The sequence below is a fragment of the Lissotriton vulgaris genome, chromosome 2_2 (genome assembly GCF_964263255.1).
Source record: "Lissotriton vulgaris chromosome 2_2, aLisVul1.2, whole genome shotgun sequence".
Lineage (NCBI taxonomy): Eukaryota > Metazoa > Chordata > Amphibia > Caudata > Salamandridae > Lissotriton > Lissotriton vulgaris.
In genome coordinates, this window is record NC_141688.1 from 1,364,491 (window position 1) to 2,517,923 (window position 1,153,433).

Sequence of the window (1,153,433 nt, forward strand, 5' to 3'; positions counted from 1 at the left end):
CAGTGCGTTGGACATGGTAAACCACGTTAAACTCTAGGAAACACTTATTGAATTAGGTGCACTCATTGACATAGTAACCTACCTCTCACAGATATATACTTTTTTAACATCAAGAGTTTGGTTCGGTATAAAGGGTGAATGTACCCGAGATTTTAGAGTAACAAGAGGTATATGTCAAGGATGTGTTTTAGCCCCCCTTTTATTTATATTGTACATAAATAAAGTCGACCTCTAGTTACAAAATCTAGAGATAGATGTCCCAAGAGTAGGCAACCGCCCAACCCCAGTGCTTTTTTATTTTTTATATTTCTTTTTATAGAACAGTTTCAGCATAACTGCCCCATTACAACATAATTGCTTGCGATCTCATTGATACATAGTTCCAGACATCAACGTCCTATCAGGTCACATTTACAATTTTTAGCAAAATCAAGAGGATTCCAGAGTTTCAGTCTCTGTGATGAGGAGCCAGAGGAGTGCAAATATCCCCTCTATAATGATTCCATGCCCCAGATATCTTCCCCCACTTTCTGGAACATCCTCTTGCAACATAGACCGATTTCTCCCTGAACATGCACCAGTCCAGGTCCTCCATCCACTTACTCAGTTTGGGTGGTCGACTCACCCCCCATTGCTGTGCGATATTTCTTTTTGCTATTATGTACGTCAGGGTTGCCCATTGTGTGGCGTATGTATTTAAATCTGTCGGCTCCCACACATTAAGGAGACATTTCCCAGCTTCAGGTTGTATGGCCAAATGTAGGACCTCCCTTAGTGTTTTATGTATGGCTCCCCAGTATAATTGGAAGCGTTGGCAAGTCCACAAGATATGTATAAATGTTCCCCCTTCACCGCACCCCCTTCTGCATCCGTTGTTTTCATCCCTACCCATGCGCACCAAGCCAGGTCCTGTAATATAAATTCTATGCAACCCCAGTGCTTTTATACGTGGAGGACGCTGTCCTAATTTCAAGGACTGCAAATGGATTGCAATGTCTCTTAGAAAAATGAACCCAATTCATGACAAGAAAAGATTTACAGCTGAATCTCACAAAAACATTTGTCATGAATTGTGGGAAAAACAGAGCTAGGATTAAACAGCACTATGTGGGAGGCGTTAAAATTGACAGAGTCTCAAGCTTTACCTACTTGGGCCTAACATTCAACAAGAATGGTACTTGGGGAGGACACATTGAAGCCACCAATTTAAGATTCCTACATTCAATGGAGGGCATTTTTAGATTTGCTACCAAGATAGGTAACAAACCTGTAAGGGAAATTCTTACTCTATACAGGAGCAAAATGATTACCACTGCATGTTATGGGGCAGCTATATGGGAAAGATCCAACATAGCTTCCTTACAAATTCAGGAGAACAAGTTTCTAAACAGAATGTTGGCAGTCCCTAGTTCAACATCCAAATATATTGTGCACAGCAAATTAAATGTTCCATATATAAGTGACCTTCTAGACTTGTCAGGAATCGCCCTATGGCATGGGATATGGTCTAAGGAAGAGATGATGTTTACTAAAAATATAATTATGGACTGCCTGGCCCTAGAAAATTGTAGGAAAATCCCTTGGCTAGAGTATATTCACTCACTCCTAAATGGCTGTAAGACACGCTTAGACAGAAAAGATCCTTTGCTTATACAGGAGTATAGCAAAAATTAGTTAAAGTCAAGGTATATCACCTTGACTTTTACTCATTCAGACATGGAGAGAGAGGTGGCAATTGGCCCAATGCAAAGTGTGATTACTTATTGTGGGTATCCATTGTTCATGGGTACTCAAACATATACCATAGAGTGGTCTCCTAAACTCCCGAGTTGCCCTTGCGATGGGAAGTCTCCATAGTCGTCATTGTACTTTGTATTTTTTTGTAATTTTTATAGAGATCGAGGAAAATCGTACTGAAACCACTCTTTTTAGAAAACACTTTTTATCATTATAGAAAAGCTTTTAACTTTATCTGTACTTTGGAGAATGTTGAAACTATGAATGATGTTATTAGTTTCATTCAGATGTCTATTAGGGGACGCAAGGATCTCTCCTTTTTAGAGGGTTTAGTCTATGAGTGATCATATGATTATTGTGACGCAAAAGATATATGTACTAAATGAACCTCAAATTTGATTTTTATGACCTTGATGTATTTAAATTGTACTGTATGCACTTTAGGAGCTTATTTCATATATAACATGATTAGGCTAAGGAGTATTTTCTGCACTTTATTTCACAGATTTTTCACCCTGGAGCAATACAACTGAAATATGTCATTTCGTATGGTTTTTAGAAGATATTTATTAAATCCAAATCTTGACAGACTTAACATTTCGAACTACTAACTGAAATTGAGCTGTACACATGTATATAAATCACTCTGTTTGGAATGTACTGTTTTATTACGTCTTTTTAATTACGTAAACTGTATATTATGATTAGAATGCTTTTATGGTCGATTTTAACGTACCGAATAAAGCTGATTTGATGATGATGATGATGTATATAAAATATATGCATTGATTCATAAAAGCACCCTACTAGTCTGAAAGAAGAGGTCAAAGCACATATGTTACACTTAATATATCACAGTAAATTAGCACAATATACGTTAGGCCCTAGGGGCAAACCAAACCATATATAAAGAAAGTGGTATAAGAACTACGACTTGACGAGACACAAGGCCTTTAGCCGGTAAAATCGCTGGGACCACAAGGAACCACACAAGTTAATGACACAGGGGACCCACGGGGATGTGTGCAGTGTGAGAACATAGCCGCGAATCACCGTTAGCTTCTATGGGGAAAGTCGCAGTTGGAAATTTAATGATTAAGGACACTTAGGAGAGTACTGTGATCAAACCCCTTCAGACGTAAGGAATTCTAGGGCCAACACCCACGGGAGCACCAGAGTACTTGAGTTACCTCACCCAGGGAAGCCAGGTGCAGGATGATTTAGTCCTGGCAAAAGGGTTTTTTTGCTAGATCAAAATGGCAGTTTAAAACTGCATTACAGAATGCTGTGACATGTTTTAAAAGGCTACTTTAGTGGACAGACCACTGTTAGCATTTAATGTACAGGCCCTGGGTACAGGTAGTAGCATTTACAATGGACTCACAAGTAAATTAAAGGTGCCAATTAGGTGTAGTCCGATTTCATCATAAGAACAAGCACTATAGCATTGGTTAGCAGCCATAAAGCCAACAATAATAAATTGTCCTGCCAGGCCACTCAATGACAACGGAGTGGTCAGTAGACAGAACCCCACAACCCTGTAACAATGAAGAGAATGGGGAAAGGAACATAATAAGAAAAAGGCCAACCACTGTCCACGTATCATTGACACCTGGACCTCTCTTGATTCTTTTCGCTTCAGAAGAGATCATATGTCGTACTACCACATCTCTGTGGGAGGTTATGCAGACTAATTTAGTTGCAAACTACTTGAACATATTCCTCAACATTATTGCCTCTAGTAAACATACATTTCTACTATTTTTTCCACAAATCGTTGAATTAGTACCTGGCAGCTCTGGCCAGGACTCCTCACAATGGATACAATTTAATAAATTGTGGTTGGCATTCAATACACAATTCAGCGGTATCTCAGTTTTATGTAGATTGCTGTCCTTAGTTTTCAGAGTTGGTCTCAAACATAAGAGTCTCTCACTAACTGAAGTCTCTATTAAGTTTTTTACTTTCACCAGTCAATTGCGCTCATGGTAGTCGTTCCTTGGAGTACTGAAGGCTATGTTGAGACCAAGTCCCTGCAATTGAGCTTGCGCTTATGCAACTAAACACAGATGTGAGTAGATTTTTTCCTTTTCTTGTTTTCTCCTAGATTTTCACATGAATACTGCTGACTAGACCAGGCGATGCTCTGAAGAATTTGCTGCAGAGCTCAGGAATATCCGCTGTGGTGGTCAGCAGGACCATAGGCTTACAGGAATTCTGTCTGGTAGCACACTGATTGCCTAGCAAGGGTATGGTGCACAGGAAGTGGTGTTTATACCCTCCTGATTTCAAAATGGCTACTGAGATTTCAAAGCCTCACAAAACTGTTGCTGGAAGTTTTTGTCTTCTAATGTTCAGTTCAAACCAGCAAGTCGGAGCATGTGCACTTGTGAACATCAATCGTTTTAATGATGGCGACTGGTTTCTGGAAATGGTTGATCACTGCCAAAGCAAACAATAACTGTATGGTACTTCTTTTTTTTGCACTCCTTTGAGCGACGAGTGAGGGTTCTAGAACTCGGTGGGGAAAAAGGATTTGACAGTTGGTGGAAGCGGTTGCGGCTAATAGAGCAGCAGAGTGAATCCCCTGTTTTGTTTTCGTAAATATTTCAATAAACATCATCTACATGTTTTACCGTCATGTGCCTGGTTATTCATCTTCATTTGCAACACTGGACTTTGAGATTACAGAATTCAAGGAGATGACTCTGCGGGTGCATGGTGAAGCGTTGCTATTTCTAGGTGGAGCAAGATAGTTTACTCTACAGCAATGGTTAGTCCTTCAATGTGGTAAGAGTTATTTTTATTTATTTATTTGTCCATGGGTAGTACATTTGATTTAACTACACTTGAGTATAATTGTGCATATCTTGACTATTTGTTAGCTATCTCATGTGCTGCGCTTGGTTTGGCTGTGTGCCAGTTGCCTGAGCTGCCATTGGCTCTTTATTGGTTCCTCCAACCACATCATTCTTGGCAGTCATTTTGAAATGGGTGTACTTGACCCATGTGGCTAGTTTAGATTTCGTTGACTGTGTCATTGTTGGCAGCCATATTTTAGCGGACTCAGTGGAGTTTCACTGTTTTGTTAATTTTACTACAGCTTCAAGTACATTTCCATAGAGGTTTTGCTGGGTATTTTAGGCAACGAATATGAACTAACTGCTTTCTATGGATGACTGCTTCACACTGGGTTATACTGGAATACTTCACATCTTCTATTTAAGCATCTATAGGAAATTGCTGCAGGTTTCGGGTGACAATGGTGACTACTTTATTTATTATGTGATTTGACATCAGCAACTACATAATTTATTTTAGTTTATTTTCTTTACAATGTAACGCATAGTCCCTCCTGCAAAATTCCTGCCATCTGGTGGAGATCCACCAATGGATTGGGAAACATAGGTGGGCACTTTGTTACATTTGTGGAGGTGTTGCAAGGTGATTCTTGTGAACCTGAAAGGACACATTCCTTAATAAAATATTGTTTGAGTAGATTTGATTGAAAGAATTTAAAATATTGTCTGTTTTAGGAAGACCACACATCATTGATTTAAATCAGTATGCTCCTAAAGAAATTAATATTCATTATGGGGAACAAACCAATATATTCATGGGAAGATACAATTGTTATTCTAGGAAATAAGAAGAAAATGAATCTATTGAGGAATATGCTTCTGTATTAAGGGCGTAGCATCTACATGTGCGTTTTAACATATAAACTACTAACACGTTTTTATTTTATTTTTTTATTTTGTCCTCATTTGTCAAAACAGTTAATGTTTGGGGATAAAATGGAATTCCGGCTTTCTTTGGGCATGCAATATGTGGGGTGTCCGATCACTCCTTTATGGAGAAGATGTGTTACATCTCGGGTCCCCACTTGGCCTAGCCGCCTTTCCTTTTACTCCAAATCTACAGGTACTTACAGATTTACCTTTCCAGAACTGCCAATCAATCTTGGCCATTCCTGGGCAATCCCACACAACCTGTATTACTGATTCTTAATCATAGGACAAGTTATACACCTAAATAATATGCCTTTAAGGAAATAGTAAACGAAAAGAAAGAAAAAGACACAAAAGACAAGAATGAAAACTAAAATAGGATGCTAAAAAAGTTTCCTATTAAGGAGGTGTAGTCTTACACCAATTATCACACAAACTCCAAAATGTTTTTCTTTTCATGTTATAGGTTGCCCTATCCATTTTTGCTGTTTTATGTATTGAATTCAGCCACTCGCATTCAAGAGGAGAAACAGCTGAAATCCATTTAATGCACAACTTTCTACCCGCCAAGAGAATTAACATAAAAATAAGGGTTTTATATTGTTTAGATAAAATATTTGTGGGGTCTTCATCCGGAATTACCCAAGAAATGACCAGTTCAAAACTCACCTTAATTTCATGCCCCACAATACCTGACAATGTTGTGCCCAAATTCTACAAGAAGGACACCGCGAGAACATGTTCGCTTTGTCTGCATTTTATTTATCCATACTTTAAGCACTTCTTCAGAGCTTGTAAACCCATTTTTAAGAGCCTTTGGGGGTCCAGTAGGCCTTATGGATGGTAAATAAGTGTTTTTTTCTTAGAGGTGCAGACGTTACACTATACCATAAGAAAGATAAAGATACTTGCCAAAATGTCTCAAGATCATATTCCAGCAGCTCCTTCCTCCAAGTCGCTTTAAACCAGGCTTGAGGGTGTATTCACATCCAGTACCATACTGAAACTTCCTTTTGACCGAGTGGGCACGAGACAATTTTTGATTCGTAAAACTTATTTCCCCTTCCACTTTTTCTTAAAGTTTTGACCCAACTTAGCAGTTCATAGTACTTAAATTTTGAGACGGATTCTTCTGAGATCTCCTTCATTTTCTGCCAAGAAATTAGGTCCGCACCCTCTAACAATTGGCCCCATCTATGAATTCCTTTTTCGTTTATTGGAACAACAAGAGAGTCTTGTTGGCAGGCTGGTGTTCCAGGTGATCTCCAGATTGGGGCGTACTAGCTGTAATACGGGATTTGTAGTATCACCCTGATTTGTTACCATACTTTGCATGCCACTTGAAGAATTTTTAATCTCACCTTTTAAAAAAATTTCGGGTCTCCGATTTTCAAAAGAAAAAAGCTGGATTGGTCCAGAGGGCCAAAAGTGAGTGCTTGGAAAAGTGTTGCCTGAAGATTTTTAGATGAAAGGCTCTCTGATATTGGAGAAGGTCTGGGCTTGCTATGCCCCAATTTTTATTTTGTTCCCTGAACTTCTGCCAGGCTATTGTAGGTCTTTTTTCCCCCAAATAAAACTGGAAAAGAGTCCTCGCACTTTCTTTATCCACTCCTTCTTAAACTCTTGGGGAATTGAGTTAAATAGGAAGGTATACTTAGGTAGAATTGCAAATTCTTTGAAGATTAGACTTGCCTAGGAAAGCTAGAGGTAAAGATTCCCAGTGTTGCAACTGTTTCTTAACTTTAGAGGTGACCTTGTCAAAATTTGCTTTTGCTAATGACTCCAGTTTCTGGACCACTTCAATCCCTAGGTACCTGATATTTTGTCTAACTAATTCGCTCCTATAGTTTGTATTCCATTGCATAATCTCTGTCTTTACTGGATTAACAGCATAATCCGATAGTTTGCCAAAGCTCCCTAGTATTTCCCATATGGCTGCAATTGACAAATGTAGATGGCCGGTAAAAATCATCAGGTCATCTGCGTAAAGCCTGATTTCTTTTCCCACCCATTGCAGGAGAATGGTATAATATTCCTACATGCCCTTAATTTAATGGCAAGTGGCTCAATATACAAGTTAAATAATAGGGGGGAGAGGGGACAACCTTGTCTGGTGCCCCTACCTATTTTAACTTGATTAGATAAGTTGCCCTTCACTTAGACTTGAGGGGATGTGTTTTTATAGAGAGCCTTGATTGCAGAAACAAAAGTATGGCCCAAATTAAAATTCGGAATCACCTCTTGGAGGAAGGGCCAGCTGACCCTATCAAACGTTTTAGCAGCATCACATGTCATCACAGTTAGGGGGGGCTGGTGCTTTCCATTGCTAGGTCAATTGTGCCGATTAGTTTGTGGGTATAATCATGTAGGTACCTCTCCTTCATACAGCCTTTCTGGTCACTGTGAATCAAAAGGCCGACCATCCGATTTATCTTTTTAGTAATTATCTGTGTATACAATTTGTATTCACTGTTAAGAAGGAAGATCGGCCTATACGATTCACATTTCCTTGGATTTTTATTAAGTTTAAGCAGGATCATTTTTGTAGCTAGGTCCCAGGATGGAGCAAGGTCTTGTTTGGATATATATGCCGAGTTAAAAAGATTAAGCAAGGAAAGAGCCAGCTCTTCTTTCAAATGGGAATACATTTTATTTGGAAGGGCATCAGGCCCTGCAGCCTTGCCTTTTTAGAGATTTTTATTGCACTATAGACTTCGTCTATTGTGAAAGGGGCAGATAATTCATCTCTAACTTCATCACTGAGGAGTGGGAAATCCAAAGCCTGAAGAAAAATGCTGTTATATGATCCTTATCCCGGTCTATATCTTCTGTATATAATTCTTGAAAGAATTGGAAAAATGCATGTTGAATCGCCCCATCGTCAGTGATGATATTGCAGGTAGATTGACATTTTAATTCTTTAATAGCATTTCTGGCCTGGTTAGCTTTAACCTTCCAGGCCAAAAGTTTGCCACATCCATCCCGTATTCGTAATTAGCAAGCTTACTTGCTTCCCATTTTTGTTTTACCTTAATTTCCAAATAATCTGCTAAATTAGCTTTTGCTTTGCTAACTCTGTTTCTAGACCTAAATTGTTAGATGGGTTTAAGGTGCGCCCTATATTTCCTTGTATTGTTTTATTTGAATCTTCTAAAGATGTAATCTCATTCTTGACCATTTAATTATGTGATGCATTAATACTAACTAATAAGCCTCTAAGACGGGCTTTGTATGTGTCCCATACCTTCTTTAAGGGGCTGAGTCAAGATTAAAAAGAAAAAACGTGTTAGTTGAGTCCATTTATCAATTATTGAAGCATCTAGAGGTAAAGATCGATTCAAAGTACAGTACCATACAGCTGCCTTATCTTTAACCAGAAATTGGAGTGAAACTGCTGAATGGTCAGAGAGATGCTCTGGAATATGAGAGACACTCTTGATATGAATACTGATGGCAGCTGCTACTAAAAAAAAGTCTATCCTCGATCGGTGACCATGTTTTTGATTGTACAAGGTGTATTTACCCGATTCTGCCCCCATCTTTACGCCCTTAAGGGTCCAAATATCAACAAGGCCCAAGTCCTGGATTATATGACTTAGGGCCGCTCTTATTTTAGGGACAGTAACAGCCGCCCTCTTAGAAGTTGTGTCTTGAGCTAGATCGAGGGCTACATTAAAATCCCCCCCCATGACGATAGGTTCATTTAACTCAATTAAATGTAATAATAATGCATTTAGGGGAGTGGAATCATCCAGGTTTGGAACATAATATTCAACGAATGCAAGCCAAATTCCCTGGATCTTTGCCTTTGCAATTACCCATCTACCTGATGAATCTACCAACGTTTTGCCTGAAATGAATGGGAAAGATTTTTTAAACAAGATTGTCACCTTTTAGTGTGACTGCTTGAGTGCTGCATATACAATGCACTTTCCATGGCTGCCTTTTTAGAATTTTCAACCATTCTTCTTTTAAAAGATTGGATTCTTGAATAAAAATAATATCTGAATCACACAGCTTCAGATACTCCAGTATCCTTCTACTTCTTAGTATCACCCACAGCCCGTTAACATTCCATGTTAATATTTTCAGACATCTAGGATTATCTGGACCGACCATTGAATGAGATTACTTTCCTACCACATTCTAGGTAACTCAGCCATTCATAAGGCAAAGGCAGCCATAACACAAAAAAGAACTGCTTAATTAAAAAAATGACATTAGAGGACCTTTTTTTAAAATGTCTCCCACATGCTCCCCTACCCTTTCTGAATCTTTTTATTTTATTTTCCTAAGCCTGCATTTTGCGCCCATGACCCTCCCCACCCTGGGGAACCCTCTCTAGCAACTAGAGGTATACTAGTAGGCACCTCATTATGAACTCTCTTACGTCCTGATGGTCGAGTAAATATAACTGTTTAAACCGTTTGTGCTTTAATCTGCTCTATAAAAATGTTCACTTCATTTGGATCCCGGAAATTATGCGTCCTATTATTCCTCATGACCCTTAGGGATGCCAGGAACCGGATATTTGCAGTGGCACCGAGATCTCTTAATTCCTGAATGTATTTACCAAGCTCCCACTGCCTATCGAGAGTTGTGCAGGAAATATCAGACCTAATACAAAAAGACCACTCATTTTTCTTGTATGATCCAGCTATTAATGCCCCAGTGAGGATGCTTTCTTTTAATGAGCAAGTTTTGAAATGTTCCCACCTGCACCTACACAGAGCACAAAAGGGTCTTGATGAACTCTTTGTATGTCCTCTTCTAGCGTGGTTTGATCAAGATCCATATTATGCTCCTTTAGAAGAGAAATTACAAAGGCCTTGATATCACCACCTTTCAGACTCTCGGGAACATTTAAAATTCAAATGTTAATCCTCCTTGAGTTATTTTCTAGGTCTTCTAACTTGTATCTTAACTCTTGTTCTCTTTTCTTTAACTTCAAAATCTCTTCCTGGTTAACAGCCACCTTCACGGAAACCTCTTTATAGGCAGTTTCAATAACTCCAACTCTATCAACCAAATTATTGATTTTTCTTCCATAGTTCACAGTGCCCTTGTATTTTTTGTTGGTTGGTTTCAGAAGCAGTGAATCTCTCCCTTATTTCAAGTAGCAATGCCGACATTGTAGTTTCTAAACTGGGGCTACTAGGTTGGGCCATCGCCCTCCTGGATTGCCCAGGATGGCCTGCGTTTGATGCTCCGGAGAAGACATTATGGCTGTAACACTCTGTTTAGCAGTGGGGCCTATATTACCTGAGGTTGAGGCTAAACAGTCTTCCATGCCTGCTAAGGGGTCAAATCTATTTTTTGTTAAGATCTAGTTTACCGCTGATTCCTTGGTGCCAGTAGCCATTCTTTCTTCCCCTTGCCTAAGTGGTATAATCTTGAGGGGTTGATATGAGCTGGGATGGTCTTCTGCTATGATAGGGGGCGCTTGCTCCTGTACCTTGAAATAAGAGCGAAGAGAGGGGGTAATTTTAATTTTCCTGGGCTTTCTCTTCTTCGTTTGCTTATTTTGATTATGTCCTGATTATCCTGAAAGCCCTCTGCTCAGGTTTGATGCCGGTGATTAATCAGCAAGAATTTCAGATTGCGTGCGTCGAGAACCCACCTGAATTCTAGGTATAGTATTCTCGGTGCCTAAGCATGGGCGAATTTTGCGGATCTCGCGTTCGCGAATTTTGCGGATTTGTGGATTCGCAATCCGCAAAATCCGCGAATTCCCGCGAATTTGCGGATTTTTTCTTTTTTGTGTTCGCCCGTGTTTCTGCCAGTTCGCGAGGGTTTTTACAATTTCGCAATTTGCGAACTTACCTGTCGGGTCGCAAGTTTCGCGAACTTGTTGTTTCTACGTGTCCAGCCTGTTTGGGACACTCTTCTTCATCACTGCCACTCTCTGTCACCACTGCCACTCTCTGACTACTCATGCCACCCTCTGGCCCACCCATGCCACCCTCTGTTTCATCACCACACCCTCTGGTTGTCCAGTGTACATTATTTTCGGCAAAGCAAAGCACACCTTCCCTGCCTCAAGTGACCTGAATTAATTTGGGGCTGATTAATGTGTCACAGAATATTTTTTTAGCTGGCACCTGTTTCCTTAGTGCGCCCTGATTAGTGATCTTTTGCACTTGCTAAGTGCTTTCATTGTTGCAAAATTAGTTACAACACCTGCCCTGCCCCAACTGACAATAATGAATTAGGGGATGATTAATGGATTTTAACTTCCAGCCTGGCTCCTGCTTGTCTCCCTTAGCTGTAATTCAGGACCTTTGTGGCATATGTGTAACTATTCTGAGGTTCAGAGCAGGGTCACATAATAGTTTCAACTGGCAACTGACCTCTGGAGGGGCCCCTCAGGAAGCACTACAGGAAATGGCTACTAATGATGAGCCTGAACTTTTGAACCTGGTAAGTAGTTACTTTCAGTTTTGCTAAAATCGTATTTCTGCAATTTTGCACTTATTCGCGGGGCGCGAACTCACGCGAACAGTGCGAGCAGTGCGAGCAAAATCCGCTGCTCGCGGATTTGCGGATTTTGCGGGAGATTCGCAAATCTCGCGGATTGCGAATTTCCCGAAAATCCGCAAAATCCGCGAGCGGAACGGATTTTCCGCCCACACCTACCGGTGCCTAGGGTAACTAGATCCTCTTTCCCCAAACCCCTTTGCTCCTTAACGTTACCTATTTACTGTATTGCTGTTACTGACTGTGGCGTTTGCCCTCCCTCTTTTATCTTTTCTTTTCCTTATTTGGAGTAGTGGTTGTATTATATCTAGAGTTCTCAGCCCCCTTTCCTGCCCCCTTTCCAGAAACACCGTCTTCCGGTGAGTCCCGCTCCCGCCTTCTTACCGGGGTCATCTGAGTTGTTCTGGCAGCATGTCCCTGCTCCTGCTCCCTCTGAATTGAGAAGGCAGCCTCCAGGATACACTTCCCGCTGCTCCTTTCTTTTGAATTATCTGGAACGGTACTATGTTCCCGAGTCCTGTCAGTGCCTCTGTGTGGAAAACCAGTATTCGCAGCAGTGCGCAGCTTCGGCTGAGCCGTACTGCTGCCTCTGCTCACACTCCTCCCAGCATCTCACCGGCAATTCCTCCTCTCCACGCTACTGAGGCGCTGAGGAATTGCAGCAGGAAAACCAAATGCAGAAAACGTAAAAACCCTAAAGAAAAGAAATCAGCACCACAACCCTCGCTCTACATTCGCGCTGCAGGATCTAAGTGGTAAGGACACACTACTGCTCCTGAAGTATCATTCGCACTACCGGCGTCGGAGAGCTCGCAACGGTTACGGACTAGCGGCTGCCATGTCCCCACTATTACTAACACGTTTTATGTGATTGCATTTTTATCGAAAATCTAGAAAATAGGTAAGAAAATACAGGAGAGGATGTGGGTCAGTGTAGATATGTCATTAAATGCAGCTATTGAAATAGCAAAAGGAGCAAAACATTCTGAATGTTTTGTTCAAGAAATAAGGGGTGAGTTAAAACCTCAGGCATATAATGTTTCAAAGAAATATTCTGATGACAAGTTTAATATAAATACTAATGCATTTGAAAGAAGAAAGAAAAATATCAGTCTAGCATGTTACAGGCTTGGGAATCAGTCACATTTAGGGCATTTCAGGTGTTGTCTTGCTCTAGATAAATGCTAAGCTAAATGTAGGGCAAAGGGACCTTTCAGTAAAGTGTATAAGAGTGCTGACCAAAAGAAAGTTAATGTTGTGACTAATAAAGACAACGATGAGGCGGTAGAATCTGGATTTGGGCATGATCCCAATGTCATTTTGTGTGTGGATGATAACCAAGTCAACCATAAAAGTAATACTTTTCCATCTTGCACAGTCAAGGTGAATGGGAATCTGGTGATCATTTTTGTTGATTTTTGTGCATGGTAATCTACTTTGAGTAAAGATGTTTGTTGTAAAGAAAAATTCGAGACATGTGATACTGCAATTACTTCATGTGTCACCTGGTGGTTACGTTGGACATAAGAAAACTGGCAAGATACTTTTGTGTGAATTTTAAGTTTTCTGGCATGTGTACTCGTGGGAAAATGTATTTAGCAGTACGTGGTCAGTCAGTGTTGGGGTGGCTGCATTAACAAGAGATGGGTATTACGATTGGTACTAGAGCTGATCCTCCAGTTTATGCGATCAGTTCCATGAACTGTAAGTAATTTTCCAACAGTAACACATCATTTTCAGAAGAATCAAAAGCTAGTTTTGGTTCAAGGAGAGGGCTGCAGGGAGCAAGGAGAGTGTTACTGGCGATGGCCGGTGTGACTCAAAGAGCAATCTATCAATCAATCAATCAATCAATCATTTGTAAAGCGCACTACATACCCGCGAGGGTCTAAAGGTGCTGGGGAGGGGGGGCGCTACTAATCGAACAGCTAAGTCTTGTGTATCCTCCTGAAGGCCAGCAGGTCCTGGGTCTGTCGTAAGCTCAGTGGGAGGGTGTTTCATGTCTTGGCAGCGAGGTGGGAGAAAGATCTCCCGCCTGTGGTCGTTCTTCGGATGCGCAGGACGGTGGTCAGTGAGAGGTCGGCGGAGCATAGCTGGTGGTTGAGGATGTAGGAGATGGGCTGTTGGTGGCCCGTGCTGATGTTCAGTGCCAGCAGAGCAGCTCCAGTGTGAACAGGTCTGATTGCAGGCACAAACAGCCCAAACGCTTAATTTAAAGAGCCCGGGAGGCACACAATGGGTTTAGGGCCTCAATGGGACCACTTGGGGTTCAAGAACTCACTGCAACTGGATCCAAGAGCTCTTTGGAGAGCCTTCTATATCCCTGAGGCTCAGATCAGGAGGTCAGCAGAGTAGCCCTTTGTGTCAATCTGGGGTCATGGGTTCAGGATGAAATTACTGGTCCAGTTCTTCTTCTCTAAGCAAGAGGGCAGCAGGTAGTAGGTCAACAGTTCCTTTCGAGCAGCGGTCCAGCAGACTGGCAGCCCTTGTAGCATTACAGCAGTCCTTCTTCCTGGCAGAGTACCCACAGACCCAGAAGTACACTGAAGAGCTAGTGCCTGAGGATGTTATTTTATACCCTGGTGCCCTGGTTCTGGAAGGTGGGAGAAGCGTTTAACAATGGCTATGGAATTCTCCGTCTTCCCTTCCCTGTCTCCAAGCTTGTTGATGTGGCAATGAAGGGTCATTAGGCCCTTTATGTGAAGGCAGAGCTGAGGTTATTCAGTTGTAAGTGGAGCTGTGGTCCGCTTCGCCCCTCATCCTGTCAGCAGATGGCCCATCCAGGCACAACTGTATTGTGTAACTGTCTGGAAGGAATTCACAAAGTCTGTCAGTTACACCCAGTCTTGTGACCCAAGACAGGCTACAGGCACAAAAGAGCTAAGGGCAGAGAAATGCCGACTTTCTAAAAGTAAATAATTAAAAGAAGGCAACCCAGCATTCCCATGTGGGGTTGTGTATCTATACTAGGGTAAGTAAAGGTGCCAACAAGGGAGTTGTTTACCAAAACAAGTTGGCTACTCAGATTATTTGGTACTGTCCAAAAGTAACATCTAAAGTACATTTATAATAGTCAATTTGGAAAAACCAATAAAGTCTAGAATAAATCACAGAAACAGGTATATATGCTGCAGCATATTGTATTGAAAATAACCATACAGAGAAATATAGGGAAATGGGGGATTCCAGATATAGAATCTTGCGTAATACATAGACAATGTGTTGTGTACAACTGGTAAATTCTAAACATTTGCAAAAGTACTAATTACCCACTCTCTTCTTTCAACATAAGAATGTACATCACTATTTTAAGACAAATAATGAAATAGGCAGTCCAAGAGAGAGATAGGTTGTGCTTTGACGTTTCGATCTCAAAAGGTGGCCATCCATGAGACCATCTTCAGGACTCTGTTTTTTCGATCAAAGATATATAAAGGGCCCAGCTCTGGGTCATTGAAAATGTTCCTCTGGAAAAGGAGCCATCTAGAACCATCTATCTGTTTTGTGAGTTTAAAAGCCATGGCTCGTCATTGTAGCCATGTGGATTATGCCGAGGATGTGCAACGCTGCTCTCGATCGTAACCAGTTGATCTGGTCCATGGAAAGAATTTTCGATGCACAATGTGATAATGCTTGCAGAAGGTAGTTAAGGAGTAGGGAAGCAACACTTTTCCTCTGATACCGACATAGCAGATATGCAGCTGCTGTACATAGACCCCGGCCCAGCTTTATATGTGACGTTTGGATATCGCCAAACTAGCTGAGTAGTCAACTTGTTTTGTTAACACCTTGGCTGCTTTGAGTTTTCCCCATCTATGCTGAGCTTTGAGTTTCCCCATTGTTCATGACGAGCTCAGCTCGTCATAAGCACAGTTCAACCGTGCCTCATGACGAGCTGAGCTCGTCATGAGCAGCGAAAGGGTTAAAGAACTACCTTGTTGGTATATTTACTTACTCAACTTTATAAATATTGAATGCTTAAAATTGTAATTTAAAATCCCTTTTCACCATAAGTTAGGATTTTAAATTCCAATTCTAGAGATAACAAACAATAACCGGTTAATTCTTTCCATTTGGAAATTGCACTTGTAGAGGGTAATACGACAACTCCAAAGTTATCCTAAGGGAGAGATAGACTTCACTACTAAGACATGTAAAACTTAAAAGTACATGTCCAACAGGTTGATTACACAGCACCCTGCCCTATGGGCTACCTAGGGCCTACCTTAGTGATGACTCATATGTTGTAAAAGGGGAGTTTAAGGCTTGGCAAGTCGGTTTGAATGCCAGGTTGACATGGAAGTGTAAAACAGATTTCAAGCTGCAATGGCAGGCCTGGGACATGTTTTACAGGGTGGCAAAATAGGTGTTTCAAGCCCACTGTTAGCATTTAATTTACGGGCTAGGAGCATATGGTATACCATGCTACAAAGGACCTATAAGGAAATAAAATATGTTAATTATGTATGAGCCAGTTTAACCCTGTTTTAAGGAAGTGAGCTCAAGCATTTTAGCACTCATTAGCAGTGGTAAATTATGCACAGTCCTAAGGCCCACACGAATAAGGTCAGCAAAAATCAAGGAGGTGAGGCATAATGTTTGGGGGAAGACCACACTAAGGCTGACAGGTCTAACATGCAGTTAATATTATCGGAAATGGAACAGACAGGGTTTGCTCAAAATTTACTTTGTATCATTTTACAGAAAGCTTTGAACTAAGTACATTGATGTAACAAACGGATGTTACTCTATTTCCTTTGGGTTTACATAAGAGGGAATAAAGCAAGCACATTTGAATCTTCTTTTCCCATGTTAAACAGGTATATTCACAAACTGCATTTTGTATTTCATTACGTCAATCAATCAATCCATCAATCAGGATTTGTAAAGCGCAACTGCTTCACCTGTGAGTGTCTCGAGGCGCAGTGGGATCATGCTTCTGGATCATGCCGCCTGCACCTAGTGGTTGAACATCCAGGTCTTGAGGTCCTTCCCGAACTGTTGGAGCGATGGTGAGGCTCTGAGATGCAAGGGGGGGGGTGTCTTAGCGACCAGATGGGAGATGGAGCAGCCTCGACGGTTTGCTTGGTAGATTGTTTATACTACAATAGTCCTAATAAAGTACTACAAAATGCTATTCACAAACTGACGAGTGTAAATCTCCAATGCTACTTCTCCTATCTTTTCCAAAGTGAGATCCTTACACATGTAAGTTTACTACTTAGTATAAAATATAACGTTAGTTGGCTCAATAATATTCATGCTATCTATCTTGGAAGACTGAAAAGTGGAGAATGCCTAATTCATTTTTATACTTATAACTTACAGCAACATGTGTAACCCACTACACTATCTTTTTGAGATTTGGTCTGTCGTCTGCAGATAACATAGCATTTTCTGCAGTATGCAAACTGACCCACTATTGTAGTTTATTGGTACAAGTAAGACAATTAACTTTGTGTATGGCACATCAATCTGCCGAGTTATTTCATTTGGCTTCAAATCAGCTACCTGTAGATTGCATACATATCCCTGCTGAAGTTACATTAGAGTTACATTAGCTACCTCAATGTACATAGTTGAACAGGAGAAAGTTTTCTAATGAATTGGCATTACTACAAAACTGTTAAGTCAAGTTTCATTTTTCTGAAGTTGATAACAGGGTGCTGTTGTTACAGAAAGTCGGCCTGGGCACCAAAATAAAAGTGTCTCCCAATAGTGAATTTGGTAGCTAAAAAAAATGGCCCATGTTGGCAAATTGAACCAGTTTTTAACTTCAGAAGACTTGCTACATAGAAGTTTTGCAGTGAATGGAAGAGTGCATGGCTCAGAACTTTCTGAAAGCAATGTTTGTTTTAATGTTAGGGAAAATAACAGTAAAAATCGGCCCTGCAGACCATAAAACAGACCTATAAATTTTGCAAAAAATGGCCCATACTCTGACCTACCAGGCCAACACATTGGGCACTGCCTGTTTAAACTATAGCCCATTCCGAACCTGGGGGCAGATTTACAAAGCTCTTGCGCCAATTTTGCGTCACTTTTCCCATGTTAAAAGTGACGCAAAAGTGGCGCAAGGGGCTTGTAAATCTGCCCCCTGGTTTATAAATGTACCATGGAGTTGGGGCAATGTCGTAGTACTGGAGCAGTCATTCACATTGCAGATGTATCTATAGTAACATTTCGTTCTCCATGGGCAGATAAAATGTGCATTTGTAGATGAGTTAATATCTATTAAATATTCAGTGGACCAGATCCAAGCCAGGAACATCACAGCTGTGCCTGTCTCTGTCTCTCAATGGAATGCCATGAATTTGGTTAAAACCTAAATAGTTTTCAAAAATACAAAAAAATGACTCTGATACACCAGCCTATGTTCTAAGGTCTACAGCCCTGAAAAGGGTCTGCTTTGGAGCTGTATTAGGAGTTTGAGAAGTTTTGATTATTGTCGTACACTGTTTTGTTCCACCGAAAATTAAAATAGACACTTTGTATAACTATAGCATTACATTTGTTAGGACTTGGTCCTCATTATGAGTCAGGTGGAGTGGAATTACCACATGGAAATCCGATCGGAATGATTATGAATGTGTAGGTTTTTCTGGGTTTGTGAATCCAAGACCTGATTGTAACATTCATTAATTCCAATGGGAAAAAATGCATAAGACATTGGCTGCAGGAGCAGCCATGCCTCATTCTATGCTCCCACTGCCAGAATGTACCTTTCTCTTCCCTCCTCTAATCTGGCACCCCACTTCCTCACTCCAGCGACACCCCAGGATCCCTACATCCATTCATCACCTGCTAAAAGCAGGCGGTAAATGTATGCATTAAGCCACATGGAACTGTGAATTTTGTGTGGTTTTATGACTGAAAAAATTGGTCCCTATTCCAGGTTTAACTTGTAAATGCACAGTACGGGGGCCGAATTACCCCACAGTAACAGCACATTTGCTTGCAAACTTACAATGCCCCAGAACCGTGCACTTCAGAATGAGGGCCTTACCAGTGAAAATTGTAATTAATTGATGGATTAAACACGCTACTCTTTCCATTCTAGTGGAAGCGCTTTAACGGCCACCAGGGAGTAATCCTGCTATCATCCCCCCACATCCCCCCCCACCAGTTTAAGGATTTAATGTTGCCTCAACTCTTAATAAAATAATTTTACATTTACGATGAGGTTTAATTCAATTTATTTCACAAACACGCTTTCTCTACAGATGTCATCTTTGTAAACATTATTTTGCCTTATATTGCAGAAGACATAGTGGATGCGGTCTGCTGGACTTAGGAACCTAGTACAGTCAATTACACATAGTGACAGCATAGCTTGTGGAGAGCTGGATTGGGATGAGACTTGCATCTGGTGCGGTTGCAAGCAAAAGTGTAGGGCAATGTGGGAGGCATGGATGATGCAATTGTTGCACACCTGTGAAAGAATGGCTGACTGTTCTTTTGAAGGTTGGTTTTTCTAAGTTTGATACTGCTTTGCTGTCAATTTTGTTGATTGCTTCAAGTATAAACTGGACAGCCTATGCGGATGACTTTTTAAGGTCAGTATGACACTTCTTGCAGATATGCCTTTAAAGTGACCAGTGTAGCAGTCGATTGGTTCTCGCTCTAGGAGTCAACTCTCAGGTTGACGGTAATGTGAAGTACTGTATTGAAGGGATGAACGTGGATGATGTTGGTAGCCTTGCCATTAATATGTCCCTGTAGTCTACCTTGGATTGACTCAAATGGTAAAGATGGGATGGAAGTGTGCGGCAGGGGTACATTTTTACATCTTACATAGCTGTTGTAGTCTGAGCTAAAGTGGCAGTGTGATTATTGAGAACATGAGGAAATCTTGCAATCTATTTTGTGAGTCCCAATTGGGGATGGCTGCATTGACTCTCAGAGCCACACTGGGAGCAGCAGACCAGGAGTGGTAGATAGGGGTAAATTACTGCTTTTCCAATGGTGACATTTTAAATGTTATGTCAAGGTTGTTGAATGTAGTGAGTAGGTGTAGGTAGGGCCTGGTTTCTTTTTGCGTTCAAATTAGGTTGGGTCCAATTAAAAACATCATGTCATAGAATTTGTGAGATCATGTTACATCATTTTTCTATCGCAAACATGATATGTGTTTCAGTTCTAGGATGCTGTGGTCAACCTCAGTTGGATGGTTGCTGGTTGCGTATTCTCGGGAGGTAACATGTGAAGTTTATTTTATAGTAATCAGGCTTCTTTTTCATGCAAGACTTGGCAGGTTTTCATTTTCTATGACAGATGTGTTGTTTTATGAGGGATCACTTAGAAGCATTCATTTGATATGAGCTTAAATGAAGGCGAAGGGGGTCATTAGGATGGCGTGCAGGCTTTGTCCGCCGGCCATCCTGTCGGGAAATGGGACTGCCCGCCATAATGGCGGGTTGTCCCGTGGGGGACATTAGGATGCGCCTGCCACAGTGGCGGGCGGATCCTGCATTCCTGTCATTATGGCGGGCGGTGCACTCAGCACCGCCCGCCACAATGACAGGAAGGCATGTTGTGCACTTCCATGCACAACATGGCAGGCACTGTGTGGTGCCTGCCATGTGTGCATGGAAGTGGAGTGGGGTACCCTAGGTACCCCCCATGTGCATCCCCAACCCACCAGAGTACCTGGGGGCCCGCAACGAGCCCTGAGAGCATTTACCGCATGCCTTTCCGTGGCAGCAAGGCATGTTTCTGCCCCCAGGATAATATGGCTGGTGGTGTCTGACAGACACGCCACCATATTAAACTCTATTCCGCCCGGTCAACTTGTTGACCAGGTGGAAAAGCGGCGGACAGTCTTTCCGTCGGCCGTGGTCCCCCCGCCATAGTAATATGGCAGGGGGGATATGGGTGACGGGCGGGAACAGATCTCGCGCGGATCGCAACCGCCATGCGGGCGGTGCTGAGCCACCCAAGATTATAATGAGCCCCTAAGTGTGGAGTAACACTAGTGAAGAGGTGGGGGTTGAAGTTGTGACCTTTGACTCACTGTTGTATGGAAACGATGAGAGAAAGTATTGCATTACACTCTTACCAGTGCATAGTGTTGCTATGAGTTGCGGTACAGGACTACTTTAAAGGCTGTAGCACAGGGGCTTTGCTGAATGAATTTGTGAAAAAATACACTTTTCACTTTGTTGATTTGCTTTGCTAACAGGACAAATACATACACCATTAATGCAATATGCTGATGATCTTATTGAATTGCATTGCAACCTGTTACACAAAGTGTTGATGGAATTTACTGGATGAATTTTAAAAGAAAAGGGGAGTTCTCATTTGACTCAGGATCTGCTCACTGATTTGTAACATACGTCATTCATTCTGATTTGTCACGACTTTGGTCACAGAATAGTAATTTAAAACAATTGTTTCAGAGGCAGTGTAAACAAGCTAACTTCATTTAGAATGTTGATGCCTATGTCCAACAAGTCTTCAAATCCAACATCTTAACAATAGTGATTGGTTTTGCTCACTTCATTCGCAAGTGAATTATTAATTTGATGTGAGTGCGTTTTGTTTACTGAGTTAATAAACTGTATTTTACTGGCAGTGATCAGTTAAGCACTGCTTTATAACAGGACTGTGCTGTCTAAATTATTCAACAACAAACTGTCATCGGGGTGTTGATCAATGAAGTGAAAATTTAATCAATTAAAAAGTGTTGGTACACGCTGACAATATGCAGACAACAACCACGGGGAATACAGCAGACCCTTAAGGGTCATATCTATGTACAAGCATATAAGCAAGGAGTGTGCATACATGTGGCAAACATAGCCTAAGAATTGGAAAACAATAGAGAGAGCAAGGGATAATGTCACTTGGGAAGTGACAAGAGATATCTCCTATTCCCCTGGTAGGAATATTTATGCAAACAAAAAGAAGGAGTATCCCCAGCGTCAGGTTTTTTTAAGGAAAAAACTTTCGGAGGGTGAGTTGTTTGGCACAAGAAAAGGAAAAAGTCAACCTTTTTGATAGGAAACCCCTCACTCACCACCTAGTGGTGACTTGCTTCATCATCGGGGTCCACCCTGGTGACCTAGCGTCACCAGGATGTGCTACGACACCTGGATTTACAGTGGAGCAGGTGTGACTGTTTGTGCAAAAAGAGGTGTTAAAAATTGTCCTGGTAATCTTAAAAACAATCTTTATTACAAAGTAATCAGAACAATGTTTAAAAATTATTGGCGAGATGTACCTTGGTGAGTTACGGCCAAGGTATCTCTATATGTGTGTGGATGGCTTGGTCAACATGTTTCTACCTTTAGGGCAGTAGCCCGGTATTCTTCAGGACCAAAACCAGGTGGATGGGGGGTGTGTGCCCCCTAAAAGGCATACCCTCACCTATCCCCTGTGTACCTACTGGAAAAATTACCAGCGGTTGAGGAGCTCTTTAGAATTAAGAGCAATATCTGGTTACAAAAAAGACCTGTGGAGGGAAGTAAAAGAGTACCGGGTTCAGTAGAAATTCTATACTTTCCTGTTACGTCGTGCAGTGTCTCTTGTGTAAAGGATAATCATGCCATGGGACGTGCCCTCCGAGTGATCAAGTATAGTGTTCAATACGGGTGGTTGGCAGGGAAGTATTATCCGAGTGTGCACTCTTATCATAAGGTGCCTAGGTTTGTCATGCAGTACGTAGTTAATGCCTTCATGGAAGTATATACACCCACGCATTTCATTTCAAATGCATACATACTTAGTTTAACATTCGTCTCATTCAACCGTCTATCGTGCCCAGTGAATTCCTATGGGCGTCTATAGGTGGGCGTGGCAGGTAGTGGCATGTCCTGGTGTATCCAATGATGCTAGGTAGTGCCCAGAATTATATTAGATTGTGCCACGATTGATATATTTATATACAGACAAGACACACAAACAAAAAACATGTAGGAGTGCTCATAGGTTTCATGGTTAGAACATGGGGCTTACTTGTTTTAAGTCCTTTGCTTACTTCAACGGGCAGGGGGTAGGGTTTTATAACCACCGCACCTAGTTCTGAAAAGGCGCGAAAGGAATGAGTAACAAGAGCGCAGAGTCCGTAAGGGATCGCACTCTTTGTCGGTTTTGGGTTCCAACTTACTAACGAGCTACGCGGTGTATTTTACTTACAGTTGGCGGGAAATAAAGCGGCCATTCACCTACTCCTCTCCTCCTCTGCTCGGCTAGTAATGCCGTGTGGAGGTCCTTCCGTTAAATGTGAATGTCTCTTCCTGGAAGGGCGTGGTGTCGTGCGCCGGAGGGGGAGGGGTTACAGGGCGTTGCCTGATGACGCGGCGAACGCGTGTGTTTGTAAACAAAGCGCCTCCCGAGTAATACAAAGGGTGGTGCGCGGATATTAGAAATTTACAGATAGCGGATGTTATTATATTTAATTAGATTTACAGAATCTGGCAATGCGGAAACACGCCGATGTTAGTAAACATAAGGCGTGTTCCGCAGTGAAAAGATAAAATTAAGCGCATGCAGAGATCGCCCACAGTAGCAGGTGCAGCTAGAAGATGCTCATTTACTATGAGTGTCAATACCTAAGTTGAGTATCAGGATCTGATAATATTAGAGCTCGTGGATGTTGGTAGACATGATGCGTGTATCAGAGTAGGGAGTTTTGAGAAATATTACGCGCATGAAAAAGGGGGACATTAGCAGTTGGTGCAGCTAGATAAGGAAGGTAGCAGTGCAGCTTCCCATCGTGGGATATATGAGCTCATTTGAGCACACTGGCCCATGGGATATTGTCATTAAGTCCAACTTTGTGCGTGGAAAGTCTATAAATCCACCTCTGCTCTTTTTCATATAGGCGTGACTGTATGTTGGGACCCTGCTGTATTTGCTCAATGATAGTCCACCACATGTCGTTTGGGGTATGACCCATTGTTAAGAAGTGGTCCGTGAGTCTTGTGTTGTTTTTCTTGCACCTGATGGTGCTACGGTGTTCGGATATCCGTTGTTTTGCTTTCCGAGTGGTCATTCCAATGTATGGTATATCACAGGAGCATTTGATCAGGTATACAACATTTTGGCTATTGCAATTTGTGTGTGCCCTCTGTTCCCAAGTTTTGCCTTCCTCAAGGTTCAGTGTTTTTGTGTTAGTGGTCAAATGGCAAACACTGCAATCCCCACATCTTGAATGTCCTGTGACACGTGGGAGCCCCCATATTTCTGTGATTGTTGGATTGGTAATGGCCAAGGTGGGTTTGGGTCTGGTGTTCACCAAAGTATCTTTTAGACTGCGTGCTTTTTTGTAAGAAAATAGTGGTTTTTCCCATTTGTAGTTTCCTGTATGGAGTATGGACCAATGTTTCTTTATGCTTTTGCTCACCTGATTGGATACAGCATTGTATGTCGTTACGCAGGCTAGTGGGACCTCTTCCTCGTTTTTAGTTGTGTCTTCCAATAGAGCTTGACGTGGCTGGTTACGAGCTCTTTTCTGACATTTGCTGGTAATGTTCTTGGGATAGCCACGTGAGTGAAGTTTTTTTGTTAGATCCTCTGCCTGGCTCTTGTAATCCGTCAATTTGCTGCAATTCCTTCTGAGGCGAAGATACTGCCCATAGGGAAGGTTTTCCCGAAGGGGACGAGGATGGAAACTCTCGTATCTAAGCAGGTTGTTCTTCGCCGTCGGTTTGAAATGAGTTTTGGTTATTAGATTCTCATTTTCTCTTTGTATCTCAATGTCCAGAAAGACCATCTTGTTCCTGTCTATGCAGTGGGTGAATCGTAGATTCCTGTCACGGGTGTTCAGCCACGTTATGAATTCCATAAGGGTTTCTTCTGAGCCTTGCCATATGGAGAAGACGTCATCTATGTATCGTCGCCAAAATTTTATATGGCGACCAAATGGGTTGTCCTCTGTCAGGATGTATTTCTGTTCGAAGTCATAAACGTAGAGCCCCGCCACACTAGGGGCAAAAACACTGCCCATAGATGTACCCCCTACTTGTAGGTACAGGGTACCCTCATACTCAAAGTAGTTCCTTTTTAAGGCCAGGGTGGCACATTGTATGACGAACTGTTTTGGTGTGTGGTAGTTCCAGGTGGTGTTTTCCAGGGTTCTTTCCAACACATTGATGGTAGCGTCTTGTGGGATGTTCGTGTAAAGGCTTTCGATGTCAAAGCTGAGGAGAATGAAGTCTTGTTCCATTTTGATGTCTTCCAACATTTTCAATAAGCTTTTGGTGTCACGTAAGTACGTGGATGTTCCCTGTACAATCGGTTTTAGAAAGAAGTCACTGAATCTTGATAATGGTTCAAGTAGTGAGCCGATCCCTGAGACAATGGGTCTGCCTGGTGGTGGCATCTTGCCCTTGTGCATTTTAGGCACTACATAGAAGTAGGGGATCTTATTGTCGGTTTTGCACAGATAGTCTGCTTCTTGTTTTGAGATGTTGCCACGGGCTTCTGCTGTTTCCACCAAATTGGTGATCTCAATTCTCAGGTCTTCAGTTGGGTCTCTGGGTAGTATTTTATAGTTTTTTGTGTCGCCTAGTAGGCGTCTGCATTCTGTATCGTAGTCGTCCTTATTCATCACAACCAATCCTCCGCCTTTATCCGCTGGTTTTATGATTATGGTTTCATCATTTCTCAGGTCGGATATGGCCTTGTTTTCAGCTCTGGTGTTGTTTTGAAACTGGCCTTTTGCTTCCAATTTTTCCACATCATTGAATACTGCCTGTTCAAAAGTGTTGATCTCGACAGGAACCGAGTGTGGTGGAGGTATGAAGGTTGATCGTAATCTCAGGCCTGTTTCATTGGGGGAGTCTGTCAGGCCATTGTTGGCGTTATCAATGGTAGGGTTCTTTTCGAAGAAGGCTTTCAATTTGAGTTTACGAAAAAAGGAAGCTAACTCACAATGTAACTTGAATTTATCTAGGGATGCAGTTGGTACGAACCCTAGTCCCTTATTAAGCACGTTTGTTTCCGTGGTAGTTAGTGTACGTGTTGATAAGTTCGTGACTAACTCCTCGCATTGCTGGGGCCGGCCTTGTTCGCTCCTGATTTGCTCCTGGTGATGCTGCCTGTATTGTCCTCTTCCTCCCAGTGGACGTTGTTGCCTCTTCTGTTGCGTCCCCTTCCGCGCCTGCCTCTGTTGTGAAAAGGAGGACGGAATTGGTCTTGTTGGAAAGGGAATTGCTGGAAGGGTGGTTGCCATCCGTACATTTGGAAATGTGGAGGTATTTGGTATGGGTTTGGTGGAGGTTGTTGGTAGGGGTTCTGGGGGGGATAATTGTATTGGGGCCACTTGTTGTTCCCTCTAAATCCACCTCTTTGTCCCCTTCTCGGGGTCCCGTTACTGGATCCAGTGCTGCTGTTTGAACTGGAGGAATTACTTGCAGCGTCAGAGTCTTGATCTTGTGGGCCCGACATTTTATAGTCCGGGTCTGAATAAGGATAGACTTTCACAAAAGAGAATTTTTTCAGATCTTTTTGAAATTTCAGTGTTTTTTGTTGTAATAGGTTGTCTTTGTATTCATTTACTTCTCTGTTTAGGTCGTCCAATTTTTGTTTGTAGCCTTTAATGCTAGCTTTTATTTGGGTTTCTGTTACTTGAATTTCTATCTGGATTTTCTCAGACAGACGTATGGCAGTTTTTAGGATCAATATAATCCAGTCATGCGTGCAGTGCCACGCAATTAGGGCCCAATCTTTTCTAAATTCTGGATCATCCAAAAAGATGCGTGGTGCGTTGGTGACCAACAGGCCTTTTGGAGCTATTTTGTTGTTGACATACTCCTTCATGATGGTACCATGTAGTATGGTTCTGATTCGGTTCCGCTTCATTTCTGTAAGTTTTTCCCACTCAGATGTTTGAGAGATGGTGCTACTGATGTTCGCATCCGCAAAAACATTCAAGTCACTCATGATTGAGTCTATTTCTTCCGTAGAGTAAGTTAAGCCTGTGTTCTCTGCCATGTTGCCTATGTATGTACTCCGTTATGCCAAAAGTCAGTGTGATTTACTCTCACAGCTGTGCGCTGCCAAGAATTGGAAAACAATAGAGAGAGCAAGGGATAATGTCACTTGGGAAGTGACAAGAGATATCTCCTATTCCCCTGGTAGGAATATTTATGCAAACAAAAAGAAGGAGTATCCCCAGCGTCAGGTTTTTTTAAGGAAAAAACTTTCGGAGGGTGAGTTGTTTGGCACAAGAAAAGGAAAAAGTCAACCTTTTTGATAGGAAACCCCTCACTCACCACCTAGTGGTGACTTGCTTCATCATCGGGGTCCACCCTGGTGACCTAGCGTCACCAGGATGTGCTACGACACCTGGATTTACAGTGGAGCAGGTGTGACTGTTTGTGCAAAAAGAGGTGTTAAAAATTGTCCTGGTAATCTTAAAAACAATCTTTATTACAAAGTAATCAGAACAATGTTTAAAAATTATTGGCGAGATGTACCTTGGTGAGTTACGGCCAAGGTATCTCTATATGTGTGTGGATGGCTTGGTCAACATGTTTCTACCTTTAGGGCAGTAGCCCGGTATTCTTCAGGACCAAAACCAGGTGGATGGGGGGTGTGTGCCCCCTAAAAGGCATACCCTCACCTATCCCCTGTGTACCTACTGGAAAAATTACCAGCGGTTGAGGAGCTCTTTAGAATTAAGAGCAATATCTGGTTACAAAAAAGACCTGTGGAGGGAAGTAAAAGAGTACCGGGTTCAGTAGAAATTCTATACTTTCCTGTTACGTCGTGCAGTGTCTCTTGTGTAAAGGATAATCATGCCATGGGACGTGCCCTCCGAGTGATCAAGTATAGTGTTCAATACGGGTGGTTGGCAGGGAAGTATTATCCGAGTGTGCACTCTTATCATAAGGTGCCTAGGTTTGTCATGCAGTACGTAGTTAATGCCTTCATGGAAGTATATACACCCACGCATTTCATTTCAAATGCATACATACTTAGTTTAACATTCGTCTCATTCAACCGTCTATCGTGCCCAGTGAATTCCTATGGGCGTCTATAGGTGGGCGTGGCAGGTAGTGGCATGTCCTGGTGTATCCAATGATGCTAGGTAGTGCCCAGAATTATATTAGATTGTGCCACGATTGATATATTTATATACAGACAAGACACACAAACAAAAAACATGTAGGAGTGCTCATAGGTTTCATGGTTAGAACATGGGGCTTACTTGTTTTAAGTCCTTTGCTTACTTCAACGGGCAGGGGGTAGGGTTTTATAACCACCGCACCTAGTTCTGAAAAGGCGCGAAAGGAATGAGTAACAAGAGCGCAGAGTCCGTAAGGGATCGCACTCTTTGTCGGTTTTGGGTTCCAACTTACTAACGAGCTACGCGGTGTATTTTACTTACAGTTGGCGGGAAATAAAGCGGCCATTCACCTACTCCTCTCCTCCTCTGCTCGGCTAGTAATGCCGTGTGGAGGTCCTTCCGTTAAATGTGAATGTCTCTTCCTGGAAGGGCGTGGTGTCGTGCGCCGGAGGGGGAGGGGTTACAGGGCGTTGCCTGATGACGCGGCGAACGCGTGTGTTTGTAAACAAAGCGCCTCCCGAGTAATACAAAGGGTGGTGCGCGGATATTAGAAATTTACAGATAGCGGATGTTATTATATTTAATTAGATTTACAGAATCTGGCAATGCGGAAACACGCCGATGTTAGTAAACATAAGGCGTGTTCCGCAGTGAAAAGATAAAATTAAGCGCATGCAGAGATCGCCCACAGTAGCAGGTGCAGCTAGAAGATGCTCATTTACTATGAGTGTCAATACCTAAGTTGAGTATCAGGATCTGATAATATTAGAGCTCGTGGATGTTGGTAGACATGATGCGTGTATCAGAGTAGGGAGTTTTGAGAAATATTACGCGCATGAAAAAGGGGGACATTAGCAGTTGGTGCAGCTAGATAAGGAAGGTAGCAGTGCAGCTTCCCATCGTGGGATATATGAGCTCATTTGAGCACACTGGCCCATGGGATATTGTCATTAAGTCCAACTTTGTGCGTGGAAAGTCTATAAATCCACCTCTGCTCTTTTTCATATAGGCGTGACTGTATGTTGGGACCCTGCTGTATTTGCTCAATGATAGTCCACCACATGTCGTTTGGGGTATGACCCATTGTTAAGAAGTGGTCCGTGAGTCTTGTGTTGTTTTTCTTGCACCTGATGGTGCTACGGTGTTCGGATATCCGTTGTTTTGCTTTCCGAGTGGTCATTCCAATGTATGGTATATCACAGGAGCATTTGATCAGGTATACAACATTTTGGCTATTGCAATTTGTGTGTGCCCTCTGTTCCCAAGTTTTGCCTTCCTCAAGGTTCAGTGTTTTTGTGTTAGTGGTCAAATGGCAAACACTGCAATCCCCACATCTTGAATGTCCTGTGACACGTGGGAGCCCCCATATTTCTGTGATTGTTGGATTGGTAATGGCCAAGGTGGGTTTGGGTCTGGTGTTCACCAAAGTATCTTTTAGACTGCGTGCTTTTTTGTAAGAAAATAGTGGTTTTTCCCATTTGTAGTTTCCTGTATGGAGTATGGACCAATGTTTCTTTATGCTTTTGCTCACCTGATTGGATACAGCATTGTATGTCGTTACGCAGGCTAGTGGGACCTCTTCCTCGTTTTTAGTTGTGTCTTCCAATAGAGCTTGACGTGGCTGGTTACGAGCTCTTTTCTGACATTTGCTGGTAATGTTCTTGGGATAGCCACGTGAGTGAAGTTTTTTTGTTAGATCCTCTGCCTGGCTCTTGTAATCCGTCAATTTGCTGCAATTCCTTCTGAGGCGAAGATACTGCCCATAGGGAAGGTTTTCCCGAAGGGGACGAGGATGGAAACTCTCGTATCTAAGCAGGTTGTTCTTCGCCGTCGGTTTGAAATGAGTTTTGGTTATTAGATTCTCATTTTCTCTTTGTATCTCAATGTCCAGAAAGACCATCTTGTTCCTGTCTATGCAGTGGGTGAATCGTAGATTCCTGTCACGGGTGTTCAGCCACGTTATGAATTCCATAAGGGTTTCTTCTGAGCCTTGCCATATGGAGAAGACGTCATCTATTGTTCTGATTACTTTGTAATAAAGATTGTTTTTAAGATTACCAGGACAATTTTTAACACCTCTTTTTGCACAAACAGTCACACCTGCTCCACTGTAAATCCAGGTGTCGTAGCACATCCTGGTGACGCTAGGTCACCAGGGTGGACCCCGATGATGAAGCAAGTCACCACTAGGTGGTGAGTGAGGGGTTTCCTATCAAAAAGGTTGACTTTTTCCTTTTCTTGTGCCAAACAACTCACCCTCCGAAAGTTTTTTCCTTAAAAAAACCTGACGCTGGGGATACTCCTTCTTTTTGTTTGCATAAACATAGCCTAAGACCCAACACACTGTCAAACAACCCACCACATTGTGTGTTAAACCGAACATACATGATATTTTGTATTTATTGCTTGATGCAAGTGTTGACTTCTGGTGTTCTCGTTTTCGATTATAGTTATCATCCCTTTCAAACTATTTATTTACTATTTATCCACTTGCTGGCCGATTACCTGGTACCTCATACGTGCTCTTTTTCTTTGACGTATGATTGCTGCTGAGAAACTAGTGGTGGTGATGATCTGAGCCAGTGGTCTTCAGCAGGAGATGAATAACCTTTTACAAGGTAATCAGTAGTCGGCTCTATGAATCCGTCATCCACGGATGCAGTCTTTTCTCCAGTGAAGAGGTCCATTGGTGTCATTTCTGCTCAGAATGTGTGGGAGGCCCCAGCTGACATACTGGGTAGAAGGCATCATTTTCAAATGGAATTTTATTTAAATCCCTACTTATCCCTGGAAACAGATGGGATGCTGGAAGGGGTATTCCATTTCATACTGTGTCAGTTCAGGTACTTCCATTAGCCTCAGTGTGTCATTCCATCAGCATCTTTTCTGACTGCACACATTAGCATACGGAAACAATCTCTTGTTCATCTGAAGTGTAAACGTTTAATAGGTAATATCTTCTTAGTTTGGTTTACTTGTAGGTGGGGAGATTTGAGTCCATCACATAGCCCTAGAGCCTATGGAAAACAGACTGTGTTGTTGTAGAGTTGACAGCAGCCTGTAAGTGACAACCAAGCGTTGGTTCCCGCCCAGTCTCCTGTAAATGATGGCGTCCCATTGATGGACCACTTAGTGCTGGAAAAAACACAAAAAGTATTAAATTAGTCACTGAAGTTCAAACCCAACCTCAGCTAGTGAAGCCTTTACAGTCACCTCTGAAAAGCAATGGCGGCTGCTGAACTTTGAAAGTGGATGTAGGAATACTGGATTCTACCCCTATCCAAACGTTTGAAACATTGTCCATTGTGCACTTTACAGTACAAAATTCACAGTACCTGCCAAGCAATTCAGAATTGTTAAATGAAACGGTATAATACTTTTGTAGTGTGTCAGGCAAACCTTAACCTTTTCTGGAGTGTTGGGGTTCACCATCCCCCAAAAACCTTGTAAAATGGGACAAAACGGTGGTTTTTACTGCACCATTGCCCTCGAAATTGAATTAAGATTTGAAGGTGTTACACATTGTTTAAAAAACATCTAATTATTATTATGTCACGCAAGCATCACTTTTTTTTAAATCTACAAAACATCTTGTCGACTTAATTTTTTTTATGTAACCCCATCCATATATCTTGTCAGTAATATGCTATGAATACGTTTCTACTTGGAATCACAAATAATATAAATCTTGCAATAATAAGTCAAATAGACGATAGAAACATGTGTCCTACAGTCTTAAATAGAAATGCTACTGTTCAATTATATACAGCCTGTAGAATCTCTGAGCATCATGAGAGACCAGCACTATGTCTGACGTAAAGTTGCACAAAATAGAAAACAAAAAATCTGGGCACATACTGAATCTGCTCTTTGCTCTGGGAAACATCCATTACAACGCAGTCATTACAATGCACTGCTTTTAAAACGCAACTGTTACAACGCAAATGCCTTCACATCTCATGCCAGTACAACACATGTCACTACAAAGCCTGCCATTACAACACATACCATTACAACACATGCAATTACAACGCATTAAAGGGTAAGTAATGGAGATTTTTATAGTTCATTGTTGGGTATGGGTTTTGGGGTAGATGCGAATAGTACATTTTACCCCTACACCATCCAATACTTTCCCTACTGTTTCACTCACTGGAGTGTGAATGGTAATTTTTACCCCTACACTATCCAACACTTACCCTACTGTTGCACTCAGTGGAGTGGGAATAGTAATGTTTACCCCCTACACTATCCAACTCTTACCATACTGTTGCCCTAAAGGTATTATGAGTTGTAATGGTATTCGTTGTAATGGTATGCGGTGTAATGGATTGTGTTGTAATGGTAGTTTTAAAAAATGCGTTGTAGTGGCATGTGTTGTAAAGTCATGCGATTTAATGGTAGTTGAGATGTAAAAACCACGTTGTAAAAGCATGCATTTTAATTATTTGCGTTGGCACATCATATAATATTTGCTCACCATCCACTCTCGTTAGTTGGCCAGACAGAGATATCAGTAGTTTAAAATGGCCACAACAATAATGACAGCCCGTAATGCAATCCAGTATGCTACTCTGACACTTATCAAACATACAAACGCCAAGAACACCATGTGCCATATTATGTATACGGTGCACTTTCCCTGTTTGTGCCATAGTGCTCCTTCCAAAAGGTCCACCATGTGGAAACAGTGACAGTGTGTCATATCAGAAAGAATGTGCTGCTCGCAGTACAGCCACAAACTTGTGCTGTCCCCAGTACAGCGCCGTCAGTGAAAAATGGAGTGGCTGCTTTGAAACCACTGCTCCATGTCTCACAGTGCAGGCAGCATGCCACCTGCACTTTGAAGAGGGGAGAGAGGTCCCCTTGTATGTGGGTGCAGTCAGGGACTGGATGTGCCTGCAGGAGACTGTCTGGGGGGGTCAATAGGGCCATACTTTCTGCCCTCAAGATAGCTGCCTTTCGGAGGCACGCTGAAAGTGTGCTACCTGTTTCTGCAGCACTTTCAATCTGCCTCCTAAGGTCATGTATGCCTCTGCGCCCATGTCCATAGTACAAAGCATTACAGCAAACAAATGATGGACGGAATGCAGACAATGCAAACATTCTCCCTCATTCAAAAGATCTGGGTTAAATCCATCGTTCTTTTGCCCACTACGCCACCCCAGTTTGGACCCAGCCATATGCAAATCAGTCTTGGGAACAGTCCAGACCGAGCTGCCAGGCCAGGTCTTGTCTGGTCCGGAAACAAGCATCCTGGGACCGGTTTCAGGGTATGTCACCCTTCTTCAGCCAGGCTAGCTTGGATCCAGTGGCACAGTGAGCAAGGGACCCACGTCTGGTCATACCCATCCCACTTAGGGCGAAAAGTGTTACAGCAAACAAATGATGGATGGAATGCTGACAATGCAAACCTTCTTCCTCATTCAAAAGATCTGAGTTAAATCCATTGTGGTTTTGACCACTACACCACCTCAGTTTGCTGTAAAACATAGTACAAAGCAGGCACAGAGGCATTTCATTCATTTCATAAAGCTTTATTCGGAACATTTGAAACATGTCCATAAAAGCACAAATAATACAGACAATTCATACATTTCATAGAGGCAAGCATAAATATACATATACATCAAAACAAAATACACATGTTACAAAAATATCCAGAGGGGGGTGGAATAAATATTTAAAAGATGTACAGAAATTTTAGTTTTAAAAGCACATACTTTTCCTGGCGCTAATTGCTTTATATAAAAAGGATGCAGTGAAAAAACAAATGTCCGCATGATTCAGATTAAAAATCAATTTCATAGCCTCTGTTAAGTCTCTTGCTCCAAATCTAATGAATAATGGCTTCAGGTAGAATTTCCTTAACTCAGTGTACAAATCACAAGTTAACAAAAAGTGCTTAGTGCATTGTTCTGACTTATTGTCACATTTACAGGGACCAACAGGGCGCGATTTGATGTTAGGCCACGCGACCAGATGATGTACTATGCCCATCCTCATTCTGGTCAAAACAAACTGGTGTGAGGATCTTGTCACCTGTGATAAATATGGTCTGAAACCTGTAAATTCATTCAGATTATTGTATAGTACACAAGTTGTTAATTTAGAGTCCTCTAAATGATGCCTTTCATTACAGTTATTTAAAAATACAGTTTTTACATCGGATTTGGAGATTTCCGAAAGCCTGTAGGGGTCCATTAGAACATTGATACCAAATAAGTTTTGAACACGGTCAATAATATAACCGATCCAGGGGATCTTCAAATGCTGGTCCAATAGAAGGCAGTCCTTGATAATTGCTCTGTTCAAAGTGGTACCTTCGCTGAGCCAGATCGAGCGCCACAATAAAATAGGCCTTAACATGATCAAATCATTTAAGGCTTGGGTTCCTGTTTCATTATAAACCAGGGAATTGGAGGTAGACCTGGGTAAGCACAGGAGCTTCTTCAGGAAGAGGTTCTCCTCTACCTGAAGGCTCTTAGCTGTTATCACGCCCCAGACCCCTGCCCCGTACAGGGCAGCCGAACGGCATTTAGATTTATAGATGTTTAACATATCATTAATCCGTCTATTCCCCAGTTTCTTGGCAAACAGAAAGACCCCATTGGCGCTTCTGGTCATCTTAGTTCTGACCACCTTATGTTCAGTGGCCCAGCTCCCGTTATTAGAGAAGGTAATTCCTAGATAGCAAAAATTTTCCACTTTTTTCACTGGTTCCCCATCAATAACATAATGGGTTTTCCCATTTCTTTTAACTTTTCTGGAACTGCATTCCATAACATATGTCTTAGCCTTGTTAATCACCAGTTTCCTATTCTTAATAAAGGATACAAAGCAATCCATTAGGCGTTGGAGACCCAAAGGTGTCCTTGACAGTAACACTGCGTCGTCCGCATAGAGTAATACTGGTATGTTAAAATTATTGACTCTAGGGGCATCTGCAGCGACTGTCAGCAGGGCAGATTCGACTTCATTAATAAAAAGGGTAAAAAGCAGGGGCGCAAGAACGCACCCCTGTCTGATGCCCCTTCCTATCCCAAACTTAGTGGTACACTCTCCATTGGGTCCATAGCGAACACTGGCGCAAAGCTTTTCATACAAACGGGCTAAGAAATAAATAATCCCCTGCGGAGCACCCATCTCCAGTAATTTGGCCCACAATATTGCATGATCTACCAGATCAAAGGCACTACTAAGGTCGGCGAAACAAAGATAGAGCGACCCATTTTTTGCCTTGGTATATTTACCCACCAAAAGCTCCAGATTCAAACATTGCTCTATAGTGCCACGTCCTTTTCTAAAACCAAACTGACAATTACTTAAAATCTCATTAGATTCAGCCCACTCTTCTAGTCTTACAAGGAGGACCCTACTCATGATTTTGACAGATGAATCCAACAGGGATATAGGTCTATAGTTTTTTGCATCCCCACGATCTCCTTTTTTAAAAATAGGGATGATTATTGACTCTTCCCATGTAGACGGTATATTACCGCTAACAGCTGTGTTAAAGATTTTGGTGAGCAAAGGCCCCCATACTTCTGGGGCGGTCTTGTACACGTCTATGGGAACGCCATCTGGCCCATGGGCCTTGCCTCCTTTGCTAGCTCTGATACTAGCCATGGTTTCACTAATGGTTATATCTAAGGCAATGATGGGCCACCTATCCCCATTATTATCTTTTAAATTACAAGAATCAAAGATTTTTGAGAAATGTTGGATCCATGAGTCCATACTCACGTTAGAGGTGAGTTCAGGAACCCTATCATCTTTTAAAAATGGGCTGTTTACCGTGGACCAAAACAGAGTACAGTTGTTCGTATCTGCCGCTATGGTGAGGTTATCCCAAGCCTCTTGCTGTAATTCAGCTTTCCTACGTCTCAGGGTTAAATTAAATCCCTGTCTAAATTGGGCCACCAAAGCTTTGTCCCTCGGTTTGGCTGCAAGGGCCTCTTTGAGGTCCTTGCGGGCATTGGTACAGGCATGGTCAAACCAGCCTCTTGGACACCTTGCTTTGGTCCCCGCCTTTTTAGTAAATTTTTTATTAATAGTGGAATTAATATTGTTGAAGTGGTCAATACTGTCGGACGAGGTGTCTACACATTCTAGGATTGCCGCTATATCTATCACACAGCTTGATATGATTAAATCTGAAGTTATGGCAGCTTTATCTCCTTTCCACCTCAATCTATAACCATTCTGTCTATGGGGTTCAATGTTGTTAATAATACCATTTTCACAGACATCATTTTTTACCCAAAAGGTTAGTTCAGTGGTCAAACAGTTATGGTCACTCAGCATATTATCAATCACATTAGGCATTGGACATAACCGGGCAATGGTTGCTGACATACATATGAAATCAATAACGGTGTTAGCGCCCCTTCCTATAAAAGTTGGGATATTACCACCAGAGTCATTCTTAGCATTATCCAAAATTTCCATATCGTGACGGATCATAAAGTTATTCAAAGTTTCCCCATAAGTGTGGTGCGGGAAATGGGCTTCAGCTTCCCCCTCTCGATTATACACACCACAAACTTTCTGGGTGGATAATGGGCATACAGATACATTAAAATCCCCCACAAAAATAAATTCAAATACATTGTTAAAATTCCTCACGAAGTTATTCACCGCCGTATCTAATTCATTAATCACCAAATGTCTAGTGTTGTCAAAGACATTATTGTAAAAATTTATCAGTAGGATATTTCTGCCTGGATCTTGTGTAAGCCATAGGATTTGTGAATGTGCACCCACATTGACGAATCTTTTAACATGAATAGGTAGTTTGACAGAAATTAACACCAACAAACCCCCTTTAGCTCTGCCATGGGGAGAGGGTTGTGCTGGAAGCTCGTAAGACACATACCCATCAATGCCATTGAATTTTTTACTCCATGTTTCCTGGAAACATAGGATGTCAAATAGATGCACAAAATCTATCCAGCCTAAGGCATCCTCCTTTGCCACAATTCCCGCAATATTCCAACTAGCAATATGACAGGTGGTATTCTCTCTTTCATTCCTAGCGTTTGGCAATTCAGCACTAGGGATGGACATGTTATGTTCAATATTAAAAAGCTCTATGCTAGGTATAGAGTTTGAGGTGTCTCCCCCATTCAACGTACAGTTCAAACTTACATTACTTATTTCATTACTTAACAATATGGCCGCTTCATTAGAATTCCTAGGCACTAAATCTCCGCGGGGTTCAATCTCATGTCAATCATTCTGATCTAAGTGACTCAAAGACTGAAACCTATTTTGTGTAGGTACCTGGTACACCATTCCATTGTCAAACGAAGGGGGGTTACAAAATGGAACAAAAGAGTTAGGGGTATGCATAAAAGGGACATTCCCAAACATAGGGTTCCCCAAGTGTGGCGACGGAATGAATGGACCATTTTGTGGACCAAAGAAGAAGTTAGGCAGCGAGGGCCTGTTTACCAGATGAGGGTAGGTGGGATTGCTCTGGGCCTTTTCCTTACAAATAGATGGCGGTTGCCTGCCGAGATGGTTATAAAAATACCCCAACGGCCTAGCAATTACTTCAGTCTCGGACTGTGTAATTGAAGCTGCTCTAAGCAGGACCGTAGCCACGTGTTGGGGGTGCTTGAAGTTTATAATCACGCAGTCCCCTCCACCTGTTTTTTTGGTGTTACCTATCCAGTTTACTCTCCTAATGGAGATTATTTGGTCAGCGTAGCCGACTGGATAGCCACAATGACGGTTTAGCCAGGAGATGGTTTTGTTTTTCAAAGAATCTGGTGTCTCATATTCGCTTGGGGACTGAGTGGGAATAGGGACATTAGTTAAAACCACCACGTAAGGTACACAGTCGGGTGGTAGATCAACGGGGCGTCTACAGATCCTAGTAGGCTCCCCGTTTAATCCTCCCAACGTAGAAGTTGGAATTGGCACCATAGGTGATGGTGTTTGTGTAGGGACTTGCATGGGAGTAGATGGTTTAACACCCAATTGATTGCCTATAACCCCATGAGTGGTTTGATTTGAGCAACTCCCTTCCTCCTGTGACAAAGTAGGTGGTGGTCTCTGTGATTTCGTCGATTCTTTATTAGAGTGTTTCCTGGCCGAAATGGAACTGACACTGGTAGAGGCTTGTGCCTGCTCCTTATCCCTAGTTGGAGCTGTAACAGGACCAATTGACTGTTTGATGTCAGCTAAGGATTTTTCCAAATTATCAGCGCGGTTACCCACCATACCCCTTAGCCTGGTTACTTCCTCCTGTAGATCTCCTATCTTAGTTATCAGTGGCTCTATAACCATACTAAGTTTACTAAGAATTATACTTGTTAGTGAGTCAATTTGATCAGGCTTCAGAGAAACATAATTATCAAGATTCGTAGATACTAAATCATTAGTATATTCCACTTGGGTCATGTCCTTTTTTCTTCTGGAGATATGACTACTTCTCTTAGCGACTGGCTTTCTGCAGGCACGCATAAATTTAGATGCCCTCCCAACTTGCTGAGGTGTCCCCTCGGGGTTGTTACCTTGGTCTTCCTCCCCCATTATAGACTGATCTAATACATTAATTGTTTCAGCATTAACACTAGAGGAACTATTGTTAGGATCCACCGGTGCGACCATCTCGTGAGCAGTGTTGTTAAGTTTGACAGGGTTTACATGATTGTTTGCATCAGCGGTAAGAGGATCAACAATAATACTCTTTCCCAATGACTTCCTTCTGTCACTGTTAATTTTGGATACCACTTTAAGTAGGTAGTTATCCGGTAATGTACTTTGAACTGACATTGCAGGGGTTTCAGTGACAGTAATCCGTAGAACTCAATAAAAAATACGTGGGGTAACAAAGGCTTGTACAGGGTTAGTCCTCCAATAGTACTCACAGTTTGTGCCGAGGGGGGTGGCCCGGCCCGGCCTCTTCTGGCCCCTGACGGCCACAGACGGCCCCGCCCTTGTCCCGGGCTTCTCCCGCGCGCGACTCGCGGGGCGAGAGGGGGTGTCAGCCTTTTCACTGGCGCCTCCGGGCGCTGAATCCGCGTCACGGGCGCGCCTCCGCCCCAGGGGCTGCTGGGTAGTGTGGTCCTTCTCGACCGTGCTGCCTCCCGGCGTTTTCCTGCTTTCCTGCCGTTCCCCTCACGGCTCTCGCCCGTTGGCGTACTGCGGTAAGCCTCTGGTGTTCCCCCCTGAGCTCCCGGGGGGTCAGCCTTTTCACTGGCGCCTCCGGGCGCTGAATCCGCGTCACGGGCGCGCCTCCGCCCCAGGGGCTGCTGGGTAGTGTGGTCCTTCTCGACCGTGCTGCCTCCCGGCGTTTTCCTGCTTTCCTGCCGTTCCCCTCACGGCTCTCGCCCGTTGGCGTACTGCGGTAAGCCTCTGGTGTTCCCCCCTGAGCTCCCGGGGGGTCAGCCTTTTCACTGGCGCCTCCGGGCGCTGAATCCGCGTCACGGGCGCGCCTCCGCCCCAGGGGCTGCTGGGTAGTGTGGTCCTTCTCGACCGTGCTGCCTCCCGGCGTTTTCCTGCTTTCCTGCCGTTCCCCTCACGGCTCTCGCCCGTTGGCGTACTGCGGTAAGCCTCTGGTGTTCCCCCCTGAGCTCCCGGGGGGTCAGCCTTTTCACTGGCGCCTCCGGGCGCTGAATCCGCGTCACGGGCGCGCCTCCGCCCCAGGGGCTGCTGGGTAGTGTGGTCCTTCTCGACCGTGCTGCCTCCCGGCGTTTTCCTGCTTTCCTGCCGTTCCCCTCACGGCTCTCGCCCGTTGGCGTACTGCGGTAAGCCTCTGGTGTTCCCCCCTGAGCTCCCGGGGGGTCAGCCTTTTCACTGGCGCCTCCGGGCGCTGAATCCGCGTCACGGGCGCGCCTCCGCCCCAGGGGCTGCTGGGTAGTGTGGTCCTTCTCGACCGTGCTGCCTCCCGGCGTTTTCCTGCTTTCCTGCCGTTCCCCTCACGGCTCTCGCCCGTTGGCGTACTGCGGTAAGCCTCTGGTGTTCCCCCCTGAGCTCCCGGGGGGTCAGCCTTTTCACTGGCGCCTCCGGGCGCTGAATCCGCGTCACGGGCGCGCCTCCGCCCCAGGGGCTGCTGGGTAGTGTGGTCCTTCTCGACCGTGCTGCCTCCCGGCGTTTTCCTGCTTTCCTGCCGTTCCCCTCACGGCTCTCGCCCGTTGGCGTACTGCGGTAAGCCTCTGGTGTTCCCCCCTGAGCTCCCGGGGGGTCAGCCTTTTCACTGGCGCCTCCGGGCGCTGAATCCGCGTCACGGGCGCGCCTCCGCCCCAGGGGCTGCTGGGTAGTGTGGTCCTTCTCGACCGTGCTGCCTCCCGGCGTTTTCCTGCTTTCCTGCCGTTCCCCTCACGGCTCTCGCCCGTTGGCGTACTGCGGTAAGCCTCTGGTGTTCCCCCAGAGGCAAAGTGCCACACTCCCATGCAAATGAAGGAAGATCTTCTTATAAAAGCACTGCGATATATGTGTGAGAGTGCTATTAGTAGGGGACAGACAAGTGTCTGCAGTCCCTTCTGTAATACTATTGTGCCTTGGGAGTGCCCAAAGTGGGCGCACATAACCGTTGCCCCCTAGGGCACAATATATAATATGGCCCCTAATCGCATGTTTCAAATTCAGTAGATTACCAACTATTGGCATTGGAAATCTATTGGATGCATGGGTTTGCACTCGGTGTAGTCTTAAAATACTCCAGGTCCTCTATATTAGTTGATTAAGATGAACAAGCTTCGGCTGCCATAGGGCCTGGTGGCTAGCCCATGTCTTGTAAACCAGCATTGGTAAAGCCAATATGTCTTGCTTTGGGTTTTAGCCATGCTGAACAGCATCCTTGATGCTGTGGAGCATGTTAAAAGAATTACAAATACAAAAAAAAAACTTTTGACACAGATGGACTTGTCAATTTGCAGGCATATGCAGCATGCATGCTCACGCCTGCAAATTGATGGGGGTGCAGAAGCAAAACAGGGGACCTGGTTGGCGGGGAAGCAAAAGGGGGACACGGGTGGCAGGTAAACGACACTGGGGACTGAAAAAACCTGGGAGTAGCAGAGAACAACACTGCGAGACTATAAACACAAAAATAAGGGAGCACAGAGGCACGAGGGTGAGTAACACGGCAGTGGGGGTAGCAACACTGGGGACAAAGCAACACGGAGCTGGAGGTGGAGGCTGAGCACAGAAGCACTTGGAGAAACAGAGGAACACGGACACTGGGGCAGAGAAGCACATGATTAAGACAGCACTAACTCTCAAAGAGTGCTTCCCTAAACAGGAAAAAGTTGCACCAAACCAAAAAAGCAGTGTTAGTGCACAGTAATATATCCATGCTCCTAGGAGGGGGGTGGGGGGCAAATGCCCTCACAAGCCATCAAATAACAGGAAAGCAATTAGAATGATAGTGAGGCAAACCAGTGGTAAACAATGGGCAGGCTCTAAACCCACTGTCAGCTAAGTAAATGTCTAGCAACAAACACACAGTGCAAGTTCTGTCTTAGGCGAAATCTAAAGCATGCATTAACAGGACAACTCCTTTATTATTGACCAGGTTGAATGTCATTCTACCAACAGACAGAATTTCTTCAGTATGTTCAGTGGTAATTATTGTTCCTATACTAGAAAAAGCACCCCAGGAATTATCAGCCCCTTTCAGTGTTTAGCACAACTGCCAAGTTATTTGCAAAAATACTTCTGATCAACTTTATTTTGTAGGCTCACATCAGTAATATTTTCTCTAGGAACGCACCTGGTCTTTGGACAGGGTGCTTAACAGAATACAAGTCTCAGACACTAGCACTGAAGGCTAATTGAGTACTACAGATGTGCTCTAACCTTCATCACTTGCCCTTTTTTAGATTTTAGTGAAACATCCCCTTGCATCAATAGACCTCCACTGTGGATCAAGTCATTACAACTTTGTGCGTCACAATCTTGCAATAAATTGGGGTTGCTAGTTGAGGGAGGTAACACCCTACTCAAGCACAAAAAAACACTCTCCTTGTCAGGTTGAAGTCACAAGTAAATGCTGAATTATCCTGTGCATAACCCTCAGGCAGGCTTTTGATAAGAGGTTTGCATCATTGTTGAAGCTGCTGTTGAAGAGATTCTTGTGATGTAAGGCCCTGTGTTGGAAATGCGTCGCACAGAAGCGGTTCCAATGAGGCTGGGGCCGTGAGGTTGATGCCGAGTCCTTGCACCTGAGGATTCCTAGGAGCGGAGGTGATGCATCAGCTTTGCTTGGGGTTGCGTTGCGTAGCAGAGAATATGAGTCAGTTCCACTGGACCTACAGATGGGATGGCACAGCACCTCCAGGCTCACTTCCAAGGGTCCAGGATTGGGTTGGCACAGCTTGGCAGGGTAGAACTTGAAGTTTCAGAGTCCAGGTGCTGGTTACAAGAGATTAACCCTTGGAGTCACTTTATTTATTATTTCGGTGTCCTTTCCCATTGAAGCTTCACTACCGTACGTGATAGTAGGTAGGAGTCTTGCCCCTATAATGTTCAGAAGTGGACCATATGTAAGGTTACTTAGTGACTTCTGTACAATTCTAAATGCTGCAGTCAGTGCGTTAGCCTTCCGTTGTATATCCTTTTTTTGTAACTGGTAATTACCCTTGTCATCGAAAAGCACTCCCAAGTATTTATATACATCTACTTGTTCCAGTTGGGTTTTGTTCAAGTACCATTTGCTTTTATATCTTATTTTGTTATTCTTGGTGACTACCATAATCTTGGTTTTTGTTTCATTGATCACCATCCCATTTTCCTTGGCGTACATTTGTGTCCGACTGATTAGACGTTGTAATCCAACTTTAGTGTGACTCAGAAGGATGACATCGTCTGCGTACAGCAGATTGGTGATGTGCTTTCCACCTAATTTCGGTGGGTGAGCGTTCAATTCATCCAATATCCCAGTTACATCAGACAGGAACAGATTAAAGAGTAGAGGAGCTAAAACACATCCTTGTTTTAGTCCTTCAGTTGCGGGGATGTCCTTTGATAAGGTCTGTCCATCCCCCATCCTCACCCTAACTCACGAATTACTATATAGGAGACGAATCAGCCTAAGATGAACCGCTGGTATTTTCTGTTCCTGGAGTTTTTTCCATAATAGGTTTCTTTGAACACAGTCAAATGCAGATTTGAAATCTACAAAACATAGATAGAGTGGTTGTTTAGCTTTGATTGACTTATCCATAAGCAGAGACAAAACCAATATATTTGTTATTGTCCCCAAACCTTGTACGAAGCCCGTTTGGTTCAAGGGCAGTATCTTATTTTCGAGTACCCATTCACTAAGATTCGCTAGCAAAATCCTGGCAAACAACTTGGCGTCTGTGCCCTGTAATGTAATCAGCCTGTAATTTTCTGCGAGTGCCCAATTTCCTTTTTTGAAAATTGGCGTGATTAAAGATCCTCGCCATGACTCAGATATAACTTGAATGACTTCTCCATATAGTTTTTCTAAGTACATCGCCCAAAGTTCTTCATTGGTTGGGTTTTTGAGGGATCCGATTGGTTTCTGGGTCTGTGATTTAATCGATGTAGGGTTAGAACTAGGGCTAGGGTTAGGATTTCTATTTGAAGTAGGGACTAGGGTTTTCTATGTTATTGGTTGTTGGAAGTAGGGTGGGACTAGGGCTAGGGTTAGACCTTTAATTGAAAGTAGCGATTAGGGCTTCTGGTGTGATTGGTTGCTGGACTAGGTGTTGGACTGAGAGTAGGGTTAGGCTTTCTATTGGAAGTAGGGACGAGGGCTTCCTGTGCCATTGGTTACTTGGACTTGAGTTGGGACTACTCTATTGGACGTAGAGATCATTGTTTTTGAACTGATTGGGTGCTTGGACTAGGGTTAAGATTGGCTGTAAGGTCCTGGTCTTCTATTGGTTCTAGATTTTAGGTGTAGTGTTGTGATTGGGTAGTGTTAGGGCTAGGGTTACCATTGGGTGAAGGGGTCACCTGATTACTAGGGCTATAAAAGGCCAGGGTTAGGGCATCTCAGCCCGGGCGTGGAGGCTAAGGGTAGAAAGGACAAGGGCAATTGCCTGTTTGAGCCTGTTCGAGACTGACCAGGGCCAGAAATGCTGCCCAGTATACTTACCTCCTTTATGTATCTATATACTTTCAATGTACTTCAGGATCTATATATTTATCACTTTCTTCTAATTTAGCATTTCCAATGCACTACCCTATTTCTCAGCCTATACTTTGCTCAATATATCTTCTAGCCCAACCTTCTGACTCAGTCAGTCAGTCAGTCAATTTCACTTTATTCTGTTTAAGTACAAACCATAAAAGCATACTATAAAACAATTTTACACAGTGAATAAAAGAGCATGATTAAAAACTATTAATACAATAACATATGCATGTTTACAAATAAAACCATTCGTGCTTATTTCATCTTAGAACTACGTTGCTAAAACATACATAATTTCATAGTATTAGTTCAATCTCTTTAGGGTTCTAATAGCAGCAGCAAGGAAGTTGGCAATATTAAACATGTCCCACACATTTGTCAGCATTTGGAGGTTAGGTAAGGCTGGCCTAGCTTGCATGAAACCCTTATTAGCTAGGATTGGGATGATAAAACGCTTCCTAATATCGGTAAGGTGGTCACAGAAGAACATAAGGTGCAAGGTATCCTGCTCGGAAAATTGTCACAGGAGCAGACCCCAAGGTCTTCAACCCTCTTCCAGCCTGGCTTATCACCAATCAAACAATGAAGTTGGTTCAATCTAAATCTTGTCAATAGGAATCAGTGATTAGAATTTGTGACGATACCCAAATATGGTTCCATATGCGGTGCAGTTATCCGCAACTGGTGAGCCCTTACGGTTGTCTTTCCCAGCTCTCTATCTTCTCTATCTGTAGTAGCAATACAGTGGTATGCATCCTTAGCCCATTTTATGTCTGCCTTGGATAATTTATCTGGGTGATTATGAAGTTCTGGTCTACCCAGCTTGTGCGTGAGCTTTTGGACATAATTGAGCCAGGGAATACAATGCCCATAATCGAGTGCCATGCAATCTTTCAGGATTTCATGATTCAATGTTAGGTCTGGGTTTCGCCAGGTCGTTATCCATTTCAGGAGCGGGGCTACTGCAATTTCGTCTTCCACAAAACCGATTCCGCATTCCTGGTGGGCGATGTAGTTGAATGTTGATTGCAGGACAGATAAGAAATTTTTTAGGAACCTGTCCTCAACTGTCTGGATCGCCTTGGGATTTTTGATGCCCCACAAATCTGCCCCATACATTGCAAGTGAAAGGCACTTTGCTCTATATATTTGAAAGAGTGCCTTCATTGGTCTTGCTCCCAATTTCCTGGCAAATCCTCGAACGGCCGACGTGGCCCTGATCATGACATTTTTTTAGGCTAGAATTTGGGTTCCCCAGGTGCCCCGGTCGTCAAATAAGACTCCTAGATATGGGAAGGTGGAGACCTTAGTTAATATGTTCCCTTCACAGTACATAGTTCTCACCTTTACATTTCTCTGCCCAATAGCCATTACATGGGATTTGGCGAAATTCACACCCGGGTCTAGTGAGCTCATGAAGGCTGCAAAGGAATTTAAAAGTAACTGAAGTCCCACCACCGTTCTAGCTAAAAGCGCGACATCATCCGCATATAGCAATGCGAGAATCATGCGTTTCCCTGCACAGGGAATGTCCTTGCTGGAGGCAGTAAAAATGCGATCTAGACTATTAATGTATAATGTGAAAAACAATGGTGCCAGAATGCAGCCCTGTCTGACACCCAAAGCAATCGGTATCCCTTCAGTGCAGTTACCCTGTTGGTCATATCTCACGGTGGCAAATAGGTCCCTGTGCAAATCAGCTAAGAAGTGGACGATGTTTCTATCGATTCCCAAAGTTAGGAGAATAGGCCAGAACTTTGACCTGTTCACTCGGTCAAAGGCCGAGGACAGGTCCATTAAGCCCAGGAAGAGTGTTCCCTTCTTTGCCACTGTGTATTTTCCTATTAATAACTGCAGGTTTAGTTATTGGTCTGTAGTGCCCATCCTTTTTCTGAAGCCATACTGCGCTACAGATAATGAGCCCGTCTCCTCCAGCCAACCAGTTAGTTGGCTGAGCACAACCCTTCCCAGTACCTTTACAGAGGAGTCTATAAGTGATATCGGACGATAACAACTTGGGTCCCCTCTATTGCTTTTCTTGAAAATTGGTACTATTACTGATTTTGCCCATGTATTTGGCAAACCCAATTGACAAGCATTTACAATCACGTTGTACAAAATTTTTGACCATGTCTTGATGTCTGATTTATAGAGGTCTACCGGAACCCCATCTGGTCCCGGTGCCTTGTTGCTCGTCATTTGAGTTATCGCTATTAATACATCTGACTCTGTGAAGGACAAAGTATATTTTTAAATTTTAAAAACAGGGTCTGCAGGATTTCATTCCCCCTCATATACCTGCTTAAAGTGTCTATGCCAGCCTTCCTCCTGTATCCCACAATCAAGCTCACTGTTTTTAGTATCTTGAAAGAAGGGCTTCTTTACCACCGCCAAAAGTTTGGCACTATTTTTCCCCACGTCAACAGACAGGAGCTCATTCCAGGCATCCTCCCTGATTTCTTTTTACCTCTTCCCTAATCTCTCTTTGTATATTTTCCTAAGAGTTGCGATCTTTGTTTTGTCTGGGGTACGGATTTCAATGCTACCAGCAACTTACCATGGGCTGCTGAGCAGTTGTGGTCAAACCACTTCTCCCCTGTCCTTTCCCGGCCCCTGCCTAAGATTTTTAGGTCGCAACTAATCTGATTACAGATAGTAGTGTAGACCTTCAGGACCTCGTTATCTAGTTTGCCGTCTGTAAGGCAAAGGGAGATTTCGTGCCCAACCTTTGCCCGTAGATTTTCGTGGAACTCCTTGGGCACCACCCGGCACCATTTTAGTCGTCGGGCCTGGTCAGTGGGTCTTATGTCTAACTTAGCAGCTGTTGTATAGATTTTGCCCTCTTTCTTTAAGTCATCTTCCAATGTCAGCGTTACCGGGTTGTGGTCACTATAGGTTGACCAGGAAACACTGTATTGGGTTACCCTGCTTGCCACAGCGGTACTTACAAAAATATAATCGATGGTTGAACCCTGACCATTTCCTCTGAAGGTTGAAATTGCCCCCCTTGATTGTCTTGGGGAAGTCAGATCATTGCCCACCAACAATTCCTCCAAATAAGACCCCGCTGGGGTATGCTCAAAGTGTGTGTTCTCTTGTTCCGCTGGTCCCAAATAGTCCTAAACATAACAGTTTTTTATACAGGAATGAACATTAAAATCACCCATTACTATAACCGAATAACAGCTTACAATATTTTTACTATATGAATCTAAAAAATCATGAAGACTGACTAAGTGCTCGTTAAAATAGGCCTTATCAAAGGAATTATAAAAATTGACTAGTAGCCAAATACCAGCGGCTTTACTTGAGAGTTGAACAGCCAGACAGTAGGGTGTTCCAGTTTCTACCAAGGTATAGATTCCCTGAATTTTCAGGGAGATTAGAGTTAAGAGCCCTCCCTTCGCCCTTCCCATGGGGGATGCTACTGCCGGTGAGCAAAACGCAGCATATCTATCCAGGAGAAAGGTGTTTTTGGTGTCCCAGGTTTCCTGAATCCCAATAATGTTGCACTCTATAAGGCAGGAACTCCATTTTGGGTCATTTAATTTGGAATTTAATCCCGCAATGTTCCAACTAAGACACCTGGTCCCTGCCTGGGTAACGCTAACTGGCATACACGATGAAGCGGCCCCCTCAGTGGCTGCTGTCCCACTAGACGGCGTGAGCTCATCTGCTGCTGGATGGTCCAGTCAGTCATTTTTAGACTCATATCTATTTTGTGTGGGAATATAGAAGTCATTTATGACCTGTCCTTTAAACTTGCTTCTGGCCAGCCCTTTATGTTAGAGTGGTTAAGTCATTTGTGGCCTGCAAGCTAGGCTCTCTTCTGGTCAGCCTTTGGGCTAGGGTAGGGGGATAAAAATAACCCAATGGAAGGATGTTAATGGAATCATTGTGTATCCTACATGAGCCTGCCTGTCTCAATATGTGGTCCACCAGTTGGGGAGAGGAGAAATTTACCATGACACAGTCCCCCGGCAAATTTTTCTTGGTTTTCCCCACCCAGGCCACCCTTCTTGCCATCTTAAAGTTCCTTGAAAGGTGTTATCCTAGAACTGTTTTTGTATTCAAATGATGGAGTGCTTTGTTTTTTAGTGACGTCCAATGTTCTACCCCATCATTAGATATTTTGGGAACGTTAACCAATATAATGGTTAGGGGCAGGCCTCAGGGGGAAGTAAGAGTGGTCGCTCGTGCGATGGGCCACTATTTGTAGGGTCAGATCTCCCCTGTGGACCCATAGGTCTAGGGATTGCTCCTGAATGGTTGTTTAAAGGCGGGACACTATTATTGATAGTTAAGGCAGGCTGGCCCACGGGGGGTTTACTAGGACCTGGCCGTGTTGGAATTGTATCATGACTATGACCAACATTACTTTTCCCTCTAACAGATGGAGCAGGTTGATCTTTGAGAAGCCGCTCCTCGAGGACCTCAAGTCTATGGTCTATCAAAACCAATTTATCCACAACAGGGGTGATTAACGCTCGCAACCTGTCCTCCAGTAGATTCAATAGCTCTAGTTTGAGACCCCCCCGTGGTATCATGTGTAACATGGGTGGTGGAATTAAACCCCCCTGAATAACAGGCATGGTCACTTGACTAACTACTATGTCCTGTTGGGACCCCGACCCAGATGCAGAGTTCCCTATCCTTGCCTGTTTGCACCAAGTCTGCTGCCTTTGGGGGCACTATTAGCCTTTCTTTTCCCTGATGGGTCCCGGTTGGTGGGGCAAGTAGTGGCCCTTAACTGCCTGATGCGGGTTTTATGGGGAGAAGGTAAGGTGCACGCTATGGGTGTGCTCAAGCTAGTGACCAGTGCTGTGGCCCTTTGGGGGGTGACCGTGTGTGCTTGTGGGGCACCCTGCAGTTTGTTTCCACCACTCATAGCGGGGGTGTCAGCCAGGTTCGGGAGTGAGGACAAAGGGTCGATTGAGAGTCTCCTTTCTACAAACTCAATCTCCTTTCCCACTTCAATAACGGCCTGTTTCAGATAGGCATCCAGTGTCCCAATAGTCCCTACCCCCCCTTTACGAATCACTTTACTCATGTCACTGAGATCGATGATTATACTAATAGTGCTTGGAATTCCCTCCAACGCTGGGATCTATAAAAGTGTACACCTTAATAAAAATCAGTTAGAGCAACAGATCACTTAGCTTGCAAAATGTCCCCAGTCCGTAATCGCAGGTTACAGGAGGGTGGCCCAGCCCGGCCTTGTCTGGCCCCGGATGGCCACAGATGGCCCCGCCCTTGTCCCGGGCTTTTCCCGCACGCTCCCTGGCCCAAAGGTCAAACTTAAGGCGTCATTGGGGGGGCGGTGCCTGAGCCCTGCTGCAGGTGTGGGCTCAGGGTGACTCCTGGGAGATGTAGTCCATGGGGCATTAAGTGCGCGTGGACCTTGCGCAGCGTCCCAAGCCCCTCAGGGAAGGAGAACACATGATCCGTGCAAGATGACAGAGAGGAGGGAGAGAAGGGAAAAGTGCTCCCTCCCGCAGCAAACAACCAACTTGCTATCCTCGGCGCTGCGGCACCCCAACCTTCTGACTCATCTCAAACTTCTTTCTACTACTCTTTCCAATCCACTACTCTATCTCTCATCCTATACATCTATCAATATATCCTCTACATACACTCTCTCATTTATCCCAAACCCTATACCACTGCTATGATCCCCAAAATAACCCTTTCTAGACTCTCTCCGACTTACCCGTTCTTGCATCATCTGACACCTCTTTTACTATGCCGATCCCCTAAAAAAACCTTTCTAAACTCTTCCCTCTTTTCTACCCCTCCCCAACCCTTCTCAATCCAAATAACTGACTAACATATCCACCACTAAAATTACTTTTCATGTTTCACCATACTAATTCAACACTAATCCTGATGGGTTCCAGAGTAGCGTGCTACTGGCGCTTCAAAACCCATCAGGGGTAGCAAGCGCTATATAAATACAAATCTCTTTCCCTCTTCTATCCCACCACCTACCCTTCTCTACCCAACTAACTGAATAACATATCCACTACTAAAATTACTTCATATTTTGCTAGACAAATTTTCCACACTAATCCTTTATGGGTTCCGGAGTGGCGTGCTACTCACCAGAAAAGCGCTTCAATACTCATCAGGGGTAATAAGTGCTATATAAATGCAAACCTTTTTCCTCGTCTATCCTTCTGCTATCATTCCAAATCCAAATAATTGACTAATCTATCCACCACTTAAAATGTACTTGCATATTTCACAATGCTAATTTAAACACTAATCCTCTATGGGTCCCGGAGTAGCGTGCTACTCGCCGAAAAAGCACTTCGACGCCTCGTCAGGGGTAGTAAGCGTTGTTTAAATGTAATTACAATACAATACAATAGCTCTAACTCTAAAAAATGTGAGTTCTACTGCATTGCAAATGCTTTGGATTGTTTGGGGTATGAAGCTTGGATGTATCACAGTCCCTAAGACTTCAGTGATATAACATCAACGGCAGCAACTCCACTCTGAAAAGTGTTCCAGCACCAGTGGGTGAACCTGCCCGAAAACAGTTCCAATATGGCTGTGCCTTTAGTTAGCATTAACAGAACATGCACATCAGTACAGACTTGACCCTGTGAATTTAAAAAAAACATGGCATGCCGCAACGGTAATACCAGCAATGCGTTCAAGATTACAGCTGCCAGACATACTTGGGCAACATATGGAATTGACACGATTGGAGCATTGTTTCTGAACTAGCACCTTCTGGAACTTGAGACACTAGTACAAGATTCGAATGTTCTAGGCAGACAATTCCTCACTGAGCAGAAAATCAAAAGCTCACTGCATGGTTAATGGTATGTTCCATCAACTGGACCACCTACACATGCAGTTCTTCAAACATTGCATATTATGAGCAGTAGTAGGCGTCTAATTAAGTGCCTTTAGAGCGCTTTCATGCAGCACACAGATGTATACAGTAAACTGCACACACAATGGGAAGCAGATTCATCTAGGCTGTTAAATGACTAGGGGCCATATTATCAAGAACAGTGATAACAATATCGCCGCTTTAGCGGCAGGAAACTGCTGCTAAAGGAGCGATAAGGGGCTTGATAATTCCTACAGAAGCCCTGCTCCTGGTGTGAGCCTGGGCTTCTATGGGAATTCACATGGGCATATTATCAAGCCCCTTAATGCCCCTTTAGCAGCAGTTTCCTGCAGCTAAAGCGGCAATAATGTTATCGCCATTCTTGATAGTATGGCCCTTAGAAAGGAAAAACATTCTTATTTACCTGCAAAAGCTATTGCATATGTAAACATATTCATTTTAATTTCTTAAAGAGAGCATATTTTATGCCAGAGAGAATTAGCAGGATTTACCCCGGAGCCTTCCCTCATTGCTCACGAAGTAGTTCAATTGAACCTGAGCTCCCTCATTTACTGTGGTCCTATGCTTCTCTGTTGCTATACTGTGACTGGAACAAAACTGCATTCCCAGGCATAACTGGTTATGAAGTTCTTAAACATTGAAGGAGCACCACTGACAGGACAAATCTTCTAAGAAAGTAATTATAATGGCAACATTACTGGTAAGTAGAAATATAACTTTGAACCGGAAAACTGCCAATCCTCCTTTCACCACAAGATGGCAGGCAGTAGCTGTGCAATGGCTAGAAGTCGAAAGCAGACATTTACACAGGGAAGAACGTGCGGAAGTATGAAAAACCTTTGTAGCCCAAAGGGGAAAGGATGCAATGTTGGACGTAGTGATAACCCATTACAACAAGCACAGCGCAAACGCTGTGCATGCAAAACCTTGAAAAATGCTTCCCAAAAATCTGATGGAAACAGTACTTGGTTGCCGGAAAACTGATAGGAGAAGAACACAAGGAAAACACGAGGAACAGGAAACAGAATGCTACGGCCAATGGAACCATAGGAAAAATAATCGGCAAACACAGGAACCAATGAAATGCAAGGAAAGCAAGGGGTGGGATGTAACCCCTTTTTAAGATTTATATTAAATACAATAGATTTCACAAGCACAGTGCTGTGCAGGCCACACTTAAAAAAAGCTTCCTCATGAAAGAGAGAAAAACCTTAACATTTGCACAAAATAATCTCTGCAAAAGTAGTTTTATTAACTAAGTCAGAAATCATTGACAGAAAAAGGAACCAAGGTGTGCCGCCTCCAAAAAGTGTTGAGTTAATTGGTTTGGTTTCTGGGGCTGTGTGGGGCATGAAGGATGCTGTACATAGGAATTCACAATGAGAATAGAGAGGGTGGGCAGTATGAGGCGGTTTGGTAGACAACTTAACAGTCAATTTCCCTGCCTTTGGATTTGTCTCCTGACTTACCTTGAATATAAGTTGTGACAGCACACATTGATGTCGTAAGTACGGTTTGCAAAACTTGTTTCGTTCAAGAAAGACTGGCACATCACATCGTCTCTGGGAACAAACAAAATTCCTACAAAAGTAAAAAAAATATTATTTAAAAAAATCTCAGTCATAATCTTAAACACTGGTATGGTCAAAAGTAACAAACTATGATACAACAGTAGCATTTCTCAATAGCACTAAAAACTATTGACTGGCCTCAGACTACGGCATCAGGACCCGCTCTGGCAGGCCATTATTTCTTTTGGGAACTCATATTAAGGAACTACTTTTCCATTCATCTGGGAGCAATATATTTCCATTAACTTTAATATTTAAATGCTGTATTTGATTTTATATTCAAGGAGATGGAGGTGACCAATTTTGTTTGGCACTTTGCCAGTTTGCCAGAAGCTGCAAATTCAAGGTTCCAGTCCACGCTACAACATTGGGCCAGATTTCGAGTTAGTGGAGGGGTACTCTATCATAAATGTGACAGATATCCTGCTTGCCATACCACAGCTGCACATATTTTAATACACTGGTAACAGGACGGATGAGATATCCATGTCCTCTGCGATGGGGTATCTGCCCACAAAACGCTAAATCATTCCTATTGAAAGAAGTACAGTGAAGAAATGACAGCAGAAAGAAATAGTCAAATTCAAATTCAAATTCAAAGATGCTTTATTCGGTTTGTAAGGAAAATACAACCATATAGCAACAGACATAAACATTTACACAATACTAAAGCAGGCTACCATAAAAACAATGTAACAAGATAGCGCTCAAAATGAAAACATTTAGCAGCATTAATAGTACATAATCATTAGGCCATTCGAAAAATGCATTTAACTGTAATATTGACAATTATACGACCTTTAATTGTGTGCAAATATGCAGTTAAAGTGCTAAGTATCGTCTCTATATTAGTATATGTGCAAATTGGCAATTCAAGAGAAAAATTCGGCAGCATCCTTCCTAAAGTGCAATATGCAGTTAGCAGCACCTAGCCTGGCTATTCACAGGGAATGATGATAAGTGGAACAAAGTGCAAGTGCTAGGCCATTCCAACGGTGAATGTTATACAATAGCAGCAATTAATCCAACAAACATATGTGTGCAAATTAGCATAAGAATACATGATGTCAACAGCATTTTGTTTTAAAGTGCATAGTACATTTAGCAGCTGGGAAAATTTATGTAATAATTGATTTTCTTACAAAAATACATTTTAAAATATAAGTGGCCACATAAAAGCATACATCTGGGGACTCTAGATTAAACACTAGTTTCATTGCTGTTTGTAAATGATGCGTATTATATTTTAAAAAGATGGGTTTCAAATAATATTTCCTAAAAGAGGTATAAAATGTACAAGATAACATAAAGTGACACGTGCTCTGTTTTGATTTGCCATCACATGGGCATAAACAAGTTCCAGGTTTTTTAGGCACAGGGAAGGCCACAAGGTGATGCACAATTCCTAGGCGGAGACAGGTTAACACAAATCGATGGGAGGGAATACTAACTGTTACAAGGTAAAATTGGAAACCTGCGTTGATGTTATATTGTTGATAGAGATTGAATGTGCTCTGTTTATTATATTTTTCCATCCTAGTCTCTGCTGTATATTTCAAAAACGAGACCTTCAACTCCCGCTTTGATAATATAGGATCCATTATTAAATCATTAAAAATATCCAGACCATACAATGTTTTATACCAATGATGTATATGGTTCAGCCAAGGGATATTCGATCGGTGATCAAGTTTAATACAATCAGTTATTACGTCCTGCGTAAACTTTGTCTCCTCCTTTACCCATATTGAACACCATAAGGACAAGGGGCGGAGAGCAATTAGATCATTACCATAATACAAATCTAGTTCCTTGTGTATTAACTCCGTTGAAGCCGTAGCTGGGGCGCTGATTAATCTTTTTAAAAACACATTCTCCTTCCCCTGGACGGATTTGGCACTCTGTGCATCGTACCCCCATACTCCGGCCCCATATATAGCTGAAGAAATACATCTGGCGTTAAAAAAGGGTTAGCATTTCATGAATTCTGCGATCCCCTAATTTAGCAGCAAATCTAAAAATACAATTTGTATTCCTGGCCATTTTAAAAAGAACACTTTTTTGTTCATTTATCCATTTCCCGTCTCCTGAAAAGGTGATGCCTAAATAACAGAAACTGTTAACAGATTCTAATCTCCCCCCTTCTAAAAAAAAGGGCTTGTGTTTTCTTGGTTTCTTACCACACACCATGGTAACCGTCTTCCCTTTATTAATTTTCAATTTCCTGTTTTCAATAAATACGTGGAATTGATTAATTAATTGTTGCAGTCCATTGTGGGTCCTAGAGAGGAGGACCGCGTCGTCCGCGTATAAAAGGACTGGGATAGGGTTACCATTTATAGTTGGTGCATCTGCATTAATCATTCTGAAAGTTGTATCAACATGATTAATGAAAAGAGAGAATAGTAGGGGGGCGAGTACGCATCCTTGACGGATGCCTCTCTTAACTTCAAAGAAAGGGGTGCACTCACCATCAGTTCCAAACCTTACTTTGCTTGATAGATTATTATACAAACGGGCAAGCTGATGGATAATTTCAGTGGGGGCGCCCATTGCCAGTAATGTGGGCCAGAGCAGTGCGTGTTCCACCAGATCGAACGCGGAACTCAAGTCGGCAAAGCATAGGTAAAGATTACCAGGTTTAGCTTTAGTGTACTTGCCAACTATGAGTTCCAGGTTCACGCACCGCTCCATTGTACGTATTCCCCTACGGAACCCATACTGCACTGGGGACAGGATGTTTTTCTCCTCGGCCCAGGCTTCCAGTCTCACTAATAGGGCTCGACTAAGGATTTTAACTGTCGAGTCCAAAAGTGAGATTGGACGATAATTCCGTGCCTCTGACCTGGATCCTTTTTTGTAGAGGGGTATAATGATTGGCCCCATGTCAGTGGCAAATTATCCTCCACCGCTGCATCAAAATAACGGGTTAAGATTGGGGCCCATAATAATATTTCATGTTTATAAAAGTCCATGGGTACCCCATCGGGCCCAGGTGCTTTACACCCCTTACTGTTTTTAATTGCCTCTGTCACTTCATTTAAAGTTAAAAACAACTGCATTTTCTTCCATTTAAAACATAAGGTAGACCCATCTGGATTAAATCAGAATTAAAAATCTCAGAGAAATGTGCAATCCATGCAAGACAGCTGACGTGGGAACTGACCTCAGGAATATTATCATTCTTTCAGAATGGGCCATTTATAGTTTCCCAAAAGAGTTTATGGTTTTTAGTTGCAACGGCCATATCAAGTTTATTCCAGGCATCGTTCTGTAACTCCCTTTTCCTAGTGGACAAGGCCAATTTATAATTAATACGTTCTTCTCTAACTCTTTCTTTATCTCTGGGTTTAACATCAAGTACACTTTTTAACCTTTTCAGAGTCTTGGCACAATGTTTGTCAAACCACACAGTTTTATTTCTTTTAATCCGTCTGTTTCTTTATAACAAGGAATTTTCAACTGTGCATGTAATTTTCATAAAATTAAAGAGGACGGCAGACGCTATCACATTAGGTGCAAGGCAGTATTCAACCTCTCTGGTACATTTACAAATAATATCCTTCGTTAATTTGTTAGGGTCAATTTTAGTCCATTTAATTCTCGTACCATTTGGTCTCACAGCAGAAATCCCGTGGACAGATCTACCGTGCACAACGGTTTTTGGGCCCCAGCTCATTAACTCCACTGAAATGCTGTTGTGATCACTCACAGGCTGCTCTATTACCCAAACATTGGAGAAAACCGAACCATTAGACACCAAAATATGGTCAATATTAGAATGGGCATCTCTCCCCCTAAATTATATTTCAGTATTTTTGTTTTTTTGGAAAGAAATAGTCATGATAGGAGATATGTGCAAACCAACAACCTCCTGATGTTACAAACCAACAACCTGCTGACTCGGTGATGTACATAATTGTGCAATCTACTCAGCAGTGCAGCCAGAATGACAGCACTGGAGAGTACATGTAAAACTGTATATAAACACACGGGGCTGTACTATAGAAGGTGACCCATGGTCACAACAGTCAAGTACGCCTATCCGTGGTGCGCCTGGGGCACTTCAGTATTACAAAGGTGTTGCAGATGTTTGCTAAGCTCCTTCTATATTATAGATTAAGTCAGTGCTAAATGTGTGATCACAAAGGGGATTGCCCTCATTTGCATTGGGGCACCATTCTGTCTGTTGCTTTGCACCTGCTTCATATTACAGAAGCAAGGCGACTCTCAGGAGGTGCATTGACTGTGTGCCACAAAGACGTGCCGGACAGTTAGAGAGTACCCCGCGAGTGCCTCCTTAACTGCCAGTCAGAAAACCAAAGCAGACCTGAGAAAATGTTCAAACCTACCCCTGGTCCGTCCATCCACCCACCCGTTCATCCACCCACCGACTCATCCGTCGATCCATGCATCCCCTCTCTTTTCTTCTCGCTCTCTCTGATCTCTTCCATCCCCTCTCTCTTTTTCCTTATGCTCTCTTTCCCTCCTCTCTGTCTCTTTGCTTATGACCTCACTGTCCCGGCTGCAATAAACTCCTACGAGCCCCTAGTTGCCTTCAAAAATCGGCCTGCACTGGCTCTGGTCCGAACCAGCACTTTTGAAAGTGACCAATGAGATAGACTGTCAGTCTGGCCTAGACTTCTCAGGTATCCCTCAGCAGGCAGATGCAGTCGCTCACTGCACCTGCCTGCACGGGGATTTCCACCCCCCTTTGAATCTCAGCCAAGTGGATGCCTGTACAGTGAAAAGCAGAGTGGCAACTACAAAGAGACAGTCTGTCTTTCACCAATGAGCTGTTTCAGTACAGGCGCAAGTTCACTCCTGCTGCATCGGGAACGGTGCATTCACTCGAGGTCACTCCCAAGAGCATCTAGTTAGCGGTGTGCTGAGGCAGTGCACCCTACATCTAATACAGGGCCTGGTATAATTCATTGGGCTGAACAAATCCTTAAACAAAATTATCGACTGAGTTCACATGAGATCATTACTGGCCAGTGAGTCCAAGATGCTGCAAATTTAATCAATTAAGCACTATTTATAACATCGATTGGAGGTTTTCTAGTGAATTGCATCGTTCTTAAACAGTTAGGGTCAAAATGCCAATAACTTTGTGGAGAATTCCTGGTCTGAACCTTTATGAAATGTACCTAGGAAGGAATAACAGCACTGTGATATATTTTAAATACTTGTTTTTTAGAAATATGTTGAAAGGCAGGTAGTAAGGGAGGAACCATGCATTTCAACATGAAGGGGTAGGTGTAAGTATATTTTTAAAGAATAACGACGTATGGAAGGGTCTTTGGGGAATTGTTTAATGACTGAAGACACCTCCACTCCCCAATCACAGTATAAACAACTAATTGGAGATGTTCAGTCAATTGTGAGGGAACAAGAAATGCTAAATGCTGCTGCGGAGTAGGGACCCACTAAAGGAAAGGAAGTTTGCCCATCACCTGGCTAGAGGAAAGAGTCCATCGGCCCACCCTTACTGGCGGAGAATCGTCATATGGAGCTCATTAGGACATTAGCTTTAGCCAGGAGATAGTCAGTATAGTTTTTGTACTATCAGGCTATTTTAATTATGACACTTGGACAATCTTGAATAAACATATTTTTTGCCAAGTAGCCATTTTTAATTTCTCTCACACACTTTAGCACTGCACTTCACTTGAGTCCACTTGGTTTGAACATCCACCTTGGTGAGATGGCACAGGAGCATGGGGACAGGTACCCAGCAGGGCCTAGTAGCTCAGGGCTGTGGGCCTAGACCTAGTTCTCCTTGAGCTCCATATGACGATTCTCCGCCAGTAAGGGTGGGCCGATGGACTCTTTCCTCTAGCCAGGTGATGGGCAAACTTCCTTTCCTTTAGTGGGTCCCTACTCCGCAGCAGCATTTAGCATTTCTTGTTCCCTCACAATTGACTGAACATCTCCAATTAGTTGTTTGTAAGTATATTTTTAGGCAGTTTGAGAGTGGTTTACATGAGCACCAGATTATATAGCATCGGTAACGAGTAAGCAATGTATTTGAAATTGATGCCACATGTGAGAGGCAGCTCGGGGGCTAGTAGTGTTGAATGAAGCACGGCGGGCTGCCTTCTCAGCGCTCCTCCCAACAAGGTTTGGACCGAGTCCGGCCAGCTGGTGATGGCTGGGAAGTGTTATCCCAGTCCTGGAGGGGAACATGGAATGCAGGAGATTACTGTACCGCGCCCACTGTGGAAAGAAGGTAGGCTTTTTGTGGGACTTTAAACTTTTCTGACGGATTGGAGATTAGTGCATGCATTGTATGCCCTACTTCTGCACTGCTACTTGGTAAGCCTAGGTCTTCTTCATTTTATATTTGAGGGGTTGATCTCTCTCTCAGGCAGTAGACTTCATCATGTCTGAGAGCGTTTATTGCAAGAGACAAGTTATTTCTTCTTCTTCCTCTGCGCATGAGGGGCAAATTCCTGTTAAGGTCGTTAACTCTCCGGGATTGCCTCAAGCTCCACCTGATACTTCTGTACTGCTTACTGAAGAAGAATTACAATTTATGATACAGGATGCAGTAGCTAAAGTTCTCCGGGATCGAGACAAAAAGAGGGGTTCTAAACCTCAAGATATTTCCTCATCACATCAGGATGCACCTTCTACTTCGTCTGGGAAGTTTACAAAAAGAGAAGAGGTGCCAGAGACTTTAGGACATATCAGCCATAACCAAGGTAACGAAGATGTGCTGTCTTCTCAATATGTCAAGCCGCCAGATATGTCCATGCCTTTTCACTCTAACTAACGTAAAAGATCTGGAGAATGGAAGGAGCCTGATCGTACGTCTGTGCTTAGATTTCTGCAAAAACTCTACTCTCTGGAAGATGCAATTAACTCTTTACCAGACTCTCTCAAAACTTACTTAATTCTGGCAACTCTTATTAGGTGTACACCTTGAATCCTGAAGATTATTCTCCTTTTCACCACATTGACAAGAAAGTGAACAGTGCTTTGAAAAGAGCTTTTTCGGCACAAAATCTATCCTCGAGATCCACCACTTATGCTGCATTTAGTGCACAGCCTTTGGTAACTGACTTTGAGGGATTGGCCACAACTATTCAGGCTGACATCGACTGTTCTGCTCTCTTGCTGGCGACGGAGCAACAGGCCAAGTACATAGAGCAGATATCTTTTGAGCAACCTCAGTTGCAGTGGGTTCCTTGGTGGCGGTGAGGCTGTAGGAAGTATAATCCAATGTTGTCTTCAAAGTAACAATCCAAGAACAGTAATAGTTGTAAATTGGATTTATTCCGTAAGTAGGACCACTACATGACACATCAAGCGTAGGGCAGTAACTGAACAGTAAAGTCACTAGACTGAAAGATGCACCATAACAATTCCAGAATATAGAATTTTACAAATACAAACCTTCCATAAAGAAGTGCTCTCTCTACACACCCCTCTCCTTATAATAAAAAAAAAAACAAACAAAAAATAAATAAATAAATAAATAAAATACATTCAATATTAAACAAAATCATCAGAACGAAAAGGATTTTTGACACAAGAACTGCATCTACTTGGTGCATGATCCCCAGAATTCCCAACCAAATTTTCTACATTTTTAACATTTTGACGAATGACAGCATTAGAATCACCACCACCAACATTCAATGAAGCATGAGAAGAAGTAGAATGCACAATATCATTTTTCTGAGCCAGATTTTCAAAATCCAGCCAACTAGAATCAGTTTGTTTAACAGATCTGTCACAAATGATTTTCGCCTTAACTTTCGTAATCTTGACCACAGCATTTGTGTTCCACCAACCACGACCCTGCAGCATCAGAGCCATCTTAGAAACTTTTAAAACTGTGGCAGGCGCTGAAAACTTCGATTCACCTTTCGTAACTCTTATAGGTTTTTTAATGATCATCCAATGCCCAGGAGACAACGAAGTAATTTTAACATGTTTTCTTAAATCAAAATTTTTCTTATATGTTGCTTGTTTAAGTTCAACCTGTTTTCTAACTTTGTGAATATCCAAACCAGGACTTTTCTCTCCAACTTTCCCTTTCAACCAACCAGGGTTAAGAGAAGAAACCGGTTTTCTTCCCCTGAGCAAAAAATAAGGAGAGACATCCGTGGTAGAATGCGGAGTAGTGTTGTAACTCCAAACTTTTTCACAAAGATACTTGCAAAAATCCAAATTATTAGTAACAGCTGTTTGAACACCTTCCTTCAACAGACGGTTAGCCCTTTCAACCAGACCATCGGACGAAAGACTATATAAAGGTACTAACACATGTTTAACCGAAGCACCATCTAAGAAATTCTCCAATTCACTGGAAATAATATGAGAACCATTGTCTGTTACAATTTCAATAGGCAAACCTTCCACCATGAATAAACGTTGCAGAAAAGAAATTACAGAAGAAGAATAAGGCCTCTTAACAAAAGAAAAATAAAGCCACTTTGAAAAGTAATCAATGATTATAACCAAATATTTATTCTCAGAACTAAGCAAATTAAAAGGACCTGAAACATCCAAGCCTAATTTTTGCCAAGGACCAGCCGGCCAATCAACAGGGCACAAAGGTGAAGTAGATAAACGCCAATGCTTATCAGAACATAAACATTCTGGACACTTGTTAACAAAGTCCTTCACCTGTCCATCAATTCCAGGCCACCAGTACAAATCCTTAATTTACCTGACAGTGCTTGAAGTCCCTAAATGCCCCTCATGAGCAACTGAAATGATTTTAGAACGAATACCTTCAGGAGGAACCACTTTGTCTTCACTCACTAAAACATTGTCTACTATAGACAAATCCACAGCCACCTGAGCAAAACACCTATCTTGCATTGACAAACTTCTATCACAGGGCCAACCGTGCACCAAGAATTTTTTAACCCTGCTGAGACAAGGGTCATTGTCATCTGCAGCTAACCAGTCAACCTCAGAAAGCTTACCACCTTCAGCCAAATCAGATATGGTAAAAACAACATCAAACTCATTACTTTTCACCTCAGATACAGCATCCGTGACTTCTAAAGGGATACGAGACAAACACTCCGCCCTGACAGTTTTTCCACCTGGAATGTATTTTATGTCAAAATTATACTCTTGTAATCTAACCAACAATCGGACCAGCCTAGAAGAAGCTCTACTAGAAAAGCTATCCCCTAACATATAAATCAAAGGCTTATGATCAGTGAAAAGCTGAAAACGAGAGCCCCAAAGGTACATGCGGAATTTCTCAACAGCCCAGCAGCATCCTAAAGTCTCACATTCTATTGTGCTATAGTTAGAGTCAGCACCATTTAAAACTCTAGAAGCAAAGTCTATAGTGTATTCTTGACCTCCAATCATTTGGCTCAACACGGCTCCCAAGCCTTTTGAACTAGCATCTACTGTGACAATAGTCATCTCTCCATGAGAAAAAGCTCTAATAGCAGGTGCATCCAATATCAATTTTTTAACATTAACAAAAGCTTCTTGCGTACTAGTTGACCAAATGTATTTAGCATGTTTTTTCAGCAAATCACGGAGGGGTTGTACAATTAAGGCATATCCCTGCACAAAACAAGCATAATACTCGCTGAGTCCCAAGAATGCACCCAAAGCATCCTTATCCTGAGGCCTTGGTGCATCCTTGATAGCATTAATTTAAGATATCTTAGGTTATATACCCTCAGCCAAAATATTGTGACCCAAATAATCAACACAATGAGTAACACATTTACATTTCTTCTTGTTAATAGTCATGCCAACACTCTCAAGCTTTTGTAAAACACATTCAAGAATTCTATAATGAGATTCAAGAGAGGCAGAATGAACTAAAATGTCATCCTGAAATGCCTGTATGCCATTAATATCAGAAAACAATTTATCCATAAGACAATGGAACACGCTGGCCGCGGAAGCCAGTCCAAACGGCAAGCGTTTGTACATAAAAACTCCGAACGGACTAACAAACGTAGTTAGGTGTTGAGAGTCCTTTGCAAGGGGAATCTGGTGGTAAGCAGATTTTAGGTCAATAGTAGTAAAATATCTGCTACCACCCAAATTCGCCAGCAATTCCTGAATTCTTGGCAATGGGTGGCAATCTACCAGAATATTACGGTTTAGTGCCCTCAGATCAGCACAGAGACGAATCTCGCCAGAACTCTTCCGTGCCACGACACTAGCCAAGACCCACTCAGATGATTCCACAGGAGTTATGATGCCTTGAGAACATAATTCTGAAAGCATTTTTTTAAAATCACCACGAGCAGACAACGGGATAGGTCTACACTTCTGAATACCTGGAATGGCATTATCCTTAAGAATAATTTTGTGCTGAAAACAATTAACTAAACCAACTTTGGCAGAGAAAACTGAAGAATATTTAACCAGTAACTGCGACAAAATAGGGTCATCAGGTGTTAATGGAACCTCATCCGAAATGGAGAGAAAAGGAAATTCTCCCAACACAACAGGATCTGCATGCCCAGGTTTAAGGATAATTCCCAATTTGGCTTGATCCTGCCAACCTAAGATATTGCGGCCATTAACCGCCACATATACCTTGGTGTAAATCTGTCTTCCCCTGAAATTGGCAGAGTCTGAAAAATAACCACACATGGTGATATTGAATTCACCAAACGCTTTTGGATTAACGCCTGCAGGCTTGAGTAACACATTGCACCAAAATTTCTCAAAAGTTCTAAGATCCAAGATGGTGATCAGAGAACCAGAATCAGCCATGACATTAATATTGACTACTCCGATCATCATATTGCATAAAGGACCCTTACACTTTGTTGTATCATTATTCAGAGTGTTAATCTCTATTGTGGATAGGGTGTTACTCATAGCTTGGCACAATTCATCCTCATCAATTTCAAGAGCATTCACTTTTTTCTTAAACTTAGAAGCTCTACACACTGTATTAAAATGTCCAATTTTCTTGCACGTGATGCATCTTTTGCGCAAAGCTGGACAAGTTGGATTGTTGCAATAGTGGTACTTTGAGTGGTACTTTGAACCACACCTATAACAAACTCCTTTACGATCAGATTGTGTTGTTATACCATCAGAATATACACTTGAAGACCTAGATTTAGCAGAAATAACATTTACAGGAGGATCGTTACCCTTAACAAAATCTGAAGAATCCCCAGACGTAAGTTTGGTAGAAACTTCTTGTGTTAAAATCTTCGAAGAGACTACGGACCACTCAATACTGCGAGCGATGTCCATTACCTCATCCAAAGGCAGATTCTTGCAGGTCAATATTCGCTCTTGGATTTTTTTATTAAAACAATTGAATACCAACTGATCCCTAAGCGCTGTGTCTAAATAATCTCCAAACTGACATTTAGCAGCTAAAACTCTTAACACAAGATAGTCTTCTATGGACTCATCCTGCATTTGTTTTCTTTTGAAGAAAACATGCCTCTCCACCATAACAGAAGGCTTATCGACATAATTCCTTCCTAGTCTGGCTAAAGCCTCTTTGTAAACGTTCCATGTTTCGTCACCAGATGGCGCTGTTACGACAGGCAAATTATCAAAAACATCCTGACCAGCACTACCTAGATGATTAAATAATAAAGCTCTTTTTCTAGATGCAGGATACTTAGTAGCATCAATGGCTTCTAGATAATTATCAAATACTCTGAACCATTTATGCCAAGGTACTGTAGGTTTACCCGGAACCTGCAAAAAAGGAGGGGGCTGCATAACGTTATTAGAAGAGGCAGACAACATATTAAAATAATATGCAAACTAGAAAATACAATATACGGATCAAGTCACCCCAAAAGGAGTGTAGTTGATGACGTGTGCTTATCACGAAAGAATAAGCAGTGAAGAATTAAAATAATGAAGTTTCCAAGAATTGTGTCAATTTCCCATCCGATTGCAGTTGAGTGCCAGATTTCGTGTCAATTTCCCATCGGATTTCAGTTGAGTGCTGAATTTCTCCTCACAATAGATTCAAAATGGCGGAAAAACGTGACCTTGACGTCTGTGCATAGCGTAGCGTGTTAACGAGGAAGATTGACCTTTTGGAACGATTAAACATAAACGTTATAGGCAGGAAGCACAGAAGCTGAACGCACGCAAGAACACTGAAGAGCGGCTCGTGGAGCTCAGTTAATGCACGAGTTAGAATTTCAGTAGAGTTTCAAAAGACGCATTGAGTCAATGGCACTGTAACATCAAAATGAGTTTTGAAATCGAAATGGAAAGCGCTGTAAAATTTTAGAATTCCAGAGTAAATAAATAACAGGATGCCAAGTTGCGCTACGCTTCACTCTGCACGATACAAATTTAAGTTGGTGCACAAAAGGCAGACAAGTTCTAGTTAGCGAGAAATAAATCAAACACTAACATTAGCTTGATGAATATTTACTCTCCCACACAGGTTTAGTAGTACAGTACCTTATTGGTGTGGAGAAAAAATTGTCAGAAAAGATTTCTTGATGTAATCGAGAAAATTCCGAAATATTTCTTTCTCAAAGTCGGTGGGTCTTAAAAGTGTCGCCAATAAATGTAGGAAGTATAATCCAATGTTGTCTTCAAAGTAACAATCCAAGAACAGTAGTAGTTGTAAATTGGATTTATTCCAAAAGTAGGACCCACGACATGACACATCAAGAGTAGGGCAGTAACTGAACAGTAAAGTCAGTAGACTGAAAGATGCACCATAACAATTCCAGAATATAGAATTTTACAAATACAAACCTTCCATAAAGAAGTACACTCTCTACAGATTCTTAGGATGCAGAATTGGAAGATGAAACCAGTAGATAAAGCTTCTTTGTTGAAGATTCAATTTGATGGCAAAAAGATGTTTGGAGAGAAGATTGTAGAAAGTATTACAAAAGCTTTTAAAGATAGAAATCACACTCTTCCTTATAAAGGAAGGCCTTCCTTGCCCTCATTTAATCAAAAGCCTTGCGTTCGATCTTTCTGGTCTTCTACTTACAAGCGGGACTTGAAATCTTTTTCCCACAACAAAAGATTTCACTTCTGGAAGCAGATAAGGAATGATAATTTTCCTAATCAGCCTATGTTAGAAATGGGGGTCTCCAGTTGGCACCTTGTCCAAGAAGGGACCTGTCCTTCTAGTCAGGTACACACCTAAGTTTGCCTGTGCTCACCCTCTGGTAGCTTGGCACAGAGCAGTCAGGCTACACTAGAGAGGCAATTTGTAAAGCATTTTATATGACCCACAGTAACGCAGTGAAGACACCACACCAGTTTAGAAAAATAAAGAATCTTTATCAAAACCAAACAAGACCAAAATGACAAAATTCCAACATCCGAATATCAAACTATGACTTTTAAAAAGTGAAAACAGTCCCGTCCATAAGAAACTATGGATGTGTCACTTTCAGCACAAAGTACTTGGGGTGCGTCAAAATTACAAGCAAGGGAAGCTGATGGGTCGGATCTTTATTCGCAGGGAAGGTAATGCATCTTTTCCTTGCTCCAGGGGAGGTGATACGTCGGTTCCTTACTGGAGAGGAGGTGATGCATTTGTTTCTTACTGTGCGGGTTGGTGATGTGTTGGTTTCTTACTGCAGCCCCAGAGTTGTTGTAGATTCGGTGCACAGCTGTAATATGTGGAAAATCCGGACATGCTGGAGGCAAAGGCGAACCAGCTGCTGCATCGATTTCTCCAGCCGCCGACCGGTGATGCGTCGATTCTTCTTTATGGCCAGCAGGGCCTGCGCCGGAGTCGGTGCGGTGATCTTCGGTGTTGGAGATCAGTGCACAAGACTCAGTGTGTGGCAGTTTCTCGGGCCACTGGCAGGTGCTGCGTTGATTTTTATTGACTGCACGGGCTGTGCATTGGGAATTTCACCCGCAAGGTGGTGCTACATTAGAAAATTCAGCCGCAAGAATGGGGACGTGTTGATTTCCTTCAGAACATTAGTTCTTGACAGCTTCCTATAGCAGGAACAACCTCCAGAGGCCCAGCACTGGAATAGGCACCTCCTGGCAGGTCAGAACTCCCAGCAGTGGAGACCCAGGAAGCTGTGGGTGAAGTCTTTGTGGTCCCGAGACTTGAGAACAGGAGGCAGTACTCCTCCTCACAGCTCTTCAGCTCTTCTTCCATGGCAGAAGTTCCTCTTGATTCCAGAAGTAATCTAAAGTTCTGGGGTTTAAGGTGTAATATTTATACACCATTTTCTATTTGTAGTCTATGTTGCAAGAGTCTCTGAGCTCAGTAAATACCTGTTCTATTGTCCCTGGTCCAGCTTCACTACAGGAGGTGGTGCAGCATTGTACAGAGCAGACACAGCCTATCCCGGTGCTAGTGAAAATTCCTCCCACCACTCTAAATGCAGAAAGATATTTTCAGCTTGGCCATGAGTCATCCAGGACAGGCATGGCACATCTCAACCCCTGTGTGCCTGTCTAGAGTGAATGAACATCCCCAGCTCCTGTTACTCCAAAATCAGACAGTGAATACACAAACCAGTAGAGGCACACAGGATGGTTAAACAAGAAAATGCCCACTTTCTATAAGTAGCATTTTCAAACACACAATTTAAAATCCACCTTTAGTTCAGAGAGCCTCAACTCCAAAACTCTATCTTGTCCCAATGGAAAGTTACACTTGTAAGATGTTACACGGCAGCTCCCATGTTAACCTATGGGGCCCACAGCCATTCAATAGGGAAAAACGAAATGCACAGTATTTCATTATCATGACATGTAACACACACCAGTACATGTCCTACCTTTTACATACACTGCACCCTGCCCCCAGGGTTACCATGGACCTACCTTAGGGATGTTTTACATGTCAAAAAAGGGAATGTTAGGGCTTGGCAAGTGGGTGCACTTACCAGGTTGACATGGCATGCGCAGACACATTTACAGGGCAACTCAAGTGGGTGGCACAACCAGTGCTGCAAGCCTACTAGTAGCATTTGATTTACAGGCCATTGGCACGCTCAGTGCACTTTACTAGGGACTTACCAGTAAATCAAATATGAATGAATGAATGAATGAATGATTACACATTTCTATAGCGCATGGTTACCCTAAGGCATCCCAGCGCTTATGTGGTCAGGTCATCTCCCTTAACTTTAGCAGAATAGGAAGGTTTTCAGCATTTTTCTAAATCTGAGATGGTTCTCCTCCAAGCGGATAGCATCTGGGAGATTGTTCCAGAGTTTTGCAACCTGTAGAGCGAAACGTCTGCCCCCGGTGCGCGATCTCCTGATCCTGGGGATTGCCAGTAGATTCTTATTACTGGATCTCAGGGTTCTGCATGTTTGATAAGGCATAAACAGGGGTGCAAGAATGTCTGGTCCCGAGTTATGCAGGGCTTTGTGAGCAATAGTCATTGCTTTAAATTGAATTCGTTGTTGAACAGGCAGCCAATGCAATTGCCTCAATGCTGATTTGACAGAGGTTCTGCGTGGGATGTTTAGTAGCAGTCGGGCAGCACAGTTTTGGATGGTCTGAAGGATCTTGATTGTCCCTTTGGGAGCCCCTAGATAGACTGCGTTGGCGTAGTCTAATCGTGATAGTATAAGGGATTGGACTAGGATCCTTCTAGCCTCAAAGGGAAGTAGTCCTAAAATTTTTCTGAGTGCTCTCATGAGGGCGTAACCAGTCCCCGCTACCTTCCGGGCTTGGACCTGAAAATTAAGGGCTGGGTCGAGCCACACTCCCAAGCTCTTAATTTGTTCCTTAGGGGTTGGAGGCTGCCCCAAAGAGTCCGGCCACCACATATCCACAGAGGTAGGTGGTTTATGTCCTAACATCATGACCTCTGTTTTAGCTCCATTAAGCTTCAAAAACGAATCATTCATCCAATCCTGAAATATGCCATCATAATCACAATTTACACAGGGAGCACTTGCACTTTGGCACTGATCAGCAGTGGCAAAGTGCCAACTGTACTTCAACTAGCAAAAACTAAGTCCAGCACCCAACAAAAAAATAAAGGAGATAGAGGCAAAAAGTCTGGGGAAACCACGCCAAGGATGCCAAGTCTAACAGCCTAGTTTGATGTGCAATATCTTCAGATTTAGTGGCAGGGCGAGTTCATCACTTTGCTGATCCTTAGGATAAGGATATCAAAAATAAGTGGGTCTTAGGAAGTTGTTTGAAATGGCTACCACATAAATTACATCGACATGCCGCTTCAGGCATGTTTTCATCCTACACTTATTACCACCTGTTAAACTTGGCACCATTGGCGTGAGTCTCCCTTACATTTTTTTGCTGCTACCTCATCTGTTTTTTGCTAGTCTAGATGCTTTGGGCACTTTACCACTGCTGATCAGTGCCAAGGTGCAAGTGCTCCCTTTTGTAAATTGTTGTATGGATTATTGATTCCATGACTGGTTATTTGATTTACTTGTCAGACCCTAGTACAGTGCACCATGTGTGCCCAGGGCCTATAAATCAAATGCTGCTCGTGGGTTTGCAGCACTGATTGTGCCACCCACAGTAGCAGCTTGTAAAATGTGGCTCAGGCCTGCCATTGCAGAGCCTGCGTGCAGTCTGGGACTGCCATGTCGACTTGGCATGTGTACATACTAGCTAGGCCCCAAACCTTCTCTTTTATGCATGTTAGTCCCCCCTAAGGTAGGCCCAAGGTACCCCTGTGGGCAGGGGACATGCAACACACATAAGGGTACATGTCTTGATTTGTGTTGCATGTCCTGATAATGAAATACTGCCAATTTCGTTTTTCACTATTGCAAGTCTATCTGTTCCCATAGGCCAGAAAGGGCAGTTTGCTTATAATATCTTATAACCATAACTGACCCAGGGAACAAGAAATAAAGTTTAGTATGCGTGAACTCAGAATGTGAAAGTGCATCTTTTAGTATGGGTGGTTTCAACATTCTGTGTTTGAAAATACCACTTTTAGAAAGTAGGAATTTTCTTGCATAACCATCCAGTGTGCCTCTGCTAGGTTTGTGTATTGCATGTCTGGCTAGTGAGTGACAGGGGCTGGTAGAAGGCAGCGGCTCCGGCAGTCTGATAACTCAAGGCTGGGCTGAAAGGACCTGGGTTTAATTTAGAGTAGGGGTGGAGATTTCCTTTCATCTGCCTTGGCCAGGTCTGCTTTCAACAATGCCTGCCAGGTAGCTGCACCCGAGAGGACAGAACTGGTTTTGGCTGGGTACAGACACTCTCTGCTTTCAGAGAACAAAGAATTTGTGTGTATAAAAAGGGAGACCCGACCCCAGAACTTTAGATCACTTCTGGGAAATCAAGTGGAACCTTTGCCAAGGAGAAGAACCGGAGATTACTGCCTCTGTGCTGTTTGTTGTTTGAGGTTGGCCTGCAGTGGTTACTTACCAAGGAAAGGAGAAAAAGGACTCTCGGAGGCATAGACTTCACCACCAGCTCCCCTCAATTTCCTTGATGGGAATTCCAACCTGCAAAGAGGTGCCTGCTGCTGTTTAGGACTTCTAAAGACTGTTTGTTGTTGGGCACTGGAAGATCGACGCAACGAAGAAGAAGCGTGTCGCATCCGTACTGATTCCCGACCCATCACCGAGTCACGGAGAAGACGAGTACTGCATCTGCACCTGGTCCCGACGCATTCAGAGCCACGGTGAAGAAGCGGGCCGCATTCACACCGGGTTCCGATGCATCAGTGAGAAAAATGTCGCAGCACCTGCTGTGTGGCTCCAAACGTTCACGCATCGTCCGGATCGTCGCATTGCATCGAACCTCCATTTTGTCGCATCGCACTGGATCGTTGCCACGCCTTGATTTGCCATCTTGTCGCATCGTAACCGGAACACTGTAAGGAACCGACCCATTGCCTCCTCTCCGGTAAGTAACAGACGCATCACCTCCCGTGCGCTGCAGTAAGGAACAGGAGCAACGCCTCCCCCGAAGCAAGGAACTGACACATCACCTTCCCTTTGACCCTTTTGTTTGGTTTGTGTGACGCATCTAAGGTACTTTGTGGGAAAAAGTTTGCTTTTACAACTTGAATTGAACTGAAATATTTCTACCATTTGAGAGCCTTATTTTTTATACAGTATTGTGGATTTTTGATGTTTGGTCTTGTTTAGATAAAGATTACTTATTTTTCTAAACTGGTGTAGTGGCCATTTGTAGTGTTTTCATTATATTACTGTATGTCTTCACTAATGCTTTACACACTGCCTCTGAAATAAGCCTGCCTGCTCGTGCCACGCTACCAAGGGGGTAAGCAGAGGTTATTTTAGGAGTGTATCCCCCTTATCTTGACTAGAAGCAAGGGTCCCTATTTGGACAAAGCAACCTACCTCTGCCAACTAGAGACCCCATTTCTAACACCACCCATGTAGTTAAACGGAACGCTCAATTCTCTTGCATTCATGAGCTCTTCCAGAACAAGTCAATAGTCAGAGTGCCTCCAGCAGGGCCCAGGATGGGAATATATTCCATGTTGACCCAAAATCATACTCTAGCAGCCATCCAGTTGTTGCAATGTCATGGATTTCTCATAAACTGGGAAGAAATCAGACACTCTCTCATCTCAGCATCAGCGTTTTATAGGAGTGCAGTTTTGCATGGATCTGGGGTTTATGACTCTTCCTCACTTACGGCTGTAGAAGGTTCAGCCATGTCTAAGAAACCTGTTGGCACCGACTCTCCTACTGTATTCTCCTGACTACAGGTACAGGGGGTTTAGCAGCTACCGTCTCTCTGGTCCTGTGGGCAAGATTCCATCTACAGGAGTTTGTCAGGTTTCTTCTTGCCCTGTGGGATACCCTCTCCAAGGACCTGTCTCTCAGAATTCATTTATTCTACATGAACCCCCATCTGTTGCAGTGGTGGGTGGAATCTGCAAACCTCTTGTAGGTAATTCCTCTTTCCCCTTCCCTCCCATCATCATCATCACAATGGATGCTAGTCTCCTCGGTTGGAGGTTGGAGGTAATGACTCGGTCCCCACCTAGTGCAGGGAATTTGGATAGTGGAACAGAGCCAGAAGTCCTTGGAGAGAGTTGGAGGCAGTTTTTAACTCTGAAGGTTTTCTCCTCAAGGATATCATATCAGGTGGTGCTAATCCATCCAGACTACAAAATGAACAAAGCCTACCTGAACAAGCAGGTATAGGGACAAGATCTCCCTTTTTGGTAAAGATTTTGGAGAGGTTGTTCTAGTGGGCAGGGAAGATGCTCGCCTCAATCTTCACATTTCACTTAGAAGGGGGCTTTGAATGTTGTGGCAGACTCCCTGAGCAGAACTCTTCCTTCTTCAATGGATTTCTACCTCATCCACACATCTTCTCTTGGATTGTCCAGAGAGGGGAGATTTCACTAATCCTCCTTTTTGCCACACGGGCAAATGCTCTAGTGGACAGGTACAGCGCCAGACTGAAAGAAGACCAGGCTTGGGTGGAGGATGTTCTGACTTGCAGGTGGCTGCCAGGTCTTCTACTTGCTTTGACCCCTTTTCCTTTGCTTCATAAATTTCTGAGGAGAGAGAAAGAGACAGTACTTCTGGTTGCTCCAGCATGGGCTCGCACATGTTGTATCCTCTCCTGACATTGAAGGATTGGAGACTCCTGACCCGGCCACCTCCAGTTGCTTTTCCTGTTCTTCAGTCATGTTCAGGCTAGAGGTTTGGAAACTGAGAGGCTGAGGTGGTATTGGGGGAGTTCTGTATTCTTTACTGGGCACCCTGCAGGCTTCTACGTGTTCTTTCACTCTCATTGTACACTGCAGGCACTGGAGTACTTTCAGGCTGATCTATTTCAGATGATGACCTTTTTGCAAGCTCGGGTGGCATTAGGTCTCCACATTTCCACTCTTACGCTGCAATGAGCTGTGATAAAGGCTTTTAGGACATCCTGGGATAATCTTCTAGACCCTTCCAGTACGGTTCCTAGTTTTTTTTAAGGCCCTGCACAATCTCCATCCGACCATCCTGACCCTCCACATCAGGTTCCTGCATGGGATTTTCTTTTGTATGAGAGGCTCTGAAGGTTCCACCTTTCTAACCATTAACGGAGGTGGCTTTGAAGCTTCTGGAGCTGAAAACTTGTTTTTATTGGCAATTACCTCGGCTAGGTGACTGGGTGAACTAGTTGCTCTTTCCTACAAACACCCTTTTTGCAAGTTCTTTGAAGACAGAGTGATTTTGAAACCATTGCCTTCCTTCTATCCAAAGGTGAATTCTACTTTTCACTGCGCAGGAGGTAGTGGTGGTTCTTGCTCAATTATTTCATAATCCAGCTGCTGAGGAGGAGGAACACCTACACATGTTGGATATGAGAAGGACTCTCTTGATTTATCTGGATAGGGTGACTACCTTTAGGGTCTCGGGATTATTGTTTGTTACATTTAAGCCTATCTGTAAGAGTTGTAAACCTGTGGTGGCTTCTTTGAGTCGTTGGGTCAGGATCTGATCTTTATGGCTTATGATTTAGATTTAGAAAGTCCTCCTCTATGGGGTGCTATACAGGGTAGATCTACCTATGCAAAGTCCACTGCTGTAGCAGAAATTTAGGGGGTTCCATTTATGAAATTTGGAGGGTGGCAATCTGGAGTCCCCCCATCTACTTTAATTAAGCATTATTGCTTTGTGCAAGAACTGCATTTAGATAATGCATCTATTACTTTGCATTACTCTAAGTACTTCCTCGCTTTCCTTACTTACATTTCTGACTCCCCGGTTGCCAGGACAACTGCTTACAGAGGAAGGCTGGTGCATGCTACAAACAGGAGGATTGAGGGTGGAAGGGTGCTTTAATTTCTTTAGGATTGGTGTTAATTGGCTGTCTCAGGAGGCAGGACTTCCTCAGTAAGTAACTAAGGCAAACATGAAAGGCCTTAGAGTAATGCAATAACCAGTAAATAATAGATGCATTACATAAGGTCAAATTTCTTTCCATTTATAATTTTTAGGCACCGGAAGATTAAGTGATTTGCCTAGAATCAGAGGATGTTGAGCCGACGTTAGGAATCGAACCTGGTTCCCCATTTCCAATGTCGGTCGCTCAGAACCCTAGGCCAGATGGTATGTCAAGCATTAGTAGAATATATATATAGTATAAGACAATTAGCTGTTCTCTCAAATAACGTATCCCTGTTGCCTCTGAGATTCGGTTGTACAATGACTGTGGTTAAACAGATCGACTATATCATCCATCAATTGAGGAGCTGAAGCAAAGGTGTGATCAATATTGATAAACAATAAACATACCTGCAACACAAGCATTGACGAACGAGACGCACGCCCCAGTCATGAGTGCGCGGAGCACAATTCTCGCAAAATCTCCTTTTCGTTTTGGAGCCATGCATGCTGAAAAAGATGGAAAAGATGAAACATTAAACAGCTGTCAGCAACAGAAAACCAAACCCTGCGCTTTACTGTGTGCAGAACAACCTTCTACTAAGGGACTCTTCCCGCTGTCTACACAATCTAGGTCTCTGTATTATGTAGAGAGAGTATTCTGTGAATCACTCCGCCTTTTACCATTGTTAAATGTGTTCATCTGTAGTGTGCGTTGTAGGGACTCTACTCTGTTACTAAATGCTCTACACCGCATACAGGCAAATATTCTGCAAGCAGAAATGATGAGATATGAGAGGGAGACCTCGATGTGGCCTTTGGGAGAAGGATGCTTTACTCTGACTTCACCGAGGTACCCCCAGCGGCCACCTAACCAGCATTACAGGACAGTCCTCAATGGTCTTCATTGACTTACAGAAAACAGGCAGACCCCTCGGTGCTACGGGGAATGTTCCTGCCACTCCCCCTAACTGCTCAACAGTTGCTTGGGCACTAGTGTCAAGTATCACCAAAATAACACTCTCGCCTTCTGACAGCTCTCCGTAGTAGATCATCCCAAACCATGACTGCCAAAGATTAAGGAGTTCAAAGTTCATGAGTTCCCCTGTGCTTAATTTGAGCAGGAGCTTTCAGGTGCTCAGCACCTGCACTCTTTCACAGGGCCGGGGCTACAATTTCTGACCTTGCAGGTGATGGTCTCATTATTAATTGTTCAAATTCAAAATAAAAAGAATCACATACATTGCATGGTTTCTGGCTGGTAAATGTTCATAGACAGGCCAGCATAAGCCTGTCCAGGCTGGCATGATTTTGTATCACCAAGTTAGTGATGATGTCATCTCGCCGATCACAAATCCAAGAAGTCATCGACAAACTATGTCTTGCATTCTATTCCTAGAGTCTGCTGCACCATGTCACAGCCTGAGCCTAAGCCACTAATTGGATAATTGTAGCTGGGGGCTGGCTCACGACGGAGTTGACGCAAGGAAGCTGTGAGAACAACAGTAAGTGTGGACTTTCCCCTTGCTGTGTAACCAGAGGAGCATATCATGCAGCCCTGCATTGCTGCTATCCTCACTGTGCTCGATGCGGCTGTGGCCCAACACAACATTTGTGCGCTATGGCGTCACCTGTAGAATCGGTGCGCTGGACCCCAGCATGGTAATTGCTGAGCGTGCGTTAGTCCAGTAGGCACCATAGCAATACTTAAAGGCATTGGCAGCATTATGGCTGGGGACAATGCCTGTGCTGTAGCAGGCAGGGTCACGGCAAGCTGAGCAGTGGATGCCAATGCCGTCGCCTTCCCTGGACCTACTAATTACAAGCAGCACTAGTAGTGACATCACCTGCTGTGCTCGAGCAGCTACCTGTTCTGCAAATAACCCAGTTATACTGCACTGATTAATATATGCAAAAAAAGAATTTTTATTTGGTGTACATTTTGTTTTTGCACTCGGTTTAGGTAAGAAAGGAAAACACATGTCATCTTCCTCTTCTTTAGGAAAAACAACAGGAAAATGCAGAGTTCAAAATAGCAGAGACATGTACAGGCTGACGACAGGGGTCACAGGCAGCAGCAGTGTTATAGATGAGAGAGAGAGCAGGAGTAAAAGGGAGAAAGAAACAACAAGAGAGGAGAGAGATAAGATGGATCTAAGTAGAAGAAAAGGAGAGCAAATCAGATACAAAGAGAAAGCAGCCATGATGTGAAGAAGAGAGCATTAAGAAGAGAGAAGGTAGAATGAAAAGATGTAGAGGACAGGACAGAGGAAAAAAGCAGACAAATGATAAAACGGAGACACAGCTAATCACGGCTAGAAGAGTGATCGTAAAGAGCCAAGATAGAGGGGAGAGAAAGTAGAGCATGGATAAAAGTGAAGAGGAAAAAGGGCAGGGGTAGAATAAATAGAGGGCAAATCAGTAATACAGGGAATAAGGTAACACACCAGGTGTGACAAAGATGATAGCAAACAATTAGAGATGTTAGAAGATCGACTCTTAGAGCAAAGATGTAGGGGAAAGACAACAGATCAAGGTTAGAAGATAGAAACTGAGGCAGTGAGAGTGTTGAAAGTGGGGCTCACGAGAGGAAAAAGTGGGACTTACCGGAGGAAGAAGTGAGCTGTGGCCTCCTTGGCAACATTTTCAGCACCTGCACTTATTTTTTTACAAATTAACTGTCCCCTGGACATACTGTGACACTCTTTTTAGATCTTAGCCACAACTTTGTTTAGCTTTTTATGTATTGTCTGGAATTGGCAGACTTGCATTATTATTATTGTACGTAATTTTTAAAGCACATGTGTACCTAAAAAATATTACCCATTGGCCATTAACTGCTGGGCAAATGGGGTTATATCAGAGTTCTTTTCATCAGTGTGGTTATTTCTGCTTGTTTTAGATCTGTAAGCAAAGCTCTACAGGTTCCACATTTCATGCATGAGAAGCTCATCCAGTCCAGTTTTTTTCATTGCATTCTGGCTCTCGTTGCCTTATTTACCATTATAAATTTAGGAGTACCAGAATGCAAAAAAATGCAACAAAAAACTGGCCTGGCTGAGCAACTCATGCATGCAATCGGGAAGCATCATAGCTAATGGAAGTGGATCTATTATGGTGGTGTAGTATTCTGCAAACGGAAGCAGGAGGTGGGAGCATTCTTGGTGCTGCCAGTTCTGTGTACAGAAAACTTCTGTAAGTGCTCTGCCTGTTTCTTTCCATGTTCCACATATATCAGATCAACAATTTCACTTCACTATAAGACTGAGTCTCTCCTGTGCATCCAGACATGGACCTTTATTCAAGTCGAGGCATCTTCTTACACGAATGAATGAGTTCTGTTCTTTACAATTAGAGGTCTTTTATTACTTAAGAGTCAGACGTATATCAAATTCCGTTGTTAATGCTAGTGGGAAGAGTAGATTTCTAAAAGGCGTCTGATTTTGATAGTCGGAGAGCGCGACAGACGATGTGAGCATATTTGAGAGTATTTGCTGTCATGAGCAAATACAATTCAAGATGCAGAATGAAATGAAAATTATGTTTATAAAGAGCATGAATGCCGTGGCGTCTTGGCGCTGAAACAATGAGACAGTGGTGCACTGTGAGTTGCTGTAGCTGATTTAAGAGGGAAACAGCCAGGATTTAAGTGATTTCCTAAAAAGCTGCAGGTTTGGTTGCAGCCTCATGGCGGTTGGTATCTTATTCCATAACGTGGAAGCACTGTAAGAAAAGCTCCTGCGCCCCATCTAGCTCTGAGAATTTGGGAGTATGAACAAGACCCCATTCGTTGATCTTAGTTTCCTCGTGGGCACATATCTTGGGAACAATTTCTGGATGTCAGCGGCTCGGCTGCCATAAAGTGCCTTATGGACCTGGCAGAGAGCCTTAAACTCCACTTGTTGCTGGATGGGAAGCCAGTGTAATGCTCTAATTCCAGCTGAAGTAGAATGAACTTTAGAAATATTTAAAAGCAGATGGGCAGCTGCGTTTTGTAGAGACTGTAATTTGGCCAGATGGGTTTTATCAATGCCCAAGAACAATACAGTAGTCAATTCTAGAAGAAGAGCTGCCACCACCGTTTACCTGCGTTCTTGAGATGTAAAAAGGAAAATCTTTCGTAGGATCTTTAATAGGAAAAAGCAGAAAGATGCAAGCGATTAATCTAGCCTGCAAATTTGAATTCATTTTCCAAGATGATTCCTAAATTCCGAATCTTTGCTATAGGACAGGGACACTCACCCGCCTCTATTGGCCACCAGGTTTGATTCCACACGGAGGGGCCCATACCAAATTCCATCACCTCAGTTTTCTCTGTATTGATCTTCAGGAAGATTTGACACATCCCACTTATAATATCGGTCAGACAGGAATGGAATCTGACAGCTGTGACTTCTGGATATTTTGATAGGGATATAATAAGTAGGGAATCATCCGAATAAGAGACCAGGGTGAAACCATGCTCTCTAACGATTCTGGCTAGTGGGGAGACATATTTGATAAAAAGGGTGGGCAATAGGGCCGAGCCCTGCGGCACCCCACACAGAAGATTGAAAGTGTCAGATTGCAGATGATCCCAGATTATACTCTGCTCTCTGGATGGTAGGAAGGAGGTGAAGAAGGCCAAAGCCATACCCCCAATCCACAAAGTCTTCAGCCGCTGTACTAACACCATGTGATTCACAGTGTCAAATGCTGCTGATAGGTCTAAGAGGATGAGGATGGCCCGGCCCCCCCTATCAACCTGACCACAAATCACTTCCGTAGCCATTATCAGTTCCGACTCAGCAGAGTGGCAGGATCGAATGCCATGCTGTCTAGGATCTAACAGATTGTTAGGTTCAAGGAATTGAGTCAGTTCCATGTTCATTGATTTTTCCAGAACTTTGGCTGCTAATGGTAAACAAGAGATTGGACGGTAGTTCTTAACCTCAGTTGGGTCCAGGCTCTGTTTTTTTTAGGATCGGCCTGATACAAGCTTTTTTTCACGCACATGGAAAGCTCCATGAGTCAACTACTTTATTAAGGGAGGGGTTAGGTAGGTACTATTTGTGTACCTACTTAACCCCCTAAAAGATGCTGTAAAACTTGAACAAATCACACACTCACCATCCATTTAGGACACAAGGGACCTTCTCGCTTAAAAGAATAAAGAGACCCAAATGGTAGGGTAGGCGCAAGGCTAGGCTTGAGACCCAAAAGCCACATGGCCTCTTTGCAGATTCTCCTCCAAATGCAAATCCCTGGCAACCAGCAGTTCAGACCTTGTGTGCCACAGATGCCATGCAGCCCAGGCACCTATGGCTCTCCTTACAGGAAGTCTGCCTCAGAATGATGATGCTTGCAGGGTTGCATGGCCACAGATACTGACATTGGCTGTACTCGCCACTGGGCCTCATAGAGCCAGTAATGGCTACAGCAAAGAATGACACATGCTTCAATCGAAATTATCCCTAATTCGATAACTTCTCTGTCTTTCTTGAAACAGACAATGGCACAGACTTGTGAATGGATTCCATAGCAGTGGCGGCTTGCAAAGGACGGGACGAGGGAGGGGCAGGGTGGCGGCAGTAAACTCGGACATACGACAGAAAGGAGGAAAGTAATTATTACGTTCCTTGGTTCCGTCGTGTGTCCGAGTTTGCTACCCTCCCACCCTGCCTCTCCCCTGCCTCATTCCACGCTCTTCAGCACGCCCTATGCGAGCCGCCACTGTTCCATAGGTAAGATTTCCAAGACCAGACATGTTAATATCCATTCATTTGTGAACGGCAGGATCTAGCCAATCATTTCCTAATTCTTTGGGCCAGTCAGGTCAATAAAGTGTTTGGGCTTGGCCCAAATACAGCCTGGGCGGGCAGTGGCGTAGCAAGGTCAGGTGGTACCCGGTGCGGAAAAGTTCTTGTCTCCCCCGGCTTAAAAAAAGGGCAAAATATGTGTTTAAAGCACACATTTTTGCTATTTTGTCACCCTCTTCAGTGATGACACCCGGGGAGGCCCGCACCCACTGCATCCCCCTTCCTACGCTCCTGTGAGTGGGTTCAGAGACAGAGCCTTGCGTGATTCCATGTGCAGAACAAAAATATGCTTATGCATGTGTTTTGGAATGTTTACAAATGTGTTTCTTTTTGCACAACTGTGCTTTTCTCTACACCTTGGTCCATGGAATGACACTTTGTGCATCACTAGTTTGCACTGAGTACACGGAGGTAATGAGGGCAAATGTAGATATAAATTCGACAGTAACAATAAGGGAGCAGACTTCAGGGGGTAATAAATCCCAGGAACTGACCAGACTCAAAGACTCTTTCGTTCAGTTCTGCTATGGGATTAGTATATTAGTATAGTTAAAAAAATAAATATATATATATATATATATATATATATATATTTAAATATATATATATATATATATATGTAAATATATATGCCGTATTCCTGATTCGCCTCACAACATCCAGCTGCGTTCACCATGCAAGACCAGTGCAGGCCAACGGGGTGCAGAGTCCCCGTAAACAATGAACAGCTAAGTAATGCTCGCACTCCGGACAGTTTTTCCAAGGTGAAATTCATTCAGCTAATGCGTTTCGAATTGGTCGGTCTTCCTCGTGCTCTATATGTGTATATATATATATATATATATATATATATATATATATATATATATATATATATATATATATATGTGTGTGTGTGTGTATATATATATATATATATATATATATATATATATATATATATATATATATTCACTGAAAAAACCATAGGTTTCACACCAGTTATAGTTAGCTGGAAATTTTACTGACATAAAACCATTGAAATTCCCAAGTTATAGTTAGTTGGACTCACTATAACTTGCGCGCCTGCAATGCACTGCTGATGACGTCACATATTACATCACTCATGACATGGTCAGTGGCATCACTCATGACATCACTCATGACACCATCCAGTTAATGTGTGTCTTTCTGAAAAACATATATGTTTTATATATGTATTTGTAAAGGACGATGGAAGAATACATGGTTAAATAAGTGTGTAAATGGATGTTTGTTAATATAAGAATTGATTGGTTAACTGCCTTGTTAAGTGTATCTTAGTGAATACATATATTAGCAAGTAAATTTTAAATATTGAAATGTATGTATCAGTGTTTCACTTTGTGTATAAGTGGCTGTATGGGTTGGTGACTGACTCACTGTTTGTATGTGTTTTGAAGACAGCATATGTACAAAACTGTATGGATGGATGAGTGTGTATATGTGTATGTTAGTGAGTAAACGACTGTCTTACTATTGTCTTTTTCAGTGACAACATATGTTTTAATCTAGTATATGTGAGTATTGATTTATATAAGTGAGTATATGTGAGAGTGAGAGAATGTAAGAGCTACTGTTTAAATAAGTATGTGTTTCTATAAGTGAATGTTTAAGAGAGTAAGTATGTCTAAGTTTTCTTAGAAGTAAAGTGGTAGTGTGTGTATTGCTGTATATGCAAATAAATGGATGTTCAATAGTTTTTTTGCATGTATGAATATGTGTGTGAGTAACTTTTGGATGACTGCACCCCCAGAATTTTGCCCGGGAAAGTGTCAGGGCTCTGGCACAAGAGGTTCCCAGTGATGGGGCCTCTACATCCACCGGAGGAGCAACTACTTCTGGGAGGGGGCAATCGCAGGAGCTTGTGCCAAATATTCAACCTGCTTTTAACCATGGTGTCCTGAGATGCAGATACTGCAATCAACTCCTTACCTATGGGGAGCAAAGTGTCCAGCTCATGGTTCGAGCATTGGAGAACCATCACTGCCCTTCCCACCCCTAATTCTTTTTGTTTTTTTGCTCCTGTTGAAATTAATATGACGCATGAGTAGAAGACTGAAGGACTCATTTATGAGGCCATGCGTCACTTTAACACCACCAGAGCGTCACTTTTTGTGACGCACCAGTGCTGTAAAAAATGCACCTTATTCAGTCATATTTACAAAGTGACGCATCTAGGTAGTTGCGTCACTTTGTAAGCCCCTGCGCCACATTATTCCTACGTCAGGTGTAATGTATGCAAAAGGGACATATTGACGCAAGAAAGGGTCGTAGACAACATTTTCAATCAATCAATACAGCACTGTGTTGTCCCCAATCACTGGAAGGAAGCAATAATCAGGCCCATTTTGAAAAAACCTACGGCTGACACGGATCAATTTGTAAATTATAGGCCCATCTCGCTTTTACCACTCTTTGGGAAAGTCATGGAGACCCTAATTAACAAACAGCTTATCGCCCACCTGGAGTCTAACAAACTCCTTGATCCATCTCAATCCGGTTTCAGGGCGTTCCACAGCACTGAAATGGCCCTGTTGGAGATCGTGGACAACATAAGACTGTCCTTGGACTCAAAAAAGTCAGCCATCCTGGTTCTATTGGACCTATCTGCGGCCTTCGACACCATCTCGCATCGCGTTCTGCTAGAGCGTCTTGCCGAGATTGGTGTCGAGGGCAACGCTCTTCAATGGATATCAAGCTACCTTGGAAACAGACGATCAACGGTCCAACTAGGCCCCCACACCTCTATCTCCTACAAAAATGATAAAGGCGTCCCGCAGGGATCCATTTTGAGCCCGACCCTTTTCAACGTTTATGTTTCCCCCTTGGCTAAGATCATCAGAGAAAATGGTTTTGGGACCATATCCTATGCTGACGATACTCAAATTCTTGTCACCATTAACCAAAACCCTGATGACATAAAAAATAGGTTCAAAAGCTGTATGACTAGTATACAAGAATGGATGACCAGAAACTATCTTATGATGAACGCAGGAAAGACCGAAGTCATGCTTTTTGGAAAAGCTGACCAAATCTGGTCATCGGACTGGTGGCCAGACTCCCTTGGTCCCTGCCCCGCCCCTAAGCCATACGTCAGGAACCTGGGAGTAATTCTAGACAACAAGCTTACCATGTCTGAACACATAAATAAAACAGTGGGAAGCAGTTATGGCCAGATGCGTAGCCTGAGGAAGATCTTTAAATGGATCCCACTCTCAGCACGCATGCCCCTAGTCCAGGGACTCATTGTTAACAGGATGGACTATGGGAATGCCCTGTTCTCGGCCATCAACCTAACACCACTGAACCGATTGCAGGTCCTCCAAAACACAGCTGCTAGGCTGGTACTAGATCTACCTCCTCGCACCCCCTCAGCAGCCTGCCTTAGATCACTACACTGGCTCCCCGTACAAAAGCGTATAAAGTTCAAGCTCTGCTGCCTAGTCCATAAGGCAGTAAATGGACATGGACCTGCTTATCTTGAACAGAAACTCAAAACTCACGTCCCAAGCAGGACGCTACGCTCCTCCAGTAAAGCCTTTCTCTCCGTTCCCAGAGTCCGAACAGTAATAAACGGAGATAGAGCTTTCAGCAAAACCGCCCCAGAAGCATGGAACTCCCTCCCCATCCCACTGAGAGCAGAGCCAGATCATATGAAATTCCGAAAACAACTAAAAACCTGGCTCTTTTAATTTTTTGCTTACTGAGCCCCCCGACCTCCTGAATCTGTTGGTTTTAAGGATCCTTGTCAACTGCCAGCGCTCTGAGACCTTCGGGTGATTTACGCGCTATACAAGTGAAATAAAATGGAAAATGGAAATGGAAGTGACGCAGTGAAATCTATGACATATCATCGCGTCACTTTTATGACGCTGTTGCTTCCAAATATTACGCCTGTTTCACAGCAGGCGTGCAGGCCCTTTCACATGGAGCTTGGCCCCATGTGAAAGGATGCATTGCTGAAATAGCTTCATTTTTGTGACACACTCCAGCAATGCTTCACTTTTGCGCTTACAGATACGTCTGAAATACTAACGTATCTAAAAGAACTTCCAACATAATACGTCATAAATTTAATATGACGCATGAGTAGAAGACTGAAGAACTCATTTATGAGGCCATGCGTCACTTTAACACCACCGGAGCGTCTCTTTTTGTGACGCAGCAGTGCTGTAAAAAATGCACCTTATTCAGTCATATTTACAAAGTGACGCATCTAGGTAGTTACGTCACTTTGTAAGCCCCTGCGCCACATTATTCCTACGTCAGGTGTAATGTATACAAAAGGGACGTATTGACGCAAGAAAGGGTCGTAGAGGTGACACAGTGAATAAACTGGGGGCCTCATTTCTGAAAAGTGACGCATCGCTGCGTGAAAACAGCGATGCGTCACTTTTCTGTGCGCACTCCTTACGACATTCCTGATGTGTCATATTTAATGTATGACGAATCATGTCGCAAGGAGTTACAGATACGTCAGTATTTCTGACCTAACTGTAAGCGCAAAAGTGATGCATTGCTGGAGTGTGTCACAAAAGTGACGCAACTCCAGTAATGCGTCCTTTCACATGGGGAAAGCCCCATGTGAAAGGTCTTGCATCAGTCTTACGCCTGCTGTGAGGCAGGCGAAAGATTTTGACGCAACAGCGTCCTAAAAGTGACGCAGTGAAATCTCATAGATTTCACTGCGTCACTATTACGGGGCTTATTGCGGGGGAACGCCCCCTCTGCATACATTATACCTGACGCAGGTATAATGTGGCGCAGGGCTTTAAAAAGTGACCCATCTACCTAGATGCGTCACTTTTTAAATATAGTGCAACGAGGCGCATTTTTTACACCGCTGGTGTGTCACAAAAAGTGACGCAGAGGCGGCGCAAAACTATCGGAAGGCCTTCATAAAGAAGACCCTGGATTTTCCCCACGCTTCGCTCCCCGGTGCTCGTACCGGGCGCTTCCCCCGCGCAAATCGATTTCTTTTTTTTAAATGCCCCGCGGGACCCTATTTTAGCCCCCACATCAAACCTAGGGGGTCAGGGGGGGTCTGCCCTGCCCCCTTATAGTCATTCCTCCCTTATTTTTATGTCACCTCTTGTGTCTCGATCCTACTGAGACACAAGATGGCGGCCGTTCCGGACTGTTTCGAATGTTTACAGACACCCGTGAGCCAATCAGCTCTCCGTGCGCAAGTCGCGTAGCACGCCCGGTGCGCTCCTATAGATATATATATTTTTTTGAACATAAATTACTCAAAATCCACTGGAGCACATATCTTGAGACATAGCAAAGGCACATCGGGCTACCAGTCCCTACAATTTTGCCAAGTTTGGTGTAAGTCCATTCAGCCATTCGGGCTAAAAGTGAGGTCGACAGCCCTATGGAAATTAACATGGGGAAAACGCGTTTTAGGACCCCCCTTTTATCTCGGCCCCCGCTTGACGCATCCCCCCCAAACTTTAAGGGAAGGACCGGAGCTCGACGAGGCCATTTTGAAGAAATTTTCAGGCAGATTCCTCAACAGGTGCAAAAGTTATTCCAAATAGAATTTTGAGATTTAATATTGAAAAAAATCCTAACTATAACTACCCACTGGCGACTGCCAGTAGGTAATATGTGTATATATATATATATATATATATATATATAGCTTTGTGTTATGTAATTCTGGTGCTCATGTAAAATGCTCTTAGGCCAAGTTTGCACTGTTTAAAAAAAACTGCCAAAAAATGCTCCATCCACACAGTTTTTAAAAGTTGAGTTGCACAATGTAGACTACATTGTCTAGCGACTAAGGCCCTCATTAAATGTTTTTCACACTATGTAACTACACGAATATAAGATGTGATAAAAGTCAAATCTCCTAGATAAATGTCAACTCTTCGAGATACCCTTCATCAGCCAGAATTGCTGAAATCTATTGGGGGAAAAAATACTGGCACATGTCTTTTTCGTGCTGCAAGCGGCAAAATCTGAAGGTTATTCCTCATTTTAGGAAGGAAACTAATAAGTGCTGGTTATCCACATCGAATAAACAATAAACCCAACTTCATTGTTATTTGTGAGTTGCGTTAAATGTGGTATTAAACGCTAAGCCACTCAGAATGATGTAAGGTGTGTCTTGAAGGATTGAGGCTTCAGACCTGTGTTCCTACGAGAGCTGTGTTATAATACTTGCTATAGAGTCAATCTGGACAATCTCAAATTGCAACTAATTGTAATGTCAAAACAAGGACCAAAAGTATTAAGAAGAGATTCGGAAAAAGTAGTTACAAATTGTGCACCAACAATTTCTGACTACATTCTGATTTTTCAGACTGACCTATGTACTAATAGGTCAGGTTAAACAAAACAAAATGATAGCGACTTGCACGCAATTCGACCTAACTCCTGAATGTTAACTAGGTAGGTTGCAAATTGCAACCCACTTCGATTTGCTGTTAGCACAGGGATTGTGATCCACTGCGATCAGCAGACCACCATGTCTGTGATTGCTTTTTAATAAAGCAAACCATTTTTTAGCACAGCTCATTTTCCTTAAAGAAAAAAATTTTGAATTAAAAAAATAATGAGAAGTTTAAAAAATGTTTTTTAAGACTAGGCAGTGGTCCATTGGACCACTTTCCATTTGCAAATGCCTTACCACTAATTTTCAGTAGTCAGTTTAACATAAATTTTTTCAAACCAGATTTCTGTTCCAATACATGAATACATCCCGCTGCAAATCAGTATTTGGAAGAGACGCTCGTAACGCACCCCTTCCAAATACCGATTTGGTATGTAGTAACAAATCCAAGTTGTAACTCGCTAACGTAATTTGGGTTTCTTACATACCAAAAGGCCTTTTTGTGGTTGAAAATGGCGTGTTTCTGTGAATCAGACCTTTTGCAATCACAAAAAGGCTATGTAATCTGGAACAAGCTTGCCATGTAGCGCTGTCCAAATGACATACTTTTACTGCACATCTCTGTGAATGATCCGATGTTTGCTATATGACCCTAAACAGACCTGTCATAGAATACAATTCTCTAGACAGGACCTCTTGATTGAGAAGTTCATGGTACAATACAAATATTCTCTTTAAGGCGCTTTTTTGCACTCTGAGTTAGGTCTTTGACAAAGAATGTAGACATGTGTGTGTCTAATGTTAGTATCTCAGCTTCATGGTAGGAATGCCGCCAGCTGTGACTATTCAGCCCTGAGAGCAGTCTAGAGGTAGATGGCAGCATTGACCACAAATTACAATAACAGTATAGAGGCCTAGATGATCTTTAATGGTCACTACACATATAAGTGTACCATAACTCATGATTTACTGATAGTACAAGATAGAGATTAAAGAGTTGCATATTCTACCTATACACATGCATACCCATTGGAGTCTAGGTCATGTCACTGTCTCACTGATTACAGATGTCCACTTCATCTACTTAGGAACGATGATCTCTACTTAGCTCTGGGAGTTTCTGGAGCTTGGGAGTCTGGAAAAAGAACAGGTATTGGCCTGGACATTAACACTGCCAATTTAGGTAATAATCATGACTCTTTACGAGAAACCTCACATTTTTCTGTGCTTTTTCTCATAGTGATACTTACATAAGCCTCCAAGCATGATCCCTATCGAGCTGACATTAGCAAAGCCACAGAGAGCAAACGTGGTGATGGTTTCTGCTCTGATCTGGAATAAAAACAAGCATGGGCATAGTCAATGTTTTTTCATTCTGTATTTATTTTGTTTTTTTTTTATAGCTAGCTGTTTGCCACCTATTGAAAGCCTAGAGCTCATATCACGAAAAGGTGGTAAAGCCTTGAATAAGCCTTTAGTAACTTAGGAGTGGGGGAGGGGAGGTGGTCTTTGGCATCTGACTATTGGAATCTAAAGATGTTCATGCATATGGCCTCTGGATGATGGCATTATCCAAATGCATGGAGAAGAAGAGGATTTCCTGAATTTGAAGTGATATTTTTCCAACTTGAGGTGAATAGGTAAGTAGTTGCTTTTGTACTGCCACACATCTTCTCAAACTTGACCTCTAGACACTCAAAGTTGCATCATGGACACCAGCAGTGCAAGCTTTCTTCAACCACACAGAACAGCGACAGAATGGAGACTGGGAGGAAACTTTCCCTCATAAAAAAGCATAGCTTCCAACACAGGCCAAAACAAGCTGTATAGGTGCACACACAGGCATACATATGCACACACACACACATGTGCACACCCCACTGGAACTGACTATGCTGCCCTTGAATATGCTGCAGTCCCCCTACTTCATACTTCGACCTGGAGCAGTTGTGTCAACACTGGTGTAGTAACTCCAAAGAAGATACATTCCCAGTACCTAAGTTAAGACTCCCTGATGTGCTTCACATGGTCTGAAACAAAGGAGAGAAGAGAGGAATATGCTGACAGACCAGTCAGGCAGGCAGCTGAGATACAATTTGGATAGTGCTACCGTGGCTCTACCCTCCTTCATTGAGTTGATTAGCCATCTCTCACCAGCTTAACAGGATGAGGAGAATAAACAGAATGGGATGCAATTTTACGGCAGGGGTCCTATTATCATCCTTCTCTCAATGACGCCCTAATCGTGAGAATTAAATGCAGCTCACTTAGGATTGCTGACATGTTTGATATTTAAACTCTATGTGACCGGTCTTCAAAGTCTCCAGAGCCCTTTTACAACTCAACTTGACATATGCCACAGCCATGTTGACCTGTCTGACATCGTTGGCCAGGCAGGAAATCGGCTGATTTGCACATAAATCAAGCTCAATCTGCTGAAGATCCTATAAGGTTAGTTTCCTCTCTTGTTGAACCCTTGGGGTACTCACAGAAATCCACTGTTTGTTGCCATCTATCCATTCTTCCATTCCGGAGAGTCTGTTGTTCTTGTATTCAGACAGCATCTGGTAGGCAACAAACTCATTGAGGATGATTTTGGTCCCCAGCATTTCGCCAACCATCATGGCCTCATCCCACTGCACCCCCATCATAAAGGCTACTGGCATGAAAATATAGGACAGGATGAGCTGGAAACAATACAAACAAAATGTCAGTTAACTCACATATATCAAAGGTGAAACATGCATCCTTTTCTAAAAACCTAAATTCATCTTCTCTTTCCATACTTTTGAAACATCTATTTTCATCATAAAAATTAAAGAAATATTTTCTACCACAATATGAAAATATGATCCCTCAAGCAAGAACTTGCTAATTCTCTATAATTATTTTAGATGTGGTGGAAATGGACTTTCTAGGGTGCTTTCCCTCGACTTTTTGCTTTTCTTCTTCCCAGTTTTCCGCTGCTCTGGATGCTATCCATAGTACTTTGAGTGCATTTGACACTGCTGTGTAGTGCTAAAGTGCTGTGCTTGTCATTCAGTCAGGGGTTTTAGAGCACCCTACTCACCCGGTAGGGTCTCAAGGCGCTGGGGGCCTTGAGACCCTACCGGCCCCCGTTGGTCATTCAAAGAGCCAGGTCTTGAGGTCCTACTGAACTGGTACAGTGTCGGGCTCCGTCGGATGCAAAGGGGGAGTTTGTTCCATGTCTTGGCTGCGAGGTAGGAGAAGGATCTTCTGCCTGCTCTGGCTTCGTGGATGCTAGGGGCCGTGGCTAGGGCGAGGTCTGCATAGTGGAGGTTTCTCTTGGGGGTGTTGAAGGAGATTCGTTTGTTGAGGTACTGGGGTCCAGTGTTATGGAGGGTTTTGTAGGCATGTGTGAGCAGTTTGAAGGTTATTTTTTATACAGGGAGCCATTGGAGGTCGCAAAGGTGTTGGGTGTTGGGTGATGTGGTCATGTCGTGGGATGTTTTGGATGGTTTGGTTAAGGAGGAGTTTTTTGTTGATTCTGGCATTTCCGTAGTCGGCTGGTGATGAGTTTGTGAGTAACGGTCTTCCTGGAGTTGGGGGGAATCCATTTGAAGGGCTTGCGCAGTATCCGTAGGGTGTTCAAGCATGTGGAGGACACGGCGTTGATCTGGCGGTTCATGGGGAGTGAGGAGTTGAATATGATGCTGGGTTTGCGTGCGTGTTCTGTTGGAGCTTCAGGCAGCTGTTGCTTATCCAGGTTGCGACCTCTTTCATCCCTTCTTGGAAATTGAGCCTGGTGATGTCGGGTTCCCTGGTGAGGGAGAGGATGAGCTGGGTGTCATTGGCATATGAGACTATGTTGAGTCTGTGGATTTTGACAACGGTTGCGAGGGGTGCCATATAGACGTTAACGAGTGTGGGGCTGAGGGAAAATCCTTGGGGTACTCTGCATCTGATCTCTGTTGGTTCGGAGAGGAAGGGCGGGAGTCTTATTCTTTGTGTTCTTCCTGAGAGCAAAGATTGAAGCTTTGTTATGAGGTCATAAGGTATCTTATAGAGTAAACTTCTCTTTTGAAGAGTGACAATGTTTTCCTTGTACCAGCTCAAACAAGCCCAGAAGAAGCTAGAGTAGATTGTAACCCCTGCATGCATTAATCATGCAGTGGCTATGCTTTTTGGGGATTGGTGGAACTCCCCCAAAATTGAGGTCCCCTTCAAAGATTGCAGGGGACATGATCGGAAAAAATTGGGCGGATTGAGATTTGCCTCCCAAGCTCCCCTCTATTGGAACTCTCTGCCCCCAGGTCTCCGTCTTATCCCTTCCTACTTCAGCTTTGGAAAGGCGTTGAAAACCTGGCTATTTTCTCAAGCCTTTGATTAGTCATCTTCCTGTTCAGGTTGTCAACTAGCAGTTCCCCTTCCGTTGTACAAAGCGCCAAGAAGCCGTTGGTGAACGTGCGCTCAACAAATTCCTTTTTTTCATTTCATTTCATTGGTGAGAACTGATCATAAGTACTGGCTTCCCTGGCCGTAAGAATGATCCATGATCTTTCAACCCTCACAAGGGGAGCTTACGAGAAGCAAAGTGATCAAGGGACAGAACTGATTCAAGATTTGAAATTAGTTTTGGTCCAAACTCTGAAAGAATTTATGCTATGATTGGCCTGTGAGGAAGGAGACCTGCGTGCCTGAGGAGAAGAGGCCGGACTGTATCTTTCATGAAAATTGCTCATCTGCCAGTGAACTACAGAGCCCAGATAACTAAAGGGACCTGTGGGAGAAGTTATGGGTACAACATGCACATAGCTTGGCCAGTCTGGCTAGAACAGGGCAGGATCACATTTGTTATTCATATGGTTTATCCATTCTGGAAAAACAGAGGTAAAATACAAATGATGGAGTTAGTGGGGCCAGAGCAGATTAAAACCATTGGTATGTACCCACAGGAATTAGCAGGTGCTCAGACTAATTTAATAATATACATGCCTCACATTTTTTCATCTTCTTCTGTCCAGAGGTGGTTCCTGGCTCATTGGAGCCCAGACTGTAGATGCATATCGCTGAACAGGCCGGCCGACTCCGATAGATATTTGGTGCTGCTTGAGTTGCCATTAATATGGACGTGGCATAGTAGTTTTGGCCAGACTGATCTTTCCGAGGGACGGCTAAGACTGATTTATAAATGACTGCTGCATAAAATAATATTTGTTTTTGTAATAGTGCTTCGTAAGACACTTGTGCTGTTTTCTGTGCTAAAAATACCATGTACAGTAAATGGCCTAATGGCTATATTTATATAAGAACAACTCATGTATATTTCCAGGAAGAAGGTTCTAGGTAACTAGACAAGATTCTCTCTTATTAATATATTTTGTTATGACATTCATCTTTCATAGGACAGCAGAGGGAATACATAGGAGAACATTTGTTATGAGGAATATTCATCTCAGTCATAGATATGAGGGGTCCCCGCCAGTTGTGCATGCATTGTTTTGCTTAGTTTGTCTTACCTGTAGTGTGAGTTCCGGATAATTCACCATCCCCCCTAACCAGGAGAAAGCAGAGTTCACAAACTGCAGCAGGGCCATGAAAGCAATCAGGTTAGCAGCAATGTTGGCCACGAGTCCCACAGAGGCAGACGCGCCGTTGCTCGCAGCTTCCAGTAAATTTCTCTCCTCTCTGTAAAATAAAGGAGCCAACATATGACAAGCTAAACATGGGAGGCAGTGCTATCGCGACTCATTAGACTAATGTGAAAGGGAGCAATAGTGTATTTTCGCTTACAGATGGTAGGTAGGGTTTATAAAAGTATACTTTAGTGTACCACCAAATGGCTCCAAAGTCTGGTGGATGATTTTGGCATAAGGTTCATTGACAGACAATTCCATTTCTTGTTAAAACATTGAAGGGTGATGCTAGGGATAGGGAAATGCAATGTATGATCAGTGAGTCAGAGCATAAGCATGTGTGCCTGAAAGTGTGCCTGGTGTATTTCTTTCTTCTCTTGTGTTCTTCATTGAGTGGGACAATGCAGAAAGTGGTGGCATAAAAAAGGATAGAAAAAACAACCACCAAAACAAAGCAAGCCCTTGTGTTGCATCAAAGAGATCATCTGTAAAGATGAAAGTATGACATCCCTTGATCTGTTGAACATACCCTTTTTCTATCTTAACCCCTTCTTCATCCTTGAATTTAGATTCTTCGACTTCAGGGTAGACCAACTTGGACAGAGCGAGAGCACATGGAGCCGCCATGACCGAGGCTGCGATCAATGAGGAGGCGTCAATCTGAAATAGTAAAATACAGCGAACTGGAATTAGTATGACATGGTATGTACCGTGTTTGCCTGCACATACCGTTCCCAATGCTCCGCAATCTGGAGTCCTCTTGTATGGTTATTTGGAATGCCATCTAGCTATCTTAAGGCCTATATTGCCTTATTTGTCAATGCATTTTCCTGGGACTTTTAACATAAAGGACTATGACCTTTAACAAAATCATAAACCTGAGCCCTTTTAGCACCTTCAGATGCTGACTTATGAGTCCAAAAATACAGTAGCCCCTAAAAGAATAACTGTTAAGTTGTATGTTTTTTGGGCTAAAAATAAACTCCATATCAGTCAGTTGAAGCTTTTTGACTCAACTGTGTGATCTGAAAGATAAGCTATTTTTTATAGGTTTGTTTTGCTTTTGGGTCCCACGCTCGAGACAATGAGTGGTACAACTGAAAATCACCCGATAGGTACATGAAATTGCACTAATGACAATGGTAGAACAGTGGCTGCTGTCTTATTGGTCTGGGTATCCAGTGAAGATTTGTTTGGGGGTCTTTAAAGAGCGCTGGTGCATATGGGAGACGTTACAGTGGATAATCCATATCAGACATGGTTTGTTTAACCAGTGGGTAACCACATTATTATGCCATAGGGTGCATGACATGGCATAGTACCTTGGGACTGACACCTAAGTCTATCAGAGGTCAGAATCTCGGTGTATTCTAGTATTCAATTTGTTTTGAGTGCTGGGAGGCACCCACAAATACAGGAGCACAGGCTGGCAAATAGTTCGCCTCATGGGAATGTCGTGGACCCTACTCTGGACTTAGAGTGACACCAAATCATTAACCAATAATAACTCAAGAGCCATTCAATGTAGAGAAACGGTTCAAATGCCTTGGAGTATATAAGGTTCTTCCGCTACCTTTCGCTTTTAGTTCATGCTGCAACATCAGCATCTGCAAAGCATATCCATCACCTGGCACTTTGCTTCTGCCTTACTAATACTCCATGTAGTAATCTTCTGAAACTTGGAAGTAGGCATCTCATATTTCAGCATCTAAATCCCTTGTTGTGGTGCAATATCAAGCGCTTAACAATTTTATCAGTTCATAGCCAACGGAGTATATGCTCCTTGTCTGCCATTTGACATTATAACAATTTGGAAGATTGAAATGTAATTGCCTATTTTAATTCCAGGCATTGCAGATTATTGCTGGTTGTAAAACTAAAAAAAACTTTACTTATATTCAAAGAACCAAATAAGCTGACCCTTTAATTGATAATTCCATTATCACGTTCAGGGCTAACAGAACAGAAGTGTTACATTCCCAATTCTCACCACTTGGTCCACTGCCCATAAATTCTTTAAAAAGTTACTTTCCATGCAATCCAAATTGTGTCAGTGCTTGATGCTGGCATGAGACAAAATGATTGGGCCCCCTTGCAGAATGTGACAAGTGGGCCCAATTAGCCCCTAGTTTACAGATATTCCTCATTTTTGTTGTTGAATGTGGCCACCTTGAAGGGTTGGGGACAACTGGAGGGTCGTGCCCCGCCTGCGCCGCATGGGCCTGTGTTATGCTTCTAAGTGTAAGATTAACAGTACAACCAACCCAAGTTCCAACGAAATCACTATGTTTCTGTGGGAAACTGGGTTGCTGGTTCACTGGGGTATTAGCCCTTGTCAGATAACAGCCACAATACTTGTCAGGTGAACCACAAAAGTCCCCAAATTAACCAGTGCTTAACCCGGGGTAGTTTGGCACACAAAACAGTCATACACATAAAGCTCTATTCAATTAGTGATGTTATTTATTCACATCCTCAGTCATAAACGTATTATGCATACTCTTTAAGAATATGTAGTTGCCCATTAGGCAGGCGTGAGTGAACAGGAAAAGGGGGGGGACAGAGATAGGGTATGAAGTGATTGTGAGGATTAGGGTGATCTGGGGAAAGTTTTCAGTAGTCACATGTGGTCACATAAGCACATTTATAAGATGGCAACACATGGGCATATTATTATTACCATCAATTACTTCAAAACATGTTACATATTCCTATCCCAGATTTTTAACACAGACAAAAATGTTCTGTTGCAAAATGGTAGGACACAACAAAAAGAGAAGTCGACGTTTCGACCCCCGTTGGTGTAGGATCTCTTGCACCTTACTGCGGGGTCTTCATCAGGACTGGTGGGAGGAGGATGGGTGGGGGTGTGGAAGGGCATCTATAATTAAAAACAATGGAGTAAGTGAAAGATTTGCGCCTATTTTGATTCATAGGAGACAACAAATAGTCAAATAATTACCAGGGTGGCCACTATGAGTTGCGTGGCAAGGTACTAGAAATGGGGGAAGGATGGCCCTGGGGCTCCGAACATCAAGAGAACTATCCCCTAAAAAGGAATAGGGTAAATTTAGAGAAATGGGCTTGCATCATTAGTCCCACCTACGTCACTGTATTAATACAATATACTGTGCTTGTTCAAAAGGCATCAAAAATACCCAGCTGGGTTCAAAAATTGAGTTAAAAAACACATATAGCAGAGGATATCACAACACTCACATCATATATAAATTCATGCTCATGGTTATTGCAAAAGGTCATAGGGCATGAGCAGATAAGGCCCAAAAGTTGTACATACTGTAATCAGCCAAAAAACAGACTTAGCATCAATGCGCCAGAATGAAGGGCATGACTGCTATGACCCAAAGGTTAATTGATAAATGTAATTAGCCCCAAACACAAACATGAAAATAAGCATGAATGCACCAAATCATAATGAAGCCTTTAAAACGGGAGTGGCAAAATGCACGCTTAGAGAATGACACATTGCACCAAGGCAAACAGGCAGGATTCACAATCTTGTCAAAAGGAATACTGCCTCCCGATATGAAATGACACATTAGACTAAAGCAAAACGGCAGGATTAACAATCTTTACAAAGCGAAACTCCCTACCGATTTGAAAGGGAATATTTACCAGATGATAAAACGTAAGCACTGTACTCGTTGTGCCTCAGATCATTGAAGAATACCTAAAATGCCCGACTTCGTTCTCAATATAAATCAGGGAGAGGGAGGGGGGAGGTGGTCAATATATACAGTACTGGGACAAACTTGACCATGGAAACACCTATACAATGATGCAATCACTGCGAATGTAGCGCCAGAGTGAATTGCACTTTCAATTAAGATCCTGGACGGCTCCAAGCTTACATCTAAATAAACAAAAGGGGCCTTGAGTATTGTAATGTTATCCCAATTATCAACTAAGTCGTATTTGAATCTGTCACCGAAACGGAAAACTCACCGTCAGCCTGGCGGCCGGCCGTGTCAAACAGAAATGAATCATGTAGGTAATGAGCGGTGCATTCCGAGACCTTTAAATAGGGGCAACACTCGTCAGCCAAGCGTTCGCGCAGCAGCTACATGCGAACCGGTGACGTCCCGGTACCGGCTTAGGGACGTCAACCACCATAGAAAAAAGACTAAAGTATTTGGCCCAATTTAACTAAATAACCAAACTGTTACCGAAATAAAAATTAGGGAGGATTTTTTTCGGGAGCTCGAATCATGGACATTAGGGTTATGTTAAAGAATGGCAGAGTAACTGTGCAGTGGGGACATTAGTAAAAATAAAGGGGGGCTTGGGGGGGATTTCTTACATTCGTGGCTTACATTGAATTACAGTATTTGCAGGACATATCCCAACAATTGCAAAAAAGATGTACAGCATCATAATACGCATCATTGATTCAGAAAAGCAGAAGGGGACATAGTCGTAGTTTGCAATTCATAGTTGGCAACAAATGAGTACAAGTTCTTAGGAGATGGCATCTTTTGTCAGTATGTTATGTTATGTTAACAAATTTCTAAAGCGCACAGCTGCCCCAGCAAAGAGGTGTCTCGGCGCTACCAGATGTACAAGATACAGGATCAACTGAGAGCTAACCATCCATAGTCGACGTCACTAAGTCAAAGGAAAGAGGAAGGTCTTAATGGCTTTCCTAAAAGCCAGCATATCCTCCAATCCGCGAATATGACCCGGTAAGGAGTTCCACAGCTTGGCTGCCAAAAACCGAAAGGACCACCCACCAATTCAGCAAAGTTTAGTCCGAGGTACCGTCACCAAGTGTTGTCCCAGCGAACGTAGATTTCGTTGAGGGACATGCGGAATCAGAAGGGAGCACAAAAGCTCCGGGCTCCCAGATTTTAAGATCTTAAACGCCAGGCACAGAGCTTTGAACTGGATCTGGGCATTAATCGGAAGCCAGTGCAGCCTTCTGATCGTAGTTCTAGCTGAGCACCGGCGGGGAAGTCCCACCAGAATTCTAGCTGCCGAATTTTGGACTCGTTGGAGTCGCTGTATCTCGGCTTTTTTGGCCCCTAGGAGCAGCACACTTGCATAGTCCAATCACAATAGTGTAGTGGATTGGACAATGAGCTGTCGGATTGCTGGTTCAAAGAACTTCAGGATAGGGTTAAGACCCCATAGCAAACCCACACATGTGGCTGCCACTCTCTTAGAATGGATCTGAAGACTAAGCGAGGAATCCATCCAAACTCCTAAGTTCTTGACCAGTGTCTTTGGCGTTGGCATGGTCCCCAAAGATACCGGCCACCAGTGCTCATTCCAAAGGGCAGTGTTCTTCCCCACCAAGAGGGCCTCAGTTTTGCTCACATTAAGCTGAAGCCAGTTGCCTGCCATCCCTTGGGCTACTGCTGTTATCCTGTTTCTAAACCTAGTGGCCGATGTAGATGGCCCTTCAGCTAAGGTGATCACAAGCTGAGTATCATCGGCATATGATATCATCGTTAGGTCCCACTCCTTAGCTACAGCCACAAGTGGCTGGACATATAGATTGAACAGAGACGGGCTTAATGCAGAGCCCTGAGGAACCCCCTGACCGATGGAATGGGGTTGGGAGAGAAACTGTTTATGGGTCCTTCTGTCAAATTTGAATTATACTAAAAATAGTGTTCATTGAACAGGATTAATATCCCTGAAAGTGTACTCATCACATTAATTATCATTTTTAGGATGTGAAATTGCATATATGTATATAGAATTTATATTTTTTGACATTAGGACCTAAGTATTTTTGCTTTGTGGTATGATCGTTGATGGATGAAAGGTTTTGGCCAGAGTGAAAGTGTGGATGTGTTGTAAATTCTGTAAATTTCTCTGTACATTTTTGATCTAGTTGTAATGTTATATTGTATATTTGTGGGTAGTGGGATTCGGCATAACAGGTTCGGTTGCTAAGAATGAGAAAATAGTGTGTCAGAAAGCCGACAAAGGAGGGGCGATGGTGATTTTGAACAAGTCATATTACGAAGCTGAGATTAAGACACACATAGAAGACCAACTATTGTATATGGAAATAGAAGCGAACCCTACTGAAGAAATTCGCAAAATACTAAACATTATTCTAAAAAAGGCAGAAGACAAAGGAATAATCACGTAAAAAACTAGAAAATATCTGACCCAAGACAGTCCTAAGAGTCCCACAATATATATGGTACCGAAAGTTCATAAGGACCTGCATAAACCACCTTGTCGTCCAATCGTATCTACTAAAGGCAGTCTCCACGAGCCAGTGGGGAAGTTCATTGACCGGTATCTACAGCCCTTGGTATTGAAATCAAAGTCATATATCAGAGATACCACTGATTTTCTGTTGAAATTGAGGGATTTGAACACACAGGAAAACATCATCATGGCTACTGTTGACGTCAAGTCATTATATACATCCATTCCCTACAAGGAAGGTCTTGAAGCCATTGAACTGGCCTTGTTAAACAGCACGTATGAACAAGAGTTAAAAATGTTCTTAATGGAGCTGATGGAATTTACTTTATTGAACAGCTATTTTGAACACGAAAAACGCTGGTTTATGCAACAAAATGGTACGTCTATGGGCAATTGCGCCGCGCCGGCGTATGCAAATTTATTCATGGCATCATTTGAACACCAATATATCTATGAGCGACATGAATGGGCAACACAACTTTTGATGTACGTACGGTTCATCGATGACATTTTTCTAGTGTGGAAAAATTATACACAATCATTGATCAATGAGTTGGAACTACTGAATACAAGGAATGAACGAATAAGCGTCACCTGGCAAATTAGTATGGACAAGATTCAATTTCTAGACGTTGAAGTCAATCGAATCAACAATCAATTCAGTACGAACCTATACCGTAAGCCCACGGATAGGAACAATCTTCTGAAATATGACAGCTACCACCCCCAATCATTGAAAACACACCTGCCTTATACCCAATTCTTAAGGGTAAAGAGAGTGGTCTCTGATTCTCAAAAGTGCCAAGAACAGCTAAAGAATATGGTTCAAAGGTTTCGTGATAGAGGATACCCTAAAAACACAATTGATACAGCATTAAAAAGAACACAAAATCAAGCACGAGAAGATCTACTGACTAGCAAAGACAAAAAGACTACTGAAAGGATTACATGCGTTAGCAAGTTTTCAAATGTGAGTTGCCAATTTAAAGCAATAATAAGACGACACTGGCAGATGCTCAAATCAGAAGTGGATTTCAAAGGAATTTTCGCACAAGAACCGTTATTCGCCTTCCCCAGAGGGAAAAAATTGGGAGAAATGCTGACACACCCCACTGAAAGTAAGCCAATGATAAAATATCGAGGAACAGTTCCATGCATGAATTGCAGTAGTTGTCATAGCATAATGAAGGGGAATTCAATAACCCATCCTAAGAAAGGTCATACGATCCCATTAAAAGTCAATGGAACATGTGATACAATGAACGTGGTATATCTGTTAAAATGCCCGTGTGGGTCAGTGTATGTTGGCCACACTGAGAGAAAATTGAAAACCCGATTAACAGAACATAAAAGTAATATTAGGATGGAATCCGTGAAATCTACTGTAGCGACTCACTTTAAAGAGAAGCATCATCATATAAGTCAGTTGCGAGCATGCATACTTGAAACAGTGACTCATAAAGAAGGTCCCATCAACAAAAAGAACTTGCTCAAGCGTGAGAATTATTGGATTTACCATTTAAACAGTTTGAAACCGCATGGGTTAAATGATCGGACTGAATTTCTTTGCTACCTTTGAACTTGAGAACTGTCTATGACTGAACTTTGTATCCAGAATTTAATGAACTTGGTTTTGAGAATTAATTATGTATTTGATCATTCACATGAGAATCCGTGTTTGTATCAACTTAGGTTGAAGCTAATATAGTGCCTTCCGTGACGCTGGCGAGTTATTATGCACTGTGTTGTTTTGTATACGTTGCTTTGTAACATTGTGTACGTTTTGTATCCATAAAGTTACACCGCACTCGATAAAAAATGCACAATCGACATGAGAGGTAGCGCGCATGCGCAGATAATGGCATTACATAAAAACATGGCCAGTTCAGGCTTCCGTATCTGAAATTCCTGCGAAAAATGCGTAGGCGAAAGACATCCGAACAGAAGGTAAGGACCGGCAGGTCCAGGAAACGCTTGTAGCTTTATGCGCTTATGACCGCATTTAAACACCGTATTTAAACCACGATGGGAGCCGAATGTATTGAAACTCGGTAGCAAGCCGAACAGCGGCATTGATTAATTACATCATTACAAGCATAAACAGAGCTCGTGAAAAGCTGCACTGTGATTTTAAGCGCGTAACAACCCTCATTCTATAGTCCGCTTGAAACCACCTTTAAATGTTCGATTGCAGCAATTTTAAATCACGAGCAGACATTGTGTGAAATAGGTGAAACTTAACCCACATGATAAGGTTGTGCTACATATCATGTCGTGTAAGATACTAACTCACACATTTTAGATATGCAGCAACAGTTATTATGAATCGAACAGTATGAAAGATGCTTTATTTGTATGGTTTCAGGTTTCCCTGATGAAGGTGCATGGGGCACCGACATGCATTGGAAAGTTTTAAGTTTGGTGAAAATGTTCGCACATAAACATGTGAAAAAAACATGAGAAATTTATTTGGAAAAGCGCAATAAAACCAAATTTGGAACCAAAGCTGAAATCATTTAAACAGAAATTTATGTACTACAATATATGTTTGAACATTGTTTGCTGAAGGTTCAGCGCCCACTTGTGCCCGGGGTGAGAGGATTATGGATTAATAGTCCTGCTACACTTGATATTGTATATTTGTACATGCACATAAAAATTGTGGTGTTTACTTATGGAAATAACCCTTTGTTCCACTAGTGTTATAAATAAATAAATGAAACTAGTGACGTAATTCAAAAAATGGACCGTTATGTTTAATTCATATAGGTCAGTATAAAATGACTGGCATTTTGTGTTGTTCTTTGCATAATTTTGGCTCAGCCTTACTGGTTTAGAGTCACAACCCTGTGTCGTTTTTCTTAGTTGGGAGAGGAACGGCGGTGCCGATACCCAAAAAGATCTATACCTCAGAAATTATCTAAGGCATTCCAAGGCGGTTCCGGTGATCCCTACGGCCTCCAGACGATCAAAAAGAATATCATGAGCTACCGTATCAAAGGCAGCGCTGAGATCCAACAGGATCAGCACTTCACTTTAGTATCATCCGCAGATGTTCAGTCGTGGCTAGTAGGGCGGACTCGGTACTGTGGCCTGGCCTGAAGCCATTTTGAGACGGATCCAGAATGTTATGAAGGCTCATGTATTGAGAAAGAACGTTATTAACATGGGCCTCAGCAATCTTAGCCACCCACGGGAGAAGAGAGATTGGTCTGAAATTCTCCGGTTTTAAAGGATCTAACGTGGGTTTCTTGATGATAGGGGACACCCAAGCCTGCTTCCAGGCCACCGGGACACTGGCCATTGAAAAGGACTGGTTAAGTATATGTCTTAGTGGCAGCTGGAAGAGCCTCAGTGACTCAATAAATTTTGATGGCCTCATAGGGTCCGAGGGAGACCCAGATTTAATTCTACCACATAGCCTAATAAGCTCATCGCTGGAAATCTCCGGAATAGCACCCAAGATGGCGCCATCAGCTTTTTCCCCCACGCGGGCGAATGAGCCAGGGGGCTGCTTTGGAAATGATTGATAGATTTTTTCCACTTTTTCCACAAAAAAGATTGCGAGTTCCTCGCACTGCTGTGCAGAAGTTATACTAGATGCAACAGCTCTATTGCTCTTAAGTTCATTAACAATTTTAAAAATACATTTTGTGGGGTTAGAGCTAGATTTAATTTCTTCAGCGTAGAACGCAGCACGTGCAGTACAGATAGCTTTATTATAGAGCTTTACTTTAGCCATGTAAGTTTTTTTATCCGCACCACTATAATCCCTTCTTTATACCCGTGCTGCCTTCTTACATTCCTTCCTCAGGGCTCTCAGAGATTCGCTATACCATGGGCTTGAATTAGCCATTCGCACCTTTGTCCATTTCTCAGGAATGAGAGTATCCAGACCCCCTAAAATCCAGTCGCAAAAGGCCGAATAGGCCGCCTCAGGATTTACCAAGTCTACTGAGGGAAAGGCCCCCAGGAAAGCATACAAATCTTCTAGTTTTAGTTTATGCCAAGGTCTCTTAAGGACCAAGTTCTCCCTGTAAGGCCTGAATGGCTCAGTTACATCCAACCTTGCTTCAATCAGGTAGTGGTCTGTCCATCCCATAGGCTATGGGATGGGATGGATAAAGGCTATTGAATGGGATGGACAGTATAAAGCTGATTTGAGAAAGAAAAAACGGAACAACATACATGTATTACATTTAATGAATTGGTCATTGTCTGTCCATTTGTGAGAGACCTTCAAAGTTAGAAGAAAGAAATATCCCCATTTTATTAGCAAAACATGAAACTTTAAAAAATACTTCAGTGAAGACATGCTAGTTGGGCATAACTTATATCTTGTGCATTCAGTCCATTCTGAATGGTATCCAATCAGGTCATCCATTTACTTTCTCGTAGGTTTAGGATGGCAGCTATATTACCACCTCTGGGGCCTAGAGATACTTTTTCCAGCACCACCCAGCTGAGTTCTTCAATTGCATGGCCAGCAATCTTGCAGTGCTCAACTAAAGGTGCCCCTTGGACCTCACACCTAATTCTGCTATGGTGCTGTAGGATACAGGTTTTAATCTTTTGTTGTGTTTGACCTCTATATGCCAAGCTGCAGGCGCAGGTGACACAGTAGATTACACAATTGGTGTTGCAGTTGTGAAGTAGTGTGGCTCACTGGTTAGAGGCGGCAGACCCAAGAGCAGAGGACGGCCCGGGACCAGGGTTCGATTCCCGGCGCGGCAGGTTTCTGGACCAGGGTCAGCGGACTCGATAATTCTCTCGCCTCGGTGCCCACTCTGATCAGCGATCACACTCGGCAACTCTGGGCATTAGCTTGCCGCACCTTACCAGGCAGACGCTGTAAACGCCGATACCGCCACACAGGGAGCAAGCCGCCACCGCCAGGAGTCATCTGGGCACAGCACTCCGCGCCGCCGCTCCGGGAACTACAACACCCGGCAGGCCTCGCGGCGGCGCGTAGAGAGACGCGCACGGAGAGCGCGAGCACTGTCAAAAGGCGGGCAGTCACCGGCAAGCGGGGGAGACCGCACCTTACCAGGCAGACGCTGTAAACGCCGATACCGCCACACAGGGAGCAAGCCGCCACCGCCAGGAGTCATCTGGGCACAGCACTCCGCGCCGCCGCTCCGGGAACTACAACACCCGGCAGGCCTCGCGGCGGCGCGTAGAGAGACGCGCACGGAGAGCGCGAGCACTGTCAAAAGGCGGGCAGTCACCGGCAAGCGGGGGAGACCGCACCTTACCAGGCAGACGCTGTAAACGCCGATACCGCCACACAGGGAGCAAGCCGCCACCGCCAGGAGTCATCTGGGCACAGCACTCCGCGCCGCCGCTCCGGGAACTACAACACCCGGCAGGCCTCGCGGCGGCGCGTAGAGAGACGCGCACGGAGAGCGCGAGCACTGTCAAAAGGCGGGCAGTCACCGGCAAGCGGGGGAGACCGCACCTTACCAGGCAGACGCTGTAAACGCCGATACCGCCACACAGGGAGCAAGCCGCCACCGCCAGGAGTCATCTGGGCACAGCACTCCGCGCCGCCGCTCCGGGAACTACAACACCCGGCAGGCCTCGCGGCGGCGCGTAGAGAGACGCGCACGGAGAGCGCGAGCACTGTCAAAAGGCGGGCAGACACCCGCGTCGCGGGACGCGAGCGGGACGCCCGGGGCTAAGCCCGGGCAAAGGGCGGGCCCTCTGTGGCCCTCAGAGGCACGAAAAGGCCAGGCGAGGCCACCCCCCTGAAGACGACCACGCGGAATCGAGGTACGCCTGCCTGGTTTCTTCACCTGGGAGAGAAAACGGACACTAACGCAGGGGTAAGTCAGCTTCCCCCAGTTGTTCATCCTCTTCATCATTGTTTCTCAAGACCAGCAAGCTCCTAGCCCATAGTTTTACTACTACAAATATAATTTAAAACATGGTCAAAAGACTGGTTCCACAATCGGGAGAGGCCGTGAATACCCTTGACTCATATTTAGTCCAAGTGGTAACCAGCATAAACAGCAAGAGAAGACAATCTTTGGGCCTAAGTCAATCACCAGTGTTGCCTGCAGATAGCCCGTCCACCAGTACAAACATGTCCGACTCCTTGATAGGTAACAACCAATCAATTGCTGCAGTCTCTGGATCTAACTTTATGATAAATCAAATCGAAGCCATCGAGAATTTGACTCCTGCCAAGGTTGGCGCTGACTTGATAGACCTAGCTGACGATGCCTCCACCGAGACAAGCATTCATACAGACGTCATAGATGAGGCCCCTCAGCCTCAGTCCCCCCCCAATCGTGCCGTCAGAGCATGCAGGAAAACAGCAGCTAAGAGAGGGGGGAAACATCAGGGGAGGAATAAGCCAGCCACCCCACCTCCTAGAAGGAGGGGTAACCCCACAGACTATGAGGCAGACCTCGAGCCCAGGCGCACATCTGATGATGATCTCTTTAATAGGATCGAGGAAATGATAGATATCAAGATCAAAACTATCATAAAGCCCTTGATCGGGAAGGTGGACAAACTAACTGCCGAAGTTAAGAAATTGGGAGGGGTCCACGGTATTTTGGCTAAGGAACTAGAGAATCTTTCAACCCTCGTCGCAGATCTAATATCAACGGATGAGGATGTTCCCGCCATGGATAGAAGTACGCAGCCTACTCAACCAGACCTGCCACACCCACCTCCATCCTTAACATCAATAGCTCCGAACCAGAGCGCGGCAACCGGGGGTCCTCATGCCACCATCCCTGACGCAACGGCGGTACTTAACCAAGAGGCCAGACCGGTCCAGTTTTTAGCGGAAGCATTACCGCTAGTCCTAGTACTGGCCAATGTCCCAGCTTTGTCACAAGACAAAACAGAGTCCGACCAGGATCTCAAGGACAAAGCCCTACATTGGCTTTCAAACAACATCTACATGGCGCAGGAAGGGTTGGACAAACTGGCAGGTGTTATAGTTTCGACCAGGAGGGTACCTTGGATTGGCAATAAGCCAAAAAAGTTTCAGGGAGACTGCGTTATCATAAATTTTTCTAACGCAGATGTTCTTCCTGAAATCCTGATTAATCTTTTCCCGCCTCAACGGCGTAATGGATCCATAGTCCCGTTAACACTCAGATTTTTCAACAACGAGACCCAATCCTCTACCTTAGCCAATGTTAACAGGCCAGCTAAGCACAGGAGCAATAGTAGCTGGGGAGGGGCAAAGGGCCCTGGATTCACTAACGATCGGTTTCCTCCTGTACCGCAGCAAATATCAGGAAGAATTATCTATCCTTATGAGAGGTTTATCCCCCCGGCTTACCCACACGGGTTTGGACCTAATGGGTGGCTGAACGGCGAACCAGGTTATGAATTTAGTGCTCGAGGCATTAGGTCATCACGATGGCAGAGAATGGAGCCGGCCATGGGCCACCCATTCACCCCACACCATCAGTGGAATCAAGCTCACGCCGCTCAGATTCACCCAGCCACCCCTTCTGCTTGGGGCTTTACCACAGGAAATAGGTTTGGCCCTTTATCTGACCTTAACACCTGTGATTGACTTAAATCAAGATTCAATCCACTCAATCTTGGACCACCCAATTTAAACTCACATAAAGAGGGTCAAAACATCAATGTTCTACAAAGCCCTTACAGGTCTAATGCAGTCATAGATTCATATATACCTACTACCCGTGGTCAGCAAATACTCGCCCTTGGGTCAGACGCTGCTCCTGACACGGGCACTATCAGCAGGACAAGACAGGCTCTTCGCCACGTGAACTCTAATGGTGCCACTTTAGTGCAAGTTTTTGAGGAAGGCAACTCTGAGAGTGACAGCGAACCTACGACTACCAGGGAGTCATGTAGGATTGTAAGTTGGAACGTAGCGGGCCTGAGTACCAAACGCAAGGACCCAGTATGGCGCAGCTTCATCTCTAAGCACCACATCGTTGCGCTGCAAGAAACATGGGATACTGCCAGCAATTTCTGGTGGGATGGATACACTAGTTTTGCAATTCCAGCAGTGCCTAGTAACATGGGTAGAGCCAAAGGCGGCCTGGTGCTTTTATTCTCCGTGGATCTAAAAGGAAGTTATAGACAGATCAGGTCCGAATCTGACAACATACTGATTGTTGAAAGGTATATCAATAAAACTAGTAGGACCTTATACGTCAACTTCTATAATTCAAGTAACAGTGCCTATAATGGCCGAAACATTGCTAATTTAGATAGCATTTTAAATTCAGTCTCACAGAATATCTCCTTTGTATTTGAGTTAGTTTTACTAGGTGATTTTAACATTCATTTATGTAATTTAATTTGTAAGGGTAGAGCAATATGCGATGATGAGGATGCTGCCTTGGATGCCCCCCACTTCGAACATACCATAGAGGGACAGGAGCTTGAAGACCTACTGGCTAATTATAATCTTTACGAGCCTAATTTCGGTGCCAGAACGCCAACTTTCAACGGCAGTCAGAATGGTTCTGTTATAGATTACATTTTTGTTTCCCTTGGTATTTTACCCCTCATCACAGCATATAGGACGGTGGAAACCCATTTCAGCGACCACAACCCAGTGCTCCTCGAAGTGGCGTGGGGCAGTAAAATGGGCACAGCACCATCTTCCGTAAACCAAGCCTCCTCTTTGAGGCCTACAGACCAAGACAGAAGAATAAAATGGGCAAAGGTAATCCCGGAAGACTTCTACAAAAAATGTTTCCCCAAAATCAAAATGCAGACCGAGCTATGTCAGAACTCTGAGACACAAGGGAACTTACTGGTCTCTGCTTTTGAGGAAATTTGTGCACAGGTCTCGAGAGATCTTAAAGCTAAACCTCTTCCAGGAACCCAAGTTCATAAGCGTTGGTTCGACGCTGCTTGTTCGAAGGCACATAGAGACCTGCTGGCGGCTCTTAAAATTGTTCCAAGACCAAAAGAGGAGATTGTGAGGCTGAGAAAAATCTACAAGTCAGCAGTAAAGAGCCGTAAAGACGCTATTAAGCGCGAAACATGGGAGGAACTCCTCTCAGCCTCGGTGCTTAAGGACAGCAGAAGATTCTGGGCAATCATCAAGCACCCTTTCTTTATGGAAGATGATAACTTACCGATGGACTGTGTGATCACTGAAGAAAAATGGCTATCCTTCTTTAAAAACGTGTATGGGGACAATGCAGACGTTGAGGACAATAATAGACATTTACCTTCTTATGGGATGGTTAACCCTATTGTTTTTAATCCCCAAGAAGTAGAAAATGCACTTATGGATACAACCAAACATAAGGCCCCGGGCCCGGACGGAGTCCCGGCTGACTTCTTTATGTTCTCTCCCAAAATGTGGTCAAGAGTGTTATCTAATGTGTTTAATGCAGTTAACTCCAGCACAGCACCCGCCTCATGGGCCAGTTCTATTATTGTCCCCATTTATAAAAACAAAGGCCAGAGGGACGATCCAGCTTTTTATAGGCCCATATCTTTGTTGGACTCTACTGTAAAGATTCTGGGGAAAGTTCTACTAGTGAGATTGAGGGAGAACGTTGAGGGTTGTGGCGGGCTGTGTGACTTACAATATGGCTTTAGAGAGAGCAAAGGCACGATCGAGCAATGCATTAATTTGTATTTGCTCATCTCTAAGTATACAATGGCTAAGGAGGGCTCAGTTTTTCTGGCCTTTATGGATCTTTCGTCGGCCTTCGACCTCGTCAACAGGTCCAAACTATGGCCAATCCTGTTAGATATGGGAATTGACGAAGCCCTAGTCATGTACATGGCCTCGCTACACCAGGAGCTGTTCGCCGCTGTTAGAGTGTCCAACAATGGTAGGTGTACTTCCTCATTTAAATCCCTCAAAGGAGTACGCCAAGGCTGCATTCTGGCCCCAACCCTTTTCACCATTTATATTAATGGCCTTGGGGCACATTTGAGGGGTAGGGGCACAGATGTTCCACGTGCAGAAGACACCCATATCCCGGCACTCTTGTACGCGGACGATGCCGTGTTGATAGCCCGCACGGGTGTTGGCCTGCAGATTCTCCTTGACGCCTTCGGCTCCTTTATGGAAAATCTGGACCTAAAGGTTAACGCATCTAAATCCCATACCATGGTTATGGGGATAGAGGGCGCAAAGAGAAGACACAAATCATTTTTTTTGCAGGGGGACCGCCGTGTCCGAGGTAACCACATTTCCATATCTGGGAGTGCTGTTCGATCAAAAATGCACTTGGGGACCACAGATTAAAGCAAAGAGGTTGGCAGTAATTAGATCTTCCTCCGCTATAGTGGGTTTTGCCGGGAAATTGGGCGCCAGACCTATGGAAGCGTTGTTGAAGTTATATAAAAGTAAGCCTGTCGCCATCGCATCTTATGGATCCCCTCTGTGGGGTTATGTAAATCTTGACCCCATTCAGAGAGCAGAAAACAGATTCATAAGATCACTTCTTTCTGTCCCCCAATCAACCCCTACTTATTCTATCCATAAGGAGGTTGGTTTGCCATATGTATCGGACCTATTGAGCGCTGCACCCCTAATTTTGTGGCTGAAAATATGGTTAAACGCCGATTTACCTCTGAACCACAAAATTTTGAGGGATGTCCTATCCTTGGACAATCAGAGTAAAATTCCCTGGCTGGCCTATCTATGTAAATCTTTTTCAGATCTGGGTCGCCCAGAACTTTTTCGTTCTCCTGAGAAAATCACGACCAGCGACATAGCTCAAACTAAAAAAGCCTTTTTAGAAATGAAGGAAGCAAGCCGTGAGGCAGTCGAGCTTCAGAAGCCTACAGTTAGGGCTCACTACCTATTGCTGAGCGATTTTCAACTGGCCCCATACCTACGTTTTGTAACTATTCCCTATCACAGGTTTTTATTAACCAAGCTAAGGTTTAATCTTATTCATTTTCACCTAGGTTCCTTTAAGGGATGGCAGAAGCCAGAACTAGCCGCTCCTTGCAGCTGCGACAACTTTTCTGTGCAGGACACCATGCACTTCATTATGTTCTGTAGTTTATATCACGAGCAGAGAAAGAAGCACTTATTCCCATTGCTAAAAAACGCTGGGTTCACACAGGTGAGACCCGCGTTGCTCTATCTACAGCTAATGGCTAATCCATGTATTGCATTTGGTCTTGCAAATTTTTTGGTCGCGGCAGCTAGGGCGAAAGTTGCTGGTCAATCTTCGCCCTAAAAGTTTATTAAATGTATGAAATCACAGTATAGGCATGGTTTTTACATATACATACTTTTTTATCTAAGTGTAAATAGTATTTTAAACGTGTATTTGATATAATGTATACTTTTTAACGTGTTGTTCTAATGTTTTTTCTCTTTGTATGACTTTAATAAGTCGAATAAAGATATTCTGACTGACTGGCTTGCCTCATCTTCACTAACGGCCCCACCAGACCGCCGGGGATGCCTAGTCTCACCCTGGAGATACCCATTAAGGGACCATCTCTCAGGGAAGCCAGGAAGGGTTTCGCAGCGGTCGAAGCGCCTTGGGACCCTCCGGGTAAGTAGTGCGCTATATAAATGCCTATACATACATACATAAATGTTTTCAGATCTATAGTGTAATGTTTGTAACTGAGTTGTTTGGTTTGTATACACGTAAGGCAGGCCTTACAATTCCCACATTTAAAATGTCCAATCGTCATAGGTAGGTTCCACATAGTATGCAAATTGGTGGTTCCGGTGTTTCCAGAAAAGAACATACCACATGGTCTTATATACTCTTTGATTTTTTGAATGAATGCATCGGTAGATCAAATTGTCCAATGTCGTCTGCAATCAATGGCCAGTGTTTGTTTATGATTTTTCAGATGGCATTACTTTGTGTGCAGTATGCAGTTACACAAATCATCCTTTCTATCATCTCATCTTCCCTAGCATGTGTTGTCAGGAGTTCTTCACGTGAGCTGCACCACGCCCGTTTTTTGCGCTCTCTTTACTAGTCATCGTGGGTATCCTCTGTCAAGTAATCTAGCAGTCAGGTCTTCCGATTCCCTGAAATAGTCATCTCTTTTGGTACAGTTGCGTCGTACTAGTAAAAATTCACCCACCAGTAAGTTGTCCCTCAGGCCTCGTGGGTGATGACTATTGTATAGCAACAATAGTAGTACCAGTACCGTTGGGTCAACCCTTATCACGCAATATTATCTGAGCAGGTGCATGTCTGCGAGGTTGTTTTTTACTTAAGGTTTTTACTTAAGATTTTTTGCACTATGAATACTTTCCACTTTTCACACACAATGGTAAAGAGCGAGACACTTTCATATACAGAGGACTATATCAACCAGCTCTAATCAATTCTTGTCATCAGACACACCCAATATTGACTATACACTGAACGACAAAGTAGCTCGTATAGAGAGACTAGAAAAGAAGTTGATCAGGAGAAGTTGATCAGGACCCGGTTACACCGTCATTTGCTAACTAAATATCTTTCATCCAATATTATTCAAATTGGTCTTCATGTAAAGAACGGACCGGCCATCTTTATTGATGTGCCCACATTTAAGGAGGGCTTCAGGTTTGTATCCAACAACTGCTCCCGGCACTGGATGGTGCTGGGAGTGGAAACGGCGGCAGAGCAATTCCAGTCCCTGCAACATGAAATCGCTGCTTTAAAATCTGAGATCGCTGGAGATACAGCTCTAACCAATGGCAAAGAAGCCTTAGATCATCTTGCTAAAACTCTCAAAGATTTTGAAACTAATACACAAGAAAGGAAACTAGAGAAACTTGCAAAGGATATTAGATACTACGAAAAGAAGAACACGTATCCTTACCGCAACAAGGATTATTACCGTCAAGACACTCAGGGCTGTTTTACAGCTAGAGGGAGAGGTGGTTATCGCGGATGCAGGAACTACACAACCTTTTCGGACTCCTCTTACAGCACCGATAGTGACACCAATCAAGGTGGACCAAGCACAAGCTATAGATACCAAGGCGACTGGAACCAACCACAAGGTCCGTCTTACCCGCAACCTCTTTTTTTAGAAGAAGGATAATGGCGCCCACCACGAGGCAGGGGCAATTGGCAGAGAGGAACACCGAGAGGCCAAAACCCACCCAACCCCAACTGGGAGAGAGGAAGTGGGAAGACCCAGAAGCAAGTGCACTTCCCCCAGGAGAGCCACGGGGAAATATCGACACGCCGCAAAGTCTACAGGTGGTAAACAGGAGATCAAGCCATCTTGTAAATCTATCCTTATACACCCTAAAAGATAATGACATTAATATCCTCACCAAAGGGCTATCCTTTGAACCCACATCCTATCCTAACCGCTTTGCCATCAAGATTGAACTCATTAAGTTTTTTCAGAAGATTAGACTTCGGTATTTCTTTAGGAACAGCCCCCATCTACTACTACATCTAATACAGGACTCCGAGTACCCTCTACTTTTGTACCTCCAGGAAATGCCATGACCAACCAAATTTTGGTATATGAACACATGGTACTTAATGAAGTGGACAAGGCTCTGTCTACCTATAAAAATACCAAGCTGAATGTTAACTCAGAAGAAAGGAAAGCTTTCACAACCCTAAGGGAAAACAGAGATATTGTAATAAAGCCGGCAAATAAAGGGGGTGCAATTGTGGTGCAGGATGTTGATGAAATACAAGGATAAGATCATAAGACAACTTGACGATGGAGTGAGTTACAAGAAACTACGAGGTGATCCTACCAAAGATCTGGCGCAAGAGATCCTGAACCTGACCCAGGTAGGGAAGGACCAAGGTTTTGTGAGTGAACTGGAGTTCAAATACCTCTCTGGCTCGATCCTTGAGCCACTCTGCAGGAATATCGACGTGCTCCTTAAACCCATCGCTGAAGGCACCGCAACATATCTACGTGATACGGTACAGACCATCAATCTTGTGGACGGCATGGTTTTTGATACCACAAAGCGACTACTAGTAGCATGTGATATAGTCTCGTTATATACGGGTATCCCACAGAAGGAAGCCCTAAACGTCATCAAGAGAGCATTGGAAGGATGCCCAGTGCCCTGGCGGTACCGACGGACTTCATCGTCGAACTCCTGACCATAGCGATGACAAAAAACATCTTTATATTCCAAGGAAAATTCTACCTTCAGACCAAGGGCGTCGCGATGGGGGCAGCCTTCGCGCCTGACTTGGCTATTATTTACATGGATGATTTTGAACAAAAACATGTGCTGAGCCTTAATAACCCCAAACAAGATCATGTTACATTGTGGCGACGTTACATCAACGATGTTCTCATGTTATGGAGTGGTACTAAGGAAGACCTTGACTCATTCCACCTCTGGTTAAACTAGCAAAACCAGGACATCCAATTTACCATTCAATCTGCTGACAATAAAGTAGACTTCCTTGACATCACTATCTTCCATGATGATAATAAGCTTTCCCACACACTTTATCGGAAACCAGCGGAAACGGAACTCCTTGTTGCTATACAATAGTCATCACCCACGAGGCGTGAGGGACAACTTACCGGTGGGTAAATTTTTACGAGTACGACGCAACTGTACCAAAAGAGATGACTATTTCAGGGAATGGAAAGACCTGACTGCTAGATTACTTGACAGAGGATAACCACGACGACTAGTAAAGAGAGCGCAAAAATGGGCGTGGTACAGCCCACGTGAAGAACTCCTGACAACACATGCTAGGGCAGATGAGATGATGGAAAGGATGATTTGTGTAACTACATACTGCACACAAAGTAACGCCATCCGAAAAATCATAAAAAAACACTGGCCATTGATTGCAGACCACATTGGACAACGTGATCTACCAATGCATTCATTCAAAAAATCAAAGAGTATAAAAGGCCATGTGGTATGTCCTTTTCTGGAAACACCGCAACTGCCCACTTTGCAAACTATGTGGAACCTACCTACGACGATTGGACATTTTAGATGTGGGAATTGTAAGGCCTGCCTTACGTGTATACAAACCAAACAATTCAGTTACAAACATCACACTATAGATCTGAAAACATTTACCAACTGCAACAACAAAAGGTTAAAACCCGTATCCTACAACACCATAGCAGAATTAGGTGAGAGGTCCAAGGGGCACCTTTAGTTGAGCACTGCAAGATTGCTGGCCATGAAATTGAGGAACTCAGCTGGGTGGTGCTGGAAAAATTATCTCTAGACCCCAGGGGTGGTAATATAGCTGTCATCCTAAACCTACGAGAAAGTAAATGGATGACCCGTTTGGATACCATTCAGAATGGACTGAATGAACAAGATACAAGTTATTCCCAACTAGCATGTCTTCACTGAAGTATTTTTTACACTTTCATGTTTTGCTATTAAAATAGGGATATGTCTTTCTCCTAACTTTGCAGGTCTATCACAGATGAACAGACAATGACTAATTCATAAAATGTAATACATGTATGTTGTTCCTTTTTTTCTTTCTCAAATCAGCTTTATACTGTCAAAAGATGCCATCTCCTAAGAACTTGCACTCATTTGTTTTACCAACTATGAATTTCACACTACGACTATGTCCCCTTCTGCTTTTCTGAATCAATGATGGGTATTATGATGCTGTACATCTTTTTTACAATTATTGGTATATGTCCTACAAATACTGTAATTCGATGTAAGCCACGAACATAAGAATTCCCCCCCCAAAACCCCACCCTTTTTGTACTAATGTCCCCACTGCACAGTTACTCCTCCATTCTTTAACATAACCCTAATGTCCATGATTCGAGCTCCCGAAAAAAATCCTCCCTTATTTTTATTTCGGTAACAGTTTGGGTATTTAGTTAAATTGGGCCCAATGCTTTAGTCTTTTTTCTATGGTGGTTGACGTCCCTGAGCCGGTACAGGGACGTCACCGGTTGGCATGTAGCTGCTGCGCGAACGCATGGCTGACGAGTGTTGCCTCTATTTTAAAGTCTCGGAATGCACCGCTCATTACCTACATGATTCATTTATGTTTGACACGGCCGGCTGCCATGCTGACGGTGAGTTTTCCGTTTTGGTGACAGATTCAATTACGACTTAGTTGGTAATTGGGATAACATTACAATACTCAAGGCCCCTTTTGTTTATTAAGATGTAAGCTCGGAGCCGTCCAGGATCTTAATTCAAAGCGCGATTCACTCTGGCGCTACTTTCGCGGTGAGTGCATCATTGTGTTAAAACGAAGAATGATGCACAGTCATGTCTTGTAGTTACAAGTAGTAGATTTATTCTTGTGGTAATCTATAGGTTCTCAGTTACAGGAAGATGTTCAGATCCATGGTAATGCCCCACCGGGAGCAGGCTCCTCTCTGCTCAGCCCTTCATACCAACTGATTCTCTCCTACATGCAAACCAACCCAACATTCCATGTGACCTCTGAAGGACTGGGTTCTTTTGGACCCAGCGGTGCCAGGGCACAACACCTGAAACCTTCGTGGGTAACCTGTTCCGGCGTACAAGTCACAGAGACACGGGACACTTCCTTCGGCGTCAAAGAGTCAAGGTTTATTTACTGCAGGGAACACAGAAATCACGGCAAGTACAACGCGTGCTACTTGTGGAGACTGCTTCAAATTGGTTATGTGGATCGCTCCTTTTATACAGTTCTTACCCATAGGCTAACATTGAACACAAAGGTTTACAACTCAGTTCCCACATCTAGCTCCCAGAGGGGTCGCTTTGGTCGCTTTGAAACACATAAGGTCCGGAACATAAGTGCGGAAACATTTGGCGGTTCCCAACTGTAAAAACCCATCTTCCCACCATTAGCAAATTCCAATCAGCAATCAAGTAGATCGAAACAGGAACGAAGACAGGTGCAGAGGAAGACGGAGACAGTGGGGAGATCGGAAAGGGTGTAAAAGGGGAGGTGTCGGGAAACACGAGATACAGGCATCAAAGGGACGTGCCTAATGAGATGCACGGCTGAGACAATAAGTCCGTGCGGCAAGATGAGCCTCGAGCGGCACCACCTGCTTTAGAGTAGCAACCCCCTCGTCATAAAGACACTTTCAAAGGACATGTGTCTTCCGCAAATATCTTGGGAGTCCCAGGGTCGCGAAGCGGACAGCGTCCGTTCGCTGACTACTTGAGGGCAAGAGACAAAATGGATGCCGTATCTAAGATGGAACCCGTGGGTACAGATGAAAAGCCCACATAACAAACGAACGGTTTAAGTTAGCACAGCGAAACTGCGCACACTTACCAAACTCGTCATTTGCGGTTCATAGATACCAGACTCGACCATATTCGTACGAGTCGAAAACACCACTTACAATTGTCACGGAACCTCAGACGCTCCTTTTGCCCTCATGTAGGCAAGCACTAGTCGGAATCATAATCGATATTCATCAGACCATCAAGATGTCGTTGTAGCATAGCCTTGTCCAACCGAGTCCCCTTGGTAACAGGTGGTTGTCTCATACACGTTGTAGCACAGAGGCCACATAAGGCAGGACCACACTGCACACAAAGGCAACACGTGAACAGGAACACTACCACAACTCCGATGATCATCAGAATCTTCCAACCCCAAGTCGACATCAGGCCCCAAAACCAACCGAGTAGCGTCCAATCCCCTACATCCACGTGTATGGATTCGGAGATCTTATGCAACTTCGAGATGGCTTGATAGACAGTAGGAGCATTATCAGGTATGAAAATGCAACAGCTCGAATGGATCACTTTACATACCCCACCGCGATCTGCCAAGACGACATCTAAAACCATACGGTTTTGTAACGTCATAAGCCTCTCCGCCTGAAGTTCTGTGGTGATATTACCAAGGGCACTGGCAGTAACATTAGCTGTCGATTCTACCACTCGAGTCAAATGTCTCAGGTTCCTACTATTAACCATAGGTCCCCAAAACGGGAGGAAACCCTTGAAAAAGTCTCCTGCCTCTTGACCGGCAGTATCCTCTTCGCTAATTACGCCTCGTACAACTCTAGTCTTATGGTAATCGGCATCTACAGTAAACGTCGGAGGCAACAGATTTGCAACAAAACATGAGCCCATGAAGTCCGAGGGCAACCATGTGTATGCACGATCATGACAGATGAAGTACGTACCCTTGGCAGCCAGAAACACAGGGATCGGGGACATTGACAGAACGTAACTTTCAATGCAAGCACTTACTCCAAGTGAGGCTTGCGAACCACGACCCACAAGACAAAGATTACCAGTGTGGGGTACGACCCATATTGGAGGCGAGCTTTTAAGCTGCTTTTCATTAATGAACGTACTATATTCCCCTCTATCCGGTGCCCTATAGGCTTGTACCTCTGCCTTAGGGATGAGAAAAGCATCATAGATCTCATCTTCCAAATCCTGTATTATCATCGATACCACCCACTGCCACGAGGTAGGACCCGGTTTGGGGGAACGTTCTGGAGTGGGGTGGAAACCTAGTGCGCTTCGAAGCATTGTTTGGAACGCTCGAGCTGACCCTTGGGAACTATACGGTAACACCAGATATGGAATTCCCTTACCCGTAGTATGTGGCATCAACCCACACACCCAACAATTAGTAGTGTTAACCACTAACTGATGCTGATGGAGGAGCTGGATAAAGGAATTGTTGCGGAATTCTACACGTCTAGCCTGTTCGTGTTCCGGTAAAATGTGAAAGGAATGGGGAGAAGCAGTAGTAGCAGTAAGAGTAACGTTAGGATAAGGAGTAGGAGTAGGGGTAGGAAGTAAAAAGTAAGACATAGCATAATACACCCCACCCGCCAAGAATGCAGAAGCAGTTAAGAACAATATAAACAATTGGAATATAAAACATTTAGTACGACTGAGTTTCTGCAGTTTGACTCTATACGCCTGAGCTCCTTCCAAATCGTTCAGCTTCGAAAATGCCATTTCCCTACGACCGTCCGCAACGTTTCTTGACGCACTTCGTTCTGTGCAGCAATAGTCAATCCCCAGGAGTTCCTAGGAACCGACGGCCTTAACCTAGCGTCAAGACCTACTGTCCAGAAGGAAGTACGCGCGCGGCCCTACGGCCCTCAATACACAATATGTATTTATTTAGCACAATAATTCAGCTGTGGAAGGAAAAAGATACAAGGAAGAAGCTTAATATCTATACAAAACAAGTTTCAACGATACGAATGTTCAAAGTTGATCAGGGGAAACGAGGATATTGCAGTTATCAATTTCAGCAAAGCAAGAAATTTTATTAGTCCTTAATGCGAGAACGCAAAGAATATCGATGTTTCCCGGGACGTGTCTGCTCGTCGAACAAAGGATCCGTTGAAGAGGCAGCGTCCTGCTGATCAGTTTGTTGATTTGGTCTTGAGTCTTTTGCTGACAATGTTCCAACAGTGGCTTTCTGCTGCGCTGAGTGTTCACCAACAAGCTGTGCGTCGCTAAAAGGTACAAACGCCGGCAACGTCTCTGCTTCTGTTGACGCAATGCCTTTCCTCACCCACGGGTCTGCCGGTAAAGGAATAGGGACTCGTTTACAATGGGTAGCATGTACCCAATTCTTCCGCCCCTCAAGACGAACGTCAGTCCTCGTAGCCAGAAGCACCTGGTGAGGTCCAACAAAACGGGGGTCCAGATTCTTCTTGCGTGAGAAATTACGGGTGACAACCCAATCACCGGGTTGGAGCTGGTGGCCTGGACCCTCCGTCTGCGTCGGCAAGGCGTCGTAAACCTGTTGATGAATTAACCTCAGTTTAGCAGTCAAGTCATGTAAGTAGTCAATCAACATCGGATACTCAAGATCAACGAATATACCTGGCCTAGGAACCCCCCACACATTTGCAGGACGGCCGAACACTATTTCATAGGGACTAAGCCCTATTCGGGAGTGTACAGTCGCCCTAGTTGACAGTAATGCTAGAGGCAAAGCGTCAGGCCACGAAAGTCCAGTCGTAGCCTGAATCTTCGCTAGCTTTAGTTTAAGGGTACCATTGTACCCTTCAACCAATCCAGCTGACTGGGGATGATTGGCGCTATGGAATTTCTGATTAATTCCAAGGCCCTTACACACATTCTTCATCACACTTCCAACAAACTCACTTCCGTTATCTGACCACACGACTCTAGGCATTCCATACCGAGGAAAGTATTCCTTCAGTAGGATTTTCGCAGTAGACAAAGCAGTATTGTCTTTGAGGGGATAGGCCTCGATCCATCGGGAGAATGCGCAAACCACAACCAAAACATATTTCAAGTTATTGCATCGCTCCATATGGATGAAGTCCAATTGAATCACCTCAAAGGGATACGAAGGAGGAGCAAAACTGCCAGGGGGAGTTGGGGTTCCTTTGCCAGGATTGTACATTATACACACCATACAATTCCTCACCAGACGTTCAGCACACTTTGTAATGCCATCATTCTTCCATACAGGCGACAACAACTTGCAAATGCCTTTCGCGCTGATATGTGCTAACCCATGTGCCATTGTCACAACGGCCAGCACATACGCATCAGGCAACATCCATCTTTTCTGATCCGACAAATCAATCCAACAACCATTCACATCCAACTTTCCCGTACTTTCTTTCCACTTCATCTTTTCCGTATCGGTGGCCTCATTCTGAATCGTTTTCACGCTCTCTATAGTATTCTCACACATACTCGATTCTGTAGGCCACCTAACCGAACTCGTCACATACATTCGAGTGCTAAGGTTCCGGGCAGTCTCCTTAGCAATCTCATCTGCAAACGCGTTACCACGACCAACATCATCCGTTACTTTACGATGCGCACTACACTTAACAATCGCAACTTGAGCAGGCAAAGTCAATGCATCCAAAAGATCATTCACAAGCTGGCCATGCTGTATTTTCGTGCCGTGTGACGTCAAGAAACCACGCTCTCGCCACAATCGTCCAAAGCTATGCGCTACACCGAAAGCGTACTGGCTATCGGTGTACACATTCACACGTTTCCCTTTCGCTAACACGCATGCTCTAGTAAGAGCAATCAGCTCTGCAGCTTGGGCAGAATTCTGATTCAATCTCGCAGTCTCAACAACAGTGTTCAACGTCACAACAGCATAAGCAGTAGTCACATCACCATTCGGCAATTTAAAACATGACCCATCCACATACAAAGTGCCGTCAGGGTCTTCCAATGGGGTGTTTTTAAGGTCCACTCGACCTTTTGTTTCCTCTTCTGTACGCAAGTAGCAGTCATGTTCTGTTACTGCATCTGACTCTGCACTAATCGGTAACAAAGTTGCCGGGTTCAGGACATTACAACGTTTTATTTGAATGTGGCTTGCCAAGAGCGTCAATTCGTACCCAGACAACCTCGCACTCGTCAAGTGCTGAGTTTTCGTTCGATTCAAAAGAGTATCGACTGCATGCGGAACCATCACCGTAAGCATATTATCCATGACCAATCCTGCTGATTGTCGGATGGAGACCGCAGCTGCCGCAGTTGCTCTCAAACAACTCGGTAATGCTCTAGCTACCGGGTCTAAGGTCGAGGAAAAATATGCACATGGACGTTGCTTACCACCAAAAGGTTGCGTTAAGACACTCAACGCACAACCTTCTCTCTCGTGAACATATAACGTAAACGGTTTACTGTAGTCAGGGGTACCTAACACAGGAGCCGAACACAATGAATCACGTAGTTCAGAAAAACTTTTCTGACATTCTTCCGTCCATGGTAAAGGAGTTGAAACATCCTTGCACGTAAGAGCCACCAATGGTTTCGCTAGCAATGAAAAATTTGGAATCCACTGCCTACAGTACGACGTGATACCTAGAAAGGCACGCACATCTCTTTGGGTTTTTGGCACAGCCATTCGCGCAATCGCTGCAATTCTCTCTGGGGTCAATCTCCTTCCCTCCTTTGACAATAAGTGACCTAGATAGGTTACTTCTTGACAACAATATTGGAGTTTAGAAGGTGACACCTTGTGATTTAACTCACAGAGATGTTGCAGCAACGACACCGTGGCAATTTTGCAAATGTCCTGGGTATCAGCAGCCACCAATAAGTCGTCGACATATTGAATTAAGGCCGCACCAACCGGCAACCGAAACGCATCCAGTTGTCCCTTCAAGGCTTGACTGTAAATCGACGGACTTTCACAGTAGCCTTGAGGAGCGCGTTTGAACCGGAAGCTACGTCCACCAAGAGAGAAACCGAACAGGTCCCTGCTCTCTTCGGCGATCGGGATGCTGAAAAAGGCATTTTTCAAGTCAATCACCGAAAACCATGATGCAGTAGCTGGAATCAGAGTCAGTAGCGCCGTGATGTCAGGCACAACAGGGAATTGAGGAACCACAATTTTATTCACCTCCCGTAAATCGATAACAAAACGATAAACAGGCGGTTTGGTAGGATCAGTACGTTTAAGAATGGGCAGTACAGGGCTATTGCACACGTTTCCCCGAGTCTCCTCAATAACATCTTTCTCGATCAAATCATAGATGATCGCTAACAAAGCTCGTTCACCATCAAGGGAGATACGGTATTGGGGAATACGTGGCAATCGTACATTTGATTTCAACTGAACAACATAAGGGGAGATATCAAGTAGGCCCACATCATTTGGACCCGTCGCCCACAAAGACGCAGGAAGAGAATCCAATTCCGGTGGAAGCTTATCGAGAGACAAATACATAGGAGAGACTACTTTCTCCCCAAACGTAAGCTTTACACCCGCAGGAGAACAATACAAAGTTGCATACAAGCTTTTAAGCAAATCCAGACCCAAAAGATTTTCGCCACAACCAGTGGTCAAAATCAGTGGAGCTTCGAGCTCACGTGGCCCAATTTTAAGGGGCAAAGGGCGTGAAACTGGATTGCTAACGGGGCGCCAGAGAATCCAACGGATACATTTGTTAAGCCAGACAAAGGTGCGCCAGGGAGTTTCGAATGCATAATGGAACTTTTCGCTGCACCAGTGTCCAGCAGAAAAGGCTCAACGACGCCCGATGTAGCAACTGCGACGTAAGGCCCTCTCTGATCAACCGGAACTGATACCACTCCCTCTCCTTGTCTTCGGCTGTCCTAGTAATTACTGTCGTCAGTTCCCTGATCGACGTAATAATCGTCTACATTGTACTGTGCAGATCGTCCTTGCGATGATCCACGTTGGTCGAAACAGTTATTAGAATTTGATGAGTTGTCAGAGCGGTCGTTCTGAGCACCACGACCTCTACCACGTGATGCATTCTGTGAACCACCACGGCCTCCTCTAGACGAATTACCACTATTGCGATCATTTAAAGCAGGACAATCAAATTTAATGTGTCCCTCCTGTCTACAATAAGCACATTGATTGTACCCCAACGAAGATCTGTTGAAAGAGGAATCATTACGCGACTGCAATCGATTCGATTGCGACTGTGATCTAGTCTGCTGAGACGCATTCTGATTAGAACGCGGCGGATATGCTTGTTGTAACAACACTTTAGTTTTCAGTTCTTTTGTCTTTTTATCAGCTCGGTCATTTTCTTCTTTCTCTCTATTTTCATAATATTGCGCCGTAGCCAGAATCTGAGCTGAGGTAGAAACGGCCCACGCACTCTCTGAATTCTTCAATTTATTGCACAAATCGGGCAATAAGTTCGACACGAATTTATCCACAAACAGCCTTTGTCCACCCTCAGTACCCATATCCTGTCCACTATGATCAACAAATGTTTCCTCAAACCTCGTAAAGAAGTCTGAAACACTCTCATCTTTCTTTTGCTTACAGGCTGACAACTTGTCCCAATTTACCCTCATAGCTGGCATAAGCGTTTTCATTAAAGTAATGATTCGCTGGGGAAGAAGTTCGATCAACTGATCGGGTTTGGCAGCAGCCACTTGTCCAGCGTCTGCCGCTGTAATGGCAGCCCAGTCACCACCTAATTCATTTGTGTGATCTTGATGACGAATCTTGGCCCATACCGGTTGCGGTACGACATTGCCAAACAACATGTCAATATCGGCAAGATTCATTACCGTAGCATCCACAAGCTGCGATAATTCTTTGTAATACCCCGCAGGATTTTTACGAGGATCGGGCAAAGTTTGTTTCACCTGAAGCACTTCAGATCGTTTCCATGGGAGATGTATCCATACTCTCTGGAAATGCGCTGCTACTGGAGCGTTAGCATTAGTATTATCAGCGGGTACCCAAACCGGCGGAACTTCACGCATAGGGTATTGGCCAGACTCAGCTTGTTGGCGTTCAAGATCCTCAACAAACAGTGCGCGAGGAATAGGAGCAAGGCGATAAGACAGCAACTGCTCAATAGCTCGTCGGACATTAGTATCGACTATCAGTCCAGTTGCGAACTGAAGCCGAAGATTAGACAGGGCGGTCAGCACCTCGTCAGGCGCAACAGCCGCTATCTGATCATGTAGGAGTTTACACATTTCGTCAAACACATATCTCTGAGTCGGTATGTTGAATTGACTAAATGTATCAAGAACGACTCGGGGTGGATTTCTTTGCGGATTGTCCATCCAGCCCATCGCCATATTGTATAGCGCAGCGCGTTCCCTATTACCGGGAAGCTGACTACGTCTCTGTGGACCATCAGAACCAGCGGACCCAAAAACAGGTCCGAGCGACTGGAAAAAATTTGTCGCAATGGGAGAACTGCGATTACGAGTAGAGGGACAAGAGTAAGACACAGAACTAACAAGAGGAGGAATAGAAGCGTTAGCAACAACAGGAGTTAACAACACAGGAGCAGTAGCGTGAGTTGGAGTATGTGGAAGCGGAGGAGCAGTAGGAATAGAAACAGGCACAGGAGCAGGAACAGTCGGAAGAGCGGGTGCAGGTTGAGGAACGGGTGGAGGAATAACAGGTGGAAGAACAGGTACGGCAGGGACCACAGGAGCTGCGGCACCCTGTACGTACGGAGGTGGCGACTTCATAAGATAGGACATTAAAGGATCCTCAACTGCCTCTTCCTTCTTATCCGACTCCGTAGGCAAAGCAGGGTAACATTTATCTATGGTCATACGTTGCAACCTCTCAAACACTTCCTTATCCTTATCCTCCTTATCACGCTGAAACTGCTCAGCTTTCTTCACAATGGTAGCAACATTATCTCGCTCACTACGTTTATTCTGTCTGATCTCTTTCTGTCGGGCTTCTTTGCGCCACAACCGAAAGGCATCAAACATGGCCGGCCTAGATTTACGTTCGAACAACTTTATTTCCAAATTATCTAAGATCGACGCTTCGAAGCTACCGTGAGGTGGCCAACGAAGATCGCCGTCTTTCTTTGTATATTTTATCCAATAATCGTTAAAAGCAATCGGGCCTAGCCCATGTTTGCTATATAGGTCATAAGTAGGAGTTCCAACCGGAGGTATCGGACACGAGTCCTCCAGCAGGGAATCCGCACCACAAGGTCTACAACAACTGAACAAAGTACTGCGACCAGGCATCTTGCACACTAGCCGAGTTTCACAAACTTCAAGGGTTACGGGATTTACCAAGTCCCAGCAAGAACAAAAACCCTCGGTCTTTGGCGGCTGCAGTCGTCAAACAAATACAACAACAAAGTACGCTAGCAAAGTGTCACCGACAAAAACACTCACACAGCGTGTACAACAAAGCCACTAGTGTTTACAACAAAGACACTCGCTAAAGTGTCTACAACAAAAACACTCGCTAAAGTGTTTACAACCAAGGATTCTGGGAGCGACCCACAAATACTTAACTCAAAGATCAATGGCGTCCTCAGGAAGGCCCGTCAATCGTCTCGCTATACCAAGGTCTACGCCAGGCGCCAAAACAGGTCTACAGTCAGGGCAGCAGTCCGTCGCAGCCGTCAGGAGGCGGGAATCTTCGCGGGAAAAGTCTTCAGGCCACTTATTTCGACAACAGGATCGATGAAGCGGGGTGCACCTTCCCTCGGAGATTTCACACGAAGTTCCTCACGATCGTCGGGCTTGGACCGGTACCACTGATGCAGCCCCACGTTGGGCGCCAACTGAAGGACTGGGTTCTTTTGGACCCAGCGGTGCCAGGGCACAACACCTGAAACCTTCGTGGGTAACCTGTTCCGGCGTACAAGTCACAGAGACACGGGACACTTCCTTCGGCGTCAAAGAGTCAAGGTTTATTTACTGCAGGGAACACAGAAATCACGGCAAGTACAACGCGTGCTACTTGTGGAGACTGCTTCAAATTGGTTATGTGGATCGCTCCTTTTATACAGTTCTTACCCATAGGCTAACATTGAACACAAAGGTTTACAACTCAGTTCCCACATCTAGCTCCCAGAGGGGTCGCTTTGGTCGCTTTGAAACACATAAGGTCCGGAACATAAGTGCGGAAACATTTGGCGGTTCCCAACTGTAAAAACCCATCTTCCCACCATTAGCAAATTCCAATCAGCAATCAAGTAGATCGAAACAGGAACGAAGACAGGTGCAGAGGAAGACGGAGACAGTGGGGAGATCGGAAAGGGTGTAAAAGGGGAGGTGTCGGGAAACACGAGATACAGGCATCAAAGGGACGTGCCTAATGAGATGCACGGCTGAGACAATAAGTCCGTGCGGCAAGATGAGCCTCGAGCGGCACCACCTGCTTTAGAGTAGCAACCCCCTCGTCATAAAGACACTTTCAAAGGACATGTGTCTTCCGCAAATATCTTGGGAGTCCCAGGGTCGCGAAGCGGACAGCGTCCGTTCGCTGACTACTTGAGGGCAAGAGACAAAATGGATGCCGTATCTAAGATGGAACCCGTGGGTACAGATGAAAAGCCCACATAACAAACGAACGGTTTAAGTTAGCACAGCGAAACTGCGCACACTTACCAAACTCGTCATTTGCGGTTCATAGATACCAGACTCGACCATATTCGTACGAGTCGAAAACACCACTTACAATTGTCACGGAACCTCACCTCATCACAGGCTGAACAGAAAGGCAGAAAACCACAGTGGGGAGACCGCATTAGTAATAAGCACATTACAATACATCTCCCCCCCTTAATAATCAAAACATTCAAAAGAATTGCAAGACAATAAAATACTCAAATCAGAAAGGAGAATGCATTAATAAAAATATATACAACACATCCTTCCCCTTCGATCATAAACACAAAAATGCATAGAGATGGTAAACACACTTTTGACAGGGAGAAGAAGAGGACGCACCACCAAAACATTGTAATACATCCTTACATCCTTCCCTTTTGATAACGATCATAAACACAAAATTGCATAGAGATGGAAAAACACACTTTTGACAGAAAAAGAGGATGCACTACCAAAAACATTATAATACACCCTTCTCTCTGATAATGATCATAGACAACAAAGAATGCAAGACAAGAAGATACATTCTTAAACCACACACTGCGGTTTCCAAATACAACTCACCACACGGTGTACAGATTGCGCCACAACAAGGCACAAGACTGCAGCAAAACAGGGATCTACCACCCTGAATTGCTCAAACCAATGGCAGGACAGGTCTTCCTCAAAGAAGAGGAATTAGACTCCACCCATACCAAGACAGAGCACTTAACTCTAAATCTAAAACAATCAGATTATGAGTATTTCTAACTCAAGGCAAACAAATTATGAGTTTCTTTAAACTTAAGGCAAACATATTACAAATTATGAGTTTCTTTAAACTCAAGGCAAACATATTATGGGTATCTCTAAACCCAAGGCAAACATATTATGGGTTTCTTTAGACCCAAGGCAACCATGTTATGGGTATCTCTAAACCCAAGGCAAAACATATGATGGGTTTCTTTAAACCCAAGGCAAACATATTATGGGTTTTAACCCAGGACAATCTAGGGTAACCTTAAACCCCAAAACACTCTCGCACATACTATGGGTATTCTTAAACCGACGACAATCTAGGGTAACCTTAAACCCCAAAACACTCTTGAACATGCTATGGGTATTTTAACCCAAAGTAATACAAGTTATACCTAAACCAAAACGTTCCCACAAGCGTAGGAAAACTCAGAAATACATATGACACAACCTTCTTATGCACCCAAAACTGGAACAACAAACCCCCCCCCCAAAATTTCACATAATTGGGTCAGAGGACCACCTTAATAACAGAACTACATTTCAAGAAACACTGTAAGATGCTAGAATATCACATGTTAAGCATATTAGCCATTACAAAAAACATTATGCAACCCACTGTATAAATTAATTAAAGGATAATATCATATACTTGGTGAGCGATCTCTCACCCGACACTTTGACACGAAGAGAAACCCTTTTCCATGAGCGCCATGTAGCTGTTGGCGGTAGCATGGGAAAATAAACTCTGATTTAGTGTTAGCTTGAAAAGATTGCATTAAAAGGCGAAAAAATACTTGCAATGTCGTGACTGCTGCAAGGAAAAGTCACAGGAATACTTCTAAAAGCGTCACACTCAACTGTTGCAGGAATCCAATGCAGACTAGATAATGAAAGCACGCTGGTTGACGTAGGGCAGAAAGGCTTCCGGCACGCCAAGGCTGGAAAACGTCCTCCGAGCAGCCATCAATTACCAAAAGCACCTGGAGTTGTCAAGGCACGTCTCACTATGACGCACATCAAATTGAAATTTGCAGGGAAACCCATCTCAAACCAGTGCAATGTGAAGTGAGGACCCGCAAATCGTACAGTGGTGGCACGCTGCGCGAAGAAACCTGGAAGGCTCCTCGTACATCTTCACTGCAAAGCGTGACAGATACATCATTGACGTCACAGTCACACATACGATGGTGGATGCTCCAAGGACAGAATGGTGGTCTGCACGCACGCCCAAGCTCGCTCAACAGGTAACTGCACAGGCAATTCAAATAATGCGCAGGGAGCGAAGTTAAAATTAGGACCAAAATGCAAATCCAGATTAAATTAATGGCACATTAATTGCGAAAAAAATAACACAATACTCCGGGGCTCGAGCCCTGCCCCCGATCACCAAATCTGACGGTCCGGTCGCCAAACAGTGGGAAAGTTTAATTAAAGACAACTCGTTAAGACTTGCGGCTTGACATATGCCTCCGACTACAAATGTCTCTAATATAAGCTCAGACGCAGTTAAACAACACTACAGTCAAGATTCCCAATCTTCATGCATGGGTGGATGCACAACACACGCTGTTGATTTATAACTATATTTCAAGCTTTAGCGTAAATCACAGTTCAAGGCAGACCAAAACATCCAGAATTATCCACTATGAAGTACAATCAAAGCCAATGCAGGGACAACATGGCAGAAGCTGGGAATCATATTCCAAAGACAGCAGGCTGGCAAACAGAAACTGGCACAATTTAGTTAAGGGCGACCGTTGACAGGGTCACTGGTGGGGCATAAGGGAGCCAGGTTTCATCTAATCCATGAGTTTCAATTCACTTACTTGAGTCCTTTAAGTCCTATAATTTTCCAATCAGTAGGAAATTCTGTAAATCGTTGCTTCTTCTAAATGGGCTTCTTCTACTTCAGTTTCTTAAGTCAAGTCCATCTAAGGTAGCTCAGGTAGGTTCTTTTTAAATCGTCGCCAGTGTTAAAACGTAGAATGATGCGCAGTCATGTCTTGTAGTTACAAGTAGTAGATTTATTCTTGTGGTAATCTACAGGTTCTCAGTTACAGGTAGATGTTCAGATCCGTTGTAATGCTCCACCAGGAGCATGCTCCTCTCTGCTCAGCCCTTCACACCAACTGATTCTCTCATACATACAAACCAACCCAACATTCAATGTGACCTCACCGCAGGCAGAGCAGAAAGGCAGAGAACCACAGTGGGGAGACCGCATTAGTAATAAGCACATTACAACACATTGTATAGGTGTTTCCATGTTCAAGTTTGTCCCAGTACTGTGTATATTGACCACCTCCCCCCCTCCCTCTCCCTGATTTAGATTAAGAACGAGATCGGGCATTTTACGTATTCAGCACTGATCTGAGGCACAACTAGTACAGTGCTTACGTTTTATCATTTGGTAAATATTCCCTTTCAAATCGGTAGGGAGTTTAGCTTTTGTAAAGATTGTTAATCCTGCCGTTTTGCTTTAGTCTAATGTGTCATTTCAAATCGGGAGGCAGTATTCCTTTTGACAAGATTGTGAATCCTGCCTGTTTGCCTTGGTGCATTGTGTCATTCTCTCAGCATGCATTTTGCCACTCCCGTTTTAAAGGCTTCATCATGATTTGGCGCATTCATGCTTATTTTCGTTTTAGTGTTTGGGGCTAATTACATTTACCAATTAACTTTTGGGTCATAGCAGTCATGCCCTTCATTCTGGCGCATTGATGCCAAGTCTGTTTTTTGGCTGATTACAGTATGTACAACTTTTGGGCCTTATCTGCTCATGCCCTATGACCTTTTGCAATAATCATGAGCATGAATTTATATATGATGTGAGTGTTGTGATATCCTCTGCTATATATGATTTTTAACTCTATTTTTTAACCCGGCTGGGTATTTTTGATGCCTTTTGAACAAGCACAGTATATTGTATTAATACAGTGACGTAGGTGGGACTAATGATGCAAGCCCATTTCTCTGAATTTACCCTATTCCTTTTTAGGGGATAGCTCTCTTGATGTTTGGAGCCCCAGGGCCCTCCTACCCCCATTTCTAGTACCTTGCCACGCAACTCATAGAGGCCACCCTGGTAATTATTTGACTATTTGTTGTCTCCTATGAATCAAAATAGGCGCAAATCTTTAGCTTACTCCATTGTTTTTAATTATAGGTGCCCTTCCACACCCCCACCCCATCCTCCTCTCACCAGTCCTGATGAAGACCCCGCAGGAAGGTGCAAGTGATCCTACACCAACTGGGGTCGAAACATCGACTTCTATTTTTGTTTAGTCCTACCATTTTGCAACAGAATATTTTTGTCTGTGTTAAAAATCTGGGATAGGAATATATAACATGTTTAGAAGTAATTGATGGTAATATTAATATGCCCATGTGTTGGTTGTCATCTTATAAATGTGCTTATGTGCCCACATGTGACTACTGCAAACTTTCCCAAGATCACCCTAATCCTCACAATCACTTCATACCCTATCTCTGCCCCCCCTTTTCCTGTTCACTCACGCCTGCATAATGGGCAACTTCGTATTCCTAAAGAGTATGCATAATACGTTTATGACTGAGGATGTGAATAAATAACATTACTCATTGAATAGAGCTTTATGTGTTTGAATTTAATTCTGATTGTTTTTTCTTGTACTTAAGTTATTCTTCAACTGGGACCCCTTCATATGTATCATTGAACTACCCAGGTCCCAGTACCGTTGCGTCAACCCTTATCTTGCAATGAACACAAAGCAGTCAGGCTTAACTTAGAGGCAATGTGTAAAGTATTTATAACGTACTCAAATAGTAATAAAGTAAAAACCCAACACAAGAAAAATACCACACCAATTTTAAAAAGAGAGAACATTTTAATAAATGATTTGACACCAAAATTACAAATATCCAATCAGTAGAACCAGGGTTATGAATTGTCTGTTTTTAGTAAAAAGCAGTGCCTAATTGATCAAAGCACCAACTGAGGACATCTAGTTGCTCTAGACTGGATCAAACTAAAAAAATATGGCCACCCACGATGCAGCACGGGTCAGATACATGAAGTGTATAGTTCCCTATCGGCGCATACCTCCGGTCTTAAGAAGAATTTTCAATAACATTTTCAGAGAAGGTAAGGTTCAGTGGGGCAAGGATGCAAGGCAGTATTAAAGGAAGGAGCATCATTGTCAGGGAGCTGCTGGACAAGGACATTGTGAACATTTGTACATTCAGCCTTATGGCCTCATTATGATGTCGGTAGGACTGCACACTGATAGGCCGTTAGTGGCGGTCCAACCGCTGACATCCCATCTGTGAAACCTCCGCACAACAGTCCTGGTGGTCGGATCCTATTCGGTCAAACGGAAGAATGCTGCCAGGATCAGGGATCCCGATGGGGCGGCAGTTGGAGTAGTGCCCGACTATGGGGTCAGCCTTTTGATGGAATGAACACCGCCATGTAACAATTGTCAGAAATTGTTATTTGTGGCCCCAAACAGGGCCCCGGTTGGTGTGGGCCACTGTTAAGTTGCCCTGGGGGCACATGTAGTGCCCTCACTCACCTCCGTGCACCTTGTGCCATGTACGGCATGGTGCATGATACACAGTGCACAGTTGTTCAGGATGTGCCCTTACAGCATCAGCATGTGCTGCAGCACTTTCCCATGGTGGCAGCATGCCCTGTTGTGTTGCCAACTGCAACCCGGTGGTCACATCCTAATATGGCGGTCGGACTGCCCGCATGCATGCAGCAAACTAGCCCTTGAAGTCACTCTGATAGGCCTTGGTTCAGGTGAATAAGCAAGACACAAGCAGCCGGGGAGGATCTGAAGGTTCAAGGCAGGCTCCAGGTAGCAAAGTAGTCCTTTCAATTGCAGCAAAGCAGTCTTGTGGAGTACACAGCAGGCCACAGCAGCAGCCAGTCCACTGAGAGTCCTTCCTCAGGTCCAGAAAGGAAACAAAACTAATTCAGAAAAACAATTTGTGGGTAAAGGCAAAAAGTTTGGGGGTGAAAATGCAGAGAGTGCACGGTCTGACAGTGTCTTACTATAAGGTCCTGTGGCCGCTATTATCAAAGAATTGTACCCACCTTTGTTAATAGAGGAAAATACTGGCAAACCTGGTCAAGTGCAAAAAATATACCAACATCTCAAACTTGTCTCCTGGAATGTGGCTGGCTTACAAAAAGCCTTTAAACAAGTGACAGCAAAAAATAAATTGCTAATTGGTGATAACTTATGCCTACAAGAAACTTGAGTAACTGAACCGGTACACTTAAAAGGGTATGCGGGTTTCCATCAACTTGCCAGCAAACATAACCATCATGGAAGACCATCAGGTTGGATCTCGATTTATGTCAAACACGCAAAACAATTAACTGTTAGGAATATAAACACCAATTCAAACATGCTACAAGCACTACTAATGGAGGAAAAAGCAACAAGGAAAACATTGTCTCTTTGCTTGTAATGAATGTATATTTAAACACACCAGCCCAACGGAAACTAAAGGCTACAAAATCCATGATTAAAACAATACAGGAAATTCTATGCACATATCGGTCTCCGGAGAAACTGCTTGTGGGCGACTTCAATTTGCATCACTTAGGAACAAAACAGTGCGAAAGGAATTACCTAACTGGCGCCGAAAGAATTTTCAATAACTTTTTACTAGATTACGAACTTAATTCAGCTGAGTTCTTAAAAAAGGGCCAGATCTAAACATCCAAAGGAGAACTACATTTAAGAACGGCTCCACAATTGATTATATTTCTTTTATGTGACCAGCTAGCCTCTAAAATGGAACATTTTGAAATCAAGACAGATGACACAAGCGATCATGCATTACTCCAGGTAGAACTCAATGTTACTACCAAAGAAAGAGAAAGAATTTGACGGTCTCCCAATCAACAGGCGCCGAAGAACTCGACCTGGTGAGAAGAATAAAATGGAACACTTACCAGGTAACGGCTCGAAAATATTGGAAAGAAAAACAAGAACACACAGGGAACAACCCAGGTGTTGCATTCAATAGGGAAAATTGATCAGAGTGGACAAATGATGTGAAAACATGCCTGAAGACAGCTGAGCACAATCATAAGGAGAAAACCATTAAACAATCCACGGACAATAATAACATTTTTTACTGATATAACTCGCAATTTAAGAAGGGCAAAAAGAGCATATAAAATCGACGGCTCAAAAAATACAGACGGGATAAGTACAACGAACTGCACAAAGAACAGTAACAACTGCTCTGGACAATCAAGCAAAACAGGCTAGAAGAAGAGTGGATCAAAATCCACGAATTAACAAAACCTCACAAAGAGCGTCAACTCTGGCATTATATAGCAGAGCTGGATAATAATAAAGCAGTCCAGAGAAATGCCGTACATGCCGACGCATGGGTGAGACATGTTGACGCAACATACGTGGACAAGGAAGAATTCATTAAACGTGGAGGTTCTATGGTGTACACAGAGACCATAAACAATAATGCGGAACCCACAAACACAGCCATGCTTAAAGACCAGGACGTAAGAGCCATTGAAAATTGATTAAAAAGATAAGGAAAGATGGGGCACCAGGACCTAACGGTCTCCCAGCTGCGATGTTCAGGGAAGATCCAAATTATTGGGGGAGAGTCCTATCCGGCGATTACAGGGCAAGGTGCCAGACTCGTGGCGCAGGTCAATCCTACAACCCATATTCAAGAAGGGTGATAACACAGAACCCAAGAACTACAAATTAATAGCCTGCTGGACATCGAAGGGAAAGTCTGTGCAAATACTCTGCTGACAGAATTAACCAGATGGGTCGAACAAAATTTAAATTCTCCCCTTCTATCAAAGGCTGCTCGACTATCGACAACATTACAGCAATATCATATTTAGGTCAGCAAGCCAGTTGCAGGAAAAAGAAACCAATCTATGCCTGCTTTATAGATTATTCAGCAGCGTTCGACGGAGTGCCACGTGGCAAGCTTTGGTCCAAATTGCACAACTGGCAAATTCCAAGTGGCCTCTTTAATGCCATTACCTCACTATATAGCAATACTTGGATCAGTGTCAAACTGGTAATCAACATCACAACAAAAAAGTTCTTTACAAATCGGGGCTTAAAATAGGGATGCGTACTTGCCACAACACTTTTTAATATATTTACAGCTGACTTGGGCAAGATGATCCAAAGTGCAAACCTAACAGTTCCAAAAATTGGTGTCAGCAAAATTCAAATCTTACAATATGCGGATGACCTTGTGGTGATGGATCACACGAAAACAGGTTTACAAAGGGCCCTCAATGCTCTAAACGCATACAATCAGAATAATGAAATAAAGATAAATCCAGAAAAGACCAAAGTACTGATCTTCGGGAACGGTGAAAAAACAACACTCCTAAAATGGCATGTTTCAAAGGAGACAATAACCGTCTCAAAGTTCTACAATTACCTTTGGTGTTGGTTGAGCGACTCAGGAAAAGCTAATATGCACTTACATAAAATGAAATCTAAGGTGGAATCAACAATATATGCTTTGTGCAAGCTACAAGAGAAAATGCAGAGCCCTACCACTATTCCAAGCAGAAAGGTGTTACAATCAAAAATAAGGGCAGTCGCGGTATACGCCCAGCAGGGTTTCACAGGCAAAATGAGTACAATGATGGATAAAGCACAGTGTCAGGCATATAAACGTATTTTCAAACCACCCAAAAAAAACACACAATAGCGGGATTTACCTGGAATTTGGCCTGGTGCACCAGAGCAAAGAATGCCTAGGTGCGCATGCAAAAAACTACTTTTCTGTACTTAAAGCACTGAACGGTAGCCTGAAGAGCAGGTTAAAACCCATTTATGATGGTTTACCCAACCCTTGGCAGGCTTATCTGCAGGAAGGGGTAAAAGTTTTGGACTTCGCAACACAAAACTGGAGCCAGGAAGGCATAACCTATCTGATTATTAAAAAGGCAATAAACAAACAATGCTATCGATTGTCAAGAGAAATCGATTTAACAAATCTTGAAAAAGGAAGAGATCAATCTGGGGTGATAGCAACCTACAAGGTCCACAAATCCCAGCCTTATCTTGATCAAGCACTTGGGAGAAAGGCCCTAAAAAACATTCAATGAGCTAGACTTGTATCTCTTCTAATAAAAGAGCTAAATCCGGGCTGGAAAACCTTGGAAAATAAAATTTGATGCAGAACATACGATTTCAAACCAGAATCACTGCCACATTTGAGTTGCTGTTGCAGAGGGCTCTTACAATCCCGGCGGAAGCTACTAAAGCCCATATGGCTACGCAAAGCTGTTGGAACGACAAAAGAAGCAATAACAGCCATATTGGCTTGCTCATTAAGAACTGATCTGGCCAGAATTGGGAGATATATGCAGGACGTTCGCTCCAGACTTGACAAAGACAATGAATCACACAATTGCACAAAAATTGTCTCGATCTGCACAAATGAAGTGACACTTCGGTGATGTTGTCTTTTTAAACTTAATACATTTTTTACCTTTTATATTGTTTTATGTTTTGCTATGGAAAGAAAAGAGGTATAACTGTCATTGAATCACTCCCTTGCATTTTATTTAATTGTGATATATTGCAAAGGGTTTTAAGTAACTGTGCAATAAATAAAATTTGAATTTGAATACCCAGCTTTCACAAAGAAAAATGGTTGTTACAGTACAGTGATACACACAATGAATATTAGGCCTGTCATCTTACTACTCCTTATACAGGTCAAATTGCTTGATAGTTAGAGCTATTATAAATACTTACAACAGAGAGAGGATAAACACTCAAAAACAGATCATCTTAAGAACCCTTAAAAGTCCATGTTTCAACCTTATGTCAAGTGCTCTGCTTGCACACGCTTATGTGATCTAGAGATGTCAGGAATAAATGTATGTAACGTTTTAAAGTAGTTGGGGTTAGATGACGATGGTCTTTATACACTTATCCACCATTTGAGACAAATGAGATGTTATCTACCCCGAAGAAAGGTGCCTTAAACACTGATAAAGGACTAAGCTATTTTTTCAAGACTGAAGAACGGGTTACCACCTCCTTTAAAGGCATATTATATTTGAACTTTCTATTTTCCAAGTACTCTCAGGAAATTAAGCTCTTTATTATACTTTTTGTGGATGGTGAGCTGGTTAAGTAGTTAGAAATTGCGGTTCTCTCTATGGTTCCACTCTTATTTGTACAACTGTTTTCCCTTTAATGGTGGGATTGATCATCAGGCTTAAGTGACCATATATCAATATATTTATAAGTATTGTAAGTCGGGTAAGGAGTTATAGTTTTCCCCTTCTCTTATTTTGGAATGTCCACCTAACACAAATGGGAACTTTGAAAAGAAGCTCGGGCCAGGGAAGGCGAAGCCGGGCCCAAGGGAGGCCCACGACAAATTCTGCCCCCCATCAGAGTGAGAGTCTGCGAAAGAGGCGGCGACCAGGATTGGTTGCCCCAAGGCAGTAGACTGCCCCCTCCCCAAATCAGGGGGTGCAATAGGAGCCACGAGGGTTTTTAGATGGGGGCGAAAGGCCACCCTATGCACTTAATCCCACCTCGCTGAAGAAAAGAATCAGAAAACCGTAGATAGCGTGGTGGGGAAAACCTAAGAAATATAGAAAAAAAAGATAAATTGCTAGAGGTAGTTGGAAGGCTCACACAGTGTATTTGGGTTGCCTCATGACAGGGGCACTGAGGGAGCCAGTGGGGTCAATCAGCCATAGACAGAGGAGATGTGAAGCTCCAGTTGGGCCCTTGAGATGCCTCACGACAGGGTTATAAGAAGGAGCGAGATGTCAGAACTCAGCACCAGGCAGAATAGATGAAGTGCTCACACAGGGTCTTTGGGATACCACACAGCGGGGACCCAGAAGAGCAGGGAGGGGCTAAGAAGGCAAGCAGACAGCACTTGCAGCCCGGGCTGGTCCTGATGGACACACACCAAATCGGTAGCCTAACTCCACGGAAACAATGGCCCAGGTGGTTGGGCCCTTCCCCAGAGATTGGCCTGCCTTAACCCCTTCGCTGCTTCTGTTGGGCGTAGTGCTGCGCACGTCCATTGGCCGATGCGGCCATGCCCACTAAATTAAACCGCCGCACCGATGCAGAATTCGCGCCCTCGCTAAGAGGTTATGGCAGACAGTAAACAAGAATGGACTAAAAGGACTATATATGCAAAGACAATATAAGTGTCAACAGAATGTTATGCATGAGCGTGAAATTTGCAATATGTATAAATGTTATGTTATAATAAACTGCAACCTTTTAAGGCACCAAGCACATGGTCACTGGTTTATGTCAGAAGTTAAGAGGGACGCAGTTGGAAAGTTGTAAGGATGGGAGAGGTGACTTGCTACCTTGGTGGGTTTGAAGCATGGGCCAGGGAAGGAAAAGCCGGACCCTAGGGAGGCCGGGGACAAACTCCGTCCAGGGGCGGGAATCTCTCCCCACCCCCAGGGCGAGAGCCCTCAAAAAAGGGGACAACCAGAATTGGTTGCCCCAGGGCAGTAGATGGCCCCTCCAATCTGGGGGCGCTACCCTAAGCACTTAATCCTCCCTCACCGAATAAAAAGAATCGTGCGCCCACCCACTCCAGATGAAAGGCTGGAGTCGCAGGCATAGAGGTGAGGCGGAGAAAATCCTAGAATGATAGAAAAAGGAGATAAATTGCTAGAGGTAGATGGAAGGCTTGTACAGTGTCCTTGGGATGACTCACAACAGGGGCACTGAGGGAGCCAGTGGTGGCGATCAGCAACAGACAGAGTAGATGTGATGCTCCCGCAGGGCCCTTGGGATGCCTCATGGCAGGGGTACCAGAAGGAGCGAGATGTCAGAAATCAGCACCAGGCTGAATAGATGAAGTGCTCACAAGTGTCCTTGGGATGCCTCACGGCAGGGGCACTGCGGGAGCCAGTGGGGTCAATCAGCCACAGACAGAGGAGATGTGAAGCTCCAGTTGGGCCCTTGAGATGCCTCACGACAGGGGTATAAGAAGGAGCAAGATGTCAGAACTCAGCACCAGGCAGAATAGATGAAGTGCTCACACAGGGTCTTTGGGATACCACACAGCAGGGACCCGGAAGAGCAGGGAGGGGCCAAGAAGGCAAGCAGACAGCACTTGCAGCCCGGGCTGGTCTTGATGGACACACACCAAATCGGTAGCAAGTTGAAGCCTAACTCCACGGAAACAATGGCCCAGGTGGTTGGGCCCTTCCCCAGAGATTGGCCTGCCTTTACCCCTTCGCTGCTTCTGTTGGGCGTAGTGCTGCGCACGTCCATTGGCCGATGCGGCCATGCCCACTAAATTAAACCGCCACACCGATGCAGAATTTGCGCCCTCGCTAAGAGGTTACGGCAGACAGTAATCAAGAATGGACTAAAAGGACTATATATACAAACACAATATAAGTGTCAACAGAATGTTATGCATGAGCATGAAATTTGCAATATGTATAAATGTTATGTTATAATAAACTGCAACCTTTTAAGGCACCAAGCACATGGTCACTGGTGTATGTCAGAAGTTAAGAGGGACGCAGTTGGAAAGTTGTAAGGATGGGAGAGGTGACTTGCTACCTGGGTGAGGTTGAAGCATGGGCCAGGGAAGGAAAAGCAGGACCGTAGGGAGGCCCGGGACAAACTGCGCCCAGGGGCGGGAATCTCTCCCCAGCCCCAGGGCGAGAGCCCACAAAAAAGGGGACAACCAGAATTGGTTGCCCCAGGGCAGTAGATGGCCCCTCCAATCAGGGGGCGCTACCCTATGCACTTAATCCTCCCTCACCGAAGAAAAGAATCATGAATCCCACCCACTCCAGATGAAAGGCTGGAGTCGCAGGAATAGAGGTGAGGCGGAGAAAAGAGAAAATCCTAGAATGATAGAAAAAGGAGATACATTGCTAGAGGTAGATGGGAGGCTTGTACAGTGTCCTTGGGATGACTCACAACAGGGGCACTGAGGGAGCCAGTGGTGGCAATCAGCCACAGACAGAGTAGATGTGATGCTCCTGCTGGGCTCTTGGGATGCCTCATGGCAGGGGTACCAGAAGGAGCGAGATGTCAGAAATCAGCACCAGGCTGAATAGATGAAGTGCTCACAAGTGTCCTTGGGATGCCTCATGGCAGGGGCACTGAGGGAGCCAGTGGTGGCAATCAGCCACAGACAGAGTAGACAGAGTAGATGTGATGCTCCCGGTGGGCACTTGGGAAGCCTCACGGCAGGGTTACCAGAAGGAGCAAGATTTCAGAACTCAGCACCTGGGTCAATAGATGAAGTGCTCCCACAGGGTCTTTGGGTAGCCACACGGCAGGGACCCAGAAGAGCAGGGAGGGACCAGAAGGGGGTCAAAGGTGAGCGGGACGATACTTGCAGCCCTGGCTTGTCCTGACAGACACCCACCAAATCGGTAGCAAGTTGAGGCCTACCACAGCGGAAACAAAGCCCAGGTGGTTGGGACCCTCCCCAGAGAATGGCCAGCCTGAAGGGAGAATCTCCCCTTTGGACAGTTTCTTAGGGTGAGGAGGAATTGCTCAGACATGCAAGATTTCCGAGTTCAAGCTAAGGACCTTTCCACCAAATTGAAGATGCGCCGCTACCCTGGCCATCTTATCAAGAAATCATTGAAACGTGCATCAAATAATCATCGTGATGCTCTCTTAGAGGCACCAGTAGAAAAACCAGCATTGAACAAACTGGTGTGTGTCACAACATTCAACACTTCATCGTCTAAACTCCAGAAAATCATTAGACAGAAGTGGAAGATTTTGAATAGTTCTGGTGACAAGATTCCATTACCGCTTTTTTCATTCAAAAGAGGAACGAATTTGAAAGATGAGTTGGTCCACACTAGACCTCGACAGATAACAGAAGGCTCCATATCCACTTTGTGGAATCTGCCGCCTGTACAGGGTCATTACCCTTGCGGGAACTGTTCAGTGTGCCCTCAAACAACAAAGACCTTATCAGTAGATATAGGCACAACTCGACCATGGTTACTCAAACGCCATACAAACTGCAACAGTGACAAAGTCGTATATCAAATCATGTGCCCCTGTGGGCTGAGATATATAGGGATGACAACGAGGAAAATAAAACTGCGTATTCAAGAACATAAGAGTACAATTCGACGCAGCAAGCAAGCAACTCGGCTCACATCCCATTTTCTTGCAGAGAAACACCAGGCAGACGACCTTAAGTGGGTAATTTTAGAACAACCATATATACCCAATCACGTCACGGACATCTCCCAGTTTCTACTGAGGAAGGAACAGAGATGGGTGTTCAAACTGAAGAGTGACACAGAAGGATTAAATGATGATATCCCGTGGTTACAGCTATAACACTTATATTTGTAGACCTCATAGCTAAACATCAGTAACTGTGTACACCGACCACTAGAATGTACGGACAAACATGTAGACCCTAGGAACCAGTGTCCCATCATGGTCTTCGATTCTATTGAGAGAGGTATCCACTCTGGATAGAGGCATGAGGAACCTGAGTACTAATATTCCCTGGTATAAGCACCAAGTGACAATGTGGATTCACACTTAATAACAGGGCACTTATCAGTTAATTCAGGTCCCGCCATAAGCAGCAAGGTGTATTCCGCATCTCTTCAACATTGACTAAATATGCATTTAAGGGAACATCACAGGCGACACATATACAGTGACATTCGACCATTCTCTTATGAATATGACTACATATCGCCTTATGTGCTTTTCAACATTTAGTCATTTTCACTCTCTTCGCTCACAGCTTTTTGAGTAATTTTTCTTAGCAGATATTGCTGGAAAGGATGTATTTACTCATGTGGGTATCTCGCACAATGTATAATATTTTGAGATTTTAAATACTTGATTTACTAGGATGACTTTTTTAACCAACATTAGAACACCACGTGTCCATGTCACGGGTGCTCCTCACCCTTGCCGATATATACATGAGCAAGCTATTCTGTTGCCCTCATTGGGTTATGTAGGGACCAATACAATCCCTTCTATCATCCTTGTGTCCAACCAGGGCTTGGTTTTCTTGCGAGGGAAAAACATCCATATCGTCAGTGTTCGGAAATGGCAATAATTACTGAGTTCCCGTGCATCTCGGGTGATTTTTACTAAGCATGCGAGGCTACTACCATACATGGACACATCGAATGTTTAAACAACATTTGAACACCACGTGTCCATGTTACGGGTGCTCCTCACCCTTGCCGATATATACATAATCAAGCTATTCTGTTGCTCTCATTGGGTTATGTAGGGACCAATACAATCCCTTCATTCATCCTTATGTCCAACCAGGGCTTGGTTTTCTTTAGAGGAAATACATCCATATCGTCAGTGTTCGGAAAATGGCAATAATTACTCAGTTCCCGTTCATCTTGGGTGATTTTTACTAAGCACGATAGGCTACTACCATACATTGGCACATCGAATTTGAAGCCTTTGACTTTGTTTGGAAATCGGGGATGTTACTTCTTGACACGAAGTCGCTCGAGGGGTGCGCTCGGCGAAGCCAACTCACACTAACCAGCAAGTCTGTTATTTGCATTGGGCAAGAACGGACCAATATGATCCCTCCTAACACTCTGTTGCCCTATCAGAGCTCGGCTTACACGAGCAGTAGAATTTTCCACACCAGCATTTTTTCTTGAAATAATAAGAATATCATTGGCTGCAGAGAGCGCACCCGGCATTTACACACCTGATGGGTGTCTCTCTCACGTCCGCAGCAACCGTATATCTGACGGCCACGGACACAGTGTTTTTACCTCCCCCTCGGCTCATTACACAGAGCGAGGCAACGACGGAGAGGTAAGAGCGCCCAGGTGTCCATTCTTACATAGATGAGATTAAGCTATACTGGGCACTAGATCAGAATTCTGCTTTTTGCCAGCTACTTAAGAACACGGCAGTTTCTTTTAAGAGAATGTAGTTTTCTGCATTTTTAATAACAATACATAGATCTCAGAGACTTCCCTTGTGAGGCACTGGTCCTTCACAGTTGGTATGTAGTTGTCTCTAGATGAGGCGCTGGGCACATGGGTTCACTCTGGTTTTCCCTGGGGCAGATTAAATTTCTGACGCTGACCTTGGGATACTAGTCTGGTCCTTAAGACTGGTGCACTTTACTCAGTACAAAATAGTGTCGTTTCAACCTTTTGACCTCCTTGACTGCCTCCTTAGTTGTCGCTGTTGTTGAATAAACTGTGTTTGGACTATTCTTAGTCCAAATGGGGTTTTCTAAATGAAACGTATGTCTTGCTTTTTTGTTTTTTAGTGCGTGGCCTCCTTCACTCTGAGCCAGTGCCAGGTGAGGTGAGGTGATTCCTCCCTACAATTTGGGTGAGTGAATGATCATAGGATTAATTAGTGCACTAGGCACACATGATATCCTTTGAAATAATAATAATGATTGTTATTCATTTCTGCTTAATCTTTACACACAGGAGAAGAAATACCATTTTCTCATTTGAGGAACTGGAGCAGTTCTGTAGTATCTTTCACAGTAAGTAAATGTTGCAGTAGTGCATCATAGGTCCTGAAGAAAGCCTATTCAGGCTGAAACATGTCGACCATTTTACATTCATGGTGAATAGCAATTCCTTGCATGCTATTTTTCACTCTGCTTTTAATCATACCACCTTGATGGTCAGACCCAATAAAGTTATACAAATGACATCAAGTTAGGTATTTTTAGAACACGTGGATTACAACTTTTTTTCCCTTTCCTTTTTCACAATTTTCTGAGCACCGCAACCTAGCACCTTTCAGTCTGCACTTGATCATCTTCAATGGTTGAGGGTCAACTAAGTGGTCCAAGTTCTGCTAGCCCTGGGTTGTTCCTAGGGAAGGGCACTCTGGATACCACAATTTCAACCATGCAACCCAGATGACGATGCTCCGCTATTGAGCGGGCTGATGGGTACTTTTTCAAGCACTCTTGAGGCTGTTTTTCTAGTCATCTCTTCTCCTGCAGTTCTACATCCATATTACTAGGATTGTTATACCTTGTACATTAACCTGTTAGTTTTGTTTTACAGAATGAACACTTTATAGGTTCTCACACTTAGACTTCTGGTACCTCTCGTGTTTTTTGCTGTTTAGTTGGGGGACAAGGTACCAATAGGTCTATAAATACGACTCCCCTTAGGCCCTCTCTCACCCTTCGTTTTTTGACAGCCTGAAGGCAGACAATAAACAAGAATAAACTAAAAAGACTAGAAATGCAAAGACAATATAAGTATCAAAAGAATGTAATACCTTGGCAATATGTATAAATGTTATAATAAACTGCGACCTTTTAAGGCACCAAGCGCATGGTCACTGCTGTATGTCAGAGGATAAGAGGGACACAGTTGGAAAGCTGGAAGGGTGGGGGAGGTGACTTGCAACCTGGGAGGTGTTTGAGTAAAATGTTTCTAGAATATTGCACCAGGTGTGCAAAAGGATTGTACGGATGCAAATCCTGCAAATTCCAAAATCACTGGGTATACAAGAGCAAAATCTCTGTCTTTGATGTACAAAAAATATTTAGAAAGTCAGTAAACTTTTTCTGACTCATATAATGGTTTCGCAACACATAGTGAATCACAATGTGGAAGGGTGAAATGGTTATTCCTCACAATTTGTTATTATGTAATCTATCAATCCTTGGTTTATTACTGCAATTTTGGTCACAAACCTTTGCCAGTTGATGCCTCCTTAATGGAGATGATAAAAGATTCAGAAATAAGGAGTGGCAGCATCAAGGGGAGCAGCACAAGTTCCTTTAAGGAAAATGGCCTGCGTTAAGAAAAAAATATTTTCATTTTGCATTGTAATTCCAGGGATTGTGGTTTCATGTCCCCTGAAGGCCTACATCCATATGGCTGGTCACAAATTGCAATGTGACTAATAAATAATAATTAGGGGGGGACGTCATTATGTGCCTCCCCATTATTAGCTATTTTGTGAATCCACCTAATAAATAGAGGTTCTCTGACACAATATCAAAACCAAAAGTATCATGATACAGAAATATCGTGCCAAAAATATTGATCACAAAAATATTGTTTTTCTATACATATAATGGTAAGTACAAAAAACACTGAAAACAAATATCGTATTACACTAATATTGAAAAAATGAATACAAACATATCGTTTTTTAAAGATATACAGTTCAAAAGAGTAAAAATTAAGGGCCTCATTTATGAGGCTGTGTGTCACTTTTACGCAGCTGGTGCGTCCCTTTTTGTTATGCACCAGCAGTGTACAAAATTTGCCTTGTTGCACCAAATTTACAAAGTGCTGCATCTAGGTAGATGTCTCACTTTGTAAACCCCTGCACTACATTATACCTGCGCCAGGCATAATGCATGCAGGGGGCGTTCTGACGCAAGAAAATGTCATAGAAGTGACGAGGTGAAATCTATAAGATTTCACTGCGCCACTTCTAGGACACAAATGTGTCAATTTCTTATGCCTGCCTCAAAGCCGGCGTAAGACTGACGCAGGCCCTTTCACATGGGGCTTGCCCCATGTGAAAGGACACATTGCTGGAGTTGCGTCACTTTTGTGACACACTCCAGCAATGCGTCACTTTTGCGCCATGCAGATACGTCAGAAATACTGACGTATCTGTATGTCCTTGCGCAATGATGCGTCATACTGTAAATATGATGCATCATTGGTGTCGCAAGGAGGGCGCTATGAAAACACATTGCTGTTTTGACGCAGCGATGCATCACTTTTCATAAATGAGGCCCTAAATATTTTAGCATATAAAATGCCACTGGGGATTGGGACACTGACAGGGGTCCCAATTAGGCCCCAGGATAAACAGAGGCAGAAGAAGACAGGGACAGGGGCCACAGGTCCGCTGGGCGACACCGATACAACAAACAACAATGGACCTGAGGAACAGCAAAAAGATACCACAGGAGAATGCAGGAACAGGCAGCGGAACAAACCAGACAGCCTGGTGATAAATTTAAGCTCCTACTCTTTAACGACAGATTAAACCGAGGGCTGGGTTTCGTAGCCACAAACATTGGAGACCCTTTTATAGCACAAGTAGAACTAGCCAAGTTCTATAGAAAGATCGGGTTGCACTATTTTTTTGCAAAACAAGACAAGACAGAAATTGAACAAGTGAACAAGAACACTGGCCTAAAAAAACCATCTACATTTAATCCCCCAACCACTGGTCTGCCAGCGAGGGTTCAGACCTTCAAAGAGGCAGTTGAGAATGATATCAACAAACTCTTTAAGACCAAATAGACTGTTCCTTATGTGAATTTACCGAAAAGAGAACAACAGGCTTTGCGTTCTCTAACATCTAACAAGGCCATCACAATAAAGCCCGCCGATAAAGGCGGGGCGATCGTCATACTGGACACTGAATCATATCGAACAGAATGTTTAAGACACCTCCATGATCGCAAATCATATCTTCCTGTGAAAGAAGACCCTACAGAGAAATTACAAACCAAGATTGGCCAAATAGTAGAAGAGGCTACCGCTGAAGGGTGGATTACGCCACAGGAAGGCCAATATCTATGCACCTCTCACCCGTAGATTCCATATTTTTACTGTCTCCCTAAGGTCCATAAACAACAGAGACCACCACCTGGGAGACCAATAATCTCTAGAATCGGTTCAGTGCTTGAACCATTATCCACCTTTGTGGATCATTTTCTGAATCCGATGGTAAGGGAAATGCCTACCTATCTTAAAGATACGAAAGATATCTTGCGGATCCTTCCCAACATCGAGTTTGACATTGCAACTGATCTCCTTGTCTCATTCGATGTGGAATCGCTTTATACATCGATTCCCCAGACACTCTTGAAGTCATCAATAATCTCTTACAAGATAGAGACTTGCAGTCTGTAACACCTGTCCCATTCATCATGACTCTGGCTGAATTGGCGATGAAGGAGAATTATTTTAAATTCGAAGACACTACCTACCTTCAAACATCTGGTACCAGTATGGGTAGTGTCTTCGCTCCCAGCCTCGGGAACCTCTACGTTCATGTATTTGAACAGACTGAGGTCCTCATCCACGACAACCCCTACTATGTATCGCTCCGAGTTTGGAAGCGATACATAGATGACATCTTTGTGGTGTGGCGTGGCTCACAATCAGACCTCATGGAGTTTCACCAGTGGTTGAACTCACGTAACATCTATTTGAAGTTCATGGTTGAATCCAGCAAAACACATCTACCCTTCCTAGACCTCACCATCTTGGCTACTGCAGAAGGTCTGGCTTCAGAACTACACAGGAAGCCCATTTCAGGGAATGCACTTTTAAGTTATGAAAGTTGTCATCCCTAGAGCACTTAGAAACAACTTGCCCTTTGGTCAATTTCTGAGGGTCAAAAGGAATTGCTCCACGAAACAGGCATTTGAGGTACATTCGGCTAAATTGACTGAACAACTGAGGGAGAAGAAGTATCCGAATAAGGTTGTACGTCAATCCAAGAAAAGGGCCTTCAACAACAATCGTGAAGCCCTTCTTGATATAGAAGTCCCTAAAGAGAAGACTGACAGGATAACGTTTGTCAACACCTTCCACACTAAGTCAAACAAGGTCCAAAAGATTGTTAAGAAGCATTGGTCCATTCCAAACACCGGTGGTGAGAATCTGCCTTTGCCACTTTTTGCCTTTAAAAGAGGCCAGAATATAAAAGACCAGCTGGTACATACCAGACCAAAAAACAAAATCAGTAGACAAGTGGCTACACTGTGGGATCTCCCCCCTGTAGAAGGACATCATCCCTGTGGTAATTGTTCTGTTTGTCCACAAACAACCAAGTCCACCACGGTCAATATAGGGACAAGCAGACCCTGGCAGCAGCGGAAATTCACGAACTGTAATAGCAAGAACACCATTTATCTCATTATTTGCCCATGCCTGAAAAGGTATGTAGGCATGACGACAAGAAAAGTAAGAACCCGCATCTGTGAACATAAAATTACAGTGCGGTGACGTAAGCAAGCACTTCGCTTAACATCGCACTTTCTAGAGGCAGGCCACGGTCCAAATGATTTCACTTGGACAGTGCTGGAACAACCCACCATTCCAGGGCATTGCCCCGATGTGAGTACATTTTTATTCAAAAAGGAACAAAAGTGGGTTTACAAGGTTAATAGCGACAAAGAGGGTTTGAATGAACCAATACCCTGGATGTCGCTATAGACGAGTTGATGGACCATTGCAGATGGAGCGGCTCAAACTCATTATTAGCCTTGTAAATAAGTGTATACTGGTCTAGAGCGAACACTAGTGTATACACCATGAACCAACACTGCCCTGTAAATATTTACATACAGTTCAGCAGCGAACATCAATGTTCAAAAGGTATTCCTACACACAATGCACCTCCCCTGCTAGTATTCACAAACAGGCCTGCAGCGGACACTAATGTGTAAAAGGAATCATGTAAACACACTTTTGGCCTTGTAATCGGTGTATACACTATGAACCAAAACTGTCCATTAAGAACTCAATAACAGGTATACAACATCATGCCTTAAATTGTCCACCTACAAAATACATGAAGTCTTGTTTTTGCACTTTTTGATTCTCTGACTCTGGATGTACAGACTAAAATTTACCTAAAAATCAAAATATTGTTGTCAGATTAAACATCCTTTTACTCTTAATATTGTTCACTAATTGGGCTTATGGAAACACTATGGAATACTCCCGGTTCTCCGTATCTGGGCGCTAACATATTTTTAGAGCGTTTCTATCTGACATCGTATTGACTGCAACGTCCTGAATCCCAACGCGATCAAGTGGGGAAAAGCGTTTTCGTAATCAAAGAGCCCTCTCATCAGCAGTTCGGTGCCTAATAATGCTCACTAATTGCGCGAATAGAAATCAATATGGAATACTCATGGTTCTCCTTTCCCGGGGTGATAGCACATTTTTAGAGCGCTTCTATTTGATATCGCATTGACTATAACGTCCAGAATCCCATCCGCGATCACGTGTGCGGAAAGGCGTCCCCGCAAACAAATAGTCCTCTTGTTAGCAGTTCGGTGCCTCCCCAGTTAGCGCAGAGAAACGCCAGGATACACCGACGGAGAGGTAAGGAGGGGCGACGGGGTTTCTCTGCTTAGCGGAAACTGGCCAGACATCGAGCAAAGTACAAGAGCTGCTCGTTACAAGGGATTGCCGCGAAATCACAACCGCGACCTTTGCGATCGGATGGGCACATTGTACACTTTTGTCTAAAACGGATAATTTGGCATCTTTCTGCCCAGCCTTAGCCTATGGGTGAGATCTGATAGGCGATACACACAGTGTTCAATCTGTGAATTTGTCCAAATGGTAGCGAGACTAGTCCACAAAGAATAATAGACTATGTTCTTGCTAACAATATAGTTAAGTCGGTTTGATTAATACATAGAATGAAACCCCATGTAAAGCATATCAACCTTTGGGGGTGGCTAACTCAAACTAAAAACTCCTGATTGAGTATTTTTCTGACAGATGGTCTCTAGTTCCACATAGGACAAACAGCGGAATATTTACGGATGCATTTCTTTTTTAAAACAGAGCGGTGCTCCTCATTACCTGAGCTGCAGCCAGGTGAGGTGAGGCGCTATCCCCACACATATTGGGTGAGTGGCAAAGTGTTGATATATACATGTGTTGATATATACATGAATTGATTTAACCAAATCTTTGTAATGAAATACAAACTACTGATGAGTGTATTTTGTTAGTTTCCAATAATTTGTGTCTCCTTTCATTTGTTTCCCATTGACTTGACGATGTCTTAGATTGTTGTGGAGTTCTAAACCTGAAATGCAGGTGATATAATTCCATTTTATATTTATATTCTTCATTGATTTATCAGCAGTAGCAACATCTAGGTCCTGATAAATGCATTAGTACTTTCCATCTATGCAGAAACATGTTGACCACTAATTGCTGAACAGATATTTTGTTAAATCTGTTTATCACAATTGTTTTTACTCTTGGATAGCTGAGAGAAATCATTAAAACTTATATTTGCACTGCTTTTTTCAGTTGTCCCTTCACACTTTCACCGCCGACTGGGTCTAAACAAAAGTTCTTCGGCTCTCACAGTCTGTTCACCTTCTCGTGACTGTGATTGCCTCCTGGGTAAGGAGAACCCACATGATGTAAAAGTGGCGGTACAGATCGACAACTGATGGGAACATTTTCACCTACCCTTGGGTTTGGCTTTCCCAGTGATTGATCACATGCATTTTGTCATATTATATCACGTGGTGTTATTTAAAGATTAAATTCACAATACTTTCTTCTGTCATTTCAAGGGTCTTCGATGAATTGAGCTCCTCTTTCTCTGTCTGACTCCTAGATACTTTGTATGTATTATTGTCCCAATAAAGCCTACCTGCCAGCCTTTTCAGGTTCAAAGAACTGAAGTGAAATGGCTGGCAGAAAGGTGGATCATAAAACCCACAGTAGTGCATGAGAGGGCACAGTCTCCATTGTGGGGAATGAAATTTGCTCGACGGGCTCTAATTGCCCTTCGGAAGCTGTTGGTTGAACCCCAGGGCAATGCAGTCTGACAACTGCATCGTAATGCAGCGATCTGACAGCAGATATAGATGTCGTACTCTGCACCATTTTTTGCCATAATAGTCAAATCAAGAGGGGACTACATCTTTAAGGTATTCTTTTCCAATGTGTCACCAAATAGCTTCTGGAAACACACACCAGCAGAGGTGTTAAAGTACTGATGATTGAGTGTCATCATCGTAGAAGGGTCAGTAACTGAAAATATGATGCAACCATGATGACATAAATGCTCCAGATGAAGATTAAAAGGAATAGGTGAAAAGGAAGAGCCCTAGTGAACTCCAGTTGAGAGCTGATAAGTGGGAGTCGGGTATGATGGAGAAGCCACAGACTAGGTTGGTCCTTCTTGTTAAAGCAAACCATCGCACGACTGCACCTGAAAATCACCAGCACAGTGAGACTGTTAAGCTATTAATCACCGTCGACAGTGCCATTGGTGTCAGGTAGATCCGACAAAAATACTCACACAATTTCCAATAGTTTATTTTCATCACAGTATGGCCAAACCCAAGGTTAGGGAGCCTCTCTTGTTATTACTGTCGTGAAAATCCAGGATCATTCCAGCAGGTCATTGGTTCACAATATATCAGAAACCCTCTAGTTAACACATATCAGTTCTTTTTTATGTTGCAAAAACAGGGTTTCGAGAAATTTGTCAATAATTAACCTGTTTAGAGATGTCAAAATTCATCATTTTACATTGGGTTAATACTGCCAAATTTACTGGATGCTGCAGAGACTGTTCTTTTGTTTTTGGAAGAGCATGTGGACTAAAATAGACCAGATATTTCCCTGAAGCCCAGTTAAAGACAGTGGCCCAGGAGTTAGTAGTCAAATTTACCAATTAAGAAGTTGATTTTGGACCAGCTGTGACATTTTTTTAGGCAGGTAAAATATGCAGATGTAGATTTTCCAGCTATTTAGGCAGAAAATGTATAACATTTTTATTTCACATTGACATGTATATGGGTGAAAGATTTATATATTTTTAGGGCAAATGTACATATTATATACAGTCTGTTTTAAGGGGATTGGATTAGCAGAAATTTAGGTCAGAACTTAATTATTTCAGGGTGAAGATTGCAAGAGTTTTGGAGAAAACTCCCACACCAATTTTGAAAGGAAGAGTAAAATGAAATAAATGATTTGACACCAAAATGACAAAAATCCAATAAAATAAAAACGGAGATATGCAATTTCAAACTTCAAGGTAAAAATAGTGTCTAGAAGCACAAAGCACCTACTATAGTTATCTGGTCGCACCAGGATGGGAAAAAGTTATAAGTGCAGACCGACCGCTATTAAGCGCAAGTAGGATACAGGCACTAAGTTAGGACTGCTAAACGAATTTCCTTAAATCCTGGTTGCAGAGCGATGCAAGATCCCACGTCAAGGATGCATCACATAGTCGTGGTTCCAAGGAAGCTGAGTGCTGCAATGAGGAGTCATGTGTTGTCGAAGATGATGCGGTCGATGAAAGGCTTGCAATGCGAGGTCCTGTGTGGCAGATACGTTGCACCCCGTCTGTTCCGAAGAGGCTGTGTGGCTGTGATATGCAGTGCTGCATCATCCTGAAGGATGGCGTTGACGAGTGGCGAAAGACCTGTGTCAAGGATGCGTACTGCAGCAGCGGCTCTAAGGAGACTATGGGATGCGATGCATGGCCCGGCTTGGGCATGAGCAGCGCTGCGGCTGTTCTGCAGAGGAATTGCGAGGAAATTATTTGTGCTGCATCAGTTCTGCTCACAGGACCACAGCTGGGCTGGCAGAGCACCCTCATGCCCATGTCCTGGGGTACAGAACTGGAGTGGCACCACTTGGGGGGGGGAGGTAAGGACTCACAGCAGACCGAGTCTAGGTCCTGGTGCAAGTAGGTTGGAGCCTTTTCTTTCACAGAGGCTCTGATCAGGTGGCCAGCCAACTACCCCTTGGAGTCACTCTGATGATGGTCCTGATCTCAACATCCCGGTTTAGTCCTTTCACTCAGGCAGCAGGGCAGCAGGGCAGAAGGGCAACAGAGTAGTAGTCCTTCTTGTAGAGTAGCAAAGCAGTCCTTCAGAGTCTTCCATAGCACCAGAGGTGAACTGAAGATTTGGGTTTGAGGGTCCACAATTTTCATACCTAGTGCCCACTTTGAAGTAGGAGAAGGTTCTGGGGGTGTGTGTTATTTCCTGCCACCTGCTACCTGCCCTGGCCCCACTTTGTCTGCAGTTACATAACACTACGGTCGTAACCCTTTGTGAGTGTGCTGGTCAGAGTCTTTGTGATGGATGTATGACGTTACAACGCATGCTATTACAACTCATGCATTTACAACACATTTTTTACAACGCAAGTACCATTACAATGCCTGACTTTACAACGCATACTTTTACAACGTGAAATAGTAAAAGTAATGTAAAAGTACCATTACAACGAAATCACTTACTACACTTACCTTTACTACGCCTAAAAAAAATATATATATTTTTTTAAATTTTGCAAAATAAACTCTGGCACGGGATGCAGGAAAAATAGGGGTTTTGGGTGGGGAAGTGTATTAAAATATGGTGAAAAACTGAACGAAGATGTAACGAAATACAAACCTTTTTATAAAATTAATACTCGAGTTTTAAAATTAATACTCGAGTATTAAAAAAAGTACAAGCTGATTTTCTAAATAGCTACATTTTTAAACAAATTATTAATGTATCGTAAAAAAAACATAAACAATGCTTAAATCAGATTAATAAAATCACAATTGGTAATATCAAACATTTAACATTCTGAAACTCACCATTTTAGAAAGACAACATTATTTTTTTGTCCTACTACTGTTTTCATGAACATAACACCACAACACGAATTTCAAAATGGATGCCAAATGGAACATGAAAGTTAAAACAACACTTTAATAAAACATCATTTTAAATTGTAAGTTTCCACAGACAATTATACGATTTTACAAGCACATGAAAACGCTGTATTTCTCACAATTTATAATGACACTATGAAAAAGTTATAAATACGAGCAAGACACCATTTTGAAACCAGTTGATTATCAACTCCCAGAGTGAGCAGATGCCAAAACCTGACCCTCTGACCTATTCAACAAACTATGACAGGAATTAATTTAAATCAAATTATATTCAAACACTCAAGTAAGTGTAGAAACAAATAACTGCATTTTTTAGTTGTAAAGAATAATAATGAGATTTATTAGTAATATTTTTTTAAAAATAATTTAGAGGATTTTCAAACTATCAAGAATAAACAATCTATTTTATACATGCAAAACAACTAACATAAAATAAATAAGTACATATATATATGTACATAATTATTTACACCTTAAATAAATTTGCGACATAATGCTTGTAGAAAAATAAACGTTACAGTAAGTAAACCTTTTAAAAGCTACAATATATTTTACCCTGCAACTTTTTTATGATATTATAAAATCTAAATTAAAGTAAACCTATAGAAATATATTAATAGACATTTAATAAATGTAAATTATTTTTTTAAACAGCACAACTGATAGAAATATGAAGATTACTAGTCGAAATTGCATTTTCAAAAAAGTACGACACTCCTTTCCAACTAAAATAAAAGGTACTATTTATAAAACAAATTCGAGGCAGTTCACAAATTACCAACACTACGAAAACTACTTCTAATACACACAAATTTATTATCATTGTGACAGGAAGAAATCGAGTACGAAAATAACCAGAATAATTTTTCTGTGGAAGAAAGAAGGCCGACTTCTTAAAGAGGTAAATAAATGCAACAAAAATAAACTGTAAATTTTAAAATAAATAAAAAGATGCTTCAGTAGTGAAAGTGTAGGATAATGTATAGTCAATATTTAATAATCTAACTCCAATAAGGTACATCAGTAGGTAAAATATGGGACAGTAAATGACAAGGATTACCTATTCTAACTCAAATAAGGTGCAGCAGTAGGGAAAGCGATGGATAGTTTTTAGACAAAATGTACTATTCTATCTCCAGGAAGGTGCAGTAGTAGAGAAAGTGTGGGATAGTGTTGGGGCAGGATTTTCTATTCAAAATCCAGGAAGGTGCAGCAGTAGTGATGGATAGTGTGGGGACAATATTTACAATTCTAACTACATGAAGGTGCAGGAGTAGGGAAAGTGTGGGATAGTGTAGGGGCAGGATTTACTATTCTAACTCTAGGAAGGTGCAGCAGTAGGGAAAGTCATGGATAGTGTAGGGGCAATATTTACTATTCTAACTCCAGGAAGGTGCAGGAGTAGGGAAAGTTTGGGATAGTGTAGGGGCAGGATTTACTATTCTAACTCCAGGAAGATGCAGCAGTAGAGAAAGTGATGGATAGTGTGGGGGCAGTATTTACTATTCTAACTCCAAGAAGGAGTAGCAGTAGGTAAAGTGTGAGAAAATGTATGGTTACAGTAAAGCTAAATTAAGTTTTTGCACAGAAATGCAGACATTTTTCTTTGTTTAAAAAACATTAAAACAACAAATCACATTAACATACTTTTATCTACTTTCAGATTGAAATACAACTCTTAGAAAAACCGAAGCAAAGTGAAAATCCAAGACATCAACAAACCGAACAAGGAAAAATGACCAAGTCAACGAAGGTAATTCAAATGAACATTCCTAGCAAAGAAACATTAATAAGTGGCAGTACTTGACTATTAATACTTTTAAAAGATGCTGCAGTATGGAAAATGAAGGATAGTGCCAAAGAAACATATACTAATCTAACTCCAGGAAATTAAAGCAGTAGGTAAAATGTAGGATAGTAAAAGGGTAGGATTAACTATTATAACTCAAATAAGGTGCAGCAGTAGAGAAAATGATGGATAGTGTTTGTGCAAAATGTACTATTCTAACTTCAGGAAGGTGCAGTAGTAGGGAAAGTGTGGGATAGTGTAGGGGCAAGATTTACTATTCTAACTCCTGGAAGGTGCAGTAGTAGGGAAAGTGTAGGATAGTGTAGGGGCAGGATTTACTATTCTAACTCCAGGAAGGTGCAGCAGTAGGGAAAGTGTGGGATAGTGTAAGGGCAGTATTTACTATTCTAACTCTAGGAAGGTGCAGCAGTAGGGAAAGTCATGGATAGTGTAGGGGCAATATTTACTATTCTAACTCCAGGAAGGTGCAGTAGTAGGGAAAGTGTGGGATAGTGTAGATGCAGGATTTACTATTCTAACTCCAAGAAGGTGCAGCAGTAGGAAAAGTGATTGATAGTATAGGAGCAATATTTACTATTGTAACTCCATGAAGGTGCACCAGAATGGGAAAGTGTCGGATAGTATAGGGGCAAGATTTACTATTCTAACTCCAGGAAGGTGCAGCAGTAGGAAAATTGTGGGATAGTTTAGGAACAGAATTTACTATTCTAACTCCGAGAAGGTATAGCAGTAGGTAAAGTGTGAGAAAATATATGGTTACAGTAAAGCAAAATTAATTTTTTGCATACAAATAATGACATTTTTCGTTGTTTAAAAAACATTAAAACAACACATCACATTAACATACTTTTATCTACTTTCAGATTGAGAAACAACTCTAAAAAAACGAAGCAAAGTGAAAACCTAAGACATCACCAAACCAAACAAGGCAAAAAAAACAAGTCAAAGAAGGTAATTCAAATGAACATTCCTAGCAAAGAAACATAAATAAAAGACAGACATTGAATATTTATACTTTTAAAAGATGCTGCAGTATGGAAAATAAAGGATAGTGTAAAAGCAACATATACTAATCTAACTCTAGGAAGTTGTAGCAGTAGGTAAAATGTGGGAAATTAAAGGGACAGGATTACCTATTCTAACTCCAATAAGGTGCAGCAGTCGAGAAAATGATGGATAGTGCTTGAGGAAAATTTACTCCATGAAGGTGTTGTAGTAGGGAAAGTGTGAAATAGTGTAGGTGCAGGATTTACTATTCTAACTCCAGGAAGGTGCAGCACTATGGAAAGTGATAGATAGTGTAAGGGCAATATTTAGTATTCTAACTCCAAGAAGGTGCAACAGAAAGGAAAGTGTGGGATAGTATTGAGGCAGGATTTACTATTCTAACTTCAGAAAGGTAAAACAGTAAATAAAATGATGAATAGTGTAGGGGCAAGATTTACTATTCTAACTCCAGAAAGGTTCAGCAGTAGGGAAAATGTGTGATAGTGTAGGCGCAATATTTTCTATTCTAACTCCAGGAAGGTGCAAGAGTAGGGAAATTTTGGGATAGTGTAGGGACAATATTTACTATTCTAACTCCAGGAAGGTGCAGTAGTAGGGAAAGTGTGGGATAGTGATGGGGCAGTATTTACTATTCTAACTCCAGGAAGGTGCAGTAGTAGTGAAAGTGTGAAGTAGTGTAGGGACAGAATTAACTATTCTAGCTCCAGGAAGGTGCAAAAGAAGGGAAAGTTTGGGATAGTGTAGGGGCAGTATTTACTATTCAAACTCCAGAAAGCAACAGCAGTAGGGAAAGTATAGAATAGTGTACTTACTTATTAAGTGTTTAAAATATACATTCTAAAATATGGCTCTTTTTTCACAGAAAATGACAACTCAGGAAACAGCAACCTACATAAAATCTAGAAAAGGAAACCGTTTATTGAAACATTCTGGATATATATATTGTAAAGAAAGGATAAGTGAACCACGTAGACATTGGATGTGCGTGCAATACTACTCATCCCATTGCAGCGGCAGAGCGGTTACCCTTGCTGTTATCATTATTAAAACAACAGAACATAACCACTCTGCCTCTGCAATGGAGTTTGAAGTAAGGGAAACCTTAAACGAAATGAAAGACATTGCAAGCACCTCCAATGACACTACTGGATCAATATTACGAGAGGTTGCATAGCATGTTCCTACTCATATTGCTAGTAGTATGCCTATTATACCCAATTTGAGAAGAATTATACAAAGACAAAAGCAGGCAAGTATCACTCAAACTTCAATTCCTCATACTTTTTCTGACATTAAAATCCCTAATAATCTCACTATATCTTTTTCTAACGAACCTTTCCTCCTGCACGACAACCAAAACCCTCAGAAACGTATTCTTATCTTTAGTACACCCCGCAACCTTGTTAAGTTAGAAAAAATTGAAATTTGGATGATGGATGGGACGTTTAAAAGTACACCCCATCCTCTCACCCAAATTTACACTATTCACGCAAAAATTAACCATAATGTAATTCCATTAGTATATAGTTTGCTACCAGATAAGCAATCAGCAACCTACACTGAGTTTTTATCAGTGATTAAAAGCAAAACATCCAACAAAAATCCAAGGAAGATAATTATTGATTTTGAATTGGCTCAATGTGATCAATAAAACGTACACAGATACCCAAATTCAAGGATGTTTTTTCCATTTTTCCCAGGCATTCTGGTGTAAATTACAAAAAACATCCCTGGTTGCAGAATACTCATCTGATAGCAAACTACAGTTTCAATTAAAAAAACTTCCTGCTCTTTGTTTTGTCCCTCCTGAAAGTGTAGACGAGTACTACACAGCTATTACAGAATCTGATTATTTTAATGAAAATGAAGACAAATTGGCACCCTTACTAAATTATTTTGAGGACACATGGATTGGACATCTAAGCAGATCGGGTCGCAGGAGGAAGCCACGGTTCCATGTGGAGTGGTGGAACTGCTACACGAGCTGCTTAGAAGGAGAAGGCAAAACAAACAATGCCATAGAGGGATGGCATAACTCCTTCAACCATACAATTGGCAAACCACACCCTAACTTCTACTCATTTTTGGAAACTTTGAAGAAGGAGCAAAGTTTTCAAGAAATGAGAATCTCTTAAACATTAACTGGTAGTCTAAACCCACGCATTTCAAAAAGATCAAAGGAAATGTCTGAAAGACTATTGGCAATATTACTACAGTTTATGGTATGTGTGGCTTTAGACTACCTAGATAATGTTGCTAACATACTAAATTTCTAAGTTTATTCTACACCTTACTTTCCTGCTTCTACCTAAATTAAATAAATATTCAATTCAATTGGCATTTTTTTTTACAAAATTATTTTTACAAATTAAAAGTCGGATCAGCTTACCTTTAGTTGTTTTCTTTTTTTTTATTCCTCTTCTTTCTTCAATAGTAATCCATTAGAAAGAAAGAAACAAATATCCAAAGCAAAGAAAGCAGAAATCCACATAGCAAATAAACCTATTTTTTCAATAATCAAATTTGAGCAATTTCAAAAATACAGATACATTATCTTTTAAATCCAAAGTGCACGGAAAAAAGATAATTAATGACACCATCCAAAGTAATCCAAAATCAAGGAAATCCACGTTTGATGGTAAACAATGTGGTCTGGTCTAAAAAATCTAAATTCATCCTAAAAATCATCCATACTCGCAGAAAATCTTTTTCCCCCTAAATCCATCTAAAAAGGTTTTTAAAGTTCTATTACATTCTATTAGCAATCAAAATGCTTTGACATCCTGGTTGTTTCTAAGTCCATTTAAAAAAAAAATAACAACACGCATGTACATGTTGAATACCATCCAAACTCCATGAAATCCAAACTTTATACAAAACCATCTTTAAATGTTTCAATCATCCATTTCCTTTCGAAAAGAAACCCAAAGTCCTCGAAATCCATTTTTTTACAAATTGAAACATTTACGATTTTATTCGTCCATATTCATCCTGATAGTAATGGAAAATACTCTCAAAACCTTTTCATTCAAACAACATGCAGCATATGTTTATCAAAGTACGTAAACATGCTGAAAGAAATCCAGAGACCAAAAATTCAACATCCTAAAGCAAACAATCTACTCATAAATCCATGACTTTCCCCACTGCATTCTGTAAACAATTCTAATTTCACGTAGCAACAGACCAAAGTAATCAAAAAACAACCAAACCATCAAAAATCAATACGCGATCTTTACGTTTTCACATTATATCAATTTCCGGCACTTTGCGTTTTAATTTTTCAATGCATTTCACATTATTACTTTTTTGAAACAATAAAAATTCCCCCATCAACATGTATCTTATTTTTTTTACAATACCCTATTTTTTAAAGCAAAGACATACTACAATAACATAATCGGCGACATGCCTCTCCTTCTCCTTTCTTTACAAAATATATATCCTAAATTACATTAAATTGAAATATATTAAGAATTAAACGTTTCCTACCTGAACGCAGATCAGCTTCCTCCTGCTTCCAGCTACGACGCTCTTCAAAATAGCCGCTTGAAGACACGTTTACGCATCAACGTCATCACCAGCTACAAAATAAAAGAAAGGACTATTGTTATTTATTTATGTATTAATAATATACATTATTTTTATAATTTTTCTGTACATTTAAAAAATGTATAAAAAATATGATACTTACAAATTAAAATTAATTAATTTTATCATAATGTTTTCAATAATTAATAATAATAATAACGAGTAATTGTTTTCATTAATGTATTTTTTGTAATTTTTTTTATATTAAATGTAATAACATAGAAAATATTTACAAATGTAACTTACCTCTACACTAATGCCCAATCCTGCCCAAACTTGACCCAAGTACCTTTTTTACAGCTTACAAAGTAGTTCCGCGGGACTCAAATCTTCAACTATGGAAATAAATAAAGGACAAAACTCTCCATTGATTACAAAGTAAAAGCGTGGGAAAATTTTTAACATTAATATTTAATCATACAATACTTTCACTTTAAATATATTAAAAATTATTATAAAATTTCAAAACAATAAACATTTCATAAATTTTTAATTTTTCAATTTTATTAATGCAACTTTATTTTAAAATAAATTTTATTAAACATTATTATTATTTTTTTTTTTTAAGAAAAGATACTTTTGACTACATTCAACAAATATTTATAAATATATATTTAATATTTAACAGACCATAAAAATGTATTTATTTAAAAAAAGATTTTTTGAATAATAAATTTAAATATAATAAAAATACGAATATTAAAAACTTCAAATTTATCAATCTCTAAATATAATATAAATTTAAAATTTAATACTTAATAATTAATAAATAATTTCCAAATTACTCTTTTAAAATAAAAAACTTGTGAATAATTTTGTATTATACATTTAAAATCAAAATTAAAAAACACTTTTACATGAGTATTACTTATTTTTAAATATTACAAATTTAATGTAACTTATAAAAGATATTTAAATTTATTGATTTAATACTTGAGTAATTATTTTCTTAAAAAACGACTATTTTAAATATATTTAAATTTACTCATTACTATTTTTCTATGTAATTCTTCATTATAATTTCTTGATATAAAATAATATTTTTTTACATAATAAAACGTAAACAATTACTAGAATATTTTTTTAACAAAAATTACAAATAAAATTAATATAAAAACATATTAAACATTTTATATTTAATACTTTAGTATTAATTTACATAAAATATTACTAATTGCAAATAAATTTAAAATTAATTATTACTATTTTTTATTTGATATTTAATAATCCAATATTAATTTACATTAAATATTACCAATTTAAAATAAATAAAAATGTAATTATTACTATTTTTCAATTTAATACTTGAGTATTAAACTCAATTTAATACTTCAGTATTTCAATTTAATACTTGAGTATTATTTGTCATTTTTTTAAATATATAAATATTAATTTAATACTTAAAAATAATTATCAAATAAATATTTTACATTATTTGATTTTAAAAAATAAACAAATTTACTATAAGCCTACTTACGATGTAATAGCATGCGTTGTAATGACATCTGTATTGTAATAGCATGCGTTGTAAAAGCACTTGCGTTGTAAAAGTTGCTTTGTAATGGTAGTGCGTTGTAAAAGTTGCGTTGTAAAGGATGTCCCCCCTTTGTGATGTGAAGTGTGGGAGGTGACAGCTCCTCCCTCTCATCAAGTCAGAGATGGCCCATCCTGTCAACATCTAGTCCCCATTGTCTCCTGTCAGAGAGCAGTACACAAAGATCAACAGCTAGCTACACCTAGTCATGTGACCCAGAATACAAGCTATTGGTACCAAAAGGGTGATGAAAGAAAGTCCCACCTTTGTAAAAATGGCATTTTCAGACTCAAATTCCAACTTTACCATGAAATAGGGCATTCAATTACAGTTCTTTAGACATCAAACTTGATATTCCTACCTGCTCCTAATTGAAAGTTATCACTTATTAAATGTAATGATGCAACTCAATATTATCTTATGGGAAAGGCAGGCTTTACAGTAATGAAAAATAAACATAAGAGTTTTTCACTACCAGAACATGTGAAAGGGTAAAAGTGCATGTCCAACATTTTGAATACACTGCACCCTGCACTATTGGCTGTTCAGGGCCTACCCTAGGGGTACTTTATATGTATTAAAAATTATGTTTTTGACCGAGAAAAAAGTATATTTTGCCTGGTCGAAATAGCAGTGCAAACTGCACCCACAGGTTGCAATGGCAGACCTGAGACATGTTTATAAAATGTCTTAAGTGGGTAGCACAATGAATGCTGCAAGTCCACTAGAACCATTTCGCTTACAGTCCATGGGTACATGTAGTACAACTTTACTATGGAATTACAAGTAAATTAAATGTGCAAATTCATCATGTTTAAAGTATAAAGCACACACACTTTAGCACTGGTTAGCACAGAGTTTATGTCTATGTGGGGTTATTTATAAAGCACAACTGTTTTTTTGTATGTCCTCATTTGCTAATACCCTAGTGCACCACAGTATGCTTTCGAGTCCCGCCACTAGATTTTTTAACAAGGCACAGACACCGGCGCATAGAAATCTGATTGGCGGAAGAAGGAAACCGATGCACAAGTAAGGGAGACCTGCAACTCTCCATCTAGGCCTTTTACTAGCCTGTTGGACCAAAAGTGTACCTGGAAAAATCCTGTCAAAAGGTCCATGGAGTAGGGGATGGCATAATCATAGGACCCGGGGGAAAAAAAAAACGCGGGTGCTCTAACTCCATTTTACCAAACAGTCCCAAAAAGCAATCCTTTTTTTACTACAGGGTCTGGCCATGTCCAACTTGGAGACTTCATACATTGTCGACATCCACCCAGTACCTGCAAATCTGCCTCCTAGCCAGGAGGATAGCATAGAACAAAAAGGATCTAGCTTGCCCAGTGATACTGTTGTCTATTCCGAAGATAATCAGTGGAAGAGGTATGCACAGTGTGGTCTTAAGCATAGAAGATAGAGCGTCCATCACCTTCTCCCAGAAATGACAAATGGCAGGGCAGTCTTTAAACATATGAATGTCCGAAGCCTCGGGTAAATTGCACTTATTACATTTTTTACCCTGCTGATATTTGGAAAGCCTCTGCGGGGACAGGTATGCTCGATGTAACGTGAACAGGTGGTTTCTTTTAAGACATACTGGTTTCACAAGCTTATATAACATATTAAATGAACTCTGCCAGTTTTGCTCCCCCTAGTCTCCCATCTCCTCTCCCCAAAGCTTCTCAGGGAGTTTAAAGTCGCCATCTATTTCTTCTAGAATCGCCCAATACCAACATGAGACCACCTTGCCCCCCCTGGCCTTGTAACCAGTAGATTTTCCAGGTTACTGTATTTACCCAGGGGGACCCCCTTCCTAAGTAGTGCCTGGGCCCAGCTGATCAGTTGCAAATACTTAAATCTAGAGAGACGTGGCTCAACTCTCCCCAGCAGCTCCTCCCAAGATAGCATTGAGCCGCCTGCAACCAACTCTCCCCATGTCAGCAAACCAGCATCCCTTATAGGACTCGCCAAGCTGTCTTTAAGAAATGGTGGAGTACCAGGCGAGTCCCACAAGGGTGCCACATTAGAGAAATAGCCGAGCCACAGCTTTTTTATAATTATAGACCAGCTTCTAGCCAGTGAATGGAGAATTTGTTGCTTCACTTTTTTAAAAAACCTTTGGTCTGCAAACTTAAAGACAAAGCCTGCAGATGGAAAACCTAAACCCTCCAGCATTGTTCGAAACATCCTACCTCTAGCGTTATCTAGTGGTATCTTTAGCAACATTTTAGAGTAGGATAATTCGAACGCCCAGGCATAGTACTGCAGGTCTGGTAACGTTAACCCTCCTTTTTGTTTCCTCCTCCTCAACTTTTTCCAAGAGAGACATGTGGCTCCCGTACCTCCAAATAAAACAGTTGATATCTTGTTGGCATTTAGCTATTTGTTTGTTGTCGAAGGCCATTGGAATGGAATTAAACAAAAAGGTATATTTTGGCAGGATTTACATTTTAATCAGGTTTGTCCTCCCAAAGATGGTTAAAGGGAGGTGGTTCCATGCCTTAAGCTTTTTACGACACTCGTTATGTACACGCTCTAGATTTTGTGCGGCGATCTTACTGACATCTTGTACAATTCTAATGCATAGATAGCGCATAGATGTCACGATCTCTCCAAGGAAACTAGTGGTATTCCAAGCCATTATTTCCATTTTTTGGAGTTTATCCGATATCCAGAGATCTTTCCAAACTCCTCCGTCCTCTTAATTACAGTGGAGAGGGCCTCGTCTAGCTTAGATGTCATTATGAGGATATCGTCCGCATATAGGGGTACCCGCTTCTCCCAACCTCCAAAGCAAAAAGAGGTTATATTAACCTCCTCTCTGAGAATCTGAGCACAGGGCTCAATGTAGATATTAAATAAAAGGGGGGAAAGCGGGCAGCCCTGCCTAGTACCTCTTGAAATGTTGAAAGGCTCTTTCAGGATATTGTTTACAAGAAGCCTGGCTGTCGAAGCTTTATATATAAGAGATACCATGCGGCAAAAGTTTTCTGGTAAAGTGAATTTCCTCATAACTGCGCCCAGAAAGGCCCAGTTGACCCTATCAAAGGCCTTCGTGGCATCAAGTGTAAAGGCAGCAAGAGGGAGAGAGAAAGTGGTAACGATGTTGATTGCTCCGACTAGATCTTGAGTGAGGTCTGCTAAATGTCTGCCTTTAATAAAACCCCTTTGGTCGTCATGAATATTTGAACTTGCCACCGCTCCTAGCCTATCCGCCATAATAGGAGCAAAGATTTTGTAGTCGCTATTGAGGAGCGATATCGGGCGATATGACCCACATTCTTTCACATCTTTCCCTGGTTTTGGTATTAATACCACTGTGGCAGCATTCCAAGTATTAGGGGGATCCCTGCCTCCCAGAAGAATTCCATTACAGACAGAGCCCAAGACCGGAGCAATCTCACTGCTTAGGGTCCTGTAGAGTTCACCTGGTTGCCCATCTGGGCCTGCTGCCTTGCCCCGCTTCACATGCCCCAAAGCTCTACTAATCTCCTCCACAGAGATCTCTCTTTCCAAAGTCTTGCTTTGGTCCATTGATAGCTGAGGGGTGAAGGCTTGATTCAGCCAGGCTTCCCTCACTGCCGTGTCCTCACAAATATCTTCTCTATGGATAGCCTGAAAAAAATCTTTAAAGGCACCCCCAATTCCTAATTGAGTTATACGAAGGGTCACTTCTCCCTCCACCTTGATCTCCCTGATATAGTTCCAAGATTGATTTGTTTTGGTTTTCCAAGCTAGAATTTTACCCGCCGCCTCTCCAAACTCAAAATGAGAATTCTTGCTTGCCTCCCACCGTTTAGCCACCCTGTTCTGTAATATACATTCCAATTGCGATTTTAATGCACCCAATTTTTCATGATCCGCATCTGTACCCATACTAGCACCAAAGTTGTTTTCAATATCTTTCATCTCCGCTTCCAGACTCTCAATACTTTCCTTATATTTCTTCCTCCTAAACGAGGACCGGCTCGTGATGCACCCCCTCCAGAAGGCTTTCAGTGCATCCCACATAACGTGAAGAGCAACTGTATCTATATTAGTCTCTAAAAAATGCTGAGTTTCTGTCCGGAGAAAAATTACCTCATCCTTCTCTAGTAGGATAGTATGGTCAAATGACCATGAGACCCGAGGTCTTTTGTACCCAACTTTTAATGTAAATTCTATGGCTGAGTGATCGGACAGGTGAGAAGGAAGATAAGAAACATCCATCAAGAAGTCCTTGAGGTCAAAGCTAAAAAGAGCATAGTCTATTCTTGAGAGATGTTTATATTTGAGGTTTCGAAAAGAGACCCCTAGCTTATTTCCTGCTCTTTCCCGCCATATATCCGCCAAACCTAGCTGTGACATAATTGTTAGAAGCTCTTGCCTGGATTTAATAGACCCAATACCAAGACAGGGTTCCTTTTTTAGGAAGAGGCCAACCACAAAATCGAGCACGCCCACGGTACAATCAGCCATGGGAAATGTCGACACGGAGGCACAACTACAAGAACTGGTAGTCTCCCCAATTTTCAATCTGTCCAACAAAGTCCTCACTTCATCAGAAACTAGTATTTTGGAAAAAGGTCTCTCCTTTGTCCCCATGAGACATACTAATTTTGTGAAACTCAAAATGGAGGCACTTGAATTTTGTCGAAAAATAAAATTAAAATCTTTCTTTGCACAAACACCGGTGAATTTACCATTAGAGGTCACAGGACTGAGAAAAAAGTCAACATTTTGCCCACCAGGAAATAAAGTTGCAAAAGAAATAATCACCTTCGAAAAAACCATCTTATCAGCCATAACTAAAATGGAAGAAAGACGGAATTGGACAAAATTCAACATCTCACAAGCTGAAAAATGTGCTTTAGTTAATCTCAAAAAGGACACGTCAGTTATAATAAAACAGGCGGACAAGGGAGGATCGATTGTCGTATGGGACACTGAGAAATACATAGGAGAAGTGATGAGTCAACTCAATAACCCTAGGTGCTACAGGAAAATAGGTAAGAACCCCACTACAGAATTGCAACAACAACTCAACCCAATCTTGGAGAAAGGCTTGGCTGAGGGAATAATTGGGAAGACAGAGTTTGAATATCTCAAATGTAATACTCCACGAATACCCTTATTTTACGTCTTACCAAAAATTCACAAAGACATAAATGCCCCCCCCGGAAGACCAATCGTCTCCGGTTGTGAGTCACTATTTGAACCAGTGTCCAAGTTTGTAGATTTTTTCTTGAAACCTTTTATGTCTGAAGTAAAATCATTCCTCCGAGATACGACTGATTTTATCAATAAACTTCCTACCATTCCGTTTGAACAAAATGAGGATTTCTTAGTAACAATGGATGTTTGTTCACTGTACACCCAGATCCCCCAGAGTGACGGTCTGGATGCAATTCAGTTTTACTTAGACCAACGACCCAGACCTACTAGAGTACCAACAGAGTTCATCATGCAACTAGCAACATTGGCACTGAAGAAAAATTATTTCAACTTCAACTGAGAATTTTTCTATCAGACAAGTGGTGTAGCCATGGGGTGTCCTTTCGCCCCAGAATTAGCTGTACTATTTATGTCATTATACGAAGAGAGATTTGTCTACCAGTCAAATCCATTCGTTGAAAAAATTACTAGTTGGAGTCGATACATTGACGACGTCTTTCTAACTTGGAGAGGGACCGAAGAAGACCTAAAGGAATTTCACGTGTGGCTCAACTCAAGAACAGAGGAAATCAAATTCAGCATGAACTTCTCCAAAGTAAAAATGTCATTCCTCGACGTCGAGGTATACCCAACAGATGAAGGCTTGGTGACGACACTACACAAAAAACTGACAGACAGAAACAAGGCTTTACATTTTAATAGTATTCACCCGCGGAATTTGAAAGAAAACCTCCCATTCGGACAGTATTTGCGGATTAAGAGAAACTGCCATTTCAAAGATGAATATATGTTCCACGCTGCGAACCTGACAGACAATTTAGTGCTAAGAGGCTACCCCATAAAATTACTGAGAAGAACAATGAAGAGAGTATGGTGGATTCCTCGAGATACACTACTAATCAAAAAGGCAAAACCAACTCTCAACAGGATAGTATGCGTCTCCACATTTTGTCCTAACTCCAATCTATATAAAAAAAACATCTTACAAAATTGGCATCTGGTGGAAAATGTTGACGAGACACTGAAAGAGAAGCCATTATTTGCCTTTAAAAAGGATCAAAGCGTTGCCAACCACTTAGTTCGAGCAGCAATAAAGCAGAACACACCAACAATTGGCACCATGCTAGGACTGCCACCAATCCAAGGACATCACAAATGCGGGTCCTGCATTTGTTGTGCAAGTACAGAAGAAGGATGTCTGTTCCAACATAAGCAAATTTTCTGGAAACACGAGAAATTCACGAACTGTAAATCAAGGTACGTCATATACTGCATAAAATGCCCTTGCGACAAGTTGTACATCGGCAAAACAAGTCAGGAGGTGAGATGCCGCATTACCCAACATAAATCATGGATAAAAAAGAATGTGACAACTGCCCCACTTGTTAACCATTGGACGAATCACGAGCACACATTAGATGATCTAAAATGGACAGTGATCGCGAAAATTGAAAAAGACCCCAGAGGTGGTGACATTGAAGAGAAACTATCACGCAATGAAGCCATGCTTATAGTCAAGTTCAATACGGCGACAAATGGTCTTAATGAACTCTCCGAGATTTACCGTTTGTAAACACTACAAGACGTTATACTGTAGATCTAATAATGAACATGAAAACATCCCCATTCGGGTTGCGGTCTCCTGTGCAGACCGTGAGCCCGGTTACACATAGTCCAATTCAACGGAAACGCACATCGTCTCCATGACGACGGACAATCAAACTACAATCCCCACAATTCTCTGAACCAGGAAGTGAGTAAAACTAGGACACACGAGATCAGGAACACCGACTGGATGGTGCCGGCAGCTGCATTCACTGACAGAGACCAAAGAGCGTGGACCCCCCGATATACTCAGCGTACAAGAACCAAACAGGTAAATTAAAACGCCGTGGTAGACTAGAACCACAAGACGAATGATTTTAAAACTGGAGACCTGACATTAGTCTCCCCCTCCTTTCAGGAAACCAAAAAAGAACCGTTTCACCGTGCTATCCGGGAAACAGTACCCGACTTACTCCCACGCTACGACAAAAGTAAGTTGCCCCCTTTTCAACCACAGCGGCTACCGCCACCAGCATACAAACCACCGTACCCTGACAAGTCCTTCCATTTCCTCTAGATCTCCACTTCCATCCGAATTTGTGACAACAAGGATTTTGTTAAATCGCGGCATGCGTAAAACTATGTGAGTATTCACGTATGAATGTGTCAATCAAGAGAGTGCAAGCGCTTTTTTGGAATTAGAGGCTAAAAGAGGCTCTATTTTTGTTACAGTTTCAACCACAAAAGAGAACCCAGCAACTGAGAGGTAGGATTAGTTTTTCCATACCCCACTGTAGCGTTGAGAGGCATGGTCTTGTCCCCATGGTTGACCCAATCTTGTTCTCCATTCACAGGCACATGGTCCTGATGAGATTTCCCCACAACAAGGGGTCATCGAAACGCGTAGACCTTCTCTACCCAGCATTAGGAATTTCCGATTGACTCTCAAGCATATCAAAACTCTTTATTTGCTGATTTCCAATGCTACGTTTTCTAAATTTTGATGTTGTAAATATTTTTGTATAATGGTTATATGTGTGTATATATCAATGTGTTGTTCTGTATGAATGTCGAATGCAAGTTGAGAGTTTGTTGCAAAAAACATTGTCTTTTTGTTTGTTGAATTTATGTTCTTTGACATGTTACGTGGAGCTAAACAAGTGTTGTTTGTATTCAAATGAAAAAATTGCTCATTGATATGATATTTGTGATGCAAAAATAATAAAACTCATTGGATTCATTCCGGATAAAACATTTCCCGAGAGTTACTGTTTGAGTCAGTGATTCGAGTGATCACTCTTGATCCAAGTTTAAGTAGTGTGGCAATATTGGTACTGCTTTTGGTTTATAGTGGATTTAATAGAGGCACTAGCCCTAGAATTTACAGATTTGTAAATTTGGGTCCAGGACAATATTAAAATCTCCTACCCAAATTATCGGGTCATTCAAGTCTGCTAGATGGTTACGTATCTTATTCAGATAGTAAGGGTCATCTGAGTTTGGACCATAATAACCGACCAGGGTATATGGGCAGCCATCCAGCAGAGCCTTTACTATGAGCCATCTGCCGCTTTTGTCCTCCCAATACTCCACAATTTGAGCTTTGGCCTGTCTTTTAAAGATAAAAAGTACACCCCTGATATTTGCTGATTGATCAGTTGACACAAAGATGTCAATCCATTTCTCTTTCTTTAGGAGGTCTACCGTTTCGATTTTGAGGAGATGTGACTCCTGTATGACAATGGCCTGGGAATCTTTTAGGTATTGAACATTTTTTCTTCTCCTTCCCCCAGTGTGCAGGCCATTGACGTTCCAGGATAAAAAATGCATCTTTGTCATAGCATCAAAGTTGTCACTCCCCTCCCCACCTCCACAGAGAGCCATATTTCTCTGTTATTGTGTCTCCCTGAGTCACTTCTGGAGCGGAAAATTAGAAAAATCATTTGGTGATCGGAACTAAGTAGTTTTAGAAAATATTGCGGGCTCAGCCCCATGAGGATTTTTACCATTTTTATCCCTTCCACCCCGTGCAAACCCCACCCCCCTCCCCTGGAAAACCCTTCCCTACCTACACTGGACTGATGCATTTCCAGATTAGCGCCCTCCAGCGCCCTCGCCCTCCTCCCCACCCCCAATTCTGCTACATGTTAAGTAGTGCTTAATTCATTACATATCTCTATTCTAGTCCCTTAAATACCTACTTGCTCACTCAAAAATAAGGACACCACAAAAACCACTACAAATACTCCCTTTTTTAAAAAGGTGTTGTGTTTTGAAAGGAAGAGTAAAATGAAATAAATTATTTGAGACCAAAATGACAAAAATCCAATAAAAAAACCGGAGATATACAATTTCAAACTTCATGGTAAAAATAGTGTCTAGAAGCACAAAGCACCAACTATAGTTATCTGGTCGCACCAGGATGGGTAAAGGTTATAATTGCAGACCGACTGCTATTAAGCGCAATTAGGATACAGGCACTTTGGGCCAGATGTAGGTCCACAATTACCGGTCGGTAACGGCCGATTTCGGTAAATCCCAAATGCAGGTAGCACTGTTTACAGTGCTACAGGCCTTCAGAATTCGGTATTTTACCACCCAATACAATTGGGTGGTAAAATACCGAATGCAGGTGTACATGCACATCTGTGCATGTACACCTGTGCCATGTGACACACAGACATGCCCTTAGGGCATGTATGTGTGCCACATGTCACACAAGCCTGTACTTGGGGTGCTAGAGGGTGTCAAAGTGACACCCCCTACACCCTTGCTGGATTCGGTATTTACCGATTCGGTAAATACTGAATCGGTATTTCCCATTGATTCCTATTGGCTTCAAGGCCCATAGGAATCAATGGGCAATACCGATTCGGTATTTACCGAATCGGTAAATACCGAATCATACCGATTCGGTAATTCTGAAATAAGAATTACCTACATCTGCCCCCTTCCTATTTACCGACTCTTAAATACCGAATCTGTATTATTTGGTATTATTCTGTATTTAAGAGTCGGTAAATAGGAATTACCTACATTTAGCCCTAAGTTAGGACTGCTGAACGAATGTCCTTAAATCCTGGTTGCAGAGCGATGCAAGATCCCACGTCAAGGATGCATCACATAGTGGTGGTTCCAAGGAAACTGAGGGCTGCAATGCGAGGTCCTGCGTGGCAGATACGTTGCACCCCGTCTGTTCCGAGGAAGCTGTGTAGCAGTGATATGCAGTGCTGCATCATCCTGAAGGATAGCGTTGACGAGGGGCGACAGATCTGTATCAAGGATGCGTACTGCAGCAGCAGCTCCAAGGATATTATGGTATGCGATGCAAGGGAAGAAGAATTGCGAGGAAATTATTTGTGCTGCATCGGTTCGGCTCACAGGACCACAGCTGGGCTGGCAGAGCACCTTCATACCATGTCCAAGGGTATAGAACTGGAGTGGCACCACTTGGGGGGGAGGGGTAGGACTCACAGGAGACCGAGTCTAGGTCCGGGTGCAAGTAGGTTGGAGCCTTTGCCTTCACATAGGCTCTGTTCAGGTGGCCAGCCAACTACCTCTTGGAGTCACTCTGATGATGGTCCTGATCTCAACATCCCAGTCTAGTCCTTTCACTCAGGCAGCAGGGCAGAAGAGCAGCAGTGCAGTCCTTCAGAGTCTTCCATAGCACCAGAGGTGAACTGAAGAGTTGGGTTTGAGGGTCCACTATTTATACCTAGTTTCTACACCCAGAAGTGTGTGATTTCCTGCCACCTGTCCTGGCCCTACTTTGTCTGCAGTTACATAACACTACGGTCGTAACCCTTTGGGAGTGTGCTGGTCAGAGTCTTTGTGATGTGAAGTGTGGGAGGTGACAGCTCCTCCCTCTCATCAAGTCAGAGATGGCGCATCCTGTCAACATCTAGTTCCCATTGTCTCCTGTCAGAGAGCAGTACACAAAGATCAACGGCCAGCTACACCTAGTCATGTGACAGAGAATACAGGCTATTGGTATCAAAAGGGTGATGAAAAAAATTCCCACCTTTGTAAAAGTGGCATTTTCAGACTTAAATTCCAACTTTACCATGAAATAGGGCATTCAATTACAGTTCTTTAGACATCAAACTCGAAATTGAGATTCCTACCTGCTCCTAATTGAAAGTTATCACTTATTAAATGTAATAATGTAACTCAATATTATCTTATGGGAAAGGCAGACTTTACAGTAAAGAAAAACAAATATAAGAGTTTTTCACTACCAGGACATGTGAAAGGGTAAAAGTGCATGTCCAACATTTTGAATACACTGCACCCTGCACTATGGGTTGTTCAGGGCCTTCCCTAGGGGTACTTTATATGTATTCAAAATTATGTTTTTGACCTGGCAAAAAGTATATTTTGCCTGGTCGAAATAGCAGTGCAAACTGCACCCACAGATTGCAATGGCAGACCTGAGACATGTTTAAAAATCTTCTTAAGTTGGTAGCACAAAGAATGCTACAAGTCCACTAGAACCATTTCGCTTACAGTCCATGGGTACATGTAGTACAACTTAACTATGGAAATGGAGTGAATATTTCAAAATGGTATGTCAGAATGGGGTCTTGAAGCTAGTGCAGTCGATATTAGGCTTAGAAGGTCAATACCGTGAGGAAATGGTGAGGTGCATCATTTCAGTGTTTTATTCCTTCCTAGTAGGGCTGGAGGAATTTATTGTGCCCAAAAACAAAACAATAAAGAAGAAATTAGTAAAGTGTATATTTTATTTTATATGCAAAACAGATTTCATTGTGCTTAATATTTTTTCATTTATTACAAATATCAGTACATTTCCGATGATCAAATGTGAGTAGTATAGCATGGTACTAACCCTGATGAAATGCTGAAGCTCTTTTGCGACAGGTGACAGTTGCACAATTTCCATTCAGTGCTAATTTCACATGCATGGGTTAAAAGGGTTCTTGTTATGTTTAGTTACAATAAGTATGCACATGGATAACAGAATGTCACAAGTTCAGGCCAATCACAATGGAGCACAGGCTAGACACAGGACTGAGTTTGGCCCATTGAGGATTGTACCTTATATCCTTGTGTTGCTTCGCAAGGCTTTGCGTCGTACAGTATTGGTTTCGATGAAGCTGTACGGCAAGACTTAGGTTCGTTCAGCATTCATTCCGATGAAGCTTTGTGGGACTTTATATTGCTTGCGTTGGATCCGATTAATCTTTCAGGTGTGTAGTGAGTCTTTGCAGGGCTTTGCATCGCTTTATGCTAACTTTGATGGAACATTCAGTAAGGCAGGAGGAGTCCTCTCTGATGCCAGCCTAGGATCCAGGACCAGGGTAGACACATTGAGTATCAGGAACACAATCTAGCAGGGACCAGCAGTTGCAGGTAGGTCTCTCGAGCTTGCTGTGCCTCCATAGCTCAGAAGAGATTAACAGGTGTTTATTGTGTTGAGAAGTTGGGTGGAAAGGAAGAGTGGGTTTTGATTTTGATGGAAGTTTTAAAAGAGGCAAGCGATGTGTAAATGCAGGAGGAGAGTATCATATTGTGTTCTGAATTGAATCTGTGCCTGATTCATGCTTCTTTCTTATTTGCTGGGGCAACAAGCACATCAAGGGTCAGCTGGATGGGAGGTAGCAGGAGGGCAGTGATCAGAGGGAGTAGCGCTACAAGGGTGAATATGGATCAAAGCCATTGCCTTAAATACTGGATTACATTTTGTAATATTCAGTATTGCTGTGAGGTTAAAAAGTACTTTCTCTTCTAAACTGACAAGCACTAGACTGGAAATTGAAATTGTTGTATCTCTTGATTGAGTGTTGAGTTTTAGGCACAAGCCCACCACACTACTTTCTGGAGAAACCTATGACTGCTCTCCATTACTGCTCTGAGAGTCAAGTGCAGAAAGTGTTTCCCTTGCCCGGTTTTCAGTGCCATAGTAGGACAGACTACAGGACACCAGTTTTAAAGTATCTCATCCACCACAGTTGTGGTCAGTAGCCCCTTTTTGCCCTCTGAACCAGTGCTTAATTCGGAAAAAAATAAGCGCTGGGGTCCTCATCAAGAGGCCATTGCAGCTTGTGCTACTCATTGCCCCTATATGTGCCGCCAATGATAGAATCAATACAACACACCGTACAAATATAACATTTCAGACCATTTCAGACTCCAAAGCTACAAAATGGCGTAGGCAACAGATATTAGTTATTTTTAATGTTAATTAGAAATAATATGCAACTGTTGTTTTGTTCATCTGTAATTTAGATAAACAGTATAGACAGTCATAAGTGGCGGTGTTGACAATTAAGTTCCGGTGCCAAGCACTGGAACCCACCTGCTCAAATTAAGCACTGCTCCGAATCCCTTGAGCGGGCTATGATAAATGAGATGCAGTGTGTGATTGAGGAAGGAGGGGTGTGGATCACAGCAACCCTGGCAAAAAATGCTCAAGCCTCCCTGCTACCGTTGTCTCTTCATGCTATTTCTCTTTCTACATCTGTACATTCTGTCCCTCGCCTTCTCTGCTTTCTCTCGTCACTCCCTTTAATAATTTTCTCTCTACCTTCCACCTCCCTTCCTTCCTCCTTTTCATTCTCTGTCTATTGAGAAGCCTCACTGAGTCTGCTGTAGTTAACCCCTGGGAACTGGGGAAAGTGACAGAAGTACCAGAAGCAGCCTTGGGCCAGATGGGGAAATGCCCAGTGGAATAAAAAGCCTGTCTGGCCCCAATGTGGATGCCTATGTGTCGACCACATAGCTGACTTGGGATGCATAGTTGTTCAGTAAATCTGTGAGTCAGTTCTGTGACCGAAAGAACAACTTGCGGTACCAGTTAAATGCCTGGGATTTAGTTGGTCTGTCCAGGAAAATATGGCTACCATGGCTGTAGTAGTTAGGGGAGGCACACTGAAGTAGTGATGGAATTACCTCGGTAATGACAAACTACCACTGTAGTTGTTCTTTTGGCGTATATTCGGGGTTTAATGGTAGCCATGTCCAGATGCCGTGTTGGACAAACTCAGGCAGGTTAGTTATTACCTTAGTAGTCCGTATGGACTATGAATAGAAACAGTAATGGAGCAATTTCCAGCAGGAGTGTATTGTGATGCAGTGTTGGGGAAGGGGCAGAGCAGCTCCAAACAGGATTGTGATAGTCCAGTGGTACATGTATTTAATCAGGGAGTGACACAGGCACTAGCCTTTAGAAGTTGTTAATATAGATATGTTACCTCTTCAGTGACGTCTTCTGCTTTGGACAAGAGTTTCTGGCATTAGGCCTTTCCAGGTCCAAACAGAGGACATGCCCTTAACCTATTGCTCTCTACTTGGACACTCGTTTTGGATGCCCTAGGAGAAGGTGTAGTGTGTGCGATCACATGAATGCCAAACCTCAGCATGTGATAGGATGCCTTTCATCCACTTGGGACTGAGGTGAGAGAAGGAGGGGGAATGGGTGGGATTCAGAGCCCTTCACAGGGGACAAGTCGTAAAAAAATAGTGGGGGGATGCTGTCACTGGAAGTGACATCACAACAGTAAGTGATGTTACGAAAGATGCCGAGCTCCTCGTCCCAGACAGGCCTAAGAGTGAAGTCCAGCTGTTTGGCAGGGGGGACGGTCCCCCTCCCCCCCCGCCCCCCGGAAAAATAAGTGGGGGGACGGCGTCCCCCCGCGTGGTACCCCGACTCGAGCCCTGGCCCTTCATGAAGAGAAGGAAGAAAACATGAGAAGGTAGGCAGAATAAACAATGGATGCAAGGCAAAGTCTTACACTAACGACACAATCTGATATTATAAAAGACAACAAGAACACAAGTGGGCACAATCTGCAATTGTGCTGAGACATTTACACATACAAGAAGTGCTAGTTCTTTAAGTTAATTCGTAACTTTGCTCCTTCTTACATCGGATAGTTTCATTTGATGATCATTGTGGCCTTAAAGAGATTTAGCTCGGATTTTGCATGCTTTTTCAGAACTAATAAAATTTGACACCCTTACTGCTAACTGTTGGCGAAGCCCACAAATACATGTGCAATAAATCAGCCAATAGGAACCAATAGCCATTAAACATTCTTGACTTACCCCAAAGGAGATATAGGCACCAAGCACACTGCCAGCGATGGTTCCAAAGCCCCCGGTCATCACTGCATGGACTTCTGAGTTTGTCATTTCTGCTAAATATGGACGGATCAGTAGAGGTGCCTCTGTCTGAGTAAGCAAAATATGAAAATGGTGAAAGAACTGGTCACAAATAACTGAGATCTTTTGCAAATCCTTTCGTAAATTAACACACCAGATCCATTTGCCCGAACCTGTTACAACTTCCTACATTTGTGTGTCGGTTTGCACCGCATCCCAGCAAAAATAGAAAGACAAAATATAACTTAGAGAGCGCTGTCAGTTTGCGACAGGAGAAAATAATAGCTTTGCATTATCCAATTCACAGAATTAATGACAGATTTAGATTGCCAAAGCTATCTCTATTCATACGACACAACGACACTGAACATATGCCACTAACGTTCCCTACCCAAACCGGTATGATGTATGACTCTTAGAAGTAACAGTCAGTAGAGCATAGCCAAAAAGTAAACCTATGTCTAATTCCCAAACCCTAGGATAAAATATGCATTTTGATTTGAACTTCATGAATAAAATATTTTCGGGGATAGCTTGTTTCTTTTACCAGCATTATGAAAACTGATGTACTTGGTCTCTTTGCCACATTATTTTCTGCACTTACTCATGAACCTTTTCTGTGTACATTATTATACGTTGTTACAAAGTTTATGGTATAAAATTTTCCGACTTCAGCAGAATGGAAGACCAAGGGTCAGATTTGAATGTCAGGCGGAGAGAGTGAACTTTCGCTCTGACCGTCATATTTTGATCACGGCAGTTGAAGGGAAAACCCTAAGGAATTTCAGCTCTTCTTCCGACGGGCTCAATAGGAGCGGAATGGCAATCCTTTCAATGACGGCGGAGCCAGGCTTGGATCTGCTGTTGGGATTACGATGCCTGTTTCTGACAGACTTTCCATGTCCGCCTATCCGACATGAAAAGGTTGTCGGAAAGTGACATTTGGGGCCCCTGGCAGGGTCCTCGTCCCCCCTGGCCCTCTGCTTAGGGGCCTAGGGGGACCTGTAGTGCCCCTGAAAATTCCATTTCTCAATGGGTGCTTGTAATACGGGTGGTTTCCGCCCATTACACAAGCTCCAATACAGAAATGGGACTTTGCGATCACAACCATGTGGGGTCGCATTGTAATCAGGTAAGTGTAACCGCTGACCTATGGTCGAACGGTTTCCTCACTGAAACGGTGTTGGGCAGAGGCAACTCCGTCCAACATGTAGTGTAGTTCCTATATTCCCAATAGGCTTTGCGCATTGGAATAATATATCCTATAGATGTGACGTAGGACTTATGTCTACTAGGTCTCTATCGAATATATTAGACTTAATTGTGAGTGCCAGCTAGCTCAGATGTCACTAGAAACGTTCTCGAATGAACAAGAAGGGATTCGTTTCTGACAACCGCATAAACATGACAACTTTGTTTCCCCAAGATAAAACTGATCTTCAGAGTCGTGGAAACAATAGATAGATATTTTATTCAGTCAATCGTGCATGCTTCGTTTCACCAGAGGTGCAGAGAAATAGAGAGATGGACATTTTTAATAAAAAGTATTTATTGAACAGTCTTCTATCTCATACAGAAGAAATGAATTGCTACAATCCTAAGACTGGCTGTAAAAGAATAATATGTACAGCAAGAATAGTATTATAAAATAATACTATAAAAGCATGGTATGGTTTCTAAGCCATAAAATACATACATAAATAAATAAAGACTAAAAGTACTCAACTGGTGCTTCTAAAATACTCATACCCCTTTGTACCTAACCTAAGTCTAGTACGAGGGAGGAAGTAAGTGTGGTGTAGCATAAGTTTGGTACTCTTTTGCCAAGAATCTATCCAAGATTTCTCTTAGGGTCTAATCAGCTCCGTACCTTGGTTTAGAATGAAGGAGGTCTGGTATCTCTCTGTCTCAGGACTCTATTTCCCAACACCCCCCAAGGGGAGCTTGGAAACACAGTAGCTGGATTTCTCAGCAAGAGAAATGACAGCGTCTCTCTTAGTGCATCTGCTGGAGGGTCGGCTTCCTTCGGCACTTGCTGTAGAGAGATGCTTCGGACAAGTAGATAGTCGAACTGCTCCAAACCACTGTGTGTTTGCTTGGGCAAGTGTGGCATATTTATGCATTGAAGGAGCCGAGTTTGACGTAAAGGTGGACGAATAACGTAATCATAGAGTCTCAGTTCTTTGAAAACTCCATGAGTTCTTGGACAAATCAATATTCAAGCAAGGGGAAGTCCCTAACTGCTGAAGCAGAGTTTTCCAAGATTTCGTTGTGGATTTTCGGAACTAGTGGAAGTAGCCATGCCGTATTTGGACTGCATGGGCTATGTCTAAATATGGTTATGATTTCTATGCCTACATAAGGACAAGGTTCTCTATACCCATATAAGGGCATGAATCGGGAAAATTACACTAGGGTCCTAAAATGCTATACAACACCCACTCCACTTTATTATGTTCGGCATTACTAAAATTAAGCACTAAAACATATGTAAAGCATGTGTTTACAATCCCACCCAAAAATACATACAATTCTTTTGAAAATGGTTGTACACATAAAATGAGGATTTGTACTGTACGCATTCAAAAGTAATTATTTCAATTCAAGCATAAAGTATGATATTGGCAATGCTAACTGAATGAATCATAACATTTACATTTACGAAATGGCTCTAAATAAAGAAAATAAAGGTCGAGACCATCCAATAGCAGAATGTATATACTGTTTTGGTTTGTTGATAAGTTCAATATTGTTTATAGGAAGTATTCAAAGAAGTCTTGTTCTCTAAGAATAGTTCTACTTTAAGCTGATTACCATGTGCCACAGTTCAATTTTGGAAAAAAGTCAAATCAAATCAAAGAAAAATAGAATTTCTAACTTAGAAGTTTTTTGTTTTGAAAAACGAAGGTCGAATTCAAAGTTGATAGAACGCCGTGTGCTAATTTCAAAAGTTATTCTCGATGTCAGGAGAAAACATTAAATCTTCTAAGCTGGCAAAGAAATCTTCTACCACAGTAGGTGAAAGTTGAACCACTTCATTAAGAAGATCAATCATACACAGATTAGAAGCATTGCCGCCAGCGTCAGCCGCATTAGCAGTGTTCGCAGTAGATGGTACCTGTGTGCCTGTTGGTCCGCGTATCTCACCCTCAGCTGGAATTGCCGGTGAGACCTCAATGAATACCGTCACCAGGATTGGTAGCCGTTGGGGACAACACAATGCATGAGCCATTACCGAACCAAGCAAAGCGTCAACATCCGTTGGCAGTGCTGATGGAAGTGTCAGACAAATATCTAGAGCATTCCTCTCCACAAAGCAGGCATCGGAGAACAGGTCAGATGCAATCTTGCGAGATTGGTCTGAAGGACAGGAACCACGTGGTATACAGATCTCTCAAACGAGCCAAGCCAAGAATCTGTGTAATGCGCTCACGATACTGGATTGCCAAAAGAGTGTTCTCCATGGTAATCTGGGTATCGCTGGTGACTGGACTTGCCATATCGGAGCAGAAGGAACAAAAATAGAATCCCTGCTACGAGTCCCAAAATGAGAGGCAGGCCGCCGAACACAGAGTGCACGAAGTTTGGAAAAATGTCTAGGACTGCTTCAAACTGTGCTAACAGTCCTGAAAAATTCATCTTAAATACATGTACAATACCACTGATATCAGACATGTTTAAGATACGACCTAACATTTCCGCGAAATGTATGGGGCAGTTTATTGATAATAAGGCATGTATCTCTGCAAATGATCTTGCAACTTGCAGACCATACGTCTCTCTGGACGAGGTCAGTGGCACAGTTTTTTATAAAAGAATGGATTTCATTCTGCTTAAATTATCAATTTGTATAGAAGAGATGTTCAGTGAAGGCCATAGCGGTGACTCCCTGTCTGTCTTAGTTTTAGGAAACAATACTTGCATACAGTAAGTGACCATGGCTGACACACTAACTAGATAGGCTATTCCTGGCATCATTCCACAACAGCTGTGATCATTCAACATTATGTAGCTCTCATTGGAAAGCTGTCTAAAAATTGGATCTATCACTGCTGTCGGGGAACCCTGCAGGTGTCAGGATAAGTTGGTCGAAGAACCATCGCAGGCTAAATGTAAATTAATACCCTGACATAGAAGTGTACTGCTCAATGTGGTTTTGCAATTTTTACCACTAAGAAATACCTCCTTTTCTCCACTCCAAACTTTGTGTGAGTATGATAAATCCCAGGTCGACTTTATGTATTCCTTACCCAACCTTTCATACAGGCCTGCTGGTATGTGTTTTAAGCAATACTGAAACTTGAAAATCATCACTGGTATTGTGATGGTGCCATGTATTATCTATTCCATGGCTGGTTTCTCAGAAAAGGTTCCTGGTAATCTTTCCAGTTTTTTATGCTCTGCACCGTATAGTCTGCTCCCTTCTGTGCCAAAGGGATTTGTTTAAATCCAGTAAACAATGACGTGGTCTTGATTAGACGCCAAGGCACATAGCCTGAACAAAGGTTTTGTAACTTCCAGCCTAGCAGCATTAAAGAACGTAATTGAGACTGTCCATCTTGTAACATGAGCAAGTCCTGTTCCATTATGTCTATGGCGAGGATACAATGCTGTCCAAAGAATAAATTCTGGATGACAGAGTTGTTAACCCATTGTCAACTACAGAGAGTGCTTTCTCTAAATGAATACAATCAATTTCTCGTACTCATTCTGCAGTTTCCATTTGCGTGACTTTCCATGCTTCATTATAAGCAGCGAACATACTGGCGTATATGAAACGTTTATGACGTTGTTTGCAAGGTCCTAGTAATAATTCTCTCAAATCAATGCCATCTTTAACCACATCAATGCTAAGGTAATTTTCACCCGGTGCTCATATTTTTGAAATCCCATTGTTCATGACGAGCTCTGCTCATCATGAGTACACAACCAGTGTACTGCATGACGAGCTGAGCTCGTCATGAGCAGCGAAGGGGTTAAGTAAAGTTAAGTGTTGTTTTATATCTGGGAGTGCGGATTTTTGTAGCCACTCAAGGCACAGTTTTCCTACACTGTAAGTTTTTATTATCCCTGGATGTTGTCTCTGGACATTTCTTGGGTCAGGCCTAGTTACTGTAAACCCTTGTGTCTTGTTCAGGAATCTATCTTGACAGTTATTCGTGTCTGTGGGCCAGATTAACCATTTATTCCAATCAGGATTAGTTCTGTTTTGTTGTAAAATATACTTTATGTCTACCTCCTCATCTGTAGTTCCATTACTATCACGTGTGGGCTTGGGTATGGATGGTTTGAAGTGTTTTATCTTAGCAAGGTCAAGACAAGATGTCTGTTTAACAGTTTCATTTAAAAACAATATTTTTTCTGGGATGATGCAGGCTCTAAATAAGGCTTCTAAACCTTGCACCTGCCAATATTTTGTGCCCCAGACAGTTTTTGTCTCAATGTTGTCTTTCCCAAAGTCAAAGCCTAATATGGACAATCGAGCATAAAAGGCCACAGAACAAATTTGCTTATTATTAGTCAACATACTTTTCATTCCTGTCTTAACATTTTTTTAGTGAAATGTTTCTGGATTTGTGACATTAAACCTGAGAAGTATGGAAACTTTTCATTTGAGCTACCCTTTGGTGGCGTCGGACAATGTTTCCATTGATTATAAGTGAAAACATTTCTAGGGTTTGCAGATTTGTGCAAATAATGGTGACCATAATGATTAAAACAATACATTTCTTCGTAATCTGATGAACCTTCTAAGCATTCATGCTTTGTAAATTTTGCTGACATTTCTAAGTCTGCCATCATGTTATTAACAGTCTCAAAGTTTGAATCATCAGGAAATGTACTGGGTGAAACAAGCAAACCTTAAATTGGTGTGGAATCTTCAGCAGCTCTACCGGACCATAAATGTCATAATCAGTTCTGTCCCATGCTATACCACCTGGCAGGGGAACGGCTGTGATGTTTACTGACAGCAGGTCTCTTTGCTCACGATGAAATGATTTGTGTGGCTTCAGGAGCAAGTTGATGTTCTTACTTGCTGTGTCCATTTTACTATATTTTCCATCTATCAGCTTTCCCAAACTTAAAACAAGAATGAGCCAAAGTAGGAGAAAAGGTACACCTAACACAATCCAAAATTCACCCCATAGTGAAACCAGATATGTATTTGCAAGGTGGTGAAAAAGTTCTGTTACTTTTTCCTTGAAAGTTTTGTTTGCTGGCGTTGTTTCTGGCTCACTTGGATCCTCAGAAAAAGTATCAAACTTTATGAAATAGCCAGAGTCAATTGTTGGTATTGAATCCGGATTATTCGAAATCGCTGGAGCTGCTTGGTCCCTTGACATATTAGTATAGTCAGATGCTACATCATTGTAGACGGGAGTTTCTTGACGAACTGTTATTTGGGTGTCAAGAGGTACAAGTTCCATGGCTTTATTGCATAGTCCTTCTTTTCTCACTGCAGATTCTTCAAAGGTAATGAGTCTTTCAGTTTGAACCTCTTGGATAGTAGCAAGATTTTGTCTTCTGCTACACCTTGGAGTCCACTGGGCCTACTACTTATGATCGGCCACATGGTGTGGGTTTACCAGGTCAATTGATACGAACTGGTTCTCCTTTCTTCCGGCAAGGGGCGGCAGTAACACTGTTCTTAATCCGTGGATTGCTAAAACAGGTATTGGTTTTCTGTAAGAAGGCCCAAATTCCTTCTTATTCGCTATTTTCTCTCTGACCAGATCGCCAATATTTGGAATCCGGAAAGGTCTTGCTGGGACAGGTGTTTTTTCTTCAGTGGTTGTTGGCTTCTGTATGGTGTTGTTTAGACTTCTTCTTATTTCATTTAAGTCCAGCAAAACAGCCAAACAGTCTTTGACATCAAAGGGATTTTGTTCTACCACTGAAGTATGACGATCCAGGTCTTCGACTATCATTCTGGTACCAAAAGGGATTTCATATGGAGTGATTCCACCCAGAGAATTTATTGGCATATTGTTAAGACTACGTTGGACACTTATTAGATGTTTGACCCACCCATCACCTAAGCCTAATACCCTAGCTGTTATAGATTGCTTTATGTCACAGTTTTTTCGTTCCACAACCAAATTTCCCTCAGGATGGAATGGACTAGACTACTGCAATGCAACGCCCAAGCTGGCCATGGCCTCCTCGTAAGCTCTAGAGCTAAACGCAGGACTCTGGTCAGAATGTAGCATGCTGATTGCGTATGTGCTAATAAAGACTCACAAATCCTTTATAACAGTTCGAGCATGAGCTGAGCGCTGAGGCCACATCCAAATGAATCTTGTCCTAATAGTTGTGGGACCACTTTTGTCCATAGGGACTTCTGAGCGTGGATAGTCTAATGCTATCTAACAATGGTGTCTGTACTGGGCTGGCTACACTGTAGTTAATTCTAAATTCGTAAATGTGGGCATTCATCCCTGGCCACCAGTACATCTCTTTTAACTCTAGGAAAAAGTTCGAGATCCCCTGATGTATCAGACCCTCTCCCATATATGCTTCTTGAATCACTAATAAAGTGTGTTAAAAAGAAAAATGTGCTTCTTGAATCAAAGCACCTCTCCAATTCCTGTTTGGAGTTACCCTATCCCCCACTCCAGGGATTCAAGCAAAGGAAACGGAGTTGGCATCAATTATGTATGAATATTCGAGTGGATGGTTTAGAGGTAACGCTGCACCGCTGCCTTTGCTCGGGGCATTGACAGCTAGCATTGTTTCGCCATCTATTTGTGTTTTTGATTGAGTGATTGCAGCTACGGAAGCCGTTTGCACAGCAGCCTTTGCGGCTTCATCAGCCAATTAATTACCTGCAACGTGAACGCCATCACGCTGATGACGCAGTGTATGGATCACGTGAGTCTTTTGTAGTTCTTTCTGTAACAGAACTACTTGTTACCAAAGCACCTTATGCTTTTATTGTGCCACCTTTTGCATTTTTGAAACCGGTTTGAATGCAATTCTGCAAGTGTTCATTGTAAGATTGGAAGCAGTAATAGGAATCGCACACTATGAGTGTGGGGAATTCGCGATCAGTATTTTCAAGCGCCATCTTGAAAGCCTGTAGTTCAGCTCACTGTACAGTCTCCGAGAGATTGAGTTTCTGTGACCATAGGTCTGAATTTACCATTGCGCCAACGACCTTTAACAATCACGCACGCAGCACTTTAAAGTTGTTTTCCCCCAATTGCGGGCTGTGCTGATCCGTCAGTATAAATTATACATCCGTAATGTTCTAAAGGCAGAATCTCAGTGGGCAGAGTACATTCTTGTTCGTATTGTAGAAATTCTTGAGTTTTCAAGTAGGGGTCAAAAACGTATTCAACGACTGTTGCAGCAGGAGAATTAACCCATTGTATCCATCTTGGATGTAAAGCATTTACATTTAGAATGCTCGCTTTTGTCACTACCTCTAAGGCAGGTACAGAGGTAACGACCTTAATGCATTATCCCTGCGCGAGGGCTCTTTCTTCTGCTACTGCTGTTTGAACCGCTGTCAGAATTTTTTCTGTTGAAGTGAATTTCATTTCAGCTTGTGTGTATAAGTGTGATTTGTAAGCTATTGGTACCTTTTCACCTTCATTAAAAGTTTGGTATGTGAATTTGCATCTCCCTGGGATGATTCGGATGACAACGATGCATTCGTTTACGCTTGTCTGTAAATGTGTTGTTGCTAACATGTCTGGTTGCACTGAACGCAAAATTTCTGTGTGTTTTTCAGTCCAATTAGAAGGTCTGAAATCAGGTTTGATTAATTCGTAGACAGGTTTAACTCTTTCTGCGTAATTTAGAATTTAAGTTCTTCCGAAATTCAGGAAGCCTAGAACTGACTGTAGGTTTTTCAGTGTTTTTGGAGGTTGCAGCAGTGCACATTTTTCTAAAAAGTTTGCTGCTAGGCTTTTTCCTTCACTTGAAAGTTCGTATCTTAGGAATATGACATTGAGGTGGGCAATTCTTGATTTCTTAAAATTTAATTTGTACCCTTCAGAGGCAAAGACAAGTGTTATGGTGTTCACCCTGTTCAAGTGCTTGTCTAAATCATCATCTGTAAGATAGATGTCATCGACATAAGATAATGCCTCATCATCATACGTTTGTAGTAACTCTGTTATTTTGGCTGAAAATAACCCCAGACTATTCTTGAATCCCTGGGGGAGATAACAGAACTGACACTGTGTCTCCATAATTGAGAAAGCGATCAAATACCTGCTTTCAGGTGCGATATTTTGACAGAAGAAACCGTTTGAATTTTTTTTTAAAACAATATTGACAGAATGACAAATAAAAAATACAGACAAATAAATAAAAATGAATAAAGAAAATAAATGTCAGGTGATGCAATACGTTTTCCTTCACATGGGTTCTTATGCAAATACAGAATCACATGTTCAATGTTTCACACTTGGATCATAAGGATTCCTGCGCCTCTTTTTCCGGACATGGCGTCAGTGGTTCGCAAATCTCTCCTCGTGACCATTCCACGCCCCCCAGTTCTCCCCCCATTTCTCGGGCAACCCCTAGCCACATATATTGATTTCTCCCTAAACATATACCAGTCCAGATCTTCGGCCCACTTAGAGACTCGGGGCGGCCGACCTGCACCCCAAAGCTGGGCAAAATTTTGTTTAGCCACCATATACGCCAGTATCACTCATTGCTTCCGATATACATTCTAATCTGTAGGTTCCCATACACTCAACAAACACCTCCGAGCCTCTGCCCGTATCTCCCCACCCAGCACCTCTTTTAGTTCATCATTTATCTTCGCCCAAATTGTCTATCTCACCTCACAGTGCCAGAGAATACGCATAAAGGTGCCAATCTCTCCACAATCTCTTCTACATACTCCACTCCCCCCTTGCCCTATTCGCACCAGCAGAGGTTCGGTTATATATGACCCATGCTGTATCTTCAGTTGCACCAGCCGGAGCCTCATCTGAATCGCCACCACTTTCAGGGAGGAAACTGCCTCCACCCAATCTTCATCATCTAATTCCAGACCACCTGCGCATCACTGTGTTCTAATTCGCCCCAACGGGCTCTTCATATTGTTTATCAGCTTTCTATATATCAGAGAAATAGTTTTCTCTGGATTGTGCCCATCTAGCACACGGTCCTCGAGAGGCGACGCCTCCGGGAGCACCGTGCCTCTAGGTATGTGAGTTGGGAGAGCATATCTCCCCTGCCGATATTGGAAGTGTTCGTTATTATGCAAACTATACTGCTCTTGAAGCGATTCGAATGTGTGCATCGTGTCTCCTCCCCAAACATCCTTTATCTGAGTGATCCCAATGAGATCCCATTTGTCGGACACCTTGGTTTTCTACAGGCTCCCTAGTTTCTCAGAATTAAACAGAGGTGTAGCCAACGTCAATTTGCCTTCCCAACCAAAATATTGATTGGCTATGTGCCACTCCCGTACCGTATGCGTGGTTGTGCCATACAGAGCAAACTTCCCGGTTTGGCATATAGAGATCTATCCAACATTCCACCCGGAGCCTGTCCATGGTCCATGGCATAACCTGGAACCCCCGAGGGCCGTAGACGATATGGTTCACAGCAGTCAGCTGTGAAGCCCAATAGTACTTTCTCAAATCCGGGAGTCCAATACCACCGTCATACCACGGTAAAGTCAATTTAATGAATGATATTTGAGGTCGACCCTCCCAAAGGAGCTGCCTTTGAAGAGTCTCAATCTCTCCAAAATAGGAGGCCGGTACCAGGTCCATCGAATTCTGCAGGGCATATAGGAACCGGGGCAGAGCCATCATCTTAAAGAGAGCGGCCCTTCCAAGCAATGACAGTGGAAGGGTCCTCCAAAGCTCCACGTCCCTCTTACATCTATGTAACGGGGAAGCCAAATTGTTAGCATATCGTAACTGTGAGTCAAGCGTTATATAAATACCTAGATATTTGAAACCGACTGTCTCAATCTGGTTTGGGCACGCCTGCGGGATCCCCGGCGGGTCACCCACTAGGACAAAAAGCACCAACTTAGACCAGTTGATTGCAAATCCTGAGTATCTACCAAAAATGGCAAGCACATCCAAGAAATTCCCCAGGGACTCTCTGGGTTTAGTAAGATAGAGCAAAACATCATCTGCAAAAAGTGAGATCTTATCTTCCCATTCTGGTGTCCACCGCAAGCCATGTATCGATCTATCCCATCTGACCCAGACCGCCAATGGCTCCATTGCAAGGGCAAAGAGCAGCGGGGATAGCGGGCATCGCTGTCTCGTGCGCCTCTCCAACGCGAAGTCAGTCGACCTACAGTTGTTGACAACCACCCTGGCCAGGGGATTTCTCATATAATAGTCGCACCCAACCAATGAACTCACTACCCAGACCCACCTTTGCCAACACTGCAAACAGATAATTCCATTCGACCTTGTCAAATGCCATAGTGGCGTCTATGGACACCAAGACCATTGGCTCATGTATATTCGAGGAGCCCCCAAGGACACCATGCAGCCTCTGCAGATTCAGCGCCGTATTGCAACGCGCCATGAAACCAGATTGATCTGGATGCACCAAGCTTGTGATTACTTTTACCAACTGAGTAGCAAGTAGCTTTTCCAGAATTTTAGGCTCTGCATTAAGGAGCGAGATAGGCCAATATGAGGAACATTGTGTCTTAGGCTTACCCACTTTGTGTATGACCACTATATTTGCCACTCGTTGGTCATAGGAGAGCTGGCCCTTTTCCTTACTCTCCAGAAACATGGCTCGAACATGTGGGACGATCATATTGGCATTTAACTTACACAACTCAATCGGTATCCCATTAGGGCCAGTCTCCTTACTGGACTTCATCTGTCTTATAGCCTGCGCCACCTCATCATCAGAGAACGGAGAGTCCAAATAGCACCTATCTTCCTCCGACTGCCTCGGCATAATTATATCTCGTATCATTTTGCTATTTTCTTCCTCAGTAAATCCACAGTCAGCGGTATAAACCTTCTTATAGTACTCCGAAAAAGGGTCCGCCACAGCTTGTGGTTCTATAACTTTATCTGACTCCGATCTGTCCAACTCCGGTACCAGCCTCGATGCCCACTCCCCATGCTCGAGCCACGTGATCAACTTACCAGCTTTTTCATCATATTCATATATGCAGCTCTGTTCGGCATTATTTTGAGCAATCGCTCTATCTCTTACTAGAGCTTTGTATTCTTCCTGCCGGAGTTTCAAAAGGTGGAGGTCAGCTGTCGTGCATGACCTAGCAACCCTCTCTTCCAAAGCTATGACTTCAGCCTCTTTCTGATTTACCTCCGCCTGCCTTTTCTTCTTTTTCCCCGCTACCAGAGACAGGACCTCACCCCTTGCAACTGTTTTGTAGGCTTCCCAGAGGGACTGTGCTGAATTAACTGTCCCCAGATTTTCCTGGAAATAACGTTCCGACATCCGGAGCACCTGTTTTTTTGATGGCCGGGTCTTTTAACTGCCAAGCACTAATGGGGCTATCCTACCAGCCGCCAGTCGTCCAAGCGTGAGGTGTAACCACAGTGGAGAATGGTCAGAAATACCCCTGCCAAGATATCGCGCTTCTTGAATCATAGCAGCCATTGCTGCCGGCAACATTATATGTAGTCTAGCCTAGACAAACTGTTGTGTGCTGCTGATATGTGAGAGAAATGTGTCTGCATTGGGTTGCGAACTCACCAGCTATCTACTAATCCCAGAATCTCAAGGAAGTCTGGGAGCCATCTCTGCGACTGTCTAAGCACCGGTGGTGGGCGACGGTCAAGCTCTCCATCTAGTACGGCATTAAAGTCGCTCCCCAAGACTAAACTACCAAGAGGTAGTGTAAAAAAGACTGAGCTCAAATCTCGGAAAGTATCAGACTGAAGGCCCGGCGGCACATATATAGATAGGAAGGTGAAGGTCGTACCTCCCACAGCCGACCTCAATACTCCTGCATATCTGCCCCGCTGATCCAGCTAGGTGGCGTGCACTGACAAGGGAAAGGAATTTTTAACCAAAATCTCTACTCCCCTAGAACCAGTGGTGAATACGGCGTGTACCACCAACTTATACTCCCTTTATGTAGGGTCATGCATCTATTACCCAGTAGGTGCGTCTCCTGCAATAGTACTACATCCGGGAAGTGTCTCCTAATAAGTTGACTAACCATCCCTCTCTTGATATTGTCACCCAGACCATTCACATTCCAACTCAGTACTTTCATCCCCAACCTTTGATAATTCTGTGCCATCTAACCCATACACAATCATAGCGTTGTCACCTGATACAAAAAGGAAAATAAAAAGTAAAATTCCTGAACCAAAACTTTAGACTACCCCATTCCCCTCCCATCCGCCCTGCACCCCTGCATATGGCAAAAGCCCATCCCTAACTAGCAGAGTGCCTGTCACCCCAAACAAACAACGTCTATGCTAGTAAATCTAGTAAATGAGGGGGATGGCAGCATCCCGGACCCCCCCTGTGACCCCACATTAAAAAAAAACAAAATTTTCCGCCTAAGCTCCAAAAAGTGAAAGTTCAGTTCCACGCTCGCCAGTAAGTCCTTGTCAGGCCGCCTGCCAAACAATAACCCGGTACCTGAAAATCCATGGAGTGTTCACGTAATGAGGCCTGGACTCATTCTGTTCTGCGTCTGCTGCCTCCTTGTCTCGACCCCGAAACTCCAAGCCACCAGTGGGACGGCTATCAATCCAGTCGGTTATCAAAAAACCATGCCTTTCCCTCTGCCTCCACCCTCAGACATGCCGGGAACATCATGGCATACTTTCACCCCTTATCACGCAACTTTTTCTTGACCGCCAGAAAATTCCGGCGATGCTTCTGGACCAGTTGAGTAAAAACAGGGAAGAATGAGAGCGTAGCATTCTCATACCGGAGGGATTCTTCCTGACGGGCAGCCTGGAGGATAGCGTTGCTATCTCTAAAGTTGAGCACCCTAGCGATCATAGGGCGCGGAGGAGCTCCAGGCCGCTGTCTCCCACCCGGGACCCTGTGAGCACGTTCAATAGTGAAAAAATTTCCGATTCCCTTGGGCTTGAGATGCTTGGGGATTAGCTCTTCCACAAACAAGTTGGGAGCAGACTTTCTGCCTTCTCAAGAACTCCTAAGATTCGGACCCTCCCTTCATATTCCTCAAGCTTGCGCTCCACCTGGTCGTGGGATGATTTAAGGGCGCTCACCTCCTGCTGCAGCTGGGCGACATCGTCCACCAAGCTGGCAGTTTTGATGTCTAAGGACTTGACCTTTTCATTGGCTTTGGTCAAATCTACACAAATAAGGTAAATTTAAATGGAGACAGCATTGAGCTTAGAGTCCAATGCCACCATTTGTTGCCCCAGAGAAGATTTGATACCCTCAATTGCCACCATGACATCTGACAACGATAGCTCTGCCCCGCCAGAGTCTCCACCGCCGGCTGCGCAGTGTCTATTTTCAGATGGGGAGCCCCTTCGCATTGTCTAACGGTCGAGTATATTCGTCTGCACTGGTTTTAGCTCCTTTGACTCCCTGGACGAGTGTCTCTCACCATCTATTTTAGTCGCCATAATTTAAGTTGCACCCGTCTCCTGAGAGCTGCTATCCAGAGGGGGGGGAACCGCCAACCAGATACTTCAGTCCTGCTTGGGGCCCATGCACAGGACTGCTGGGTCCCCAGGAATAGTCCGGCAAGAACCACCAGAAAAAAGCGGGGGGAACCCCCAGGTCAGCACGCAGTCCCTCAGATCACCATGACGCAGTTCACCCCCACGCAATATTGCTCCACTTCTTAACCTCTGTCCAGGCTCCGCTCGAGTCTCACAAGTCGTCCGGTGGTCCCACCCCCAGCCCACTTCACCCCAGCGCTTCCCACTCCTCATGCGCCGGTGGCGGGGAAGGGGGGGGCTCCTGCTCCACTAGCCCACAGACTCTGCAGTGCGTGGTGCCCAGGATTCCACAGTCGCCAGGAGTCTCATGGCGTCACTCTGGGCCTCATCCACACGCTCAGTGTCTCCAGTCAGGAGCCCGATGGGGACCCCTTTTCACAGATCTCCTGTATATATCTCCTGTATAGTGGCAGCAAACATATCCTCAAAGTCCCCCCATGCCACTTCACACATCCATCGTCCCGTGTGGCTCCAACAATGCCTTCCGATGCCGCAAATCAAAAGTGCACGGGAAGGATCAATTCCTACCGTCCCCCACCGCCCCTGGATGGATCGCGTCTGGGCATTCCCAATCTTCCTGCGCCCGTTGGATCTTCTCTTGGGCTCTGATATTCTGCCTAGGTACCAACAGTGTGATGGGGTGGGGGGCCCTCACACCGTCGCCCGCTTCACACACCCCTCCAACGCTCACCTCCCGCGCTTCTCGGGGATGCTGGCCTACCCGGGTGGACCCGACTGGCGAGTTCTGGCTTGGGTCCCCGCTATTGCTAAACTCCGAGGTGGCCTCCAGTCCACTCATGCCCCCGGTTTCAATCACGGAGCAGGCCACGAGTCATCGCGTTCATATCTATGGATCGCGGCGTCTCCGGGAAGTCGGGATTGGCTCCCGGTGTACCGCGATGCTTCCAGAGGGCGATGCTGAGCTTAGGCGGCAGGATATTTATCAGGATAGGGAGACCAGGGGACGGTCACGGAGGAGCCTAGAGCTCACGCAGCCATCTTGCTCGGCGCGTTGCTCCTCCCCTCAACCGTTTGAAATATTTAATGTTGTTTTATATTTTTTGCACACAATGTTATTCATCAGTGCTGCACTGTGTGCATTTTGTACTGCAAAGGTTTTGCAACAAGAATTTAAATGTCTGTAGTCCAAAACTAGACGATATGTATTGTCTGGTTTGGAGACAGCAAACAAAGGATTGTTCATGGACTAGGTGCATGTTTCAATTACCCCTTGGTATTCAAGTTGATCTAAGATCTCCCTGACCTGTTTCTTAGGTTCTTGCTTAACTGGATACTGCCTCTGAGCAGTAGGTTGATTTTTTAACTGTATCTTATGGTGAGGAGAGTCCTCATCCCATCCCACATGATTTTTATATAATGCTGGAGCCTGGGCCGCAGCCCATTTACTGGCATTGGTGTATTTTATATGAATAGGAATATGATTGGAGAAGGCTGGCATAATGATCTCTTCGCCATGTGGGCACTCCCTGACAAATTCAGGTGGCCAGTCTTTTTCAGCCAGAAGGATGTTATAACCCTTAGATAGTTTTTCCCAAAAGAGTGCTTTTATTTTTCTAGTTATGTCCCCCTCTTTCCAGAGTGTTACTTCATATAACTTATGGGGTACACTAACCCTGGTATCAGCAGTTCCAACTTGAATGTACTCATTCAAGTCCACTGTCTCCAGATGATCCTTCAGGATCTTGCGAGCTATGGTAACTTCTGCTGCACTGTCCAGCATTGTCTGGGCCCACTACCCTTTCTTGAGTTGTGTCCTCAAGATCCTCGGCATGTCTGATTTTTAGACTTGCTACCTTCTTCTTGGAGAATTGAGTTTTCTTATTTTTTGGAACGTGTTGATCGGTTTTGGACTTCACGCGTTCTTCCTTTCGTTCTGATCGTCCTCTTCTTTCCTATTTCTTTGAGGAAGTCTGAAAAGTACGAGAGGAACGTGTATCAGTATATTGATATCTATCAGGTTTTCTCAAATTATCCATATTTCTGAGGTTATACCTTCTTTCAGAAGGCTCCTTTTGAGGAGACCTACCTCTTGATTGAGAACGCTTCTCCTTAGGAAGTGTCTGTCTAGTATTTTCCCACTTCTTTTTAGGAGTAGTGAGAATGTTTTTAATAAAAACTTTATCCGGATTTTCTGTTAGTTCGGGTTTTACTGGTTTCCCACCCAAACTATCTTTTCCAAGTTCTTCATAGGATTTTTCTATTATTCTGGCCAGTTCATATTATCTCAGTTACATCAAGTTCTTTTAGTTTTTGGCGGATTGCCACGGATGCTGCTCCATCTTTAATATTAGCTAATATTATAGATGAGACCTGTTTGAAATCTTTCAGTAACTTCATACCGAGATTTAAAGCAGGCTCTGCCCCATATTCATTTTTAATCTGTTCAGGACATCTGGTATTACCGCCATGGATGGAACACCATGTGTTTTTGTGCAGATTGCAGCAAAGACTGTACCCTAAGTGTCACAGTCCTCTAGGTGTGGTGTGATCCCCATTGGTAAACAGATTGTTAGAATCCTGTGTTTCTCATGAGGTGTACTATCAGGAAATACTGCCTAGATTTGAGTAATTTGTGAGCTAATCAGAATGGAATTTGTTCCCTTTTTGTTGGTAATTTACCAATGGCTGATTGTATAGTCTGTGGTGACATTTTGTTTGTGTTCCCTTGATGAAGGGTTTGCTGTGGAATTCTTATAGCAGGTTGGACTGTTAGAGTCCGCATGACATATTGTACCAATTGTCTATGAATTTTAATTAATTGTTTTAGCTGAGCTAACAGTTCTACATCTGTCATTCTTTCAATGTCAGGATGTGGTGTATAGCTGGCGAGTACCGGCCTTGCTGGGGCAGTTGCTCTTGAAGTTTGTATATGCGTCTTTCGTAGGAGGCCAAACAATATAGTTCAATGGCCCATTCCTGGTGAGTAGGTACATTGAAGAGTCGCCAATGCCTCAAAATGCACAACTGTGCTATCATCAATATCCACCAACGCCAATGGGAGGTGGTATCATCTATATCCGTGAAATCGTGTAGTATGTGTATGGCTAATTTTGCAGAGTCTGTGAAGGGGATAAAACTAGTGTTGTGAAACGTTCTCCATACTGAATGCCAGTAAGATGTCAGAGCTGGGCAGGACTACAGTATGTGGAGAAGGTCACAGGCAGCGGTCTGGCAGCACCAGCAGCTCTCTTGAACTTGTACGGGGACTATTACCAGTCATACAAAATGGTGAAGTAAGCTCGATCATTGTATTCCATCATTCCCTACCAGTTCTCTTCTGAGAAGAAGGGTCCCAGTCGTTCATGCCGGTACACTGTAGGGTAGAATTGAAGTACATACTGTTAATAAGGATGTGATAGAGATTCGAAACTGTCCTTCAGGAAAGGCCCCATGTTATAAGATACTTCAAAATGAGTAAGGCCAGGAGTTGTTTCGGTTCCTACCCCAGTCTACCTCATAGACAGTTCCTTAACTGCCATTATCTTCATTGTTGGGACCAAGTTAAGGAGAAGTTCCGTTAGGAGCTGCACAAAAGTTTGGAAAGTGTCTCCACTTAGGAAATCTCCAATCGTCATGAGTTCCTTAGATACTCATGCCAAACAATTGACCGGCTAGAGGCCTATGTGTACGCCCTAATTCAACCAGGGCGGCTGTTACCTGTGGATCAGACTGTTAATCCGCAGTCGTCGGTGGGCTTCCTTAAAGAATTCTCACATCACCCTAGTGTGGGGGGGAAGGGGCAATGGGGAGATCGGGAGAGTTTAGTGTCATAAAGAAGACCCAGGCCTGCTAAGGCTCGAGTCAGTTCGTGCTGGTCTAAAAGCGCCCATTGAAGTTGGGTATCAACAGGCAAACTAACCAATTGGGAAAAGTGATGAGCTAGATAGTACATATGCATGTCAGGATGCCGGACACCCTCTACCCTAGTATCCACATGTAATCATGCAGGCTTCTTGCCCAAATAAACTGCTTAGTGCGTTTATTGATGTCTCGAGGTATGTGTGACGGGATAGGACGGGGCAACATGCTAAAGACATAGTTAAATCGTGGTGCTGAGACCTTTTTAATCATCTGAATTCTTCCCCAAAAGGAAATTTGCAAGGCAGACCAGCATGTAAAGTCCTGGTCTAATTTAGATATCTGACGCTGAAGAATGTCAAGAACCATACCATCGAGGTCCTTAGACGGAATTCTAAATACTTTTGCCTCAAGGGCTTCCATATCAAGCCAATTGAATCGACCGTAGGATCACGATCGTGGTTGGTTAAGGAAGGGAAGGGCCTCACTTTTCGTACAGTTGATTTTGTAGCCAGAGAAAACGTAAAAGGAATCAATCATAGAGATGAGATTGGGGATAGAGGATTTACAGTCACTCAAGGTCAACAAGATATTGTCAGCATGTAAGAGGATTTTATATTCCCCCATCAGGATATCTATGCTTCGAAAAAGGAGGAAGCAAAGAATAGCATCTGCCAGGGGTTCCAGCGTTACCAGAAACAACAAGGGGGACAGGGAGCACTCTTATCTTATACCCCGAAGTATCGGAAACATCTGTGAAACATGTCCTCCACAGCCCATGTACTCCACAGGGTTAGTGTACAGCCATTAGACTTTCTGCAAAAAAGGAAAGACCGATCCCCAACCTGCCCATCATGTGAAATACATTCCCCAATTTCACATAATCAAAGATTTTTTTTGTATTTAATTGGAGTATGAGTTTTTCGTTAGGGTCATTGCAAAATCAGATTGGCCAGGAGGCGCATATGGTTATGTGAGGAACAGCTGGCCACAAACCTTACCTGTGAGACATGCACACTTATGTTTCTCCAGCCTAGCTATTTGCACAGCTGGGTTGCAGAAAAGCCAAAGGCTCCCTGTGCCTGAGTGAGCTTCAAGTCAGCCCTCTCAGGCCAATCACGGTGCTGCTCTCATGCTGGTAAATGGCATTAGCAGCATGAGAGCAGCGCCGTGATTGCCCCATGGTAGCCGGTGCAGTGCGAGACGCTTTGGGAGAGGAGCAGGTTCATGTGCCCCACCATGCGAAAATGATAGCTGTGGCCACTGCATTTTCCACCGGCTCGCATCAATTATTCCTCGTTTTTGCGGGATTTATTTGTAAAAGGAAGATATATGTGCAGAGATAGCAGCTGCACTGGTTTTGTCTGCACGTAGAACACATTGACTTGGAATCAGGGCCATTATGTCATGCAAAAGGCCACCGCAGATCATACACGGGATAACTCTGGGGTCTTGACAACGACATGTTCTGGAAGACCGTAATAATAAATATTCATAAGGATTGCAAGTGGAATATAAAGAACACAGATGCATCTTGTTTATCTTGTTTGTGAAGTGCAATTCTGAGTTGCCTCGCCAGGTGTGATGACAGAGAATCTTCTTTAGAAATCAAATTACCTGTCCCACAAATATGTTCCCTGCAACGCTCAAGGTCTCTGTTGCTGTGGTGCCCATCGTGACCTGCATTAGCCAGGAGATCTGTTTGGAAAAAAGGAGATGCAATCATCAACATGCTTGAGTTTAAGTTAAAGAAAGAAACCCACAAATAAGCCCGGAGTACAAGTCCAATGGAGAGGCATTTCCATGAAAGATAGTGCTCCATGTGATCGTAAAGCACCTGGGGACAGAGAAACCAGGGTCAGTTTTACTGGATGGAAAATCTGACTGGTCTCAGTAAAATTGGCAAGGGCCTGGGGGTACGTGCATGGTCCCCATCCTCATCCCTTTCTGCGGCACAGAGGAGCAAGGACTGCTCTCCACATCTTGCTGCAGCATTGCTCACCTGGACGCCCACCTTTCCCCCTTCGCCCAATGTCCACAATGCACAATGATCCCCCTCTCACATTGATCACCTGCCCAAGGCAGGTGGTAAATGGGAGTGGAATGTAGTTGTATATTCCAGCTGGAAAGAATATCTGCATTCTAGTGTTCATGCTGTAAACTAAATTCTTATGTTACTCCCCAATATGTGCTATTCTTAAATCCACTTATATATGCCTTGATGATAAAAATATCCTAAAGGTACTTAGATGTGGATTTAAGAAAAATAAATTGATACCTGCCTACATGTACTGCCTCCACAATATTTGGGGTCTCCATATTTATGCTCTGATGTTTTGGCCCTTTTGGCCCTTTTATATTTCCCTCCCCCATGTTCTGACATACAGCACTGAGCAGCTGTAGAAGGAAATATGTATAGACTTCGAAGTAAGACATGATTTGTAGGTCTCGGCCTGCATAGGCTGCGCTTGCGCAGTCTCGCTGGCGAGATTTTATGTTTTCTAGAATGGGGCTTAAACAAGCCAGCTCTTCTCCTTTGGCTGGCTTCCTAAACGGCGGCCAGCCATTGGAGAAGAGCGTTGTCTGTCACTTTAAGCCCCGTCCGTTTCGGATTGAGGGGCGTGTTCTTTTAATTTCTTTCTCTCCTCTCCTCCAGCCAATGGAGAGGAGGGGAGAAAGAAAAACACGCCCCCCCAGTCTGAAAAGGACGGGGCTTACAGCGAAAACAGAACGTCATGGCGAGTGCTTGTATGTTTTTCCCGTAAGGCTTCCTCCGTTCCTCCCGCAGCCCCGTCCCTTGTTTGTGTTAAGGTAATACACTTGAAACCAGTGGTCCTGTGGCTGTGCAGGCGTAGATCACACTACACGTGGTGCACTGCTGTGGAAAAATATAAAGTAAATGCGTTATAACATCTCTTTTGTTGTGTTCTCCCTCTTACGAATTTCTGCACAAAACATCATCGACATATAGACATCAAGTTTGACCCGCTCTTAACATTTTTCAAAAGAATTTCTATTACGTATTGACGCCAGGCTGCGTGGCGACTATCTTTCGAACTTAATCAGCCCCTATGAAAATCAAAGAAAGACAAAATGGCAACCTTAAAATGACGCCTAAAAATCTCCTGCAATTGTAGCAGCCATGATACAATAGTGGTTTGGAATAAAGAACTAAAAAGCCTCAAGATAAAAACAATTCTATAACACAAAAGCAATCGCATTAGGTGATCTCGTCTATTTTAATAGAAAATTAAAAAAATCGAAGCACATTTAAATTTTTTATTTTCTTCTAGGGGAAAGTGAACGATTTGTATACATTTCGGTATGTGCATACAAACTAATTGATATTACATTGCTAACATAGGAAATGTTGTTGACACATGTTCTCTTTGAATGGCGAATTAAAAACATACTCCAAGATGGCCGCTGCAGTGACAAAATCTCTCACTGTGGGGTTTGCAGCTTCTTTTCTGTGAGTCTGTTTGCTTCACGCCGCAGTTGAGGGAAGCAGCCTGCACCAGAGTTGCAGACGTTCGACAGGCGTTTGCGGTGGCAGTGATGAGTTGGGAGTCTAGGTGAGCTAGACCCTTCACTGTTTTCAGTGCGGGGAACCTGACAGAGTACACTGGGTCTCAAGACGGCCTGCACCGGAGCAAAGGTTCCACTTCTATGCTATTGACTCTGAGTCTGCTGGCGTAGTGTTTACCGTGCACAAACACATAGCATATATGTGCGGGTATTATTTAACTAATCAATGTTAACTTTTACGGTACACGACGACGAATATAATTTTTGTAAAATTATATTCTTTAAGCTTAGCATACTGCACACGAGGATTGCCACATTGCTCCTTGTCCGGCTGAGCTTCCAATTTGCGGACTTTTGGGGATTGTTGTTCTTTAATTTTCTTTGGTCTGCTGGGCAAACACACGTGATAACGATTTGTTACATCATGGCCCTGCACTAAGCTACATGATCTCCTGACACTGAGCTCTTCATGGTAATGCTAGTACATGCTGCAGAGCACATTAAGACGCGATTTATAATGTACTCCCACTACTGCCAAATAGTATTCTAAGACTACTACTAAGCTATCTCTCTTTACCACCAAACGTCTTATGCGCACGTACAGAGTTGTTGTCTTAGTTGAAACCAGTGTTTCTGGCTGATTTACAGTGGAGAGTTGTCGTATTTTGACGATGGCTGGGTTAGCGCTTAGCTTTGCTACACGATTCCCGCTTAAATTAGCTATACATAGAAACGCCATTTTGTACGTGTTGGCGGCCATCTTAGATCATGAACGGCCTCGTGGCCGGCGTGCCCTTTAGTCTGTTGTCCGTTCCACTGACCACTTCAGTCTGCCCAGCAACAGGCTATTTTTAGTACTGGTCAAGCCACACATGCGCAGTTCACACTGACCAGTCGTTCCTCAGGAATGTGCCGCAAACTGACCAGTGGGTTTGAAACCCTCCAATGAGCTGGCAGTATTCCAAAATATGCCCTTATATGTACATAATGTTCTGTAACTTTGTGCCGCGAGTACGTTTTATTACCTGTAGAATCATATAAAAGAAGGGTCACACCGATGTTCGGTGTGATACCTCTTGCATTGCCGAAGGGTGCTGTATGAGTGTACCACCACCCCATGGGGTCTTAATAAACTTGTTCTTTGACTTTTACAGCTTCCGTGCCAACAGTTCTTGATTGTAAGTGGGTTATCTTCGGAACATGTAGGCCTTGGGAACCCTAATTACTTCAAATTGGCGACCACGAAGGGACTCATCGGCGACTCGGATGCCCGAAGGAGAGGTCGTGACGAAGGCTTGGAAACTCGCCATGGACGCGCGCTGCCACGAGTGACCCGAGTCTTGGCTGCCACGGTGTTTTTTCCTTTCCTTCCGATCTGACCTTCCAGGTGGCGCCGGTCTCCGACTGAGTTTTCGAGTGTCTGCATCGCTGAGAAAGTGCCGTTTGGCTGATTTGGCTTACAAGACCTTGGCAGTTGGAATCTGGACTTTTGAGACTTTGGGTAAGATTTGTGTTCGGTAAGGTAGTCTTCGGACGCTTACTGAAATTCTGTGATTTGTGATCGGTAAGGTAGTCCTCGGACGCTTGCCGAAGTCCTACGTTTTGATCTGAGTTAGCTAACATTGTGAATTTGTGATCTTTGAACTTATATGTGTAGTGCACTTCACATAGGCAGGCATGTAGAGATGTTTCTCTAACTTTGTTTTTTTTCCTTTTGAGCGGCACATTTGTGTGAAGTACTGTAAGTGCCTTTTTATACGGTGTCACGCTTTCGTGATACTTTTTGAACATGCCTGTTTTCAGCACACTTCGAGGGATGTGCTGTCTTGGAGAGGGTACCTCAATTAGGTTAGCGGAAGCACAGCCGGCTCCCCCAGAGGGAACACCAAATCGTGAAATATACATTAAGCATGGCCTTCCCCCTATTATGTACAGCAAATTATGGCATAAGTATACAAAGGCCGATCTTGAATTGCAATGGCCTCTACATGGGTCGTTCGATTTACGTAAAGTACAGTTTGTAGAGCAATGTTTGTTTCAACGCAGGTCTAGACAAAATATGTTTGATTGCGTGCGAATGTGGGAGAAAGCGGTGCGCGAGCGAATGAAGCGTGAGGTTGCCTTGGCGGACAAAGAGCAGCGTAAGGCTGCTCGGGATAAGGCTTTACATCTTGAGGAAAAGGAGGCTCAGGAGAAGAAAGAAAGGGAGGAACGGGAACGTAAATTGCAGACGACTGGTCAATTTCCTATCCGCCGACCACTTTATCCTTTCCTTAATAATGAAATTGATGATTTTTCTTTGTTAGATCGGTCACCACCTCCGTATGTTTCGCCGACGGCTCCAGCTGGGGATTCAGAGGACGATGGACAGGATAAGTCGGATCACAAGGGTATATCTGCTCTCAGGTTTACTGCGGCGAGGGCCGCTCATTTGCGGAGTTGGGCTCATAAAGTAACTAAGAATTGTGTTTCTCAGGAGCAGTTGTTAGAAGAAAAGAAAGCGTGGTCGGATCTTGAATTAATGTATTTTCTGTCTAGTTTGGCGGATGAAGTTGTAGGCGCGTATCGGGAACTTTCAGACACGTTAGAATCTAAATCGTTGTCAGTATATCGTGAGAATTTGGCTAAAGGTGATTTTGATCTTTCAGATGTTGACGACCTATTCAAGCAACTGATCGCGCTACGGGATGAGACAGCCGGATTGCGGGAGGAGAGGAAAAGGAGGCAAAAGGAGTCTGGTTCGGGCAATAATGGGCAGACTAAGGAGTGCTCTCTCCGTGGTTCAGATAAGAGTTCTGCATTGCATGTTATGCCTATGCGTGAAGCCGCGCCTTTGTATGTTCCACCAAAAGGGGAAGGTACGGATGATGATAAATTGTCAAAGGATGCGAAAGGGTATTTTGTGTATAATTGGGTATATACGCCGTGGAATAGAGCAGACGTTATGGCGTTGAAAAATTCGTTACCTGATCTTCGAAAAAATCCGGCGGCATTTTATGAAGGGGTGGAAGGGGCTATTTCGTCTTGTGTGATGACTCTTGTGGACATAGATTTGTTCTTTGGGTTAATTCTGCCACCTGATATGTGGCGGCAAATTCGTAAAAATAATGATGAAACGATATTGGGGGGCACATGGAAAGAAATTAATGCTGCAGATTTAGACAGGGAACCAGCATGTAAGCCTTGTCAGTTAATTCTAGATCTCCCGGCAGCTATTCTGACTAAATTAAAGACGCTTGTTCCCTCTAAAAAGATTGATTGGACTATGTTGACGTCGTGCAAGCAGAAACCCGATGAAACGGTCTCAGATTTCTTTACAGGTTTTGAGGAGGCATTTCATGATTACAGTGGTCAATCTTTGACAGACGATACGGGTCGGCATTTGTTTGTAGATAAGTATGTGGCTAATCTCCTACCGGAGATTGCTAAACGATTGAAGTCGAGTGAAAGTTCCTGGGCCACGGCAACCCCTGCGTCCTTGTTAACTATGGCTCAGTATTATGAGCGGCAGGAATTGGAGGCTAAAGAAAGTGTAGAGAAAAAGGCGAAGGAATTGAAAACGAAGGTGATGTTGGCGCAGGTTCGGGGAACACAGGGTAGAGGGAATGATAGAGGTAGACGGGGTGGAGGAAATACGTCGTATGGTCGTACGGACATAGCGGAGGATCAATGTGCTTATTGTAAGGAGTTTGGGCATTGGGCCGAAGATTGTCCGGTACTTCGTGAGCAGCGTAGTCAGCGTGGTCGAGGAGGCGGAAGGTCAAGAGGAGGTTATACGGGAGCTAGAGGTGGCGGAGGTGATCGTGGAAAGACTGAGGAGAGGGGCCGTGGCCAGGATGAACGAAATACGTTTGATAGGCGGAATCAATATCAGATTTTGGAGGGAGAGAATGTGGAACACCAGGATTATGTGCATGCATAGGACTGCGTAGGATGGGGTAAGGAATCAGTTGAAGTGCCGGTAGATCAGCAGGGTCCATGTGTAACAGCGGGTATTCTGGGTTCTACTGATCAATTTCTAGTTGACACAGGAGCTACACGTAGCGCTTTGTCGAAAAACTTGGTTCCGAGGGCTCCCCTGTCTGGCGAGATGATTACATGTGTAGGGTTTGATGGCACACCCTCCCCCAGCCCATTGTCCAAGCCCCTTGCACTATGTCTTGACAAATACTTTAGTTTCGGTCAATTTTTGTTATCACCCCATACCCCAGACAATATCCTGGGTATTGACTTGCTTAAATATTTTCGAGCGACAATACGTTGCGCTCCGGAGGGAGTATGGGTTATCCTGAATGATAATTATCCTGACCCCGACAGGTTTTACGCAATTTCAGATATTTCAGCTTTGGCCTCTCTCCCGCACACGTTATGGGCGACCTCAGACACGGATGTGGGAGAGATGCGTATTCCACCGATACATATTACTGTTAAGGAGGGGGCCCCTCTACCACGAGTGCCACAGTATAAGATTTCGAGAGAAGGTGAAATTGCATTGACACATATTGTTCAGGATTTGATTTCTGCAGGGGTTGTGGAGGAGGTCCCTTATAATGTTTGTAACAGTCCTATTCTTCCGATCCTTAAGAGAGATACTGATGGCAAAATCTATCGCTTTATTATTGACTTGCGAGAGATCAACAAAATTGTCATTCCTCAATACCCGGTGGTGTCTGATATTACGACCCTGCTTACTTTGGTTCCACCAACGGCCACCACGTTTAGTGTCATTGATTTAAAGAATGCGTTCTTTTCTATCCCTGTTCATCCTGATAGCAGATACCTGTTTGGTTTTACGCTAAATAATAAATCGTATAGATTTTGTCGTGTTCCCCAGGGATATACTGAAAGTCCTAGCATCTATAGTCAGGCTTTGAAAAGGCAGTTGGATTCCTTTAAATTGCAGTCTGGTGTCGCGCTTATCCAGTACGTGGATGACCTTCTGCTGGCTGCTGACTCTTATGTACAATGCGAACAGAGTACACTTGCGTTGCTTTCCTTTTTGGCACAGAATAATCATAAGGTTTCGAAGAAGAAGCTTCAATACTGTAGACCTCAGGTGACCTACCTCGGTCATCTGTTGTCTAAGGAGGGGCGTGCATTAACATCTGATCGAATTCAAGCAATTTTAGACACACCAGTCCCACGCACGCAGAGAGATGTACGTGCCTTCATAGGGTTGACATCCTTCTGTAGACAATGGATCATGGGTTTTTCACATATCATAAAACCTTTGCTAGCATTACTGTCCAAAGCTACACCAATGCCCCTTGAGTGGACAGATGAATGTCAGAAGGCTTTTGAACAGCTGAGGCAGGCCCTTTGTTCCGCACCCGTGTTGGGCACACCAGATTATACGAAACTTTTCACATTGTACGTGCACGAGAATGATGGGTGCGCGTTGTCAGTATTAGTGCAATTACACGGGGATAAGCAGAGACCATGTGCATACTTCTCTGCCGTTCTGGATCCTGTAGCACGAGGGTTGCCTGGGTGTTTTCGAGCGGTAGCAGCAACAGCAGTGGCCATACGACAGAGTGAGGGAATAGTGTTATCACATAAATTGTTGGTGTTAGTTCCTCATGCAGTAGATGCTCTGTTAAACCAAACAAAGACCCAATACCTCACGAGTGCACGGCTAACAGGATATGAGCTGACACTTTTGGCGCCACACATTATGCTGAAAAGATGCGCTACTTTGAACCCTGCCACTTTATTGCCCTATCCGGTTGAGGAGGGTCAGGAAGAAAAACATCATGATTGTGTTTTCCTGACCGAGGAACAGACAAAGGGTCGTGTTGACTTACACGATGTCCCACTTCCAGATGTGGATGGGGAACTGTGGGTCGATGGATCGTGTTTAAGGCTGCCAGATGGCACGACTTCCGCAGCCTATGCGATCACGACACTTAAGACAGTGGTAGAAACAGCTAGGATACCACAAAAGTCGGCTCAGGCAGCAGAGCTGATAGCCTTAACAAGAGCCTGCGAACTGAGTGCTGGTTTATGTGTGAACATATACACGGACAGCCGGTACGCCTTTGGAGTGGCACATGACTTTGGGCTACTTTGGAGAGAACGTGGGTTTTTGACATCTCACGGAGAGCACATTATGCACGGAGAACTAGTGCGTGATCTCCTAAATGCGCTGCTAGGCCCAAAGAAAGTAGCGATAGTAAAATGCAGTGCCCACAAAAAGATTACGGATAAAGTGGGTCAAGGAAATGCCTTTGCAGACAGCATAGCTAGACAAACAGCTATGTCTCGAACTAGCTCCCCCATGTATGCGGTACAATCACAGGCTGAGCGATGGAGTGATGCTAGAGCAGAAATATTAGACATCCAAAAATCAGCTACTGAATCTGAACTTGTGACATGGGCAGCCGATGGGGTACTAGATGACGAGGGTTGTTGGAGAAGCAAAGACATGGAAAAGTGGAAATTGCCTGCAGCTTACTTGCAGGCGATGGTCCAGATGACACATGGACTGGCGCATGTCGGAGCTCTTGCAATCACTCGGCTCTTAACACGAGTTTGGGAACATCCCGAGATTGCTAATACTGCAAAGAGAGCAGTGCAGACCTGCCTGGTATGTTTGCAACACAATCCTGGAAAGGGGACCCAGACTCCGAAAGGAGGGTTTGTTCCACCTTCTGCACCATTTGAGGTACTCCAAATGGATTACATCCAACTTGAGCGCTGCAATAACCTGAAGTACGTCCTAGTGGTGGTATTTGCTTTTAGCAAATGGGTTGAGGCCTACCCCACGAAAGACAACACGGCTTTGACAACAGCTAAGGTGTTGCTTAAGGAATTCTTTCCTCGCTTTGGAGTTTGCAAATTTCTGTGGAGTGATAATGGGCCTCATTTTGTTGGAAAGATTGTGGAATATGTACTGAAGGGGTTGGGGATTCAGCAGAAGTTTCACGCTGTATTCCACCCTCAGTCAGCAGGTCTGGTCGAGCGGTACAATGCAACGTTGAAGCTTAAGCTGGCCAAAATTGTGGCGTCTACATCGTTGAAGTGGCCAGATGCTTTGCCGCTAGCACTTCTCTCTCTTAGATCAGTACCCCACTCACGAACTGGCCTTACACCTTATGAGGTGGTGTTTGGGCGCCCTATGAATATCTGGGGGGTGCCCAAGCCGCGATTAATACATGATGTGCCTTGTGTTATGATGAGTGATTATTTGGCACAATTAACAAATGATTTGCTCTCTATTCACCAACAGGTTCGAGAAGCGCTCCCTGACAACTCTACTGGAGAGGGCCATGATCTCATCATGTGATGATTCGGTCGTTTGAGAGAGCGAGCAGTCTGGAGCCCAGGTGGAAGGGCCCCGAACAGGTCCTCCTGGCAACCCGCACCGCTGTACGAGTGACCAACAGGAAGCGGTGGGTGCATTCGACACATTGTCGCCGTGTCTCTCCGGACCTGGTGACTCCTGCTGTGCTGACCGATTACAAAGAGATCCTGGAGAAAGAAAAGAGCCCAGCTGTGACGTCGGCCGAAGTTGAGGGAGCCTTCCCGGACCACACTGTTACCGGACGAGAACGCTACAACTTGCGTCCTCGATAAGAAGATTTTTTGTATTTTAATGACTGGTTGGTTACCGCTCCAGGTTTGTGAAACGGAAACCGGGAATTCCAAGGGGGGGGGATCAGTTTTGCCAGTGTAGCGACACCCGTCTTGGCCCGGAGAAGAAAACAACGGCTACCTCGGAGTTCAGCACCACATTTTTTTTTTAGGTATACACGTATGTGTATGAGACACTTTGTGACTAAATCGAATTATTGAGACTCAGCAAAGGTTTTCAAAGCTATGGCATTATCAGCAGTACGAGATAAGAGACTCTTGGGTGCCATTCTCTTTGTTCTGACTATCGTAGTGATTGCGGTAATAGCCTGGGTAGTCGAACTTGTGGTACCTGCACGTGAACATTTGCTGCCAACTACCCGGCTTCATCTGAACATTTCCATTTTACCCTGCCCTATCATGAAGAACGGCACCGACAGACTTATCTGAACAATAGTTTTATTCAGATCCTACATCACACACACAATATGACAAACACTTCAAATTGCTGGGTGTGTGGGATGTTGCCTGGGCATCAGAAGAAAGGGGGTACTCCACTCATCCCTCTACCGTTTTCGCATAATGGGTCTTGTAATGCATTTTATACTCTCCTCTTTACTTTGAGATGGCCCACAAAAGGGGGAGTGCTTTTTTGTTTGAATAAATTGTGCCATCATGATCGGGATGGGTACCCACAAGCTGAGGGTACTCGATTTGAATATGAGGAGTACCGCCCTGACAATGAGTCTGCTTCACGAATGTATAGTAACCAGCGAAATGTCAATGTATCAAATGCACATGTTATCAATGTTATCGCTACCAAAGCAGACCTATGTATACGTAATAAAGGTGTAATTTCTGTTGGGAGAAGTGAATGTAACACTACACTTACGTTTGATAGTCCTACTGGTATATCGTTTGTCACTTCCCGGAATACTTACTTTATCTGTGGAACGAAAGGCTATCATCAGCTTCCTTTGGGATGGTCAGGCACTTGTTACGTGTCTTTTGTATTGCCGCCTGTATTCATTGCCCCACCCATGTATCACAACAATTACGTCCTCTATCACGACTTTGTCTTGAATCGTGATAAACGCTCCCTTGTCTTGGACGATGTTGACCAAACGGACACTACCTTGCAACAATATGTGGACTTCAATTTGGGTTTGTTCTCTTTTGTCGGAGCAGCTTTGAACAGTCGAAAGATCCGACGACTAACTCGTGTTGTTGAGGCTGTGGCTAATGATACCGCAATTGCACTTGGAAATATCACTGAAGAAGTATAGATTTCTAGAATTGTTGCGCTTCAGAATCGGATGGTCTTGGATGTAGTGTCAGCTGATCGTGGGGGGGCATGTAGAATCATCGGAAGTAGCTGTTGCGTTTACATACCTGATAATTCACCTTCAGTGTATGATGCCATCACTAAACTACATAAGATAGCGGCTGAAATACATCCAGATAATGGTACTTGGACTCTGTCAGGATGGTTCTGGTCAATACTCACCACCTGGGGATGGAAACTGTTAACGATTCTATGTATTATTGTGGGAATTCTGTTTTCTATTTGTTTATGTATCCAGTGTGGCCCAGTTTTTTGTTCTATGTGCTTGTCAGTTTGTGTACCCTCGAGGCGAGCTCTTGCCCACGATAAAATGATGCTTCATAAAGAAGTAACACAAATAATGCTAATTGACATAGAAGATGAACACCCTGACTATGTCCACTATGAGGTAGCTTCAGCTAAACGCTAAAAGGGTCGTCTGTCGTATTTTGACGATGGCTGGGTTAGCGCTTAGCTTTGCTACACGATTCCCGCTTAAATTAGCTATACATAGAAACGCCATTTTGTACGTGTTGGCGGCCATCTTAGATCATGAACGGCCTCGTGGCCGGCGTGCCCTTTAGTCCGTTGTCCGTTCCACTGACCACTTCAGTCTGCCCAGCAACAGGCTATTTTTAGTACTGGTCAAGCCACACATGCGCAGTTCACACTGACCAGTCGTTCCTCAGGAATGTGCCGCAAACTGACCAGTGGGTTTGAAACCCTCCAATGAGCTGGCAGTATTCCAAAATATGCCCTTATATGTACATAATGTTCTGTAACTTTGTGCCGCGTGTACGTTTTATTACCTGTAGAATCATATAAAAGAAGGGTCACACCGATGTTCGGTGTGATACCTCTTGCATTGCCGAAGGGTGCTGTATGAGTGTACCACCACCCCATGGGGTCTTAATAAACTTGTTCTTTGACTTTTACAGCTTCCGTGCCAACAGTTCTTGATTGTAAGTGGGTTATCTTCGGAACATGTAGGCCTTGGGAACCCTAATTACTTCAGAGTGATGGTTCGTGTTCCTAAGGCCAAGCTGGTAACATATTATCTGACCCTCCAACTCAAACTCCACCCTCCAACTCCACCCTCCAGCTCAAACTCTACCCTCCAGCTAAAACTCTACCCTCCAACTCAAACTCCACCCTCCAACTCAAACTCCACCCTCCAACTCAAACTCCATCCTCCAACTCAAACTCCACCCTCCAACTCAAACTCCACCCTCCAACTCCCCCCTCCAACTCAAACTCCACCCTCCAACTCCACCCTCCAACTGAAACTCCACCCTCCAACTCCTCCATCCACCCTCCAACTCCACCCTCCATCTCCACCCTCCACTCTACTACTCACTATTACTCACTCTACTATTCACACTCTACTACTTACTCTACTACTCACTTTCTACTACTCTCTACTCTACTCACACTCTACTAATCACTCTCTACTCTCTACTACTAAATATCTACACCTCTACTAACTCTATACTACTTGCTCTACTACTCTACTCACCACTACTCTCTACTACTCATTCTCTAGTACTCACTCTCTACTACTCTCTACTCTCAAATCATTATACTACTAGCTCTATCTACTACTAACTCTACTACAACTATTCACTACTCACATTTGCAAGAGATTACGCTATTGTCATTGTAAATGGCAATGCCATTTATTTATCTGTTTACAATGCCAACAGCTCTAACATTTGCAAAGGCGAGACCGTTGCATTGTAAATGCTTGTTAGAATATTTATGAGTTAGACATTACATTTGGTTGTAGGCAGGGGTCATATGGCTTGAGTTTTGTAGTTGAAAGAGGACAATTAAGAGGAGGCAAATATGATTTTGGTAGACCCTCCAGGATGGCCTTACAGGAGCTCATGTGTGGCTTTGATATTTACGTCTAAACTGATGCATTATTGCCTGCTTGTGTCTTGTACGCTGATAAATCAAAATTAAAATTCATACAGGCTGTGATCACGACCACCCCCTATGTAGCGCACCTGAGCCTTAGGGGTATCCTTGGCAATTTGAAATGCAGATTAAAGTCAGACTTAAAAGCAGTCTTTCAGATTCAACCGATCACCTCTGTTAGACTTGGCACCATTGGCATGAGTCTCCCTTCCACTTTTGTTTTGCTTCATCTGTTTTTGTTGGTATAGATGCTTTGGGCACTTTGCCACTGCTGACCAGTGCCAAAGTGCAAGTGCTCCCTATTGTAAAAGTATGTAATAGATTAGTGATTCCATGATTGGTCATTTGTTTTACTTGTCAGACCCTAGTACAGTTCACCATGTGTGCCCAAGGTGTGTAAATCAAATACTGCTGGTGGGCATGCAGCATTGATTATGCCACCCACAGAAGCAGTTTGCAAAATGTGGCTCAGGCCTGCCATTGCAGAGCCTGTGTGCAGTCTGGGACTGTCATGTTGATTTGGCAAGTGAACACTTGCCAGTCCCTAAACCTTCCCTTTCCAACATGGTAGTTACCCCTAAGTTTGGCCCAAGGTACCCTTGTGGGCAGGGTGCATTGTATGTAAAACGTAGGACATGCCCTGATGTGTGTGGCAAGTCCTGATAGTGAATTACAATCAATTTCGTTTTTCACTATTGCAAGGCTACCTGCTTCCATAGGCCAGAATGTGCAGTTTGATTATAACACCTTATAATCCTAACTGACCCAGGGACCAAGGTAGAAATTGGAGTTTAGGACGCCTGAAATCAGAATGTTAAAATACATCTTTGAGTGAGGGTGATTTTTACATTCTGTGTTTGAAAATACCACTTTTAGATAATAGGTATTTTCTTGCATAACCATCCAGTTGTCTCTGGTGGGTTTGTGTATTCCATGTCTGGTTTGTGAGTACCAGGGGAATGCAGAGGAATTTGGCTGCAGCAGTATGATGGATCAGGGCTGGGCTGAATAGGACCTGCATTGAATAGAGAGTAGGGGGAGGAGAATTCCTTTCACTGATCTAAGCCCTCATAGAATAGAGAGTAGGGGGAGGAGATTTTCTTTCAGCTACCTGGGCAAGGTCTGCTCTCAAACAATGATGTCTCCACCTCCTGCCAGGAAGCTGCACCCAGGAGTACAGTACTGGTTTAGACTAGGTACAAACACTCTCTGCCTTCAGAGGCAGAGAGTGTGTATAAAAAGGGGGACCCAGAACCCAGAATTTTAGATCACTTCAGGTAAATCAAGAGGAAACCTGTGCCAAGGAGAAGAGCCGGTTAAGCTGAGGAGGAGTACTGCCCCTGTGCTGTTTGCTGTCTGGGGTTGGCCTGCAGTGGCTGCTTGCTGCCAAGGAAAGGAGAAAAAGGACTTTGCTCTTTTGCTGTGTCACCTGCTTGAAGCAAAGATCTCCAAGGACTTGAAACTGAGCTTTCCTCCTTTTCTGAAGTCTCCGGAACTCAAAGACTTCACCGCTTCTGTCTGCCTGCATCTAGAACTGCTGTTTTAGCTGCTACAGAAGGAAATTGCAACACTGACACCGGCGAGCAACGCCGTAATCTGCAGCTCCGACTTGCGAAGTAGACCCGACGCCGGCCGCCGTGCTACATCGACGCCAGCGAGCGACGCCGTAACCTGCCCATAACCATGAGTGCTGCTCCGACTTGCGCCTGATGCCTGCTACTGTGCCGCATCGACTCTGAAGCCGACTTCATCATCGCAAGGCCGATCATTGACGTGGGTGACTCCCCGAATCCATCGCTATCGCAAGGAACAGTGGTTTTTGCGCCATCGTGACATCATCTCCCCGATGCAGTAAGGAACCGTCATCTCACCTCCCCTGCGCTGCAATAAGGAACTGAGGCTGCACCTCCCTGGGGTTTTAAGGAGTAGAAAGCCAAGCAACGTCAATGAGGCCACACCTCCCCAACGCCGTGAACTATTTTTGTTTTCATCAATTCCATGGTACTGTTCTTTGGGGGTCTGCTTGACCCCGGGCCTGACGCCGCGTACCTCACGGTCGGAGCCGTACTTTGGGATTTCTTCTGTCACGAACCTCGTAATAACTCAGAGTGGAGTTATTTGTTGCCAGAAGCTTGATTTAAGTGAATAACCTATTTTTAAGGATGATTTTAGAACTGTATTGTGGATTTTGTCGTATTGGTCTTGTTTAAGAATAGATAAAGATTATTTATTTTTCTAAACTTGTGTGGTGTCCATTTGTAGTGTTTTCACTGTATTACTGTATGTGTTCACAAATGCTTTACACTGCCTCTGAGATAAGCCTGTCTGCTCGCTCCAAGCTACCAAGGGGGTGAACAGGGGTTATTCAGGAGTGTATCCCCATTCTCTGAATAGAAGCAAGGGTCCCTATTTGGACAAAGGTACATACCACTGCCAACTAGAGACCCCCATTTCTAACAACCTCCAACACAGAAAATGTGATCTGACTGGCAATGAACTGTATGAATCTGAACCTGAATAAGTATGCTTATAGATGCTAGTAGATCATTTAGAAACCTGTAAATATCACAGCAGAGATCTACAATATGTAATTTAGAAATGGAAGTACAAGTCCTCTAATTAACCTTTAGTATGAGATGTTTCACCTTAAGGGAATCAAAGAAATGGCCAAAAAACAGTAATGTCTTTTGGTTTGCATTTAAATGCTCAATTGGAAATTATTGCTGAAGCAAAGTCGTTGTTTAGGTTGGATGATGGCTTTCTATGGTACAGCTGCAAGAGTGAACTTGGGTGTTCCTACTGTCACAGTCTATTTAAGCCAGTCAGGGATCATCTTCTTGAAAAAGTGGTGGCATTAAACAGAGCATCAATGCTTACTGATGATTTAAAATAAAAGTCTACACCTATATTATCATCAGCCATGAGCTGACCTTGAAGATACCAACAGTTTCTAATTTCTACCTGATCCAAGGGGCATGAGCAAGTAAATACTGGTGCTAGTTGACATCATTATGGTAGGTATAATGATGTCAACTAGTACCTTATCCTATCCTATCCTAATAGTCACAATGCCTCTTCAGTGTGATCACTGAACAGATTTGGCCTCTTGCATCCTACTTTTCATTGACTATGTTTTTTCATTAAATATATACACATGAAGACATGCCATGGCATAAACCATAGATACAGATGCGCTTTTTATTGCCATTGATGGGGCGGCGGGGCATATTGACACCTTGTGATTCATGGGCCAAAATAATTATCAGCATATTTTATCCCATCCTCCTGGAAAGTAATTTGTTTTTTTTTTTACCTCTGTTTGTTCTATTTCTTTTATCTAAGTCTCTCTCCCTCTCTGCAAATTTCTATCTCTGCCTCTCTACTCCATGTCATATTACAGATGTTACGGATTCTGAGTAAGACATTTTTCAGGTTTTTGTCTGTCTCTGTTAAAGTAATACAAAATTTAGTAATGTTTGGCATAATGTTGGCTTCAGTTAACCAAATGCAAAACATTTCTGTAAAGGGGGCCTAATTATGCCTTACTCGGGGGTCCCAAAACCATCCATCTATCTATCTATCTATCTATCTATCTATCTATCTATCTATCTATCTATCTATCTATCTATCTATCTATCTATCTATCTATCTATCTATCTATCTATCTATCTATCTATCTATCTATCTATCTATCTATCTATCTATCTATCTATCTATCTATCTATCTATGCTTACTGATGATTTAAAATAAAAGTCTACACCTATATTATCATCAGCCATGAGCTGACCTTGAAGATACCAACAGTTTCTAATTTCTACCTGATCCAAGGGGCATGAGCAAGTAAATACTGGTACTAGTTGACATCATTATGGTAGGTAACCCCAAAACCATGTGTCTATGTCTGGATCTAGGTGAAACGTCCACTTCAACTACAATGACAAACCAGTGCTCCCCAGTCTTTCATAACATAGAGCTCCGGTACCGGCTGTCTTTGAGGCAGATAAAAGGGCCAAACTTGAAACGTTGGCAGCCGGTATGGAAACAATGCTCACTTTTAACGGTGTATTGCCATAAAATTGAATTTCTAATATCAACCTGCAACAGTTTTGACTGCAGAATATGAACTACAACTACACTACCAGGCAAAACTGCACATCAACATACCTTGACAATGATCATGTATGCTATAGTAGTGAATATGAATGTGGGGTGATAACACTTTATTTACAACTAGCAGCCCCACCCAACGTTGTCCGGGAGCGAAAGGCTGCTTCAGGGCCCCCGCCCGCCCCGCAGAAGAGTTGTCTGTGCATGACCTGGTCCTGTTCAACTGATTTGGCCCACTTGTGTTATTTTTTTAATTCGTATGTATTGTTTTCCGTGTTTTATGTTGTCCACAAGATGTGAGGAAAGTGTTGTGTTACCTGTTTAATGTTTTTTTTTCTTTCGAAGGCTCTTTCCCTGTGTTCGTTTTTGTATCCCTTCAAAGAAGTTTCCCTTTCGTTTTGTCAATTGTGTGGTGAAGTCCTGGCAGTGCTCGAGTGATTATGGGCAGTTGTGTTATTTTCGTTATTCGTATGTCTTATTGTAAGCGTTTTATCTTGTCCGCAAGATGTGAGGAAAGTCTCTTGAATGCACAGTCGATTGCGTTTCTCCGTTAAGAAATGTCGGCTTTTTTTGTTCGTGTTTACCCCCCTGTGACGTCGTTGGTCAATGGCCAATGGTTAAAGACTTTTTTTTTGGTAAGCCGAAGTCCTATGTGTGTTTTCTTTAGTGCGTTGTGATTGGTGTAGTATGCGATTAATTCTGCCCCCTGTGTGGCGTCATTTGACACTCCTCGTCGATGGAAGGCCTGCCCGGTTTTTAATGCGAAGGCGTCAATGTTGTCTGGGTAACTGCAACTAATGTGTGTATATTTCTTATAGCGCGCACCTCTGCTGTTTTTGTATGCTGGTGTTACTGCGCTGTATGTGTGAATTTAAATTCATTGAAAGCGCATTTCGGCTGTATGTGTTGGGATTTGCAAATGTTTGTTAGAAATTCATTGAAAGCGCATTTCCGCTCTATGTCTGCATATTGTGCGTTCTAAATTCAGTGAAAGCGCATTTCCCCTCTATGTGTGCATATGTAAGTGTGTTGTGAAGTCGCTTGGCCTATGTTTGTTATTTGCACTTGGCATGGCCCTGTAAACGCCCACATTTGTTGTTTGAGACGCTCACGGCCACGACCACGCCCCTAAGGGACTACTTTACCACTTTTGGCGTTTTTGCTTTTTTAATGTATATGGTGTACATATCTATAGCCTATGTCCTTCTGCCACATCTCCCCTTTCAAATGGTGTATTGGGTGTAGTGATTGGTGCATTACTTTTGTAGTTTACCTGGCTCAAAGGTTTGTGTTCTCTCTTTATAATAGTAGTTAGATAACCGTAATAATAAACGTATAATTAAACATTTGTTACTACAATGCAAAGGTCAAAATCCAGTTTATAACTACTGTGGCACAAACCTGGCATGAGAAAACCACTGTTTACTGTTGCACAGTTTGCATATTGCTACTAATTCACCCATGTAAGAAATTATCCTAATAGTCACAATGCCTCTTCAGTGTGATCACTGAACAGATTTGGCCTCTTGCATCCTACTTTTCATTGACTATGTTTTTTCATTAAATATATACACATGAAGACATGCCATGGCATAAACCATAGATACAGATGCGCTTTTTATTGCCATTGATGGGGCGGCGGGGCATATTGACACCTTGTGATTCATGGGCCAAAATAATTATCAGCATATTTTATCCCATCCTCCTGGAAAGTAATTTGTTTTTTTTTTTACCTCTGTTTGTTCTATTTCTTTTATCTAAGTCTCTCTCCCTCTCTGCAAATTTCTATCTCTGCCTCTCTACTCCATGTCATATTACAGATGTTAGGGATTCTGAGTAAGACATTTTTCAGGTTTTAGTCTGTCTCTGTTAAAGTAATACAAAATTTAGTAATGTTTGGCATAATGTTGGCTTCAGTTAACCAAATGCAAAACATTTCTGTAAAGGGGGCCTAATTATGCCTTACTCGGGGGTCCCAAAACCATCCATCTATCTATCTATCTATCTATCTATCTATCTATCTATCTATCTATCTATCTATCTATCTATCTATCTATCTATCTATCTATCTATCTATCTATCTATCTATCTATCTATCTATCTATCTATCTATCTCTCTATCTATCTATCTATCTATCTATCTATCTATCTATCTATCTATCTATCTATCTATCTATCTATCTATCTATCTATCTGTCTGTCTATCTATCTATCTATCTATCTATCTATCTATCTAAATGTCATGACTTTCGTTGGTGGATATTGTGAATTTGTCCCCCCATGTGGCTGTTTTGTTAACACCCTGGCGACTGGCCCTGCTACCGGGATCCTTTCACTGGTGGCCATATGTGTAGGAATTGTGCACTCCTTTTTTAATTTACTTAGCCTTTGTATCATCTCTATGACACTCTCTAATCTTGCGGGAGCAATCCATTTAATTTGCTCATTGACGTCCCGCTAGGTTACAGATAATAGTAGGAGAACGCACTTCTCTGCACATGCCCCCCACCCCAGGTTTTTCTCTCGCACCGTGGGCTTCTATGTGAACCCAGTGCTGCACGATGCTGTGTTTCTTTGTTGCCTTCTCTTGTCCCCTGTGGTTCTCAGTCCCCTATCACACATGTGCATCCTCTATTGAAGAAGAGAAGAAAAGAGCCTTCAGAAATGCGTAGTGCAGCACGGGTCCATAACTAAATATGCTCCGACATCCTCTTCCATTTAAGTGTGCTATGGTGTAACCATGTGCATACTTGTGATTACATACTTTTTAGGTCAAACCTAGACAGCGCTTGCGCTGTCAGGAAGATCTGCTGTATGTATTTTGTGGGATCTGGAGATCAGCCCTAGGACATGTCTGCTTCTGCCTTTGCTTAGGGACTTTTTTTTCTCTTTCAACTGCCTCTATTTAACTGTCTTGATAGAAAATGACCTGAAGAGGTCAGTAAAATACCATGATTGCTTTCTGCTTGTTCAACTGCCTCTAATTAACAATCTTCATAGAAAACGACCAGTAGAGGTCAGTAAAATACCAGAATCAATTTATCATTCCCTAGATTCCAGGACATAGAAACTTGATTTCAACGAGCACCCATAGAAATTTTTTTTTTACAAATCTTGTATTTACAGTAATATGACCACCGAAGGGGCTGATTTTATATTAAAAACAGAGCTTTGGACAATACAATTTCCAGCTGATAGGCAGTATTTCTCTCCATGTGTTCCCATACCTGGAGTGTTCCGCAGTTTGGTGCTTAGTTTCCCTCCATGTTAAAGAACAGTAGATGTTTCAGCACCCAGGCTAATGTGCTGCATAGCTAAATACATATAAGGTCCCAAAGGCGAGACCGATTGCATTGTAAATGATTGTTTAGAAGGGATTTACTGTTCTGTTGTGTAGGCCTCGACTTCCCCCAGTGTTGATACATTATGGTTTGTGCAACCGTCACTTGTACTCACAGTGAATGATGCAGTTCAGCAGTGAAGCACGCAGCGGATATATCCGAACTCATCATCTCACAAGAATTGGACCTCCTGATTTGTACGGAAATGTGGCTAAATGACTCCTCCTCCCCAATACTCGACATATTAATTCCTCCTGACTTTGACATCATCAGATGCAATAGACCTATTAAATCTGGGGGTAGGGGGTATTGCCTGCATCCATCGTTCTAGCCTCGTACTGAAGCAAAGTCATGATGATCTACTGTCCGCCTGTGAGCACCTAGTCACTGAAATTTGGAACAAGGGCAAGATTGTGTGTTTGCTTCACACAATCTATCATACCCCGGGGGATAACTTGATTTTCCGAGAGCAATTGATGGAAACCATCTCTGCTTGCTCGGCCCTCCACCCTAACCATATCTTCCTTAGTGACTTCAACCTTCACTGGAATAACACTAATGATCCAATAGTTTGCTCCTTTAAGCCTAGCCTCTCCAACCTCAACTTTATTCAGGCTTGCAATGGACCCACCCACTACAAGGGCACTACCCTTGACCTTATCATAGCTAGAGACCACATCATTCATATTGATGATATTGTACCTTGTGATTGGTCGGATCACCACCAAATCTCCTTTCACATTCTGGAAAAGGTATTGCTCAGACAAGGTCAAAGACTCTTAAACAAACAACTGGCACGTAATCGAGAGACATCTACATCTCTAATCTATCCAACTTGAGCAAGAATCCGCCAGAACCTCCCTCTAACATGAACAATTTGGAAGAGTTGACGGGTCACTACATCAACTCTATGTCAAGTATTGTCGACTCTACTGCTCCAAAGCAACAAAAGGATTCAGTGCAAACAATCCAAACCCTGGTTCAATGGCTCACTTAATAATCAATGTCGCGAACTGTGACTCTCTACGAGATGTTGGAGAAATGCTCCCTCCACCGCTAATCTCAAAGAGTTAGGGACAATACGAATCTCGTATAACAAGCACATTCGCATTGCTAAAACAGATCATTTCAGGGCTCAGCTAGATAGTGCTAAAAACCGACCCAAGAAACTGTTTGATATCATCAACCAACAGGCTAACCATTATACCAATCCTATTCTGGAAATCAAGATTCCTGGACCCAGTGAGGACATCTCAGCTCAAATTTCTGAAAAGTCTAGGATTATTGATCGAGAGCTTCAATGTGCCGCTTCGACCCTAATGTCTATGAGTGCCCTGGGTTCTGCATTACCTATGGCAGTGTGGGCTCCTCCATACCCCACAGAGTACTCTCCCAAAAACAATTCCTCTTGGAATTCCTTCCTGCTCCCGGATGGGGAGGAGTAATCACATTCCCTGGCTTCCCTCAAACCAGCCAACCATTTCAGTGATCCACTTCCTGCAAAGTTGCTCAAAGATCGCAACGTGGCCATTCTCCCTCTCTAGACCAGGATCATCCAACAGCCTTAAGATGGGGCAAGTCAGACACATCCCCAAGAAGCCTAATACAGACTTAGCGGATCTCAATAATTTTTGTCCGATCACCAGCATCATGTCTTTATCGAAATTGCTTGAGAAATGCGTTCACACACAGCTTTGCAACCACATCGAGTAATTTCAGCTCCTAGACCGACACCCGTCAGGCTTTAGAACAGGTCACAGTACAGAAACAGCTCAAACTCACATCGTTGTTGATGCTATGAGGGTTCTTGACCAAGATGCTCCATGTTTTCTAATCCTTCTTGACTTGTCCTCTGCTTTTGACACTATCAAACATGATAACTTGATTACTCTTCAACATAGACTGGGGTTATCTGGCCCTGTCCTAAATTGTTTCGCCTCTTTCCTGCATAACCGAACCCAAAGAATTAAAGTCAACCAATCTCCTGCTGCCAGTACCCCGGTCTCTAATGGGTACCTCAAGGTTCTGCACTCTCGTCCACGCTCTTCAATATCTTCATGGAACCTCTAACTGCTATTCTGAACTGTACTAGTCTTCACTACCATATGTACGTGGATGGCACTCAACTGTATTTGAAGATCTCCTCTCCAGATGACATTAAAACTCTTAACGGGGCGCTTCAAAACACTCAACAATGGCTAACGCATAATCATTTGTTACAAAATACCCTCAAAACAGAATTTCTCCTGATTACCCTCGTAACCACACGGCCTGAGGCTAAATTGGATCAAACTATTTTCAGCACTCAATTGCACCCCTCATATGCTGGAATCCGCTTGTTCTTTAGGTGTCACCCTGGAAAAATTCCTAAACATGCAAGGGCACATCAGTGCCACAATTAGGACTGCTAATCATCAGCTCAACACTCTTAGGAAAATGAAGCCTTTTCTACCTCCAGAGGACATCCAGTCAGCAGTCCAATCCCTATTTTTATCTCACAATTGAAATATGGTTTGGTGACCGTAGCTGGGCTTCGGAAAACTTGGTTAGCCCCACTGAGAGCTACACTGAACACCTCTGCCAGACTCATCACAGGTTCCAGAAATCATGATCATATTTCACTTGACTTAATTCAGCTTAACTGGCTTTCTATTGAAGCAAGGATCCGCTTCAAGGTAGCTTGTCTGATGCATAAAACTCTACACATCAATACCCCCATTTACCTGGCAAAAAAACTTGAGCTCTCCGGTCCCAGTCTGAACTTAAGAAGCTTCAATACTCTACTCCTGAAATCTCCTAAATTCAACAAAAAAAGAACTGGAATGCTCTTCCAACGGAGATCAGAGGCAAGCCCTCGGCTGCTTCTTTTTAAAAACAGGTCAAATGGATACTCTTGGATGAACTTCATCAGCAATAGCCTCTATGACGTTTGCTAGTCACTTCATTCTCTTACTTGACAATCGTTGTACATCGTGTTTCAAAATGTATTTTGTTGTCCTTTTAGCTTAATGCTTTGCTAAAACTTCAAGTAGGGCTGTTACCTATTGTTCACTTGCCACTTCGTCTTTCCCCTTGCACCCCCACTTACTTTTTATGTTTCTGGTGTCACTTATGTTTCCTTATTGTATTGTACTCATGCTGTTTCCGCATGTCAACGTTAGTTTGTACAGCGCTCTGATACCCGTCTGGGTCTTGTTTTCACTTTATATAAAACTTTTCAAATAAATGTTACAGATGGCATTTCAGATTGTATAATATTGGCTCTTTAAACTCTGATGTTCCTCTGTTGGCTGGCCCTCTGAGGTAGAGTACATGCAGTGCAACATTAATCTTCAGGTAATCAATTGGGGGGGAGTAAGAGATAGGATCCTTTCAAACTCCTGTTAAATTACATTTCATCAAATGGGGAAAGGATCACTTGTCCTGCGAAAAACTCAGGTCTGCAGGTTGGTAACTGGGTGTCTCCCAATAAAATGACCCTCATACACGTGTGTTTCTTTCTTGCTTGCTTTTGTTAGCGGTATATGAGGGGTCCCCGCTTGTATCACACGTGCGTGCGTAATCACTGGGTCAAGTCATTTGTGTGCACCCTCCACCAGGAGGTTTTACCTTAAGTTTTAAGGCAGTAGTGATCGTGGAAATGGGGTGATCAGGATAGTGATACGTGATTTTAAAAGTATAGTCCAGATATCCAGTACTTGGAAGTTTATTAAATTTGGAATCGGACTATTGTTAAAAAATGGGGAGTTCGTGCTGCTGTGGAATCTGTTATGAATTCTAGCGCACTTAAAGGTCTGCTAAAATGGTCGACATGTTTCAGCTATAGGTGACGATTTGTCAGACAGCTTTCTTCAGGACCAGGGGGTGAAAGTGATGAATAAGTGAAAGAATAGGTAAATTTGTAACCTGATTCTTCAAGTGATGAGAGGTCTCATTGTACCTGTAAATAGAAAACACACACAACAACAAACCAAAAGGGAGATAGGGGGAAGGGGGAGAAAAGAACTTGGTAAAGTACAAATAATTACACGTTCAAAATCACTTGATTTCGAATAAAGAAACTGTAAAATGGCAATACTTAGCGCAGAATCACTCTCATTTCAGGCGTCAACTCATCCATTCTCATGCCTTATCAGCGTGAGGTGATTATGCTATACTGTTCTTTGGTGCTCTTAACTGTAACCGGTAATTGGTGTTATCACATTTCTTTCGTATGGTGAAAATCACATGCTTATTTTAGGCACTCCATGCTCTTAATGTGTTGTAATGGAGGGTTTGCGTGCTAGTTATAGCATTCTCGTTATTCCCACTGTATGTACATGACTCTCATTAGTCACGTATATAGTGGATTATCATTACAAGGGGACTCTCTTTTACTTCCCTCTAAGTTTTTGCGGGGATAGTGGTCTAGAATCCGTGGCTGTTATCGGATTGGCCGTGGATCCCTGTCTAATTCAAGACATTTTGCCTACCTCCTTGTTAGTAGCTAGTTGCTTCATCAGGGGAGGGAGGTTCTATGAGGAAGACGGTAGCGCTAAAGGGAGTAAAACATTCGTTAGTGCGGACAGGTTTTACTTGCGCTTTCTGTCTCTTGGTTGAGCGGAGTCTCCGTCTTCTACCTTTCGCCTTCGCGTCCTCGTCTGCAGCATGTGCTGTCTCTGCCTCCGTCCACCCGGAAATGGTGGTTGTTGGAGAGGCGGATGTTTTTAAGTAGTTTAGTATGGAAATAGAAGAAATCTTTGCAATGTCGTGGGTTACGAGAAATGTTAAAGTTATTTTAAAAAAAATGTGTTTATGGGGCTTGCTGATTTTTAAAACCTCCAGTGTTTGTCTGACATACTCGCTAGACTTTGAGGAGTTAGTTAAATCTTCAATGACCTTTTATAGTATGTTTTATAAAATGATCTATATTACCAAGAAATGGTTATCGAACCGGGAAGTGAGAAAGACGGATGGCCAAGATGAACTTATCATTTGTTGAGGGCAAGCCAGGGGATAGAGTCATTGAGTCCTAGGGTGTCAGTTTTGAGTCTATGTACCCAGCGTTGTTCTTTTTCTAACAGAATTTTTGAGGCATTTCTATCTATAGTATCAAGGGTCTCTAGGATGACCCATTGTAGATCTTTGGCCGTATGTCCCTGGTCTTTGAAATGTGTTGACATTTTTGTTGTTGTTCTTTTACAATTGACATTGCTACGATGTTCATACATCCGTTGTTTTGCCTTGCGACAAGTCATGCCAATGTATTTCATCTGACATGGGCATGTTATCATGTATATGACATGACTAGTGTTGCAATTAGTGTGTTTCTTTAGTTTCCAAGTCAGATCAGGGAGTAGTTGTAGTTCTTTGGTGGGTTTGGTAGTTTCACAAGCTAGACAAGTACCACAGGGAAAATGTCCTGTTATCGGGGTAGAGTTCCATAAGCCTTGTTGTTCTTTTTTCTTTTTTGGGGGAGGTCTGGTATGTACTAATAGATCTTTGAGATTTCTGCTTCTTTTGTTGGCAAAACGGGGTTTTGGCCAGTCAAGGTTGTTGGAAGTAATTATTTTCCAGTTCTTGTTGATTATCTTCTTAACCTTATTTGTGACTGGGCTGTAGGTGGTGACACATGTTGTTCTATCATCCCGTGGCTTGGGGTGTGTTTCTAACAGTACATCTCTTGGCTGGTTTTGTGCACATTTTTTACAAGAGAAAATTATCTCCTTGGGGTATTCTCGTGCTGCAAGTTTATCACAGAGGTCATTCGCTTGGTCCTTGTAATCACTTGTGGTGCTGCAATTTCTCCTAAGATGGAGAAATTGACTATAAGGGAGGTTTTCCCTTAGGGGCCGAGGGTGGAAGCTTTTGAAGGATAGTAAACTATTCTTGGCTGTTGGTTTGAAGAATGTTTTGGTATGTAGGGAGTTGTTCTTCGCAAAGATGGTTATGTCTAGAAAATCTAGTGTACTTTTGTTGGCAGTGTACGTGAAGTTTAGGCAGTCGTCTTGGTCATTTAGCCACCGGTGGAAGTAATTAAGGGTCTGTTCATCTCCTTTCCAAATCAGGATGATATCGTCTATATATCTTTTCCAAAAGACAATCTTGTCAAGGAAAGGGTTAATTTCGTTTTGGATGAACTTCTTCTCAAAATTGCTCACGTACAACCCAGCCACGCTGGGGGCAAATGTACTGCCTATCGAAGTCCCATGGCGTTGGAGAAAGAGGGTGTCTTTGTACATGAAAAAGTTCTCCATCAAGGCCAATCTGCAACATTCTAGCACAAAATGTCTTGGGGTTTTGTGGGGCCAATCAATACTGAAAAGTATGCTCTCTAAAATGTTTAATGTTTTTTGTTGCGGTAGGCTCGTGTAGAGGCTCTCTACATCTAGCCCCACCAGGAGCATAGAGTCTTCAGAGTATTCAAAGGAGTTGAGTAGATTCAGAAGATATCTCGTATCTTTAAGATATGTAGGGGTTTTTTGAACCAGAGGCCTCAAGAACTGGTCAGCAAATTCGGATAGTGGTTCCAGGAGTGAGTTAATTCCTGAGACGATTGGTCGTCCTGGGGGCGGTACTTTCCCTTTATGAGTTTTAGGAAGGGAGTAAAAATAGGGTATTACGGGTGACTTGGTTACCAGGTAATCCGCTTCTTTTTTAGATAGCCAGTTGTTGGCCTCAGCTTCCTTAATCATGAGTGATATTGTTTTTTGTAAACGTGCAGTGGGGTCTGAAGTGAGAATTTCATAGAATTTTGTGTCAGCCAATAAATCAGTACATTGTTTATCATATCAAACTTAGAGGGAAGTAAAAGAGAGTCCCCTTGTAATGATAATCCACTATATACGTGACTAATGAGAGTCTTGTACATACAGTGGGAATAACGAGAATTCTATAACTAGCACGCAAACCCTCCATTACAACACATTAAGAGCACGGAGTGCCTAAAATAAGCATGTGATTTTCACCATACGAAAGAAATGTGATAACACCAATTACCGGTTACAGTTAAGAGCACCAAAGAACAGTATAGCATAATCACCTCACGCTGATAAGGCATGAGAATGGATGAGTTGACGCCTGAAATGAGAGTAATTCTGCGCTAAGTATTGCCATTTTACAGTTTCTTTATTCGAAATCAAGTGATTTTGAACGTGTACATATTTGTACTTTACCAAGTTCTTTTCTCCCCCTTCCCCCTATCTCCCTTTTGGTTTGTTGTTGTGTGTGTTTTCTATTTACAGGTACAATGAGACCTCTCATCACTTGAAGAATCAGGTTACAAATTTACCTATTCTTTCACTTATTCATCACTTTCACCCCCTGGTCCTGAAGAAAGCTGTCTGACAAATCGTCACCTATAGCTGAAACATGTCGACCATTTTAGCAGACCTTTAAGTGCGCTAGAATTCATAACAGATTCCACAGCAGCACGAACTCCCCATTTTTTAACAATAGTCCGATTCCAAATTTAATAAACTTCCAAGTACTGGATATCTGGACTATACTTTTAAAATCACGTATCACTATCCTGATCACCCCATTTCCACGATCACTACTGCCTTAAAACTTAAGGTAAAACCTCCTGGTGGAGGGTGCACACAAATGACTTGACCCAGTGATTACGCACGCACGTGTGATACAAGCGGAGACACCTCATATACCGCTAACGAAAGCAAGCAAGAAAGAAACACACGTGTATGAGGGTCATTTTATTGGGAGACACCCAGTTACCAACCTGCAGACCTGAGTTTTTCGCAGGACAAGTGATCCTTTCCCCATTTGATGAAATACAACATTAATCTTCTACAGTTTTGCATCGGTTTGTGAAAAGACATCTGGCCTCACCAGGAATGCTATTGGTATAATTTAGCTAATGGCACCTTCATGATTCAGTGCTACAAGGTTCAAAGCTAATGGCCACAGTAATTCATATTTCACCCCTTTCTTTTCAGAAAGGGGTGAAAGAGTTGACGTTTTAGTCACTTTTTGACGATTGAAAACTGCAACATTTGGATTCAATTGTGTTTTCTTTTTAATTGTCCATCCGCACTTGTGTAGCGCGTGACTGGCACTAGTGTGGCATCGTAGCATTATATGGACCGATAACAAGCAAACCTGTGTGCTTAGTTAGGCTGATGTTTGATTGTAGTAGGAGTATGACCAATGCGTGAAGAGTTGGTGAAGTGTGTTAGGTCTTAACGTGGGCTGGTTCTGTTATGGTGAACGTGGCACTGCTCATGTGCTTGTCGCTGTGCAGTGGGCATGTGAGAGAGCTCAAGTGTGATTTATGTTCTTTAACTTGGGTATGCTCAGGCTCTCTTGGTGCAGTGCCTTATATGCAACTGAAATATATACGGCAGCCGTTTGTTGCTGGTTTTCCATTGAGACAGGAGCAGGGCTTTAAGTGGGATGATGGGGGGGGGGGGTGGATAGAGTCTCTCATAGGGGCGTGGAGGATGTAATTAAGGGTGTGGCTTAAAGCACTTATGCTAAAAATCTTTACTTAACATAGTGCACTACCCTGGCATTTTGCTTCTTCTGTCCATACATTATACCTACAACAATCCATGTCTATTGGCTTTGTCAATGGTTCTTAGTTGCATAGCAGAAATAAACAACTATGGCTTCATTGTATATAATATTGAACATGCTTTCTTCTTCTGGGCGAAGTTGTGGTGTAAGGCTAAAGCGGGCAACTTTCGAGCTGACAGAGCAGGTTCAGGCCTGACGTCAACTCAACAAGCTGTGATTAAAAAAATGAATATATCATTGAGTACTGTGATTGGAGCTTATGTAAATGAAAGTGATAAAAATGTCTCTTTGAAGTTACAAAAAAGCAGTTGAGTGGTACTACTACAGGTAAGCAGTTGTTTTTTGGGGCCCGAGGGTGAGGGCAAAAATGAAGAGCTCAATAGGGACCAGTCTCAGCACTTACTTTCAAAAACTGCGGGTGCTGAGCACCGCTAAGACCCGGCCTACTTATAGCCCTGGCTGCGAGTGTCAGGAATGCTGTGTTTGATCAATTAAACAGGCATGTTATAAAACTGGTTCTTCCGCTTCCTGTTGGATGAAACTGCGAAGAAGAACAAAATCTTTTATTATTAATTTCAAATAAACACTTTCACTCTATCCTTCGTTGTTTAAGAGAATTTCTCCTGTTTCTTTTCCCTTAAAACTCGCCCTCCTGCAGGTTTTCTGCTGACTCCTATGTGCAGACCTGTTTGGCAGCGCCAGGAAACCTCTCGGTGTCAGTGCGCTATACAAGAATCCCCTAAGATAAGATAAGAGATACGCGATCTCACTAATGAACTGGCTTTTTAGGCCGAGCTAGAGTCAGCCGAGCTCTAACTTAACACTTGTAAGGTCCCATTGGCTATGCCAATGCTTGTTTTTCTATTGATCAGTACATAGTTTGTACTATAGTAAACATAAGCAGAAAATGCTTTAATATATGTTCTATAGCTGACTCAATGATCCCTGGCTGATAATTAAAGAAAGACTTAAAAGTGATGTTAAAACTTATTTCCGATTATTTTATTTTTAAAGTTCTGTTTTGGTACAATGTCTGGACCTTTGCAGAATCTTAAAAACTTGAACAAATAGCGGGGCTCTTTGTACCACAAGCAATACAGAACCAGCATTGCTCACGAGGTTTGCTATCTATTTTGAGGACCAGCACCTATACTTTTCGTTAGGGCGGCATTACAGTATTCATATGTACCCAGTTTATGAACACTATGAGCAAGTCCTTTTTTCACCCTGATGTTGCAGCTAAGTAGTTGCCATTTAACATCTTCATCGTGCCATGCACATTTTTGGTCAGGCAGGGCAGCTAAAAGAGAGGGCTTTGTATGGCGCAGCCCGTAGAGAGAATCCAATTCTGACAGCTGGGGATGGTGCAGGTAATAGCCGTGGGGCATGGCAGGGCGGCAGGGGGGGAAGTCAACAGATGACGAAATAGGGAAAATAAAATAAAAAATAAAAATAAAACCACTAACCTTGCACTCGCTGCATCGCTGACTCTGCGCTTTCATTACTTTTCTCCCTGCACAGGCGCTCAAAGAGCTGTCTTGTGCCAACGCAGGCACTATGGTGCAAGAGTGTCTGTGTTGTAGGGATGATCAAAAACAATCAATGGAGGCAATTTCCTCTTTCTGTGTGTGCTGCTAAATGCAGCACACATAGAAAGAGGCAAAAATAAAGAGAAATATCTTCTTTCTCCTTGGTCCACCTCCCCTCTGGAGGTGTAGGCTTTTGACGCATTCTTAGTGTTACAGAATCTTGTAAATCAGGGGTTGTGTCAAATACAATGGATGTTACATGGGAACACGCCTCCCCATCGTACTGTGAGGCAATGCAGCGGCTTGCTCTGTTTTGTCTCACTTCATATCTTCAAGGCCATGAAAATCCATGCAGAGTGGCTTTATGTGGCCTTGTACATATGGCTATTCCCTGCGCGCCAGCAGAACGGCACAAACAGTGACGCACAGAGCTTGTAAATGAGCATCAAAATGTTTTGTAATCATGCTTACCTTGAGGCTTAAATCTCTTACCTTGAGGATCACCCATTGCATGATGCCCAGGAAATAAAGCACCGACATGACACAGCTGAAGAACACCACAATTGGCAGCGCCTGTACAAGAGAAACACAAATTGTGAACAATCCCTTCTCATTCTATTTTTAATGCTCTTTTGAGGACCATTGTTCCTACGAGCTTCAAAAAGTGCAGAGCTACATTTAACTGAATGCATTGGAATGTATTTTTATTTTCAAACACTAAGAACACAGGCAGTGTTAAAATGCTTTCGTGGACAAATGTACTCGCTCGGCCAATGAGAAATTGAGAATAATATATTTGGGCGTTTTCAGATCCAATAATCTGTAGTATGTGCCCTATATATTTTTTTTTATTCTTTTGAAATATTTTATGAATTCGTTTTAGATGCCTTTGCATTTTTAATGTGTTATTTGTGCTAGATGGGGGCTCATCATGGCCGTTTTTTTCTATGATAGTTCATTATTGGAATGCATTAAGCATTGTAATGTGTTGTTTTTTTTTATGACATATTGTGACTAACCCTAGGCGTAGGGGCCAGAGTGAGCAACGCGGAGTGCCAGAGGAAGAGGGCATCCCCGGGCTGCCCTCTTCCTCTTCTTTGCGTTCTTGGATGCGCATGCACGGACGTTCGCGCATGCGTGCATGCGTGGGCGACCGCGCATGAGCAGTTTTGACCAAGAGCATGATGAAGAGGGCAAACTGTGGATGCCGCAGCTCAGGTAAGACGCTTTTCTTTACTTAAACCGTTTTTTAAAAGTTTTTAGTTAGTGTTAATAGGGTGGGTGGGAGGCGGGTGGTTGCTGCTCCGCTGCGGAGTGTGCAGAGTTTTGCCTACTCTGCGTACTCCACGGAACGCTGAGTAGGCAAAACTCCGCACACTCCGTGGGCAGAGTGGAGCTCTCCGCCCACGGTTAATTTTGACCTGATTCACTGGATGGTCTCTTTAAGGTTTGGTGGAGTGGGTGATCAGTTTACTGTAATTCAGGAGAGCTCCTGCCACACCACACCTGCAGTTCTCTCGCTAAAGTTTGAGGTTACGGAACTGCTGATTATCTGGCGGTGAAAAATCTGCACTCTCTGCCAGTAGACAGTCCTTGGCAGTGGCCCACCTTCCTCAGGACTGCTACCTTGATTTCTTCAGTAGGTGCACTCTATTTAGGGCGGGGCATTCCGACTCAGATTTTTCTGACTGGGTCCTTCCTGGTATCACTTCAGTCAGGTGCCCCGGTACCCTCTCGGGAGATTAATGCGCTATACAAATCAAAATAATATAACATAACAACAGTGACACAGCTCAGCTGTGCCGCCAGTCACTGCCACTACTTCTGATTCCATATTCTGTCAACAGTTGCATGACGGAACCACGCATGACATTACCATGCATTCCTTAACAATGCAGTCATAACAATGCATTAGTGTTTACCACGCATATATTTACCACAAACATTTTTCCACGCATATACCTTTACGACGCATGCTTTCTGTGGTGCCACTTGACGAAACCTATACTTTACTCAGTTCAACTGCTGTGTTGAAAGTTTCGGGGTGATCCATTAAGCAGGGGCAGAAAAAAGAGGAGTCCCAAAAAGCGTTTTCCCCATGCATTTTCCCATAAGGATTTTGAACACGACTACATCCTGAACCGCTTAACGGAATTATACCAAATTTGCTAGAAGATGGTTCAGAAAGCATCCTTTTTGTGATTTGGTGTAAATTTATTCAGTAGCTTTATAGATAATCAAGGTTAAAAAGATATAGATATCTAAGGACGCGGATCCTGGCAGTGGACTCCTGGATATAATTGGCTGCCAACACTTCAACCAGGAAGTGTTTGCAACCATCTTGGGACTTGGCTTGAAGCCGAGCCCCACAAAAAAGTAAACAATACAGAAAAGGGGGCAGGGCACGATTACCCTGTACCCCCAGATGAGTTGGGGGTGTAACACAGCGACCCCACCGGATATTAAAAAGAGATTTTTTGTTTAAATTTTTCAGCAAATTCATGGGTGGATCCCGAAAATGAAGACATCAGTGATGTCATTAGTGATGTCACTGACCATGTCATGAGTGATGTAATTAATACGTGAGGTCATCAGAAGTGCATTGCTGGGGCATGAGTTATAGTTAGCTCAGCTAACTATAACTGTTGAATTTCACTGGTTATGTACGAGTAAAATTTGAGCCTAACTATAAAGTCACTGTGACCTTTGTTTTTTTCAGTGAATTTCTAAGGTTTAAAAAAATTCTATTTCCTAACAATAATCTCCCTGTAACCCATGATTTTTCTGTGAATTTCTTCTTTTTTAAACTTGTTCATAGAAGAATTTTTCAGTCAATATACAGACAAGCATTGGCAAAAACCATAAGGGAGACATAGCATACATAAATTGAATCACATGTCAGGGACATATCTGGACATATACAAGTATTTGGTCACATGGAATATCCTGAATCCGTACACACGACAGATGAGGTAAGAGCAATCACATTTGCCGTCCCCATTTACACTTAGATGAGAACGTTAGGGCTAGAACAAAACAGTAGGAAGCAATTATGGATGGGTAGGAAGAGCTGAGGTAGTATTTAATTTGCATATGGAGGAGTAGGTGTTGACATGTCTTAAGGCGCAATGTCGTCCACAGAAGGGTGTTCTAATAAATATGTCTGCAATGGGCAAATGTCTCGGGGGCGGGAAGAGCGTGGGAGGAGTTCTGCATACGTGTTGAGTTGGTTTTCGCCAAAGTATCAAATCCGATAGCCAGTCCTTTAAATTTGGGTGCCCACCCTCTGCCCCATCGACAGGCTATATGCCGCTTTGCAAGCACCAGGTAGAAGGAAACAAAGCGCTGATGTTTAGCAGGAAGTTGCTCAGTGTATCCTAAGAGAGCTAACAGTGGAGCTCTCGGGAGAGGTATAGAGGCCATGGGGTCAAGGGTCGTGAGGACATCATCCCAGTAAGCGTGTATATCAGGGCAATCCCAGGCAAGGTGCAGGAAGTCAGCATGTTCTACGTTAGATCTATCACATCTGTGTGCGTCTCTTAAGAGGAATCTATGAAGTGTAGCTGGGGTATAGTAGCTGCGATGTAGAAACCTATAGTGTATGATGTGAAGTCTACTATTGGCCGATATCTGCCCAGTCTGTCCACAGCAGTACAGCCACTGCGCATCTGTAATGTCATGGCCCAACTCAGCTGACCACTTGGCGCTCTGGGCATGCGGGATATTCAATGTCACTGTAAAGGCCATGGTAGAGTGTGGACACCAAGTGTGAAGCGGTGGGGGCAGACAGGACATTATGCAGTGCGGCGAATGTAGCGGGTTTGGAAGGGGTATGTGTCAAAGCACGCCTGTATACCGTGGCGGAGCCGAGCATACAGAAATGTCTCCATAGTGGATGGTGGGGGGTCAGGTCACAGCTGCTGGAGAGAACGGAACTTGACGTTACTATAGAGGACTCCCCAACATCGGAGGCTTCCTTTACGTGCTGTGTTTTTGAAGAGCCCCTCTTGTAGGAGTGTTAGCTCAGGGTGGTAGGTAAGCGGAAAGAGAGAGGAGTATAGACTAGGTGCCTGCATGTGTTTCAATATGCGGTACCAGGCCGACATTGTGCAATCCACAGAGAATGGGGCGCTGTTACGGGGTGTCTTGGGGGCCAAGATGACTCCGTCTAGGGGAAGGGGGTCTGCAAGCCAGTGTTTACGCAACACGAGCTGTGTATCGGGGCGGGTGAAAGCAGAATGGGCGTAATGGGCTTGTGCACAAAGGTAATGAAGCTCAAACTTTGGAATGTCAATCCCCCCGAGAGAGTATGGTCGCATCATCACATTTCACTGTATACGTGGTTGCTTTCCACCACATACAGGGCAAATCAATTCCGAACGGAGAGTGGCGAAGAAGTGTCGACCAGCGTCATATGGAATGCTTAAAAAAAGGTATAAACATTTTGGGAGGATTACCATTTTTATAAGGAAGATGCGCCCAGCCATGGTCAAGGGAAGGGCAATCCATCGGGTGATGCAGTCTGTGACATGCTCCATTGCACATCCGTGGTTGATGCGCATCAATTCGTCCCTGTCTGAAGTCACTTGGATCCCTTGATATTTAGCATCATCAGCACACCACTCGAGCGGGTAGTCGGTAGTAAATGAAGCAACTGAGTCGGTCAAGGGGAGTTTATGTGTATCCCGGATAGGCCTCCGAATCTGACAAACTCATGCAGCAGTGTTTTGAGATTATGTTGGGGATCTTTAATATAGAGGGTCACATCATCAGCCTATAGGGAGATGAGTATCGGGCGAAGAAAACAGCGGAGGTCCATGTGGTTGTAATGTTGCCTGACTCTCGCTGCAAGAGGCTCCATAATCAGAGCGAATAGGAGGGGGGAGAGTGGACACCCCTGCCGCGTACCATGGGAGAGGGGGATGGGAGGTGAGGTGTGCCCATTAATCAAAACTCTCGTAGTGGGAGAGGTATACAAAAGTCTTATCCATGTGAGAAATCCAATGGGGAGGCCCATACACTGTGAAACAGTAAAGAGGTAGTCCCACTCCACTGAATCAAAAGCCTTTCGAGGCATCAAGGAACACTGCTACCAATTTTAATTGTGACTCTACAGCTTGCATAATGGAAAAAAAGGTCCTGAGGTATTGGGATGTGGCTCTTCCCGGTATAAACTCGGCCTAGTCCGGGAGGACTTATTTTTCCATAAGAAGACTTAGCCAGTTGGCCAATAATTTAGCCAACATTTTTGCATTGGAGTTCATTAGTGAGAGAGGCCTATAGGACTCGCAGCGATCATCAGGTTTGCCAGGTTTTAATAAAGACATAATGAGTGCCAGGCAGAGTGAGCGTCTTATGAGCCTCAAGAAATACTTCCTTCAGCACTGGGATTAGCTGATCCATGTACATTTTGTAAAAGTCAATAGGTAGCCCATCCAAGTCAGGCGCCTTCCCGGATGTCATTTGCATAATGGCTTCCCGATACTCATAGTCCTCAAACGGGGACACCGGGAACTCGTGTTGAGAATCTCCCAACCAGCCCAGGGTTATGTCACAAAAAAAAGAAGAGAAGTCAGGAGGGGTTGAACGATGCAAGCTGTAAAGTTCCGCATAATATGTAGTGAATATATTGAGGATGTCTAATCTGTCTCTGTAGCGTGTGCCACTATCGTCAACCACGTCCAAGATGTGGTTTGAGAAACGGGGCATTTTTATAGTACTCACAAGTGCCCGACCAGGTCTCTCACCTTCGCCATAGCGACCTCTCGGTTCGCGGTGTCAGTGTACTCCGTTAAAAGTTCACGGAGGGCAGCGCGCTTATCTCCGGAGCTGGTCACCTACATGTCCGCCTCTAGCCGTTTAATTTCAAGTTCAAGGCGTTTCAAATCCATTCTAAGGTCGTGGAACACCCCAAAACTCTTTGACATACAGACGCCTCTAATTGTAACTTTAAAGGCTTCCCAGAGCAACCCAACATTGTCAATAGAGCCTTTGTTTCTGAGAAATAAATCTTCTATCTCTTCCCCCAAATTCAGTTTGGAACACAGTGTCTAGGAGAGTCTCTGGGATGGGCCGCCAGCAACGGGGAACAGCCACTGCACCAGGGGGTAGTAATTCGAGGTGCACTGGAGCGTGGTCAGAATAGGTACGTGCCATATGAGTGGCTAGTTTGATCCATGGGACAACACCCCGGGAGCACATCCAATATTCTAATCTTGACCAGGCAGAGTGCTAAGGCGTATAAAAAGCACCTTCCGTGATGGTGGGGTGTACATGCCACCAAGCATCGACAAGACCGTTCTCCACAAGCAACCCCGAGAGGACCTCACGTGCTTTTGAGCAGTGATGTGGGAGAGGGTTAGAGCAATCCATGGAAGGACAGAGGACCGTGTTGATGTCCCCACCCCATATAACATGTGTGGAACCTATCTTAAGCACATGCCTCCAGAGCTTCGTGAAGTAGTCTGGATCGTCTGTAATATGGCCATAACTACAGACATTTTCTGTTATGTTATGTTATGTTAGTTTTGTCTTTTATAGCGCACAGCTACCCCAGAGAGTGTCCCGGCGCTTTTATTGAAAACCAGTTGCAGAGTAACACAACACAATAAAGCAAAGTGGAACAGCAGAAATCAAAAAGAAAAAAACAAACTACTGGGCGAAAAGCCAAGTTTTGAGGCCCTTCCTAAAAGCCAGCAGATTAGAGGTACTGCGTAGTGCCAAAGGCAACGTGTTCCAAATCTGTGGCGCCAACAGCCTGAAAGAGCGACTCACAATGCGGGCCCTCTTTACTCGAGGTACCACCACAAAGAACAGTGATTCAGATCTCAGAGATCGGGTCGGCTGGTAGAAGGCAATCCTCCTTTGTAGATATTTAGCTCCCGAGGCATGGAGAGCCTTATGGGCCAAGGTCAAGGCCTTAAAAACTATCCGCTTCCGGATAGGCAGCCAATGGAGCGACTGCAAGAGGCCTGAAACTCTGGCACGTCTATAAAGGCCAAAAATGGTTCGCGAGGCCGAGTTCTGGACGACCTGCAGACGTTGCAAAAGATATTCCGGTAGGCCAAGATACAGGGCGTTGGAATAGTCCAATCTTGAGCTGATTAAGGCCTGCACCGTCATCTTCCTATGATCTTCTGAGAGCAGAGGAAGAAACTTACGGAGCATCCTCAGGAGGCCAAAACATGTTCCCGTAAGACCAAGGATCTGAGATCTTAACGTCAGGCCATTGTCCATCTTGATCCCCAGATTCTTAGCTAGCTGGGACGAGTGCGCTGGAGGAAACATGTTAACAGGCCACCATTCCTGCCAGTCTGGGTCGTATGGGCAGCCGAAGAAGAGTACCTCAGACTTGTCTGAGTTGCACTTGAGGCTGTTAAGCTGGAACCATTTAAAAACAGCCCCAAGGCACTCACGGATACTCTCTCCATCAAAATCTTCTCCTTTCCTGCAAGTAAAGAGGAGCTGGGTATCCTCGGCATAAGATACGATCTGGGCCCCATAAGACTCCGCCAATGCCGCCAGAGGGGTCATAAAGATGTTAAAAAGAGTTGGGCTCAACACATATCCCTGCGAAACTCCGACTCCCAAAGGCGGCATCACGGCGGAGCTGGGTGAGACCCAGACCGTTTGTCGACAGCCAGCCAGGATTGATGTAAACCAGCTAAGCACCGTCCCCCACAGACCGATCTCATGAAGTCTGGTGAGGAGACCCTCGTGGGGGACGGTGTCAAAGGCCGCCAACAAGTCCAGCATTACGAGCATAGCTTTGCCGCCCGAATCCAGTGCCTCTTTAATGGCCTCAGATACATCCAAAAGCGCCGTCTCGGTGCTTAAATTGGGGCGGAAGCCAGATTGAGTGGAGTGCAGCAGATTGTGAGATTCCCAAAAATTGGACAGCACAATATGAACATGCTTCTCCAAGATCTTAGCCAGCGCAGGGAGGAGAGAGATTGGCCTGTAGTTGACCAAGGCCTCTGGGTCTAAACCAGGCTTCTTAAGAAGGGGAATGACCATTGCCTGCTTCCAGGCCTGCGGGACCACCCCCCGACTCAAGGAGAGATTCATGAGTGGATTCGCCAACAGGTTTACAACGTCGGCCATTTTCGCCAGGAATTTGGCCGGGCATGGATCAAGAGGCGACCCAGATTTAAGATTGGCCATAAGTGCCAATGACGAAGGAACAGAAATAGGCGGAAAATCTGCCAAGACTGAACCCGAAAGGGCCCATGGACCTGACCCATCCTCAAGGCTCGGAGGTACTTCAACTACCCTCAAGGGAAAAGAATCCTAGATCGATTTGATCTTGGTGGTAAAGAAGTTGGCGAGAGCAGAAACCCACGAGTCAGAGGGAGCGGCCTGGGTCGAATTGGTTCGAGGGGCCGTGAATTCCCTGACGATCGTAAAAATCTCCTTGCAAGATTTAGAGGCAGCCTCTATCCTCCTAGCAAAATATCCTTTTTTTCTCCGAGAGGATGTCCCGATGGTAGGCCTTAACCGCTGTCTTATAGACAAGCCTGGCTGCTGGATCGTACTGAGAGCGCCAAGCCCTTTCAGCCACCTTGCACTGCAAGGTGGCTGTAAATTTCTGTTTAAAAATAATTATATTTCCTAACTATATCATCCCTGTAACCTTTCTTTTGTTAAGTGAATTTTTAAGGTTTTTTAATTCTACTTCCTAACTGAAACCTGTAACCTTTGAGAGTGAATGTATGAGTGAGTTCATGAGTGTCTCAGTAGGTGCGTCAGTGAGTGTGTGAGTTTCTCACTGGGTGTGTGAGTGTCTGAGTGGGCCTGGGAGTGGCTGAATAAGTGTCTTACAGGGTGTATAAGTGGGTATGTGAGTGTCTGAGTGGGTCATGAGTGGGTGTATGAGTCTCTGAGTGGGTGTTTGAGTGGGTGTATGAGTGTCTGAGTGAGAGTTTCAGTGGGTCTGTGAGTAGTTGTGAGAGTTTCTTGGTGGGTTTGAGAGTGTCTCCATGAGTGTGTGTCAGTCTGTGAGTGACTGCATGAGTGTGTGAGTGGGTCTGGGAGTGGGTGTGTGAGTCTCTAAGTGTCTGTTGGAGTGAGTGTGTGAGTGTCTCAGTAGGCGTGTGAGTGTCTGAGTGGGTCTGTCAGTGGGTGTCAGTGTCTGAGTGTGTTTGCAATAGCCTCCATTATTATGTGAGTCAGTCTGTGAGGGAGTGCATGAGTTTCTGAGTGGGCCTGTAAGTGGGTGCATGAGTCTTTAACTGAGAAACTGAGTTTGTTAGCTGGTCTTTGAGTTAGTGCCTGAGTCTCTAAGTGGGTCTGTGAGTGAGTGAATGAGTTTCTCAGTGAGTCTGTGAGTGAGTGCATGAGTCTGAGTGGGTCTGTGAGTGGGTGCGTGATTCTGAGTGGGTCTGTGAGGGGGTGCGTGAGACTTTGAGTGGGTCTATGAGTGGTTTCATGAGTGTCTAAGTGGCTCTATGAGTGGGAATGTCTTAGTGGGTCTGTGAGTGGGTGCATGAGTCTGTGAATGGATGTGTGAGTAGTGCTCTCAGTTTTTCCCTCTTCAGTTCTGTTTTGTCTTTTCAGCTTGATGTTCTACCCTCTGTTATGTCTTTTCTGATTGTTTTCTGAGCTCTGTTTTGCCTTTCCTGCTCGTTTTCTGCCCTTTGTTTTGCCTTTTCTGCTCTTTTTTCTGCCCTCTGTTTTGCCTTGTCTTCCAGTTGTTTTTCTTTTTCTCCATCTAAATGGGGAGTGTGGTCACTGTAATTTCAATGGGATAGGTGGACTGTGCAGCCCCCCTTTTTGGGCTGATTAGGGTACCTGGGATCCCATCCCCCGGGGCCCACCAAAATTTAATGGAGAAGGGGTGCCCTTCCCCAACCTGGTTTTGGCTCTGGAGATTCCATATCCCGGTCTTTATTCAGTGGGGAGGGGGACCACCGCAGCTCCTCTCCTCCCAGGGCCGATTTCAACTCCAGAAACCCCATTCACTGGGGCCCAACTTTAATATATTTATATATTTCATGGGTGAGGGGGCCATGTGGCCTCCCTCCCCAGGCCGATTTTGGTCCTGGGTACACCATCCCCTGGAGCCTGCCTTAATTCAATGGGGGACACCACAAAACCCTTCTCCCCAGGCCAATTTTGGCCAGTGGGATCCCATCTCACGGGGCCCAGCCATGTGTCTCTGGGTGCTCTGCTCCTAGCCATGGCATCCAGTGTGCACAAGGGGAACTGGAGGAATCCTCAAGGCCCCGTGGTCCCAGCCTGCTCCCTGCCTTCTGCGGGAGCCGACATTGCTGCTGCATGGAGGGAGCTGCTAAAAGGCAGCTACCTCCGTGCAGTGTCAATAGTTTCATCTCTTTACCTGCAGCCAGGGAAAGAGGTGAAACCTCTGCTTCCAGCTGGCAGGAGCATTTTGATAGCTCACACCCGCTGCAACTGGAGTGTTTGCTTATGCTTGGCGGGAGCTATGTGTGCGGTCCCCCACATTACTGTTAGATTAGCCCTGGGGGAGGTGGTGCTTCCTGGGGCATGGGGGTGCCTGGGCAGTCCCCCTATATTATTTATTGAGTTTAGCCCCTGGGAGATGGTGGTCCCCGGGGTCCATGTGTCACCCCTGCACCATCATTGTATTAGCCCTGGGGAGGTGGTGGTCCTCGAGCTTGAAAAAGTGTATGTAAAAGAAATTGCATTGCAGCTGTAACTGCTGATTCAGAACCTGGGTGCAAAGTAGTAGCTATAGCCAGAAAATCCCCATGCCTAGCCTAACACATCTGCGGCGGTCTGAAAGTAATGCAAAATGAGTTCTAAAAAGATCCCACTAATGCAGATCTCAAACAATATGTACATACCCATGTTTATGTTTTCTTAAAAAGAACCTTACCTGAGCATAGGTTATGTTTTTTCATGAATGAAACAGGAAAAAATAAATCTTAGAGCTAGGATAGATTAACCATTTCTGTTTACAGAGGTAAAATGTCACACTGTTACAAATGTTACGAGGAAGATGGACGAGGAGGTAATACATAAAGGCAATAATAGAAACTATTTGTGCGGTTACCAGGCAAATTGTTAATCATAGCAGATAGAAAGGCAATTCAATGTCATTAAAACTTATTCTAATTATAATTTGATTTATTAAAATGAAATTGCTGGGTAATTATTGTCTCACCTGAAAAGCAAAGACATCTTTGATCAAAGACTGTCCGAATACAAAACCTGAGCCTGTGGTGGTGTAATTCAAGAAAGTCTGAAAGAGAGAGATTGGAGCTCAGTCAGAAACTACTTATTTTAACTGCTTTAAATTCATGCTACTTGTTTAAGTCTAGCATTAGCCAAGACCTTTTGATTATACAAAAATTATAACAGTGCCTAATTTGTGAAAGAATGAGTGCTGGAATCCAAAGCTCTGCTCTGGTGTGCTATTCAGAATCAGTGCGAGGAATAACACGGCTGCACCGTGTTGAATTTACCTCAGCCCTCTTTAATTACCTGCCAGTCACTTGCGGTCAGTACCTGATGTGGGAAAAAAGGGCCGACCCCCAAAATTGAGTTCCAGTGGGCCCCACCTCTACCATCGGCTCAAATTAAACATTTATTTTATGTATTCTTTACTAAACATATAATATACTCACAAGGGTCTACGGTCATCCCTTTTTATCAATGGTCTGTTACTGTGTCATTCACATCTTTCTTATACCTGCTGTAGCATACATTATGGGACAGTGGGTCAGCCCACTGCAATCCTTGGCTTACACCACTGTGGGTGACAGCATTTTGTTCTTTCACCAGGAGCACATATGCACACAAGGTAGTTCCTTTCAACCATCAACACTGATTGAGACCAACACATATGTTTGTTTTTTTCAATTGTTTTTATACCAGCGGTGGCCCAACAGCTCCCCTGATAAAAATGTTATACAAAAATCATGACAAAACAAGCACTGACAAATTTAAATGGCTTGCAGCCAATGCCAGACATAGTGTCTTTTTCACTGCTTTTTTCTAACAGTTCCAAAACATTGTGGGGCCATAAAAGTAAATATCTGTTTTATGGTTTTTTTACTATGGCATATAACTCTCTTTGAAGCTATTGGTTTCAGTTCATTTTCAGTCTCGTTCATTTTCAGTATATATTAGATAGATAGATAGATAGTTAGATAGATAGATAGATAGATAGATAGATAGATAGATAGATAGATAGATAGATAGATAGATAGATAGATAGATAGATAGATAGATAGATAGATAGAGTTAGAAATGGGGGTCTCTAGTTGGAAATGGTTTGCACCTTTGTCCAAATAGGAACCCTTGCTTCTAGTCAGGGTAAGGGGGATACACTTCTAAAGTAACCCCTGTTCACCCCCTTGGTAGCTTGGCAAGAGCAGATAGGCTTATCTCAGAGGCAGTGTGTAAAGCATTTGTGAACACATACAGTAATACAGTGAAAACACTACAAATGGACACCACACCAGTTTAGAAAAATAAGTAATCTTTTTCTAAACCAAAAAAGACCAAAACAACAAAAATCCACAATACAGTTATCAAGATATCCTTAAAAATAGGTTATGTACTCAAATAAAATTTGTGGCAACAAATAACTAGACCTGGAGTTATTACGACATCGTCACAGATGAAAATCCCAAAGTACTGCACCGTCCGTGAAGTGCACAGAGTCAAGCAGACCCCCAAAGAACAGTACCTTGGAAACGATTAAAGCAAATTCGGTGCACAGCGTCAGGGAGGTGATGATTCGTGGGCACCGGGTGGTGTTGGTTTCTTACAACTCCAGGGGAGGTGAAGCCTCCATTCCTTACTGCGATGTAGGGGAGGTGAGACGTCAGTTCCTTACTGTATTGGGAAGGTGATGTCACAGTGGCGGCAGGCAGCGGTTCCCTATGACGGTGCGGTGTCGATGGATTCGGGAGTCACCCACATCGAGTATCGGCTCTGCTTTGATGAAGCACCCGGCGTCAATGAAGTCGGGGCTGCGGTGTGAGTAGCGATGGTGTGTTGTGGATGTCACAAGCAGTGCCCATGGCTTCAGTGCAGGTTATGGCGTCCCTTGCCAGCGTTGGTGTTGCAATTTCCTACTGTGGCAGCTGAAACAGCAGTAACAGATGCAGAAAGAAAGAAGAAATGAAGTGTTTGTGTCCCTGAGACTTCAGGACAGGAGGCAAGCTCAGTTTCAAGCCCTTGGAGATTTTCCTCAAGAAGGGGACACAGCAAACAGCAAAGTGCTTTCTTATTTCCTTGGCAGCAAGCAGCCACTGCAGGCCAACCCCAGACTGCAAACAGCAAAGGAGCAGTATTCCTCTTCAGCTTCTCCGGCTCTTCTTCTTGGCAAAGGTTCCTATTGAATCCCAGAAGTTCTCTAAAAGTCTGGGGTCTTGGCCCCAATATTTATGCTACAAAATCCTTTGTTCTCTGGTGGCAGAGAAGCCCTGTGATTGGTCATGACCAGCTCTGTCCTCTCTAGTGCAGCTTCCTGGCAGGAGGTGGAGACAGCATTGTGAAAGGCAGACCAGGCCCCTTCAGGTGAAAGGAAGTCTCCTCCCCTTACTCTAAGTGCAGGCAACGTCTATTCAGCCCAGCTCTGACTCACTTGGCTCTCTGGAGCCCCTGCTCCTCCGCAGCCCCTGTCATTCCAAAGCCAAACATGCAATACACAAACCTAGCAGAGGCAAACAGGATGGCTAAGTTAGTACATATCCACTTTCTAAAATTGGTATTTTCAAACACAGAATGTAAAAATCATCCTCACTTAGGGCCAGATGTAGGTAATCCTATTTTACCGATTCTAAAATACCGAATTTTACTGATTCGGTATTTCAGAATCGGTAAATGGGATGTAGCTAATTATTCGGTAAATTCTACCGAATTGGTAGGATTCGGTATTACCGATTCGGTATTTACCGAATCGGTAAATAACGATTCTGTTTTTACCAAATCAGTAATTCCCATTCATTCCTATGGGCCTGGAGGCCCATAGGAATGATTGGGAATTACTGATTCTGTATTTACTGAATCCGTAAAAACTGATTCGGTAAATACTGAATCAGTAATAGGGGAACCATGTTCAAGGGTGGCAGGTTGTCACATTGACACCCTGTTGCACCCCTGAATAGTGCATGGGTGCACATGTGGCAGACATACATGCCCTATGGGCATGTATGTCTACCACATGGCACAGTAATAAAAGCACAAAATTGCTTTTTATTGAGGTTTTCGATATTTACCACCAACCTTTATTTGTTGGTAAATACCGAATCCTTAACTGTTCAATGCACTCATTTGAGTGCTTCCTACATTTCAGATTTGGTAATTTACCGATTCGGTATTTTAAGGAATCTGTAATTTACCGATTCCTTAAATTACCGATTTACCGAATCTGAAATGTAGCCACCTACATCCGAAATGCCCAATACCAGTCAGTAACGGCTGAAATTCGGTAATTTCGGCCGTTACCGACCAGTATTGGGCCACCTACATCTGGCTCCAAAAGATGTGTTTTAACATTCTGAGTTCAGGCATACTAAACTTTATTTTCCTACCTTGTTCCCAGAGGTAGTTATGCTTATAAGATGTTATAAGTAACCTCCTCATTCTATCCTATGGGAACAGGTTGCCATGCAATAGTGAAAAACGATGTTGGCAGTAATTCACTATCAGGACATGCCACACACATCAGGGAATGTCCTACATTTTACATACATTTCAGCCTGCCCAAAGGGGTACCTTGGGCCTACCTTAGGGGTGACTAACATGTAAGAAAATGGAAGGTTAGGGCCTGGCAAATTGGTGCCCTTGCCAGGGTCGACATGGCAGTACCAGACTGCACACAGGCTCTGCAATGGCAGGCCTGAGTTACATTTACAGGTTGCTTAGGTGGGTGGCACAATCATTGCTGCAGCCCACTAGCAGCATTTGATTTACAAGCCCTGGGCACACACAGTGCACTGTACCAGGGGCTGACTAAAAATCAAAAATGGCAATCATGGAAACACCAATCAATAACAATAATTTACAAAGGGAGCACATGCACTTTGGCCCTGAACAGCAGTAGCAAAGTGCCCAAACCATCTAGACCAGCAAAACGGAGTCCAACACACAGCAAAAACACAGGAGGTCAAGGCATAAATACAGGGGAAACCCACATCAATTATGCCAGGTCTAACAGATAGATAGACATACATGTACAGACAGATAGACAGATATAGTTTATGTACCTCAACACTTATCAATAGAACAACTTAAATATATAGCTTCAAAGAAAGTTGTATGCCATAGTAAAAATAAAAAATAAATATTAAAAATACAAAAAGCAGCCATTTGCCTTTATTTTCCCAAATTATTTTGGAACTGCCAGAAAAAGCAGTGGCAAAGACAATATGCGGTGCGTTGGCTGCCAGTCGTTTGACTTCATCAGTGCTTGTTTATCATAGTTTTTGTAAATGATGAAACTATGCTCTCAGAGGAGGGGTAGTGCTAGGTAGGGATATATATATTTATCCCTACCATATAGTATATGAAACAAGAATGCTTCAGAGACCACTACAAGCGGAAATTGACCTTACTGAGATTGGGTTCGTTTTCGAACAAAGATCTCATCCCAAAATGTCTACAGACCTGGCCATCCCTGGACTGCCGCCTCTGTGGCAATGGAGCACTACTACATCTATTATGCATCTGTCCGGCACTACATAACCTAAGGACGTCACTTTTAAGGCCAATCCTACGAGAAACTCCGTCCTTGAAGAGTGGCCGTCATAAAATGCCACAGCGGTTCTTCAGTTCAACTGTCTTGTAACACCGTCAAATTTTTGTCCCTAGCAGCACAAGAACTAGAAAAGAAAGAGTTAGCACAAAACACTGGAAAGAATGGAACACCAAAATAAGAATCTGGCAGTAGGGTATGAAGTAGCCGGCCTAAGTCTTTTTCAGACCTGTTTCTGTACCCCCTTTCTTCCAAAGCCCCTTACTATGACAAGCCCTAGACACAAACATGATCTTATCAGTAAATGTTCCATGATATGAAACTATAGTGTCTTAAGAAACTGAACAGAAAATTATGCATAACAGTTTTGAACTTTGCTCCCTCTCTATTTTCCGTTGGCATTAACACTTTAATTTCAACAGAAAGCATGGACATGTTTACATTGCTGTTATGATAATCTGCTGCTCTTTGGTACCATCCCATACGAAGGTTATAAAAACTAAAAATGTTTTAATGTCATTTTTTTTATTTGTATCTGAATTATGACGTTTTCATCATGGTGGTATGTTCCACTCTTTTTATGATTTTTAACAGATCAAAAAAAGTATTTTAGTACTTGAATCCCTACTCCTACTCTGAGAGCATAGTGGGTGTACTCTCTGCCCTAGCCCCACATCACACAGATAAAGCTATGCCCACTCTTGCATCCTGCAATTAGTTACATGTGTGAAAAAAGGATGGAATTCCCCTCGCTCCACATCCTGTCATCTGCATCATGTGGTGAATATAGGAGCATAGGTCCCTTCCCTCTGAAGGGAGCACTTGTCTCCGATTCCTGTTACACATTGCAGTTTCGAATGAACAGCAGAAATCCCCTTAGTGATTTTTGTTATAACAATAATAACCAGAAGTGATTAGGAAATTCCTTGCCCTTTCATAAATCAGAAGCATACTGGTGTGCAGAAATTTTACACGTATCCTTACATACCCTGCCTGCGTATTAGGGTATGATTTTTTTTATTGCCGCCTTTGTGAAATGCAATGAAAAGGTTATGAGAGCAGGGGCGGCTCTAGGCTCATGGGGGCCCTGGGCAGGGAGCGTAGGTAGGTGGCCCCGGAAGAGGGGGTCAGGGCGGGGCGGAGCACGGAGGCCAGTGAAAAGGGGGGAGGGGGGGGGGGGGTCAGGGTGTTTGGAAGTGGAACAGATCCGGAGGCCGCCAAATCCCTGCCAGGGGCCACCACGCAAATATGTATCCATCCTCAGAGGATTATTATATAAGGATATATATTGACGTGGCAGCCCCTGGGGTTTGGTGGCCATGTGTAGGTGCACAGCTTGCACATGCCTAAGGCCGCCCCTGATGAGAGGTTATGCTTTCTCCACAATGCATGAAAATCATTATGATAAAGCATAGCCTCTCAAGTGCTGAGCTCCCCAATAATCTCAGGATAGAGTCCCTGATTGGTCAGAGCTGACTCTGTCAAGGGACACTGCAGAGACTTCACTGTTCAGACCCAGGATAGGATGACAAAGTGAACATTTAAATGTTCCGAGCCTCAACTTAATTGTTCTTCATGGAGAGACAACCATCCAATGTATTCTTCAACTGCAAGAAAGACCTCACACATTTGCAGGTAGACAAAATAGATTGCTATTCATGCTATAAGTACCAGATCCTCCCTTTGCTTGAGGTATGCTGAGAGCTAATCCCCTTAAACAGCTATGAAAAAACCAAAACTGAAGCAAAACATCAATCATATACACCTCAGAAGGGCTTTGTGGACAAGTATTGGCAGATTTCTATGAGTCTGCCCTCGGGATAGAAAACATCCCAAAGTTACTGCACCTTACCTGAATTTCATTACCAAGAAACTGGAAAGCTTGAAATCCAGGCTCTGTTCTGATGATAAAGAGCCCAAGAGCAAACTGCAGGCCAAGCCCCCAAAGCACTGCTCGCCAGGACACCTATGAAAGAAGGTATTGGCAATCACACAATCTGTTCGAGAGTCAAAGAATAACAGGAGAAGCAATGAATCATATGGGAAACCGGTCACATGGCATTTAATAGTTATAGTATAAAGAGAATAATGGCATCAAACCAACATTACACACCAGGATACGTACAAGAAAAAGGAAACATGATTAAAAAGCGTTATAAAATGAAGAGAGACATTACTTCGTTCTCAAAGATACACTGCCCATGAGTAAACCTTCAGGAATGAGGAGACAAGGCACAGAAGGGGTCCTAGGAAATAATAGAATAATGATATTCATCTGCGACTGACAGGTGGTGCCATGGAGCCCCAAAGGCTGTTATGAGATTTGTGGGCCACCAGAATGCCCTCAGTCTAGGGGACAGGTAGGTCCCACGGTGGGTGGGCCGGGATGGTGATGGCAGTTGGGCTTATCTAACTCCACTCTCCTGTAGAGATGGGTATTGCCCTATTCCATCACTTAGATGGGCGTAGTGTGTGTGCCCAGTCCACGCTGCCCTAGTGGGGAGCAGACTGGGCTCGTACTGGTGAAAGGACCTCTCTGTGAGGGGAGCACGAGGCACATGCTGGAAGAAATATTTAACAATCCCCCTGTCCAAGGCTTACTCCCTCTGGAATGCTCCTTTGCCTTTTATGAACTAAACTGAGCAATCACTGTAAGTTTGTCAGTGTAACCGGTGGTGTGCCATACAACTCAGTACATCATTAGAATTCACAATGCAATATTTCTAGACAGTGGAGTCATTATTACTCCTAATACCAGAGATGTGGGTCTTCTAAATACTGTCTTGCATTTCTGTAAAGCACACGTGTAAATAATTGGGTTATTGATTGAGGGGAGTGAAAATCCTGCTCAAGCAACAACCTCAAACCTTGTCAGGATGAATCACAAAAGTCACTAAATTAACCTGTGCTTAACCGTCTGGTAGCTTGGCGCAAAAACAGTTAGGCTTAACTTAGAGGTATTGAGTAAAGCATTTATTCAGTACAAAAACAGTATTAGAACATTGGAATGTGGAGCACTCCATTTAATACAATTGAGTGCTCCGTGCTTCTACGGACTGGTAAAAGCCAAGAGAGCAACATTCCATGTTGTGTTTGATCCCAGCTGTTGCTGTGAACAAAGGCATCTCAGAGCCTGAGGAGATTTAAGCCCCCTCGAGCTCCGAGAGGCCTCTGTTTTATTTGTTAGAACATTCTGCCCTCTAGTGGGCAACAGTTGCTTAATGCTCGACAAGAAATGCCAGTCCATCTATATATTCTAATTTATACCCCTCAAATCTACAAACGAATGTACCTTTTCATCACCCATCTGTGTTAGTACTATGAGGGTAAGCCATTCTAATTCTTCTGGTAGTTTAATAACGGTTTCTTCACATTGACTATCCAATTTTTTTCTTAGTGGTACCTTCAACACCAAAGGAACATTCTGCACTGCATTTTCCTTCAAAACAATACAATGACTACATTTCTTACAACAGCCTAACTTATTACTAAACAACTTAATTAAATCATGCTTCCATTTGTTCCATTCAACTTGAACTATCACCATTATTTGTTTAGGATGGTTAGAGTCTAATACAATTCATAACACACTTTGCACATTGATCTCTCCAACCCAGCAAGGTTTTTCCTTTCTCAGCTATATCCACCATTGCATCTGCTTTCCTCCCTTTGTAAGACAACGTTAGTAAAATATCCCTCCATGATAATATTCTGGTTCCACATCAGTCTCTTACAATTCCTTTTTCCCTACTGTGTCCCATGTGTCCCTGTCAATAAGTGTGTAAGTTGAACAAGAATCTGCCCACATTGGCACACTTACCTCACACACCTTCAACACTCATTTTGAAAGGGTTGGGGCAATAGGTTTCAGACACTTCATTAACTTAGTCTTCTTTAGTGCATTAACTTAATCATCTATAGTGCCACCCTCACGCAGTGCTAGCACCTCAGCATCTTCTTAGCTGCTGCCGGTATGCCCAGTAATTCATCACTGTCTGTAGTATGCAGACCCTTTCACAGAGTTCTTTCCCCTCTCACTTCACCCTTACGCACCCTAGATCAGCGGTTTCCAAATGTTTTAGAACTAAGAACCACTTTTTTAATACAACAAACTTATGTGACCCATCTAGCTTTAATAGACATGAGGCAGGGGGTTTTCCAAGTCACTAAATTTGCACAGACATACAGTTTTACTGATAAAACTATATTCCACACAAATGATAATGTGTGGAAATCCGGTTACAGTGAATATTTATTATTTGTTCATCCCGAAGGAAAGCGTCTTGATTTGTTCTGATCCTATTAAAATCTTTGTTTCTATCACACTACAGAATTACAAAGAATGTGCTTTATTCGTGCTTTCCTAACTTCTGAATGTGTATAGTTCATTTACAGGTATTTACATTTGGTAGTGTGTCACAAAAAAGACATTCTACAGTCATTCCTTTCGTACTTCATGTATCCCAACAAGCATGTAATTTTTTTTTTTGTAAACATTTTTTTTATTATTGTGCATAGTACAGGTGCATAACACGTCATGACAGTCTACCAAATCCTAACCATTACATCATCAAATACAACTCTTTGCCTATAGCATAGGAGAGAAAGGGTTAGACAGCTGTAGCAGTGCATGGAAGAAGAAAACAAGCTTTGGCATAGCCAAAAGGTCTCGCCTTTGGGATCTTCTGTGTTTAGCCAGAACTTTTGGCTATGTTGTAGAGCATTGTTATTTCTGTGCATTATGTTGAAAAGTAATCATAAAAAGTGTTAAGCTTTTTTGTTACCTTTATACAAATGAAGACAACATTATATACAACTGAAAAACTTGATGAAAAAAAAGATCTTTACATAACAAAATGTCTTTTAGTTTTTATGTACTTGCACTGCTGTTAACTTCTTCCTGCTTCTTATTGCTTGTTTGTTATAAAAATGTTTTGCTATGGGGGAGCGGAACATAAATAACGGAAGAGTGGAGTTTGGAAAACAGTAATTTAATTATAACCCGAGCAGCGGATGGAAACTAGGGGAGAATTAACAGATTCCAAAGGCAGACTGACGTGATGTTTACGTGGTGCGCTGATGCAAAATGGTGGTGGTGAATGATGTTTGGTGCTCAGGTGGTGACACTATATGGTGTGCATTGAAGGTACGTTGTGGATTGTGTAGTTGTGTAGTTGAATTATGTTGTTTGGTGTGTAATTATGCGGTGTGTATTGGAAATGTGTGGATTTGAATTGTGTGGCTTGGAACTGTAGTGTTGAGTGAAATTATGCTTAGGGAAATTGTGTCATGGTGTGGAGTGTATTTCTGTTGATTGGTGGTTTGTGGTTTAGAGTGCATTCATGTGACGTGTATGTATGTTGCATTGAGTACAGTGCAATTATGTTGCATGTAATTATGTGGTATTGAGTGGTATGTGGAGTGTATTTATGCTGCATTGAGTACAGTGTAATTATGTGGTGCGTAATTATGTGGCACTGAGTGGTATTTGGAGTGTATGTTGCATTGAGTGCAGTGTAATTAGGCAGCATATAATTATGTTGCACTGAGTGGTATTCTGTGTAGTGTATGTTGCAGTTAGTAGAGTGTAATTATGTGGTGTGTAATTATGTGGCACTGATTGGTATTTGGAGTGTATGTTGCATTGAGTGCATTGCAATTATGTTGCATATAATTATGTAGCACTGAGTGGTATTGTGTGGAGTATATGTTGCATTTAGTAGAGTTTAATTATGTGGTAACTAGACGAATATTTTCTCGCACTTTAAATTGGAACTGTCACACTCAAAGATTCTTCTGTCAGTCCCACATTATCTCCCCGGCAGAAGGTGTGTAATTATGTGGCACTGATTGGTATGTGGAGTGTATGTTACATAGAGTGCAGTGTAACTATGTAGCATATAATTATGTGGCACTGTGCGGTATTATGTGTAATGTATTTATGTTGCATTGAGTAGAGTGTAAGTATGTGGCATGTAATTATTTGGCACTGAGTGGTATTATGTGGAGTGTATTTATGTTGCATTGTTATGTTGCATTGAGTACAGTGTAATTATGTGGCGTGCAATTATGTGGCGCTAAGTGGTATTATGGGGAGTGCATGTTGTATTTAGTAGAGTGTCATTATGTGGTGTGTAATTATATGGCACTGAGTTGTTTATTTTGAGTGTATGTTGCATTGAGTGGAGTGAAATTATGTAGCATATAATTATGTGGCACTGAGTGTTATTATGTGGAGTGTATGTTGCATTCAGTAGAGTGTCATTATGTGCTGCGCTTTTATAAGCACAATTTACGTTACACAAGGATGCATTTTTTGGGTGAGTAGGCTTAGGCGATTAAGGAATTTATTTGCCAAGAAACACAGGATATTACGGCCACTCATAAACTCAAACCTGGTTGCCAAGTTCCAAAGTTAGCAGCACAAACAATTAAGCCACATACTTTCCAAACTCTTAAAAGCTGTTCTTTTTTTGTAAACTCACTAAAAAACATAAGCATTCCCACATAGCAACATAGTTCCAAAGTTTCATAAAATGGATGTTCTGGTAAATGAATACATTGATAGATTGATAGATGCCTATATAAAAGAGTGTGTCTGGGTTTAAAAGTATGGCTGGATAAATGCATGCTTCCAATAATAGACAGATGGATGGGTGGGAGGATGGATGGATGGGTAGATAAATGGATTGGAGATTGCATGTATATAAATGATGTTCGGGTGAATGCGTACATGGTCGGGTGGGTAGGGAGAATCAATTTAAAAGGAAGGATAGATGCCTGCAGGACCAGACAAATGCCTTGGATGATGGAACAGTTGAATGTTTGGATGTATGGATGATTGATGCATGGGTGGTTAGATAGTAAAGTGAGTGCATATGGTTGGATAGATGCTTCCTGTATTTGCTTATTATGTTTTTAAAAATAGGTTCTAATGCGCAACCTCACAACATCCCTTAATGTCTTTGCATGCAGATTAGTTGGCTAACAGGTGTGGGGCCTTAATGCACAGAATAACACATGCTAGAAGGTCACAGGCCCTTGAAGGCGGCCTCGCGTTCAAGCTGCAGGCTATGAAATGATGTTTTCTAACCATTGTTTTATCATTCTAATGTTGGTAAATAAGCACAATCTACCTATTGCAAAGCACTGCATCTAGTGATTTGTTCACCAGTGTGTATTTTTATGCAGAATAGTTTGGTCCGTGTCAGTTCACCAACCCAGGAGAGCTCTATAACTTTTTTCATCCATTTCCTGGGTTTATGTTTTTACACATTTAGGGGCAGATTTACAATTACTGGCGTATCCCTGCAAATTAGCAGGGATGCGTCAGTAATTGTGCGCCGCAGCTCCGCCACCCATGATGCGCCGCATTTACAATGCGGCGCACCAAGGGGCAAAAACGGCACAGATGCATCACGTATCTGTGCCGTAAAGGCGGCGCATTGCTGGACTTGCGTCGCAAGCGCGAAGCAGCTCCAGCAATGCTCTGGGGGACATATTCTTCCAATGCTGCGTCAAGCCTTACGCCTGCTTCAAGCAGGCACAGGGTTTTGACACAGCATCAGCCTAAAAGTGACTGAGTGAAATCTTGTAGATTTCACTCAGCCACTTTTAGGAGGCGTTCCTGCGCCGGAACGCCCCCTCCAGAGCCAGAACACCTCCTTATTGCGCAGGGCTTTACAACGTGACGCATCTCGGAGATGCATCACGTTGTAAATACCCCGCACCATGGCTCACCTTTTGCGCCGCCGCTGCATCACAAAAGTGACGCAACGTGGCGTAAAAGAGGCGCAAGGGGCTTGTAAATCTGCCCCTTAATATTGTGTATTTAAATAAAGAATTCTGAGTCTCTCTGCTCTTCGTATGCAAGACAACAGTTACCTTTTATGATGACACCATTATCCGCCAGATACAAAACACGGAATGCTGCTGACCCTTATGCACAGAAACAACACGTCTTCTCACATTTAGCTGTAATGGCCGTGCCCGGTCGCCTGCAGCACGTGCATGTGGCCTAAGGGAAAAGTCGCTCTTAATGTCAGGGGCCTGTATATTCAGTACATTGTCAAATCTCATATTTACAGTAACCCCACAATACTGTGGTGCTGCTTGACTTTCCTCTCAGCAGAATATAGCTAGCGATAATATTGATTTTCTTGTTTTTTTAATGATTCAATAGGCTAGTTGTTAATAAATATCATTTTTCCACACTACTCTCAAATACTAGACTTGTTCATACATATGCAATATAAATCATTGCTGACTTATTCTAAGCATGAGCAAAATTTTCGCCTACATGAGAAATTGGCTCTTTTTTAAATGCAAAGCGGATTTTAGCATTTCATCACGCCGAATTACCAAAAAAAAGGGAGGGACCCGGCCCACTTAAACCTTTGAAAAGCAGAACCATAATAAGAATTGGCAAAGCTACCAAGTCTGGTGTTGGCTTCTAGCATTTTTCCTTTGTCAATACTTCATTTGTTTAGACGAGTTTTTTTGTAAAACTTTACTGTTGTGGATCTGCATGGCTACCACCAATAAGCATTGGCAAAGGCAGTAGGCTCGGGCTCGTTAAAGTGAATGTTTTGTGTGATTCGTGTTGATGCAGTGGGGAATATGGAAACAGGAAGCAGCTAGAACTAAGAAATTGAGTGAGAGTGGGAGTGGAGAGGGGAGGGCTAGGGTGGGCGGAGCAAGTGACAGTTTGTTCCTGGTCTGATTGCACATGTGCATTCATTACCCAAGCCCTAACAGAAAGAAATTGATAAGGATAATATTGATAAGGAACAATGTTGAGAGAAAATCTATTCTAACTGTGCTAATTGGTCAAATAATAGATTTTAATATAGCTCACTAGGTAAGGGACCCTACTGCAAGCATCTGTGTGCGTGTCCTGTACGCCTTACTATGTGAGTGAGGCTGGTAAGGATGCTCATGTAAGTAATGCAATGCTGGAGTGATGTGTGTGTAATCCGTGCTCACAGGTCTTGACAGAGTCTTCCCACTCCTTGCTCCAGTGTGGATGTCTCCTACTCCTTGCCCTCCCGCCCACGAACCAAGAGTAGTTTGTGGCACACCTGTGCCCCGCTCGGCTCCTGCTGTTCTCGGGTGTCCCCTGCATCCGCCCCGGGCATTCCAAGCCCCTTTCTCGCCTTACCTCTGGGCGCTGCGCCTTTTACGGCTCCCCTTCCGTCTATAAGTGACAAGAGCAACAGCAGACCAACTTCATGGCTACAGAGGAGCAGCACCTTCTGCCGGGGAGATAATGCGGGACTGACAGAAGAATCTTTGAGCGTGACAGTTCCAATTTAAAGTGCGAGAAAATATTCGTCTAGTTGCCTGATTCAACAAGCATTGGCCGCGCACGAGGTTGGGAGAGGGAGAAGCGGGAGTTGTGTGCGCGCTTGGCCATTGCTTACAAAAACAAGCATTGTGCGGAGACACGCAGGAGTGGGGGGTGCGGCCAAGAGCAGGCAGCGTTTCTCTTGTGAGAGCGTGTGACCAAATGGCGCTGCGCGTTCCCGCAGGGAAATTGCCAAAATGTGCACATATTGCATTGAAAGCAATGCAACACGTGACATTTTTGCCTGGAAAGCTGTAACAATCTCAAGAGGTCTCTTTCCTAAGCAGCGCATGCGCGCTGCATAGGCGAGACCTAAACAATGAAGGAGAGTGGTACACACTCTTAGGCATCTTCAAGTGCTGGATTCCACTTTTAGTATACAATCAAACTACAAATAAAAAAAGTACAGAATCATCAAACTATGTTTTCTTAAATATGGTATGGTGAACTATAGTTTATGAGTATTTTCTCCTACCTCGCGGCATTTCCAGGCGTCATGTTACCTAGAGGGGTGGTGGAGGAGAGAGTGGTTTAGAGCTTGTCTTGAAAGGTGTAAGGACCGTGCTGCGGGAAATTGGGTTGGGTCCTCAGAAGAGACAGGTTGAGTAGGAGAGTAGGAAGGGGTTTTGTGTGGTTTGTGATGGTGTGTTGAACCATTCATGTTCTGAGTTTGTTGAGAGGAACCTGTAACTGTTAATAATTAATTTTGGAGGGACTGCTTATATCCCTTGTCCTGAAAGATGGAGTGAGACGTATAGTTCACTGGTGGTATTGCAGTAATGTAAACTTGTGCACCAGATTTTAATGGTGGAGGGGTGTCTTTTTCCCCAGTGAAGGACAATATCCCACCTGGTGAGTAGGAGGGCCCTTGCCATGTACCAGCGGGTGCTGTCCAAAAGGTATTGACCATAACCCAGCAAGGCCACAAGGAGATCGGGTCTAGGTCTATCTCTACCATTTGGCCTGGCAGGAAAAGATCTACCAAAAGTGTGAAACATGCCAACAAGTCCAAGTCATATACATAACGTTTGCTTCCATGTCATGGCATTTAGGGCACTCAGGGGGATCTGGTGTGATCAAACCTGTGGAAATCTACTTGAGTGATATATGCGTGACGTAGAAACTTGAAATTAATATGTTTATGGCGGTGATTAGGGAGATGGAACATGTCAGTAACCAGCAGACAGTCCACATTTTTTCCATCAAGTGACAGCCTAAATCATGTTCCTAATGACAGCATATTTTTTATTGAGGGTGGGCAATAAAGCCAGGCATGTGTGAAACAGCTCGGGCACCAAACGAGTACCATCTATCAAGAGTGTGAGTGGCATGAACTCTACGGGAGCCAAAGGATAGGATGGGAGCGGCCCGAAGCACGCTGTTAAGGCGTTGCCGCCCAAAGTGGCCCATGTCTGGTGAAGTAGAATGGGAGAGTACATATCCATCGGGGAAAATATTGCCAAAGCTGCGGATGTTATAATGTGCCAGGATGTGTTTAACCAAGGCCTCACAGGTGATATGGAGCCATAGGTTAGCGGCTATCATCAAGGTGGGTGAGTATAATATTGGGGCCTTAAGCTGATGTTGGAGTCTGCACCAGACCCAGCATGTAGGGATTAGGGGTTGTATATGTTGTTGGGTTCCATGGGAAGACCCTTCGGCAGGATGGAGGCTAGTGGTACCGGTGCGGCTTGGTCAATTTCTGGTTTAGTATGTGTGAGCCTAGCTTACCTCTGGAACCAGTGATACGTGTGATGGCACTGTGTGGCTAGATAGCACAGGTGGAGGTGCGGCACCCCATCCCTCCTCTCTCATATTGAAGGCTAGTGCATCCAAGTTAACGTGGGCATGTTTACCGGCCCAAATGAGTTTCAATAAAAACCCTAATAATGTGGAAAAAAAATAATTGGCTACGGGAATCAGGATGTTTTGAAATAAATATAAAATACAGGAAAGGACCACCATTTTAACAATTGCAATATGTCCCATTATGGATAGCGTTAGGCGTATTCAGCGTTCCTTAGTTCAATCAAATGACCTGTTCTTTATCACAATGTAAATCAACGCCCAGATACTTAACAGAGCCGTCACACCAGGTTAGTAGGTAGTAACATTGAAAATGGGCAGTGGTGTTGGTCAGAGGAAAAGATTGTTTTATTAGCCTAGAGTGTCCCTGAAAACACACCACTTCACGAAGGACGGGTGTCAGGTTTTCTTTCGGTGATAGATAAGTAGCAGTATATCAACTGCATAATGGTCCCAGACGGAACTGTAGGTCACAGTGCATGCGGTCCTGTTTCAAGTGTCGGACCAGTGGATCCATTGCTATGATAAAGATATAGAAGAGATAGGCGTTTCCGGCTCAGCCTTGCAGTGGATCAGGTCCTTTTTGGAAGACCGGACACAGTGGGTCTGGCTTCCTCCCTGTTGATCGGAGCCGATGCAGGTAACTACAGGGGTGCTGCAGGGGTCATCTCTTAGCCCCCTACTTGTTAACATCTATGTGACTCCGCTGGTCTATCTGGCGGAAACTCGTGGGGCCAAAGTGATGGCCTACGCGGATGACACCCAGCTCTTGTTCTTATTGGGCAGGGAGGATGACTCGGCAGTGGCGGCCCAGCATTGTTTGTCTTCGGTTTTCCAGTGGTTGGCTATTGCTCAACTGAAATGCAAAGAAGGGAAAGCTGGAGGGCACATGCTTTGGCACCATAAAAATCCTGAGGAAGTTTCTTCTCTTTTTGCCAGAGAGAAAGTGGTCCGGGCTCTTATTCTGTCCCGTTTGGACTATGCCAATGCCCTACTGGTAGGCAACCCGGGCTACCTTATTAAGAAATTGCAGGTTGTTCAAATGTCAGTGGCCAGATTTCTCTTTGGAATGAGGTCTAGGCATAGTGTACGTCTTCATTTGCATTCCTTGCACTGGCTTCCAGTCGACTCGATGGTGAAATTTAAGATGTTGACTATCGCTCATAGGGCTCTTCATGGCCTTGGTCCCATCTATCTGCACAGGAGGTTTGCTTTCTACACACCAGGAAGACAGCTGCGCTCGTCCGCTCAGCGGCTGCTATAGGCCCCCAGGTTCAACCGTCAAAGACTGGGTGGTGTTTAGTTTGTGCGGAAAGCCAGTCTGGCCTGGAAAACATTCCCCTGGGTGCCAGGTGCATCCAGGACCCCCTGCTTTATATGAAAAAATTGAAAACGTTGCTTTTCTAGTGGCTGTTTTGTGCTCTTTCCGGTCCTTTCCTTTTGTAAGCGCTGGGATACTTTCGAGTAGGTGTGCGCTTTATACATTTAATATAACATAACATAAACAATAAGGGGGAAAAGGGAAGCCCTGCTGTGTACCCAAGTAACCGGATTGGTTGAGTTAAAGAGGAGTTAACTCTGAGGCGCGCCATTGATGCTCAGTACAGGAGACCTATCAAGGAGGATAATCTGTGGGGGATACCTTGTTTGTTCAATGTGGCATGTAGGAACAACCATTCTAATGAATTGAAAGCCTTCCCTGCATCAAGAAGGGCTGCTCCAACCGGAAATCATGTTTAGGACTGCTTAGACTGCGTAAATTTAAGGAGGTGGAGCGATGTGTAACAAACCCTGACTGTACAGGAAATATTATTTGATCCATTAGTAGCATGACATGATTAGAAAGCACCTTGGCTGGTATTTTATTACTTACCTTACCCAGTTTCAGGAGCATTCGAGAGCAGAGGACGGCCCGGGACCAGGGTTCGATTCCCGGCGCGGCAGGTTTCTGGACCAGGGTCAGCGGACTCGATAATTCTCTTGCCTCGGTGCCCACTCTGATCAGCGATCACACTCGGCAACTCTGGGCATTAGCTTGCCTCATCTTCACTAACGGCCCCACCAGACCGCCGGGGATGCCTGGTCTCACCCTGGAGATTCCCATTAAGGGACCATCTCTCAGGGAAGCCAGGAAGGGTTTCGCAGCGGTCGAAGCGCCTTGGGACCCTCCGGGTAAGTAGTGCGCTATATAAATGCCTATACATACATACATACATGTTATGACCACTTCCTGAAATGTTGGGGGAAGTTGCCAGTAGCGGCAATGCAAGGGTATGTTTAAAACATTTATAGGATTCTCCGGTGACACCGTCGAGGCCGGGGGCCTTGGATCGATCCATTGAGTCAATAGTCTGAATGATCTCATCATAGATGATGGGCCTGCAGAGGAAATGTTGTTGTACTGTTTTAAGCCACACCATGACCAACACATGGAAGTATGCAGTTTGGGCTGATATGTCACCGGACTGTCTAGTGGTGCAAAGTTACGTATAGAACCGGAGAAGGGTGTTTAGTACTTCTTCAATGGAAGTTACCCATGATCATGAGCCTAATTGCAATTCTGCTATATAGGGAGTTCTCCTTAGGGGCGAAGTAGTCTGTCTAATGTGTGCCCTGGGCATTCCCCTCCCCCTTATTTAGGAGCTCTGGCAAACTTCCTGAGGAACAATACCTCGCTGCCTGCCGGTCACAGTACTCTGAGGAATGCTGTGTGCCGAAGTGAGCTTGCTGTTTCCGGATCTTAAGGGCTATCCGAGTCTAGCTCAGTTAGAGCCTCCTCAATGTGTGCTAGCTCCCTGTGGAGCTCTCCCAGTACTCCATATTGCTCAGAAATGCATATACCTCTAATGTAGGCTTTAAATGCCTCTCACAGTGGTCTGTTTGGCTACGGAGCCCTCGTTGAGACTGAACTAATCTAGCACCGAATCTTACAAGGTGGAGCAGGATAGTGTGTCCGGTAGTGCTATCGTGGGGAACAGCTAAAGTAATTTGCGAATACCCCAGATTGAGAAATGGAAGGTGGTGCGCACCGGGGCCTAGTCAGAGAGGGTGCATGCCAAGTGGTGGACAGATTCCACCCAGGGGCCCAGTAATACAGAAACTAGTCAATAGTCAATGCAGTTCTAGGTATTGTGAGGAGTGGAATAGTAAATGAATGCTAAGGGGGCGGGAAACCCTACAGGCACCAGGCGCCCCACAGTGCAAACCTGTCACAAATATCATGTAGGATGTGGAGTGAACGTGGTTTGCCAGCAGGGGAGATAGCTGTTGTATCATGGGACATGTCCATGAGTAGATTAAGGTCTCACCCTACAATGAGTGGTTAAGGCAAATTGTGTTTGGAGCGTCAGAAAGAATTCAGGGGGGTCTGCATTTGGTGCATAGATATTAGCCAGTAACACTAAGTGGCCTGCAAGCGTACCAGTCACCAAGGAATAACATCCATGTTCGCAGAGGACAGTTGTCACTGGGTGGTATGGTATACTTTTGTGAATCAAAACGCAGACCCCTTTGGACTATGTACTCTAACATGAGAAGAACAATAGGATCTCCAGTGGAAGGCCAAGTTGCGAGGTCTACCGGGTTAGAGGTGGGTCTCCTGTAGAAAATGTGGGTGCCATGCTGTGTAAGATACTGCAAGACTTGCTTATACTTATGGGGGTTTTAAGGCCCCTAATGTTCCACGAAAGCAATGTGCTTGCTATATTTGTGTGCTAAGGTAAAATCAGTTAATGTAGAAATTGCAATAGGACCGTGCATACATAAAACATAGGTGACAATTAGTATGCGTGGGAAAACACAAACATTAAATGTAAATATCATCTGAAATCCCCCAACCACCACCCACACCAGGCAATGTTGAGCCCAGTGTATCCCCAAACAGCCCAAAAAGTACAAGAAAGAAAAACAATGAACATTGCTGTGTGTACCACTGGGGGGGGGGGGGGGGTGGCAATGCCATGGTGGTTGCTTGGGTTTGAGATAAAAAATGTAACAGGTCGCAAAATGGATTCGTTATGGAGATAAGCAATTGAATTGAATTGTAGTGCTGCGCAGGGGGGTCAAGCTTGTCATAGTCAGTTAGAATGTAAAAGCATGTCAATGTAGTTGCAGTAGTGCCCATGTCATCCTGAGGTGAAGAGGTCCACACTGGCATTGGACTGGGTGTCTGGCGGATATGTTTCCGGATTGGAGCATCTCAACTGCGTGCGATCTCTAGAGTACTCTCTGCAAAAGTCTTGTGTAGTCGTCGATGTATCAAAGAATCAGGGCCTCCTATCCACATCCACCCTGAGATGCGCAAGATACAGTGTGCTGTCTCGGAGGCCCAGCTTTCCAAAAGAGTTATTTACATCATTGACTTTGCGACGGGCGTCCTGCACAACTAGGTTGTAGTCAGGAAAAAATGAAATTTCAGCACCTTGCCAGTGTAAAGGGCCGTTTCTGTGTGCCAGCCTGATGGCCACATCACTTTTTCAAAAATTGAGCAGTCTGGCAATTATTCGTCTGAAAGGAGCGCCATGTTTGGGACATTGCCCCAGGGAACGATTGCCTGTTCTATCACAAAAGTAGATGTAAAGTGTTGTCTGCTCATTAGGTTCTTCAGTAGTCTTTTCACAGGGAGATCCATTTGCCCAGTTTCGGTGCTTTCCGCAACACCCAGGATGCATAGGTTACTGCAGCGCCCCCTGGCTTCCAGGTCTTTGTTCTTTATGGCCACAGCTTTTAGCAGCTTCTGTAGTTTCTCTGGGCCTTTAGCAGTTTGAGGTGCCCCGTCCTCAAGGCCAGAAACTCTCTCCTTTGCAGCATCCAACCGATTGGTGGGTCTGTCAAGTAGTTTGCTCCGGTGTCAAGGCGACCAGCAAGGGCAACAAATCGGCCATCATCTCAGCTCCACCATGATGCTGTCTGTTCCGGGCAGATGTTCAGTGTCCAAGCCTCCTGCAAGGCCCTGTTCTGTCATGGGTGTGGGTTCCTAGATATCATATTGCATGGGCTTGTCAAAAGTGAGCTTCTGCTGTTTAGGATCACCTCGAACCATAACTGGTGCAGGATGGTGGGGACTAGTATGGCAGTGTGAGGGGGTTTGAGTGGACACGCCAGCACGTCAAGTCTGAGTTGTGAAACAGTAGTGCAGTCACCCTGGCAGGCATGCAGAGGGAGACTAGTCCACAACTCACCTCGGGACTTAGATGAGTGGGGGAAGCGAGACAAAGAGAGCTGGCCATGCAGTGGTCACACAGCACTGGTGCAACCTCCGAACATCCTACACCAGGGCGAAGGGGGTGACCAAGGAGGAAGCGACTGATCCTCAGCCACCTGGGGCTTGCAGCAATGTTGAGACTGAAGGGGCTCTCCCACAGTACCTCAGGAGGGAGAAGAAGCATCCAGGGTGATGATCATGGGCCTCTATGGGGGGCCGAGCCACCCACTGTGATGATCTGGGGGTGGGAGAAGGCCGCACCACATCGCAGGCAATATGGGGGCAGAATAATTATCAGCAACAGGCCCACATGCAGGTGGCTCCCACGGGGGCGGCGGCAAGATGGTGGCAGGCCTCCAAGGACCCCCCCTCAGCAGTAATGTGAACCAGGGACTGTACTTCAATGGGTGGTCCTCTAGCACCGCGTTCTTCAGTATGGGTGTGGGAATGTGGCCCACTAGACAGCACCAGAGGAAAGCGCATTGATGGTCTATGGCCCCAATTGGTAGCAGCTGAACTCTGTGTGACAATTTTGGGGGTGAGGGTCAGTGCAGCACCCAACACTGCAAGGTCTCAGACGCCAGAGAAATTATGGAGTCCCTGGCAATGGTGGCCTGCCCGCAATCCGGAGAGTCCACCAATTGGGCATGGCGATATTTAGACAAGTAGCAGCACGGCACCCTTGGTGGATTTGGGACATGGAAGTGAGCCACAGGTAGATAGGCAGGTGCACCACACGGATATGGGGGGACAGAGGGAAGAAGCGGCAACCTCGAACTTCAGGATCGCCTGTGGTCCCTGTCACCACAGGGCCTCTGAAGTTAGGCCAGGTAGCCCATCAACTCACCACGTCTGGTTGTCTTGAGCCTTCCTCTCCACTCCACCTGTGACATGCACAGCATAAGAGTGTCACAATGCTCACAGCTAAAGGTGGATCATGCTGGCAACAGGTACAGGCCCATTACTGTGTTTTCCCCCAGTTGAGCCAATGGAGCTTCAGTATCACGTGGCCAACTTGGTAGGTGGTCAGGCCACCCCCCAAAGATGATCATATAATTCACTTTACTTTTTATTTTTCTGACTGCAAAGTCAGAGGAGTTTGTAAACACCAGTCCCCTTGTTAAAAAATTAAGCAGCAGAAGATATAGCCTGACCTCTGTCTTTAAAGCGCAGCAAATGTGACAAGATAAATACAGAATTTAAAGTCATCTTTATTTATTGCTTAGACTTTGAGCAAGCCACCAAAAATCAGATTAGTTCACGATCCACACTTTGAGAAGCACTACCCTAGAGAAATGTCGAATTTAATTGCATTTGTAAAATCTTATTTTAGCAGCAGGACATGCCCGAAGTCACTACCTGTTTGACTCTACCACATCTATGACAAGGTGGAATTCTTCAAACCGGCCACACCTTTACCTTTGTTGCCTTCTTTTGTTTTGCTACTCAATGGCCTATGTACTTCATCAACTTCCCAAACTCTAGGTTTCAGAACAACTTTTCATACTTCTTCTCTGGCTTAATTCTTTAACATAACAGAACGAATTCTCTATTCATTTGGCCATGCTAATAGACTTGTGCAAGGAAGGCTAATTTAGACCTAGCAATTTCTCTTAGATTCTCAGATTAATCAGTAGCGGCTGCTACTAGACTCGGATGGTGAGGCGGGCCAAGGGTAGGGACGTGAACGTGATAACCGCTGCCTCTCCTCCATCCTCTTCTTCCTGACTCCAGTTCTAACAGGATACAGGAACCAGCAGGAAGTATTAGGCTCCTGATAGTCAATCACAATGCTGCAATGCAGCGTTATGATTGATCTGAGCGACGTGAATCAGCGCTCAGCCAGGGAATGGGGACCTGGGCATGTTCTCTATGCAGGCTGTAATACAGCCTGCATGGAGAAGGGGGAAAGTGTGCATGACTGATTTGGGTGGCCCGAGAGGACCGGCCAAACATTTACTGCGCACTTAGGAGTTGGCAAACCACTCATCCGCTGCTCCTCTGTCCTCGAAGCAGCCCCGCCCCACTCAGAAAGCTGCCACAGCAGAAGGAATCTTAAAATGATATAATTTTATGTTTCCTGCTGGAGAGCAGTGGGGAGACGCTACTCTGCCTTAGTGGAGGAGCCGCCACTGAGAATAATATTTTATTAATTAATTTATCCCTTACGATCTGTTCATATGGATCTTTGTACTTACAACTAGCCACTAATATGCGTAACACTGCAACAAACTGGTCGATTGATTCTGCAGGCAATTGTTTTCTGAAAAAAAAGTATGGCGTTCCACCAGAATTATTGTTTTCCTGCCAAATTCTCCTTTGATTCTTTAATGCCCAGTTCGTACTCATTATCCAACCCCTCTTTTATGTCCAAAGCATTATTATGACCTACACGATTTCCATCAGTTATAGGTGATGATTTAAAAAACTTTTTACCTTCTACAGCTAAACAATGCTTCAGCATGGCAAATTTCCTCTTAGCCACAAACACATCACTACCCAGTCCACGAGTCTATTAGAACCTTAGTCCTGTTTCTATTTCCACACTTTAATAACATTCAGGGAAGAGTTTTCCAAGGGGATTTCAGGTTTTGTTTTGCATGTTTGAAATGTAGCAGCACGATTCAAAAGCCAGCATTCACTGCTATTCATGACTTAGGAACCTTCATATTATTATGTGAAGTTGGGAGCCAGCCCACGAAGGTTGATAATTCTTCTGTAGCCACCGGACATGTGCGCTGAGCAGAAAAGAGAAATGCAACTCTGCGTCTGCGTTACTCCTCTGGCATCTTCTACCCTATGTGAAGGTAAGGTAGGCTGGTGATTGCCCTGTAATTCTCCAAGTACAGTGCGTCACACTAGGACTCCTGTCGGTGTGTGTTTGAGGTTGAGATGGTGAGATAATGAGCATGCAACTCTCTACTACCTCCTATGAGAGTGTCTGGCCCAGGGGTGCAAGTCCCCAGTACTGCAAGTAAGTAATTTTTTCATTGTCTGGTTAATTAAAACCTGTACAAATCCATAAAAGAGAATTGTAATAGCATGGTTCTCAATTTAAACAGATTAAAAATAACATTTCATAAACTCCCATTCCTGGTATTAGCTGCGATGAAACATTTATCAAAAAAAGATTATTCAAACCTTTGGTAAAATTCATAAAAACGTACATTATACTGGCTAGTGTTCATGGTTGTCGTATAATGCATTACAGTAGTAAAGAGTTACGACCTTTGATTTTAAAAACGAATTACCAGATGATTCCCTTATGAGGGTCTGCCCTTACAAGAGGACTTTTTGCTGCAGTGATAAAGCGTGCCGGTCAAGGGCGACAGAGTTTCTTCCCTGCCGCTTCCATAAATTGCACAAAACGGCATGCTAACTGAACGTCTCCTCCCCGAGGCATGCCACCACTGCTTGTCTGCAGGTTCCTATTGTCTTACTTAAAAAAGAAGGCTTCAGTGGCTGACGTCTTTAAAATTGTTCTCTGCAAATACACAGAAGATGCAATAGGCTTTCATTGGCTTTGTCACATAAACGACAAGTTGTCTGGCCGGGTAGTCATTTCCAGGGGGAAGATGAGGCAGTACTGGTAGAATGCCCATTCGAAAGTGGAGGTATTTTTCTTTCTTCCTCCTTTTGAAACCAACCCCTATGTAAGGCTGCGGAAAGGGCTTAACCTAACTTTGCACTATAAACCATCCATGAAATCTTGTTGTGAGTGCTGCCTTATTTTCTACTAGGGAAAGGTTTTCACTGTCTTATTTACAACTTTTTTGAAGCAGTGATTAGACCCTGGGCCGCCCAAAGTTCATCCAAGCCTAGACACTCTTTTGATGCTGTCAGATAGCTCTTAGCTGCACAGTCTCTATTTTGTTGTATTTCATTCCATAGGTAGGAGTTCAAAGATCCTTGTTTGGCATTTTTAATCCTGTACCAGCTCTTGGCGTAAGCTCCTTTGCAGGCTATTTCTTGGGGCTGTATGCCGAATTCCGCCAGTACTGGGCTTGATTATCCAGCCTGCCGTGTAGCTAACTGCCTGGGACGGGGCCCAGCAGACTATGGGAGGGCCCCATGTTTTGCCTGAGTATTAAGCTCTAACAAAGTCCTGGGTCAAAACCCCATCTAGCCCACAGGGTGCAAATCAGAAGCTCTAAGCGGGTCCTGGATCAGAGCTCCAGCTGGCCGCGGGGTGCAAGGCCCGAGGCCTGGACTCTATTCAGAAGCCTGCCAAGTCACAAAGTGCCTAGGACTGGGTACCACAGACACTGTATAAGGTTTCCTGCAGTGCTAAAATAAGAAGCTCTGAGCAGGTCCATCTTTCCTAGCTGGGTGAAGGTGGCGCCAGACCAGGAATGAGTCTAGGGCTCCTCTGGGCAGGGCAGTTCCAGTAATCACCGGTGAGAGGTGGTTTAAGCCATGGCTTGTGCCTGGGAGCCCAGTTCCCCATGCAAGGGTTTCAGGTACTGGAGAGAGAGACCTAGACTGCCCAGGCAGGGTTGCACACCAACGGCAAGGATTTACCAAGTTTCAGACATCCACCAGTAAGCTTGCCAGCTTCGAAATCCCAATTGGGCTAAAAGGTCATCTGTGAAACTTCATTTGGAAGGCTGATTCAACCAATGGACTAGTATGTCCAATGGCTAGATTAGCCTTCCAAATGAAATGCAACTCGGGAACATTTTAGCCACAATGTGATTAAGAATAAGCTCATGAACAACGTCACCTTCCTAGCAGGCCTAACTTAAATTTTGCACAGAGCTACTATACATTTGACACTTCTCACTCGCACACAACTCAACTGCCTGATGAAGTTTATAATTAGGTTTTGGTGAAATTCTTGTAAATTCCTTTGCGAAAATTACCCAAAATTTCTGAAAAGTGCGTGTATTTATGTGAAAAGCCAATTCAGCATTTTCCAACATTTTTAGGATGAAATGATTCCTCACATTCATTTTGGGGTTAAAAACGAATTTTGCACAAAACAATATGTGCAAAATCGCACATGGTGTGATCAACAGCTGCTCACGTTTGGGTTGTTCAGGATGTTGAAGTGGTCCTGTTATAGGAATTTTACCTGAGTGATATCTCAGCTGAGCAACCTGGCATACTCTTAGACATTTTCCGTAATAAAGGTCTAAAAATAATGTGAGATTATGACAGTGTAAACAAACGTTAGTTCTCAGGTTGTTTTTGAAATGGTTAAAGTTATCTCAATGCACTCCATTTGTAAACAGTCCCCATTTGAACGAGATTGACAGAAACAAATGTGTACGACGCACTAATATTTATGAGAGTATTACACGCTTTATTTCATACCGCGACACTATTAATGTGCCATGCTAAATAATTCTCACTACTCTGTACCAGAATCACATGCAATGATGACTTGCACACATATGTGTACCCTACTATACCTCTCTTGAGGCTATGTATGTTTGAATGCCAGAAGGAGGTTAGGATAAGGGGAGAGAAGCATATGTGGCATCACCTGCACATGAAATGTAATAATTGGTATAACAAGAAACCCTACAGATTGTAATAAATGTGCATGCATTCAATATGTCTATTGCACTGTGATGTGGTGTAGTTTTAGGTCGTTATATTTGTAAGACTGCTCCCTAAGCAAAGCTCTAATCCCAGTGTGAGTCACCCGAATCCCCAATAATCAAATGACATGCTAGAGGTGACTACTGAACAATGTAGTTGTTGTGTCGAACTTGGAAAGGTAGTATATACGAGTGTAACAGCCAGCCCAGCCCCAGGCAATGCAGACAACTTGCATGTTGATGGAGTGTCACCAGTGTCTATTGTGGATGTGATGTTCTCTGTGGGAGATGGCTGAAGCTCCAGATACAATTTATAGCACATAATATCTGAGGAAAGTTGAATTCCCTTACCACGCATTGCTTTTCTGCCAATGATTGTGTCACGGTGAATGAAACACTGGTGCACTTGGCTAGTGGTGCATCTGAGTACCTGTTGCAAGCAGCATTATTAGTTTGCCTGTGAAATGTCCACTGTGTCCCCACTGAACTTCTTTATTGATCCAGCTGCCGGTACATGGAGCTCTACATGAATTGGAGTATCTGTCTTTTTAACACTCAGCTAGTATTTTGAGATATGCAGGGATGGTCTGTGAATGGGCTGTGGGTGACTTGAGCACCTGCTACCAGTTTGTAACAATGTCAAGTAATCATTCCTCAAAATGAGGGGCAAGGCGATAAGGATTTTAAGTGACATGGAGGAAAAACAATCTGAAGGTCTGTCTCTTGATTCTTCATGTCTAAGTGCAGTATGTGTGTAATTGGTTAATGTTGTAAACACTTTCACCTGTTGATGGGTGTGATGCAGTCCTGACTGTTAACCCCCCCCCCCCCCCACACATTGCAATTTCGTGAATTATGTATGCATTAATGGGGAAGAAGATGCTGTGCTTTTTTATGGTGCAAAGTCTCTAAAAATAGACATAAAAACATTTATAGATTTTCAAACATATCTCAAACTAATGTATTTCTACTTACTGCTCGATGGTGCTTGGAACAAATGAAGAGGAAGACGACGAAGACACAAACGCCTCCAAAAGATATCAGCTGCTCCGGCCTTTTCGATGTGTCCAAAGCCACCCAAGTAATTAGTCCCCCCAGAACCAAAAGACAAAACACCCTATGAAAGAAGACACACCAGGCTCATGGTTATTCATAGCACAGGAGAAAGTAGACACAAATATATCTCTAGGTGTGGTCTCTCAAAACCTCTAGTGACAAAAAACCTGTCCTAGTCCACGTGGAAACACTTCTAAGAATTATCCAAGTAGTGTAGTGTTGCAGTGTCTCAATCAGTCAGAGGGTGCTTTCTTTTATGTTATCTCCCCCCCAGAACGAACCAGAGAGCGAACTGTCTACATTCTAAACCCCTCCGTTTTTAACGGGGACCCTCAGGAAGCATTGTTATTTCTTTAATCACTGCAGCATCCAGGCCAAGAGGTGGTCAGCAATGTGCTTGGTAGAGGGAAGTAGCGAAAGAAGAAAAAGTGTTATAGGATGGCCAGTCAATGTGAAAGCAAAGCCAAAATCCTTGAAGTTGTAGCTAATGCTGAGGCTATGTCAATTAGCAGTAAAACTTTCTCGCATTTCTTTGTGATGTTTCCATCCCTCTGCTTAGCACAGTCTAGACTGAGTACTAATAAAGAGGCTATTTACCAGGCCGCAGTAAAAAATCTCTCCTATTTTCCCAGCAGCCTGTAAAATAGTCCTAATCTCTGCTGTTTAGCCGGCCATTGACTAAATAGTAGAGATGATGTACAATTTGACCAGCAGTCGGATAAATAGTGTGAAGGAGGTCTATACTTAGCCAGCCCATAAAGAAAAAGTACTCCAGACAATGGTAGTGTGGAGCCATTGTGAATGAATGAATGAAGTAGTTTAATAGATGGTGCATGCCCTGTAGGTGTCTTAGTGGTAGGCGGATCAAGAGCAGAGGAGGAAAAGAGAAAACAGCAAGCAGGATTAAGTCTGAGTAACTTCGTTTTTAGCAGTGGGAAATAGCCAGGTATTTAACTGCTTTCTGAATCACTTGCAGGCTGGGTTGTGACCAGAGGGCAAGAGGAGGGGAGTTCCATAGCATTCCCCGCAGTAAAAAAGCAAATGTTCTGCAGCCCCATTTTACTCGTTTGGTTCTGGGGATCAGGACCATGTATGCCGTGCTAGATCTGAGCGTTCGATTGGGCGCATACCAAGTAAAATGTTACTGAAAATAGAATGGACCGGAACAATGAAGAGCCTTATGCATTAGGCACAGAGCCTTAAATGAGATTCTCTTCTCCACTGGTAGCCAGTGAAGGCCATGCAATAGGTGAGATACAGTTTTGAACTTTGGGATTTTCAAAGGGTTCTTGCTACCGCAAGTAGTGTGGCTCACTGGTTAGAGGCGGCAGACCCGAGAGCAGAGGACGGCCCGGGACCAGGGTTCGATTCCCGGCGCGGCAGGTTTCTGGACCAGGGTCAGCGGACTCGATAATTCTCTCGCCTCGGTGCCCACTCTGATCAGCGATCACACTCGGCAACTCTGGGCATTAGCTTGCCTCATCTTCACTAACGGCCCCACCAGACCGCCGGGGATGCCTGGTCTCACCCTGGAGATACCCATTAAGGGACCATCTCTCAGGGAAGCCAGGAAGGGTTTCGCAGCGGTCGAAGCGCCTTGGGACCCTACGGGTAAGTAGTGCGCTATATAAATGCCAATACATTTACAATACACCGCATTCTGTAAGGACTGTAATTTTTTTATCAGGTATTTCAAGGTGCCTAGATAAAGGGCAGTGCAGTAATCGATTTTAGAGTCTATGAGGGCCAACATTACGGTCTTCTGTAAATCCGTCTGAATGAACAGAATTGTTTTGAGAACCCGTAACATAAAATAGCCCCCAGAGGTCACTGCATTGATTTGAGCAGAGAAACACAGTTTGGTGTCGAAGATGACTCCCAAGTTGTTTTGCCTTCTGCACTGGCTTGGGGAGGTTACCCACCTCCTGGGACCACCAGGATGCATTCCAGAAGGAGGTCTCTTTCCCAAAGAGCAACACCTCCATTTTATCTGAATTCAATTTGAGACAGTTATTGTGCATCCAACTTGCAACTGCAGCCATACATCTCCAGAAAATATTTGCATCATTCTCCACTTGAGACAAGACGGATACCACTATCTGTTTATCATGCGTGTAGGATAGTACGGTCATGCTGAAGCTCAGAATAAGCTTCACCAAAGGGGTAACATACATGTGGAAAAGAGTGGGACTAAGCGCAGATCCCTGCGGCACCCCACAGGGGTGGGAGAAAGGGCCGGACTTTGCATCTCCCATCTCAGAACCTGGTTTAGTAGATCTTTGAGTTGCCCAGCCAGCTTGTTGATGATCGCTGGAGGGCAAGGGTCAGAGGGGGCTCCAGACTTGATGGATCTCATGAGACTGAGTGATTTATCCCACGAGAGGGGGGAAACTTCTCAAACGTGGGAAGTGCCTCGTGCCCAGTGGATATACTGGAGTTTGTGGCCTCATCCAGATTGATAACAAGGTAGATACTAGGTGCCTTCTGAGAAAAAACCTGAAAAATTGAGTTGACCTTGAATTGGAAGAAATCTGCCATCATGTAACGGGGATGCAAGGTATGACTCATATACAAGTGTAGAGCAGTTTGTAAAAGTGTAAGTGCATGAATAAAGCTCAGCTGTTTACAGATTAAACAAACAATTTTTATTAAAAAGATATATTATTTTAATATTCAAGTAAGACCTAGAAATCAAATACAAGCTTCTCTATATGGCACAGATATTTTGCGCTTATGGTTTTAAAGCATGTTATATAAATATTTTATTCAAGCATGAGAATACATTTTTTTAATGTTCATGATATGCTTTTTGTGGCGTTTTGAGGGCTGGGCTCTTTTTTTCTTCCTATGGAAGGCCGTGAGCTAGCTTTAGGCTTTGTCTAAGGGGGGTTATGCTTGCTTAGTAATTCAAATCTGGTAACAGAGCAGCAGTCAACAAGCAGCTGCAAACAATGAATCTGGGTCTTAGAAGGAGGAACATGTACAGTAGGTAATTGGTCTTTGGAAACAGTGCTTTGGGGCACTTGCAGGTGGGAAATTGAGTGAGACACAGGGCTTCTGTGGAATCAGGAAGAGAAAGCAGGAGATAGGTAAGTAATGCATCTGGGAAATTCATGAGAGGAGTTCATTCTGCTGCCTGTGAACAAACACAATTTTTCACATTATTTACCTAGCTGATGCTTATTGGTCCCATGTCATGAGTGGTTCCTTCACCTACACTAACATTTTAGTCACAAGCGCAACGCTTCTTGGAAATGTTAGTTTTGCTTTTTAACACATTAAGCAGTGTTTTAAGTGAACCAGGTCCTGTTTCTACATGCTGGCATTTCTGTACTTTACAGTGCTGCCTCAGGAAAACAAATCTTCATGCCAGAGAAAATATATGTTTAATAGATTTGGTGGCTGTACCGACTAGAGGTATTGCGGAGAGGAACTGGTGTAAGAAGCAGCAGGCGGAGGATGAAAAGTTGCAAATAAGGGCAAGAGGTGGACCACTAGGAGGACTAGGACAGTGAGAGCCACTAAGGACCAGGAAAAGTAGAACCAGTCCCAGCGAGATCTAGTCTATGCTGACCAGGATTACCAATGCCGGAGGGGACCAGGAACAATTAGACAGTGAGTAACAAAACAATGAAAAATATCACTAGGGATACTGAGGGCCAGGATGATGTGGAGCAGGGCTATCTGGACCCAGTGGGCAAGGGCCAGAAGGATAGAGGTAGATGGAACAGAAGTCCCTGGACTATAATTACAATTATGAGCACCTGTATGCACCAACCAGGTCCAGAGCCACAAGGACAACCAGGGACAGGAGTAGCAGGCCCAAGTAGAAAGCCCAACGAGTACCTGTATCAGGAGACCAATACAGAGAAGCTTCAGAGACAGGAGGACCAAGACCACAGATCAAGGAGGACCAAGGGGCCAGAAGCAAAAGGTACAACAAGACAGCAATCAAAAAAGGATCAGGTCTAGCAGGAACTTGATACCTTAGATAAGTAGGGAGTTATAAAGGATGAGGAAGTCTAGGTCCAGTGGGACCAGGATCAGAAGGTGTAGAAGTGTCCCATATTCAAAGCCATCTGAAACTAGGGTGACAAGAATTAAGTGAACCAGTGTGACTCGCAACATAGGAACTAGGTGGACCATTGCCAGCGGGATGAGGAAGACCAGATCCATTAGGACCATTAGTAGAAGGGCCATGATAGAGGGGCCCATGCATGGTCTGATGGGGAAGAACAAGGTAAATTATGCAAACCAGGAGGAATATTAGGAGTAGGATGTGGCAGGAGGTTCAGGTACTAGGGGGCTAGGAAACCAAGGACAGTACCACTAGCACTAGAAGAACTGATACCTGAGACCCAGTCAAAGGAGTAACAGAACTAAGACCAGGACTAAATGGACCAAGGAAACCAGAATCATAAGGATAAGGAAAGACAAACAAGGGGACTAGATAAATAAATAAGGGGAGCAGGACCAGGAGGACTGATTGACTAAAAATTAGGGTGAGGATGATGTAAGATCTAGGACTGTAAGTAAGTAAGTAAGTAAGTAAGTAATATATTTATTGTGCAGTTCATTAAAACCATTACAAAGTTGCCATCTCTTATAAACAATAAAACATCAATTTAAAAGGTTAATAGCCACAGTTAAAACCACGCATTAAGATTGCAGAAAAGATCCACTCCCCCGGCCTTAGTGACCCATAGTCCTATTTCTTCCTTTTTGTTGCAGAGATTAGCAGCAGTTCATGAAATAAAATGACCCCCCTTGTCAGAGTCTTGGCTACAAAAAGAGGGCAGCTACATAAGTGCTAGTTTAAAATGCCTAGTGCCACATCAACATCCATTAATTTGTGCAAAAATATCCTATGGTTAGCCTGTTGATGCTTTCCCTTGAGGGTTGCATGTGCAAAAATGCTTAAAATTATGTGCTTAAAACACTGTTGCAGTTGTGGCGCAAAGGGTTAACAGGACGTCTCCAACTCAGATCCAGTGCAACTTCTCTGATGATCCGGCGGTATCTGTTTTAGTCGGAGGTCAGCAGCAGATAAAAATTTTACCAGGCAGTAGCTTAGTTGAATGTCTTCGCCAGAGAAGCTTGCAAACTCCGCTTGTCTGCGCAATCGTATTTTGTTTTTGTTAAAGATGGATCTGAGTAGTAACTGGCACTCCCGCATCAGCTCATGGCAAATGGTTATGATATGGACTATGTTCTCCTCTCCTTCCCCGCAAAGACGGCACATTGCTGGCTTCGGCGGGTGCAACCAAAGGGGGTAGATGGTATGCAGATGATAATAAACCTAACCGAGTTTCAGAAACGTCTCTTTGGTGGTTTTGGAGAAGTTAGAAAGGAGGTAAGCTTGAGGAGTTGCTTTACTGTAAGTTTGTATAGTGAGCCAGCCATGTGGGCGTTCTGTCAAGGCTGCTTTGTCTTGTAAGATAGATTCTTTTTCGACAATGTTGTTTACAATTTTCTTTAAGCTTGCCATGGTCCCTGACGAGATCTAGGACTGGGAAACATGCGACCAAGAATCCAAATTACTGGAAGCAGGGGCCATGGTAACGACAACCAATCAAACAGGACCAGGAAATACAGGGCAAGAACGTTCTTAGACTAGCGTGAACTGAAGGTCCAGGTACATCAGAACTAGGAAAGTCTCTGACAAGTTATTGCAGAGCCATCCTGTCAAGGAACAGAAGAACGAGGGCCAAGAGGATCAGGACCAGATTGAAGAGGACTAGGAAGCTCATGACCAAAAGGGCAACAGCCTGTTGGGTTCTATATTAAGAAGCACCCTGAAAACCAAAACAAAAGGAGTAGGTAACCTTAAAGCATTGTGAGCAGGAAAAGCAGAACCAGGACTAAGAGGGTCATGAAGATCAGGACCTAAGGGATCAGGACTGGGGCACATCAATCATTACAAGTATCAAGACCAGGGACAGAAGGATCTGAGGTAAGAGGACTAACCAACATCTAGCAGATCAAGTGGAATGGGCAGTTGTGGGCAGGAAGACCATAATCACAATGGCCAGGCTCCGTAGGACCCAAACAAGGTGAACCTGGATCAAGAGGACCTGTATCAAGTGCTGCAGTTCCAGTAGGACTAACTGGACAAGGGACGGATCCAAGAGTACAAGGACAACCCAAACCAGGGGAACAAAAACTAAAAGTGCCAGGACACAAGAAGTAAGATGGACCAGGACTTGTGGTACCAGGATTAGGAGGTGAGGATAACCAGGACATGGTGACTAGGACCAAGAGTACCACAAAGAAACAGGTTTAGATGGGCCAGGTGGAACCGGGATGGGACATATTGGCTAAAAGGGAAGGTTTATGATAACAAGCTCAATAAGTCAAAACGGACAAGGGCAACCAGGACCATGGATAGCAAGATAGCAGGTGGGCCAGATTTAGGAGAACTAGGTCCAGGAGAACCCAAACTATTAGGAACAGGACCAAGGAGACCATGGAAAATGGGAACAGAATCTTGGAAAGGTCAGGGAAGACACCACTTGAATATGGTGGACACAGTAGTCCTCATATTACTCGATCTGAGCGCTGCTTTTGACACGGTGTCTCACACCATGTTTATACGATCCCTTCAAGCTCTCGGCATCTCTGATCTAGCACTGAAATGGCTGATATCTTTTTTGAACAATCGCACATTTCAAATTTTTTCTGCTGATGCCACATCGGAACCTTACACGTCTGACTGTGGAGTCCCGCAGGGATCTATTCTTAGCCCTCTACTTATTAATATTTATGTTAAACCATTGGCGACGATTGTTGAAGAGGCTAGGCTATCTTTCTACTCTTACGCAGATTATACCCAGATCATGTTCTCTCTTTCTTCTGAGAGGATGGCCGGTCTGTCAGCTCTTCAAGACGGTTTAAGATAAGTAGCAACATGGATGCAAACTAAGATACTTAAACTTAACGGTGACAAGACTGAGGTCCTTATCTTCGGAAATAATAAAGAACTATGGGGCCCCCCACTGGCCCACTGAATTGGGTACTGTACCTCAGCCCTCTCAACAGTCTGTATCTTGGCCTTTATTGTTGATGATTGGTTGTCCATGAGACAGCAAGCAGCTACTTACTTCACTATATTGAAGTGGCTGAGAAAAGTTGTCTGGATGCTTTCTTGCTGCACCCAGAAAACGGTGGTCCAGACACTTGTGACCTCGAGATTGGACTATGGCAACGTTCTCTATCTAGGGTCCAACAAAGATATAGTTCGGAAGCTACAGGCAGTACAAAACGCAGCACCAAGATTATTATGTTGAATTCCCAAATCCACCCCTACCACCAGCTACTTGCGCGAGCTCCATTGGCTGAAAGTGGAAAATCGTGTAAGTTTAAAACACTGAGGCTTTTATTTAAGATCAAAGACGGCACAGCTCCCTTGTACCTGCAGGCCCTGACCCAACCTTACTATCCTTCATGGCAACTGCGTTCCGCCGCTCAGGGAAAATGTTTGGTTCCCAGTATTAGTCTCTCGCGGATGGGAGGCCGCTCCTTAGCCTTTCTCTGTCCCACCTTGTGGAATACTTTGCCTACATCTCTTTGCTTAGAAGCAAATTTCGTAAGATTTCGCAAGAATTTAAAGATATGGCTATTTAATCAGTGATTCCATACTCTGTCTCATCCTCTGGCTGGCGCTGGGAAACCCTTTTTGGGTAGCTGTGCACCTTATAAAAGCAACTTAACATAACATAACAAGATGAAAAACAAGAATAACATGATCGTGGCCGGGAGTGCCAGGTAGCTACCACCAGAGACATAGACAGCTAGAGTCAGAAGGAAAAGTTAAAAGAGGACCAGGAAATAAAGGAATAAGGGTACCAGGAAGATCAGAATAAAAAGGATCAGGACCTTGAGTACCAGGAGGACCAAGGTGAGAAGGACAAGAAGGATCATGACCAGGGACATCAGGACCAGGATGATCACAACCTGGATGTTCAGGCCACAGGGCTAGAAACAGGATGGCCAGGAAGATGAGCAACTAAAACCAAATAAGGGAGGGCCATGTTGAGTTTGTGTATTAGCACAATGACAAGCAGCAGGTACACTAGGACCAAGAGGATGAGGACCAGATTCAGGAAGACAAGATCAAGGCCAATTGGTCCGAGGGCCAGAATAAGCAAGGAAGGTGAGCACCAAGAATACTTGGAGGACCAATGCCTGGAGGATCAGGACCAGGGCAAGCAGGGTTAGAAGGATCACCACAAATAGGACTCGGAATGGGCCTAGGAGTTCTAAGGGACCCATGACCATAGGACGGCTAGGACACAAGAGGCCAGGTAGACAGACGAGACCAGCAGGACCAGGAACTGGCGTATTCTAAATCATATGAGTAGAGTGAGAAGGGTCAGAAGGACCAGACTAAATGGATGCGGTCTATCGGATCACGAAAGAACAATGACTTAAATTTCCAAGTGGAGCAGGAGGGAAATTGGGGTATTAGGGCCAGGCTGGAAAGGGCCAGGTGAACCAGGACATCCATACCAACAAAGGATCAGACCAAGATCAAAATGACCAGACCCAGCCCATGAGAACCTGGGCAAGGAGAATCAGGATGACCAAAACCAGGAAGACTAGGAGTGCCAGCCCTAGGAGAAACAGGACAACTTGGCTAGATGAATAAGGACCCAGCATGATCAGAAAAGGATCATCAGTACCAAGATCAAGAGGCCCAGAAGGGCTAATACAACGATGAGCCAGGGAAGGGCCAGGAAGACCAAGGTCAGGAATTACTACAACCAGGGCCCATAGATTCAGGAAACCAGTACCAGGGTGACCAGAACTAGTTATACCAGGGCAAGGATGGTATCAAGAGAACTAAAACAACAAAGAAAAGCAGGACTAGGAGTAGGACCAATGCCTGAAGGTACAGAAGGGCCTGGAAGTGTAGGAAGAAGACTAGGAGCAGGAGGATACCTATGTGAGTCTAGGTCATATGTATTAAGATATCCCTTTTGGAAATATTCATCCTTCTTATACCACCAACCCATAGAAACCCCCATCTATTAAGCCTGAGTATATAACTGCTACGTATTTGCTGAAAAGTGAATAAAAAGCTATAACTATTATATACTGACCTCTGAGTGTAGAAAACAAGGTCTGTTGTTTGGCACAGTAGTCTGAGGGTGGATCTGAGTGCACAAGGACTGAAGCTTGGTAAAGATGTTTAAAGGTGAATGGGTGAAAACGAGTGTGGTCTGTGAAGGATGGCATCTGAGAAACTATGATGGTTAAAATCAGGGAAAACAGTTAATAGCTAACAAAGGGGTCAGATGGATATGGCAATCAGGAAAGGGAAGCTCAAGATCACAAGAAGGCTCTGTTAAGTAGAAGAGGGGGTGATGGAGACTCCCTATAGATCGCCTCAGACAACCAAAAGAAGGATTCTGTGTGACCCCAATATGTTTTTGCTGACATTCCATGTGTGTGTATGTGAGATGGGCATGCAGCAAGGCAGCAAAACAACTCACTGTGCGATGTTGCACAACAGTGAGAGTGCCAAAATGTGCCAAATCTACTAAGATATGATGTATTTCTGCACTATTGCTGCACTGTTATCCTGTGTGCTGCCTACCGCCATCACAGACACCGTTTCCCCATGGTTCAAGGCTGCCGCATTACGAGTAGGATTGGTTTTGTGCACATTCCTGCACAAAAAATTATTTAGGGCATTTTCTTCTTTCTATGTTTGCTGCAGAGTGCAGCACACATAGAAAGAGGAAGTAACAAGAAACAATGCAGATATTTATTTTCTTGACGCCACAATTGGGAAGTCATACCATTTTCATGTAATCCCAGGTGTACTCACTTTAATAAATCTGGATTTACGTTAAAATCTTTTGGTGGATGTATGAGAATGTCCATGCTCCACCCATGAAACCTCTCTGAAACACAGGGTAACACAAGGTAGCAATTTGCTCTGCCTTGTGTTACTCTGGATTTACTAAGCCATGCAAGCAGAATAGTAATTTCCATGTGTTTTGCATTGCACTGCTTTGCTTGATGCAAGGGCAGCACAAGCCGTTAGGAGTTGCCCCTAAGTGAGCAGTATTAAGATTCCTTGTATGACCAGTACATGGACCAGTGGGATGGATTTTGCATGTCATTATAAAGAGTACATGCAGCTACCCTATACAGTCAGAGTGTATTAAATGCATTCTTGTGAATAAAGGGTGGAGACCCAGAACTGAAGTGAGGGAAAATGGAGAAAAGGCTACCTCAAAAATTGTGGGAGGTTCCTTCCCAGCAAATGGCTGCTCATTAGTTTTTCCTGAGTGCCAACATAGGGTAGATTGTAGAAGTAGTAGGCCATAGGTTTCTCTTGGTAAAGGTGTCAGAGTTTCTAAGTAGGGTTGCCCTTTTGTCTGTGTCTGATGACTACTCAGAAAGGCTGATGACAGCTAGGTCATGCTTCATTGTGTCCGTGCTTTGGATTCTTCTGCATGAAGCCAGCACTATTGATACTGCTATGAGAGCCATCACATATCACAAAGACTGTGTCTGAGCGACTATCAGAAAATGATATTTGAAAAAGAAACACCCCAAATCAGTTCTGAAACCTCAATATTAGATCCACATCCCCTGTCTGAAAAATTAGCATTACAGTGGAACTGTGAAATGCTCAATCACCAGGTCACAGGAATGGAGGTAACAAAATTTCTATGTTTATTCAGTGTGTTATTTATAATATTTGTGATAAAGTCACTGAATAAATGTCTCTGTGAGTTTCTTTTCTTCTTTGATACCTATATGTCTTTTTCTGATTTAATGGGAAAATGCATTAATGACATTCAGTTTGATTAATTATGGTCCCATTTCCCTACTTGTGGCTTCTTGACAGTATACTTTCTCTGATGGCCCAACAAAGATCGTGCTGTTAAAGGAAGATTTTATACCATCTTCCCTATTTAGCGTAGAGGCTTCCAGTAAGGGGCAGAAAGCTAAGAATGCCACCATTACCCTGGGAGAAAACTCCCAGCATGTGGGACTCTTAATTTGGGAGTTTGTTTTGAAAACTAAATAATTTTTTTAAATGTTTGCTAGCCAGCCATCATGTCTGACTGTACTGCCTTCAAATGTTTTGTGCCTCTGCCATCCCCACAGAGTTAACTCAGTCCTGGAAACTCTAAATCAAGCCCATAGTTATTCTTACTTCTGTCTTGAGATTGGAATGAAGCCTTTGAATTATACCCTGTTGGCCACTTCATATGGGACCCTAAGCAATTGTTTCTTTATTGATAAAATCACCCTAAATATTAGATGGCTACGTGTTACTGGGAAACATTTCCATTTCTGGTTTCTGCTTTTACAAATCATTGTTTTCAAGGGAGTTAATCTGATTTGTTCAGTTGGACTTCACCAGAATTATTAATTCCAGCATGCATTGATTTGCGGCAGAAAACGAGGTGTTCCCATAACATTGAGCCTTTGGTAATCCTATATCAGGCACTAGTACATTCCCATGGCTTTTTGAGTAAGTGCAAGTTTATATTTTTAGAACAGTAAATAGCTTTAACTATTCTTGCAAAGGTTCAAATCATCTTTATCATTAGTACTTCTGCAAGTAAATGTAAAGGAGTAGGAGCATTGTGGAGCACGAGACAGTTCCACAAAGAGCCCCCAAAGTTGGTATGTCTTGGCCCACAGTCTAATGGAGTGGCATTCTGTGCCATGTCTCTCTAACTTGGAAACATTCAAACATTTGGGACCTTTAAACCTAAAAGATAGTGCTTATCTCTAAGCCAGTATTAGCATAAGGGCCCCATGGCACAAAAACAGAAGGTTTGTGACCACAAAAGTAGTAATTATTATATACTAAACTCTTTTAATGAGTTGGAGATTTCTTTATACTAGTAAATGGAATTTTGGTTTTGTTTCTGAGATGCAAAAAGGAGGGTTCAGGAAAAGGGTTCCTCCCTCCCCTTTCAAATTCGGAAAGGAATTTATTGATAGTTTGTAACTGCAATTGCTGTTCCAAACCACTGATGAGCTAATGACCCCTGAGTTGGGGTGGTAACTAATTTGCCAAAGGGAAAGGGTCCCCTTAGGACAGGATGTTGTCAGCCTTGGGGTGGGGGGACTTTTCCAAAACCAACAGGCAAACAGTACATAATCTCTACTATTTAGAGAGCAGCAAGGTAAAGAGTGAAGTTTTTCTGCTAATTACATGGCCGCCTGCCACACAGTGCAGAATCTCTACCAGCCAGCGGATGGGTAAATATTTTTGTTTTCCTGCTATTTGAGTGACGGCCAGTTGGACAGTGCAGAATCTCTACTATTTATTTGCAGGCCACCAAATAAATAATTCAGAATCTTTCTGTTTAGCTAGAGGCTGGGTAAGCAGTGAAGTTTGCACGGGTGCCAACCACACAGTGTGGACTCTACTATTTAGCCAGGAGCTGCATAAATGATGTCGTTTTTATGCTAGTTGCACTGCTGCCAGAAAAGGGAAACATCCTTTATGACGCAACTTTTACCACGCAGTGCCTTTACAACGCAGGTTTTTCAACGCAAGTCATTACAACGAATTGCGCTGGGGGGCGCTCTAGGATAGGTAATAGTTTAATTTACTATCCAACACCTTCCCTACTATCCACGGGGACTGGAGTTGGAATAGTAAATTAAACTATTCACTATCCAGCACCCCCCAACGCAAGTCGTTGTAACGACTTGCGTTGAAAAACCTGCGTTGTAAAAGCATGCGTAGTAAAAGCATGCGTTGTAACAATGTACATCTGCCAGCAAAACAGTTAAGAATCTCTTCATTATATTTAGCCAGTGGCTGGGTAAATACTGACGTTTTTTCTGCGATTTGCATGGCTCCAAGACAATCAGTGTAGAATCTCTACTACTTAACCAACGTCCATGTAAATAGTAAAGTTTTTCTGCTCATAGCACTGCCTGTCGACCAAATGAAGGCGCCAATGACTGTAATGTAAGATTTATAAAGTGCTTTGAACCATTAATGGTAATAGAAAGGAACATCTGTAACAATGTTTCATGTACGAAACTAAGCCACCAGGGCCTGTCTGAATGCAACAGTGGTTTATTTCTCCTATATTCATTAGTTTTATAGGCGTTTTACTTGGTTCTTCTGTAAAGCTGATTTGTCAATACTTCCTAATAATGTTTTGAGTGTGACACCCAGCCTGCTGAGTTTGGGTCCTTCATGTAGACTATGATTTATTTAAATACAGCCATAGCCATGTTCAAGGAATAGGTATGCTTTTGAGGTTTCTTGATAATTGATCAGTAGGCCATATATACACTGCACCCCAAACCACGGATATGTCCCATCTCCAGATTGGGCTTCCAGTACAAGTTTTAGCAATAAAAATAAACTTAAATTCCATCTAATGTTTGTCTTGAAGAGCATTTACCCTTGCCGAAACTAAGGTAGAAAAGAAATATGTTGATGTGTTACTTGAACCCTAAATTGTGTTGCTTCAAGGTTTTAGATGACAAACATCAGTAGAGGTTTCGGGGTATGACGGTTTTCGACACGTACCACTTAATCCATCTCCGGTTCTTCTGAAAACATCTTCCAACAGGACTCAGGAACTTTATTATCTTCTGCCCCAGAAATTTTTTCACCAGATCATAGCAGACAAAGAAGACAACTACACAGGTGATGACAACCAGGGCAAGCGCTCGTTGAAAGCTCAGTACACAGGCAGCGATGAAGTAGGCAATGTAACCTGGAACAGAGGTAAGAAGCAGTAAAAATGTGTGAAGCTGATTTGACCCAGCCCGCTTGACTAGGACTCTGTTACTTACCAAAAGAAGCAGTTTCTTTATCCAAACAATATTTCCCTAAAATCCTTTGTTTGGAAATACCACTTCTACCCACCTCATAGCACCTTCACACTAGCACATACATTTATTTTTTAATACAACTTGTGATTTTATTTATAGCTTGCTCTTGGTGAATGAGTAACACTGCCAACCATATTTGCTGTACACTACGGTAGTGGAAGAAAAACTACGTGGATTTGAGGTTAAGGGGAGATGGAAATGATTTGAGACACATGATATTCCAAGCAAAGAGTGCCATTGACATGATGAGCCTCTATGTTCATACTTACAGGACATATATTTCTAAATATAACCCACGCCATTAATAATTAGTGATTTTTCTATATGCAGGGTCACTGGAATCATGTGATTGAGCAGCTGTGGTGTTTTTGCATAATTAGAGATTGGACACATTTGCCACATAATACATCACTTGCCGTATAATCTGAAGATTAAAAAACAAAAAAATATTTGTAGCTCAAATGGTTCAAGAGTTACTTAAAACGTGCAGCGACATGTGTCGCTGCGCTGTGGAAGGCCCTTTGCGAAGCTTGTCTGGTAACCATTCTGTACTTTTTGCTATATGTGGGTGTTAAACTAATACTATAAAGTGCAACCACTACCCAAACTCTTTTAACAAGTGTAAAAAAGATGACTTGGGCCCAGGTCATGGAATAAAGACTTCAACCTATGACCAGTGATAGACTCTTTGAGTGTAGCTGTAGACAGGGTCAACCTATATCAAAAACAAAACCAAAGGCATTTACTGAAAAAGTTATGTTACCTGCACAAAGTACACCTAGGAAGATATGCTTGAAAACTTTAGAATGTGCTTTATAGTACGCTGAAGCTTTATCGAAGGGTACAGCAGCCTGACTGAAATAAAGAGATAAAAGAAACATAATTGGATTTTATACACATCAGGATTACAATCCTCTGAACAAGAAAGCAGCATCTAGCTAATTTGGGAACTCAGCAAGGATTATCAAGCAGTGAGTCATCCTAAACACATACACACTTAAGCAAATATACATCCACCAAAACACCAGTGATGAAGTTCTTTATATATTAAAAATATTTGCATTAACAAGATATTAATGCATAAACACTCTAATTCTTTTTGTAGAGAGAAATTGTGTTTATTCATGATTAATTGAAAATAACTAAAGTAGACCTGACTTTCAAAGTGTCCAATTTTGTTTGTCATCTTGTATTGTGACACTAGAGCATTTTATTTCTAGGCAATCTGGAGTTCTGATTTTCTATTGTGATGCTCTTGTTCCTCCTTCCCCACGTAAAGAAATGTTTTCTTTCCTTAGTGGTTATCTGGGAATGTTGTTTTAATGTTTAGCCCATTTAAGATTCCCCTGAAGGGTGCAGATTAGTCCAAGTATTTTATTTTATTAGTGTAAGTTTGAAGGACACTGGGAAAAACATATATTGTGAAAAACTTTGAGAATGTAAATATCTAATTTTGCTTTACCCAATTGGACTGTATGATGGACACTGTCAATGTGTGTAAACTGTTAGAATGTATGTGGTTTTGGAAAGCAGATTAGGAGAGAACAGAGCAGTGCGGAATAGGAGATCTTAGAGTGTTCTATCACTTTCCCTTTGAGGTACCTCATGCTATTTCGTCCTTTCGGTTGTAAGACTTGATATAATTGATTGCCTATTAATCGAAGCATATGTATTCTGATTATAATTCACTACCAACCTGATTTTTGCTTTATTTAAACCATTAACTATTAAAATATCTTCATGGTGTGATTCTAAAATATTCTCTGTCCTTTTTGAGGAGCCTAATGTGCTTCATATTTCATTGAATGCATTCATTTTATGACCAGGCTCAGCTCTCAAAAACCAAAATCCTTAGGGGATTAACACTGCTCCTGGTCCATCGAGAGAACCCTGAGACGTTTTCCATTAACCAAACTACCATAGGGAGGGCTAGGCACACACATCTGCTCAGTGCCCGGGTACCGTTGTTGGTGATAGTGCACTTTACAAATGCACATGACATATCACTATTCATGAATATTATGTTTACATCCCAGACATTTCTCAAATCAGGCTGTTTCATAGACGGATTCAGAGTTCAGAAGAAACCCCTAAATATGCTGCATCTCTTTTTAAGTTTGATGTTTTAAATCTGCCTTATAGAGAGATATAATATATACATAATATTCAATACTGCTCTTCATGGATGTTTTCAAATGAGGAAGTAATTCCACAGTTTCTGTAGTGTGAACACAAAGAAAACCTGAAACAATTTTTAAAAGCTAACATCTGTAAGATGACAAAATATGAGGTACACCTTTTATTACAAGTGTATAGCTGCAGATTTTCTTTAATCCGAGTGCAATTCTGTACATGTTTAAAGCAAACAATTTTATTCTCAGAGAAGAAAGCACATTGTTATTACAACTATATTCCTTCGTTTCTAAGCAACGTAAAATCATTATTGATTATACAACATTTTGAATAGGAATCTCTTGGCCACTAAATAAATGCATAAATTGCCTGCAGCTGTGTAACATGCCACATCATTTTTATCATCATTTACTTTTCTTTTTATTATAAATTGTCGAATCATTCAGTATATTGCTTAGGTTAGTGTAGTAAACCTGCAATATATTTTGTTACTCAAGTGCTGCTCAATGTAAGTGGCTCTGAGTATAAACAGTGGCACTCTGGTAACTACACAGGAAACGCTGGTTAGACCATGTCGCAGACCAGCTAATGACATTTGAGCCACTCATCAAATAACCTCGTTCCTTTTTCTTCATTTCTAAAGTAAATCGTCCCATAGTTATTCCCTCCGTGCTATGTTTTTCGGGTGCGTTTGTCGACCCATATGATGCTTGATGAATAAGTACACGGTTGCAGGGTAGTACACAATGTTGTCCCTGTGATTTGTCTTGTTGGAGTGTGATAGGGTTGTCCTTCCTTACACATGCAGCCCCTTGAATCTCGAAAACAAAACAAAAGCACTCAAGTCCATGCACTGAAAATTGTGCATCTTGGCAGGTGGAGCTAAGGTTTGTTCTATGAATGGGCACATATCTGCTAGAGAAGATGTAACCTAGGGTATAGGCAGAGGCATCACAGGTAACTTCCACCAGAAGAAGGTATCAAGTCAAGTCAAGTCAAACATTTACTTTATTTGGTTAATCATAACCATAAAGCATACATATACAAAAAAGACTTCCATAAAAATAATAGCAAGTTAAAAGTTCATTTAAATAAAATGTATCTTATTGTTCGTTAAATTAACCACTTTGTCTCAGGCCTTATCTATGGTCTGTTTCTGCTTTTTGAATCTCAGACTCTGCAAAATTCATAACTTTTACCCCACGGCATGCTAAAATGTTTGAACCTCCTCCCAACCAGCTAATCACAGCTTGCCTGCAAGTGCAAATCTGTAGCATGTTAAAAATTGGTTTCAATAAAATTTTTCTCTTTTCTTTTAAGGGAACACATGTACACAGGAGATGGCACAGTGTCTCACTGTGATAATCACATAGTCTGCATCTTTGTCCCTGATATGCGGCCTTCCAAGATGGGATCAAGTCTTTGGAGGAATGGTCACCCATTATGAGGTCCATGTATTTTCTTTTTAAAGATAGCCTAAAGTGCGCCGTGAGGTACAGTTGTGGTTTTAAACATTTGTACGAATTTAGGATAGTCCATGCGTGTCGTCGTTTGGCCAGGGTCTTTTTATCTTCAACCAAAGAGAGGGCTTTTGTGTTTAGCTTGCAGATCTTTTTAAAGGCGGCTTCTTCTGGTGGGTTCTTCCAGATCTCCGCCATTTTGAGGGTTTCCAATGATGCTCGCAGGTCGTAGCCCCATGAATTAGGTTCCTGTTGGTCGTATTGTTTTTTGATTTCTTGCCAACATAAATTATTTAAGGATCCTGTCTCTGCCATTCTCAGTTTCCAGCACCACTTAACTAGTGCTGCTTTCCTTTGGTATATTTGATTTTGCAAACCAAATTCCAGCCTGATTTGTGCCGGGGCCGTTCCTTTGTGTAGGAGAAACACAGATTTATATATTTTTGTCTGTAGTGTATTTAAAATGTCTGATTCTTTTCTGTGCCATATTTCCAGTCCGTATGAGAGAGTGGGTAGAACTTGAGCTGCCATTACTTTTAGCAGGTGGTCGTATGAAGGGCATTGCAGTTCAGAAGGTATCACTCCCTGCACTCCATGGTCTTGAGCCTTCTGAAGAATTAAATCCTACATCTTTACAGATAATTAAGCATGTCAACAAATCAAGAATCTGAACCCCCTTCTTAAGAAATCCCATTGCTTTTCAATATATATTCCAAGTTAACCACCCCTTTGCAAATATCCCAGAAGTAAAAAGAGCTCTCAAGTTATAAAAGGGAGCATTCACCGTGCAGCCAGTTTAGATCTTTAATTCTGTGGGTAGCAATGATAATATTATTGTGCCCTGTCTTTCTCTACTAGATCTCAGGTTCCATCAAGCAGCCAGCTAAAAACTAATCACTGTTGTGATGTAGGATATTCTAAGGGGACATGTGCTCTTACTCCATCAGAGAACAGACACATTGGAATTGGAATGGAAGACAAAGACTGAACCTGTGCATCAGAGATCACATACAATATTGCCAAACCACATGCATAGTTTTACAGCAACTAGACGACTATGGTATATGGCACCCATAACCTTTTTTGATGTGCGCTCCATGAGTTAGCAAGGTGACGTTTAGTCATGCTGCATGCAATTTCACTGTTTGTTGAGATTTGAACAGCACTACCTGTGGTATCAACATGTACTGAAAATGGTATCCATAATTATACCCTTAATTCAACAGAATATTAGTTTTCATTGGTCAACCTGTATCTCTAGGACAGAGAATGATTGTATTGTGCATGCAACTATTGTAGTTGTGGGTCTCTTTGTTTCCTAATGTCTCTCTTTACCTTTGGCCGTGTTGGGGCTACCTTTCAAGTTTAATTTCCCAACTATTAAACAGTTAGTTTGTCCCTTTGCCTTCACATGTGGATGTTTCTGCTCTACTCCTCCAAGTTCTACAACCCACATTGTTTGTTCCAGCAAAGTTACCCTCAAAACGATTGTATGTAAAAATATCGACTATTGAAAGACCATGGCCAAAATATCGGGGAGGAAAATATCAAGAAGGAAATTGCATGAAGATAAGTAAAGACTAACTACTCTTATCTTCATATCTGCGTAGCTTGAAGTTATATGATTTGCGAAGGTACATATAAATATATACATTACACTACACCTGAAGGACCTCCACTGGGTCCCCATGCGTAAACGTGCACAATGCAAACTCCTCACCCACACTTTTGAGGCACCATATAACAATGGCCCAGAATATCTCAACTATGGCATCTGCTTTCACAAATCTTCCCTTGTCCGGACTCCTACTTGCACGCACCATACACACACAGAAAACCAGATCTGGCGGTCGAGCCTTCGCCCACACACTCAACAACTTGCAGCTACACTTCTTGAACCTGGAAAAGATGTTAAGGTAAACCTATACTCACCAGTTTTTATTCTTCTCGATGTTTTATCCTTAATATTCTGGAAGCACTATTTTTCTGTAGTCAGCATTAAAGTGGAATACTCCTTCATATCAAAGGATCACCCCATTCTCTATCTGTTTCAAAATTCTTGCCACAGATGCCACTCAGAAAAGGCATTTATAGATGTCTTTATGATCACAGAGTCGGCTGCTCCTGTGCATGATTGGTGGGCAAAAATCTGCCATCCAGCATTTCCAAACCTCCACAATGTATTTTTCTATGTAAACAAGCATTGGCAGAGCTTTGTCAATGCTTGTTAATCTTTGGAGCATTCCATTGGGTTAAATGCGAGATCTGATTAAATCATTTGCCAAAGCCTAATGTAATACAGACAAAAAAAATTCCTTCCACAATGCATCAATGCAAACACAAGGAGAGGATGGACAGAGCGCTGGAACTTTTCAGACACTCACCCCAGTCACCATTCTAGGTTGAGAGGGTGTTACCCCGAAACCTGTCCCAGGATGTTTGTTTCCGGGCCTGGGAAGTCCTGGCTTGGTAATTTGGGCTGGACTGTTTCCATGAGGCACATGGTCAAGACTGATTTGCATATGGCTGGATCTGAACTGGGGTGGTGAAGTGAGCTAAATAATGATGATGGATTAGACGCAATCTGTGATTTTATGGTCATGATTTAGGTACTGATCCTGTCCTGCACTGAAGGGGTCGCAGGCTGTAACCGTAATAATATGGTAGTACATAAATAAAGAGCTGGATTTGGAAGTTCAATGTAGTTTAAAATTAATCTAGATACAATCTAGTTACTCCAAGCATCCTTCATATAGATATCAACTCACTAAATAGGACAGCTTTTCTTACATAGTTAAAACAGCAAACAACTGAGTCAGCCAAACAGGAAACACAACACAGGGCACTGATTCTTCATAAATATTTTGATTATTCACAAGACATCATCATGGCTGCTCACTCTGATGCCATAGCACAATGTTTGCATGAGATGGGCAGTTTCCTATGACATCTCACTGCCAGTCCAGCGGGTCCTAAGCCAATCACACCCCTTTAGATTGTTTTGAGAATGCTTAGCCATTCTGCTGTGCTGATGGGTGGCAGCAAGTTGACCCTTTAAACACTGCTGAAAATATTATCATCTGTAGCTCATGGTTTGATGACATCTTTGCTATTCCGTAGGTGGTACAAAAGAAATGCTTTCACAACAGAGCAGCCTTTAGAAGTAGTCTATCCTAAGCCTTATTTCTGTGTATGTATAGAGGCAAGGTGAAATGTTATTAATTGCCTTTCAAACCAGGAGGGCACACCGAGGTTCAGTGTGAGGCGATCCTGGCACCTGTGCACCACTCCACTCTGTGGGGGAATACCATTTGAATTGGGATTTCATGTAGTTAGAAGAGAATGAATTAAGATCCTTATGACCAGCTGCGTCCCGTGCAGGTAAGAGCGGTGGGGCCGGGCGGGGTTATTTCGACAGACGACGACGAGGGACAATTAAATAAATAATGAATGCTCCAGCGTCATCGTCTTTCGAAATCCCCCCTCACCCGGCCCCATTGCCACACCGCTCTTACCTGCATGGGCAGTGGCTGCTTATGACATGGGCATAGGGCTTTGAACACCCAAATATGCATAGGACACCTGTGCAATTACTACTGGTAGAAGGAGATGCAAGAGCATTAGTTTGGAACCAAAATCGGTTGTGTCATGTGGCTAGGGTATCCAGATTTTGAGAAGCAAAAACTGGGACATGTCAGATATAAAAATAGGACTAAAGCATTTTGTGTTACTTTTATTTCTAGCCTGTCTTGTTTATTGCGCAGCTGTGTATATATATATATATATATATATATATTACCTACTGGCGGTCGCCAGTAGGTAGTTATAGTTAGGATTGTTTTCTATAGGAAATCCGCAACATTCTATTGGGAATAAGTTTGGCGCCGGTTGAGGAATCTGCCTGTAATTTTCCTTAAATTGGCCTCGCTGCACTCCGCTCCTTCCCTGAAGGTTTGGGGGGGATTCGTCAAGCGGGGGCCGAGATAAAAGGGGGGGCCCAAAACATGTTTTCCCCTGTTAATTTCCATAGGGCGGTTGGACTCACTTTTAGCCCGAACGGCTGAATGGATTTCCACAAAACTTGGCAAAATTGTAGGGACTGGTAGCCCTATGTGCCTTTGCTATGTCTCAAGATATGTGCTCCAGTGGATTTTGAGTAATTTAGGTTCAAAAAAATATATATATCTGGGCGGAGCCTAACCACACATCTTGGATGAAGTGCTGACAGCCAATCAGATCAGAAGTGTTGGCAGCCATCTTGGGACCAATATACATGATAGCACCTCATTAAATAGCATTGTAGTTAATAGAGGGTTTTAGGACTTTAGTTACATTATAAATCATTTGTTGATGGTACCATACTCATTTTAGGAATTGTGGTGTGTTCTAAGGTGATTTTGCCATGTGAAAAAGCCTTCTGCTGTGATATTATGAATCATGTTTGAAAGAAAACTAATATCTCATGATTTTCCCACAGTGGTTTGGAAGGGGATCTATAAGCTAAACTGAAAGCATATTTTCTGTAAATTCACATTATCTTTCTCAGTCATGTGAGAATGAAGTCTGACATTCTCAGTAAAACATGTACATCCAACAAGGACAGAGACTGTCAGTTGATTCCTTTGTGTTCTACTGCAGCCTCCTAGAGTGTTCTAAAGAACAACTAGAGCGTTAACAGTCCTACTTATTACAAAGGTATAGCACACCTGAAGCCATCGTGATGGGAATAAAGTGGTAACTCTTAAAACATTTAATTTAAAAAGGAACAAAATGAGGGGGTATATTATGCCATAGAAAGTATTATTAGTGCTGCAGAAAGAAAAATTAGGGCACATTTTGAGTGACTTCTCAAATCCTCTTCTATTTCATTAAAAAATTCTGCCATGCAGTCTCCCAAGATGGCCACCAGAGACAAAAGAGCCCAAATGTACCCCAACTATCACCCAGATGTAGCCCAAGTATAGCCCAATGACAGAATGTCCCAGAGTGTTCTAAAGAACAACTAGAGCGCTAACAGTCTTACTTATGACAAAAGTATGGCACACCAGAAGCCATATTGATTGGAATGAAGTGGTAAGTCTGAAAACATTTAATTTAAAAAGGAACAAAATGAGGGGGTTCATTTTGCCATAGAAAGTATGATTAGTGCTTCAGAAAGAAAAATTAGGGATCATTTTGAGTGACTTCTCAAATCCTCTTCTATTTCATTAAAAAAATTCCGACATGCAGACTGAAACATACACTTTGAATACCAGCAGCAGACTTCCCTGGTGAGCAGTAGCTTTACTACAGTGATCTAATGAGCAACTAGAGTGCTAACATTCAGAATTTATGGCAAATGTGTGACACATCTGAATGCCTTCTTGATGGAACCAAAGTAAACAAGCATTGAAAATGCAATAGATCTCACCCTCGTTTAAGTTAAAGCCATTCTGTTTGTAATGAGGTGGCTTTTTAGCTTTGATTTTATTAGTGTTTTTTAAACTTTCACGTAAATAACATGCATCTGTGTGCATATATGTATATGTATGCATGCATTTATATTTTATTTATAAAGATATATAGATTATATATGTTTATATATGTATGTATATATATATACATACACATACATATATATAAATGCATATGCATATATATGCATATATATGTGTGTATGTGTGCGTGTAGAGAGAGGTAGAGGTGTAGAGGTAGAGAGGTAGAGGTAGAGAGGTAGCGGTAGAGAGGTAGAGACTAGTAGAGAGAAAAGTAGCGAGAGGTAGAGAGGTAGAGAGTAGAGAGTGAGTAATAGAGAGTAGAGAGTGAGTAGTAGAGAGTAGTAGAGAGCAGTAGAGAGAGTAGCAGAGAGTGAGTAGTAGAGAGTAGTAGAGTGAATAGTAGAGTGAGTAGTAGAGAGTAGTAGAGAGTGAGTAGTAGAGAGTAGTAGAGAGTAAGTAGTAGAGTGAGTAGTAGAGAGCAGTAGAGAGTGAGTAGTAGAGAGTAGTAAAGAGTGAGTAGTAGAGAGTAGTGGAGAGTGAGTAGTAGAGAGTGAGAAGTAGAGAGTGAGTAGCAGAGAGAGAGAATAGTAGAGAGTAGTAGAGAGTGAGTAGTAGAGACTAGTAGAGAGAGAGTAGTAGAGAGTGAGTAGTAGAGAGTAGTAGAGAGTGAGTAGTAAAGTGAGTAGTAGAGAGTGAGTAGTAGAGAGAGAGTAGTAGAAAGTGAGTAGTAGAGAGTAGTAGAGAGTGAGAAGTAGAGAGTGAGTAGTAGAGAGTAGTAGAGAGTGAGTAGTAAAGAGTGAGTAGTAGAGAGAGAGTAGTAGAGAGTGAGTAGTAGAGTAGTAGAGAATGAGTAGTAGAGAGTGAGTATTTGAGAGTAGTGGAGTAGGAGAGAGTAAGAAGTAGAGAGTAGTGGAGAATATTCCAAAGTTTGGCACAGCACCACTTGCACAATACGTCCAATCAAATCATATCACTTAGAGTCCTTATTGAAGCGCTGAATCTTGGTGTATATTCATAAGCTTTTATTTTCCTTAAGTTTATGTACCACAACCAGCCAAAACGTTTTGTTCTGTACAACAGAACTTCTTCAGGGCGTTCTTATTTCCTTCAAGTTATGTCGGTATCCTGTTGTCATATAACTAGATATTTCTTCCAAATGTTAGACGAGACGTAAGTACATTCTTATTCAAAGTGACTAGGTATCAATTTTACCCACACAATTCGGGCAGACTTTAGTAATTTATAGCATCCTCAAAGTCAGTCTTTCAAAAATTCCAAAGTATAGGACATGATAATCCAAATCCAAATGTTTCTCAAGAAAAGTCATTTTCAATCGTTCGGAATATCAGTGTTTGGGCAGATATGACCCAGGGACCCCCAGTATGCAAGGGGAATTAGTCCCCCCTCTGCAAACGCGCCAGTGGCCTGCGTTGCAGAGAGGTGTAAGAAAGGGCGTGACCTCATTACACCTCTCTGCAATGCAGTCCCCTGGTGCATACTGGAGGCTCCTGGTGGGCTAGTTGGCCCCCAGGGACCCCCAGTATGCAAGGGGAATTAGTTCCCCCTCTGCAAACACGGCCGGGGGCTGCGTTGCAGAGAGGTGTAACAAGGGGCATAGCCTCATTACACCTCTGCAATGCAGCCCCCTGGCGCATACTGGAGGTTCCAGGTGGGCTAGTTGGCCCCCAGGGGCCCCCAGTATGCCAGGGGAATTAGTTCCCCCTCTTCAAACATGCACGGGGCTGCGTTGCAGAGAGGTGTAAAAAGGGGCGTGGCTTCATTACACCTCTCTGCAATGCAGTCCCCTGGCGCATACTGGAGATTCCTGGTGGGCTTTCAGGTCTTAAATGGTTAGGAATTAGCATTAAAAAAACCTTTGAAATTCACTGAAAAAAACATAGGTTTCAGGCCTTATACAGTTAGGAATTAGCATTTAAAAAACCTATGAAATTCACTGAAAAAACTATAGGTTTCACACCAGTTATAGTTAGGAATTAGCATTTAAAAAAACCTATTAACTTCACTGAAAAAACCATAGGTTTGACACCAGTTATAGTTAGCTGGAAATTTTACTGACATAAAACCATTGAAATTCCCACGTTATAGTTAGTTGGACTCACTATAACTTGCGCGCCTGCAATGCACTGCTGATGACGTCACATATTACATCACTCATGACATGGTCAGTGACATCACTCATGACATCACTGATGACACCATCCTTGTGACAGAGTGACAGACCTCCTTTCAGTGTAAGGTAACCCTTGAAACACATATTCAAAAATAGAAACAGAAACAGAAATAGAAAAGTTTTTATTGACAACCAATCGGCATGCCGCTCTTGCTCGTAATTGTACATCTTTCCAAACGCATACGCCTCGATTTTCCTTTAAATTTTTTAAAAAAATAGAGCCTAAACATCCATGTACGACCCCCTGAGCAAGCCTACAGCGTTAGAATGTTTCTAGCCTACCCCCTTCCCTTATTTCTCAACTTTGCTTTACTGTTGTGACTCGGTTCTAGCGAGGCACAAGATGGCCACCAACACTTCCTGGTTTCGAGTGTTGACAGACAGTTCACAGCCAATCAGCATGCAGCTCGCGCTCGTAATTGAACAGATTTCCGTACGCGTGCTGAACTCCGTCTCTTGATATCGCTATGATTTTACTTGCAATTTTCTCAGAAACGACTGAACGGATTTAAAACATTTAACAAAAAACACAATCTGAGAACAGACTTTAACCTCTATGCCAAATTTCGTGTAATTCCAATAAGCTGTTCGGGCTATAGCCCTGACTAAAGGTCCCTATGGAAAATTGCTTAGGGAAAACACGTTTTGGGACCCCCCTTTTTTCTCGGCCCCCGCTTGACAAATCACCCCCAAACTTGCAGGAAAGGAGCAGGACCGAGCAGGCCATTTTCTTTGGGAAATTCACAAAGATTCATCCACCGGCGCCAAAGTTATTCCAATAGAATGTTGTGGATTTCCTATGGAAAGTAGGTCCTAACTATAACTACCTACTGGCGCCAGTAGGTTATATCTATCTATCTATCTATCTATCTATCTATCTATCTATCTATCTATCTATCTATCTATCTATCTATCTATCTATATATATATATATATATATATATATATATATATATATATATATATATATATATATATATATATGAGGTACGTGGCGCTCCCGCAGGTAAACTAACACAGCAGTTCAGCTGATCAGCAAACACAGGAACCAGCAAGACCCATATGTTGGTGCAAATATTTTTATTTTAGTTTTTAGCCCAGCACCAGTCCGCCATGACGCGTTTCGGCTAGCCGGGGGGTCCGTAAACATACCCTTAGACGCCTCCATGCGCCCCCTTAACGTGTGTGCGGACATGGTACTACAATGGGCAGAGTTATTATGCAAGCACACTAAGAAACGTGTCCTACCGGCAATGCTGCAGAAAACGTTTCTGGAACTCCTCACAGGGGATAATGCGGTCCGATGAAGCAGCCGCTCCTGGTGCTCCTGGGGCGTGGCAGCTTCTCCGAACACAGAGCTTTTGAAAGTTTTCCAGCAGGAAAGTTGCTTCTAGCTGCAGCTTTGCCCAAAGCGAGGAGGGGTCTCGCAAAAACCAGGGAAGCTTTCCCAGCTGAGATACGAGGTACGTGGCGCTCCCGCAGGTAAACTAACACAGCAGTTCAGCTGATCAGCAAACACAGGAACCAGCAAGACCCATATGTTGGTGCAAATATTTTTATTTTAGTTTTTAGCCCAGCACCAGTCCGCCATGACGCGTTTCGGCTAGAGATAGCCTTGATCACATGACAACGTCACGAGGGCTGATCACCCATTTAAAGTGCAAAATGCCATCACGTGTGATAGAAACAGAAAAAATACTATCAATGTTTCTAGCCTTGCAAGTATAATATTATTATTATATAGATATATATATTACCTACTGGCGATCGCCAGTAGGTATATATAGTTAGCACCTAGCTGCCATAGGAAATCCACAACATTCTATTGGGAATAACTTTGGCGCCGGATGAGGAATTTGCGTGTAATTTTCCAAAATTTTGGCCAGCTCTGCTGCGCTCCTTCCCTGAAAGTTTTGGGGGGATTTGTGAAGTGGGGGCTGAGAAAAAAGGGGGGTCCCAAAACGTGTTTTCCCCATGTTAATTTCCATAGGAGGTTCTGACAAGGCTACAGCCCGAACCGCTGAACGGAATTACACCAAACTTGGCAAAATTGTAGGGACTGGTACGCAGAAGTGCCTTTGCTATATTTGGTGAAAATTACTCCAGTGGTTTTTATGAAAATTAACTTCAAAAACACATATATATCTATAAGAGCTCACCGTACACTTACCCATAAGCTTACCCGTACGCGTACCGTACGCGTACGTACGCGCACGGTACGCATACGTGCACGAACCTCTATGTGCATGAGCTGCATGCTGATTGGCTATCACTGTCTGTCAACACTCCAAAACAGAAATTGTGGGCAGCCATCTTGTGCCTCGGTAGAGTGAGGTACAGGAAAGCAGAAAAACAAATGTGTAGAACTCAAAAAGGGGGCAGGGTAGAAGCACATTACGCGTACTCCGCGATTTTCAAAAAATATATATATATTTTTTTGGGCCTAGAGGGTCCTTGTGGGACCCCCTGAGCAGGACTAGGGGGTCAGGGTGCTTTTACCCTGGCCACTTTGCGAGTTTCACACCTTTGTTTCACTGCTTTCTTGTGCTTTTGTTCTACCAAGGCACAAGATGGCTGCCAACATTTCCTGGTTTGGAGTGTTGACAGACAGTGGCAGCCAATCAGCATGCCTTCCCGAGAAAGCTGCATGCTCATTGGCTGTCAACACTTCTAACCAGGAAGTGTTGGCATCCATCTTGGGCCTCAGTAGACTGAGGCACAAGAAAGCAGAAAAACAAACGTGTTGAACACAAAAAGGGGCCAGGGTAGACCCCCTAGGGCTGTTCAGGTGGTCCCACTAGGATATTAATATATTTAAACGTTATCCGCTAATAGAATTAGCATTTAAAAAACTTTGCAAATTCACTGAAAAAACTGTAGGCTTAAGGCCTTATACAGTTAGGAATTGGCATTTAAAAAACCTTTGAAATTCACTGAAAAAACCATAGGTTTCAGGCCTTATATAGTTAGGAATTAGCATTAAAAAAACGTTTGAATATATAAACGTTATCCGCTAATAGAATTAGCATTTAAAAAATCTTGTGAATTCAATGAAAAAACCATAGGTTTCAGGCCTTATATAGTTAGGAATTAGCATTTAAAAAACCTTTGAAATTCAATGAAAAAACCATAGGTTTCAGGCCTTATATAGTTAGGAATTAGCATTTAAAAAACCTTTGAAATTCACTCAATAAACTATAAGTTTTAGGGGTGTTATAGTTAGCTAGACATTTCACTCATACAAAACCATTGAAATTGCTCCTATATAGTTAGTTGGACTAACTATATTTCGCGCACTCGCAATCCACTGCTGATGATGTCGCATATTACATCATTCATGACATGGTCAGTGACATCACTGATGACATCTCAAATGACATCACTGATGACATCACTGATGACATCATCCACGTGACAATCACATACACCTTTTTATACACTAGAAAAATCTTTCATCACTCTTTGTAAAATACAAAGTATCATATTTGAATCCATTGACACAGCAATACAAGTATCTAAAAACCCACTCAGTGATTCCTAGATGTATACACACATCTAATCACTTACCTGTAGATTCAATCATACATGCTGTCAATGAAAAATAGAACACTATCAAAAAGACTTATACACCTATATCGTCATTACACACCAGCACACAACCTATTAAAATATGAAGTTATCCTACTCACTTATGCAAATAATGGATCATACTTACATACTTACTTAGCTACACACTTATACAAACACTACTTCATCTATTCATTTACATAGTAAGTCATACTTACTGTATTATAAAATCATTATTACAAGTATACAGTCATCCATATAGTCACTTACAGAATCATTGAGTCTTATGAATACTTATTTATATACAAAAACTGACATATACACTGCCTTTTATTTTTCTACTTTGTTGGACATGCACCAAAGAGAAATATATTTGCTCATCACCACTCCCATAAAGATATTCACTCACCCAAACAACTATTATAACATGTAGTTTTAACTTCATATATCTACTGAATCAACTATTCACACATCTTTGGGCACTCACACACCCCCCACCGAACCAGACACACATTCACTCTCCAATACGGCGGTAGGGAGACGGTGGCAGTGTCTCCCAGACCCGCTGTCCGCCTGGTGTGCAATTGAGACGCTAGACTGTCTGTGTATCCTGATTGCGAGGGCTGCGAGGAGCTAGGAAACATTTGGAAAGGGGCGACCACTCGGTCCCCCCGAACGTATGGTTGGGTGCCCCGATCCCCCCGGGAAACCATTTTGGGCGGGAGGCGTGTCTCGGCTGGTATGCCCGAAGTGGCGTAGCCGGGGCGCGCCTTTTCCCGCCCAAGAGGGGTTGTCCTAGACACCTACACCGTTGGACACGCCCCGTAGGAGGTTGGAGGAGGGTCCACGCCCTCCCGAGGAAGAATAAAAGGAGCAACGTCCAAGGAAGCATCCTCTTGTTCCTGTGCTTGGAAGCTGCACCTCCTCGCTGCACGTGAGCTCGAGACGGAACAAGGAGCCAATTTTGAGAACTTGTAATTTTTGTGTTTCTTCTTTCAGTGATTCCGAAGCTTTGGATCCAGGACCTCGAGTCGAATATCCGTGAACGATGCCTGGCAAGAAGGTCGGAAAGAAGGTTGGGACCGAACAAATGCTTTGCATGCTGGTGAAGGACATGGCGAACATGAAGAAGCAGATGGCGGCAATGAATGGTACGGGTAGACCGAAGAAAGTCATCGGACCAGCATTGCCGGGAGTCGTCCCTGCCGGGAGAGGTAAAAGGGCCAGGAATAGGGCGGCAGGAGGGGAGGCCCCGGTTCCCGAGTCACCTCCGGCGAGCCCGGTCAGTCCGGTCGAGGCCCCAGTTCCGATCCCGAACGCGGGACAGCCGATCCCTGTGGTAGTTACACCTGTTAACGAGGGGGATATGCCTCCCGAGCTGGCCCCCCAGTTGGCGGCGTGGTTAGGCAGGAACAACGAGGGTGCTGTGGCACCGGGAGACACGGCCGAGGAGGCCAGGTTAATAATGAAGCAGTTGCGGCAATCGAGAGATTCTGCGAAGGCACCTTGTCCTCTTGTTTCCCCGCAGGTTCCCTCGGAACAACCGGCGTCGAGCGTCAGAACAGCAACGACAACGGACCCAGCTACTGGTTTGGGTAAGCAGCCGTTGCCAATGGCGGGGGAGGGATCGTTACCCTCAAGGAGGGAAAAGGTGGTCCAACATATCCCGATGGATGTGAAAGAAAGGATTTGGGCGGATAAATATGTGAACATGTTTTCACTGTTGACCGATCACTATGAGATAGAGCACGTTAAAAATCAGAAGGAGTTGTTGCATCCGAGTGTATGGCGTGCCAAAATGGCGGGTTTCAGAGTAGATGAAACGATCGCTAATTGGGCCAGGGCGTTTGGAATGTTCACTGCAATCATGGGGGAACGTAGGCCTGAAGTATTGTCGGAATTAGCTTGTTACCAGACACGTATTATGGAATTTTATGAAACGTATGAAGGCAATCAATGGATGGGTTATGATAACAAATTTCGTAAGGCCAAGGAGCACGACTCATCCCTGACGTGGGATTGTTTCAACTCCATTTCCTGGCAGAAACAGGTTATGCCAAACACAACGAAGTCACCTTCTTTTGGCGGGAATGGGGCGGAGCCTTCCCGCCATTATTTGGCGGCAACCTTTCGGGCGGGCGCCAACAGTGATCAGCACACAAAGAATAATGGGAACTCGGGTAAAAAAGGGGTCTGTTGGAGCTTTAACAGAGGCAAGTGCACTAGGCCACAAGGGACATGCAAGTTCAGGCATGAGTGTCTTCTCACCCCGAGAGTTCGTGCAGAGCCAAGAATGGTGATACAGGAGGTAGAGGAGGGGCCAAACAGGTCTAATATCGACCGGGGGGCACCGTTACCTACTCCCGTTGACATCATGGCAATGATCCCTTGGCTGAACGAAGACCCTGATCATGTCTCCGCCGGGGTGTTGCGAGACGGTTTCTCATATGGTTTCCGCATCCCGGAGGGGGATTTTCGGGGGGATGCACAGTGTAAGAACCAACTATCAGTTCAACAAAATACGGCGGTGGTACAGGCAAAGATTGCAAAGGAGGTGGCCCGAGGTCAGGTTGCGGGACCATATGGGCACCTGCCAGTTGTTAACTTTGTTTGTTCACCGTTGGGAGTAGTCCCCAAGAAGGACCCAGGTGAGTTTAGGTTAATCCATAATTTGTCCGCTCCTAGGGGTCTTTCGGTGAACGATGCGATTGACCCGGGAGTTTGTTCGGTGCGGTATGCATCCTTTGATGAGGCCGTCGCCATTTTGAATCGCCTGGGGCCCGGAGCGCTGATGGCTAAATCAGATATCGAGTCAGCGTTCCGGTTGCTCCCGGTACACCCACAGGATCAGCGTCTCTTAGGTTTTGTGTTTCAAGGACGCTACTACATGGATAAATGTATGCCGATGGGTTGCTCCATCTCTTGTGCGTATTTTGAGAAGTTCAGTACTTTTTTGCAATGGGCTTTCACCAGAACCACGGGTTTTACGCAGGTTATGCATTACCTTGATGATTTTCTGTTTCTGGGGGTGGCCGGGGACACGGAATGTGCACAGGCTTTGAGGGAATTCTGCAATCTCATGAAACGATTTGGTGTGCCACTGGCACCAGGCAAGACAGTGGGGCCATCTACTTCACTCGAGTTTCTGGGAATTGAGCTCGATTCGGTAGAGGGGTGCTTCCGTTTGCCCAAGGAGAAGGTAATGAAATTTGAGGCCGCGCTTGAAATGTGCCTCGGCGAGAGGAAAGTTACTCTCCATCAGTTGCAACAAGTTGTGGGTCAGCTTAACTTTGCCCTTAGAGTGATACTGATGGCTCGCCCCTTTTCCCGCTCTATCGCACAAGCCATGGTTGGCCTCAAGGAAGGGCACCACCGCACACGACTGTCAGCAGAGGTTCGCCAGGATATGCGCATATGGCTGGCATTTCTGGCGGATTTCAACGGCCGCGTCGTGTGGAACAAACCGCCAGCTTCCTCCGAGGAGCTGGGGTTGTGGACCGACTCGGCAGGGAGTGTGGGTTTTGGCGCCATATTTGGTAATCAATGGTCGGCACGAACATGGCCGGCGTGGTGGCACGATGGTGGGCTCACAGGTAACATTGGGTTTCTTGAGCTGTTCCCCATTCTGGTGGCCTTGAAAACATGGCCGGAGGGGTTTCGTGATCGCTCTGTGGTGTTCTGGTCTGATAATATGACCGTTGTTGAATGTATCAATAATCAGGCAGCACGCTGCAAATGGATTTTGAGATTGCTGAAAGAAATTGTCCTGCTATGTATGAGACTAAACGTCCACTTTAGGGCAAGACACGTGCCGGGGGTACTGAACCAGGCAGCTGATGCACTCTCTCGTTCCCATATGCAGGCCTTCCGGGGTTTTCTGCCCTCAGCGGACTTGGTGGCGGCACCATTTCCCAAAGCTCTCTGGTCTCTCGGTGCCCCGGATTACAAAACCTCGTGGGAGAGAGTCTAGCGCCCAGGACAAGGAAGGCATATGAAGGAGCGTTCCGTTCCTATTGGTCATTTTTGGGTTCAGCTAGGGGGGAGCATTGGGGGCAGGAGGAGTATGTCCTGAAATTTCTGGTATCATTACATCAGGCAGGCAGATCAGGGGCTACAGCCAATAGGCACCGGGCCGCCATTTCCTTCATGGCGCGGGCTCATGGCATCCAGGACCCCACATCGTCCTTTCTCGTAAGGAAGGCACTGCGTGGGTGGCAACGCCTTGAGGGACGAAGAGTGGATGAGAGGCACCCGATAGGTCTAGCAAGGTTGTCCCTGTTAATGTCCGTACTCCCTGCGACATGTTCATCTCAATCAGAGACGGTGCTGTTCCGGGCCGCTTTTGCATTAGCATTCCATGGGGCTATGCGGGTAAGCGAACTGGTAGCGAGGAATAAGCAGGATACGGGGGGAGGTCTGTGTCGAGAACACATTCAAATTAAGGGGGAGACGATGGTAGTCTCAATAGCCAGGTCAAAGTCCGATCAGGGAGCAATCGGGGACAGTGTGGTAGTCCAGCGGATTCCGGGGTCTCCCATGTGCCCGGTAAAATGCGTGGAGAAGTATTTAGCGCAGAGGGCGGCATCATGGGAGGGAAGCTTGCTGAGGCACACCGACGCCAGCCCACTGACTAGGTTTCAGTTTCAGCGGGTGTTAACAATGGCAATCGCGGCAGCGGGCTGGAACCCGAGCGATTTTGGGACCCATTCCTTCCGGATAGGGGCTGCTACAGAGGCTACAGCCAGGGGTCTCGGTGTCGAAAAGGTGAAACAGTTGGGGCGTTGGTCCTCGAATTGTTATAAAAGGTATGTGCGGTTGCACATGTTGTGAAGCTAATGTCATGCACTCACGCTTCTTGTTTTCTGTTTGGTTTACAGTTTCGCGAGCAGGCTTTGCGGGGCGGACTGTGCAGTTGACCCAATACCTGGGGACCAGCGGTCAAAGATCACCGGCTGAGGGAAGAGTGGTGTGGGTCGTTGGCCACTCATACGTGAGGCGCGCCGCAGACATATTCAAAGCAGGTGACATGATTCACGTGGCAGGGGAATACGGGTACAGGGTGACCTTCCACGGAAGGGGCGGGCTCTGTATTGACCAGTTTCAAAGTTTTATGGAGGGACTGTTAGGGCGGACGAGGTCACCGCCATCTGTAATCATAGTGCATCTTGGGGGCAATGATTTGGTGACCATTGGTCGACGAGTACTTCTCGAGTTAATTTTATCCGCAGTAAGCTGGTTGGCGAGAAGGGTTCCAGGGTGCACGATTGCATGGTCACACATGATTCCTCGGAAGGTGTGGCGGGGGGCCCTCTCTGTGTCAGCTTTGAATCAGTCGGTAAAGAAGGTCAATAACAAACTGGGTAGGTTGTTTCGTACAGAAAAATTGCATTGTATTCCACATGGATGTATACGGGGGGACCATATGTATCTGGAGGATGGGGTCCATTTGTCCCGGGAGGGGAATGTCTTACTCATAGGAGACTTCATAGCTTGGTTAAAGAGTTTGTGTAGCCATGACCTTTAGTAGGAGTTTTGTGGGGGGTCCGGATAACCGGTCAACTATCCGGCCTGTGGCGGTAAGGTCATGATCGGTGAGCGGTAATTGGAAGATCCCTAGAGGTGGGGCGCCACCCATTATGGATGGGAGCGCCCGGGGGGAGGCGGCCATTGGCCCCTCACACAGGGAGGCGGTACCCTCTAAGGATGGGGCCGCCGAAAGGGAAGGCGGTCATAGGCCCCTCCCTGGGGAGGAGGGGCTACGGGCCCCTCCTGGGAATTTCCCGGGGCCAGGACATCCGCGACGGCGGATGTGGTAAGCAGTGTGGGGTGGGAGGGGGGTCTACGCTACCTTCTAGACACCTCACACGAGTCCTCGGACGACCACCAAGATGGCGTCGAGTAAATATGGGGCCCTCGCTAAGACAAGGGAAATTGGAAGTTGGCACAGAGGTACAGTCCTCTGTGCGCCCGCCCCTCACAAGTAAGGGGGGGAGTTCTGGTATTAGGGATCTGACACCGGTTACGACCTTGCCGTTGGCCCTTAACGTTAGGATGTACAATTTGAATTTTGAGAAATGCATTTACAGGATGTTTTAGAATCGGCTAGGAGAACCTTTGTATTAGAGATATGTTAAGGTTAGCCAATAAACATCGTAATGTGTAAATGAAATTGTACATGATATGAAACTGTTATTTTAATGTTTTAATTTTTGTTTCATATTTTAATAAATACGGCCGGGAGGGTAACTCCCTCCCGCCTTCCAAAAGTTCAAGAACCGTTTCCGTCTTCCCATTCTTGGGGATTGTGTTGGGAGGGGGTGACGGGTATCCCGGCCATATGGAAAGGGGCGACCACTCGGTCCCCCCGAACGTATGGTTGGGTGCCCCGATCCCCCGGGAAACCATTTTGGGCGGGAGGCGTGTCTCGGCTGGTATGCCCGAAGTGGCGTAGCCGGGGCGCGCCTTTTCCCGCCCAAGAGGGGTTGTCCTAGACACCTACACCATTGGACACGCCCCGTAGGCGGTTGGAGGAGGGTCCACGCCCTCCCGAGGAAGAATAAAAGGAGCAACGTCCAAGGAAGCATCCTCTTGTTCCTGTGCTTGGAAGCTGCACCTCCTCGCTGCACGTGAGCTCGAGACGGAACAAGGAGCCAATTTTGACCCACCCACCAACCCCTGATGGCAGCGATTTGTATTGCAATAAAGTCGATTAACGAGGATATTATCTCTTTTTCAGGTTGTTTTTAATAAAGTTGGGATTGTTTGATATGACAATAAAGTGGTTGCTCTCTTAGCATGTACTTAGGCAAAGTATCGCAGCTGAGTTGAAAGAGGTTGTTGCATAGTTAGAAGTTATACTTGAAATGCCCAGTATAACTGTTTATTCCGTCCTCATTAGGTTAAAAAATGTCGTATTTATTTTTTGGTCGGGCGGTAAGGTCATGATCGGTGAGCAGTAATTGGAAGATCCCTAGAGGTGGGGCGCCACCCATTATGGATGGGAGCGCCCGGGGGGAGGCGGCCATTGGCCCCTCACACGGGGAGGCGGTACCCTCTAAGGATGGGGCCGCCTGGGGAGGAGGGGCTACGGGCCCCTCCTGGGAATTTCCCGGGGCCAGAACATCCGTGACGGCGGATGTGGTAAGCAGTGTGGGGTGGGAGGGGGGTCTAAGCTACCTTCTAGACATCTCACACGAGTCCTCGGACGACCACCAAGATGGTGTCGAGTAAATATCGGGCCCCCGCTAAGACAAGGGAAATTGGAAGTTGGCACAGAGGTACAGACCTCTGTGCGCCCGCCCCTCACAAGTAAGGGGGGGAGTTCTGGTATTAGGGATCTGACACCGGTTACGACCTTGCCGTTGGCCCGTAACGTTAGGATGTACAATTTGAATTTTGAGAAATGCATTTACAGGCTGTTTTAGAATCGGCTAGGAGAACCTTTGTATTAGAGATATGTTAAGGTTAGCCAATAAACATCGTAATGTGTAAATGAAATTGTACATGATATGAAACTGTTATTTTAATGTTTTAATTTTTGTTTCATATTTTAATAAATACGGCCGGGAGGGTAACTCCCTCCCGCCTTCCAAAAGTTCAAGAACCGTTTCCGTCTTCCCATTCTTGGGGATTGTGTTGGGAGGGGGTGACGGGTATCCCGGCCATATTCATTTACTTTGGCAATTTTAAAACATTTGTACGATTGATTTTGGAATCGTTTAGATTAGGATTGATTAATAATCCGTATTTTTAACCTGCATCTAATTTGCATATAATATTCCTACCACTCTCCCCCGCATTGCCTAGGCTCGATATTACAGCCTGCCCGCCCCGGTCCGACTCGGCAATTACAGCCGTAGAGCGGAGGGCGGACAGGTAAGAGCCAGGCATACTAAAAGCTACACTTCCGCTAGTGCGGAGGTCAGCGCTCTAGGCGTCACCGTCATCGGGGCTATTTAGCCACGCCCTATTGTCAAGCGCGCAGCGGTTTCGCGCAGAGGGCGCCTTCGTGCACGCCTAAGAAGCGCCGAAGAAAAGCCCGTCCGCGCCTGTCCGCGACAGGACGGGGCATAGGGGCTAGAGCCCAGGCGCTATGGACCCCGGCAATACAGGTACCTGATTATTTACTTATTCCGCTGATTTATTACGGCAGTTACAACCCACGAGGATCTGTGATACTCGTCTGTCTTGCAACCTGCTTGAGGGCTGCTTTTCGTGCTTACAATGTCATTATCAGTCGGATGTGGCTATAAACAGCACTCACGATCATGGTCCTAAATCAGCATCCCCCATGGAACTTAAATGCCTTCTCTTAAATGTACGGTCCCTCCCCAAACACCAACTGCAGATCTGGGATCTGATTTTCAATAAGCAGCCTGATATATGGTTTTTTTCCGAAACATGGATGAAACCCCATACCATGACAGCGATTACATTAGGGGTCCCAGTAGGGTACAGGATCATGCATGTGGACCGGCCAGTTAAAACCGGAGGTGGATTAGCCATTATATTTAAAGATGTTTTTAAGGTTGCAATTCTAGAACAGAAGTTTACTCCTTTATTAGAAATTATGTTTTTCAAAATTAGTTTAGCAAGTAACATCTCATGGAAAGGTGCATTGGTATATCGCCCACCAGGCCCCAATCCAGTTTTTGCTCTGTCTCTTTTGGAATTACTGGCCCCTCATATTAGGGCAAAAGAGGATTTTCTCCTCCTTGGGGGTTTTAATATACATATGGATAATCCAGTACACCCAGAAACAATTCAGTTAATAGCGGACTTGTCCAATCTTGGACTAAAAGCAATGAATAGTGGTGCCACACACATAGGTGGTCATACTTTGGATTCCATATTCTCCAATTGCACTAGAATTAGATGCCTGCCCGCTAAGGAAGTCCATTGGACAGACCATTTTTTGATTGAGTTCTATTTGGTCGGACCAACCAAACGACAGTATAGGATACCATCCCCCGCCAATTTTTCGTCGCCAATGGCACAAAATATCTGAAACAAACTTGCGTGAATATTGGCAACAACCTTTATTCGCAGATGAAGATTCAGCTGATTTAGCACTAGAAAAATTTTATAATTCTCTCAAATCAACCTTTGACACTTTGGCACCCTTAAAACTTCACAAGCAGTATCCTCCTACTAAACAAGAAAAATGGTATACCTTAGATCTTAGGAAAGAAAAACAGAAATGTAGGCGGCTAGAAAAAACATGGAGGAAATCCAAAAATGGAAAGGAAAGGGAAATTTTTCTAGAGGCTCAGTCTATTTATTATAAAAATATAAAGCTGGCAAGGAAAAATAATCTCTCCCTTCAACTTGCTGAGGCAGGTAACAGTCCGAGGGAATTATTTAAAATCTTGCAAAGCTTTATAAAACCCATAGCCAGTTAGAGCCCTGATGATGCCTCACAAACACTCTGTGATGAGATTTCCAGGTTCTTTGAGGACAAAATGAATCTTATCTACAACAACATTGTGGCCTCTCAAAACGTAGGAACTCTGTCTCCTCCTCCACATGACCCATTTATACAGAATAAAAATTATTTCCTTACCATCCCACCAGTTAGCGACTTAGATCTCCCACTCCTCATCAACCACATGAAAACCGGCTCTCCCAATGATCTCCTTCCTGCAAAAATGGTGCCCCCTCTGATTTCCATCCTGGGACCCTCCATTCAGTCAGTAATGAATACTTCACTGGCAAAGGGACAAGTCCCTAGGGAGTGGAAGATTGTGGTTGTAAACCCTATTAGGAAGAAGGCTACCTCCCCCTGGACGGATCTTTCTAACCTCCCGCCCATTTCCCTCCTACCTTACATCGGTAAGATGACAGAGAAGCACGTAAACATCCATTCATCTAACCATATCGAGGCAGCGGAAGGCCTGGACCCTTCACAATCTGGGTTCAGGCCAAATCACAGCACCGAATCGGCCCTACTTGCAGTGTCCAACAACATCAGGATGACACTGGATGGTGGGGGGTCTATGATTCTGGTGTTGTTTGATTTATCCGCTGCCTTCGATACGGTGTCTCATGAAGTGCTTCTCGGCCGTCTGAGGGATGTGGGGCTGGGAGGAGTAGCTCTGTCCTGGATGGAAAGCTTCCTTTCCTGTCGCTCTCAAGAAGTCAGGCTGGGCTCCCATAAATCCATCTCTAGGGAGCTCACCAGGGGTGTGCCACAGGGCTCATGCCTAAGCCCCACATTATTTAATGTGTATGTGGCCCCCCTGGCCGACTTGGTGAGGTCTTTTGGGTTTACCCCGGTGTCTTACGCCGATGACACCCAACTTCTGTTCCCTTTTAAAACCTTCACCCCTGCTCTACAAAAATCTTTTTCAGAAGGAATGAGGGCAGTGTCAAAATGGATGGCGGAGAATTGCTTACAATGCAATGTGGGCAAAACAGAAGTCTTACTGTTTGGGGAGGCGGTGACATTGTGGTCTGATGAGTGGTGGCCCGTAGAACTAGGACCAGTTCCAATTCCAAAGCAGACTGTTAAAAATTTAGGAGTACTGTTCGATCAAGCCCTGACATTCAAACATCATGTCAATCAAGTCGCTGGCACATGTTTCAGGACCATTGGACTACTGAAAAGGGTGTTTCCCTATCTACCTGACAATCACAGGAGGACTCTAGTCCAGGCACTAGTGATCAGTAGATTGGACTACTGCAATGGCCTTCTTTTGTCAACTAATGAAGGCCAAATGAACAAAATGCAAGTAGTCCAAAACACGGCGGCGAGGTTAGTCCTTAATGTTCCATCTAGTACCCCCTCCCAACCTCTACTGGCTAAACTCCACTGGTTGCTTGTGTGGCAACGCACAAAGTTCAAAATTTTGTGTACTATTCATAAATGTTTGATAGGAAAGGGCCCCAAATATCTTACTAAATCCTTTCAACCCTACATCCCAGGCCGTTCCTTACGATTCAGCAACCTCCATCTATTACAGGTCCCTATAATAAGAAAGTCTCGTCAGGGAGGCCGTGCCCCCCAACATTAAAACTCATCACTAATCACCTTCTCTTTCGTAAAACCCTCAAGACCCATGTTTTTATTAGTAGTTAATTTTCTACATGCTCCAGCTACTGAAACGATCTGGCACAGTATAGTCTCCTCCACTGGCTAAAGCGCGGAGATACCCCTTTGGGGGTTTATTCAGGCGCTATACAAGCACATAAAATAAATGAATAAAATAAATACAAATACTCAGTTAACTGATCAATAACTAATATAGTAACCAACTGGAGAACCAGTTTACACAACAACTGACAAAGTGATACAGATATTCACACAGTTTAGTCACTATCCACTATATTTAGTGAGACACGATACATTGTTAAAGTAAACAGTCAATTACATTGCTACTAAATCCTCCATCCAAATATTTATTTTTACATATCCACTCATTCTTCAATGCAAATTGCTATATATATAATGCATATTTAAATAACTAAGCAAACCACATTCACTGGATGATGTCATCAGTGATTTCATTTGAGATGTCATCAGTGATGTCACTGACCATGTCATGAATGATGTAATATGTGACATCATCAGCAGTGGATTGCGAGTGCACGAAATATAGTTAGTCCAACTAACTATATAGGAGCAGTTTCAATGGTTTTGTATGAGTGAAATGTCCAACTAACTATAACACCCCTAAAACTTATGGTTTATTGAGTGAATTATAAAGGTTTTTTAAATGCTAATTTCTAACTATATAAGGCCTGAAACCTATGTTTTTTTCATTGAATTTCAAAGGTTTTTTATATGCTAATTCCTAACTATATAAGGTCTGAAACCTATGGTTTTTTCAGTGAACATGTATATAAATACGCAATAGGCAGGACAGGCCAGAAATAAAAGTAAAACAAAATACTTTCGTCCTACTTTTAAATATTATATATAAATATATATTTATATATATATATATATGTATATATATATATACATATTATTTAAAAGTAGGACGAAAGTATATATATAGACATATAATTTTGTTTTGCTTGCCGCCGTTTGATGAATCGTCACAAAAATTTCAAAACTAGTTTGTCACTCACTTCAGCTGCTGTCTGGAAAGTGTTGGGCTGGTTTGTCAAGCAGGGGCTTAGAAAGAGGGAGGGTCTCAAAACGCGTTTTGCCCATGTAATTTCCCATCTGGATTTTAGACACGACTATAGCCTGATCCACGGAACAGAATTACGCCAAATTTTGCAGAAAGCTAGATCTTGGGCAAGAAGGATTTTTTTTTGTAATTTGATGTAAATCTGTTCAGTAGTTTTTAAGTAATGGAAAAACAAGCTGTGTATATCTAGTGGATGCGGAAGATCCATGGATCCGACAAATCTCATGCTAAGAATGGATTGGCTGCCCCATTTCAACCAGGTGGTGTTAGCAGCCATCTTGGAACATGGGACTCAGTCTGAGTGCCAGGAAAAACATTAAAAAAACACAACAGGCATGATAGGAATATCCTGATCCCCTAGCCCTGGTGGTCGGGTCCCAGAGGGAACCTGCTGGGTGCCGAAAACATTTTTCTTTTAAATTTTGCCATAAATTCAAGGAGGATCTGATGCAGAATTTAAAAAAAACTAGCATGTTTGCTTTCACCTTTGGGTGGGCCGGTGCCCGAGGGGGATTGTCACAAGGCACAAGGCCCCTCTACTCAGGTCGAATTCTGCCCCGGGGAGCCCATCCCCCGGGGTCTTGCCAATCTTAATAGAAGGGGAAGGGGCCACATGGCCCCTATCCCCGGGCCAATTTCGGTCCCAAGGACACCATCACCCGAGGCACAGCCTTATCAAAACTAAAAGGGGAACATTCTCCCCCCACCTGGGCTGATTTTCACCCATCTCCCGGGTCCCAGCTGAACTTAAAAAGGGCAAATGCATGCTACCCGCCTCCCCGGGATGATTTCAGCCCCTGGGGAGGGCTGCAAAAGCAAAGGGGAGGGGGCCACAAGGCCCACCTCCTAGATCCATTATTGGACCTGGGGACCCTATCCTCCAGGGTCTGCTTTAGCTATGTTCCAGGGTGCCCACCCCTAAAATTAGCAGTTTCCCTGTACACACTGGCACAGGCTGGGAAACCTGTGTTTCCTCCCACTTAGCTGAAGCACTTTCAAAGCTCCCGGCAAGTGAGAGCAAACACAACGTCTGTTCCCAAATGCAGGGGCTTTAAAAAAGCTCCCAACAGATGGGAGCGGACTTAAGACCTGCTTCCCTGCCTGTAGTGATGCGGGCAAGGAAACATACCTCAATATTATTCCCACCCACAGGAAGCAATATTTTTAGCTGCTCTCTGCGGTCAGGAGCAGTGCCGGCTCCTGCTCGTTGATCGGAGACAGCTGGGGCCGAACAGGCCATGGGCTTCTACCCGCGCCACCTAGCAAGGATATGGTGGGTTCCCTGGGTGGGCACCAGGGCACCGACCCTTTGTTGGCTGGGACCCTGGGTATGGGGTCCCCGGGTCTGGCATTAGCATGGGGAGGGGCACAACATAGCTCCCCTCCCCCTTTAGTATTTGGCCATGTACTGGGGATGGGCTTCCCAGGGCTGATTTCGACCTGGGGGGAGAAACTGTGTGCACCCCCTCCACCAGAAATATAGTTGTGGGCCCCAGAGATGCAGTCCTTGGGGCCAAATACGGCCCTGGGAGGGCCGTCACCCTAAAATATTGGGCAGTCACCATGGGGTAGTTATAGTTAGGATCATGTTTCCATAAGAAATGCATGTCTTGTATAGCTAATAACATTAGCCTGGTTTGACGAGTCTCCACAAACCATAATGGGAGGGGGAGTCCATTAAAGTTAAGTTTCAGTTGCAACTTAAAGTTTTAAACGTACCAATCTACTGCAAGTCACCGTTTATAGTTATCTCAAGTAACTATAACTTGTGCCTAAAGGTAAGTATAACTTGCGCCCCTGCCATGCCCAGTTTTCTTATCAATAATTTCATTCCAAATGTTGCAGTGATATTATCAGTGATGTAATTTGTGGGGTAATTAATAGTACATGCAGAGGGTGCGAGTTATAGTTACCATAAAGCACGAGGAAATTATAATTTCTTGCCTTCAACCCTCTTTTTTATTGAATTCGGTTTTTGGGGCAATTAGGACTTCTAACCAGTGCTAAGGTGCTTTTGCTCTCTCCCTAAAACATGTTCAAATTGTCCTACACATTATTGCCACATTTAATTTACTTTGAGGTCCCTAGGTAAGTATATGTACCCAAGGCCTGTAATTTACATTTTACTAAAGTAGCACTCGTAAACATGTCCCAGGCCTGCCATTGGGGCCTGCAGTGCAGTTTTAAACTGCCAATTATACTTGACAAAATAAATGTGTTACCAGTCATAAAAGTTCCTTTTTAATCCACGTAGGGGCAGATTGCATTGTATTTACTAAAGCAGGGCATGGTGTCTTAGGTTCTACATGTCCTTATGGTAAAAAAAAATGCTAAATGTGTTCTACCAAAAGGCCCATTTCTTTGCCTGTATTTCCCAGGCAATAAGACAAAAGGGCACTAGATGTTGGCAGGATGGGCCATTTTGCAAGGATGGCTAGGGGCCTGACTTAAGCTCACCCAAAGAAACCTGACACAAAACTTCTGTTACCACATTCTTCTAGGATCCTTGGCCCAGGATGGGAAGAACTTTCTAGAACCAGATGTACGGTTAGTATAAGAAATTCTCCCACTTCAAAGGCTGGCACCAGGTTTAAAAATGTGGACCCTCAGAACGCCTCTTCAGTACACTTCTGGACATGTGGGAGATTTCAGAAGACCTGTCTGGACTGCCATGCTGCTACCAGAGTACTTTCCTGCTACTAGAGACCTGCCTTGCTGTTAGAACTGGACCATATCCTAGGTCCACCAGAAGTGATTCCAAGGGCTGGTCCTTGGGCCTCCTGTGTGAGCTACAGGGACATAGCAAGCTCTGGAGAACTTGAACCCTGCACCAAGCCTCTCCTGGAGTGATTCCTAACCCCACAAATGCCCCCCCCTCAGGTCCTACAGTCTTGGGAGTGGTGTTAGAGGTGCTAGAGGTGCTGCTCCTGCCTAACCCTAAAACCTGAAACTGAGGGAAATTTTAACCAATGAGTGCCAGAAGAACTTACAGAAGACTTATCTGCCAGACGAGCCGCCCAAGGTGTATTACCAGTCGTCCTGATTTTACAGTAGATACTGCTATGTTTTCCTCCTCCTCTGCAAATCTTGTTCAGCGGAACCGGTCAATGACGGCATTCGGCCTCATGGAAGGCTATGGCTTACAGTTTGCAACTTCGTCCTTCTAAAAAGTTGTCTAAGTCCGAAATCTTCACCGGATTTGATGGCAACATCTCCCTATCAATGACCTCCACGGCCTGGAAATACAGCTTTTTCCACTTGGAACTTTTACCCCGCTCTCATCCACAGCTACGTTGAGGCTTTTACCAGCCCATTCCTGATAACAAAAATGTTACCTCGGACACAGCCTGCTGCGTTGACCCGCTGAACTCTACAATTTCCTGGACTTGTCTTTAGAATTCTTTTTTGAAGATTGAAGGTAAAGTAAGACTGGACCAAATCCACCTCGTGAATCGGACCCAAGCTCCGTTGCTCTTGGCCTTTTCTTTTGACTTTGCTCCTGCCTCGTGCGACCACATACCTGAGGTTGGGGCTTTGATCTTTTAGGAGCTAGATTTCACTAAAAACTTTAAAAAGTCATAACTCTGCATCTACTGATTGGATTTAATTCATTTTGGTGTTTTTTCATGTATTAAACTGTATCCTATTTTTCGAAATTTGTTCAGAATTTTTCTTATGTTGTGTTTTCACTTTATTACTGTTTGAGTGCTGCATAAATATTTACACATTGCTTCACATTAGTTTTGTGCCAAGCTACCACGGAGTTAAGCACAGCTAGATGTAGTGATTTTTGTGGTACACTCTTACAAGGACTATAGTTGTTGCTTCCGTAGGGTTTTCTCGCCCCCTCAGTCAATAGCCAAATATATTACACAACCCTTCAACAGATGAATCTGGTGACATAGGCAGTGGTTGTGTTCTCGGATGCAGCATTAACTCTTTTGAATGGCCTTATTTGTTGACTGTCCTCAGTAGGATGGGGTTAGGACAGGTGTTGCTGAACTGGATTGGGCTACTTACACAAAGCCATTAGCAAGCATAAAATCAAATGTCCAGGCATTGTAGCTCCATTCATATTAAGTGTGGAACAAGACAGCCTTTATCCAGTAATATTTTTTGTATTGATACTGGAAGATGGCTGAGGGATACACATGATCCCAGAGGCATCAGTTTGAGGCACATAGAATACTATCCTCCATGTACACCAATTACATCCTGTTTTTAGAGACTGTGATCCTAACCTAGAACCTATATTGAAAGAAACCATCCAATTCAGAAGGTGGTCAAGACTGACTACAAACTGAGCCAAAAATCATGTCACTTACAGATGATACAGCAATGCACGCCTACATAACTCCCCGAAATGGCAGTTTACATTTCTTTGGCATACACATACATTAAGAATTGGACATAATTATGAGCGAAAACTATGGGCAAGCCATAGAAATAATCGAGGCCAATATTGACAGTTGGATTACCCTGCCTATAATGATGATTGGCCGAATTGCACTAATTAAAGTGTTTGCTCTCTCGTCATTACACCACCTATTTCAAAACATTGCTCTTCCATTCACACGAGGATTGTTCGATAGACTTCATTCATCGCTCATTAAATTAACCTTGGCTTGCAAACAGCCACATATTATTACAGAGATAATTTGATCATGGAGGCTTTGAGACATGGTGCTTTTTAGTATATTATCTTACAGCCCAAGCACATTTTGCCGTGCATTGCTTCCATAATAACAGGCAGGTACCCCCATTGAGACTTAGAGCTGGGATTGGTAGCACCTGATAGCCTCACGAATGTAAAGTTGAAACACCCAGGATGACCACAAAACAAACTTCACGTAGTAAAGTGTACGCTTCTTCAGGGGTAGTAAGCACTATGTAAATGCACTTACTAATATGATATGGACCTGTGTTATATTCTCACGTGTTACTCCTTGAAGATCTTTACTTGTTATGTTCTAAGTTCTAATTCTATATGGAATTTTATGGCAGAGCACTGGTAGCTGAAAGGTCAGTTGCACTGGACCTTGATGAGGACAGACTGCTCTATGTTACAGTGCTGCAAAAATAAATAACTCAAAGGAACTGTGGATTCTGTCTACTTTTAATAATTGGCAACGAGCTGAGGAGCACTGCTGTCAACTAGGAGCTGCAGCAAAGGAGCGGCGTGTTCCTGGACACACAAATTTGTGTTGGGTAACTTTTAGTACATCTATTACAAAAGGAGAACAAAAGTAGAAGATGCAGAGAACAACACGATTCTTGTAAAGAATTCCGGTTTCCCGGATCAAATTTGAATGACTTTTGCAAAATGTTGACTTAATTCTACAGTCAAGAGGACTACTCAAGTTAAACGGTAAGCGCAACGTGAGGGCAAGTGTTTTAGAAATAATTAAATATATGCACCCACCGCGAGTGCATGTAAAAAAAAAATACCTGGAGCATGATGCACTTGGGTTCATAGAATCATCAGAGTTCACGGAGAACTTCTGCACCGATAATTCTTTAATGCTGAAACTTTGTGCCAAAAGACTTTGGATGATTCTGGGGACAATGCTTTAATGCATTTAGCAACAATTTGTAAGGTGTGCTCGGGTGTCTTTCTATCAATATGGTATCTGGACTACGTTGGTAAGCCAAGTAAATTGATACCTAAGGGGGATGGGTATCTGACATCGTGGATGCACCCGAACAAATAAGCATTGCTTGTGACATAACGAAATTTGTTACTTTGGGACACAGAGTGAAGTGCAGATTGAAGCAAATTGAAGCAAATCCATCACAGTGTGTTCATAAATAAAGATGCACAGTCGAGCCCAAACATTCCCATCCAAGTGTCGTAACTATGAATGTCATTCAACGGATTTTGTCTTAAGTTTGTTCTAAGACAGACTAAAGACAGACTTAAGACAAAATCCATTTTATCTCGTAAAAAGGGAATCGACACGCTGGACAGCTTGTGACCTTTTAGAAAAAATACGGTGTAACAATAGTAAGCGTATTCGAAATATTGGACATCCTATTTTCAGGTTATCTCTATCTCTGGAAGTGCTCTGGTGCGTGAGGCGCAGCTTCCCGGAAGCGATCCAGGGCGCGGCGCGCAGCGCGTAACGTAAGCATAACAGGTCATGTGACTTGTTAATAAAACTTTTCATTGGTTCATTTTACTTTTGTTTTTCTAATGATGGAAGGCTTGGTCATATGACCTAAAAATAACACTTTTCATTGCTTTCGAACATTTTTTTTTTCCCAAATGATGAAAGCCCCACCTTTTTTTTTCTCACTCTGACTTGTAAAGCAAAGGACCCAGATGCATTTACAGTTTATCACTAACAATGTTCCAGGCTAATGTATTTTCCCGGGAAATTTACAACTGTCCTGTAAGTAAAATATTCCTATTTCGAGAAAAAGGGCGTTTCTTCGTCCCATGAGGGAGCCGTTGAACAAAAGAGGCTCGGCCTGCTGTCTTAGTCACTGATAGGCATGAATATCGGATTCTTATCGATCACTTTATGTTGCAGGAGTGGAAAACACAACAGCCCTTGACCATTTATCTTTGCTGCGTTCCTGCGTATTATACCTTTTAACCGTCATGTAATCGGGCTGCTTTATTTCACTTGCCTTTTACTGATTCGAAAACAGTGGCTATTATTCAAAACTTTACCAATCTAGGTACTACTACCATGTTTTGTTTTAAAAACCTTTATTGTGAAAATGTCAGTATACAAATACAGGCCTATAACCACGTGGGCCGGCCACGGAGCAAACAGGAATCATATATGATGAGGGGACATTTACACTGTAGAAGAACGTAACGGGCGGGCCATTAGGTTGCAAGAACTAAGGTGTCTAACAGTTGCGGAATCGGTGGACGTACATTTTATAATTAAAGTACGACAGGGCCAGTTACAATAAAATTATCTAGATATACATTTGCGGGCAAGTACCATGGTGACGTTAATTCGAACTTTCAATAGTACAGTAATCAATAACACATCAGAACTTAATATCAATAGGGATGTCCAAATGTTCAATCAGTACTCGTCCCCGCCTGCCATGTGCTTCAAAACTGCATACGTATCTCGTGATATCAAGGTTGGGCAACCAGTACACAACAAGGAGTTACGAGTCCCATTTATACCGGCGCCATTTTGGGCGAGGCCGGGCTGGTCCAGGATATAGTCAAAATGTCTCCACCAACCAGCGGTCGGACCAGAACCCCTTTCGGCAGTCCAAAAAGGTTCCGTTAAATGACAACAGAAGAGATAGGCAACAAGAACAATCAGTCAAAAGAGAGACGCTTTCGGGAATGGGGCCCATGCCCTAGCAGGCAAGCCTCCGAGTTCCAAGGGGTCCCAGGGCCATTTTAGTGGACCAGGCCCAAATCCAAAGAGCCGGCCGCCATTTTGAGAGTCCTGTTGCAGCCGCCTATCGCTGCACCGCAAGAGTGGGCGCAATTCAGCTGGATGGTGGGCGAGACGCTGTAGCCGCAAGAGTGGGCGCAACTCAGCTGGATGGCGGGTGAGGCACTGTGCCGCAAGAGCAGGTGGAACTCAGCTGGATGGCGAGTGAAGCGCTAAGGGGCGCCCCACTGCAGATGAGGTGCCTCCACCTGGGGAGGCCAGAGAGGCCCGTTCGCGCCGCCTTCCCCCCCCCGGGCACCCCACGCCGACTTTCGGCGCAGCAATGTAGGATGGCCACACCAGTGCGGCAACTTGCTGGACACCACCTCGGTGCCATCCGGATCTCGGCGCGTTGTGCTGCCTTCGGCCTATTCGCACATCGGTCCGCTACTGACGCCGCCTCACAGGCCAACGGATTTTGTAGGCTTTTTATAGCCCAAAGCCGCATAACAGGTCATGTGACTTGTTTATAAAACTTTTCATTGGTTCATTTTACTTTTGGTTTCCTAATGATGGAAGGCTTGATCATATGACCTAAAAATAACACTTTTCATTGGATTGAAACATTTTTTTTCCCAAATGATGAAAGCCCCACCTTTTTTTTTCTCACTCGGCAATCCAAAAAGGTTCCGTTAGATGACAACAGAGGGGACAGGCAACAAGATCCATCAGTCAAAAGAGGGGAGGGCAAGTTCTTCCCTACCGGGTCACGTTGGGGCTCCACCGGAAGTCATCGAATTGGTAGTCTACAGTGTTTCTGGATGTTTCAGACTGAAGCTGGCGTCAGCATGAGAGCACCACCATCTCGTAGCTCCGTCGTGGCCATTCCGCAAGCAATCATGGCAGCCGCTCCCCACCGGAAGCCTGCGGGAGTCGGGGCCCCGATGACTTTTGTAGAATCTTCAAGGCTGAGGGGACGCTTTCGAGAATGGGGCCCAAGCCCTAGCAGGCAAATGTCCGAGTTCAAATGTGTCCCAGGGCAATTTTAGTGGACCAGGCCCAAATCCGAAGAGTCGGCCGCCATTTTAAGAGTCCTGTGGCAGCCGCCTATCGCTGCACCGCAAGAGTGGGCGCAACTCAGCTGAATGGCGGATGAGGCACCGTGCCGCAAAAGCGGGCGCTAAACAGCTGAATGGTGACTGAAACGCTAAAGGGCGCCCCACTGCAGCAGAGGAGCCTCCACCTGGGGAGGCGGGGGAGGCCCGTTCGCGCCGCCTCCCCCCCCGGGGCGCCCCACGCCGTTTTTCGGCACAGCATTGTAGGATGGCCAGACCAGGGCGGCAACTTACTGGACACCACCTGGGTGCCGTCCAGATCTCGGCACGTTGTGCTGCCTTCGGCCTATTCGCACAACGGACCGCTACTGACGCCAACCTCACAGGCCGACGGATTTTGCCGACTAAAAGACAAACCAAAGCAGCCCATTGTTGCTTTGAGATGGATGTTGCAGCAGGCTGCCATGTAAATAGTTGTTTAAATTTTTTTTTTTTAACGTGTTTACTTTGTTGGAGCGTTGTATATATTTATAAGTTATTAAAGTGTTAAAATCCTACTACTTTGTTGGAGTGCTATATATTTTTAATGTGACACATAATTGTGAAGGCTTTGATGTACAAAAAGGCATCCCTGGAATCTTCCGCTTCAGGCTCGGTCCCACACACCCTTACAGTGAGAATCCCCTCCCCAATCACAATACAGGATCGTTATCAGATAGTAGGAACGCGTGTGGTGTGACGGATCTCTTGGGGTGGGGGCCTTGATCTACTGTAACTCCTTTGAAGAGGGGTGATTCTTTTACAGTTCGGGCCATAAACTACATCCGCAGGGCTAGGTGATAGCCTGGGACCGGCCTGGACAATCAGACACAGAGGAAGAGGAGTGTCAGAGGGTGCGGTAGTGAATAGGGTGAAAGGGAGGTGTCGGGCGGGCACAGGGTGTGATTCTCAGGGAAGAGCAGCGCAGATGGGGGGAGGTTTATGGCCCATGCATGAGAGAGAGAGCGGGGGTGACCAGTGCGTGGGGGAGATGCTTGCGAGGGTGGGGAGCCATGCTGAGGATCGGCGGCATGCAGAGAGTGGGTCTGGTCAAGGCATCTAAAATGGCTGCCGTGCACGACAAAAGTGTGGCATTGGAAAAAAGGCAAGATGGCGCAGACAATGTTTATCAATACGGATTAATTTATAACAATTATTTTTAACAATATATTTATTCGCAGTGACAAAATGGCGGTCAACACTTCCTGATTTCCTTCGAATCGAACGTTAACAGACGTCACGCAGCAAAAAAATAAAACGCTCACGCGCAGCCGCTGGAAGACATGTATCAACATATATGAGCATCCTCAGCCACCCTCAGAAAACATAGGGGGTCAGGATACGTCTCCCGTACCCCCTTATACCCATTTCTCACATTGTTTTTCCTCCATCTTGTAATTTAATTAAAACGAAACACAAAATGGCGAATATCCGTTTCGCGACCCGGTTCGCGAACCGAGAAGCTCTTCTACCGCGAAAAATCAAATTTTTTTTATTTGCCCAACGGGACCCTTTAATAACCCCAACATCATTCCTAGGGGGTCAAGAGGAGTCTACCTTGCCCCCTTTAATTAAATTCCCCCTTCGTTTTTCTCCTCCTCTTGTCTCTCGATCCAACCGAGAGACAAGATGGCGGCCGCACCGGGCTGTTTAGAATGTTGACAGACACCGGAGAGCCAATCAGCTTCGCTTCGCAAAGCTCCGTTACGCAAAAAGTACGCGATCTGGAGCGCTATCCGGGACGCTGTCACAGATATATCTGTTTTTTTAAACGTTAATTTCTCAAAATCCACTGGAGCACATATATTGAGACCCAGCAAAGGCACATCGAGCTAACAGTCCCTACAATTTTGCCAAGTTTCGTGTAAATCCATTCAGCCGTTCGAGCTAAAAATGAGGCCAAACGCCCTATGGAAAAATGAATGGGAAAAATGCGTTTTGGGACCCCCCTTTTTTCTCGGCCCCCCCTTGACGAAACCCCCCCAAATTTTCAGGGGCTGCTCAGAAACAAAATGTGCCATTTTCCTGAAGATTTCAGCCGAATCCGTCCACAAACGCCAAAGTTATTAGACATAGAATTTTCAAAAGTTCCATAGAGAAAAAATCCTAACTATATATACCTACTGGCGACCGCCAGTAGGTAATATATATATATATATATATATATATACACACACATATATATATATATATATATCCAATTACCACTCCGGTACAAAAACACGAACACGAAGATTTCTTTAACCACTGCTGGCCACAGTGACTTTTTATTTTGCCAGGTGTGGGATTTCTTTAGTCAGGATGACGTGTTTCGGCTAACGAGTAGCCTTGCTCACATCATATCTATCATATATATAATTTTGTTTTGCTTGCAGCGGTTTGACGAATCTTCACAAACATTTCATAACTAGATTGACTCAATGTGTACATTCATCAGTTCGTTATCATTGGTTGTTTTTTGAAGTTGCGCCCAAGTAGGTAAACTAAATCAACTTCCAAAAACAACCAATGATAACGAATTGATGAATGTACACATTGAGTACAATTAATTTGAACTTTATTGCACGAACAAATGATGATGTGTAAAATTCCATGCTTGAGTCGGATTGCCCACTTGGGCGTGACGCGAAGTAATTGTCATAGATAACGGACTGTACAATGCGCACAATGAGTACAAATGCTTTGAACTTTATTGCACGAATAAATTGCGATGCTCTATGTATTGAGGTACTATTTATACCAATGTACGCAAGGGATGTTGAAACTTTACTCTGTTTTAACTAACATACGTTCTTTAAATAATGATGACAAAGACTATAGAATCCATACATATATGTTCAAATGAGATATAATGGGTAATATTTTATTGGAATATATTTACTGCTTTATAAACTTATGCGAATAGTCAAATGGGCAAAGAAATGTAGTAATAAGATACTGCCCTAATGTGTAAAAAATCATTACAAAATGGTGGCCAAACTTTCTTCACTGTTATCTCACTTATGTGGTGGTAGTCCTACCTCTATGAGGGATACAAAATGGGTGTACACATCAGTAACGGCTGAAACGTCAACAAGCCGTAAGGTGAAACGCGTTGTTTCCCGCTGAATAAATTTTGCGCACAAGAACAACTCACGGTGTCCGAGTACGTGTGTTCTTATGAACTAAGTCTTTCTTTGAATATATGGGCAACCGGTAGCCCTTCCTCGGACCGCCCGCGAGCTGGCTCAACAAGATTCCATGACCGGAGCTGTGGTTAGATATATATATATATATTACCTACTGGCGGTCGCCAGTAGGTAGTTATAGTTAGGATTTTTTTCAATATTAAATCTCAAAATTCTATTTGGAATAACTTTGGCGCCGGTTGACGGATCTGCCTGAAAATTTCCTCAAAATGGCCGTGCGGCGCCACGGTCCTTCTCTGAAAGTTTGGGGGGGGTTCTCAAGCGGGGGCTGAGATAAAAGGGGGGTCCCAAAACGTGTTTTCCCCATGTTAATTTCCATAGGGCGGTCGACCTCACTTTTAGCCCGAACGGCTGAATGGATTTCCACCAAACTTGGCAAAATTGTAGGGACTGGTAGCCTGATGTGCCTTTGCTATGTCTCAAGATATGTGCTACAGTGGATTTTGAGTAATTTAGGTTAAAAAAAATGTATATATCTATGGCAGCGCCCCGGTACGCGCTCCGGGCGCGCCACGCGACTTGCGCACGGAAAGCTGATTGGCTCTTGGGTGTCTGTAAACATTCGAAACAGTCCGGAGCGGCCGCCATCTTGTGTCTCGGTAAAATCGAGACATTAGAGGTGGAAAAATCAAAGGGGGAACTGACCATAATGGCGCAGGGATAGACCCCCCCTGACCCCCTAGGTTTGATGTGGGGGCCACAAAAGGGCCCAGCGGGGCAAAAAAAAAAAATTTTTTTTATTTGCGCGGGGGAGCGCCCGGTACGTGCACCGGGGAGCGGACCGTGGAGTGTCCCATGGGGAAAAATGAATAATAGAGTTTTTTAAAAATGTAGCCTTTTTTATAAATTGGAGGTAGTTCTAAAAAGAACTGTTTTTTTCTTCTTTTTGTTGTTTTATATTTTTTATATTGTTTTTTTGAACATTTTGTACTTTTTTGGGGTTTTCTGAACAGTTTTATATTTTTTTGGGATTTTTCATGGGGAGAAACGAAAAAACAGGGAATTGAAAATGGCTCAACTGGAGCAAAAAAAAAAAGAAAAGAAATAATTAGGGTTTATTGGGGCATTTATGGTTGTCCCCAGCAAGGACGATGAGCTTTACGCTTTGTTCTCCGTAGGAGATGGTCTTCCCACAATATTTACAGATAATTCGGAAATCTGCAAATCGTGGCTAAATGCACGGCATCGTCTCACTTTCCTCTGGTGCAGACGGAGTGGGTTGCTTCCTTTTTGAGGTGGTGCTTGTGGATTGGGGAGGGTTACTGGCCAGTTCCCTCATCTCTGCAGCAGAATAATTTATTGGATGCTTGCGCTGCATGTGGCGTATCATCGTGTTGTTTCCAAATTAATATTTCTTGTTCGGGTTTCCCCTGGAAAGTTCCACGCCACAGATTTTGCAAGTCACCTTGGCTGCATTTACTTTTTTCTTCCCCTGTGGGATGGAAAAAAACTCCCATATAATGTGTGGTCTTGGCTGGTATGGGGTATTTTGTTCATCAAGCCATCTTCTCCCTTCTTCCTCCTCCTCCTCCTCTTCCTCTTGTAGACCACCAATGATATCTTGTGGTTGTCCTCTTGGTGGTTGTGGTGGTGGTGGTGGTGCAGATGCACCAGCTGCTGCTGCTACTGAAGCCATTAAAAAGATCAAAAAGGTACAGAGAGGTACAAACAGGTCTTCCTAAGTCAAAGGACAAAGTCAGAATAAGGAAAAAAGGTGGGGTCTTTCATCCTTTTGAAAAATAAAATGTATTGAACCAATGAAAAGTGTTATTTTCAGGTCACATGACCAGGGGCTTCATCATTATGAAACCAAAACTGTTATGAACCAATAAAAAGTGTTATTTTCAGGTCACATGACCCGACGCGCTTACGCTACGCGCCCCGGGGCGCGCCCAGAGGCGCGTCGCGTAAGCGCGTCGGACGCCTACGTTGCGCGATCGTATTCACTCGAGTGCTTCCGGGTGCGTTTACGCCATGCGTATCACGCGGTCGCGGCTACGCGATACACCACGATCATGTTTTCGTTCGCGGTATTGGCGCTTACGGGACGCTCCCCGGTGTGCGCCCCGGGGCGCTTCATAAAACTGCGCTTTCCGGGGCGCTCACCGGGGCGCGCACTGGGAGCGCTCCAAGGCAAAAAAAAAAAGTGTATATATATACAAAAAAAATTTGGCAAAATTGTAGGGACTGGTAGCCCTATGTGCCTTTGCTATGTCTCAAGATATATGCTCAAGTGGTTTTTACGAAAATTAACTTTGAAAAAAATATATATTGTGCTACATTGGGCTATATATATGTTTGAGCCCAAATGTAGCCCAATGTAGCCCAATGTAGCCCAAAGATGGCCACCAGAGACAAAAAAAAAAATATATAGCCCAAATATCAGCCAGATGTAGCCCAAATATAGCCCAATGACAGAATGTCACAGAGTGTTCTAAAGAACAACTAGAGCGCTAACAGTCTTACTTATAAACTGAGACTTATAGTTAGGGATTAACACTTAAAAAACCTTTAAAATTCACTGAAAAAACATAGGTTTCACACCAGTTATAGTTAGGAATTAGCATTTAAAAAATCCTATGAAATTCACTGAAAAAACCATAGGTTTCACACCAGTTATAGTTAGGAAATAGCATTTAAAGAACCTATTGAATTCACTGAAAAAACCATAGGTTTCACACCAGTTATAGTTATCTGGAAATTATTTTGACATAAAACCATTGAAATTCCACGTTATAGTTAGTTGGACTCACTATAACTTGCGCGTGTAATGCACTGCTGATGACGTCACTTATTACATCACTCATGACATGGTCAGTGACATCACTGATGACATCACTGATGACACCATCCTTGTGACAGAGTGACAGACCTCCTTTCACTGTAACCCTTGAAACACATTTTCAAAAAAAAGGAGATACCCATACCAGTTACAACAACCAATTCAGTAATTCCACCATTTATATACACATCCACTAATTCACCAACAGTTCTATATAGTCACTCATACATATACTCACTCATCATATGTAGTGATACACCTATACATCCTGTAACACATTGACAGTCTTCCAAAAGTTGCTCACACACATACTCACACATGCAAATAAAATATTGATCATCCATTTATTTGCATAAACGGTGTGGCTCACTGGTTAGAGGAGGCAGACCTGGAAGCAGAGGTCAGCCCGGGACCAGGGTTCAATTCCCGGCTCGGCGGGGTCTTGAGTCCTAAAAAAAATTTCCATGGACTCGACAATTCTCGCTCCGGTGCCTACTCGATTCACGGGTTCACACTCTGCGACTCTGGGTAATAGCTTGCTTAATCTCCACAACGGCCCCTCGCGGCGGGATGCCTGGCTTTCACCTTGCGGATACCTTGCAGGGGTTATCTCACAGGGGAATACCAGGACGGGTTCCCTAAGCAAGCGCTCGGTGATTTGCGCTATATAAATTCCTGTACATTTACATTTACTACCACCTTACTTCTAAGGAAACTTACACATACTTACTCTCTTAAACAATCACTTATAGAAACACATACTTATTTAAACAGGAACTCTTACAATCTCTCACTCTCACATATACTCACTTATATACATCAATACTCACATATACTAGATTAAAACATATGTAGTTACTGATAAAGACACTAGTGAGACAGTCATTCACTCACTAACACACACATATACACACTCATCCATCCATCCAGTCCTGCACATATGCCGTCTTCCAAACACATACAAACAGTGAGTCAGTCATTGATGTTATGTTATGTTATGTTATCCCTTTGTTAAAGCGCAAACAGCTGCCCCAGCAACGGAGCGTCCCGGCGCTAACCTAACCAGAACCTAAGGAGAGGGTGGGATAACCAACAAGACTAGATGACAGAAAAGAGGTGGGTTTTGAGTTCCCTCCGGAAGACGGTCAGATTGGTTAGGGTGCGAATGTGTAGAGGCAGGGAGTTCCTCCTAAGACTTTGAATGAGCGTCCGCCCATTCTAGAGAGCTTGGTTCGGGGGACCGTCACGAGGTGCTGACCTAGTGAGCGCAGGGTGCGCTGGGGGGTGTAGGGTACAAGGAGCGGGCGTAGAAGTTCGGGACAGTCCTCAGAGTTAAGAATTTTGAATGCCATTGTGAGGGTTTTGAAGTGAATACGGGATTCAACAGGTAGCCAGTGAAGGTTACGAATGGTGGCTCTAGCAGAGCACTTGCGTGGGAGACCAACCACGGCTCTGGCAGCCGAGTTTTGAATGCGCTGCAGTCTTGCCAGTTCTGCTTTGTTTGCCCCCAAGAATAGGACATTGGCATAGTCCAGCCGGGCAAGGATCAAGGCTTGGATGATTAGCTGGCGGGTTCTGGAGTCAAAAAAGCCAAGTATCGGGCTAAGGCTCCTCATTAGCCCCACACACGTAGCTGCCACTTTCTTTGTGTGGGACTGAAAGTTGAGTGATGAGTCAAGCCAAACACCTAGGTTTTTGACAACATTTTTTGGGACGGGGGTGGGGCCAAGCAGAGAGGGCCACCAATGATCGCTCCAATGGCTAGGGTTTTTGCCAAGAAGAAGCACCTCCGTTTTCCCGGCGTTTAGCTGCAGGCAGTTGCGCGTCATCCACTGTGCAACTGCTGCTAAGCCATCCCTGAATTTAGTAGCCGAGGGTGATGGACCTTCAGAGAGTGTGATGACTAGCTGTGTGTCGTCGGCGTACGACACCAGCGTAAGGTCATACTCTTTAGCCACTACTGCAAGGGGCTGGACGTACAGATTAAAAAGGGATGGGCTTAACGCCGATCCCTGGGGGACTCCCTGCTCGATGGGATGGGATTGGGAGATGTAGGGTGGGGCTGAAACTCGAAAGGACCTGTCCTTTAGAAAGGACCGGAACCAGTCAAGGGCAAGTCCACTGATCCCAATGGCCTCGAGTCGTTTCAACAGGATATTGTGAGATACCGTGTCGAAGGCCGCGCTGAGATCCAGCAGGATCAGCGCGGCACTTTGACCATCGTCCAGGACGCCTCGAAGGTGTTCGGTGGTGGTTAGAAGGGCTGACTCGGTGCTGTGTCCTGGCCTGAAGCCGTTTTGGGAGGGGTCCAGGACTAGGTTTTGCAGCATGTGATGGGATAGCACTTTGTTTACGTGGGCTTCAGCTAGCTTAGACGTCCAGGGGAGCAGTGAAATGGGCCGGAAATTTTCTGGCTTAGTGGGATCTAGAGTGGGCTTTTTAATAATAGGTGAAACCCATGCAGACTTCCAACAGCTGGGGACCACAGCTGAGGAGAAAGAAAGGTTGAGTAGGCTGGCAAGCGGGGGAAGGAAAAAGTCAAGTGAGTCCAGAAATGTAATAGGTCTCATGGGGTCTGTGGGGGAACCGGACTTAACTTGTCTACACAGTTTAGCAAGGTCGTCGATAGATATGTCGGGTATTCTTGATAGTTCCGACGTTTCTGCCGCTGCGTTGGACATGTTGATGGGTGCAGGGTCATCTTGCGGGAAGGAAGTATATATCTTCCTTACTTTTTCAATGAAGAAGGTGGCAAGTTCTTCACACTGTGTCGAGGAGGAGATGCAGGATCCTGGGTTGGAGACTTTGTGGAGGCTTTGGACTAAATTGAAGATGGTTTTAGTAGGGTTGGAGCTTAGTTCAATTTCCTTTGCGTAAAAGGAGGCACGGGTGGTCCGAATTGCTTTATGATACAAGCGTAGTTTAGATAAGTAGAGAGTTTTGTCACTATCTAAGTAGTTTTTCCTCCAGCCGCGCTCGGCTTTTTTACATTCCTTCCGCAAGGCTCTGAGAGATTCGTTGTACCATGGGTTTGTGGGGGAACTACGGGTTTTGGTCCATTTAGCCGGAATAAGGGCATCAAGCCCTGCAACGATCCAGTCGTGAAAGGCAGCATAGGCTGTATTGATGTCTTTGTTCTCGTCAGGGGGGTGGAATTCTCCTAATTTTTTAATGAGGTCTTCGGAGGAAAGTTTGTGCCATGGTCGTTTGTGACTGGGGTTGGCCGCAGCTACGGTAGGCGGTTTTTTCACCGTAATGCTAAGTTTGACAAGAAAGTGGTCGGTCCAACCCATGGGTTCAGGGGGATCAGCCGTAGCATCCAACATATTGGTAAAGATGGGATCCAATATGTGGCCAGCGGTGTGGGTGGGGGAGTAGACCAAGGAGTTTAACTGCAGGGCCGTGAGGTCGGCCAGCAAGTTTTTAATGATGGGTTCTGTCACAGAGTCAAAGTGGAGATTAAGATCGCCCAGAATGGTGAAGTTGGGGGAGGACACTGCCAAGGTGTGAGATGTTTCAAGTAATTCATCAATGAATCTGGCAGAGGGACCTGGAGGTCGGTAGATATACAGCCCAGAGAGGGCGAATTGAGGGCAAATGGAGATCTTAAATCGAGCACATTCGCAGCCCCAAATATCTTCTTTTGTGAAAGAGCAGTTATATATAGTTCGATATATAACGGCTATTCCCCCGCCCCTGGAGTCTCTGTTAACCAGCTTCATGGAGAAACCGTTAGGCAGCGTAAGGTTCATAATGCTAGTCTGGTCGTCATGGAGCCAGGTTTCGCATATGAACAGAATGTCAGGATTTTCGTCTGTGATAAGAGAATGGACTTCAGCATGGTGTTTCACGAGAGATCTGACATTCAGTTGTAGAACCCGGAGGGGAGAAAGCTTGGGTGTCGTTGCAATACAGCTTGCTAGGCTAGGTTTAGGTGTAGTAAACTTACAGGACTCACAGTGGAGAGGCGTTTGTCCGAAGCAGCCCCTGAGCTGGTTGCATCTGGTGTTGGTATTTAGTGCGCGGAGATATTCTCTGTCATAGGTGACTCTAATCAGGGGGTTTTGAGCAGGGGGACTGGCGAGAGGCGATGTCTTGGTGATGACGGGCGCAGACGGGCTTGCCTTGCATCTATGTGCTAAGTAATACCCCCACCAAACCATACAGACACTCATACTGATACTTAAAAAAACATCTAATAACCCATATACACACACATGTAGCTACTCATTAACCCATGCAGCCACTTATACACAAAGTGAAACACTGATACAAACATTTAAATATTTAAACAATATTCGCTAATATATGTATTCACTAAAATACACTTAATAAGCCAGTTAACCAATCAATTTTTTTTTAAAAAAACATCCATTAAGACACTTATTATAACATTTATTCTTCCATCGACCTTTACATATACATATATAAAACATATTTATTTTTCAGAAAGGCACACATTCACTGGATGGTGTCATCAGTGATGTCATGAGTGATGTCACTGACCATGTCATGAGTGATGTAATATGTGACGTCATCAGCAGTGCATTACACGCGCAAGTTATAGTGAGTCCAACTAACTATAACGTGGAATTTCAATGGTTTTATGTCAGTAAAATTTCCAGCTAACTATAACTGGTGTGAAACCTATGGTTTTTTCAGTGAATATATATATATATATATATATATATATATATACACACACATATAATTTTGTTTTACTTGCCGCCGTTTGATGTATCTTCACAAACATTTCAAAACTAGTTTGTCACTCACTTCAGCTGCTGTCTGGAAAGTGTTGGGGTGATTTGTCAAGCAAGGGCTTAGAAAAAGGCATGGTCTCAAAACGTGTTTTATTTATTTTATTTATTTATTGGTTTGTATAGCGCTGGAATCAACTCTCAGTGGAGTATCTCTGCGCTTTGACACCTGTAGAATACCAAGAAATAAATGTGGGAGGAAGCTAAATTTCATTTTTAAACAGTATTGTTTTCAATTGTTTCCGGAATTTTAGATGATCTGTGCATTGTTTGAGTGATAGAGGAAGTTTGTTCCAGAGAGTAGGTCCTGCTATGGAAAGTGCCTTACTCCCGTGTCTGGCTTTCTTAGCCCGTGGTACCTGCAGAAGAAAATCATTGCTGGACCTAAGAGATCGAGTGGGGGTGTAAGGGACAACTTTATTTTTCAAATAGGCAGGTCCTTGGCCATTTAGGCACTTGTGAATCAAACAACATGTTTTAAATTTCGTTCTCTGCCGGACAGAAAGCCAGTGTAATTGGTCAAGAAGGGGTTTGGAGGCAGTTCTAGGAGGGGCATTAAGAACCAAGCGGGCCGCCGTATTCTGGATGACTTGTAGTCTATCCAATACCCCTTCATTGGCAGCAAGCAGTAGACCATTACAATAGTCAATCCTGCTTAGAACAAGTGCCTGGACTAAAGTTCTCCTCACCGAATCAGGCAGAAGAGGAAAGACCTTGCGCTGTAGGCTGATGGTATGAAAGCATATACCTGAGATATAATTCACATGTTGCTTGAGAGTCAGATCTTGATCCAGACGGACCCCTAGGTTCTTTACAATCGACTTGGGTTCGGGAACAACACCCAAATCGCTGAGCCACCAGTCTGGAGACCAAAGCAGTTTAGCTTCCCCAAACAACATAACCTCAGTTTTACTGACGTTGCACTGAAGGCAGTTGGCCGACATCCATTGTGCCACTGCCTTCATACCAGCTGAAAAAGAGCTCTTCACTTCAGCGGAGATGTTTTTGAACGGGAAGAGGAGCTGCGTGTCATCAGCATATGACACGGGGATGAAACCGTACTTATGCATCACTCTTGCCAGGGGTGCCACATAGATGTTAAAAAGAGTAGGGCTCAAACAAGAGCCCTGTGGCACCCCTTTGGAGTAGGCGTGGGCGGAAAATCCGTTCCGCTCGCGGATTTTGCGGATTTTCGGGAAATCCGCAATCCGCGAGATTTGCGAATTTCCCGCAAAATCCGCAAATCCGCGAGCAGCGGATTTTGCTCGCACTGCTCGCAGTGTTAGCGTGAGTTCGCGCCCCGCGAATAAGTGCAAAATTGCAGAAATACGATCTTGGCAAAACTGAAAGTAACTACTTACCAGGTTCAAAAGTTCAGGCACATCATTAGTAGCCATTTCCTGTAGTGCTTCCTGAGGGGCCCCTCCAGAGTTCAGTTGCCAGTTGAAACTATTATGTGACCCTGCTCTGAACCTCAGAATAGTTACACATATGCCACAAAGGTCCTGAATTACAGCTAAGGGAGACAAGCAGGAGCCAGGCTGGAAGTTAAAATCCATTAATCAGCCCCTAATTCATTATTGTCAGTTGGGGCAGGGCAGGTGTTGTAACTAATTTTGCAACAATGAAAGCACTTAGCAAGTGCAAAAGATCACTAATCAGGGCGCACTAAGGAAGCAGGTGCCAGCTAAAAAAATATTCTTTGACACATTAATCAGCCCCAAATTAATTCTGGTCACTTGAGGCAGGGAAGGTGTGCTTTGCTTTGCCGAAAATAATGTACACTGGACAACCAGAGGGTGTAGTGATGAAACAGAGGGTGGCATGGGTGGGCCAGAGGGTGGCATGAGTAGTCAGAGAGTGGCAGTGGTGACAGAGAGTGGCAGTGATGAAGAAGAGTGTCCCAAACAGGCTGGACACGTAGAAACAACAAGTTCGCAAAACTTGCGACCCGACAGGTAAGTTCGCAAATTGCGAAATTGTAAAAACCCTCGCGAACTGGCAAAAACACGGGCGAACACAAAAAAAAAAAAATCCGCAAATTCGCGGGAATTCGCGGATTTTGCGGATTGCGAATCCGCAAATCCGCAAAATTCGCGGATTGCCAATCCGCAAAATCCGCTCATGCTTACTTTGGAGATCTCTACCTCCACTGACCGATATGCACCCATGGTGACACTCTGGGTGCCGTCGGATAGGAAGCTCTTTAGCCAAGCAAGGGCTTTGTTTTTGATCCCGGCGTTCGACAACCGTTCTGTCAAGATGGAATGTGACACGGTGTCGAACGCCGCTGATAGATCTAACAAAACCAGGATCACTGAAAAGCCCCTGTCTTGGTACATATGCATGTCGTCAGTCACGGATACCAAGGTGGATTTCGTACTATGCCTTGGCCTAAACCCAGACTGGGAATAGTCAAGAACGTCTGCCCATGTAATTTCCCATCTGGATTTTAGACACAACTATAGCCTGATCCATTGAACGGAATTACGACACATTTTGCAGAAAGCTAGATCTTAGGCAAGAAGGATCTTTTTATTTTGTAATTTGGTGTAAATCTGTTCTGTAGTTTTTAAGTAATGGAAAAACAAGCTGTGTATATCTAATGGATGTGGAAGATCCACAGATCCGACAGATCTCATGCTAAGAATGGATTGGCTGCCCCATTTCAACCAGGAGGTGTTAGCAGCCATCTTGGAACATGGGACTCAGCCTGAGTGCCAGGAAAAACATTAAAAAAACACAACAGGCATGATAGGAATATCCTGATCCCCTAGCCCTGGTGGTGGGGTCCCAGAGGGAATCCGCTGAGTCCCAAAAACATTTTTCTTTTACATTTTGAAATAAATTCAAGGAGGATCTGATGCAGAATTTTTTTTAAAAACTAGCATGTTTGTTTTCACCTTTGGGTGGGCCGGTCCCCGTGGGGGGATTATCACAAGGCCCCTCTCCTCAGTTAGAATTCTGCCCCGGGGAGCCCATCTCCCGGGGCCTTGCCAATCTTAACAGAAAGGGAAGGGGCCACATGGCCCCTATCCCCGGGCCAATTTCGATCCCAGGGACCCCATCACCCGGGGTGCAGCCTTATCAAAACAAAAAGGGGAACATTCGCCCTCCCACCTGGGCTGATTTTCCCCCATCTCCTGGGTCCCAGCTGAACTTAAGAAAGAAGGGCAAATGCATGCAACCCGCCTCCCCGGGATGATTTCAGCCCCTGGGGATGGCTGCAAAAGCAAAGGGGAGGGGCCACAGGGCACCCCTCCCAGATCCATTTTTGGACCTGGGGACCCCATCCTCCAGGGTCGGCTTTAGCCATGTCCCAGGGTGCCCACCCCTAGACATAGCAGTTTCCCTGCACACACTGGCACAGGCGAGGAAACCTGTGTTTGCTCTCACTTAGCTGAAGCACTTTCAAAGCTCCCGGCAAGCGATAGCAAACACAACATCTGTTCCCAAATGCAGGGGCTTTAAAAATGCTCCCAACAGCTGGGAGCGGACTTCAGACCTGCTTCCCTGCCTTTAATGATGCGGGCAAGAAAACATATCTCAATAATATTCCCGCCCACAGGAAGCAGTATTTTTAGCTGCTCCCTGTGGTCAGGAGCAGTGCCGGCTCCTGCTTTTTGTGCAGAGCCAGCTGGGGCAGAAGAGGCCATGGGCCTCTATCCGCTCCAACTAGCAAGGATATGGTGGGTGCCCTGGGTGGGCACCAGGGCACCGACCCTTTGTTGGCTGGGACCCTGGGCATGGGGTCCCATGGTCTGGCATCAGCATGGGGAGGGGTACCACATAGCTACCCTCCCCCTGTAGTATTTGGCCATGTCCCGAGGATGGGCTTCCCAGGGCTGATATCGACCTTGGGAGGAGAACTGTGTGCACCTCCTCCCCCAGAAATAGAGTTGTGTCCCCCGGAGATGCAGTCCTTGGGGCCAAATACGGCCTGGGAGGGCGCTACGTACTCCCTCCCTTAAACTATTGGGCAGTCACCAATGGGTAGTTATAGTTAGGATCATTTTTCCATAAGAAATGCATGTCTTGTATAGCTAATAACATTGGCCAGGTGTGATGAATCTCCATAAACCATAATGGGAGGGGGAGTCCATTAAAGTTAAGTTTCAGTTGCAACTTAAAGTTTTAAATGTACCAAACTACTGCAAGCCACCGTTTATAGTTATCTCAAGTACCTATAACTCATGCCTAAAGGTAAGTATAACTTGTGCCCCTGCCATGCCCAGTTTTCTTATCAATAATTTCATTCCAAATGTTTCAGTGATATTATCAGTGATGTAATTTGTTGAGTAATTATTATTACATGCTGAGGGTGCGAGGTATAGTTACCATAAAGCACGAGGAAATTATAATGTTTTGCCTTCAACCCTCCTTTTTATTGAATTCGGTTTTTGGGGCAATTAGGACTTCTAACCAGTGCTAAGGTGCTTTTGCTCTCTCTCCTTAAAACATGTTCAAATTGTCCTACACATAATTGCCACATTTAATTTACTTTTAGGTCCCTAGGTAAGAGGCACTATATGTACCCAAGGCCTGTAATTTACATTTTACTAAAGTAGCACTCGTAAACATATCCCAGGCCTGCCATTGGAACCTACAGTGCAGTTTTAAACTGCCAATTATACTTGTCAAAATAAACTTTTTACCAGTCATAAAAGTTCCTTTTTAATCCACGTAGGGGCAGATTGCATTGTATTTACTAAAGGAGGGCCTGGTGTCTTAGGTTGTACATGTCCTTATGGTAAAAAAAACTGCTAAATGTGTTCTAAGCCTAAGGCCCATTTCTTTGACTGTATCTCCCAGGCAGTGAGACAAAAGGGCACTAGATGTTGGCAGGATGGGCCATTTTGCAAGGATGGCTAGGGGCCTGACTTAAGCTCATCCAAAGAAACCTTACACAAAACGTCTGTGACCACATTCTTCTTGGATCCTTGGCCCAGGATGGGAAGAACTTTCTAGAACCAGATGCGGGGGTAGTATAAGCAATTCTCCCACTTCAAAGGCTGGCACCAGGTTTAAAAATGTGGAGCCTCAAAACACCTCTTCAGTACACTTCTGGACATGTGGGATATTTCAGAAGACCTGTCTGGACTGCCATGCTGCTACCAGAGTACTTTCCTGCTGCTAGAGACCTGCCTTGCTGTAAGAAGGAGAACTGGACCATATCCTAGGTCCACCAGAAGGGATTCAAAGGACTGGTACTTGGGCCTCCTCTGTGAGCTACAGGGACATAGCAAGCTCTGGAGACCTTGAACCCTGCACCAAGCCTCTCCTGGAGTGAGTCCTAACCCCACAAATGCCCCCCCCCCAGGTCCTGGACTCTTGGGAGTGGTGTTAGAGGTGCTGCTCCAGCCTAACTCTAAAACCTGGAACTGAGGAAAATTTTAACCATAGAGTGCCAGAAGAACTGATAGGAGACGGAGACTTATCTGCCAGCTGAGCTGCCCAAGGTGTATTACCAGTCGGCTTGATTTTACAGTAGATACTGCTATGTTTTCCTTCTCCTCTGCAAATCCTGTTCAGTGGAACAGCTCAATGACAGCATTCGGCCTCATGGAAGGCTATGGCTTATAGCTTGCAACTTCCTCCTTCTAAAAAGTTGTCTAAGTCCGAAATCTTGACCGGGTTGGATGTCAACATCTCCCTATCAATGACCTCCCCGGCCTGGAAATCCAGCTTTTTCCACTTGGAACTTTTTCCCCGCCATCATCCAGAGCTTCGTTGAGGCTTTTACCAGCCCATTCCTGATGACAACAATGCTACCTCGGACACAGCCTGCTGCGTTGACCCGCTGAACTCTACAATTTCCTGGACTTTTCTTTAGAATTGTTTTTTGAAGCTTGAAGGTAAAGTAAGAATGGACCAAATCCACCTCTTGAATCGGACCCTATCTCCATTGCTCTTGGCCTTATCTTTTGACTATGCTCCTGCTTCGTGCGACCACATACCTGATTGGATTTAATTCATTTTGGTGTTTTTTCGTGTATTAAACTGTATCCTATTTTTCTAAATTTGTTCAGGATTTTTCTTATGTTGTGTTTTCACTTTATTACTGTTTGAGTGCCGCATAAATATTTACACATTGCTTCACATTACTTTTGTGCCAAGCTACCACTGGGTTAAGCACAGCTATATGTAGTGATTTCTGTGGTACACTCTTACAAGGACTATAGTTGTTGCTTCCGTAGGGTTTTCTCGCCCCCTCAGTCAATAGCCAAATATATTACACAACCCTTCAACAGATGAATCTGGAGACATAGGCAGTGGTTGTGTTCTCGGATGCAGCATTAACTCTTTTGAATGGCCTTATTTGTTGACTGTCCTCAGTAGGATGGGGTTAGGACAGGTGTTGCTGAACTGGATTGGGCTACTTACACAAAGCCATTAGCAAGCATAAAATCAAATGTCCAGGCATTGTAGCTCCATTCATATTAAGTGTGGAACAAGACAGCCTTTATCCAGTAATATTTTTTGTATTGATACTGGAAGATGGCTGAGGGATACACATGATCCCAGAGGCATCAGTTTGAGGCACATAGAATACTATCCTCCATGTACACCAATTACATCCTGTTTTTAGAGACTGTGATCCTAACCTAGAACCTATATTGAAAGAAACCATCCAATTCAGAAGGTGGTCAAGACTGACTACAAACTGAGCCAAAAATCATGTCACTTACAGATGATACAGCAATGCACGCCTACATAACTCCCCGAAATGGCAGTTTACATTTCTTTGGCATACACATACATTAAGAATTGGACATAATTATGCAAAAAATATGGGCAAGCCATAGAAATAATCGAGGCCAATATTGACAGTTGGATTACCCTGCCTATAATGATGATTGGCCGAATTGCACTAGTTAAAGTTGTTGCTCTCTCGTCATTGCACCACCTATTTCAAAACATTGCTGTTCCATTTACACGAGGATTGCTCGATTGACTTCATTCATCGCTAATTAAATTAACCTTGGCTTGCAAACAGCCACATATTATTACAGAGATAATTTGATCATGGAGGCTTTGAGACATGGTGCTTTTTAGTATATTATCTTACAGCCCAAGCACATTTTGCCGTGCATTGCTTCCATAATAACAGGCAGGTACCCCCATTGAGACTTAGAGCTGGTATTGGCATCACCTCACGAATGTAAAGTTGAAACACCCAGGATGACCACAAAACAAAATTTGCATAGTAAAGTGTACGCTTCTTCAGGGGTAATAAGCACTATATAAATGCAATTACTAATATGATTTGGACCTGTGTTATATTCTCACTTGTTACTCCTTGAAGATCTTTACTTATTATGTTCTAAGTTCTAATTCTATATGGAATTTTATGACAGAGCACTGGTAGCTGAAAGGTCAGTTGCACTGGACCTTGATGAGGACGAGACTGCTCTATGTTACTGTGCTGCAAAAATAAATAACTCAAAGGAAAATGTGGATTCTGTCTACTTTTAATAATTGGCAACGAGCAGCTCCTAGTTGACACTGCTGTCAACTAGGAGCTGCAGCAAAGGAGCGGCGTGTTCCTGGACACACAAATGTGTGTTGGGTAGCTTTCAGTACATCTATAACAAAAGAAGAACAAAAGTAGAAGATGCAGAGAACAACACGATTCTTGTAAAGAAATTCCGGTTTCCCGGATCAAATTTGAATGACTTTTGCAAAATGTTGACTTAATTCTACAGTCAAGAGGACTACTCAAGTTAAACGGTAAGCGCAACGTGAGGGCAAGTGTTTTAGAAATAATTAAATATATGCGCCCACCGCGAGCGCATTTAAAAAAAAAATACCTGGAGCATGATGCACCTGGGTTCATAGAATCATCAGAGTTCACGGAGAACTTCTGCATCGATAATTCTTTAATGCTGAAACGTGATATTTGAAACTTTGTACCAAAAGACTTTGGATGATTCTGGGGACAGTGCTTTAATGCATTTAGCAACAATTTGTAAGGTGTGCTCGGGTGTCTTTCTATCAATATGGTATCTGGACTACGTTGGTAAGCCAATTAAATTGATACCTAAGGTGGATGGGTAGTTGACATCGTGGATGCAACCGAAAAAATAAGCATTGCTTGTGACATAACGAAATTTGTTAATTTGGGACACATAGTGAAGTGCAGATAAATTAAAGCAAATCCATCACAGTGTGTTCATAAATAATGATGCACAGTCGAGCCCAAACATTCCCATCCAAGTGTTGTAATGACACTATGAATGTCATTCAACAGATTAAGTATTAGACACGTACATCATTCCTCCTCCGGCTCTTTTTCAGACCGCATAATTTTATGTTCATTAACTTAAACGAGGGAGTGATTCAGACCGCGCGCTTCCTCGCACACATCGGGCCCGATTCACAGAACTAACTTAACACAAAATCCTAAACTTACTACTTTTGGTATTCACAGAAGTTAGGATTTTGTCTTAAGTTTGTTCTAAAACAGACTTAAGACTAAATCCTAACTTAAGTCTGTCTTAAGACAAACTTAAGACAAAATTCTAACTTCTGTGAATACCAAAAGTAGTAAGTTTAGGATTTTGTCTTAAGTTAGTTCCATGAATTTGGCCCTCAGTGTTTTAAGTTCCAGATTTTATCTCGTAAAAAAGGGAATCGGCACGCTGGACAGGTTGTGACCTTTTAGAAAAAATACGGTGTAACAATAGTAAGAGTAATCGAAATATTGGACATCCTATTTTCAAGTTATCTCTATCTCTGGAGTTGTTTTCTGCCCTAGGACTGACATATTTTAATGTGGTAATTGGGAATAAATATTGTTTTCCTGAAGAAGGTGATGGCTGTAGATTAATTGCCCACCGAAATGCGTTGATGCTTCTGAGAGTTGAAACTACGTTAAGTCTGAGGAGACAAATATATTGAATGAAGATTGGAATAATAACCTTTAAAACTATAATTGATCTATGTTTGACCATTGTAGCTTCTCTCTATAAATAGGAATACTTTTTTCCTTATTGTATTCGCAATTGTGTACAGTTTTAATTTTTTTTTTTTTGTGAATGTTATATGTAATGAATTGTTTTGCTTAATTAATATTGTCATTGCTTTTTTAAAATAAGAATTTTGTTAATGTTAGAGAAAGAACACAAGAATCTGATGATTACAATATATATTGTGTTCTTAATGTTTTTAAAGAATTTCCTGAATACATTTGTACTTTTTATTTTTGGTTTTCTTTTGTATTGATTACTTACTCGATCTTAACGGCGATCTTACAGAAGCACACGAAGCACTCCGGGAAAATCTGCTGGCTAATCAAACGAGCGACAAGCGCCAACTACCCGGGTGCACCAAGATTATCACAAGACACGGATCTTCTCTTTAAAACAGAACAAGAGGGAGAAATGAAATTCGTGTAAAGAACACAAGAAACAATCGAGGTCAGACAAGATACCTTGAGGAGTACGATAGGAAAATCGAAAACGGGTGCAAAGAAATTGAAAGACACCGCGTTTGAGGCTTTCCATTGTTTTTTAAAAAGTAGGAGTTTGGGAAATCGAGAAATCCCCATAACGAGCCCAAGAGAAAAATATTTGACACAACTCAATTCACCAAGATGCAGTTGCATAGGTGATACATTGATTGTGGAGAAAATCATAGACATTGTCCTGAAGAAGGAGGCCATAAACATTCAAGGCTTCCGAAACGCGTCGACGCATTTACGAAGGGTTAAATTCTGAGTTGTCAGCAAACAATTTGGGTATAAGGAAGGAAAATCCTTCCCAGTGTTGTCAAACAGAGGGTCCGAATTAACAATACTAAGACAAATACTACTGTCTTTTCCCATTTTTCTCCATTTCCACATTAGGTGGTTTTATTGTATATTGTGTGTATTTTTAACTACAACTGTATATGGATTCATAGGTTTTTTATTGAAATAAAATGTATATTTTTACATAAATATTGTTTTTTTCTTCGGTAAGTGTTCCTCGAGTAACATATGGAAATTTGAGTGAGTGATGCAGACTGAGTGAGATAAGTCTTTGAATTCTTTTGAATCTTGGATAACTTGATCTCCCATTGGGAAAACATTTTGCTTTACTTGACAGTATACTGGTGCTCTATTTCCCTTTGGGTAATACCGAGCCCCTCTCTTTGGATTAAAAATTGATTACATTTCCTCCTTGTTCATCTGATTGGTGTGTGAAGGGTGTTTGTGGCAAATTGATGTTTGGTGTGTAATAATATCCTCGAAGAGGAATTCTTTTTAGACTGGTCTCTCCGGACATACACCTGCCTGATGTGGGCAGCGAATATCTGGGCCACCTACCGGGCCCGAAAATAGCCAGCCCTGCTCCCTCATGCATTACTGGTATAGAAGCAGTATAACAAGTGGCTTGTCATAATCAATGCAGCATCCTACTCAATTTGTCTCCCCATTGATATATGCAGCTCTGGGCTGCCTACCATGCCTGGTTGGCATTCTCCAGCAGTAATTGTTGGTAATGCTGCTGAGCCAGATGCAAATGGCGTCGCGCACCTCTGCCGTCTGCCTGGTGACAGTGCACCTCTAGCATCTGTATCCTGCCTCCAGGGATACAAGGTACTTAGTTCTGTGTCTGCGCTTCCTAGGTCAATAACTAATGTTTATCCCTCGGACCGTCAGCTTAAGAGCCACCCAAAATATTGTCGCGGAAGCCTCAGTGTCTGTATTAAGAGTCAAGTATTCTTCACTTGGGCGAATAAGAATTGTTTTGTATGTAGATTTCCGCAGATGCCACAACGAGAGGCCCCAGCAAATGCCACCAAGGGACGCCTCGTGGTGCTATCCACAGCACGAAAACCTTATGGGTGCAGATTAACGTTGCACGAGTGGCACACCATTGAAGGGTGCCCACTGACATTGGGGTTACTTTACCTGCGTGCACATTGACTAAACGCCCCCACCCCGCTTCCTTGCCCCGTCCTGATGAAGACCCGCCCCTGAGGAATCCAGCTACCCAGTTCTCTTTTTGGGTCGAAACGTCGACAATTCTCCTTGGAGCCTGCACTTACATGTTCCTGCCCCCCTCCTTTCTTCCCCTTGTCGTTTGTACAAATCAAGGAATACGGAGGACTATCCAACCATGTGCCAGCAAGAAAGAGTTACATTTTTTGCGAGCTATTAAGTTAGGGCAGGCTCACTTGTGTTTTTTCATATCAACAATCTTATTTTCTTTCACAGATCTTCTTGATCATTCACATGAGCACTTCCACTATTTTCTGTGCACACCAACTGATAGTGAAACCCCATTTGTAAATATTTGTATTTTATAATTGTGTTTTTCAAAAAATATATTAAATAAGAAAGTCTCTTGGACTTTGGTGAGACAGATTGGTTTTAAGTGTGTTTTCCTGTACCAATATGATAATTTGGGCAAATATATCTATCATGCTCTGTTCTATATTAATTACAGTGGATTGAATCTAATGGTGACTAAAGAAATCAATTTAAGTATATTATTATTTTGTGCATATTGAATGAATGTCTAGGACCAACTGTTGACTATAATACTTGGAAGCAATCCCAGTGGCACCCGACCCGCCAGGCCCCTATAAGAGAATGCCAGGGGCGGCACGAGCAGTCATTGGCAGGTGACCTTGTTGTGCAATCTGCCTCAAAAGGGGAAAGGAAAGAATCTGCAGTGTGGAAGCAGTGTAAGAGGTACACTCCCAGGCCTGAGTCGGCACCCAGCTGCAAACCACATCATGACCTAGCCTGACTTCCTCTGCAACAGAGGCATCCACTCTCAGCAAGGGCTCCTGGTGGAGTCCCATGCTGAGTGTTGCTGAGACTAGGCCTCATGCTAGTGCTGCGGTATGATGAGCTGATAGAATGGGTCTCTCTCAGGGTAGACCACGTTATTTCATCTGGTTATTCAGGTAGTTGGTGTCCCGCTAGGCCCCTCACTATACCACAATTGATGCCCCCCTTCAATTCGGGGAGACACCGCCTGGAAGGCAGATTTTGCCCCTCACAGCTGATGCAGGGAGCTGCGTTAGGCCGCAGCAATGAAATGAAAGGACTGCGGAGTATCACTTCCGCACTCCGAGTTAGGGCCTCAGCATATCCATGCTCAGGCTTGATCCCACTGGCTAGGTCTTTGATCTCGGGGCAGGCTCCCAACATCAACCAGTGCACCACACCCAACAGTCTCTCCTTAACTTTCGGCTACCCACAGATCTGGCACTTATTTGTGTGCAGGCGTTGGGGCAAGCTCCACTGATCCTCATGCAGCCCCCAGAGTGCTGCCCACCCAGAGCACCACACACCGGGTACAGCTCAGGAAGGGTCTAACAATGTCCAGGCCGAGGGAATGCACGGTCCCGCCAGCACCAGACCCCAGGGTTGCTTGCCACTACAGTTCAACACTCTCCCCGGCGTGGGTTTGATGCGCAGGGGGGGCACCCCCACCATGGCCCCAAGCGCTGCTGTGGCACCAGACCCCAAGCACCGGACCAAGCCCGCACTCCTCCCAGGATGCACCAGCCCCAGCAGTCTGCCAATCCAGTCACCAGCCGGGCAGGATTGACAGGTTGGCCACCCATCCGGGGCACCGAACGCTACATGAGCACAGCATCTCGCCCCCGCTGTAACTCAGTCGGTCCAACAGCAACCAGGCCCGCACCCTGACCATGCCCATCTCCACTGGTCATGGCCTCACCAATGCAGGCGAATCCTGTGCTCAGTGGCACAGAGCCCACGACCTAGGGACCAGACACAAGAGGCGCTCAAATTGATTTCTCTGCAGCAGGCCACCCATGGCCTAACTCCATCTTGCACCACAGGCCTCTTCATCTCCACTACGGTGTCACCGCCCTCAGCACTAAGTGGCCTCCCAGCAGCGTCTTCGGCTGATTTCGTCCACAGCAGGGGATAACAGCAGGTCTAGTCGCCCCGGGTGCTCCCCACATTGGTGACAGTCGCCATTAAGGCTGGGGGTAGTGTTGCGATGTAGTGTTGGCAGGATTATGGCAGATTATCGGTTGGATGCCGGGAGCTCATTTACAATGCAGCCACCATGTTCGTACGTCCATCAGGCCATGCCCTCCCCCACAGTCAGGAATGTTTAAGCAACAGCCTGTCTGTCATAGGCTCATCGGTCAATGTACAGAGGTATGTCCGCTCTCTTAAGAGTTTACTTTTCTACATAAAACGTTCCTGTTTGGAACAGAGAGGAAAAGGATGGTGGCCCTGAACAGGAAACAATAGAAACCACCGTCAATGCTCTGGAGGACAACTCCAAGTGCATCAGGGACATTGAATTCCCAAATCCAATCTAATGTAAGAAACTTCAATCTAACCCCTATTCAGGGTACTCCTAGTGTTTAGGTGGGAACGGCAGGAACAGGGTAAGGTTAAGTGAGCATGCTATATTTTAGTAGGAGCACCAAACATATCCTCAGTAGGGAACAGACATATCCCAATCATAATACTTAAAAATTAGATTAGACTTGTAAAATATCCAAGTGAAGAGACAGTACTTTAGATACTTTTTATGCACTGAAGGGCTGGATTCAACAGCAATTAGTTAAACTTGAATTTGAGACTTGGGTAATCACTTTTGGTAACTATTTTAATGTCAAGTGCAGAGACACAAAGCTGGAGAGCATCCCCGAAAAGAATTTGGCAGTCTTTTAAGAAAACATCCAGGAAGAGCAGCAGATGTCTGCAGCACAGAAGATGAATGTACTCCAGTCCACGCGAAGGACTGAATTTGAAAACCCTGGTTAGTGGTACTCTGATAATGAGAAAGACAGATGAGAAATAGTTAGGGACACCTGGGAAAAATAGCAAGAAATCTCACAAGAGTTTGACACAAAAGAAAAAAACAAATATGAACAAAAAACAAATCCGCCAGACAAGAACAGACCGAAGGCACTCCAACGGAACCAGGAATATTCTGGGATGTTCTTTTGATACAACAAATAGAAGTAATTCCCAAAGGACCAAGGAAAGAAAAGAAACCATCTAGGATAGGAAACAAATCCTAAATGTAGACAGAAGGTGGCCATCTTGATTTGGGCCCAAACACCTAGAAAACCGGCTCCAAAATGGCTCAGAGGATGTCATCGTACTGGACGTGGTGCTGGGTATCCACAAACCGTCAAAATACTCAGACAAATATTCCAGCCCCCACAACCCTCCGTTATATCACGTTTAAGAGCAGGGAAGTGCGTTAAAGCATTCACAACAATTGGAAGACATGCCATAACCTCCGCTACACCCTCAAGAGCGGGGCAATGTACTGTGAACCAAAATGGAACCAGCAGGGCGGGGCATTGCTTTTATCATGTACAGGTTTATTCTTCTTTTTTTCTAAAACGGTGAACTATGCAGATATTAGGGACTATGAAACAGACAAGAATTAGGTGTCTTTTCAGATCCTGAAGCATGCCCAGTGATTATTAGGGCAGGAAAGAAAGGGCAGAAACATTTTTGACAGAGTCTATAGTAAGAATGGGGCTTCTTTAACAAAACTACTATCCCTTCTAACTTCGTGGGCTACAAATAAAAACAAACTTTTCACATTGAATGCCCTTTAAACCCACTAAAACAGTGTTCGGCCACATTGTAATGGGCTGGTCGGGACCGCCGACCAGGTGTCAGGCGGGCACCTGGTCGGCACCCGGTGCAGCAATCACTTTTGATGCCCCCACGTCCCATGACCGCCTCCTCGGATTCGCACGCTACCACCTGCAAAAGTGCCCCTCATCTCTCCTATCACAAGATATTGCTAAACTACACACCCCCCTGAGGACACAATGCCCACTCCACAGATCAGCACCCAGTGCAGCCATACCAGTCGCACTGTCCTAAATCCGGCCCTGTCAGTTGGTCCCAGGACCGAGCCGTTTTCGGTGGAAGCAATTCTGCCTGGCATCGAAATCAGCCCATCAGTGTAATTGAGTGGCACATTAACATTTGTATTCCTATTATAGTTAAAGGAGCTAAACTCATTTTCTTTGACATTTGTACAGTAACTACTCTTATACTAATTATGCAGTCACAATACTAAACACTGGTGTGTTCTCTACTTTTAAGTTTGCAGTTTTTATGTTAATGTCACTGTGATATTGTAGTGTAGTTCCTATATCCCTGCGCATTGGCATAATATACACTATAGATTTGACATAGGACTGAGGCCAGGATGTCTCTATAGAGTACATTAAACTTAATTACTTGTGTGTGCCATCTAACTCAGGGGTCACTAGAAACTTTCTCGAATTAACAAGAAGGGATTAGTTACTGACAACCGCATAAACATGACAACTTTGTTTCCCTTAGAGTCTGAACAATATCTTCAGAGTCGTGGAAACAATAGATAACCGTTTCACTCAGTCAATCGTGCATGCTTCATTTCTACAGAGTTGCATTGAAATAGAGAGACAGGCGTTTCAATAAAAAGGGTTTATTGAACAGTCTTATTTCTCATGCAAGAGATGTGAACTGCTACAATCGTAAGACAGAATGTGAAGTATAATATGTACAGCGTTAGCAGTGAGATAAAAAAATACTGTAAAAGCATGTCTTGTAGCTATGACATATATTCCTTAAAATACATACGTAAATAACACAGGCTAAAATACTCATCTGGTGCTTCTAAAATAATCCTACCCCAGTGTACCTAACCTAAGTCTAGTACGAGGGAAGAAGTAGGTGCTATCTTAGTCTGGTTTTAGTTATGCCAAGGGTTGCCAAAAGTTTCTCTAGGTTCTAATCAGCTCCATACCTTAGAATTAGAGAGGTTGGTATCTCTTTCCCGGGACTCGATCTCTAACACCCCGCAAGGGGAGTCAGAAACACTGCAGCTGGATTCTCGGCAAGGAGGATGACAGCATCTGGTCAGTGAGTCAGTTGGGGACTGGGCTTCCTTCCGAACTTGTCGTGGCAAACCACGTCGTGCAAGTAGGCAGTCGAACCGTGGACTGAACCGTGATTTGCCATGGCAAGTGAAGGCATATTTATACCTTGAAGGTGTTTAGGAATGCCAGTATTGACGTAAAAGTCGTGCATAAGAACGTCATGAATGAACCCCTAAGGACTCATAATGCATAATAAATGAGTTCTTGGAGAAATCAATATCCAAGCAAGGGGAAGTCCTAAAGGCTTAAGAGTCTGGTTTTCCAAGAACTCGTTGTGACGTAGATGAACAGATGTAAGTAGCCATGCCTGTATTTGGTTAGCATGAGCAATGCCTAAATTAAGGCTGGATTTCTATGCCTATATAAGGGCAATGTGAATTGTACCTATATAAGGGCATGAATCGGGAAATTCATACGGAATCTATGATTCAGCACTAGGACACTTAGGTCCCAAAATCTCATAACATTGAATTGGGGCACATTGCTCCCACAACCTCCACATCATAGGGCAACATCACCCTACAATCCAGTATTGGGGCACTTAGCTCCCACAATGTCCACTTAATAGGGAAACACACCTCCCTATGATCCATAACTGGGACACCTAGCTCCCCAAACCTCTCAAAATGGAACTGGGGCACACAGCTCTCACAACTTCCACATAAAAGATGTAGTGAAACACACCTGCCTATGACCTACAACTGGGGCACTTAGCTCCCAAAACCTCTCCAAATTGAACTGGGGCACACAGCTTCCACAACTTCCATGTAAAATGGGAACACACCTCCCTATGATCCAGAATTGGGGCATTTAGCTCCCACACCTCCTTGAAAACAAAATTGGAACACTACCCCAAAAACTAAACTGGGGAACGCAGCTACACCACCCCACAACCTCCCCGCAAAAGAGAACACACCTCTCTATGAAGCCAAAACTGAGGCACTAATAGTCACAACACTTCCCTAATAACAAAACTCACCACCCTGCAACCCCCCACACAAAACAGTATCACATTAATAAAATGAATATGAAAGAAAGTCTCTTACTCCGGTGAGCGATCTCTCACCCGAGGTCCTCACCCGAAACTCCATGTGGCTGTTGGCATCCAAAGCAGTGAGGCGCAATGACCTCCTCTTGACTAACGTCCCACAAAGCTTGTGAAGAGCAAATACAGATATTGAGTGTCCTTCACCCGAATGACACCTCACCCGATTGCCGTAGTTCAGTGAAAGTAAACACCAACGTCGTAAATCTGCCCAAAGACACAAATTATTGGCAAAAACAAAATGGCAAATTGCATGCGAAAAAAACACAGCGAAGTTTAAGGACGATCTTGTTGAACTTTATTGGGCGAACATAGTGATTGTCAAAATATGTAGCAGGCAGGAAACTGCTAGGAACTGCAGAATGGCAAGATGGCTGCATGCACTGGTTATGCCGCGCCGGATGGCTTCAGGCACCATGAACCAAACACACCCAACAGCAATAAGCCTAACAGACGTGACAGTGAGGATGAATCGCAGAGGAGCAGGTAAGGGAGCACAAGCTCTGTATGGGCATGAGGCATCTTTTAAATATGTGGCCGCTGCTCCACTGCCAAGGTGCAGCCGTGTCCAGATTATGCGTCTAAAACAGCAAAAATAAACAAAGTACTAAAGTGCACAGTCACTAAATAAGACACATCCAGCAGTCACTGCATCATTAATCAAGTGTATGGGCACACAAGCGGTGCCAACATTCTTACAACAAGTCACTAGTGCCACTTCTCTTGGGGTGTAACTTTACAGAGTTACTCATTGCCAAAGGTTATCAACACTGGCACTTCCAAAATGACTCTTGAAACACAGATCCTGTCACCGGCTCTGCCCAAAGCACTTCCCCGAGCACAGACTCAGACTTGTTTGCTGCAAAGAAGAAAAAAAACCACACCTCCTCTGTTGTGCCTGTCAGAACACACCACCAACCTCTGTAGATAGATCACAGTAATATACACTTCTGGTTCCTCACAAGTAAGCGCTACTTTTAACATCCATTGCGGCGCTAGACTTTATGGGTGGCAAATTCATGCTGCTGAATAGACAGCCAGGCCCTGACGGACTTTGCAGATGGGTTGTTTGATGCGTTGGTAGACTCTGTAAATGAAGGATTCATGCCATGAAAGTCACAGTTGGTCGCTGGTCAACTACAGCTGTGAAGTTGAAAGTCAAACACTCTAAGCTGTTAGAAAACTGAGTGTAATTCCTCACTGGGGACTGCCAGTTTTCCCTGCACACGTCGCTGATGCCAATTCCCAAGAACCAGTACCTACTGCCACACCATATTAGTAGCTTGTCCCACAATGGAACAGCTGGGCAAGAACAAGTCCTCAAAGGCAGTAGGATGGCAGCAATCTCGACAGTAGCTGCACAAAGACCGGCAGTAGACGGTCATGCCCTGGGCTGCAGGCTGTCCAGATGAGAGAGGACACAGGTGGGGTTGACCAAGGCGTTTCCTTTCCTTATGGTTTCAGTAGTTCCAACATATTTTAGTAAGTTCCTTAGTTCCAGTAGTTCCTAAGCTCCTTTAAACACAGTCTCTTTCCTCAATGCTGTAGGTTCTTTAAATTGTCGCCAAATGTGGTAATTCAAGGGTCCTTGGAGCCAGGTGTATAAAATAGATTGGATTTATTGAAGCTTAGTTACATGGTAAATTCATTAGCGGAAGACAGGTAGATGGAATAACCCCACCAGGAGCAGCCTGCCTGCCATCAACTGCCACTCCACACACAAACCAGGCACCAAACATTCCATGATGCCATCAGGCATTCTACCACTCACATTAGCTGGGCAGCAGGGAAGTCACAGCCAAGGAAAGGAAAGACACAAGTCAAATATAACAGTTGTACAACAACGCAAGAGACAAGCAACACAAGGGAGTTGATGAGGGAGGGAGGAGCAACAACAGACAGTGGAAGGAGAGTGGGAGGTGCGGGGGAGGAGGTTGGGAGCAGGAACAACATACAGCGGGGGAAAGCAACCTGAGGGAGGAGCAAGGAGGAGGGAGGGAGCAGCAATAATGGTCAGCAAGAAGAGGTCGGGGGGAACAAGCATGACAAGAGAGGTTCATTGGAGGGAGACAGACTGCAGAAAAATGCACTCTCAGAGAGTGCATGGCAAAAAGTAAGAAAAAACAAGGACCTACAGGTGCACATGACCAGTGAAAGAACACTGGCCTCCAACGGGAAGCTGCTTTAGGTCTGTGCTCCCTAGCAGGACCAAAACTGTACTCTTAGGAGAAAGCAGGAGGCGCTGACCAATAAGAACACGGAAACATGGATGATGTGTAAGCCAACCAATGGTAAGTAATGGTGAGTATTGAGAGGGCTCCATGCCCGTTTTAAGCATTTAACCTCAGTGCATGCACAGTCTAGGCAAAACCTATAAATGAGCATATATTGCCATCAAATTGTGACAGTACGTATAGTTTTCAATAGTTGTACTATGTCGGGTACTCAGAATTATAATACAGCTTTAATACTAAATATCTAATCATAATAAAGTTTAAACTAATGAAGGTAAACTGTTGCTTACAATTTTGCAACTTGACCTCTTCACTGGATAAATATAATGCAGTATTAAATCTGACATTTTGCAAATGTGGCCCACTGCTGCCTCTACTTTTAATGCTTAACACCCAGCGTCCAGTTGAAGGTTAGCTGTAGCCAAAGATGAGACATGGGGTGTCTTGTATGCTCCTGTTGTGTAAATAAATTGTACAAAACCATATTCCTGAAAGTGCTTGTATGAGAGGCAACCTCCTGGAAGGTGTCCGTTTATCATTCTGCCCTTCACAGAGTTGGAAGATGGTAACAGCTTCTCTTTGAATTACTTATTTAATGGTAAACAACTAATTTGTGCCAAAAATCACAATGTACATCATAATCCGCACGCACAGCAATATTGTACCTAATAAGTCCCATTATTTCAGGTAATAGTGGGTGATACTTTATCAAGTTTGGGAACAAATGCCAGTGTAAACTGAAGAGGGGACAAATATCTAAAGGTATGTTCCTATACCTTTTTTATACCCAACGCCACATATAGGTACCTGTGTTATTGATATCCCTTCAGGATAGAGATATATGGAAATAAGTTAAATTAAATGCGTACCTCCCTCTGTGCACTTACTTTTCAATATCTTGTCCCTCGATATTGTTGTAACAATATTTTGTCCCATTGAGATTCAGAACTCAGTATCCCATACTATAGTTAAAAAAAGGTCTGCACAGTACCTCCAAAACGTCGATGTTTGCTTTTCCTTTGTTTCCTGCAGGTGTGGCGTGGGAGCTGCATCAGATGCTGTTTGCGGGATTACGGTGTCATAGTCCTATGAAATCATAGAAGCAGAGAGCATTGTAATTACTTGGAAAGGCACCTTAAGACCTATAAGCAATTATTATTGTTCTTTGGGTCAGTGGCCTAATTTTGCTAAGATGATGAACAGTTGAAAGAATGAGTCTCTCTAGGATCAATGTTCCCAGGTTTTCCCAAAAACTACTTCTAGAGGGTTGTATACTGAGGTTGTGCACGGGCATTAGAATGGGGAAAGAAATGTGTTGATTTACTTACCAATATAAAAATGTGTGGTCACAGTGGAACAGTCAAGATTATTACACAAGCGCGTAACCACCCTTAGTTAATGTATGCTTTAATGTCCTTTTCAGGTGCTGTAATCCTCTACACTTACTAATGGGTATTCTGTTTCTCTCTTGAGGCAGGAAATTCCCAATTTTATAAAGCAAAGCATACTCTTCTGAACTTTTTTTTGTATTACCTTTGCATAATATTTTCTTAAAAATCACTGGCATAATCCAGTCAGTTCAAAAAGGATTGGACTTGCATAAAATTCTAAAGAAATTCTCCTAGGTAATTCTTGAGCCACATTCAGGTAGGAATGTGCTATTTACTTTCAATCTATTCTAGGCTTTCTCGTTGTTTCTTCTATTACGATATAGCATTTTTATTTTTAAATATTATAATGTGCATTCCCATTATGAAGTTATTTCTATTTATAAAATCCTGTGCAAAGTTTGTATTACAATGGTACATTATACTTACTCCTTTACTGCCTGCCAATAACATCAGAATATCTTTCAAGGTTACCTCCTGTCTATAGGCTCACAGATCACAGTTAATACACCAAGAGGGGCGTCTTAGCCCTGAGAAACCGTTTAACACAATTACCCCTGCACTGTGCCCACTCCAAAAATGGCATGCAACCTTCTTACATGTGTACATCTCCTAAACAGCCAACACGTGTTGGAGTATTGTGGTCGATTTTGGCCGCAGTTTTATTTGCATCATATGTACAATTAGCTCTACTCTTACGATGCCCTGGCCATAATTTTTTTACCCTGGCCATAAACCTTCATTTCGGACTGTCATACATTGCTTATCATAAATCATTTGCACAACTTAGGTTCATAAACAACCCTGACAGTTCGTTGTTCCGCTCTTTTGCAGGCATAACTCATTTCTTGCTGCTTTTGGGGTCATAAAATTGTTCTGTGGTTTCCATACCCCTTGCATGTGGGGGAGCCTCTCCCCGGAGTTAGGCCCCAACTCTATACCTTGTTAGTCCCATTTTGTGCCCTGCTGTCCGGCGAGTGCAGTCTGCATTTGCTACCCCTTTTTTGGTCCAGCTCACCCTGGTATGAGGCATCTCAAAGGGAGTGCCACTCCTCCTACACACCGCCGTGATTTTCTTGGTGCGCTTCTCCCCCAGCTCCATGGTGTTGATAAGAGAGCTGTGCTATGGGGAGCGGTGCCTTATAACCCACCCATTGCCTTTCACCATGAAGGCGAATTCCCCACTGGCCAGGTGCTATTGCGCCTCCTTGGCCCGTTTTTCCCCACAAGGGGTAGCCCCCTCTTGCCTCTGAGCACTCCATTGCGGCCCAAACTGGATTTTTACAGGGCCCCGGCAGCTGTTATGGTGACAGCCCTCGAGGCCCCGTCCGGGGCTGGCCTATGCAAGAAAACCCACAATAGGCCAGTGCTAGAGGCTAAGGAAGCTCATTCTCAAATTGTTATATTTTAAAAAAATGAAGAAAAATGAAGTAGTGTTCTATTGCTCTTGATATTCGGACCATTCCAAGACAATGTCACTTAGACCAAAAATGTATACTCTCCTGTCCTACTTTTCCTACATTTGAGAAATGGCCAATGGAAGATGTCCTCCACGGATAGAAGTCTTACTCTTAATGCCGATAAACACCAGATCATTCCTAGAAATTGCTCAAAGAACTAGGAAAACGACTCTGGCAAATATTTAAGTGTCTAATTGTTAGCCAATGAGGGTACTGCATCTGTTCTGCTGGATTCTGCAGTTTCTGCAACCTATCTAGTCGGTACTGTCAAATTTGCCAGTACCCTGCATTGAAGGGAAATATATATACATTCTAGCAATCATCATTGTGGTGTCTCAGCGTGGACACGTTCTAGTGTTTCTATGAAATGTAATACAATCTACACCCACCCACCACAGACGTCATGGTGTCACATGACGCTGCCAATAAAAGAGGCTGAGCGCACGTGCTCAAGACCTTTCCTACCACTCTACCCTGGTGTCCGTGTCGTCCTTGCTGCACTTACCATGAGGGCCCAGGGCCCACACTTTCAAACATTACAATGGCGACGAGGTCGGTAGTGCAACCCACGCGTGCCACTACCAAACACTGCGAAGAAGGGGGAGTGGTGCCTGCCTAAGGGCACCCCCTGCAGCAAGGCACAGCGAGCAGAGAAGCCGGTGGGCACGTCAGAGCCCCGCAGCGACCGGGAGCCACCCAGCAAGCCGACCGGAGCCCACCCGCGTCGACCGCCACCAACGAGTGCCACCAAGCAAGAGCGGACCGCCCAGAGCCCACCTGCGACGGCCGCGTGGCTGAATACCCCCACTGAGAGGTGCACGGGCCGGGCGGAGCCCACCCGCCGCGACCGCGACGGAGCATCAGGCCCGCCAGCCGAAGGTGAGCCCCACGGGCGAAGCGCCCGCCATGAACTATGCCACTGAATAAGCAGGACCAGCGGAGCCTACCCGCGGCCTGCCCGAGTCCTCCCTTGCCCCCGCCGCGTGTGCAAAGGAAGCGGCGGGGCCCTGAGTAGCCACGGCGCGTAGGGAAGGCGGCCGGACCCAAAACACAACTAAACCCACGAGGGGGAGGGAGCGGAGTAGCTAACCGCCTCCCGACCCCCCTCGCGACGTGGTCCAGGCCAGCGGAGCCCACCCGCGGCCGGCCGGCAGCACCTCCATCGAGGGAAGACACAGCAGCGCCAGCGGAGCCCACCCGCGACCTGCCGGCGGCACCCCCAGCGAAGAAGAGCCCAAGCAGCGCCAGCGGAGCCCACCCGCGGCCCGCCGGTAGCGCCTAGAGGAGGACAGAGACGAAGCAGCGCCAGCGGAGCCCACCCGTGACCTGCAAGAAGCAAGACAGGTCTCCGCCGTGCAGCGTGTGCCCGTAGAAGCTGCAGCGGCGGGAGACCGGCGAAAGTAAGCCTGGCGGAACAGCCCAGTCCACAGACAGAGCCGGCGGAGCCCAACCGCGGCCTGCCTCTAGCGCTCCCCGCCAGGGAAGAGTGACCGGAGAGACCCGCTCCAACACCGGAGAAAGCAACCTCTCCCCCGCCCGCGTGAGCACTGCCGAGGCGGCCGCGGACGGGGAGAGAAAGGAGGGAGAAGCAAGCAGCTGCAGGCGGGCAGCGCCGCCGAAGTCAGAAGGCGCACTCCCCCCTCGTGTGCTCCGCGTTGAGGAGCAGTTGGGCACGGGAGCAAAAGAGAAGAGTCCGCCTGCCAGCGCCGCCGTCAGGAAGGAGCCCCCCGCGTGTGCTCCGTGTGAGTAACAGAACGCCAGCAAACCAGGCAATACCGCCAAAAGATCCAGCAACACTTAAATAAGAGGAACCACACAGAGAACACACCAGTGCATCCAGCAAGTCAGCCAAAGTAGCCCCCAGCATCTAGGCCTGCACAACACAAAAAAAAAAAAAAAGGGAACTTAAGGGTACTCCTCCAATGCCTGCCTGACACCAGCACAATTACACTCAGAAAATTATTCCACACCCAAGGCAGAGGAAAGAGACTCACCCATTAACAGCAGCAGCTCCAACACCCGGTGCACAGAAGCAGTAGAGTGCACACCAGGGAAGGGCAAGTCAGGCTGCTCGAAAGATCCAGAACACTGCCACCCAGTGGCCAAAAGTATTACTGCACCAACATCTTCAAGCACAAAACAAGCACTGCTCAAAGCAAAAGAAGATAGCACCATCTAGCGGCAACAGACGGAGTAGTGCCCCAAGGGAAAGCATCTGTGGCGATTGCGAAGATGAGAGGGTTGAATTCTTGCTATGAAGTGAAAACGGGAATGTGGCAAAAAACTACGACTCCCAGACTGCCCTGGGGGAGTCTTGTGAGTACTAAGCCCCTCCTTTCCCAGGGAAAGGTGCTTGTCAATTGTTCCTGCAGTTCGAGTCGAAGGATGGGCGGATGGTGATCCCCGCCGGATTCCAGCGAGAAGAAGTTCAGCGCTTTGCCGAGGAATCGTGTTTGGAGATCGTGTGGAGAAGCTGGGATTTCGCCAAGCGGTATTTTGTTAATGCGAGAAGGAGCGCGGGCTCGCCTCCTTCCGAATTGTAGATTCGTATCCTGGACTTTAGATTTGTTGTTCAGTACAGAGTAGCCGCGGGATTATTCTAGTGCGCATTTAGCGCTATTATGAACCGCGAGTAAAATATCCTAGTTATCGGGCGCGCGTGGTTATATAACGCGAGCCGGTAACAGGCTATAAGTGTGAGAGAACATTTGGAGGCCCAGCGCGGCTGCGCTATGGACGCATCTGTATGCTGCCTGTCAGAGAAAAGGAACTCGAGTTCAAGGCAGATGAGATATGTACATTGAAATACTTTTGGGAAAAAACGGAGTTCACGTTGTGCTGATAAACAACTAAAGGAGAGCAACAGAGTAGAAGCCAAGTTTGTTTGTGATTTATGCTCAGTTGAGTAAACTTATTATTGTGGAACTGATGGTCCAAGACATTGGGGATTATCCTCTTTATATCAAAGGACGCGTTGAAGAGATAAAGAGTTATTGGAAACCCTCCATTAGAAGCCCTTTCAGTAGGAGTAGTGGTGAGTGACACCATAATCTCACTTGATACTAGATTTCAATATAGTGTGAACCTGAAGGGTAATAGTGTGTTTGTTCCCCTTTCAGATACCCGTGACGGTGTTACTGAGCTGTCCTTTAGACCCAGTCCATTTCTGAGACGAAGCGCAGAGAAGCACCTCCATCTCTACGTTTCCACATCTGCTTCTTCTCTCCTTTTTTCCCTTCTCTGCACAAAGTCAGACAGAGGTATATTTTTACTCTGTTGGGGGTTGTGTAAGCAGGGAGTCTGGGCCCTAGCATCTATCATCGTCTCTGCTGGGACAAGTAATAAGGTTAGTGGTGTTTATGTTCCTTGTGCTGCTGCCAGTCCCGACAGATTGACAAGCCCAAGTAACAAGACCCAGCCCGGACGATGAACGTTGAAAGTGTATTAAATTCCGTGGTGGAGAGCCTTGCGGCTCTTCAGCAGGAAGTCACCACTTCACGCACCGAGAGTCAGGTTCTATATAAGGAACTGGGGGTCCTTAGAAAAGAGATGTCCGAATTGGCCAGTAAGGGTAACAAGGGAGCTTCTTATATCAAGCCGGCCACTTTACAACCCCCTTCCACTTCCACAACCCCTGGGTCCCAGGGTGCTGAAGGGGGTGGGTTCACAGTGTCCACACCCTCCACTTCTTCGGATGCAGTTCCTACAGTCCATGTGATACAGAATACAGGAATTCCACTGGCCCCTCCTGAAAGGTTTTACGGGGATCCCCGTAAATTCGAGACATTTTTAAACCAATGTAGATTGCACTTTCTGTGCAAACCGGGGGTGTTCCAAGAGGATACAACAAAGACCGCCTTTATGATGTCCTACATGGGAGGCAATGCAGCAAGTTGGACAATACCTTTGCTGGAGAGAAATGATCCGGTATTGCATGATTTCGATGATTTTTGTTTGGAACTGAGACGCTTGTTCGACAGAAAACTTCATATGTTGTCTCTGGATAGAGAGTTACTGACATTGCGACAAGGGTCCCAAGATCTGCTTTCCTACATTACTTCCTTTAATCGTCTCGTGGTCGAAACCGAGTGGCCTACGGCTAAGAGAATCTCTATTTTCTACCAGGGGCTTCGGGGGGAGCTTAAAGACGTATTAGCTCAAGTGGTACAACTTCCCACGACCTGTGAAGAACTGATTGATTTGACCGTTCAATTGGATCATCGCCTTCTGGAAAGACGGGGTGATAGAGGCAGAGGAGACGGCCGTTTTTTCTACCCACGTCCACGGAGTAACATAGAAGACCACCCGAAGACGCCTGAAGGGGTCGAACCTATGCAAATAGGAGGCATTAGGGGCCCCCTTTCAAAGGAAGAAAAAGACAAGAGAAGGAGACTCAAACAGTGCCTCTACTGCGGAAAAGGCGGTCATTTTGTTAAAGATTGCCGAGCAAGAAATGTATTCCCTGGAAGATCGACGACATCCCCTTCACAGGCTGTCATACAAGCGGGAAGACCGGCGGAAAACTAGCATGCCCAAATCAGGAGGAGGTCGCTGCCTTGGGTTGTTTACTGCCAAAGATCTCATTCACACTCGCGAATACCTTGCATCCAGCAGTGGCCCACATGAATCTAAAGGTAACTTTATGGGTTACTTCCAGTGATGCTATGGAAATTGATGCCCTGCTTGACTCCGGAGCCACTGGTAACTATATTGACCAGGAATATGCCATGAAAATTGGGATTGTATGTGAGAAGAAGGAGAAACCTGAGCTAGTCAAAGCAGTCGATGGGACTGTGTTGTCATCTGGTCCAGTCTCTTATCATACACAAGCACTTCTGATGCAGACGAATCGAAACCATCATGAGATGATACAATTCGACTTGATAGACGCGCCCCAGTTCCGTCTCATATTGGGAATGCCATGGTTGACGCTTCACGATCCTCAAGTCAGTTGGGCAGCACGCACTATCACCTTATCATCTGCGTTTTGTAAGGCGAATTGTAGACAGGAGATGTCTAGTACTGAAGAACAACCAGCTACTCCTTCAGTCTGCCTGGCTTCGGGATGTTCTATCGGACCATACTGTTGTGCCACAGCTCTCCCTGATGAATACCAGGAGTTCAGTTCTTTGTTTGACAAACAGAAGGCCACCGATCTGCCACCACATCGTGTATACGATTGCAGGATTGATCTCATCCCGGGGGCTGACATACCTTGTAGCCGAGTCTACGCCCTTACTGAAAAAGAAACCGTATATTTACGGAATTACCTTGATGAAAATCTGGCCACGGGGTTCATCCGTCATTCTACCTCGCCTGCTTCCTCGCCGATGTTTTTTATTCCCAAGAAGGATTGCGAGGAATTGAGGCCATGCATCGATTACAGGGCCATTAACAGAATGACGGTGAAAAATCGTTATCCTCTGCCACTTATACCTGTACTCTTAGACCAGCTGAAGGGAGCTCGCTTCTTCACAAAACTCGATCTCAGAGGGGCGTACCATCTGGTTAGAGTACAGAGCGGGGACGAGTGGAAGACCGCGTTTCGAACTAAATTCGGATTGTTCGAGTACCTTGTGATGCCCTTCGGGCTCTGCAACGCCCCTGCCGCCTTCCAATACTTCATGGATGAGGTACTACGTGGGTGTCTGGAGACATTCTGCATCGTGTACATAGATGACATTTTAATCTATTCATCTACTTTGCACGAACACGTGGATCATGTGAAAACTGTGCTACATCGCCTACGGCAAAATTCCTTGTACGCCAAACTCGAAAAATGTCTTTTTCACGTGAAAGAAGTGTCCTTCCTTGGTTACATCATCTCGGCCCAAGGCTTCCAAATGGATTCCAGCAAAGTGGAGGCTATCGTAGGATGGGGCACGCCCAAGAACGTCAAGGCAGTGCAGAGTTTCCTTGGTTTTGCCAATTACTACCGAAGGTTTATCAAGGATTTCTCCAAGATAATACAACCTATATCTAGTCTACTGAGGAAGAACACTGTGTTTTGTTGGAACTCTGCAGCGGAGAGGTCGTTTCAGTATCTCAAAGAACAGTTTACGCAGGCCCCTATCCTGCGACACCCTGATTCGCAGATACCATTCGTTTTGGAAACTGATGCCTCCCTGTATGCCATTGGCGGCATACTCTCACAGCGTCACCCAGAAACAGGTCAGTTGCATCCTGTGGCCTATTTCTCGAAGAAACTTACCCCTTGCGAGATCAATTACTCCGTTACGGACAAAGAGCTTCTCGCTATAAAAAGAGCGTGTGAGGAATGGCGGCACTACCTGTTGGGAGCTATGCACACAGTCGAAATTTACACCGATCACAGAAACCTGTTGTTCCTTAAAACCGCCAAGGCTCTTACTCCTCGGCAATTGAGGTGGACTCTGTTCTTTTCGGACTTTGATTTTGTTATCAAGTATCGTCCAGGGCCGCAAAACGGGAAAGCTGACGCTCTTTCCCGGATTGGGGAAACAGCAGAACAGAGTACCGAGAAGGAAGATGAGCCTCCACTGATCCTTCGGGAAACCGACAATCCATCTTCCTTGATCGCCTTGATATCTACACCGGAATTCCTGGATGATGTGCGGGTGGCACTTGCAGATATGGACGTGCAAGGTTGGATACAGGAGGATCCTGACCACCGAACGGAAAAGGACGATCTTGCTTATCATGGATTAGCCATTTTTGTCCCCACTGAACCTTTACAACAAAAAGTATTGTCATGGATCCATGATTCTCCATTGGGTGGACATTTGGGTATCTATAAGACAATTGCAGGGGTGGAACGCAACTTCTGGTGGCCGAAATTGCGAGATGCAGTGAGACATTATGTGATGAACTGTGCTGTCTGCATTCAAGGGAAAGCCATTCATGTTAAGCCTATTGGATTGCTCCGACCACTCCCTATTCCGCCTAAACCATGGCATACTGTGTCAATGGACTTCATCGTAGAAATGCCACCCTGTGAGGGGAAAACCGTGATCTTAGTGGTCATAGACCATTTAACAAAGATGGGACATTTCATTCCCCTGAAAGGCCTGCCTACCTCTGTAGAATTGGCACAAGTGTTCCTACAAAACATAATACGTGCCCATGGGATCCCTTGTGTGATCATCACTGATAGAGGTACGCAATTTACCTCTCATTTTTGGACAGCCCTTTGTAAGATCCTAGATGTTGATGCTAGGCTCTCTTCGTCCTATCACCCTCAGACGGATGGGAAAACGGAACGCCTGAATCAGACGTTGGAGCAATATCTTCGCTGCTTTGCCTTACAGAACGATACGGAATGGACTACCTTGATATGGATGGCGGAATTTGCTTACAACAACGCCATTCATTCCACTTTGGGCTGTTCCCCTTTCTTTTGTCTGTATGGCTATCACCCCAATGCTCTGCCTTTTGAGGTGCCTGTTCACTCCCCGGTGCCCAGCATACACGAACATCATGCACATCTCAGGGCGGTGTTAGTTGAGGCACGACACAGTTTAGTGAACGCTCAGTCTTCCCAGAAGCGTTTTGCTGACAATAGGAGATCTTCTGCCCCCGAGTATGTGGTGGGGGATAGGGTGTGGCTTTCCACGAAACATTTACATCTGAAGGGAGAGAACAAGTTGAAGCCTAGGTATGTGGGGCCTTATGCCATTGAGAGGGTCATTAACCCTGTGGTGGTACGACTGACACTCCCTGATACTTGGAGAATCCATCCCGTCTTTCACGTTTCTCTGCTTCAACCCTGTCCTGTTAGTACTAGGTTGTCTGATAGACCCCTTCCAGTTGAGGTTGATGGTCAGGAGGAGTATGAGGTGCATTCGATACTGGACTCCCGTATGGTGCGAGGGCGGATTCAGTACTTGGTAGAGTGGAAAGGGTTTGGCCCGGAAGAGCGAACTTGGGAACCGGTGCGTAACCTCCATTGTCCTGAGTTGGTTGCTCGTTTTCACGAACTGTATCCTGGTAAGCCTGGGCGACCGCCGGGACGGCTGTCCTCGAGAGGGGGTTCTGTGGCGATTGCGAAGATGAGAGGGTTGAATTCTTGCTATGAAGTGAAAACGGGAATGTGGCAAAAAACTACGACTCCCAGACTGCCCTGGGGGAGTCTTGTGAGTACTAAGCCCCTCCTTTCCCAGGGAAAGGTGCTTGTCAATTGTTCCTGCAGTTCGAGTCGAAGGATGGGCGGATGGTGATCCCCGCCGGATTCCAGCGAGAAGAAGTTCAGCGCTTTGCCGAGGAATCGTGTTTGGAGATCGTGTGGAGAAGCTGGGATTTCGCCAAGCGGTATTTTGTTAATGCGAGAAGGAGCGCGGGCTCGCCTCCTTCCGAATTGTAGATTCGTATCCTGGACTTTAGATTTGTTGTTCAGTACAGAGTAGCCGCGGGATTATTCTAGTGCGCATTTAGCGCTATTATGAACCGCGAGTAAAATATCCTAGTTATCGGGCGCGCGTGGTTATATAACGCGAGCCGGTAACAGGCTATAAGTGTGAGAGAACATTTGGAGGCCCAGCGCGGCTGCGCTATGGACGCATCTGTATGCTGCCTGTCAGAGAAAAGGAACTCGAGTTCAAGGCAGATGAGATATGTACATTGAAATACTTTTGGGAAAAAACGGAGTTCACGTTGTGCTGATAAACAACTAAAGGAGAGCAACAGAGTAGAAGCCAAGTTTGTTTGTGATTTATGCTCAGTTGAGTAAACTTATTATTGTGGAACTGATGGTCCAAGACATTGGGGATTATCCTCTTTATATCAAAGGACGCGTTGAAGAGATAAAGAGTTATTGGAAACCCTCCATTAGAAGCCCTTTCAGTAGGAGTAGTGGTGAGTGACACCATAATCTCACTTGATACTAGATTTCAATATAGTGTGAACCTGAAGGGTAATAGTGTGTTTGTTCCCCTTTCAGATACCCGTGACGGTGTTACTGAGCTGTCCTTTAGACCCAGTCCATTTCTGAGACGAAGCGCAGAGAAGCACCTCCATCTCTACGTTTCCACATCTGCTTCTTCTCTCCTTTTTTCCCTTCTCTGCACAAAGTCAGACAGAGGTATATTTTTACTCTGTTGGGGGTTGTGTAAGCAGGGAGTCTGGGCCCTAGCATCTATCATCGTCTCTGCTGGGACAAGTAATAAGGTTAGTGGTGTTTATGTTCCTTGTGCTGCTGCCAGTCCCGACAGCATCTCAACGCCGCAATCCAGAAAGCGCGCCCCGCGCAGAAGACAAGGAAGAGAAGACAACAACACGCACCAGAAGGAGTCGGCAGATGCCACTTCCAGAGTGACGTGGGAAGAGGCACCAACGCCTCACCAAGCATCCAAGCAAGGACGAAACGTCTGGAGAAGACAGCTGCCAAGCACTGGAGGTATGATCAGGGAATAAGACTGCCGAGATCAGAAGACGGAGAGAGCAGTGACTTCTAGTGGCCACAGGAGATCACCGCAGCATCAACTAAACTCCCGCCAACGGTCCGAAGCAGCAAACTTCTGACGCCATCCAAAGCAGCAAGTACCCGACGGTCCAAAGCAGCAAAGTACTGGACGTCAGCCAGAGCAGCAAGAAAACGACGCCAGCCAAAGCTGCAAGTACCGAAGACACGCAAGAAGTGTCCGAGAGCCTTGAAAAGAACGGGCGCAGATTACGCGCCACGTGGCAAGGCACAGCCCCCACGAGATGGAAGAAGGGCACAGGTAACGCCACAGTGCAGAAGAGTTACCGAAGAAGACCACTAAGTGTGGCACCCCCAGAAGCCGATCCACAGAAAGATCGCGTACCAAGCATGACCCGCGATGGGTTCTCTAAACCTACATCAGAAAGTCCGATGGACGACCAAAGGAACCTGCCAAAACATCAGCAGGAGCGGACCGCCAAATGGTCCAGGACGTTCGACCTGGTCAAGGTCTCCAAACACCATCCCACGAACGTCACCTACAAGCATCAAGTGAAGAGGGTTCGCGACGCCAACTCAGGAAGCTGAGGAAGAAGGAGGAAGTGTTCCAGTCGGGGACAAACCAGGATCACACATGCAGCGGGCGCGCCCTGCATGGAGGAGCCTGGTCAGGAGAGAAGATGCAAGATTTGACCGAGTGTTGTCGCGAAACAGGAAGGGAGAAATGGAAGATCTGCGTGGCACGTCTGCCACTGCGAAAAGAAAGGAAGAAGAGGTGAGAGCTGCGTGGCACGTCTGCCACTGCGAAAAGAAAGGAAGAAGAGGAGAGATCGGCGTGGCACATCTGCCAATGCGAAAAGAAAGGAAGAAGAGGAGAGAGCCGCGTGGCACGTCTGCCACTGCGAAAAGAAAGGAAGAAGAGGAGAGAGCTGTGTGGCACGTCTGCCACTGCGAAAAGAAAGGAAGAAGAGGAGAGAGCTGTGTGCCACAGTGAAAAGAAAGGAAGAAAAGGATAGACAGGTGGCACCCCTGCCACGGCTGGAGAGCAAGGAAGGATATCCACGTGGCCGTTGCCACAGTTAAGAACAACAGCAAGAAGTATATCCCTGTGGCCGTTGCCACAGTTATAATAGAAGGAAGTAATCCACGTGGCCGTTGCCACCGTTAAGCAAGGAAGGAATGAATCCACTTGGCTGTTACTACAGTTAAGAGGAAGAAGAAGTCAGTGCGCAGTGAGTCCCCACAGTGAGCCCAAGGCCAACCATCATTCCACGGCGAACCACAAGAACTCTACCGCACCCGTCACCGCGGAGGTCAGCAACAGCAAGATTGTGAGTACAACGGGGCTCCCCAAGGCTTGCAGACTGTTTCCATCAGCACCACCAACCAGGCCATAGCGGACAGTTGTTCCCCTAAACAAAATGAACTCCATCTGCCCAATTCCAAGCAGCGGTGGATTGAACAGCTGGGCGGAACTGAACACTTCACTGCATCCTGAGATATGTTATGTTCTAAAAATGTGGACTCGGAGGTTGAGTCTTTTCATAGAGTAAAAGGGGGAGTGATGTGGTGTCTCAGCGTGGACACGTTCTAGTGTTTCTATGAAATGTAATACAATCTACACCCACCCACCACAGACGTCATGGTGTCACATGACGCTGCCAATAAAAGAGGCTGAGCGCACGTGCTCAAGACCTTTCCTACCACTCTACCCTGGTGTCCGTGTCGTCCTTGCTGCACTTACCATGAGGGCCCAGGGCCCACACTTTCAAACATTACAATCATCAAGTAAAATAATTCCTCTGTGCCGAGTGGTCACTTGCCAGTAAGAGACAGCTCACTAGCCATCCAAAAGCCAGATTTCCCATGAAGAATGCAGGTGATAGGCAAGTGCCCAGTGAAACTGGCCGTGTCTCTCTCTAGTGGCCTGCATGAGCCTGGAGTCTACATTGCTATATGCCAGAATCATTTAAAGAAATATCGTCCGGCACAAATATGGTGTGGTTAATATTATTTCTAAAAATATCGTCCCAGTGTTTGTGGTTTTTCTATTATTAACTCAAAGGGAGCAATATATTGGTAGGTGATATTTTGACCACCGTGTGTATGTCAGATACATTGATTGCATTCTGTACTACACTTTCTCAAATGCCATCATTTCTGATGTGGAGGGGTTTATCATGAGTTGATTCGTATACAGCCACTGACTCCAAACTTTAGAATTTTGTGTGAATCACAGTGTAATTAAAAAGATGCACTCCAAATGATTGAACTAACTTAACTAGATGTAGCAGGAATACTAAGAAAAAAAGATACTGGACATCTCTGGATAGTTTGGAAGTGAGACAAAACCAAAACTATTCTGTTGTTTAAGATGTATATATTCAATTTCAGGGCACACAGTCTAATGTCAAATCAAAAAACAAGAAATAAAATGGATGGATCAATGGTGTTAAATGCTACCGAGATGTCAAGTATTATCAGAGCACCAGCACTGCTGATATTAAAAGTGGCTTATAGTGAAATAATCACTGTCTCTGTTTTTTATACGTTTTATGACATTCTGTCGTAAAACGCATGACTCCAACAGTATTGCTGTTAATACAAATGGGATATTGAAAGAAACTTTGTATTTCAGTATATCGATAACAAAACTATCATCTGACCATTTGAAGTAAATACTGTACTTTAAATATAACTACATTGAGTAGCCCCCACCACTCTAGCCACTCACAGGTCTCGCCAGCGTGCAAAAAAAGTACATTTCACCATCCACAGTGAAGCGGAGCCTGGCAGGAAAGAACAGAGTATAATGTATGGCCAGGCTCTTTAGGTGCCTCTTAACTTCTATGAACGTCTCCCCTTGCTGCAGCACCAACGTGGTGTTGTCCGCATAAATATTAACCGTGGCCCCCTCCACCTGAAAGTGCCCTTCTGCCCTTGTCTTCTGCAGAATCTCATCCCTATCTTATAGTTTTGGAGTCTTGCCACCACAGCCCTTGAAGGAGTCCTCGACTTGGCAGCTTGCCAGGTACCATGTGAGTAGCTCCACAGTGAACCATTTAGAGGACTTCCCCTCTAGGACCACCGAAGAGAGCTAATACTCAAAATACTTCCATCAATGGGCCTTCTGCCCTCCTTGGGTGGCCTGCCACCACTCTAACATCTTTCGTCGTGAGCTGCTTTCCGCATCATTGACTTTCCGCCGGAGCACTGACGGTTCTTCTTCCAATTGCTTTATGTGGGTGTTGTGTTCCAACACCTTTAGGTGAGTTTGAACTAGGGTCGATTCTGTGTCTGTCACCCTCTCGACCAGCTTACTGTGTTCTATCCTCAGTATGTTCCTGTCATTGGCCATCATTCCAGTTTCCCATTTTAACGATTCTTTAGAGCTTTTGGTGGCTGCCAGGATAGTCATCCTGTAGATGCCAAACGCTGTATCCAACATTGGTGGCAACTGCACTCAACACATCCTCCCCTTTTGCCGGCTGAGTGTTCTTGTTGCACCTCACACCATATCTGCCACTCCGGTGTCCCAGTGCAGGACGTGAGATTCCCTGCCCTTCTGATCCAAGAAGGAGTCATGATAGCTCAGAAACAGGGAAGGCAGTGTTGGTTGGGGGGCTACTCCCTAGGCCCTCTCGGTCTGGCCCGTCAATGGCGCTCCAGACTGGGCATTCTCAGGGCCACCGCCGGCGGACGCTGTGGTCAAGTCTCGGTGCAGCGCCACACATCACACCCTCACCCTCTGCGCCCCGTGCATGTGCATCCCTAACCCCTTCTTTAACTGTCCTGTTGGCTGGCCTCCAATATCAGCGTCTCCCCACCTCACCTCACAATCCATTCAGGGTCCAATACCGCTCCAGAGGGGAGCAGTGCAGAGTGACCCCCACTGGCCGCCTTGTAGTAAACTACTTCTCTGTGGTTCTCTGTTTATTGGAATGTTGATGACATCATGGAATGCCTGGGGTGACTCTCTGGCTCTTAGTGTCAGTTGATCTACTCAGGCTGAGCTGATGAGAGCTGGCTCCTGGTGGGGTTCTCCTGTTCTTCTCCTATTCTACTTATCTACTTCTGTACTTGTTATCCTGGAAGGAACATACAATAAAGGAACCTATATCTACAGCGGACTCTTGTACTTCCTTTTACCACAGTTTGGCGACGTTTTGAACTGGATTTATCTACGCGTGCAGTTATTAACAAGGATGTGAGCAACTACAAAGAAAAGAAAGAATCCAAGACATCAAGGATTGTGGAAAAATTCGTATTTATACTGAAAGGTAATGCCCAGCTGACCCCACCAGTGTCGTGTTTCATCTAGACAGCCTGCACCCTGGGCATGTGTTTCTTTTAATTAGATGTCTTCTGGCAATCTGCGTGGGATTTGTTCTGCCTCTTCAGCAACTGATCGGCAGAAAACAGTTTGCCAGCGTTTTTCTCTGTGGAAAAAACAACAGTGACATTGCCGGTGTGTTTAAACAGCTTGCAACCTGAGCGTTTTATGCTACAAGTGCCTTCTCAGCAACCTCTGTCTGCTCTGCCGGTGTCTTTCCAGTATTTAGTAACGTGTATTTTCTGGACACTCTTCCTGTTTTAAATACACTCCCATTGCACCTTGGAGGAAGGCACCAGGTCAAGTGAGAGCTGTGTTCGAGTGCTTGAAGGCAGAAACAAGCACTTTTTAAAGTTGTCACTTTGGCATTTCTACGGTGATTTTCTAAGTACTTTCTTCGTGATTTAGTGCCTCTGCACCCCAGCGCTTTCAGTCACCTGATCTCATTCAGGCCAACGTTTTGCTTTCGGCTGTCCGACAACAAGTGGGATGAACTGAACATCAATTTTGGAGGAGTGGTCTCGTTTGTGAGTATTTTGAGGAGCAGTGACTGGACTATAGCTGCGTGTTTCTGAGTGAGTGCAGACATTTTTTTAATAGACATTTTCCGATGTTTTGCGCTTACTGTGGCAGGGCAGTTTAACTGCTGCAGTTTAAACTTGTCTCGAGTCTTCCTCGCGCGCACGCCCTTCACACGCGCAGCTCTGCCTACCTGATCCAGTCATTGTCTGTGACGTCTGCTCACTATTCAGTCGTCACTCTTCACAGCACGTCTTTGCCGTGAACCTTCCGGCAGAGACGTAACAGCGTGCAGTGCGCTGTTTATTGACATCTGTTGGGCAATCACGGTGATCAACGTTTCAGTACTGCGACGCAGTCTGTCATCTAGTCCACGTTCATGGTTTGTGTCACGGCCAGAGGAGTAATGGAATTCTTGTCTCTCCTTATGGTCAGTGTCACGGAGAAAGGAGCGATTAAAGTCTGGACTGTCATTTTGCTCGCTGTCATGGAGAGATGTGCAATGGAATCCTGGTCTCTCCTTACAGACTGGATGTCATTTTACTTTTGTGACGGAATTCAACGGTGACTGCATGGTGCTGTGTACAATGACCCCGGGTGAGAGGTCGCTCACAGGAGCAAGTGTTATTTATTTATTTATGACTGACAATTTAGTCTTATTTTGTGGTGGTGTGGTGTGATGTGTGGCAAATCTTGTGTTGCTCTTGTTCTTACTCTGTAAGGTCATTATCCAATAGTTGTCTCAAGTGTACCCTAGGTGGTCTGTGTGTCGGTAGTCAATGCCCCATTGCTCATCATTCAGTGTAGTTTTTTTTTGGAGGGGGTGTGTTGCAGACTTCTCTTGCTCTAATTTAGATTCTGTGTGGTGTGTGGGTCATGTCCTGGTTGGATGTTGCTGGGTCGTGGGTAGTCAATTTTCATCTGTTTTTTTTTAGGGGTTGGTTTCCTCAATTGTACTCTGGGTGGTCTGTGTGTGGGTAGTCAATGCTCCAATGTTTTTTTAGGGTTCTTTGAGTCTGCGTCATATTCTTGGTGGTAGTCCATGCCCCATTTGTTCCCAGGAATATAGTCCTGTGGTGTACCCTACTTAGGGGAAGTTGTGTGTTTGAGTGGGTAGTCAATGCCATTTCTATGTGTTTTCTGTGGTAGTGGTCTGTGTGGGTAGTCCATGCCCCATTTTGGTTCCCAGGTTTTGTCCTGTGGTGTACCCTACATAGGGGAAGTGGTCTGTGTGGGTAGTCCATGCCCCATTTTGTTCCCAGGTGTTGTCCTGCGGTGTACCCTACATAGGGGAGGTTGTGTCTGTGGGTAGTCAAAGCCCATTTCTTTTAGTTTTTTTTTGTGGTAGTGGTGTGTGCGTTTAGCTCATGCCCCATGTCCCAGGTTCGCTACCTGCGGTGTACCCTTTTGAGGGGAGGTTGTTGATTTGTGGGTAGTCAATGCCCTATTTCCAGGTTGTCTTTCCTGTGGTGTACCCTACTTTGGGGAGGTTGTGATTTTTAAGTATTAGTACCCTGTCTTCCCTATTTTTGGTGGAGATTGTTGAACATCGTTTCTTTTTGACACTCTGCTTCTGTCAAAGTCTACCTGCCTGAGATTCGTGGCCAAGGGTTTCATGTTGGTGGGACTTTGGGTGAGAAGTTTCATTTTTTCTCTATCAGATTGTTTTGTTAGGGGAGCTTGTATAGGGTCTGTGTCTACGCTTGCCTTTGTTTTTTTCAGAGGGTGTTCTCTCTGGTGTACCCAGTTGGCAGCGTGACCATTTTTCTTTGCTACTCTACTTTTTATTCATTCATGCCATGTTTTTACTCTAAGGGAAGGGGATGTGGCATATAGTAGCATTTTGTAGTTTCTTTTTATCTAGAATTTAGCATGTTGTCCTACTTCTGCTCATACTTGTGATTATAGTATTTCTCTTCATGCTAATCATACCTCATGCAGTACTTGTTGTACTTTATTTATTTGCGTACTTCACTTTTGTACTTTTATGCAATGTCACACTTGAGGTATCTTTGTCTGTGTTTTCTTCTTTCTTTCCTCATTCACTAAGGAGAGAGGATGTGTAGTAAACTACTTCTCTGTGGTTCTCTGTTTATTGGAATGTTGATGACATCATGGAATGCCTGGGGTGACTCTCTGGCTCTTAGTGTCAGTTGATCTACTCAGGCTGAGCTGATGAGAGCTGGCTCCTGGTGGGGTTCTCCTGTTCTTCTCCTATTCTACTTATCTACTTCTGTACTTGTTATCCTGGAAGGAACATACAATAAAGGAACCTATATCTACAGCGGACTCTTGTACTTCCTTTTACCACACGCCTCAAGCAAGGTACCTGGTTGGAGGGAAGGGGGAATCTCCTAACTCCTCCCTCCACTCTCTGTAGTCTTTTTGTGGTCTGTGTGCCGTCACCCCCGGCGGAAACAGCCCCCCTCGCAGCCCGAATATCCATGTAGGAAGGAGCGGAAGGAGGTGGGACCGTGCTAGGCCCCCACCGAAGCCCCAAAGAAATGGCACCCTACCACTGTCGAACAGCAAGGCCTTTTTCTGGCTCAATTACTGCAGATTCAAAGACGCGGCACCAGGCCCATCTCCGCCTCCGTTTCACCACAGTCACTTGCTACTAGGCAAGCCACAGTTGTCATATGCCCTCACGAGAGCAGCGTGCGGGGTATCCCCCAGGTTCTGCCCCACGGAGGTGTGTTTCCAATGAGGGAGGGGTCTCCTCCCTTTCCTTACTTGAATGCGGCCTGGCTAACTCGTGGATCCACATCCCTGGGGCCCTCAAATGTTCCATCATTGGCACCCGCTTGAATGTATTAGTGCACTATTAGGCCCAATCAGTGACCATATGTTATTTATCTGTCTGATAAATAACATATGGTATAATTCCAGTTCCATGGAGAATGCATTTAATGGGTCTGATGAATATCTCCAATCACAAGTTTCCCCCATTCTAATGGAAATAATATGCAAATTCAGCACCAAACTCGGCATATACTGGAGTTTAACAGCCTTTTTTTTATCTATTACAATTCTTAAGGCTTGCCCTGCCAACGTTTTTCACACCTGTATATTTCCACTCACTCAAACATATAATTTCAACCCTTGTGCAAACCGGTGTTTAGTGGGCTACTCTTAAATAAGGCCGGAGAGGGGAAAAAAAAATATCAAATACACCTGTATTAATTTTCCAAAAATAGGAGTGGCGCTCTCCAAAAGGTATTCTAGAGAAATACTGGTGGGGATTCAGGCAAGATCTAGAGAGCAGGGGAATGAAGGTACCGCAGCAGGGTCGAACTGGAAAAGAAAATAGTCATGTGCTTCAAAATAAAGGTGGTCTCCATTAGTGAATTAGAAAGCTATAAAGTGGTCAAGGTTTGCAAATGTGGCTAGTTTTGACAGTGGTATAGCTAAATTGCCAGGGGCCCTAGTGCAAGCACAGTAACTGGCTCCCCTCACTAGAATGAGATCTTAGTCTGTGACTTGTGTGAGGAAGAGTCTCAGTATAAAAAAGTACCACTTGACTCTAAAAATATTGAGCTGATATTCTTTGTAGTGCAGGAATATGATAAAATAAAAAACCTATAAATAAACAAAAAACAAAATAAAAAATATGCCAATAAAATATGAGGGGCAAGTGCTCTAATAAAAAATAAAAAGTAAAGCTTTGCACTAGTCTGACATCTTGAAACAATTAAAAAAGTGGTGGAATGGTTTTGAAACTTGCAGCAGTGTTGCCTGATGCTTTGCTCGGTACAATGCATAAGAAAGTTGTGGTCCAATGGCTTTGGAGCTGCTGGTACTCTCATTACTCAACCAGCATCAGTCTGTATTAGCAGGTGAGCTGCTGGGGGATGTATTAATGGATATATCTCCTGAGGTCCAGAGTAATACAGACTAAGCTGCAAAATCCTGTTACACAGACCCCCTAACACCCTAAAGACCATCGGTTGTTTACTAGGCTGGGCCTAACATTATCAACAAAGCCAATGGCTGAAGAGGGCTGATCCACTGCCTAATTATATGCATGTTGTTCTGAATGGCAGAACTAATACGTAAATGACACACTGTCTGAGGAATAACTAAAGTGGGCTTACTTAAAGCCCATTATCTCTACGTCCTTATTGTCCGCGTCCCCCTTCATTTCTAATGAGGTGTAATCCACCTCTCGAGACAGATTAAGGAACAGGACATGCTTGTAAGGGTGTCCCTCCTTCCTAGGAATAGCCTATAAAGATACACCTTACCCAGCATTCCTCCTGACCATTTTTCTGTCTCTGATAGAGATGGGGAGAGGATGTAGATGTCGGCCTCTGCTGGGCTTTGGCCACAATGCTTAATGTTTCCTAGTCTGTTGCTCCACTGGCATCTTTTCTGGGATCATGCGCAGGGGAGTTAAGGGATTTTCCCAAGCCCCCAGTGCTGCTAGGCGGCTCTGCAGTATTGGAAATGTTGAACTATATTTCCTGGTTGTGGCTGGGCACATGCAGGAGGATTCAGGGGAGTTCATGCATGTGCGGGATTGCGCTCTCTCTCCGAATGGTGTGTAAAGTGAATAGGAGAGTATTTAGCACATTCAAAATAGGTAAATCCGCATAGCAAATTGTGTTTTTTTCACCATGATATTCAACTTCTTGGGCCTTGTATTTTTGGTGGGAGTGTTTGTTTAAGCTGGTGGCAAACATTCAAGAAAGAGGAAGCGCACGGATACCTCCTCTTCTTCATCAGAATCCCCCACCTCTCCTTCATGGAAAATATTGAATAGGGAGGGGAGGAGGAGCATTTGAATCGCCTAATATAGAGAGACCTTTTCAGAAATGCAGGCTGCAAAGGCTCCCAGTACGACTGCAGTAGAGAGAAGTTCCTCAGATTGCTCTACTCACTCAGAGAAAGTTCACACAATTGAGGATCAGAGGGTCAAATATAAAGGGAATTGTTACCAGTCTCCTGGCTCATGTCAGGCTAAATATGGGTTTTCCTGTGGAAGAGGTGACGGAGTCTTCCTCTTCTAGTGGCTTATTACATCGATTCCAAAACTCCTCTCAAATTGTAATGCCGGTCCACTCTTTCATTATGGATGTTTGAAGGGGGCGTGGAAAGATCTTGATAAAAATATGATGACCCATTTCATGGCTAAACTGTACCCTCTGACTAAGCAGATTTCTCTTTCTGATAGTATTCCAATAGACTCTTTTGTGACAGGGAAGGACTTCACTTAATGAAGTTGCGATCATTAAGGATCAGTACGACTAAAGAATTGATTTTGCTTTAAAAAAAAGGGTAATCAGGGGCTCATCTAGCTCTCAGAGCTGTAGTCTATGGGACTTATGTGACTATGTTTTTGATCTCTGACTTCAAACAATTGTTCAAGGCTTTTAAAGAGGGACTGGAGTGTTCTCTTTTGGAAGGGGAGGAGAGTCAAATTGGGTATGTCTTGGACATTTCTTTTGATTTTGAGAGAGCTACAGCCTTATCAGTAAGTGCTTCTATTGCTACAAGGCGTATTCTTGTCTTTAACCCCTTCGCTGCGGCGGCAATTCCGCTGCAGCGCTAGGGGGGGGGGGGGCGAGCGGCGCTCGCATGCTCGTGACAGAGCCGCTCCGTCACGAGCCGCAGTTGCGCTGTGCTCATGACGGAGCGGTTCCGTCATGGCCCCGCCCGCTTAATAGAACGCGCCGGGCAGGCGCGAAATCAGCGCCGTGCAGGCGCGGCGGCAGGGCCATGACGGAACCGCTCCGTCATGAGCACAGCGCAACCGCGGCTCATGACGGAGCGGCTCCGTCATGAGCATACAAGGGGTTAAGGATTGCAAGACAGATACTACCCATAGAACATCAGGTCTCAGAAATCCATTTGAGGGTACACAACGTTTTGGGGGAGAAGTGGAGGGCAAGATCCATAATCTTTTTAAAGGAAAGAAGCATTCCTCATAATCTAAACAGAGCTTTTACGCGCCACAATCCAAGAAGTCATTTTTTTACTGCCTTCTCTCAGGCACCAGCAGGATTAGCAAGGAAACTTTCACTCTAAAGGCGAGAAAGCCTAAGTCTCACAACAAGCATTGCTCCTCACTATTGCTGAAATGGCTGGGTATTTGCAATTCAACGCAGAATTCGGTACTTTCTGGAGCCTTGTCTCCAATCCACTTCAGATGATTGGCTCCTTCAAACAGTCCAAGTGGGCTACAAGATAGAATTTAGAATCCAAAGACTTTCAAAAAGGATAAGCAGCTGGCAATCAGTCAAGGGACAGAGTCCCTGTCATCAAGGAATTGATATCAAAGGTTCTCCAGACTGAGTGGGACCAGAGGTTTTGTTCTAAAATCTTACTGGTTTAGAAGAGGACTGAAGGGTTTAAAGAGTCTGAACAAATTCATCAGGGTACTACTGTTCAAAATGGAAACCATGCAGAGGGCCATTCCTCTAGTGTGTCAGGGGCATTTAATGGTCACCCTTGACCTCCAGGATGCCTACTACTCTTTAGGAAGACATGTGGTGCAGTAGCCAATGCGGCTGACTCCAAAGCACAGGGACTAATGGTTAAATTCCTGGAGGCAGGTTAGTCCAGCACCTTGAGACTCTGGCCAATAGCTTGCCTAATCTTCCCGACGGCCCCCTGCCCCGGGACACCTCACCTGAGGTAGCTGCGCTCTTTATAAATGCTGGTATACTATCTGTTATGCCCTGCATAGTTATTCTATTTTCCCTTTCTTCCTGCTGCTCAGTCAATGTGAATGTTTACTATAGAATGTTGGGAATACAGTGATGCATGGAATGTTTCCTACTACCTGGAACTAATGGCTTGACCACTGGCTAATCTACTTATACTTCACCTGTTACCTGGACTACCTGTCTGTTGTACTTACCAACCATCTGGATGTACTTGAACCGACTACAGATTAAAGGTACGTGCTAAATCTACTCAGTGTCTACTTCTACCACAGAGCACAACATATTTTGGCGATGAGCGAGAGTTGGAGGCGTTCCCACTGGCCTACTTATCTCCACTACTGGTCAAGGAAGCGCAAGATGACATCTGTAATGAGTCCAGAGGGTGAGAAGGAGCCACAAGTATTACTGGCGTAGACAACTAATAAACAATGCTACAGCAAGCATACAAGCGGCAACACGTCAAGCAACACAAGAGGAATCATCGCAACAAAAGAAACTGGTGCAGCATATTCAGCAACCCCACCAGTGTCTTGTACAAGAAGACAGCCCCAACAAAAGCATGCTGTACCGTGTGCTCCGACCCTAATCACCTAAAGTGCATCCTACTGAACACCCGCTCGGTCCACAGACACGCCACTGCACTCAGGTACCTACTCGACACTGCATCCCCGGACGTCGCCTTCCTTACAGAAACCTGGATGAACGCATCATCAGCGCCCGACATCGCCATAGCCATCCCGGACGCCCTACAAGATCATCCGAAAAGACCGCATCAACCAAACAGGAGGAGGCATCGCCATCGTCCATAAGAACACCATCCGAATCACGACCAGCTCCGACGATAACCTCGCTACCGCCGAACACCTCCACTTCCAGATCCACACCGACTCCAAGACCACACTTAGAGGCACCCTCATCTACAGACCACCAGGAACCTGCACACAATTCAGCGAAGACATCACCGACTTCATCAGCCCACATGCCCTTGACTCCGAAAACTACATCCTACTGGGAGACATCAACTTCCACCTGGAAAAGAAAACCGACAACCACACCACCATCCTTCTAGACAACCTAGCCAATCTCGGACTCAAACAACTTGTTGACACCCCCACCCATGTAGCCGGACATACGCTCGATTCTATCTTCACCTCCAGTAAACACATCTCCTTCGATCACACCACAGCTCTCCATTGGACGGACCACAGCTGTGTTCACTTCAGCTACAAAAAAACCACGACCCACAACCCCCCACAACCTATTCCTCGAAGACACTGGAACAAAATCACCACCGACCAACTTCTCACATCGCTCAACCAAAACCTTCCCGCCCTATCATCAGACCCAAACCAAGCTGCCACCAAACTCACACAATGGATCACTCACAGCGCTGGTAGCAAAAAGGCCCCCTGGTTCAATGATGACCTTAAGAAATCCAAGAAGCTATGCCGTACTCTTGAGAAAACATGGAGAAAAAACCCGACCACTGACCACCTTCAAGGCCGCCACCCGCAAACACCACCAGCTGATCCGATCCACCAAGAAATTAGCATTCAAGGATCGGCTCGACAACAACGCCCACAACAGCAAGGAACTATTCAACATCGTCAAAGAATTTACCAACCCCACCGCAGGCTCAAACGACATTACTCCCTCCCAAGACCTCTGCGATTCGTTATCCTCTTTCTTCCACAACAAAGTCGCCGACATACATAACAGCTTTGAGAACCTATTCAAAGAACAGTCCACTCCACCCAGCTCCGAACCAAAACCGCACTCTAACAACCTTAGCGCCTGGAACCCAATCACCACTGAAGACACCATCCGCCTAATGAACTCCATCCATTCAGGATCGCCAACCGACCCGTGTCCCCACCACATCTTTAACAAAGCAGACTCTATCATCGCACCCCATCTCCGTGATGTCATCAATTGCTCCTTCAACTCTGTTACCTTCCCAGAAAGCTGGAAACACGCCGAACTCAGTGCCCTCCTGAAGAAACCCACAGCAGACCCCTCTGAACTTAAGAACTACCACTCCATTTCCCTCCTCCCATTCCCTGCCAAAGTCATTGAGAAAGCCGTCAATAGCCAGCTCCCTGCCTTCCTTGAATCCAACAATTCCCTCAACACCTCACAGTCCGGCTTCCGGGGCAAACACAGCACCGAAACTGCCCTCATCGCTAGTACAGATGACATTCGAACGCTACTAGACAACGGAGAAACAGTTGCCCTCATCCTACTCGACCTCTCCGCCGCCTTCGACACAGTTTGTCATAACACCCTCATACAACGCCTCAACAACGTCGGCATACAAGGAAAAGCTTTGAACTGGATCATCTCGTTCCTCGCCGGGAGAACCCAGAGAGTCCGCCTCCCCCCATTCAAATCAGAGGCCACCGAAGTCATCTGCGGAGTACCACAAGGTTCATCACTCAGTCCCACCCTCTTCAACGTTTACATGAGTCCACTCGCATCTATCGCGCGACAACACAACCTCAACATCATCTCCTACGCTGACGACACCCAATTGATCCTTTCCCTCACCAAAGACCCTAACACCGCCAAAACCAATCTTCAGGAAGGCATGAAAAAAGTAGCCGAATGGATGAAAAACAGCCGCCTAAAACTAAACTCAGACAAAACGGAAGTCCTCATCCTAGGATCATCCCCTTCTGCCTGGGACGACTCATGGTGGCCACCGGCCCTGGGCACAGCACCCATACCTACAGACCACGCACGTAACCTGGGCTTCATCCTGGTCTCCTCCCTCTCGATGACCAGACAAGTCAACGCCGTCTCATCCTCATGCTTCAACGTACTTCGCATGCTCAAAAAAATCTTCCGTTGGATCCCCACCGAAACAAGAAAGACTGTCACCCAATCTCTGGTCACTAGCCGTCTGGACTATGAAAACACCCTCTACGCCGGAACAACAGCCAAATTACAGAAAAAACTCCAACGCATCCAAAACGCGTCAGCCAGACTCATTTTGGACATCCCTAGCCAAGCTCACATTACCAGTCACCTGAAAGACCTCCACTGGCTTCCCGTCAACAAGAGAATAACGTTCCGCCTCCTCACCCACGCACACAAGGCCCTCTACAACCTAGGACCCGAATGCCTCAACACACAACTGTCCTTCTACACACGCACCCGCCAACTACGATCCTCCAATCAAGCCCTCGCCGCAATTCCGCGCATCCACAGATCCACCATGGGAGGAAGATCCTTCTCCTACTTGGCGACCAAAACCTGGAATTCTCTCCCCACTCACCTCCGCCTTACAAAGAAGCACATTTCCTTCAGAAAGCAACTTAAAACCTGGCTATTCGATAAATAATACACACCCTCCCCCAAGCGCCTTGAGACCCTCTGGGTGAGTAGTGCGCTATACAAATTCATGAACTTGAACTTGAACTTGTGTGTTTGCCACAAGAACTGCACAATCAAGAGAAGAGTGTTTCTTGGTAATGTCTTTAAACTTGTTTAAATAGTGCAGGTATGCTGCACATGCCATGATATGTGCAGCGCAAAGTCTGTCTGCTACTGGATGTAACAGTTACTTTGGAGGAGCCAGGAAAAGGACTTTAAGTGCCACAAGTATCCACCATGGGTGTAGAGATCTCTGCAGTTGGGTTCACACATCGATTTGGATTTGTAAACATGCACTGTGGTGATAATTTTCAGTGTGGAGAATTCACATGAAGGACAGCTGAGGATGTGACAAGGAGCCACTTTGGCAAGCTTCGGTTATTCCAAGTTTCTCCCTGGCAGTGGCTAATTGCGTGACTTGATGTGGTGCATTTTTGGCGCATCACAGATGCAGTGTCACAGGGAGCAGAGTCGGGTGAGACACATTTTTGTCATTTATTGTTGGTCTATTCTGAGACCTGATGTCTTTGGGGACTTTTCAACTGTCATTTTTTAATTTAAAAATGAGACTCGACTCTTCAGTAGCAAACAGAGTCTTACCTTCGTGTGGGTCTCTCGCGCTGTTCCTTTTTGCAGTTGTGACGTTCTAGGAAGCACTGTGTTTGTCCATCAACGTTTTGAGGCACTGGCGTGCCGTGAGCCACCCTGCACGACGTGGGATTGGTCGGCACCATCTTGTGGAGGGCAATCGCCATTCTAAATCAATGCTTATCAGCCTCTCATCTTGCCAACCTCTTATTTTGCCAACCACATTTTGTTTTTCTTGCGGGCGTGGCGTCTTTAATAAAATTGTACGGTGCACCTAGGGGTTTTCACGTGATCCCAGTGATTGGCATGAGTATTTTTAATCCATGTTCTCTTTCATACATCAAGAATGTTCTGGATGAGAGATTTCTACAGTAGTGTCTTTGCCTTGCCAGTACTATGTATGTAATGTTTAGAATCCATGCTTGATGAATTAACGCTTAAAATGTATGTGCCAGCTTCCACAGATTAGGTTTTGTTTCTCTATGGAAGTCTTTGTCTAGTTATTATAGTGGGTAGCTGTTCTATAATATCTCTTACATTAGGGATGGGCATGGGTTTGGGTACGAGTCCCTCTCCCATAAAGCATTTTATGATCTCTTTTCACATAGTGTTAATTGTAGCACACAGCCTCTACATTGCGGTAGGTTCATGAGTGTATTTCACTTTTAAAGTTGTTTGTTCTATACTGTTTAGTAACCCTGACACAGGGTATGTTTATTGGGCCTCCACCAAATAACATAACAGGTAACCCTTAAACTGGGTTGGTTTTGTTTCATGGATGCGTTTCCCATTTACAGTTGTTTATTTAGTAACCCTGACACGGGGTATGTTTATCGGGTCTCCGCCAATTAACATAACAGGTAACTTTTACACTGGGTTGGTTTTGCTCTTGGGTACGATTCCCATTTACAGTTGTTTATCAGGCAACCCCTACTCGGGGTCAGTTTTGGGGATTTCTCCAATCTACATTTCATGTAACCCTTACACTGAGTGGGTTTTGGGTTTATGGGTACGGTCCCCCTACACAGGGTGTATTAACATAGTTCATGGTCCCATATTCATGTATAAAGTCTTACTGGACTTTATGTGTCACAGTCCCTAGTGTTAGTACCTCATATGAGTGGTGGAAGTTTGGTTTGTAGCTCCTCTTTCACAGCAAATGCATGTTTCCTTATGTGAGGAATCTTGTCTATTATTTTGTTCCTTTTCAGGAGGGATTGTAGTTGCAGGTTTGTTTTCGCCCTCTGCAATTTACCAGGAACTTTGTTCTTTATGTTTATTGGGAGAGGATGGGTTATTTTACTCCACTGATGTTTGTAAGGCATCCGTTCTCTCTGTTTTGAATAGCTCTGACCCTCTTGTGATGTTTACTTTATTTAACATCCCTGGGTTTTGAACTATTTCTTGCAATTGTACATTTCTGTGTATAGTTATTCTTTTGCAGTATTGTTACTTTTTGTTTTCTTTTAAAAGGAAAGGGGTGTTTTATGCCCTGCATAGTTATTCTATTTTCCCTTTCTTCCTGATGCTCAGCCAATGTGCATGTTTACAGTAGAATGTTTATTTATTTAAAACATTTGTATAGCGCAGCTGTCACCTTGCAGGTATCCTGGCGCTGTAAAATAACTCCTAAGGTGGAAGGCAGTGGGGGCAACAGAGCGAGGTAACCAGATATTAACATTTAGGGAAAAGCCAGGTTTTGATCCGCTTTCTGAAAGGAAGAAGTTCGGTTATTTGGCGAATGTCGAGGGGCAGACTGTTCCAAAGTTTTGCGGCTGCAACTCTGAAGGATCTTCCCCCGGTCCTGACTTTGTAGAATCTTGGTACTGTGACAAGGCGGGCTGTGGAGGAGCGGAGGGCTCTGGTTGGGATGTACCTGGAGAACATTGTTTGCAGGGAGCTGGGCCCAACTCCGTGCAGTGCTTTAAAAACAAGACAAAGTGATTGGGAGAATATGTTGGGAATGCAGTGATGCTTGGAATGTTGGGTGTCTGTGTGAGTGAGGAATGACAGTTAGAGAGAGAGGGGCTGAGCAGCAGGCAGGTTGCTCCTGGTGGGGCTTGCTACTACAAGGGGTTTCCTACTACTTGGAACTAATGACTTGACCGCTGGCTAATCTACTTATACTTCATCTGTTACCTGGACTACCTATCTGTTGTACTTACCAACCATCTGGATATACTTGAATCGACTACAGAATAAAGGTACATGTTAAATCTACTTGGCTACCAGTGTCTACTTCTACCACAGAGCACAACACTATCACATGCCAATTTTTCTTCCTCTTCTGAGATTTCTCAGTTTTTGAGTCATGGGTCGACATTTCCTGTTCAATATGCTCCTGTTTGAGTGGAGGACAGCTCACAGGATATTCATGAAAGTGGTTGCCCCTTTGGTAGCATGTGTCTTCCAAAAATCTGTCTATACCCCACTTAATTTAATTTTAACAAGTGCGGAGTCTCCACACATAAAAATACCTCTTTTTATGTGCAGAGTCAGCACTCGTAAAGATACTACTCCTTAATCTCTTTGTGGTTAGCAAACAACAGAAAACTTACACAAAAGTGTAAGCTTACCTTAGTGAATCAGGGCCACAATGTTCAACAGTTGGCTACATTCTAAGCTCCCCTCACATGCAGCACAGGTACAAGATGGTCATCAGCAGTGCAAGCTAAGATATTCTTCACAGCCATGACAGGAGTCACACTGGCAGCAGCTTCTAAGATTATTTCAGGCACCGAATACCCAGGGTAAAGTATAGAAGTGGGTTTGTCCCTGAAGGTTCAAGCCAGATGCTAGGGTCTGGTTCAACTCGTGGTCCTTTTGTGCTCTTGAGTCCAAACGGAGTTTAGCTTTCTGGTGTCTTCTGCCTGCTAGTGAAAACACAATATTCCCCTAGAATTTGTAAATATTGTTACACCATTCTCACATTCATAAGAATACCATCATTCATACTCAAGTACAATCAACCTATAGGGTATAGAGATACCTTAAGAACAGGCCCCCTTGAAAACTTGAAAAGGTCAAGCAAAATAAGCCACTGAGATTAAGGTATAGCGCATACACAAGCTTGTAGTTTATTAAAATCACAGAATAACATTTTTTTTTGTTATTTTTATAAAAACACGAAGACCATTTCTCCGGCTCCTAGAGTTGGAGACAGTACAATGTCTTATACATTGGTTAAAACAGTATACATATATAGTGCAATAACAATACATTGTAAAAGGCACAATAATTAAATCTACAAGAGGAAACCCTGTTGACACAGATAAGATTCTGTTGTCTATAAAGGTCCAATCCTATTTTTGGGGAGAGAAGGCCAGGTAAGAGCCCTGCTCCTATCCTTATGGCTCCTCCCTGTGGATTCCTTATACACAAGTAGCTACCCAAGCTCTAAATTATGCACCAAGAATGAAAGACAGAGCATTAAACTTTGACAGTAAACAGGAGCGAGAAATAGATACAAATCTAGTGGCTACATTACACAATGTGAGATCAGAAAATCTGGGGACAACCCAGGCTTGACCACGTTACCAAAGTGTGAGACTTGGCAATTATTTTATTTGATTAAGCCTCCTATTGTTTCCATTATTGCAAATGAGAAAACCTTGAAATATGTATGAATGTGTTCTGTGCAAAAATCTCTCTTGTGTTTAACTTATGAACTATAATGCTGCTCCGTGTAAAGTAAGAATGTAGCCCACATATATGGTGCACATGACAACTGACTGCCTCTGAGTTTCCTAATGGTATTGTAGTCGGAGTGGAAGGTGGGAGGTGGAGACATGAATATTTAAAATTGATCCCTCTTAATAAATGTGTCTGAAGGCAGGGATATATTCTAATGTACTAAGGCGAAACGCTTGTCAAACAAATATACTTTACTGAATTTCAAGTACATTTCATCATATTTTTGCATAATATTTATTGAAGGATTTCCATGCCAAATGTGTGCATGGCTCAACTCGTGCCTGGGCTCTAAGAGTCAGGACAGGGCTCTAGGGCCAAGACAGATGCTTAACTTGGCGTCTCACCCAACTATGCTACAGTTCAGTGTATAACAGTTACGTGAGTTCCACCTCTCTCAGTCTCTTGTTTTCTGAGATTCTGGTCAGTATCTATGGGTCTCAGAAGGATAACTAATCCTACTTCTGGTTTTAATAAGGAAGAATTGTGCAGTAGTGACCCTAAAAAGCAGTTTAAAGTTGACTATGTATTTTTTAAGCACATACAGGAGCATACAATGCTCAAAACATTCGTTTTCCCAGTTCCATCACCTTGTCCAAAGTAAGTCTATGTTGCTTTACTAACTGCAGTTGTCTGCTCTCTACCCGTCAGGCTGAACAAAGTGCTTACTGTGACTGTCTTATTTCCAGAAGCCACCCAGCAGCGTCGGCATAACTTCTTCGACCACTTTTGATATCAGGCAGCCCAGGCCAAATGGCACACTCTGCAATTACAAAAGTAAGCATGCATACTGCTCAGCCATTCAGTGTGCATGAAAGGAGTACTTTGCAGTGCCACCATAGGTGCTTCAGTAGATTCTGCTGACTGGAGTCTAATTCTTGCAGATGAGGTTATCAGCTAGCAGCTAGATCCCAGTGCTGTAAGAGCACATGTGGGGTGAGTGAACAGTGATGCAAGAACAATATTCAGACGAGTGGTGTAGCCACCAATGTTACATTGCTGAACTCATACGGATTCTGAAACATCCAAGCATCACACAAAGAACAAAAAAGCACATCCTCCAAATAAAATTATGAGCTCAAAGTTATTGCACGCACTCATAACCTAGTAGGAAGCTTTTTCCTAGTCCCACCCTACATGATAAACAATAGATCTTTGATAGGTCACCTCAACTACAACTTATTGTGGCATGCTTCATCCTCCCCCACACTGGAGTAAAATGAGACTACTCCAGTGGACTCAGCCACATTTAAGAGTTCTTTCATATTTTTATTACCAGACAGTTGCAGGGGTCCAGATATTACATTAAAAATACCTAAGGGTACACATCAAGAATGTATCCTTATGAAAAGGTACCAATAGTATATGATAAAACAAAAATGTGTGATGTGTGGTCTTAAGGTGAGAAATGATGATTTACCTGACAACTTACAATTGCCAACATGTTTTGACCTAATTGTATGCCTATACTGGTCTACAGTCTTATTCGGGAGTCTTCAGGGACTGAAGAACTTCCTGCCTTAAACACTCATACTTGGCATGCAAAAATAATATGTGGCATAAGGCTCTCGTACCTGTCTGCTGTAATAGTGATGCCTGTAGGTACCCTAGGTTTCTTGTATTCCTGTTCAGGCAGGACCTGGCTTGGGAGATTGAGCTTGACTGTTACTATGAGCAGCAGGGTCTAAGCAGATTTGCTAATGTTTTCGATCCAATCAGAGGTTGGTGAAATACAATGGTAAGGGATGTGGCCCGAGCAATTGTCTGTCCCTGAGAATAATTCGAGCATTCCAACCATTATCTTGTTTTGTTGCTGTTGAAACCTTAAATGCCAGTCTGACCCTGGTCCACAGAGAGAGTGAAAGAAAGTAAGTGAATTAAAGCTAGTTACCAATGCATAAAAAACAATAAAAAGAGAGAGACGAAGGGAGAGAGAAGGAGGCTCCATACTCTATACCAGGGATCTCCAACTTTTTTCTGTAATGAGAGCTACTTATATTTAGTGAAAATAAGCCTAAGCTATCAATAATATTAGAGTTGTAATCGTGACCATGTCCAACAAGATTACATTTGTGGTCCCTATTTATCAGATTATCGGCAGTGGTCACCTCAGTGCATCATGGGTAATAGATACCAGCCATAGCTGTGTGATTTATCACCCAAATATCATTTTTAAATATGTTGGAAATTCAACAATTTTTTCTCCCAAAATCAACTTATGAGTTTTGAAAATACACACATTTTTGTCTTGCATACAATTTTAAAAATGTTGGCATATATATACAAATTTGATCAAGCTAAAGATTTTAATTTAGTGAGCTGGGCGCACGAGCCACAGGTTGGAGAACCCTGCTCTATACATTTGCCTCCTGCAAGTGACAGAGGGACTTATTTGCAAGCTGTGCAGCCGCTGCTTCACTTTTTATACCTGCACCAGGAGTCGTTCCATTGCTGTTGCGGTGGGCGTTCCCAGGCAAGGATCTGTACACCTGGGAAAGCGCCAAAACTGTATGCCTCCCAAGGGCAGGCATATCGAGGGGAAATATGTCTATTTCTCCTCATTTTTTCCTTTTTCTATGTGTGTTGCATCCTGTGGCACACATAGAAAGAGAAAAACACCTCCATGGATTGTTTTTGTGCAGGAATGTGTTCCTTCCTGCACAAAAACAATCCAGCCAAAAATGCGGACACCCATGGTGCAAGGGTGCCTGCGTTGGCGCTAGGACCATGTCGTGTGCAGGCTGAATACACTGTAGCTCATAGATACACTGGTCTGCCCAAATCATTGTAAATGAGGGCATCGGTGCTTGGAAGAGGAAGCAGCAGGGGTCACATCTGGGCCTGTTTGAATTTACCACTAGTCAATCTCCTGCAGTGGCTATGATGACTGACTGCCAGCGCGAGAGTCATGGAGTTCTGAGGTACTAGATTTCTTTCATCCCACCCATGAGACTCGGGTCCTGTGAGAGGCCAAATAACAGTGAGGTTAAGACCAGATTCGACCAGAATATTGAGAAATGCGTCCGGGACTAACAAAAATACTGCACATGATGCTTAATGAAGAAAAAGTAGCAGATATTGGGAGAGGGAAGCTCCGAAAAAGCAGGGTGAAGATTACACTTTACCGTATTCTCATAACCTTCGTTATCAAGCCCCTTTCCAGGAGTCTGGGTCTTCACATATCTCATCTCCATCTTCCTTTCAGCTGCAAAAGAAATGAACCAAAGCAGAAGTGAGCTGAGAGGCGCGTTTGGCTGCACACTGCACAACATCCTTTTTTGGTTCTTTGACTTGCACTTCTCTTTTCAAACTCGCGGCAGATTCACAGCATCCTCGCACGTGTCTCTATTTCACACCTTTACAAATCATGATAAACAGTTCAGAATCCAGAGCACAGAGAGAGAGAGAGAGAGAGAGAGAGAGAGAGAGTGGGAAGAAGTCAGAATTACTGCCATGCACTATATACAAGTCCTTTTGTGGTTTAAAACTCTAAGTAGAGCACCTGGGGCTGCACCGTTGGGTATTAGTGTGTGTGCCTGCGTACCTGCTCTACTTACCTTGCAGTAGATGCTATGGACACAAATGTTCCCAAAAATAACTCCCCAACACAAACCTCACATCACAGAATAGAAAATATGGTGGGGCTGCAGTCACACGGGAGGAATGGTGGGCACAGAAGTGTGCATGACTGTTTAGCCGGTCATCTTGGACTGGCCAAACAGTCATGCTCACTTTGCATGTTCCACACAGCCTGGTGAGGAAATTGCCCAGGCTCCCATTCCCCCATCTGAGTGCCAACCCACAGCGCTCAGACCAGTCACAACGCTGCACGGCAGCATTGTGATTGGCTTAGGGGAGGGAGCCTGTGTGTGCTTCCAGTTCCTGCTTCCATTCTGGGACGTCGCTAGTGAAGCGAGAAGAAACGCAACCGCCAAAGAGGGAAATGTTCATTTTTTTGTTATTGTTTTTTTTATAAACCCCAGCCCAGCCACCCCTGTTCTCTGCCAGCCGCCACTGTTGGTGGGAAGTCTCTCAAACACCAGGGGCATGATTCACAACATTGAACTTACACTTTTGTCTACATGGTTTTTGGTATTCACAAACTACAGGCCTCATTTACAGTAATGTGCCGTATCTTTGGGATACAGCATATTCCTATATTCCTGTCCTTTTCCCTTGTGCCGGCGCACAATGCGATGCCATGCGCCACACAAAATCAATCCGTTGAGGTGATTTCCTGTTTCTAAGTGTGCTGCAGAAAGAGGAAAAAACTAGGAAATATTAAAACATTTCTCCTCGTTGTGCCTTGCTAAAGCGACCCGTGTAGTGGAGTTAGAACCTGACGCTTTCCCAGGTTTACTATTCCTTTTAAATCTAGTAATGTTTCAGATTCCATGGGTGTTGCGTGGGAACACCTACAGCAACACCTATGGAAAGCCCCTGTCACGCAGTGTTCTGCATGAAGAGAGCACATATTTACAAAGTCATGAAAAGTGCCTTTGCGAGGCCTTGTAAATATGCTGCGGTATATTGCGCCACCAGAGCATCAAAAAAGTGATAATCTGGTGGTGCAAAAGTGCAACTTTAGTTGTACTAATAGTAATTTTATGACTACGGAGATTTTGCAGGACAGGCCTATCGTTTTATAGGCAGAGTCTCTCAGCGTCGTACAATAACTATTAATGAAATTAAACTCGTAGTTACCCAAAAGAATAGAAAACCTAAACAAAAGTGCACGTTTATTTTAGCAAATCTGGCACAAAGATGTCAGCCTTACATTCTGGAGTTAGAACTGGGAGAACCCTTTGCTGCAGCATAGGATTTTGATTTGTGAGCCGCTCCAGGTGGATGAAAAGTCCTGGAGCCTGAACAGGTGATTCTTGTTGCCACTGACTTACGGATTCACAAGGGGTTATCTACTAACATTCTGTGCAAGAGCTTATGTGGCACGAAGCAATGAAAGCAAGTTCATCAGTTTAACAGTATATGGTGCAGGCAAAACTGTGCAGCTGCACAACACCTGTGCCAGTACTATGCGTAGCAAGCACTGAAGATGGGTTCCTGGTGAAAACACACAATCAGGTACATATTGTTAATGCCAGTTTAATGTTAGAACACCTGATTATCAACCCACATGTGGTAAGAGTCTTTCTGAGTGGATTAGGCTCACTTAAAATTAGAAACTGTGAATGAAACTGCATAAATACATCACAGAACGTGTTATGATTAAACTAGGTTAAATGCCCAAATTAAAAATAAGATTGATGAAAAATGTAAAAGCGGTGAAAGGAAGCACGTGGAAGAGATAAAGTTGGTGTGAGAGGAAGTACATATAAAAATAAATGGTTTCTAACCATGCAATGTATAGTTTGACACATAGCCAGTTCTGCATTTATCTTATTTTAACGCCAGACAGTATTTCAAATTTATCTAGGATCTCCATTAGCGCCTCTCCAACACGCTGGGTCCCCCGAGCACAGGAATCGGTTGGGCCGAATTTGTCTGCATCCACTAGGCCGAATTTGTCTGCATCCACTAGGCCGAATTTGTCTGCATCCACTAGAAATTACTTGTATCGCACTTTTTCGTTTGTTGCAATGGTTATACTCAATACAGCATGACTGAGATTGTTATTGTGGTAAGCCAATAGTCATCGCTAAAGGCTTTATCTGTTTATTATAAACTTTTATGATAAAAGAACTTGGCCTGACACATTTATTGTGAAAATCATATGTTAAAATCAATGGCCATTTAAGTGCAAATTGGAATTAAATTATATTAAAGCCTACAGATAGGTATTTTGTTACATGAATATCACAGATTATCCTAATATGCAGAGGGTTTTTGTGTTGGCCACCCAGTGTGTCAAACTATAAACTGAAGGTTTTCTCTTTGAGAATCCTTGTTAGGCGGTCTTAGGAGAGACAGTACTTTTCCTAGCCAACTGTAATTTTGTGCATCTTTCTAATTATGTGACTGTACGGCTGTTGGGAGCCTTGTGGAAAACTGAATGCTAGAGTTAGGTATAGTGACAAGCTATATACCTGTTTTGTGCACTGAAAACAACATAGTCAATGCCATAGGTTTAGTTTGCTTATTATGAAACATTATGACAAAGGCAGTTGGTATAGCTTATTAATAGTGAAAAGCATATTTGAAAGCCAGAAAGCCTTTATCAGTTAGTTCTTATCACAGGCTATAGACAGATATTTTGTCACATGTAATCTCACAGATTACTGTTCTAGCCAATAATTTTGGCATTGGTCATCCATTGGTAATTTTATAACTGTATGCTTGATGGTTATCAGTCTATGTGCACTTGAGAAGGCTGATGGTTAATAACATGTAAAGCCAATCTTGAAGGGAAAAGGGCTCATTGGGAAAGTCATGCTAGATTTCATAGATTTGATCTTATTGCCAAAGTCAATAGGCCTAACCTACCTGTTGTGAAAAGCATGCATTAATAACAATAGACTTTTTGGGAATAAAAGGTATTTACTACAATACCCCTTGTTATGTTCTCTTAGGAGAGATAGTATTTTGCTTTGTAAGTTTGAATGTGTTTGCACTTTTATTACTGTATACCAGATGGCTGCCTTGTGGAAAATGCACGCTCAGTACAATGGGCTTGAGTTGTTTTTGGTGTTAAGCCTATGATAAAGGCTATATGCCTGATTGTTTATAATGAAAAGTTATTACAATGACAGAAGGCCTCACATATTTACTGTGAAAAACACATATTAGAGTCAATAGACATTTGAGGGTAGATTACTCAAAGTTAAATTGTACAGATAGTTTTTTTTTATTACCCATTGAATCTCATAGATTACCACAGTAGGTGAGGGTTTTGGTATTGGTTACCACTCTGAAATCCAACAAATGTAGAAGAGTTGCACTGTGAGAAACCTTGTTAAACCCTGTTGGGAGAGAAAGTATTTAGTTTTGTGATTTGTAATTTTGTATACATATGCAATCGTGTGACTGTATGCCTGACGGTTGCCTTGTGAGAAAGCTTACTCTTAGCACAGTAGGCTTGAGTTAGCTATGGTGACAAAACAAAGATAACAGCTATAGACTATAGACTAGCTATAGACTATAGACTATAGCAATTCTACATCCCACTGAGGCGAGAAATCATTTGGACCCCATCTTTCCTAATATAGGGGATTTCTTGAAAGCAGCACCTATTCCACTTTCTTGGTTTGACCATATGGCTGTTCCTTTTTTAATCAGAAGGCCACCCCAACCTTCTCCAGGCCCCCCTACATCTACGACTAAGTTAAGGAACTGGTGCAAATTAGATCCCCCAGTTCTGATGCACTACTTCGTAGCTCTAAACCAGATCTAACACAGAAGGTTGTAGCTGGTCAACCTCTAATACACCTCTGGATTGGAAAGGCCTTTGAGTCCACTCTCCCTTTAACAGCAAAGGCCATCATCAGGCTGCATATGCCGGCCCCTTGGTTTAACCATATGCTAGACCTAGAAATAATACATTGTAAGGGCCTCGCAAGACTTTAGAGGAAAACGAACCAACAGGAGGCCAAAACAAAATACAAAAGTGCTATTAATATTTATCATGCTCTTTGTAGAGCAGCAGAGTATTCCCCATTTGGCAGCGAGCCCTCAGAGTCATGCCCTGATTCTCTCAAGAATGGATTTCGGTAATGTTTTCTATCTTGGAGCTGACAAGGACTGTATCCTCTACCTTCAGGTCATGCAGAATTCCACTGCTAGACTTCTTGCTTGGCTTTGGAGACATGCTCTGGCTCCTCCTATTCTCTGTGAGTTGCATTGGCTACCAGTTGGAAAGAGAGTGCAATTAAAAGCTCTTTATTTCATGTTTAAATCTAGGGCTGGACTCAGCCCTAGATATGTACAGGACCTGGTTCCCCTTACCAACGCTCATGTAAGCTTGAATCAGCGAGTCAGGACCTTTACTTTGTGCCTAGAATCCACTGGGATCGTACCAGAGGATGCTCATTTGCATACCTAGCTATTAGGCTTTGGAATGCCCTACCACACTTCCTTAGACATGGGGGCGTGGCTTGGACGCCGATCGGGATGGCGGCCTGAGCCCGCAGCTCCGCGCGGAATCCCGCTAATTCTCCTGTTCTCGGTACCCTGGGCGACCCGGAGGCAACGCACCTGCCCTCTGAAGTGTGAGGGGACAGCCGGGCACGATCGGCGAGTCGCTGGGGGACTGCTGGCCCCGAGGAGATCGAGTTGAGGAGACGGCCGAGGTGTTGCCGAGAGTGAGAAGAAAATGGCTGCGATGAGACCGGGCGGCCCCGGACTTCAGTTTTGAGCCGAGTTGTCGGCGACTGGCAGGAGATCCTGCAACAGATAGATCGGGGCACTAGGATCAACGGTGCTGTGCCCAAAGACCAGAGGACGTTGACCCGTCCCGCCCAGTCCTTGGGAACCCTCGCTGGCCACCGTCCCGAGATCTCTCCTTCCCCCTCAGGCTTCCGAGGGGGTCGGCTGAACAGGGCTCGCCAAGCTGGTCACTGCTCCTGTGGGCATCGGCGGCGACATTAGACACTTCCCGGTGCCGGGGAGCCGGCACGGAACCACGAGCACAGACACTAGACGGGCACTTGGGCCTGTGACGCGGCACCCTGGAATGGCGGCGATCGGAGGGCCGATGGCCGAGGAGCGCGCTGAGGGGGACCCGGCGACATCAACTCGGATGGGCGAGATTCCTTCGGCGGAGTTGGACCAGGAGCAGCGTCTGAACCGACGTTTGGATGCCATACTAGATGCGATCACCTCGACCAAGGAGGCGCTGCATCAAGATATCGCCCAAGTGGCCACGGGCCTGGGGCTCCTACGAGCGGACCACGCGAAGCTGGCGGACAGGGTCAAGGACCATGACCAACTGTTGCTGGACCTGAAGCCGTCGGTGGTGACGGCGGACCACAGGATCACGGATATTTTGGCCCGGCTGGACTCGCTGGAACGACGGGCGGAGGATGCTGAAGGCCGCAATAGACGGAACAACGTACGGGTCGTAGGCCTGCCGGAACGGATTGAGGGGGAAGATGCGGTGGCCTATATGGAGAACTGGTTCCGCACAGTGGTGGCGCCGGAGGGGCTTACTCCCTTCTTCACTCTGGAGCGAGCTCACCGGGTACCTGCTTGCCCGCCGGGGCTTGGCCGCCCCCCCCGACCGATGGTGGTGCGGCTCCTCCACTACAAGGACTGGGATCTCCTCATCCAGCGGGCTAGGATGTTGGGCCCATATGAGGTGGAGAACAGTATGGTCACAATTTTCCCGGACTACACCCAAGCGGTCCAGAAGAACAGGGCATCGTTCCTAGCGGTGAAGAAGGAGCTCCGGGAGGAGGGCATCCAATATTCCCTACTCTACCCGGCCAAGCTGCGGATCATACTGGATGGCACTACGCACTTTTTTCAGACTCCGGACGAAGTTTGGCAATGGCTGGAGTCGTACAGAGCGGGGACGGACAGGTCGCATAAAAGTAGGCGAGATCAGCCTAAGCCGCCCCGAAATAGGCAATCGCAGCGCATCAGGTCCCGCAACAGGCGCCAGCGGGAGAGGCGAGAGGCTCAAATGGAGGCGGAGAAGAGGGATGCACTCGCAGCGACGGGGGCCATTACGGGGTCGCAACAGACTAGTGAACTGGCAGAATCGGACTCAGGCGGGGAAGGCAGCAGGACGGGAGAAGAACTCTCTGAGGCGGAAAGCTCGAAGGGGCCGATAGTGACCCCACAAACATCGGATGGAATATTTTGCGGCTGAGACTGTTTTGGGACTTGATCGAGACTTCATGGTAGGGTGGTATCCTGTTGGTGAAGAGCGGGTTGCTGGGTATGGGGGCTGAGTGCCTAGTGGGGGATGAAGGCGCGGGACGCGGGCTCCGCTAGCTGGGATCGGCGGTGAGTCACCCCCCTTGGGCCCTTAAGGCCTGCTGTGGTGGAGACCACAGGGTAAGAGTGTGGGAAGTTGGTTCAAGGTTTGGATGGGGGCGGCCATTGGGTTCGTGTGCTCTGTCCTGGGGAGTGGGGTTTGGGGAGTTTTTCTGTTCTGGGTGTGTTTGGGGGGGGGCAACTGCATTGGGGGGGTTATGAACCTTTATTATTTGAATCGGACTGTTCGATGTTGGAATGGGGACATTACCTAATTTGAAATGCCTGACGTGGAATGTCCGGGGGCTGCGTACTATGGTGAAACGTCACAAAGTTCATGCATACCTGGTGCGTAGGGGGGTTCAGATCGCTATGCTACAGGAGACTCATCTCACCAAAAAAGAGTGCGCTGCATTGCAAAAAAGATGGCGGGGCCTGGTAATTGGCACCACTTATTCAGCGTATGCCAGGGGAGTGTTGATCTGGGTGAGGGCGGGGATACCCTTTCAAGTGCTGAATCAAGTGGTGGACCCTGATGGCCGGTTCGTGGCGGTGGAGGGGAGGTTGTATGGAAGAGATGTGATTCTCTGCTGTGTGTATGCGCCGAACACTGATCAAGCTCGATACTTTGAAGGCCTCTCGGGGTCCTTGGCCTCTTTCCTGGCGGGCCCGATAGTGTTAGGGGGGGACTTCAATTCGATCACGGATGTGGCTCTGGATAGGTCCCATCCCCCCCTGGTGGACTCCCCGGTACGCAGGTTGGCCTTGCACAGGAAGGACTGGCAGGATAGATGGGGGTTGCTGGATGTTTGGCGGGAGCAGCACAGAAACGCCAGGGATTACTCCTTTTATTCTGCTCTCCACGATCTGCATGTCAGGATAGATTCGGTGCTCTGTGGAGGGTCCCTAGCCCCCTTGATTTCTAATACAGAGTATCTGGCTAGGACCATCTCGGATCATAACCCCCTATTGGTGCACATTCAGTGGCAGCGGGAGCGCTCAGCGATACCAACATGGCGGCTTCGGCCGGAGACGCTAGAGGATTCTGTGTTCAGAGACGCGGTCCAGCAAGGCATTGATAGTTATTTCGGCGTGAATGAGGGCACGGCTAGGAGTAGGTCCACGGAATGGGATGCAATGAAAGTGGTGGTGAGAGGGGTGTGTCTGGGTAGGTTTTCGAATGCTCGCACGACTGTGTTGAATGCGCTCATGAAAGCGGAGGAGACTTTTAGGGACTTGGAGCGCCGCAGGCCGGCTAGGCCGGACTTGCAGACCCAGTTACTGGAAGCGAAGGAAGTGGTTGCCACCGAGACAGAACGTTTGAGGTGTTACGACTACAGGCAGTATATCGTCAGAGCACATGCGGAACGGGACAAGGTGGGCACACTCTTGGCCAGATTAGCTAACCCGGAACTTAGGGGCTGCCCGGTCCTCAGCATTAGTACTGCGCGGGGGGAGATGGTGCACTCCCAGGCAGCGGTGTTGGAATGTTTCAGGGTGTACTATGAGGGTTTATACCAGAGTCAGCTGGGAGTGGGGGTTCAGGACATTGCAGACTACCTGGGGGAGAGGCAGCTTCCGGTCCGGGACGAAGGGGACGCGAAGGAGCTGGGTGGCCCGATCACGCTCACTGAAATACGGGTGGCCATTAAACACATGGCCCGTAATAAAACACCCGGGGTGGACGGATTGCCAATTGAATTTTACCAACAATATGTCGACAGCTTGGCCCCCAGGCTTCTGGTGGTGTATACGGAAGCTTTTGAGGCCGGGGAACTGCCTGGGTCCATGCGAGAGGCCTTGATTATACCGCTCTTAAAGCCTGGCAGGGATCCGGCGGATGTACGGTCCTATCGCCCGCTATCCATGTTGACGGTGGATTACAAGATTCTGAGCCGAATCCTAGCCACCAGACTGGCCCCACACATGACGGGCTTGGTGCACAGGGATCAGGCCGGGTTTATACCCATGAGGAGCACGGCGCTAAACATTCGCCGCTTGGTGGGAATAATGGACGCCATCTTGGACGGGGAAGGAGCTCCGGCGGTCCTGTCCGTGGACATCGAGAAGGCTTTTGATAGTTTAGAATGGTCTTTTCTGGATGGAGTGTTAGAGAGGTTTGGCATGGGAGAGGGGTTCCGCCAGTGGACGAAGGTCCTATATGCCTCGGCGACGGCGAGGGTGCGCTTGGGCGGTCTGGTGTCGGCGGCATACCCGTGGGTAGGGGCACGCGACAGGGGTGCTCCCTATCCCCCCTATTGTTTGCTCTGGCGATGGAACCTTTGGCGGTCCATGCGAGGTCGGGCGACAGGTACGCGGGGATAGCCAACGGTGAGCAGCGCAATTATATATCGTTATATGCGGATGACCTGCTCCTGTACCTCGACAACACGGCGCGGGCCCTGGACGGTGCGATGGACCTGTTGTCGGAGTTTGGCCAGCTATCGGGCCTCAAGGGCAATTGGGCAAAGACTTGTGTGTTTCCGCTTAGAGCGGGATCGCCCGACCCCGGTGGCGATCTGGGTGTGGTCTGGGAGCCATCTTGTTTTACCTATCTAGGAGTCCGCATCTACCACGCGACTGCGGACCTATTGGAGGGCAACATTGGTCGATGTGTCCGGGCACTGAGGGGCAGCTTGTCCTTCTGGTCGACCCTCCCGCTGACGGTTCTGGGTAGGATCGCGCTTTTAAAAATGGTGGTGCTCCCCCGCTTTCTCTACTACTTCCGGACGTTGCCTGTCTGGATCCCTCAGGGGATCTTCAAAGACCTGAGGACAATGATCATTGGCTTCCTATGGGGGCATGGTCGCCGTAGAGTGGCGCTGAGCACGCTACTTCGCCCCAAGATAGAGGGGGGCATGGCTGTGCCCGATTTTGAGCTGTATTATTTAGCGGCGCAGTTGCAGGTCCTCACACAGAACGTGGCTAGGGTGTTCAGGGGTCCAGAGGAGGACCGGAACCGGGGGATACCACGCCATGTGCTATCCTATATTATCATGCAACAGAGGCTCGAGTTGCGGGGCCTCACTATGGAGGAACGGACGCTCCGGCTGTGCTGGCAGAGGAGCCTTCGGAGAGCGAAGGCGACGCGGCCTTATGCACCGGAGATCCCGATCGGTATGCTGACGGCCTTGCCGCACGGGGGAGATTGGTCCCCATTGCTGGACTGGGAGGAGGCGGGCCTACAGGTAGTGGGCGACCTATACATAGATGGGGCCTTAGCACCGTTCGATGCGCTCCGGGAACAGTTTGGGCTTTCCTTCTGCACGCGGCAGTGGTGGCTGCTATACAGAAGCACTGGAAAGGGGGGCTCATGGAACCGACAACGACTATGGCGTGCCAGTATGTGGTAATGGCAGCGGGTACGTTCAAGGCTGTGACATGCCTCCATAATAGGATGCTGAATGAGGGACTGGAACCGCTCCAGAGGCTCAAGACTAAATGGGAGGAGAGTGTGGGCCGGCCCATACCGGACACGGCATGGGGCCACATCTTGCCACATCTTGCGGCGCACGTGGAAAGGCACGAGAAATGCGCGCTTCCAGCAAGTGCATTTCTACGTGCTTCATAGGGCCTACTTAACCCCTGAGAAAATACAGCGGCACTTTCAGGTACCGGATGCCCGATGCCCACGGTGCTCGTCTCCGGGAGCGGACATGGACCATTTGTTCTGGGGGTGCTCGCACTTGGAGGCCTATTGGGCGGAGGTGGGGGACCTCCTAAACGAAGTGACTGACAGGGAGGTGGACTTCGATATGGCGGCATGCCTGTTGCTCTGGTTCCCGCACACCAAACACACCAAGGTGACGAGCAAATTTATTGATCTGGGTCTGATACTGGCGCAAAGGGAAATATCGTGGCATTGGAAGTCCAGGGGGGGACCCTCACTGCGTAGATGGAAGAATGAATTGCTGCGGTGGTCAGACTTCGAGAGTGTGCTCCGGATGAAGCAGGCTGTCAAGAATGGGAATGAGAAGGCTTTGGATTCGGCGCGTGCATGGGAGTTAGTGGTGCAGGCCTTGCGTGATTCTTTGGTGGAGGATGAGGACGGTGGGAATTAGGCCAGCGGACACTGCGGGGCGAGCACAACAGAATCATAATCCGCACTGTAGTGGATCCATCCAACATGTCGGAACGAGGCATATACCTTTCGCAGTTGCCAGGGGGGGGGGTTCGGGGGGGTTGGTTAATGGGAGTTTGGGGTGGGTCGGAAGCCAAATAGATGGTTGCCCAACAGGGCACCTTGAATCTAATAGGATGGTGGAGTACTGTGCGGAGTGAGGAATGGCTGGGGGGTGCGGCCAGGCATGATAGACCTACAGTGTTCGGGGCAGGACCCGACATGGGCGGTACCACCGATAACCACTGGGATGGCTGACGGAGTGTTGTTGAGGGTGGGGGGGTAAAAGCAGATACGTAAAACGACATATCAACCATGGTCCCTATGGGACGTGCACAGTGATGTTTTCCTATTGAGTGGAGTATCATGCCGCCCGGCCTCCGGGATGCGGGCTGAATGGCTGTGTACGATCTGTTTTCTACTATTGACCGGGGGGAGGTCACGGGTGCACTGGCTGACTACTTGTATTCTGTGGTTTCTAACTCTGCAATAAAAATATATTTAAATACACACTTCCTTAGACACGCACCTCTCTATTGCTGTTCCAAAACTTTTAAAAACATGGCTATTCTAAGTCTGGTGACTTCAGCAGAATCATGCCTATGCTTAGCTCATGGAAACCCGACGAGTACCCCTGCGCTCTATGTTATGTTATGTTATAAATGTATACAGCGCATGATTACCCAAAGGTGTCTTGGCGCTAGCAGACTGGGAAAGCAGGCATAAGGTATTAACCACTTGGATGCTAATGACAAGGGTAACTTGTCATGCACTGCCCATTCATTTCAATGGAAATCTCATTATATGGGCCTGATTCCCTTAGCGTCCAAGTGGTTAATCAGTAAATAGCCAGGTTTTATTAGCTTTCCTGAATAGTGTCAGAGAGGGGAGATTTCTGATGCTAAACGGGAGTGAGTTCCAAAGCCTGGTAACTCCCATCAAAAATCTTCTGCAGCCCAAGTGGGACTTAAAAACTCTCTGGAAAAAGTATCACTTTTGCTCCTTGTGATCTCAAGCATCTGTTTGGGTAGTACCAGTGCAGCGAACATATTAGGAACTGAGGGCCGGCCCCTTGAAGTGACTTGTACCTAATGCAGAGGATTTTAAACTTGATCCGTTTTAATATTGGCAGCCAATGCAATCTTTGGAGATGAATAGCCACAGACTGGAAGTTGGGAATCCCTAAAAGAAGTCTGGCGGCCGCATTTTGGATCATTTAGAGCCTTTGAAGTTGTTTAGTAGGTATGTCAAGATATAGCCCGTTACAGTAATCTAATCTCGAAAGGATTAGAGATGTGACCACCGTAGTCCTGCTTTCTGAGTGAATCAGTGGAATAATTTTTTTTATGGCTTTAATGATGAAAAAGCTGGAAGATGACACAGCTTTGACTTGAGCTTCAAAGTCCAGTTTCTGATCTATAATCACACCCAGGTTTTTCACTTTGGGAACCGGGGTAGGTGCTGACACTAGATCATTTGGCCACCAAATTTGTGACCATGACGGAGGGAATTTACCAAATAAAATCACCTCAGTTTTCCAGGACTATAATTTAAGACAGTGGGAGCTCATCCAAGAGCTAACTGCTGTCATGCAGTCCCTAAACCTGTTTACTGGTGGTGAAGTGTTTTTAGTAATGGTAACCACAATTTGGATACCATCTGCATATGACGTCAGTGCCATTCCAAAAGATCTAATAAGGGATGCCAGTTCCAGAACATAAATATTGAAAAGAGTGGGACTTAAGGAAGAGCCCTGAGGAGCTCCGCAGGGAAGTGTGAACAATGAAAAGGTCAATTTCCCCAGGACTGCCGATTGTATCCTATCCTCAAGAAAGGAAGATAACAATGTCAAGGCCTTTCCGGAGATTACCAGTGCCTTCAAGGTTTTTAGCAGGGTTTTTTTATCAACCGTATCGAAGGCCGCCAACAAGTCAAGTAGCATGATGGTGACAGCACCCCCGTGTCCATGACTGTTCTAATCTCGTTGGTGGCCTTAATCAGTGCCGTTTCGGTGCTGTGCTCTGATCTGAACCCAAACTGTGCCTCATCCAGTAAGTCATGCTCTAGTAGATACGTGGTCAGTTGGTTATTCATAACCTTTTCCACCAGTTTAGCTGGCACTGGGAGACGCGAGACGGGTCTGCTCTATAGATAAAATGCATATTAACAATAGACTTTATTGGTGTGCATGTAAATTGAGACTTGTATAGCACACTACTCACCCGCAAGGGTCTCAAGGCGCTTGTACAAATACCGCTGTTGAACCCATCCTGGCTTTCCCTGTGAGGCGTCCACTCCTGGGCACCCCCAAGGTGGAGGCCAGGCATCCTTAGCGTTGTGGAGATTAAGCAAGCTATTGCCCAGAGTTGCAGAGTGGGACTCCATGATTGGAATAGGCACCGAGGCGAGAATTATCAGGTCCGTGGAATTTTGAGCCCAAGACCTGCCAAGGCGGGGAATTGAACCCTGGTCCCAGGCTAGACCTCTGCATCAGGGTCTGCCGCTCTAACCATTGAGCCACACTTCTCCACTGAAACTATTTGGATTCATGCCATAGTTGTGGCCTGTTTATTATGAAACGTTATTACAAAGGCAGTAGACCTGGCTTATTTATTGTGAAAAGCGTATAATAAAACTAATAGGCCTCTAACAGTGGATTGTGATCTCCTCCTGCTTCAACACCCTCCGCATGCTCTACATGATCTACAGATGGATCCCCAACGAAACGAGAACAATGGTCACCCAGGACCTCGTCAGTAGCAGGCTGGACTACGGCAATGCCCTCTATGCAGGATCCTCAGCCAAACTCCAGAAATGACTACAACTCATACAGAACACCTATGCACGCCTCATCCTCAACATCCCCGCCACATCCACATCACAGCCAACCTGAAAGGCCTACACTGGCTCCCCGTCAACAAGAGGATCACCTTCAAGCTCCTCACCAATGCACACAAAGCACTCCACAACGCCGGACCAGCATACCTCGACAAGCGACTCACCTTCTAATGCCCGCTGACCTCGCCACCGTCCCCCGCATCCGACTGGCAACTGCTGGTGGCAGATCCTTCTCCACCTCGCCGCCAAGACTTCGAACACCCTCCCCCTCTGCCTATGACAGACCCAGGACCTTCTGACCTTCAGGATACTTCTAAAAACCGGGCTGTTCGAGCAGTAGCAGAACCCCGCCCCCACCCCCCACCCCCCTCCAGTGTCCTGAGACCCTCACGGGTGAATAGTGCGGTCGACAAATGTTGATTGATTCATTGAATATGTTACAGGCTGTACAATGGAATAAGGTTACATATAATGTCACAGATTACCCTATTAAGAAAGTGTTTGGGTATACACTCTCAAAGCTCTGGGAGTAGAATTTCTTATTATACCCTAATGAGAGGGGTAGCATGTTGTTGTAGTGTCAAGCCATTGGTAAATGATGAAGGCCTTATCGGTTCTCTGGGAAAAAATGTCAGTTTCATTAGATGTGATCTGCTTAAAATGAAAAGTTATGACAAAGCAAGTCGACCTTACTTATTATAAAAGCATGTGTTTAATGCAACGGGCGCTTAAGGGCGGACAGTTATAACACTATACTATAGCATAGAGAGAGGTCTTTTGTTACATGGAATCTCTCATTTACTATATTAGGTAAGGGTTTTGGTGTTGACTCACCTGAGCAAACCAAGCACGATTTGCACGATGATAATCCATAGTAGGCTCTTTTAGTACTGATTTTATATTGTTTTGAAAACTCTTCTACATATTTGTAATTTTATTACGGTATACCTGATGGGTGCATTGTGGGAAAGCTTATGAACCAACATAGTTGGTCTGAGTTGGTTATGGTGGCAAATCAATGATAAACATTATGAACCTGATTGTTTATAATGAGAGTTATGTTGAAGGCAGTAAATCTGACATTCAATGTGGAAAGGCTATGTTACAGTCTAAAGGCATTTAAGGAGAGATTGTTAATTCTCTGCATTAAAGCCTGCAGGTAGGTATTCTGTTACAAGGAATCTCAGAGATTCCCACAGTCAGCATGGGTTTGGTGTTGGTTATACCCACTGACAAACTGTGATTTACCTGAATTTAAACTAAAAAAATCTCGTAACTCGGTATTCTTCCTCCAATTACTAAGTTTATTGACTACCTAAGCACTGTTGCTACCTTACCTTGTTTCTATTGTGTAACCATTTGCTCGTCTTTGCACAAAATGACTTGTTTAATTTTACTCCTTTACCTTTGTATCCCATTCTGTGTGTAAAGCGCTCTGACATCCGTAAGGATCTTGTTCGCGCTCTATAAAACTTTCAAAACTTTCAAAATAAATAAAATAGAAGTTTAGTACTGTCGGAATTCTTGTTAGGCCCGCTTAAAGAGATAGCATTGTGCTTTGCCAACTGTCATTTTATGTACTATGTAATGTTATGACTGTTTGCCTGATGGCTGCTTTGTGTGTAAGCTAATGTCAGTACAGGAGGGCTCAGTTTGTTATGGTGACAAGCCATTGAGAACAGTTAGAGACCTGGTTGGTTCAGTGGAAAAAAACTATTTCTGTTGTCATAGATCTGATCTGTTTATTATTAAAAGTTATGATAACTGCATAAGGCCTGACAAATTGATTGAGAAAAGCATATGTTATAACCAATAGGCATTTATGGATGGGTTGTTGTTTCCCTACATTAAAATCTACAGATAGGTATTTGGTTACATGACGTCACAGATTACCTTATTACTGAGTGATTTTGGCATTGGCTGCTGCCTCTGACAAACCCTAAGGGGAGAAAGTTTGAACAGCAATAGTTCTTGCTAGAATCTCTTAGCCCTCTTCCAGTATCTTGTTATAAAAAAAATCATTAAATAATACATACATCCATATATATGTAAATATATATCAATATACAAGCATAGCCTTTTGGTCAGCTCTGTTCTGCTATTGGTCTGTTATTTACACTCTGATTCCATGCATGATGGCAAACTACACTGGGTAATGGTTCAGCCCACATCAGTTATTGTCTCTCTTGCCCTGTGAATGATGGCGTTGTTTGATTACAAGCGTACATGCGCCAGAAACTGAGTAATCATTAGTGTCTGGGCATGTTGGACAGTTCTTTGGTTTTTAACTTTCTCCTTATATAGTGCTCTTTTCATTTCTTTGTTTCTATTCTTTTTCTTATAATGGTGCTTGATAGGATTTTACAGCTCTCCAGGCAGTGCTAATGGGTAGCTGTAAACCAGGAGACCATTAAGGAATGCTGTTGTTCATACTGTATCATCCCAAAATGACCAATTCTTTAATTCTAAGTGTCGCGGCCATGCTTGAATTTTAAACAACAATGGACTATTTCGATACCTTTGCAAGATAGACACCTGCTGCTTTATTTTGTTTCGTTATTGTAGGCATATATATGACTGTCATGTTTAGACAGCAGCATGCTTCCTTTTTTTCGACTTATATTCTTTTAGTTTATCTTGCATAAGTTGTTGCCTTTGTATGCAGTTGTGTCAGAGGGTGAATGGAAGAATAAGACAGTGGTGGATGAATGGATGCATGAGTGCATATATTCGTGACAGATTATGATAATTTATTGGTTTCCAAACCTTTCAATGATACAAAAGTAACTTTCATTTATAAGCCAGACCTATTGGCTTTGCCAGTCCTTGCCTGATAATGCAGGAGCTCATTAGTGCAGCTGCAAAGATAGTTTGTGTGCTCTTCCATGTGCTTTACCATTGTAATTTCACTGCACAAAAAATCATGCTTCACTGATTTTATTCTTTAGATTTCATTGTACACTTTAAAGTGAGTGAACAACAGTATGCAGCCGGCCTGTCCACTGACTGACTCCGGCAGTGCTGAATTTATGAGCTGCTGCATTTGGGACGCTATCGGTCTGATTCCAAATTGTAAACGTACACGTTTGTATAAGTCAATTTTTTCTGGTATTCATAAATGAACAGTTAATAGTAATTTTAAGACTGTGGACACTCTACAGTCAAGGCAAAGAACTCTGCACATCAAAACATTAGACCTGGCCAATCTTTTCATTCCGCTGCTCTTTTCCTGCCATTGCTGCCCCCGCTGCACCTAACTTATCCTGCCCACCTCCCAGCTGTGCTTTCCTCCCCCCTTCCCTATTTAATGGTGGCTGCTGCTAGGGTGTCAGAGCAAGACCTCTGACCTCCTGGTCAGAGACCTGCTCTTACCCACAGCAGCTCCACTATTGTGTCACTGCTGCTTTTGTGCCGCTGACCTGAGTAAGTTGGGTTCAAGTCCGCTCTCTCCCTTGTCTTTTTTCCTTGGATTGTGCCTTTTTTTTACTGTGACTTCAGTATTTCTGAATTCTGTTTTTTCTATTGCCTTGTCCTCCGTGCCCATTCCGCTGCCAAATTCCAGCTGCTGCTGCACCTGTAGTACCTCCGCCCTGCCATATCCCACCCACCTCCCAGTTGTACCTCTCTCCCCCTATTTAATGGCAGCTGCTGCTCGGGGGTAGGAGCAAGATCTCTGACCCCCTGGTCAGAGACCTGCTCTGGCCCCCAGCAGCTTCACTGTTGTGCTGCTGACGCTGTTGTGACGCTATTCTGTGTAAGTAGGGTTCAAGTCTGCTCTCTGCCTGTCTTTTGTCCTTGGATGTGCTTTTTTATTTACTGTGACTGCGGTATTTCTGTATTCAGTTTTTTCCATTGCCTGTTGTCTTGCTCTGCCCTTGTCCTCTTTGCTAATTCCACTGCCTTTTTTGCGCCGCTGCTACCCACTATGCCCCTCCCCCTGCTCCTGCCCGCCTCTAGTGCAATGGGCGCTCTGAAGGTGCACGAAAGGCAAGCCTGTCTACGCCTGTCAGTGAACCGACCAGCGCCAGGGACCATGGATCGGTGACTAACCACCTCTACGACCCAGCTGCCATCCTCACACTCAGCCCCAGAATGAACAACAACTGCCAGCTGTCCATGTCGAATACCACCCACAGAAAGTTCTCCTACCGTCACTGCCACCAAACCTTCACCACCCTCTGCACCACCACAGCCTCCACCACCAAGCCAGAAGCCAACACCACTGTAGCCCTGAGGTGCATCCTCCTCAATGTGCTCTCCCTGCACAAATCTGGGACCTCTTCAACTTCCTCTCTCCAGACGTTGCCTTCTTCACAAAAACTTGGACCAACTCCACCTCCGCCCACAACATCGCCCCTGCCATCCAAGACGGATACAAGACCCAGAGGAAGGACTACCCCAACAGCCCTGTAGGCCATCGCACACAAGAGCTCCCTCTGACTCACATCCTCCAGCTCTAGCAACAGCCCGCCCACCACCGAACACTTCCATTTCCAGATACAGACCAGCCCCAGAACGAACCTATGAGGCAACCTTGTCAACAAACATCCAGGACCTCAAACTGCATTCACCACTACCATCACCGACCTCATCGCACCCCAAACCGTTGCCTCCATGGACTACATACTCATCAGAGACCTCAACTGCCACCTGGACAACCTCAGCGACCCCAACTCTGCCACCCTCCTGGACAACCTCGCCAACCTCGGACTGAAACAACTCATCACCACCCCGACCCACAAGGCAGGACACACCCTCGACCCCATTTTCGCAGGAGGTAACAACACCCACTTCAGCCACACCACTCATACCCCGATGGACCACCATTGCATACACTTCTAAGTCAACAAACCCACTGCACCCAAACCTGCACACCTCCCTCCATGAAGGAACTGGAGCAAGGTAACCGGGGAAAAGCTCATCACCACCCTTAACCACACCGCACCCGCCATCCTGGCAGCAAAAGAACTACATAGATGGATCACCAATTGCGCATACGAGCTCACACCCCTACGTAACCTCAACAGACAGCACCCCAGAAAGGCCCCTGGTTCACCACTGACCTCCAAGATTCCAGACGCACCTGCAGATGTCTCGAGAAGAACTGGAGAAACATCAAATCCTCAGAAAACCACACCGCCTACAAAATTGCCATGACAGAATACCGCCAATGCATCAGATCCACCAAAAGGACTTTCATCCAGAACAAGATCTTTTCCAACTCCAGCAACTCTAAGGAACTCTTCAGCAAAATCCAGGAATTCACCAAACCACACAGCAAAAAAGTAGACATCACCCCTTCCCAGGACCTCTGCAACAAGCTCAGCTCCCACTTCCATCTGAAAATCAAGGGCTTCTACGACAACTTCAATGACCAGGCACCTGACTCCAAAACCACACCCTCCTCCAGCAATGCCAGCCAGCCCTTCTCCTCCTGAACCCCAGTCACCACGAACACATCATATTAACCATGAAAGGAATCCACTCAGGAGCCCCTATGAACCTCTGACCCCGGCACATCTTCCACAGAACCGCCATCGCACCAGAACTAGACACACCATCAATGCCACCTTTGAAGCAGGCATTTTTCCCAATGACTGAAAACGGGCTGAAGTCAGACCCCTACTCAAGAAGCCCTCAGCAGATCCCACAGACCTCAAGAACTACTGACCCATTTTCCTCCTCCCCTTCATGGCCAAAGTCACAGAGAAGGCCATCAGCGCCCAAAAATCGAAATTCATTGAAGAAAACTCCCTCCCTGACCCCTCCCAATCTGGATTCAGCAGCAACCACAGCCCAGAGACTGCCCTACTCGCCGCTACAGACGACCCTTGCACCCTCTTCAACCAATGACACACCGCAGCCCTGATCCTTCTCGGCCTTTCTGCAGCCTTCTACACTGTCTCCCACCTCCCACTCACCGCCAGACTCCACGGCGCAGGCATACAGGGAACCGCCCTCGAATGGTCCCGCTCCTTCATCGCTGGCAAAACCCTAAAAATCAGACTTCCACACTTCATGTCCGAACCCACAGAGATCAGCTGCCGAGTACCCCAAGGATCATTGCTCAGCCCAACGCTCTTCAACATCTGCATGGTCCCCCCTCTCAGCCATCGTCACCCAGCATGGACTAGGCATAGTATCCTAAGCTAATGACACCCATTCTCCTCTTCTCCCTCACCAAGGACCCCCTCTCGACCAGACTCAACTTCCAAGAAGGATGAACAGCAGCTGCCTGAAGCTCAGCTCAGAGTAGACAGAGGTCCTCATCCTCAGACCCTCCCCCTCTGCATGGGACAACACCCGGTGGCCCTCTGCAGCCCACCCACCCCATGGACCACACCCAAAACCTCAGCATCGTACTAGACTCCTTCCTTTCCATGACCCGCCAGGTCAACGCCGTCGCCTCCACCTACTTCAACACCTCCGAAAAACCTTCAAATGGATTCCCACTGACTCAACAAAGACATCACCCACTCACTCATAACCAGCTAGCTTAACTACAAAATTGCCCTCTACACCTCAATTGGCAAGGGGCATGGTATTGAGACACCTCGGTGTGGGAGAGAGACTGGTCATGTTACAGCTTTGGAATTGATGATTTAGGACACTTGCAATTGGCTAGGGTCACGTTGTCTGGAGGTCACTCTTTTCGGCTCACCGCGAAGCAAGGTGAGTGGCGTGCAAAGTTCTTCCCCCGTGTTGTGATCTATTCCAGGCAGGTGGGTGATCGCTTGCTCCCGTCCGGGTGCACAGGGGGGCTTCTTGCGTGAGGAGATTCAGAAGGCAGTTACTGTCTGCCCGGTGGTCCATCTAGCTCACGCCTCATTTATTTATTTATTTATTTATGGGCTTGTTACGCGCCGGCATCACACCCGAAGGTGTATCTCCGCGCGGTGCTGTGAGGTGAGCAGGTCGAAGAACTCCTCCTAGAATAGTACAGTCTTTAGGCGTTTCCTGAAAGCTGAGTGACTCTGGCATTCTCTAAGGGAGAGGGGGAGGTTGTTCCATAGACGAGGACCCATGATGGAGAGGGCACGGCCTCCCTGTCTGGTCTTATGATGTCTAATGTCTCATGAGCTTGGGGACCAGCGCTCTTGTCTCTGACCGAGTGTGAACCCCACTGAGACCCCCCAGGCAACTTTTATCATCACATGGGCAGGGAGTCCAGCCCCATTTTAGATGTATTCTTAAGGAAATGGCCAGGAGGCAGCAGTAATTGGGGATGCCGCTGGTGGTGCGTAACTACCGTACATGCGCTGCCCAAGGCCACCCGGTGGCCATCAGGAGGGCGGCCCTTTAGTCGCAGAGGGCTTCCCCCGCCCCTCCACCCCCACTGCACTCCTCCCCTGGTCAGGAGGAGTCTGGGGCGGAGCGAGAGTAGGTGCTGTGATGTCATGTCTGGTGCAGCAGGCAGGGCGAGGGGTACTTAAGTCTCCCTCGCCATCTTACTTGCCTCTTTGCTGCACTGGACGCGTTGTGAGGGCCTCGTATATGGACACACAATTTTGCCGCTGGTGTGCCCTCTGGTAGCACCAGAGGCCTTGTCTGGCGTCGGGGTGCTGTATTTCCCGCCGGCCTGCTTCTCTCGCGGTGAGTCGGGGTTATTAGGTTGTGATTGCGGTCACCATTGCTTGGCATGGGAACAGCAGGGGTGCAGAGGCCTTTGCCGCGGGTCGCCAAAGCCCCCGCCCTGCACCCCGGGAGGTCCCCCAGGGCACGGCCTCTGTCTTTTTAGGGATATGTAGGCTCCCGTGTCTGGGCACGTCTTTTTACTTGTGTGGGCGCTGGTGCGGGGTTTCATGGGAGGACTCTGAGGGGGAGATGTTGCTTTCCACAGTTGTGGGAACGAAAGATTGCATTCATCTCCTGTAAGTTGCATGCGGTGCCCTGCAGCCCGGGTGGTCCTCCGGTTCGCGGTGTCCGTTGTTGGGGGGCTGGCGGGGGCACGAGTGTTTTAGATTTGAGGGGCTTTGGTCTTGATTCACCGGAGAGGCTACTGTAGATGGGAGCGGCTTGCCGTTCTCCTGGGTCGCGCGCATAAGTAATTGTCCTTTTTTGGTTAGCTCGAGGTTGAGACGGGCAAGGGCCTACTGACATGCCCATGGTTTAAGGTTTCAGGACGTCTGCGGCGAACTTTAGCTTCAGAACCATTTCAGTGTGGCAGGCTGGTTCCCAGACCCCCGGTAGGAATGCTTGTAAGGTTATGCCCGCGGAGCCCGAGTAGGTTGGAGGCACGGTTGTCCACGCTCCGCGGACAGAAGTGCAGTGGCAATGAGGGCTCGACGGTCAATGGAGCGTGGGAGCCACGGTACACACAGAGCAACTGTACCTGCCGCTCTACTACATTGGGAGTAGATCAGTATGATGGCTTGGAAATGGGCCTGGTCACAGGGAGTACCTGCTCCGCACAGGATTAGGAGGAAGTTGAAATCCGTGTTAACAATGGAGTCCGTACATCTATTGCGCGGCCAATTGTTTACACGGGACGCAGTGAAGGGTTCACCCACAGGGTGGACCCGCCCTCCTGTTAACTGTTAAATTTAATTTTAGTTACCTTCTGGTCACCGGTTCTATTGCAGCCTTCCATCTGCCAGAGGTCGATATCATTACGGGGTTATAATTAACTCTTGCGCCCCCTTTCCAAAGATCATGACAATTTTGTAAGTGCACTGAGCATGGGTAGCAAATTGTTATCTCCCGTCTTGTCCCACGTTACTAAGACTAGTGATAACTATCACTAGTATATGCAGTAGACCGCTGTGCTCTCTTCCAGTTCTATTTGACTCTTTGAGTATACCTATTCGTATCCCTCCCCTTTGTATATAGAGAACTCTTATCACTAGTATTTGCAGTAGACCTTTGTACTATCTACCTTTCCTATGTGACACTTAGAGTTTCTCCTTAAGTATCCCTTCCTTATGTATATAGAGATAATTCTAATCACTGGTATGTGCAGTAGACCTTTACTATCTACCATTCCTATGTGTCTCTTAGAGTATATCCATTCGTTTCCCTTCCCTTTGTATATAGAGATAACTCTAATCGCTAGTATATGCAGTAGACCTTTATACTATCTACCATTCCTATGTGACTCTTGAGTACATCTACTTGTATCACCTCCTTGTGTGACTTTACATCTTGTACATTTGCAATTTTTTTAGGTGTGTATCCTTTTTGTAGCGCATATAATCCTAAGTCCTTATGTTTTTCAACTTGAGCTTATGCAAAGCACTCTGACACCTTCGAGTAAAGTACGCGCTATAGAAAATCGCATAAATAAATAAAAACGTTACATGGCTTTTTAACACCTTGCAGTGCAGGGGAGTTGGCATGGGTAATGTACCGTGCCACCACCCTCAGGGTGTCGGTAGGCCGTTTGGTCGTCTTCCGTCCCTGAAGACAGGCGCCGCGAGCACTGCCGGCCCGTGCCGTCAACCGGGGAGGCACCAGGTTTCGGGAAATGGCTTTAAGGATCTGGGCACGTCTCCACAATTTCCATGGTGCGGCACAGGTGGGTCCGGTCAGTTTTAAATGGCGCCACGCACGGAGGTCATGCTCCCCCCCTCCTTCCCAGTGCCTAGAGGCGGAGTAGGGAACGGCATATCCCGTTCCATTTGGGGCCCTTTCTAGGGTCTGCTGGACCGGGTGCCTTGCAAGTGAATATCTGTCCCCGGTCGTCAGTGCACACTTTCAGTGGCTGCGCATTCAGGTAGCTGAGTCATTGTGCCCCTGCTTTTCGGGGGAAAAGGGTTTAGCGTGGCCTTCCAGGAACCCGAAGGCCGGGTTCCCCGTTGATGCTCGTCGGGCTGAGCGGCCGAGAACATAAGCATGTCGCTTCTCCAGCTGCACACGCGTGTTTTGAGGGCAATGGTTATACCTCTAGTGTGCCATCTCCAGGAGTGCTGCCTTTAGTCTTTCACATGTGCAGTCACTATCAGAGCTCAGAGCCCCTAAGCGCCTCGGGTCCCGTAGGGCCATCCTAGGGCCTCGTGCTTCGGTGCAGAGGAGCCCAGTTTAGGCGAGCTAGGGGACAAAGTCGTGAGCGTGTTGGCTCCTGTAGATGGCGTATAGTAGTGCTGGCGGTTCCGCCGCTGCGGGCCAGACCTGCTGCCCTTCCTCCTCGTGGCCGGTTAGGGGCTAGAAGTGCCTTACCTTTGGTGCGTGCACATGTTACTGTAGCAGGCAGTCCTTGCGCCCCTCCTTTCAGTAAGCGTTTGGTCTTGTAGCGGGTGCCTCTTTCCTCTAACAGGACTTGCGGGGCATGAGGCTAGTTCTACCTGGCGGGAGGCCTACCTTCTCGGCGTAGGCGGACCCCTCCCATCAGTCATCCATTGGCGGTTTCCTGAAGTAGCCATGGGCGAGGCCACAGAGCGTGGCGTAGACCCGGGCTTTGCGATTCAGGATGTCCTCCATTCACGTTCCACAGCTTTCCACCTTGCAGCAATAGGAAATGGAGGGCAGTGGGGGGAGAGACTCTTCCATCTGTCACCCTGACCGAGTAGTTTATGCGAATTACAATTTTGCCAAACTCCAGAACTAACGTTATGCAGGCATGGGTGGCCTTGAGCAAAGGTAGGACGCAGCAAAATGGGGGGTACAATCAAAAGAGAGGCGGGTATGTTACAACAGAGTACCAGCTCAGGTTGAATGAGACTCCTTCAGGAAAGGCTGACCCTAACCTCAAGTACACACTGGAAGGCATTTGCATAGTCCAGGAGAGTAGAACTCTCTTTATAACAGGTCTCCCCGCAGATATAGAGAGGGCACATTAATGAACTCTTGCAGTTTAGAAAAAAAGTGAAAACCTGGCTTTTCCCTGGCTAACCTATTCCCCCTGTCCTGCTTGTCGCTCCCCTCTGAAATTCTGTCAGCGCCAGGATGCCTGCAATGGTGACAGCCGCGCTCTATAAATTCTTAAAAATAAAATAAATAAATGCCTCTCCGAGGTGCCTTCACAAGTTGAGAATGCGGAGGTCAGCTTGAAGGCAGGGGAGGCGGAGGTTGTGCTGAGACGTCAAGTATTGGAAGAGCTTCGGTCAGCCTGACGTAACATTTAAATATTTATTCATGTATCTGCCCGATCAACAGCTTATGAGGAGGGAGGTGGTTACCTAGCCCCAGTAGCTGCAACCTGACTTGCGCCTGTTTGGCGTGGCGGCAGGGATGGCTTTGATCCTTGGGATACATTGCATCCTGGGTAATTTGTGTTTTCCCACAACTAACATATTTTCGGAGGTGGTATCTTTCCTGCTCAACCGAATGGGGGCTTTGGTTGCTAATTTCCTTATACATGGCCCCTGCCCGATGGCCGCGAATTCAGATTGGTAGATGGGGGGCAGGGCTTTTTATTGAATGTGGTGTCTCTAATGCAGGGACAGTGCTCGAATAGCACCCTATCCCAATGGGGGCTGCATGAATTTTCTTCAGTATTAGGGCCCTTGACACTGGGTTGTCAGAGGCTGTGGGCACGCAGGGCAGCGCGTATGTCATCCATTAGGGGGGGTTTGCATGTCCTCTTCTAGTCCCATATGAAGGGGCGGGTATGTAGGCATGCTCCATGCTGTATTCTGGGCGCGTAGCAGAGCTGGGCTGCGCGTAGGGCGACTACTAGAGGAGTGTTGCAGGTCCTCCTCTGTTCTAAAAGGGGGCTGGTAATTGGGCATGCTCCTGGATGTATTCTAAGCACGTAGCAAGGGCATGTGTATTTAAGGGCGGGTTACAGCTTTCACCCCACTGGGGATGCAGGTTTGCCATGACATTTGCCAACACTTGATAATTTATGACTACAGGGCGACTACCCAGGCATGTGCTTGTAGTCCTCCATTTCTATCTTGAAAGTGGATATTGCAGGGGAGAGACCCAACACACTTTCACCGGCCTCTCCAAGACCCAGCACTGGCCAAGTTATTATCGTATATACACTGTAGTTACTCCTTCCGGGATAGCAATTTATTTTATTGCATGGGTCCAGATGCACCTGGGAGCATATCATCAGGGCACCCTGAGCCTGAGGCACAATTGAGATACGTTTGCGAACCAGTTTGACACCATCCAATGGCGGTTGTAGCTCAGCTTCATAATGGCTGGTCGATGCCACTAAGTAGGGGCAGTTGCCTCAGCTAAGACAGAAGTACCCACCCTTTCACCGTGGCGGCTTTTCGAGAGGGGAGTTGGCACCTGACAGGTGCAATGGACTTGAGAGGTTAAGGAACCACTGGTGTAGAGAACAGGGTCAACGTCGTAGTAAGGATCAAGCATGCACATATTCTAGAATGGGCAGGTAGCGGGTCGTCTTTTCCCACCCTCCGTTCCCTCTGTCCTGTCCGCTCCCGGGTACTCATTAGCAGAAGTTTGGGAGAGCCTGCCCTCACCCAAGGGTGCTCAGTGAGTAAGGGACTAGTCCAAATATGTCGTATTTATGAATGTGTAAAAGTTCGCTATTAGCTACGCATAGCGACAGGCCAAGGTATGGCCGGATGGTCCCTGGGTGTTAGGGATAGTTTGATTGGTTGTCAAGCTCATCTGATGTTGCAGGCTTCATAGGCTGGTGTGGCCGCAGAGCTTAGGGCAGGCTACTATTCCCAGACTTCAGTTAGCATTCCAACAGCACGGCAGTTGATGGTACATGGGAAGAAAGTTTTTCTAATACCCGCCACCAGAACACAATGTCAGTGAGGACCTACTCGCCTAGCGGGTGCCTTGGGCAGTTGAATACTCAATACAGTTCCTGCAGTCCCATATTTTGGAATGAAGCGGTGCCTGAGTTATCCCTCGGCGTAACGGGGGGCCAGACCAGCAGCCAGGGGTCCCCTGGGCATGTGCTCGTAGCAAGGTATTTGCTAGCTGCACCAGCCACACCAAGTAAGCAGGCACGTCTTCATGTGGGCTGACGCTACGGGACATCAAATATTGTTGGCTTCCCTATCCTTATCGGGAAGACGATTTCATTCAGGAGCGTTGTGCACTGGCTGACATCGTTTTGACTGTAGGGGCATAGTGCAGGCACTAGGGGTCTTCCATTTGCCGGATCCTTTGGTCCTCGCAAAGGGCCATGTGGTCTTCGAGCTTTCAGCTTGAGATTCCATAGGTACTTTTCAGCCCACACCATAACTACTGTAAAGACTGGCAGGGGGAGGTCCCCCAACACTTCCTGGTCTTCCACCTGGTTGTTCACAACAACCTCTGGTGGAGATTCTATTACCTGTGCACAGTCCATTCAGACACTCAGTACCAGGTCAACTGGATTTTAGCTGGGCATAAGTCGCTAGCGTGTCATTCTCTCCATGCCGGCAACTGCTCATAGTGTCAGCAATATTGCTGCCTGAGCAGGCTGGGTGCAGCCACCTCAGATTATCGGACCAGGCAACAGTCGGGCAGGTGGAGGGACTTTTGCAGTCCTTTCCACCCCCCTCTCCCGCCCTTAGCAGGGTAACTAGGTGACTTCCTCTCCCGTCTATGCTAGACGGGAGAGGAAGTTTTCGCATCACCATTTATAGGGTGCTAGATGACAAGAACCAGTAAAAAGGGTTAATCCAGGAGTGCCCAGGCATATCGACTGGAATCTTTTCAAGGGGATGAGATATAAGTCAGGCACCCAATCGCTTGCAACGTAGCACACTAGGGATGGCGGTGTTCTATTGCAAGTACATAGAGTACCTGGGGGGACAAATACAGGCGGAATTCCCATAAGGGATAAGGGTACATTTGAGGCATGCAATGGAACAGCCTCACACTGGGCATACTCCTTGGGGGCAACGAGCTCATTAACTCAGGAAGGCCCAGGTTACTCCACAGGGTAAAGGACCTGGGGGAGGTCTGCAAACTCATGGTGCAATGTGAGGTGTGGTGGTCAGAGATCGCGTCACGTAAGGTGTGGCAAGGTGCCAAACCCTGCGAGGCTGTAGATCGGTCTAGGAGACCTGAAAGGAGGCACGTTTTGATTCAGGATAGCATCAAGGGCCACTTTAAGGTAGTCACGGTTCACCTCTCGCCTGTGAGGAAGGTTCTTTTGCTCCTATAGCTACAAGAGGCATTGCGTTGAAGGGTTGCAGGTAAAATAGGAAGCTAGGGTAGTGGGGGGCCTGTGCCACGACGGTGGCCGCCGCCTTTGGCTGTGGCGGAGTTACAGGGCGATCTGGAAGCAGAGAGGTGCAGAAGGGTACCTCTGCGGCCACATAGGGGTGCCAGAGCCTAACAGCAGGGGCCTCAGGGGAGATTCTTGGAACTCGTGTCGGCGCCCCAGTAGTCCTTCGGGCGGTTGTGGGCCTGTGGAACTGGGGGTTTGCCTAGCTACGCTCCGCCCCACATGGGGTGTGAGGATAATCATTACCATAAGGGGCAGCACATAGGCGGTTCACCACAGTGCTGCTTGGCTCATCAGGCGGGCGAATGCGCCCTGCCCTTGGATCGCCCGTAAGATAACCCACCATGATTATATAACATTGTATGTAATAAACCTGCAGCAACTTTTTCCCAATCTAACACTGGTGTCTTGTGTGTTATTTGCGGGATGCATGGTATGATGTGGGGCGGGGGGTCCTGTTGCCATGATGTGACTATGCGGCTGCCCGAGGCCACCCGGTGGCCATCAGGAGTGTGACTCTTTAGTCGCAGGGGGTTCCCCGCCCCTCCACCCCCACCGCATTCCTCCCCTGGTCAGGAGGAGTCCGGGGCGGAGTGAGAGTAGGGGCTGTGATGTCATGTCTGGTGCAGCAGGCAGGGCGAGGGGTACTTAAGTCCCCCTCGCCATCTTACTTGCCTCATTGCTGCACCGGACGCGTTGTGAGGGCCTCCTCGTATATGGACACACAATTTCCCACCCGACCGATCACCTTGTGTGTCAGCTTGGGGGGGACGGTATGAATGTATTAATGTTTAATTTCTCGTTGCAGGCCGAGTTACAGGGCGATCTGGAAGCAGAGAGGTGCAGAAGTGTACCTCTGCGGGCACATAGGGGTGCCAGAGCCTAATACCAGGGGCCTCAGCGGAGGTTCCTGGAACTCGTGTCTGTGGGCCTGTGCAACCGGGGGTTTGCCTAGCTACGCTCCGCCCCACATGGGGCGTGAGGATAATCATTACCATAAGGGGCAGCACATAGGTGGTTCGCCACGGGGCTGCTTGGCTCATCAGGCGGGCAGGTGGCGAGAATGCGGCCTGCTCTTAGATCGCCCATAAGATAACCCACCATGATTATATAACGTTATATGTAATAAACCTGCAGCAACTTTTTCCCAATCTAACACTGGTGTCTTGTGTGTTATTTGCGGGATGCATGGTATGTTGTGGGGCGGGGGGTCCTGTTGCCATGATGTGACTAGTATCCACGCTAGTTTTGTGCCTACGAGTAGGTTTCCCGGGGACCGCGCTGCAGGAATCACAGTGCCCTGGAGTGGCCTGATGGGGGGTGAGGCCACGCGGGTGCAACACCGCAGAATCTTGTAGTAGGCAATTTGCAGGGAAATCAAAAATGCAAATGTGCGATGTTTTCATGTGTTTGTGTAGCTGATTCTAGCTATCTTGTCTATGCACACCAGTTAGTTCCTTTCTGGGTAAGACCGCCAGGGCTTAGGTTGGCGAGTAAGAAGGCTGTGGTGCACTGTGCAGTGGCATATACCGAGCTGTCCCTCCCAAGTGGGTTGGGCCCAGCCCTTCCAGGTGCTGTAGTTACGGTGCAGCTGGTGGGCGCCAGTAAAGGGGGTGCTTCTTTTGGGCAGGCCATTGCTCTTCCAAGTGGGCAAATGGAAGTGCCAAATAGGACGGCACGTTTAAGCCACATGTTATGTAGGCCTTGGGCCATGTTTGGTTCAACATACATAGCGGTCTGGTCCTGATAATTGTTTCTATATTCATACAGTGTCTCCGACGCCAGGAGGCCGGGCGCTTCAGCTTCGGATAGCTCAATCGGAAATAGGACAGAGGTGACTTTTTGGCTACACGCCTGTGTCTGCACATCTGCAGCGACCCAGAGTCCTGAGGATACTCAGGGTAAGTAAGGTTGCTGCTTTGAGGGAGTAGTAGGTAGGACATCGCCGTGCACTTTTCATCTGCTCCTACTTCACCGAGTCGATATTCGGAGGTCTGAGGTAGATGAGGAAGACGGATGCTGTTAACAGTATTTATCCGTTTGGGCAAGGCAACTACCTACTTGGTGCGCCGCACAAGATTTAAACAATTGTGTAGCTTTTCGGTTTCCTGCATCATGCACAGTGTGGCTTGTCGGGGCGGTCCTACGTCCAGTGCAGTGGTTGGGGAGCTGGTACATAGCGTGATCTCCAGTCTCTAAGATCTTTGTACCGATCCTTACCTCCCTTCAGTGTTCACCGGTCATCCCCTGTGACTTTCTGCCGGGTGAGACTGAGTTGCACACTTAGGAATTGGAGGCATTGCGTTTAGGTTGTGGCTAGGTGACTTTTTGTGTGACAGGCACGTACGCTTAGTGAGATGTATCACATATCAGTGTAACATACAGGAGACAGAAGGGTCCCGATAGGACCCACAAACTGGTGGGCTGCATTATGACATGACACTGGGAATCTTGATATCAATGTAATGGGACACTCGCTTTGTGGGCTGAACTATACAGTTTTAACTGCACATGGGGAATTCCTTTAACACCTTGGCTGCTAAGGCAATTTTCAGCCTGTGCTGGAAATTGCTATTTTCCTTTATTCATGACGAGCTCAGCTCGTCATCAGCACAGCTCCACTGTGCCTCATGACGAGCTGAGCTCGTCATGAGCAGGGAAGGGATTAAAGAATAATTGTAAGATTATTAAGTGAAGAAACCAACCTGGCGGAAGGCCACATGTTCTAACCTCCCCGGAAGAGGGGCCCTCACAGTGAGGTAGCTCCCCATCAGAGAGCAAGTGCACTCTGTTCCTAGCATTGTATATGCAGGCTGCATCACCTACAGAGCAAGCATTTCTTTAAGTGTTGGGTTGGACCCATACAGAATATCAAGGAATAATTTAGCTACGCTAACTTGCCCCCCCAAAACATCTTGGCCATCCACCTTCTGTTCACAGCAACTGCACATGTGAGCATTTCAATTACCTGTGCATATTTCATTCAGATACACAGTATCATTTTAATTAAAATAATCCCTGTAGTTGCACTTTGTAAGCGTGAGATTCCCTCAATGTCAGAAACTGCCCACATTGTCAGCAATGAAGCTGCCTGGGACGTCTGGGTGCAGTCACCTCAAATTAAACTGAACAGGCTACAGTTCGGCAGGAAAGGAGGGATGTTGAATTGATTGCCCACTATGCAGTATGACTATTGCACAGGAGGATGGAGGGTGAGTGAAGGGACACAGGTGGTGTGACAACGACCCTAGACTGTCAGTTTATGCTGTGTAGGATGTTCCGCATCACCAACCAGAAGGGTGCCAAGTGGCAAAAACCAGTAAATAGGTTTAAAATATGTGTGTCTCAGGCCTTACGGCTATGTAGAGCCATTATCATTTAGAGGTACGCCCAGGTGAAAATTGTGTGCAAGGTGGGACAGGCTATTGGGTATACCTTGCCAGGACAGTGACACACACTTCACACGAACTGGAGCTCCTATAAAGGATAAATGCTGGAAACACAGATTGGGGTACGTTGGGCTCAAAACTCCTCTTCACCAGCTGCTGCGCATTTTTTTGCCAGGTGATCGGACGGCAGTTAAGTAGGCCTGGCGAGCTGCGTAAGTTGTAACTCCACGAAAGGGTGAGGTGTCTCCAATAGTGGGCACAATCCATATATTCTCTCAAACCATATTTGACACCACTTATGTGTTCACCAGGGTTCAGTAATAAAAGAGGTCTGTGCAATTGTCTGGTCAACGGGGTGAAGTAAGTGCACTCCAGAACCGAGGGTAGGGGACATGTTGCTTCAGTTCAGATCAAATGCCTCGCCCGGCTAGCTATATTTGCCAGGCTGGGTGGGGACGCTGTCAGCCAACATAGTGTGCTGCTGTCCCAATAATTGGTGAAACAAGGTGTCAAGCACAACAGGCTACTATGTAAAAAGAACATTTGGCATGTCCAGTATTCAAGAAACATAATATTTAACGGAGCAGGTAATTTTCCACTGCTGGGGTTGCACAGGTCGGGCAGTGTGAACCCCAAATTTGGGAATAATCTAGTATGGGGGTAAACAAGGGCTTAGTCAATCCGGAATGTTAGGCACTATATTGCAGACAGTGCACACTGGATTCCATCAGACAGAATCACAAACCTGGAAAGCTCAGGGGGTTTCACCACAGAGGGAAATGAGCAGGCAAAATTTTCATAAGGAATAAGGGATACATGGCAAGTGCAAGAGGACACAGTTGCTCATTGTCACATACTTGTAGTAATGAACATTTGTGTGCGGCATACTTTAGCAATCAAAAAAGACTGTACAAATGTCGGGGCAACCTCAACAAGATATGTGCACTCTATTCCATGGGCAGTTTACAGGTTGCTTCAGTTAAACATAAAACTTCTCGCTCTGATAACCAAAGTAGACAGGCGGGTTGTGGGAGCGGTCACCTAACAAGTGGGTTGCTGTCCCATAGATTGGGAACCCAGGTGTTCAGGAACATAGAGTGCTAGAAGGACGGCAACTAAAGGTTGCAGAATATTGGAGCCTACATGAGCCTGAAGTGTAATATAGCCGTGGTTAAGGTTAAACCTCCCTTTCCCACCAAACAGGTGTAATTTATGTAGGAAATAAGGGATAATAAGGGATTCATGGCAAGTACAAGAGGACACACTTTTTTATTTTCACTTCCTCCTAGTTCACCAGATAGGCCAGGTGCTTTTCAAGGACACCCAAGAGCATAATGGAGTTGCATGAGGTAGGAGGCAATGTGTGGTGAGGCAGTGTGATCCCAGCTGCCCACAAAAGGGAGCTGTGGTAATACTTGCAAATGGGATCATTAGATTCTAACAGTCTAACTATATGCACAACTCCCTGGCCATGCGGGGTATGCATGTCCCACCCTGAATTTTAGGGTGACCAAAAGGAAAGCTGAATGCGACTTTGATTTAAGGGAGGGCAATCATTCCAGGGATAACAAAGGGAACTAGACTATAGCTGGATTGAGCTGCAAGGGACACATGATCGAACGTTAGTTAAGCAAGCCTGGTAGACGGAGGAAGTTGTCACTCTGCCCAGGGTGCTGTGGCTGCACTAAAGTGTACAATACGAGCATTCTTGGTCGCCATGGTTGAGCAATTGAAAATGCCTGTACAAATGTCCGGTCAACTTCAATGAAGTATGTGCACGGTGCTCCCTGGTCACGCCCTCAGAGCCGTAGTAGACAGGCTTGTTGTGGAAGCGGTCATCTAAGCAAGTGTGCTGCTGTTCCATAAATTAAGGAAACAGGTGTTAGGCACATAAGAGCTAGAGGGATAGCAACGACAGGTTGCAGGAGGTTGGAGCCTACATTAGCTTGATGGGTAACATAGCTATAGCTAAGAGTAGAACTCCCTCCTGGGTGGCCATCACATTCCTATAGGTCATGTGAGGCAGTGAAACAGTCCCAGAGAAGGATGAACAGCACCATGCGCGAGTTCGCAGAGCCATGGGGCTTTGTTTCATCAGGCAAGGGCTATTCCAGACGAACCCCAAAGGTGATTGTGGAAAGTTGGGGGTGCACTAGTCACAGGTGGGAACAGACATGTTCCTACTGGAAAGGAAGTAGGCCTGAGAAATAGCAGGTTGCAGGTGAGAATACAGCTGTGTTGGTGTGGGCGCTCTGGCGGTGACATGGGCTCCCTCCAGAGCTGCGGCGAAGTTACAGGGCGATCTGGAAGCAGATGGGTACAGAAGGGTACCTCTGCAGGAGCACAATAGGGGTGCCAGAGCAAAATCCCAGGTGCCTCATGGGAGGTTCCTGGAAGAATTACTTCCACGCCCTGTTAGTCCTTCGGGCAGTTGTGGGCATGAACAACCTGGGGTTTGCCTTGCTACGCTAAGCCCTGAAAGGGGAGTGAGTAAAAAGGGACCGATGTGTCACGTGATCCCGAAAGAGGATAACCCCATAAGGTGTAGCACTGATTGGGTTCTCCACAATGCTTGGCTCATCAGGCGCGCAGGGCAGCATAGGTTGGTTACAGCTGCCTGCCCTTGCATCGCCCGTAAGATAACCCACCATATTGCAAACTTTTGTATGGAATAAACCTGCAGCAATATTTTTCCCAAACAAAAGTTGTGTTGCGTATTTATTTATGTCATCATGAATGCTCTGACAGGGGGATGGGAGTGTTGCCTACAATGGCACTATGCGGCTGCCCGCGGCCCACGCAGAGGACCACCCTAAAAGGGCAGCCCTCTAAGTGCCAATTAGACATGTCGACTATCCCTCTAGTGGTGGGACTCGGGGAGAACGTCACTTCCAGTGTACAGAGGTCAGGGTTGGGTACATATACCTCCCCTGCCTTTCTGGCGTCCTCTTTGTGCGAGACACGCTGTCTCCCACCCTACCGCTTACCCGGCATGGGGCTGGGAGGCAAAGTACGTAGAACGTTATAATGCTTTCTTTTGTCGTTGCAGGAGGAGTTTCAGGGAGATCTGGAAGCAGATGGGTACAGAAGGGTACCTCTGCAGGAGCACAACAGTTGGCACCCTGTTAGTCCTTCCGTTGGTTGTGGGCCTGAACAACCAGGGGCTTGCCTTGCTATGCTTCGCCCTGATAGGGGCGTGAGTAATAAGGGACCAATGTGTCATGTGATCCGGAAAGAGGATCACCCCATAAGGTGTAGCACTGATTGTGTTCTCCACAGTGCTTGGCTCATCAGGCAGGCAGGGCAGCATAGGTTGCTTACAGCTGCCTGCCCTTGGATCGCCGGTAAGATAACCCACCATATTGCATACTTTTCTATGGAATAAACCTTCAGCAATATTTTTCCCAAACAAAAGCTGTGTTGTGTATTTATTTATGTCATCATGCATTGCCTATTATGGCACTATGATCCTTGGAGTTCAGAGCATGTGGATTTGAGGCAGCTGGCGCAGACAGGGGCAAGCGTTGCAGTGGGTGGGGTCCCGGGAATTAGCCATTTTACATAAAGACCTTCATTGTTGGAATTTGCTCTCATCTCCATTCTTGGGAGTGTGAATATTCCCACAACTTCATCTAGGCTGATGGGGAGCTGTGTGTGTCGTTTAATGAATGTGTCCAATCAAAAGAAGTGCTAGACCTTTGGTAGAAAAATGTGTGTGGCAAGCTTGTGGTAACCCTGTGGTGCAGATGCGGCTCACTGAGGCTCGGCTACTGCCCCGCCCTTTAGGAATGATTGTGAAGGATTGACAAGTGTTCTTTGCATGGGGGACTTCCAAGAACACTTAACTCAGATCCTGTACGTGTTGCCGAAACACAGGTCCTCCGGAGCAGAAAACAAAACAGCCAGTGGATGATAAACATTTTATTTCTGATCCTTCCTGTGTGCAGGGTGCTCATCCCAACACAAACCCACTAACACACAACAGGCACGTGGTCAGAAAGGAGCTTCTTTTAAGGAGACAAGCCCTACAAACGGATGGGTCAAATACTTTTAAAATACGTTTTGGGAGCTTTGCAAGGCGTGAGGACTATTCTTCCCATGGACTATGGAAGGGAAGAGGAAAAGGAGCTCTTCACCTGCTTCGGAGGTGTGTGTCATCTACAGGTCTCAGGTTGTCTTGGTAAATTGAGTACAAAAACACATCTCATTAAGAAAATGTCTGTAGACCCTCTACGTTTTTCTGTATGTTATTGAAATCGTTTGTATAGCTCTTCTTTCAAAGGTATTGAATTGTTCATTGTCTTGATTAAATAAAAACATCAACAATACGAAGTTGATCCAAATTGTTTAAAAAACAGTAGAAAATAGTGCTGAGCAACAAGTAACTTATAAGGACATATATTAAAAAGCCTTGCAACAAACAACCGTGAGGTAGTTATACAATTATAAGTCTGTGCATTACTGGAGATATATTGTTTTTGTACAAGACGGGTGTATGTCTATGGACTACAAATTCCATAAAATTAATCTTCAGATTCCAAGACTGATTGGCTTCTTTATTTTTCTTTATTTATAAAGTTTTAAATAGCACTAACATGACTCTAGAAGGTATTTGAGCACTTTACATGAAGGGAAGGTAGGAGATCTGTGTGAGATCAAGAACCAGTCACATATACGAATGATGAGCAGACATTGATGATTAACTAATTAATAGGCTTTACCTTCATAGGCAGTCAGCAATGTAGTAGTCAAAATCAGTAACTGAATAACAGACAGGTAAAAAAATCAATAAACAAAAGGTGTGATCTTAGGGCAAAAACTGGTTTGTCATAAAAATGTTCACTTCTATTTTTTAAAGCGGCGGTAGACGAAATCAGGCAGACATCCGAGGGCAGAGAGCTCCAAATCTTCGGTGCGACACCCAAGAAGCTGCATATCAATTTTCAATTCAAATAAGTCTTTATTTCGGCTTTTAGTCATAAAAGACGTACATAAACATATTAAAATCAACATTTCATCATTGTTACATCCATTTTAGATATTTACAGGCGAATACATAATTTAATCATCCATTCGATGTTATCCACATATAGGGTGTTCTAACACGACCAATTAAAAAATAAATATTATGTTTGATAAAATCATTAAAATTGATACCATTTGTTTTCCTGCATGAATACCAGATTATATTTAAGGAAGCTGCAATGCTTTCAGCTTGTCCCTTCGTATTAACCACATCCACTTTAAAAATTTGGCAAGCGCAACCACCATACTATCAGAGCAATCGGTTTTGAGAATTCTGAGTGCTACAGTCCCACGCTGAATACCCTTTTGTATACAGATCGGCCTAATCCATTTATGGCGAGGAGCTTTGTACACTGGGCACACAAAGAACACATGGGCTATGCTTTCAGAGTGTACTAGACAGAAAGGACACATATGATCATCTGTGTTACTCGACCATTTGCTAATGAATGTGTTGATTGGAAGAGTTCCTGCCCTAAACTGATGGAACAATTTCCTGTCTTGTGGTATTGTGATGAGGTCCCAATATCTCTCAAGCTGCATATCATGTTTTATTGTTATGGAAAAACTGTGGGTTCAGTACCAAAGTGCTAGCACTTCACAATGATCTGCATTCCCCAATAGTTCTTCACACTGAATAACTACGCGATTTCTCCTGCTAGCATAATTTGGAGGGAAAAATTCTACCCTGAGAGCACATTTAGCAAGTGGGAGTGGGCGCTCGTGCTCAAGAATCATGTTCTGCTGCATTTATCTCAAAAATGTATCCTCGCATCCTCGAAAACTCCAACCCCAAGAGCAAATTTGTGAGCGCGAGTGGCTGCTAAAGCTAATCGTATTCTATTGTAGTTAGTGCTATTTCTCATGTTTATTTTGGATGCAAGGGGCCGTTTGCACTAAGAAATAGTGATAAATGCAGAATGCTCTTCTCATGTAATTCCACATAATCTTGCAGAATAATTGGGTAATTCCGTGTGATCATGCTAGACCGAATTGCACCCCTAGTTCTCTTGTTCTTTGCAGCTGCCTTTTCTACAGTGTTTGTCATGGATTCAAACAATTGCCTTTTCCAGTGCACCCAATTCCACCATGAGATTTGTCAGTACTCTGCAAAAATGTTGTACATCCTGCCCCACGACGCGTTTGCCACCTTGTCGGATTACGCAAGTCTTTAGTAGATTATACCTTCAAGTACATAGGTATGAGCACACACATAGTATATGAGATAATGTTTTGCTCTTACAGTTGTATCCTCTGCAGCGTTTGCATAGTATGCCACACTTGGAAAGGTTAGGAAGGTCCATCTTACCTTGTGCAGATCCCCTTTAGAGGTGGTGAACGAATTTGATTATCTTGGGGTGAGGCTGTCGAACAATATGAGCTGGGATTCCCACATTTCAAAAATGGTACTAAATCTTAAAAGGGTGTCCGGTGCAATACTGAAGAACCAGCGCCTCTCTATAAGTAGACGGGTCGCCCCTGCCTTGGTAGTCTATGAAGGGAAGGCTTTGACTTCGGCAGTTTATGGTTCCGAATTATGGGGTGCTGGAAATACTAAGGCACTGGTAATTGCGGAAAATAAGTTCATCAGAGATTTAGTCTTACTTCCAGCTTCTACTCCCTTGTTACCCTTATTTTTTGATTTGGGTAAAAAATCGATCTCGGACAAAGTTCAACTAAGGCCGCTGCGATTCTGGGTGCGCCTTAGAAGAACCGAGAAACTAGCCGGGTATGCCCGAGTGATGGACGAGTTAATAACCCTAAATGTTTCCCACCAAATAAAGTGGCTTAACAACCTTAAGAAATTAGTAATATCAATCGGCCTGGGGGAGTCCTGGGCGTCACAAGTCCCTCCTGCAAAGCAAATAGTAAAGAAATTATATTGAGACTGGGTTGAGGCCAAGATTAACAACAACTCAAATCTGGGGACTTAGACAACGAACTTTCTTATTCATAAACCTTCTATGAAGTTGGAACCATTTTTGGATTTTATCCAAATACCTAGAGATAGAACCGTGTTCTTAAAATTAAGGTATGGCACCCTGCCCCTTAAAACATTTATGGAAAGGTGGAAGACCAAGGGGGGTATTGAACTAAAATGCCCAGGTTGCCAATGTCTAGAGGAATCCCTTGGCCATTTTTTATTTGCCTGTTCTGCATACAAAGCCGTTAGGGCTAAATGGTTGAAACCTGTATGTAGGGAGTTGGGTGTAAAAGATCATAGGTCAGCCCTCCGTATCATCACAACCAATACTGTCTCCATGTATATCATCTGTGGGGTGGCAAAATATCTGGGGGGTGCTTGGATAATACGCTCTAGACTGTTGGGTAACGCATAACAACTTTTTAATAAGCAAACATTGTTTTACACATTGTCTTTATCTTGCTGTTTTTAAATTGCTATTTCCTGCTCTGGATGTAATTGTAGTACTTTGGATGGATTGTTTTTATATATTTGTATGTTTGTACTTTTATGATAAATATCTATCGAATAAAGTATTACAACAGCAAGTCTTTAGTAGATGATACCTTCAAGTACATAGGTATGAGCACACACATAGTATATGAGATAATGTTTTGCTCTTACAGTTGTATCCTCTGCAGCGTTTGCATAGTATGCCACACTTGAATTTCGAATTCGCACTTATGTCACACAGTGGTAAGAGCTGAAATCTCAGACACACAAATTGTGTTGTTGACTACATTGTCAGATTCATTGTTAAATTGCTCTGAACTTTAAGTGAATTGTAAGGGGGAAACAGCAAGTCCCGTCTTCTCAACTATGATAACTCCTCCAAGTTCTCCATGAATGATATTCTCTGCATGGACTCTTTAGCTATCTTCTTGAAAGAGTTATAACTTGGCGTGCTGTCCCAATTCTTCTTGACTCTCGTCTGACCTAGAATTCTTGTGAGGTTCATAGTACCATTTTTGAGATGTAGTTTTTTCTGATTTGCTCTGAGTTCTCTCCATGGCATATTCTTGAGTGAGCCTCGAGTGCATCGCTTCTCCGTCTAAAGCAGTAGTTTATGAAAAGTAGATCCGCCAGCAAAGTCCAGCCTTAGTTGACAGACTGGGTACAGTTTGGGAGACCAGCAATGAATCTGAAGGCAGTGGAAAATATAGTCTCTGGATCTTTTTGCAGTGCATTGCCATAAGTAGATGAGCCATACAAGATAGCCGGAAAGAACTTACATCTGAGAAATTCGAGAGTAGACTCACCAGATGGACTGCAGAGCTGCAGATCTAGTTTGCGAAGTTGATATTGCAAAAGTCCTGACTGTGTTCTGTCATCATGTTACTATTTTGTTAGACCCCCAGTATTGGTATGTGTTGACTTAATCAATTCACTCCCCTTCCCTTACCCAGTTGTGCCACCCATTTGGTACCCCAAAAGAAATAATTTCTAATGAATCATCTTTTTAATTTTGTGTAACATTTTTAGGTCTTGCTACAAATAGATTTAGCTGCCTGGAAGATTTTGTGTCATATATTCTTCAAAAATGTATAATTATCTCTACAGAGAGGGTGTGGTCTTAGGGCTAGTTCTCATTAGCTGGTGGGTTTTCTGTTTTTATCATGTGACTGTATTAATGGGATGTCCATTAAGGCAATGGCATTTCTTGGATGTTCCCATTAGGTTTTGGACATGGCGCATCAAATAGTCCTTTGTTAGACTTGAGCCATTGTGTGCTCTTTTATGCACTTACTTTGCTGACACACAGACATTATAATTTCTGGTTTCTAGTTTCTTTGTTTAGGAAGTATGTATTCTTTGGATACCTACGCTTGTTATAAGGAAACAGTTCTATTTGATAATTTCCCTTGCCCATTTAACCATTTTACTTTTCTTTCATGATAGCATGCTGTTGGATTTACAGTTTTTTTGCTAACAAAGTAAGAAAGTGCGCATAAGTAGGTTTAACTAACGATACGAAGAAGCCACTGACTGCAAGTTAAAAGTATCTATTGCCTTTTAAGTTCATTGCATACAACAAAAACCTGATCTTGCTATTGCCTTTACCAGTGCTTGATTTTATGTAAGATATCTCATTTGGTGTTTGCTACATAATGTGCATTTTGCAGAGAGTAATGAGCAGCCTACGGGTAATAGGTTTGAATCATTTGAGTACCGACGGGTTATCCTTTTTATGAACACAACTACAACACCCCAGATGTTGGTAATGCCATCACATTTCATTGAAAGTACCAGAGCAGGTATAATTGAGCAGAAATTGTGATCTGTTATTTCACCCAAACCGGCAGTAGAGAGTGGGGATAGATTGCTCCATAGGAGGCAGTGTCTTTATCAAGTCCTTTCCTTTCTTCCAGCCAAATAGCCACACCCTTGCCCATGATGGAAAATGGGGAAATGTAGGCGACCCATTAAGTGTGGGGTGCTTTGAACAGACACTAACTAACACTGTGTGGGGGCGCACACAGTTATGAAGCATGTGAAGTAGCTACATACAGCTTTAGGCCTCTCAGGGGTATGTATTGCTCGATATAAATACCAGCAGATTGCAACCTAACGGTGAAGAAATTGCAACGGGCCACACCCATGCCTTGTGTTCTTGCATGCATCAGCTAGTAAAAAGATGTAAATACGAGTGAAAAAAACACGCTATCGAAGATCAGATTAGAGATTTGAAGCTGTGGTCACATGCTACACAGGCCTTTTTTTACAGATATCCAACAGAGTTTAAATTCCAGAAAATGAGATGTTGATTATTTAAGAACGATTACAGTCTCTGGATGGACCAGGGGGAATTACACAGAACACTCGTGTCAGAGAGTGACACTGGGACTTTGATCCTTTTGACAATCTTAGACATAAGGAAACAGGTCTGTTTACGTGGCTTGTTTACCAAACTTCACAGTCAGATGATAACTAGACTTGGCAATACGTTAAATCGAATATTTAGCTTGAAGTTGTACGTATTCAGATATTAGGTAGCTCGCTGTCACCTTTCCAGGTTTTAGATGTTGCCTTTCTGAGACATCCAGCAGGGTGGGATTCGACATTCTAATCCACATCTGTTGTGGAGGAGAGATGCTTCTTCTAGACAGTTGTTTGCTTCTAGCAGGCTATTGAACCAGGCTCTTTCAGCTGACTCTTCACCCCAAAACCTAGTTTACATCTTCTCCCCATGCTTCTGGTCCCTTTGCTATATACACCATAAGCTTTGCAAGTATTAATAGGATACTTCCTTTTATGAATCCCCTGGTATCCTCCTCTTCTCAGTGTGCTCTTCAGAAGCTCAATAGGTGTTTGGATCCCAAGCATGCTCATGCATGCAGACTCATCTGAGACCACCAATTGTGCTGTTGCTTGTGATGGTGGGTTCAGACCAGAGCCCCGTTGGTCCTTGGTAAAGCTCTTGTCACCGCCTGGTATATTATGCATGTTTTATAGAGCGACTCCCCCGGAGAGTATCGTGACGCGTGCCTCTCCACCACTATCAGCCTTTGAGGAGGAGCCAGATGGTGTAAGAGCTCTGTATTTTAATTCCATCCATGCAGCCTCAGTCGTCCCTTTAAAGAATCCCTCTCCAATTAATATTTAGCCCAGTTATTAGCCTGCAAGCTGTGTACTCTGCCCTCTCGAGTCTCTCTGATTAGCTGGATAACCCGAGGTAACCAACCATGCCTGGAAAACAAATGAGCTGTGACTACAGATGCACTTTGGAGCCTCCAGTCGCAGATGGATCTGATGCAGAAATGGTGGCTATTTATATCCTACTCGGGAATCATATTCAGTTGCTATAATCTGCGATTTAAATGGGGTGGGCCCTGCCCTCCTGCCCTCCTGCTGCCCTCCTGCCGCCCCTGCTCTGACCCGCCGGAACTAAAAAATGACTTTGAAATGGGTCCTCACTGGGCCCTATATTTATTCACTTAACTTTACTGGCAGTCGGAATGCTCAAGTTCTCAACAATGTTTATAAAAACCTTCAAAGAAATCCCCGAGCATCGGCGCAGTCTCTGTCTAATGAAGAAGAAAAGGGAGCAGCGTGCCATGGCCAGAGCTGATGTATTAAGGGCTCCCCAAACCATCATGAAGGAGCGCTCAGAGCGCAGGTCCACAGAGCTGACACACGGAAGGCCAATAACTCTTTTTTTTTTCAAACAGTCCCATCAATATAGCGTTGTGACACTTCACTATGTCTGCAGGGGCAGATTTACAAGCCCCTTGTGCCTCTTTTACGCCACCATTGCGTCACTTATGTGACGCAGTGGCGGCCCAAAATATGCACCATGGTGCCGGGTATTTAAAACGTGACGCATCTGGAGACGCATCACGCTGTAAAGCCCTGCGCCAGAAGGAGGCGTTCCTGCGCAAGAGGGGGGGTGGGAGAATTCCTGCGCAATCTACAAGATTTCACTCAGTCACTTTGGGGCCCATGCTGCGTCAAAACTCTGCGCCTGCTTGAAGCAGGCGTACGTTTTGACGCAGCGTTGTAAGAACAGGGCCCCCAGAGCACTGCTGGAGCTGCGTCACACTTGCGACGTAATTCCAGCAATGCGCCGCCTTTACGGCACAGATGCGTGACGCATCTGCGCCGTTTTTGCCCCATCGTGCGCCGTATTGTAAATGCGGCGCATCCTTGGTGGTGGAGGCATGGCGCACAATAAGTGGTGCATCCCTGCTGCGCCACTTATGGTAAATCTGCCCCACAGTGCTTAAAGGTGTTCACAGGGCAGACATTCTGAGACAGCGAGCAATGTTTAAAAAACTGCTGCTGCACCATAACGTTTTAAACACATGTTGTAAACATAGCACTTTTCATTACCTTTCTGTGCTTCAAGCGCTTTGGGATGCTTCTAAAGCATTCTGGATGAGACTGCCTAAAAAATATCCGAAACCGCCTGCTTCTTTGCTATTTTGTGTTTCATGTATGGAATAGGATTGTCAATGCATGAGGGGCCAGAGATATAAAGCATTTTGAGGGGTACAAATGCTCTGATCCGGCGTTTGCGACCATTAAAACGCTTTTTGCAATCCACTTGTCCCATTTTAGGAGTCAGAAAATGTTTCCTGACTCCTAATATGGGATTCCGAATGGATATTGATCCAGTGCCCCTTATGTCGTCAATATTTACATTTTACCGACCCGAAAGTTGGTTTGGTAACCCATATGCAAAAAGGAAGGAGCCCTTTTGGGACCCTTTTCCCTGTGCTCATTTTTTAAAAACGTTTGTTGGGGAGTGGGCAGTGGTTGATGGGACCACTGCCAACTCTTAAAACAAACAAAAAAGTACATTTTTATTTTTAAACACCGCTGCATGTCAATTAAGGAAAACTGCCTGTATTAAAAAAAATCGTACATTATTGAAAGACAAACACAGAAATGATGGTCTGCTGACCCCTTCAAGCCTCAAAAAAGTAGGTCTCTAAAAATTATAAAAATAATCCTAGACCTGCAGGTCTACCAACTTGAATCTACTCGACCTAACTGTTGTTTTCCAGCTCGCCAGAAAGGGCGAGTAGGCCCTTAATAAAGCTTGCCCTGATAAAATCTGACACGCCATGGTGGGGGAGTAAATTTGTCTAGGCCTGCAGAGTGAGTCGCAAGACTCAACCTAACTCATGAATATTATTGAGGTAGGTCGGGTTGCGACCCACTCTGAATCTGAATTTTCTAAACCAATCTATTTGTACATAGGACAGTTCTGAAAATTATTTACTGGCCACAAAAAAAAACTGGTTGAAAATTGCGACAGGTATTTTGCAAGCAGAAATTATGACATGTGGCCGAGATCCAAATAGTGTCTAAGATTATAGAAGAAATCACAAACGTAACAACTCTACCTTGATATCTGATCAAATTGAGGCCTGAAGAAATGCCATTTTACCAAGCAGAATGGTTCTTAATTTGGCACAGGGTGCCAAGGGAAGGGTCTGTGCAATGGTAGGATCAGAATGTTGTTCATTTATACCAAATGTTTTTTATGAATACTCAAACAAAGTGACCATATCTGGGAAAGTGTCAATGAGCTACATAAAATTAATGACATTTTAGTCTTGTTGGATGGAGTATTTGGTCTTGATTGAAAGGCACATTTTTGAGGGTTGAGAATGAAAACAGAAATCATTTTGGTGGTATTATAAGTACTCATATTGCTCAATATAAGTGGCAAGGAATGCATATCTCTCATTAATCATCTTACTAGAAATAGAGACACCTCTCCCTTCTACTGCCTGAAATTACCTGAAAATGATGATGATCTAGATGAGAAATCTGAGTATCGGTCACTTGAGTATATCAGTGGTGAAGTGTCCCAGGAAGGGAAATGATTGATGATAGTCGATTTGCCTTAGGTGTTGTAAAATATAATTGTGTAAAAGGGAAATATTTTAAAATGTTGCTTCATCATAACTGTAACTGGTGCTGTTATTTTCCTGACTACGCTAACTATACCTTCAAGCTGTGCCTGTCGCTGACATGCAAAGCCTTGGTTCCATAGTTGGCATTTGAGGCAAGAAACTTCTAATTAATTTGCTCAGTGATGAAAGTGTAAATTTCTATATCTATCTGAAAGTTGATTACATACTTTTTCATATCTTCATAATCAAGCACCTCTGTAACCCTTTGTTTCAGTGTCGTCACATGATCTCCATTGGAATCCTGTATAGAAATGGGGTTCTTAACCTGTGGTGTGGGGCTCCATAGGTGTCCCCAAAGCCTACTCAGGGGGTGCATGGCTGCTTAGAAATTTAAATAAAATTAACAGATGATTAAAGTTTGTATAAAGAATCAAAATGTAAAATAAAAAGTGTAAAATGTGTAAGAATCTGAAATTTTATGCTAAATATCCTAGACCTAGCAACCTCAGATTGGATCTTGGGAGGTGTACAAATGCATCCAATAGAATATAATATGTATTGATATGGTTCCTCCATGAGCCTTGAGCCCCATCCCTCTCCAACGTCTACATGGCCCCCCTCACAGACTTCATCAGAAGCCACGGACTCAACATCATCTTCTAAGCCGACAACACCCAGCTGTAGTCATCCTGGGTCCCAACCCTTTCAGCCTGGGACGACTCCTGGTGGCCAGCAGATATAGGACCTCAATAAACTGCCAAATCAACACAGTTTCCCCAGCCTGCCTCTACACAGTCCACCTGCTTCGAAAGACATTAAGATGGATCCCCACAGAATCCAGAAAGACTGCCACCCATGCACTCATCACCAGCAGACTCGACTACGGGAACGTACTCTACGCTGGCATCCCCATGAAACAGCTCAAGGAACTACAGAACGTTCAAAAAGTTGCTGCCAGACTGGTCCTCGAAATCACCTGCCGCAGCCACATCATGCAACACCTTGGACAACTCTACCAGCTCCCGATCAACAAGAGAATCACGTTCACGCTCTACAAACATGCCTACAAAGCTTTCCACAACAAACAACCAACATACCTAAACAATTGTCTTGCATTCCAAGTACCCGCTAGACAACTCTGTTCTGCCCATTGCGCACTAGACTGAATCCCCAGGAACCACAAGACCAGAAACAGAGGAAGTTCCTTCTCCTACCTAGCCGCCAAGACCTGGAAAACCTTGTCCCTCCACCTCAGGCAATCCACGTCGCTGACACAATCAAGAAGTACCTGAAGACCTGGCTCTTCAAATGATCCTCCAAACCCAGAAGGACCAGCGACCCCCGAGCACCTTGGAACCCTTACAGGTGAGTTGTCGCGCTTACAAACGCCTGAATGAATGATTGATGATGAGTGGCTTCAGTTGAATTTAGAAAAGCTCAAACCTTACCATTAAAATCAAAGTTTGATTTTTAAAATTTTGTTTGTGATTTATATAGCATATTTTAACATTTGTGTATTTGTTTGATGCTTGTTTCTGTAATTTGTATCTATTGTTTTATCATTCAAATAATTGGAAATGATTTGGCCTTGGTCTGAGGCTTCCAATAATGACTCAGTAGGGGTCCCCATATTTCAAAATAGATTCAGTGTGGAAAATGATAGGTGTCCACAGAAGTCAAAAGGATAAGAACCACAGTTTTATAAGAAATCCTATAACATTTAATCTGGTTTCTGCTTGGTCAGCTTTTTGTGAATATGGGGTGCTGGAGGATCCCCTGGTGACTCGAATTTGTGATTCACAGAAATATTTTTTTTGGTTAATAAACATGTCAAGGATTTCAGAAACATGTGGTGAGAAAAAGCATGTTAAGTGTCTAACAGAGCGAAAGAATGCAGAGGAAAGTGGTGTGAAGTGGAGAACCAGAGAGATTGAGAAACTCTTAAGACCACTAGCCTTCCCACAAAACTTATTTATGTATTGATCACAGTCTCATATTTTCAGACTTGAAACATTTTCAACTATAATTGTTCACAGCATTATCATTGCTGTTACTCATTTATGTAATACTGCTAACAAGCACTGCTAGTATACAAGTCGTTTATTTTGGGCACAGCCCATAAAACACATCCCATTGATACAGCAAAAATACCCTTCAATACATTAAAACTTATATAGTTAGAAAATCATAAAAAAATCATTTTGCAACTACCCAGTTATAAAAGAGAATAAAATCCATTTGTATTAGCAATAAAAGTAGAAGAACTGCACCTGAACTAATACATTGACCAGGTAGCAAGGCAACCAATATAAAATTGTGCAAATGCAGTTATCATTCTAGGAAATTTATATTATTGCAATATGCGATGGGTTTCAGTTTCCACTTTGTTTGGACATTTTAGCCAAAAGTAGGTCTTGGGGGATACAATTTACCATTTGAAAGTGTGAGATCTTAGGGGCAAAACCCCACACCTCTAGCTAACATACAAACATTTTGATTGGTGCGGGTACATCATGTTCATCTAAGGTCCAAACGGTGGTACACTTTTGTGATTAAGAAACTTGCCTGTAAGGGTATTTGTTTCAAAGGCTCACCACATTTGAGCAATGACTGCCTCCCAATAACACTGTTTGACTCTTGCAGTATCACCTTTTACTATACAATCAGGTGCCTTCCATAGATCACTCATGCAAATTCTAAGTGCTAATTCTTTTATGTGTTTGAGCCACTGTGTCCTTACTTTGCTATCAAGGGCCAGAAGGTCTATGACACACTCTCTATAGGATACCAATTCTAGTGTGGACCATAATCTAACCCAATATAGCAAGGTTTTTAGGACGGTTATTAGATGGATGGGATTTAGGGCCAAATCTAGACATAATAGTGTTACGGGGGAGCTTTGGGGAAGTTTAAAAAGTGTTTTTTTAAACTGTTTTCTGTTTTGGTTAGCCTATCTGCATCTGCATACCCCCAAATCTGGCCTCTGTATAGTGCTGACGCGACAGCCTTAGCTTTCTATATAGCCATGACTGGTGCTATGGGTCCTCCGAATGCAGCCTGATAGCATCTAGCTATGACAAAAGGTTTCTGGTTTAGGGTAGTTTTACATTTTTCCAGCTGTGGGGCCTATGCTTGAGTGTTACTTAACCTAACCCCAAGGTAGTCAAAATGATGGTCTACCTCAAGGGGACGGTCCTCTAAAGTCACAGTACCTCAACATCTCTTATGGGGGTTTATCATCATGACTAGATTTGGAGGAGTTCAATTCTAGCCCTCTTTCCCCACAAAAGGTGACAAAAGTATTCCGCTGAGATTGAAGGCCCATAAGTGTTCGGGAGATCAGAAGGGTGTTATCTACAAACATTAATATTGAGGTTGGTATACCCGCTACTCTCGGGGCATCATGTTTGCATAGCTTCAGCCTCATGACACCCCAATTAATAAATAAGCTAAACAATATTGGGGCCAGGACACATCCCTGTCTGACCCCTTCCCTGATCTCTGTCTTCTCTGTTGTGTTTCGTTTCTTCCTGGCATTTGTGTATTCATGGAGGAGCCTAAGTATCCTTAGGAGGTCTGGGGAAATGCCATAACCTTCTAGTACCTCCCACATTGTGCTTCTGAGGACCAGGTCAAATCCTGCACTTAGGTCAATAAAAGCGACATGCAGGTGGTCACGCAACATGGTGATGTATTTCCAAGTTATCACCTTGAAATGGAGGACCTGGTCCAGAGTGCTAATTTTTTAACTAAAGCCTGCTTGGGAGTTTTCTAGAATATTATTTTGCTGCATCCAGCCATTTAATCTAAATAAAACCTGTCTGCAAAAGATTTTTGGGGAGTTGTCAAGTAGATCTCTCACCTTTCTTGTAGATCGGTATAATAACCGCACCTTGCCATAACGGGGGAATCTAGTTATTATGTTGTTTGATAGGGCATTCAGATAGGGGGCCCAAATATCTGGTTCAGAAAGATAAGGGTCCTCCTGAATGCCGTCCATTCCAGGAGCCTTGTCCCTTTCTGTTAATGTAATTGCTTTATGTGTTCCGAGGAGAGTAAATATAGGGTTCACTTGCGAGGCTGGGGTTCAAGATGAGGTAATCTAACTAGATGATTGAGCACCACTACCCTACTCTAGGGAGATGATCTCTGGGCTGTTAATTTGCTGCTGCCATTCATAGAGGGCACTAAAGTGGGTGACACAGGTGTCGGGCATGATAGCAGGTTCTAAGTGTTATTAATAGAATTCCCAGCTACTAATTTCCAAATGTTTTTTGGTCTTCCTTCTCTAGGGCCTCAGCTAGTGTTAGCCATTGGGCTTCATCCCATTGCCTTTTTGTTTTGGCTAAGACATTTTTATATTCATGCCTGGTCTTTATAATTTCATATCTAAAGCCCTTTTTAATAGCATACAGGAGTAGGAGCGTTCCTAGGCAACAGGTCTTATTATAACAAGTGGGCATTTTCCTTTTAAGTACTCTTTTCTGTTCCCTCATGAAACATGGTCTCAAAATGTCCATGAGTTCATAGCATAAAGTGATAAAAATGAATATTATGGATGTTGTTTAGGTCATTTTGGGACCCTTTATTGACAAGAGGCCATCACTTTTTCTTGTACCTCTATTTCTGCCCACTTGATATTATTTGATGTTGTAATTGGTACGGAGAGGACAGCTGCTTTCAGTTGAAAATCTTTGAGTCCAGTCATATAAAAGGATGCACTTAGTGTCTGGTGATCGCTATCTGGTCTGTAAATAATTTGCATATCATACAAGTCTGGCCAGAGGTCATTATCGAGTAATATGTGGTCAATCCAAACAACGAGGAACAGTCAGATCTGGTGTTACCATTTACTAATCTTAGTACATGTTCAATAATAAGTTTGATGATTTGGGTGCCCACCTTTGGTAATTTAGTAGGTTTCTTATAATCGTGAGTACATGTACTTTTGTTGGGTCTAGACTCTGCAGATATTGGAATGGAGGTGTTAGTATTACCTGCCACCATGTTTAGAGTTTTTTGGGTGATCTCTCCCAAAAGATCATCTAGCATGCTTACAATCAAAGAATGCAAGTTTGAAGGTACAGACATAATGTAAACATTCACTAGAGTTATATGTCTGGATCCTGAATGGGTTTTAAAAGTAATTTGCAGGGCAAGTAAATCTTTAGATTTAGTTGGAAGCATTTTGGCCATTGGAAACAAGTCCAGTCTTAGCCTTATTAAAAGTCCACCTGAGGGTGCCCTGCCAGAGATGGAACTGCTGTGTCACTAAAGGCAAAGAAACCTGGGCAATGCACAGATTCTGATGCCCAGGTTTCTTGCAATAGTACAATATGGTGGGAATCAATAACTGATCCCCACTCCGGGTCAGAAAGTTTGGACTCAATGCACAGCTAGTATTTCTGACTTGTTTTAGGTTACATTTATTGTTGTATATCTGGGCAAAACGGTTGAAAACTTTCTGAGAAACACCAACATACTGGTTTGGTGAAATGCTGTATGAAGCACAGGGTTCAAGTTGTTATATTTTATGCCAAAACCATAATCACATAGCCCACACCTCTTGGAAAGGATTCCTTGTTACACATCTTTGGAAACAATCCTTTTAGCGACCCACTCTGCTCACCTTTTTCATCCAACTTATAGCTTTGACAGGAACCGTTACAAAGGGTTTCTCCCAGTTGCAGGACAATGATAGGCAGTAATCGAATACAGTCATTTTTGAGAGTGGAAGTAGAAGGCTGTGAAGTCGTACAGGAAATACGGTCAGGTAACAAAACTGGTGTGATTACATGCCCTTTTTCATAAGTAACATATCTTCACCACATTTTCCCAAAAAGTTGTGCCAGTGATTTTAGTTGTGCATGGAATATTTTGGGGTTTGCAGGGGTTGAGATAAAGGGGGGGGTGAAAAAGTGTGTTTTTACGTGTTAATTTCCATAGAGGTTTTAGACACACCTACTGCCCGAACCCCTGGATGGAATTACACCAAATATGGCAAAAAAGTTGCTTTTGGTCCAGAAGGCATGCTTTTTGTTATTTGGTGTAAATCCGATAAATAGTTTTTGAGATATTAAAAGACAATCAAATATTGATATCTAGGGTCGCAAAGCCTTTGCGAATAATGACGAGCTCATGCAGAGACATGCAGAGCTCTGATTGGCTGCCAACATTTCAAAAAGGAAGTGTTGGCAGCCGGTTTCAACTTTAGTCCAATACCCCAAACAACACCCAAATAAAAGTAAACGGGCAGGGTACAATACCCTACACTCTAGCCTTGGTTTTGGGTTTCAACCCTGGGACCCGGTCAGGGCAAAAAAACGTTTTTTTTAAAATTCACAACAATGTCTGTGCATACAGCCATGTATAAAAAAAAAAAAAAAACACCTTCCCGGGGCTACATTTACATATAGGAGGGCGACATGTATTCCCTCGGGCTGCGGGGTAACCACCTCCCTGGGGCTTTTTAAAAAGAAGGAGTGGCCGCACAGACTCCTCTCCATTGGCTCCTTTGAGATGTCATCAGTGATGTCACTGACCATGTCATGTAATATGTGAGGTCGTAAGCAGTGCATTGCGAGGGCATATGTTATAGTTCACCCAGGTAACTATAACTGCTGCATTTCCATGGTTTAGTGCGTCTATTGTTAAATATTTAAGGCTGATTGCAGAAAAGTGGGGCAGACACAAATGTAAATCATGTATCCCTACTGGCCCGCCCGTATAACTGCCTATTCGTTATGTGTCACGTTTTATATTTTTGTAACGTGAAAATACCAATAAAAATATTTTAAAAATAAAATAAAATCTGAGCCTAACTATGATGTCCTTGTAACCTTTCTTTTTTACAGTAACATTTTTTTTTATATATACATTCATGCTAGATTGAAATCTGGAAAGAGGAGATAATGATGCAAATGCACTTTAAGGCTAATAATGTAAAAAGAAAACAATGAAATTAATGAATTATAATTTTGAGAATAAGCCCGCTTGTAAAATGAAGGGTACAATGTAAGCATTTTGTTGACAATATGCACTTACGAAAGTCTTTCTTTGCCATCTATTGTGAAGAGTGGGACATGTGACCTGGTCAATCTGTGATTTTATAAATGTACGCTGATTGAGTGGCGATCACTGTGTGATCAAGGCAGAAATTGCTGTAATGCGTCACAGCGAAAATCTGAATTAAAGACGATATTGATAAAAATTTCCCCCATGTCGGTGTCCGGCTTAATGTTTGTGGAGTCGGATGTGGTGTTTGTGTTGAGCTGCGACATGCTGGAAAAGCGGCAACACCGACCCAGCCTCGGTTTGATGCTTCTATGGATGTCCAGCACTGATGGAAGGAATGCATTATAGAAGTGCTCTTTTATCTTAAATAACCACACAGGAGCCTGAATCTAGTTAAAGTATTCGTTTAATCCTCGGAGCGCCGGGGAAACGCTCTTGCTGTCTCGGGGTCCGGCCCCTAACCTAAAATGGCCGCCCTTCTGGTTCCGGTCTCCGCCTACCTGGCACACTAGACCGTCACCACATATCTCCCCCCTTTAGCACCCTCAACAATATGTAAACAGTTCAACAGAATAGTCTTACTTGATGCTCATGGTAAAGTCATCGAACTTCTTAGGAACTCTTACGACTCTGCCGGCACTCGTTCTCACCGCTTCCATCTCGCTCGCACCTCCATTAGATCGATGGGTGGGGTTTTGCCCATAACTCTCGCTGTTGCTTCCTTGCTCCAAGTCTCGTTTACTCTTGTCCAGTTCCTTCCTACTTTCCTTCTGAGTCGTCTCTTCTCCTGTTCCTTTGTCTTCTCCTTCCCAGAAGTTGCCATTCTCACTCTCCTCTCTTTGCTCTTCTTTTCTTCTACCACTTCCATTCCCTTGCACTTCTTCTTCCAGGTCCAGTCCTCCTTCCGTAGCCGTCTCCCATTTCAGGATCTTGTTACATTTAGCCATCCGGTCTTGTGACCATACTTTGCCATCACTTAACAGTGCTGACCGGGCCTATGGTTCAATGACTTTGAGGGGTGAAGTGAACTTACTTTCTCCCTTCCTTTTCAACGTCGCCATCTTCACCCTCACCCAGTCTCCTTTCTCTAAGGTCACTTCTTGCACATTGTGCCTTTTGTTGTAATGTTCTGTGTATACCTCCTGTGCCCTCTCCAGGTTTCTTTTTACCACTGCTGGGGACCATTTGCTTTGTACTACCATATGCTTCCATGCTAGGCTGTCCTTGGTGAACGGTTCTCTTCCTTTCAACACTTTGAATGGACTGTATCCTGTGCTTCCCGGAGTGATGCGGTATACCCATAGCATCCTGGGTAGTTCCTTCTCCCAATCTTGACCTGCACTGATTGCTGCTAGGATGGTTCCCATTATCACTCTGTTGAACCGTTCGGCCAGTCCATTTCCTGCCGGGTGGTAGATGGGAGTGTGCTTCACCTCTATCCCATTCCTGGCCATGAACGCCTCCCATTTGGTTGACACAAACTGCGGGCCACTGTCGCAGGTGATCACTTTAGGGATCCCTTCCTTCACAAATATTGCATTCAGGAATGACAGCACCGCTTCCGTGTCCACCGTTTCTGTTACTTCCACCTCCGGCCACTTTGAGTAACTGTCTACCATCACAATGGCGTATTTCTGCACTCCTTCAATGTTAAGGATGGGCCCGATGATGTCAATGGATACCATTTCACATGGGCTGCTGGGCACAGGAAACTTGCCCAACTGAGGCCTTATCAAGGTTTGAGATTTGTCCGCCCTGGAACATGATTCACACATCCTCACGTACTTCTCCACTTGGGTGTCAATCGCAGGCCACCAGTACGCCTGCCTAGCCAACGCCTTGCTTTTCGTGATCCCTTGGTGTCCTTCATGCAGGATCGCCAACAGGTTTTCCACCAACTTCTGGGGAGGAATGACCTTGTCTCCCCTCATCAAGAACATGCGATTCTCCCCTATCGACAGTTCTTCTCTCACCTCCCAATACTTCCTTATCTGGCTGTCTAGATGTCTCTTTTCCAGCCACCCATGAGTCACATACCCTTTGATTTCCTCCAGGGTTTCATCTTGACTGTATGCTTCTGCCCATTCTTGTTCGCTGATGACTTGTTCCAGGTCCTGCATGGTCGCCACCATGTATCCTTCCCATCTGGGGGGTTCCTGTTCGTCCGCTCCCTCCTTAGCTGCCGCTCTGCTTAAGAAGTCTGCGACTCTATTCCTGGGGCCTGGTATGTACTCCACCTCATATATGTATTCCAGGAGCCTTAGTATCATCTTCGCTATCCACGGTGTAGCATGAGCGTGTCCATTCGAGGTTAGTACTTTTATCGGGGTTTTTGGTCCGTGCGCACCAAGAACTTAGCCTCCCATAGGAATTGCCTGAAGCGTACCATCGCCCACACTACGGCCAACATCTCTTTTTCAATTACACTAAACTTTTCTTCATTTGGGGCCAGGGATCTGAATGCAAAGCAGACCGTAGAGACCTCTCCAGTGCTTGATTTTTGCATCAGCACCGCCCCCCGCCCTCTGTCACTGGCGTCTGTGGTTAGTATGGATGCTGCTGACTGATCAAAACCTTTGAGAGATATGGCCTCGCTCATCTCCTTTTTCAAGGCCTCAAACTCTTCTTGTTCTTCCGTGTCCCACTTGAACCCGTTTCTCTCCTTCAGTAGTTGTCGTAGGTAATGTGTTTTTGTAGCAAAGTGTGGGATGAACTTGCTGTAGAATTCAGCCATCCCTAGGAATGACCTGACATCTTCCTTTCTAGAGGGGGCTGGTGCGTCTTTTATCGCCGCCAAGTTGGCTTTCTTTGGCTCAATTCCTTTCTCACTTATTTATTGTCCTAAGTATGTCACAGATGGTACCCAAAACTTACACTTTGCCCACTCAGCTGTGAGTCCGTTGTTCTTTAGTATCACCAGTACTGCATGTAGCTTGTCATCGTGCTCAGGTTTTGACCTCCCCATTACGAGTATATCGTCCTGGAAGTACTGTACTCCTTCAACTTTTTGGAACAATTTGTGCATCAGTTTTTGAAAGACTGCTGCCGCTGACGCTCGTCCAAATGGCATCCTCTCGAATTTGTAACATCCGAACTGTGTTATGAAGGATGTGAGGTGGCTGCATGTGGGTGCAGGGCTACTTGATGGTATGCTGAGGATAGGTCCACAGTAGAAAACCACTTTATTCCTTTGGTTTTCATAAGCATTTCGTTTATGCGTGGTAGAGGGAATTTGTCAACCAATATGTTCTTGTTGAGCTCTCTGAGGTCCACGCACAACCTCACCTTCCCATTGGGTTTTTGGGCCACCACTAAGGGCGATAGCCATTCCGCATTTTCAATGGCCATTATTATGCCTCCCTTCTCCAACCTTTCTAGTTCTTCTTGTACTGCTTCTCGGCATCGTAACGGTATGTTTCGGGCCTTGTGGCTCACGGGTTTAGCTCCTTCCTTCAAGTGTATCATGTGAGTGAACTTTGTTAATTTTCCTATCTGCCCGCTGAACACTTCGGGATACTCTCTCTTCCATGCCTCTCCCTCGTATCCTTGTTCCGTGTCCGTAAGCATCACCTTCTCCACTCCTCCCGGATTGAGTTGAATGCCTAGGGCACCTTGGTCTTTCCATCCGAGCACCGAAGGCCCCTTTTCCGACACATACAGCTTACAGTCGGCTTGGCGTCCTTTGAATTCAAACAATAAAGGACAATATCCCAACATAGGTATCCTTTGTCCTGTGTAGGTGACTGGTCTCAAATCCATGGGATGCAGCTCTTTCCTTATTAACTCTAGGAATTCCTCTTCCCACACCTTTCTCTGCACTATCATGATGGGAGATCTGAGTCTGCTACTATGTCAATCATCACTCCTCCAATGTTCATTTTTAGTACCGGTTTGCTGGAACCCTTGCAGTCCACGTCCAACACTTTGTCCGCTATGTAGAGAACTTCTTCAAGGTACTTTTCTCCTCCTTGCACCTCTTCTTCGTCGGGGCTACATTGGTCGATGTACTTGCCTGCTGCTCCTCTGAGTTTCCGTCTACAGACTTTTTCGTAATGGCCAAATATGCCGCAGAATGCACACTTCGCTCTGAATGCTGGACACACTTTGTCATTGCCCACATGTGAGGTGCTACCACACCTGTAACAACTTGTCCTCCTCTCCCCACTTGTCTTCTGTGGCGCTCCCGCATTCTGCTGGCTTCTTTTCACGTATTGGTTTCTGGGTGGTCCCGATGGTTTGGATTTGTCTCCTTTGTCATTCACCATCACTCTGCATACTGTCTGTTTGCTCCCCGTGTCCTTCCTGGCTGCTTCCGCACACCTTTTGGACAATTCAGCTTTCTTCACCAAGGCCCATACCTCCTTGAGGGGCGCATCTCCATTTACCCACAACTTTTCTTGTACTGCTGTGTTTGACGTATGCATGATGATTTGATCTCTCACCAGTTCATCATGTAGGTCACCGAACTTGCACGTTAAGGCCAATTTTTGTAGCGCTGCGACGTATTCGTCAATGGTCTCTCCGCTCTCCTGCTTCCTCTGGAAGAAATTGCATCGGTCTATGGCCACACACACAGCTTGCCTATAGTGCGCATCTAGATCTTCTATCGCGTGTTGGAACACGTCTGTGTCCGTCGTTTGCCTTGTTATCTTCACTATGTTGTCATAGACTCTTATACCTTCTGGCCCTAAATTGTGCAGGAGTATCTTCTTCCTCCTTGGGCTGGAGTATTCTGCGTCGCCCTTTTCCTCCAGTGCCGACAAATAATTGAGGAAATACCTCTCCCAGCCCTCCCACGGCATCGTGGGTTCTCCTCTTTTTGGCAGGAAAGGCACCATGCTGGTGAGTGATGTGGAGGGTGTGGCCATCCTTTCGTTACCCCTCGGATTAGCTTGGGCTTGACCGTTAACACTAGGCAGGCTGCCTGGTGCTAGCATCTCTTCTGTTCTTCTCTCCTGGCTGCCGTTGTCGCCGCCTGCTGCCCCTCGGGGTTCCAGGTTTGCTTCCTGTTTTTTTCTTTCTTCCCGGGCTGAGGTGTCCTCTCCCCTTTTTGCGCGGTCTATCTTCTGTGCTCTCAAGCCTTTCACTGTAGGGTTGCGTTATAGCCATGCTCTCCAAACCCTCAGGACGCTTTGTGTGTGGCTTGACCTAGTGCTGTGACTCCTTGCTGCATGCGTTGCTATTTCGTGCTGCGCGTGCTCCCTTCTTGGGCCTGTTCCTCCCTCTTTTTTTTTTTTTCATCGGCTCCGTTTGTGCCCAGCTCGGTGTTTCGCCGCTGCGCAGTGTCTTATCCCGGCCTTCATAATGTTTCCTGTGACCCCCTTATGGCTCGCACCCTAGCCACGCTCCGAGGTAACTTTCACTATGTTTCTTTATTTATTTGCTGTCTTGCCTGTGTGTTGTCCATGGATCCTCGTTGTTTCTGGTATCCCACCTCGTCGTCATTAATAGAAGTGCTCTTTTATCTTAAATAACCACACAGGAGCCTGAATGTAGTTAAAGTATTTGTTTAATCCTCGGAGCGCCGGGGAAATGCTCTCGCTGTCTCGGGGTCCGGCCGCTAACCTAAATGGCCACCCTTCCGGTTCCAGTCTCCGCCTACCTGGCACACTAGACCGTCACCACATGCATGAAGAATAACGAGAAGCCCCCTGTAAATCCAGGAATTGGAGAGGAAAACACGAAAGCCGTCTGCAATGTGAGAAGCCCCCCGGGGATGGTGCGTTGGAGAAGGCTCATTTCTCAGGGAGCCGCTGCACCAGGAAGTGCGGTATGTCATCGAATCGGAACACAGGGAGAGGAGCCGGGAAGGTTACCCAGCAGGGAAATGAGGCGAGTCAGCTAAATTTATTGCAGGCTTTAAAGCAGCGTGTTTTGGTGATCGCTCCTGTTGTGAAACTGTAACTGAAATGGATAACTGGATGAGAGAAAGAGAGGAGGCATCAGACTCAGTATTTAAAGAATGACCTGAAACGTTATCCGAACATAGCCAAGAACTGGAGTCCACGTCAAGAGAAACTAATTTTGCAGTATTGATGAGCAAACTCGAGAAATTAAAGTGCAATGAGGTGTCTAAATGGTGGGAAGTGAAGTCTTTGAGCAAATATTTAGATGTCGGGGGAGTCCCTCGTGGGCTAAGGGTCCTCACAGCCCCCACCTATGAAAACCCAGACCCAGAGATGCTTCAGGAGTGGGACATGAATAACGCACTAACATCACAAAACATGATGAAAATCCTCATAATATACGCAAGCAAAGATCGTGACCGAATACTGGATGAAATTAAAGAGATTGAGACGGACTTAAAGAAAGTGGCAAAGGAAGTTGTGTTGAAACAATTTGAATCAGAAATGTATACCAGCTTAATAAAGCATGAGCAAACTATAAGAGAACGTTCCAAAGAGACAGGATGGACTACCAGTGGGGTTAGATCTACACTTTTGCCCGCAGGTTTGACAACATTAGGAGGCAGAGGCTATCAAAATTCCCCAGCTCTGACAAAACAAGAAATGAGGAGCAACTAACAGATTTGAGCTCAGAGGCGATCCCTGTGGTGAGCCCTGATGCAGGAAGAAGGATTGGAACAAAGTAGTAAAATCCTAAGCAGCGTGAACGCCCTTCAGTCATTGAGGAATTCGTTTTTTTATACATGGACCGGACTCAGAACTCAAGGCCAAATCCTCAAAGGACAAAAAAAAAAGAGTTCAAAGGAGGTGAAAAAACCTGCGGCATGGGTATGGGACAGAGATCAAGCACAAAGACAAACGAGCCACACCAACGCTGATGATGGAAGATTGTAACATCATAATAAATCTAACGGAACTTGAGCTAACAGATTAAGAGAATCGGATTTTGTCACTAGGTTTATAATTTTGTATACGCACAAATTTTAACTATACGCAGACCCGCATTGACTTCTTTAAACATGTCAGTAAACTGAAACTCAGAAAATTCTTCCATAATAGGAGACAGGTTCCAGAAAAGAACGAGCGAGGTACCGAAGAAACAGAAAACCTAGAAGTTGAGGATAGGGAGGTATTGTGTGATTTACAACACCTTGAATGGGAGGGACAAGGATTGTCAAGATCTGTTAATGTAGGTGAAACTGTTAATGTATTGGGTTTGAACATTTTTGACAGTACTGTGTTGGGGTTCCGACCTAAATCAACCTTCACCCCTAACACCTTGAAAGATGCAACCAATATGTTTTTGGAAATGGTGATTAAAGACCTTAAAGAATGATCATTCACCTCCAATAAAACATTCCCAAAAGAGTATAGTAAATTTGAGAAAGAATACCAGATGTTTGTTAAAAAGATAAAGTACAGAAATTATATTACAGTCCGACAGTCGGACAAAGGTGAGAATGTGGTCCTTTGGTCACTTGATCCATACAATGTGAAGGTACAGATGCAACTAAGGGACCACCAGTGTTATTCCAAAGTACCCCAAAGTAATCTGGTGGAGGTGAAACTTAAATTCCTGAAGGATCTTGCTCGCTGGAGAGGAATGGGGTTGTTAACCCAGGCAGAGTATCTATTTATTTATGAAGATAGAACAGCCTGGTCACCCCGTCCTTTATCTAATCCCTAAAGTACATAAAGATAGGGAAACCCATCCAGGTAGACCTATAATATCCGCAATTGGGAGCCTGTTTGAGCCCACATCCAGATACCTTGATTCCTTCCTGCAGCTGTTTGTCAAAGCACTCCCGGCACACATTCAGGATACCAGGGATTTCCTGAACAAAATCTACAATGTGGTCTGTAAAGAAACGTACTTCCTGATCACATTAGATGTGACTCTCTTGTACACGAGTATAGCACATGATGATAGCCTTTTTGCAACTCGCCACTATCTGAACAGGCGTCCCATCAGCTCCTACCAACACTCAGGGATGCTCATGGAAATGTGCAGGCTATGTCTAACAAACAACTATTTTATGTTTGGGGGTGAGACATACAAACAGCCACAAGGGCTGGCGATGGGCACCTGCTTCGTCCACAGCTATGCTAATTTGCATATGGGGTGGTGGGAGGAGCAGGTGCTCAGAGTCAAGTATGTCAAAGAATGGGAAAATGACATCATAACCTGGATTTGGTTCATTGATGATTTATTTGTGATCTGGGATGGGTCTTGGGATTCTGCGAAGAAATTTGTACAGGACATCAATGTTAACGATCTTAACCTGAGGTTCCAAGATAACATCAGTACGAATGAGGTATCGTTTTTAGATCTAGAGGTGTATGTTGAGCAGGGGGTGATTCACACTAGAACATTTAGAAAGCAGACAGCAGGAAATACCATCCTCCATGCTGGGAGCTTTCATCCTCAGAGGCTCAAAATGAGCATTCCTTATGCTGAGCATCTGAGGAGGAAGCAGAACTGTAGTGAGGCACATGCACTAACAGAAGCGCAGAACTCCCTAACTGAGAGATTCGTTCAGAGAAGCTATAGCCCTGCCATATTCGACCAAGCTAGCAAAAAGGTTACCACAATAGAGAGGCAGACACTCTTGAAACCTGATGCTGTGAAAGTAAAGATGAAGAAGGGGAACACAGGAAACCAGATAAGAATGATAACTGGTTACAGTACCTACCAGTCTAGAGTGAGAGATAGTCTGTGTAGGCCCTGGCACCTAGACAAAGAGACCCGTTCTTAATGGAATGGTATCACGCAGACCTATGATCACATTCAATAAAGCTAAATCTATGAGAAGTGATCTAGTAGTCAATAGTCCTGAAGTCAGTAAAGTAAAGGGTTGGTGGAAGAGTGTCCCTGGATTTCATAGATGTTCAAAATGTAAAGCTTGCAAGATTGGAATGAAATGAAAAACAGGTGATGTTACCACTGATGTACAGTCCATGGAAAATGAGGTGCTTCCTAAATTGAAGAGGCAAATATGTTCTTTACATCTTGCAGTGTAAATGCCCAAAAATGAATGTGGGCAGTACGATTCACATGGTACACATTCGCATCTTGCAAAATTTAAGGGCTGTCAAGAATAATGACAAGAATTAAATGGTAACACAGCATCTAAAGGAAGTCCACAAAGGCAATCTAAATGAGTTGTCCTATTTTGCGATAGATCACGTCCCCAAACTAAGAATAGGAGGTGACAGAGAGGGCAAACTTGGCCAATTGGAGTCAAGATACATTATGCTATTCAACACAAAGACTCTGTTTGGTGTAAATGTTGAGGACGATTTGTATGTTCATCTATGCTAAATCAGTTATCCAGGTTCAGATTTTTAACTATTTTAAAGCAGAGTGACAAACCATTGATCGGTGAGACTAACACGTGTCATGTTTAATGTGACAAATAGAGGAGAATGAATAAGAGTATTAGCATTGTACAGCCTCATTATAACCATGCCTTAGGTGGATCATTTGTAGTACACATTTTAAAACGTATGCTTTTATTAACAGGAGAAATTGCAACGGGGATGTTCTGGGAGTATATTAAATAAAATAGGTTTGGAAAATATTAATTATGGGTTTAAAGAAAACTTGTCATTTAGGTAATATCATGAGTACTGTATTGCATTTGCACTTTACTATGAAAAATTGTTTGCACTCTTCAAAGAGACCTGATATGTCAGGTTATGCACCAGCACTGAACGTTTAGATTCTGGTCGACATATGATCCTCATTATAGTACTGTATTGCACTTGCACTTTATTGCGTATTTTTGCACTGGAAGATTGAAAACAGTTTTAACCCAGTATTTAGGCATTTGTAATTTTTGATCAATCCTTAGATCCCAGAACACTCAGGTTGAGAGAACATCAAAGCCACCCCATGAGTCAATCTTAGGTTAAAATTCAGCAGACAGTCAGTACCTGCACCTTATTGTACTACTTTGGACAAAGGCTTAATACCATACCATGACAATGTTTACTACTATTCACCCCCCTTGGGGTAGAATACTCATGATTGTATAATGATTTCTTTCCCTTTTAACTTGCTTTTAATATTAACTAGGGGAGTAGTTAGTACTTCATGAATTTCAAAGAAGTCCAGATGATAATATTTGTTTGTAGCAGTTTAACCTGACTACAATATAGAATGAGATGTATCATTTTATTGTAAAGTTTTTCAATGTGAGAGTTTTTAACATTGAAACTCAGGCACTTGTCTTTCATGGAATATTGAAATCAGGAAAAACAAGATAATGATGCACATGCACTTTAAGACTAATAAGGTAAATAGAAAACAATGAAATGTTAATTGTTATCCTGTTCCATGAATGAATTATAATTTTGAGAATAAGACCACTTGTAAAATGAAGGGAAAAATGTGAGCATTTTGTTGACAACATGCACACACGAAAGTCTTTCTTTGCCGTCTATTGTGAAGCGTGGGTCCTGCGCCCTGTTAACTCTTATTTTATAAATGTATGCTGATTGAGTAGCGATCACTGTGTGAACAAGGTAGGAATTGCCGAAACGCGCCTCAGCAAAAACATAAATTAAAGACGATATTGCTGAAAATGTCCCACGTAAATGTGGTGTTCATATTTATATATTCACTAAAAAAACATAGGTTTCAGGTACGTTATAGTTAGGAATTAGCATTTAAAAAAACCTTAGAAATTCAGTGAAAAAAACATAGGTTTCAGGGGTGTTATAGTTAGTTGAACATTTCACTCGTACAAAACCATTGAAATTCCCCCGTAATAGTTAGTTCAGCTAACTATAACTTGCGCGCCCGCAATGCACTGATGATGACGTCACATATTACATCACTCATGACATGGTCAGTGACATCACTCATGGCATCACAGGGGGTGTTTGCACACGTCACCTCAGGCTCCATCCCCTCCTTTCACCACTGTGTAAACGCGCCCCGTGCCCGTTTTTAATTTGGGAGATTAAGTCCCCTTGAATTCTGAGGGTCTCTAGAGTCTAACTAGCCCACTAGGTACTTCCAGTAAGTGCCACAGAGCTGCGTTGCACAGAGGTGTAAAAAGGGGCATGGCCTGGACCACCTCTCAGCAACGCAGCGCAGTGGCTGTTGCTGGAAGCACCTCGTGGGGTAGTTGACCCCCATGGGCCGTCAGGATTGAAGCAGAATTATTTCGCCTACCTAAAATGTGCAACAGGGCATGTTTGAACACATCACCTCAGGGCCCGTCCCCTCCCTTCACCACTGTGTAAACGCGTTCTGTGGCATTTTTAAGTAGGGAGATTAAATCCTCTTGAATACTGAGGGTCCCTAGGGTCCAACTAGACCACTAGGTACCTCCAGTAAGCGCCACAGAGCTGCGTTGTAGAGAGGTGCAAAATGTGGCACAGCCTGGACCACCTTTCTGCAACGCAGCGCAGTGGCACTTACTGGAAGCACCTGGTAGGCTAGTTAGCCCCCAGGGGCCCTCAGGATTGAAGGGGAATTATTTCCCCAACTTAAAACGTGCCATAGGGCGGGTTTGCACATGTCACCTCAGGCCCCGTCCCCTCCCTTCCCCACTGTGTATACACACCCTGTAGCCGTTTTAAGTTGGGAGATGAAGTTCCCTTGAATCCTGAGGGGCCTTAGGGGCAAATTAGCCCACTAGGTACGTCCAGTAAGCGCCATATCCGAGAGGTGTAAAAAGTGGCACGGCCTGCACCACCTCTCTGCAACCCAGCTCAGTGGCGCTTACTGAAGCACCTGATGGACTAGTTGGCCCCCAGGGTCCCTCAGGAATGAAGGGGAATTATTTCCCCAACTGTAAATGTGCCACACGGCGTGTTTGCACACGTCACCTCAGGCCCCGCCGCTTCCCTTCACCACTGTGTAAACGCACCCTGTGGCCATTCTAAGTTGAGAGATTAAGTCCCCTTGAATCCTAAGGGTCCTTAGGGTCAAACTAGCCTGCTAAGTACCTCCAGTAAGTGCCACAAAGCTGCGTTGGAGAGAGGTGTAAAGAGGGGGCGTGGCCTCTGAAAACCTGTCTGCAACATAGCTATCTGGTGCATACTGGAGAAACCTGTTGGGCTAGTTGGGGCACGTTTGCACAATGGTGAAGGAAGGGGGCGTGACCTGCGCTGACATGTCTGCAAACACGCCCTGTAGCGCGTTTTAAGTTGGAGAATTAATTGCTCCTCAATCCTGAGGGTCCCTGGGGGCCAACTAGCCCACCAGGTACCTCTAGTATGCTTCAGAGAGCTGCGATCCAGAGAGGTGTTCAGAGGCAATGCCCCTTTTTACAACACTCTGCAACATGAAGCAATGTGTTCCCTGCAGCAGGCTTCCTATAAATCCTAGTCTCAAGTTTGTCATGTTTTACAAGTACCTCAACATCAAGAAAACATACTGCTGCTCTGCTGATATTCACAGTAAAATGGAGATTGAGATCATTATTGTTGATTTGTTGTATGAATTGAAGGGCCAGTTCCACAGGACCTCTCCAAATTAAGAACACATTGTTAATGTAACGAAACCAGTAAGGCACATGTTGTTTTATTATGTCTGCAAATTAGATCTTTAGGACCTTCTCTTCCCATAGACCCATATGCAAACAAGCATAGCTAGGGGAAAAACAGCCCCCCATTGCAACACCCCTGGTTTGCTGGTAAACTTGATATTTAAAGAGAAAAAAGTTTTGTTCAAAACTTGTTAACACCATACTGACAAACATTCTGTTGTGCATGAATAAACACATAGGTCTTTTGTTTAAATAGTGTTCAATAGCCTTAATTCCATCATATATACATATATGTTTACTGTACATAACCGAAGGTTTTAGGGCCGTTATATCTCACATTTCACTTGTACAAAACCGGTGTAATTCAGCAGTTTTAGTTACCGGAGCTAACTATAATTTACGCCTCAGCAATGCACTGCTTACGACCTCACATATTACATCACTCATGATATCAATGTTAACATGTCAAATGACATCACTGATGACATTACTGAGGACATCATCCACAGAACCACTGACACCCCCACTCACACCCCCATACAATGTCTTGTATGCTCACTCACACACCCACACAAGCACTTACATATCCATTCACAGATCCGAGTTTGGCCCCAGGGACCCCTCCCCCCAAGCCAGGCCTTTTCCAAATGAGGGAAGGGGCCGCACAGCCCCCCTTCCCTGGCTGATTTTGGCCCCGGGTACCCCACTCCAGGGCCTGCACTGTTCATTAATATTTCATTCTAATAGGGGATGGTGGCTGTACCACCCCCATCCACAGGCTGATTTCGGCCTCAGGGATCCCATCCCCCGGGACTCGGCCAATTTCAAATAAGGGAGGGGGGTATTTTATTTTTTATATTCAGTATTGGGGAGGGGGGCAAGCAGCCTCCTTCCCAGCCAATTTTGGCCCCAGGACCCGATTCCCTGGAACCCGGCCTTTTTCAAATGATGGAGGGGTCCATTCTGCCCCCATCCATGGGCAGATTTTAGCCCCAGGGACCCTATTTTCTGGCAGCCAGCCATGTCCTCTTTGTGCCCCCAAGGCACACAGCCCCGATAGGATCAAAGAGGGAGCCTAAATGCCTGTTGTTCTCTTCCGGCTCCCCATCGCCAGTGGAAGCATTGCTTTCAGACATAGATAGCTACTAAACATGCAGCTCCCTGTGTCTGAAAGCAATGCTTCCACTGGGGAATGGTATTCCAGTGGCCAAAATCGGGCACACCCATCCCACTTGGAGCAAAACGTGCTGCTTCACAAATGATGGACAGAATGCAGAATCAATCAAACATTCATCCCCCAGTCAGAAGATCTGGGAGAAATCTAGTGTTCGTTTGCTCACCACACCACCCCAGTCATGGAGACTGACATTCTTCAAGCATTTGAGGCTATTACTCCGACAGTACTCATTTTAATGTCTGTCCCAAGGATTAGAGTGGTCCCAGAAGACCCCAAGTGTTTCAAAAGGGACTGTTCTAGGACCCCGTGGCAGTTGAAGGTGGCCTGAAGCAGGTCCCTAGAGACAGGGACTTTGTTGCAGCCTGCAGGTAGACTTATACAATGGCCCTAAGTCTATTCTATGGGAAATGGCTTGGAGGGAGTTAAGTCAGGGAAGTGAGTGTGGAGATAGCTCTCTCTTTTGAAGAGTGGTAAACAGGCCCTGCTTCACTGAGGGAAGTGGCCTTGCTATTTGGCAATAAGTCTCAGAGAAGCAATAGATCGACCACTTTGAAGGGGATCTATAGTTTCATGAAAGTGGCAGAAGGGGTGATTGGGGAAGAAGCAGGGAAGAGGAGGGCCAATGTGGTTTTTAAACTAGATGAAGATACCCAGGGTATCCAATGGGATCCCCCTGGACTTTTTCTTTTTTCTGGCTGACTTTGGAACAGGCTGCCCACTACACTAAAACAACTGGACAATTTAGGGCTCTTCAGAAAACAACTAAAAACTTGGCTATTCCTCGATCAATCTATTTAAAGAGTCTGCCTCGAAACGGTTTTGCTTGTTCTGCTCAGCGCTGGTACACTCTATTGAGTAGCTGTGCGCTCTATAAATATTTAAATACCATAACATAACATAACTTGGAGATTTGGGATCCCCTCTTGACCCAGCTGTTGAATGCTGCATGCGGATTGGGATGATGCCTTCATGGTCAACTGTGCTGATTGTGCCAGGATTTAGGAAGGGGGATAGGGACAACCTCAGTGCTACGACCCCATTTCATTCATAGGCGTGGTTGTTAATACACTATGGAGGGTAATCCTTACTAGGTTGTTGGCATGGTCCGACGGCAATAACATCCTCTTGGAGTTTCAATATGGATTCAGACCAAGCTCTTCAACATCCAATCAATGTCTGAAACTTTATTTAATTATTAATAGGTACACCATAGCCCATCCTGAATCCTTCCCCTTGCTTTCATGGACCTCTCAATCGCCTTCGATAGGGTTGACCATGCAAAGCTGTGAGCTCTGCTTGCTGTGATAGGGATGGATTCAAACAGAGTGGCCCTTTTATCCGAGTTACATTCTGACTCATTGGTGGGCTTTGTGAATGGTACTGCCCATATTCATTCCTACCCCAGCGGTAGGGGGTATAGCATAGGTGCATTCTTGTGCCTTTTCTGTTCACCCTCTGCATTAATGGGTTTTATCAAGCCCTTCTTTCCATCCAGGCTGGCTGTCTGAGAGCAGGCAGTAGATTTCTCCTGGTATTGTTATATGCCGATGTTGTGGTTCTCATGGCCTTCACTGCCATGGGGCTGCAACTCCTCCTGGGCAAGTTTGTTGCCTTTGTGGGGAGTCTGGACTTGGCAGTAAATATTACCAAATCATATGGTATGGTATACCAGCTCTAAGACCTTTAATGTGTCCAACCATACCCTGACATCTAGAGGTGCTATTTGATGTTAGTAACAACTGGAAAACCCTGATTGAGGGAAAGAGATCAGAGTTGGTTAAAACCATTGGAGCTGTGGCTGGCTTTGATCACAGACTTGGTTCTTGGTCATTGCATGTCCTTCTAAAGATTTACCAGGCCAAATGGTGTCTCAGATCCAGTATGGCTGCAAGGTATGGGGGTATGCAAAGATTGACAAAATTCAGACAACGGAAATTCAATTTCCGAGATGGCTTGTGCAGGTTCGTCCTAGCATCCTGGCTTTTTCAGTACATGTAGGGCTTGGTACAAGTTATCTAGTTGATATAGTTGCCCTAAGTTCACTGCTGTCTTGGATCAAGTCCTGGATCAGGGAGGATCTAAAACTAAAGAGATTGATCCTCTTGGATTGTTTGTCCCTTTACTTTGGGCATAGAATCTCCTGGATAGCTCACATCACAGCAGCTTTTGCAACCCTAGGTAGAGTGCATATATTTTCTGATGCCCATTTGTTATCACTTCGAGAACTGGAAAGAGCAAATGAGCTATTTCTTGAGCAGGCGTTTCTAACCAGGGAACCGGCAGAGCTGATGAAAAAAAATAAAGTTTACAGGGATGTTATAGTTCGGTTCTTATTGTTCATATTGTGCACACACAAAACCACAGAAATTCAGCAGTTATAGTTAGAGCTATCTCAAGTAACTATAAATGGTGCCCTAAGGTAACTATAACTCACACCCTCTCCATGCACTACTAATAACCCCACATATTATTTCACTCATTATATCTTCTAAGACATCAGTTATAATATAACTGTGAAATTTTTCTGTAAAATTATTGATGAGAAAGGTGTGCATAGAGGAGGCACAAGTTATAGTTACCTTCGGGCACGAGTTATAGTTATTTGATAAAACTCTAACCAGTGTTCCCTGTAGGGTGTGACATGTGTGCCCGTGCACCTCTGTGACCACCAGCGCGCATTGTCCTGTGTGAAGCGCACACACAGGACATCCCGCTAGAACATTCACACCACAGCATTTAAATGTGAGCGGGACTAAAAACAATAATTTTCTGTTTGGGGAAACGGTGTTAACACGGTACAATAGGAGAGCACGGAAAACACAAGGTCACAACAGGTAAGTGCATTTTTGTATGGAGATTGGCAGCCTCTGCAGGCATTCAGCAGCAAGTTGCCCCTGCACTTGCTACATTTATTTTCTTAATGGAGCGCGGCTGCTGGCTGTTTATGGGGCTTTGTGAAAATAATCATGTTAATCACAGCGCATGACTGTGCTGCGATTAACAGGAATACTTTCACAAATGCTCCCAATAAGTCCACAGCCGCGAAAGAAAAGAAACGGAGCAAGTGCAAAAACAGGGCGGCATATATTTTACACATCATGCTTTTGCATTTGATGAATGTCTTTTCTTAATGGAGCGCGGCTGTGGGCTGATTGTGTTAATCACACCACAGTCATGTGCTGTGATTAACATAAATACTTAAACAAATGCCCACAATCAGCCCGCAGATGAGAAAAGAAATGCATCAAGTCCAAAAGCACAACGTGTGTTTTACACGTTGTGTTATTGGACTTGATGCATGTGGCATTTGGTATCAGGCGTGCAACGCCCATTGGGCTGAAAGGGCTTCAAAGTTATCATGCATTATTAAATTGATGCATCATCTCTGCCTGGCCGCTGGGTAGTTCATTTCCAGTAGCTGGAAAGCCAAGCACTCCACTTGCAGTGACAGATAGAGCTGTGGAACCCTGCAGCCAATATAATGATATTTTAAGTCTACAATATTCATTATCCTTAGCAGTGGTGCACCACAAGGCTGACTATATGTGATTGGATAATGGCTAGTGACGTGATAGACATTACAGGGCAGTCAGCCTACTGCGGGATCGGTTGCCCTCGTGAGAAATGACGATTGTAACTATCATAGAAGCGCAGGCGCATTGAGGGAACCGGACAGTCATTCCGACCAAAGAAAGATGATTTCTAAGATACATGCAGGCACAGTAGGATTTGAGGGTACGGGTCAGACAAAGATAACAACATTTGAAAAAATAGTAGAAGAAACGAGAAATGAGGGGGCATATTAGCAAGGGCGATATCGCCGCTTTAGCAGGACTTTTTGCCCACTAAAGCGACTATATTTTTATCGCCATGTTAGCAAGCTGTCGCTAACAGCAGTTAGGTACAGCTCATAGGCGATAGCTACAGGTTTGGGACCCGCTTTGCATGTCAGCGATATTTATCGCTAATGGCATGCAAAGTGGGCGTACCCAACCTGTTAGCGACTGAAAGCATTCGCTAACACAGCTATCGCCTATTAGCAAGGCAGGCGAAGCGATTAAAAAATTGCGCTAAGCGCGAATATCACCAGAACCTAATGCCTGCTCAGACCATGACTTAACCTGTATATCCGATGGGAGGAGGATATTCAGGTTAAGTCACCATTAGCGATAATGCCTGAATATCGCTGAAATTCCAGAAATAGTCACGCATTGAGCTGCTATCTCCGGATATTTTATCGCTTTAGAGATAAACGTTGCTAATAGCACGTTATATCTGCAATAATATCCGGCTATATTCAGCGATAAAAAAAAATGTGCTAAGCGCATTTAGTGATAATTATTGCTATTTGTTGCTAATATGCCCCAAGGTGACTGAGTTGGAAAGAAATTAGAGGAGAGAAATGAGACAAGACATTAAGGAAGGAGATATAATCTTGTACAGGACGGCGTACCAAGAGAGGAGATAATGGGGAGAAAGTGTTAGAGATAGGGAGAGGTAGTAGAGAAGCACAAATGGAAGATGGTGGAAAGAATCCAAGGAAAGAGATAGAAGTATACAAAGAGAGGAGAGAGAGAAGAAGAGGGGAGATAAAGAAAAAGATTAAAAAGAAACAAAGGCCTAAATCTAGGAGCCTACTGCTCTAAACCCGTGGGTAGGACTTACAGACTGTGCTACGAGGGTCGACAGAAAGAGCTTAAAAGAGAGGATGAGGAGTGCAATAGACTGATAAGTAGGAGGAAAAAGGCTGTAAAGAGAGTGATGGGGAAAGAGAGATATGAAGATGAGTGTAGAGAAAGAGAGAGAAAAAGATGACTCAGATGAAAAGAGGGAGTATACAACAAGAGAGATAGAGGTAAAGATAACATTATGTAGACTGTTAGATTGATGTGACTTACCAGCTTGAACTGTACTATGACTGGCAACTGATAATCTACCCCAGGAAGAGGGGTAGGGGTGGTGGGGACAGCCCCACTCACAGTGTGTCTACTTCTTATTTACATCAGTTCCTTACCATTACCCGTGTTAAACATTTCACTTCAGCTTCTGCCATGTCTTAACTGGTCAGTCATCATCACAGAGCCTTACTCTGAGTCACAGTTCTCCAGGGCCCATCATCTGTGTTTTCTCTCAATGACACCCTCCCCAACCCTTTATTATTACCTACAACTTAATTCCATGTCCCATTTAACAGCAGAAACCAATGTTAATTATTGAAGGTTATAGAAACATGACAATGCAACTCAGCACATCACGGCTGAAATGTGCTACTGTAGTTTATCCTGTCTTCCTAACCATTGCTCATAGACCATACACTTTACCAGCCAGCGTTTAAAGTGAAACTATAACTCCCAGAATGCAATATCATGTTGGCTAAAAAGCCAATCCTAACAGCACACATGATGGGTCAGATGCAATTTCTGTCAGTTATATTGGAAAACAACTACTCTTTGTTCTATCTTTTGTTGCAGCTTTATCTCACTGTAAGCATGTCAGAAAAAAGGAATTAGGTGACTAACATTGCATAATCACTTATGGAGAATTGTGACAACTTTACGTCAAGAAATTGGATAATTCATGGAATGCATCTATGAACAGGCATAATTGTTTGACTGTCACACTAAAGTGTCACTCGAAGAGAATGAAATGACACATTAGAACACTGAAAATTGTAAATGTCAATCTCAAAACATGACAGCTATGTGCAGTTTGTATTTCTTTATACTGCACTCCCAGAGCGGAACAACTCCGGGTTTTGCGCTGGCGCTTCAGAGAATTCTTTTTTACCTGATTGCAGTAGCAACTGATTATGCCTGAGACTGAGTGACAGCATAATCTCCTAGTTGCACTTGCTATGCTATGAAATTTGCTTTTTAGGCTAGCGCGTAGGTTATGAATGATCATATCAATGAGATCACCTTCTGAGCAGCAGCAGTGCCTGCCTTCCCTCTCATACTTAGAACTGCAGTCACACGGTCTGTCTATGGTTAGTGCCCTTCCTTCCGTTTTCTGGTGCTTTGCAGCAGTTTTAAGCTCTTCATAGATTTTATCATTGCTCAAATGGGTGTAATTTCTGTTATTAATGTTTCCCTGGTCTTCGTCGCTTGATTTTGCTCCTGAGAAAGTGTCATTCATAGTTGTTGAACTCATAATAATGTCACTCATAATTTCTCTGAAATTAGGAAAATTTCACACATAGTAATCTGATACCTTGGCAGCTATGTACATCTGCAGCTTAGATGTTTACATACAATGAACAAAGTTTTAATCGTGCTTTAATTTTTTTTGCAAGTTCTATAAAGCTTTGCATGCATCTTACAGCTACTTCCAATTAATGTGAATATCAGGTCAGAATTCATTGCAAACAACTGGCATGCGCTTGCAATTTTTGGTTTTGCTTGAAAGGTGTCTTTGGGGAACCCAACACTTTGTTTTCATTGTACTTTGTGCCTCATAATTATGCCCTTTGACTTATTTTTTGGTGTGCTTCCTATAAATGCAATTCAGAATGCTTTTTTTCCGCTTTTAAAAGAAAAAAGGAAGATTTCGTGAATGAAGGCAAAAAAGTGGGGTTACAAAAGATGACTTTGAAAACGTGGCTCTTATAGTGCATGCAGAGGAGTACTTGAGGATTTGTAAAGAACACTGTTCCTCATGACCAATGGTCCTTTACCTCCAGTTACCACATATCATAATTATAACACAATCAATTGTGTACACATCAATATTAGTTTTTTAGGTCTCGCCTGGCGTTAGCAGCGTGCATTCGCTGCGCTTTCCATGCAAGGGTTTCTTGGAATCAATACGGTTCCAGAAGTCGTGTCTTTGCTCCGCGCATACTTTTCATTGGTGTGCGTCTTTTGGTGTCATTGAATATGCTGGACAGATTGTAATGATTGGACCAGAGGCTTTGTAGTCCCTCCTGATTTCCACACTATCCACTTTTGGCCCTGCCCCCTCGGACTGGATCCTTTACTGGCGGTGTGACGCAGTGGATTTTGTTGGCACTTTTTTTTACCATTGTTGGCGTGTGGGCTGTGCGTTTACTCAAGGGTGACATTATTAATGTGCTTTATATGAGTACCAGTTATCTTACATTGGAGCGCTTTACATGAGACCCAGTTACATTACACAAGGACACTTTGTTTTTGGTAGGCAAGGGGAGATAAAGTATTTTGCCCAGAATCACCGGATGTTGAGATGACACAGAGGATCGAACTATTTCCCCAGCTCCAAAGCGCAGTTCTGGATGTAAGGTCACAAGTTCCTGCTTGCACGTTCCCCGGATGTGGAAAAACTCTGCACCCACTGGGGTAGGCGTCCTGCTTTCCATACTCTGTAAGTACTTACTGCTCCAAAGAAAGTCTACCTCACTGCGTCCCTCATGGGGTCTTCAATTGATGCCTGTTTATTTAAAAATTACAACTGAAATCGTGCTATGTCTTGGTTGCTTCAATGTTCTGCTGATGGGTCAAGTGTTTAAAGGGACAGCATCTTTACAGTGTAACACATTCACCTGCACCACACACTACCACATCACTCAAATCCTCCATACTGTGGGATTAGCTCAATCGGGGGCTGCACCAAAGTGCCGTAAGATAGGTACGTCCCACCATAGTGCTGTTCCGTGCACACCAGTGTGTACATGGTTTTTAGCTTTACCCACCAGCTAACGTTATTTTCTCTGTTTATTTTCCAGTGGCCAGGTGAATGTCCCACTAGATCTCACCCGAGGTGAGGGTTCGCCCAATGGGCAGGGAGGGGGCAACAAAGTCTGGAACCGCCCTAGTGGCAGCCTAAATTGTCTCTACGGTTAAACCGTAACTCGCGATATCACGGGACATGCACTCTTGACATTAACGTGCACTGATTCACCTCTCTCCGTAATGATCACAAGCATCACTTTGTAATACTCTAATTTTGTGCATTTCATTAGAAGTTATTTCTCATCACAATTCCTGAACTTTCTAGCTTGCCATTTTTCAAATACTAATCGATGTACCGAAGGCTCATTAAAAATGTAATACAGGGTCGAATTTTATGAGTTGAATTCCACATAAACAGCTACATAAAGGTGTAACGTTAAACCAGTGTGCTTCACCCAAAGAAGGATTTTCAGCGGAACAGCCTGTGCATCAATTATGTTTTCCTAAAGCAGTTGAAAATCATCTATTTGCACTCTTAGTTTATTGAAACCATGTGATTCATATATAGAGGTCGTTTTTAAAATACAAATTGTTCATCTCACCTGTGCTTAAAAGTGCTCACTTTTATGCAGTTGCTGAGGTTACCTCCTTGTTGATTATGTGATTCACATATTATGACTAAACATATTAAAAGTTTAAATGCCCTATGTTTGGTTTCTTTTACAGGTATGGTTGTTGGTGTGTTGGAGTGGGATTTTGGTTGTGTTTATATATATAATGGTGTGCCTATTAGTGCACAATGATGGGATTTATGGTGTACATTGGGGACCAACAATAGGTATGTTGGTGCATGATGGGAGGTTTGTGGATGTATTGTGTTGCTTATGTTAACATATGATGATAGTGTCATGGCTTTCGATGTTGGAGTGTTAACATATGATGGATGTAACTAAGATTTTAGTTGGGTTGGCATGGGATGGTAAATGCTGGTATACTTTCTTGGATGTGTGGACACATTTATATGGTTATATTAGCATATGATGGTGTTGTTTAGGCATATGGGGCGTAATGTATAATGTTTGTGTGAACTCATGACAACTTATCACACCACTGCTGTCCCTTTATCACTTTGAAGCCCCTCTTGGCGCAGCTTTGGCACTGGACCTACAGTCTTTCTGAATGCTGGTTAGCCTCACCTTTGCAGCCAATCTGTGAGTCACCCTGCTCTGACTATGCTGGCACTCTGTGCCACAGACCAATACCTCTGTGCTCCAGACCAACCTGCCTTGCCCCTCCAGCCCGTGCAAGTGCCCCTGCATGCCCTATGTGTCCCCACCCCTACCGGCCTTCTGTGACAACATCCTCCCATCCTGATGGGCAAACTATGTGCACTCTGCATACTGCAGTACCTCTGGATGTCACCCACCTGTCCTGACGCTGCTCTGTGTGTCTCACCCCCCCCTTCAGCCCTTTCTGTGTTGCTGGCATCTCCAGCCTTCTTTTGCACCTCTACCACTTTGCAATAACTTGTTGTGCTTTACTTCATGCAGCCTCTGTCGGTTGTCCTTCCTCAAGTTTCCTATCCAAAAGTACATATCCCTATTGTCCACAACCCTCTGGAGTGCTCCCACTGCATCATTAAATACTTATAAGGTCCCATTGCATTGCTAATGCTTGTTATTGTGTGCTATACCTATCACACTTAAAACTAGGCCACTTGTAAAGAGGGTCTAAATCTGCTCACCTCCATATTGTACCAAGGGCATCCACAGCTGCAGTGCAAAGAAACAGGACTTGGAGTAAAATATTCTGATAAAAAACCATTATATAGCTGCCTACTTAGTATATATTCTTTTCCAGAACTGTGATCGGCCTCACAGCGACCCCAAGAGACCTCAATAAACATGTTTACACACCATTTAGCTCCAATACTCTTCTCACTCAAACTCGTAATATAATGCCACTGAACATCTGTAAGTCGTAATTACTGATCTGTGTCATGACAGAAGCCAATACAAATCACCCTGCCTCTGCTGTGCCGATTTTCACTTAGCAAAGGGATCCATAGCAAAGGACTAGAAGTGAACTGTTGGACAAATACTGCTGATTTCTAATTCAAGGCACATGTGGAAGCAGGATGGGGGTGGTGAGAGGAAGCTCTCTGAGAGGTTATGTTGAAAAACAATACAGGATTCTCAAAGCAATTTTCATAGTATTGTGACTTATTTCCTTGGAGGCCTAAAGGGGCCATTCACACTATTTTTAAAAGCATGATAACATAAAAGATGAAGTGCTTTTGCAGGATCATGAGGTGTATTCCTCAAAGATAGATGCACTACAGAGAACATAGGAAGCGTTTTTATTACATTTTGCCCAATCCCATAATGTGAGAACTTCTAGATATGCTTTTTTATATGTACAGTAACTGACCCCAAAAACTATAGACAGGGCTTCAAGTGGGATGAAAAAATGTGGGGGGTCTCTTAAAGGGGTGTGACCGATGTAATTAAGGGCATGGATTGAAAACACAAACGGAAAATCTGTGCTTAGCATAGTGTTCTGCCTGACTGGTATTTTACTGCTTCTGTCACTGCATCCAGATATATAATACAAGTAACATTACACCTACAACAATCCAGGACTATTGGCTTTGTCGTTGGTTGTTTTTTGCTGCTTCTTTCCCTCTCTCTGCATCCAGATATATAATATAACAAGTAGCATGCCAGATGCCACCTGTATCAAGTCCAAAAGCACAACGTTTAAAACACGTTGTGCTATTCTGCATTTCTTTTCTTAATAGAGCGCGGTTGTGGGGCTGATTGTGGGCCTTTATAAAAGTATTCAAGTTAATGGCATTTCATACACTATCTTTGATGGGATAGCCCACCATTACTCAGTAGCAGGCCCATCAAATTGTAAATATGTTATGCAAGTGTGTAATTTATTGTGTATATGTGATCTTGTATAGGCTCTTAACATTTCCCCACCCAATGAACAGTAGTCCAGTTAAGAATCTTTAGTAAAATCTTATGATGGTACCACTGTTGGAGTCTTGTGCTTTTTGAAATCCGAAGTGTACTTGCCTGTGTAACCAATTCATGTCATGGGGTACATATTCAAATTGCCAACCTACCTTAAGACCCAAACATGGCGCTGTATGTGTGATAATGCACCATCTTTTTACTTTTCTAAGCAAAGGTTTGGAGTGATATTTGGCCCTACACGCACAGGCAGTGTGGTTCTTGGCACACATAGCCATGACTGCAGCACACAGATGAAACAAATTAGAGGAAACATTGACTCTTACTATAACTGGTAAACTTCTATGGTTTTCTGTGTGTAAAATCTGAACCTAACTATAGCCTCCCTGTAAGCATCGTTTTTTAGTGAATTTCCAAGGTTTTTAAAAATTCTATTTCCTAACTAAAACTTCCCTGTTAGCTTGGTTTTTCTGTGGAAATAAAGCCATATATACATACATATATATATATATATATATATATATATATATATATATATATATATATATATATATATATATATATATATATATATATATATATATATATATATATATATATATATATATATATATATATATATATATATATCCCTACAGTTTAGTTGAGCCCTCTGTGGGAAACAGCAACACAGTCGGAAATTTGCATCCATTTCATTCAGGATCAGATGCAGCATGAGACGCACTCCGGCACAGGCATCTCTCCTGTTCCTTGCCAAACCGGTTTCAGGATCATCCTCCCTTTATCAATGGCAGCTGTTCACTCGGAGAACCTTGCGTGCACTTTCATACTCAAGAGCCTGCCCATGTGGGCGTGTCCAAACGGAATTGTGGTTCTTGTAGTGCTTTATGATAATGCCTCAGGTGAGTAGGTTCTGCGTGGCAGCAAAGTTAATTTAAAAGTATTAAAACCCATGTGGGCTGATGCATTGTGGCGTTGGGCATCCTGCTGTGTTTTTTCATCTGGTCACAGGGCTCTGACCTCCCGAAGAGATGACACCGGTTTGTGCCATCACGGGTCCGTCCTGGAGCGGCATACTTCATTCCCGCGGCTGGACTCGGGCCGCAAAACATCCCAACACTTTAGTTGAGCCCTCTGTGGGAAACAGCAACACAGTCGGAAATTTGCATCCATTTCATTCAGGATCAGATGCAGCATGAGACGCACTCCGGCACAGGCATCTCTCCTGTTCCTTGCCAAACCGGTTTCGGGATCATCCTCCCTTTATCAATGGCAGCTGTTCACTCGGAGAACCTTGCGTGCACTTTCATACTCCAGAGCCTGCCCATGTGGACGTGTCCAAACGGAATTGTGGTTCTTGTAGTGCTTTATGATAATGCCTCAGGTGAGTAGGTTCTGCGTGGCAGCAAAGTTAATTTAAAAGTATTAAAACCCATGTGGGCTGATGCATTGTGGCGTTGGGCATCCTGCTGTGTTTTTTCATCTGGTCACAGGACTCCGACCACCCGTAGAGATGACACCAGTTTGTGCCATCACGGGTCCGCCCTGGAGCGGCATACTTCATTCCCGTGGCTGGACTCGGGCCGCAAAACATCCCAACACTTTAGTTGAGCCCTCTGTGGGAAACAGCAACACAGTCGGAAATTTGCATCCATTTCGTTCAGGATCAGATGCAGCATGAGACGCACTCCGGCAGGCTCTTGAGTATGAAAGTGCACGCAAGGTTCTCCGAGTGAACAGCTGCCATTGATAAAGGGAGGATGATCCCGAAACCGGTTTGGCAAGGAACAGGAGAGATGCCTGTGCCGGAGTGCGTCTCATGCTGCATCTGATCCTGAATGAAATGGATGCAAATTTCCGACTGTGTTGCTGTTTCCCACAGAGGGCTCAACTAAAGTGTTGGGATGTTTTGCGGCCCGAGTCCAGCCGCGGGAATGAAGTATGCCGCTCCAGGGCGGACCCGTGATGGCACAAACCGGTGTCATCTCTACGGGAGGTCGGAGTCCTGTGACCAGATGAAAAAACATAGCAGGATGCCCAACACCACAATGCATCAGCCCACATGGGTTTTAATACTTTTAAATTAACTTTGCTGCCACGCAGAACCTACTCACCTGAGGCATTATCATAAAGCACTACAAGAACCACAATTCCGTTTGGACACGCCCACATGGGCAGGCTCTTGAGTATGAAAGTGCACGCAAGGTTCTCCGAGTGAGCAGCTGCCATTGATAAAGGGAGGATGATCCCGAAACCGGTTTGGCAAGGAACAGGAGAGATGCCTGTGCCGGAGTGCGTCTCTTGCTACATCTGATCCTGAATGAAATGGATGCAAATTTCCGACTGTGTTGCTGTTTCCCACAGAGGGCTCAACTAAAGTGTTGGGATATATATATATATATATATATATATATCCAACAAAAGTGTGTCAGTGTGTCCCATTTGAAAGGAGCCGCACAGTAGGTAGGTATAAAATCAGCGTTTTGTTGAGGAAAGCTGCAACATCTTGGTGAAAACAAACACCACAATTAACAGTCTTTTTGCTGACGCGTTTCATGTGCAGCGCACACTTCTTCATGGCCAGACTGAAGTGAGAGGTGTCCAGCAAGACTGCAGCACTTAAATTGCATATGACTCTCACCAGAATGGGCGGAGGCAGCTCGCACTTCCTTCTGGTCAATGAAGTGCTGCAGTTTCGAATGACTGTGGATAGCTTGCACACTGTCACTGATAACACCAAATAAATCCCCAGTGGGTTGATGTGGGTTCCAAAACAAAAAGTTGCACCGTATGACTTCCATCACGAACCTCCTGCACCAAAGAGCTGCACAGCAGGTCGCTATTACTCATTTCAGGTTGGCTAGAGTTGGTATTTTACCAATTCAAAGCTGTAATACTGTGCCTGGATTGATAAATGGCTTTTGTCATTTTACAGCTCAGCAAGGACAGCACTGTGCTAGTCCTATGCTCAAAGACTTTGCTGTAGAAATGGCAAAAGACTTTGTCCTTTTCTATCTCGGCGTGGATGGCACTGTCCTAATCCTATGCTTAAAGACTTTGATAGAAAAACAGACATTTGAGGTGAGCATCTCAAGAGTGTCTCTGGTGTTGAGAGTGCTCTAACAGGAGCTACTTTCCACCTAAACTTGAGAACTACCCAGAGTTATCTCCTTCTTTTTTTGCATAATTTATATGTCACCCAATGCCTGAAAGGGTTTTGTTTTGACATATACTGGGTGCCCCCTTGTTTCTGGACAAAGCTATACCTCTCTGAAGCGCTCTAATTAGAGCGAAACACTGTGTCAGGGGTTGCTTTTACTCATTTCAGGTTGGCTTGAGTTGGTATTTTACCAATTCAAAGCTGTAATACTGTGCCTGGAGTAATAAATGGCTTTTGTCATTTTACAGCTCGGCAAGGACAGTACTGTGCTAGTCCTATGCTTAAAGACTTTGCTGTAGAAATGGCAAACGACTTTGTCCTTTTTTATCTCTGTGTGGATGGCACTGTGCTAATCCTATGCTTAAAGACTTTGCTAGAAAAACAGACATTTGAGGTGAGCAGATCTAGAGTGTCGCTGGTATTGAGAGTGCTCTAACAGGAGGTGCTTTCCACCTAAACTTGAGAACTACCCAGAGTTCTCTCCTTCTTTTTTGCATAATTTATGCATCACTCTATGCCTGAAAGGGTTATGTTTTGACTAATACTGGGTGCTCCCTTGTGTCTGGACAAAGCTATACCTCTCTGATGAGCTCTAATTAGAGCAAAACACTGTGTCAGGGGTTGCTTTTATTCATTTCAGGTTGGCTTGAGTTGGTATTTTACCAATTCAAAGCTGTAATACTGTGCTCAGAGTGATAAATGGCTTTTGTCATTTTACAGCTCGGCAAGGACAGCACTTTGCTAGTCCTATGCTTAACACCTTGGATGCTAAGGCGTTTCCCCCCCCCCCCCCCCCCGGTGCTGGACTTTGAGTTTTACCATTGTTCATGACAAGGTCAACTCGTCATAAGCACAGGGCAGGTAAAACCCATGACGAGTTGACCTTGTCATGAGCACTGAAGAGGTTAAAGACTTTGCTGTAGAAATGGCAAAATACTTCATCCTTTCCTATCTCGGCGTGGATGGCACTGTGCTAATCCCATGCTTAAAGACTTTGATAGAAAAGCAGACATTTGAGGTGAGCAGATCTAGAGTGTCGCTGGTGTTGAGAGTGCTCTAACGAGCTGCTTTCTACCTAAACTTGAGAACTACCCAGAGTTTTCTCCTTCTTTTTTGCATAATTTATGCATCACTCTATGCCTGAAAGGGTTTTGTTTTTACTTATACTGAGTGCTCCCTTGTGTCTGGACAAAGCTATAACTATCTAAAGAGCTCTAATTAGAGCGAAACACTAAGTTAGGGGTTGCTTTTACTCATTTCAGGTTGGCTTGAGTTGGTATTTTACCAATTCAAAGCTGTAATACTGTGCTCGGAGTGATAAATGGCTTATGTCATTTTACAGCTCAGCAAGGACAGCACTGTGCTAGTCCTATGCTTAAAGACTTTGCTGTAGAAATGGCAAAAGACTGTGTCCTTTTCTATCTCAGCGTGGATGGCAATGTGCTAATCCTATGCTTAAAACTTTGATAGAAAAACAGACATTTGAGGTGAGCAGATCTAGAGTGTCGCTGGTGTTGAGAGTGCTCTAACAGGAGCTGCTATCCACCTACCCTTGAGAACTACCCAGAGTTCTCTCCTTCTTTTTTGCATAATTTATGCGTCACTCTGTGCCTGAAATAATTCTATATATGTATGTAAAAATATATATATTACCTACTGGCGGTCGCCAGTAGGTAGTTATAGTTAGGACCTATTATCCATAGGAAATCCACAACATTCTATTTGGAATACCTTTGGCGCCGGTTGACAAATCTTTGCGAAATTTAAAAAACTGGTGGCCCGCTCTGGTCCGCTCCTATTCTAAAAGTCAAGCGGGGGCAGAGAAAAAAGGGGGTCTCAAAACGTGTTTTCCTCATGCAATTTCCCATAGGAACCTTTAATCGCAGCTACAGCCCGAACTGCTGAACGGAATGACACCAAATTTGGAAACAATGTTGCCCTTGGTTCAGAGTCATGCCTTTTTGTTAAATGGTGTGAATCCGTTTAGTAGTTGCTGAGAAAATCAAAAGTAAAAACATATATATAACTAGGGCTGCGGATCCTCCCGTCCATGAGCTTTATGCTAATTGGCTGTCAACACTTCAAACACAGAAGTGTTGACAGCCATCTTGTGCCTTGGTAGAAACGAGGCACAAGAAAGCAGTAAAAGAAACCTTGCAAAACACGCAAAGAGGGCAGGGTAGACACACCCTGACCTCCTACGCCTGCTCAGGGGGTCCCACAAAGACCCCCAAGACCAGAAAAGTTGCGGGATGCGCTTAGGAACCATGTATCCCGCTGCAGCAAAAAAGAAAATGAAGCGCCGGCTCCCGCGCTTTGTTGTTAATTAGCGCCCAGGGGGGCAAGTCCCCGGGGTAATATGCATTTTGTAATGGGGGACCCAGAGGGGCCCCCAATCCCCGGGGACCGCCACCCCCCAGGGCTTTATTTATATATATGCGGGGGGCTCAACCCCCCCCGCAGCCCCGGGGACTGCCACCCCTAGGCTTGATTTTTTTTATTTAAAAAAAAACAAACCTGTATGGGGGGCTCAAGACCGTCACCTCCACTGGGCACTTAATAGGAAAATCGGGGGACCCCCCCAGCCCCAGGGACCACCACCCCCTGGGACTTTGTAAATTGTGTGGAGGGGGCCATGCAGCCCCTTCCTGGAGACCTTGATGGCCCTGGGGACCACCACCACACAGGGCCGGCTCATGCAGTGTCCCGGGGTGCCCAATCCCGGGACAATGTAGTTTGCAATGCAAGGCTCCCACCCTGTCATTGCAAACTGCTTTGCTTCATTGAAGCGAGAGTGGGGAAACCTGCTCTCGCTTCAATGAAGCAAAGAAGATTGCTTTTCCACATGGGGAGCAGCATGTTAGCTGCTTCCCATGTTGAAAAGCAATTCCAGCTCCCACAGGACGCGGGGAGCCCGCTGGAACCATGGGGGGATTGGGTAACCCCCCATGACCCCCAAGAGTGAGGGCCAGTCCCGGGGGATGGCGTCTGCGGGGCTATTAATGGCCCTGGAGGGGGGGCCATGCCGCCCCCCACCTCAAATTGAAAAAACAAATACAAAGGCCGGCCCCAGGGGATGGGGTCCCGGGGGCCATAAGTGGCCACAGGAGAGGGGCAAGGCAGCCCCCCTCCAAAAAAATAATAATAAAAAAAGGGGCATGCGCCAGGGGATGTGGTCCCCGGGGTAGATTATGGCCTTGGGAGGGGCCCCCTTCCCGATTTTTATGTTTTTTGTTAAAAAATTGGGGGCAGGCCCCTGGGATGGGGTCCCCATGGCCAATAAATTAGAAAAAGAAGGGGGACCACACTGCCCCTTCTTAATTTTTTTTTAAACCGGATCGCTCCGGAGGCCACGCCCCCTCCTTGCACCACTCTGCAAGCACGCCCCCTAGCGCGTTTGCAGATGGGAACGAATTCCCCTTGAATACTGGGGGTCTCTGGGGGCCAACTAGCCCACCAGGAACCTCCAGTATGTGCCAAGGGGCTGCATTGCAGATAGGTGGTCTGAGGACACGCCCATTTTTACACCTCTCTGCAACGCAGCTCCGTGGCGCTTACTGGAGGTACCTGGTGGGCTATTCGGCCCTCAGGGGACCTCAGGATTCAAGGAGGCTTAATCCCCCAACTTAAAAAATGCCACGGGCGCATTTGCACAGTGGTGAAGGTAGGGGGCTGGTCCTAAGGTGATATGTGTGCAAACGTGCCCTGTGGCGTGTTTTAAGTTGGGGAATTAATTAATCTTCAATCCTGAGGTCCCCTGGATTTCACTGTGCCAGGTTTAGCACAAGAACTGCTTCAAAAGCCTATCCACTATGCATGCAGTCCTCTAGCCACCTACACACTTGTCTTTCACACCTTAAATTCCCCAGTCAGTATCCATATACTGCCAGGAAACACCCTGCCACTCCTCTTGCACTCCTCTAGTGTCCCATTCAGCACCATGTACTAATCCATTCACTGCGACAAAAGCCAAACACTTATAAATTTACCCAGGCACTCTCCTTGCAATACTCTAATCATTCAGTCAGTACCAAAGTACTTATGCACTGAGCCAGCCCTTAGCACATGGACTGCTTCAAACCCCTATCCACTATGCATGCAATCCGCTAACCAACCAACACACTTACAGTTCTGCACTTATACATTCAGCAAATCAATATTTTAAAAAACATGTTTATTTCCATTTATATTAAAAATATATAATGTAATTTAAAAAATAAAATATGTAAAAAAACAGTTAAAAAAACGTAGAAAATCAGTAGAAAAAAATACATATAACTATTATTACATTTAAAAATTAACATTCAAAAACCTACGAAATTCACTGAAAAAACCATAGGTTTCAAACATGTTATAGTTAGGAATTCGCATTTAAAAAAACTTTAGAATTTCACTGAAAAAAACATAGGTTAGCTGGAAATTTCACTCGTACAAAACCACTGAAATTCCTCCGTTATAATTAGTTCTGCTAACTATAACTCACGCGCCCGCAATCCACTGCTGATGATGTTACATCATTCATGACATGGTCAGTGACATCACTGATGACATCTCAAATGACATCATCCAGTAAATGTGGTTTGGTTCGTTATTTAAATATATATTATATATAGAGCAATCTGCATTGAAGAATGAGTGGATATATAAATATAAATATTTGGATGGAGGATTTAGTAGCAGTGTGATTGACTGTTTACTTGACTAATTTATAGTGTCTCACTAAATATATTGGATAGGAACTAAACTGTGTGAATATATGTATCACTTTGTCAGTTGTTGTCTAAACTGCTGCACCAGTTGGTTACTAGCTATGTGAAAGTGCTATCGATATATCGATCATGGATATATCGATCTCCTCAACCACAATGAAGTAAATCTGAGATTATCGGGTACAGTGAGGCCAGTGGCAGTGGACTACCTGGACCTGAGGTTATATGTGGAAGAGGGGACAATACAAAAAGCTCTGTACCATAAATCTACAGCGGGTAATTCAATACTTTTTGCAACCAGTAGTCACCCCTCCAAACTCGTCCAGAGTATTCCTTATGGTGAATTTCTTAGGTTGAAAAGAACAGTTCCAAGGAAGGTGAGTTTGAAGCGGCTGCTTCCAAAAGTATAGCCAGGTTTATTGTAAAGGCCTATAATCCAATAGCACTTAATGCCACATTACAGAAAGTAAGAGTCATCCGGAGAAACCAATTGCTACTTAACAGAGAGAAATCCAAAGTAAATAAGGGCAAGTTCCGGATGGTAACTCCCTATTCTGCTGAAGCTAACCATTTAAAGAATATGCTAAAGATGAATTGGCATTTTCTTAAAACAGACATTAGCATTAGTGATGATATTCCTCCATCACCATTGGTGACTTTTAAGAAGGCTAGGTCTCTTCGGGACATGCTAGTGAGAAGTCACTTAGAGAGAATACCACCAAAAGTGAGCACTCTGAAAGAAATTATGGGCTTTTATCCCTGCAGTAAATGCAAGGCATGTGCCAATAGCAGGAGGGTCCTATCATACACAATTTCAGACATAGACAGAATGAGAAAAATCAATAAATTCATCACATGAAGTACGCCCTATGCAGTTTACTGCCTTACCTGCCCTTGCGGGCTTCGTTATAAAGGCTGTATGGGCCACCAATTAAAAATCAGGATATTGGACCATATGAGGGCCATTGACAAAATTGATCAAGCGTTCCCAGTGGCGCGTCACTTTCCAGAGAAACATAAAAGTGACCGCAATCAGCTACAGTTCTATGGTCAGGATCACTTCCCCTTGGATGTGCCGGGGTGATAGAGTCAAAAGGTTGCGCAGACTTGAGTCGCGTTATATAATAGATTTGCTCACCAAACATCCAGAAGGTTTAAACAGTGGAGAGGAATTATCTGTGCACATAGGCTGATGATTTGGTGTCTGACAGATATAATTGGTTTATGGAGATGGCAAGCTGCAGATCCAGCTGCTTGATTTACTGAAATAAGTGATTGTAAATAGTAATTGCATAGAGGGCGTTGAAGCTGAAGTTTGATCATTGACACGATATATGACATTAAGAATGTTCTCCTGATGTGTTAATAATGATGAAAAACTAAAAACTACATACTAAAAATGTGACATGAGAGTTGCTAAGTGTTTACAAAATGTTTAAGGAAAAGACAATAATCGATCCACGGCGTAATATAATCTGCTATACTTCCTGATAGACGATATGTGATTGCAAAGGGGTTGCTAACCATTTGTATTTGCAAAATTATAAAATTATAATGAAATACATTTTTATGCTTCAGGAACAATGTGTATACATTGTCAATTTGATTATCAGTATGGCATAATGAAATAATCTTGTAATGAAATGTTTGTGTTTATATGCATGCAGGATTAACCTATTACAAAATGGCGCCCATATTAGCTAGGAAGCGCCGGTCCTCTTCTTATTTACATTGAAGTAACAATGTTGAAAAACATGGGATTTCCGATGTGCCAGTAACATCGAAAAAGGCACATCCGCCAAAACGCGTCTGTTGTGGGTCACGAAATAAACCTTTGAATATCACCCCGGGAGTGCAATATCTTCTTTTTGAAAACCAAAGGAGTGGAGCGAAATATTGTTAGCGGAGTCCACAACCACTATATCGCATCCGCCTGCGAGTGCCTTAGTTTTTTTAAGTGGAAACAAGGAGTGTATATATATCTATATATATATATCCATCTATATATATATATATATATATATATATATATATATATATATATATATATATATATATATATATATATATATATTTATATATATATATATATATATATATATATATATATATATTACCTACTGGCGGTCGCCAGTAGGTAGTTATGGTTAGGATTTATTTCAATGTTAAATCTCAAAATTCTATTTGGAATAACTTTGGCGCCAGTTGACGAATCTGCCTGAAAATGTCCTCAAAATGGCCTCGTCGAGCTCCTGTCCTTCCCTGAAAGTTTGGGGGGGATGCGTCAAGCGGGGGCCGAGATAAAAGGGGGGTCCCAAAACGCGTTTTCCCCATGTTAATTTCCATAGGGCGGTCGACCTCACTTTTAGCCCGAATGGCTGAATTGATTTACACCAAATTTGGCAAAATTGTAGGGACTGATAGTGCCTTTGCTATGTCTCAAGATATGTGCTACAGTGGATTTTGAGTAATTTAGGTTAAAAAAATATATATCTATAAGCGCGCCCCAGTACGCGCTCTGGGGAGCGCTCCGGGCGCGACACGCGACTTGTGCGCTGAAAGCTGATTGGTTCTTGGGTGTCTGTAAACATTCAAAACAGTCCGGAGCGGCCGCCATCTTGTGTCTCAGTAGGATCGAGACACAAGAGGTGGCCAAAACAAAGGGGGAATTGACCATGAGGGGGCAGGGTAGACCCCCCCCTGACCCCCTACGTTTCATGTGGGGGCTATAAAAGGGTCCCGCTGGGCAAAAAAAAAAAAATGTTTTCGATTTGCGCGGGGGGAGCGCCCGGTACGCGCACCGAGGAGAAAAGAGAATGGCAGAGTTAAAAAACATTAAGTCATTTTATATAAATTGGAGGTAGTTCTGAAAAGAACTGTTTTTTTTTCTTTTTGTTGTTTTATATTTTTTTTATTTTTTGGAACATTTTTTTTTTTTGATTTTCAGAACAATTTTATATTTTTTTTGTAGTTTTTCTGGGGTGAAACAAAAGACGGAATTGCAAACAGCTCAACTGGAGCAAAAAAATAGAAAAAAATTAAGGTTGCTTGCTGCAGTGATGGTTGCCTGCAGCTCGATTAAGTAAAGTTATGCTCTGCTCACCAGAAGATATAGTTTTGTTGCAATATATGCAAACAAATTTAAATTTTGAAAACTTGGTTTGAACATTAGGGACCATCTCCCTAGCCTCTTCACCCCGATGGAGTGGGTTGGTTGGAGGTGCTGGAAGTAGAAGGTTGGGGAGGGTTCTTGGTCAGTTGCCTGACTTCTGCTCTTGAATAATTGTTTGGGTGTTTCCTCTGCATGTGCCTTATCATCGTGTGGTTCCCAAACTAATAATATCAGCCATATGTAGCGCAACTATAGCCCAATGATAGAATGTACCAGAGTGTTCTAAAGAACAACTAGAGCGTTAACAGTCTTACTTATAAAGTGAGACTTATAGTTAGGAATTAGCATTTAAAAAACCTATGAAATTCACTGAAAAAAACATAGGTTTCACACGTTATAGTTAGGAATTAGCATTTAAAAAACCTATTAAATTCACTGAAAAAACCATAGGTTTCACACCAGTTATAGTTACCTGGAAATTTTACTGACATAAAACCATTGAAATTCCACGTTATAGTTAGTTGGACTCACTATAACTTGCGCGTGTAATGCACTGCTGATGACGTCACATATTACATCACTCATGACATGGTCAGTGACATCACTCATGACATCACTGATGACCCTATTTTTTCAGTGAATATATATATATATATATATATATATATATATATATATATATATATATATATATATATATATATGTTGTTGCATAGTTTGGAATAGTTGAAGTCAAATTTAGTTTTAGTGCCATTCCATATTAACAACAAATCGTTTATATAACGGACCCATAAGATCAGTTTCTCCAGGTCTACTTGGTTTATGGGGTCCCATGCTGTAGTTTTTTCCCACCAACCCATGGTGGTATTAGCCCCCCCCCTCTCTGATCCGATTTCGGCACTCGGACCCTATCCCCAGGACCTGGCCACATATTAAGAGGGGAGGGGGCCATGAGGCCTCCTCCCTGGGCCGATTTCAGCACCAGGGACTCCATCCCCTTGGGCCTCATTAAATATGGAAAGGGTTTGGTCCCTGGGTCCAAAATTGGCCCTGAGAAGAGAGCCACATGCACCCTTCCCAGTGGATATGGTGACGGACCCGGGGATGTGGTCCCCAAGGCCAAAATTGCCCCTGGGAAGGGGGTCCCCTGCCCCCTCCCCAAAAAGTGCCCTAGGCCCCAGGGAATTGCAACTATGGGGCCAAAGGTTGTCTGAGAATGGGACCACGTACCCCCTCCCCCCAACAAGTACATCTGGCCATGGAGGATTGGATCCCCAGGGCCAAAAGTGGGCTGAGAGGGGAGCCACGTTCCCTCCCCTTGATTTTAATTGGTAGCCCTGAGAAATGGGTTCCCTAGAGCGTTTTAAGGCTCGGGGAGGGGGAACTGTGCATAGCTGCATGCCAAGCACTGTGGCCACCCCCACTGCGCACAGCCTAAGGCTGTGTACAGCTTAGGGTTGACTGTATGTGCGAGATTGGTTGAAAGCCAGGCCCTGTGGCCAACCCCTCGCAATCCATTACTTAATGCCCTGCGGAGCATGGGTTTGGCTTATCGTAAGGTAATTAAATATTACTTTACATTAAGAAATTCTAGAAATTCACTAAAAAAAAACGAAGGTTAAAATAACGTTATAGTTAGATGAAATTCACCAGTTATAGTTAGAGTTAGTAACTATAACTCATGACCTAAAGTAACTATAACTCGGGCCCTCGCCATGTACTGCTAATTACCCTACATATTATATCACTCATGACATCTACTTTGACATCATTGATAATATCACTGTGCATGGTGGGGGTGTGAGTTACAGTGACCTCAGGGCATGAGTTATAGTAACTTGATATTACTCTAACTATACCTGATACATTTCAGTGGTTTTTAAAGTTTAAAATTGAATATTTTCACCAAACTATAACGTTCCTTTAACCTTTGTTTTTTCAGTGAATTTATATATCTCTACATATATCTATATATCTATGTATTTGTCTTTCTATCTATATCTATATATATATCTGTCTACCTATCTATATCTAACTATATCAACATATTTTTTTTATATATATATATATATATATATATATATATATATATATATATATATATATATATATATATATATATATATATATATATATATATATATATATATACAAAAGTAGCGGCGTTCCTCACGAGCACTCAGACATGGATCACACAGCAAACCTCAGGGTACCAAGATAAAAGATTTATTACTCCATAAATCTCGTCGTGACGCGTTTCGCACTCCAAAGAGTGCTTGATCACACAATTTGCACCGAGTTCAGTTACATTTTTTATGTTAGTTACACCATAAACAACAAAGAAGGACTCATGATTTTAAGCCAGTCTAGTACATTTACATAGCTTTGGAGGCCATATTGAGCTGGTGTATATCATCTAAGTTATCCCATTGATACACAAGTAGGATTGAGTTAATTCCACTCCCCTACTCGATCAATGTATGCAAATATTTGAAATATTTAAATTCATCACAATGATTCCACGTAACAAACTTGTGTTATACATTAAACCGCTGTCCAGTAGTTAATTCCACTCCCCTACTCGATCAATATATGCAAATATTTTAAATATTTAAATTCATCACAATGATTCCACGTAACAAACTTGTGTTATACATTAAACCGCTGTAAATGCGAACACATAAGGTAAAGAAAATAAATAACATAGTGCGTTATAACGCACTATGTTATTTATTTTCTTTACCTTATGTGTTCGCATTTACAGCGGTTTAATGTATAACACAAGTTTGTTACGTGGAATCATTGTGATGAATTTAAATATTTCAAATATTTGCATACATTGATCGAGTAGGGGAGTGGAATTAACTCAATCCTACTTGTGTATCAATGGGATAACTTAGATGATATACACCAGCTCAATATGGCCTCCAAAGCTATGTAAATGTACTAGACTGGCTTAAAATCATGAGTCCTTCTTTGTTGTTTATGGTGTAACTAACATAAAAAATGTAACTAAACTCGGTGCAAATTGTGTGATCAAGCACTCTTTGGAGTGCGAAACGCGTCACGACGAGATTTATGGAGTAATAAATCTTTTATCTTGGTACCCTGAGGTTTGCTGTGTGATCCATGTCTGAGTGCTCGTGAGGAACGCCGCTACTTTTGTATATTGATTCCGGCTGCTCCGCCGGCTCGAGCCACACCCACGAAGGCGAAGGGTTGCAGTAGGAGCGCTGTCAAAGTGAATATATATATATATATATATATATATATATATATATATATATATATATATATATATATATATAACCTACTGGCAGTCGCTAGTAGGTATATATAGTTAGGACCTAGTTTCCAAATGAAATCCGCAACATTCTATTGGGAACAACTTTCGGGCCAGTTGTTGAATCTTCGCGGATTTCTCAAAGAAGATGGCTCGTTCCGCTCCGCTTCTTTCCTGAAAGTCTCGGGTAGATTCGTCAAGCGGGGGCCGAGAAAAAAGGGGGGTCCCAAAACGTGTTTTCCCCATGTTAATTTCCATAGGACGTTTAGACACGGCTACAGCCCGAACCGCTAAACTGAATTACACCAAATTAGGCAAAATGGTAGTCTCATTCACAGATCACCCTTATGCTTAAATGGTATATATCCCTCCAGTAGTTCCTGAGAAAATCAAAAGAGAAAAAATATATATATCTATAAGCACGCACCGTGCGCGCACCTTCCCGTGCAAGAACTGCATGCTGATTGGCTGCCACTGTCTGTCAACACTCCAAAACAGAAACTGATGGCAGCCATCTTGTGCCTTGGTAGACTGAGGCGCAAAAAAACAGAAAAACAAAAGTGTACAACTCAAAAAGGGGGCAGGGTAGAAGCATCCTGACCCCCTAGGTCTGCTCAGGGGGTCCCATGGGGACCCCCAAGGCAAATAATTTTATTTTTTTCAAAAATTGCGGGTTACGCGTACCGTACGTGCACCCAGCAATTTTCTCCCCAAAACATTTTAGGGGGTGCCTTGGGGGTCCTTGTGGGACCCCTGAGCAGACCTAGGGGGTCAGGGTGCATCTACCCTGCCCCCTTTTTGAGTTCTAAAACTTTCCGAGCACGAGCTGCATGCTCATTGGCTTTCAAAACTTCAAACCAGGAAGTGTTGGCAGCCATCTTGTGCTCGGTAGACCAAGGCACAAGAAAGCAGAAAACCAAATGTGTAGAAGACAAAAAGGGGGCAGTGTAGAAACACCCTGACCCCCTAGGCCTGCCCAGGTGGTCCCAAAAGGGCCCCCAAGGCCAACATTTTTTTTTTAAACCCGTTTTTTTTTCTTCAAATTACCCCCTGGGGGGGACAAAATCGCGGGGGCATAGTGATAAAGAAGTGTGGGGGGGCCAAATCCCCCCTACACTGTAGTGTAGTTCCTATATTCCCAATAGTGTCTGCTCTGCACATTGGAATAACATAAACTGTAGTTTAGACGTAGGACTGAGGTCGACTAGGTCTCTACTGAATATGTTAGACTTAATTAGGTATGCCAGCTAGCTCAGAGGTCACTAGAAACTTTCTCGAGGGAACAGGAAGGAGTTAACTTTCCTGATTTACACAAGAAGGGATTAGTTTCTGACAACGGCATAAACATGACAACTTTGCTCCCTCCAGAATAAGGAGTATATCTCCAGAGTCGTGTAAAAACAATAGATAACTATTTCACTCAGTCAATCGTGCATGCTTAGTTTCACCAGAGTGCAGAGAAATAGAGAGACGGGCGTTTTCAATAAAAGTTGTTATTTATTGAGCAGTCTTCTTTCTCATGCAAGAGAAATGAATTGCCACAATTGCAATACTTATCATAAAGTAAAGTGCGTACAGTAAAAGGAGTATTATTAAATACTGTAAAAGCATTTAGATGGTTTCTGAGCCATATGATTCTTAAAACGGATAAAATATATACAATTACATACAATGATAAAATTTCACTAAACGTACTCAACTGGTGCTTCTAAAATACGCCTACCCCTGTGTACCTAACCTAAGCCTAGTACGTGGGAAGGAGTAAGTGAGCTGCAGTTTAAGTTAAGTTCGTTTTTGCCAAGAATCTGAATCAAGAATTCTCTAAGGATCTGATCAGCTCCGTATCTTGGTTTTAGAATGAAGGAGGTCTTGTATCTCATTTTCAGGACTCGATCACCCAGCAACCCGCAAGGGTGACTGGAAACACTGGAGCTGGATTTCCTGGCAGGAGAAAAGACAGCGTCTCTCTCAGTGCGTCAAATGGCTTCCTTCGGCACTCGCATCAGCTGGGCTTAGGGTAAGTAGATAGCCGCTCTGCTCCAAACCACCGTGTGTTGCTTAAGGCAAATGCTGGTATATTTATACCTGGAAGGTGCCGTGTTTGACGTAAGGTTTGACATAAGACGTCACTAAAAACTGTCACTAAGAACTGGCAGTTCTTTCAGGACTCTCAGGAGTTCTAGGACAAATCAAAACAAAAGCAGGGGGAATTTCCGGGCGGCTGGAGGTTTGGTTTGTTTAAAGAACGCGTTGTACTTTCTAGGAGTCTAGGGAAGTAGCCTTGCCGTATTTGGACTGCATTGGCTATGACTAACTATGGATATGATTCTAATGCCTTTATAAAGATATGATTTGTTATAACCACATAAGGGCATAAATCGGGAATATTTAATTAGGGTCCTAGATACGTTCACAACAACACTGCCCCGGGGACCGCCGCCCCCCGGGGAAAAGCAACGCAGCCCCCTGGTGCCTAATGGAGGGTCATGGTGGGCTAGTTGCCCCCTAGGGACCCCAAGTATGCAAGGGAACTCAATCGCCCAATTTAGAACACTGTACAGGGCGTCTTTGCACAGTTTAAGTTGGGGAATTAATTCCTGTTCAATCCAGAGGTCCCCTAGAGGGAACTAGTCCAACAGGTATCTCCAGTAAGCGCCATTGCGCTGCACTGCAGAGTGTTGGAAAAAAGGGGGCGTGCCTTCTGAACACCTGCCTGCAAAAATGTAGTAAATCAGTATAAAAAAAATAACAATTAATACATTTAAAAATTGTTATTTAAAAAACCTTCAAAATTCAATGAAAAAAACACAGGTTACAGACCTGATATAGTTAGGAATTAGCATTTAAAAAACCATTGAAATTCACTAAAAAAACATAGGTTTCAGGCCTTATTTAGGTAGGAATTAGCATTAAAAAAACCTTGCAAATTAACTGAAAAAACCATGAGTTTCAGGCCTTATATAGCTAGGAATTAGCATTTAAAACACCTTTGAAATTCACTGAAAAAAACATAGGTTTCAGGCCAAATTTAGATAGGAATTAGCATTTAAAAAACCTTTGAAATTCACTAAAAAACTATAAGTTTTAGGGGTGTTATAGTTAGCTGGACATTTCACTCATACAAAACCATTGAAATTGCTCCTATATAGTTAGTTGTACTAACTATATTTCGCGCACCCGCAATCCACTGCTGATGACATCACATATTACATCATTCATGACATGGTCAGTGACATAACTGATGACATCTCAAATGACATCACTGATGACATCACTGATGACATCATCCACGTGACAATCACATACACCTTTTCAAACACTAGTAAAATCTTTCATCACTCTTTGTAAAATACAGAGTATCATATTTGAATCCATTGACACAGCAATACAAGTGATTCCTAGATGTATACAAACATCAAATCACTTACCTGTAGATTCACTCATACATGCTATCAATGAACAATAGAACACTATCAAAAATACTTATACACCTATATCGACATTACATACCAGCACACAACCTATTCATATATGAAGTTGTCCTACTCACTTATGCAAACAATGGATCATACTTACATACTTACTTAGCTCCACAAACACCACTTCATCTATTCATTTAGATAGTATGTGATACTTAGCGTATTATAAAATCATTATTATAATTATACAGATATCCGTACAGCCAATCACACAATCATTGAGTCTTATGTATACTTATTTATATACAACAACTGACACATACACTGCCTTTTATTTTTGTAGTTTGTTGGACATGTACCATTGAGAAATATATTTGCTCATCACCACACCCATACAGATATTAACTCACCCAAACAACTGTTAGAACATGTAGTTTTAACTTCATATATCTACTGAATCAACTATTCACATATTCACACATCTTTGGGTAGTCACACCCCCCCACGGAACCACATACACATTCACTCTCCCATACAAATACTCAGTTAACCAATCAATAACTAATATAGACTTTCACATAGCTAGTAACCAACGGGAGAACCAGTTTACACAACAACTGACAAAGTGATACAGATATTAACGCAGTTTAATCACTATCCACTAAATTTAGTGAGACACTGTAAATTGGTAAAGTAAACAGTCAATTACACTGCTACTATAACTTCCATCCAAATATTTATTTTTATATATCCACTCATTCTTCAATGCAAATTGCTATATATATAATGCATATTTAAATAACGAAGCAAACCACATTCACTGGATGATGTAATCAGTGATGTCATTAGTGATGTCATTTGAGATGTCATCAGTGATGTCACTGACCATGTCATGAATGATGTAATATGTGACATCATCAGCAGTGGATTTCACACACGTTATAGTTAGGAATTAGCATTTAAAAAACCTTGCAAATTCATTAAAAAAACATAGGTTTCACACATGTTATAGTTAGCTGACCATTTCTATCATACAAAACCTTTGAAATTCCCCCGTTATAGTTAGCTCAGCTAACTATAACTCGTGCGCCCACAATGCACTGCTGATGACATCACACAGTACATCACTCATGACATCACTGATGACATCTCAAATGACATCACTGATGACATCATCCAGTAAATGTGTGTCTTTCTGAAAAATAAATATTTTTTATATATGTATATCTAAAGGTCGATGGAAGAATAAATGGGTAAATAAGAGTCTAAATGGATGCTTTTTTTTGTAAAATTGATTGGTTAACTGACTAATTAAGTGTATCTTCGTGAATACATATATTAGCGAGTAATGTTTAAATATTTAAATATATGTATCAGTGTCTCACTTTGTGTATAAGTGGCTGCATGGGTTGGTGAGTAGCTACATGAGTGTGTATATGGGTTATTAGTTGTTTTTTGAGTGTCTGTATGGTATGGTGGGGAGTATTACTTAGCGCATAGATACATGAATGACTGACTCACTCTTTGTATGTGTTTTGAAGACAGCATTTGTGCAGTACTGTATGGGCGGATGAGTGTGTGCATGGGTGTGTTACTGAGTGAATGACTGTATCAATAGTATCTTTATGAGTAAATACATATGTTTTAATCTAGTATATGTGAGTATTGATGTATATAAGTGAGTATATGTGAGAGTGAGAGTTTGGAAGAGTTCCTGTTTAAATAAGTATGTGTTTGTATAAGTGATTGTTTAAGAGAGTAAGTATGTGTACGTTTCTGTAGAAGTAAGTGTGGTAGTGTGTGTATAGCTGTATATGCAAATAAATGGATGTTTAATAGTTTATTTGCATGTGTGAGTATGTGTGTGAGTAACTCTATGGATGACTGTCGGTGTGTAACAGGATTTATAGGTGTATCAGTACATATGATGAGTGAGTACATGTATAAGTGACTATATAGAACTGTTAGTGAATGAGCTGATGTGCATAGATGGTGGAATTACTGAATAGGTTGTTGTAACTGGTATTGGTATCTCCATTTTTTTGAAAATTTTAGTTTCTATTTTTGAATGTGTGTATCAAAGGTCATATTACGCTGAGAGGAGGTCTGCCACTCTTTCACAAGGATGATGTCATCAGTGATGTCATATGAGATGTCATCTGTGATGTCATGAGTGATGTCACTGACTATGTCATGAGTGATGTAATATGTGACGTCATCAGCAGTGCATTGCGGGCGCGCGAGTTATAGTTAGCTGAACTAACTATAACAGGGGAATTTCAAAGGTTTTGTATGAGTGAAATGTCCAGCTATCTATAACATGTGTGAAACCTATGGTTTTTTCAATGAATTTGGAAGGTTTTTTAAATGCTAATTCCTAACTATAACGTGTGTGAAACCTATGGTTTTTCAGTGAATTTGCAAGGTTTTTAAAATGCTAATTCCTAACTATAACGTGTGTGAAACCTATGTTTTTTTCAGTGAATTTCAAAGGTTTTGTAAATGATAATTATTAAATGTATCAATTGTTATATTTTTTATACCGATTTACTACATTATTTTAAACTATTTATTTTTAGATATTTAATTTTTTAAATTACATTACATATTTTTAATATAAATTGGAAAAAAATGTTTTAAAAAATATTTAAATTGTAATATATATTTTTTTTAATTTATATATATTTTATATAGCAGGCAATGATATTCTATGGAAGGAAATTCTAGTTACTGGTAAGTACAGTTAAATTTACTTTTCACGAATATTAGTGAGCTAGATTGGGGAATTAATTCCTCTTCAATCCCGAGGTCCCCTATGAGCCAACTAGCCCACCAGGTACCTCCAGTATGCGCCAGGCAGCTGTGTTGCAGAGAGGTGTTCAAAGGGCATTCCCCCTTTTTACAACACTAGTCCAACACCTGTTGGACTAGTTGCCCCCTAGGGGACCTCTGGATTGCACAGGAATTAATTCCCCAACTTAAAACACGCCTCATGGCATGTTTGCACTCACATCACCTCAAGCCCCACCCCCCTACCTACACCACTGTGCTAACGCGCCCTGTAGAGTTTTCTAAATTGGGTCCCCTTATACACTGGGGGTCCCTGGGGGTCAACTAGCCCACCGGGAACCTCCAGTATACGCCAGGAGGCTACATTGCAGAGAGGTGTAATGAGGCCCCGCCCCTTTTTACACCTCTCTGCAACGCAGCCCCCGGGGGAGTTTGCAGAGGGGGAACTAATTCCCCCTGCATACTGGGGGATCCTGGAGGCCAACTAGCTCACCAGGAATCTCCAATATGTGCCAGGGGACTGCATTGCAGAGAGATGTAATGAGGCCACGCCCCTTTCTACACCTTCCTGCAACGCAGCCCCCAGGCATGTTTGCAGAGGGGCAACTAATCCCCCCTGCATACCTGCATATGGGCAGTGGGTCCATGGGGGCCAACTAGCCCACCAGGAACCTCCAGTATGTGCCAGGGGACTGCATTGCAGAGAGGTGTAATGAGGCCACGCCCCTTTTTACACCTCTCTGCATTGCAGCCCCCTGGCACGTTTGCAGAGGGGGAACCAGTTCCCCTTGGAACCTCCAGTATGCGCCAGGGGGCTGCGTTGTTTTGTCTCGGGGTGGCGGTCCCCGGGGCAGTGTGGGGGGCCTCCCCACAATTCTTTTTCACTATGCCCCTGGGATTTGGTCCCCCCGGGGGGTAATTTGAAAAAAAGCAGACCGGGTTTTTTGTAAAAAAATTGGGGCCTTGGGGGTCCATGTGGGACCACCTGAGCAGGCCTAGGGGGTCAGGGTATTCCAACCCTGCCCCCTTTTTGCATTCTACACATTTGTTTTTCTGCTTTCTTGTGCCTTGGTCTACGAGCACAAGATGGCTGCCAACACTTCCTGGTTTGGAGTGTTGAAAGCTAATGAGAATGCTGCTAGTGCTCGGAAAGGTACGCGACCCGTTTGCATACGGTACGGCACCCTGCGATTTTTTGTCAAAAATAAGAATTTGGGGAGCCTTGGGGGTCCTTGTGGGACCCCCTGAGCAGGCCTAGGGGGTCAGGGTGCTTCTACTCTGCCCCCTTTTTGAGTTCTAAATGTTTGTTTTTCTGCTTTCTTGTGCCACAGTCTACCGAGGCACAAGATGGCTGCCAACAATTTCTGGTTAGGAGTGTTGACAGACAGTTGACAGCCAATCAGCATGCAGCTCGTATAGATATATATATTTTTTTTCTTTTGATTTTCTCAGGGACTTCTGGAGGGATTTCCACCATTTGAGCAAAAGCGTGATCTGCAAATAAGACTCTACCATTTTGCCAAGTTTCTTGTAATTCCGTTCAGCTGTTCGGGCTGTAACCGTGTCTAATCGTCCTATGGGAAATAACATGGGGAAAACACGTTTTGGGACTCACCTTTTTTCTCAGCCCCCACTTGACGAATCCCCCTAAAACTTTCAGGGAAGGAGCGGAGCGGGCCATCTTCTTTGAGAAATTTGCGAAGATTCATCAACCGGCACCAAAGTTATTCCCAATAGAATGTTGCGGATTTCCTATGGAAACTATGTCCTAACTATACCTGCCTACTGGCGACCGCAAGTAGGATATATATATATATATATATATATATATATATATATATATATATATATATATATATATATATATATATATATATATATATATATATATATATCAAAAACATCTCCTCCCATCCGAGAAGTTACAAGGACACAGCAGGGCTTCAATGACCGTTTATTTAAAGAAAGTTCGGCATGAGGCGTTTCAGCGATTTGCCTTCTTCGAATGCCTGTTTACTCAACTTTTCTTTGTAAATGTCCTTTATATGCGTTTCCCTGACATAGCACTCCGGTAGTTCGATGTTAAAAACTTCTAGTCCCATCATGCAACATGTTGATCGCACGATGAGCGGCTTATATAGCTGTGTACCACCAGTTGGAAATAAATACATAACACAATAGAGGAAGAAGCCTTGTTAAAATTACAGGTAAAGACTTCCCTTAGTAGGGAGGCATTAGTTACATAACAGTGGCTTCAGAATCTGGAGGAATTTGGGAGCATATTTACTAGGGCATTGCGTCACTGGGGTGTATCTTTTTCTGATGCTCCGGTGGCACAATGTCCTGCTCCATATTTGCAAGGCGGGGCTAAGCACATTGCGTGGCTTAACGTCGCTTTGGAAATATGGCCCTCCTTGCCACAGTTTTCTAAGGAAAAGGAGCATGCAATGGGTGTTGCTGTGGGCATTCCCACGTAGCTCCCATTGCTTTTTGACACTGCCCCAGATTTACTAGGATTTGTAAATCAGAGGCAGCTCCAAATTCCAAAGCCTTTCAAAGGGCGGGGACAGAGAGGCGCACCAAGGATTATTTTTCCTAGTTTTTTGCTCTTTGTATGTTTGCTGCATTCTGCATCACACATAGAAGGAGCAAAACACCTTTAATTATGTTTTTGTGAAGAAAAGTGTCCCTTCCTGCACAAACATAATCCTCCCTGCAACACAGTCACTCTTGCACCATTGTCAAGGATGCTTGGGCTGGCGCTCAGCAGTTTTTTTGGTGCAGTCACAAGGAAAAACATAGGGGTGCGCTATATTTGTGTAATATGGCACATCTCTGTGTTTTGGAAATGACCCAGTGAGGTGCAGCTAAATAACTTGCAGCTCTGTACTGTGCCAAGTCGTTGAAATATGCCCCTTGGTTTTCTCTGAACAGTTGTGTACAGATTGAACACTGTGTTAAGGATAGGTTACCCTTTCCTCTGTGGTCCATTGTCAACATGAACTCGGCTACCCATGAAGTGTATGGTATAGGGTCAATGTTGCACAACCTTGCTTTACCTATGGAGGTTGAATGTATGATAGCAGTAATGATTTTTCATATTATTCTGAGCTATTTTGCACTCACTTTCATAGCTCGTTCATAGAGCAATGTGTACAAAGGAAGACTGGATGATGCCATCAGTGATGTCATTTTAGATGTGATTAGTGATGTCATAAATGATGTCATCGAACATGTCATGAGTGATTTGATATGTGTGGTCATAAGCAGGGCATGGCGGGAACACAAGTTATAGCTAGCTATAACTGGTGAACTTCTGTTAATGTTACTGACATATTCACCTAACTATAAAGTTACTTTAATCTTTGTTTTTTTTAGTGAATTTCTAAGTTTTTCTGAATAAGGAAAACAGATCTTTTTATCACTCCTAACTTTAACACTACTTTAACCTTAGTTCGTTTCCCTGGAATTTCTGGGTATTTTTTTTACGTAATTTAATATTTTGTATAAAGCCAATCCAGCCACCTGAAGGTGCTGTGTGGCCCCCCTCCCTGACCATTATTAGTCCCAGTGGTTCCCATTCTTCAGAGCCTTTTTCATGTTAAAGGGCAAGCGGGCCACAGGGCCCTCCTTCCCCAGCCATTATGGGCCAACTGGGAGGTGCATGTGGGTCCACTTCTCAAGCCAAATATAGGTCCAGTGGTTTAATCCATCACCGTCCACTGGATTCAAGCAAGTCAGGCTGAAGACGGCTGGAATGCCAGAAACCGGTCCGCGGAAGCTTGTTTCCGGTCCAGGGAAGGCATGGCTTGGCACTTCGGGCTGGACTGTTCCCATGAGGCACAGGGTCAGACTGATTTGCATATAGCCATGTCTGAACTGGGGTGGCAGAGTGAGCTAAAGAACGGTGATGGATTAAACCCAGATCTTTTGACTGGGTGTGAGTGTTTGATTGATTCGGATGCTCCGTCCATCACCACCCCCTTTTGTACCGTTTTAATTAGGTTGTGCCATGCATGCACCATAGATTTATGGAATCCAGGATTCCCGTGTTGTTGTGTAGCATTTTAGGATCCAAGCGTAATTTACCGGTTCATGCCCTTCTATAGATATAATTCACATTGCCCTTATATAGACATAGAAATCTTACCCATATTTAGACGTCACATAACCCATCTAGTCCAAATACAGACATGGCTTCTTCCACTTGTTCCAAAAAGCCACAACGATTTCTTGGGAAACTCAGCTTCAGCAGTCAGGGACAACCCCTTGCTTGAATATTGATTTGTCCTAGAAATCATGGAGTTTTCAAAGAACTACCATTCCCTTGGGGTTCTTTGATGACGTTATTATGTCCAACTTTACGTCAAACTAGGCACCTTCAAGGTATAAATATGCCTACACTTGCCCTAGCAAACACGCAGTGGTTCGTAGCAGCTTGACTATCTACTTGCACGACGCAGCTTGCAACAGCAAGTGCCGAAGGAAGCTGACCCTCCAGCTGACGCACTGATCGAAAAAGCTGTCCTTTCTCTTGCTGAGAATCCAGCACCAGTATTTCCACTCTACCCTCGCGGGGTGTTGGGAAATCGAGTCCCGAGACAGAGATATCAGACCGCCTTTATTCTAAAACCAAGGTACGGAGCTGAATAGACCCAAGAGAAATCTTGGACAGATTCTTGGCAAAAAAAAGTAAACCTATGCTACACCTCACTTACTTCTTCCCTCGTACTAGACTTAGGTTAGGTACATTGGGGTAGGTCGTATTTCTAGAAGCACCAGTTGAGTACTTTTTAGCCTTTGTTATTTATGCATGTAATTATCTATAGTCTAGGAACCATGCAATGCTTTTACAGTATTATTTTATAATAATCTTCTTACTGTACGTAATATACTTTGCAACCAGTATTACGATTGTAGCAGTTCACTTTACTTGCTTGAGAAAGACAACTGTTCAATAAACCCTTTAATTGAAAACGCCTGTCTCTCTATTTCTCTGCACCTCTGATGAAACGAATCATGCACGATTAACTGAGTAAAATATCTATCTATTGTTTCCACGACTCTGAAGATTAGTTTTATTCTTAGGGAAACAAAGTTGTCATGTTTATGCGGTTGTAAAAAACGAATCTCTTCTTGTTTATTCGAGAAAGTTTCTAGTGACCACTGAGCTAGCTGGCACTCACAATTAAGTCTAATATATTTAATAGAGACCTAGTTGACCTAAGACCTACGTCAAATCTGCAGGATATATTATTACAATGCACAGAACCTATTGGTAATATAGGAACTACACTACAGTGTGGCGATCCGGAGACCAAAACAGACTAGCGGGAAGATCGAGTGTCTGATGCAACCAAGGAAAAGCATTTGAACTTTGCGCAACTCTGTAATACAAGTCCATGTCTGGGGCACCCAGACCTCCAGGGTAGTGTGAGGACCTTCCATTGCACTCTCGGTTGCTTTCCCTCCCGCGCCAGTTTAATCAATATAGAGTTAATAGTTTTTAAAAAATGTGCCGGGAGGAGCATAGGGATATTTGAAAATAGAAATAGGAACCTCTGCAAAATCACCATTTTCATCAACTAGATCCGCCCAAGGAGCAAGATGGGCAACCGTTTCCATCTTTCAACGTCTACCTCTACTTTAATGACTGCCCTCCCATAGTTTTCCCTGAAGACTATCTCTGGGTCAGTGTGGAACTGTATTCCCAGATAGTGGAGCGGTTCCGTGGTCCAGGTTAAAGGGAAGACTAGTGCAATATGAATAGTTGAGGGTGTCAGTGGGAAGATTATGGACTTAGTCCAGTTAATTTTTAAGCCAGACAGTTCACTAAATCAAACAACTTCCCTAGTACTGGGGAAAGGTTGACCTCTGGGTTTCTAATGTAGAGCAATGTGTCATCATCATATGAAGACACTATTAAGTTATAGTCCAGAAACAGGATCCCACAAAATCCATGGTATTCCCAGGGAGCGCAAGCAAGGAGCTCTGCTACAATAGCGTATAACAGAGGTGAAATGGGGCATCCCTGCCTAGTACTTCTAGAGATTTTCACAGGGCGGTAATCATATTGCCTAAGCATATACTAGCAGTAGGTGAGTTGTACAGTACTGCAATTAATTTCAAGATGACATCGCCCACCCCCATCCTTCCCAGCACTGCCTGGATAAATGGCCATTCTACTGAATCAAATGCTTTTTCTGCATCTAAGAACATTGCAGTGGCCTTGACCTCTGGGTTGATATGCTGAAGCGCACCAAAGAAGGTGCACAGATTGGATGTTAGGTTTCGACCCGGGAGAAACCCTGCCTGTTCTGTGCTGGCCAGGCTAGTAACTAATTGAGCAAGATGGTTAGCTAGTATTTTGGTGTATATTTTAGTGTCTACATTGAGCAGCGACAACGGGTGGATCGCATATGGTGTAGAGCCTCTGGTATTTTCCAGGCCTCTAGTGGCCTCATCAGGTACTCTCTGTGTTCGTTAGTGATCCAGGGTAATTTTATGTGTTACAAATTGTCCCGGATCGCACTGCAATCAACCTGGGAACAACAGCAGTAGAGGGAATCATAGTACTGCTTGAATTGGTTAGCTATAAATTCAGGGTCTGCCAGCATCTCACTTTCCTCGGAGCATATTGTTGTGATAGTTGATGGCTCTCCTTTTCCTCAGCAGAGCAGCGAGTCTGGCTCCTGGACACTCTCCCGCCCCATAACTTCTGGTGACCGCGTATTTTCCCATATGTCAAACTTCGCTATCTGCGGTCTCCTGATATTCCGCGAGCGTTTTGTGTAGTTCGTCATCCCCCTCCATCGCCCCACTGCAACATATTGCCGTTTCCAACTCAGTTAGGCGTTTCTCTAGCTGATATAGACTGTTCCTAATTGCACCTAGCACCCCGGAGTGATGAGATAAAGCGATGCCTCTAATGTATACTTGAAACGTTTCCCAGATCGCGGAGAACTGCGGTGCCGATCCCATGTTGTTTGAAAAAAAGTCCTCAATCGCCTCAGCCACCTCAGCTTTGAAAGCAGTGTCGATCAACGAATATGGGGGAAACCTCCAGGTGAAAGGGGAGGCCGCCTCTGTGGGCTACGCAGGATCAAGAGTATAGGAGCATGATCTGACAGGGTGCGTGGGTGAAACTTGCAATCTCTAACATCCGGGTACAACACACCAACCAATAATCTATTCTTGTATGCAGGCCATGCGGGTAAAATAATGTGTGTATACCCCTTGTCCCGGCTGTCATGCTTTCCAGACATCCACCATATCTGAGCGTATTGTTGTGTATCTAGTATATATTTTAGAGGCTGATGTGCATTGTTCAGGGCCCCAGGATTGATCAGAGTTGGGTCTAAGACGGAGTTAAAGTCACCGCCAACTATCAGCGGGAGTGCTGCATCGACTCTTGGGGATGTGAAAAGGGATTGGTAGAATTGTGGCCAATCGTAATTGGGACCATACACATTAATTATCAATAAATATAGACCCTTATCCCTGCACCTGGAGATGGTGAATCACCCCTATGTATCTGCCACTCCTGGATCAATTTTAAACCCTGATTTCTGGTTGACCCACATGAGTGCCCCTCTGGCATGAGAAGTGAACCTCGAGGCATGAAACGAGCCCTGGAGAAATCTCTGCGATAACATTGAGCTATACATGGGCAAATTAGTTTCTTGCAGTAGGGCTATGTCTACAGAGTTTCTTTTAAGGTAAGCTATTACATTGTGTACTTTGCGATGATTGTTCAGGCCATAAACATTCCATGTTAAGAATCTTATTGGTTGACCATCCTGGTGCGTCATCTCGTACTACTACGGGGAGCTATAGGGACCAAAAATCAGAATTGCAGTGTCCACCCCCACTATCAAGCTAGAGTAAAAGGAAATGTCCTCAAGTTCATTACTGTTGCTGTGGCTCAAACAAAAAGTCCCAACAAACACCAACCCCACCCACGTTGCGTCAACCTCAACTGGACACAATCATTTATCCCCCCATACCTCAAACAAAAATGGCCTAATGCCATCTGCGGTGCGCACACAGGGCGGATGTTGCCGCTCCACCAGCATGCTGTCAGCTACCGCTCAGAGTAACATAGAACCATTTCAATATTATAATGGCAGATTGAATTTCATGCCTTTATGAATCATACATACACAGTCAACCAAGGCATCAGGAGTCTAGTAGCCACCGCCCATAGTACATGAATCAATTTTCCACTGATCTGCAGTAACACTATCAAGGCCCCAGCTACCTTCAGATTTAACGCTACGATTGTCACCCACTGCTCAGAAGAGATCTAGGTGCCCCGAGAAGCCAGCGCATTCTCGCCTTTAGTGAGGTCGCAAGACCAAAAAGTGCGCCAAACCAGAACCCACACAACCCATTCTTTTGTGTGCAAGCATAGAGAAGTGCGCAACCATTATATCCCAACACTGATAGGCAGGCTTGATGGCTCAAATTTATGGGGAAGATTCCAAACTGTGACTATTAACTATGAGCAATCCTAAGCGTCACCCAATCTTCTTGACAAACAACATCATATCCTGAGTATCAATCAGAAAAATCGGCAATCCTCCGCCTCCCCCTTCCCCACAGCATAGTTATGTCCCACTAGGAGCAAAGCGCACAGTACAGTTCTAGTCATTCTCATCCATGGTGCCTCCCTCAGTTCCCTGCGACTGTTCCACAGAAGTAGCACGTTGTAGATCCTTTGTATATCCCCTTCGATGCGGCCGCGATTCCCCTGGTGTGCTGTAAACAGCACGAACAGGGGCGGGCCCTGACGAACCCCAGCCGTCATCAGCACACGAGCACCGTAGTGCATGACGGCTGGGGTTCATCATCGGAATGGAAGGGGTTAATCCTTATTTTATTTATTTGTGTATTTTATAAAGCGCACAGCTGCCCCAACGGGGCGTCCCGGCGCTGATAGATCTGGGAACAGGGGGCGTAGAAAAAGAGAGAAAAAGAGAGGAAAGAAAGGAACATTATATGGAGAAAAGGTGGGTCTTAAGAGACTTTCGAAATGCCGATTCTGTCTGGCAGTCACGGAGGGCAATCGGGAGCTTGTTCCAACACTGAGTGGCACAAACCTCAAATGTTTTCCCTCCAGAATGAGTTTGTTTGAATCTGGGAGTGGCGAGAAGAAGTAGGGAGTTAGAACGCAATGTCCTGGCATTGGCATATGGTCGCAGAGTGCTTTTCAAATGGGCCGAACCATTACCCTCAGAAGCTCTGACAGCCATAGTCATGGCCTTGAATACGCATCTTTTAGCAATGGGTAACCAATAGAGTTTGCGGAGATGTGGGGAAATGTGATGTCTAGCAGGAATTCTCTCCACCAGCCGAGCGGCAGCATTTTGGACAGTCTGGAGATTATGACATAAACCTGCTGTGATACCAAGGTATAGCGCGTTGGCGTAGTCAAGGAGGGATGTTAATAATGCTTGGACCACAGTCTTATGGCAGTCCACCGTCAGATAGTTAATAAGCCTGTTAATAGTCTTGATCTTCGCCAAGCAGGATGCTGCTACTGTTTGGAGCTGGGCATTAAAACTAAGATGGTTATCCCAGCGAACTCCCAAATTTCTCACAGAGTCTTTGGGCGTGGGGGCTTGACTCAGATCCTCAGGCCACCACAGACTGGAATCCAGAGGGGACGGTGAATTAAAAACAGGATCTCCGTCTTTCCTGCGTTGAGTTGGAGAGAGTTGGAGTCCATCCATCTGGAGATATCCCTAAGACAGGATTTCAATGGATCAAAGGCAGAGGCAGAAGGTTCATCAAAGGTAAAAAGTAGCTGAATGTCGCCAGCATAGGAGGTGGTTTTAATCCCAGTTTGCGCAATCAATTTAGCCAGGGGGGTGAAGTAAACATTAAACAGGAGCGGGCTCAAGGATGAGCCCTGAGGAACTCCCCATTTGAGTGGTCTAGCGGAGGAGGTATAAGGAAAGGTATATACCTGCTGTGTGCGGTCGCATAGAGAAGAAGAAAGCCATTTCAGCACAGCACCGCCTACACCCAGGTCCCCCAGCCTTCTCAGCAAGATCTTATGAAAGACGGTGGCAAATGCTGCTGAAAGATCCAGCAGCACTAACACCGCCCTCGACCCAGGGCCAGCGTCCATCACACCGAGTCAGCCATTTCGATAAGGGCTGACTCTGTGCTGTGGCCCGACCGAAAGCCATGCTGAGTCATGCAGGAGCCCATTGGATTCAATGTAGTTCGCAAGCTGGGAGTGTGCCAATTTTTCCAGGATCTTAGCTGGAGCGGGCAGAAGAGAAATTGGCCTGTAATTACTGGGATTGTCTGGGTCTAAATTGGGCTTCTTCAGGATGGGGACCAGGGATGCATGCTTCCATTTGGCGGGGAATCTACCCGTTCTCAAGGATTCATTCCAAATATGGTTTAGGTAGGGATTGAGAAAGGCTGCCAGTTTCTTATATTGTTTAGCTGGCCACAGGTCATTTGCTGAACCAGATTTACATTTGAGTAGTTCCACCATAGAGTCGGCTTGTTATGTTATGTTATGGGGGGGTTTTGTATAGCGCTCAGCTACTCCAAAGGAGTGTCCCGGCGCTTTCAGACCAACAGGTCAGCAACTAACACATAACACAACAGGAAATAGGACCGGTAAAAAAGAAAACAGAAAACTAGAGACAAAACAACTAGGTTTTAAGTCCCTTTCTAAAAGCAAGCAAATTGGCAGTGCTGCGGAGTGATAAGGGGAGAGTGTTCCAGAGCTGAGGAGCAAGACGTTTGAAGGAACGTCCACCAGTCCGGGCTTTCTTCACTACTGGCACCACCGCAAGAGAGAGAGTTTCTGATCTCAGAGCCCTAGTAGATTTATAAAAGGCTAGCCTTTTCCGGATATAGGTTGCTCCCGTAGAATAGAGCGCCTTGTGGGCCAAAGTAAGGGCCTTAAAGGCAATTCGCTTTCTGACAGGGAGCCAGTGCAAGGTGGACAAAAGGTCAGAGGCACTGGCACGGCGGGGAAGACCATAAATGGCGCGGGCCGCCGAGTTCTGGACTACCTGAAGGCGCTGCAGCAGGTAGTCGGGCAAACCCAGGTAGAGAACATTGGAGTAGTCCAGCCTCGAGCCAATGAGGGCATGGACGGTAATCTTGCGATGGTCAAATGAGAGCAGAGGGAGAAACCTCCGAAGCATCCTAAGCAAGCCAAAGCAGACGCCCACAAGGCCAAGAACTTGGGCTTTCATCGTCAGGCCGTTATCAATTTTGACCCCCAGGTTTTTCGCCACGGTGGAGGAAGATGCCAGTGGAAACATGTCATGCGGCCACCATTCCTGCCAACTCGGGTCAGATTGGCACCCAAAAAAGAGCTCCTCAGATTTTCCAGGGTTACACTTAAGACTATTACCCTGAAACCATTCAAATACAGCTCCCAGGCAGCCACGGATACTCTCTCCATCGAACTCAGCCCCCTTTGCACACGTGAAAAGGAGCTGGGTGTCGTCGGCGTATGATATTATCTGGGCCCCAAACGACTCAGCCAGCACCGCCAAAGGGGTCAGAAAGATATTAAAGAGTGTCGGGCTCAGCACGGAGCCCTGCGGTACTCCAACCTCCAGCGGCGGCACTTCGGCTGAGTAAGAGGGGGCCCAGACCACCTGCCGGCGACCAGCCAGGTAAGATTGAAACCACCTCAACACCGTCCCACGCAGACCTATCTCATACAGTCTGCGGAGAAGACCTTCGTGAGGGACGGTGTTGAAGGCGGCCGACAGATCAAGCATGACCAACATGGCCCTACCCCCTGAATCCAGCACATCCTTGATAGCCTCACTGACTTCGAGAAGCGCAGTTTCAGTGCTAAAGTTGGTACGGAAGCAAGACTGGGTGGCATGCAGCAGGCTATGTGACTCAAGAAAGGCAGAGAGGACCTTATGGACATGCTTCTCAACGATTTTAGCAAAAGCAGGTAGGAGAGAGATCGGGCGATAGTTAGCATGGAGGTCAGGATCAAGGCCCGGTATTTTGAGAAGCGGAACCACCCTCGCCTCTTCCCAAACACCAGGAACAACGCCGCTGGTCAAGGAACAATTCAGCACAGGATTCACAAGTGGATTTACCACCTCCGCCATCCTTGCCAAAAACCTGGCAGGACACGGGTCAGCAGGTGAACCTGATTTGAGCTGAAAAAGCAAATCAAGCGACGCAGTGATCGATAAAGGTGGAAATTCCGATAAAGTATGCTCAGAATCTTCCGCCAAATTCCCGTGGATCTCCTGGCACATCCTAGTCCCGATGACAGGGGCTGGGAAAGAGTCCTGGATCAGCTTGATCTTATCATGAAAGAAGCTGGCCAATGCGGTCACCCACGGTTCAGAGAACTCGTGCTGAGATGCAATTGCTTTGGGCGACATAAACTCCTCCACAATGGTGAAAATCTCCTTACAGGAGCTAGAGGCTGACTCTATTCGGGCCGCGAAGTAGTGCCGTTTTTCCCGCAGAATGTCAGCATGATAGGCTTTAATAACTATCTTGTACTCCGTCTTGGCCACATCCTCGTGCCTATGGCACCACCGTCTTTCCTCACTCTTACAGGCGCGTCTGGAAGAGGCCAGGGCCTCTGTAAACCAAGGTGCAGAGGACCGCCTAGGAGTTTTACGAGGAGAGGATTCGGGCGCAAGTTCATTAAGTCGCTCCCTGATCCAATCTTGCAGCTGGACAAGGTCGGACTCCAGGTCTCCCGACAACCGGCAGGGATAATCCAGGCAGACCTGTCCCAATCTTCAAGGGAGATCTTATGATAGGCTCGTCGGGCCTGCCCCGATGGACAAGTGGCGACACACACAGGCTTACCGACCCCGACAATCTGAAAGGATATCAAAAAGTGATCTGACCAGAGTACCGGGATCGGATGGGCCATGATGAGAGGCAGAGTGGAAAACACCTGGTCAAGGGTATGACCTCAATTGTGGGTCGGCACAGCCAAATAGGGGATAAGGCCAAGAGTGGCAGTGACTTCCAAGATTTTAGTCGTGTCTCCCTCATCTCCTTGGTCCATATGAATGTTTAGATTGCCCAAGACCAGACAATGTTTACCCTTCAAACATAGCTCTATGGCCCTTGCCTGCAGATCCTCATGAAAAGAACCAAGGGGCCCCGGGGGGCGATAAACAAGAAGCCCCGTAAAGGATTGGTGGGCAGAAAGAGTTATAGAGAAAGCTAGGGCCTCACAACCCGGAAGGGGCTCTATCGGGACTACAGCAGAGGTGGCCGATCTCCTAACCACAATCGCCACACCACCACCTCTCCCTTTCACTCTATCTTGACGTAAGATGACATAATCGGAAGGAATAGCGGCTGTGAGATCTGGATTGGATGTTTCCCCCAGCCAGGTTTCAGTCAACATTAAACATAGCGGCCTTTCTGATACGAGGAGCTCATAGATATTGGACGCATGCCTGCCCAAGGAACGTGTATTGAGAAGCAAGCACAGATGGTTGTTAGTGACCTCAGGGGCCACAGTAGTCCCTACACGAATATTACTTGGGAGCCAGCCGCAGCCAGGGCAGCGCCGTTTCCCACAATGTCGACCCGGGAAAACAGGTCGACATGCTCCCCTCCCCGTCCTTATAGCCAATAGCTCACCTGCCGTATATAATATCTTAGAGTCAGTGCCTGCCGCCGCCCCGTCCGCCTCCAGGACGCGGACGGGCGCAGACGGGCTTTCCTCTGGCGCTCCTCCGGCACGAAGCTGCTCGCGTGCGCTGCGCGCTAGCATATCTGAGGTTAAATAGTATAGGGCAGGGTCCCTAGAAAGACTGTACCGCTAACCGGCAAGGCAGCTAGATGGCGTCTCAGCCCCCACACCCAAAATGGCGGTCGGCAGTGAGGCAGCGATAAAAAACCCCCAACTAGAGTCACTGGGGTGTAAATGTGGGCAATGCGGTCAATTTCAAAGCGGCAGAATTATTAAAATCAGATCAGAGTGCAAAATACACAGAAAACAATAATCAACAATAAACAATAAAAACAAGCAGGAGGCTCGGTGAGGTTCAAAGTGGCAGCAGAGATTAAGAAGTACACAAGCAGCGTTACATATAAGTGCTGTTCAGTAAGTTAAACGAAGCACGAGTGCTAATTGCTCCCTAAATAGAGTCTGTCAGGGTCCCTAGAAAGACTGTACCGCTAACCGGCAAGGCAGCTAGATGGTGTCTCAGCCCCAACACCCAAAATGGCGGTCGGCAGTGAGGCGGCGATAAAAACCCCCAACTAGAGTCACTGGGGTGTAAATGTGGGCAATGCGGTCAATTTCAAAGCGGCAGAATTATTAAAATCGGATCAGAGTGCAAAATACACAGAAAACAATAATCAACAATAAACAATAAAAACGAGAAGGAGGCTCGGTGAGGTTCAAAGTGGCAGCAGAGATTAAGAAGTACACAAGCAGCGTTACATGTAAGTGCTGTTCAGTAAGTTAAACGAAGCACGAGTGCTAATTGCTCCCTAAATAGAGTCTGTCAGGGTCCCTAGAAAGACTGTACCGCTAACCAGCAAGGCAGCTAGATGGCGTCTCAGCCCCCACACCCAAAATGGCGGTCAGCAGTGAGGCGGCAATAAAAACCCCCAACTAGAGTCACTGGGGTGTAAATGTGGGCAATGCGGGCTTCAGATATGTCTGCAAATTCTAGCAGGGCAGGAGTCTGTAGATTATAAGTAAAGGGTTCCTCCTCCAATCCTTCACTATTGGAGATAGGGAAGGAGGTGTAAATACTCTCAATCAATTTTTTCCTCAAAGAATTGTGAGAGTTTGTCACAAAGGGACTGGGAGGCAGGCTGAGTCCGAATCAGCGCGTTGGGGTCTGTAAAGGATCTGACTATACTAAAGATCTCCCTGGCGCTATTGCTAGATTGTTTAATCCTAGAGGCCAAATAATCACTTTTGTGCTCCACAATCAGTCTACGGTATTCTTTGAGGGCTGTCTTATAGGTAGTTTTGCTATCCAGGGAGTAGTTCTGCCTCCAAGATCGTTCGAGAGATTTACATGAAGCTTTTTTCTGACGGAGCTGACGGAGGTTGTAGGATAGGTTGTGAATTTTTTAAGTATTCCTGGAGCGTCTCTAGGGTAATACGGCTCCAGTTTCTCCCTGATGCCTTGGGAGTGAGAGTGGGTCTGTTGGGACAAGGAATATCAATCTCAAAAGGGATGAGGAAATGATCTGACCAAAATACCGGAATGGGGGAAGCTGTCGGAATATTTGGCAAATTGGAGCGGATCAGATCTAGTATGTGTCCCGCTTTGTGAGTAGGTAGTACTATTTTTTGGGCTAGATTGCAGGCCGCCAGTGTAGAAACAAAGTTTTTGCTGTGGGGGCAAGATTCCTCATTTACGTGGAGATTAAAGTCCCCTAGAGCAGTGAAGTTGGCATAACGTGTGCTGAGCTGAATAATATAATCCGCCAAAACTGGCAGGTGTGAGGTGTTGGAGTGGGGGGGGCGGTAGATCAGTATTCCCGAGCAAGAGGTGGACGGGGATATTTGAACACTAAAAGGCAGTCCTTCTATGCAGTCAATTTGATCATAAAGAGGGAAGGTAGCCTTCCATTTAGATTTATAGATTAGGGCAACGCCACCCCCCTGTTTACCATTAGGTCTATTGGCGCAAATGATACTGTAACCCTCCGGAAGGGCAAGAGTGATAATGGGATTCGTGGTATTATTCAACCACGTTTCTGTTAGGAAAAACAGATCCCAATTGTTGTCCCGGAGGGGCTGCCAGATGTCAATGGCATGTTTGCCCAATGATCTGCAATTGACCAGCGCTGCTCTAAGGGTCATAGAAGGACAGACTCCATAAGTAAAGGCGGGGCTCTGGGCGTGGGCCGGACTATTTGTTAGGTCGGGAGATGAGAGGGAGAAATGACATACTCCACAAACATATTCCTGGCTCCAACCATCCGGAATAGGCCAGGGGCAGGATGAACATAGAGGAGGTCTCAGGGCCATCAGCTCAGAACGAGTATACATTGCGGTGGTATCGCTGGTGAATCGTGCAGGGAGACAGGCCCCGGCCGCGTCATGGTCGCGGACTGCGCGGCCGAGAAAAGGCGGCCATATCTAGGAACGCTTTCTGCAAAGATCTTTGAGACACAATTCATAGTTACACGCAGACACGCAGGGTAGATCATTGCGTAATCAATGACTTGAGCACGCAAGGCACGATTTAATGGGGCAAACTATCTCCGTGCTTCTTGCCCTTTGGCGGTGAAGTCAGTGAACAGCGATATTGTGGAGCCCTCATACAGTAGAGTTCCTAAGTCTCTGTCCCTATAATTTAAGAACTTGGCAAATATTGGGCTCGGGGGAGCACTCAGAGGAGGTCGTGGGCCCAGAGAGCGATGTGCCCGCTCAATAACGAACATGACAGAAAAGTGTCTCGGCCCAAGAGTGAAACTAGTAGGTTTACAATGAAGAGTTCCATATTCCTGGTTGATGTAGACTCGGGTAGGCCCGTAAGGCATATGTTACTCCTCCGAGATTTAGCGTCAAGGTCTTCTGCTTTATCTTGGAGTTGTGTTACGACCTTGCGCATCTGCTTTTTCTTTGCAGCGGTCTCCATGTGGGCTTCCTCAACCTTGGTAATGTGTTTCTCTGTCATGTCGAGCCTCTCGTGTGTTTGTCAAGGCTTTTGTACATTCGATCAACCCGCTGGGCCAACAAGTCTATCTTTCCGTCTATGGCGCTAAGGCTGGATTGTATCATTGCCAAAATTTGCCAGAAATCAGCAGGGGTCATCTCACTCTCCTTGCCTTGTTCACAAGTGGGTTGGGAATCACCGGGCTCCCAAATTCTGGCCTTGTGCTGCTCGAATGGCAGCTTGGACTGTATCTTGTCTGCCTTCCCAATTGCCACCAGATTATGACCTAGGAGGGGCACTACAGAAGCTCACCGCTTGAGGATCACAGGTATCAGGGGCCAGCCAGGCACCTGACCACCTGGTGGCTCGCCCTGGCTGACTATATCACCACTAATAAAGTAAATGGGAACAGGAGTAGGGGGGCCTCCGTGAGTTCATCACGGCACTGTGAAGCCCTCTGGTACCGACGCATTGTGCGTAACTCACCAGCCCGCCACCACTCCAAGGGTTATCTCTATAGAGAGGTGCCAAATGGAGGCCTCGAATCAGTATGCTTATAGCGCTGCACATCAATTACTATCACCTTTTGTGTATTTAGGGCACTGAACCAGTTCCAATGCAGCTCGGACCACCCAGTGCTACCTGGCGCAATGTAGACCCGTGGAGTCTCCACAGGCCACCGGCTCCCAAAGGCGAAGTCAGCTAGGAGAAAACAGGTCCCATGTGTCACAACTGCAGGCACCATTTGCTCAGCAGTGTTGTGACTCATAGTGATCCAGAGGGGCCCCACCCTGCCACTTTCACTAAGTTCTAGGGCCGGTGAGGGACACTATCAGGGGGCTGCTTCAGCGTCTTCCGCCTCTCACCGTCGCTCGTAGTAGGACCTCAGGGCTCTGTCTTCAGGTGGACAGCAGGAGGCTCTCAGACAGCAGTGCCTTTAGCCACCACTCTGGCCCAGGGCCACAGCTCCTCCTCGTCCGGTGCTGCCCCACCCCTGTGCAGGCCGCTGGTCCATCCGCTGAGGCTGAAGGCAATCCACTGGGGTCTCTGGGCTGTATGCACACCACGCTCCCTAGTGCAAGCCTGCAATGGCAGCACTGCATTCTGGCGGTTGGGTGCTATTCCCATCACAGGAGCACGTCTCTGAAGTTTGACGACCCTCTCCGCAGCAGGTAAGCGACTCAGGATACATGGTGCTTCTCAAAGGGCGTATCTCCATCAATTCGCCGTGTTCCCGACTCAGAACAGCGGGACAGTTATAGCAGGGGCGTAAGTTATAGTTAGCTCAGGTCACTATGGGGCATATTATCAACCCTGGGCAATAAAATTATTGCCGCTTTATCGGCAGAAAACTGCAGATAAAGCAGCGATAATGGGCTTGATAATATGCTCTATGGAATTCCAATCAAAGCTCATGTTAGATGTGAAGACATCTAACATGATTCGATTGGAATTCCATAGAGCATATTATCAAGCCCATTATCGCCGCTTTATCAGCAGTTGTCTGCCGATACTGCAGCGATAATTTCATCACCCAGGTTTGATAATATTCCCCATAACTGCTGAATTTCACTGGTCAGGTAGGAGTGTAATCTGAGCCTAAGTATAACATTCCTGTAACCTTTGTTTTTTCAGTGAATTTCTAAGTTTTTTTTTATTTCTATTTCCTAACTATAACATCCCTGTAACCTCTGTTTTTCAGTTAATTTAAAAATTATTGTTATTTTCTAACTTAAACGTCCCTGTAACCTTGGCTTTTTTGTGAATTTCTATGTTTTTTAAAACTTTTATTTCCTAACTGTAACCTGTTACCTTTGAGAGTGGATGTGTGAGTGGCTGTTTAGGTCAGTGAGTGGGTGTGTGGGTAACTGTATGGATCTGTAAGTAGGTGTGTGAGTGGTTTTGCAGGTATGTGGGCATGTGAGTGGCTTTATGGGTCATAGGTGGGTATGTGAGTGGTTGTATGGGTATGTGAGTGGGTGTGTGAGTAGCTGTATGGGTCTGTGAGTGGGTATGTGAGTAGCTGTATGGCTTTGTGGCTGGGTGTGTGAGTGGCTGTATATGTATATGAATGAATGCATGAGTAGCTGTGTGACCAGTTTTTTAAGTGGCTGTATGGATCTGTAAGTGGATGTGTGAGTAGCTGTATGGGTTTCTGAGTAGTTTCTTGGGTTTGTGTGTGGGTCTGTGAATGGGTGTCTGAGTATCTGTGTGGGGGTGTCAGCAGCTGTGTAAGTCACTGGGGAAGAACAGAACAGAACCTGCTCCTTTATTCAACAAAATAATTTCTCAGCATCAAGAACGTGTCACTAAAATTGGAAAGAAGTGCGCTCGGATGTCTTTTGGTAAGCTGTCCATCAACATGGGAAAAGGTGGGAAGAACTTTGCATCCTACTAAGGAAAACGCGGCGGGCCAAACAGGCGTACCTTGCAGATGATTTTGGGCATCTGCATACTCAGGTTAATTAATAGGGAGAACCATGGACTCTGCCCTCTAGACTAGAATGAAACCGCTGGTCATAGTTACTACAGATCAGGTTGCGCTCCAATAGATTAACAATGTATTCACCTCCATTAAAGATTTCAGATTGTTTTTCACTGTGGAATACAAGATGAAACACACTTGCTTTGCGTTCGCCAAGCCCAAGAAGTTAGAATAATTTATGCTTTACAAAAGTGAAGCTTCAACTGGGGCACCTGTTCTGTTTATATTTGTTAGTGCTTCCCGTTGACTTTTAATTTCTATAAAATGAGCATCAGGGCCAGAATGGAACCTCACTTTTTCCAAGAAGAGTCCATAGTTTTGCCGAAAATACCTACCCAATAGGAGTACATTCTACTGGTTAGATACGTGCTACCTCGTTGAGTAAATGTCTAGTGCATATTCCTCATGACAACTGCAGAAAGAACCACGAGGTAATGCCTCCAGTGACCTTGTGTGCATGTGAGTTTCGCAATGTGATTGTTACCACAGCGTCTTTATCCACAAATCTGTGATAACAGGAATCCTCAACAAGACTAGATAGAGGAGAATCTCCACCAAACTGAGGTACTTCCTCTTAACTATATAAATTAAGGGCTTGTTTGTTTGGTGGAGATGTCCTTGTATTCCTCTGCATCAAGAATGCACCAACAAAATCGGTGGGCAACGCTCTAGTGGGTCCTTTGGGAAACTGTCCATTGGGGCGGGCTAAGCGAGCAGAACTTGCAAATGTAAATGTAAAATGTAAATGTATTTGAGCTTGTAAAGCGCACTGCTACCCCTAGGTTTCCTGGCGCTGTATAACGCTGGAGAACCTGTCCTGGCTTTCCCTGTGAGATGGTTCCTGCTGGGCACCCCCAAGGTGAAGCCAGGCATCCCTGGCGTTGATGGGGCCGTTTGTGGAGATTAAACAAGCTATTGCCCAGAGTTGCTGAGTGGGACCCATGGTTAAAGTGGCACCGAGGCGAGATTTATCAAGCCCGCTGACATGGGGAAATTGCATACTCAGGGTGATTAACAGGGAGAACCCTTCTCCGTCCTTTCTTTAGATTATACAAGGGGAGGGGGGCGCACTTCCCCCCTTCCCGGGCTAATTTTGGCCACAGGGATCCTATCCCCCGATGCCTGGCCAAAATATTAATGAGGGAGGGGGCCACATGACACCTATCCCCGGGGCGATTTTGGCCCCAGGGACTCCATCACCGGGGCATGGTCTCTTCATGCTGGATGCCCTGGAACCTACCCAGGGCACCTGGTGTGCAAGTTTGGCGTCTGCAGGTACGGCTTAATGCCCTCACGGTCCCTTCCGGCTCCGTGCCTCCAGCAAAAAATGTGGCACTCTGCATGTGAGAGCAATATATTCATGTGTTTTCCTGCCTGCTTGACAGCGGCAAGTAAAACAGATGGAAGTGTGCTCCCAGCCAGCGGGAGCAACTTTCCTGCTCCCACCTGCTGGGAGTGGACTTACCGTTGCTCTCAATTGGTGGGAGCTGTCAAAGCTCCTGCCAAGCAAAAGCAAACTGCTCTCTCCCGAGGTTGGGCACCCCAAGAGATAGGGAGCTGGCCCTGGGGCAGATGGTCCTCAGGGCCAATAGTGGCTCTAGGAGGTTCCCTCCTTTTAATTTGCACAAGCCGGCCCTGGGAAGGTGTGGTCCCTGGGGCTCCAATCCCAATTTGCATTTGGCCATGCCCCAGGGAGGTTGTGGTCCCTAGGGAGAATTTTAAACTGGTCAGGGGACGTGTGGCCCGATCCCTTTTTTTGAGTACTTTTGATCCCCAGGGAGGTGGCGGTTACTGGGGCAATAGGCAGCTAGTAGGGGGGTCTACACAGCACCCCCTTTATTTAATTTACAACTCCCAGGGAGGCGGTTGTCACCGGTGCCTTTAAACGCCTGAGGGTTGGTTCATGCAGCCCCCCTCCTCTTATGGAAATAAACCCCTGGGAGGTGGTGGTCCCTGCAGGTAAAACTGCCCTTGGAAGGTGGGCTGCATGCACCCCCTCCCCTTTTCTTTATAGTTAAACATACCTTCAGGACCTGGCCCACTTGGGGGCTGAAAAAAGAACAGGTGCAGGAGACTGAGCTTGATTTTATGTTTTTTTTGCCATGAATGTTGTGAATCAGTTGCAACAGGCCGTTGGGGGTCAGCGTATTCCTGTCCTACCCCCTTATATTTTTTTTCACGTTTTTGTTTGGGCCTTGTCGGAGTCCCAAGATGGCTGCCAACAGTTCCTGGTTGAAGTGTTGGCAGCCAATCAGATCTCTGCACAAGATAGGGAGGATTCACAAAGGGGCTGCGCCTCTAGATATGTAAATTTGGTTTTCCTATAGTATCTCAAAAACTACTGAACGGCTTTACACAAATAGGGTTCTTTCTGGACTAGGAGCAAGCTTTCTGCCAAATTCAGTGTTATTCCATTCAGCAGTTCAGGCTGTAGTCGTGTTCAAAATCCCTATGGAAAATCGCATGGGAACACAGATGCTCATTTAAGCAGACAACCTAACAGTACATAATAACACACAATACAATAAAATAATACAGGAAAACAACACAATGATAATAAAAAATGTAAATTAACAATACAGCACAACATGAATATAACACACCTAGCAACACAACATACCACCAGAACACTCCAACACATAACACACCAACTCAACACAAAACAGGAGCACACGTTTGCGATTCTATTATGTTCTGTTTTAATTCTGGGTCCCTGTGTTTTTGGTGGAATATTACAGTGTTGTGTTTCTGCTTTTGTATGTTTTGTGATGTTTTGTTTCTTTCTAACTCAATTTAGGGATGTTGTAAAGGTGTGTTTTTGCTTTGTATTATGTTGCTGTATTTCCTATGTGGTGAACTCAGCTGCGGCACAGACCTTGCCTCAAATTAGCGCTTTCATTGTTCACTTTACCTGATTCATTCCAGATTGTCTTCGTGGATATATGGTTATATACAAATATGAGGAATTAAATAATTAGTATTTGCTGTTTAGACTTTAGCCAGGAATGTTCAGAAGCATTGGCACTTGCACCTTCTTGGACTCTAGGAGGAGGTATTGGATGCTTCATCACTTCTGGATAATTGTATACTTGTGCCAGGTTATTTTTCTTTGGGCAAAGCAGTTTTAAAAACAGTCTTGAACAGATATTGACTACGAATGGCAATGTTGTTTTTGCATTGGTCAGCAGATCAAATGTTTTGCTATAATTGTTAAAGCAAATGTCATTGCAAAATTGCCCAGCATCGGTGTAACATTACCCTGAACCTGTGCAAATAGTGGTGGCAGGGGTTATAGTTACTTGAGATAACTATAATTATAACTGCTCTATTTTTTTGGTTTTGTGTTTGTAAAATCGGAACCTAAGCAGTACAACAGTTATTGATTTCAAAGGCAACATAGAAGAATATCCTGTTAAAAATAGTGTTACATTTCACTGGTGAAATGCATCGATATACTGGGTATTGCAGTGATAGATTTCAAAGGTGACAGAAGAAAAACCATGTAAAAGTAGCTAAAAGCCTGATTTTACTATGCAAAGCAGTCGTTCATTAGCACCGATTCAAATCCTTGATTTCCATGAAGGGTGGGTGGGGGGGGGGGGGTTAAGGGAATTAAGGTTATTGGAGAAACAGGCGCCCCTACACAATGCCAGTGGTCAGTTTACACCCCTGTTTAATGCGACTATTTAAACACAGAGGTAGAAGTGCGCCAGGCACTTCTTAAACATGCTCTTACACATACTAAAGGTTTCAAAACCGAGCCAAATTCGGTTGCCATTTTCAACATACAATAATTTGAGGAACTCAGAGGAGAGCGAGAGATCAAAGTAGTTTACTACCTGGTGAGGTTGCTCCTCTCCAACGCTGCGTGTTTTGCACTTTCGTGTCCCCTTCACTCTATCTGACTGACGTTCACAGGATCAGGGCCGATGCGTAACTGAATGACAGCAAAGCCTCCCTCGCGGTGTTTTACCGGCACTTCCCTGTTCTCGGAATGTTCTGAAAGATAGCCCGTTCAGATTGGAAAGAAGGAGGAAAAAGACTTTGGCCATCAGCTGGCAGGCACACCTCCCTTGTTGGCGCCGCTTCCACGCCTTGCTCTTTGCCCTCTTTGTCCAAGTCCATTTCTGAAGTCATCTGGGACAGTCCAGCCAAGCTTAGTACTGAAAGTGATGCCTTTGCATTCTTTAGCAGCTGGATTTTATTTCCGGGCCAACCTCTCAGCAATAGCCTAAGAAGAAATAAGCATTCAACACTACTGTGCCCTGATGTTCAGAACAAGGTCGCCCTAGCCCACTACTTTTCCCTTTGTTTTAAATTAACTTTTTTAATTGATCAAAAGAAGAACAAAAGGTCCTTGAAATTAAAACTTGCAAAGCGCGCAGTATCTGAAATGCAATGAAACAACACAATGATGTCATTTGTGTGTGACAGTAGGAGCCCTTTTTAAGTTTGATCACTGTAAAACACTTGGGGCCTTATTTATGAAGGCCTTGCGCTGCCGGTGCGTCACTTTTAACATGGGAAAAAGTGACGCATCGGCGGCGCAAGTCCTTCATAAATAAGGCCCTTGGACCTCTAGTCTTACTCATTGCGAGTGAGACTCACTTATTGGTAGGTTAAATTGAGCTCTGACTCACAGTAGGCTAAACGTCACTCCTGGCCAGAAGGACTAGAACCTTGCGTCTAAACATAACACTGTTCATACTCCTGCCGTGTGCCTCGCGGTCTTCGGGACAGTCAGGGGCTTCAGGCAGCTTAACACCTGTGGGGAGCCATCCTACAGACCCGTTCAGATGATGAGAGGAGCTTCTTTGCAACTCTCGGAGTACTGAACTTCTACTTTTATAATACACAAGACTGCTTAATCCTGATTCTGGTGCCATTCAGTAACATTGCAATTTGTTCTATACGTCTCATTTTAGGTATCTGAGCAATGTATTGTATGTTTAATTATAAAGCACTGGCTTACTTGTTGGGCGCCATAAATACTGGCACCCTACGTTTTTCTTAAATCATGTAATTGGTGAATAATGCAAAACATGCATAGGGGTTTCATGAGTTCCTTTGTCACATGTGCACATAACACAGCCACCTATATGTAACTGGAATAGTAACGAGTCAGAATATTAAGTGGAGTCTAATTTGGCCAAGTAAGGGGATCATATCAAGGTGCTCTATTATATAGTCCATCAAATATATCTCGATCCCATCAAATATAAGTGAAGTGTACTATATTCATGTTCATATGAATCACTCATTTAAGTCTATCAACTTTTTGGCGGAGACTGCGAAGCAGTAAGAATACCTGGCATGTAATTAAACATATATTAGGGCATGCAAAGACAGATTTAAAAGCCATACACTCTTAAGATCCAGTCTTTTAATATGAGTCACATGAAACTAACATAACTGATGATGAGTTAGGTTAAATGCTTGTACGTTTCATACTCAAAAAAGACTATACCGTGGAGCATGGGTGCAGCTTTCCAATCGGAAACCTCAGAGGTTCTTAATTCAAACAGCAGGTGAGAGGGGATGGCTGGGAAGGGTCTGTCTGTAAACTCAGTATTGGGCTGCTGTAGGGGCAGTGAGTCGTCACATACTGCACCCCTCACTCTCACTTTTTTCCTACATATTATGTGTCCTTTCTCTTTGTCGGTTTATACTACTCTGCTGCACGTTTTGTTACTTTTCAGTTTTCCTTTGAGTAATGGATTAATAACTGCCCTTAAGTCGTGATACATTTTAGTTGCATACGACTTTACCCAAACCTGCGAACTAACGTTGGGCTGATTTGTAATGACCTTCCTTTAGTCTGACTGGTGATATAGAACCTTATATTCTTTGTTTTTGGTATTGCACAAATTGGAAACAGCCAAGAGAGTCTACTAATCATAGCCAAAAGAAAAAAAACACACATAAATGCAGGCACTAGTCTAACTAAACTATCAAGTGTTTTGGATTAAGTAAATCCTTACCAGTGGACATATCAACCGATGTCGATTATAGTGGTTCTGAATTTTTTTTTATATATATATTTTTTAATCTTCATATGACCTCCATAGATATAACAACCTTTGAAGCTATACCGCCCTTGTCGTTTTTATCTAAGGGGTGTGGACTCAGCTGATGGTGTTTAAGTGGCACCCGACCACACCACTCATCGGGAGCTGACCGAGAGGTCTACTCATCGGATAGCACATGTAGATTAAACACCAACAGTACCATCTGACAGGTTCCAAAACAACCCCAAATCTGCCTGACCCCTATTCTGATTGACCTTTTGATCCAAGTCTCTAAAATATCGTACCGCATTCCACCAGGCTCTCTAAGTTGGTGGGAGGACCTGGCGCCACAGCTTACAGATCTCCCTTCTTGCCAACAGGACGAGGTAAAATACCAATTTACTCTCGAGGCATAAGAACCCCAACAGACCATCAGGCTTCAATATAATACCAAAAATAAAAAGAGAGGGGCTTACCTCGACCTCCATGCCCAATAGATCAGACAAGGTCTTACCCACGCTGCCCCAAAACTCTTAGATCCGGGGTCAAGCCGCGAAGATGTGAACATCATCTGCGTTCGAGGCTCCACAATTCGTACACTTAGCGTCTTCACCTCCCCTTATTTTAGCAAGCTTCAAGGGAGTCCAGTAGATCCTATGCAGTGTGAAGAAATGATTTTTCATGAGTGCAACAGATTTAATTAGTGAAGTAAAATTTCCAAAGATACTTGCAATAACTTTTCAAGATCTTCACTCGGCATGCACATCTCCCAGACCAGATATGGGCGTTCCATTTTCTTATCTGCTGCCTAAAGAAGATGCTGGTAACAACAGCCTACTTCCTTTTTTTAACCTTTGGGTCTTGCAGCTCATCTTCCATGGAGGTGTCCTCGGGCATTAACTTGTTTAAACTTCTACACCAGGAGGAGATTTGGTAAAATTTAAATCAAGAAAGGGCTCCGCTGGTAAGGTTCCAGCATACTTCCCAAGGATGACAGAAGTACCCAACCACTATGTCCTTCCAAAATAGGACTCCGGCCTCATTTAATGGCTGAGATAGTGCGTCTATAAGGCATTCTGGCGTTCCTGGGGAGTCCCACACTGGAGCCAATCACTGTAATCCGGCAGTCCTAAAACAGCTCGACACTCAGTCCATAGTTTAGCCGCCAAATATAAAGTCTTAAGCCTAATCTTTTTAAAGTATTTAGGGGCTCCAACTTTATACATATAACTCACCTTATCCATCTCTGAGAACATGGCTTTAAACATACTACCAATCAAGGAGCTTTATAGTTTTAATAGTAGCATACTGCAGTTTTTTAATTGATATGCCCAACAGTACAACTGAAGGTCCGGCAAACCCAAGCCTCCCTTAACCATCTTTCGCCTAAGCTTCTTCCAGGATAACCTAATCCCTTTACTTGCCCATACTAACAACGTGATCTTACCCTGTATTTTCAAAAGAGCGGTTTTATCAAATTCCAGGGGAATATTATTAAAAAGATAGGCAAATTTGGGGAGCACGCACATTTGGATCAGGTTTACTCTCCCATAGTGAGATAACGGTAGAATTTGCCATCCCTTCAGTAAAAGCTCCCCCTCTTTAGAGACTTTATCCAAGTTTGTTTTGGGAATCTTTCCTATATCTTGGGATACTATCACTCCCAAATACTTTAGTTCTTTAGAAAGCATGACCCCATGCGCAGAGATATTCCAAGCCATAATCTCGGTTTTGTCACTATTAACTTGATAACCTGACACTTCCCCAAAAGACTGTACTTCAGCCATTAACTCAGATAGGGTCGGGTTAACATTAGAGGAAAATACAATAAGATCATCTGCATACAGAGCAATCTTCCTGGTAAACCCATTGATTTTAAAAGGTAAGATGTTATCATTCTATCTTAGACTCTGAGCTAAAGGCTCAATGTATAGATCAAAGAGGATCGGTGATAATAGGAACCTTGTCTTGTACCACGCTTAATCGAGACCGCGGCGGAAAGATTATCATTAACCAAGATCTGTGCCCGGGGGGAATTATACATTTTATTAAGAACTTCCCTAAAGTTAGCTCCAAACCCAAAAGCCTTTAGAGTGTTGTTAAGAAAATGCCAGTTAACTTGATCAAGGCTTTTGCAGCATCGACCGTAATGATTGAAAGAAAGGCCCCTAATGTTGTTGCAAGGCCAACCTAGCCAATTAAAGAATACACCCGATCCAGCATCTGCCTGCCCGGTAAAAACCCCTTTTGATCTTGGTGGATGATTGACCCCACTATGTTGCTAAGCTGGGCATTTAACACACCCGCAAAAAACCTTATAATCACAATTTAATAGTGAAATAGGGCGATACGATTGACACACTGAGTTGGATCTTTGCCCGGCTTCAAGATTAGCGTAATGACCGCCTCATTCCAGGAATCTGGCAGGGGCGAATTCCCTCTAAGGATCTCGTTATACAACCTCAACCAGATCGGGATTATTTCATCTAGTATTATCATATAGACTTCAATTGGGATTGCATCGGGGCCTGCTGCTTTCCCTTTCTTAGTTTTGTCTAGAATTGCACGTAATTCACCCTCCCTTATATCCTGGGTCAAAATTGCTTGGCTCGCTGAATCCAATTTCGGTAGTTGTTTTCCAGCCAGTCACTGATCGATTACCTCATCCTCAATCGATAAATCTTCCCTATACAAGCCTTGAAAGAACTCCACAAATGCTTTCTCAATATCAGGTGGGGGGACATGGTGGCCAGCTAGGAGCCGGTCGCGGGAGTATCTTGCACTAACCTCTTCTGGCTAGCTGTGCTCCAGGTGCTGCGATGCTGTGGGCTGCGGCAGTGCTGGCTGGCGTTTTCACCTCCGCTTCTCCGGGGCTTGTCGGATTGCCGCTGTTTTTGCTGGTTGAGTCTGCATCTCCTCTGACCTTCGGAGCAGCTTTGGGTTGTGGTCACGCCCCGTCTGGCTGTCTCGGGCCCCCGTGGTGTTCTCAGCGAGCGGGTTGTGGCGGTGGTTGGGAGCCGCGGGTGGCGACTGGCGGTTCAGCTGCTTTGCAATCCCCTTGGGTGGTTTTTGTCCTGTGAGCCTTCCGTGTCTGCCGTGCGGAGCTTGGGGCTCTGGTTCTTTCCTTTTCCCTCGTGTTTTGTTGGATTGGGAGTGGAGCCTACTGGAGGACCCCGAGAGGATGGAGGTCAGGAGCCTGGAGTCTGGATACAGGCGGTGAGGAGGTGGCGCGGTGGAGGTTTTTTTCTTTTCTGGAATTGATGGTGCTAATCAGGCCGGCATGCGTGCTTAGTATACATCATCAATAAAGCTTTATTCGACATGTTGTCATAACGGCATAATCCAATACATAAAACACCCAATAAAACAGATACAAAATGAGTAATGTCTCTCAATTATAAAACATCTGTATAAAAAGTTATAAAAATACCGGGACTAAAAATCAGTAATCACTCATGGAGTCCCAGCTCATGATGGCAATAGAAATGGAGCAATACAATGTTAATCATTTGGGGGCCATGATCGTGTATAAATTTATATATATACAAGACTTTACAAGACTATATAAAATACACACTATACATTGATCATGATGCCACGAATGCTCTAGCTATTATAATCCATGTCCAACCTAAATACTTGGCTACAGCGATGTTAAGAAGCAACCATGCTTCGGTGCGAATCAATCTTAAAGCCTCGTCACATTTCCTAGTCCCCAGCGCTTGACAAATGGGGGCCAGCAATATTCGCCTTGGAACTCTATGGGCGGGGCAGGCAAATAGCAGGCAAGTAGCAAGTGAACCAGAGACTCAGAGCTTTCATTGCAACTGGGGCAAAGAGTACCCATTGATGCCTCCCACCTGGCAGAAAACAATTTGACTGGGAGCGTACCTACTCTTAGTTGAAACAGGAGCTTTCTATCTTGTTGCTTTCTAATAGCATCCCAGTAAGGTTCTAGTTTTTGAACTGGTTTAGCCATGAGGAATTGGCCCGTCAGTGTCAGAGAGTTCCTATTACTAAATATGTTGGCATCCACCCATACTCAATACATTTCCTTCATTTGCTCTCTGGAGGGGAACCGAGCATTCTCAGGGTTCTGCCACAAGGCAACCAGACCAATATTTAATAAAAGCGATCTAACCTGCTGTAACCAAGAAATCTTTTTAAAACGATCGCAGCGTATCAGATCTTTAAAGCCCTCAGCATATTGTACTAGTTCCGGGGTCATCCAGATTCTCCGCCAATACAACAGGGGGCGTAGTCTAGCACCATCCGCTAACGCCTTGCTTCCTAGATAATGGAGCAGGGGCCTTACCGGGTTGCTTTGCGGGAGGTTCACAATTTTTCTGAAGAAACTATTCTCCGCTACAGCTAATTTAGACAGATTATTTAAATCCAAAAGTTCCGCCCCATTTAGGACTGCACTAACAACTTTCATGTAATAGATGGTCAGAGGGGGAGTCACTAGCTTGGTAAAGGATGCCTTAAATTCAGACAATATGGTACCTGCTAACTGGCGATGTTTTAATGTGGCCATGTCCAGATGTTTACCCCAATTCATGTTATCCTGAAAATTAACGTCTAGGTATGTGACATTTTTCACCTTCTCGAGGAGGTGCTTATTCAATAGCATTACTCCTCCTGAGTATCTTTGTAGTTTGAATGTCATATATTTCGTTTTTGAGGCATTTATCTCAAGACCCGCATGTGAAAAAATTCCTCAAAGAGTATTAGTGCTCGCTGTAAACCACTCTGAGTTTTTGCTATTAGGAGGGTATCATCGGCGAACATAAGAATTGGAATTCTTATGCCCACCAATTTAGGTGCATCCGTTGGGGTGTCCTCCAAGAATTTTGCGGGTTGTGGCGGCTGTTGGGAGCAGCGGGTGGCGAGCGGCGGTTCGGCTGCTTTACTATCACTTTGGGCGCTTCTTGTCCTATGCGCCTTCAGTGTCTGCCGCCCGGAGCTTTGGGCTCTGGTTCTTTCCTTTTCCCCCGGGTTTTGTTGGATTGGGAGTGAAGCCTTCCAGAGGACCCTGAGAGAACAGAGATCAGGAGCCTGGAGTCTGGATACAGGGGGTGAGGAGGTGGCGCAGTGGAGGTTTTTTCCTTTTCTGGAATTGAAGGTGCTAATCAGGCCGGCATGTGTGCTTAGTATAAGTATGTGGGTTCTGAGAAGCAAACCAGGGATGTACTGGAGTACTTGCTGTGGCTAGGACTTTTCTGCTGTGGCCAGGTTTTTTCTGTGAGCTAAATAAATCTTAGTTGGAACCTGGTATAAACCTGGTATAAACTTGGTATAATCGGTATAGGTCAGAGCCCTAGCAGGGTTTGGTTATTGTCACCGGCACATAGCCAGTGTTAGCTGCCACCGTTACCATTACTGCTTCTGTTTTGCATTAGATCAGGGTGGCTGGAAATTGGAGGCTTGATGCTGGAGGGCGCTGCTACATATATGCAGTGCAGCGGTGCAGAGCAGGAGAAGGTCGAGCTTAAAGCATAAAAACCTAAGGCTTATAGTTTTAGTTTATTATAATAAAAAGGAGTGTTTTTTCGAGCCATAAGTCTAATACAAGCTGTTCTGCTCCGGGTTAGAGGCATTTTACAAGTTTGGACATTGCAGTGCCCTTTCTTTATCCCCTCTCTTTATTTCTTTCAGTCATTCTCTCCACCCTCTTCAATTAACTTGATGTGTGGAGGGCCAGTCTTAGCCTGTCTTAGGGCGGACAGAGTGCTTGGCGAGTTGTGTCGAGCTCGTCTCCTCTGCTCTGAGCCGACCAAGCTGATTCCCTGTTATCAGATATCTCTGGGAAAAGTCCATTCACATTATGGGTGCTGTATTTCAGTAAGTTCAGGGAGAACAATTTGGCCTCACACAGAGTGTTGGGCTGATCCTCTAGTTATCTGGAAACCTCACTGCTTAGATATATGCAGCCATCCTATAGAGGTTAAGGAGGATGAGCTTAGGTATGACCCAACTCATAGGAGAGGAGCTAAGTTCATGGAGTTAGCTCCCCAGCAGTGTGGGGGGAGGACTCAGTTATTTAATGAGGGTTGCTTAGGGCAACAGAATTGTAGTCCCTGTCCTTTGACCAGTTCAGCCCATACCAGTAAGACTCTTCAGGGGTAAAGATATAACTTAAGATCAAGTACCTTTCTAGGGAAAGAGGCTTTGCAGTGTCAGTCTCTACCCCCTAGTCGAGAACCGTCAGCCCGACAAGGCTAGTAAGGACGGCAAACTGAGTCCTATCAAGGTGAGGAAGAAGAAGGTTACTCAAGCCCCAGCTAGGGTGACCCCGTACTTAAGGTCTTATTTTAAACTGAACATGCAGGGCAACAAGGAAGCAGAGAGGCAGGCTGAGAAGCAGGCAGCAGCCCTGGTTCAGAATACCAAACCAGCAGAATCTGTCAATCTCTCAGCAAATAGATGTGCAGTGCTTTCTGAGGCCAGCCCCCTGCCCGATTTTTCGGCGGGGGGAGATATTGATCTGAGCAGTACCAAAAGAAATTCCCGACAGGGGTCAGGAGACCACAATACCCAGCTCAGACTCTATTCAGGAGATGCTGACACAGCTGGCCCTAGAGATAAAAGAGTGTTTTTCCATCTCTGAAGTAAACCAAAAAAAGCTTCAAGATACATGTTCCAATTTTGAGGAAAGTATTGGTGCATTAGCACAACGTACCGAGGGCGGGAGAAGAAGCTGGGAGAGCTCACATTGTTGCAAAAGGGAACACTTAAGAACTTAGTAGGCTAAAGGAAAGAGAGAGAGACCTCTCAGAAAGACTGGAGAGACTTGAAAATAATTCCAGAAGGAACAACATCAGGGCCCTTGATGTAGCCGAAGGCATGGAGGGGGATAACATTAAGGCTTTTGTTATTTGGATTTTTGCTAAATCATTTTCCCAGGTCACCTCAGCATCTGTTTGGAAGGCCGAGATTCAAATCTTGGTGTACATCCAATCATATTCTCTGAAGGAACAACTACTTGGGGCTGCGTTGAAGTTTAAATCTATCCAGCTACAAGGTTCAACCTGTAGAATAAGATCAGATATTTGTCGCATTACAGAAGACAGAAGATGGAAACTGGGTAAGCGGATAGACTCATTGAAAGAATTAGGAGCACATTCCAATTAAGATTTCCGGCTTTCCTGAAAGTTATGCTTGATAATAAGATGTACAATTTTAGATCCCCAGAAGAGGTGGACAACTTTTTGTTCCATAAAAAATCAGCAGCTGAATAAAAGTGAAGCATGGAGTTCAATGAAGGGAGCATAGCAGAAAAACATTTTCTTTACAATTTTCTTTTTCTTTGAGGTTAGTGGGCTAGGAACCAAATTGGCAAAATGGATTTGCCAAGGAACAGTAAGGGAGGGTTCCCTAAGGTGGATTGGGTGAGTGATGGGGTGTCACATGTGTGTGGGTGGGGAGCATTGGGTAAAAAATACAAAAAGAATATCCAAAATATGACCTCATATGACTAAATTTCTATCTGTGGTCTCAGTCTCGGTGAGAGTGAGGATTATGAAAGGTAATAGATCTCTTGAGATTTTAAGCTGGAAAGTGAATGGTCTGAGAGTTAGGAGGAGACACCGATTGGTTCTGCAACATCTTAAAGATAACCCGGCTAAGATTCTTATGCTTCAAGAGACTCACCTTCTACAGTCAGAATGCAGGGCATTGTTTGGGAATCTAAGATGAGTGGAGAAGGTAATTGCGTCTGATCAACAATGTTGTTCAAAGGGAGTAGTTATAATTATTAAATCAAATGCAGAAGTAGAGCTTATTAAGTCGCAAACAGATATTAGAGGAAGGTGGGCAATAGCGGAGGTGAGGTGCCATGGTATTAAATACACTTTAGCCAATTATTATGGCCCCAATGAGGATGATATCGACCCTTTGAGTAACTTGTGGTCAGCCTTGGTGGATTTTGATGCCCCCTTAATTTTAGGAGGTGATTTTAATGTTCTGCTTAATAATAACTTAGATAGATCTTCTCCCAGAACACAAATCGCTGTACCCCGCGTAAAAGCGTACTTAGTGACAAAGCTAACATTTTTTAACCTCTGTGACATTTGGAGGAAAAAAATGGGAGAGAAGAGAGAGTACTCCTTTTATAGTAAAAAAGAACCACCATTATTCGAGAATCGATTACATGTTCATTGACCTTTCTGAGCTAGAGTCAGTAGGAATAATTAGATATCAACCGATCCATATCTTGAATCATGGTGCTATGATCTTAAATTTGGCCGTTTCGTTGGAGCCTATCCTGAGGAGATGGACCTTGAATAGAAGATTTTTTTTGCAACCATCGACTCCTGAGTTCTTAAAGAAAGAGACAGCTACCTTTTACCAAAACAAACTAGATTCAGCCCCTTTGCATATAGAGTGGGACGCCTTTAAGTCTTTGGCTTAGAGGGACTTTAAAAGGGGCCCTTGCTGGCTGGGCTAGAGTAGAAAAAAATGATATTGAAGATCTTAAAAAGCAGCTAGCATCGTCTGAAACAGCCCTAAAAAGAGCGCAGACGCCCGCCGTAGAGAAAAAAGCCCTCAAAGCCAGGGTAGAGGATCTACAGATGAAATTTAGGCTTAAAACCGAAGCAATAATGCTTCAAAAGTGGAAGCCAAGCGAGATGAGCAACTTTGATCAGGGGGAGAACTGTGGTAAACTACTTGCTATGAAAAATAGATCTGATAGGTCGCGTAATTTATTAATAAGATCAAGGTAGGAGCCAAAGTGGTAGAGGTTCTGAATTTGTTAGTAAATCTTTGTCCACTACTTGCAAAAACATAGCTTCAAGCAATAAAAAGAAAGTCAATGCACACACTGGAACCATCTAGAGCTAAATTTCAAAAGTCATTATTACCAGGGGTTTGTGGGAAACAGACTAGATTATCATTGGACAATGGTCAAATTAACACGAAGGTGGCTGGCAAGCAACCTGCTTCTTCTTCCTCTGTCACTCATAGAATGTGTGAGGCACAATCGGAAAGCATGAAAATTATCGCCTTCCTCCATCCAGTGTTTGCACAAGAGATGTACTCTCAGTTCCGCAGAACATATTTCTTAGCTGACATAACATCGTCCCCCAATATGGCTGAAATAACCTGGCAACCAATCCAAAGGGTGGAGCTTCCACCATCCCTTCCTGAGTTTTTTGTGGGGAACTAACCATGTTAGGCAGTATGCAAGTGACATTGATGGAGCAGGGGAGTGACCAAAATGTTTTTGTACCCCTTGTGAAGTCAAGTTCTCAAAACCATAACATATATTATACCCGTGTGAAGTATGATAATTAATCAACAAAAGAAAAATACACACATAAAAGTACACATGGGAAACTAACTGTCTGATTTGCAAACATGAATGTATTAATAACGTGAAGAAGTCATATTAATATAGTGCAGTAAAGCTTTAAAAATGAAATAGAGCTATGTATTTACGTTATAAATTAGTATTTTTTGTGGCAAAACAAACAAATTTGGTAAGTGAACAATGCATTTATGTGGCTTTCCACTAGGTAACATCTAACATGGGGAAATTAGAATGGCGGGTGGTAAACATAAGGGCTTTATTATGATAATCTAACATCTGTTGTGTTTGTTTTCATATTAGTTCCCATTGAGGCTCTTGCGGCCTAGTTCGAAAATGGCTGCTTATGCAAAACTTCGAGAAGTATGGCACTACATATGCATGACTGTACGTGAGAGAATCTTGAAAGGCCTGTGCTCGGACTGTTGATGTAAGGCCGGCTTGGCCTAAGACACCAGAGCTGTGCCATAAGGATGCTCGAGTTTGTGAGCCTGAGAAAGTTGCATGCTGTAACGACATGATGTATAAAAATACAAGGACAGGATGACGAGTTGCAAAGTGGACAATTTTGACCGTGTGAGAAATGTGAAGATGACATTGCAAAATTTGGACAATGAGGATATGAGGTGATCTTCACCACCCCTCTAATGGACCAATGAGAAATGAGTATCGACCCTAAAGTTTCAAAATTTAGTTAGATAGTTAGGGAAAAAGGGTATAAAAGAGCCGGTATGAAAGAGAGAAAAAACCTGGTACCTGAATTTATTTTAGCACCACAACATGCTGTCGGACTGAATAATTATTTTTGGACTTTAACTTTTGATGGGGCAAAGATCTGAATGTGGAGTCCTGATGGTAGGTAGACATCAAGGATGATAGAAAGACAGTCAGCACTTAGAACCTGTGTCGTTTTAATCCTGTGTTTTTCGTCTAATGAAACCTGGTAATATAAGTTCTAAATCTCTATTTCTTGAATGTGCTAATAAATGTTAGATTTTAATGTAAAGTTATTTTTCTTCTTGACTAAAATTTAGATACATATTTTTAATAAGATTTATATGAGGTAGATGTTTGTTTAAAATAAAAGTCATGACAGAATAGAAAATAAAGATTAAATGGGAAATTGTAATTAAAGTGGGCTTGATTTCCATCAACTAACTTCTATTAGCTGGTCCATCGACCGAAACAGTGGGGTGCCTTGATGTTATTTCCTATGAATCTAGAGAAAGAGAAATTGTTCATATATGCATAATGTGTAAAATTTTTGAATTAGATTAATAGGGTGCTCCACTGTCCAGCAGCTCGCCTTCTAGTCTCACTGATCTTGGGAGCGGTGTGCTTGTGTGAATGAGTGACTTGCGGTGCTATGGGCCCCACCGACTAGTAAAGAAAGTTAGCTCCTGAGTAAACTGGGATGAATTGGGAGGGTTGTTTGAGAGCCGCGCTGGATCAGATTTCTTGGTAGTAGGAATCTGGTTGCTATAGGTTAGTTTGGATAAGTAATGTATAGTTGATAGTTGATATATAGAACTCTCATACACAGAATTATGACTAACATTTCATGTTGAGTTTGTATTATGTTATGTGTAGTCGGAATTCTGAAGCTTCTGGGAAGTAGGAAGCTGGTTACTCTGTCTGCAGGCAGAGGGGAACGTGTGGTAAGTGAAGTTGCACATTACATAGTCTGATTTCAAAGTGGTAACATCGTCGTGTGTTACAGTTCGGGACATTTTCCATGCGAAAGTTGTGACTGTATAGCGAAGGACACCTGTAAAATCCCGTCTCAAAGCACAGGAGTCAAATGTACTCCGATTAAAACTTAGCCCTGGGAAAGTAGGGGAGTTGTTACCTAAGCTTGCTAGAAGGGTAAAGTAGAGGGAAGTGCTGCTTTATCTGCGGAACTAAAATTCTGTGGTAGAGAAGAGGTAAGCGCTGTCTAGTGGAAATACAGAATTCTTGCGATTTTGAGTAAACTATCACTTTAGTTTTAGTGAGACAGATGAATGAAAATGTTTTGTGTTGTAACTAACTGATTTAAGTTGTGTAAAATACAGAAATATTGTGCCGATAAATTTTGTAAAGGAGGTTTCAGCAGAAGCCGGAGCAGAGCTGACGTAAGCAAGAGTCGCGCTATGATAGGTCCACGTGACTAAGACGTTTTGAGTGCTGATTAGTGCTTTAGCGAGAACTGCACTAGCATTGGTTGAAGTGACTGTGACGTATTCTATTCTGGTTGGTGCTTCGGTGTGAATTGCGCTGTGATAGGTTGGTATAGCGGAACAGTTTTGAGATAGAGTGTACGTTTGTTTTGAAGTAAGAAATCCTTGAAAAATGATTATTATTATGGAAAGGAAAGAGCGAAACCTACATGGTTTAAGAAACTCAAGAATCTGTTTAAAAAGGATAAAGAAATAGTTACTAGAGAGGGAAAATTACTTCCTCCACCGAAAACACCTGCATCATACATGATGACGAAATATGGCTATCATACTTGCATTTGGCTAGAGAATTGGGTGAAGTATACTAAAAACGATGGAGTATTGGCATTTCCAGAAGTAGGTTCATTTAGTACAGCGGTATTACTGAATTTGAGAGAGAAAATGACAAAGCTCGAGCCAAGACCTAGACCGACACAATTTGAAGCGTTGATGGAATGGGAAGATGAGATGCATGAGTTAGAATGAGAGAGATTTGAAAGCTCAAAGGAACAAAGGTGTAATTTGAGAGGTTTATGGGGACCGACTCATGAGGGTAGAATGAGAAGATGGAGAAATGCTGACATGGTGGATGGAATGTATCCGATGAGAACAGATGATGAGACTGTAGGATGGAAAAGCATGGAAAAAAGGACAAATGTAGAAGCAGAGAAAAGGAGTTTTGGGATCAGTGAAACTGAGGATGAAGTGCTGGAGGAGATTTTAAATAGAAGACCCTCTCCATATCAGCCAAATTCTATAGTGGTGACACCAAATGCTCCATCGATGGAGACTAGGTTAACAGGAACCCCAAACCCATATTCTGAAATAAGAAATAATACAGAAAAACAAGAGCATAAACTAGTTGAAGATCCTAGTACTTCTGAATTAATTTGATTCACAAATGAATTAGCTGAGAAAATATAATAATTCACCAGAAATATAGAAGTTGTAACTGTACCAGTAACAATAGGTCCTGTAATTCCTGTTTTTGAGAACCAAAGAATAAATGTACCTTCATTAACAATTCCTATAAATCCAAGTTTACAAAAAGTATAGGAAAAGGTTTATCCAGATTGAAATGAAACCAGAAATACTACTAGAATGACGCCACCTGAATGAACTATAAATTAAAGTCCCGTATATATAATTCCTATGGGTGCAGAAACAGCACCTGAAACCCCAGAGAGAAGCATAGACAAAATAGATTTGACAAAAACTCTGATAGGACCAATGGCAGAGGAATTGATTGATTGGGTTAAAACCCTACAACAAAAAGATCGGAACCTAAACTTTCAGACATAGTTAGACTGAAAATAGATATGGAAAAATTGATTATTGGAACAATTGGAACTGAAAGACTAAAAACATATCAGAATGATGAACTCATGTTTATATGTAAAAGCATAACATGGAGAGCTAAAAATCTGCATGACAGATTAGAGGAAACAGCAAACGAATTAGGAATAGAATTTGCGAAAATAAGAATGTTACAGAAACCCTACAAAGTAGATTTTACTGAAAAGGATATAGATAATATTAATACTTCAGGAAGATGGACCTAAATAAAAGAATTGTGTTATTGAGAAAATGGCGAGATGTAGATCCATGGAGAAGCAAGTGGGTAAAGAAGAGAGAAGAGTCTAGCGATAAAACATCATTAGCATTCCCTGTCAAAGAAAAGGAATATGTGGTGACTAAATTCCCTATGCCAGAGATACCAGGAGGAGGTTATGTAGATGTACGATGGACTAGGCAAGATATATTGTCATTTACAAATGATTTTTCAAGATTGCGAGAAAAACCTGTATAATGGTATAGACAAGTAGATAGGTTTGTGAAGGTTTCAAAAGTGTTCTGGGAAGATCTAGATGGATTGTTTGAGGAAATATGATCAAGTAATAACGTTTTTGAAAAATAAAATCCCTCCTAAAGAAACAGATTGGGTAAAAATCTAAAGAACTTTGCAGGGACCTAAAGAATATGTACATACTTATTATGAAAAACTACTTTTAGTTTTTAAACAATATTGTGGATATGAAGCATTGAGTGAAAAGGATATGAGTCATTTTGTATACAGATTTGCATTTGTTTTAAGACCTGAGCTAGGTGACATGATAAAACACCACATGATGTGCCGGCAATCTAGCTCAGTGGAGGACGTATGAAGATATGCAAAATACTGTAGTGATGAACTTGATGCCAAACAGCGAAATCTTAAAGAGAACAACAAGGAGCACACTTTGGTAAACTAAATAATGAAGGAAATAAAGCAAAAATGAAGGGCGGTATGAATAAAGGAAAAGAGCAATGGAATATAGATGAGGCAAAAAAGGAAATGGCAATGCCATAATTGTGGCTAGATAGGGCATTGGAAGAACGAGTGTAAGTTACCTCAAAAGGTTAATCCAGAAAATAAATCATTAAATCCACAGTCAACGCCACAGCAACAGGTAGTTACTCAGCAGAGTCAGGTGCCAATACAACCTCTCCCACAAAGTGTACATCGCCAGAAATACAGTGCAGAGAAAGGATTCTACGGAGGAGAACAGGTAAAAAGATCACCGCGTCTGACTACAATTCTGCAGATTTGGTTGAGGTCGGATGGAAATGAGTCAGATGAGAGCTGTGGATGGTGCCTAGGAGAGGAAGAGGAGTGCGTGCTTGGCGCAACTCTGGAGGTTGATCAGTCTGGTCCTTTTGTGAATGGAAAGGTAAATGGTGTAAATATTACCATCCTAGGGGATACAGGTGCTATCCATTCTACTGTTAGATCAGTAGAAGTTCAAAACCTTCCTCCCTCAGGTGAGTATATCCAAGTTGTAGGAGTAACAAATATGCAGATTAAAACACCACTCACTGAACCAGTAGAAGTGGAAATTGGTAATTTTAGAGAGATGCATCGTTTTGTGGTATGTGACAACAGTCCTGCAAACTTGCTTGGACGCGACATACTCTGTAAAATGAATTGTGGTATTTACTGTTCAGCAGATGGCATTGCCTTTCAAACAGCAGATAATGACATGTTGTATAAAATGACAATGTCAATAATAGATTCAGAACGAAGTGAAATGTTTCCTGTGTTTGACAGAGATAAAATCCCCAGTGAGTTAAAAGAAACAGTCAAAGGGGAAGTGTGGGACTTCACAGGAAAAGAAATGGGGCTAATGAAAGATGTAAGTCCTGTAAAGATTTCTGTGAAAGAAGGAGCTATTTACCCGAAAATTTGACAGTATAAATTAACACCAGAAATAATTGAAGGAATAGCCCCTGCAATTGACAAAATGGTTGAGCAAGGAATTCTGCAAGAAATAATGAGTAGTCCATGTAATTCACCTATAATGGGACTGAAAAATCCAAATGGAACATTTAGAAAAGTGTAGGATTTGAGAAAGGTAAATACAATTGTTGTCCCATGTTGTCCAATTGTACCAAATCCAGCTGTGATATTGTATCTGATTCCACATGACGCAGAATGGTACACAGTCATTGATTTGTGTAACGCGATCTTTACAGTTCCATCACACCCCAACAGCCAGCCAATATTTGCATTTAGGTTTGGAGAGCGTATTTTGGCATGGTGCCAAATTCCTCAAGGGTATACTGAAAGTGCCTCCATCTTTAATCAAATGTTGAAGGAATCATTAGAGAGTTTAAAAATGTCAGGAAAATGTGTTCTGGTTCAATATATTGATGACCTACTAGTGGCATCAAGGACCAAAGATACATGTGGTTCTGACACTATTGTATTGCTAAATCATTTGGCAGAAGGAGGACATAAAGTGTCTCCATCAAAATTACAATTTTGCTAACAAGAAGTACAATATTTAGGTCATAAGATTGGAAAAGTGATGAGACAAGTTGCCTTAGAAAGAATCAGAATTATCAAAGGATTGAAACCCCCAAAAACACAGAAGCAGGTAAGAATGTTTCTGGAAATGGTTGGTTACTGTCGCAAATGGATACGTGGATTTTCATTAATTGCAAAACCTTTGCAACGTTTGACAAAAGGAGATGTGAAAGATCCTATAGTGCTGAATGAAAAAGAGATGGAATCATTTGAACAGTTGAAAACTAGTTTGTGTGATGCACCAGCACTAGGCATGCCTGAATATGAAAATGTTGTAATTTGAACAGTTTTGCAGTGAAAGAGAAGGGTGTGCATTATCAGTTCTAATCCAGAGACATGGAAGAATGGGAAGACCAATTGCGTATTTCTCTGCAGTTTTGTATCCAGTAGCTAAAGTATTGCCTGGATGCCTGAAAGCAGTTGCTGCTACAAGTGTGAGTTTGGAGCAGAGTGAAGGCATAGTGATGGGATACTCAGTGAAGATATATGTACCACACTCGGTTGAAATTCTCCTCACTAGGACAAAAACCCAATTTATGACAAACAACAGATTGACAAGGTATGAAAAAGTAATTATGGGTGCAGATAATGTGACAGTAGCAAGATGTGAAAATGTAAATCCTTCTACCTTGTTACCCGATACCTTGGATGTAGAGGTGAAAAATGACATTGATCACAAATGTTTGGATGTGCTTGATTACTGTACCAAACCAAGTCCTGATATTAAGGATGAACCTTTGGAAGAATCTGATTTTGTGATGTTTGTGGATGGTTCATGCTTAAGAACTGATGAAGGTGTTTTGAGTGCTGCATATGCTGTATTTACAGTGGAAGATATGTTGGAAGCATCTTGTCTAAATGGAATCTGTTCTGCTCAAGTAGCTGAATTGATTACTTTGATTTGAGCATGCAAATTGGGAAGAGATGTTCGAATAACCATAGTGACTGCAAGTCAATATGGTTTCGGAGTTGTACATGATTCTGGACAACTGATATACCACCTCTGCAGGATCACCCATAAAAAATGCTGAATTTGTGAAAATGTTGCTTGATGCGATTCAGTTGCCTAAGAAAATTGCTGTTGTGAAGTGTGCAGCTCCCAAGAATGGAGATAACTATGTCACTGAAGGTAATCGAATCGCGGATGCGAGTGCTCAATACTGTGCTAAAAATATAGTTTCTATCAATCGGGACAGAGAAAAAGAACATGTTTTAAGCCCTTTCATGCTTACTAACGTAGCTGAGACTTGGCAGGAAGTGAAACAGTTGCAAGAAGAGGCCAGTGATGAGGAAAAAGATACCTGGTTAAAAGCAGGCTGCAGACAAAGAGAAGAAGATGCAATTTGGGTGTACAAAGATGAAAGACCTGTAATGCCTGATAGCATGATCTCTAACATGACCCGAATGTACCATGGTCAAGCTCATATAGGTTGAGTTGCTATGATCCAACTTTTCAGACAAACTTGGTACAACCCTTAGTTCAGAATGATCGCTGTAAGCTTGTGCCAATGGTGTCTAGTGTGTCAACAATTGAATCATGGAAGGAATACTGTTGTAAGCCTGGGAACCATAGGACGGGAGGGAGGTCCTTTTACCAGAATGCAATTGGATTTTATCGAAATGCCACCATGTAATAGACTGAGATACATCCTTGTAATCATTTGTTTGTTTTCACGATGGGTTGCAGCATTCCCCACAAGGAGGAATGATGGAATGACAGTTGCAAGGCTTCTTCTAAGAGAAATTATCCTGAGATTTGGTTTGCCAGTAACAATTGAATCAGATAGAGGAGGACATTTTCAGAATGAATTGATCCAATTGATATGTGAAGCACTGGACATTCGTCAGAAATTGCATTGTGCTTACAGACCAGAGGCTTCTGGGGTAGTTGAACAAGTAAATGGAACAATAAAAATCAAACTTGGAAAAATGTGTTAGGCCACAGGACTGAAATGGCCTGATGCTTTACCACTTGTTCTGATGACCTTAAGGAGCATACCAGATAGAAAGACAGGATTGAGTCCTCATGAAATACTGATGGGAAGAGTAATGAGGCAAGCATTTGTGTCAGTTGATAAACTATTGACTACACCTTTATTTTTATTCATTTTTGTGTTTTATAGAGTGCGAACTTTACCCGTTAGGGTATCAGAGCGCTTCACAGAGTCATAGAGTTTTACAAAAGGCATAAAATAATAATAGTATATCATCAATAGTGAGTGGGTGGGGCCGGGTACATAAGGGATGGAGGGATAACAGGGACAGGTTACAATCCATTTACTCAGACAAGGTCCAAGGTTACATGGTGGGGTGAGTAGGTCATCAGAAGAAGGCAAGAGTAGGTCAAGTTTAAGCGAGGAATTTACCCATAAGGAAGGATTTGGCCTCCTTTTTGAAGCGTGAAAGAGAGGGGATTCTTCTGATAGCAGGTGGGAGAGAGTTCCATATTCTTGGTGCTGCCCCAGCGGAAGCCCGATTGTACTTTTTTTTTTCGAAAGCATGCCGGCTGGAGTAGGAGATCTCTGGCGGACTCCGGATACCACAAGTTTCTGTGCAAGATATGCAGGGGGAGTTAAACTGTAAAGCCTTATGAGTGGTGCATGCCAGCTTAAGCTGTATTCTGGCCTCGAGAGGAAGCCAGTTCAGCGCTTTCAGGTGTGGAGAAATGTGGTTGAATTTCCTTATGCCGGTGAGTAGTCTAGCAGCTGCGTTGAGGCAGGCTTTCAAGGGTGCCAGGGAGATCTTGGGTAAACCCGAGAGGGTTGAACAGCCATATTCCAGCCTAGAGATGACTAGTGCTTGGACTGCCATTTTTAGGTCGGGGACATCAAGGAAGGGTTTCAGTTTCCATAGGTAGCTCAGGTGGAATCTGGATGATTTGGCCATCAAGGTGATGGGGTTGCACATGTTCAAATTGCAGTCCAGGGTTATTCCCAGTGATTTCGCCGAGCCCACGATGGTCGGTAGGCAGTTTAAAGCTGTGATAGCCTTAATCCATTTCTGAAACTCAGGGTCAGTTTTGGGAGGGGAAATTAGCAAAAATCCTGTTTTCTTTGCTTTGAGTTTGAGTTGATTGGAGGCTAGCCATTCAGGGTCTCGTTCAGGGAGAGAATCTCCTTGAGGGATGAGATTTTGATATAGATCTGGGTGTCGTCAGCATACATATGGTAGGAGTTATTTGCAGTGAGTAGGACTTTGGCAAGCAGTTCTAAGTAAAGGTTGAAGAGGGTGGGGGACAGCGTTGATCCTTGAGGGACTCCAACCGTGACTGAAGTGGGAGCAGACAGGTTGCCGTTAATTAGGAATCTGAACCATTCTAGTACAGAGCCATCCAATCCCATACTTAGTTGGAGGCCTTCTAGTAACTTTCCATGGTTGACCGTGTCGAAGGCCGAGGATAGACCTAGGAGGATTAGGAGACAAGTTTTGCCTTGGTCAAGGGTTTGGAAGGCATCATCAACAATGTGGAGCATGGTGGATTCAGTGCTGTGTCCCAGTCTGAATCCAGATTGGAAGTCATTGAGAAGGTGGAAGTGGTTGATGTATTGACTTAGCTGCAGTTGCACACACTTCTCCAACACTTTAGCTAAGAGAGGGGTGTTGGAAATGGGCCTGAAGTTGTCAGGGGAGGCTGGATCCTGCTATGGTTTTTTCAATATGGGGAGGCTTTGGCCGACTTTCAGAGAATCAGGAATCGATCCCTGCCAGAGAGAGGCGTTGATTATTGTAGTTCAGCTAGGAATAATGGATTGGGCGGCGGCAGCTAGGCAGTTGGAGGGGAGCGGGTCGTTAAAGTGGTTGTTCCGGTTGAAGGTAGAGAGGATTTTGGAGACAGAGTCTTCATCGTAGAGTGTGAAGTTGCTCCAGTGTGCTTGGTTCTTAGGTGAAGCCTGTTGGGGCGGCGTGGATGGAGGAGGCAGGTCAGGCGGGTAGAGAGTATGAGGGGGAACTGAGTTTGTTACCTAAGGCTTTGATTTTGTCCGCAAAAAATGAGGAGAATTCCTCGGTTGATATTAGAGCATTGGGGTTTTCTTTCGATGTTTTGGTCAGTTTGTTGGGTTGGTGTTTGACCAGTTCAAAGAGTTTGCGGGGTCTGTTTTGGGTGTTCCCCAGTTCTGATCTGAAGAATTCTTTTTTTGATTTGAGGATGTTCCTATTGTATGTATTTCTGGCCTGGCAGAGAAGTTTTAGGTGAGCTGGAGGGATCCAGTGAACCAGGGGTTTCTATCTTTGACTTGGGTTCTTTTTAGTTTTAGAGGGGCTAGGTCATCCAGAATGTTCGATATAGTCGCAGAGTAGTGGTTGTTAAGGTCATTGACTGTTGTGAGATGCGAGAGGGGTGGGAGGTCAGATTTGCACCGAGCCTCCAGTTCTTTGTGGTCCATGTTCTTGGTGTTTCTGACCCAGCGTTTAGGGATCACCGGCTGCGGTGCTCTTGTCTTGTGGGTGCCAGGTAGTAGGAAGGCAATGGTGTGGTGGTCAGACCAGTCACAGGGGTCTATGGAGATAAGCTTGACTGTCGATTCCTTGGAGATGATCCAGTCAATGGTGGCCCCTTTAGAGTGAGTTGGGAGTAAGCAAGATTGGGTCAGGGCTTGATCGGCCGGGAGGTCTTTAATGGCGTTGACATGAGGATCCTTGGGATCATTCCAGTACAGGTTAAAGTCACAAAGGAAGATGTCTTTAGCGTTGGGGGAACTCTTTGCTGTGAGAATTTCCATGAGGTGGTCTGTAAAGGAGTCATTCATGCCTGGGGGGTGGTAAAAGATGTGCAGGTTGCATAGTTTGGTGGAGTTACTGCAAATGGAGAGGGCGAGGTATTCTCAGGAGTTGGTGGTGCCCGCCAGCAGTTCCGTGACAAGAAGGTTAGAGCGGTAGATTCAGGCGATGCCGTCTCTTTTCTTGCTAAGTTGCATGTCCAGCCTTGCAGTGTTATAGTTGGGAGGTACTAAGAGGCCTAGGCATGGGGAAGAGGAGGCGTTTGGCCATGATTCTGTTAGAATTGCTAAGTCAAGATTTTTGTTCAGGATGAGAGCAGCCAATATCGGCGGTGTGCTTTACTGCCGATCGGCAGTTAATTAAGAGACCAGTCAGAGGTGGGTCGGAGGGGGTTTCAGTAGTCTGGGTGGACAGGTGTATAGGTGATAGATTGCTTTTAATCACCCTTCTGTTACGGAAGGTAGCTGATCTGCAGGGGTTGATAGCGACTGTGCAGATGGGATGTTTGGCACTCACGTCTGATGGTCAGGGGGTAACTGGGGCTGCATTGTAGTCCTGTAGGATGCCAAGGATGTCCTTTTCAGTGAGGTCTTGCGGATTTGGTGTGACAAGAGTAGAGTTGTAGAAGAGGATGAGAGCTAAGGTTTCCTCCTCCAATAGGTGACAACGATGCTTACGACGGCGAAGGTGCCTCAAGGATAGAGGTAGTGGGTGGTTGGGAAGCTCTGTGATAAGATGGGGGGTGGGGTTGGGCAGGGGCTTGAGGATAGTGAGGGAGAGTTGGGCGAGATGAAGGCGGTTTGTTAGATTTAGAATGGAGAAATGGATACTCTGATTTATTTTGGCAGCTCTGGAATGCAGAGTATTGATAACCATATAAGGGGAAGGTGCTAGAGGACAGGGGGGGCAGAGGTTTGGTGGCAGTTCTATCATCATGACTACAGGATAGGAGTGACGGGCTAGCTCGACCTGTGTCATAGGAATTTGAGGGCGTCTCAGTCAGAAGCTTGGTGTGGAGAGGGGACCAGAGGTTCAGGGCCAGTTCTGCGAAAGTCTGTCTGATGTGGTGACTTCTGTATTCCACCAGTTTGGGATTGATGCAAGTACAAAAGAAAAACATCCAGTTCATGATTCAAGTCCTGGAGACTGGGTTTGGATATAGAGTGCCCAGAAGGAGAAACTGTTGAGTTCATCCCTGAACCTGAAAATCAACATTTGGAATAGACATATATTAGTTCAGACTCTGATTCTGAAGGTGAACCAGCCCAAAATCCAGATCTTAAAACTCGACCTGTACTTCGACATCTGGAGATATCAGATACAAGTTCAGCATCTGAAGGAGAAGGTGAAATGTTGAAATTTCAGATCTTGAAGATCGACCTGAAAGTCGTCATCTGAAAAAACAGAATATTAGTTTGGACAGTGACAAAAGCAAAAACAAAACTGGTAAAGGTAAAAGTTCTAAAGGATAGACTGATAATTCTGAAAACAGGAACATACATTTTGAAACTAGTGAAAAGGAGAAAACTCACGATAAGGATGAGCTTCCAAGTACCAGCTCTGGAGAAGTTCCTAGCAGAATAACTGAACTGGCAAAAGAAAACCCAGATTCAGTGGATGAAACAGAAATAATAAAATTCAGAATAAGAGGAAGTGAAGAAAGGTCTGAAACTGAATCAGATGACAGTGAAGGAGAGACAAAGCTAAAATGAATCTCCAGAAAAAGAGCTTGGAGAGTGGAACGCGGAATAATAGAACCTGAAAATCAAAAGCCACGTAAAGGAGACAATTAGCCTAGAGGAAATGATGGACTACAATTCAAACTGGTTAACATGAATAAAAATCAAGAGGAACAAGTAAATGAAATAACAAGTCAGAAGGAGTTGACAAGACAAAACAAAGAGACTGTACAAAGGCCAAAAAGAGTAAGAAGTCCAAACCAGAAGTATAAATCGCCACCAGAAGTATAAATCACCTGAGTGGACGTATGTTGCCCTACCCACTATAGAGGAAGTGGAAAGTAGCCAAGAAAACCAAAACAATCTAAGTAAGCGAAAAGATTGATAAAAGACAAATTATGCAAAACTGGAAACCGAAAGACAATAAAACAAAAGAAGTGAAGACAATCCTAAAAAGGAAATTGGTATCAAAGAAAGATTTTTAAGGACACATTTTTTATGTGCAAAACATAAAGAGACATTAGCAACGGTAAAAGACTGAAAATGATTTATTACATTGTGTGAAAAGCAGTGTAAAAAACAAACAAAAAAACAAATTTTTGAAGAACTAGTTTTTAGAAAAGATTTTTGAAAAGGTGTTTTGAAAAAGGTTTTGAAAATGCCTACTAATGATGTTAATAGTTCAAAATGTGCTATTTTTCGTAAATGGTGTAGAATGTGGTTAAAATGTACAGGGTTATTAATGTTAGTATGGCTTATTTTAGCAATAGTGATCCCTTTTAGACCAGAGATTGGACATGTTGAACATAATTATAGTAAAAGTGAGAAGATTCATGGTTTAAAGAATGCTGTGAAAAATATAGATAATACTGATTTACATAGAGATAATTCTATTAGTAATTTTTCAAAGAATGCTTTTTCTAAACTTTTGTATGAATATGTGAAAATGATGGATGTAAAGAGACTGCTACGTATGTATGCGGTTACCTGCATCTGTATCAGAGGGCGTGACTGACCATCACCTTCCTTTGACATATTGAATAACATGTAGTGTATTAGCTAGTTTGTTTTTCAAAACAGGTAAATTTGAATATTACTATTCTGATTCTAATGGCACATTTGCAACATTGAAAATTTCACATGGACTGAACAAAATGAAAATGGGTAAAGTTTTTGGTGAATATTTCCTTGAAACTTAAGAACTAACTTTGAATACGCTTTTAGGAATAATTTAACATGTAAAATGCGCAGAGAAGGTAACGCCTTTTTGGACATGGTAGAAGAAAGGAGAATCCAATATAAAAGAAAATCAACTGCAATTACAGTAAATTCAACAATGTGGGATTTTGAAGATGAAAATCTTGAGGGAAATATTGTAAATGTAGCAATTAGTATAAACACTCCACAATTAGGGAAATTAGTATTTGTAGAGATAACACTATGACAACTAATTTGTAGGTGCAAGTCAATGTGTATGACAACTAATTTGTAGGTGCAAGTGAATGTAATGACACATATATTATCAAAGGGGGAATGGGGATTTAAAGGTGAAAATTATCCTGTTTTAAGGGCTGACAGGGGCAAGATGGCCGCTGACAGGCTGTAGGGAGAGGACGTGTCTCCCCTCTCTCCCTGAATTCGTTTTGAGAGAAAGATGATACGTGTATGCTGACCGGCGTACATGAGAGAAATGAGGATATGGTGTACTTGCTTGGACAGGAAAATAAGAAAGATTTTATCTCAGCATCCCCAGCTGCAGCTGAATACAAGCTATATGGAAAAGAATTAACTCCCCAGACGGTGAGATCGGCGCTGGTGTGGGCACTGACTCGCTCAAGCCAGCTGATATCCAAGGTTACTGGTTGGACTCGACTGCGCTATCAAAGAGCGTTAGCCACATCGTCCAGCTACTGGGATATGATGGCTCCGAAGACAGCAAGGAACGTGAAAGAGGAGAGAGAGCTGCCTGGAGCGATTCGGATGCCCCGGCGGCTAACCTCAGAGCGAAGAAAATGCTGCGGAGTCAGGAGGAGCGGGATAATCTTCGTGTTGGTGAGCAAGAAAGGAGTGTTGGCAGAAACGATGTAACTAACAGCGCAATGGAAAAAAAGAAGAAAAAGGAAAAAAGTAAGGCGGTATCCAGCAAGAAATGCAATGCAGGCGGCAAAGCATCTGAGCAGGCAACCATGAGGCAGCCCACGGTTTACGAGGCGTTTTTACCTGTTGTCGGCACACGCGGGATATCAGCAACCACGTCGGCTTCCGCGGACCTCGCTGTGTGTGAGTCAACCGCCGCCCCTGCTTCACAACTTTTGGTTCAAGACGGTGTTACAAACCCAGTATCGGTAAGCATCGAGGCAGCCGGTGCAGTGAACGAGCAAGGGGCAGGGCAGGGGGTTTCAAAGCAGCCGGGAGGAGTAACGCTGCAGGCGGATGGTGTAGAGCGAGGGAAGATTGGGAAAGAGAATGACTCACTGGAAGGGGAGAAACAGGCTATGAATCAAGTGTAAGTGGACAGTATAGCCCGAATGGAAGCAGCACTGACTCGGCAGGAACAAAGGGCGGTAAATAATGGCGGCAATGGCAATTGTCAGGATGAGGAGGGGACAGTGTCTGCGTGCATGGACAAGGATATTGCATTAACAGAGGTATTAACAGGGAAAGAGAGAGCTGAAATCCGGACTGAAGCTGCGGTCCAAACACCAGAAGTTACTACGGGGGAGGAGTTTACTCAAGAACTTAATAAACCTGGTTCTATGATAGTAGTGAACGATATGGCTATTGTAGATATTGATGGTCCTTACTCAAAAAAAGGAGGTCACTCCAGCAGTCACCCTTTGATAATTCCAGGCTCTCCCTCTGATGAATGTTTTTTTTCTGTAAATGAGGGTGAGGAGGATGAGAAAGAGGAAGAGGAGGAGGTGGATGGAGAAGAGGAGTTGAGGAGGAAGTGGATGGAGAAGAGGAGTTGGGGGGGGCAGCAACTCTGAAACCTCCTCAAGCTCTGTGGAGACAGAGAGTGATCAACCAATGTCGGGTTTAGCAACAGAGACAGTAGCCACATCAGAATCTGGAGAGGGTTCGGTTCAAAGGATATCTGTTAAGCATAAGTCCAAAATTTTGACAAAAAAACGAAGGAAGTCAAAAAATATTGTAAGTCCTATAAATGCTGATATTGCAAAGCGACTGGATTGGGATTACTTGCTACGTCACAGATGTACCAAGAGTCTGCTGGGGTGACAGGGGATAAAAATATGGGTACTCTAGAAATATCAGAGCAAAGTATGAAACAAAGGCAGAGGCAGAGTCAAAGTCAGAGTCAGAGTCAGAGTCAGAGTCAATCTCAAGGGCAATCTTCACCAAAAGGGTTCGAAATGATGTTCTCAATGTTGAAGCAGATACAGACCGAGGCGAGAGTGGAAAGTGGCAGAGCTAGGCAGGAAAGTAAAAAGATACAAGGATCTCTCCGCAAAGTAAACAAATTATACGCAGATTTGTCAGGGAGAGTTACAGAGGTAGAAGAAAGAACCGGTATGTTGGAAGATGAAATGAAGAAATGGCAGGAATTCAGGCAGGAGCAAGAGAAGACTACAACAGATGTCTTATGGAAATTGGAAGAATTTGAGAATAGGCAACGCAGAAATAATATCAGACTTTTGGGTATTGCGGAGGGTAGAGAGGGGCAGGTCTTACGTTATAGAGCTACTTAAGGGTGTACTTCCTGATATAAAAGGTTGGGATTGGGAATCGGAGATACAGCGTGCACATAGATTTCCATTCACACAGAGAAAGGGGGACCTATCAAACAAACCTAGAGCAATACTTCTATATGGTGGAAATTATCTGTTGAGAGAGGAGATAATGGCGAAGGCAAAACCACAGGCCAAGTGCAGATACAAATATGTTGAGTTTTTTGCTAGGCCTGACTTCTGCCATACAACTGTAGAAAGGAGGTGGAGGTTGCGGGAGCTGATTGTACCCTTTCAGAAAATGGGATGTGAGGCGTATCTGATGTTCCCTAGCAGGCTAAAAGTGGTAAGGGATGGTCAGTTTAAAATTTTTTATTCTGAAATTAAAGCACAGGAGTTTCTGACATGGTTGAAAGAGAATAGCCCACAGTCCCAGACACAGGCTGATAAAGAGCGAGCAGTAGCTTTGGTAGCGAAAGGAAGTAAGAAGCCGTAAAAGTACATAAAATGGATAAGAAGTACAAATGATTAGAGTAAAGTAAGTTAAGAAGTTTGTATATATATAGGATGTTTTCATCTTGTTTGTATAGGCTGGTATTAAGAAAGGGGGAGTGGGGGGCACGGTGGTCCCACACAGTCACAGCTGTCACATATAGGTCCCATGGGCCTATTTGCCTGTAGGGGGGGTGGGATAGTCAGGGTGGGAACTCAGGGGGGGTGGGAGCGGGGGGGTGAGGAACAAAAAATTTGGTGTCATTGTAGGGGAACAAAGGAAGTAAGCCAGAAGATAATGACCAATAAAAAAAGAAAAATGTATGATTTTTATATGGCTGTTAGTCCATCATGTATAAGGATTGAGCTGTGTATTGGTATAAGAAATGTCGACCTACTTAAGAACCCAGGATGAATACTCGAATAATGACATGGAATGTCTGGGGGTTAAATGACAGACTAAAGAGGCAGAAGGTGGCTATTTTAATCAAGAGTCTTAGACTAGACTTCCTAATATTGCAAGAAACACATATCCAGGTGTCTGAAATCCATCTGCTTGAACAATTAGGACTTACTGTATTAGCGTATTCAAGGCAGGGGTCTAGGAATAGGGGGGTGGCAGTACTGTCAAGACAGAGAGATATCACTACTAGGAAAAAATGGGAGGATGCTTGGGGGAGATGGGCTCTGATAGAATGCCTGGTAGGAGAACAATGGGTAACTCTTGGTTCTATATACGGATGTACAGGGGATGATGCGAAAATCTTTGAACAGGTCGATATAGAGTTGGCAACTGGGGCCCCATATGTAGTAATAGGAGGGGATTTTAACATCAATGGCGTAGGAGGCCTGGGATTGGGGTTAGGACCCCCAGTTAAATACAAAGGAAGGAAAAGAAGAGTGTTTCAAGCAGTTTGCTCCCTAGCCAGGAATAACGGGTTACTGGACGTTTGGGATACTCTTAAGCCAGGAGAGGATGGATATATGTATTATTCTGCACCGCATAAAGTAAGTGCAAGATTAGACTATTTTTTGGTCAGTAGTCAGGGTTTTGATGGTGCATGTATTGAGAGATTGCCAAGATTATTGGCGGATCATAATCCCCTGATTGTTACCTTAAAGGGATTAGCAGTGGCAAGGGGGGGCTCGGTGTGGACCTTTGAAAGAGCACTACTGGAAGATGAGGCATGTATTCAGCATATGAAAATTTGGATAGCAGAATTCCTGACAATAAATAGAGATACAGCAACTGTAGGTATGGTATGGGATAGCTTTAAGGCTGGGGTGAGGGGAGAAACTATAAGTTTTGGAGTAAGGAGAAGGAAGCAGGAGCAAGAGAGAAGTGAAACCTTAAAAAGGGAGATACTATCAGCAGAGGAAGAAGTGAGTAAGAGTGTAGACTCACCTAATAGTAATGGATGTGTACCAAATCCCGCCATAATGAAACTAGCAAAATTGCGAATGGAAGCAGAAGAATATATAACAGCAATGGCAGCAAAACAATATGTGATTAATAGGGAAAAATGCTATGAGTTGAGTGACCGAGTAGGTAGAATGTTAGCAGTCAGAGCAAGACAAAAAGTATCGCTTGGGGAGATAAAGGCAATAAAAGATAGTTCGGGAAAGGTGGTAACAAGTGTGCACCAAATTAGAGAAGTCTTTAGGAAATTTTATATAAATCTATATCAAGAAAGTGATGTAAAAGATCCTGGAGAGATAGCGGCCTATTTGAATGATTACGAAGGGTCTGAGTTGGATGAATCAGAGAGAAAGAGGCTAGATAATCCACTAGATCAACAGGAGATAGGAAGCGCTTTGAAGAATCTTCCATCTGGCAAAGCAGCGGGGCCGGACAAGATCCCGCTAGAATTCTATAAGGTGTTCTGGGAAGAGTTAGGGAAGGATATGGTATGCACTATGCAACAGGCACAGAGGGGTCTATCAGTACCAAACTCTTGGTCCGGGGCAGAAATAGTTGTTATCTTAAAGAAAGGAAAGCCACCCACAGATCCGGGCTCGTACAGACCAATTACACTAATGAATACTGATACAAAGATCTACTCAAAAGCATTAGCAATAAGATTCGCTAGCGTAATTACACCATTAGTTACCATTAGTCAGCATGGATTTATACCTGGACGAGGAACTACGCACCATACACGGAAATTAATAACCCTTTTTGATAAAATGGAAGTTATAGGGGAACCATTTGCGGTCTTATTGTTAGATGCCGAGAAAGCATTTGACCGTGTATCCTGGGTGTATTTGTGGAGTGTCTTAGAAAGGGTGGGTTTTGGAGACGGCTTCCTTACGGCAATAAAGACTTTGTATAGAGATCCGGTGGCTACGATAAGAATAAACTCGGGAACAACTGAACAAGTGAAAATCAATAGGGGTACTAGACAGGGATGTCCGTGTTCCCCATTACTTTTTGCTATATATATGGATCCATTAATACGTAGAATGGAAGGGAATGGGAATATACCTCCAGTTGCTACGCCTAGGGGGGACTGTAAGATACTTGCATATGCCGATGACGTGGCTGTGGTAACACCAGTACCCACAGAGGCTATCAGATATTTGGAACTGGAGGCTAAAAAATTCGGAAAAGTGTCAGGTTACTCTTTAAATACTGGGAAAACACAGATTATAAAAAACAGTAAGGCAGTGTGTCAAGATTCACGAGTGGTGCAGACAGGAACATATCTGGGTATAACGATCACTGCAGAGTTAGGAAAGTTAGTAGAATTAAACATAGATCCTATCATAAGAAAGGTGGGGAAAGATCTAGATAGACTTAACAATTTACACCTCACAATAGTTGGTAGAGTAAACATCATAAAGATGTTAATTTTACCGAAATGTTTATATATTTTTAGGACAATCCCGTTATGGTTTGATAATCTCTGGTTTAAAAAGATCGAAGAAATGATCAATAGATTTATCTGGTCTAAAGGTAAAACTAGGAGAGCAGCAAGATTTATGGTACTCCCAAGAGAGAGAGGAGGGTGGGCTCTACCGGATCTGAAATCTTACTACTGGGCTGCAGCTTTACAATATATGGTTGGATTGATAGGTGGAGCAGAAGCAGAAGGGGAAGATGATTTAGGATCATTAGCAATATATGGTTTATTGATGGGGGAAGAGGTTAAAAATATATTTTTGAAACATTTTGACACAGCTTACTTCAAAAGGACACGATTTAAGACCATTTTTGGAGCTCATAATATTTGGAAAGCTTTTACCAAGAAATATGGTCTGGGGGAAAATTAATAGATACACGAGAATAAAAGATAATTCAGTATTCCCTGAGGATATTTTGTCTGATTTAGTGTATATAGAATGGTACAGGAAGGGTATTATAAAAGTGGGGGACCTGATGGGTGCACAGGGGATGAAACAATTTGTACAAATACAGGAGAAATATGATTTGGCAACAAGGCATTTCTTTAAATATCTTCAAGTAAGAAGTTTTTTGAAAAACAAAAGGGGGGGCTCGAGAGGATTTGAGAAAAATCCTATACTTGAGGCGATACATAATGGAGTAAACTGCACTATTAAAAGGTTTTATGCAGAGTTAATTGAATCAAAACTGGATGACATGGTTAAGTGGGGGGAAAGCTGGTCGGCTACGTTGGATATAGAATTGGAATGTTTTAATATGTCAGTAGAACTGGGACACAATATTCTGTGCTCTGCAACATTACAGGCTCAGCACTATAAAACTATATACCAGTTGTATTATACTCCAGCAAAACTCGCACAATGGGGGGCGATTACTGGGATAAATTGTCCTAGATGTGGAAGTCTACAGGCAGATATAATTCATATATTTGCAACATGTCCATGTCTATCAACAATACTGAATGAAATACAAAAGTTTTTTCAAAGAGCATTGAAAATAACCGTCAACTTAACCCCTACGGTTGTGTTATTGGGAGTAAACTCAGGCAACGCGCATGGAGAGGGTTGCTATTTTATTTTCGTTGCTATGGCTGTTTTTAGATTATGCATTGCCTCAGCTTGGCTTGATCAGTCAGCACCAGTATTTCAACAATGGTTAGCTAAGGTTCTAAACATTTACAGCTTGGAAAAGGCAATATACTCTAGAAAAGGAAAGAATGGGAGGAAGTTAGGATTGAAAATATGGGAGCCGATAATAAAATGGAAGGAAGAAGTATAATGTATATAATGTATATAATGTATAGGTTTGTAATGATTATTGGGTTAGGAGGGAGGGCTCACAAGTGATTAGCAAGAAACAATGTGACGTATGATTTATGTTTATTTGGATAGAAGAAGTATAATGTATATAATGTATATAATGTATAGGTTCGCAAAGTTTATTAGGGCAGGAGGGAGGATTCACAGGTGTTCAGCAAGAAATAATGTGTTATATGATTTTCTGGTAAATTCAGGTGCTCCACATGATCGGATTGATCAATTTCTAAATCTAAGTCCCTCATGATGTATATGTTCCTCTATGTGCATTATAGCATAAGTTGTTTTTTTATTGCTTTTTTTTCTCTTTGTGGAAATATGATTGAATTTATATAGTAAATTGTTCCTCACCCCCGGTGTAGGGGGGAAAAAATAATATGTAAAAAGTTGTTAATAAAAAGAATAAAAAAAAAAAAAAAAAGGAAATTATCCTGTTTTTCCTGGAATTTATTTTTTGTGTGGAAACAAAGCTTATTATAGGTTACTGGGTCATTGGTATGGATCTTGTTACATAGGTCTAGTCTTTCCAAAAATATTTCATGTAGATAGAGGAACTGGTGGAATTCATGAGATAGGTAAACCATTAACACATAGGAGAAGGGAAAGTTTCTTAGAAATAATAGGTGATGTTTTTGGAGCATTGATACCAGCAGTGGGTATATCTTTTAATGCAAATAAAATTTGAAAATTGTCAACGATAGTAGATAATTTGTCAACAGATACTGCCGGAGGATTTTTAATGGTAAATACTGAAATGGTTGCTATGAGGGCTATGGTGATGCGAAATCGACTTGCTCTTTTTATAATATTGGCAAAAGAAGGAGGAGTCTGTGGAATTTTAAAGGTACAGCACTGTTGTACTTATATCCCAGACAACAGTCAAAATATCCAAAAGTATATTACAAACATTACTGAATTACGTAAAGAAATTACTCCACTGGAGGTTCACGGTGTTCTAGAGAAACTTGGTACGGGTTTTTCTGCTGTAAAGAAGTGGTTTTAGAAATAGGTAGATCAATAATAGGGAAAGTATTAATTCCATTGACTGTAGAAATTTTTATGATACTAATATTGAGATTAATTAGCAAATGCACAAGAAAAAGTCAAATTGAAAAATCAATAAGAAACAAAAATTAGGAAAATAAAGAAAGAGAATGTGAAATGGGAGAAATAGAGTTGGAGGAGTATAAAGATAGAATGTATAATGATTCAAGAAGAATGGAAATAAAAGATACAAAAGTCTAAAGCTAACAAAATGAAAGAAACTGAAACATGTTTTTATTAAAATATAACTTTGTGTATTGTGTGGTGATAAAATCCCCAAAGGGGGGAGTTGATGGAGCAGGGGAGTGACAAAAATGTTTGTGTACCCCTAGTGAAGTAAGTTCTCAAAACCTTAACATATATTAACCGTGTGAAGCATGATAATTAATCAACAAAAGAAACATACACAGAAAAAGGTACACGTGGGGAAACTAACTGGCTGATTTGCAAACATTAAGGTATTAATAACGTGAAGAAGTCATATTCATATAGTGCAGTAATGCTTTAAAAATTAAATAGAGCTATGCATTTATGTTATAATTAAGTATTTATTTGTGGCAAAACAAAAAAATTTGTTAAGTAAACAATGCATTTATGTGGCTTACCGCTAAGTAACATCTAACATGGGGAAATTAGAATAGCGGGAGGTAAACAGAAGGGCTTTATTTCTAAAATCTAATGTCTGTTGTGTTTGTTTTCATATAAGTTCCCATTGAGGCCCTTGTGTCCTAGTTCGAAAATGACTGCTTATGCGAGACTTCGAGAAGTATGGCTTCACGCATGTGCGACTGTACGCGAGAGATGCTTGAACGGCCTGTGCTCGGACTGTTGATGTCAAGGCTAGCTTGGCCTAAGACACCGGAGCTGTGCCAAAGGATGCTTGAGTTTGTGAGCCTGGAAAAATTGCATGCTGTAACTACATGATATGTAAAAATACAAGGACAGGATGACGAGTTGCAAAGGGGACAATTTTGACCGTGTGAGAAATATGAAGATCACATTGCAAAATTTGGACAATGAGGATATTTGGTGATCTTCACCACCCCTCTAATGGACCAATGAGAAATGAGTATGGACTCTAAAGTTTCAAAATTTTTGTTAGATAGTTAGGGAAAAAGGGTATAAAAGAGCCGGTACAAAAGAGAGAAAAAAAGCTGGTTCCTGAATTTATTTTAGCACCACGATATGCTGTCGGACTGAATGTTTTTTGGTGCAAAAGACTTTGAATTATTTTGGGACTTTAACTTTTGATGAGGCAAAGCACTGAATGCAGAGCCCTGATGGGAGGTAGACATCGAGGGATAGAAAGACAGTCAGCATTGGGAACCTGTGTCATTTTAATCCTGTGTTTTTCGTCTCATGAAACCTGGTAATATAAGTTCTAAATCTCTAATTCTTGAATGTGCTATAAAATGTTAGATTTTAATGCAAAGTTATTTTTCTTCTTGACTAAAATTTAAATAAATGTTTTTAATAAGATTTATATGAGTTCGATGTTCGTTTAAAATAAAAGTCATGACAGAATAGAAAATAAATATTAAATGTGAAATTGTAATCAAGCTGGTCTTGATTTCCATCAACTAACTTCTACTGGCTGGTCCATGGCCTGAAACAGTGGGATGCCTTGATGTTATTTCCAATGAATCTAGAGAAAGAGAAATTGATCATATATGCATATGTACGTAATGTATAAAGTTTTAGAATAGGATTAATAGGGTGCTCCGCTGTCCAGCAGCTCGCCTTCTAGTCTCACTGATCTTGGGAGCGGTGTGATTGTGTGAATGAGTGACTCGCGGTGCTATGGGCCTCACCGACGACTAAAGTAAGTTAGCTCCTGAGTAAACTGGGATGAATTGGGAGGGTTGTTTGAGAGCCGCGCTGGATCAACATCGAGGCGCGTGATATCGCATGTGGCATCAGTGGAATTGACATCACAGAAAGTGGCATCACAAGTCATGACTTCACTGGAAGTGGCATCACAAGAAGTGACATCAGACCTTAAGACTTCACATATATGTTAAGCAGGTCTATCATGAGTGCATTTGAGCATAATTTGAGTTTACATTCAAGCCCACCTAAATTGTGAGGAGAAAAAAAGAGATTTCTCCTTGTTATTCCTGCCTCAGGTAGACTCACCAGTTTGGGACAAACCTATGTTTACAAGTCTTTGTAAAAAAAATGGTTTGCATCAAAATAAAGTAGGGGTTTCACAGGAACGCCAAAGCACCATCCATTTAATGCCTACCTGACGTAAGGTAACTCAAGGCACGGCAATGTACTGCCATAACAAAGACACACAAATGGGACCTGTGTGGCACTGTAAATCCCCAGATAGATTTTGCGTCAGAGTTTGCCAGAAAAGTGCTGAAACAACAACACAAAATCTGGGCCTCAAATTATACATTTAGGGCCATATTTATGACCCGGTTTGCATTGCTACATGGTGCAAGAGTGACACAAACCTGAAGTCATATTTTTGAAGCCACTTTGCGTGGCTTTGAGTGTATCCGAAAAATATGGAGTGATGTAACGCAGCACAAATTGCTCCATGGCATTACTCTGTCCTGGGTACGTGCTTCATGAGCATTGCATGGGTTTTCCCACAAAACTCCCATGGTATTTGACACATTCCAGATTTACAATACCTTCTAAACCTGGGAATGTTTCAAAAAGATACGCTTCCTCAGGAGAGGCATAACAAGGAGAAATATCTTTATTTCTCCTTGTTGTTTCCTCTTTGTATGTGATACAAAGAGGAAACAGCCTCTCAGGATTGTTTTGAGCAGGAAGGTGCCCTTTCCTGCGCAAAAACAATCTTGCCTACAACACAGACACCCTTGTACCATGGTGCAAGGGTGCCTGCATTGGAGGTAGGCTGCCAAAATGGCACCAGCAAAAGGGAAAATGACAGGAATGAGCCATATTGAATAAATTCAAAATCAGGTTAAGATGCCTTCAAGGGATTCTTTTCAACATCTGAATTATTGGTAAGTTCAAAATGTAAAGTTTCTTAAGTCCTAAATAGTGGCTTATTACATTCGAATTTCGAAGTGAATTATTTAATTGTACAGGGACAAAGCTCAACAAAGATAAGTAATTATACATGTGTGTATACTTAATAGAATTCACATTTATATAAAAGATTAGTTTACAATTCTTTGGATTGTTCAATTCATATAGGGGTCATCAATATACACAAGAATGTACATCTTGAAGATGGTCTTATAGATGCTCTCACACCAAAAACGAAACATCGACGACTAGACCCATTTTCCCTTTTACCAGTCTTCCAGGAATTGTTCATTGTAATGTCAATGGTGTCCTTCATGCTAATCAATATGTGAAATGAGCTATGACAAGTGTTTCATGATAAAAGATCTTTATGAAGAAATGTCCACTTCAGTTGCTTTTGCCTTTATGTGATTTGTTATCTGTACCCTTTTCTTTTATATAAATTTGGATTCTATTAAGTATACACCCCTGTAGAATTACTCATCTTTGTTGAGCTTTGTCCAGCTGTGCGTTTGATTCGCTGTCCACTTGTATACTTCACTTCGACAATCGCGTGTAATAAGCCACTACTTAGGGCTTAAGAAAATTTACATTTTGCACTTACCTATAATTTAGATGTTGAAAAGAATCCCTTGAAGGCATCTTTCCCTGATCTTGTACATTAACCAAGCTTTCAAGGTACTATTGGGTTGCCCACATCTTGGTACGTATTCCTGTCCTTTCCCTGTGAAGCAGGTCACTTGCTCAGCTGCCCTGTGCCACAAACCCATACATATGATTTCAAAACTCTGCCACAAAGAGTTTTACATTCCATCCATCAATGTGTGTCTTTTGCTTTCTCGCCCTAAGTGAACCGGGTATGCCCAGACGTGGGTCCTGGGGTCAGATGCCACTGGATTCACGCTATCTTGGCTGATGAGGGGTGAAACCCTGAAACCGGTCCTAGGATGCTTGTTTCTAGTCCAGGGAGGACCGGGTTTCTCAGTTCAGGCTGGACTGTTCACATGAGGCACAGTGTCAAGACTGATTTGCATAGGGCCAGGTCTAAACTGGGGTGGCATGGTGAGCAAAATAATGATGCATTTAATCCAGAGCTTTTAACTGGGGGTGAATGTTTTAATTTGTTCTGCATTCCGTCCATCCATTGTTTGTCTTTTACAAAGAAATTGGCAACAAGTAGAAAAATTACAGTAAATCTGTTCTGCTTAATTGGTTACAAAGCCTGAATTAAAAAAAATCTCATACAATTAAGGCACCTGCTGCACAGACCTGTGTGTTCCCAGTGAATCTGAGTGAATAATAATGGTAACATAACTCTGGAAGATAATGCACTTACTGGAAAGATCTGAGTTTTGTTTAGTCCCAGTTTTTACTCAAAGTAGCGCAGAGGTTAAATGTACCGCTTGCAAAGCACATCATGTAACATGCAGATGACAAATTTGATCTAATTTCAATAGGTAAGTGAGTAACTGCTTTGAACAAAGAAATCCTTAAATTACTCGTAGTTGCATTGTAATCCTCAGTCACTCAAAATACACTTTATTCGATTTATAAAAAATCATAAAAGGCAATAAAATTACCTACAGGATGAAAAAACAGCAAATCATATATATACAAAGTCAGTGCTGAGCCCAAGTATTCCATGTAAACACGTATTTTCACAGCTAAAATCAATAAAAACAGTGCCATGATTAATGTAAAACATTCAGTGGTACATGTTTATTCTTAGACCTGAATGCTGCCGCTAAGAAACTTGCAACACTAAAAATTATGCGGCTGTTGTCCAACATCTGGAGGTATATAAGTGCAGGCCTGACTTGAACATACTCAAACAATATAGGAGCTCAGAGGGAATATGGAAAGGGTCGCCCTCCACTCACAATCAACGATACAAAATGAGACCCAGTCCAATGGCGTATGCATATATCAGTGACTCAAGGGGGGTCAAAAAAGTCCTACTCCCCACTACTCTCTTATCCACATTATAATGAGGTAATGCACTGTACTCCGCCGTGTTTAAAATACCTGTTCTCCTGGGCAACACAACAGAACACCCACTCAGAGTGACCCAAAGTATACTGGTTCACAGTAGTCCAAACCAGACATTGGACCTTACTCTAAATAGAGGAAAAAATGTGCGAGAAGCAAATGACCCCTCACGGAAACACCACCATCGGGGTAACTGGTATGCAATTTCCAGACAGGCCCCTGTCTCATCATCGGTGGTCACTTGCTTCTCAAAGGAAAATAAGATGAAAGAAACGAAGTGTCCAAAACAAACAACATATAAAGTGACAAAGTGAAGTGCAGAGAAATCTGCTGGTGACAAACACACAAAAAAAGATAACTGAGTGCCTAAAAACACACACATTACACCAATCCCTTAGCCAATTTTATTCGTAGGGTGGTGCTCGTGTGCTATTGATTATTAAAAAGGCTGGTAGCTAATCATGCATACCATTACCTACAGTGCCCACATGTTTCACTGCTGTATTGCGTAGAGCAGTTTCATCAGGGCTGCACTCAAGTGCTGCCACTTCACTCTTTTTGGACACTAGTTCTGTAAAGTGCTGCCAAGGAAGAACAGGTACGGAGAACGTAATTAAAAACATGTGGGCTTCAGGGTGGCCAGAAACATACTCTTAGGGGATAAAAAGTATGGTAATGTGTAGAGTATTACCCGGAAGCAGCAAAGCTATGCATACCCGCCGCTCCGGTATCAACAAGGTCACTGGGTACTTCTAACGTAAGCGTGCCCCTTGTTCCTTGATACAAATATTATATCTGCAGAGGGGAGAAGCAAACATGAGCTTGTAAACTGTATTGTTCTGCTGACTTTCAACGTGCCCCGTCATACCTCATGTATGATACACAAGTGTCAAATGAAAAGCACATAATGACATGCTCGCTCAGTGCTGCCCCCGCAAAACAATACACGGGATTGCTGCCCCCTCGGAATGTAAACAACTGTGGCGCTGTTATTAATAACGCAGTTCAACACACCTTACACACTGTCCCCAACAAATGCTAGACAGTACAGCACCAGAGGTCAAGCCCCTCTCAAATCGATCGTGACAGGCTTTGCTATGAAGCGGTGAAACTACACGGAGCCTGTACCCACGGCAACACACATACTCCATTTAGCATATCAACAGATGTCCACTTGATACTTCCCTGGCGCGTGACTAACGAACACCGCCTCACCATGACAAGCCCGGAAGACGCCTTTCCTCAGCCGTGCCGGTGGCCAGCTCACGGAGCATTCAAATGCGAAGCACCGGCGAAGCCACGCCCATGTAATTACACCACGTGATCGCGCCATCGGGCGCGGCGGACATCTTAGCCTAGTCAAGTGGCCAGATCTTTAGGTCATACTACAGGCATTATAGCTAGCTTAACCCCACATAGGACCCCCGGTGCCATACCACTGAAACAGAACAATGAGAGGGTGATGGATGCTGAAATCGGACTCAGGAAAACGGGCACAGTAATCCAAGGCATAGGCAGTGTAAAAAACACAGGTGACTCTTATGTGACACTTGGGAAGATGGCAATGTGCCATGTCAGCACCCAAAAATAAGGGGGCATATACTACTGCCTCTAAAGAGTCTAAATACTTATGCCTAGCTGGAGATAGGGAAATGACGCCCTCACAGAACCAGGGTGATACAGGCTAATGTGGTTACAAAGCCGCTGGTCCACGGATTTAAAGGGGTTCCCTATGGAAATTGAAACAGGCAAACTGAATCTGTTGTTTCAGGACGAGAGTGTCAATCACAGTTTAATCCTGTTCCATTCTATAATCTCGTTGAGCCCAACTCTGTCAGTTTTCTCATTATAAATCCAGCGTGCTTCTTTGGTTAACAGGATCTCATCAATATTCTGGGGGGAGCCTTTGATCTTCTCAAGCACTGTCCACTGGAAGGTGTGTTTTTCAGTAGAACAGTGCTGGACAAGCTTAGTTGTTAATTTGCCTGCTCTGATAGTGCTCAGATGTTCCTGTATGCGCACTTTAATCTTACGCGAAGTGAGTCCTATATAGTGTAACCCACACTGGCACGTTAACCTGTATACAACTTGTGTGGAGTTACAGTTGCTAAACTGATTTTGGAACCACTCCTTCCCCGATGCGAGACTCACACTTTTGCTTTTCTTAGTGAGTGGACATACCGAGCATGTTCCGCATGGAAAATGGCCATTGGGTACAGTGGAATTGTGATCAGTTAATGCCAGCGGGACCTTTGAATGTACAAGTTTATCCTTCAAGTTGGTCGCCCTCTTGAAGGCAAATCTCGGTGGTGGCATGCGAAAGTCGCTGTTGGACAAAATTGACCAATGCTTGCGGATAGACTGACGGATTTTGGTGGCCATAGGATCATAAGTCATGCCCACAGGTATACAATCGTCCCTCTTCTTGACTACCTTTTCTAAGAGAGCACTCCTGGGTGTGTTAAGCGCTCTCTTTTTTGCTTGTTTTACTATCTTCATAGGGTAGTTCCTATTAGTCAGCTTAGATGTCAGTCCTTCAGATTGTTCTAGGAAGGTATTGGTGTTGGAAATATTGCGTCTATACCTAAGGAACTGCCCCACGGGCAGATTGTCCCTCAAAGCTCTGGGATGAAAGGAATTGTAAGAGAGCAAAGAATTCCTATCTGTGGGCTTTTGATGTACACAGGTGTTAATAGTGCCCATGCTGTATTCAATGTCCAGATCAAGGTATACTACCTTATGTCTGTCATATGTCCAAGTGAACTTGAGGTTCTCATCTTGTACATTCAGCCAGTTAAGGAATTCCAACAGAAGTTCCTCAGTTCCTGACCAGATGCATAGCACGTCATCTATATATCTCTTCCAGAGCCGGATCTGGCTCTGGAAGGGGTTGTTATTATGATAGATGACGTGCTCCTCGAACTGTCCAACATAGATACAAGCTATGCTGGGTGCCATTGTAGCCCCCATGGATGTACCAGACACCTGGAGATAAAGCTGGTCTTTATAGCAAAAATAGTTCTTTGTAAGGGCTAGCTCAATACACTGCAGTACGAATGTCTGGGTTGTGTCATAGAACCATTCCTGATTGCCCAGGGCGCGGGCTGCTGCCACCAGCGCCGCGTCCTGGGGAATACAGGTGTACAAAGATTCGATTTCAATAGTGACAAAGAACTCATTTGCAGGGTCATACTGGATGTCTTCAAGTACATTCAAGATGTCAGTAGTGTCTTTGACGAATGACTTTTGATTGACCACAAACTCTCTTAAAAAGTAATCCGCGTATTGGGATAGCGGTTCCAGAATAGATTGAATACCCGCCACAATCAGGCGCCCAGGAGGTGGACGCGTGGGCTTGTGGATTTTTGGAAGGATGTAAAACGACGGAGTCCTAGGGTTGGTATTTACAAGGAACTCCGCCTCTTTGACCGAAATCCATTTTCTTTCCTTAGCTACTCCGACCATGTAGCGGATGGTTTTTGACAATTCTTCCACAGGATCTTTATTGAGTGGTACATAGTTAGTTCTGACACTCAGGAGGCGTAGTACTTCGGCCTCATAATCAGTTGTATTGAGAAGGACAATGGCTCCGCCCTTGTCTGCCGATTTTATAGTCAGCATATGGTTGTTTTGGATGCTTTTGACTGCTTCCCAATCTTCCTTCATCATATTTTTGTGGTGAAACTGTCTCTGAGTATGTTCTATTTTTTCTATGTCCTGTAGGACAAGGGACTCAAAAACCACTATTTCTGGACCAACCGCCGCAGTGGGTGGGCAGAATGAGGAAGGTTTTCTCAAGTTGGAAGTGTAGGTAATGTTCTCTGATTGTTGCTTGTCCTTAAAAAACCTTTTCAACTTAATTTTCCTCATTGTTTTTAGGCACTCCGTTATCTTTATGTGTGTTTGTCACCAGCAGATTTCTCTGCACTTCACTTTGTCATTTTATATGTTGTTTGTTTTGGACACTTCTTTTCTTTCATCTTATTTTCCTTTGAGAAGCAAGTGACCACCGATGATGAGACAGGGGCCTGTCTGGAAATTGCATACCAGTTACCCCGATGGTGGTGTTTCCGTGAGGGGTCATTTGCTTATCGCACATTTTTTCCTCTATTTAGAGTTAGGTCCAATGTCTGGTGTGGACTACTGTGAACCAGTATACTTTGGGTCACTCTGAGTGGGTGTTCTGTTGTGTTGCCCAGGAGAACAGGTATTTTAAACACGGCGGAGTACAGTGCATTACCTCATTATAATGTGGATAAGAGAGTAGTGGGGAGTAGGACTTTTTTGACCCCCCTTGAGTCACTGATATATGCATACGCCATTGGACTGGGTCTCATTTTGTATCGTTGATTGTGAGTGGAGGGCGACCCTTTCCATATTCCCTCTGAGCTCCTATATTGTTTGAGTGTTTTGTACGGCGGCCCAGCCGTGAGAGCTTAGTATCCCCCGTCCTGGAGGATCAGTGTTTTTAATATTCCCTTACATGTGGACCCTGTGGTTGGCAAGGTGCTGTACTACTGAAACAGTCCTTCTTTTGGGGAGTGTGTAGGTACCTGTGACCACTAGCGACCAGAACTTGCCTTCCTTTTCCTTCCTTCTCACAGTGTGTGCTCCCACTTATCAATGGATAAGAACTGTCTTGCTTTCACAGAGGAACAGATAGCTGCTATCTTAGCAGGCCCTTCATTGCTACCTGATAATCCACTGCTCAGAACCACCACAGCTAGGGAAGAATGGGAGAAGCTCAGTACTCTTAAAAAGAGGCAGGTTAGGATTGCGCTTCATGGGGCGCTTATGACTGAATACTACAATGCAGGCGCAGCCCCAGCCCCAGCAAGTTTACTTGTAAGAATAGAACCCCGCATCTTCCTTGATGATAGCAGATTTAGGCAAGATTGGAGCTTCATCGCTAATAAGTGTATGTCAGATATGATCAAGCACTCTTACCTGAGCTGAACACCAATCTTACCTGTAAGGTGCTTGATCGGTTTTGCAGAGACGCTATGGACCAATCCCCCAAAACCCTACCTTTTCAGCCAGTGAACCTTGTATATACACTAGGATGATGGGTAGCAGTCAGGGAGAGAGGCCGGATCTGACGCTACTTGTTTTCTAGTAGTCGACCTGAAAACATACAAGAATGTTGTTTAAGCAAGTGTCCTTATTTATTCCTAACCTCCTATTTCTACTCCTCTAACTCCTTCTTTGACTTTTTGGAAGCAGTCTCCTACCTGCGAACTACTTGATAAGTCTTCGCGTCCTGGATGTCGTCGTCGTGATGTGCTTAAGGGTTGAGGTCTTTCTGTTGAAGGTGGTTGACTTGTCCGCCCCCAGACTTGGTTCTAAGATTCTACGAAGAGAAACAACACTTATTTGCACTTTTCTTAAACCTTCCTTTCCCTGTAAAACAACTTTGAATTAAACCTACTCACTTCCTTTATGGCCGCGATACCCGCCACCCCCTCTCAACACACTCCCCAAGGATGGGAAACCGGAAACAGTTCTTGAACTTTTGGAAGGCGGGAAGGGAGTTACCCTTCCCGGCCGTATTTATTAAAATATGAAACAAAATTAAAACATTAAAATAATAGTTTCATATTATGTACAATTTCATTACCACATTGCGATGTTTGGCTAACCTTAACATATTCTCTAATACAAAGGTTCTCCTAGCCGAACTAACATCCTACAAACATTAACTTGAAATTTTGAAATTGTACATCCTAACGTTTAAGGGCCAACGGCAAGGTCGTAACCGGTGTCAAGATCCCTAAACCCGAAAATCCCCCTCACTTGTGAGGGGCGACCGCACAGAGGTGTACCTCAAGTGCAACTACCAATTTCCCTTGACTTGACGGGGGCCCCAATAAACTCGACGCCACTTAAAGGTCGTTCGAGGACTCGTGTGAGGTATCTAGAAGGTAGCGTAGACCCCCTCCCAAACCCCACACAACTTACCACATCTGCCGTCGCAGATATCCTGGCCCCGGGAAATTCCCCAGGAGGGGGCTGTAGCCCCTCCTACCCAGGAAGGGGCCTTGACCGCCTTTCCTTTCCTTTCGGCGTCCCATCCTTAGAAGGGACCGCCTACCCGTTGAGGGGCCAATGGCCACCTCCCTCGAGCGCTCCCATCCGTAATGGGTGACGCCCACTCATAGGGATCTACTAATTAGTGCTCACCGATCATGACCTTACCGCCCGACCAAAAAATAAATACGACAATTTAACTAAATTACTCTATTACAAACAACCATAAATCATTTCACGTATGATTACTGATCAATGCCTAGTGCATAAACCATTTCGCGAATTACTTTATTTGTAGAACATATTGTAGCTGACCATTCTTTATTGCATACTAAGAATAACACGACAGTCACCACAACCTGCAAGAAATAGAATTACCATATCAAAACTTTATTCAACTCCACTGGCTGTCCTCAGGGGCTGGTGGGTGGGTTCAAAATTGGCTCTTCGTTCCGTCTCGAGCTCACGTGCAGCGAGGGGGTGCAGCTTCAGAGCACAGGAACAAGAGGATGCGTTCTTGGCTTGTTGCTCCTTTTATCCGTCTTCAGGGCGGGCGTAAACCCGCCCCTGCCTGCCCTTAGGGCGTGGCCAGCCGCGTCAGTGTCTAGGCCAGCCCACTCGAGGGCGGGAAACAGTGCGCCCCGGCTACGCCGCTTCGGGCATACCAGCCGAGGCTCGCCTCCCGCCCACAAATGGCTTCCCGGGGGGCTCGAGGTACTCGACCATACGTTCGGGGGGACCGATTGGTCGCCCCTTTCCATATGGCCGCGATACCCGCCACCCCCTCTCAACACACTCCCCAAGGATGGGAAACCGGAAACAGTTCTTGAACTTTTGGAAGGCGGGAAGGGAGTTTCCCTTCCCGGCCGTATTTATTAAAATATGAAACAAAATTAAAACATTAAAATAATAGTTTCATATTATGTACAATTTCATTACCACATTGCGATGTTTGGCTAACCTTAACATATTCTCTAATACAAAGGTTCTCCTAGCCGAACTAACATCCTACAAACATTAACTTGAAATTTTGAAATTGTACATCCTAACGTTTAAGGGCCAACGGCAAGGTCGTAACCGGTGTCAAGATCCCTAAACCCGAAAATCCCCCTCACTTGTGAGGGGCGACCGCACAGAGGTGTACCTCAAGTGCAACTACCAATTTCCCTTGACTTGACGGGGGCCCCAATAAACTCGACACCACTTAAAGGTCGTTCGAGGACTCGTGTGAGGTATCTAGAAGGTAGCGTAGACCCCCTCCCAAACCCCACACAACTTACCACATCTGCCGTCGCAGATATCCTGGCCCCGGGAAATTCCCCAGGAGGGGGCTGTAGCCCCTCCTACCCAGGAAGGGGCCTTGACCGCCTTTCCTTTCCTTTCGGCGTCCCATCCTTAGAAGGGACCGCCTACCTGTTGAGGGGCCAATGGCCACCTCCCTCGAGCGCTCCCATCCGTAATGGGTGACGCCCACTCATAGGGATCTACTAATTAGTGCTCACCGATCATGACCTTACCGCCACAGGCCGGATAGTTGACCGGCTATCCGGACCCCCCACACACTCCTAACTAAAGGTCATGTCCTAACGTCCCCAGCCAAGCTATCAGGTCTCCTATGAGTAATTCGTTCCCCACCCGGGACAAATGAATACCATCACCTAAATACATACTGTCCCCTTTAATACAACCATGCGAAATAGAATGCAGTGTACTTGAACGGAACAATCGACTCACTTTATTATTAATCTTCCTTACTGAATGATTCAGAGCAGAAACTGAAAGAGCCCCCCGCCACACTTTTCGCGGTATCATATAGGACCATGCGATTGTGCACCCTGGAACTCTTCTCGCTAACCAACTTACAGTGGAAAGCATTGCCTCGAGAAGTAGTCGTCTACCAGTGGACACCAAATCGTTGCCCCCAAGATGTACTATGACTACAGACGGCGGTGACCTCGTCCGCCCTAACAAACCCTCAAAAAATGATTGAAACTGGTCAATACAGAGCCCGCCCTTTCCGTAGAAGGACACACTGTACCCGTATTCCCCAGCCACGTGAATCATGTCACCTGCTTTGAATACGTCCGCGGCCCGCCTCACGTATGAGTGGCCCACGACCCACACCTCCTTTTTCACAGCCGGTGATGTCTGACCGCTGACCCGGTGTTGGGTCGACTGCCCAGTCCGCCCCGCCTCGTAGGCTTGCGCAACTGAAAAAACCAAAGAAAAACAAGAAGCGTGAGTACATCATTACAGCTTCACAACATGTGCAACCGCACATACCTTTTATAACAGTTCGAGGACCAACGCCCCACACGTTTAATTTGTTCGACATTCAGACCCCTGGCTGTAGCCTCCGTAGCAGCCCCTATCCGAAAGGAATGGGTCCCAAACTCGCCGGGGTTCAAGCCCGCAGCGGAGATTGACATCGCAAGCACCCGCTGAAACTGAAACCTCGTCAGTGGGGTGGTGTCAGCGTGTCGCAACAATGTCCCCCCCCATGATGCCACCCTTTGCGCTAAGTAATTTTCTACGCAACTTACCGGGCACATGGAGGACCCGGGGATCCTTCGTATGACTATGCAGTCCCCCATCGCGCTCTGGTCGGTCTTGGACCTGACAAACGAGATGGACATTGACTCCCCTCTGACCTGAACGTGCTCTCGGCACAGTCCCCCCGTCACATCCCGCTTGTTCCTTGCCACTAGTTCGCTTACCCGCATAGCCCCATGGAATGCCAGCGCAAAAGCGGCTCGGAATAACACTGTTTCATACTGGGATGAACACGTTGAAGGGAGTACAGATAATAACAGGGCCAGCCTATCCAGACCTATCGGGCGCCTTTCATCTACTCTGCGACCCTCAAGGCGTTGCCACCCACGTAGCGCTTTTTGTACAACGAAAGACGCTGTCGGGTCCTGGATCCCATAAGCCCTTGCCACAAAGGAAATGGCTGCCCGATGCCTCTGGGCAGTAGCCACAGATTTGCCTGCCTGATGTAAAGACAGCAGGAAATTTACTACCCACTCCTCCTGGCCCCAAAGCTCCCCTCCAGCAGTCCCCAAAAAGGCTAAATAGGAACGGAACGCCCCTTCATATGCCTTCCTTGTCCTGGGTGCTAAACTCTCTCCCACGAGGTTTCGTAGTTCGGGGCACCGAGAGACCAGAGAGCTTCGGGAAAGGGTGCCGCCACCGGGTCCGCTGTGGGCAGAAAACCCCAGAAGGCCTGCATACAGAAACGAGAAAGCGCATCAGCCGCTTGGTTCATCACCCCCGGCACATGTCTTGCCTTAAATAGGACATTCAATTGCATACACAACAAGACAATTTCTTTCAGCAGTCTCAGGATCCATTTGCATCGTGCCGCCTGGCTATTGATACACTCAACCACGGTCATGTTATCAGACCAGAATACCACAGAGTGATCTCTAAACCCCTCAGGCCAAGTTTTCAGGGCCACCAGAATGGGGAACAATTCAAGAAAAGCAATGTTACTCGTCAACCCATCCTCATGCCACCATGACGGCCATCTTTGAGCCGACCATTGTGTGCCAAAGATGGCACCAAAACCAATGCTCCCTGCCGAATCTGTCCACAGCCCCAGCTCCTCGGAGGACACCGCCGGTTTATTCCAGACAACTCAACCATTGAACTCCACCAGAAATGCCAACCAAATGCGCATGTCCTGGCGAACCTCGGCCGAGAGCCTCGTGCGATGGTGACCCTCCTTCAGGCCGCCCATGGCCTGAGCGATCGAGCGGGAAAAGGGGCGGGCCATCGGTATCACTCTCAGGGCAAAATTCAGCTGTCCCACCAATTGTTGCAATTGCTGCAACTTAACCTTAGACTGACTAATACACGTCTCCAGGGATGCCCTGAACCTAAGCACTTTTTCTCTTGGTAAACGAAAACAACCCTCCTCCGAGTCGAGCTCGATCCCCAGAAACTCGAGGCAAGTCGAAGGACCCACTGTCTTACCTGGTGCCAATGGCACGCCAAAATGGTTCATTAAAACACAAAATTCATTCAAAGCCTGACCACATTCCAGATCCCCGGCTGCCCCTAGAAACAAAAAATCATCGAGATAATGCATAACCTGATGAAACCCCGTCTTCCTTGTGAAGACCCATTGCAGGAAACAACTGAACTGCTCGAAATAGGAACAAGATATAGAGCACCCCATTGGCATACATCTATCCATGTAATAGTGTCCCTGAAACATGAAACCAAGAAGACGCTGATCGTCTGGATGTACCGGGAGCAACCGGAACGCTGACTCGATATCAGATTTCGCCATCAGCGCACCGGGCCCTAGGCGATTCAAAATGGCTACGGCCTCATCGAAAGATGCATACCGTACTGAACACACTGCCGGGTCTATCGAATCGTTTACGGAACAACCACGTGGGGCTGATAAATTATGTATCAGCCAAAACTCACCCGGGTCCTTCTTGGGGACCACCCCTAAGGGGGAACAAACAAAGTTAGCGACCGGTGGCACATTAAACGGACCGGCGACTCGACCTCGAGCCACCTCTTTCCCAATCTTCTCCTGTACCACGGTCGTGTGCTGCAATACTGATATTTGGTTTTTACATTTCGCTAAACCCTGAAACTCCCCTACTGGGATGCGGAAACCATATGAAAACCCGTTCCGCAACACCCCAGCGGAAGCGTGGTCCGGGTATTCGCTGAGCCAAGGTATCATTGCCATGGTATCAATCGGAGTAGGCCATGGTATCAATCGGAGTAGGTAAAGGCGCCCCTCGGACTATTTTAGACCTGTTTGGCGCCTCCTCTACCCCCGTTATCACCCGTTTTGGCTCTACACATGGACTCAGGATGGGACGCTTGCCCACACCCGCTACATTCGTGCCTGAATTTACATGACCCTTGGGGCCTCGTACATTTTCCCCTGTTAAAGTTCCAGCAACTCCCTTTTTTACCTGTGGTGCCGTTCGGCCTGGACTGGTATTCGTTACTCGCGCCTGATCGAAAGGAGGACCCAGAATATTGGCGGGAGGACTCCCCCACACTACTCCCTACTAATGGCAAATTCAACATACCAGTCTCCGACATTTTTGACCATGACACAGAATCGTAACAATCCCAAGTTAAGTTTTTATCATGTTCTTTCGCTTTCCTGAAAATATTATCGTAACAGAACCATTGATTGCCCCCATGTGACACGGAATACCCCATGATACGTGACTGATAAATCGGCAATTCAGACAGTAACTCGGGCTTACGTTCGCCCAGGATGGATGTAAAAATCCCCCACGCCTTGCCCCAATTGCCAATGTTCTCATTTACCTTGAAGGCGGCCATCTTTGCGCGCCAAACACTCGGATGCATGAGCTCCTTTTGGCTCTTCACATATTCCATCTCATAATGATCGGTAAGTAACGAGAAGATGTTTACATATTCATCTGCCCATATCTTCTCCTTAATAGCTAGAGGGACATGTTGACCCAACTTTTCCCGTCTTGACGGGGCAGACTCATCCCTCGCAATCGGCAATGGCCGCTTACCTGAACCGGAAGCTGTATCTGCGGCTGAGCCTGTCCCAGGTGGTTTTCCTACTGCCGCAGCCGGCGTGATAACTGGCGATGCTGCCTTCGCCGCCTCCCTCGTTTCACGCAGTTGCCTCATCAACACCCGTGCGTCATCAGCCGTGGCGCCCTCGCAATCTTTACCCAACCACGCTGCTAATTGTGCTGCCAGCTCGGGCGGCATATCCTCCCCGGACACGGGGGTGACCACCACGGGAATCGGATTCCCCTCTGCCGGCACCGGAGTTGGCTCTTCGAGTGGGGTACAGGGAACCGGGATGTCCCCTCCAGCTGCTCCCCTTCTGGGCCTCTTGCCTTTTCCTCCCGGAGCTGCTCCAACCAACGGACGTTTCGGCCCCTCTTCTCCATCTTTCTCCGCCATTCGCTTCTTCAGGTCGGTCACCTCCTTCATAAGAACACGCAGCATCTGGTCGGTAGTCATTCGCTTTCCGACTTTCTTAGGCATTCTCCGACCGAATATCTGTAAGACAAACAAGAAAGATTACCACGTTCAAAATTGGCTCTTCGTTCCGTCTCGAGCTCACGTGCAGCGAGGGGGTGCAGCTTCAGAGCACAGGAACAAGAGGATGCGTTCTTGGCTTGTTGCTCCTTTTATCCGTCTTCAGGGCGGGCGTAAACCCGCCCCTGCCTGCCCTTAGGGCGTGGCCAGCCGTGTCAGTGTCTAGGCCAGCCCACTCGAGGGCGGGAAACAGCGCGCCCCGGCTACGCCGCTTCGGGCATACCAGCCGAGGCTCGCCTCCCGCCCACAAATGGCTTCCCGGGGGGCTCGAGGTACTCGGCCATACGTTCGGGGGGACCGATTGGTCGCCCCTTTCCATTCCCAGCTTTGTAGGTCTAAACACGACTTCTCCGTGAAGGTTTTATAGTTTGGTTCACTACTAAACCTTTTTGCTATTCCGGCTGAAACTTCTAAAAATTCTGTGAGAAAAAATGCGTTCTATACATCAGGTTTAACATGCATGTCCTACATTCAAAACATTATAAACACTCATGTTCTGATTTGGCTTTAACTCGGTGCACAAAAGAATAATCTGAAATATCCATAAATAATAATCTACCAAAGTCCAAAAAATGTCTCTAGGATCCTAGCGTTGGGCGCCTTGACGAGAAAAAGTACTTAGCTCTTCTTCCGATGATTTATAGAGGATGGCTGACTCAGTCCCAGGTCTTCAACGATGTTCGCGAGCTCTTCCGATACAGATGCTGACTCCACGATGCTCCGAAGACCAAGCGCCTTCTGGAACCCTGGGTGTGGCATTTATAGTCCAGCCACACCCCGGGACGTTGGGGAGCGGCTGCGTGCCACGCCCAGAGCCGCCAAACACTCCGAGAGCGGAGCAATGAATCATCCTTTATCGCGCACCAAAAAGATGCGTGTTGATTTTTAAAAGCGCGTCTTTTTTTCTTTTGGTTGCAAACACTGAATACTGCATTTTAACAAATCAAATACCAATCACTAAAAACGTATAAGAGCTTCTACTTGAAACATGACAGTGAATCTTTACTAGTGAAATACAGAAGTCCAGATCTAAGTAAAACTCACATTAACCAGTTCTCTTGATATACTAATCCCTTTTTACCCTTCTAGGTACAAGGAGTGCTGGTAGCACGGGACAGGGGTGGGTTTCCTTGAAGGGTGTTCTAAGCTTGTTATGAGCTTGGGAAGACGGTTTCATGACAGTACCCTCCCCGTAGAATCCCCCCTAATACCATTGGAATTGGCTTTGGTTTTTCTGGGAAACGATTATGAAAAGTCTTTAAGACTTTAGGAGAGTTTTTTAAGTTTTCAAGGGGTTCCCAAGAGCGATCTTCTGGACCATACCCCTTCCAGTCCACCAAGTAATACAATTTGCCTTTCTTCCTTTTAGAATCTAAAACTACCTTTACCTCGTATTCCAAATCACCCTCAACCTCGATTTCAGGAGGATGAATAAGCTTCCGAGTGTCAGGATCATAAGGTTTCAGTAATGAGACGTGAAAAACTGGGTGGATACGATATGAGCTAGGTAGTTTCAACTTCACACTGACTGGATTAACAACCTTTTCTATTGGGAAAGGTCCTATGAATCGAGGACGAAAAGGTTTATGACTTTTCAATCTTAAATTTTTTGTGGCTAGCCAAACTTCGTCACCCACTGAATAATCGGGCTGTTTAGACCGAGGTTTATCAGCAAATTTCTTTTGAACCTCTTTTGCATGTACTAGCTGCTGTTGAGCTTCTTGTTGAATAGAGAACAGATTGCCTACAAAATCAGTGACTGCTGGCATATCAGAAACCTTTTTATCTATGCCCAGCATATCTTTTGGATGGAAACCATGAACACAGAAAAAGGGTGACATTCCAGTTGAAGAATGGTTTGTATTATTGTAAGCGAATTCAGCGGCCCAAATGATATCTGACCATTCCTGATCATGGGTGGTTAGCAAACACCATAGAAACTGTTCCACTGTCTGATTTGTGCGCTCCGTCAGTCCATCAGTTTGTGGATGATAACTGGATGACATGCGCACTTCCATTTTTAGGGATTTCCCTAGACCTTGCCAGAAATGTGACACAAACTGTGAACCCCTATCTGATAGTACCACAGATGGAATTCCATGTAACCTTACAATATGTGTGACAAAAATGTGTGCTAATTCCAAGGCAGTAGGAAGCTTTTTTAAAGGAATGAAATGAGCATATCTAGAAAAGTGATCCACTACTGTGAGAATGGTGGTAAAACCGGAAGTGGTGCGAGGCAATTCTACAATGAAATCTAAAGATACCGTATGCCAAGGCTGAGGAGGAACTGGCAAAGGCATAAGTAATCCAGATGGAGATTTATGAACCGCTTTATTTCTGCTACAAACCGTGCATGTTTGTACATATCTCTGAATGTCCATTAACATGTTCTGCCACCAAAAGTGTCTTTTTATGAGCTGATACATTTTGGTAACCCCTGGGTGAATTGACAGCATAGAATCATGATAATTTTGCATTACTTTTTCTTGTAACATTGCATTGGGAACAAAAACTTGGTCATTCATAAACAGCATATTGTCTTTCCATTGCAACAAAGGATAAAGCTTATTCCATTCATCTTTTGTATGATTTCGTAAGGCTTTCTCAATATCAGACAAAACATCTGAGTTGACAAGACCAATCTGAAACCTTTCCTCTGAAATTATAGGATGTAACTTTTCCTTTTGTAGATTTATATCGTCACTTAAACCAATTCTAGACAAGGCATCAGCTTTGTTATTTTCTTTTCCTGGACAATAAGTTATGATGAAATCATAATCATTAAAAAACAAAGTCCAACGCAGTTGGCGAGGAGTCAAAGCTTTAGCGGATCTAAGTGTTTGTAGGTTCCTGTGATCAGTATATATGGTTACCGAATGTCGAGCCCCTAGCAAGTAGTGTCGCCATTCTTTGAACACAGCTTTTATGGCCAATAATTCTCGGTCTGCAATTGCATAATTCTGTTCAGGAGGGGTTAACTTTCTAGAATAGTATGCAATGGGGTGCAACTGTCCAGTGTTTGTATTTCTCTGAGATAAGATCCCTCCTATGGCAAATTGTGAAGCATCAGCTTCTACTATAAACGGCTGAGAGGGGTCAGGATGTTTTAGAACTGGGGCTGTCACAAATTGGTTTTTTAGATCCTGAAAAGCTAGTTCGGTTTCTGAAGTCCATTCAAATTTTGTATTTTTGCGTAACAATTTTGTGATAGGCGTAACCTTTTGAGAAAAGTCCTTAATAAAACGCCTATAAAAATTCGCAAAACCTAGAAAACGCTGTATTTGCTTCACAGAGGAGGGACTGGGCCATTCGATTATTGCTTTAACTTTCTTTGGGTCCATTTCAATTCCAGCCGGACTAAGGATGTACCCCAGGAAGTCCACTGTGGTTACATGGAACAAACTTTTTTCAAGTTTTACAAATAAAGAATTTTGTAAAAGCTGTTGAAGAATGGCTCGTACTTGCTTTACATGATCAGATTTGTTTTTTGAATAGATTAGGATGTCATCAATGTACACTATACAGCAAATATCCAAAAAATCTCTTAGCACCTCATTTATAAAAAACTGGAATGCTGCTGGTGCATTGCAAAGTCCGAAGGGCATTACCTGGTATTCATATAAACCGAATTTAGTTCTAAATGCTGTTTTCCATTCGTTGCCCTCTCGGACTCGCACCAAATGATATGCCCCTCGCAGATCCAGTTTTGTATAAATGGTAGCATCTTTGATCTGATCAAGCAAGGTCGGAATCAAAGGTAAGGTATATCGGTTCTTGACTGTCACATTGTTGATGGCATGATAGTCGATGCAGGTGTGCAATTCTCCTCCCTTCTTCGGGATAAAGAAGAGAGGAGAAGAGACTGGAGACTTAGAATGTCGGATAAACCCATTGGCCAAATATTCATCCAGATAATTACGTAGATGTTCGTTTTCTTTCTCTGTCAAAGCGTAAATTCGACTACAAGGTAAGGATGCCCCGGGAACCAAATCTATCTGACAATCAAAATCCCTGTGAGGAGGTAAGGTTTCTGCCTTTTTTTTGTCAAAAACATCTACCAAGTCCTGATATTCTTCAGGTACCCCTGCAACAACTAGAACACTCTTGGATTCTTTTGGAAAGTCATATCCTTGGATTAACAACTCCGAACCTGGGAATTGTTGGAAACACTTAGCATGACAATAATCGGATTTGAATAAAATACTCCTGTTAGTCCAATCTATATAAGGATTGTGTAAAACTAACCAAGGAATCCCCAGAATCAATCCGAATTGAGGAGCATCAATTATGTCAAAAGTTATTTTCTCCATGTGTTTTTCTGCACAAGTCATGTTTAAAGTTTCTGTGTGATACTGTATGAGTCCTGAAGTGAGTTCCTTTCCGTCCACTGCCCTGACTACTTCTGGTGAGTCCTTGACTATTTGTTCTAAACCTAACTACTGAAATAATTTAGTGTCAATGAAATTTCCAGTTGCCCCGGAATCAATTAAGGCATCTATGGACCAGGACCGTTCCTTATTCAGTTGAGACTGAAGAATAATACGCATACTGAGGTGACAATGAGAGGCAGTTGGAGTTAAGGAGGCCAAAGTGATAGGTGAACTCGATAGATCGACCTCTGTATCTACCGAGGGAGTTAGTTTTCCGACTGTTGCATAGTTGCAACTTCGGAAGTCTTGATCTTAGGCCTTACAGGACGTGTTGGACAATCTTTTATAAAATGCCCGGTTTTCCCACAGTACATACACTGGTTCAGTTTTCGACGCTTTTCTCTCTCATCTTTTGTGAGGGGTCCTCTAATTGTGCCTATTTGCATTGGCTCTACTGGATCGAGTTTAGAAGGAGAAGCTTCAGTTCTTACATTCCCTTTTTCTTTGAAGACCATCATTCTAAAGTCTGACTTCCCCCTCTCTCCTTTTCTCTCAGAAATCCTGTGATTTAATTTAACAACCAGGTCTATGAACTCCTCACAATCTGTAGGTGGATCTAAAATCTGTGTTACCATGTCTTTTAAATCATCGCGTAAACCACGATAAAACAGTGACACACGTTTTTCCTCAGGCCACTCTGCTTCAATAACCAGCCTGTTAAAGATTGAGATATAATGCAGAAGATCTGAAGACCCTTGCCTTAGATTTAGCAGCTCATGATCTGCAGATTGCACAAATACATGTTTGGCAAACAGTTTCTTCATTGCTCTTTTGAATCTTCTAAAATCAGTTAACATGGGATCATTCCTTTCAACATAGGGTACAGACCATAAAGCAGCGTCTCCGCCCAAATAGGACATGATAAATGCCACCTTAGAGGAGTCATCGGGAAATGCTGTAGGTTTCGCCACAAAATGCAATTGACACTGATTTAAAAAGATGGTGAACTTGTTACAATCCCCATAAAACCTCTCAGGAGGTGCTAACGGTATAGACACCGGAGTAACCACCTGAATTTGAGGACTACCTGACGTATTAGAAGTAGCATCCCCACTATACAAAGTATGCATAATTGGCTGGAAAATTGGTGGTTTTAAATAAGATTTTTTATCAGAAGTAAATGTCCAGGTTTGAGGACTTGGTGCTTGTATTCTATTCTGAATTGCAGTTATATCCTTCCTTAACTCTGCATTTTCTGTCCTCATCTCTAATAGTACTGCAGCTAAATCCAGCAAAGTGATTTGCTGAGATTCTTCCATAGCGCCTGGGCAAAACCTTTGCCGTGGGCTTGGTCTTCTGTCAGATATGATCAAGCACTCTTACCTGAGCTGAACACCAATCTTACCTGTAAGGTGCTTGATCGGTTTTGCAGAGACGCTATGGACCAATCCCCCAAAACCCTACCTTTTCAGCCAGTGAACCTTGTATATACACTAGGATGATGGGTAGCAGTCAGGGAGAGAGGCCGGATCTGACGCTACTTGTTTTCTAGTAGTCGACCTGAAAACATACAAGAATGTATTTTAAGCAAGTGTCCTTATTTATTCCTAACCTCCTATTTCTACTCCTCTAACTCCTTCTTTGACTTTTTGGAAGCAGTCTCCTACCTGCGAACTACTCGATAAGTCTTCGCGTCCTGGATGTCGTCGTCGTGATGTGCTTAAGGGTTGAGGTCTTTCTGTTGAAGGTGGTTGACTTGTCCGCCCCCAGACTTGGTTCTAAGATTCTACGAAGAGAAACAACACTTATTTGCACTTTTCTTAAACCTTCCTTTCCCTGTAAAACAACTTTGAATTAAACCTACTCACTTCTTTTTCCCAGCTTTGTAGGTCTAAACACGACTTCTCCGTGAAGGTTTTATAGTTTGGTTCACTACTAAACCTTTTTGCTATTCCGGCTGAAACTTCTAAAAATTCTGTGAGAAAAAATGCGTTCTATACATCAGGTTTAACATGCATGTCCTACATTCAAAACATTATAAACACTCATGTTCTGATTTGGCTTTAACTCGGTGCACAAAAGAATAATCTGAAATATCCATAAATAATATTCTACCAAAGTCCAAAAAATGTCTCTAGGATCCTAGCGTTGGGCGCCTTGACGAGAAAAAGTACTTAGCTCTTCTTCCGATGATTTATAGAGGATGGCTGACTCAGTCCCAGGTCTTCAACGATGTTCGCGAGCTCTTCCGATACAGATGCTGACTCCACGATGCTCAGAAGACCAAGCGCCTTCTGGAACCCTGGGTGTGGCATTTATAGTCCAGCCACACCCCGGGACGTTGGGGAGCGGCTGCGTGCCACTCCCAGAGCCGCCAAACACTCCGAGAGCGGAGCAATGAATCATCCTTTATCGCGCACCAAAAAGATGCGTGTTGATTTTTAAAAGCGCGTCTTTTTTTCTTTTGGTTGCAAACACTGAATACTGCATTTTAACAAATCAAATACCAATCACTAAAAACGTATAAGAGCTTCTACTTGAAACATGACAGTGAATCTTTACTAGTGAAATACAGAAGTCCAGATCTAAGTAAAACTCACATTAACCAGTTCTCTTGATATACTAATCCCTTTTTACCCTTCTAGGTACAAGGAGTGCTGGTAGCACGGGACAGGGGTGGGTTTCCTTGAAGGGTGTTCTAAGCTTGTTATGAGCTTGGGAAGACGGTTTCATGACAGTGTACTAGAGATTGGCTGATTTTGATTATCAGCACGGCCAAGCGGCTCAGTGAGGAGCTACTGAAAGAGATCCTGGAATTGGAAGAATCCATACAGAGAGACACCACCTTATTAGATACCAAAGAACAACTCCAAAGGATCCAGGACGATCTTTCGGAATACAGAAATTATATGGTTACCCAAAAATTGAAGGGCCTCACTCGCAATCTGGAGAGATACTCGCATGAATGGGCTTTTCCTTATGTGAAGGACGAGTATTACACAACACCACAGGAATCTCAGACCTTTGGAGGAAGACAGAGGGGCCGAGGGGGCAGACAACAACCAAAACGGACCCCCAACCAGTGGACCTTCGACAAAACTTCCAGGGAGGAAGAGGAGGATACACCTCAAGGTAATCGGGTGAGATTCCAGCAACAGAATCAAAACGGTGAGGATCTGGGGGCTCTTCTTAGGTCTTTTTTAGCCCAAGGCCAACAAACCACCAACCGTGGGGGAGGTCAAGGAGGCGGACGAGGCAGAGGAAACCACACCAACCAGCCGAACCTGCAACGCCAGCAATGGCAGACGTTCTCACCCAGGATGACCCGCAGCAGAGGCAGGACCCAGAAGTGAGCGGGAACATTGTAGTCAATCTCTCTGATCATGTCCTGACAGACAACGAGAAAAGAGTACTCAATAAAGGTTTGGGGTTCATTCCTACTCCTACTCATGACGCATTTAAATGTAGGATTGAATTCCATGAAACAATGAGGAAAATTAAGTTGAAAAGTTTTTTTAAGGACAAGCAACAATCAGAGAACATTACCTACACTTCCAACTTGAGAAAACCTTCCTCATTCTGCCCACCCACTGCGGCGGTTGGTCCAGAAATAGTGGTTTTTGAGTCCCTTATCCTACAGGACATAGAAAAAATAGTACATACTCAGAGACAGTTTCACCACAAAAATATGATGAAGGAAGATTGGGAAGCAGTCAAAAGCCTCCAAAACAACCATATGCTGACTATAAAATCGGCAGACAAGGGCGGAGCCATTGTCCTTCTCAATACAACTGATTATGAGGCCGAAGTACTACGCCTCCTGAGTGTCAGAACTAACTATGTACCACTCAATAAAGATCCTGTGGAAGAATTGTCAAAAACCATCCGCGACATGGTCGGAGTAGCTAAGGAAAGAAAATGGATTTCGGTCAAAGAGGCGGAGTTCCTTGTAAATACCAACCCTAGGACTCCGTCGTTTTACATCCTTCCAAAAATCCACAAGCCCACGCGTCCACCTCCTGGGCGCCCGATTGTGGCGGGTATTCAATCTATTCTGGAACCGCTATCCCAATACGCGGATTACTTTTAAGAGAGTCTGTGGTCAATCAAAAAGTCATTCGTCAAAGACACTACTGACATCTTGAATGTACTTGAAGACATCCAGTATGACCCTGCAAATGAGTTCTTTGTCACTATTGACATCGAATCTTTGTACACCTGTATTCCCCAGGACGCGGCGCTGGTGGCAGCAGCCCGCGCCCTGGGCAATCAGGAATGGTTCTATGACACAACCCAGACATTCGTACTGCAGTGTATTGAGCTAGCCCTTACAAAGAACTATTTTTGTTATAAAGACCAGCTTTATCTCCAGGTGTCTGGTACATCCATGGGGGCTACAATGGCACCCAGCATAGCTTGTATCTATGTTGGAGAGTTCGAGGAGCACGTCATCTATCATAATAACAACCCCTTCCAGAGCCAGATCCGGCTCTGGAAGAGATATATAGATGACGTGCTATGCATTTGGTCAGGAACTGAGGAACTTCTGTTGGAATTCCTTAACTGGCTGAATGTACAAGATGAGAACCTCAAGTTCACTTGGACATATGACAGACATAAGGCAGTATACCTTGATCTGGACATTGAATACAGCATGGGCACTATTAACACCTGTGTACATCAAAAGCCCACAGATAGGAATTCTTTGCTCTCTTACAATTCCTTTCATCCCAGAGCTTTGAGGGACAATCTGCCCGTGGGGCAGTTCCTTAGGTATAGACGTAATTGTTCCAACACCAATACCTTCCTAGAACAATCTGAAGGACTGACATCTAAGCTGACTAATAGGAACTACCCTATGAAGATAGTAAAACAAGCAAAAAAGAGAGCGCTTAACACACCCAGGAGTGCTCTCTTAGAAAAGGTAGTCAAGAAGAGGGACGATTGTATACCTGTGGTCATGACTTATGATCCTATGGCCACCAAAATCCGTCAGTCTATCCGCAAGCATTGGTCAATTTTGTCCAACAGCGACTTTCGCCTGCCACCACCGAGATTTGCCTTCAAGAGGGCGACCAACTTGAAGGATAAACTTGTACATTTAAAGGTCCCCCTGGCATTAACTGATCACAATTCCACCGTACCCAATGGCCATTTTCCATGCGGAACATGCTCGGTATGTCCACTCACTAAGAAAAGCAAAAGTGTGAGTCTCGCATCGGGGAAGGAGTGGTTCCAAAATCAGTTTAGCAACTGTAACTCCACACAAGTTGTATACAGGTTAACGTGCCAGTGTGGGTTACACTATATCGGACTCACTTCGCGTAAGATTAAAGTGCGCATACAGGAACATCTGAGCACTATCAGAGCAGGCAAATTAACAACTAAGCTTGTCCAGCACTGTTCTACTGAAAAACACACCTTCCAGTGGACAGTGCTTGAGAAGATCAAAGGCTCCCCCCAGAATATTGATGAGATCCTGTTAACCAAAGAAGCACGCTGGATTTATAATGAGAAAACTGACAGAGTTGGGCTCAACGAGATTATAGAATGGAACAGGATTAAACTGTGATTGACACTCTCGTCCTGAAACAACAGATTCAGTTTGCCTGTTTCAATTTCCATAGGGAACCCCTTTAAATCCGTGGACCAGCGGCTTTGTAACCACATTAGCCTGTATCACCCTGGTTCTGTGAGGGAGTCATTTCCCTATCTCCAGCTAGGCATAAGTATTTAGACTCCTTAGAGGCAGTAGTATATGCCCCCTTATTTTTGGGTGCTGACATGGCACATTGCCATCTGCCCAAGTGTCACATAAGAGTCACCTGTTTTTTACACTGCCTATGCATTGGATTACTGTGCCCGTTTTCCTGAGTCCGATTTCAGCATCCATCACCCTCTCATTGTTCTGTTTCAGTGGTATGGGACCGGGGGTCCTATGTGGGGCTAAGCTAGCTATAATGCCTGTAGTATGACCTAAAGATCTGGCCACTTGACTAGGCTAAGATGTCCGCTGCGCCCGATGGCGCGATCACGTGGTGTAATTACATGGGCGTGGCTTCGCCGGCGCTTCGCATTTGAATGCTCCGTGAGCTGGCCACCGGCACGGCTGAGGAAAGGCGTCTTCCGGGCTTGTCATGGTGAGGCGGTGTTCGTTAGTCACGTGCCAGGGAAGTATCAAGTGGACATCTGTTGATATGTTAAATGGAGTATGTGTGTTGCCGTGGGTACAGGCTCCGTGTAGTTTCACCGCTTCATAGCAAAGCCTGTCACGATCGATTTGAGAGGGGCTTGACCTCTGGTGCTGTACTGTCTAGCATTTGTTGGGGACAGTGTGTAAGGTGTGTTGAACTGCGTTATTAATAACAGCGCCACAGTTGTTTACATTCCGAGGGGGCAGCAATCCTGTGTATTGTTTTGCGGGGGCAGCACTGAGCGAGCATGTCATTATGTGCTTTTCATTTGGCACTTGTGTATCATACATGAGGTATGACGGGCACGTTGAAAGTCAGCAGAACAATACAGTTTACAAGCTCATGTTTGCTTCTCCCCTCTGCAGATATAATATTTGTATCAAGGAACAAGGGGCACGCTTACGTTAGAAGTACCCAGTGACCTTGTTGATACCGGAGCGGCGGGTATGCATAGCTTTGCTGCTTCCGGGTAATACTCTACACATTACCATACTTTTTATCCCCTAAGAGTATGTTTCTGGCCACCCTGAAGCCCACATGTTTTTAATTACGTTCTCCGTACCTGTTCTTCCTTGGCAGCACTTTACAGAACTAGTGTCCAAAAAGAGTGAAGTGGCAGCACTTGAGTGCAGCCCTGATGAAACTGCTCTACGCAATACAGCAGTGAAACATGTCGGCACTGTAGGTAATGGTATGCATGATTAGCTACTAGCCTTTTTAATAATCAATAGCACACGAGCACCACCCTACGAATAAAATTGGCTAAGGATTTGGTGTACTGTGTGTGTTTTTAGGCACTCAGTTATCTTTATGTGTGTTTGTCACCAGCAGATTTCTCTTCACTTTGTCACTTTATATGTTGTTTGTTTTGGACACTTCTTTTCTTTCATCTTATTTTCCTTTGAGAAGCAAGTGACCACCGATGATGAGACAGGGGCCTGTCTGGAAATTGCATACCAGTTACCCCGATGGTGGTGTTTCCGTGAGGGGTCATTTGCTTCTCGCACATTTTTTCCTCTATTTAGAGTAAGGTCCAATGTCTGATGTGGACTACTGTGAACCAGTATACTTTGGGTCACTCTGAGTGGGTGTTCTGTTGTGTTGCCCAGGGGAACCGGTATTTTAAACACGGCGGAGTACAGTGCATTACCTCATTATAATGTGGATAAGAGAGTAGTGGGGAGTAGGACTTTTTTAACCCCCCTTGAGTCACTGATATATGCATACGCCATTGGACTGGGTCTCATTTTGTATCGCTGACTTGAACATAGCCAGCCTCCCTCAAAACAGGTAATAAATATTTTTTCCTTGCGGCTGCATAAAACCCACAGAACATCATAAAATGCATGGTATCCTGATTCGAAAATTTATCACAATCACAGGGAAAGGCCTCTTCTGGTTTTGCCCATGATTGATAACACCCTAATGAATAATGAATCAGGTTAAACCTGAACGTTATCAATAAAAATCTGTGTAAGGGTTTAGTGACAATTTTAAGGTATGGTTCCATAGAGGGAGTGGTGGTTAACACTAGGTATGATCTTACTGAGGGTTTTACTTGTTCCTTCTCCTCTCTGTCTAAAGATGCCCTTTCCAAAAAAATGACACTTAATCCATTTAATGTCCTCACGCCTGATGTTGGACGGTGACACAAAAAGTTCAGGTCTACCCAAATAAGCAAAAGTGTTTTTAGGTAGTTCAACCAGGGTATTTTCATGGCATGATCCATGGACAGAACGTCTGACAAAATTGCATGGTTCAAAGTTAGTTCTGAATTGAGCCATGTTTTTGCCCAGAACACGAGAGGGGCCAATTTTAGTCTGTCCGAGATGTAAGACAAGCCCACCTCTGCATGAATAGAATAAGTTGGGGTGGACTTTGGGACAGAGAGTAAATGTCTTATGAGCCCATTTTCTACCCTTTGGATTCTGTCTTGAGCAACGTAACCCCATAAGGCAGAGCCATAGGTCGCAATAGAGATGCATTTGCTATTGTAAACATTCAGTAATGACTCCATATGCCTAACCCCTAGCCTTCTTGAGAAGCCCATCAGGGCAGACGTAGAACGTGCCAGGGATAAACTCTTAGACCTAATCTGGGGAACCCATGACCCCCTCTCGTCGAAATAGACCCCCAGGTAGGAAAAGACTGTAACCCTAGAAACTACCTACCCCTTACAGATAAAAATTTTAGATTTGGGCTTACATCTCTGTTTACCAACTATCATAGAGTGAGATTTTTTTGCGATGACTTTTAAGTCAAGGTTCTCCATGAAAGATCCAAAGAGTTCCAGCAGGATCTGAAGGCCATTTCCCGTACGCGCTTTTAGGACTGCGTCATCCGCGTATAGGAGGGCCGGTACGTTGGCTCCTCCTACACGCAGAACGTCTGCGCTCCCTGTCTCTAGATGTTTTCCCCACCCGTTAATGTAAATGGTAAAGAGGAGGGGGGCCAGGATGCATCCCTGGCGCACCCCTTTCTCTGATGTAAATCTAGAGGTGCACCTACCTTCCTTAGTAACCCGTACTGTGGCAAATAATTCCTGATGCAAAGAGGCCATAAAATTAACTAAGGAGGCATTGATCCCCATCTCCAATAGAGTGGACCACAACTTGGACCTATTCACCAAATCGAAAGCCGAGGAGAGGTCCATAAAAGCCAAAAAAAGCGACCCCTCCCCGGCCACCGTATATTTGGAGATTCTACGGTGCAAGTTGGAACATTGGTCCAGAGTGGCCCGTTTCTCTCTGAACCCATATTGTATATTTGAGAGCCCCCCACAGACCTCTAAGTTTTCCCTTACCCTGTACAACAAGACTCTGCCCAAGATCTTAATGGCCGAATCGAGAAGGGAAATGGGTCTGTAGCATGCTGGGTCCTCCCGTTGCCCCTTTTTAAATATAGGCACTATAATTGAAGTGGCCCAAGTTGCAGGAAATACGTTGCCATTAGCAGCACAAAAGATGTTTGTTAACACCTCAGACCAAAAAGTCAGGGAATGTCTGTATAAGTCTGCCGGTACACCATCCGACCCCGGCACCTTATTTTTCGAGGTCTCCAAAATGGCCTTCTTCACTTCATCCCTATTGAACTCTATGGGGTCGGTAGCCAGGGGTACCCTCGAACCACAGAGAGTTACACGATCCTTGTCGCCATATACTTCTTTGAAATGGAGAAGCCACCTCTCATTGGGGATGACGCAGTCAGTGACAGTGTTGTCCACCCCTGCAAAAAACGGCTGATTTATGGTATCCCAGAATTGTTTGCTGTCACGCAGAACATCTATTGAGAGTAGCTTGTCCCACACATCACTTTTAATAGCGTTTTTACTCCCATTTAGAATATTTTTATGTCCTCTCCTTAGATTGGTAATGAGGGCCTTATCTCTCGGGATGGATGTGAGAGCTTGCTTCAAGCGCCAATGGATTCTTGTGCAGTTGGCGTCGAACCACTTGAAAGGTCTGGCCAGGCTCTTAGTATGGTTCGACGTCAGGTCTCTCGCAATTTGAACACATACTGATTCAAATGCCTCTATGATTGCTTGGTTGGGGGCCTTTTGATCCAAACAGGTCGCTATCTGACCCCCAATTTTAGGAAGTAGGCTGTCGGTCAAGCTATCTGGGACCACCTTTCCCCATTTGAGCCGTCTGTCCTGATCTGTGGGCACTACTGCCACCCATGTCTGCGAGGCGCCTGTCCGTTTACACAGGGAATCTCCCCAAGCCAACTCCAGCAGCAAAGGGTTATGATCACTATAGGAGGATGCGATAACTATATACTTCCTCACCTTGGCGATCAACCCTGGGGTTGCAAAAATGAAGTCTATAACAGACCATTGTTCTGTGCCCTTATATGTGCATACACTCTCCCCCCCTCCCGTGTAGAAAGGTTCATAAAAATAAAAATTGGCCAATAGCTCTTCAAGGGCTTCTCCTGACCTTGTATGTTCAAAATGAGGAGCCGATGCACCTGTCAAGCCCTCATACTCTCCTGTATATCAGGGAGATTTACATAAGTGGGTATTAAAATCGCCCATTAAGATGAGCTCAAAGGTAGTGTAATTATTAAGACTGAGTTTACATAAATTTTTTTCCATGGAAGCAATGTGGTCGCTATCCAGTGACCTATCCCGAGAATTGTAGAAATTAATTAAAATAAGTGTACAAGCAGGTGAGACAGCCCATTCCACAATTAAAAGATTAGCCAAACCTGACTCTAGTTGCTTAAATGACCCAGCGAGCTGTAAAGAGAAGAAAAAGAGTAGGCCCCCCTTGGCTCTGCCTGCAGCACTAGGTATTGCTGGATTGGCAAAGCTAGAAAAACCATCCAGCGAGGAGCTTGCTGCGGTATCCCTGTATTCTTGTATAGCTAACACATCATAGGTGGAGACAAAGTTAACCCACAATGTATCTGCCATTTTGGCTCTAATGCCAGCCACATTCCAACTGATAAGTTTACAGGATGTTATACCCTCGACCAACGGGGGGCCCTTTACGAGGGGCTGCCTTGGGGTTGGTAGTCAATCTATCTCCTCTATATTTGCAAGTGGGGAGAATCTATTAGACAAGACTGTATCTGGGCCTACGCCAGAGTTAAGGGCACTGTCTTGTGTAGACCTGTTTGTTACTAATCTCCAACCGTTCCCAGCTGAAGGCCGGAGGTGTGGCCTAGGAAATGGTTCTGTCGGTGGTTGGTATCTGCCTGGCCGTGGGTAAAAAAAGCCCTAAGGAACCGCTCTCATCTTCCCAGTGTCTTTAATCGCTGAGCCATCCCAAAACATACTGTCCGCCAGGTTTGGCTATCAAAATTGACTAAGACGCAATTGCCCTTCACAGATTTGGGGCGATGTCCAACCCATCCCACCCTTCTGGCCATTTTGATCTTCTTGTGAATGTCTGTTCCTCCACTGCTAGTGTTGGCGCACCATTGACAGGCCTTCAGTATTAGTGCCACCGTGGATTCTGTCTCCCCATTTCCTAATGAGGGAACCCCTATAAACAAAGCAACAAGGGGTGCAGCAGCCGGGGGTAGGTTTAGATGTGGTTGACATCCCTTGGCCCTTGTACTAGGTGCTTGGAGATTATTCTCACGGTGGTTATCAGTAACTCCTATGATTGGCTGAGTACTAGGATGATTATTTAAAGGATTATCCCGCACCAGATTTCTAGTAATGTCTACATTCCTACCCTCAGATGGGAATGGTGGAGCCAAGGATGTAGGTGGATTTTGCATGATTGTATCTTTACCACTCCTGACCATCCTAGATGAAAACTGGGCAGGGTCGAGTGTTTTAGCTAGATTGTCAATTACTGCGCATTTCTTTAGCAGACCGGCAAGGCAAGTGTTCATGGTATCCACAATATCTTTTGCTATGCCCACTAGCAAAGGTTAAATTCTGGCAACAAAAAGTGCTTCTAAATGCTCGCCAATTTTATCCATGACCAATTGTTCGGCAATGTTACCACAGTCTGTCTTTTTCCTCTTTTTGGTGGTAGCATTATACTTGGGCACCAGCGGCTGTTTAGGGGACAGTGGAGCTGGAGAGGAGACTTGGGCTGGGCAGGGCGTTATGGGGGTGCAGGGATTAGGTTTCAAAACTACCACTTCTGGTTACAATGGTACAGCGGGGGCAGGGGCTGGAATAGAGTCCGCTGTATTGGGCTGAAAGGTAGATGGTGGAGATATCAAGGCCAACTTGTGTTGCTATTTGTTTAGACAAAGCCCCAACCGCAGATGTAAGGTAGGATAATATTGACTCCGAATGTCTTGGAACTTTGGCCTTTTTACCACCCTCCTCGATATTAGTAATTATCTTGCGCTTACCCATGATGAGATGTCAAATGCCAGAGGGCTGGCCCAGCCCAGCCTCCTCCTGCCCTGGATGGCCACAGACGGCCCGCCCTTTGCGACACGGGGGCTCTCGCTGTTCTTGAAGGCACCTCCGGGGCCGGGCCGGTGCCCGCTCCACGATGTTCTAGGGCAGCAGGCGGCAGGAAGACAGGGAGGCCGGCAGCCAGCGGCAACAGCAGGAGCGGCGTGGAAGGCTGCGGTGATCCTCGGCACCCCCCCCGACAATAACGCCCAGGTCGGTGAAGCTATGTCCCCCACCCCCCCGGGGCTCTCGCTGTTCTTGAAGGCACCTCCGGGGGCGGGACAGGGCGTGCGTGCCTTCCTGGTGTAAGGGCCGCTGGGGGATGTAGTCCCCGGGCCGGCGCCCACTTGGCAATGTTCTAGGGCAGCAGGCCGCAGGAAATCAGGGAGGCCGGCAGCCAGCGGCACCAGCAGGAGCGGCTTGGAAGGCTGTGGGGATCATCGGCACCCCCCGACAATGACGCCCAGGTCGATGAAGCTATGTCTTGTGAAGCTTGTAATCCTTTTAATATAGCAGGAAGCAGGAAGGATGATATGTCACCTCAACACCCTGTAACCCCCCACTGTCTTATGTAAGTTATCCTCTACATTGGTTTACAAACTTATATGATTTATTGTATATATGATGTGTATGTGTGATGTAAAATGGCGTAAGAGTCACGCAGGCACATTTGAAATGGGACTTGCCCATGTTAAATGACCCATTGCTGAAGCTTGGTCACTTGTGTGACACACTCCAGCAATGCGTCATTTTTTCGCCTACAGATACCTGAGAACTACTGACGCATCTGTAACTCCTTGCGACATGATGCGTCATATTTTAACTATGAAGTATCCAGCATGTCGCAAGGAGAGCGCAACGAAAAGTGACGCATCGCTGTTTTCACGCAGCGATGCATCACTTTTCATAAATGAGGCCCATAGAATCCAGAACACTGATGATCCAAATATGGATCTAGAAGAAGTAGGGAGTTTTTTTCAGGGGCTTGAAATATTAAACATCTGCATGACAATCTCCTTTTACCAGCTCCTGTTACTACTGTTAGGAAGGATGATTTATTTACTTAATAGCAATAATATAACTAGAGATTTTCCCTTTATATTCTAGTGCCTGATCGGACGAAAGTGGACAAGTCCTTTTTCACAAGGTTCCTGGCCAGTAGCTACCTGATGGATAAATTTGCGGAAGAATTTCTGGTGGTTATCAAATTAAATAACCTTATGGCCAGCCTTTCCTCACAGGGTACTATAATTTTTGAGGATACCTTGCCAGCAAATTCAGTAATGAGAAGGCAGGGAACACTATAAAAATGTCTTATGCAACCTCCAATGTCACAATAAGGGCAAACACATATACAACATATGCTATCCAATCTCTCCTTAAAGACTTTCAATCCTTGACAAATCAGATGAAGAAAGCAAGGGATTGTCTCATGGAACAATTTATCATTTATCATTTGACAACTGAAGTGACTCTGCTGCTGCTTCAGTACCAGCAATTGCTGCAGGTCTTAGTCAAAAGATTCTGGGACGCTGATACAGCACTAAAAGCAATCTGATAAAACTACCTTTTATGGTTCCAGGCTGTTTGGGCTGCAACTAGAAGATATGGTGAAGAAATTGGTAAAAAATTAAATGCTTATAGCTCCTCTGACCTTTTTCGAGAGGAGGAGGTTTCAGTTGCAAAGTGGCCTTTCCACCTGGATCTCAAGAGGTACTTCCCAGTCCTTTTGAGGAAGTTGTCACGGTTGGAGGACCCACATTTTAGACAAATGCTGGTTTCAACCTGCCACCACCACCACATCTAAACCTCCTTCTACAAAGGCATGACTATCTGGAAGACTCCCCAGTGGGAGACTTCCTTCTATTGTTTTGGGACAATTGGAGTCATTCAATGGCAGAAGCTTGGGCTATGGAAGTGGTGTAAAGGATATACTGCATAGAGTTTACAGAAACAACATACTCTTTCAACAGACAGACTCGTTCTCTGCGAGACCTGCTGAGTCAACAGGCTCTTTTATCTGGGATTCAGATGCCGAATCAGAAAGAGGTCATTATCCCTGTCCCTCCACAAGAACAATTCTAAGAATTGTATTTGATCCGTTTCCTGGTCCAGAAATTATAAGGAGATTACCATCCGGAACTGGACCTGAAGGGGGTAAATCTGTTAAACTAGTTAAACTTTCAAAATGGTAACATTGAAGAGCATATATACGCTTTTAACCAGAGAAGGAGTATTTAGTGTCCCTGGACGTGTGGGATGCTTATCTACATGTCCCAATTTTCACCAGAAATATCAAAAATTTGTATTACAGAATCAATACTCTAAGGTTTTTAATCCTATCATTCAGTCTGGATTCTGCTACAAGAGTTTACATTAAGCTCTTGGCCTCTTTGGTGGGTATCCTGCATGTTAGAGGCATTCAGGTAAACCCCTTTCTCGATGACTGGCAAATTGGCTAATTGCTTCTTCTTCTGTACTGAAGTCAGAGCAGTATGCTTTGGATATATGTGGTCTTCTTCAGGATCATGGACTCCTCCTAAACATCAGAAAGGCCCTTCTTCTACTAACTCTTCTGAATGGATCCCAAGCTTTAGCAAGACTTTGACTCAGTAGTCAATCATTCTTTGGAGCAGTCTTCTCTTGTGCCCTATGGTAAAAAAATATCCTGCATCACTGGAATCCTGTAGCCCAGGATCATGAGGCCTCAATTCCAGTAACTCCTCAGATATTCCTAGACCTTCAGTGGTGGCTTGTCCTAGCCAATCTAAACAAGGGCCAACAACAAGTAACACCTCCCAGCACTACTATTTCAACAGATGCCAGCACGATGGAATGGGGGAAGTTCTCGGAGTGGCCAAAGCCCTGGGAAAGTGGACAAGACAGGAGTTAGTCAACTCATCCAACGGGAAGAAATTAGCTTGTTGTGAAGGCAGCCATGTTCTATTTTCCATACACACAAACAGCCAGGTGGTGATAGTATACCTAAACTGTAGGGGTAAATGAAGCATCCTTTATTTCTTCTTTCTGAGAATGATCAGAACAGAATATCTACTCTCCAGCAACAGTTCATCATTTGGGGAAGGAGAATAGGCTTGCCGACCAGTTCAGTTGGAGGTTTCCCTCCTCCATCTCCAACTGTCTCTCCCCTCAAATGTTTCAGGAGATAATTCAAATGTTTGCCTGCCCCTGGCCATAGAGTCCAAATCCCTGCTACATCAGTTCTGCTCCCTGTATTCTTTGACTGTAGCCTGGGCTATAGATTTCCTCTCAGTTCCATGGATCCAGGGACTTCTGTATTTCTTCCCAACTTTTCAATTGATTTCACGGGTATTACAAAAGATCTAAGTGGATCAAACTACAATGCTCTTGATAGTGCCAGTGTAGTTGAGAGGACATTTTTATCCTAATTCAGATGGTGACCTGTCATCCCTAGTACTTCTGGCTACATCCTTTTCTGGTGAGTCTTCCAGCCTTATCCCTGGAATCAATCAGCTATCTCAGTTTGGAGTTTAATGGGAGTACACTGCCTCACCTCCCAGCACAGTTCGCCCCTTAGTATTGTGGTAAATGCAGCTCACAATGATTTCTTACTTGAATTTTAGCTGTAGTGGTTCACTAAAGTTGGTGCAGGTTAGTGCTGTAAATCTCTAGACACATGTGTTTCTGGATATTATCCGTCATCAGTAGAGATAAAAAACGAACATTCCTTCTGGGGTTGGTGGAAAGGATGCCACAGTCTCTCAGATCTCAGTACCTCTATCTGGAGCAGAGGTGCATCTCCAAAAGCTCGTTAGCTCAGTGGCTCAAGGGAGCCTTTTAAAACAGAATGGGGATGGGAGCACACTGCCTCACCTCCCAGCACAGTTCGCCCCTTAGCATTGTGGTAAATGCAGTTCACAGTGATTTCTTACTTGAATATTAGCTGTAGTGGTTCACCAAAGTTGGTGCAGGTTAGTGCTGTAAATCTCTTGACACATGTGTTTCTGGATATTATCCATCATCAGTAGAGATAAAAAATGAAAAAAAATTCTGGGGTTGCTGGAAAGGCTGCCACAGTCTCTCAGGTCTCAGTACCTCTCTCTGGTGCACAGGTGCATCTCCAAAAGCTCATCTGCTCAGTGGCTCAAGCGAGCCTTTTCAAACAGAAGGGGGATGGGAGCACACTGCCTCACCTCCCAGCACAGTTCGCCCCTCAGCAATGTGGTAAATGCAGTTCAGAGTGATTTCGTACTTGAATTTTAGCTGTAGTGGTTCACCAAAAATGGTGCAGGTTAGTGCTGTAAATCTCTAGACACATGTGTTTCTGGATATTATCCATCATCTATAGTGATAAAAAACTACAATTCCTTCTGGGGTTGCTGGAAAGACTGCCATAGTCTCTCAGGTCAAATAACCTCTCTCTGACGCACAGGTGCATCACTAAAAGCTGGTCAGCTCAGTGCCTCAAGCGAGCCTTTTCAAACAGAAGGGGGATGGGAGCACACTGCCTCACCTCCCAGCAAAGTTCGCCTATTAGCATTGTGGTAGATGCAGTTCACAGTAATCTCTTACTTGAATTTTAGCTGTAGTGGTTCACCAAAAATGTTGCAGGTTAGTGCTGTAAATCTCTAGACACGTGTGGTTTTGGATATTATCCATTATCAGTAGAGATAAAAAACTAAAATTCCTTCTGGGGTTGCTGGAAAGGCTGCCACAGTCTCTCAGGTCTCAGTACCTCTCTCTGGCACATAGGTGCATCTCCAAAAGCTTGTCAGCTCAGTGGCTCAAGGGAGCCTTTTCAAACAGAAAGAGGATGGGAGCACACTGTCTCACCTCCTAGCACAGTTCGCCCCTTAGCATTGTGGTAAATGCACCAACTCTGGTGAAAAACTCCAGCTAATTTTGAAGTAAGTATGAACTGTGTACTGCATTGATCAGGATGCAAAGGGGTGAACTGTGCTGGTACTGTGAGGCAGTGTGCTCTTAACCCGCCTTCTGTGTAAAAGACTCATTTGGGCCATCACGCTGACGAGCTTTGGAGATGCACCTGTGTGCCTGTGCGTGGTACTTTGACCTGAGAGAAACTTGACAGCATTTCCAGCAACCCCAGATGATTTCTTTTTTGCTCTCTAATACTGCTACTCTTTACTGATGACGGGCTCAACCCAGAAAACACCTGTCTAGAGATATACAGCAATGCCTGCACCAACTTTGGTGAAAAACTCCAGCAAAATTTGAAGTAAGTTTGAACTGTCTACCGCATTCACCAGGAGGCAAAGGGGTGAACTGTGCTGGGACTGTGAGGCAATGTGCTCCCAACCCCCCTTCTGTGTAAAAGGCTATTTTGAGCCAGCAAGCTGACGGACTTTGGAGATGCACCTGTGTACCTGTGAGTGGTACTTTGACCTGAGGGAAAATTGGCATCATTTCCAGCAACCCCAGATGATTTTTCTTTGCTCTCTAATACCGCTGCTGTCTACGGTATTTATATGATCTGCGACCCCATACCATAGACCATTGCAAACACAGTATAGCAGGTGACAGCAAGAGGGGGGCTGCAGTTACTGCCCGTTTATGCTTAGAGGGGAGAGGGAGGTGGAGGAGGAAACTACTAAGCTGAACTGTTGTTTGCTGAATTGCCGGTCCCTTAGGAAACATAGACTGGAGGTCCATGACCAGCTAGTAGACAGCCAGTTTGATATTATGTTTCTCACCGAGACCTGACTGGACGAAGAGTCGACCCCTGACATTTTAGAGGCTGTTCCTAAGGGCTACGTGATTGGTCGAATAGATAGAAGGTCCGGCAGGGGGGACGGGATAGCGATTATCTATAAACACCACATTCAATGCACTTTGGAAGACATCAATATTGCCGATAGTGAGGCGGGGATCTTCACGTTTAAGGTGGGCCTGAGCTATATTGTAAAGGGGTTCTTGATCTATAGACCACCTGGCCACTCCAAGGGTTTTTTGGCAAGCTTGCTGGACTATATTATTCAACAAGCATTGCAATATGAGAAATTCATGGTGCTTGGGGACCTCAATCTGCATTTTGAGGATATCGCCTGCACCACGGCCACTGAACTGTGCCAAGACTGTCGGAGGTGGGGGAGATTCTCGAAGGGACAATTCAGCAATGCCTTGGTACAGGAGGGTCCTCCTGGCAGTATAGATGCCTAAGAGGCATGTAGGAACTTGGAGAGGTGGATCACGGAGGCGCTAGACTGTACTGCTCCCTGGGCACGGAGGAAACCAGGCAGAGCTCAGAAATCGGCCCCATGGTTTTCAGACGTCTTGAGAGTAGCAAAATCTGGGTGCAAACGACTGGAAAGGCGCTGGAGGGCAGATTTCTCAGAACAGGGGAGAGGGCAGTATAAAGAGGCACTAAGGAATTACCATAGGCTCATTAGAGGGGCCAAGGCAGCTCACTATCTGGAGAAAATTGATTCCGCCAGTAACTCGACTTGGGAACTATTTAAGGTCTACAAGGAAATATCCTCCTTAACCACTCTATCTGCACCGGCTGTGGGCTTAGAGGAGCTATGTAACCGGATAGCGGAGTTCTTCTCCGATAAAGTGGAGAAAATTTACTCCACCTTCCTAGACGCAGCCAGAGTAGGTGATGAAGGGACGGAGGAGATAGAGTATGCTGCGGAGGGAGAGGGGCTGAATAATTTTCTGATACCCAGTCCGGAACAGCTAATTAAAATCTGCAACAGCATTAAGTCAGGATCCCCCAGGGACCCGGCACCACCTAAAAGGCTGAAAGGGAGTTTGGAGTGCCTGGAGCCTTACAAAAGACACCTGCTGTAAACATCTTTTAGGACCTGTGTGTTACCTAGCTGCTGGGAGGAAGCTGTGGTCCTTCCGCTTCCATAGAAACCGCATATTGGTCCAGACCAACTAGCCAATTTGCGACCCATCTCACTTTTGCCGTACTTTTCTAAGGTGCCAGAAAAAGTGGTGAATGAACAACTGACGGCACATATTGGGGAATTTGATCTCCTCCATCCCACCCAGTCCTGCTTCCGAGCACGGTACTGTACAGAATCTGCCCTGCTTTTTGCCACCGAATCCTTCAGGCAATTTGTGGACGCAGGTCAAACGGCAGCCTTGATCCTGCTGGACCTAAGTGCCGCCTTTGACACCGTGGCTCACCATACGCTGGTGAAATGTCTGAAGAAGGGAGGGGTGTCAGGTAGTGCCCTGAGATGATTAAAATCTTTCCTGTCTGGGTGTTGCTTCCAGGTGAGACAGGGTGAGCACTACTTGAGAGTTGTAAAGCTGAGTCAGGGGGTACCGCAGGGATCGACCCTGAGTCCGACCTTGTTTAATCTCTATGTGGGTCCTGTAGCGGGATTGCTGATGGGTTTGGGATCTAAACATGCAAACTGAAACCTCCTCTTGTACCTCCCCTTCTTCGTTTGAAATCACCTTTTAATTACTTGCTCATGGAGACACCAAAACTCTGCACTAGTCATCACACTAGGCTGGCTACGTTTAACAGTCGTTTCAACATAATCTTACTACATCTCCCAGGATGCCATGTTTCCTAACTCCCCTCCTTTTAACGATTCACATGTAGTTACGATATTTCTCTTTAACTTCAATAAATGAGTTTGAGAGAGCGCAAACTGAACAAAATGCATGAGTGCACCATAAACATAAGTTAGTCGCACAATTATAATAGAAGTGCTTGTAAGTGTTGAAGATATATTCACCTATACTTAGACGTGTGTAGTTAACTTAGAAAATTCATATAGAAGTGGTACTGACGCAGAAATGTGTGGAAAATGTATTCTTATTAGACGTGATTAATCATGATCCTTGTTATGTAGCTGCTAATGGAGGAATGTCATGCTGCAAAGCATCGAAGGGAGCAGGCCTCATGGCCAGGGCAGAAGGGTTTAGAAAGGTACACTCATACATAAACATGGATTGCACTAATGCTATAGTAATTCTGTTTATTCGTTAGATTTATATCCCATAGATGTGTTTTATAATCCAAGAATAAAGTGTTAACATGTTATTTTAGTTTTCGAAAGGATTTGAAGAGAACAGAACCTCTGTGAGAAGGGTTGTAGGCCTGAAGAGAGAAAAGGGTTTTTCTAATTTGCACGTGCTGATACATGTTGAGTTGTATTGAGACATAAGTTGCAAATTATAACAAAAAGGGGGAACAGGGGTTGGACAATTTTTAACGGGGTCCAATGTACATGTCCTATAACGTAGAAAACAACAAGAATTGTACAGAGTTCCCCAGAAAGGATTTGACTAAATTAACTCATTAAAACCTCTCTCTTAAAGGGTGTGATAGAGCAGGGAAAGTGGAAGTCCCTTATCGGAATCAAGGATGCCTCACACAAGTCAAAGGCTGGATGACTACTGTCACCCCACCCGATGATTGTCCAGTGTCATCATTGGCTATCCTGATCCTTCGGCAGGCTGTCGATGCAATTCCCGTCGGGCAGCACAAAAGTGCTGCACTTTAGCGGAGATCTTTTATTCCTTTAGCCAATGAGTGCATGTGTGTGAGGGACCTAGGGAGTGCAATAAGTGAGCGTGAGTGAGGTTAAAAAAGGTCAGTAGAGTCCAATAGGTGAACCTTTAATAGCATGGCTCACTGCCTTATTAAACACCGTGAAAAGTTGAGGGGTATTAAGGCGTGACGGTTAGGGTAATCAGGCCTTATTCAACCCTCAGTCCGGGTATGATCGACATGTTTCTTGCCTCTAAGGCAATTCATCAGGACCAATTGCTCATAAGATTGCTCATGAATTCCTCAAAAATTAAGGAATCAAGTATACGACCTGTGAGGTGTCGCAGAATCAACCCTTCATTGAGGCCCTCCCTGGGACTAGAGAAGGAAACAAAACAAGGGTACAGTCAATCATGGGTTTGTTAACCCGAGACATTGTTGCATGTGACAATAGCATGCAAGTCATTGTGTATTATAGGGGGTCCCAACCCCTGTGGGATTATCACATTTGTGTCAGATAGGGTATAAGGGAGTATAAAATAGATTAAATTAAAGGGGAAAAATGTCCTCCCAACATGCGCCATTGGTAATTCGCACTTGGCAAGCATTATGTCTGATCACAGCTAGATAGCGTGCCACACCCAACTGGGTGGCACACGTGTGTCATGCAGGTATTAATGGTGTGTTCCTACACACCAACAGTAAGAATTAAAATTAAAATTAAAAGGCACCACTAAAACAACTAGTTGTGTACAGGAAGGCATCGGTCATACTGATATAGTGATAACGCTTAAGGTGAAATTCACCGGGTGAAAAATAAGTCATAAGCATGATGGTCACAGCGGAAACGCTGCGCTTACCCGCAGTCCCTGGTCGGATTTCAAACCGGCTGACCTGGTGGGGCCAGTGCTATGAGGTTAGGTCCCTAGGAACAAAGAAAGCGTAGCGCTCGTCAGCACAGTGGGGAGCGGTGGAGCTTACCCTTGATGCTGGCATCAGTCCGTGTAGACTCGTGGCGATCGTGTAGGTTAAGCCTACCTTACCTGGCTAGCTGCTGGCAAGGCGTGTATCACCTACCCCGCCCACATCGGTACTGCCGCAGGACCGCCGGTAGAAGCGGACTGCCTCACAGGCGCTAAACATAGCCGGTCGCGCGGGCGCCGTGGGGGGCGTGTCCGTGGGGGTTGCTAGGAGACGTGGCACGCCGGGGCATAGAAAGAAATGATTTCCCCATTAGTATCGCCTCGTAACACTGGGCGCCATCTTGGAACGGGTTAAATACCGAGTGTGTCAATGGTACAGTTAACTCGACGTTTTTTAATGGGCAGTGGAAATTAAAGATTTCATTGTATATATTGGCTTGTAATGTTGGGCGCCATCTTAGAATGGGTATGGAGGGACAGGTACCTTTAGATTACGCTTGATGCCTTCCAGAGGAGAGTAAATAACTCATGGAATATACTATCTGGCCAGCATAGTCCAGGGCACCACATCATTAAGGCCAGATTCATCAGTGTGTAGGCGATGAACCCATCTTTGCTCCATTTTGAAGAGGGCCTGTTGGTTTATTGAGGGATGGCATTCCAGGACAGTCCATTTCAAGGTCTCAGCCACATGATTTTGTTGTCTGCAGTGCTCATATAGTTTGGTGTGAGTCTTATGACAACGAATATTGCTATTATGCTCCATGATGCGTAGTTTCACAGGGCGCATCGTCATCCCAATGTAGATCATCTTACAGGGGCATGTGAGTACATAAATGCAACGTGAGCTATTGCAATTAGTGTGTCTATTGATGTTCCAAGTGAAGTTCCTGGGCAGCTCAATGGTTTTGCCTTGGATTGTTTGGGGGCAGACTACACATGATCCACAGCGGTAGTGTCCAGTGACCGGTGGAAGGTCCCACAAGGTGTTGACCGGTCGTGTGCTTGATTTCTTAGGGCGGGTGTGGATCAGGGTGTCTTTAAGATTCGCCGTCCTCCTGAACGCGAACCACGGGCGAGGTAATTCCAAACCAGCTGTATTGAGAATCCCCCAATGTGAATTCATAATCTTTTTGATGAATGTCGAATGTTTGGTGTAGGACGTGACACATGTGATTACATCCTCCTTTTCCTTGGTGTAGACTTCCAGCAAGGACTCTCTGTTGTTGTTAAGCGCTCGTTTGCATGATGTCTTAAGTAGCCGAGTAGGGTAGCCCCTATCTTGGAGCTTATGTTGCAGGATCCTTGCTTCGTGTTTGTAGTCCTGGACAGAACTGCAGTTTCTCCGTATACGGAGGAATTGCCCGAAGGGTAAGTTCTCCCTCAGTGCTCTCGTATGGTGTCTGTCTGTCTTCTTTTTGTACAGGGTGGTAGTGATTGTTGATGGACCCAATTGGATTGCAAGGTCTAGGAATGGTATGGATTTCTCAGAGATAGTACCCGTAAATTTTAGGAAGGGGTTCTGTTGGTTGATCCATAGACAGAAAGCCTCACAGCTGGCCCGGTCACCTTTCCAGAAAATTAAAATGTCATCGATGTATCGACGCCAGAGTGTAAGGTTATCTCGGAAGGGGTTTTGTTCTGGAGGGTAGATGTGGTACTTTTCAAAAGAGGCCATATAAATACACGCCAGGCTGGGAGCAAATGTCGAACCCATAGAGGTCCCGCTGACCTGATGATACAATTGTGATTCATACCGGAAAAAGTTCTCAGTCAGGGCTATGTGTGCCAGCTCCATGATAAAGGCAATGGGAGTAGGAGAAGTCCACTCTTCTTGTCGCATCAGTGAGTCCACAGCTTCTAGAGTGGCTCGCTGCGGAATGTTGGTGTACAACGCCTCTACATCTAAAGTCAGGAGTAGATCAACGTCTTCCCTCCCATCGATGTCATTGATCAGACGTAGGACGTCTCTGGTATCTTGTAGATACGACAGACTTTGTTTAAAGTCTATGAGAATGGGATTCAAGCTGCGGATGTCTGTCTGCAGGTGCGAGGGGGTTTCGATTAAAAGTTTCATGAATAGAGCTCTGTTCGAGTAGACTGGTACAGACATGGAGGAGGATTCAGGAATGTTTAGGGGGTATCAGCGGGCTGGAGAAGAGCCTGAGAAGCAGGGTCAACGCTAAGCACGAGGCCCAGAGGAAGATCATCATGGAAAAAGCCAGAATCGACACCACGTGAGGGGCGTCTCGTGAGGGGCGTTTCAACTGTAATTGGGGTTTTGTATTAGGGACAGCACCCCTGGGTGGAGTTAGAGCAGATGCCTGAGGACCCTTCAGAGAGCTGATGGGTAGGCTGAGAGGGGTCATGACTGGAGATCATAGGTTTTCACCTAGAGACTAAGAGTGGGTGATCTTCTTAGGAAGACATTCACAGCTGACACCTTTGATAGGTTGGGATCTTGTTAAGTAGGGATACCATCTAGTACAGGGTAGGGACAGCCTAACCTGATTCCTTCCTTCCTTTGTAAATGACGGAGACGGATAGATCACAATTTGTGTCTATGCTTGCAGCCCTGCTGATTTTGGAACTAGTCCTGGTAGTGTTCTTTGCTCGCCTAAGAGCTTTCAGAGAACATATGTTTGTATTAGTGCCTCTGTATCTTTTGAATCTCATTTTGAGATGCCTGTACTTGCAGTTATCAATGACTCTGTAATAAACCTTTTAAACTTAGAAGTAGTCTGTGGTTTTTCAGAGTCGAGCCCATTATTGATCAAACTAACCTGGTATTGATGCACTTCTTTCCTCAATGACAGGCAATAAAGATTCGATCGACCAGAACGGGGTTTAGATCTAGAGCGATAAGATAGAGATCAAAAATCCCGCCCTCCCAGTTGGTAGCTATAGAGGATGGTTGCCTTCTTGAGGAAGGTGATCTAGGCCAGGTTAGATTACCCCAAGGCCCCTAGAGATCGATGATCGGAAGAACCGCCCGCCGAAGAGGGTGCTGACGGCGCAAGAAAGAAAAGCAGCAGTAACGGTCGAGAGTGAGTATAAAGGGTCATGCGTGTTAGATTGCGGTGTTTTTGTGTTGCATCTATGTTGTAATGTCTTGCGGAGTTGAATGCTTGTAGAGTGACTGTGGAACAGGTTGTGAGCGCGCGCAACCGGTGCAAATCTTAAGTTCAGAAGAGAGCTTAAGTGGTTCGGGTGTATCGGACATCCAGTGTAATTGTCAACCAAGTGTGAAGGGGGTCATGAGGTACCATTGATCGCCCGCAGGACCGAGATAGGGGGAACGTAAGAGTGAGTGCGTGAGTAACGGACGCTGGTCGGAAGTTACGGTGTGTAAGCAACCTATCAGAGAGACGATTGCCTGGAAAGGCATTTCGTCAGTTGTGGTGACAATTACAGATAGACTGTGGACGTACAGTCAAGAAAAGTGATCGCTTGGTCGGAAGTAGCCATTTTTCGGTGTATGAATGGGACGCATGCGTGACCGGGAGACGAGCTGAGAAAGGAGGGGAACTGCTGCGAGAGGGGAAACGAGTGACGTCAGAAAGTGCCGCGCTGGGATTGGCCGGTACGGGTGAGACCGCGCCGTGAGACGAGTGACGTCGGAAAGTGCCGCGCTGGGATTGGCCGGTACGGGTGAGACCGCGCTGTGATAGGCCAGCTAGAAAGGCCGCGCTAGGATTGGTGGATTGTCACCAGGAAGTAAACAGAATAGCGAAGCAGGGAATTGTGCGTTTAATCATGAAATGTTTTAAATGGTTAAGAGCGGCGTTTAAGAGAGAGAGGCGGAGATCTTATGATGGGGAAGAAGCCCCGCCGGAGGGTACGCCGGCAAATTATATGGCGACAAATGTTGGGTTGCACACTATATTGTGGATTTCAAATTGGTGTAAGATTACAGAAGGGAATGAGGAACTGACGTTTCCAAAGTACGGGACGTTTAGATTAGAGGTATTACATCGATTAAAAGCAGTTATGACCGCAATGAGACCTCTGCCTAGACCGACCCAGTTTGAAGCCCTCAATGCATGGATTAGGGCGGCGCACGAGAAAAACCAGAATAGGCGTCAAGAAAGGGTTAAACGATCGGTAAGAGCAGTGCAGGATGCCAAATGGGATGCGGATGCTAAGAGATGGAGAGTGCATAACCTAGAAGTAAACAAACTGTACCCAGTGATAGAGGTGGCGGAAAACAGAAGCCCATTAGAGGAGGATGATGAGAGCGAGACAGAAGACAGCCTGATAAATAGGTTGCTAACAGATAGGCCACCCCCGTAAAACAGAGAGACAGAAAATGCCGAGACAAGCAGAGAAGGGGGGGCTGAGATAGGGGAATATAGACCGCTTCCTATCACAGATTGGGACCCCACTGCAAGTAAAGAATTGCCTCAACTTAGTCCGGTGCAGAAGGTAGTCGGAAGGTTTGTGGTACAAAAGGTGCCAGAAACGGAGTGTGCCACATCCTATGCACTACCAGACGCTTCGCAAGTACCTGTTACTATATGTCCTATAGTATCGATTTATGACCCAGAGAGAGCGAGAGGGGAGGAACAGGTACGACTGGACAGGGAGAGAGCAGAAATGGCGAGGAGGAACGATACGATCAATTCCCCAAGACAGCTGCCAGGACCAAGAGATTGGAGTATGCCAATACATACAGCAGTAGATCCCACAGGAGATCAGGGGGGCCCGAGATGGCCGATGGATCTGAGGGGATCAGGGCCGAAATCCTTCCAGGAGTTAAGGGAGTACCTGAAGGAATGGGATGCGGCAGTAGAGGCTCACAAGAGCCTCATAGCAGCGGAAGCTGAAAGAGAAAGCCAGGGTAGCAGGATCCAGACTCACTGCGGAGCTGACGAAAGCCGTCCGGAGTGGGTCGGGAAGAGTCAGGAAAATAGAGAAGATACTTGTCGTACCAGAACTGGAGGTAGATTAGTACCGGAGAATAGGTTTAAGACCGGATATTTGTTTAATGATTCAGCAACACTTGATTTGTTGGCAAAATAAACCTTTAGACGAAATTCTGAGATATGCTAGGTACTGCAGTGATGAGATAGATTTGAAAGCCAAAAAGCTAAAGGAAAAACTGATGGTGGTCCAGATGCAGTCAGCTGGCAAGGGTGGACAACAGCAACAGGGAACAGGGACTGGGGGCAGGAGACAGAATAACCAGAACAAAGGTAATGAAGAGAACTCCAACTTCAAACCTAGGATAGATATTGCGGCATTGAAAAAGACGACCCGGTGCCATCAATGTAACGAGGTGGGACATTGGAAACGCGAGTGTCCCTACAACGTTGAGATTGGAGAATTAGAAAGAGACGAGGAAGAGGTTCAACACACTCCAGGAAAAGGGGCAAAAGCATACCAAGGGAGGGTGGACAAAGGGGGGACCCCAGCTCCACGAGCCCAGCTCCCTCAACCACCCCGAATAGCGACGGGGGGAAGGACCTATAGACAGATGCCTCTTTTCGTAGGAGTGTTACTACGTTGATCCCCTGACAGGACAGAGAGTGGAGAGAGAAGACTGTACCCTCGGGGCAGTCTTAGAGGTGGACCAGAGGGGACCGTACGTTGAGGCCGAAGTGGCAGGGTGTCCCACGACTTTCTTAGTGGACACCGGGGCCACTCGATCCACGATAAGATCAGCTGTAGTTCCAGGTCTGCCCATGTCCGGAGAAACGATCCAGGTGGTGGGGGTCGCAAACAGGAGAATGACAAACCCATTGACAGAACCAGTGCTAGTGAAAATAGGAAAATACAGCGATGAGCATCAGTTTGTGGTTTGTGATTCTAGTCCTGTATGTCTATTGGGAAGAGATTTATTGTGCAAGTTAAATTGTACAATATACTGCACACCGCAGGGATTGGAGGTACTGACTAATGATGATGATGCTGACTTTAAGGTCGCAAACTCAAGAACGTGCGTGGAGCTGTATCCCACTTTGACAGTGGATGAGCTCCCCTGGGATTTAAGGGAGACAGTGGCACCAGAAGTGTGGGATTTCACTGGGGAAGAGATTGGACTAGTCAAGGGAGTGGACCCAGTGAAAATCATAGTAAAACCGAATGCGGAGTTTCCGAGAACACCCCAATATAAATTGACTCCAGAAACGATTGCAGGTATAAAACCAGTGATCGAGTCCATGATTAAGCAGGGAATACTGAAAGAAATCGTGGGTAGTCCATGTAACTCCCCGATTATGGGTTTACAGAAACCAAGTGGGAAATTCAGAATAGTGCATGACCTTCGAAAAATCAATAACATAGTTGTCTCATGTTGTCCAGTGGTACCGAATCCATCAGTGATATTGTTTCAGATTCCGTTCCAAGCCGAATGGTTCACAGTGATAGATCTTTGTCAGGCTTTCTTTTTGATCCCTTTGGACGAGGATAGCCACTTTCTTTTCGCGTTTAAGCTGGAAGGTCGCGTATTAACATGGTGTCGTATCCCACAGGGGTATACAGAGAGCCCATCGATCTTTAACCAGCTTTTGAAGAAAAATCTTGAAAGTCTAGTGCTGCCCCAGAATTCGGTTCTGGTCCAGGACATAGACGACCTACTTGTCGCGTCAGAAACTGAAGAAGCTTGCAAGCAGGACTCCATTGCATTGCTGAATCACCTAGCTGTAAACGGGCACAAGGTGTCCCCGAGCAAATTGCAGTACTGCCTGACAGAAGTGCAGTATTTGGGGCACAGAATTGAAAAAGGAAAACGGAAGGTGTCACCAGACAGAATAGAGGCGATCATGAAAATGAACGCACCTAAAACACAGAGAGAGGTCAGGATGTTCCTAGGGATGGTGGGTTATTGCTGACAGTGGATAGCGAACTTTTCACTGAAAGCAAAACCCTTGCAAAAACTGACGCACAAGGAGGTGAGTGATCCGGTACCATGGGACAAAGATTGTTTTATGGCGTTCCTACAGCTGAGAGAGGACCTGCGTTGGGCTCCGGCTCTGGGAATGCCAGATTACACCAAAACATTCTTGCTTTACTGTTGTGAAAGAGAGGGTTGTGCTTTGTCAGTCTTGGTCCAAATCCATGGGAATGCCCGTAGACCAGTCGCCTACTTTTCGGCTACCTTAGATCCAGTAGCCGCAGCGTTGCCCGGATGTCTCAAATCCGTTGCTGCAACGGGTGTCAGCATTGAGAGGTGTGAGAACATTGTCATGGGACACCAGTTAGAGGTGTATGTGCCACATTCTGTTGAAGTGTTGATGACCAGGACCAAAACACAGCATCTGACCAATAGCAGGCTCACGCGCTATGAGCAAGTCATTCTTGCTGCAGAGAACGTGACCCTCAAGAGATGCTCTGTTTTGAACCCTGCTACATTGATGCCACTCCCAAGTGACATTGATGATGATGAATGTACAGACCATGATTGCCTTGATGTGACTGAACTATGCACCAAACCGAGACCCGACATCGTGGATGAGCCACTGACTGACCCTGATGAAGTTTTCTTTGTTGATGGCTCATGTGTAAGAGACGATGTTGGGCAGTTGAGAGCAGCCAATGCTGTTTGTACAATTACTGGAGTAGTGGAAGCCGCATGCCTGGAAGGAGTACACTCCGCTCAGGTAGCTGAAATTATTGCATTGACGCGTGCCTGCCTGGCAAGCAACCACATTCGAGTCACCATATACACCGATAGCCAATACGGTTTCGGGGTAGTTCACGATTACGGGCAGTTATGGTCTCAGAGGGGTTACATGACCTCTTCAGGTTCTCCCATTCGCAATGGAGAGTTTGTACGCTTATTGTTGGAAGCCTTGCAATGTCCGGCAGCTATTGCCGTTGTGAAATGTACCGCACACACACGAAACCAAGACTTTGTGTCACAGGGCAATAGATACGCGGACGAAGTGGCACGATACTGTGCCGAGCAGGGATACTCTTTCACGGAGGTGGAAGTGGGTGGAATAAATGCAAGGTCTGAATTAGCTATGATATTGGAAACCGTAGATACTTGGGACGAGTTAAAATGTATACAAGAAAATGCACCAGATTTTGAAAAAAGAACATGGGAAACTGCAGGATGTGTGTTAGGCGAGACAGACTTCTGGGTATCAGCAGATGGAAGGGCAGTGTTGCCAAATGAGTTGGTGAGCCCAATGGCGAGGCAAATTCATGGTCCAGTACACCTAGGGAGAGACGCTATGCTGAGAGTATTCAGACAAACCTGGTACAACCCTAAGTTCAGAGTAGCAGCAGAAGCAGTGTGCCAGCGTTGTGTGACTTGTCAGCAGCTGAACATAGGGAAAAGAACACCAGTTGCATTGAGTCACATAGGGAGGTCTGGAGGTCCATTCAATCGAATGCAAATTGATTTCATTGAAATGCCAAGATGCAACCGCCTTCGATACGTGCTGGTGGTTGTTTGCATATTTTCCAGATGGGTCGAGGCATACCCTACACGCAGGTGTGACACCCTCACAGTAGCCAAGTTATTGCTTAGGGAGCTCATTCCGCGCCTCGGGGTACCGGCCTCTTTGGAATCAGATAGGGGAACGCATTTCAACAGCGAGCTTGTGAAGATGATTTGTGCAGCCCTGAACATAGACCAGAAATTGCATTGTAGCTATCGACCAGAAGCTTCGGGAATTGTGGAGCAGATAAACGGCACCATAAAATCCCGAATTGCCAAAATGTGTTCATCAACGTCACTGAGTTGGCCTGATGCCTTGCCACTAGTTCTTATGAGCATCCGTAGTACCCCAGACAGAAGAACGGGACTATCGCCACACGAGGTGTTAATGGGGAGGGCAATGAGACTGCCATCAGTACCGACTGCTGCCTTGTTGAATATCACAGATGATATGATCCTGGACTATTGTAAGGGTCTGTCTGACGCCATTTATTCTGTGTCCCTTCAGGTGCAGGCTGCCGAGGTCCCGTCGTGCCAGGACTTGTGTCACGACCTGTGCCCTGGAGATTGGGTACTGGTCAAAAAGCACGTCAGAAGAAGCTGCCTAGATGTTCAATGGCGTGGGCCCTACCAGATCATCCTAATCTCGAACACTGCTGTGAAAGTGGGAGGTCTGCCCAAGTGGATCCACGCGTCTCACACGCGGAGAGTTTCAGCACCTCTGGAAGAAACAGCTCCTCTCTCGGATGTAAGTCCAGCTGCGGACAGAGAAGCCACAGAGGGGGCCAGCCAAGCTGTAGAGGTGCAAGAAGAAGCTGGAAACGTGTCTGACCAAGCTGAGGACGGTCAGTACAATAGCGAAACCGACGACGCCACAGAAGGAGGAAGTAGCTGGGAGTACGAATCAGACGCTGGCCAAGCTGAAAGTGAGCCCGAGCGAAGCAGAAGGACCAGGAGCGGAGGGGCAAGGCGGAGAGAGGCTAGCTGGCCGCAGAGGAGAAGGTCAAGCCTGAGGTCAACTCCAGAGAGGACTCTTGCTCCAATAGCCGAAGACTCAGATCCGGACGAAGGTGCTCTGGGCGCTGAAGCAGCAGGTCCGAGAAGGTCAAGGAGAGTACGTGTGCCTAGCAGAAGATACGCCACTCCTGAGTGGACATATCTGGCGACAGATGTCTTGGGAACAAACGACAGGGAGAATAAGGGCAGTGCTAGTGGCCAATGTTGAACCCATCATCACAGTAGAAGTACAGCTGTTGGTGCCTGGAGTCGAAACAGAAGGGTCACTAATGTTCAAAGTCCCCAACCCTCCCTACCTGAGCAAGTTAAAGCACATGTTCTTCACCGAATTGCAATTCCCCGACTTTGGAACAACGATAACAAGTCATGAAGAGCACATCCTTCGTTTGGAGCTATTGAACTATGCTATCCAAGCCGCAGGTCCAAGCCTCATTGTAGATGCTTAAAGACTTTGTAAATAAACAAGAGTAAGAAGATAACCTAGCGCCTAGGAATGCAGAGAAAACTTAGGGGTTTCCTTTAAGTTGACGGAGAAGGGCTAGGGTTGTCTGAGATAAAGTTCGAAAAGACATTTGCAAAAAGAGATTGCCAGCTTCCGACTGTGTGGTTCTAAAAGACTGAAGTCGAGATAAGAGAGACTGTAAAGGAACTCAAGAGAAAGAACTTTGTGTTGAAAGGGAGAAAGGAACCGTACTGTCTGAAGAACATGGAGGCCGGTAATCCAAACCGCAGCGCCAAATGTATAATAGGCACATTTATAGTGGGAGTGATACTTCTTATAGCTTTAGTAGTTACTGTATCATATGTGATGGGACACGAGAGTGAGGAAGGGGTACCAGACACAAAATCTGTAGTGACACCAAAACCCACTGCTGCTGGTAAGAAAGGTGAAACCGAACAGGAGAAAGCGTTATTAGCAGCAGAAGCCCGTAGGTTACATATGGATGAGTCCCAAGGTGACTATAGGTCAAATGCTTATGCCAAACTGTTATACGAATACGTGGATGCCATGGAGGTCAAAGATTGTTACGTGTGTATGCAACTGCCTGCGTCTGTAGATGAAGGCATTAGATATCATCACCTACCACTGACTTATGGCATTACATGTAGCTTATTGCTTAGTATATTTTATGGTAGAGATAGTTTTGAGTATTATTTTTCTAATTACGATGCAGTGTTACCAGAAGTCCCAAATTACAAGCAAATGAATAAGTGGGACTATTATAAGAGTGAAGACAGATTGGCAAAGTTCTTCATTCCTTGGGATACCTTAGATACTTCACATGCCCGCAGAAATAATCTGACTTGTAAAGTGTCAGAAGTCGAGAAAAAGTTTATAGGGCAAGTGGATGATCGTTATAGAAGGCAAAAGATTCTGAAGAAATCAGGACAGTGGAAGACAGATTGGACCGAAGAGGAGAAGGCACACAAAAAGAAGGGTAGTAGTGGCTCAATAGCTTTGGATAGAACACAGAAAGGGAAGTTATGCCTTCACAGAAGTAAAAAGTACTACGAAAATGTCTCCATGTACGAGCTTAAAGTGCATGTAACTTCCCTCCTGTGCCAGCTATGAAGACGCAAATACATTTGCGTTCAACGTTAACATGTCCTCTTTCAGATCCACCCTGAATGGGTCGGATATTCCGTTCCTAAGTATGCCTTGCCACCGTCTTTGTATGGTGCACTTTCACGTATTCCTGGCTCTGTGCGAGTTAGGCCCTGTTTTCTGTCATCGAGCCTCTTTTCAAAATCATCTCTGCCTCCTGAAACTGCAACGTGGGATGCCCCCCCCCCCCGTGAACTCTGTCCTACTTCCTTCGAGGCGAACGGAGCCTGGCTCAGCCTGCTTGGATGCCAAAGACAGTATTTTACCTTCACGTTATCAGCATAGCCAAGCTCAGCTTCCCGAAAACACATTCCAGTCCAGCAGAATAGATAAACAACCCCTCAGCTGCAGAGCAAGGGCCCGGCCTTTCTGTCTCCATGCAAGTAATTCATAGCTCCCGTTACCATGGTAGGCCCATGGCCCCCTCGCTTTACACACAGACACGTAGGCACATATGCACGCATTCATAGTCAGTATAGGATAGCCTCTGCCCAAGAGACCTTTCCTTCTAGATAATATGGTTCCCAAACATCAGATATCAGATATGATATAGGAACGAGTTGATCTGACATGCCAGACTTCTGTCTCTTTCCTCTAGTGTAAATGTCAAGTCCCCTGCACCCTCCAGCTTCACGTCAAATCACACGTCATGCAGCTGCGCGCGCATCCAGACCTCAGATTTCTGCTGACATTGCAAGATTTCTGCTATGTACACACCCACTTGTGACACCTTTTTTGTGACGTTTCTAGCACACACCTCTGTGCACGCCCTAGTTCACGCCTTCTGATTACGTATTGCTAACACGTGTGTGCTCTTATCTTGTTTCTCTCAGCTGTTACGCCTTCTGTATTGATTTCCATTATGTGCTTTAAGTATAAAAGTTATGTATTGTCAATAAAGTATGCTCTATCCCTTCCTGAACCCCAGTGGTGTCAGGAACCCGATATCCGGTTCAAGAACCATTCCTTTTTAAGGAATAAAACCCCTAAGAACTCTAACACCACGGACTCTGCGTCTTTCTTTCCGATTGAGTTATTTTATAAGTACTTACCTGCATAGAAATTAGGACGGTAATTAAATATTTACCACAGAAGGAGAGATGCAATCGATAAGGGCCATGGTGCTTCAGAACCGTCTTGCGTTAGACGTTCTGCTAGCCAAAGAGGGCGGAGTCTGTAAGGCTTTGAAGGTCCAGGAATGTTGCACTTACATTCCAGACAATTCAAAACCTCTTGAGAAAGTTATTATGAACATAACTAACATTCACAAAGAGATCAAAGACCTGACTAAAGTAAATGTTTGGGAAAAGGTGGGTCATGGAATGGGTGAAGTTGGAGGTTGGTTCGCCAACATAGGGAAGAGCTTTGTATGGTACATACTGAAACCTATCATCATAATAGTGATCTGTGTGATCATGTTGTGGGGATTGGTGAGGTCATACCAATGGTACAGATCAAATAGGTTGGAGAGATCCAGGAGAGAACAGGAACGGAGATTAGCTGCCATGCAGGACAATCAGTACAAGAGTCTGAGGGCTCTCGAAATGCTGAAACGAAGGGAGATGGCAACTAGTTCAGTTTGAATTTTGATGATGACCACGAGGGGTCATCAAAGGGGGGAACTGAGAGAGCGCAAACTGAACAAAATGCATGAGTGCACCATAAACATAAGTTAGTCGCACAATTATAATAGAAGTGCTTGTAAGTGTTGAAGATATATTCACCTATACTTAGACGTGTGTAGTTAACTTAGAAAATTCATATAGAAGTGGTACTGACGCAGAAATGTGTGGAAAATGTATTCTTATTAGACGTGATTAATCATGATCCATGTTATGTAGCTGCTAATGGAGGAATGTCATGCTGCAAAGCATCGAAGGGAGCAGGCCTCATGGCCAGGGCAGAAGGGTTTAGAAAGGTACACTCATACATAAACATGGATTGCACTAATGCTATAGTAATTCTGTTTATTCGTTAGATTTATATCCCATAGATGTGTTTTATAATCCAAGAATAAAGTGTAAACATGTTATTTTAGTTTTCGAAAGGATTTGAAGAGAACAGAACCTCTGTGAGAAGGGTTGTAGGCCTGAAGAGAGAAAAGGGTTTTTCTAATTTGCACGTGCTGATACATGTCAAGTTGTATTGAGACATAAGTTGCAAACTCTTGTTTAAAGTCTATGAGAATGGGATTCAAGCTGCGGATGTCTGTCTGCAGGTGCGAGGGGGTTTCGATTAAAAGTTTCATGAATAGAGCTCTGTTCGAGTAGACTGGTACAGACATGGAGGAGGATTCAGGAATGTTTAGGGGGTATCAGCGGGCCGGAGAAGAGCCTGAGAAGCAAGGTCAACGCTAAGCACGAGGCCCAGAGGAAGATCATCATGGAAAAAGCCAGAATCGACACCACGTGAGGGGCGTCTCGTGAGGGGCGTTTTAACTGTAATTGGGGTTTTGTATTAGGGACAGCACCCCTGGGTGGAGTTAGAGCAGATGCCTGAGGACCCTCCAGAGAGCGGATGGGTAGGCAGAGAGGGGTCATGACTGGAGATCATAGGTTTTCACCTAGAGACTAAGAGTGGGTGATCTTCTTAGGAAGACATTCACAGCTGACACCTTTGATAGGTTGGGATCTTGTTAAGTAGGGATACCATCTAGTACAGGGTAGGGACAGCCTAACCTGATTCCTTCCTTCCTTTGTAAATGACGGAGACGGATAGATCACAATTTGTGTCTATGCTTGCAGCCCTGCTGATTTTGGAACTAGTCCTGGTAGTGTTCTTTGCTCGCCTAAGAGCTTTCAGAGAACATATGTTTGTATTAGTGCCTCTGTATCTTTTGAATCTCATTTTGAGATGCCTGTACTTGCAGTTATCAATGACTCTGTAATAAACCTTTTAAACTTAGAAGTAGTCTGTGGTTTTTCAGAGTCGAGCCCATTATTGATCAAACTAACCTGGTATTGATGCACTTCTTTCCTCAATGACAGGCAATAAAGATTCGATCGACCAGAACGGGGTTTAGATCTAGAGCGATAAGATAGAGATCAAAAATCCCGCCCTCCCAAGTTCACATACAGTTCATTAATAAAATAGTTCGTTCTTGTCAAAAATAAATATAATGACTTCTTGTAGGATGCTTCCCTCTTCGTCATAATTCATCACGGAAGGAAACCTGACTCCTGTGCATATTCATCATCTGTAATGCTCATTTAATCACAGTCTTTTTTCTTGTAACTTGCAATGTTCTCCTTGTCAACATGGGTGCAATCTCAGTTGAGACGAAAGATTCATGCTATGAAATATATTAAGTGAGATGCACACCTTAGTTATTCTTATTTTTAGACCTTCTTTCCCATTTCATTTTTTACCAGCATGCAACATCTGATTCGCGCTTCGTCTCGTTGCGCTGTAACTTGACTAAACCCAAAGAAAAGGAACCTATTTCAGTTCCATCAGGCTGCACAGCCCCAACAGAATTTGAATCCAATGAATCAATGTCATATCTTTTCTCCGCAAGTTTCTTCTTTGTTTTGCCAAGTTTTTAATCCATTTTCTCTTCACTTATAGTCAATTCATTTAATCCAAATAACTCTTGTCATCAAATATTCACAAAAACACAGGAGCATGGGGTGGGTTTCACACGCCATGATTTTAATCCAATCACCCAATGCACTTCGGGAAATAAATTTCCCTTCGTCAGGGGCATCTACAAATAAAAATACATATTTTGTAATTTGACTTGCTTCATTAGCCTAATAAAACATTTATACACTGAAAAACATTTCCCAAAGTTTAAAAAACGAAGTTCATCAATCCTAAATTATGAACATATTTACTGAAGCATATTGTAAACTCATTTGCCTTGTACCCGGAACCACCAACATGTTGCATCCTCTCTTAATTATAGAAATGTATCCCAACACATAATCTCCCAATTCTTTCACCCGCTTACAATGCCACGAAAATGATTTTAAAGTCATTGAAATCAGAAGTCCAGACCCCGATCACTGCAACAACTGTTGTGCTGTGCAGTAAGAGTAGGTAAAGGGTAACTCTTCACCCACAAAGTAGGGCATAGTTCCTCTCTTCACAAAGAAATGAGAAATTCCCCAAATTTACCCGAGGTGTAGTTTTACATCCCACCAAACCTGTTTCCTGCATTTGGCTGTTCCGGCAACATAGATGGGAAATCAGGCTACCACAAATTCAGTTCCCTGGGTCCCTAGCCAACACTAGTCCACATCCTCTCTTTTCTGTGCTTCCAGAAGTCCAGAAGTCCAGTGCTGTGGCCTCCTGTGTTTAAAAAAGAGAGATGCATGATATAACTGAATACAAGAGCAGGCAGCTGCTATGGAGCTCTCTCATGTTTGTTTGCAACAGGAGGAACAATGTTCTAGCATAGCACTTCTTTGTAGCCCTCTTTCCATAAAGTCATTAGGTCCAGAACTTCATCCAAACCGAGTATAGAGATTAAATAGATTTTCCTCATGTAGTAGGGAGGAAGGGTGCACTGCTTGGTATGTAAAGAAATACATTATAGCAAGCATTGGCAAAGCCAATAGGTCTTGCCTTTGGGATCTATTGGCTTTGCAAATGGTTTTTAGCCTTGCTGTACTGCATTTCGGTAGGCATGCATTCTACGAATGCGTGTGAATACCAAATGACGTTTTTATTTGAAGCACAAGGGTTGAGAGGAGCAAGAAGCAACATAATGGGGGGAGGAGAAGCAGCAATGTAGGGGATGGGGAGCAGCATCACAGGTGCTAGATAGAAATTGAGGAGAAACAACATGGCAGGAGGTGGAGGAAGCATGGTGGAGTGGGAAGGGGAAGTAACGGTTGAAAGGGAAAAAAGGAGTGGGCAGAGGATAGGCACATAGGTTAACAAGAAACTGAGGAAGAAATGAGAGAGAAAGAAAGAAGGCCCGGTTTTGAGAATAAATGGGGATCCAACACAAAAGGTGCCAGAGGAAAGGAGAAGCGAAGACAGAGAGAACAATGTGGAGTGGGTGAGGGAAAGTACATGGGTGAGAGAGTGAGCAACCCAGAGTGGGCGGGAGAGAAACATTCTATTTAAAATGCTTTCTCAATGTTTCTAAGGGCCTTGAATTAAGGAAATTTCAGGCAATCTCAGTAGTAGGCCTGAATGCACTAAATACTGTATTGGCATGATGGCGTGGCCAAGCCACCGACCGACAGGGCTGCATAGAGTTGAAGTTACGGCAGAGGCATACCTGTTTCTCCATGAAACTGGGCTACATGATATCATCAATCCCCATCTGACCATTGCGGGTCCCTGGCATATAGTGGGGCCTCTTTCCATCTCTGGGGGGGATGAATTGACTGCATGGAATGGGTTTTTTGTCACTGGGGAATGTTGCTAGGCCTTCATCTATGGCCTGTACATTCACGGTGGTGGTTGTGCTTCCAGATGCCATTCTATGCTGAATCACAGACAATTGCACCATTGCTCCTTAGCTGGGCAAGGCTGCTATCCCCCAGTGGGTGACATAGGAGAAACCACTTCCATCCTCTCTGCAGGGGTGCGGGACATCCCCGGCCCGCAGACATAGACTTGCCTGCATTCATCCCCTGCCTCCTGAAGCCGTTTGAACCGTGAGGGAGCCTGCTGCTGCACACATCTCAGCCCAATTGGAGGGGTTCTGCAGCCTCTACTGAAAACCAGTATAGGACCTGGAGCTCCCAGTGCTAAAGTGTTGTTTAATCACACTAAGCACCTGATACATATTAGTTAAGGAAATAATTTACAGGAAACATTAGAATAAAAACGTTGGTGTGCCCAACTGAGTGCGTGGAATGGAGGAGGGTGACTTAAGTGAGATAGTGAGGCAAGTGACAAACAATATTCAAAAGCATCACAATCAAATTGTTAGGCATGTTACTCAATGCCACACATTCATAGTAAAGTTCATAGTAGATAATTTTCAATCATTTACATAGCCATGTACAATAGAGGAATTCAGTGCAAACTGCACTGTTGGGGATACTGGCATCAATGATATGTTGACGTTTCGACCCCTGAAACCATGCAGGTTGGTTCTAGTCCTTACTGACGGGGTCTTCCTCAGGACAAAAGTCAAGGTGAGGGCAGAGGGGCACCTAAGGGTAAAATAAGGAATTTGGCAAGCCCAATACTTTAATTCACGGACAAGAGCAGAAGTAGGTATAAGTCACTATATTTACCGTATCTGATAGGAGAAAAAGCCTATTAGGTACAATGTTTCATCAAGGACGATGGGTCTCCAATGGCTCCGATAGGCGTAGGTGAGAGTTATGAACACCTGTAGAAGTAAGGTGTCTGTCAAAATAGGGCCTTGAAAGAGTCCCTGGTCACTAAATTAAACCTATAGAAAAATTAAGGCATACTTACTAAGAGAGGTAATGAATTCCTACAAATCCTTCAAAGCAGTGTCAATGCTGCTTGGAAAACCGTGGTCATACCATCGGTCACGCGGTGAAAACAATCACAAGTGATTTCCTTCAATATACCTAGAGGAGAGAAGGATGGAAAGGAGGGGACAATCAGTTCTAGGATCCAGGTCATGCATCAAAGGATAATGGAGTGGTTAAAAAGCAGTGCCTAAATGAAAACTGGCATGCTGCACGGATAAACGCCTGATTAATAACAGGGGACTCATTCTCAGGAGTGATAAGTCTGAAACTCCAGTCAATTATGAGCGGGGAAGGCAAGGAGCAGTTTAATATTAGAAACGTGCTTAAATCAAAGGGCATTAGCGACAGAAGGCTGCAAAAGTGATGGGTGCAGTGCTATTCACGCAGATAACATCCATGATGTGAATTAGTTAAGTGCTTGTTATGGGATGTAAACTAAGAGTAGCGTATTGTAAAAGTTTCGTGTAACAGACTCTAAGGCCACAGGTCCGTGGTTAGTGACGGTCCAAGCAATTACGGCGTTGTTAGACATGCATAGAGCGGGATGTTAAGAAATTACTAAACATTTGGGCGAAACTTGACGTGACAGACTGTTACCGCACACGAAGTAACGCAAACTAACTGCGTGCTGCTATTAGAGAGACGAGCCGACATTTGTTACAATGGGCTCGCTGCATGTTGCAAACAGAAGTGATGTGGGAAGTATATTTAGAAAATGACAGTGACCCGTGCTGTCAAGAATGAGAGGTGTCCTACCAAAAATACAAAGACTGAGCATGACTTAATTTAACTTCACTTGGTGTGTCTGGTCATCAACCCCGAGTTCAAACAAAGTTAATTATGTAGATTCAAGAGTTGGCACAGCACTTACCCTTGTAGGTCAAGTTTGCCTGAGCGAGCCGCTAGTACCTGGGCCCCAGGGCTTTAAGTGGGCCGGGTGTCAAGGGGTCTGAGCACTGGCAGTTTTTTAAAGGGGGCCTCGAAACGGGTCTCCGTTTTGAGCCCTGGCACAGGCGGTCCGTCTTTTTTTCCGGAATGCAGTCAGCCGTTTGCTGTCACTGCAGTCCGGAAAAATGTGTCAGGGCGCACTTACTAGTGGATGTTACGGCTTGACGTCATGCCAGGTGTGCGTTGTGGGGGCAGGGAAATCCTTTAAAGAGTCATTTTCTTTCTGGATTTACCTTCTCTTTCTGAAACGCAAGAGCTGCAACATTGTGGTAGGGTCACCAGGGCTTTAATTGGAAGCTTTTTCAATATTATATGTAACAAGATATAGTTGCAGCTTATTTATCTTATGCAATTAATAACCATTGACAAAGCAAATACTCCTTACTTGTTGTAGGTATGATGTTACTTGTTGCATTACATATCTGGATGCAATGACAGAAAAAGCAAAATACAAGTTGGGCGGCACACTAGACACAGATTTTTAGTATAAGTGTTTTAAATCCACGCCCCTAATTACACTAGCCACACCCCTTTGAGGGACCCCCCAGTTTTTCATCACGCTTAAAGCCCTGCTGGGCCCTATTTAAGTTATGCAGGAAACCCCAGCCGCCGCATGACGTCCCGCATTCCGCAACAGCTGGTCCTGGAGTCTGACTTTGCGGTAGAAGAAAGACTCAGGAATGCTTATTGCTATAGTTGAAAGGGTGAATGGGCTACGATTCTTCCTGACACTGCTCAATTGAAACCTGGTAAACTATCGCAAAACTGGGTAAAACACGCATTGGTGTTGCGAATGTTATAGAGATTAACAAATACAAAATCACACAAATGTGAGCCCAAAAACACGGACATCTGTACAGTAGCATGGATTACAAAGACTTAGTTATTTGTTTATATAAGAGGCAAATATTCACAGAGCTCGATCCACTTGGTAAGAATACTAGCGTGGAGCATATCAAACTGACAGAGACATTCTTACAGTAATGCGAGCCCTATCATAATATTGACATTTATGCAAGTCCTTGGATGAAATACCATTACCCTATGCAAACCGAATGGTAGATTTGTGTTACAAAGTTAGATATCATGAATACACATGTGCAAGGTATACAGTCAAATCTTGCTCATGAATGTCTAACTTAAAAGGCATTGTTTATTTTATACAAACAGTATATCATTTTATACAAACAGTACAACCCAACCTATGATGGAGAAGTTAGAATTGTTCAGTGTTAAGAGTGAGGTCCTGGTTAACAAGGACCTGGTTACGTATTAAAACATGCCAGTTAGGCATTACTGACAACCAGGCTGCAACTGTAAAGATGCTGGGGACTGACTTCGGAGAGTGGGAGAGGCGCTGTCATGTTGAAGCCTGTCAGGTAAATGTGCCTACAAGGGAATAATTAAGGAGCACTAAGTTAAACATTTCATACAGTGATGGACTGAGGTTCCAGTCGGTAACCTACAGTTAAACAATCTACAGTTCGGTTTTTAATTTCCTCCCAAAGGATCTATAAGAAATATTGATGACACGGGTGTGAATACATCAGAAATCAAATTTATATAATATGAATAGAAAGGGTACAAAAAATTAGGGTACAAAAAATTAAAGCAACACAGGGGTCGGGCGAATAGCGCAGGCAGCTTGAGTGTGGAGGCAGCATGAGCAGGTACTTGGCATGGATCCCCCCGCAGCGTGGGGGGATCAGGACACTTATATTGACACTCAGTGAAGGTAGCTGGGTTGGCAGGGCCACCTGGCACATGCAGGCTCGCCACCACACCGCCCACAGCAAACCACAAAAGGGATCCCTTTAGACCCCACAGATGTTCAAACTCTGTCTACCAGTGGCGTGGCCAGACTGCTGGCCAAGATGGCCGCGTAGACTCGGAGCTCCGCTCGTATCCTCAGAACCTGCAACCGTCCCCATGCTGGCATATTGCTTGTGTTGTGATCTTTGCTGGTTGCTGCTCCTGCTGCCCTTCCGCCTTGGATTGATGCCTCCGGTCGGCGAATAGACGCCCGTATACCTGGTCTTCACCGTAGTGCGCTCTGAGGCCTGTGCCCTGTTTTAAGCCACGGCCTGCATTTCAGCTCATGGCCGAGCCGTGCTGAGGGTGTGGAGCCTGCCCAGTTCACTGTGCATTGGCACCATCGCTGTTGTGGCTCCTACAGAAGGTGCATTATGAGCAGGGGAGAACGTTCCTGACCCGCCTGTCGCTGCGGGAGACTCTGTGGACGGTGTGGTGGCAAGCCTGCATGCTCCGGGTGGGCCTGCCAAACCAGCGACCTTCACTGAGTGTCAATACAAGTTCCTGAACCCGGCACTGTGGGGGGGATCCATGCCAAGTACCTGCTCATGCTGCCTCCACACTCAAGCTGCCTGCGCTGTTCGCCCGACCCCTGTCCAGGGGCGACGGGATTGTGCTGTGGAGCCTTCTTGGATTGGGCGTGCTCACACCCTACTGGCTAGTGGGTGGTGAGGAGTGCGCCTGTGAGGTGCTGGGTGCTCCTGAGGTGACCGCAGGCACGGGACGCCCTAGATCATCAGGGCTGTTTACATTGCTAGAGGTCAGTCTGCCGGTGCTGTGCGGCTGCTCCTTGCCTGCGCCCCTATCTGGGACTGCACCTTGGCTTGGGCCTTTTGCTCCGCAGCACAACTCATCCCCCTGCACTGCTCGTGCTGCTCAGAGCGCTGGACGGGCCATGCTTGCTCCCTGTATTTACCCGGATACACTGACACTGTGCGCAGACTGTGGTGGCCCCTTGGATGCAGCTAGCATCCCCATTGTAGTCCTGGTCTTGATGGGGCTTCGACCCCTAGAGAGTGGAGCAATTGAAGGTATTATCTATATGCGTGGCAGTTGATTTTGACAGTTAGGACCCCTGCTACGTAATTGGTGGGCAACTGCTCTTCCGGCCATAGAGGAGATCTGAACTGTGTGCTCAGTGGCTTATATGGTTCACCGCTGTTAATTGTGTGTTGATTTACCCTGGATTGATCTAACGCTGGTGTGCGACACTATCTGGTGGCTGTGTCCCTGAGCCATGGGCAAGAACGACCCGCGACAACGGAAATTACCCTTTGAAAAACTAGGTGGTGGCACTGAATCTGTGACTGGCACAATGGCTGAGAAAGGATACAAAGCACTGCAACACAGCAGCAGCAGGAAAGAGGCAATGAGGCACTCATGAAGGAACTCAAGGTGGGATCTCACGCCCTTGACACCCGGTTTGACTCACTCGATAAACGGCTCGACACAATGGGCACCAGATTGGGAAAACACGAGTGGAGGTTGGAAACCGTCGAGGGTAGGTTATCGAACTTAGAGGATGGCTCGGCTCAAGTTACACGGCATCGGGAGCAGATGGAGGGTCTGTTGAAACCTGTTGGCATCAAGAATGAGGACCTTGCAGCTAGGGGGAGGTGTAATAACATTTGCATCATGGGTGTGCCTGAGTCTTCTAACACCGGCCGCTTGATGGCTTTGTTGAGGGCCTCCTGGTGGACTTATTTGGGCGAGCGTCCTTTTCCTCTACCTTGGGCCCATAGCCTAATCCTGGTCTCCCACCTCGCCCCATCGCGACTTAATTTGAGGACAGGGACACCGCATTGAGGTTGGCACATGAGCGTGGCTGGTTGGACTTGCAGGGCTCTGTCCTCTTGTTCTATCCAGACTTTACTGCTATGGTCCAGGAAGCCCGCTGAAAATTTACGCAAGTCAGGGCTTCAATACGCAAGGCTGGCCTATGCTACGGTATGCTGTACCCCGCTCATCTGAAGGTAGACATTGATGGCAAACCACAAATTTTTGAAAGCCCAGCTGAGGCCCAAGACTTTTTCAGATCCCGGGCGAATATTGGGCCATCCAGGTACTCACCATCACCGGAGCACCCGCCTTCGCAGCCAAACACCGGCTCCAGCATGGAACTGTTCTCGACGAGTTGATGAACCTGATATTGCTGGGTACCGATATGTATGCGGTGTAGTGGGTCCTCTCTGCTGGGTTTTCTGATCCCACTTATGTCTACGTTAATGTTTTAAAAAAAATGTTTTTATGCTCATTGAGATTCATGTTTCATAGTTCCAAGGATATGGTGAGGCGTTACCTCTCCTCCTGTGCGGTTGCACTTGTTTATGATGTTTCATACTATTCACTATGTCTGTTCACACTATCTGGGGTTGTGGGATTTTCCCCAGAACGTGGGGAAGTGTGGGTGGGTAGGGGATGCAAGCTTTTGCGATTCCATACCATCATTTGTTCCTGTTACCAACTACTAATATTGTTGTTCCAAATGCTAATGCTATTGCTTAAATGTGCGCTGACTATCCTGTACATGTGTGACCGTGGCTGGTAGACTTCCTACTTTTTCAGATATTAGTTTCCTTACCTGGAATGTACGAGGCCAGAACAATACCAGGAAGATGAAACACGTGTTGCACTATATGAGCGTCCCAAGACTGACATTTCTTTCCTACAGGAAACACATTTGTCCCCCAGTTCCCACTCACTGTTTGCCCAGAGTTGGGGTGCACACCGCTATGAAAGGTCTCCTCGTATATCGCCCTCCAGGGCCTACTGGCACTTTTTTTGAGGAGCTCCAGTCGGTAACCTCGTCTTTGCTACTTACATCGGAGCATTGTATAGTCGCTGGTGACTTTAATGTCCATATGGACGACGATTTGGATGCCGACACGATAAAAATGTTGGATGTTACAGCCCCTCTCGGCCTGGTCCCCTATCACGAGGGACCGACCCATGAGAAGGGTCATACCCTAGATCTGACTTTCTCTACAATCCCCATAGAGATGCATACACCTATCCAGGTGCTATGGTCGGATCATAGGTTGGTTAAATTCTATATTCGGGAGGTCAGGAAATCCTCCTGTTCCCCCCGTCAGGCTTCCCTGGGAGCTAGGGCATTCCATCGGGTCATCCCGGAATTACTAGCACAGGAATGTGCGGCCCATCCCTGCATCCTGACAGGGGATCTAGACGGGGATGTAGAGCGGTTACAGGCATGGCTCCTAGAGAGGCTTGATGTTCTTGCTCCTGTGAGGCTTCCTCGCAAGGTGGATAAACGTGCATCTGCCCCTTGGTTCACGGAAGGGCTGGCGGCCTCACGTCGGCAATGCAAGGTAGCGGAAAGAGCATGGCGCGCAAAATATGACCCGGCGGCTAAACATGTTTACAGGTCTTTAGTGAAAACTTATCATCGAGACATCCTCTCCGAGAAGAAGGGTTATTTCGCTAGGAAAATCGAAGCTGCCTCCAATTCTTGTAAGGAGCTTTTCGCCATTGTGCGGGAGTTTACGACTTCACGCGCCACGTCGAATCAGACTCCCCCCCCCTGAGCCTTGGGTCAGAGCGATCGCAGACTTTTTTATTTCCAAGATCCGACTGATCCAGGACTCCTTCCCTGTGCAGGAGCCAGGGGTGCCCTGCCAGGTGGAGGATGCCCCGACCATCCTGCCCAGTGCAGGTCCAGCTCTAGCAGTCTTTCCTCCTCTTTCTATGGCCTCCTCGTTGGATCTGATGGCCTGTCTAAAATCTGGCTCTCCTCGGGATGCCTGCCCCGCCAAGTTTATGGCGAAAATGGCAGCAGTCATCAATCCTTTTGTGAACCCCTGCTGAATTGTTCCCTGGTACAGGGTGTGGTTCCTCAGTTATGGAAGCAGGCGATGATCATCCCCATGCTTAAAAAGCCCGGTTTGGACGCGGAGGTGCTGGCGAATTACAGACCTATTTCGCTTCTGCCTGCTTTCGCAAAGATCATTGAAAAACACGTGCATAAGGTGCTCGCCGATTATCTGGAGTCCCACGATCTACTGCACCCCACTCAATCTGGTTTCCGCACCAATCTTAGCCCTGAAACAGCACTCCTGGAAGTTTCGGAGGTGATTAAGGAGGTGCTGGATTCAGGTGGCAGGGCGATGCTGGTGATGTTAGATCTGTCGGCGGCCTTTGACACCGTCCCCCACGAGGGTCTCCTCGCAATACTTTCTGAGATCGGTCTTAGAGGGACGGTGCTCAACTGGTTTCGGTCATTCTTGATGGGCCGCCGACAAACGGTCTGGGCCTCTGCTTGCTCCGCCGAGATGTCGCCACTGGGTGTCGGGGTCCCTCAGGGCTCAGTATTGAGCCCGACCCTTTTTAACATCTTCATGACCCCTCTGGCGGCTCTGGCGGAGTCCTTCGGGCCTCAGATCGTTTCCTACACTGATGACACCCAGCTCCTCTTCACTTGTGAGAGGGGTGCGGACTTCGACGGAGAGAGGATCCGGGGTTGCCTTGAGGCGGTGTTCCAGTGGTTCCAACATAACAGCCTCAAGTGCAACTCAGATAAATCCGAGGTCCTCTTCTTTGGGTGCAGTTCAGATCCGGACTGGAAGGTGTGGTGGCCACAGAACATGTTCCCACCAGCAAGTTCGTCCCAGGTGGCTAAAAACCTTGGGATTAAGATCGACAATGGCCTAACACTGCGCTCTCAGATAATCGGCCTTACTGGCACTTGTTTTGGCCTGCTCCGGATGCTGCGCAAGTTTCTCCCTTTACTATCAGAGGATCACAGGAAGATTACAGTGCAAGCGATAATTGGCTCGCGAATTGATTATTCAAACATTCTTTATCTCGGCCTGCCAGAATACCTGCTTCAACGGCTGCAGGTGGTCCAGAACTCGGCAGCACGGGCAATCTTTGGACTGTCCCGCCGTGCCAGAGCCTCGGGCCTCCTGCAGGCACTGCACTGGCTTCCAGTCCGGAAGCGGATAATTTTCAAGGCCTTGACTTTGGCGCATAAGGCTCTGCATGCCTCCGGAGCGAAATACCTTCAAAAAAGGCTGGCTTTTTATCATCCAGCCAGGCCCTTGAGGTCAGGATCCTTGTTCTTTGCCACTGTTCCTCGTGTCAAAAAGGCACGTATTGGAGGCCGTTCTTTTAGATTGTTGGCCCCTCAGCTATGGAATATGTTGCCAGTGGCTCTACGCAGTACTTCAAACCTACTGGCCTTTAGGAAAGGGCTCAAAACTTGGCTTTTTACTTCTTAGCTGCTTACTTGGTGTTTTTCTTTCTCTCAGGATTCTCTGTTTTTATCTCTCTTTCTTTTGTTATGTTATGAGATAGGTGTGCAAACCAAAGCGCCGGGACACTCTCTGAGTAGCCGTGCGCTATACAAAAAACCAGTATAACATAACATAACATAACATATTTCTCTAACTATAGCACATATTCCAGGGGAACTGCTATATTTATTCATAAACGTCTTCCTTTTCAGCTTTATAAAACATATAATGACACTGCTGGGCATTACACGTTGGTTACTGGGAAACTCATGGGATTTCACTTTGTGTTAATGTGTATTTACGCCCCGAATGTCGATGACCAGGATTTTTTCAACTCTCCACACCTCCGATTTCTCCCTAGGCGCTGACTACATTTGCTTAGGAGGGGATTTTAATCTACTTTTACAACCTACTCTGGACAGTACAACTGTTTCCCCCGCCACCAAACCGCATCCCGTAAAGTGCTCAGTGACATATGTGACTCCCTTGGCCTAGTAGATATATGGCGAATGAGATTCCCTACAGAAAATATATATACATGTTATTCTTCTCCTCACGACACGTGGACGCGTTTAGATTTTTGGCTGCTTTCCCGTACGATGTCCCCCTGGTTTTGGTCTATGACTCACTTACCTAGAACATTTTCTCATCACTCACCTGTTGTCTTGCTGCTTTGATTCCCCAGACCGGAAGGCTGCAAGAGGCAGTGAAGGTTCCCGGGACAGGTACTGCGTGATGCGGTTTTCTCAGCAGGAATTCGGGATTCCATCACTATGTACTTTGATCTGAATGTTGGCTGGGTCAGCACTGTTTGGGAGGCATTCAAGGTGTATATCAGAGGGAAATGTATTTCCAAGCATGCTGGAAAACTTAAATCATTGGGGGGCACCATCGTTAGTATTGAGGCCAGACTTCGGGCCTTGGACAATGAACTACTTCTCCGACCAGAACCGTCTGGACAAGCTAAACGCTTGGCTTTGTTATTGGAATTCAGTGAGGTGGCTGAGAATGAAACCAAATTTGTGGGAAATACGCTACTGCTAGGCGCTACGGCGAGGGAGACAGGCCGGGCTGCACACTGGCGCAGCTTCTGTGCCCTTGTTTTGGAAAGGCCTACATGGCTGCTATTCATTCTGAAGATGGGCAGATTCCCACTGACATGGTAGAAATCAGGGATGAATGTCATTTTTATTATACATACTTGTATACTACCCCTATGTGGTATACTGCTGAAGACTGTAGATCTTACCTAGATAAGTTTACTATGGTGTGGTTGGAAGATTATATGCAGCAGTTTCTCGCGAAGCCGTTTTCCAAGGGAGAGATAGTTAGCGCCATAAATGCCAGCAATGGCACTACTACTCCGGTTCTGTACAGCTTCACTGGCATTTTTTATAAACACTATAAGGCTGTATTGGCACCGTATCTCCTTGAGGTCTATAATGAGGCCCTGGAAAATAAATCGTTACCTCCCACCCTCCGTGAGGCTGTTATTGTCTTAATACCTAAGACTGGCAAGGACCCGTTGAATTGTAGCTCTTACCGGCCTCTCTCGCTTTTGAATTTGGACTATAAGATCCTTGCCAAAATGATTGCTCTTTGCTGGCCCTGCTTTTAATTCGGATCATATCCCCAGTGCAGTCGGGTTTTGTTCCACATAGGTCCATGGTGCTCAACTTGTGCACTCTGTTTGCGGTGCTTCATCGCATGACGCCGGAGTTCCTCATCACGGCCTCTCATATGGGCCGTGAGGAGGAAACTGGGCATCCCCAAAGACTACGTAGATCTCACTACACTACTCTACGCGTGGCCCACAGCTAGACTCGGCCTGAATGGAATGCTCTCCGCCCCATTTCCAATCACTTGTGGTACTAGACAGGGATGCCCGCTGTCTCCTTTACTTTTTATCATAGCTCTCCACCACTTAGTTTTGCACTTCCAGGAGAAACATCTACATCGAGGGCTGCAGTTTAAGACTGGTCCACTCCTTATTTTGCTATACGCGGATGATATTGTGCTATATGTCCGACATTCGCAAGAGAATCTCGACCCCCTTGTCAGGGAGATATTCTGTTTTGGGGACTACTCGGGCATAGGCATCAATTGGAACAAAGCTGAGCTATTTCCGTTAACAGCGGCCACCACGACTGGGAATGTAAATTCCCATTGAAATGGTGCCATGACTCGGTCAGATATCTGGGAATATCGATGCAGACCAAATGGTGCAGTTGAACCATGATACCGCTATTCATGCCCTGGAAGCGCAGGTGGAGAGCTGGTTAAAACTCCCTCTTTAAATGACTGGTAGGATTGCCCTCATGAAGATGGTGGTACTTCCAAACTTTCTCTACCTGTTCCACAACATTCCCAATCCCCTTCCGACAGTTTTTCAAAGCACTCCGATCTCAGTTCATAAGTAACCCTGAGCGGTGAACTACTCTCCGCTCGCAGAGTTTGCGAAGTTGCGACAACTACGCGCTTTGCAGTGAACGCGAAGTTGTCGAATACCCCGCAATCTACAGCGTAGCTTAGTTGTTTTCTTCCTCGCGCGCTCAGTAGCATTCTCGCGTGCGCTGTAACGACTTACCGTGGTTCTGTGTTCGCCTTCTCGATTTTCTCTCCCGTTCGCGTGCGCCACGAGGTTTGAAATCCAGCCGCACAATCCTGCGAGACTGTGCGAACGTGATCACGTCATTTGGACGCGTGATCACGTCATTAGGACGCGCGACCTTCCTTCCGGCGCAGTGTTGGGAAGATTGCATTCCCGAACATGCAGAAACTACAATCTGGCACAGAATATCTCTCGAGCATGATAAAACCTTCTAAAAAATGATCACTTTGCTCAGAAAAAACCCTCAGATTGTGATTTGGTGGAGTCCTCTTTTTTTATACTCTTTTTTTCAAGAGGAAGGAAGTGCCCCTGAGTCTCCAACTTCCTGTTCCTGTCCAGCAGGCTCCTCCCAGTGCTTTGTCCATGTGCTGTTCACTTTTTCGGATTTGGAGCTGGAAGGATCACTTTTTGTGTATGTCTGTTGCATCATATCACTGGACTGGATTTATTGAGGACTTTTGGATTTGAAATTTTATTTTACAAGTAAGTTGGAGAATTGGTGTACATGTTTGTTTGATTTTTTTTTTTACCTACAGTTTTATGGGCTTTTCAATCCTTGTTAAACGTTATTGTTGAGGGAGGCCTGTACTTTCAAGAGGGGCCAAGTTGTATTTCTTTGAAATTTCATCCAGTAGGCCCAGAGGTACCCATGGGTCCAACCATGTTTCTGTGGTGTCTGTTGAATTTCAAGTTTTTAAACATCATGGATCGCATTGGATTCAATTGCAAACTGTGTTTTTTGGAGTGGAATTTCAGTTTTTGGGTGTGTGTTAAGTAAATATTGGCTTTTCAGCCAATAGGTAACCCTAGGAGTTCATATAGTTAGTGTAGGCCTGCTTGAGTTCATTGTATGTACTTTCTGTAGGTGGCCTGGCCATGTGGTGGCGGCCATTTTGTGGGACCAGCCTCTGTGATTTTGCCATAGGCCTCCAAGCTTGTGGCCTACTCTGCCAGTAGGCCCAGAGGTACTACTCGAGTCATCATGGGTGCATGAAAGTTAACCAACTGTGTTTGTTTAATTTGTAACATCATGTTTGGCATGGATGGCTTTGGATTGATTTGCAAAATGTGGTTTATGGGGTGGAATTTCAGGTTTTGGGTCTGTATTAAATAATATGGCTTTTTGTGCCAGTAGGAAACCCTAGTAATTCAGCTCGCATAGTTTTGGTAACTATACAGTGCGACAACGCGACCTTACAGTTTTTGTCTTCTTCGCACGTTCAATCTGCGTGCTCGGTCACGCGATACCGACTATTTGCACAGTTCGCGCTAGCGACTATGCCGAATTAGCAATCCCGCGAGTAATATGTCTCGAGTTGCATAAAACCTTCTCGAAAATGATGATTTTGTTCATTTTTTTTAAAAAACTCCTCAGGTTGTCATTTGGTTGTAGTTTTTGGAGCATGGAGTAATTTTTCTGTTTTCATTTTTTTTATAAAAAGAGGAAGGAAGTTCCCCAGAGACCTCAACTTCCTGTTCCTGTCCATTGTATGTACTTTGTTGTTTGAGGGTGGGCTTACCATGTGGGTGGCGGCCATTTTGTGAAGCCAATCATTGTGCTTTTGCCATAGGCATGCATTGTCTGTCTTCTCTTTCTTTTTATGTTGTTGTGGGTGGCCAGGCCATGTGGTGGCGGTCATTTTCTGTGACCTTCCGCTGTGCTTTTGCCATACGCCTCCAAACTGTGGCTTATTCTGGCAGTAGGCCTAGAGTCCCAGAGGTAGTCATCAGGGTGCTTGATGTAGCTGTTTCTATGTTGTCTGTTGAATTTAAACATCATTTAGGGCATGGATGGCATTGGATTGAATTACCAAATGTGGTGTTTTGGGTGTAGTTAACTTTTTGGATGTGTGTTAATAAATGCCTTTGTTGTACGTGTTGTTGTTGTGTAACTTTTCAACCTTTTTAGCCATGCAGATTTTTGTTTTTACATTAAGCTGTGATGTGTAACAGGCATCCTCCTTTGTCTGGCCATATAGGGATATAGGCCTGCTTGAGTTTATTGTTTTCTGGGCTTTACCCATGTGCTTGTGATGAGTGACCATGTGGCTGGGGGCCGTGGTGATGGTAGTAGTAGTGTGCTGTTTTGTTTTTGCCACATAGGCCTGTGTGTCTTTCCATTGTTCCTGTTTGCTTACTGTTTCCATCCCCATTGCTATCTGCAGCAGGTCACTGATGCTGCATCCATCTGACATGATGCACAAATTAAGGATAAACAAGTTCCACTTCTACTACATTTGTATTTTAGTTCTTTGCTATCCTTACTCTTACTGAGTGTAATAACACTACTAATTAAAATTAAAGCACAACCAATTCCACACTTGACTGATGTTCTTCTACCTTCTTTGCATGTAGGTGCACAAAAGACTGAGGAGGAGGTGTCTGTCATCATTTATTGCCCGTTATACTGCAAGGCGGATGTCCTTCTGTTGTACGTGACGTGTGTTGTGACCTGACCAGACATCTCTGCAACTTGTTCAACTGAGTGCTGCTGACATCTGAAGAAGATGGGCCCATAGAAAGCAGGTACCAAGTCCTCCAAGACCAAGAAAGTTGATGAGAAGAAGGAAGAACAGAAGAAGGAAGTGACACTTAAGTCAGGTGTTGACCCCAAAAAGGAAGGTTCCAGAAAGCCTTACACTTATGGAGGTTGATGTAGAACAGCAGGATAATGATGATGATGAGTCTGACCCAGTCATCACAAGCATCACTCCTGGCCCGGAGGACATAGAGACAAACATTTTTACCCTATCCAGAATGGCTGCGACTAGTAGAGATGTAGCATGCCTACCTCCAACACAGGCAATACCAACACGACCTCCAGCTTCCATATTTACATTAGCAAAGGGCCGGCAGCGTCCTACATCCAATCTCCCTAGTCTGGGACTTCTTTACGGTTAGCGTAAAGGAGGAGAACATTGCTATATGTTCCATTTGTCATTCCTCTGTTAGTCGTGGTAAGCTTGGTATGAACTATGGTACCGGAGGCCAAATGACCTATTTAAAAAACACCACGCAATCAAGTGGGAGGACCACCTTCGTAGCATAAAAACTGGAACCATTGTTGTTGGTGGGGCTAAAGTAGTACAAGGTCCACTCACGGTCGAACGGGAAGAAGAAGAGGAAGACATTCTATCCTGTAGTGGTACAAAAGGAGCCCTGTCCCCAGCACTGAAGTGGTACAGTCCACATCCTCCGTATCAGCAACATCTCAGTGGCACAAGAGTAAGAGTCAGCCGGAGACACCAACGAGTTTTGCGATGCAAAGTGCTGCGTCGAGCCGAACAGAAAGAAATACCATGCAGCATACCATTCTTAGCATGTTTACTAGGCAGGAGGGAAAGTACGAATGCAACCACCCAATAGTACGTTTGTACAATGCTAAGCTGGCTAATATGTTAGCACTGGACCTTCTCCCTTTTTCTTTTGTTGAAGGGGTGGGTTTCTGGAATTTGTGACAACCATGTGCCCAAAATGGAAGGTTCTCAGCCACTACTATTTTGCCAAAGTTGCTGTTCCAGCACTACATCAAGACGTGCTGGAATTGCTTGGAAAAGCCTTACATCAGAGTGCTGTTCATAGTATCCACCTGACAACAGACATGTGGACCAGTTGCCAAGGCACTGATAACATGTGCATCACTGCACACTGGATCTCTTTTTGAGGTGTTAGAGAAAAGCTATCTGCAGACGTTGACACTGTTGAGATTTTTAATTTTAATGAGACTCACAGACATGCAACTGTAGCCATGTTTGCTATGGAGAAATCTCATACTGCTGCAAACATTTTGGCTGAGTTTAACAGCAAGGTCTTTGAATGGCTGCGCCCATGAGGGCTTAACATTGGTTTTGTTGCTACGGACAATGGCAGTAATGTAGTTAAGGCCATGAAAGATGGTGGCTATTCTAGGGTCCCGTGTTTGGCACACTGCATTAACATTGTTGTTCAAGATTTCTGAAAAATGAAAGCAAAGTATGTAACTTACTGACCCCCTGCAGAAGAATATGCACACATTTCAATCATTCTTTTAAAGCCCGGAAGCAGCTAAGGGTCATTCAATGTGAGCATAAAATGCCAGTCAAAACACTAATCCAGGAGGTGCCAACACGTTTGAACTCAACTTATTACATGCTTGATCGTCTGTTTGAGCAGTACATACCTCTTAATGCTTATGTCATGGCAAGAAGATTAGGGGATCCTACTGTGAAAGCCATGACAGTTGAGATGTGGCAATGGGACCTCATTAAATGCCTGGCAGAGATGCTACTTCCTTTTAAGGTCTTCACACGTGCGGTCAGCAGGGAGGATTGTACTATGGGCCAAGTTATCCCATTGTTGTACATTATTATTATTATTATTATTATGTTTCTTATATAGCGCCTGAATCAACCCCCGAAGGGGTATCTCTGCGCTTGCCTTGGGAAATCCCGTCCTGGTTTTTCCCTGTGAGATAGCCCCTACAGGGCATCCCCAAGGTGAAAGCCAGGCATCCCGCCGCGGGGGGCCGTTGTGGAGATTAAGCAAGCTTAATGCCCAGAGTTGCAGAGTGTGAACCCATGATTAGATCAGGCACTGAAACGAGAATTATCGAGTCCATGGACATTTGAGCTCACGACCCTGCCGCGTCAGGAATTGAACCCTGGTCCCGGGTCTGACCTCTGCTTCAGGGTCTGCCTGCTCTAACCAGTGAGTCACACTTCTCCACTACATGCTAGAACAACAGCTGAAGGAGGTGTCTGAAACATACGAAGGTGTGGAAGACAAAGTAGAAGCATGTTATTTGGCGAACGCCTTAGCCGTCCGCTTATCTGATAATACAAGGTTTCAAAATAAGATTGTGTCTCATTGACATTACATTACTGCTACAATTTTGGATCCACGGTACAAATCATTTCTTTTTTTTTTTTTTTTATTATTTTTATTGCAGATACACAAGGGGCCACTATATAAACTGTATACGGATATCTGTGTACAACAGCTGTTATTACCTCACACTCCGAAGGATACACTGCCATTTAGCCCACACCCCGGAGGTCGGGCGGCGTGCGTTGTCTGTATAGTAGTTACACCCATGATTGCCAACCATGATCCGTTGCAGGCTTCCCATGTTTCTGCTTTTTTCTTTTTTGTTGTAAGTATTGAAACCTTCCTCCTCCCACCCCCCTCCCTCATCCCAAGGTGGTCAAACATTAGAAAACTTAAGTTAGGATTCCGTAATACACTAGTAGATTTTAAAAATGTGTCATTATCGCATACATTCCCGTCCCTCCTCCCTCCCGCTCTCAGCCAGGTATGTACATTTGGTCAGAGCCTGCCACAACTAGTGGCCCTCCCTTCCTCGTGTGATCGTAGGCATGACCTTTCAGACCCTCCTACTCCCCACCCAATCAAAAGCGGTGACGCAGTCCCTCCACCTTCCACTTCACACTACAGCCCCCCATCCAATCCATGGTATTGTCTCCATTTAGACCAGACCTTCCTAAATTTTTGGGGACAGCCTCTCGCCTTGTATGTGACCCTTTCGGCTGCCATATACAGGTCCAAACCTCTCCTCCACTCCTCTAGGGCTGGGGGTTCTGACGCTCCCCAATGTTTCGCAATATCCTGTTTGGCGACCACCAGCGCAAGGACCAGGAAAAGGAGTAGTGTGCGGGTCAAGTCCACCTCGGTCGTCATACCAAGCAGTGCCAGCTTGGAGTCCAGAGGGATGGGGGCTCCGAGGATCTCTTCGAGTTCCCGAAAGATCTGTGACCAGTACTTCTGTATTACAGTGCAGGTCCATACAGTATGAAAGAAGTCCCCCTCCCCCTGCCGGCACCTAAGGCATCTCGGTTCCTCTATTTTCCCCATTTTGTAAAGATGTACCCTGTCAAAGTATGTTCTGTGGAGAAAGTTAAATTGGATCAGTCGCAACCTGGACTTGATGGCCACCTCCCGGGGATGTGTCAAGACTATCTCCCAGTCCAGGTCCTCCATTACCCCTACCTCCCCCTCCCATACATGCCTAAGTTTTGTTAGGTCTCCCAGCATATGGTTCGTCAATGTCTTATATGTGAGGGACACCGCCTGACCAACCATATGCTCCTGAAGCAGCCTCCCCTCAAGCGGTGCATACTCAGGGATGTCAAGCAGCGAGATATTTTGGGCCCTCCATGCGTGGCGCAGCTGGAGGTATTTGAAGTGTTGCGTGTTGTGTAACCCGAACTCCATTTGAAGAGCTCTGAATGACTTTAGTTCCCCCTTGGCCACTACGTCCCCAATGGTGGAAATGCCAATGTCGTACCATCTCTGGAATCCGCGCAGTTTATGTAGTTCACGTAACCAGCAACAGTGCAATAGTGGTGTCTGCCGTGTAGGTTTCTGTTCCCATCCCATGCGTTTCATAGCTTTCGTCCAAGCCCTTAGCGTTATGATTGTAGCAGGGAGAAGGTGAGCCCCTCGCGCGTCCCCGTAGAGATACCGCAATATGTGTCTAGGCGCCAGCTTGGCTCTTTCCAGGGAATATGTTGGGTGATCTGCCGCCGCTTGGAGCCAATCATTGATTGGAGTCAGGTGTTCCGCCCAGTAGTAGGCCTCCAAATTGGGAAGCGAGATTCCCCCGCTGTACTGGTGTCGTTGCAGTGTGGCCAAAGCCACCCTCGCCTGTTTGCCAAGCCAGAGGAAAGATCTCAAATCTGCATGGATCTTAGTGAAGACCACAGTAGGTAGCGGATAGTACTCGTTTTGGAGGGCGTATAGGAATTTCGGTAGTATAACCATTTTATACATGGCAGCCCTGCCCAGGATTGTTAAAGGGAGCTGCCTCCAACGGGCCATATCCGCCACCGCGCTCGCGGCGATTCGCTCCACGTTTTTTGAAAACGAGAGAGGGATATTCGTCGTTATATAGACTCCCAGGTATTGGAACCCTTCTGTTGTTGTCAGCTGTTACCCCGGTAGACTCCCCCATTGGTTTCTCCCCTTCGGATCGTACAATATTGATTAGTGCCAATTAATTTTGTGTCCCGCCATCTCCCCGTAATGTTCCAATTCCCTGAAGAGCTCCGGCACTGTCGTCTCAGGCACTGTTATATAGAGCAGGACGTCGTCCGCGTACAGCGAAATCTTTTCGGGAGATAGCGTCCCCGCCCCGTCCGTGAAACCGTGGATATTTGCCTTCTGCCGGATTCTGGCCACCAGTACTTCTATAACGAGTGTAAAGAGAAGTGGGGACAGGGGGCAGCCCTGCCTAGTACCTCTCTGAATAGGAAATTCACAGGAAAGCGTTCCATTAACCCTCACCCTTGCCCTTGGGCCAGTATATCATAGTCTGATCCACGCCAAGAACTTTGATCCGAACCCAAACCTCTGGAGCACTGCCTTCAGGAAGGGCCAATGTACCGCATCGAACGCTTTTTCAGCGTTCAGGGAGAGGAACCAGTGTGGATCGTCTCTCTCCTTTACCTCCTGGAGCCAGTTGTGCGTTCTTCTGAGGTTTAGCTTTGTCGCCCTGTCGGGTAGGAAACCAGATTGGGCCATATGAACCAAACCCGTTATGACTGCCCTTAAGCGCACCGCCAGGATGGTCGCCAGCACTTTTACTTCCGTATTAAGTAAAGATATCGGTCGGTAGGGGGTACATTCATTCCGTGGCATGCCCTCCTTGTATATTGGTATTATTGTAGCCATAGTAAGATCTGGTGGGAGTTCTCCCACTTCAAGGGCGTCCACTAGGAGGCCCCAGAGGTGGGGGGTCAACAGGTTACGTGCGTTTAAAGAGTTCAGCGGCGAATCCATTTGGGCCTGGTGTTTTACCCGGGCGGAGCCTGGCTATAGCGTTAGTGATGTCATCTAACGATATGTCAGCGTCTAGTGTAGCCGCGTATTCCGGAGGGAGGATCGGCAGGGTGGTGTCGTCTAAATATAGATGGGCCTCCTCGTATGTCACCAGGTCACGCGCTGCGTAGTAGGCTTCATAGTGAGCAGCAAAAGCGTCTGCTATCTCTGTGTCCATTTTGACCGTTGTACCTCCTGTCGTGTCTATGCTATCTATCCATCTCTCAGCTCTTTCTTTCTTGCTGAGCCATGCCAGTAGTTTCCCTGACTTATCCCCTACGTCATACAATCTGTGCAGGGTAGCTAGTAATTGTGTCTTGGCTTTGTTAGTCACCAATTCCCGATATCGTTTTTGAGCGTCAAGTAGCCGCCGCAGGGAGTCTTCGGACCTGTGGGCTAAGTATTCCCCTTCACACTTTAGGATAGACTGTTCCAGGGCTGCTACCTCCGCCTGAAGTCTCCGTCTGTCCTCCCCCAATCTAAGTCGAATCCTATCATGCATGACTGGTTTCAGGGCCTCCTACAAAGTGATTTTCGAGGCAACTGAGCCTTCATTGTCCTCAAAATAAATCTTTATGTCTGTCCTCACATCTTTTAATATCTTTGTGTTCTGAAGGTCCCAGGCCGCGAGCCTCCAGCACCCCGTTTCCCTAGCTCTGTCGCGCCCAACTCGTATATGCAAAGGTGAGTGATCAGAAATACCCCTGTCTCTGTATTCAGCTACATCTCCTACTGCCAGCCATTGTCTGGGCATGAAAACATAGTCAAGACGCGAGAATGTCCGATGCGCCCCGGAATAATAGGAGTAGGCGCGTTATGTTGGGTGAAGCCACCGCCATGTGTCCGGCAGCCCCAATGAAGACATCATGTCAAATAAAGCAGTCCTATGTACGCTCATTAATCAAAAATAGAATGGACACTAGTTTCTACAAAACCATTGGTTTGTATTCGAAAACCCTCATAGACATCCTGGTATTGTCGTTTGCGGTGTATCTTTTCTCCGCCCCATCAGGAGGCATGACGTACTCATAGGGTGATCGATTGACGTGCTGGGTGCCTGCCTCACCTGAGGCTACCTCTGGTGATAGTAGAAGTGTTCAGAGATCAAAATAGTATTGGTGAAGAAATAGACTAAAAATAGTGTCTAATCAAAAAAGTTTATTTATTCTGGGTAGTTTAGGCACTATGGTTAAAAAGGAATTGCGATATAAGGTGGTCAAGTTACTGGATCACCATATCTTTTAAGGGACGTGTCGACATGTTTCAGCTCACTCGGCCCGGTCGGGTCTATGGAGCTTTCATCAGGACAGAATAAACGTATATACACACTAACATAAAGAAATTAAGAAAAGAGCTTCACACAATTTGTGCGTGATTTTTTAATTTTTTATGGAATGGGAATTTCCCATGCTGTGGAGACAAAAACCGACACAGACTATTATTAATGTCGGTACTCAGTTCAGGTGAGTAGACAGTCAAGCTGGATTCTATGGGGAGCGCTATTGCTTTTACTCCAAATATAGAATGCGCGCCAACATTGTGGCAAATACACAGTGAGTTTAAGAAAAGGAAAACAAATTTGGTCTGAGGAAGTGCAATAATGGCGAAACCAAGATCGTGATAGCCAAGGCAACAATTAGTTACAAAACGTACAAGTATATGGCATGCACAATAGATCCAAGTAGTAATGAGTCTGATCACTGATCTGTTATTGACTGGGATTTAGAAGTCTAGATACCCCGCGACCGTCTGTTAAATGGGAACTAGTGCATGGTCGGTGATGGTAATTATTTGATGAGTCATTTTGGGTTTTTAAAGGAGACGTGAATAGTGACTCGTGTAACTCTTTTAAAATAAAAAGTTGTAAATACCTGTTTTGCGCAAGATGAGCACTTCAACAGGGGAACCAGAGTCGCATGTGGTAATTTACTGTCAAAGTAAAGATGGGCCCATTGGTTAGTACAGTGATTGATCTTACCCGTTTTGTTGGAGAGCGGTGTGCTACCATTCTTACCCATGAGGTACAGCTTGGCGTCCCTTGTGCTGACTCTTCCCCTGGCTATGGGTGGGACTATAGAATTCAGTCTTTTGTACTGGTCCTGAACACAAAGAAGGGACAACTCTATGTGTTTGGGAGAATACTAGTAAAATGGAGGATATTCAAGGCAATGATGTTTATTTAGTAGAACTGGTGCCAAGGAATATGATTGTTCATATTCCTTGGCACCAGTTCTACCCCCTCCATACCCCCCCCCCCCACCTCCCTCCCATTCCAGTTGTGTCCGATTGACAGACATAGCTTTCCGAAGGAGTAGGCCTGTCGCCCACCCACCACACCCACCCTAGTAAGCACCAAACAACCCTATAAACAAGGCAAACAAAACACTGTTAAGGGGGGGTGTCAACTTGCATGCATCCCTGCTGCAGGCTGCCGCTCCATTCCTGCAAGTCCATCGAGTCCTCGATTCACCATCTACTTAACCGTGTCATTGTACGCCTGGTGTATTGTGCATGATGAGTCCTGCACTGCTAGGATTTAGAGACTTGAGTGTCCGACACTGGAGCACTGTGCTGTCCTGACATGTCCCGCTCCATCACTCTGATCTCTTTCACCAACGTGTGATCCGATTGCCCCTCTTACTCCTCTCCTTCTCCGCCTGACGTGGGGCTATCGAGCATCTCTTCCTCTTCTCCTTCAGACCTTGCCGTGCTGCGCAGTACTGTAAATCGCGATCCCTGTGCTGTTGCACCTCCTGGAGAGGCAGAACGCCCTTTCCGTGTCCTCCCGGTATCACGTCCTCTGTATGGCGTTGCTGGGGCTGGCCTTCTTGAGCGTCTGGATTTGAGTCTTTGGGGTTTCGGGAGTTCCCAGCACGTCGTGTTTCTCAGTGACTTATCCAGCGCATCACGCCTCGCTGTCTCCCTGCTGTTAAGGATGGGGCGCTCCTCCAGCCATTGCCAAGCGTCTTCCGGATGAGTGAAAAAAAGTGTCTGTTTGTTGAAGATCACTTTAAGTTTTGCCGGGAACAATAGCATGTACGATATTTTTAGGTCTCTAAGTTTAGCTTTCACCGTATCAAAGGAAGGTCTCTGCTTTTGCACCTCTTGGCTGTAATCTGGAAAGATCATGATCTGGGAGTTTTCCAGACGAATCTCGCCCAACTTCCTCGCCTCTCTCAGTATGAGATCTCTGTCTGCAAAGTTCAAGAAACGAGCGATGACCGGTCGTGGTCTTGCCCCCTCAGGTGGTTTAGCAAGGAGAGCCCTGTGCGCCCTCTCTATTATGAAACACTGTGAAAATGGTGCCTGTGTGAACGTTTCTCTGAGCCACGTGTGGAGGAAGGATACCATGTCATTCTTTTCAATTCCCTCCCTAAATCCAACAAAGCGCAGGTTATTACGCCTGGCTCTATTTTCGGCATTGTCCACTTTCCAAGCTAGTTGATGGTGGGAGGCTTGCAGCTCCGCCATGTCTCTTCGGAGAGTCGTGATCGAGTCCTCGGCCTTGACCATGCGTGTTTCCGCTGAGGCGACCCTGTCTGACAAATTTCGGAAGTCTTGTCTCAAGAGTGTCACTTCTGACCCCACCTCGCCGATTTTGACCTCCAGCGCTGCCCTGGACTCCTGGATATCGATGCGGGAGCCCTGGATTGCCGCCATCAGCAGTTCTGTGTCGGAGCGCCTGGTTGGGGCCACCGGGAGGCCCTCCGCCACCGGACGTGGTGCAGCAAAGTTGTCCATTGGGCCTTGTTTGGGACCTTTCGCCGGGTTCTCCTTTTTCCCCATTGTTTCCCTTGAGCAGCCGCCTCCGGGTAGTGATTAGTGGATGCCGGCCCTGGCAGAGGCCTTCGGGCATTCCCCCAAGACCTGGGCTCTCGTAGTCCTCCGCTGCTGCCCGCTTAGTCCCCACCTATTGTGGCTCCCCTTCTGATTTATTCTGTCTCCGAACCGGAGCCCAGGCCCTCTCGACGTGGCCTTGACCAGGTGTGTCCTTGCCTGCGTCTCCCACTCCTTCCGGCCTCTGTGGTTTACCTCAGGCGCTGGGTCAGTCTCTCCATCCCGCCAAGGAACAGTCCCCCCTCCGCCGTCCGCCAGGTATGGCCTCCCGATGCCTCACACCACCTCCCGTACTCATGCCTCTAGCCGCCGTGAGCGCGCCCCCAAAGCGTGTCCTCCTGGCGTACTCACTATGAGGCGGTGTGGCCCGTGGAGTTCTTCACTGCTCCGAGTTGCGGCATCCGTGGGAGTGTGAGGCTGTAGACCCTCGCGGCTCAGGGAGCTCCTTGGTCTAATGCAGCCGCCCCTCACCACCGACGCGTGGTCGTCCCACCGTCACTCTTGTCCCTCTCTCTTTGCCGTGTCGGTGTTCAGGGTCACGAGGGGGTGGCAACCAGGAGGTGTCAGCCCGGCCCAGGCTCCTCCAGGCCGCCTCTCTCGCTAGAGGCGGGTCCATCAACAGTGATCCCCTGCCGCCCGGCGGATCGTACGGAGGCAGGCCTGCAGCAGGGCTCGGTAGCGGCTCCCGCCCCCAGTGGTGTGGTCCGGACAGGTTGGAGCCGCACCTGCAGCGCGTCTCACCCAGGGCAGTAAAGGCCTTCCCTCAGCTGGGTTGCCTGCCTCGGGGCCTCGCTCCGGCCGCCGCTCTTGTCAGGTACTCCGCACCAGGCCTCCGGAGCTCCGGATCAGGGTCAATGCATGTGGGCGGGTCCTGGTCCTCACCGCAACGGAGCTTCGATCGCCGGGCAGGTAGATCTCCTCTCACCCGCGTCGGAGCTCCGCTCTGTCCTCAACGCACACCAGCCTCCTCTGCTAAGCCGCCTGCCGGTCAGGTAGCGCCCCTCGGAGCCGACAGCTCACTCTCTTCGCTCCGGGCGCCATTTTGGTGTAGGTCTCCCTCCGGCCCGAGCCTCCAGCTGGACAGGGGAGGGTGAGGGGAATTCGGTGTCAGGGGTCACTCTGGGTGTTTTCGTCCTCTTTCACGCCTCCCCCTTGGCACACCTGAGTGGGGTCGGGCTGGGAGCCAAGCTCACAGCGCTCCAAGCACTCTGGGTCCTACGGCCGCCATGTTACTGTAGTCGGGCGCGCGGGGAAGGGACTCCGGAGCGTTTCCTCAGTCCGTGTCACCGGAATCTCCGCTTTTCTCTCCTCGTACCGGCTCAGGACACCTTCAGCTCCAGATCAGTTGGGTTTTGTGGCTGCAGGATGGGTTTTGTCGACGGATCAGGAGGCAGCCTTTGAGGAGCTCCGCTGCTGCACGTCTTAAGCGGCCATGTTGCTGGCCACGCCCCCGGTACAAATCATTTCTGAACAGTAGTGCAGTAATTCCTTTTTCAGAAGGGGATGTTGCCAAGTACAAAACTTTAATAACTGAGGAAGCCACTGATTTAGAAAACTAATGGCTCCAATTAGAGGCCTGCCAGTCCCAACCCAGGACAGAGCAAGTACTACAGGGCATCCAGAGTCAAGTTCTTCTTCAGAGCATGAGACCAGTGCGTTTGCTTCCCAGCAGTCACCAACACTACCAATAACATCAACAACAGCACCAACAGGATCTGATTCATCAGACACAGCAAAAAAAATAGCTGCTTGGTTTCTACCGAAAGGGATGGGTAAGTCCGTTGCCTGTGCAAAGTCAAACGAGGCCCAGCAAATCGGAGCACCACTGAACATTGAGCAGATGGTCCAGGCCTATCTGGATGACACAACAGAGGTCTTCATGGAGCAAAGCCCATTGGTGTACTGCCATGGATGAAGCAGTATTCATGTTACCACATAATTCTGGATTAAAAGACGCACCAGGAACAATCACAGTGCCAAAACGCACGCAAAGTCACTGGTGACATTTCCTCATGCTCCATTACACAGCTCCGATTCAGAAAAGGGGGTGGTGATGAACAGAGTGTCTGAATTAAGCAGACCACTCTTACCCAGTCCAAAGATCAGGGCTTGATCCATCACCGTTATTTATCTCACTGCACCATCCAAGTTCAGAACCTGGCTATATGCAAATGAGTCTGTCCCTGGCCCAGTGCATCATGGGAACAGGGCAGACTAAACTACCAAGCCAATTCTTCATCAGAAAGGAGATAAGCTACCGGGGACCGGTTTCTGGCATTTCAGCCGTCATCAGCCCGGCTTGCTTGAATCCTGATGGTGCAGTGAGAAAGGGACTCATGTCTGAGTATACCCTGCCACACCTATAGTGGCCAAAAACGATTCAGAAAAGGGGGTGGTGATTAACAGAGTGTCTGAATTAAGCAGACCACTCTTACGCAGTCCAAAGATCAGGGCTTGATCCATCACCGTTATTTATCTCACTGCACCATCCCAGTTCAGAACCTGGCTATATGCAAATCAGTCTGTCCCTGGCCCAGTGCATCATGGAAACAGGGCAGACTAAACTACCAAGCCAGTTCTTCACCAGAAAGGAGACAAGCTACCGGGGACCAGTTTCTGGCATTTCAGCCGTCGTCGGCCCGGCTTGCTTGAATCCTGATGGTACAGTGAGAAAGGGACTCATGTCTGAGTATACCCTGCCACACCTATAGTGGCCAAAAACGATTCAGAAAAGGGGGTGGTGATGAACAGAGTGTCTGAATTAAGCAGACCACTCTTACCCAGTCCAAAGATCAGGGCTTGATCCATCACCGTTATTTATCTCACTGCACCATCCCAGTTCAGAACCTGGCTATATGCAAATCAGTCTGTCCCTGGCCCAGTGCATCATGGGAACAGGGCAGACTAAACTACCAAGCCAATTCTTCACCAGAAAGGAGACAAGCTACCGGGGACCGGTTTCTGGCATTTCAGCCATCGTCGGCCCGGCTTGCTTGAATCCTGATGGTGCAGTGAGAAAGGGACTCTTGTCTGAGTATACCCTGCCACACCTATAGTGGCCAAAAACGATTCAGAAAAGGGGGTGGTGATGAACAGAGTGTCTGAATTAAGCAGACCACTCTTACCCAGTCTAAAGATCGGGGCTTGATCCATCACCGTTATTTATCTCACTGCACCATCCCAGTTCAGAACCTAGCTATATGCAAATCAGTCTGTCCCTGGCCCAGTGCATCATGGGAACAGGGCAGACTAAACTACCAAGCCAATTCTTCACCAGAAAGGAGACAAGCTACCGGGGACCGGTTTCTGGCATTTCAGCCGTCGTCGGCCCGGCTTGCTTGAATCCTGATGGTGCAGTGAGAAAGGGACTCATGTCTGAGTATACCCTGCCACACCTATAGTGGCCAAAAACGATTCAGAAAAGGGGGTGATGATGAACAGAGTGTCTGAATTTAGCAGACCACTCTTACCCAGTCCAAAGATCAGGGCTTGATCCATCACCGTTATTTATCTCACTGCACCATCCCAGTTCAGAACCTGGCTATATGCAAATCAGTCTGTCCCTGGCCCAGTGCATCATGGGAACAGGGCAGACTAAACTACCAAGCCAATTCTTCACCAGAAAGGAGACAAGCTACCGGGGACCGGTTTCTGGCATTTCAGCCGTCGTCGGCCCGGCTTGCTTGAATCCTGATGGTGAAGTGAGAAAGGGACTCATGTCTGAGTATACCCTGCCACACCTATAGTGGACAAAAACGATTACGAAAAGGGGGTGGTGATGAACAGAGTGTCTGAATTAAGCCGACCACTCTTACCCAGTCCAAAGATCAGGGCTTGATCCATCACTGTTATTTATCTCACTGCACCATCCCAGTTCAGAACCTAGCTATATGCAAATCAGTCTGTCCCTGGACCAGTGCATCATGGGAACAGGGCAGACTAAACTACCAAGCCAATTCTTCACCAGAAAGGAGACAAGCTACCGGGGACCGGTTTCTGGCATTTCAGCCGTCATCGGCCCGGCTTGCTTGAATCCTGATGGTGCAGTGAGAAAGGGACTCATGTCTGAGTATACCCTGCCACACCTATAGTGGCCAAAAACGATTCAGAAAAGGGGGTGGTGATTAACAGAGTGTCTGAATTAAGCAGACCACTCTTACGCAGTCCAAAGATCAGGGCTTGATCCATCACCGTTATTTATCTCACTGCACCATCCCAGTTCAGAACCTGGCTATATGCAAATCAGTCTGTCCCTGGCCCAGTGCATCATGGAAACAGGGCAGACTAAACTACCAAGCCAGTTCTTCACCAGAAAGGAGACAAGCTACCGGGGACCGGTTTCTGGCATTTCAGCCGTCGTCGGCCCGGCTTGCTTGAATCCTGATGGTACAGTGAGAAAGGGACTCATGTCTGAGTATACCCTGCCACACCTATAGTGGCCAAAAACGATTCAGAAAAGGGGGTGATGATGAACAGAGTGTCTGAATTAAGCAGACCACTCTTTCCCAGTCCAAAGATCAGGGCTTGATCCATCACCGTTATTTATCTCACTGCACCATCCCAGTTCAGAACCTGGCTATATGCAAATCAGTCTGTCCCTGGCCCAGTGCATCATGGGAACAGGGCAGACTAAACTACCAAGCCAATTCTTCACCAGAAAGGAGACAAGCTACCGGGGACCGGTTTCTGCCATTTCAGCCATCGACGGCCCGGCTTGCTTGAATCCTGATGGTGCAGTGAGAAAGGGACTCTTGTCTGAGTATACCCTGCCACACCTATAGTGGCCAAAAACGATTCAGAAAAGGGGGTGGTGATGAACAGAGTGTCTTAATTAAGCAGACCACTCTTACCCAGTCTAAAGATTGGGGCTTGATCCATCACCGTTATTTATCTCACTGCACCATCCCAGTTCAGAACCTGGCTATGTGCCAATCAGTCTGTCCCTGGCCCAGTGCATCATGGGAACAGGGCAGACTAAACTACCAAGCCAATTCTTCACCAGAAAGGAGACAAGCTACCGGGGACCGGTTTCTGGCATTTCAGCCGTCGTCGGCCCGGCTTGCTTGAATCCTGATGGTGCAGTGAGAAAGGGACTCATGTCTGAGTATACCCTGCCACACCTATAGTGGCCAAAAACGATTCAGAAAAGGGGGTGGTGATGAACAGAGTGTCTGAATTTAGCAGACCACTCTTACCCAGTCCAAAGATCAGGGCTTGATCCATCACCGTTATTTATCTCACTGCACCATCCCAGTTCAGAACCTGGCTATATGCAAATCAGTCTGTCCCTGGCCCAGTGCATCATGGGAACAGGGCAGACTAAACTACCAAGCCAATTCTTCACCAGAAAGGAGACAAGCTATCGGGGACCGGTTTCTGGCATTTCAGCCGTCGTCGGCCCGGCTTGCTTGAATCCTGATGGTGAAGTGAGAAAGGGACTCATGTCTGAGTATACCCTGCCACACCTATAGTGGACAAAAACGATTACGAAAAGGGGGTGGTGATGAACAGAGTGTTTGAATTAAGCCGACCACTCTTACCCAGTCCAAAGATCAGGGCTTGATTCATCACCGTTATTTATCTCACTGCACCATCCCAGTTCAGAACCTGGCTATATGCAAATCAGTCTGTCCCTGGCCCAGTGCATCATGGGAACAGGGCAGACTAAACTACCAAGCCAATTCTTCACCAGAAAGGAGACGAGCTACCGGGGACCGGTTTCTGGCATTTCAGCCGTCGTCGGCCCGGCTTGCTTGAATCCTGATGGTGCAGTGAGAAAGGGACTCATGTCTGAGTATACCCTGCCACACCTATAGTGGCCAAAAACGATTCAGAAAAGGGGGTGGTGATGAACAGAGTGTCTGAATTAAGCAGACCACTCTTACCCAGTCCAAAGATCAGGGCTTGATCCATCACCGTTATTTATCTCACTGCACCATCCCAGTTCAGAACCTAGCTATATGCAAATCAGTCTGTCCCTGGACCAGTGCATCATGGGAACAGGGCAGACTAAACTACCAAGCCAATTCTTCACCAGAAAGGAGACAAGCTACCGGGGACCGGTTTCTGGCATTTCAGCCGTCATCGGCCCGGCTTGCTTGAATCCTGATGGTGCAGTGAGAAAGGGACTCATGTCTGAGTATACCCTGCCACACCTATAGTGGCCAAAAATGATTCAGAAAAGGGGGTGGTGATTAACAGAGTGTCTGAATTAAGCAGTCCACTCTTACCCAGTCCAAAGATCAGGGCTTGATCCATCACCGTTATTTATCTCACTGCACCATCCCAGCTCCGAACCTGGCTATATGCAAATCAGTCTGTCCCTGGCCCATTGCATCATGGAAACAGGGCAGACTAAACTACCAAGCCAGTTCTTCACCAGAAAGGAGACAAGCTACCGGGGACCGGTTTCTGGCATTTCAGCCGTCGTCGGCCCGGCTTGCTTGAATCCTGATGGTACAGTGAGAAAGGGACTCATGTCTGAGTATACCCTGCCACACCTATAGTGGCCAAAAACGATCCAGAAAAGGGGGTGGTGATGAACAGAGTGTCTGAATTAAGCAGACCACTCTTACCCAGTCCAAAGATCAGGGCTTGATCCATCACCGTTATTTATCTCACTGCACCATCCCAGTTCAGAACCTGGCTATATGCAAATCAGTCTGCCCCTGGCCCAGTGCATCATGGGAACAGGGCAGACTAAACTACCAAGCCAATTCTTCACCAGAAAGGAGACAAGCTACCGGGGACCGGTTTCTGGCATTTCAGCCATCGTCGGCCCGGCTTGCTTGAATCCTGATGGTGCAGTGAGATAGGGACTCTTGTCTGAGTATACCCTGCCACACCTATAGTGGCCAAAAACGATTCAGAAAAGGGGGTGGTGATGAACAGAGTGTCTGAATTAAGCAGACCACTCTTACCCAGTCTAAAGATCGGGGCTTGATCCATCACTGTTATTTATCTCACTGCACCATCCCAGTTCAGAACCTGGCTATATGCAAATCAGTCTGTCCCTGGCCCAGTGCATCATGGGAACAGGGCAGACTAAACTACCAAGCCAATTCTTCACCAGAAAGGAGACAAGCTACCGGGGACCGGTTTCTGGCATTTCAACCGTTGTCGGCCCGGCTTGCTTGAATCCTGATGGTGCAGTGAGAAAGGGACTCATGTCTGAGTATACCCTGTCGCACCTATAGTGGCCAAAAACGATTCAGAAAAGGGGGTGGTGATGAACAGAGTGTCTGAATTTAGCAGACCACTCTTACCCAGTCCAAAGATCAGGGCTTGAACCATCACCGTTATTTATCTCACTGCACCATCCCAGTTCAGAACCTGGCTATATGCAAATCAGTCTGTCCCTGGACCAGTGCATCATGGGAACAGGGCAGACTAAACTGCCAAGCCAATTCTTCACCAGAAAGGAGACAAGCTACCGGGGACCGGTCTCTGGCATTTCAGCCATCGTCGGCCCGGCTTGCTTGAATCCTGACGCGAGTAGATACTGGACATTTACCAAAGGAGGAAGCTTCTGGGACACGCTTCCTCACTTACCGTATTGTCGCAAGGGGACGGGCCGCTTGCAGGCTTGCAGGCTCCGCTTTGCCGTGAGGTGAACGGCTTGCTTGCTCCATCGCCATGCCGTGAGGGGAACGGCCTACATCTCCCAGCAGCCCCTACAGGGTTGCAGGGGAGCCTTTTCTGTCCAGCGCTGGCACCAGCCTTCAAAGCGGTCCCGCCCCCACGCATCGTGGGACGCGCTTCTTCACTTACACGGGAACGGCCGCTTGCAGGCTCCGCTTTACCGTGGGGCGAATGGCTTGCTTGCTCCATCGCCACGCCATGAGGGGAACAGCCTACATCTCCCAGCAGCCCCTACAGGGTCATCACGTCTGTCCAGCGCCGGTGCCGAGTGAAGCCCGGGCCAAGGGCAGGCCCGTCCTTGCCCAACATAGCCCGGAGGAGGCTGGGCTGGGCCACCTCTCTGGCGCGTGCACCACAAACTCAGGATCCGGTCAACCCACTGTGTGGCAAAGGTACTTTTGAACGTCATTGTTGGAACTATTTCAATTGACCGTGCTTTTGGAACTCTTCCTTTACGCATATGGGTAAAAGGAAATCAATGGATCTTGCGGAGGGGCACCTGGCTTGAATGGATGGGCAGTTAAAAGTAAAAAGGCTAGGAAAGTTTCCAAAAACTCCTGTACCTGCCTGATCCTCGATAGAATAGAGGCTCTGGTTGATGACTGCGAGGGTGTTCTGTTGCAAGATTCCACTCTTCCTTCTGCCCCCACGAGTAACATTGCCACAGATCGCCCCCAAATCAAAAGCCCCATCTGACCATTGACTGTACCGTTAACAAGGCCTGAGCTTAGTTGCCCTGTAGCCGTCCCTAACCATATACCGTTAGAACCTATGGTAATCTCCTGTACAAATTGTTACTCTGTATTGGCCAATCCCGACAGACCACGCACGGAACCTAGGTGTTATCCTGGATTCTTCACTTTCAATGAACAGACAAGTCAACGCCGTCTCCTCATCCTGCTTCAACATTCTTCGCATGCTCAAAAAAACATTTCGCTGGATCCCCACCGAAACCAGAAAAACAGTCACCCATGCTCTGGTCACGAGCCGATTGGACTACGGAAACACCCTCTACGCAGGTACTACTGCTAAACTCCAGAAAAAACTCCAACGAATCCAAAACGCCTCAGCCAGGATCATATTAGACATCCCGCGCAACGAACACATCTCTGGTCACCTGAAAACCTCCACTGGCTACCCGTCAATAAGAGGATCACTTTCCGACTTCTAACCCACGCACACAAAGCACTCTACGAAATCGGACCAGAATGCCTCAACTCACGACTGTCCTTCTACACCCCCTCCTACGATCTTCCAGCCAAGCCCTCGCCACTGTACCTCGTATCAACAAGACCACCATGGGAGGTAGATCCTTCTCATACCTGGCAGCTAAAACATGGAACTCACTTCCCACTTACCTTCGCCTTACCCAGAACCACCTAGCATTCAGAAAGCAACTTAAAACGTGGATATTTGACAAGTAATCCTCCTCCCCTCCCTAAGCGCCTTGAGACCCTCTGGGTATGTAGTGCGCTATATAAATTTTATGACTTGACTTTTATGACATGCCAAAACCACCATGCCGGTAGGGACCCTACATGATGTTGCCCAATCCATTGCCTCTCTCAGATCGGAATTAGGTGAGTTAAGGTTGCTAATGCAAGAATTTCTGAGTACTGTTAGAAACTCAACTAGCAACTCTCCATCTATAGATGCTGGTAATATTGCTCACAGAGAGAGGTCACAGGAGTTAAATCAGATATCCCTTAATATTAAAAGCACTGAGCTGTCTATTCCAGCACTTCCCACTGATTTAGGTAAAGACCATAGAGTGTCAAGCAGACCAGTGGACCGTAATTTAAACAAATCAACAAACCAGCTCTTAGCTGAGAATTCCCACCACCCTGTTAGTTATAGATCTGTCCGTTATCTAGCATATACCAACTCTGGCTTTGATTTACCACCCCCATCACCACAGAATGTTCGACTTCCGCTTATGAGCAGACAACCAAGAGTTTACATGGTTAATGTGCCCAAATCACACTCACGAGAAGATGAAGGTTCCTTGATTAACAAGGCTACACATTGGATTCGCCATGTAAGGGGGTGTCGGTCCTTGATAAGGGAGGACATAATAAGGGCTCAAAGAAGAGGGTCAGGGGATAATTGTACAGATAACTCTTACCAACCATGCGCTTGCTGGGGGCCTACTTGCACTTGATTTTAGAACCTTTCCTCCAGGTCTCTCTGCTATTCAGCTTAGGCAGTTTCCCATTATGGGAACTACCAAGAGAAATGACCCCCCTCATGCCTCAATCATGGTGGGGCATTCCGTCTTGGACTCAAATGATTGACTGTTCCATAGTATTAATTCCATTAGCAATTCTGTTGAAATCCATGATGTGAGTACAATACCCCCTCACCCGCCTGTCCAAAATGAAGATGAACTCATGGGATTCAACAACAACCATATAGGTGATTCTGCCAGAATTGGGGATCCCCCTTCCCTGCTATGGTCCCTGGTAGTTTAGTTCTTCAAAGGGCCACTCCAGTAAATCTTAAAATAATTTAATTGAATATAGCTGGTCTACGAAACAAATTATTACTACCAGACTGGAATAGCTTCATAGATGGTTATGACCTATGTATTTTCCAAGAGACAAGGAGCCTAGTGTCACTATAAAAACCTGGCTACTCGTATTTCTTTATACCTGCAACTTCTGTAGGGCGTGGCCGCCCATCTGGGGGGCTCATGGTTTGGGTCAACATTGCTCCTAATTGCAGAGTCATCACTCATCCCTGTCCCATTCCGGATTTGATGAGACTAACTCTGAGGGGGCCAATTGGCGGTAACATTATCGAACTGTTTATGCTAGAGGTACAAGAGGAGGAGCCAAATCTTCAATCATTTCCATCTTATCTAATGAACTTCTCTCTTGTCCTACCAACTCCCATGTCATGGTGGCCAGTGATTTGAATTTTACATTTGAACCACTGGCCTCTGATGACCTCACAGGAATGGAGGATGAGGATGCTAGATGGGGTATACCATCACTGACCATACCGCCAATCAAGAGATGGTCACCGTTGGTTATCCAACTGAATGCTCTAGCATCAGAATTCCGGCTAAGGGCTGTTAATGGGCGAACACTTTCGGATGTCTTGGGAGCGAACACTTTTAACAGGGTTTCGTGTCCCACTAGAATTGACTATATACTGGTCGATATGAGACTCTGGAGATATGTGATTGACATGATTATTGTCCCTCCCACTGATAGCGACCACAACCCATTATGCCTCTCTATGTTGGATGTATGGCCTAGTAAGATATGTTACCCTAATACTGGCCCTAGGATGTCCACAAAAGAGGTCTTTCCATCTAATTGTAAGAGGTTCATTAAATGGCCAAAAATTGTTGTTAATGATCGGAAAATGTTAGCCCTTAGGGAAATCTTGAGCATTCAGACCACTAAATTGTCTAGAGCATGCATGGAAAAGGACGGGTTCTTAACTGCTGGGAACATCTATGTAAATACTGTTGACCAGATAGGCTCTCTCTTTTTTGAATCCCTCCCCCCAACAAGCGACCCATGGCTCGTAAATCACCGGTAGCCTGGTACAATAGGGAGTGCAGACAGAAAAAGACCTTTCTGTTATCTGCCATTAAAAGCCATAACATTATCGAGGTTCGATTGACCAGAAAGGAGTATAGACGGGCCATGGTTGAGGAATCCTACTGGACAGACTTGAAAGCCGCCAGTCTGTCTAAAAATGGTGACCAGTTTTGAAGTCTGGTTAGGAGATCAAATGGACGGGAACCTGACCAGATTCTGAACCACATTACCAACCGGGAGTGGCATGATCACTTTAAAAATGTCTATGCAGGAGATGACGACCTCGAGTCACGAGGGCTCTCTTGCTGCCCCCTGACCCTCTTACCCTTCGAACCCTTTGATACAATAGGGGTAAGTGAGGTAGAGGCTGCCATAAATAGGATTGTCACGCGAAGGACCCTGGTCAAGATGGTCTACTGGGCGATCTATTTTGTGCGAACGCCAAAAAATGGGCCAAATACCTTGCCCTTTTGATTAATGCTCTTCTGGAAGGGGCTCCCATCCCTGATTCATGGAAGGGGCGGAAGTAATTCCTATTTATAAGAGGGGCTCCAGGGGGGATCCTGCCAACTATCTCCCTATCAGTCTTATAGATGCAGGTCAGAAGTTTGTTGGGCATGGTCTTACTAGAGAAAATCCTCTCTTGGGCCAGCGAGGACAACATCCTGTCACATTATCAGGCAGGGTTCAGGGCTTGTACAAGCATGATTGACCAGGCCTTCAGGCCGGCCCTTTTGCATTGGAAGGTGGTGACTATTGGCAAGGGCAGCCTTTATCTCACCTTTGACCTGGTCCCTCGAGATCACCTATGGTTGGTCTTACAGGAGATGGGAATTCCCCCGCCCATTCTAAGTCTCCTGGTCCGCTTGCATGAGGACAATTATGCCTGAGTCAGGTGGGGCACACAGGAACAATAAACAGATAAAATCCCTGTCAATAGAGGTGTCCGCCAGGGCTGCGCTATGGCTCCCACTCTCTTCTCTCTTTTCGTGAATGGGGTGGTTTCTTATTTATTAGAAATAAATGCCGATGCCCGAGTCCTGGCAGGCGATAAGGTGCCCGCCTTACTCTTTGCGGATGACACCCTATTAATATCTAAAACCCCTGCTGGACTGCAAAAATTGCTAAATACGTTCCATCTTTTTTGCAAACTGAGGGGCTTAGTAATTGGAGGCTTAGTAATTATTACCTCGAAGACCAAGCTCCTCTATTTTATCCTAGTAGATTGGTAAAGTCCACTCTCACACTCGATGGGGCATCTTTAGAGTGTGTTAAAACGTTGGACTAACTGGGAATTAGAATTTCAGATAAATTGAGCTGGAAACCGCATATTGACATAATGGCCTGGAATCATAAGCGGGTTGTGGGTGTGATAGGAAGAGAACATCGCTCTTCAAAATCTAGGCCAATTGCTCTTGCCCTTGTGATCTATGCTGCCAAGGCCGTAGGTTCAGCACTATATGGTGCAGAGGTTTGGGGCTTTGAGAAAGTTGATGATATTGTAAAAGCATAAAAACATTTTTTTAGGGAATTGGTTTCACTCCCACAGGGAACACCCACCAAGCCATTATTGAGCGACTTAGGACGCTGCTCATTGAAGGATCTTGCCACCTTACACCCTCTTCTCTATTGGACCCATCTTTGGAGTACACCTGAGCTATCCAAATACGCCGACGGCCTAAGAGAAGTGATAAATCTTGAGGGATCCCATAAGATTGGTTGGCTATCAAATATAAAAAATGTCTTTTAGCTTTGGGATTCAGAACAGCTTGGGAGTCAGGGACTCTGTTGAACAAGTCAGACATTAAGGGTGCCTACTGGGCATGGTTTGACAGTCAGGAAAATAGAAATCCTAGCCTAGGTAGACTGACTGACGAGTTTCATTTGCACAAACAAGTTCCCAGCTTAGAGTCCTACTTAGACTTTATTCAGAAACCCAGGGATCCGGCCCTTTATATACATTTCAGATTGGGCACACTTCCTGTCCGTGAACATACCAATAAATGGAAGCCTCCCCATCAAACACACTCAACTTGCCCACACTGTGAAGGAGTGGTTGAAAGCGTCCCTCACCTAGTGTTCGCATGCCCTGCATACACTAAACCAAGAATAAAATGGTTAAAACCTATTTGTTGGCAACTAGGAACTAGGAATCACTGCGAAGCACTCAGAATAATGCAAGCAGACACTAACACAATTCTGGCTCATGGTGTGGCCAAATTTCTTAGCTGGGCATGGGTGATAAAATCAAAAGTGTTATGTCCTGGTTGAAGATTCATTTTAAACTCTGTTTTTATTCCGCTTCAAAGCTGAGACAGTTTAATTCATTTTTTAACCTTTCCTTGTGGGTTTTTTTCTTTAATAAATTGCTATTTATTGATGGTACGGTCATGTAAAAAAAGGAAAAAAAAAGAGGAGAGGATTTTTTCAGGCTGGGGTATGTAGCTTATTAATTACTAGATACCCAGAATAAGTATGGTATTATTCTTGTAGAGCAATTTGCATCCCCCAACTGTGTTTATAAGATTTTTTTAACTTGGTATTTCTGTTTAAATCTTATAACTTGTACTCTTTTTTTACATAATTTGTAAAACGCTTTTATGACATATTTATATCTAAATTAAGCTTTGATTGATTGATTGTATTGATATGGGAAAAGAAGCCAATGGCCAGTGATCAGCAGGCTGGTGTTAAAGTATCTGGCTTGCCCTGTCGCAAGTGTCTCTTCTGAGCGTGTTTTCAGTGCTGCTGGTGCCAAAAGCGTGGGGAGGTTAACCATGTTCAAAACTAATCAGCACTTCATACCACCGGACTACAAAATACGTGAATCACTGCAGGAAGAGGAGAGCAACTCTGAAGACATAAGTAGTGGGTTACATGATCTACTTCTGTCTGAACCACCAGGGTTTGATGACGAGCTCCTCTTCCCTGACAACTAGGCTTTCAAATTGTTACTTTCTCCCTTCCTTTATTTGTGTGTAAATCTGTCTTTCTGGTTCAAATCAAGCCACAACAAATCCATCACCACTGCCTTGTATTTTTATTTACCTATTGGAGTTGCACGTCTGTGCATTTAACTGTCCACTCCACTCCTCAGAGTCCTGCTCCATCTTCCTGACTCACCCTAAATACATTTCCATCTTGCCATACATTGGATGGAGATGGAGAATAGTACAATAATGTGAGTATAGCCATCTTCTGTTTTGTTTCCAATCCGAAACTCATCACTGTCTTAAGGCTACCACCTTTGTCTGCAGGCATGCACAACTCTTTATCAGAACTTGAGCAGAAATCCAAAACTAAAGTAAACTCGTCATCACTTTCAGAAGGCTCGGCATCTCTGATTTGACAGCCAAAGAGAAGAGCAAGACAGGTATATGATTAATGAATGATGCCATGCATTGCATTGGATGCTTGCTGACTCTGAGCAAATGTGCATGAAGTCGAACTATATGAGTAGTTAAAATAATAACAAAGTAAAAGTGACTCAAGTGATAGTCAATGTTTACATGTTGTTTAATAACAATTGCACTCCTACTACTGCAGGTGCAGTCTGGACTTACTTAACCGGGGTCACTCACTATAGACTGAGTTGGTGTGGTCTGTTGGACACCACGTACAAGTACCACACCATGATGATGATGATGACCATACTATCTTTGCACACAGTCAGTTAGTTGGATCTGAGATGATTGATGGAATGTGTTTCAGGAAGTGGCATAAAAGATAAACACAACCAATCAACAAGAACCACAGCAGACCTAGGATACATGTCTGTTCAGTGGTGGAGTCGAATTATAGTGGTATGATGACTGACAGTGGCGCATGGATTTTGTCACTCGATTTGGAAAATGCTAGGTTGCTGTATATGCCTTTTGTCTGGCTCTGTCAAAAATTAAGGTAAATGGAGTTTGAGTCATGGCCCGGTACCAAGGGGCTGAAATGTGCTGGCTTCTGTCCTGTTGCTCTTGTAGCTTAATGCTGTGTAAATAGTAGAGTACACACAATGTATCCAAGCCGCCTCAGTCTGAAAGTCTTCTCGCTCAAGAGTCTTGTCTTTTTTCACTACACCGTAATTGATACTTGTTTTATTGATTTATATTTCAATACCCATTTTGTTTTTCCATCAACACTTACAGGCCAGCCTTTTACCCAGTGCTATTATACTTGGAGCAACAACTTACACTTACCTTACCAATCCATATCAGCCAGCCAGTGGAACCCAAGAATGATGTGCAGAGTGTCTATGGAAGGGAGGACCAAGATGAATGACGAGATACAACTACACATTTGGACCTGGATAATACAGTAACTTTAGCATCATATTAGTCTTTTTAATAATTTGATTCCTTTTTTTCTCTTCTTTCATTTTACGACTGTGTGACTTTGTTTGCTAATTGCTCCCTACAACTATTTTTTAGTTTTCTTTGCTAGCTTTCAGCCCGGTACAGCAGGTAATTTGGGTTTCTCTGAGGGAATACAGCCAAGGCAAATTTCATATAATACTACTTCCCTGTACTGTCTAATTAATAGTAGTAGTTAAGTACTACTCATTAACCATCAAGTTTTCTTCATCATGCATGCATTTTCTTTTTCCCCCTTTATAGACTTATTGGATAGATGATCATCATTTTCTTCATTTTCCCCAAACCTCCCTGAAGGATTACCCTCAATGACCTCTTCACCCCACTTGCCCGGTTCATTTTAATCCACATTCCTTCCCCCCTTGTATGGCACTCCTTCTGAGTGTGTGGGAGTTACCCCTTTGTCTTTAACACTTTTTTTATGGACCATATGGCAGCTGCAACCTTCTTCTTCCATAAATTGAGAAAATAGTTGATTTCGATTGATGGTTTTTGTAGTCGTAATGTGGATTACTTGTCGCAGAATAGATGGCATACATTGGCTACATTGTACCCCCCTTTATTGGATCTGCTTATTTTAAAATGAATGGCCTAAATTATTTCATAATTATTTGATATTGCTAAGCTTGTATTGTCGTGTTTTTCCATACCAATCCATAGGACCTTCACATTGTTTGGACAACATAAACTAAGGGCTTGGCATCAAGACTTATTCCACACACTGCACAGGATATACTAGCCTATAGACCAGGTAGCTCACAGTGCCACTGTAAGCCCCCCTAGCCTACCAGGGAGCGAATAGTTTTTGACAACCACTGAACATTACACCCTGATTTCTCAAGTACTGTGGAAACTATACAGAACCTTTCACACAGTTACTTGTGCTTACGTATCCGCAGAGGAATACACAGAGAATACATGTAGGACATTATCAATAATATTTATTGAACCAATGTTATTCTTGCTTAAAATATGGGTGCTGAAAAGATTAGTTGATAGAAGCAGATAAACGTGATTACAAGCACCAACAACGTAAATAGTAGATATAGTTCTACCATGGTGCTAAATAGTTGTATATATGCAAGCATATAAACAAGGCAGTAATCTAGCGTACTTCTACTATGCGAACCCTACTCTAAGTGTACCTAGAATTTATGTAGGTGTAGAGACAAGAATCCCCTCAGGGGACGATCCAACCCCATTACCCGATGGGCTAGAATGAGGACCCTGTTTCGTCTCAAGTTGGACAACCCTCATGGAATGGTAAATTCTCTTGACTCTTTGTGTCAATGGAAGTACCTCCTATACCAATCTATCAGGATGCCTATTATTTATAATAAAAGGCTCCTAGCGATGTGCATGTTAGATTAGTGAAGTTATGGATATGTACCCAGTGCGTAGAGAGGAATAGTACATGATGTTCAAGGCATCGTGATAATGTTGTCTGAAGTTGCGTGTGTAAACAAATTAGTTTCAGAGAAACAAATCCAAAATTGTTGGACATGCCAATGTGTGCAAAAGTTTACAACTGAAATGTTATTTGCTAGGGCAATGTAAGAAAGAAGCTGCTTTGCAACATGGCCCTAACTCAGGAACATAACAATATACTTAGGTTCTGGCCAACATCTTTGAAAATAAAAACAGTTAGAGTCAAATTAAAAAATCAACTCTTGCATTGGCATGAAGAGCTTGAAGCAAAGGTATAGGTCAGGCTGCTGGTATTAATTTATTTTGCGGTATTTGTAGAGCGCGGCACTCATCCCAAGAGATATCAAGGCGCTTATACCAGGGCAGAAGCTACTTGGGACAGACACTGACGAAACATTTAGGAATTGGGGAAGAGGTGGGTTTTTAGTTTTTTTCGGAACAGGATGTAGTTGGAGGTGTGTCTTAGGTATGGGGGTAGCTCATTCCACTTCTTTGCTGCTAAGTGGGAGAATGAGCGACCACCTGTCCTTGCTTTATGAATACGTTTAGTCCTGGCCAGGGCAGACTGGAGTGAACGAAGGTTCCTTGTGGGGACGTAAAAATGCAATCTTCTCTTGAAGAGTAGTGGGGCCAGTCTTATTTAGGACCCTATGGGCATAACAGAGCAGTTTGAAGACCGCCCTCTGGCGCATTGGCAGCCAGTGCAGTTTCTTCAGGCATTCCGAGGCCGATTTGAATTTGCCCTTATTGCAGATGAGTTTGGCCGACGAGTTCTGCAATACCTGTAGGAGTGAAAATAGGTACTCATTCATACCTACAAATAGCGCGTTGGCATAATCAAGGTGACTAACCAATAAGGCTTGAGTAACTGAACGTCTACAGTCCAGGGCTATCCAGGGATATGTATTAATATTTCTTTTTAAAGGTACATTAACAATTTATTAATTATTTTTTTTAAAAATTTTTGGAAGACCTTTATTGACAAGAAGATACACATACAATCATGCGCGCAGCCCGAAGGCTCAGAAATGTAATACAGATCAATAAGGCAAGTCCATCAGGATCAAAGACAGGAGTATTGTGGTCTAATTTTCAAATTAGAATCTGAAGGATAGGTGGCATCAGGATATCAAAAAACAACACATCGGTTCCGTTCTCATGAATGCAGGATTAAACAGTATACTATGCAGAATATCGCCAGAACCACATCTCGCCGCAATTAAGAATCGTCATGGAAAGGGCACAGATCGGGAAGCACAGTGAACTGCAAGTAGTTGTCAAAACACAATAGTCCACATTCAGGAGGCTAAAAACTATAACCAGTCCGCAATATTACACAGTGGATAGGACTTCCAGATCGCACCAGACCCCAAACCCCACTAAAGAAGGGTATATAAAAGAAAGAAAGAAGAAAGAGGAAGAAAAAGACAGAGGGCCATAGAAACAAAAGTAGCATAAAACACGTCCCATCCCCCAACCCCCACCCTGCATACCAGCGGAAGGCCACGGCCCACCCCCCCCATAGGCATGCCTGTCGCCCCAAGAAGAACCCCAAAAGAGGGAAAACGGAGGAGGGCCATAGCAACAGCCCCTTGTACACCCCCAACTCCAGAAGCAGAGGCCCACTTAAAAGGAACGTGGGCCCCAACCCACGGTCACCCCAACCACCCACAATCTCCAGTGTAAACAACAATCCACTTCGGCACCAAGGTCACAAAGAAGTGTTACAGTTAATCAGGAATCAGCCCTGGCCAGTACGAAGAAAGGGCAGCAATCGATCCAACAGACTTTCAGGTGGTAACAACAAGTCAGCAGTTCCAGGCTGGGCTATCCCGGGTCGAGACAAAGACCAAAGCGATGTTACAGGAGCGGTATCCCAGGGCACGTCTAAGTTCCACAAGGAGGCAAGGCAATGGCAGTACGGCAAACAAGCAGCCAGCAGGTGAGTAGATGGGGGAGCAAAATCGCAGTCACTGTCAACATGTTCCCCGGCACCAACTACAAGTACCCAGCGCGCCTGGGAGGCAACAATTGCAGCAACCGGGAAGAAAGCGGGCTCTTGTTCCGCAGTGCACCCTGCTGTGTCCAGTTGTGCCTCGGCAAGGGAGGAGGTATGCTGCGAGATGTGTGCAGCCACCCGCAGACCCTGTAATTCAATGCGCCAGTCTAGGAGAGCCAGCCAAACGTCTTTCATCGTGGGCGCCATCTTCGCACTTCCAGCACCTATGGACCCCGGGACTCACACAACAAGAAGTCCGTATAATCAGCTGCCCAGCAGCAGTAAGCAATGCGCGGCGTACATCGGAGCTTGGAATAATCACAAGTCTGTCCCCTCAAGTACGCAGCACCACATGCCTCTTACCACAGTGCGACCTGATTCCTGCCGAGGCGAGCTGCACTGTCGTCCGAGCCCCTTTCCAAAGTCGCAGGCGCCAGCAGAGTGTTACGCCGCAGTGGTCGATGTCGCACTGCAGCGAGGAATCCAGGGAGTATCGTCGGGAGCAGTTTCGATTTCACTGCACGAGCCACCGGATCCTGGCGGCCGATTAAGGCCGTTGTTGACGCGTTGCTGGGCGGCTGTAGCACTACCCGAGGTCCCGGCGCACCCCGGAGGAAAGGCCAGAAACTTGCAGACGGCAGTACACGGCCGTCAGAGGCGGTGGGAGCGTCGGAAGAACGCGGTCGGGATCCACCGCGGTTCCGCTACATTAATCCGTGGCTGGGGTACAGGATATTTGCCAGGAGATCGTCGGAGTTGAGGGCGAGCTACGGAGCCGGGCTTCTATGCGGCCATTTTGGCCGCCGTCTTGGCTCCTCCCCCCAACAATTTATTAATTTTAAGGTTATTTAAGTATTTAAAGTATGTTTAAGTTAATTATATTTATTATTATATTAATTTTAAATTACTTTTAAGATATTTAAAAAATTCAACATTTTGACTATCTATATTTTTTACAACGATATTTTTGATTCAATATTTTTGTACTTAAATGTTTGGAGATAGGGATTCGATATTTTTGCATTCTATATTTTTTACTCAATATTTTTGTCATTTTATATTCTTTTTTTAGTTGAAATTTTTTATTGAAAGGTTTTTAGATGAAAATACAGAAACACATACATATGCAAATAGGCAATAAAATAAGATATTGATAAATTAATCATAATACAGATATGAAAATAATATAGTTGTATATAGGATACATTGTATATGAAGAAGCAAAAATATCAAATATTCTATAAGCTATAAAGCAAAAAATAGCAGAAAGGAAGAAGGAGAAGGAGTAAAAGGAAAAAAGCAAAGGAAAAAGAATAAAGAAAGACTCACAGAGTAACAACTGAAAGGAGAAAAAGAGGTGAGACCGAGACACATGAAAAGGATGAAGGAGCAGACAAAAAACCAGGAAAAGTGCACAAACGCAAAATAAAAAATAATTATGTAGGAGTAACAGACGTTGAAGAGGGAGGAGTGGAGACAGAGTAATATGTAAAATGAAGCAAATTCATCAACGATTTCTTGCGGTCGGGTAAGCATATCGCCAGAGCTTGATTTAATAGCCGGAATTGCCATAGCAGCCTCCCTCTGATGCAGTTGTGCAGCCAATAGCCGGCCAGCCTTTTCAGCCTGCTCATAGTGACGCCCTTTCATATTTTGTAAGGCATACTCGGCCTTGGAAGTAAAAAGACTGTAAAGGGACATGCGCGCCTGCTCCAACAATTTACAATTTTGAAGAGTTGGTTTTGAAACATATAATTGAGAGCGACGGCAAATGTCTTTTTCCAGATCAGCCTCCTTGGCAGCATTCGTCTTGTTATGTAAAGCAGCGTCACACATAAGTTGGCCTCTAATAGTTGCCTTAGCAGCTGCTTATACCGTTCTTCCAGAGGAAATTGAGACCTCATTATTCAAAAGGTAGTCCTGCAGGTGTGATTGTAAAAAAAGTTTACCTGTTGGTGTTTTATATTTATTAATGTTTAAATGCCAGGATTTGTGCCCCGGATTGGAAAGACCCAAATCAAGAGAAAAGAAAACAGGAGAATGATCAGAAATGGCTGCTTCTAGAATTTTCGATTCTGTAACTAGCCGTACTGTATGTTGCGAAAGAAGAAAGTAGTCGAGACGGGAGAATGTACCATGAGTAGAAGAAAAGAATGTGTATTCTTTATCTTGAGGATGACTGAGCCTCCAATGATCAACAAGACCATTATCAGTAAGAATGTCAGTCAAAACGGCTCTATCGGATGCATTGACAGTATCAAAGCAACCTGTTCTGTCAAGGGCAGGGTCTGGAGCCAGATTCCAATCACCTCCAATGAGAAATTGGGTAGCATTTATTTCTGTAACAAGGAGATTAAGTCGAAGGAAAAATTGCTTTTTTGAACCTAATGGAGTGTAGACAGAACCAAGACAAATCAAAGAGTTTCCAAATTTCAACTTAACAAATACATACCGACCATCCGGATTAGTCCATGTCTTGATAATCGTAAAAGGAAGTGAATTTTGAAAAAGGATGGCTACCCCACATTTACGAACAGGGTTGAGATTAGTGGGATCCGGTTTAGAGACACTGCTATGAATGACTTTACCAACCCAATCCCTGCTAAGTTTACTAGATTCAACATCGTCCAAATGAGTTTCCTGTAGTAAGGCAACATCTGCATGTTTAGAATGTAAATAAGAAAGAACTTTCTTTCGTTTAATGTAATGGGTGAGGCCATGAACATTCCAGGAAATCACCGACAACAAGTGGGTAGAAGACATGACAAGAGAATTGAATAAGAAGATGATAAAGAAGAGAAAAAAGAGGTAAGAGAAGAAGTTTGTTACTCTGGGCGAGGACGAAAAAGAGAGAAGAAAAAGAAAAGGGAAAGTAGATTATAAAGGCAGAATGAAAAGTGGAACAGACAAAGCAAATATGAATATATAGAGAAAAAGTAATAAAGATGCAAAGAAGAGGAAAATAAAAGAGAAAGAAAAAAATGAAAAAGAAAGAATAAAGAATCCTAGACTGTTAACTATGGGTCTGGGTGCACCTATAGCAGCACCAAGGGAGACCGGACCCCCTCCAAACAAAGAAGAATGGGGATCCGGGGAACAAGTGATAAAACTGAATATTGAAAAACACATTTAGAATATGATTATAACAAGAAAAATATGGAAAACCATATACCATCATCATGAAATAGAAGCAATAAAATGGACCAAAAAAATATGATACAAGAGTCATACAATAAGAGACAAACAGAAGGAGAAAAGATTAAAAGCAAGGGAAAGGAAATAGAAACAAGACCTATTACATAATACATAATAAGAGAGGTGCGAAGATAGAGTGAAATAAATAGGAAAGTTAAATGAGAGGAATAGCAAATCCAGCACCATCATAAAGAGGGAGAGGAAAGAAGGTAGAAAGTATAGATAATAGTGCATAAGAATAAAGACATAGGAAAATACCAGGACCTATTTTGAGAAATATATGAGAGTATCCAAAACAGAGTATCCACTGAAGAGAATGAATAATGCCACGTTAAACAACAAATACTTTATAATAGAAAAAGAAATGCATTGAAAAAAGACCATCATAGTAAAGGTAACAATTTTGAGGCAAGTCTACAGACAGAGGTGTATCCTGAGGAGGCACGCATAGTGTAAAACCATGAAAGAAGAGGGACATAGAGAACACAATGTGAAACACAGAACAACAAGTTATCGCATCACAAAAAGAAAAACGGCGTTAGAATAAACCTAGATGAGAATAGTAATACGAGAAAAACAAAGAAGAAAAACACGAAAAGGAGACAAACGTACAATGGCATATAAAAAGAGGAAAAGAGATAACAGGTAGTGACAAGGAGGGAAAACCATAACAGTATGCCAGAGAAGAATAACAAGAGAAAATGATCAGAAACAATCCAAATATAGAAAACAATGAAACAAATAGAGATCCGTCAAAAGCAAAATAGCAAATAAAGAAATAGTGAGTAAATACCTAATAACAATACCATCACTATAGCAGGGGGAATGAATAGGAAGAAAGAAAGAAAAGCTACCTGCTGGGAAGTAACAACCTTATAGTATATAATAAGGAAAACCTGAAAATGAATGAATAACTATAAGACTAAAAAATCACATAGTAATAGCAAATATAGAATAACAGTAAAGCAGAAGGTACTATTCAGAACACTAAATATAAGGAACCATATTATATGATACTAAAGGTCTCAGTGAACGAAACAAGCAGTAAAAGCATTATGAACAACGAATACTGCTATAAACTGATAGAATTTAGAATTAGAGAGAAAACATTAGAACATAAAAAGGAATTCAGCCAGTATCAGAAGGCGTTTTAAGAGGCGATCTAGACTTGTCTCTTTACTGCGTGCTAGTGAGAGAGGAGACAGAATGTAGAGCTGAATCCCTGTCCTCCTGAGAGCGAGACATACAAGTGAGATCTCTGCCACGTTGTCTAGAGTCAGTAGAGGTGTATAAGGGAGATGTTGGTAGGTTCAGTGAGGAGGACTTGGACAGTGGAGGCTGGGCAGAGGAAGAAGACTGAGTTTCCATATCACTGGATTTGATATCGTCTAGGAAATGTTGTAGAAGTGAAGGATCATAAAAGTCTTTGGACTCTCCATCCCTGGTAATAGGAAAACGTGCAGGTTCAAATAATCCATATTTGATGTCCATTTGTCGTAACTAGGGCGGCATTGAAAGAAACGCTTTCCGCCATTCATTCGTTTCTTTAGAGAAGTCTGCAGCCATCTGGATGGTATGACCTTGAAACAGGAAGGAGCCATGAGTGCGAGCCAATGATAAAATCTGTCTGGTTTGCTCATGCCGAAGAAAACAAGCAATAATTGGTCTGGGTCTTGCCGAAGGACCAGAACGTGGTGGCCCCAGTCTATGAGCACGTTGGAGCTCAAGAGGAGGAGCAAAGGAAATTCCAGTCAAAGTGGGAAGGGCATTACAAAGAAAGGCCTTCATATCTTGCTTTTCGATATTTTCTGGAAAACCAAAAAAGCGGATATTGTCTCTATGGCTGCGATCTTCTAAATCGATGATCTTACTGTGTAGAAAGAGTAGATCCTGATCTGAACCCTGAGCCGAATTCAGTCTATCTTCAATGACCACTATTTTAGAGTCAATGACGTCAATCCTTGTGTGGAAAGTAGTGAGTTCTGCCCTGATAGATTTCGTTTCTGCAGTTAATGAAGTCATAGCAATGTCCAGACCCTCCAGTCGTCGATTAACTCCAGAGAGTTCTTGCAAAATGCATTGCATAGTGTCAGATAAGGATTTGTCATTCTGAGTTGGTGTCGCTTGCGGTGTAGGAGGTGACGCAGATCCATTACCTTTAGCTGTCGAAATAGAGGATTGTTTAACCACATCAGTAAAGAGTGTTTGTTTAGGCCCACGCCACCATTTCTATTATTAGACATTTCCATACACTTTTGTAGCGGTGGTCTGCAGTAACGAATAGAGGAAATATTGAAATATGAAGCAATGATGGAATCAGAAATGTATCAAACAACAAGGAAATAGTAGAATGTGAACAGCGAGTAAATGACCAAAACTAACAGCATACAAGTAATGCCAAAAATACCTCAGAAACAAAGCATGTAGATACAGAAAATAAGTAGATTAGCAGTGTAATGACGATAAAGTAATTGTACATAATACAAGTACATATTGAATTTGAAAGTAAAATAATTCTCAAATGGGAGGTAGTATATAAGAGAATAGAAGTATCATACACTCAGGACTGCCATGAAACATGAGTTTGTAGTACTGGCACATAAAGCAACGACTGTTAATAGGAGTCAAAAGTTACTTGGAGGCATAGCTGGTAATAAGGCAAAATGAGAGGACGGACTGGGAGTGAGGCTTATAATTCTGCCTGTGAAATTTCCCTAGCATAAGCGTAGTAATAGTCCATGAGTCTGTGGCATCAATTCATTAATACAGTGAAAATACAGATTTAAAGGGTGCCAAGGTTATAAAGTGTAGAGGGGCAGAGCAGAAAATCCAGTAGAAAATACTTTAAACAGGCTCCAGCTGGTAAAATTTGTCGTGTGAAAATAATTCTGAAGGGATTCTTTTACTAAGCCTCAAAGAAATCCACTGGAAAGTCACTTTTGAAGTAAGGCGCCGTGTATTGAGAAGATACATAATGTTATGCTATGCAGTTCCGTAGGCGGAAGAGCGCGGCCTCATCGTTGAAGGGGGTACGGCCTACAGTATGGAAGAGCCCGGCCCTAAATTAGCAGGAGGCGCGGCTTACCTGAAGAGAGGCGCGGTATCGTCACCGCGCAGCTCATGGCGCGCACCACAGGGCAGATGGGCTCCTCATGAACATGTCGGAGGGCAGGGGATACAGCGCCGCTGAGCTCCGCGAAGGCACCGCTGGGCTCAGCAAAGTTCCTGCTTGCAATGGGGCGACGACTGCAGGATCCAAAATAGAAGGTGAGAGCGGAAATCTCATCAGGGGTCCGTCCCTCGGCGGAGCCTCACATTCAGGTGGCCATCTTCCTGCGTGGCCAGACCACGCCCCTAGTTCCATATTCTTGATATTATGTCAGTGATCCCAGGCTGATTTAGGAGCTGGAAATTAAATAAATATTTGAGCAATTTTATGAGAGGAGGATGTCCAATTCGGTAAAACAAATGTAAAAATGAGTAAACACATGTTTTTAATTTTCTGCAAGAAAATACTGTTAAAATATGAGGCACAAGATCAACACAATTGCGTTATTTCTCAATTTACTGCTGCAAAAGATAATCAAACTACATTCAAATACAGGCTCCGCATTTATTTTTCCACTTCAGTGAATCTGAAAAATTGTGGAGTACATTAATTACGTAGGAAGTCAGTTCGCCTCATACAGATTTCCTGACAGCCTCCCTGCATCTTGATGTCACACTCTATCTTACAAACATCTCTCCTCATCTTCCTTGCTCACATGTTTCCAAATACTCATGCCTGTCAACCTTACATAGTACTCTAATCAGTCACCAAATGTAGCGGCGGAGCTTCAGGGGGGTATTTGTGGTAGTATACCCAACCAAATAAATCTATTCTCTAGTATGTAGTTAGTTACAGGTTTACAGGTATTTTTAGTCGAGGATAGTGGGAGATCTGTCTATATCAGCTGGGATTTTTGCAAACACACACACATATACACACCGGCACACATACAATTACACAGAGTCTTACACTCTTGTCTCTGTTTTAAAGGTCTTAAAAATGTTGGTTATTTAACAAAACTCTTGGGGCCTCATTTATGAGCCCTTGCATCACTTTTACGCCGCCGGTGCATCACTTTTATTGACGCACCAGTGGCGTAAAAAATGCGCCCTGTTGTGCCATATTTACAAAGTGACGCATCTAGGTAGATGCGTCACTTTGTACACCCCTGCGCCACATTATACCTGCGCCTGGTATAATGTATGGAAGGAGTGTATTGACGCAAGAAAGGGTCGTAGAAGTGACACAGTGAAATCTATGGGATTTCACTCTGTCACTTCTAGCACGCCATTGCGTCAAAATCTTGCGTTTGCCTCACAGCAGGCGTAAGACTGACGCAGGCCTTTTCACATGGGGCTTGCCCCATGTGAAAGGAAGCATTGCTGGAGTTGCGTCACTTTTGTGAAACACTCCAGCAATGCGTCAATTTTGCGCTTACAGATACGTCAGAAATACTGACGTATCTGTAACTCCTTGCACAATGATGCATCATAATGTAAATATGACGCATCATTGGTGTCGCAAGGAGGGCGCAATGAAAAGTGACGCATCGCTGTTTTCACGCAGCATTGCGTCACTTATCATAAATGAGGCCCTTGCTTTTTAAGTGCCCCTTACAATCAGTGCTCCTATCTCGTTCCACCGACCTTTAAACTCCCATCTGGTCTCTGCACTCCTCTAATAACGTACTTAACAGGAAATGCCAGCTTGGTTGTTGGAAAACCTGAAGCTCACACACCCCTAACCTTACTGACCAAGCTACGCCCCTGACCATCTGTGCTTCCTTATGACAAAGTCTTGCTCCATTGAAATACCTTCATCAGCCCCTCCTTGCTTGTTTTAATGCCATATAGTTTACTGCATCATGCACATATCAGTTTTCCTATGCATAGAGCCAGAGCTAGAGGTGATGCCTTCTACTCTAGCCGGCCCCACTGGCCTGTACACACCACCCTGCTACATTTCGTGGACCTCAAAGTGGTAATAGAGTGTGAAGTGAGCTTGCTCTGCTGCTTTCTCTGTTGACCTGCTATATATAAATGAAGCTTTCGCTGCAGTTTCTTCTAATTCTGCTAGTGTGTATGATTCTGTGTGTGTGTGTGAAGACCGAGAGAGAGGAAAACAAAGAGATAGAGAGGGAGGTACTTGCACTGCTGCTGCACATTGTATAAACTACATTGAGTATGATGTAAATTGAGCTGCTGCCCTAGATGCAGACCTCAAATCAGGCGAAACAAATGAATACATGCTTAAATGCATTCATTTTGATATTTCTGTTTATTAGAGCTTAGGGTTTCCGTATCTGAATTTACCTCTTAAAAGAACCGGGCCCATTTTTTTCTGGCTGTATAGACAGGTGGAAAAATAGCAAGCTTCTTCGGCAGTCAGATATCATTCCACTTTCTTTTTCTAACAAAGGAAAGAAAACAATGCAACCCCCTGCAAACAAAAAAAACAAAAAAACTTTCACTTCCATCTCCTACTTCCTCCATTCCTATCCTCAATTGCCACCCTATGCATTGGCCTGTGCATATGTTTACCATATGGTTTGATCTGGTGGTAAATGTATGTATTAAAGATGCATGAAATGGAGGATTCAGTTTTGTTTCGCTTGCAGGATGGTCTAAGTTCAAGAAAGGGAGAATGAAAAGTTAGCAGATGGTCTTAAAGGGGTCTGGAGGATTGGCAAAGGTACTCAGATAGTCGATGGGTAGGCAGATTTTGATGGGATTTTGTAAGAGAAGGTCTGTAAGTGGTAGTGATAGATTTGTGAAAATGGGATGGGTGTCAATGTCAACAAACATAGGGCCTGATTACGATGTTGGTGAGTTCAACACTGACACACGTCGGTGGCGGACATACCAGCATTGATCCTTGAGGTCCGCCCACCGCATTACAATGTGGCGAGCGGAGGTATCTGGCAGAGGGACCGTCCGCCATACTTCAGTGCATCAGAGGGTCAGTAATCTCTACAATGAGGCTGGAGATTGTTCAGGCACCACACATAGGGATCACAATGTCCCTTTCCGCCTGCCCTTTTATGGCGGTTCACACGCCATGAAATGGCAGGCGGAGAGTGACTTAGGTGGACCATAACAGGGCCCCCTTCCCCACTGGCACTCCGCTATGGAGTCTGGGGTGCACCATAGGTGCTCCTCTGAAAATCCCTGCACCGTGACAGGCCACACATGGTGCCTGCCACATAGTAACTAATAAAAGTAGGTGCAAACACCTGGAATGTCAGTGGAGGGTGGATTATAGTACTATGGCTAAGGTGACATAAGAAAGCACTAAAAGAGGTCCAGAAACTCATGAGATAGGCAGAGAGGGTTTATATAGTGAATGTATCAATAATGCAGAGAATTCACACAAAGAAATATTTAGGGTTGGTAACTCCTTCTTTAAATTGAGAGAATTAGTGCTCGAATTGCAACCTTCCCTTTCGCTGTGTGAAAAAATCTCTGCCTTTTTCAATAGTAAAATTCTGAACGTCTATAACTCTGTAGCAGAGACTGATAAAGCAGATGAAAATGGGAGTAGTAAGCCTGAGTTCTCCCTCACGGAATTCCTCCCCATCTCTCAACAGGATGCTTTGGCAGAGTTTCTGAGGTATAAGTCAGGTTCCCCGGAGGACCCCTGCCTCCCTGAATTATGGAAAGAGCTGGTTCACTCTCCTATCCATGTGCTGACTCAAATATGGAATACATGGAATACATTTCTCACTTCTGGCACTTTCCCTGACACATGGAAACATGCCATACTCCTCCCCCCAGAAAAAAACCTAGGGCTCCATTAGGATGTTGGGCGAATCGCCACCGCCCGACAGAAATGCCCGCCCGCCACCCTTTTCCCCCCCGCCACATTACAATGGCGGGGGGAACGCAATGGAGGGAAACACCGCCTGCCATTTTTCCGCCCGGTCGCCTTGCGGCTGGGGCAGAAAAGGAATAATATGGTGGCGGTGTCTAATAGACACCACCAGACATATTATGATGGTTGGTGTGCAGTGCCTTTCCGCGGCGGCGATGCCACCACGGAAAGGCATGCGGTCTTTGCTCGGGGGACCCCCTGCGGGCCCCCAGAGTGAAGTACAGGTGGGGTGTGCACGTGGGGGGGGGGGGTACCTGTGGCACCCCCGTTCATTGTCATTTGCAAAGCGGCAGGCACCACGCGGTGCCTGCCGCTTTGCACATGACAATGTTAAAGTGCATTTTCAGCATTGTGGCGGGCGGTGCAGAGAGCACCGCCCGCCACAATGCTGAAAATACAGGATGTGCCCGCCACTGTGGCGGGCACATCCTAATGGCACCCCAGGGACCCCCGCCCTTATGGCGGGCGGTCCCGATTTACGATGGGATGAAAGGCAGGCAAAGTCCGCCCGTCATCCTAATGGAGCCCCTAGTGTGGATCCAGGGGAATTAAATAATTACCGACCGATCTCAATGTTACCAGCTCCAGCATAAATGCTGGAAAAAAATTGGTGCAGCGACAACTGGCTAATTTCATAGAGAGTCATGACATTCTGCATGATACCCAATCTGGCTTCCAGTCCGGCTTTAGTACCGAGATGGCTCTATTAAAGGTGGCAGAGTTGGTGAGACTCAGGATCGTCAGCGATGCTGGTGCTCCTGGATTTATCTTCGGCGTTCAACATGGTGGACCATTTATTTCTGGCTCAGAGACTCCAGGACGTTGGCATGGTGGGGGGTGGCGGGGTGGTACTTGCCTGGGTGAAGTAATTTCTCAAAACTTCACACAGAAGGTCGCCCTGCAGTCGGAACCTAAACATTTATGGTGTGGAGTACCTCAGGGGTCGGCACTGAGCCCGCTTCTTTTTAATATATTTCGGGCCCCGCTGGTCTACCTTATAGCCAGTTGGTATTTTCTTTTTAAGAGAAGTTGGTAGACTCCTTCAAGAATTTTAAGTGCTGCCTGAAAGAAATTGTTCTATGGTTGAACAACCTTAAACTCAAACTCAATGCAGAGAAAACTGAAGTGTTGTTCTTCGGCAAGGACTTGCCGCCAGCTGCGGATTTGTGGTGGCCAGCGGAAATGGGATCACCTCCCTTCCCAGCAGCCACAGCAAAAAATCTTTGAGTGAAGTGGGAGACAGATCTTTTTTTCTTAGCCCAAATTTGGCAGGTGACAGCCTCCTGTTTCAGCAAATTGAGAAATCTGTGGAACTTTTTACATCTGCTGCCAGAGGATTGCAACAGAGTCATAGTCCATGCCACCGTGACATTTAGGCTGGACTATGCTAATGGCCTCTATTTGGACGTGCCATTGTACCTAGTTAGAAGACTGCAGATGGTACAGAATTCCACTGCGGGACTAATCAGACGTGTACCATTTCATCATTATTATTATTATTATTATTATTATTATTATTATTTATTTTTATAAAGCGCGATAGTCACCCGGGGGTATCCCAGCGCTAAAAGAACCATGAATTCACCAGGTCGAAGGGGGGAACAGAAACAGAAAAGAGGGGAGGGGGGGTACAGATTTAGGGAAAAAGATGGGTTTTTAACAGTTTCCTGAAGCGCAGGTATTGAGGTTCAAGACGTAGATTACGGGGAAGTGAGTTCCAAAGTCGGGAGGCTTGTACTGAGAAGCGTCTACCTCCTGCTCGGGTTTTCCTGAATCTAGGGATTTTGGAAAAGTTTTCTGTATTGGAGCCGGGGGGTTTGTGCCGGGAACACGTTCAGATCAGGGGTGAGACTATGACGGTATCCTTTGTCAAGTCAAAAACCGATCAAAGTGGGGTGGGAGACTGCATAGTCATTCGCAGGATTCCAGGGTCCTCCATGTGTCCGGTGAGGTGTTTAGAGGATTACCTAGCACAAAGGGTGGCAACATGGGGGGGGACAATGTTGAGACACGCGGACGCCACCCCACTGACAAAGTTTCAGTTTCAGCGGGTGCTCGCGATGTCAATTACCGCAGCAGGCTTGGACCCGGGTGAGTTTGGGACCCATTCCTTTCGGATAGGGGCTGCCACTGAAGCTGCAGCCAGGGGTCTTAATGTGGAACAAGTAAAACGAGTGGGGCGCTGGCCCGGTGATGGGTCGACTGCATAGTCCGCCCCGCCTCGAAGGCTTGCGTAACTGAAAACCAAACAAAAGACAAGAAGCGTGAGTACATTGTTACAGCTTCACAACATGTGCAACCGCACATACCTCTTATAACAATTGGAGGACCAACGCCCCGAACGAAGAGCCAATTTTCTGTATATCTCGCCGCATATAAAAGAGTTCCACTGGCTGCCAGTGGCTACAAGAATCGAGTTTAAGGCTCTGACCTTGGCATTCTGGACAATTCATGGTAAATGTCCTAGTTACCTGAAACGTTGGTTATGTCACTAAAAACAGAATCGCCCATTGAGGTGCAATTCTTAAAATCTGCTTTGTACCCCACGAATTTTAAAAGCTCGGGTAGGTGGCAGATCTTTCATGGTAGGGGCTTCCAAACTATGGAACTCTTTGCCAAACAATAAACGCCATATTGAATCAGAGCCACTAATTAGGAAATCTGTGAAAACTTGGCTTCTTAACTTAGTGTTCTTAGGGTTTGCTTTTCTGGTACCCTCAGCATGCTGCCTACTGCTAGAGCGCCGGAACACCTCTGTTTGAGGTAGCTGTTTGCTCTTTATAAATGTCAGTATTAATATTATAGTGCAGAGATGTTTTAAATATGCTTATTTGCTATTGGGAGAGTGCTGCAGCCCGTTGCACATGCCGCAATAGGAAATATAGACATTGCGACCATTGTGAATGCATGGACATCCTAATCTGGGCAGTGGTACCACCAACTTCTTGTCGGGCATTCCTGCCTCCTCCACAGTGCCGGTCGGATGAGAGTCTGATTCGCATCATAATCAGGCCCACAGTATGGATGGGTGCTTTGGGTCTAGACCGGATTCTGCAGAGGCACACGATTGGCTAGTTTAATAAAGGAATCTAAACAAGGAAGGTTCAGAAGGGATTCTTGAAATTGATGTGTGCCACTCCTTGGCAAAAGTTTTCTTAATCTACCATCATGCATATAAACCTTGCGGAGTTTTGAACGCAAACAATCAATTATATAGCTATACATAGGTATAGACAGATGGTCGAGAACGCCAACTAAAGTGCTCCATTCTTAAATGTGGTCACACCCTCGATCCAAGATGCTGGACCCAGTCTTTCCTGTCAGGTATTTTGGCTCAAAATACTGCTTACCACTTTACATGACTTAAGAATAAGGGTCTGGTGGTCATCGCGTAGTGCTTGCACTGATGGATGCAGAGAACGCTGTACAGAACAGATTGCCAATAATAAGTAATGATTTGTAGTAGGCCATTAACACTCGTGTGTGACAGAAAAACAGCAGCCATCTCTGATTGTCATATTCAACTTCCCTTATCATCAAGGAGTCCTTTGATTGGAAATTGTGTAATAATGTTGCTAAATCCAGGAACTCACTACTTGTATCTCAGATTACCTTTGCCAAGTCCTATTCTTACACATGAAATTGCATTGCTTGACATTTGGAATACAGAGAAGTGTTATAATCATCATATAATTTCACGTACTTGCCTTTTGAATTATATCTGATTGCTTAGGTAGATGGTCTCAATATAAATGAACATTTGAAAATGTTTTTCATTGCAGTTTGATAATTCAGCATGTTTAAATATATAGATTTTTCAATATGGTTTTGAATTTTCTTTTAAATAATTAACAAGTTCTCATGGAAATCAATATAAAAAGTTCTATCCAGTAGCGTCTGCCACTGAGCGTGGGTGGTAGGGCGGGGAGGTATCGGGGGGAGATACCAAAAAAATGTGACTTACCTGGGTGCCACCGGGTTCTGCCACCTCTCCTCCGTCATCTTCTGGTGCAGCAACAGGAATCATACAGCCTCCCAGAATCCCCTGACCAATCACAACGCTGCCTTACAGCAATGTTGTGATTGGTCTGAGTGCTGTAGTTCAGCACTCAGACCGGAGCTTAGAGGCTGGGCATGTTCCCCACCAGGCTGTGTAATGCAGCCTGGTGGGGAAGATGTAAAATGCGCATGACAGTTTAGCCGGCCCAAAAGGACCGTCAAAGCAGTCATGTGCACTGAGGGAGTGTGCTTAACACTCTTCCCCTGCCCCCTGCACTGGCCAGCCCAGCCCCACCTGCTCTGTACCCAAGCAGGAAGGAAAACGAAAATGATAATAACGGTAGTCATTATCATTTTCGTTTTCCTGTTTACACTGCTCGCAGAGCAGTGGGGCAGCATTCCTCTGCCTTAGCGGAGGAGCCGCCGCTGGTTCTAACTTATTGTTTTTTTAACAGAATGCAAGTGAAAGGTTAGAATGATTTTCTACTAATTGTTTATTCTGAAAACATTTAGAAATTATCTGAGTATATAAACTAGAATAGAGTGTTATATGATAGTGTGGGGTACCTGGTACAAAGTCCTCTCTATGAGTCATTCAGAGCCACAATCATCTTTTCATGATCAGGGGTGTGAGAAAAGCATTTCCAGCCTTAATATGTCTTATCTGCTAGGCTGCAAATGCAGATGAAGTCAGACATGGCTGTGTCAGTGACTGACATTGGTTCAAATGTTCATAAAGGTATGTGACTGTGAACCATACATGAAACTCAAATGTGTGCTCACTTAGTGCTATGATTAACTTAGTTAACCAAGAGAAAGGAGGGATTATGGATACTGATTGTTAGAAATGAGGGTCTCTAGTTGGCAGAGGTAGCTACCTTTGTCCAAATAGGGACCCTTGCTTCTAGTCAGGGTAAGGGGGATACACTCTTAAGATAAACCCTGCTCACCCCCTGGGTTTCTTGACCTGAGGTGACAGATTTATCCCAAAGGCAATGTGTAAAGTATTTATGCACAAAACACACAGTAATACAGTGATAACACCACAAATGGACACCACACCAGTTTGGAAAAATAAAGTATCTTTATCTAAACTCAACAAGACCAAAACGACAAAAATCCCTCATACATGTAATAAGAATATGACTTTAAAAAAGGTTTCAAACAACTTGGTCCATAGAAAACTATGGATGAGTGATGTCTCAAAAAGTACCTGTAGATGCGTCAACATTCACAAGGCCAAACAGCTGCACAGATGGGAAGCATGGAGACAATTGATGCATCAGTTCTTGAGATGTTGGGCAGGCTATGCAACAGTTCTGCTGCACGCAGAAGTGATGCGTCTAATGCAGTCTGTAGGAGGAAGTGATGCGTCAACTCCAAGACCATTCTGGTGCACGGGTGATGCATCGGGAAAACTTGCCGCACAAGTGAGATGGAAATCCGGGATGTGTTGGTGATCGATGCGGCGCGTCAAGCGGCGCTATACCAGTTCCTTCAGTAGCGATCCCTTGATGCGTTGGTTCTTGCAGCAGCACAGCGATGTGTGGAGATTTTGTCTTGCTCAGCAGTGCTGCATTGGAAAAACAGCTGCAAGAAGAGTGATACATCGATGTCTTCAGTTCTTTTGGTTTCTTCCACCTCCCAGCAGCAAGCATAACCTCCAGATTCCCAGAACTGGAACAGGTACCTCCTGGCAGGTCAGAACTCACAGCAGCAGAGTTCAGGGGGAGCTTTAGGTGAACGCTTTGTGTCCTGAGACTTCGGACCAGGAGGTAGCACACACAGGCCCTTGGAGATCTTCTTCAAGCATGTTCACAGCAAAGTTCCAAGCAGTGTCCTTTCCTTGGCAGAAATAGCAACTGCAGGCCAACCCCACACAGCACACAGCAAAGGGGCAGTATGCCTCACAGTTTTTCAGCTCTTTTCCTTGCAAAGGTTCTTCTTGAGTACAGAAGGAATCTAAAGGCGAAACAACCTTTGCAACGCAACAATTACATTGCACTATGTTTACAACGCAGGCATTACATCACAACATCCTTTACAATGCATGTTACAACAACGCATCCATTACATTGCATGTCACTACAACGCATGACACTACATCGCATGTCACTACAACGCAGGCATTACATTGCATGTCATTACAAAGCATACCCTTACAATGCATAGTACCCCTACACTATCCAACACTTACCCTACTGCTGCACCCCCTGGAGTTAGAATAGTAATTTTTACCCCTATACTCTATACAACCCTTACCCTACTGTTGCACCCCCTGGAGTTAAATTAGTAATTTATACCCCTACACTATCCAACACTTACCCTACTGTTGCACCCCCTGGAGATAGAATAGTAATTTTTACCTCTACACTATCCAACACTTACCTTAAATGAAATGTAATGGTATGCGTTGTAAAGGTATATTGCGATGTAATGGAATGCGTTGTAAGTATAGTTTAAAAAAAATCATTGTAGTGGTATGCAATGTAAATGTATGAGTTGTAAAGGATGTTGCGATGTAAAAACTGTGTTGTAAAGGCATGCATTGTAAATGTATGCGCTGTAACGTCATTCATTCAATCTAAAGGTCTAGGGTTTCAGGTGCAATACTTACACCACAAAATGTCTTTGTTCTGTTTGTGTAAGGGGCTCTGATCCCAGTCCAAACCAATTCTGTCTTCACTGGTGCAGTATGACCACAAGGGGTGGAGACAGCATTGTGCAAGGGAGACAGGACCTATTTAGGTGCTAGGAAAACTCTTTCCACTACTCTAAAATCAGCCAAGGTTTATTCAGCTCAGCTCTGAGTCATTCAGGAAGGGACAGATATACCTCAACCCCTCCCGCAGCTGTCTACAGTGAATGCACATCCCAAGCCCCTTTCGCTCCGAAACAGTCAATACACAAACAGGCAGAGACACAAAGAATGTTTAAACAAGAAAATGCCTACTTTCTAAAAGGCAAAAACAACAATTGATGGACAGAATGCAGAACAATGTCATAACATTCACCCCAGTACAGAGATCTGGGCCTAAATCCATCGATTTTTTGCCCACAATGTCATTCCAGTTTGAACCTGGCCAGCTGAAAATCAGTCTTGATCCTGTGCCCCATGGGAACAGGCCAGCCCAAACTGCCAAGCCAGGTCCTCCCTGGACTGGAAAAAAGCATCCTAGGACCCGTTTTGGGCTTTCAGCCCTCATCAGCCATGATAGCTTGAATCCAGTGGCATGGAGAGCACGGGACTTACGTCTGAGCATACCCGTCCCACTCGGAGTAACAAATGCAAAAACAACAATTGATGAACAGAATGCAGAACAATGTCATACATTCACCCCAGCACAGAGATCTGGGCCTAAATCCATCGTTTTTTTACTCACCCTGCCATTCCAGTTTGAACCTGGCCATATGCAAATCAGTCTTGACCCCATGCCCCATGGGAACAGGCCAGCCCAAACTGCCAAGCCAGGTCCTCCCTGGACTGGAAAAATGCATCATAGGCCCGTTTTTGGGCTATCAGCCCTCATCGGCCAGGATAGCTTGATTCCAGTGGCATGGAGAGCACTGGACACACGTCTGAGCATACCCGTCTCACTCGGGGTGACGAATGCAAAAACAACAATTGATGGACAGAATGCAGAACAATGTCATACATTCACCCCAGTACAGGGATCTGGGCCTAAATCCATAGTTTTTGTGCTCACCGAGCCATTCCGGTTTGAATCTAGCCATATGCAAAACAGTCTTGACCCTGTGCCCCATGGGAACAGTCCAGCCCGAACTGCCAAGCCAGGTCCTCCCCTGGACTGGAAAAAATGTCTGAACTTGGGTGGTGGAGTGAGCTAAAGAATGATGATGGATTAAACCCAGATCAGTTGATTGGGGGTGAGTGTTTGATTTGCTCAAATGCTCCGTCCATCCTCCCCTTTGGTATCGGTTGGTTCGCCCTAAGTTGGCAGGGTATGCACAAGTGTGTGTCCCTTGCTCACTCTGCCACTGGATTCAAGATAGCCTGGATGTTGAGGGTTATGAACCCAAAACCGGTCCCAGGATGCTTGTTTCCGGTCCAGGGAAGACATGGCTTGGCAGTTCAGGCTGGACTGTTCCCATGAGGCACAGGGTCAGACTGATTTGCATATGGCCATGTCTGAACTGGGCTGGTAGAGTGAACTAAAGAATGATAATGGATTAAATCCAGATCAGTTGACTGGGGGTGAGTGTTTGATTTGCTCATACGCTCCGTCCATCCTCCCCTTTGCTATTGCATTGTTCGCCCTAAATTGGCAAGGTATGCCCAGATGTGGTCCCTTGCTCACTCTGCCACTGGATTCAAGATAACCTGGCTGATGAGGGTTAGGAACCCGAAACCAGTCCCAGGATGCTTGTTTCCGGTCCAAGGAATAAATGGCTAGGCAGTTCGGGCTGGACTGTTCCCATGAGGCACAGGGTCAGACTGATTTGCATATGGTCATGTCTGAACTGGGGTGGTGGAGTGAGCTAAAGAATGATGATGGATTAAACCCAGATCAGTTGACTGGGGGTGAGTGTTTGATTTGCTCAAATGGTCCCTCCATCCTCCCCTTTGGTATCGATTTACTTTCTAAAAGGGGCATTTTAAAATGTACAACTTAAAAACCATCTTTACTAAAATATGTGTTATTAAATTCTGAGTTCAGCCTAAACTTAATTTCTCTACCGTGTCCTAATGGGAAGTTATACTTGTAAGATGTTACAAAATGTTTCCCATTCTATCCTTTGGGACAGATAGCCTTTCAATAGTGAAAAACGAACTTGACAACATTTCACTATCAGGATATGTCACACACACCAGTACATGTCCTACCTTTCACATACACTGCACCCTGCCCAGTGGTACCATGGGCCTACCATAAGGGTGCCTTACATGTAAGAAATGGGAATGTTAGTGCCTGGCAAGTGGGTGCACTTGCCATGTCGACATGGCAGTTAACAAACTGTGCACATACACTGCAGTTGCAGGTCTGAGGTACCTTTTCAGAGCTGCCCATGTGGGTGGCATAATCAGTGCTGAAGGCCAACTAGTAGCATTTTATTTACAGGTCATGGTACACTTACTGCACTTTACTAGGGGCTTACCAGTAAATTAAATATGCCAATCAGGGAAAACCAGTTGTAACCACTATTTACAAAGGGAGCACTTGCACTTTAATACTGATCCCCAGTTGGAAAGTGCCCAAAGCATCTAAGCCAGCAAAAACGAAATCCAGCACAGCATAAAAAATACAGGAGGTACAAACAAAAAGGCAGGGGAAACTACACCAAAGATGGGTTCACTCAACTGGGTGTTCTGTTTCAGTTTAGCATATTGACTAAGTCTTTGGCCAATTTCAGGGCCATGATCTGAAAAGAGATCCACAAAACATATCAGTGGTGTTCTGAAAAGTTGGGTTGTTGATGTAAGTGAATTGTTAATTTTCTTGAACGTTTATCTGAACTCTTCTAAGAGTATAGTTACTTATTAAGGTTTTTTTTTCCTGTGACAAAACAGGAAGGATGTATAAATAATCATCCACACACTTGAATTGCTGACAGTAGGGAACCTTAAGGTGTTAGCAGTGTTGGTTATCTTGCAGTTGTACAGAAGTTAGGGAGAAACTATGACTCATCTATAATAGAGCTGATTGATATGAACTGAAGGTAGTCAAAGCAATCACAAAGCAATCACAGGAGGAAGGGGACTGTGTATATGCCGTTTTCACCCATCGGTCTTTTGTTTGATCCAAACATTCGTCACCCAGAATCCAGAGAATGAATTACTGAACTTGTAAAAAGAAATGATAAAACATGTTTATTTATTATTCTAAGTTAAAAAAAAATTAATCTCAGCACTTTTCAAAGCAATATAGTGCATAATGCCATCTTTCTAGCTCTGCACCAACAAGCGTGTTACAGGAGAATACGACCGCTTCCTTCAACAGGGTTTCACTGGAGCGAGTTGTGAAAACCCAACAATAAATTTCGAAATGTCATTAATCAATTCAATCAATTTATCGTGTATTAATTAGTCACGATAATTATATCAGGCATTTCAAAAATATTGAAGTTAATGAATCAACTTTTCATCAATAGTTTGCCCTCCTTTTTTTCCGAAATTTTATATAGCTCGAACTTGATCCAAAGTTTTATATGAGAACTAGGTGCGATACACGAGGGGACATATTTTTTTGTTAGGCATGGAGAGATTATGGGGCATATTTACAATACGTGGCGCATCCCTGCATATCAGCAGGGATGCACCACTTATTGTGCGCCATTCCTCCGCCACCATGGATGCGCCGCATTTACAATGCGGCGCACCATGGGGCAAAAACGGCACAGATGCGTCAAGCATCTGTGTCAGAAAAGTGGCGCATTGCTGGAGTTGCGTCGCAAGCGCGACGCAGCTCCAGCAATGCTCTTGGGGGACCTATATTGTTAATGCTGCGTCAATCCTTACGCCTGCTTCTAGCAGGCACAGGGTTTTGACACAGCATGGGCCCCAAAGTGACTAAGTGAAATCTTGTAGATTTCACTCAGCCACTTATAGGAGGCGTTCCTGCGACGGAAAGCCCACCCGCGCAGGAACGCCTCCTTCTGGCGCAGGGCTTTACAACAGGACGCATCTCCCAGATGCCTCACGTTGTAAATACCCCGCATCTTGGCGCATCCTTTGCACCGCCGCTGCATCACAAAAGTGACGCAACGGGGCGTAAAAGAGGCGCAAGGGGCTTGTAAATCTGCCCCTTAGTGATTTGCACAGAATCACAGGATGTTGCGCGTCTTTGCCGTGCCTCGAACCAGCTTCCCTAGATGTGAGGTGGACGGCCCTATCCGTTAGGCCACATCCTCGCTCCTTCAAAATTAACATTTTCCTTAGAAATTAAAGTCAACTGATTATATCTCGCAGATTTTATGAAGAACGCTCTAATCAAACTCAAAACACATTTGTAGCTCAGTAGAATATTCATGGAGAAAAAAACACTGAAAGAGCGAACGTCGAAAGAAATACTGTTGGATACATGCTGCATGCAGCACTGACGTTTCAATAGAATTATTAGTAACAACAACAAAAAAAGAACCAGGAGATGGCTCTACTCAGCTACAAATATTTTTTGAATTTAACTAGAGCGGTCTTCAGAAAACTTTCTTCCCCAAACACGCTGTCCTGATGTGGAACTGGAATGGTGCATAATAAACTAATTGTATTGGCCTGGAAAGCTGCTGAGATCTATGGTTTAAACTTGGAAAAGTAAAAAAAGTATGCTTCCATTTCTTGAGACAAAGGGCCTCCAGACTCATCATAGGGGTTTATATAATATGGCAAGCGCATGCTGGACCAATCAAAATTGCTTAGTTTGTGGTATTCGGTAGATGCAGGAAAGAAGCTATCGTCTGATATGTCCACAACATGTTCCGTGTCCTTCGACAATTTAGGAGTGACTAATATTCCTGCTTAATTAAACTCAATTTGTATCCTTTCCTGTGTGATTTGCCGTCCTATATTGTTCTATATTCATAACACCGGACATGGGGCCTGATGCATCATGCAAAGAAATAGCGATTCCTTATATGCGATTTTTAAGGAATCGCAAATAAGAACTCGCTATTGGCTATGCATGATGAGGAATGGGAAAAAATAAGGAATTGCTAAAAATCGCTAAATACAATAGCGATTCCATGTTAAGGAATCGCAATTGTAAAAAAACTCCTATCTCGCATTTAGCGATCCCGATATTTGCGCCTGCCGTGGTAATAAATAGTTCACCTTCAAATGCTAATGAGTGTTGTGTGTCATTGTTACATACCTTAGAAATAATGCTGAGTGATGTCAGCACGTTTTCTCTGTCCCTCCGCTGAACTACCAAGATGTGTACGGCGTGGTTGTGCTGGTTGCCCTCTGTGTCGGATTCCTCAATGGGGATGCCTCTCCTTGTTGCTATGTTGTGCAACATTGCACATGCTGCAATTATCCTGCAGCAGGTTTCCGGTTGGTACAGCATTGCTCCTCCAGTTTTATGCAGGATGCGAAAGCGACTCTTGAGCAATCCAAATGTCCGTTCTATTACATTACGTGTCCTGATGTGGGCTGCATTGTACCTCTGTTGTTGTGGGCTGGCTGGGTTCAGGTATGGAGTCAAGATGTAATGCCTCACCGCGTATGCACTGTCACCTACAGAGTTACAGACAAGATGTTAGTGTCAGGTATGCATTGCCATGACCTAAGGCAGTGATGTGTATAGTATTGAACTTACCTAGCAGGTGTCCATTGCCAAAATCTCCCCTGAGCAGACGTGTGTGCAAGCCACTATGGCGGAAGATGTATGAATCGTGAGTGCTTCCAGGGTATTGTGCTACGAGGTCGGTGATGATGTTTTCAGCATTGCACACTGCTTGGACATTGAGTGATATGCTTTCCGGTTGCGGAATATATACTCATTTACGGCAGGGGGACATATGGCTACGTGGATGCAATCAATGCATCCAATCACGTGTGCTACTTGGTAGAAATCCTGTTTGGCTTGGCTCAATTCCTGTGGGGTGGTGGGGAAGGTGATGTGGTTGTTGATCACAGTCATCATGGCTGCCAGGAAGGATTTGATGAACCGCGAGAGGGAGCTCTGTGATACCCCTCCTGCTTCTGCCACTATGTCCTGGAAGCTACCTGACGCAAGGAGTGCAGGCTACATAGCATCTGGACATGAGTAGGTATAGCCTGGGTCCTATGTGTTTGGCGCTGCAATAGTGGGTTCAATTCATCTATTAAGTCTAGTATCATTGCTGCATTCATCCTGTACTTATCATAAATTTGCTCACGAGTCTGTCCTACCAATGTGACGCGTAGACGGAAGATTCTCTCCTGGATTCTCCTTCTGGCCTGGCCTGCTGCAAGTATCCTCCTCCTCCTCGCAAAAATGTAGAGTCCTGCCATTGTAGGAGGCCACTAGGGCCTCATGGGTCTGTTTAAATACACCTCTGATGTAAGGCAGGTGAGTGGGCAATTTTTTTTTTTTACCACCTGATTGTGATTCCCTGTAAACTGCTCTTGCAAAATAGCGATTTTTGACAGAATCGCAATTAGCGATTTTACATGCATAGGAATAGCGATTTTATTGCGAAATCGCTATTTGGATATAGCGATTTCGCAATATGTTTTGCAGATTCATTGGTTTCTCGCTACTTGCGATTCGCTAATGGGGTTCGGCCTTGTTTCTGCGATTTTATTGCGAAATCGCAATTTTGCATTTGCGAATTCGCATTTTCCTGCGTTTTCAATTCATGCATGCGGTTTCTTTACTTTGCGATCGCAATTGGTAATTCGCACCAGTTGCGATCGCATTTTTGGTTGATGCATCTGGCCCATGGTTCAATGATGGGGTTATTGTGGACGTACGGGACACCAGCTATGTAAAGGAGTTACAGCAGTGCCTACTGGGGGATGGGACACCTGAACCTCGCGCAGAAAAGTATTAATATTGTTTTACTTTAAACGCTGATTGTAGTGGTTCTGATTGAACAATGCATAGCGCCTTGCAAGTTTCATATCGTTCTGCACAGCCGCAACTCCAACCAGATTTATCAACACCTTACGTGGGAGCAAAGTTACAAAAGAGATGCAGACAGAAAATGTTGAAAAAGTATGTACTTTCCAAACTTTTTTGCCCTGGAAAGAATGCCTAAAAGGACACGAAAAAAGCGCATTATTCTACTTTGTAGTACTGTGCACCCAGAAAGCACCCCATGGGTGGTACATCGAAGATCACATGCTTCACTCATGTGGGCATGTCCTGAAGGACTTATCATCGAGTTATCAGCACTTTAAGGCAGCAAAAGTGGAGAAAGAATTATCACCCCATTCTCAAGCTGTTGCAAACTGCTGATATCGCCAGTTTTACAGTGATAGCTTTTGCAAAAAACGCCACGATGAGAGCGGCAACTAACGCTAATGATATGCAGAGTAGGCGTTCCCGTGCAAAAACACACAAAAACACCACTTTTTCGATATTCTCACGACCAGCCAGATCTGCGATGGGATCCAAAAACAGGCGATAAGGCAAGTTAGCAGCAGGGATTTAACACCTGCCTTTTACTGGCGTAAAGCAGTACAACTACCTGCAGTATGAAAGGGAGCCCAGCCCAGAGCCACATCTGAAGACGAACACATGTCATGAAGAAACTGATCATGCAGCTCAGAGACCCAAGAGGGCCACAACACCCACCCCCACCACCCCCATTCCCCCCCGACCACTCCCCCCTCCTCCCGGACTACCACCGAGGCAGCGCAGAACAGAACAGCGGAAATTCATAACACGCCCAAGCCTCAGCGACTCAACGCGAGAAAAAGTCATTACCCACTACAGGCACAAAATGAGAACCATCCTCCGCATTACAATGTAATTGCCCACAGGCTGACGGTACCAACACAGCGGACAACCAACACCCCTCCGCAGACAAAGCTGCTGGCTATGCTGCACCTGTTGGACCCTGGTACCTCCCAACCAACAACTGCCAGAGTCGGAGGAGTTTCTCGGCCAGCCCTATCAAACTTCCTCACACATGTCTTGGATGCATGTCCACAATAGCAATGGCAGCCCCTGTATCGGCACCACACGACAGTTTCAATTCATAGTGTTCTTCTGCAACCAACCCCAACGCCAGCCGTTGCCAGACGCCTCTGTGCTCCAGATCCAAGATTGTAGTAACTGAAATGGGGGTGCACACGGTCATGAAGTCCAGTAGTCAAGAGTAGTGCAAACACAATGCTTTATTACAAATACATAAATAAACATTCCAAAAAGCACAGCCAAGGCCCAACGGGGAACTTCATCAGGGCAACGTGTGAATGCAAGTAACTGCATATGCTGCGGGAACTCCCCAATACAATTTCACACTCAGGAAGTCAGTATTCCGAAACCTGTTGGACAAATGGTGACAATGACCGTATAGTCACAAACCCAATCTGGTACAGTGTATGTCGCTAGGACAAACTGGAATGCTTACAGGATGGACAAACCCTGCTCAAAAAGACCGTAACAGAAGTACGTGTGGTTGTTACCTTCATAGGAAAGACAAGGAAGGTTACAGTCACACAAACTTCTGTTACGGTCTCATGATGCAGAATTTCTCATACCTGTAAGCATCATGGTTTGTATCAGCTTGATACCCATGCACCTTCACTCCCCCACCCAGCCACGAGGCCCCCGCTGTGACCGGTGGTGACTACGCGACCATGTGCGCCTGCTGCACCCCAGCCCCGGTCCCTAGACCGGTCCGACGGCCAGCATTGACTGCCCGCCCCTGCGCACCCAGGCCTCAATGCTCACCTGCCGCCATAGGCGTGTCTCCTAGAGGGTCCACAATGTCCCGGTGCAACCTCCTCAGCCGATCATTGGATTCCGCTCCACAGGCCCCCAGTGAGCCCTGCTGCACCGCGCCACAGAGTCTTGTCTGTGCAGCCTAATGCCTTCGTCGTACACTGCAGTCCAGCTGGGCTCACAATTCAAATCGAATTTTGATTGGAAGGGCGGCGTATTGAGGCCTACTCATCATCGCAGGCTGCACACCTGCTCAGCTCCGGTGCCACCAACTCTGTGCGGCGCAAGTCATCGCCACGTGGCGGGAGGCCTATGCCTGACAAAGTGCCTCGGCTGCCACCAACTCTGTGCACCGCAAGGCACCGTTTCGTGGCTTTAGGCCTGTGCCAGCCAAAGTGCCTCGGCTGCCACCAACTCTGTGCACGGCACATCATGGGCCCTTTATGATTGAGTCTTGTGGTGCGGATGCCATTATGTCACCTCCAGCAGTGGGTAATGTGATGCGGTAGGGCCCTAGGCCCTCATGCATAAATGATGACCACACGTACACACTCAGATAGATAGTGGATATGGCCTTGAGCACGTGCACCTGGCCCATTTTGTTGGCAGGGTCACATGTCCTATGACACCTGTGCTGGATGGGTGTGGTGTGGGTGTAAACCAGCCCTCAGGGAGTGGCTGTGGCATGCTGACAACTAGACCTGTGATCAGCATATCACTACAAGGAAGACCTGGGACATGTAGCATTGTCGTCCCACCCCTATAAGCATAAGCAGAGTGAGCGTTTCAGACCTAGCAATCTTGTCTCCTGAGGCGGAAGCCAGGAGCTCATTTTGAATTGGATTCTCTTTTAAATTCTGATTTGTGCCACATTTTTCACTTACTTTGTTTATTTCAAATTCATCACCCCCTTTTCCACTCAGCCGAGTAGGTGCTGAGGGAACCACCCTGCAACATGGATTAGCTGCAGGGGCGGCGGACAAATTGGGCAGGTAGTGGGACACAGCGCTCTAGTTGTTGGCTACTCGGGCGCATAAAACGAGGCTGCCAGCACGAGCGTTTCAGACCTTGCAATCTTGTCTCCTGAGGCGGAAGCCGGGAGATCGTTTTAAATTGTATTTGCTTTTAAATTCTGATTTGCGTGCATTTTCCACTTACTTTGTTTATTTTAAATTCATCACCCCCCTTTTACACTCAGCCGAGTAGGCGCTGAGGGAACAACCCTGCTACACGGATCAGCTGCAGGGGCGGCGGACATATTGGGCAGGTACTGGGACACAGAGCTCTAGTTGTTGGCTCCTCTGGCGCATAAAATGAGGATGCCAGCACTTATGCGCAGCGGACGTACACGCACGCCAAAGGCAAGCCCGTCTGTGCTTGTCCACGTCCGACGAGCACTGAGCCCAGAGCCCAGAAACTCTGCACAAAATAGCCTCCCTGCTCTTGGTGCAGCCTGGTTAACATATTCTGGTTCTGCCTTACAAGACATTAGAGCTAGAGCAGTCAGACACTCTGTGCGGAGTATCTGTTGCTCGATAAGGCTCCCTACAGCCCTTGAAGGCCCAGTAGTTTGCAGCACTTGCAACTTTCACACTCTCAAGGACACTACAGTGTGGTATGGCTCATTTAATAAACCCCCCCCAAATTCCCAATTTCCCCAAACATATCTAATGTAATGCATGCTCACTAGCTAAACATTCAGTAGAGGTATGCAACATGATTGTTTCTCACTCCCCCGATGTTTGTTTCAATACTGAAACTTGGATGACATCTACTAATCTCCCTGCGATCTACTTGGCTATTCTCGAGGGATACAAAATCATTCATCTGGATAGAGGTTCAATGTCTGTCCTCCATTACTAACAACACCCTAGAAGTTGGGATCTTTAAAATCACCTTGTCCCCCTTGGTGGTCTGGAACGGTGCCTTAGTTTACCGTCCACCAGGCCCAAAATCAAATTTTGCAAATTATTTGATTGAACTTATGACCATCCAAGTCCTTGCCTCTACAAAGTTTATTTTACTTGGCGATTTTAACTTCCACGGTGAAGATATCGCAAACCCGGAGGTTAAGTAATTGGTCTCCAGCCTCAACCTAATTGGCTTGGTCCAAAAGGTGGAAGGCCCTACACATCAGGCGGGCCACATGCTGGACCTAATCTTCACCAATATGGATTATCTGAGCTATCACTCTATCATTTTGTATTCAGTGATAAATACCAGACTGCCCTTATTTATTCTGATTATGCACACCAGAAAAAGAAACAACGAGGCAGATTGTGGCATAAACTCACTCTGGAGGCCTTTAATGTGGCTATGTCACGAAACTTGGAAGAAAATACAAATAAAAAAGACAATATTGACGAAAATGTTACGGACAGGTTGGCCAATTTTAATTCAAAGTTGACAACATCATTTGACTTAGTTATCCCTCAATCAAATCTTAGCACTACCCAGCAACTGCCACTTGGTACTCACGGGAACTGAAAAATGACAAATCCAGTTGCAAGAGCCTGGAAAGACGCCGGAGAAGCACTAAAAGTCATCAAGATAGGCAAATCTATAAACTGGCACTCGCCAATTATCATCAAAATATAAAAACTGCAAGACGTACATATATCTTGAATCAAATTGAACAAGCAAGCAGCTCCTCAAAAGCCCTGTTCAATATAGTCAAAGACTTTGTGGCAGCTCATGCATGCAAGGAAACATCAGTGGAGTCGCAGACACTCTGCGACTCAATAGCAGAATTTTTTCAGAATAAAATTGCACTGATCTATGCAAATTTCCCTTCCACAACGCCAGATAGTACAGATGTTACTATTAGTCCTGAGGAGGTGGGGGCAGCTTTACCTGCTGGGTGCTGGGTATCTCGACCAGTCCAGGCATCATCCTGCCAGAGGAGATAGAGAACCTTTTGCTATCGGCAAAATCAGGCTCGCCAGGGGACCTTTGCCCTCCTAAAATCATGACCCTCCTTTCCTCTAGCTGTGCACAGGATATCGCAGAAATATTAACTGTTCAATTCAATCAGGCAGTATCCCCGCAGTATGGAAAGAAGCCTTCGTTCGCCGGATCCTAAAGAAAGCTACCGCAGACCCCCAGGTACTCAGTAACTATAGACCTATATCATTGCTCCCCCTGCTAGGTAAGCTATTAGAAACATCAGTGAACAGACAACTAAGTTCCAACCTGGAAGCGAATAAAATCCTTCATTCATCTCAATCCGGATTTCTTCCAGTCTTTAGCACCAAGACAGCGATTCTCGCTGTAACCCACTCATTCAGACGGACTCTAGATGCCGGTGGTTCTATGGTTCTGATCCTCCTTGACCTCTCCGCCGCATTCGATAGCATCTCCCATGGAATGCTTGCGGAGAGACTACATGATTGCGGCATAAGAGGAATGGCCTTAAAATGGCTCAAGGATTTTCTGACAGATCGATGGCAAACCATCATGCTCGGGCCTTATCTGTCAAAAAAATATCTGTTAGACAAAGGGGTACCCCAGGGCTCTTGTTTGAGCACTACGCTCTTTAACATTTATATGGCCCCATTGGCCTCCATTGTTGAACCTTTTGGGTTCGAAATAATTTTGTATGCTGATGACACTCAGCTCTTATTCCCAATTGGTTTAAAACCTGAAGAGGAGAAAGTGCGTTTCTCAGAGGACATGTTGGCCATCTCTAAATGAATGACCAAAAATCGCCTACTGTTGAATACTGGGAAAACGGAGCTGATGCATATGGGCAAAGCAGCATCCTTTTGGACAGAGGAATGGTGGCCGGACCTTCTGGGACGACCCCCTGTTCCAGCATCATCAGTAAAAAATGTGGGGCTAAAATTAGACCAAGCCCCTACGATGAAGGACAAAATTCGCCAAGGCAATTACAATGTCAAGGAATTGCATGTCCATACGGAGCTTAATTGCTTGCGTCCTTGTGCTTATTCCATATTTTAAAAAGAGTGGTCTTAAAAATTTCCGACATACCGGTAGCAATTTTTGGCAATCCATTACAAAATGGACACTGGAACATTTTAAATCTAACCCGCATGTACATTTACCAAAGCCATCCGTTAATACATTTTTTACTTTTATAGTTTCACAGATGGAAAACAGTTTATTTCTGGTAGCGTTTGCCCACTTCAATTCACTCAGTTGGATCTCCCTCCTACACCAACATGCCACTTTGTCCTCCTCTCCTGATCCCAATCGTTTCCAAAATCTACACAGATTTACCTGCTGGCCAATCTAGTTCTAACCTAATGGCCTGTAACATTGAAGCAGAGGAATACCAGACGTGAGTCAAAGTAGCCTTGTGCACAGCGTGGTCACTCGTGAGAGTGTGAATCAAGATACTTAGACAGTTTTTTTGGGTAGTTCATACACTTCAACACAAAATGTTGTCACAATGATGCGCTGCAGGAGTAAACCAAATGAAACAAGAGTTGTGGTTCATCATTGTATTGAATTCATGATGGAAAACTTATAGTGTCCAGAAATAATGTTAAGATTCACAAAATTCAGGACAAATTGCCACATTCTTCAATTTCCATGAAAAAACAAGTCCCAATGCATTTCGGGCTTATGGCAAAAGCCCTTCATCAGGGGATCTAGAAAGATAACATATATAATGTTTTAAACCTATACTTGTTAGATCGTCAAGCATCATATGTATTCTCAAGCAAAAAATGAGGAAAGTCATGCGAGCAAGCTAAGAACAGTGCCACTCAATGCAAAGCGAGACAGGCAGTTCCCAATTCGAAAGCGGGATGTGGATACCAATTTGTGACATTTAATGCCTGTGTTGCAAACATAAAATAAGATGAAATCAACATCGTGCCGTGATGAAAACAACGTGAACGAGAGGACTGTGCAATATGATCATTGAAGTGAACGCGAACCTTAGAACATGCGCATGCTTATCCGAGAAGTGAATGTCATGCTGATGATTGTGTGGACAGACGTGGATAACGTGCGGAATAATAAATATAAAATGTAGCGAAAGAGCACTTACAGATTAGCTCCGATAATCAGGTTAAACATCAAACGCTGAAAAAATGCGAAAGGGACGAGTTTACGCTAGTGAAAAGAGTGAAGCTCAATAAAGAAAGAGTGAAAAAGAGCGCGTGTCTTACCGAAATGTGAAGTTTAAGTGCGCGTGATGTCTCTACCCGGTGCCTTCGAAGGAGTGAATGTCGGCGTCTGCCCGGCGCCCAGAATATACGTCAGTGCAAGAGGAAGGCGAGATAGAAATAGAAAGCGGACGTGTGTGGGAACGTTAGTAGTAGGTGATATAGAGCCCATATTATGCAAAAAGTGCCCGAAAAGGTCCAGAAGTTGAATTTGGAACAAGTGGAAGATGGTAACTTAGCAATATCTTGTTTGGCAAGAGTCTCAAAAAGATCAATGGTTTTGTGGGAGATTGGTGATACAAACGTACTCTTAGGTTTAAATTCAAGAAGTTCCGAAGTATCGAGTGTGGCTCCAGAAGATTCAATAGTTGAAAAAAAGTACTTTAATCTTAATTTCCTCGTGAATTTGTAGAGTTCTACCTGAGCGTCTAGATTCCTTGCTTGGTTGGTTGGAACAAAGGAACACCCTCGATTTTTGAAGAGACTGAGAGACCCCTACGGGTGAGGATTAACGAACACAAAAGTAGAATTAGAACTCAAACTACCAGTTCCCCCATTGCAGAACATTGGCGTGATTCCAAACATAACATTGCACAATTAAGATGTGGGGTTCTTGAAGTCGTGGACTTACGCCCAGATAGAGACTGCAACAAACATTTATCTCAAAGAGAGACTTATTGGATATGGTTTATGCAGACTTTGACCCCCCTGGGTCTTAACGACAAATTTGAATTGGCTTGCTTCCTGTAATTTGATCTCTTTGCATGTTTGAGATGTATTTTTGCATTTTTCATTGAACTGTGTACTTATGTTGCATTTTTTTGTTGGCATTTTTTTAAAGTCATGACATGCATATTAGGTTGTCTCGTTCCTTATGCTTTGAGTAGTTGCCCTTCTGGACCTTTTCGGGCACTTTTTGCATAATATGGGCTCTATATCACCTACTACTAACGTTCCCACACACGTCCGCTTTCTATTTCTATCTCGCCTTCCTCTTGCACTGACGTATATTCTGGGCGCCGGGCAGACGCCGACATTCACTCCTTCGAAGGCACCGGGTAGAGATATCACGCGCACTTAAACTTCACATTTCGGTAAGACACGCGCTCTTTTTCACTCTTTCTTTATTGAGCTTCACTCTTTTCACTAGCGTAAACTCGTCCCTTTCGCATTTTTTCAGCGTTTGATGTTTAACCTGATTATCGGAGCTAATCTGTAAGTGCTCTTTCGCTACATTTTATATTTATTATTCCGCACGTTATCCACGTCTGTCCACACAATCATCAGCATGACATTCACTTCTCGGATAAGCATGCGCATGTTCTAAGGTTCGCGTTCACTAAAATGATCATATTGCACAGTCCTCTCGTTCACGTTGTTTTCATCACGGCACGATGTTGATTTCATCTTATTTTATGTTTGCAACACAGGCATTAAATGTCACAAATTGGTATCCACATCCCGCTTTCGAATTGGGAACTGCCTGTCTCGCTTTGCATTGAGTGGCACTGTTCTTAGCTTGCTCGCATGACTTTCCTCATTTTTTGCTTGAGAATACATATGATGCTTGACGATCTAACAAGTATAGGTTTAAAACATTATATATGTTATCTTTCTAGATCCCCTGATGAAGGGCTTTTGCCATAAGCCCGAAATGCATTGGGACTTGTTTTTTCATGGAAATTGAAGAATGTGGCAATTTGTCCTGAATTTTGTGAATCTTAACATTATTTCTGGACACTATAAGTTTTCCATCATGAATTCAATACAATGATGAACCACAACTCTTGTTTCATTTGGTTTACTCCTGCAGCGCATCATTGTGACAACATTTTGTGTTGAAGTGTATGAACTACCCAAAAAAACTGTCTAAGTATCTTGATTCACACTCTCACGAGTGACCACGCTGTGCACAAGGCTACTTTGACTCACGTCTGGTATTCCTCTGTATTTATGATAAAGGGTTTGCAGGACCCTTTTCCTTGTGGCACGCAACGGGTAACACAGACTTACGATATTTTTTATCTTGATGATCATTGATTAACTGATATATTTGAGTGCAGCCAGGTTGCTTTCTTCCTTATCCTGTAACATTGAAGAGCTGGGTAAGGAGAGAAGAGTTTTTAGACATTTCCCTTCCTCCTTATCCCATGAACTTTTCCCCGCAAGCACAACATTTATGCCCCATACTGCATCTGAGGTGGGATCATAGCCTTAAATGCTTTCAGCACTGGTCTATGTGACATATCATGTATAAGAGAATGAGAGGTACTCCTTAATATTATGATTAAGTGTTCAAACTTCATTTCCCTTGATACTATGTGACATATCTCCATAGTTACCATTACATTTTTTCAACCCACAAATTCCTGCTAGGCCTTTTGTTGTCTGGGCCTGTACAAGCATACCCCATTTTAATGCTCTGTCGAACCATACTCCCAAGTATTTATATTCATTAACAACTCCAATTTTGTCTGACCCAGGAACCATCTATATTTATATTTATTCTTTTTTCCAAAACACAGTATTTTTGTTTTCTCCATTGTTAGAAACGGGACCCTGGCTGGCCAAGACTCGCGTCAAGGTCAGTCAGGGATCACCATTCCTAAGGTCAGGGCAAGGGAGTCACACACCAAGGTAACCCCCGCTCACCCTCTAGGTAACGTGGCGCGAGCAGTCTAGGCTAAACTTGGAGACGGTATGAGTTAAGTATTTGCGCACGCACCCCAGCCACAACACCCAAGGCCCACCACAAAGGAAAACTCCACACAAGGTTATATATAAAAAATAGCCTTTGTATTGTAATAAAAACACATTAGATAACACATGCAAACTTTACAATGTGCCAGGGGCACGGGCAGAATTTACAAGGGGAATTATGTACAGGACAGGGCCACATGAACAACTGTCACGGGTAGGCACTTGTTAGAAAATAATACTGGTAGGTATACACTTAGGACATAAACATATAATGATTAGCACCAAAATTGTAAATGCAACACATATCCAATAATCACTGGAACAGAGTAAAGACCTCCTACGCAACCCTAAAACACGGTAGGCAATCACGCAGGTAACTAGGACCTTATCATCAGGACCTAAGGAAGGAATACCATCACCTAAGCAAGTTACTTTTAGCAAAGGGAAGGAAACCTAAACAATCACCTAAGCAGGTCACATTTAGCAAAAGAGATAAACATAAAGAGGGACGTCAACAATCTTCTATGCAGGGCACACCTAACAAAGGGGATAAACATAAAGTGGGACATCAACAATTGCACATGAGGTATTAAACACAGAGGTGCAGATTAGAACATTTTGCGCAAGAATCACATATAAAGAAATCACAATGCGCGGGGTGCACGTAGCACAACACTCAAAAGGTCCCTCAGGCCAACTGGCCTCGAAAGGGGCGGAATGCCCTGAGTCTCAATGTCAGGGGGTCTGCGCAGGCAGCACAAACCACAAGACTAAACGTAGCAACTGTCCACTAAGTGCTGGACAGTTGTAATTCTGAACTGGGCAAACGTTGGAGCCAGGTGGGCTTAAGAACAAGGTGGGGAGACACAGCGTGGGAGCCTCGGGGCTACAAGCAACTAGCTGCCTGTGTCCCCCTAGAGCCTCTCAGGGCTCGCTGAACAAATGGGGCACCGTAGAGCTCAGCGCTCTAAATCAATGAAATGCCCCCTCGAGCCTCGGGGCTCGTAAACGCAGGTAGGGCGGGAGCCTCTCGGGCTCAAAATAAACAAATTGCCCAAGAGCCTTTCAGGGCTCGAAGAATAAATTCCCCCACGAGCCTTTTGGCTCTAACAAAGAAATGCTGAACACTTGGGAGCGGCCCTCTGCCAACTGGGGCCGCTCAAAGAACCGAGAGAACCTGCCCCTGCGCTCACCGGGTCTCTGTCAGGCGGCGAGGTTCTGGGGGGGCCGCGGGCGGGGCTCCTCTTCCTCGGGAGCCTCGTGGACACGGCCGTAGGCGGGGAGCTCCTCTCACTCTCCGGGGCTCCTCGGCAAGACGCGGCAGGCTGCTTCCTGTCTCCCGCCTGGCCCCGTCACTCGGCAATCCGCCTGACTTCCTCCGCCGGGGCCGCCAATGGCAGCGCGGCCCTGGGGGTCAGGAGGCGGGACTTCCGGGTCACGGAAGGCAGCGGCCCGGCAACGGCTCTCGGTGCTCCAGGGCTGCGGCGGTGATCTCCTGGGCAATGCCGGGTGGGCACCGGCTTGAAATAAAATAAGCACACGAGGCAATGCCGGGTGGGCACCGGCCTCCAAAATAAAGACAAAGCGAGGTGGCACTCGCTACGCCGAAAATCGGCGAAATGAAACGGGCAGATGCCGGGTGGGCACCGGCTGTACAACGAGCGCTCCCCAGCGCTCGGGGACAAGGCACAGTGCTCTCAAGCGCCAAGGGTAGGGCGCTCAGCGCTCAAAGGCAATAAAAGCGTGCCTAGCGCTATAAATCAAAGTCAGCGTGCCTCCAGGCACAGCAAAGCTCCAGCAGGGTCTGGAGACAGGCAGAGGGGCAAGGCAGGGCCAGAGCCAGCACACTGGGTCTCCAGGCAGGGAGACAGCCAAGTGGCGGTCCTCTTGGCCCCAGCAGCAGCAACAGCCCCCTCTGGCAAGGATCCTGGAAGAAAACCAAAGAACAAATTGTATGGGGACACAGCCCCTTCTTATACAGCAAAATCCCTTTGTCTCAGGGTGCAGGGTGGGGGGTGGGGGGAAAACCAGTCGCAGCTGGTTTTGAAGTACTCTGTTTACCTCAACCACCCTCTCTATTCACTGGCAGGGCTAGGGACATCAGTCGCACTACAGGGGGTGGAGCCAGCATTGTCTGGGGGAAAGTCCAGGCCCATCAGGGACCAGGTGCACTCCTCCCAAGCCATCAAGCATGCTAATCTCACACTCACCACCGGGCAGACCCATCCAGCCTTCCTGGAGCCAGGCTCACCAGCCAGCTCCAGCCAATCACACTGCAGGCATATTTTACAGTAATATGCCAAGCCCTAGAAATGGCATTTCTACACATGACACACACATACCACATACACCATTGCGAAGCATTCATTCCCACGAACTCGCACATACCAAATTCGAGCATGCACTCCCCACGCATCAGGAACTACTAGGGACACAGACATTCCCCATGCATCCCTATGGGAGAGCAGGCCAGCCTAACTACATGCACGCACTTTACTCTGGGACACAGAGAAAAAGTGCGCACAGACCAGAAAATCATCCACGCATATCACAGATCTAAAGCAAAAAGATTAGGGGTGAACCTGCCTTAAGGGCCAAGTCCAACACAACCCCCTTCCAGCCAAAACGCAGGGCAGACCAATCACCACCGTGATGGACTTCCCTGCTTGGGGCGATAAAACACGGACGCGGGCCCGCAACTGCAGGGACACCCTCCTGTTTTATGCCACGGTGAACCCCTGGTGTTCTTTCTAAAGGTATGGTAGGGACTAACTGGACTACCCCACTGGTACTCTCCAGCTGCCCTCGGCCAGGACCAGGCCCTAAGCCACCCAGGTGCCACTGGTTCCTGCCAACTCACCAAGTGGGGGGTAGTAACCCCTGGCACATAACAGCCATGCTCCACTCTTCCTGTCTGCAAGACAGGGCTAGACTGCCACTGGTTCTCCAGCCTAGGGTCTACAACCTTAGGTGGACCAGGAGTCTCAGGGAAGGCTCTCCTCCCCTTACCTCTTCTCCTAGGGTTCCTCCTCCTCCTGCGAGGGGTACCCTCTAAACACCATTCTCCCAACCTAGGGTTTAACCCCTCAGGTGGTACCGGGGTCAGAGGTGGGCTTTCCCACCCTCTGCACCCCCTTCCAGAGTCCTGCTCCCTCCCAACCGGGGAGGCACCTCTGGAGAACGAACTGGTCAGGACACTGATTACAGTGTTCCCACCCTTCAGGTCAGGCAAACCCTGAACCTGGACCTCCAACCTCCGGTCTAGAACCTTTGGTGGAATCACTGCCTGGCACTCCAGGACTTCTGGCGACTCACATCCTCTCCCCAATCACTCCTTTCACTGGACTTCTGTACTCTTCCTCCTGGAGCAGTACTGCCAGACTCCACAACCATAGAAGCGCCGCTCACAGATGCTCCAGGTCCTCCAAACACTAGGAGATCTCCCTCAAGTGGACTAACAGGTAAGCATAGGTCCCCACCCTGGTGATCCCTAAAGAAACCATCCAGGCTCTGAGGCAGGGCTTCGGGCATCTGGGGACTCTCGGTCTCACACTCACTCCCGCTCCTCTGAGACAGGCAGTAAGCCCCTACACCCTCCTCACTATACTGAGACCTAGCTGGGCTACTCTCACCCTCCTCCACCACGCTGGGTTGGAGAAAACCTGACCCACTATTATTGGAATCACTCACTAGCGGCGCTAAGGAACCTCTTGCACTCTCCCAGCGCTCTGCTTCTTCTGCCAGGGTGTCTGGATCAGTCAATCCAAATTCCAACAGGTGTTGGTGCAACTCTGGCAAACAACTATGGAGCACCTGCTCCCTTAGAACCAGATCAAAAAGCTTGGCAAACTCAGTTCCCATGTGAACCTCTAGCCAATCAGACAGTGCACCTTGACATTCATCCACAAAGTCCTCCCAGGACTGGTGAGACAGTTTCCTAAGGTTCCTAAACCTCAACCTATTCTCCTCCTCTGGAGAAACAGGAACCATGCTTGGGGAACTGGGAGTGGGACTGTCTACACTAACACTTAAAAAGCTGCCACCACTGGACTCCACCCTCCGTGGGGAATCCAGACACTTACAAATGCACTCAGGGGGTAACCTACTCTCTTGGGCTACCTTCTCCCTGAACAAGGCCCTCTCAGCCTCTAGCTTGGCATGCTCCAACCTGAGCTGTTCCATCGCTAGCTGATACTCCCTCTCTTCCTTCCTATCCAACCACTCCTCTGGGGACAGGGAAAGGGATGGGGCGCTGGTAGTGACAATGGACCCAGCAAGGGACTCCCTATCTATGGGGTCCTCCTTCTCTGCTGACATCCATCCACTGTCATCACCATCCAACTCACATTCATCAACAGAATCTTCAGGGCTCCCCACAGACTCACCACCCTCATGGCGTGTGGCACAGGCCCTATCTCTCTCACTGTGCTCGAGATCCCACTGACCCTTTTGCCACAGGATCAGGCTGTCCCTAAGCTGGGACTGAGTAACCAACTCACTCACCTTTATGCCTCCCTTTTCGCAGAATCTGACCAGCTCTAACCTACTGTATCTAAACAGACTACAGAGATCAAAAACTGGCTCCATTTTGGCGGACGTTCTCAAGAAAAGTTTGACACAGGGAACCTGGGGGTCTGAGCTAAACAGGAGAATACAATCACACAATTCAGCAAGATTCCTATCTCTCAGAACTTGCACTCCACTGTCCAGCGTAACACACACTCATTCACACACAACCCTCCCCTCGGACTGGTAAGGCAGTTTCTACCACCCCTGATTTTCTCAACCTGACCACTAGCGACACAGGTACCAAACTCTGGGAGCAGGGCGGGGAACAAGGTACTGGACAAAATACAAAATGCCACCTTTCAGGAGAAGCAAAACTGAACTTCCCTAAAAAACAATAATCCCCAAAATGCGGTTATCTAAAAAATGCAGAGCTTTGAAGTGTGGCCTGTCGCTACTGTGGTACAGCGCAAACACAAATCATCCTCACCGCTTGCCGCCAATGTTAGAAACGGGACCCTGGCTGGCCAAGACTCGCGTCAAGGTCATGACGTAAATAATTAATTTACTCTCTTAATTTCTATGCAGGTAAGTACTTAATCAATAATAACTCAGATCGGATGAAAAAAGACAGAGTCCGTGGTGTTAGAGTTCTAAGGGGTTTTATTCCTCAAAAAGGAATGGTCATGGCCAAGATATCATGTTCTGACCACCACACAGGGTGTCAGAAGGGATAGAGCGCTACCTTTTATTAACAGTACATAGCTTATATACTTATTTCATTCCATAAGTAACAGTGCAAGAGGCGTAACAGCTGAGCGAAGACAAGATAACAGTATTACACGTGGTACATGTGCGTAATCAAGAGGCGTGAACTAGAGGTGTGTTCTGGAAACGTCACTGATAGGTGTCACAAAGGGGTGGCACTAACAGAAAATGTGGCAATGTCAGCAGAAATCGGAAGCTTGGATGCGTGCGCAGCTGGATGACGTGTAACTGGAGGGGTGCAGGGGACTTGACATTTACACTGACGGAAAGAGACAGAAGTCTGGCATGTCAGATCAACTTGTGCTTCTATCATATCTGATATCTGATGTTTAGGAACTAAGCTATCGGGGCAGAAAGGTCTCTAGGGCAGAAGCTATTCTATACTTGCTGTGAGTGCGTGTATAAGCGCCTGAGTGTCTGTATGAGAAGCGTGGGGGCATGGGGCCTTTCATGGAAGCATGGCAACAGAAGCTATGAATTACTTGCATAGAGACAGGTCGGCCCTTTAGCCTCGTAGCTGAGGAAGGATGTTTACTGAAGCTAGCAGGCTGGAATGTATTTTCGGGGAGGGAAACAGATAACTCGAAGGTTATAGTCAATCTTGGCAGGCAGCAGGCTGAGCTGAGCACGGAGGGCCGCGCTAGAAGTAAGTCAGAGTTCACGGGTACGGGGGCTGCCTGGGCAGAGATTTCTCGGAGTCAGAAGCCAGAAAAGAGGCTCAGTGGCAGAGATTCAGGGCCTACTTCAGCCAGGGCTGAAAAACGTAGGAGTACACTACAAAAAGACGTTGGCATAGCATACTTAGGAACGGATCATTCAAACAAATCATGGTGGGTCTGAAAGAGGACATGTTAACGGTGGACGCAAATGTATTTGCGTCTTCATAGCTGACACAGGAGGGAAGTTACATGCACTTTAACTCGTACATGGAGTCGGTGGGGTACTCGATAGGGAACACAACTTGACCATAAAAATTTATATTACCTCATTCCCTCCTTGTTCCCTACGGACCCTTCATGATATATCGATCCTCATAAATCGATCGGTTTGTTCTTGTAACATTATATGTTCATCTTTCTTTCTTTGACTGTTTGAGAGACAACTGGAATGTTCAATGCACGATGTGGCACACAGTCCGCAAATCGCTGGCCCACACTGTAGGCACAGGCAGCAGCTGAATACTATAACAAGGCCAATGCCTAGGAATGATAAGATCTTCCATCCCCAAGCGGTTAACGTAGTCCAGAACCAACCGGACCAAGTCCAGGTGCCTGGATTCTGATGTATCTGATTTGCAATTTTATGCAGACGGGTAATAGCTTGATAAACAGATGGTGCGTTTTGTGGGATGAAAACACAGCAACTTGACCCGATGACCTTACAGGCTCCACCTCTATCTGCCAAGATGACGTCAATTACAAGACGATTTTGAAGGACAACAACCCGCATAGCAGATTGCTCCTCTGTTAGGTTACCTAAGGTGGAGGCAGTTTCATGTACTACTGCTTCAAGTGTTCTGGTTAATCTGCGTATTAATTTACTGTTTTGGACAGGCCCTAGAAAGAAAAAGAATCCTTTATTGAAATCAGTGTACTGTTCCCATGCCGTTTCTGTGTAGTCGACAAGTGGAATATCTCTTTTGGGTCTATTCTGTACTAGATTCGTATTTCTATGGTAATCAGGGGGAGCTAGAAAAACAGGTGGCAGAAGGAATGCAATATAACAGGTACCATCCCAATCTGGAGGCAAACGTATGTATGCGGTATGACCACAAACAAAATAGGAGTGACTTATAGCTTTAAAGGACGATTTACCATGATCACTGAATTCGACCACAGTAGTGCATTTACTATGACCTACGTGTACTGAACCTTTCTTGCTGACACATAGTTCGCCTGTGACTGGTAATACCAACATATGGGGCAGAACTGGAGCAGCTTCGGATTCAACAGTAAGGATCATAAGGCTAATTGTGTAATTACCTAATCCATATACTTCATTTTCTAGATCAGTTCCTATTCGAGTGGGAAGTCCCTCTTTATCAGGGTAACAGACGTTGAGCAGGACTAAGTTCAAGTTTCCCCAAACCCAGCCCCCATCGAAAACAGCAATATCAGGATCTAAGGAATTAATTATTTTAAACCATGCCCCACAGGAGCCATTGTGAGTGAACGGGTACGGAAAGAGGGGCAGAGCTCCCTTGTAATTCTGGTAGGGAGGGAGTCGGCCACATATCCAGCAGTCTGTAGCATTATTCGTCTGATGGGAGTGATGTAACATACTAATGAATGTATTGTTGCGCAGCGCAAGTCTGTAAGAGAGTTCATGTGCAGGAAGTTCACTAAAAGTGTGTTCAGCAGAGACATTGTAAGCAGATTGTTCACGCCTGAAAATAGGCCAATATATAGGTAGCAGAATGCTGGCAATAATAATTAGAATACTTAGAAAAAACATTATTAACAACGTCACGATACAGTGACTACGCAGTGATTTGCAGTATGTACGTTTCTTTGCTTCTCTCTCTCTCTCTCTATCTCGATCTAGGGGATACATGTCAGAAACTATTTAACCGATTCACCTAGGGGAGGACTTAAACAATTAAACTGTCTGACTTGCTAGATCGGAGCTTCATACGGTACAGTTCTTGGGGAGTCTTTTCTCGTTCGGTAACGGTAAAGTCTTTTTCCTCAACACAGTCTTTGGTGGGGGTGGACGAGTCAGAGTCCTGTTTTAGTCCGTTTTTTAGTTCATTGCAAAGTTTGATGTGACTCGTATGGACCCACCCCTTTCTCCCCTCTATCTTCACGGCGGTCCTGGTTGTAAGGAGGACGGTCTTCGGGGACTTCCAGCGGGGTTCCAGCAGACTTTTCCGGTCGAAATTCCGGACGAGTACCAGGTCCCCAGGACGGACCTCATGCGCCTTTACATCGGTGTTGTCAGGGAAGGCTGCGGCAACCTGTGAACGACATGATTGGAGTGCAGACATCAAGGAGGCAAGGTAATCTGTCAACATATTACAATCAACATCAGTTATTTTCTTCGGAATGGGCGTCCCCCACATATTCGGTGGTCTGCCAAAGACCACTTCGTACGGGGATAGCCCTGATCTTGAGTGGGCGACCATTCTCATGTAGAATAGTGCCACGGGCAGGGCGACTATCCAGTCGACCCCTTTTTCCTGACAGATCTTGGCAAGGCGGATTTTTAGCGTCTGATTATGCCTTTCTACAAGGCCTGCTGCTTCGGGATGTCGGACACAGTGGAACCTCCACTGATATCCTAGCAAAAGGGAAACCTGTTTCATCAACTCGGACGAGAACGGCTGTCCGTTATCTGAATACACGACACGGGGCAAACCGTACCGTGGGAAGAATTCACGAACCAACTGTCTGGCAGTGGTCGGAGCAGTGTAGTCTGGGACTGGGTATGCTTCGGTCCAGCGGGACAGAGCACAAACAATTACAAGGACATATTTAAAACCTCGACAACTGTTCATCTGGATATAATCCATCTGGAGGACTTCAAAAGGGTGATCGGGAGGATGAAATCCTCCTTGCTCTACAGGGACGCTTTTACCTGGATTGAACTGACAACAGATCATGCAAGTACGCACTTTCTGTTTTGCTGCTGCTCGTAAGTGTTTGTTGTACCAGAGATTCTGTAAACTGTCTAACATCGCCTTCTCTCCTAGATGTGCCGGGCTATGTGCTGTATTTATCATGACTTGAACCATTGCGTCAGGGAGAAACCATATAGATTTTCCCTTCGTCACCCAACCTTGATTTGTCTGAATCCCTCCTAGTTCAGTCCATTTCTTTATTTCATCTGGAGTAGCATGTGTCTGAATGTCAATTACGTCTAGGGCGGGATCTCTAACTGTCATAGACTTTGTCGGTACTATTGTCTTTGTCACATCAGTAATCTGGATGTGAGTCAGTGCTGTATGTTTTGCTGTCTGGTCTGCCAGGTCATTACCCTGGGAAACAGAATCTGTAACTTTAGTATGTGCTTTACACTTCATGACTGATATGCCCGAGGGCAAATGTATTGCTTCTAACAGTGCTTGAATGAGGGGACCATGTTGAATCTTGGCCCCATGAGAGGTCAGGAAACCTCGTTCTTGCCAGAGGACTCCGAAGTCGTGTACAACTCCGAAGGCATAACGGGAATCAGTGTATATGTTAACATTTCTGTTCTTGGCTAGAATACAAGCTCGGGTCAGAGCGATGAGCTCTGCTGCTTGAGCAGACAGTGTGTCAATACGATGTGTTTCTTTAACTTCAGTTTCAGTGGTCACGGCATACGCGGCCACTAATTCTCCTGTACTTGTTCTCATGCATGAACCGTCCACATAAAGTGTCAGGTCTGGATTTGTCAATGGAACATCTGTTAAATCTCGTCTAGGCTTTGTTACTGCATTAATTATTTCTATACAATCATGTGGGGCTGGATCTGTCATAACTGTTGGTAATAGTGTTGCGGGGTTCAGGATACTGCAGCGTCTGATTTCTATGTGTGGCTGGAATAGTGTTAATTCATAACCTGTCAGTCGTGCTATAGTCAAGTGTTGAGTCTGGGTTCTGTTTAACAAAACCTCTACAGAATGTGGTACTTGAACTGTTAACTGATGACCTAAAACAATTGAATCACTTTGTCTTATTGCTAACGCTGTTGCTGCTACTGACTTTAAGCACGCAGGGAGTGCCTGGGCTACTGAATCCAATGTACTAGAGAAATAAGCACAAGGCTTATGTGAACCTGCTTGATCTTGAGTGAGGACAGACAACGCTGTACCATCACGTTCTGTAACAAAAAGTGTAAACGGTTTGCTGTAACATGGTGTTGCTAAAACTGGTGCTTGACATAAGGCTTTCTTTAAGTCTTCAAAAGCTTGTGTGTGTTCCTGAGTCCAAGGGAGGGCAGTCGAAGTCGCTGCCTCCTGTGTCGTTAACTGGATGAGTGGCTTGGCTAGAAATGCATACTGGGGAATCCATTGTCTGCAGTACGAGGTGAGGCCTATGAAGGCCCGCACTTCCTTTTGTGTCTGGGGTTGTGGCATATTTGCAATTAACTGAATGCGATCGGGAGTGAGCTGTCTCCCCACTTTGGACAGCAAGTGACCCAAGTACACAACTTGCTGAACACAGAATTGTAGCTTCGAAGGAGACACCTTGTGTCCCTTGTCGGCCAGAAAGTGTAGAACTGTCAGTGATGCTTTTTCACATTCGGGCTCACTTCGTGCGGTGATCAGCAGATCATCGACGTATTGCAGTAAAGCGGTGTTAACTGGCATTTGAATACAATCTAGTTGTCTTTTCAGTGCTTGACTATAGATGCTGGGGCTTTCTGTGAATCCTTGAGGTGCGCGCGAAAATTTGAAACTGCGTCCATTTAAACTGAATCCGAAGAGATATTGGCTCTCCGGATCAATAGGCACGCTGAAGAAGGCGTTCTTGAGATCAATTACAGTAAAGAACGTTGCTTCTGAATCAATAGCAGTCAGTAGAGAGGAGATATCGGGGACCACAGGATACTGTGGAATAATGCATTTATTTAATTCTCGAAGATCAATCACCAGCCGATATACTGGCGGTGCATTGGGATCAGTACGTTTAAGAATCGGAATGATGGGTGAGTTACAGATATTGGAGTCGGTTTCGACGACCACTCCTTGGGCAATGAGCTCTTCAATGATTTTCAGTAAAGCCACTACAGCATCGGGTGGTAACTTATATTGTCTGATTCTGGGTAATACAACACCTGCCTTGAGTGTAACGCGGTATGGTGTAATGTGCATACAGCCTACATCTGTTGGGCCTTTTGCCCACAAGTAATCAGGTACATTTTTTAATCTGACATCAAACTCACGCAAAACATAATGACCCTTGAAATCCCGCAGAAAGAGTCTAACTCCCTCCGGGGAACAGCATATTATAGCTCCTAGAGCCTTCAATGTTTTAATTCCTAACAGATTTTCTGGACATGATTTCGTGAGTAACAGGTCTGTAACGCGTGATAATGGACCCACAGCCAGGGGGACTGGTTTGGATACTTCATTTACAATAGGCTGTCCTGAAAAACCCAGGGAAACATTCTGTGAGCCTGAGAGGGGTGCCCCTGGAACTTCATCATGACTTATTGTAGTGCGACTTGCCCCTGTGTCAATTAAAAACTTTCTGTCTTTTCCCAATACTTGACTGTGTACATAAGGACCTTCTTGATCTACAGGAATCTCAATAAGAGGCAAGCCACCTTCCCTCTCTAGGCTGTTTCATGTATATCGGGAATATTCAGGGTAAGCAGACTGGGCATACTGGTACATCTGCTGTGACACTTGCTGAGTTGCGGCAACGGGCTGTGGCTGTGATACTGCTACGGTCTGTGCTGGAGTCAAGGAAGCATGCATAGGCTGTGTATTCTGTGTAGACTGATGCTGGTTATGGTCTTGTCTAGGCGGATGCGGTCTTTCTTTAGTTTTACCTGTCGCTATGTTATGTTTCAGAACTGGGCATTCGTGTACGTAGTGACCTGGCTGCTTGCAATAATTGCATGTCCCTTTAACAGGAGCTGCAGTGTGACTTGTCTGGGTCGTACCCTTTCTGTGTCCGTCGGATGGGACTGTCTGAGCTACTAACATTTTCATCTTTGTGTCTTTCATGCGTTTTTGTTCCTGATCTTGTTCTTCTCTAATTCTGTTCTGATGATATTGTAACATTTGTAACATCTGGGATGGCGTATTTGCTTGCCATGTACTCTCAACCTTGTACACTCTATTTTTAACTAACGGTAGGGAATTCTCGACTAACTTTGATACAAAAAGATGTGGGTACGACTCGCTACTTGGCTGGAGGCCACTATTAATAATAAAACATTTCTCGAATCTTGAATAGAAGTCACTAGTATCTTCATCATGTTTCTGTTTACAGGACGAGATTGCATCCCAATCCTCCTTTCTAGTTGTCAATAATCTGGGCAGGACCTGTACTATCAAACCTGGTAATGCTTTAGTTTTGTCCCCAAGGCCTAACCCTGGGACCCGTTTCTTTTCTTCTTCCTCTATTTCTGCCCAGGCAATCTTTGTGTCTCCCACCTCCCATTCCTTTTCCTTTAATTTCTCGAATATACCCGTAGGCAATAATACCTTCAACATTTTCATGATATCATCATATGTGTAGTCCCCCATTAATAACATGTCTTTAAGCTCTCTATGGAAACCTGCAGGGTCTTTATCATGGCATGGTACTAGTTTCTTCATTTCTAACAGTTCTAATTTAGTCAGAGGCGTGTGTACATACACGCGTTTCAAAGTTTTATCCTCACCCATAACAGGGTGCACTTCTCGTAAGGGGTTCTGACTTTCAATACCACCCCCGCATTGCATATGGTACATTTTCCTTTCTGGAGGTGGGGCGGGAACATATTCAGAGCTTACAAAGGTATCATATCTGTGTCGTTGTTCTAGAATTATTTGAATTAATTTAGTGCTTAGACCTCTCCATCTATCCATCAGTAGTGCTTCTAGTGTCTCGTGTAAGGGACCTGGATCGGAATAATGTTTTCTGTATTTAATGAGAAGGTGCTGAATCATGTATACACCTGCTAATTTCTGTTCGTCGGGGGAGAGGTTCAGAAATGTCTGTGCTACTGTGTCATCATTATATATGTCTGCATTTTCAGCCCATGATACAGCTGATCGGGCGAGTTCTTGTTCATCCATAGAATTGAGTACATGGTACCCAACTCGATCTCGAAGCCTTTTATCAGTTTCCTGGAACTGATGCTCAGCAGAATTCGGATTTGTTAAGGCAGAGAAGAAAACTCTCTTGCTCTCCGGACCGATACCCTTCCTAAGGTAAGTTCCCTTACCTACATATGCTATTGTTCCTATATTCCTTTCGGATTCTTCCTGTACTTCTTCCTCCTCGGAGGAAGCCTTTTCTTTCTCTTTCTGATGTACTGCTATCACTGCTTTCTTAATCTTCTTGTACATAGAGTCTATGCAATTTTGTCTGTCATGTCTTCCATCAGCTATATTTTGACCCCACTTGTTCAATGCGTCTAATTCACTCTGATCTGTTCCGGGCCTGTCTCGTTCTCTTATTAGACAATTTATGAAAAATCGTAGTATCAGTGCTTGCATGCCAACTTTCTGTTTCTCCATGGCATCCTTAATACTGTCAGAGTCCTTTCCTGTCTGAACGAACTCATATATTCTGTCTAGACGATCCTTCATTCCTGCATAGCATAACAAGCTATCAGTAGCGGATCTTAACCGTAATGATGCCAATATCATTAAATCGTCTTTTCCGGGTACTGGATCATATCTGCAAACTGACATGTTTTCTTTTAATGTGTCAAGGCGGGATGAATTAGAGGAGTGGGGAGACCTGTACGTGAGAGGACTCTGCATATCTCTGAGATTGAATCTGTGAGTAGGTGGCGGGGTCTGAGGACCCGCGGTCGCACCTCCTGAAGCGGACGCTTGTACATTACCTCCCTGGGGAGTCTGTATCTGAACTTGAACTTGTCGTTTAGGTGGATCAGGCAAACGTGGTTTCGGTAGGTCAGTTTTGAGTACGGGGAGTGGCGGGGCTGGCGGAACAGGAGAAGTCTGTTGCGGTACCGGCGGAACGTGACCTGGGGGTGGAGTGCCACCCCCGTCCCTGTCTATAGGCAGGGCACGGACAGGCAGATTGGTGTAAGCTGGTGCTGCATCGTCTAAGTATGAATTTAGGAATATGTCTTTAGTAGTCTTATGCATTACTTTAGTTGGAACTAATGGTGACGGCAAATTTTTCGGTATTTCTGAAATGGCGTCAGGGGTACCTTCGGCCAAAAGATACATGTTGTTCACTTGGCTATTTCGGATGCGATCTATTTGTTCTGATTTTACTCGAATTCCTTCAGTAACTAATTCGTTTTCTTGGGCCTTTTCTGATTCTTTAAGTCTGTCTTCTCTACGGAGTGCTCTTTCAGCACGTTTATGTGATTCCTTACGCCAAAATTCTATGGCGTCTTTCTGAGATTGTCTGGCTTTCTTTTTCCGTAATGCTTCTTCTACCTTTATGATGCACTCGGCATCCCATGTTCCGTTAACTGGCCATCGGTATCTTTCCTCTAGGTGCTTGGTATAATCGGTCCATAACTCTAGATACAATATGGCGTCTATGCCATGCTTATTATACATAAAATTACCTGGAGTGTCCCTAGGGGGGATTGGAATTTCTTCCTCTAACATCCCTTTCCTAGTTCCTATCTGCTTTAACTTGTTGAAAAACGGCATTGTGTCTACTTGATACTGAAATGCTCGATCCTTGATACTTAATTCTGAATGTAACTATTTATAAAAAAACACAATAATGCACAAGGAAAACAATCACATTCATACCACGACATTAATCACAAAAACATTTAAAACATAGATGACTACCCCACTATACTAGATGTACTGCTAAACAGTACAGATACACTGTTGTAACAGTGCAAAAATTCAGAAATTCGGAATACTAGATATACTGCTAAACAGTACAGATACACTGCCTAAAAACAGTGCAGACCGGACTTGCGTACCCAAACCCGTCTAGATACGACCCAGCAATGGTACTCACCGGGAAGCACGGAAACAGAAGGCCTCGGAAAAACTCGACTGGACTCGACTCGATACTTCGGAAAACTTCGGAAAACTTCGGGAATTTTCGAAAAACTTCGGAAACCTGGTGGGCCTCTTGACACCTCGGACCTTGCTTCTTTCGGCTAGGCTCTGGTCGGGATCCTCCGCACTCCTCACCGCCTCGTCTGGGCACTGATCGCAGTCTTCGTCACCTCCGTGGGTCAGAGGGAGATGCAGGAAATCCTGCCGGTACGCGTATGTTCCTTCTAACTGATGGCAGGGGACAGAGCTTGCAATGCGCCAACCGGCGCGTGAGGTGGGGGAGGGGTCCCTGTTCGGGCGCCAAAATGACGTAAATAATTAATTTACTCTCTTAATTTCTATGCAGGTAAGTACTTAATCAATAATAACTCAGATCGGATGAAAAAAGACAGAGTCCGTGGTGTTAGAGTTCTAAGGGGTTTTATTCCTCAAAAAGGAATGGTCATGGCCAAGATATCATGTTCTGACCACCACACAGGGTGTCAGAAGGGATAGAGCGCTACCTTTTATTAACAGTACATAGCTTATATACTTATTTCATTCCATAAGTAACAGTGCAAGAGGCGTAACAGCTGAGAGAAGACAAGATAACAGTATTACACGTGGTACATGTGCGTAATCAAGAGGCGTGAACTAGAGGTGTGTTCTGGAAACGTCACTGATAGGTGTCACAAAGGGGTGGCACTAACAGAAAATGTGGCAATGTCAGCAGAAATCGGAAGCTTGGATGCGTGCGCAGCTGGATGACGTGTAACTGGAGGGGTGCAGGGGACTTGACATTTACACTGACGGAAAGAGACAGAAGTCTGGCATGTCAGATCAACTTGTGCTTCTATCATATCTGATATCTGATGTTTAGGAACTAAGCTATCGGGGCAGAAAGGTCTCTAGGGCAGAAGCTATTCTATACTTGCTGTGAGTGCGTGTATAAGCGCCTGAGTGTCTGTATGAGAAGCGTGGGGGCATGGGGCCTTTCATGGAAGCATGGCAACAGAAGCTATGAATTACTTGCATAGAGACAGGTCGGCCCTTTAGCCTCGTAGCTGAGGAAGGATGTTTACTGAAGCTAGCAGGCTGGAATGTATTTTCGGGGAGGGAAACAGATAACTCGAAGGCTATAGTCAATCTTGGCAGGCAGCAGGCTGAGCTGAGCACGGAGGGCCGCGCTAGAAGTAAGTCAGAGTTCACGGGTACGGGGGCTGCCTGGGCAGAGATTTCTCGGAGTCAGAAGCCAGAAAAGAGGCTCGGTGGCAGAGATTCAGGGCCTACTTCAGCCAGGGCTGAAAAACGTAGGAGTACACTACAAAAAGACGTTGGCATAGCATACTTAGGAACGGATCATTCAACCCATTCAAGGTGGGTCTGAAAGAGGACATGTTAACGGTGGACGCAAATGTATTTGCGTCTTCATAGCTGACACAGGAGGGAAGTTACATGCACTTTAACTCGTACATGGAGTCGGTGGGGTACTCGATAGGGAACACAACTTGACCATAAAAATTTATATTACCTCAGTCAGTCAGGGATCACCATTCCTAAGGTCAGGGCAAGGGAGTCACACACCAAGGTAACCCCCGCTCACCCTCTAGGTAACGTGGCGCGAGCAGTCTAGGCTAAACTTGGAGGCGGTATGAGTTAAGTATTTGCGCACGCACCCCAGCAACAACACCCAAGGCCCACCACAAAGGAAAACTCCACACAAGGTTATATATAAAAAATAGACTTTGTATTGTAATAAAAACACATTAGATAACACACGCAAACTTTACAATGTGCCAGGGGCACGGGCAGAATTTACAAGGGGAATTATGTACAGGACAGGGCCACATGGACCACTGTCAGGGGTAGGCACTTGTTAGAAAATAATACTGGTAGGTATACACTTAGGACATAAACATATAATGATTAGCACCAAAATTGTAAATGCAACACATATCCAGTAATCACTGGAACAGAGTAAAGACCTCCTACGAAACCCTAAAACACTGTAGGCAATCACGCAGGTAACTAGGACCTTATCATCAGGACCTAAGGAAGGAATACCATCACCTAAGCAAGTTAAATTTAGCAAAGGGAAGGAAACCTAAACAATCACCTAAGCAGGTCACATTTAGCAAAGGAGATAAACATAAAGAGGGACGTCAACAATCCTCTATGCAGGGCACACCTAACAAATGGGATAAACATAAAGTGGGACATCAACAATTGCACATGAGGTATTAAACACAGAGGTGCAGATTAGAACATTTTGCGCAAGAATCACATATAAAGAAATAACAATGCGCGGGGTGCACGTAGCACAACACTCAAAAGGTCCCTCAGGCCAACTGGCCTCGAAAGGGGCGGAATGCCCTGAGTCTCAATGTCAGGGGGTCTGCGCAGGCAGCACAAACCACAAGCCTAAACGTAGCAACTGTCCACTAAGTGCTGGACAGTTGTAATTCTGAACTGGGCAAACGTTGGAGCCAGGTGGGCTCAAGAACAAGGTGGGGAGACACAGCGTGGGAGCCTCGGGGCTACAACCAACTAGCTGCCTGTGTCCCCCTAGAGCCTCTCAGGGCTCACTGAACAAATGTGGCACCGTAGAGCTCAGCGCTCTAAATCAATGAAATGCCCCCTCGAGCCTCGGGGCTCGTAAACGCAGATAGGGCGGGAGCCTCTCGGGCTCGAAATAAACAAATTGCCCAAGAGCCTTTCAGGGCTCGAAGAATAAATGCCCCCACGAGCCTTTTGGCTCCAACAAAGAAATGCTGCACACGTGGGAGCAGCCCTCTGCCAACTGGGGCCGCTCAAATAACCGAGAGAACCTGCCCCTGCACTCACCGGGTCTCTGTCAGGCGGCGAGGTTCTGCGGGGGCCGCGGGCGGGGCTCCTCTTCCTCGGGAGCCTCGTGGACATGGCCGTAGGCGTGGAGCTCCTCTCACTCTCCGGGGCTCCTCGGCAAGACGCGGCAGGCTGCTTCCTGTCTCCCACCTGGCCCCGTCACTCGGCAATCCGCCTGACTTCCGCCGGGACCACCAATGGCAGCGCGGCCCTGGGGGTCAGGAGGCGGGACTTCCGGGTCGCGGAAGGCAGCGGCCCGGCAACGGCTCTCGGTGCTCCTGGGCTGCGGCGGTGATCTCCTGGGCAATGCCGGGTGGGCACCGGCTTGAAATAAAATAAGCACAATGAGGCAATGCCGGGTGGGCACCGGCCTCCAAAATAAAGACAAAGCGAGGTGGCACTCGCTACGCCGAAAATCGGCGAAATGAAATGGGCAGATGCCGGGTGGGCACCGGCTGTACAACGAGCGCTCCCCAGCGCTCGGGGACAAGGCACAGCGCTCTCAAGCGCCAAGGGAAGCGCGCTCAGCGCTCAAAGGCAATAAAAGCGTGCCTAGCGCTATAAATCAAAGTCAGCGCGCCTCCAGGCACAGCAAAGCTCCAGCAGGGTCTGGAGACAGGCAGAGGGGCAAGGCAGGGCCAGAGCCAGCACACTGGGTCTCCAGGCAGGGAGACAGCCAAGTGGCGGTCCTCTTGGCCCCAGCAGCAGCAACAGCCCCCTCTGGCAAGGATCCTGGAAGAAAACCAAAGAACAAATTGTATGGGGACACAGCCCCTTCTTATACAGCAAAATCCCTTTGTCTCAGGGTGCAGGGTGGGGGAAAAACCAGTCGCAGCTTGTTTTGAAGTACTCTGTTTACCTCAACCACCCTCTCTATTCACTGGCAGGGCTAGGGACATCAGTCGCACTACAGGGGGTGGAGCCAGCATTGTCTGGGGAAAGTCCAGGCCCATCAGGGACCAGGTGCACTCCTCCCAAGCCATCAAGCATGCTAATCTCACACTCACCACCGGGCAGACCCATCCAGCCTTCCTGGAGCCAGGCTCACCAGCCAGCTCCAGCCAATCACACTGCAGGCATATTTTACAGTAATATGCCAAGCCCTAGAAATGGCATTTCTACACCTGACACACACATACCACATACACCATTGCGAAGCATTCATTCCCACGAACTCGCACATACCAAATTCGAGCATGCACTCCCCACGCATCAGGAACTACTAGGGACACAGACATTCCCCATGCATCCCTATGGGAGAGCAGGCCAGCCTAACTACATGCACGCACTTTACTCTGGGACACAGAGAAAAAGTGCGCACAGACCAGAAAATCATCCACGCATATCACAGATCTAAAGCAAAAATATTAGGGGTGAACCTGCCTTAAGGGCCAAGTCCAACATCCATATTTACTATTAAGTGTTTGGATAAACAATATGTCTCAAAAACATTTAGTTTTCTTTGCAACCCTAATTCCGCTTGGCCAAAGATGACTAAGTCATCAGCATATAATAGGCAAGACAAATGCTTTCCATTTATTTTTGGGCTTGCTCCTCTTTCAGTTTTTATTAGCTTTGGTAAATCTGCAAGAAAAATTTAAAATAGAAGAGGAGCCAATACACATCCCTGTCTTAACCCATTATTGATTTTTATTTCTTGGGTTAAACCTCCTGCTGTATCTTTAATAACTTGTACCCAATTTTCGCTATGCAGTCCTTGAATAACCTCTAACAGGGCCTCGGACATATTATATCTTTTTAGCGTCTCCCACAGGCATTCTCCATCTACCAGATCGAATGCTGCCCGGAAGTCGACAAAACAGCAGTATAATCTCCCCTCTGCTCTACAGACTTCCTAGCCACAGCCTACAAGGCAAAACAATGATCGAGTGTTGAGTGCCCCTCTTTAAACCCTCCCTGTTCTACCGGGACAATTGCGTTTAATTCAACCCACTATTTCAGTTTTACCAGGATTATTTTCGAGAACACTTTCACACCGATATCTAATAGATTAATTAATCTATAATTCTTTGGATCTTTTCTATCCCCTTTTTTATGCAAAGGTCTAATCACGGCTCCCCTCCAAGACTTTGGAATTGAACCTGTGGTTAATACTGCTATAAACATTTTTGAGAAGAATTGGGCCCACCATTTTAACTCTGTTTTGATTATAACTGCAGGTAGATTATCAGGCCCTGCCGCTCTGTTTAGATTTAACCTTTTAATGGTATTCTTTACATTTTCAAACAAGAATAAGGGAACCAGATTTTTTACTAGGTGTCGCCTCCAGGTTTTCTCTCCATTAATTTCTGGCCCATTGCTAGACTTATATAAATGATTTAGGTATCCTCCTGCCAGGAAACCTCATCGACTTCACAATTCATGGTTCCTGGGGATCGACCCGCTGCATCTTGGATCAACCTCCAGAACCCTTTAATATTTTTACTTTCTATGGTTTCCAGTAAAGAGACCCAGCATTTTCCTTTGAAGCTTCTTTTCCTATTTCTCACCATCATTTTGAACTCCTTCCTCAGTTTTACTAAATTATTGTAACCCTCCTGTTCATATCTTAACTTCCACTTTCTTTCTTCTCTCCTCAATAGCCTTTTTTTTTCATGACATTCGGAGTCAAACCAATCCATTTGCTGTCTGCCTCCCCCTGGCCGATCTTTGCCCCCTTTTTTGTGTGTCTTTTTCACATTGGCAGATAGGCGTAGTGCAGCCTGCTTGATTTTTTCTTCAAACCATACAATACTTGGACTCCCTGCTATCTCAGAGTCCAAGTTTTGTTGGAAACTAGATAATTTTGTAATATATTCCTCTGTCAATTTTGAGGATAGTCTTTTTGGGTAATCCATAGGTTGTAATAAAACTTGTTCACAAACTCTTGGGTAATCTCTCTCGATTTCACAGTACAGTGGATAGTGGTCACTTCCTTTGTGTTTAATTACCTTAAACCTTTTTACTAGGTCAAAGTTCCAGACATGTACAAAAAGAAAGTCTGTGGGGTACAATTGCTTGCCCGTTCGAAATGTTTGTAGTGCCGGTCTGTCGAGTTCTGATCTGAAAATTCAAAGTGACTAGTCCATGCGACCCTTCGTAATTTTCCTAGCTCTTCATCTTGTCTATTCATTTTACCAGTGGGAAAAAGGGATGGGGCTATCTCATAAGCATCTAAGATTTCCTTCATCTATAGGTCCAATTTTTCAGGATCTAATTTATGGTTAAAATCTCAATGATAATTTGAAAATCCTTCCCATATTTATCATTTAAGAATATCAAGTTTATTTTAAAAAATCCCATTTCTTTTATATAATCTTCTTGGGTACACCACTGCACATATATGATGACCACAATAACATATTCATTTTGCCTTCCCTGTTCCTGTAGGCGTACCTCGCTGGCCAACATCCATTTACAAGAGGTGTTTATCAAGGACACCTTGTTTATAGTTTTTGTGGAGATTAGAGTCATGATTCCGCCAGATGGGCGACCAAATCTGGCTCTCGTAGCCGCTTTAGAGATCTGAGTAAAGCCTTCAACTATCGGGGTACTGTCGCATAGCCAAGTCTCTTGCAGACAGATAATGTCTGTCTGTCGTGAAATATTTTTTACACATTCCATCTTTGTTTGCTCTTTTAATCCATTAATATTCCACGAAACTATTCTTAGACTATGCGACGACCCATTTCCCTAGTCAATTTCGCTAGGATGGCCAGACTCATCTACTGCCTACCAAGATTCATTTAGTTCTCTGTCCTTGGTACTCCAGTTTCCCCAGTTCTTATCCAACTCACGGTTTTCAACAATCATTTTAATTTTCTCTCTTATTCCACATGCCCCTGTCATTATTCTAGCTTGTCTTTTCCCCAGTCCTGCCCGACAATTCCGGAAAGTACTATCTGGTTGGCTTGCTTTTTCTATTTCCACCTCTGTGATTAATCTTATTCCTTCCTTTAATATCACTTTTTCTGCATTAAATATTGCAGATTTAATCATCCCTGAATATACTTCAACTTTTGTCAATTCCTTCCATTTACTACTAGATAAAAATCCAACCTCCCTTAAATCCTTGGATTCAATTTTACATAGGCTTGGGCACTTTGCAAAGGAAAATAGTAGTTGCGAGCGATTTAATGGTGTAATTTTCCTTAGATTTTTCCTGCCCATCAGTACATCCTGGGGTTCAAAGTATAACCACTTTTTATCACTTGATTCTATAACTCTCTGATCATTAATGTTTTCTACACTTATGTCCCTCTTTCTATTTGGGCCTGATATCTTAGCACCCACTTTCCGTATACCTTTTGGGTTCCATTTCACATCTTTTATGTTTGCCTTTTTTTCAATTCTTTCCTCCTCCCTTACTTCCTCCAGGGATGTTTTTTTCTGAACCTTTTTTCCCTTATTTCTTTCCTTCTTACTTCTTGAGCACTCTCTTGTGAGCTCCCTTTCTTCTTCTCCCTTTCCTCCATAGTAGCAATAGAAAGATCTCTGCTTACTATTCTCACCTGTGGTGCCAGTGGATTATCTTCTTTACACTTTACTTTTTGACTGCCTGTTTGTTTCCTTTTAACCTTTCCTGGGTACTGGGTAAATTTCCTTGCAGGGTATCTAAACTTTTGCCACCTATAGCTCCACTGTTCATTCATTCTCCTAAATAGCATAGGTTGTTTTGACATGTACACATCCTGATCCTGCTTTGATAGATCCAATGCCTTGGTGTCTCCTGTGCCCCCTCCAGTAGGAGTGTCTGGCACCGGTCCAACCATCGATGGCATTAAGCCCCTAATACCCTGTAGTTTACCCACCATAAGCTTTAGACTCTTTTCTTGTTCCTTTAATATTTTATTACTTGAAAGTGTAACTTCTAACAGGCCCTGCAGGATCTTTTGCAACATTAAAATAATGTCCAACATTGAAGCTGATGGAGTTGCCGTCAAGTCTAAGTTCTCAGTGTTATTACGTAACATATCTTCCATAGACTTTGAGACACCATGTATCCATTGGCCCAAGCTTTTATCCATAATTGATCTTTCCTCCCGGACACTGCTAACATTCTGAGCTTGGCACTCTTTTGAAGACTTCTCCTCGTACTCTCTATCTCCAGTATTATTTAATGAGCAGATCCTGGGCAATGATGAAAGTCTAGGTTCCAAATTAATGTTTATCTGGCTTAAATCACAGTGTATAGAAAATGAATCTTCTATACATTCAACAACTTTCTCATTTATTTGCTGAGGTAAGGCTAAGTCCTTCTCTACGTCTTGAACTTTGTTGGGGGTAGGTTTCTTGCTAAAGTGTTTTCCCACAAAGTCTTTTATTGATCTAGATACTGGCTTGCTTCTTTTCGTGCTCCTGTGCGGTGTGTTCGATATGTTTGACGTATTTTTCTTCATTATTCCTTTAGTTTGCCCCCTCCTCTCATTCACTTCCTCCAAAATCACCAGCGGGGTTGACTCGCTTGTTTCGTTATTTATAGACTGGGGGTCTTTTCTTATTTTATTATTTCTTGTCTTTTTAGGGGCCATACTACAGTTGCGCTCAAGTTCGATATATCTTGAAACTTTGAGCTTTTAGATTCTGGTGTCCAAATATTAGGACCCACACGACTACTAAAACTATAAAATATTATCTAAAAAATCTAAGATGAAGGGTCCAGATTAGCCCAGCTTAAATCCAGCACTCGTAATACCATACAATGAACAGTTCAGTTTTCAGTTTTGAAATTGCCAAAACCTCTTTCACTTACCTCTGCTGGGTTGTCGTACATCAGGCTTGAGGTGATAATTGATTCTCTTCATGATAGTCTGCTTTATTCCTGCAGGGGAAACCATTTGTGGACCGATTCTAGACCAATCAGGATACAACCCCCATTTGGCTTCTGCCTCCCCTCTGGGGGTGCGATGGTCTACTGGCAACTCAAGCCAAAGTACCAAGCTCTGGCACCACTCTTCACTTATGCGCACTCTTATGCACTTTTTTTTCACTTTATCTGGGCACTCGCTCCGCGCTTCAGTGCCTCCAGTCTTCTGAGTATTATATTGCTGAATCCCCTGAATCCTCTGCACCTCTGCACCCGCTCGTAGTTCAAACTCCTCCGAGCGAGCACTCTTGTTCTGAGACCTCCGGACAGCGTCAGAGTCCTCCCAACAGCTCCCCCGCCTCACCGCTACAGACCGGAAATGACGCGTCTCCAGACATCGCGTCATGTTGCACGGCAGCCGGAAACCACAACCCCAACCAAACACAGCACAAGAGGTGTTGCTTTGTTGTTCATTGCAGTTAAATAGCAAAGGATCTTTGATATTATTCTGGATGCTGGACGAAGAGCGGTCATTATTACCTATTTGGCCATTGGACATGCCATACAAATGAACCATCATTAATTACCAGGGAGCTGCTAAAGTGTTGAATTTATGTACTATTTGGATGGCAGCTGAACAAATTGCAAAGAAACTTTATTAATTACCAGTTCGCTGGATAAATGGTAGAAATTATGTACTTTTGTGCCCTAGGAAATATTGAGTATCTAAACTAGGAACTCCATATTCAACTAAACAAGCATCTTTGCTCTACTGTATATACTGTGTTGCACCTTAAAATAACCTCACTAATGTTATAATTGGGCAAACTATCAAAGTAAAAATGTAACTGTTGTGCTTTGTAGAAAATATTGATGCAAGTAATGGCGATTGATTTCATTTGTTATTGTTAATATATATATTGCCTGCTGTTTCTGTTTATTTATTTGTAAATATTTGTTTTTGGATTTTTTAAGATGATTTGGTGTTTAATTGTATATCTATGGTGCATAATAATGAATGTTTTAGTATGATTTCTTTTTCTTTTTAGGCAGATTGGTGGATTTCAAGGGGAGTAGGGTGAAAAGTGTTTATAAAAATAAGTTGTGCAATTTATAAATATTTTCAATATTGCTAATTATTATTTACTTATTGACATTAGTTGATACTTGTTTAATAATTAATTGTGTAATTCTAGAATGTTTACTTTCATATTTTAACTTTTAAAATATGTTGTGGATTGATTATAATTGTTTGTTTCTTTATTTTAATACATTAATTGTATTAATTTTACAATTGTTTTCTTATCATTTTACTTTGCCGATGAGTCATTTGGTCCAGAGCAGAGTATGTTAGAAAGCCTTTTTTAAATATGTATGCGTTATAGTTATAGTTTTATTGATATTTCCGTTTTAATCCAATATTTGTGTCAGTGAATTATTTACACATGTTTAATTGTTAAAGCTTTAATAATTATATTGTCATTGTTTTATTTTTAAATGTAGACATTTTTTGTAGACTAATTTAAGCTTTTCTATTTTGATTATGTACTTATAATATTTTTTGATTACTTTATTTTTAGAGGGTAGTTTGATTTGTAGAGATGTAGGATATGAAGATTATTTTTGGATGATTACAAAAAAATAAAAATGTGATTATTTAGATGTGCTATTATTTTTTTAGAGCATTTTAAAGAAGTGATTACATTTCTTTTATTTCATATTTATGGTTGAAGGTTTTTTAAAGTTAATATTTTTGGAGAATTGCATTGTATGAAAGGAAGAAAGTAGGACAGCACACCATCTAAAAGATATTGCACTCCTGCCCTCTCTACAGAGTGCTTTAGCACTTTCTAGTTGCTTAGCACCACACATACACATTTTCACCCTTGTGGAAAGGTGTCTGCGTGTGTTTAGGATGGGTTTTCAACTGGAAGGAAATGCTTACACTAAAAAATAGCAGGCTTAAATTTACATTTAAACATTTCCTGCTTTGTATGTGTGCTGTACTGTACAACACACATGCAAAGTTATGACAAAAAAGCACAAGTGGTGGATTTGCTTAGCACGATCAGCACATCATAGAAAAATATCTCCCTTGTTATGAATTTATACAGCGTTTGTTAAGTCACTCTATCGGAGTGCAAGTCTGATGTAGTGCTCATCCACCTTTTAGCATCAATCAATGATCCCCTACCCACTCACGGTGAGGCAGAGTTATGTTATGTAAAAGCCGTACTTTTAGAGCGCACGGCTACCCCAGGGGGTGTCCCGGCGCTTTGACAAAGAGGCCTGAAAAACCCAGAAACACAAAGGCAGAAACGCTGCAGACACAGTGATTACATGGAAAAGAGCGTGGCCTTCAGCTCTTTCCTAAAAGCTAGGAGACTATTAGCTTTGCGGAGGGAAAGAGGGAGCTCATTCCAAAAGCGAGCTGCCACATATTGAAAAGACCGTCCTCCCATCCGAACTCGTTTGACAGCAGGGACCTCCATTTTGGCCAAATCGGCTGACCGCAACATCCTCCGCGGCACATAGAAAGCGGTACGCTTTCTGATGTAGTTAGGACCAACAGAGTGGAGGGCTTTGAACGCCAGCATGAGAATTTTAAACCTAATTCTACTAGAAATAGGTAGCCAATGCAACCTATTTAGAAGCAATGAGGCACTGGCTCTCCTTGGCAGGCCAAATATGGCTCTGGCCGCCGAGTTTTGAACAATTTGCAGTCTGGCCAGAAGGTACTTGGGCAGACCTGTAAAAAGCGCATTCGCGTAGTCTAGCCGAGACCCCACAAGCGCCTGGACTACAGTCTTACGATATTGCAGGGAGAGCAGTGGAAGAAATTTCCTAAGCATCTTGAGGATGCCGAAGCATTTCCCTGATAGCCCCATAATATGGAGTCGGAAAGAGAGGTTGTCATCAAACACAACTCCAAGATTTTTCACTTGGGAAGATGACTTCTCAGGAGGGAACATGTCCTGGGGCCACCACGACTTCCAGCCAGGATCAGGGGCACAGCTAAAGAAGAGCAACTCACACTCATCCGAGTTGCATTTCAGGCTGTGCCGCTGAAACCACGCAAAGACTGCACTCAGACAGTCTTTGATCCTGTCGCCGTCAAAAACCTCTCCCTTCCTGCAAGTAAACAGGAGCCGGGTGTCATCAGCGTATGAGATGACCCGGGCCCCATAAGCCTCCGCTACCATCGCCAGAGGGGCCATATAGATGTTAAAGATGGTGGGGCTCAGAATGGACCCTTGAGGAACCACAACCTCTAGCGATGGCATTTCAGCGGAGAACGGTGGAGCCCAGATCACCTGTCGACGGTCGGATAGAAAGGATTGAAACCAATCCAACACCGTCCCCCGCAGTCCTATCTACCTGAGTCTAGAAAGGAGACCTGCGTGTGGGACGGTGTCGAACGCCGCCGACAGGTCCAGCTTGACTAACATAGCTTTTCCCCCCAGATCAAGCGTCTCCCTGATGGCGTCGGTCACCTCCATGAGGGCTGTCTCTGTGCTATAGTTAGCACGGAAACCAGATTGAGAATCATGGAGAATGTTGTTATTCTCGATAAAGGTGGTAAGGGTATGCTGTACATGTTTCTCAACCACCTTCGCCAGAGCAGGGAGGAGGGAGATCGGTCTATAGTTAGCCAGCAACAAGGAATCTAACAGAGGTTTTTTGATCAGCGGCAGAATGAGTGCCTGTTTCCATTCCTGAGGCACCACTCCGGAGCTCAAAGACAGATTGAGCAGGGGATTCAGCAAGCTGTTTACTGCCGATGCCACCTTGCCCAAGCACTTTGCTGGACATGCATCCAGGGGTGAGCCAGATTGAAGCTGGGACAATAGCTCAAGCGATGTTGCACAGGACATCTGGGGAAAGACCGATGGTGTGGGCCCAGGCTCCGCCTCTAAGGATGGTGCCGTCCTCCATTTGCAACCTGAGGTGTCAGCAACCATGGAAGAATCCACGGGGGGGAAGGAGTCTTGAATAGTTTTAATTTTTGTGACAAAGAAGTCAGCAAGCTGCCTAATCCAGTCTTCAGAATGAGAGTGTGAGAGGGCACCTGCGGCCGGATCAGCAAACTCTTTAACAATTCTAAAAAGCTCCCTACTCATGTTATCCGCCTGATCTATTCTGTGCTCAAGATATTCCTTTTTAGCTTCAGAAATACGTTTGTGGTACAATTTTATGGTATCACGGTACTTTATCTTCTCCACTGGGTCGTATTTACTACGCCAGAGTCTTTCCGCCTTTTTACAGTCTTGGCGCATTTTTCGTAGTGTGGAGGTAAACCAAGGAGCGGAGTCATGGCAGGGGGCTGTTCTAGCTGACTTCACTGGGGCTAGCTCCTCGAATCTTGTTTGCAACCAGTTCTGAACCAAAGTCAGATCAGCATCTAGGTTTCCTGTAAGTTTACATGGGTATTGACAGAGAGCATCAGATAGCATATCTACTGTCACTAAATGAAACGCTCTGGACTGTCGAGTCATATCCTTCTGTGTTCTTTGGCTAGTCCTTGACTCATATGCAATAGCGAAGTTTATTAAAAAGTGGTCTGACCAAAGGACTGGGAGCGGCGGGGACACCTCAATCGGCACCGTAGAAAAAATTAAATCTAACGTGTGGCCTTTAACATGGGTAGGACTGTCAATGAAAGGGGCAAGCCCCAACAGTGCAGTGATATCCCGCAGTTTGGACGCTTCAGCGTCTGCTATTGAGTCCATATGCAAATTTAAGTCACCCAGCAGCATACAGTGCGCTGATCGCATTCAGGGTACGGAAAGAGCCACCTGCAGGTCCTCGAAAAAGGAGCCAATGGGCCCAGGTGGTCTATAGACGAGAATCCCAGTGCAAGTCTGCGAGGCAGATAGACTGAGTGTAAAGCCTAAGGCTTCACATCCTGTGATATTCTCCACAGGGAAAGAGGAACACCCCAAGGTCTTATCCACTATCAGGGCCACTCCTCCTCCTCTGCCCCCAGTTCTGTCTTTCCTTAGGATGGTATAGTTGGAGGGAAGGGCACAGGCAATATCCGGTTCAGAACCTGCCCCCAACCAAGTCTCAGTTCGAAATAGACATGATATATTGGAGTCTGCAACAAGATTCCAGATGTCCGTAGAATGGCAGGCCAGGGACCTGGTGTTCAGTAGGATGCAGTGACAGTGCTGAGTGGGAGATGGCGAAGCAGGAGTTGGCGAAGCCGAAGGGCGCCAACCACACGCATGACAGCCTTTCCTCAGAAGGCGTCCTCCGGGGAAAAGACATTTGCAACCCGATAGATGAGAACGCAGAGCTGACAGAGCAGCAGCGCTGTAAGTAATCATCCCGGAGCAGCAGTAAGCGACACCAACCTCCGGAACAATGAGGCCCCACTACTAGATGTATGAGCCGAAGGCCAGAGTCCCGCCTCGCACGCCTCCGAGACGCTGACGAGCGCAGACAGGCAGGACTCTGGCACGACTCAGGCGCAGGGAGGGCGCTACCGCTGCGCGTCACCGCTGCGCTCTGTGGGCGAGCATTAAATAGCGTTGTCTCGGCGTCCCAGGTCACCTGAGGCTCCAAGATGGCGTCGCGCTTCTTCCCCAATCCAAGATGGTGCTGACACCCACAACCTCCCGGTAACCCGGACCCGCCAAACAGCGGTGGTGTTTCCACAAATTACGGTGCAGGTAAGGGCCAGATCAAAATTAAGACCAGGGGAGAAGGCAGTAATTAAAAATAAATTAAATCCAAAAAACAGGGATTTTTTAAAATTTTACAAAGAGCAAACGAGCGCGCGACCAGCGCGACCAGCAGCGAGGCGCCGAAGTGATTCTCGGCCTCGGGAACCTAAACAGGCTCACCTCACGACCAGCTCACCCTAAATAGCGTCGTCTCGGCGTCCCAGGTCACCTGGACGCTCCAAGATGGCGCTCGCGCTTCTTCCCCAATCCAAGATGGCGCTGACACCCACAACCTCCCGGTAACCCGGACCCGCCAAACAGCGGTGGTGTTTCCACAAATTACGGTGCAGGTAAGGGCCAGATCAAAATTAAGACCAGGGGAGAAGGCAGTAATTAAAAATAAATTAAATCCAAAAAACGGGGATTTTTAAAATTTTACAAAGAGCAAACGAGCGCGCGACCAGCAGCGAGGCGCCGAAGTGATTCTCGGCCTCAGGAACCTAAAGAGTTTCATATACAATTTATAAACAAACACCAGTGCACATCCTTTTTAGTCACTCTTATCCAATAGGCATTCGACCACGTCAATCCAATATCTCAAGTGTTCTTTCCATCCACAGATATAAACGCACAATGTTCATTGATATTCAATGTTCTTTTATTAATTCTTTTCTTGTCACAGCCGACGAGCGTTTCGCCCTCCGCTGGCTTTTTCAAGGCAAGCACTTTATGGTGAACAGCATGTATTCTAAGAATCGATAATTAACAAAGAACCTTTGGGCATTGTTCCTTCAAGCCTTTTGCTTTCACACATCAAGGTGCTGTCAGTATAATTCCTTAATCTAGGATCCATCCATATGTTGATTTTCAGAGTTTATACGCGCTGCTTGGATTCTTGATAAGTTCAATCGCCATTGCGCGTCTGTTGGCGTCGGAAAAGGTAGCCTCCTTCCGCGTTTCCCTTCCCGGGAGGAGGCTACCTCCCTTTTTTGTTCTTTGTTAATTATCGATTCTTAGAATACATGCTGCTCACCATAAAGTACTTGCCTTGAAAAAGCCCACGGAGGGCAAAACACGCGTCGGCTGTGACAAGAAAAGAATTAATAAAAGAACATTGAATATCAATGAACATTGTGCGTTTACATCTGTGGATGGAAAGAACACTTGAGATATTGGATTGACGTGGACGGATGCCTATTGGATAAGAGTGACTAAAAAGGATGTGCACTGGTGTTTGTTTATACACATGCAAAGTTAGATAAGTTAGGAAAATGTTCTCCTTCTTTGCACCTACCTCGAGGAGGTGTAAATGTTTGGTGCAACACCCTCTCTACAAAAGTTAGTAAATGGGGTTTTGCAGAAAATCCTATGGGTGCTTGCATGGGATCATGAATGTACCAGCGATGGAATTTCCCCTAGAACCAAAATAATGTAAAGCTGTGCAAAGTGCTGCTGTTGGTCACTTTTGGGACACTTTCCAGTTCAAAACAAGTTTTGCACTGTAAAGTCAATAGGTCAACCCTTGTTGCCGGCTTGAGTCATGTTTGGTTACCTTTAAGCACCACAAAATGTTAGTAAATGTACCCCATAAACTATAAAAGTTTCACTTTTTGCTGTAATTAATTTCTTTTTTAATTGCTCCTATTAATTTCTCTATATGATCTGTATTTTTAATTTAAACATGTTTAATATTTTTACAAATCAAATATTGGTTATTTTATGTGATGTGTGAATATTTTAAACATTGTAACACATTCATATACGTATATTTTGAGTAGGGACATTTTCTTCTCTTCAGATAAGGGCATAAAAAAGATATTTTAGTAGGTTAGTGGTTTATTAGTTAGACTAATTTGTTAATGTTAGTATCATTAAGGAGCCTACTATGATGGCAGTCGGTCAGACGACTGAACACCATAGCAGAGGGAATGGTACCTCCTGACAAGGAGTCAGATGTCTTACCCGCTGAATTACAATGGGACCGCCATCACGGCAGTCGTAAAAGTGCTCAATGACACGGCAGCTTGTGCTGCGGACCTGGAAAAGGGCAGCAGCACAAGCCGCAGTGTTATTGAGCACTATGTGCACATTAATGCACAGTATGCCAGAGCCACATTTCAGTGCCCTGCTTGGGGCCCACAAGGTCCCTAACCAACACCCTTTCCATGGTGATGGGACTGCCATGAAAAGGCTGTCAGAAAGGAACATTGTAATATCTATGGTGGTGCCTGCCCAGGCACTGTCTCTCTTGTAGGGATTACTGTCCGACCACCGCCCGATGGAATCGTAGATCCTGTCAGAGGCGGTGGTCCATCCCCGACAGTCAAGGGTTTGACCCCCTGCATCGTAATCCGGCAGTCGGCCCATCGAGGAGCCTTCGATCCAGAACTTCAGGAAGAGCAAACACTACCCACGTGAAGACTGTCAGGATGGGAGAGCGGGCTTTCTCTCATCTAGCTGCAACCAAGTGGAATGAACTACCTCCCAATCTCAGACTGACAGAATGTCTCTTATCATTTAGGAAACAATTAAAGACACTACTCTTCCCTAAACCAGAATAATCAGTAATCAATGCGGTTACCGTACCCCTCAGCACCAAACCTCAGCGCCGTGATATCCTACCTAGGATGATTGTTAGCGCTTTATAAATAAATTAAATACAAATACAAATACAAAGGGCTGTCTGTTGGTTGGACCGTGAGCTCTCAGGTGTGTGTAGGTGTCCAAGTAGTTGTATGGGGGTATGAGTGGTTCTGTGGATGATGTCATCAGTGATGTCATTTGAGATGACATCAGTGATGTCATTGACCATGTCATGAGTGATGTCATATGTGAGGTCAAAAGCAGTGGACTGCGGTGGTGTAAATTATAGTTAGCTGCTGAATTTCACTGATTTTGTACAAGTGAAACCTGACCCTAACTATAACATCCCCTTAACCTAATGTTTTTAGGTTGAGCCTTGGCAGCGCATGTGCTGCTCTGCAAGGCTTGCTGTATTGGAGTATGCACTTGAAGCATCATCCACACTCCGCCCATATTTGTCATTGGCTTGTGTCATTGCTTCTCATAAATTCTGGCTTCTGATTTGTAAATAGGCTTTTTAGCACCTCCTTAGTACCGCTTTGCCGTAATTTGTAAACTCCCATGAGGACACCCCTATTACATGTGTTGTTGCTTGGTAGGCTTTAAGTACTGCCTCTGAGCACTATTTTGTTTAATGGTTTTCGCATGCCTGCTATTGCAGGCAGTACATGCTCTCTCGCAACAGCTTTATTTATTTTTTTACATAGCACGGCATGCCACGCTGATAGCAGCGGCCGAGCCTTTCCTTTACTTGCAACACCAAACACTGCTGCTTGTTTTCTTTTTAACTATTTGTTTCTTTTTTATTGTTTAAATTGCTCCATGCCGCAATTACACTTTAATGTCGGCCGTGCCCCTTTCCTTAAACGAGCTGAGTCTAACGAAAGATTGTGGCTGCTATTAAAGTGAAAGTGCGGCATAGTGCGCGTTTACTAAAGAAACATTTGTTTGTCAACTTCACAAACAAATGCTTTTTTTTGTAAAAGCGCCCCATACTGCACTTTCACTTTATTGGAGGCTCATTTAAAGAAAGGGGCGGTCCAATATTAAAGTTAAAGCACTGCATGGGCATTTTTACAAACTAGCATATGTAATGCAATAGGTCTCGCATTTATGAAACTTTTGTAAATGCGAGATCTATTGCATTGGAAATGCTTACTTTAATTCTATTTGCTAACTGTAACGTCCCTGAAATTTTTTTTTTTTTCTGTGAATTTCTAAAGAGTTTTTTAAAAGCGAATTCTTAACTATAACATCCCTGTAATCCTACTGTCTGGGACTTGCTTGAGTTAACAGGAGGGCTTGCTAGCCCCTAAAGACCCTCAGCATTCAAGGGGACTTCATTCCCCAACCACCACTGCGCCAAGACATGCGTTTGCTGAGTGGTGGTGAAGGGAGGGTGGCCAACGGTGCCTTACTGAAGGTTTTATTTTTACACATTTTGATTTTAGGGTAGTGGGTTTGCGTAGCCCCCCTTCCTTGGTCCAATTTTTGGCCAGGGACCCCATCCCCTAGGGCCAGTCTTTTATGAACAGGGGAGGGAAGCCATGCTGCCTCCCTCCCGGGCTGATTACAGCCCCATGGAGTCTGGGGCCCAGCCTTTTCCTTTTTTAAATTTTTTTATAAAATAAGGGAAGGTGGACCACGTGGCCCCCTTCCCTGTGTCAATTTTGGACCCGGGGACCCCATCCCCTGGTCCTGTCCTTTCTTTTATTATTATTGTTTTAAATGGAAGGGGGGCCATGCTGCCCCCTTCTGAGGCCAATTTCGGCCCCAGGGCCAGGCCTATATATATGTATTTAAAAAGGCGAGGGGAACCCCCTTTCCCAGGCCAAAATCTCATACCTATTAAAAATGGGTAGGGTGCCCATGCGGTCCTCCTCCCAGGGGATATTGCTGCAGGACCCCATCCTCCGGGGCATGGCCCTTTTTTATTTCATCCCTCGCTTGACAGATCACCCCAACACTTTCACCACAACAGCAGAGCTAAAAAGGAAAGGTTTTGTGAAAAACTCGTAGAGATCTGTCAAGTGGTGCCTTAGTTATTGGGTAAACCAAAAATGCTTTTTCTACGGAAACTTTGGTCCTAACTATAACTACCTATATATATATCTATATATATATATATCTATATATCTATCTCTCTCTCTCTCTCTCTCTCTCTCTATATATATATATATATATATATATATATATATATATATATATATATATATATATATATATATATATATATATATATATGAAACAGAACTCGTTCCGGCACAAGCCTGTGCCACCAATTATTTCAATCAATCGGCAAGGAAAGAACGAAGAGCTGAACCCAACTTCTGTGCAAATAACAGGGTGTTTTATTTAAGTATATTGCTGAGCCTGTCCGCCATAACGCGTTTCGACTGTTCCTACAGTCTTGATATATATATATATATAGGAAATCCACAACATTCTATTGGGAATAACTTTGGCATTGGTGGACGAATCTTTGCGCATTTCTCCAAGAAAAAGGCCTGCTCGGTTCCGATCCTTCTCTGAAAGTTTGGGGGTGATTCATCAAGTAGGGGCAGAGAAAAAAGGGGGTACCAAACGTGTTTTCCCCATGCAATTTTCCATAGGGACCTTTAGCCAGGGTACAGCCCGAACAGCTGAACGGAATTACACCAAATTTGGCAGAGAGGTAGAGTAAGGTTCGCAGATTGTGCTTTTTGTTAAATGGTGTAAATCCGTTCAGTAGTTCCTTAGAAAATTACAGGTAAAATCATAGTGATATCTAGAGACGGAGTACAGCACATGTACGGAAAATCCGTACAATTATGAGCACGAGCTGCATGCTGATTGGCTGTCAACTATGCGTGAACACTCCAAACCAGGAAGTGTTGGCAAAGCGACTCACAAGAAAACACAGAGAACCCAGGGCCTCGCAGTCCCGCTCCCCCGCAACCAACAAAAGTTCAAAGCGGCAGTGCAGGGTCCAACTCTCCAACTCAGCAGCACTCCCAGGTGGGCAGAACAGGATATGAGGGTCTGTGGATTCCAAGCGCCTGTCGAGATAATTGACAGGCAAACGACTTCGAGCGGCACTTCTCCCTGGCCTTACAAGATCCCTGAGTTTGTTAAAAGGTAGGAAGCAACCAGTAAACAAAGATCCTTAAGTGTTGCCCGGCGGTGTCGCCTCTTTAACCCACAAAAATATTAATCAATGAAGAGGCAGGCGCTGGAGACTGGAAGGCTGAAAACAAGGGTTTATTCTCTCCGGAGGAGAACACATCAGTTCAGACAGCAAGTATCGTCACGAGGTGCTCTAACTGCATCTCTGAGGCCTGGCCTCTTATACACGGATTTATTACTTTATTGCATAAAACACATCTCTGTCAACCTTTTGATGTACGGAAAGGCATCCTCGGAATCCCCGCTTCAGGCCCGTTCCCACACACATTTACAGTTGAAGTCCCCACCCCGGTCACAACAGATGATGATTATTGCGCAGCTGGACATTCCGCCGATTCACGGAATGTGTGAGGTTGATCGGATCTCATGGGGTGGGGGCTTTGATCAGCTCAAGGATTCTTTGATGGGGGGGTTTCCTACTGTACAGGAGGAAGGGGGCAATGACAGTATCCGCAGGGCCAGGTGGCGGCTTGGGAACGAGTGAGACAAACGGGCACAAAGGAAAGAGGGGTGTTATCAAGGGATCCGGGACCATGAAAGGGATGGAGGGAAGTGTCGCGCTGGGAACAGGATGGGGTTCCGAGGCAGAGCTGCGTGGAGGAGAGGTTTATGACCCAAGGCATGTGAGAGCGGGGGCTGTCAGCGGGCGGGGGATGTGTTTGTGAGGGCGAAGAGCCGTGCTAGGGGTCAGTAGCGCGCAGAGTGTGGTTCTGGCCAAGGCACCTAAAATGGCGGGTGTGTGCACGAAAAAGTGTGGCATCGAGGAAAAAGGCAAGATGGCGCAGATAATGTTTACCAAACCGTATTAATTTTCCACAGTCCTCCCTTTAACATTCACAAGACATCTTGCTGGCCCATTTCCTATTCACGTCTACTGTGGCAGTCATAAGTAAAGAAGTAGGAACCTAGGCGAAGGAACTATGCATAAACATTACATTTTGAATCTTTCATCTTAGGAGGCGAGCCCCTCGTTAAGCTCGTTGCAGGAAAGTCATAGTAATGCAATATCGGATAAAAAATGATTCTGTAGTGATAGCATTGGGTACATTTCACAGATGCTTATAGTCATTCGGAATATGAACTGATAGGCTATTACGTATGGAAGTTCATTTCATATCTGGTTGGAGCATAATCAATACAATGGTGGCTGGGAGAGAAATGAGACGTAGTAAAAACGATAATCAGGGGTGTCACTGTTCGAAGAGGAGGGGTGTTGCTTTTTCCAGTGTCTTATTGTTCTAGACCATTATTAGTGAGTTCTCAGCGTTCTTTGTCGTCTTCTGTTGGCACTGTTGAGCACCGGTGGTGGAGCTATGCGTTCAGCTCTATTCCGAGTCCTGCGTTGCAGGGCATGACCTTTTCCTCGTTTTTCTGGTCAAAAAGGTCCTTTTTCGCCCTGTGTCCTAAGTGTTCTTTTCATGGGTACCTTAGACAGGGCACCCAAGTTTCATTTGTAGTTTGCAACAAAACCCTATTCAATCGGACTGCAGTCGTTGCTCTTTTTCGAGTCGATTGTCAAAGAGTTCAGGTGGAAGAAGGGGGGTGTGTGGGTAGTCCTTGTGGTAGGTCGGGGGAAGAGGGGATGGAGCAGGGCCAGATCGGGAACAGACCAAGGGGGCGGAAAATTTCAGGTAGGTGGGCCCATGACCGGGCTCAGAGGGCGGGGACTTTTCGGCACATGTTGATCATCGAGCAGGGGCATCAGGTCAGCCCCTTCCTTTCATTTTGTCGGAAACAGTGTCTCGTCCTGCGACTCCTTACTGTTGCGGTCCCGCCTTGGTCAATGTCGCAGGTGTTCCACGATCTGCAGTCAGGTCGCGTGCTCCCACATCCGGTCTTTCTCTCCTCCGACAGTGGTACCCTTAAATGAGTTTGAAAAGACAGTCTTTAGAGAACTGGCAGAGGAAGGTAATCACATAAGTCTATTTCTCTCCCAACTCCAAGCAACTGGGGAAACATCTGTTACATTGGGGTTTACAACCAACGTATAAATAATTGATGATAGGTTTGCTGGATTCCCTACAACTTTCCATCGTAACTATTTCCTTGGCGTTTGTTGGTATTACATTCATTGTCGTGGTACGAGGTCTGATACCTATTTATTGCATTTGTTTATTACAGTCACATCAGTTCCTCTGGCTGAGACCTTACTTTTCTGGTACGAGTCTTGCAAAGGTATACCGCTCTTCAGGGCTCTGCATTTTTACGAAAAAATGCAACGTGCTATCACCATGGCCTGATAGATATCTTTCTGGGGGATGAACATAGGCTAAATAATTTTCCATTATGTCGATGCATGCTATTTTTCCGCTAAACATTTCACGTTCAACAGGGTTTACTGCAACAATTTCTTCATTTTGATCTAATCTTAACTTCGCAAACATCATTCTAATTTCTACATAGTCTTTTACAACCTAGCTACTTCATTAAAAACGGGGGGCTTGCGATAACTATTCAACTCATCCTTGGGGTGACCGGGGTCTTATGGAAAACGGCTAGGAACATAGCAGACTAGGGGAGGGACTATCGTCTTGCTTTGTGTCATAAGGGTGTTATCTAGCAGAAGGCTACAGTTCAGTTGGTATGCGTTTCAGGGACATTTCTCGAATTTCTAAACTTTGTAGCTTGTTCGTCAAAAATTATTTCTAGGAACAACGGCTGGTCTGTGTCAGTTGTAAGCCAACCCATCTCTTACAGCCGGGGGGTGAGCCACATTTTTCAAACTCTCGTTCGGGGCAGCTGATACAAAACTGGGGGTGTTCAGGGGAGACGGGGATGTTTCGATCACTTTTACTGTTTGGGCATTGAGACAATTCGGGACGGGGAGGGTCGCGTTACCTGAGGCATTTTTATCATAAAAGCCACTGACATGTGGTTCCCTGATTACGGGTCAGATTAGGGAACTTCAGTCGTCTTACCTGTCCTTTCTCTTCTGGACAATCTATTTTTTTATCAATATTTAGCAGAAAGGAGAGGTAGTAACATGGCATCAATGTGATTTTATTAAGACAAATTTTGTGCAAATACTTGCGGTATTTGGAGCCAATTGGGTGGTGCACCATGGATGGCGGTTCGCCAATTAGGTGCTAGTCGTTATGAAGAGTGAGAGTGTGGAGGAGAGAGAGAGAGAGAGAGAGAGAGAGAGAGAGAGAGAGAGAGAGAGAGAGAGAGAGAGAGAGAGAGAGAGAGAGAGAGAGATGCAACAATAGGCTAAACAGTACACGTGAGACATGGAGAGTGGCCGTGTACTAGGATAGGCTATTCAGCGCATCACACAACATGAGACATTTACAGGTCAGTGTTAGAATTTAGAAAGCATGCAATTTGGGACGGACGAGCATTAGGCCGGGTACACTCGGTCCTTTGCCTAGTTAAGTCAATGTTTCAGTCGCATAGAAAGCATTTTCTCATAGTTTCAGACATACGTGACATGTGCTCATTCACGCAACACGGGTTAGGGGTGATCGCGTCCCATCATATCATACAACAATTGGCTTGTTCGTTACAAGGGTAGTTCGTGGGTGTCCTTAGGTGCCACCTTGCAGCGTTAGTCCGCTTCGTGTATCCGACATGGCGCGGCTTCAGATCTTCATTATACCCCCGTCGTGATTCCAATGTAACCTGTAGGGGGAGGAAAAGAGGGGAAGGGAGAGGGGGACAGCATTCACGCATATCAAATGTACGGGCACGAAAGTCCTTTACTTACCACATACTCGTCTTATCTCCTCGGGATGTAATCCCTGGGGCCTTGGTTTCTGAAGCCAGGGTGGGGGCGGGCAGTGTGGTAAGGATGGCGAGCGATAAGTTGATCATGAGGGAGACGGTCCGAGTGTGGCATTATAGGTCGTGTGTAAGGAAACGTTTAGTGCGAGGTACCTGGCTTGTAGAGGTATCTAGCTATCGGGATCCTTAAATCATTTCCAATGCTGTGATGTCCTACGGCATACCGGCTCTTCGGCTAACCCTGTTCCCTAGCACCTTCGAGTGCCATACCCTTATAACATGTTATCGTTCATACCGCTTTACTTTACCCGTTCTCAGAAGTCGAGGTCCTTCCCCATGCGTTTGTTCCTGAGCCAGTCGCGCACTTGGTGGCAGCGTATCGTGCTTTAGATTCGATCATCAATCCGGGGCTGAGCAACCATTTTCTAGTAACCTTAAAAAGAGAGCAAAACAGATCGCACAGAAAACCCTCCCGCTGATCCCACATTTACAAAAGTATACGATACCTGTTCATAGTTTGAAAAACCTTTATTTGCACAATTATTCAGCATGTATATATGAGAGTGTAATCGTATTCGGCCGGACACGGCGTTGGCTGAAGCACGTACAGTAGGGGCGGGGGAGCTATTTTGCAGTATTAAAAACATTTAAAAGCTTTTATTAGTTATTTGCAGGAAACTAAAAACATCTATCAATAGTTGAGGGATCAGGGGGGCATTCATTTCATTATTGGAAGCGTAGTCAGACTAGTTGTAATCAAATTTCCTATATACATACCGTGGGCGTGTGTCATGAGCGACGTTATGTATCAGTTACAATAATATCATAATAAATCGTACATTGAAAACAACATTTTAACGGGATCCCTTTACATGTTCGCCAAGTGAACCCTCCCTCCTTTTCGTCAAGTGTACAAAGAATCATATACATACTTCAGAACATCAAGTCTTATTAGCTAAAAAACACCACGAGGCGTTCGTGAGTTCCTGTTGACACCGGCGCCATTTTGGGCGAGGCCGGGTTAGTCCGGAAACAGCAACAGGGACAAAATGTCTCCAACAACCGGCGGTTGGACCAGAGTCCCTTGCGGCAGTTCAAAAAGACTTGTGCTAACAGAAGGGGCAGGCAATGTGGACCATCAGTCAAAAAAAAGGGGGAGGGAAGCAAATTTCCCCTACCGGGTCACGTTGAGGTTCAGCCGGAGCTTGCTCGAATTCGTTAGCCCACAGTCTTTCTGGATGGTTCAGACTGAAGCTGGCGCCGACACGAGAGCACCACCATCTTGTGGCTACGTCGTTAGTGATCAAAGCAGTCGTTCCCCACCGGAAGCTTGTAGGGGCCGAGGGCTCCTGGGACTCTTGTAGAATCTTCAAGGTCGTGGAGATGCTGTCGGAGGTGGGGACTCGTGCCCAGGTGGGCAAGCGTCCTAACTACATAGACTTCTTGGGGCGAAAAAAGACGGAACTGTGCCGTGGGAGCAGGACATTCGGCTCGGGGCGCTAGGGTGCAGCTGTGGTGCCTCCACCAGTACACTTGAGGGCCATCGTATGTCTTGTGCTGCGCAAGTATGGCTGGCCATTCTGTGTCCGGTGCTGCGCAAGTAGGGTGGCCGGCCATTCCATGATCTGTGCTGCGCAAGTAGGGTGGCCAGCCATTCCATGTTCTGTGCTGCGCAGGTAGGGTCGTCGCCCGGCTGGAGGACTTCTGCGCCGGGCCGGGGCTGGGAAACCTCCACCTGGGGAGGCGAGGGGGGCTCGTTCGCGCCGCCTCCCTCTCCCAGCCCACCCTGCACCAATTTCAGCGGAGGTATTCGTGATGGCCGGACCAGAAGATACGAGGGAGGGGGTCATCTTCTTCCGCCCCCTCCCTACTCGTGGCCTGGGCCGCGGCGGTGAAAAACCAGGAATCCTAACCGCGAGACCATATGGGAGAAGAGGATGGGACAAGCCGGGCCCATGGTGCCTCCTGGACATCCCACCGGCGACCTCTGTGATCGCTGGTTGCCGGCAGGACTCCGCCCCACACGTGCTGAGTGTTTCACCTTCCGGATGGGCGTGACCGGTGACCGGTTGCATTTTGGGAACTTCCGGAAATATGTATTGTATTGCTCCTATTATTATGGTGTTACTTTACTGGAAATAAATCTTAAATTATATGACAGAGACTTGGCTTCCTTGAATCTTTTTACTACGAGAACCTTACTGCAGTGGGGGTAGGTATTTATGCCTGGGTAATGGGGGGGTGGGGTGTCCACAAGAACAGTTTTCTTGAACGGGGGGTTGTCTATGCAAGCCTGTAATTGCTTTTGTCCCCAGAGTGGGGGCAGCAGAGAGTAATCAGTCCCTTTGTGCTCGAAGTTTGAGTTCATTAATGGAATGTGCACTAATCTGTCCGAAACTACTCTGTGTGTTGTTTCTGTATGTTATCCGAAAGGGTGGCTTTTGTGTTCAGGAACAGTAGCGGTAGTACGGGGTTCGTCACCGGGTAACCTAGAGCTTGACTGGGTTTCCCGTCTTAGCGTTGTTCGTCCTATGAGAACTCAAACATGTCGCTGAAATCTGTCTGGCGAAATCTGTGCCATCGGGCGTAATCAAACGGGGTGGTTCTATCCGGCCTGTCCGTGTCAGTGTGATTCGTCTTTGTCTCACGCCTTTTCCCTTTCGGGCGGCCTGTTATTTCTGTCGGCCCTCTGCTCTTACCCGTGTTCAGTAGAGTCGAGCATTGGGCTTTCAAGTGTCCGGAATATTTACAAAAAGCACATCGGTTTTGTCCTAAGTCTGTTCGTCCTGTGCGTAGTGTCGGGGGATTACTTTCGAGTCGTTGTGTCTTGGGGTTGTCCTGTCGGTATACCCCTTTACACTGTTCCCTTCCTGTGTTTACTCCGTGGAACCGTGTCCCCGCTATCCCTTCCTTTGGCCTACCAGATGCGGAGGTATTTGTCTGTCGCGTTTCTTTATCTACTCTGACTTCGTCTCTTTTCTTTCGTTGCATTGCTTCTTTGCGCCACATACTGAGGCTGTCGAGCATGATAGGCGTCGTCTTACTGTTACAAAGGGCTGTTTCTAACGTTTCTATTTTATCAAGGTCGAAGGATCCTATCAGTGGCCACTGCTTCTCTTGGTTTTCTTTGGTATACTTATGCCACAGCTTACTATAGGCTATGGTAACTAATCCATATTTTGTGAACATGTCTTTATTAGGGGTGCCTTCCAGCGGAGCTAGATGGTCCACCTCTAATAAACGGTCCGGGTTGAACCAGCTACCAATCAGCGAGGAGAAGATAGGCATGAGAGATCACTATGGGGACAAAGGTCCGTGTTACCTATCCTTCACTACCTGCAAAGACTAGACAGAATATTGCTATTCTACGTTGTTTGCAAATAGTGAATATCTCAAAAGCAAAATCTATTCTGACAATAAAACAGGGAGCTACCCTTACAATCAATCAATCAGTCAAAGAGTCAATCAATCAGTGGGGAGAATAAGTAGGCCCGCAAAGGTTTGCGTTACTTACCCTTTCACCATCTGCAAAGAGGAAATCTGTTCTTTCCTGTTTGTAGATAGAGAATCTCCAGAAAACAATCCGCGAACGTTAGTTCGGGTTCAATCATTTAATCAGTGGGGGAGAAGGAAATCTCCAGAGAACAATCTTCAAACAATCAATCAGCGGGGGAGAAAGATAGGCACGATGGATTACAATGGAGACGAAAGTCTGCGTTACCTATCCTTCACTGCTTGCAAAGGGAGAGCCTATTGTTTCTCCGTTTGCAGACAGCGAATCTCCAAACAAATCAACAAAGAGTAATACTAGTATTTTCCAATCAATCAAACAATCATTTCGCAATTCGTCGTGTTTACACGACCTTACCCGGACCACATGGGCTGTTTCTCGTCTTCCGCGTCCAGCGCCCGATCGTCCTCCAATCTCCGATATTGCCACGGCACTCCTGAGGGTTCCCAGTCAGGACCGTAGATCACTCGAGAGAGGTCGATTCGGAACCAGTGAAGTTCGGATGATCGGCTGCCAGACGAGGGTCTATTGGGCATGAGCTCTCCCGATCGTTGCAGTCGTTCACTCTGTCGTCAGGACCTCTCCCACTGGATCCACGTGTCGCTGATGGGCCCCACGTTTGGGACGCCAATTGTTAAAAGGTAGGACGCAACCAGTAAACAAAGATCCTTAAGTGTTGCCCGGCGGTGTCGCCTCTTTAACCCACAAAAATATTAATCAATGAAGAGGCAGGTGCTGGAGACTGGAAGGCTGGAAACAAGGGTTTATTCTCTCCGGAGGAGAACACATCAGTTCAGACAGCAAGTATCGTCACGAGGTGCTCTAACTGCATCTCTGAGGCCTGGCCTCTTATACACAGATTTATTACTTTATTGCATAAAACACATCTCTGTCAACCTTTTGATGTACGGAAAGGCATCCTCGGAATCCCCGCTTCAGGCCCGTTCCCACACACATTTACAGTTGAAGTCCCCACCCCGGTCACAACAGATGATGATTATCGCGCAGCTGGACATTCCGCCGATTCACGGAATGTGTGAGGTTGATCGGATCTCATGGGGTGGGGGCTTTGATCAGCTCAAGGATTCTTTGATGGGGGGGGGGTTTCCTACTGTACAGGAGGAAGGGGGCAATGACAGTATCCGCAGGGCCAGGTGGCGGCTTGGGAACGAGTGAGACAAACGGGCACAAAGGAAAGAGGGGTGTTATCAAGGGATCCGGGACCATGAAAGGGATGGAGGGAAGTGTCGCGCTGGGAACAGGATGGGGTTCCGAGGCAGAGCTGCGTGGAGGAGAGGTTTATGACCCAAGGCATGTGAGAGCGGGGGCTGTCAGTGGGCGGGGGATGTGTTTGTGAGGGCGAAGAGCCGTGCTAGGGGTCAGTAGCGCGCAGAGTGTGGTTCTGGCCAAGGCACCTAAAATGGCGGGTGTGCACGAAAAAGTGTGGCATCGAGGAAAAAGGCAAGATGGCGCAGATAATGTTTACCAAACCGTATTAATTTTCCACAAGTTCCTTCTGATCAAAGGTTGGATCACTCTTACTGGCCGTACATAGGCCTTTGAAGCAATTGGATTCCCACCGCCCAACCTTTTTTATTGCTTATGCAGGCAAGCCTGCCTTAAACGCTGCTGTGGCCGCCCCAATCCTGAATGAGTGAGAACTGTATTTAGCCCCCCCCCTTCGTGTACCCTGCCAAGAACAAGCACCCCTGCATCACATGCTCCACCTGGTATTTTGTGACGGGGGAGCCATCCAGATGTATGAGCAGTGGACCATCGGTGGGTGGGCGGATGGCCAGGAAAGCAGCCAACAGAGCCACCGGGAAGTATCTGTCGTTCCCTAAGCGGTGCAGTGAGATCCCTTTTCCCCTGCCTGCCTGATCCGTTTTTGAATATTGTAAGAATATCTCTACTGATCCTGAGGTCAAGCGCACGTCCCACATCTGCAGTGCCCTGGAAGGAAATTCACTCTTGGACTGCGCTACAATTCCTCCTATTCTGAATGCCCCAAAAAACGCTAAGCTAAACGTGACGGAAAAGAGTACCGCTTCATACTCGGACCGGGTGACAGATGGTAGAGCATCTAGCATTCTTTGTAATGTCTCATAGTCAATGGGGGCCCTAGTATCTGTAGACTTAGGCACTACTCTGGCCCAACCTTTGAGTGCCGCCCTGGTTGAGAACGAAGTGGTAGGATCCTCCTGTCCCAGTAACTTGGCATGGTGCCCAATGGCCGACAAGTGACCCGCCATCCATGAATGACTTTTCCCGCCATCTTTAGCCCAGATCAAGAAAGCCTGAACCCTGTCGCCCCTGGTGGATGTTGCTTGCTCCCAGGGGCCCATTATTTCACAAAATTTCTCCACGCAGGACTGGTACCTCCTCCTGGTCGGGGGTGCAAGAGACAGCTCGCCTAGTTCTCTAATGCGCTGCGCCACCCCAGCAGGTGCCAGAGCCGAGCCGGGAAAGGGGTCATCTCCTCCCTCGCTCTCGGCCATGCCTCCCGGAAACGCTGCCAATGAAAACGTGAAAGCGCGTCAGCAGCTGTGTTTAGGGCCCCTGGAATATGTCTTGCTCTACACTCTATGCTGTTATATAAGCATACCTTCACTAACTCCCTGAGCAGACATAGTACGAGCGTGCAGCTGGCTGACTGTGTGTTAATTGCCTGTACCACCGCTAAATTATCTGACCATAAGAACACCCTTTTTGCTGTTAGCATGGCCGGCCATAGATGGAAAGCCACCACGATGGGGAAAAGCTCTAAGACCGTGATGTTGGCCGTTATCCTTTTCTTCCTCCATGCGTTAGGCCAGCTCTCTGTGCACCACTCTCTGTCCAGGATCGTGCCAAATCCCTCCCTGCCTGATGCATCCGTAAACAGCGTCAGTTCCTGGCTGCTAGTCCAAGGGTCTCTCCAGATTACAGAGCCATTAAACTGTTTTAGATACTCCCCCCAGATCCGCAGGTCATCTTTCACCCCGATGCTCAGCCTCACATTATGATGCCTTCGTTTTATCGTGGCCGCTGTTCTAGCTACCCTGCGCGCAAAAGCCCTGCCTGCAGGGTTCACTTTGGTAGCAAAGCTAAGTCTGCCATGCAAGCTCTGTATCTCCTCCAATGACACCTTTTCTTGTCCCAACAATGCCAGTTCGCTGATTTTTTCTGCCGGAAGCCTGGCTTCCCCTGCCCTGGTGTCGATCTCCACTCCCAGAAAGACTAATACTTGCGCTGGCCCTGCAGTCTTCCCTGGGTCCAGTGACCCCCCTAGATGCGCCGCACCCTTTTGGAACTTGGCTAATGCATTCGCGCAGTCTTGCGAGTCTTTACTTCCTACAAACAAGAAATCGTCTAAATCGCCTACCACACCTTCTGTTGATTGCATCACCCACTGCAGGAAGGTGCTGGATGCCTCAAAAAACGCACACGATATGGAGCACCCCATTGGCATGCACCTGTCATAGTAGTACCCCTGTCCCAACCTGAATCCCAACAGGTGCTGGCTGCTTGGATGCACTGGCAATAGGCGGAAGGCCGATTCTATGTCAGCTTTTGCTAGCCAAGCCCCCTTGCCAGCCCGCCTTACCAGTTCCAGCGCCACGTCGAATGAGCAGTATGACACCGAGCAAACCCCTTCCGCCAGGTTATGGTTGACAGACTCGCCCTCGGGGTAGGACAGGTGGTGTATCAGTCTGAATGTGCCAGGTTCATTTTTGGGAACTATGCCAAGAGGAGAGACTACAAAGTGTGCGAGGGGGGGATGTTGAAAAGGGCCAGCTACTCTCCCCAACTCAATCTCCTTGTAAACCTTTGCCCTCACCAGTTCTGGTCTTTCCTTAGCGGAGTAAAGGTTGTCTGCATCTCGTGCCTGGGGTCTTCCTACATAAGGTATCACAAACCCTTCAGCGAAGCCCCCTAGGAGCAGCCTTACAGCACCTCCCGTCAGCCCCATTGGTATATTTGTTCAGCAGGGGAATTAGGCAGTCCAGTCTAACTGGTGAGGGCCCTTTCACTGCATCAGCCTGTGTAGTGGGGGGCCACGGGGGGAAGCATGGATTAGGTTGTGTGCAGGGCGGAGGGGGGGAGGGGCACTTGGGCCGGGGGGGGGTTGGAGGAAGGTGGGCCTGGGACGCACGTCTGTGCTAGTAGCCCTGCCCAGCGAAATTGTGCCCCCTGTTTCTGCCCCTTGTTGTTCCTGCATGTTCCTGCCTGATGTTGTCCTCCTCAATTACTGCATGTATGTGTGAACTTGCAGGTTTTCCCCCAGTTGCACTGCCCATTGTTGAATAACCAGCACGCCCCGGGCTGTGTTCTCCCACCTCCCCTTCTCTGTCCCCTCCCGCGGCGTCCCCCCCAAAATGGCGGGTTGCTTTGCTCATTCTGCTGCTGCTGTTGCATTTGACTCCGTTCTGCTGCTACTGCCTGCATGGCCCGACCTTTGCCGCTTGACCCTGTTCCCTGCAAAGCCCTGGACCCCTTGTGATCCATCCAAAGTTGCACCTCTTTGTGATCCTAACCCATGCTGGGGCATTTGGACATCTTCTTTCTTGATGCCCTATCATAATTTAGTCAGCCTACGCCCTCCACTTCTTGGCCTCATTATGAATTAGTCTGCCATATTGTACCAGGGCGGGTCCTAATTCCGAGAATTTTTCCATGATTACTGAAGATAGTATCACGAAAGCCTCTAACCAATTGTCAATCGATTTCGTGGGCCCTGCCTGGAACTTCACCATTTTCTCATCCTCCTTTAGACCTGCCCTGCGCAGGTCCGTGCCCTATTGACCCAACATGAGTAGAGAAAAAATGTTGATGAACTCCCTTTTCCAGATCAACTCTTTCGCTGCTAGGGGGACCTTCCAAGACAGGGATTAGTGCCCTGATAGCAGGGGGGCATCCAACATCACCTCTTCATCTACTGGCGGCATTGCCAGAGCCACCGGAGGTGGCTCCTGAGGGGGGACTGTTAACGGTGTTGCGGGTGGGTCGGAAGGGGGAGCAGTGGAGCTGGTGAGGTAGTTGTAGGAGTTGGCGCGGGTACCGGAACTGCAGGTACCAGCGGGGCCATCGGGAGAGGGAGCACGGGCCTGGTTATGTCTGATGCGGGCGTTGGCGCTGGTACCGGCACCGCCGGTGCCAGCGGGACCGTCGGAAGGGGGGGCACTGGCCCCGGGTTGTTAGGCGCGGGTGGCTTTGTGACTGACCCCCCATTCCTCAAACCCTCACCCCCCTCCCAGAATTGCTACACTCTCCTTGATTTCAGTCATGAAAGTGTGAAATGTGGACATGATCTTACCCAGATTGCTCTTTGTGGCATATTCGACCGCGGGCTGGGCACTTTTCCGATTGCCCGACGGGCCGGGTGCATCATGTACCAAGGCGACAGCCGTTTTGGCCCCACCTTTATTTTTCATGGGTGGTGGAAAGTCCTTGTTTGTGGCAATGCGTATCCTCTTAGACGCCCTGATGTGTCCTAACCCATCCGTATCCTCCTCATCAATCGCCATAATGTCACTGTTAAAACCAGAGTCAGTGGTACCGGCCTTGAGCAGCTCTGAGGCCCAAGCCATGCCATTGGCCTTGATGAGCTGGAGAAACTTTGCCGCCTGCGCTTCTGCCGACATTCCTACTTCCGATTCCTCCTCCTGCGTCATGGAAAATAGTGCTGGTGAACCTTGACCGGACATGCTGATCTGTTCCCTCTCTTATCTGAAAGAAAAATGCAAAAATGACCATCCTACCTTGCGCTTTGGTTAATTTCGGGGAGGGCGGGGAGGGTACCCGGAAGCGGGGAGGGGAGGCGGGCCATATCCCCCCCCTCTGGGGCAGCGCCCCTGACCTAAAGTTAAACTTACTTCTTGCTCCTGAGTGGTGTGTGGATCTGCCCGATATCGTACCCGGCCTTTCGTTCGACGTTACGATCGGAATTTCGGGCCTGGCGTCCAGTCCTCTGTCTCTATCGATAAAAAGCATATATAAACACCCGCTCTTCCCCTGCTTCCATGGCACTGAAGTGGGACCAGGGGAACCGGACCATGAACACCTGTCCCTCCTGATGCGTAGTCCCTATGACCCACCCCGCCTTCGGCCCGACGGAGCATCCATATAGTTCCTCTATCGCACTTACCCCGCTTAACTGTGTGGAACCCCACCTGCTCCCGTCCTACTCTTGTTGCTTGTATTATCCCTAATACACAATAACAGGCCTGTCCCACTGGATACTCTTGTTTATATTTTAATATTTCAAGGGTTATGGTGATCTAAAAATTTTTTTACCACCAGCCAAGTATCTTCTGGCTATTCACCCCATACAATTGTCAGAAACTAACACGGTACACACACGGTACATATACAATCTGTTGTGATACCATCACCCACCAAACAATTTTTGTGGAAAAAGTGTGGAGAAGAGAGCGAGCCCCTTACAGAAGAACCGCCAATTGGGTTATCTGACTAGCAATTGCCAGTGTACCCAATTATCATCATTGGTGACTCACTCTCATAACAGTGGAAAATGAAGACGAACACCAGAAGAAGACCGACAACATGTAACAGTGCTTCTTCTCAACATCAGCCCCACAATCTGCTGACTGTTCATATCATAGCAAGTCGACATACAACCTTGCTATTCTTATGTGCACATATAACACAAAGAAACACCCTAGTGAGAAAGAAAAACGTGAATCTCACACAGTTAAAATAGAAGAGTTCACTGACCACTCTGAATTTATTCTGGGCTGTGAATCCTTCCAACTTAAAAAATGTCTCACACCATGCAAAGTCTCAGGTGGATCATAGTCGCCAACATGTTTTGTTGCACTTATTTTCTGCAACTTCTTCAGGGCAAATGGGGGTTACCCACTTCAATTGCCACTTTCTTTCAAAACACACCTGTGATGGTAAAAACGACAAATTTGTAAAGTAAAATAAATTAAATAAAATGAGCCAAGGGTTCACGACCCTCACATGTCTACTAGCCAGATCAAAGTATGGTACATGGTTGTGATACTCAAAGCAATCGGTCATATAATCACCTGGGGTTAGCGTCTCTCACGCATACCTGCTACCCCTCTTGGTCGGTAAGGCCGTGTCCTCGAGGATCACGTGTTACTTCCGAAAACCCACTACCGTCGGGTGTTCTGCACACAGAAACAAAAACATGGACCAAATTCAAACAGTGTCTCCCTACATTGCTTTTTACCCTATCCCTATCTAAAGTGACGCCATACAATCAATCACCCAGATGTAAGACTAAAATTGAATACTGGACACTAACTCTGAGTGCACCAGTATCCGCCAGGTTTCAGCGATACATCTCCCAGCTTGGATAATGGTTCGGTAACTTTACCGATCAAATGGAACTACTCACCCACGCTGGATCACCGGCACTTCTTACTCTCAACCGCGCCCAGTCCGGGCTCTGGAAGCAGAATAACAAGGGTCGCGTGATGGCGTACACAGCGTCGCGTGTCACTTGGCACTGGTGCGCATACCACAGCGGCCATCTTACAGTGTATTTAATTTCACATGTAACTAATGGACCGATCAGGCTATTCCTCGTATGTCTCATATTTTTTCATGTTTTGACCACAGAATCAATATTATAGCCCAAAGTTTGAATAACAATTAAATCGTTTCTGGTCCCAATCTACCGGCTTCTCACCAATCATTCTTCATATAGGGGCCGACAGAATGCTAGAAACGTTTACATGTTGTGGCGCACATATCAAAAAAGGGTTCAAAAGGTAGTGAAAAGAACCCTACATGTAATACATAATGTAGCCATAAGGTGCCAAAGTACTACGTCTATGTATTCCTCGTATGTCCCATATTTAAGCCACAAAAGCGACATTGCAACCCAATGTTTGGATAATAATTAAATGTGGTCTGGTCCCAATCTACCGGCTTATCACCAATAATTCTTCATATAGGGGCCGACAGGATGCTAGAAACGTCTACACTTTGTGGCGGACATACTAGAAATGGGTCAAAAGGTAGAGAAAAGTACCCTACATGTAATGCATAATATAGCCATAGGTTGCCGAAGTACTGCAATATTAGTTTCTCACATATCTGCCCACCATTATGTGCACTCATCATTCGGTAATTTTTTTTTTACATTCGATAAGATCTTTCAACCCCTCGCGGTCAACCTGTTCCTGGTAAATCCAGCGTGCTTCTTTTCGTGCCAAGATATTTTCAACATTGTGACTCTCACACATTACTCTCTCCAGGACAACCCACTCCAAATCCTTGGGATCATGTCCCATGTTGTTAAAGTGATGTACCAATCTCGTGGTCAGTTTTCTTGCTCTGAGAGTGCTATTGAATGCGGACTTTCACTTTTCTAGACGTGAGTCCAATGTAATGAAGGCCACATTTGCATGTTAATCTGTAGATCACATTTACAGTATTGCAGTTACTGAACCTAGTGAGGTGCCAAGTTCTGCCATTTCTCAGGGTGACTGCCTTGGTGGTCGTTGTTAAATTACATACTGAGCAGCTAGTACAAGGTAGTACAAGGTCGGTGGCTAGGAGGTAGCCTATCTGTGTATATAGGCTGTGAGGTCCGTGTATGGACCAGTTTGTCCTTCAAATTTGTAGCTCTTTTGAAGGCAAACCGTGGGGGCGGCATCTTTCCAACGCTCGTATCAAGAATCGACCAATGCTTCCTTACAATCTGTCTCAGTTTGGTAGATAAAGGATCGAAGGTCGTCACCACCGGTATACACTCCTGTTTAGTACTCACATTACGTTCAAGGAGTGCTTCACGGGGCGTGTTCAGTGCACGTTTACGTGCTTGCTTCACCACCTTCTTAGGATATGCCCTAGCAGACAATTTCACAGCTAATTCTTCGGATTGCTCCACGAATGACTCTGTAGTGGAGCAACTGCGCCTATAGCGCAAAAATTGTCCCACTGGGAGATTGTCACGTAGAGCTCGTGGTTGGAAGGATTTATAGTGGAGCAATGAGTTCTTATCAGTCTTTTTATGATGTACAGTGGTCATCAGTTTGCGATCAACTGCCAAGATGTCAACATCTAGATAAACTGCTATAGTTCTGCTGATGGACCAAGTGAACTTCATGCAATCGTCCACCTGATTGAGCCATATGAGAAATTCCTGGAGGTGGTCCTCTGTACCAGTCCAGATACAGAGGACGTCATCAATATACCTCCTCCAAAGGGAGATATGTTCCCTGAAAGGGTTGTTGTTCAGATGGAGGACCACATTCACCTCAAACTGGCCCACATAAATGCAGGCCAAACTCGGGGCGAATGTGGCCCCCATAGAAGTCCCAGACACTTGCAGGTATAGTTGGTTCTTATACTCGAAACATTTTTATGTTAATGCAAGCTCAATACACTGCATGACAAAAGTGATGGGCGTGTCATAGAACCACTCCAGCTCCCCCAGGGCCCGCGCCGCTGCCACCAGCTTGGCGTCCTGGGGGATGCTGGTGTAGAGTGACTCGATGTCGATGGTCACTAGTAGTTGCAATTCAGGATCAAATTGCACTCCGTCGAGGACATTCAAAATGTCGGTCGTATCCTGGACATATGACTCCTGAGTAATCACTGCTTCACGTAAAAAGAAGTCAGCGAATTGGGATAGGGGCTCCAGCACTGATTGGATGCCCGACACTATCGGGCGTCCTGTGGGTGGTCGTTGGGGTTTGTGGATCTTCGGCAAGATGTAGAATGCCGGAATGCGAGACTTTTTGTTGACAATAAAGTCCGCCTCTTTTGGTGTTATCCACTTTTTATCTAGTGCATCTGCCACCATGCTTGTAATCATCTCAAGTAAATCTGGTGTTGGATCTCTAGCAAGGGGGTGGTAGTTGGTACGTACATTTAGTAATCTCAGCACTTCTGCCTCATAATCGCATGTATTTAACACAACGACGGCTCCCCCCTTGTCGGCCTGTTTGATGGTTAACAGTGGGTTGTCTTGAAGGGATTTAACAGCTTACCAATCCAGTTTGCTCATGTTGCAACCCTGATGTAATTGCAGAGCTTGTTCTAAAGTAGCAATGTCGTGAAGCACTTTCTGTTCGAACACTGCCACTTCTGGACCCAAAGAGCCACTGGGTGGACAGAAATTGGAAGGACGCCGGAGATTCGTATTGAATACTGATTGGTCAATTTTTTCTTTATCAGTAAAGAACTTGTGCAATTTGATCTTCCTCATCATTTCATGTAATTCTAATCTGCACGTGAAAGGATCATGTCGGGGGGGTCGGCACAAACCCCAGTCCCTTATTTAAAACTCCTTCTTCTGCTGGTGTTAACACATGATCAGATAGGTTCACCACGATATCATTGGGTACTGTATTTTCTCCCCCAAACCTCATTGCTAGGCTGTCCTGCCCCTGTGGCGGGTAACTGAAGGGGAGTATTGTTGCCAATTGGGCTGGAATTGTCCTCTGCCCCTGCCTTTGCCTTTCCCTCGGAACGTTTGGCTTCCTCCCCCCCGTGTTCCTCCCTGATTTTGACCAAAAAAAGACCTCAACAATGCTACTAGATCTTCATCTGTCCTTGTTTCTGGTGCAAAGTTCTCCCTGTTGGTATTTTGGGGGGCCGGATGGGAGGGTACGTCCTCCTCCTCACTACTAGTGTTATCGAACACCCAATTGTTTGGTGTTCGTCGCTGTTGTCTATTCCCCCCTCGCTGAGAATACTGCCCTCTCTTCTGAAAGTTGGGTTGCCTAGACTGGTCTGTCTGGGTGTTGTAGTACTGGTCTTCAGTGTATGGAAAGGCCCATGCGTGAGTGAACCTATCCAAATTCTTTTTAAGTCCCCTTATCTTCTGATTGACCATATAGGTCTTGTAATCGGTCAAGTCGCTTTGGATCCTCTCTAATTGTTCTTTAGCATCAGTGAGTGCTGAGTTACCCCTTATATTTTCTTTCAACTCTAGTATCTCTTTAAGCAAATCATCACTGAGTCTTTTAGCTGTGTTAATATTGAGGATAAGCCAATCACGCGTGCATTTGTTTGAAATATAACTCCAATCCACACAGAATTGCCTATCCTCCAAAAAGATCTTTGGTTCAAGTTTGACTATCAGACTAGGGGGTGCTGCTCCTGCCCGTAAGTACTCTGTCATCAGAGCCCCATGCAGAGCTATTCGAATCTGCCGCTTTTTGAGCATTGATAACTTGTCCCATTCCTCCCGTGCTGAAGAGCTGGGCCCCAACGGGACATCGGGCAAGAGAGAAGGACCAGACAGTATTAGGGTTATTTGCTCTTCTGAAAATGCCAGACAATTCATCCCTTCTTGCAGTGGCAGTGCTTAAAACCAGGCAAAAAATCAATTATGTACGGAATCACCGAGAACACCACCAAGTGTAGAAGGCTCAATTCATAAAAACCAGTATGTACCGATGAAAAAACTGCTGCCGCAGTTAGACTCTCACGGCTGTGAAATTGTCTACTAGGGCATATCCTAAGAAGGTGGTGAAGCAAGCACGCAAACATGCACTGAACACGCCCCGCGAAGCACTCCTTGAATGTAATGTGAGAACTAAACAGGAGTGTATACCGGTGGCGACGACCTTTGATCCTTTATCTACCAAACTGAGACAGATTGTAAGGAAGCATTGGTCGATTCTTGATACGAGCGTTGGAAAGATGCCGCCCCCACGGTTTGCCTTAAAAAGAGCTACAAATTCGAAGGACAAACTGGTCCATACACGGACCTCACAGCCTTTATACACAGATAGGCTACCTCCTGGCCACCGACCTTGTACTAGCTGCTCAGTATGTAATTTAACAACGACCACCAAGGCAGTCACCCTAAGAAATGGCAGAACTTGGCACCTCACTAGGTTCAGTAACTGCAATACTGTAAATGTGATCTACAGATTAACATGCAAATGTGGCCTTCATTACATTGGACTCACGTCTAGAAAGGTGAAAGTCCGCATTCAAGAACACCTTAGCACTCTCAGAGCAAGAAAACTGACCACGAGATTAGTACAACACTTTAACGACATGGGACATGATCCCAAGGATTTGGAGTGGGTTGTCCTGGAGAGAGTAATGTGTGAGAGTCACAATGTTGAAAATATCTTGGCACGAAAAGAAGCACGCTGGATTTACCAGGAACAGGTTGACCGCGAGGGGTTGAACGATCTTATTGAATGGAATAAAATTACCAAATGATGAGTGCACATAATGGTGGGCAGATATGTGAGAAACTAATATTGCAGTACTTCGGCAACCTATGGCTATATTATGCATTACATGTAGGGTACTTTTCTCTACCTTTTGACCCATTTCTAGTATGTCCGCAACAAAGTAGACGTTTCTAGCATCCTGTCGGCCCCTATATGAAGAATTATTGGTGATAAGCCGGTAGATTGGGACCAGACCACATTTAATTATTATCCAAACATTGGGTTGCAATGTCGCTTTTGTGGCTCAAATATGGGACATACGAGGAATACATAGACGTAGTACTTTGGCACCTTCTGGCTACATTATGTATTACATATAGGGTTCTTTTCACTACCTTTTGAACTCTTTTTTGATATGTCCGCCACAACATGTAAACATTTCTAGCATTCTGTCGGCCCCTATATGAAGAATGATTGGTGAGAAGCCGGTAGATTGGGACCAGAAACTATTTAATTGTTTTTCAAACTTTGGGCTATAATATTGATTCTGTGGTCAAAACATGAAAAAATATGAGACATACGAGGAATAGCCTGATCGGTCCATTAGTTACATGTGAAATTAAATACACTGTAAGATGGCCGCTGTGGTATGCGCACCAGTGCCATGTGACACGCGACGCTGTGTACGCCATCACGCGACCCTTGTTATTCTGCTTCCAGAGCCCGGACTGGGCACGGTTGAGAGTAAGAAGTGCCGGTGATCCAGCGTGGGTGAGTAGTTCCATTTGATCGGTAAAGTTACCGAACCATTATCCAAGCTGGGAGATGTATCGCTGAAACCTGGCGGATACTGGTGCACTCAGAGTTAGTGTCCAGTATTCAATTTTAGTCTTACATCTGGGTGATTGATTGTCACTTTAGATAGGGATGGGGTAAAAAGCAATGTAGCGAGACACTGTTTGAATTTGGTCCATGTTTTTGTTTCTGTGTGCAGAACACCCGACGGTAGTGGGTTTTCGGAAGTAACACGTGATCCTCGAAGACACGGCCATACCGACCAAGAGGGGTAGCAGGTATGCATGAGAGACGCTAACCCCAGGTGATTATGTGACGGATTGCTTTGAGTATCACAACCATGTACCATACTGTGATCTGGCTAGTAGACATGTGAGGGTCTTGAACCCTTGGCTCATTTTATTTAATTTATTTTACTTTACAAATTTGTCATTTTTACCATCACAGGTGTGTTTTGAAAGAAAGTGGCAATTGAAGTGGGTAACCCCCATTTGCCCTGAAGAAGTTGCGGAAAATAAGTGCAACGAAACATGTTGGCGACTATGACCCACATGAGATTTTGCATGGTGTGAGTCATTTTTTAAGTTGGAAGGATTCACAGCTCAGAATAAATTCAGAGTGGCCAGTGAACTCTTCTATTTTAACTATGTGAGATTCACGTTTTTCTTTCTCACTAGGGGGTTTCTTTGTGTTATATGTGCACATAAGAATAGCAAGGTTGTATGTCGACTTGCTATGATATGAACAGTCAGCAGATTGTGGGGCTGATGTTGAGAAGAAGCACTGTTACATGTTGTCGGTCTTTTTCTGGTGTTCGTCTTCATTTTCCACTGTTAGGAGAGTGAGTCACCAATGATGATAATTGGGTACACTGGCAATTGCTAGTCAGATAACCCGATTGGCGGTTCTTCCGTGAGGGGCTCGCTCTCTTCTCTACACTTTTTCCACAAAAATTGTTTGGTGGGTGATGGTATCACGACAGATTATATATGTACCGTGTGTGTACCGTGTTAGTTTCTGACACTCGTATGAGGTGAATAGCCAGAAGATACTCGGCTGGTGGTAAAAAAAAAATTTCGATCACCATAACCCTTGAAATATTAAAATATAAGCAAGAGTGTCCAGTGGGACAGGCCTGTTATTATGTATTATGGTTTGAGTGGGGGGCGGCCTGCATCCTTTTTCTTTCCCCCTGAGGCTCCAGTTAATTGGGCTTGTATTATCCCTGCCTGTAAAAGGAACACTGATTAATACATTTAACCTTGAATCGTTAGTTTGCCAACAATATTAGACGCACAATACTGTTTATTTTGCATGCTGTGAGGACAGCACATGACTGTCTCCCGAGCGACTGGGAGCCTACATCCAGCTCTTAAGCCCACTTGGCCATACACCTAAATGCGAAGTGAACCTTGTGCCAACAAGCGCGATCGCCCCTTGACACGGGTATCCCGGCTGCCTTTCTCGCCTTAGGCAAATACTGCAAACCTCCTGCAAAGTTGCCAAGGGGTGTTACGATGCCCCGCTATCTGCGTGGGTAGTCCATTAGTATAATGCAAATGCGCTAGTGCGAATAAGTGCTATTGTTGCGTTCTACCTGTGCGACTCGCCGCTTTGCTTATGCGTTTTAAGCATACCCCCGCTCCCCGGTGGCCGCGGCTGATATCTAGTCGTAAGGGTGGTGGGGTGGGGGGGGGCTGGCGGGTTTTTAGGGTGGTCCAGAGATAGCAGCGGAGCGTTCCGTCTTGCGGTTTCCCGTTGCGGATGGCCTACTCGGCCTGATGAGCCATATGCCCGACAAGCCTATGGGGCATCCTCAATTAACCCGAAACCGAATATTACGCCGCCCCTTCCAGCTTGTGCCTTTGAGGTTTGGCCGAAGGAATGCCCCGCCGCCCACGATGCCTCTGGCCTGAGAGGCCCGGTGGGCTGCCGTCCTAGCGTGTCTGGCGGGTGGAGCCCCCATTGCCCACACCGCCACCAGACCTGGCCGCAGGACAGAAGTTTTACGGACGGCACGGTAAGCTTGCGCAATGTGATTCTGCTTTCACGATAATCGTGCAATCTTGCATCCCACGGGGCAGCAACCCAGGCTTGGTGGCGCTTACCCCTATGATGCCCCTATCCCGTTGGCCCCATTGCCGTGCTCCCGCCAGCCCAGGCTTACATCTAGGGCCGGCCCTTCTCCTACCAATATCATAGAAATAACTGGTTATAATGGGACCTAACCCACGCCTCAATTGGAGACGGAGCATCCCGGCGCCATGATCGCTCGGCCATATTGCACGAATGTACTGTGCACTCACCTAGTTTGTCGACTGCCCGCACTCACGAGGGGGAGCGGGATGTGATCGGTATCCATTCGATGCGTGTCCCGGCGCTCGCCAGGCGGCGGACGATCCTTGCGATGTGTGGAATACACCAGTCGAGCGGTCGGAAGGGGAGTTTTGTAAGGGGGCAATTAGCAAGGCCTAGGATGGGGAGCTACCTCGTCGCCGAGACCCAACTGGCAAGGCCTAATGGTCGGGGAGCTACCTCATGGCCGAGAACCATCTTGGAGGGGAGCAGCAGCAAGAGAGACCTGCGGAGGAGGAGGAGGAGCCCCTTATACCTGCCGCCACGCCCCCCCCCCCGGACGGCTCGCCCGCCCGTCTTTAGGGTCCTGGTGCCCCGGCTGCCCTCAAAGGTACTAAGGGGGGCTGCCCTCCTATGGGGTCCCTTGCAGGGACCGTGGTCATCCTGCAAATGTACACTTAGGTTTCTCCAGCCTGGCGGCATTCAGCAGCCGGGCTGGACAAACCTCACAGACTCGATGACCTAAGAGGAGCATCTTTCCAGGCCACTCAGGCCAATCCTCATACTGCTCTGCAGCACGAAGATTGGATGGGAGTCTGTACCAGGGGATGCTGGGACCAGGAAGTGGAGAGGAGACACAACCCGAACCTGGAGGCGGCCAGCAACGAAAGATCCTTAAAAAAATATATACATATTATTTCTATTCCTCCGTGTAATCCAGCCTGCTCTCCCACTCCTGCTTTCCCGCCACCAACCCACAACCCTTTGTTGTGGTGGCCACCATGAATGAACGTGGCATGCGCAGGCTGCTACAGACTTTGAGTTGAGAACACAATAGATTACCAATGTACGAGCAATTGTGACACCTAGTAGCCTTGTGGAATCACATGTTCACTGAAATTGTTGATGTGATCTGTTTGTTGTCTCCCTCCTACCTACAGGCAAATCAGCATTGTATTTGTTTTATTTTTGTGATTTTATATAGCAAGCATGGACATGGCCGGTAGAACTCAGAGCATTTTACAATAAAGCAAAATGTAGCAATAACAAATAGAAAATATACATGTAACATTAAAGTGTGGAGAGATCATCAGGTAGCCTCCCTGTGAGGTAGTGTGCTTCACATGTCTTCAACATGTAAAACATAGCGTTGACAGTCCAGTGGTACAGTATCACAATCTGGACACTAACTGTTTGTGCGAGTTAAGGTCAGTTGCAGTTGAGGGGAGTGTGTGGGGGTACGAGGGGGTTAAGGCAGGTGTCACTCAGAGAGAAGAGCTTTGAGATCTTTTTTGAAGGTGACATGACGCGTCGTCAGGTGGCGGCTCGGTGGGGGAGGGTTTCATAAACTTGTAGCGCTTCCAGATAAGGTTTGGCTAATGCACTGCTCGAGCAGAAGGTGGAGGTTTTGAGTAATTTAGCTTTTTGTGAGTCTCAGCCAGCAGATGAGATTTTCAGTTTCTACAAAAGGTGCGAGAGGAAAGTGGAGTGCTGAGCTCTCACTTCTATGGGAAGCCAGTGTGTCCCATCAAGAAGGGGGGTTTTGCATGTCGGACTAGTATGAGAGGACCTAAATGAACTTTGGGAACGCTGGAAAGGAGAGAAATTTCGTATTCAAGTCTGGAGAGCACAAGTGCCTGGACAGAAGATTTAAGGTTGCGTGTAGGGATCAGGCGTGTAGGGATCAGGTTCCTGATCCCCCAAAGAAGCCTTAGCTGGACATAGACACTCTTATCCATGGAGGGGATATGGTTCTGGAGGTTCAGATATTTGTCGAGAGCAAATTCCAGAGAGTTTGCATTCTGAATTGACTGACAAAGGATGTAGAGCGGGCAATGCAGATTAAACTTGCTTGTTGGTTTGCCTTCAAAGGAAAGAGAAATAGAATAATCCAAGCCCAAAAAGGTTAAACTAGATAAAAAATGAAAATCGTTACAACAAAAAATAAAGTCAGAATCAAGAAGTACACTTTCAGACTTAAGCATGTGACCATCAAAGATTTAATGTTTGGATAAATGTGCATAGCACATACATCAAAAAAAGTAACAGATCCTGTATAAAACTACAGACACATTTTGATAAATGTACCACGACATCAATTAAAGATAGTCTATCTAATTCACAAATCAGCTTTGTGTCATACGTAGCACTGCTTACAATGGATATGGTCACAATTAACAGTGGCACATTTAGCTCTTGTCATTCACTTAAAGCAGCAGTTATAACTATATCAGCATAAAATTCTGCAGTAATATAGTTTTCAACAACACAAACAAATTGAACAATAAAATGTTAAGCACAGGTGGTGTTTGAGAACCTTTCCCCTAATCAACATATTTCCCTTGTTAAAGGCACAACATTATTTATCCCTCTTTGGAAACCTGTAGTAGACTGGCAGTGATCACATACATTTGCATTTGTGCTGGTGCATTTGGCAGATATCTGCGTTCAGGATAATCAAAGCTCTAATGGCAAATACTTTGGCCCAATTTGACATTGTTTACGATTTTTGTACCAAATAAAGATTACATTACGGACCTCCTAGAATGGAAATTGAATTGCAAAATGCGATGTCTCAAAAAGTTAAAATAATTGAGAACTGATTTCAGGCACATTTTTTAGATTTAAACTGGAGGTGGTAGAAATGCCACTTTTATGACCCCTCTATACACGATTAGTTATTATGATACTATGCTAGTGAAAATGTTCACAAACGTACAACCCAATCAGACACCCGTGTGTATTTTATTCCCCCACCTTTTTGCACAAAAGAGAACTCTACAAGCACCAAAATCGATGAGAAGAAATGTCACCGTCTACAGAACAATATTTACCTCCTCTTCCCTCTTCCTTACCCCAGGTCTAACAGATTAGACCCCGTCCTCAGTCACAGACTGTGTTTTACACCTACTCCAGTAAACCTTTAACAAAAACAGGAAACAGTAAATACCACATGGTGCCTAATATTTCTGAACGTTCCAGCGAGTGGTTTACACGTTTCAAGCTCAGATTGAATATGAGGTCTTTAATGCTGAGAAAAAAAGCACTTTTCCAAGGAATGTAATAATAGAAAATTCGACTCCCCTTTCTCAAATATATCAGTGTGAATAATACTTTACTATTACATAATTTTCTAACGATCCTCAATACAAAGAGTACCGAAAATGCTACTGGGGTTTGGAGAAAATTGTTTTAAAGTTAACAAATTCTCCATATTCTGATTGCAGAAGTGTGAAGGAGTATTAAAAGCATTTTTTAAGAATTGTAAAATAAAATGAGCTCTTTTTGTACTACATTCAAGAAAAGAATCTGAACTTTGTTGTGACTGAGCGAGGTAGCAGAACTGCACAACAGCAAATTAAATCAGTTGGAGAATGACTGTCCTGCCAGTTCCATCTCACTTCCAGTTCTACCTAGCAAATTAACCAAGGAGGGCATACTAGCAGTAGTAGATCTTCCCTGCTGCTGCACAAGTGGCAGAGCAACACCAGAGTGGAGTGGTCATAGTAGTCTGTGCCATACAATCAGACACCCTTACACCCAGAACTCCCTCCACTGCTCCTCCACCCCCCCCCCCCCCCACACCCTCCCCCCCACACACACAGACTTTCCCTCTCTCAATTTGCTTTGCGTGACAGGCATTGATGTATGATTACGTAGAAGGCTACCAGATGACTGACTCCATGTCACCAAGGACATAGAGCCCCGGGCCTGGTTTTTCGTTTAACAAGCTAATGCATTTGGGGAGCTGCAGTCTTGATTCATTCCAGTGACTCCCACTGAACCATCACCTGAAAGCAATGAGCCCCGGAGCGGCGGGCTGTGTCCCTCGAGTATACGGGAGGCTCAATGCTAATTAATTCATCATGCCATTGATGCCTCTTGTGTTTAAAACGACATTACACTTTCATACATACCCAGCGGCCCCTGGGGAGTTTCGAAATACAAACTTACTTTTCATAGCTCCTCCCCCAGCTTTAGGAAACGTTTGCAATTTAATGTAATGATTGCACTAACCCATGACCCATCACCACGGCCTGTGAGGCTTCCCTTCCCACTCTAATGTATTTGCAAAAGTTACATTTGCAAAATATGTAGGGAATAAATAGGGTCACTTGACGCCCGCCTAATGCAACCCAGCAGCTGTGTGCACATAGTTCTGGAGTGACGCTCCTGTGCTGGAAGGGAATGTGTGTGTAAAGATAGCTCGAGCAGGGCCCGGGGGCTCACAAGGGACGAGGCTGGCGTCAGGCAGTTGTTGGATTTGGATGCAAACACACAAACCTTGGATTTGAAACATAACATTTCTAGAAATAAGGTACATGGTTGTCTCTGGAGGCGCGCAGATATTGTTGAGAGATTGGCTTAATGAATCAGTGAGGCAGACACGAAGTACCCTTTTAATGGAGTTGATGAGAGTCAGAATCATGTATCACCATCAAAATCTAAATTGTTTGTGCGTGCGGAAATAATTACACACGCACAAATCCCCCCTCCCCCAAATAAAAAGGCTTACAATTAAAAATGACACAGAATACAATTTCAGCCTGAAAAAAATAAGTTATACCCAATGCATTTGAGTGAGCGGTGGAAACCTCGGTTGCTATTTGTCAACCCTGTGTGGGTGGATTAGAACTTAGGTTTGCAACATTAAGTGTCCCTCTCTCTTGGGTGACCCCACAAGTCATGGTTTTGCAGACAGTGCTGATGACATATAGCAGCCACTGGTCTCTCAAACCAGAACTTTTAGGACCACACATGCAATGTAAAATGTAAAACTACAAGTCCCAGAAGGCAAAGTGTTCCTGACTTACCGCTCCACTTGGATGTTCCACAGATGACATCAGTTTAAATCCCACCTATGGATGACTCACACCTGCCATCGGGCAACCTGAGCTCTCTGTAAATTGTTTCAACTTTGATATTAAAGGCATGTGCGGGCCCAGGGAGGGAGGTGGAAGCTTAAAAACCAACACAGGAAACCATAGGAATACCTGAGATATGTAGTGCTAGAAATATATACTGAGGTGTGGTCATTCAATTTAAGGTTTTGTCAAAAATAATTAAAACCGAATGGAATTAGCAGTGAAACCAATGACAGAACCCTGCCAAACTCGATTGGAATAGACTGCCAGCCATTAATTTCAGTTTATGTTTTTAAGTTCAAGCTACGTGCTACTATCACTAGTGGCATAGTTGTGTAGCATTGAAGTGTCACGCAGGACACCTACAACCTGCTCTGTGTGTTACTCCAACAGCGCTGTGTTTATTTATGCATACATTTTTATATAGCTCAATCTTTACCAAGAGGTGTCCGAGCGCTTTACAATAGAGCAAAGTAAATCGCAAAAGGAATGAGTAGAATGGAAGCAGGTAAAACTACTTATAGGTACTCATGGTGAAAGTTACATATTAACAAGTTACAGATACATTAAAGATTACATAATATGAAAAAGTGTAGTGATTAGGGTTATACAAGTACAGAATACATATTTACGAAATTGAGCACTCGGGATTGTCATCTGGCAATCAGGGTCATGGTCTGGGATGAGGCGAATTATAAATAGAAGTGTCTTTGGAAGAGAAGAGTTTTAAGATCTGTCATGAGAATCCGGAAAGAGGCGGTGGTCCGAAGGTTTGGCGGTAGCGAGGTCTAGTCGCTTAACCTCGAAAGAATTGCGCCATAAGGCCTTCCCTTTTGACAATTGGAGGTTCGAGCAGTGTGTGCTGTGAATTAGAATACCACGTGTTTACTGGGGAGAATGTAACTACAAGTCCCAGAATGCAACATATGACTGCCTAAAAAGCCTGGACTGACACAGGGTGTCGCAAGCAACATGGAATAATTTTTTAGGTATTTGGGGACAAATAATAAACTGTAGATCCGGAAGAAGGGAGTATTTGCAGGGTGTGTGTCTGGTGTCACATCCCTTGGAGTGAATATGGGTGTGCGAGTTCCTGTGTTGAATTTGCCAGTTCTCTCAGTAGTAGACAAGGCACTTGAGCACACCCCCTGAAACTTTCAATTGGTGCATTAGACCAGCCACTTTCCTTTCCACACACCACAGTGGAGCAAAAACAACTGGAGTGATAACCAGTCATTGAAACCTGATGGTTTTGCAGTGGCCTGTGGCATTAGAAAGTGGGGTTCCTCTGCCCTCAAAGAATGTTTTCTCTTGTTTATTTTGTCATCTGCTCTCAAAATATCGTTGCTATTAAGGGAAGGGGGAAGAGCGGAAGTATCAGTGGTCCCCATCTTTTTATGGGAGGGCAGGGCAAGGAGATGGAGTCGAGTGGGAGAGAAAACAAACATACACTACATGCCTCAGTGTATTTTTATATTTTTATAGAGGTAGGTGTGACAGTGTCATGTGCTCAGAGCCCAAAATGTATCCGCCCAAAACGTACCACCCGCCCTCTTTAGCATGAGGGTCTAGATTTATATTTGGCAAATGTTAAGTTTGTAGATTTATATGGTGTGGCTTATCACCCGGGAGGGTATCCAGGCGCGTATCCATGGGCACGGGGAGATTAAGTGATTTGCCCAGAAACACAGGATGTTGCGCTGACGCCCAGATTTAAACCTGGATTCCCTGGCCCGAGTCGACAGGTCTGGCCACTGCACGACATCTTCTCCCATACGTGTATTTATTTGAGATCTTTGCCTTTTTGAACAATCCTTTCTGCCAGATTTTTATGGCGTGTGTTTATACTCTAGGAGAGCTGAGCAGGAGCTAGAGAACCAGAACGTTTTTACTTGCATAGAACAAGACCTTTAGTTAGCATCACATTGAATATGTGTTGTTTTAATCCTGTAACCTGCTGACCTGTGTTCCAAACCTAGTTTCGGCAGTTGTCTGAAGGCAAATTGCTGTACCTCCCTGTAGTTTGAGTAAAGTAAAAACATGTATAATGTCCCGTGATGTTCCACCTCTATGGTGCAACTTCACACAACTTGATCGTATTGTTTTTGTGCAATCTGGTTTCAACTAGATTCTGTACACACACAACACCGCTATATGTACAGCACCTCAAAGTTAAATGCCATTGTCATAGAAATATCCATTGTAAAGCCCTCCTCTGCTCCTTGGAGATAGGTACACACTATATCACATACCTAATAAAAATAAACTTTGTAGCTGTGCGCAGACACAGACTCTATATGTCTTTTGCTCTTGCTCTGTTTGTACAGCAAGTGGATTAACCCACCAAGGTATCTCACTAGTACTTGAGCTTATGTCCTACAGATTACAAACAGAATACTGCTGCAAACACTATAGCCCTCTATCTGACAAGCATATTAACAATGAAGAGGGATTGTATGCCCTAATTAGCATTAGAAATAATAGTTAATTTCACATGGGTTATAGTACCATACACCAAATTGCTGAGGGTTTTTCAGAGAAAAAATTTACAATGCTAGGTCTGAAGGACTTGTTCCCTGGAAAATGGACTTACATTTTGGAAATGGCATGTAGAGGTCAGTGTGGAAACACAGACTTCTGTTGTTATTCCCCATCCTATATTGGATTACTTGGAATACTGTGGTAATTCCACATTATTTTATTACCAATAACCGGAGTATTAGTAATTACAGATACAAAATTATTGCACCAGTATTAACCCCAATGCAAATCTCCAGGTGTGAAAGTTCCCATGGCAAGTTCTCAATTCACCAGACTATTTATTGCCTGCTTTTCGTAGGCTGACTTTTTGCAACACACTGGGGCTTTAACGCACGGATAGGATTGATAGTCTTCAGGAATGTTGTTGACTTTAGACTACTGCCCTCCCTCCCACTGGAATCCCTAACATAGCTAACCCTTGAAATACTATCCTTCACCCCTGACCCCTCGCAACATATTTTTAGCACGATGCACCGCAGTACTAGGAAGTCACAGAACCTCCTCCTCAACACCACTCTGAAATACCCCGCTTCCAGAGTGAACAGAGCACAGGTGCTTAGACCATAAATGTAGAGATTGCCAGATAGAGTTGTGAACTATGCAGTCCTCTTTTACTATCGCCATCTTGTCTGCTGCAGCCAACAAGTAATTATGGGGTGCTGCCTCCATCTGACTGAGGACTTTTAAATATGCTGCAGGTGGTCTAAATGCATGGTTGATGACTCAAGATTTAAAGTCATACTCTAATCAATGCTCTAATAAATAATCAGAGCTTTCAGTTCATAGGGAAACCAAAATCCAATGGCGTGTCAAATACTCATAGTAGTATTACATGTCTCGCTCCCAAGAAAGTGACCACCTCAATATTGATACTGTGGTTTTCGATTGATTTAGTTTCTTCTGCTTAGCATCAGTGCTTCTATGGTGGAGTTTGATTGCTCTCCTTGCAACCATCACCATTTGGAAAAACGTCAGTAGCTCAAGTTATTTCCATCAGCCGCAACAGTGCTTCTCCCCTATTTCTTTGTTATTTAGGATCCTATATTACAACGGGTGGCTAGAATGCCCAACGTTTCTCCCACTTGTCTCCTCCTCTCTTGTTAGAAACAACACAAGCACTAATGTATCTTGACGGACTTGTGTTTTCCATCTATAGGTAGCTACATTTGAGTATCAAACCAAAGATCTTATTGTATCTGCCAATGGGAGAATACAATGATTGGACAGATGAAGAGAAAATGCAGATCACTGTGAAACTTCGCAGTTGAAAGTAATGGGGGCAGCCATGGAAATGGAAAATATCACTAGGTCAAGCACTCCAAATTATGGCTCATGAGATCCCTGCACTCCTACGTATTAGACAGCAGGATCTGATGGCGCCACATTCTTCTGACTGATCAATATGATCTTTCCACACGTACCACGGCATGTGCTGCAAGCCACGGGTCTTCGAACAGAGACACCTGTATTGTTGTAGTCTGCTTACCTAGGCTTTATTGTGATTCCATTTTCCTTGTATTTGAGTTCGTACGAATACTTGTATTGTTTTGGTCTGCTTATCTAACCTGATTCAATTTGCTTCATATTTGAGTTTGTAGTTGTTCTGTGACTGCACTTTCATCGACTTTGGTACCTCTGTGAGTTAAGATGCTAGTATGAAATTCCCTAAATTCTATATATTCACCCCTGTGTTCTCCAACGTAGAATCCAATACTGCCTCTTCCTAAAGAATGAACTTGAATAAAGACACTAAGGAATATAAGCTGTGCGTCCGGATGGAGTGGAATGTCGCTCCTGCTTTTTGATATGTATTCATATATGAGGCATTTCGGCAGGCCACGTTTCCGAGGCTGCACGCTGAAAAAATCAAATATGATCAACCAAGCATAACAAAATAAGAATCAAATGAGGAAAAAATGGTGTGCCCGTGGCAACCCCCTGTGAATCTTCCTGGAGAAGGGCACCACCTCTGCAGTTACAGTTAGCTTAATTAAAACCACAATGAGCTAGAGAAGTACTCAATGCGAACAGGGTAACTAAAATCTATGGGTGAAACACTAGGCTTGTAATTTCTACGATAATGCCTGGGTAGAATATCACACAGTAATTGTGTCGTAACAGTATTCATGTAAAATACATCAACTTATGTATGTATATGTACAATTCGGTGCCTTTATCTTTCAAACTACTGGCCTGATGTAACTTGAGTTGGGCAGTATATCAGATTGTGTAAAAAAGAAAAATTTGACTTCTTATAGTGACTCTTAGATCTACTGTAGAAAAATCCCTAGTTTTTGCCTGAGCCTCCTCCCCGTCTACTCTTCTGTTTCCAAACACCTCCCATGGAGTCCCCGAAGTTCTCATCTTTTCTAACTAACATTACAGCAACTTCATCTTGTGTGAGGATGATTACTTAGCATACAGATCTTTTTCAACCATCAACAAACACAGTATCAGAATGAAAGCCTGTATCCCCAACATTAAATCAATGCTGGAGCCCCGGAACATGGTGAAGAACCTTATGCATAGTGCATAGCTCCAGCTCAAATAAACTAACCTTTCAATTTCCCCAACAAACTAACATACCATTCTCTGGCTACCTCTCCTTCACTGCCTTCATTGTTAGGTATCTATATAAGGAAGGACGAGGAGATTTTTGGTCCAGTATACAGTCTCCTCTAATCTCGAACTAGGAAACAGGGGGGGGGGGGGGGGACGGTATCCTGTTCGTCACTGACTATGGCAGGCTCTCAGTGAGGTCCGAATGTAGTCAGTGGGAGCGTGCGCTCACATGAGCAAGTGCCTTCACCCACCCGACGGTTGCATGCTTCATCGTTGGGCTTTCTCCTCATTGGGCTTGCACTACAAATGCCCAACGGCCCCACAAGAGGGTGCTTGGTCAGAAATCTTTTAATCGCCAATGGATGACTGGGGGTAAGAGTGTATTTCCAGTCAGTGAGTTAGAAGATTATGAAAAAAGTGTGAACTAAAATTGACTAAAAACCTCGCAGGGCAATCTATTTAATCGGGATGCGAGACTTTGTCGAGGTTAAAAATGGAGAGAGTGACTATTAGATATTATAGTTAATTTAAAAGTACACATATTTTGGATTAGTGCCAGTGGCCGTTCCTTATAAGTGCTTGACCAATATGTGAAAATGCCCTCCCAAAATATCAAGAAACATTTTAGACTCCATTATTAACCAAACAAAGTACCACCACTTGGTCCAGTGAGCGGTGGAAAAGTGAAAAGTGATTTGATGTATTAAATAAAACGTATAGATAAGTGCCTGGATACCCCCACGGTGAGAAGTAGCGCTCTACAAATCCACTTATTGATTGATTGATTGATAAGCAGTAAGCTGTGGAAATAGAGTACATATTCTATTAAAAGAGGGTGTTATTAGTAATGATGCAGCTACATTTTTTTTTTACCTTTTTAAACCTAGAAAAGTTAAACATAAAAGTGCCAGGAAGTCAAAGATTTCTATAGATGCCTGTTGAAATATTTAAGTTATTTTGACCCTGCCCCACTCTTTTATTTTGTACTTTTTCCCACCTGCAGCTAACAATACATGGCAGAGCTCCAAACGGTTGAATGAACATATCAACGCCATGAAATTGTGGTTATGGGTTCCTCCACAAGACTGATAGAGTTCCGCCCATTTACTTCAACAGTCCTTTCTCTCCCGGTTACCATCATTCACTTTAATCTAGATGCATTTCAATGTATACATTGCTATTTACATTGTGCTAATGGCATTGATCAAATATTGTGTTATAACAGTAGGTCTTCCTGAGAAGACACAAATTAATAGCACCAAACAAGCCGTCAGATAAGAGAAGAGTGAAAATACAGACAGATTTTAGGAGGCTTAAATATGAATATAAAAATATACAATCCTCTAAAAGACAGACACATGCCAATTTTGTATACTTTAGGCCATGTTACACTCACAAGGGTTGTACATTACTGAAAATCAGTGGATCCTGAGACAGAATACATATTTTTTCTCATTTGGTTAAACTGCTATATCACTACAACATAAATTAGGTGTATGAATAAATATGATCATTTGTGTTAGAATAAGGAAATAATTCCAATTTGTTATGTAATCAAGGTTTTAGACACAGTAGCATTGAACTAGGCATTTCTAAATCTAAGGGACACAAGTAAAGAGAACCGAAGCCAATACATAAAAGCAGCAAAGTGTATGTTGAGAACGTGGTACTAGAAGGGTAGCCCCAGTAAAAAAAAAATCTCTCTTGCTGGAATCTGCTCAGCTGGTTGATCCTCACAGAGCTTTTTTGGAAAATAGCCAGTGGGTTGAAGCTGAGTATAGGAAGTTAGTGGCTCTAATCCCTTGCCATTACAGTTTTCCAGAGTTAGGACATCATTTGTGAGATGGTGTGCTGCAGATAAACCCAAAATTAACATATTTTTCAATGAAGCTTTGAAGGCTGGTCATCTATAATGCAGGCATCCATCGCATGTCTCGGAATGGTAGATTCATGCCAGATGTTGAGGATGTCACAGACGATAATTTTACATACAATGAATTTAAATGGTACTTAGTTGTTTAGTCTGTGATAGTCCTAAATTTCAGAGAAGGATCCTGCCCCTTTAGACCTACGGTGGCTAAAACTGATCACCAGAATTGCCCGTGACCCAATACAGATGAAATCTCATCTCTGGAACATCGCAAGAGGCTGGAAGCAGGTAGGCTGATCTTTTACAGTAGGAGTTACTATGCCATTTGTCTGAAAGCAAAAGACCTGAGAAGATCAACCGGCTGTCTGGGGATAATTTAAAAAAATATATAAATTTGTCACTGGGGTCCCTTAAATAGTATTAATGGTTCAACTCACTGTATGCCAAAAACACTTAATTTGTGTTCATCACAAATTAGCAGCTCATTTAACAGCTTCAATAAACAAAAATAAATATATAGTAAGCTTGCTTCTGATTGCACCATACAACAAAGTCTATCCGTTTAAAAAAATAAATAGATAAATCCATAAATTAAATATTCCTGAGCAATATATACAAATTTCAGTCATTCTTTTGTATATTTTACACATACTTGGGTGTAAAAGTATACAGTAAAAGTGCATTAAGTTTTTTTGCTGATCATTTTCAAAGTTTGGAAGTTGACTTTTAAAAGAGGAGTCAGATTCTGGGAAGAAAATGTGTTACTGTCATGGTAGGAGAAACTTTATTTCCTTTCTTCGCCTTCCCATTTTTGCTCAAGGCGATGTACATCCCAGGATAACGCCAAGATTCATACGCATTGTAGTTATTCGGTAGAAGCATCTCCTTGAACTTGCACTCATCACTGAAATATTTCTAAAATGTAAAACAGAGATATATTCATGTCAATTCTTCCAGTTTGGAATAGTAGTTGTCTCTTATTTAGCCAAGGAAGTAATTTTTTACCAAGGGATTTTTGTCAATATTCTAAATCCACAACATCAATTCATCAAGTCTCTGTTATTTATGAAAATTTAAGCCACTCCTTCTGATAGGAGACCCTTCCAATTCACACGAGCTTAGAGACAGAATGGCAGGTGCGTAGTGGAAGATCTCCTTCAGCACAGGATTTGATAGAAATGTTACTTCTGTAATGCATAGATGTGTTCATACTGGCTGTAACAACTTAATAACATACAAGAAATAGAGAACACTATACAAAATAAAAGAGGAAACAACACAGTAGGTGAAGGGCCTTTATACCTGGATGTATCTAACACACAGATCAGTTTCTTGTAAATTTTGTTTGTCTACTTCCAAATTGTCCCACATCTCTGAACATCACTGTTCATGGAAGGCTCTTAACCACAAATTGCAACTCTCAAATCTTCAAAATTATTGTTCATAACATATTTCACAAGTAACTTCCAAAGCTCCCCACGACAGTCCTCACTCGTGGCTTATAAGGGCCATTAGGGAGTTTGCATCCTCACAATCTCATTGAAAATCTTTTTTATTAAAGCACATTACTTTATAGTATGCTTTTAGGAATGTCCTACTGAGAGATGCTGCAGAAAATATCTAAATGTGAAAGGTAGAACATTAAGTTAGAGTCTGACCTTCTCGGTCCTGATCAGGACAGCAAAGAAAGTGCATTTCACAAAACAGTTTGTCAGGCCAGAACCAGCCAGCATTGTTGATTCATAGATGTTTTAACACTATTATTCCCCTTTGAAACGATAAGACAAATGCCATTATTGATAAATAATATGAATATTAGATCATTTTCAGTAAAACATAATTAATCACTTTTTTCTATTACACTTCCTACTCCACTCTTGGTCTTCTCCTGTTAACTGATTAAGCTTAAGACCATGTACCTTACGGCTGGTGGTACAACACTAAGATCCACTTTTCATCCTTGTCGAGCTTCAACACCATCTGTCAGGGTTTTTTTATCAAACCCAATGGTAGAGATTGCTTTGACAATGTTACTGTTGGCTCTTCACACAAACTTACCTTTTTAGCCAACTTAAATACCCAGAAAAAATATACTTCTTGTTCCGTAATAGTCCAGGATATTTATCAGTACGCCATTTGTTTTAAAAATATGTGTACACTTAGATTATATTTACAAAATATGGTTTGTATGTATTATTGGGAAAACAAAAACTGTGAAACCTCATTGGAGGCAACAAAATCATTGAAAAACTATTTCAAGGAAACACAAATAAATTGAAATTTAAAGGAAACATTTTGAAGAAAAGATACATTTAAAGAAAAATCCAAATTACATTAAACCTGGATAGAGTTTAGGAATACTGAGGAGTTTTGGGGTTTAGGGATAGGTAATATTTAGCAATGATCAGGGGCTTTAAGAAGTCAGTGGAATTCTGGCATAGGAAGTGATTTTTAGGATTCAGGGATGGATGGAGTTTAGGGGTGGTAAGGGGTTTTTGTAGGCCTCAGAATGGATACATTTTAGAGGTATGAGGGGAGTTTATGGCCGTAAGGAGTTTCTAGGGTTTAGAATTGGGTTGAGTGTGGGGGTGTTGAGATGTTTTTGGGTTCATGGATGGGTCGAATTTAGGGTTGTTGAGGGTTTTTAAGGTTCAGTCATGGGCAGAGGTAAAGGGAGGTGAATAGTTTTCAGGGTTTAGGATTGGGCAGAGTTTAGGCTGGTGAGATATTTTAGAGCTCAGAGATGGGCATAGTTTAGGTGGCCCGAGAGTGGTTTAGGGGTCAGGGATTAATGGTGTTTTGGGGTTGTCATGGGTCCACGAGTTAAAAGCATCCAAAGTAATTGCTTCACAATGTAAAATATATAAATCTGAAATAATGTACCCTGAAGTAAAATACTGAAAAAAATACTTCAAACAAAACTGTTTCTGAAAGGAAGATTTGCAACCATTATATATACACCTTAAAAAATTGGTATGAAAAAGCCAATTTCAGACACAAAGATATTTAATGAATTGTTTTCTGAAATTTCAATGAAACAGTTTAGGTGAAATTATTTCTCAATTCAATTTTTATTTATTATGTCATGAAACTCACCAGTGATTCAGATAAATAATATAACAATTCATCCTTCTATACATCAACATTAAAATTATTCACAAGAAAAACAGTTAAAGGAAAATACGTATCACTACCATAATAAAAGAAAGTATTTAATCCATTCAAAATTGGCATGACCAAATCCATAGGCATTATCATCAGATGGCCTAAGTCTGTGTAAGTAACAAATCTAGTACAAAACTCCATCACAGAGAATATACACAGCCTTATAAAGTACAAATATGCAATATCACTAGTAAATACTGTGTTAAGATCTGTAATAGTGCACATATGCAAGACTGTCAATTTATGTTCAGTGCTTGAAACCATACAAAATACAATACACTGTATTACAATATGAAAAATTATAAAGTTAAAATGATCAGGTAAAGTATTTTAGTGACACGTAACTAAAAGAGTGAAATAACAGTTCTGGTTTTTGTTTTTACAGATGCTACTTTCTTTGATAACTTCATTCCTTGCATGCTGTGAACAAAGCAAAATATCACTATCTCTACTGACTATGTGCAAAGATTTTGTTATCAAGGTTTTTAAAAGGTGTTTTGGAAATGGAGCATCCCCGTTCTGACTGATCTCAAACATTTCCAGAGCTTTTATTTAATTTGAATAAAGTGCACTACTTCCTTTCAAGCTCTAAAAGATTTCAAGCTTTAATGCAGCTTGGATAGAACCCATTTCACTACCCAGTAAACTGTTCCTGCACCTCAGGACAGCTGCCATAGCCTGCACAATTGTGGAAGGTAATCCAAATTCAAGCCGAAGAGCAGGTGGAGAAGCCAAAGAATTCAAATTAGAAAATTGACGCCATATTCGCCCTTCTACTTTCTCAAAAAAGTACCAGTGCCACTTGTTACATCACTTCACAGGCATAACTGAGTGAAGCATGTCATTTTGTCTTATAAACTGAGAGGTGCGAAGTGCCTTTGTCCTCAACACTTATACAATCTGTAAATAGCTAAAGCCTGATACAGCGCCTTACTTTTGCAGTGATTTATGTGATCTAGGCGGTGACTTGAGAAGATTCTGCCAAGGTTGGTGCGCCACTTCCACCTGGGCATCACCAGGGACCAGTTACAATTTCGCCTAAATCTACACCCCTTCGTTTTTAAAAAACATTTTACTCTTAGATGTGTTTATGTTTTTTAAAAGTGTTCTTAAGCATATTTCTCCAGGACACAGAGATACCTATGAAACCCTATTGGGTTAGCGTTAAACTCGGCGGTCTCTAGTTGGCAGAGGTATACCCTTCTGACAAATAGGGACTCACCTCCTCTAGTCAGGGCAAGGGTATCACACACTTAGATAACCCCTGCTCACCCCCTCGGTAGGCTTATCTCAGAGGCAGTGCGTTAAGCATTTACGACCACATACAGTAATAAAGTGAAGACACTACAAATGCACACGACACAGTAGTATTATAAAAATACGAATGTTTATATAAGGCTTAGCACAAGACTAAATAACGACAAAAATACACCACAATCTTAATAAATACTCTTGGAAGGAAAAATAATAGTTCAAGCGTAGTTTCTTCTTAGCACAAAGTCTTTAGTAACAAAAGCAACTCTTCTTCTTTAGATCACAGTTCTTGGCAACAATGTAACCCACACGGGAGTCACACGACGTCGAGGCAAAGTTAATCCAAAGGTTCGGGGTCGACCGCGAGGAGCGCTACGTCGAGCCCGGAGTCACACGGACCCCCAACAACACAGTACCTTTAGGAAAGTGAAGCACACGATGATCAGCGGCGTCGAGCAATCCGCCGTCGCGTCTTCGGTGTCAATCAGGCCTCAGTAGTCGTCGTTGTCGATGATGATGTCGCAAGAGTGAGCAGCGCTCACGGCGTCGAGTGGGCTCGGAGTTGATGCGATCAGCGGCGGTGCAGACACGAGGTCACTTGGAGCTGGAGCCGAACTCACTACTCACTGGCGTCGCTACTGGTGTTGATCAGGCCCGGTGGCCGGCGTCGAGGAAGCGGGACACTGGAGCCGTTACTCGCGATGTCGAGCTGGATTCGGCGGCGTCCGTCGGGACTGCTGGATTCTTTCAGAGGTGCTGGACTTTCAGGTTCCAGCAACAAGCACTTTTAGCAAACGGTGAAGTCCTTTAGCCCTGTGACTTCAACAGGAGGCTGGCACTCTTCCAGCCCTTGTAGATTTCCTTGGCAAAGTTCGAGAGTACACACTTAGTTCCTCTCTCCGGGTTCCTTGGCAAAAATAAAGAAGCAACTGCAGGATTTCCCCCAGCAAACAGCACACTGGCAGAAGGGATCAGCAGGCTTCTTGTCCTTGGTTCAGGGTTCCTTGTCAGAATTGATCTAAAGTCTTGGTTCAGGGGTCTTTCCCTTATACCCTTTTTGGCTTTGATCCCTTTGTCCATGCAGGGGAACTCCCCCTCATTCCGGGTCTGTGGTGGGTGTAGCCAGGTGGTGACACCTGATCGATTCACGGTGCAGGGCTTGGTCCTCAGACGCCCAGCAGGAAGTGGAGCCAGTATTGTCACTGGCAGGAGCAGAGCTATCCGTCGCTCGGCAGGAGGTGGAGCCAGCATTGTATCGGGCAGGGCCGGGTATCAAGAGCTACTCTTCCCCTACTCTCAATGCAAATGCACCACTCACCCCACACTGACTCATTCAGAACTCTGGAGCCACCCAGCTCCTGTCACACACACACCAAACCAGCAGAAACCAGAAATAGTTAGACAAGAAAATAGTCACTTTCTAAAAGTGCTATTTTCAAACCCAGAGTCCAAAAACCATCCGCCCAAACGGATGCGTTATCAAACCCCGAGTTCAGGGATACCAAACTCGACATTGCACCATGCTCCCCAAGCCAGCTAGGATCATACCATTAATAATCCCGGCAGCCCATTCTAACTAATGGAGAGCAGGCGACCTTACGATAGTGAAGTACGAATATGGCGGTAGTTCACTATTAGGACATGCCAACCTCGTCAGGCTTGTCCTACCTTATACTTACAATGCACCCTGCCCTCGGGCCTACCACAGGGGTGACTAATATAAAGTTAAGGGAAGGTTTGGAGGACTGGCAAGTAGGCGTACTTGCGCAGCCCGCGTGACAGTACGAGACTGCACGTAGGTCTCGCAATGACAGACCTGTAGACATACTTTTACCAGGCCGCTCGTGTGGGTGGCACAACACGTGCTGCAAGCCCACTAGCGGCATTTGTATTTACAAGCCCCGGCACTCTGCGTGCACTTGACTAGGGACTGACTGTAAACCAAACTAGCCAAACATGGAATTCAATCAATACAGTAATTTAACATAGGGAGCACTTGCACCGCGGCACTGATCAGCAGTGGCGCAGTGCCCAGAGCGATATACCAGCAAAACATCATAACCAGAGGAGACAAACAGAAAAAATGGAGGAGAGACTCAAGCCAATGATGTCAGGTCTAACAGTTAGCATCAACAAAATACCATCGTCTGCATAAAGAAGACAACCAGCATTCATTAGGACTAAATTAGATGGATCTCCCTTTAGCTGAGCAATTCTATTAGGCAAATCGTGAGCATAAAGCGAAAAAAGAAGAGGCGCAAGCAGGCATCCCTGCTTTAAGCCGTTGTGCATCACCACTCTAATGGACAAACCTTGGTACCCTCCCATCAAGACCTGAGTCCAAGTAGACAAGTAGAAAGCAATTATTAGCCTCAAAAGATGAACAGAGATCCCTAGTGTAGACAATTTTCTCCACAGTGCCCCTTGGTCAACTCTGTCGAACATTGTGGGGAAATCGATAAAAGTGGAGTAAATGGGCATACCCCTTGACACAGGATACTTTTCAATGAAGGTTTGAAGGGCCATAATATTATCAAGAGTACCACAGTTCTAACAAAAACCAGCCTGCTCAGCAAATGTTTGTTTCTGAAGATGAAGTAATATACTTTTGACAAATAATTTGCCTGTTGCGTCCAGGAGGGCAAACCAGTCTGTTTTTATATGAGGGTACTATGATACTTCCCTTCCAGAAAGATGGAATATAACCAGACAGATAGCAATAACTGGAACAGTGGACATAAAAAACTTGCCCAAAAGGAAATTTCCTGTTTATCAAGTTCTATCAGGAGTTCATCAGGGCCCATAGCACCTGAAGTTCTGCACCCCTACTGAATCCCTCAATCGCCTCACAGGTTGGCAGGCCGTACATTTCCTGTAAAATCTACTTCAAAATTAGGCACAAACTGGCCACTGTTACTTAAATTACAGACATTCAATTGAAAAATGTACTCCGTCTACTCATAATTCGATATTGGAATAGCCTCCACTGTAACTCTAGGGTCACAGTATTGGGTTATTAAAGCCGAATATTTATAAGAAATAAATGAAGTAGTGACTTCCCTCTAATAAATCAATTTCCTATCCTCCTCTTTTCTTTGTTCAGCCACCTTCAAACTTGTTCTTTAACGCTCAAGGTGATTAATTTCTGCCTGCCTCATAATTGAAAAAAATTTAAATAACTTCCTAAGAAGGGAGTTTATCTCACAATTAACCAATTTTATGGCCCAAGAGATCTTAAAAGATGATTTGGCTATTTTACCTATATCTTTGCTTCCAAAAGTTCATACAAATGTTCGCATCTTTTCGAATCAGGAGATAGGGTCATTAAATGACTAGTCAAGAGGTCTCAGGCTTTTAATAACTTTTTAACTATAGCCAAACTTCTTTATGTTCTTACATGACCCAAAAGGGCGCCTATTAGATTTATTAGAGAATACGTTATCTTTCCCAATAATCAAGAGCCTTAAGCTCCAAATCAATGGACATTGAAATAATACCATGGCCACTTTAGGCAGTCCCAGAAATCTCCAATTGTCTTCAATCTTTGACATTTGATGGGACACTACCACATAGTATCTTAAATATTGTCCATGAGAGGAATGAAAAGTATAAGAAGCTGGAGATTTTTTGGGAAGTCTGCCATTTCAGAAAAGAATTCATACAAGCTCAGGACTTCCAGAAAGTACAAGATCCACCTATCTGATCAAGCTTTTTCAGGTACAACAGCCTCAGAAATGTACTACACTTTATCCATTTCAGTATTACCAAAGATCATGCAAGTATAATTTGATACTTTAGCATTGAAGTTCCCTACAACAATAACAAATGGACATTCCTTCAGACGTCTTATGCTATGAACAAGTGAAAACACAGAATCAACTAGGATAGCCTGAGACATTCCAGAGGAAATGTCAAAAGTTTTCAAGCAAAAAAGATGACTGCCTGTACTTAAAGTTAGCATTGTTTATTGAGGTTGGAGGGTTGTCATCTTTTTTGCTTGTAAACTTACATATATATATAGTTGATGGTGAACAAATATCTTTGGATTACAATGAATATTATTGCTTAGTAAAATAGTGATTCCTACACCAGCCCGACCTGTTGCAAAAGGTTTTGCTACACTAGAGAAAACAAAACAAATCTCATACTTAAAATCAGAACAAACTCAAGAGTCCTGCAAGCAGATAATTAATGGCTTAAGGCACGCTACAAAATTCAATTTTAGATTAGATTGACCTAGGCTTGCTATGTTCCAGGATAATAGTTTACCCTAAGGGTTACCACTTCAACACCGGGAGCTTTACAGTGTTTTTTTTACCCCAGTGAGTGTGCCAGCTACCCAACTCCAATTATAGATCTCTCCTTCCTTTATGGGTTCCTATGCACATGGATCCTCATTTTCTACAATACTTATGACTCTTCTCATGTCTCTATCTATGGATATGGTAATGTCCTTTCAAGTGACAGATTGTCTCCTGTAATTCAGGTCCTGTGTACCATGTGTATCCAGCATTGAACTATTACAATAAAACTCAGTAATCGGCTCAACCAGAAGGACATCAATTCTTCTTTTCTGAACGTAATCCACATTCCCTAAGATCAGCATTACTACAATCTTAGAGCTAAATATTACCCTTCAACTCAGAATAGAAGGAGGGGGGTCTATATAAACAATGTCTTTACTTGTTACTAAACTCAGGGCCTCAACTTCCAATAATAGATGTAAAATTAAATGTCTATTACATGGGCCCAAATCGCAATCATACAGAGAGACGAAATACAATGTATTCAAATTAAAACCAATTTCCGGCCCCCCTATATGATCATAAGACTTTGAGAGAGTATCCGTGAGTGCCTTGGGGCTGTTTTTAAATGGTTCCAGCTTAACAGCCTCAAGTGCAACTCAGACAAATCTGAGGTACTCTTCTTCGGCTGTCCATCTGACCCAGACTGGCAGGAATGGTGGCCTGTTAAAATGTTTCCTCCAGCGCGCTCGTCCTAGCTAGCAAAGAATTTGGGGATCAAGATTGATAATGGTCTGACGTTAAGATCTCAGATCCTTGCTCTTACAGGAACATGTTTTGGCCTCCTCAGGATGCTCCGTAGGATCCTTCCTTTGCTCTCAGAAGATCATAGGAAGACGACAGTGCAGGCCTTAATTGGTTCAAGACTGGACTATTCCAACATCCTATACCTTGGCCTTCCAGAATATCTCCTGCAACGGTTGCAGGTGGTCCAGAACTCGGCAGCGCAGGCCATTTTTGGCCTGTATAGGTGAGCCAGAGTCTCCTGAAGCGGATAGTTTTTAAGGCCTTGACCTTGGCCCACAAGGCTCTCCACACCTCGGGAGAAAAAATATCTCCAAAGGAGGCTTGCCTTTTACCATCCGGCCCGATCTCTGAGATCTGAATCATTGTTCCTTGCTGTGGTCCCTCGAGTAAAAAGGGCCCACATTGGAGGTCGCTCTTTTAGCCTGTTGGCGCCACAGCTTTGGAATACTCTGCCTTTGGCATTACGCAGCACCTCTAATTAGCTGACTTTTAGGAAGGGCCTTAAAACTTGGCTTTTTGGCCTTTAGTTCGCTCTTCTCTCTTTCTGTTGGGTCCGTTTTATTTTACTGTGTTGTGTTATTCTGCTACAGGTTTTCAATAAAAGCGCCGGGACACTCTGTGGAGTAGCCGAGCGCTATAAAAGACTAAATTAACATAACATAACCGGTCCAAAATGAGGGTACTGCGGCAGAGGGAAAAATGGTTGGTCTCACAGATCTTAGTTCTTGCTGAGTAGGCATATATTCCACCCCTCTGCTTGGTAGCCACTATGCTCTGCTTCAGCATTTTATGGTCCAAGGTTCTCTAATCCCCTCCCACATTCACCCTTTTGACAAACATAATTTGTCCCATCATGAATGAATGAATGAATGAATTTGTTATTTGTACCGCGCTATATGGAACTTAACCCAATTAAGGGCATCAAGGCGCCTTAGGATGGAGAAGAAGCAAAGTCATACATTACCAGGTCAACGGTTAAAGAAGAATGAAACAGGGCTCAGAATGATTGGTCTAATACGCTAACGAGAATCACATTAGTAGTTATCCCTGTAATGGGAACTCCCCCTCTACATGTCGGGAAATATTTGAACCTGGCACCTCTGATATATTAAAGGGTGGGAGTAGGTTAGATATTCCTGAACAATTCTGCACCAAACCTGGGTATAAAAGAACATTTTTCAACATTTCAGTATGTGTTGGCTGATTAAGAGAACAGACTACACGGACCACTTGCAAACCTTAATTCCTTAGACCTGCATTTCATAATACAATGTTTTTTTCCCCCCTAAAGGCGTTTTACCCTAAAACACCCTGAGGTAGCCCCCACACCCTGGGGTCCTCATGAGAGGGCACCTTAGGTTGATCAACAGAAGATTAAACATGAGGGAGAGTAGCACCACCAGAAAGTGTTAACCCTTTATTAAAAAACTAGGTAGTGGATTCTCCCCTGCTTTTGTCCCTGGCTCATTCTGACACTACCTCTGAAATAAATATTCTAATGAAAACACATTATCGTCGTCCTGTTTGGCCATAGTTTTTCCATTTGTTACTGCAGAGAGAGAGAGAGGGAGAAACCCCAAGATTGCAAGATTTACCCACCTGAATGCCAATTTATTTTACCCCCCCCTTTAAGCACCAAATTAGCTTAGGTGACCTGCTATCTCAACTATTTTACCTTTTGTCCCTGCATTTCACATAGATGAGAGGAGGTAAGATGCTGGATCTCCAAAAGAATTGGACAGTACACATCCAACTTGTGATCAGAATTAGAAATCTATCTTTCTAATAAAGATAAAATAGAATATAAAACTTTCTCGATACAAAACATTATTTTAGATGACATATTTCCCACACCTTTTCCTTCCCCTTCCAGATTAAATGGCTGAACAAACTCTTGTGCCTCTCACGACACACATGAGTCACAATTCATTGAGTTCATTGAATTCAGCGAAGAGACCCTTAAAGTAGGTGTGTTACTATACAAAGCAGGAAAGGAAGAAAGAAGTCTGCATCCTCTGAAACAGTGGACGATTTCAAACATGCTGCTCTCAGACGATTCTTGTTTTAAATAACATCTATGTCTGGTAGTGTAAAGTCCACCCACACCATGTTCCCCTCTGTGCGAATCATCATAAGGTCGGAAAAATTCTCCATATGAGACGTGTTTTTTTAAGTTGGGGAGACATCTTGTCCACGATGAGAGTCCAAAAGATCTACCTGAACAGGACTTGGAACTAGTCCGAGTACCAGGCAACCCACTTCCGAAGTTTGATTCAATATAAGTATTTGGAGTAGAAAACATTATTTCATCCTCAACATAACCCATCTCAAAGTCACTACAAGGGATTTTTACCCTGGAAATCACCCCTACTACTACAACTTCAGCTGCTTCTACTACACATCTTTGTAGAAGGGACCAAACTTTGTCCAATTGGGGCTTGCTGACAAGAAGAAGCCCCATGTGACAGTGAAGAGTCTAAGAGCATGTCAGCTACTTGATAGCCATCTCCTTATTACCTTCCTCTTTAGCACTCCTTAAAAAAATAGTCAAAATTGAAGAATGAGACTTCATATCAGACAACTGAGACTTCTTTCTACAGATGTATTTTCTTTAATTTCAGGAGGTTATAAGAGGTATTGGTTGTAGCAATCAGGCTTCAGAAAGTAATCTCCTTAAAGTAATTTTGTTAAGGCTATCCAATGAAAGGATGGCCTTGACAATGAAAGCCTCTTCAACAGGTAACAAACAGCTAGCCAACCAAGGTTTCTAAGGTAGATAAGTAAGTAGGAGAGTAGGAGTAAGAGCAAATACTAATGTGAATATTAGTGAGTATCAATGCAACTTCAATGGTCATTCCACTACCGACACCAGTTACTGGCAGTTGTAGAAAACTGGAATTACTGCAACAAGGTCACCAACTTCACCAACTTTACTCAGCTACTTGGGGCCTCAAACTGCTACCTAACTGCAACCCACAAGACGCACCCAGCACGCAGGACCCCCAGCACACTCAGTCTCTTTCTCTGCCCCCTGTCTCCTGTACACCTATACCACGTTGCTGCCAAATAGCACTCACGCAGTTAAGCTACCTTTAAGAAATTGTTACTATGAACTCTCCCAAAATTTGAGGATAAAAAAGCCCCAAAACTTTAGCTGGCGACCAATTTCTACCAACTCTGTGAAATATCCATTTTCTGGTAACTCTAAGAAGTATGTCAGAAGGAAAATGAACCCACATATGTGAATCAATAGTTATGTTAAGGTATTTGTAAAGCATTGTTATTACCCCAATGGGTGTCTGAGCCAAAGAGAGAAGGAATAGTGAAAAAAGCAGTGGACAAAGAGAGTCATGAGTTTTGGTCCTGAAGACACAGTGGGATGTGATGGGTGTATGGTCAAACAGGAGGTTCTGGCAAAATTTTACAGCTAGGTAGGAGAAAGGTGAGATTTGTTGATGAGAGGTACTGTAACCAATTTGACCGAACAAGGACAGAGGAAGTACATAGCACATTGAGCGTAATAATCTTTCTAATGACCAAGCAGTGCAGGTACTGCAAGTATGAGGAGGTGGATGAAGGGGCCGTGAGGTTGAGGAGGAGTCGGGCTGCTGAGCTCTAGTTAACCTGGAGACACCTGAAAAGAAAGTCTGGAAGACCATAATTGTTGAAGTTACAGTAGTTCAGACGAGATATAATAAGAGATTTGATGGGCAGCAGATAAAGACAGAAGAGGCTCAATGTTTCTGAGCATTTTAAAAAAACATTGAGAAAAGGTTTGGAAATGTGAGTGTTTTTCTGCCTAACAGAGATTGGTTTCTCAAAGACAATGTCTTGATTCTTGGCTAAGTCTGCCAGAGTTTCAGGTGACCCTTGATCAGCTGGACACCATTCTGTAACTGTTGAGTTTTAAACAGTTGTGGTGTATGTCAGATGCAACAACCCTCAAGTAAACAAGCATGTAGGTTGGACTGCATTTGCTTGGGATTGCTGAAATGGAGAGAATAATCTGCATAGGATAGTATGTCAAGGCTGAATGAATGCATAAATAGAGTGAGGTGAGATATATGAAGATTGTATAGTGTGGGACTCAGGAAGGTACCCAGGTATACTGAAGTTCAGTTGAGCAAGGGAGGATTTAGAGGGGGGGATAGATTGGCTCCTGTGAGAGTGTAAAGAGCTGATCCAGGAGTGAACTGTGTCACAAATAACTTTTTGAAAGAGGCTATTGACCATAAGTAAATAGGAAACTATATCTAAGGGCGTTGACAGAAGTAAAAGAAGAAGGGCATTAGAACAACCTTGACCAAGAGCATTCTAATGTCCTTAGTGACAGCTACCAATGCAGCCTCAGTCCTATGCCGGTTTAGTATGGTTATAATGGATATGTTGCAATTTTCAATGGGTTTGGGATTCCCACAGTAGCAAAACCAGGCCTGGCATAGATTGCTGATTTCAAAGTGAATTCTAGAAAACCTGTTGCTCGATAGTTCCTGTCTTTTAGTGACATCTTTCATAACTAATATAGTAATATAGTAAAAACATAAACTTTCTAATTCTGCACCCCACAGACAGTCTGTCAGTGAGATGGAGGCCCAATTCAGCCTGATTTGCTGGTAAGTAGGCAATAAATAAATGTCATGTTGTACAAATGTCATTTATAATCTTATTTCTGGTTTGCATTACTCTTGCATCAGCATGTCTCTGTAAGCAAATTCATACGTATGCTTATGTGTCACACCAGTGTGCATATAACACATATTCTTTCAATAGGACTTGGTCCTTTCAACTGGATGCTGCACAGGCCCACAGTTTAAAAGTTATTTCTAGAAAAAGGTAAAGGCACAGCTAAGTGAAGGTGGTGAGGTATGAAAAAAGAATGACGGATTGTGATGTAGCCCCAAGTATTTACCAGTGGCTGAGAAAAAATCAAATATTCCATCCATTACTTTTTTGTATACTTCAATGTGCTGCCCTAAGTGGGACTGGTATGCTCAGACGTGTGTCCCATGCACAGGACGTGTCACTGGAACCAAGCTATACCTGACTGATGAGCCCTAACTAGGGTAAAATCGGTCCTGGGTTGCTTGTGTTCCGGTTCAGGGATGGCCCGGTATGGCAGTGCATACTAGACTCTTCCCATTGGGGCAGGGTTGAGATTAATTTGCTTATGGCTGGGTCCGTACTCAGTTGGCATCTTATGCAAAATAACAATGAACTAGGATGTTAATTACCAGTATTAATGAAAACATTCCATTAATCACTTATATTCAAACATGGCAAATATCAATTTTCATAAAGCAATACAGAGCAATAATCTTACAAATTGCAGCCTTGCCACAAAATCAGTCTTGCTTTTCCTCCAAGCATGTGCTTAACTGTAAAAAAAAGTTTTACAAGTGTGTTGTTATTATTATTATAATGGCTATTATTATTACTATCACTGCTAATAATAAGAATATTTCTTGTCAACATTTATGCTGAATGTATATCATTTATGGCAAATAATTGTATGTGTTGGTAAAACAATCAGTACTGTTTACAGAAATAGTTAGAACAAAGATTATCTTTTTTTTTTTTACTTTATTTAATACTTTTCAGAAAAAATACACAACTCAAAATATACCAAGTCGTGGTAACAATATTCACAAAGATATAAATCTAAATCAGAACGAAATAAAATAAAAATAAAAAACCCAAGAACAGTCGAGAGAATACACAAAAAGTTAAATCAGTAAACATTATGAAATATAAGAAACATAGTTGAGAATGGGAAACAAATATTGAATAACAAATAAAGAGATGTTTTCACAGTTTGGACCACTGCTCTAGAGGGGCCCATATCTTAGAAGCCAGTGCACGCCTTTTTCTCCCCCTTAACAAATAAACGGAAATCTCCAGATTATACCAAGCTAACATCCTAGCTCTCCAATTGAAGAAAGTGGGAGCTTCCGAACTTAGCCACTGCAAAGTTATGCAGAGCCGTATCATTGCCATAGCTTTAAATAAAAATGCACTAGTATATCTTGATCTTTCAGTGTTTCCAGAGTTATCGCACCCCGTTATGACCAACACTTGAGAGATCTCCACCGGAATATCAAGCACTTTGTTATTAAAAGCCTCAATATCAGGCAAGAAGTCACCCAAATTAGGGCACAAATAAAACATATGGACTGCATCTACCACTTGGAATCTACACCTAGAGCAAGAGTCTCCCTTACTCCCCCCCCATTTAGCAATTTTAGCAGGAGTGAGATATAAGTCAAACATAGCCATATAACTTTGCGTCCGTAGGCTGCCACACACTCAGACATAGCAAACTAATTCCAGCGCTGGTCGCAAATCCACTCCTGCCATACTCAATTCCCCTGCCCACTTAATGTTCTGAGCTTCCAGGTCATCAGGAAGGCCTGTTAAAAGATGTTGGTAAATAATACCTATTTTGTCCCTCCTTTAAACCAGTTCAATTAGGTTAATTTTATCATAAATGGTGGGAGTATTATGATGATATTTATCTAAGAAGCTCCTGAGGTGGAGATATTGAAAAAAGTTGCTGGTTTGCATATGAAACTTTTCCCTTAGAGAGGAGAAAGAGGCCAACTGCCTGTTAAAAACCAAGTCCCCAATGTAATTCATGCCCATACTCTGCCATTTGAAAATGACATTGTCCTGGAATACAAATGGCAACACACCGACAGCATTAAAGGGCGTGTAAAAATTAACCTTAGAAATAATGAGCTTGTGGTAAATTTTCTGCCAGACTGAAAACATACAATTTTGAACCTCGTTTTTTTAAAATAGCTAGGCTCCAGCACACGCATTAGGATGCCCTTAGCAGCCTCGCCCAGGGCTATCTGATAGATGGGCGGCTTGGTACACAGGGGGACATCTGCCTGATCACCCAGCAATGGTGAACAAAATGTTATAACACACTAAGTATGAGTTACTATCTATATGAATAAATAAAGTGGTGTTTGTATAAGTGTGTATCTTGTGTGTAGCTTAGTAAATATTAGTATGATCAATTGTTTGCATAAGTGAGTTGGATGACTGCATAAGTGAATAGGGTGTGTGCTGGTGTGTAATGTCGAAGTAGGTGTATAAGTATATTCAATATTGTTCTATTGATCTTTGTTAGCATGTATGAGTGAATCTATAGGTAAGTGTTCAGATGTGTGTGTGTAGATATAGGAATCAGTGAGTGGGTTTTTAGAGACTTGTATTGGTGTGTTAATCGTTTCAAATATGGTACTCCATATTTTATAATGAGTGTTGAAAGGTTATACTAGTGTATGATAAGATGTTTCAGATTGTCACGTGGATGATGTCATCAGTGATGTCATCATTGATGTCATTTGAGATGTCATCAGTGATGCCATCAGTGATGTCACTGACCGTGTCTTGAATGATGTAATATGTGACATCATCAGCAGTTGATTGCGGGCACGCAAGTTATAGTTGGTACACCTAACTATAATGGAGGAATTTCAATGGTTTTGTACGAGTGAAATGTCAAACTAACTCTAACACCCCTAAAACCTATGTTTTTTTCAGTGAATTTCTAATGTTTTTTAAATGCTAATTCCTAAACTATAACATGTCTGAAACCTATGTTTTTTTCAGTGAATTTCAAAGGTTTTGTAAATGACAATTTTTAAATGTATTAATTCTTATATTTATTTTTTTGATACTGATTTACTGCATTTTTTTAAACTATTTATTTTTAGATATTTTATTTTTTTAATTACTTTATAATTACATTATACATTACATTACAAAATATACTTTCTCAGAATGAATTACTATAGTTTAAATACTTTGCAAATAGGCAATAGACTTTTATGTACAGTAGTTACAGTTGTTGCAATGGGCAACACAATTTCGAACACAATGCAACATTGAGCTGAATGGGAATTTCTAGTTAAATGCAATTAGTTACTTTATGGATTACTTTTCTAACCACAGGACTGGATCCTAGATTCAGTCCTGGGACATCTCCTGTAAACAGTTGAATAAAAGCGTTTTGGTTACAGTAGTGATTTTTAAGGAATATTATTGTATTTTAAAAGTTGACAGAAACTTTTTCACATAGAATCACCAAATATCCTATGGGAGGAAATTCACTTAGCAAGTAAGTAGTTTTATTGTTACTTTTTCTTACTCAGTGGTGGATCCTGGATCCAGCACTGGTGCATCTCCTGTAAACAGTTGAAAGAATGCGTTTAAGTCAAACATGCGATTTGTTAGGAATATTTGTAGTTTGTGAAAATAGACACTTAGAAACTTTTCTGATGAAAACCAGACAATGGATTCCTATGGAATGCAATACAAGTTACTGGTAAGTATGGTTAGAATTACTTTTCAGGGTTAGTGCTGGGCTAAAAGATGCAGCACTGGGTTCTCTCCTGATAACAGGTGAGTAAATCGGAATTCGTTGTTCGGATGATTTTAGGTGAATATTTAAAATTTCTAAAACTCCACACTTAGAAGAATTTCCAAGTGAAACCAGTCAATGTTAGCCTATGGAAGAAAATTCAAGTTACTGGTAAGTATGGTTAGAATTACTTTTCAGGATCAGTACTGGGCTTAGAGATGCTGCACTGAGGTCTCTCCTGATAACAGGTGAGTAAATCGGAATTCGTAGTACATCCCGTAAGCGCCACAGAGCTGCGTAGCAGAATGATGTAAATAGGGGCATGGCCTGCACCACCTCTCTGCAACGCAGCTCAGTGGCACTTCCTGGAAGCACCTGTTGGGCTACTTAGTCCCCATGGTCCCTCAGGTTTGAAGTGGAATTTTTTCCCCAACTTAAAACGCTCCACAGGGCGCGTTTGCAGACATGTCACCTCAGGACCCGCCCCCTTCCTTCACCATTGTGCAAACGCGTCCTGTGGCACAAGGTGGCTGCCAACACTTTTGGATTTGGAGTGTTGACAGCCAATTAAAATACAGCTCGTGTATGGCAGGGTGCGAGTAGGCTGGGCTTAGGGTACGCGGACCTAAGTGCGGATCCACCGCACCCATAGATATATAAATGCATTTAATTGTCATTTTCTTAGGAACTACTGAACGTATTCACACCATTTAAGCAAAAGGCACGAGTCTGAACTAAGGACTCCCTCTTTGGTGTAATTCCATTCAGCAGTTCGGGCTGTAGCTGCGGCTAAAGGTTCTATGGGAAATGGCATGGGGAAAACGCATTTTGGTACCCCCTTTTTTCTCGGCCCCGCTTGATGAATCACTGTGAAACGTTCAGGATAGGAGTAGACAGGAGCTGGCCACATTTTTTGAAAATTTCACGAAGATTCGTCAACCGGCGCCAAAGTTATTCTAAATAGAATGTTGTAGATTTCCTATGGATATTAGGTCCTAACTATAACTACCTACTGGCGATACGGCAAAGATTTATTTTCACAGGTCCTCCCTCGACCCCTGAGATAAGAGACGGTTTCGGATTGCAAGAAGCCTTTGTCAATCTGGTTGGCGCCATAATTTACTGTATATGTAGCCCTTCCCACTAAAGTCCACAGTAGACATAAACAAAATACTCTTCATTATGTTAATACATTAACAACCTTATGCAGTGAACACATGCTTTCTTCAATAGAGTATCAGAAATGTTTCAGATAAACCATGTATAATGCTTAAACTGTGCAAAGCAAAATCCACAATTTATAAAATTCACCATAGAAACTAATGCATGGGTACATTAATTAAATTGAAGGAAAAATGTTGCACATCATAGTGGGAATATTGTGAAATAAGAAACGTGCCACCAGTGTCTCATCATGTGCTGCCTTATTTAAAAAACAACACATTGTTAAAGTCATTAAAAGGAACGTGCTGCTGTTACACTGAAATGTCTAAATGAAGACAGCCTCTGCCCGGAATGCTCATCCGAGCCGTTTATGGTTTGACCATTTTCGAATCTCTGAAAATTCTGTTATATAAATAGGGAGAACTACTACCGTGTTGTAAATGTCATGATAGCAAGCAAGTCATTTAGGGGCCAGGGAAACACATATATACATGTTTTTAATGAAATAACTAATCAAACGTATTGTCGTACAGTCAAAGATAGGCTGTAAACACTGTTTCTTTTGAATATTTGTCTCTTATTTAGATACATCTAACAAGGGGCAGTTTGCAATATCTGTACATTGTCATTTAGCTTGTATTGTCACGAGATTTCACAGCTTTGTTCGATAATCATTGGCAAAACTAATAGAACTAGTTTCCATTTAGAGCCCTGGAAAAATGTTAAAAAAACACAAAGAAAATCATGATAGCTTAAAACACAAAGAAAATCATGATAGCTTTCTGTAATCAATGCTTGTACCAAATAACAAATTTAATGCATGATGATTCAGTGTACTTTTGAGTTGTAAAATAGTCCCTCAGAATTGCACTGCAAGTACTCCCGGAGTGGTTGAATGATAAATCAAATAGCCAGTATCACAAGGTCTGAATTACATGCTCCTCTGGGTGGAACCAAAGCCCAACCTGCTTATATTTCAATTAATTGTTAAAAATAGGCAAGGCACCGCATCACTGTCAAGCCACGTTAAAAAATCGAAAACAGGTAATTACTGTGTAAGTTATTTTTTTTTTACACATGTTAAGCCTGACTGGGCAAAATTACCACCACATTGGTAACAGTTTAACTCTTAATTACAGCAATAGGCAGTTGAAAGATGTCCTGTCGTCTTCTGTGAAAGGCATTTCACTGTACAGCAACATGGCTCTGCCTTTTCAGTAACTTTTCATATGTTTCAGCTAGAAGCAATTTGTTTGATACATTCTGGAAATGAGCAGATAATAGATTATGGGGAAAAAACTTAAAAACACCGAGGCCACAGAGTCGCATATTTCCTGTGGCCCTCCAGGAGATTACTCAGAATTCGTAACCTCATACTAAATTATGACACAGCATTACACTTAATCATTTAACATTCATAACATGACCAAAGAAAAACAACTCACTACTTCGCTCTGTTATTCATGACAGAAGCGTTTTAAAACCATTAATCCGTTCTGCTGTAGAACACAGAGGTTAGAAACTCTGAATGTTTTACCCTACAATATAGTAAGAAGCAACATTGCATTGATAACTTTGACTTTTTCTGGTTTAGTAAAAGAAATGTGTTGTTTGTTTTACTCTGCATTAGATTTCAGAAGGACTTTAGCCTTCACTGAAGTAGAGGAGACAACTTTGACTGCATTGCTCCGCATTAAATCACACAAGGTAATTACTCTGATTTCTTCCCCCTGCATTAGATGGTAGTGTAATACTATTACTATTTTATCATGCATTAAATTGAATACAACCTTCCTCTAACTACATCATCTTGTATTAGGTTACATAAGTGAATGCCTATTGGAAATGGCAATATTGGATAAGGCAATAGGCATATCGAAAAGAATGGGTTTATAGAAAGTGAAGCTAACTACTTAAATATTTCATGTATTACTTAAGATTACTGTGATTGCATGGTTAAATTCAAATATGGTTGATTACTTAGGTGTATTTACCCTGCATTGTATTGCAGTACATTAATCTATTTACTCCACCCGAATTATATTACACCTGGAGATTACTATTATGCCCTGTTCTGGCATAAAAAAGAGACTAGTTTTGCTCCTCACTGCTTAATGCTACATAAATTAATCAAAGGTAATTTCCCTTGCTACTTTATACCGAAGTAGAGGGAAAGGACAGACGGCAAAAGTATGTGTTCACATCACACAAAGCGCTGATTTAACACAGGCAAAGCAAATTCAACATAATTATTTTAGAGTAACTAAATTAACGATGTTCCCAAATAATGAAACCGTGATGATAATCTTAATATGAAAAGCTTTATTTTGGTAATAAAATGTAAAACAAAGAGGTACAAGAAAAATGCGTAGCTTATAACATCATAAACAATAAAGCAACAGGAAAAAGAGAATACAATATATGTAGAGTTATATTAAGTAAGTATTATACTAAAGCTTGTTTCTAACTTTTATAGGAAGAACAGCGTAACAGGAGAAATAAAGATATAAAAGTAAAAGAAACAGAAACAGAAAAAGCAAGTAATAGAATTGTGAGGACCAGGTAGAACTATTTATAGAGAAAACTAATAAGAAGGAATAATAGCATTATTAAGAAAAAAGTTAAAGAAGTAAATGATCAAGCAAGTTGTGTATGAGTAGACATACAGAAGGTGTTTAAGACGGTTTAAAATTCTCTGATGTGACAGAAGATACATGCAAAAGAATCTCAGAAACAGTGTTTAAATTAGTAGCGATTGGGAGCCAAATGTGTCTCTATTGATTGTATGCATTGAGGAGCCCACAAACGCTCTATCCAATCGACGGCGATAACAAACAGCATTCCATCAAACTTTAAAAGAAATATTTGAAGACATTTCCAATTAATAGTGATTTGCTGAAAAGCAATAACTTATAACAAGTCTAACAACCTACTGCAGACTTCTAGATGATATTCTTAAACCTTTCTAGAAAGCTACACTTTCTTTGTAGAGAATGGTTGTTGCTAAAGAAGGTCAATATTTAAAGTTGGTTTCTCATTTAGAGTAGCTCACCAACCAATTGCTCTGATGCAATATCAGTTGACATACATCTAGAATTGAAGCACTACCTTTGTACTCAAAGTCAATGCAGCATGATGCACTTGGTGAATGTTAAGAAAAATTGAAAGCATTCATTATCCATGATTTCAGTTCAGTAATGCTATTGTAACGATGGTTTTATGCTAAAGGTGCTCAATTGCCACTACTCCAAAAGATTAAAAGAAAATTCTATGATTTAGGACAGGAGAAGAAGTGCTTATGAATTACGAAAAATGTTTTTTTTTAAAAGAAGCAGTACAGTTCTGGAACTTAGCAACAGAACGAGATCCAGGAGGTTTCTTTTCCTCTATACCCAAGACATCTCACTAGACATTTAGAAGAGACAAAGAAAAGAAGGACTAAGCAAAAGCTAATCAATGGCCATTGCAGAAAACTTAGGAACATTACAAGTGTATCACATCCCAATACCTGAGACGCAACTTAACATCTCACAGTTCCAGAATATGCATCTGATATTCATACTGCCATAACAAAGTCAAAGGGCAAGGATTACCACTTAAAATACAGAGAAGAGTGAAAAAGAATCATTCTAATTTTCAGAGCCGAGAAAATAATCCACCCTACAGTGTCTGCAAGAACCTAAGCCTTGGATAACCTGTGAACTGATCTAATGACTATATCTCAGCTTTTCCTTGAAGCTGGTGGCCTCCACTGTACTCAGTTACCAATCCGTGGTATTAAAAACATTAGTTTTTGGATCTATTTGAAGGGGCATCAAGTCCTTATATAGATGATAGGGCTTGCTTCATGGCAGGTTTTGTTCCATTGTGGAATGGTTCGATTATATATGCGTCCATGTGGCATGTCCGGGGGTTGCCAACATTTTAATTCACCATATTTGAGACCAATGTGAATGTCAAAATCTATATAGGTGGATACCCTCTACTGACAACTAGCCTTTACTGTGAGCAAACTATCCTACATGTGTCACATTGTTTTGAAGGTTGAGAACTGGAATTTAAATGAAGCTTTCCGTCCATAAAGTTAGCATCATAAGTTATGAACTCTTCATGTCTATACATCATCATTTCTCTGCGTATACCGAATATCACAACAGTTCAGGAGCAATTTTCATAATAGTGGTATGGTTAACCTGAAAAGACTTTTGAACAGTTAAGGTAACCAGTATCGAAAGAGCGGTGGTTCTATGGTGACATTAATATATATATCTCTCCTGGAAAAACATGTGAATATACATCCAGATTGGCAACCTAAAATGTAACTGTTTCCATGTTATGGAGTTAGGGACCACAGATAACTGTGAACATTTTCAAAATACCTCAGTGCCTCTTAGTGGTATTTCGAAACCAGGCAAAATAGTCATTTTAGTTTCGCCTGTGTTGGATCAAAACATTTTGTTGAATACTAGAATTCAGACAAGAAATTATAGTTCACTTGAATGGGTCACTCTACACATTGGTGGACATGTGCAGTGGTACAGAAAAGGGAGTACCAGGACTGGGAATGCCTAACAGGTCCATTGGCGGACATGTCCAGTGGCACAGAAAAGAGAGTAGCAGGACTGGGAATGACTAACAGGTCCATTTAGTGGGTCAACTGATCTGTAGGGACAAGTGTTGTGCATATTATTAAGTTGAGCTTTAATGTGTAGTTTAGCCAGGGGCGTACCTACCAGTGATATTGCAGGTGCAGTGGCATCTGGATCTAGAGGCCTGCGGAGCCCACTAAACACTGATTATTTCTTTATTTCACAGTTCAAACCCTGGATAGGAGGCCACTGCAGTGATCGATACATTGGTACTCAGAAATGTGTACCTTGATCTTTTTTATTGTCAGACACACATAACAATAAAAATGATACAAAATCAGTATTTTAATGTATCTGACTTCTCTGTTTCTTGGCCTCCTTAGTCCGGATCAAGTGTTTTTTCATTACAGTGTTTTGAGTATTTACTCGCTCTGCTTAACCATACAAGACATGTTATTGGACCTGTGGTAAGTGCAATATGGTTGACTGGATACTTTTGGGTTTGCCTTGCTGTTCTGGTGTAGACATGGTGATTGTATAGTTTTTGTCAAATGCAAAACGTGACTATTTTTGCTTAGGTCCTTTGGATAAAAAGAACAAATGAGGGACAGAATGCTGAACAATGCAAACATTCACCCCCAGTCACAAGGATAAGGGTTTAACCCATCGTTTTTTTTGCTCACCGTGCCACCCCAGTTTGGAACAGCCATATGCAAATCCTTCTTGACCCTGCTTTTCATGGAAACAGTCCTTCCTGAACTGCTAAGCCAGGACCTCCCTTAACCGGAAACAAGCATCCTGGGACTGGTTTCTGGGTTTCAACTTTCATCAGCCAGGCTAGCATGAATACAGCTGCACAGTGAGCATGGGACCCATGTCTGGGCATACCCTTCCCACTTAGGGCGACAAAAGCAAACAAAAACTTATGATGGACGGAATGCTGAAAATGCAAACATTCATGCCCGATCACACGGTTCTGGATTTAATCCATCGTTTTTTTCCTCACCATGCCACGACCCAGGATGCTTGTTTCTGCAATGCAATATTTGCATTGTTCAGCATTCAGTCCATCATATGTTCTTTTTGCTTTAACCACATGGCTGCTGGGCGTTTCCCCCCCCCCTGTGCTGGAAAATGCCATTTTAGTGGCACCATGACGAGCTCAGCTCGTCATCAGCACACGACACCCGTGGGTGATGACGAGCTGAGCTCGTCATCAGCATCGAAAGGGTTAAGGTCCTTTGAGTGGCAAATGTTACAACTAAAGAGGGGATTTGTATCTCTCGCCTGATATGTATTAATTAGACCTCTCTCGTTGACCATGATCTAGAGGTCCAGAAATGCTTAATGTGTCCTTCTGATAGTAAGTGGACCTTAGCTGGGACATTAAGTTTGTGAATGACTATTCATTACCTTCCAGATCATGAACATTTCCTCCATATAGTAACTCAGATAGAGATGATGCTCAAGTAGGGGTTATGAATAAGAACCTTGATATTTTTAAAAGTATGGAAATATAGGTTTGCTAGGTTCAGTTTGAAACTTGAACAAATACAGGAATCACCTTTGTAGCAGTAAATAACATCTTTTAATTAAAACAGTTCATTGAGAGACTTAACTCTGATACTGTGAAAAAACTGACAATTAATCATGATATCAAAATGGAATTTGCTAGATATCGCATTTAGTCACTTGTTTCTTATATTCAGCAAGCCGGATTATAATAATTAGTTCTCTAATAATTATAGAAAATATAAGTAAATATATTTGACGGCACGTTCCACAGTATTAACTCTGTGAATCCATGTTTTTTAATTGCCACAAAACAATTCTATACAAAACAATTTTGGCTTAAATATTTTGACAACATGAGTTTGATATGGTATGAGGATATTGAAATTCACCTTTAAAAACACATATTTCTCCGGGATCTCCAAAGCTAAATAATGGCTGATTCAATTATTCTGGTCTGTATTGTCTGTACATGTTACAGATGATTTTATCCTTAGAATATTCAGAGGAAATATCGTATATTTTACCATAATTGGATAAATACCCTCATTAATACTCCAAAACTCTAAGAAAAGAAATAGCTTTTTCCTAAATATGTTGCCTACATATATTTGAAAAAAATATAGATGGGGATTTTATGTCCCTTAGTCAAGAGAGCCCTTGTTATATCACCACTAGTCTTGCTATCTCATGAAGGCTGACTTTTACCCCTACATGCTATAACATGGCAGCCAAAGACTCAGCAGGAATCTGAGAACTCTCCTGTCAACATGAGACACATCTATATTTATAAATGTATTGGAAAAAACAAAGGTTAAAGGGATGTTCTAGTTAGGTGAAAAAGTCATTTAAAATGTAACCTTTTACACTAACAAAACTACTGAAATTCAACAATAATAGTTATCTTAAGTAACCATAACTTGTGCCCGATAGTAGCTTAGCTTTTACCCCATGCAATGCAGAGTGTTGTCATCAATTATGCCATTTCAGCTGCTTCAGTGATATTATCAATGATGTCATACAACATGTCAAGATGTAATATGTGAGGTAATTAGCGGTGCATGGCTAGGTTATGAATTACTGTGTGGCAGGAGTCCCAGTTAATTGAGATAACCGGTGAATTTCAGTTGTTTGGTTAGTTTAAAAAGTTATGTTTTAAATGCCATTTTCACCTAACCATAACATCCATTTAACCTTTCATTTTTCAGTGTATTTTTAAGATTTTTTCTAATGTAAAGTAATCTATCATTACAATTCCTAACTATAACATAACTTTAACCTTTACTCTTTTTATGGAATTCCCATGTTTTTTATGACGTAAAGTAAACATATACATCACCATGTGGGGTTAGGCACAGGGCCAGCACTGTGGCCAGGTCCTGTGCCCAACCCCTCGCAGTGTTGGGCAGACCTACTGGCTTTGTCAAAGCATCGGAACACCAAAATATAAAAAAAACTTTATCAAGGTGTCAGCATGAGAACATACATAAAGCAGGCCTATTGTCTTTGTCAAAAATGTCCCATGGTGCTAGCTTACAAGGGCTCAACTGTTAATCAGAGACTTGTTACCTGCAAATTCCTAAGCGGAATCACCTTGGCTATGGACCCCCCCCCCTGCCGGGAGCATCACCCTCCTTGCTCCACGGGAACCCCACGGTTCGCCACCCTGGCTGCCTGCCCGGAAAGGACATTAGACAGGATGCTCCTGACTTCTGCCGCCCTGGAAAGCCTCTACCTGTGAACTTAAGCCCTCAGCACCGCAAGCCTAGCTAAGTGATCCCTCGGCCATTGATCTCCAGACACATTGCCCCACAGGATCCCAAGTCTCGAGTCCATGATGAACTGCGCGGACGCAAAACCCTAATTCGGCCTGTTGCCTGCCCTCCGGGCCACCCAAGCTCCAAGCTCCACACCGCAACTATCGGGCTCCCCCCTCTCTACCCTCAAGGTGGCCCGCGACCAGCCTCCCCCTCCTCCACCAGTCCCACTTGCCCACCTCAAACCTCACAGTCGGAACTCCTTCATCATCATCTTCCCCCCCTCCTCTCTACAAAGCTGTGACGCACTTTCAAGCAAAAACTCATCCGCAAACATAAAGAAACCCTAATCATTGACATCTACCACTCGGCCTTCATTGGACCGATGAAGATGGATCTAATATTCCACACTAAAAGACCGGAATATTGGGTCTCCACGATCAGAACGCGGATGTTCATCGCCAAAACTACCTCCACTCCCCATAGCTGCAAACTAACCTCGATTCTCCCGTTCAGATCAGTTGGTAGAGGCTATACAACCGTGACTATCTTCACCAATGGCACAGTCCTCATCCAAGCCAATAATGAGAACCTGGAAGCTTTCGACTCCCTATTTCCCGCACTTAGGTCAGCCCTCCCTACCCTCCTCACCTAGCCCCTCCGCCCTCACCGACCACTACCATAGCTAACAGAGAAGACCTCGATAAGCCCCTTCTCGATCCATACACAGCCGACAGGCTCCTCCAGCCCCCGCCATGTCTCATCCCCCACGCACAGCCATCCACCACCAACAGGAAACTCAATTCTGACCCCCTACCCCTCCCTCCAACCACCTCACCTCCCCCAGCCACAGCCACCGACTGCCTCCTATGACAATCACCTCCCCACCATACAGGCAGCCCCCAGCCTACGAGCCTCCCCTCGAGTCTACCCCCAACTCTCAAACCTCCCCTGTCTAATCCTCCTCCTGCCCCTCTCCCTATCTCTCCCATGTCTAAACCTCCTCCTAGCCCTCACGCTACCCCTCCCCGCCCTCTCCACCGATCCCTATCTCCCAACCCATCCTCTCGAACCATAACACGCTCGGCCCCACTCCTGATGCCCACAACCCCTCCCTTGATTCCATAACAAAGCGGCTCGCAGCCCTTGAAAACTAGGTCGACACTATCACCCAAGGCTTAATAGAAATCCTCTTTAACCTCGGTATAGCCTGTAATCCCTACAAACCCCCTCCCCGAACCCCCCTCCTCCCCAATGCCAACATCACCCAGGGGCCCACAGAAGCCCTCAGTGCCCAGCCTATCGATTTCCATTCCAAGGTCCGGGTTCCGGTCCTAAAAAATCCGAATCAACCGGAGACCCATGCACCAGGCCTTTGACCTCAAGCTCATCTTCCACCCTAGCAGGCTCAAAACACCTGACCTCCAGGCCGCTTAGATCAGAAGCTCCTATGTCAGACATGGAAGCAGCCTTACTAGCCTCTACCTATGACTCTCCCATTGCAGACTCACCTAAATCCAAAATCCAAGTAATCACAGGTCACCGGAAAGATCTACCCATTTTCAAACGACAGAGACTACCAGTCCTCACCGCTATACCTAGAGAGGCTAAAGATAAAACCACCAGCAATCAGGAGAAAATCACCAACTGCCTCCTAATCAATTGCGGATCGGCCACATTACACGCAACAGACTTAGCCGAAGCTATCCTCACTCATGACATTGATGTTGCGTTCCTCACTGAGACTTGGCTAAAGAAGACATCTCCTCCCTGCCTAGACATGCTGGTTCCACCTAGTTTCTCCCTCATCTCCAAAGACAGGATAGAACAACGAGGAGGTGGGGTCGCTATCATCCACAAGGACAGCTGGAGCATCACAGAAACCTCCTACTTCGAGTACGACTCATTTGAATGTCTATCCGCTATTATTAAGACAAAAGACAATGACTCTCTACTGTGCCAACTACTCTATCACCCCCTGGGCAGAAACAATGAGTTTGGAGAACAACTATCCAACCTGATTGCACAAGACACACTTAGCGATTCCAAAAACATAATTCTTGGTGACTTGAATCTCCGATGGAACGAAACTCATAACCCTCTAATCAGATCGCTATCCAGCCTCCTCGCTGATAACAACCTTACTCAACACTGTACTGAGGAGACACATTACAAAGAAGCCACACTGGATGCCATCATTGCACAAAAGAATTCAATCACGGTCAACCACATACTCCCTGTTGACTGGTCAGATCCTCATATGATCTTATTTCACATCAATCACCCCACCATCCCGCTTAAACCTCCTCAAGAACCCCCTAAATGGTCAAGAAACCTCTCCCAAGTACCCCAAGATATCCTAGAAGGTCAGCGAAGTTCACTTCTTCCAGACAACTCTCTGCACCTCTCGACTAATGATCTCATCGACCACTATAACTCCGAGCTAGTCTCGATTCTGGACAATCTAGCTCCTCTAAATCTCAAAAGAAGCCGTGCCACATCCAGAACCTGGTTCAACGCGGACCTCAATGCAGAAAGAAGAATCCTGAGAGCCAAAGAAAGAAAACGGAGAAGCAACCCAATTGCCAAACTTCGCCTACAACTAAAAACAGCCCGTAGGAAGTATAACAACCACATCAAAAACAAGAAATCCAGCTTCTTCCGAGAGGCTTTAGTCAAATCCAAAAACAGACCGAAGGAGCTCTACAACATAATCAGACATCAAACATCCAAACCTCTGCCCCCACCCCTGCAGGCGTCCAAAGAACTATGTGATAACTTCGCCAACTTCTTCAACAATAAGGTCTTAAATATCGAATTATCTCTAGACATCAACAACTTACACCTCCAGAAGAGCAACTCGGCCAGCCCACAGGCCCTCTCATCCGGCTCCTCTCCCCTCCTTTGGCTAAGCTTTCGCCCAGTACAGGAAACAGAGATAATCTCGTTGATCTTGACCTCCAAACCATCAGCAAACATCTCACACCCCATTCCTCCCTCACTAATCAAAAAAATGAAGCTCACCTTAGCACCTATCTGGGGCAAAATCATAAACAGCTACTTACAAAGCAGAGTGGTCCCCGATTGTCTAAAAATGGGGCAAGTCACCCCTCTGCTGAAAAAACCCGGTCTTGACTCAACTGACTTGAAAAATTTCAGACCGATATCTAACCTCCCCCTGCTCGCTAAAACACTGGAACGCTGCGTACTCCTGCAATTGACGCATCATATGGACAACATCAATCTCCTGGATCCCCTCCAATCCGGCTTCAGACAAGGCCGCAGCACAGAAACTGCGATGCTGAACATCATAGACGACATTCATGGTTCTCTTGACGCAGACAAGTGCTGCCTCCTCATACTCCTTGATCTCTCTGCAGCTTTCGACACGGTGGACCATAAGCTCCTCATCAAGACTCTACAAGTAAGAGCTGGCCTCGGCCAGGTAGTTCTCAAGTGGTTTTCCTCCTTTCTACATAACCGCAAATAATAAAAATGTACAACTTCACCTCCGAAACTCAGCAAGTAAACAAGGGTGTCCCCCCAAGGATCAGTACTTTCTCCTCAGCTCTTCAACATCTATATGGAACCGCTTGCCAAACTACTCAGGAATGCCAACATCCACTTCCACCTCTACGCGGATGACACGCAGATCTACATGGAAACCTCTTCTCTTAATGACATCCACAGACTAAATGATGTCCTAAATGACGTGCAAGATTAGCTGACAAAGAATCACCTGAAACTCAATCCCGAGAAGACCGAAACACTTCTCATCTCAAACAAAGAAGACAACCCTCTAATCACCGAGTGGCTGAAGTCGATCGATGCTTTAAAAGGTAATCTCACGCTAGCTGACTCCGTAAAATCTCTGGGTTTCACTCTAGACCCCAAACTAACCTTGACAAACCACATTAAGAACTCGGCAAAAAGTGCATTCTTTAACCTCAGACTTCTGAACAAAATCAAACCTTTCATTTCCAACAAGGACCTCAAACTAGCCACGCAATCTCTAGTTCTATCAAGACTGGACTATGGGAACTCAATCGTAACAGGCATCCCCAAATCACACCTGGCCCCACTAAAAACAACACTTCATGCAGCAGCGAGAATGATCACAGGCTGCAAAAAATCTGACCACATCTCCCCAGCACTCAAAGAACTCGAATGGCTGCCTGTGGAGGAGGTATCCTAGGAGAAGAGGTAAGGGGAGGAGAGCCTTCCCTGAGATTCCTAGTCCACCTAAGGTTGTAGACCCTAGGCTGGAGAGCCAGTGGCAGTCTAGCCCTGTCTTGCAGGCAGGAAAAGTGGAGAATGGCTATTATGTGCCAGGGGTTAGTACCCCCTACTTTGTGAGTAGGCAGGAATCAGTGGCATCTGGGTGGCCTAGGGCCTGGTCCTGGCCGAGGGCAGCTGGAGAGTACCAGTGGGGTAGCCTAGTTAGTCCCTACCATAGTTTTAGAAAGTGCCCCAGGGGTTCACCGTGGCGTAAAACAGGAGGGTGTCCCTGCAGTTGCAGGCCCGCGTCCATGTTTTATCGCCCCAAGCAGGGAAGCCCATCACGGTGGTGATTGGTCTCCCTGCATTTTTGCTGGAAGGGGGTTGTGTTGGACTTGGCCATTCTGGAAGGTTCACCCCTAATCTTTTTGCTTTTAATCTGTGATCTGTGTGGATGATTTTTTGGTCTGTGCGCACTTTTTCCCTGTGTCCCAGAGTAAAGTGCGTGCATGTAGTTAGGCTGGCCTGCTCTCCCATAGGGATGCATGGGGAATGTCTGTGTCCCTGGTAGTTCCTGATGCGTGGGGAGTGCATGCTCGAATTTGGTATGTGCGAGCTTGTGAGAATGAATGCTTCGCAATGATGTATGTGGCATGAGTGTGTCTTGTGTAGAAATGCCACTTCTAGGAGTTGGCATATTAATGTAAAATATGCCTGGCGTGTGATTGGCAGGAGCTGGCTGGTGAGCTTGGCTCCAGGAAGGATGGATGGGTCTGCCTGGTGGTGAGTGTGAGATTAGCATATTGATGGCTTGGGAGGAGTGCACCTGGTCCCTGATGGGGCTGGACTTTCCCCACACAATGCTGGCTCCACCCCCTGTAGTGCGACTGATGACCCTAGCTCTGCCAGTGAATGAAAAGGGTGGTTGAGCTATCAAGGGTACTTCAAAACCAGCTGCGACTGGTTTCCCCCCACCCTGCTCCTACAGACAAAGGAATTTACTGTATAAGAAGGGGCTGTGTCCCTATACAAAATGTTCTGTTCCAGGATCCTGCCAGAGGGGGCTGCTGCTGTTGCTGGGGCCAGGAGGACCGCCACTTGGACTGTCTCCCTGCCTGGAGACCCAGTGAGCTAGCTCTGGGCCCAGCCTTGCCCCCCTGCCTGCCTAAGGAATTTGCTGGAGCTTTTGCTGTGCCTATAGTTCTGAGAGCGCTGCTCTCTTGCCTTAGCGCTGTGAGCGCTGTATTCTTGCCTCGGGCGCTGGGAGCGCTTAACTTTGCCTTTAGAGCGCTTGTGAGCGCTTTGGTTGCCCAGCCGGTGCCCACCCGGCGTTTGCTGGATTTACTGTGCTCGCTTCTTAAATTACGAGCACTCTTGGTACCGAGCCGGCATTTGCCCGAAATTGCGGCCGAGCGAGTGCCTACCTCACCTTATATTTAATTAGAGGCCGGTGCCCACCCGGCATTGCCCCCGAGGAATTGTGAATAGCGACTTCACCGCCGCAGCCCGGAAGACCGTGCTGGGCCGCCGTGCTGCCTACGGCGACCCAGAAGTCCCGCCTCCATACCCCTAAGCCGCGCTGCCATTGGCGGCCCTGAAGCAGAAGTCAGGCGGAGTGCAGCATCACGGGGCCAGGCAGGAGACGAAGGGAGCAGCGAGGAGTCTTCGGCAGCCGTCCAGGGCCTGGCGAGGCTCCCCCGAGGTAGAGGAGCCCCACCCGTGGCCCCAGCAGAGCCGCCGCCGCACAGAGACCCGGTGAGTGAGAGGCAGCTGCATTGTGTGCAGAGTGGCCCCGGTTGGCAGTGGGCAGCTCCGCAGGAGAGCAGGGGCATTCCTTGGTGATTGGAGCCACGAGGCTCCTTGGGGCAATTTGTATCTACGAGCCTGCGAGGCTCCGTGGGGCACTATTTGATTCTGAGTCCCCCGTGAAGGACTCCAACGCCGCCCCAGTGTCGTTCAGAGCCCCGAGGCTCCTCACCGCCCATATTTGTTGTGCGAGTCCTAGGGCATTTCAGCCCTTGTGAAGCCAGTTGGCCCGAGGGACAATTCTAGTGTGGTGCTACAGGCACCCTGCGCATTGTAATTTACTTGTTTATTTTGATTCCTGCGCAAATGTTCTACCTGCACCTCTGAATGTGTTTTAATGCCTCATGTGCAATGTGCTTTATGTTTTATCCCCTTTGCTAAAAGTGACATGCTTAGTGGACTGTTGGTGTTTATTACCTTTTCTAAAAGTGACCTGCTTAGGTGAATATTTTTCATCCCCTTTGCTAAAAGTGACCTGCTTAGGGATTGTTTATATTATTACCTTTGCTAAATGTGACCTGCTTAGGTGATTGTTTAGGTTTCCTTCCCTTTGCTAAAAGTGACCTGCTTAGGTGATGGTTTTCCTTCTATAGGTCCTGATGATAAGGTCCTAGTTCCCTGCGTGATTTTCCTACAGTGTTTAGGGTTGCGTAGGAGGTATTTACTCTTTACCAGTGATTACTGGTTGTATGCTGCATTTACTATTTTAGTGCTACAGTCATTATATGTTTATGTGCTAAGTGTTATACCTACAAGTATTATTTCTAACAAGTGCCTACCCCTGACAGTGGTCCATGTGGCCCTGTCCTGTACATAATCCCTTGTAAATTCTGCCCGTGCCTGTTGGCACATTGTAAAGTTTGTGTGTTATCTAATGTGTTTTTACTATAATACAAAGGCTATTTTTTATATAACCTTGTGTGGAGTTTCCTTTGTGGTGGGCCTTGGGTGTTGTTGCTGGGCGCGCGCGCAAACTCTTTACACATCGCCTCCGAGATTAGCCTTCCTGCTCGCGTCACGTTACCTAGAGGGTGTGCAGGGGTTATCTTGGTGTGTAACTCCCTTGCCCTGACTTAGACTTGGTGATCCCTGACTGACTTTGGCGTGAGCCTTGGCCAGCCCGGGGTCCCGGGTCTAACAGTTCCATTAAGGCGTGGCACAAGATAATGGAGATGTTGGGAGTGCAAATGGCGTATACGCCACTGATGCCTCTCACTTACCACCCTGACTTCTCGCTGCTACAGGAAGGAGTATTTAGGAAATGTAAGGAGAAATTTGGCATAGCTACATGGGGGGATATGTACCATGAAAACAAATTCTGTGCGCTTGCACATATGTGTCCTGCAGAGATGCAGACACCGGTGGACTTATTTCTTTATGTTAGACTTCGACAGGGAATAAATGCGACTGCTCTGATGTTTCCTGATGAACCTGTACGACTGGCACCGTTACATAATATATTAGAAAGGCCCAAACCCACATGCCTAGTTTCATTGATTTATAATACGGTGCACGCCCAAAGGGAAAGAACAGCAGCTCCGGCGCGGGTGAAATGGGACTCAGAACTGGGACGACAGCTGATGGATTCACAATGGGAGACCTGCTGCCAGCACACTGAGAGGGTTTCCGCGAACAGCTGACTCCGCATCATACACTATAAGTTTCTCCGTAGACTATACTATACACCTGCTAAGATGCACAGATTTAAACTGAGAGACAATGATCGTTGTGACAGATGCCGTGCCCCTGGGGTGGATTTTTTGCTCCTAGCATGGGACTGTCCCACCGTTCAAGACTATTGGAATGAGGTGTTTGAGGCACTGCAGCACATGATAGGCAAGACACTGGAACCGAATCCCCTGGTAGCGATTTTGGGGTTTACCACTCCAGTAAAGACAGAACACAGGAGGTTTGTGGCAATGGCACTTCTTATGGCCAATCGCAGGGTGGCCTGCAGATGGGGGAGAGGTAGGGCGCCCAAATTTAAGACATGGTTGGATGATCTAATTACTTGTAAAGAAAGGCTGGCCACATATGCAGAATTATTACCGGTGGCCTCCAGGCCTACTGAAATCTGGGCCCCCCTCAAATGCTATCTTCTTGCTAGGGTGGTGGCTGATCTGGATGGCGAGGACCCGGTCACCACGGGGCAGGGGCCATGAGGATCTGACAATGGGGCGCATGGCAGATACAGGGTAGGGATCTAGATGCTCCGGGCTTACGGCCTCAGATATGGCATGGTTGTTGGGGATCGGTGGTACGGAGGAGTTATATGTTGCCCATTGAATAGCCCTGATTATCCACCTACCAGTAAAGTTGTATGTTCCAGACAATGAGCAAATGTGAGGGGAGAGGGGGTGAGGCCTGCCAGCGGGTATCCCGCTAATGTAATATATAATTGATACGCTACAAAGGTACCATGTTCGTATAATATTTGAAATGATGTGATGGACATTTGGGCTAATATGACTATGTATTGTAAGATGTATGCAGAAGGCAATGTTAGGTTGTTTGAAAAAATCACAAGAAAAAGAACTAAAAAAAAAAAAGAAATCTTGTGAGCATTCTTACTTATTATGAGAAGGTCATAGTTTTTAAGCAACAGGTGGTTCATTTTCTGCAATCTAAGTCCATGGCTGTTAAGTCCGATGAAAAGCATGGTTGGTTTATTGAAGAAAGAAGGTAAAGAATTGACATGATTAGTAGAAAATTAGGTAGCTACGTTCTTACCATGGCTGGAAGATGGTAGCTCCACGGCAACACAGCCCACACTGAGATGTTGAATCAAAATGAGAAAGAGAGAAGTGTGCTATGTTCTGTTCAAGTGGCCAGCAAGGGGTTTTATTTATATGAAGTTTCAGCACTAGTTAGGACTTGTTAAGGGGCAATCAAAGTACCTAAACCTGAATTTAATCAGCGGCTGTTCAGTTGAATTAAAAATCAAAAGGTTCTAACGATAAGAAACAGAAGATGTTACCACACTAACATCATAGGTACAATAAATGAATAATAAAACATGAAACCAGGATAATTTGTTTGTCTGAAAAGTTATTATTTTGAATTCAAGACACAAGATATTTCTGTACAAAAAATGAACATTAACATAGGACAGGGTACATACATAGATATACTATGGATATTTAAGGTATTGGTTGCTTTTCCTATAATATATCCAAGAAAACAGTCCAGACTGCTAGGAAAAAAATGATGAATTGATTTCCACTATTAATCAGGAGAAAATCAAAAGTTGACACAAATCATACTGTGCAGAATTGGACTAGGTAAGTCGACGTTTCGGTCTTATCTTGATCATTTACAAGACCATCATCAGGACGAAGTGATAATATATACAATTGTTGACCCTCTGCAAGAAAAATAACATAACATTATGGTGTATTCTGTTACTATTAAATACCTGGTTAGCTAACTAAAAACTTTAGAGTTACATCTTTATTCAACAAATTTATAGACATTACGAAATTGTAAAACAGTCGGTGTGGCGACTGGAATAATACAAAGAAACATTCGTAGATCATAGGACCCCAGATACTCAATATAATGGTTCCTAAGTGCTACTCAGTATATGTTGGCTTACACTCACTTTTTTGATTCTGAATCACGACACTTTTAGACTAAGTGACGGCATCCTCTTATTTCTTTTGAGGCGGGCAATGTGTAAAGTCAGTTTTGAGTAGCAAGCACTATTGGGGGAAGAGAAGACATTTTCAATTTTTATCTTTTCTTAAAGTCTAATGCATGCATATTGACACTTTCTGTTTTTCAAGGATTTACCTTATGCATACAGCAGTATTGCAATGAACAGGTTCTGGTAGTTTGTCCAATTTGTATCACTGTTCCAAGGCGTTCACATTTATCTGAATAGAAAGCAATATATCCATATTTTAGGGGACTAGTATTTATTCATCAATTTTTAACATACTAATGCGGGTTAATTATTATTTATAGCAACTAAAAAGTTCCAAGTAATTTCGAGAAGTATGGGGCGCCATGTTTAGGATGCCTTATATTTGGCATCAGTGGTGCTGCCTATTTTGCTTAGACACCAAGTTTATTATTAGCAAAATTATATTGGCTATTTTGCATTTTTAAGCATTGCAGTGCATGTGTTATATGGACTGAGTATTTGAAGTTGGTGGTTTAAGCCCAACACACGTATAATTTATAGGGCAGAGAACGCAGTTGAAATGCATTTATCAAGAGTTAATTTACATTGATTAACGGAGATACGCCCCTTAAGGGATTACTAGCTTAGAAGCATTCCCAGCATTGCGGTATACAGGGCGTAGAAAGCAGTTCTATTGTACTAACAAAGTTATTGGTTGGAAGCCTAGCGCACATGCAGTTGAAAGGCAGCAGAGTGTTTGTTTTACGAAAAATTAAACCCTTGAGGGATCTACATTTCACAAGCATTTACAGCATTAGAGCGCAGGTTTACTTACTTGTCGGCTATGATCACAGGACGTCAATTACGAGCAGTCCGGGTAGTAACATTGTTGCAGTTTGACACCGTTTAAATACCGGTGTTTGACAGATGGTGGAGTGCGTGATCTCGCGATATTACGCGTTGGCGCTTGGAAAATCAAAGTCGATTAAATCCAAGGCGGCCATCTTAGCATATGTTAGATAGTATTATATTGTTGATATAGTTGTCACAACAATGTATTGTTTGTTGGTTATTTAGATAATTAAAACGGAGGCGTTAATGTTACGATTGATTCGTAATTAAAAGGATTATTTCGGGTACCAAATCGGTATGTCGCGGATTCACAACAACAAGTTAGGTATTTGTTGATGCATGGCAATATAATATTATTTATATACTATTTTCAATAGACAGCTTGCCAACCGGTGTCATGGTTTTCGCTGGTGGTGTGTTGCCCATTCAAGGTATCGAGGTTTAGGGGGCGACCATCTTGGATTTATATTTGTTTTGATGGTAGTCATCCTGTGCCTTATATTCTATGGATTATATCAGGTTCAGTCTCTGTATTTAAACATTCGTTGGCACAAATATATACAAAACATCAACTCATTGCATTAAGAATAAGTAGCAAATTATATAAATCTATACAGCAGGTAGGGATTACATATAAAGGCCATATTTTAGGCACACATTATACGATTTAGGGGTACTCTATATCATTACCATCATTAAAAACCAGAGGCTGAAAGTTGGGTGTACCAAATGACTGTCAGTGCTGTCACCAATTGGGTGCTCACACTCTAATCTAGCCCAATATACACAATAGTTAGTTTGGACGTACACAGCATATATTAATGTATATGGCTAGAGAAAGTAATTTTGTTCTAGAATGAACTGATTAGGTCAGACATGCAAGGGTATGCCATTCGGTGCATACATTCAATCCGTTGTTAACACTTTTGGCTAGCTCAATCCAACGGTTTTCCTTGATGATCAAACTTTTATCACATTTTTTTTGTCTAATAGATGGTTTGACAACATCAATCACCCACCAGATCATGTCATTTTCTGAGTGTTTAGCAGAGGAGTAGTGTTCTACTAAGGGGGCATTTTCCACTTTACAGCGAATCCGCGATTGGTGCTGAAGGATTCGCTGCTTAATCATTTGGGTGGTTTTCCCTATGTATAGTTTGCCACAAGGGCACTGTATACAATAGATTACATTGGTGGTTCGGCAGTTAGAGAAATGTCTGATAGTGAATTTACGTGCATTGATTTCAAACGTTTTGATGTTTTTGGTTGTTTTGCAGGCCATACACTTATTACATTTATAGTGGCCCACGATTGGGGATAGCTGTCTCATGTTGTCCACTACGTTGACATCTTGTTTGTCATAGGCATGCACCAAGTGGTCTCTGAGGTTTGGCCCACGTTTGAATGAAAACATCGGTTTTTCTCTAAGTTCTGGTAGCTCCTGTAAAAGGGACCAATTTTTTGTCACAATCTTTTTTATTTTTTGGCTATATGTCCCAAAGGTGGTCACACATACCAAGGGTGCCTGGTTGTTCTTAGTCTTTGTTTGCAGTAGGATTTCTCGGTCATTGTACCATGCCCGTTTCATAGAGTTCTTTAAGAGTTTGTTGGGGTAACCTCTCTCAAGTAGCTTGTTCATGAGGATTTTAGCCTCATGAAAGTAGTCACATCGTTTGTAGCAGTTCCTACGCAGTCGTAGGAATTGCCCAAAGGGTAGGCCATCACGAAGTGATTTTGGATGGTGGCTAGTATACTTGAGCAGGGTGTTACGAGAAGTGGGTTTTGTATATAGAGTTGTATAAATTGTGTTTTCCTCACTAGCTCTGATTGTTAGGTCTAGGAAGTTCATTTCGTGGGCATGGTAGTCCAGGGTAAATTGTAGATGTGGATTTCTTTGGTTGACCCATACATGGAATTGTTTCAGTAGGTCTTGTGAGCCTTTCCATATAAGGAACACGTCATCTATATATCTTAGCCAGCACGATATGTTGGCTAAGAAAGGATTAAGACTGTTATAGATGAACTCATTTTCAAAGTGATTGACGTAGATGTTAGCTATGTCCGGAGCATAGACTGCCCCCATTGCTACTCCTTTAAGTTGTTGATAGAACTTTTTCTCGAAGAGAAAAAAGTTTTGGCACATGGAGATCTTAATACATTCGGTTATGAATTCACTTGGAACAACATGTGGTCTGTCACGGCTGTCCAAAAGATTTGTGATAAGTTCAAGGACTTCATCTTGTGGAATATTTGTGTATAGACTGCTTATGTCCATGGTCACAAGATATTCCTGCTCGGGATTGTAGCTGTGGTTCTCTAGTTTGATAATTACACTAGTCGTGTCTCTGATGTATGTTTCTGTTCCAGTAACAAAAGGTCTAATGAAAACATCTGCGTATTGGGCCAAGGGTTTAAGAATTGAGTTGCACCCGGCCACAATGGGTCTCCCTGGTGGTTTGGTGGCATGCTTGTGGATTTTAGGCAAGATGTATATGGCTGGCACGGTTGGTGAATCATTTATAAGAAAAGAGGCTTCCTTGGTGCTTAGCCAGCCACCTTCTAGTCCCTGGTTACTCAGTTGTTTGATTTTTTTCTCTAAGTCAGGTGTCGGGTCAGATTTCAGTAATCTGTAATTTTCAGGTACAGAGAGTTGTTCCAACATTTCCTCCCTGTAAGCTTGCCGATCCCACAGTACTAAACCTCCACCCTTGTCGGCGGGTTTAATTACTGTATCTTTAAGGGATTCAAGATTTTTAAGAGCTAGATGTTGTTCTTTATTGAGATTGTTTCTACAGAAAATTTGTTGAGTAAATAAAGTGTCAATTTCAATTAGAACCGTGTTTTCGAAGGTTAAGATGTTCTTTGAGACCATATTATTCATTGGAAAGAAAGTTGATGGTGGATGGAGACCAGTTACATTCTTTTCTGGGATACTGTCTTTGGAGGCAAAGAAATTTTTCAATCTAATTGTTCTAAAAAATTTGTAAAGTTCACACTTAGTGAGGAATTGATTATTTCTGTAGGTTGGAACAAAGGATAAGCCTGACGTGAGGACAGATGTTTCAGCCTCTGTTAGGGTGTGATTCGACAAGTTGAATATTGGAATGGTCGATAGGCTGTCTACCATTGGTAGAACTGGTTGCGTGTTTGTCTTTGGCCTGGAGTGTATTGATTTCTGTACCATCCTCGTTTCGCCCCTCTGGGTTTCGGAGGTTGCCCTCGCCCTCTCCTGTTGTCCTGGCCTAAAAAAATTGGGCGTGAGGTTGAGGGCTGTTGGTCAAATGCAGGTCTGAAGTGACCTGTTGGTATTTGGTCACCGTCAGACTCTGAACCAGTTTCAGAAAAGGTAGCTCTTTTCTGTTGTGGTTGGTTGGGGTTCTGACCTCTGGGGTTATTCTGAGCCTGGTAAAAGTCTTTGTTCAAATAAGGATATGTAATTTCTTTGTTATATTTACGAATATCCTTTTGAAGCTTGTCTGTTTTTTTCATGGAGTTGAATTCTTCAAATTCTTTGATTGTTTGTGTTATTTTATCCAAAAGGGTCTTTGCGTTGGTAATGTTTAAGTCACTGTTGATTTTATTTTCCAGTGTCTCAATCTCTTTTAGAAGTAATTTAATTTGTTTAGCCGCAGTCTCAATGCTAAGCACCATCCACGTGCGTGAGCATTTATTGGCTGCGTGGCTAAAGCTAACCTTGAATTCACCGTCTTCGGTAAAAATGATGGGAATATTTCGAATCTGTAGCCCAGTGGGAATTATATTAGCACTGAGACAGTCTGTCAGAAACTTCGCATGAAGTTCCGTTCTGACTAGTTTTTTCTTGAGGCGTTCTAGTTGGTTCAGATCAGACTCAAGTGGTGAATTTACTGGTGTGCTTCTGTTACCTAGTAGGGATGGTCCAGAGGCAATTTTTTGGATGTAGTCATCAGTATATGACAGAGTCTCTGCTTCAGACATAGACGTACAGTTATAAAAAAGTCAAAGGAAATTGAACTGTTCAATGACAGTTTTACCACTTTAGAACAAATGGCTCACAGCAGAGGTTTTCTGCGCAAATAGAATGTATAGGAAGGTGAGTAACCCAATATACCCTTGCGGGCTCGGGCAGAGTTTAGTGTAATATGAAGTGGCCAGCAAGGGGTTTTATTTATATGAAGTTTCAGCACTAGTTAGGACTTGTTAAGAGGCAATCAAAGTACCTAAACCAGAATTTAATCAGCGGCTGTTCAGTTGAATTAAAAATCAAAAGGTTCTAACAATAAGAAACAGAAGATGTTACCACACTAACATCATAGGTACAATAAATGAATAATAAAACATGAAACCTGGATAATTTGTTTGTCTGAAAAGTTATTATTTTGAATTCAAGACACAAGATATTTCTGTACAAAAAATGAACATTAACATAGGACAGGGTACATACATAGATATACTATGGATATTTAAGGTATTGGTTGCTTTTCCTATAATATATCCAAGAAAACAGTCCAGACTGCTAGGAAAAAAATGATGAATTGATTTCCACTATTAATCAGGAGAAAATCAAAAGTTGATACAAATCATACTGTGCAGAATTGGACTAGGTAAGTCGACGTTTCAGTCTTATCTTGATCATTTACAAGACCATCATCAGGACGAAGTGATAATATATACAATTGTTGACCCTCTGCAAGAAAAATAACATAACATTACGGTGTATTCTGTTACTATTAAATATAAATACCTGGTTAACTAACTAAAAACTTTAGAGTTACATCTTTATTCAACAAATTTATAGACATTACGAAATTGTAAAACAGTCGGTGTGGCGACTGGAATAATACAAAGAAACATTCGTAAATCATAGGACCCCAGATACTCAATATAATGGTTCCTAAGTGCTACTCAGTATATGTTGGCTTACACTCACTTTTTTGATTCTGAATCACGACACTTTTAGACTAAGTGACGGCATCCGCTTATTTCTTTTGAGGCGGGCAATGTGCAAAGTCAGTTTTGAGTAGCAATAAACTCTCTGTACCTGAAAATTACAGATTACTGAAATCTGACCCGACACCTGACTTAGAGAAAAAAATCAAACAACTGAGTAACCAGGGACTAGAAGGTGGCTGGCTAAGCACCAAGGAAGCCTCTTTTCTTATAAATGATTCACCAACCGTGCCAGCCATATACATCTTGCCTAAAATCCACAAGCATGCCACCAAACCACCAGGGAGACCCATTGTGGCTGGGTGCAACTCAATTCTTAAACCCTTGGCCCAATACGCAGATGTTTTCATTAGACCTTTTGTTACTGGAACAGAAACATACATCAGAGACACGACTAGTGTAATTATCAAACTAGAGAACCACAGCTACAATCCCGAGCAGGAATATCTTGTGACCATGGACATAAGCAGTCTATACACAAATATTCCACAAGATGAAGTCCTTGAACTTATCACAAATCTTTTGGACAGCCGTGACAGACCACATGTTGTTCCAAGTGAATTCATAACCGAATGTATTAAGATCTCCATGTGCCAAAACTTTATTCTCTTCGAGAAAAAGTTCTATCAACAACTTAAAGGAGTAGCAATGGGGGCAGTCTATGCTCCGGACATAGCTAACATCTACGTCAATCACTTTGAAAATGAGTTCATCTATAACAGTCTTAATCCTTTCTTAGCCAACATATCGTGCTGGCTAAGATATATAGATGACGTGTTCCTTATATGGAAAGGCTCACAAGACCTACTGAAACAATTCCATGTATGGGTCAACCAAAGAAATCCACATCTACAATTTACCCTGGACTACCATGCCCATGAAATGAACTTCCTAGACCTAACAATCAGAGCTAGTGAGGAAAACACAATTTATACAACTCTATATACAAAACCCACTTCTCGTAACACCCTGCTCAAGTATACTAGCCACCATCCAAAATCACTTTGTGATGGCCTACCCTTTGGGCAATTCCTACGACTGCGTAGGAACTGCTACAAACGATGTGACTACTTTCATGAGGCTAAAATCCTCAAGAACAAGCTACTTGAGAGAGGTTACCCCAACAAACTCTTGAAGAACTCTATGAAACGGGCATGGTACAATGACCGAGAAATCCTACTGCAAACAAAGACTAAGAACAACCAGGCACCCTTGGTATGTGTGACCACCTTTGGGACATATAGCCAAAAAATAAAAAAGATTGTGACAAAAAATTGGTCCCTTTTACAGGAGCTACCAGAACTTAGAGAAAAACCGATGTTTTCATTCAAACGTGGGCCAAACCTCAGAGACCACTTGGTGCATGCCTATGACAAACAAGATGTCAACGTAGTGGACAACATGAGACAGCTATCCCCAATCGTGGGCCACTATAAATGTAATAAGTGTATGGCCTGCAAAACAACCAAAAACATCAAAACGTTTGAAATCAATGCACGTAAATTCACTATCAGACATTTCTCTAACTGCCGAACCACCAATGTAATCTATTGTATACAGTGCCCTTGTGGCAAACTATACATAGGGAAAACCACCCAAATGATTGAGCAGCGAATCCTTCAGCACCAATCGCGGATTCGCTGTAAAGTGGAAAATGCCCCCTTAGTAGAACACTACTCCTCTGCTAAACACTCAGAAAATAACATGATCTGGTGGGTGATTGATGTTGTCAAACCATCTATTAGACAAAAAAATTGTGATAAAAGTTTGATCATCAAGGAAAACCGTTGGATTGAGCTAGCCAAAAGTGTTAACAACGGATTGAATGTATGCACCGAATGGCATACCCTTGCATGTCTGACCTAATCAGTTCATTCTAGAACAAAATTACTTTCTCTAGCCATATACATTAATATATGCTGTGTACGTCCAAACTAACTATTGTGTATATTGGGCTAGATTAGAGTGTGAGCACCCAATTGGTGACAGCACTGACAGTCATTTGGTACACCCAACTTTCAGCCTCTGGTTTTTAATGATGGTAATGATATAGAGTACCCCTAAATCGTATAATGTGTGCCTAAAATATGGCCTTTATATGTAACCCCTACCTGCTGTATAGATTTATATAATTTGCTACTTATTCTTAATGCAATGAGTTGATGTTTTGTATATATTTGTGCCAACGAATGTTTAAATACAGAGACTGAACCTGATATAATCCATAGAATATAAGGCACAGGATGACTACCATCAAAACAAATATAAATCCAAGATGGTCGCCCCCTAAACCTCGATACCTTGAATGGGCAACACACCACCAGCGAAAACCATGACACCGGTTGGCAAGCTGTCTATTGAAAATAGTATATAAATAATATTATATTGCCATGCATCAACAAATACCTAACTCGTTGTTGTGACTCCGCGACATACCGATTTGGTACCCGAAATAATCCTTTTAATTACGAATCAATCGTAACATTAACGCCTCCGTTTTAATTATCTAAATAACCAACAAACAATAAATTGTTGTGACAACTATATCAACAATATAATACTATCTAACATATGCTAAGATGGCCGCCTTGGATTTAATCGACTTTGATTTTCCAAGCGCCAACGCGTAATATCGCGAGATCACGCACTCCACCATCTGTCAAACACCGGTATTTAAACGGTGTCAAACTGCAACAATGTTACTACCCGGACTGCTCGTAATTGACGTCCTGTGATCATAGCCGACAAGTAAGTAAACCTGCGCTCTAATGCTGTAAATGCTTGTGAAATGTAGATCCCTCGAGGGTTTAATTTTTCGTAAAACAAACACTCTGCTGCCTTTCAACTGCCTGTGCGCTAGGCTTCCAACCAATAACTTTGTTAGTACAATAGAACTGCTTTCTACGCCCTGTATACCGCAATTCTGGGAATGCTTCTAAGCTAGTAATCCCTTAAGGGGCGTATCTCCGCTAATCAATGTAAATTAACTCTTGATAAATGCATTTCAACTGCGTTCTCTGCCCTATAAATTATACGTGTGTTGGGCTTAAACCACCAACTTCAAATACTCAGTCCATATAACACATGCACTGCAATGCTTAAAAATGCAAAATAGCCAATATAATTTTGCTAATAATAAACTTGGTGTCTAAGCAAAATAGGCAGCACCACTGATGCCAAATATAAGGCATCCTAAACATGGCGCCCCATACTTCTCGAAATTACTTGGAACTTTTTAGTTGCTATAAATAATAATTAACCCACATTAGTATGTTAAAAATTGATGAATAAATACTAGTCCCCTAAAATATGGATATATTGCTTTCTATTCAGATAAATGTGAACGCCTTGGAACAGTGATACAAATTGGACAAACTACCAGAACCTGTTCATTGCAATACTGCTGTATGCATAAGGTAAATCCTTGAAAAACAGAAAGTGTCAATATGCATGCATTAGACTTTAAGAAAAGATAAAAATTGAAAATGTCTTCTCTTCCCCCAATAGTGCTTGCTACTCAAAACTGACTTTGCACATTGCCCGCCTCAAAAGAAATAAGCAGATGCCGTCACTTAGTCTAAAAGTGTCGTGATTCAGAATCAAAAAAGTGAGTGTAAGCCAACATATACTGAGTAGCACTTAGGAACCATTATATTGAGTATCTGGGGTCCTATGATTAACGAATGTTTCTTTGTATTATTCCAGTCGCCACACCGACTGTTTTACAATTTCGTAATGTCTATAAATTTGTTGAATAAAGATGTAACTCTAAAGTTTTTAGTTAGCTAACCAGGTATTTAATAGTAACAGAATACACCGTAATGTTATGTTATTTTTCTTGCAGAGGGTCAACAATTGTATATATTATCACTTCGTCCTGATGATGGTCTTGTAAATGATCAAGATAAGACCGAAACGTCGACTTACCTAGTCCAATTCTGCACAGTATGATTTGTATCAACTTTTGATTTTCTCCTGATTAATAGTGGAAATCAATTCATCATTTTTTTCCTAGCAGTCTGGACTGTTTTCTTGGATATATTATAGGAAAAGCAACCAATACCTTAAATATCCATAGTATATCTATGTATGTACCCTGTCCTATGTTAATGTTCATTTTTTGTACAGAAATATCTTGTGTCTTGAATTCAAAATAATAACTTTTCAGACAAACAAATTATCCTGGTTTCATGTTTTATTATTCATTTATTGTACCTATGATGTTAGTGTGGTAACATCTTCTGTTTCTTATTGTTAGAACCTTTTGATTTTTAATTCAACTGAACAGCCGCTGATTAAATTCAGGTTTAGGTACTTTGATTGCCCCTTAACAAGTCCTAACTAGTGCTGAAACTTCATATAAATAAAACCCCTTGCTGGCCACTTCATATTACACTAAACTCTGCCCGAGCCCGCAAGGGTATATTGGGTTACTCACCTTCCTATACATTCACATGTTCTGTTCAAGGCAAAGGAGCAATTGTGCACTGAAGATGGAGTTTGAGTGCATTCCAAAATTAAGCCCAAGGAGCTCTGTGGATTAGACCAATTGGACAATGCTCAGGATTCATTATCACCTTTAACTTGAGTGAAGATGCTGCAGGTGGTCAGCATTGGGCTGCATAAGAAGCTTCACAATTAAAAGATAATACAGAAGAATACAAAGGTTGCAATTATGAAGATATTGCTGAATTTCAGAAAGCAATTAATTCTGACACAGAAAAGCAGAAGGTTTAATGCAGAAGGTTTTAAAGAAGTAATTAATGCAAAAACAAGATCGCCTCCCAAGCTCAGTGGGTTGTGGTGGTCAAGATATCTACGATGCCTCAATCCTATTGACTAATGAGATAATTTATCAAAACCGCATGCATTGGTAAAGATATAACATTAAGTAGTAGTAGCGAAAGGTGAAGTAAATGTGTCAGAAATATCGATTGGTGTCTGAGTGGGCTCAACCATTGAGCAGCAGGTGGAAAGAAAAGGATTGAGCTGTAGCAGAACGTTTAGGGTGTATGTTTGGCAAGGAGAACCCTGGAGCTGAACCTTGGAGGCTGTTGCACAGTCAGACCACCCAGCACCTACGTTATGTCTAGTGTGGGTTTTGTACTGTAAGGGGACGCTTCCAGTACAAAATACTACACTTCTAAAAATTGTAAAACCTTTACCAATTTAATGTGTTCCGTGCAGTGCAGTGTATATGCAAAGTCCTAAAAGTGTGAAGAAATAAAAGCCTTTCTTCAAGTTAATGCCAACCTCAAAGAAGCATTATTTGTTGGTGCAAACCTCTGCCTACTATTGTTAGTAAATTACTTTTGACAGTTGCGTGGAAATGATCATGTACCACCCATGGTAAACATTAACATTAACTCTCCCTAAAGCAAAGTAATGCAAAGTTACAAAACAAGTTTTACTCTAGAATGTTCATTTCAAATACACATTTTGCCCCCTTTTGCATCACTTTTATGAAGTTCAACCCAAGGCACATTGTTTAGTATAACTGCTCCTGAGTTTGGTTAAATACGTTTTATTAATTTTCCACATAATAGCAAATAATACAGTTATTCTGAATTTTCAGACACGTGTCATTTAGGTAAAACAATACAATATTAATTAGAGTTATAGAGCAAGTAATTCTATAGTCTAACCAATCCAGCAAGTAATTCTGTTTGTCTTTGTGCTGACACCTTTGTTCTTGTCACCGCTTAAATTGCAGCAACAGTTTGTTGTGGAAAATGCATTTTTTTATAACTAGAACAAAAACTGCAAACCTATCCCCCCCAACCCTCTTTGCTGACTTGGCCTGCATTTAACATATTGAAAGAAGGGAAAAAGACAAGCTATCTGTACCATACAGTGGAATGTATCCTACAAACTACATCACAGCTTTGGAATTTAACTTGATAAGGACCTCCTAACCAATCATTATAAGCAGTGCTAGTTTGTGCAATTATTTTATATATGTAGACGTTTATAGGATTCATATTATACATTTCCAGAAATAGGGACATCAGCCACCTTGAAAGATTCCATTATGGCGTCCCAGCTCATGGCTATGGGATTTTTACGTAGACCCCTTTTGTTCCTCAGCATGGAGAGCAACGCTTTCCACCAGTCCCCATTTAATTATCTTGTCCCTCCAAGTCAAAAAAGTAGGTGCTGTTGGAAATTTCCACCTCCTAGTTATACCTTGTTTAGCCAGCAGCAAGGCCAGATCCAGAAATTTAGCTTGGACTTCACTGCTTTTGTACAACCCTAAAATATAAACTTCAATCATTTGAGGTCCCATGTCGACTAGTATATCTTTTAGTATTCATGCTATTTCCTCCCAGTACCCTCGCATTTTGTTACAGGTTCACAGCGATTGTACCAGGTCTGCATCTTGGTCAACGCATCGATGACATAGGGCATTTGCGCCCGCTTATATAGTGTTAATAATATGTGGTGTTAGATACACCAGCTGTGTAACCATATATTGAATGAATTTTAATCGGGTGTTACGAGACACCCATTTCGGATATATAATACGGTCATCCATTCCCCGTCTGACAAAGGTTGGGCAAGGTCTTGCTCCCAATTATCAAACACAATAACCAGATAACCAGAGGGGGCAGTTGGTGGATACGTATTCTGCTATACAACCAGCGTATAAGATGTATGCCTGTTCCCATAGGATACATCAGGTGACAAGCTAATTTTTAATAGCCTCTAATCCCTGGGGTGACCTTTTTTGCTTTACATAAGCTGGTAGACTAGCAGGCAACAGAAACAATGTTTCGGCTATTCCCTGTTCATTAACAAAATTAGTATGTGGGAATAGCATCCCACCCCAAACAGGTCGCCAATTGTGCCCACTCCAGATTGTACCCAGGGATCCAACTGCCGGGTTGTTAACGTTCCAATGTGCGTGGGTATACCCAGTAATGGGATACTGGACGCATATGCAGAGGCAGCTGCCGTATAGCGGAGCACTCCCCTCCAGTCATCTAAGGCTGTCCTAAGCAGTACATTAGATGTAGGAGGGAGAGCTGTATTCGAGCACAACTATCGGTGTAGTCTACTCTGTGGCAGCATTTGAGGTGTTTATGGAATTTCCCCTAGGTTTCGGCGTGCCAACCAGTAAGATAGCCACTAAAGCTGAGGAGCCAAGCAGTAGGCATAGAAATCAGGCTCACATAATCCTCACGCTTTTAATGGGAGTTGAGGTTTTTTAAACTCAGCCGGCATCTGCCCGCTCCTCAAATTAAACTAGTCAATAATGTGTTAAGCATTTGAAAGATAGTGGCTGGAAATCTCACTGGTAGATTAGTAAAAAGGTATAACAGTGTCAGCAGTACCACCATCTTGGAGATCGCGAGCCTACCTTCAACTGACATGGGCAGGGATATCCAGAATGTCACCTGCGATCTCAAAGACACAATCGCCTTCTGGGGATTCCCATCACTAAGATCCTGAGTGGTCCGATACACTTGTATCCCCAAGTATCGAAAAGTGGATTGTGATATTGGTATGTGTTGGGTGCCAAAAGGGATCGTTAATGCATCTGTCACATCATTAAAAAAGAATGCACACGATTTATCATAAGTGATTGCCAGACCCGCAACAGTTTTAAACTGTCAGAATGCACCACTAACCACCACATTAAATACTTCCCACTCTGTTGCAGTACTCATTACTGTGCCCGTGTTCTCTCTAAAATAATGTAATATTGTGCTAGATAATGTATCTTTAAATACTAAGTCCTCTAAATGCAAACCACAGTTCCCTTCCCACTAGCAACCTGGGTGTCATGTTATTACACCCATGTGATCCTGCCTTTACCACCCCAGCAATGAGAAGAAATTTACATACATACATATCCTCCATTAATTAATTGATTATTTGGTACAAAAATAGTAAATACAGAATCTAAACCTGCTGACTTCCGACACACAGACCAAATATCCATAGCAAGAGTTAAGAAATAAAGCTCAGTCCTTATACTGAACACACCATATAGGTAAAACAGAGGTCTTAACTTTCCTGTCTTTCATTCAACCCTCATGGCCCTGTGATATATCCTTTAATCATTTCTGGACTTCATCTAAATCAAGAGAACATATAGAATTTGCCTTTAACCAGGACTTTCAGTTTAGACTGTTGGGTGATGGTAGTCTGTGCTCTATTGGCTTTAAACAGATGGAGAATTTTCACAAATGTCTTCCTCCTACCTGCCGCCACTGCAGATATATTCGAGAAGATTCAACACTTTGTTGTTTCATTAACTGCAAACTGTATTTGTTGTATTGCTTTGGATAGTATTGTTTCTTTTATACGATAGACTTTAAAATATAATAATATTGAGTTAGGAAATGGGCGAGCAGGTACCCGATGCCACCCGGGAGATAGTAAGGTCACCTTCAAACCATGGAATGACTTTTTGTGTTATGAATGAGGTGACCCATTGCACAGTATTAGAGTCCTGTAACCCTTACAGGGCTCCAACTATTCAAAGGTTGGATCTCCGCATATAATTTTCCAACTCATCCAGTTTATTTTCAAGTGCCTGTTTGCCTTTACTTGCTGCCTTAACTTCTCCCTTTACCACCGTCATCTGATCCTCTAGAGTTGATATCCGAGCCTCAGCTTCCTGGAGTTTAAGTGCAAAATTTGAAATTACATCCTCAATTTTCTCCAATCGCAGATGTATAGCGGAAAGTTCAGCTCTCTGAGTTCTTTTCAACTTCCAGACCTCCTCTAGAATTAGATTTAGGATGTCTTTAACAGTCATCTGAACTTTGTAGGCTGACTCAGTGTCCAAACTAGCGACGGGAAAGAAGGGATCCACAATACAGGGTAGATGATTGTCCATATGATTGTCCATATGTTCACCCAGAGACAACGCGTCTTCTGACCGAGCTAACTTCTGTAGAGCAGATTGAAATTGTATCTGGGATTTATCCAACGGAATCAATGGAGTACCGGGGGCGCTCGAAATACCCCACTTCTGGCTGGAAACTTGTACTGGCTCAATGATTCCTGAATATACCTCCTTTTGAACAGTCAGTAACTATGTTTCCTCATCTTGATGGGATATCATCCCCAGCAGAGATGCAGTGTTTAAACACACATCAGTTTGTGTATTAACTTGAGGAATTCCATGGCTGGCTATGTCAAGCATTGCTCGTGGTGAAGCAGCAAAAGGTTGGCTAATCCCAGAGCCTTCAACAACAGGCTGTGGATCTAAAGCAGGACTTGTTAAAGGCTGTGGGTTTGTCTTTTTCAAAAAAGGGAAAATTGCTTTGACTCCTTGATTGTTTTTACTTTTTTAAGACCATCAGATCTAAGATTATCCTTCAGAGACGACGCTGGACTAGTAGTAATGGAATTCATGTCGACCGTCGTAACATTTACTAAGGCGCTAGTCTGATTTAATGATCCAGCCGGGGGTGAGTCCTGTTCATCGGAACTCTCAAATGTGGAGTCACATTCAGGAAAATTCACAGAGGTTTCCTTGCAGGCCATCCGAGCCGCTTCCTTTGCCTCTTTGACCTGGAGTCGGTGGGTTTTGTCTTTAATGCGAGCATTCAGCAGTTTGCCCATTTTCTTTTTTTTTTCCCTTAGACCGACCTTTCCCGACTCCACTATCAATTTTTACCCCCTTCTTTGTATTATCCTTAATGTTCAATAGATCCACATGAGGTTTTCAAATTATTTCAATTAGAGTCCAGAAAGGACTCAATTTCCAAGAATGCAACAGTCTGTGTCTCCATCAATCCGGAGCAGTTCAAAGAAGAGCCTAAATAAAAATGCTTGTTTTTTTAAAAAAAACATTGCCTCTCTCTTCTCTTCTTCTCGCTCACCTTTTCCGCCGGCCGCTACAGAACCCAATTCTATTGGCAACTCCAGCAACTCCAGCATTCCCTGTCATCTAGAACAGGAGCCAAACAGGATTCCCTTCAGACAGAGAAATGTCGCCGGACACTGAACTAAGCAAAGCCCGCCAGTCGTGTCATTAAAGCCACCAAAAGCCTCTGCCAGAAAACACTTTCTGTCCGCTGAAAAAGAAGAGCAGCCCTGTGGAGATCGAGGGCCTCTTTACTGCCTGATGCAGGAGCAGTTACGGAGCGTGGAGAAGAAACGTCAGTCTGCCGAACGCCAATGCCTAAGGTGGGGCGGGGTGGAGATCACCTGAGGCTACACGGAGGCCTGGTACTCCGTAGCCTCCATTCCCCATGTGGTTGGCGTGGTGGAGGGAGGAAGGACCACATTCTGGGGGAAACGGGCACGGGGGTAGGTTCAGGGGCACTATAGAGGGTGGTGAGGGTCACAGTAGGTGGGTTTGGAGTAAAAGTAAGAAAGAAATGAAGTCCTTTATTTTTTTTGTTCGGTTATATATCAATCTAGGTATTCCATATTTCCTTTTGAGGGCAAAACGGCTGCAAACTTTGTTAGGACTGCTTTGATGACTAGCTAAGAACAACTGAAAGTGGTATCATTTATTGTTAGTGGCCTCAACAATCAGAAGAAAATGCGGGCCAAAGAAATGTGGATCAAAACAGAAAATCCCTCGGTAATTCTCTTACAAGAGAATCATATCTCATCTATAAAGTTATCCGATTTCTCTATGTTTAGGGCCTGGGCATCATACTGAGGTTTTTCCTCATCCTCTGCATCCCATAGAGGGACAGCTATTTTTTTAAACAAAAACATTCATGCAGAGGTTATAAATTCTGAAAGCGATCAGTTGGGGAGTTGGTGTTGGGTAACATGTACAATTAAACATAGACAGAGACCTATAACCTTTGTTAGTTTCTATGCGCCGGTCGAAGACAATTTTAAGATTTATGAGAGCTCTTTCAATCTTTACTGACTGTTATAGGTGATGTGATAAATGGGGGTGATTTTAATATTCTTATCAACCCTATAATAGATTCCTCTAATCAGAGAAGAAGACAGCTAAAGCCTAAATCCTTAAAAATTCCGCAAAATTACAGAGTAACCCTTGATTTGCACGATCCTTGGCGTACACATTTTTCAGCTAATGCAGAATTTATATGCTGGTCAGGAAGATTTAGGTCCTCATCACATATAGATTTTATTTTAGTCTCTAGAAATCTTTGTTTTAGTCAGCAGAGATTTCTCTATAATGGATTTTCGGATCATGCTATGTTAGTTCTAGAGATTCAGTTAGAAAACTCCGTAAAAATAACCAAACGATGGGCGTTTAACAGACAATATTTGAGTGATGAAGTCTGGGTTAAATTTGTGAAGGTAGAGATTAAAGAATTCCTTACTCCAAATACTGAGTCTGCTCCGTTACACATAGTTTGGGACTCACTTAAGGCCAATTTAAAGGAAATTAATGCTAAGAAGAGAAATTTAGAGCAAAATGTGCAAGCACTTAGCTCTACAACGTTCTACAATCCATCTATAGCCAATCAGCCTCGGCTTGATCAGGCCAAACGTGATCTTAGTGTTAATTATTATGCTCAGATGACCCGATTAAAATAGGAGATATAATGCTTAAGCACTATGAATCTCTCTATGGCCAGCACCAGAGAGTAAATACCCTTTTGTTAGAAACTTTCTTTCATAATAATGAACTACCTACACTTTCTGAAACAGAACAACAATCCATGGCTAGTTTATTTTTCATGTACGAATTAGAGAGAGTTATTAAAGATCTTCCTAATGGTAAGGCCTGCGGCCCGGATGGGTTTCCATCGGAATTTTTTAAAGTCATTTTTTTGTGCATTTGCTGATTATTTTCCTACATTAATAAATTGCATGCTAGAGGGAGGGACAATACCAGAATCCTTCAGACAGGGTAATGTTGTACGTTTCTTGAAGAAGGGGAATAATAGCAAAGATCCAAATTCTTATTGTCCGATAACATCGGATTACAAAATAGTAACTAAACTACTATCATTACGTATTAATCAATGTACGGCAAAATTGATCAATCCAGATAAGAATGGTTTTATCGCGGATAGACAGCTAGTTACTAATACTCATCATCTAACTGAGGCTTTGGATTATTTTGAGACACTGGGAATACCTGCTTTCTTTTTTTTTTTAGATGCTGAAAAGGCTTTCGACCTTCTGGTGTGGGAGACATTGTTTATTATTTTAGGTCACTTTGGGGTTTCTGTTAAAATGATATCCTTGATTCGTAATTTGTATACCAATGTCAAAGCTAATGTAATCATCAACACCTCAGTGGCTGGATCAGTCTTATTTAAACAAAGCACAAGACAAGGATGTCCTTTATCGCCAGTCCTTTTTGCTTTTTTCATTGAGCCTTTGGCAATAACAGTAAGCAACTGTGCTGAAATTCCCCTCCAATTGCATCGATGGCAAAACTGAAATTATATGCGGATGTTATCATGCTTATAAAACCTGAATTGAGAGTCCAAGCTAAAGTATTTCAGCTTTATGAGGACTTTGAGGCCTTAGCGGGATATTGTATAAATTAAAAGAAAACCGAAATACTACAATGCGGGGGCGCAGCTTTGGATTTACATTCTGACATTCTCTCTTGTTCCAATACTAGATCCAAGAGATATCTGGGAGTTCTTTTTTTGGCATCTATCAGGGAATTATATCATCTGAGTGTTGATCCCCTCCTTCGTAGGGTTCAGGTATTGTTTGCACGTTGGAACTCTCTGCCATTATCTATTTTAGGCCGTGTGGCTTTAATCAAAATGTCTGATCTTCCCCTGTTTAATTTTTTGTTTTCGACCATTTCCTGTTCGTTGCCAGGCTCTTTTTTTACTCGAGTTGAATCCATATTTAAAGCCTTTATTTGGGCAAAGAAAACGCCTCGTATTGCACTTAGTACCTTATATGAAGATCTGGACCAGGGAGGGCTTGTCCTTCCAAATCTCAGGGATTATTATAACGCATATTTTGCACAGTACTTATCCAGATTTAAATTTCAATTACAAGCAAAAAATCTATTTATAAATACTTTTATTGATCTAATGAGCAAAGAAAATCAGATACATGCTCCTCTGCAGATGTTTAAATCTCCCAAATTAGTTTGCTATAAGTCCCTACAGTGGTTTTAAAAAAAACGTCAGGTGTGTTTAAAAGATATTTTATCCCCGTGATTAATTCAACAACCTTATTATCCAGCATTCTGCCACTGGCTGGTGTTACACAATGTTTAGATCTTGCTGTTAATTGGGCTGCGTAGGATTTTTGAAAGTTTCAGATTTTCTGAGAAATGTGAAATGGATCACCCTGGTGGAAATGTCTCAATTGATTACTAGGAACTTCATTCTACTAGGGTCAAAGAAAAATCTGTACAAATTCCTTGCTCCACTGGATATTACTCAGTTGGACCAACAAAGTCAATTAGGCAATGAGTTATTAGTTGAAGTACCCGATAGAAAACCGGGGGTATGGAATCGTCATTTCTCAAAGCAGGAAGGTGGATCTCAATCAGAAGGCGATTAAAAAATGGCTGGATCAGGAAAATCAGGCCATGCCTCTGAATGTTTGATCAGTGGTTAATAAATTTAATTTTAGCACATTACAAGGGGCAAACTGGCGGAGAATGATATTTTTTAGTAAGTGGCTACTTTACCGAACACCCTTTTCTATCCCCAAAATGTATCCTAATCATTCTACACATTGTTTTCATCCTGATCTTTCTTTTCCTGACCAGATGGCTAAATTGTTATACATTGCAATGGCAGTGGCTAGATCGCTTTTGTTTTTTGTTACAACAATGGCGTACAGAGCAGATCCCATCTAACTATGAGTGGATTCATAAGATAAAAAGGGTTAAATGCAATGAGCGGACCTTTTTTTTACATGCGGGAGGTACTAGAAGATTTAATAAGATCTGGGGGCATTTTTTGATTAAAATCGAGAGAATTATTGTTATTACTTGGTGTAGTAGTTTTAAAGCTCTACAGCACATTATAGGCTTATATTGTGATTTTAATTAATTCCCTGCTTTTAAATTGCTTGATGTATGACTTATTTATCAGGCTTATGTAAATGGTTTCTATGCTAAAAGAGTTTTAAAAGTGTTGATTGGCTGTATATTATTTATAATTTTGTATTGCTATTAAGTCCTCTAAATGCAGTGGATTCAGCCGCCATGTGGGCACTAGGGTAGGAATCCTGCCCCATTCAAAATCATTTTCAGTGCACTGTGGTCAGATATTGTTTTGCCCTCATAAATGGGATGTGTAGTTTGCATTATAAGTGATGCACTGCAGAAAATATGATCAATTCTAGTATGTAAGTCATGTACTGGCGAGTAATCGGAGTACTCTTGCATCACCTGTTTGTGTTTGCGCCATACCTCCATAAGAGACCACCCATGTGACCAATTATTCAGAGATATAAACAAACAATGGTCCAAAGCCTATTGATTACAACTGATGACTCAATCAAACAATGACTCAATCTCCTTTTTATGAGCAACAATATCCAATTTGCCCAATAGTATATCAATACATTATATTGAGAGAAAACCTAACACCACGGTTAAAGAAAAATATATATATTTATTTTTCATTCTTAAATTCGCATTTTTTGTATTCATACTAATTACATATGTTCTGAAGTGAGTAAAAACAGATAGGTTGCCCCGAAGGGAGCGTGCAAAGAAAGAAAGGATGTGCTCAAAAAAGGGGTTGAAACGGATGATGGGAAAACACAGTGATGAACAAGGAGAAAAAATATTCACATTATTTTTCAACCAATACTGGACATATAATTTGTCCCATTGAAAACCTGGCCAAGATGTTATTTACAAATCACAACATTGTACTCCATAAACCTATATGTCTTATATTTGCACTAGCAACAATGTTGTTAAACAGCTGGTCCAAGGTTATGAAAGAAAGGTGTCGACGTTTCGACTCGTCTTAGCCCAACGGTGATTTAGACCTGGGGATTGCGAGTCTTCATCAGGACTGTAGGAACTGGGGCAACCAAGGGGATTTTTAATATACCCCTTCTGGACAGAGCAAGCGTAGGGAGGAGATCCAAATCAACACTTCCCACAAGATAAATCCTTATTCAAGTTGGAAAAGGCGATGCTTTATTTTATAGTGTGACTGGCAAAGGTTCATACCTGGTGTGAGGTATGTGCTAGGGTCAAACTTTTATGTTGACCATTCCAATTGTGTTTTAATCCAATCTACCCCACAACAGAAAATGGGGGGATTAGTGTCCTTATTTTGAATTCAAGGATTCTAATATGCTTCTTGGCAGATATATAGTAATTCAATAATGATTCCTAATCGTTATCAGCTCGCCGCCTGTTAGTCGTCACAATTGCACTCAAAAGCCTCTCTGTGCCTTCGGAGAAAGACGCCGGTCAGTCGTCACAAATGCAATCAAAGCCTCTCTGTGCCTTCGGAGAAAGACGCCGTCACTTCATTAGTATGAATACAAAAAATGCGAATTTAAGAATGAAAAATAAATATATATATTTTTCTTTAACCGTGGTGTTAGGTTCTCTCTCAATATAATGTATTGATATACTATTGGGCAAATTGGATATTGTTGCTCATAAAATGGAGATTGAGTCATTGTTTGATTGAGTCATCAGTTGTAATCAATAGGCTTTGGACCATTGTTTGTTTATATCAATGTACACCCAGGTCCATGTCTTATGGGCTACCCCATTTTCTTAATGGTCAATTATTCAGAGAGGCTGCCAGTCGTTTAGTATGAGCTCCATCTGTAGGGGGACATGAACGGTCCAATATTACGTCTAGTACCACACTGTAATCTCCTCCTAATATCCATGCTTGGTCGGACCAGTTCGCCAATACTGCATTCACCAGACTGTAATAGTGGTCCTGATCAATATTGGGGCATATAGACCTCTCAAAACTATGGGTTTGCCATCCAAATCACCTCACAGCAACATAAATCTCCCTTCTATACTCTTTTCTTGCACTACAAATGGTACTCCTGAACGTAGCCAAACTGTCACCCTAGGTAGAACTATATATTTGTCCCCTCCACTTTTTCTTTAACCTATACATATTTTTACAGCAGTCATGTGCATTTCTTGCAGCAAAGCTATTTGTGTTTTACGTCTAACCAATTGCACATGAATTCTATGACGCTTATGTGGCGAACCCATGCCCGAACATTCCAAGTGAGGCAGTTATATTGCTGTACATGATGCATTGATAGCGTCATTACATTGCACTCGTAAAACATCCCTTCAAATAATACTCCAGTACACGGCAGCTTCCCACCCATACAACCCAATACAAGGTCCAACTTTAAAACTGTGCTCGCCCGATAAACCAAAAACAAATACTGACATTCCTACAAATAAACATTGTGCTACTGCAATAGGGGACATGGTGATAGCATAGTACTGTGGGCCCTGAACAAGCCTCATAGGCCCATTTTTGAAAAATTGTCAGACCCCGACCCATGTACCCGCCCGAACTCTGTCAATTGGCAAAGTTCAAAGGTTCAGGCCATGTAGAAAAGTAGTTCGCAGAGTGCCCAAGTAACATTCCATATCAATGTCTGTGTCCTGTGCGCCATATTGGCAACAGTCTTACCTCTGCCTCTTACGGACCTCGGGACCACCCAGCGGAGTCCGCTGTTCAGCCCAATCAGTTGCATCACCTCCTCCGCAACAGCCGAAAAGACTCACCAGAGCTCTGTAATGCCGCCACCATCCCAGGCACCGGCAGATTAGACACCGCTTGCCAGGAACCATCCAATGTTTCTGCAACAAACACCAATATATGGGAGACAGAGTCCTCAATTAATCAAGTCGGTATTTGTCTGTGAGGAAAAGCAACTGACTCGCATCCGGATCCGAATGGATCGTGTCCGCAGCAGAAAGTTCCTCATCAGTTAATGTCCTATACTAACGGAAAGTGGCTGCAAATATTATGGCTCATCGTTGACCCTCAAGAACCTGCTCTGGTGTCGGCACTGGGTCACCCACTGGGATCTTGGTCCTCCTATGTCTCTGCTGTTGTGTTCGCCTTCTGGGTTGCGACTCATCATTTCTACGCTGAGTGGAGTCAATGAGAAAATCTGAAAATGTGGGCTCCAGCCATTCCCATGGCTCATCCGGGGTGTAAATAAAATAACTTTTTTGGTCACGTAAGATTTTAATCCGGGTGGGAAAGAGCAGGGCATATTTCAGGTTTATGTTCTGCATGTGCTTCTTGATACACTGCTCTCTGCTTCTGGACCGGGAGAGTGTAATCCAAAAAGAAAGAAATTCACACATTTTCCTTAAGAATCAGGGCTTTCTCACGCGCCGCCTGCAGTATGAGGTCTCTTTCTCTACAATTGAGCAATCTGTCCGAAGTTGGGCAAGGTGGCGCACCGGGTACTCTCTGCTTTATGGGGACTCTGCGAGCCCTCTCAATGCAGAAGGTACTCGTCATTGCCTCTGTCGGTAGCCAAGTTTGCAGCCATGATTCAACGAATTGTGTAGTACATTGACCCTCTGCATTCTCCGGCATTCCCACGATGCGAACATTTTTACGGTGTGAATGGCCCTGAGCGTCAAAATTTGGTGCTGTTGGCGTTCTAAGTCTGCAGAGTGCTCTTTTGCTTAGGAAGGAGCTCCTGCAGCGTCGCCTTATTAGTAGCCACTTTAAAAGAGTGTTTCCTGTGGTCGTCCCCAATTAATGTCACCTCCACCACCAATTAACCAGCTGTTGCTCCAATGAAGCATGAGATTGTCTTATTTCCTGAAGAATAACGTCTAACTTGTTTGGAGGCGCAGGTTCTGCAATGGGGGAGCAACCATTTGTGGGTGCGGTAGTAGAGGATGATCCAGCATCATCAATTTCTTGGGGTTTGCCTTCCTTCGGGCGCCCCATTGTGGACCTGTGCATGTGTTCAACATCAGCACATGTTAATAGCCAGTAGGTGTTTTGCACGTTAAGGAGAAGATGCCAAACTGCACTTACTAGTTCAAAGATTCACTAAAGTGTGGCAGCATCACCTCATTCCTCCTTCCACTTCACACACAACTCAAGAGGCCTGATACCTCTGGTGAGTCCATCGTCAGCTCTGGCACATATAGCGAAACAACAACACCTATTAGAAGTGATGAGCAGCAGGAGTAGACACAGTATTTCCTGACGAGGACCCTCAGTGTCCAGACACACCCACGTAGTCACCCAACAGGGTACCTTGAAGGGGCCACTGCCGGTGATGCTGCACCAATGTCTATACCCAAATAGGAATCAGGGAAAGCGGATGATCCATAATTATAGAGCGGACTCCTCAGGTTGCAAAGTTGCCAATCTGCTCTCTCCTTGCAAACCGGCCTCAGTAGAACCGTCACAGACACTAATAGGATAGCATGGCTTGTAGGTACTGGTGTCCACTTCTATTCCTCACTGTAGCTCGCATTTCAGGCTGAGGCTTAGTGATGCAGCATTTCAAGCTACCCCAAGCTGTGCAATCCTCAGTCTAGTCTGTGTACCCCCTGCTCTTCAAAATCAAAGGCCACATTGCGCCTATTAGCGCTGGACTCTCCCCTGTTCCCAGTGAGGCACAGAGCCGACGGGGCAGCGTTCCCGACACGCACACAATCAGGCACTCCAGGCAATGCACAGCCCTGTTAGATCATCACAGGGGCACAACGCAAGCCAGTCATGCAGCCTTCACAAGCCTATCACATCGGGTCAGCCGGTAATCCACAGTTACTGTGTCTCGCGGCTCCAGGACTGTCCATACTGGGCTCCGTCTCTTCAGGCTCAAACAAAGAAGGGTTCCGCCATCTGGTGCAGGCGAAGCTCCCAGCTTCATACCGCTGATAGCACGGCGTACACGGGGTAGAGCAGTAGTTTCTGAGTCTACGCGGTCCCATGGTCAGCAGGGTCCGGTCACCGAGTGACAGCGGCCAAAATCAGTAGGACACAGATAGTTGTGACTGAATTTACAGGCTCCAGGCTGGGAGCCCTGAAGCTCAGCGTCCGCCATGCTCGACTGCTAACCACCCCCCCCCCCCCCCCCCGAATTTGGTTAAAAACTTAATGGGAGTGTCATCAGAAAGGCATTGGCAAAGCAGCAATTACTGTACAGTGTAGCTCCACTACAACAGTGGCCCACACTGAGATGTGAAATCAAAATGGGAAAGGGAGAAGTGTGCTATGATTCGTTCAAGGCATGTGAACAATAGTACAATGAAGATGGAGTTTGAGAGCATGACAAAATTAAGTCGCCGGAGCTCTGTGGATTGGACCAGTGGCACAATGCTCACGATTCATTATCACGTTTATCTTAAGTGAAGATGCTGCAGGTGGTAAGCTCAAATCTTGAAATCAGCGGCAGCTTAATATCAGAGGATTGGGCTGCATAAGAAGCTTCAGAATTAAAAGACAATATAGAAGAATACAAAGATTGCAATGGTGAAGATCGTTCTGAATTTCAGATAGCAATCAATTTGGGCAGAGAGAATTAGAACGCTGAATGCAGAAGGTTTTAAATAAAGTAATTAATGCAAAAACGAGATTATCTCCCAAGCCCAATGGGCTGTGGTGGTCAAGATATCGAATATGCTTCAATCATATTGACTAATGAGATAATTTATCAAAATGGCATGCATCAGTAAAGATATTACATTAAGTAGTAGTTGAGATGATGAAGTGAATGTGTAAGAAATATCGGTAGGTGCCTGAGTGGGCTAAACCATTAAGCAGCAAGTGGAAAGAAAAAGATTGAGCTGCAGCAGAAAGTTTAGGGTGTATGTTTGGCAAGGAGAACCCTGGAGATGAACCTTGGAGGCTGCTGCACAGTCAAACCACCTAGCACCTACATTATGTCTTGTGTAGGTTTTGTACTGTAAGGGGACGCTTGCAGTACAAAATACTACACATTGAAAAATAGTTAAAGATTTACCATTTTGAATGTGTGCTGCACAGTGCAGTACATATGCAAAGTCCTAAAAGTGTGAAGAAATAGAAGCATTTCTCCAAGTTAACACCAACCTCAAAGAGGTGTTATTTGTTGGTGTAAGCCTCTGCCTACTATTGCTAGTAGATTGTTTTTGACACAAATCCCTTTCGGCAGTTGCGTGGAAATGCTCATGTACCACCCACGGTAACTCCCCCTAAAGCAAAGTAATGCAAAGCTACAAAACAAGTTTTGCACTAGAATGTACATTTCAAAAACACACTTTGCACCAGTTTGCATCACTTTTATGAAGTTCAACCCAGTGTAAATTGTTAGTGAACTGCTCCTGAGTTTGGTTAAATAATTGATGGGAGTGTCATCAGAAAGGCAGTGGCAAAGCAAGGGCGCCATTAAAGTAAACACATTCACAATCGAATACTGCTGCGCTATTTATAGATATGTCCCTGATTCCACGTACCTTAACACCCCCTACACCTGCATCTTCCCTGATAACCTTCAAACACTTTTTCTCTTGGTTTTCCTCAATGTTATCATGTCTTCCACATTTCACTCTTCCCCACGCCCCTTCTATCTGTCCACTTATCTCCTCTCTCCATTCTCCACTGGTGTTTCTGTCACTAAAAATATGTCTCTCTAGCCTTCCCCTTCTCTATTCTTGTCTCTTTCAAGTCCCATCTTCTACCCCATATACAATTTCCCTTACTTTTCTGCATTATACTCGTATGTCTGCAATCTTCCTTGTATTTCGTTGTGCTACCCTCCTCTCACTTGCTCTCTATCTCTGCACTCTACCTAGCCTCCCTCTCTCTCCCAGTACCTATATATCTTTTATTGCATGTCTTCTTACAAGGACGGACTGGGAATCCAAAGGAGCACTGGCAATTTTGTCGGACTGGCCATGAGCCCCATAGGAGGGGGGGGGGGAGCAAGCATGACGTGCTACTGCTTAACAAAACCGCCCCCCAGCACTGCTGCTTTGTTAATGGGGGTCGATATTGCATCACTGTAAAACCGACCCCAGGACCGAAACCACCACTCACCTCTCCAAACCTGACCCCACTGCTGCAAAACCGACCTCCACCCTTCCAGCCTCCCAGATAAACCCCGGATGCCTGCTATGGTTAGTTTGGCCCTGTCTCCTCACTCCCCCCTCTTGCTTTTTTACTTTCTTTCTATATATCAAATATCCACCTTTGATCCCTACTACACTTTCTCCTGTATCGCTCTACAGTTCTTAGTATTCCCAGTATTCTCCCTTCTATTTGTCTATTCTGTTGTTTCACTCCACTCTTAACCCTGCTGTTTATCATGTTACCACCCAAACTTTCTCTCCCTTACCGTCTGACCCTTTACAATTACCTCACATATTTCTAGGCCCTCCTATATTTTTCCTACTCCCTGTATCTCTCCATCATCCGATTTGTTCTCCCATGTGTCCCTCCTTTCTTCTTCTTACCTATGCTCTATTCCACTATTTCTCAAAATGTAAGTCACAACCCACTAGAACTGATTTTAGGTGGGTCAGAAAAGCAATAACTACAGATGCCTTTCAATTCTATATTTATCTTGTCACATATGCTGAGCTACAAAGACCGAGTGCCAAGCTATGTCTTCTGACAAATTGCTTCTTTTTTTAACATAGAACTTGGTGGTCACCTCTCACTTAGTAGTCAGAGAAAGAAAAGTAAAGTGATTTATGTGACAATCTTGCTTGGGTACAGGGAGAGTGGAAAGGGGCGACCACTCGGTCCCCCCGAACGTATGGCGGAGTGCCTCGATCCCCCCGGGAAGCCATTTTGTGGCGGGAAGCGCGTCTCGGCTGGTATGCCCGAAGCGGCGTAGCCGGGGCGCGCTTGTTCCCGCCCTAGAATGGGCTGGCCTAGACACCGACGTAGCCAGCCCCGCCTCCGGGACGGGCAGGGGCGGGTTTACGCCCGCCCTGAAGATGGATAAAAGGAGACGCAAGGCCTGAAGACGTCCTCTTGTTCTTGTGCTCCGAAGCTGCACCTCCTCGCCACACGTGAGCTCGGGACAGAACGAAGAGCGGACCCGGAGCCGGCACCCTTCCCCGAAGCTCTCTGGTCTCTCGGTGCCCCGAACTTCGTCACCTCGCGGGAGAGAGTCTAGCACCCAGGACAAGGAAGGCATATGAAGGGGCGTTCCAGGCCTATTTAGCCTTTTTAGGGGCAGAGAGAGGGGGACTTTGGGGGCAGGAGGAGTGGGTAGTACTTTTCCTGATGTCTTTACGTAGGGCTGGGAAATCGGTGGCTACGGCCCAAAGGCATCGTGCCGCCATTTCCTTTGTTGCCAGGGCCCATGGCATCCTGGACCCAACAGCGTCTTTTACGGTACAGAAAGCGCTGCGTGGGTGGCAACGTCTAGAGGGTCGCAGAGTAGACGTAAGACGACCGATAGGTCTAGACAGGTTGTCCCAGTTGCTGGCCACACTCCCTAACACATGCTCGTCCCCGTTCGAGACCTGTTTGTTCCGGACTGCATTTATGCTGGCATTTCACGGGGCTATGAGAGTTAGTGAGCTAGTGGCAAGGAACAAACGGGATGTGACGGGGGGCTTGTGCAGGGAGCAGGTTCAGATCAGGGGCGATGCAATGATTGTCTCCTTTCTCAGGTCCAAGACTGACCAAGATGGGAGGGGGGACTGCACGATCATTCGCAGGATCCCCGAGTCATCCATGTGTCCAGTTCAGTGCTTAGAAGATTACCTAGCACGAAGGGTGGCATCATGGGGGGGGACATTGTTGAGGCATGTAGACGCCACCCCGCTGACGAGGTTTCAGTTTCAGCGGGTGCTTACAATGGCCATTGCCGCAGCGGGCTTGGACCCGGGTGAATTTGGGACCCATTCCTTTCGTATAGGGGCTGCCACAGAAGCCACAGCCAGGGGTCTTAATGTAGAACAAGTGAAACGTGTGGGGCGTTGGTCCTCCAATTGTTATAAGAGGTATGTGCGATTGCACATGTTGTGAAGCTGTAATCATGTACTCACGCTTCTTGTTTTTTGTTTGTTTTCAGTTGCGCAAGCCTACGCGGCAGGGCGGACTGTGCAGTTGACCCAACACCAGGCCAGCGGTCACACATCACCGGCTGGGAGAAAGGAGGTGTGGGTCGTAGGCCACTCATACGTGAGACGGGCCGCAGACGTATTCAAAGCAGGTGATATGATTCACGTACCTGGGGAATACGGGTACAGAGTGTCCTTCTACGGAAGGGGCGGTCTCTGTATTGACCAGTTTCAGGCATTCTTTGAGGGTTTGTTAGAGCGGATGAGGTCACCGCCGTCCATAGTCATAGTACATTTGGGGGGCAACGACTTAGTTACCACCGGTAGACGACTTCTCCTGGAGGCTATGCTTTCCACGGTAAGTTGGTTAGCAAGGAGAGTTCCGGGGTGTATAATTGCGTGGTCTCATATGATCCCACGAAAAGTGTGGCGGGGGGCTATCTCGATCCCTGCTTTGAATCATTCCGTTAAGAAATTAAATAACAAAGTGAGTAGGTTGTTCCGTTCCAAGACATTGCATTCGATCTCGCATAGTTGTATTAATGATGACAGTATGTATTTGGGGGATGGTGTGCATTTGTCGAGGGTGGGCAATGAGTTACTCATAGGGACTTCCTAGCTTGGTTGAAATCGTTAAAACATGACCTTTAGGTAGGAGTTTGGTGGGGGGTCCGGATAGCCGGTCAACTATCCGGACCTGTGGCGGTAAGGTCATGATCGGTGAGCACTAATTGGTAGATCCCTATGAGTGGGCGTCACCCAACACGGATGGGAGCGCTCGGGGGAGGTGGCCATTGGCCCCTCAATGGGGAGGCGGTCCCGTCTAAGGGCGGGTCGCCGGAAGTTAAGGAAAGGCGGTCAAGGCCCCTTCCTGTGTAGGAGGGGTTACAGCCCCCTCCTGAGGAATTTCCCGGGGCCAGGGTCATCTGCGACGGCAGATGCGGTAAGTTGTGTGGGGTGGGGGGAGGTCCACGATACCTTCTAGATACCACACACAAGTAATCGAACGACCTTTAAATGGCGTCGAGTCTTAAGTGCCCCCGACAAGTCAAGGGAAATTGTTAGTAGCTGCACTTGAGGTAAGCCTCTGTGCTGTCGCCCTTCCCAAGTGGGAGGGGTAAGTCTGGTTAGGGATCTTGACACCGGTTATGACCTTGCCGTTGGCCCTTAAACGTTAGGATGTACAATTTCAGTGTTTATAGAGAATGTTTTTGTAGGATGCTAGTTCGGCTAGGAGAACCTCTGTATTAGAAATTATGTTAAGATTAGCCAAACATCGCAATGTGATAATGAAATTGTACATAATATGAAACGTTTAATGTTTAATTTTTTGTTTTAATAAATACGGCCGCGGGAGGGTCACTCCCTCCCACATCCAAAAACTTAAAGAACTGTTTCCGGTTTCCCTCCTTGTGGGATTGTGTTGAGAGGGGGTGGCGGGTATCTCAGCCATATGGAAAGGGGCGACCACTCGGTCCCCCCGAACGTATGGCGGAGTGCCTCGATCCCCCCGGGAAGCCATTTTGTGGCGGGAAGCGCGTCTCGGCTGGTATGCCCGAAGCGGCGTAGCCGGGGCGCGCTTGTTCCCGCCCTAGAATGGGCTGGCCTAGACACCGACGTAGCCAGCCCCGCCTCCGGGACGGGCAGGGGCGGGTTTACGCCCGCCCTGAAGATGGATAAAAGGAGACGCAAGGCCTGAAGACGTCCTCTTGTTCTTGTGCTCCGAAGCTGCACCTCCTCGCCACACGTGAGCTCGGGACAGAACGAAGAGCCAATTTTGACCCACCCACCAGCCCCTGAGGACAGCAAGTTGTTGTGCATTAAAGTGAATTTTCTAAGTATGTTCATTCTTTTTCGTTTACAGGATGTGAAAGTATCAGTTTTGTGGTTTATCATAATAAAGTATGGTGAATATCGTTAGGTTGTTACGATTAAAAGGACTTGATGTAGTGTTGCTTTTGTGCATGCTCTTTCGGTCGTAGCGACCAATGTTTTCATAAGTTCGAATTGTCGTATTTATTTTTTGGTAGGCGGTAAGGTCATGATCGGTGAGCACTAATTGGTAGATCCCTATGAGTGGGCGTCACCCAACACGGATGGGAGCGCTCGGGGGAGGTGGCCATTGGCCCCTCAATGGGGAGGCGGTCCCGTCTAAGGGCGGGTCGCCGGAAGTTAAGGAAAGGCGGTCAAGGCCCCTTCCTGTGTAGGAGGGGTTACAGCCCCCTCCTGAGGAATTTCCCGGGGCCAGGGTCATCTGCGACGGCAGATGCGGTAAGTTGTGTGGGGTGGGGGGAGGTCCACGATACCTTCTAGATACCACACACAAGTAATCGAACGACCTTTAAATGGCGTCGAGTCTTAAGTGCCCCCGACAAGTCAAGGGAAATTGTTAGTAGCTGCACTTGAGGTAAGCCTCTGTGCTGTCGCCCTTCCCAAGTGGGAGGGGTAAGTCTGGTTAGGGATCTTGACACCGGTTATGACCTTGCCGTTGGCCCTTAAACGTTAGGATGTACAATTTCAGTGTTTATAGAGAATGTTTTTGTAGGATGCTAGTTCGGCTAGGAGAACCTCTGTATTAGAAATTATGTTAAGATTAGCCAAACATCGCAATGTGATAATGAAATTGTACATAATATGAAACGTTTAATGTTTAATTTTTTGTTTTAATAAATACGGCCGCGGGAGGGTCACTCCCTCCCACATCCAAAAACTTAAAGAACTGTTTCCGGTTTCCCTCCTTGTGGGATTGTGTTGAGAGGGGGTGGCGGGTATCTCAGCCATATGAAAGGAAGGGCTGTAGAATGTAAATTTATTTGTTATACACAGCAAATCTAAATAAACGCAAATGGTCTGGACATAGCATTTAGGCAAGAAAAATTAGCAAATTTTTTGTATTTCTGGAGTGTGATGGAAACAGCATTTTAATAGGACCAAAACAGATCAACATAATTTACTTGGTGATGCACAAATGAGAAATATTCACTCAAACCCGTTTCCACCCATCATTTGTGTGCAATATAGTTTTATCAGTAAAGCTGTATGTCTATGCAAATTTAGGGGCCGATTATGATGGCGATGGCGCGGTGGTCCTGCACCCCAAATTGTGATGTGACAACCACTGCGGTGGTCGCATCTGGCAATTTAACATTGCGTCAGTGCTGCTTGCTGCAGCACCCGCTGCAATGGTAAATGACCTTGTTGTGCATTTCCCTGCACAACGTGGCAGGTACCGCGCAGTGCCTGTGATGGAGCAAGGTTTTACACGTAAAGTGACTTGCTCGTACTCAACCCTCTCGATAATAATATTAATGTACTAACTAACATGTTTTGTCTTATTAATATTGCATTACACAACATATTAGATATCTAAGGGAAGCTTGTCAATGTGCTTTTACTAACTATAATCTGCTTGCACTAAAATAGCTGCTGCTACGTGGGATTTTCTACTGTGCATGCAGCTGTCATGCCGACGTGACATGCTTGGTGGGAAAACTTTTTCTTCTGCGCAATAGAACTAAGATGGTTGTTATGTGTTCTAATGTGCAAGAAGCTTGCATTGCTGCTTTGCATCCCTGTTTGTTTTTTCTTAATTTCTAACGCAATAGTTAAAATAAAATAATGGGAATAGAGTAGAAAGAAATGGTATACAGTGTATTCATTTATTCTGTGTCTCTAAAACTGTTCTTTTCTATTTTTACATGATAAACTGCATGGGCTTAAATACTTTGCTGAACTCCATCTTTGGAGAGACTGCGCCTGTGCGACAAATGTCCTGAAGCCACAGAAGCTGTAGCCTTGAATCATGGCCAAGACGGACATGGAAGGCAGAGAAGAATGAACTTCTTGCCTTGACAGAGGAAGCTGAATTGATAAAATTGTTTATTAAAATAAAACATTTGATACATTTCATTACCGGGAGGAATAAAAAGAACATGGGTTGATAAAATATGGGAGGGAATGTCACGAATACATGATTGACAAGTTGCCTCTAGAAAAACATGGTGTGATGACTACTCCTCGTTCCTTGTAGAATAAAATTGTGGGATTCACACATTTCACACGCCGCGTAACCCTGCATGCCTTAGACGGTATTAGTATCTGTAGGTACCACTGGGTCTCGTCTGCTACTTTGGATTGACTATTGCCCGCATAATGTTGATTATTTCAGGAGTCTCAAGTCTGCAATTACTTCGATGCTGCTCACGTTTTGATGTTAATAGTTTATCAATATCTAATTACTTTATTATTAGCCCTGAAGAAGTCTATGGTCTATATACCAAGACGAAACAAGTCTTGGCGGCTAGTTTTTCTAAGAAGATTTACATCAGAATAAAGGAAGATATGAAGATCACTTACTTCTCAAGACTCATTTGAAAAACTTTATTGTCTCTTGTTTATTAGCTCAGGATATACTTTTCTATTTGTAACATTTGGGGGTGGTACACTGACCTAAAAAATAGTATAACTAGGGTAGGCTTAGCTAGTTAGATTGTCCTACTTGTCCGAGTAGCTGACCTGTCACTGACCCAACGCACTCAATTGGTGATCGGGAGCAGAGTTGCTGGCAGAACACTCTGTCAGAAGATTCGATAACACAATCGGGGTTCTGGAGAGGAGATCGATGAAGCAATCAGGGTTTGACTGTTAGCTGCAGAGATAGGCTACAACGCTAGCGTTTTGAACTTTAACTGTGGTGTTGGTCTTAGCCTGTGGTGGTCCTATCCTGATCCAATTTGATCCGTAACCTGTCCTGATTCTGCCTTGCACCTGTTCTTTTCTGCTGGCACCTGAACTTTGGGATTCTATTTCTTTGACTCAGCCTATGACCAGGGTTGGTCATCACGCCGAAATAGGTAACTATTAAGTGTGAGTTTGTCATTGTATTGTTTTCCCTTTTCTCTTACCCACCCTCTGTTCAAATGCTTAATTAAATTTCTTCTCCAAATCATTCTGAAATGTTTATGTTTTAAAATCTGCAGTAGTCTAAACAAAATAAGAAATTTATTGGAGTTTCATGTTTTATGAGTTTTTCAAAGATTTACTTAGATAAAGATTTTAAACCTTTCCGGAGTTTGTGGTTATTTATGAAATGCTAAATGTTATTATTGCTACCTATTTTATCTCTAACTCTCTTGATCCTTTAGGACTATAGGTATCGGTGACTTGTATTGGTAAGATAAATGTATTAAATCCAAATGGTAAAAACCCCCATTGCTTGAGTGTAGGCTTACCTGTTTAATGTAGACATAGATATATGGGCGCAGGTGAGTATGTTGAGCAGGTGAGCCTGCGCTCTGTCACCTGCCACCTTGTGCATGGAAATGTACGGGGTACCCCACAGTGTAGAACTGCCCCCCCCATGGTGGGGGCCTGTAACGGGCCTCCTGTAGCCAGCCTCCGCCAACATTTCCATAGTGGTTCCATCGCCATGGAAAGGTTGTCTGATGCCAGTATTGTGATCTGGTGGGCGGTGCCTTTGAGGCACTGCCCCCATATCCCCAGCCTTATCCGCTCCTCAAGGCAATCGTTACGATTGACTGTGGCAGACAAGTGCAGGGTGCTCTTTGCACCCACCACTCTTGTGGCATGATTCCCCACGCTTGTTGCAGGATTCCCTCCGCCATCCTAATGTGGCGGGGGAAATGGGAACCAGATGGTGGAGGGACCGCCATCGTAATGAGCTCCTTAGTGCTGATTTCAATGGAAAATATGCTGTCTGTAAATCACAGTGTGCTATCACTTGATGCTTTAGTTACATTAAAAAAACTCGCCTGCCTCATGTCCATTAAAGCTATGTGGTGCGTGAAAGTTTGTTCTTCTAAAAATGGGGTCATGTTTCTAAAAGGTTTGGGAAGCACTGCTCTATTCTATCGCTTTCTCCTGTGTATCTCTCCACCCACCTTAATTTGTGCTCCCCTCTCCCTTGTATCTTCCAATTCTCACCACTATCCCTCTTTTCTGTCCTATACTTTTATGTTCACTTTATTCTTTCCTCTGTTTTCTCCCCTTTATCTATTTATTCCTTCCTCATTTCTTACCCTTGAATCTCTCCATTTCAAATCATTTGCTCTCCACTTTTGCTTGTATTGCCCTATTCTCTATTGCAATTTCTCAGTACGCCCTACTACCGCTCAGTTCTTCCCTGTTCTTCTCCAATTTCCTTCATTTCATCTCCCAGCTCAATGGCTGTTGTTTCTGAGCTTCTGACACTAAGCCTTAAGTACTACAAAATAAAATGAATGCTGCATGAAGGCACAGGGTAAGCCTATGCAGATAAAACAGCACACATTTCAAGATTCATAAATTCAAAGAAGCTCACAAACAAAAAGAGCCAATTTAGAGCTCCAAGTTTCCCAGGTTCATGCATGACTCATATAGTCTTGGTTTTAGCTTACATTCTATGACTTGTTGTCGTGCTCATCAGGGAAAAAGTTGTAGTGCATGAGCAATGCACACATTTATACTCCAAATATAAGAGGTCTGCAATTTCATGTTTATTCCAATGTCTGTTTCTTCCCGTCAAGAGTTCTGCATATCTAGGCTATCCTTTTAAGCGTGGGCAGCTCTGCGTTTCCACACAGGGCCCTCTTCCACTTATAGCATCATCAGCCTCAGACCTCCCGCCTGACTGACGGTACATGTTTCCATTCTCAGAATATCACGAGCCCAAGCTTCCCAATCATGAACAAGTCCAAGGCTGGCTGAGATTTTCTTTTCTGTGTTTTTAGCTCGAAGGTTTTTGTCTTACTCTGACTTTCCCATCACCTGACAGTGATACGTCACCAAGACTGTCAGCCACTCACGACGACACCATAAAGTACCTTCTACCACATGATATGGGAATGCCCTGTCATACTAGGGTAGTGGCGGAACTTATGCGCCAGGCAATCACAGGTAGCGGGTAGGGCAGTAACTCCTGAATAACAGGTTCTGTTCAAATTCCTGTGAAATGGCTTTTGTAGTTCGGACTGGACTGTTCCCATGGGGCAACAGGGTCAGAGCTGATTTGCATATCGCCATTGTCTAACCCAGGGTGGTGTGGAGTGCAAAAAAACAATGGATTTGGGCCCAGATCTTTTGACTGGGGGAATGTGTGACATTGATCCACATTCGGTCCATCACTTGTTGTTTTTGCAATTGCCGCCCTAAGTGCGCTGGGGATGCCCAGACGTGGGTCCCAGGCACTCCACACCACTTGGAGTCAAGCTAGCTGGGCTGATGAGAGGTGTTACCTCGAAACCGGTCCGGTCCTCGGATGCTTGATTCCGTTCTGGGAAGGACATGGCTTTTGTAGTTCGGACTGGACTGTTCCCATGGGGCAACAGGGTCAGAGCTGATTTGCATATCGCCATTGTCTAACCCAGGGTGGTGTGGAGTGCAAAAAAACGATGGATTTGGGCCCAGATCTTTTGACTGGGGGAATGTGTGACATTGATCCACATTCGGTCCATCACTTGTTGTTTTTGCAATTGCCGCCCTAAGTGCGCTGGGGATGCCCAGACGTGGGTCCCAGGCACTCCACACCACTTGGAGTCAAGCTAGCCGGGCTGATGAGAGGTGTTACCTCGAAACCGGTCCGGTCCTCTGATGCTTGATTCCGTTCTGGGAAGGACATGGCTTTTGTAGTTCGGACTGGACTGTTCCCATGGGGCAACAGGGTCAGAGCTGATTTGCATATCGCCATTGTCTAACCCAGGGTGGTGTGGAGTGCAAAAAAATGATGGATTTGGGCCCAGATCTTTTGACTGGGGGAATGTGTGACATTGATCCACATTCGGTCCATCACTTGTTGTTTTTGCAATCTTAAAATAAGAATGAAGGCACAGGGAAATGTAGGTTGTATCGTATCCAACCACATAATTTGAGAAACTTGTACATATATTTTCTTCTTTTGTTTGCAGTAGCGATATATTATCTAGGTCCTGAGGAATGCCGAGATCACATATTGATCTACAAGGCTGAAACATGTAGACCTGTTTTTTTGGGACTAATGCAGTTATATGGTTTAAGCTGCATACGCACTAGCTTTAATTTTGGCACCAGGCTAGATCAGAATAGTGGTGTTTTTCTTCCTGGTAGCCAATTTTAATATCACTATTTCTCTGCACGCATTGCAACCATCACCCAAACTCTTGGCGGACATCCACAACGGACCTTACCTCTGTGGCGACTGGAGTTTTGGTGGTAGCAGCCTAGTCTCTGTTCTGCTACACAGCGACCCTTCAAAGCTAGCGGTACCCGCTGCGCGGGTCCCGCGTCGCGTGGGAGAGAACAACTTGCACCCTTCTGTCCCCTGGGCGTGGAGGGACTTGAGGATCCTTGTTTCTGCAGGGCTGCGAGCAGGCGGGAGGCGCAGGACTACCTGTCCCAGGAGCGCCCGCCCGCCCTAACTCATTCCACCTGGCCAGCTCTCCCTGCAGGCTCCTCCCCCTTTCAGCCGATTGAAAAGTAAGCTGCCCCTGTCTTCTGGTGGGACTCTTGGCGGACATCCACAACGGACCTTACCTCTGTGGCGACTGGAGTTTTGGTGGTAGCAGCCTAGTCTCTGTTCTGCTACACAGCGACCCTTCAAAGCTAGCGGTACCCGCTGCGCGGGTCCCGCGTCGCGTGGGAGAGAACAACTTGCACCCTTCTGTCCCCTGGGCGTGGAGGGACTTGAGGATCCTTGTTTCTGCAGGGCTGCGAGCAGGCGGGAGGCGCAGGACTACCTGTCCCAGGAGCGCCCGCCCGCCCTAACTCATTCCACCTGGCCAGCTCTCCCTGCAGGCTCCTCCCCCTTTCAGCCGATTGAAAAGTAAGCTGCCCCTGTCTTCTGGTGGGACTCTTGGCGGACATCCACAACGGACCTTACCTCTGTGGCGACTGGAGTTTTGGTGGTAGCAGCCTAGTCTCTGTTCTGCTACACAGCGACCCTTCAAAGCTAGCGGTACCCGCTGCGCGGGTCCCGCGTCGCGTGGGAGAGAACAACTTGCACCCTTCTGTCCCCTGGGCGTGGAGGGACTTGAGGATCCTTGTTTCTGCAGGGCTGCGAGCAGGCGGGAGGCGCAGGACTACCTGTCCCAGGAGCGCCCGCCCGCCCTAACTCATTCCACCTGGCCAGCTCTCCCTGCAGGCTCCTCCCCCTTTTCACCCTAGTATCCTATAAACAAGGACGTCAGTCCCGCTGCGCGGAAGCGCGCGGGAGCGCCCGGGAGAAGCCCGGGACAAGGGCGGGACCGTTTTACGCCGTTCGAGGCCTGAGAGGCCTGGGCTGGGCCACGTTATTTGGCCCTACGATCAGCCATTGCACGTGAGTCTGTTACCTTTATCTTACGACAGGCCACCCACTGACCATCATGTGCACACGAACCACGCGAAGTAAAACCGCAAGGGGACTTGGTGGCTCTAGTGGGACCTTGGATGACTTTTTATTTAAGACTAATATGGCGATTGACCACGAAATTAACAAAATGCAACACAGAGTCTCTCTTGAACTTGATGCTGCCCGTAAATTGTCTCTTAATATTGCTTCCTCAAAAAAATCGTCACTTGGGAACCTTGCCCTAGCACTTACCCCTGAGAGGACAACAGGCCCTCGCCCCTTGCTAACTACAGTTGATATACATCACTGCCCCTCTCAGCCCTTAAGTGATCTGGTTAGGGAACCTCCATCTAACCCGGTGGAGGATGTAGTGCCAGTTAAACCTGTAGTCAGTACAAGCTCAAAGGCGAAGAGCAAATCACCTAGGGCTGCAACAAGGGCTCACACCACTGCGAACAAAAAGGCGCTGCAGCAAAAAAAGAGCTTGGCCAGATCTGCCTTTGCTCGCAAGAAGGCAAAGATTGCGAGAGCTCAGTTCTTTAATTGCCGACGCCCTTTGTCTGCCTCAGCTCATGGTGAATCAAACGATAACACCCACACTGACAGCATCGCTTGTGCCACCACCCATGCTCCAGATGGAGCCTCGAATGTCACCAAGGTGGCGGCTTCCCCTGGCTTACGTGTAGAGGGGTTAAGGGAGGGAAGTTCGGGTGGGGCGGAGAGGGACAACGGGGATGATGAGGTATTTATACACACTGTTTGGGTCACTCTTAAAAAATTACTCACCCCCTTGGAGCTCAAACTTACTAGAATAGAAAACCATCTGCTTGAGATGGATAAGACAATAGTAACACTGGCTAGTCTTAGCCTCAAGCAAATGGAGTCTAGACTCTCACAGGGGGGGGGGTCCACCATTACAATGTCTAGAAGTAGATGCATCTGCTTCGCTTATCGAACGACCCATCACCCAAAACATCTATTCTGCTTCATTTTGAACGGATTTGGTAAATCCTAGTTTTGACCACCTAAAACATCCCGGAGCTCCTCCCTCCCAGGGAGGGGTTGTAGCCCTTGGCTGCACTAGGTTTTGTGACTTGGAGGAGGTCCCAGATGATGAAGCATGCCTCTTCGGAGAATGATGGGATTCCGTCCTCTATAAAGGACTCCCCCTAGATTTAGGAGGCTTTTGAAAAATGTTACTGTTTGTTGTTGCTGGGCTTGTATAGCTGAGTCAGACCCGCAGATTCTCTGTGTTTTTTTCAATATTGTATGCAGGGAATAAATCTGTGCTGGTCTCTAAATTTTCCCATAGACCTCCTTTTTTGAAGTTTTGTTGTGACTGTCTTTTGAATCTTTCCAACCCTTTCCCTAGGGTACGTAAGGGCTTACCTGGGTGTAGGTCCGTAGATTTGTCGTAGGATAAGATTCAGATCAGACACCACTGCACTTTTACCGTCTGGGCACTCTGGACTTCACTGGACTTCGTTTGGACCGGACTTCAACTCCTTTCTAGTCGGCAGCATCATCTGTGCATCATACAGAAACCTTCCAAGTCCTGTGAAGCATTAAAGACACCTGAAGTAATCTCTCTTGGAGTGAATGTATCGCTCCCCTGCATGTTCAGGCACCGCAACTAAGTCAAACGGTCTGTAGATCCTGAGCTCATTAGACTCTGTGGGCTCTGCAACACAGGTGGTGGTTTTTCACAGCTCACTAAGTTTGAGGCTAGTATCCCTCATGGGGGTTGCAATAACAGAACCCCTGTGCACCGAGTCCAACTTGCAGTTGTAAAGGCTTGTCGGTTTCTTTGCAAGAAGATCCAAGTAGCCCCACCTTGAGCAACTCCAGTGACCAGAATCTTCAGCTACACTGCATGGTGTGCATTGTGGCCTGCATCCTTTGATGAGCTGCCTAAGGTCCTCTCACGATTCCAGTGCCTCTGGCCTGTGGGTCCACTTGAGGGTCACACTTGTATCTTTTGGACTACCCTGATTGCTCTGGGCCTGCCCTGACTCCCCTGCCTTTGGTGAGTCTCCTGGACCTTGCTGATCCCGACGTTGCTTCTTCTTTGATTCCTGCATAGCTTGCCTTTGCAAAGGCTTGTTGGTGCTCCCTCCAGACACCGACCCCTAAGCACCAGACATCCTTTGTGGGACAGCTTGTGTACGGATTCTGGTCCTCCTCAGCATCGTCTTGTCCTCACATCTGCATAGGCAAGGGCATCGTCATCATCCTGCGACACCCGACATCGGAGGACATTCATCTGCCATGTCTGCTGGTCACCCCTTAATAACTTAGACTCTGTCCCCTCTGCTTGTAGGTGTAATCAAAACAAATTAGGAAAGTTGAGAATAATTTATGGACCTAAACCGCATACACAATATAAGATACATACACCATGTAAAGTTGGATACAAACGAATATTTTTCTATTTATATTTATATTCATAATATTTCTGTACAACTTAAAAAGAAAAACATGATTAGAGGAAGATGCTCTCTATACATGGAAATGCATAATACTTATACATTTACAACCACACTTACTATCATAAAAAACATTCTTTGATTATTCACAGAATTTAATGTACTAGACGAGTACTGAGGCCACAAAGTCTGAACTTTCTAGAGGCTAAGGCACTAAGCACATATGAGGAGGTAAAATTTCCCCATTATCTCTAGTCCGATATCGGACTTACCTTGATGTATGAGCTTAAATGCAGCGGAGATAAACTTGGCTATATTCCTCTTCTTCTGTTTCTTTACTTTTCATTTCTGATATTAAGTTAGTGTCTCACTCTTAAGTTTCATGTCTTAAAGTCTAACACTTGGTGATGGCAATGAGGTGACCTAGATTAATTGTTATCACTATTGACGATTTACATATCAGGATTTTGAAGTATTTGTGCAGATTTATGACTAGTGATTTAAATTTTTGTGTTTTTGTGTTAATTCATTAGAAGTCTTGTGAATGACCCCTTTGTGGGCTTACAATGTAAAAAGGACCCCTATGAAACACTGATGTATGTATGTGCTTACATATACCCTGTTTAGGTTTTCAATACCTATGTCATGGCTTCCTGATGAAGGCGTACAGCCAAAACGTGCAAAGGATTTACTGTGTTTCTTTGCTAAAGTCTTGTGTGCATTGTGTTTAGCTCCGTGTTGGAGATATTTAAATGTACTAGAGAGTACTATATATTAAATACATATTTTTATAAATACTTGGTGTGGTTCTTTTCTGTACTATAAGATTGCATTCTGGTAAAACAAGCTGCTTTACACTCCTTATGGACTGATCTCGAAGGCTGTTCCTCACAGCTACCACTTAGATAGCTTTTTATGGTTGTCTAAGACGACTTAAATCACCATAAGGGTTGTCTGGACTGGTGCCAGCTGCCCACTTACATTAGTGGACATCATACACAAGGCCAGCTTCTCAGAGACTTCGTCGTTTTTCTATTTTTTTCTAACACACCCACCCCAAACTCCTTACCCCTATGGCCACCATTCCCTACTAGCTACCACAATAAAACCAATAAAAAGTGTTATTAAATAAATAAAGCCTGCCGACATACAAGGGCTAGCTCTGCATGAAATCTGAACCTCGTCTACTGACATTGTGGACTAGGCTGTAGCATTTTAACAATTACCCCGGTCAGCACCTTCATCATCAGAAACACACTTATGTTAAAGAGAATCAAAGGGGAGACCACAATGGGACAATGGCATGATTCTTCATAAGGACTGCTTTCTGCTGTTTAGTTTTAACTTTATGCCATCGGTATATTATTCCGATGTATAATTGTTATTTAATTTGATATCTATGCCCGTTTGGTGCCTCTTTGTCACATGTACATTTTATTACATGCTGTAACTCCACTATGTGTTGATTGATTTTTGAATTTTTTTTGTATGTTTCACATGTTTTTTTCTGAAGTAACCAATGCTTGTTGATGATTACGAGAACAATACAAATATTTACCATAGGGCTTCTCCAAGGGTGTTGAACTGGTTGGTCCAGGCAAGACTTAAGGAGGAAGGAGCGGCACACCAAGAATAATAAGAGTGTGTGGCAACGTGGCAGACATCAGGCTCACAATAATACCTGGTACATCACCTTTGCACAATGGTATGAGCATGTTAGGCTGGCACCTCACAATACTTTAGTGAAAGTCAGGTTGCCATTTCTGTCTATTTACTGTGCACCATGATGGAAACACTCAAGTTGTTAAATAACAACTGCTACCTAGACTGAAAAATATTACGGCTAATATACAAAACATCCAGAGGACTTAGGGGAATTGTAGGAAAGGGTTACAATGGGTGGCTCCTTATAGAAGTAGCTCCCATTTACCCAATTGCCTTTAAGGCTGCTACATATAACCCTTGCTTCCTGACTGTGTTGAAGCACAAGACTACCTGGTCCACAGACACCCATAAGTGAGGAAACTCTGTATTCATGTACACCTCGTTCTCGTGTATAGAGACCAGACGTGTAAGATACTCATAGTTATCCCTCTATGGCAACCCTGCAGGGAATGTCCTGACCACTAAACTAGGGATTTCTACCTAGAATGAACTTACCCGTGAAAGGCACTCTTGCAAAAATCTTTTTTGTAAAGTTTCAAGTGGTTGAAGGTATCTAACTTGGTAGCAAATGACAGTAACCGAGCAATGATACTGTTGATGTATCTAGTGAGGGACGATTTTCCAAGTCAGCAAGTTTTGTCCTAAGCAAATTCACCAGGGCTGGGCTGGGCATTCTGACTCTGGCATTTCTAGGTAAGCCGGGGGCGTGGGGGTGATTTCAGAATAAGATGTGCTGCCATGATTGTACCCTGCCCATTTACCCTATTCTAGATGCTGCATCCTACAGTGAGATCCTAAATGCATGATGGTCAAGATTGTATGCATACCTACGTTCAGTTCCCAATGAATGATGTGGTAAATCTCTCTCAGGAAACAAATGTTTTGTACAGATTTTTCATACAAAAAGATCGGCCTAATTTTCCCAGGGCAAGCTACTAAGCAAAATAACACCAGTACCCTTCTACCTTCCAACTGCTGCCCAAATTGCATAGCCTGGTTGCTAACCTGTTGGTATAGCTCAGATTCAAAATCCAGATGGGAACGAGGAAGATAAGACTGTGGGGTGTGTTTCTGGTTGGCAGAAGTATTTACTCTGTCCAAGCAGGAATAACAATCCTAGTAAGAGTAAGTGTAGTACACACTAAAGGTTTATCTGTGAAAGAGCCTAAACCTGTGTTTTCTTTACTAATGGAACACCTGCCTTTGCTTCAGAAATAAAGAACTGCATTTGAAAGGTGACACACACAATTCTGTGCCGCAGAGTGAGAACATGAGCCTTGAAATTCACAGACTTCAGCCAGACACTTTAATTTAGCAATGTATGTAACCCATGTGCAAGTAATTCATAGTTTGATTTAAATGTTTTTAGTTAGATTTCTGTTCTCACTATGAAAATGTGATTCTAACTTGTGAAAACTGTTAGATTTGCTTTAGTAGAAAATACCTTACATTTGAATTAGCACGACATTTTATAATGTAGATAACAGAACCAGCTTGTGATTCAGCTTGCTCTGTTAGTTTATGTCGACCTTAAAGATAAGCAAAGGAATGTTTTGCTCTGAATGTGAGAAGAATAGTGGCATGATTTGCAGATTTGACCTCAGTCTGAGTTTTATTTCTGTAGTTGCTTGAAATATTGAAGAAAGACTTATTTAATTCTTTGCTTTAGTGAGAGTAGAAAATCACATATTTTAAAAGTGCATTACCAAGTTCAATGTTTCTTGCTTAATGAAAAAAAAGGGTTTTTTGCAGCTCATGTTATGTGTGTAGTTAGAAATAACATTTCTCTTTTAAAAGGAAGGTTAGGATATGAAATTGTATTATATAAGAGGCAGTATGTACCGAAGTCTGATCATTGCCGTATGAAATCTGCAGATGGGTGGAGGCATCCTTTTGGAGAATGCTGGATTTCAGTTGGAGGAAGAGAAAGTTACGCCACATACTTTGTAACATTATTATTTGATAAACGCGTTCCTAGTTAGGAGTTTCAGAGATCAGAGAAGGAGAGAGGAGAGAGAAGTAGAGGAGACAGGACACTTCTCAGAACACAGGCAGAAGACTTTAGGAGCCCTTTGAGACAGACAGACAGAGCTTTAGAGATGCAAGGCTGCAAAGGAGTTTCAGACTCCGACGCAGAAATGGAGAGGGCAGAAGTGATTTACAGATGCAGTGAAGGAAAGGGCAGGCCTTTGTTGGAGAGCAGAACCTAGGCAGGCGTAGGCAGATTTGATGTAGGTTTAGTTCCATTCTGATCTGTGCTTTGACTAATTGGCTTTGACAAGGCAAATTTGCTCTATTCTTTGTTTCCCTTCATGGGAGATTCTGCAATTATTCATTATTGATTAGCGTATGCATACTAACTCTTGCTTCTGGGAATTTTCAGGAGTTCTGGCTGACATCTTTTGAACCCCATTGTCTTAGAACAGGGATTATTTACTTAATGGAAGGAGCTGTTTGCAAATTAGGATGCTTTTTGCTAACCTTCTTTTTCTGTTATCAATTCTGTAACCGGATTGATACCTGACTACTGAATGAAGAGTCAATTATTCTTCAATTTTGATTGGAAAATCAATCACTTTAAAACTGCTCATAACTCTCTTTATTGGCTAAAATGTTTATTTGCATTTTATGAATTGCTCATGTTTATGTAGGAGCACCCTGGTCATAAACGGTGGCAAAGATCCATTGACTTTTTACGTAAATCAGGGTAACGGTAATCAGAGGTAATGGTGCCACATTTCCTAGATTTTCCAAAGTGAGATTACCGTGGGAGTTCCTCTGCACCAGGATGGTAGCAGAGGTAAGGTTAAACACCTTGACCAGAAGGAGCAGAGTTTAGGCTAATGCCCTGGAAGAAAGTACAATAAAATGATTGACCAAGTTAGAATAAGGCCCAAGGCCCAAGACCCAAAAGTCCTTATTTCGGACTCCAATGCCCAGAACTTGAAGATTGGCAAAACGGTATTAGAAGGCGGTCCAAGAAGGCTGTTACTGAAGAAGATGTGGGTATTAATAGGGAACAGGGCATTCACGATAATTTTCGATTGCGGTAAATTTTGATTGAGGTAATTGCATTTGCGGTAATTGCGTTGGATTAGATCATGGTATGCAGTAATGGCATATGCAGTAATTGCATCGAATTAGATTGGGGCATGCAGTAATTCCAGTTGCGGTAACGGCAGTTGCAGTCATTTCATGGGATGTGTTTGTTAGATTGCGGTGGTGTACAGACTGTGCAAGGTCTTGCAGAGAGGGAATGAGAGTTGTGTGATTGTGAGATCGGGCTGTGAGCGCGTGCGGCCCGGGAATCTTAGGCTCGACGAGTAGTCTAAGAGGTTGTGGTGTAGAGGACACCACGTGAGTAATTGTCAACCAGTGTTAAGGGAGTCATGGGACTTCATCGGCTACCTGGACCCGCGATAGGGCGTAGTGTATGTGTGAGTGCGTGAGTAACCAACGCTGGTCGTAGGATGCTGTATCTGGAACATCAAGCGATTGTAACCTATCAGTTGAGGTGATTGTCCGGTCGTTCCGTGGACAGTCAATTGCCAGTTGAGGTAGACAATTACATCAGACTAAGGACGTCCAGTCAGACTGTGGACGTACAGTCAGAGAAGTGACTGGTTAGCCAACGTGAGGATAATCTGTTGTTTCAGCGTATGAAAGGGAAATTTGAGTGAGTACGAGAAAATTGTACAGGAGGGTGAACCGTTATGAGTGGGGGAAAAGTGACATCATAGGTTTGTTGTGTGATTACCGTATTGAGATTGGTTGAAAGTCTTCAAAAAATTAAACTGTAACAGGATTGGAGGGAAAAAGTTGGCATTTACAGAATTGAATAAAAATATTGGATTGAATTATTGCAGAAATTAAATTGTTTAAAGGTTTTAAGACACTTTTGAGAGGTATATCGACAAAGTCAATTTGGGTCAATGACGGGATCCCACCAGATGGAACGCCTGCACATTTTATGTTAACGAATTTGGGATTGTTTTCATGTTTGTTGATTTGCCAATGGTGCGAGGTTACTGAGAAAGAGGGTCCTATGAGTTTTCCAAAATGTGGTACTTTTGAACTGCAAATTATTGACAGATTAAGGGAAATGTTATCTGAAATAAAGTCCCCATCGAGAGCTCCACAATTTGAAGCCTTAAGCTTGTGGGAAAAGATGGCTAGAGACAAAGAAAGAGAGGACAAAATGGTAAAGAATCAGATACAGGAGGTGGACATTATAGATGATAAAGAGCCTAAAACTGATAGTGATTTAGGGGATGGAATATTGGATGCATTATTAACTGAGTGTCCTCCACCTACTGTGGTCCCCAGTACGGATAATAGTGTACCAGCAAGTACAACAGTGGCTAATGCTTCTGTTGAACGAAAGGAAATGCAGATTGGGTTAACTCTACAGACGTTCCAGATTGCCCCACCACCTGTTGATTCGATACCGATAGTGATACCTCAAGGTGTTAATGCTCCAATTGTGACTGATTTGGTACAAATATTACAAACTGTAGCTGCACAAACAATGCATAGACAAATTTTGACTGTCAAAATTAATATGGTCCCAACTCAAGAAGCTCAAAGAATTGGAGAAGGAGTATCAGGGTTTATCTAGACATCTCAGAAATCACAGATTATAGAACATAAACTGCCACAGACAGTTCATGCATTGGAAGATAGAGAAAAAAATGTATTTACAACACAAATAACAAAGGGAGAAACAAAGTTAATTGAAGATGGGATTTTTCAACCATGATTTGAGAAAGCAGCAGAGATTGATAGGACAGACAACATTGTAGCACAAATTGACCCAGAACCCACAAAAGAGAGACCACCTAATGTTTCAAATTTAAAATTTTAACTTGGAGAAATTCTCAGTGAAGGTTTAGATCTTGGGAATTTGAACCAGTATCAGGAGAAAGATTTAATTTACTTGAGTAAGGAAATTACAAAATGTGCAGAAACTATACGTGACAGACTGACTGATTTGGCCCAAAAAGAGGAAATTGATGTTTCAGGAAGTTTTCAATTTCAGGAAAGCTTCAGGGCACAAATGGATGATTAAGTAACTGAGACAACGCGTTCTTCACAAATGCAATTACACATTACAGAATGGGTGAAATACATTTGTGAATGAAACGATTTTGAGAAATTAGTAGATAAGTGGGCAAGGAAACATGAAGGAAAAAGAAACTGCTAGACCTAGCAAGGGAATGGGAGAAGAAAAAGAAACCACCAGACCTAGCTGAGGAAAACAATGACCAGGTTGAGGGAGAAACTTCAGCTTGTCCATTGAGAGAAATAGTGGGAGAAGTGCATGTTCATGTATCACGGGACAAAGTTTAACTTGCAGCATTTGTGAACAAATGTCAAAAATTCAGAGACAAACCTGTGCATACCACATAAGTTGATGGATTTGTACAAATATCAAATGTCTTGTGGATTGATTTCAAAATGTTCTTTGACAATGCAGAGCTATTTGTATTGTGGTCTGAATGAAAAGTTGTGCGAGGGACAAGTGAGGAGACAATGAGAGAGTCTTGCACTAATGCACCATCTTCTGTTGTTATGGAGAGAAATGAAGCATTTTGATTACTTTTCTGAAGGGCCAAGTGCCACCAAATGATCTTAATTGGGTAAAGATCAAGAGAACCTCAAAAAAACTAAAAGATTTGGTTAATGAATTTTGTGAAAGAGTGTGCACAGCAAGAGAGAGTGTACTGATGTTAGTGACACAAGATTATTTGAGTCTCAATTTGGTATTAGAATAATGATCTTTGGTCAGGTTAGTGTGTACATTCAGCAAAAAGTGGTTGGTTGGCAAAGCAAGTTGATAGAGGGGATTGCGAAGGATGAAGGTGAGATACAAGGTGTGGTTCCACAAGCAGGAGTACTAAGTGCTCTAGGGGGATTTGGTGTTTTACAGGGCAGAGATAGAGGAGTTTTGGTTGGTCCAAATTCTAATATGGAAGTCTTAATGCTGAAGGAAGTGACCTTTTGCCATATTTGTAACAGATTTGAGCATTGGAAGAGGAAGTGTCGACTTAAACCTGATGCAGTAAGTGGAAATATAAAAATAGAGGGAGAAATGCAGATGCCAGTTCAGCAAAAGCAAATGGCAATTCAGAAAGAGGTACCAATGGGACAAGTTCTGCAAGCCCAGATGGTCCCACAAAATATGGAAAGCCCAAAGATTAACTTAAATCAGTTGTCCAAAGAACATTTGAATTTTTTTCCAGGACCAAAACCAGAACACATTTCCACAGTCTGCTGTATTTAAAAGTGACAATTTTGACCCCAATGTTTCTGAGATCATTAGATCCATTGTGAGAATAGTGAAATTTCCAGACCCTACCTTATTTAGGGAAAAAGGCCCAAGTTGTAGGAGTTCTAAACACAGATTGCAAACTCCATTTTAGAGCAGGTTTTAGAAAAATTAGGTTCATTTGAGGAAAGTTATCAAATTGCTCTTGTAGGCCTGCTAGGAAAACATTTGTGGTGTAAGTTAAACTGCACAATTTACTGTACACTTGAAGATATTGAAAATCATACTCCTGATGAGGATGTAAAGTTTAGAATGGCCCAACAAGAGACCGCTGAAGGATTGGTTTCAGAAATGACAGTTGAAAAATTACCCTCTGATTTGGATGAAACAGTGAACCCAATAGTATGGGAGTTCAGAATATAAGATGTCGAAATAATAGAAAGTGCAGAACCAGTCTTAGTCAAATTAGAATCAGATGCCATGTATACTGCAACACCATCATACAATTTGACATGAAAGACAGTTGCAGGAATTTTACCCGTAATTAAAAATAAACTGAGTAAGGGACTTTTGGAGGAATTGATTGGAAGTTCAAGTAACTCTCTGATCACAGGTTTACAGAAACCCAATGAGAAGTACAGCATAGTGCAGAAGATTAGCAGCATAGTTGTTCTGTGTTGTCCTCTGGAACAGAATCCATCCAATATACCTTTTCAAATTGCCTGTACTGAAGAATGGCTTACCGTTATTGATATCTGCCAGATTTATAATGAGGATAGTCAGGAGTACTGCCAAGGAGATCATTATCTGGGACACATAATTGAAAAAGGAGCTAGAAAGGGGTCACCAGAGAGTGTGGAAGCAATTCACCAGATGAATCCACCTCAAATTCAAAAAGAAGTCAGAATGCTCCTGGGAATGGTTGGCTACTGTAGACAGTCTATACCAAACCTTTACTGAGGTTGACACACAAGGATGTGTCTGATCCGCTTCCATTGAACAACGATTTCACAAAAGCATGCCTAGAGTCGAAAGAGAAAATGTGTCGTTCCCCGCACTAAGGATGCAAGTTTATTCAAAAGAATATACTCCAATTTGCAGTGAGAGGGAGGGCTACGCTCTCTCAGTGCCTGTTCAAAAACATGAAGATGTTCAAAAGTCTGTGACGTGTTTCCTAATGACCTTTGACTCCATTGTCACAGAAATGCCCAGCTGCCTTAACTTGAGAATATAATGATGGAACGTCCAGTTATTGAAATGGGTTCTTGTTTTGTGGAATTGATACTGAAAAATATTGAGATTGAAACATGTCAAATATATTGAGTCCACTGCTAGTAAGGTAAACTATTTGTAAAGCGAGGAGAGGAGGTCAGTTGTGTTTCGCCTGCGCTGAACGCAACATACACTGTATCCCGCACTACCTTTTTAAATCTGTTTAGCATATTGCCCCCCTAGCCCTCATACCTGCTTGTTTGCAAAACGCTCAGCACTTTAGAACTTTGACTTTGTCCTCAGCCCCGGTCCACCGCGGCAAGAGCTGTTTGAGTGAAGGGCGGGGCCAAACTCTCCCTCATGTCAATCAGGTGACACGATTGGGGTGGGGAAGGGGCGGAATTGATTCTGGACTGCTTCAAAGCCACAGGGAAAGTGGATGCGCTGCAGAGTGAGGAGAGGCTGTCATTTGTTTTTCCCTCGCGCTGAATGCAGCCTACACTGTATCCCGCACTTCCTTTTTAAATCTGTTCTTATTTGTTTTAACTTCACTGCATTTAGCATATTGCCCCCTGTCCCTCCTACCTGCTTGTTTGCACGACGCTCAGCACTTTAGGACTTTGACTTTGTCCTCAGCCCCGGTCCACCGTGGCAGAAGCCGTTTGAGTGGAGGGCGAGGCCAAACTCTCCCTCCTGTCAATCAGGTAACATGATTGGGATGGGGAAGGGGCGGAATTGATTCCGGAATCCCCTTTATTAGCACATGGGCCAAAGGACACACAACGGACGCGGGCAGCGGGCGTGCCGCTGGCGAACCAAAGGTGCGCCAAAGACAAGCTTGTCTGCGCCCGGCTCGAATCCAGCGCCAACCTTGCTGCCCAATTGCAATCAACACCCAGAGTAGTACTAACCAGGGAGCAAATCCTAGCTTTGAGATTTAATGGTTGCACTTAACCCACTAGTAGGAATCCCTCCTCATGGATCTGCAATCATGGCGACCAAGACCCTTATTGTAACAATTGCACGTTCAACCTTATTGATGACATAGGTATAAGTTGTAAAGCACTGGAAACAACTGTTCTCCCTAAACCAATTAAAAAAATCAGAGCATGTCTTATAAACTGTAGGTCACTCCCTAAGCATGCCAATGATATATGGCTGTTTTTAGAAACTAAAACCTGGGATATGATTTTCCTAACTGAGACATGGCTAAGAGACAGTACTACACCAGCTGTCCATCTGGCCATCCCTGATGATTACAAAATAGTGGCAGAAAACAGAGATGGCAATAGACAAGGAGGAGGCCTAGCCGTCATTATTAAAAAGGAGTGGGAAACCTCACACAAAAAAATAGAAAACATTAGAAAAGATGTGCTGGAAGCTATCTTCTTCAGGGTTACTATCTCCCCCACACTCAATATAGCAGGAATGCTTATCTATAGATCACCTGACTCAAAACCCAGTGAGTTATGGAACATATGGGATTTAATAGCTGACCACACGCTGAAATATACAAACTATCTGGTCTTAGGGGATTTCAACATTCACATAGACAAGGTACACTTAGGGTCCCAACTGATTGATTCCCTTAAAGGTTTAAATCTCAACCAAATGGTCACAATGCCTACACATACAGCTGGACACATACTAGATCTTGTTTTCACAAATATTTCCACCCTTGTGGCCGAGAACCCTATCCCTCTGATATGGTCTTACCACTATTTGGTCCCATTCAATCTCAGCTTTACCACGAGCCTGGACAGCAGGGACAATAAACATGAGAATAGAAGAAACTGGCTAAAAGTCAACCCCAAACCTATTGGCCATGTACTTCACAATACATCTCTTGTTTTTCTAGGAGAACCTGACAGTGATACGACAACTTTTAATCATTGGGTCACTGCCGCCTTGGACACTATTGCACCCCTGAAAGAGATGAAATCAGCCAGGCTTAAACCCTCCTCACCCTGGTTTACGCAGGATCTCCAAACAGAAAAGAGCCATTGCAAAAGACTTGGGCGAATATGGCGAAAAACCCTATAGTATGGAAGCAAAAAAATACCTACAGGAAAGGCAGTGAATCAATTTCATGAACTGAAACACACAGCCATAAAAAATGACTTTGCCACACAAATCAAAGAATTCAATAACTCTACAAAAGAAGTTTTTAAAATCGTCCAAAGTTTCATGAAAACGGAGGCTTTGAAAAGCAATAGTACTCCTTCGGAAACTCTTTATGAAAATTTAGCAAGTTTTTTTCATGAAAAGATTGAAGATATCTACACCTCATTTACTGAGAGTAAGAGCCCAGTCACACTTCTGCCCCCACACACAGAAACCTGGATGGACTTTGGCCCTTTCAATACTGAAGACTCGCTTAAACTATTGCTAACGTCTGGTTCCCCCCTGGATCCCCTTCCAGCCACATTTTTTAGAACAATAGAGCACTTGATCAACCCCTCACTAAATTAACTATGGAATGTGTTAGATTTGGGGGTCTTTAGTTGCCACAGGTAGGTACTTGTGACAAATAGGGACCCTCTCCTCTAGTCAGGCCAAGGGTATTACACTCCTAAAATAACGCCTGCTCCCCCTCTAGGCTGCGTGGCGCGAGCAGTAAAGGCTTATTTTAGAAGCGTTGTTAGTTAAGCAGTTGTGACCACATACAGCAACCCAGTGACAACAGTACAAATAGACACCACCTTGAACCTGGTTATCTCCATTTCATGCCTTCTTGATCTCTCTCTGTCCTCCAGCTTCTCTGGAGACAGACTTTTATTAGAGCCAATACTACCTGCATGGGATGGTACCTTCCTTCCTCTTGAGCCCACTGGCTCTTCCTGTTGTACATCTGCCAAGTCATCCTCCTCAATCTCAGGAGTTTTCCTTGCTTCTACCCAGGCCCTCAGCGCCTTGTAGAATTCTTCCTTCTTGGTGCACCCAACAGTGGAAACCTTGAATTTCTTGCAAAAGCACTTCAGCTGCTTTACTCTGTAGCATTCCATCCTCTCTTCTTCCCATTCGCAATTAAGGGAGACTACAGATTCTGCTCTCTCTACTGAATTAGGCATCTTTCAAAAATAGGCATTCCAAAAATCAACAAGCATTTGCAATGCAATAGGTCTCGCATTAGGAAAGTTTCAGCTATTGGTATTGTAAATGACACATTTTGTATTTATGTTTTGTTTTTGAAAATAGCTAAATTAACAGCTTTGCCATTTACAATGCCAATAGTTATAACTTTCGCAAATGTGACACCTATAGCTTTTTATTTTTTATTTTTTTTAACACCTTTATTAACATGATTCCAGTCGTACACAGCATTCCGCCTACAACCTCCCGGGCCGGCGATGCGATAAAGGTGAAATGATGCAAGTAGACAGTAAACAGTTCATGCAAAGTACACAGCCTGATGCCGTCAACCCGGGGGTACGGCGGCGCATCAGCACTAGTTAGTGGACTGCTCAATCACAAACTTCCTCCGGCGTCTTGGATGTGCACATAATAGTGTCTTTACACTTACAGAGGTTAGGTGATGTAGGCCGCAAGCTGTAAAGCTAGAAATGTAGGTGTGTTTTGTATTTTAAACCCCCCCCCCTCTACAGTGAACTTCCCTCCCCCTTCAGAGGCAAACAAGGAAGAAACCCCCCCCATAGAACTCCCCATACCCCCCACCCTCTTGCTGCCTTACCCGTTCGCTAACCCACCTGTTGTATGCAGTGCCAAGTGTAGTCTCGTGTTGGTGTCCATCTCCCTCGTCCCTGGTGTACCTCCTTCTGGACAGGCCGGGTAAGTGTGACCCCCGCCTCGCGGAGCCCCCCTTGTGTAGTGTCGTCCGTCCCTCGCCCTAGGACAGCCAGGTTTCAATACTCCACCCAGCCATCTCCCCGCCTTTCCAACCAAAGTACTCCCTTCCCCGATTGAGGCCTCTAGGGTGCCTAGTGTGCATGTCCGTTATTGTGTATCCTCCCCTTCCGCCCGCTGTGTGTCCTCTGCATCGTCCCTGGTGTTTCTGAAGATGGTATATAAGCTCCAGAAGTTTTTCGGCCTACTGGTGGGAGGCAGGAGCTCGCTGTAGTGTTCAGCTTGCGTGCAGCAATATACCATGTCCCTGGCCCAACGTTGTTTGGTCGGGGTCGGCCCTCTAATCCAGCACTGCGCTACTGTACGTCTCGCCAACAAAAATCCCATGTCCGCCAACCTCCTACACTCCACCGGCAGCGACCTTGAATAGCCCAGAAGTGCCAGAGCAGGGTCCATTGGTAGGTCATGGTCTAATACCTCGCTCAATTCTGAAATAACCGCCTCCCAAAACTCATATATCTTGCGGCAGCCCCACGCCATGTGCAGGAAGTCCGCCACCGGAGCATGGCAGCGCTCGCATTCCGGGGACTGTCTGAGGCCATAACGATGCAACCGCTCAGGAGTATAATACACTCTCTGTAGGAAGTTAAAGTGTACCAACCTGTGTTGTCCGTTCAGAGACACCTTTCTAGTATTGGCACAACAATATGCCCACATCGAGTCATCTATTTCCGTCTCGAGGTCTATTTGCCAGGCCAATCGGGCCTTGGAAGGCTCCTGTGCTCTGTGGGAGGCAATGCTTTTGTACAGATGCATCGTCAAATGCCGTGGGGAGGCTGTCACTATGACGTACGAGAGCTCCGGAATATCTGGCGGCTCCGTTAGCTCTGGCCCTAGAACGTCTCTTAGGGCACTTCTAAGTCTGTGGAACTGGAACCTCTGTAAGAGTGTCGGGCTCTCAACTCCTTGTGCAACCTGATCCCACGTTTTGGCCATGCCATTCTCAAATAGATCTCCCGCAGTATTGAGTCCCAGCTCATGCAGCGCTCGGAGTACGTTCCCGTCCCCGATGGGGGCCAGCCACTGTAGCCACTCCACGGCCATCGCAGGGGAGTACAACAGTACTTCCTTCCTAGCCTGCAGTAAGGCATTCCAAGCATGCTTCGTTGCCGTTATCGAGTCCAATATACCCACCCTACGATCAACTGCAGTACAGACCGTGGCCGGGAGTGGGAGAGGTTCCGCGAAAAGCCGTTCCAACCGTACGTGCGGGATGTTCCTGTCACCATGAATCCATGTGTGCAGGTGCGTGGCCTGGGCCACTCTATAATATCTCTCCAGGTCAGGCGCACCCAGTCCTCCCAGCTCACAAGGGAGTGTAAGAGTGCTCCACCGGACGCGCGGCTGTCTACCCCCCCAAGCTAAGCGGGCCATAAGTTTAGTGAGGTTCCGAAAGAAGGCTCTTGACAGAATTATGCGTAAGGCGGTGAATAGGAATAAGAATCTCGGGAGAATCACCATCTTCATGATGGCCACTCTGCCCATCAGGGAGAGCGGGAGCTTGCACCAACGTGCCACGTCCTCTTCGCATTTGCTAAAACCCACCCCATAGTTCTCAGAGAAAAGTACCTCAGGGTCAGTGTGAATCTTAATGGCAAGATACCACACCGGGTCTGTCGACCAATGTAGAGGGGAATTCCATTTCAAAGCGATACGTCACCGGGGTCAGTGGGAACGCCACCGACTTCTCCCAGTTTACCTTAAGACCCGAGAGGGCGCCAAAGCGCACTACCTCCCGTAGAACAGGGGACAGGTTGAACTCTGGATTCCGTACATACAGTAGCATATCGTCCGCATACGTCGAGATGAATATTTTGTAGGACGGGAAGCTAACCCCCCTATGCCAATGGTACTCTCGTAGTGCGCACGCGAGTGATTCAGCGACTAGGGCGTATAGCAGCGGGGACAGGGGTCAGCCCTGCCTCGTGCCTCTGCTGATGGGAAAGGGGTCCGAGACCTGATCTCCTAGTCGCACCCGAGCCACCGGACTCCAGTACAGGGCGCCTATCATTTGCAAAAACTGCTCACCCAGCCCCATGCGGCGCAAGACCCTCAGCATGAAAGGCCATTCAACAGAATCGAACGCCTTCTCCATGTCTAAGAAGATTGAGACAGCCTTCGCATCCTGGCCCACATGCTGCATGGTGCCCAGTACTGTGCGTATGTTATAGGATAGGTTCCGTCCCGGTACAAAACCGGATTGTTCTGGGGCAACCACCTCCGGCGCAATAAGGGCCAGTCGGGTAGCCAGGACCTTGGTGTAAAGTTTAGCGTCCACATTTAGGAGCGAAATCGGTCTGTACGAACTGCAGACACCAGGGGGCTTGCCAGGCTTCAGTATGGTGACCAAGAGGGCCTCCCTCATAGTGCTGGGCATGCTGCCTTCCTCGCATACCTCGTCAAACAGGGATAACAGGTGTGGGAAAAGTTTGTCCTTGAAAGCCTTATAGAAGCCTACTGTCAAGCCATCGTTCCCGGGAGCGCTGTGGACACGCATGGAAGCTAAGGCCTCAGAGAGCTCGTCTGCTTGAATCGGGGACATGAGAAACTCTCTGTCTGACTGCGCCAAGAATGGTAGTTGGATATGTTCCAGGTAATCGTCCATGTCAGCCTCTAGATCGTGCGTCTTGGTAGTGTACAAGTCCGAATAGTAGTCGCGGAAAGTAGAGAGAATGTCCACTTCCGCCGTGACTGTATGTCCTCCCGGAGTTTCAAGCTCCGCCACCCGGGGGGGTCTTTTTATCGTCACGCAATAGTCTGGCTAACAGTGAGCTAGGACGCTCACTCTCACCGTAAGTCCTCGCCGAGGCGTATTTCCCCATGTAACAGACCTCCCTGTCCGCCTCTTCATTGAACTCCGAGATTAGGGATCGCAGCCTATCCGCCAAAGTGGGGTCAGGGTCAGTCAGGAGTCTCGTCTCCAAGTCCCCTAGTTGGGATTCCAAGGTGCGTAGCCGCTGTCTTATGGCCTTCAGCACGCTGGAATGATTGGCCATGGCTATCCCGCAGATAAAGACCTTGAAGGCCTCCCATATCGTGTGGAAGTTATCCACCGAGCCTAGGTTCTTTTCAAAGAAGACGTCTATTTTCTCCGCCAGTTCCCCTCTAAAGGTATCGTCCAATAGGGCATATGGAGGAAAGCGCCAGGTGAACGGGGGGATCCTGCGGTTCGGCGACGGCAGGACTAGCAGAACTGGGGAGTGGTCGGACAGTGTTGGCGTGAGCACGAAGCATTGCACAATTTGGCTGGTGATGGAGTGAGAGGCCAACCAGTAATCAATCCTGGTATGTATGTCATAAAAGGAAGAGTAATGTGTGAACCCACCCCTGCCCGCATTCCTGCTCCTCCAGACATTCACTAGATCTAAAGTCAGCAGCTCTGCCCGTAGGGTCACCACTGCTGCAGCTGGCTTTCGCGCGGGACCAGAAGATCTATCCAACCCGGGGTCCAGGACTAGGTTAAAATCGCCCCTCCAGAGCATGTGCGCCAAGGCGTATGTTCTACAACAAAGGGCCAAGCGGACATAGAAATCGGGGGAGTCATAGTTCGGGCCATACACATTTACCACTATTAAGTCATGGCCCCTACCCTCACACCTCGAGATTAGGTATCGGCCCTCGGGATCCGCCTTAAGTGGACGGAGGACCAATTTGGAGCGTGGGTTCACCCACGTCAAGACGCCCCTAGAGTGTGTAGTTTAGCCTGCCGCTGTAGAGTTGCCCAACAGACCCCTGTGCCGTAGTATCCCGCTCGTGAGTGGTAAGTGGGTCTCTTGAATGAGGGCCAAATCTGCCTGATGTCTTTGCAGATAGTGGAATACTTTTCTCAGTTTCCTGTGGTCAATAAGACCCCGGACGTTCCAGGTCAACATTCTGAGGGTATCAGGAGGATTATTCAAGTTAGTCACCTGGGCACTAGCCATCGGAGTTAATTGAGGGCACATAATAGCACAATACCTTCACGCAACCAACATCACACGCAGCATTCAAAGGGTGCAGCGAACATTCAGGAAATAGCCCCCCTCCTCCACAACCTCCCACCCTACCCCCCCTACCCAGAAACCGCAAACCCCCAAGCATTCCCCTCCATCCTCCCACCCACAGCAGACCCACCCCAACACGGTCCGACAGTGATGTACCCACCCCACTCCCCAGTGATCCCACCTCAACTAGAGTTAACCAACAAAACAGTGTGCTAAACGCGCGGGGGCCTAGGTAGCCAAATGTCATAGTCTCTACCTATGTCTCAGAGCGCTCGTCTGCCTTTCTCCCCGCCCCCGCCGTGCACATAAGCCCTCGGTCAGTGCAACATTCAACATCCTAACAATTAGCAGTGTCACAATGCCCCCGCGAGATACATGGCCAGGTCCTTAAGCAGCAACTGTTCCCAGGCCCAGTTCCGTCGGCCCCCAACATCTACTAGAACAAAACATGCGGCGTGCCCCAACAGGCGCCTGGACAGGGGGGGTGGCGCAGAAGTCGCGATCATAACCGCCCATCCTCCCACACACCCCTCCCCCTCCCCACCACTTATCTGTTTAACCTGCAGTCCTCAGAAGATGTACCATGCTGTCCTTCACCCCACCTGAAGAGGGCCGCAACGAGAACGAATCTGGAGTCCACTCCTCGAATACCCGGCGGTCAGCAGGGCAACCCAGAAGGACAAAGTTCAGTCTTGTTCATCTAAGCGGCTGTCGCTGTCGTTGCCCTCTTGATTCTTGTCTGAGCCTCCTTTAGCTTCCTTCGACCACCGCTTCATCGCCTGCTGCAGCGCTTTAGGATCCGTAACGATGTGGGAATGGCCTCCTTTGTTGACCCGTAGCTTAGCCGGATACAGCAGTGCGTAGTCCAGACCCATCTCCCTCAGGCGTTTTTTGTGTGGAATGAATTGTTTCCGCTCCTCCTGCACCTTAGCCGTAAAATCCGGGTACAGGGAGATAGTTAACCCCTCGTATTGTAGGTTCTGTTTTGTGCGTGCCAGACGGAGTGCAGTGTCTCTGTCCCTATAGTTGAGAAGTTTCGCTATAATAGGGCGGGGAGGCGCCCCAGGCTGTGGCTAGGGCTCCAGCGATTTATGTGCTCTCTCCACCGTAAACATGTGTGAGAACACTCCGTCGCCAAGAAGTTTCACAAGAAGCTGTTCCACAAAGCGCTCCATAGGGCCCGTTGCTGTAGTCTCTGGAAGGCCCGTGATGTGTAGGTTACAACGCCGAGAACGTGCTTCCAAATCCTCGGTTTTATCCTGCAATGTCTGCATCATCCGTTCCATCTTCTTCTGCGCCGTATCTACATCGGTTTGCGCCTCCTCCACTTCCTTCATTCTGCGTTCTGCCATATCATGCCTCTCGGCGTGTTTGTCCAGCCGCTCTGCCATCCGATCCATCCTACAGGACATCGCGTCAATCTTGGACCCCAGGGCCGAGATGCTGGATTTGATGCCCTGTTCTATAGAGAGCAGCATAGTCTTTAAGTCAGTGTCAACACTTGGAGCCTCCACCAAGCGTTCCGTCGGGCCCCCCTCAGCTACCGGGCTCTGCTGTAACAGACGCTTCTGCGAGAAGGGCAGCTTACTTTGACTTCTATCGCCTTTGCCCATGTCGCTACTCCTCACTCCTGCAGGCCGCACCAACGCGTAGGATCGACAAGGTAGCCCTCAGGGCGACGACGCACAAGGATATAGCGCCTGCAGGCCGCTCCTCGCCTCCAATCACCCCCAGGCCGGGGCCCCGTGGATTGTGTGCTATGGGCACTAAAGCATGAACCTCCGGAGGGATAGTCGAGCCGGCGCCGGTTGTGAAGGGCCAACTGGGTGAAACAGGAGTGCCCCGCCGATCAGGGGGTACGCCTCGTGTCAACCAGGAAATGCACCCACCTCCAGGCGCAATATCAGGAGCTTCCACGCTGGTGACTTGTACCCTCAGCAACGCAGTCGCCGAGCTCAGAAAGGATGCAAGGATCCAGCCGAGGACAGGTTGTTGTCTTTCTCATGTAGGGGCCCCCCAGTCCTCCCCACCGCAATATCCTCTCCCTCACCTCGTCCCGAGGCAGCCGAAGTCGGGGCCCTGGCAGCTGCACCACGGGGGGGGCTGTATGTCTTCTTCGTTCTCTTGTAGCGGTCTGGCAGGAGGGGGAGGTATCCCAGGACCTGCACCGCCGAACTTTGGTGCGGAGGGGCAGCGGGGGGGCCGTCAGTCTCAGGCACGCAGCTAATGTGTCCCTGGTGCTCCAAATGGGGAGGGGTCAAGAGACCGATGCCTCGCGGCGGCCGCTGCCGCACGTCGTGTCACGCCACCTGGGCGCCTGCGTAACTCCAGCCCGCGGCATTGCGGCCTGGTGCCTCTGTTGCACGGCACTTCTCGGATCCGCTATGGCGCCATACACTTGTCACCGCTGGAGCACCCGACTGCCCCCCACACTCCAGGCAGGTCGCGGGGGCAGGGGCTGATCCCAGAACGTTGCTGGAAAGGATTATTTAGGATGTTTAGGGCTGCACACGGCGGAGCTGCGAGATTAGGCGGCCATTCCTCCCGCCAGCTAGCTCCGCCCCCGACACCTATAGCATTTGTAATGCAATATGTGTTGTCTTTACGTGACTTACACGTATTGATATTGCAAATAACAATGCGTTTTAATTTTTTTTTCAATAATTAATACTTAAATGAAAGTTATTGTGATTTATAGTGAACTTTGCCCTGAGGGCCTGTAACGGGAGCACCCCATCCGATACCTCTTCAGATTTGTGGCTTCTGACCCAGATGACATCATAGGATATAATTGTTATGGCATCATTGTGGCCAGCCTTAACCTCATTTAACCCAGTGTCATTTACAGCATCGTGACAAGCAGTTTCAAAACACTGGACAGTCTTCAGTTGGTTGCTGGTCATGCTCATCCCATCGCATACAGATTTTACCTAATGGGCTACAATCAAGAGATTTCCTAAAAGAAACAAGGGGGCTTCATTAAATAAGTATACTATCGGGGTTCAAAAAAAGTAGTAGCCACCTCTTTGACTAAGTGGGGAAGGTACTCTTTAGGTTACATATCTTTTTTGCTTCCTGAGATCATGCTATGTAAGGCAACCTTTATCTCTTGTGTATATGTAAAGCGCTCTCATACCCACGGGTCAAGCTAGCGCTATATAAAACTTTAAAATAAAAATAAAAATTCCCAGCATCTCCAAACCCCATAACAGTATTTCTTCCTCTTCCAGTATGACAAGCCCCCTCCTGCGCTCACTTGTCCCGAATGATGGTCTGCAGCTCCCGGATCTGGTCGTTGATGGGCAGCACCTTGAGCTGGGGCCCGATCTGCTGTGCCAGGAGCTGCTCCTCCTGCTCCTGCTGGGCGGCGCTGCTCCCATTGTCCTCGCTCCCGTCGCTGCTGGCGGGGGATGACCCGGTGCTGCCGCCTGCATCCCGGACGTCGTTCTCTACCGACTCCGCAAACCGCAGCTGCTTGTGGGCAGCGGGTTCCACGGGCCCCGAGACTGGCTGCTGGTTCTAGCAGGTCATGGTCACGGCGGGGGCGGGGCTGCTGTCAGAACAGCGCGGTGGATCCGCGGCCATGCGCCGGGCCGCCGGTGTTAGTACGGAGAGCAGCAGGGTTTCTAGCAGCATAGACATCGAGGGCGGATACGCCAGGGTGCCCAGAACCAGCTCTGAGCGAACGTGGCGGCCATCTTTGAAAGGAGGTTTTCACGTCTCTGTTGAAACAGAACTATTCTTGAGAGGCCATCTTGGTGTGAGCGATTGACTGTTCAGTACATTTCAGTAATGTATACTTTAGTGCTGTTTGTCTATTTCAAATGTTCCAACGCTATGAGAAATGTATGCACTATATAACTAAAGATATCTGGATATACACGGAAGACTTTATCCTACCCACTTTCAAAACATAGTGGGGAAGTTGTATGTAATTTAGCAATGCATGCTAATTTAGTCGGGGGTAATAAAGCATTACAATAGTCATAAAACGAGCATTGTGTAGCAAAAGACATCACTCTGAAGGAATGTGGTTCTGGCTGGCTGACAGATAGCAAACGAGACCTGGTAGGGCGGGGGCTGCCTGCGCATGCGCGGCATTTCTCACTTTCATTCTGAAGAGCCCCGGTTAGAAATGCCGCGCATGCGCGGGCAGCCCCTGCCTTACCAGGTCCGGCAGCTGAAGTCCTGTCGTGAAGAACATTGGAAAGTGGCTCCCATGCCTAAGGGGAGACGAGCCCGGTGAGTGGGAGTGGGAGTGGGGGTGAGGGTGAGGGTGAGGGTGGTGGTGTACGCGCGTGTGTCTGTGTGTGTTCGCGTGTATCTGTTGGAGTGTGTCTGTGCGTGCGTCTGTCTGTGTGCGCGTGTGTCTGTTTAAGGGGGGTGCGTGTGTGTATGCAGTGTGTGTGTGCCTGTGTATGCGTGTGGCTGTGTATGTGCGGATGCGTGAGTGTGGCTGTGTTAGTGTGTTTGCGCATGGGAATATGAGGCACGAGAGGGGCCGGCGCCATGCGCGCCCACGAGGTGAAATCTGCGCTCGTGCCCCTCTCGTGCCCACATTCCCAAATACGGCCAACAATAGGTCTCTGCGCAGACTCTGTCTGCTCGACCTGCAGTAGTATCAGGTCAGACTGAGAAGCTTATAAACAATATAGGGCCTCACCTAAAAGACACTTATTACCAACATGAATGACAAATCCAGGGTTTTCAATATTCTTCTCAATTCCCTCGAGTGTATACAATTCAACTACTCTTATTTGTCACAAAACAGATTGAGAAGCTTACCATGTCGTGTATTTCTCTATGCATTCTGGGAAATGCAGTCTTCCTTTGCAATGGAACTACATGAACGAGGATTCAGAGAAAAATGCTGAACCGGATGAGCTACTAACTGCAGACGTGTGGACATGGAATGACGGGGTGAAAGGAGAACACTAGATGAGGGGGTGAAAGGGGAGAAATAAGAAAGAACAAAAGGTGGCGTGGAGGGTGTACAATTAGGCGAAACAGAAAAAAGTTGTTGAAATAGCGAGGAGAGTGACTGATGCGAGTAAGGATTGTATGAGAGGAAGACGGAAGAGAATAAGCAAGATGAAGAAAGAGAGAGAATAAATATAAGAGAGAAAGGGAGATGAATGCTGGAAGGAGAAATGGAAACGTGGAGCAAAAGAAAAAAGTGGGAGCAAAAACACAAGAATGAGAATGAAAGAAAGAGAGAGAATGAGAAATGTTCTCTGGGACTGCTGAGAATGTTGGCTCTGCAGCCGCTCTCCCAGAAATGTCATTAATAATGCGGTCTTTGTCCAACAGAAACAAAGAATTGTTTCGATTACAACATGTCCTAAACTCTACCCAGACTACCCTGCCCCCGTTGGTGACACCTGCTCTGTGTGTCCCTTTATTGCAAGTGACTATGGCAAGAAAAGAGTCCTTGGCACCCCTGCTGTTCAGGGTGGAAACCTGCTTGTGTTATCATGTTTGTGGTTTTAATAGTGTTATCCAGCCAGCCGGACATCAGAGTGGTACATAAAGGGGCCAAGCTGAACATCTGCAGATAAAAACAAGCATTTGCCGGGGCTGTGACTGGCAGGTCAGAACGGGGAAAGCCATTCAGCTGGAGTAGGCTCTGGAACTGCTGTGAAACAAAACGCTCTAAAACGCAGTGTGAAAAAGGAGCAGGAAAGAGCCAGGGCGGGCGGACGGGACGGGAATCCGCGATAAAAAAACAAGCGCCTCATTTCGCCTTTTCATTTTAAATAACGTCCACGCCCATTTATTTCTTTGACGACCTGCCTCTATAGACAGTGGCGCTGCTGCCATTATGTTAAAGCACCGAACGGGGTGCTTGTAAAACCAGCAACACAGAACAGAAACAGAAAGCAGCCCGGGCTGAGTGAGAGGGCGGGGGCTGCCCGCGCATGCGCGCTCCGAGCCCCGGCGCCAAAGCGGAGTGCGGCATCTTAAGTCCCGGGTCCCAGGAGGGGGCCGCGCGTGTGTCTGTGTGTGTTCGAGTGTGTCTGTGCGTGTGTCTGTCTGTGTGCGCGTGGGTCTGTTTAAGGGGGGTGCGTGTGTGTATGCAGTGTGTGTGTCTCTGTGTATGCGTGTGGCTGTGTATGTGCGCATGCGTGAGTGTGGCTGTGTGAGTGTTTGCGCACGGGAATATGAGGCACGAGAGGGGCACGGCGCCGTGCGTGCCCACAAGGTTAAATCTGCGCTCGTGCCCCTCTTGTGTCCACATTCCCAAATACGGCCAACAATAGGTCTCTGCGCAGACTCTGTCTGCTCGACCTAAAAAGAAATCTACCAAAAAGTATGCTGTATCGTGATGGTCTGCACTCAAGTAGTGTTCACCAGTCACTGTATATGAGTCACAAATGCAAATCCAGAATCCTTCTGATGCTACCAATGTTAGATTAGGGAGTCTTTAGTTGGCACAGGTAGGTACTTGTGACAAATAGGGACCGTCTCCTCTAGTCACGCCAAGGGGATAACACTCCTATAATAACCCCTGCCCTACTTTCACAGTAACCCAGTGACAACACTACAAATGGACACCACACAGGTTTTATATCCAAAAAAAGTAGACTTTATATGGAGTTACCACAAGACCATAAACAATGAAAATACACACTATGATTACTTTAAAATGGTAGATTTAAGCTTAGTTCAGTTCTTAAATGCGACACTCTGACAGCAACAGCTCCAGCGGCGACGCTCTTCTCCACGATGCAAGAAGCTACCTCTCAATGCAACAACTACAGCGGCGATATCCAAGATGCGACGGCAGCAACTCCGACGGCGGCACACTTCTCGGGGATGCAAGGTGCTCTTGTTAGATGCAGTGTAATGCGACAGATCCAGCGGCGACACCCTCCTGCTTCAGAGTTGCGACAGCAGGCACAGCGATGGCGACACACTCCGACCTTGTTGCGAGATTATTCTCCTGAAGTGGTGCAGTGTGACAACTACAGCGGCGACGCTCTCCTTCTTCAGAGTTGCGACGGCAGCAGCAGCGACGGCGACACGCTTCCTCTTCGTTGAGGCACGCTTCTCTCCGATGCAGTGCAGCGCGACATTTCTAGCGGCAACACCCTCCTTCGGAGTTGCGACGGCAGGCACAGCGACAGTGACACGCTTCTTCTCGTTGAGTCGCGCTTCCAGCTCCTTGAGACACGCAGTTCCGCAGAAGGCCCAAAACAGCAGCAGGCACTTCCACAAGAAATCTGGGGAGCTCGGGGGTGAAGTCTGTTGTCCCTGAGACTTCAGCAGGAGGCAAGCTCTTTTCCAAGCCCTTGAAGATCCTTCACAAGTTGAAAGCAAAGTTCACCTCCCTTTGGCAGTAAGGCAACCACTGCAGGCCAATCCCCCAAGCAGCACTTCAGCCTGGGAATAGTCTCTCCTCAGATTCTTCAGGTTCCTCTCGTCAGTAAAGGTTTCTTCTCGTAGTCCAAAGTGATCTAATTTGATGGGATCAGGGTCCCAATATTTATACCCCAAAATCCTTTGTTCTCTGAGGAGAGAGGGGCCTTTGCCCAGTCCAAACCAGTTCTGAAGCACTCTGTTTACCAGACTTCTCCTTTCCTTTCACAGTGCAGGCACATCAGACACCCCACAGGAGGTTGAGACAGCATTGTGGAAGGCAAGTACAGTCCTGGAACACTTTGTTTACAAGACTCCTTCTCTTCTTTCAGTGTGCAGGGCAGAGCCATCAGCCGCTCCCCAGGGGGTGGAGCCAGCATTGTGGAAGGCAGGCACAGCCCTATTCAAGGTTCAGGTGCAACTCCTCCCTCCCATCTAGATGCAGATCTCTCTATTCACCACTGAGTTACTCAGCCTGTCTCCTGGAATTCTCCAGCCATGTCACCCACAAAACCAGACATAGGAATACACAAACTACCAGAGACAGGTTTGAATGGTTAGACAAGCAAATGGCTACTTTCTAAAAGTGGTATTTGAAAACACAGAATATTAAAATAACCTTCACTAAAATATGTGTTTTATTATTCTGAGTTCAAGCATACTAAACTTGAAGTTCTACCATGTTCTCTGAGACAGTTAGGATTATAAAATGTAATAACTCTAACAGCCCATTCTGGCCTATAGACAGACCCCCCAGGATATAGCGGCATGGATTGGCAAATTTAGCGGCACAAAAATGAAAATTTAGCGGCACAAAAATGGAAATTTAGCGGCATTTAGCGGCGTTTTATTTTGGGTTTTTTGCAACACCAAACACAGATATCTTACTGTTTGAGTTATTTGACAACATGGAGCTATGTACATTTTGTTTATTTACAATTCAGCCCATTTGTTTTAGTTAAAAGGCATGTTAATCTTGGCCATGTACGTTCAGTTCTTCTGAGCCCCCATAGGTTTCAGACTAGGCATGCTGGAGGCAGAGACAGGTCTCGGAGCGAGTGGGACGGGTATGCTCTGACGTGAGTCCCGTGCTCTCCATGCCACTGGAATTAAGCTATCCAGGCTGATGAGGGCTGAAAGCCCGAAACCTGTCCTTGGATGCTTGTTTCCAGTCCAGGGAGGACTTGGCTTGGCAGTTCAGGCTGGAACTGTACCCATGGGGCTCAGGGTCAAGACTGATTTGCATATGGCTGGGTTCAAACTGGAGTGGCATGGTGCGCAAGAAAACAATGGATTTTGGCCCAGATCTCTGTACTGGGGTGAATGTATGACATTGTTCTGCATTCTGTCCATCACCTGTTGTTTTTACAATCCACAATGTTTTAAGGCAAAGGTCATGCAAGAGAGCTATATTTTCTAAGGAATATGCAAAATTTGTAAAGTTGTGGCCTGGGAAAGTCCACTCATTTCATAAACCCACTTGTAAGCAAAATGACTTGTTGTCTGAATGAGGCTGTGAATACAAAACATTGTTCCTTAACGCATGTCAGTCAAGGTTAAAGTACAAAACAGCATAAACCTGGGGAATGGAAAATGGGTGCGCATGGGGCTGGATTTTAAGGCGGAAACGGGCGGAAAACGGCGGAGACAGCAAATTTCATGGGCTTTTGTCCAAATATCGCGGCATTTCAACAGATCGGCCGATTTCGCGATTTTTTTGCAAATTGCGAAAACCGCGATAAGCTGGAGGGTCTGTATATGCACACACACACAAAACACGCGCACACACACATACATATACACACAATATGCATAAAGACAGAGTGAACCAGAATGACGTAGAGGGAGTTAGAGAGAGAAATGTGGGAAAGGAAGGAGAGAGAGCTTAAGGAAAAGAAGGGAAATTAGTGGAAAAGATGGGGATTTCGAGATTGGAAGAGTGGGAAAAAATATGAACTGAGGTAGGGGCGAGAGATGCAGAGGGTTATGGAGAGGCGTAAAAAAAGAGAGAGGGTAGGTAGCAGGGTGAGACATTGAAGCTTTGCTTCCGGGCGCCTCTAATTGTTTCCTTCACAGAAAAGCCCCCACTGTGCTTCTTAGTAAAAGCGTGTTTTTTGTAGCACTTGTGGAAACTGTATTATTACTTGTTTATACCGTGGCTCTGGCAGTCACTAGATCATTTTAGTCGCGTGGCAGCCAGAGGCGGGCTTTGTTGACTGGAATAAAGGCTTTGACTATTTTCATTTCAGTGGGTTGGAAGGAGCGCCATGTAAGGCGCCGACCTTGAAGAAATCTCTATAATTAGCGAGGCGCTGCAGTTTGCTCCCTTTTGTCACGTTTGTGTGCACAGGGAAGAGACGAGGCTCTAGCATTTGCACCCTACAGTCCCATGAGTTGCTGGATGTGACTCACCGCACGTGGCTCTTGTTAGCGTCAGAAGGTGTAACTCTGGCGCTCTCTAACGGCGGACTTTCATATCAAGCCTACACCCAAAACCCACAGAATGTCAGCGCGCAAGCTACTGAAATGTGACAGCTAGTGCCAAAGACAACATGACGTTACATAAGGAAATTACTGGTTTAATAATACACTCTTTAAGCTCAATTAACTTATAAGTGTATGTGTGTGGTACGCAGGTCACATGTACTGGGCCAGTTCACCCCTCTCATGTCCATATAATGTGTACCTTCGACCTGAGTAATAAAACATCTACAACTGAAAGGGGGAGTTTGGTTTAGCTTGAGGTGTGCGTAAATTACTGTCAGTATGCTTTATGTTCTCTGTGATCCTTCAGCGTATTTTATCTTTTCAGTCGACAAAACTCTGCACTCTGTGCGGGGGGCCTTTGGGGGACATTAATCTTTTATTTTTAGTATTGCTGTATGTCGGAAATGACTTCCGAACAGTTTCTTGTTCCCTGCTAACGCGATCCTGGCAGGGACGTCTGTGTTCGCCGGCCGGCTGTTCTCCTGCTCCGAGTCCGCTTCCCTGGTCTCTGGAGAAGAGGAAGAGGCTTCGTGTGTGTGTCGCTGCCGCTTCTTGCTGGTCTTCTCCCTCTCTCGGCCGCCGTGGTCTTCTCCTTCTCTCGGCCGCCGTCCTCGACCTCCTCTCACTCCTTCTCTCGCCGCGAAATCCTGGGGAAGGGAAAATGGGTGCGCATGGGGCTGGATTTTAAAGCAGAAACGGGCGGAAAACGGCGGAGACGGCGGAAACGGCAAATTTCGCGGGCTTTTGCCCAAATATCGCGGCATTTCACCAAATCGGCCGATTTCGCGATTTTTTTGCAAATCGCGAAATCGCGATAAGCTGGAGGGTCTGTATAGAGAACAGGTAGCCTTGCAATAATGAAAAACAAAAATGGCTGTAATTCACTATTAGGACATGCCACACACATCAGGGCTTGTCCTACCTTATACTTACAATGCACTCTGCCCTTGGCCCTACCATAGGGGTGACTAATATGAAGAAAAATGGAAGGTTTAGGGACTGGGAAGTGGGTGCACTTGCCCAGTCAGCATGACAGTACCAGCAGGCTCTGAAATGGCAGACCTTAGACACATTTTACAAGGCTGCTTCTGGGGGTGGCACAACCAGTGCTGCAGGCCCACCAGCAGCATTTGGATTTACACACCCTGGGCACACTCAGTGCACTAGACTAGGGTCTAACAAGTAAACCAAATTGCCAAACATGGATCTACTGATTAATACAACAATTTACATTAGGGAGCACTTGCAATGTGGCACTGGATAGCAGTGGTACAGTGCCCAAAGCATACAACACCAGCAAAAATACATGAGACAACAGCAAAAATGGAAGGGAGACCCACGCCAATGGTGCCAGGTCTAACAGAATGCTTCTCTAAATTCTGGTATTTATTCATTCATATGGAAAACAACCCTCATCCAACCCATTCTAAAAAAGAAAATGCTGACCCGGCCATTTTACATTTTTTTAGACCTATCTCCCTTTTATCAGCCCCAGCTAAGGTTCTTGAGAAGGAGGTACAAAAAACGGTTGTCTAGCTTTTTGGAAATCAACAAGCTACTGCATGACACACAGTCCGGATTTCAAGCTGGCTATAGCACCTAAATAGCTCTACTTGAAGTTACTGAATCCATCTGAGAAACCCTTGACAAAGGCTGCTGTGCAATGTTGGTGCTGCTTGACCTGTCAGCAGCATTTGACACGGTGTCACACAAGATTCTGCTTGAAAGGCTCAGGCAATTAGGGATTTCAGGGACTGTATTGGCTTGGTTCCAATCCTTCCTTGAAGGGCGAGTCAAGAGAATACGACTGCAACCATTTGTCTCATCAAACGCCCCCTAATCTGTGGAGTCCCTTTTCAATATTTACCTCGCACCACTGGCCCCACTCATTGAACAATATGATGTCAGTGTCATCTCATATGCTGATGACACTCAGCTAATGTTCTCTTTTAAAGATTATTCAGAAGCAGCCTTCACCAAATTTCGGGACTGTCTGACAGACACATCCACCTGGAGGACTACAAACTGTTTACGGCTTAATGCCCATGAAACCGAAGTTTTTCTCTTCAATCAACCATCACCCCCTAGATCAGACCTATGGTGGCTCTCAGTACTCAATCCAGCTCCCTGTCCTGTCTCCTCAGCGAGAAATCTGAGTTTTAAAATTGACGAGACTCTGTCATGCAAAACCCAGATAGATCAGGTCTCCTCCACATGCTTTTGGAAACTAAAAGCCTTGCATAAATTCCTTCATCTGCTACCTGTCGAATATAGGAAAACAATTGCTCACGCACCAGTGACATCCCAATTAGACTATGCTAATAGTCTATACTTGGGCTACATGCATACATGTACAGAAAGCTGCAGACAAAACAGAATGCAGAAGCAAGGCTTATTAAAAACATTCCTTTAAGACACCACATCGCGCCACATTTACGTACCCTTCACTGGCTTCCAGTGAAAAAACGCTCAGAATTTAAGGCACTCATTCTCACCTACAGAGCAATAAATGGCAATGGCCCGCATTATCCACGAAAGCGTATTAAAAAACTTAGACATAGAAGAAACTTATGATCAAACTACCAAGAACTCCTTGTTATTCCTCGTTTCACCATGCCCAGACTAGGCAGACGGTCTTTTTCAGTAAAATCAGCCTCCCTGTGGAATTCTCTACCACTACAAACCAAACGGACCCATCTCAACTCAGTTTACGTAGCTTAGTGAAGATGTGGCTCTTCAGTCTACCGTAGTTTCTGACGGGTTCCACAGTATTGACCTATAATTTCCTTCTTTGCTCAGCGCCGGTACACTCCAGTCGGGGGTAGCCTTGCGCTCTACAAGATGCATAAGAATAATAATAATGCATGAAGCCAAGGTTAGGCACTGATGATGAACTCCTGATTGAGCCTGATCATGTCAATTTTGTAGATGGCCAATGTTTACAAGAAGTTACCTCAGCACAAGAAACAAAATTGAATGCCCTTACCATAGAATTCAGTCTAACTGCTCAAATGAGAGTGACAATTAATATATTAAAATAATGGGAAAGATAGATGCTAATTCGGTTGCCCAATATAGTGTCCTGCTGGCTTACACATTTAAGGGAAATTTCACATGTGAATCTGAAAAGGACATGGTCTATCGCATGTTGGTGTCACTATCGAACACATGTGAAGAGTTGCAGAGTGTACAAGAAACTATTTCAGAGGAAGAACAACAAGGATGGATCAGAACAGGTTTCGAGAGAAACGCAAATGACATCCAAGTATCAACAGATGAGAGATTAATGTTGCCAGACAGTTTGTCGTTGCCAATGACACGATACATGCATGGACATACACACTTAGAGAGGGATTTAATGAAACATCTCTTTAGAAAATATAAATACCAGCAAATGTTTAGGAAGCTTGCAGAAGTAGAGTGTCATTGAGATGTGACATGTCAACCAATGAATGCAGGGAAAAGGACACATGCTACATTGAGTGACAAAGGGAGATCAGAAGGTCCCTTCAAAAGAATGCAAAAGGATACTGTCATCAAAATGTGTGATTCCTACACAACCAGATGAGATGACAACCACATGGTAGCAAATGTGTTATTGCAAAAATCGATCCCCAGGTATAGATTGCCTGTTTCCCTGAATTCAGATCTAAAAACCCCCTCTGTCAATGATGCCCAGAAAATGTTGTGTGCAGAACTACAGACTGAACAAGTATTGCACTGTAGCTATCAACCTGAAGTTTCAAGCATAATAAACAAGGCAACACAAAGACATCATAGAGTCTTGCTTTACAAAATACTGTCTCCAATTTCCATTTTATTTATTTATTTTATTTTGGAATTCCTACGGAGGTCCACAAAAACACGCCAACAATTGAAAGGACAAACATTACATACAATACAAAATTCCTTCCTTATACATTGCTATAAAGTTATATCAGACATACTGAGAAATGTGCAAATAATGCTATAATACATAAAACAATCACATAACCGACTGAAAATTCTTATATCAAACATACTAAGAAATGTGCAAATAGTGCTATAAATACATGAAACAATCAGATAAGCAATCAATTAGTATTAAATCGTAACCAGAGTACTACTGTTGGACAATGTTCTAAAAAATAGGCAAAAATGTTCTAAAAAATTGGTATATCTTAAAACAGACCATTTCAATCGGAGGGGACAAGAACAAAGAACATGCGTCCTGAGCAGAGTGAATATTAAATCTGATAAATACTTGTTTTAAAAACACTCGCCTGGCACTTTGCAGCTTTGAACATTCTCTTCTCTCTAGGTGTTTTATCCCTGATGCCAGTAATGTCTCTTAAGGGCAGCAGATTAAGTCTCAGTAGGAGTATCAGCCTTCTAATCCTGTGAGGGATATTCCAAGTTAAATAAGGCTGTGGTTTACTCCCCAGAGTGCTCCCACTGACCGCCACGTTACTGGGTCTGGATTTGCTTAAAGCAGCGTCTCTCGCCAAACTGATAGGGGATCTAAACTTCTTTAAGAACTGTTTCAAACCAGATTTAACTGGTTGTGTGCGTTACATGGGGAGTAAACGCATCCTTGCATAAGGGCACACACTGTGGTTCGTCAGATAAAGACAGACTCCAATATTGCTTTTGACGGTTGATTATTTATTCATCAATTGCTCAAAAGTTATTTGCATGATTGTTCACAAAGTTCCAAAATTCATACATCCCATTGTTGTGGTGATATGTTGACAAACATTTCCAAAGAAATACTCCGATGCATTTCGGGCATGAATTGCCCTTTGTCAAGGAGTTCTGAAAGCATAAAAAACGCTTTTACCTTCCAAAGTATAACATATACATTTGCATTTGCATAAAGTACATTGACGTTGTGAGTAGCAGAAAAACGTGAAATGCCCATTTAATAAACCCGTGTGGTAGCGTGAATCAAATGAAAGACGGTGTGGGTTCGGGAAAATGCGAGAGGTTCGGCGTTGTGCACTTACGTGTCGAAGTCGTGTGGACTCTTTGCTCTTTGGGGAGACAAGGGAAACTGAGCGGTTAAGCAGGGTAAGGACCCGACGTTAAACAGGATAACGTGGGTCTCTTTTGGAGCTCCAACTTACTTGGGAATGGATGGTGGGAACGACAGCTGATGGGTCCTTGGGTCATAGACCAGAGGGTTCACGGAGTTGCGGCGGAGTGAGAGCCGCCGATATATGACACTACGCGGAGTTAGCTGTGGACATTAAAAAAGGACTAGACGGATGGTCGCGATGGTGGTGGCCATCTTAGAATAGGGAGTTGACGGCTAACAGTGTATATGGTGAATGAAAACAACAAGTAGATTATGTATGTATGCAATGGTGATGTACAAGCGGCAAACACAAAAGATGCAAGGAGAAACAAATATTCCACTGGGGTATTATAGGAAACAACTTAGTTCAATCCGGTCATTGAGACCGTGTGGCTTCATTGCCTGTAGTCTGTATATCCAAGAGGTCTCACGCTGAAGGAGAGTCTTATTGTTATCTTTCCCCTCTTGTTTCTGAATCATTTCAAGCACCAAGAATTTGAGTTGGGCCACGCTATGGTGGAATTCGTTGAAATGTATCGCAATGTTGGATTTTTGGTTTTTTGTGCGAATGTTCGACTTAAGCTCATTTAGACGTGTCTTTATTTTTCGGGTGGTTTTACCAACATATATCATGCCACATGGGCATTTCAGAAGGTATATTAAGTTGGTGGAATCGCATGTAGCATCAACATGAAGTTTGATTTTAAATCCTCTCATCGGGTGATTTATGCTGTTGCCCATGATGATATTGTGACAGCTGTTACAGTTGTGGCACGGACGTGTGCCAGTGTGGGTGGTTTGTTGAATGGGTTCTCTGCATAAAATTTCTTTCAAGTTCTCAGATCGATTGTATGCGAAGATTGGTGGGCTTTCAAATAAGTTGCCAAAGTCAGGTTCCGAGGAGAGTATGCGCCAATGTTTTAAGATGATTTTTTTATATTTTTTACTGGAGGTGGATTATTTCGACACCAGCACTGTTCTATTTTCATCTTTTTTCGTGGAGCCTTTGAGGGCTTCCTGACGTGAAATAGCGTTGGCTTTCTTGATTGCTTCAGTGAGAGGTTCTTGTGGATATCCTCTGTTGGTAAATCTCGTGGCCATTTCCTCCATTTTTTGTATACATGTTTCTGGTTTGGATACAATCCATTTGATTCTTAACATTTGACTGTAAGGCAAATTTCTTTTGAGCGATTGTTGGTGGAAGCTGGTGTAGTGGACTGTGTTGTTGCGATCTGTTGGCTTTCTAAAAAGGTCTGTTGTCAATCCTGTTTCTGTGATTTTGACTAAAACGTCAAGGAAGGTGATTTCATGTTCACTGATGTTCCACGTGAGAGTGATACGATTGTCTTTAGAGTTCAGGTCAATCAATGCCGATTCTAGGTTTTCTCGGGTGTTTTTCCAAATGAAAAATAAGTCATCAATGTACCGCACGTACAGCTTGAGGTTGTCTGACCAGTTGGAATTGGCGTAGATGTGGGTTGCTTCAAATTCTGCCATATAGATGTTCGCGTAAGTCGGTACGGCGCAATTGCCCATAGACATTCCGGACATTTGAAGATAGTATTGTTGTTCAGGTGTGAAATAGCTGTGGTATAGTGTGAAAATAAGTAGTTCCATGAGAAAGGTCTGGAGAGGTTCCAAAAAATTGCTGTTCAGTAAGGCTTTTTCTATTGCCTCAATCCCACCCCCATGGGGAATGGACGTGTAGAGGCTTTTGACATCAGCAGTGCATAGGATTATGTGTTCATCTGTGGCGAGTTTTCAGCATCAAACCAGATTTAGACATAGGAGAAGCGGCAATTAAACTAAGACCAAAAGTATCATTTGCACATAAAAAAGACCTAAAAAACATTGATTGTTCTTTTAGTGTACCAAAGATTTTTATTCTCAGTGCTGCCCTAAGTGTACCCTCGTCCCCCAAAAAGAGAGAGTTACCCCACCTGAGAACTGCTGCCTGGGCAAAGATGAAGGACGAGACTAATCCAAATTCAAGGCGCAGAACATGTGGGGCAGCCAAAGAGTTTAAATTGCAAATTTGGCGCATAATTCATCCTTCCGCCTTATCAAACGAGAGCCAAAAATTCATGTCCAACACCTCAGCAGCATATATAACAAGGGTGGGATTTTGACCTTAAAAACAGATAAGACATGGTTAAAATGCCGTCTCCCGCAAGTTTTATAAAATCTGTTAAAAGCACTTGCTTGGGAGACAGCTGTACTAACACAATGTTTAGTATACTCCAAGTATACTAGGGCGTTTCATAAACTCGCTCATTGATGCCATCTCCTCCCTGGCCTGTGGAACGCCAAACTTCACCATCCTCGGGGACTTAAATCTCCACTTCGATGACCAAGGCAATAAACTTGCCACAGACTTAAAAACTGATCCAAATTCCCTGAATCTTCGACTACTCAGTAATGACCCCACCCACTCGAAAGGACAACTATTGGACCCCATCTTCTCTAACCTCTCCCAACTCTCTGCTCAAATTCCTCTCCCTCTCCCCTGGTCTGACCACTTCTTGGTCCCTTTTAAATTCCAACTTCCAGGGAAGATCACGGATACCCCTCGCCCCCGGGCCCCGTCACGCCCATGGAAAAAACTGGACGCTAGCCTATGGGAACGCTCTCTGTCCTCCACTCTACCCATAGCTGACCCCGACCCCTCCAAAGCCGAAATTCAACTACACAACTGGATTAGGGACTCTCTCAATACAGTTCTACCGCTAAAAATCCTCCCTCCCAATAGGAGATCCTCCAAACTACCGTGGTTCACTGAGGAACTGCGTGAATTAAGACGGAAAGGCAAAAGGCTTGAACGCCAATGGAGAAAGAACTGGAACACAGATGACAGAAGTGGATACAAAGCCCACATTAGGCTCTACAAAAATGCCTTAAAAACGGCACAGGCAGCCTACTTTGAGGATCAAATTGCAGCCGCGACCAACTCCGCAAAAGAGACCTATCGGATAGTCAAATGCCTCTCCAAAATTCAGGAACCCCCTTCACCGCCCGACCTGGATGGCTCAAAATGCAACCAGATGGCCGAATTTTTTTCGAAAAAAATCGAAAAAATTCTCAACTCCCTTCCAACGGCGTCTACCACACTAAGAGGCCCTCACCACCCGGTCTCCCAAGACACCCCGAGGTTGCTCTCCTTCCCCCAAATCACCACTGAAACGTTTCTCAACGTCCTGCACAAAGTCAAAAGCGGCGCCCCGTCAGACCCAGCTCCTATCAGTAAATTGAAACAAGTTGCTTCCACTATAGCCCCTCCTCTCACCAACTTGATCAACGCCTCTTTCGAGCTTGGCATAGTCCCAGCAAACTGGGAAAAAGCCACGGTTAAGGCTCTCATAAAAAAACCGCATCTTGATCCCGCAGACCCATCAAACTTTAGACCGATCTCACTGCTACCGGCGATGAGCAAAGTCGCAGAGAGAGTAGCGAACCAACATCTTTCTGAGTTCCTAGAGACCAACCACCTCCTCCGCCAAACCCAGACGGGTTTCAGACCAGGACAAGGGACGGATACCGCATTGTTAGCCGTGGTCGAAGAAGCTAGGGGCATACTTGACGTAGGAGGATCAGTGGCAGTGATCCTCCTCGATCTAAGTGCCGCCTTCGACACGGTTGACCACGCAACCCTTGTTCACCGTCTTGAACTAACAGGAGTGGCGGGCTCCGCCTTAGCCTGGATCTCATATTTCCTTGAAAACAGGTCTTTTCAAGTGACAGATGGGCATTCCATCTCCAAAGCTCAGGCACTCAAGTGTGGGGTGCCCCAGGGGTCCTCCCTGAGCCCCACACTTTTTAACGTGTACATGGCACCCCTCGAGGATGTTGTCAAACCTTTTGGGATTAAATCAATAATGTACGCCGATGACACCCAGCTCGTCGTTTCCCTCAACCAATCAGACAACGCCCTCGCCAACTTATGTAGCTGTCTGGAAAAAGTGCACCAATGGATGTGCGAGTCCCGGTTGAAACTGAACGGGGAAAAATCGGAAATACTCCTCCTAGGAAACCCAAATAAAATCCCCACTCCTCTTCCCTGGCCACCATGCATGGGATCCCCACCACCCCCAAAATCTGAAGTAAAAAGCCTAGGGATATGGCTAGACCAGGAGCTCAGTTTCAAAACACAAGCGAGGAAAACTGCGGGAACGTGCTTCGGCCTCATGAAGATGGCACGAAAAATTCTCCATCTTCTCCCCCCTCAATCCAGGAAGCTCTTGATGCAGGGGCTGGTGAACTCCAGATTGGACTATGGCAATGTCCTATATCTGGGGGCCCCAGTCTCTGTAGTCCACAGACTCCAATGTGCACAAAATGCGGCGGCCAGAATACTTACAGGAACTGCAGCAAGGAACTCGGCTAAGCCAGCTCTCAAAAGTCTGCACTGGCTACCAGTCAAGGAACGGGTCAACTTCAAGACCCTGTGCCTTACCCATAGAATACTGCACAATGAAGGCCCTCCCATACTCAGGCCTCTGGTGTCCCACCAAAAATCTAGCAGACAACTCAGATCTAACTCCCTCTCCCTGGCAAAAATCCCCAGAATTTGGAAGGCCAGAACAGGTGGTCGCCAGTTCTCGTACAATGCCCCCAGACTATGGAACGCCCTCCCACTCTCCCTTAGGCAGGAACATAACCACCTCAGATTTAGGAAAAGACTGAAGACCCTACTCTTCCCTTGAGCACTCCCCCACTTGACTTTCCACCTTTCAGGACTGTGTTCACCAGCGCCGGGATGCCTAAGGGTAGCTGCACGCTCTACAAAACCCAAAATCAAATCAAATCAAATCAATCAAATCAGTCTCAACTTGTTTTGGAAAAAACGTTCCCTAAATATACATACGAATCAACCAGTTCCAGGTTTTCGAAACCAAGCATCTATCTTAAATACCTCTTTATTCTGAGCCCCTTCTTACAGAAAACCAAAATCTTGCTTTTTGCAATGTTAATTTTCAAGAAGTGAGCCTCTGCATATTTGTTTAGAGCGTCCAGTCGGCATTGCAGGCCAATGGGTGTTAGATCAAATATTGCAACAATGTCTGCATACAATAGAGATCCAATGGACATTGTACCAATTTTGGGGGCATCCCCTCTTCCGAAGTTCAGAGCGCCAGGGAGATCAGCCACATACAAAGAAAGTAAAAGTGGTGCTAATAGACAACCCTGATTAAGCCCATTATGCGTTCCAGTTTTACATGTTAACCCCCACGAACCTCCCATCAGAACTTGGCACCAGGTGTCAGTATGCAGTTCAATATTCAGACCCAGAAGATGATTTGGTATGCCAAGGGAGATAAGTTTTCTCCACAGAGTCTGGTGGTCCAACTTGTCAAACGGCGTGGAGAAATCAATAAAGGCTGTATAAACTGGCATCCCTCGAGTAAAAACATATCTCTCCACCATTGTCTGAACAACCTCTATATTACCCAGGGTGCCATGGTTCTTTCTAAAGCCAGCTTGTTCCGGTGGAAGAATATCCTGATCATAAACCCATTGTTGTAAATGGCATAGTATGCTTTTTGCAAATAATTTGCCTGAGGCGTCCAGAAGGGCAATCTGTCTAAAACTAGTCGGCACCGTTTCGGTCCTTTTTTATACAGGGGGACTATAATGCTCCCCTTCCAAGAAGGGGGGATTTTATTCATGGAGAAACAATATTTAGAGTGGCTCTAGAAAATCACCCAATACTTCTGGCTCCTTTTTAATTAGTGCAATTGGGATACTATCCGGCCCTTGTGCGCCGGATGTTCTAGCAATCTTTATATACTTTACCAATTTCTGTCCTGACGGGGGCCAAATTCAGTAAATTCGGCAGACGCAAATTTAACACCATCAGTCAACACGGGAGAAACTGGGCTATTATTTCCATATAATAGAGAGATATAATCCACCCATTCCTTTTCGGGAATCTGCATCGGTGTAGCTCTCTGCCTTGAGTCACAATATTCAGCGATCAAGTGCCAGTATTTTCTTAAATCCTTGGCCCTTGCCGCTTCCCTCAGCCCAATTTAGCATCAAGCTCCCTTCTTTTTTCACTAAGCATGAGGCGTCTTCTCACTCGGTTGAAGCGCTTGATTTCATGCTGTCGACCAAGGAAAGGTATGTGCTGTTTTCTAACAAGATGGTTAATTGCTTGTGATAGGATATCATATGGGACATATCTTGTTTATACCTGAGAGGTTCAGAAGATGTGGAGCTTCAGTTACAAATCTTCTTCATTTGAGCCTCAAAGAAAGATATAATGTTTGAATGAGTAATACCTTGTTTTTCTACATAAACCGTCTTCACAATGGAGCCTTTTTCAGCAATGTTTTTTGCGTCCAAAAGGACCGACCATTTGCTTTATTAAAAGTGGCTGATCCCCTGACCGGCGTTCCCCGAGTCCAATGTGGGTAGATCAAAGGCCTCTGTCATACCCACTATACTATGGTGGCTCCATATCGACGGGCTAACAAAAAAATTATCACAACCCCCAAACATTTGGTAGGAAACAAGCACATAATTTAAAAGGCTCTTAGTATGTTGAGGATGAAAGGTATCTCAACATCACTGGAGTGGCTTCATGATGTACCAGTAAAAGCACTTGTGACAAATGCGGATGAGAAGATGAGCCATTGCTGTGAAGGATTGGCTGATGTGGCACATACAGATTCTCACCAAGTTGCAGTGGCTACACTAGATCTGCTTAGTGAACGGTGCGACAAACTCGATCTGAGATCTGATGACATTCGTAAAAATTGGTCGAAACGAAAATGGAAAAGACTGTTTCAAATGATCCTGGTCGCAATGATTGCTGTGAAGATTGATGGTCTTCCGAACTCGGTGCAAGTCTTCCATGCTCGTAGGGGCCTGTGTCCCCTTGATGAAGCAGCTCCTCTTCCAGGAGATTTGCCAGTGGTGGTCGAAAGGCCACGAGAGAGGGTCAGTCAAGCTGTAACACACTGAGTCTGAAGCAGCACTAAAGCAAACTGAGGTGAGACTCAAAAAGCAAGAAGTGGAAATTGGCTCGGATGAAATTGATGTTGAAGTGGTGAAAGAGCCAGGTCCAGCCTCTGATGAAAGAACTATCGCTGTGGGATCACAAGTACGAGTGGAAGAAAGCAGGCTAAAGGGTATACGAATAGTCTGCAGTTGTCCCCTGGAAAAACATTTGCACTCATAGCTGAAATGTCTGAATCAGAAAAAAGTGAAGGCGAAGGTGGAAGGCTTGGATTGAGAAAGTCCAAAAAATCGATGGTGCTCTGTCAGAGATATCCAGTACCTGAATGGTCATGTTGCATGGACAAAGCATTGAACATCACAATGGATGTACGGTGTGATGCAGGATTTGAACTGTATAATCCACCTTGATTTTCAGATTGAGACAAAAAGAGAACTGAGCAAAGCTGAGACAATGACTGAGAACTGTCAAAAGTTGAAAAGAAAATAAGTATTGGTCAATGAAATAAAAAGAACTGTTCTGTGAAAACTAACAGTTCTAAGAAGCTACTAACAGAACTCTGCACTGAACCTTTGAGCCTGGCTATATATGATCTGATTGATCTCAAGTGTGAAATTAACTAAGAGTGATGATTAAAAATCCTTAGAAGTGTGATGATTTAAATCATCAGAGGGAGGATTGAAAGAGCCTAAACCTGTGTTTTGTTTACTAATGGAAAACCTGCCTTTGCTTCAGAAATAAAGAACTGCATTTGAAAGGTGACACACACATTTCTGGCCACAGAGTGAAAACATGAGCTTTGAAATTCACAGACTTCAGCAAGACACTTTAATTTAGCAATTTATGTAACCCATGTGCAAGTAATTCATAGTTTAATTTAAATGTGTTTAGTTACATTTTTGTTCTCACTATGAAAATGTGACTCTAACGCAGAGTTCATCAATCTGTGGGGCGCGCCCCCCTGGGGGGCGTGACACCGTCTCAGGGGGGGCGCACACTCCACACTAAAATCTCACCTTTATCCTCTACTGATTCAAACAAATGGAGTGAAGCTGCAGGGGCCCTGAGCAGGGGTGAAATCCATCAAAGCCTCATTAACAAGAAAAAGGTCTTATAAAGACCTGTGAAATACTCGGGTGGGCTGTGTGCGCACCGGGAAGCTGTCTCATCAGGCTGCCACACACAGGGTTAGGTGGGGGGGGGGGCTATCCTGGTTAATTTCTACAGCTGAAATGCTATAGCTGCAGAGGCAAGGAACCCCCTTTGCTAAAACTGAAAGCGACAATTTCATAGCAGAGGAGACTCCTTGCCTCACACTGCATATGAAATGAATGTCTGTTACTTAATTTCAGTTTTAGCAGGGAAGGCTTCCTGCCTCCCACTGCAGCTGAAGCATTTCAGCTCTAGGAATTTAACCCCATCCAGGGAGGGACAGCTCTTCCCAGAAAGGTGACAATGTTGCTTTTTAAATTACACTAGCAGGAGCAATGACCACAGGGCTAAAAGGGTTTTAAGTTGCCAAAAGACAAATCCCAGTCAGGTGTTTAAACAGCCTGCAATTGCTTCTCTTGATACTAAATATGAGTTATAAAGAAGTATGTATTCATTTATGTTACTTTTCTGTCTTTATTCCCTTTTATTATCAGTCATATCATTCAAGCAGCCTTAAAACACATTTTAAAGTGCTTTGTATTTATATTTGCAGTTCAGAGTATGCACAGATAAAGGCTGAAAATAGAGCTTTAGGTGACTGCTTTTTTTTGTACCATGTGGGACATCAAATTGATTAGCTGGCATTCATAAGCATGGGCGAATTTTGCGAATTCACGATCCGCGAATTTGCGGGTTTGCGAATTCGCGATCCACCAAATTCGCGAATTTGTGCGAATTTGCGGATTTTTGTTTTTTGCGTGTTCGCGGGGTTTTTTGTGTGTTTGCGGATTTTTTTGCGTGTTTGCTGGGCTTTTTGCGTCTTTGCGAGCCGCTTGCATAGAGAAGTTACCCTTGCAGTCGTTTATGGGAGAGGGAGAGAGAGATAGATAGATAGATAGATAGATATATAGAGAAAGAGAGGGAAAGAGAGAGGGAGAGAGAGAACGAGAGAAAGAAAGAGAGGCCGGATCTCTGAAGGGCCAGATTCCTGAGTTGCCCCTACAGAACATTCAGCTTTTTATTTTTAGCAAAATGCATATGAAAATTGTGCTGTAAAGGTCTCTTTTAGTTGAACCCCTCCTGACAACTCAAAATGGGTGTATTTGCCATCCTCTCCCTTCTTCCTGTTTTTTATATCTGTAAGTGCTTCCTGATGAGGTTTAATTCCTTGGACAGGTGCCTCGTTGCCTACTTGTAACTATTCTCTGACCCTGCTTCAAGGGTCAGAGCAGGGTCAGAGAATAGTTGCAAGTAGGCAACGAGGCGCCAGGAAGCAATTAGCAGCAGGTGTCCAAGTTGAAGTTAATTTGTTTGTAACCCTTTTGTAAAAGGTTACAAAGAAATTAGGTTCAACTTTTGCACCTGCTGCTGTAACCCTTGCTTGGCTGAAAATTCGTCCCCGCTGATTCGCGGATTTTACCGCGATTTCGCGAGATTCGCGGATCACGAAATCGCGGAAAATCCGCAAGTTTGCCCGCGAAACGGATTGTACGCCCATAATCATAAAACTGGAGTTTTGTTGCAAGATCAGCCCAGTATTTATTTCCTCCACCCTTGATCCCTGGTTAATGCCATAATTGCAATAGCAATAGTTTAACATATCTGAAACCCTATGCTGCCTTCAATACCGTGCTGAGTTACTGCAAGTGTCTGGGAATGCTCCCTGCATTCAGACAACTTGCTCCTCATTCTTGCCCTTCCTTTTCATGCTCACTCTGCACACACAGCGATCACAATTCCCTCGCACTGACCCCCATGCACTCACACCCTACAATCAGTGATCACTCTGCTCTCACAATGCACTTGCGTGTTTTTCCCTGTACCTCAACCTGCAGCCACACGAGCACACTACCAACCCTGAACTCATTTGACACTTCACTCACCTGTCCCCCTCACTGCGCAATCTGCAATCTCACTTAAACAATCCCATCACTAGCCATGCTTTCATTAGTCCCACTCTGCACTAACATGCACAGTCAAATTCATATGGTCACCTCACCCTACAGTCACTCCACTTACCCTACTCTCACACTGTCGCATACCTCACTGTGCACTCACATGAGCATTCCTGCCACCCTCACAGCACAGAGGGTTAATGTGCCTGCTACAAAGAAGGTGTACCATGCAGATCAAAGAACTTAGGGGCATATGTTCAAGGAGGTTGCGGAGTGAGGCGTTATCAGTCATTGGTTAATGCCTCTCTCCGCTGCTTCAGAAAAAGAAGGCTGCACAATATTTACAACAATATGGTGCAGCCTTGTGTTTCCCCTGCGCTGGCGCTACACTTAGCAGTGTAGCGCCAACGTAGACACCATTGCACCATAGTGCAAGGGTGTCTGGGTGCCGGGAAAAGAATGTTCATGTACAGGAGGGGGACCTTCCTGTACATAAACAACCTTTAAATGCCATTTGTCTCACTTCCATGTGTACTGCTTAATGCAGCACAGACAGAAATCACAAAATGGATTTGTTTTCTTAAACATTACAAATACAAGGCATTTTGCTTTTTCCATGTGTGCTGCACAAGGCAGAACACATGGATGAAGCAAAATAATGCATTTCTCCTAGATTCGCCAGCTTAAGACCAGGTTTTCCCTGTTCTTAATTTTAACGCTGCCTCACTTTTACGCAGCCCTTGTAAATAGGGCGCAACATCAAAATCAGTACCTGTTTCAGTGGAACACCCACCGCAACACCCACTGCCCACCCTTTCACCCTAAGCATAGCATGAAAGGGGGGCTTATTTACAAGGCAGCGTTAAGCCAAGTTAAGTGGCTTAACTCTGCCTTGTAAATACGGCAATGCCCCTATCGCCACCACAACATCGTAAAAGGTGACGGTGTGGTGTCTATAGGGGCTTGTACAAATGCCCCTGAGTATGATGAAACTATGAGTAGCACTATAAAGAAATTGACATGTTTGCTAGAAAGGTACTATAGAGAGATGAGGTGCATTGTTGGTGAGTGTTAGTGAGGAAATTCATGGAGGAGGAAACACTCATTGTTTTGAACTTTATTTGCCAGATATGGCCCGGGATATGTGGGTGGCGGTCGATTATGTAGTGTACCAGATTCCAGAAATTTATGTCAGGTGGTCGGGGGGCCCGACATTTAAAAAAATTCATCTGGGGGGGGGCTCAACCTTCAAAACTTTGAAGACCTCTGCTCTAATGTGTGAAAATTGTTAAATGTGCTTTAGTGGAAAATAACTCGCATTTTAATTAGCACAACATTTTATAATGTAGATAACAGAACCAGCTTGTGATTCAGCTTGCTCTGTTAGTTTCTGTCGACCTTAAAGATAAGCAAAGGAATGTTTTGCTCTCTGCGTGAGGAGAACAGTGGCATGATTTGCAGCTGTGACTTCGGTGTGAGTTTTAACTATGTAGTTGAAATGTTGAACAAAAACTCATTTAATTCTTTGCTTTAGTGAGAGTAGAAAATCACATATTTTAAAAGTGGATTACCAAGATTAATATTTCCTGCTTAATTTTTTTTTAAAAAAGGTTCTTTTGCAGCTCATGGTATGTGTGAAGTTAGAAATAAAATGTCTCTTTTAAAAGGAAGGTTAGGAGATGAAATTGTATTAAATAGGATGCAGAATGAACTCATTTGAGTCCTACAATATGGATGAATGTAAACCTGGTGAATTTATTGGACTACACAAATCCTTTTGTAAAAAACTGATTGATCTTATTACTAAAAAACCAAGGAAAGGGAATGGGTCGGCGAACACAAAACCAGTAGGCAAACCCTGGTTTAACAAGGAATGCCGAGTAGCCAAGACCAACCTGATCAATGCGGTAAAAACCAAAAGCTCTGTAGAAATTAAAGTAAAAAGGAAAATTTATAATAAAACAATAGCCACCGCAAAATCATCCTGGGATGAGGATCTATGGTCCAGCATGTTATCAGCTGCAAAAGTTAAAGATCACAGGCAATTCTGGGAGTTAGTAGCCAAAGGGAATAAGCCAGATAAAGGCTCAAGGGAGCTTTTCCTAAATGAAGCTACATGGGTTGATCACTTTACATCATTATATGCAGCCCAAATCACAGAGGAAAAGCTTATGGTAAACCCAAATGAAATAGTAACCCAGAGAGAGGATGTTGTAAACTCATTGGTAATTTTTGACTTACAAGAGACCGAAACAGCAATTGCTTCTGTGAAGCAAGGGAAGGCCCCGGGTCTGGATAAGATCCCTGGTGATCTTTATAAACATAATATAGAGATCTGGGCACCTTATTTAAATCATTTATTTAATGTCATCGCAGCAGGTGACCAAATCCCTGACACATGGGATGGGGCAGAAATTATCACCATTTTTAAAAAGGGGGATAGAGGGGATCCAGCGAACTATCGCCCCATTAGTCTTTTAGACATAACGCAGAAAATGTATGCCAGACATATCCTAAACCGCGTAAATACGTGGCTAGAGGAAAATCTTATTTTATCCAAGTATCAGGCAGGGTTCAGGGAAAAGACTGGGACCATCGACCAGGTATTAAGGCTGTGCTGCTTGTATTGGAAATATGTTATCATTCGCAGAGGTAATTTATATGTTACCTTTGTAGATCTACGAGCAGCATTTGACCTTATCCCCCGCGACCTACTGTGGAAAACATTGAGAAAGCAGGGGTTCCCAGATGATCTATTGAAACTAGTGATTAGGTTACACCAGAATAATTATGCCAGGGTAAGATGGGGCCCTAATGGTGAACTTACAGATGAAATCCCTATTAAAAGGGGAGTACGCCAAGGGTGCGTGCTGGCACCTACACTTTTCTCCCTTTATGTCAACGATATTGCAGTTTATATGGAGAATTGTGACAATGATTCTCCTCGCCTGGGGGGGGAACGAGTTTCGGCCCTCCTCTTCGCGGATGACACGATTCTCATTTCTCAAACTCCTCGGGGCCTACAGACTTTATTAGATAGGTTCCAGCAGTATTGTATCACAAAAGGGTTAGAAATTATTGTAAAAAAGACTAAATATATGGCACTTAACCCTCATAAAAGTTTCAGGAAAAACTTAACATTGAATGGAGAAAAACTGGATTATGAACTAAGTTTTACTTACTTGGGGGTACTATTAGATTCATCCTTAAGTTGGAGACCCCAATTAGAAAAATCTAAAATTGTGTTCAAACAAAACTGTCTACCAATACTGAAAAGGCATAATAACTGTGCAAATAAAGCAGTTACCCCAGCGTTAGAATTGTTTAAATGCAAGGTTCAGTCAGCGGTTCTGTATGGGGCAGAACTTTGGGGACCCGTGTGTAAAAAGACTTTTGAAATCATGGAGAACAAGTTTTTAAGGGGACTATTAAAGGTTCCTAGTAACACTCCACTATTACCCCTACTCCTTGATATGAACATACGACGCACCGACCTACATGCAATATTAAGACCACTATTGCTATGGGTCAGGTTGTGGATCACCCCAGAGCTAACTGAATAAAAAAATGGGTTGGTTGAAGTTTTGGGATTGGACACGTGTAACAAGATTTTTTGGTTTAAACACGTTAAAAACTGGTTAACAAAATTGGGTTTATCCCATTTTTGGAGCCAACCAGAATTACTGACTGTGTCCTCAAAGAAAATAGTCAAACTCTCTTTTTGGGCCTTTGTGAGCCATGAAGCTGTATATGTTGGAGCACATGGCCCTATAACCGAAAAATTCTTATTGGTGAAAAATGTAGCCAAGTTTGAAATGTTTCTTGATGAGATTCAGCCACCATTAGCGAAAACCTTGTATATAAAGTATAGGTATGGTATACTAAGAACCCGGGAAACAGAGTCAAAATGGGGGAAAACCAGTAATGATAAATGCACTTTATGTACAAATAATGCAAGAGAAGACATCTTTCATATTTTGTTTTTCTGTCCAAGCTATGTAGAAACTAGAAAAAAATGGATAGTGCCACTGTGCCATAATATTGGAACAACTTCGTATAAGGAAGCTGGAAGAATATTAATTACGGACACTAGTCAAGTAATAGTGTTTGGCATCAGTAGGTTCCTTTTGGCAGTAAAATTCATTAGAAAAAAATTGTCACTGCCATTTTAAGCGTCTGGCTGTTATAAATCAATTTAATGTTTTTTTAACCGTGTAAATATCTTAAACTTCTTTTTAATTATATTTATTGATGTGTGTTTGAAGCCCACTCCCGTGACTTAACTGTGAAGGCTATGGATAGCATTTGGTCATGCACTAGCACTTTTGAATTGTATATTTTTGTACATTTGATGATGACATTTTGGCCATGTACATTATGTATTTTTATGTATACTATGTATTTGTATATCTTTTATGGTGCAATTGCAACGAAATAAAGATTATTGAATTGAATTGAACTGTGGGTAGGATCTTTGCCTGTCTGAGAGATGACATATGAAATCTGCAGATGGGTGGAAGCATCATTTTGAAGAATGTTGGATTTCAGTTGGAGGAAGAGAAAGTCATGCCGCATGCTTTGTAACATTATCACTTGATAAACGTGTTCCTAGTTAGGAGCTTCAGAGAGCAAAGAGCAGAGAAGGAGAGAGGAGAGAGAAGAAGAGGAGACAGGAAGAGTCAGAGATTCATAAATTTTGATGTTAAAATATATCCCTTTAAAAGTGCTCATAACTCTCTTTATTGGCTAAAATGTATACTTGCATTTTATGAATTGCTCATGTTTATGTAGAAGCTCCATGGTCATAAACGGTGACAAAGATCCATTGACCTTTAACCCGTTAAGTGCTGCGAACGTTTGGCGGACGTCGCGTGCACTACCTCGCTAGTGCTGCGCACGTCCGCTGAACGTTCCGATTCCGCCCGCGCAATGGAACGTCCGCACTGGGGCGGAATTTGCGGCGCGCTTAACGGGTTAATGGAAATCAGGGTAACGGTATTAAAGGTAATGGTGCCACATTTCCTAGTTTTTCCAATGCGAGATTACCGTGGGATTTCCGCTGCAACACCTGTGTTCAAGCTCTGGTATCTTGGCACAGAGCAGATAGACTAATCTAAAGAGGCAATGTGTAAAGTATTTGTACACATAGTAATATAGTGAAAACACCACAAAAGCACCCCACACCAGTTTAGAAAAATAGCCAATATTTATCTGAGTAAAACAAGACCAGAATGATAAAAGGTCAACCTACACAAGTCAAAATATGAATTTTACAAGATTAAATCAAAATGCATTGCTTTGAAGTCAATAGCTCCAACTATCTAGATGCACTCAATTGAGGCAAATCCAAAAATTCAGTCTGGCCATGATGGAGAAAGGTCTAGACACAGGAGTCACGCAGACCAGCTGACATTACCTTGGATGCGTTGAAACTGGTGGATGATGCTTTGAAAACTAGAGGTGAAGCGCTACTTTCGTAGGTGATGCACCAGTTCCGAAGTCGGGTAAAGTCTTTGATGTGCTGATGTCAAGAGCGCTGTGCGTCGGCTCTGAAGTGTCAATTTTGTACCACTAGGCTGAATGCGATACATCAGTTAGAAGCTTAGCTGGGACAGAAATGCAGCGGTGCCAGGGATGGAGTATTGCAGACGTCAGCAATACATTTTTTTAGACTCACGCAGCAGCTGTGATTCAGAGGTGCTCTATTAGAAAAGTTGGGGCTGCGTTGTTAGTCAAGGCACCACTTGGCAGAGCAGGACTCCCATCAGGAGAGCTCAAGTACTGGAAGCAAGATGCAGGTGAGGTATTTGATATCACCTAGACTCCAGGAAAAGGAAGCAAGCTCAAACTAGCTTTTGGAGAACCTTTATAGATGCAGGATGTATGGAGTAAAGTCCAGTCTTCTTCCTCCCAGACAAGGAGCAGCAGGCCAACACAGCAAAGCAAGCAGCAAAGTGGCAATCCCTCCTGGCAGCAAAGCAGCTCTTCTTCCTGGCTGAATGTCCTCTATCCAGAAGTGTTTTGAGTATATGGTGTCAGAAGCTAGCTTGAATTCTGCGGCCCAGCAGAGTCTCTTGAGTTGTTGAAAAGTTTCAGCTCTCTATCCATCATCTTGTTATGTTTGCTCTGTTTGCCCTAAGTGGCAAAGTGTATGCTCAATTATTGGTCCCTTGCTTGCTGTGCCACTGGATTTAAGCTAGCCTGACTGATGAGCGGTGATATCCCAAAGCCAGTCCCAAGATGCTTGTTCCTGGTCCAGGGAAGATCTGGCCTAGTAGTTTGGGTACAACTGTTCCCATGAGGAGCAGGGTCAAGACTGATTTGCATATGGCTGGGTCCAAACTGGGGTGACATGGTGAGCAAAAGAATGTTGTTTTCAACCCAGATATCTTAACTGGGTACGAGTGGTTCAAACATTTCAGAACTCCGTCCGTCAATTTTTTCTTTTTGTGTCCTCATCCCGCCGCTTTTCTTGCTGCTATAGGTCTCCTCCTCACTATGGGAGAGGGTATGCCTGCCCAATCAGAGAATAATGCTGTTTCCGTGCTCATCTCCCACTTACAGAAACAGAAGGGAAAGAAGCCAGGACCTCCAGCATATAAGGCTTAATCATTGGACCCATTTTGTTGTTCTTTTCAGTTTACTTACGGAGCCCATACCCTAGCCAGGCTTTTAATATTGTTAGTAATATCGGTGTGGCTCATTTACTTAATACTTCTAAGGCAACCAGTTATGAGTGGAGGATTTTCCAATTTCCACAGTTGCATATCTCCAGTCTCACCAACAGGATCACATAGAAGAAAAATGTTATTATAATGGAGCACACTCGTAAACCTGCTTCTAAATGCAATCCATAAAATATGAGTTAGGGGGTTACCTCTATTTGTTGTCCGATCACTTCTCTGATAAAGTTGCATACTGATATCCAGAAAGATGCAATTTTCAGACATGCACATCATCAGCCGATGGGAGCGTACACTACGGACAGCCATATACTTTCCTATTTACTCTTGAAAGTTTAGCTGGAGACCAGTATACCCTATGGGTAGTAGCGGTTGGTTTCTCTTAAGTAAAGCAAGTTTCACCACTGCATATAAAATGGAAAAGGATACTTGCCATATATGCTTTAAATCTCCTCCAGTTCTGCCTCTACGCATATGTTGGATATATATCTAGTAAGCTCTTATCCTCCGCCTCAAAAAAGGCCCATTACCAAATTGAAACCTCTTTTCTTAGCGGCCCATTTCTCAGCGCCTGTTCCAACCATGGCTCATAATCCTCCTCACCCCACTCTTGAGTAGCCCACCATGATCGCAACTCATAAAATTTTAATCTTGTTAGCTGCCCCTTGGTGCAATTCTTTAACACCTCCCAATCCACTACGCTGGATCCTGTTCTAAGGACTGCCCACCAAACTAGACCCGCAGCTTTTAAGGGTTGGCTGATCTGGTCTATCAGACAAACTGGGGTGCCCAGGGAATCCCCCATTGGTGCTGCGGAAGTACAATAAGGTATACTAAACCCTCTCTGAAAATATACCCATGTTCTTGAGGCTGTTTTCAAAACCTTCATCCTGACCTTTTTAAAAATGTTAAACTCCCCATATTTAAACAGAAATTGACACTGAACACATCCTCCAGGTATTACCTCAAAGAGTCTCCCAAATGGTTGGCTATCTGGCCTATTTGCTAACATGCGGAGGAAATTCTTAAAATGAAAACCACAACTATAAATGTACAAGTCCAGGAGAGCTAGACCCCACACCCCCAGCCTTCTCCTCTATTTTTTCCATGCAATCCTGGGTCCCTTCGATGCCCAAATGAAGATACTGATTTTTCTATGTAGTTTAGCTATATCCTCCCTCAAAAAGGTAAAGGGTATATAATTAAAACGGAATGTGATTTTGAGGAGAATGATCATCTTAATAAGATTAATTTGGCCATAGATATTTCAAAGTAGATTGGCCCATGTTATCAAAAGACTCCTAACTCATTTTTTCCAATTGTCTCTTTGAATATCATCGAGCCTCTGTGTTATTGAAAAGCCAAGGTATCTCATTTGGGATTTTGCCCCCAACTACTATTTCCCTGATTCCAATCCAAAACTTCTGTTTTCTCCACATTTACCTTATACCCTGATACCTTGCTGAAGCTGTTGGCCATCGCCATCAACTTAGGGATTACCACATGGCGATTAGTTGTATTTGACACCATATTGTCTGTATATATAGCAAGTTTAGCCCTCAACCCAGCTAACTTAAAGCGATTTATGGTGAAATCTGCTCTGGTCTGATGCTCTAACAGCTCAATATACAGAATAAAAAGAAGAGGCGACAGGGGACACCCTTGTCTCCTACCCCTGGTAATGTGCAACCACTCAGAGAGCTCCCAGTTAATCAGCATTATGGCTTTAGGCAACCTATTGAGGTTCTGCATGTCCGTTATCACATTCTGTGGGAATCCAAAGCTTTTAACAGTTTCCCACAGATCCCCCAATGTACTCAATCGAATGCTTAACCGCATCTACCGCGACTATCGTCAAAGGAGATTTCAGGGCTTCTGCCAAATCGATGATCCCCATCATCAAATATGCAGCTCATTTAGCTGCCTCCCTGGAATAAAGCCTCTCTGGTCAGGGTGTACAATGCCTTTGATAACCCAAGCAACTCTTGAAGCTAATATTCCTGAAAAAATCTTATAGTTAGTGTTCAAGAGTGCGAGTCTACTTTTGCTGGGTCTTTGCCAGGTGTCAATATGAGGACCGCTGTTGCCTCTGACCAGGATGCCGACACATTCTCACCACTTATATATATTGTATTGAAAACTTAATTCTACTGGGAGATTAGCTTCTCGGTAACCCCTTTATAGAGCTCTCCTGGGAGGCCATCCGGGCCGGCCGCCTTCCCATCACTCATTTTCCTACATTGTGCCCTAATCTCCTCCTAAGTCTCTCTGAAAGTTGAGTTTCTTTTACCCTGATTTCAGCAATTTCCCCCTCATCTCTCAATTAGGTAGCTCACCACTTGCCCATCATGGAGGCACTTAATATTCCCCTTAAATATGCTTTGAATGAATCCCACACTATTTGTGGTTTTGCAGAAGCTCTATTAAAATGAAAAAAGTCAGCTGTCTTATCCGCCAGGTCTAAAGTCACCCCCTCATTTACTAGCACAGTCCGATCCAGTGCCCACTTTCTCTGCTCCGGTCGTTGATGATTTTCTAGACATAAGACCAATGGACAGTGGTCAGAGAGCACTGCAGGGGCATGAGTTATAGACTCAACCTCATCCTAAATAATCTATACAGGAGTGATGGCCATGCTTTTTGCTATAAGAAGTGAAACCGCTAACTGCCCCCATCCTTCGTCAACAGACATCTAACAAGTTTAATCCTCTCATCACGTTTTTTAATCTAGAGAGTTTTTTAGGGGTATTAACATATTTTACCCCAAGTCACTCCCCACACCGCTCGACTCCTCTGGGACCCAAGTGCTGCTGAGGGTTCGCCGCTGGTGTGCCGCGGCCTCTGATTTACTTTTACTTTTCCTCACTGTGATTTTGTTGTTTGCCTCCTGTATTTCTTGATTGCTATTTTTATTGTGAACTCGTAGGTGCTCCGTGTGCCCCCCTGCCCTCTGTGCCCCCCACTCCCCGCTGCTGCTCGCCCAGGGCCCGCCCCCTTTTTCCTTCTGTTCCCCTGCCCGCCCACCCGCCCATTGGCCAACCCGCTCCCGCCTCCCAGCTGCCCCTCCCTCCCACTTCGCCTCTTATGGAGGTTGCGCAGCGGCCGTGCAGCGGATGCGGGCAGCGGGCGCAGCGCTGGTGTGCCGAAGGTGCGATAAAGGCGAGTCCGTCTGCACCCGTCTGTGCCTGGACCCTGCCCAGCACCAGGACCCCTGGATCCCGTGCCCCCCACAACGCCAGACTGCACTACGACCCCAGCACTCTACAGGCACTCAAAACTGGACGAGACCACCCCTGCTAACGGGCCACCCCAAAGCGCACCCAAGGGCCCTTCACCCGTAGGAACTGCAGATTCACCTGCATCTAGCCCACCAAACCACCAACCAGAGAACCCAACACCTCCTCTGCACCCTCCTCAACATTCGTTCCGCTTGCCATCCCACAGGGCTACAAGATCTCCCGCAGAGAGCGAACGAAGGGGGTAGGAGGGGGAATCGACATAATCCACAAAGACACCATCAGAATCTCGACCAACACCGACGACACCCTCACCTCCGCCGAACACATGCACTTCCAGATCCACACCGACCCCAACACCACCCTCAGAGGAACACTAATCTACAGACCTCGCCCACAGTTCAGCGACACCATAGCTGACCTCATCAGAACCCACACCCTCGCCTCCACGGACTGCATCCTCCTCTGGGACCTGAACTTCCACCTCGAGAACAACAACAACGCCAACTCCACCGCCCTGATCGCCAACCTCGCCAACCTCGGACTCAAACAGCTCGTGACAGCACCCACCCACGCCGCAAGACACACGCTGGACCCCACCTTCTCCACCAGCCCCCACGTGTCCTTCAACCACACCACCGAAGCCCACTGGACTGACCACAGATGCGTCCACTTCACCTTCAGGAAACCCACCTGCTGGGGCAAAATCACAAGGACCAACTGACCACCACCCTCGCTCTGAGACTACCCGCCGACCCCACCAACCCAGACACCGCCGTGACCAACCTCAAACAGTGGATCAACGACTGCGCTGACACCCTCGCCCCTCTCAAGACCTCCACAACCAACCACACCAACAAGAAAGACCTCCGGATCTCTAAGCGCACCTTTCAGAAGCTGGAGAAGAAATGGCTCCACGACTGAACACCAGACAGCCACACAGCCCACAAGAGCTCCACCCACAGACACCAGCAACTCATCAGGACCGCCAAGAGGACCGCTTTCAAGGACCGCTTAGACAACAACGCACACAACACCAACGAGCTCTGCAGCATCGTGAAAGAACTCTTCAACCCCAGCTCCATCACCAACGACATCCCACCATCACAAGACCTGTGCAACTCCCTTGCCGCCTTCTTTCACCGCAAGATCGCCGACATCCACAACAGCTTCAACTCAGACACCCCGCACCCACCACCAAGTCCACCACCTCTGCAACCACCACTCACACCAGCCGCCTGACCGCCTGGTCCAACGTCAGCAACGAAGACACTATCAGAATCATGAACTCTATCCACTCCGGATCCCCATCTGACCCCTGCCCTCACCACATCTTCAACAAAGCCAGCACAACCATCGCGCCCCACCTCCGAAAAACAATCAACACTTCCTTTGAGACAGTAACTTTCCCGGAAATCTGGAAGCACGCCGAGATCAACGCCCTTCTGAAGAAGCTCAAGGAAGAACCCAGAGCGTCTGCCTCCCACCCTTCCACTCGAAACCCACTGAGATCATCTGGAGCATCCCACAGGGATCCTCGCTCAGCCTGCCGCTGTTCAATATCTAATATTGCTCACTTTGCCACTGGATTCAAGCAAGCCGGGCTGAAGACGGCTGGAATGCCATAAACCGGTCCTCGGAAGCTTGTTTCCGGTCCAGGGAAGACATGGCTTGGCAGTTTGGGCTGGACTTTTCCCATGAGGCACAGGGTCAGACTGATTTGCATATAGCCATGTCTGAGCTGGGGTGGCAGAGTGGGCTAAAGAACGGTGATGGATTAAACCCAGATCTTTTGACTGGGTGTGTGTGTTTGATTGATTCAGAAGCTCCGTCCATCACCACCCCCTTTTGTACTGTTCAATATCTACATGGCACCGCTCACCCACGTCGCATGACAACATAACCTCAACATCATCTCCTATGCCGATGACACCCAGCTGATCATATCCCTCACCGAAGACCCCCACACCGCCAAAGCCAACCTCCACAGAGGAATGATGGCTGTAGCCGACTGAAGCGCCAGACAAGACGGAGGTCCTCATTCTTGGACCCACCCCATAAGCCTGGGACGACTCTTGGTGGCCCACATCTCTAGGCACAGCCCCGGAACCCACAGACCACGCACGCAACTTGGGGGCCATCCTCAACTCCGCCCTCTCCGTGACCAGGCAAGTCAACGCCATCTCCGCGTCCTGCTTCAACACCCTCCGCATGCTCCGCAGGATCTTCAAATGGATCCCTCCCGACTCGAGAAAAAACGTCACCCAGTCCCTCATCACCAGTAGACTCGACTACGGGAACGCCCTCTATGCAGGAACAACTACCAAGCTCCTGAGATGACTCCAACGAGTCCAGAACGCCTCGGCACGACTGATCCTCGACGTCCCCCGTCGCAGCCAAATCACACCCCACCTGAGAGGCCTGCACTGGCTCCCCATCAACAAGAGGATCACCTTCAAACCCCTCATCCACGCACACAAAGCCCTACACAACACCGTACCCACATACCTAAACAACCTTCTCAGCTTCCACACCCCCACCTGAAACCTCCGCTCAGCCAACCTCGTCCTCGCCACAGTTCCTCGCATCCGGAAAACCACCACTGGTGGCAGATCCTTCTCCTACCTCGCCGCCAAGACCTGGAACACTCTCCCCACCAGCCTACGACAGACTCAGGACCTGCTGGCCTTCAGGAAACTCCTCAAGACCTGGCTCTTCAACCCGTAGCGGCCCTCCTTCCCCCACCCCCCCAGCGCCTTGAGACCTCATGGGTATGTAGTGCGCTTTATAAATGCAGTGATTGATTGATTGATTGATGTCCTATCCAGTTCTTTATTTAGGACTATGTTAAAGTCCCCTCTGAGTATAATGGTAGCTGTGGCTAAAAGGCAGGATTGCAACTTCACTAGTGCATCTGGAGTGTCATTATTTGGGCCGTAATAAATTGCACACACTATCGGCCTGTCCTGAATCTCTATATTGGCCTCAAACATCTACCAAAGCTATCCAATTCATACTTCAATAGCCTTAGCTCTGAATCATTTCTAATAACCAAGGCTACTCCTCTAAGGCTGCCTATCTGATCTGAGGAGACTACCTCCTATACCCAGCACAGTTTGCTGAAACTAGACCTACACTTTTTCCGTTCTAGATGAGCCTCTTGAAGCATTATAATGTGAGTCCCACTATTTTTAAGATACTCTGCTATCAACTATAACTTCCTTTTAAACCTCAGACCATTTACATTCCAGGCTATAAAATTGAATCTTTCCCACTTTACTCATGTTTGGTCCTTCTCGAGTGCCAAATTAAGCCCTCTGTATGTAGCACCATGTATACATGGTAAATTGATGGGTCTCTGGAACGGTTTAATATTGACTAAAGTTCAGCAGGAAGCTTTTTTTCCCCCTGCTTCCACCACCCTGTGCATCCCTCCACCCACCACCTCCGGGAAAACCCATTTTATCCTAAGGCAAAGGTGTCCGCCATTCGCAAATTTTCCCTCTCCCCCTCTGAGGAGAGCTATTCAAACACACAGATGTGAAAGCTATAATCTGGCTTGTTTCACCTGTACACTATTTAACCCTACTTGACTACTGAGTCTAAAAATAGATCCTTATGAGATTGATGTAGCAGCTGTGGGTCCCTCCATCTGGGCTAAGAAAGAATCCACCTCCTCAGGGGTGCTAATATTATACATCTTGTTCCTCCACATCATTTTCAACATGGCCGTAAAATTCATCTGGACCTGAGCACCTTTACTACGTAGATCATTCATCCTGGAGCTGAACTTCCGTTGCTTCTGCGTCTTTCTTTTCCCTATATCGAACTTCACTTGATAATTAGCATCTTCGATCTTCAGGGTTTTCTCCTTCAATGCACGCCCCAGGACCAGCTCTTTCACTGCATAGGTAAGAAAATTGATCAGAACTTTCTATTGGGGTTTAGGTTGAAAGGATCCCTGAGCACTTTCTGGATCTCATTCTCAAGGTTGAGGTTCGACCTGTCTAGCAGTATGCCTTTTCTCAGAAGTTTACATATGAAGCCTTTCATGTTTCCTTTTTCTGCACTGTCTGGGATATTGTGTACCCTCAGATTATTACGCCTGGATTGGGTTTCCAGACGCTCCAGATCATCTTGTAGTGTTTTATTTTTCAATTTCACTGTCTCAATGTCCCGAGAATTCTCGCTCATTCCTACTAACAGAACTGTCACCTCTTTCTAAGAGTTACAGTCCGATCTGCAATGCTATTCAACTTTTCCTCCAACAGCAAACATTTTTCTTGTATCCCTTTTTGATTGACCCCTGAGATCTCTAATTTCTTAGGAATATCTGACCTTAGGCTCAGAATTATGTGTTCTAACTGATTTTCTGTTTTTCCCTCAGCCTGGGGACTAGCCTCCACCAAAACAGGACTTGCAGCGGTATATGTCTCTCTGGAAGCTTGACCTGCACCTTGGCCCATCAATTCCAGTCGCCCTTCCGTTAGATTTTCCAGTGGGGAGAAACGGTTGCCAATAGGATTTTCCAGTGATATTTCCTTTATTGACATGGCCCATAATTGACTTTCCCCACCACCTTCCCCCTGGACTGGTACTCCAGCTTTTGTCTGCTCCATGATTTTAAAATAAGTGTTGAGCGAAGGTGAGGATTTAGTGTTTAGGGTTTCAATCTGCAGCGTCGAGGTCTCCTGGCACTTTTCCCTGATGTTCTATGGGGGACATAATTATCCCCTCGTAGGCCATCCGCTCCCTTTTCCTCAGACCCTTGACTTTTTGCTCTGGGTCAGATCTTAACTGATATCTGATTTTTACTTGCAGTGCCTGAGATGAACTATTTTTGTGAAGCTTTCCGCTGCAGCTCCAGAGGTTCCAGTGATGCCCTCCCCCGTCAAGCCCCACCAAAATCCCTTAGATGTTAAAAGTACCTGCAGGGGAGGGTTCCTTTCCATCTGTACTTGCTGTTGTAACTGGTGTATATTCGGGTTGCCAGCTCCCTTCTCCCGCAATCATTTTCGCCCCCATGCACTGCAGTCTTAGGGGCATATTCTCAAGGACTTTTCGCCGAGTTAGCGGCACTTTATCGCAGTGATAAAAGTATTGCCCTATTCATAAGCTGGTGATAACATACGATATCACCAGTTTACCTGCGATAGCAGCCGCAAAAAACATTGCCACAGATGACACCGGCACCTAACGCTAATGATATGCAGAGTAGGCGTTTCTGTGCAAAAAGCTGTGACAACACCACTTTGCAACATTCTCAACGACCAGCCAGATCAGCAATAAGATCCAAAAACATGCGATAAGGCGTGTTAGCAGCAGAGATTTAACACCTACTTACCTGGTGTAAAGTTGGACGACAACCTGCACCATGAATGGGAGCCCAGCCCAGAGCCACACCTGAAGGACAACAGATGCCATGGAGCTACTGATCATGCAGCTTGGACACCCCAGAAGGCTATAACACCCCCCACCACCACCCACAGAACCCCACCCCATAAAGATATTTCCATCAACTTTATGAAATCATGAACAAAACATTTCACCTGATGTCGCACAATTGCAATATAATCTAAGTATTTGTAAAGTGCACATTCACCACTACAGGTATCTTGACGCTAAATAACAGATGTCTGTTGTAACCCAACTCAATGGTACTCATTTTATCGATCTCAGATGGATGAAAGGCTGAGTAGCACCGCCAGGATTTGAACCTGTGACCATGAGGTTGAACACAGGTCCCCGCAGTAGATTCATTAGTCCGCTGACCCACCAGACTCGGCTAACCCAAATAACATTCATGTATGGTCAGAAAAAGGGAATCATTCAGTCATCATTGAATTTCAAAACAAAATATTTCATTCAAATTTAACTCAAAACGTCTATTTGGAAGAGTCATGGCGGGACTTCCCTGGACAACCTGTGAGTCACAGCCTGCAAAGCAAAATTCAAGAGAAGAAGGTGTGTCATGTGCTCATCAAAGGACAGAGAGCGAGAGGAAGAGAGAGAGAGAGAGAGAGAGAGAAAGAGAGAGAGGAAGAGAGAGAAAGAGAGAGAGGAAGAGAGGGAAAGAGAGAGAGGGAGAGAGAGGTAGATTGAGAGGGAGAGAGGGAGAGGGAGAGAGAGGTAGATTGAGAGGGAGGGAGAGGGAGAGAGAGAGGGAGAGAGAGAAAGAGGAAGAGAGAGAAAGAGAGAGAGGGAGAGAGATGGAGAAAGAGGGAGATTGCACGAGGAGCGCCAGGCCACTTGGGCTCTTGACTCATACATGCAAACTGTTGTGTGTGTATCGCTATTGGTGCACAATAAGCCTAAGGCCTGGCCTCAACTGCAGAGTTAAATCAGTAGTCAGACTAACATTAGGGACGAAATCTCCTTTGTCTCAATACATAAGGCAGAAGGACATCTGCACCTCCAACCTTGGTCTTGAATGCGACTGGCACCCCTAAGAGTGATACCATAGAGATGATGACTATTCCCACACCACGCACAGCACTAATGAAAGACCAAATCCACAACTCACACGCAGAAGTCCCTGCTTGAGGTACTCCTGCATGGGATGACTTTGACACTTATGTACACTACAACTCCTACGTTCAAAGGTTGCACACACATATGACTGATTGCTCCGGGCTGTGGCATATCATCCGTAACTGCTGCAGGTCAGAAGAGTGACGGTTCTACGAGAGCCAACAACGCAATGGAAGGACATCCCGGACACATGCACAAACCTTGGCACGTGGAACTGAACCGTGCACGTATGCTAAATTTGTTGGGGGCACTGCCCCTGGCAGTGTTGCCCATCAGTTGCCGTCTGAGCTTCCGTTTTGCGTACTGCACATGCATCCAGCCCTGGTTTTACTGTTGATCATGCACATTTGAGTGGCCCCTGGATGTCTGCCTAATCAACACAACAGTAGTTGAACTAGATTATGACTTGTGTGTGAGCCCCCTGTTGGCCCACGACCAGGAGTGTAACTGTTATACCCGTGCATAGGATGTCTTGATATTTGGCGTATGTGCTGGCATTTGGACATGAGAGATTGCACAAGTCCTCATGTCCAGTGACAACATCGAGGCACTCCCCTATTGGGCTGTTTTGTGGATTGGTGAAACGGCGTGGACAGAGCACATCTGTCCGGACCAGTTAATGGATTGGCTCTCCCTCGTGTTTGTTGAACTCGACAACGACGTACTCTTGGAACTAATTGCCCTGGAAGCTGCACTCGCATTCATGGACGAGTAACCATGTTCCTGCAGCCATAACTAATTGTAACAGAGAGCACAGATCTCAACACCTTGTTCATCTTGGAGGAATGGTCACATATCCCACCACAACAGTGGACATGTCTGCCTTCGCCTGGACTCATAATGCATGTGCGTGCACCTACTCGTGTTGACACACACCTGTGCGAGGTGAGGCAGTCCCATGGGTGGAGCTCAACAGCGTCGTTTGCCAACGTTCCTAAATCTGACATACTGCTGGAGGGAGAGTACACACATGGCAATGTAGTACCACATGTGACCTTGTTGGACCCATTCATCTGCTCAGTGTCAGCAGAGCAGACAGTCAGCGCAGTCCGGTGGTACAGCACTATGCAGATCCCAAAGGCTGTGAGTAATGTCCTGTGACACCGGGCAATGAGCATAAGCCAAACATCACATGACTCGTCCAGCAAGGCAACGTGGGCTGAGACCATTGCCATCCGTTATGATTGTTGTTAATTTTGCCTCCCCATTTCTTGCACCTGTACATGTTCCTATGCTGCCTGTTAGTGTCTGAAGCATTGGTCTGCATGTTGTGGCCCTTGTCTTGCTCGTACTGACACGCACATGCTAATAAAGTCCACACAACTTCACTAGTGTTCAACTGTGATGAGTGTTGATTAGAATGAAAAATTGTGTGCCTCAATGAGCATTGTCCTTACACAGGGAGGGACTGGCTGACGCATTTCACTTTGGGTTGAGTCCCTATTGACAGTTCCACCTCTGTGAGCCAGACATTGTGGTTGGGATAGTTGCTGGTAGACCTGCGCTCTTACGTGTCTTCAGCAATGTGAGTATGGTGTCCAACTTCTTGCCATGTGGATCAATGTGATCCATCAAAACAGGCTGTGTCCACACAGTTGAGTGTGAGTAGGTATGCAAAGAGATGATCTGTTGTCACATGTGATGGGGCACTACTTTGAGCCTGCTACCAAATTTGAAATTTTTACACACAGCTTTATTTAATACATTGACATGGGACTTCGTTGGGGAGTTGTGAGATTGTTGATCATGAACAATGAGGCCACAGCTAGTTCATACCTTCACAGTCATCTAATTGGCCATGTGGGTCATGGTCAAACATGCGCATTGATGTCATTTCCCAGGGTGTACCTTTTTATACAATCAATGTCCCTACATTCATCCATACTTTTACACTTGATTGAACATAGACATGACACATTTGTGTGATTTGGAATGTTTTATTCACATTCTGTGGTGTGCCGGAGCTGGAGCAGTACATGGCCATGCAAACCACACATTACATGGTTGCCCAGTGGAGGGCCAACCAGAGTCCATTGGGGAATGATAAGTTAATCGGAAGAGGAAGAGTTTAGTCCGCAGCATGATTGCTATGTCATTGGTAACCAGAGCAGATATGGCAGTCCATGTCAGGGTCCAGGTGAATGTCACAGAGTGTTCCGGAGGACAGATGAAATTGTTGTTCCAGGGCATGATGCAGAGAACTGAACCAAACCGGAATAAGCCAAATTGCAAAAATTAATGCTACAACCTCCATTCACACACAAAGTCATTACCATCCACATCTTTGTCCTCCGATATGTCTTCTGTGTCAGGTGTGTCAGGTGTGTGTGGTGGTGTTATGGCTGCATCACTGTATGCCACTGACACATCAGGGGGCATAGGTGTTATGGCTGCATCACTGTGTGTCACTGACACATCAGGGGGAGAAGGTGTTATGGCTACAGCACTGTGTGCCACTGACATATCAGGGGCGGAGATGTGTCTGTCGAAGTTCCTGCAGCAGTCATCTGGGACAAGCTCTGTGGCAGCAATGGCAAAATGAGGATCTGCAGGGGATGGAAGATCCCAGCAACATCTCGCAGGTGTTCAGCCGTGGCAGCCATCCTTCCAGCCTGCAACCTCTTAATTTTCTCCAGTGTCCTCCGCAGCTGTGCCAACTCTGTGCTGTCATCACTGGAGCCTGTCAGACTAGGAAGTTCTTGTATCCGAGAAATGGCTCCAGCAAGGTCAGCCAAGGATTGTTGTAGAGCATGGAACGGACTGTGGGTGTCCATTAGTGACTGTAAGCGGTCCCTGATGGGATTAAAACACCCACTTATGGCATCTAGTTTGCCTGCCATGAGGTCAAATCCCACCCGGACCTGTTCAGCCAGCTCCTTCTGGTAGTCTAACACTTGGCGTTGGAATGCCATGTGTCTTTCTGTGAGGTGGTGGTACCAGCCGTGGTGGTGGGTGCTTCCTGCTGTGTGGTCTGTGCAGGGGTTGGGGTCACCTTGGTGCAGCTGGGCTGTGCTAGTCTTGGTGGTGGGGTGCGGAGGCTGTCCACGAGCCGTTGGAGGGTTTCGGAACCGATGGCCAGGGGATCCTCTTCATCATTACTGAAGGGATGTCTGGTCTGCTGTGCAGGAGGTGTTGATTGTGCCTCTGCAATGTAAAGGGGTGATGCAAGTTAACAGTGTGTTTCATGTATGTTGACCCATTGTTCATGTTTACAGACAGACAGCATGACAATGTACATTGTGACTGTTTTGGATGAGTTGGCTATTTGATGGGAGACATTGGGCATTTCGACTACATGACGGATGTGAGGTTGTACTTGTACATTATCATCTTATAATTTCCTGCTACGCCAGATGTGATTGGCCAGTCTCTATGCACAAGCATCACCAGCTGTGTCCTCTGTCATGTAGTGAATGTGTTGCACTTTGTACCACATTGTCATCTATGTTGATGTGCTGTGATTTCCATGTGTGTAGGCTGCATTGTGGGAGAGTAGCTCCTGCAGCTCCTATTTACCGGCCCCAACTCCTTGCACCGTCTCCACACTGATGACTGTGGCCACCATTTCCTCCAGATCATCCAGCTCCTCCTGTGGTGCTGGACTCCCACCTCCAGTCGCCGTTGCTGCCTTCCTGTTGGCAGCAAGTTTCTGCTTGGTTTGGCTTTTCACATCATGCTCAAGCATCTTGACCTCCTCCATTGACCTACTCAACACTTCGACTGCATTCACGTTGTTCACGATGGACTGCCATATTTCCATTTGCTATGCCTATGACACAGTGGAGGTGACGAACAGTTGTTGGTAGTGTTCTATCACCTAAGTGACGATGATCAGGTTTTCCTACGGACTGAACCTCGTCTTACTCTTCCTCTTCTCCTTGCCCTTCTCTGACCACGGCGTTCCTGACTTGTCCTCCGTGGGGCTTGTGGGGTTCAAGTTGTCCTCTGCACTCAGTCCGGGTGCATACATGGTGCTACACAGTTTATAATGGTTTTGGTGTGGTTTTTTTGTTGCTTTTAGAGTGTGTTTTCCCACATGACGAGTGAGAATTGCAGGCCTGTCGCTGGTTGTCGCTGATTTTTGTATCGCAATTTGAGGCATCACAACTTTTTCCGTGTTTTGCATTTTTCCGGCGTTGCATTAATTTTAACGCGGTCATTTGGCGTGTTATCGTGAGACCATCGCATGGTGCTACCAGGTAGGGAATACAACACAGTGTTATTTTGTCGCAATAGACTGCGATGGGCAAAGTTGCGTTAAGCTAATTTTGCAATAATTATCACACGTTCTTGAGAATATCCCTCTGAGTCCTTTGGGAGGTCACCGCACTCCCTTTCCTTCCTCTCCCCGGTGTTGCTGCCTGCCTGCAGGAGGCTGTGCTGTGCTGATTCAACCAGAGCCCACCTGGAATCCAGCACGCACCCCTGCAGCCCGAGAACTCTGCAGGAGAGTCGACGCCCAGCTCCACGAGTCCCAATGCTGCCTCGCGTCAGGTCCCATCCCCGTGAGCGGTGCCTGAAACTAGCATGTCCTGATCCCAGCTTCAAACGACCCACTCAGTTGATCGGTAATATCCCTCACGGCCGCAAATCTGTAATAGATCAGCCCGCACCACTCTCCTCGCCTCATGAGCGCCCACGACCGGCATTAGCCTGCCGCCATGTTCCCTCGTCCTGGGGGGGTTATGTAATTGTCCGTCCATCATCTTGTTGTGTTTGTGATTGTTTTCTTTTTGGCATGTTCAACAATCATCTTGTAAATCTTTGAAATTAACCAGGAATTCTGATCTTTACCTAACTCCCATTTCTCAAAAGCCATCGGCAGCCTGATTATTTATTTACTTCTTAATCACAGGATGTGGCTCCTAGTTGATTCTTTCTTTCCTGCACACATGTATAGCAAGAACTGAGGTCTGAGGTTCGTTTGGTACCATCACGTTCTATCTCCCTTCCCCAAGGGAGAGGTGCAGTCCCCCAGAAAACATGGAAAGGTAGAGACAGTCAATAGATTTTTGTTCCAGCTTGCAATGTACATCCTTGGCCCAAGTAACACATAAATAAATGTTAGTATGAAGGGTACTGTCACCTGAATTATACTGGCCAGGCAATGCCATGGCATGCCTATTAATGAGTGTGCTTTAAGTCGAGCTCAACGTTGAAATATCTTATAGTCACCCACAGCAAGCTGTGCTGGCAGATTACTCGATCTAATTAAGCAAGCTGAAGTATGTTAATAAATTAGTGGAAGAAAAAGGGATTTCGAGCCTTTATGCTATGTACTGTAGTAAAGTCTGTAAAATGAAGGTCTACATACCATGAGCCCCTGTAAATATGTTAAGTGAAGCGCTCTGCTTAAGGGCAAGAAAGCGCATTGCAATCAAATAAAATCAGTATTGTAAGTTGGCAAGTTAGTTCACCAATCATCCGGACCGGCAAATAAATGCTCCAAATGACAAGGAATTTCTACCTACGTGCGTAAGATCAGCTTGGCCCTCGTTGAGGGACCATTGCTGAATTCCCTCTGGAGCACAGATGGGTGTTTGTACAAAAGGGAATGCATGCCACTGCTGCAGTTCTTCTGTAAGTGCTATGAATCTGTCCGTGAGATAGGATCATGTTTTTTTGCCAAAAAGTAAAATGGAGTACCCTCTTCATTTAGAGGAGGCCATTTGAAAGGCACTACAACTGCCTTGGGAATCTTTAAATCAACACATTTCACCAGAGTTTCTATGACGTATCAATGGCATTGAAAATTGCTGTAAAGATGACCTCAACTTCTATACAACCTGGGAGTTAGTGTTTATCACAGATCCTTCAGATTATGTTGCTGATGAGGTCTGTCTGAACATGCTAGGAGTACATTACCAGGAAAATTAGGCAGAGACACCTTCTCAGGTAATCCTATACACAACATTCAGGAATCTATATCAACATACTAATTGGCACCCCCAGATGTCTCCCAAAAAATCTGGGATATTGGTATGAGGGGTTCATCCTACGATGCAGCTGTTAATCATTGTCATATGGTTGTTAGGGTCATTGTCGAAATAGCTAAGTTAGCATGAGCTCTGCTGACATGATGCTGCTTTAGCTCACGTTACTATATGACTCTATTTTGCAGGACTCTGTTTGTGCTTTTTACATTAGAACCGTCAGCTTTCCGCGTTCTCTGCCTGTTCCTGGAGTTTAGTCTGAATACTGTGAGCAAGGTCAATAAACAATGCCCCTTGTTATTCTGTTCTGGTCAGTCCCTAGCACCTAGACAAAACATGTTAACACAACTGCGGCTGCTGGAAAACTTGTGGGCATGCATGATATTCTAACACACACTTGGAGAGGGACCTTTTCAGGGAGAAGAGCCATGCTGTTCCAATGATGTAGAAATACCATCTAGGCACTAAGGTATGGGATCTGCTTACAAAGCCCAGAGATCTTCCTTTAAATAATAAAACTTTTTCTTAACAAGGGGATGGTGGTTAAGACTTATAGTCTGCAATCCACTGTCTACATACGAGGACATTCCCCTTTTTAATATATGGACTTGCTACAATGCTAACTGTTTTAGGTTTATGTGTTTTGCTGCTAGTAGTGGCTTGTATACTGCATTATAGAGCACTATAGTTAAAGCAAACATTTTGAACTATAACAGTGGCTCTGTAAATTGGTATTGTGGACAGATACGAGTGAGTGAGCGAAAGGGTACGTCTTGCTACCGCGATTCCTGAGAGAGTCGGGAGTGTTATGTTCTGAGGTGTCTAATCATTTGCTTCATTGTGATCATGTAAGAGAGTGAGTGAAACACTATGGCTAGTCGGTCCTGGGATTTTGGGTACTGAGGCGGTAGGAACGTTTAGCCCCTATACACTGAGGTCCCATTTTCTGGCGCATAGTTCTGTGTATGTGCAGAATCCCTGCAACACCGTGAGATTAAAAGAGGACACCCTCTAAATTCTCCACTTCCTTAATTGAAGGTAGACTGACCATAATGTTTCTCAATTAGACACTTCTTATATTTTGGAAAGTTGTGATAGTTTAGAGGGGCTGGAGTTACACTAGACTAAGCCACAGTCATTTATCCTATGTACAAGGTGGAACCAGCAGGGCGCTGGCTCAAGCTGGCAGTCATGCACCAGAGAGTTACTGTTTAACAACACCATGGTCCACCATTGAAGCTATGCAGATTTAGCTCTTGTGCATTGAGTGGCAGGCAGTTCAACCAAGACATAGAAGAAGTCAAGGAGTAGAGAGATACTTGATTCTCTCTTCCTGCCTGGTAAGTGGGTTAGAGGGTCATGTATCATTACAGAAGTTACAGCATCCCCAGGCAATATGCATGGTTAGAGAGGTATTGTGCAAAGCGCTACCAAACCCTTGGAAGGACAGATGGGTTTAGCCAATGCTAAACAAATGTACCACATCAGCTAAATAGTAAAATTGGCACAGTTGACTCCATTAATGGGAGTGTACAAAGAAACCAGCAGGATAGGTTTTTAGCTGGGCTGCACTGCAGGTACAGTCCTGTTAGAAATGGGGGTCGCTAGTTGGCAATGGCTGGCGCCAATGTCCAAATAGGGACACTTCTTCCTAAGTCAGGGCAAGTGGGCTACCCCTTTTGACAACCCCCTGCTCAACCCTGTGGTAACGTAGCACGGGCAGTTAGGCCTATCTCAGAGGCAGTGTGTGAAGCATTTATAACCATGTACAACAAGGCAGTAACAACATCACAAAAGGACACAACTCAGGTAGGTATAGAAAAATATTATCTTTATCTAACAGTCTAACAGTTTAACTCAAAACTCTCAAAGCGTTCCAACAAGCTACAATGCACGTACATTAGTAGGGACTAAAAAAGGCAATAACGTATTCACCAGAACGTGACAATGACTGAGTTCAGATACGGGGTCAAGGCGACCTGTTGCGCCCCAGATACCTGCAGTTTAAAGGGGACACAGCACGCAGCTTCTCGAAGAGGCGGAGACAGTGACTGGTGGACTCCCAGCGGCCACGAGTCTTGGTTGCAGAGGTCCGCAGCGTGCACCTACAATGATTAGGGCACTCAGGGACTGGCGGGCTCTCAGCTGAAGCAGCACGCAGCTGTGGTGGCCTGGGCTGGTGGGGGTGATGACTCTCTTCTTGCAGCTCCTTGGTGGGCTAACAGTGGCAGCAGCTCTCTCTTAGCTGCGGCGGCCCAGAAGACGATAGCGACAAACCTCGACAATGGTGAACAAGATGCGGGCACTCAGCGGCAGCAGCTCCCCCTTAGCTGTGACGGTCCACAGGACAAATCACAATGAGGCAAAGTTAGCAAAGGTGCGGGCACACAGCGGCAGCAGCTGTCTCTTAGCTGCGACGGCCAATAGGACGAATCACGATGATGCAAAGTTGTTGAAGGTGCTGGCACTCAGCGGCAGTAGCTCTCTCTTAGCAGTGGTGGCCCACAGGATGAATAACGATGATGCACAGTTGGCAAGGGTATGGACACTCAGCGGCAGCAGTTCTCTCTTAGCTGCGGCAGCCCACAGGACGAAGGGTGATGCAAAGTTGGCAATGAAGCGGGCACTCAGTGGCAGCAGCTCTCTTAGCTGCTGCAGCCCACAGGATGAAGGATGATGACAAGTTGGCAAAAGTGCGGGCACTCAGCGGCAGCAGCTCTCTCTTAGCTGCGGCGGCCCACACAGATTCATCAAAGGTTCCGAAGGTTCACATTCTGACGGGCTTTCAGCAGCGGCAGCTCTCTCTTAGCTGCAGCGGCCCACACAGATCCAGCAAAAGTTTCAAAGGTTCAAATTCAGGCAGGCTCTCAGTGGCGGCTGATTACTCTTAACTGCAATGACCCACACAGATTCAGCAAAGGTTTCAAAGGTTCAGTCCGCAGTGTTCACAGTAGAACTAGAGGCTGCGGATTACTCGACGGAGGCCTCACCTGCAAGCAGAACTCCTCGCACAGGAATTCCAACAGCTGACGGGGTAAAGTTTAATGTCCCAGAAATTTCTGCAGGAGGCACTCTTGATTCAGGCCCTCGGGTAGTTTCTACGGCAAACTTGGTGAAAGTTTCAAAGTCCTTTCCTCTGTTTACTCAGTCAGAGTTTCGTCTTGACATCCAGAAGGAACACACCTGGACAAAGTTCCAGCACAGCATTTTATACCTAAAAAGTCTTTGTTCTCTAAGGTCACAAATCACGGATTCCAGTCAGAACCAGTTAGGTGGGGTCGGGGCGCACTTGGTTTATGAGGTGACAGCCTGCCCTTTCCGAACTAGGGGGTCTGCTATCAGACACCCAGTGGGAGGTGGAGCCATCATTCACCTTGCCAGGCATGGCCCTGCTCGGATCAAAGAGTCACCTCTCCCATGCCCTGAATACCGATCTCTCTCTCCATACAGGTCTGACCCAGCTGGCCCTGCTGCTCCAAAACCAGACGGCCAATACACATACTCACAAAACCTACAGTAACGCTTAGGCAAGAAACTACCGCATATTCAGAGAAGCATTTCCAAGCATGGGATATATAAATGGCCCTTACTAAAAGGTGTCTCTCAATATCCTGAACATAAACATATTAAACTCGAAGTTCCTCTCAGGGTCCTGGGGTCAGATAGGATGATAGAAGGTAATCCTCAACCGGACCATTCTGTCCTATGGGAACGGATTGTTTCACAGTAGTGACTGTGAAATTGAGGGTAACTCACTATTAGAACCTGCTACACAGATCTAGGCATTATGGTTATCCTAATTCATACAGTCTTCTTTACACAGGGAGCATTCGCGTTGTGGCAGTGATTAGCAGTGGCACAGCGCCCAGAGCATCTAATTCCAGCCAACATAACAGAGAAGAAGAGAAAAGAGGAAGGGAGAACCACGCCAAAATGCACAAGTCCCATTTAAGGCTATCTTGAATTGGGCTAGGCCCAGTTATACAATAGTGATTACAAGTGGACAGGAATGATGGGCTGGGTCGCAAGTGTTTCTCCATGTCAAGATGAGAAGGAACATGAGGCTGACACTCCAGGCAGAGAGCAAGCATTCCCTGAGGTAGTGTTGATATAACATGTTGGTCTCTTTCCATTCTTTTCAGAAGTTATCTGTCAGTTATCCTGATGAGACCACACAAAAGAGAGTCGGTGCTACAGATTCCGAGCATATTCTTTGGAGCAGGATCTGTTATTGTCCAATTCCTCCTGGCTTGGTTTCATCTCATCTTGTTGCCAACTTTATGAAGAGTGGCGGGGGGAGAGGGTACTTCATAGCCAGTTGTGACCAGCTTGTCACAGTGGAGAAGTGTGGCTCAGGGGTTAGAGGCGGCAGACCCGGAAGCTGAGATCGGTCCGGGACCAGGGTTCAATTCCCCGCCTCGGCGGGTCTTGGGCTAAAAATTCCACGGACTCGATAATTCTCGCTCCAGTGCCTTCTCGACTCACGGGTTCACACTCTGCGACTCTGGGCAATAGCTTGCTTAATCTCCACAACGGCCCCTCGCGGCGGGATGCCTGACTTTCACCTTGTGGATACCCACTGGGGCTATCGCACAGGGGAATATCAGGACGGGTTCCCTAAGCAAGCGCCGGGACACCCACTGCGGGTAGCTGTGCGCTATATAAGCTCAATTACATTACATTACATTACTTGGAGCTTCTTGCCACTGGGAATGTATCTCCAGTAGCTGTGCTTTCAGTTCTGCAGAGCATACAGTTTTTAGCCATTTGAGATTAAACCAGAAAGGTGAGAGACTTAAATCTTTATTTTTCCAATATATTAAAACGTGTTCAAACCTATGGAAAGAAGGCACTTCTGTTTTGTCCATAATCTATTTGGGTCCAATACATTTAAGGGCACCATTACTTAGAAGTGGAAATTGAGGACAGCCCTCTCAAAGCTCCAGAGTGAGGACCTCGAACCACTCCAGATCCCTCTGTGGAACCATAGTCTTCTCAGTATGGCCACAGTCTGGAACTCTTTCCTTATGGTGATAGCAGGGGTCATATTACCCTCACTAGGATACTCATACAGCATCATCTTAGAAGAATGACTGGAGATGGCACCTGAAGGTCACATTAAATGCTTTCTCGAGCTTCGACCCAGCAATATATTGGGTAGACATCCTATACTGTGGAGGTCTCAATAATGACCAAGAAGGCTTCAACCTGACTTGGTATTACCATGTAATAAAATTATTAATTCAACCTTTCATGGATGTATGATTAATTTGTACTTTTACAGATTTACTCCTCAGGTTGAATGCAGATTTCACTTCACAAGCTGCTTTTATTCTACTGCAAACAAGCATGGATAGTATGTTATGAATGGCACTACTGTGATAAGTTACGTCAAAGGGTAAGATTTTGCATCATTATTTCTCTCAGCTTAAATGGATTTCTCTAGTAAAGTGCTGAGAGAATACATTTGAGCTGGCAAAATAGAGGCTGGCCGGTGGATACAAGTGTTTTTATTGAAATTTTGTGGATCTTGAAAGGGAGCTCCTGTTTCTGCTTTTCATAAACTAGCTTCCACCCTAGTAGAGGGCGACAACTGACTATTAAGAAACAAAACATGCCACTGACGGAGGTCAAAATGCACTCAATACCCTATAGGAAATAAACCATGAAAGGAGATGATAAAAAATGACATTGATCACCAAGCCGGGCATTCTAGAGTGCGAGAATCGGCGTTCGTTGATACTCTGGGAAATCACAGTTTCAGATGGGTTACCACATAAGCAAGCAGATAATCTACCCTGGACTGAGGGCGGTAGAGTTGTAAGGATTGGTGTCAGTTCTGTTAGAGTGAAGACTGGGGTTCTGGACACTCGTCTTTACACCCTGATCCAAGCACAATGGAGCACGGAAGACAACAAGGAAAAAGTAGCCAAACAGGGTGGAGACTTCCACATACAGCATTACAGTAAGGCTGCTACAGAAAACAAAATTAAACAATTACGCTTTGGCTTACATATTTTACAACAGATGTTAAATAATTTACCAAAAGATAGAACAAGGCAGATAGAAAGAAACAACTTCATAAATAATCAGATTTTGAAGCTGTCAGTGTCCGAGGTTATGACAGCGTAAAAATACATTAGAGCTGGGAGTGATTTAAATATGGAAAGTGCCACACATGTAACAATAAGGAACACGTTAACCTTTCCAGTGCTGAGCAAATTTTTATAATTTTTGCATTTTTGAATTTTACACTTGGCTAGGTCCGCCATCTTAAAGTTTTTCTGGACAACTGATTTGTAATTTTTTTGTGATGTGACTAGTGCTTACTGCTGGTGTAACCCCATGTCCATCTCGCTTTATAAGAGCAAGATAAAAAAAACGGGTGCCGCGGCAATTTCAACATGAACACAATTTTTTCAGAACCGAAGCTTAAAAAAATCAATCAATCAATCAAAACATTTGCAGAACGCACTAGATACCCGTGAGGGTCTCAAGGCACTGAGGGGGGGGCTGCTGCTACTCGAAGAGCCAGGTCTTGAGCAGTCGTCTGAAGGCCAGCAGGTCCTGGCTCAGACGTAGGCCGGTAGGGAGAGTGTTCCAGGTCTTGGCGGCGAGGTAGGAGAAGGATCTGCCGCCGGCCGTGGTTTTCCGTATGCGTGGAACTGTGGCGAGGGCGAGGTTGGCTGAGCGGAGGCTGCGGGTGGGGGTGTAGAAGTTGAGTCGACCGTTAAGGTATGCTGGTCCAATGTTGTGCAGTGCTTTGTGTGCGTGGATGAGGAGTTTGAAGGTGATCCTCTTGTTGAAGGGGATCCAATGCAGGTCTCTCAGGTGGGGTGTGATGTGGTTGCATCGAAGACTTCGAGGACCAGTCGTGCCGAGGCGTTCTGGATGCGTTGGAGCCGTCTCAGGAGCTTGGTTGTTGTTCCTGCGCAGAGGGCGTTCCCGTAGTCCAGTCTGCTGATGACGAGGGCCTGGGTGACGGTTTTCCTCGTGTCTGAGGGGATCCAATTGAAAATCCTGTGGAGCATTCGGAGTGTGTTGAAGCACGAAGTGGAGACGGCATTGACCTGCTTGGTCATGGAGAGGGCAGAGTCAAGGATGACCCCCAGATTGCGTGCATGGTCGGTGGGTTCTGGGGGTGTTCCTAGCGATGTTGGCCACCAGGAGTCGTCCCAGGCTGAGGGGGTGCGGCCGAGGATGAGGACCTCCGTCTTGTCTGAATTCAGCTTCAGTCTGCTCTCCTTCATCCATTCGGCGACGGCCCTCATTCCTCTTTGGAGGTTGGTTTTGGCGGTGCGGGGGTCTTCGGTGAGGAAGGTGATCATCTGTGTGTCGTCGGCGTAGGAGATGATGTTGAGGCTGTGCTGTCAGGCAACGTGGGCGAGTGGTGCCATGTAGATATTGAACAGTGTCGGGCTGAGGGATGATCCCTGTGGAAAGCCGCAGATGATCTCAGTGGTCTTGGAGAGGAAGGGTGCGAGGCGGAAGCTCTGGGATCTGCCGGAGAGGAAGGGTGTGGTCCAGGCCAGAGCCTTCTCTTGGATTCCGGCGTTGTGGAACATTTCAATCACTGTAATGAATAATTATGCAGCCAGCAGATAACTCCTTCCCGACAGTCTGAGGAGGTTGCATATCTATTGTAGGGCTCTTAATATATGTTAGTGACAATTTTATTCTGCGTCTCTCACTGATAAATATATCAATGCGTCACCCAAACCCACACATCAGACTTTAACAAATTTGCACAGAAGACAGAGACTTCTCAAGAAATTGTTTTACCATCCAGAATGTTCACATTACATTTTTTTTATTTAAAAAAAATGGTTGCTGATCTTCTTTTTTGACAATGAAAACATCACATAGAATGTGTTTCTCAATTTCCAGTTGCTGTCTCCTTTGCCTACAGTCACAAACTTGTGAGATGCTGTGTTGTTTCTGACCCTGGGTGGACTCAGGAGGGTACAAACATGCATGAATCAGTTTAGAAGCCCCACTACACTATCCCGTGAGGGTGCTTGGGCTCAGGGTGATGACCGAGTGCAGTGCTTAATTTGAACCCTGCAGTTTCTGCCGCTCAGCACAGCACTTGCTTACGAACACTGGCGCTTATGACTCCTACCACATGATGCCACTGTTTGTGTAATTTAAAGATACACAGAACAACAGTTGTTTATTAATTCAATATAGCCTTAGAGCCTGACCTAGCCAGGCTCTACCGACCATTAAAGGCCCGCCTCAGCTTTAAAGGCCCGAGCCGAAGACAAGGGTCTTTAACAAGGGGGCTGGCCTTTAATGGTCGGTAGAGCCTTCTAAGGAGGGTTCTTAGGCTATTAGAACATTCCTTCCCCTAGAGGACAGAATGTTCTAATTAGTAAAAACAAAGGCCTCTCAGAGCCTGAGGGGGTTTAAATCCCCTCGGGCTCCAAAAGGCCTCCTTTCACAGCAGCAGCTGCGAAGGTATAACAACATTGGAATGTTGGTCTGCAGGCTTCTACTGGCCTGTAGAAGCTCAGAGCACTCCATTGTATTCAAAATATTGTATTGAAACATTTCCAGTGTTCTAATATACATTAAAACAACTAATGCCTGCACCAAAGCCAGTCTTAGAGTTGTAGGGGTCTTTCATATTCTGAATTTTCACACTTTTAGCAGTGTGGGGGTTAGCAGTTGTGTAGATACTGTAATTGGCAGCGGTATCAGTTGCAATGGATGGTGCAAGCTGGAGTGGCCTCCTGACGAGGGCCCTGGTACTTATTTGTTTTAGGAGGGTGAACCATACTCCTTGCGAAATTGGAAAGCAACTGTGCATACTGATCTGATGCAGATTCCTGCTCTTTCGGGTGACAGCGCCTACCCCTACAGCAAATGGAGGTTGATTCCTCAAAGCAATGACATATGGAGCAACCATGTAAGGTGAAGAGCACACTAAGAAATGATGAGAGTAGGAATACAGCAGTGTATCAAACGTGAACCATGATCTACTCGAGCCCGTCTGACCTGGAGAAGCCCCTTCAAGCCACACAGGTAAGTACAGTCAAAACCGCACTGTGCTGCAATAAATAGGCAGTGTGTCCCCCTGCTTGTTCTCCTCATGGGGTTCATAACGTTCTAAGGAGTTGGAAAATTGAAGTGTAAGTATAGTAGACCTGCACATGGAGAGTAGTGTTTATCTAGTATCTGAATAACAACTATTTGGCAAGGAGGGAAACAGCAGTGACCTTGGCTGAATTCTTTCATACTTAAATATGCTAAAGGTGTATTCCTCTCAATACCCCTAAGCAAAGAGTTTTGCTATGAGTAACTGGCTGATAACAAGTATCCTACATCCCATTTCAACCTGTACTCCAGAGGCTGATGGTCCCCATGTCATTCATGTCACCTTGCTTCTGGTCCCACTTTCAACAAACGTTTCTCTGTGCACTTGTAAGAAATATTCCTGATTTTTATTATGGGAGATTAGGAATCCCCTTATGGGTTCCATAACACACTGCTGAGCAACTTAATAACAAAACAATGCCAACAATGCCTTCGAGTTGGTGATCAAGAAATCAAAATATTGCTATTATTATCTGCTGTGCTTTTAAATTCTCTTTTCTGTGGCAATAATGGGAGTTTGTGGGCTGATCTCTAAGACCTACTCACAACAAAGCTAAGCATCTGTGGGCGTCTAGAATAGGCTTTGTACTGGAAGGGTAGCGTTCCGGTACAAAATGCTATGAGCTTCGATTTTTCTCACTGAGTATGTGTGCTGTACAATGGAGCATATATGCAAAATTAGAAAAGTTTTGAGACATGAAAACTTTTTTCCTTCTTTGCACTGACCTCGAAAATGTGCATTTGTTTGCCACAAAACCCTGTCTACAAACTATGTGAGGTTGCATGGGAAAGCCCATGTATCATCAATTGGACACCACCTTCATGGAAAGTGATGCAAAGAAGTTCAATGCTCTGCTTTGCATACCATTTAGTCAACTTTGCATTGCAAAACAAGTTTTGTGGGTTGTAAAGTAAATAGCAATCCAACACTTTATGCCGGTTTATGACTCTTTTGCTGACTTTGTAACAGTGCAAACTGTTGACATATCTGGCCCCAAAAGGACCATGATTAATCTGAAATCAGTGTCAAAGAGATGCTATAAGTAACAGTCAGATTTGGACTTTGATAGACGTTTGTCATTGATGATGCATCTAAAAATTTTAAGAGCTCCCCATTTCCCAATAGGAAGACCCCATGTTACTTACAGATCCAAAGAGTCGGCCTTTGCTGTTCATGGCTAGGAATAATCCACTCTGAACTCCAAACATGCAGACTACCCCTCTTTCCACGGGCGAGATTTCCAGCAGACCTACCATAAAACCATAAAAGTAACACAGATCAGGTATGAATATCTCCACAGACATAAATTAAAGTATTGTAAGTTCCAAGGCATGCTTTGTTTCAGCTGTTTATTGACCTAGTATTTCATTTGGGGTAGAAAAAAATTAATTATCTTAGATCACACTGTTTGTTAGTAAGAAACCAGGTCTGAAATCTGGTTGAACATACAGAGCATCAATTTGCGCACCACACCAAGCTCACCACATATTCTAACGAGCATTGGCGGAGCCAGTTGGTCTGTCATCGGCTGTTAGCATTCTGGCTTTGTAAATACATGTTTTGTTTTTATCATAGTTTTTGAAAACTTTATTGTTGGAGGAGCTGAATGGCCCTTACTATTAAAAAAATAAAATGCTTAAAAGCAAAAATCTTTTTGGGTCTCAAAAAGAACATATTTCCATATTATCCCCTGGCATTGAAAAGTAATACTTTGTGTGTGGATGTGCGCCCCATGAAAGAGCAGAATTCCGTCACTCACAGTGAAATTAACCAATGACTGATGTGACTTTTCCTTCTGTTTCATGCTATATTGGGTGGAAGAAAAATCTGACTGGCGAAACAATAGACTAATCGATGAAGAGGGCTAATTGAAAGCCCCTACAGGTACGTATATGTAGATAACGTTCCTGTAATCGTTGTTTTTTTCAGTGAATGTATATATATATATATATACATATATAAATCCAAGCAAACGATCTCGAACCTCCAACCAGTGGCGAACAAAGACCAGCGAATCCCAAAGTAAGGCAAGATGTTTTATTGCACCAGTTTTAAAGAAGCACGCAGCGGACTGACACGTTTCGGGCGGATGCCCTTGATCACAGCGAAATACAATTTAAAATGCCTTATTCTTATATGCTGTGATGTACACCATGTGACTTGTAGACATAAACAACATACCATAAAGTGGACATGGCTCCATGAATGGACATTTGAAAGAATCCCTTGCATTCAAATTTGTTTTGTAACTATTCCACCATTAAAACACATCTATTTCTGATTGAATTCATTAAAAAGAATGTTTACCTGCATAAATGCAATAAACAAATATAGGTTTTAACAAGCTAGGTAAATACAGTACTTAACGATCTAAAACATTGTATCAATAAGTTAGCACCATAATATAATTGTGCAAAATATCGCATTTTGTAAACAATTGTGCAATGTGCAAATAGTATAACATGTGTTAAAAGTAATATCTTATATACTTAAAAACCACACGGAAATATCATAATTCCTAAAAACTATTCTTTCCATTAGTAGAATGTGCAAAATATCGCAATGTAAACAAATCAATTAATGCATTGTCTGCTAATTAATCCAGGTACTGACATAACTAAATCAACTGACACAATTTTTATTGGGGACATCTAAATTAGATGGCAGCCCCATAGTGTTGTAGGGCCAATAAACCTAAGCTTGAGAGGGTAGATAGATAAAGTGGAACAAAGGATGGTATAAGGGAAAACCAACAAAAACTGCCATGATAGAATCAAATGTGCCCATACAGCTGGATTTAATAAACCAGATCTGTATTACTCCGTGTTTTAAAAAAGTGATAATGAAAGGGTAATTTTCCAAAAGAATAAGATAAATGTGATGAATCATTTCAAATTATATTGTTACATAGCAGTACTAATTCGGGTAAGGGAGGTTCAGAACTAAGAAGTAATAATTTCAGGTGTCCACCCAAAGAAATGCAACAAAGGTTAGCATCCCCTCATTTTTCGTAGAGCCCTACAAAAAATGGTAAAGGTCCTCTGTCGTGTTCAGTCCATTAGGAACCTTACTGTCTAGTTCTAGTATCCTTTTTGATACAAGTTGTTGAAGCATTTTGTCCCTGTCTCCCCCTCTTCGAGGTTTAGGTACAGAGTTGAGTAAAAAATAGGTGAGACACTATAGGTTATTGTTATGTGTACTTTTAAAGTGTCTTGCGACAGGGTAAGAACTGTCATTGTTGACAATTGCGCGAAGATGCTGCAATATTCTGGCATGCACCTGTAGCCTGGTGCAGAAAACATATCTCAGGCCACAGGTGCACCCCAGAACATATACAGCATACTCCGTCTTGCAACTGTAGTTTCCTTTAATGGACAATGGAATGGCACTGAAAGGGGTGCTATAGTGGGTGGTATTTATGCCAAATTTGCACACCCTGCAACTTGAACATTTATAAAACTCCGGCCGGGGTTTGAACCAAGATGTATTTTTGGGTAGTTCAGGAAAAGGATTTGACACCAATGTCCTCATGGAGGGACCTCTGCAAAATGTGACAATAGGATTGCTGGGTAGTTGGGATGACAGAACTCTGTCTGTCATAAGAATAGGCCAACTCTTAGTCAGTATAGCCCTTATTTTTCTTTCCTGACAACTAAATGATGTGATAAACCTAATGTTGCAGTTAGCTGGATCTGTACTTGAATTACTAGTGGAAGATTTAGGCAAGAAAAGTGACTCTTTGGTTCTTTGCTTGGTTTTATTGATTGCCATATTGAGTATCTTGTCACTATACCCTCTAGCCTTGAATCTGGTCACTGCATCAGAAGTACATTAAAAAAATTCCTCTTCACTGTTGCAGATTCGTTTAAGGCGGAGTAATTCGCCATAGGGTATGTTATCTATGACATGACGTGGGTGGGCACTACTCGCATGAAGGGTCGAGTTCCCAGCTGTATCTTTTCTATGGAGGGTGGTGGAAAGTTTGTTTTTATTCGGGGACACCCTAACATCTAGAAAGTCTACATAATCTTTGCTGATGTTTGATGTAAACCTCAAGTTTACTGAGTTGATGTTAAGGCCTGAGATGAAAGTTCTGTCACTCTCTTCATCACCCATCCAAATTAAAGACACGTCGTCAATGTAACGAACCCATAATGCTACATGCTCCAAAAATGTTTGAAGGTGCTCCCCCATGAGGACCCACCTCTACCACCAGCCTACGTGCAAGCACGAATAGCTGGGGGAAAAGCAGTCCCTCATGGCTACACCCCTCTTCTGTAGGTATACATCTTTGCCAAAGACAAAATAGTTATGATGAAGACACCATGGTACAAATTCCAAGATCATTTTGTTGTGATTATAACAATGGAGAGGTCTTGTGCCCAAAAAATATTCTAGCGCTGTCAGACCTGTTTGATGTTCAATGCTCGTATAAAGAGCTTCTATGTCCAGAGTTATAAGTAAGAAATTTGTTGTCCATGGAATATCTTTGATTTTTTTCAAACAATCACCAGTGTCTTTGATGAAAGTAGGTAATTTGGTCACCAGCTCTTGCAGGAAATAGTCAATGAATTGCGCCAAATGTTCTGCCATGCTGCCTATGGCAGAAAATATCGGTCTGCCCGGAGTAGGTAACGTACCTTTATGTATCTTTGGTATTAAGTAAAACCTGGGCATGATTGGTTGGTCAACATTTAGAAATTTGAATTCCTGCATCGATATGAGGCCCTCTCTTCTATACTTGTGGAGCATCTTTTTTAGTGAATCTCTAGCAAGGTCATATTGTTTTGTGTTAGAGATCTGGTAACAAGTGATGTTTGAAAGTTGTCTGTTTGCCTCAGCATTATACTGTACTTGAGGCCAAATCACTATGTTTCCCCCTTTATCAGAGCTGCACACAATGTTTTTATGGTCATTCTCAAGTTTCGAGATGAGGGCCCAATATTGCATTTCTTTATGGCTTTTAATTACTTTAATTATTTTAATTAAGTACTCACCACCAACTGATCCGAAAAGCCAAGAAAACAGCATTCCAAGATCGACTTGACAACAACGCCCACAACAGCAAGGAACTTTTCAACATCGTCAAGGAATTCTCCACCCCTCGGCCAACTCCAACGACATCACCCCCTCCCAAACCCTCTGCGATTCCCTAGCCTCATTTTTCCACAACAAGATTGCTGACATCCACAACAGCTTTGACAACCAACCCGGAAGCCAACCCACCCTACCATCAGCTGACCATCTCCCCCCCGTTAACACCCTTAACGCCTGGAACCCAATCTCCACTGAGGACACCATCCGCCTGATGAATTCCATCCACTCTGGATCCCCCACAGACCCATGCCCTCACCACATCTTCAACAAAGCAGACTCCGTCATAGCTCCGCACCTCCGAGACGTCATCAACTGCTCCTTCAACTCCGCTACCTTCCCAGAAGACTGGAAACACGCTGAACTCACCGCCCTTCTGAAAAAACCAACAGCAGACCCCACCGAACTCAAAAACTACCGCCCCATCTCGCTTCTTCCATTCCCGGCCAAAGTCATCGAGAAAGCTGTCAACAACCAGCTTGCCGCCTTCCTCGAAGCCAACAAATCACTCGACCCCTCACAATCTGGCTTCCGAGCCAAACACAGCACTGAGACCGCCCTCATCGCAGCAACAGACGACATTCGATCTCTACTGGACAATGGAGACACAGTCGCCCTCATCCTCCTCGACCTCTCTGCAGCCTTCGACACAGTCTGCCACAGCACCCTTTTACAACGCCTCAGAAACATCGGAATCCAAGGAAAGGCACTGGATTGGATCACCTCATTCCTCACCGGAAGAACCCAGAGAGTCCGCCTCCCACCATTCAAGTCCGAGGCCTCTGAAATCATCTGCGGCGTACCACAAGGATCCTCACTCAGTCCCACCCTCTTCAACGTATACATGAGACCCCTCGCGGCCATAGCCCGCCAACACAACCTCAACATCATCTCTTACGCGGATGACACTCAACTGATCCTATCTCTCACCAAGGACCCTAGCACCGCCAAAACTAACCTACACGAGGGAATGAAAGAAGTCGCCGAATGGATGAAACAAAGCCGTCTGAAACTGAACTCAGACAAAACAGAAGTCCTCATCTTAGGTAAATCCCCCTCTGCATGGGACGACTCTTGGTGGCCGGAAGCCCTCGGAAAAGCACCCATCCCGACAGACCACGCACGGAACCTAGGCGTCATCCTGGATTCTTCACTCTCAATGAACAGACAAGTCAACGCCGTATCCTCTTCCTGCTTCAACATTCTTCGCATGCTCAGAAAAACATTTCGCTGGATCCCCTCCGAAACAAGGAAAACAGTCACCCACGCTCTGGTCACGAGCCGACTGGACTACGGAAACACCCTCTACGCAGGTACTACCGCTAAACTCCAGAAGAAACTACAACGAATCCAAAACGCCTCAGCCAGGCTCATATTAGACATCCCACGCAACGAACACATCTCTGGTCACCTTAAAGACCTCCACTGGCTACCCGTCAATAAGAGGATTACTTTCCGACTGCTTACCCACGCACACAAATCACTCTACGACATCGGACCAGAGTGCCTCAACTCTCGACTGTCCTTTTACAACCCCTCCCGCCAACTTCGCTCTTCCAGCCAAGCCTTCGCCACTGTACCTCGCATCAACAAGACCACCATGGGAGGCAGATACTTCTCATACCTGGCTGCCAAAACATGGAACTCACTCCCCGCTTACCTTCGCCTCACCCAGAATCACCTAGCGTTCAGAAAGCAGCTTAAAACGTGGATATTTGACAAATAATCCTCCTCCCCTCCTAAGCGCCTTGAAACCCTCTGGGTATGTAGCGCGCTATATAAATGTTATGACTTGACTTGACTTGACTTAATTCTTTTCCGATGTTTCACCTGGTGATATAGTTTTTTCAAATCAGATGTGACTACCTCGTGAAAGGAATCGATGGAGTCTCTTGGCATAGTTGGCATGAAGCAAAAAGTGGGTTTGAACGAGCTCATGCCCGCACCAGATTGCTCAATTTCTGCTTCCACAAGTTCCTGTTGTGTGGACAAGTTACAATCCAAGTGGCTGTTGTCATTGCCCATTTGTTACAAGGTATGTAATTCTTTTGCATCCCGAGCCTGAAGTGTATTGGCAGATGGTTCTATATTTGTCTCTGTGCTGTTATTCAAACCATCTTTTATATTGAAAAACTTGCGTAATTTCAATATTCGTATGTATCGAAAAATGTCTATTCTGGTAGAAGCATAATTAAAGTCTGTCAAAGGGCAATGTGATAATCCTAGGCTTAGTAGTTGATTTTCTGCTGCAGTAAGTGTAGTAGTTGATACATTTACAATTGTTTTGTCTTTTAGTTCTTTTTGCGCCAATATTGATTCTTCTTTTTGGGTTTTTTGTTGCTGTTTGCATTTGTATTTTTTCCGGCGTTCTTTGCGTCTTCCGTTAATTCTGGCCCTTTTTGTTGCTGTGGTTGCCGCCGATTGCGAGGGTGCAGAGTTTGGAGGCGCACACTTACTAAAAAATCAACTTCCTCGCCCACGTTGAGTACCATTTGAGGCCTCCTGTAGTTGTGTTGGTTGAGCTACTATCATCAGAGTATATACTACTGTTGACTGAGTCAGTGTCGCTAATTCCAGGAGCAGATTCTGCATGAACTTCTTGATGGTTCCCCGCTGAAGTAGATGGTACATTTGCGGAGGCATGTTTTTGACTCATTTTTATTTCTTTTGCGTTTTCGAATTTGCGCGCGAATGTGTAGATTCTTCGTTGCTCATAATCATTTTATCGCGCGCAAATTTGTAGGCTTTACGCACTTTAATTTTTTCTTCATGCTGAGTTAATCGTTCCTGTATTGCTTTTCTAGATGCTGCTATCATGTCGTTTGGCTCAAATTTTTGCAGATTTGTATTTATCTCATCCAATTCTTTGAGTAATTCCAAACGATCAATTTCTACGTATTCTATAAGTAGCTTCACCAGATTAGCTGATGCCTCCAAATTGCTTTGACCCCATCTCTTTAACATTTCAGGGTGAGGTTTCTCGTAGCTAGGCGCCAGAAGAATTCGTAAGCCTCGAGGGACTCGGCCCTCCACTATATACATCAACAGTGATTTATGTTCCCACCATTCGGTACACTCGCTACGCATGCACTTTTCCATGCGTTTTAGGAGATCTTTGATTTGTGCTTCATTTGTCGAGGCAGTCGCCTGCGCGCCCGATGCAGTGGCAATCCCCTTGTTGGTTACTTTGGGTAGATTACTGAATAGCTCCTTAGAGGCAGCCTCCTGCCCTCGTACTGTTTCTTCCGACATTTTGCCGCTGCCGCTTTAAGAAACTAAGACTTATGGTGCCGTGTATGTTGGCGAGGGGGTGTATTTGTTGTCCTTGTAGCCCCTCGCTTGTGCCTGAAAACCTCCCCACCGCCTGAAATGCAGATACCGACAAACACTCCACTTACTTGCCGCTGCACTGTTGACAGCTCGCCGGTCCGGTACTGCTTTCCGGCAAGACTCTGAGCATTGTATGCAGCGTGGCAAAGGTGGATGTGGGTGTGTCACTGCAGGCAGGGTCCGTCAACCAAGTTTTGTTTTCCACAAAGACGAAAAAGAGCTGGTAGATGCTGACGGACTGCTTAAAAAGAGTGGATTCGCGACGGAAGCAACCACCTTCCGTCAAATGAATAAATCCAAGCAAACGATCTCGAACCTCCAACCAGTGGCGAACACAGACCAGCAAATCCCAAAGTTAGGCAAGATGTTTCATTGCACCAGTTTCAAAGAAGCACGCAGCGGACTGATGCATTTCGGGCGGATGCCCTTGATCACAGTGAAATGCAATTTAAAATGCCTTATTCTTATATGCTGTGATGTACACCATGTGACTTGTAGACATAAACAACATACTATAAAGTGGACATGGCTCCATGAATGGACATTTGAAAGAATCCCTTGCATTCAAATTTGTTTTGTAACTATTCCACCTTTAAAACACATCTATTTCTGATTGAATTCATTAAAAAGAATGTTTACCTGCATGAATACAATAAACAAATGTAGGTTTTAACAAGCTAGGTAAATACAGTACTTAACGATTTAAAACATTGTATCAATAAGTTAGCAGCATTATATAAATGTGCAAAATATCGCATTTTGTAAACAATTGTGCAATGTGCAAATAGTATAACATGTGTTAAAAGTAATATCTTATATACTTAAAAACCACACGGAAATATCATAATTCCTAAAAACTATTCTTTCCATTAGTGGAATGTGCAAAATATCGCAATGTAAACAAATCAATTAATGCATTGTCTGCTAATTAATCCAGGTACTGTCATAACTAAATCAACTGACATAATTTTAATACATATATATTATATATATATAAATATATATATATATATATATATATTCACTGAAAAAACCATAGGTTTTAGGCCATATATAGTTAGGGATTAGCATTTACAAAACCTTAATTTACTCGCACAAAACCATAGAAATTCGCATATATAGTTAGATGCAATAACTATATATCGCGCACTCGCAATCCACTGCTGATGATGTCACATATTACATCATTCATGACATGGTCAGTGACATCACTGATGACATCACTGATGACATCTGTAATGACATCACTGATGACATCACTGATGACATCTTAAATGATATCACTGATGACATCACTGATGACATTTCATTTGACATTACTGATCACATCACTGATGATATCATTTATGTGGTAATACAATGAACATCTTCAGACTCTAATATAACCTTAGATACAATCAGTGTAAACAGACACTCACAGACTGTCATTTATCCATGGAGTTACTCACACACCTAGTCAGTCATGCAAAGAATCAATCACACCTCCATTTCCTCAACTATACAGTTATACACACCTAATTTCTATGGTTTTGTGCGAGTAAATTAAGGTTTTGTAAATGCTAATCCCTAACTATTTATGGTCTAAAACCTATGGTTTTTTCTGTGAATTTCAATAGTTTTTTAATAGCAAATATCAAAAACTGTCAAATGTCAAGTACGTGATAGGTCAAAACTTTTTCGTGTTTATGCACGCTGATGTGCTTTGAACGCTGCCCCCCCCCTCTTTTCTCTTAGTAGTACTCTCTCTTTGCAGATAGTGAAGGGTAGTTAACGCAGGCCTTTGCCCCCGTTCTAATCCATCGTGTCTGCTTCTCTCTCCATTTGATTGATTGTTATCCAAGCATTTACTGTTTGAGAATTGGTTCTCTTTGGTTCATTCTCTATTTACAAACAAGCACAGAGTCGCAATACTCTGTTTAGTCTTTGCAGGTAGTGAAAAATCGTGTAAAAAAACAAAAGGAATCGAGCAAAATCAGTAGGCCACTAATGAGATCTCTTTTTGACCTAGCTAAAATAGAAACATTAAGAACAACCCTTCATGAGAAATACGAAAATAGTGGGATGAACTGAGCTCCACACGATGATGGCTGCAAGACAGCTCGGCTCCGCCACCCACCCCACCCAAAACAACGACAAACCCTATGCAAATATTATAAATATATACAACACACCAGCAAAGTAACAGGGTAAAACATTTTATTAAATAACTATTTACATAACTATTTTATACTTTTTGTTGCCCGATCCGGCTAGCTCAATCGATCGAGCATGAGACTCATGCACTCTGATCTCCTTGGTCTCAGTCAAGCATCAATGCTAAAATTTTAATACATGAGTGTTCGTTCATGGTTTTGGTCCCTGAGTTGCTTAGATGTCACTGCCTTGCACAAATGGCATAAGTCCTGGATGTTGGGTGCCATACTTCAGAGTTCTGAGCAGCTCTTGTAACACTGTCTAAACCTTATTTGCACCTGCTGCAGCTTCACTATTCTCAAAGTAAGTGGGGGCCGTTTGTGGACCTGACTGCATTTGAAAACAATGTGATATGGTACCTCCCTAAACAGCTTGACGGAGGCCCCCGAGGGGCGGTGTGATGGCACGGACTCGGAGAAGACGCTTGGCTCCAACCCCTTCCCCAAGTCTTATAGCACTGGTGTAGCCTGAGATCGCACCCGACATAAGCGGCCGGCTCCCGGGGTCAAGCTGTCTTTGACGTTTTGTAGCCTTTCGAATTCTATCCTTAGATGGCATTGTCTAATTCCCAAATAATCTGTAGTTGAATCTGTGGTGAAATATAATAAAAAATGTTATTAACCACTATTACCAAACAGTAAATCAATAACAGTAAGAACTAGATTCGACAATGCTATAAAAAAAAAAAGTATGCACAAGGATGCAGGGGGTATCACTTTGAAACCCTCTGACACCCTCAAAACAGGCACAAGTGCCATGTAGCAAGCAAACCAGCCCTAAGGGCAGGTCTGCCTTTCACATGACATAGATGTGCGAGCACACATGTGCATGCACACCGGAATCAGTATTTTACCATGAAGTTTGATTTCATGCTAAAATACCGATTCGTTAAGGCCTTTGGGACTCAGAAGACTCCCCCCTACATAACAAATTAACAGAATCGGTAAAATTACCGATTCGGTATTTTAACGAACAAATAATTTTTCCGATTCTGTAAATGTAGATTTACCTACACGTGGCCTTGGATTTAAGCCCCTACATACCGGTTTGCCATTTAACGATCGGAAACGGCCAAAAACGGCCGTAACCGGTCGGTAAATGGCCTGAAACGACCACCGACATCTGGCCCTAAGTGTGCATGCATTTCATTTCAAACAAAGTTTTAAAACATTTTATGTAAAATAATAATACACCTAGGGCCAGATGTAGGTAAATCACATTTACCGATTTTGAAATACCGAATATTACCGAATTTTACCGATTCGGTATTTCAAAATCGGTAAATGGGATGTAAGTACCAACATCTGATTTATTACCGATTCCTTAAAAATTCGGTATTTACCGATTCGGTAAATACTGAATCGGTATTTCCTATTGAATCCTATGGGCCTTGAAGCCCATAGGATTCAATTCAAATACCGATTCAGTATTTACCGAATCGGTAAATACCGAATTTGTCAAGGGTGCAGGGGGTATCACTTTGACACCATCTAGCACCCCCAAAACGGGCATGTGTGCAATGTGGCACACAGACATGCCCTAAGGACACGTCTATCTGTCACATGGCATATGTGTACATGCACAGATGTGCATGTACACAGGAATCGGTATTTTACCATGGATTTGTATTTCATGGTAAAATACCGATTCTGAAAGCCATGTGCCAATGGAAAATTGGCTACCCACATTTCAATCTTGCATTTTCGGTAAAATTACCGAATCGGTAAAATTACCGATTCGGTAAAATTACCGAAAACGCAACATTTAAGGGCAAAGTAATTAATTTTACACATGGGGCGTATTTACAAGGGCCTTACACTACAAGGAAAATGACTTCAAATGACCAGACACACATGGGGACGTATTTACAAGGCACATGAACCCGGAGGAAGTGACTTGAAATTGCTAAGCACACATAGGAGAGTATCTACAATGCCCGTGCAACACTTATGCATCATTTTTTACATGTACACCGTAACATTAACAACACAATTACATCATATATCTGTTCCGCAAAAGCGACACATTGCAGGAGTCACATCATTTTACCATCAAAAACAATTTCACCAATACCTTAAGAAACATGGAAGTGGTGAAAAAAGTCAAGCTTGACGTTACAGCAGCCACGAGGTAGCTAGGCTCCGCCACCCCCCCACTGCTCCAAGCATGTCTGTCCCACCGCCCGCCACGCCCATTAACGGTAACATGAAATAGATACAAATCAGCAGATACCTACCCCCATTCCGGAAACTCACGAAGTGCAACAGGACCACAGTTACGCCCATCCGGAAGAAGAGGCCTCGACACGTGCAGGGCGGGGCCCGGCTAATCACCATCAGCCGTGGGGTGGAAGGCCCAAAATGTACTGGTCTCCCGATTCATTTCTTCTGCCACCTTGCAGGCCACGGGGGGGATGTCTTGCCTCTGCCTCCGACCCCCCCCCTCTTATCGCCTGGTCCGGACATCACAGATATCAACGCCAGGTGTCGGCGTGGGGTGCGCTGGGAGGGAGAGGTGGCGCGAACGAGCCTCTCCCACCCCCCCAGGTGGGGGCCCCTCAGCTGCACCCCCAATGGTCCACTCACCCGACAAGGGTTCCTCCACTCTTGCGATGCAGCAGCGCTGCACTCACCCGACAAAAGGTCTCGTCCACTATTGCGAGGCAATGATGCTCCGCTCACCCAGCGGGGGTCTCGTCCACTGTTGCGGTGCAACGACGCTTCTAGTTTCCTGCATCCAGAAACCTTCTCCTCAAATTTGAAGATTCTATAAGAGCCACGGGGGCCCCCGACCCCCGATGGGGAATGACTGCCATGATCACCCACGGAATGACCACGACGTAGCCGCGGGACGTCGGCACGCTCATGCCGGCGCCGGCCTCAGTCTTGAAATCACCAAAATCCTGCAAGACTACCAACTTGATCAGTTCCGGTGGGACACCAGTATGACCCGGTAGGAGAAATTGATTCCTCCCACCCCACTTTCAATGATGGTTCATTTCACCAGTCCCCTCTGCTACCCTTCAACGAAAACTTTTGGACTGCCGAAAGAGGTCCCGGTCCAACCACGAGTTGGTGGAGACATTTTGACTATACTTGGACCTTCCTGACCTCACCCAAAATGGCGCCGGTACAAATGAAACTCTCAACTCCTTGTTGTGCCCCGATTGCTCAGCCTTGATATCATGAGATATGTATGCAGGTTTTAGCACATGAATTGATATGGGATAAGACTGATTACATGTTCGAACAATGAATTGATATTAAGTTCTAATGCATCATTGATTACTGTATTTATTATTGAAGGTTCGAATTATCGACACTTTTGGTACTTGCTCACAATGAATTATCGATATGATTTTGTTGCACTTGTCGCACTTTTTACTATGAAATCAACGACCACTGACTCTCTGTTATGTTTTCCACAAATAAATACCCCCCACCCCCCATTTACAGTTCCAGCCTGCTCCGTGGCCGGCCCACGGGGTTGTAAGCCCGTATTTGGGCACCAACATTTTTATTAAAGGTTTTTGAAAAAGTAAACGTAGTTGTAACGCGTAGATTGGTAAGTTTCAAAGAAATGGCCACTATTTCCGATTTTTTTTTTTGTTAAAAAAAAAGCAGGTGAAATGAAGCAGCTCAATTAGTTAAGGGTTAAAAAGTATAGTACGCAGAAACATTGAAAATATGAATGGTCCAAGTTTGTTGTGTGTTTTTCATTTTTCTACAGCATAAAGCAATCGATAAAGATCCTGGTATTTAGCCTCTACTTTATATGCTACCTGTATCAGGGAAGTTGTTTTAAATGCCCCTAAGCCACTCCGAACGAATGTCACCTGGCCCCCCTAGTACGAACGAAAATGACCCCGTACCACTGTAGGTTATCTCTCTTCCTCAAAAATGACAAAAATTACTTTTTAGGACGTTTTGGACATTGATGATTTTCATATGATCTATTTATTAAAGTAATACTCATCTCTCCGCATGAAATTAATTTTCCACATGCTACACAAGTCAATCTCATCTGCCTAAAGTTCTTTAACAGATTTGGAACCATTTCCCTTGACTCTGACTCACTTATTGCTAAGTCATTGGTGGATGTTTTTGCAGGTCGGGGATTATCCACCAAATCTCGAAGTTGTGCTTTAGAATAATTAAAAGGGTGCCACCTCTCCATCTGCCAATGCATGATATGATTACCATAGCTATATTTTTTTCGGTCCCTCTCGAGAGTTTTTTTTTTGGCAGATGAGGCAGGTAATGAACCTGGCATTAACTTTCTTTTCATGAGAAGGAAAAGAAAAAAATTGCCAGATAAAATTCACTTTCACATGGGACGTTCTTGGCATTTCTTTCAGAAACTTTTACATCACTGTGTCATTTCTTTGTCTATCCTGCTTAAAGCAATGTCATGTAAATAGTTGTTTAAAAAGTTTTTTTAACGTGTTTACTTTGTTGGAGTGTTGTATATATTTATAAGTTATTAAAGTGTTATAATCCTACAACTTTGTTCAAGTGCTATATATTTTTAATGTGACACATAATTGTGAAGACTTTGATGTACAAAAAGGCATCCCTGGAATCTTCCGCTTCAGGCTCGGACCCACACACCCTCACAGTGAGAATCCCCTCTCCAAGCACAATACAGGATGATTATCAGATAGTAGGAACGCGTGTGGTGTGACGGATCTCATCGGGTGGGGGCCTTGATCTACTGTAACTCTTTTGAAGAGGGGTGATTCTCTACAGCTGGAGCCATAAACTACATCTGCAGGGCTAAGTGATAGCCTGAGACCGGCCTGCACAATCAGACACAGAGGAAGAGGAGTGTCAGAGGGTGAGGTAGTGAATAGGGTGAAAGGGAGGTGTCGGGCGGGCACAGGGTGTGATTCTCAGGGAAGAGCAGCGCAGATGGGTGGAGGTTTATGACCCATGCATGAGAGAGAGAGCAGGGGTGACCAGTGCGTGGGGGAGATGCATGCGAGGGTGGGGAGCCATGCTGAGGATCGGCGGCGTGCAGAGAGTGGGTCTGGTCAAGACATCTAAAATGGCTGCTGTGCTCAACAAAAGTGTGGCATTGCAAAAAAGACAAGATTGCGCAGACAATGTTTATCAATAAGGATTAATTTATAACAATTATTTTTAACAAAATATTTACTCGCAGTGACAAAATGGCGGTCAACAGTTTCTGATTTCCATCTAATCAAACGTTGACAGACGTCACGCAGCAAAAAAAAAAAAAACGCTCACGCACAGCTGCTGGAAAACATGTATCAACATATATGAGCCTCCTCAGCCACCCTCAGAAAACATAAGGAGTCAGGATACGTCTCCCGTACCCCCTTACACCTAGTAATTTAATTAAATCGAAACACAAAATGGCGAATTCACGTTTCGCTACCAGTTTGCGACCCGGTTCGCGAACCGAGAAGCGCTTCTACCGCGAAAAATCAAATTTTTATTATTTGCCCCACGGGACTCTTTAATAACCCCAACATCATTCCTAGGGGGTCAAGAAAGATCTACCTTGCCCCCTTTCATTAAATTCCCCCTTCGTTTTTCTCCTCCTCTTGTCTCTCGATCCTACCGAGAGACAAGATGGCGGCCGCACCGGACTGTTTAGAATGTTGACAGACACCGGAGAGCCAATCAGCTTCGCTACGCAAAACTCCGTTACGCGAAAAGTACGCGATCTGGTGCGCTATCTGGGACGCTGTCACAGATATATCTGTTTTTTTAAACGTTAATTTCTCAAAATCCACTGGAGCACATATATTGAGACCCAGCAAAGGCACATCGGGCTAACAGTCCCTATAATTTTGCCAAGTTTCGTGTAAATCCATTCAGCCGTTCGAGCTAAAAGTGAGGCCAAAGGCCCTATGGAAAAATGAATGGGAAAAACGCGTTTTGGGACCCCCCTTTTTTCTCGGCCCCCCCCTTGACAGAACCCCCCCAAATGTCAGCCGATTCCGTCCACAAACGCCAAAGTTATTAGACATAGAATTTTCAAAAGTTCCATAGAGAAAAAATCCTAACTATATATACCTACTGGCGACCGCCAGTAGGTAATGTATATATATATATATATATATATTCCAGCTCCAATCAACCCTTGCTCCAGAGACGATACGCACTCGCGGGGGTATGTTCACAAAAATTTATTACGGCTTCTCTGACAATACAAACAGACGCGTTTCGGACCTCTAGTCCTTCGTCAGTGTTAGTGTGTGCCGTGTTGCCCAGCACCATATATACAGTTCACTTCCTGTCAGATGAAAGGAAAAAAGGACAAAGCATGCAAATATTTACAACAGGGCAGCCATTACTAAGTGGGTTCATGTACTTCACATAGTGCCATATTTACAATGTGTTTCGACCCCTACGTTATACTTATGCCAAATTCACTGTGTTACCGTGAATAATAGTAATCTCGCTGTGTATCAGCATGTCATGGCATTTCTGCCCTATTTACAAAATATTTACACTATATACAATGTAAACACCATCCTGTACGATACAATAATCATCCAGTTGCACTGTGGGTTAAGTTGTTATCTTAATTGTTATATTAACATCTAATTCTAACCTAGGTCGGTGAAAATGAATCTAATCTCGCCGTGTATCGGCGTATCACCGACTAGGGCAAGATCGGCAAAATCAAAATCAAAATCCAACAGAAAGCCATCACATTCATGACATGATATTTCATATTTACAATATCTATGATATTCCTAAATCAACACATTGATTCTTCCAATAAGGAATGCCAAGGGGATACGTCCAAGATATAATACAATGGAATAAAGATAAAACAAAATAAAATAAATTGCACTCTCAGAATTAATGTAAAGACGAGGGAGAGAGACCCCTTGTGACCCAGGGGAAAGGGATACTTATAAACAGTGAAGCGAAAAAACTTCCCTTGGGTGAGTAATATGGCCGAGATACCCGCCACCCCCTCTCAACACAATCCCCAAGAATTGGGAAACCGGAAACCGTTCTTGAGCTTTTGGAAGGCGGGAAGGGAGTCACCCTTCCCGGCCGTATTTATTAAAATATGAAACAAAAGAAAACATTAAAATAACAGTTTCATATAATGTACAATTTCATTTCCACATTACGATGTTTTGGCTAACCTTAACAGATCTCTAATACAAAGGTTCTCCTAGCCGAACTAACATCCTACAAAACATTTGACTTGAAATTGTACATCCTAACGTTAAGGGCCAACGGCAAGGTCGTAACCGGTGTCAGATCCCTAAACCAGAAATACCCCCCTCACTTGTGAGAGGAGCGACCGCACAGAGGCGTACCTCAAGTGCATCTACCAATTTCCCTTTGTACTTGACGGGGGCCCCAATAAACTCGACGCCATTTAACGGTCGTTCGAGGACTCGTGTGAGGTGTCTAAAAAGGTAGCGTAAACCCCCTCCCGCACCCCACACAACTTACCCATCTGCCGTCGCAGATGTCCCGGCCCCGGGAAATTCCCCAGGAGGGGCCGTAGCCCCTCCTATCCAGGAAGGGGCCTTGACCACCTTTCCTTTCCTTCCGGCGGCCTCTCCTTAGACAGGACCGCCTCCCCGTTGAGGGGCCAATTGGCCACCTCCCCCGCGCGCTCCCATCCGTAATGGGTGACGCCCCCTCATAGGGATCTTCGAATTACTGCTCACCGATCATGACCTTACCGCCCGACCAAAATAAATACGACAGTTCTACCTAAGTTACTAAGATTTACAAAGCAAAACCAACATTTATTATCAAGCGTAAATACGGATCAATCCTTGTTCAAAATTACTTTTATTTGAAAAACATACTGAAAAATAACCAATCTTTATTGCATCTTTAAGAAATTTCACGACAATCATCACAACCTGTAAGAAAACAGAGAAAACAAAAAGATACTATATCAACTGTATTCACAACGAATAGCTGTCCTCAGGGGCTGGTGGGTGGGTAAAATCTGCTCTTCGTTCCGTCTCGAGCTCACGTGCAGCGGGGAGGTGCAGCTTCAGAGCACAGGAACAAGAGTATGCTTTCTTGGCTTCCGCTCCTTTTATCCGTCTTCAGGGTGGGCGTGAACCCGCCCCCGCCTGCCTCCGAGGGCGTGGCCGGCCGCGTTGGTGTCTAGGCCAGCCCACTCTAGGGCGGGAAAAAGGCGCGCCCCGGCTACGCCGCTTCGGGCATACCAGCCGAGACTCGCCTCCCGCCCAAGATGGCTTCCCGGGGGGATCGTGGTACTCCGCCATACGTTCGGGGGGACCGATTGGTCGCCCCTTTCCATATGGCCGAGATACCCGCCACCCCCTCTCAACACAATCCCCAAGAATTGGGAAACCAGAAACCGTTCTTGAGCTTTTGGAAGGCGGGAAGGGAGTCACCCTTCCCGGCCGTATTTATTAAAATATGAAACAAAAGAAAACATTAAAATAACAGTTTCATATAATGTACAATTTCATTTCCACATTACGATGTTTTGGCTAACCTTAACAGATCTCTAATACAAAGGTTCCCCTAGCCGAACTAACATCCTACAAAACATTTGACTTGAAATTGTACATCCTAACGTTAAGGGCCAACGGCAAGGTCGTAACCGGTGTCAGATCCCTAAACCAGAAATACCCCCCTCACTTGTGAGAGGAGCGACCGCACAGAGGCGTACCTCAAGTGCATCTACCAATTTCCCTTTGTACTTGACGGGGGCCCCAATAAACTCGACGCCATTTAACGGTCGTTCGAGGACTCGTGTGAGGTGTCTAAAAAGGTAGCGTAAACCCCCTCCCGCACCCCACACAACTTACCCATCTGCCGTCGCAGATGTCCTGGCCCCGGGAAATTCCCCAGGAGGGGCCGTAGCCCCTCCTATCCAGGAAGGGGCCTTGACCACCTTTCCTTTCCTTCCGGCGGCCTCTCCTTAGACAGGACCGCCTCCCCATTGAGGGGCCAATTGGCCACCTCCCCCGCGCGCTCCCATCCGTAATGGGTGACGCCCCCTCATAGGGATCTTCGAATTACTGCTCACCGATCATGACCTTACCGCCACAGGCCGGATAGTTGACCGGCTATCCGGGCCCCCCACAACACTCCTGCCTAAAGGTCATTTCATAAAGTCTTTAGCCAGGCTATCAGGTCTCCTATGCGTAACTCGTTCCCCATCCGGGACAAATGAACACCATCCCCTGAATACATACTGTCCCCTTTAATACAACCATGCGAAATAGAATGCAGTGTACTTGAACGGAACAGTCTACTCACTTTATTATTAATTTTCCTTACTGAATGATTCACAGCAGAGACAGAAATAGCCCCCCGCCACATTTTCCGTGGGATCATATGGGACCATGCAATTGTGCACCCTGGAACTCTTCTCGCCAACCAACTTACCGTGGAAAGCATCGCCTCAAGAAGAAGTCGTCTACCAGTGGTCACCAAATCATTGCCCCCAAGATGTACTATGACTACAGACGGCGGTGACCTTGTCCGCCCTAACAGACCCTCAAAAAATGTTCGAAAATGGTCAATACAGAGCCCGCCCTTTCCGTAGAAGGACACACTGTACCCGTATTCCCCAGCCACGTGAATCATGTCACCTGCTTTGAATACGTCCGCGGCACGCCTCACGTATGAGTGGCCCACGACCCACACCTCCTTTTTCACAGCCGGTAATGTCTGACCGCTGGCCCCCCGGTGTCGGGTCGACTGGACAGTCCGCCCCGCCTCGTAGGCTTGCGCAACTGAAAACCAAACAAAAACAAGAAGCGTGAGTACATCGTTACAGCTTCACAACATGTGCAACCGCACATACCTCTTATAACAGTTCGAGGACCAACGCCCCATACGTTTTACTTGTTCAACATTCAGACCCCTGGCTGTAGCTTCCGTAGCAGCCCGATCCGAAAGGAATGGGTCCCAAAGTCGCCGGGGTTCAAGCCCGCGGCAGAAATCGACATCGCAAGCACCCGCTGAAACTGAAACCTCGTCAGTGGGGTGGCGTCAGCGTGTCTTAACAAGGTCCCCCCCCATGCTGCCACCCTCTGCGCTAAATATGCCTCTACGCACCCAACAGGGCACATGGCAGACCCGGGGATCCTCTGGATGATTACGCAGTCCCCGATTGCATCCTGATCGGATTTGGACTTGACAAACGAGACCGTCATCGTCTCCTCCCTGACCTGAATGTGTTCCCGGCACAGTCCCCCCATCGTATCCTGCTTGTTCTTTGCCACTAATTCGCTTACCCGCATAGCCCCATGGAATGCTAATGCAAATGCGGCTCGGAACAACACTGCTTCGTACTGAGATGAACATGTTACCGGTAGCACGGAAAATAACAGGGCCAACCTATCCAGACCTATCGGGTGCCTATCGTCTACTCTGCGACCCTCAAGGCGTTGCCACCCACGTAGCGCTTTTTGTACAACGAAAGACGCTGTTGGGTCCTGGATCCCATGAGCCCTTGCCATGAAGGAAATGGCGGCCCGATGCCTCTGGGCCGTAGCTACTGACTTGCCTGCGTGACGTAAAGAAAGCAGGAATCTCACTACACACTCTTCCAGACCCCAAAGCTCCCTCCCGGCAGTACCCAAAAAGGCCCAATAGGAACGGAACGCCCCTTCATATGCCTTCCTCGTCCTGGGTGCTAAACTCTCTCCCACGAGGTCTTGTAGTTCGGGGCACCGAGAGACCAGAGAGTTTCGGGAAAGGGTGCCGCCACCGGGTCCGCTGTGGGCAGAAAACCCCAGAAGGCCTGCATACGGAAACGAGAGAGCGCATCAGCCGCTTGGTTCATCACCCCCGGCACGTGTCGCGCCCTAAACAGTACATTTAGTTGCATGCACAACAACACAATTTCCTTGAGCAGTCTCAGAATCAATTTGCAACGTGCTGCCTGACTATTGATACACTCAACCACGGTCATGTTATCAGACCAGAACACCACAGAGTGATCCCTAAACCCTTCTGGCCATGTTTTCAAGGCCACCAGAATAGGGAACAGTTCGAGAAAAGCAATGTTACTCGTTAACCCGCACTCATGCCACCATGACGGCCATTTATGAGCCGACCATTGTGTACCCAATATGGCGCCAAAACCCACACTCCCCGCCGAGTCTGTCCATAGCCCCAACTCCTCGGAAGACACTGCTGGTTTATTCCAGACAATTCGACCATTGAAATCCGCCAGGAATGCAATCCAAATGCGCATGTCCTGGCGAACCTCTGCCGAGAGTCTCGTACGATGATGTCCTTCCTTCAAGCCGACCATGGACTGTGCAATCGAGCGGGAAAAGGGGCGTGCCATCGGCATTACTCTTAGGGCAAAATTCAACTGACCAACCACCTGTTGCAATTGATGCAAGTTCACTTTCGTTGCACGAATACATGTCTCAAGGGATAACCTGAATTTTAACACTTTTTCTTTAGGTAAACGAAAACAACCTTCCACCGAGTCGAGCTCGATCCCCAGAAACTCGATTAAGGTCGAGGGACCCACCGTCTTACCTGGCGCCAATGGCACACCGAATTGATTCATTAGGACACAAAATTCATGTAAGGCCTGTCCACACACAGAATCCCCGGCTGCCCCCAGAAACAGAAAGTCATCGAGATAGTGCATAACATGTTGAAAACCTGTCTTCCTCGTGAATACCCACTGCAGAAAACAACTGAATTTCTCGAAATAGGCACATGAAATCGAGCATCCCATTGGCATACATTTATCCATGTAATAGCGACCCTGAAACTGGAAACCAAGGAGACGCTGATCATCTGGGTGTACCGGGAGCAACCGGAACGCTGACTCGATGTCCGATTTGGCCATCAGCGTCCCGGGCCCCAGGCGATTCAACATTGCAACGGCCTCATCGAAAGATGCGTACCGCACCGAACATACTTCCGGGTCTATCGCGTCATTCACGGAAAGACCATGTGGGGCTGACAAATTGTGTATCAGCCGAAACTCACCCGGGTCCTTCTTGGGAACCACCCCTAGAGGAGAACACACAAAATTAGCAACTGGTGGCAAATCGAATGGACCGGCGACACGACCTCGAGTCACCTCTTTCCCAATCTTTACCTGCACCACTGCCGTGTGCTGTAAGACCGACATTTGATTCTTACAGTCCGGTACCCCCTGAAAATCCCCCACTGGGATGCGGAAACCATATGAAAACCCGTTCCGTAACACCCCAGCGGAAGCATGATCTGGGTATTCGCTGAGCCAAGGAATCATTGCCATGGTATCAATCGGGGTCGGTAAAGGCGCCCCTCGGACTATATTAGACCTGTTTGGCGCCTCCCTTACCACCGTTATCACCCGTTTTGGCTCTGCACATGGACTCAGGATGGGATGGCTGCCCGCACCCTCCACACTCATGTCTGAATTTGCATGACCCCTGGGGCCTGGTACATTTGCCCCTGTTAAAATTCCAACAGATCCCCCTTTTACCTGTGCTGCCACTCGGCTTCGTGTGGAACTCGTTACCTGCACCCGTCCGAAAGGGCGTCCCAGAGTTTTGGCGGGAGGTTTCCCCCCCGTTACTCCCTACTAATGGCACCTTCAACATCCCTGTACTCTCCATTTTTTGCCAAGACACAGAGTCGTAACAATCCCAAGACAACAACGGGTTGTGTTCTTTAGCTTTTCTAAACAGATTATCATAGCAGAACCACTGATTGCCCCCATATGCCACAGAATACTCCATAATACGTGACTGATAAATGGGTAACTCGGTCAACAACTCAGGCCTGCGCTCCCCCATGATGGAAGTAAAAATTCCCCACGCTCTGCCCCAAGTACCAATGGTCTCGTCGACCTTAAAGGCGGCCATTTTTGCGCGCCAAACACTCGGATGCATGAGCTCCTTTTGACTCTTTACATGCTCGATCTCGTAATGGTCGGTAAGCAATGAAAACATGTTTACATATTTATCCGCCCAAATCAATTCCTTGACTTCTAGTGGGACGTGCTGGGCAATCTTCTCCTTTCGAGAAGGTGCAGACTCCCCCCCCGCAATCGGCAATGGCCGCTTACCTGAAGTAGACCCCACGCTTGTCGCCGAACTTGGGCCTGCTGTACTTCCAACCGCCGGGACCTGTGGGGTAACAGAAGATGGCGTCTTCGCAGCCTCCCTAGATTCCCGCAGTTGCCTCATCACTGCCCGGGCGTCGTCAGCCGTGGCGCCCTCGCTATCGTTTCCCAACCACGCTGCCAATTGCGCCGCTAACTCGGGGGGCATATCCTCCCTGTTTGCAGGGGTGACCACCACAGGGATTGGATTCCCCTCCTTTGGCGCCGGGGTTGGCTCCTCTCGTGGCGCTTCGGGAACCGGGGCCTCCCCCCCAAGTGCTCCCCTTCTGGGCCTCTTGCTCTTTCCACCGGGAATTGTTCCCTGTAAAGGCCGTTTCGGTCCTCCCTCCCCGTCCTTAGCCTCAACCTTTCTCTTTAGATCGGCTATCTCCTTCATGAGTATGCGGAGCATCTCCTCGGTACCGACCCGCTTTCCGACCTTCTTGGGCATTTTTAGACGGGATATCTGTAAGACAAAAAGAGGGATTACAACGCTCAAAATTGCTCTTCGTTCCGTCTCGAGCTCACGTGCATCGGGGAGGTGCAGCTTCAGAGCACAGGAACAAGAGGATGCTTTCTTGGCTTCCGCTCCTTTTATCCGTCTTCAGGGTGGGCGTGAACCCGCCCCCGCCTGCCTCCGAGGGCGTGGCCGGCCGCGTTGGTGTCTAGGCCAGCCCACTCTAGGGCGGGAAAAAGGCGCGCCCCGGCTACGCCGCTTCGGGCATACCAGCCGAGACTCGCCTCCCGCCCAAGATGGCTTCCCGGGGGGATCGTGGTACTCCACCATACGTTCGGGGGGACCGATTGGTCGCCCCTTTCCACTGTATAGGGATGCCCAAAAATGTAGTCTTGGACACAAGGCTTCGCAAAGAATATAAACAATAAAACAATTATATAAAAACATAGAAATTTATTCAGACATATAATAAAAACATGTTAAAAATCATTGTCATTACATAAAAAACGATCCTTTGCATTGAGTAAACGGAAAAAGCAATCAACAATTTCACAATTTATACATATCAACAAAATACCTGTCATGAAAAAGTACAATTAAATCAACTTCCTATGTATCTGAAAAGGGATTTTTTGGAGAAGAGAGAGACATACAGACACTGAGACATAAACAATTTGTCTTTCATCAAATGCACATCATAACCCTCTTTTTTGGACCCGCTCCAAGACTCGGTTTTTTTCTATGTTCTTGGAGTAAGTTGGGAAATTGGATTGTGCGGTACTAGGCGTCGACGCGTTTCGATGGTTTTGTTTATTCATATACCATCTTTATCAAGACTACTGAATATAGTTGTCTCTCCTGTATTGGCACTGGATGGTTGCCTCTACCACCGGATCCTGTGGGTAAATATACTAGGGTCAGTATTCAGCATTGAACCCAGAATAGTGAATGACATAATTTAATTTTACAAACAGTCCCCCAAAATTGAGTATCATTATGACTAGTCTTTTGTCATGAGGCTAAATGCACATCGATTAGCAAATAGTTCACACCTTTGATGGAAAGTGGCTATACATTCAACATGAGACTTTTGATTAAGGCACATCACATTTCAATTTACTGACATATTTGCCACAACTATATCACTTGATTCGTAGATAAGCTTTTATTGCTTCACCATAGGTCCAACTATTATGAGGGCAGCCATAGGAAACCCCCCTCCCTAAGTGGGAACCTAGGGTAAAGAATTCATTCTTATTTATCTTATTGTTAGTTACACCCCCTCCCCGGCCTACACTCTGGGATACAGAACAAATATATGATCATCACCAGGGATTTATAAACCCAGGGGCTAAAGATACTGTGTTAGTGATACTGTGTTAGGTTATAGTTAGAGATACCTTATTCCATGTAAGGATCTCTGGACAAAAGATATCGGTTCTATTTTCTGGTGTCGCATTCTTTCACCCAGAGCTTTCTTTAAAATCTACAAAATATATATAGAGTTTTGTTTGAACGATTATAAATCATATAGTTTATCTCAACAGTCCCACATTTGCATCTATAACCTCATTGTTGTTTACCTGTATGTTTGTGCGCTGATATTAGTTGTTTTTCTGTGGCCCAACAGGAATAGTAACTTGTAACGTCCTTTGGATGGATTTTTAATTTTTTTTTTATTTAGATACTTATTTAGTTGTGTTTTTGTTGCTTATCTAGCTAGACAAAATTATTTAGGCTACCTCACTCTTGGCTCCACAGTGGCGTTGTATCTTTGAGTCTACGAGTCGCCCTTCAGTAGATAGCTTGTCCCAAAGTTGCGTACTTCGTCTTTAAAAAATGGTACTGCAATAGATATTTCAATCTGTAAGTTTTGCTCTATGTTTTAGATGCTGATTATTATCGGCTACACTTTTAAAAGGACCTACCTAAACGTCAAGCAACGGATATGTTGGAGTCAGGAAAGCCGGAATAGATGGTGCTTGGTCTGCTGCACGAGGGAGTTTTAGCCTGTAACAAGAATTGGACTTTCTTATGTTGCCAGCCTCACGACTTTTTTCTAACGTTTGTGACACGGCGGTTACTTAGGCTTACCTCGCATTCGGTCCTAGAAACGGAGCGATGCGCTGTATTCTGACGTTAGGGTGGAGGTTTCCTAGGGGGATAGATAAAGCCGGTGCATTGGTTAAAATCGGCTAATTTAAAGATTTTCTAGTTCCATTACGGCAGGGGTTCTTGTTTTTCTTACCTTGCACCGCGTATTGTCCGGTTACGGCACCCGACTCCCGTACTCTCACTTACGTCTTCGTTTTCAGGAAGGTAGTGTTTGAGGGTTCCCTTTGCAACCTATTTGTACTTTCTTTCAGCTTTTCTAATTGGGTGATCTTAAGTTATTGCAGCTGCATTCAATTAAGTTGCCCGCGAGAACGATCCGCGTAACCATGGTAACGCGTCTCTGTTCTTCTGCTAACTTCCGCGTTTCACGCCTCATTTGGCTTCACGCTACTCAAGCCTCGTTTTCAATCTTGTTCACACGACGTTCATGTTGTTTACCTACATTATTTTTCTAAGTAACTACCATTTTATCATTGAGACTTACTCATTGTTATAGATCTAAAATTATCGACCACACCAAATTAATTTTATAAAAAACGATGAGCATGACTCAACGACAAATTTTTTCACTGTTACACTTCGCCTATTTGTATTGGATTTAAATGTGTTTGCCATCGACGGACATTCTTAACACCATGGTTCACCACTGTACTCATTTGTCTAGAAATTATATTTCTATTAGTCTATTTTGTGATGTCATTTGGTGAGTGTTGGCTGATACAGATATTTTATATTGCGATATTTATGGAATGGTACCCGTTTGCAGGTTTCTTTAAGCTGAATTATCTTTTACAGTAGGGGGCTTATTTACTGACCAGATATTATTTTCATCCATTCCTCTCTGGAGTTTAAGCCCTTTTCTATGGTGTCAAGGTGACATATGAACCATTGTTCACGTCTTTTCCTAATTGACTCAAGGTTGCCCCCTCGTCTACTAGCAGTTATTTTTTCCAGGATGAACCAGGTAAACTCGTTACATCCATGGTTTTTTTCGTGGTAGTGCATCGTAAGTGGAGCATTTTCTTTTTTGTTTTTGATTGCTGAACGATGCTCCAGAAGTCTGGTTCTGAGCTCCCTGCCCGTCTCCCCCACGTAGCCAAGACCACATGGGCAGACGAGCTGTTAAACCACATTTTTACTTCTGCAGTTGTTAAGACTCCTTGGTACTAGGGTCTTCTGGTTAAAGATCAATTTATTTGACACTATGCAGTTTGGACAAATTGAACAGGTTCCAAATTTGTGGTTCCCGATTGCCTTCTTATTACCAGTTATGGTGGTTTGTGCACTGTTCCCTGGATTTTTATATGTCCTTACTAGACTATTTTTGATAGTTTTATTCCTCCGGAATGAAAATAGTGGTTTAGTTAGTGGATTTGTCAGGCCATTGTTTATTATTTTCCAGTTTCGATTTACTATATTTTTGATTCTGTTGCTTAGATTTGAGTATTGACTCACAAAGACTATTCTGTCTTGTGTTTTGTTATTTTTAATTTTATTGGTATCCAGAAGTTGCTCACGGTCATAATATCTCGCACGCTTGAGGGATTGTTTGACTAGTTTTTTTGGGTATCCTCTCTCATATAATTTTTTCTCCATATTTTGAGCATGTTTGTAAAAATCAGTTATACTTGTGCAATTACGCCGTAATCGTAGAAATTCCCCGAAGGGGATATTGTCTTTTTGAGTTTGTGGGTGATTGCTTCGATATTGCAGAAGGGTATTTTTGTCTGTGGGTTTTGTAAAAAGTTCTACTTCCAATATTCCCTCTGATTCTTTGATCTTTATATCTAGAAAGTTAACACTGTTGGAACTGTAACTTGCCGTAAAGTTCAAATTCTTGTCACCCAGATTAAGCCACTCTAAAAAGGATATTAGATCCTCACTGGCACCGCTCCAGATAAAAATGATATCATCAATGAAGCGGTGCCAGTGGGATATGTTTTCAAAGAATGGTGCCAGCTCATTGTATATATGTTTTACCTCAAATTGGCTAACATATAGGCAGGCCAGACTGGGGGCACAAGTGGCCCCCATGCTGGTCCCCTTTACTTGTTTGAATAGCTCATCCTTGAACAGGAACATATTATTTTTTAGTACCAGCTCTACACACCCGAGAATGAAGTCCATATTGCCTCCCCTCAGGTCTTCGTTACTTAAAATGGAGGATAGGACCTCAATGGTGTCGTTTTGTGGGATGTTGGTATACAGTGCCTCGATAGCCAAGGTGACCAGCAACTGGGCCACCTTATCGAAGCTCTGTCCTTCAAAAACTGCAATGGCATGGGCAGTATCTTTTAGATACGACTTCTGTTTTTGAACAATCGGCCGTAAAAAATAGTCGGCGTACTTGCTCAGGGGCTCTAACAAAGACCCCAAACTGCTGACGATTGGTCGCATGGGAGGATTATCAACATCCTTATGGATCTTCGGTAGTCCATAAATCGCCGGTATAATCGGGTCAGTGTTAAAAAGAAACTTATATTCTTCTTCACAAATCAGATTGTTTTCTCTTCCATAGTTTAGAAAAGTAGCGACATCTTTCTTAAGTTTCGTAATCATAGTATGTGAGGCTGAGGTATAATGTTCTTTGATATTTAAAAGAAGCCTCATCCGTCTTTCGTAGTCCTCACTGTTGAATATTACCACCCCTCCGCCTTTGTCAGCAGGTTTTATTGTTATTAGGTCATTGTCTTGTAAAGACTTAAGTGCTGATCTATGTTGTTTTGATAAATTGTTGCATCGATTCTGTGAGTTTTTAAAACAATTTTTTATTTCAATTTCCACTACCCTCTCAAACAGTTCGACATTGGTGTCTATCTGGTTCAAATTTGGAGTAAAGGTCGATTGTGGCTTGAGTCCTGTGACATTAGGCCTTGGTTCGTAGTCTTTATCTGCAAAGAATCTGTTTAATCTGATTTTCCTAAAAAAACTTTTTAAGTCTCTTTCCAATTCAAATTTATTTGGGGGTGCTGTTGGGGCAAAACTAAAGCCTAGTCTTAGTATTTCTCGTTCATCTTGTGTTAGTTCCCTATCCGACAGGTTAACAATGGGGAAAGCATTCATCTCCAATATCTGGCATTCCTGGTCTTCAGGTAATTTGGTGTCGTTTGATTTGGAGGTGCATGGTTCCTCACTGGTTCCTGTCTCGGGTAATTGCGGTAGTTTTTCTGGCCCCTGTATGGGCGATTCCCTAAAAAAGGCTGGGGTTCATTTTGATAATTGGGGGCTGATCTCTCTGCATATTCGTTGGAGGGCTCTTCTTCATCACTTGACCCAGATGTTTCTGAGAAGGTCACTCTCTTATTATTGCCTCCCCTTGAGAAAATTTGTCTGGTATATTGAGGTTTTTCCCACCTTTGATCGTTCCTGGTTGTATAATAGTCTTTATTCAGGAATGGATATACGTTTTCTGCGCTAAATTTTTCTATATCCTTTCTGAGTTTTGTTGACTTTTTATTGGTTAGATAGTCTCGATAACCCTCAGTGTCTTGTATTAATTCTTCTAGTTTTCTTTTTGCATCCTCAACTGCTGTATTGGTTTTGAGTGCTGCCTCTAGGTCATCGATTTGTTTTCGTTCCAATATCATTACCTCTTGTGCTGTCTCAATTATAAGGATTAACCAGTCTCGACTGCACCTATTTGCAATGTGTGTCCAAACCTCCAGAAATTTCTCATTGTCTGTGAAGAGACCGGGTTCATTTCTTATACGAAGACCTAATGGTATCACTCCTGCTCTTAAATACCCCGTCAGGAACTCAGCATGTAAGGCTGTTCTAATTAGTTTTTTCCTTAATTTTAGAATTTTTATTAGTTCCTCGTGTCCACTTTTACTTGTCACGAGAGTGCCATTTCCCTGTGGGTTTTGATTTAATAATTTATTTAGTTGATCTTCTGTAAAGCCAAATGTCTTAAATGTATCCATTTTTGGCTTTCTTTATAATCACCACAATCCGGTGTAATTGTAATTATCTAGGGGCCTAATGCTATTTATAGATGGCACCCTGATATAGACACCTCTCCAGTTCAACTGAACTGTACTGAAACTGTAAAGACGAGGGAGAGAGACCCCTTGTGACCCAGGGGAAAGGGATACTTATAAACAGTGAAGTGAAAAAACTTCCCTTGGGTGAGTAACTGTATATGGATGCCCAAAAATTTAGTCTTGGACACAAGGCTTCACAAAGCAAAGAATATAAACAATAAAACAATTATATAAAAATATAGAAATTTATTCAGACATACAATAAAAACATGTTAAAAATCATTGTCATTACATAATAAACGATCCGAAAAAGAAATCAACAATTTCACAATTTATACATATCAACAAAATACCTGTCATGAAAAAGTACAATTAAATCAACTTCCTATGTATCTGAAAAAGGGATTTTTTGGAGAAGAGAGAGACATACAGACACTGAGACATAAACAATTTGTCTTTCATCAAATGCACATCATAACCCTCTTTTTCGGACCCGCTCCAAGACTTGTTTTTTTTCTATGTTCTTGGAGTAAGTTGGGAAATTGGATTGTCGGGTACTAGGCGTCTACGCGTTTCGATGGTTTTGTTTATTCATATACCATCTTTATCAAGACTACTGAATATAGTTGTCTCTCCTGTATTGGCACTGGATGGTTGCCTCGGAAACGACACATATGTGGAACCTGTTCAATTTGTCCAAACTGCATAGTGTCAAATAAATTGATCTTTAACCAGAAGACCCTAGTACCAAGGAGTCTTAACAACTGCAGAAGTAAAAATGTGGTTTACCTGCTCGTCTGCCCATGTGGTCTTGGCTACGTGGGGGAGACGGGCAGGGAGCTCAGAACCAGACTTCTGGAGCATCGTTCAGCAATCAAAAACAAAAAAGAAAATGCTCCACTTACGATGCACTACCACGAAAAAAACCATGGATGTAACGAGTTTACCTGGTTCATCCTGGAAAAAATAACTGCTAGTAGACGAGGGGGCAACCTTGAGTCAATTAGGAAAAGACGTGAACAATGGTTCATATGTCACCTTGACACCATAGAAAAGGGCTTAAACTCCAGAGAGGAATGGATGAAAATAATATCTGGTCAGTAAATAAGCCCCCTACTGTAAAAGATAATTCAGCTTAAAGAAGCCTGCAAATGGGTACCATTCCATAAATATCGCAATATAAAATATCTGTATCAGCCAACACTCACCAAATGACATCACAAAATAGACTAATAGAAATATAATTTCTAGACAAATGAGTACAGTGGTGAACCATGGTGTTAAGAATGTCCGTCGATGGCAAACCCATTTAAATCCAATACAAATAGGCGAAGTGTAACAGTGAAAAAATTTGTCCTTGAGACATGCTCATCGTTTTTTATAAAATTCATTTGGTGTGGTCGATAATTTTAGATCTATAACAATGAGTAAGTCTCAATAATAAAATGGTAGTTACTTAGAAAAATAATGTAGGTAAACGACATGAACGTCGTGTAAACAAGATTGAAAACGAGGCTTGAGTAGCGTGAAGACAAATGAGGCGTGAAACGCGGAAGTTAGCAGAAGAATTGAATTGAATTGAATTGAATTGAAAGGCTCTTATATAGCGCATGGCTACTCGGAAGCATCCCAGCGCTTGATGTTAAATAGAAGGGTGATGCAGAAGTTGAAAGATGGAGAAGGCTAGTTTATGGCCTAGGAAACAATGCTGTTTTTAGCTGTTTTCTGAACACCAGCAGGCTGGGTTCTAAGCGAAGTGATAGCGGTAAGGCATTTCACAGCTTTGCTGCATTTCGGGAGAAAAGGCGGTCCCCAGATCGGGCTTTGTTGGTCCTGGGTGTTATAAGGAGATTTTGTTGGTTAGAGCGAAGGTGCCTGGATGGAATGTATGGTCTGATCATATCCTTCAGAATAGGGGGGCCGTTCCCATAGAGAGTTTTATGGACCAGACAGAGAGTTTTAAAATGGATTCGCTCTTTTATTGGGAGCCAATGTAAGGCCCTTAATGCGGGGGCTGCGGTGGTACGGCGACTGGTTCCGGTGAGTAGCCTTGCTGTGGAATTTTGAGCTATCTGCAGTTGACGGATGACTGAGGTGGGGGCTCCTAAGTAGAGAGCATTCCGATAGTCCAGCCTCGATAAGATGAGGGACTGGACTATGGTTTTCTTCGCAGTTTCAGGTAGCTGGGGAAGAATTTTACGAATGGTTTTTATTAGACCGAAGCACGTAGCCACTGTCTTTTTTGCCTGAGTTTTAAAAGAAAGCTCCGTATCGAGCCAAAACCCTAGGCTTTTTATCTCCGTTTTGGGGTTAGGTCCGGGTCCCATGCAGGAGGGCCACATAGAGGGGGTGTTAAAGGTGGCCTTTCTTCCGAGCAACATCAGCTCGGTTTTTCCTCCATTCAGTTTTAGATGGGAGGCATCCATCCATTCTGCTACTTCACCCAGGCAGCTACAAAGATTGTTCTGAGGGGAGTCTGTCCGGGTGAGGGAGACTACTAGCTGGGTGTCATCAGCGTAGCTCACCAGTTGGATTCCGAAGGGGGCTACTACCTCTGCCAAGGGGGCCATGTACACATTGAACAGTGTGGGGCTAAGGGAGGAGCCCTGTGGTACCCCACACTGTAATGGTATTGGGAGGGAGCAGTTGGTATCTGAGAAGACCTTGAAGAATCTATTGCTAAGAAAAGATTCAAGCCATTCAAGAGCTTTACCTGTGACTCCAATTCTTTCTAGACGGGCAAGAAGGACACGGTGATTAACCGTGTCAAAGGCGGCGCTGAGGTCCAGGAGGATAATGGCCGCGCTGCCACCTGCGTCCAGAATCCTCCTGGATACCTCAACCACCCTCAACAAGGCTGTTTCAGTTCCCTGTCCTTTTCGGAAACCTGTTTGTGTGGGATGTAGCAGGTTTTGAGACTCCAAATAGGATGCCAGTTGTTTATTGACCCACTTTTCAGCAAGCTTGCTGATACCGGGGAGGAGGGAAATGGGGCGGTAATTAGAGAAGTCGTCAGGGTTAAGATTTGGTTTTTTTAACAGGGCCTTTACCATGGCTAATTTCCAATCTTGAGGTACTATCCCGGAGTCCAAGGAGGTTTTGACAAGATCAATGATGTTTCTACTAACATGGGGAGGGCCAATTTCAGGATAGACATAGGGGCAGGGTCAAGAGGGGAACCACTCTTTATGGAATTGAAAAGGGAGGGGAAAAGGTCATCACTGAGAGGGTGAAAAAATGCTAGATGAGGTGAGGTAGAATTGATATCATCCCTCAATGGAGGATTGAGCTCTACTACTGGGGGTGGGGGAAGGGAAAGTAGAATTTTTTCAATCTTCGTGGCAAAGAAGTTTGCTAGTTCGTTGCAACGAGCACCAGATTCTTCCGGTGAAAGTTCAAATGCAGGGGGGTCAGGGGCCTTAATCAGCGTTTTTACTATTCTAAACATTTCTCTCGGAGCGTTGGTAGAGTTCTCAACTTTTTCGGCATAGAAAGTGGATTTGGCTGTGTTGAGTGCCATCTTGTATTTCTTGATTGTGAGTTTGTATTTAATTTTTTCTCCTCGTCAAAATGTTTTCGCCATTGTCTTTCTTCTCGTTTGCACTCCTGTTTAAGGAGTCTCAGCTCTGAATTGAACCAGGGCTGTTTGTTCGGACCTTTTTTCTTAGAGATGCGTGTTTTAGGAAGCACACTGTCTAATGATTGTTCTATCCATTGATTAAAATCTGTGTTGGCCTTGTCGATATTTTGATTGATTATAGGTTCGTTCTGCTTCAGCGAGTCTATCCAATCACTGGGCTCTAACTTTGTCCATCGCCTGCCTAGAGTTTTATGAAGGGGTTGATTGGTACAAGGTCTGTTAATTTTCCATAAGAATGGTACTACCATGTGGTCTGACCAAGGGATAGAATAAGGTGCGGATGTGAACAGAGACGCGCTACCATGGTTACGCGGATCGTTCTCGCGGGCAACTTAATTGAATGCAGCTGCAATAACTTAAGATCACCCAATGAGAAAAGCTGAAAGAAAGTACAAATAGGTTGCAAAGGGAACCCTCAAACACTACCTTCCTGAAAACAAAGACGTAAGTGAGAGGACGGGAGTCGGGTGCCGTAACCGGACAATACGCGGTGCAAGGTAAGAAAAACAAGAACCCCTGCCGTAATGGAACTAGAAAATCTTTAAATTAGCCGATTTTAACCAATGCACCGGCTATATCTATCCCCTAGGAAACCTCCACCCTAACGTCAGAATACAGCGCATCGCTCCGTTTCTAGGACCGAATGCGAGGTAAGCCTAAGTAACCGCCGTGTCACAAACGTTAGAAAAAAGTCGTGAGGCTGGCAACATAAGAAAGTCCAATTCTTGTTACAGGCTAAAACTCCCTCGTGCAGCAGACCAAGCACCATCTATTCCGGCTTTCCCGACTCCAACATATCCGTTGCTTGACGTTTAGGTAGGTCCTTTTAAAAGTGTAGCCGATAATAATCAGCATCTAAAACATAGTGCAAAACTTACAGATTGAAATATCTATTGCAGTACCATTTTTTAAAGACGAAGTACGCAACTTTGGGACAAGCTATCTACTGAAGGGCGACTCGTAGACTCAAAGATACAACGCCACTGTGGAGCCAAGAGTGAGGTAGCCTAAATAATTTTGTCTAGCTAGATAAGCAACAAAAACACAACTAAATAAGTATCTAAATAAAAAAAAAATTAAAAATCCATCCATAGGACGTTACAAGTTACTATTCCTGTTGGGCCACAGAAAAACAACTAATATCAGCGCACAAACATACAGGTAAACAACAATGAGGTTATAGATGCAAATGTGGGACTGTTGAGATAAACGATGCAGCCTAATTCATGAAGCCTAAATCGGCTCGCAAAGGGCCAGATTCTGAGAATCTGGCCCTTTGCGAGTGCGATTTTTGCATTTGGGATTCAAAATCCCAAATGCAAAAATCGCTATTTGCTAATTCGCATATTTGCGAGGAATTACATTTAAGGAATCTCTATTTGAGATTCCTTAAATGTAATTAATCATCCATTTTCCAATTGCAAAATCGCAATTTCGGCCCGCTATTTACCGCGAGGTCAAACCTCGTGGTAAATTGCGAAAACTCAGAAAAATGCATTTGAATGCATTTTTCTGAGTTGCATGTTACACACACACAGGATGTCCTTTGGACATGTGTGTGTGCAACACCTGTGTTAATTTCCATTGCAGGGGTGCTACAGGGTGTCCTTTGGACACTCCTGGCACCCTTGTACTCGCAATCTCATTTGCGATTAGCTAATTGCTAATCGCAAATGAGGAATGACTCCCCATGCATTCCTACGGGCCTTTTGGCCCATAGGAATGCATGGGGAGTTATTCCTTATTTGCGATTAGCAATTAGCTAATTGCAAATAAGGAATCGGTGGGAATCGCAATTAATATTGCGATTCCTACATGAATACCGTTTTGCGAGTCTCAAATAGCGATTCCTTATGATTCGCTATTTGAGCCTTGCAAAACGGCCCGTTCATGAATCAGGCTGTATATGATTTATAATCGTTCAAACAAAACTCTATATATATTTTTTAGATTTTAAAGAAAGCTCTTGGTGAAAGAATGCGACACCAGAAAATAGAACCGATATCTTTTGTCCAGAGATCCTAACATGGAATAAGGTATCTCTAACTATAACCTAACACAGTATCACTAACACAGTATCTTTAGCCCCTGGGTTTATAAATCCCTGGTGATGATCATATATTTGTTCTGTATCCCAGAGCGTAGGCTGGGAGGGGGTGTAACTAACAATAAGATAAATAAGAATGAATTCTTTACCCTAGGTTCCCACTTAGGGAGGGGGGTTTCCTATGGCTGCCCTCATAATAGTTGGACCTATGGTGAAGCAATAAAAGCTTATCTACGAATCAAGTGATATAGTTGTGGCAAATATGTCAGTAAATTGAAATGTGATGTGCCTTAATCAAAAGTCTCATGTTGAATGTATAGCCACTTTCCATCAAAGGTGTGGACTATTTGCTAATCGATGTGCATTTAGCCTCATGACAAAAGACTAGTCATAATGATACTCAATTTTGGGGGACTGTTTGTAAAATTAAATATGTCATTCACTATTCTGGGTTCAATGCTGAATACTGACCCTAGTATATTTACCCACAGGATCCGGTGGTAGAGGCAACCATCCAGTGCCAATACAGGAGAGACAACTATATTCAGTAGTCTTGATAAAGATGGTATACGAATAAACAAAACCATCGAAACGCGTCGACGCCTAGTACCGCACAATCCAATTTCCCAACTTACTCCAAGAACATAGAAAAAAAACAAGTCTTGGAGCGGGTCCAAAAAAGAGGGTTATGATGTGCATTTGATGAAAGATAAATTGTTTATGTCTCAGTGTCTGTATGTCTCTCTCTTCTCCAAAAAATCCCTTTTTCAGATACATAGGAAGTTGATTTAATTGTACTTTTTCATGACAGGTATTTTGTTGATATGCATAAATTGTGAAATTGTTGATTGCTTTTTCCTTTTTTCTCAATGCAAAGGATCGTTTTTATGTAATGACAATGATTTTTAACATGTTTTTATTATATGTCTGAATAAATTTCTATATTTTTATATAATTGTTTTATTGTTTATATTCTTTGCTTTGTGAAGCCTTGTGTCCAAGACTAAATTTTTGGGCATACCTATACAGTTACTCACCCAAGGGAAGTTTTTTCACTTCACTCTCAGAATTAAGCCGTGGATCAGCTTTACCAAAAATTCATTGATTCACAAAAAACCAAATCCCAATTTGAGAAAGACTGTCATGTGTCAGAACCAAGCCTGGTTCCAATCAAATTTGGATAATCAGCAACCCAACATCCTCAAATTTCAACAAATATGAATCAATATACAACAAGAGAGAGGCAAAGTAAAGTCTACTTATATCCATATCCGATCAGCAAAACTACATATCACAAGAGAAGGTAGATAAGGGAGAGAAAAATGAGAAAAGAGAGAGAAAAACAAGAGAGTTCTTGAACAGCAGTGGAAAATGTAGGAGGAAAAAAGTGGAAAAGATTGAGTTCAAACTTCAGCAATGACGTTAAATGATTAGAGCAAATATAAGGACAAACGATCTGCAAGTCATACAGTTCTTAATTCATGAAAATCTACTTGCATTGGTCTATTGATAAAATCATACCCCAACATGCTAGTTATTCATTTTCCTGGTGTACCCCCAGTTCCTCTCTAATATTCAGCCCACCCGGCTGTTTCGTCTGCATGTCAATTATATGTCGTGACTCTAGTCTGCGTAGACGTATTAATCTGTCCCCTCCTCTAGGGTTAAATGGTACGTGGTCCAAACCAAAAAATTGGAGTAGCTCCCGATAACTCTGGTGAACTTGGGCAAAATGTCTGGCCACTGGATAAGATACATCCTTATTCATTATGGCCCGTTGGTGTTCTAAGACTCGCATTTTCACCCCATTAATTGTACTCCCTATATATTTGTGACCACAGGGACATATAAGGCAGTACACTACATATGGTGTAGTGCAGGTGATGAAATGTTTGATCTTTTTCGGTTGGGCTAGACCTGGAATGGAATAGGAGAGTGCCCTACGGCTATGCTCACATGCGCGGCATTTGCCACAAGGGAAAAACCCCGCTATGTCTTTCAGCATGCCCTGTCCAGTTGCTTTCATAGGTGTTAAGGGACTATGGACTACCATATCTTTTATGGATCGTGATTTACGGAACGTGATGAGTGGTCTCTCAGGAACATCACATCCAATCACTGGATCAGTGCGTAGTATGTGCCAACTTTTCGAGAGTATCCCTTTCAGAACATTGGCCCCCTCTGAGAATGTTGTAATCATCCTGAATTTATTTACATTCTCAGTGTCTTCAGTTCTTTTGGGGTTACATGCCAGCAGTTGTTGTCTGGGAATCCTTGTCACTTTTCTGAGAGTTCGATCCAGCATATCTGGATCATATCCTCTCATAAGGAACCTCTGCACGCTCTCATTGGCTGCTGTCCTGAAGTCTACATCTCGAGAGCAATTTCTTTTTAACCTCAGCATTTCACCATAAGGTATGCTTTTTACTAGGCTAGGTGGATGACTACTTTTAGCATGGAGTATGCTGTTTCCCGCCGTGGGTTTCCTGTAAAGGGCAGTTTGCAATTTGTCCTCACTCACAAAGACTTTCAGATCTAGATAATGGACTTCTTAACTGCTGATATCAGCAGTGAATATCAGATGTAAATCATTTTTGTTCAGATCCCTGACAAAATTATTCGCTTCTGTGGAGGAGCCCCTCCACACCACAAACAAGTCATCAATATAACGAGGCCACATCACAATATTTTCTGCCCATTTGCTATTTTCACCGGCAAGGGCCACCTGCTCCTCCCGCCAGCCCACGAATAAATTCGCGTAGCTGGGGGCGAAGCAGGTTCCCATCGCCGTCCCAGAGATTTGTTTAAAAAGGGTGTTTTGAAACAAAAAGATGTTTTGTAAGCAGAACTCTAGCATCTCGATTAACATTACACCATGCTCTCTATACTTTCCAGGTCTCATGTCAAGAAAGTATTTAACAGCCTTGACCCCCACATCGTGTTTTATGCAGGTGTACAAACTAGTGATGTCTAGAGTAATGAGCAAAAAAGAATTATCCCATGTGATGTCTGCGATCTGTTCAATGAAATGTTTTGTGTCTCTTACATACGATTTTAGTTTCACCACAAATTCTGCCAGGAAAGAGTCAATATAGATTGATAAGTTCTCCGTCAATCCACCTTTGGATGACACGATCGGTCGTCCCGGAGGATTTGTTAATTCTTTGTGTACTTTGGGAAGCTGATAAAAAGTAGGAGTTATCGGTTCCGGGTTACGCAAAAACAGGAATTCGTCCATATCCAACATAGATTTATTCCGCCATTTCGTCAGGAGGTCATGATATAATCTCTTACTGCATTCATATTCTTCCTCACTGGTAACAAGATAATTCTCCAGATTTTCCAATTGTCGAAGAGACTCTTTGCAGTATTGTTCTCTGGACAACAGAACGATATTCCCTCCTTTGTCGGATGGTTTTAGTATAATCTTATCATTCTTTTGGATATTGTTTAAGGCAGATTGTTGTTCTTTAGTCAAATTGTGTTTCTTCTTCCAATTAGACCTTTTGTTGGTATTCACTCTGTGTTGGACTAGGTCCTGTATGACAGCCTCTGAGAAAGTATCTATAGCGTCGTATGCCATTTGAGGATTAAACTGCGAGGGAGCCCAAAAATTGGTTTGGGGTGATTGTTGCTCAATACCGATTTGACTCCCCAATGTTTGAGTTTGTTCTGCCCTCAATTCTTCTAATACTTGGACTGCATTTAGATCTCTCACAGTTAACACATCAGTCAGTTGTGCAGTTGATCTTTTTTTCGATTTCCGAGAGTCCACAGCACTAGGTTTGGTTTTGTGGAATTTATGCAACTTCATTTTCCTTACTAATTTAAACAAATCAATCCTTGTTTGTGTGAACTCTAATCGGTCACTCGGGCAGAAGGTAAGGCCCAATTGTAAGGTGTTTTTTTCAATCTCTGTTAGGTCTTGGTTGGTTAGATTTATGATGGTCAGATTTTCATTACTGTCTACCACCTCTTGCCCTTTTTGCGGGTATTGTAATTCGCCACCTTGCCTCTTCCTCTTCCTCTGCCATCCGCCCCTCCTGGTCTGATGTCGTCGTTTTCCGGGGGTTTGGTCTTTCCCCCTCTTAACCACGTCTTCTGGATTACATTGAACTCCAAATGAAAAGGGTTCTTTCGTAATTGGCTTGTGGTTCCCAGATCGTCATCTCCAGAGGGTTCCTCGTCCGTGACACTTGATTCTGAGGTTGCTGCTTCAACTGCTGGTTCTGTAGTTTGTTTCTTATTCTTATTTTTCATAGCCGCTCTTATGCCATCATATTTTTTAGAGAATGTTAATACTCTTCCTTGAGCGTAATCACGCTCATCCCGCTCAAATTTTTCTTGCTTCCTCGACCTTATTTTCAGCTCGTACTTCATCAGCCTCTTTTTCATCTCATCTTTTAATTGTTGTACCTTCATTTGATCCTCCTCTTTCAACAGTTCTCTCTCCAGAGAGGCAATTTCTTCTAGAGCTTTTGTTCGATCGCTCCATGCAAATTTGACTAACAGGTTCAACATCGCTTTACAAGATGTCGCTGTCAACTCCGCCCATTGCTCCAGTAACATGGGGTCCGGGTTTTCATATGCCGGAACGGTATTTATTCTGAGCCCTCTAGGGACTCTATCCACATCCATGTAGTTCTGTAGCGAGGTGGCCTCCCACCATTTTCTGATCTCTTTTTCACAGCATCGCTCCAGCTTGTTGCATAGCGTTATGAGGGCGTTTTGAGACTTAGTCCCTGCACCCCCTTGAGCCGGTGTTGCCTGTGCATTCGGTGCTCTTTTCTTAAAAATGTCCAACGCCGCCTCACGGTGGTCCATTTCATCACACATCTTGTCAGTTACTTTTTTGCCGACGTGGGAAAGCTCACCGCGTTTCAGTGCACATTACCCCCTTGCCCTGCTCAGCTATCAGTCAGTATCACAGATGTAATGAGGAGACTCACGTTTCATCCGTCGCTCTCGTCGCGACCCGTGTTGTACGTCTCTTCTCCGACTGTGCTTAGCGGTGCCCCGGTACACGTAACTCATAGCTCCAAGGTGTACCAAGACTCCCGAGGCACTCGCGGGCGGGTGTCGTTAGCGCGTCGGTACCAACGCGTCAATATTCCAGCTCCAATCGACCCTTGCTCCAGAGACGATACGCACTCGCGGGGGTATGTTCACAAAAATTTATTACGGCTTCTCTGACAATACAAACAGACGCGTTTCGGACCTCTAGTCCTTCGTCAGTGTTAGTGTGTGCCGTGTTGCCCAGCACCATATATACAGTTCACTTCCTGTCAGATGAAAGGAAAAAAGGACAAAGCATGCAAATATTTACAACAGGGCAGCCATTACTAAGTGGGTTCATGTACTTCACATAGTGCCATATTTACAATGTGTTTCGACCCCTATGTTATACTTATGCCAAATTCACTGTGTTACCGTGAATAATAGTAATCAGTGAAATCTGAACCAAACTATGACGTCCCTAGAACCTTTGGTTTTCAAGTGAAAAAAAAGGATAAAGGAAAGTTATAGTTAGGCTCCAAAACCAGTGAAATTCAGCAGTTATGGTTACCTGAGCTAACTATAACTCACGCCGCCACAATGTACTTCTTATGACCTCCATATTACATCACTCATGACATGGTCAGTGACATCACTGATGACATCCCAAATGACATCACTGATGACATCATTCCCAGAACCACTCACACACCCATACAAGTTCTCATACACCCACTCACATACCCACTCACAGACCCATACAAGTACTTACACAACCACTAACCTATCCGTAGAGCCACTCAAACACACAAACTCATAGAGCCTGGTTGCTACCAGTCACTCACCCATACATCCACTCACATAGCCACACACTCACCCATGCATTGTCTGACACACCCAGTTATTCCCCTATACAGCCACTCAAACATCTACTCACTCACCCATAGAGCCTCTCAACAGAGCCCCTTACTCACCCACACAATCACTCACACAGTTACTCACACACCCATACAACCTCTTACATACCTATTCAAACATCCATACAACCACTTACACAGCCACTGACTCACTCAAACAGCAAATCTAACAGACACTCACTGTTCCATACAGCCACACACACCAACTCACTTAACCAAACAACACTTACTCAGTCACTCACTCACCCATAGAGCCAATTACACACCCAATCACTCACTCATACATCCAATTAGACACTCCTTCACTCACCCTCACAGTCACTGACACCCACTCACCCTCCCAAACAGCCACTCACTCACCCAGCCACTCACACACCCACTCACTCATGGATACAACCACTCACACAGCCACTAAGTTACCCACACAGCTACTCAGACATCCACTTATATACCCATAGAGCCACTCACACACCAACCTTTGTAGTCACACAGACACCCACTCACACACAGATATACATAGTCACACACCGACTCACATAAACTAAAAATTAATAACTCATTTGTAGTACAAAAAGTATATTAACTTACCTTTTGTGCTGCCTTATTATATTTGTTCAACACAAAAATCTTTTAGGAAACACTTATAATCACTGGATGATGTCATTTGAGATGTCATCAGTGATGTCACTGACTATGTCGTGAGTGATGTAATATGTGAGGTCATAAGCAGCACATTGCAAGGGCATACGTTATAGTTAGCTCAGGTAATTATAAATGCTGAATTTCACTAGTTTTGTATGAGTGAAATCTGAGCCTCACTATAAAGTCCCTGTAACCTTTCTTTTTCTAAGTGAATACATACAATCGCCAGCAGGTAGTTATAGTTAGGACCCAGTTTCCATAGGAAAAGCATTTTTGACTTGCATATTACTTTGGCATTGTTTTAGCAATTTTCATGAAATTTTCAAAATCAAAAGTGTTAAAGCAGGTTCTGTGTGCCATGGAAAGTTTGGGGGTGATCCATGCAGTGCGGACCAAGAAATAGGGGTGTGAAAAAAGGTTGAATTTGTAATGTTAATTTCCATTAGAACGTGTTGTAGAACCTACAGCCCGAACCGCTGGACAGAACTAAACCAAATTTGGTAGAATGGAAATGTTGTTACGCAGATTGTGTTTTCTGTTATGTGGTGCAAATTCATCCCATAATTTTTGAGAAATTTAAGCCAAAAATTATAGATATGTCTCTGTTCGCAGATATTTCGCAGATATTTCGCGGTAGTTTCATCATTAATCATGGATGGGTGCAGTAACGGGAATGCTCTGATTGGCTGGATGCAACCTGAACAGGAAGTTGCGGCCACAATTTGTTCACTCTGGAATGGTTCCTGGGGCTGACAATTTGTGAAAGCTAAAGAAGCTGAAGATACCATATTTGAGAAAATGGTGCGTTAGTGACACAAGTTATCTGACTGAAATTTGATTTTTTTTATACCATCACAGGGACATGGCGACCATCGTGAAGTCATTGTAAACATATATTTATATATATATATAAATTATGAGTTGTCCCCTCCCTCTTTTACCTCCCCCCATCCCTTTCTTTTGAAAGTAAATGCCCACCCAGGGCTCTTTTGAGCGCTTTGTCTAGCATAAATGAGCTGAAATTAATTTATCAGCTAGCCCATATAGGGCTATACATTTATGGTATTGTGTGAACTTATATCCATTAGAGAATGCTAGACCCCTGTAAATAATTGTACTACATGGAACAATGCTAGCCCAAATTGATCAACAGTGCGAGATCGACAGCCAATGCACCATATGAATTTTGAGAGTGTATATATATAATTTGATTTCATTAGCCACACTGTCTAAATTATGATTGTGCCTGAGCTGCTTAAAATGGTGTTTATAGTATATGAATTTATTCTTTACATCGTTTAATATGAACTGTTTGAACGATTTTCCGCAACTGCCTGACACTAAGATGGCGTCTATTGGTGACATTCCTCATGTGATTGTAGTATTATTTCTATTTCTTGTATATAAATGTTTAGCGTCATGGCGCCCGCTTACACTGCCGAAGGCGTACCGCCGAAACGTGTCTGTACCGGATATTTTTTTGTGCTTAATAAATACGACAGGGATTTAACCCCCCGTGAGAGCTGGTCGTTACTTTTAGAGTTTGGAATATATATATATTCCAAACTCCAAAAGTATATATATTTATATATATATATATTCACTGAAAAAACCATAGGTTTCACACCAGTTATAGTTAGGTGGAAATTTAACTCGCATAAAACGATTGAAATTCCCACGTTATAGTTAGTTGGACTCACTATAACTTGCGCGTGCAATGCACTGCTGATGACGTCACATATTACATCACTCATGACATGGTCAGTGACATCACTCATGACATCACTGATGACATCTCAAATGACATCACTGATGACAACATCCTTGTGACAAAGTGGCAGACGACCTATCAGCATAAAATAACCTTTGACACACACATTCAAAAATAGAAACTAACATTTTCTTAAAAAAGAGAAAACAATACCAATTACAACAACTTATTAGGTAATTCCAACATCTACATACACATCCACTCATTCACCAGCAGTTCTATATAGTCACTCATGCATGTACTTACTCATCATATGTACTCATACTCCTATACATCCTGTTACACACTAATACTCATCCATATAGTTACTCACACACAAATTCACACATGCAAATAAACTATCAAAAAACATTTACTTGATTATACTGCTATATACACACAACTACACATACTTCTACAGAAACAGAAACATATTTACTCTCTTAAACAATCAATTATAAAAACACATACTCACTAACCCACCCATACACACAATCATCCACCCATACAGTCTTGCACACATGCTGTCTTCAAAATACATAAATAGTGAGTCACTCATTCATGCATCTGTGCTCTAAGTAATATCCCCCACCGAACCATACAGACACTGATACTGATACTCAAAAAACAACTCACATAACCCATAAACACACTCATGTAGCTACTCACCAACCCATGCAGCCACTTACACACAAAGTGAGGCACAGATACAGATATTTAAATATTTTAACATTACTCGCTAATATATGTATTCACTAAGATACATTTAATAAGTCAGTTAACCAATCAATTTTACGCAAAAAAACCATCCATTTAGACATTTATTTACCCATTTATTCTTCCATCAACCTTTAGATATACATATATAAAAAATATTTAATTTTCAGAAAGATACACATTCACTGGATGATGTAATCAGTGATGTCATTTGAGATGTCATCAGTGATGTCATGAGTGATGTCACTGACCATGTCATTAGTGATGTAATATGTGACGTCATCAGCAGTGCATTGCACGCGCAAGTTATAGTGAGTCCAACTAACTATAACGTGGGAATTTCAATGGTTTTATGCGAGTAAAATTTCCACCTAACTATAACTGGTGTGAAACCTATGGTTTTTTCAGTGAATTTAATAGTTTTTTAAAATGTTAATTCCTAACTATAACTGGTGTGAAACCTATGGTTTTTTCAGTGAATATATATATATATCGGGAGCAGGCACACCTTGGAAGAAGTTTCTAGCCGAAACGAAACATGTTGGTGGAAATGCCGTGTCCTTTGCTCTGCATGCAATAAATCAATGGAGACAAGTTCTTGTGCGACTCAATTATCCTTTGAGGGGGATGTTTGTTGAAATATTTATCGGCCTGGTTCGGCCGAGGAGGAACGCACAGCCATAATTGAGCGCCAGGCACCCCCGCACTGAACCACCTTGTTGAAACCGGTAACGGACTGAAAGGGAATGCGGTGCTCCCGGGGACTGGACTCCGGTACTTGGCCGTCAGTGAACACTTAAAATTGGTTGACATCGAGGGGACTTGCAGCAAAATAAAGCAGAAGAAAATGCACACCCACTGGAGGGCTGAACCTTCGGAAGAAGGTAAATATAAAAAAAACATTAGAACTCACCTGTGGTAAACTGACGATTGATCTGGAGCAGGCACACCTTGGAAGAAGTTTCTAGCCGAAACGAAACATGTTGGTGGAAATGCCGTGTCCTTTGCTCTGCATGCAATAAATCAATGGAGACAAGTTCCTGTGCGACTCAATTATCCTTTGAGGGGGATGTTTGTTCAAATATATATATATATATATATATATATATATATATATATATATATATATATATATATATATATATATATATATATATATATATATATATATATATAAAATTTCTATGGCAAAATGAAACCCCTCATTTTGTTCCTTTTCAAATTAAATGTATTAATTGTTACCACTTTATTCCAATCAAGATGACTTCAGGTGTGCCATACTTTTGTCATAAGTAAGACTGTTAGCGTTCTAGTTGTTCTTTAGAACACTCTGGGACATTCTGTCATTGGGCTATAGTTGGGCTACATCTGGCTGATATTTGGGCTACATTTGGGCCCTTTTGTCTCTGGTGGCCATCTTGAGAGACTGCATATCAGAATTTTTTTAATGAAATATAAGAGGATTTGAGAAGTCACTCAAAATGTGCCCTAATTTTTCTTTCTTCAGCACTAATCATAATTTCTATGGCAAAATGAACCCCCTCATTTTGTTCCTTTGCAAATTAAATGTTTTAAGTGTTAGTACTTTATTCCAATCAAGATGACTTCAGGTGTGCCATACTTTTGTCATAAGTAAGACTGTTAGCGCTCTAGTTGTTCTTCAGAACACTCTGGGACATTCTGTCATTGGGCTTTAGTTGGGCTACATCTGGCTGATATTTGGGCTATATTTGGTTTTTTTTGTCTCTGGTGGCCATCTTTGGGCTACATTGGGCTACATTTGGGCTCTAACATATAAATAGCCCAATATATATTTTTTCAAAGTTAATTTTCGTAAAAACCACTGGAGCACATATCTTGAGACATAGCAAAGGCACATCGGGCTATCAGTCCCTACAATTTTGGCAAGTTTGGTGGAAATCCATTCAGCCGTTCGGGCTAAAAGTGAGGTCGACCGCCCTATGGAAATTAACATGGGGAAAACATGTTTTGGGACCCCCCCTTTTATCTCGGCCCCCGCTTGACGAATCCCTCTGAAACTTTCAGGGAAGGACCGGAGCTCCACGAGGCAAATTTGAGGAACTTTTCAGGCAGATTCGTCAACCGGCGCCAAAGTTATTCACAATAGAATTTTGAGATTTTGCATTGAAAAAAATCCTAACTATAACTACCTACTGGCGACCGCCAGAAGGTAATATATATATATATATATATAAATATATATATATATATATATATATATATATATATATATATATATATATATATATATATATATATATATATATATATATATATATATATATATATATATATATGGTATGTGTCGTCCTCAGCTTGATTCAGCTCAGCATGCATGTACTGCCAAAGGATGATGCGAGACCCAATTCTTAGGTGTTTTAAATGTTTATTTCAGACCCAAACACCAGTTTGCCAAGACGCGTTTCGGCCAAAGCCTTGATCACATGACGCAGTTATGGGGGCTGGCCACCCATTTAAAGTGAAAGGTGCATGAGGCGCAAAAGGACATAAAGGAAATACTTGTCCTCCATATTACTGCATAAATGCCTGTACAATATGAGTTAACACTGCAACTTAAAAATATAAAGACAATTGCCATCTCATAATCACTGTATAAATACATTGGCTTGGCTACAATCATGGAGTTCATAGGTTGTATACTAAACAACCATACCTTGCACGGGAGGTTGAGGATGTGCATAACATGTTACGAATAGAACTACAGCTCATAAATAGCTAAAATACTATTAAAACCTAGTAATATTTTCAACTGAATCTAAAATCAGATAGCATCAGTTCATGTTTAAAATATCAACCGTATACTAAATAAGCAACAATAAGATATGTAAACATAATACACATTAAAGCCTCTCACAGAAGGACCTAAGTCAGTTATTGATATTGCCCCTGTGGGCTTAGGTCCCAATGATTGTGCAAATTGAGCTAGTGCAGTTAATCCAGGTTAATTGGATGTGCAAAATGCGGGATACAATGTGATATAAAGTGCTACCAGTGAATAAATATAAAGTGGAACTAATCAAAATAATAGATAAGCAAATGTACATATTCAATGTATATTAAAATCATCGAGTGGAGGTCAAAGGGAATCGTTTAAGAGCTATTAAGATATTGAATAGCTATGTATACAAAAGGCATTACATAATTACATTCATATTATACAGGTCATCAACTTGCATTACACAATGGTAACAGATTCAAAGATGTGTGTAGCAATCCTCACTATTGTTTAAGCCATTAGGCGTTTTTGTATCCAACATAATGATATACCTTGTTTCGAGTCTCCGCAGCATCATCTCTCTGTCGCCCCCTCGCCTCTGCGGGAGGACACAGTCAATGACGTAGTATATCAGACCTGTAGGATTTTTATCGTGTTCTATTTCAAAATGTCGGGCAACAGGGTAAGTTGGATCAGCATTGTTAATTGCTCTCAGGTGCTGCAAGATTCTTTTGTGCACTTGAGGACGTGTGCTGCCAACATATTTGAGCCCACATGGGCATTCTAACACAAATAAAGCAAATTCCGATTTGCAATTAAGTTTTTCCCTGATCTTGATTGGGACTGGGGATAGTGGTATTTTGAATTCTGTCTTACTAATCCCATTTCTGCAAGCCTTGCACGTTGCACATTTTAAAAATCCTTTACTACCCCCTAACCACGAGCCCGTGGCTAGCTCAGGGCTGCTGGAGACTAGACTATTCTGCATGCTTTTTGCTCTTTTAAATGTAATATTGGGTGATGGAGACATTAGGCTGCCTACAATTGGATCACTTTTGATTAGGAACCAATTGTTCTTCACAATCTTACGTATGGATTTGTGTTGGTTATTGTAGGTGACTATGAGACGGGTATCATTTTCAAAATTGCTTTTAGGGACCCTGTTTGTCACTTCCAAGTTACACAGCAATGTGTGCCTGTCATGTTTGTTAGCTCTCTCAATGGCACTATTAATTACTGGTTCCTGGTAGCCCCTTGCCAGGAATCTAATGTTACACTCCTTTTGGGCCTGAAGGCAATCTAACTCATTGCTACATATTCTTTTGATTCGAAGCATCTCCCCGTAGGGGATGCTCTTTATCAAATGCCCAGGATGGTGGCTGTCTGCATGTAATAACGTATTACCCGCAGTGGGTTTACGATGGAGCTTGGTATGTAACTGATTGTTGGTTATATAGATCTCAACATCTAAAAACACAATTGAGCTTTCACTGATAGAGCTAGTGAACTCTATATTGAGATTGTTGTCATTGAGTTGATTGATGAACACATTCACTTCCTCGACAGTGCCATCCCAAATGAGGAAGAGATCGTCTATGAATCTCCACTAACATTTGACTTTGGTAATAATGACCTCTGTATGTAAGCCCATGAGGACCTGCTCCTCCGAGTAGCCCATATGCAGACAGGCATAACTGGGAGAGAAGCAGGCCCCCATAGCCACCCCTCTTGTCTGCAAAAAAAGTTGGTTAGCAAATAAAAATACATTATGGTCTAGGCAGATTTTGATCATGTCAATAATCATGTTGGAATGTTCCGTGAATTCAACTGGTCTTTACCTCAAATAGTATTCAATAGCCTTGATTCCATCCCTGTGGTGGATACTCGTATACAGGGAGGTGACGTCTAGAGAAACTAGAAGAAAGCTCGGTTGCCACTCAAAATCCACAAGTTTTTTAAGGAGGTCTCCTGTATCGAGAATGAACGAGGGTAAACTCTTCACATGCTCTTGTAGAAAAAAGTCAATGTACTTGCTGACATTTTCAAGAAGACTGTTCCTAGCCGATATTATCGGTCTGCCAGGTGGATAAAGATAATTTTTGTGTGTCTTCGGAATAAAATAGATCACTGGTGTCACAGGAAAGTCATTTTTAAGAAATTTAAACTCATCCATAGTCAGTAGACCCTTGCTCCTCCAGGCCATTAGTTTTGAATCAATTTCTTTTCTGGCTGCTGACATTTCCTGGGCATTAGTTTTTCTGTAGCAGTCTTTATCAGTAAGTTGTTTGAGTGCCTCGCTCATATACTTTTTTCTTGGCCAGAGCACAACATTGCCACCTTTATCTGACTGTCTTATTATTATCTGTTTTTTGTCTTTCAATTTCTTTATTAGTTCATGGTATTGTAAGTCGCAGTAATTTATTTTCTTAATAGCATTTGCATTTTTTATTTGTAGTTCTTTCAATTCACTCGAGACTGTATCGTGAAACAAATCCAAATTATCCCTAAGAAGAAGTGGGCAAAACTTCGACTTTCGTTTGAAAGGAGTTTTACTTAAAATCTGCAAAGGTTCACCTCCGGGTGTGATTTCAATGACGGTGGGTTCTTCCTCATGTTCTGTTAGTAACTCATTCAGCTCTTGTGTTAGAGCCAGACCTCTTTGAGGTTGTGCAGGATCAATGAACTCCATAGGTGATACTGATGGGATCCCCGTATTCGTGCGGGTAGTATTATTGGCTCTACGTGTGCAATGATATTTTTTCAGTTTGAGTTTGCGCACGTATTTAAAAAGATCAATTCGCGTGTTGGCATAATCAAAGTCTCGTCTGGGACAGTAGGAGAGACCCAGCGATAAGATATTTGTTTCGCTGGCAGTTAACTCCACATCCGTGAGGTTAACTACATTCTTAGAACTATTCATTTGGGAGCTTGTCTCTTTTGCCAGTTTGATCGTTGCTTCCTTTGCCTCCCACCTGCGTTGTTGCTGCCTGTGGCATTTCCTCCGCTCTGAGCGTTTCCTGTTTTTTTGTTGGCATTTGAGTTGGCTCCTTGTGTACCAGATCGAAGGGTTAATTTCCTGTCCTGTTGGACCACCCCCAGTTCTTCGCCCGGGGTGAATTTGCGAAACCCCAATCTTTTATTTCTTTTTGCCTCATTGTCAGAGTCGCTTTCAACTTGCGAACTTTCCTCAGAGGTAGATGGCACAGCTACTCTATTGCCACTTGAAGGAGTTACTGTGTTGGGCACCTGTACCACATCATCCTTATCTGGAGCCTGTTGTTTTTTTTTATATCGGCGGGCAAAAGTAAAAATTTGTCCGTGCTCATAGTCAAGCCTGTCTCTTTGAAACTTGTATGCCTTTCTACGTTTTATTACCTCCTCCTCATGTTTGAGGCGCGTTTCCATTTCTTCGCGAAGTTTAGTTATTGCAGGGGTACTGGGATATTTGTCAATTTCAGCTTCTAGTTTTTCCATCTCAACAAGCAGTTTGTTCCTGTCACTTTCTGCATATTGGACTAGTAGCTGCATTAGGCGTTTTGAACCATCCAGATTAATTGCCGCCCAATCACTGAGCATTTGTGGGTCTGGGTTATCATAGGACGGGGCAAGCATAATTCTAAGACCCCGTGGTACTCTCCCTACTTCCAAGTAGCTCGTCAGGAAGCTATGCTCCCACCACTTCGCCTGTTCGCCTTTCTGGCATTTCTCTAACTTTTTCATCAAGTCTCTTACATTGTTAGCTGGTTCCGGCACAGGGGTGAGGCTTGCGCTCGGGACGTCCTCCCCAGCCGGGGAGTCCGTAAACATTCCCTTCGAAGCCTCCACACGGCTCCGTACTGCATCTGCAAACATGGTGTACTTGTTTGTTTATATTGGGTAATATTATTATATGGGAACACAAGTCACGCTTTTCCTACCCGACAATGCTGGGCAGTCGTCCTCCGGTTCCCGAACCACTTCACACAGGATTTTCTGCAGGAACCCAGCGAGGTCCGAAGGTACTCCCGGTGCAGTCCCAGTTGAAGTCCGCTTCCGCTGACCCCTAACCCGGAACCACACACGTTCTTTCCTTGCACGTCTCACTCGGAATCTCTGCTGCTCCTGGGGCTGCGGCGGCGTCTCCTCCCGGAGTTTGTGAATTGATCCCAAGTTGGAAACTCGGAAACTGCTGCTTCTGCCGCACTTGCCCGTATTGTGAAGGGGTCTCGCAAAGTTCAGGGAAGCAATCCCGAAGATATTTACGGTATGTGTCGTCCTCCGCTTGATTCAGCTCAGCATGCATGTACTTCCAAAGGATGATGCGAGACCCAATTCTTAGGTGTTTTAAATGTTTATTTCAGACCCAAACACCAGTTTGCCACGACGCGTTTCGGCCAAAGCCTTAATCACATGACGCAGTCATGGGGGCTGGCCACCCATTTAAAGTGAAAGGTGCATGACGCGCAAACGGACATAAAGGAAATACTTGTCCTCCATATTACTGCATAAATGCCTGTACAATATGAGTTAACACTGCAACTTAAAAATATAAAGGCAATTGCCATCTCATAATCATTGTATAAATACATTGGCTTGGCTACAATCATGGAGTTCATAGGTTGTATACTAAACAACCATACCTTGCACGAGAGGTTGAGGATGTGCATAACATGTTACAAATAGAACTACAGCTCATAAATAGCTAAAATACTATTAAAATCTAGTAATATTTTCAACTGAATCTAAAATCAGATAGCATCAGTTCATATTTAAAATATCAACCGTATACTAAATAAGCAACAATAAGATATGTAAACATAATACACATTAAAGCCTCTCACAGAAGGACCTAAGTCAGTTATTTATTATTTTATATATATATATATATATATTCACTGAAAAAACCATAGGTTTCACACCAGTTATAGTTAGGAATTAGCATTTAAAAAACCTTTGAAATTCACTGAAAAAACCATAGGTTTCACACCAGTTATAGTTAGGAATTAGCATTTAAAAAACCTATTAAATTCACTGACAAAACCATAGATTTCACACCATTTATAGTTAGCTGGAAATTTTACTGACATAAAACCATTGAAATTCCCACGTTATAGTTAGTTGGACTCACTATAACTTGCGTGCCTGTAATGCACTGCTGATGACGTCACATATTACATCACTCATGACATGGTCAGTGACATCACTCATGACATCACTGATGACACCATCCAGTGAATGTGTGTCTTTCTGAAAAATAAATTTGTTTTATATATGTATTTGTAAAGGTCGATGGAAGAATAAATGTTTAAATAAGTGTGTAAATGGATGTTTTTTTTAAAAAAAATTGGTTGGGTAACTGGCTTATTACGTGTATCTTAGTGAATACATATATTAGCGAGTATTGTTTAAATATTTAAATGTTTGTATCAGTGTTTCTCTTTGTGTATAAGTGGCTGCAGGGGTTGGTGACTGACTCACTGTTTGTATGTGTTTTGAAGGCAGCATATGTGCAGGACTGTATGGGTGGATGAGTGTGTATATGTGTGTGTTAGTGAGTGAATGACTGTCTCACTAGTGTCTTCATTAGTAACGACATATGTTTTAATCTAGTATATGTGAGTATTGATGTATATAAGTGAGTATAGTATATATAGTGAGAGATTGTAGGAGTTCCTGTTTAAATAAGTATGTGTTTCTATAAGTGATTGTTTAAGAGAGTAAGTATGGGTAAGTTTCCTTAGAAGTAAGGTGGTAGTGTGTGTATAAATGTATATGCAAATACATGGATGTTCAATAGTTTATTTGCATGTGTGAGTATGTGTGTGAGTAACTTTTGGATGACTGCTGATGTGTAACAGGATGTATAGGTGTATCACTACATATGATGAGTGAGTATATATATGAGTGACTATATAGAACTGTTGGTGAATCAGTGGATTTGTATATAGATGGTGGAATTACTGAATTGGTTGTTGTTACTGGTTTGGGTATCTCAATTTTTTTGAAAATGTTTGTTTCTATTTTTGAATATGTGTTTCAAGCGTTACATTACACTGAAATTAGGTCTGTCACTCTGTCACAAGGATGGTGTCATCAGTGATGTCATGAGTGATGTCACTGACCATGTCATGAGTGATGTAATATGTGACGTCATCAGCAGTGCATTACAGGCGCGCAAGTTATAGTGAGTCCTACTAAGTATAACGTGGGAATTTCAATGGTTTTATGTCAGTAAAATTTCCAGCTAACTATAAATGGTGTGAAATCTATGGTTTTGTCAGTGAATTTAATAGGTTTTTTAAATGCTAATTCCTAACTATAACTGGTGTGAAACCTATGGTTTTTTCAGTGAATTTCAAAGGTTTTTTAAATGCTAATTCCTAACTATAACTGGTGTGAAACCTATGGTTTTTTCAGTGAATTTCAAAGGTTTTTTTAATGCTAATTCCTAACTATATAAGACCTGAAAGCCCACCAGGAATCTCCAGTATGCGCCAGGGGACTGCATTGCAGAGAGGTGTAATGAAGCCACAACCCTTTTTACACCTCTCTGCAACGCAGCCCCCGTGCATGTTAGAAGAGGGGGAACTAATTCCCCTTGCATACTGGGGGCCCCTGGGGGCCAATTAGCCCACCTGGAACCTCCAGTATGCGCCAGGGGCTGCATTGCAGAGGTGTAATGAGACTATGCCCCTTGTTACACCTCTCTGCAACGCAGCCCACTGCCGCGTTTGCAGAGGGGGAACTAATTCCCCTTGCATACTGGGGGTCCCTGGGGTCAACTGGTCCACCAGGAGCCTCCAGTATGCGCGAGGGAGCTGCATTGCAGAGAAGTGTAATGAGGCCACACCCTTGTTACACCTCTCTGCAATGCAGGCCACTGGCGCGTTTGTAGAGGGGGGACTAATTCCCCTTGCATACTGGGGGTCCCTGGATCATATCTGCCCAAACACCGATATTCCGAACGATTGTAAATTACTTTTCTTGAGAAACATTTGGATTTGGATTATCATGTCCTATACTTTGGAATTTTTGAAAGACTGACTTTGAGGATGCTATAAATTACTCAAGTCTGCCCGAATTGTGTGGGTAAAATTGATACCTAGTCACTTTGAATAAGAATATACTTATGTCTCGTCTAACATTTGGAAGAAATATCTAGTTATATGACAACTGGATACCGACATAACTTGAAGGAAATAAGAACGCCCTGAAGAAGTTCTGTTGTACAGAACGAAACCTTTCGGCTGGCTGTGGTACATAAACTTAAGGAAAATAAAAGCATTTGAATATACACCAAGATTCAGCGCTTCAATAAGGACTCTAAGTGATATGATTTGATTGGACTCATTGTGAAAGTGGTGCTGTGCCAAACTTTGGAATATTCTCCACTACTCTCTACTACTTACTCTCTCCTACTCCACTACTCTCAAATACTCACTGTCTACTACTCATTCTCTACTACTCTACTACTCTCTACTACTCTCTCTCTACTACTCACTCCCTACTACTCGCTACTCACTACTCCCTACTACTCACTATCTATTACTCTCTACTACTCACTCTCTACTACTCTCTCTACTACTCACTCTTTACTACTCACTACTACTCTCTACAACTCACTCTCTACTTCTCACTCTCTACTACTGTCTACTACTCACTCTCTACTACTCTCTCTCTACTAGTCTCTACTACTCACTCTACTACTCACTCTCTACTACTCACTACTATTCTCTCTGCTACTCATTCTCTACTACTCTCTACTACTCACTCTCTACTACTCACTCTCTACTACTCACTCTTTACTACTCTCTACTACTCACTTTCTACTGCTCTCTACTACTCACTCTACTACTTACTCTCTACTACTGTCTACTACTCACTCTCTACTACTCACTCTCTACTACTCTCTACTACTCACTCTACTATTCACTCTACTACTCTCTACTACTCACTCTCTGCTACTCTCTCTACTGCTCTCTACTACTCTCTACTACTCACTCTCTACTCTCTATTACTCACTCTCTACTCTCTACCTCTCTACCTCTCTCTTCTTCTCTCTCTACTAATCTCTACCTCTCTACTAATCTCTACCTCTCTACCTCTCTACCTCTACCTCTATACCTCTCTCTACACGCACACATATACACATATATGCATATATATATATGCATATGCATTTATATATATATGTATGTGTATGTATAAAAAAAAACAACAAAACATATTTTTTTTAAACAGCTACTTTTAAAACTGTCATTCTTTTTCCCCATGGTACGCTCCCCGGTAAGCTTACCGGTGCGCGTACCGGTGCGCGTACCGGGCGCTCACCCCGCGAAAATCAAAATTTTTTTACATTTTTTTTTTGCTCCGCGGGGCCCTTTTATGGCCCCCACATCAAACCTAGGGGGTTAAGGGGGGTCTACTCTGCCCCCTTATGGTCATTTCCCTCTTTGTTTTGGCCACCTCTCGTGTCTCGATCCTACCGAGACACAAGATGGCGGCCGCTCCGGACTGTTTAGAATGTTTACAGACATCCCAGAGCCAATCAGCTTTCTGCGCGCAAGTCGCGGTAAGCGCCCGGTGCGCGTACCGGTGCGCGTACCGGAGCGCGGCTATAGATATATATATTTTTTTGAACCTTAATTACTCAAAATCCACTGGAGCACATATCTTGAGACATAGCAAAGGCACATCGGGCTACCAGTCCCTACAATTTTGCCAAGTTTGGTGGAAATCCATTCAGCCGTTCGGGCTAAAAGTGAAATCGACCGCCCTATGGAAATTAACATGGGGAAAACGCGTTTTGGGACCCCCCTTTTATCTCGGCCCCCGCTTGACGAATCCCCCCCAAACTTTCAGGGAAGGACCGGAACGCCGCAAGGCCATTTTGAGGAAATTTTCAGGCAGATTCGTCAACCGGCGCCAAAGTTATTACAAATAGAATTTTCAGATTTAACATTGAAAAAAATCCTAACTATAACTACCTACTGGCGACCGCCAGTAGGTTATATATATATATATATATATATATATATATATAGTTGCACACACTCTCTGGTCACTGTCACACACTCATCTACACACTCACAAACTCACTGAGACACTTATAAACCCATTCACAAACCCACTCATACATCCAGTCACATAGTCACATGCACACTCAGATACTCATGCACTCACTCCATTCAAGTACCTATGCACACACTTACAGACTGTTTTTGGTATGGTCTCACAGCAACCTTCAAAGCAGGTGTGATATGAAGCAACAGAAAAATTAAATGGACTTTATTCCTGACAACAACTTTTAACTCTATGAGGCATCACCCACTGGAGGGTTCGAAATAAAAACCACAAATCCCAGGATGCATTGCTAACATCCACGAATGTGCCCACTAGGGGGCTTGAAATAGGGACAAAAACGACATTGTGGTAACTGCAAGATGCCGAGGCGGAACCTCTGAAGAAAGTCGAGGACGACTGAAACGCGTCAGGACTGCCAAGTTATTGAATAAATCCTTGTAATTCACTGTTGGGGTGCGGCTCATTGCTTTCCGAGAAGGAGAGAGTTGTTGCAATATATATGTGGCTTGGTTCTGCCCAAAGAAGATCGCACGGCCAGAAAACGCGCCGCCTTAATCCCGAAATTGAACTCTCGTTGTTGGCTCGTGAAAACGAACAGGGACGGCAGGCGCTACCAAAGACTGTTTTTGGTATGGTCTCACAGCAACCTTCAAAGTAGGTGTGCTATGAAGTAACAGAAAAATTAAATGGACTTTATTCCTGACAACAACTTTTAACTCTATGAGGCATCACCCACTGGAGGGTTCGAAATAATAACCACAAATCCCAGGATGCATTGCTAACATCCACGAATGTGCCCACTAGGGGGCTTGAAATAGGGAGAAAAACGACATTGTGGTAACTGCAAGATGCCGAGGCGGAACCTCAGAAGAAAGTCGAGGACGACTGAAACGCGTCAGGACTGCCAAGTTATTGAATAAATCCTTGTAATTCACTGTTGGGGTGCGGCTCATTGCTTTCCGAGAAGGAGAGAGTTGTTGCAATATATATGTGGCTTGGTTCTGCCCAAAGAAGATCACACGGCCAGAAAACGCGCTGCCTTAATCCCGAAATTGAACCCTCGTTATTGGCTCGTGAAAACGAACAGGGACGGCAGGCGCTACCAAAGACTGTTTTTGGTATTGTCTCCCAGCAACCTTCAAAGTAGGTGTGCTATGAAGCAACAGAAAAATTAAATGGACTTTATTCCTGACAACAACTTTTAACTCTATGAGGCATCACCCACGGGAGGGTTCGAAATAAAAACCACAAATCCCAGGATGCATTGCTAACATCCACGAATGTGCCCACTAGGGGGCTTGAAATAGGGACAAAAACGACATTGTGGTAACTGCAAGATGCCGAGGCGGAACCTCTGAAGAAAGTCGAGGACGACTGAAACGCATCAGGACTGCCAAGTTATTGAATAAATCCTTGTATTTCACTGTTGGGGTGCGGCTCATTGCTTTCCGAGAAGGAGAGAGTTGTTGCAATATATATATATATATATATATATATAGTTGCACACACTCTCCGGTCACTGTCACACACTCATCAACACACTCACAAACTCACTGAGACACTTATAAACCCATTCACAAACCCACTCATACATCCAGTCACATAGTTACATGCACACTCAGATACTCATGCACTCACTCACTTATCCATTCAAGTACCTATGCACACACTTACAGACTCACTTGGAATGTGACACTCCGATGTACTGACCCACTCAGAGACCAGCCATTTCCTGTGCAGGTGTGAGTGGTGGGGCGGTGGGGCCGGTGGGGGGATTTCAACAGACAACGAGGAAAAATTAAATAACTTTCCCTCATCATCTGTCGAAATCCCTCCACCTGGCCCCACTACTCTTACCTGCATGGGCCGTGGCTGTCAGAGACCCATGCACCTACTTACAGACCCACTCATCCACATGAATGTACTCACAGACCCACTGAGACACTCATACAGCCACTTACCAATCCACTCATACACCCATCCACCCACTGACACACCCATACAGTCACTATCACACTCAGTCACAGAATCTCTCAGGAACTTATGGACTCAGTCACTGAGTGATACACTCAGGAAAAAATACCCCCACTCACATTTTTGTGCCAACTCAAAGCATTCTTAAAAAAAACAGTTATCAATGTAATTTCTGATACATACCAAATCAAAAAATGAGTAGCAGATAATATTCAATATAATATGCAATCTACAATTATAGAAAGAAAATAAAAGAAATCTAAGGTGCTCACTTAAGACATAGAACATAAAAACCTTTGAAATTCACTGAAAAAAAGGTTAGAGGGACGTTATAGTAAGCAAATGCAATTAAAAAAAACCTTGGAAATTCAATGAAAAAAGCAAAGGTTACAGAGACATTATAGTTAGGCTCAGGTTTCACTCATACAAAACCAGAGAAATTCAGCAGTTATAGTTAGGTGAGCTAACAATAACTTGCTCCCCTGCAATGCACTGCTATGACCTCACATATTACATCATTCATGACATGGTCAGTGACATGGCTGATGATCAAAAGAATCTCTGATGCACCCACTCACACCCCAATATAACCATTCATACACCCACTCCAACTTTCACTCTACTATTCTCAAAAGCATTGACAAAACCGTACCAGTACTTACACAGCCACTCACTAATTCATAGGTCTACACACATCCACTCAGTCACCAACACAGCCACTCATAGGCCAACTCCCTCACTTATACAGTCACTGATATATACACCCATACATCCACTCATACACTGTCAGTCACCTATGGATCTACTCACACACCTACTCACAAATAGGACACATTACAATGCAAACAATTAAAACACATGGTTTTACAACGCAGTTTTTACATCGCAACATCCATTACAATGCATGATTTTGCAATGCATCCTATCTCAACACATTTTTAGAAACTACATTTACTACGCATACCATTACAAGGCATAATACTTTTAGGGTAACAGTGGGGTGAGTTTTGGATAGTGTAGGGGTAAAATTACTTTTCCCACTCCAGTGAGTGCAACAGTAGGGTAAGTTTTGGATAATGTAGGGGCAAAAATTACTATTCCCATGTACCCCCAAATCCATGCCCATCCTAAAACTAAAAAAGCCTCTATTACTTACCTTGTAATGCATTGCAATGGCATGTGTTGTAATGGTATGCATTGCAATGGCATGCGTTGTAGTGACATGCGCTGTAATACCTGTGTTGTAATGGCATGCAATGTAAATGCAGTCACGTTGTAACACCCACATTGTAACGGTAGTGCGTTGTAGTGACTGCATTGTAATGTTTGTTCCCCCTACTCACACACCCATAGGGTGAATCACACAGTCACTTACTCACCTATACAGTTATATACACATCCACTCAATTATTCATAAGGATACTAACACATACTCGCTCACCTATATAGTCACTCATACAAGCACACACTCACCCCTAGAGCCGCTGTTTCATTCCCTCACTCGCACAGATAGTCACTCATATACTCTAACACTCACCTATATTGCCTTTCACATATGTAGTTACCACTGACACATCCATTCACTCACTGACACAACCATACACATTCTGAGTCAACCATACAGCCCTTCAAAGATGCACTCACTAACATATACAGCCACTGACTCACCCACTCACTCATTCATTCTGGCAGTCACACACACCCTTACCCACCCACACAGATACCCATACACCCCATACAGGTACTCAGACAACTAATCAGTCACCCATACAGCCACTCACGTACCCACTCAGCAACTTATATAGTCACTTAGATAACAACTGACACTGCCATTCACACAACCTAGTCACTCATTCATATATTCACTGAGACAACTAATCACTCACTTATACAGTCAGTCATACGCCCACTAAATCATCCATACAGGCACTCATACATCCACTGATTCATCAATACACCTTAGTATGTATATTTAACACTAATAAACTTTTGAAAACACTCACAGTCACTGGATGATGTCATCAGTTATGTCATTTGAGATGTCATCAATGATGTCATAAGTGATGTTATTGATGGAGTGATGTCATTGTGGAGAAGTGTGGCTCAATGGTTAGAGCAGCAGACCCTGATGTAGAGGTCTAGCCCGGGACCAGGGTTCAATTCCCCGCCTCGGCGGGTCTTGGGCTCAAAATTTCCACGGGCCTGATAATTCTCGCCTCGGTTCCTATTCCAATCATGGAGTCCCACTCTGCAACTCTGGGCAATAGCTTGCTTAATCTCCACAACGGCCCCCACAACGCTAAGGATGCCTGGCCTCCACCTTGGGGGTGCCCAGGAGTGGACGCCTCACAGGGAAAGCCAGGATGGGTTCCACAGCGGTATTCGTACAAGCGCCTTGAGACCCTTGCGGGTGAGTAGTGCGCTATACAAGTATCAATTTACATTTTACCATGTCATGAGTGATGTAATATGTGAGTTCAAAGGCAGTGCATTGCGGGGGCAAATTATTGATAGTTTAGCTAACTATGACTGCTGAATTTCTCTGCTTTTGTATGAGTGAAACCTGAGCCTAACTATAACATCTTTGTAACCTTTGTTTTTTTCAGTGAGTATATATCCAAAAAGGTGTGGTTAGGTCAGCTTGCTTCCTGAATGCTAGTGGTGCACGTATAAGCGCTGCCGTTAGTGATGTTCTTAATTGCCACAAAACCTTCCCATCAAAGAAAGAAATGGCACTCTGGGATAGAATAGATTCTCCACTGTTTAGTCCATCGGGTCACCTTGGACATGACGTGTTTCGGCTGTGCAAGAGCCTTTGCGATAAAGTGATATATATATATATGTATTATATAAATAAAAATGTTAATCTTTGTTCAAAATCGCAAATCTCCTAAAGTTCTTCACCGATTGCTTTGAAATTTTGATACAACGTTGGATTCAAATACGCTCGTGTTTTTATATACACAACGTTGAATTCCAATACGCGCGTGTCGAATACGCGCAGGTTTTTAATCGAAAGCCCGAACAGACACATAAAAATGTCAATGTTCGTTTGTTCAAAATCTTAAATCTCCGAATGTTCGTAACCGATTGCTTTGATATTTTGACACAATGTTGGATTCAATTAAGCGTGTGTTTAAATCTATACAACAGTGGATTCGAATACGCGCGTGTCCAATATGCGCGTATTTTCAACCGAAAGGGCGAACAGCTACAAGGGACGCATAGAGACAATAGTCTACATATATTAGGATGGACAGTTGGTGTCAGGATGGCAGACCAGGAAGTGGTGGAGGGGGCGGGGAGGAGTTGATTCACTTTGCAACATTAAGGAAGGACGCATGGAGACAATAGTCTACATATAATAGGATGGACAGTTGGTGTCAGGATGGCAGACCGGGAAGTGGGTGGAGGGAGGGGGAGGAGGAGTTGGTTCACTTTGCAACATTAAGAAAGGACGCATAGAGACAATAGTCTACATATATTAGGATGGACAGTTGGTGTCAGGATGGGAGACTGAGAAGTGGGTGGAGGGAGGGGGGAGGAGTTGGTTCACTTTGCAACATTAACACGTGTTTATATATACACACAACGTTGGAATCGAATACACACGTGTACAATACATGCAAGTTTTTAATCAAAAGGCCGAACAGACCCTATCGATTTGCTTGCTGCGCAACAACTACAAGGGACGCATAGAGACAATAGTCACAAAAACATATTGTATACCCTCAAGCATTGTGAAATTAAACATATTAGAAACGTGCGCTTACTCTTTTCTGTCTCTTCCATTTAACTAATCTAAGCCACAGCAACACGTGGCCGGGTACGGATACAGCTAATATATATATTAATATATATATATATTTATATATATATATATATATATATATATATATATACACATATTTTCCCCAGATACGAGGCCGCACTCTGTCACAGGTAGGATAACAACCCTTTATTTCAGAAACAGGCAGCTTCCCATTCCATCGTAGTGTCCCCTAGCCTGACGCGTTTCAGGGAATCCTATCCCTTTCTTCAGAGGCAAAACACGAGCTGCCTTTCACTTGCGTGCAACTGCACTGTCCCCTGCACGCTATTTAAATATCATTGACTCCGGTGTGCCAATCAGCAGTTAGTTCATCTTCAAAATGCATTCTGGGACCTGCAGTAAAATATATGCACCATTTACACCCTCCAGTGGGTCAGGTGCTCGTGTTTTCTTTCCAGGGACCAATCCTTGTAGCCCTTCAGTGAGCCCTGAATGGGACTCTGCCTGTTCAATTTAAAATACCTGCTCCACCGTTCATGAAGGGCAACAGTTTCCCCTCATGCAGACCAAGTTCTTTCAGAGGCGGTGCGTAGCCTCCACGGCCTGGAAGCGCCGTGTTTAAATGTCTCCACATATTTTCCCCATAAAATATCATCACTCACATCTCACATGACATCACTGATGACATCATCAAGTGAGTGTGGTTTTAAGAGTTTATGGGTGCTGGGTACATATAATAACCTACTACTAAACGTATATTAGTATACTAGTTGTACTACTAATGAGCGATACTATCTCTAACATGTGCAATCTGAGTAGGTGTGTGACTGTCTGTATTAGTGTCTGACTGGATATGGGAGTGGCTGTATTTGTGTGTGAGTGTCTGTATGAGCTACATTATGGGTGAGGAAGTGGGTTTCTGACTAGCTCTGTAGGTGTGTGAGTGGTTGTATGGGTGTGTAAGTGGGTATCTGAGTTTTTTATAGGTGTGTGAGTGAGTGAGTGAGTGTGTGAATGAGTTTGTGGGTGCGTGAGTGGCTGTATGAGTGTATAAGTAAGTATCTGAGCAGCTGTGTGGGTAACTATGTTGGTGAGTGAGTAGATATGTCAGTGGCTCTATGGGTGACTAAGTGGCTGTGTGAGTAGCTATATGGGTGAGTAAGAGTATGAATGGCTATAGGAGTGAGATACTGGGTATACATGTGGCTGTATGGGTGAGCGAGTGACTCTTTGAGTGCATGTTTGGTTAAGTGAGTTGCTGTGTGAGTGGTTGTATTGGAGAATGAGTGTCTGTGTTAAGGACTACGGGTGAGTGAGCAGATATGGGAGGGCTTATATGGATGTGTGAATGGGTATGCAAGTTGTTCCGTGGGTGTGTGAGTGAGTATGTGAGTGATTGCATAGGTAAGTTGGTGGCAGTGTTGAGAGGCTGTAAGGGTGTGTGAGTAGCTGTATAGATGAACACCTTAGAGTGTGAGTATGGCTGTGCGAGTAGCTGTGTGGGTGAGTAATTGATTGCATGGGTGTCCATATGGATGAGTTAATGGTTGTGTGAGTGGCTGCATTAGTGAGTGAGTGGGTGTATGAGTGGCTCTATAGAGGAGTGAGTGGTTGTGTACATACTTGTTGGGTATATGCATGCTTATTTGAATGGTTGTGTGGTCATGTGATTGGGCATACAAGAGGTTTTATATGGGTGTGAGTGAGTGTGTGAGTGGTTCTGTAGATGATGTCATCAGTGATGTCCCTGACCATGTCATGAGTGTTGTTATATGTGAAGTCATAAGTAGTGCATTGTGGGGGCATACGTTATTTCTTGTGCAGGCAACTATAACTGATGAATTTCAGTGGTTTTGTACAAGTGAAATCCGAGCTTTACTATAACTTCCCTGTAACCTTTGATTGTTTTAGTGAATTTCTAAGTAAAAAAAAAACTATTTCCTAACTACAACGTCCATATATCCTTTGGTTTTATAAGTGAATTTCTATGGTCTTTTAACTACTAGGCACGTTTTCAGAGTGGTTGGAGGAAGGGGATGGGGCCTCCAACTAGCCCTCAGCAATCCTGCGGTGTGGGACTTACTGCTGGTAACAGGCGGGCTTCTTGTTCCCCAAGGACGTTCAGCATCAAAAGGGACTTCATCCCCTAACAAGTAGGGTGCCAAGAGGTGCATTTGCAGAGTGGTGGAGAAAGGAGGCAGGGTCTCTAATGATCTCTCAGCAACTGGGCTGTGTGTGGGACTTCCTGGAGGTAACAGAAGGGGCTATTGTCCCCTCAAGGACCTTCAGCATCCATGGGGACTTCATCTCCCAACCAGTACTGCACCAGGAGGGACGTTTGGAGTGTGTTGGAGAAAGGGAGTGGGTCTTGAATGAGGTCTCCTCAATCCTGCTGTGTTGAACTTACTGGAGGTAACAGGAGGGGTTTTTGGCCCTCAATGTTCCTCAGCAGCCAAGGGGACTTCCTCCCCCAACCAGAAGTGTGCAGGGAGGTGGCTTTGAAGAGTAGTAGAGAAAGAGGGCTGGGCCTCTTATGAACTCTCAGCAATCCTGCTGTGTGGGACTTACTGGAGGTAACCAGAGGGGATTGTTTGCCTCCAAGGACCCTCAGCAGCCAAGAGGACTTCAGCCCCCAACCAGTAGTGCCCCAGGAGTTGCATTTGCAGAGTCATGGAGAAATCGGGCAGTCCTCTGACAACCTATCAGCAATCCCCTGCAGTCCCTCCGGCTCCCCGCCTCCTGCAAGAGACGGCATTCCTTTCAGACACAGGGAGCTACTAAACATGCAGCTCCCTATTTCTGAAAGCAGTTCTTTCTGTTTCCCTTCTCGCTTGACAGCAGGCAGGGAAACAGATGAATACTCGGCTTTCAGCAAGCATGAGCATTTCTCAGCTCTCAATGGCTGGAAGCGGAGTATTTGCTGTGGCTTGGCAGGAGTGATCAAAGCACCAGATAAGACAGAGCAAACAACTATGTCCTGGGGGTGGGCATCCCAGAACAAAGCAGGAGCGACCATGGGGTATGGCATTTCCCAGGGCTCTCTCCTTTGTTGTAGTAAGGCCTGCCCCGGGGAGGTGGCAGTCCCCGGGGCTGCCTGGGGGCCACATGGGCCCCCCAATTTTATTAAAAATGTTGCCCAGGGAAGTAGCAATCCCCAGGAAGGTGGGGAGTGCTGCGCCAGCACCCTCCACATATTTAGATGAGATAATGCCCCCAGACCTGGCCCACCCGGGATTAAAGATAAAAGGAGTGCGGAAAACTGTGCTTCTGTTTTTTAAATATTTTTGGTGAGAGACGCAGGTCCAGCGCAGCTCCTGCCAAACATTTTTCAAAAATGCTTTTTTGCACTACAGGATCCCTTGAGATCCCTCCAGGAGGATAGGGAGTCAGGGAAATCCTACCTTGTCCCTTCTCTTTTTCTATGTTTATTTGCTAAAGCTGAGTCCCAGGACAGCTGCCAACACCTCCTGGTTTGAAGTGGTAGCAACCAATCAGATCTCAGCATGAGATCCAGAGGGTTCGCTGAGCTTTCGCGTCCCTTTATCTGAAGATGTGAACTTCTTTTAATAACTCCAGAACTACTAAGCGGATTTTCACCAAATCACAAAAAGGCACTTCCCTGAACCAATATCTAGTATTCTGCCAAATTTGGTGTAATTCCGTTCAGCAGTTTGGGCTGTAGCCGCGTTTAAAGTTCCTATGGGATTTAAAATGAGAAACAGATGTTTTTTTACCCATTCTTTTGCTCGGCCCCGGCTTGACAGATCTACCTGAAACTTTCCATGCACAACAAGAATCACTGTGGCACTTTTTTCCTAAAATTTCGGGATGATTCGTCACCTGGCGCCAAAGATATTGGGAAGTCAAAACCGCTTTTCATATGGAAACATTGTCCTAACTATAATGTATATATATGAATTTAGTCAATTCAAAAGTTATTGACCCAACACTAGACCTAAACAAATCATTGGTGAGGCAATGTCATTCACACTACATCATTGTCATATCATACAATACAGTGGTCAGGCACATTCCCTTTCAGACAAAGCGTGACAACTGATGTTTTAATCATCCTCGGTCCGAACAGTGTTATATTTGTCTCGAGGTGGCCCTCCTTTTAACAATAACACTCAAGCCGGCCATGTTGGCATGAGGCATGCGCGGCATGCGTTCTCTGGGCTGAGCAGAGACTGTATTGTTATAGGATATCGAATGGATCTGTGGGGCCAAGGGGTTAATTCTCAAAGAGATGCCTGCCATGCTACCCCTCGCCTCCTCCAGCTCATTTTCTCCCCCACAGCCTTGGCCGCCTACCAGAGGAGAGCCCAGTGTGCTCAGAACCGAGCGCAGGGAAGCCGTGTGGTGGTGTTACTGTAGTAAATAAAGGGAGAGGAATGTTCAAGTACTTCTTATAGTGCAGGGACATGTGATGCTCGGTCCAGTCCAAGGCAGAGGCTCTGAAGGGGATTATTACTGCAGACTGAGTCACCAGCCCTCTAGAGTTACACCACAAATACATTCACTGTGGGGTCAAGGGTCAATTTAAAAAAAAAAACTCTGCAACCCACTGGGTAACAGCTCGAATCATATACTGTTGAAATGTACACAATGCCTGATTGCAAAGTACATTTGTTGGCAATAGTATTATTTGATTCGACGTCATTTAATCTAATGAAGAAGCCCATGTCATCGCGGCAACTTGTTTTCTGAAGTAAGATTTCTGTAGCAATCCAGTTTAGGGTTTGTAGCCATGCACTAACACATCTGAAAACAATAGTTCGATAAACAAAAATTCAGAGCTGCAAAAGTGCGTCACGTTGTCATTGGTAATCTAGTAATACCACGTTAACGGTATGCCAAAGCGCCTCTTCCTGCTTTTTTTGTGCCATCCACACAGTGTGACTCAGAAAACACACCCACCAAGCGTGCACAATTCAAATAATCACAAAAAACTATAACACACGGCTATAAGTTTAAGGTAGTCGAAGGAATGAATTGTCTATAGGAAAATTAACATGTTCTTCTCAATTAGTTAAACTAATCCCACTTCTCGGTGGAGCAGCATTAATGAAGTTATTATCTGATTACTACATCTGTCCTAAGGACACATGCAGTCCCTGCAGAGCTGCAGCAGGTGTGACTTAGACAAATCAACAGAAGATATAAACGTTGTCCCCGCTGCCCTCCCGTCCCGCACAGGTGCCCTCAGAAGTGCAGAGGGATGGCGTGGTGCGTCATGCAATGTCACCTTAATGCTGATGTGCCCTGTTGAGTGCGTTCAAGGCCGAGGGTACATCCTGTTCGGTATTCCAGGAAAACGAGCACTTACTGTATCGACTTTCGCTGTGCATGCCATGTATCCGGCCATCGGGCAGGACCTGCAGGTGAAACCCGATGCCCACATTGCAGTAGAGTCTCCGAATCCTCTTGATGCCCAACAGATATTCGCCGTAGCGGTGGGCGTCTGTCCTCTGCCCACCTGCAAGCCGGGCGAGGGATTGGGAGTACAGGGTCTCCCAGCTCCATTCCAGGGTGCCGTTCGCCGGCGATGGCATGGGAAGGCAGCGCGCTAGCCCGGAAAGCAGCCCCAGGAGCACGACTGGCAAGAGGGCCGGTGCAAGAGTCATCCCGATCAACATGGGTACACGTGGCTTGGGGTGTCAATGGCTCTAAAAATACCCCGCCTCAGCCTCAGTATACTTAGATCAGAGCTCGCTTCCCAAGCGGAACCGCGGAAAGACTCTGCGCTGGGATGTCTCTCAAAGAGCAGGGGGCCAGAGGGGCTGAGGTGATGTCACCTCAGACAAAGTACATTCGAACTTTATTGCCACCTGTCATCCGCAGGCCCGGCATCTTCTAGATTTGAGTTTTGGCCTTGAGGCGGTTTGCAAATCCAAAATGTTCTGACGCTTTACAGGGAGAGTATATATAATGAGATGCAAAAGTTAAATCTAACCAAACGCACTTTCAATTTACCAAACCAAAAAATAATTGCAGTTTAAAGCACTTCAGTTGGAAAAAAAACAGACTCTCCTCTCTAAAAGCGCAAATAATACCTTATTACACTTAGTGCTTCAAAGGACAAGTGAAACATTTTCCCAACTATCAGAAAAGGTCAAGGTGGCGTTTTTATTGTAACTCTGGTTATCCTTAGAGACACTAAACAAAATATAATGTATAAGGATGTGCATTATATTTCTTACACTAGTAAACCCAGGCAGTCTGCTTTATAGGTCTTGCCTTTTGTTTTTTGGGAACTTTGAGCCCGCCCATTACTTACCATTGGTTGACATCATCATCACTCTCATTTTCTTGCTTCTCCTTGTCCAGCCCATGCCAGCTTTACATCCTGTTTGTGTGTTTGTCTATAACCTAGAGCGTAGCCCAAGTGCTGCATCCTTGCCCAGTTCCAGTGTTCTCGCTTTTTCAGAGGTACTTTTTTTTTCTTTTTCACTTGCAGCTCTGTATAAAGTACTTGTGTTTGTCGGCTGTCTCCCATCTTACCTCTCTGTGGATGCTTGTCTTATCCTCTGTTGTTGCCCTATTGTCATTGCTTGCCCCATCCCACTTCCCCACCCTCGTTGTTGCTCGACCCATTCCCCTCTCCTCCCTACCATTGCTTCCTGCATTCCCCTCGCCACCCTTCCCCCTTCATTGTTTGCATGGCCCCAATCCCACGTTGTTGCCCTGCCATCCTCGCTTGCTAAGTCTCATATCCCCTCATGTGTTGTTGCTTGACCCGTTAGTCCTACCCCACCCGTCTCCCCATCCTTGCTTCTCCAATCTCCCACTCCCCTTCTCCACCCTTGTCTGCCCTGTAATCCCACTCCTCCTTCTACTTGTCATTGCCCTGATCCCTTCCCATCTCCACCCTTTGCTGTGTGCCCCTTCCCACTCCCGCCAGAAAAAAATCACTATGGCATGGTCAGCCCTGGCCACATCATTGCGCATTTTTGCCTAACCTTTGGCCTTGCTGCACTGCAGCAGCACTGCCGTACAACAGGGCTAAAACACATTGAGAAAGCAAATAGATTTTGCATAGGCGAGATCTATTGGCTTTGCCAAAGCTTGTTGTCTCTACCAATCGTATGCAGTGCTGATTTTACACCTCATACATTCTTAGGCCTAGCACATTCACCTCCACTTGCCAGGTTTCCACCCTGCAGCGCAGTGCAACCATTTGCAGTTTTGAAGGGAAATGTGCAGTAAGTGATGTAATGTTTGACTGTACACAAACCTGCTCTTGCAGCTCGAAATATAAACCATCTGGCCAAACCTGTTGGATGATCTACTCACTGCATACTGTGTTAGGTCACTAGTGTCTTTTCTTTCATCCAACCTAAGCCCGAATCTAAGAACTCTAATAGTTTTTTTTGATAGTGCGTCACCAACTTATCAAAGAATAGTACAGTGTCCTAGTGGCCACTGTGATTGGGGCAATCTCTTTGATGCCATTTGTTCCCATTGTGGTACAACTTATTGCACAGACTTGTCACACACCTGCCTCTGATCACCACATGCTCAGTACAGGGAATCAACAGTAACCTTTGAAAAAGTCAGATAGACAGTGATTGAAAAGACAGGGGCTGATTTCTTTTTTGTTTTTAGCTGCAACTGATGCTGCCTAAGGCCCAGTGGCGTAGCTGAATATAGCTCCTTACAACGCATGCAATTTGATCACATGCCATTACAACGCAGTCGTTATAACGACCACGTTGTTAGTACGCAATACCATTATATCGTAAGTCATTACAACGACTTGCTGTAGGGGGCGCGCTGGATTTAGGAATAGTATTATTTACCATTCTTACTCCAGTTTGTGCAACAGCAGGGAAGGTGTTGGATTTTAAATCCAATACCAGTGCGCCCCCTACAGCAAGTTGCTGTAATGGCTTGCAATGTATTTGTATTGTGTACTGACTAGGCGGTCGTTGTACCGACCACGTTGTAATGGCATTGCGTTATGGAGACAGCGTTGTACACGCTGTTTCCCAGCATAGCTAGACCTCTGGCCGCCCGTTTGCCGCCTCGCGACGGCCGCAGATAAGAAACATGTCCCCCTAAAACTCATGCTGTCTGGGGCAAACCACCCTCCCCCCCTTGCTACACTAAGGCTGGGGTTGCCAAGTTGTAGAAAACCAAGCCTGCCTAGACTTGATTTCACCTCATGCATCTTTCTTCAGCCACCCTACACTCCCTTTTCGTTACCTCACTCTTGAAGGATCTCTTTCCTCCCTTCTTCCTACCTATTTTCCTACCTTTCTTTTCTTGATTTTCTGCCCTTTCCCTCTCAGATGATCCCTTGTATAAAACCATTTCCTGTTGATTAAAACAGTTCCTAAGAGATCAGAATTAAAATGTAGGTATTCAGTTGCACCTAATTTAGGATCAACTGAAACAGTCGCAGACAATCTGTATAATATGTTATTAATTGATTTTTCTTTTTGCTACTAATTGTCATTGAAAAACTGCTAATATTTGCTGCTAGTACAATGTATATTAGTTTTGGGGACGTGAGCTCATTGCACTTTACTCAGTCGTCGCTGACTGCTATTTGGACAATATTTTCTGTGAGCATATTGCACTTTAGTCCCTAACTGGAAAATGGTTAAACGAATGTTGATCATCTTATGTTAAAGCATTGCATCCGTATATGTTCATTCGGAATTTGTGCCTGATATGTACTTTTTTGTAATGGTTTTAATACATCAACAAATAAAGTACTTTCTTACTTACAGTCGCAGCCCTCAATATTGTGAACTGGTCAGCACTGGGGCAGGGTTTGCGCAGCAGCTGTTGCACGTGCATTCAAAACCTTCTCGAAGAAGTTGCACCTGTGTGCCTGTCTAGGAGAACAGTTACTGCATCCACTCACCCACCTATACATCTATCAGTAAACTACATAACATGTCCTCTTGCTCTTTGTGTACATTTTCTTTGAGCGATAAACGCACGTCCTAGGCTGCCCTGCTGGATATGTTGTGAGGCGAATGGGAGATTGCATTTGCTGTCTTCAGGGCCAGAGGGCAGCTTGCATTGGTACTGCCATGCGGTACCTGCTCTGTGAGGAAGCAAGGCTTGTACTTTTGCTGCCCGATATGTTCATATTCTATGCTGGAACACGCTTGGGCTGCTGTTCTACCTGTGCCTGTCCTCAGAAGGGGTAAAGTGTGGCTGGCCTCTGAATAGGGGTGTTTACATCGGTGCTGCCATATTTAAGATAAAACTGGGATATTTTTAACACTTTATTCCTCCTGATTTCAATCCTATGGTAGGTAGACAGTACACAATTAAAAAGATGTTTAGCTCGTACTCAATTTGAACATAGGTCTAACAATAGAGAACATAAATATTCACATAAGGAGCATACCTTCAGCCAAGTAGGTAACCCATAACTAGGATAATAGGCCCCTTGGATGCTTCTCACAGCCAGATGTGGAACCCACTGATCAATCATGCCACACTTGTTACGTAAGGCTTCAGCATCCTATGTGAGTAGATGAATGTATAATATTTACATAAGTGCTTTTGCTGTTTCTTCTAGGAGTTTTCCACTTCTTTTATGTTTATGTAATCATCATAATCAGTTTATTGGCAGATCGAGTAATAAAAAGAATTGACAAATACGCAATAATAATAAGAAAAGAAAAAAAGGCAAACATGTCTGTCGCAATAATACCATCATTAAAACAGCAATTAAAAAGTCTACATACAACAAAATATAATCTAAAACAATTTTAAAATAGTACCTAAGTCAATGTATGTGATGTAATACGCCATACAGCTAGCAAATACTTGGACACAGAACCCACCACCAACGCTTGTATCACGTTTATACATGTTTATGTCTGTTTGCTAAGAGTGTACAACAGTCCTTTAACTCCTTTGAATTCTTTAGCGTGTTAGCCACCTGTTCCTTCTGAGTGGCAGGATTGTGCGACGTTCCTCCTACTACTGCCACCTGTCCGTCACTTTTTCTTTGTTTTTGGGGAAGGCTGTGCTGATGCTGTCTGTGTTGTATCTTTGGTGTGCTGTGAAGCTTGGTATAAAACTTTTAATACACCAAGGACAAAACGATTCTCATTGCCAATGTTTTTTTTAATACGTGACGTGAATGAAAGACTAAACCCCCACAAAAATATGATAGCCGTGTTTGCTTTTAGTTTTACACGTGAAACAATCATTTTTTTTTAAATGGACATGAACATTTTTTAGAAACATGACTAACAAGCGACTCCATGTCATGTATACCATCTTCAGCCAGTTTTGGCAATGTTGCCAACATCACTGTGCATTCTGGGGTATTGAACCCGCCATGAAAGTGCTAAAAGCATAACTGTAAGTCACATAATGCAACAGGCTGTTGGCTGATTAACCAGGGATGGCTGACAGTATCACCTGTCCTAGTGCCACTTGGCAGATTTTGTGACATTCCAAACAAAATTTTAGTACTTGATTTTCTGCCTTTTTCTGTAGAGAATAAGGGGTTAAACAGCCCACTGGGTGAAAGGGCAGAGATTAGTTTTCAATACAGATGCAGCATAACACCGCTAAATTGCTCGGGAAAGCAAATGGCATGATAATTGACCAGAAAAGTATTAGTTGCAGCAGCTGAAGCTGGCCTAAGAGACACTTGGAAAGAAAGACAATATGCGAGCGCTCCTCTTGCTGTACCCGTCCTCAGCCGAAAGGTTGCTGTGATTTGGGTGCAGCAGCTGTGACAGTAGTGTGCCGCATGTGCTGCAGGGGGTGCCCACTTCGATGCTGCCAGTAAACTGAAACACTAATGAACACGTACTTCCAGATGGACCAGTGGGCATTGAGGTGAGATTGCTGTAGAGAAACAAGGCAGCACAAATTGTACTGTACAATCATATCTAATGAGAAGGCCGCATACCAGTTCAGGTTGGTTACAGGCGAAGATATTTGGGCATGCCGCGTGAGCACATGGTTGCTATCACATTTCACCCAAGGTAACCTTAGACAGCTTCAGTGACGTGGAGAAGTACCGGTGACGAAGGAGTGAGGCGATACACTCGGTCTTTAATATCAAGCTCAAAGTGGCTCTTTCTTCATGACCTGGTATTCGGATTGTCACAGTGGCATAGCACAAAATGATCCCCCCACCACCTATGATGATAGCGAGGGCCTCTCCAGGCTCCCATATCTGATCTTGTATTGAAAGGGGCGGCTCTAAAGGGCGGGACCCCCCTCTGCACTGCAGGGGGTGCATGCAGGTGCTTGTGTTACTTGGCTTGTTGCAGAACACTTCAGCACATACCACTGGCATTTCAGACCTTCCTTTTTCAAGATCTTTTTATGTATTGTCTTTTTTCAAAAATACTCCTTTATGAAACATTTTCTCACCATAGGCTTCATTAAGTATCCATTGCTCTTAACCCCCTTTTTGATCAGCCCTTTCTTCTCGAGGCCCTCCTGGGAGGACATAGGTAGCATCCCTGAAGGCGGTCAAACATCAGGGCAGAAAATGTCCTGTTACTTACCAGTACTCTTCATTACCCTGATTAAGGTTCTCCTCGTCTCAGCAATTACCCCTAGTCCCGCCTCCCGACAGGCACTCTAACACGGTAGTATTGTTTTTGATTTCAATAGAATAAAGCCACCTCCCACCCGCCTCCATGCCTGCTGGTAACAAGACCAGACACAACATAAGAGGGGGGGCGGAAGGGACATGACTGGGACGCGGAGGACCTTATTCGGGGTAAGGAAGTTTACCAGTAAGTACTGGGACATTACCCCCCCCCCCCATAGGTCCTCCTCTTCCGAGTCATTAAAAAAATGAGGACATAACAAGGTTAAAACAAAAAAGGAAGCTTGACATAGCAGGGAAGACCACTGCAAGAGCAATCTCACGAAAGGGGAGCAAACCCAACAACCCACAGTAAAAGCGGCCATGAAAGCATGCAACACCCTCAGCCGAAAATGTTGAATAAACATGGAGGCAAAAACCAAGAGGCCGACTGACTGACCTGCAGGAGACAAAACACCTGCAGCACTGGTCAAGAAGGGAAAACAGAGCACAGAGAGTACTATTGAACCCAGACAGGGGAACCAGACCCCCAAAAACCCAAATACTGACAAAAACCAGCCACACCCTCTCACCCAGAAGAGAAAGGGCCTCCTGGTGTACACAAATGACCAACATCCCCACCAGGAGAGAAAGAAGCTCCTGTCGAAAAAGACTTCTAAACAACAGGAAGAACCAAGGTGAGAACTAAGAAATGAGCCAAGCAACCAGGAAGAAACAGGAAAGAGGGGTAGAACACCAGGAGAGGCCTGAAACCTCCTAAACCCAGAGCCGAACAAGGTCAGAAGAAAAAGCCAGTGAAAAGACACACAGAGCAGGCCCAACACAAGGAAAAAAGGGAAAAGCAACTCCCTGAATAACAGGAGGCAAGCCACAGGCCGAAACAACAAAAGAAGCAAAAAAAGATGAAGGCAAGACCCCAGAACAAAACGTCCAAAGAGTCAAACATCCTTCGGTGCGCCAGAGGCTCCAGAAGCAGAAAGAAACAGCCCACAGAGGAGCCAAGAGGGAAAAGCTGAAGCAACTAGAACAGCCCCCAAAAACGCAAGAGGCATAAACAGACTCCCTGCAACTGATTCACCCCATGAACCACCCCCACTGCAAAAAAGGACCCCGCTGCAGCTTAAGATACAACAGCAGGAACCCAATGGAACTATAGAACAACAGGAGCCAACAGAGAAGAGCTCCCAAGATTCCATTGCTACACACCCAAGAGCCAAGCCGCCAAATGCAAAGGATGGGGAAGGGGGAAAACAGCACAGAAAGAAAGTGGGGACGAGAACCCCAGGAACCGGACAACAGTCCCGACAGACAAGCAAGAGCAACAAAGGAAACAAAAACGAGGATAACAAAAAGTGGCCATCAAAAACACAGACACTAGAGTTTCCCCAACCAACAGGTGTACCCCTGAAAAAGGGGAATGGAATGAAACCAAAACAGAGAACAAACAACTCCCGAAAAAGAACCCCGGAAACAGGGCAAAAAACGGCAGAGGCAAAGAGCCCCAGCCACAGAACTCCCCAAACCGGAGAAAGACCCCACAATGGTCAAACAAGAGCGGCAAAGCAGGCAGCAGAGCAACCAATCCAGCATGAGAACACAGGCAAACTCAAAAGGAAACAGCTTCCATGCCAGAAGAGGAATAAAATCCAAGGGACAAATCAGGGAATGCAGAGAAGGAGGAGGGGCGCACACGAACATCAAAAAAGCACTATCAGGGAGTAGGAACTAAGGGTGGGCGTAAAATCCGTTTCGCAGGCGAATTTGCGGATTTTCTGCGATTTCGCGATCCGCGAATCTCGCGAAATCGCGTTAAAATCCGCAAATCAGCGGGGACGAATTTTCAGCCAAGCAAGGGTTACAGTAGCAGGTGCAAAAGTTGAACCTAATTTCTTTGTAACCTTTTACAAAAGGGTTACAAACAAATTAACTTCAACTTGGACACCTGCTGCTAATTGCTTCCTGGCGCCTCGTTGCCTACTTGCAACTATTCTTTGACCCTGCTCTGACCCTTGAAGCAGGGTCAGAGAATAGTTACAAGTAGGCAACGAGGCACCTGTCCAAGAAATTAAACCTCATCAAGAAGCACTTACAGATATAAAAAACAGGAAGAAGGGAGAGGATGGCAAATACGCCCATTTTGAGTTGTCAGGAGGGGTTAAACTAAAAGAGACCTTTACAGCACAATTTTCATATGCATTTTGCTAAAAATAAAAAGCTGTATGTTCTGTAGGGGCAACTCAGGAATCTGGCCCTTCAGAGATCCGGCCTCTCTTTCTTTCTCTCGTCCTCTCTCTCCCTCTCTCTTTCCCTCTCTCTCTCTCTATCTATCTATCTATCTATCTATCTATCTATCTATCTATCTATCTATCTATCTATCTATCTATCTATCTCTCCCTCTCCCATAAACAACTGCATGGGTAACTTCGCTATGCAAGCAGCTCGCGAAGACGCAAAAATCCCCGCGAACACGCAAAAAACCCCGCAAACACGCAAAAAAACAAAAATCCGCAAATTCGCACAAATTCGCGAATTTTGCAGATCGCGAATTCGCAAATCCGCAAATTCGCGGAACGCGAATTTGCAAAATTCGCCCATGCTTAGTAGGAACAGAACAGCAGAATTGTTTGTGCACCAGAGCCACAAATACCAGGACTGCCCCCCAAATACCAGGCACCTCCCAAAAAAGAGAGGAAAATCCTGAGTACAGGGACCACAGGCCTACTGTCACCAAGACACCGCAAGGCCCCCCCCTCCACAACCCCACAGACTTCCAAAAGTGAAAACCAACAACGAAGGAGGGAGGTGGAACCCATCCCTCCACACCAAGGTGGGAACGAACTGCAACCAACCCAAAACATGAACTAGAGCAGGAGACGGGCAAAAGGGGCGACAAACCCCCAAGGGCAAGATTCCAGCGGGACAAAAGAAAAATAAAGAAAGAGGACAGAAGAAAAGAGCTCCAGGAACCACCACAGAAGTGGAAGACAATGACCCTCGGACCTCCAACGAACCAGAGGAGGAGCCACTGGTGGGGACAAGAGAACACCCAAAGACCCCTCAGGGACGCCACAAACATTCCCCCAAAAAGGGAACAACCGGCTGAGAAGGTGAAAATGACCAAGGAAAATTGGAGCAAGGAACAGTAAGAAACCCAACTGTCCAAGTCAAGTGTGGCCTCCACCACCAGCATTGACCACCCCGGAGAGGCGAAGTGCAAACCAAACAACTGGACAGGCCTGGCAACTCAGTGAGAGAATCCTCAAAGCCACCAAACAACCCAGCCAAAACCTCGGATAATGGGTGAGGAGCAGACAACAGACCAAAAAGCAGCCGGAGAAACAGTAGAGAGAAAGAGGGAGAGAGAGATAGAGATGCAGATTGACAAGCCGGCCACAGGAAAAAAGACATAAAAAACAACCACCAAGCCAAAATTGCCCCCAGGACCAGTGGAAGAACCAACTTCAAAGTGATCAACCGATTATGCAACATGTACAGTAATATGGAAGGATCCCCTAAGCATGAAAAGGCCCAGAAGAAAAGTGGAACAAGAAGAGAACATAGGAGTACCCCAGACTCCCAATGCCTGAGGCAAAACGGCAAGCCGTGGAGGGAAACAGCACCACCACCACTGAGACAAATCCACCTGGCAGCAAATGCCCAAGGAAATGGGGATGCCCTAAACCGTGCAGAGGTAGAAAGAAGGGAGCCAAAAAGACAATTCAATCTGAGGATCGACACAACAAAACGGAACAAACAGGACCATTAAAACGAGAAGACAGGCCAACGCCGGGCCAGTCACAACTTGCAGACCCCCAGGAACCGGGAGCCAAAAGAGAATGGCAGACACGGAACCTTGACCAGGCGTCCTGAATAGACAGAAGAGGACCAAGAGCCATGCTTCCACAAACCAAGGAGCCCAAAGGCAACCACAGGGTAAACAAAAAACAGCACCCCCATGTGATGAAAAAAGAAAAACCACAGGCAAAAACCAGGGAATCCTTGAGCAAACACCACAAACAAGCCAGGCTAAATCTGAACGCTTTAAGCCCACAACACCAGGTATGCCCCGGTGGTCCCCCAACCAGGTCTGAACACAGCCTGACTCTGTGGAACTCCTGAGATCAGACGATAGCAGGTGCTTCAAAGTGGTATTGTTCTAGTGCAATCTGTCCCCAAACATTTTAGGACTCACAAAAAGGAACTGAGGGAGCAATGACTCCCGCACCAGGACCAGACCCCATGGGCAGGCCACAGGGATCTAAGCCCTGCCACAGCAGCATGAAGCATAGAAAAAGTAGCTGAGAAAAAAACTGCGCCACCACCACCAAACGCCCACACAAGGACTGAGGCCCGAGACTTTAAGGACAGGGAAGCTGCCGGCATACCCACAGAATCAGAGAATCCCAGTCGGCACCCAACCCCCACCAAAGAGGCCTGAGCAAGCCTAAAATATCAGTAGCTAGCAGGGAGAGATGGCACGAGGCCTTAAAACCCCAGAAGAGGACCATCGACTGATGGGTACATGCCGTACTGTCCTGCATACCAAAAACAGAGGCAGCACAAGACAGAACAGTCAGAAGAAGATCCAAGTAAAAAAGGGCGGGAATACACAGGGCAAGAAAAACTCCAGCCTACTCCACGATGTCCCAGAAAAGGAGAGCAGAACAACCAGACATAGTAGATGACCATATATTCTGCAACAGCCTACAGCCATCTGATCTGGCGCGAAGCACACCAACAGCAACCAGGAATGGGCTCGAAGAAGTACCCGGAAGCAAAACGCCCAGAAGCCTACAGCACTTGGCATTCCATGGGGTCTCCCATCTAGGGATTACTTTCCAGGCCCGACCCAGCGCAACTACAGAGAGCACATTTGGTCAGGTGAACTAGGGTGGTATGCCCGGTTACTCACCGGTAATAATCATTACTCCGAGTCCTGGTCTCCCCGTCCCATTGCTGAAAAGTGAGCAGCTAGTCTGCTCCACAGAAACCTAATACCTAGCAGAGCTTTTTGCCCCTCCCCAATATGGCGTCACCATCATGTGACTATAAAGGGGGAAGTGCAGCAGACAAACTTCCTGAGAATACCAAAGAAAAAACCCAGAAACAAAACAATCACCCCAAAACCAAATACAGGGAGGGAAGGAAGGGCTCAGGAATGGGACGGGGAGACCAGGACTCGGAGTAATGATTATTACCGGTGAGTAACCGGGCATTACCTCCCTGTCCTGTGTACCCGTCCCATTCCGAACAGTGAGCCCATACCCAAGCACACAGTGATTGTAAGAAAAAGCAGTCCAGCAAGTGCGAGAAAACAGATCTATTTAATCAACAGAAAACAGTACACATCATTAGCCATGTACCGCAGACAGGACATGAGCGCCAAAGGCAGCAGAGGCCGCCATCCCCAACTGAAGACGATGAGGTGAAACAAACTGTTAGACCTGGCACCTTGGCGTGAGTCTCTCTTCCACTTTTTGCTGATGTGCCTCAGATGTTTTTGCTGGTGTTCGATGCTCAGGGCACTGCGCCAAGGCCAACCCATGCCGCCCTGCAAGTGCTCCCTATGTAAAGTGTATCCATAATTGATTTCCGTGATTGGCTTATTTGGTTTACTGTCAGTCCCCAGTAACGTGCACCAGGAGTGTTGGGGCTTGTAGATACAAATGCCGCTAGTGGGCCTGCAGCGCTGATTGTGCCACCCACCGAAGCAGCCTCGTAAAAGATGTCTCGGGTCCGCCGTTGCAGACCCCGCGTACAGTCTGGTACTGTCACGCTGACTGTGCAAGTGCCCACACTTGCCAGTCCCTAAACCTTCCCTAAACTTCATATCAGTCATCCCTATGGTAAGCCCACGGGCAGGGTGCATTGTAAGCGTAAGGTAGGACAAGCCCTGATGTGTGTGGCATGTCCTAGTAGTGAATTACTGCCCTTTTTCGTTCTTCACTATTGAAGGGCCAGCCGGCTCAGAGAACACGGTGCATGTCGAGTTTGGTATGCCTGAACTCAGAATAATAAAATATTTCCTTTAGCAAGGTTTATTTTAATATCCTGGGGTGTCAACTGCTACTTTTTGAAAGTTAGCATTTGCTCGCCTGACTATTTCAGCCCGCCTCTGCCAGGATGTGTATCTGCTGTCTGGGTTTGTGTGAGTGACAGGGCTGGGGAATTCCCGGGGACAGTCGGGGTGACCAGGTAGTGAATAGAGTGCTTACACCAGGATGGGTGGGCGGAGTAGTCCTTGACTCTGAATAGGGTTGTGCTCCATCACCACAATGTTGGCTCCACCTCCTGCGGAGCGATTGATGTCCCTGCCCTGCACCCTGAATGAAGACGGCAGCGTCCTGTCAACAGAGTACTCCAAAACCAGGTTGAACCAGGCTCAGGCCCCCTGGCCTGCCAAGACAAAAGAAACTGAGTATAAAGGTAGGAGCCCTGCTCCTAAGAAATTAGATCCAGTTTTGACCACGACGAACCTCTGCTAGACTAGAAGGACCAAGAGAAGCGGAGGAGAAGGAATCCTGCAGTGGTTCTATTCTGCCTGTGCCCGTTTGCTGTTGGGCCTTTAGTTCTTATTCCCTCGCCAGAGTTGTGACTCGGGTGCCTTCGCCCTCCAAGGTCGTGACAGCTCGGAGCCTGGTCACCCCGCAGCAGAGAGCCCCGCTCAAGCTTGAGTCGCTCTCCGCTTAAGTGCCGGGCCGCCCGCTCTCCTGTCACCTCGCCTGCTATGGAGCACGCTGTGCGCCTCTCATCTTCTCTCGCCGGAATCTGCACGGAGCGCATCTGATAGCCTCGGACGACCCGTACATCGTAACGTACCCGCCTGAACGGCGCCTCGCCCCGTGAGCTGCATCAGATCCCGGATCGCCACAATCCTCCACACCGTCCCGCTCACCCGCCTCGCACCTCGAGGGGGCTTCGAGCAGGATAGGTCCTTTGGAGAACCGTTGGCCTCACCAGTAGCCGCGCCTGAAACGCCTCGGACACTCATTGCAAGGTACATTGAAACTCTATCCCGAGTTCGCATCGGATCCAGGGTCCGCAACGTTTGTTTTCCCTGTCATCATACCTTGCTTACCAAGAACACCTAAGAACAATTGCCTATTTAAATCTGGTGGCCTTCATTCGCTAAAAGCTATATGGTCTTGTGATAATTCTGCCTATATTTTTACATAAAATCTACGTATTTTTGATACAAACCTACGACTGGTGTCCGTTTGTGGTGGGTCAGTGGGTTTCCTGTATGTCCTGAAGATTAGCCTTGTCTGCTCGCGCCACACTACCTAGAGGGTGAGCAAGGGTTATTTCTAAAGGAGTAGTTCTCTTACCCTGACTAGAGGAGAGGGTCCCTGTTTATCACAAGTGCCTACCTGTGTCAACCAGAGACCCCCGAGTCTAACATTGGTGGCAGCGGTGGGATTCCGAATTTGCATTTATGATTTATGTACAGTATATTACTGATCACCACGTAGTGAGAGCAGACCTAAAACGTAGCCACAGATTTATTATCTTGTCGAGAGATCTCGTATCATCAAACCATGCCTGGTTCACTCCCCGTGAGAGCACCCTCTTTCATCTCTGGACTAGATGACGTCGACTGGGAAGGGCTTGAAAATTACAAAGTGGAGCAGCTGAAAAATTTCTGCCAAAAGTTCAGAGTCACCCAAACCGGGTGCAAAAACAAAGCCCAAATCATCAAGGCACTGAGCGCCTGGAAAGAAACGAGAGATCCAGAGAATCAGCTGGTGGTGGATCCACCAGATAGCCTTGTCGAGGTGCACGGAGGCCTGTCACCAGAAGAGCTGGCGGACAGGGCCGCGACCAGAGCGCATGAAGTTGAGATGGCAAGATTAACCGGACAGATGGTGGTGGAGGAGAAGAGACTCCAGCTAGAGCATGAGATACGTCTCAAAGAATTGGAGCTGAAAGCAAAAAGTTTGGACACAGCTCCTGGTGGCAGCACAACTCCAGTGCAGGTAGAGTCAAGGGTCTACGCACCGAAAGATGTGGTGAAGGAGTACTTTAAGGGGGATGACACATTTTAAAGCAAAGGAAGACTTTCTCCTTCTCTGCGACTTTAATATTCACGCTGATAATTCCGTACTTTCGTAAACAATTTTCATGGTTTCTGATTTATCTTCCCTCGGTCTGACTTTGCAAAACCACGAACCCACCCATATAGGAGGTCACCTCCTAGATCTGCTTTTCACTAATTTCCCCATAGTACAATGTCTTCCCCTGGTTCAAATAATTTGGTCCGACCACTTCATCGTGGAATTTTCAATATCTAAGGCGGATAAGCCCTCTCAGAAAAACTCCCTTCCACCTGTCTGGGGTCGACAGTGGCATAAAGTCACCGTAGAGGAATTGCAAAAGGAATGGAAGCAGCCCATCCCCACAGAGACTGATAGTGTTTAGACCGCACTGACCAAATTCAACAACTCTCTGTAGTATCTTGGTATTCTCTATGCTATCCCTCTCTACCTCTTTTGGAATGTTCATGTGATGCATCTATCAGAATGTTGGTGATCTGCCTGACAGATTACAGTTGGCTGGGCTGAGCACCATGCTGGATGCTCCTGGTGGGGTCTCTCTATACAACTTTGAATAAAGCATCACAAAATACTACTCAACGTGTGGACTTCTCATCATTACATATTGGCGACGATCTTAAGAAAGTGTCGCGCTGCTGTCCTCGAGAGGTCGAAACAGGTACGCAATACGCAGAAACTGCCATGGCACTACAACTCCCAGAAGGACCTGGGTGCTGGCAAACCGGAAGTGGTTGTGGGACCAGCGATATAAGCAATCCTCCTGCGTAGCTCAGTGCTTATCAATCCTTCCATCGTTTCAGGAGAGAGAGAGCTTGTGCGCGGACGCTTGCCTTCCCGCTAGGAGGATGCCGGACGGAGTTGTGCGCGGACGCTTGCCTTCCCGCTAGGAGGACGCCGGACGGAGTTGTGCGCGGACGCTTGCCTTCCCACTAGGAGGACGCCGCATCTTTTCCTTCTCGAACATTTAGAGGTAGGAACTATCGAAGCACGGCCGTGCTAGAGAAACTGTTTGTTTTTTTGTCTCCATTAGTTCAGAGGTGGAGTACCAGTCCGTTGTAATTAAACTTCGTTTACTACCTCCAGTGACAGTAACTAGTAGGTTCTATTGAAGTCACCCCTATAAACCTTTATGAGTGCACAGTAGTAAAGGAACTCTTGAGGCTCAGGATTATCGACCCGATACTACATCACCCAGAATCCTTTTTGGGCACCTCCCCTGTTAATTTCTGTAAGTACGGTTTTCTCCTTAGTCTCTTGTACTGTCCGACCTGTATGCAGGGAGCTAATGGTCTGTTCGTTTATGTTTTCCCAGTATTGTTGTGACTTGAAGACATCCTTCCCTTGTGACCAGACCAAGAGGGGGAACTTCTCAACAACATCCTCCTTCGTTGTTCTCTCCCTTTTTCCTGGAGTGCCATCTGTCCCTTGCATGTGTTTAGTGCAGGGAGAGTGGGCATTATTAGGGAACTGGGATACTATTCTTCGAGCTGTGGTCCCCGCTGGCCAGTACCTGAAGGTTAGTGGCTTAGGGTTTCTCTTCTTGGGATATCTGGGGGTTACTAACCGCTACAGATTGATAAGCCCAAGTAGACACGCCGAGCCTGGACCATGGAGCCAAATGTTATGTTAGCCACGCTGGTAGAAAGCCTTAATGCGCTTCAACACGAGGTACACGCATCGCGTGTAGAAAATCAAGAGATGAAAAAAGAAATGAATACTATGAGGAGAGAGGTAGCGGGCATGGTGCGTAAAGGGCCGGGAACAGGATCCTACATAAGGGAAGCGACTCTCCCTCCCCCTGGACACCCGGTAACGCAATCCCCTCCCTAGGGAGCATCAGGGGGTGGGTTCTTTGTCCCCAATGCCATACCTCATTCCTCCACCGACCACACTCCTACGGTGCATGTCATACAGAACACGGGCATCCCTCTTGCCCCACCTGAACGCTTTCATGGGGATCCAAAGAAATTTGAGACATTCTTAAATCAATGCCGGCTCCACTTTTTGTGCAAGCCTGCGGTGTTTCAGGACGACGCCTCCAAAACGTCATTTATGATGTCATATATGAGTGGGAATGCGGCTAGTTGGACAATACCGTTAATGGAGAAGAATGATCCGGTGTTACATCATTTCCTTGATTTCTGTTCAGCCCTCCGGAGGTTGTTTGACCGCAAGACTCATATGTTGTCCTTGGACAAAGAACTTATCACGTTACGCCAGGGGTCGCAGGACCTATTGACCTATATCACCGCTTTCAACAGACTGGTGGTTGAAACTGACTGGCAACAGGAGAAGCGCACCTCCTTGTTCTATCAAGGACTTCGAAGTGAGTTAAAGGACGTCTTGTCTCAAGTAGTCCAAATGCCTGCCAACTGTGAGGAATTGATAGATCTTACAGTGCAACTCGACCATCGCCTTCTGGAAAGGCGGGGAAACCGGAATAGGAGCGACATGAAAGGATGGTATCCCAAACCGAAACCGTCGCCGGAGGAAGGCCCAAAGAATCCAGAGGGGGTTGAGCCAATGCAGATCGGTGGGATCCGAGGCCCTCTGACAACGGAAGAACGGGAGCGCAGACGAAGGATGAAGCTTTGTCTTTATTGTGGTAAAGGGGGGCACTTCATACGTGAGTGTAGAGCGAGGTCCCAACAACCCGAGAGAAACCTGGGGCCAAGAAAACCCGCTATATTGGGAACCAAAGAGACGTCGGAAAACTAAAAAGTCCAGCCCAGACGGAGGTCGCTGGGTTGGACGTGAGACAGACATCGATCTCCTCTCTCCTTGCCAACACGATGATGCCAGCAGTGGCCCATATAAACATGCCGGTGACCTTGTTTATAGCAGGGAACAATGTCACTCACGTGGAAGCCCTGTTGGATTCGGGAGCCACAGGGAACTATATAGACCTCGAGTATGCTGCCTCCCTTGGGATTGCTTGGGAGAGGAAGAATGAGCCAGAAAACGTAAAAGCTGTAGACGGCTCTTCCTTGACCTCAGGGCCAGTAACTAAACATACGGTGCCTCTTCGCATGCAGCACGAAGAACACCAGGAATTCATTCAATTTGACTTGATTGCGGCGCCACAGTTCCGCCTCATCCTAGGCATGCCCTGACTGACACTCCACGATCCTGATGTGAGTTGGTCAGCACGAACGGTGACGATGAACTCGGCTTACTGTAAGGAACATTGTTGCAACAGTTTTCCGGAGGCAGTTGAAAAGGAAGAAATCCCTTGTGCGCATCATTTGGCTGTATCCTGTGCTGAAGCCCCGAAGAAGGCCAGCTCGTTACCCATAGAATATGAAGGATTTCACGCACTCTTTGACAAAAAGCAGGCAACAAGATTACCCCCGCATCGTGTGTACGACTGCTGTATCGATCTTCTACCCGGGGCAGCGATACCCTGCAGTAGAGTCTATGCTCTAGCAGAGAAGGAGAACCAGTATTTGAGGAAATACATTGATGAAAACATGGCCTCCGGATTCATCCGCCATTCCACTTCCCCTGCATCATCCCCTTTATTTTTTATACCAAAAAAAGACTGCGATGAGTTGAGACCCTGTATCGATTACAGAGCACTGAATAGTATCACGGTCAAAAACAGGTACCCCCTTCCGTTGATATCCGTGCTGATGGATCAAATCAAAGGAGCCCGCTATTTCACCAAGCTAGACCTTCGTGGGGCCTACCATCTAGTGCGCGTAAAACAAGGCGACGAGTGGAAGACCGCGTTCCGCACCAAGTTTGGGCTCTTTGAATATATGGTAATGCCATTCGGTCTATGCAACGCCCCTGCCGCCTTCCAATATTTCATGGATGAGGTGCTAAGGGGATTGTTAGATACCATATGCATGGTATACATAGACGATATACTCATCTATTCGAAGACTATGCAAGACCACGTACAACACGTCACTGAAGTGCTAGAACGCCTGCAACAAAACGAATTATACGCTAAACTTGAAAAGTGTCTGTTTCATGTCACAGAGGTGTCCTTTCTAGGCTACGTGATCAACGCTAACGGATTCCAAATGGAAAATGGAAAGGTAGAGGCCATCAAGAACTGGGCTACGCCACGGAGCGTCAAATCAGTGCAGAGTTTTTTGGGCTTTGCAAATTATTACAGGAGATTTATAAAAGACTTCTCCAGGATTATCCATCCCATCTCCTGCCTGCTGCGAAAAAACGTGCCATTCAGGTGGGGGGAGGAAGCAGACCTATCCTTTCGCACCCTCAAGGACCGATTCACTCAAGCCCCCATTTTGCGCCATCCTGATGCCCAACTGCCATTCATACTGGAAACAGATGCATCCCAATACGCTCTGGGAGGGGTCCTGTCCCAAAGACATCCGACAACCGGACAAATACATCCCGTCGCCTATTACTCTAAGAAACTGAGCCCGAGCGAGATCAATTATTCCATCACGGATAAAGAATTGCTCGCCATCAAAAGAGGTTGCGAAGAATGGAGACACTACTTGTGGGGGGCCCGGCATACCTTTGAGATATACACGGATCACAGGAACCTTTTGTTCTTGAAAACGGCGAAGGCCCTCACACCGAGACAACTCCGATGGACTCTCTTTTTCTCGGATTACGATTTTGTGATCAAGTATCGCCCCGGCCCTCAAAATGGGAAGGCCGATGCCCTTTCCAGGAACCAGGATATCCCTGACTCAGACACCATTGACCACAGTGAACCACCCTCTATCTTGTCTGAGGGTGCCTTTCCCGAAAGCACCATTGCCTTGCTCACATCCACTGATTTCCTTGAGGACATTAGGGTGTCGTTGACGGACGTCGATATTCCAGCTTGGCTCCAAGAAGAACCCCTAGGGCGATCACAAAACAACGACCTTTTGTATTATCACCATGCCTTGTATGTCCCGGACCCTGGCCTACAAATGCAAGTACTTACGTGGGCTCACGACTCTGTTCTAGGAGGACATTGGGGTGTATATAAAACTATTGCCACCATAGAAAGGTCTTTTTGGTGGCCCAACCTCAGGAACGACGTTAAGAAATACGTCCGGAATTGTTCGGTGTGTGCACAAAGTAAGGCGATACATAACCGACCAGCTGGGTTGCTCTGCCCGATTCCCATTCCTCCCAAACCTTGGCACACTGTATCAATGGACTTCATTGTTGAAATGCCTTTGTGTCAAGGAAAGACTACGATCTTGGTCCTCGTTGACCATCTGACCAAAATGGGCCATTTTGTACCGTTGGAGGGACTACCAACTTCCGCAGAACTGGCACTCGTGATCCTGCAACATCTTGTGAGAGCCCATGGCATCCCAACCGTCTTCATTACCGATAGGGGTTCGCAGTTTACATCCCGTTTCTGGAAGGCCCTTTGCAAAACGCTAACCATCGATGCCCGGCTCTCGACGAGTTACCACCCTCAAACAGACGGAAAAACTGAACGCCTCAACCAAACCATAGAGCAGTATCTGCGATGTTTTTCCCTGCAGAACTCTACGGACTGGGTCACCCTCCTTTGGATGGTAGAGTTCACCTATAACAACACCGATCACTCCACTCTGGGCTGCTCCCCATTCTTTTGTCTTTTGGGATATCACCCGAACATTCTTCCTTTTGAATGGCCTGTAGCATCGCAGCTGCCGAGCATCCAAGAACACCATGCTCATCTGCATGCGGTTAGGATCGACGCCATCCATCATCTGTCGGCTGCACAAGCATCGCAGAAAAGACATGCTGACAAGAAACGCAGTCCTGAGCCGGTGTACGAGGTGGGGGACAAGGTATGGCTTTCCACGAGATATATCCATCTCAGGGGTGTCAACAAGCTAAAACCCAAATACATAGGTCCTTACAGTATCGAGGAAGTGATTAACCCTGTAGCCATGAGAGTGTCTATTCCCCACACCTGGCATATCCACCCTGTGTTTCACGTGTCCCTTCTCCAGCCGTGTCCCGTAGAGACGAGACTACCCGTTCAGCCCCCTCCAGTGCTAGTGGACGGGTTGGAGGAATATGAGGTGCAGGAACTGTTAGACTCAAGGCTGTTCCGGGGTAGGGTTCAGTATCTAGTACAATGGAAAGGGTTTGGTGTTGAGGATCGGACATGGGAACCTGAGCAGAATCTCCATTGTCCCGAGTTGGTGGTTCGCTTCCACGAGGAGCATCCGGGGAAGCCGGGTCGACCGCCGAGTCGGCAGTCCTTGAGAGGGGGCTCTGTCGCGCTGCTGTCCTCGAGAGGTCAAAACAGGTACGCAATACGCAGAAACTGCCATGGCACTACAACTCCCAGAAGGACCTGGGTGCTGGCAAACCGGAAGTGGTTGTGGGACCAGCGATATAAGCAATCCTCCTGCGTAGCTCAGTGCTTATCAATCCTTCCATCGTTTCAGGAGAGAGAGAGTTGGGCGCGGACGCTTGCCTTCCCGCTAGGAGGACGCCGGACGGAGTTGTGCGCGGACGCTTGCCTTCCCGCTAGGAGGACGCCGCATCTTTTCCTTCTCGAACATTTAGAGGTAGGAACTATCGAAGCACGGCCGTGCTAGAGAAACTGTTTGTTTTTTTGTCTCCATTAGTTCAGAGGTGGAGTACCAGTCCGTTGTAATTAAACTTCGTTTACTACCTCCAGTGACAGTAACTAGTAGGTTCTATCGAAGTCACCCCTATAAACCTTTATGAGTGCACAGTAGTAAAGGAACTCTTGAGGCTCAGGATTATCGACCCGATACTACATCACCCAGAATCCTTTTTGGGCACCTCCCCTGTTAATTTCTGTAAGTACGGTTTTCTCCTTAGTCTCTTGTACTGTCCGACCTGTATGCAGGGAGCTAATGGTCTGTTCGTTTATGTTTTCCCAGTATTGTTGTGACTTGAAGACATCCTTCCCTTGTGACCAGACCATGAGGGGGAACTTCTCAACAACATCCTCCTTCGTTGTTCTCTCCCTTTTTCCTGGAGTGCCATCTGTCCCTTGCATGTGTTTAGTGCAGGGAGAGTGGGCATTATTAGGGAACTGTGATACTATTCTTCGAGCTGTGGTCCCCGCTGGCCAGTACCTGAAGGTTAGTGGCTTAGGGTTTCTCTTCTTGGGATATCTGGGGGTTACTAACCGCTACAGAAAGAACCTACTTTTGTCAAGTCAAGAAGGACTTCCAACTCCAAGATATTGAGAAAGAAATCTACAAAGTATGAAAGGACCTCCTGCAACAAGAAAAGCCACCCCAACTGCCAGCATGACCCCACCAGTGACCTACAACCGGTCGCCCACAGCAGTCTGGCAGTTGTCCTCTGTACCTGTGAGTCTACAAATTTTAAGTTGGAGCTGTGCCCTGACGCTGGGTAAGCCTGTTTGTTGTGACTTTGGGACTTACGCTGTATCCTCACATGAGGGTAAGCATTTTTTTGGGCAACTCTGCATTTTGTCCTATTTACAAGGAGAGTCTACTTTATGCTGTGTTGGAGCTGTACCCTCTATTGAAGCTGTGCCCTTTAATGGGTTAAACCTGAATTGCTTCTGCTCCTGGCTCATCCTGTGTTATGCCTTCACATAAGAGTAGGCATTGACTTTCTTCCAATCTTACTATGCTGTTTTGGGAAGAATTGTGTCTGACCTAGTATGGATATACATGCAACTGTGACTTTTAATTACAAAACCCTTGAAGTTGAACTTTATCTGTTTCAAGTTTTATATGACAGGGGTCTGATGGAGTGCCTCATGAACTGGTTTTGCCAGCTTGAGGTAATGTTTACTTGCTGCAACCTACCGGAGGAATATTTGGTGAACTTTGGCTCTTCTGTTCCATGTAACTGAGTGAGGTTTGCTTTTTTTTTAAGCAAAATTCAGCGAAAATCGAGCCACTCTAGCCATCAACAGTTCAACTGTATTTTTCTTATTTAAAAATGCAGCGCGTGTGTGCACGCTCTCACCTGCTCCCGTTGTGGAGCTTCTGTGACGTGTCGTCCTCTCTGCCTGATCTCCCGTCGTGGTTTGGTGTCAAGAAATGCCGTGAGGCACCCTGCTATGCATCACTGTGCGTGCCGCCATGTTTACTTTGGTGCGCTGTTTACGTCTTTTGCCTCAACGTCAACATCGTTTGGAGTTCTAATGCAATCCTTGTGAAGAGCGTTGTGAAGAGCGTATCATCATGCGACTGGAAGAGCTTTTCTTCACGCATGACAAGTGGATCATCTTGCTTCTCGATGCTACTTTCACGGTGATATACACTCCTTCAAGCGTGTGTCTCGATGGTATGGCCTTGCAGCTGTCAGCAAGTCAAGTAATTTCTTTCCCTCATTTAAAAACGGAGCTCCGTCTTGAACCTAAGGTACTGTGCTTTTCTCTTCATGAAAACGACGGCATCTTACGAAGCGCTATTTTGAATCCTTCTGTGTTCATCATTTTTAATAAGGATATTTTTCGGGGGCAAAGATCGAGCTCCGGTGTCTAGATTTAATTTAATGCCGTTATGTGAACTATTTTAGTGACCTGTGTGCTGTGATTTTACGATGGGTCCATGTTTAATGCCACATTGTTTTGTTTTGCACACAACATACACGCATGTCATGTTTCTTACTAGTGCACGACTGTGTTTTGTCTTTTGCACTTGCAGTGGGTTTTAGTCCCAGCTGCTCTACTGATCGTTTATTTAAGTTAAATGTTTTATGGGTGGGGTCCCGGTTTCATTTGCTTGCAGTGGGTGTTAGTCCCATCTGCTTTAATTTCGTTGTTCTTGCAATGGGTTCCGTAGTCCCATTTCTATGCAGTGGTTTTGAGTCCCACCTGTGTAATTTATATGTTTGTAATGGATAACTGTTCCATTTACTTTCAGTGGGTTCAAATCCCATCTGTTTAATTTTATGTTTGCGATGGGTCCTAGTCCCATTTAGTTATTGTGGGTTTCAGTCCCACCTGTTTAAATTGCAATGGGTCTCAGTCCCATTTGCTTACTGTGGGTTTCAGTCCTACCGGTTTAATTTTTCTTAGGGTTCTAGTCCCATTTGTTTGCTATGGGTTTTAGTCCCATTTGTTTATTTAAATGTTTCTGCTATGGGTTCGAGTCCCATTTGCTTGCAGTGGGTTTTTGGTCCTACTTGCGCAATTTCTATGCATTTGTGATGCGTTACAGTCCCATTTGTTTGTAGTGGGTTTTAGTCCCATCTACTTTATTTAAATGTTTTTGCTATGGGGTTCAAGTCCCATTTTACTGTAGTGGGTTTTAGTCCCACCTGGCACTATGTCAGTTGTCCACACGGACCTTGTTTATTTTTGTTTTGTGCCCTGTTGGGTGTGCGTATTTTAGTCTCCTTCAGAGTAGCTATGCTAGGGTTATAGTCCTATAGCATTATTGTGTTTTTTTTCACATTTTCTTGTCTACCTGTCACTTTTAAGAGTCTAGGTTTTAAAAGTTTTACATCCACATATTTAGCTTATGTTTTCTCTATTTATGTGCTTTTATGCTTTCTTCGCTAAATATGTTCAGATTTTATGTATTTTTATTGCAACTTTTTGCACTGTTATCTCTTGCATTACTTTATTGTATTTTGCTTAGTGTTAATAGTGTCTTGATGAGGTTTCACCTCTACTTGTCCTTATCTTCTTGAAATGATAGTTTCTTTTGTTCTTTCTCTTTTCTATTGCCTTCCTTTGTTTTTTTTTCTTTTTAAAGTTCTGTAAGAAGAGAGGATGGTTAATATGGTGTAAGAAGGGAGTATGGTTATACGTTTTTTTCCCATTCTTCTTTCTTTGTTTTCTTTTTATGGATGTTTTCTCTTTGCTGTTCTTTTTTCTGCTTTTGCTCAATTTACTTGCTTTCATTTTCTCCTGTTCTCCGTTGCTGTTTTTAGCTTTTTGTTTTCTGTTTAAGGAGAGAGGATAATGTAGTATCTTGGTATTCTCTATGCTATCCCTCTCTACCTCTTTTGGAATGTTCATGTGATGCATCTATCAGAATGTTGGTGATCTGCCTGACAGATTACAGTTGGCTGGGCTGAGCACGATGCTGGATGCTCCTGGTGGGATCTCTCTGTACATTTTGGATTAAAGCATCTCTAAACTACAGCATCTCTTGTGGACATTTCATCATTACACTCTCTTACAGAAGCAATTGACAAAATAGCACCTCTAAAGCTACACAAACAATACCCTGCTACCAAACAGGAAATATGGTGCACTGAGGAGCTTAGAACAGAAAAACAAAAATGTAGAAGGATAGAAAAGAAATGGAGAAAAACACGAACTGAAGAAAACAAGAAAGCACATCATGAGGCCCAGACTAAATATTATAAAAATATCAAACTTGCTCGGAGGAATAGCCTCTCTCAACAACTTGCAGAAGCAGGTAATCGATCTAAGGAATTATTTAAAATTCTTCAGGAGTTTGTAAAACCTACCGCATGCAAAAGCCCTGATGACTTTTCCCAACAATTATGCGACGAAATCTCCTTGTTCTTCGAAAATAAAATCAACTTGTTTTATGAAAAAATCTTACAGGCCTCCAATCAAAAAAGTAACAATTCTCTCTCTCCTCCTACTCTGCCCACACGGAGTAAAACCACACTTTTTGGGCTCCCATCATTCTATCTCAAGGGAGCTCACCAAGGGAGTGCCACAGGGCTCTTGCCTAAGCCCCACACTTTTCAACGTGTATGTAACCCCCTTGGCGGACGTTGTAAGATCTTATGGGTTCACCCCTGTGTCGTACGCTGACGACACTCAGCTTTTGTTCCCCTTTAAAACCCTAACGCCTGCAATACAAAAATCTTTTGCGGACGGAATGAGGGCAATATCTGACTGGATGGCCACAAATCGCCTCCAGTGAAATGTAGGCTAGACTGAGGTAATTCGGTGTGCGGCTAGACAAAACACTTCTGTTTAAAGAGCACACAAATCAAGTAGCAGGATCCTGCTTCCGGGTCATTGGACTGCTACGACGAGTCTTCCCATTCCTATCAGATTCTTACAGGAAGACTCTCGCCAGGCCTTGGTTATCAGTATACTGGACTACTGTAATGGCCTGCTGATCTCGGCCAATGAGCAACAACTACAGAGACTACAGGTGGTCCAGAACATTGCTGCGAGACTAGTTCACAACGCCCAGCCAAGGTCTGCCTCACTTCCCCTCTTGACAAAACTCCACTGGTTGCCAATTAGACAGCGTGTAAAATTTAAAATCTGCTGCACTATTCACTGTTTGGCAATGGACCCAAATATTTAAAAGAAAAATTCAAACCCTACAAACCCAGTCGTACCCTGCGCTCCAGCAGTCAGCAACAACTCCAGGTTCCAAGGATAAAAAAAGCTAGGCAGGGAGGGCGAGCCCTGTCCTACAAAGGCCCCATCCTATGGAACTCACTGCCCTCTGCCCTCAAAAATACTACCAATTTCCAATCCTTCAAGAAGTCCCTGAAAATTTTTCTATTCGTCGCCTGTTAGGAATCTCTCCCCTTCTTTTTCATAGCTCAGAACTAGGTCCTGGCCCCTTGGTAAAGCGTAAGCGCGGAGATACCCTTTCGGGGGTCGATTTCCAGCGCTATATAAGAATATAAATAAATAAATAAATAAAGATGACATAGGGCAGTGGTTTCGGGCCTACGAGGTAGCCATGTCCTCCCACCGGATCCCGAGAAGGATTGGGGAGCGGGGTTGTGGGGACGGTTTCTGACCGAGGGGCGGGACACCCTGCTAGATCTCCCTGCCGAAGTATGTAATTCCTACCACCACATGAAAGATGCCTTAATGACCAGGTTTGGGTTAACCCCGGAAATGTACCAACAGAGGTTTAGGGGTTGTACTGAGTTTCCTGGGAGTACGTATGTGGAGTATGTGACCTTTTTCTGCAGAGCGCTGGATGGTTGGGTGAAGGGTAGCAAAGTGGATGATTATCAAGGGCTGCTTGATTTAGTAGCATGGGAGCATTTGTCCGCTAATTGTTTTCCTGAGCTACGCCAGCACCTGATCGATAGCAAGTTGTCCAACCTGATGAAGCTTGCTGAGGTAGCGGACCGCTGGCTCAGCACCAGGGTCCACAAGGGTCCAGTGGGAGACTCAGCCAAAGGTAGGCAGGGTCTCCCGCAGAAGAGTGGGGGGGGAACAGGGGAAAACAGAAAGGGTTCCAAAAAGGCCCCCAAAGTAATTCCCAAGGCATCTAAGGTAAAGGTTCTCAGCCTCAGGTAAACCTGTTCAAAGAGGGCCCATCGCCTGTTATAGGTGCGGCGACCAGGGTCACATTGCCACTGATCCTAAGTGTCGCTTAAATGGAAAACCCGCACCCACTGGTGCTCCCCCCGGCAAATAGCTGGAGTTAATTTTGGGGGAGAAGTGACAATCCCAGAGGGAGGGAGGGAGGGGAGGGGATCCCGTACAGATGACCCTAGTCTCGCTACGAGACAGTGAGATGGTCCCCAAAAACTACCTCCCCAGTAACACTAAAAAAATGAGCAGGAAGTGACCGTCAAAGGTAAGAAGGTGGAGGCTCTTCGAGACACAGGAGCCAGTGTGACTGCCGTCCAGCAGCACTTGGTGTCTCAGAAGCAGGTGGTACCACACGCCTACTGTAGGGTTGTCAATGCTGAAAATTCTGAGAGCCAGTGTCCGATGGCTCAGGTTCCCTTTGAGTGGGGGGGGGTCTCTGGTACTCTGCAAGATGTTGTGAGGACCTCCATGCCTGTAGATTGTCTGCTAGGGTACGATTTGGAGAACTCCCCTTGGAGAAAGGTGGAGAAAACAACTCATCTGCGGATGGTGGGTCTACTCGACTGGGCATGCGTGACTACCAGGTCCATGGCAGCCAGTAGGGGTGTTGAAGAAGTCCTGGAGCCTGAAGGAGAGGCCCAGGAACCGGCATTAGAGAGAAGGCGCAGGAGGCACGGACAGCCGGCCCCCACTGTTCCCATGGCCCATGAGGAAGCAGACCTCGAGGGGGATTCCCTGGAGCCTACCGGGGAACAGATTGCCGAACTGGGAGACCTGCCTGAGCTGACCCATTGGCAGCAAGAAAGAGGTCCCTCCAGGGAGGAATTCTGCAAGGAGCAGAGAGAGTACCCTTCTCTCGTGGGTATGCGGCAGCAGGCAGCAGACCAGGCCAATGGTGTTCAGTCCGGAAAACACTTGATCTACTGGGAGAACGATCTCCTGTATTCAGAGCCTAAGACTGCTTAACCAGGGTCAGCCCGTGTGCTGGTGATACCCCAGAAGTTCAGAGCCTTCCTACTGGAGCTGGCTCACGATGTGCCGTTAGCAGGACATTTGGGGATGGACAAGACCTATGACAGGCTTGTTACCCACTTCTATTGGCCCCAAATGCACAGAAGTTCAGATACGCACTGTAGGACTTGCCAAACTTGCCAGACAAGTTGTAAGTGTGGAGGGAAGAACAAGGCTTCCCTCTAACCATTCCCCGTCGTCAGTACCCCATTCCAGCAAGTGGGAATTGACATTGTGGGGCCTCTGGACCCCAAGACAGCCATGGGCAACAGGTTCATCCTGGTCTTGGTGGAGGATGCCACCCAGTACCCGGAAGCCAACCCTCTGAGGACAGTGATGGCCCCCGTGGTGGGACGAGCGCTGATGGGAATTTTCTCACGAGTGGGATTCCCTCTAGAGGTGGTGTCTGACCGGGGCACCAATTTCATATCGAAATATATGAAGTCCCTTTGGCAAGAGTGTGGTGTAATAATAACCAAAAGCCGGCTGTCCTGCGATCCAATTTCGTCGCCGCGGTAGGGGTAGGTGCCTACAAGCATTTGCCTCGAGTTGACAAGGTAATTACCTAGCAGCTCAGGCCCCACAAGGACAGTCTGTGGGAGCCATCTACCAGGGATTGAGGAGCGGGATTCCACGCAGGACTCCATCCTGCCTTGGTATATTCGACCACGCAGGTTGTATATGACACATCTTTCAGCCCGGATGGGTTTTCTTATGAGTTTATGAGCACGTTTAGGTCCTGAAGAATTGCCGATACGGCATGAAACATGTTGACCACACTATAGGTGAGGGTTGAACAAAGCCAAACTACCTCATTTTTGAGCTTCGGTACCCCTCCCGTCACCATTTTAACAAGGCAGTTAGCCACATGAATAAAGTTGTCTGAGTGGACTATACTTACCTTTTTTAATCACTCCTTCACGCTCACTACTTCACCTTCTAGGCCCCTCACACACACTCAACCAACGGCTAGGAACAAAAGAACTCCACTAATGTGCAGCCCCCCGTGCTGCCCGTCAGGCATTGCAGCGCCAGCCTGTCGCTGGAGCAGGAGGCCAATGATGAGACAAAACAACCATCAGGTAGGATGACAACAGTCGTCCAGCTTTTTAGTTGTGTGAGGCATCCTAAGTTCCGATAAGGGATTACTTTGATTCCCTGACACTCCTATACACATCCATTCAGTGAGAGAGAGACTTTGTTAGCCACATAATCATTACCTTTTGGGGAACTTTGTACATTTTTTATTAGTTCATAGGACACGTACACTGGACCCCTATAAATATTGTCCTCAATTTGTCCCTCTTTGTTGCTAAAAAAAAAGAGTGTGGTGTAACCTACAAGTTCTCCACCCCTTACCACCCCCAAGGAAACGGGTTGGTTGAGAGATTCAATCAAACCCTGAAAGGCATGATCATGGGCCTAGAAGGACCAATGAGTCGTAAGTGGGACGTCCTCTTACCATGCCTACCATTTGCGTACCGAGAGGTGCCACAGAAGTCGCTCGGGTTCAGTCCCTTCGAACTTTTGTACGGTCGCCCGGTCCGAGGACCTCTGAGTCTGATAAAGGAAGGCTGGGAGCAATCTCCCAGGAATCCTCCCCAGAATGTATAAAGTTACATGCTGGCCTTCCGAAACCAGACCAGGCGATTTAGACAACTTGCTGAGGCAAATCTGGAAGCCAGACTGGAAGAGATGAAGAGGTGGTACGACCAGAATGCCACTCTGGTAGAGCTTCAACCTGGACAAAAGTTGTAGGTCTCGGCCCCAGTGGAGCCTTGCACACTTCAGGATAAGTGGACAGGTCCATTTGAGGTTGTGGAGCACAAGAGTCCTGTCACCTACCTAGTGAACTTGCAAACTCCCAGGAACCCTTTGAGGGTCCTACATGTTAACCGCCTTAAGCCCCACATGGAGAGGTTCGAAGTGGGCATGCTCTTGGCAACCGATGATGGAATGGAGGAGGAGACCGAACCTCTTCCGGACCTCCTGGTAGCCTCTGAGAAAAATGGGTCAGTGGATGGAGTTAACCTCTCACCCTTCCTGACCCCTGAACAACAGAGTGACTGCCCCCAGCTACTGGGGCAGTTTCCTGATCTGTTCTCCCTGGTTCCTGGTGTCACAGATTGGTGCGTCCATGATGTAGACACGGGAGACAGTTTGCCAGTGAAGCGCAAGGCTTACTGCGTGACTGACAGGGTAAGAGCCTGCATCAAGGAGGAAGTCTCGAAGATGTTTGCTATTGGGGTGATTGAGTCCTCCAGCAGTCCTTGGGCCAGCCCAGTGGTCTTGGTCCCGAAGGCTGCAACGCCCGGAGCCATACCCGAACTCCGGTTCTGTGTGGAATATCAAGGACTCAATTCGGTGACGAAGACCGACGCGCACCCCACCCCCTGAGCTGATGAGTACATCGATCGGTTGGGGCTGCTCGGTATCTTAGCACGTTTGACTTAACGTCTGGGTACTGGCAGATCGCCTTGACTGACGGGGCCAAAGAGAGGTCAGCGTTCTCAACCCCAGACCGACATTTCCATTCCGGGTTATGCCATTTGGGATGAAGAACGCCCCTTCCACCTTCCAGAGGTTGGTCAACCGGGTGTTGGTTGGCCTGGACGCGTTCAGTGCCGCCTACCTGGACGACATTGCCTTGTTCAGCGGCACATGGGAAAAAAACTTGCGACACCTATGGGAAGTGTTGTCGACACTGCACCAGGCAGGCCTCATGATCAAGGCAAGCAAATGTCAGATCAGGCAGGGTTCCGTGGTGTACTTGGGACACCAAGTTGGGAGCGGCCAGGTGGCGCCTCTTCAACCCAAGATTGAGACCATCCTGAATTTGGAACCCCCCAAGACCCAAATGGAGGTGAGGGCCTTCCTCGGACTCACCGGGTACTACAGGAGGTTTTTCAAGGGGTATGGCAGCATCGTTGCCCCCTTGACAGAGCTGACTTTGAAGAAGCAACCCCGGAAAGTGATCTGGACTGACGCATGTCAGGAAGCATTCGACACCCTGAAAGCGGCCATATGCACGGCACACATGCTCCTGGCTCCTGATTTTTCCAAATAGTTCCTAGTGCAGACAGACGCTTCAGAGCATGGGGTAGGAGCTGTTCTTTCACAAATGACTGAGGAGGGCTGGGACTACCCTGTGGCCTTCATCAGTCGGAGGTTACTTCCACAGGAGCGTAGGTGGAGTGAGATTGAGAGAGAAGCTTTTGTTGTGGTTTGGGCCTTGAAGAAGCTAAGACCCTACTTGTTTGGGTCTCACTTCCGAGTTCAGATAGACCACAGGCCCCTCAGATGGTTGATGCAGACGAGGGGTGAGAACCTGAAACTGTTGAGGTGGTCCATCTCCCTACAGGGTATGGACTTTACGGTGGAACACTGCCCTGGCATAGACCACGCCAATGCTGACGGTCTGTCCAGGTTTTTCCGCCTTAGTGATGAGGATCTCCCTGGGGAAGGGTAGTTAGACCTGGCACGTGGCGTGACCTGGCACCTTGGCGTGATTCTCCCTTCGACTTTTTGCTGATGTGCCTCAGATGTTTTTGCTGGTGTTCGATGCTCAGGGCACTGCGCCATGGCCAACGAGTGCCGCAGTGCAAGTGCTCCCTATGTAAAGTGTATCCGTAATTGATTTCCATGATTGGCTTATTTGGTTTACTGTCAGTCCCCAGTAACGTGCACCAGGAGTGCTGGGGCTTGTAGATACAAATGCCGCTAGTGGGCCTGCAGCGCTGGTTGCGCCACCCACCGAAGCAGCCTCGTAAAAGATGTCTCAGGTCCGCCATTGCAGACCCCGGGTACAGTCTGGTACTGTCACGCTGACTGTGCAAGTGCCCACACTTGCCAGTCCCTAAACCTTCCCTAAACTTCATATCAGTCACCCCTATGGTAGGCCCACGGGCAGGGTGCATTGTAAGCGTAAGGTAGGACAAGCCCTGATGTGTGTGGCATGTCCTAGTAGGGAATTCCCGCCCTTTTTAGTTCTTCACTATTGAAGGGCTGCCTGTTCTCTTAGGCCAAGGTGAGCGGCTGGAAGTGTTACACGCTATAGTCCCGGCTTGCTCAGGGAACACGGTGGCATGCCGAGTTTCGTATGCTTGAACTCAGAATAATAAAATATTTCCTTTAGCAAGGTTTATTTTAATATCCTGGGGTTACAACTGCTACTTTTAGAAAGTTAGCATTTGCTCGCCTGACTATTTCAGCCCGCCTCTGCCAGGATGTGTATCTGCTGTCTGGGTTTGTGTGAGTGACAGGGCTGGGGAATTCCCGGGGACTGTCGGGGTGACCAGGTGGTGAATAGAGTACTTACACCAGGATGGGTGGGCAGAGTAGTCCTTGACTCTGAATAGGGCTGTGCTCCACCACCACAATGCTGGCTCCATCTCCTGCAGAGCGTCTGATGTCCCTACCCTGCACCCTGAAAGAAGACGGCAGTGTCCTGTCAACAGAGTACTCCAAAACCGGGTTGAACCAGGCTCAGGCCCCCTGGCCTGCCAAGACAAAAAATACTGAGTATAAAGGTAGGAGCCCTGCTCCTAAGAAATTAGATCCAGTTTTGACCACAACGAACCTCTGCCCGACCAGAAGGACCAAGAGAAGCTGAGGAGAAGGAATCCTGTAGTGGTGCCTTGCATAGGACGGAGAGGAAAAGACCAGAAAGGACTTTGAAGACTTGTGCCTGAAACTATCTCCAAGGGCTTGATCACGAGCTTGCCCCCTGAACGGAACCCCAGGACCATTGGGTTCTATTCTGCCTGTGCCCGTTTGCTGTTGGTCCTTTAGTTCCTATTCCCTCACCAGAGATGTGACTCGGGTGCCTTCGCCCTCCAAGGTCGTGACAGCTCGGAGCCTGGTCGCCCCGCCGCAGAGAGCCCCGCTCAAGCTTGAGTCGCTCTCCGCTTCAGTGCCGGGCTGCCCGCTCTCCTGTCACCTCGCCTGCTACGGAGCACGCTGTGCGCCTCTCATCTTCTCTCGCCGGAATCTGCACGGAGCACATCTGATAGCCTCGGACGGCCCGTACGTCGTAACGTACCCGACTGTCTCGCTTTGCCCTCTGCATACCAAGGCCGTGCCGCACCTCAAAAAGGTCTTCCGTACTGGCCCGGTGCTGCACCCGTCTGCCCGAGAACGCTGCGCCCCACATAGATCCACAGGTACGAACTGGTGTGCTAAGAAGTAGTACGCCCCGCAGGCCTGAACGGCGCCTCGCCCCGTGAGCTGCATCAGATCCCGGATCGCCACAATCCTCCACACCATCCCGCTCACCCGCCTCGCATCTCGAGGGGGCTCCGAGCCTTTGGAGAACCGTTGGCCTCGTCCAGGGTCCGCCCTCACCATTTGCCGCGCCTGAAACGCCTTGGACACTCATCGCAAGGTACATTGAAACTCTATCCCGAGTTGGCATCGGATCCAGGGTCCACAATGTTTCTTTTCCCTGTTATCGTACCTTGCTGACCAAGAACACTTAAGAACAATTGCCTATTTACATCTGGAGGCCTTCATTCGCTAAACGTTATATGGTCTTGTGATAATTCTGCCTATATTTTTACATAAAATCTACGTATTTTTGATACAAACCTACGACTGGTGTCTGTTTGTGGTGGGTCAGTGGGTTTCCTGTATGTGATCATAAATGCTTAACTAACTATCGCCCTGAAGATTAGCCGTGTCTGCTCGCGCCACACTACCTAGAGGGTGAGCAAGAGTTATTTCTAAAGGAGTAGTTCTCTTACCTGACTAGAGGAGAGGGTCCCTGTTTGTCACAAGTGCCTACCTGTGCCAACCAGAGACCCCAGAGTCTAACGCAAACGTATGGGCAGCAGCCCACGTGGCAGCATTACAAATGTCCCTTCAGGAGGCCCCCTTGAACATGGCCCAAGAGGAGGAAACGCCCCTGGTAGACCTACCCTGAACAGAAGAGGGGAGAGGACAATGGGCAGAATCGTAGGCAATAACCACAGCACCCATGACCCAACGAGTCAAGGTAAAAAAAGAAGGATGAAGACCCAGCCCACAGAGGTCAAAGGTGACTAACAAGGAATCAACCTTATGGAAACTAGAGGTCGGCACCAAGTAGATGCGGAGAGCCCTCAGCACATCCAACGAATGAAGGACCACCTCCGCAGGAGAGGCAGGATCCGGAAAAAAAAAATGGGAGAATAATATCCTCCTGACCGTAAAAAGACAACAACACCTTAGGCAGAAAAAACCGACTGGGACGGAGAATGACCTTGTCAGCGCAAAAGCACAAAAAGGGGGGAGAAGCCATTGAAGCCCCAATCTCACCAACCTGCCGCCCAGAAGTAACGGCCACCAGGAAAAGAACCATAGAAGTGAGAGGAACTTCACATCAACGGAGGCCAAGGGCTCGAAAGGGGGGCCCGTCAAGGCCTGGAGAACCAAGGGAAGATCCCAGGCAGGCACAGAAAAGAGAGAAACAGGACGCCGAAGCAAAAAACTCCGCAGAAGGCGAGCCACCAACGGAGAGACAGAGGACACAGAGGAACCCCGAAAGGAAAGAATGGCAGCCCACTGTGCACGCAGGGCAGAAACCGCGAGCATCAAGACAAAACCATCCCGCAAGAAGTCCAACACCCTCACAGCCTCACAGGAGGCAGAAGAGAGACCCTTCCAAAGACACAAGGAGGAGAAATTCTTCCAATGACGGGCAAAGGACTTCAAGGTGGAAGGGTGTCGCAACAACTGGAGGCACCGGGCAACCTCAACGAGCAACCTTGACCCAACAAACTCAACCTCTCAAGTGCCAAACCCCCAGCCGGAGGCGGTGCAAGGGAACCAATCCCGAGAAGAGGAGCCCACAGAGGGGAGGGACACAGGGGAAACCTCCAATGGGGGCATACTGATAAGGTCAGCAGCAGAGGGAACCAAGACCGACGAGACCACTCCGGTTCAACCAGGAGAACCTCCGCCCGGGCCAACCGAATCCTCCGATACAACCGGGAGAACCACAGCCCCGTCCAACCGAAACCTCCGGAGGACCTGCGGAAGCAAAGCAAACAGAGGGAAGGCAAACAGGAGCCCCAACGACCACAAAACCGAGAAAGCCTTGGTCGCCCACGCCAACTGGGAGGCAACGAGGCTGCAATACCGAAGAAGAAGGGCAGAATCCTCCGAGGCAAAAAGACCCAGCCATGGAAGGCGGAACCAGAGAACAATCAGATTGAACAGAGCCAGGACAGACACATGGACTCAGAGGAAGGGAACACACTGCCCAAAGAGTCCGCAGGCCCATCCTCCCACCCTGGAAGATAGACAGCCATCAGAGATAAGAGAGCCCGCCCAGCCCAAAGACTGAACACCCTGGAAGGGAGAAACAGAGACCGGCACAAGCCTTTATGACGAGCGACATAAGCCCGAACAACCAGGTCGACGGCCTGAACCCAGAAAGCACGGTCCGAAGGAGAGGTGCAAACCAACGAAGAGCCAACTAAACTGCCCGCAACACCCACCAGTTCGAGGACTGGAGAGACACGAAAAAAAGACCACCAACACTGAGCTATGGAAGTACCCAGGACAGAACCCAAACCCATGGCACAGGCATCCGTGGACAACACCACCACAGACTGAGGATGAAGAAGGCCAAAACCCCTGGGAAATAGAACCACTGGGGAACATCCCGAAGCCCCAGAGCGACGGGAACCAGGGCATCATAGACCAGAGAGGCAGGACCCCAGTGCGACAGGACAAGAAGCAGGAGGGGACACAAAATCAGCCGGGTCCAGGGGAGGAGAGGCAGAGGGGAAGCCAACTCCCCGTGACTCTGCGACCAGAGACGGGCAGACACCCGGGATATGGACAGAACCCAAGAAAGTTGAAGGAACAAAGCCAACAGGCGCTCCCGGAAGAGGACCACCATCCCCAGAAAAGAAAGACACCCGGCGAGTGGCAAGGAACCCATAGGACCCCAGAAGACGACACATCAGGGCCACATCTGACAGATGCAGACCCCTGGAATGGAGAACACCCACCAGAGGTGCCAAGAGCTGCGCAAAAACCTGTGGCTCCGAGGAAAGGAGGCACCTGGAACCGCAAAAGCCGAGAACCAACCACAAATCGGAGAAACTGCAGAGCCGCAGGATGGAATGGGACATGCAGAGAAGCAGCCAACAGGTCCATGGACAACAAAGTCACCAACACAAATGTAAGGTGGGGGACAAAGAGACTGACCCCCACCAGAACCAAGACTGAGCGCAGACCCAAAGCATTGTACCCCAAGATCAGGAAGAGGAGTGAATAACAACCCACGCCCTCACCAGAGGAGAAACCTCCACGACAGCCACCCGCCCCAACATGAGGCGCACACCGACCAGCAAAGCCACCAGCCATAGAGGATGACAGGGCAGGGGCGCCACCCGGGAGACTGGGGGGAGGAGAGGAGAACTCGACCCAAGAACCTCCGGACACAGTCCGCACCGTCCCAGGCATCCGGAACCCCCAACCACCGGGGCAGGAACAACAAAGGTGACTCCAACCGGAATGTCACCGGTAGGGGCATGGAACCAGGTACCCCCACGGCCCCCCTGGCCATGACCCCAGCCACGAAAGGGCCACGAAGTACCCCGAGCAGAAGGCCCAAAGGAATGGCGGTAGCCAAACCCACGCCCCCGAGAAGGAGGGCGGACAGGAGCCACAAGCACGCGGCACCATGAGCATGTCCATGGGAACCTACAAAGGGCAACCCAAGCAGGACCGACCACTTAGAAGACCCAGCCTACCAGGAATGCATCCAGGCAGGTCGCCTCGCAGCATTCAAAGCTGCAGTGGTATCGCAGTGGCACACAGAGTGACAACAACCAGCGCACCTGCAACACCAGGAGGGCCAAGAGAGAGGAGGCATCCATACCATCCTGCAAAAGAATAGCCAGCGCCCCGACAAAAAAGCGGGAAGCAGCAGAGGAACACCACACCACTCCCTCAACATGCCAACCATAGCTACGGCGCCTCCATACAAGAACCAAAAACCGTGAGGAAAGCAATCAATCAAAACGCTAACCAGGACAGAGTGAGAGCACACACAGATGAACAAGTCAGAGAGCTCCGCACCCTGAACAAATCCACTAACAGCCAGCCGAGCCCGGAAGGCAGCAGCAACCTCCACAAGAAGAAGCAGCCGCAAGGAATCCAGAGGATGCATAGAGGTGCATGTTGATAGCACTGTCACACTGCCTGCAGTGCAACAAGCAAACATGGCGCCGGTCAGAACAGAACTACATTGCGAGAGATGTCTGAGGTGTTTGCACTGAGACATCCATGTGAGGCACATGCAGAAGAAGAGGCATCTAGCGCCACGACAGCAACACAAGAGAGGAGGACACAAAGCAGCCACTGAGGATGGGACCCAAGAAAAAGAGACCCGTCCGGAAAGGCATGAAGTGTTGAGGCCCTGTCCCCACACAGGAAACAGTGGGCGGATGCTGAAAAAGTGTCTGGCTGCCCAAAAACATCCCCAAGGAGCTGAGCATGCTGCAGGAAACACAGCTGAAAACTCCCACCCGCTATAGCAGGGTGCATCATGAGCGGCATTGAGAGGAACGGCCGCTAGAGCAGGCCGAGGAGGTACAGGTGCATACCGTATATAGGCTGAAAACCAAATGTCCCTTTATACGTTCACCTTGTGCTCCACCACTCGAGCCACCAGCCAAGCTATTCCGACGCCGGTCACTGTCACGATCATGACGTTTTACTGAGTGCCTTTTTTCACAATACTGGTTCACTTTCACCAAGTCACCCTCCTCAGATTATGTTAGTTTTTCTTCAAATAAATGTGATTCCTTTTCCTATCTTTTCCTTAGGTAATTAGAGGCTAACAAAGTTAAGGCATTATTCCAATGTCCTGATGATGGTCCCTATAACTAATAGGGGGACCGAAACGCCCTCGACTTCTGTGACACCTTATACAAAACGTGATTGCTATGTGATGTAATGGTGTTTCCTTGATTTTTCTGTATAACTGCACTTACCACACAGAAAACGTTTGTCTGCCTTAAAAGCCTTTCCCTGTCTGTAAACCTACCTTCTGTATTAAGACCTGTTAGTGTTGGGCACAGGCTTGTGTACCACACAGGTGATCAGTAGAAGGTATTTTGTCTGATTTGAATTGTCTATTTAGTAAACTTAAAGACCTCTGTCCGGCTGGACATGTCACTCAGAATATAGAACGGATTTTGTCTATATTTATTCTTTTCTTTATTAATGAATGCATGGGACCGCTGTTGTTTGAAAAAATTCAAGTTCCCCGAGGTCCCTAGTTGACTTAATTGGGGCCCCTTGTTGTTATAAATATAACTGTGAGCAATCAATTCACTTGTCCCTAGTGGTTACTCGCCTCCCTACCCGGGCACGAGCGGGTTTTATATTTTCTTTCCCCACTTATTCTCTCAGTCCCTTCCTCTAACGCGAGGTCAGAAACTGTTATGTCTGATACGGCCCCTCTGTACTCACTTGAATACATCCAAAAGATCTGTGCAGGCCCTTCCTTATTTACTGACCAAGAAGAATCCAACACAACTGGGAGCTCTAGCCTTTCTGAGGATTTAGAAAAACAAAAGAAAAAATATGTACGACTAGAACTAATGTCCCTCATGCTCACCCAATACTTGAAATCTAACACTATACCCCTTGGCTTACAAGTTAGAAATATTCCCGGGGTTTTCACTGATAACCCCAAATACATTACCAGCGTTAGATGCATTGGGACCACCTGCTCGCGACATTGGTTAGTCCTGGGAATAGAAACTGCCAGTTAGGAACTCAAAAAACTTGTTGTTATTATTAAAGATCTGGAGAAACAAATAACGGATGACAAAACTATTACTGACACAAAAGCCCTCCTTGAGAAAATTGATAAAACTGTCTCAGAATTTCATCGCATTGAACAAAATAAAAAGTCTAACAAGGTGAAGAAAGATATTAAAACCCTTACCATTGAGCGTACTTATCCTTACCTACAAAAAGATTTTTACGTAAACCGCAACTTTAACTCCCATCAACAAACCCCAAGTCCCTGGGGACGTTTCAACAAAAGAAACACTGTGGTTGGGTTTACAGATTCTTCTGCTGAATCGTCTGATAGTTCAGACCCTGGTGAGGGACAGAGTGGCCCCACACACAATCAGAGCCATTTTTTAGCCAGAGGCAGCTCCAAACCCCCAAAGAGAGGGAGAGTAAAGCAACAACAAAGATGGCACAATCCACCACGAGAACGTCAGACCAGACAGAGGTTTTACCAATTTTAGGGAACAATACCTCCTTGGATATTATCCCCATCTTCAATATATCCAACCACACTCTCTCAAGTCAGGAATCCTCCATCTTAAGTAAGGGGTTATCCTTTGTCCCTACCACTTACCCTGACTTTTTGAATCTTCAATCAGAGTTAATGGGCTTCTTTCGGAAATTGCGATTAAGGGCATTCTTTGAACTTAACCCTTCAGAACCTAAACCTGTGATTACCCCATTCAGACCTCCCTCCACTTTCTCCCCCACTGCCAACATGATCCCCAAAGAGATTGTGACATTTGAGAAGGTTATCTTAAAAGAAATATCCGAACTAGAGAAAACACACTTATTCATACCCTACAATATCTCACTGGAAGAAAAAACTGCCATTTCCAGTCTTAAAAACAATACTAATATGATTATCAAACCAGCGGATAAAGGCGGGGGCATAGTACTACAAGACATTGGGAACTATAAAAATGAACTTTTACGCCAGGTCTCTAATACGGACAGTGCTTAATTTGTAAAATATGAAGTGCAGGTGCTCAAATGTTTGTCGGAGGCCACACCCACTTTTCTCTGGCCCCACCCACTACCTCAACTGGCTCCACCCACTTACTATAGTAGCCCACCCACATCTTCAACTGGCACTGTTAAAAGTCCTATGTAATAATTCAGACTCAGAGATACACCTGGGCACAATGAGGGAACCAGAAAATTGAGTCAGATCAGTAGTAGGGAGTAACAATAGGCCAATTTGGGATCGTATCTTGTGTGTTGCCAACAGGTGAGTTTAAAACCTGTCATGGGGGTTCCATGTCCTCCACGTGTCGCAAAGCACCAGGCCTACACCCCATTCTATCAGACCTGTCAATGTCCCTCCTCTCCTGACCCACTGGGCGCCATACTCTTTCAGATGCCTTTTTTTCTGTTTATGTCGGTGCCATTGTGTGTTGTGTTTTCAACTCTGACACTGTATCTTTTTTCAGCCTGTGTTGTGTGTGTGTGTCCTGCTACCAGCCTTCAAAGTGGAAACTCAGTTTCTGTGCAAGGCAACCCGTGCTAGGCACATGCCTCACTCACCACAACAAATCATGAGGCAAGGACGAGAACAGGACATGCTTGTTAGACTGTGGCTCTGTCAGCTTATGTCATTGATACTCTGGGTGTGAATGTGCATTGTGTGCACTGCAGACTGCAGAGGCCTACTGCCAGCACTCTGTGTGCACAGATAGTGCCAGGCTCAATCCTAACCAGTGATCACTCCACAGTGCTTCTCCTATTGATCTTATCCTCCCCCAGTGGTGCTTCATATTGAGTAGGTCCCAAAGTGCTGCCTGATCCATTTTGGTCACAGCCACAGAGCGCTGCTCTGTTAAACCAGAGACCTCAAGCCCACGAGAATAACCCCATTTTAGCTGTCCTATCGAGACAGCCTCTTTTTAGGCATAGTGGCCATTTTTTGAAACCGGGCAATGATAGGTGTCAGAATTGCGGACAAGACATAGCCAGGGGGGTCCATTGTAATGTACATGCCCCACTGTAATCCATCGTCCTAATCAACGTGTCAGGAAGTGTATGTTGGCCTCAGCGGCAACGGCGCTGTGGTGTGCCGGCCGGACTATGTCACTCGGTAAGGTGTAGGTGGCCTCAGCAGCCCATGTGTGACTTCACTTAGGCGCAGCAGCGCAAGAGGCGCTGTGTAAGGGAAGTGAGTCACACGTGGTCGCAATGTCGTCATCTAGTGCGCAGAGCGGAGCTCAGGATTGACTGTGGCGCTGCTTTGTGCGGTGGTCTGATCGAGGTCTATTTAAGCATAATCTGCCATCCGACTCCCGACCTCTTTATGATGAAAGTATATACATGGCACCTGCATGCATCATGCATGCTATACAAATGCTACACTGTCACAAACATACTGTTGAGACAGGCTGTAGGTGGAAAATTAGCTCCAGCGTGAGAGATGATTATGCATCTGGCAATCATGCAGTTCTTGAAAACACATATTAAATGCTTACATTTCATAGAATTGTTTATCCCTTTTCAAAACATAGGAGACGTAATGCTGCCCTGGTAATGGTATATATATCTGTTTGTAAACACTGCCATTCCCTACGCAAGAAAACCTGCCCAAAACATCGGGGGGAGGGGGTCAAGGGGGTTGACTGGGGGCGGGGGTGTGAGGGAGTGTGGGAGAGAATGTGTGTATGTGAGAAAGAATGTGTGACAAAGTGTGTGTGAGAGAATGAGGGAGTGGGAGAGTGAGTGTGCGAGAGTGTGTGTGCGAGAGTATGAGTGTGTGTGTGTGTGTGCGTGAGGGAGAGAGAAATGTTGTCCAAATAATACACTTGCAGGCCATCCCTCTTCAACATAATATAGCCTTTGCATCAACTGAAAAGTAATTATTGAATCAGTAGACAAGGCGAGGGGTGCAGCAACCAGGAAGTATGTGGGGGATGGCACAATTCTGACCCTGAGCAGTTTAAAAGCGACAGAAAAGTCAAACTCCTCAAATTAACAATACGAATGAATGTAAACCATTTTTGCTAACTAAATCAATTCGCTTGGATTCACTGTCAGATTGGACATTGAGCAAAGCATTCAAATGTAACTTGCTGGCCGCGGCACACAGACAACAGGTGCTGTTTGTGAGTTCCTGTGCACAGACAACACAACTCCTGCTACCGCCTGTGCGTGTTTTTTCCCCGTTCAATGAGCCTGCATCAAAATAAGTTATAACGATCAAAAGTAAACTAACCACGGTGCCTACTGCATGCAGTGCAAGGCCCTGCCATGCCCTGCCTCACCTGCGCAGCCTTAATTATTTTTAAAATCTTGATTGGCCGCCGGCTGACGCCGCCTACCCCTGTACCTCAGGCCATCATGCCCAGACTAATCAACATAAATCAACATTATGATTAAAACAACAGTATTCACGGCGCGGCCCTGCCCTGCCTGCAGCCTTAAAATCATGATTTGGCGGCCGGCCTACGCCGCATACCCCAGGCCTGGCCATCATGACCTTCACCACACCAGACTATTCAACATAATAAATAATTATTTTTTTAAAAAAACAGTAATCACTTTCGCGCTGCCAGGCCCTGCCCTGCCTCACCTGCGCAGCTTTATTTATAGGCCGCCGGCATAGCCTACTACCCCAGGCCATGCCTCGTTCGCCCTCACCTGGTGAGCGGAGCTATGCAGCAGTAGTCTGTGAGTGTGTAGCCAACCTCAACGTCGTCGGTCCAACCAGGTCCCGACTCCCGCTACTTTGAATGCGGCGGCTTTGAAGTACAAAGGTGCGGGTATGCTGGGGTGGGTATGCCGTGGCAAAATGAAAGAAGGCAGCAGCGAATGCACGCACATTCAAAATCTGCGCACGCGTGCCTGCCTCTGCCGCGCACAGCCCCAACCCCTGCAGAAGACCAGGAAGTTGAAGAAGTGAAACTAAAAGTGAGGACGGAGAAACTAAATTGAGAAGAATCTGAGTCAGTCAGTCACGTCGTCACTGCGAGACAGTCACACAGTAAGTGTTTTGTTGTCAACACGACGTGGTAACTTACACTAAATGACAGCAGCAGCACTTACGTACTACAGAAGCAGCAGCACAGCCCACGCTCTCTATGCCAGTGCCACCATTCATTATTAATTACTGACGGACCGTTGCGGGTGCACTTAATGAGCGTGACTGACTGTAGTAGACCCGGCCCTGATAATTAGGTGCCGGTGCTAAGCACCGGCAAGCTCCGGCTCAAATTAAGCCCTGAATACGGACCACTATTGCAAACTCCCTAATAACTCCACCAATGACATACAAACCTTGGTGAAACAACTAACCTCAGAAGCAATGGACAATGGTTTCCTAAGTAAACATGAATATAACTTTCTTAACATCACTAACCCCAGAACCCCGGTTATTTACACACTGCCCAAAATCCATAAGAGATTGGTTGATCCCCCTGGTAGGCCCATTGTCTCTGGTTGTGGATCGGTTTTTGAGCCATTGGGCCATTATATTAACTTTTTCTTGCAGGATTTTGTGCCAGCTACCAGATGCTACATCAGAGATAGCATGCATATGATTAATCTCTTTGAAAATCATCCATACCATCCTGAAAATGAGACTCTATGCACATTAGACGTGGAGTCTCTTTATACTAACATCCCTCAGAGAGACTCACTCCTCGTTATGGAAAGCATTCTAGACACAAGAGCATGTACACATAGGGTTCCTACTCTATTTATAGTCCAACTCTTAGAGATCTGTCTTACCCAGAATTTCTTTATGTATGACTCACAATACTACCAGCAGGTGCATGGAACATCTATGGAAGCAATTTTTGCTCCCACTCTGGCGATCCTCTACATGGATTGGCTGGAATGCAACACCATCCTTTCTGACAGCAATCCATTCCATCAGGGATTGATCACATGGAAACGTTATATAGATGACATTTTTCTCATTTGGTGTGGGTCTACTGAGGATTTCCCGGGACTCCTGCATTGGCTCAATAATAATTGTAACGGCCTCGCCTTCACCTTGACTCATAGCAAGACCAGCATTCCCTTCCTTGACCTTCCAATTCAACACCAGGAGGGTTTACTATATACATCCCTTTTCCGCAAACCGACTGAAAGGAACACCCTGCTGAGCTATGATTGCTGTCATCCAAGGGCCTTAAGGGACAGTCTTCCATACTCCCAATTTCTTAGATGTAGATCCTGTTTATAGCTTTTTTCAACTGAATTGAATAAAGAACCCTCGAGAATACAAGGAATAGTTGATGTGATCATTACTGTTTACCTTATAAGAGATAACAGTTTCTAAAAACGCTCAAGTGGTGCACCTTGACCTTTTTTTTCAATCCTTTCATAGTTCATGTTTTGAACCTACACTGTAACAGTGGGTGTTGTGGAGTGTGCACACAGACTGCCCCGTGTACTAGAGGGTGGGCCCAAAAGAAAAATCTTTCTGGAGAATCTTTGACTAGGTGCTGTTCTCTTGGGAACCTTCCACTGTTGTCTTTCCCTTTAAATAAATTGTTACAATTCCCAGTAGCACTAGCCAACTCCACATTTGACTTCTTGCCATAGATTAATGAGAGATTCTGACTATATATCTTATAGCGGATCATCATGCCAGGCTTCAAAGACAGAAGACAAGAACTAGCTCAAGACCTATTTGTCAATAATCCTACTGTGAGCAATAGAACTATTCCCTCTACTGAGGGATTAAAAATAAAATTTCAGAGACTAGAAAAACTCAGAAAGAGTGAAATGTCCCGGTGGTGGGATGGGACAACTCTGGGTAAATACATAGAGAATGAAAAAATTCCCAGGGGCCTTAGAATTTTAATATTCTCTACATTTGAGGACCTCAGCCCTGAACAATTGGAGGACTGGGAAAGCAACCTAAAAAATGCTTCCTTCAATATGATGAAAATACTAATAAGAAACTCTGAGGTCAAGGGGGAAAAACTCAAAAAAGAGATAGACGATCTAGAAAAGGATATTGAGACATCCCCGTTAAAAGACATTATCAAAAAGAACTATGATATACTTGATAGTACCCTTGAGAGTTACCAACTGTATCTTCGTGATAAAAAAATGAAGAAAATTAAAAGGGATGATAAAGATTACAAGGAAGGACGAATTTATACCTTTTCTCATAAATTTGACAACATTAAAGTACCTGGGGATGGTAAAAGACAGAGAGAGGAGACCCCCAACTTAACATCAGCAAGTAGCCTAACATCTTTATCATCCAATGCTAGCTCTATCTCAAGTGAGGTTCCGGCACCAACAGTAACAGGAGAGACAAGACCAGGTCAGAACCCTTTTTTAGTGGAAATGGAGAGGTTGAGGCTAGGAACAAAGCCAAAAGATCCAAAACAAGGAGGGGGGGCGGAGTTGGAAGACGTCTAAACAAAGGCAAGAACTCAAATGCAGAAACGGTTGCAAAGAGAACAAGGTCCAACAAGAACTAAGAGATAATAACATCGAGATTGGGAAAGAAAGCGGAAGTACAAATAAGTCTATCATTGTGAATCTTTCAGATAAATGTCTTTCCCATGATGAAAAGTCCGTACTTGAAATGGGATTGGGTTTCTGTCCAAACCAAACAGGGGATGATATTGAAATGCTGGTTGACTTGTGTAAATTTTTCCGCACTCTTAAATTAAAGGATCACTTTGCTAGAAATCATGTTAAGAAAAAAGACTCTTGTAATGATGTAAATACTGTGACCTCATACACTGTGAATGAAATAAATTTGCTACAATCATTAATAATGATTGAACTTGAAACTTCTATTGATACGGATGTTATTTGTAATGAGTTGGATGTGTCGGAAAATGTAACCAAATCCAGTGGTCTAAAACCAAGATCAAATTTTGTACCCGTAGGCACCCACCCCAACATAGACATCTTCAAAAAAAGAGTTACTGCAGGATTCCACAAATTGATCGATTCCCCGATCAGCCGTAGTTGTAAGAATCAAAATCTCACACCACAGGAACTAATTGCCCTAAAAAACCTAAGGTCTGATAACTCTATAGTCATCCGCGAAGCGGATAAGGGGGGCAATATTGTCCTCATGTGGAAACTTGACTATATGAATGAAATTGAACGGCAATTGTTGGATACTGACTGCTACAAAAAACTGGTGGAAAACCCTGTGGGTAACCTTATTGCCCACAGAAACTTGAGACTGTCAGATTGGCGAGAAACAGGATTGATCAGTGAGGAAGAATATAGGTATCTGGCTTTAGCTGCACCAAGCTCGCCATGTATATATATTCTCCCGAAAATCCTTTCCACCGGGCCGTCCTAATATTGCGGGCATCAATTCCCCCACAGAGAGATTGTCAGAATATGTCGATATGTACATACAACCCTTTGTTCAGAACCTACGAGCTTACATTAGGGACTCTAAAGACATCCTGTCAAAATTCCAAAACTTGACATGGTCTGAGAATATGCTTTTTGTAACAATGGACGTGGCAAGTTTATATACTTGCATCAAAAAGGAATTCGGAATGAGAGCTTTGGCCTTCTTCTTGGGACAAAGGACTGCAGATCACAGATTACACAATGAGGTGCTTATGGAGATGACAGAAATCATACTGTCTAAAAACTTTTTCCTCCATGATTCAACATGGTTCCAACAAATACAGGGTACAGCGATGGGATCCCGGTTTGCTCCCGCTTATGCTGGCCTATTTATGGGCTGGTTCGAGCGGGAGCATGCCTGGGGCCGTCACTCGGCAAGGTGGTCAAACCACATCATTTTCTGGGGCAGGTACATTGACGACGTGATCATGTTGTGGAATGGGCCTGCCCCGGAGCTTTTGGCATACTTTGATTTTTTGAATGATAACCCGTACAATGTGAAACTGACCATAGAATACAGTGGACAACAAATTGACTTTCTAGATGTGACCTTCTTTATTGAGAATAACATGATTCACAGCAAAACACATAGGAAAAGTACTGCATGCAACAGTACTTTGCACTTCAAAAGTTCACATCCGCGACATGTGATCAATAACATACCATATGGCGAAATGTTGCGGATGCGAAGAAACTGTAGCACTGAGGATAGTTTTCAGACAAACATCAGGGAGACCGAGGAACGTTTCCATCAAAGAGGTTACCCCCAAAAAATACTCAACAGGGCGAAGGAAAGAGTAGCTAAAGTAACTAGGGAAAGCACACTGGAAAACAGGGCCCCAAGAGAGGACAACAAATTTCCCTTTGCTTTTTCTACGAAATTCACTGAAGAAAACAGTAGGGTTTATAATACCCTAAGGAAACATTGGCACATTTTGACAGAGATCCCAAGTATCAAAAATGATCTCCCATCCAAACCTAAAATCATCTATAGGCGAGGCTACAACTTGAGGAATATGTTATGTCCCAGTTTTGTGACCACTGAAAAACAGAAACCATGTTGGCTCCCACCAAAAACTGTGGGGTTTTTCACATGCAGAAGCTGCAATGTATGCAGTCTGGGAAGGGACAAAACGAAAACCTTCTGTTTCAATACAAACAAAACACATAAGATCAAGCACCTCATAAACTGTAACACGACTTTTGTAGTGTACATTGTAGGCTGCCCATGTGATAAAATCTATGTGGGCAGTACAAAACGACCCCTGAAGCAGAGGATTCAGGAACATGTTAGGGCTCTTCGCAATAATGATCACAAATATGCGATGACATTTCACATGCAAGACAAGCATAAGCCAGAGGATACATTATGGTTCATGGGGATTGACCATGTCCCCTCGAACCCCCGAGGAGGTGACCGGACTCTAGCTTTAAGAAAGCGTGAAGCAGAGTGGATATGTAGAATGAGGAGTGTTGAACTGGGACACAATTATGATGACGAAATGCACTACCTTATTTCATAGTTCTCACAAAGAGAATAAGTAATAATTCCACCCCTCACTCATAATTGACACTTATGAGTTAGTAGTAGTGCTTTCCTGAAACTCTGATTTCTGTATATTAATACACGTTGTAACATTAAGATCAAAATGTGTCATTCTTGAATGTCTGATCACACTTGAGAATGACACCAATAGGTTCTGTATTGATTACATATCATCCGTTAGTTGTATTTTTGATCTATTACTGCAGATTAATGTACAAGCTATATATTGAGACATAATTTGGTTGGAATGTCTTTTGGCGAATCTTGCATGATATGGTTCAAATTGATGGTCGTGTGTCAAGTGTTAAAAACTCATTGGAACCAACCAATGCTTGTCTCCTGTAAAAACACATTTGGTATGTATTTGTCAAGATGTACCTGTAGCATATTGTTTTGCATATTGTATTGCCACCTCTTTAACCATTGTACAATAGGATATCCATGATGGATCCTAAAGGGGGAACTCTCGGGTGGGAAACCCATGGGTCAACTCCTTTTCCTTTTCTTAGTCCTCTTGTTCTTGAATTTATATACTATACAACACCTGTTAAAACACTACAAATTGCATCCCCTTACCCTCTATTAGATCAGGTTTGCATCAATACGTAGACAATGCTTTTATAGTTCCCTGAATTCCAAACTTACCTAACATGGCTGCCACACTATGTCTTAATCATTGGCTCAGAATGACTCATGGAAGCCATACTTTCACAATATGGTTCCAGTGTCTCAGGAGATACCTATAGAGGTAGGGATGCCCACAGCTAATTTCTCACATTGATATAGGTGTGAGGAATTATCTCTGTTAATCAGTCGTCATTAATTTATTTTATTAGTATAAAAACCAATATTGCATATGAATGAAATTTAATATCAGTGACGGTCCGCCTTTTTCGTTATATACTTTGAAATGGCATATTTGTTTCTAGGAAGGATATAGGGAAGCAAACTTTTCACCGTTTTGTTTTTGAACATATTTGCCCAAACCAAAATGGCCGCCGCGAGTAGATATAATATTGAGGATCGTCGCGGTTGACGCGTTTCTCATATTCTCCAATTCCAGTAATACATTAAGGATTGTTTTTAATTTTCTGGGTTCCCTCATGTGACACCTTTGACCTAAGGCAGGATGAGAGATTTCATGTCTCATCCAGAACAGGGTTTCCGCTCCTACACAACATGGCGGCCGCGTAGCTTCTTTTGGTGGTCTAACCTCGAAATCGAACATCTACATAATATGGCCACTGCTGTTCTGCCGATCTGACTGGTTTATTGAAACGAGGTGTAGGGAATTAGAGGTATTTTAGTCTTTGACCTGAGGCAGGATGAGAGATTTCATGTCTCATCCAGAACAGGGTTTTCGCTCCTACATAACATGGCGGCCGCGTAGCTTCTTTTGGCGGTCTAACCTCTAAGCTGAACACCTACATAATATGGCCATTGCTGTTCCGCCGACCTTACTGGTTTATTGAAACCAGGTGTAGGGAATTAGAGGTATTTTACTCTAGTATTTAAACCCAGCAGAAAATGGCATTTTTCTGACGGAACTTGACGGAGGGGGACGTCTTTTGCATGTTTTCTCACCGAGCCACGAAGGAACCAGGGGATGCTGCAGCTTACTTTATCAAGGTAAAGGGGATATTTAAATTGATTAGGTATGGGGAAATTAGGGAGTCTGAGCCCTACAGATAGCTTTGGGGAGACAAGACCATTGTCATTTTAATTGGCAAAAACGGAGGGGCTACTTCTTATCACTATGTCTGCTAGGTAACTTACAACAAATAAATACAATGAATATTTATTTTTATCCTCTTTTCCCTTAACCCACGTAGATAAACGAATATTTTTAATGAGATGCCACACAAAAACAAGAAGCTCTTTAAGGATTTTCTTCATTTATTTAATTTCCTTATTTTTTCTTTTTTCTTCTTTTTTCCTCAGAGTTTCTTGGCAATAGAACTACTATACACTCTTCTACTATAAAGAGGATACTAGTAGGTAAGCTCCTTATGTTGCTCAGTAACATTTACTGGGATGTAGTTATATACTACAGTTGGATTGCCACATAACGGCATGTTAAATAAGGGTGGCCATGGGATGGAATTACTTCCCTTAACTTCATGGCTTAATACAATTTAGGTTGTTTACCCTCATATTTAAGATCAAGTAATGCTTATATTTTCCATTTCCTTGCCTCTCATAGACGACTGACGGAGGTCCCCATTACCCTTCTACCCTGGTTCCACTGTTATTGGATTATTATCCTTATTGGGATGTAAGTGTCATGATCCTGCCCTTCACTTACAGCTTTACACCTAGCAATTTTTCAATAAAATTAAGAGTGCACCAGCCCTTATCATCCTTTATTAGAAGACCTCATAAACTCTTGTCTATCCTACAGGTGGCTTGAATGTACAATATTGAAACACCTTATACTGCTGGTGTGATCTGGTTTCAGTCAAATTCGAATAGACCTACACTGCCAATCAGAAAAATTGTTCTGCCGGAACAGAATCCAAAACGGATAGGTGTCTACAGAACGTGGTATGTCAAAAGTCCTCAACTTCATTCCAGTGAATGGAAATAATAGTGGCTTCTTGAGTGTTTTTTCATGTGGCTTATCGCCTTCCTTCCAGCCATTTTTTACTAATGATCTTTTGTTGATCATTCTTAGATGCCACATGTACCATAATATAACATCACGGATAAACTTACACACCCCTCAACGACAGGAGAAGATCCAGGGACATCACCGTTAGTTACCATCTCGGTATGATTGCTCTCTTGTCCTGAATACACCTTTTTAGCTTCTTTCCCCCCCTCCCTGTTTTTTTGATCTCTGGGGCTCTCAATCTTTAACCTTTATGGTGGCCAATAAGCCTAGGGTGTGGGGGCCACAAAAAAAAAAAAAATAGAGGGGCATGCCGATATGGAGAATGATGTGCAAAAGTTAGCAATATGTCTTTCCTTGAAACAGCATTGTCTTTTCCTATGTAAATGGTGAAGACGTTAATGATATAAATGAGGATTACAAATGAGATATTGTGATGTCTTCAAACCAGACAGAAAGTCTCGACAAAGGACTTTTATTTCTCGTAATTACAACAGCTAAAAAACTGTGTTAATAAATTTCTTTCTAATATAATTCAGTCAGTTTTACATTATCCTAACTTATTGGCATTGTGACTATAGGACCTGTACTAGATTCAAATTTGTCATAGAACTGTTAATGAAGCCTGGCATTCTTTGTACTAGCTTAGTTGCTTTTTAAAGGTCTATTAACTCAAGTTTTAATTGTATGTCTTGTATATTGTCTTTTTTGTAACAGCCCTGAAGAAGTCCCTTGAGGACGAAACGCGTCGGCTGTATATCCTGTGTATAGCTTTTTTCAACTGAATTGAATAAAGAACCCTCAAGAATACAAGGAATAGTTGATGTGATCACTACTGTTTACCTTATTAGAGATAACAGTTTCTAAAATGCTCAAGTGGTGCACCTTGACCTTTTTTTTAAATCCCAATTTCTTAGGCTCAGAAGAAATTGCTTTAGAAAAGAGTACTACTTTAGTGAAGCAAATATACTGCTCAACAAGCTCAAAACCAGAGGCTACACAAGGCGCCTTATCAAAAATGCAATGAAAAGGGCCTGGTACTGCCCCCGTGAAACACTTCTTGAGCCTAAGCAGAAACAAACCTCCGATGTTACTGTGTGTGTCACTACCTTCTCCACTGTTTCTAACCGAGTTAAAAAGAGTATCAAAAGAAACTGGCACATATTGAACTCTGGGTCTCTTGATTGGAAATCCCCCCTATTTGCATTTAAGAAAAATAAAAATCTGAAAAATCATCTAGTCAGAGCAGCCTTACCAACCAGTAGTGTAAAGAATACCACCCTTCACGATCTTTGGTCACTGCCCCCTCTCATTGGTCATTACAAATGCGGTTCATGTGTGGTACGTGATTTTTCAATTGACTTCAAAGAATTTGTATACAAAGATGTAAAACATGAATTGAGAACTTTTACCAACTGCAATAGTTGCAATATCATTTATACCATCTTTTGTCCATGCAACCTAATTTATGTGGGCCAGACCAAACAGAAAATAAAGCTTCGAATTTCTCAACATCGAAGCCGGATTCGTTGTAAAACACCGAATGCTCCTTTGGTGGAACATTTTGCTAATAAAGGACACACAGAAAATGACATACGTTGGACAGTGATCACACAAGTCATCATCCCATCCAGGGGTGGTGATCTCTCCCGAATGCTCAACAGAGAGGAGTTGCGCTGGATATTGAAAACGGACAGTCTGAACTCTGGTTTGAACGTCCAAGAGGAGTGGACTGACCTCACTTAAACCCTAATTGATGTGTTCTAATTGAATTTTGTATTCTTTTAAATGTTCTGTTTTTGATTGCCGCTTATTTCACTTTTAATGTCATGAATTGGCTTCCCCATGAACTGCTGAACCTCTCCATGTCTTTTTACTGTCACTATCACCTTTCACCCTGCGCTGCACACTTCTCATTGGTCACACCTCGCCTCTCCCAGCATGGCCCCCGAGGTACTTGTCCTTCGTTTGTTGTTATAATTCTGGCACGCCCCTCACTCAATCGGCTTCACCGTAATATTAACGCTGCACGTCTCCTCGCCGAGCACGCCAGTTACTGAATTACGACTAATCCGGTAAGTGCTATACAGCCCGCTGCACTCGATTTTGGTTAAAATTTTGACCCCACGATACTTATTGTCGCTACTTTTCAACAGGCAGTATCCTGGCGCCGTTGGAACCGGTTATTAACCACTACGCGCAAAGCAACTCCACTTGGTAAGAGCTCACTCGTCCTTCTGACTTCAAATCACTTGTTCCGATTTCGCCCTTTTCTAATCACCTAATTCCTTTTCAGGATTGCGGTACTCCACTCCGGGTACCCCCTCTTGCCGGCGAAATACGATTACCTGGGTAAGCCCTTCTATGGTACCCTGCGCCCCTCGGGGCTTACCTACCTCGGCCTGCACCGTGATTACCACAATTTTTTAAAAATAGGATCATAATTAAGTTTCCCCCCACTAATCGGAAGTCTCACACGACAGTATGCACTTGCCAGGCACCCGTCTAGTAATTCCTTTACGTTCGTTAGTCTCGATCTTAGCCACCATTCTAGCGACGCCCACCCGTGCATCTGAACAGCATGTTTATGTTCTTGACATGCACCAACTATGACACCTCGGCCTGCACCGTGCTTCTCACCTCGCTAGCATGAATTGAATCATAAGTAGATCACCCTCTCCTTTTTGGCTACCATTATTCGGAAGTCACATACGGAAGTATGCTCCAGACCCCTGGGCTCATTGCCAGGCACCTGCCAAGCATGTATACGTTCGTTAGTCGTGAACTTAGTCTACCACCAGTCAGCCAGCAGTCTAGTGACATCTACTGATGCATCTGATTGGCCTTTATACGTTCACCTTGTGCTCCACCACTCGAGCCACCAGCCAAGCTATTCCGACGCCGGTCACTGTCACGATCATGACCGTTTTACTGAGTGCCTTTTTTCACAATACTGGTTCACTTTCACCAAGTCACCCTCCTCAGATTATGTTAGTTTTTCTTCAAATAAATGTGATTCCTTTTCCTATCTTTTCCTTAGGTAATTAGAGGCTAACAAAGTTAAGGCATTATTCCAATGTCCTGATGATGGTTCCTATAACTAATAGAGGGACCGAAACACCCTCAACTTCTGTGACACCTTATACAAAACGTGATTGCTATGTGATGTAATGGTGTTTCCTTGATTTTTCTGTATAACTGCATTTACCACACAGAAAACGTTTGTCTGCCTTAAAAGCCTTTCCCTGTCTGTAAACCTACCTTCTGTATTAAGATCTGTGAGTGTTGGGCACAGGCTTGTGTACCACACAGGTGATCAGTAGAAGGTGTTTTGTCTGATTTGAATTGTGTATTTAGTAAACTTATAGACCTCTGTCCGGCTCGACATGTCACTCAGAATATAGAACGGATTTTGTCTATATTTATTCTTTTCTTTATTTATGAAAGCATGGGACCGCTGTTGTTTGAAAAAATCCAAAAACAAGCAGCAGCCAAAAAATAGGCACAGGCGGCCGCTAGAGTGGACCGCGCAAGTGGCGGCCCTCCCACTCACAAACAAGTACATGAAGGCAGAGCCACAAAGTGCAGGGATCGAACCTCCGATAGTCACACGTGCAACAAAAAGGAAAAAAGGTGGCTGCTAAAGCAGGCCGCCACAACAACAAAAAAACTGAGAAAAAACTGACCCCCAACAGCTCCTGCTAGGACATCAGTAGACTGCGAATGCAGAAAAAAAGAACAGGAAGTTTCTCTGCCGCACTTCCCCCTTTATTGTGGCATGATGGTGACGTCATATTGGGGGAGGGGCAAAAAGCTCTGCCAGGTATTAGCTTTCTTTGGAGCAGACTAGCTGCTCATTGTTCAGGAATGGGACGGAGAGACAGGACGAATAGGTAATGGCTGTAGGCCCAAAGGGCATACATACACCAGACACCAGAAGCAGGTGCAAGCACAAAACCATAGGAACCACACAGGCAGCCGGCTAGCCAAGCAGGCAGTGAGCCGTGCTAAGAGAACAACTGCCACAGGATACCCACAGCATTTTTGAAGTGATAAAGCCACAAGCAACAAGACCTGGAAAGCTTCAATATGGGTTGCTGCCTCCCCAGCAGCCGCTCACATAGAGGACATGGCTGCGAGGTCTGAGGGCTGCTATAAACTACTCAGCACTCGATCGGCCTGCCCAGGATCACTGAAAATGCTCCCTGTCCCATCCCAGCACATGCACGGGGAGCACTGGGATGGCGGGCAGTGCAGAAGAACACAGCCAACAAATACCGCCCATGGCAGGTTGAAATGTCGAGCACACAAAGTATAATAAGAAAAACACAAAACAATGTAGAAAAACAGAGCATAATCTTACTAGAAAAACAAGCAGTCATGGAGGCGGGTGGGAGGTACCTTTATTCTATTGAAATAAAAAAAATACCAGCTTGTTTGTGGGCCTGTCGGGAGGCGGGACCGCATCATTATGTAATGGCTGGGAGGACCTATGGGGGGGTAATGCAAATACCAAAACAGACATTAGAGCTGAAGCACTCTAAGTCCAACATCATCGGCTCTGATCTGCAAACTCACTGCCTTTCTCTATCCTCACCGAACTCTTGATAGCCAATCAAAAAAGTGGATGTACCCTTTCTCTCTCTACCTTCAAAGTGTTTATCCTTGCCCCGTGGTCCTCGCCCTGGATTGGTAACTTTACAGACCAAAATCAACCATAAACATATCATGTTCTCAGCAAAAATAGCGCCTGCTACATTTTTCATTACTACCATCTAACAGCAACCCCACATAATGTGACACAATACATCTGGTCCAGTGAGTCTCACTCATTACCGGAACACCAAAGCCTGCCTTAAATTGGACATCCATTGAGCTGAAAGTACATTAAAAAAATCCAGAAAAACAATGTGACTGAATAATATTTCAAAAAGCTTTCGGAAGCCAAAATGCATCGACTGGGAAATACATGCGTTCAACACAAACTCGAAACAGAGCATGACATAACAGAAAAAGCTGCTAAAGCCTTCCACTCAGCTATTGTAGCACTCAAAGGAACTCTTTCAACTAGATCTGGAAGAAGTTTTAAAAATGTTCAGAAAGCAGATTGTTGGTCTCCGGAGAAAGTGAAGGTCGCAGACCAGTCTTCCCCTTGGGTGCTTCGTGCAGGGGTCGGAAGGACAAGACAAGCATAGGGCTACATAGGAAAAGGGGAGGGTTTAATTAGGATATATAGGTGTCAGACGAGGATGATCTGGCCTCTTCCTGAAACCGAACACCGCTGGGTGGGGCTTTTTACTTAGAGAAAAGTTAGTTAGTGCAGTTAGCAAGTAAGAAATTGTCAGGTAAGTGCTTTTAGGCCAGCTTGATTCAGTACCTTTATTAGCCTTGGTAGAACAGTTTACCTTCCAACTTCCTGGGCCTAACGGGTGGCTGGGTCGGAGTGAGGCCTACCTTAGCGATGGCAGGAGCAGATCCAGACAAGGCGGGGCCGGATAGCGACACAGTCGATGCAGCGCTCATCACGTTCAGTGGGACAGGCAGAGGGGACATACTGCAACAGGGCAACCTTGCCCAGGCCTGAGTGTGGATGCGCTGCCAGACTTGTGTCTCGTTGGGTGTGGTCCCAGCTGCGGTGGAGGCGTTCTTGCCCGAACCCCGGCTTCCGGATTCTGCAGGTGGGACTCCTAGGACAGGGCAATGGCAGGCCGAGGAGAGGTAGCTATGTAAGTGCGAGGGCTGCAACCCCGCACTGTAGTGCGGAACCTCCCACGCACCCAAACCTGTGGCGGGGCGTGCTTGGGGCAAGATGATCCCACAAGAAAGGGCAGTGGGTTGAGTCCCAGAGGAGCAGGACCCAAGGGTGAGCACAGGGATAGCCAGGACGGCTGGTTGGCCAGGTGGTGTTCAGAACCCCTCAGGTTGGGGCAGCCTGGGGACATGGGGGAGCGAGGCCAGCAGGAGGGACCAGCAGAATGGTAGCAAGGCCAGAGGGGCGCAACAGAGCCTCCGGACGTTGGCCTGATGCAGCAGGGTGGTCCGCGGCGGTCTGCCCTCCAGCGAGGGCTCACGCACCAGGACCATTCGGCCTAAGATGGCCCTGCAAAAAAAGGATTAGTTGCCGCAAGGGAGAGTGAATGTGTTGGCAGAGATGGAGCCGGAAGGTGATGCTGACCTGGTGCTGGATTATGAGAATGAGAGTGATGAATGGGAGAAAGGAGAGTTGCGTGTGGATGAGAAAGATGCAGTGGGGAGATCCGAAAATACAACCAGAGACATTGGTGTTTTGCAGGGGAAAACAACAGACACAGCGACCACCAAGCACGTGGGGCCCTGGAACAGCAGATCGCGATGCAAGGACAAATCGGCGGAGTGCTGCCAGGTAAAAACGATTGGTGGGCCTCATCGGAGGGGAGACATAGGAGCAGAGAAGACAACTAGCTGGTTTGTGGGGGTAAGCCAGGGGGTGGTCAATGACCTAAGACCTGGGTGGACAGGCGCATTAGCGGCGACTGTGGACCACAAGAAGGGGGAGTATGGCAAATAAATGGTGGGTGCAGGTATCCAGACCGACAGCATTGTGGGATTGGCGGGAAGGATGACAAGTCAGAGGATAAGTATAACAATAAGTTGCCATACATGGGGTTAGCGACACCTTTGGGATCTTATTTGTCGGAAAAGACAAAAACTAGAATATGGAAACACGAATATATTGATGTTTTCAAGCTGCTGCAAATAAATATACAGGCAAAAGAGGGATTGAAGGAAGAGGAGGGAGAACTAACTAGATGTCCAAGGGTGCTCATTAACTGGACGTCAGCCTTCCTGATTTATGCTGGCATCTTTTTTTGAGAAACACCTAGACAGGGCAATAGCTCTTCTAAAATACATGGACATTATTCGCAATGCAAAGATGCATTTTGGGAGGTTCACCTGGTAAAGCTACAATGAGGAGTTTAGGGCTGGGTCAGCATTAACCCTGATAAGCCCTGGGTGGAGGTCGATTCGGATCTCTGTATGCGGTGGATGTCGTCCACACAATCCTCGGCTTCCACGCATATGGCTAGCGGACTGCCAGTGACTTATCAGCCCTTTCAGCCTCAGCCCACCCCACAAGCAGCGGGCGGCGCAGGACAGCAAGGGGCGATTGGAGCAAGGTACTCCCAGAAGCAGGCAGGTCCCACTACAGGTACCTGCTGGAATTTTAGCAATGGTTTTTGCTCTAGAAACCCCTGCAAATTCAAATACGAGTGCAAGTGCGGTGGGCAGCACCCCATCATGCAATACTTCACACTGGCTATCCTATCAGAGTAGGGAAAGGCATCTAGAGGTCGGGGTAAGTTTGGAAAAAAGTGCCCCTACGCCAGTTAGAGATCATGCCATGGTCCCATGGCTCTCAATATACCCAGAGAAGGAAGCTGCTTTAAGATTACGGTGGGGGTTGACCAAGGGTTTTTGGGTGGGGTATCAGGGTCCGAGGTAATGCCGATGGGTCGACAATTTGAAGTCAGCAAAACAATTCCCACAGGTTGTAGAGGCAAAGCTAGCAAAAGAAGTGGTGAAGGGTAGGACTGCAGGACCATTTTTTGACTGGACTTTGGCTGATTTAATCATTTCTCCTCTGTGATTGGTGTCAAAAAAGGAGGTGGGGAATACAGGATGATTTACCACCTATCCTGGCCGAAAGGCGGGTCAGTAAATTATTTCATTCCAGAAGATGATTCTAGAGTAGTGTACGCATCTGTGGATGATGCCATCCCCCTGGTGCGAGGGTGTAGGCGGAAAGCGGAGATGGCAAAATGTGATGTCAAATCAGCCTTTCGGCTGCTGCCTATTCACCCAGTGGATTTCTCACTACTTGGTATGCAGTTGGGGTGTGCCATTTACTTGGCGCAAAGTTTTGCCAATGGGTTGTGCCATCTGTGCTCTTTTTGAATTTTTCAGTACCTTTCTGCAATGGGTGTTCATCAAAAGTTCTGGTCACTGGGGAGTGTCACATTACCTGGACGATTTCTTGTTTGTCGGGTCCCAAGGGACAGGAGAGTTTGCTTGCGCCATTTTGAGTCGCTGAAGCAGGAATGTTGAGTGCCACTGGCACCAGATAAAACAGCTGTGCCCAGCTGTGTGTTGACCTTCTTAGTCAATGAGTTGGACTTTGGGTGGCTTGTTTGCCAAGGGTAAAAGTGGAAGAAATACAGACTTTCTTGCTACAAGTGATGGGTGAACATAGGATGGCATTGAGAATGGCGCAGAAGTTGCTGGGATTCTTGAACTTTGCATGTAGACTGGTGAGGACAGGAAGGAATTTTTGCAGAAGGCTCGGCATGGCCATGTCCGGAGCAATACAGCTGCACCACAAGGTGATAATTTCTTTGGGGGTCAGGCCACATTTGTGGGTGTGGCAGACGTTTCTCGAAGATTTCAATGGAGGGCCTTTGGAATTCTTGGAGGAAAATACAGTGTGGCAAGTTAAACATTTTTCGGATGCAGCTGGAGCCATGGGCTTTGGGTTTTTCTGGGATGGGAGATGGTGCGAGGAGAAGTGGCCAGCGCACTGGCAGGGATGGAGCATTGCTTTCTGGAGTTCTTCCCATTGCTAGTTGTGCTGGTGGTATGGCGAGATGAGCTGAGGAACAGGACTGTGCTCTTTCACGTTGACAACATGACTATGGAGGAACTAGTGAACAGACAGAAAGCTAGGGAGCAGAGGGTATTGCGGTTGCTGCAGAGGTTTATAGTGGTGTGTCTGTGTCTCAATGTGGTCTTTAGGGCCAGGCATGTACCAGGAGCCAGCAATGATATCTCTTATCTCGTTCGCAGTGTCACCGGCTCCAGAGCCTGGTGCCAGGAGCGGAAGAATGCAAGACATAGCTGCAGGAGGACATCTTTTTCCTTTATTTAGTTATAAAGTTTTATATAGCGCAAACTTGATCCCGAAGGATATCAGAGCGCTTTACAAATTGAGTGAAATGAAGGTAACAGATTAGTGCATGAGTCAAATAGGGAATATACATAGGCATTGAATCAAATAGTGCACACATAAAAGACCAATTATAAACCTGGGGGAGACGAAGAATGGGCTAGTTGCTGAAACATAATGACAAAGGGGAGCAAATACAATAGTAAAATACAAGATTGACAACCAATATTGTAGTATGTCTAATGTGATTAGAGCTGACAATCGCTCCTCTTGTTAAGGTAAGAACTTATTGATGAGGAATCTTTTTGCTTCCAGTTTGAAAGCAACCTTGGATGAGATTCTATGAATTTCCGGTGGAAGAGAGTTCTGGGGTTTCAAGAGGAGGGAATTTATCATTTAACTGTGACAGATAGGAATGTTCTCATGTGCAGGTGTTGCCGATGAACCCATCGAGAAACTAAAGAGCAGCAGATAAGGTGCCCAGTAGTAGTTGTAATAAAAGTTGTAGCTCATCATGTAATGTAATGCAATGTAATGTAAAAGAAATTTATAAAGCGCAGCTAACACCCAGCGGTTTCTTGGCGCTAAGCAAAAGGAGGCAGACAGTCCGTGGGGCCAGAAGCGTTAGTTGTAGGCATTACAGAACAGGTGGGTTTTGAGTAGAGACCTAAAATGGGTGTAGGAAGAGGCTTGTCTCAAGCCTAGCGGGAGAGCATTCCAGAATGACGGGGCAAGGAATGAGAACTTTAGTCCTCCCATTTTTTGCGTTTGAAGGTCGGGGTCCGAAGTAAGGCCAGGTGGGAGGAACGAAGATTGCGGGAGGGAACATATGGATGCAATGGAGAAGAGATAAAAGAGGGACCTGTACCTGCAAGGGATTTAGAGATAATGCAGCCCAATTTGAACTTACAGCGTTCAGAGACAGGGAGCCAATGGAGGGATTTTAACAGAGGGCGGACATGTTGGTGTCTGGGCTGATGGTAGATAAGCCGTGCCGCCTGATTTTGTACAAGTAGTAACCTCTTCAGTTGGTAGGCCGGTATACCAACGTAGAGCGAGTTGGCATAGTCTATCCTACAGATGACTAAAGCCAACAGGACCAGGGTAAGAGCCTCGGTGGTCAGGAAGAGGGCAATCTTTCGAATTTTCCTTAACTGGAAAAATACTAGAGGAGACTACCACGTTGATCTGGGGCTTCATAGTGAGATCATTACTAATGATGATCCCGAGGCTTTTTACTGAGTTGACAGGATTGGGGGGAAGGCCCAACCTCGTGGGTCAAAAGGTGGATTTCCAAGGGTTGAGAGCCCCACCGACAAGCAGTAGCTCTGTCTTGTCGGGGTTGAGTTTCAGGTGGTTCACCCCCATCCAGTCACTGATGTGACAGAGGGTAGATTGAAAGTTGTTGATGAATTGGTCCGAGGAGCTAATATCGAAGACCAGCTGAATGTCATCCGCGTAATTGAACGCGGTAACACCGCTGCCGCGTAAGGACCGAATAAGGGGAGTGAGTGTAACGACCGAATTTTCGGACCAGATAGAATCAGCTCATCAGAGCACCACCAACCCAGCTGAAACGCAACCACCTCCCTCCTCAGGACCCATCTATCCAGGCACCTGGGTACCTACCTGAGGATGGGGAATTAGCAATATACAAGCTCATATCATCAGAAACACCACTAAATCTCTAGGGATTACTAGGAATACTCACTGATTACTAAGGACGTCCATGCCCTACACCACACTCATACAATATAGTCTGGCGACCACATGGGCCCAGACTAATCTACCCTGGGGCAGTTCTGATTACTTACCATTACACACTGACTGCAACCAGTGCTCACTCAAGCCACGATCCTGTGGGTACAGGCATCAGTATCCCCCCTGATGCCCTCTCTATAATCTCCAAGCCACAATCTTGTGGGTATAGACACCAGTATCCCCCCTGGTGCTCTCTTACTTACATTACAAGCCACAATCCTGTGGGTATAAACACCAGTATCCCCCCTGGTGCTCTCTTTAACGCCGCATCACAACGACAATCACTTTCCTATGAATACCATTAGCTCTCTCTCTCTATGTTGGGAAGTTTCTCTCACTATTCACTAGAGGTACATTACTACGATATTATGAATCACACAATGATAGCCAAATTAGATGATGTACAACTTATCCTCCAGTTCAAGGGCTCCTCTCTCCCTAATTATTCAGTTATCACTTGTCTGATCAGGGGTAGCATCTGTTCAAACAGTAGTACCTGACTAGAAGAACAGGTTACCTTTATAGTATAAGAATAAGAGGCACACACTATATGCAAAAGTTATTCCCTGATTTAAGCGCTCCTCCTACCTTTTGATCCATCAGTTACCATACAGCATCTGGCTAGAAGAAAGGTTAGCTTTATCATAAGAACAACAGTTACACAGTAGTTCATTAAGAACTGGGGTTCCTTTATTACAATATCAATAACAATATAACACTATACTATAACACATAGCCTGAAAAGTAAACTGGGAATAGACACATACACAGACCTGCGGGGTCTCATTAATTGACTGTAAATATCTAAAGAGGGACTGCACACCGCTGAAAGAAAAAGGATTAGCAATACAATAGGGGGCTCTAGCTAGGAAATAAAAGACAAGATTAAGGTGTAAGTGTAAAGCAAACTAGTTTAGAATACCTCACCCTATTAGGAGGAATGTTTCTCTCTCTGGTGGAATCAGGGCTCTCTCTCTCCCTCCGTCACCACAGCTTCATTCCTCTGGCTCAACTGCTCCAGCTGGCAGCTTCAACTTCCTCCATCTGACTGGTAACTGCTTTAATGCATCCTGATAAACTGGCAGCTCCAGCTGACAGTTCCAACTTCATTCATCTGACTGCTCTCTCCAGCTTCAGCAATTATCTGCCTTCTCTCTCCATTCCAATCGAACTGAACTGTTCTCTTCAGCTCCAAAAACCATCTTACTTCTCTCTCTCCAAGAACCGACTGACCCTCCTCCTCTCCTGCACTTTGCTAATATGGAATGCTCTCCTGTAGTGGAAAGTTCCAGCCAGTAGCCTCCTCCCACCAGGTCCATGCACCAGGCTCCCTGCTCCAGACGCCCTCACAGTGATCAGCTGCTTGTTTCGTCTAGAGACCTGAGCCCAGGGACACTTCTTGATTAGATTCAGCTCTGGCCGGTTCGCTCCAGTTTGCAAAGGGAGAACAACACCTCATAACCAAAACATCACCTTTACCCTGCAAGCATCTCAGTCTGCAGGGACAGAAAGCAAAATGGAGTCTCTCTAGTTCTGGGCCTTGTAGGCCTGAGAAGGATGAAATAACACTTAGCTCTGTCAGAGTACATACACAAACCATACCAATATGTAATATAAAGTCAAGACTACAGGATCCACCCTCTACTATAGGTAGGATGATGAAAGGACACATAATTATGTCAAAGCCAATAGGCAATAGATGGATTAGAGTCAAGAATAAGGGATCTATCATCATATAAAGCAGCTATCCTCTAGTTTATGCTTCTAGGTTCTGACAAAAGGCCTGAAAAGGACCAACACAAGGCAAGAATAGAGATCCAGGATGGTAGCAAGCTTAAAGTCACCATCACTCAGAAATAGAGCCAAAAATACGGTCACAACAGTGAGATATAAATTAAAAAGGAGAGGGGATAAGGAGGAGCCCTGCGGGACGCCGCAGGTTAGTTCGACATCATCAGCAGAGAACTGAGAGAGCCGAACCGCCTGACGGCGATTGCTCAAAAAGGAGCGAACCCAGTCAAGGGCGGTGCCCCGGACGCCAGCCTCCCCGACACGGTCGACCAAGATGTTATGGTCGACCGTGTCAAAGGCAGCCGACAATTCCAGGAGCACCAGGACCTGACTGGTGTTAGAATCAGCCCCTCTCCGCAACTCCTCCATAACTGAAAGTATAACAGATTCCGTGGAATGATTGGGTCAGAATCCAGCATGTTGGGGATCGAGAAAGTGAGAGTCTTCAATAAAGGTGCTCAAGATGTTGGTGACATGAGACTCAAGGACTTTGCTGAGGTAGGGGAGGAGGGAAATAGGGCAGAAATTGCTCATAACCGTGGGGTCTGCCGTAGGTTTCTTTAGGATGGGCACAACCTCTGCTCTCTTAAATGACCTGGGGGCTTGGCCAGAAGATAGAGAGTTGTTCAGCAGTGCCAGAGGGAGTGAAGGGCAGGCTGTAAAGGCCTCACGGAGAATCAGGGGAGGGCAATAGTCCATGGGGGATCCAGAGGTAACCTTCTTTAGGAGGGCAAGAAGCTCCGTCTCCGAGATTGGAGGAATCTGAGTCAGCTGCATAGAGTTGGGAGAGAGCAGGGGAGGGTCAGGCCTAAGGGGGTGGAGCGGGGTCGAAGATAGAATGCTGTTCTTGATATTGGCGATTTTCTCCACGAACAAAAGATTTAAAGAGTCACAAAGTGCACGAGAAGGGAGAGGTTTAATGGTGACCCTATCTGGGTTTGACAGTTCCTCCACAATAGAGAAGATATCCTTGGTTCTGGTGGTGAGTCAATAATTTCTTTTGAGAAGTGAGTGGTCTTAGCTTGCAGGACCGCTATTTTGTATTCTTTAAGCAGGGTTGTAAACCGTATCTTCATGTCAGGGGCGTAGCCGCGTCGCCACCGACGCTCAGCCTGCCTAAGACCCAGCTTCAGGGCTTTGAGGTCTCCAGTGAACCACCTTTGGGCGTCATGCAGGTGCTTTGTCTTAATCTGTCTAAGTGGAGCCACAGTATCGCTTGCTGATTCTAGCCAGTGTGTGAGGGCGGAAGCTTGGGTATCGATGGAGCCAAGAATAGGGGGGGTGGAAGATCTAAGTAATGTGACAAATTCACTTTCCAGTTCCGGGCCGAAAGGTTACCTTCCAAGACTCTGCTAGGGCAGGGGGTAACCGTGAGGGAGAAAGAAATTATATAATGGTCTGACCATAAACAGGGTGAAATTGAGAGGGCGGATATATCCAGGTTGGAGGTCCAAATCTGGTCCAAGATGTGACCCTTAATGTGAGTTGCTGATTTTATGTGAGAGAGACAGTTCATGCTAGCTAGAAGGTCGGAAAATGTAGCAGAGCAGGCGCTCTCTTTTACGTCAAAGGGCCAATAATTGAAATCACCTAAGACTAAGATTTTGGAGTTAATGATGACAAGTTGGGAGAGCATGTCTCCGAACATTGTAGGGAAATTGAGCATGGACTGGGGGGGACGGTAGACTAGAACACAGATGAGGGGGGTCACTGGAGATTCAAGTCTCAGCACAAGGTAGTCAACCGAGGGAATACCGACTGAGGTCAGTGCGGAGAATCTAATAGAGTTCTTAACAATCGCTGCAACTCCACCTCCCGGTTTACCAGAAGCTCTGTTCGCTTGGATAATGAAGTAGCCAGTGGGGATTGCAGCAAGAATGTCAGGGACAGACTCCTCATTAAGCCAAGTCTCCGTTAGTAGCAGTATATCCGGTTTCTCAGAGTCCAACAGGGCAAAGATTTCCAACTGGTGTTTTACCAGTGAGCGTGTATTGAGGTAGATCACTGTGAGGTTGGAGTATAGAGGCCTATTGATAAGGGGAGGATTGATGGCTGAGAGGAAAACTGGGGGTATAGAGGTTACTATCTCAGGGAAGGTGTCTCTGGTGCAGAGAAGCCCCAATGGCTCAAAGCTCGACAGATGCGCAGGGGGGTAGGGTAACAAGAGTGCAATCGAATCAGGTCGGCAGAAGTGTATTTAATGAAACTGGCAGGGGGACATGCCCCATGCCCCGGCCGGCCCCGGCCGGCCGCGGACGGGCGCAGACGGGCTTGCCTTTGGCGCATTGACGGCGCGCCCGCTGCGCTCGTCCGCTGTGCGTCCGAGGTATACACATTTTTATAGGGTGCTAGTAGGGGCGTGGCCTCGTGTTAGTGGGCGTGGCCTGTGGTCTGCTCAAGTGATGGTGCCGAAGAATGATTTCCCCCGCCCGTGACAGCGTTAACCTCCGCTAACAAGATGAAAGATGATATGGGCAGTTATATTTTCTTTCCTCAGAAGAAGTATTCCATGAACTCCAGACCCTTTTGATGTAAAAATTGAGGCACAGAGTAAAGTAACATCCTTGGTACAGAACCGTCTTCTGTAGCAATATGGCTTTTAATTTACTCAAGGAAACGTTGTGCATTTAATACATGTTCCTGTGTTTTTCACGATCTAATGCAAAAAAAGTGTCAAAATAATTCCCCAGTGATTCCTAGCCCTGGGGGGAATGAGAGTGATTTTTCTGGCTGATAAGTCTCTGGCTGACTCTACCAGGCAGAGCTACTGACTGGAATGGACTGAGTTTGGGGAATCCATGGGAGTTTCACCGGAAGGGATGTACCTTAAACGTCGAGATTAGGAGCAGGGACTTTTAAGTTGTGTTCTTGGTTATATTGATAAGGGTTTGTCACACACTAACATTGCGGGCAAATTACCCGGGATCTCGTTCTATGGCAAGCTGTACTTTTGACCCTGCCACAGACGAGATTTTGAGCAGAATGGTGAAGAAATGGGGTTGGGAGTGGGGAAGGGGCAAGATTGTTCCTCGGGATGCAATCACATTTGAATTACTGTTGAAATTTTTGGGGATATTGGCACTCTGTTGTTTTGACCATTTTGAGGTCACACTGTTCAGACTTTGTATGACTTGGATGTTCTTTGAAGCTTTCCGCATGTCAGAGCTGGTGGGGACAGCTCGTCAACAGGGGGTTTTGTATGAGGAGGTGTGCTTGGACCCAGGGTGACTGGGGATATGACTGAGGTGATCCAAGACGGATCAGCAAGGAAGGGTCACTGGGTATGGCTGGCAGAGAATGGTTGTAGTGGGGTCTGTCCGGTGCAGGAGTAGTGAAGTTTCATTTCATTGCCAGTGCAGTGCAGTGCACAATGGGAGTGTTTTGTCATGTGATGTTTAGCATGGTGACAGCTTACCAGTTATTGGCGGTTTTGCCTGTGGCTCTGCACTAGCTGGGCCGGGACTTAACTAGTTTTGTGACACACTCCTTTAGAATAGCGGCGGCAACCACTGCAGTGCCCATGGGATGGTCCTGGGGTAAAATCCTGCAGATTAGGAGATGGAGGTCAAGATGCTACGAATGCTATGTGTGCAAGCAAGGCAAAAGAGGTACAGACTAGAGGGATGGCGGGAGAATGATATGGGGGGATGATGAAGATGACTTAACAGCTGTTGTTTTCTACCACAGGATGAGGAAGAGGGCCACTCCTTTGTGCACGAGGAAGCAAAGTGTGCGGACCAGCAGGTATACAGATGTACTAGGGGATTGAGGAGAACACACCACAAGGTTTTTTGGTGGAATAAAAGGGAGATGCTTTGGGGTGGTGTGCTTCTATCATGACTGGCCAAGTTGGTGCCTCAGTGAGATTGCCCAGACATGTTACTGCTACATCTGGGAGAAAATGATTTGGAGCACCTATCTGGACTAACATTGCTACAGGATATGCAAAGGGATCTGGCAGTAATAAGGAGGAATTTCTCAGGTACATGTGCTGTGTGGACTGAGCTCATACCGCGCAGAGTGTGGAGGGGGGATGTCAAACATATAGCAATTGACAAGGCTCGTGGAAAATTGAGCAGATGCAAGACATTAAAGTGATTGCTCTTGTGGGGCTGAAGGAACAGGAGTCATGTCTTTTTAGGGATGATTCACACAAGCAACAATACAAATCTTTGTGGATATTCCTTAACTTCATTAAAAAAAAGATTGGTGTGTTAATAAAGACAGTCAAATATTATAAATGTGCAGTGTTTTCTGAACCCATTATCATTATTGCATGTCCCATTGCATTTCACTGCATATTCGCAGGACCGTGAGCCAACACGATTATGAGCCAATTTCTTGACAGAGGTTCAGGGAGCCATCATATTCTCCTATGCCAACGACATGCAGTTGATCTTTACATGCAACAAAAGCACAGACTTCAACGGGGACGCAATTACATCCTGCCTCCCGAAGGTTTTTAGATGGCTGAAGGAAAACCATCTTAAGTGCAATCCTGACAAAACCGAGATTGGCTTACTCGTCCAACCTGCCGTGAGCAGTTGGAGCTCGTGGATCTCTCCCTTCCCAGTACTGTCCAATCCACAGTCAAGAACCTGGGTTTCTACATCAACAATGAGCTCATGATGTGGCCCCAGGTTCAGTCCCTAGTGGGTACTTGTTTTAGATTACTGCAGATGCTGAAGAAATTCCTGCCACTTCTTCCCATGGATTCCAGGAAGACAGTGTTTCAGGCACTGATTACATCCAGAATGGATTATGCCAATGACCTCTATCTGGGACTACCACAATTCCTCTTCCAACACATTAAGGTAGTGCAAATCTCAGCAGCAAGGGAGATTATGATATTGAAATCCAGGTCACATATGACCCCCCCACCTTAAGTCCTTACACTGGCTCTCAGTGATGGAACAGATAAAATTTGAGGCCATGGTTATTTTATTCAAAGCCTATCATGGCATGGGCGTCGCCTACCTTAGGAAATGAGTTTGCCGATACACACCTACTAGAGCACTCAGATAATCCTCCACCGACCTGGCCTGCATCCCCAAAACTCGTCCGGTGCGCAGAGCAGGTGGGTCCTTCAGATTCTTAGGAGGCCATGCTTGGAACAAACTTCAGGCAGCTCTGAGAGCAGTAACAGTTCTCTGACTCTTCATAAAACAGTTGAAAAGATGGCTTTTAAGGACTAAGCCTCCTGGGAAGGCAGCCATATGTGAACTGTTAGCGCCGGACACTCAAGCCGGAGTAGCTGCGTGCTATATAAGTATCGGTCATTCATTCATTCAGTCATTCATTAATTGACTCCTTTAATATGGATTGATGAAAGATTGCAAGGTCGAAGTATTAATAGTCAGACCTGGCATCCTTGGAGTGGCATACCCCTAGACCTTTTGGCATCATCTCCCAATTTTTGCTGCATTACTTATTAGTGACATTAGGACTCTATGCACTTCCGTCTTGCTAACCAGTGGCAAAGTGCTAGTACTCTATTCTGTAACCATGTAAAAATTGGTCTATACTAAACTGTCACGTTTTATTAATCTATAAACCCCTAGTAAATGGTACTAACAGTACCAAGGGACAATAAATATATGCTACTAGTGGGTAGCAGCATTCATTATGCCACCCACTAAAGTAGCCTTGTTAATCAAGTCTCGGGCCTGCCACTGAAGCCTGTAGTACAATTTTAAACTGCCATGCTGGCCTGACAAAAGAAATCTTTTGCATACTTAAACCTTACTTTCTTCTACCTATAAGTCACTTCTAAAGTAGGCCCTTAAGGCTCAAAGAGCAGAATGCTAGGTATTTAAAAAGTAGGACATGTGTGCTTAAGTTTTTCATGTCCTGGCAGGGAAGAACTCCTAAAGTCTTTTTCACTGATGTAGGGCTGTCTCTCCAATAGACTAATACAGGGGTTACCTGACTACACTTATGGCCAAATTACGACTTTTGATGGAGGGGTGCTGCGGTAGTGTCAACCACTGCGCCATGCCTCCACTCCACCAAAGGCTGGCCGCGTGCCAAATGATGACCAGTTTTGTGGTCTACCGGGCGGGTGGCCTGGCAGTCCCACTGCAGTGAAACTTTCAAAGGTGGCAGGGCCTTTGAAAGAGGCCCCACAATTGAAAGGCCACATGGGGCTTCTGCAAAGCATGGACTCGAATGTCCATGCCTTTAGGGTACCTGGGTGCATGCAAACGAGGGGGGCACATGTTGCCCCTTTTGTTTCAGCACTGCCAGCCTTTATATGGTGGAAAGATCTCCATGAAACCGCTGGCTCTCCTGAAACTTGTATTATGCATGGTTGTGCCACAGCAGTACCACCTGCATAATACATAGCCCCTGACCGTCGCTCCACTGCAAGGGAACAGCGGTTTCCTGGCAGAGCCGGCAGTCCTATTATGGTCTGATCACTCAATTCATAATAGGGCGGTTGGGCGACCGATGTGGCGGTGGCCATCAGACCTCCAGACTCATAATTAGGCCCTCAAAAAGTGCTAACTTAAGTTAGGGACCTGATAGAGAAAGCATGGTTCCACTCAAATGAATTATAATTTGAAATCCACTTTAGTCATTAAAATCTGATTTTAAGTTACAATTTTGAAAATGACACTTTTAGAATTTTCCTTTCGGGTCTCCTGTTGTAGGTTGTGTATTGCTTTAGGACATTGAGACAAATGTGGCAAATGCATGTGGGAAGATGGTGTTCCTGACAGGATATCAGGAGAGGAGTTGTGCCCTGCCCTGATTATACTTCAAAGTGTCCTGCCTGTGGCACAAACAAAGGAACTTGACACAAGGCCTTCTGTTGTCTTTGTCACCCTAAACAGTTGGAACCAAGATCAGGAGAAGGGGAAGAATTGGCCAGAGCTGGTTTCGGGGATAGGTTAGAGAATGTTTCCATACAAAGGCTGCACAAGGTATAAAAGTGGCACCTTCAGACCTCTCATCAGAACTCTCCTGGATCTGTGGAGGATTCAGAAGAAGGACTGCCCTGCTTTCTGAGGAAGGAATATTAAACCTGCTTGTCTTGACCCCATGCTCCCAAGAAGTGACTCAAAGAGTCAGTTGTCCTAAGATTCTGTAGGAGCTACAGGGACACAACAAGCTTCCAGAGGAACGACTGCAACTGTCCTGCTGGACAGCACAAACTGGACTTGCCAAAGCTTTGCTGCTGGCCTCTGCTTGAGTGGGTCCAAATCCTCAAAAGGTGCCTCCCAGGTCCTGGACCTTTGGCTGGCATTAGAAGATAATCCTTCTAAATGGTTTGTGCTGTCACGACTGCAAAGGGACCTCTTTGTGCTCAGAATAGATTGCCCATGATGACCGTCAATGAGAAGCAGTTTATCGCGCCAACAGCGACTGTCTGCGACGACCACCAGTGTGAGGTTCTAGCAGGACCTGCACTTTGCAACAGCCAGCGTTGACCGCCAATCTAATGCTTCAGCAACGGCCAGCTCTTCAAGCTACAACAGTGATCGTCCGCGATGCCCAACATGCTCCTCACACCAACAATGGCCTGCTCTAAGCCCCTGTCAATGTAAACAGTAGATCTTTGCATGGACTTGAGACAATTACTATCCTGCAGGACAAACCTGGTCTCTGTATCCAACCCAAACTCCATCACAGATGGCCAGTCCTCGTGACTTTCCCATGGTTCAGTGCAACCAGATGACCACCTCCTGCTTTTCCCCCTATTTTTTCCTAAACATTTAAAAACTCAAATCTGCGGCTCTTCTGATTGAATTTATGTTGTTTACGTGCCATTTTATTTACCAAATGTTCCTTTATTTTTCTAAATTAATTTCAAAATTTATTTGTGTTGTGTTTCATTTTATTACTTTTTGTGTGCTGCATAAATACTTTACATATTTCCTCTAATTAAAGTCTGCCTGCCTTTTCGGTAATCTACCAGAGTATTAAGTATAGGTTTATTTAGCTACTTTTGTGGTTCACCCTGACAAGGATTGTGTTTAATATTTGAGGGGAGCTTCCACCCATCTCTACCAATAACACAGTTTGTTACATAAATATAAGAATTTAATTAACATTGAAGCTAGTAGATCCTGCTGTAAGCCATCCACTTGCCCCCAGATTTTCTGGTGTGTATGGGAACAGCCATGGGCTCCTATATTGATACCGCTATATTACTGCAACGATCCATACATTCCTTCCATCTGTTCAGTCAAAGGTCCCTGCTACTCTCCAGTTATGGGCAGTGTATCTTTTGGTAATGATCAGGCCGAAGGTAATGAACCTCTCTCTATACATGTTAGTCTTAAAGTCTTCCCATTAAGTGGCAACAATGATACCACAGCCCTTGACAAATGTCCTGTAATAGCCGATGAGACCTAAGAAATCTCTCACCTCTGTCTGGGTCATGGGGTTTCCCAAGCCAGAATGGTGTCAATCTTAGGTTGTTAGGGGTATCACTTGGCCGCTTCCTACCTTGTGCCCTAAATACACTACAGACCCCTGCCCGATCTGGCACTTACTGGCCTTGATCATGAGGCCTGCATTCTGCACAGCCTTCAACACTTCCCAAAGGTGTTGCAAGCGACCCTCCCAGCTGGAGCAGCAGGCTGCAATGTCATCCAGGTAGGTGGCGCTGATATCCTCCAATCCAGGCAACACCTGGTTGACCAAACTCTGAAAGGTGACAGGGTCATTTAACAATCCATAGGACATTAACCCGAACTGGTAGTGCCCCTCTGGTGTTGAGAATGCAGACCTCTCTTTTGCCCCATCAGTCAAGGCAATCTGCTAGTCCCTAGACATTAAATCAAAAGTGCTGAGAAACTTGGCAGCCCCAAACTGATCTATTAGCTTATCAGTTCTGGGGATGGGGTGCATGTAAGCATTGAGACCACGGTAGTCCACACAAAACCAAAGTTCAGGTGTGGCACTTAGTGCAGTAGCCTTTGGGACCAAGACCACTGGACTGGCCCAAGGACTGTTGGAGGGCTCTATCACCCCTAGCATCTTTGAAATCTCGTCCTTGATGCTGGCTTTAACCTTGTCAGTCAGCCTATAAAGCTTGTGCTTCACAGGTGGACTTTTCACAGTATCCACTTCGTGGGTACAGCGGGTACACCAATGGGTGACTCCTGGGGTCAATAACAACATTGAGACAAACTGTCCCAACAACTGTTGACAGTGTCTCTACTGCACTGGGGTCAGTGTTGGGGAGAGTTTCACACCCTCCGCAGTCCCATCATGCCCCTGGACAGACAGGAGGTCAAGAAGAGGCTCACTTTCCTTCTCAATTCGCACCCCTAAGGAGCCAGCTGGGGAAGCCTACCCAGCTGGGGGCGGAGGGCTTGCTGGGGGAACAGGTGTGGTCACATCACATGAGCACCAGAAGGCCTAGCATTCTGCACAGAAGGGAGACGCACACTACGGTGCAGCCTGAGTGAGACACAGGGGTGCCGGCCAGGGCGGCTGAGGAAACCCCACGGAATGGTCTTTCCGAGCTGCTGTGGAAATACACTAAGCAGAGTAAGGCAACAGTGCTGTGCACAGGTGCCCGGACCGTCAGGCAGCATCCAGGACCTGGCACCACAGGTACTCTTCCACTATGCTAAGATCACTGGGAGGCCTCAAGCTGCAGAGGCTGCTTGGACTTCGCTCTGCTGGGTAAGGTCTGCACAAAGGGCAGGCTCTTGAGTTGAATGGTTCCTGGCAGAATTGAAGCACTCTACTTAAAACAACAGCTGAGGCTGGCCGAGCAGTGTTATGTTATGTTACGTGAATTTGTACTGCACGCAGCTGCCCCAGCCAAGGGGCGTCCCGGAGCATGTCAAGGTAACACGCAACAACCACAGGAAACACAACAGCTAAAAAGGGAAAATCAAGTTTAAAACAGGAAAGTTTTAATCGCCTTGCGGAAGGAAAGAAGGTCTTCCAGCAACCGAATCTCCACCGGGAGGGAGTTCCAGAGTTCGGCCGCTTTGACCCGGAAAGAACGACCACCGATACAGCACAGTTTGTATCGAGGGGTGATGGTAAGAGCTTGGCCCAAGGATCTCAGATGACGAGTGGGGACGTACCAGGACAGTAGGCCCGTAAGAGTTTGAGGGGCCGTACCTTTTAGGATCTTAAAGGCCAAGCACAGTACTTTGAACTGGATTCTTGCTCTGACCGGCAGCCAGTGCAGCGCTTTCAGAGTACTGGAAGCAGGGCAAAATCTGGGAAGACCAACAATAGCTCTGGCGGCTGCGTTCTGCACTCGTTGGAGGCGAGTGACTTCCGCCAAGTTAGCGCCGACCAGAAGAGAGCTGGCATAATCCAGGCGCAATAAGACAGTCGCCTGTATTACCAACTGCCGGGTATGAGAGTCAAAAAACTTCAGGACTGGTCGCAGAGCCCGGAGAATTCCAAAACAGCATGCTGCCGTTTTCTTTGTGCGCCCCACAAAACTGAGAGTGGGATCCATCCACACTCCCAAGTTTTTTAATTCCGTCACAGGAAGGGGGGCCTCCACCTGTCCCCCCAGAGATCCGCCCTTCTACCGACGATCATGATCTCGGTCTTCTTCGCGTTGAGCTGGAGGCAGTTGGCCTTCATCCAGCTTGCCACCGCTCTGAGTCCACTCTGAAACCTGGGAGCATCCTGGTCCGCATCCCCGCTGATCGTAACCGCTAGCTGGGTGTCATCGGCATATGACACCATTGTCATACCCCACTGCCTGACAACCTCAGCTAGCGGTCTCACGTAAAGATTGAACAACGTGGGGCTCAGCGAGGATCCCTGCGGCACTCCCTGTTTCATTGGATGGAAACTGGACTGGAACGGCGGTATCGCAACGCTGAAGAGGCGACCATCGAGGAAGGACTGGAACCACTGGAGGGCGGACCCCCCCACTCCAATCTCCACCAGGCGGTGCAGCAGGATGGGATGAGAGACAGTATCGAAGGCGGCGCTTAGATCTAATAATACCAGCGCCGCCGTCTGTCCTACATCCATCACTGTGCGAAGATGTTCAGCCATGGTGAGAAGGGCGGTTTCCGTGCTGTGCCCAGCACAGGACCCGTTCTGGGTGGGGGTCTAAGATGTTAGCACGAGTGAGGTGGTCGGAAAGAACCTTGTTCACGTGGGCCTCCACGACTTTGGTCGGCCAGGGAAGCAGGGAAATAGGCCGATAATTTTCCGGCTTTTCCGGGTCCAAAGAGGGTTTCTTTAAAATAGGAGAAACCACAGCCCGCTTCCAACTTGTTGGAACCGTACCCGAGGCCAGCGAGATGTTAATCAGGGAGAGTACCGAGGTACGACCCACAAACAGCTGGTCTCTAAAAAGGGCTGGTTTAAGCGGATCGGCGGGCGACCCGGATTTCACCTGCTGCGCCAAGATGTTAAAACCCTCAGATGTCAACGGGGGTAGCACATGAAGCAGAAAATCTCCGCCGATGTTACATGGAGTACCTGCCGGTGGCCTAGTATCCGGAAATTTTGAATAGATGTTCTGAACTTTTTCTAAAAAGAACCGGGCAAGAGCCTCACAGTGCGCCATGGAGCTCGTTGTTGGAGCCGAGGCTCGCTTTGCCACAAGGTCCTTTACCACTTTAAAGATGATTTTTGATGGATTAAGGCTATTGCCGAACTCCGCAGCGTAAAAAGCAGCCCGGGCCCGACATATAGCACGGTGGTAAGCTTTAACGGCAGCGAGATACACAGCCTTTTTCCCGCTGTCGTACACCTTCCGCCACTCCCTCTCCGCTCGCCTACAGCTGCCCTTGAGTACGCGTAAGGCACTATCATACCAGGGGCTTGACTCCCTGGAACTGATTTTCCTAGTTGAGACAGGAATCAGGGAATCAAGTGCCTTAGTAACCCACGAGCAGAACCGGTCATAACCTGCATCCGCGTCCTCCAAAGGTCCCAATGGCACTGCCGCGAGGGCCTGATGAAGGTCCTCGAGTCTCAGTTTACAGTCGCAGCCCTAAACAGACAAAGCGTGCCGAGCAGTGCAGCCCTAAACAGACAAGCGTACCCAATCGATCAGAGTATACAGGGCTGGCCAGACCCTCCACAGGCAGGCTGCCCTGCACTTGGATGTCAGCTTTGTGTTCCTGCCCGTTTAGGGAAAGGCAGGCTCAGAGGAAAGGCCCATCAGCACTTTTCCCTTTAACCTGAGGGCCTGTGCAATTTGTGTGAAGATTTTGTGAAGAGCAAAACAAATATGTCTCGGGCTCGGATAATGAAATATTGGAAGAAATTAATATTTATCAAACTAAGAAAAGAAAATATTGGAAGAAACTAATAGTTATTGTGAGAAGTTGGCCTGGTATATAATGCTCACTAGTTCTAGTGATCACTTTGTACCATGCCAAGCAACCCTTATGATGATGGTTGTAATTCAACCTTGTAGACCAGTTATCCTAGTGGTAACGTGGACAAAGCAGTCTTAGGCTAAACTCTGAAAGGCATGTGAAGCCAGCTGTTATACCATACACAACCCCCTTGAATACCAAATGAAAGGGACACCACACAGATATATATTGAAAATATATATTGATTTATTAACTATTAAAATCCCCTGGACTCTTTATGAGCACAGAAGCACAAGCGTTAAATCACAAGACAGTTTAAAATACACAAAAGTTGCACAATATGGATGAGCCCTAGGGGCCACCTAAACCATATACTAAGAAAGTGGTATAAGAGATATGTAGGAGAGTAGGGTCTGCTATCCTATGGTTACCCCAAATCTTTGCTTTTTGCTTTACTGGTTTCTGACTTAATGTTGCTGTGGGCCTGCTAATCAGACCCACAGCCTGCTGTTCTCTCTCTAAATTACTGCCAATGCACTCTAGGTGCATTACGAATTGGAACTGGTTCACCTTATGAGCCCCTGTATAAGTGCACCCTAGGTGCCCAGGGCATAGGTGTATCCAAGGCCTGCCAGGGGCTGCAGCATGTATTATGCCACCCCTGGCCTGGCCTCCATATTTGACACAACTGGCTGATCACTCAGCTGGGGTAAGTCGGTGTAACCACCTCTTACTTAGGTACAGTATGTCTGTGCCTAACCCTAAACTGGACACATATGTTCCTATCAGCCACTCCTATGGAAGGCCTCATCAATCCTGGAGGCAGAGTGCTTGGAAATATGTGAGATGGTGCTCTAGCATGAGCTGAGCCTGTCTGCAGCTGTCGGGAACAACTCCCTAAGCTGTTCCGGGATATTGCCATACCATATACTCTTAAGTGCATTATAATCCTCGCGGTTAAATGCTATCTTTGGTTTGGCTTTATCAAAACATGTCGAGTAAGGTGTCATACGAATTGGAATACTATCCCCTCGCCAATTCTGGCGACGGGGATAGCATTCCACCCTTCTAGAGGGACACGACATGTGTGTAGCCTTAACCCCGGTTAAAGTTAAACAGAGCCTCAGCTTCACAAAATGGACGCTGCCACCACAGACACAAGTCTGGCCTCCTGCTGCTGACCGAAACTCGGCAGATGGTGGCCTGGACAAAGGGTTTCCTGCCTTGGGAGGTGCGAGCACCACCCCAGACAGGATTTTGTGTATTGGGTAGGACAGGGCTGAATAGAATCAGACATGCCCGGGGCACACAAGGTGTCCCCGTGCATAGGCCAGCCCAAACCGGTTCTGGGGCCTTCCAGCCCCAGTCCTGGCACGGAGCTGGACAAAGGAAAGGGGGTGTACCCACCCCCCTTCCTGGTTCCTCCCAGAGGAGGGACCTAGTAGGTGATCCACCCCCTAGATTGGGAATAAGAGGGGGAGCAGTGCCATTGCACAGCAGATCATCCTGAAATCAACTTTAAACAAAGAAGAAGACTGGACTTCGACATTCTGCTGCACAGAAGACTGAAGAGAATCTCCCTTGTGGCCTAGGAGTGGCCACCCTGTGAACACAGGTACCAACCAGCGACCCGACGTCTGCTTTGCCGCCGCCTCCCGCCGGAGACCGAGCCCAGAGCCCGACAAGAACCAGACTTCCAGACCTCTCAGAGCCCGATCCACAGTCCCTGCAAAGAAGGGACCCGTGGAGGCACCGAGTGACGTGGGACCGGACCTCTTGGAAGACACTCGAACAGCTGACTGCGCAGCTTCTGAGGCATCCTCGACGTTGTGCTTTGGGGATTGAGAACCCCCACCACCGAGCAGCCCTTGCACCGAAGATTAGCCCTCCAGCATCTCCACGATCTGCGTGGGGCCCTTTTGCATTGTGCCACTTGACGCGCCATCCCGGCCACTAGCCACGTGGTCAGCGGCCATCTTGGCGACGAACCCGAAGATTTACACAGCAGGTCTGGTTGCTCCAGACCTACCCAAGCTCCTGTAAAAAGGAGCACCCGCTCTGACCTTGCTGGTCCGAGTGTTAAGCATCTTTCACTTTCTGCCTGGCTTGCCTTTGCCAAGGCCTGTTTGCTCCGATCGAGGTGCCGACACCGCCAACAGCGAGAAGCCTGCGTGGGACAGCTCGTGACCGACTCCTGGACGTCCTCGACCCCGGGTATTCACGTGGCTGCAGAAAGAAGTTACCCGACAACGCCTGTTTGCACCCGACATCGCCTGGTTCCGATCTGGTTCCACGGTAGTCACTGGCTAGTGACTTTGAACATTGTCCCCTCTGCTTTCAGGTCTTCACATCTTCAGATACACCCTTGGATCCACCGGAACTCTTCTCATCGAGCCGCCTGCAGCATCTTCAGCTCCAAGCACCATCGACCAGCGTGACGAAACCCGACACTACTTCGACCCTGTGCACCCGCTTCCTGTGGGTGAGGTAACTCAGCTCCGCCGGTGCTCCTGCACTGGTACACATCCTAAGGGCCTGTGTTTTAAGTTTCAGCTCCGTAGGTCACTCGGAAGGTTCCTAACTTTCTAACTCTGTGCTTTTTACGCACCATAGACTTTGTATTGAGAAGTGCGTGCACTTTGAACACTGCACCCGAGTCCCGTGGGCCTTTCCCGACTTAGTTAACTCCAGTCTCGAATAGCTCCAGCGATTCCCAAGGCCCTAGGCCTCTTCACTTTCCTATTGGTATCTCTTATACCACTTTCTTAGTATATGGTTTAGGTGGCCCCTAGGGCTCATCCATATTGTGCAACTTTTGTGTATTTTAAACTGTCTTGTGATTTAACGCTTGTGCTTCTGTGCTCATAAAGAGTCCAGGGGATTTTAATAGTTAATAAATCAATATATATTTTCAATATATATCTGTGTGGTGTCCCTTTCATTTGGTATTCAAGGGGGTTGTGTATGGTATAACAGCTGGCTTCACATGCCTTTCAGAGTTTAGCCTAAGACTGCTTTGTCCACGTTACCACTAGGATAACTGGTCTACAAGGTTGAATTACAACCATCATCATAAGGGTTGCTTGGCATGGTACAAAGTGATCACTAGAACTAGTGAGCATTATATACCAGGCCAACTTCTCACATTGGTGAGCAGCGGATTGGGATCTGAGCTTGCTGTTGTTTTACCATTACAATCTTTGAGATTATCATTTGAAAGATCATACAGGTACCTGCTAGGTACATATAAAACAAGACTAGTATACATAAGTTCTACTGAACTTAGTTGTTGTAGAGGGAGTAGCACACCCTAGCTACAACTACTAGATAGGTTTAGTAGGTAAACACCAGTGTAGGTAGATTGCAACACATCCACCCACACTAGAGCAATGTCTGGAGCAGAGGGGTCCAGTGGACTTACTCCTGTTGAGAGTGACCCTCCAAGGGCACCATCCAAATTTGCTATTTTTTCCTTTAAGGAATTAAGACAGCTTTGTGTCTTAAGGGGTCTGAAGACAGGGCCTTCCCCTACTACAGACCACCTAAGAGAGCTCTTAGACCAGTCTGAGACTCTAAAGCCCTCTAAGGCAAACCCCACAGGGAATGCTGAAGGAGGCCATCCTTCAGAGGATGACACTGTAGACACCCCTGCCCCTATCATCCTGGTAGATGAGGAAGCCTCCACCACTGGAGCTCCTCAGGTAGATGAGGAGGAAGAGGAAGAGGAAGAAGAGGAGGAGGTGGAAAGCAGTGAGTCAGATGATGACAGAAATAGTCAGGTGCTGGTCAGTAGACTGAACCAGGCTAACTTAAGCCAACTTGGGAATGAATCAGGTAACAACCCATTCAGACCCCCAGGTGGACTTAACCAGGAGCTTAGGAGGAGAAGGACTCACTCAGGTGACTCTGACAACTCCCATGCTTCTAGAGGTTCTCATGGTCACTCCAGAAGAAGGATGACTAGCCCTCAGAGAAGGGAACATGAGACCAAATTGAGAGAATCTCAAATTAGAGAGGCTGAATTGAGAGTCCAGAGACAAGAGTTAGAGATTGCCCTGGCCCAAGAGAAACTTGCTAGAGCAAGACAGCCTAGAGAGAGTGGGGTAATAGAACCCACTGGTGGCAGCAATATCCAGAAGGATAAAGACAGGTCTTTTGATAATAGAAACCTGAGTAAGATTGTGCCCCCCTACAAAGCTGGGGATGATATCCATAAATGGATTACTGCAATGGAGAGAGCCTGCAGAGTACAGCAGATCCCTCAGGAGCAGTGGGCAGCAATCTTGTGGCTCTCCTTTGAAGGTAGAGGCCGAGACAGACTCCTCACAGTTAGTGATGGGGATTCTAGAAACTACCTGGTCCTGAAGAGTGCTCTGATTGATGGGTTAGGCTTAACCACTTGATGTTCAGAGATACCCAGAAGACACAGACTCAGGACTGGTCTGAATTTGTTGAGTGTGCCACTAAGGCTCTGGAGGGATGGTTGCTGGGAAGCAAGGTTACAGACTATGAAGGATTGTATAATTTGCTGACGAGAGAACAAATTTTAAATAATTGTCAGAACCAGCAGTTGCATCAACATTTGGTTGACTCAGATTTGACCTCTCCCCAAGAATTGGGAAAGAGGGCAGATAAATGGGTAAGAACCAGAGTTAAGCAAAAGAACCAGAACCAGAACCAGGGTGGTGACCAGAAGAAAACAGACCAGAAGGGTGGGGAGCAGAAAGCTAAAGACCAGAAGTCTTCAACAGGGCCCCAAACTGAGACAGAGGGTGGGTCCCAAACTTCCAAGAAGAAGAAGAAAGAAGGTCAGAAGAAACCCTGGTGTAAAACTTGTAAAAAGACCTCTCACTGGACAAGTGAGTGTAAAAAGGGTGGAGCCCCCAGCACTGCAGCCCCTAAGGCACCTGCACCCACTAGTACAGTTAGCAGTGCTGGTCCTCAAGCCAAGGGTTTAGTGGGTATCACTTTGGGAACTGAAGGAGATTCTGACCTAGTCAGAACCCTTACACAGGCTGTTCTGGTTTGTGAAGGGGACATAGATTTGACCCCTGACATAAGTCCCAGTAACCTGGGCAAATACAGACAGACACCTTTGATTAACAACAAAGTGGCTCAAGCTTACAGGGACACATGTGCCAGTGTCACTATGGTGACACCTAACTTTGTGGACCCTGGACAATACATGCCAGGCAATGATTACCTGGTGACCAATGCCAGAAATGTCACTACTACACATAGTGTGGCACTTGTTAACTTTTCCTGGGGAGGGGTAACTGGCCTAAAGAAAGTTGTGGTTAGTGCTGATCTCCCAGTAGAATGTTTGTTGGGCAATGACCTGGAGAACTCTCTATGGTCAGAAGTTGAGTACAGGACTCATGCAGAGATGTTAGGGATATCATCACATGTCCTTGCTGTGACCAGGTCACAGGCCAAAAAGTGCCTCTCTGAACCTCAGGTCTTGGATCCTGGAACAATGGACCAAGTACCTCCCAAGAAGAAGAACAGGAGGGTTAAGGCTGCGCCTTCCCAACTGCCTACAAGTGAGGATCAGGCTTCACAGGAAACTGATCTTGAGACCCCTGAAGGAACTGTCCCTGAAGAACTTGAACCTGATCAGGTTGAGTTTCTGGGGACAGGGGGACCTTCTAGGGCAGACTTGGGGCAGGCTCAGTTAACCTGTCCTTCTCTTGAACCCCTCAGACAGCAGGCTGCTGCTGAGGCTGCTGGGAATGCTCAAGGTGCCCATAAAGTATATTGGGACGATGGACTCCTTTATTCAGAGGCTAGAGACCCCAAGCCTGGTGCTACCAGGAGGTTGGTTATACCTCTGCAATTTAGGGGCTTCCTACTCACCTTGGCCCATGATATTCCTTTAGCAGGACACCTAGGCCAGAACAAGACTTGGGACAGGCTTGTCCCTCACTTTCACTGGCCTCACATGTCTGAAGACACCAAGGAGTTTTGTCGCTCCTGTGAAACCTGCCAAGCCAGTGGTAAAGCAGGTGGAACAACAAAGGCCCCCCTGATACCACTACCTGTGGTGGGGGTTCCCTTTGAAAGAGTGGGGATTGATATTGTTGGTCCAATGGATCCCCCTACAGCATCTGGGCACAGATTCATACTGGTGGTAGTGGATCATGCCACCAGGTACCCAGAGGCAATTCCCCTTAGGACCACAACAGCTCCTGTTGTGGCCAGGGCCTTACTTGGAGTTTTCTCCAGAGTGGGGTTTCCTAAGGAGGTAATATCAGATAGAGGTACCAACTTCATGTCTGGATATTTGACAGCTATGTGGAAGGAATGTGGTGTCAACTACAAGTTCACCACTCCTTATCACCCACAATGCAATGGGCTTGTTGAGAGATTTAACAAGACCCTAAAGGGCATGATTAAAGGATTACCTGAAAAGCTCAGGCGAAGATGGGACATCCTTCTGCCCTGCCTTTTGTTCGCTTACAGAGAGGTCCCTCAAAAGGGGGTTGGCTTCAGCCCCTTTGAATTGTTGTTTGGGCACCCTGTAAGAGGACCCCTGTGTCTAGTGAAGGAAGGATGGGAGTTACCTCTCAAAAAGCCTAAACAGGACATAGTGGACTATGTACTTGGTCTCCGCTCCAGGATGGCAGAGTACATGGAAAAGGCATCTAAAAACCTTGAGGCTAGCCAAGAATTACAAAAAGCTTGGCATGACCAAAAGGCTGTCCTTGTTGAATTTCAGCCTGGACAGAAGGTATGGGTGTTGGAGCCAGTGGCCCCAGCAGCACTCCAAGACAAATGGTCTGGACCCCATACAATTCTGGAAAAGAAGGGAGAGGTTACCTACTTGGTGGACCTAGGAACTCCCAGGAGCCCCCACAGGGTGCTCCATGTGAACAGATTGAAGGCATATGTCAGCAGGGCAGACATGGGACAGGAGGAAGAGAGTGACCCTCTCCCAGACCTGCTCACTCAGAACCCTGAGGATGGCTCAGTTGATGGTGTGGCCTTAGGTGGCAGCCTCACTGAACATCAGCAACATGACTGCAGACAAGTTCTACAGGCATACAGGCATATGTTCTCATTGACACCCAGTCTGACTAACTGGTGTACACATGTGGTGGACACTGGTGACAGTCTTCCTGTAAAGAGCAAGATTTACAGGCAACCTGACCACGTCAGGGACTGTATAAAGACTGAGGTGCAAAAGATGCTGGAATTAGGTATCATTGAGCCTTCAGAGAGTCCCTGGGCTAGCCCAGTGGTTCTGGTCCCCAAACCTCACACCAAAGATGGCAAGAGAGAGATGAGGTTCTGTGTGGATTACAGAGGACTCAATGCTGTCACCAGGACAGATGCACACCCTATTCCAAGGGCAGATGAGCTCATTGACAAGTTGGCTTCTGCCAAATATTTGAGCACATTTGACTTGACAGCTGGCTACTGGCAAATCAGGTTAGCTGAGGAGTCTAAAGCCAAGACAGCATTTTCTACCCCTAGTGGGCATTATCAGTTTGTGGTGATGCCCTTTGGTTTGAAAAATGCACCTGCCACCTTCCAAAGGTTGGTGAATCAAGTCCTCACTGGGTTGGATGACTTTTGTGCAGCTTATCTGGACGATATTGCTGTCTTTAGCTCCACCTGGGAGGATCACCTGGTCCACCTGAAGGAAGTGCTTGAGGCTCTGCAGAAGGCAGGCCTCACTATCAAGGCAAGAAAGTGCCAGATAGGGCAGAGCAAGGTTGTATACCTGGGCCACCTTGTAGGTGGAGGCCAAGTTCAACCACTGGAGAGTAAGATCCAGACCATCAAGGACTGGTCCCCTCCAACTACCCAGACTCAGGTCAGAGCTTTCTTGGGCCTGACTGGGTACTACAGGAAGTTTGTTAAGAACTATGGGTCCATTGTGACTCCTCTTAATGATCTGACATCCAAGAAGATGCCCAAAAAGGTTCAGTGGACAGAAATCTGTCAAAAGGCATTTGATGACCTGAAGAAGGCCATGTGCTCTGCACCTATCCTGAAGAGTCCTGACTACTCAAGAGAGTTCATTGTCCAAACAGATGCTTCTGAGTTGGGAGTGGGAGCAGTGCTTTCACAGCTTAATGTAGATGGCCAGGACCAGCCCATTGCTTTCATTAGCAGAAGGCTGACCCCCAGAGAGAAACGTTGGTCAGCTATAGAGAGGGAGGCCTTTGCTGTGGTGTGGGCCGTGAAGAAGTTGAGGCCATACTTATTTGGTACTCACTTCAAGATTCAGACCGACCATAAGCCCCTCCTATGGCTTAATCAGATGAAGGGTGAAAACCCCAAACTACTCAGGTGGTCCATTTCCCTACAGGGGATGGACTTTACAGTGGAGCACCGCCCAGGGACTGACCATGGCAACGCAGATGGTCTCTCCAGGTACTTCCACTTAGAACATGAAGACACAACTGGTCAAGGTTAGTCTAATGTCCCTGCGTTTGGGGGGGGGGTTATGTAGGAGAGTAGGGTCTGCTATCCTATGGTCACCCCAAATTTTTGCTTTTTGCTTCACTGGTTTCTGACTTAATGTGGCTGTGGGCCTGCTAATCAGACCCACAGCCTGCTGTTCTCTCTCTAAATTACTGCCAATGCACTCTAGGTGCATTACGAATTGGAACTGGTTCACCTTATGAGCCCCTGTATAAGTGCACCCTAGGTGCCCAGGGCATAGGTGTATCCAAGGCCTGCCAGGGGCTGCAGCATGTATTATGCCACCCCTGGCCTGGCCTCCATATTTGACACAACTGGCTGATCACTCAGCTGGGGTAAGTCGGTGTAACCACCTCTTACTTAGGTACAGTATGTCTGTGCCTAACCCTAAACTGGACACATATGTTCCTATCAGCCACTCCTATGGAAGGCCTCATCAATCCTGGAGGCAGAGTGCTTGGAAATATGTGAGATGGTGCTCTAGCATGAGCTGAGCCTGTCTGCAGCTGTCGGGAACAACTCCCTAAGCTGTTCCGGGATATTGCCATACCATATACTCTTAAGTGCATTATAATCCTCGCGGTTAAATGCTATCTTTGGTTTGGCTTTATCAAAACATGTCGAGTAAGTTGTCATACGAATTGGAATACTATCCCCTCGCCAATTCTGGCGACGGGGATAGCATTCCACCCTTCTAGAGGGACACGACATGTGTGTAGCCTTAACCCCGGTTAAAGTTAAACAGAGCCTCAGCTTCACAAAATGGACGCTGCCACCACAGACACAAGTCTGGCCTCCTGCTGCTGACCGAAACTCGGCAGATGGTGGCCTGGACAAAGGGTTTCCTGCCTTGGGAGGTGCGAGCACCACCCCAGACAGGATTTTGTGTATTGGGTAGGACAGGGCTGAATAGAATCAGACATGCCCGGGGCACACAAGGTGTCCCCGTGCATAGGCCAGCCCAAACCGGTTCTGGGGCCTTCCAGCCCCAGTCCTGGCGCGGAGCTGGACAAAGGAAAGGGGGTGTACCCACCCCCCTTCCTGGTTCCTCCCAGAGGAGGGACCTAGTAGGTGATCCACCCCCTAGATTGGGAATAAGAGGGGGAGCAGTGCCATTGCACAGCAGATCATCCTGAAATCAACTTTAAACAAAGAAGAAGACTGGACTTCGACATTCTGCTGCACAGAAGACTGAAGAGAATCTCCCTTGTGGCCTAGGAGTGGCCACCCTGTGAACACAGGTACCAACCAGCGACCCGACGTCTGCTTTGCCGCCGCCTCCCGCCGGAGACCGAGCCCAGAGCCCGACAAGAACCAGACTCCCAGACCTCTCAGAGCCCGATCCACAGTCCCTGCAAAGAAGGGACCCGTGGAGGCACCGAGTGACGTGGGACCGGACCTCTTGGAAGACACTCGAACAGCTGACTGCGCAGCTTCTGAGGCATCCTCGACGTTGTGCTTTGGGGATTGAGAACCCCCACCACTGAGCAGCCCTTGCACCGAAGATCAGCCCTCCAGCATCTCCACGATCTGCGTGGGGCCCTTTTGCATTGTGCCACTCGACGCGCCATCCCGGCCACTAGCCACGTGGTCAGCGGCCATCTTGGCGACGAACCCGAAGATTTACACAGCAGGTCTGGTTGCTCCAGACCTACCCAAGCTCCTGTAAAAAGGAGCACCCGCTCTGACCTTGCTGGTCCGAGTGTTAAGCATCTTTCACTTTCTGCCTGGCTTGCCTTTGCCAAGGCCTGTTTGCTCCGATCGAGGTGCCGACACCGCCAACAGCGAGAAGCCTGCGTGGGACAGCTCGTGACCGACTCCTGGACGTCCTCGACCCCGGGTATCCACGTGGCTGCAGAAAGAAGTTACCCGACAACGCCTGTTTGCACCCGACATCGCCTGGTTCCGATCTGGTTCCACGGTAGTCACTGGCTAGTGACTTTGAACATTGTCCCCTCTGCTTTCAGGTCTTCACATCTTCAGATCCACCCTTGGATCCACCGGAACTCTTCTCATCGAGCCGCCTGCAGCATCTTCAGCTCCAAGCACCATCGGCCAGCGTGACGAAACCCGACACTACTTCGACCCTGTGCACCCGCTTCCTGTGGGTGAGGTAACTCAGCTCCGCCGGTGCTCCTGCACTGGTACACATCCCAAGGGCCTGTGTTTTAAGTTTCAGCTCCGTAGGTCACTCGGAAGGTTCCTAACTTTCTAACTCTGTGCTTTTTACGCACCATAGACTTTGTATTGAGAAGTGCGTGCACTTTGAACACTGCACCCGAGTCCCGTGGGCCTTTCCCGACTTAGTTAACTCCAGTCTCGAATAGCTCCAGCGATTCCCAAGGCCCTAGGCCTCTTCACTTTCCTATTGGTATCTCTTATACCACTTTCTTAGTATATGGTTTAGGTGGCCCCTAGGGCTCATCCATATTGTGCAACTTTTGTGTATTTTAAACTGTCTTGTGATTTAACGCTTGTGCTTCTGTGCTCATAAAGAGTCCAGGGGATTTTAATAGTTAATAAATCAATATATATTTTCAATATATATCTGTGTGGTGTCCCTTTCATTTGGTATTCAAGGGGGTTGTGTATGGTATAACAGCTGGCTTCACATGCCTTTCAGAGTTTAGCCTAAGACTGCTTTGTCCACGTTACCACTAGGATAACTGGTCTACAAGGTTGAATTACAACCATCATCATAAGGGTTGCTTGGCATGGTACAAAGTGATCACTAGAACTAGTGAGCATTATATACCAGGCCAACTTCTCACAGTTATCAAGTTTTACTTCATTGAAAAAACTGCAAAACTGCAACCTTTCATTAGATGGACACATTCACTGCAATGAACAGTCAGGGCTACTAAGCCATATTTCACTCAATAAGCACAACTGTCGTCCATTTCTGTTTTCAGTGCCACCACATGGAGATTGGTGTTGCATACAATGGTTTATAGGCTCGATGGCTATGCACCAGAAAGAGATGACCCTTCCACTAACATGCGGTTTTATAAAAGCTTAAGAAGGCACTGGTCTTTAAATGCTATCCTGCAAACAAGTTGGTATTTAGTACCTGCTGTGCTTCACTGAAGAGCTCATAAATTGTAAATACATGTCAGGGGCTATGAGAATTAAATATTGTCATCAGAGCAGCCCTGCCCCGCCCACAAAGCTGCCGCAGCAGGTACAAATAAAATGATAATAACGTTGTCTTATTATCTTTTTATTTTTACTTTATTTACACTGCTCAAAAGCAGTGGGGCGATGCTCCTCCGCCTTAGTGGAGGAGCTGCCACTGCTATATTGGGTCCCTAAACTCCATTGGCTCTAGAGCTATTTACCAATGACAGCTCCTCTATGATGGAATTGTAGTGTAGTTCCTATATTCCCAATAGGCTCTGCTCATTGGAATAATATGTCCTATAGATTTGACGTAGGAATTATGTCTACTAGGTCTCTGTCGAATATATTAGACTTAATTGTGAGTGCCAGCTAGCTCAGAGGTCACTATAAACTTTCTCGAAAAAACAAGAAGGGATTAGTTTCTGACAATCGCATGAACATGACAAGTTTATTTCCCTAAGAATAAATGTATCTACAGAATCGTGGAAACAGTAGATAGATATTTTACTCAGTCAATCGTGCATGCTTCGTTTCATTAGAAGTGCAGAGAAATAGAGAGACAGGCATTTTCAATAAAAGGTTTATTGAACAGTCTTATTTCTCATGCAGGTAAAGTAAACTGCTACAATCGTAGGACAGGCAGTAAAGTATAATGCATACAGCCAGAAGATTATTGTAAAATAATACTGTAAAAGCATTGTATGATTTCTAAACCATAGATAAATACAAACATAAGTAACAAAGAATAAAAGTACTCAACTGGTGCTTCTAAAATACGTCTATCCCAATGTACCTAATCTCAGTCTAGTACGAGGAAAGAAGTAAGTGTGGTGCAGCATAGGTTTAGTTTCTTTGCCAAGAATCTATCCAAGATTTTTCTTAGGGTCTAATCAGCTCTGTACCTTGATTTTAGAATGAAGGAGGTCTGGTATCTCTGTCTCGGGACTCACTTTCCCAATACCCCGCGAGGGGAGCTTGGAAACACTGGAGCTGGATTCTCAGCCAGAGAAAGGACAGCTTCTCGATCAATGCATCAGCTGGAGGGTCGACTTCCTTCGGCACTTGCTGTAGCGAGCTGCGTCGGGCAAATAGATAGTCGAGCTGCTCCGAACCAGCGAGTGTTTGCTAGGGCAAGTGTAGGCATATTTATACCTTAGAGGTGCCTAGTTTGGCGTAAAGTCAGGCATAATAACGTCATCAAAGAACCCCAAGGGAATGGTAGTTCTTTGAAAACTCCATGAGTTCTTGGACAAATCAATATTCAAGAAAGGGGATGTCCCTGACTGCTGAAGCTGTTTTTTCCAAGAAATCATTGTGGCTTTTTGGAACGGATGGAAGTAGCCATGCCTGTATTTGGTCTGCATGGGCTATGTCTAAATAAGGTTATGATTTATATGCCTATATAAGGGCATTGTAAATTGTACCTATATAAGAGCATGAATGTAGAAATTTTGCTCGGATCCTAAAGCGCCATACATCCGAATGAGTCATCAATCTACTTGGTATTTTCATTGGTATGATGCTGTACTAGCACACAAAAGGCACAATGTGAGCAGGTGATAACACCAGATATACAATATCGAAGAACGACTCAAGTAAGAGATGGGAGTCTATAATTCATGTGCATATATTATGCCAGGCTTCATCCCACATCTTTCACTTTGGTAGATCTAATGATGGTGAACCAGATACCTGGTCTGGCACTGCATCATACAATCCAGTATATGTGAAGACTGAAAATTGTGCGTTAAGAGGCATTTAAGTTTGACTGCTAATTAGAAGGCAATAGAACAAATTTGACCACACAGCTGTGTTGATATGAGGTGCTGCGCCTTTTAAGAGATCAATATTCTCAGGGGATATGCGTAGGCAGGTCCTTTGGAAAATGTACATTGAACTGTGTCTCGCACAAATCAATGTTCACTATATTTGGAAGTTAAGAATGCATATACAAACATAATTACGGAATAAAAGTCTCATAATATACCTTTGCTGTTTCTGAAGACATTCAGGATTCCTCATTTAATGTATGGTCACTTTCAAGGTATTACTTTGTAAAAACATCAGTTCTACGCCAAGCCTGGGTCTGAATTCAGAATTTTGGCTCTTCTCGTTCAGAAGCCAAGTTACTAAACCAGAGAGAAATATTAAGATATTAAGCTTGTGATCCACGTCATAAAGATGTATAGAAGTTGAACATATGTAGAAGCAGGAGTTGTGAAAGGTCGTGCGGAAGTCATAAGGAGGGCGTTTGGGCCACATAGTGTCAAGGGTGATGGATCCGGACCTGACCTCACCGGAAGAAATACCTAGTCGAGTCACATCTTACCTGAAGGCGCTATCAACAAAGGTGATTTTTAAGGTCACCCATGCTGGACTAATGCTGCTAATCTATTATAGAACTATAGTAGTGAAGTTGCCCCACATGCTGAGCAGACCCACGAGTAGAGCATGAGAACCACTTTGACAATGTTGGTCAAGGATACTGAAATGTGAGGCCAGTATCGAATCTATATTGGGCTGCATGAGGATCAGAACGGAGTAGTATACAAAAATAGACTTAAGCACCACAATAAACGTGGTCCCCATTAGTGAATCCGCTCGCTAAAAAATGACCCACATTTGCAAATCAGAGCAGTTTGGGGGCTTCTGAAGCCATGTGGTAAGGATGCCTGGGAAGGTATTGAACGCTACATGCAGTTGAGCTTGCTGCAGTTTGTAGAAATATTAGGGACATCGACAGTAAAAACGAGCCCACCAGACCATAAAACAGCTGTTAGACCTGACACCCATGGCGTGGTTTTCCCCCATCTTTTTGCCTCTGCCTTCTGTATTTTTGATGCTGTGCTGGAGTGCCAGAGCGTAAGTGCTCCCTATGCCTGTGTGCAGTCAGGGGAATGCCATGTCCGCCTGGCCAGTGTCCCCACTGGCTGGGCCTAACCCTTCCTTGTCTGTGCACATCAGTCACCCCATGGAAGGCTCAAGGTACCCCCCTGGGCAGGGTGCAGTGTATGGGTAAGGTAGAGCATGTACTAGTGCAGGTAACATGCTCTGGTAGTGAGCAGCAGCCATTTTGTGTGCTCACTGCTGCAAGGTTATCTTGCTCCATAGATTAACATGAGGGAGGCTGGTCCCAATGGATACCAGCCTATCTTCCCATAGGAACAAGATGGGACATAAGTGATTGATATCCCTGAACTCAAAATTTAATAACACATCTTTTAGGAAAGGTTGTTTTTACATTCTGTGTTTGAGAATAGTACTTTTAGAAAGTGGCTGTTCTCTTGTCTAACTTTTCTGTGTGCCTGGGACTGTTTGTGGATTGACTGTCTGGTTTGAGGGTGACAGGGGCTACAGAGCCCCCTGGAGGTTGTCTGAGTCAGCCCGTGGATGAAAGGCTGCATCTGCAGCCAAGGAAGTGGGAGGAGATAGCGCCTGGGAGTGACTAGGGCTGTGCCTGCCTGACCACAATGCTGGCTCCACCTCCCGCTGGGCGACTGTCACCTCTGTCCCTGATACTGAAGGAAAGAAGGAAGCCAGGAAAGCCCCAGTGCTCCAGCAACACCCAGAACTGGTTTAGACCCCACTTGCACAAAGTCTTCAAAGAACTTCAAAGACTTTTAGGGGTATAAGAGAAGGACCCCTTACAACAGAAAATCAGATTCTACAATCAAGAGAAACCTCTGCTGGAAGAAGGACTGCTGGAGAACTGAAGGAAGATTGCCTTGCTGTGTGCTCTAAGGGCTGACCTGTTCTTCTGTTCAACTAAAAGCTGAGAAGAGGAAAGGGACTTTGCTGTGTGCTGTGACCCTGCCTGCTTGAACTAAAACGACTTTGCTGTGTGCTGTGTCTTCAACTTGAATCTCCAAGGGCCCAAGAAGAGCTGGCCTCCTGTTCCTGGAACCCAGGGTTAAAAGGTTCCTAAAGAAACTCAAAGACGCTGCGAAGATCGTGCTGTTTTGGCCTAGTGCGTGCTTTATGACCAACTGCTGAGCGTGGGCAGAGATCGGTGTGCTCATTGGCACATACTCAGCGAGGGTCGGAGGTCCATGGTGTCTCCCCTCGTGAGTTCTGCTCTACAGAGGTTGTGTGGCCGTGAGGGCAGTCTTGCTGTGACCTGCACCCTCAAAATCATCTGCCGCCTGTTCACCGCTGCGGCCCGGGGGCCAGAAATACCCTTCAAAGGTTGCCGTCCCTGGTCGGAGCTGCGGGACCGAAGAACGAAGCTGCCGCACTCCCATTGGTCAAAAAGATCGAGCCCCCTCAGCAAACGCCTCGCTAGGATTGGCCTAGCGCCGCTGCGTCATTACCGAGGCTGTTTCCTGATTGGCTGCCGGGGTCTGCAGCGTTGCAGGCTTGTCCCGGGAGCCGCGCTATCATTCGCTGACTCCCGGGCATCTGTGGAGGCTTGTCTGGGAGCCGCGACCGGATTGGTCCACGTCATTGGGACCTTCGCGAGAGCCGTGTTTCCAGTGCCGAAGCTGGGGAAGATTGACCCGACCTCGCCAGGGGAGCGCAAACAAGGAAGAGCTATAGAAAGCTCTAAGGGCCTGGTGGGAGGCCAAACATGTTGATTCAGAAGATGTTACTGGAGAGGGAGGCACACAGGAGAATGCTTTTGTATCCGGTGATTTGCCAGTGAATAGGCCAGCGTCTAGGGTTGGCAGCAACCACTCCAGTAAGGTTATTTCTCCAGAGGAGCTGGAGGATAATCAGAGAGCTAGTGCCCATGAGATTGAGCTTTTTAAACTCAAAGCCCAAGCAGAAGAGAGGAGACTGCGCCTTGAAAGTGAAAAGAAGGCGGAGGAAAGGAGGAATGCTCTTGCTTTTGAAGAGAAGAAACTCCGGTTGGCTCATGAGTTGAGCATGAGGGACCTGGACATTAAAGCTAAACAGGTGAAGTCCAGTCCTAATGGTGGCAGTGCACAACCAGTACAGGCGGGTAAAGTATACATACCAAAAGATCTGGTACAGAATTATCAGAGGGGTGAGGATATTTATGCATGGTTTAGATCGTATGAGCTTGCCTTGAAGATGAATGAAGTGCCTGAGAAGAATTGGGGGGCAGGTTTGTGGAAGCACTTTGAGGCCTCTGGGAGGGATGTCTTGGCACCCTTAGAAGCAGCAGGTACTTTATCCTACCCCGCTATGAAGGAGGCTTTATGCCTCAGGTATGGGCTCACTCCAGAACAGTACCGCCAGAAGTTTAGGAACTTCAAGAAGCTTGATTCAAGTACTTGGGTGGAGTGTGTGAGTATGTACACGCGTGCACTGGAAGGTTGGATAAAGGGCAGCAAAGTTACTGATTATGTGGGATTGTGTCACTTGATTAGTTGGGAGCACTTAAGTAGTCTATGTGTTCCAGAGCTGCGCCAGCATCTTTTAGACAGCAAGTTAACTGATCCCAGTGAGCTTGCTAAGGAGGCGGACTGCTGGGCTAGAACCAGGGTCCACAAGGGGTGGTAAGTACCCCAGCCAAAGGTGGACAGGGTCCCCAGCAGAAGAGTGGGGGACAAGGTTAATCAAAAGGAGTCTTCTAAAGGGCCCCAAAATAGTTCCCAGGAGAAGGAGTCTCAACACCCCAAGCCTAAGAAGTCCTGGCCCAATAAGGGCAAGCAGGACAACAGGTCCCCGCCTACTTGTTATGCATGTAGGGAGGTGGGGCACATTGCCCCCAAATGTCCAAACAAACCTCCAGCACCCTCTGGTGCTCCAACCCGGGGTTAGCCAGTGTAGCTTTGGGAGGGGATTTGATTTCCAGTGGGGAGGAGGGGTTAGCAGTGATGACCCTTGTCTCTTTAGGAGACCAAGAGATGGCCCAGAAAACCTTGCTGCCCCTAAACACTAAAAAATATGGGCAGAAGGTGACCATCAATGGAAAAGAGATAGAAGCTCTGAGAGACACAGGGGCCAGCGTGACATCTGTCAGGTGTCAGTGGATGTCTGAAGAGCAGATCATTCCCAATGTACTCCGTCCTGTGGTGGCAGCTGACAGTTCAGTGCGCCTCTGCAAGTTGGCACGTGTTCCATTTGAATGGGGAGGAGTCTCCGGTATTTTGGAAGTTGTAGTAAGTGATGCCTTGCCTGTAGATTGTCTATTAGGTATTGACCTGGAGAGCTCTCCATGGAAAGATGTGGAGCACAGAACTCATTTGGAAATGTTGGGCTTGCCTGCTTGGATCTGTGTGACCACACGTGCAATGGCAGCCAGTAAGGGTGGATTAGCAGAACTGGAGCCTGGAACAATGGCCCAGGGACCTGCCAAGAGAGGAAGGGGTAGAGGGCGTGGGAAACCAGCCCCCACCGTTCCCACGGTCCAGGAGGAAGCAGAACCGGAGGGGGATGCCCTGGAACCTACAGGGGAACAGGTGGCCGAACTGGGGGAATTGCCTGAGCTGTCCCAGTGGCAGCAAAATGGCGGTCCCTCCAGGGAGGAATTCTGCCAGGCTCAGGAGTGCCCTTCCCTCATTGGTGTGCGGCAACGGGCTGCAGACCAGGCAGCAGGCCTGGGGTCCAAAGAACATTTGATTTACTGGGAGGATGACTTACTTTATAGTGAGCCTAAGTTCGCTGAGCCCGGTGCAGCCCATGTGCTGGTGGTACCCGAGCGCTTCAGGAACTTCCTACTGGGTCTGGCTCATGACGTGCCTCTCGCAGGACATCTGGGGCAAGACAAGACCTATCAAAGGCTTGTCACCCACTTCTACTGGCCCCAGATAAAGAAGCACGTCGCTGCCTTTTGTAAGTCTTGCCAAACTTGTCAGGCCAGTGGCAAGAGCAGAGGGAAGTGCGTGGCACCCCTCCAAACCTTTCCTGTGGTGAGTACCCCTTTTGAGCGGGTGGGCATTAACATAGTGGGGCCCCTGGACCCCAAGACAGCCTTAGGCAACAGGTTTAACCTGGTCTTGGTGGACCATGCCACCCGGTACCCGGAGCAGTCCCTCTCAGGACAGTCACAGCCCCCGTGGTGGGCCGTGCCTTAACGGGGATCTTTTCCCGTGTGGGGTTCCCCAGAGAGGTGGTCTCTGACAGGGGTACAAACTTCATCTCTAGGTACATGAAGTCTCTGTGGGTGGAGTGTGGGGTGACATATAAGTTCACCACTCCTTACCACCCTCAAGGAAATGGGTTGTTTGAAAGATTGAACCGCACCCTGAACGGCATGATTATGGGCCCAGAGGAGCCCATGAGGCAGAAGTGGGATGTCTTGTTACCATGCCTGTTGTTTGCCTACAGGGAGGTGCCTCAGAAATCCTTAGGGTTCAGTCCCTTTGAGTTGCTGTATGGCCACCCTGTCAGAGGGCCTCTCACTCTGGTGAAGGAGGGGTGGGAGAAATCCCTTGGGAAAACCCCTCAGGATGTGTTCAGCTATGTGCTGGCCATCCGCAACCAGACCAAGCGCTTCAGGAAGCTCGCTCAAGAGAACCTGGAGGCTAGCCAGGAGGAAATGAAAAGATGGTATGACCAGAACACCTCTCTGGTTGAGTTCCACCCTGGTCAGAAAGTGTGGGTGATGGCGCCGGTGGAGCCTTGTGCGCTCCGTGACAAGTGGACCGGGCCATATGAGGTGGTGGAGCGAAAGAGCGAGGTTACCTACTTGGTTAACCGGAAGACTCCCAGGCAGCCCCTGAGAGTGTTGCATGTGAACCGCCTCAAACCCCACTTTGAGAGGTCTGAAGTGACTATGCTCATGGCTACAGATGCTGGAGGGGAGGAGGATAGTGATCCTCTCCCTGACCTCCTGGCAACCAAAGAGCAAGATGGGTCAGTGGATGGTGTGATACTCTCACCCACCCTGACCTCAGAGCAGCAGAAGGACTGTCGCCAAGTCTTGGGTCAGTTCGCCCCCCTGTTCTCCCTGACCCCAGGAATCACCAACTGGTGCGTCCACTATGTGGACACTGGTGACAGTCTGCCTGTGAAACAGAAGTTTTACAGGGTGGCTGACAAGGTCAGAGCTAGCATCAAGGAAGAAGTTCCCAAGATGTTGGTGCTAGGGGTAATTGAGCCTTCCAGCAGCCCCTGGGCTAGCCCAGTGGTCTTAGTGCCTAAGAAAGCTGCTACGCCTGGTGGCCCCCCAGAACTCCGTTTCTGCATGGACTACCATGGGCTCAATGCAGTCACCAAGACTGACGCGCACCCCATCCCCAGAGCTGATGAGCTTGTGGATCGGTTGGGAGCTGCCCAGTACCTGAGCACCTTTGATTTGACTTCAGGGTACTGGCAGATTGCCTTAACTGAGGGGGCCAAGGAAAGATCAGCATTTTCAAAGCCAGAGGGGCACTTCCAGTTTCGTGTCATGCCCTTTGGGTTGAAAATACCCCAGCCACATTCCAGAGACTGGTCAACCAGGTATTAGCAGGGCTGGAGGAATTCAGCGCAGCATACCTGGATGACATTGCTGTGTTCAGCTCCACTTGGGAGGAACACCTGCAACACCTCTGCGAAGTGTTGAAGGCTCTGCAGAAGGCAGGCCTCACTATCAAGGCCAGTAAGTGCCAGATAGGGCAGGGATCAGTGGTGCACTTGGGACACCAGGTGGGGAGCGGCCAGGTGGCGCCCCTACAGGCGAAGATTGATACCATTCTGGCTTGGGAACCCCCCAAGACCCAGACTGAGGTGAGAGCCTTTCTAGGTCTCACCGGGTATTACAGACGGTTTGTCAAAGGTTATGCACCATTGTAGCCCCTTTGACAGAACTGACATCTAGAAACCAGCCCAGGAAAATGAAATGGACCGAGGCCTGTCAAACTGCTTTTGACGCCCTCAAAACTGCCATGTGAACAGCACCGGTGCTTAAGGCACCTGACTTTTCCAGTGAGTTCATTGTGAAAACTGACGCTTCAGAGCAAGGCGTGGGAGCAGTACTCTCACAAATCAACGATGAGGGCGGAGGCCAACCAGTGGCTTTCATTAGTAGGAGGCTACTCCCAAGGGAACAGAGATGGAGTACGATTGAAAGGGAAGCTTTCGCTGTGGTCTGGGCTCTGAAGAAGCTGAGGCCCTACCTGTTTGGAACTCACTTCCGTGTTCAGAGTGACCACAGGCCCCTCAGATGGTTAATGCAGATGAGGGGTGAGAATCTAAAACTGTTGAGGTGGTCCTTTTCTCTACAGGGGATGGACTTTACGGTGGAGCACCGCCCTGGTACAGAACATGCCAATGCTGATGGTCTGTCCAGAAACCCTTGGCGTGGTTTTCCCCCATCTTTTTGCCTCTGCCTCCTGTATTTTTGGTGCTGTGCTGGATTTTGTTTTTGCTGGTTTAGATGCTTTGGACACTCTGCCACTGCTGATCAGTGCCAGAGTGTAAGTGCTCCCTATGCAAATTGTCATATTGATTGGGTATACCTGATTGGCATAATTGTATAACCATGAAGTCCCTAGTAAAGTGCACTGTGTGTGCCAGGGCTGGTGATGACAGATGCTGCTAGTGGGCCTGCAGCGCAGTTTGCGCCACCCACATAAGTAGCCCTAAAATGGTGTGTCAGGCCTGCCAGCGCAGTGCCTGTGTGCAGTCAGTGGACTGCCATGTCCACCTGGCCAGTGTCCCCACTGGCTGGGCCTAACCCTTCCCTGTCTGTGCACATCAGTCACCCCTATGGAAGGCTCAAGGTCCCCCACTGGGCAGGGTGCAGTGTATGGGTAAGGTAGAGCATGTACTAGTGCAGGTAACATGCTCTAGTAGTGAGCAGCAGCCATTTTGTGTGCTCACTGCTGCAAGGTTATCTTGCTCCATAGATTAACATGGGGGAGGCTGGTCCCAATGGATACCAGCCTATCTTCCCATAGGAACAAGATGGGACATAAGTGATTGATATCCCTGAACCCAAAATTTAATAACACATCTTTTAGGAAAGGTTGTTTTTAAATTCTGTGTTTGAGAATAGTACTTTTAGAAAGTGGCTGTTCTCTTGTCTAACCCTTCTGTGTGCCTGGGACAATTTGTGGATTGACTGTCTGGTTTGAGGGTGACAGGGGCTGCAGAGCCCCCAGGAGGTTGTCTGAGTCAGCCCGTGGATGAAAGGCTGCATCTGCTGCCAAGGAAGTGGGAGGAGATAGCACCTGGGAGTGACTAGGGCTGTGCCTGCCTGACCACAATGCTGGCTCCACCTCCCGCTGGGCGACTGTCACTTCTGTCCCTGATACTGAAGGAAAGAAGGAAGCCAGGAAAACCCCAGTGGTCCAGCAACACCCAGAACTGGTTTAGACCGGGCTCAGGGCCCACTTGCACAAAGACTTCAAAGAACTTCGTAGACTCTTAGGGGTATAAGAGAAGGACCCCTGACAACAGAAAATCAGATTCTACAATCAAGAGGAACCTCTGCTGGAAGAAGGACTGCTGGAGAACTGAAGGAAGATTGCCTTGCTGTGTGCTTTAAGGGGCTGACATGTTCTGCTGTTCAACTAAAAGCTGAGAAGAGGAAAGGGACTTTGCTGTGTGCTGTGACCCTGCCTGCTTGAACTAAAACGACTTTGCTGTGTGCTGTGTCTTCAACTTGAATCTCCAAGGGCCTGAGAAGAGCTGGCCTCCTGTTCCTCTAATCCAGGGTTAAAAGGTTCCTAAAGAAACTCCAAGACGCTGCGAAGATCGTGCTGTTTTGGCCTGGTGCGTGCTTTATGACCAACTGCTGAGCGCGGGCAGAGATCGGTGTGCTCATCGGCACATACACAGCGAGGGTCGGAGGTCCGTGGTGTCTCCCCTCGTGAGTTCTGCTCTAAAGAGGTTGTGTGGCCGTGAGGGCGGTCTTGCTGTGACCTGCACCCTCAAAAATCATCTGCCGCCTGTTCACCGCCGCGTCCCGGGGCCAGAAATACCCTTCAAAGGTTGCCGTCCCTGGTCAGAGCTGCGGGGCCGAAGAACGAAGCCGCCGCACTCCCATTGGTCAAAAAGATCGAGCCCCCTCAGCAAACGCCGCCGCGTCATTACCGAGGCTGTGTGCTGATTGGCTGCCGGCGTCTGCAGCGTTGCGGGCTTGTCCCGGGAGCCGCGCTATCATTGGCTGACTCCCGGGCATCTGTGGAGGCTTGTCTGGGAGCCGCGACCGGATTGGTCCACGTCATCAGGACCTTCGCGAGAGCCGTGTTTCCAGTGCCGAAGCCGGGGAAGATTGACCCGACCTCGCCGAGGGAGCGCCGTGAGTGAGCCTGGCCTGTCTGTCCCTGCTCGGATCACTGAGTTAGCTCCCCGCCGCTCCCCGAGGATCGGAGAGCGGGCGGAGGGCTGCTGGGACTTGCCGGGGCTGGGAGAGAGTCTCCTCTGTTCGGCGCGGTGCGCCTGAAGCCATTGGGGGAAAAGCGCTCGCATTGCTTGGGCGCAGTATTTCAAAGGGCTGATACTTGTGCCCATAACACGCTGGCATTACGGTAACGAAGCAGTTTAAGAGCTAAATTGAAATAGACCAGTGATAGTATTTTTAGACACTGCCCTAAAAAGACTTGAGACTATTCTTTTTATATGAGAACTTCCTAATTACAAGTGCAACCACCAAGATTAAGTGCAACCTTCCTACAAAGAAGCAACCATTGTGTATTGTTGATTTTTAATTCCTGCAAATAGATAAATCTATATTTTTATAAATATACTTACCTGTGTGGTCTCAGTTTGTGGTGGATTGGGGACCATTGTTTGTGTTAAGTGCATTTATTATACACGTTGCCTTGGGGATAAGCCTGCCTGCTCGAGCCAAGCTACCTAGAGAGGAAGCAGGGGTTATCTACTGTGTGTATTCCTTCACCCTGACTAGAAGCAAGGGTCCCTACTTGGTCTAAGGTACTTACCTCTGCCAATTAGAGACCCCCAGATATAACAACAGCCCACACACCTATCTGTCAGACCAACCCTCTGGCACTGCCATACTGCCTAGGGTGGCATAGTGGGCCAAAGAACGATGGATTTAACCCAGATCTTTTGACTGGGGAAGAATGTTTGCATTGTCAGCATTCTGTCCATCATTTATTTGCTGTAACACTTTTCACCCTAAGGGGGATGGCTATGCCCGGATGTGGGTCCCTTGCTCACTGTGCCACTGGATTCAAGCTAGCTTGGCCCAAGAAGGGTGACTTACCCTGAAACCGGTCCCAGGATTCTTGTTAACATCCAGGGAGGACCTGGTCTCGCAGTTTGGTCAACCGGTCCCAGGATGCTTGTTGCCAGTCCAGGGAGGACCTAGCCTGGCAGTTTGGTCTGGACTGTTCCCATGAGGCACAGGGTCAAGACTGATTTCCATATGGATGGGTCCAAACTTTGGTGGCGTAGTGGGTAAAAGAACAATGGATTTAACCCAGATCTTTTTACTGGGGGATAATGTTTGCATTGTCAGCATTCTGTCAATCATTTGTTTGCTGTAATACTTTTCGGCCTAAGTGGGAATGGTATGCCCAGACGTGGGTCCCTTGCTCATTGTGCCACCGGATTCAAGCTAGCCTGGCTGAAGAAGGGTGACATACCCTGAAACCGGTCCCAGGATGCTTGTTTCCGGCCCAGGGAGGACCTGGGCTGGTCGTTTGGTCTGGACTGTAACGATGAGGCATAGGGTCAAGACTGATTTGTATATGGCTGGGTCCAAACTGGGGTGGCGTAGTGGGCAAAAGAACAATGGATTTAACCCATAACTTTTGACTAGGGGAGAATGTTTGAATTGTTAGCATTCCATCCATCAATTGTTTGCTGTAACACTTTTCGCCCTAAGTGGGATGGGTTTGCCCAGACGTGGGTCCCTTGCTCACTATGCCACTGGATTCAAGCTAGCCTGGCTGAAGCAGGGTGACATGCCCTGAAACCGGTTCCAGGATGCTTGTGTACGGTCCAGGGAGGACCTGGCCTGGCAGTTTGGTCTGGACTGTTCCCATGAGGGACAGGGTCAAGACTGATTTGCATATCGCTGGGTCCAAACTGGGGTGGCCTAGTGGGCAAGAGAACGATGGATTTAACCTAGAGCTTTTGACTGGGGGAGAATGTTTGCATTGTCAGCATTCCGTCCATCATTTGTTTTCTGTAATACTGCCCTATAGGGCAGCCCAAACCTGATGAGGCTATTCAGAGGCACAAATTGATACCTTTGTTTCACTCACTTTCTGTTACACCCTTTATGTCACGCAGACAGCACCCTGGTTTGGAAACACCACTCATCAATTTGGTAAATGTTACGCTGTGTAAAAACTTAAAATTGTCTTCATTATTCTTAGGTTGAATAACATCGGTTTTCTGATTTGCCTTATTATTAGAGAAGTATTCCAGGTCCAATTTAACTTGACTCTTGTTGGTGGTATATTCAACGCAATTTCAATCGAAAGTAATAGTAGTTGAGTATGATTGATATTTCCAACTGCACACAATCCGCAATTACTTCTCTAGGTAAGAGTGACTAAGTTGGGTATTGTCTTCTGTGCTGCCAAGAGCTGACATATGCATGATTGAGTCCCCCTTATCATCTTTTCTGGGATTATAGACACAGTCAGGGTTAGGAGCCCTGGTCTAAGCTAGATATAAAGATGTTAGGTATGAATATTTCTCATAGGGAGTTTATTCAGGGATCCTGACACTTGGTCGACCTATACAAAAAGAACCAAACACATGCTCATCACACTATCACTTGCAACATACATTCACATTCAGATCAAATAAACAAATTGGTCGAAAGGAATTCTGAATGGAAACAAGTTTATTCGCCGCATCTGGAAAAAGGTTGTTGAAGCATAAACACAGTAAATATTTATAATACTAGTAAAGCGAGTTAGCCCCATTTAAAACAAAGTTGTTTTCTAAACCTTAGAATCTAGACCCATAGGCCCTCATGTGTTGTGTCTTAGGGCCTCTTTACGATGTCGGGCTGAAGCCTCTGCCCGCCATTCGGAATCTCTTAGACCACGTCAGAACCCTTCCAACCAACTCAGTCGCTTTACAATCTGCCCAACCGATTACGATGTTTGAGGGCGGATTGTAAACTGCATGTTCTTTCCAAATCGGTTCCAACTGACTCTTGGAGTATTCGTGGCAGTCTGAACCACATTGCACAGCTCTACGAACAGTGTTTCCAACCAAGCGATTACAATGCCGGTTTCCAACAAGCTTTCTGAATCGGCCTGTCCGACACGATAAGGCTGTCAGAAAGTGCCTTTGGGGGCCCCTAGCACAGCCCCCTTCATCCAGATGCCTCCGGTTGGGCACCAAGGGAAAATGTAAGCGACCCCCCTCCAATACTCTGTTCTGTGTGGTGCCTATGACAGTGTGCAGGGTTTTCCGCAAATACCTGATTTCCCTATAGGAGCCTGTGTTGTCGGGTGGAACACGGGCTCGCATAGGGATCAATGGGACTCCGACCAAACAGTGTTTGGTCGCATCATAATCGGTCAGGCAGAACTGGTGACTGCGAGTCATTGGCTTCCGGAATCCGAGACGGTGTTGTCGGAAAGTTTCTGCCCAACATCATAATGAGGCCCTTAGTTGTGAAATGCCTCTTGATGGTGAATGAGGAAACTTATAGCTTCACATGAAATATCACTAGAGGCGGTTTATTTGTGGTTGATGCAGATATGTTGGAGTTGTGGCCTCAACTTAGAAGACGATGGATTGTGCAGTAAGTGGTAGCACATTCTGGTGCATGCATAGCCAACAACAAATTGGCACATAAGTGCCTTTGGAGCTAAAGATGGGTTTTTGACAGGATGCCAGTTTTGCTTTACTTTTGCTGCTGGACTACAGGACTCCTTGATCTAGAAGGGGACAAAGAGAGGTGTGGCTGGTGTTAGGGTTCAAACAGTGGATGCTAGACATTCTTCCTCAGTCTTCCACTAAGCGCTCACACAGATCAAATGGGGTAGACTTCTATGGACTGCCTGGCTGAATCAAAGGTATCGAAGCATAGGTTCACTATTTAACTTGAGCTTGTGGAACTAACTTCCCCTTTCGCTGGTTCCCCTCAAATAGGAACGACTAACTCAAAATATGTGTATGCTCCTTCCCCCTGCGGTAAATGGCTTGTCAACCTTTGAAGAGCAAGGCTTTCCTTCTGGGTTAATTCTAACAAGAAAGATGAAGTGAGTATACCCGTGTTATGGTATCTCTTGCCTCTGGTTCCTCTCTGTGCAGAAGCGCAAAGTGAGGTGGGCGATACCAGATCAGCAGATACTACAGTTGTAGGCTTCATAGGCAAACCACCTCTGGTTTGCAGGCTGAAAGAGGTCACGGATGTAGAGAGTGAACTGCAAGCCAAGGATATTCTGTACATTCTCAGGCAGCTGGCTGAAGGTTGAACAGAACACAACCTGTGGAAAAAAACCCTGGGTGCGGGGGCCCATAGCTTCACTGGAGCTATGAGAGCATCCGACATGAACTGGCAAGGGGGTGATAGACTCCTATGCTTGGTTCTCCATGAAGGCACTATTGACCTGTCTTTGCCAATGGAGCCTACAGGCACTACCAACCTGGCTTTGGAAAGCTGCCAAGTCAGCTGTACATAGTAATGTACAGTACCCCTTATATATTCCTCCCTTACAAAGAGCAGGAGTGCTCCCTGGTCACCACTTCTTAAAGTGCCTCCTGCACTCACCATCACCACCTTCTAAATGTAAAAAACCTGGTTGAAGCCTTAGAGCAGAATGTGTAATGGCGCTATCCTAGATGCAATGGGGGCGTGGGTTTGGCTATCGTTTTGAGTAATTGTGGCTTTTCGTGACAATGGGAAATGCTTGTGATAGAACAGAGGGTCTAGTAGAAAGGAGTAGCCTTGCTCTGTCATACCGCATGTGGTGACCCCCTTTCACAGATTGATCTATGGTCGACAACATGACGGTCCCGTAGGAGGATCCTCAAACTAGTAATGTGACAAGGGCCTCCCCCCTAAAGACATAAGCCCCCTTCCATAACCACAGTAAGGGTCTACAGAATTTTAAAAACAATGGCCACAGACAAGTTTGGCCTGAAATTAGGGAAAAACAGAAATATGAGTTTAAGTGAATGCCTTTTGTTTTAATCCTTTCACAACTTTTATTTTTACATTATTGACAGGTGTGTCTTATTTATGATTCCGGGCTGTTTTGCGGCTCTGGAACAATAGTTTTAATTTGCTTCAATCTCCGTGATCGTACCGAGGACAACATTAGACATTCCAGCTGCTCCTTTCCCTTTGGAAATGCTCCCGCGTTGCAGCGTCTTGTTTTCCTGTCCATGATTAGTCGAGGGTTGTTTTGCAGGGTGTACAGCAGCCACCATTTTATTCTGAACTTCTTTCCTTTGCAAGCCTCAAGGACATCTGTAGGGAAGAACCAAAGAAGGGTGTTTGTAGTGCATATTGCACCACTAAATCAAAAGGTCCGAAATAGTCACGTAATTTACTGCACGATTTGAAATATGTGGTTTGCACGGCACCCACTAATCTACTGGAGTTCTTGCACGGTAACATAGCCACCTTACAGTGTATTACAAATAATGAAATAGGTTAAAGAAAGTAAAGGTAACATGTATGAGGGTTATAAAATTCCAAAATTAAAAAGACAATAGGGAACATGAAGCACCAAGAATACTAAGGCCTAAAACAGGAAGAATAGAACGTAAAAAGGAATAAAATAGCTGAAAATATGAATGATTAGATATAAGGGTTCTAAATATCAAGGGCAAACTATGTGACATAAAAAGTAGGGGTGGGCATATTTTACAGAATTACAGTTCACAGAATTCCACAAAGCTACTTAAATGCTCAGCGAGGTTCATCGGAGTTACGCAAACGTGTGGAATTAGGCACTACATTCTGACTTTTATCACAGGGTGCTCATTCTGTGATGAAAAACCAGTGTGAATGGCACCACGTGGCATGTCAGAGGGCACTGATTCACCAATTGATTTTTCTGCCACTCGAGTTGCTAGATTTTCTACTCAAGTTGCAGCTTTCTGACTGCGAACATTCGTGAAATCCTGCAACTGCCTGCATTGGAGAACTTTCACCTGGGCCCTCCTAGGAACCTCAAAATCTCACTCACACTTGCCAGTTTACTGCTCGTGAGCCGCACATGAGTAAAAACTCCACCATGTGTCATTGGCGGAATTTGTCTTGACATGGAGTGACCTAAACTGCTCCAACCATGCCAGCTGAGCGGAATTTATTGCCCTCCCCTAATACAAAGATACAAAATGGAAATTATTAAGACTGCAATGCTGATGAGGCTACTCAGACAAAGCACCAAATTAAAGCCTCAAAATAAACGCAGTCTCTTCTCTGAGAGCACCCCCTATCTTCGCATTCCCTAGTGCATGCTCAAACTTACGTGTAACTCTTCCCAAATCCTATCCTTGTCCACACCCCTAATTCCAGACTAGTCCAGTTCCATGCTTTTGCCTTGGTCGCTGCATCATGCACAAGAATACAAGTCAACCATCATCAGCCAGTCTACCATGCCTTAATGTCTCAAAAGACTCACATGAAATAAAAATGCAGGACAAGATCGATAATTCTGCAAAGAACAGCCCAACTTTATTAGTTTGCTTCTCCACTGTATTCAGCTGCCTGGTCCTAACTTTTGGCTCTCCCCTGTCCCCTTCAAGCAGAGAGCTGGATTCCAGATGTTTAGTTAACTCTTGTTATAATGCAGGTGTTGTAAATGTCTGTGAGAAATTGGGTTGCTTGTTGAAGGGGTGTGATCCTTTCTCAAGGAGTAGCCACAATCCTTGTCAGGGTGAACACAAGTCACTTAATTAACCTGTGCATAACCTTATGGCAGCCTGGCACAAAAGCAGTCAGACTTCACTTAGAGGCAATTGTACAGCACTTCTGCAGCACTCTAACAGCAAAGCGAAAACACAAAACACAAACAAAAATCACACTAATTTAGAATAATTATAATAAAATATAATACATTATTTGACGGGAAAATGATAAAAATCCAATCAGTAAAACCTGAGATATGCAGTTTTAACGATTTAAGGTAAATCTAGCGGCCAAAAGCAAAACGTGCTGGATTGCAGGCCAGATATAGAGACCAGGTTAGTGTTGCTGAAAAAGTTATCTTCTATAGTCCGAAACACAAGGGGAGCCAGACCCAAAGGGACAAGTGGAGGGGCTGGGCCTTAATTTGAATAGACACAGCAAAAATTGCCCCGCCACCCACATTTACATCCACATTTATGTGGATGTAAATGTGGCGGGGCAATTTTTGCTGTATCTATCTTCTATAGTCCAGCACAATTAATTCTGTTTGCGGTGGAGGAGGCCACTAGGAGGAGGCAGAGCTTCATGGATAGTCATCGCTGTAGCACAAAGAGCAGGCTGCGTGTCACGGACATTCATCACTGAAGTGCAAAGAACCAGTCAGGCAGCACAGATGGTTGTTGCTGGAGATTTACTTTGGCGGTCACTGTAGGCTGTCAGTGCTGTAGTGCAAAGTGCAGATCTAGCGTTGCCGGTCATTGAACCGGGAAGAGTGCAGTTTACTGGAGCTTCGTGTTGGAGGTAGGCAGGGCGGTAAGATCTTGGTACAAACGAGTCCGTTTGCAGTTGAGAAGAGTCCAAAACTTCAGGATTTCTCCTTTTCTTCAAGGAGGAACTCAACTGATGCCACATCAGGAGTCCGGGACTTGGAAGGCACCTCTTGTGGATTAGGAATTCACTCCAGCAGAGGCTAAAAGGGCTCAGGCAGGTCCAGTTGCAGATCCAGGTCAGTCCAATTACAGCAGGTCAACTGGGTATCTTCATAGAGGCTCTGGAGCTTGTTGTGTTCTTGTAGCTCAGGGAAGGAGGTCAGTCAGCTGACCCTTGAATTAACATTAGCCTGGGATAAAAGGTTCAGGTTCAGTCATCCTTCTCAGCAAGCAGGACAGGCCTCAAGCAGCAGGGCAGCAGGCGCCCTTCATCTGTATTATCCACAGGTCCAGGATGGACTAAAGAGTGGGTCTGGGGGTCCTATTGTTATACCTGGTGCCCCGTTTAAAGTGGGAAAAGCATCTAGAGTTTTCCCCTTCCAAAGGTGACTGGAATTGTCTGCCTTCCTGCCCTGATCCCAGACTGTCTGGAGGCAGAACAGGTTAGTGTGAAGTCATTTTTATGTGTGAATTGGGCCAGTGCTTTTGAAGAGTAGTAGTTGACAGCTCTGCCCCCTCCATCATGCCAGAGATAGCTCATCTTTCTAACACCCAGGCGCTCTATTGTGATACTGCCTGGGAGGAATACACAAAGGCCTACCACACCTATTCATGTGACTCAAGCACCAGATTGTTAGGATAAGAAATTGTCAACTGTCTCAAAGTGTATTTTTCAGAATAGTGACTTCAGACTTTACTGGTAAAGAGGGTTTTAAATTATAATTCCTCAGACACCAAAGTTGAGTTTCTTGCCTTCTTCCAATCAAATGTTTCATGTATTAAATGTAATAAGGAAACCGAACGTTATCCTATGGAAGAGGTGGGCCTAAAAGTAGTGAAAAACTAATTTGAGAGTATTTCACTACTAGCAGATGTAAAACTTACAGGTACATGTCCAACTTTTTAAATACAGCACACCCTGCACTATGAGATGGTTAGGCCTACGCTTTGGTGACTTGAATGTATTAAAAAGGAAGGTTTAGGCAAGGCAAACCGTTTATATTGGTAGGTCGAAATGGCAGTTTAAACTGCAAACACGGGTTTCAATGGGAGGCCTGGGGCATGTCTAACCTGTTTACCACCGCGGTGCTGGCGTTCCACAGAGTGGACGGGGCTGCGTCGGCCGTTGGCCGTGCGCAGCACCCCAGAGGTAGTGCTAGCACGCAGCGGGTTAAAGAACTACTTAAGTGTGTGGCGCAATCAATGCTGCAAGCCCACTAGTAGCATTTACTTTACAGGCCCTGGGTACCTATAGTACCATTTTAATTGGGACTTACGAGAAAATATAATGTGCCAAATGGATGTAAGCCAATTTCATCATGTTTAAGGGACAGCGCACAAGCATTTTAGCACTGGTTACTAGTGGTAAATGCATAAACTCCTAATGCCAACAAACACTATTTCAGAAAAACAGGAGGAGTGAAGGCAAACAGTTGGGGTATGATCACAATAAGTTTGACAGGTCTAACAATGTTCAATACCCCTTTCTGCTAAACCAATGAGCACGAAACAGTGAAAAGAAAGAGGGAAGTGGATATAAAAATATAGACCGTAAAAGATACCGATGGTAAGGGAGTTAAAGGGTAAATAGTAAAAATAAAGAAAATATGATTATAGTAGACAGTACAAAAGATAAAATGGTAAAAAAATATATATATTAAGGAGATCACTTTGGGAAGAATTTTGTGAGAACCTGTCTGGTAGGCACTGTAAAAGGGACCTTTTTTAAAACCAGCAGTACATTTTCACTGAACAAATTCACTCAATCATATTTATTGGCAACCAATGAATAACATTGAGTGAAGTTTTATATGAAAATTTGGCAAATGAAGAATAAAGGATCTATGCACATCTAAAAGACACTCTGAGTGGAAGAGCATTTGTGAACAAATGTAGTATTGTGCAACAAATGAACTTGAGGGAACAGTTCATGATGATTAATGGATGCAAACTAATATTCAAGTGATTTTGAGAACCTGTTGTTTTGGGACAGGTTGTGGATTTATAGCCGCTGCTCCCCTAGTGGGTATGGGGATTGAGAGGACGGTTGAAGGGTACAAGTTGATGTTTGCAAATCCTTTGATGTTTCACAAAAGAGCAGTACATTTACCACCTTAGTCGATCTTTATATCCGATAGTTCCACTTTCCCCAATGATGTTAACAGGCAGTGCATTCATTTGGACATGGTGAGATGGGAATTTGATAGTAGTTCTTTGTATACTGATCCAGGAGATGAATTGTTCAGTAGCCATAGCTGTCAATGTAATATCTGCAATCTGTAATAACCACACTTGTAATACACCAGATGAAGATAAACCATAACATTATAATCCAGCTGCTTACCATTGCTGGCTGTAGATTTTCCCAAAGATTTTCAATGATGATGTTATGTTTGGTGTGTTATAGTGGTGATGTACACTTGGTACCCGGAAATGAAGCAATAGGCTGCAGAATTGGAAATGTAGAAGCAGAAGCAAGCATTTTTAGAACAGAAGCAATCAAAGCCTTGTTACTGAATTCCACATTAATTTATTCTACAATTAGAGAAGCGGCTGAACCTATACCTTCATTATCACTTGAATGTCAATGGAGAATGGACATCTATCTGCCTATCTAGAAACGTATAACATTTTGGATCCCACACAAACAGGTTTTAGGAAGGGGAGCAGTACTGAGACTACTTTACTTCCTGCCACTGAAAAGCTAAGGAGGATTCTGGACAGTGGTGGCACTGCCTTCTTGATCATGTTAGATCTAAGTGTAGCATTTGATACCTTTTCGCACATCACTCTTATCAAGAGGTTAAAAGAAGTGGGAAATGTGGACTGTTCTTTAAATTGGCTTACAGCCTTTTTGGCAGACAGATGTTTTATGGTAAGTAGTATAGGTTGTACACTACTCATCACCATGTATTTTTTGGCAAGTTGCCAATCCTCCTTGCCCATGCCCCTTTTAAAAAAAAACATAGAAAAAAATATATTTTAAAAAAGTATATAAAAAAGTATATTAAAAAACGTATAAAACGATAAGTTAGGATTTGTGAATTAAGGCATATGAAATGATACATTGATGAAATCAAAAGCATGTAAAATGAGCAAGCATGCTGGGGAGTTGCTAAGAAGTGGTTGTAGTAGGAAATACGACTCTACAAACATACCGAGGGCATGTCTAGCGCATTCACAGAGGATATAAGCCAGCATTCCGAGGACAGTGTGTTAAGAAACCCCAGCTTTTTTCTGACGAAGAAAACTCGAGCTTTAAGACAACTTTGAGAATGTCATGCAGTAGCATGGAAGCTGGACCCCTTGGAGAAACTATAACAGTGATACTGAAGGAAGCCATAAACGCGGCAGATGACGCAGCAGAACTCGCCGATAGTGATAAGGAAAATTGCGCTCCAACAACGCCTGTGGATACCTTGGCTGAGATGGCGTTGATGCTGATGAATAAAAAACCAGAGACAGGCATCGCAGAGACGGCGCTGCTGAATATGAACCCTGAGACCGGCCCCGGTGAAGAGGTGGCTGGGTGTGTTGGTAAAACACCGAACAATACCCCTGATGCTACAGACGGCGGAGGAAGACCGGAGCCGAGTGAAGAAGAAAAGGGTATTTACCTGCAAGAGCCTGAACCCGAGTACTCTAATGACTGTACAGAGATGGATTCCGGAGAAGAATCTGTAAACGAGCCAGAGAAGTCAACAATTTTTCAGCAAACCTTTGGGGTGTTTAAGAGTGTGATGAAGAGGCGTGCATTTATGAGGAAGGTTGAGGTCGAAAATCCCTTTTTTTTTCAGCTATAGAGAGGAGGAAGAGCCCCAGGCGACAAAACCGCTAGCATGACTATGGAAGTTACACATCCATCTCTACGTTTTTCATGTCTCTGCTGCTCAAGACAGAAAAAACATGCTGTTAAGCATTAAAACTGCAGCTGTAAGTGCCTAGATGCAATTGTACAACTTTGGCGTGGTGAAAGTTGGGGCAACGAACAGTATCACACAATTTTGACCGCGATAGCCGCAATCATAAAATTATCCTTAAAGGCGGGGTGATACGGCGAATGCGAAGGTTGTGAAATTGATGACCCAAGTCAGTTGCATCACGACTATCTCACGATGGGTTGTGAATATGAAGATAGGTTGAAACGTAAACTATGTTGTAAGATGGACCCCCATAAAATTATGGTCGCGTTGGGGGAGGTCTTTGGCTTGAAAGAAATGTTTCTCCCCACCGATTGTATTAAGATGAATGTGAATGTTTTAAAATATATTAAAAGAGTACAGTTCCTGTCAGAGAATGTTAAAACTATGTATGAGGCGGGTGATGAAGACAAAAGATCGATAATGAAACAGCATCTGAGGAAGAATAAATATCGTAGATGTTTTAAGATCAAGTTTATTTGTAGAAGTTTATATATCACGCGGACATTTTGCACCCTAGGCAGCACTCTGAATAAAAAACAGTTTTTCAATTTCATGAATACAATATCCGATTTGTATTGTCTAGCCTTCATGAGGAGGTGTGGGGAAGATGCAAGAAGACAGATACTGTGCACAGCTAGCAAAAACAACCTACTGATTCTAGGTCATGAGTTTTTGAGAGCATTGTGTTAAAAATCTATGTATTTGTTGTTATTATCGTTTATAGAGTAGTACATTCCTATATTACACAGTTTAAATCATACGCTGTTTAATTCATGTTTTATTAAATAATCTAGTATTGCAGCATAAACCGGCTTCTAGGCCTGATTATAGAATCAAGAAAAATAATAAATAACACAAACGTGAATTAATAGAGTAGTGGCGTGGGGGGTAGGGGTTGCAGTATTTTAGTTCAAGAAGTGAGACGATGCAGAAGCTTTTCAAAAGAGTTTATTACAACCCTTTGAAGGTTGGTAGTTTTGGCAGTGTAGATGCCTTGTACAAGGAGAGCAAAATCCACAAAGACGCTGTTAAAAGAACACAGGTGCGTGACTGGTTATCGGGCGAAGATGCCTACACACTACATAAGGGGTCCAGAAAGCGCTTTCAAAGACGTTGTGTTTTAGCCAGTGTTTTAAATCATCAATGGCAAGTAGACCTTCTAGATGTCCACGAACATGTTGTGGCTAATGATGGTGTAAAATTTATATTAACCTTGATAGACGTACTGTCAAAGAATGCATTCGCAGTTGGTTTGAAGGAAAAATCAGGGAGTTCGGTGATAAAAGTGTTTGATTACATTTTCAGCGGCGGAAGAATCCCTAAAAAGTTCCAAACAGATAGAGGAAAAGAGTTTGAAAACAAGACGCTAAAAGCTTTGCTTGAGCTGCATGGGGTAAACCATTTTGTCACAAACAACAAAGTTGAGGCGGCGATTGTAGAAAGATTCAACAGAACTCTCAAGGCTCGAATTGGGAGGTATTTTACGGCGTACAACAAGTTTCGTTATATAGATCGTTTACAAGATTTTATTGAAAGCTACAATCATAACTATCATCGAACCATTAGCTGTGTACGGGTCCGCGTTCAACAACAATCCTGTTTCAAAAAGTATGTTCAAAAAAGGGGATCATGTTAGGGTGTCTAGATGCAAGGGGGTTTTTCAAAAGGGGTATGAGCAGACTTTTACAGATGAGATCTTTGTGATAGACAAGATTTTCACGCATTCAGGCGTAAGAGTTTCAACTTAAAAGACTATGAGGGGGAGGAGGTCGAAGGATGTTTTTACAAAGAAGAGCTCCAAAAAATAAAAAAGGATCAAGATCGCTGGTACCGTATTGAGAAAGTTTTGGCGAAGAAGAGGAGCGGTGCGAGAAGACAGTGCCTAGTTAAATGGAGGGGGTAGACTGATAAATGTAATATTTGCGTTTCTGAGAGTGAATGAATGGATATACGAAGTCTACAACAGCCAGTATAAGCATTTAGGTACCTTGTAAGCGCCATGGAGGTCAGACCTTTTTATCTGACGCTCCCGAGTACCGCTCCTCTGGACACTTTCCCTAATAACAACATTTCTAATTTTACAGTGAAACTAGCGAAACCTATACATCTACAAGACGACTGGGAGGTAGCCCTAACAGAAATTCAGTACCCGCACACGTGGGATACTTTTGAAACCGAGGATGTTAGATTTACAGTTGTATGCAGGAAGGAAAGTGCCCATGAACTTTCTTTCCTGCCGGGTCACTATCGCTTACATCACAGAACTTATAGACTTTAGATTAACGTATGAGCCGCAACTTAGAAAAGTACAGTTCAAGAATGTGCAAGACTACGGTATTTTGGTGCGTGAAAAACTGGGGCGAGTGCTGGGGTTGACGCCTAACGTTCACCACTCATCAGCAGCAGACAGAACCTTCACAGATGTACACGGAGGGTTTTACATGATGTTTATATACTGCGATGTGATAGAGCATCAGAGAGTGGGGATTAGCTACGTACCGCTCCTCCACTGTGTGGAAATCACAGGCAGAAATAATAGCATGATAAACATCATTTACACCAAAAGAGACTACGTTGCGATCAGCAAAAATCATTTCCACACAATAACTTTGAAACTGAAAGACGATTTGAATGCTAATATAAGATTTAAAGTGGGTAAAGTAATAGCGAAGCTTCATTTCCGATACGGTGACATTTGCTAGAATAATGATTTTACCTGAAAATTATGGCGATGCATCGCTCTATAGGGATTACTATAGAGCACAAGCCGGCTCGGGGCTCCCGGGTTTCCACAGGGATCCTATCAAGTATGGGGCGGGTGTTGGTGGTATATTCAGAAGTCTTTTCAGAAAAGTGGTGCCGCTTTAAAGAAGACGTTGTAGGCCGCGTTTCGGGTGTGGTGATAAAAAAGTTCAACAAAACGGGTCAAGAAGTTTCGGGCAGTAAGAGAAAAAGGGCGGTGTCACTAAGGGGTCCACCAGCGTTCTTCAGAGCGATGTGAAGCACCGTCGACCGGCTCAAAAGAGATCGCTTAAGACCCGGAGTAGAAGCGGAAAAAAACGATTCTCTAAGGGCAACATATTTTAATAGCGGACCATGGCATCCATCCCCTGTGGTTCCCAGGAATGCGCAAAGTCCAAGTTGGACCTAATCCAAGTACCACCAACGCAAACCAGCATTGAAAGTTCTCGTACGTCGAAGTACCGCCACTTTCGGTCCAGTCAGACACCGCCCCCTTGGAGTTCTTCATAGCACGGTTGGATGACTACCTGGACCTTTCAGCCACGCTGCTTTATCTTTCGTGCAAAATTACTAATGCCAACGGTTCTGATCTGGATGCTGCTGCCCGTGTGGAGTTTTCTCCATACCCATAGCATCACTCTTTAACCGACTGGATGTGAGCCTCAGCGATCGACTCATCAGCCAGTCAAACAACTCGTACCCAGACAGGGTTTATTTAGACACTGTACTTAACTACGGGGACCCCGCTTTGAAACACCAACTTTCGGCAGGTCTCTTCTATAGGCACCGCTGGAGAGCACGAGGACACAACCTAAAATGGCAATAATGCAGGGTTTAAGAGTAGAGCTAGCTTTACAGTCTGAAGATGTAAAGTGGAACTGATTGGTCCATTACACAGCGATTTATTTTTCCAGGACAAATTAATTCTTAACGGTCTAGATGTGAAGATTAAACTTATTCGAAAGAAAGACACTTTTTGCTTAATGAGTGGAGAGGCTGAAAATAACAAAGTGCATATCTTATCAGCGTCGCTATTTGTGAAATGTGTCAAAGTGAGCCCGGTGGTGCGTCTAGCTTACGCCGAGACTCTGTTAACCAGTAATGCCAAGTATTCCTTTGAAAGAGTGGAGCTTAAGGTGTTTAGCAACCCCGCCGGAGCTCTACTATCGAATACAGAGAATATTTTCTTTGGATTTTTGCCAAGAACTGTAATTGTAGCGCTGGTCGATAACACAGCATTTAGCGGTAAATATTGAAGAAGAAAGCCTTTCAATTTTAAGCATTATAATATATCTGACAGCAGTCTCTCTGTAGACGGTCAAGCTATACCTGCAAAACCATACATGCCTTTGTTTGAAACTGGGGGCGTGGCTAGAGAATATTTGGGAATGCTGCAGGTTGCCAGGAAGTACCCTTCTTTGTGGACCGGATAGAGTACACTAAAGGCTATTCTATGTTGGCTTTTCATCTAGGCCCAACAACGGCGCTGGATGCGGCCATTTTTCGACACAAAAATCAGGCAACGTGCGTCTGGAGCTCCGTTTTAGCGCCGCTTTGCCTTCTACCATAAACCTCCTGATTTACGCCGTGTTTCAGAATGTTATACAGATCAACCAATGGAGAGAGGTACTAACCGACTATATGTGATGAATACGTCGCAACTGGAAAATTTTCTCGCAAAAGACAAGACTGCTAAACATTCATTTTTAGGTGTATTTGCAGCTGACACTCTACCTCTGTATCTGAGTAAACATCAACATCCACTTCATTTAATAGTCAATACAGACGGTAAAGATCAAAGGGGTCGGCACTGGTTAGCAATATTTCTAACGGATAAGGACTCAGAGTTTTTTTACTCCTATGGTTTTCCACCAAACAGTTATCTGTACCCCGATACCATACGGACATTTTAAAAAAAAAACTCTGCAGACTACATGATATTTAGCGATAACCAGATTCAAGACGACACATCATTCACCTGTGGGGCACATTGTCTGCTTTATTCATATCATAGATGCCGCAGTGTAGACTTTGAAAGCATTTTCAATGAATGAATGAATGAATATATACTTGGTATAGCGCATGGCTACCCTAAGGCATCCGAGCGCTTTGACCCAGGACACATCACCATCACTCATCGGAAAAGAAAGGTTTTTAGTTGCTTCCGGAACATGAGATGGTTCGGTAGAAGTCGGATGCTCTCAGGAAGATTATTCCAGAATTTGGCCGCTTGCAAAGAAAACCGCCGACCCCCCGTACGGGATCTTTTGATCCTAGGGACTGTCAGAAGATTGAGGTCACTAGACCTAAGGGTTCTAGAGGGTCGGTATGGGCAAAAGAGTGGGCAAAGAATATCAGGACCGTTATTTGTGATGGATTTGTGGACCATGCACATGGCCTTGAAACCTATCCTCTCCTGGATCGGTGGCCAGTGTAGAGCACGCAGAGCAGGCTTAACCGAACTGTGTCTGGGGACTTTGACCAAAAGTCGAGCAGCGCAGTTCTGGACTGACTGCAGAATTTTGATAGTGCCCATCGGAGCGCCAAGATAGAGTGCATTAGAATAATCCAATCGAGAGATGATCAAGGATTTTAAAAATGTATTCAGCAGATTTAAATGCAAATGATGCTCTTGTAACAAGGTTTATGATGAGAGAATTATGCAGATTGAAAAGAAGCAGTGTAAATAAGAGACCACTGCAAAATTGTATTTCATTCACTCATAATATACGTGTGCGCTGTATTTATGGTAACTAGCAGGCCTCTGCAAGGTCTTTTTAAAAGCGCATTTGTACCGAACATTTTACCCTGTGATATAAATGTATCTAAATAAAATGCATGGAAAATGGCTTTAACTTTTCGTGTTGGTCTGACTTTTTTCAGCGCCATGTGGTTATGTTAATGCATAGATGTTCATATCATTCAGAAATGCTTATAGAGGATATTGTCGGTATATGGGCCTAGAGTCAAGGAGCTGCAAAAAATGAAAGAAAAAAATGCATGAAAAAAAAGAAGGACCTAAGTTCACGTAAGGGTCTGACTTTTTTCAGCACCACGCTGCTATTTTAATGCACAGCTGTTTATATCTGCCCCCAAAAAAATTAATGAAAAAATTAATGAAAAAAGGGGCCTAAGTTCACGTAATGGTCTGACTTTTTTCAGCACCGCGTGGCCGTGTTAAAGCGCAGCTGTTCATATCATTCAGAAATGCTTAGAGAGGATAGTGTTGGTATATGGGCCTAGAGTGTTAGAGGGGTGTACCATATAATTCTTAACACATGACGACACACATAGCATTGTGAATTGTGGCGGGAAACTGTCAGCTTTTAGATATAAAACGTGAGGTCTGTGAGAACATTCTGGCTGAAGCTCTCAGGAAAGCTACAACGCTCCAACCAATGGTGCCGGTTACTCCTTCATTCTTCCACCATGTCATGATCTTGAAAAGCTGAAAACCCTGAAAGATTTCAGCCCTTGCCGACTGAGCACAGCTTTCATTTCTGAACATCTTGTCTGAGGAACAGGAATTGCTGGTAAGAAGTGTTTTTTTGTTTTTTTATAAGCCTCTAGCACCTTTGAATATGCTTGTCTAATAGGATTCTCTCTCAAAGGTTAAATGCTTTTTAGGTTTCGCCTGGCGTTCACTGCGCAGCAGTGTCGCGCAGGCGAAATGTTTTGATCTCTAGAAATGGGGCTGTAACCCGCCTTTCTCTTCCATTGGCTAGCTCCATAAATGGAGGCTAGCCATTGGAAGAGAGATGCGTCAATCATTGTGGGAGCAGATTCGTGGGCGTTTCTGTGTTTTTTTTAAGCTGCGCCCCTTTTCTCCGTCATGCAGCGGTGGGCGTTTGTTTATTTATTTTTATTTGCAAGGTTTGTTTTTGTCATTTCTCCGAAGATGGCGCCCAGGCAGTAGCTTTTTCGCTGGTGCGTTCAGTTTTGATTTGCATTTGTGGTTGTTGCCTATTTTTCAGCAATCTACAACAATCACCAGAATCTTAGCATCACAACTGAAGTATACGCACCAAAGGCATGTTTTTTGTGCAGTGCGTTTACTTTTGGGTAATGTCTAACTATAAAATGTTTGTTACTTTTTTGGGCTTTGGTTATATGTGCACGCTCAATGGAGGGACACGCACGCAGCATCAGGCTTATATAACTATTTTAAAACACATTCAGTAGCGCTAGTGTGTCGTTACACTGTAACTTTAATGTCTTTGCAGCGGCCTTTTCTGGAGCGCCTAATGTAATCTTACGAATTGTGTTCTTTGGGATGTACCATCATCGAAGTAGAGGGGGGGGGTTTATTTAAGTGTAAGGACAAATGCTTCATAATGCGCTAGAATTTCTACAAACTTATTTTTTATTAAATACATTCAGTAGAGCTAATGCTTTTGCAATCTTGCAGAAGTGCGCTTTAGTTATTTCCAGTAATGACAGGCTAAACCCTTTAGTTCCACCACGATTTGGTTTCATCCTGTCGAATCTTCTGCTTCCCTTCGGATTTGCTGCGTGTTACTTGGGGTTGTTTGTACTCCGGTTGTTAAAAGAGGAAGACTGGTCTTTTCTGCACTAGGGAAAGTTTAAAGAGTTATTTTAATCATCAGCAGTGTTTACGTCAGCACTGAGTAGGCTAATGTATACTTTCAGCCGGGGATCAGAGTAGAGTCGACAGCCATGCTGGACAGGTTTGGAACATAACAGTATGGACCTTAGCAGGGGCTTTGTCAGGAGAAAATAGACCCCCTCACCCCAAGCAGTCGTGTTGGTTTCTTCTTCTCCCCTAACCCATCCTACTCATTCATTACTGTCTGCTTGCTAGCTCTTTACCAGCATTACTTTCTGGGACGCAGCTCCTGCTGCAACGGATCTCTTCCTAGTCTCTTTACCAGCATGGCCGCTAAGCTATACATAGTAGAGCCTGCTTCTTTCCATTCCCCACTCCTGCATCCCTCTCCTTGCACAGACTCCAGTTTCAATAAACACTCGTCCGCTACCTTAAAATGACTTTAAGGAGAACAGCAGCAGACTGTGATCCTGCGGTGCAGGAAGAGAACAGTACTGTAGGTGTGTGCTGGGATGAACCAAATGAGGTCCCAGGGAAGTGGCGCACATGACTAATGTATCGCATTGTCCACAATGTTTAAAGTAATAATATGACTTTGGCTATTTGCACTCCTGTAATTTAAGTTTGTTGGAATCTAACCTTTTCTTCATTCATTTACTCTTTCACTCATCCATCCACGCTTTCAATCTGTCTATCCAATCTCTAATCACTACTACTCTAGTACTCACTCTCTACTACTCTAGTACTCACTCTCTATTACTCACCCTCTACTATTCACCCTCTACTACAATACTACTCACTCTCTACTACTCACTCTACTACTCTCTACTCACTCTACTACTCTCTACTCACTCTACTACTCTCAACTACGCTCTACTCACTCTCTACTACTCTACTATCCACTACTCACTCTCTACTCACCCTCTACTACTCTACTACTCACTCTCTACTAACTTTGTACTACTTTAATACTCTTTACTACTCACTCTACTACTCTACCTCTCACTACCTCTACGTGCACACATATGCATATATATATTTATATATATATATATGTGTATGCATTTATATATATATGTATGTGCCACCTTTTATTTATGTTTTGGTTTTTGAAACATAAATAAAACGCATTGTTATTTGCAATGTCAATAGCTCATACTCACGTAAATATGCGATCTAAGCCTTGTAAAGGCTTGGACACGGGGATCTGACATTGCACGGGTGGTAAAAGCCTTTACAACCTTTGCTCTGTGTTTGGATTCTGTCGTCGGAGAGTACTTCAAGCCCTATGAAGGATTTTCGGTCTCCGTCACCCAGATCAGCTACATGCATCTGCTGTACGTGATTAATGCTTGTTCTGCACATCGCTGATCGAGGCCACAAAGGGCAGGCACATTGTCATGTCAGAGAAGGGATCATTTTCGTTTATTTAATACAATGTTATATAGCACGATCTTTACTTGAGGGTGACAGTGCTGTACATGGGTGCCTGTTGCAAGGTACAAGGACGTAGGATAACGCGCGTTGCATGGGGATACTGACAGAGTGGCAAGTTGCATATGGGGTCACACAAGGAAGAAATACGGACTGGTAGAGGTGTTTGCGGAGCTATGGGCTCCATCTTTGGCATCTCCGGTTCCTTTTCATTAATTTGTGACATTTTATATAGCGCAAACTTTGGCCGAGGGTGCCAGAGTAATTTACATAAGAGTTTGTTACAAAACATAAGGTTTTAGGATTAGACATGTTACGTAAAGGTACAAACTGCATTAGGAATTGTAAAAGAGGTGTTGCGGAGCTCTGGGCTCCATCTTCGGCATCTCCGGTTTATGTTTGTTTACTCAATGCAATTTATGTTGTGCGGATTTTACCCTGAAGGTGTTGGAGCGCTTTACATAAGAGACTGTTGCACAGGATTGCAGGCGTAGAAGTTGTAGAGTCGCACAAGGAGGAGATACGGGCCGAGAGAGGTGTGCGGAACTCTGGGTGTTTTCGGTCACGGTTAATGATTCGGCAGTGGGGGGGAGGCTCGTTCAATGAGTGAGTCACTGCCATTTATGTCTATTTGGCGGGCCGAATGATTATTTGTGTGTGGTTGGCTTGTGGGTTTAAAGCTGGCTTTGCATGGCGCGAAGGTTGCTTGTTCGGTTCCCCCTACGGGCATCAGAGATGATTGAAATAGATGCGCTCATGGTGGTGGTTACAATCAGAGTTATAAATTGCAAATGTACGAGTTGTGAAGCCACACAGGGCGGAGATGCAGACAGAGAGAGGTGTTGCGGACTCTGGGCTCCATCTTTGGCATCTCCGGTTCATTTTTATTTACTTGATGCAATTTTGTATAGCGCGAACTTTGCCCAAAGGTCTCGGAGCGCTTTACATGGGAGCCCTCTTGCAAAGCATAGGAACTTAGAAGTTCTGACACTGTTTACTTTGTAAATAGGCTTTTCGCTTGTCATTCTTTTACTGCATGTGTGTTTAGAGACAGGCGCAGGTCCCGGATAAAGTATCCAAGTGGGTTTGTGCACTGTAGCAATGAAGGAACGACATCAAGAGCAGCTGTGTATCTAAGGCACTAAATCAAATGGTGAGGCGGCTGTAGCCCGATTCTGTGCTAGCCTGCATGTCACCCATTCGGTTTCGGGTGCATTACATCTGTAGGACAGTGGCAGCTGAGATGAGGTAAGGACGGGCTCATGGCAGCCTTTTGGGACATCTGTATGGTTGTAAACCCCGCTGCATTTCACACAGTGCTACTGTCTTATAATCAATGGGGAACTCGATAGTGCTGTGTGGTGTAGAGTGACAGTGAGTGCAGAGTGACAGTGAGCGCAGATAAAACAACCGCAAAGGTGCAGAGTGAGTGCAGAGTGACAGTGAGTGCAGAGACAGTGAGTGCAGAGTGACAGTGAGTGCAGAGTGACTGAGTGCAGAGTGAGTGCAGAGTGACAGTGAGTGCAGAGTGAGTGCAGAGTGACAGTGAGTGCAGAGTGACAGTGAGTGCAGAGTGACTGCAGAGACAGTGAGTGCAGAGTGAGTGCAGAGTGACAGTGAGTGCAGAGTGATAGTGAGTGCAGAGTGAGTGCAGAGTGCCAGTGAGTGCAGACTGAGTGCAGAGTGACAGTGAGTGCAGACTGAGTGCAGAGTGACAGTGAGTGCAGACTGAGTGCAGAGTGACAGTGAGTGCAGACTGAGTGCAGAGTGAGAGTGAGTGCAGAGTGAGTGCAGAGTGACAGTGAGTACAGAGTGAGTGCAGAGTGACAGTGAGTGCAGAGTGAGTGCAGAATGACATTGAGTGCAGAGTGAGTGCAGAGACAGTGAGTGCAGAGTGAGTGCAGACTTGACAGTGAGTGCAGAGTGAGTGCAGACTGACAGTGAGTGCAGAGTGAGTGCAGAGTGAGTGCAGAGTGAGTGCAGAGACAGTGAGTGCAGAGAGTGACAGTGAGTGCAGACTGAGCTCAGAGTGACAGTGAGGGCAGACTGAGTGCAGAGTGACAGTGAGTGCAGACTGAGTGCAGAGTGACAGTGAGTGCAGACTGAGTGCAGAGTGACAGTGAGTGCAGAGTGAAAGTGAAAGTGAGTGCAGAGTGACAGTGAATGCAGAGTGAGTGCAGAGTGACAGTGACTGCAGAGTGAGTGAAGAGACAGTGAGTGCAGAGTGAGGGCAGATTGACAGTGAGTGCAGAGTGAGTGCAGAGTGACAGTGAGTGCAGAGTGAGTGCAGAGTGACAGTGAGTGCAGAGTGAGTGCGTTCAGAGTGAGCGCGAGAGCAACAGTGAGTGCAGAGTGAGTGCAAGAGCGACAGTGAGTGCAGAGTAAGTGCGAGAGTGACAGTGAGAGTGCAGAGTGACAGTGAGTGCAGAGCGAGTGCAGAGCGAGTGAGTGAAGAGTGAGTGCAGAGTGACAGTGAGTGCAGAGTGAGTGCAGAGTGACAGTGAGTGAACACTGACTGCAGAGTGAGTGTGACTGCAGAGTAAGAGTGACTGCAGAGTGACAGTGACTGCAGTGTGTGAGTGTGCAGGGTAAACAGTGTGAGTGTGCAGTGTGAGCAGTGTGTGAATGTGTAGGGGCAGTGTGTGAGTGGGCAGGAAACAAACACGCAAACTAAGTCCACCACACACATACATAACACCACACACACACCATGCACACACAACACACACATACACCACGCACACATACCACACACACACACCACACACCACTCTCTCACCACCACACACTCATCACCACTCACCACAACACACTCACTACCACACACTCACCCCCACAGACTCACCACCACACACTCACCACTACACACACAACCACACACAACAACAACTCACCACCAGCCGTCAGTGCACGCTTTCTCCAGGCCCAAACACCACCAGCCATCAATGCACGCTTTCACCAAGCACAAACACCACCAGGCGTACAACACCAGCCATCAGTGCATTCTTTTACAAGGCGCACTCACCAGCAACCGTCAAGGCACGCTTTCACCAAACACACACACCACCGGCCATCTGTGCACGCTTTTACCAAGCACACACCCACCAGCCGTCAGTTCACCCTTCCACCAGGCACACACACCTCCAGCCAGCAGTGCACTCTTCCACCAAGCACACACACCACCAGCCATCAGTGCACAATTTCTACAGGCAGGCACACACACCACCGGCCATCAGTGCACGCATCAATTGTTAACGCATCCACAATTAACTATTGTAGCAATCGCAGTATGGTACACTTTACTTTTAAACATATTCATCTAAAGCACAGCATTCCACCATTGCTACAATTCCAATCCAACCCACATAATTCCACTACACACCACATGCACACACTACATAACACATGACGAAAAGACATTGCCATTTACAATGCCATTAGCTCAAACTCAAATAAATCCGAGCCCTATTGCATTTCTAATGCTTGTTTAGTAATGTTACATGAGCTGGCGTTTTAGGCAGTAGGAAAAATGATGTGACGTGTTTAGAATTTGCACTAGCCCATACCTCAAAGTCTGTCTGAGCATTGATCCATGTTTTTAAGTCGATGACTAGTTTGCCTACTTGTTTTTACCGGTCATCATTTAATAACCTCCAGTGGTCTTAAATAATGTCACTGTATATCCTAGGGCAAGCGTGCCTGGTCAAGCTGTGGCTTGAAAAGCGGCTAATTTGACAACTGAGAACAAGGTCTCTTTCAGCTGTCGTGTGTCTGTGTGTGTGTGTGTGTGCGTACTTGCGTATTTGCATGAGCATGTAATAATGTATAGCTGAGTTTTCCATTAATATAATTTAAAACAATATAGGAAATGTGTTACAGCTGTTTGCATTTTGTCTTCGCAGGCCGTGGCCGAAGCGGCAGAGGCGCTTTTATTCAACACAGTGCTTGAAGGCCCTAATCCTATCGCATCCAGTCAAATTTGTGGCTTCAGTACACAGGATGGTGTGAATTAATTCTCTTTTCTACTAGTATTTCCTACTGCAGAGTGTGTGTGTGTGGCTTCAGTACACAGGATGGTGAGAATTAATTCTCTTTTCTACTAGTATTTCCTACTGCAGAGTGTGTGTTTGTGGCTTCAGTACACAGGATGGTGAGAATTAATTCACTTTTCTAGTAGTATTTCCTACTGCAGTGTGTGTGTGTGTGTGTGTGAGGTTTCAGTACACAGGATGGTGAGAATTAATTCACTTTTCTAGTAGTATTTCCTACTGCAGAGTGTGTGTGTGTTTGTGTGTGGTTGTGTGTGTGTGTGTGTGAGTGTGTGTGAGTGAGAATGTGTGTGGTTTTTTCACTCGCAGAGTCTAGTTTTAGCGCTCATGACTATTGAGGACGCTTCAGAATGTTCATTGCTTGAAATAAAATTGTCTTTTTGCTCTTACTTAGATATTGCCGATGCTGCAGCAATCTCCAACCGATGCCTGACGCATTCGAGTACACAACGACTGGTTGTACAGAGCAGTTCAAGGCTGCCGGCTGGTGATCTGAAAAGCAAAGGTCAGAAGCGTGAAGAAGCGAGGCAGAGCGGGGTACCGCAAACCCAGCCGGGGAATGTTGGGGGTAGTGCTCTCAGGGTGACTGCATTTCATAAGTTTCCACCGGTGTCTGTAAAAATTGGTTTGAGAAAGAGACACTCTGTCTGTAAAGAAAAGGAGGTTCGAAAGCTCAATAGGAGAGCAGATGCTACAGATAACAATTCTGCAACCCTACTAACCTTTCAGGTCTCAAATTTAAACACTTGCTCACTAAGCCACTGGAGTCAAGCTATCCTGGCTGAAGACGGCTGATAGCCAGAAACCAGACCTAGGATGCTTGATTCCGGTCCAGGGAAGACATGGCTTAGCAGTTCGGTCTGCACTGTTCCCATGAGGCACAGGGTCAAGACTGATTTGCATATGGCCATGTCTGAACTGGGGTGGCTTGATGAGCAAAATAAAGATCGATTAAACCCAGATGTGTGACTGTGAGTGAATGTTTTGCCATTGTGCAACATTCCGTCCATGATCTTGTGCGTTTTGCTGTTCATCTTATGTGGGAAGGGTATGCCCAGACGTGGGTCCCGTGCTCACTAAGCCACTGGAGTCAAGCTATCCTGGCTGAAGACGGCTGATAGCCAGAAACCGGTCTTAGGATGCTTGATTCCGGTCCAGGGAAGACATGGCTTGGCAGTTCGGTCTGGACTGCTCCCATGAGGCATGAGGTCAAGACTGATTTGCATATGGCCATGTCTGAACTGGGGTGGCTTGGTGAGCAAAATAACGATGTATTAAATCCAGATCTGTGACTGGGGGTGAATGTTTTGCCATTGTGCAACATTCCGTCCATCACCTTGTGTGTTTTACTGTTCACCCTATATGGGAAGGGTATGCCCAGTGTGTGTTTTGCTCAAATTTAAACACTCCTAACCCTGGTTGTGTTCTACCCAGCCGAATTTCAGAACAGATTCTAGGTGTCACATCGCACCCTTGCAGCACAACGCCTGTATTAGTGCACCCCCCACCTACTCCTATCCCTAAGTCATACTCTCAACCAACAAAGAACTCGAACAATCAACCATTAAACGCCGTCACCCCAACCGATGAAGTAAATATAATTTCGGTACTTGGCGATGACGAAAGTTGGGGGGAAACGCAAATGTACCTGCAAAACAAATCAAAAGCAGGGCCGGCTGTACACAGGGAACGCTCCAAGACCCCACACTCAAAAGGGGGTTGTCACACAGATGTTATCGTAGGAGGACCAGGCGTCAGCAACCGCCCAGTAAGGGTTGCATTTGGTGCTATTTACCATAATTTAAATACTGAAATTTCCCCCAGCGCTGCAGCAGCCGGTGAGTTCACATCAGCACTACAAGCTCCTAGACATAACCTCACACCATCCCTAAACATTACATCCGTGACATCAGCATGCCACGATATTTTACCTTTAAGAACCAACCTCAGGAGAAGCACTTTGAACACCGCCCCTATCTGTGAAGCTACTATTTTCGCTGTAAGTAATCGTGATACCGTAGCTCAGATACAAACCATTGAAAGCATCAAAGCAGGCATCAAACATAAACAACAAAATTTACAGAAATCAATTTCAGCTACTTTAGTAACTGCTCAAAATCAGGTTGAATCCTCTGTCTCCTCAGGCACCATAGACAAAGTCCTAAGTGTCAAAAAATCACCTAACATTGAGTTAAAGAAACCCGTAGTGAGGTTGCTGCTGCGCCGGGTAAAGCTTCACTCCCCATAGAAGCAGCTGTACTACAGACTATTTATGCCGTTTTTCCCATAATAAACACCCTCGAGGGATTAGGCTTGAACCCTGCACTGATCAGTTCATCCATTTTCAATGTTCTACGTGCACGGGGCGCTTCTGAACATATCAGGAGCATAACAGATGTCAAATTAGCTGTAGAGGAGGTGATCCAAAATACTCAGAGTGCACTCACTACTATTTTAGCCGATGCCCAAGCCAACCTTGATTACTTTCGTCTTGACTCGGGGAACTGATAATGCCACCCAAACAGCATAGGTTACCTAGAAGGTCTGAAACTGCAAGCGCAAAACGTAAAGAGAAATGGTTAGCTGCTACAGTAGTCAGAAATCATTTAGCCAAAAACCTAAAAAGAGACAAAAACCATTTGAGAAATATACACCGTAATATTCAAACCCATGACTGCTATTAACCACCGAGCCCCACGCTGTTAGAGCAGCCGCCTCAGAGAGCCGATGGCGCTCACGATAATTCCAGCATCAGTAACAACCCAGCACCTGTGTTTTTAGAAAGAGTGCACCAATATCAAAGAGTTATCGAATTTTCTTTAGAGCTATCGAATTTTATGAAGAATTTTGTTTTGTCAATCTTCACCTCATAGATTCTAATAGACTAGCCCTAGAAGCGGTTATTAACTCTATCCAATAACCGCTCGACCAAATAGCCCCAGACATCGGTCCCAATGATTATGTACAAATTCGCCGGCGCGGCGGCAGTCTGGCTAACTCTTTTTACACTCGCAAGCTACCACCTTATGACCTAAACGCCTCAGATTTCTTAAACAAAATTGTTGACTTGATGAATAGCAATGCAGGGATTCTGGGGTCAAAAAGTTTAACACTCGTTGTGACTGTGATAAAAAGTAGGGGCGGCAGTGCCAGACGGGGTCTGAATTCTGTATTGTTTAGTAAGATCATTCAAAAGAAACGTCGCTGGTTGCTTGATTTAAACAACACAGCTGGAAATTTGTGCCTGGCTGGTTGTTTGGCCGGGTTAATAGATCATGGCCGATCTACAGATAGAACATTGACGGAACAGGCTCAGTTAATGCATGATGCCCTAAACATCCCCCCCGATACGGATGTCTCTTTGCGAGACATAGAATCATTTGAAAATTACTTGGGTGTGATGATTAAAGTATTATACCACAAAGCAGGCTGGCATTATTTCACCAGCGGAATCGCCACCAAATCTAAAATTCTGTTTGTTCTTTTACATGAAAACCATTTTTATGGTGTGAAAGATATAAAACAATTCCTTGGCGCTAGGTATTACTCTGAATATTGCCATTCGGCCTATACCCACAAATACAATCACTTGTGCGCAGACTTCTGCAAAGCATGTGTTACGAATGATTGCCATGACCTTGCCAATGATCTCCAAAGGTGTCCACAGTGTCGACTATTTTGTCGTTCTACGGAGTGTTTAGAGGGTCATTGGTTATTAGCCGCGGCGGTGAGAGTGAACTGTCGACAGCAAAAAGTTGTGTGATTTATGCGGTCTCTATGGCCCCGAAAGTCATGAATGTGAAGCTCTTGAATGTGGCGTCTGTAAAGCCCGGGTGTTTTCATTTGATTCCCATCTCTGCTTTATGAGTAGACTCAAACCGCCAACCAAAACAAATGATTATATATTCTACGATATGGAATGCCGTCAGGAAAATATCATTCATAAGCCAAATTATATTTTTGCTAGACATATTAATGGTGAGCCAACTTGGGAGTTATCAGGTCCTACATGCGTCATTGATTTTATCAACACATTTATTACACTCCGCTTTAAAAACTATAGTTTTCTTGCACATTTCTCTAAAGGATATGACTGTTATATTGTAGTGAAAGCTTTAGTGCTTGAAAAGGTGGCAATGTCACTGACCACTCAGGGTGAAAAACTCATGTGCGTTACAACAAAAGTACTCAATATCAGGTTTATAGACTCTATAAACTTCCTGCCCATGAAACTCAGTAAACCTCCTCAGGCTATGGGTTTCCAAGAGTCCACAGTTAATTTCCCACATTACTTTAACACTTTGCAGAACCAGAACTACATTGGTGCTATGCCCTCAGAAGACTTTTATGGTGTAAACTATATTCCACCATCTGAGAAAACAGAAGTCCTGTCCTGGTGTGAATCAAACAAAGATCAGGTATTTGATTTCCAGAGGAGTTGTCTCATTACGGTCAACAAGATGTGAATATTTTAAGAGAGGCCTGTATCCACTTTAGAGAAGGCGTCATAGCCATGTCTAGGAAACAAATCTTGGTGACACGGGTCAGGCCAACAAGTATTCCTATGTGGACTTCATTGACCCCTTTCAGTACATCACTTTGGCTAAAGTCTGCTTGTCGATGTTCAGACTTTGTTTTTTTAAACCTTACACATTAGCATTGCAACCTCGTGATAATTATCACAGACAGCAAAAGAGATTCTCAACACCGGCTATTCAGTGGTTGATGTATTTGGAATACAGTGAAAAAATCACCTTCCGTCACGCTTTGAGAGGCGGTGAGCTTAAAATTGGGTCCTATTTTTTAGATGGTTATGCCAATTTTGACGGGGTCCCTACAGCCTTTGAATTTAATGGTTGCTTTTTTCACGGCTGCCCAATTTGCTATGTGGAAAACGATTTTAACAAGATGACTGGTTGTACATACGGTCAGTTGCTTAAACGCACAACTATTAAACAGGAGTTTTTAAAAAGATGCAGCTTCAACGTGAGAAGTATTTGGGACCACTCGTGGCGTGAGCAGTTAACATGTAATCTAGAGCTGCAGATTTTTATTAAGGATCGTGACTTACCCGAGCCCTTGAAAAACGTGATTCTCTCTACAGAGGACGAACCAACGCCATTACTTTTTATTGAAAGGCCTCTGGTGATTAAACGATTTTTTACTAGGATTTTACCAGCTTATACCCATTTGTAAACAAGACAAAAGTCTACCCTGTAGGACATCCTAAGATCCTTTATAAAGTTTTGGAGACCCCAAAGGTATTTCGGTCTAATCAGATGTAGAATTCAACCGCTTAGAGGACTGTTTTCCCTGTGCTTCCTTATAGTATTAGGGCAAACTACTATTTACCCTGTGCCGCTCCTGCACAGGAGCCAGACAGACCTCCCCGCGTGATCACTCTGATGCTGAATGTGCTCTGACCGGCACCTGGTGCACTGTAGAAGTGAATGTAGCACTGAAAAAAGGCTATGTGATAGATCGAATTTATGAGATATGGCATTTTGAAAATGTTTCTCATGATCTGTTCACCGACTACATCAATTTGTACCTTAGAGACAAGCAAGAAGCTTCGGGTTATCCCCAGTGGTGCACCGATAATGAGGAGAAACAGAAGTACCGAAGGGAATATTTTCAGAAAGAGGGTATTTGTTTGCGCTCTAATAAAATCCATGTGAACCCCACTAAAAGACAGATTGCTAAACTGTTTCTCAATTCTCTATGGGGAAAACTGGGGCAGAGAGAAGACCATTCAGAAACTACTCTAGTGACAAAGCCGGATGAATTTGATAAGTACTTTTTTACTACCTACTGTGAGGTTTCATCTTGCGAGTTCATAGATGATGATACCGCTTGTGTGTTCTGTCGGTATACCAAAGAACATTACCCGCCTTCGTGCAACGCTAACATTTTTATTGCCAGTTTCACCACTGCGTATGCTAGAATAGAGTTGTACAAGCTCCTGGAGTTGCTTCTTGACCGCTGTCTTTACCACGACACAGACTCAGTGATTTTCGTGACCAAAGAGGGTGATGTTAACCTTCCGTTGGGTGACTATATTGGGGAACTCACTAGCGGAACACCTTCTGATGAACACATCAGAGAGTTTCTTGCCTCTGGACCCAAAACCTACGGTTCCCGCTTATCAGGCGGTAAAATCTGCTTGAAGGTGAAGGGGATCGCCCTCAATGTTCAGAACCGTGAAAAAGTTAATTTTCAAAACTTAAAAGAGCTGGTCACTCAATATGCTAAGCACACCGAAAGAGGTGAATGTGTTCCAGAAGATGAGAGCTTAGTAGTGCAACACCCCTGCATTGTAAGAATTAAAAAACGTAGGATATTGAGACACGCCCTCTTCGCAAAACGTTGAATGTTGTATACGATAAGCACATTCTTAAAGATGACTATAAAACCCTGCCCTATGGCTTTTAAGAGTCATCCTGCCTCTGTGGAAACACGGTTTAGCGAGAAAAGGCTTTCTGCTTTGGGGTGTATAGTTTATTAAAGGTTGTTTGAAGTATGGATATTAGATCACATCATCTGTTCTTATGCATCCACGCAGGTCCTTCCGATTCTGGTAAAAGTGATTTTGTAAAAAAACATTTGGAAAAAGCGCATCAAATGATGACCCAGCCACCCACCAACATAGTGTGGGCCTATTCCTGTTGGCAGCGGCTCTCTCAAGAACTCTCGCAAAAGCTTACACACCTCAAATTTGTCGAGGGGATCCCCGACACCTTAAATGATGACATTTTATTTCCACCCTGTAGTGTTAATATGTTAATTGTAGATGATCTAATGGCTTCTGCTTGTGCCAGCAATGAAATTGAAAAAGCTTTTACTCAGTATGTTCACCATCGAAATCATAGCCTTTTATACATTGTGCAAAACGTGTTCTGCCAAGGTAAGAGCTCGCAAACCATCTCTCTGAACACCAAGTACATGGTGCTTTTCAAAAACCCCAGAGACAAGCTTCAAATAACTACTCTAGCCAGACAGATGTACCAGGGTCGCTCTAGTTTATTTCTAGAAGCCTTTGAGGATGCCACTTGGAGCCCCTTTGGGTATCTTTTTGTAGAATTAAATGCCGGCACACCGGAGGATTACAGATTAAGGACCGGGCTTTTCCCACCGGATCTTCCTGTTGCTTATATTCTAAAAAAGTCCTACCCATCTATAAAAAGAAGATAAATAGAAAGCATCGCCCCAGTTTAGAACGCCAACACTCTCATGACCATGTCCAACCAGATAGCGCGCAATCTAGCTCTTTTAAGACTGTTGGTCTCATCATCCCATCAACAAAGGAAAGCTCTTCTATGCTCGGCATCTGATGATTTAGTAGCAGCGATTTCGGAGATAGCCCTTAATACCTTGAAGGGCAATATCCCTCTGAGTCCTCAGCAGATCTGAGTGCTTGAAAAGAAAAGTAATCTTGTTAAAAAACTGAGCAATAAAAGGATCTCTATTAAAACTGAAAAAAAGTCTTGTCAAGCAGTCTGGGGGCTTCATAGGGTCACTGCTAGGCATTGCTATTCCATTTCTCTCAGGCCTGCTGCGTCGCCGGTGATGGCGCACATTGAAAAAATGTATCTCGTTCCAAACATCAGCTAGACAGAATGCAAAGTCCTCCAAGTACAGATACTGACATTAGAAAATCAGCCACCAATCTGTTGGACGTCGAGATGCGTGAGATTCTTCAGCATAGCGATTTACCAGTGCACAAAAAGGCCAAGCTTTATACCTCTATCCTTTGAAAGTATCTGAACTTCGTCCATCATGGTAAAATGGAAAAAGAGGGCCTGACTTTATTCATGCCTGAAAGTCAAGAGCCACCCGTTTCTACCGTCAGAGAACCAGAATCGCCAACCTTTAATATAGTTAATGAAGTCCTTGACAATGTTAACCCCCGGCACAAAAAGAAAGCTGAATTACTTCTTAATACAATTCATCAAAATAAAGACATTGCTTTCTGGAATGACAAGGGTGAACTTCTTTATAAAGGTAATGTTATACGCGGTTCAAACCTGCACAACTTGGTCAGACGTGCCACCCAAACACACTCTTTCACTAATAATAAAGTGCCTTCATGCAGAGCCTAGCAGAACTGAACAGTACGACATTGGTGCTATGCAATGCTGGTCATCGTATCTTCTTAGAAGATTTAAAGAACAACACCGTTTCACCTTTTGTTATTCCTTCTCCCCCCGCATCACCATTTTCACATGCCCCTCATAGAGCACACTCGCATGCCTACCGAGTTACCGCATATAATGCTCATGACCCCTTAACCACACCCGTCCAAGCACTCTTAAACTGTTCAAGAGATCGCATTGGTTGTCTGATTAGCACCCAGGATTTATAATAAAGATCTGTGTTTATTACTGTGATAACTAAATATTGTTTTATGTAGCTACCTCATTTTTATCAAACCTTGTAGTTTTGTATGATTTTATGCCTGGTGGCCCTTTCGCGTATTACTGGGTACTGATAATATGCTTTTTGGTTTCTTGATTTTTTATGTCCCTCATTTTATGTTTGCTGTTGATACGGTGATTTATATGACACGGAGCATATTGTATTTCATAACTACCCGTACCTCATTAATCAAAAGCTGTAAAATATGTTTTCTATACATTATAATTGCATTATAGCTATTGTGATTAATATCGGGTACCAAAAAACGATGTGATTATTTTTTGTTATGTAACTCCCAATGATTTTATGTTTGCTGTTGATACTGTGACTTATATGCCCACGGTGCATAATGTATTTGATAACTTCCGTTGCCTCATTAATAATAAGCTGGAATATGTGTTTTCTATACATTATAATTGTATTATAGCTATTGTGATTATTATTAGGTACCAAAAAAAAAAGTGATTCCTTTTTTTATGTAACTTCCACTTATTTTAAGTTTGCTTTTGATACTGTGATTTATATGCCCCTGAGCATAATGTATTTGATAACTCCTGTTACCTCATTAATCATAAGCTGGAATTTCTTTAAATTTTTCTATTGTCACTAAAATGTTGTCAAGTATACGTAATTCCATATACTAAACTGTAATTACAAAGACATTTGATTTTCTGTTATGTAAAACATGATTTCAATCAAATTGCAAATACTACCCCAAAATAAAACTTCTTAGAGCTTTGATTTTACATTTAGTAAAAGCAATTTTATCTAAAATGCATTATCATTCTTCTCAGTAATGTGATGATATGAAATGTATGAAATATCTTTGTAATTCCCAATATCCGGCTTACGGAGCCCCATAAAAAACCCCTAAAACAAGACATGCCCAGGCATGTTTGGTCATTTTACACGCTTTTGATTTCGTTGGCTTATCATTTTATACGCCTTAATTCACAGATCATGACTTATCATTTTATTTAAAAAAATTCATCAACGTATCATTTTAGATGCCTTCATTTACAAATCCTAACTTATCGTTTTATACTTTTTTTTAATAAACTTATTTTCAATATACATTTTTTATATAGTTTAAAAAAAATATATATATACGTTTTTTAAAGGGGCGTGGCCAAGGGGGTGTGGCTACCTGTCAAAAAAATGCATGGTGACGAGTAGTGTACAACCTATACTACTTTGTATGTCTGGAAGCATTTTCTTTTGATGTTTTTTCATTTACCTGTGGGGTGCCTGAATCTCACGCTTTTCAATATTTAGGTCAGCCCCCTGGCAGAGATCATTCGGTCATTTGGCCTGTATCTAGTATCGTATGCGGACGTCACACAAATGATTTTGGCAATCAATCCCATCCCTAATCATACCCAGCCTCTGCTTGGCCAATGCTTAACAAAGGTCACTGAATGGATATCTGTTCATTTGCTTAAACTGAATGGTGGACAGACTGAAGTCATGATTACGGGAAACAATCCCTCAAATTGGTTAGAAATAGATTGGCCAGAGCAATTAGGTGATTGTCCAAAACCAACACAGGCCTTCTAGAGCCTGGGTTTCTGGATTGATGACAGGCTTGATTGGAAATTCAGGCCCGCAAACTCTCAGGAGTCTGTGTGGCATCCCTAGATCTTTGAAGGAATGTCTTAAATGGCGTCCTCTGTCTACAAAGAGAGTAATGGGGCAGATTATAGTCTGTTTTAGGCTAGACTATAGTAACAGCCTGTACATTTGAAGTCCTTAGTATGTTATTAAAAGACTACAGGTAGTCCAGAAAGCCGCCGCTGGAGTTTTTTGCAAAATACCCAAATATCATTCTGACGTTGGCAGCCTTACATTGGCTGCCTGTATAAAAGAGGATTCAATTCAAAACTCTGTGTATAACTCACAAGATAATTCATAGCAACAGTGAAATAAATAGGTGTAACCCAATGAAGTTGCAATAGATAAACTGTTTATTTTAGATGCAAGGTAGGAGCAAACCCGACCAGCGCAGCCGGGAAAACCGTCACACTCAAAACGGCCACATATGGAACACCCGGCTCGAGAACTTTGCACAAAGCCCAGTCCACGAGCCCAAGCATTCCGCAAACCGGAACAGATAGTGCGACATATGTGAGTATTACACAAAGCACTCTAATCTTTTCAAAATTGATCTCCTTTTATACTCCCACATGAAAACTTTGGTCACTCTCTCTCGGTCTTCTGAATGTCCCAGCGATCATTATGCTCTCCCATGAACACTTCGGTCACTTTCTCATGGACTTTTGAAAGTCCCTGTGATCAAATCTCTTGCATCAGTGCAAGCATGTGGTGTGGCAACACCCATAAAAATCTAACACAAGAGTTAAAAGCTACTAAAATATATTTATATTGGTTTATGGAGATGATATCAATACACCACGTCAAATGGTTTTGATGCTTATATGAGCATGGCAGGCTGTGCCTTCATGATTATACAAGGTGTAATTAACTTACAATTGGTGCATTGTAAGACATATTTCTTTAAAATAAATCAATGGCTAACAGGAGCTCTGATAGAGCAAGGTTAGCATTGCAGTTTTTCCAGCAATGGCAGAAGCAAGTGCATCTTTCACTTCCCTAATAAGTTCCCTCCAACTTTCTCTTTAGAGATGTAATAATTTCAAATCCCCGGGTGGAAACTGTCAGTATGTATGCCCCCTAATTTCAAAGTGTGTGTGCAGTGGTTTGAAAAAAAGCATACCCTCTTAAAGCTGTATGTTTTTAAATATTAAGACCAATTTGACATTCATCTAGTCCTCTTAAAGGCCATAAATCCATAGAAAATCCAACATCATGTGACACGTAACACACACAAATTTCTCTTTGTTATCATTTATTAAAATACCAGAACCAACACTTAGAAATCTTGTGTGAACGGTAAGCACAGTCTTAATATGTCCACATAAGTTAGGAAGGTAATCAAGCACTGCTAAAAGAGTCTACAGACTTACTTGATCTTCCAGAAATATTTAAATCAGACACTGGTTTGGATCATTCAGGTTAAGGGTAGTAAAAGACATGCAAGTCAAAAGATATCCGTGCCTATCTCAGAGAAAGAAATGTTGCAGCCCATCAGTCTGAGAAGTTTTACAAAGAAACTTGCAGAAATTTGAAGTCTATCATTCCTCAGACAGAAAAACTATTTACAAATGTAGAAAGTTCAAGCTGGTCACCTTTCAACCCCGTAGTGGAGGTCTAACAAATTTACCCCAAGATCAGATCGTACAATTTTCCTAGATATTACAAAGAACACCATAACTTCATCCAGGAATCTATAGACCTTAGTCAATAAAATAAAGTTCCTATTTCTACCATCATAAAAAGACTGAGCAAGTAAGGCTTATTTGAAATGTTAGACTGGCCGAACCACTTTCTCTTCAAAAAGAATACTGCTGCATGATTAGGATTGCATAAAAGCACCTAAGTCACTTGATATCTAGAATGATGCCCTTTAGCCAGATGAGACCAAAGTGTAGTTACCTGGCTGTCATGCTCAAAGACATGTTTGGTAACAATCTACCACTGGGTATCACCAAGGTAAGCTGTATGTCATTAAGTGTGTTGGCGGAGGAGGGATGACATGGGGCTTCTTTCATTTCTCAGAACTGAGTGATTAGCCACGCATCACAAATTCACATTAAATAACAGAACTTTAACGCCTCACAGTAACTGAGTCCACCGTGAATTCCTCTGTGTACCACTGCATTTTAGAGAAAGTCTGTTTCATAGATAATGACAAGTTGAAATTTGTGTCTATAATTATTCATTCCAGGTTAGATTTGACTACTATTAAGGCATGCTGAAGTCCACATCAGGGATGAGAAGTCCAGGCATGTGTTAAGATGTTAATGAACAGAACTCTAAAAGGCTGTACTTTACTTTTCACATCACGCTTGACTTAACTGGGAAACGATCTGGGGATTATGTTGTATCAATGTTCCTAATTACATATCTGGATCAATCTTAGTTTGTGATCTAGTTAAGGCTTCCACTTAACAGCTGCTTATGACCATTCTTCTCACAGCAGAGTCTGCTGCAGCATTACCTCTGGAGTGTGTGGCACTCTAGAATGTCATCATACACTCTAGAGGTAATGCTGCCGTGCTGACACTCAGGTGCCCCCATATCCGCTGCCAATGCCAAAAGAGCTGATTATTTTGAAATCATCCCTCTCATTCCCAAATCTATTTGCTTTTATTTGTCATTCCTTTGAATCTTTAAAATGTTCTGCTGCCAATATGTATTATTCACAGAATCCCTGGACAAAGAAAGCTGAGAATGAAATTGTGAGGGTAGGTACCTGTTGGTTGGCTTTCTATGGGGATAACGCTAAAACCTGCATTTCTGTTAACTGAGCAGTGAAGTCACCTAGGGTTTTTGTATATGTTTGAAGGGGTTCAAACTCAGTACCCTCGAGATTTCCCTCCTCCAGTGCTCAAGCAAAAGCAAATTTGTACTTTGTGCCTACAACGGGAGGTGCTGACCTGTCAGTATAAAGTATGGTTTGATAAGAACCTAAAACTAATATGGTGGAGTTCTTGCTTCTGCCTGTTGGTACTGTGAAAATCTCTTGATTCCCAAGTCATTGCTGGCATTGATATTGTATACTTGAATGCACCCTGCCTTGCAGGCCATGGCATCCAATGTTTTTTTTGAAGTTGTAAACTTTGGAATTTGAAATGTTCACTTTCATTTCAGCCTCCGCCGTATGTGCTGCTGACACCACAATGTTTTTATGCAAAATCCTAAACTTACTACCATTTTGGTATTCACAGAAGGCACTTACTCATTTTGGTATTCACAGAAGGCACTTACTCATTTCGGTATTCACAGAAGTTAGGAGTCCTAACTTTAGGACTCCTAAATGCCTTCTGTCAATACCGAAAGTCTTAATATTAGGATTTTTCTAACTTTCCTACTACTAAACTGAGAAAAATCCTAATTTTAAGACTTTCGGTATTCACAGAAGGCATTTAGGAGTCCTAAAGTTAAGAGTCCTAACTTTACTACTACTAAACTGAGGAAAATCCTAATTTAAAGACTTTCGGTATTCACAGAAGGCATTTAGGAGTCCTAAAGTTAGGATTCCTAACTTTACTATACTAAACCTAGAAAAATCCCAATTTTAAGACTTTCGGTATTGACAGAAGGCATTTAGGAGTCCTAAAGTTAGGACTCCTAACTTCTGTGAATACCGAAATGAGTAAGTGCCTTCTGTGAATACCAAAATGAGTAAGTGCCTTCTGTGAATACCAAAATGGTAGTAAGTTTAGGATTTTGTCTTAAGTTAGTTCTGTGAATCGGGCCATCCATCTGCATTGTGGAGAATGCAGATTGGTCCTTTGATCGGGGGACGCCGACCAACGACCCTCAGAAGAGATTTGTTCAGCATTAGCAAAGCCTTGTCAAAGCTAGGACGGTTGCAGTATCAGTTTGTCACCTGTTGGTACCAATGTATGGGTTAGGGTGTCAGTTCCAGCCTCGGCCTCCCTCACGTGTGGTGTTCTAATGAAATATTATCATGCAGCAACCCAGTTAGGGCACTATGACTATTAGGTAGTGCACCCCATCAGGTATGCCAGATTCCAACCCCAAAGTTGGAAGCATGAACGTGTCCAGCTGTTTCGACATAAGTTATTTCTTTGATACTGATTACCTGGAGGTGCCAACTCGTCGGGCTGAGCCTGTTGTCTACGCAACTCTCTTTCTTCCAGTAGTAGGTTGCAAAAAGCCACAGCCACGGGATGAGTGTGGTAGAAGTCCACGCGCAGCATTCCAACCCATGTGCAGTAACCTAAGGATGGACAGAAAACGTAAGGAGGAATGAACATCGCTCTGGAATCATCACATGTCCAAATCTAACACAAAATGCATATCACTATTTGTAGTGATTGAGTCAAGTACAAGTGATGAGCTTCAGGTAGCTTTGTTCAAGATGGTACAAGAGACCCCACCAGGGGTAGCCAGCATCCTGTTCAGCCCTGTCAACTGTGACTATTTGACTCACACCATTATATACATGTTATAACAGCAAGATTTTACAGGCAGGGCCTGAATAGCATTAGACTCTGGATATAACATATCCCCTTTCTGCCAAATATACAAAAGGACAACCATGAGAGAAGAAGAAAGATTAATAGGAGAAACAGAAAGGAAATAGGAACCACATTACCAATGAAAGAAGAGAGCAACGGGAAATATCCTTTATCACGCAACTTTTACCAAGCAGTGCTTTTACAACGCAGGTTTTACAACGAAAACCATTACAACGCATTGCACTGGGGGGCGCTCTAGGATGAGTAATAGTTTAATTTACTATCCAACACCTTCCCTACTATCCACGGGGACTGGAGTTGTAATACTAAATTAAACTATTCACTATCCAGCACCCCCCAAAGCAATGCGTTGTAATGGCTTGCGTTGTAAAACCTGTGTTGTAACAGCATGCGTGGTAAAAGCATGCGTTGTAACAACGTACATCCGAGAGCAACCAATAAGGATGAGAGAAACAAAGAAAAGAGTAAAACAAGAACATAAGAACCATCTGCCCTTCTATACACAAAAGCAAAGGCAAGAAAAACATAGTCAGAGAAGAGGAGAAGAGGAAGCATGAACAACTGCTCCAGAACACACCCACTGGCCAGAACGGGAATATAAGGAGGCTGAACAATGAAACACTAACAGAGCAAGAAAACACAACAGAATCCACAAGATAAAGCAGAAGAAAACATCACCAAAAGAACAGAAATAAAGAAAGAAAACAAGGAAGATGAGGAAAAGTAAAAAGATAATCCTCACCCAAGTCAAACACCATCATCAATACAAAATGAAAAATATAATGTAAAGACAACAGTCTAAATATAATATTCAATATAATAATCAGATAACTATGTGAAGTTTGGGAGGACTTTAGCCCAACAGAAACCCTTAAAAAGACAAGGGATTATAGAATTAACAGATGGGACTAAGACCCAAATAAACAATAGTCCTTGTAATGTTGACATAGTAAAAACTAAGAGAGGTTGAGTGATGTAAAAAAAAAATAGATATGGGTAGAGACACATATGATAATGCAAAAAGGAAAGACCCCCTTGAAACCATAACTGCATGTGCACAAAATGGGAGTGCACTGCAGTAATGTGACTGTGTTAACTTAGCACGTATGAGTAGGAACTCATGACATAACCCAAAACAGTAAAAGCAACTTTGAGCACTAGAGAAAAGTGTACGAACGTACAATGAGCAGATGGGACTAAGACCCACTGCTGCCAAATGGGACTAAGACTGTGCAAAATAGAATACGGAGTTCCTCAGTGGGTCATGGAACACAAATGAAGGGGATGTATGATGAAAGGTTGGTCGGAAGTCCTCTGATTGAGGGGAATTCCTCCTTTCGGAACTAGAGCCCTCACACACCCAGCAAGCTAGGTGTTATGTTTCATCATATGGGCCTGCTCCTCGTTGGGTCGGCACTGCAATACCCGACGAGCACCCATAAAGGGGCTCTTTAGCGGAGATCTTTTGTTCCTTGCCATATAGGTGCTGTGCGTGTAAGGGGCCTAGGATGTGTTTATGTAAAAGTAGAATTTGCAAAGTAAAACAGGGGTGGGATCCGTGTTTCCAGCAACGTGCGTGCCCGCACGCACATTTGTTTCTTCGAGCGCGCAGTCTGGATGTAGAGCACGCACCCACAGCACAAACCGGGAAATCATTCACGCCGCCGCTTTTATAACGCAAGCAGCGTGAAAAATTATAATTTTCTAGTTCAAGTGACTCTGGTACTTGCTGTATTTCCTCCTTAATGAAGCGCAGCTGGGGGATGTTGGTGGGCCTTTGTGAGCTGCAATTAACATAAATATTTTCACAAGGGCCCACAATCAGTCACCAGCTGCGCTCCTTTAAGAGAAGAAATGCAGCAAGTCCAAAAGCACAACGTGTGCTTTACATGTTGTCTTTTTTGGACTTGATGCATGTCTTTTCTTGAAGGAGCAGGGCAGAGGACTGATTGTGGGCCAATGTGAACATTTTTATTTTAATTGCAGCGCATTACGGTGCTGAAATGAACAAATATTTTCACAATGGCCCACAATCAGCCCGCAGCCGTGATCCTTTAAGAAAAGACATGCATCAAGCACAAGCATGAGCGATAGAAAGGAGAAGGGGAGATGATCCAGAGGGTTGGCAGAATCGAGATGATTATTTTTCTTTAGGGCAGCTATACCTCCGCAGTGGGCATTTCTTTTCACTGCCAAGTGGCTTCTGGAAGCTGTAGTTCTAGTTCGCCTCACTCGGACTCGCTTTGGAAACTTAGTTGGTGATGCTTTGGATGCAGAAACATAGAATAGAGGAGTAGTAGAGAAACTCGTAAGAGGCATGAACTTAAAGGGACACGTTAACATGTTATTGCAGGGAAATGAGCCCAGTGATATGTATGAAAAGATGTAAGGTAGCTTGGAAAGGCAGAAAAGTGTACTGTGTACTGTGGAGAGGGAGCCAGAAGGGAGGCATGGGTATTCCTTAAAGGAAGCACTGAAAGAGTATAGCAGGTGGGTAAAGATGATCATGAGGAGGAAACTTAAGAAGAGATTATAAAAGACGGGGTAACAAAAGGACTAGTGTCGACTGCAGGCGTCTGAAAAAATTTATATCAGCAAGAAAGTTGATTTATGAGAAAGCGTAGATTTGAGCTCAAAGCCCTAGTGGCCTTAGTGGGGATGGTGAGCGGATTGTGTTAAGTGTTTGACACTGGAATGAGGACGGGGGCCTAAGTGGAGGATAAATAAATGGGTGATAGGGGGATAGGTAGACTTAACAGGGGCATTAAAGGCAGTATAGGTTTTGGAGAGTGGAGAGAGGTCCGAACAGGAATAGGTAAGGAAATGAGGTGAGGGTGTATGGAGGAGGTTTGGTGGTTAATATTATATTCAACAAAGCCATAGTGGTTGCTTATTTATCTTATGCAACTATCAACCAATACCAAAGTGAATAGTCCTGGCTTGTTGTAGGTATAATTCTACTTGTTTTATTATCTATCTGGATGCAATGACAGAGGCAGCACAATAACGTCAGGTGGCACACTGTGCTAAGCATAGCTTTTTAGCTTACATGTTTTTAAGCCTCGCCCTTAATTACATCAGGCACGCCCCTTTGAGAGAACCTCCAGTTTTTTCATACCACTTAAAGCCCTGAGCAAGCATAAAAGCACCATGTGTGCTTTCAGAATCGCTGTAATATATTTTTGACTCTGAAAGCACACATGGGATACGTACATTACCCCGCCTGCGTATCCAGGAAACCATCTTCAGATCTGATAAGTGAACTCATGATTATTAGTTTTAAAGATTGGAGTAACCCCTGCCTTGGTAGAGCCAGCTCTCTTCAGTCTTGCCCTGATGATCTTGAATAATTCTTAAACAATGATTGCAAATAGCATTTTCATTTCATTTATTTTTAATCTGGGTAATGTGTGAGATTATATTACAGACATTTTATGACAAATGTGTTTTTGTTTTTTTAATTTTAGATCCATACAGGATATCAGGTAGGAGAAATGGGAGGATATCACAGTGATTATTTGAAGTAGTATTAGTGAGCTTCTACTGTGTTACAATATTGGAAAAATACATCACTATCCTTGAATATTAACTATAAACACATTTGGAATGTGAATCAGTATGTCTGTGCACTGTTTGTGATCTGGCCAAAAGGACATGAGAAAGCTGAAACTGGATCATAAATTCAAAGCTGATCAGCAGAGAGGTCCGCAGAACACGTTTGGCATAGGGCGCTCAAAGTTCTTAAGATGTCCCTGAGCCGCCACTGTGCAGTTAGTTAGGAAAGAAGAGGTTCACTGGCACTGTGGAAGGAGGCCAGTTGCCCCGGTTTCCTAACATATATTAGCGTAGCTTTGCTGTGGTTGCAGATGCTCTGCACTGCACTTTCTCATTTTGAACATGACACAACCCCCCCTCTCCCTGCCCCCGGCTGGACTGGCCTTAGCAGGCATTGTGCCTTTGCCTGGGAGGCTAGAAGGCTGGGGGTCAGTTTTGTTACTGGAGTCAGTTTTGCAGTGATGCCCTGCCTGCCCATCAAACAGGCCTCCTGACTTCCAGTACTTAGGTGCACATTCAATCAGGAAGCCCAGTGTTAGAACCCCTGTTGCTGCACCCACACGCGCATTCGGTTTCTTGGCACATATTGCCGTGGCTAGAGTGCACAGAGACCTCACACTGCCCCACACAGAGGTAACAAATTAGAGGGAACACGTGGTGGGATACCTCTAAATAACTTTATTCAGGGAGGACCCTAGCCTGGTTAAAAAGAATACAGGAGCGGCGTTAATCTGGCTACAATGTGTGGGAAATGCGCGTGGTCGACATGTTTCTCACCTGGTAGTCACGAATGATCTGTGGCAATTTCTCAGGACTGTATATACAAAACTATCTAAAACTAATGGTAAAGTGTGCAACTACATACCATACAGTGGTTCTATGGGAACGGTACCCGCAGGTTAGAAGCCAACCTCAACTCTGTAAGATCGTGCTCCATCAGGTGCAGCAGGAAAAAAGACACACGTAATGTTGTTTCTGCTCCAAGAAGAAGCCCCGTGGTTGACCTTCCCTGCACCACTGCAACCGGGACTAAGACCCATTGCAGACCCAGTGAAGGGAGACAATTAACATGCATAATTTAAAAAACAAATGAGCAGATGGGACTAAAAGGTTGAATATTGTAAACAAACAGAAATGGGTAGTGACCCATATGAAAATACAAAAAGGACTAAAACCCTCGCATAAGGACGCACCTGATGGAGAGGTAGAGACAATGTGCACTGAGCAAATGGAATAGAAACCATGCGAGACACCTCAAGTGGAGGTAAAACGTTGTACACCAGTAGTGCACTGTAGCAACGGGACTGGAACCCATGCGACACCTCGTGTGGAGGTAAAAACATTGTGTACAACAACTGTAGCAATGGGAATATGATGTGCAAGGTAAACTGTGCAACACACTAGTGTGGGGTAATGTGTGCAAGAAATAACATGTGGGTGTGAACCCATAACCCGTTCTTGTATTTAGCAAACGCTGATCATGCATAGAAAACAAACAGTATATGAGCTCTGTAGACGAGCAATGCATACCACAAATGAACGCTTAGCTAATTGTGAGTACTAAAAACTCTAGAAAAGATGCACTGTCCCAAGAAAACAATAAGTTAAAATAAATTAAGTAGTCACTGTGGTCAGGAAACAGATGAAGCTTACGACATGTGGGTTGCAGGCATGGAAAGAAAGAGTACTTTAATATTTGTAGATTGACCTTTGAAATTACTAACAGCTTATCGTATGTCAAATGAGGACATCGGCAGGCGTATGTTTCAATGAAGCAAAGGAGGTATTGTTTAAGTAGTGATAGAAGGGAGGAAAAGAGTACCTGTAATAAGGCAGTGCTTCCTAAAACCATCCACTGAAAAGCAGAAATGACAAAACAGCAGAACTTCTCATCTCATCGTAACTATAAAGGATGGTAACAAGCAGCAGTGTGAACCAGCGTGAACCATCAACATGGTTGTCAGACGATATTCACAGGCCCCACCAGTTGTCCTAGGAGCAGGCCACCCACCACAACGTTGTAAAGCTTCTTAAGATGCAAAAACTGTATTAGTAAAACATCTGCACCACGTGGTTGGCAAAACGAGGTATGGTTGGTGTAGCATCGTGCTACGAATCATGACAGACACCGAGTGTACTTCATCAAGGAGCTTTTATTCCTGCTTCTTCTCTCGACCCTGTCCCTACTCTGACTGTCCCTAGACCGTCCCTCAGCTCCTCCCGTTCCTGTTACTCCCCTGGCTCCGCCCCCCAAACACTAGACTGCATCACACAATCTTACATCTCCCCCCTTGTTAACAAAATAAGCTTAGTGTCTGACATGTTTATAGTTCCTCAGTCAGCCACACGGGTCCACGGGCCACCCGTTCAAATTATGGAGACCCATCTCCATTTCCGTTGTGTGGTTTTCTGTCGCCTTGTCGAGAGCACCCTTTATTACAGGAGTGCATCTTTGAAGTTGCGAAACGTCTCGTGTGGTATTCTTGTGCTCAGGTTCGTGGTGGTTTCCAATCAGCTTCTGGGTGATCCACTCATCTTCAGTTTCTGAGGTGACTGTGAAAGGCTCAGCTTGATGTCGGCAGTCTGTCTTTCTTTGTGGCTTTTGTTCGATTGACACTCGATCTCATTCATGAGGGGATGTTGTTCTGGTTCACTTCCGAGCACCCGCATATGATTTTACTTCTTTCCGTCTTGTCCGGTCGAGGGCAACACTGCCCTCCTGTTCAAAGTCATGTATACCAGACGGTAAGGCGCTATCTGAAGAGACCATCTTAGTTTGGTTCGGGGACTCATTCGCTGGCTCTGGTTGTCTCACCCACTCCCATTCGCGTTTGGAACTGGTGAACCCTTCGACTGTCTGGGCATGTGCATGTTTCTCTCTCATCTGATGATGATCTGTCTCTGTTAACACGTCTGGCGTTCCTTGTAGAGTGACTGGATAGTCCTTTCCCATCCGGTGGGTGATGTCCACTATATCTGTTTTCCTTCTGTAGGCCCTTTGGGTCAGCCTCGCTGACCCCATCAGGGGTGAAGGTATATTATTTATGTCTTGATGTACCTGTGACTGACATTACAGGTTGTCTTGTGGAGTGATTGAGTATTCAGAGACATTGGTGTGAGATACGTTACTCTTCATGGGAAGAATGTCCTTTGGTTCTGGGGTGTGTTCAGGTGGTTAACTCCATGGCCGTCGTCGGGACCGTGACTCGGTCGACTCGAGGGATCGAACAGACATGCTTTCTAAATCGGAGGAGTCTTTTGTCGATTTCCTTTGATAACGTTCCTTTGAGTGTGTCTTGAATGGAGGATTTCTGAAACAGGTAGGCCGTGACGAGCTGCTCCTAGAGTCGGAGTTCTCTTTGGGATATTTTTCCGGGTACTTTTCTCAAAGTGACTTCGGTGTCATCTTATTGGAGAGGTTGTTTGATAACCACATATTTATTTCTTGTGTTTGATCCCTGGGTATTTTGCCTCTGCCTCTCTCGTGTGATGATAATGGCCTCCTCTCAGTTTCTTCATTGTCTCGGATGTCGTGGATGCGTTTGTCTTCCTCTTTTCGGTGTCTGAATGGATCAGTCCGTCTTACGTGATTTGCTTCTTTTTCCTGCTTGTTTTGTGCACTGACATCTGTGTTACGGGTGTGATCATGTACCGATTTCCAGTGTTGACGTGACTGGTCCAGTCTTCTATAGTTTGCTTTTCTTGCACATTTGTTGGGCAGGCTGTCACCTGGTCCATTGGTGTGATCTGTCCCACTAGACACGTCCTCTGCTTCAGAATCATTTGCACCATATGTTGAATGACTCCGTGAGGTTGAATAACTCCTTGAGGTTGTATCAGTGAAGCTGTCGCCATCCTGGATCATGTCGGTCTTTTGTGTTGTTGACTCGGAGTATTTCATGTCACTTTGTCTCTCCCGTTGTCTTGACTCTGGTCTGCCTTCATCCTCACCGTTTCTGGTTTTGTTTGTTTCTTGAGCTTTATTATTGTCTTTGCGTCTTGCACTCGGGTGCAGTTTATTTAATATTTTCCTTGCTTTGACTCGCTCTCCAACTTCGGCCTTCCTGATGATATCCTTTAGCGACCAATTCCCTTGAAGGATCTTGCGCTTCGTGTTAGAACTTGAACAGCCTGCAATTATCCGGAGCCAAACTGCATCCTCATTTGTAAATGTGTTGAAATGGCAGCATTGTACCAGAGTTTGCAACCGAGTGATGAAGTTTGGCAATGGTTCTCCTGGTTCCTGTCGTGCTGTGTTGAAGGCAATGGGATCATGATCCATGTCTGCCTGTGCGTTGAAATGGGCGCGTAGCGTCTCTTGGAGTCTTCCATAGGTCTCTGTGTCCTTTACAGAAAATGTTCTGATTAAGCGTCGGCCCTCATGACCCACCAGTTAGAGGAGTAGCATCAGACATTTTCCATCTCTTCCCTCACCGGTTGCGTCAAGAAAATCATCCAGCGATTCCAGCCACCAGTTCCATTTGGGACCCAAACTCCGAATGTCAGTCTGTGTCACTGGGGGCGGCACATCAATGCAGGGATTGGAACGTTGTGTTGCTTTCCCCACCACCATGATCTGATACGGTCATGGGACTGTTCACTTTGCTATCCGTCTTCTTTGCTTGTGCTTGTTTTCAGTGTATCTCTTGCACTTGCCAGTGCTTATTGCTAACAGTCACTTTTGTTCATTCCAGTTTTGTTGCTTGTATCAGTGCTTGTTCGTTTACCTTTGCCAATGCTTGCTCCTTTACATTTACCAGTGTTTGGTCTTTTACACTTGCCAATGCTTGTTGCTTCACATATACCAATGCTTGGTCTCTTGCACTTGCCAATGCTTGTTGTATTATTTCTCTTCTTGTCTTTACCAATGCTTTTTTGTAGTTGCTTTACCTCTTACATTTGTCGCATTCGAGATTAGTACTGGCTTGTACTTGTTGCTAAAGTCACTTCGACTCATCACACTTCTTGTTGCTTGTAAAAGTGCTTGATTGTGCTCAAGGTCGTCTTTGTTTGTTACTTGTGCTTGCCCGTGCCTGTTTCATTTATATTTCTTGCCTTTACCAATGCTTGTTGCTTTACACATACCAGTGCTTGTTCTCTTGCATTTGTCAATGTTTGTTCGTTGATATTTACCAATGCCTGCTCTTGTGCATTTACCAATGTTTGTTTCATTACAGTTACCAATGCTTGTTGTTCACAGTTGCCAATGCTTGTTTTGTAGTTGCTTGTGCTTGTTGATTCTGGACACTGCCTGACCTCAAAATGGCCGCTTACAGTCTTCACATGGGGATGTCTCCCTGGCCGCCTGACTCTAAGATGGCCGCCGCTATGAGATCTCGTCTCTCACGAGATTTGGCCTTTCTTTCCTGCTGCAATCACTCGGCACCCATTCAGGCACTCACCGGGTGCAGGGGCTTCCTTTTGGATGCAGAGGCTGTCACTGCCTCCACCACAGCAGCGAATGGCACAGGGACGACCAGGGTGAGCTCCCGACGTCGCGTCCTCCGTCCCTTCCGAGACTCATGCTTCAGGGATGAGTTTTGAACTCTTTTGGCGCGCGATCGCGCTCGCTGCTTCTTTCAAGGCACTCGCTTGCAGCACACCATGCTCCACGCAGCCTCCACAGCCACGGATCTTCGGGACAGGCAGGAAGTGTTCCTGGCGGCTCAATCTTTGCTGCAGCGCTCCCTTTGATCGCAGTGGTCACTCAGCGTCACAGGATCAACACTGGTTGCACGATGTGCCCGTTCCCACCCTCGTCGCCAGCTGTAGCATCGTGCTACGAATCATGACAGACACTGAGTGTACTTCATCAAGGAGCTTTTATTCCTGCTTCTTCTCTCGACCCTGTCCCTACTCTGACTGTCCCTAGACATCCCTCAGCTCCTCCCGTTCCTGTTCCTCCTCTGGCTCCGCCCCCAAACACTAGACTGCATCACACAATCTTACAGTTGGCAAGAACACAGAGAAATGATTCCCACTCCAAAGATGGCGATGCTAGCGGTAATAACGCGCTGCAAAACACTGCATATTCAGCTGAATGTGTAGCGAATGAGGAAACGTCTCTGAGGGTCCTTGGTAGGCACCGCGGGGGAGAATGACGCCGAGAGGTGAGCCAGTGAGGATAAGCCTCGTGATTCATTTGTTTTGAAAGTGGTTTGAAAGGGCCATGAAGGTTGAACAGGCAGATGTCCACGGATAACGAGGGACCCCAAGAAAATAAAAAATAAGCTCACCTTTGACGTTGAAACAGTCCCAGAAAAGATTGTAGAAAAATCCAGCTGCCAAACCACAACTTTCACACACAGATTGGGTACATGAGAGAAACTGATGTCAGGAGAAGTGTAGAAATAAATGGAAAGCCTACCCTAAGCACAGCACATTTAGGAGTAAAGAGCAAGCAGCACTCTTCTTCTCCAGGGTACAGATGATGATAAATAGCAGGCTACGTGGCTTTGAGCGAGTAACACACTTCTTCCAGATAGCATAGAGTAGGCTTACCCTCGCTGCAGGCACAGCACAAGACGCGGACGTTGGCAGGCTTACCCTCACTGAAGGCACAGCACAAGAGGGAGACATTGATAGACGGCAGGCTTACCCTCACTACAAAACAAGACGCATAGAGGTAGTGGGGAGTAGACGCTCAAACTTGAATGGGCAGCTCCTGAAGTAGCACTTCCCCAGACGCAGAGGAACTGGCAGACTGCTGTGGGTGACCGATGGGAGGTCACTGGTGGGGTCAAGATGCCAGTTGGCTTAACTTAACTTGAGTTACAGCAGGTTCTGTATTTTTAAAGTAGCTCCAGGTTCTTGAAGAGGTGACAGACACAGGTTCGCTTCAGGATTGATGCCAAAAACATGTAGTGATTGTGTCTAGTACAAGTTTCAGGTAGCTTTATTCAAGATGGTACAAGAGACCCCGCCAGGAGCAGTCAGCATCCTGCTCAGCCCAGTCAACTGTGATTATTTGACTTACAACATTCTATAACATGTCGTCACAGTAAGCTTCTATAGGCAGGGCATGAATAGCATTCAATTCAGGATGGAAGCATTCCTCCTTTCCAAGCCTCATTTGTCATGATAGACTTTGGCAGGAACATAAGCATCAACACAACGCTTAATTTACGCTCCAAACTTTCCAAAGTCTCTTGTTTTCTTCATCATTTGTTAGAGTTTAAGAAAATTCTATGGTCCAGTTATTAAACTACTTTATTTACTAGATAGTAGTTAGACCAATTATTTTTGCAAAGCGCCCAAAGCTAACCTTAATAAATGAAGCTGTGATCCCCCAAGAAGACAACGGGATCCTGTTTTTTTATCCAAAAAAACAAAGCAGGATCACTAGATGTCATACTTCAGGTGGCCTCAAATCCAGTGCCTGATTTCATAGAGCATCTTTCTTTTTTTCTATAATTCTCTTAATGGAGGAATCGCAGAAGGCTTGTTGGCGCAAGCGCTTCTGGGACACAAAGCACATCATTAAAGCATGCTACTCTTACAATGTCAATGAAATAACACGTATTTATTATGTCTTAGACGCCGCTCGATAAGCAACTTTCATCCTCAAGCTGGGCGAGTTTTATGGAACGTTTTCGTTGGCATACAATTCTGCCAACTTTCAAAAGAAATGTGGCAGAGATTGAACTTATTCAGCACCACAATTATTACTCAAATGACTTTTCAGGGGCAGATTTAAAAGAATTGGCCCATCCCTGCATATTAGCAGGGATGCAGCAGTTATTTTGCGTGATGTAAAAAAATCCCTTGTGCCACCATGGATGCAACTAATTTACAATGCGGCTCACTGTGGCGCAAGGATAGATAGATGCGTCATGCATCTGTTGGCGTAAAGGTGATGCAGTGCTGGATTCGTGCTGCAAGTGTGGTGCAACTCCCACACTGCTCAGTGGCAGCCTATACTTGCTGTGCTGGGTCAATCCTTACGCCTGCTAAAAGCAGGCATAAGGTTTTGACGCAGCAGGGTCTTAAAAGTGACGCAGTGAAATCTACAAGATTTCACTGCGCCACTTTTACGAGTATTCCTTGTGACGGAGCGCCCACCCTGCATCCATTATACCTGACTCAGGTATAATGTAGGGCAGGGCTTTGCAACGTGACGCATCTCCCTAGATGCGTCACGTTGCAAATATGTTGCATAGTGGCACACTGTTTATGACACCGCTGCATCTCAGAAGTGATGCAACAGTGTTGTAAAGATGTCCCAAGGGGCTTGTAAATCTGCCCCTCAGTGTTTTTCAGTGTTTGCTCAGACAGAAAGGGACAGCTGTAATGGTGAAAAGTAGCTCTTTGTAAATAACTAAACATATAACAAAATTGCTGTGAAACACACAATCGCAATGTGAATGTACAATAAGCACATTAACATACTCAACAAAAAATTGATGCATTGCAGTTTTTCATTAATAATGATATTTTCAAAAACATAACACTAAGGGGCAGATGTATCAAGGTCATTTTTAGTCACAAACGCTGCGAATCGCAAAAAAGCAGTGTTTGCGAGTAAAAATTCGCAATTTGGAATGTATGAAGCAAAATGCATAGCAAAATTAAGGAATCACAAAATTTGCGATTTCTTAATTTTGCGTAAGCATTTAAGGAATCGCAAGGTGCGATTCCTTAAATGATATGCATCAAGCATTTCAAATTAGCGATTTTCCCTTAAGAAATCGCAAATTACCACCAACTCGTAGTTGGTGGTAATTTGAGAAATCTTTTACAAATGCACTTTTTTGGCATTTGTAAAGGTGCCATGTTGCGCTCATACATGCCCTTAGGGCATGTATGTGCGCCATATGCGCACACATGTAAATTTCAGGGGTGCATCCGGGTGTCCTTAAGACACCCTTGCACATTTGAAATTATTCTCAATTTGCGATTAGCTAATTGCGAATCGCAAATTGAGAATAACTTCCCATTCCTTCCTATGGGCCTCCTGGCCCATAGAAATGAATGGGAAATTATTCCTTAATTGCGATTAGCAATTTGCTAATAGCAGTTAAGAAATTTTAAGAAATCGCTAAAAAATAGCGATTTTCTACATACATCTCAAATTGCAATTCTTAAATAGCGATTTCTGAAAAATCGCTATTTAAGAATCGCAAATGATGGTGATGATACATCTGCCCCTAAATTCAAAATCTTACCCCAAATTCCCTCCCCACGCTGTGTGTCGGAAACCATCAAAGGTTGAGAAGTGTCAGAAACTTTGCCAAAACACATAATTGGTGGTCACATCAGTGTTCTCAAGCTTGTTTCCCTTAACAAGAATTCCCGGTGTGTCGGCAATGCTGGCAAACATCTAGGGAAATAGCAATTCAATGTGTGGGCCATGCTGGTAAAATATATTGTACGGTTTTTGGAACAACTCAGGAAGTCTGAGATGTCACCTCAATGGCAGCCAGTTGCAGAATTCATTAGCATGCTTTTGAATGAAGTTGTAGAGTTTATAATTCCCTCAGCTAAGGATTTGATCATACCAATCAAGTGACTAGAGTAAGGCACTTTGGAATCTTGACAGTGGCGGTGCGTCCATTGGGGGCGTTGGGGCGTTGCCCCACTAGCCATGGACGACCGCACTACATCAATACAAGCATTTGAGAATGTTTTCTCAAAGGCATTCTGTCTGATTAAATTTCTGAGCGCACTGCGCGCTACCGGCCGGGACAAGCCCGACAGAATCGGGCATGGTATATGGAAGTGGGCCGTGGTGGGTGGGGGCGGGGCTGCGGCAGAGTGACAGGCAGCGCACAGGCAGAGGGAGCAGTGTCGGAGAGTGAGACTCAGACTACGCATGTGGAATGAAGGAGTACTCACAATTTTGACTGGCCCGCGCATGCGCTGCAGTGGTAGACCTTCCCTCCCCCCCTCTTTAGCACAGGCACTGTCAGGCAGGGACCCGGGGTCCCCGGTCTCTAAAAGGGCAGATAGTGTCCTGCTCGTAGCCCAATCCTGGTGCAGTGTTGCTGGTAACGCTGCGCCAGGATTGGCTGCTGCAGCAGGATGGTGCCGCGTGTGGGTGTTGGTTGGCAGCTGAGGGGCCGCACTGTATGGCCAATCACCATATGGCTATATCCAGCCATATCGAGGTGATTGGCCATTTGAACGCTGTCTCGACGTCACCGCGCATGGCGCGTGCCAGAACACAACTACAACAAGTAAGTAGTAGTAAGTGAAAGTAGACTCTAGAACTAAACACAGAGTCAACGCGTGAGTGACCAGTTCCGCTGCTCCGCAGTTCGTCGTCGTTGTGGTGTGCTCCTGCCTGCTGCTGCCGACCAGTGCAGTTGTGTTGTGTGCCCAGTCAGTGCCCAGTTGCTATGGGGGTCCGGACCACGTAAGTTTTTTATAGTGACTGTGCCCGTGCGTGCCGCTAGCCAAAGTGTCAGTGTGGCCCTCGCCTGAGTGTGGCTCGTCGGTGGCCCGTGGCCGTGTTTGCAGTCTTGAACTGTTGATCTCAGGGGGACTCGCGGGCAGGGTCAGGAGGGCAGCTTCATTGAGTTGGGGGTGTTGGGGGGGCTTACGGGCACGTCCTGAGCTTGAGTCGAGGAGCAGCGCTGCAGACCCCGGCTCTGTGGATTTAGCTGGAATAAGCAATGCACAGCACGGATTGTGCGCTCCGAGCAGATCTCACTGCGAATGCTGGCTGCTCAAATTTTCGAATCACACTCGCATGTATTTCCACCAACACCTGAACACCCTTTAAGCACCGGGGACAGAAAGTGCAGGGGTTTCGGACCCGATATTCTTACTTTTGTTGGTGTGGCTGGGCTGGCATCTTTAGATTTGTGTGCAGTGATGGAAAAAACATGTATTTAATTTGAGCACAGTCATTCACAGAGTGTGATAACTTTGTGCGTGTTTAAAAATGAAGCGATGCTTGCTCGGCCCAGATTTGTGTTTACATCAGCTAAGTTTTTGTATTAAATTGTGCTTTAAAAGACCATGGTTTCTGGTAGGCCAATTAACATGCAAGGCATTGTTTACTAATATATGGCAGTTTACATACACGAGTCTCAGAGTTTTAAATGGACATAGAAAAGTGCAGGTGCTCACATTTCGATTACCTGTCTGCTACTGAGAAGTGCCACTCTCCCATTAAATGTATTGCAAGGGTGCTGAGAAGTGCATACATAGAGTGTTAAATTACTCAGTAGTGCCTATTGTGACACGACCCCATGTTATTCCTTCAGTTCCTGTACATTGATGGAACGGTCCGATGAATCAGCCTTTTAACACCAGGCCCCGCGCACAGAAACATTGAAATGGGTGGAATGCGTCCCTGTGTTATGCAACTGGTGCTCGTGTAAGCCGTTCCCTCGGGTTTGTTTTCTCTTGATGTGGTGAGCGCTGCCTATTATCAGACTCCGTGCCTTGAAGCCCTCAATATTATTGGCTGGGAGAGGATGGGTCATTACAGACCTGCTGACTATGGAAGTAGGCAATCAGATTGGAGTCCCGGCACCGGATCAGCACCCTGTGATTCCAGGCAAATCGCTTCATCGTCCCTTGTTCACAATTTGAATGCGTCCCTGTGTTATGCAACTGGTGCTCATGTAAAAAGCTCCCACAAGTTTGTTTTTACTTGTTGTAGTGAGCAGTCCCGGCACGGCTCAGCACCCTGTGATTCCAGGCAAATCGCTTCACCTTCCCTTGTTCACAATATGAATGCGTCCCTGTTTTATGTAACTGGTGCTCATGTAAGACGCTCCCTCTGGTTTGTTTTCTATTGACGTGGTGAGCACTGCTTGTGCTCAGACTCAGTGCCCTAGAAGCCCTCCATGTTATTGGCTGGGACAGGATGGATTACAGAGCTGCTGACTTTGGAACTATGCAATCAGATTCGAGTCCCGGCATCATCTCAGCACTCTGTGATCCCAGGCAAATCACTTCACCTTCCCTTGTTCACAATATGAATGCATCCCTGTCTTATGTAACTGGTGCTTTTGTAAAAAGTTCCCACAAGTTTGTTTTCATTGATGTGGTGAGCGCTGCCTGTGCTCGGACTCAGTTCCTAGAAGCCCTCAATGTTATTGGCTGGGAGATGATGGGTCATTACAGAGCTGCTGTCTGTGGAACTAGGCAATGAGACTGGAGTCCTGGCGCCGGCTCAGCACCCTGTGATTCCAGGTAAATCGCTTTACCTTCCCTTGTTCACAATATGAATGCGTCCCTGTATTATTTAACTGGTGCTTGTGTAAAGTGCTCCCTCTGGTATGTTTTCTCTTGCTGTGGTGAGCGATGGCTGTGCTCAGACTCAGTGTCTAGAATCCCTCGATGTTATTGGCTGGGAGAGGATGGGTCATTACAGAGCTGATGACTTTGGAACTAGGCAATCAGACAGGAGTCCTGGCGCTGGCTTAGCACCCTGTGATTCCAGGCAAATTGCTTCACCTTTCCTTGTTTTTTCAGTGGATGGACGCTTCAGTAAAGGAGGCCTCAAAACCAACCAGACACATTAAAAGCAGGGGATGTGCTGGACTAAGACCCCTCTTTGGATATTTTCCCCGGGGGAATCCTTTAAAATGTTAGTGTCACAGAAGGCCTCGGATCAGAACCAGATGCAATCAAGCAAAATAACATTCTAGAATGCTTCTATTTGACTGTGACCCAGTATTGGATGAAGAGCGCTAGATCTGCACTCTTTCTCTCACGCAGAATTACATACCAGAATCTCATTCTCCCCTAGCACCCGAGACTCTGCACACACACTGAGGCCACCTAGGACAAGTTCCTACACTGTAGCAGTCTAGCCCCGGTCCAAATTAAGATTTGATGAGTGCTGATGGAGTGCTTTCAGCATGCTTGTTGGAGCTCATCCTCAAACCCATACACCTCTGCCCTCTCTGACGTCATAACACCTAGGGGAATGAATGGGAGAGTGCTAGTAAATCCAGCTCTGACTCCCACTGACCCCTCGCATCACAGGGAGGGGCAGCGTGATGTCAGAAGTGGAGGAGGCATCACTACTTACTCCCTCGGGACTCTACAGGGCCTATGCCTTTAATTTAAAGCCTCTGACAGGCCCAGATACCGTTACAAGCAAGACACTCATGACACACACTAGACACTCATGACACACACACACACACACACACACACTCCACACACACACTCCACACACACACTCCACCTCACTCTCCCTCTCTTATGCTTTCACTGTGCACCAAACATTTGTAAAGCCAATAGGTTTGGCACTCACACTTGAGCACTAATGATAGCAATACAAAATACTTGCTGCAGTGCAAAACAATTAAAATAAGGGTTCCTTTGTGTACATAATGTACTAAGGAGAGCGATTTTAACATAGGGTGGCACGTACTTTTCAGAAGTAAAATAGTCCCTCGTGTTCCAGGTCTCGCATTATTAAAGTTTGAGGTATTGGCATTGTAAATGACAATGCCTTTTATTCATTTGCATTGGTGCGTAAACAAGCGATTTGTACTTATAGTCCATGCTTATGAGAAGCAAGGCTGGCAGTCTCTTTTACTGCCAGCCTTGCTCATTGTAAGCAAGGACTATATGTTCAAAGTGCGTGTTTATGCACGGATTGTAGGTTTTAAAAACAAATGAATAAAAGGCATTGCCATTTACAATGCCAAAAGCTCAAACTTTAATAATGCGAGACCTATTGCATTGTAAATGCTTGCTTTTTAAATGTATTTACTTTTGGGGAAATCGCACCTGACTAAGTTATTTAAAAGAGTGACCATGTTTGATGTGTCTTTATCTACAAGATGCTCAGCAACTTTCTGAAGAAGCAGGGGGAGTTCCTGGGAGAGCTGCTCGGGGAGAAATCTTCGGGGACGTGGTGGTCCTTTTTCCCCGGCAGCCGAGGAAGCTCCAGTTGGACTGTTCGAGATGCATCTAATGCATTATATGTTCCTTGAAGTTGAACCGAGGGAACAGGGATGATATGATTCACATGATCATCCCTGTTCCTGATGTGAAAGAGGTCAACCGTTGCCCACAGCAATTTATTTCAAGCAGCAGAAATGCTCTCCAGTGAGTGCCACCGCCCCCTCCGCTGCCCTCATGTTTGTTTTCGTGTTGGCACCAGCCCTGTCTCAGCAGACACACAATCTGACAATACATCCAAGGCAAGCAGAACTTGAACTCTATCCAGCGCCTTGCCTCGAATTAAATGTCTATTTAGGTTAAATTAAACTTTGACAAAAAACGCGAGCACAAAACCGCACCAGTCACACTGACCGCTGCAGCCACCCATAAGTCTAACTTTTATTCTAGTGACTGTAATCATGTCTCTTCACTGCCTGAAGAGAAGAATGTGCATTGTTTGACTTTAACATAGTTTCATCCCTGTGCAGCCTTGGCTGAATGAATGAATATCCTCATTAATTTGTCTGATTTTAATACTAGTGCATGGGCTGATGCGTCCTTTAATGCAGCCTGCAGAGCAGCATTATTATCCACTGATTAGCCTACCTTTAATATGTGTGATGGGCGCAATGTCCTCTCTAGACAATCTGAAGAGCAGAATACATATTATTGTTCTGTCTAAAATATTATTCATGACAGCGTTTTTCTGTGTGCCCTGCAGGGCTGCATTTATACCCAATGATTAGCACACCTTTTCTTTTACTATCTGGGCACACTACTGTCCCTTTGCATCCTGAAAACATGATTTGCTATGCATTGTTTTGTTATTTATTGATAATACCCTTCCTGTGCAGCCATCATATAATTAATATCGATTGATGCATCTGAGTAAATGGGCATACCGCTCCAGTGCAACATTAAGCCTCATTGGTCACTCGAATATTCACAGCCCTCTACCACGAAGGGGCACCACGCCGGCCAGTGCAGCCCGAAGAGCGAATAAATATTCATGGTTTAGCCAACTTTATTCATGAAGGAGTGGGGCGTCCTGCACATCAGCGTTAATATGCATTGATTACAATAGCTTTCATTGGCTGCACACACTGATTTTCATACGAGAACATGTAATAATCATTGATTAGCCTTCAATATTAATGATGACGCACACTGTCCTAGTCATTCATCCAGGGTATCCTGCAGTACAACATTAATATTAATTGAATAGCTTGACTTTTAGTACTGACGACGAGGCCCAGTGTCATCTCCAGCCGATGGGCAGCTTCGATATTCATCCTTGCATGAGTTTAAATGGATTATTAATGGAGGGGCCCTCCATTGCTTGCAGAGCCGCATTAATAATCATTCATCCATTAGTTTAACTTTTATATTGATGAAGAAGCAGTGTGTACTACAGCACAGCATGCAAGGCAGCATTATAATCATTCATTCATTAGCTTACATGTAAAATTAATAGAGGGGCGCACTGTTCACCCTTGCAGCTTGCAGAGCAGCATTAATATAGGCCTTTCATTAAGTTAAAGCCATTTGCTTTGCTATACAATACCATTAGCAAAGCAAATGCCTTTAACTTAATCAAAGGCGCGACCTATTACATTTTCAATGCTTGGGTAACAGACTGATCGCAGCCCTTTAGTAAAAATATATCAGGCCCAAACATGTACCTGATGCAGATCACAAAATGCTGTAAATAGGTCAGTGAGTCACTGCATTTGTCAGAGAAATCATTTTGTCACTTGCAGTTCGTAAGTTAAAATCCTAACATACAACAGTTAGCTATTGAATACTGCAAGGTAAAAATGGTACCGTTATGTTTCACCCCCCCAGTCTTTGTTTGATTTACCCAATGTCTCAAAAATAAATTGTTATATTTTTATTTACAGCACCTGGTAAAAAAGCCTGACAACCTGAACCTGTTTAGTTGGTTCTTTTGTTGTTTGCAGTTTAAATCAAAACAATATGTGAGGTTCTCAGCATTGTATCTTGAAGTCTGTTATGAAGCTCTGTGGTTATACTGAATAAGCAGCTACCTATGTTATATGACAGCTCTTTAATAATGTAATACCTGCACTTTCACAATTGCTTTATTAACCTTCTGGCTTTCTCAAATTTGCTTGAAAATGCACCATTTTGCCACGATTTTTTCAAAATTTTCTCGGGGGGAAATCCCCCCGAACCCTCCTTAGGGGGTTCGGGCTCGCTCGCTACGCTCGCTCGCTCGCTACGGTGCAGTATGATTATCAGTTTCCGCGCCCCACCACTTTCAAATGTCACCAGCCGCCACTGAATCTTGACCATATCTGTAGTGTATGGCCACACAGTTCATGCAGGATTTCTAGGAAGGGACATTACCCTCTGGTTGAAGGAATAGAGATATACCACTCATCCACTTAGAATGATCCACCACGGTGCAGATCTCAAACCATGCTCATTACCAAGCCTCTTCCCTGGATAGTAGTGTCTGGGAGAGTTGCAAAGTAGTGGGTTTCATATAAATCCTTTAAGAAAAGTAAGTGGAAGTTTTCAAGCTACAATCTTTAAATTGATTTAGCAAAGATACAGTTGTGAGGAGACTGCCTTGGCAAGTCAATGAACTCTGAGATGTTATCGTAGCAAAGGTTTGTTTCTTATGGGCAGCATATCTGGTCCTTGTTTGGAAAGCGCTTTGTTCATGTGTTTTATGTGGAGGGTCTGGGGTCTATTTTTTAGGTGGGTGACAGCCAGATGAAGTGGTCTCCTCTGAGTTGTGTATGGCCTGTTATGCATAGCTCAAATTAAGACTCTGAAGACAATGGGAAGGAGACACATAATGTTACGTATATGCAAGTTATGATGTGGATATATGAGTGTCATACCCACAGAGGTAGGAAAATGCTGCAGTTGAATGCCAACAAGATGGATGTGTTGATCCGTAACCAAGACGATTGTAGAACTTTGAGGTTTGGCTAGCTCAAATGGGATATCCTCCCACCCCAGGTATACAGGTTGAAAGTCTTGGGTTCTGTATTGACAGAGAATTGCATTTCAGGAAACAGGTAAACTCCGTGGCCACCACTTGCTTTTTAACATATTAGCATTTTATGTAATATTCTTACTTTTATGTGCCAACATATTCGAGTTCAGGTTCTGGTAGACAGGATTATGACAATGCTTTTTACCTGTGCTTCCTTCCAGGGTGATGCAAAAACTTGATCATAACACGGTGTTAAAGGCGATTTTTCAACCTCTGAAATTCTGCTCAGGTGTCTGAGACTCCAAATAAACTCCATTACCATCCCATTGCCTACTAGAATCAGCTCTAGGCCCCTTGCCTTTTCCACTGGACTTTCTTTGAACAGGGACCTCTTTGCATTGGTAGGAGAATGAAGTATTATGTTTTCCTCTGCCTGACACAGTCATTAGCAAATTTCTCTATTGCAGTACAAGCCCACTTGTCTTGACTCAGGGCCATTTCAGTCATGACTCCGCAGTGCTAAAATCATCTGCTGGAACTCTTGGTGAGATTATCGACAATGGGTACTTTCTCAGGCCTTAAGGCCCATGAGCACTGCTTTTGTGGCTAATTTTTCTCCACCTACAAGGAGGTGGTGGAAAATCTGCTGCATTTAAAGATATCTGCTAAAATGATGGCGCATTCCAAAACAAATTTGCTCTATCAGCCAATGGAAAATATTCATAGTTGGGAAGCCTTGAGCATAAAATCCATCAATGCCTGTGTTGAATGATGTCATTTGCAATACAAAATGTAAGCACTTACTTTCACCCCAAGATTTGGGTACTTTGTCGGTGCTCAAATATCTGGTCTCACTAACATGCTTATTGGATTTTCCTACACAAACAAATGATGGACACAATGCTGAATAAATCCTACATTCACCCCAGTCAAGAGATCTGGATGAAATCCATTGTTCTTTTGCTCACAACGCCACCGTAGTTTGGACCAAGCTATATTCAAATCAGCCTTGACCCGATTCCTTATGGGAACAGTCCAACCTGAAATGCCAAGCCAGGTCCTCCCTGGACCGGAAACAAGGATCCTGGAACCAGTTTTGGGGTATTACCCCTCATCAGCCAGGCTAGCTTAAATCCAGTGGCAAAGTAAGCAAGGGACCCACGTATGGGCATACCCATCCCACTTAGGTTGAAAAGTGCCACCCAAACAAATGATGGACAGAATGATGAATAAACCATACATACACCCCCCCGTCAATGGATCTGGGTAAAATCCATCGTTCTAGCATGTTATTAAATTATACTTACAATTCCATGAAAGTCTGTAAGTTTCTGTCAGACTTTCATGAAATTAATGGCGATTCAGCCTCTCTAGATTTAGTGTTTAAGGACCATCATTTCTAGTGGAGTTACATACCCATGCTGAATGTGTGGATGGCAGAACTGCAGGCTGCAAACGTTTCTGACATCAGAATGGCTGCCATCCGCCTGACTCCAAAGGTGATGACTACGGTGCAAAGGCAAAAGGTATATCCTCTGATTTTTGGCAGATTTTTCCATATGACTCTACTTATATTCTTTAAACAGATGTGTTGCCCTATGATGGCAAAAAGCTTGAAATCATGATTGGCCATTGGGCTAATGTTTCTTCTGGGAAAATGTCTGTGTCTGAGGGGCATGAGAGATAGGGAGACAGGGTCTTCTATTGCTACTGCGCCTAGAAATCATAGTATAGTGAACACTGTGTACATATGATCATGTTATTGTTGTCTGGGACATCGTGTTTGTAAAGCCTTACAATTTGCTTCAATTTTCGGCCCAGGTTATCACTGACTAAACAGCCAATATGTACCCACAAGGAAGACCGAGCCACATTGCCAAGTCCACAGTGATAGAATATTGTAATGGTATTCCCTTTAAGACCAACCTCCTTAGGGTACTTGCTTATTCTATGGAACAGTTCCAGAAATGCCCAATCCCTGCTCCAGAAACCTCCCACCATCAGTCGAGAATAGTACATGAGCCAGTCATTCTCGGGTAGTGCCAAAATAATCTGGAACTCCTTACCTCTCTCTGCTCGCCTAACAGCCTACATAGTCATCTTCAAAAAGGACTTCAAGCTCCTCCTATTTAACAGACACCTGGGTTAATCACCTTCAAACATACCTAAGTACTCTACCTGGGAGACGAATTACCTTCATTGCGTGTTCCCACCATCTTTATTAATGCTTGAACCGTGCACAACCCTGTCCAATGGCTGCTTTTGTCCTGGCCGCAGCTACTGATGCAATATGTCTGTATGTCATTATTATAACCGCAACTTACCCTTGAATCATGCTACTGTTGTAAAGCGCCTTTGGGCCATGTCCGCGCTATATAAAATTGCAAAATCATATACGTACCCATATCGATGGACTCATATCCCCTGGGGTACAGAGGTCTGTCAATTCTGGCAAACAACCAGCTGCTCAGAAATATATTTATAATCAGCCGTAGTACACAAGTTCCAAAGCCAAGCATTGCGGAATAAAACAAGAAGAAATAGCTGAAATTCTGGAAAGCTCTCCTGAAATGCAACACAAATATCACAATGTTTATTAAAATTGAAAACAGAAACAAGAAGCACCACAAAAGAAATTTAGCAGTCAAACGTTGAGATATCAGTCCTATATGGAGACATACATAACAATAATGTTATGTATAAATTCCTCTGGACACTAATAGTGTGATTACTGGATTTGAAGTCTGGTTCTTCATTGCTACTACTTCCCAGCAGTGAGCAACAACAGTTGTTTTAATGTGTTGGTATGTCATAGGAACGTTCAAGTTGTGCTGACATGGCTCTCAGAGAGCCTGTTAGTGCTGTGTTGCCTCTCGGTCTAAAGGATAATAGAGAGCAAACATTAGGACCAAAAAGACACAGAGCGTGGTGGGTGTGTAGAAGACCAACTATAATGTTTATATATGTGGGGGAGGATAGGGTGTAGAAGAGAGGGTGGCTTGGAGTGGGTGAAAGGATACCATTTTTTTTATTTTAGGAAGGGGGCTGGGATAATGCAGAGGGTCATGAGGATGAGTGGCAGGATGCCTGGTATTTGTTTATTTTTTGTCTATTTGTTTATTTATTTATTCATTAATTTATTTAATAGTCTTATGAAGTGCACAGCTACCCAAAAAGTGTTTCCAGGTGCTAAGCATGACAAAAAACAAACAACAGATTGCCAACTTAGTATAGCTATGTCTTCAAGCCTTTGCGGAATGCAAGCAAAGACGTACAGTGCTTGAGGGATTTGAGAAAAGAGTTCCACAGTCTAGGACCCAACACTGCGAAAGAACGCCATGCCTTCCGGGCCAGATGGAACCAAGGTACAATGCAAAAGACTAGATTGGAAGATCTCAAGTAGCGAAGGTATGTAAGGTATCAATAGGTCCTGATTGTAACATGAACCTAATCTATCTTTGGCCTTAAACATGTAGCAGAGAGCCTTAAATTGAACCTGTTTAGAGACTGAGTCACTGCAGCTCAAGGAAGCAACTGAAGTGTGCTTAGGAAGTTGAAACATCAATCTGAATGCTGAGTTCTGGACCATCTGTAGAAGCCTTACTGATCCCTGATCTATTCCAAAATATAGAATGTTGCCATAATCCAATCTAGATTTAATCAGGTCCTGAATCACAGACCTCTGGACAAATTTGGATCCATTCAAATGACCTTCCGAACCCATTTCAGCGTCAGCAAGTGGAGGCGACCTTAGACACCTTAGGTTTCATCAATAGTTTTTCATCAAGAACAAAACCTAGGTTCTTAACCTTGGGAGGCAGAATGGGGAGAAGTCCTAAAGAGTCTGGCCAGGGTTGGGGGCCCCAGAGTTGAGTGTGCTTATCCAGGACCATGACCTCTGTCTTATCGCCGCTAAGCTCGAGAGAGTTAGCACTTATCTAAGTGGCCACTTGACTCAAGCTGAGGTTAAGATCAGAAATTCCATGATCCTATGCACTTGACAAGGAAAAAATAATTTGTGTGTTATCTGCATAAATAAAAGGGTCAAACAGCAGCTCTCCACTACGTTTGCCAAAGGGTGGATGTAGATGTTTAATAGCAGAGGGTATAGCACGGCAAACAACCTTTACAACATGGTGGTTACACCGCGGTACATTTACATCACGGACGTTACAACGCAAGTCGTTATGGTACTTGCGCTGGAAGGCACTATACATTCAGGAATAGTATGATTTACTATTCCAACACCTTCCCTACTGTTACGTAGGCTGGAATTGTAATGGGAGATCATACTATTCCTAAGTCCAGCGCCCTCCAGTGCAGGTTGTTGTATCGACTTGCATTGTAATAACTGTGATGTAACGTACCGCAGTGTAACGTCACATATTTGCTTAGCACAGAACCCTGGGAGACAACTTATGTTAAGGCCATTGTTTCGGATCTAGCGTTGGCTGAAAAGACTTTAAACATGCAGTCCTTAAGAAAATATGGTAGCCAAGTTAAGGCTTTTCCTTCCAGACCCAGAGATGTCAGAAGTTCGAGCAAGATGGAGTGAGACACAGTATTAAAGCTGTGCTAAGGTGTAACAGAATAAGCTCAGCCATAATACCCTCATCCAGTAGTCGACTGAGATGTTCGGTGACTTTGAGGAGGGCAGACTTAGTGCTATTTCTGGCACTAAAACCTGACAGCGAAGGATGAAAAAATCTCTTGGGCTTCTACATAAGATGTAGGAAGTGCATTTACAGGCTTCTCAAAATTTTTGGAGAGTCCGGGTAGCAGAGATAATGGTTGAAAGGTCGACCAAATCGACAAGTCATGGTTAAGTTTTTTTAAGAACGGAAGTCCGATAGTGTGCTACCAGCTCTGTGGAACAAGGCATTTATGTAGAGAGGTGTTCAAAAGATTTAACACCACCTGTAGTTGCATTGGATCCAACAAGCAAAGCTTGGTAGGTGGTAAAGGGTCTAATGGGCAACCTCACTTGATGGGTTGTAGGATAGTGGAGAAGGTGGGAAAGTTAAGCCAGTATGACATATATATATATATACTCAGTGACCAGAATCCCTACAGTACACATATCCTATTTTGGAAGCGATATATCGACGACGTCCTAGCCATTTGGCAGGGACCTGAGGACACTTTACTTGCTTTCCATGGATGGATTAACTCCAGTGATAAGAACCTCAAGTTCACATGTGTGAAGGACAACACAACCATGGTGTTCCTTGACCTTGAAATCATCAAAGAGAACGGTCACTTGTAAACCATAACACACTATAAACCTACCACCAAGAACAATCTCTTGCGATTTGAGAGTTTCCACCCGAGACCTCTACGAAAAAATCTCCCTTAAGGCCAATTTTTGAGAATCCGCAGAAATTGTAGCAAGATCAGTGATTATAAGGAATAGGCTAAGGATCTAACCCGTAAATTGACAGACCGTGGGTATCCTAATAAGATTCTCAACAAATGCCAGAAACGTGCCCGCAACCAACCACGAGATGCACTATTGGAGAACATGGAGAAAATCCCAGGGAGGCACCTTTAACGTGCGTTACCACATATAGCTCTGTATCCAACCAGGTGACCAAGGCCATAAACAAACACTGGTCTATTCTGAACACTGGCACAATGAAGTGGGAAAAACCATTATTCTCATTCAAAAAGGCTAGGAGTATTAGGGATAGTGTGGTCAACACCAGACCACTTCAAAATCCCACGGATAGTCCTACAGTACTCAACGCGTGGGGCCTTCCTAAGGTCACTGGACATTACAAATGTGGGAACTGCAGCGTTTGTCCACTAACTACCAATACTAAATCTCTAGCACTGGAACCCGGGAAGGTTTGGACCATTCGGTGCAACACGAACTGTAATAGTGACAACATCATATACAGATTAACCTGCCCGTGTAATCTCCAGTACATAGTGATGACCAGTAGGAAAATAAAACTCAGGATCTGAGAGCACAGGAGCAACATCAGGTGCAAAAAGTCCACGACAAAATTAACTGAGCATTTTCTCACATCTGGTCATACCCCTGATGATCTGAGATGGACCATTATAGAACAAATCACCCCCGGCAATAATCTAAACCAGCGCTTGATGGAAAAAGGAACAAAGATGGATATATAGGCTTTCCTCGCACAAAACTGGTCTTAACGACAATATACCTTGGAATTCATCATGGGAAAATTGCCCCTACCAAGGGGCTTTCCCAGTATACTGTCCTGACTCTCTCTGTATTTATAATTCAACACTAGGCACTGGACGCCTATATGAATCTGATTCTTGATACACTGGCAGCACAAAGCACTGTAGCTGCCTTTGGTACCCTTGGCATCTGTAACAGCGAAATAGATTGATTGTAACCTTTTTGTCCAATTTCTGTTCAAGACACTCCGTTTTTGTTATCCCCCCTTTAAACGTTCAATGTATCCCATTTACATTTGGGATCACTGACAATACACCAGCTGCCCGGATCGCATTGAACATCCAAACCCACAACTCGCCGTAAAAACTTTATTAAAGACTGACAGCTAGTTCAAGTAGCGTTACCATGACTACGGACGGCTTCGATGCCGTGTTATTTGAAAGTAACCACTATTGGCTGCTTGTTCCCTGTGTGGTCCATTCCCATTGGCTGCTTAGTCCCACGTGGCCTGGCTCTTGAAATCGAGTATTCGCGTTAATAACAGAGCACTCACCGATCGCGGGTCACTACCCACGGGGCGCCATGCAGGTTACCAAGTAGGCTAATATACCTCTAGGACACAGCCACAAGTAAGTTCTTTTTTGTGTTTTGTCTGGGCTTGGCGACGAACCACGAACGATTACGGCCTGATGCTACTCCCTGTCTCCCTACCAATTAGATCACGTGAGTGGTCCGCCATTGGAACCTGGACGCCCGTGAAGCTAATAGTTTCTCTAATCTGAGTAAGCCTATCTCTAAGGAAACGTAAATGCATATGTTCATTTACTACACTTTGAGAGGACCCGATCTGCACGCATATATGTATTTGTTTATCGCGAAATGGATTAAGGTGGTTTTTAGGTGTTTATCTATAATTGTGTTGGCAACTATACTACCCTGACACGTGATCAATGGCTCCATCCACGTCCCTCATCACCTTGCAATAGCTCATATCACACTTATGAATGGGATGTATCCTATGTTTTTAGAAACACACATGCACAGTTTGGGAGAATATGTAACTAGTGTGGGTCACATGATCACGCACTGCTCACCATGACTTTGACACCCCTGGATGGCTGTCACTTTCGTACATGTATGTGTGTCGTTTGTTTGACAAATTGTTTGTCCTGTGTTATTGTGGTCCCAGCCTCCTTTCCTTCAACTTTTATATTTCAGGTTTTTTTTCCAGAACCAGGAAGAAGATCGCTTTACTTTTTGTATGAACCACAATTTTGTGGTTCTTGCTTACACATTGATCTAGGGCAGGGCACACCTTAGCATGAGTGTACCACCCAGATCTTTCACTTTGGTCCTGATGAAAACCGATAATAATAAAATGGTTGAAACATGTAGACCTATATTCTAATCACATAATACATGCGCCCTTTTTTAATACACAACACGTCGCTAACACCACAGGCTTCCTAATTAGACAAAGGTGTTACATATCTTTTTACCTAGTGTCCAATCACTCCGGAATAAAATCCAGGTGTGAGTAGCATTGGATACTTTTTAAATCACTTATTTTAACCATTGCACTGCACATATAAAAAAATAATAATAAATACCCGCTCCACTGTAATCAGTTGTCGAAGCACACCCCGTTGGCACTCGGTCCTCGGGGTGGGACCCCGATGATGAAGCATGTCACCAACCAGGTTGGTGAGTGAGGGGTCTTCCTAAGGACTACTGCTGTCCTTGGCTGGTTGGGCACTACGTGCACCACAATATAGTTCCGAGGCTCATCTACTAAGGCCTCACAGGGGTACTCCTCCATTTGTTTTTGAACATAAAAGGAATAACATCAGATCACCTCACACTGTCATTAATATTTTGTTGTGAGTGATTTTATGAGTGGTAAGCACCAATTGTGTCCCTAAGTAAAGGATTACCTTTAACGCTTTTGGACAGATGAAGATGGATGTCTGCCACCATTTTGATGAAGAACTGGGCAAGCTCCATGCACTAAATCCGAGAGAGTGGGGGAGCTGCAGACACATTGTAGAGGTCACAAAGTGCTCTGACCACCTTAAAGAGTAACTTTGGACAGTTGTGGGCTTTCGTGATTGTATCAGAAAACACAGTGGATTGTTGTTTTTAATAGTTAGTTTGGCATCTTCAGTATAGGATTTTCTACAGAGTCTTTCTAGTGCTTTACAACACTTTCGTTCTAGTCGGAGGGATTCATGGAAAATAGGGTACCGGCAGGAGAAATCTAGCTGAATGAAGTGAAGAAGGTGGCAGAATGACAGTCATAGATTTAGCAAACCATCTATCAACAATAACCTGATCATAATCAGCTTTTTCTATTCGAGCAGATTTGGTACGCAGGAGCTGCAAATTTAAGGCCGGGACATCCAATTTAGACCAGATCATGGACTTAGTGACTATTTTGTGCAGCTTTGTAGAAACGGTTAGTTGAGATCTGAATAGCAAAAGGAACAGCTAAGTGATCTGACTAGATCAAAGGTATAGGAGTCTCATATTTGGGAAGTGTGGATTTAGAAGGTGGTCAGCCCCATGGGGAGGACCAGAGTTACACGGGCCAGGTTCAACATTCCTAAGTCCGCAATAAAAATAGTATCATAGCTACACTTTGGTCTTCTAAATCGATGTTCAAATCCCTGAGCAGTGTGAAATTAGCAGATTTTAAAATGTGAGGGGCCAGTAGTTCTGGAATGGTGGCGCACCAGATTCCAGCATAGTTTGGAGGTCGGTAAAGCAGAGTTCCAGACAAAGTTAATTTATGGGAAAGGGCAATCGAAAAAAAGCGAAGCATCACAAGTAGGGAAAGGGAGGTCATCATATTTGGGCAATGGGTGTTCTAGTTGTGTGGCTGCATACCCGGTGCTCTAGAGAGGATACTGCTGAAGGTGTCTCTGTGAGGAGAGAGGGATTGTAGGATGCCATGCGCCATTTTTAAACTTTGAGTGCTGGAGAGGAGGAATGGAAAGATGAAGAAAGGGGCGGCTGACAGAACATCAGGTTTAATAAACACAGTGGGGGGGGGGACACATTATGACTCCTCTACTCCTACTCAGCTAATGTCAGCTGTAGAAGATGAAATGCGGGAGGCCATACTTGACTCTACTCGTTCTCTCCGTAATGTTACTTAGTACTCAGTCAGTCAGTCAAAATACTTTATTGCGATAACTTAATATCATACAAAGACAATGGCAAATATATAATACATTGATACAAACAACACATACATTAGGATCAATTAAAAAGCAATTTGAGATTAACAAGTTAAAAACCAACATACAATATAGTACATTTTTATATCAGCATGAATAATACAAAGTGCAAAGTGCTAAAGTGCAAAGTGTTAAAGTGCAAGGAAGGCTTAAAAGGCTTAAAAATGCTAAGAGGGTCCCCAACAAGATGTTCAGAACTGGCAGCTACAGACCCTGTTACATTGCATTCTGAGAATACTGACCCAAAAGGTCACCAGCAAACAAACTAACTAGGATGCTGGTCTATACTACAAAGGGTGGAAGACACGTTTTTAAGTCTGATGTTCCTGCTTCTTATAGCTCTCACCAGGAAGCTAGCCACGTGAAACATAATCCTGGGAGTTTGTAACAATTGTAAATAAATAAGAGCAGGTCTAACTTGGATGAATCCTGCTTCCTTGAGTATAGGTACAAGAAACAATCTCCGAGCTTCATTGTAATGGCAACAAAACATTATAAAATGCATAGTGCTTTGCTCAGAGAAATAATCGCAAGAACAGGGTGGTGCCTTTTCAGGGGTACTCCAAATTGGATAAAAGCCCAAGTTAAAATGTATCAAATTAAATCGAAAACGAGTTAAAATAAACCTGTGGTAGGGATGGGTCACCACGTTAAGGTAACTGTCAGGACCATTAGGTATAGCCAACAATAAACTGGCCCTGACACAGGGTTTCTTCAGCTCGATTTCTTCCCTCTCCAGGGATAGGAACTCCTTCATTGCAACTTTGGTGTAAACAATATCTTCAGATGTAATAGAGTCAATAACAGTGTAAAGTTCAGGCCTCCCCAACCTCAAAAAACTTTCCTTAATATACATCAACCACCTAATCCTGTATACATTATCTAGGGTCAAACAGTCCCTCATTATGATATGATTTAGAGGAATTTCTGTATTAAGCCACATCCTCAGCCAGGCAACTAAAGGTGCTGTTCTAATCAGGTCTGAGATGTAGCCTTCCCCCAATTCCATATGGACGGTGTAGGACGGGGTTGACTGAGGGACGCCCAGAACAGATCTATAAAAATTAGTTTTCCATTGTCTGTATGGGTCCCACTCCCCTATGTCCCCACAATGAGCCACCATATGATGCAACTGAGATGCATTTAGCCTTGTATATTTTACTAACAGCTGCAAATGGCCTACCCCCCAGTTTTTCAGAAAACCCATTGAGGGCTGCAGATGTCCTAATGTCAGCTGTAGAAGATGAAATGCGGGAGGCCATACTTGACTCTACTCGTTCTCTCCGTAATGTTACTTAGTACTCGTTTATGAAAAACATCCTTATTAAGAGTTACCCATCCATAATTCTACATGAGGTATATCCACCCTCTCCTTTTGCTCCATGCTATTGGATGGCTCTGCATGCAAAGAGAGATTCCCAGCAAAGCTGCCTGTGAGCATGGGTAGCCTAGCATCAAGGAAAGTGGCACACATGTGACACTCAGTCCGGGATTGCCCGTCACAGTACGGGCATCTAAAGGGTCATTCAGGTCAATAAAAGGGCATAGGGCAGATGGCCTGGGGCGTAGAAAGTTCTTGAAGGGGCTATGCTGCTCTTAGCATATACATTTAAAGTGTGTGAAATCCTAATTACCTCCCAAATGACTAATTGGTAAACTCTACCCAAGTAGCTAGATCTTAGGTAAGGATTTCAGCAACTGTCTATTTTGGGCATTACACTCAATACAAATGTCATACTCACAGACGCACACAATGTAAACAATTTGGCAAAAAGAGCCATCTACCTACTGAAACTACTTTGAAACTTCAATCCTTCCTTGCCACTGACGAACTAAAAACATCAGTGCAAGCTCTAGAACCCTGACGCCTAGATTAAGTTTATATTTTTGGGGCATTAAGAGGATTGAATCATGCTCATCCATTCTCGCCACTGTATCAAGATTAAACTTCTAGGACAAAGACAGACACTTTTAATTAGTGATATTATGCGATATGGTTATGATTTATCTCCGAAATGTGTTGTTTTCCCCATAAAATCCAGACCAGGTATACTGTGAGCTGAGAGTATAGTTTTCATTTTTTTTTCAGCAGTTTAATCTTGCATTATCAATCTTTCATTGAATTATTTTCTCATAAATTCTTATTTCAAATCATGAAAATGGTGCTGACGAACAAAATAAATAATATTCACTCTATGGTTAGTTAGAATTCTGCTCATTTATTTTGATGTTGTTGACAAGGTAAAACTAAAATACACTTGGAAAATATAATAGGTCTGGGTTTGTATTAAGGCCAGTGTTTAGTTATAGTTGGTGGTCTGTTTGTATTCCTCACAGCTATCCTAAAATGAAAAACCCATAATGAAGAGACGTCCTGGGTTACAACAATATGCTATGTTATGTTATGTTATATAGAGTTTTATTAAGAGCTCAGCTACTCGAACCTAGTGTCCCGGCGCTGTCAGACCCAACACAACACCGCACAGCACAGCAGAGGGGAATTAATTGCAAAGCAGCCACGTCTTAAGCTCCTTCCTAAAAGACAATAGGGTCACACATTTTCTTAGTGACAGTGGCAGTGCATTCCAAGCTCGGGGTGCAAGATATCCAAAAGAGCGACCCCCGATGCGAGCGCGCCTAACTGCCGGGATAGTAGCCAATGAAAGGAACGCAGAGCAAAGTGCTCTAGGTGGAACGTGAAATCTCAATCGCTTCCTTAGGTAGCCAGCACCAGAGCCGTGGAGTGCCTTGAATGCCAAGGTCAGCGTCTTAAACTCGATGCGTTTCCGTATCGGAAGCCAATGGAGGGATTTCAGTAGGCCCGCAACGTGAGACCTCCGGCCCAGGCCGAAGATTGCACGAGCGGCCGAGTTCTGCACCACCTACAGACATGAGAGAAGAAAATCAGGGAGGCCGAGGTAGAGCATGTTGGCGTAATCAAGCCTGGAACCTACCAAAGCTTGCACCGTACTTTTCCTGTGGGCAATGGATAGGAAAGGAAGAAATTTCCTGAGCATTCTCAGTATCCTGAAGCATTCGCCCACCAGGCCCAGATTCTGTGGTTTAGGGGACAGGCCGGTGTCCATCTTGACTCCCAGATTCTTTGCCATCCCCGTCTCCGCAGAGGGAGGGTGGATATCAACCGGCCACCAGGACTTCCAACATGGGTCCGTGGACACCCAAAGAAGAGGAGCTTAGATTTGTCTGGGTTGCATTTCTGCTGGTTTATATAAAACCAGCCGAATACAGCACCCAAGAAGTTCTTAATAAGCTCTCCATCAAAGTCCCTATTCTTACTACAGGTGAAGAGAAGCTGGGTGTCATCGGCGTATGAGACAATCTGGGCACCACAGGCCTCGGCCAGCACTGCCAAAGGGGACATATAGATATTAAAGAGAGTGGGGCTAAGAATCGACCCCTGGGGGACTCCCACCTCCAATGGCGGTACTGCGGCCGAGTACGGTGGGGCCCAGACTGTCTGTTGCCGATTTGAGAGAAAGGACTCGAACCACCTTAGCACCGTTTCCCTTAGCCCAATCTCCAAGAGTCTAGCCAAGAGACGGTCATGAGGAACGGTGTCAAAGGCCGCCAACAGATCTAACAACACCAGCAGTGCCTTTCCTCCACTATCCTGGACCTCCTTGATCGCTTCCGACACCTCAAGCAGTGCGGTCTCCATGCTCAAGTTGGCCCGAAAACCGGACTGAGTATGATGGAGGATGCCGTGAGATTCCACAAAATCCGCCAGAACTGCCTGCACATGCTTCTCAGTCACCTTAGCCAGAACCGGGAGCAGCGAGATAGGACGGTAATTGGCATGGGTGCCTGGATCTAGTGCCGGCTTCTTTAGAAGGGGAAGGACCAAGGCTTCCTTCCAAGCTGGAGGCACGACTCCTGTCTCAAGGGAGTGATTGCAAAATTGGATTGACCATAGGATTAATCACGTGTGCCAATTTGGCAAGGTACTTGGCCGGACAGGGGTCCAGAGGTGACCCCGATCGCATCTTCAATAGAATCTCAAGCGAGTCTTGTGGTGCAATAGGAGGGAAATTAGCAAGAAATGGCTGCCCCAACGCAAGTTGGGGGCAGGGCCGAGCCATGATGGAGGTTGCTGCCCCTGCAGCTGGAGAGAAAGTTGCCTGGATACTAATGATCTTATTAGCAAAAAAGCTTGCCAATTGAGTAACCCAGGACTTCGAAAAGGAGCGTTTAGGAGTGATAGAGGCCGGAGAGGTGAATTCCTTTACAATCAGGAAAATGTATTTGCTGGTATTAGAGGCCTCCTCAATCCTCCTAGCAAAGTACGATTTATTTTCCACAAAAATTCCCTTGTGGTAAACCTTAACGCACTGCCTGTAAACCTCCTTAAGGGGCTCATCATAATTTGAGCTCCAAGCTTGTTCGGCCTTCTTGCAAAACCTACGACTGGTATTAAGCACAGGCGTAAACCAAGGCGCCGAAGCGCGCTGAGAGTTCCTAAGCTTCCGCTGAGGAGGGGCCAACTCCTTAAGGCACTGCGCTAACCATGTTTGAAAGAAGTCCAGGTCCTGTTCCAAATCGCCTGTTGACTGGCACGGATGGGACAGTAGATACTGCGCGACTATATCAGGAGACCCTTTATGAAAGGCACACGAAGGCGGGGGGATAGGTCCAGTCCCTCTGGACGAGGGGCTTGATTTATGTTGAATATCAAAATTGACCAAAAAATGGTCAGACCACAGCACAGGTTGAGGGAGGGCAACTGTGATGGGAATTGTAGAAAAAATCTGATTGAGCATATGCCCCTTGTTGTGGGTAGGGGAAGCTAAATAAGGTAGGGAGCCAAGAGGTTTGGTAGTGTCTAGCAGCTTGATGGAATCAGCTGCATCCGGCGCATCCATGTGGATGTTAAAGTCGCCTAGAAGTACGCAGTGCTTAAACTGCACACTCATAGCCGTAATCACAGAATATAGCCCCTTGTGAAAGGACCCAATAGGCCCAGGGGGCCTGTAAACTAACAAACCCGCGCAAGATTGAGCTGGTGAAATAGTCAGGCAGAATCCCAGAGCTTCAGCCCCGGGGATATCTTCTGTGGGGACCATAGAGCACTCAAAGCGACGGTCGATCACCAGAGCCACACCCCCACCTTTGCCCGTGCCCCGATCCTTCCGCAGCATAAAGTAATCAGGGGGCAGAGCATTTGCAATATCCGGACCGGATAACTAGCCCAACCATGTTTCCGTTAAGAAAAGACAAGCAGGTTTAGAGTGTGAAAGAAGGTCAAAAAGGTCCTGCGCATGTTTGCTTACGGACCTCGTATTCAGTAGAGCACAGGAAATACTGCGCACAGGCGGTCCCTGACCCAACATAGGTGCACAAGAGTGTCCTACGTTTGCCGGGGCCCACCCGCCCAAGACCTCATGCAGAGACCATCCACACCCCTTGCAAAGAAAATTCCCTCTAAAACAACGACCCTGCACCGAGCAGGCGCAATTTCTGCTACCTCTCAAACTCAACTGATGCAATCCAGAATACCTGAGTGGCTGCGACTGGGAGTCGCCTACACGTTCGCCCCCGTCTGTCTCCGGGATGCTGACGGGCGCAGACATGCTCTCCTTAGGCGCTCATTTGGCGCGGGACAGGCGCGCACGCTGCACGCGTCCGCTGCGCGGAGCCATCCCCGTCTAAATTTATAGCTCCCGCCCGTGAGGCAGCAAGGCTAGTCCGCCGACTAGCGAGCTTGCCTCAACTAAAATGGCCACCGAACTACAGCGCAGCCTCCAGATCCCACAATGCCCCTCAGCTCCTCAATCGGCTGAGAGGGGGGCAAACAGATGGATTCTGCACAGGAGGATCAGCGTGGCAGTCAGGGGAAATCGGGTAAGCGCACCGCTGCCCCGTATAGGTGTAAGGCACACTCCCCCTCACAGAAGATCACAGAACAGAAGGAGATCTCCCGGCATCCGCCTCAAGAGAGAAATAGGAAGGAGTCACGGGTAGTACCCAGTACCATAAACACACACCAACACAATAAAAAAATAAATCAGCGGCTAAAATCTGAAGCAGTTTAAAATTTGGTATCGTGCGACTAGCTCCACCAGGCGTCCGCCACGGGAGTCGCGCTATGATAGGTCTAACTATGGAAGAAGGGAGTAGGACCCTTTTGCTGAACAGGCTGCATTAGCTGAGTTGATCTGCGCCCTCGAACAAGAGTGTTATGAAAAGGTGTCAAAAGATGAGGTGTGCATAGTAAGTGGTGAACTTAAAAGCAAAATATTGCATAGTAGGTACTTTTGATGACGGGCCAGAATTTTCATTGCATATGTTAAACAGCCTATGTCTGCATATGTGTTTGCACTGTGAATACATTAAGTTGTAAATCCAAAGTGTTATTGTGGCAGCAGAGTAAAAAGTAAGCATTTGCAATGCAGTTGGTCTCGCCTTTGGGACCTTATTTGTATTTATCTATGCAGCACATTATTGTGGGTGCAGCAACGTTTACTGTTCTAATGTGCATGAATCAGGGAAAGTGTCCAGTACCAGAGGCTATCTGTATGTGTCCGCTTGGGTCTCTTTCGGCCACATAAGATGCTGCCCCCTTTTTAGGGCTCAGCTAGCGTAGGCTGCGCACATGCGCAGTATCACTGGTTAGGTCTCGGCTAGCGTAGGCTGCGCTCATGCGCAGTCTCGCTGGTGAAATTTTATGTTTTTGAGTACTTTCACTAGCAGGATTTAAGCCCCGCCCCTCTTTTCCATTGGCTGGCGTTACCGTTCATGCTAAACAGTGGCCAGCCATCGGAAAAGAGCTTACAGTGATGTACAGTTTTCTCTTTTAGAGCCGTCCCACTTGGACTGGCTGCACCGACTTTCTGCTGGCGTAAAAAGTTTCTTATCTTCTTTATGGGTCCAAACAGATGGCCCCATAAAGAAAACAATAAACCTTTTACACCAGCAGGAAGTCCGGACAAGCCCATTCAAGTGGGACAGCAGAAACAGAAAAGTCTTGAGAGCGCTTGTTTCTGGGTGAGCTGAGGGTGGGTAGTAAATCAGTTCTCTCCTCGACGTCCGCACTCAGATAACACGCGCCTCCTACCTGGCCACTTCGATTGGCAGAGCGGACCCTTTAAACTGAGGTCGGTGCCATGCTCCTCCTGCCCCCACTGCCGTCTGGGACACACCCCCGCCGGTTGTTCCACACTCGGGATAAAAATAACCCGGTATCTGCAAGAAATCGATCGGCAGCCTTGACCCTTCAAATTGAGGTTGGTGCCATGCTCATTCCTACCCGAACTGCCATCTGGGTCACAAGGAATGTATTAGGGAGGAGGTGGTGGGGGAATCCGGGGATGATGAGTGAGGTCACTCAGCGAGGCGAGGCGCACCTGGGGTATAGGGCACCTGAAAAGCGAGATAAGCTATCGGGGAAGTGTGGGCTAGATCACTGGGGGGTGAAGACGCTTGAGGAGGGAAGCCAGCAGGCACAGAAGTAAGATCTCCATTTAGTTAACCTGGAGGAGGGATCACTGTAGTGAAGTCACATGAGTCACGAGTGGGTTGCGCCTGGAGAATGTCCTCACCGACATTAGTTGGGGATTTGTTCACGGTAGTGCAATGACAGAGTTTGCTCACCTGCGATGAGGGGGTGTTGATTAGGGACAGAGGTCCATGGGTAGGCTTGTAGGGGCTGTCTGTGTTGAGGGAGAAGGGGCACTTAGGTCACTATAGTGGGGATAGGTCCGGGTGAGGCCGCTAGCGGCGTCCTGGTGGTGTTAGTGGGTAAGTTAACAAATTAGTCAAGCGAGCGAGGTGAGTGGTAGAGGCGGACAAGCCAATAAATTAACAGGGAGAGAGGAGCCAAGGGTCATGTTGACTTTGTCTCCCCTACCTCTTCGCTCCAGTTTCTATTGGTTGGCTGTGCAGCACATTTGAGGCTGTTGGTGCTGGATTGGTTCTTTTAAGCCACAAAGGGGACTGGTGTTCCAGAGGTTGGAAGCACATGGTACGGCAGGCCATTCCGTACAGTCGCTTCTTCAGCCCCGGCACCAGGGGGCAGTGGCAGGCGCAGCCGTGTGTAGTGCGAGCATTACCAAAGAGTGGTAAATGCAGTGTGATGCACCGAGCCTCGGGCATAGCTGCGTGTCTCACAGAGGAGAGCTCTCGGAGGTCCGCCACTCCGTCCCTTCCCACAATCCTTTCAAGTTTCAACTATTTCTGGAGGCGCTGCCAAGCAGTTCTGGTAAACCTTTGAGAAAAGCAGGTCTTTGGATATTTTAGGCACTTTGTTTTTAATCAGTACGCAGACACAAGAGCTACAAAACGTATGTTTAAAAGGTGAGGCAATTGTTTTGCTAATACACAATGCACATTAACACAGGTTTAAAACTCCTACGTTCTATCTATGTAATAAGTCCTGCTTTACATGTAAACAGCAGTGAAATCCAAACCCTTTAATTACAGGGGTGTCCTTTCTCTCTGTGACTTGTCTCTGGTGTTTATCTTGTCCAAAAGCCATTACTGAAGGAACAATCTGCAAATGTGGTTGAGAGGTGTCAGCAAAATCTACTCATTTCTTTAAAAGGGGGCTCTTTTATCCCCAGTGTAAACGGGATGCTAGGGTGCGTGGTGTGTATGCTTTAAAAGCCAGAACCTCGGCACAGGTTTGTTTATCCGAGCTAGTATGGGCGCTGCCAATCCTCTCTTTACATTCCACCCAGGATAGCAAGGGTGATTTACGCTTGGGATTAACAAGGGGCTCTGCTGGATTGTCAGATAAATGCAGGCAGACTCCAACGAAAGATTTCCAGGATTTCATGCAACAAGTTCCGCCCAGAGAGTAGATCTCTTTGCTGATCATGGTAGATATGCTCGTAAAAAGCTTGGTTTTTATTTAATATATTGCAGTGGTTTTATTTTGGTGAGGTTCTCCCCCATGGTACGTGACCACCTTGAGTTGGGGAGCTGGGGGTTCTCTTAGGCAAAGAATGCTTTGAAGATAGTGGAGCTACAATCAACATATCTTCCGCTGCTTTTTCTCTGCTCAACAGGATTACCTCTTTCCTTCCTGTTGTAAGTTATTGTCTACTTCGTTAGCAGGCGACGGCGCAGTCAGTCAGGCACATGCTCCGTGGTCTGATGCGCTGGATCTGGTTCATACTGTCCCCAGGCTCGAACCGTAGATCTGTGTTGAAATTCATCGGTGCTTGGAGAGCCCTCCATGGGTTGATGGACAAGGTAGGGGCCACAAAGAGGATGTGCGAGACGCCCGAGCCCCATCCTTCTAAGTGGCAGCACGGCCAGCAGAGCTCGGTCCCCCATGAGCGTTATGTGCGGCCCCTGAAGAAGCGGCACACAGGGGTGGGCTTCAGTGAGCAACACTTCCAGGAGACGCAGTGCTACCTGTAGGGCGGCCTGCGCAAGGTGCTTCCCTCCTACTTCGAGACCTACTGCAAGGGCAGATGGGTGGGCAAGACCCTGCTACAGGTCTTCAGCTCCGAGTTCAGAGCCGAGCCCATTGAGTACATTGGGCACGGACGGCGTGGCATCGGCAGATGGCATCGGGTCGGGCGCTGGTGGGGAGACTGCGGCGGGCAGCGTGGAGGCGGGGGAAGCCAAAAGTGAACGAAAGTAGAGTTGTGTGGTGCCGGTGCGCAAGCTCCCGTACATGGGAGTGACGAAGCCGCTAGGGGCGCTTCTGTCGCTAGCTACGAAGGACAAGATCTGGAAAGGGGAGTACATAGACATCCTGAAGCTGTTGCACAGGGAGTTGACTTCCAAAGAGGGGTCTAAGAAGGAGGAACAGAGGTTGGCGAGGTGCCCAAAAGTGCCCCTGACGATTGACAATTGGTCGGCGGCCTTCTTAATATACTCCAACATATATTGTGAAAAGTTCCTGGATCGGTCCATAGCGCTGTTTAGGTACATGGACGTGGTGTGGAGGGCACAGGTGACATACGGTGGGTACGCTTGGTCCCACTATGATGCGGAGTTCCAGGCGCGCATGGCGGCCGACCCGGACGCGAAATGGGGGAGCTGGATTCTGACTTATACCAGCAGATGATGGGTGGGCCAAGTTTGGGAGCACCGTCTATACGGCCAGCGGTTTGCCGCTGGTGCCGACCCCCGTTTCGGCCCTCCCTATCCACGGGGTGGGGGGTGGGTCAGTGAGTCATCTGGCCAGGGCACGGTCAGGGCTTCCTGGGATTTCAATAAGGGGGCGTGCGGTCGGTGCTCAAAATGCGGGTGGCGTCACCCAGTGGTGCGCTGCTCGGGGGCCCGCCGGGGCAGCAGCCCCTGCCGGGAGGAGCGCAGAACGGGGGCACAGCGGGGTGGGTGGGGGGGCGGAGCCTTGGGAAAAGGCTCATACGCTGTTTAGACTGGAGCGGATGGAGCCCTGGCTGGCCTTATATCCTCGGGCGGATGATGCGGCAGTGTTGCGTCGAGGTTTTCGGAGGGATTCCGGCTGGGCTATGAGGGCCCTCGGATTGCGCGCTGAGCGGACAATCTGAAGTCAGTGAATGCTCATAAGGGAATTGTGCGAGAAAAGCTGTTCAAGGAGGTCAGAGAGGGCCAGATGGCGGGGCCCTTTGCGGAGCCACCGCTGCCAGGTTTGATCATATCCCCGATCTGGGTGGTGCCCAAAAAGGAGTCGTTAAATTCAGACTGATCCAGCACCTGTCATGGCCTGAGGGGGAGTCAGTGAACGATTACATCTCGCAGACCTGGCTTCGGTGTCCTACTCGTCTGTGGATGTGGCGCGGAGGCTCGTGCCGGCGGTTGGGCAGGGCACTCTGATGGCGAAGTGTGACATCAAATCGGCATTCCGTTGACTCCCAGTTCACCCGGCGGATCACCAGTTGCTGGGGATTCAGTTCGACTAGCATTTTTGTGAACAAGGCGCTGCCTATGGGGTGCTCTATCTCGTGTGCATTGTTTGAGCAGTTCCGTTCCTTTCTGCAGTGGGCTTTTTCCAGGCGCACAGCCTCTGAGACAGTGACACATTACCTGGATGACTTTTTCCTGGTGGGGCGCCCCGTTGTGACGGACTGCCAGCAGCAGCTGGACAGTTTGGCTGAGCTGATGGGGTATTTTGGGATTCCCCTGGCGCCAGAAAAGACGCACGGTCCCAGTACAGTGTTGTCTTTTCTCGGTATAGAGCTCGACTCAGTGGCAATGGAAGCACGCCTGCCGGAGGACAAGAGGTCGGGAAGGTTGGCCTTGGTGGACGTAATGCTGGCAAAACGGAAGGTGATGGTACGGGAACTTCAGGTCCTGTTGGGGCATCTTAACTTTGCGTGTCGCGTTGTGCAGGCGTGCCGGACCTTTTGTCGGAGGTTGGGTTTGGCATTGTCAGGTTTGACCCTGCCTCATCACCATGTGCGCCTATCCGTAGGGATGAAGGACGATTTGTGCATGTGGCGGGCGTTCCTTGGACGCTTCAATAAGGGTGCCCATGGCGCCGGCAGAAGACTGGGAGTGGGACGTCACGCTGTATTCTGATGCGGCGGACGTTGGAGGCTTTGGTCTGTATTGGGCCGGGAGATGGTGCGCGGAGCAGTGGCCGCCGCAGTGGCAGGCGGGGGGGCGTAGTATTGCTTTCTTGGAATTGTTCCCGTTGGTGGTGGCGGTCACGGTGTGGGCGGCCGAGCTGGCGCACAAGAGGGTCTTGTTCCGGGTAGACAAGAAGTCCGTCGTGCAGGTGATTAACAGGCAGTCGGCTCGGGATCCGCAGGTGTTGAAGTTTATGAGGGTATTTGTGCTGCTCTGCCTGGATAATGACATTTTGTTTCATGCTTGCCACGTCCCGGGATGGACAATGACATTGCGGATGCTTTGTCTCATTCACAGTGGCAGAGGTTCCATGGGCTAGCCACGGAGGCGGAGAAGGTCAAGACGCCGGTCCCGATGGAGCTCTGGTTGGTGGGAGATGCCGGGTCGTTCAGCTGGTAAGGGCGTCTGTAGTCGCGTCTACTTGGAAGGCGTACGGGCAGACCTGGGAGGAGTTTGGATAGTCTGGTGCGGTAAGGCATGGGGATTGGTGGCAGCGCGAGGAGAAGTTGGTGCGTTTCATGTTCAAGTTGTTAGAGAAAGGTTTGTCATAGGTGACGATTGCGGGCAAGTTGTCGGCGGTGGCGTTCATAGGAAAGCTGTGGTGGGGTACCCTCCTTCGGCGGGGGCGTTGGGGGCTCGATTGCTGGAGGGGTGGGAGAGGGAGAGGGGTGCGAGGGTTTGTCAGCGTTAGGCGATTACGATGGCATTACTTGGGGGGCTGATTGGTGCATTGCCCTCGGTGTGCAGGGATGGCCGTGAGACGGTTTTGTTTTCCACCCTAATGTCCTGGCTGTTCTTTGACGCGTTTCGGGTGTCGGAATTGGTGGGTCCAAAAGGGGGGTGGGAGATCCTCTGGGAGGATGTGGAGCTATGGGCCCGGGAGGTGGCAGTGCGCTTGCAAAGCTCCAAGACGGATCAACGGGGAGTGGGGACATGGGTGGTGCTGGGCCTGGGAGGACGGGAGGGGGTGTGTCTTGCGGCATGGGGAAGGCAGTTGGTGGCGGGTCGGTGTGCCTTAGATAATGAGGTCTTTGGTCGGCAACGCGGCGGCGGGGTGACGGCGGCTCAGGCTTTGTGGGTTCTGCGGCACACCCTGCAGTATATGGGTGAGGACCCGAAGGCTTTTGGGGCGCATTCCTTTCAGATCAGGGCGGCAACAGAAGCGCCGCTGAATGGGTGGGGGAAGGATGAGATCAAACGGTTGGGCAGGTGGAAGTCGGATTGTCAGGATGCGGGGGGTAGAAGGGGTGCTGTGAGTTTTTTGCTGTTTGCCCTCTTACATGTGTGTCTTTGCAGGAGCTGTGGCGGGGCAGGAGGCGGCAGTTTTGAACATTTACGTTGTGGACACTCCTTTGTCAAGCGGGCAGAAAGGGCTGAGTGGGACTGGCACTGGAAACTCAACTTGGAATTGGATGACAGGTTGTTTCGATGTCATTGGCGGGGAAAAGGGGGCATGCATCGGCATGAGTTGATGCCTTTACTGAATAATGTGGTCAGGGGGTCTGTGACCGGATGTGGTGGTGATCCATTTGGGCGAAAATGACCTGCTACAGTGTAAGGGCTTAGCGCTGGTTGTAAAATGTAAATTGATACTTGTATAGCGCACTACTCACCCGCAAGGGTCTCAAGGCACTTGTACGAATACCGCTGTGGAACCCATCCTGGCTTTCCCTGTGAGGCGTCCACTCCTGGGCACCCCCTAGGTGGAGGCCAGGCATCCTTAGCGTTGTGGTTGCCGTTGTAGAGATTAAGCAAGCTATTGCCCAGAGTTGCAGAGTGGGACTCCATGATTTGAATAGGCACCGAGGCGAGAATTATCAGGTCTGTGGAATTTTGAGCCCAAGACCCGCCGAGGCGGGGAATTGAACCCTGGTCCCGGGCTAGAACTCTGCATCAGGGTCTGCCGCTCTAATCATTGAGCCACACTTCTTGGTTAAGCAGATGAAGAGGGACCTGTTAGAGATAAGGAGGCAATGGGCAGGTTGTCACCTGATTTGGTCTTAGTTTATACCCAGGCGGTTTTGTAGGGGAGCTGAGCACCCAGGGGCTATTTATAGGGTGAGGCAGAAGATTAGCAGGGAGATGAAGGATTTCTGTGCCAGGGAGTGGATAGGTAGGATGGAGCATCCTGAGCTTAGGTACGGGGCTGTGTACTTTTTTAGGGAGGATGGGGTTCACCTCTCTAGGTATGGGATGGAGTTCTACATCGTTCAGTTGAAGGAGGCGCTGGATGTGGCTTTGGGGGTGCGCAGGTATCCAAGGGCGCTGGAGTCCTATGGGGGGGTCGAACGTCGCTAAACGGCATTCGAGTACCGCTTCTCCTAGCTAAGAAAGGGGGGTAATTGCAGGAGGCCTTGGCTGTTTCGGTAGGTGGTTGGGTACACTGAGGTCATTTACAGTTGGTAGGTAGGGGGGTATGTTACAGATGGGATGTTGTATGAAGTTGCAATGTTGGGGATCCATTTTAGGGGTGGCGGTGGGGGCTGTCATGCATTTGTTTATTTAATGAGGTATAATTTAGTTCGGCACAGGCCAAGGAAGGGGAATCTGCAGGGTGCACCGGATTCCAATAAAGCGGCCTTTATCACACCATTCCTGTGTCTGTGGTCAGTGCACCCCCCCCCCATTGGTGGGCCCCAATGGGGATTTGGGGGGGGCAGCCGACCAGCGGTAGGCCTGCCTCCCCCGGGTAGTTTTGGGGCAGTAGGGGGGTGCTAGAAAACAGGAAAGGGTTCTTTGGGCTCCTTATTTATTTATTTATTTATTTAAAACACTTATAAAGCGCAGCTGTCACCTGGCAGGTATCCTCGCGCTGAAAGCTTACTCCTGAGTTAGAGGCAACGGGAAACTGATTATGGGGGTAGACGTGGCGGGGGAAAATAGGGGAAGAGCCATGTTTTTATTTGTTTCCTGAAAGGCAGGAGCTGTGGAATTTGACGAATGTCGGCGGGCAGACTGTTCCAAAGCTTGGCAGCAGCTACTCTGAAAGATCTTCCCCCGATCCTGACCTTCTTAAATCTGGGTACCGTCACAAGGCAGGCAGTAGCGGATCGTAGAGTTCTGGTAGGGATATACCAAGAGAACATTTGTTGTAGGGGTCTTGGGCCCGATCCGTGTAATGCCTTGAAGACCAAGCAGAGAGCCTTGAAGGCTATTCGTTGCTTCAAGGGAAGCCAATGAAGCTCGGCTAAAGCAGCTGTGGCCGAGGATCTCCTGGTCCAACCAAGGGCCAATTTGGCTGCTGCCGACTGGACTCGTTGGAGTCTGTCCAATAGTACCGCAGGAGACTCGAGCAAGAGAGCGTTGCAATAGTCAAGGCGACTAAGAATAGTACACCTGACTATCAATGCTCGGGCCTGGGCGGGAAGTAGTGGCAGGATTTTAGGCTGGGGGAGGTCAGTTGGGCTGTTTTGGGGCTTTGTTTGGGCTGGGGGGTGTATATGACCGGACATTTTTTGTCGCTGCCCACCATTTTGGTGTGCAGTGGCACAGCAGCCGGCAAGAGCAGTTGGGGGCACAAGCTTTTTTCCCACCCTCCCTCTCAATTTTAGTGGGGTTTTTTGCATGTGTTTTTTAGAATTTTGGTTGGTTTGAAGGGGTGTTGTTGGGAGATGGTGCATCGGTGGCTTTCTGGTCAGGGGTGAAGTTTTGTCGTGTCGCTGGGACAGGTGCTAGTGTGCTGTGCTCATGGTGGCGCTTCTCCTAGCTAAGAAAGGGGGGTATTTGCAGGAGGCCTGGGCTGTTTCGGTAGGTGGTTGGGGACACTGAGGTCATTTACAGTTGGTAGGTAGGGGGTATGTTACAGATGGGATGTTGTATGATGTTGCAATGTTGGGGATCCATTTTAGGGGTGGGGGGTGGGGGTTGTCAGGCATTTGTTTATTTAGTGAGGTATAGTTTTGCTCGGCACAGGCCAAGGAGGGGAATCTGCAGGGTGCACCTGATTCCAATAAAGCGGCCTTTATCACACCATTCCTGTGTCTGTGGTCAGTGCTCCCCCCCTCCCTACTGGTAGGCCCCAAATATCTAAAATGACATAGTATCCTTTCCACTGCACTATCTAAGAGTAGAGGCGGGTAAGCCACCAAGTTAAAGAGGGCGAGCCAAGGTTTTGGCTGGGGTCTCAAAGCTCGTGCATGAGCCGAGCCCTGTAAATAGTTGCCTTCTACATCGTTGTATGGAAATTCGATAGTCTCTGTAAAATCAAATAAAAAATCTTTAAAGTGCAGAAGCGGTTTATCTGAATACATTAGATTGTTTGTGTACAGCGCACACATATCGGAAAGTGTTGTCATATATGATTTTTTAAGTACATACAATCCTTGGTGTTATCGCAGTTCTGCACTTCAATTATGACCAAATATTCCACGGTTTACATGTATCTTGCGTGATATCAAAGTGCAGATCAGCAGAAAACATTTAGCCAGTACAAAGTTTAGTATTCGTGCCGTGCTGAACTTTGTGTACATTACCGTCCTTAAACATGGTAAAACTTCAAACTCTTTGCCCTAACCACCCCAACTCCCACCTACTAGCAGCTATCAACATTCAGATTCGAGACGCAGGTGGAATTAGTTGCATGGATACTACCCTCCTAATGAATTCTAGCATGGACAGTACGCTCAGTATAGTATGTTGTAGTATCTGGGTCCTTAACAACGTATGAGGATATACATATGTCCTATCATATATTTTAAAGAAGAAAAAGGAGGCTTTGTAATATGAAATGTTTGTCCAGGATCTTACACTTTATTCAAATGGGAAAACCAGGAGAAAGCTTTAGTTTTCGGGCTTCACATACAATTCTTGGTGCATGGGTGGCAGAGAAAAGCCATATTATAGCTTGTCTCTGGTTCGATCCATAAGTGGTTCGCCAACCTGTACCCAAGAGCTTGTCCTCTTCATGCCCAAATAGTAATAATACCAAGTGTCCTGCAACCCAGTGATACCACAATGAGAGCCCTCCCCTTATTTGCCCAGATTTGTAAGTTGTATGGCTTCCGGCCAGCCTCCCAGACCTCTCTTTGCAGGTTCCCTCACTACTCGAAGCTATGCTTTCTGCTCTCCATTGAGAAGTGAGCCAATACCGTTCACATAGTCTTTATGAGAGTCAAGTTAGTGCTGCTTTGCTTTCTCAGTGAGTGCAAGTCTGCAACAAATGCAGGTCTTGGGGAAGGAGAAGGCAGAGTTGACCATTTGTTGTGATTTTATCAGTTGGTCACATCTTTGGAGACTCAGGTGAACATTTCCCTGGTGACATAACAGTGCAAAACAACATTTTTTCCAGTGTTGTTTCATCATAATACTTAACCAGACTTTGAACTCCGTAATCAAGCTAATGGCTTTCTGATAGTCATGCATACCATACCATATGTAATCACCAAATGACAATTGGGATTTTTGTGTTGGTATTGAGCTTGACTGCAGTCTCATTGGCAAAGCCAGTAGATCTTGTTTTGGGATGACGTCACAACTTTCAGAAAATGCAGAGGGGGGAGGGGCGTGGCAAGGATAAGAGGGATGTTTGTGACAGGGCAAGAGAGACAGGCTGAAGGGAATGGGGCGGAGAGCAGGAGGCAGGTGAGGGCAAAATGCATGTGAGAAAGGCCATGGAGTGGGAGTGAGAGAGGCGGGCGGGTAAAGATGGAGGAGATGTGCGATGAGGAAGGGGCATCAGAAAAAGGAATAAGAGTTGGTGGATAGGGTAAGAGGCTGACAGTGTGAAATGAGACGGAGGGAAACAGAGAGCGAGATAGAAGGATAAGAGGCAAAGAATGAAGGTGGAGAGGGGAAGGAAAGCAGATGGAGAGAGCTAGACAAAATACAAGGTGACAGAAGAAACACACATTGAACATGCAATAGGTCTCGTCTATTATTAAGTGAAAGCCGTTTGCTTTGCTATACTATACCATTAGCAAAGCAAATGGCTTTAACTTAATAAAAGGCGAGACCTATTGCATTTTCAATGCTTGTTTACAAGTGTAATTAACAAAAGAAATCGATGTAGCAATCTCGGAAGTGGGGGCAGGCAAGGGAAGATTAAATGAGGACACTGCAGGGAAAATGAAGCGTAAATTAAACAAATGAAAACACAAGCAAAACGAGCAGTGGTCTCGAGAGGTGGTGAGGGCCAGGGTCAATGTTGTGGGACCGGTGAGTGGGAGGCACTGGGAGATTTGAGGATGGCAAGGGGCCTGAGAGCAATGTTGTGGGGCAAGCGAGAGGCACGGAGAGATTAAATAATTGCAAGTGGACCGAAGTTTCATGAACAAGTAAATTGAAAACCTAACGAGCAGAGGCAGGTCAACCAAACAAAAAAAAAGAGTGCTCTCAAAGTATTACTAACATGAAGAATAGGAACACACGTAACAGAGATAGTACTCCTGGGAGGATACAATTCCAAAAGGAGGGACTACTAAGTGTATTTATCAATGAAAAGCCAGCATTTCTAAAAGACAGTAAGAGGAACCATTGTTTGAAGCTCATATCCTAGACACAGCATGTCTCGAAAAGACAGCACATGCAGTGCATGTACTGCCTAGGCAAGACCTAATAAATGACACATAGAAGTTATTAGCGAATAACATTATGGATGCCTTAGCCTGTCAAGATAATCTACTGACACTTTCTGACCAAGAGAGACATAAATCAGCAAGCAAAAGGTAATTGAGCCATTAAAATAAACACATCAAATAATACACACTGAGTCTGAAAGCCACTAATCATGTTTAACAAAAGGACAAAAATGCAGTTTAACAAAAGGACTTTTTGAGCTCCATTACCAAAACCTAATAGGAACATAAATGGAACAATGTCACCACCCTTCACATGCTGTGGCCTTAATTGGCAGCTCACCAGTGCAATTAGAAATCCTGAAAGCACATGAAAGCCAGTGACTGAAGGGGAATAGGTCACAACCCATAATCTCTCTATTTAATTCATATGCTACTTATTTGTAGAACTGATGAAATAAGGTGTATCAAACAGCAGAAGCTGTCTAATTATACCTAGAGAGCAAGTACAACAAATGCCTCTCTTGTCTGCCGATCTTCACCTGGATGCCCATAGCTGCAGTGCTAGATGTTATAACCTAGATATTCATGCAGTACATCAAAGATAGAACATGAAAACCTCTTTTGCAAAATTCAAAGCTTCTTCATTAAAACAGTAGATCCCAATAAAACAAAAAAAGAACAACCAAGACAAGGATGGTATGACAAGAGCTGTAGGTTGGCACGACTCAACTTGAGTACGGAATTGAGAACAGGCAATGCCATAGCAGTTAGGAGGGCGAGAGACAACTATAGACAGACCCAAAAACAGGCCAGGAAACGCTGGGATGAGGAATGCTGGTATGAATTGAAGGAGGCCTGCGCTGCCAAGGATTCCAAGCGATTCTGGGCCACAGTAAAATGGGAGAGGGGAGGGATAGCTGCCCAGCCACAAAATTATGTTGCTAAAAATAAATGGACTGAGTTTTTCAAACCACAGTATGCCCGAAATCCAGCCTACATTTCTGACCAACCCCCCCCCACCCGTCTTTTTCAAAAACCAAATATTTAATGAAAAGGATGTTAGTAAAGCATTGGATTGTGTAGCGGGGGGAAAAGCTCCGGGCATGGATGGAATCCCGGCTGATATATTCCTATCGGACCGGAATTCGTGGTGTACTTACTTTAAAATGTTGGCTAATGCAGTGGCGATGGGAGGGGAAGTGCCCGCTTCATGGAAGGGAGCAGAAATCATCCCTATATTTAAAAAAGGCGATAAAACTCTAGCTAAAAACTATAGACCCATCAGTCTCATTGACACAGCACAAAAACTGATGGGGCGCCTAGTCCAGAACAATGGATTGACGAAAAGAACATACTGTCACCCTACCAGGCAGGGTTTCGCCCTCTGACTAGTAGTGTTGACCAAGTCCTTTACTTCATAGCTATCTATTGGAGAAATGTCACACTAAATAAGGGTTCATTGTATGCCGTTTTTGTGGACTTAAAAGCAGCTTTCGACCTGGTCCCTAGAGAAAAATTGTGGCAGACCTTGGCTGATGTAGGATTAAGCCAGGAACTTCTTACTCTCCTAGTCCGTCTCCACGAAAACAATTTTGCTAAAATCCGGTGGGGCAAGCAGGGAGAAGTAACAGACCCCTTCCCAGTAGAACGAGGAGTAAGGCAAGGGTGTGTCCTAGCGCCAACACTATTTTCAATCTATATAAATGGTATTGTTGACCATTTAAAGAAATCCCCAAGTGACGCTCCAATTATAGCAGGCTCCCACGTCCCCATCCTAATGTTTGCGGATGATACACTTTTACTTTCACGCACGCCGAGCGGTCTCCAAAAAGTGGGTGATGCCTTTGGTGAATTTTGTGATAGTAGGGGCCTTGAACTGAATACCACCAAAACTAAATTCGTGTGCCTATATCAACAGTCCACTTTCAAAGGTGTAATAAAATACAAAGGCACCCCTTTAGAGAAAGTGGATGCTTTTTCTTACCTAGGCATCATTCTACAGGGAAATATGAAGTGGAAATCGCACATTAACACGACAGTATTGAAGTTTAGCCAGCTCGCAGGCGCAGTTGCTTTAAAACATCGAGCCTCGCTAACAAAGCCGGTAAACTGTGCACTTGAAATCTATAATATGAAAGTATTGGGCGCCTGTTTATATGGATCCGAATTATGGGGGTTTGCAAATTTGGGAGAGTTGGGGCGTGCAGAAAACAGATTTTTGCGAGGGCTTGTAATGGTCCCCCAAAGTACACCCATAACTACTCTAAAACTGGACCTTGGCAGAAAAATATTGAGGACATAGCTAGGCTACGGCCACTTTTATATTGGAGACGCCTGATGGTGACTCCAGAGCTAAGCCATTATGCTGCGGCTCTGGCAGATGTTGTCAAGTTTGATCATTTTCATTGTATTCTATGGCTAAAAGAACTACGGGGATTTCTTGTAAAGTTAAAACTGGAACACCTATGGGGCACTAATGATGTGGCTAGTTTTCCTTCGAAAGCAAAATTGAAAGAACTATATTGGGAGATGGTGTATTTAACAATGTTTTGTAAAGGATCCCGATCAAAATTGTCAACTCGCTTTTTGGATATAAAAATGTAGCCGTCATGCGAACCATATTGGGATATAATTGAACGTCCACATGACAGGAAACTATACTTCCAATTCCGTATAGGAACATTACCAGTGAATGCTTTTAAGAAACACTGGTCTCCAATGTGGGTTGAACATTGTTATTATTGTAAGGATCAAATAGAGCACATTTCCCATTTGTTGTTCTGTTGCCTATTGTATGCCAGCCCTAGGCGCAAATGGCTAAAGCCAGTGTGCTCAAATATTGGTACCCGTAGTCAATCGATAGCCCTCAGAATACTAGAATCCGATTGTTCTACACCATTTGTAGTGGCTGTAGCAAAATTTCTTGCTTGGGCATGGGCAATCCGCACTCGCACTTTAATGTCAAATACAACAAAATGAAATATGGCTGCTATTATCTAATCACTCCGTCACATGAATTGTCATTTTAAAAATAATTTTTATGAATTTTGGAAAAACTTTTTTGCATTTTTAACATGTATAGCATTCGACTGTCAATGTTTAATATGTGTTTTAGAAAGTATTTTTAGCTGTAGTATTTATTGTAATAGGGTTAGGAAGGATGCTTGTATGACAAATGTCGAATAAAGCTTTGAAATTTGAATTTGATAGAACAAGTCTTCTCTGTGCAATAAACCTGAGTTAAAGGTCCTGCCACACCGTCTCTCAGTGCAGTTGGGATTTACAGCAGAACCAACCATCACATGCTTAGAGGAAGGTAATGCATTGCTGTTATGTTACAACTAGGGGGCTTATTTACTAAGATTTAACAAGGTACCTGCATCAAAAAAGTGATGCAAAACAACACAAAATCTTTTGCTGCTTATTTACTTTCCAACAAGAAACCTGTGTTATGCTGGAAAATCACTTTAAAAGTAATGAAAATCAGCGCATAGCTCTGCTTTGCATTACTTAGTGCTAAGGGGGCATACCGTGGGTGGTGCATGAACGTTCCCAAGCAACAACCCAAGGTTTCTGACTCGAGACTGTATTTACTTAAAATAGTAGACAACGTTCAGCGTCAGATAATAGAGCCCATTTCAGACAGGTGCTATGAAGGAAAAATGCTATTTTCTCTTTTATTTTCTGACTTAGCATGTGTGCTGAACTCTACAACACACATACAAAGTGGGAAAATGTTTAAAGTAAGTCTAAGCCTAGTATTTTGTACTGGAAGGTAATCCTTCCAGTACAAAACCTATGCTAGACTCATGGAGACACCCTTGCACTATGAAGCAATGGTGTGTCTGTGGTACAGTGCCGCACATTTCTATGCTAGCGTTAGGAGAGTGCCATATTTCAGTGAATATGGCCCTCTCCTGCTCTCGTCTTCTCACACAGCAAAGCATTTGCGGCTGCTGCACTGCGATGTGAAATAAACTGGTAAATCTGGCCCGGGTGTGTTAACCACATCCGCGCGGGTACGATTTACCGCCGGTTTCTGAGCCCTAACGAAAACGGGCGTGGTCATGACGGAACGGTTCCGTCATGAGCACAGCTGAACTGATGCTCATGACGGAACCGTTCCGTCATGAGCATCGAAAGGGTTAAGCAGTTATAGTACTTGAACTTGGTAACCAAATGTTATTCAGTAGAACCTTAGTAGCTAAATATTATTGAGTAGAATAGCGGTTCACAACGTTGCCCTTGTGAGGAGGACTGATGTAACAGGGCAGAGTGGCTGCTTGTGACATATCTCAGCAGCCTATGCAGGGCACAGGTGGGGAGTTAAATTGTAATAAATTAAGGCTAAAGTTGCTCTCTACTAACAGAGGCAATGACGTTGATGCTCTCTTAGCATTTAAAGACCCAGATATGGCTGTTAGATGGCCACGCTTCTCCCACTATTAACAATTATCAGTTGAGCTGATGTGGAACCCTCCTTCCACAATTTGTCAACATTATGTAAATATCAAAATGGCTGCAGCCTTTTAACTGCAAACATCTGTTGAGTCCATACTTTGGAAATGGAAGCTGGTTAATTACAAGAGGATATTGAGGAATGAGTCTTCTTTACTTTTTGGTGGGAGGCTGGGCTCACCACTTCCCATCTCCCACTGTGCCAGCTCATAACGTTTCTGCATCCCCTACTATTTGGACGCACATCACTGTACAACAGAGCGAATTACAGCCAGAACCTTGGCAAAAATGTTCACCTTTAATAATAAAGATGGGGGGATATGAACTGCACTCCTCCAGGGGATTGCCAGGCTTCAGTATCAACACGATAGTGGCCTCTCAGAGGTCCTTTGGGAGCTCCCTCTTTACATAGGTGTCAGCGTACAACTACAGGAGGTGGTAGATTGTCAAGGGGAAGTATATTTTATAGAGCTCCAGTGGGAAGCCATTGTGGCCCGGGGTTTTCCCAGCTAGCATGGACAATATATAGCCAGTTGGAGCTCCTCTGCAGTGAATGGCGGATCAAGGTCAGCACTCTTCCCTGTGCAGAGCGTGCAGACAGGCAGATCGCGAATGAGAGGGTTTGCCCGCTCCAGAGCACGAGGCTCTGAAAGGCATAGAGGGGATTGAAAATAGCAGGCAAACTCGCTTGCCTGGAGTTCCGCCTCCTTCAACATGTCTCCCTGCATCAACCGCATTTTCATAATTAGGCTGTAGGGCAATGAAGTTGCCATCAGCCAATATAACAACTTGCCGACTTTATTACCCAATTTGTGTACTGGGAGTGAAGATGGCTCAGAGCTGCTAAATCCATCAATTTCTAATTGAAAGTCATGCAGGTCTCTTTGGGCTTTGAGCGATGAATTATCAGAGGTCCTTCGCTCCAGTCTAATGCCATTTTCTAGTTGCTCCAGTTGTGCCTCTTTGTGTCTGTTACATTTGCCAATAAGGGCAAACACTTTACCCCTAGGGACCGTTTCAAAGACCTCCCACAGCATGGTGGAGGAGGAGGAGGAGACCGTGCCATCTTTGGCTTCAAAATAATCGGCAGTCTAGCTACGGATATGTTCTGCAAACTCCCTATCCAACAGTCACCAGGAATTCTCTCTATCTACACCCTGTTCCTCACTATGGTGTTTACCTACTGTCAGTAGTATTGGGGAGTGTTCAAAGAGTAACCTGGGAAAGACCTGTGCTGCTTTTCTCACCTCGGTGGAAGGTAGCAAATAATAGTTGAGTCATAAGGATGTACCATGGGGAGATGAGCGAAAGGTGTACTATTGTTCTGTCTGGTACTGCCACCACCAGACATCTACCAGTCCTAGCACAGTTATCCAGTCTCTCAGGAAGTGGAGCATTCCACCTTCGAGCCAGAGGTTGTATCACATTCAGGGTCCATCACCGCATTGAAGTCCCCACCAACAGAGTAAAGCCAGCGGCAGCCTCAGTCAAACAGACCACAGCAGCCTCCAGTGTGTCACTAAGCAGTCAAGGGAGCACATAGATGCTCCACAGCACCCAAGGTACCCTGTAAGACCTCAAACCGCCCCAGTGGGTCAGAGTGTACTGTATAATCAGTCAGAAGAAAGGAATTATGGAGGAGCATCGCCACACTACTGGAGCCCTTTGTGAATTCCGTGTGGTACATCCTGCCCAGCAGATGTGTCTCCTGGAACAAGAGCACCGCAGGGTGTTGGCACTTAGCATAAGTCAGAACAGCCCTCCTATTGATTCTATCATTGAGCCTATTTACAATTCAACTGAGTATTGTGTACTCCCCCAACGTGGTAGCTGCTACGGGTCCAGCCATTTCTCCCAAGGAGTCATCATGAAGTGCCCAGCGGGGTACCAAGAGGCACTCAGCTATACATGTGCATCAAGCTCAACAATATAAACTGAAAACAGGAACCAACAACCTGTATAATCCTCAACCTGCAAAGAATGCGTCTACCTCACCCTCCAACCTTATTCTTCCCGCCTAGAAGTATCTGTCACCCCACTATGTACAAAGACCCAAACACCCCAATCATGACACAACAGAATAATATATAGTCCCCAGTCACCCCAATGTTGGATAACTTTGCCTGATAGCATTCTCTAGCAGCTGAAGCGTAGATTCACAATATGGCAATACTGACAGAATAAAGAAGAGAGGAACAGATCAAGGGTCCGGCAGAGTTTCTGAAAAGAACAGACCTCTACTGTGGCCGAAGTTTCACCCATGGGGGGGTAGGGGTGAGCTCAAGGAAGTTCGCCTCACATTCTGACCAGAATGGGCTCTCCAGGACCCAGTGCACTGCCTGGGTGCACGGGCTGGACCCAGGCAGAAGAGGATCCTCCAAATTTACCCAGGCCTGGCAGATACAGTCAAAGAACTTGATAGATGAGTCAAAGATGAACAGGAGGTGGGCCGAGAAGAGTTGAGCATATTAGATGTTAAGCTTCTGGAGCTATTGCCCAAATTCTTTGAAAGAGCAGCACCGCTGCTGGACCGCTCTTGTGTAGTCTGGGAAGAATAGGATCTTTGCGTTGTGGTATCGTAGATTGTGCTGATTTCCACGCTTCGCAAAGGATTGCATCTTTGATGTGATGATTGAGAATCCTCACTATCACCGGACAGGGAGAGCTCCCAGCGGAGTTCTCTTTGTCAGGGCCCGGTGCGCCTGCCATACCACAGAGAAACAGGACAGTTTTCCGCCGGTATCCAGGACTTGAACCAATCCTGCAGAAAATCTCCTATCCCAATCCCCTCCACCCCATCTGTGAGACAGATGAGACATAAATGATTTTGCCTTGAGAGATTTCCAGTGACCTCCGCCCTGTCATCAAGCACAGCCACCACGGAGAGGAGTTTAGATACCTGGCACTTGAGCTTTTCCACATCGACTTCAATTGTAGAAATACACGCCTATGTCTTGGTCACCCACTGCGGATGCCATCAACGTCAGTTTACAGTGCCTCCCTGGTGTCCTTATTTTCCCGGACAAAAGTCAGTGGGGATCTGGCTGAGTTATGTCGGGGTAGGGAAAGTCCCCCATCTCCCCGCAGATACCAGACGCCGGTGTGGTAAACCATTTTGGCCTAGGCGACCTTCGGCTGTGGAGGCCAGTCCTGCCCCATTGCCAAGTGGAAGATAGCAGAGCATGGAAGGATCAAGCATTCTAGGTAGCTGGTCCTCGTGCTCCTGGGTAGCATGAGCAGTCCGCTCCCTGGTCTAGTGGTCTCTCTAAAGGTATATCGCAACCCTCCCATGTAGAGCACTGGTGCAGGAGGGGTCTAGATGCAGGCAAGGCAGATAGATGATGGGGTACTGGCCGCCTTGCCACAAGGCAGCACAAGCAGTGGCAGGTACGAGTGCCCCGAATGAAACTGCTGGATTAGGGCAGTTAGATGTGCCCCAGCAAGAAGTGGCCCGGTGAGCAGGCAGGCACCACTCCAGCTGCAGCAGAAGACGGCGGCCAATCCAAGGTGCTCTGGACATGCACATCTCCAAAGCCACCAACCAGAATGGGGGAAGCATGTGCTTCAATGTTTCCTCTTGAACTGTTCTCACTCAGCTAAGAGGCTATTGTTCAGAGGCCCAGCCACTCCAGCCAACGCAAGGTTCCCGCTTGGATATTCACCAACTAGCATCAAGGGCATGACTGGTATTTGACACTGCTAGTCTGAGGGAGTGCAGTCAAGGCCTTCCCCCTCAGGAACACCCCCATATATTTTGGGCTTGTCACCAACAGGGGTCAGATCAGGTGGCCCCTGAAGTCAATCATTTGCCTGCCAGGAGAGGGGGCAGCACAGGGTGTTGGGCAGGTCAACACTGGGACTAGCCTTCTCTCCCATGAGTGACCCACTGCAACAGTGAGTCCTTGGCAGATTGGGGAGTCCCATGGGGCCCCCACCACTCCTCTGACAGCAATAGGTCCAATCTTGTCACCCAAGGCAGTCTCCCTGGGGACCCGCAGGCACAATATAGCACCGGAGCATAGCAGTAACTGTTTCTAACCCCCCGGGAGTCCACTCATTTTTTTTCTTTATTTTTGGGCTATTGGATGCAGGGGAAGTGCAGAGACCCAGGCCAGCGGGACCCTTTCCACTCACTAGGACTCCACTGGAGTAGTTTTCCCTCATCCAGAACGGGGCACATCCAGGAGCCCCCCAACCCCCACCTGGCTGAAGTCTCCTAATAGGAGGGTGCAAGAAAACTAAGTCTTGCAGCTCCAGCTGGAACAGCTACCCCACCCCAGGCTGCCCACTAGAGCATGAGGGGGGCATACCCACAGGTCCACCAGCCGCAGAGGCCTGCAGCTCACCTCCCAGCATGAGGGGTCCCATGTTCCACAACAGCATCCCCACGGAGAGGCACAGACACCACACAAGCCTCACAGTGGGGAATGCCTCAGACTGCACTGTGGCTACCGGAATTCCATCTCATGGCAAGAATCTTAAGGCACACGAATGGGTGTCACCTGTGCCGGGCCACCGTCACTACCCCTCAAGTAGAAAAGGTGCCCCCAGATAGATGCCCACGGGTATTAAGGTGCTAGTTGGCCAAGCATTGAGTCCACCGGGCTGCTGTCAGGAAGGATGGTGAAAGATGTGCTACTGTAAAGTAGTCTATTGCCTGGGTTAAATAGTGTGTTATTTGCCATATTTCTACCTACAAGGAACCATTCTGATCGTTTTGATTGAAAGAAGGGACTACTACTGCACAAAAATTTGCTATGATTTTCGTGTACTGCTTAAAGTCACAATTAAGTAAGCTGAATGACGATAAGAGTTCACATGCTTTTCTGACGTGCCCTTCTTCAAAAAGCTAACAACTACCAAGTCCGTAAATGAGTTAGGAATTTCAAAATTCTAATGAACAATCTAACTAAGAATTTGTTCAATTGTGGCATGAAACGCGTGTATACTTCTGCAGGGATCATATCGTTGCTGCAAGCTTTTGCATTGGGGGAATGGCTAACAGCCTATGCTTCTCCTGAACCAATGAGTGATTCTCCTTGTTCTGGGCCTATTTAGGGGATATTATACCACACTAACCATCTTTCAACCGTCTCCAACGATGTGTCATGCGGGAAGAATAGAGCTTTGTACAATGATTATTAAAGACAAATATTAGTTCTTGCGGCTGAGTCGCAAGCCTGTCTGTGTCTGGATCTTGAATCTACTTAATGAAACTGACCTTAGATCTGCACTTAACTGACAAAGACAAGTATTTACCTATATTTAGGTTTACTTCATATCTTTTTTTCAAAATTGAATTGTGGTTCAATATCTCCCTTAAAGAGAAGTGATCCTGAAGATTATATTTTGCCAGAGCCACCTCACGCTTGGACTCCCTAGTAGGAAATGTGTTGTAATGATTCGCTGTACTTCCACACGGGCCTCGAAGTTCTACTCCATGACAGTCTCTCCTGTGTAACTTTTAGAGCCAGGAGAGCTGACAGGCCGACAGCAGGTCTTGGTGGTGCATCCAGAAGACAGTAAATCTTCCTATTGATTACCCGTGTCTGTCCAAGTAGCACTGGCGATGAGTGACGTTTTTGGGAACACGCTCACCACCAACTTCCCTTTTATTGGACCCACAGAAATGATTATTGCAACAATCTGAAGCAAGCAACTATCGTACAACAAGCCTGAACACAACTTGGAGATTCTGAGACTTCCGTTGTGCTATTCCAGCTATTCAGTAAGGTTTTACCTCGTTTTAGCCTTATTTTCCCGTTTGCCTTCCCAACAGTTCTCCTTCATTGCGTGACGACATTCGGGCACTGGCCCGTGCATACACTGTCGTCATCACGTCACGTCAGCAACGTGAACATCATCGCATCACGTATGCGTAACCTGCGTACCGCCATCTTTGTTGTCTGCACTGTGCAATCATTGCAAACAGCTCGTTGCACAGTGTAAGCAGTCGTTTTCTGACGCTCAAGTAGATTTGTACTCGAGCAGCAGCTTTCTCAATGCTGACTGGTAGTTTCTCATCGCGAGCGGTCATGAGCATAAGCAACCACTCGTAATGAGAAATCTGACCTCCCTGCGTTGAGAATCTAGCCTGAAGGTTCATTTTCCATGTTGCTGATCGTGCACCAGGAAAAAGTCTCGCCGGGACATTGATTTTACTCGCTCCTGGTCGCCAACTTTACGTTGAGGACCGCGAGCGAGCAAAAAATGCACGCTGCGCTACGCATTTTTGCACTGTGCTACATGCGTAGTAGCGCAAACTACGCATGCTCCGCGAGCGTAGCGTAGTCCTACGCCCAGGGTTAATCCTAATGCCTGATTAATTGAGGGAGAACTGTTCATAAGCACTACTTTATTACAACTGTGTCCTATTTAAAGTAAGTGCCTGATTAATTACGGGGAGCCTTGCACAACTGTATTTAGTATTTCATTGTTTTTTTTTCAAAAAACACAGTTGCTTTGTAATTATGCCAGCATGTCAGCCACGTCAATGAATCAACCTCCTCCCTTCCTATGTGAAAAGTGTGAACCACTATTACCCTGGAAAAGATAGAAACTATTGTTTGATTCATATTTAATTGCAATTGGAGGCGAGAACTTTTCTGCACATAGGAGACAAGCAATTCTTCTCCACAATCTTGGAATTAAAGGGTGCAATATCTATGAAAGCATTGAGACAATTCCTGTGGATGAAGGTGATAGTGAACCCTCGGACGTATTTGAGATGTCCATAAAATGTTTGAAATGTATTTTGGTCCACAAATTAATGTTGTCTTAGAGTGACACAAATTCTTTATGAGAATCTAGGAACCTAATGAAAAGGTTGGGAACTATATTGCTTCCATAAAAACACTCGCCCGCACTTGTGAATTTGGTGAACTGACTGACTCATTGATACGTGACCAATTAGTTAGGTGCACCAACAGTTCAAGAGTGCAGGAGAAGCTTTTATTTAGGAACCTTTTCCTCAAGAAAGCCATTGCTATGGTATAAGGGATGGAACGTCATTGCTATAGAAGAAGGGATGGAAAATACTTCTGGCTGGGTTAGGGAAATGAAAGCTCATAAACCTATGACTGATCAAACTCTTACCCCTAGCTGTATTCACAAACAAACGCAGAAATAAACTCATCAAGACTCTATTGACAATATCACCAAAATAGTACGTGGGACTAGAGGCAAACCATCCACTGACTTTTCAAGAATGAAATGCTATAGGTGTGGAAGTCTTAACCGCTCCTCTAATTACCCCAATTGCTATGGTAGAAATACTACCTGTCACAAGTGCAGAATCAAGGGTCACTGTGCCAGGGTATGCAAGTCAAGTGGTAAAGTACGCACAGTAGAGAATGTTGAGACCACTAATGACAGTCAAAGTACAGTTATGTTGACCTTAAGAGGGATGGCATGGTAAATGTGGGTCTCAATAGTATTCCAGAATGTGAAGTTGTGATTGGTGATAAAATATTTGTGGTTCTGGCTGATTCTGGTTCTCCCTTTGCTATGTTGGGCAATGAACTATGGGACACAACATTTCCTGATGTACAGCTTTCTGGCCCTGACATTAACCCAGTCAGCTATGGTGGCTCACACATCGATGGCATTGGGTATGCCATTATAAAAATACACTTCAAGAGGAGGGAAACCATTGGAAAAATCCATGTGCCAAATGAGGTGATAACCTCTTAGGTTGGAGGCATCAAAGAGATTTGGGGATAATTCTCTGTCCCAATGCTCATTCTCCCACTGAGCAAGTCATGTTGGTTGATGACTTTGCAACATCCAATAGGTTTTTTGACGAATTTACCCAAGTTTTTTCTGCTAACCTTGGCCTATTCAAGGATTTCGAACATCGAATTGTCCTTAAAGAAATTGCATTACCTGTTGTACACGAGGAAGGCCCCCAAAATGATGTTAGAACCCTTAAGGAATGAACTCAAGAGATTGGTAAATTTGAACATCATTGAGGAAATCGAATCCTCTGAATGGTTGGCCCCGGTGGTTTTAGCCCCACGGATGGAGGAAAGAATATCAGAATGAGGAGTCTGAACAGGTGGATATGGGTAGCCCATCAACCACTTCCTAATATTGTGGAGTCTATTAACATGCTGGATGGCGCTAAGGTCTTTGGTGTATTAAACCTGTCTTCAGCTTATCACCAAGTACCCCTCCATCCAAACTCTAAGCACTTAACATCGTTGGTGTATCCTCTGTCATGTATTTGGGACATGTTATTTCTGGGGAGGGTTTCCAACCTAAGCTAGACCTCGCCAAGAGTATTGTTGGTGCCTCTGTACCAACTGATAAAGAGCAAGTGAGGTCTTTCCTTGGCCTTGTCGAGTTTTATTTAAAGTTTGTTCAAGGTTTTGCCACTATTGTTGAACCAATCAGAGCCCTACTGAGGAAGGGTACATTGTTTGCCTGGTCAGAGAAATGCAATGCAGCTTTTAGTTCTGTCAAGCAAGCAATAGGCAAGATGCCCAGTCTTGGCCATTTTGACACCAGGAACAAAACAGTTGTGACAACTGATGCCAGCTTGTGTGGTCTTGGGGGAAGTTCTTTCCCAAATTAATGGAAACGAGGAGAAAGTTGTTGCTTTTTCCTCTAAGGCCATGCAACAGTGCTCTTACTTAGAAAGGGGGGCTCTGGCCATTGCATGGGCAATTAGACACTTCAAATTCTTCTTTTGGGACATACCTTTCCTAGTGAGATCTGATGCAATCAGTGCGGACAGCATTTTCCCTACCGCACTGCGCAGTTCGCGTAGCTACGCGTAGCGTGAGTAGTGAGAAGTGCCCTTTGGGTATTTTCTTGCATGTAGAGTGAAAAACTGACACCCAGACTTAAAAGATGGAGCGGAGGTTTAAAAGAGTTTAATTTTCAGGTACAATATCTTCCTGGTTCTGCCAATAAAGCTGCAGACTGTTTATCAAGACTGCCAATTGAAAGTTTCAACGATATTCATGACATTGAACCTACTGGGGTTTGTTGGGTCAAGGAACCTGCTATTAAAGACAATGAATGGAAAATTACTTTATCTGAAGATGTAGTTCTACCCTTGGTGGTGGATTTTGTCAGCAAAGAGTGGCCTGACTTTAAAAGACTTGATTCTGATTTCCTGCCATTCTGGGGTATCAAGAATGAACTCACCTTGTGTAAAGGTCGACTCATGCTTGGTGAAAGAGTTGTACCCTCTAGTATTTTGAGGTCCAAGCTTGTAAACCTTGGTCATGAGGGACACTTAGGTAGAAATCTCATTAAATCTAGATTTGGTGAGAGGAATTTGGTGGTCTAGGATGGACAGTCAAGTGGAGAAGGTAGTTAAAGATTGTTGTCAATGTGCTACCAATGACAAATCTCACATCACCAACTCCGCTCCCTTGTCTCATGTTGAGATCCCACGTGAGCTTTGAGTCAAGTTAGGATTAGACCTCATGGGTCCCTATGAGCTATTAGGACCCTCATAGAAATAGTAGATTACTCATCTAAGTGGGTCTCCACCAAATGTGTGAGTTCTGTTAGCACCAGAGAGGTTCTTCATTTTCTTGAAGATGAGTTCATGAGTGAGGGTGTTCCCCGGTTCCTCAACACAGACAATGGATTGCAATTAATCTCGCAGGAGATGCAAAACGTCTTAAAGGACTTTAGTATAATTCATCAAAGGACCGCTTTTTATACGCCGCAGGTCAATGGGCCTGCAATGCGCATGAACAGAGTAGTCAAAGCATGATTACAGAGAGCAATTTAAATGAGAGTTACTCTTAAGGGTGTTCTGAGGGACACTTGGTGGGCACATCGTACTCCCCTCAATGGAGTTTTGCAAACATTTTCTTTCCAAATATTGAGAGATAGCGTTGCTTTGTCCAAGCTCAATCCTGGTTGGTTACCTCTCATTGAAGGTTCTGTTTTGGATAATGAGGAGGTGGGTGCCAAAATTGAGTCTTAGCAAAGAAAATACAAGGAGAGATTTGATTCCAAGAAATCAACCAGAACCAAGACATGGAGGGTTGGTGAGTGGGTTCTCATAAAGAAACTAAGGTGGCACAGCTTGCTTAATCTCCACAACGGCCCCCACAATGCTAAGGATGCCTGGCCTCCACCTTGGAGGTGCCCAGGAGTGGACACCTCACAGGGAAAGCCAGGATGGGTTCCACAGCGGTATTCGTACAAGCGCCTTGAGACCCTTGCGGGTGAGTAGTGCACTATACAAGTATCAATTTACAATTTTACATTTACAGGAAGGGAATCACTGAATTTATGGGCCCATTTGTTATAACTTTGGTGAATAGGAATGTAGTCACTGTCAACAATGGTAGTAAGTGGTGCATGTCCCGGCTTGTAAAATTGCAAGGTGACAAATCATTACTTCCTACCTGTCCAGATGTTATACCTGATTCTAATTTGCGAGGTTCTCTACTGAATTCTCATGCACAGGGTTCCTCTTCGAGAGCTTGTTGTCCTCCTAAACATTACAGAGACTATGTCATGTATTGATGCATTGCAAGTGCTGTTAATATTTTATGAATTGTGGTTTTATTATTTTCACCCCTCTTTTCTTCCTTTTCTTTTACCTTTTTCTTCTTGTCTGTTAATTAGATTTTTCTGTATTTCCCGTTTTCCTTGTATATTTAGTAAGGGGGATGTGTTGTAATGATTTGCTGTACTTCCGCTCGTGCCTTGAAGTTCTATCTACATGGCAGTCTCTCCTGTGTAACTAGTGGTTATGACGAGTTTTTGGGCCCGTCAAATCGGGCACTGTTCACTTGGCGCTCCGCGCTTTAAATATTCTTGACAACTTTTTCACTTTGTACTTATTTTTATTGTTGTTATCTTTAAATTTTAAATTAATTTCTCTTTTCCTTTTTTCATGAATTATTTGCATTTATCGTAACACAAACATTTGATTCAATTCATCAATGTTAACATTCATTCATGATAACATATTCAATAATTCAGCTTCATTTTTTATATATGCTACAAACAATGTGCAAACATTTTTTCACAAAAGAGCCCTATGCATTTCGGCGCCTCTGCGGTGCCTTCATCAGGGGCGTGTCTGGTATTTAACCTGTGTGATGATAAAAGGACTTCGCCTCACTCGCTGGGTTTGGTGTTCAGTCTCTGTAAGAGATGATCTATGCTCGCTTGTCTTCGAACGAAAAAATCTTAACGATCAAAGATTCCCGCCGTATAAGGGGTTCCTCTTGCTCTCGATCTGTTCGACAGATCGAGAGCAAGAGGAACCCCTTATACGGCGGGAATCTTTGATCGTTAAGATTTTTTCGTTCGAAGACAAGCGAGCATAGATCATCTCTTACAGAGACTGAACACCAAACCCAGCGAGTGAGGCGAAGTCCTTTTATCATCACACAGGTTAAATACCAGACACGCCCCTGATGAAGGCACCGCAGAGGCGCCGAAATGCATAGGGTTCTTTTGTGAAAAAATGTTTGCACATTGTTTGTAGCATATATAAAAAATGAAGCTGAATTATTGAATATGTTATCATGAATGAATGTTAACATTGATGAATTGAATCAAATGTTTGTGTTACGATAAATGCAAATAATTCATGAAAAAAGGAAAAGAGAAATTAATTAAAAATTGAAAGATAACAACAATAAAAATAAGTACAAAGTGAAAAAGTTGTCAAGAATATTTAAAGCGCGGAGCGCCAAGTGAACAGTGCCCGATTTGACGGGCCCAAAAACTCGTCATAACCACTAGTTACACAACCAGGATTGACTACCCTGACAAATCGGAGCACCAGTGGAACCAAGGATCATAAGTGATAAACAACGGAGTGCTCCTCACACCCCTCATTTCTATTGATTAGTCTCTCCTGTGTGGCAGTTAGAGCCAGGAGAGCTGACAGGCCGGCAACAGATGTTGGTGGTGCATCCTGAAGACAATAAATCTTCTTATTGACTACCAGTGTCTATCCTTGAAATAAAATGCTATATATACCACTGTTGCATGATTTAAGACTTGTTGTATTTGATGGTATGTATTCATCTCTATCTCCCTCTGATTTGCCAGAAAGGCAATCACTTCTCCCTTGAAAAAAGCCTTCAAGGCACCCCAAACAGGAAACTTAGGGCCAGATTTACGACCATTTCATATACCGCCTCGCAATTTGTGACACATTGCGAGTCGCAAATTGCGAGGTGCTTAATAAAATGTACAACAGTGTGTTTAACACTGTTTGTGATTCCCAATGAGGTCGCAAATTGTGAGGCTTATTAATATTAATGAGCCTCTCTCAATTTGCGAGCCCATTGGGAATGCCAGCCCTCCCAGGGATGGTAGCCTGCTGGGCTTAGCAGACCACTATGTATGGCACTGCTTTTAAATAAAGCTGTTTTTTAAAATAAAGCCCATTTTCCTCAAAGGTAAACAGGATGAATTAAAAAAAAATAATAATAAACGTTTTCGTTACATTTTATAAGGGCAGGCAGTGGTTCCTAGGACCACTGCCGGCCCTTAAAAATAATTTTGCATGCATTTGCAAAGACGGAGGGGTCCCCTGGGGACCACTTCCCCTTTGCAAATGCATTATAACCTACATGAAGTAGGTGGTAATTGCGAGTGTTTTGCAACCCCAATTGGGGTCGGAAAACATTTGTACATGGTTTTGAGACTCGCTATTTGGAAGGAAATACCCCTTCTAAATAGCAAGTGGCAAAACCAATTTAGCGAGTCGCAAAAAAATGGACACTCGCTAAATAAAATATGTACATGGCCCAATAGGATTTGCGTATGCAAACGGGTTTGCAGACCCGTTTGAACATGCAAAATGTGGTCGTATATCTGGCCCTAGTCCGTAGGTATGTTCCGCTCTAAATAGGCCTCAAGGCATTTGGAAAAGCCATTGATCATTTACTAATAAGGACTTATCAAAAACCCATCTGGAATTTTCATACCGCTGATCAACAAGAAGAAGATTTATTGAAATTACTGAATAATCTGAGAATAGATTTACTATTATTTCTGATTGGGGTCTTTGGGGAGAGTGTGAGATTAACAAAAAATCAATATGTGAAGACACATCTTTTTGAATGGAGGTGTAGGACCTGTACTTGAGGTGATGCCTACACCAAGGATCCAGCAAAGAGAAATATCACATCATTACACTCAAAAGCCTAATTGATTGGTTTATTCTGCAGTTTATTGGCATGGAATGAAACCAGAGTGGTATTTGGGAGGATAATAAAATTGCCTCCTATCACGAGAGGGCCGAACTCCTCTTATGGAATATTATATCAAGATTTGAGAGTCTGGGGTGAGTCCTTAACAGGGCCATACAAATGAGCAAAGTAAATCAACTGGATCAAAATTTTAATTTGCACCCAAATCCACCCGGCACCCATATTTCTGTGGACCTTGAGTACTTTGCGTTGCAATTCCTTAATGACAAATACAACCACCCCCCCCCCAATAGCCACATTCCAAGAAGCATAGAATTCATTCTGAATATATAGCCAGGGATTTTCAATGGGGTAGCTTTATTCTCTAAATGTGTGTCTTGGAAAAGATGTATACTCGCCTGTAACGATCTAAACCAGGAGAGCATCGCCCAAAGCTTAAATCTATTGTTGAGCCCGTTAGCATTAAGGATTCTCAATCGTCTATGAGCCATATAATACCATTGACCTGATAAACTATTCTTCCCCTAACAACTCTGCCACATCTTTTTGTGATTTCCTTACACCTCCACACTTACCAACACACTCATCCCTCAACCCCATTTCCCACTGTCTCCTTCTTCTCCACCTCATAATGCAGTTGGCCCTGGATCTCTCAAAGAAAGCTGCCTTTGCCTTCGCCCTCCCCTTTGCTGAAAGTCTTGATATGGCAGCCTGAAACTGTCCTCCAGGGCTAGCTACAGCCTTTTAATGAGTCAATCGTAGGAAGATTGTTCCCTAACATTTTCATATATGCGGTTCTCTTATAAAGCCTTACGATACAAGCCTGAGTCCATAGCTGCTCCCTAGCTGCCCCTTTCATTTTGATTGCTCCTTTCTATGCAGCTGCTGCAGGAGTTCAGTAGCTTGCTCCACTGACCTCAGTACTGGAAATTGACCTTTCAGGAGAACCTTCAATTTAGATTGCTGCGCCCTGGCTGCCTGGATGCCTTGTATTTAGTACTGTTCAAGCAAAGATTTGAATTCTCACTAATGTCTGGCTACAACGCGAACATGTCTGAAAAGATATTAAATTGTCTCTTGTCCAGTATATAAAATCTCTTTGACTTTATAGCCTCAGATAGAATTCTTATTTTCATCTGAAAATCCCAAACATTTACCAGGAATGTACGAGGATCTCTGGTATTCGAGGGCTGAGAAGAGGGAACTCAGAAGAAAAATCTTCTGCCTTAGCTTGACTCTTTTGAAGAACATATTGCTAAACCAAACCCAAAATAAATTTCATTGAATCCTTGCTAGTATTTTGCCCTTCTGGTATCCCTAAAAAGTGCAAATTTGAGCATCAGGATCAATTTTCCATGTTGTCAAGCTTCATCTGAATCTCTACAATCTCTCGTTTATGTTTAGCTGCATATGAATCAGAGCTTTTCTGAAAGTCCTTCAATTCAAAATGTGTTGTTCTGCTTGCACTAAACTTGAATTGATTTGGAGAAAGTAAATATTACTCATCTACATCTTCACTTCTGAGTGAGCTTTAATACTTCCAGAATCTGTTGAAGCATACCCCCAGCTGAGTAATTTTTACTGGTATTTCTGAGAACTAGATAGCCAAGGCAGACTTTAAACTTATCAATGGTAAGACTTGTGTTAACTGGAAGGTTGGAGATACCTGGCTCCCCAGCGCTTTTTGTGAATCTCTCCCCACATGAGGTTCTGGCAATCGTTGCATAACATTAGAGTCTGAATGGGGCTCCTTTGTTTTATCTTCTGTCTACCTTAACAGAGGATTAGCTTTGCCCTCCCACCAGTGATATATTGGAAGCTTTGGGACCAAATAGGAGTA

At 44.7% G+C, this 1,153,433-nt stretch overlaps 3 protein-coding genes and 1 pseudogene across 3 annotated transcripts in view; 1 reads left to right on the forward strand and 3 right to left on the reverse strand.

Annotated features, from left to right (window-relative positions):
* Nucleotides 1-19,124: 19,124 nt before the first annotated feature.
* LOC147728922 (sodium/nucleoside cotransporter 2-like) lies at nt 19,125-494,859 on the reverse strand. Its single transcript, XM_086959167.1, has 19 exons — nt 494,677-494,859; nt 375,503-375,582; nt 341,954-342,048; nt 276,418-276,509; nt 275,347-275,536; nt 261,735-261,876; nt 240,711-240,824; nt 234,314-234,391; nt 223,663-223,743; nt 192,952-193,032; nt 172,814-172,939; nt 91,549-91,679; nt 90,903-91,071; nt 87,912-88,109; nt 86,673-86,754; nt 73,672-73,770; nt 52,418-52,529; nt 30,292-31,098; nt 19,125-21,750 (listed from the first exon to the last, which is right to left on the reverse strand). Exons 2-18 carry the CDS (start codon nt 375,569-375,571, stop codon nt 30,981-30,983), a joined length of 1,977 nt encoding a protein of 658 aa, XP_086815293.1. The 5' UTR covers nt 375,572-375,582; nt 494,677-494,859; the 3' UTR covers nt 19,125-21,750; nt 30,292-30,980.
* Nucleotides 494,860-731,168: 236,309 nt separating this feature from the next.
* On the reverse strand, nt 731,169-950,631 carry LOC147728923 (fibroblast growth factor 4A-like). The gene is made up of 3 exons (XM_086959850.1): nt 950,322-950,631; nt 883,626-883,729; nt 731,169-733,105 (listed from the first exon to the last, which is right to left on the reverse strand). Exons 1-3 carry the CDS (start codon nt 950,629-950,631, stop codon nt 732,929-732,931), a joined length of 591 nt encoding a protein of 196 aa, XP_086815976.1. The 3' UTR covers nt 731,169-732,928.
* Nucleotides 950,632-1,050,020: 99,389 nt separating this feature from the next.
* The window catches only part of LOC147728924 (stimulated by retinoic acid gene 6 protein-like), a 538,794-nt gene continuing 435,381 nt past the window's right edge, over nt 1,050,021-1,153,433 (reverse strand). The window contains exons 16-18 of the mRNA XM_086959168.1: nt 1,108,949-1,109,112; nt 1,085,765-1,085,902; nt 1,050,021-1,052,627 (exon numbers count right to left, since the gene is read on the reverse strand). Of these exons, the coding sequence (XP_086815294.1) occupies nt 1,052,395-1,052,627; nt 1,085,765-1,085,902; nt 1,108,949-1,109,112 (535 nt within the window). The 3' untranslated portion in view covers nt 1,050,021-1,052,394. The remainder of the gene's footprint in view (nt 1,052,628-1,085,764; nt 1,085,903-1,108,948; nt 1,109,113-1,153,433) is intronic.
* Nucleotides 1,059,794-1,074,168, forward strand: LOC147728925 (uncharacterized; annotated as a pseudogene).

Coding starts and splice junctions, on each gene's coding strand:
- LOC147728922 (XM_086959167.1), bottom strand. CDS start 375,571: ATGGAGATGAGATATGTGAAGACCCAGACTCCTGGAAAGGGGCTTGAT. Junction 261,877..275,346: donor AACCGGAGATGGATTAAGTG/GTACGTGTCGAA, acceptor CTTCTTTCATAG/GGTGTTTTGTCTTTTGGTTC. Junction 172,940..192,951: donor GGAACATATTTGTGGGACAG/GTAATTTGATTT, acceptor TTGCTTACTCAG/ACAGAGGCACCTCTACTGAT.
- LOC147728923 (XM_086959850.1), bottom strand. CDS start 950,631: ATGTTGATCGGGATGACTCTTGCACCGGCCCTCTTGCCAGTCGTGCTC. Junction 883,730..950,321: donor GCACAGCGAAAGTCGATACA/GTAAGTGCTCGT, acceptor GTTTTATGGTAG/GTCTGCTGGAAATCTCGCCC. Junction 733,106..883,625: donor AAGGCCGACTCTTTGGATCT/GTAAGTAACATG, acceptor TTTACATTTTAG/AAATATTTCAGTGATGAGTG.